The sequence below is a fragment of the Mesoplodon mirus genome, assembly GCF_964341445.2.
Source record: "Mesoplodon mirus genome assembly, chromosome: 8".
Classification (NCBI taxonomy): Eukaryota; Metazoa; Chordata; class Mammalia; order Artiodactyla; family Ziphiidae; genus Mesoplodon; species Mesoplodon mirus.
The window spans coordinates 77,260,582-78,414,014 of NC_138984.1; the positions used below are offsets into that span (position 1 = coordinate 77,260,582).

At 36.8% G+C, this 1,153,433-nt stretch overlaps 6 protein-coding genes, 2 long non-coding RNA genes and 1 pseudogene across 19 annotated transcripts; 4 read left to right on the forward strand and 5 right to left on the reverse strand.

Moving 5' to 3' along the window:
- Nucleotides 1–898: 898 nt before the first annotated feature.
- Nucleotides 899–79,576, reverse strand: DPP4 (dipeptidyl peptidase 4). 2 transcript variants are annotated; one of them, XM_082631548.1, is made up of 26 exons: nt 79,319–79,576; nt 78,697–78,784; nt 56,721–56,816; nt 56,226–56,314; nt 54,843–54,923; nt 48,652–48,704; nt 48,462–48,534; nt 47,579–47,699; nt 43,117–43,277; nt 41,565–41,677; nt 33,973–34,108; nt 31,910–31,954; nt 29,729–29,836; nt 29,403–29,470; nt 28,396–28,449; nt 27,901–28,022; nt 25,948–25,995; nt 25,604–25,702; nt 23,362–23,431; nt 20,648–20,842; nt 17,643–17,697; nt 16,915–17,014; nt 14,110–14,174; nt 3,952–4,024; nt 3,614–3,687; nt 899–2,012 (listed from the first exon to the last, which is right to left on the reverse strand). In XM_082631548.1, exons 1-26 carry the CDS (start codon nt 79,322–79,324, stop codon nt 1,911–1,913), a joined length of 2,295 nt encoding a protein of 764 aa, XP_082487674.1. In that variant the 5' UTR covers nt 79,325–79,576; the 3' UTR covers nt 899–1,910. The 2 variants fall into 2 exon arrangements, with proteins under 2 accessions (XP_082487674.1, XP_082487673.1); XM_082631547.1 differs by having other exon boundaries at nt 56,721–56,819.
- On the forward strand, nt 78,713–83,099 carry LOC309809939. Its single transcript, XR_014294921.1, has 3 exons — nt 78,713–78,839; nt 80,115–80,269; nt 82,378–83,099. It is a non-coding gene; the product is annotated as an uncharacterized lncRNA (long non-coding RNA).
- Nucleotides 83,100–149,683: 66,584 nt separating this feature from the next.
- Nucleotides 149,684–150,285, forward strand: LOC309809624 (securin-like; annotated as a pseudogene). Its single transcript has one exon. The product of its transcript is annotated as a securin-like (transcript).
- A 2,919-nt stretch (nt 150,286–153,204) lies between these two features.
- Nucleotides 153,205–161,644, reverse strand: GCG (glucagon; the record flags this gene model as incomplete). The annotated part of the gene is made up of 5 exons (XM_082630996.1): nt 161,628–161,644; nt 158,563–158,663; nt 156,939–157,100; nt 154,713–154,850; nt 153,205–153,352 (listed from the first exon to the last, which is right to left on the reverse strand). Exons 2-5 carry the CDS (start codon nt 158,652–158,654, stop codon nt 153,205–153,207), a joined length of 540 nt encoding a protein of 179 aa, XP_082487122.1. The 5' UTR covers nt 158,655–158,663; nt 161,628–161,644.
- Nucleotides 161,645–177,129: 15,485 nt separating this feature from the next.
- On the reverse strand, nt 177,130–248,764 carry FAP (fibroblast activation protein alpha). 5 transcript variants are annotated; one of them, XM_082630325.1, is made up of 27 exons: nt 248,552–248,764; nt 247,105–247,285; nt 246,688–246,772; nt 232,011–232,109; nt 230,949–231,043; nt 229,951–230,025; nt 228,296–228,348; nt 224,673–224,745; nt 223,848–223,968; nt 222,793–222,947; nt 220,669–220,772; nt 218,710–218,845; nt 215,034–215,078; nt 208,714–208,818; nt 208,545–208,615; nt 206,137–206,190; nt 204,365–204,489; nt 200,448–200,495; nt 195,205–195,303; nt 194,659–194,728; nt 193,721–193,915; nt 188,217–188,271; nt 181,221–181,320; nt 179,850–179,914; nt 179,277–179,349; nt 178,941–179,014; nt 177,130–177,530 (listed from the first exon to the last, which is right to left on the reverse strand). In XM_082630325.1, the coding sequence occupies exons 2-27, from the start codon at nt 247,108–247,110 to the stop codon at nt 177,435–177,437; spliced, it is 2,277 nt and encodes a 758-aa protein (XP_082486451.1). In that variant the 5' UTR covers nt 247,111–247,285; nt 248,552–248,764; the 3' UTR covers nt 177,130–177,434. The 5 variants fall into 5 exon arrangements, with proteins under 5 accessions (XP_082486451.1, XP_082486454.1, XP_082486450.1 ...); XM_082630328.1 differs by lacking the exon at nt 248,552–248,764 and adding an exon at nt 248,252–248,371 and having other exon boundaries at nt 247,105–247,169; XM_082630324.1 differs by lacking the exon at nt 248,552–248,764 and having other exon boundaries at nt 247,105–247,316.
- A 16,151-nt stretch (nt 248,765–264,915) lies between these two features.
- Nucleotides 264,916–293,801, forward strand: LOC309809081. The gene is made up of 3 exons (XR_014294803.1): nt 264,916–265,042; nt 290,362–290,421; nt 293,488–293,801. It is a non-coding gene; the product is annotated as an uncharacterized lncRNA (long non-coding RNA).
- Nucleotides 275,448–332,515, reverse strand: IFIH1 (interferon induced with helicase C domain 1). Its single transcript, XM_082629801.1, has 16 exons — nt 331,781–332,515; nt 324,708–324,876; nt 320,068–320,208; nt 304,735–304,839; nt 299,011–299,231; nt 291,609–291,819; nt 290,342–290,559; nt 289,082–289,198; nt 286,530–286,653; nt 285,730–286,002; nt 284,193–284,452; nt 281,615–281,764; nt 280,387–280,548; nt 276,954–277,144; nt 276,401–276,494; nt 275,448–275,939 (listed from the first exon to the last, which is right to left on the reverse strand). Exons 1-16 carry the CDS (start codon nt 332,234–332,236, stop codon nt 275,760–275,762), a joined length of 3,072 nt encoding a protein of 1,023 aa, XP_082485927.1. The 5' UTR covers nt 332,237–332,515; the 3' UTR covers nt 275,448–275,759.
- A 26,938-nt stretch (nt 332,516–359,453) lies between these two features.
- On the forward strand, nt 359,454–380,517 carry GCA (grancalcin). Of its 2 annotated transcripts, none has more exons than XM_082630957.1 (8): nt 359,454–359,627; nt 363,790–363,948; nt 369,132–369,201; nt 373,030–373,073; nt 373,362–373,509; nt 376,986–377,099; nt 377,438–377,496; nt 378,145–380,517. In XM_082630957.1, exons 1-8 carry the CDS (start codon nt 359,601–359,603, stop codon nt 378,169–378,171), a joined length of 648 nt encoding a protein of 215 aa, XP_082487083.1. In that variant the 5' UTR covers nt 359,454–359,600; the 3' UTR covers nt 378,172–380,517. The 2 variants fall into 2 exon arrangements, with proteins under 2 accessions (XP_082487083.1, XP_082487082.1); XM_082630956.1 differs by lacking the exon at nt 378,145–380,517 and adding an exon at nt 377,872–377,951.
- Nucleotides 380,518–389,254: 8,737 nt separating this feature from the next.
- KCNH7 (potassium voltage-gated channel subfamily H member 7) lies at nt 389,255–850,767 on the reverse strand. 5 transcript variants are annotated; one of them, XM_082629982.1, is made up of 16 exons: nt 850,446–850,767; nt 848,552–848,782; nt 535,995–536,150; nt 515,985–516,413; nt 511,442–511,462; nt 502,299–502,513; nt 455,817–456,242; nt 445,074–445,473; nt 438,794–438,993; nt 419,697–419,949; nt 416,506–416,711; nt 414,619–414,694; nt 404,403–404,666; nt 399,421–399,589; nt 391,422–391,614; nt 389,255–390,048 (listed from the first exon to the last, which is right to left on the reverse strand). In XM_082629982.1, the coding sequence occupies exons 1-16, from the start codon at nt 850,519–850,521 to the stop codon at nt 389,779–389,781; spliced, it is 3,585 nt and encodes a 1,194-aa protein (XP_082486108.1). In that variant the 5' UTR covers nt 850,522–850,767; the 3' UTR covers nt 389,255–389,778. The 5 variants fall into 5 exon arrangements, with proteins under 5 accessions (XP_082486108.1, XP_082486106.1, XP_082486107.1 ...); XM_082629980.1 differs by having other exon boundaries at nt 414,619–414,718; XM_082629981.1 differs by lacking the exon at nt 511,442–511,462 and having other exon boundaries at nt 414,619–414,718.
- Between the last annotated feature and the right edge of the window lie 302,666 nt (nt 850,768–1,153,433).

Consider the following 1,153,433-nt stretch of genomic DNA (forward strand, 5'->3'; position numbering starts at 1 on the left):
TATAGAACTCCGTAAAGATTGGTCCAGCTACTCACAGTGACTGCACTCTATTTTTAGAATTATGACAAGAGCCCTATAGGGTTTGAAGGTTGGCTTATGGTTCCAATGAATGAATGATATTTGAGACTTAATTAAGGCTTATGGTTCCAATGAATGAATGATATTTTGAGACTTAATTACTCGACGCCATGCGCTGAAAATACAGTTGAAACAATTTCACAATGTTCTGTTCATTCCTATGCATGACTCACCAGTCTCATGTTGAATTGATAGATTTTTTCCAATTCTTCCATTTTTAGATTTTTATGCTGTAACTCATTGTGTCTGGGACAACTTTTTCCAGCTATGTTTGAAACTATGTTTGAGTTCATAAAATCAATTTTTAAAAATAAGGCCATTTTGCAAATAATTGAACAAAAATATTATGTGTCCTCAGTTATCTCAGCATCTTAAATGCATGGTTTCATTAATATAGTTATATCAACCAAAAATAATTAAACACTTAAGTTGTTGACTTTTTTTTTCTAACTTCTACTGAGCCATCTGGGCTACCAAGATGATACTGTCGAGATTATCTGATATTATGAGCCTCATCGTAGTTCCCCGGAATAAAATGATATAGTATGTATTATATAAATAACCCAAACTATTTTGAGTTGATTTTTCAAAAGCTTATATATATGTATGATAACAGTAATTGTATATGTATTAGATAAAATCGCTATGAATTGCTTAATTTAACACATTTCTATGTATCTATTTCTTACAAAAACTGAACCCTCTCCATGTTTACGAGGCAGTTTGGGATAACAAGCAAAATAAACAAGAGCCTTTCTGAGTAAGCGTGTCCATATGCCAATGCAGTTTAGGTCTGATTCAAGACACAGAACTCATTACCTCTGAAAAAATGAAGGCACATTTATTACTGACCAGGAGAAATTCCACCGTATGTAGAATGGGAATCATATTACACACATTTGTAGCTAATTTTCAGTTTTTAAAAACAAGTCCAAGGAAGTTAAAATATTCTTTTAATTAGATGCTCAAAGAAATGAAATAAGAAAAACTGATGCAAAGACTCCTTCAAGTTAGGATTTGCAATACAAATATTTTCATCTCTTAACAGGGCAAGCTGATGTGTTCACATCTCCGTTCCAAGCTGCCTCTCTCACTAGGAAACATCAGTATTTTTAAAGCACATTTACAATGCTTTCCCATCACCCTTGCTGTGTTTTTGTAGCACCTATAGCCATAACTGGCACCTGGGGGCCCTGCATTGTTGGCAGTTTCTCTCTCATTTCTTTGGAGTCTATTCAACTGCTGTGGTTTTATTCAGAAGTCAGTGCTTTTGCATATATGATTTCCTGAGACTGTTTGAATAGTCTTTCTCAGAAAACTGTGCCAGTCTGGCTGTGAACAGCTCTTCGAGGAGCTGACAGCAGCCTGGTCGGGTCAGCAGGCTTGGACTGGGGTTCACAGCCTCGCCCTGCCAGCTTCTCTCCCTACCCCCCCTTTTCTTACCCCTGCCTCAGTGACATGGCCCACATCCTGCCATTCCTTCCAAGAAGAGAACAAGTCTAGTCCAGTTAGAAAAAAATGCTGCCCAGGGAACCTCTGCAAAGCTCCCATAAAAACCATTCTTATTTGTTGTTTCACTAACTGATATGGAAGTGATTTTAAATAATAAACAAAACCAGACTGAATAATTCAAACTTCTGTAAGGTAATAATCTGTTGCGAAGACAGAAGTCCCTACTTCGGGTTATAGATAAGAAATTGGGAACAAAGGTAACCTTACATTTCTTGATTTGAGTGTATTTTTTAACATCATCATCTTGATGGTGCAGTTTTGAGATAATGAGAGCGAAAGTGGCTTTTCAGAAACTTTAAATGGCATTCTGTTCCAAGGTGCTAAGGTAGAGAGAAGCATTGCTTTAGGAAGTGGCTCATGTGGGTGTATATGTGTTGGTGTGCTGTGCTACTGGCGATCGCATGGTCTTCATCTGTATACCACTGGAGAGAGAAAAAGAAAGATCAGAATTAGGTAGTCAGTTGTCTTTTTTTTTTTTTTTTAACCCAGGTGAGTTCTCATGAGCATACATGGAATAACACAGGATGTTTTAATTCTTCAATCAGTTTATAAACTGAAATGTGATCAAAGAGGGTTTCTCATTTCCTCCCAGAGCTTTTCCAGGGCATGTAGTTCTGTCCTGCAGGAGTCTCTGATCGTCCTTTGCAGGTGCTGAGACAACTCACTGTGAATTTGGCTTCACTGCATAGTGCTTTAAGGATATGTATAATTAAAATATCCAAGTCCATTTTCAAATTTGACTCAAAGGACACTTAGAAACACATCATGCATAGCAGGGAATGTTTATCCTGTAAAGCCCACTTTAATTAAGTGTTTTCAGCTGTTAAATTTCTCCTACACTGCAGTAAGGTAAACTATTAAAATAAATGAGTTTTTAGAAAGCCATTTTTCCTAATATATATCACTAAGGCACTAGAAAAAATGTATTTCAATATTCCATATACATGTTTAGCATAACATATGAAGTCAAAAGTCAAATGTATTATTTGCAAACACTTTTTCACTGGAATTTCACTGGAATCTCTTATCTGCATGTCTGACATTTATGTAGAATGAGTTGATGACCTGAGGCAAAAATTTATCAACTCATCCCACCACGTGAAACAAGTAGGAAGTCACTGCCAGGCAAACATATATTATGGAGACATAAATTACCTTTCAAAAATGGCTTAAAGTATCACGTCTTTTCTTTGAACAGTGGAAGGATACACCTCAACCTCATAAGAATCTAACCCCCCAAATATATGCCAGGTTTTGTGGTATCAAATGACTGTCCCACTTTTACACAGTAGGCGCTGTTTGAACTGAGCACGGAGCAAAGTGTGTACGTTAAAAGAGAGTGAGGGAAAGCAGGCTTTTTAAGCTAAATCAGACAAGAAAGGACTCAACACAAAAATATTTAGTGCAACACACACATATATATAATCTTTTTTCTTCTTAATCTGAAAAGGTCTAGTGCGTAAAATGAATTTGACTTAATACCTAGAAACATCCTCTGAACAGGCAACAACAGCTCTAGCCATTTCTGACTTTATAAAACCAGCCTAATTGTTTATAACCTGTGGTGTTCAACAAAAGATAACATGGAAGTTGCAAAAACTGAAGCGCACTGATTACTGATACCCCACTGTTGTTAGAAGAGCTAGTAACACATCCTAGAGATGGATTTGCATATTTGACCTGAGCTATTATCATGCTGGTTTCACTTTAGAATTACTCTGCCACAGGTTCACTGGGTAAGTGATTAATTTTTAATCAAAATAGGGAGAGACAGGACAATCACAGGACTAGGGTTTTGACCCTCTCAGGATAGGCAGTATTGTGCTTCTCAACCCCCAATTGTATGATATTGAACGTGACTCTTTATGACTCAAGGATATCACTTCTTCAACTTCTCATTGGAAAAATGACTCCTTTTGCTTCCGTCCCTGTCTCCTGGAACCTCTGTGAGGAGAAGTAGTTCCAAGAGGGGAACCAGACCCCACCAGGAAGTTCCCTCCCCTTGCAGGAAGCTTTGCTATACCATTGACTGGAAATCCACTCCAGCATCCACCAGGGCTTTGGAGATCTGAGCTGACTGTTGAAAGTGAACGTTATCTGCAGGGAGAGAAAGGAAACATAAAGTAACTAAAAGCCGCTCCACTTTTCTGGTAGGAAGGGTGGGAAAGGCACAAGAAGAAAGGGACTGTTTGAAGTTCTAGGATTCAGCATCCCATTTAGGCCAAGACAAGTGAGTTGTGGAAAGCAACACTGTTTTATTGAAGTAAATGTAACAGTCTTGCCCCTCATGCTTTTGTTTTGTCAGTAGTGAAATTGCAAACCTGTCTGTGATACTAAAAAGTCTAATTAACTGAAACTCACCATCTGCTGTTCCATGAATAAGGAGGTACTCAACTTGTTTAAAATTTTCAGCTCTGCTCATGACTGTTGAATTCTGGAATTGGGAAAAAGAATGTCATTATTCAAAAAAAGATCTGCCATAAACTGATTTTTCACTTCAGTTTACAAAATAAAATGTTTTCAGCTGGGGCCCCCTTTGATACAAAATATAGCAAACCGATATTCAAGCAAATGCTGTCTCCATGCATGGCAGAATGTACAGCATGCCCTGTCTCTGTGAGACAGGACAGGAAAGGGAGGATGCCACATCTTCCCTGCACATGCAGAAGAGGGCATCTGCCCCCAGGCTGCATGCGAAACCCCTTGAGTTCCAGATCCCAGATTGGCTGTGTCCTATGCATTAGCACAGGGCAGAGTCTCATATTAGCAATGTATGTTCCATGGGCTTATGCTGTAGTTCAGCCAAAAAGTGTATTGCCATGGCAACCATGTGTCACATGGTGCCATACATGCTACATTTCAAAGAGCCTGTACATAGCATTTGCAACTAAACATACTCTGCAATATGTCATATGAACTTTGGTCCACATTGCTAGGCTCTGAATGAGAAGCAAGTATTACCTTTTTTGGAACAGATGTTTAAAACCTAGGCAAATGTAACATATGGGAGGGGAAAGGGGTGAAAAAGATCAAGTATGGCCTTAGAAAATCAGTGGGTGGTTGTTGTCTGCCTCATTCTGCATTGAGGGAAGTGCTGCTTTTGGATCAAGCCAGGGCATTAGGAGAAAAAAATGGGAGGTCAGGTTTTTGAAGGCTGTTTAATGACCTTGGACAGGTAGGACTTCTAGAATGAGGGTGGAAGCAGTCTTTGGTGGAAAAGCTTTGAAAGTATAGAACTAGTCATCTGATCTTAATTTGGAGATGTTTGCAGAGTTGGGATGAAGGTAAGAATGTCGTAGACATTGTAGCAACTTTGGGAAGGGGTGAGCAGGACTCTGCTTCTATTGTTGGGCAGAGGAAGGGCCAGTAGCCTCCCTATGGGTTTAAAATCAGCCAGCTTATCCTGCAGCATCTTGGTGAATCAAAGTCAACTTTATGAGAGGCAAGGTTTGTGTTTTACAGATATCTTTGTAGCTAACATCAGCTTAATATTTTGATGGGAACCCTGAAGGTCTGGCTGGAAGGGGATGGGGCTAAGGTCCTAACGTTTGTATTCTAGCCCCAGCTTCAATATCAGAGAGCTGCGCACCTAGAGACATGCTGCTGAGTGTTGTTTTCTTTGAAATGGGAGGAAGATTAACTCCTCTTGCTCTCACTGAAATAGAAATCAAGAGACATGGCTTTTTTTAAGGTTAAATTACAGTGATGTGAGGATGGTGTGACACAGTGTTTCTGGAAAAAAGACATTCTGTCTACAACTTTCAGGACAAAGTCACCCAACATATTTGTGTTGACTGAGGCTATCAAGGTGATCTTCTCTTGGAAAGCTTAGAGCAAAGGCCCTCCTACTCCTGTGCAGGCTGGGTCCCAGTTGTCCTGACCATATAGCATTTCTGACCCAAATTGAGAATTTACCCACGAACTTTCAGAATAAACACCTAGGACTCATTAAAAGTCACACTTCTATTTTACTTTAAGAAACGTGTTATCTGGTGAGATGTCCCAGATGAATCCACCCATCCATCCATCCATCCATCCATCCATCCATCCCAACATTATACTCCATTCATTCTTCCATCCATTCATTTTTTCAAGTCGATCAATATTTATTTGTCATATACCCAACTAAACAATAAGATCCATGAGAAGAGGAATTTATATTGTTCATTACTCTATCCTGAGCATTTAATAGAGAGCTAAATATCAATTAAAGGAATAAACCAAAGAAATGTAGGCACTTATATTGTACTCTTCTCTATATTCGGTCCTAGTTTTGCAGAGGCAAGTGGGAACAGCTAAGGGAGGTGGAATAAAATATTCTCATTCTGAAATTTACCAAGATATGTTTTGCCCACTTTCAATCCATACACCATGCCATTAGTAGTAAGAGCTGATACTTATTGTGTACTCTGTGACAGTCACTCTGCTAAGCATCTTAAAGGATTTATAAAAGCACTGTTCTATTTAATCCTCATGACATTCCTGCAACATAGGTCTATAGCAATCCCACTTCTACACAGAGACAATAAAGTACACCAGGTTACATCAGGAAGAAGTCGGACCTGGACACAATGTCTGATGGCAGGACCTCTTTTACCTCCTATGCTGCACTGAGTCTCCACTAAAATTCCAAGCTGCTCATGATGTGGTCTTCCAGCAAAGATACAGGGAGAAAGAAATTGTTACTGAACTGTTCTGGGATTTGCAGTACACAAACACACTGGGTGTTCTTTGCCCCTGCGTTCTCATGCCTTCTTAGAGTGAATTCATTGGAAGAGAGCTGGCTCGCACAGACCTTCGAGACTTGTGAGGCGTTTTGGACTGCGTGGTTGATGCAGAACCTAATGAAGCAACAGAACCCTGAGTGATGAGCTGCCCTGGAGAGAGGAAAGGGTCAAAATCAATCTCCCAAAAGGCCAGTGTAGGATTCAAAGCTGGCAACAGCAGAGGCTGGGGCTGAGCCACCAACAGTGAACACTGCCAGTCTGAGCCCCAGACCCGGCGCCCTCATCCGGGTCCTCCTGCACCAACCTTTCTACGGCTACACGGCTGTCTCCTCCACCTTGTTTCTCCCCACAAGAAAACCAGCCCTACGCGTGCCTAAGATAGTCAACTTTAGCACCTAGACGTGGCCCAAATATCCAGCTGTGTCACCTCCCCTCCCCTCCAAAAGCCTCTCGGGCCTTCCTTGCGTGGCAGAGTGCACAGCAAAAGCTGCTCCACGACCTCCCTGAGCCATGAGACTGAGAAATGTCACTGAAACATAGAGTAATAGTTAGGAGACATATAAATACGCAGGACAGTTAGCAAGGAATGTGATAACTACTGGAGTTTGGACCAAAACAGTTTCTGGCTGCCTTTTTTTTCTTAAATGGAGTGAATACAGGCTGAAAGAAGACAATTTTTATAAACAAGTAAAACCCTGAGCCTAAGATAAATGTTGTGATGTACACACTGTAGCTGTGATGAACTAGACATGGTGAGAAATGCAACATACTGAGAAAAAGACGAAAACTGTGATAAAAGTGTCATGATGCAAATTGTTTTACATTAACAATATTACACTACAAAGAAAGAAAGACAAATACTTTAATGCAGCAAGGGAAAAATAAAACAAAAGCTTCCCCTGCAACCACAAGATAAGTGTGTCATTTCCAATGCACGTGTCCCCCTGCTCGCTGGGAGTTGCGTCAAGAGGGACCTCGCAGTGCACGGGAGCCAGGCAGCCTCAGGCATGCACCCGTTTCAGAGCTCGTAGGCTCCTGAGAACGTTTTGCCCTCCTGGAAAGATGCAGCTGTGTCACCTTGCCTCTGGAACCACCAATCATTCCCTACTAGACTGAGCATCCTGGCTTCTCAATCGAGAGAGACTCTTGACAGTCCGCTGTATGGCACACTTTAACCCATGAAAGGCAGCCAAAGTCAGTGAAAGAAATGCATGCACTCAGTTAAGGGAGAATTAATGACCAGAAATAATTCAATTGTGCTATTTCAACCCACCAAAACAGGATAATCCCCATTTGCCTATCGATGGAAACAGAAATAAAAAAGGAAATGGATGACTAAGTTAGAAGCCGAATAGTCTGTCACCAGCTCCTAAAAAGGAAGTTTAGAGTGATAAATGGGCAAGGATGCAATGGTGGTGCAGTTGGCACTCTCCCGAGGCTAGAAACTTCCGGAGAGCCCCGCTGCCAGCAACAGCCTGGCAAAGTGAAGTGGGAAGGATGGGTCCAGTGGCAGTGCTGATCCACAGCATCTCTGCAAGGAGCTTTTCCTTCAAGCCCCAAGAAGAACCATCTGTAGCTGCTCGTTGGATCATGCTGGTTCCTCAGTTACCTTCCAGCAAATAAATCTTTGTATTTTTGAAATAAAAGAGAGAGCTGATAAGAGCGGGGAAGTACTGTGAGAAACAGAAGGTCTGACAATTTTTAAGCTACCCCTTGCGCCATCCAGGAACCATACGGACAATTTGCTTCTTGAGAATAATGGTGGCAGCCTCCATGTTTTTGTAAGCTTATTTCATGGCAGGCATAGGTGTCTCATTTAATCCTTTCAATAATCCCATGAGCTAGCTCTGCTTCTCCCCATTATTCAGATGAGGAAACAGAGGTTCAGAGGGGTTTAGTAACCTCTCCTAGCTAATAGGTGGTGGAAACAGAATTTTAGCACAGGTCACACTCAAAAGTCCATGCCTCTTAACATCGTATTCTAGTGTCCCTCCACTTCACAGCCAAACAACGCATTGTCATTTCCAAGCTCTGGTAGAGAAAGCAAACAGCCACAGGTGTAATGGACACCCTATCACTTCAGTGAAACAGTACCCCGAGTGTACTGACTTGCTCTGTGCATTCTCCCACTTGTGACCAAAGCCTCATAAATAATATTAAGTGAGGCTGTTTGGGGAAGTACCATCAGTACCACAGCAGAGGCCACAGAAAATGTTTAAGGAAAATTAATTCAACCCACCACAGCAGATGTTTTACTTGTCCGTATCCATCTAACAACTGTACCGGTGAGATGCCAAGGAAAGAGCTCCCATCCGCCTACAGGGGGCCCTACCTCAGGCCTCACCCAGCAACACTGGCTTCTTTAAAGATCACACAGCAGTCAACATTTTATCAGCACTCAACAAACAAGTTAAGGTTTGGCTTAAATCTGAAGGTCTCTCTCCCTTTGGCATATTCTAGGATAATAGAACAAATGTCAAATCAGTACAAGATGGCATATTTACAAAATTGCACCCTGTTTTGCATAACCTAACGATGCAGCAGTTCTTAAGGATTGAACATTTCAAATCTGCTAGCAGAAGACTGCCAAATCTATGACTGTTTCGTACACTTGCCAAAAGCCTATCAAATTCTGAGCAAAATGCAAAATAAATCTCCTCTACAAGTTAAATCAGTCCCTTCTGTGTGTTCCAGGCTGCCCTCTTCTCTTGGCAACGAGGCTCAGGCCTTGGGCCCCATTTCTCTTGCCCTTGATCTGACGCTGCTCTCTGGAAGTCCATTCCCTCCCTGGTCTCCCATCCTGCCTTATTAGCCACCATTTGGCCTGCTCCTCCCACATCCCTGCTCCGTGTTATCCCTCGGTTCACCCAACCTGCTTCACAGATCCCCAGAAAACCAGCTCTGCTTGCTGCCACTCATGTGTCGACTGTGCTCCCCTGCCTCGTCGGTCCCTCTGGCAGCCTGTGGCGAGCACCTACGCTCTTCCACTGCATCTCCCAGAAGTCTTCCTTAACTGGCTCCAGATAAGTGCCCTCTCCCTTTCCTACCCCTCAGTAGCTATATCTTATATAACTTTTTGTGCCTCCGTTTCTGGGTCAATAAAATGGAGATAATTAGAGCACTTATCTCAGAGAATCTGAGGGAGAACTGAACCCAATAACCCATGGAAAGAGCTTAGAACAGTGTCTGGCCATAGAAGCAAGCACTTACTAAGTGAATCACAATTTGGAACTACTAGTCTTTTCCATACATACTGGGCACTTTGTCATGTTCAAGTTCATGCTTTCTTACTACTCTCTTTTGTTTTTTTAAAAAATTTATTTATTATTATTTTTTTTGGCTGTGTTGGGTCTTCGTTTCTGTGCGAGGGCTTTCTCTAGTTGTGGCGAGTGGGGGCCACTCTTCATCGCGGAGCGCGGGCCTCTCACTATCGCGGTCTCTCTTGTTGCGGAGCACAGGCTCCAGATGCGCAGGCTCAGTAGTTGTGGCTCACGGGCCCAGTTGCTCTGCGGCATGTGGGATCTTCCCAGACCAGGGCTCGAACCCATGTCCCCTGCATTGGCAGGCAGATTCTCCACCACTGCGCCACCAGGGAAACCCTATTACTACTCTCTTTTATTTCTCTTCAAAAATTTTGCCTGTATGTTTTGTCTCACCAACGAGGTAATCAACTTCTGAACAACTAAAACACCAGGCACCTTGAATGGGTGGATGAAAGTCTACCAGGTGTTAATTTTTTTTTTTTTTACAGGTTTGACTAAAAGACCTGTGATTGACCAAGAGACCATTCATCAATGTTAGTCAGGAACCCATTCCTCAAGGTGCGACCACGGTTGCTATCTGCTTATCGCTATTGGGGGTGAGGGCTGTCTCATTGTCTATCTGATTCTTTTGCTCAAATCTGTCGCCATTTCTGTCGGCTGTGGACTGAGACTCGGACTGAGACTCACGGCAGTGAGTCTGCTTATACTTCTTATTAGCTACACTGTCATCCCTCCACTCTGCCTGCCTACTTAGAGCTTCTGGGACCAGCTTCTTGGAGTTTCAGGGAGATGAACAGCTTCCTTCCTCTTTGAGTCCCTGGTATCCTTTCAACGTGCTCCTGCCCTACCACTCGGCAGTGGGTAGGTGACTATCTACAAAAAGAGTCTTATGGAGTCACTGTTTGTGTCACTGCATTGGGTCCAAGCCTTAGTCCCAGGGTCTCCTAATTTATATGGCAGCATTGTGAGAATAAGAAAAGGCCCTCCTTCCGGGTAGATGCAGCCTCAGAGGTGCACACCTTAGAGAATGAAGCATAGACCAGCTTCCAGCAGTGCACAAGCTGAACAACTATACATGACATCCCTGCCTGTTCCATTTGCATATATAAATGGTTCCTTCAACTTCCTTTCCTAAATAGTAAGTAGGACCTTTATTTCACAAAATGTGCTTCTCTTGGTGTGCTTGTCTAAACTCTTTCAAATCTGGGTCATCAGTGACTTAAAAATGAATCCTCTCCTCATTTGAATTTTATTAAAACTTACATTCTCTTCCAAAGGCTGTAATTCTGGCTACTGATAATGAGTCTATAGCTGAAAAGGTGTACAACGATCACAGGACCTTGCTTATTACACACTTCGATCATTCCTATCCTGGATGTGCTGAAGAAAGTCAATAGTCTAGACTACCTGGGACTCATTTTCAAACTATTTCCTCCTGACCTACGGAAATGCACAGAGCAGCGAAAGCCAGTAAGGAATTGTCTCCTTTGTCTTTTCCAAGAGGGCAGAAGGAGGGAGGGAGAGAAGGAGAGAGAAAGGGAGGAAATAAAAACAACCTGGGAAAGAGAAGTAAAAGAAGACAGGGGTCCAGAGGGGCAGCTGGGGCCTTGGAGGAAAATAGAATCTTTGAATGTATTCCTGCCAGAGACAAAAGCACAGGCTCATTTAAAAAACAAAGGAAGGCAGCTTTATTCTAAAGCCTGCTGTGCACCAAATATAGGTACTTAGATTCAGTTCTCCACTTTCTGAGGATGCAACTTACAGGGAGGAAACAATACAGTGAGTGCATTTGCCTCACTTTCTCCTACCCACCTTAACTGTCGCCCACCCAAATAATTCCTCTGAGTAACACATTGGGAACCTTTAGCTCTCTGGTACTGGCAGTTTTAATGTGTCCATTGCCAGCAATGAATTTTGTGCCAAGAAAACCCGACTCCTGGCGTGGAAGGATTAAACAGTCCTCGGGTGCCATCTGTGCAGTGAAGTGAGACAGTGACTTTGTGCTCCCAGTGTTCGTGTATTGCCATTGGTAGGAGGAAGTGACTTCTATTTACATGACTACCTCATGCAGAGAACATCTAAGGGGGGAGATGAAAATGGCCACCTCCGTGGGCGGTAGAGTTGGAGAAGAGGGGGATGTGTGTGGGAAGGAGAAGCCTATGGCAAAATCTGGAGAAAGATACAGGTTGACATGGCAGATTAAAACTAATTATCCTCTAGGGGGAGGGCTGGTTGAAGAGGAAACACCCTGTTGGCTGATGTTCTTGAAGTGCAGTAGGGTAGGTGCCACGGCCTTCCTCGGATGTCAAGGTTTAGACTTGACCCTGTGCTTTTAGGTTCAAAGACTTTCAAAATGGGATTTTTAAAATGAACTTTTGACTCATCATCCACCAGGTTCTAGAGTCAGGATGAGGGTCCCGGGCAGTACACCTCTGATGTTTTGGGAGTTTTTAGTACTTTAGGATATTTGAGAATACCCTTTAGCCATGCCCCAAATATGGCACACCACAGGAGGGATCCTGGTCGGGTCACTAGCAAGAAAATTCCAGCTGTAAAATGAGAGAAATTATGGAGACATACAATTTTTATAACAATGTTTCCCTTCCAAAAGTCTTAAAATTAAATCAAAAAAAGGTTTTAAGGTTTCTATTTCATACTGGGTGATCCAAAGAATACAATGTTGAGCAAAGCCTTGAATGACTAATAATACTGCAGAGGGGAAAAAGGAGTACAAACTAACTATGGGTCCAAGATGGATAAATTGAGGATTAAAGATATACAAGGAAAATGTCATGGGAGTCAAGAGAGAATGCTAGTCCTCTGGGCGAGCAGGACAACTTTCCTAGTGGATGAAGACAGAGGGGGAATGACATTCCAGGTCGAGTAACAGAGGACAAAGGCACAAAAGGGAAAAGCCCAGAAATATTCAGAGAACACTGAGCATTCCAGGTAGACTGGGCCATTCTAAGAAAGGTGTTGAACACCTGGTTAAAGAATGAGGGCTGGACTAGTTGAGTGCACAGGAAAAGTCCACGAAAGTGTTACGGGTGAGGGTTAACCTCCCACCTCTGTGTGGTACAGGCTGGAGTGCAGAGAGATAAGCTAAGGGGGGACCCATGGGGTTACTGTTGTAAAAAGAGGTAGTCATGTGACAGCAGCAATGTGGTTACGGAGCAGGGAAAGGATGTCTAAAGCAGCTTATTGGATGTGGAGGAGAAAGAATGGGAAAAACTGAGTCCAAAGTATCATGTGGGACACTCAGCAGAAATAAGGACAACCTGATTACAGGACTGCTTTGTAGGGGAAGATGATTGGTACATCACACTTTACAGGTTGTTACTTTTCTATCTTGACTGAAAAACAGAGATGAAAACACACACACACCCAGGCACAAACACAAGCATACACCTCCCCGCCCCTCCCCCACAAGCCTTGCTAAATACAACTGAAAGGAAGAGGTAAAACTAAACTGTCTGTACATCTTGCAAAAGTAGAAATTTTATTTGCATTTTCTTGTGCTTTGATCAAATGGCTTCAGAACCCATAATAATGATGACATCTTACAAAAATGTACAAATATGGCTCAGGGCGATGTATGAATAGGGGGCCCAAGCATTGAGAGCTGTGGCACAGATGAGGAGAAATTGTGGTCTTAAATTGTATGGGTTATTGTTTTCTTTTTATCCTGGGAGGAGTTTTGAATATCCTCCGGAGAACGTAGACATCAGATGATTGACCTTGTCATCTGTAAGTTTCAGGGTTTTCAATTTACGTGACAGAATCAGGAAAGTTGTTTTTTTTTTCTGGTTGGGGGCAGTGTGCTAGGAGGGTCGCTAGTACTTTGGCTGACACTTCCAGCTGCAGCAGGCTGCCACCAAAGAGAGGACCCTGGCTTTGCAGTGGCACCCACACTAGCACACAGGGGTCGCCAATGATGGCTACACCCAGACCATATTTCAGATGCTGTAGCTCATCTGCACAGCAACGTGCCCACTGCCTCTTCCATCAGGCAACCAGCCTGTGGATGCTATTCAGTAATTTGGGTTCAAGGGTTTTTCAGAGTATTACCCTCCTGTACCACCTACACCTTGTGTGAAAGAAACTGTACATATTTGGCTATGAATAAGAAAATTATAGGCTTGTACATACAACTTAATTATGATAATACCATAAGAAATTTTAATATGTAGTTAAAGGTTTAGAGAGTCTTCTGGGCTCTAAAGGAATACGTTGAATTTGACATGTTTTCTGAACTGAAATTTTTATAATTAAAGTAATTATCTGGTATTGCTTTGTATTTCCAAATGAACGCATATTGTGACCTATATAGCATACGATAAAGGCTGTAATTATGCAGAATATAGTACAGGAAGCTATTGGAGTATCTCTAAACCACCTGTGTTATTTCCTTTTAACAAGAACTTCATTGGAAATAAAAAATATATATTTTCTGGAATAGATACACTTAAAAATGTTCTTATACCACTGATAAATAGGTTATAAAATGGATCTAGTTCACCATCTCTTACCCTGTAATGGTCAAGGTTGTCTTCTGGAGTTGGAAGACCCATGTAACGTTCTGTGTACACTGAGTCTGTGATGGAGAAAAGAAAAAAACTTAATTCATACAATAAAAACGTTTTTCCCTTTTTTGGGTGTTACTTTATATGCTTTCATATTCTTTACTTGTGCCAAGGTCTATAGTGTTACCCTCAGAAGTATCTCCTCCAGATCATCTCTACTTGGCTTTTTAAAGCAGCCAGACTCCTGCCTTTCCATACTCAGCCCTATAGCCCATTCCCTTTTGGGAATTCCTGTGAGGGCAGAGGGAGATCAAACCAGGTGATCTAAATCCCAATCAACAACCCGCCTGCAGAAAAGCCAAATGGGAAGTGCTAAGTGCTAAGGACTCTACATTATCTTCTGACCCTCTCAAAGATCTTGATTAGCAAGTCACGTAATGTCTCAATTGTCTTGAATTTCTTGGTCCTGACATCAGTTAGTATATGCTCTACTTTAGGGTACTCTCTTTCCTACTGGAAACTCCTCATAATTTTCAATTACTAGTTGCTTACTTAAATCGTATATTTTTTTGGTGGGGGAGAGACAGCTCGAAAGGAAAGAATTCAGTTATCATTTATTTGCTGTAAAACCCTATAACGGCTCAGCTGCTCCATCATAATGCAAGTTAAACATCTGTTTTCTCTCATTTTGAGGAGAGGCCTCAATTCTGATGTTATAACTATTGAGTATCGAGAAACAGATTATATTAGTATCTGTGCTGAAGTGACATAAGCTGTTTTATCTATAGATATGGCAGAAAACCTATGCATTGTTGGTTTGGTTATTTTGGATATTTAAACATATTTTTGACCTAATTTAAAAAAATTAAATCATATATCAAATGTATGTGTGTGTATATATATATATGTGTGTGAATATATGTATTTCCTAAAATATCAGTGAGAAAATTTACTGTGGCTGAACTCCAATATAACTTTAAAAATCTGAAATAACTGTTTTTGAAACATGACCAGGTTACGGTAACTAAATAAGTATAATACGTTTCCATTGTGCTACATAGGTTAATGGCTTGAATTTCTTGGAGTTTCAGGGAGATGAACAGCTTCCTTCCTGTACCAGTATTTCAATATTGATTTAATTAATTATTTAGAAGAATATATCATCAAAATAACAAGCTTAAACAACATCCTAACCCTTTGTGAATGACTGGCAGTGGAGATTAAAAACTACATTGATAACTAATGTTAGTTGTTCCATGTGTACTGCTCATGCTTTTCCTATGGAAACCAAAATATTTTCCTCCAAAATGAGTAACAGCGATATTTTATCATTTTGATTAAAGTGAATACAGACTACAAGCAATTTTACATATCTAGAGGACACTAATATATAAAATATAGTATCTTAAAGTACACTTTTAAAATATAAGATTTTCCTAAAATGCTCATCTTTTAACATTTAAATATGAATAACTTAGGTTATACATTTAATGGAGGGGGTGGGGGGGAATAGCTTTTAAGGGCAAAATAAAATTTTCCCCAAACAGCTACAGTTCTTCTTGTCCTAGAACATAATACCCCTTTCTTATTATGCTAACCAGGTTTACATGTGTAAGAAGGTCTCAAATTTTAAAAATACTATTTAAAAAATGCTTAGTGTTGTGGTTGTAAACTTTTAGAAGTACGTCTTGCAATACCACTTATGTACTCCTTCAATTTGATTTTTGAGTAATATTGTTCAAATTTGCACATATATAAGAATTCTAGAAAGTTCCCAAGTGTTAGGTTGGTCCATATACGTTTAATAAAGTTCTCTTCTTACCATTATGTAGTTCCAAACTCACAAAGACTGTTTCTATTTTATTGACCACCAGAGGTCTCCAAAAACAAGCCTTCCAATAGAACAATTAATATTAAGCAGGAAAGTATTACATGAAAGCAAATCTATTGTTTGAGGATCAATCCTAACTATGTTCTCCAATTTTTTTTGAAACTAAAAGACAGTGTTGTGTCTTTTACACATTGGCTTCTCTTGACTTGGAGAGGCTTTAAAGAAGAGTTTTCCACAGGACTGGTACTGCAATATATTAGGACATTAAATATTTAATGAGCATATTCATTATGAATGATTCTATCCTTATACTGAATAAAGGACTTGAGATGGGGTAGGAAAAGATACAGGAAAATAATTCATCTTCTCACCGACTCTGGCTCTTCCCCCCTATCTAGTGTTTCACTGCTTACCCGCTCCCACTTGGGAATTATACCTTACATGTGTATGATAGAACAATACTTTCTCAGCAATGAACAGGATATTCTAGAATGGCTTTCACCTACTCAGAGACAGTGCAAACGAAACCCCCAGGAATTCCCCTGCCCTAGTCTCTTCTTTCCACCCAAAGTCCTACTTATATTTGACTTTTACCTGAAGGGAAAGAGATACATACTTCTCTTATTGTTCTAATATGTGAAGCTTCAAACTCAAGTTAGAATAAAAAGAAGGAAGGGTTTATCTAAAGAATTGTAGCATTGGGGATGTTTTAAAATGTGGAAAACTGAATTTGTTGATAAGACATTTAGAAAACAGCATTGGTTGGTAACTAAACGTGTTAGATGGTAGCATTTACTACCATCTAACATTTCACAATGGCAGAATAAGTGAGACTGTTTCATTACAGGTATCCATAAAGTACTTCTAAGATGAATCCGTTTATTCACTGTAGAAACACTGAAACTCAAAAAGGAATGGTTTAGTCATTGGAATGTGAAGGTTCACATGCAGTAACTCTGTACCTGGGAGTGATCACTTACCATAGTACTCCCACTTTGACACGGGCGCCACGGCTATTCCACACTTGAACACGCCACTTCCTGCTCCCAGGACCATTGAGGTTACATACCCTCCATATGACTAAGAAATGGAAACAGTTATTTTTATGGAGGTAAAGGAATTAAGGACATATGGTAAGCAAGTCACAGTTTCCACATTTCTCACATCTTTATATACTGTGCCTCTTTTGAGATAGAAAGCATGGTAGAGAAGGTTTAAATTGTCCTTAGTTGGGTAGTATCTAAAGACTATACTTTCAGAGCCCTGGTCCCTCTTCTTGGTAGGTGTAAGCGGAAAGTATTGAAAATTTGCTGGGTAGTACTAACTGAAGACAAAAAACAAACCAAAACCAAAACCAAAAAAAAACCTCCCAAAATCATAAAAGCAACAAACACTAAATCTTTACTGACTTGGACACATGAGAAAAAGTCTCCCTCCTTCCCTCTCTCCTTCTATCCTTCTTTTCCTTTATCCCTCTTTCTCTCCTTTCCTCTTTTTCTCCCTTCCTCGCCTCCCTATCCCATTGTAATAAACAAAAGCGTAAGCCTGGGGGGACTCAATGCCCAGAAATCTAAGACATTGGACCTTCTTAGATTGAAATGATTGACATGATTTTCACCTCCAAATATGTACAAACAAAAGTAAATTATCCTGCTCTGGGTTATATTCACTAAGGAAGGCATACAGATTCGTCAGCCAAACTACTCACCCAGCCCCAAATTGCAATCCGTTTGTCATCCACAAATCCCATTTTTGAAAATTGTCTAAAATACATGGAACAAGTCCACGAATTAGTATCACACTGTGTATAGAAAACTAAGATAACTGCACAAATGTGAGAAACCCTGCCATTTGTTCTCTATTTCATTCTATTAGAAACAAAGATTAATTGCTGCCAGCAATCAAATAAACACCTGAGATCGATGTCTATCATTTTTAACTTGAGCCAGATGAACAAGGTTTACTTGTGTTGGAGTCCATAAAAAATGTGTGTGTGTGTGTGTGTGTGTGTGTGTGTGTGTGTGTTTCACAGAAAACAAATCCTGGCTGTTTTTTTCACAGCTTTATATAAAAATTTGCAGCCCAGATGCACTTTTCTTTACATAATTGAATTTAAATCTCTCCAGATGTTTTACAGTTTGAGAGAGGCTGTCCCTGCAATGGAGAAGTATAGAGGTTTGTAGAACATCTGGGTAGGGCTTAGAAATGTCTCTGGGCCCCCCTACCTGAGAACTTAAACACCATTCTCTAAATACATCCCTTCTTATGATGGGTGTTGATTAGATAGCTCAGCACTATTAAATAAGAAGCAATTTTTCCTTGATGGATTAAGAAGTCTTTTTGTCACTAAATTGTGTTCAGGATTGGAATCCAGGTAAAGAAAGGAGAAAAAGGTTCTTTGCGTCTATTTCTTTCTTTTTTTTTTTTTTTAGACCATACTTCATTCAGATTTCTTTTGCTTTTTTTTTTTTTTTTTTTTAATTTATGGCTGTGTTGGGTCTTCGTTTCTGTGCGAGGGCTTTCTCTAGTTGCGGCAAGTGGGGGCCACTCCTCATCGCGGTGTGCGGGCCTCTCATTATCGCGGCCTCTCTTGTTGCAGAGCACAGGCTCCAGACGCGCAGGCTCAGTAATTGTGGCTCACGGGGCTAGCTGCTTCGCGGCATGTGGGATCTTCCCAGACCAGGGCTCGAACCCATGTCCCCTGCATTGGCAGGCAGATTCTCAACCACTGCACCACCAGGGAAGCCCGCGTCTATTTCTTAATCCTAGCCTTATATCAAAAGGCAATTTGTTTACTTTAAAAAAAAATCTAGCAAATGGGGCCCTTAACTTTGTAGTGTCAAGGGAGGAAGGGGACCCTTGCATTGACTTATATGTGACTTTAAAAATCTTTGTTTTCAATTGATGATATATGTCTTAGACTGCCCTGAGTTAAGCAATATTAGAAAAAAATCAGGGTAAATAGTTTTCAACTCATTATCCTCTCCACGCAAACTTTTAAAACTTAGAACACATATGTACAGAAATGTGCACCAAATCATGCCTGTACAAGCTGGAAAACCTTTACAGAGTGAGCATACCTTGAGCCAAAATATAGGGCATTACTATCACCCAGAAGCCTCTGTGTTATTTCTCTCTTTGAAAAAAAGAAAAAAAGAAATGTCTTCCTTTTATTGGATTCCATAAAAATTTCACCTGAATTTGTACCAATATAAATTGGGTCGTGCAGGATATACACTTTTGTTCCTGGCTTCTTTTACTCAACAGTCTGCGAGATTCATCTGTGTTGTTGTTTATAGTTCCTTTTAGTTGCTGAAAAGCAGCTACTTATTACTTTTTTTTTTTTTTTTTGCGGTACGCGGGCCTCTCACTGCTGTGGCCTCTCCCGCTGCGGAGCACAGGCTCCAGATGCGCAGGCTCAATGGCCATGGCTCACGGGCCCAGCCGCTCCGCGGCATGTGGGATCCTCCCGGACTGGGGCACGAACCCGTGTCCCCTGCATTGGCAGGCGGACTCTCAACCACTGCACTACCAGGGAAGCCCCTCATTACTTTTTAAATGGAGTTGTAGATTGTGGATAACACAATTCTATCATTTTAGACTTGAGAAGACCTAGAAATCATGCCCTCTCTCACAGAGGACCAATCTGGATAAATAAAAATGCATTTGTAAAATATCAAAGCCTCACTCCTGAACCAATTTATCCTCTCTCTTATCTAACCTTTTTTTTTTTTTTTACTTTCAAGGATAATAGCTAATCATTAACTTTGATGTAACAGACTTAGGGATACTTAATAAATTGTCATCTTCTCTCTTCTTTGGTTGTTCCTTTTTTAAAAGGCATTTTCCTCCATCCATTTAGTCATTCACTATTTTTCTCCATTTCCTAGTTTACGGTTTCACAACATTATTTAAAATCACTAACTTACTTTACTTTCCAGACATCTATGCAGTTGGTTATAGAAACTCAAAGACTACATTTCCCATTCACCAGTTGAATGCAATTGAATGTAAGTTGGAGGGAGACCTAGTTTCAAATCCTGACCAGTCTTGGCAAATTACCTAACCTAAGAGCCTCCATTTCTTTACCTGAAGTGTAAGGTATGAACACCCACCTCTCAGGGTTGCTGTGCAGCTTCAACGAGAATGCAGGTAAAACACTGCCTGTTACATGTGCATTCCAGGGTAACCATCATTCATGACTAACATCTTTCTTAAGCCATATCACATCTATTTATAGTCTCATAACTGATGTCATTCATCCTTAACAAAGCCCTTATAATTGTGAGTGACGGTCGTGTTCCACAATTTTCCCAAATTGAGGGAGTAACCCTCACTCAGCAGAATGTAGGAGCCACTCCTAGGACTTCATAGCTGTCACCCTCCTCCAAGGTAAATGTACACCGAACTCCTCTACTTATCCTTGACTACAGGGTTGGCTTGCTTGTTTAGTTAGATGTTTACTCAGGGGTATATTTATCCCTCAGTTTGTCCATGTGTTTGATGAATTCTGAGTCTCAATTCCTAGAAGGTAGTAGCACATATGTCAACTCGCTTTCTAAGTCTAAACATAATATCTTCACTAAAAATCCAGCCCAAGAATGAAAGATTCATCCCACCACACTTTAAATTCTTTACACTTCACAACTTTAAAATATAAATGGAAGGAGAAAGAAATCAAATGACGTTTGAATTCATCTCCTAGTCACTCACCTGGCTGCTTCAATTTGATCTTCAACTTCAAATGTTCCCAGTCTTCTGTTGACTGCGTGCATGATCTTATCTCCTTGGTAACCACTTCCTCTGCCATCAAAGCTAGCTACTATAATGTTTTCTGTGCTTGCAAGGTAAGTAGCCCAGCTGAGTGTGAAGACAGCATCTGCTTTTTGACTACAGGGGCCTGCATATCTGTGAAAAATCCCAAACTGTTAGCCTTTGTGGTTTTCCTGAATCAAATGAGGAGTGCTTGCATTTCTATCCCCTGTGGACAGGAAGTGTACATCTTCCTGTTCATGAGCCTGAAATCGTGCCAGCCACCGGGGGTGTCCACAATGGGTCCTCTAAAACTTGGCAACATGACTATAATGGCTGTGTGTTTCCTCCAAAGAGGCCCACCAGTTTTATCTTTGAAAACTGTTACCAAACACAGAATTCACAGGCCAACAGTTTCTAAGTCGTATATATCTTGGAGATCAAAGAAGTAAATATTCTAATAATTGGGATAGGGGAGTTGTGTTATGAAAAAACAATGAGGATGACAATAAATTCAGCTTTGAATATATCTTTCTGACTGAGCTTACAAACATTCCTAGACTACAAGTTTCCTTGGTTGGAACTTCCTTAAGGACTTTGACTGCTGTAGGATATGCACTGCATGTGCCTCAGTGCCCAGCACAGTGCTGCTCACTAAGGCTCCACAAGGCACTGTGGAATGGGCCAAAGTATGAATGAACACCATTCCTTAAAACTTCAGAGGAGAAAGAAATAGACTATACTGGAAGATGGGTATACTGTTTGGCATTCTATTTATTAACAAGTTTAACTCCCTTATAGCTGCATTTCTTCATATAGACTACAACTTATCCATACACAGCTGTGTGTACAATCTCCATCAAGCCCTCTCATTTTCATTTGTTAATCAAGAGACACTCCCTACAGTTCATTGGATCTCATGTAAATACGTCTTCTTTGCACCATCTACAGGACTCCTGGACCCAGATCTTCTCCAATAAGTCTTCCCTCCCCAGCCTGTCTCTCCTATTCATCTGCTCACTCTCTCCTCCACAGGACTGGACAAGTCCTGCTTGGACCACTTTGCTAACATTTTCCTCCCTTTCCTTAGGGATGGCAGTCAAAAGAACTTTAATTTTAAACAAAATATTATATGACTTTAATTTTACACTAGATTTTGCAACATTCTAACTTTAAAAAGAAGAAGGCATTCATGAATTTCTTGGGCAAGTAAACATTTTTTTAATATGTGAAATGCCTTGGTCCTTTCAGTGGTCTTATATTTGGTAGAGTAATAGCTTCCCTTAATATTAACTATGTATCAAGTTACCTAACCCTGTAAGATTAAACACGTCATTTTTAAAAATAGAAAACAAAGATTTAGACATATATGAAAATGAAGAGGAAAGTCACTGAAGAGAATGGGCACCAAATTTACCATATTTTTTTAACTTTCCTAATGAAGGGGAGATCTAGTCATTACTTACTGGGGAGTCCAAGAATATAAAAATATCACTTTTTTTTTTTAACAAACGCTTGTATCAAAATATCATTCTTTTTTAAAGGTAAAGGATCCTTGTTTAGTATTGGGGCTAAGGCCCAAAGCAAGTGAGTGCTACTGTAGTCAACATTTGACTAAATTAGGTGTAATGAGAATCAAATAGCATATCTGGAAGTTTAAAATACCTCTTTCTCTTTCTTTGAGCTTTTATGTTTGGTTTACATGGAACTGTAAACACAGCTGAACAAGGCCATGTCTGATGCTAGTATCTCTATCCCTTCTTTTTTTTTTTTTTTTTTTTGCTAGTAGCAACAGGAAAGTATCCCTGAGTTCTCAGTTTTCCTTTCTGTATAATGGGCCCAACAGAACTTACCACATCGGCTTGCTGTGTGGACAAAATAAGGCAAATTACCTGGCATGAAGCAGGCACCCAGAACTTTTATTGGTTTGTTTTGTTTTGAATAAAGGAAATGAGGCAAGTTGGGACAGGAAGAGTGGCATTGTGGCATTATGTGTGAGGTCAGGGCAATTTTGGAAATATTGAAGTAAAATATGTTCCTAGTAACTATCAAAAATATTTTACAAAGATGCCATATTTAGACCTCACATGAGCTCTTATTTACTGCTCAAAGACTTGTGATTTCAGAACTTTCTCTAGGACTTAGAGAAGTTTGAATTATAATGAGTACTTTCCTGTGTCACATCTTCTCTTCACCAAAAAAGGGAATGGAAAATACCAGGCATATTTCAGGAACTAAAGAAACAGAAACCTGACATTGGAATGAATTAAAGGCTACCAATGGGAGATGTTTGGGCAAATTTGGAGATAAGGAAACTGTGAAGACTGTTAATACCCATCTATCGCTTGTTAAAATGTCCGTGAGGTAAGGATGAACATGGGGACTTGAGAATCTCTTTGGAATTCCCTCGGAGTTCAGGGGGGAAAAAAAATCAAAACAAACTCCATATGCCATTATGATAGAAGAAGAGTGTCTACCTTCTCCATTAGAAAGATGGTAGAAAACACAGGCTTGGATTTGCAATTACAGAATGTAAGAAGAAATATTAAAACTGCTCTACAATGCTTCAGGAAGAGAGAAAGGATGCATTTGGCTCTATTTTTCAGTAAGCTGCACCGGGCAAAAGATGTACAAATGGTTAACTTCTAAATTATTCCCTTATCTTGAATACTTACACATCTATTAGCAGAGGATATTTCTTGGATTTATCAAAATGAGGAGGCAAGATCATCTGATACCAGAATTCTAAACAAACAGAAAGGTTAATTAGTGAATTAAGAACACTTATTAGCACATGATTTCGGTTCCTTATCTGTGTCAGTGATAAATAACATGTAGAGTTTAGCAGTTTGTTAAATTAGAATAGAAAAAGAAAATGAACCGATTTGATTCAGCATGTTTTTCAGATATAAAAATATTCTCTTTCAGGTTAAAATACTAGTTTAAGGTTAAAACAATAAAGTTGTTTCTAATGGATCTATTAAATACATTGGTGCCTTGTAAAATAAAAGGGCATCTTAGAATTGCTGATGTTTTGTTTTTATGATTCTGTTCTTTGGCATCTGATCTACTTATCTAGTTTGTTTATGGCTTATGTTCTAAGCTTTCCTCCGAAATGTTTTCCTCTTCTTGAATTTCTTTGAAGATGTTTAGGATTTTTAGTTGGCCTTAACTCTATCTTAAAATTCTGATTTAATAACATTTTTGTAATTCTTATTGCCATCCCAGACCGTAAAGCTGAGTTCCCATTTTCAGCTCTGTGTTTCACAGAATGAAATCAGGTTTATGTGGGGCAAACTGTTCTGTACGATCTTGTGCAGGTCTGTTTAATTCTCTGTGCTTTATTTAACTTTAACATCAGTTTAATAAAATTTGTTCCTAAATAATAAATCGGTTACCTTTGCTCCTAAATTCAGGCTAATTAGTTAGACTAATCTTTTTTTTTTTTTTTTAAGAGAGCGAGAGAAAGAGAGGAAGAGAGAGAGTTGTTTCATATTTTAATAGGATTATTTCCAGCTTCCGTAGATTTAACCTGTATGGAAAAAAATCCTTATCTCTAGAGCTGTTCTTCCTTATGTTTATCTTTCTTTTGTTTTTTGTTTATTATAATTATTTTAGTTGAGGAAAAAATAAAAGTTTAAGAGTAAAATCTTTATGTAGATAGATTTTTCTTCAATTTGTATTTTGCTGGTTATTTTATGCCTTCTGATTAAATGTGCTTATCAGAACAAAAGTTTTAATCTTTATTATATTTGAGTAGAATGTCAAACTATTCATTATAAGTTGATAATGATGTTTTTAATAAATATGCCAAAGTCAACACTTGATCTCCCCTTTGTCTGAATCAACACTAGTTGATTGGAAGTGTTTTACTTCCTATCTTTTGGAAGATGCACCGTCTCTCCTTTGGCGGGGGGTGTCACATCCTAATATTTAACATGTCACATCTTAATATTCAACACCTTCTGTACCAGGCGGTCCAGATAGCTCTCCAGGACTCTCTCCAGAACTCTAAGCGCTTGCCAGTCAAGCCAGATTCAAGGTCCAGCAGCACTGGCATCACATAGGAGCTTATTACAAACTTAGCATCCTGGGCCTACCCTGACTTGCTGGCTCCAAATATGCATGTTAATAAGATCCCAGGTGATCCATAAGCACCTGCAGTTTCAGTAGCACTGCTTTAAGCTCTTCTTCAAAAGTACCCTCTACTCTCCATGCTTTTCCTGCCATTTAAAATTGGATGACCTGAGTTTCTTCCATTATTATCCTATATTTTAAAAAGAATCTAAAATAAATCAGTCTTGATGGATTCCCCCTCCCCTATGGGTTGTTAGCCCTTAATAGAAAAGACAAGCAAACAAATAAAAATGACAGCAACAAAATTACAAGATTTCCTACTCAAAGAAACCCCTTGTTCTTAGTCGTCCCTGAGCATAATCCATGATCAGGCCACCAGGCCAGGGCCTATCACGGGGAGGAGGTTAGGAAAAATTCAAGACTTCTGTGCTGAGACTGAAGTTTCAACATTTTATAGCCAACCCTATTTTTTTATACAAGTTATTTTAAATCTGTTTGGGTTAAAGGTAAAATATATTAGGATATCATTAAGTTAAAAACACAATTAATGCTTAATAGTAGAATAGAGTTACTAATGGGATGAGACTGAACTAACAATAATGCATTTTCTCCAAATATTTTCCTCTTAGAATAATATATATTACATAGAATGGTACTGTATTTTTTAATTAAAAGAAAAGTAAAACTAGTGGTTCTTGTGACAGAACACTTCGTGGAAAAATAACCTTACGTTAGATTTACGTATAAAATAAAATACATATTGTCAGATAAACTTATATTTAGTTATATTTTTACTGGTGTTTCCATGAAAAGTTATGTTCCAACAGAAATTTAACTTACTTGTTTTGTGCAAATAAATGAAGTCCAGTTTTTTTGAGGGCATCTGGACATCCTGCAGCATTTTATCCAAAGCTGAATTGTCTTCCAGGACTCTCAGTTCTAAACAAATAATTGAGACAGCAGTCATTTGTTACAACGTGAAGAATCTGGATTGTGCAAAGCAATAACAAACAAGTGGGCGATTCACTGATGGGACTACACGTACTTCAGGTTATAAGCCTTGTGTTCAAGTCATTGTTAAGACACTCTAAAGCCAAAGAAAATCCCATTGTGTTAAGTACATGTTGCTTCTATTCACACACACCTTCCTGAAAAGCAAACGAGGGTGAAATATGAGAAAGTACCTTTATCATTGCTGTTGCTATGCAGAGTAGAGAGGGGCAGACCAGGGCCTGTTAACATAATCGGGGAAAAATATATTTTAGAGTTTGGTTTTTTTTTTTAAGAAGATAACATACTTTTCAAAAATAGCGTTTGTTACCATTTAACTTTGATATAATTTTGACACCATTTAGCTTTGATAGAATGAATATCACAGTGGATAAGAAGCTTACTGTTAGCTGATTTTCCTTTTCCTTAAAATGAACGCAATTTGAGTGAGAAGTATTACCGGAGAGGCACAGGGCTCTGGAGAATGAAACAGAAAATGCACCTCTGACCCTGCTGGGCGCCTTGCACACATTACTATGCCTGAGTCCAATTTCCTCTTCTGTGGACTAAGCCATCCAGACCCAACGAGAGCCGCTATCCTTCCCAACTCTTAACACCGAGGTCCAGCGAGTACCACAACCTCTCTCAGGCCCCGCCCCCTTAGGGTGGAGCTCCAGAGCCAGGTTCCCCGGTCCCCAAAGGGCAGATTTCCCTCCGCTGCTGCCCACACTGCAGAGTCCTGGACGAGGCGGCACATCTGCACTGTGCCTGACTTGGATAAACAATTCCTTCCTGGCATGCGAAAAGTGTTTTTTCTCACACACTCAGATCTTCACTATTTATCCCAACTGTGGTAGTTGTAGAGTGGAAGGTAATGTATAGAAAAAGCTATCTCGTGAGCTATTTAATTCTGATACATTTGGATCATGATATTAATTTTTACATTTGATCAGAACCACAGTGGAGGCATTATAGGGACATGGGTTTGAACCCCTGGCTTTCGTGCTTTGTGACATAAGATAACATACTTATGCTTCAATCTCCTCACATGTAAAATGAGGATAATGATATCTGCATTATAGAGTTTTCTTTTTAAGGGATCAACAAGATCATGAATACAAAACTTGAGCACAGTGCCTAGTATATATAAAACAGGTGCCCAAGAAATGGTGACTGGAAACAGCCATAGTAAAGAACTACAAAGAAAATATGATATTAAAGAAAATGTGCCAGTAAAAAAAAAGGTTCAGATAAATGGTTTGGAGACCTCTTTTTGGCGATTCACAGTTCTTTTTCAGAATATCCAGACTTTTTCTCTCATTTTGAGAAGTAATCTAGCTTAGTGTTAATAGCAGAGGCCTGTGTTTGAATCCCATTGGGCCTCTTATTAGCTGCGTGACCTGTGAAATCACATTGTCTCTCCTTGTCCAGATTTCTTCACTTATAATAAAGAAAACAATAATAACAATAGCAACAGAAGATGAAGCTGTGAGCAGGTTGAGTCACAGGCACCACCTACATACATTTTTCTCATTTCAAGGGGCAAGTGCATAAAATTATAATTTGTTTTAAAAAATGCACAGCAGGGCTTCCCTGGTGGCGCAGTGGTTGAGAGTCCGCCTGCCGATGCAGGGGACACGGGTTCGTGCCCCGGTCTGGGAAGATCCCACATGCCGCGGAGCGGCTGGGCCCATGAGCCATGGCCACTGAGCCTGCGCGTCCGGAGCCTGTGCTCCGCAACGGGAGAGGCCACAACAGTGAGAGGGCCGCGTACCGCAAAAAAAAAAAAAAATGCACAACATGTATGTGTATAAGGATGAAGTGCCTCTGTCATACATAAGCTCTGGGATGTGCTTTCAGTCTAAAGCAAGCCTCTTGGTTAGAAAGGGAAGGAGAGATGGTTAGCTCACCACTTATACATGAGTGAAGGGAATAGGACTTGTATGATCTCAAGAACTCAGATTCAATAGGAGAGAACTGAGCAGGGATGAAACTGGGCACTGAAAGGAAGGCTTCAGGGATGGAGACACTGAGCCAAGAGGGTGGTAAGAAGGTTGTCCAGAGAGGGTAGGGGATGCAGGGAGCTACTCGAGAGGGATTTTGGGGGTACCCCCTGCTCTCCCTCCCTGTCCTTCATTCATACTTACCAGAACATCTCAGCTGATAATATTTCGCCTCTTTACTAAATGATACAGAGTAGTACTGACACCTTTCTGGATTCAGGTCACAACTAAGGCACGTCACTTTTGTGTGGTTATTAAGTTGGATTCTGTAAAACCAACAGTGGAAGTTAAGTACTTGATGAAAGGAAAAATGAAAGAAGGAATTGAATAATGCTGTATTCTAGTTTCAAAGATATCAGAATGCCAAAGCAATATTCAGAAACTTTTAAAATGTGAAAAAAAGGCATGAATTAATTCATAATAACCTCAAACCTCCTGTTGTCTGGAAATATCACAAAGCATCTAATAAAGTCATGCTCTTTTGTTGACATGTGGGTTGGTTTATCGAGGAATGAAAGCATTCGATAGTAGTTCCAAGTTAATATATTAGGACTAGGCAAAAAATAAAAATAAAAACACGAGAGCCAGAAATTGTTCATTAGCTAAAAGGTCAAGTCAACAACTCGATAAAACTCTTACTTATAAAGATTTCTTCCACCTGGCATTCCTTTATGTTCATTACTAATGTAGTATCTGGGAAGAAAACAAATAAAATATATTAATTCTGTTTTTAAGAAAAAGTCAAGTACACTCCATTTAACTCAACACCAAGCACTAGTGTTCACACAAGTGCATGTGCATTAGTGCTTGCCCTTCCTTTATCATTCTTCCCTGCCCCCTCATCCTCAGAAACCATTTGACCCCCATCATCTCTAAATAGGGGATTCTTTTTTTAACAGACTAAAATATCTGAATATGGGGATTACTCCCTTAATTAGAGTCACAAGGGAAAACTCAAAGAAAGTCTTCTTTCAGAATAATATGACTGGACAACTAGTCTAAAGTTGACACCCCATTTATCTACACTGTTTTCCATATTTTCTGTTTCATAACACAAACCACACGGCGGCAGGAGCCCCATCCTCCTAAGAGTGGCAGAGCCACTTCTAAACAGGACCTTCAAAAACTGCTTTGAGCAATGGCAAGACTCCTCCGTGGTGAAACCAATAAAGAATTATAAAAAGTGCCTAAGATTCTAATGAAAAACAACACTTCCTATCCCATCAATTCATGCGTGGTAGTTGACAGCCTCTGAAAAGCTTTCCGTTCGCCAAAGAGTAAGGCCGAGACATGGACAAATACAATAGCCTCTCCAAGCCTTCCAAAAATCCAGTATCAGTTGAAATTTAACAAAATGCCCCTGAACGCTAGTTCAGTGTTCCAAGACGTTTAAGAAAAAGAGGCTCCAGCTCTTCTAATGTAAAGCAGGTAAGAGCAAGAGGTAGAGCTGCTTGGTGGCATGGTATCAAGTCTGCTGAGCATATGTGAAAATCATTAAGGCTTCCGTATGTTAAAAAGAAAAAAGTCCTGAACACATTCCAAATAGACTACTCTTTATTTGTAGAAGATTTTTCCTTATTTCTGGGCAACGAATGGCATGATTATGACAAATATATTGATATACTACTGATTATTAGAATACTTACAGGTAATCACTGGTAAGAGCTTCTATTCCAATGACCTCCCAGGCTCCTTTTGTAATAAATGTGCAATTCTGATGGGATTTTTTTAAAAAAGAGGTTTATTAGACTCTCTCTCTGATCAAAGTTAAGGGGAGGATTAAATCATTTACAACAGGAATTGGGATAATCTCAGTTCTTTTCCCCATCCTACCTTACTGCAGATACCACTGGGGTATTTGAATTAGTCGGATTATTGGTACATAGTGATCGACTTTACCAAATGATTTCCACTTCAAGTTAGTTTCAAAAAAAGGAGATCAACCCGAAATAAATTATTTAAAAATACTCACTCTCTTATCTGTTTGGAAGTGACAAATGTGTTTGTAGCCCTCTTCGTTGCTGATGATCTTGTAGAAGCTATTCCCGTCAGAGGTAAAATGAGGTTCTGCAGGCCTAAACTAGAGAATAGGAAACACGAAACATGTTAAAGCACATTAGCCTCATCTCAGTACAACTTTAGCTTCAGAAAGTCCTCCCAACACCTATGCTCAAAACACATATTTCATTTACTTGCCGATTGCAATCAGAGGGTCTCAATAGAATATTCTCCTCCTAGAAAATGCAGACAAAAGATCTAAGTCCTAGGGAATTTTTGGTGGGGAGTAAATGAAAGAATAAACATGAAGAGGCTTACACAGGACACTCAACACATAGCAGTGGTTATTGTTACCCTTAGGCATCTTCTGTCTATGGAGGATAACGCTATGGTGTCTTGATATGTGTGAGAAAATTAGCATCAGACTTTCAGTTCTAAGAAGTCAATTTCCTCGATGTCACAATGTGCTTTCTTGAAACAGACTAATATTATTTTTGACTGTTTCTAGTTGGAGGTGGTTTGTAATTTGAGGGCTTTCCCCCTCCCCCCTGTTTCTTATACATAATTTTTTTGAAAGTCAGACTTAGAAACTCTTTAATCATTTCTGGACTAGATACCATAAGGAATGTCTGTCGTATATTTCATACGGAAACATTCATATAGTTATCATCTCTATTATAAGCCTTTCCATTTTGCTAAATAGGATCAACAATTTACCCAAAAAAAATAGTTGTATGGAAATATAGAACAAAATTTCCATTTTTTACAGTTCGATAAAAGATAGTTCTCAGAACATAATGTCGTTTAAGCAGAAGAGGATCTATCCCAGCCTGAAAGGAATATATCTCTTTACGACTTCGATTTCCTTACTACATTTGAGAGCAGGTAGGAGATGGTCTTTTAAAACTGTTGGTTCACTTCACTCTCGCTGTTTCCTCGCTCATCAGCTCCCATTTTGGGAAGAAAAATGCTTCCCTCTTCTATTTAGTGATTCAAAACGAATGCATTTATGGAGCAAGCCGAGGCGTGCAGTACACTTGGTGTTCTCATTACAGAGCTCGGAAACACATTCCCCTCTCTAGACCTGTGTTCACAGCCTTATCTTTTTAATACATTTCCCTGTTTCCCCTGGATGGAGTTGTGCCTAGTAGAAATGTGTGAAAAGTGGCATCTGTCTGGTTAAATACAGAGAGGAAAAAACATATTTTTTTCAAAGAGTCGTGAGGAAGTGTAGCATGTCTCTTGCCATGGAGGAAACCACTTTTCATGTTGGCAAACCTCTCCCCTCTGCCCAATCAATGCCTGAACAAAAAGGACGTGTGAATGCTAGGGGGCTCCGAGCCCAGCTGGAAGGGGTCGCATTTCTGGACCAGGGGGCTGCACCTCTGTGTTCTGGGAGATGAGAAATCCTTACGTTTTTTATGTCACTTTGTTTCCCTCTTAAAGGGGCTTAATAGAAGTGGCCATACAAATTAGGGGCGATTCACTCTTCCTCTTTCACACGAGGTGCCATGAGGGCTGCAGTGCCTTCGTCGGTTTGCTTCACTCCACGGGCTTGTAGCATCGTGGCTGGTATAAGTCTGCACAAGGTGTAGCGTGAGGCATGGGAAGTCACGGAGGGTCACGTGCTTCCTTGGAGAAAGTTCTGCATCCAGGGTATAGTAAAGTGTGAACCCACGTGTGTATGATTCCTCCAGAGAGAGGTGCATAGCGGGTGTGGTGTGAGTGCCACTGCGTCCCTGCCGGGGGAAGTCCTGTCCCCTGCGTTTGTGCAGAGGCTGAGGGCGGAAACCATGTTTTCTGCCAGCAGAGCACCTAACTTCGAACATGAGGTCAACGAGGACAACTGGTATCTTGGCTGCCTTTCAGCAACGGTTGCTTTTTAACTTTCCAGGAGTTAGAATTTGCCTAGAATATGTCTTTTGTTTTATCTGCTCTTCTCTTGAATTTTCACTTGTCCTTTTACTTTTTTCAACCAAGCATGTTGTATATTCTCTATAAAAAGACATCTCTACGGGGGCATTAAAATATTACGTGACAAAAGGTCTCTATTAATAGCAAATAACATAGAGGCCTCGTTTGGTATATCTGCATATTAAATAGCTCTGAGTATATGATCCATACGACAGAAAACCCCATAACTCTCACAACTTACTCTTCCAACCCAGCCAGTGGTACTTATTTCAATGTGCTGCTGTTCCTAGGGAGGGAAAAATACAGAGAGACGTGAGATATGAATTCTACTCTTTAGCTGCAATTTGTGGCAATATAAGCAAGATTGTACTTGTAATAAAATAAAGGGAAGCTATCTCCATTCACATATTTGTATGTATGATAGTACCTTTTACACAGCTACATTAGAACATTTACCTCTCTTGCCTAGAGCTCTGTCCTGGATGTGTAACTCGTAAGCCGTCCTGCAAGCTCCTCCACATTTTCAATTCAGCAAGTCCAGAAGAATCTTTCCCTTATCCCCACCAGCCTGTTCTTACTCCTTCGTTCTTCTCTGGGTTAGTGGCACCATTCACCCAAGCCAGAGACCTGGGAATCACTCCAGACCCCTGCTCTTCTCACAGTAACCCCCTCAGCCCCTGTCTTCTAGTTCTTTGATTTCTCTTGTTCTCCTCCACCATTATTGCCTTAGTTTGTGTCCTGTCGGGTTTCCCAGGTCCAGGGCCCTGACCTCCTGCTTGGAGACCCTGCTGCCCTGCTCTCCTTCCAGTCTGCCCTCCACCCTGCTCAACCCACAGCTGACCTCATCAGGCAACAGATAGTTCTATCTCATTATAATTCTTTCCTACTTAAAACCTTGAAATAGCTCTGTCTTACAAGGTAAGGTCAAACTCCTCAGAATGGTGCCTGAGCCTTAGCATATATCTCAAACCTCAGTTCTCATCACCGTGCCTCTGCCTCAACCCCTAGTCCTGTGCACCCCCAGACCCTGCAGGCTCCAAGCTCTTCACCCCAGATGCCTTTGCACAGCCTCTGCTCATAGGGTCCACATGCCTTCATGCTGCCCCGAATATGACAATTTACCCCAGGCTGCTCTAGTCTCCTCCACGTCATCTCCTGTCCCCTTCTGCCTCCCCCCAGGCAGGTTGATTATCTTCTTTTGCCCTACGTTTCCTTTGTACCTTGCTTATATACTTTTAGAGCACATTATGCTGATACTGAGATGATTTAATTGGCAGGAAGCAAAGAGCTTGGTTTTTTAGTTTGGATTCTGGCTGTCACTGTGACCTAAGCAAGCTCCTTGACCTTACTGAGCCTATCTCCACAGTGTCTGGCTACTGTGAGCGTTCAAGAAATGGAAACTAATATTATTGATTTTCATAACAGTCTTCCCTACCAGAAAATAAACATTTTAGGGACAGGCATGCTGCCTAATTTTTTTTTTCCCTCCAGTGCTATGCACAGAACTTGGAACAAAATAGGTATTCGATGATTGCTATATAAGTAATGAATGAGTGCCTCAAGATACAGGGGCAGGCAGTGGAGGGCAGGATTTCTGAGGCAAGAATCTTCCATGTGCCCAACCAGGGTGGAGCAGGGAGAAGAGGTGTTTGGGCACAGAGCCCATTACCAGAAAAGGGCTTGTCGAGCTGTCCTTGACATATGCCAGCAAGCCTCCCCCAGGCTCTACCCCTCCTGAGGGTCCCAATGGGGCTTTAATTTTGATCCAACCCCTATACCTTGAGGTCTCTGGGCTGGAAACACCCCCAGCACTTCAAGGTTGGATTAACACTTGCCTTTGCCTTAATGTTGCCACCCTCTCAGCCTGGAAGTTATCTATTTACTTTCTAAAGCTGTTTACTGCTGAAAGATAGTCACAGAGTGGTAATAGATTTGTGGCCTCTTGGTATTTGTTTTCATTTCCTGAAACATGCTTCCTTGACCTTGCGGCCCCTGGCTTTCTCGGGCTTTGTGAATTTTGACATCAAATTCTATTTTCTGGCTTTCCAATCACCACCACCCTTTTCCCAAGTGATAGTCTCCATAACTAAAACAGTATGACTAGTGAGAGCAGATGAACTAGACGTACCACAGGGTAATAGCAAATTATCTAAAAGTCAGTCAAGACTTACTCACTGCCTCAGGGTCAGACACAGAGAAAGAATAGACATTCAAGCTGTATTTCCTGATAGCACTCTCCCTGTTTTCCTACAGCCCTCAGATCACATGTAGCTTTGGAAGCAGAACATCCCGATTCAACTTTACCACTGAGGAAATCCATCTTCCGGTGGACTCATCGTAATCACAGATATCCATGACTGAATAGTTCTGAATCCTCCGGATCCACTGCACAGAAATCCTTTCTTCGGTTACCCATGTCACATCACACAAGTAGTAATCCCTGAAAGGAGGGAGGGAAGGATGGATGGAGGGATGGAGGGAGGGGAGAAGGAGAATAACTATTTCCAGACCTTGGTACAAATAGACATTCTGCTCAATGAAATCAATCTTAATAGGAATACAGTTTTAAATAGTTGTTGAAGCCATTTAACACCGTAGTATTTTACCCTTTCTTAAAGCTTAAAGTGTAATTTAATTTTGAATAGAAATGCAAATATATCTGACAGGAAGAACAACAGCTAACGTCCCACAGAGGTGTAACATACATGCCTCACACCATGGCTCAGGACTTTGCAAGTCCACAACTGGCCTTTGGTGGTGCCAGGGTGTCAAGGGTGATATTTTCCCATCTCTTTTCTGCTGTCTGGAGGGACCATTACAGGGAACCCAGGGACACTGGTTGAGATTTTATTCTTTTCTGGCAATTTGATATGTTTCTCTAAAACATTCTTCCTACTAGGGAGAAACTACAGTTGACCCTTTTCTCAACTTCATTTTCAAAGGGGAAAAAATGGACTCACATCTCTGCAAAGTTTGAAAACCAAATAATTATATCCTACAAATCTTTTCTCAAGTGCCCAAATATAAATCGTGTGAAGAAATTAAGGAAACTTTTGGTATTTTAACATAAATTTATATAAATAGAGATATCTCGAGCAGTACAGCCTCCTCCAACAAAAACCTTTAGCAGTGTTTGAAACTACATTTTGAGAGATAAGTGAGATGCATGGAATTCCTAATTTACCTTTCTGCTAGCCTCCCTAAATATTTGCTCTGGATAATTTATTTTATTTTATTTGCTCCCCACACCCTCGTGCGATTTTTGTATGACACTTCTTAAATCATTCCTGTCCAGTGTGTGATCAAAACCTTGCTCCCTTTGGTCAGAATTCCAAAGGAAATTTTTCGTTCCACCCCTCCCCATCTGACGCTATGGCCGTATCTGTTCACCCTAAACAGACTCCTTTGCTATTTCCTTCACGGGCTGTGCCCACCCCTCCTCTTGTCAAGGCTCTCCTTGCTTGACTGCAAACTCTCTGAGGCTGGGCCACAGCTGTCTGGTTCACAGGGTATCTCCAGGGCCTAGCAGACTACCTGGCACAAAGCAGGTGCTCAGGAAAATTCTGTGGAAATGTAGCACTGAACAGAGGGGGAAGTCCTGTCCCATCCTCCTGACCTAAGTAGCTCTGTCCTTCCTCAGAATTCACAGATCCCTTCCTGTCCCCACTCCCTTCACAGACACTAAATCAAACAACAAATATTTGTTGAGTGCTTAGGATGGATCAGGTGCTGGATAAAGCACTTTAAGCCCCTCACCACTTCACTATCTCCCTTTGCAGGGCAGGACAGTCACGGTGTTAATACGCCCAGGGGTACCCGGGCCTCCAGGCTGTCTCCACTGCAGGTGGCAGGCACTGAAAGAAGACCAAAACCCCTCACTGAGCAGCAAAGCACCACCTTCACACAAACAGGGACTCCTCTCCATTTCAGTCCTTTCTCTTGCTTATTAAGAACTGTAGGGCTTCCCTGGTGGTACAGTGGTTGAGAGTCCGCCTGCCAATGCAGGGGACATGGGTTCGTGCCCCGGTCCGGGAGGATCCCACATGCTGCGGAGCGGCTAGGCCCGTGACCCATGGCCACTGAGCCTGCGCGTCGGGAGCCTGTGCTCCGCAACGGGAGAGGCCACAACAGTGAGAGGCCCGCGTACCGCAAAAAAAAAAAAAAAAAAAAAAAGAACTGTACACTGTCCAGTCTGCACGACTCGTGTCCCCTGAACACCCTATGAGGCTTTCCACATGCCTCCCTTTGTCAACTTGCCCTTCGGTCTGAAATAACTGTCATGCTTTAACTTCTTCAGGATTTACTCAAATATCCCCCGCCCGTGAAGCTTTCTTGAAGACCCCCTCCTTCTACACCGCTATCACGGGTCTCATGGTGCTTACACGAACCGCCAGGCTGCGGAGTCTGAGAGGGAGAATGCTGCTTCACCGGCCCAGGAGCAAGGGCGCCTCATCTAGTCTAACTGCCCGGTACTGAGCCTAAGGCAGAGGCGTTAAGTGAGAAAATGGAAAGGCGAACCGGTCATCCCGGGGGGGCAGGGGATAAATACTTGCAAAGGGAATGGAAGAATGAAACACAAGATAGAAAACAAAAGTTTTTGACATGAACTCTCTAGACCTGGGGTCAGAACCATTTTTCAGAAAACGGCCAGCCAGTAAATAGTTCCAGCTTTGCGGGCTACATGCTCTCTGTCACAGCTACTCAACTCTGCCTTGGCAGCACCAAAGCAGCCAGAGACAGTGCGTAATGTGTGAGTGTGGCTGGGTGCCAACGAGATGCTGAGATTGGAAGTTCATGTAAATTTCACCTGTCATGCAGTATTATTCTTCTAATGATTTTTCTTCCCAACCATTCACAAAGGTAAAAACCGTTCTTACCTGGCGGACCATCTAAAAATGGGTGGGGGCAGGATTTGGCCGGCAGGCCCAGGGGTGCTAAGCCCTGTTCTATACCAGTAGTTCTTATTGCTTTATGTACCTGTCTCTAGGGGGAAAAAGGGTAGCATGGAGTCTGCGGCCCGCGTCGGCAGGAGGCCCTCTTACCTGCGTGGTTCATTGAGTTAATCACTCCACCATATGCAGTTGCGCTTAGTAGTGGTTTTCTTTGCAGGTAGTAATAGGTACCTTATTTTAAGTATCTTTAACATACCCAAAGAAACATTTACACAAATTAGGGGAATTAATATCACACAACAGACCTTTATTACATGCCTACTCTTTGCAAGGCAGCAGCCACTTTACAAAGGGATACCCTGTGTCGTATGACTCTCAAGCACAAGTCTCTCCCAGTGCATTCAAATACGATTTGCTTTATAAAATTCAGTTATTCCGTCATATACACTCTCAAGGAATAAATAGATTTCATAGAGTGAGGAGTTTTATCCTGAAAAGAATTAAAAGGGTGAAGCTAACCAGCAATGTTTACCAGAGGGATGGGTGGAGGCTCTACAGAGGGAATGACTGGGAGAAGGAAATCTGAAGCCAACTGCTTTTTTTTTTTTTTTTTTTTTGCGGTACGCGAGCCTCTCACTGTTGTGGTCTCTCCCGTTGCGGAGCACAGGCTCCGGACGCACAGGCTCAGCGGCCATGGCTCACGGGCCCAGCCGCTCCGTGGCATGTGGGATCTTCCCGGACCGGGGCACGAACCCGTGTCCCCTGCATCGGCAGGCGGACTCTCAACCACTGCGCCACCAGGGAAGCCCCTAACTGTTTATTTTGAATCCTGATTCCAACCCTGTCCAGTGTGTGACCTTGAACGAGTTACCTAACCTCTCTACACTTCTGTTTACTTGTCTGCAAAACATGAACTCTAACATTCCTCCTGAGTTCCTGGCCCAGAGTAGACTCCACATGGGTGTGAACTCTCCTTATGTACAGAAATTACTTCATTGCTTTAGTTTTAAAATCACTCGTATTCCTCTTGGACTAATCCTGTTTCAGAAGTTAGAAGATCTTGTTGAATCACTGTGTCTAACCTGGGAAAGGCAGTCAGTGGCTCAAGGGAAGGCCAGGCTGCCTGTACAGTCCCTGGTTCCTCTTCCACCCCTCCCCCAACCACTCTAACCAGTCTATTCAGTATGTGCCTCTCTGTTTTTACAGAATAAAATTGGCATGTTGTGGAAAGTATACTTGATGATCCTGCTTGTTGGATTTTTCTGGTCTTAAGTGGGGACTTAAAACTTCCAGTAAAGACTACAATTAAGCCCTTGGTTTCCTTATATCTTTTTCATGACTCACTGACATCCTAGCCTGGTGTGATCGCAGCTCCAGGCTGGGTTACACACTCTCATTCTGTCTCCCCTCAATTCCAAATCCGAAAGAGAAACTGATTGAAGAGAAGCACTCCACTGGTGAACCGCCTTTATGGAGCCCTCACAGGGTGCAGAGTACACCTTGGGCTGTGGAGAGTGACAAAGGTAGTGGAGGATACAGGTTCATGAACCTTTGATCTAGAAATGGGCAGGGAAGATGCCAGAGGCATGTGAGTTTCCTGGCAGACTTCCCAAATTCCATCGCTCAATGTTTTCAAATGGGGAAAAGTTACTTTTATGTGGCTGATTGCTGAACCTGAAGCATAATGTTTGGCTTTTGGTAGATAAAGGTATTTAGGACCAGGAGACCCACTAATCATGTTAAAGGGTTTTCTTCCCACCTCACCTGCCCCTTTCCACTAGGCCACTTTAGAAAAGAAGAAGGCTATTTGGAGTCCACTTTCCTAAAACAACCCTTGGAAAACGTGTGCTTGTGTGGGGAGAGCCTCATCTTCCTGCTGGATGCTCTGTGATGAAAGGATGAGGCCTAAGGAGAAAATGAGTGATGGGTGCGCAGGCAGAGGAGGGCCTGGCTCCAGGAGTGAGTGAATTACTACAAGACAGAGCAGAAGGTGCCGGGCAGCTGAAGAGGCATAACTTGCCCGCATTAACTTGGCCCTGCTGATCTCTGCGTGAGGCTAGAAAACGAAGCACCGCCGTGTACGAGAACATTTTTCTCCAGAGGGGCCCTCAAGCCTGGTTTCAGCAAAGCTGCAGCTGTACTGGTGCCAACAGAGACCAGAGCTTGGTTTGCAGTTTCATAGACAGCACATTCCTGTAGCATTTCCAGAGATGCTTCTTTGGTGAAATACGTTCCCCAGAAAATACCCACAGTGAGTAAGGCAACCCTCACCATGAGTGTGGCGTAAAGAACTGCAAAGAACAAAGACTTAAGGATTCATTCATATAGGGTGAAAAATAAGTCCTCAAACTGCTTAAGTTTCCTGAGCTCCGAAATTCACAACTGTGCCTTGGAAAGTGATTTCTAAGTGGGAAAGATGCCATCTCTTCATCTGTGAAGTGGCCGTGAAAATGACACCATAGGCAGCATGTGGGTAATAAATGAGACAACGTGAGCAGAGCGCCAGGCACAGTCCCCCACACAGGAAGCACCCAATACACTTCAATTCGACTATTCTATTACTCTGGCCCAGCAAGTGTGGGCCTCTGTCCTATTCCCAAGCTCCCATGCTAAGTTGCTGTGTGATCTTAAGCAAATGGGTCTACCTCTCTGAGCCTCAGGTCTCTCATCTGTGTGTCACAGAGGTGTTCTCAGTGTGTTCTGGAACCCCGGTAGGTTCTGTCGATTCTGAGACTCCTGGGGGAAGGAGAAGGCACAGGGGCTGGGCCTATAACCTGAGCAGCCACCTGCCGTTTGCTTACTGGCACCCCACCTCTGTTGTCTCTCACTTGCACAAAGGTTTCTCGTTCCTTAAAAACATTTGTAAGGTCCAAAGCCCCTTCCAGATCTAAAATCTTTCAGCGTGGGAGCTCACGGCTCATCCTCCCTTCAGACAGATGTTGGGCGTAGACCAAGAGGGCACGCAGGGCCTGCTGCTCTTTCCTGGGCAGTCCCGAGCTTGTGTACGCTCGGTGATCCTTCCACTGCAGTCCTCCTCCCCCGCACCGTGCCCTGTCCAATTCACTCATTCTCCAGGATGCTTTCTTTGATCCCCAGGGTCACGGAAAACCCATCTCCCCCTTCTCAGAATGCCTCCAGCCTTTTGTTTATGCCTCTGTCATAGGCACTTTGGGAGTCATTTATTGACATGTTTTATATCCTCCACCCCATCATAAGTGCCAGAAGGCAGACTCAGCCCTACAGGACATCTGTGAGTATAAATAGTGGGTGCTTAATCAATGCTGATGGAAGAGACAGCTGGACGGGACCAAAGAGCAGATTTTAGAACCTAAAAAAATACTTTTTAGTTGACTGATAATTAATTTTCCCTAGGAATAAACAGGTTAATATAGATATTTCTAAGCCCTCCAGCATGCCTGATGTAGTAAATGCAACCCTGAGAAGGAAAATGCTTCCATATGGCTCTGATGATAACTTCAGGCTTCTGAGGGCACCAGCTGAATTCACACAGAGGGAGAGAGAGGCACCTCGAAGAAGAGTGCTTACAAGCTCCTTCTTTCAAGTCAGAAAGATTTGAATACAGCCCCCTACTGGGTCATTTTCTTAACCTCTAGGCCTCATTTTCTTATCTGCAAAAGAGTCATATAAAAATAGTTGCTGGAAAGAGTTACTTAAAGACTAATAAGATAAAGCATGTGATGCCCTGTGTCTGGCACACAGAGAGTGCTCAATAGATGCTAGTCATTATTTAGAAGCAATGATAAAACCAACATAAGTAATGGAAAAGAAGAGAGAGCAACCTGATGGCCAAAAGTTTCATGCAGTTTGGTGTTTACAGGAAAATGAAGGAGGGGCTGAGAGTTTCAAACCACCAAGGATCATTCAAGCAAATGACATCTGGAGGCACATCGGTGTCACGGGGGTGCTTAAAATTAATCCATGGTTTCCCTGAATTACTCTAGGCCTTACCAGGCCCCACAAAGCCCCGTGTGATCTGACCTTCCTCCCATCACTCCCCTCTCCACTCAGATGCTCCAGACTATGTGGCCTCCTTGCAGATGCAGGTGCCTCTATTGCACCAAGCACGCTCCCTCTGCAGGGGCTTTGCACCTGCTCTTCCTCTGCCCGGATACTGCTCCCCCAGCTCTCCATGTGGCTAGATCTTCCCCTCTTCCTTCACATCACTGCTCACAGGCCTCTTATTAGAGAGACCTTCCCTGGCCTCCCCCCAACCATCAGCATCACGGCTGCCCTCCTTTGATCGTCTTCACAACATTTCACGTAACTTTATTTGTTTACCTGGTTGTTGTCCGCCTCCCCTACTTGAGTGGAGCCTCCATGACACCAGAGGCTCTGGCTGCTCTATTCATTCTGCACCCTCACCCCTGGAACCATGGCCGGCATGAAGGCATGAAGTTGGAACTCAGCAAAGAGTGTGTATGGGTCAGGCCACCCAAGATGGCTGTTCTCTTGCTCTCTGTACACCCCCTGCTCGACCAGTGCCTGCTCCACCTACACCTACTCCCCTGAGTAACCTTCCTACATACTTGCCCCAGGCTCCAGCCAGTGACTATTCTTAACAAAGGGGAGGTGAGGGGCGTGCCTTTCCGCTGGTTTCCTTGGTAAATAATGAGCCAACCTGATGTAATCCTCCCTGTAACTGGCAATCTCCTCTTCCCCCTGGGAGTGAAGCCTGCTGCCATGTCCTGCCCACTGTACGCAGCAGCACGCTGTGCGTTGTTGCTCCAGGACCTTGCTTCAGATGTGTAAGCTCCCTCACCCATTAAACCACTGATGTCTTTGTTGCTCTCTCTGGGTTCTTTCTTTGGTCTTAAAACTGGGCAAGTGCAGCCCAACAGAGTGGTTGAATGGAAGAATGAATGACGGGCAGGGCCAGGTGACACCATGAGATACTGTCATTGATTCTGCCATTCATTTTGAAAGTGTTCTCCCGGGGAGCTGTGGAACTGTTTACAACACAAGCATTTGGGTCAGGAGTCTTACCCTATTAACACAGAAGCAGGAGGAACGATTTGCTGGGAAGTTGCATTGATGTCTGGGCTGAGGGTGGTGGTATTTACAACAAAGAAATTTACAGTTGGGTTCACAGCTCCTGCCTAGGAAAAAACAATCACAGAATTGGTATTGACAAAAGATATATACATAACATCAACACACAAGTTTAAAGCTGTACAAAAATGTCTGCATTATGGCCATAAAATTATAAACAATCAGACACTTTCAAACAATTTAATACACATAAAATGAACATAAGGGAGAGTCATGAAATGCAACCTTCTCATGTTCAGGCAGAAATACATATATGACTCCTGTTTAAGTAATGAATGCTCATAATTTATGCACTTTGAGCAAAAAAGGATAAACTTGTTAAAATCAATTCTTTTAATTTGTAAATATACCCTGACTCCCGAAGACAGGAAGACTGATGGCTGACCACTAGGAAGAACACCCTGGGTTCAGCCAAAGACACAATCCCCCAGGAAAATTAGTTTACCTGAGCCGAGAGCCAAAATGCTAATTAGGAAGCCATCACTTCCACTCCAAATTCAGGTTCAGTACTTTGGAGTTTTACAATCAATATTATGACAGAAATCTATAAAATCGTTTTATATATACACATAGATTTTCAATTGACAAATTAGTTAGAAATAATATGATATTTTTAGTGAGAACACTCTATGGTATTTCTTTGCCAGTTGCACTCTTCAAAAAATAACATTCCACTGAAAATACATCTCCATATTTAGTCTCTGATTTTTTTTCTTTTAACTTCCTCTGTCTCCCTAAAATGGCAGCTCTTCATAAGGCAAATTGAGGGAGTCGGTAAAAATAAAAATCCCTTCTCCCAAATTGCTTACAGCAAAAACACTTTCCTATTAGATTTTCCTATAGATGATACTGTGGCCATTGTTATTATGACACTAGTGAAGTGAAGAATCCTGGTTCCTTCCTAAACCTCCCTCTTCCTTGGTTTATACTGCTTAATAAGGCTCTTTAGTTTTCATAAACATGCATCCCGGAGGGGCAAACAGTCTTGAAAACCAAGACATGACACTATTATTCCAAATGTAGGATGGGTGAAATTTACATTACTGCCAAATCTATAATAGAACTACTAAAACTCATCATGTATCTGTTAGTTAGTAATACAACCTGATATATAACCCCACTCTTCAACTTTATCTAGGGCACAATCCAACTTCTACAAATGAGATGAGCTTGTGATTCAATCACAGCCTCTCTTTTCCTCCTTTCAAACATTTTCATTCCCCCTATTTCTTTCAAAAGCATTTTCCCCATCTTTTTCGGCTTGTCATTCTTCAAAGTTTTTGGAGAAATTACAAAACCTTAAATCACACTCTTTCCTGGGATAATAAAAATACTTTAAAATTGCCACATGCTGTTGACTTCAGCAAGAGTAATCACACAAGCTGTTGAAGAGAGACTGACAATATTTTCATTAGCAGGAAAGGATTAAATGAAACCATTCTCTTCCCATCAAATCACGGAACCACTATATGAACGGAGCACAGACCTTTGGATAAGGAATACGCATGGTCTTTGGGTACTGCAGTGACTCATCAGAGTAGAAGGAGTATTCAATCAGCGGGACTTCTGTGTCGTTAAATTGGGCATATGCTAAAAAAGTGCCGTTTGGAGACCACCACAGAGCGGAGTAAGTACTGAAGACTTCCTCTGAAAAAAGACAGAAATTTTTCTGTTACAAGAAGTAGCTGATAAATTGGCTTTGGCATTCAAAATATTGTTCTCATTAGCTTTAGTAATTACAGTAGAGTTCAACTAATGAACCACTTTGCATTTGCTGGGCTTCCAAAATCAGAGTAATACAAACGAATAAAAATAAAATCTTCAAGGATAGAGCTGGATTGTAAAAATAAGTAACCCGTTGGACCATTTTTGAATATTTTAGCACACAATATTTAATATAAACTCTACATTTTTTTCTTTATCTTATAATCCTCTAAATTTATGCCGCAAAACATACTAAAAGTAAATTTCACACAAGGGGCTGATTCTCCTTTCTAATTTTCAAACAGTCAACATGCCAGCATACGCTCCCCAAGTGGGCTCAGTTTGTACTGAGCCCGCAGGGTACTGGTGGGTGGTGTGTGGCTCCAGGCTATCAAACCAATATGGTGCCCAGAGTTTACTACTCTTGGCACAAAAGGCGTGAGAATGATGGATTTCGAATGGAAGGGAGCTCCATGAGACCCCTACCAAGAAACATCTCCTTTGCCTAGTCTAGAAACTGAAGACTCCCTTGGATTAACATCCTCCTCTGGTCTCTCAGCTGATGGGTGAGGGAAGACGGTAAGATGGAAGCAAAATGAGAGGAAAGATTTTTCTTTCTTGAACAATGTTGCACTTTGTTCTCAATTTCTGGTAAAGGCAGCTCCTTCCTATGTTTATTATGGAGTCTCTTCATGGGACTTCCAATCTCTGCCTCTTAAAATGCCCAAACCTCTTTTACCAACTGGGAATAGAGGATTCAAGTAGACTTGATGGAACCTCCTAATCCTTTACACGGAGTTAATCCACACATTTCATGTTGTGCTGCAAGAGGAAAGGTAAAAGCAAAAGCATAAAAACTTGAATATTAGAGTTAGGAAATCATTTATCCCAATCACTTTTCTGATTCTCACGGCTTCTTGACCAGTTTCTTCCCAATGCTTGCTTTCATTTATGACGATGGTAATGGTAGTAGGAGTAACAGTAATAAAAATGACAACAATAATAAAATATAATAATTATAATGATCAGAAGCTGCCATTTAATGCCTGCTGACCATACACTAATAAGTAACTGACATCTATTATCTCGGTTAATCCTCACAATAACTCCTATGCAGATGAGCAAAGGGGCAGGCAGGCTTAAAGAGAGTAAGTAATTTACTCAGGAGCACATGACCAGCAGTTGCTAAAATCAAGAATGAATCCAGATTTGTCTGGTTGGAGTCCATCTTCTACTGTTCCTTCCTGCCTATTTCAGCACTTCTAGTGACAGAAAACCTTCTACTTGATCAGGCAGGCTGCTCCCCCTTTGATTGCTTTATATGTATATCACTGGGTTACATTTATGCAGCAATTTAGAATTTACAAAACACTTATCTAATTGAACCCTGCGTGAGTCTATTCATAGGCTATTTTACAGAGAGGACAACTAATGTTTAGAGAGACAGAGTGAATTGACAGAGACAATTCACTTGTGATTCTAAGCCAAGGGAGTTTCTCACTAAGAACTTCTTCATATTCTGAGTTAATGTCTCATTCCTTATAGCTTCTACCCATTGGTTCTAATCTAAGATCAAGATGCAATTACATAAAATGAATACAATGACAGCAAGGTAATGCTTTGTAAAATCACTTTTAACTACAGGTTGCAGGTAGGAGTCTATGTTTTGGATTAGTAGTTATTTAGAATACTGAACACTTTATCTATCTATTTATTTATTTTTCTTTTCCATTATGGTTTATCACAGGATATTGAATATAATTCCCTGTGCTATACAGTAAGACCTTGTTGTTTATCCATTCTATTTGTAATAGTTTGTATCTGCTAACCCCAAAGTCCCAATCCATCCCTTCCACAGCCCCCAACCTCGGTGACCACAAGTCTGTTCTCTATGTCTGTAAGTCTGTTTATGTTTCGTAGCTAAGTTCATTTGTGTCATATTTTAGATTTCACATATAAGTGATAGCATATGGTATTTGTCTTTCTCTTTCTGCCTTACTAGAATACTGAACACATTTTTCCATATCAATGATGTGTCAAAACCATTATTGTAAAACTACACTGGTCAAACTCAAAGTCCTAAGAATGAAGGGATCATGGGTAAGGAGAAGGAAGAACAAAGAAAGAAGGAAAAGATATCCAGCCCTTCCTGAAGTTGGCTATGAACACGACGGGTGTCTATGGCACTCCCACCACCGTCCTGGGATAACTCCCATCCTACCAATCACTCTGAATTTCCTTAGGTACCCCTGGGACCTAGTTTCCTCCCTCTAATAGGATACTTAATTCACTCCATGACAGTTTTTCTTGGCTTCTTTGTCTCTCTCTGGGCTGAATTCCCTGAGAGCAACAGTTAGGTAGCATTTGTCTCTATGTCCCCAGCACCTGGCACGGCACCTTGTAGGTGGTTGACACTCAATGTGAATTGCACTGAATTAATCACAACCCCCTCACCCCTGCCACTGTCAACACTACTGCCTCAGGGGGGTAAGGAGTGCTCCATCTCCCTAAATTATTTCCTTCTCTATCCCCTCTCATCTCACCAAAATTCTCATTTTCAGCTCTGGGTTAGGTAAACTACATTCATACTCAAAAGTGACTGTAACGTAATTAACTTCATCCTAGGAGATAAAGTATTATCCTTTTTTCTTTTGAAAAAGAAAACACTTATTAACTAAAGTAAAATAAGAATCAATTAGAAAATCATAAAATAAAGTGAAAACAGAGAAATTGAGAGAGAAAGCTATCTGGGGACCCAGGGTGGGGTGGCAGCCCAAGTCCCAGAATATAGGCTCCTCTGTGAGTGTCCCTCCCCAGTGTGGCACGTGGCCCTGTTTAGACCTTGCACCTTTGTTTGTCCATTTACTTATGAACCTACAGATTCTCAAAATGTACTCTCTTTTGATCCCAACAGGTCTTCATGGCTACAATGGAGAGGGTGGCTCCAATAGGAAGGTGATCCGATATATGGAGAAGCAGGTATGCCCTTTTCTAAGTATGGAGCATTCGTAAATGTACAAAACCAATTGTAGGAATTTCCCTGTAGGGACTAAAGTCCCATTTTTAGAGACAGGCCCACATTGGAACTGTGAAGCCATTCTTCTGCTTGTGAATGGCTTAGTCATGAACAGGCAAAATGAGATTCCTCCAGCTATTATCTACCTTAGAAAGAACCTTAGTGTCAGAGTGTTTTTATCTTAGAGCTGCCCAGCTGTTCCAAGGAAGGGTCAGTCACAGCTTTGGGAAGAGGCTTTATCCGGCTCACGTTGGGGATCCTGGAGGTTGTGCTGTGCTGTCCAACAAGTGTTAAAGATGTTTTTCAATATCTAAGTGACAAGTGATAGTAAATTTCATTGTAAGTTTTAATCAAACACTTGTTTCTGGGCCATGGGAATTTATCTTTCTTTTAAAGTGTTTCCTGTTGTGGTTCTTATAATGTTATCCACTTAACTGAACTCGATTTGAAGTAGTAAGAACCGAAATTAAGTCATGAAGAAAAACTTTTTTTTTTTAAGTATGAAGAAGAAATAACAGGCTAAAATAAGGATGAGTCTTTAATAAGCATGAGGCAATCTTATGAAGGGTTTGGAATAGCCTCAAAATGCTTTTTACCTTGGCAACTATAGACATGAATAATGTTTTCCTAATATTTTCTAAAACTCTTTATCCTTAAAGAGAGAATCATTCTTTTTAACTTTTTCAGTTCTGTTTTTTGAACCCAGTTTTTCCTAAGTCTTCTTAATTATTTTTTTCTTCTTTAGAAACAGGAAATACTAATTTGTTCAAGTTCCAATGAACACAAATCCTCTATAAAAAAAGGCATTTTCTTACCCTTGACTCCCCAATCTCCAGACAATATTTTGTCATCTTTTGGAATGTTCTGGGAGTATTTCATTTTCTTTAGTAACTTCTGGGTTAGGTAGGCCCGGTTCGAGAAACATCTGATATCAATCTGGAGGCTTTTATGCCCCAGTAAAGCAGAAAAGCTACCTATACAGAAAGGCCCTTTTGTAGCCGTAGAGCAAAAACAATAGGAGCATTGAAGAGACAGTGAGGATGTATCAGCAGTAGCCACTGTGAAGAGATTCTTGGTCTATGAGATACCTAGTGTTATGAGTGCTAAAGGAGATTTGATGACATTTTTCAAATGCAACTTATTTTGACTGCCATTGAATTTCCCCCCATTTTAACTGTTTTTGAAAACGTACAGATTTTCTGATTTGAAAAATCTGTAATGTCTCTACCTTCATAAACCCAGTCAGTTATTCCATTATAGATTACATCTTCTTTCCCAGTCCATGTGATCCTCTGACTTGGCAAATTTGGCTCATTTTTGACATAAATATCATTTTTCCAAACGTACGCCTAGAAAGATTGGGAAAAAAAGATTGATACATAATATATTTTATCCTGGATTTGAAAAAACTTATCAATTATTTTATCCTCAAAAAATATTGGTATGCAAGTGTAATGATTACCTAAGCTTATTCCATTGAACAGGAGGAAGAGTCATTTATTCCCTCCCCTCACATTCTTAAATTATAAGTATAGATACAGAAGCCCAAGAAGCAGCTCACAACCATGCTATTTGGATACTAAAGTGTATGCGAAGCCTAGGAAGACTGACCACTTCTATAGCATGATGTGTGCTATGCATTTCTCTCCAGGGAAGGTGAGTAGATGTAGGGCAGCTGCATGCCCAGAGGGTGAAGTCAACTACAGATAAACAGTATGTCTTCCTGTTTAGATTCTTCTGGACTTCTGACATTCTCTTAAGACTATAGCACATGAAGGTATATCTATAGTGACATAGAGAAAGTCACAGAGCTATCAGAAAGCAGGAATGCCTCAAAAAAACAAAACAAAACCCAAAGTGCAACAGAACTAGAATTTAAGAGTTTAATGAACATTTTCCCAGTAAATAAACAATTCCCTAACAGTAGTTCAGAAACTTTCAGGAAGTGTATTTACTCTGTTAGACTAATAAAATATTATTTTAGGCAATAAAACTCTATTTGATAATAATGTACTGGCTTCCTAAGTATCTGCTCTGTATCATGGTTAGCAGCTTCTGCATATGAGAGATTTGAGCCATTATTTTTCTGACAAGGGGAGAGACTCACTAACCAATTTATGACCCACTGGTGACCATGTGATGCACTGTGTATTGTTTGGGATTCTCTCTTCTGTAATTAGCTGCCTGGAAAAAGATAAAGAGAAACATTTCCAAGTGAATAAATCACAGTGGAATTTCTTTTCTTTTTAAATTATTATTATACTAGAAAAGCATAACAGATTTTGGGAGGAAGTCACTGACCTTTTATTTAAGTCATAAATGTCATACGAAGCTGTGTAGGAATGCCTCCATTGCTGCAAAAGAAAACAAACATTTCAGGCTTCTGTGATTCTTGGTAGTTTGACCACTTGCTATAGGAGCCCAGCTGAGAGATAAAGCCGTATAACATTGTATAATTCTCAAATTTTATATCTTATAATTCCCTATCTAGATTCTTAAAATTTTGGAATTAGAAAATATCTCAGAAATCATCTAGTACAAACTCCTCTGGACTTCACCTATAACTTTCCTCTGGCCTCACCTCTGCAAACGAGACTTCCCAGGACCACAGTGGGCTGAGGTGCCACTTCCTGTGGCACACATTATTCCCAGTACTTACCACAGTAATGTTAAGTTCACCTGTTTAAGAAAATGCAAATTTTCCCTTTTTAACCATCTTATTGGCAAAATATCTTAAAGATCTCTAATTCTATTGCTGGTAGTGATGGGGAGAGATGTTTTACTTTCCTACATTGATCATGAAAATATAAAGTGCTACAGATTTTTTGAAAGCCACCTGGCAATGTTTTAAAATTGAAATACATATACCATCAATATTTTAAATAACCATCTCAAGAATCTAAAAAATGAAAAGCAAACCAAATCCAAGGAAATTAAAAGAAAAGAAGTAATAAAGGTAAAAGCAGTAATCAAATAGAAAAAATACAATAAAGAAACATCCAACAAAGCTAAAAGCTGGTTCTCTGAAAAGACTAATAAAATTACTAACATAGAGTAAGAAAAAGGGTATGAATGAATAATATCAGAAATGAAAAATGGGATACCACAATGGGCTCTACAGACATCAAAAGATTATAAGACCTTATTTTAAATGTTTTTTACCTATAAATTTTAAAAGTTAGAAAAAAGGACAAATTCCTTGAAAAGCAGGTTATCAAAAGTGAGACGAAGGAGTGAATCTGAATAGTTTTACATCTAATAAACAACGGAACCCCTAAATAACCTCTGTACAAAGAAAACTCCCAGCTCAAATAATTTTACCAGCAAACTCCTTGTCATTTATCCAAATGAGCTGGAAATTTATACCCACACAAAAAACCTACACACAAATGTTTACAGCAGCTTTATTCATGTTTGCCAAAACTTGGACATAACCAAGATGTCCTTCAACAGGTGAATGTATAAACAAACCATGGTCCAGGCAGACTATGGAATATTATTCAGTGATAAAAAGAAATGACCTACCAAGCCATGAAAAGAAATAGAGGAAACTTAAATGCATATTGCTAAGTGAGAGAAGCCAATCTGAAAAGGCTACATACTGTATGATTCCAACCACATGACATTCCGGAAAAGACAAAATTACAGACACAGTAAAGATCAGTGGTTGCTAGGGGTTCGGGTGAAAGGAGGGACGAACATGTGGAGCACAGGGGATTTTTAGGAAAAGTGAAAATATTCTGTATGATACTATAATGACAGATAAAAGTCATTATACACTCTACATTTGTCAAAACCCATAAAATGTCCAACACAGAGAGTGAACCCTAATGTAAACTATGAACTTTAGTTAATAATAATGTGTCAATATTGGCTCATCAACTGTAACAAATGTAATACACTAATGCAAAGTGTCAATAATAGGGAAAATAACAGGGTTGGAGGTGAGGTGGGGGTGGTGGTGAGGAAGTATATGGAAACCCCCTGTACTTTCCACTCATTTTCTGTAACCTAAAGCTGCTCTAAAAAATAAAGTCTATTAATTCAAAAATAAATGAGCTAGAGCCGTAGCAGATGACTTGGAAGAAGTTCCACATGGTACCACTGAGTGAGAAATGCAATTTACAGAAAAGTATGGAAAATAGGATTCTATTTTTATAAAATAAACAATAACTAAAAAGAATTTCTATCTTCCTAGAATTATATGAATAGAGAAACAAATATAAAATATGGAGGGGTATACAATAGATTCTCAACATGGGATACCTGGGGAAAAGGCAGAGGGGTGAGGAGTAGGGAGTCAAGGAAAAACGGTAAAAGAATAAGACTGAAGATTTTTAAAATATATGATCACAGATTTGCATTTATGAAATATTATGTTTATATGTGGATACATATATAAATTAAAGATTTTTCTTTCAAAATTACTTGTCTGTATATCTGTCTTCCTTACCATATTTCTAGAGGTAAGAAATTGTGTCTTAATCATCTTTAAATACCCGGAGTCTGGTCTAGCACAAGCCACATAGTATGTATTCAAGAAACAGACCAAACTAAAATAATCCAAGTTTACCTATGAGGCTGAAATAGATGAAATAGGTAGCCCAAGACCCCCAGCTGTATTAGCAGAGCTGAGACACGTCAGGTCCCTAATCTTGAAAAATATTTCCCACTTATCATTTATCACCCTCCTGTCCTCTCATGTCAACAAATATTTATTGTCTCCTCTTTTTTGCAAGTCACACATTCTTTTTTGAATCCTGGATTATTCTGACACACTCCATGCTTGTTTCTGGAAAACCCCTGAGTATAATACTCGCTAGAGCCAAAAGTTGTGGTACAGGCTAAAAATATTAAGAGATTTAAGAAGTTTTGTGATCATTTCAGGGTGACAGATCATGGGTTGTAAAGGGAAATCCAAGATGTTTGTATATTCACTTCATCTTCTGAAACAGACTCATCAGTCTATTTAGGCTACAAACACTGGCACCTATCCTCTTGATTAGGCGTTACTGGATAAGACAGGCTCCCTCTTTTTGAGGAGCTCATAGTTGAATGGGGGATATGGAGACATAAACTACAAGAAAAGAATCACAGAGCATGCAATGGAGATGGGTGGGGAAAGGCGGGAATCATAAATTAAGAATTAGGGAGGGAGAGAGGCTTATGGAAAAGGTGATTCTTGGACTGAGTCTCAGTGGCAGAGGACTGCCACACAGAGAAGGGCAAAAAAGCGTCATAGCAGAAAGAGGTTCAAACACGAAGATAGGAAAGACCATGTTTAAGAGCACAAACTTTGGAGTCTTCTAACCTGGATTCAAGTCTTGCTATAGACTGAATATTTGTATTCCCCCCTTACCCTCAATTCATATGTTGAAATCCTAACCCCCAATGTGATGGTATTCTGGAGATGGGATCCCTGGGGGGGGGGTGACTAAGTCACGAGGGGGAAAGCTCTCATGAATGGGATTAGTTTCCTTATAAAAGAGACTCCAGAGAAATCCCTTGACCCTTCTACCATGTGAGGACACACGGAGAAGATGGCCAACTATGATCCAGGAAGTGAGACCTCGACAGACACTGAATCTGCTGGCACGTTGATCTTGGACTTCTCAGCCTCCAGAACTCTGAGAAGTAAATTTCTGTTGTTAAGCCACCCAGTCTGTGATGTTTATAGCAACCCAAATGGACGAAGGCAAGTCTCCAATATGTAATATCAGGCAAGTTTCTTTCTAGACTTAAATTTTCTCTTTAGGAAGATGAGGATAGTGACAGAAACAATCTCAGGAGCATGAGAATGAATGTGAAGTACTTAGCAGGACTCCTGGACGTTGTCAACAAGTCACAGACGATGCAAATATTATCATCTGTACAGCATTAAGCGATGAGGCGAGATGCTATGAGAACATCCATACTAGGCTGTATGGTACTTACTTATTTATGTTTTCTTTTTTTTAATTAATTAATTAATTTTTAAAAAATTATTTATGTTTTTGTTCACTGACTCACTTACCTTTTTTTGTAGCTACACCTTAAAATTAAGAATTGACCTTTCTGAATGCACTAGCTCAGTCATGGAGAAACCATGCAGTAGGATCTAAAGAGCACTGGAAGTAGACCTCCAGGGAAATGGAATAAAAGTAGACTTTTCTTTGTTCTTGTTGTGTTTCTTGAGAGTTGATTAGTCAACACATTTACGCTGTATAGAAAATTCTACTGGATGCTCCGGGAAGTAAAATAGAATATAGAGTTCTCTATTTCAGTAATCTTTTGATTTAATACTCGGCAATAAAATGTATGAAGAGAGTAAGCTAATGTGATAGAGAGTGAATGATGGGGGAACAGAGTAGCATCAACAAAGCCTGGACCTGAACTACTAAAAAGGGAGAGCATATGATGAGCAGGGGAAGAAGATGCCAGGATGAAACAATAGCAAATGCTTTGGCTCTTAGATGGGAATGAAAGTGATGCTTGAGAAAAATGAAGAGCTTTGCACTTAAAGGGTCTTAACTTTGGATCACTGAATCACTTGGGAGTCCTTAAAACTACCCACGCCTGGGCCCCATCCATAGCTATGCTGAGTTAGTTGGTGTGCAGTAGGCATCTGTACTTTATTTTATTTTTATTTATTTATTATTATTTTTTTTTGTGTGTGGTACGCGGGCTTCTCACTGTTGTGGCCTCTCCTATTGCAGAGCACAGGCTCTGCACGTGCAGGCCCAGCGGCCATGGCTCACGGGCCCAGCCGCTCCGCGGCATGTGGGATCTTCCTGGACCGGGACACGAACCTGTGTCCCCTGCATCGGAAGGCAGACTCTCAACTGCTGCGCCACCAGGGAAGCCCTAGGCATCTGTATTTAAAAAAAAAAAAACTTCCCCAGGTGATTGATCCTAAGGAGCAGGCAGGGGTGGGAAGCACTGGCCAAGCATGGTGAGTGCAGAGAGGGAGGTGTGAGGTGGGTTCAGAAGGGCAGAGCGGCAGGCTGAAGGGGACAGAATGAAAACAGCAAAAGCAGTTAAATGCACATGAAAACTCCACTGATACAACAAGTACAAATTACCAATGATGGTTGTCCAGCTAAGGTCTACCAGTGAAATACATCTGTTAGTACACAACATATGGCACATGTTGAACTTGGCTAAATAGTAAATTGAGCTGGTATTTACCTTGCTGTTTCTACCTTAACCTCATAGTCTTTATATGTTCGTCTTTAACATGGGAAATCGTTAATCTGTGGTTCTCAACCCTGGCTGCTCATTAAAATACTCTACGTGTTAAACAAAACAAAACAAAACAAAAAACTGATGACAGCTTCACCCCAGAGACTTCAATTTATTGATCTGGGGACTGGACCTGGACACTAGGAATTTTTAAAAGCTCCGTAAGTGATTTTAATCTGTAGACAGCAATAAGAACCACTGAATTAAACAAACACTAATTCATTAATTGGGAACAGATGTGTTAAAGTTGGCTTAGGCTTCTGATTCCTTCCTGGTGGATTGGTTTAGCAGAACATAGTCAGCAAGGCTTCATGTCCAGGAAATGGAGCCCAGCACAATGAATCAGGGCAAATATTATGAGCGGGAGTCACCACCCCAAAATGGGAAACGGAGTACGGGATGGTCGGCATGGCCTGAATACAGCAGCACTGGTGTGTGGGATAAGGTCACTCAGTATTTACTATTTATTCTAGAGGAAAAAGGCAGAGGTAGGGATTCCCAGCTTTGTATTTTGTTTTCAAGCAGAATCTCTCTACAGGTTTTTAATGTTTCCTGTATGTCTCAAAACTTCCTTATACTCAACAACCATTGTCAAATCCAAGAATAATCAAAAAGCTGCAGTTAAAGTCACTGGTGATTGGCAGCCACCCTAAACATGAGAAGGATGTGTGATTAGGCTGTAACCTTTCCTCAATGTGTGAGAATTTGATGTTGGGCTGGGCAACTGGAGGAAGCTGAGTGCTCCCTGCAGGGCACTGATGACCGGTGCTGAGGCTGCCCCTTTGGAACGGTTTGTATATGGTGGGACCTGGGGGCTGGGAGGTGGTCTGAGTCACCGTGCAGAGTCTCTTCTAGAGGATGAGAAGTTTAACTGTTTTTAAAGCAAATACTTGAGAGTTTTAATATATGTCGAACTGAGACAAAGGAAATAAAGTGTTCTATTACTGGATGTACAAGTCAGACATGTACACATACTTTTAAATTATAAGTTCTATTTTATTAACTTATGTTTTTAGTATCTATGTATAATATTACTTTAGCTTTTTAGTATTTGAAAACCCTGAAAATGAATTTCTTTTAAAACATTCGTTAAACTTATCTTTTATGAATGAGAATGACCATTTCTCCTTTTGATACCGAATTAATGAGTTTTTAGCGCCTACTGTTTTACTTAGGTATCAATCCTAAATAGTCACAGACTTGAAATCAGTTATAAAATAACGTACTCATAGTATTCTTTAAATGTCACAGTAAAAAAGCATTTCTTTTACCTTCACACTGTTGTATTCCAAGAGAATATATTGTCTATCGGGAGATACTGAATAATCATTCATAGAATATCCAAATTCATTCTGTCAATCAAGTAGAAAAAAGAACAATTGAATGATTCCATTTAACTGCCGTTATTGAGCACTTACTGTGTAGAGGGTACGGTTCTAGACTTGTGGCTGGTAGCTTAAGAGGTTCCGGTCCAGAAGAGGGGGCACACTCCCTCACACAAATGACCATGAGGCAAGGTGGGTGGTGATCAGAGTTAGAGAATCAGGGAGGGAAGGATTTATTTTAATGAAGGAAAGATGGCTATGCAGGTGGGGATCAGGAACAGAGAGAGAACTTCCTCAGGAGGGGAAACAGCAGGAGTAAAAACCCAGATGCAGAAAGGGCATGCATATTTAGAGACTGCCTAAAGGTTAGTTGTAACCTGAATACAGTATAGGGTGTGGTCAGACAAAGAGAAGACATAAAATTAGAAAAATAGCCAAGGCCTAGATATAAGAAGTGGACCTATGAACTACTTTTTGCACATGGATGTGATAGAATCTTATCTGGCTTTTACAAAGATGCTCTGGTGACCCAGTGGCTGAGATGAGACGAGAGGGAGGGGTTACATTAGCCCTGGACTTGGGCAATGCCGAGGTCCGATTTACAGAATGGAGAGAGGGACACTCGTTAGAATACTGTCACAAGATTAATCAAGGCTTCGAACCAGGACTATACCGTGGAAATGGAAATCTGAGAGACACTTGACATTGCAAGGGAGGACTGATAGGGTTTGTTGAGTAGCTAAGTAAGGGGAATGACAGAGGCATCAAGGATTCTGAGGTTTCTAGCTTAAGTGACTTTGAAGAGGGTGTTATTTACCAAGATTGGGAACTCAGGTAGAGGACTAGTATGCCTTCCGTTTGCTAGGAGAGGGAAGGGGAAATAACTAGTTTAGCTTGGGACACTGAGTTTGAAATGACTGCAGGCCATCCATGTGCCAGAACCGGCAAGCTGTTGCAAACAGAGGTCTAGATCTTGGGAGGAGGTTAGTGTTATAGGCATGTATTTGAGAAACACCTGTGCTGTGGAAGTGCATGGAATTCACTGAAGGGGAGCATGCAAAGTGAGGAGGGAGGGGAGCAGTGAAGACACGGCCCTGCGGAGCACTTACACGTAAGAGTATGAGCAGAGGAGGAGGAATCGTCAAAGGAGACTAAAAAGTAGCCAAGGCAGGGAGCATTCCAAGAAGAAGAGAAAGATCCACTGTGCCATATGCTGCAGAGAGAGTCCAACAGGATGAGAAATGATAGTACTCGTGATTTGAAAGGTTATGAAAAAGAAAATCCCCAGAATTCCCTTAAAGCATGAATTAATTATGTGATTAAACATACTGTACTGTTCTCCAAGAACATGGATCTGTTTCCATATTCAGCATTGAATAGAAAGATATTATTTTCTTGTCTGTAGAGATATTCATGATCTAACGAGAGAAAACGGCCAGATCAGTATTTCAAGTTGCTTTTAAACATCTTTATAAGCTAAAAAACCATGCAATAAAAATTTAAGACCAATTCACACAAGTACTAAAAAGGCATTTCTAAGTTGGAAAAACATGAACTGATGACTATTACACCAGTACGCCTTCATTTTTCCATCATTATTGTAAAGGGTTCAATTCACATTTAACTTTTTATAGTACATATCAAAGAAATACTCAAGTTTCTTTCTGTCTTATCTCCCTTTCCACCCTTAAGTAGAAAAAAACACTTTCCCATACGGTTAAAAAAAAATAAGAATATTTTCTCAGTGCCATAAAAGTGCCCCACAACCTAACCAGAATAAAAATAACCATAAAAATCAGCCCCTTCTCTGCCAAAAATCCTTACCTGAAATCCATCGCAAGGTGTAGAACTTCAATCTAAAAGTATTTTTTAAATAATCGGTTAGAGTGTAGGTTCTGCGACTATCAGCTGTAGCATCATCTGCTGGTTGGAAAAAAGAGCCAAATGTTCAGTAAGACGGGATAACCTGTTTCGCGTAAAAAAAAAAAAAAAAGGATATCTACAATATACACTAGTCACAAAATACAGAAATAAACTGACAAAATGCAAAACACATTTTGAAAGAGTTCAGAATGAGAAAAAGGGTAAAAATGCATTTAGCTGTTAAAGTGGATGCGAGAGTGTGTTTTTCACGGTGCTACATTAGTGAGCTTCATTTTGAAGGTCTAGATCAACAATGTCCAAGGGAAATATAGTGTGAGTACACTTTCTAGTAGCCATATTTAAAATTTTTTAAGGTGAAATGAATTCTAATTGCATATTTTATTTAGCCAGTATATCAAATATTTTATCATTTCAGTGTGTCATTGGTTTTTATATGTTATTAATAGATCTTTCACATTATTTATTTTCGTACTCTTTAAAATCTGATATGTAACTGATGATTACAGTATATCTCAATATGAATAGGCACCTTCCCAGTCAATGCAGTCATGCAGTGGATGGCACGAGGCTAGATTATCCTTTCATGAGGCCCTGAGGTCCACTTCTAAGCACTCTTGCTTCACAAAGACCTTTAAGATATGCTGATCACCCAGTTCAGAGATCTTCGTTTCTATCATCACTTTTCCTTGAATTTTTTTTTTTTACAGCTTTATTGGAGTATAATTGCTTTACAATGATGTGTTAGTTTCTGCTTTATAACAAAGTGAATCAGTTATACATATACATATGTTCCCATATCTCTTCCCTCTTGCGTCTCCCTCCCTCCCACCCTCCCTATCCCACCCCTCTAGGTGGTCACAAAGCACCAAGCTGATCTCCTTGTGCTATGCGGCTGCTTCCCACTAGCTATCTATTTTACATTTGGTAGTGTATATATGTCCATGCCACTCTCTCACTTCGTCCCAGCTTACCCTTCCTCCTCCCCATATCCTCAAGTCCATTCTCAAGTAGGTCTGTGTCTTTATTCCTGTTTTACCCCTATGTTCTTCATGACATTTTTTTCTTAAATTCCATATATATGTGTTAGCATACGGTATTTGATTAAAGTTTACATGAAACCTTTCCCTTGGATTCTGTGACAGCCTCAGTCCTTCTCCTAACTCTCTGACCATTATTTTTCCATCTCCTACTTTGACTCTATTTTTCTCCACTGACCTGTAAGGCAGAAATGCTTTGATATTAGTCTTCAGCTTTCTGCTCCTCTCTCTCTACAGTTTTCCTTCCAGGGAACTCCAGAGAACGTGAGTTCCTGGGCTTCAGGCATACTTACCATTTAGATGAATGACAATATCTGCTCTAACTACCATAGCCTACAGCACCCACGCTTACATTTCCAGTGCTGTGTTCAGCCTTCTTAGTTGACTTGCCCCACTCTAACCCTATACATACCCTGTCTAAAATAATTGTCTTCCTTCCAAAACTAGATTCCCATAGGAGATTTGTGTGGTTTTATATTCTGTTACTGAAGACGCCAATTCAAAGGCTGAAGATCATTTTGATGTCTCCCTCTTTTTTACCATCCCCTACAACCAATCAACCCTATTGACTCTTCCTACGAAATCTCTTCTTCAGGTATCCCTGCCATCAGGTTCTCCCAATCCAATTCCTGCCCTGCACCATCACTGGAATGATCTTTCTAAAATGCCACTTGATCTCTTCCTCAAAAGCTTCCAGTGAGTCCCCACTGTCTACAGGGAGATTCAGACTGCTTAGCCTGGCAATTGCAGCCTCCACAGTCTGATGTGAGACTCTTTCCAGGCTTATTTTCACTCTCTCCCTGCAAGAACCTTCTAACCTAGTCACACTGATCTGCCTACTGAGCCCAGCAGATCTTCTTAGGCTTGCCTGACTCTACTCCTTGTCCTAAGCCACTTCCTGGCATGTCCTCAACTGCCTCCCCATCTGTCACAAGCCTCCCTCCTCCATTTCCCACCTCTGTCATGAAGACTTCAATTCGGCCTCTGACTTTTGCCCCCATGCTACTCATTGGGCTCCTGTCACTTACTAACTTGTGTTGATAACTGTTTTTCCATGCCTGCCTGTGTGATCTACTCAGCTAGGCCATGTATTCTTTTGAAGACAGGGCTTTGGGTTTTTGTTCGTTGGTTTGCGGTTTTTGTTTTTGTTTTTCATCAACCTTAGCATCTAGCACAGTTGTATGGCATAAAAGAGACACACACAAAAAAGTTTTTGTTGATTGGAGTAGGGTATCATCCTATAAGCACAGTCAAGCCAGTGTGATTCCTCTTCCTCAATCCTGGAGCCTCCACTGATGACAAATACCCTAAAGTCTTTTTCCAAACTCTCTACATTTTCCACGTACGTGTAAACATACACTCACAAAATCAGCCACTAACGTAACATTCCTATAACTGCAATTCTTTTTGGGGATTTCAAAGTCAGCAGTATCTTCTCGTGTTAATTTTTTACAGCCTGTGGAGAAGTAGATCTCGTACAGGAAATGCTCTTTCAAAAAATGTTCTTAAGATTTTATTTCTTTGGATTTGATCTGATAACACAGTCTTGTTTCCGCCTATAAAACCTTCAGCTTCGATAGATAAAGTTGCTACCCTTTATTTTATTATTTTATTGATTTTGTTTAAGCCTAGTTTGCTAAGTAAAATATTCTTTTAAAAACTTTTGTTTTTCAATTCAATCCTGCATTTCTCCCCTGAAAGTTAATAAGATATTTGTGTTTGTTAGCAAAATACAGCAAGTGAGTAAAGCCAGTCCTTGAGTTTAACCTTTAAATAAGAAGTAAAGCCTTGTGCTACAGAAAATAATATTTGAAACTCATGTTGGACTACAAAATTACAAATCTGGATTTGTTCATTAAACACCCTCAATTGTTTGTATTCAGCCAATCATCCTATTATATAAAAATAGTTATAAAGTGAGTATCATTGTTGAGGATAAATACCCTGCTATCAAGAGCTATTAGTCTAAAATGAACATAAAACACACCCCCAGGGGGCTTCCTGGTGGCGCAGCGGTTGAGAGTCTGCCTGCTAATGCAGGGGACACGGGTTCGAGCCCTGGTCTGGGAAGATCCCACATGCCGCGGAGCAACTAGGCCCGTGAGCCACAACTACTGAGCCTGCGCATCTGGAGCCTGTGCTCCGCAACAAGAGAGGCCACGATAGTGAGAGGCCCATGCACCGTGATGAAGAGTGGCCCCCACTTGCCACAACTAGAGAAAGCCCTCGCACAGGAATGAAGACCCAACACAGCAAAAATAAATTAATTAATTACTAAACTCCTACCCCCAACGTCTTCTTAAAAAAAAAAAAAAATCCCCAAATTAGTACAAATCAAGGTATCAGTGGTAAGAGACATTCACAACCCAAATATTATCTGCTGATGTAGATGTTTAGATAGATCTGTAAATAGAAATAGATCAATTTATACACACACACGTATATCACAACCAACTGAATGTCTGTATCCCCTCAAAATTCACATATTGAAATCGTAGCCACCATATGATGGTATTAGGAGGGGGAGCCCTTGGTAGGTAATTCGATCATGAGTACTAATCCTCATGAGTGGGATTAGTTCCCTTTAGAAAGTGACTCCAGAAAGCTCTCTCACCCCTTCTGCTATGTGAGGACACAGGAAACACTAAACACCGAATCTGCTGGCATCTTGATCTCGGACTTCCTAGCCTCCAGAACTGTGAGAAATAAATGTTTGTTGTTTAAGTCACCCAATATCTGCTATCTTTATAACAGCAGTCCATACATACTAAGACATACATATCTATAATAAGACAGACATATCAACATAAAGTGTCTATCACTGACTCTTGATTTTGTGAGAATGAACTGCATACCTACAATATAGATCAGATACAGTGTTATCTCACATGGGGGTATTTGCCCAGGTTTTAAAGGACAACACACTTCAATCTGGAATAACAAAATAACTGAGACAAAAATCCCCTGTGAGGTCACCTGCTGCCCTGCATGCTGCTCTCCCTTGCTGGGCACTTACCTCTCCTGCCTCTTCGCCTCAGATGTCACTGGGCTCCTCCTCTCATCAGGCCTCAGCCTTTCTAAACCCATCATCTCTGCCAGATTCAGACTCCCTTCTGCTCATAATGGGCTCAGCGTGATTTCGATCCATCTGCTGATGTTCAGATATCAATAGTGATGCCAGGCCGCGTTCTTGCTATGGCCCAGGACATGGATGCAAGGCCCGGGCCACCCTTGGCTTGTGTTACCCTCTCTCAGCTCCTTTACAACGACCTTCAAGCCGGGTTCCCTATCCTGGCTCCCCAGACCCCAAACACCACTGCAAAACTGGAACAAGCAGAGCAGCAAATGTTTCTTGTTTTTTGCCTTGTCATTTGAAAAGCAGCGCAACTCGAAGACTCTTTCGAAACATCTAGATAAGCGAGTTCTGTGAGACGTGAATGCCAAGTCCAGGTTTTGACCTTTAGCAAGTTCATAGTTTGCTGCCAAGTTACAACCTATTCTGTCAAACACCAGAGGACTCGCCCACATTTCTCTTTCCTTGTCTGATTGCTCCCTGACAGGGCACCCGTGCAACAACAGATGAAGGTCTTTGGCTGCTAGTGTGGTCTTCCTGGTGGGCCTGGGACATATCGTTTATTTGACTTATCAGTTTAAAGCATTATGCTAGCCAAGCAGAGCAGTTAATCATATGTTACCCATCAGTTTACACAGAAACTCCTAGATTCATGTCTCCTTGAATTTAAAAATCAAAAAACAGTTAACAACTTTATACTTTACTGTTTTGGTGAGACCAACTATTAGGTTGAACCATACAAAAATGCCATTTTTATCAGTCGAAAATGGCAGGATAACAGCTTTTTAAATGGTTCAACTTAATAAAAATTTATCATCAAAGTGTATGGTATCTTAGTGAGTCCTGGTTGTAGGATCAGAATCATTTCTGAATAAAAGGAATTCCAGAATGGTGAGATCTAAGTAAGAGAGTGGTGTAGTTCTACAGAATAGTCTTGCTTTAACCAATGGTTATTTTATGATTACAGGATATTTTGAATTTTTTTTATATTCATTAATAATAACCTTTTTTGGGCCTCCCTGGTGGCGCAGTGGTTGAGAGTCCGCCTGCCGATGCAGGGGGTGCGGGTTCGTGCCCCGGTCTGGGAGGATCCCATATGCCGCGGAGCGGCTGGGCCCGTGAGCCGTGGCCGCTGGGCCTGCGCATCCGGAGCCTGTGCTCCGCAACGGGAGAGGCCACAACAGTGAGAGGCCCGCATACAGCAAAAAGAAAAAAAAAAAAAAAAAAAATAACCTTTTTTGGTCTGCATGAAACTGTGATATAAAATATTTCTACCTCAGAAAGATAAACTGTTTTGGTAAATAAATGGCTAATGAAATGCAACTAAAAGGAAAAGTGCTCTTTACAGCTCATAAACTCATAAAGTTGTTAAACATGGGGAATAGATATCTGGTTATAGAGTTCTTGTGTTCCATATGGTAATCAGTTAACATTTTATACTGATGCTAAGGAAATAAAATGAGTGTTACTTTAGAATTTGCTCTAGCAAAATAGCAGCCTTGACATTGGGACAGAGGAAGAAAAATCAAGAAGGCAGAAGAAATTGACTGGAAAGTTGCTCCCATCCTTTATTCTCCAGCAGCACATGCGGGCTGCCACCCATCACTCATGATTCAACAAATACCGATAAGGGGTTGGGTCCCTGGTGGCTTTGAAATCAGAGAGCCTGAATTTGAACCCAGGCCTAATTCTTGCACAGGAGCCTTAGGAAAGTTACTGAATCTTTCAAAACCTCAACTTGGTAATCTATAAAATGATAATAATAGCACTATCTAGCCCCTAGCGATCTGTCATGATGAAATGAGATAATGTATGCAAAGTTCTTAGCTCAGGATTTAAAATTTAGGAAGCCCTCCAGATAGGTTAAACTATTTATTATTATTTTGTTCCAAGCATGTGCTAGGCAATCAGGATCCAAAGATGAAAGAGTCTCTCCCTTGGAGTACCTAGCAGTGCTGCTGAGATGAGGAATTTCACTGCAATAAAATAATAGCTAATTAACTTTCACTGTGTTCAAATCCCAAATGATCCTAACAAGAAAGCATAAGAGCATCACGTTGAGAAAGCATCTAGGATAAGTACAATTGAATCATTTGCTAAGTACTGACGAGCATCACTTCCTCCTTCGACAAGTTTAATACCATCCACAGCGGGACTACCATCACATGGAGGGAAAATGGTGGACTTGAGAGGAATTAGAGGAATTGTGAAAAGTGATACTTCTCTGATTACTATACACAGGAGGCATTAAAATATAATCACTATCACCGGATTTCCCTTCTCAATAAGAGAAACATCCCAGGGACATCAAGTGCATCTGAAAAATGCATTGCCATTGAGCTGGAGCCCTTGAACCTGGGGCTGTGTACTCTAAGCATTTACTCTAAGATCAGAGTGTCAGATGACCAAACTTTTGTTAGGGATGTAATCGCTGTATTTTCAAAGGTCTACTCTGAAAGGCCAACCAACTGGTACCATGCACATTTTCCAGAATAGCAAAAATTTGGAAAAAAGGAAACAATGAGGGGTTATCGGTGTCGTGACTCTGCCCTCCTTCTCCCCTTTTCCCTCCACTCCATCTGCTCTGGCCTCCCCGCTCTTCCTCAGACACACTGGGCCCACTTCTGCCTCAGAGACTTTGAATTTGCTACACTCTCTGCCTGGAATATTCTTCCCCTCAGATGTGCCCAAAGCTTGTTCCCCACCTCCTTTAGGTCTTTATATAAATGTCACCTTCCTTTCCTGGACTAACATTTACAACCCCATGGTTAAGAAATTCTCTTTGTATCGCCCTTCCTGGCTTGACACTTTTTTCCTCAGCAGTGATGCCATCTAACGTACTCTAGTTTTTACTTATTTATCGTCTGCCTCTCTTGACTGTCTGTGAGCTCCAGGAGGACATTGATTGTGTTTTGTTACATTTTGTTTGCCAGTTATCTCAGTACGGCCTAGATGGTGCCTGGCTGTAGAAGGCACTTCATAAATATTTGTCAAATGAAAAGATAAAAGCCAGACAACATAAACAGGAGAGCACAAACACAGGAACACAGCTCTAAATGTGAGCATCGTGAACTCCAAGAGGCTGGTAAGTAGGAAAGCAGTGCACTGGGCCAGGTGGGTCTAAATAGAGCGAGGACAGGAGCCTCAGGTTCCAGCCTTCCACTCGCTGTCACCAGGCATTCTCACTTCTCTACGCCTGTGACCGTCATTTACCTATTGTCTATCAGCTCAAACACACACTTCTATTCTTTGCTCAGTAATGCTGGGAAGGGGGTCTACAGCTGTGTTTCCCAGACCCCTTCATCTGTAGGCTTCCTGTTAGGTCCTGCCATTAGGGAAACACAGAGAAGGAGTGGAGTCAGTAGAACAGGAGGGACACCTTTATCTTGCTGGTCCTGTCAGCAGGTGCCCCGAGGAGCACCCGTCCCAGCCTCCTGCTTTTCTTTTTATACCTGAACCTGTTGCATCCTGCCTCTCAGTTGCCTGCCTCACACACCTTGGAGCTTAGAGCCCAGAACTTCTATGTCCCTCTTCTCCTTTTTCCCAAGCCCTAGAGATAGCTTCTTCCTACAGCTCCTGTCTCTCACTTATCTCATATTTTTTTCTTTTGCTCTTTAATGTGTGTAACCAATTTTTATATCAAATTTCTCTGCTGAAACATCTAGTGCGATTTCCGTGTTCATCACGTCTCTGCGAGGATTTACACAACTTACCTGTAAAATAAGAAGGTCTCTTTCGGCTGTAGGATTACAATATCTAGACCTGGGGTTGGCAAACATTTTCTTATAGGACCAGATGGTAAATATTTTAGGCTTTGCAACTCCTCAAGTCGGCCACTGTAGCCTGAAAACAGCCACAGACAACATCTAAATGCATAGCAAAGGCTGTATTCCGAATAAAACTTAATTTACAAAATTAAGCAGCCAGCCCTGATTGTAGCTTGACGACCCTATCTAGACATTCCTCAGAATGGTCAGCTACACACACACACACAAAAAAACCTCCCAAGACCAGTTTGAAAGACAGATGCTGGACTGAAATTCTAACTGCCTTGAAAAATATGACTACCAACATAAGATTCCCATATATACGGCAGAGAAGTGAAAGTGGGCAGAATATTCATGTCTCAAAGTTCAGGTCAAGATGAAGATGTCTATAGCCACTGGTGAAGAAAGGCAAGGACAAAGGGACTGCCTGAACTAAATCCAGTTCACCCTGCCCAGTTCACCCTGCCCTCACCCCAGTGAAGAGCCAGCAGATTCAGCACACATAGGAAGCCAACACTAAACAGGGCATCAGGATGGCTTTATTCCTTTTTGAAATGGAAATTGCCCTATTTTTTTATTCTGATTATAGTTACTCCCTCACCCCTTGTTAGGACTCTTCTGGGAATAATCAGGACTGGATAACAGTGGCCATAATTAATATTGACAAGGCTTTTACAACCCACTATGTCAACTGACATTAAGCCAGTGTAATCCAAGGGGATGAGAAAGAGCTGAAAGGTGGAAACGTCTTCACTGTATAAATAAATGACACACAGGCCCGTGAAACAAGCAACTATTTTAGCAAAGGGCTGGTTTTTAGCAGTAGTAGTTGTAGTGAGACATCACTGGGAGGTCACGGTGCAAGCTAGAAATGATTAGTTTGGAAAGAAAACTGATTAGAGAACATCAGCATTTGGGGAAGCTGAAAGTTCTAATACCAAGTCACTGAAGAACTTTCCAGAAAGATTTACAGGCATTATTAACAAGGTTACTCTCTGTGACAACTGTTTTTCTGCCAGGAGGTGAGGAAAATGATCACTGGAAAACAAAACTGCCATAGAAATTGCCCTTTCCAGCATTCACCCAGCAAAACTTTCAGGAGTGTGAAACAAGTATTATTATAATGCCTGTCTCTGGGACTGTTAAAAAAATTTTTTTTAGGTTAAAAATATATAAAGAGTAATCATTACAGATACTTATAGTGACCTTCCAATGTGCTGGGCTATTCTAGGCATTGTACACTTATTAACTTATTTTCATCCCAATTTTACGGGTAAGGAAACTGAGGTGCAGATAGTAACCAGACTCAAGTTTCATGACTAGTAAGCCCTAGGCAATAGGGTTCTGAAGCCTGTGGTTATAACCACTGCTCTAAACTACCAAAGTATGCAGCAGAGTGAGGTACACGGTAAATGCTTGTTGGCAGTTTTTGTGAGTTAGCATAGATGGATTAGACTTTATGGAAGTGTCTGGATTCAATCTTTGCAAATAATCTAAACAGGCAGCTTGGTAGTATCATTTGGACCTGGGACAGTTGGTAGGTTACATTAGAACATAATTTGTTCTAGCGCTCCGAAGTCAGAGGGGCATCAATTCTTTCTGAAAACCCTAGAATTTTCTCTCTGGAGTGTTATTAAGGTTGGCAACTCTGTGACTTCTGGAAAGAAGGTTGTACTACCCTCCTCCTCTCTTCCATGGTACAACTGGTAACTCTCATCATCTTTTCCCCACACTCATAAAAAGTAGCCATGCAAGCTTTATAATAGGTTTCTTTTCTCCCCGCCCCCACCTTTTTTTTTCATGTTTCCTAGATCTTAAACATGACAAATCTTGAACAACTCAGGCCCTGCAGTACACATTTTCAAAAGAGTGGGAACTTGTCCAGTGAAAAGATTCAGCGATTCCTCCTTTAGAGCCACCACAGGGGCTTGTTTGTTACTCTGCTTTCCACTTCTGTCTGTCCCTTCCTCCACTCTTTAACCCTTTCCTCAGCACTCGGATGCAGATGCGGACCTGCCCCGGGCCTCAGATCCTGGTCCTCTTGATTTCTTAGAGGCTCTGTTTCATCTCTTCTCCCTCAGTATCTTCATTTCATTTTCACTGCTTACTTCTGCCCTCTCCATAAGCATGCACAGGGTGTACCCATATCAAACAAACACTTACTGACCCTGTGGACTCTGGCAGCCATCTTCCCATTTCTCTTCTTGTATTTATCAGCCTACTTCTCAAATAAACAATCCGCATCTGTGGCCTTCAGTTTTTCATGGTCCTTCCTCATGCCTCTGGAACTACCCCTCACTCCGTACACTACACTTTGCTACAACATCATCTTCTTTTTTTTTGTTTTTCTCTTTTTTTGTTTTGTTTTGTTATTTATTTATTTATTTATGGCTGTGTTGGGTCAGGTCTTCATTGCTGTGCACAGGGTTTCTCTAGTTGCGGTGAGCTGGGGCTACTCTTCGTTGCGGTGCCCGGGCTTCTCGTTGCAGTGGCTTCTCTTGTTGCGGGGCTCTAGGTGCGCGGTCTTCAGTAGTTGTGGCACGTGGGCTCAGTAGTTGTGGTGCACGGGCTTAGTTGCTCCGTGGCATGTGGGATCTTCCTGGACCAAGGCTCGAACCCGTGTCCCCTGCATTGGCAGGCGGATTCTTAACCACTGCGCCACCAAGGAAGCCCCCAACATCATCTTCTTCAATGCTTCTTTTCTATACCATATAGTTTGCCAATTAATCAAGTAATCTTCTATCATTAGTTAAATATTTAATCTGAACAGTCATGTCTTCACTGGTCTGTAAGTAAGCTGAAAGGATGAATTTATTTTATCAAACAGCTGCTGGCACTATACTCTACGAATAGGTATGCGTGATCTAGTAGTGGATGACATGACCCCATATTTAGGAATATAAGAATTTTAATCAGAATTAAAGTAAATGTTCATCAAAAATATGTTTTTACATGAGCTCTAAGACAATTTCTTTAATTCACCAAATGTTTGTCAAGCTGTACCGGGTTGAATAGTTTCCCCACCTCCCAAAATTCATGTCCACTGGGAACCTCAGAAAGTGACCTTAGTTGGAAATAGGGGTTTTGTAGATGTAGTTAGTTAAGATGAGGTCATACGAGATTAGGGGGTGTCCTTATAAGAAGGCCATGCAAAACATGCTTTTGCTGACTTGGAAAATGAAGAGGACCATGTGGAGACAGAAAGGGAAGAAGACCATGTGACAATGAAAGGAGAAATTGGAGTCATACAGCTACAAGTCAAGGTGGTTGCCAGTAACCACCAAAAGCTGGAAGAAGCAAAGAAGGATTCTTCCCTGGAGGCTTCAGAGGGAGCGTGGCCCTGACGACACCTTGATTTTGGACTTCTGGGCTTCATAACTGTGGAAGAATAAATTTTTGTTGTTTTAAGCCACTCAGTGTATGGTATTTGTTACGACAGCCCTAGGAAAGCACCCACTCTGTTCTTCAATGTTCTGAGCACTAGAGATACGAGTGAACAAAACATAAAAAATTCTTGCCCTCGTGAAGCTTACATTCTAATGGGGGGGAGACATAGGAGCAAACAGTAAATAAATAATGCCTTATGTTAGGAAGTTAAGTGTCACAGTTAAGTGCTAGAGAAACTCTGCTTTTCTTTTCTTTTTTTTTTTTTTTTTTCAGTATGCGGGCCTCTCACTGTTGTGGCCTCTCCCGTTGCGGAGCACAGGCTCCGGACGCGCAGGCTCAGCAGTCATGGCTCACAGGCCCAGCCGCTCCGCGGCATGTAGGATCTTCCCAGACCGGGGCACAAACCTGTGTCCCCTGCATCGGCAGGCGGACTCTCAACCACTGAGCCACCAGGGAAGCCCAAAACTCTGCTTTTTAAGGGCTCATGTGATTAGATCAGGCTCACCCAGGTCATCTCCCTTTCTTAAAGCTGATTATGCCATCATATAACATCACCTAACCACCAGGATAAAATCCATTATATTCACAATCTCAGCGATTAGGCAGAGATTAGCACACGGGGCAGGGAGGAAACCTGGGGAATCAGTTTAGAATTCTGCCTATCACAGTCATCTTGCCAGCTGTGTTGAGAATACACTGCAGGGAGTAAGAAGAGAAATAGGGAGATTTTTGCAATATTTCAGGTGAAAGGTGATGGTGTCTTGGACTAGGGTGGTAGTAGTGGAGGTGCTGAGATACGGCCAAATTCTGAAAGAACATGAAGGTAGAAGTGATAGGATTTGCTGACCGATTGGATGTTGAGTGTGAACAAGGGAGAGGAGTTGAGAACTGCATGAATTTTGGCCTCAGTAACTGAAAAACAAATGAATTGCTATTTGCTGAGACCAGATGTATTAAGGGAGGAATAAGTTTGAGGGGATTAAAAAGTTTTGGGAGATGTTACTTTGAGATGCTAATAGCATCAAAATGGAGATGTCCACTTAATGGTTGCACATATGCATGTAGAGCTCAGGAAAGAGGTCTGGTCTGGAGATATAAATTTGGGTGTTGTTGTCAGGTTATAGATGGTGTTTAAGGCCAAGGGAGTAGATGAGATCACTTGGGGGAAAGAAGGAAGAGGTTCCAGGATGAAGCCTTGGAGTCCAAGGTTAGAAGTCAGACATGATACGGGGAGGGGGAAGGGTAAGCTGGTATGAACTGAGAGAGTGGCATGGACATATATACACTAACAAATGTAAAGTAGACAGCTAGTGGGAAGCAGCCGCATAGCACAGGGAGATCAGCTCGGTGCTTTGTGACCACCTAGAGGGGTGGGATAGGGACGGTGGGAGGGAGGGAGACGCAAGAGGGTGGGGATATGGGGATATATGTATACATATAGCTGATTCACTTTGTTATACAGCAGAAACTAACACACCATTGTAAAGCAATGACACTCCAATAAAGATGTTAAAAACAGAAGTCAGACAGGAGGAGGAGCCCCTAAAGAGAATGGAAGGGAGCATGTGGAGGTGAAGAAGGAAAAACTAGGAGAGAGTAGAAACCCAGAGGAGGGGAGAAGAAGCATGATCAACTGACAGGGAATGGGAGACTCGGAGGGAGAACTGAGCCCTGGACTCAGCAAAACAGAGGTTAGGGACTTTGACGCGAGCAGCGCCAAACATTTTAGTGATGGGTGAGGATAGGCCTCATGTCAGTGAGTTTAAGAGGGAGTGGGAGAGAAACAGCAGACAAAGAAAATAGAAAACTCTTCCAGGAGTTTTTTGGTAACGGGAACAGGGAAAGGGACTGGGAGGTGGGCAGGGATGTGGGGTACAGAGAGGATCTTCCTCTCTCCCTCCTTCCCCCCCTCCCTCCCTCCCTCCCTTCCTCCCTCCCTCCCTTTCTTTCAGGATGTGAGAGATTTACAGCATATTTATAGAAAGAGGGGAAAATGACAGTGCAGTGGACAGAGGAAATAGCTGCAGCCACATCTCTTAGTAAGTGAAAGGGGCTGAGGTCAGTGTACAAAGAAGGGTTTTGCCTTGGGCAGGTGCTGAGAGGGGGCTGGTGGGAATTGAGGACCTTCTCTTCTAATAGCCTTAGTTTTCTCCTTAAAATAGAAAGCAAGGTTGGCTGTCAGCTAAGAATGACCGTGGGGAGGTGCTGGAGGCCTGGGGAGAGGAGATACGTGAGTAGGTGAGGGAGCAGTGGGGAAGCACGGGGTAGGGGTAGGGGCATGGGGATCACCAGCTAGTATGAAGGGGCTGCTTGATTTTTTTGGAGTTCTGGATTTTCTTTTCAGTCCAGTCAAACCATTTTCATCTTAATGAAATCATTACCATGTAGATTATTTCAAATGCTACTTTCCTGGGTCAACTTTTACAGGTCTAACTTTTACCATGTATTTTTAAACTTCTTTATGTTGACTGTTTTGTTTTATGTTAACTGATTCCTGCCACATTTTCCCATTATGAATTGGATAAAATACAACAGTTTATATGTGCTTTTAATGAGAAAATTGAGAGTAGTTTCCCTCAGATGTTTCTGACCCCCTCCATTTTCTCAGATTTGTATCTTAAATGTTGCAAACTCAATTCTTCCCTATTCTCAATCATTTTGGATAATAACAGAAAGCAAGTGCTGGGCTCAAAATGCCTTCAGGATCAAAAAGACAGCGTCAAAACACCCTGCTTTACAATAAACTCTTTGGTTAGGAAGGAAAGTGAGAAGAGAGGGAGAGAGTTATATGATTGGATTCTTTGGAGATCAGAGCTGGCTTGACATCTATTTTCTTTTGCTAGTAAATTAAATTTTTCCAGTGTAATGAAAAATGAGCAATCACAAAATATCTGATACACTTGCATAGACCTCCTATTTCTTCATTTTAGAATCCCCAGTTCAACTTAGGTAATTCTCTTTCCCCTTCCAAGGGCTGAGGAAGGAGCTCCTTCCTGGTCCCAGAAAGGTTAGTCTTGGTTAATCTAGTCCAAGCTTGGTAATCCTTTCCCCTTGCCAGAGATGGGTTTAGAATGGACAAATGACACAAATCTGGCCAAGGAGACATGAGGGAAAGTCTGCCTTGGGCCAGGGAACTTGTGGAAGTAGTTTTCCTCCCTGATAGAACAGACTATGAATGAGGAAGAGCATCCTCCCTGCCTTGTGAAATGGCTGTGTGACAAATGTCGCATAGCAGCAGCAGCTATGCTCAACCTGAGAGGACAAGCTTGAGAACGAAAGTAACAGTGTGAGACCAGCAGAGCTGAAAGACGCAGAGACCCTGGGCCCTGGAGGAAGCTGTGGGGCCACTGTGTTAACAAACTCTAGAACTGCCTACCTCTGCACTTCCAATTACGGAAGATGCTAACAATAAGAGTCTATAGTTTAAACAACTTTGGGCCAGGTATTCTGTTACGTGCAGCCAAAAGTATTCTCTCTGACATAAACTGCATACAGAATCGGGGGTCGGGGCTGTAAACTGTTGAGGGATAAACACGTAGGTGAACTGCATGCCTGGGAGCCAGTCTGATGGCTCCAAGATCGGAAAGGTTGTATTCAGGCCCGTTAATTATTAACCCTTTAAGCTTGGTTGGTTTCCATATATGAACTTCCCTGGGCAGCATTTATCATGTTCTCTTTAGAGCTTCCACAGCACTTTGATCATTTACTAGAAGGACACTTAGCCCTTTTTATTGTAGTTAATGTTTATGTTTCCTTTAAGATTAAGAATTATTTGAGGGCAAGGGCCATATCTATTATTTTTATATTTCCAGGGACCAACAAAGTACCTAACATAGAAAATGTTCAATAAATATTTGCTTTTTTTTTTTTTGCAATACGCGGGCCTCTCACCGCTGTGGCCTCCCCCGTTGCGGAGCACAGGCTCCGGACGCGCAGGCCCAGCGGCCATGGCTCACGGGCCCAGCCGCTCCGCAGCATGTGGGATCTCCCTGGAGAATTACTTTCTGCTGATATGCCGAGTGCAAGATGTAGAAGGCCCTCCCGAGACCTGCCTTGGAAAGAGGAAGTGTATCTAGTAGGATGAGGGAACTGGAGGGACCACTGCAGATTAGCTCTTCTGGGAAGGATAGAGCCATGAGGGCAAGAAAAAGGTCTCCACTCGGGCTAGCCAGCCGACTGTTCAAGGAGTCATCCTTATCTCTCCTCCTTCTGGTGCTAACACCCTGTCCAAGCTGGCATCATTTCTCACCTGGATAATCCACTTCCCACCCTCCACCATTATCTATACCAGAGTCAGAGGCACTTTAGAAAGAGAAACAAGATCATGCCACACTCATGCGTGAAACAGAGAAACTCCTTCTTGTGTTCCTCCATCCTCTTGACCACACTTTATTTTTGTCCTAGCCTGTATCACGGTCTGAAAGTACTCAGACAGTACTCAGCTTGCCTGCTATCTGTCCGCCCCATGACTGTAAAGGCCCACGGGAGCAGGCTCTTTGCCTCTACTGTTTAGAGCCTCATCCCTTGTACCTGCAACAATAGCTGCCATGCAGTAAGCATTCAGTATGCACAGGAGAGTTCACAAATATCGCCTCTGGCCCATATAGGACCTTAGACCTTCAGAGGTTTTAAATCTCATACAACAAGAGTTTCCTGCCTGGAATAAAAGAATAAAGGAATATAATAGGGAAATGGGAGCCATTCATGATATTCATGGACCTGAGCAGGTCTGGCTTTAAAACAACTGAGGAAAATAAGAAGATGGGGTCCCAGCCCCACAGAGATGGTGTTAAGGATGCAAGGGCCACCCAGCCAGTTTGGGGGGACCCACAGTTAAGTCAGGGAAGGGGTGGGTGGTGTTACCCACTTAATATTCACCCCCCTTGCCCTTCTTTCTATGTGGCACATCCTACGCCACCTTGGCCCTCAGGTTGCTGGGAACAAAGTCCCTGCTGGCTTTCGCTCTGCCTTAAATTACCTCGGCTTCCTGGGCCTTAGATGCTGAAACACGTGACCTAAGCTCATGGGTCTACTTGCTTCCCCAGTGGACGAAATAATGAAGAAATGTGCTCATTAATGTGGTCAGTTAACGAAAGCAAATGGTTTATCATTAAGTTTGAAGAAATTTCCCAGGAAGTTATCATTTTGAAGTATCATACAAAACTGCAAAAATAAAACAGCTAACACAGAAGTGCTAATTTTGTGGTTTCAGTTTGCTCTCTGAGAGATACACCCTTTTTGGGAAGTCATAATGGACCTGTGAAGACTAAAGGTGAAAATACTTACAAGATAATTGATTTACAGTAATGCAAGGGTTAGCATCAAGCCATAAAGCAGTGATTAATCTTTAAGTTACAAAAGTTTCCACCAAAGCATTTCTCTAAAACAGTTATTCATGGAAACCAGCAGACTCAGAGAAGACTAGAAGTTACAAGATTTGAATTCCCAAGCTCTAGTACTTCCTCACAAAGCACTAAACTTTTATACCTCAGTTTCTTAAGTGTAACCGGTCAGGAAATTAATACCTCCTCTGACGTGGATTGTTTTGTGAAGATCAGATGAAATAACACAGCATACATTGGAAACAAAACAAGTGTAATCCAGTGCAAGTACTAAATCGGGACCTACTACTGCCACTGAAAACACTTAATAAGACGAGTCAGAAGAGTGGGATGTCAGTCCTGGGCTGGAAGTTGTTGCTCCTCTACAGCTCTGTGTAGGAAAACAGGCAGCAGCAGGCACTCTTCCCCAGAACACTGGCATCCAGGGATTAGCAGTCATGAAATTAAATATAGTCATATAAATAGGAAGTTGTAACATTTATGCTAATATGGCCACATTAACTTTATACTTGATCACAAAGTACCAGCTCTAGAGGCACGGTGCCTGAGCGTGAAACGCCAACTCTGTGGAACTTCGAGCAAGTTCCTTAACTTTGGTAGCCAGCCTCCAAGATGGCCCCGGTGATCTCCACCCCAATGTTCATGCCCTTGTGTAATGCCCTCTCACTTTGTATCAGGGTTGCTTTGTGTGACCAATAGAATACAGCAGAAGTGATGGCACATCACCTCTGAGGCTAGGTCAAAAAAGCTCTGAGGCTTCTACTCAGTTGCTCTCTTATAGGCTTCATTCTAAGGGAAGACAGCTGCCCTGGCACCCTTTGGAAAAACCCATCCTTTACAGGGAACTGAGGTCTCTGGCTAGCAGCCACGTGAGAGAGCTTGGAAGGGGATCCCCCAGCCCTAGTCAAGCCTTCAGATGATATCTTGACTGCAGCAGCATGAGGGACCTTCAGCCAGAAACAGCCAGCTAAGCCTCTGACAAATTCCTGACCCATAGAGACGGTGAGAGAACAAATATTTGTTGTTTTAAGTTTGAGAACAATTCATTATGCAGTAATAAATAACTAAAGCACCCTCTCAAGGTTTCTGTAAATCTTCTGTAAAAGTGGAGATAATAACCTATCTCAAAGGGTTGCTATAAAGATCAAATGAGAAGTGTATTGAAAGCCCGCAGCCCAATACCTGGCACAGAGTGAATCTGTGTTGGTTATTATTACACCTTTGTGCCTTCTCTTCCACAAGGAGGGGGTCCTGCAGGTACTTACAGTTACATTCCTGAGTCCCGGCACTTTGTTAAGTCTTAAAATTTCAAGTACACTGATCCAGCTCTAGCCAGTCTCTTGATGTCATTTTTCTCTAAGCATCAGTTGGGCAAATAGTCTTCCCTTTTTCTCTCTGATCCCTTTTAAGATGAGAGGCAAGATGTCTAAGATAGAGAAATTTAAGGCATATGCTATAGCTGGGGCGCCAAAAGCCAAAATAGCTGGCCTGAAAAAGACTAACCCACTGACCTCAGGAGCACTTGACAAAGCTTGATAACTGAGTGAGCTGGAGTCAACTCGAGCTTTTACAGGGCTCTCTGTTTAGAACCTGTCCTCTGAAATATACAAAGCTTTCATTCAGGCTCATTTCTGTGCTTTTAAACCTGGAATAGATCCTGGACTTCCTCAGGCAAACTTCATAGATGTTATCATTTCTTTCTCTGATTATTCCTGTCTCCTTCACATTTGGGTTTTCTTTTATTACTGGTGGATGGCTGAGCAGTCAAATTTCCTATGTGCTGAAAGAAGGTATTGAGGAAATTTACTGCTACAGCAGTGGAAAGAACACAAGAAGAACAGATATGTCTCTGTCCCATTACAAAACCCAATAAGAAAACTCTCTGACAAATGACAAAACTCAATAATGAAACTATTTGACAGTTATTTTAAAAACTCAGCCTAGGGCTTCCCTGGTGGCGCAGTGGTTGAGAGTCTGCCGGCCGATGTAGGGGACACGGGTTCGTGCCCCGGTCCGGGAAGATCCCACATGCCACGGAGCGGCTGGGCCCGTGAGCCATGGCCGCTGAGCCTGCGCGTCCGGAGCCTGTGAAAAACTCAGCCTATAATATAATGTAAAGAGGGAATTAAAGGGATCACAAATGCTGAGTGAAAAGGTTTTATTGCCTCTAGGCCAGGAAGATTTCTACAATTCCAATGTGAGTAAATTATTTTTGTACATTTTATTGCTGATTCTCTAAGAAACTGAATGTCCAAATATGCAATATCCTTCTCTACTAGGATACTTGAGGGATTTAAAACAAAATACAATCCTTTATTATATATACAGAAGGAGATGAACTTTTAATTTTGCTTTGTGAAATGCATAATCCCTGACCTGGAAGAGTTTTTATTCTAAAACAATTCATTAACAGTATTAAGCTTACACCTCCATCTCTCTCTGTCTTGGTCTCTCTCTCTCTGCTCTGGGTGTGTCCAGAGTTCTGCTAAAGTCAGCTTTTCATATGGAAACACTTAACCTTTAAACCAACCCCTCAGGGGATGAACCTGGGTTTGCTCATTTCTTCCTCTTTTTTTCTTGGCTCTTTATTTCTTTGCTTTCCACATAATCTAGGACTGTTTTGTTCTATCAAAATCTTTCTTCCTTTCCTCCTTCCTTCTTTCTCTTCTTTTTTTTTATCCCCCTTTCCTTTCCTTTCCATTTATATTTCCTCTCTCCCACCTCCCTTCCTCTCTTCCTTTCTCGTTTTGTTTGACTTGAAAACCTAGATTGACAATATGAAGGACACTTCTTGGGTGATGACTCTGGATCCTTTGTAAAAAGACTGTCCCTCATTGTGGCACAGCCCAGGAATGGTATTGCTGATTTAGCAAAAATACTGCATTCCTGAGCTTTTATCTTTGTTCCTTATGATAAGGCTGAAGCTGAAGCAAGATAACTTCCCTTTTCTCCTCAAATATACATACATTCCTGTTAAGAAATTCAAGAAGAGAAATAACTTATTGTGTAAGTGTAAATAAAGCACACAGTGAAACCACATCTCCACCCAGTAGTCCAAGAGGCGTTCTTAGCCACCCTACCCCCTTACTCCCTATGTTTCCAATTACGGAAGTCTAATCATTCACATTTCTGAGTAGCTCCATAGCTTCCCAATTCTGCTCTGTGCCATCAGTCTCCGGGGATACTTCCCTTGCTTCCTCTCCAGCCTTGCCCTATGTCAGCCCACCTTCCCACTGTCATGCCCCACAGTTCAGGCATGCTAGAATTCTCCATCATCTACAGGTTAAATCCCTGCTGCCCACACTTCTCTCTTGCTAGGAGTCCTCTTATGTTCCCAGATAGAGGATGTGATCTTGTGTCTCTATGATGACTCACAAGTCGTTCACATTTTCTGGAAAAACTTATCTCCAGGAACTGATACTAACTCTTCAGGCCTCCCCACAAAAAAAATTTCTTGTGAGAAGTCTTCCCACACTTTCCCAGAAGTGATCTTTTTAACCCCTGAGAAAGTTTGCTTAAGCCTCCCTAAATTTTCTCACTGAATCATAATAATAGTTAGACCTAGACATGTGAACCTCTCTGGAAGTCCCTGTCAAGAGAATGTCCTTGAAATCTTTGTTCAAATTTCATTTGGAGAAGTGACTAAGTATGGTTTAAGGGAAATGGTAAGATAGCCCCTCCCAAGTCTGTATGCCCCACCCAGCCAAACAAAATCCCTGTAGTTAACTTAACCAAACCCCATGGAAGGCAGATAGATGACCCAGGCCCCTAAGCCATTTCATTGCCATCTTAAGTGGCTTATTTATCCAAGTTTAGTGTTCCTTTCAACTTTCCAAAAGGGAAGTTCTGATAATTACAGTTTTACCCATTCTTCCAAGGATGCCTGGGTGCCTCAGCAATATATTCGAGATGAATGGACTATCCAGGTTACTTTGATTTGTTTGCATATCTGTTTCCCACTAGATTATAAACTTCCTGAGGTCGGGGATCTTTTTATTTATAAAATTTAATCTTTGGATTTGCAGCAGCTAGCACAGTTCCTGGAACATAATGTAGGTCATGTGCATATTTACTGATTGTATGGGTGACCCGTCCTTTTCCTACAGGAAGGCTTTGTGTGTGTGGTTGTTGAAATATACAAAGTACCACTTTATGAAAGCAGTTATATTTTAACAATTCACAACAAAGAGTCAGAAAAGTGGACAGATGCCTGCCATTTCATAGTCTAAAATGGTGGTAACCATGGCTTTCTTAAGTAACTGAAAGTCATTATCAATAGGTCAACACACTCAGTTATTTAACCTTTGGCACCTTTGCCCTGACCCTGAAATTGCCGGCCAAACATGATTTTTGATGGTTCTACAAACTAATTCTGAATGGTCACCTGAAATCTAGATAAGACCCCTCAGTATATAAGCACTGTCTACACATTCCCTGGTTGACTAGACCATCAGAGAAAACACCTCAGTTGGCTGACTAGAATGTGAATACTTACATGAAAGTTACTATTTAAAAGGAAAGTAGGGCCAGTGGAGACCCAAACTAGCTATTCTCACTTGTTTGCATCCAATAGTGTGTATTTCATTATATGAATGTTTTATATTAAGAGCTAGGACTAAACTGGAACAGTGAGACAAGCTAAAAGAAACCAAGGTGGATATAAATGAAAGAATCCACCAAACTTCACTGATACCACCTCCTCTGAATATTACCATGGATACCAGCTTTATGATTTAACTCTGAAATACTTACTTCTATAAGTGGTCAAATAGTTATTTTCCTGCATCCCAACTCTCCAACTGATGGATTTCCATCATCCCTGAAGGAAAACCCCCTGGGCTCCCCAAGCACTGTCTTTTCTCAAAACTGTATTTGGGGACTTGCTTTCTTATTTTTTCCCCTCCCCTTATGACATCCTTACTGCTGTTTGGGATCTTTGAACGCTGCCTCTTTTCCTTTGAAAATCACAACCACGAAAGTTGTTTTTTTTTTAATTTACATTCAAAAGGTACTAAATTCAAAGTTAACATAAAGAAATCTTAAAAGTTCCCCTTATTTTCAGGAAGTATGTATTTGCCATACACAAGACGTGGCAGGTGCAAGGCTCTCGTAGCCTAAACACTGGATACCAACGAAGCGAATCTAGCGGCTACACTAGAAGCGGCGACCACGCCAGCGAAGCCTCAGCGACGACCTGGCACACCGACCCACCCAGTCCCCAGCAAAATCCCTAGGTCTCCTTGGTGTGGTAAAATAGAACCTGATCCCGGTCTCCAACTGTCTTATCTTTTTCAAATGTTTTAAACTTACTGCCTTTGTTCAGCAGAACCACAGGCACGGTGATGATGGTGACGAGCGCAGCGATCCCCAGCAGTCCCAGGAGCACCTTCCACGGTGTCTGCAAGCCGGGCAGATCACGTCCAGTTAGAGCCAGCCGCTTGGCCCCAGTCTGGGTAAGAGGGTCGGGGCCTGGGCTGCACCCGAGGCAGCGGGGTTTGCCGACGGGCGCGCAGTGGGAGAGAGGCACCGCGGGCTGGGAGGGTTTGGAGCGCGCCAGTCGGAGGGTGCAAGAGCGGTCTCCCTTGAACTTTTGGCCTCTGAACGCTTTAATTGTTTGCTTCTCTAGGCCTGCAACTCAGAAGCCAAGTGAGGGTTCAGGCGTGCGTTATGCGGGTGGCCCTCCAGGTTCTCCAAGGCTCGGTGCCTGGGTTCTAGCAGAAAGCCCGCGGGTCCGAGAGCCAGGCGAGAGCCCTGGGGCGTCCCTTCACCTGTCAGAGCGTGGCCCTGCAGCTTCCGCCTAATGAGAGCCCCTGGTTTCGATCCGCATGCTTTGGGGGCAATCTGGGGAGAGTTTGGTGAAAAGGCACCTACAACTCGCCCCTGGGGCTCTGGGGGCGGGGGCGGGGGCGGGGGAGGCCAGCTACTCACTCACCTTCATGGTCGGCGTCTCCTCGGAGCTAAGCTTTCGGAGCGGCAGCGCAGGCAGAAGTCAGGCGAGCCTCCCGGACGCGCGTGCAGCTCCGCAGCTCCGGGCGCGCAGTCACTCGGCGCTCCCAAGTTTCAACCCCGAGTTAAACATTAGTGAGCGCCGGTCCGGCTGGGTATAAAGGACCGCGGGCAGGCTGCGAGCGAAGGCGCGCCGGGTCCCGGCAGTGGCGACCCGGCCGGGGGACTCCCGAGAGGCACCTCCCCACGGGCGCGCCGGGCACGGGGCGTCTGCTGGGAGCGCAGGAGGGGTGTGACCGCCCGAGCAGCGTCTAGCCAGCGCCTGGCATCCGATGCCGAGCCCTGAGGCTGCAGACCTGCTGCAGCCCGGCGGGAGACCATGGTCGGCCTTAACTGAAAGGGACCTCTGCGCTCAGTTCCCACAACCTCGCGTGGGCAGGCAAGGGGACCTAGCCCAGAGAGGGCACGGGGTTCTGCAAACACACAGCTCACTGCTGGCAGCTGAAGCTAAAACCCAAGCCTCTGTCCTTTGCCAGTGAATGGTATGTTGGGGAGTTCTGGGGTGTTTAAAGTTTCTGAAAGGCCAAGAGAGAGAAAAAGTGATTGTTCACTTGCGGATGGCACTTAGAGGCTGTGTCTGGATTCATTCTCCGCAGGGGATTTCTGGCTTGTCTTGCAGGCTTACCTTCTCATCAAGATGCCAAAAATAATAACACTAACACTTACGTGGAACTTACTTTTCCCCAGGAGCTGCTCTAAGCATTTATGTGTTTATTTTACAGGGAGGAAGCCTAGGCACAGGAGGTTAAGTCACTTGGCCAAGGCAAGGCAGCTAGGAAGTTGTGGAGCCTGAATTCAGAGTCCATGTTCTTAACCACTACTCCACAGGGCCTTTCATCTTTCAGTCTTGCAAAGAGGATTTGGAAAAAGGTAAAAGGTGAGGTGTGGCTTCTTCCTCCCTTCCTCCAGGATGCCCTGTAGGTTCCTTCACTCATTCCTTTTTTTCTTCATTCACTCATCCTCACATCCTCCTATTTATTTCACCCATTCCACAAATTTTTGAGTGGATACAAAGTGCCCGAGTCTCATCTAAATGCTGGAGATAGAGAAGTGGGACAAGATAGATGATATTTGTGCACTTGGCACTTTCAGTCTGAAAAACACAGGTGAACCTTTGCAGTTAGGTTCTTCCTCTATGCTTATTTCCTCTCTTGTGGATTAAGTATCTCTACTCCCTAAAAGGTCTCTTCAGCTTGCTCACTCAGCTGCCAAACCTCTCTGTCCAAAGATAGAGGTAAAATATTAAAAATGCAAAGTCCTATGGAGCATTAGCACATGATTCTGAAGAAATTCCAGTTTCCATCCTTTATCTCCAACCCAGATGTTCCTTCTGAGCTCAGGGATCTTTTCCTCTCTGGCTACTAGTTGCTTGTGACACATACCCTTATTCACACAGAGCTCCAGAGGCTGGAACTGAACTCTTTCTCCTTTCCATCAGCCTCACCCCTTCTCTGATCATCTCTGTCTTCATTATATGGGGATGTATGCATATGTAGAGCTGATTCACTTTGTTATAAAGCAGAAACTAGCACACTATTATAAAGCAATTATACTCCAATAAAGATGTTAAAAAATAATAGAATAAAAATAAAAATAAAAACACAGCTCAAAAATAAAAAAAGTGACCCCATTCACCAGCTACAAAAACTAAAGGCTTGAGTCGTCTCAGTTTCTCTTCTCCACTCTCCTGCTACATTCATGTGGCCATCAATTCCTCTCATTTCTGCCTTCACAAGTATTTCTCAAATCCATTTCCTCCTCCCTCTTGCAGCTGCTGCGGAGGTGAGTCAATAGTGTTATTGTAGCCTGTGGGCTGGGAAGAGAGGCCGCCCGACAAGAACAGGGAATGGTGCCATATTGGGGGCTCAGTGTTGGTCTCTGCTTTCACCAGTTTGTACACTCAGCAAAATGCAGGAGGCAAGTCAGTAACAGTTGAGTGCATGCTTGACCTCCATACCTGCACCGTTGACACTATACTTTCAGCAAGCCCCCAGGAAGCTGGGGGAAGTTGGCTGACATCCATGGGGGCAGATCGTCTTGTTCTCTGGAAAGCATTCCACAAAACACAACTGCCAACTTCCAGAGATTCTTTCCTAAATACACCCCTCACCGCCCCGACCTCTTTGTCACTAGTCTTTCAATCTTGTTTTCTTCAAGTCCCTAAGGTACCAGCTGGCCAACACATCAGCTGCCACCTATGATTCAGTGTAAATCCTATATTAGGCCATCTCTTGTTTCATGAAAAATGGAAAACAGATGTACTACTCCAAGTTCTGTCTGTCAGGATGATTTCTCTTTCTACTAGATATCAGAACATCCCTGAGAGGGGCTGTAAGGTAGCAGCCATCACTTTTGACTGGTGCCAGCTTACTTTGCATAAGGCTGCCTCTTCCCTCCTCTGTTGCCTGGCTGTGGCGAACTCTTATGAAGCTATAGGTGTGTGTTGAGGGAGAGACATCGAACAATGGGAGAAGAACCATGGAGTCTAAGTTCACTGCTCATGGGATTTTTTTTTTAATTTTTTTTTTTTTTTTTTTTTTGTGGTACGCGGGCCTCTCACTGTTGTGGCCTCTCCCATTGCAGAGCACAGGCTCCGGACGCACAGGTTCAGTGGCCATGGCTCACGGGCCCAGCCACTCTGCGGCATGTGGGATCTTCCCAGACCGGGGCACGAACCCGTGTCCCCTGCATCGGCAGGCGGACTCTCAACCACTGTGCAACCAGGGAAGCCCTTAACTTTTTATTTTATATTGAAGTGTAGTTGGCTAACAACATGTATCTATTCTTTTTCAAATTCCTTTCCCATTTAGGTTGTTACAGAATAGAGCAGAGTTCCCTGCGCTATACAGTAGGTCCTTGTTGGTTATCCATTTTAAATATAGCAGTGTGTACATGTCAATCCCAAACTTCCTAACTATCCCTTCCCCCCACCCTTCCCCTCTGGTAACCATAAGTTTGTTCTTTTTTTTTTTTTTTTTCCTGCAGTACACAGGCCTCTCACTGCTGTGGCCTCTCCCATTGCGGAGCACAGGCTCCGGACGCACAGGCTCAGCGGCCATGGCTCATGGACCCAGCCGCTCTGCGGCATGTGGGATCTTCCCGGACCGGGGCACGAACCCGTGTCCCCTGCATCGGCAAGCGGACTCTCAACCACTGTGCCACCAGGGAAGCCCTCATAAGTTTGTTCTTTAAGTCTGTGATTTTCTTATGCCGTCTGGACCACTTGTGCTCATCTGCTGTGTCTTATAGATACCATTTCCACTTAATCATGGGACATGGCTGAACATGCCCAACTTTATCATTTGGTAGATCAGGTAACAACCAGTTCATTATCATAGCTCAGGTTGTATAGTTATGAGTTGAGTTTGTGTCCCCTCCAAAAAAGATATGTTGGAGTCCTAATCTCCAGTGTTTCAGCAAGTGACCTTATTTGGAGATAGGGTCTTTGTAGAAATCATCAGGTTAAAAAGAAGTCATTAGGGTGGAACCTAATATGAGTGGTATCCTTATAAAGAGAGAAAATTGGAAAACAGAGAAGATGATATGAAGAGAAACAGGAAGAAAACAATGATCTACAAGCCAAGGAGAAAGACCTGGAACAGATCATTCCCTCATAGGCCTCAGAAGGAACCAACGCTGCTGATCCCTTGATTTCAGTCTTCTAGCCTCCAGAACTGTCAGAAAATAAAATGCTGTTGTTTAAACCATCCTGTCTGCAGTACTTTGTTATGGTGGCCCTAGCATACTAATATACTAAGGGTTCCATGATCGTGCTTTCAGTGTCTATCAGGGCCCTATAGAAAAGGAGGAGCTGCTTTTCATATAGTGAGTAGTCATTGACTATTGTAGCTTGCATCTAAGATGGGTCCCAAAGTTTGGGGATACCTTATTATACATCAATAGATAACCGACAAATTGGCAAAGGGCATGACTTTGTTCTAAAAACCCTAAGCAGATCCTCTGTGATTCTCCTATTGGGGCTCACCAGAGGCTTTGGCTACCATAGGCACTATTGTCTGCTAGGTCATTAAGATTCAATATCAGGGAAGCTTGCACTATAGCCTAGACCTAGGGAGCCCTCTCTTGCTACAGGTTCCATTAAAAATACACACCCTTAGGTGCTACTGAGCAAATAGGTTGGAGAAACACATCCAGTTGTGGCATATGGTATCTCCAAAATCCAAAGAGTTCTGGTAAACATTGTTGCTCTTTGTGGTGGGCGTACAAGGTGTAGTGACTTATCTTTCATTTTAAGGGGGATATCCTGACATGCTCTAGACTGCTGAATCCCTTGAAACTTTGAAAAAATTTTCATGGGATTTATCCTCTATTCTGTGGTCATATTTGTCTTGCTAAAGCATATAAGGAACTTGCTACTTACTGTTCCCGAGGTCCAATTAGCATAATATCACCAATGTAATGACCCCATGTGATGTTCTATGGGATTTCAAGATGATCAAGGTCCTAGGAGATTATATTATGATAGAGAGCATAGCCCTGAAGTAAGATGGTAAAAATATACTGCTGGGCTTCCCTGGTGGCGCAGTGGTTGAGAGTCTGGCTGCCGACGCAGGGGACACGGGTTCGTGCCCTGGTCCGGGAAGATCCCACATGCTGTGGAGCAGCTGGGCCCATGAGCCATGGCCGCTGAGCCTGCGTGTCCGGAGCCTGTGCTCCGCAACGGGAGAGGCCACAACAGTGAGAGGCCTGTGTACCGCAAAAAAAAAAAAAAAAAAAAAAAAAAAATATATATATATATATATATATATATATATATATATATGTATGTATATACTGCTGATTGTTCCAGGTGATGGCAAACAGTTTCTGATGGTCCTCAAGAAAAAAAAAAGTGTTCTTCAGGTTAATAACCACAGATACTAGGACTGTATTGTTTGATCCAGTAAAGTTACCACACTGGAAATGGCAGCTGACATTGTTCCATAATCCATCTTTTTAACGGGATGAGCAGGGAAGTTAACTGAGTATAGGATAGGGAATCAGCACTGTTGATTCTTTCAGGTTTTTATATGGTGACACCAATCTCTGTGCTTGTCCAGGGACGCAGTATTACTTTTGGCTCACCGTATGGATGTGGAAGGACAATTCCAGGGGCTTCCACTTATCCTTTCTTACCATCATCTCTCTCTATGGATCAGGGGAGAAATGAGCCAAGGAAGGCAGGCTGACTCTAGAGGCTGGAAAAGCAAGGAAATGAATTCTGCCCTAGAACCTCTAGAAAGAATGCAGCTCTGATGACACCTTGACTGTAGCCGCTTAGGACCTATTTCAGACTTCTGACCTCCAGAACCATAAGACAATACATTTGTGTTGTTTCAAGCTACTAAGTTAAAATAATTTGTTACAGCAGCAATAGGAAACTAATATACCACTGGGCAACAGTGATGTTTTAACTCCATAGAAATGGATATAAACCTAGGGCCAGGATTTAATAACTCCTGGGAGGTCTGGGCATATCCCTTCTCACAGAACATTTTCAAACGTAGCTGTATGTCACATGTCCTTCTGAGGAAGGCTTGGAAGAAGATACAAGGAATGTACTGTGGGAGCATTGCAGGCTCTGGCCTCCATTTCAAACAAGGCATTTTGAGTGTATGAACTGGTTTGAGTCTGGAAATGATGAAAAGCCATGAATTTCTATTATGGCAACTTAAGTGAGATTTCTGACCCCGACCTAGAATTTTTCTGAGTTCTGAAATCAAGCCATAGCTTAGAATGCTGCCTGTATACTTTGTTCTTAAGTACCCCATGATAAATGAAACACCACCATTGCAGGTTACACACTTTGATTACGATGTGAAATCAAAATGTAGCTATTTATGGTAATAGCCTCTTTTAAGAACCTGAGTCTTGGAAGCAGGGTCACCTAAAGTGAGCTGTTGCTTTGGAAGGATGCAATCAATGTCAGATTGCAGCGCAAAGCAGATAAAAAGCAGATGGAATAAATACTCTTCTCTCTTTCTCCTAGTCTTGTCAATATCTTGCTGGTGGCTCCCTTTGGTGGAACTCAGCTAAAGGCAGAGGGCAAAGGAGTCTGGATGATAGAGGATGTTACCTGCAGGGGTCAGCTTCCTAAGGCACTGGGCAGGGAAGATAAGGGTGAAAGATGGATAAGAGGGTCCAAATGAAATATAACCAAATAAACGGCCCAACACCATGAGAGTACATATTATTTGCTAAATTGTCTCCTCAAAAAGATTGGAGATGTTCCATTTATTCTTTTATCTTTCTCTTCCATCCTTCTCTCTCTAGTGCCTAGTAAAATGCCTGGAACACATCAGTAGTCAATAAGTGTTGGTGGAATAAATGCAAGAATTAAATCATATGAAGAAAACATAACATAAGATCTTTTCCTTCTTGTCTGCTGGAACTGGAAGCGAGGGGAAAATGGGACCTCGCCGCATGTGGAAAGAAAGGAGAGAGGGAGGATGGCAGGGCTGGGGGTTGGGAGGAAGCTGAACAGATCTTACTCTTTGCCCTCAGCTCTGCAGGATAAGTAAAGGAAGTACAAAGGTATTTATTCTTTTGCTCAGCACCCTCCTTGCTCTCCACCTAATCAGGGAAATCTGCCCACTTGTGTGGAAATGACTTTTTTAGCATGTCCTTTGGAGTCCAGATCAAAAGTCACTTCTTTCAGATTACCTTCAAAAATAACCCCGTCTGGGGGCTTCCCTGGTGGCGCAGTGGTTGAGAGTCCGCCTGCCGATGCAGGAGACATGGGTTCGTGCCCTGGTCCGGAAAGATCCCACATGCCGCAGAGCGGCTGGGCCCGTGAGCCTTGGCCGCTGGGCCTGCGCGTCCGGAGCCTGTGCTCCACAACGGGAGAGGCCACAACAGTGAGAGGCCCACGTACCGCAAAAAAATAAAAAATAAAAATAATCCCATCTGTTTCCATTCCATTTTCTGCTTTCCCTACCAACCAGAGTTTGCAAGATTATTCTGCTTGTGTTATTGACAACAAAATTAATTTCTACCACATGATACAGAGATGACAGACAAATAATTCTATGGATTTAGACGTATGGAAAGAAGAAATTTCAGACCAAAAGAATAGCTACACGAAGCCTGAGTGACAAAGCTGGAGATCTTTAGGGAAAATCTATTAGTTCAGTTTCACCAGGAAATAGTGTTGGTCTTGGACATATTCTTCAGTCTTAAATTCAGTATTCAGTATGTACTAGGGAGCCACTTAAAATTTTTTCCAGAGAAAGGAACACAATCAGACTTGAACTTTAGATATAAGAAACAGGCAATAGCATAGGCTGGATAGCTGAGAAATTGAAGAACTAAAAATAGGATGAGAATCATAAACTTTATGTTGCAAAATTAATTGGGCAGGTGCTTCTCTGTGTGGAGCTTGTCATAAAAGAATTTAAATCATGTTGATTTGTATGTGTTTACATACAGATCTCTAAAAACTGTTTTCCAGCTGTAGTTTGGGGTGTTTTCCTTGCCCCAGTGATCAGTAATACCAAGTAAGGAGTTCTTCTTACACTCAATACCCAATAAAGTTCTCTTGCTACCTATTAGAACAGACATTAGCCAAAGAGAGAGGAGACTTTTGTGCTCTTCTTTGATCAGCGTCCTTTGGCTAGTCTGTGGGTTTTTAAAAATTTCAATGATTTACTTGATTTACTTATATTAGCTCCTGACTTAAGAAATAATTGTATGACTTTATGAGAAAATGTGTTTAAGATCCTTGGAGCCAGCTTCTCACAAAATGGCTGTGGCTATGATGACATCTCCTTTTTAGTGTTTTCCAAGCTGTAAATGTGAGGTGATGTGATGGTGGTGGTGTATGTGTATGAGGTTGGAGTAGTGGAGGAATGGAGAGGCTGGACAGTGGTTACTCTAATTTAAGGAAATAAGGAGCAAGGACCAGTAGAACAAGGCTAGGGACCTCTAACTAAACTGAGAGATCTAATTTGCCATGGGGGGGACGACTTATTCTCTTTTGAATGGTAGATCACAGAATCAGAAAGTTATATGTGGAAGGGCCTTCAGATTTGTTGGATGCTGTTTTATTAAGAACAATAATAAGGGGAAAAAAAGGTTCATGCTTGGCATCAGACTAGAGGGAAAAATAAGGCTGTCATTTTTTAAAATTGTGGTAAAATATACATACTATAAAATTTACCATCTTGGGACTGCCCTGGTGGCGCAGTGGTTAAGAATCTGCCTGCCAATGCAAGGGGCACGGGTTCGAGCCCTGGTCCGGGAAGATCCCACATGTCTCAGAGCAACTAAGCCTGGGCACAACAACTACTGAGCCTGCGCTCTTTGACCTGCGAACCACAACTACTGAGCCTGTGTGCCACAACTACTGAAGCCCGGGTGCCTAGAGCCTGCACTCGGCAACAAGAGAGGCCACCGAAATGAGAAGCCCGCGCACCGCAACAAAGAATAGCCCCCGCTCGCCACAACTAGAGAGAGCCTGCGTGCAGCAATGAAGACCCAACGCAGCCAAAAATAAATAAATAAATTTATTTTAAAAAATTAACATCTTAACCATTTTAAAGTGTACAGTCATTTCTTTTTTATCTAGAATAGTCCAAAGTTTGTAATGTAATTTCAGCAGATTAAACATACAGCTTAAAATTATTTATGTAGGGGTCTCCTTTTTCTTGACAAGACGGTGGAATAAAACTTGACTACTCTCATAGTATACTTTTTGGATTAGCATCTGTTTACTGGGGCTTGATTTTCTCTTCTTAAAGGCGATATAGGGTGGAAAAGAAGGACTACATGGGAATTGGATCTTTTTAGTGATATTACATGGGAGTCTTTGCTATGGGTGTACACAGAGACCTTTATTCTGGTGATATTCCTCGTGCTTTAAGAGAAGGGTCAGTAGTTATAGTATTTCAAACAGAAACTAAACCAACTAAGGAGAACTTTGAAAAGCCAGAAATTACAAGGTAAATGCAGTCCAAGAGGGATGGTCCAATGCTATTTAACTCCCTGGCTGAAAAGCACAGTTTTAGGTAGAAGTATTTACCTAGGCTCTACAGCTTTTTTCTCAAATGTTTTATTTCCTTATTCTCTATGTTCCCCCATCCTCACTTCTATTTAGATATTTTTTTCCTAACCAACACCCACATTCAACTCGAATATCACAGATATACTGTACTTCTGTTTATGTATTATATGTTCTATATAAATCTGTGCTTTATACATCAGAAAATAATTTTTTTTGCCCCCAAGAACCACTCCCTAGGGGACGATATTGCCCTCATTGAGAGTGCAGGCTCCATAGTTGCACTGGTTCCAACATGAAGGTGGCAATTACTTAGCAGAATATAACTACTCTTTTCTTTTACTTTATTTTTTTGAATTTTATTTTATTTATTTTTTTATACAGAAGGTTCTTATTAGTCATAAATTTTGTACACATCAGTGTATACATGTCAATCCCAATCTCCCAATTCATCCCACCACCACCACCACCACCATCCACCACTTTCCCCCCTTGGCGTCCATACGTTTGTTCTCTGCATCTGTGTCTCAATTTCTGCCCTGCAAACCAGTTCATCTATACCATTTTTCTAGGTTCCACATATATGTGTTAATATACAATATTTGTTTTTCTCTTTCTGACTTATTTCACTCTGCATGACAGTCTCTAGATCCATCCACGTCTCTACAAATGACCCAATTTCGTTCCTTTTTATGGCTGAGTAATATTCCTCTGTATGTATGTACCACATATTCCTTATCCATTCATCTCTCGATGGGCATTTAGTTTGCTTCCATGTCCTGGCTTTTGGAAATAGTGCTTCAGTGAACATTGGTGTATGTGTCTTTTTGAATTATGGTTTTCTCTGGGTATATGCCCAGTAGTGGGATTGCTGGGTCATATGGTAATTCCATTTTTAGCTTTTAAAGGAACCTTCATACTGTTCTCCAGAGTAGCTGTATCAACTTACATTCCCTCCAACAGTGCAAGAGGGTTCCCTTTTCTCCACACCCTCTCCAGCATTTGTTGTTTGTAGATTTTCTGATGATGCCCATTCTAAATGGTGTGAAGTGATACCTCATTGTAGTTTTGATTTGCATTTCTCTAATAATTAATGATGTTGAACAGCTTTTCATGTGCTTCTTGGCCATCTGTATGTCTTCTTGGAGAAATGTCTATTTAGGTCTTCTGCGCATTTTTTGATTAGGTTTTTGTTTTTTTAATATTGAGCTGCATGAGCTGTTCAGATATTTGGAAGATTAATCCTTTGTCCGTTGATTCGTTTGTAAATATTTTTTCCCATTCTGAGGGTTGTCTTTTGGTCTTGTTTATAGTTTCCTTTGTTGTGCAAAATCTTTTAAGTTTCATTAGGTCCTGTCTGTTTATTTTTGGTTTTATTTCCATTACTCTAAGAGGTGGATCAAAAAAGATCTTGCTGTGATTTATGTCAAAGAGTGTTTTTCCTATGTTTTCCTCTAAGAGTTTTATAGTGTCTGGTCTTAAATTTAAGTCTCTAATCCATTTTCAGTTTATTTTTGTGTATGGTGTTAAGGAGTGTTCTCCTTTCATTCATTTATGTGTAGCTATCCAGTTCTCCCAGCACCACTTGTTGAAGAGACTGTCTTTTCTCCGTTGTATATCTTTGCCTCCTTTGTCGTAGATTAGTTGACCATAGTTGCATGGGTTTATCTCTGGGCTTTCTATCCTGTTCCATTGATGTATATTTCTGTTTCTGTGTCAGTACCATATTGTCTTGATTACTGTTGTTTTGTAGTATAGTCTGAAGTCAGGGAGTCTGATTCCTCCAGCTCCATTTTTTTCCCTCAAGATTGCTTTGGTTATTTGGGGTCTTTTGTGTCCCATACAAATTTTAATATTTTTTGTTCTAGTTCTGTAAAAAATGCCATTGGTAATTTGATAGGCATTGCATTGACTCTGTAGATTGCTTTGGGTAGTATAGTCATTTTCACAATATTGATTCTTCCAATCCAAGAACATGGTATATCTCTCCATCTGTTTTATCTTTAATTTATTTCATCAGTTTTGTTTGCTCTTCTGGTTCTTTTAGGTATAAGGTTAGATTGTTTATTTGAGATGTTTGTTGTTTCTTAAGGTAGGATTTTATTGCTATAAACTTCCCTCTTAGAACTGCTTTTGCTGCATCCCATAGGTTTTGGATCATCGTGTTTTCATTGTCATTTGTCTCTAGGTATTTTTTGATTTCCTCTTTGATTTCTTCAGTGATCTCTTGGTTATTTAGTAACGTATTTTTTTAGCCTCCATGTGTTTGTGTTTTTTACATTTTTTTCTCTGTAATTGGCTTCTAATCTCATAATGCTGTGGTCAGAAAAGATGCTTGGTATGATTTCAATTTTTTAAAATTTACTGAGGCTTGATTTGTGACCCAAGATGTGATCTATCCTGGAGAATGTTCCATGCGCACTTGAGAATAAAGTGTAATCTGCTGTTTTGGATAGAATGTCCTATAACTATCAATTAAATCTATCTGGTCTATTGTGTCATTGAAAGCTTGTGTTTCCTTATTAATGTTCTGTTTGGATGATCTGTCCACTGGTGTAAGTGAGGTGTTAAAGTCCCCCAGTATTACTGTGTTACTGTGGGTACCTCTTTTATAGCTGTTAGCAGTTGCCTTATGTATTGAGGTGCTCCTATGTTGGGTGCATACATATTTATAATTGTCATATCTACTTCTTGGATTGATCCCTTGATCATTATGTAGTGTCCTTCCTTGTCTCTTGTAACATTCTTTATTTTAAAGTCTATTTTATCTGATATGAGTATTGCCATGCCAGCTTTCTTTTGATTTCCATTTGCATGGAATATCCTTTTCCAACCCCTTACTTTCAGTCTATATGTGTCCCTAGATCTGAAGTGGGTCTGTTGTTGACAACATATATGGGGGTCTTGTTTTTGTATCCATTCAGTGAGCCTGTGTCTTTTGGTTGGAGCATTTAATCCATTCACGTTTAAGGTAATTATGGATATGTATGTTCCCATTACCATTTTCTTAATCGTTCTGGGTTTGTTTTTGTAGGTCCTTTTCTTCTCTTGTGTTTCCCATTTAGAGAAGTTCCGTCAGCATGTGTTGTAGAGCTGGTTTGGTGGTGTTGAATTCTCTTAGCTTTTGCTTGTCTGTAAAGCTTTTGATTTCTCCATCGAATCTGAAAGAGATCCTTGCTGGGTAGAGTAATCTTGGTTGTAGGTTCTTCCCTTTCATCACTTTAAGTATATCATGCCACTCCCTTCTGACTTGTAGAGTTTCTGCTGAGAAATCAGCTGTTAACCTTATGGGATTTCCTTTGTATGTTATTTGTCATTTTTCCCTTACTGCTTTCAATAATTTTTCTTTGTCTCTAATTTTTGCCAGTTTGATTACTGTGTGTCTTGGCATGTTTCTCCTTGTGTTTATCCTGTATGGGACTCTCTGTGCTTCCTGGACCTGGGTGGCTATTTCCTTTCCCATGTTAGGGGGAGTTTTCAACTATAATCTCTTCAAGTATTTTCTGGGTTGTTTTCTCTCCCTCTTCTCCTTCTGGGACCCATATAATGAGAATGTTGTTGCACTTAATGCTGTCCCAGAAGTTTCTTAGGCTGTCTTCACTTCTTTTCATTCTTTTTTCTTTATTCTGATCCACAGCAGTGAATTCCACCATTCTGTCTTCCAGGCCACTTATCTGTTCTCCTGCCTCAGTTATTCTGCTATTGATTCCTTCTAGTGTATTTCTCGTTTCAGTTATTGTATTGTTCATATCTGTTTGTTTGTTCTTTAATTCTTTTAAGTCTTTGTTAAATATTTCTTGCATGTTCTCGATCTTTGCCCCATCTTTTTCCGAGGTCCTGGATCATCTTCACTATCATTATTCTGAATTCTTTTTCTGGAAGATTCCCTATCTCCATTTCATTTAGTTGTTTTTCTGGGGTTTTATCTTGTTTCTTCATCTGGTACATAGACCTTTGCCTTTTCATCTTGTCTATCTTTCTGTGAATGTGGTTTTTTTCCCACAGGCTGCAGGACTGTAGTTCTTCTTGCTTCTGAAAAAAGGTATTTTCAATTCAATGTATATGGAGCTTGTGCTAGTGATGAAGGGTCACCTGCCGAGGCAGGGAACAGCTGTGGCTCACTGCGGGGACAAGGGCACTGGCAGCAGAAGTTCTGGGAAGTACTCCTTTGTGTGAGCCCTCCCAGAGTCTGCCATTAGCCCCACCAAAGGGCCTGTAGTCCATAATTACTCTTTTAGAGCACTGGTTCCAGCATAAGATAGAAATACTGAGTTCACTCTGGGAAAGCTAAGCTCTGAAATCTTAATGCTGAGAGACTGAACATGCAAAGAAAAAATGGCCAGACAGTTGGATTCTCACTCACAACCTCTACAACAATCTGCCCAAAGTGGTCAGGACTTGGTCAATGATTGCCAGCTTTGCTATTTTTGCCCTTTTTTCCAACACAGTACCACTCAGAAAAAGATGAATATGCTCCTTAATTCAATCTTTTTAGATGCTCCACTTCTAGTTAGCCCACCTCCTGTTTTCCCATACCAATAATCTCCAATTCGAGCATACTGGAAGCCCCACTTCTTTTCACTGTAAAGCGTTCCCATTCCCCTGCCAGCCTTTGAGTCCAAATGTCAAACTATGGTGGCTGACTCCCTTGCTATATTAAGCTCTGAAAAAATAACCTTTGCTTGTTCTCATTTGGGTAACCTTTGTTTATTTCCATAATATGGAATGAAGATTGCAGCCATAGAAGAACTTACATGCTTAAAAAGACACCATAGATAATAACCACTTCTCCATTCCAGTGTTTGTGTAGCATGAATGGCTCAACCATTGGTCTCTGTTTTCTTCAACCACCCCAAAGGCTGTTATAACATTCTCTATCTTGTCCTTTATCAGCACACTATTTAAATAATTCAAGTGATTTTTTTGGCCATTTGGCTACAGCAATGATAACATTCAAAGATGTCTGGAACTGCAGGCAGGTGCTAAAAGAATTAGATAAGTCACTCAATAGGAGTCTTATACATACAAAGACTCTATTACTTAGTTTCTTGAATACTTACATGTTAACTTTGATTTTGATACAGTCCAGAAAAAGGCTCAGTGTTCAAGTGACTACTTCTTGAAGATTTTATTACAAATGTTTCTCTTTAGAGTTAGGACTTTCTGTCACATCCACTAGTATATTAGCATTAATATGTTGCCAGATAAACTAAAAAATATTTCACCAGTAACAGAAAGATGAATTGTGGATTTGTTTAGAAGATTGATTTGAAATCAGGTCATGTGGTTCTGAATAACAATGTAAAGACCACCCAAAGTCTTTTGGATAGAAACTAGGTGATGGCCATGAATATTGAGAAGAAAACTTTATCAAAGGCTCCTCAATGGGTAACTTATGAGTCTGGTTTCTACTAATGGAAGACCAAAAAATTTCAATATGCTAATTCTATTATGTAAAATACAATATATATATTAGATTTTTATTTCATTACTTATTTACTTAGTTTTTTCATATTGTTGTTGACTTCTAATTTAATTTTGTTATGATCAGAAAACAGTCTTTAAGTTTTTAAGACTTATTTTATGGCCAAGCAAGTGGTCTATTTTAGTGAATATATAATAGGAACATCAAAGAAATTGGGTATTTTCTAGTTAGCCAATATATTGTTCTAAAAATGTCAACTAAATCAAAGATTTGCTAAACTTGTTCAGATCTTTTAGACTTATTTTTTGTAATTTTATTTCATTAATTGGATGCTAAACTACTCTACTATAGATTTTTAAAAAATATTTTGAGTGTAATTAATTATTTACATTTAGCTTTAATTCAATCAAGGTTCATACTTCTTGAGATGCTACCTCGCCAGGCAGTGTACTGGGAACATCACAGTGAACAAGTCAGGTCCAATAGGGGGATCACAGTGTTTACAAACAAGTTGATCATTGCAAATCCATCCAAGCTTGCTACCAAAACCCAAGACCAAACGTCAGAGATGATTAAGCTTTACTGGCCCTCAAAAAGCATTCTGGGGGGGAGGCGGAGGAGATTAGACCTCCCAGGGGGCACGTGAATGCACTGGGCTATGGATCTGATGTTTAGAGTTTGGTAGTCAGTTCTCTTGGCTCCTTCCTGTAAGTACCCTTCTTTCTGTTTCCCTCCCAGGTCTTGCTGTCTCTTATTTTCCACTGTCTCTTCTGTGTCACGGTATCCCCTTCAGGAATATCTCTTTCAAACCAGTCCCCAGAGGTGAAGTCCCCACCTCCCCACCTCTTTCTCCTCTCTCAAATTCCATCTATTCTGTAAACAACTTTGACTGGAGGTTGACAGGATTGCTATATGCATTTTATCAGGACTTTTGGGGCCAGAAGCCTTTACTTGATTCTTAAAAGTTTTGCCAAATACACCTGGCGCATACCTCTGTCATTCTTCTTACCATGGATGAAATAAAAATTCACAGTCTAAGGCAAGTTAAGGAAAATTTAAGCATAATATTTTTCTCTGTCCTTTGGCCACTTCTCTCCCCTCTACTGTGCATTGTATACCTGCATATGCATCGACCACAGTTCCCCATCCCCAGAAAATACCTGCTCAACTATAAAAGCAACATTTTTCTAACATCAATAAGATAACTCCTTAGGAGATAACCTTCTTAATCTTGTAGGGGACCATGATGACCCATGACCCACTACTCACTTTGTACTTGCAGATCTGGATTGTGCAAACTATCGACATTTAATGTACAGCCCTCTCTCTCAAAAAGCAATACAACTGTGCTTTGACCTCTAATGGGAGGAACAGTTCTTGGAGCTTTCTGAGAGGCTGTTTCTGGTTTATAATTCTCAATTTGGCTCGAGTAAAATTCTCTATTTCTTTCTTAGATCAACTAACTAATTTTTTTTCGTCGACACCATATTACATTAAAATGATCTCTTGACTTTCTGTCTCTCTTACACTGCTTTGACTGTGACAGACATGTGTTATTAATATTTGTATTTCCAGAAACTACAACAGTGTTGGACTTGGGTGAACTCAGCAATGTACCAAAGTTATAAACATAGAAACACCAGCTTCTTCCAGCCAATCAACATACAACCTGGAAGGCAGCGTGAAGAAGAGAAATGAGCAAAGATTTTAAAGTCTGACAAGCCTGGGTCTGTCATCCAATTACTATATGCCCTGGGTCTTTTTTTCTTAAAGCTACTTCACAGAGTTGTGGAGATTTAATGAGATAATATCTGAGTAATCTTGGCTACTCCTTGAAGCTTTCAGATTTATCTACATGCTGGTGTATCTCTTCAGTTGGGATCTCTCTGCTGGATTCTGAGCCACCTGGAAGTCCTTGCCTGGATGACTCAGAGGCTTATCAAATGCAATTTAGCCAAGAGTAAGTTAATTATTAATTATTGCTGGCACTACCCCAGCTCATCCCTGAACCCTCCACATAGTTTCATCCTTTCCCTCATGACCCATTTCAGTGAGAGGTATCGACACCACATTGCCCAAGCCAGAAACCCAGGGGTCCTCCTTGATGTCAACTCACTCCTTACCCCACACAACGACCTTTTTAGCATCTGTTTTATTTGTCCACATCCCTCTAAGCTCACTCCACCTTTTTTTAGGTTTTCCTCTCTTCTGGTTCAGGCCACCCTACCAGCATCCTCTGAACGGCCTCTTGCCTTGTAATTTCACTCCAGTGCAGCCTCTATTACTTTCTTGTTTCAAATTAGTGGCTTCTCCTGCTGCAGGATAAAGTACAAATTCCTTATTGTGAGCTGGTCTCTGCTTCACCTTCCTTCTTACCTCACCTTCCCAACCTCCCACCTACACCAAGAGACTTGCATTTCTAAGCATTGCCCTTCTCTCCTTTTCTTCCAGATCTTCAAACACAGTACTCCCTCTGCCTGGTATTCCATTCCCTGTGTTTTTCATCTGGCTCAATTCCAATCAACCTTTGAGACTCCAGTGTCATTTCTTCTAAGAAGCCTTGTCTTCCACCTGTCCAAGTGAGTTGCTTTGCCTCTGTGCTCCTAGAGAGCCTTGTGTCTCACTTCTTTTTAACAAAACACTTGTCACTCTATAATGTAATTATCTAATGTAATAATAGCTAAGATTTATGGACCCTATGTTATGTGCTGGGTGTTCTTTTAAGTACTTTACTTGTATTAGCTCATTTAATCTCATGATAATCCTATGCAGTAAGTGCTGTTATCATCCTTACTTTGCAGATGAGGACATGGAAGCACAGAGAAGTAAATATTTCTCTCAGTATCACACAGTCAGCATGTGAACCCAAGAGGTCTGACTCCAGAGTCCATATGATTATCCACTCTGGATTTTTGTATCCAATAATCTCTGAGGATTTTGTCTATGTTGTTTACTGAGGTAATTCCAGGGCTAAGAATAAAGTCTGGCATGTAATAGCTGCTCACAACGTGTTTACAGACTCACTGAATAAGTAAACACTAATTCATTTGTGTCTCTTCCTTCTGAAGGGCTGGGGACTGGGTTTCACTCTGTGTATGCCCAACAGCTAGCCTGGTACCTCGTACATAAGAAAATCAGTAAGCTTGTCTCTGCATAGGTTCACTGTCACTCGGAGTTCCAAGATTCCACTTCTCCTTTGTGCTTTTTTGAGACCTTGCATCCACTCTGTCATGCCATAGCACACTTTGCTGCATGTCAATTTTCAGCATGTAGAAAAAAATCTGGTCAGCTGCTGCTTGGCAGCTGGAAAAACAGAGCTACACTGGAGCCAAACAATTTTGTATCTAAGGGAAGCAGGGAGGAGAACCTCCTACCTTGTGTGGGTATGTGGGTGGAGGGCTGAATCACTGAGTTCTTTGAATTCCTTGGAAAAAGATAACTCAAAGGAATATTACACGACATGGAGAAATAGGAAAGAATAAGCAGAAACATAAAAAGGATTTAAATGTTGAAAAATATGATCTACAAGGCTAAAAATAGTTGCAATCAAATTTGGAGAGAAGAAAGCTGGCGTCAACATTCCAGTGCCCTGAGGGGCCATGCATGACAGAGCTCCAATTTGAAAGCTGCTGAGCAGATGTTCCCAGGCCTCACGGAGGAGAGGACTGTGCAACAGGCCTAGACTGACCTTGAGAGGCTGAGACAGGGGGAAAGGGACAACTTTGCTAGGGGAACGACAGCCTGAGCTTCTGCAAAACGTTATAAAAGAATATCCTCCAGTTCTTTGTGACCCCACCCAGAAGGAAGGGAGGTGACAAGTAATGATGGTATTTCCTGGGTAGTAGGTGTATTTTGCACTTTTCCACCTAAATGAGTACTTTAAAATTCCAATTGATTTTTTACATGCATTGCAGAATTTCTCTAGAAACTTTGAAAACTTTGGGTGGAATAGGGGTGGGGAGCAGGTCAGACTTTCATAGTCCACCAAAACCCCCCAACACTTTTCATGTCTTATCTCCAGCTCATTTGGTAGTTATTAGAGACAAGTTGGGATAGTGAGAGAATGGGCAAGGGCTTACTCAAGTTATGCCTCTTTGTCTTTTAAAAAAATTTTTTTTTTGTTTTGGCCTCACCACGTGGCATGTGGGATCTTAGTTTCCCGACCAGGGATCAGACCTGCACCCCCTACATTGGGAGCACAGAGTCTTAACCACAGGACCACCAGGGAAGCCCCTCTTTGTCTTCTTCTGAGCAGTACTTTGCAAGCTGTATTGTAAGGATGATTAAAGAGGTATCGAAAATAAGTAACACACTTACGAAAGGGCAAGTGGTAGGCTCCACAAATGGGAGTGGGTTTATCATTAGTATTGTTTTTGGCTAGCATTATTTTCTTATTTTTCCAGTTAAGGTTTCTGAGGTATTGCCTCACCATGAGGAAAATTGAGTAAGGTAGATCCCAAAGTCAGAGGAGCTTATGATTAGAATGAAGACACTGAATTGGTTTCCCAGATGGGCTCACTGGCTAAAAGGGGATTGTGAGAAGTGTGTTTTTCAAGTTTGTTCCACAGCCAGTGTTTGGGCTCTTGAGAAGGGAGGTGCCATAAGTGTATTGTAATCATTAATGCCCTAAGGGAGAAGGGGAATTGTATGAGAAGATGTATTCTCTAATTTTTTTTAGTACAGTTCATCTTTTCTGACCAAGAAGAATGGACACACTTTATGGGCAGGGACAATGTCTTCTAATTTGTATTTATAACCTTTCTTTTTCTTTCTGAGTTTTCAGGAACTAAGAAGGGACTTACTGATAAGCCAAATCCAGAAATTCAAGTTACTTGTGTTGCTAAACATGTGTAAAATTTCATATAAATGTAATTCATAAAATTATATTTGACAAGAATTTGATATAATTGTCAAGAGTTTCTTTCTATCCAATAATTTTGTGCAACACCTGGTATACCCCGCATAGTGGCAAAATATAACAGCCCTCAGCCCTGCAGAGACCTCTACCCTGTAGGTGGAATCTCCTTCCTGGATCTCAGAGTTTCAAGGATGCAGTGTGCCTGCTGCTCTACCCCTGAGGTCCTGCTATCCTCTTCAGACATTATAGCTGCTTTTAGAGAGGTGTGGCCAAGGCATTCTCACTTATGAAGGGAGTGAAATAAATCAACCTGAAAAACCAGGTTCTCTGATTAAAGTCCATGTTTTCCAAGAAGAGCCTCTGTTTTTCCCTGCACTACTCTATTGAAGGCATTGCTGCTGGACAATTTTCAGTAACTTTTTCCTCTCTTTTGTTTTGAAAGGCGCTGTAAGAGATCACTAGTAAGAGATCGTTTATGTTTAGCAATTGCCCTTTGAAGTTTCAGTCAAACACAGAATTTACTATAAAACAAATTAGTCTTTATTATTTTAGTGAAAATCATAAACTTAACTCAAACATACACAGAATCGGATTTCTGGATCTCTCATCCACCCAGTTTTCCCTGTGGGTAGTTGATTCTTATGGATGGGTGAACTACTTTTAGCAAGTGGTTAATGAGCTACGTGCTGTATAGATATGATTTTCTTTGAGCATTCACTTAATGATTGGGTGACCATTGCTAATTCCTCCGATAATGAAAAGCGGTTAGAAAACAGGTATGGAAAGATAAGATTTGAACCATATGATATTGCTGATCCTTGACCATTTTTGACCCACGTTATTCTGATTTTACATAATATAACTTAATATGTCCAAGCCTTATTCACAAAACAATACATTCTATACTATGTCCAATGTAAAACTGACATTCTAATAGTAATAGAGTACACTTCAAAAAATTCAAAAGTTCAAAAATTGTTTTAAATACAGCTGCAAAATAGGAACATGATACCATATTCCATATGATAATAAACCAGTAGCTGATGAAAGAACATACAATGATGTCATTTTATACCCAGTAATTAAAAATGAGACTTATAATTATGAAAAATATATTAGTTTACTATAAACCCTTAAGTCAATAACATTTCGTGAAACAACTCTTTATTGTGTTCTTTGAGTCAGAGGTGAATGGTGTTGAGAACGTTTGGGAAATCTTCCTTTATCTCACTAAAGACTGTGTTTTTAAAAAAATGCTTCAGTTTTTTTAACTACTCTGTACAGAATACAATGTGCTAACACGTAACATTAATCAAATATGATTGATAATTTTGATGAATTATAATAATGGGAATTTCAAGAAATATATGAAACATTTTGGGGTTGAAAAGTTCTGACTAATGTTCAAAAGTAAACCCCCTCCTTTATATTTTGGTCCCAGTACAATGAGAATTCGCAACTCTGAATTATGCAAAAGAGCTAATGCTCTTCTTCTGTTTGTGTGCATCAAATAGACAGTCTTAACGAAGGAGATAATGAGTATCTGACGGCATGGTGAAATGTAAACAGAAGGAGGAAACTAACAGGCTCACTAATTATGGAGTAAATCGTTTTATATGGAAAGCAAGAGAATGTTTCAAAATCATAGCAAGACTGCATCTTGACTGGAGAGGGAAGAATTGCTCCTTTCCTAAGATAGGAAGTTAGATTAAGGCCTCTAGGCCCTTCAAAGATAAATACCTTAAAATTCTTGAGTCTTTCATTATTAGAGATTTTCCCTCTCGATGCTGCAGTTTAAGGTTTTTAAAGGAAGAGTTATACTTTAGAGCTCCTGAGAAGTCTCCACTTTCATCCATGGGGAGTGTTCATTTATAATTGTGTCCTATGGGTTTCCATGTGAGGGGAGTTGACCAGATTAATTGTTTTAGTTCTTTCCTCTCAATATTCCTGAGAAATTTAACAAACCTTCATGGACAGCCCATGAGGTGCTCTCCCTACCTCCCCACGAGTCCTCAGACTCCAGCCTTCCCACTTCCCAGTACCCAGAACCATTTCAGAGTGCCGGCCACCACCACTTCTCCTGGCAGCCCCCCATACCCCTCCTCTCCACCAGCTGTCTAAACTCAGCTCAGGGAGATTGTCCTCAAATGCAAGAATGGTCCTTTCGCCTCCAATCCTTTGAACGTTGCCTATAAATTCCTTTGTAACATCGCTTCCCTTCCCCTTCGTTCCCGCCACCTTCTCAGTGTGGCCCTGTTCTTCATTTCAGGCCTTTGGTCTTTCAGTACCCATTTCCGAGCACTCTCTCCGCAGCAGCATCTTCCATTTCCTGCACCTGGGTAATCCCTGCTTGTTTGTGAAGTCTCTGCTTAGATGCTGCTTTCTCCAAGTTGCCTTCCCAGATCCCCCAAATGTGAATCCCTCACATGTCTGCTCCCCTCTCCCTGTAGCAGTGACCACACTATATCACCACTGCCTTTCTGCTTTTCTGAACCCTCTATGGTCTGCAAGCTCCTTAAGGGCAGGACCCCTTGTCTGTCTTGTTCACCATTGTATTCCCAGGGCCTAGCACAGTACCTGGCTTAGAGTAGACACTGAATGTATGCTTATTGAATAAATGAATGAAGCAGACTGACAGATCCACAGTGGTGCTTTGTGCAGAGCTCCTGTCTTTGAAGAGCTTGTAGTCTGTAGTATTTCTGTACATTGAAAGACTATGTGGAATAACAAAAAGAACACAGTTTTAATGAGATCTGGATTTATATCCCAGCATTACAATTTACCAGCTCTGTGAATTTGGATAACTTACCCAACCTTCTTGAGACTTAACATATGAATCAGTATAGTGATAAAAGACTTCTACTTCATGGGGTTCTTGTAAGTAATAAAATAAGAGACATTAAACATGTACCATAATTGGTACTGGATAATGTTGGCTTCCCTTTTCTCCCAACACACAGCTGTGCTTCCATTTAACATAAATCTCTGCTCACCTTTCCAGTGGACTCAAGATGCTCCTCCCTCACGTGTATGAGCACAAGCTCATACGATTAAAAAAATCATATTGAGAAGAGGGTAATAGAGTTTATATTTATTAAAAAACATTCATAAGGGGCTTCCCTGGTGGCGCAGTGGTTGAGAGTCCACCTGCCGATGCAGGGGACACGGGTTCGTGCCCCAGTACGGGAGGATCCCACATGCCACGGAGTGGCTGGACCCGTGAGCCATGGGCGCTGAGCCTGCACGTCCAGAGCCTGTGGTCTGCAATGGGAGAGGCCACAGCAGGGAGAGGCCTGCATACCGCAAAAAAAAAAAAAAAAAAAAAAAAAAAAACGAAAAATAAACATTCATAAGTATAACACATTAAGAGAATATATATATATGTATATATATATCGAGGATTTATAAACATTTTAAAGCACTGTGTGTCAAATATCCTATCCTACTGTATAGTATAAGTAAATTTAAAATTAGATTTTAATGGGCAGAGCTCAGTTTTGGTGTGAGGCTCAAATTTTAGCCTGTTATTCAATTTTACAGTGCATTATTTTAAATATTGTTTGTAACTGAGTAAACTCCTAAAATTTAAAATTTTGAATGTAAATTTAAAAAGACAATAGAATTGTATTTTTATACTTGGTAATAGTGACATAAATTTTAGATCAAAATTTTTCTCTAAGTAATAGTATTTATTCATTTTACTTGACTGTGTAATGATTTAAGAGATATGCAGAGATTTTTGAACTCCTTCACTGTTATTATTTTTTCAGTGAAAGCATATAACCTAAACCAGTTCACAACAGAATATGCTGAGATAGCCTTATTTCCACAAAATTTACAACCCAAGGGCTAGTTTTATATGTTTTCTTTGCCGGCTGGATTGTGGCTAATCATGGCCAAGTGTTTTGATGCTGTTGGTTTGGCTCTTAAATGAAACTAGATCCTGACAGCAAAGTTCAAGAATTATTGTCAGCTTCTCTGCATAACTTAGAAGCATCTTCAAAGGCATATGTACTATTGCCCTGGCAGACATATATACACGAGTACGGTATAACACCTCCATCCTCCATGCTTGGCAAGTTAACGTGGATGTTCATTTTTATAGCCGCTAACTTATTAGCTGTGGATTACGTTGTCACTCTGTGTGTTACATTTCCAAGCATAAGAAGTGTGAGTGAGTTCTAAGACATGTGAAATGAAGGATCAACTCGCAAAAGCTGGTCTTGAAGGCATCAGAGAGTAGGGATAAAGATTTCATCATGCGGTTCATAGAGCTTGCCAATTCCTTGATTGACAGCTCTCTGTATGGCAAGTCTTGAGGGATTGGGTATTTAAATCTTAATTACAAAAAAGTGTTACAGAATACTAAAAACCAGTCAAGGAAACTGGAAGGCTTGTAATGTAGCATTCTTCTATTAATCTCTTATACAGAATAAATTTGATTGACAAGATCTATACAAATAGTGTAAAGGAACTTAGGAAATCAGTACAAAACTGAAGGGAAATTTTTAAACCATGTGCCATAAATGTGTCCTGTTTTATAAATTAAAATTGTTCCACAATCATATACACAAAAATAAAGCAGATTAAAATGAGCTTTATTATAAGATAGTCCTAACTGGCTTAAAGAACTAAAATCTCACTAACAAGATTCAAACAAACAAAAATACAATACACATAGCTGCTTTACTTAGGAAAAAAAAATCACAAGAACTTATTTTAGGAAAAAAAAATGGATTCCAAAAGATAGAAATAAAACAACAACTGTAGAGAAAAAAATTTTAAAATAAAAATTGAGGAATATTCAAGAACACCAGTAATGCTCTTAGTGTTCTCATCTATGTCATTCCCTTATTAATTCATCAGTTCAAGAAATACTTATTGTGAGATTACTGCTGTCCAAATCTTTTGCCAAGCGAAGAGAATATGGAGATATTAATGGCAGGGTCAGAGTCCAGTGGGAAAGCACTCATGAAAACAGGTCATAGCAATGGAATGTCATTCAAGTATAACTAAAAAACCTGGATATCTTCTGTTCCCTCACCCCCATATTCCTTCTCTGCTTTGCATTTTTCCCTGGAGAGGCTGATCTGAATGGACTATATCAATGGTTTCCTTTGCCCTTTGGCTTCTGCTTAAGCACAACCAGTGGGGACCCCAGCAGCAGATCAGAGGAAGGGATAAGCATGAGGTGAGGTTTTGAATCCCGCTGCTCCTTCCACATGGAGTTTCCTACATCTGTGGGCCAGTCACAGCTCCTTTCAGGAAATGTCCTCAAATTATTCTTTTTACTGTGCCATCTGTTTCCCGTCAGGCCCTACTGATACACTGTGGGAACACAGAGGAGAGAATTCTTTGGGGAATCCAGATAGACTTCACAGAAGAAATGGCATTTAAGATGGGTCTTTGAGGAAGAGGAAGAGTTACTGAAGAGATGGGGGAGAACTTCAAGGTGGCTAGAACATAGGGAAAATGGATAAAGGGAAGAAAGAAATCAAGATACTTTTGGGATGGATTGTGAAGGACCTCGCATTTCCTATAGAGGTGCTTGGACTTAACCCAAAGGCAACAGGCGACAGGTTATTTTGGGGGGTTGTTAAGTAGAAGGCAGTGTTTCTCAACTCTGATTATTACAGGCATCCTTTTAATAGAAATAGTTTTTGAGGACTTTTTCAGGATTGACTTACATATTTTTATTATGATATGTACCCTCTATGTATCAGCTTTAACTATATATAAATTCCTTTTGCTTATAATTTTTATACAACTAAAGAACAAAAATTGATTTATATAAGAAATAAAAACAAAACCATATGAATTCTAAAATTCAAATTATCATTAATTTAATGTGAAGGATTATGGTTTGCTAAAATTAATTCATGAAAAAATGAATTTCTTTAATCATAAGAGAGTTCAACATGCCTATAATAACTCATTTTAAGATAATTCGATTCTTCCACTTCTTTCTGTTGCTCAAACTATTGTGCATCTTTCATCTATACCACATGTTGTGAAGTCATTTGACTTTCATTTGATATAAGTTTCTCTCAAAATTTAGCTGTGTAAACAGCCATTTTATTATGCTGATAGATTCTGTGAGTCAGGAATTCAGACTGGGCTGGGAATGGCTTCTCTTTTTTCCAAGATATCTGGGGCTCAGCTGAGAAGACCCAAGGGCTGGAGAAAACTCGACATCTTCACTCGGGTAATTGATGCTAACTCATAGCGAGACCTCAGCTGAGTGGTTGACTGGAGCTTCAATACATGCCTTTCCAGGCAGCCTTGGCTTCCACATAGCATGGAACCCTCAGGGCAGTCAGCTTTCTTACATGGAAGCTCAGAGCTCCCAAGTGTCCCACGTCACAAAGTAGAGCTTCCCTCACATTTTCTGACCTAGCTTCAGAAGTCACACAAGGTCATTTCCACTGTATTCTATTGTACAGTGAGGTCACAAGTCTACCCAGAATCAGGGAGAGGAAGCATAGACTTCGTGTCTTAATGGGAGGAATGTCAAAGAAGTTTCAGCCACATTTGAAAACTACCACAGGCTTTGAGAATAACACAAAAACAAACATGGGACACTAAAAAAGTATCTTTTGTTATATATATGGTGGTCATCTAGATAATCCAGGATATGCTTATTCATAGAATAATAACCAAGTTTTTTTCCTTAGGCTCTAAAATTAGCAGTTAAGTTCCAAATCTGAGGACAAATGGGTGGTAAGTGTCTCTCATTTTGGAGGGCTTAACGTTAGGCATTAGATACACCATTTAAGACTAAGGAAATGGCCCAAAGCCTTTGTTTTCTCCTTTCTCATGGAAAACGGAGTGCCGTGAGGTCCCCATGGAGAAACATATAGCACTTGTTACTCTGCCACCAAATTGCATACTCAGCACGGCCAAGGTGGCCCTCTGTTGTCTAGACATCTACCTGTCTACTTCACCAGCCAGTTGCAAACTATCCATCCTGGACGAAGTGCCAATACTGAGCGCCATTCACATTTTCATAGCAAATATTAATATCAGATTTGTTAAGGGAAAAATGCCTTTTAGATGATTTGTAATTTCAGCTGTTGGAAATATTTGATTAGTTGCAAATAAATGATTTTAAATTTCTTATATACTTAGGAGAATTAAGTTTTTGTTGATGTCACATCCCAAGAATGTGAAGAGATAATATTTCAAAATCTTATTCAGGGCTGGGAGGAATGAGGAAGAATAGGGGGTGATTGCTGATAAGTATGGGGTTTCTTTGTGGGCTGAAGAAAATGTCTTAAAATTAGATTATGGTTATGGTTGCACAATTCGTCAGTATTTTAAAAGCCATTGAGTTGCACAAGTTAAGCAGTTAAATTATAAGGCATGTGAATTATATCTCAATAAAGATGTTATTCAGGCATAACTAATCTATGAGGTTAGAAGTCAGGATGACAGGAGGAGGTACAGCGCAGGCTCTGATGTTGGATTTTTATCTGGCTGCTGGCAGCATGGATATTACACTTTATGAAAATCTATCAGGCACTTACAATTTGTGTGCTCTTCCATATGTATGCTATACTTCAATAAATTTTACTTTCAAAAAATCACACAAAAGAGCCAAAATAGTATTATGTGGCAAGAGGCTGTGGGGTAGACCATTGAGAAGAGGAGATGAAAATTGAGGACATTCTAGTAAATACTAATAAATGTATAACAAATGGCTCTCCAAAAGAAAAGAAGAATAAAAAAATAGAACTAGTTTGTAGTTTTTGCCAATTTGTATATCGTGAATTATCCCACCATGGCTGATCTCAAGCTACCATTTGGTTCTGGGAATAAGACATCTGATCCAGCTCAACTTATTCCAATCCCTTTATCCAGTTGTCTGCTGAAGCCAGCTCATACTGGCAAACTGTTAAATTTTCAGAAATTTTGTGAGCTGGTTGTTAATCCATTGCTCGACCCATGGCCTGAAACCTGTAGGGCACAAGAGGACCTGTGGTACTCACCTTTCTCTGATTACCTCTTGTTCTCTGGGAAGCATGGGTGAGTGGGGGAATAGGAGTTATGGAAAGGGATGACTGGGTCCTATTTGAGGATGCTGTTGTGGTTCTCTCTTGACTACACTGGTTACTTATCCACTCCCTCAATATGGCAGGAATCCAGTTGATGCATCTTTAGGGGGACAAAGTGAAGTTCACTTCAGGGCACATGGGTGAAGCAGTATGAGCTAGGAGTATGAGGGAGGGAGCTCTATGAGAATAAGGTTTTAGCTGGATTAAAATGGACTGAACTGGAAATTATCTGAAGGTAACTGGAAAGGAGGGTTTATCCTAGTATAAATGAACGTGGCAATTGGAGAAATAAACTGTTTCTGGTATAAACTCCTATCAAGTGCAAACTATTTGATAAATCTATTATGCTCATTATGAAATAATTTGAAGTTTGTCATTGAAATAAGAACCAAAAAAATTAATCTTCTATATATCTCACAGAAAGATACTCTATGAATAGACTGAAATGGGGAGATGAGTTAGGAAATTATTAAATGTCAGAATTCAAAGTTGAAGATCTGATCTAAGGATGTGGTAGATGGATGGAAGATGGAAGATGGATGGATGGAACTTTGATGCCAGATTCAAGAGGCAAAGTTACATGATTGGGTAACCAGTTTTTTATGGTAGGTAAGAGACAAAAGTTGTCAAGATTGATTCTTATTTTCCAGCTTGGAGGGCTAAATATAGTTTCATGGTTTTGAAACTAAGAGTTTTAAAAATTGGCATGAATTTAGAAGACATTATTTTACATGTATGCTGAAGTTGGAAGAGTCCTCTCTGAATAATAAGCTAAGATAAAGATGATGAATATGTCTCATAGTGTTAACATTTATTAAGATTCATGCTAATAACCTTGTTTTGCTTGTTTTAGAGCTTTATATAAATGGTATCATATTCAGTTTGGTGTTCTGGGACTTAATTATTCTACTCATTATGTTTCTAAGATTTCTCCACGTTCAGTTGTGTGCTGCTGTAGTTCAGTCAATCCCACAGGTGAGTATTCTATGGAGTGAATATTTCATAATTCAGTTATCTACTCTTTGTTTGATGGGCATTTGTGTTATTTTCAGTTCTGTGTTGTAATTATGTGTGCTACGATGCACATTCTCCTGGCACACATATCAGGGATACAATGAGAAAGAGGACAGGATATTCAAAATGTTTCAATTCTTAAGCTGTGGTGAACTTTTATTAACATGATTTATCATTTACACATATATGTATATTGTTTTGTATGCATCAAATATTACATTTTAAAAGAATAAAATAGGACTATGGAGAAAATAAGTGGAAAGAGGGAATAGGGAATGTTGGTTTAGAGAGGAAAGGGCTGCAATTTTAAGTGGGGAGGTCAGAGAAGTCTCATTGGAAGGGGCCATCTGGGCAAGACTGGAGGGAGGTGAGAAAGTGGCCAAGAGGAGATCTGGGGAAAGAGTGTTAAAATACAGACATTATGTCAAAAAGTGAAAAAGAAGACTAACAGCTAGTAAAAGGAATCTTTGGGGAGGAGTGAGGGGCATAGTATCAGTTATAATGGCTGTTTCCATCTTTCCTTTTGAGTTTCTCCCCAGTTGTCCAGTTGGAGCAGCTGCTGCCAGTGGGATTTTATAGCATCTAGAAACAGATCTGTTCCCTCGCTTCACCACAGTGAGAAAAATCCCCTTTCCTCTTAGTGTTTGAGAAACACACACACACACACACACACACGGCTCTACCAGACCCTTAAACATAAAAATGGATCCAATTACAAAACACAGTTAATTTGTCCTGGTCTCGGTATCACTTCTGTACTGCACGTCAAACCTGTTTGGCAAACTGTACAAGTTCCTCCTCTGAATCATCTCCTGTTCTAATTTCTATTCCTCCTCCTTTTCCTTCAGGCTTCACCCTCTTCAGGGCTAGGGCAGGTAACTAAATTGTGGGCCCACTGCTTAGATAAACAGGTGCTTAGTGAGTTTACAGAGACCTTTCTGAAGAAGGTATCTTTGCCCACAAAAACATCAGAAATGTATCTTGGTTTTTCCTCCACATCTCCCCACATCACCTGCCTTGGTAAAGATATTTTTTCCAACCAGTTAACTCTTAAAAGATTGATATTTTAGGGTTTTCAATAAGCCTTACAGGAAATGAGATTTTAAAATAAACTTTAAAGGGGTTACTAAAATCATAATGGCTCCAAGAAAAAAAAGAAAGAAAAGCCAAAGGGTAAGCAATTTTCCATAAAACTGTAAGTGATACAGTTTTGTTTCCTTATAGATGTTAAAAATGTCCTCATTATTCTCTTATAGCAACAGTGCTTCTGTTGAGAATAAGATAAGGGAAAACTCATGAAGCTCAAAGTCATAATAAGGAGCCCATGCATTTATTTGTTGGTGGTAGAAAAATACTTTTGTCAAGAAACCACCTGCTATGGCAAATATAATCAGTGTATTAAATGAATAAAATGTAAACTGTATGTAATGTTTCTCAGGCCACACCAGCTTTGGAGAGGATAACCAAGTTGTATCCCACCCAGTGGGATTTCTGAGACCCTCAAGCTCCTGTCTCCCAGCTCCCAAGCTGATTCTTATCTTTGCCATGAAATCTGGGGAACGCAGGATTTCCTCAGCAGCCACAGTTGATGTCCTGGTACAGTTCATGACAACAAAAGACTTAGAATATTACATAAACTCAGCTGATAAAGCAGCAGTAGGGTTTGAGAGGATTGACTCCTATTTTGAAAGAAGTTCTACTGTGGGTAAAATGCTATCAGACAGGATTTCATGCGACAGAGAAATCATTTGTAAAAGGAAGAGTCAATCAATGTGGCAATTTTCATTGTGGTTTTACGTTTAGAAATGGCCACAGTCACCCCACCCTTCATCAACTACCAGCCTTATCAGTCAGCAGCCATCGACATCGAGGCAAGACCCTCTACCAGCAAAAAGATTACTACTTGCTGAAGGCTCAGATGATGGTTAGCATTTTTTAGCAATAATATATTTTTTAAATTAAGGCATTACATTGTTTTTTATACATAATGCTATTGCACACTTAATAGACTACAGTATAGGGTAGGCATAACTTATATGCACTGGGAATCCAAAAATTGCACGTGTCTCACTTTATTGTGATATTGACTTTACCGCAATGGTCTCGAACAAAACAAGCAGTATCTCCAAGGTCTGCCTGTAGACTGGAGAACTTCCAACCATGGGAGGGGGAGGATGAGATTGGGAGTGGATATCTGCCTACAACTCCTTCAGCTTTTGGGGGCCTGCTGGAAAGCCCAGGGGTGCTAAACAAATGCTGCCTTAAATGGGATGGATGATCTTTCAGCCCCAGGATTTTCACTCACTTACTTTGTGCATCAATCACCTTAGTCTAAATTATGTGGCAGCAAGAAATGACCCACAAATAAACATGGTGTTATTTCTTGCTCAGGTTACATGTTCATTGTGCATTGGCTGTGGCTCGACTCCACATATTTGATCAATGACTCAGCAGCTACCTGGGACATGCAGGTCTATGGCAGGGAAAAGAGGGTGGAAGAATTGCTTTAAAGTCTGCATTAAGAATTGGCACCTGGCCCTCTACTCACATTTCATTGGCCCAAGCAGGTCACAGCATCAAGCCTGATGTCCAAGATGTGACAAGATCTAATCCGACCATGGTGTGGGGCAACCAATACTGGAGAACAATAATAGAGCTTGATATATTACATGAATTTGAGCAAGGCATTTTACCTCTCTGAGCCTCAGCTTTGTCTCATGTATAGAGGATGACAATAGCATTTACCCCTCAGGGTTTTTTAGAAGGTAAAATGAAATAATGCATTCAAATGCCATGTAAGTGTGAGAGCAAAAATGATTTAATTGTTCCCCCAAGATTGCTCTTTCTCAGACAGTATCATCTCAAAAAGCTGTGCAATTTTTCCCTCTTCAATTTTTTATTCACTACAGAAAATAATCATAAAAACTATACATTTTTCAAAAAAGTTATCTGCACATGTAAAAAGGTGTCTTGTCAATATTGACATTTTTCCTTGTTTTACTTTCAAAACAGTTGTGTGATTTAGTAATTAATGTATGAGTCTTCCTACATCTTTTGCCCCCATTCCCTTCCTCCTATAGAAGAGGTTCAGCTGTGATTGCTCGGTGTCTTCTCTTCCTGTTGCCCACCAGGCATGTGGAATGTGGGTTGCAGAATTTGAGACAATTTCTCAAATGAGGACAGGCAGCTAGAGCCTCAGGGTCAGGAGGAAAGGAGAGGGTGGAATGATGAGAGGCTTCCTTGTCATCAGAAACATAAGATGTTTTTCTCTTGGGAAAGGAAAGAAAAGCCTCTGGGGGCTGGTATTCTGGAGACTGCATGTAGGGAGGAGTTTTTCCTGGGGATTTTAGGAAAGGAAAATACAGAGATGTGGAATGTAAGGGATTGGAATTACTTAAGATTATGTTTGGCTGCAAGCAAAGAAAAACCTCTGAATAACAGTAGCTTACATAAGATAGAAGATTGTTCCTCGATCACTTTAAAAAGTCCAAGTGTAGGTAGTTCTTCACCTTCATGGAAGTTCAAGGACTTGGGATCCTTTTCCTGTGCCATCAGCCTCAGTGTGCTCTCCCATGGTCTAAAATAGGTGTTTCAGTTCCAGCCAAATCATCTATATGATTGTCGGGGAAGGAAGGAGGAAGGAACACAAAGGGCCTGTCTACACTGTTCAAGGAAATTTCCCAGGAGTTACACCCAACATTTGTACGTAGTCACATGGCCACGCCTGGGAAACATTTGATTTTATTCTAGGTGTCCAGCCCAATCAGGAGTTCCACTTCTAATGAAAAAAAGGAAAATGGGTCTTCCCTGGTGGCGCAGTGGTTGAGAGTCCGCCTGCCGGTGCAGGGGACAAGGGTTTGTGCCCCGGTCCAGGAAGATCCCACATGCCGCGGAACGGCTGGGTCCGTGAGCCATGGCCGCTGAGCCTGCGTGTCCGGAGCCTGTGCTCCACAACGGAAGAGGCCACAGCAGTGAGAGGCCCTCGTACTGCAAAAAAAAAAAAAAGGAAAATGCATAGTGGGAGGGAGGACTAGCAGACATCCCACAGAGAAAGGAAAACGAATTTTAAAGTGGTGTTGTGGATTGTGGATTTCAATATTTTTAATAGTCCTTGAGATATGAAGTGAAGAATATGAGTTATTTTGAAATAAAGTCTTGGTTTCCGTACTGTATGTCATTGTCTGCGACCTAGATTTGAGGTTGAATCACATGAGCTATGGCTCAGTGCTCATCTGGCCACTATAGCCACCACTAAGTTTGTGATTCCGGTTACCATGAATGGGCTCCTCCCACTGAAATGCCTTCTTGTTCCCACCTATATAACCATCTGAGACAGGAAAGGACTTTTCCACCATCATTATTCCAATTTATTGGAATCCCCAATGGACGGTCTTGCTCTCTTTTTCTTATACACTGTGGAGTCATATGTATATATCATATTTACTCTTTCACTTTCTTTGATTCTTACACTCCTTTTTGCAAACTTGGGACAAACTCTCTTGGAACTAGTTCAAACGGTATTGCATAAGTATCATGGTCACAGCATTTCTTTCCTAAAAAGAACTTCAGAGTTCCAGGACAAAGCCAGAGACCTTGGACTCTTTCTTTTGTCAAGATGTGGTTTCTGCCTATAAGAGAATTTGGGAAATATCCTGTGGCTTTACTGCTCATACATAAGACTGTTAACACGGAAGTCCTGTGAACCACAGGACTGTGTCCCTGGCCACCTTGTAGCCTTCATTTTCATTTTTTGCCAAGTACTGCATTAGGATTTTATGCTAATTTGCCATCCTCTCTGGTAGTTTTGGAAAGCTCAAGTCCCAGAAATAAGCATAAAGATTAACTGTTCACTTTCCTCTTCTCTCAGCATATCAGTTATAAATGTATTATAATTTTTATTATTAAAGCAATACATGTTCATTGTAGAAAATTTGTAAAAGTATAAAGAAGGGAAAAAAAACCCACTCATAATCTAACCACCTTAACCATGTTCACTGGACTCTTCCTGTTTCTATGAGTTTATATGTGGATGTATGTGTGTGTGCGTGTGTGTGTACATGTGTGCTTTAAGCAAAACTGAAAATATTCTACAAACTTACGTTGCTTATGTGTTCTGTTTTCCAGTGAACTTGAGCACTTTCCATCCATAAATATTCTTTGAAGGTATGATTTTTAATCGCTGCATAGAACCTAGTGGTATATACCATGAAAAATTCACTTCAGTAGGGATTTCAGTGAAGTCTTTTGTTGTTTAGTTTTTAAAGGTGAAATGGCTTTGACACTAACATGGCAAAGCCAAAATTAGTAGTCAGAACTACAACTCTTATTTCAGAGTGTATTTATTTATTTTTAATATTTTTTGAAGTTTGTTTATTTATTTATTTATAAAAATTTATTTATTTTTAATTTATTTTTGGCTGTGTTGGGTCTTCATTGCTGTACACAAGCTTTCTCTAGTTGCGGCGAGCAGGGGCTGCTCTTCGTTGTGGTGCACGGGCCTCTCATTGCAGTGGCTTCTCTTGTTGTGGAGCACAGGCTCTAGGCACATAGGCTTCAGTAGTTGTGGCTTGTGGGCTCTAGAGCACAGGCTCAGTAGTTGTGGTGCACGGGCTTAGTTGTTCTGAGGCATGTGGGATCTTCCCGGACCAGGGCTCGAACTTGTGTCCCCTGCATTGGCAGGTGGATTCTTAACCACTGCACCACCAGAGAAGTCCTCAGAGTGTATTTAATGACTATAAGCTTCTGGAGGTTAGGGACCATGCTTGTTTACCTTGGCTGGTCTCTAAAGAGGGCCCCCAACAAACCATACCTTCCTGCATTCAGGATCTTGGGTAGTTCTCTCCCACAGTGAATCCAAGCTTGTCCTGTGTAGCCAATAAAATTCAGTGAAAGTGATTCTGTATAACTTCTGAGGCTAGGAGCCTTCCAGTGTCTACCTTGGTTTTCTTGTGCTCTGGAGGAAATTTATGTCTGACTACATGGGGCTGCCTGGCTGTAAGGAAGCCCAACTTGGCTACATGCATAGGCCACATGGTGAGAAAGACAGAGATTTTGAGAGAGAAACAGACAGACAGATATACAGGTAGACAGACTTGGCCAGTTACAGCTGTTCCAGCCATCGAGGTGCGAACAAATACCTTGTACTGGTCTGGTATGTCCAGACCAGTCAAGCCTTCATGTGACTTCAGCTCCAACAACTATCTGATTGAAACTACATGAAAGACCTGACTGACAACTGCCCAGCTGGGCCCAGTCAACCCACTGAACTATGAGACATCGTAATGAATTATAGTATTAAGGTGTTAAGTTTGGGGGTGGTTTGTTATACAGCAATAGACAATCAAAACGCTGTTATATTAGCTACTATATCTTCAGCCCCTAGAATGAGCTGGCATACTTGGTATACTCTAGATAATTGGAAAATACTTGCTAAATGAGTAAATAAACTTATAAGGTTACTTGCTGGTATATTGTTGATGACTGGAAAATATTTGCTAAATAAGTAAATAAACTTACAAGATTACTTGCACACAAATTCACACACACACGTTTGTGTGTGCATAATTGCGAGATTTCCTTATAATTAGAATGCTAAAAAAATGAGTCCCTTTTTATTTTATTTTTTCAGCCTCATTTCTCACTGGACTGGCTCAGTGAAGATTGATTTGCTGTTTGTAAAACAGAGTAAAGGCAAATGTCGTAAATGGCTGATTGAAAATTTCCTTTCAGAATTACTTGTTTCTGTGGTTTGGGAAACTTGTTTTTTAATAAGTACAATTTGGTTTTGCTTTGAAACTCCAAAATTAAAAAGAATTGAGCATCCACATGGTGTGGAGACGGTGTCGTGTCTTTGCTCGTGTTTCCATCACAGCTCAGGGAGGACGGGTGAGGTGGGACAGCAGAGGTCTCATGAAGCCTGTGCAACTATGGCAGGTGCTTAGGGACATTGAACACAGGAAAAGGTGTGGTTTTGGGTGGTTTCTGGAACTTGAAGGAAGAAGGAAAGAACTAGAATTGTTTTTAAATATTCTTTGCCCAACCCTACTCTTTACCCTCCTGTGGCCAAAGATGGGTTTTAGAAAAAGAGCCAAGAAAATAAGGGTGGAGGAGGAGAGATGTAGAGAGATGAGAACAGGACACTCTCTTGCAGCTTGTAGCTGCTCCAAGGAAGAAACCATTGCAACCATCACACGAAAAGCCGAGCACTGGTTCCTCTTTTCTCGCACTCCTCCCCTCCCCCATCACCAAAGTACAGGATCCACTCCTCGTGAGGACTGGCAGAATAAAGAAAGACATTAGCCTTCCCACGAGTTGTAGAAAAGAACCAGGACTCTGGATGAGGGACAGGAGTGTGTTCCTGCTGTGTCCTGAGCCAGGTGCCACGGGGACAAATTTGCAGGCGTGGCAATCAGGGTTTTGGTATTTCTGCAACGTGAAGAGGACAGCACAGAGCAAATACTCAACAAATCTTTGTTCCCCCTTGTTAGCGTTCAGAGTGCGGCACCAAAGAGCCTTGGGGTGCAAGTAGTCAAACCCCACAATGTCCAAGGAGGTGATTTGCAAGTATGAAGTATTGAAAATAAGGAGCATTCTGTGCTATCGGATATCAAAGGCCCTCTGGATGTTTGAATGGGCCCTGTCATGTTGTAGAGGGCATCCCTTCCACCTTGAACTTGTGCTATCTTGCTCCAAACACTCAAAAACGTGCCAAGAATAAACCAACCTTAGAACTCCTACAACGTATTCCCAGAACTGCAAATTTTATCTGAAGGAAAATCTTAGTGGAAATTACCAGCACCCCCTTGAGACTTCTGTATGTGTTTCGACATGAAACACACTGAAAAAGTGAACCTACTGAGGTTGCTGCCAAATTTCTAGTTCACAAAGGGGTGTGCTTTTCTCAAGATTCTCGTGGAGGCCTGGCTGCTTGCTGTGTACAATTGGAGATACCTCAAGAGGTTTCTTCTCACTTTAAATGTTTTCTAACTAACCTCATTCTGACTTTTGCTTTGATCAGATTATCTACTCTGCTCAGATTATCTACTTCAAACAGACAACTCTCTCTCTGTTCTCCAGGGAATGTGGGTGCTGAGTGGCTTTCTGTGGTATGTACTACTTGGTCTCACCCGGGAGCAGAGACGATTTTGCCTTCTGCACCTCCAAAAAGCTTCTTTGATAAGGTGATTTCAGTTTCTTACTTAAATAGTGAACAGTCCAGCTTATTATCACTTCTAGTTTGTTTTTAAATAAATATTTTTTTATCACACCCACTAAATTCATCCAAAGAATGTCCAGTTTCTCCTTAAGCAAATTAGAAAAGCTACCCAGAGTATTAGCTCCAGGAAGGCTGAGAATTGTGGTCAGATGCAATGATACCACACCTGTTCAGGGGTCTTGTGCCTTAGTACCACCAGGCCAGAATAGTCAGCTATGAGGCAACCTGTGGAGTCTTATTGCATAAATGAGACAGATCATGTCCAGCTAATTCTGAAAGATCAAACTCAGCAGACTCATTGGTGAAACAGTGAACCAACTTAAATAAATTATTTACAATGAATGGAGTGCTAGGTCAAACCACAGGGCAGCTGCTGCTAACTGGGATAGTCCATCATCCACAGGATATTTATTGATATTAAGCCAAATATTAGTGATCTTTCAAGCATAGCTTGAGAAGTGCTGAGTCAGACAATGTGGATTGAAACGGTTTCACTAGATTATCTCTACTTCAGGATTCAGACATGGATCACCTCCTCCAGGGAGCCCTGTCTGACTCCACAGCAATTTTCCTCTATTGTACCACTCACTCTGGAATGCATTATTCAAGTTCCCTGTCTGCTCCCCACGGGACTGTGTGCTCTTCAAATGCATTAACCACAAGTTTGACTTTGAGGAGTTAATGAATGAGTAAATGGATGGATGAGTGCAGTGTCCAATGGCTGTCACATTGGAATCGTGTTGTACACACAAGTAGCTGTAGAACACAGGACTTTCTTCCAGTAACGGCGATAGTATCACCCATCTCGCATGGTTGTAGAGGACACAAAAAATGAGATAAGCAATATGATTTTATTTAACAAGCTTATAACTGAGTTCCACTTGGAGCTAAACACTGGGAAAGCATTCCAAGTCCTTAAGAAAATGACATTGTTTCCATTTATATCATAACAGAATTTGGTTGGCCACTGTCTCTAACTGTACATACACCACTAGGCAGGGAAGGTTTTCACTGTTCTCAAAAATCCTGTTTTTGGATTTTCCAGCAAGGAGTTCACATTTCCTCATAGTTTACTGCTACTTCTACTTTGCAGTGCTATAGCGATATGGATGGTCCCTTAGGGAATCTGAACTGTAAGCATTTTGATACTCAACTTTATGATCCTGCTTGGTTTAATTTGGACAGGGTCCAGGAAAAAGAAAACAGAAAAAAAAAAAAACTTCACAGATTTGTTTTTTAATAATGAAATATAATCCCTTAAGGATACAATGCCATTTAATTTTAATTTTTATTATGCTTGGTGTGTTCCAAATAATCAGAGTGTACTTTGGGTGTGGAAAACAAGTTTGATAAAAATCTGAATTTATGTTTGCTTGGCACCTGAATACCAAAGAGAAATGTAAGAAATCTTTTCAAGATTGGAGACTATTTAGATTTTTTTAAAGTATGTGTTATGTAAGTTAATGTTTACATGGCTTTGAAATGGTACATGCACTAATATATGACTGACAGGAAAAGTCAGGGGATAAAAGGCATCTTCACTAAGGAATGGCTAAATTTGGGAATTATCAAGAGTAGAGCAGATAGATAATTCAGTAAGTTGTTGCATGGAATAAACTTACTATAGTAAAAACCCCATCTACCTTGAGAACATTCCTATATTTTTCAAAATAAGTCATGACATCATTTTGTATAATGGATGAGTTTCTTTTTGTGGTCATGGTTCCATAATTTGTAAAACCTAAAAAATATTTAACCTTCTAGTTGGAATCTTTGTTTTTGTAGTTCTTTTCTAGAGTGCAATAACATTAAATTGCTTTGGGTTGAGTGTTTTAAATTCCAAGAGATATGGCTCCCAAAGGCATTCAGATAAACAGGCGGAATGACAGTCATAGTCCTCCGACAGCTATTTAAGTCAAATAAAGGATTGTACGTGATTACAGACTGGACTGTGGTTTTTAACTAATGAAAAAGTTGGGTTTCAAAACTTTGAGGTTGGGACTTCCCTGGTGGCACAGTGGTTAAGAATCTGCCTACCAATGCAAGGGACACGGGTTTGAGCCCTGGTCCAGGAAGATCCCACATGCCGCAGAGCAACTAAGCCTGTGCACAACAACTACTGAGTCTGAGTTCTAGAGCCTGCATGCCACAACTACTGAGCCCCTGGGCAGCAACTAGTGAAGCCTGCATGCCTAGAGCCCGTGCTCCACAACAAGAGAAACCCCCACTTCCTGCAACTAGAGAAAGCCTGCATGCAGCAATGAAGACTCAATGCAGCCAAAAAAACCCAAAAAACAAAAAACAAAAACTTTGAGGTTTAGCTCTCAGACCCTCATTTTCATAGAAACTCGGATATAAATATAAATAAAAGCCCCTGATATAAGTTCTGAAGCCACTCCATTGGGCCAGTTTAATGTACATGGTTGCTGGAAGGGTAACCCCAAATCTGCAATTGGGGAGTTTGTCTCATTGGTGAGTGTACCTGAAGGGCTGCCTGTGGAATCAGGGCTGGGTGGTCTCAGTGGTCCCCCTGTCCTGAGGCTGAAGCCCTGCGAAGGGAGCTGCAGACCCTAATGTGGAGGATGATTAAGCTTTGATGCTGGCAAAGGTCCCAAAGACAGGAACGGTTTCAGGAAAAAGGGGAGGCTTGGGGTCCTGTCACCACACTGTTTTGGTGGTTGAAGCTTTTTCAGCAACACATGGGAGGACTCTGGTGTCTGAGGAGACAGCTCGTGGGCAGATGCTTGAAGAGCATAGAGAGGGCAGGTGTGACTGGGCTGCATGTCTTTTATAAATCGTGTCTATAAATCATGATGTTGTAGTTACCATGGCTGTGTAACAACCTCCAAGCATAGTGGTAGTGGCATAAAAAAAACTTTAGTAATGTTAATGGATTCTTTGGACAAGGCACAGTGAAGGCAGCTTGTTTCTATGAGGTCTGGGGTCTCATCCAGAAGACTGGAAGGCTGGGGACTGGAATCATCCGAATGCTCCTTCACTCACATGTCTGGTGGTTGACTTGGTTGTTGGCTGAGGCTCTTTCTAGGCTGTCAGCTGGAAGAGCTACAAGTGGCTTCTCTGTGTAGCCTGGGCCACCAGGTGGAGAGAAAGCCCAGGCTATTATTTTGCTTAAAATGAGTTTTATTTTATTATTTTTCTAAAATTATTATTATTTTGTTTTGAATTTTATTTTATTTATTTTTTCATACAGCACGTTCTTATTAGTTATCTATTTTATACATATTAGTGTATACATGTCAATCCCAATCTCCCAATTCATCACACCGTCACACACACACACCCCCGCCACATTCCCCCCTTGGTGTCAATACATTTGTTGTCTGCATCTGTGTCTCAATTTCTACCCTGCAAACTGGTTCACCTCTACCATTTTTCTAGATTCCACATATATGTGTTAATATATGATATTTGTTTTTCTCTTTCTGACTTACTTCACTCTGTATGACAGTCTCTACATTTATCCATCTCTACAAATGACCCAATTTCGCTCCTTTTTATGGTTGAGTACTATTCCACTGTATATATGTACCACATCTTCTTTACCCATTCATCTGTCGATGGGCATTTAGGTTGCTTCCATGTCCTGGCTATTGTAAATAGTGCTGCAATGAACATGGGTGCATGTGTCTTTTTGAATTATGGTTTTCTCTGGATATATGCCAAAGAGTGGGATTGCTGGGTCATATGGTAATTCTATTTTTAGCTTTTAAAGGAACCTCCATACTGTTCTCCACAGTGGCTGTATCAATTTACATTCCCACCAACCGTGCAAGAGGGTCCCCTTTTCTCCACACCCTCTCCAGCATTTGTGGTTTGTAGAATTTCTGATGATGCCGATTCTAACTGGTGTGAGGCGATACCTCATTGTAGTTTTGATTTGCATTTCTCTAATGATTAGTGATGTTGAGCAGCTTTTCATGCGCTTCTTGGCCATCCGTATGTCTTCTTTGGAGAAATGTCTGTTTAGGTCTTCTGACCATTTTTGGATTAGGTTTTTTGTTTTTTTAATATTGAGCTGCATGAGCTGTTTATATATTTTGGAGATTAATCCTTTGTCTGTTGATTTGTTTGTAAATATTTTCTCCTGTTCTGAGGGTTGCCTTTTCATCTTGTTTGTAGTTTCCTTTGCTGTGCATTAGACCCCATTTCATTAGGTCCCATTTGTTTATTTTCGTTTTTATTTCCATTACTCTAGGAGGTGGAACAAAAAAGATCTTGCTGTGATTTTTGTCAAGGAGTGTTCTTCCTATGTTTTCCTCTAAGAATTTTATAGTGTCCAGTCTTACACTTAGGCCTCTAATCCATTTTGAGTTTATTCTTGTGTATGGTGTTAGGTAGTGTTCTAATTTCATTCTTTTACATGTAGCTGTCCAGTTTTCCCAGCACCACTTATTAAAGAGACTGTCTTTTCTCCATTATATATCCTTGCCTCCTTTGTCATAGATTAGTTGACCATAGGTGCGTGGGTTTGTCTCTGGGCTTTCTATCGTGTTCCCTTGATCTATATTTCTGTTTTTGTGTCAGTACCATATTGTCTTGATTACTGTTGCTTTGTAGTGTAGTCTGAAGTCAGGGAGTCTGATTCCTCGAGCTCCGTTTTTTTTCCCTCAAGACTGCTTTGGCTATTTGGGGTCTTTTGTGTCTCCATACAAATTTTAAGATTTTTTGTTTTAGTTCTGTAAATAATGCCATTGGTAATTTGATAGGGATTGCATTGAATCTGTAGATTGCTTTCGGTAGTGTAGTCATTTTCACAATATTGATTCTTCCAATCCAAGAACATGATATATCTCTCCATCTCTTTGTTTTATCTTTAATTTCTTTCATCAGTGTCTTATAGTTTTCTGCATACAGGCCTTTTGTCTCCTTAGGTAGGTTTATTCCTAGGTATTTTATTCTTTTTGTTGCAATGGTAGATGGGGGTGTTTCCTTAATTTCTCTCTCAGATTTTTCATTATTAATGTATAGGAATGCAAGAGATTTCTGTGCATTAATTTTGTATCCTGCCACTTTGCCAAATTCATTGATTATCTCTAGTAGTTTTCTGGTGGCATCTTTAGGATTCTCTATGTATAGTATCATGTGATCTGCAAACAGTGACAGTTTTACTGCTTCTTTTCCAATTTGTATTCTTTTTTTTCTTTTTTTCCCTGATTGCCGTGGCTAGGACTTCCAAAACTATGTTCAATAATAATGGTAAGAGTGGACATCCTTGTCTTGTTCTTGATCTTAGAGGAAATGCTTTCCATTTTCCACCATTGAGAATGATGTTTTCTGTGGGTTTGTCGTATATGCCCTTTATGGTGTTGATGCAGGTTCCTTCTATGCCCACTTTCTGGAGAGTTTTTATCATAAATTGGTGTTGAATTTTGTAAAAAGCTTTTTCTGCATCTCCTGAGGTGATCATATGGTTATTCTTCTTCAAGTTATTAATATGGTGTATTGATTTGCATATATTGAAGAATGGTTGCATCCCTGGGATAAATCCCACTTGATCATGGTGCATGATACCTTTAATGTGTTGGATTCTGTTTCCTAGTATTTTGTTGAGGATTTTTGCATCTATATTCATGAGTGATATTGGTCTATAATTTTCTTTTTTCGTACTATCTCTGTCTGGTTTTGCTATCAGGGTGATGGTGGCTTCATAGCATGAGTTTGGAAGCGTTCCTTCCTCTACAATTTTTTGGAAGAGTTTGAGAAGGATGGGTGTTTGCTCTTCTCTAAATGTTTGCTAGAATTCACCTGTGAAACCATCTGGTCCTGGACTTTTGCTTTTGGGAAGTTTTTTTTTTTTTTTTTTTTGTGGTACGCGGGCCTCTCACTGTTTTGGCCTCTCCTGTTGCGGAGCACAGGCTCTGGACGCACAGGCTCAGCAGCCATGGCTCACGGGCTCAGCCTCTCCGTGGCATGTGGGATCTTCCCGGACCGGGGCACAAACCTGTGTCTCCTGCATCGGCAGGTGGACTCTCAACCACTGCATCACCAGGGGAGCCCTGTTGGAAGATTTTTTTTTTTTTTTGGTGGTGTGTGGCCTCTCACTGTTGTGGCCTCTCTTGTTGCGGAGCACAGGCTCCAGACGCACAGCCTCAGCGGCCATGGCTCATGGGCCTAGCTGCTCTGCGGCATGTGGGATCCTCCTGGACTGGGGCACGAACGCATGTCCCCTGCATCAGCAGGCGGAATCTCAACCACTGCGCCCCCAGGGAAGCCCATGTTGGAAGATTTTTAATCACAGTTTCAATTTCATTACTTGTGATTGGTCTGTGCATATTTTCTATTTCTTCCTGGTTCAGTCTTAGAAGGTTATACCTTTCTAAGAATTTGTCCATTTCTTCTAGGTTGTCCATTTTGTTGGCATACAGTTGCTTGTAGTAGTCTCTTAGGATGCTTTGTATTTCTGCGGTGTCTGTTGTAACTTCTCCTTTTTCATTCTAATTTTATTGATTTGAGTCCTCTCCCTCTTTTTCTTGATGAGTCTGGCTAAAGGTTTATCAATATTCTTTATTTTTTCAAAGAACCAGCTCTTAGTTTTATTGATCTTTGCTATTGTTTTCTTTGTTTCTATTTCATTTATTTCTGCTCTGATCTTTATGATTTCTTTTCTTCTACTAACTTTGGGTTTTGTTTGTTCTTCTTTCTCTGGTTCTTTTAGGTATAAGGTTAAATTGTTTATTTGAGATGTTTGTTGTTTCTTGAGGTAGGATTGTATTGCTATAAACTTCCCTCTTAGAACTGATTTTGCTGCATCCCATAGGTTTTCGATTGTCATGTTTTCATTGTTATTTGTCTCTAGGTGTTTTTAATTTCCTCTTTGTTTTCTTCAGTGGTCTCTAGATTAGTTAGTAACGTATTGTTTAGCCTCCATGTGTTTGTGTTTTTTATGTTTTTTTCTCTGTAATTGATTTCTAATCTCATAATGTTGTGGTCACAAAAAATGTTTGATATGATTTCAATTTTTTTAAATTTACTGAGGCTTGATTTGTGACCCAAGATGGGATTTATCCTGGAGAATGTTCCATGCACACTTGAGAAGAAAGTGTAATCTGCTGTTTTTAGATGGAATGTCCTATAAATATTGTTTAAATCTATCTGGTCTATTGTGTCATTTAAAGCTTGTGTTTCCTTATTAATGTTCTGTTTGGATGATCTGTCCATTGGTGTAAGTGAGGTGTTAAAGTCCCCCACTATTATTGTGTTACTGTCAATTTCCTCTTTTATAGCTGTTAACAGTTGCCTTATGTATTGAGGTGCTCCTATGTTGGGTGCATACATATTTATAATTGTCATATCTTCTTCTTGGATTGATCCCTTGATCATTATGTAGTGTCCTTCCTTGTCTCTTGTAACATTCTTTATTTTAAAGTCTATTTTATCTGATATGAGTATTGCCATGCCAGCTTTCTTTTGATTTCCATTTGCATGGAATATCTTTTTCCATCCCCTCACTTTCAGTCTGTATGTGTCCCTTGACCTGAAGTGGGTCTCTTATAGACAGCCTATGGGTTCTTCTTATTTTTGTATCCATTCAGCAAGCCTGTGTCCTTTGGTTTGAGTGTTTAATCCATTCACATTTAAGGTAATTTCGATATGTATGTTCCCATTACCATTTTCTTAATTGTTTTGGGTTTGTTTTTGTAGGTCCTTTTCTTCTCTTGTGTTTCCCACTTAGAGAAGTTCCTTTAGCATGTGTTGTAGAGCTGGTTTGGTAGTGTTGAGTTCTCTTAGCTTTTGCTTGTCTGTAAAGCTTTTGTTTTCTCCATCGAATTTGAACGAGATCCTTACTGGGTAGAGTAATCTTGGTTGTAGGTTCTTCCCTTTCATCACTTTAAATATGTCATATCACTCCCTTCTGGCTTGTAGAGTTTCTGCTGAAAAATCAGCTGTTAACCTTTTGGGACTTCCCTTGTATGTTATTTGTCATTTTTCCCTTGCTGCTTTCAATACTTTTTCTTTGTCTTTAATTTTTGCCAATTTGATTATTATGTGTCTCGGCATGTTTCTCCCTGGGTTTATCCTGTATGAGACTCTCTGCGCTTCCTGAAATTTGGTGGCTATTTCCTTTCCCATGTTAGGGGAGTTTTCGACTATAATCTCTTCAATATTTTCTGGGTTGTTTTCTCTCCCCCTTCTCCTTCTTGGACCCACATACTGCTAATGTTTTTGTGTTTAATGTTGTCCCAGAAGTCTCTTAGGCTGTCTTCATTTCTTTTCATTCTTTTTTCTTTAATCTGTTCTGCAGCAGTGAATTCCACCATTCTATCTTCCAGGTCATTTATCCATTCTTCTGCCTCAGTTATTCTGCTATTGATTCCTTCTAGTGTATTTTTCATTTCAGTTATTATATTGTTCATCTCTGTTTGTTTGTTCTTTAATTCTTCTCGGTCTTTGTTAAACATTTCTTGCATCTTCTCGATCTGGTTTTCTTTTTTTTATTCCACCACAGAGTAAACAAGTAGGTGTCCATCAGGCAGGATAATTTATGGGCTCACCATACACTTCATAAGGGTTACATGCAGACTCGACCACATCTGTGAGGAACATGTATCTTCTTGAGAAACCCAAACTGGACACCACTTGAAGCCCCTTGTCCATCACCAAACTCTCTCAGAGGCCATGGGAAGGAATCTGTTCCAATGGGACCAGGACACACTTGATTCTGTCCAGGGAAAGGGAGGGGAGGTGAAGAGAGCTGCTTTTGGAGTTGACCACTGCAAATGTTTGGATTCAGTCAAGATGGAGGGCTTATATCTTCACATTTCAAAGGAGCCAAAGAATATTTTCTGTGCACCAGAGAAGTGAGTCACTTGGATGGGTGATCAATGTGAGTTTATCACTGGCTCTGCCTAATAAGCTCCTAAAGGAGTGATGGACCAGAAGCCGGGTGTTGGAATTGATACCAGATTAATGAAGGGCTATAGAGCACCCACGACTAGGGTGATCCACCATCCTTGTTTTTTCCAGAACTGAGGGGTTTTCCAGGACATGGGCCTTTCAATGCTGAAACAAGAACACTACCTAACACACTGGAATGGTTGGTCACCCTACCCTTGACAACACATAATAAGATGTATCTGCCCAACTGAGACAAAGGAATCCCAGGGGAGGCATCCAAGGAGAGACCCTACAGGAGACCTATGAAAGTGTCCATGAAAGAAAGACTCATTTATAAACATTTTGAATATTTAAACAAAGCCAGTTCATGAAGGACATTTCCTAGTCCTTTATCATTTCTCTCTCTTCTGGCTGTTGCTGTAAACCAGAAACTGGCTGGCAAGCTGTGGGGAGAGCACCAGGAGGGAGGAAGAAAAGCACAAGGTGGAGACATGGAGAATAAGCCACCCACAGAGAAGCAGCCCAAGCAAGGGAGCAGGAAAAGGTTTAGTGCTAAATCAGTTCTAGTTTCTGATTATGTAAGATATTCACATTACTGAATTTAACTCTACTTGTTACTGAAGTGACTGCAGATGTTCTTGTCCTGATATAGATGCCTGAGAATGTCTAGGAAAGTCCTGGGGTGTGCCTGAGTGTGACAGGCACTTCCCTTCCAGGGGCAAGGGAAGGTCAACTCCACTCAACACATGTGTAGTGGGAGTGGATCATAAAAACAGAGGTGTTGTGATTTCATCATGGATCATGTTTATTCAATATCTGTTACACTTGAAATTACATGACAAATTGAAAGTCAAAGAAAGAAATTGTCAATTCTCTGTTTGACTGTTCTCCCTAACCCAATCTCCTAATGACTACAGATACCAGTGCAATTCCATTTCAACCAGCACTCTTCTCCCTTCTGCACTTACAGCAGTTCTACAGAGGAAACCCAGGAGAACAAAGTCTTCTAGAAGCCAGGTGAAAAAATCTGTAAGAAGGAAAGAGTGAAAAATCCTATCAAATGCAGATAATCAAAGAAGATGAAGACTGCGATTGGATCATTGGATTTAGCAACATGTAAGTTACTGGTGAGCTTGATAAGAACAAATTTGGGGGAGTAATGGTTACAAAGTCTCAGTCAGAGTAGGTTCAGCAGAGAAGAGACGGAGCTCAATTGGAGGCAGCAAGAATAGAGAGTTCTTTCAAGGAGTTTTGTTGTTGTTGTTGTTAAGGGAAGGAGAAGAATGGGAAATAGCTAGAGAGAGAAAGAGGATGAAGAGAGTTTTTAATCAGTGAATATAGAAATAAAAGTTTGTAGGATGATTCCAGTGGAGGGGAAGAAATGGATGAGACAGGAGAGAGAGGAAGAATTGGTGGAGCAATGGCTTGAGTAAGTAGGTTAGAGAGGATGGGTTCTAGCATATCATTGGAGGGGTTGGTCTTTAGGAACATGGAAGGCTCAACTGTACTGAAAGAAACAAAGTGAAGCACAAGCACCCATGCAGTTGTGTGGGTAGATGTGAAGGGGCTCTTCTGCTTGCTATAGTTTTCTTGGTTATATAGGAGGCAAAGTCACCATCTGAGAATGAGGGTGGAGGAGGTATTGGCGTTTGAGGAGAGAGATGGTAAACATAGTCACTTAGGAGAGTAGAAGAGTAAGTGATCCAGGGAAATGCAATATAATTGCTGGATGGCTTAATCACCCACATAATATTGGTGATCATTAACCTACATTGATGTCGTCTGTGGATTTTTCTCTAGGCCTGTTCATCTCTCTCTGTGTGTGTAGGCACAGAGGAGTCAGAATGTTGAATTTAACCAGGATGGGGCTTTATCCTAGAGAGTGTGATGAAGCAAGAGCAAGGCAAAGATGTTGGGGACAGATTTACAGGGTGATTATAATAAGTGACCATGGAAGGGAAAGTGAGTGAGGATACAAGGAGAACCAGTAAAAATGTTGTAGGATCAATGGATTGGAGGTGTTTGTGGAGTTTAGAGATTGTTAGAAGTGGAGTATAGGAAGTGAACTGGAGGAAAAAAAGGTAGTTATAAGCCAGAAAGTAAGATGTTTAGAACTGAGATTGTGGAGGGTTTGCAGTTATTGATATAAGTTCAAGGCTACATCCATGGGAATGAGTGGCCAGGGTGAAGGGGAAGACAGGATCATTGAAAGAAGGGAAGGAAAGGAATTGAGAGGGCAGACATGGAAAACATCACCTATTGGATATTGAACTCATTGAGAAGTATGAGAGGAGTAAAATTAGAAAGAGTGAATCTTAAACTATCTTCAAAGAATAACAAGGGGTAACCAAGTAGTGGTGTGGGGCAGTGGTGGGGTAGGGCTGGGGTAGATGACTTCAAAGAACCCAGTCACCTCTAGAATGACACACAGGTCTAGCTTAAAATGTTCTTGTTCCATGTAGTCAAGTGGACAATGAGGGACCAGGTTTTATGCTAGTATTCTTACTCTCATCATCATTTTTCCGTTTCAGCTGAGTACATGAGTATTATAACAGAGAGAGGAAATAATTTGGAGTAATGATAATTCCATTGCTTTAATACAGCTAAGTAATGACTTTCAAAGTGTGGACTGGAATTCCTCAAGAACTTTTTCAAGTCATAACTTTTCACTTAATGATACTAAGATGTCACTTGCCATTTTCACTTTTTGTCTCGTGAATGTACAGTGGAGTTTTCCAGAGGCTATGTGATGTATGAGAGCACAATAGATTGAGTTCAGAAGCAGACATGAGAATCCAATTGTCTTCTATTAAGCTAGAAATTAAAGAAATTTCAAAAAAATGAAAGACAACACCATTTTGGGGACTTTTATTTTGTTTTGGAAAATTTAGGATTTTTTTCTCCATAAAAATTGCTATTTATGTTAACTTGTAATGGGCTTTTGTTTTCATTTTATTTATTTAAAAATTCATCAATTTATTAAACAGATTTACTGATTATCTACTATATAATACATGTTGAACATCCTGAGATAATTTGTACAGCTCATTGGCTGATAGAGAAAACAGACACAGAAACAAATAAAGCTCAAAGTTATAATACTATGATAACATGGTCTCTCTGTGTGTATAACTACATTTCCCACTTTCTGTTTCTGCTTGCCAGGATGCTCCTCACCTCCATCTTCTCACAGCTGATTCTTTATCATTTGAGGTCTCAGGGAAAATATCCCCTCCTCAGGAAGAATTTTCCCCATTTTATCAGATAAATTATTTGAAGTATTCTACAGCCAGCCCCCTCCATAAACATATCTGAAGACACTAACCAATAGAATATGCCAAACGTGTAGGATATAGGTGATTGTGTGATTCTCTTACATAAGACTGCAGTGCTCATTTTTCTGGAGGTGCTTGCTGTCTCCTTTGCTGACTTTGAGGAAGCAAGTGGCCATGTTGGGGAACCCCATGTGGCGAGAAACTACAGGTGCCTCAAGGAGCTGAGGGTGGCCCTCAACCCACAGCCAGCAAGAAACTGTGTTCTGCCAACAACCTGAGTGAGTTTGGAAGCATATCCTTCCCTAGCAGAACCTCAGATGAGGCTGAAGTCTCAGACAGAATCTTTTGATTTTTTTGTTTTTCAGCTTTCTTGAGGTATAATTGACAAATAAAATTGTAAGCCTACAATGTGAATATTTGATATATGTAAACATTGTAAAAGGATTCCCTCATCAAATTAATTAGTACATCCATAACCTCACATATTTACCTTTTTTTGGTGAGAATATTTAAGTTCTACTCTCTTAGCAAATTTCAGTTATACAATTACAGTGTCAACAACTAGAGTCACCAAGTTATACATTAGATTCTCAGATCATATTCATCTTATAACTGAAACTTTGTACCATTTTACCAACCTCTCCTTATTCTGCTCACACTCCAGCCCATGGCAACGATTTTTCTACTCTCTGTTTCTATGACTTTGTCCTTTTTTTTTTTTTAATTCCACATATAAGTGATAACATGCAGTATTTGTCTTTCTGTGTATTGTTTATTTCATATAACATCCTCCAGGTTCATACATGTCACAAATGACAGGAATTCCTTCTGTATTAAGGCTGAATAATATACATATACATATACACACATATATATATTTTTTATAAATTTATTTATTTATTTATTTTTGGCTGCCTTGGGTCTTTGTTGCCTTGGGCTTTCTCTAGTTGCAGAGACCAGGGTCTACTCTTTGCTGCGGTGTGGGGACTTCTCATTGAAGCGGCTTCTCCTGGTGCGGAGCTCAAGCTCTAAGCACACAGGCTCAGTAGTTGTGGCTCACGGGCTCTAGAGTGCAGGCTCGGTTGTTGTGGTGCATGGGCTAGTTGCTCCATGGCATGTGGGAACTTCCTGGACCAGGGCTCGAACTCATGTCCCCTGCATTGGCAGGCGGATTCTTAACCACTGCACCACCAAGGAAGTCCTATTTTTTTTTCTTTATTGATTCATCCCTCGACAGACACTTAGGTTGTGTCCATATCTTGGCTATTGTGACTAATGCTTCAGTGAACTTGAGAGTACACATATCTCTTTGAGATATGATTTTGTTTACTTTGGATGTATATTCAGAAGTTCAATTTTTGTATTATATGGTAGTTCTATTTTTAATTTTTTGAGGAAACTTCATAGTGTTTTCCATAGTAGTTTGTATTCCCACCAACAGTGTAAAAGTGTTCCCTTTTCTTTGTGTCCTTGACAACATTTGTGATTTCTTTTCTATTTAATAGAAGCCATCCTAACATATTTAAGGTGATAGATCACTGTGATCTTCATTTGCATTTCCCTGATGATTAGGGATGTTGAGCATCTCTTCATGTACCCTGTTGGCCATTTGTGTGTCTTCTTTGGAAAACTGTTCAGGTCTTTTGTCCCTTTTAAAATTGGGTTATTTGGTTTCTTGCTATTAAGTTGTATGAGTTCCAATATATTTTGAATATTAACCTCTTATTGGATATGTAGTTTTCAAATATTTTTATTTTGTTGATGGTTTCCCTTGTTGAGCAGAAGCTTTTAAGTTTGATGTAGCTCCACTTGTTTATTTTGGCTTTTAGTGTCAAACCCCCAAAATCATGGTCAAGACCAATGTCAAGAAGTTTACCCTCTATATTTTTTTCCAAGTGTTTTACTGTTTCAGGTCTTACATTCAAGTCTTCAATCCATTTTGAGTTGATTTTTGTGTATGGTGCAAGACTGGGGTCCAGTTTCACTCTTTTGCATGTGACAATGCAGTTTCTTCAACATCATTTATTGTAGAGACTGTCCTTTCTCCATTGTATGTATTTGGTTCCTTTGTCAAAAATTAATTGACCATATATGCATGGGTTTATTTCTGGGCTCTCTAGTCTGTTCCATTGATCTATGTGTCTGTTTTTATGCCAATACCATACTGTTTTGATTACTATAGCTTTGTAATATAGTTTCAAATCAGGTCATGTGATGCCTCCAGTTTTATCCCTCTTTCTCAAGATTGCACTAACTATTTGAGGTCTTTTATGGCTCCAAACAAATTTTAGGATTGCTTTTTCTATTTCTGTGAAAAATGCTATTGTCATTTTTTATAGGGATTGCATTGCATCTGTAGATCACTTTGAGTAGCATAGAAATTTTAACAGTATTAATTCTTGTAATCTATGAGCAGAGAATATCTTTCAGTTTATCTGTGTTTTCTTCAATTTCTTTCATCAACAACTTAAAGTTTCAGTGCATAGATCTTTCACCTCATTTGTTAAATTTATTCTTAAGTATTTTATTCTTTTTCATGCTATAGTAAATGGGCTTGTTTTCTTAATTCCTTTTTCTATGGTTTGTTGTTAGTGTATAGAAATGCAACTGATTTTGTATATTTATTTTCATATACTGCAATTTTACTAAATTTGTTTATTAGTTCTAACAGTATTTTGGTTGAGTCTTTAGGATTTTCTATATATAATATTATGTCTTCTGCAAATAGAGACAATTTTACTTCTTTCTTTCCAATCTGAATGACTTTTATTTCTTTTTCTTGCATAATTGCTCTGGCTAGGACTTCCAATATGATGATGAATAAAAGTAGTGAGAGTGTGCATCCTCCAGGGATGATCACAAACATTTCCTAGATGTGTATTAAATTAGAAGGCTGACCCTCAGGCAGCTGCTTTCAAAGTCTGCAGGTGGACCCCTTTTACAGAAAGACTGGGAAATGAGCATTTTTCCTTGCTCCCTCTGTGCTGAGCCCTGGGGAGATAACTGCAGTGAGTGCTTGCCTGTCCCTTAAGAACTGTTTCTTTGTTTGCTGTAGTCTTGAGGGTCTCAAGGACGCAAGCCTCATTGGCTTTCAGAGCTAGGTGTTTGGGGACCCATCTCTTGGGTGGGAGTCTTAAAAATTGGAGCACTAGATGTGGGGTCTAAATTATTCACTCCTCAGGGAGAAGCTGGGAGTTGGGAGTGCCCTCAGGATTGTATACGCTATACCAGGGGTGAGGTTTATGGCGAGAGCATGTCTCAGCCTTTCCTACCCAATTCAATGTTGGTACACGTCATTCACTCAATGTGTAGGGTTTCTGGAGTTCTTTCAGAGGTAATTTCTCTGCGTGTAGCTATACTTTCTGCATGTCCATGGGAGGAGGGCAGTTCAGGAGCCTCCTATATCATCATCTTGGTCGACCTCCTCCTTATTCTTTTATTTTAAATGAATTAAAATAAATATGTAGAAATTTCTGTTTTAATTTTGAATATGTTGAATATTAATAGATATAACCTAAATAAACAAAAGCTCTTTGGAGTAGTCAATAATTTTTAAAAGAGTAAAGGGGCCTTAAGACCGGAAAGTTTGAGACCCACTACTTTTTAACACTTACTAGAAGATGAAGACCTGCTCTCAGGGAAAGGTTGAAAGGTTGGATCTGTGCAAAAGAAGTCAAGGTGGAGAAGCTTTCTGGAGACTGTGACCTACAACTTGAGACAATGTCTCCACAGGAATAGCAGGGAACATATGGAGAAAAATATCACAAAGTAACTTTTTGAGCTATAGAAGGCTTCTTTGAATACTGCAAGAATATTTCTATGAAAAAATGGTCAATAAATCAATCTGTATGTATAGGTATAAAGAAAATGATATATCTTTGCAATCTCCATGAAGTCTATTTGTTTTAAAGATTTAGAAGTTTTTTTTTCTGATTATGAAAGCAATACACGTTCACTGTAGAAAATACAGAAAATACTGAAAAGTGTTAAGAAAATATGAATTAGTTGCAATTCTACCTCTTAGACAGAATGAGTTAGCATATATTCTATTTACTTCTGTCTCTATTTTTAAATTGTTATATGTATAATTTCATATCTACTATATTTACTTAACCTTCTATTATGAGCATTTTCTCATTTGACGATCATTTGAAATCACTATATGTAGTGGAGCAAAATATTCCATTGAGATAATACAATAATTTATTTAGCCCATCTGCTACAGTTGTACATGAGGAGTTATTTTTCTCCTTTTATAAAGAATATTTGAATGTGTCCCTCTGTATGTAATCATTTATTCTGTACACACACACACACACAAACACACACACTTGCATAGGCCAAGAACTCTGCATATGTTCTTACCTACATCACCGGTTCAAAAGCATTCGTTATACTTAATGGAATAAATATTGCAAAGATGTAACCTCCTCCAAAATTAACTTCTAAATTTACTGTCAAAATTATTGTTAATTCCAATAAAAGTGCCAGTAATTTTTTAAAGACAATGAAATGATTCCAAATTTCATGTGGATAAATTAATGGATTAAAAAGATTTTGAAATTGAAGACACAGTTGAGGAGTAATGGTGGTGACAAAAGATATTAAAATGTATTGTAAAACTAAAGTAATTAAAACAGCATGGTGTTGTAATAAGAATTGACAGGTAAAATAATAAGATTGCCTGGAAACATGTGTAGCACATATAGAAATTTAGTATATGATTAAAGATAGTATTACAAATAAGTAATGACACAATGAACATTCAATAAATGGTACAAAAAAACTATTAACTCTTTGAAAAACAATAGACAAAAACAAAAAGCAAATCCTATTTCTAAAAAGCTAGTTTGAGATCAAATTAGAAGGAAAGATGTAGAATGCCATCTAGTGGTGAAATAGGTAACTGCATACATATTGCTTAACGTAGCATCTATTGGCAGAAATTTAAAACAAATGGAGACTTGAGGGAGGTAAATTATTCGTTAATAAAAAGGCTTATACCTCATACTTCACAAATTTAAAGAAAGTTTTCTCAATACTGATAAGATGATTTTACTGTTTCGGAGAATATTATAAATGGTAACCTATATAGTGATCCTAAGTTAACATGTAAGAAATTACAGTGGCAGACATTCACATAAACAAGCATGCCAACCTGTCATACTTTTTTTTTAGTAACACGATGAAACAAAAGAACAATTTGAGTAAAAGTGTGCTGTTTGGAAATTCACATATGAGAGTAGAACCTGCCAGTAATTATAGTTTTGAATAAGAACACATTCCCAGAACATGTTCTCTGGATTGTAGTGCTTGATGGAGGTCCAGAGCTTGCTCTGAGCTTGTGGCTCATGTGGCTGCATAGTTCCTGGAATTAACAGAGACTTCAATTTCCCCTCATTGACCCCAGATACAAGCTCCACCTATGCAACAATGTCCATACTGGCACTGCCTCCAGGTTTTCAATCAATCCATCTAAGTTGTAGTAAGGAAACTTGGGGAAAATCTGCAAAGCAGTCCTTGCAGTTCTGGGAACAAGCCCTCCTTCCCCATCCAAGTGGCTGCAGCTCAGCTGCCCTGTTGTCTTGTACCTCTGCTCCCTGGCACGGCTCTTTGGTCAAGAGATGAGCTTCTAGATTAAAGATGAGCCTGGAAGTCTCCTCCATTGGCATTTAGGATTTAGACATGGGAGGGAGCACTGGACCAGTCTGAAAGCTTAAAACTCAGGAGCTTTTGGAGACCATTAGTGAAACTGGAGGAACAGAAAAAGCAAGTGGAAGGGATGAAGCTCAAAAAAGCAACAATAGGAGATGAACGAAGCACCACTTTGCTCCCACTCCTGTCTCGGTATCTCCCAACAAACATCTCTGCCCTTTCCTCAGCTTGGACGGTCAGTTCCTACTTGGATTCCTTATATTCCTAATATCCTTCAGAGAAACAGTTCCTTTTGCTAAAACAAATGTCAGTATGTTTTTCTGTCCCTTGGATTTAAAACTGTACCATATGGGACATCCCTGGTGGTTCCTGTGGGTAAGACCCTGTGCTCCCAATGCAGGGGGCCCGGGTTCGCTCCCTGGTCAGGGAACTAGATCCCACAGGTGTGCCGCAACTAAGACCAGATGCAGCCAAAAAAACAAAAAACAAACAAACAAAAAACACAACAACAACAAAAACTGTACCATAATAATGCTTTCAAAAGGACACACCTGATCTATATTTTTCAATGGTGGCTCGTTACCATTGCGTAAAAGTCCAAATTCTTTAGCATGGTTATGAGGCCTCTCATGATCCCTCAAGCCTCATCACTGACTTTCTCTTGTTCTCTCCTTCTTCCCATCCACCTTTCACCCTCCTCTGCTGCCCTCCAAGCTCCAGCCATATGCTAAGACTCTCATTTCCCATACCATGGCATTCTATCCGCCTCTTGTCCAGGCTCTTCCTTCTCCATGAAATACTCTCCACCACCCTTTCCCCCAGCAGCTCCCATTTATCCTTCAGATCCCAGCTTAGGCATCATTCCCTCTGGAAACCCTTGTAGGTCCGCTCAAACTGGGTTGGTTACTCCTCCTAAGTTTGCACCATGTCCTGAACCCCATTATAGCTTTTATCCCTTTACAGCAAAATGGCCTATTTATTTGTCTCCCCCAGGTGACTCTAAGTTCCATGAGGGAAAGGCAGAGTCTGCCTCACTGTTGCATCCTAATGCCTTGTATATAACCTGGAATACAGTCAGCACTCAAATATTTGTTCAATGAACAAATGAACATACATAGAGAACTGTATCTGTTACTTAAGTGCGAAACACTGAGGCCCAAGTGAGCCGTGAATCTTTTCAGAACACAGTGTCCAATTGGTCTAATTTCTGCTCTGATGAGGTTCTGTACATTTTTCATAACATTTTAAAGAGCTACCACTTCAGATTTCAAAACCAGACAAATACTTCTAACATATGCAACTTTCTCTTGTGTTAAATGAAAGCTGAATGCACATGAATCAATGTAAGGATTATCTGTATTTTGTGGACATGGGTGGTCCAGACACCCACGAGGAGATAAATAAATGTTTGAGGTGGGTCCTTCAATGATATTTACAAATGATGCCAATTTGGCAAGCTTGACCAGGCCCTACCAGTATGAGGAACCATGATTTTGGTATGATGTTGGGGAATTTGTGGCTTCCATCTGCTGGTTATCTCACAAAATGTGGAGCTGAGAAAAATCACATACTGATTAAATCATAGAATCCCACACTTGGAAGGGACTTCATGAGATGATCTGGGCCCGCCTCCTGAAGGTCAATGCATAAATCATCTTGTGCAGATGGCTGTTTATACTATTTTTAAAGCTCTTTAAGGATGGAGATTACACAGCTTCCCTTGGTAGTCTGATCTTCATGGTCAAGAACTTCCTTTTTTAAAAGCCCAGCTTCTCACTGCAGTTTGGCCCATTTCCTCTTTTTCTCAGCTCTCTGTGAATATGGAGAGTACAAGATCAACCATTCCTGCTAAGTATCTCAGGCTCACATTCCATACACCCACAATTAATTATTAAGATTTATGCTACCCCCCAAGCTACACAGTTGCAATTCATTTAGTTTTCAGAAGACTTATTTTTTTCCCTCTACAATGATTTTTGTAATTAAGATTTTTCTCCTTAGAGTCTATTCTATACCTCACTATATAAAACTGGTAATGGCATTTCTTCTCAAATCCAAATCAGCTGTAAATAAACAGCAAAGTTTTCTTCTTATCTTACACCAGCATCGTATTTGCTGTTTAAATTACAGCATTTCCTTTTTGTTTCTGGCATAGATTATGGTCCACGATAAATCTCAAGCCTTTTACTGTCAAACTGCTATTTTTTATATGTCATATCTGTATAATTTGTCTTGGGTTTTGGGTAGGCTAAAGAATGTCCGCCAAAGATGTCCGAATCCTGATCCCCAGAACCTCTGACTATGCTACCTTACATGGAAAAGGGGACTTTGCAGATGCTGTTAAATTAAAGATCTTGAAAGGCAGAGGTTATCCTGGATTATCCAGGTGGACCCAATGTAATTACAAGCGTGCTTATAAAAGGGAGATAGGAGGGTAAGGTGACAAAAAAGATATGACAGGAGCAGAGATTGGAGACACTTTGAAGACAGAGGAAGAGTCAGGAATGCAGAGGAATGCAGGCAGCCTTTAAGAAGTTGGAAGAAGCGAGGGAACAGAGTTTTCCTTAGAGCCCCTGGAAGGAGTGTGGCCCTGCCAATACCTTGATTTCAACCTATTGAAACCCATTTTGGGCTTCCGAACTGCAGAAGTGTAAGATAATAAATTCATGTTGCAATGAGCAACTAAGTTTGAGGTAATTTTTTACAGCAGCAATAAGAAATGAATACAGCTTTATTCATGAAAATATCTGTGCTCGTCTTGAACTTCATGGTTTTACTTAACAGACCACTTTTGGATTCATAACGGTTATTTAGTATTATGTTCCCATCACCCAAAGCCACCACAAAACTAGTGGGTATTTACTAGACTATTGATAACTTGAACTTCTTATCAACTGTTTTAAAATAATTTATGTAATAGAAGATTCCATTTATTGAAAGGGTTCTATTTGCCAGGGACTACAGCGTGAGCTTGGAATGTGCTGTCTCACTTAATGAGGTAGGGATTATTATCCTCATTTTATTCACTGATAGAACTGACATTCAAGCCTCAGTATGCCTCATTTTAAAGCCCATCTTCTCTCAACCCCACCATGTTGACCTGCCACCACCTTCTGCTCCATTTCTCTAGCTGGGGTATAAAATTGTTAAGAATGTGAAGCACCATGAATTTTCAAGGAAGATGTGTTACTCTAAATGTAAGGTTTTTGAAAAAAAAGAAAAAGAAAAAGCTAGTTCCCTAGAAATGCCATGCGTTTGTTCCAGACGTCAGATAGAAATTATTTCAAACATCAAATAAAATGATAATTATTGGAAAAGTGAGAGGGATCACTCAAAAACATCGGGGGGAAGGCAAGAACTCTCTCTGTCTTGGCAGGAACATGTGATTTCCCTGGGGAAATAGCATTTGTAAAGAGAAAAACTTCAGAATTAGTTTCAAGCAAAGTTATTGTTTAAACTCATATTCTGCCCTGTGAAAGTCTCTGAACTCGTGTTGTTCTTCAGTCGTTGTTTTTGGTTATCTACATAATTTGACATGTTAGGTTATGAAGGGTGGTATTTTATCTCTGTGCCCTGTTCCTTCTCTTACTTCTCTCTGTTTGAAAGAGAAGAGAGTGCAATTTCATTTGAATAGCAACCTCCCCCAATTCTGCTTTCCATGTGGTCTGCCCAGGCTTGGAGGGAGGGGATACAAATTTCTTCTCAAGTCATCTCATCTTAACAAACCAACCAACAAATATTCAATCAACCAACAACCACTCCTTAGTTCTACTAACCAGCCCTCTCTCTCCTCCTTTTTCCATCTGAACAACTGGTAAGTTTTCTCCATTCTATATAATACATTATGCAAAGATAGCACCAAATCCCACCCGTCTTGCAACCATACTGTTCCTATGTCCTTCTTATGTATAAACATTACAGCTGTTCCTACCCTTTTCCTTTAGGGCAAAACTTGAAAGACCACAGTGGTCTATACTTGGCGTCTGCACCCCTCATTTTCTTGTCTCTTCTTAATCCACTATAATTCTGTTGCTCCATTACTCTTTGGTGAGACAAGTTTCAGTGGGTTCTCACAGGGTAGGGGTGGGTGTAGAATTCAGCTGGATACTTTTATATGTTCCAACTAAACCCACCGTTTTCTCTCCAGTTTCTAAAACCTGCTCCTCAGCCAGTATGTACTCTTTAGTGAAGGACACCACCTAGATGCCAAACCAGAAATCTAGAATGCAACTCTCTTCTGTCTTCTTATATTCATGCCACCTCCTTAAGATTTTGCCTACATCTTCCTTTCTAGTCACTATCAGTTCTTCAAGTCTTCATCATTTTTCAACTAAACTGCTGAAATCCTCTTCAACCTGCTGCTTCCCTCTAATCTTTAAAGTTGTTTTATGAGATTCCACTGCATTCCTGATAAAAGAGGAAAAAAGAAAACAGAGGGCATTGCTCATGTGTAGGAAACATAGATATCTGTGTCAAAAGCCAAAGATATCCAGAGAAATAAGATGGCCAAAGGAAGAATGGAAGAAAATAAGGAAAGAAATTGAAATTAGACAGAAGATATGGGCTAAAATGTGAGGGTCACAGTGACTGGTCTAAAATACATGTGAGCTAGTGTGCTCCTAAACACGCCTGTGTCCTGGAATATTATGTCTAATTGGACATGAGTAGATGAAATATAGTCTATGTATGCATATATTATGCAGTGAGAGTTGTTAAGGTGACGAGAGGAGCTCAGCTTATAGAAGTGTAATCAGAATCACCAGCCATGGCTACAAAATAATAGATTATTGTTATTATTATTTATTTTTATCATTATTTTGTCTTTATGGGTATTTTATTGAGAAGTTAGAACACAATAGCCTTTCCTTCTCATTCTCTTTCCTTATCATCATTTCATCTATAATTTATTGTGACACTTTTAAGACATTTAAGAAAATATGAAGACTAATGAACACCAATATACTCACCACCAACCCTAAAATATAAACTTCCAAATTCCATAACAATTGAAGTACTATGCTCAATCTCTGCTTCCTTCCCTTGACTCTTAACCAGAGGTAACCCACTCTTTTAAAATTAGTATTCTTTCATTCCCACATGTGTTCACTTTGAATGCCCAAATTACAATAGCTCTCACTCACCTGATGTAGCATCTCAGCCACACCACCCAATCGCTGAAGATAAACACTTAAGAGTAATCCTTAATTCATCATTTTTTCTCATCTTGTGGAATGATGCTGTGGGCTCGTACACTGGGGAGTAACAATAGTGCACATTTCTTCCCAAATCCATGTTCAGTGTGAGATTGGCCATAGTGGGGGTACTCACACCATGAACACTCACACCATGAACACTGGCAATAACTACAAATCAAGTGTTTCCTCCTCATTCCCCTCCCACTCCCTGAGAATGGGCCATTAAACATTTACCAACATGTTACTGTTCATCTCAGAGGTGGCAATTTTGGGTGTGAAGGAGATGCCAGTGGGAGTGGAAGGAATAACAGGGGAACAGGGTCTCTCATGGATGCATCAGGAGGGAAGAAAGGCTGTAATCTAGGACACTGAGCAGGGAACACAGCAGCCAGAAGTCCCTGACCTTGGGATCTAAGCTAGGGGTGTTTTGAGGAAGCATCTTATTATGGCTAGTATCGTTTGAATACATTGTTTGGCTTCACATTGAGGTGAATGATGTCTAGTGCTGCCAGGCAGTTGGCAGGAGACTTACGGTTTTGCAAGTGTTTTGATAGAGGCACGTTTCTCGGGGCAAGCAGTTAGTTATTCAGAAAAATAGTATTCTACAGGGTCCTCTAAGCTGACCAACTGGAGGCATTTTTGCAACTCAGCCTCCAGGCTGATAGTCATCACAGCCATCTCCCTCCTGGTGGGGAGGTGATGTGGGGAAGGGTGGGATTCTAATGTCTAGTGAGGTTGAGGTGTGTTGACTGAGGTGCTGTCATCTCCAGTGGTGACCTCTTGGGCTGGGGTGACATCCTCTGAAGCGCTGGTGTCTTGGGGGTGGTGAAGGCCAACTTGGGGGAAGGTGACTTTTCTGGGTGGGACACATGAAGGAGTGGCTGGCTGCTGTCAGTTCTAAGTATATATGCTAGAGGCCTATCTCAGGATGAAATTACAAGTACAGGATCTACTGCTAGTTGAGCAGATCTCAGTGAGCTCTGTAGGATCCTCAGGGGCGCCTTGCAAAGGAGTGTGTGATGTCTATGACGGAGCTTTGTGCGGACTCCATCCATGATGTATGTAGCTTCTGGGCATATTGACGGGCTAATTGTAGGAACATTTTGTGGATGGCAGCTTTAAAATCCAGAGATTGCCCCATTAAGACTATATAGTAGAACCATTAGGGCACAAACCTGCCAGCCAGATGGGTCTGATTTGGTTACACTGGAAGGCCATTCTGCCTGGGATATAATTTGAAGCATGGTATAAGGTGGGAGCAGCTCATTTAAGTATGGCTTCCATTGGAGCCATTTAATATAGAAGGAAGTGAGCTCTGAGTCGGAATCCACTCCTGGTGGCAGGCTGGCTGAAGCCCTTCCAACAGGGCCTGTCACTCAGCCATCCTCCTGTGCAGTTGTTCACCTGGCTGGTATTCCCACACATTTCCTGAGACAGGATTAGGCCTGCAGGGTCCACTAGCAACTCTATCATCCAGGCTGTACACAATTAAGAGCAATAACCATAATAAAGGAGTGTGTTTGCATTGGACTAGCTTGCTGGGGCCTCCTTCAGAGCAAGTAATCTGGATACTGATCAAAGGTAGAGTTGCTTTGGATCATTAGGTTGTTTCCTCCTCCCCCAAGGTGCTGTAGTGACCTGGATTCCAGGGTTCCTTTATGGATTTCACTTCCTAATGTGACTGGCATCCATTAGGCAGAGGGCCTGTGTTCTTCTCTCTGAGACCCACACAGTTATTCGTTAGTGGCTTCTGGAGCTATAATTTCCATCTCTTGTAAAATTTTTGATGAATTTGCTTTAATTAACCAACTTTTATTACCTGAATAGTGAGGCAGAGCCAGTGGCCTGAACTTCACGTCTGGTACTGGACCATCATCTGGGCCAATGATATCTGTATAATCATGATTTCTAAACAATTTTCTTCCCTTGGTTTCTCTGTTATAAGAGGGTCATATTGCACAATCCACCCTCAGTTGGGTTGCCAGTATGTGGAAGATGGCGAGATTATTGAAAAGTCAAAATGACAAGGGAAGCCTTTATCTGTAAGCAGAATTGAATGACCTCCTCTCTGCTATGGAGGGAGTGAGAGTTCCCTGTAAGTACCAGTAGGGAAGTCTTTGGAGAAGACTGTCGGTGATGTGAGGGGTTTGGAGACTTGGAGGCCAGGAGTTGAGGAGTATGAGAGCTTGGGGTAAAAATTTTGTCTATTTGGGTGATCGTTTATTGTTTAAAAGCTTGAGGAACATGTCTTTGAGTAGGACATTGTCCTTCTCTATAAGTTTGGTCACTTGGGGTCAGTAAGCTAGGTGGAAATTCCATAAGATTCCATGTTCTGGATAGATCTTAGCTAGATGTAGGACATGATTGAACAGCTTGGGAAAGTGAAATGATACCTTGATCTGACTCTACAATGTCTGGTGGGCCAAAGTGAATGAGTACCTGCTTAAGAAGGAGATTACACAATGGGAAGCAGCATTTCAGGAAGAAGCAGCCAGTAGGAGTCTGCCCCCTAATAGTGTCCCCTAATACTACGTTGCTTGTCCAACATATGGACCAGGGAGTTACAGTGACTTTCGAGAAACATTATTTATGTCACACTTTCCTCAGGCAGTAAAGGCGAGTGATGAATCAGGAACAACCTTGTGACAATTTTGGAAGGACTATAACATCTACAAGGCCATAAAAAACCTTGACTTTGCTTGGAGTGAGGTTACGGCCGTCATCATGAATGGGGTTTGGGAGAACCTTTGCCCGCAGCTTGTTAATGATTTTCATGGACATAGGAAGGTGGATGACGAGTCCAAAGAGGTCTTCAGCAACTTAGTGACCCTCAGCAAGAAGCTGGAGCTAGATCTGCAAGAGGACGACTTCACTGAAATCCTTGCTGTGCAAGACGAGGAGCTTACTAATGAAGACCTGATGGAATCGGAGGCCCAGAGAAAGGACGAAGAGAGACAAGAGGAAGAAGAAGTAATTGAAGAACTGAAGAGATTCACGATGCAGGAAATGACGAGGGGGTTTTGTTTATTTGATGAGGCACTGTTAGTTCTTGAGGCACAGGACCCGAATGTAGAACAGTACATGAAGGTTGCAGCAGCTGTTCAGAATGCAATCCAGTGCTACCGTGTCATCTATGATGAGAAAAAAAAGAGCTACAACCCAGACATCACTGGATCGCTTTTTCAGGAGGGCAGATAGCATTGAAGCCAGCAAGGAACCAGACCCTGTGCCATCAACGTTCAGGCCTGAGTGAAATTGCAGCTTGCCCTCTGTCTCCTATTGCTGATGATCCTTCAACTCTACCATCTCCCACCTCCTCTCCCTCCTGCAGTCAGTAACTCTTCTTGCCTGTTCACTCGATGCCAGCCCCTGTATGCCAGCTGTTGTTCTGTACTACTGTACTTTTCAAGGTACTGTACTGTAAGATTAAAAATGTTTTCTCTATTGTTTGTTTATTTTTTATGTATTATTTGGGTGAAAATATTATAAACCTATTACAGTACAGTACTATATAGCCAATTGTGTTAGTTGGGTACCTAAGCTAGCTTTGTTGCACTATGAACAAATTGGAGTTATGAACACACTCTCGGAATGGAACTCATTCGTATGTAGAGGACTTACTGTATCCACAATGGTGGTTTCATACCTACTAGCTCCAGGAGAGGGCGGTGGCCATCAAATAAAAATCATTTGCCATAGCAGTAAGGTCTATCGCCCCAGGGAACACGTCCCCACCTGGGAGCCTCCCAGAGTTTTGTTTGGGAGCAAAGGGGGCAATTATCTGCCACCATTTTGTCTAGAACCAGGGTGAGGAAGATGCTGTGCCTATTTGCCCAGTCAGTCACTACCTGATGTCCTGATGTGATGTGGTCCCATTCTGCTAGTGGGTATGACATCTCTGGAGGAATAGTTGTTTCCAGGGCTATGTCTGGTACTCTGGGGTGTGGCTCATGTGGGGCCTTGGAACAGGTGTGTAACTTGGATAAAGAGTCTGCAATGCTATTATAATGTGCTTTTGGTGTTTGTTTATGTGTGTATGTGTCTGTGTGTGTGCACGTGTGCAGAGATATATAAGTGACCACAATCGACATGTGTGAGCTGGCTATCTCCAGATGAAGACATCCCAGAGAGGCGTTCCTTGAATCATGAAATTACCCTTTTGCCAGTGTCCAGGCCAGGCTGTGAACCCCCTGACGGCAGCCCAGGAGTCAGTAAAAATGCATGTCTTTTAGAGTCTCTCTCCTAGCAGTTTCAGAATTATTATATAAGGGTTCAGAACAGGCCTCCCCAGGATGTGCTACTTTGGCATGTGGATTATTTTGAGCTAAAGGCAGTGGAGACCCTATAGGCTCAAGAGAAACTACTGTCCCTCCCTTAACTACCTAGAAGGATTTAGATTGGAGATTTTCCCCAGTAAAAGAGTTATGACCAAGAATCTCTCATGTATGTGGGGTTCCTGCATGTGTGAAATGAAATTTGATTTTCTCCTGTTAATCTAATGTTAATTTAATTTTAGACCAGCCAGAAGAAACTAGAAGAGCAAAGGAAAGTCTTTTTCTTCCCCAACAATTACGCTAATACTACTGGAAACAAACCTATTTTTATGAACTGAAACTCATTCTTCTTCTTTTTTAATGGCTATACAGTTCCCTATTTCATGGATGTATCTTGATTCATTCAACTAGTATCGTATGGGTATTCAGGTTATTTCTAATTTTTTACAATGAATAATCAATATCCACAAAGAGTAACCTTGTATGTAAGTAGATTTTTATTTTTTATTCTATTTTATTTATTTATTTTTAAAATAAATGTATTTATTTATTTATTTTTGGCTGTGTTGGGTCTGTTGCTGCGTGTGGGCCTTCTCTAGTTGCAGCGATTGGGGGCTACTTTTCATTGCAGTGTGCAGGCTTCTCACTGTGATGGCTTCTCTTGTTGAGAAGCATGGGCTCTAGGCACGTGGGCTTCAGTAGTTGCAGCACATGGGCTCAGTAGTTGTAGCTTGTGGGCTCTAGAGCGCAGGCTCAGTAGTTGTGGTGCATGGGCTTAGTTGCTCCGCTGCATGTGGGATCTTCCCGGGCCAGGGCTCGAACCCATGTCCCCTGCATTGGCAGGAGGATTCTTAACCATTGTGCCACCAGGGAAGCCCCTAGACCTGGTGACTTTTTATGAGATGATACTTTGATATTTTTGTCCATTTCTTCTATGGAAATTGGTTTATTTATGCTTTTTTTTATCTCTACTAATGTCAATTTTTAAAATTACATTTTCTTTCAAATTTCATCTCTCTCTTCTAGGTTTTCAAATACATTTTATTCTAATAAATCATAGACATTTTCAATAGTCTCATATTTGTTTTAATTTCATTTGCTTCAGTAGTTGTTTCCAAATTCATTTTATTTTATATATTGTCGTTTCTTCTTATTCCTTGTTTGTTTGTTCTGTAATATTTCTTTTATATATTGCTAGATTTGATTCATCAGTGTTTTATATAGGATTATTTTACCTATGTTCAGTCAGATCGATCTATTTTGTTCCTTTTCTGTAAAATATTTGTCAGATTTTTGTATCAAGGTTATCCTGGTCTCATAAAATGAGGTGGGAAATGTTTTATATTTGCTCCTTATTTTGAAGAATTTATGTAATATTCGTGTTTTTTCTTCCTTAAATGTTTAGAAGAATTCACCTGTTAAGCCATCTGGGCCTGGAGTTCCTTTCTGGAAAAGTTTTAAAAATAACAGATCCAATTTCCATAATAGACGGAGGACTATTAAGATTTTCCAATTATTTGTGTCTATTTAAGTAACATTTTTAAAAAGAATTTGTCCACTTTATCTAATTGTCAAATTTACCAGGCATAGAATTTTATGTACTATATACTTATTATCATTATATTGTCTGTAAGATCTTTAGAGATGTCCCCTTTTATTATAGGTATTGGTAGTTTTTCCTCTTTTTGTCCTTGCCTAGTCTTGCTAGGGATTTATTAATTTTATTAATCTACTCAAAGCACTGAGCACTAACTTTTGGCTTTGTTAATTTTTAGTACCAATTTTTATCTATTTCATTATTTTCTTCTAGTTTTTAAAAATTTCCTTTCTTTTACTTTCTGAAATTTGCTGTCCTTTTTCCCCCAGATTTTAGAGGTAAAAGCTTAGGCTATTGATTTCCAAACTTTCTTCTTTCCTAACAAATACATTTAAAGCTATGTTTTATTCTTAAATACAGCTTTAGTTGTATCTTTCATTTGTATTTATCTTATTTTCATTATAGTACAGTTCAAAAGTATTTTTTGATTTCCTTTATGATGTCTTTGACTGATGGGTTATTTAGAAGTGATTGCCTAGTTTCAAGCAGTTGTGAATTTTTAAGCTATCTTTTTTGATTTTTAACTTAATTCCACTATGGTCTGAATGATTCCAATCTTCAAAATTTGTACAATTATTTGTATAATTAGGGTTTTCTTTGTGGCCAACAATGTGGTCAATTTTTGTGACTTTTCCATTCCATTTTGAAGAACATGTATCCTCTTTCATCAGAATTCATAGTTCAATTTAGATCTATAAGATCTATCCTATTGATTATGTTGTTTAGGTCTCTGTATCCTAATTTTTTTCTTCCCTGACTCTATTTGAGTTAAGAGAGGAGAGTTTAGATTTCTTTTTATCAGTGTATTTCTGACTATTGCTTCTTGAATCTCATGTAGTTTCTGCTTTATGAAAGTGGTTGATGTGTTATTGGGTGCATAAATATTAACAGCTGTTATAGATCTTCATTATGATTCAGAACACTCAGCATTTTAAAGTGTCCTTCTGTTCCTTAATATTTTTTTGCTGGAGTTTTAACTTTTGGTGCCAATAGTTCAACCCCTGCTTTCTTTTATATTTATATCTGCCTGGCTCATTCAACATGACTGCTTTATAGTCTTATCCCCATTATTTAATCTTAGTTCTATAATTAAAGACATAAAATGCTTGTATGAGTCTTATCTAAATGTTCTACAGTAATCTTTGTTGGGTGCTTTACTTTTATCACATTGAATTCAGAAGGAGTCCAGGTTTTGCAAACCTGATTGGACTTAGGCCAATGAAACTTCAAACTACAAAGGTGGCACTCAGCAAAATGTGGCTTGGGCATCTCAACCCTGACTGTGGTAATGCACCGTTTGATTCTAATTTCATACATATATTCATTCTCTTACCTTTCCTTACTAATATAATCCTGTTTTGTATGGGCTGCAATATATTCATCTGAAAGAAAAAATTCCCTAGCCTTCCTTGTAGCTAGGATGAGGTCATGAGACACATTTCTGGCCGAAAAAAAAAGAAAAGAAAAAATCAAAATTCTTCTGGAGATTCCTGGGAATGTTTTGCTTTTTCAAAATTTGTGCATTCCGGGCTTCCCTGGTGGTGCAGTGGTTGAGAGTCTGCCTGCCGATGCAGGGGACACAGGTTCGTGCCCCGGATCAGGATGATCCCACATGCCGCGGAGCGGCTGGGCCCATGAGCCATGGCCACTGAGCCTGCGCGTCCAGAGCCTGCGCTCCTCAACGGGAGAGGCCACAACAGTGAGAGACCCGCGTACCGCAAAAAAAAAAAAAAAAAAAAAAAAAAAAGTGTGCATTCCCTTCCTGATTGTCAGTTTTCCTTTTACTTATTCTCATTTTCCTCCTCTTCTTCTTCCTATTTATCCTCCTACCCATCCTTTTTTTCTCTTTATCTTCCCTAAAAAATGGACAGGAAACTTGGAGATGGATCAGTCATTTTTCAAATTTGAGATGACTGTGAGAGGAAAGCCATTTGCTAAGATGGCAAAGCAGAAGAATAAAGAGTAGGTGTTATTGCTGATATGCTTACTTTTGGACTTCCTGCTTTTGGACTTCTTGTTTTGTAAAAAGTATATATCCTCCTATTTAGTTCAGTCTCTGTGATTCGGTTTGTATTACACACAGGTAAACATAGTATGTAACTAATATATTCAACTTCATTTCTCGGCTTGCAGTCCCCATCCTTAGCTTTATCTCCCATGGTCGTCCCTTAGTTTGCTTTTTAAACCTAAGGGAAGATTAATCTCTGATTTTGACCTTTGGCATTATTTTGGGTTTGACTCATATTTGCTGTTTTATGCTTCCCTTTTCCATTCACTCCAGCTAGGTGTCAGTTTCCTTAGCTGCCTACCTCCTTTCCTTTGTATCCCTGGTTCTGAAAGCTGCTGCTTAACTGGAGTGGGCATGGAGGTGTTCTCAAGCTTTTGAACAACAGCCCTACTCAGAAAGAACTTGTGCAGCCTATGAGCCTTCCCCTTTCAGATGCTTTGGAGGAAAACATGTTAGTTTTGGTTCTGGAGAAGCTGACTGACATAATCTTGATACATACAAAGGTAACTTCTGCCCTGAGTAGCTCCATAATAATGATCTTAGGATATATACTTCAGGATCCTATTATTACTGAGAACTCATTGTAAGACAAATACAGAGTTATAAACAAAGATTTCTGAAAGATATGGTGGTGATTAGTCACTTTTAGTCTAATTTTTTCTCATGAGGAATTTAGGCCCGGGCAGCTTAAATTACCTGCTCAGGCTCCCACAGCTGGCACTAAACCTACTTAGATAATGTTAATCTTAAATTTTCTTTCCAGATCAGGAAAAGTTTGTCATTATGTAAATGGGTGAGAGGATTATTACAGATATTACAGATATTACTCCTTTTGGTCAAAGTATATAAGTAATTTATAGGGCTTCCTTGGTGGCGTAGTGGTTGAGAGTCCACCTGCCAATGCAGGGGACACGGGTTCATGACCCGGTCTGGGAGGATCCCACATGCCGTGGAGCGGCTGGGGCTGTGAGCCATGGCCACTGAGCCTGCACGTCCGGAGCCTGTGCTCCGCAACGGAAGAGGCCACGGCAGTGAGAGACCCGCGTACCACAAAAAAAAAAAAAGTATATAAGTAATTTATAAACTTTGGAAACTTATTGGTGGGTAGCTGGGAAATTCTGGCTTACAGGCACTTTAGAGATAGAGGAAGAGGATCCAACTCAAATTGATGTCAGCATCATTTTGGCATAATACATTCCTCCTTTCGGTCCCCTTTTTAACAACTAAAAACCAGTATCCATTTATGAACAAAAGTACGTCTGTAGAGTTGTGGGATCGAGCACCATATGTCAAGGGACCTGGAAGGAGTCTCTCCCAACTGTGCATCTGGCAAAAGGAAGACAGACCTTTGTATAGTCTGCGAACCAGCAGGAGTTGGTGAACCTACCCCAACACCCCTTGGCGGCAGTTGAGGAAAACCTGGAGAGTGCTGACTTGGGCAGCCATCCAAGAAAAGAGAGACTTTGTAGAGGTCTAGCCTTCCTGAGGGGCTATTCCAACACTCCATTGGAGCAAAAACAAAAACAAAAACGAAAAGTAAAACCAAATTTGGATGCTTTGGAGACGGTGAGAGGAACCACCCAGCTCTGTCCCTCCCCCAAGGTGACACAGCGCAGGGCTGAACTAACTGGTGGCAACTTCTCTTGGGGGAGAAAAGGTGAGTGGTGAATGAGTGCCAGGCTACCCCAGCTGTGTGGGAAGCTACTGGAGAAACTTATTTCTCTCCAGCAGTACCCACAGTACTGAAGGGAGGACATCCATGACTGGAGGGTGAGAGAGGCAGATAAGAATATCAAAGGGCATTAGAGAGTCCTGCTGACTGCTTTCAGGACTCCAAAGGAAGCCCACCTGTGAGAATCCCCCCAGCAGAACTGCAGGCATCCTCAATGCCCCAATTACTAAACACACACCTCGGCCCACTCTTCTGCTGGTTCCTTGTGTGGGCTCCCAAGTGTGGCAAATTGAGTGTGCTCAGAAAATCAGACCGAAGTCTGTGGGCAAGGGAGAAATCACAAACTTGAGCTGTAGTGCTACTTTTTGGAAAAAAGAGATAGGTTTCCAGCAGCTCACCTGGTGAGTAGTAAGAACCAGAGAAGGCATAAAAGCTTAAGAATTCTGCCACGAGAGGGAGCAAGAAGTGTGGAGTTGGTGTATCCATAGAAGGTCAGAGAAACCCCAGATATAATAGGACAAAGGATCAATGTATCTCACCTGACGGGAACTAGTAAAGATTTGTGGGTGATTCTGCTACTTCAAATGTGAAATCAGCAATGCAGAACTCCAAAAATATGAAGAATCAAGGAAAGTTGTCATCATCAAAATAAAATAATAATCTCCAATTACCAAACTCAAAGACATGGAATTTTGCAATTTACTCGATAAAGAATTCAAAATCGTTCAATGAGCTACAAGAAAACACAGTAAGACAATTGAACAAAATCAGGAAAACAATACATGAGCAAAATGAGAAATTTAACAGGGATAGAAATCATAAAAAAGAACCAAACAGAAATTCTGGAGCTGAAGAATCTAATGAATGAAATAGAAAATGCAATAGAAAGAATCTATAGCAGAGTAGCTACCATAATTTATTAACAAACACATAATATAAAAAGACATAGCTTGTGATATAAAAAATATAAAAGTTGGGGGGTAGAAGTGTAGAGTATTCATATGTGATTGAAGTTAAGTGGCTATCACATTAAAATGAACTGTTTTTTCCATAAGACGTTTTATGTAAGCCTCCTGGCAACCAGAAAACTAAAACCTAGAGTAGATTCACAAAAGATAAAGAAAAGGGAATCAGAGTGGAAAATCAAGAAAAGCAGTCAGAACAGAAAAAGAGACTAAGTCTTGCTTAATCCAGAATGACTACTCTAATCTATGTTATTAAGGAAAATGGAGAACCAGGCATCCATGTGGCATCTAAGGAGAGACTGAAGCTGGGGTGTAGGACTTCAGTCACAGTCTTAGATGGGAGAGCTTAGGTTTCAACATCACATGTTTGCAAAATGTTTGATTTTCCAACAGCCTTACCTAAAGCCACCAGAAAGTCTTTAGGAACTGTCAACAGAGCTACAAAAAAAGTCAGTAAAGACTAATAGATGCCTCAGAGACAAACTTCTCTGCCAAAAAGATGACCAAAAGCACTGTTAAAGAAAAAGTTCTGTTCCTGCCTCAAATGATACCTATCCAGAAATAGAGACACATTTGCCCTTCAATCCTCTAGATTTTGAGGGTTTTGACCTGCCTTAAAAGCACCACATTGGACACCTCCCCTTGAATGGAGTGTCTCTCATGATTCTCAGTGAGGAGAGGAAACTTGAAAAATTGTTATACCTTGGCCCCTCTTCACCTTTGAAGATTCCCTCTTCATCAGGGGGAATCTAATCTGTTGCAGTTTCTTTCAAGCAATTTGTCAACTCTGGATGTTGAATTGCCACCTGTTTGCTCTGACTTAGATATTTAAATTTCTTATTGCTTTATACTTTGTGTGTGCTTTTGTATTAATAAACAATTTTTTTGTTTAACAAGAAGAAAATGGAAAATCACTAATTTAAAATGGTAAGCAGATACAGAGGAAAAAAGAAACAACGGAACTACAAAACACCTAAAAAGCAACTAATAAATGACATTAATAAGGCCTAACATATCAATAATTACTCTAAATGTAAATGGAATAAATTCACCAACCAAAAGTCACAGAGTGTATAAAGGGATAAAAAAACAAGACCTAACCATATGATGCCTATAGGAAGCTCATTTCAGCTTTAAGGACATACATAGGCTCAAAATGAAAGGATGGAAAAAGATAATCCTTGCAAGTGGAAACCAAAATAAAGTGGGGGTGGCTATACTTATAATAGACTTTAAGCCAATACAGTAACAAGAAACAAAGAAGGTCATTATATAATAATTAAGGGGTCAATTTATCAAAAAGATATAACAATCATAAAAATATAGATACTCAACAGTGGAGCAGCTGAATATATTAAGCAAATACTAACATATCTGAAGGGAGAAATAGACAACAATATAATGATAGCAGGGGACTTCAATATCCTACTTTCAGAAATGGATAGATCATCTAGACAGAAAATCAAGAAGGAAATGTTAGACTTGAAATATATATTAGACTAAAAGGATCTAACAGATATTTATAGAACATTCCATCCAACAGCAGCAAAATACGCATTCTTCTCAAGTGCACATAGAACCTTCTCCAGGATAGGTCATATGACAGGTAACAGAATAAGTCTTAGTAGATTTAAGAAGATTGAAATCATACCAACTATCTTTTCTGATAACAATGATATGAAACTAGAAATCAACAACAAGAGAAAAGCTGGAATGTTTATGAGCATGTGGAAACTAAACAACACACTTGAACAAACAATGGTTATCAGGACCTAGGGGGTGGGGAAGTTGTTATTAAAGGTTACACCTTTGCAACTAGAAGATGAGTGAGTTCTGGAGATCTAATGGGCAGTATAGTGATTATAGTCAATAATACAGTATTACATACTTCAAAATTGCTAGGAGACTAGATCTTAAATGTTCTCACTACAGACAAGAAATAATTGTGTGACCTGACAGAGGAGTTAGCTAAAGCTCTGGTGGTAATCATATGGCAATATATAAATGTAAATTGACATGTTCACCATAAACAAACACAATGTTATGTGTTTACTATATCTCAATAATAAAAGAGAGAAAGAGAGTTGGCAATGCTGTCTGTATACAGCAAAGAAATGTCTCTGACACGGCAATCAGCATCAGACTGGCCCAAGATACTGGATACTGCAGGACAGGGAGATAAGAGTACAGGGTATGATAGACAAATTTAAATGCCTGCAGGTGCTGGGCAAGTAAGATATATAAATAAAGTGGATCGGGGAAAGTAGCTACCTGTGTATATTATCTGGTTGTGAATGTATAATATACACAGGTGTGTGTGTGTGTGTGTGTGTGTGTGTAGGGGGCACAATAGTGAGCTGAAAAGCATGTGACCATTCAGAAGAAGGCAGCTGGCTCTCAGCTTCAGAAGAGATTTGTTTTGTGGGTCTAATATTTCCTGAGGACCCAATTTTTCAAGAAATGTAAGAGGTCAACATTTTAATGTAAAAACCTTGATTTTTCAATGTTGGCCAAAAACGTTAAAGCACTGTGTAACAACTTAAAACATGAAACCACGGCTGGGCATCAGGTTTGGCTTATGGGCTACCAGCTTAGGAAGCAGGGGTATTTGGAAGGAGTGGGAGCACAGAGAAGAGAGAAAACAGACCATGGTGAAGAAGCTTGACATTTTTATTCTGTCTATCTTTTATATATTGAAAGCTGAGCATTTTTATGACAAAAGTTTTAAGAAGAAAGTTCTCTTTCAGTTTCACAACTGTGGCTACCAGTCCTTCCCTTATCCTATTATTATAACACAGATATGTTGTGATTGGAGTAATTTATATATACAAACTATATCATAGAACAACAATTTCATTGCTAAGTGTAAGCAGGTTAGGGTACTTCATCCAAAATAAGAAGAAAGTAAGAGAATTCTGCATTTTTTTTTATTTTAAAGCTGACATTTTCACACTATTTTGACAATGGTTTATTTATTTATGATCTTTTGGTTACACAATATTAAAAGGAAATTTATTTATTGGCATGCAAAGCAATATGGCTTTAGAATACACCTCTTAAATGTACAGAACTTAAAATTTCAAACATCCCACATGGCTGGCAGGTGATATTGTGAAGATGAACTTGAGTAATGACACACTTACTTCCTGGAGATTAAACAAAAAAGAGAAAATGACTTAACATAGTATAATACACAGATGATTTAGTTAACTTATCCAGGGAATATTTCAATGATTTATTTTGATCAAAGTTATTTATGTCTTTTCATCTTATATATCCCTTTGTCTTTTGGACTTTTCAAATATTTACATTTGAAGATGGCTTACCCTAAAGTGTCCCTATCAAGAAATATAAAGTGTATGAATAATTATAAAAAAGGCAATTACAACCTACCAAGATAAGTGGTTAATTTTGGCATTTAAATTTTTACTACTATGCTTATTACATTAAGTATTTAATACCATATACACTGGTATTTTACTTTGTGCTAAAATTTCAACATACATAGCAATTTGCAATGTGTTTCGAATGCCTTGTCCCTTATTGACACTCAGGAAATGTGTTTGGAATAAATGAGTGAATGGATAAAATTGTAATGACAGAAACAAATATAATAATGTACTCTTGAATGATTCATAATTTTGATTATATACCAAGAGAGTAAAGACTCTCTCCCCACATAGGAAAAACCTGTAGCTGTATGATAATATTTATGAAAGTGTTGATGGTTTTCAGAATGAACTAAAATAAATCACCTGTCAGTAATTTTTGTCTGAAGCAACCAGTTTATAAAGTCTCGAGTGGCAAGATTATCGAGAACTGTGCTCATCTCATCAGAGAAAGAGCCATCGGCGTGTCTGCGGCGGAGTTCTTCAACGATGGTGACTTCTTCTGGGAAACTGAGAAAAAGAGAGGTAAAATCAGTACTTGGTTAAACGTTTCAAATAAATACTTATTGGTTGCCTATCACTGGCAACATGTGTAAGCATCGCTGAGAAAACCATATGTTTCTATTTACAGAGGGCCTATCACGAAAAGCCTCATAGAAACTTGCATATCAGAAAGGGAATTAGGTAGAATAGCGCAGAGCTGGGACCTGAAACTAAGGCCTTTCCCATATTCCAGCTGCTTCAAAGATTTTAGTGTATTGCCAACACAGAAGTTATTATTGAGACTATTAATTTGTTTATAATTCATAAAAATATATTCTAGCCTATAGAACTAGTGATTATCAAAACAGCCTTGCCAAGTGCAGTATTAAGGGATTAAACCTTAGTCTATATCAGATTTTCTCTTCGACTGATTTATTTAACAGAATTTTTGGTATCCCTTTAAAACACTATAAAATAGTCTCAAGTGTAAGTGACTATTTTCCCACTGATTTTGTAAATTTGATTGTTAATGTTTTAAAAATCAGCACAATACTAGTTCCCTTTTGCCCTGAGAGCTCTTTAAAGTCTCACTAAAAATAAAAATAGAGTGGAACATGAATTTCCTGCTTCTCATAATTCAAATGTCAATCAAAATGGTCACAAGAAAACGGAATGGTTCAGGGGTCTGATTGGTTGTGGTAAGATCCAAGAAAGTACCTAAAGGTCTTGGGCGTATTTTCAGCTGTGATAATTTAATGGTTATCTTTATGACAGTCCCATAAAAAATGGGCATGTTGTTAAATATATGGATGTTGCCACATATCTGTATTTTGAATGTCATTTCATTAAATGTCTTAAGTTTAATTCCTTTCAGTCTTTATCACATTTTTACCTCAATACTTACTAACACAATACTTACTAACACATAAATTATGTAAATATTTAAAGTGAAACTAAGTTTTCTGCATTATTTCTTCTTTTCCTTTATCCCTAGTTTTCCTGGACAGTCCTAGTTTAAGCTTATTTTCCTGGTGTAGTTATCAAAAGCACTCTGTTTATTCTCAAAAGTGTCCTGGATTGGCAAATTAATACCCTGATTATAATACAACTATAATGGGGGATAAAAAGTAACCTGTTTGACTCTATTAATACTTGCTAACAGAGGTAAAACAGATGAGACTTTTGTAAATTGTCTCCCACCAACAGGAGTTATTTCTTTACTCTGTGAGACTACACTAATGGCTTGTGTAATGCAGATACATATATAGATAACCGTATTCTAAGTTTTTTACATCAAGCAAAAAAAAACAAAAAAAACAAACAAAAAAACAAAAACAAAAACAAAAAGAAGAAAAAAGAAAAGTTGAGTAAGAATGTACAGACTTACTCTCGCCTTCCTCGGCCTTTCACCAGCCAAGCAATGAATTCCTTGGCAGCTTGGCCTTCCAGATAAGAACTTACATCACTGGTAAAGGTCCCTTCAGCATGTCTCTCAAATTCATCATGACGTTTGGCAATGTTATTCCTGAAAGAAATGTGAAAGTTAAATTGAAGATCTGTCTCTTTAGCAATATGGTTCTCACCTATAAGCAAGCAGTGGCAGCTTTGGGTTCGGGATTCTGTGTGGTTTTTGTTTTTTTTTTTTTTGCGGTACACGGGCCTCTCACTGTTTTGGCCTCTCCCATTGCAGAGCACAGGCTCCGGACGCGCAGGCTTAGCGGCCATGGCTCACGGGCCCAGTCGCTCCGCGGCATGTGGGATCTTCCCGGACCGGGGCACGAACCTGTGTCCCCTGCATCGGCAGGCGGACTCTCAACCACTGCGCCACCAGGGAAGCCCTCTGTGTGGTTTTGAGAGATGAGGGTGGGTAGAGGACTTGTCTGGAAGCTACAGTAATTATCTGGAGTGAAGGTTGATGGGGGGCTAATAAAAATTATGGGGGGCTAAGGTCCCTCACTCCACCTAGTGACCCATTTTCACCTGCCCTGCTTATCTGTGCCATTGACTATTAAAGCAGCATTTTCTTCAGTCTCAATGTATGGGGGCTATCCACTGTGCTATGCTACCTGCAAACAAAGCAGCAGCTTGTCATTAGTACATATGGGGTCAGAGTTAGTTAACTGAATCAAGGGAAAACAAAGGAGCATCTCAAAATGTCATCAAAAGACCACACGATATTGGATTAAAGGAAATGTGTGATGGGCTAACAGTGAGGAAAGCTAAGAAGATGACCCCGTATCACCCTCAAATGTGTACAGAGTGCTCTGTGGAGGTGGTTGACCAGATAGATGGTCAGTTGCTCCATCATATATTAGCCCTGGAAGGTTTCATCTTAAACACAACAGAAACTGCCTGGGAGCTAGGATTGTTTTACATTAGTTTACCAAGTCATGGCATTCTCTTTCTAGAAATGAACATAGTTGTTTGCATTTTTTCAAATAAGTGATTTCTCCCATTTCACCAATGGCCCCATCTGTAATCCTTAATGAGGACTTCTCTCAGTGTCTTCTCTGACCATGACCACCATCTTTCCTGTACTCTCCAGTTTAAGGATTTTTGGTCAACAGCTCTCTTTTATTCTTCCTGCTGGCTCGTCTCTCTCTGTCCCCCTTCTCCATTCTATCCAGACAAATTTATTCCCTTTTCCTGATTTTTAGATTCCTTCAGCTGCTTTGTGTGCATAACTCCCTTCCCCTTGTGGGTCACCCTCCAAAGAAATTGTGAAATTCCACCAGCCCTGTGAAACTCTTGTGGCTGATTTCATCCAGTAGCCTGGATGCAGCAAAAAAAAAAAACCCTGAAACTGTCAAAGCAAATCCAGCATTAAAATGTATGCCTTGTGATAGGCTTGTGTTCTTATATACCTTCTTCTTTCTTTATGCTGTGCAGCTAGGCTGTAATTTTAAATGTGTATCTTGGATTGTATTCTACAAGAAAAAGACTGCATCTGTTTCCATTCCCTACCATGACTAACTTGGCTCTACTTTGTGATCATAATCATGAGTTTGAATCCTACAAGGGAATGTTGAATTTGCTCTTATCTTTTGGTCAGGGATTAGATTTCTAATCTTGCAGGTCCATAAAGGTCAGCTTTCAATTTTAAAGGAAAATGGGCATGAAGTGAGTATTGCTAAGACCACAGCTGGGAAAATTTAAATTCTATGTCCCATTGGAGGGTGGGTAAGAGTTTTGGAGGGACGAGGGGTGGGACCTTCAGAGGCACATTATGAAGGATAGCATCACCAACCTTGAAAATCATCAAAATTGAAAGAGCTTATGGGGCTTTCCTGGTGGCACGTGGTTGAGAGTCCGCCTGCCGATGCAGGGGACACGGGTTCGTGCCCCGGTCCGGGAAGATCCCACATGCCACGGAGCAGCTGGGCCCATGAGCCATGGCCGCTGAGCCTGCGCGTCTGGAGCCTGTGCTCCGCAACGGGAGAGGCCACAACAGTGAGAGGCCCGCGTACCGCAAAAAAAAAAAAAAAAAAAAAAAAAAAAAGAGCTTATGGGCTCTATTTGATATGCATGATAACTTAAGAAAGTCAGGAGGAATTTTAGACATATTTAAGTAATACATTTGTGTGCAAATTTCTGATCAGGTTCAGACTCTTACTTATTCCTCTTGGTGTTCATCAACCACTGCACAAAATCCTGGGCACGCCTGGAGTCCAGATACTTGCTGTAGTCACTGGTGAACGTGCCCTGCGAGTGGCGCTTGTCTTCATTCATCTGATCTGGATCATTGAGCGGGTCGGTCTGGGAAGCTGGGAATGATCTGTGAAGAAGAGTGACTGGTGCAATTAAATCTCTCCTCAAGAGTAGATTCACTTGAGAAGCAGCTTCTCTACAAAATACAGCACCACATGAAGTTGGAAGGAAGGTTCCTTGAGTATTTCAGTTGGCAGTTCAGAAAGACCTTAATTTGCCATGGGAATCCCATGGTTTTACCAGAGTTGAATACACTCCGATTTGGAATTCTAGCAATTGATTTTTCAACTGGCTTCTTTTTTCTGTAATAGGATTAAATAAATCTTTTTTTAACAATTTCATCTACTCGTAATTATGTTAATAATGCCAGAAGAGAGCAACGTCTTGAATATTTTAAAAGAGTGAAGAATACCAAACCGTTTTTTTGGGGGGGCAGCAGATTTATGTTCCAAATTCTGTTTTGCATATATTAATATAAAAAAGTAGCTCCATTACCTAGCTATGTGGTAGCTAATGGTGAAGGAAAGACAATTAAAAATTCGAAGAAAGGCAAGAAAAAGCCCACTTGCTAATTTGAAACTGTGTAGTGGATAATCCACATGCCAGTAATCAACAGTTGGTTGGCACGGCTATGTGGGGAAATATTCAATATGATTAAAACTCAAAAATAGAAATGAGATACTATTTTTACCTATCAAATTAGCAAGGATTAAATACCGAGGAGGATATTATGAGAGGAGTATTTCTATAATGCTGATGGGAGTGTGCATGTGTATGACTTTTCTGGAAAGCAAGTTGGCAAGATAAAAAATTTAAACTCATTCAGATCCTTTGACATGATTATTTTACTACTAGAAATAAATCCTCAGGAAAATAGTAAGAAATGTAGGAAGAAATGTTATTTGCAGCATTCTTTGTGGGAAAATTTGAAGAACCCTTACATATTCAATAGAGCAGGAGTAGCTAAATAAATATTGTATATTTATGCAGTGAAATAGTATGTAGCCATTAAATATCATATACTTAATAGATATTTGTAATGATATAATAAAAATAAGCTAACAATACAATGCTAAGAGACAGAACATAATACAAAGCTGTAACTGATTGGGATATATTTATATACATTACATGCATATTTTCTATAATGAACACGTATGACTTTTACAGTTAGTAAGAAGCAGTGTTATTTTTTAGAGAAGAATAAAAGAGGAAAAGTTGGTGTGAATAATTAAAATGACCTACTCTGCAGTGTGAGTAATGAATGAACGGGGAGTATTAGCTGAAGATTTCAAAGAGCTATAATTTCCCATGTAACATATTTTTCAACATTGCCCACCCCTTCAGTTATGAAACAACATACTCTGATCTGTACTCTAGAAAAGCCTTTATCACAATGATACTTTAAACATTTGAAAATTGTGCAGAGTATTTACTCCAAATTACTGAGACTTATTTATTAATCACAGTTATCTCGGGCTGTATTCTAACCATAGTGCTATGTTAGTTCAAGTCTAACGATTTAATACCTGGATTTCTCCTCTGTGTCCTGAAGCGAACGTTGCCAGCTGCCTTGGACCAGCATTACAAGCAATCCAGCCACAAAGTAAATGCTTTTCATTTTTGCTGCCTGTTGGAGCACAGAGTCAAGGGAAAGATAGAGACCCTCAACCATATTTAAACCAGTCAGACTAAATTAGTTCAATTTTGACTAAGTAAATATTATAAATAGAACAAAAAGCTAGTCATCAATTTTATTCTGATTATATTTCGAGTAATTTCAAATATTAGCTTATATTTTTCCTGCAGTTTTTTTGGTGGCTAAAAAGAATACAAAAGATGTGTAGCACTGTGAAGCTTTTTCATTAGTGTAGGACACTTCTGTTAATGATTAGAAGGCTCATTTCCAGACTTGAAATTAAAAATGTCCACAATAAACATTGAAAATACCCACTGTAGATGATATGCTACATATGGTTAGCCTGAATGGCGCCTTATCCGTAATGCCACCCTCTTCACTATCAGTCTGGCTTTCAATTAATAGTCCTTCACTTCCAAGCATTTACATTATACTGCATTTCAACCATCTTAAAGCAGCCTCAGGCTACAACTTGGCATACCAGCTGTCGGTTCAGATGTATTATTCATTTATATTTTAAATAGTGTAACTTGGTCTAGACTTTGTAATTATAAAGCGGCCAACAGATTTGAGGTATTTTAGGGTGCTTTGACCTGTTCTAAATTAAAGGAAAAAAATCATTTTAAAGACAAGCAATTTGCAACAAGAACTAATGCTTCTGGCAACTTGAACAATCACAACTAAGAAACTAAGAGATCACTGTCATAAAGAAAATTAATGCTTGCTTCTGAAGTCTTGGAAGTCCCCTGGTTGTTTTATAATTGGACTGAGTCCAGGACGTGTCATTCACTGCTAGTGACACCCTACACCAGGTTGTAGAATACCTCGCAACACAAGCAGATGCCTCATGAAGCCATGGGATGCCATGGACATCATGATGCAGTGTGGATGGGCGGGGTGGGACCAACATGAATGTGGCCAGAAAGTCCCCACAGGACAAGCACCCCTATTTTCTGAATGAAAACCTCAAGTCCAGTGTTTGTCATGAACTTCCCTCTGCTACTTTCAACCGACCATGTTTACTTTGAGATGTGGGGATTTCAATCCAAGTTTGATCATGCTTATCCATAAAATATTTGAATGAGTATTTTTAGCAAATGGCATGTGGTTTGAAATAAGTATTTTATAAATATTATCATTTTAAACTATCAGTCTTTTCTTTAACATCTTAGCCATACTTACTATCTGTCTTTGGCACTAAAACATGGAGACTGTAATACCTGTGTGATATTTTTTTTCCTTTGAAATATTAACTCTTTTTACATTAAGAGGTCAGTTAGACAAAGCCACACAATAGGCATTACATATTCATCCTTCTTCATTCATCAACATTCAATTACTACTATGGCATTTTGCTGTGCTTCAGTTTATTTGGTTGGCAAACTTTGGAAACCTTGCCAAATATAGAGGCAGGGTCTTCTGATTATAATTTTTAATGATAAATTTATGCTTTCAGAAACTTAAAAAATTAAAGTAAGCATTTCTCTTTAGGATTACGTCACTGTTGGAAAGTCAGTTGAGAACTGTAATCCCTTCCACACAATGTCCCTAACAGTTTTACAGTATCTTCTATGATGTCCTCTGGAGGCAGATATGGAGCAGGTGGTTTTCTGCCCCCGAGAGAGCTGGTAGAAGAAACAACCATACAGAAGAGAATGTTCGAAGTCCTCTCCAGGCAGCAGAATGAGCTCTACTGAAAGAAGTAACTGATTTTTAAAATGGTATTTATTCATTGTGTAAAAGTCAACAGAACTGTGAAAAATTTAAGAATAAGGTTGTTTGAATACCACGACTTGAGAAAGCAAATAGTTGCATTATTTTGGTATCAAAATCTTATTCAATAAGAGAAGACTTTCCAATTACTTCCCACCCCTGCTTTAGGCAGCCTACAGAAAGAATCTGCAGTTTTATAAGAACCTTACATTTCCACTCAAATTTAAAAGGAGATAGGGTACCAATAATATTTCCTGAATAGAAAGTCTTTCAGAAAGATTAATCTTTGACCTAGACAAGGTGACATACAGTATATCCCTAAATATATTGGTGCTTTAGGCCAAATACTTTAAAAACTGGCTAGATCATTTCCTCTCACAGGTGTTAATTAGTATGTGTGGAAAAGAAACCATACCACATGATCATTTACCCATTGAGGATCTCCATAAAAGTGTTCTTTGTCCTTAAGAGCTTAAGTAGGTACTTTAGAACATCCGATTTTTTTTCTAATGGTATTTACTAAAATTTCATTTTGAAATGTAAACATTTTAGATATTTTATTTATTACTATTGGTCCTCAATACATAGTAAGTAATTATGAATCTATGCTTTTACTCAGTTCCATCCACAGAATTCCCAGTAATCGATGATATTTGTTCTCTGCACAAAATATGCTATGTCTTATTTACAAAGAGCCGATTTCATGGTCTTTGATTTTTTGATAGCCTTATCAGCCTTATTGGAATATTTGAATGATGATGTTGATTCTGCTCTTTTGGAAAACCATACGTTTCCATTGGTAAGGAGCAATTGCTGTTATAACCTCTCTAATGGACACATTTCTGCTGAATTTAAAAGGCTCCTTCTGTTCACAATAGTATACACATTTTTCAAATCCAAAGAAAAGTATTTGTTTTTCAAAATGTTACCACTTATTTTTAAAATGCAGTTCTCATAACAGTTAAATCTTGTAGTAAGTGCATTGATTTGAATCTTTGTTTTTCTTTCTATTTTCTGTCTTTGCATTGAATTATTTCTTCAACTCACTTTGCGGCTACAGTATGTTGAAGTTTATGTAAATGCATTTTATATCACTTTTTCATCTCAACTCTGCCCTGTGTATTATAGTCATAAAGTATAAGATGAAAAAACAGCACTATAATTCATAATACGTTGCCCCCTTGTGAAAACTGTACCCCAAACAGGATTTTCAGTTTTACAATCTGTCAGTATTAATCTTACCTTCTGACACCAGGAGGTGGAACAGAGCAGGTAGAGAGAGAGAGAGCCCTCTTTTTGGGACTTTGGTGTGCAGTGTCCTGAGCTCTGTAGTTCTGCACCAAAGCGCACTGCTTTTATATCCTCTCCAGTGTTGTTTAGCCTCACAGATATTACGCTGACAATATAAATTTTTCATCTGTGAATAATGGGTTTTTGTTACAAACAATTTCACTCGCTCACTCACTTTGCTCATCTGCTTTCTACGTTTATATTGAGTGGGAAGTCAGAGACCAGGAAACTTTTTATTTACTCTTGTCTTTTTTTTTTTTTTTTTTTTTGCTGAGAATGGTGGAAAGGGCAGCTTGGAGATTCACCTTTCACTCTTGGTCAGGCACGAAGATCACTTAAGTACTCTAAAGTGAATTTTTATGCTGCAGACAAAAGAACGTGAAATTACATAGTCCGTGGCCAACGCACTTTGAGCATAGCCTTATTCGAGGGTCTGGTAAGCCCCTCTTTGCTATTTAGTTATGATGAATTTATCTTAGTCTAATAATCTATTCATCCTTTCATCTACCCAAATAATAAATCACTCACTCAAAACATACTTATTAAGAATCTTCTCATCTACACTATATGAAATTAATTTGTATTAATTACTGTATTTCTTACTGTATTATTTTGGTGGGGAAGTTTAAAGAATATCAGTTAAGACCTAATGTGTCCTGTTGTTAAAAATGGGATTCAGGAAGAAAGGATAAAGCAAAGTGAGGATTAAACATCCAAGATAGGTGATGCTAATAAGACAGGGTCTAGTATTTCTTCTTCCTTCTAATGGATATTTAAAGACTAACTCTGCTGATAAGGGAGTTGGACACTAATTTTCAACAGAAAGAGTTACTAGGTATACTATCATATTTACTGAGCTTTTTGATCTGCCACTTAGGACTTCAGTGACCTATGGGATTTAGCAGATATGAGTCTGGTCACCTTAGAGAAAGAGAAAAGTGGGAAATGATCTGGACAGACAGCATGAGGACAGTGTTGGTGTAATTAGATTTTAGTTTGGCTGCTATAAACAAGCTGTTTGGCCTCAGTCAAGTCACATACTCTCTTTATGCCTCAGCTTCCTGTTTGGAAATGAGAGAGTTGGTTAAATGACTCTTCTAAAATAAAAATTTGTTTTCATTTGACCAAATCATTGCAACATGTGCTATCTAGATTCCAATATTCTAATATAATCGACTGCATGGTGAAACTTGTACAGAAGTAAATCATTGAGATAACTGTAGAAACATTCCCAATGAATTTAAATTGTTCACTTTGTGGATTGGACCCACTGTTGGATGTAGAGCTATTTAAAGGCTATAGAGATCAGTTCTCTGTGAAACTGGGGGACCTCAAGAAGAAGTGTTTGTGCTGGTGATTACTGATGTTATATCATTAATGTTAGCCTTGCTATTCAGTGTGGTCCAAGGACCAGCACCACTTGGGAGTTTGCCAGAAATGCAGACTCTCAGGCACAAGCCCAGACTTAGTAAGTAATTTACATTTTACCAAGATTCCCAGGCAATTAATATGCATATTAAAGTTTGAGAAGCACAACTGTGTAAAATACATATCTCATTTTCCTCACCTTCTCCCGGTGTTTGCTCATGTTTCGACCTGAGGACGGCTTTCACCAGCAGAGGGGGCGAAAGAGCAGAGAACTGTGGCACACCTCAGGGCTGTCTGGATTAACACTTAACACATGCTGTAATGATTTGAGAGTGTGGATTAGTTTACTATATGATCAAATTGTTCTTCCCTCTGGCCTCAATCCTCATGAGTATATTGGCTATATTTTTATTAAATTGTTTGGCATTCAGTTCTATTTTTTTCCCTTTGCCTATTTGAGTAGATGTTTCTTCCTCTCTTTCTCCGCCTCTGTCAGTCTGTCTGTCTCTCTTTCCTTTGCAGATGCTACTTGTTTGTGGGAGCAGCCTGAAGAAGGGGGCTCTGCAATGACGTATATAAGGGCGTTAACATGGCACCTGGCATCTCAGTAAATGCCCTCTCCCAATATATCATGAAAAAACTTCTTTTTTTCCCTCCACTCCACTTGCTTTCTATTATTTCAGAAGTGACTATCTCGAGTTTTTTCAGGAAATTTCCTCTAGCGTCATCTCCAGCCCAACAACACTGATTCTAGGGGGTCCCCAATACCATTAATGATAAGCGTTCTGAGAGTGCAGAAACACTAAGAGTGCCACTGAATAAGGAACTACTCTCCTCCCTTGGAAGGGGAAATCAGGCTCCCTAACAGACATTGTGTCATCAGAAATTAAGACAAACAACAAGTGCAACTTGGACTAGTGGATCTTCTTGCAATGACTGTCCCAACATCAACATCCACTGGGCCTTCAGTTCCCATCATCGCAGTTGTTCAGTTATTTAGACGTGAGGCAGGGAGAGTGGTGGCCCGGCATTTATATAACCAGTATTAAAAAGCTTGTCTGGGAGCAGGGAAGTTCTGGGAGAAGTCATCTAGAGTTCTCCCATCAGGCTGTGTGGTGGCACCTGAGGTATGGCCACGTGATAGCTATGATATGCCTTCCTGAAAGGTCAATTCGACTTGATAAGGTTAATTTAAAACATGACTATTATATGGAGTGGAGTGCAAAAATGTACATCACATTTTAAGGTAAAATAAGTTCCTACTCAAAGCTCTCTTACTTTCTTTACAGGGCCGCATGCTTGGCTTAATGTTCTACTCTCGCCATCTTGAAATTCTTAATAATTTTTGAACAAGGACTCCACATTTTTGTTTTCTACTTGGCCGCACAAAGTAAGTAGCAGATTCTGCTTAGGACCTCACCTCACAAAATCATAGGGTGCCGGGGTTTTGCACGTTTATTTTCCTCAGCTGTTCAGGAAACTTGAGTTGAAATGCTTGAGAATGGCAAAGATCCAGGTTCACAGTGCACTCTGGTAGCAAGACTATGGTCGAGGGGAACGCTCATGCATTGCTGATGGGATTACAGCATGTCACAACATGTTTGGGGCACAATTTGGCAACATTAACAAAATTACAAATACCTATCACCCTTGGCCTAGTAAGGCTAAAGCACCATTCTGGAAATTTATCCCATCTATCTTCCTACATATATATGTAATGATGCAGGTAAAAGTTTCTTCATTGCGGCCTATGTATAGTAGTAACATGTTGGAACCAATCCAAGGGGCCATGGATAGAGCAGTTTTAATAAAAAGAATGAGGAACCTATTTATTCACCAATACGGAAAGTCTCTAAGATATGTTGTTAGGTGAAAATAAGAAGGTGTATTATGGATATATAGTAGGTTACCTTTTGTGTTAGAAGAGGGAAAGGGACAAATCTATGTTTATTTACTCATCACTGTGTTTAAAAAAATTGGAAGAATGCACAAGAGATTAATAAAAGTGCTTATCTGTAGGAGGCAGTGTGGAGCAGTGGGCTAGACAGGAACAGAGTACAAAGAATACTTCTTAATGTATACTCATGCTGTCTGGAATTTTTTACCATTGCATTTAATTATTTATTCAAAATGCAATTTAAAAAGGGATGAAAGCTTAAGCTTTAAAGCTAACTGTACAGCTACACTTTGACCTAGTAATTCCACTTCTAGGTGTTTTACCCAAAAGAAATGAAAATGTATGTCCACGAAAAGACATGTATAAAAATATTCACAACAGCTAAAAACTGGGAAGAACCAAACTATCCATCAACAAAAGAAAAAATAGACAAATTGTGGTATAGAATTCATATAATGGAATCCTACTGAACAATAACAGATATTGGCAGCAATATGGATGAATTTCACAGATATGATGCTGAGTGAAAGAAGGTGGACACAAAAAACTGCATACAGTATGAATCCATTCATAGAAGTTGCAGAAGCAAAACTAAGGTTAAATAAAACGCAGAACTGTGGTTGTCTCTGGGAAGAGGAGGATAGTCTGGGGGTAACTTTCTGGGGACGTGGAAATATTCCATATCGTGAAAGGGGTGTGTTTTACCAAGGCATGTCCAGTTGTCAAAATAGTGCAGGTAAGATTTGTGATTTCAATTTATGTAAATTTTAACTAAAAGAAAAAAACAGTAAAATTAAAAGTGGTGTGGAGAGGCATGGCAGAATATTGATAATCGTTGAAATTGACTGATGAGTTATTACAATGAGGTTTTATCATGTGATTCTACTTACTCTAGACACGTTTGAAATTTTCCAAACTAAAAAGCTAAATTAAAGCTATAATAAAATAAATGTGTGGGTGGGCCATTAGCACCAATTAATCAGTTACTCTGGAAGTGAAAGAGTTTGACCCTTCAGTTACCAAGGATGTAAATGAAGTAAACGTAAATGAAGTTCAGAGACACATGGGGTCAACAAAGCTTGGAGGTAAATTGGTAGCACAGGGCCAGGCCTGGGTAATGGAAAAACAACTTCAAGAAGGCAGGGTGTGAGAACCACTGTTCAGAGGTAGTGGAACAGTGATCACAGCTCCTTCTCAATCATTTTCAAGGCCTGTCCCTAGGGTACGCCTCTGCCCTCATGTAAGACTTAATGGTGACCACTAACACTTTCCCGATAAGTTTGAGGTCCATTTTTGTTTCTTGGAGATAATTCTCTCAATATGCATGCTATTCCTCTTCTCCATAACAAGGGTCTTCTGAAAATAACCCATGAGCCTGCAAAAGATCACCCCTCCCCACCCCAAAAATTTGTCTATAGCATGTGAGAGAAAAGTCTACATTAATTCAGGTTGGTTTGTTTTTTTTTTTAACTTGGAAGAAAAAAAGTAGCAAGGGATTTAAAAAAAACCCTTTGAAACTGTAAAAATTGAGTACATAGAACGTAATGATCAGATGCCTTTCACATCTCCTGAGAGTCTTGATGAACACAGGCGTCCAGGGGCAATAAAAGAAGAACATCCAAGGCGAGTTCTGAGTTTGCCAGAGGATGTGAGATAGATTTTTACTGAGATATATTTAAGAAACAGATCATGACCCTTTCATCTGGAATGATTCCAAAGAAGCCTGCTGGGTGAGGGGAAATTCCGTAATAAGATCAGTGGACAGTTTTCCCACCCTGAGGCTCTGAGACCCTGTAGACAGCGCAGCTCACAAGTCTGAGGAGGGGACCGAGCGGCATCATGGCTTTGCATATGTTGATTTTATCTCTTGCTAGATCCCTGGTATAATGAGATGTTTAAAATTGTTCTAAGTTTCAGTTGTTATTTTTATTCATAAAGGGAACAAGGAAGAGAAATAAAACAAAATCACATTGATACAAAATAATCATATTTCATAATTTATAATCAGAATATATATTTATATGTATAAATACATATATATCATTGAATACATGTGTTATGCTTCTATTTTTCGCATATTGTGACTATAAAAAACAAACCATATGTCATTACATTTATCCAACCTCTTGCTCATCTGGAAAGACTTTTCCCTCAAGCTTCTAAGAGTCTTTAATGTGAACCAATTAAAACATTGCAATTTCTCAAAGGCTTCTGTAAAAAGAAGTAACCTCAGCCATTAGAATATTTAAAATTTGAAATCTGTATCCTAAAAAAAATGCTGAAAATGAAAAATGGACACTTTTTTTTATTCATGATGTCTTATAATCAGGCTTGTCCCCTGCTTGAAACTAGCTCAGGGCTGGTGCTGCCACATCATATTTTATCAGATGTATTGCAAAGATATGCCCAGTTTTTTGGTGATATTAAAATGACATAATCATAGACTGAAGGCTAATTTATAAAGCCCTCTAGGCTATTATCATATTTTTACGTAGAATTTTATCTAATTTAAAACAATCCATTGTTTGACTATTTTATTCTTCAAACATAGAGAATTAATTCCTACAATTTCATTTTGTAATAAATTACCCCAAATAATTTATCTCTGAACTCAGAAACAGTTCTATGGCCTCGGTACTGTGTTCTAATCCTGACTCCTTCTGACTGAAGAGTAAATTGTTTCTTTGTTGGAAAGCTGTCAGAGGAAGTAAAGACTGATTTTTCACTTCCATTTTAATAAAAATCTTTTTATCCTCATAGAGCACACCAGAGTATTAACTGTGAGCCCTGTCTAATGCTGAAGAAATGTAGATTCTCCCTTTCTTTCTCATAAATCTAGTGCATGGTCAGCAGCATCCTCCTCCATAAACACTGATCAGCTAACTCTAGAAATCAAAGTCTGGATATTAGACCTTTTTCTCCACCGCTTCCTCTCAACCCTAGGCATAATGCATAGCCAAAAAAGCAACTCACTGAATATCTTAAATTTGGCTTTAATTTATTAAGCAGCAATTTGCATCTAATGTTTTTCTGGACAATTGTCCTACATAAATGTATCATTATGATACATTGACATTACATTGACATTAATGAAAACAATCAAGTATAAATTATAATTTCAGGGCAACGTTTGACTTAGCACATGGATGAAAGTGTAAAGCCATTCATTTCAGTGGGTAGCACATTATACTAACCACCTGATTAGGTGATTGCTTTTTTACATTTTTACCTGTGATTCATATATTGGCTTAGTTATAGGCAACCAATGTAGAAAATATTTGAGGAGCAAGTCCTCTAAGATAATTGAGATAGCTACCATTTATTAATGCCTACTAAAAGCAAAACTCTCTGAATATATTATTGTTTCATCCTCATAATATACAGTGAGTTAAATATTCTTTCCTCCATTTTACAAATACGAGGCAGGGGCTTAGAACAGGTAAGCAAGTTGCTTAAAGCCACATCTGGATCTGAATCCAGATCATACTGCCTTTCTAGAGAAAGGCTCTACAAAGCAGTGGTGAGAATCCCGGCAGAATCTCCTAACCTCCTCAGAATCTGCCTTGACTTCTGTCTGAATCCATTCACAGACGCCAGATGGCTAAGATAGCAAGAGGACTAAAAAATAAACAATTGGCAATTCCAGGTATTTTATAGTTTAGCTTTTAAAAGTGTATGATTTTTGGTTTATTCACAATGTTGTATAACCATCACCACTGTCTACTTTCAGAACCTTTTCATTACTCTCAAAAGAAACCCTGTACCATTAGCAGTTTTTCCCCATTGCCTCTTTTCCAGCCCTTAACAACCACTGAAGTACTTTCTCTCTGTATATTTGCCTATTCTGTGCACATATCATATAAATGGAATTGCTCAATACATGCATGTAACTTCTTTTACTTAGCATAATATTTTCAAAGTTCATCAATGTTGTAGCATGAATCAGTACATCATTGTGTTTTATGATTGCATAATATTCCATTATATGTACACATAACATTTTTGTTTAACTATTCATCGATTGATGAACACTTGCTTTGTTTCCACTTCTGAGCTACTGTGAATAATGCTGCTATAAATAATTGTCTGGACTATGCTTTTAATTCCCTTAGGTAAAGTAGAATTCTAGAAGAATTCTAAAGAAGAATTCTAGAAGTAGAATTGATGGGTTATGTTTAACTTATCAAGAGACTGTCAGAGTGCTTTCTAAAGTGACTGTGGAGATTCCATTTTTGAAGAATCAGATCCATGAGTTTTGGCGATGTCACTCAATTGACTTTTCACCCTTTCCAACAGCTACAGATTTCACTTTCTGATGAAGAAGGTGGAACATTGAAAGAACATAGGATTGAGAGCAGAGTAAGGGAATGAGACAGGTCTTGGCAAAGAGAGTTTGTTCTTATAGTTTTCTCTAGACTGATGTGTAAACAGAATGCAAGGAGCAAAGAAGGAGGCAGCCTGAGGGTGGGTATTGGAAAGAGTCATTTTGGAAGAACTGCTATACTGAGTGCGGTTGAGCAGGAAGTTGGAAGAACAGAATTTAAGAGGCAGACAAGCGAATATCTGGTATTTGAAAAGTCTGTTTTGAATGCTAATGAGGAGTAAGGTATGACTCAGGGGGTGAATTCTATGGATTTTCTCTCATCCACATCCAGAGGTGTGATGGTGTGAATGACAACTGGTTAAATAAGTATAACAAATTTTAATCTTTTCTTTAATTGAGAATAAAAATATTCCTTTATTGGCAATGAGGATGGATCAAAATAAATATTTATAAAGCACCCAAGAGCCTAATTTCCTAAAACATACCTTTCTTTTAGATTAAAAACTTGAGTCTACTGATTCTAGAAAGGGTGCCATAATTATCATAGATTACTTATGCTGAAAATCTTTACAAATAGAGTTTTTAAGATTAGATTTTTTAAAAAAATTATTAAGATTAAATTCACATAACAAAACCAAACTGTTTAAAGTGAACAATTCAGTGGTATTTAGTACATTCACAATGTTGCGTAACCACCAACTCCATCTAGTACCAAAACATTTCAATCACTGCAAAAGAAAATATGCCTTCTCCATTAAGCAGTTTCTTCTCATCCTCAGGAAACTACCAATCTGTATTCTGTCTTGTGGACTTACTTATTCTGGGTATTTCAAATAAATGGAATCATACAGTAGCCTTTTGTGTCTGGGCTTCTTTCACTTAGCTTGTTTTCGAGCATCTCTCACATTGTAGCATCTATCAGTACTTCTTTTTATGGCTGAATAATGTTCTTTATATGTATATACCACAATTTGTTCATCCATTCACCCACTGATGGACGTTTGTGCTGTTTCCACCCTTTTGACTATTGTGAATCAGTGCTGCTATGAACATGTATGCCTATACATGTATTTGTTTGAGAACCTGTTTTCAGTTCTTTCGGGTTACAACTAGAAGTGAATTGCTGAGTTGTATAGTAATTCTATGTTTAACTTTTAGAAGAGGTACTAAACTGTTTTCCACAGCAGCTGAACCATTTTACATTCCTGCCAGCAGTATATGAGGGCTCCAATTTATCCATATCTTTGTCAATACTTTTCTTTTCTTTCCTTTTCCTTTCTTTTCTTTTCTTTTCAATAACCATCTTTGTAGGTGTAAAGTGGTACTTCATTGTGGTTTTGATCTACACTTTTTCTGATGACTAAGGATATTGAACATCTTTTCATGTGCTTGTTGGTCATTTGTATAACTTCTCTGGAAAAAATGTTTATTCATGTTCTTTGCTCATTCTTTAATTGTGTTGTTGAACTGTAAGATACACAAGGCCACACTTAGCGGTATCAGTTGGATCCTGGAAAGTTCAATTCACCCATTTTGAATGGTCACCTAGAAAAATATGATCTTAACTGTACAACTTTCGGAAGATATATTTCACTGGCTTATTTTTGATAACTCCAAGTTTAAAATCTGAATTTAAAAGAACCAACCAATCAAACGTTCAGGGTTTGAACTTATGATCTGTCTGATCAGGAGACAGAAACAGTGTAAAGCATGAGTATCCTTGTTTTACAATGTGAAAGAAACCTCTAGTACTTGAAATATATTAATTAAGTGAAATATATTTTTTAAACTACTTTTTTTTAAAAAAATGAAAGATGCTAAAATAATCAATAGCATTCCAGAGACTTATCTGACTTTTTTCAGTCTCAACATTTTGTGCTAAACTTACCCAGTCCGTGAAGTCATCTAGGGGCAGTGAGAATCAGGGGTAGGTCCGTGCAGTAGGCTGGTTTCTATTTCCTAACCCAAATTATTTTCTGTTCCAAAGACCAACTTCTTTTTTTTTGTTGTTTAAGGTACATTCTCAGAGATTACTTCTTTTTTTACTACATTAAAAAAAATTTTATTTATTTATTTTTGGCTGTGTTGGGTCTTCATTGCTGTGCGTGGGCTTTCTCTAGTTGCGGGGAGTGGGGGCTACTCTTTGTTGTGGTGTGTGGGCTTCTCTTGCGGTGGCTTCTCTCGTTGCAGAGCACAGGCTCTAGGCACATGGGCTTCAGTAGTTGTGGTTCTCAGGCTCTAGAGGGCAGGCTCAGTAGTTGTGGTGCACAAGCTTAGTTGCTCCGTGGCATGTGGAATCTTCCCAGACAAGGGCTTGAACCCGTATCCCCTACATTGGCAGGCAGATTCTTAACCACTGTGCCACCAGGGAAGTCCCAAAGACCAACTTCTTAGATCTCTGGCTAAGATTCATGTCCTCCCCATTCTCCTGACTGTGGATCACCTGCTGCTCAGGGAGTTTTTTCTTTCTTTTCGCTTTGAAGGGGAAAAGGCAAGTTTCTATTACATACTCATTTCCAGAAAGGGTGACATCTGTTTCCACTGTGAGATCACACATAAGGATTCTAGTTTCATAGGCCTTCTTATCGGCAAAATGTGGGAATACATTCAGCAAATGTTTATCAAGCTCCTTCTACCTTATTCCAAAGTCTATCAAGGCCCTGGGTGCAGAGAGGTGAAAAGACAGATAGGGTCACTCCTTGTAGAGAGCTTATATTTGAGTGGGAGAACAAAGTACCAAGCACGTATCTAACTAAACATGCTTTACAGTGCTATCAAATTATAAGTTGTTTATAAGTGCTATTAAGCAAACAAAATTAGATACTGTGGTTGGAAGTCTCTGCCTGTGGAAGAAGCAACAGTAAATCCAGTGACCATTAAAGCTAGAGAAGTTCTCTCTAAAGTACTGACACCCGGGCTGAGACCTCGATGGGCAAGGACACAGCCAAATGAAAATGTGTGAAATCCACATTCGAGGCTCTGAAACAGAAATAAGCTTGGTCTGCACAAAAAAACAGGAAGGAGACCAGTGGGGCTGGAGTTTGGAGGGCAGCGGGTGGAGATAGAGCCAGAGCAGAAGGACCCGTGTGGTGCTTTGTAGGTTGTTTTGTGAAGCTGGGTGAGGGAACTGTCCGTGTCATTCAAGCGCACATTTCCTTGGTGGTCTGTCTTCCCCCAAGGTGTTTCCACTACTACTGTCAAATATTGACAATATTACTATTGTCAAATGATTCATTCAAGGTCGATGAATTTCCTCATCTTACTGGTTCTTCTTAAAAGGCCACATTGTTTCAGAAAAAGACAGAGATTCATTTTTAAGTGATGGATGGTTCTGATACTTCTACGAAACTCACTGATGTGGGAAAGAAGTGATTGGCTTCAGATTAAACTATTAATTTCTTGAGAATTAATTCACTGAAAATGCCAACTAAAAAGTTGGTTTACTTTATGTATCTAGGCAGACCCCTACAAAATACTTACTATATGCCAGACACTATGAGCTCTATGAATAACAACTAATTTCAACCTCCAAATAATGCTATGGGATAGGAACTATTGTTATTCCCCATTTCACATATAAGAAAACCGAAGCAGAAAGAATGTATGAACACTCACCAAAATTACACAGCTAGTACATTGCTGAGCTGGGATTTAAACCACGTAGTCTAACTTTAGCATTTGTGCCCTTACCTGTTACAGTCCACTGCCTTTAAAATAAGTTATAATGAACATATTATATTTAAAAGAATTGGCACGTGAGCTATCTTGTATTTCATTTGAAAGGGAGGCATTCACAATATTGCAAAGTATTGCTTTAATCTTCTAAAGAAAATGAGAGAGCAGCATTGTCTCCTGTCGGTATATAAAAGTACTTGCATATAGTAAAGCATCATCTCTTACAGCTGGAAATTTAGCCAAATGTCAGTGTGTTGCAAGCAAATTTTATGGCCTACCTAAAATTTTCTATTATGTCCATGAATATCTGAAAGGATGTTTCAATAACAAACTGAATCATGAGTGAATGAATAGTAGCTTTTTAGCAAATAAATAACATTTATATCCTTTTAAATGATTTGTTAAGACATTTATTTCAAAAATTCACTTTCTGTAACAATGAGAAAAATTCCTACCCCCAATAAATCATGGCTAGCAAAGATGCTCCTGCCTTTGCTTGTCAATGACCAGTAATTATGAAAGTAGGAACATGAGTTGTCAACCCATGGTGGCATGACCTCGGCTTGATTACCCCTCCCTCTTATGAATGTGGTATGGACTCTGTATAACCACAGAGCAAAGGCTGTACCAACAAATATTTGTTAAATCATGTATTGTCAAAGCCATTTTTAAAGTGAGTACAGTAAGTAATGGGGTATTAATTAGAGGCCAATAAAATGAAATCATACTGCTCTAGCTTGCCAACGACATACCTGTGTGTCAAAAAGAAGTGTCTGTGACCAGCATGCTAGTATTGCATGCCAATAATCTGAGCAGGTGGTCAGTAGAGACTTTTGTTAGGAGCCAGATCTTTTTCCCCATGAATAGTTCGGTAAGGTCCAGGCACTCATTTCTCCCTGAATTAGAAATTATTTCACTTCAGATTGCTAGGGTACCTGTTCATAAAGCCAAGGAAGTGTTTTTAGCAGTTCTTTCACAAGCAGGGAATGACTTACTATGTTCAGAATTTTTAAATCTGTTTTATTAGATAAACTCAAAGTATCTACTTTACTGGATACATTTGAAATATCTGTTAGGTGCCTTCTTTCTTCTTTACAAACAGGATAATTGAAAATGTTGTTTTGGTGGAATCTTCTCAGTAGACCACATAATCACCATTTAAATTAGCCCTACTTCATTTCACATTTGCTTATTTTACTGTTGTTTTCCAGAACTGTATTTTTTTTTTACAATTAGAACATCTGAATTTTAATTACATTACCATCAAGAAGCTCATTAAAGTCACTTAATTGGCAACATTTCAAAAAAAAACCTTAGCTGGGTTTAATATATTTTAAAGAGTTACTGTCAAAGTATAATTTCACCATTACAAACAGCTTGGCAACAACATTTGCATAAAGATCTGTCAGTTTCTGAAAAATGCTTAAATGTTGGGAAAATCAGATTCGTTAAGTTGCCTTTACTGAAACAGTCTAGAAATGGAGAACTTGTCACATACATTCATCTTTGTAACCCCTGCAGTACCCAGAACACTGCCATGCACAGTATAGGATCTCAAAAAATGTTTCTTGAAGGAAATAAATCATACATTTTATACTTTGGAGAAGATTTTTTAAAAACTTAACCTCAATCAAAATTCCCTCATTTGTGTTAAATTTAAAAAGATACCCATTTTTTTGCTGCTTTTTTCACTCTGACAAATATTTGATGATCATTTAGAATTTTGAAACCTTTAAAAATAGCTCTAAGGCCAGCATTGCCGGGTTGAAATTTGAGGTTATTTTGAAATGGCATCATTTTTTATGGTTTTCCTCTTACACCTACTAGAATCTCACCCCCAGAGTACTGATGTCATTTGAACTTGCATTGTAGTTACTCACATTCATATCTCATCTTTACAAGCCTTAAGCTCTGCCCACAGATATGCATACTGTTTAACATACATGTCTTCTGCGGGGGAGGGTCACCTATAGTACCTGAGTCATTGGCTTGCAATTGCATTTGTTGAATGAATGCATGAAAATCCCTAGTTTGAGATATGTGAAGGATGATTCTACCCTGCAGCATGAATTAGGATGTTGGGACAACCTCCTCCCCAAATCACATATGAAAGAATAAAGTGTGGCAAACCATAGTTATTATTATAATTCACTTCCTACAAATGGAAAAGGTAAGACATTTAATCATCCCTTTTAGTTTGGTATTTTCTACTAAAATCTTTGTACTTTATGTACCTCTTATTTTCCAAGCCAAAAGAAAAATCTAGGAAAGCTGTACAAAATGTGAGTGTTAAAAAAAAAATTAAAAAACAACCCTGCCACTCTAGTTGCTGCCTTGCTCTGCACTATGTCCTCAAAGCCTTGTCAGGTATACAGACAGCCTCAATAGATGGTTGTTGAATGGATGAATAAGTACATAAACACACACTGATAGTCCTGAGGAGTGCCTGAGGGGTCAGGGGAGGCTGCATCAACGGTGATGTAGAAAACCCGAGTCTTCCATGAAGACAGAGTTGCTCAATCATTCCCTGGTTGGCGAGCTTCTACCATACGCTATGTTCCAAGATATGGTCTGTGAAGATTCCTCTAGGATAGCACCATCGCATAGCACTTTCTGTGATGATGAAAATTCTACATAGAATATCTACAATGTTATTTTCCAGAACATGGAGAATCCCTGGAGGTTTCTACTTGGGAAAATGACGCAGTTAGATCTGTCTTGTAGAAGTTGCCTCTGTGGCAGTGGGAACCAAGGCCTGAGGCTGGAGACTACTTCTTGCACATTGATATTAAGCACCAGGTTTGCATATTCCACAAAGGCAGAAGATAAGTTGGGGTAACAAGACTTCCTTATTATACAAAGAATAATTACAAAATTGCCCTCCTGTCTCCCTTAACACAGTGTTAGGAAAGGACTGTTGGCTCGTCTCCCCTTCCTAGCTGGAGAGAGCGAATGAGGAGAAAATTATGCAGAAGTCTCTTGGGCTTGCTTCACAGGCTGCTCCAGGTGGAAGAGAAAAGGAGAAGTAGTAGCTTCCCTCTGACCCTGAGGGCATCAGCAGTTGTATAGATGTGCAGAGGAGGGGCTGTGGCCAGTCCTGAATCTGTGAGGGTGTTGCCGGGGCTCCCTGACCTCCACCAAGTACCCTTCCTGACAGGTGAGGTGGGTGGAACTCTGTGGCCTGAATGGGAGCATGATTTCAGAAAATCATAGGAGAAAGAGTGCTGGACTGAGAAAGGTCTGAAAACTCTAGAAGAGTCTGTGGTGTATGACCTTTGAGGTCCCTGCCTGCTGTAAGTTTTCCTGCCTGGACTTGTTCTTCTAGTTATACAGCATGACAGAAGGTGTGAGGGTCTTCTACCTGACACTGCGAAGAATCAAACCAAGGATGGGGAAAAATCATCCAGGGCAATTGAATGCTGGGAACCATGTCAATGGAAAGTCCTCTCGGCAGCAGCTTCATGATACTTTCAGCATTCATTTAAGACATCTTCTGGTGATCTGGTGTGGATCTTTTTAATTCTGTGGCCATCACAGAGATGGCGTACTGCCTGTGTTTGTAATTGATGGGGACAGTTGTTGACAGAGCATTGCCTTTGGGATTGCTGGCATTATGGCTCTCTTTTCTTTTTTCCAAAATAAACACTATAACATAGAACTAAAACCCCAGCATAATCTCACAGATGTAACATTTCCCTTCTCCAGCTGTTGATGTCCATTTTATCTAATTTTTTGTTTTATTTAGTTTGGTGTGGCTTAGCAATCAGAAAACAGTTAACCATTACTCATTCTAAAAAGGGATCCAAAATAGGAACATTTCCAAATTTGAAGCATTTCTTAAAAGGAGCCTGGATCCAAAATTCTGACTTTATCTTTATCAAATGCTTTTGGCAATGTTGAAAAAATCTTCTGGGAGAAATTTAATAAACATTTCTTGGAGGGACAGCACAGAGTGCAAATGTCAGGGTGCCTTTACAAACTGCATTGCCAACCTGATTTCTGAACAATGCTTTTGCACACTCTGAGCTCTGTGTTCCAGCATTTGGAGTTCTAGTTACAAAAATCCAAAACTGCTTCTAGATTCTTCTCCTTCATGACCACTCTAATATTATTCAAGCACTTGCCTAACATAAGCATTTCTTTCTCTGATAGAAACGGGAACATGAAATTAATGCACACAGAGAAAATCATAGCATTTTAACTTCTGACTTTATTCTTTTCCCCTCAAACGAACAGGTGATAAAACACTGTTTGTGTCCAAAGCAAAAGGTATGGCCTCCTTTTCTCTTCTTTCACAGAGTGCCAGAAAATGTAAACAATATTTAGGTTGAACTTCTGAGTCCTCTGAATTTTCTGTCAGCCTTCAGAACAACATTTGTTTGTTTGTTTATACCAACATTTAACAGCATAAAGAGTAAAACAAGCAAACAGTCTGAGGCATTTATAGGAAGTGTTCAGATTGTGATACAGTCTTGCATCTGCATCGTTTTTACTCTTACAAAGAAAAACATTGCTTTAGGAAGTGGGTCATGTGGGTGTATAAGTGCTTCGTGGACAGGCCGGATATGCCATGGTTCTGGTCTGAGTACCACTGAAACACAAAGGGAAAAAACCTGTTTTATTCCTGCAGACACACAATGCATCCAGCTTTGGCTTTTTGTGCTCTCAGGACCTGATAATTTTTCTAATATTATGGCTGGAATTCTACCTAAGAACACTTGCATAAATAAAATAGGTTACAGGTAAACATTTAGAACAGCAAGATTTAAAGCCTTTTTATTAACCTTCACTACTGTTTCATATTTTTCAAACTTCTATTTGAGATCTTGGTGGCTGAACTTCCACAGCGGCCAACATCCCGGGTTCCAGAGCTGGGGTGTTAGGTCAGTTACTTTGCTTCTCTGGAGCTTGGTTTCCTCATTTGAAAAATGAGGGGGTTGGAATTGATTTTCTCTAAGGCTCTTTCTAGCTCAAAAATTCCATGAATTTAATTCCTATCTGTTGCAGAAAATTCACAATACATGTAACTGTAAACACCCTCCATAGGAGTTAAAAATAGTATCATTAAAAAAAACCCAGGGAGATGGTATTACAAATTTAAACTTTATTGCTGGAGAGTTGCCAGTTAGATTATTGTTTTCACTGAATAAATGTGGCTAGTGGTTATTGATGTAATGCTATATACTTATGAGTTGAATTTACTTTGGGAGTCACAATTTCAAAAATGGGTGAAAGGGGTAAAAAAAAGATCAGAAAAATCTCACCTCACCCTCTTTAAATTATTTTCAGAAACCAAATTTCCAAAAGATGGGGGTTTCCTTTTCTAGGTGCTTGGGCAACATAAGCAAGCGAGGGAGAATTTATGTTCCCTGAAGAGGGGGAACAATAGCCACCAGGGACTGTCTCCCTTGCTTTGGCTTTTGCCTTATTTTCCTCTCTGTTTCCATTTCCCATTCTTCATGCAACTGGATTTCAAAGCTAGCTCATTTATTCATTTACTCAGTAAAAGTATGACCTTCTGTGATGGGCCGGCCACATGCCAGGCACTGAGACCACAGAGCTGGAAGGATTCTCTAACTCTGTGGAACCGCCTGATTTCAGGGAGCCTCTGAGGTCTCATAACATTCTGCGACTGCTTCTTACTGAATAAACAGAATCTTCTAGCTTCTTCGAGCCTCTCAGATTTTACAGGGACTCTAAGCACATAGCTACACTTAATACGTAGGACCACAGAACTATTGGATGTTTGAGTTAGAAGATCCTCTAATCTTGTGGATGCCTTTATTTTATATATGACTCAACTGGGATCAGCAGAGGTGACACGGTTTGCCTAGTGTCCTTCAGGGAGTTCATGAAAAATCCAAGCGTCATTTGCTAATGTTCTGTCTACTCTACCTTACAGCCTCCTTGTCAGGTTTTAGTGTTAAAAAAAAAAAAGAAGAGTCCTCCTTTTAGCTTAGGGGTCTAAGGCCATGAACATGAGTAAAACAAAATGATGTACCATTGCCTGGAAATCCACTTGTGCATTAACCAGAGCTTTAGCAATCTGTGCTGAGTTTTGAAAGTGCACATTATCTGCAACAAAGAGAGAGAGTTAAAGTGCTGTTAAATACCAGAAAGCATAGAGTGACAATGTACCGCCTGGAAATGAACACCAACAATTATCTAGTCATGCAGTTGACATTGTCAGCAGTGAGCACTCACACTCGCTTATGGAAATGTCCCTGACTCTTAGGTATTGACCCTGAGCACAGGCATAGGAGGATGCTTAATGTTTCTTAAACAAAGTGATGCTGGCTCAGTATTTTTATGTGTAAGAGTCTTGCTTAAACCTCACCATCTGCTGTTCCGTGGATGAGAAGATAGTCTACATTTCTGAAATATTCTGCTCTTGTCATCACAGTTGAATTCTGGAAAAGGGGAAAAATTAACATCTTAGTTGCTGCAAGTTCTAATAGAAAACTAGCTAAATCATTGTGCAATGGACTTAGCACCAATACTGAAATTATGTATTGCTTTGGTTGATAAATATTTAAGAGTCAGAGCAACACATTTTCATCATCATTTGCATTACTTCCATCTGATTCTTAGTTTGAAACACTGAAAGTGTATGTGTCATATGTTACATATGAGTGAGACCTTAGGCAGAGAGGATGCCCGCTCAAGCTGTGGAGGAGTAGGGGCTGGGGAGGGGATGAGGAAAAGGGAAGTTAGGGAAGGAGGATGGGGAAAGAAAAAATAGAACCCAAAGGGAGTCAATTCCTTGTTAGTGAGGTGTTTTGCAGCTGACAAAAGATCATCATACTTGCTTTGGGGACCCAGCCAAACTGTAAACTTGGAATGACTGCTTTACAATGATTTAGCACATTTGGAATAAATTAATGACCTAAATCAAACAGAAAATGCTTACTTTATAATGCTCAAGATTATCGTCCTTTGTTGGGAGGCCCATGAATCGCTCTGTGTAGATAGATGCTGTAAAATATATGAGTATATGAGTGTGTTGTTTGCATGAGATGTGTGTCATTTCATTAACCAACCAGACCCCCCCACCCCCGAGTTTGATAACTGCCCGTCAATCTCCCAGGTGGAGCTGCCGAGGAAGGTTCTTGCTGCCCTTTCCTGTAACGCTCCACCCAAGTCATTCGCTCTGCAAGTTGCCTCAGTAGGGCTGGAGAAGCAATGCAGGAGAAGACTATGGAAACAGGAGCAGGAGAAGACTGTGGAAACAGGAGCAGCTAAGGATAGAAAAGGCTGCTCTTAAGCTTTTTCACTTCTACCCAAAGTTCTTCAGTGGGGGGAATGTTGAGCTAGGAATGACCTCATGATATTTTAAAAGAAATCACAAATGCAGCCACCTCTAGTACGTTTATTGGTGTCTTAATTAATTTGGGATGGAACTATATCCCCCAAGTCCTCCCCCAAAACACACACACACACACACACACACACACACACACGTTTTTCTCTGAATGGAGATTCCCTACAAGTCACAATTGTCTCATTTCCACCACAACACAGGGAAGAGGATCTAATGAAAGCTAATTTTCGTGCATTTATTAGAGTTATTTCCAAATAATCATCCTGCATTGATGTTCATCATAAAAATAGGCACACACGGGGTTTCCCTCATGGCGCAGTGGTTGAAAGTCCGCCTGCCGATGCAGGGGACACGGGTTCGTGCCCCGGTCCGGGAAGATCCCACATGCCGCGGAGCGGCTGGGCCCGTGAGCCATGGCCGCTGAGCCTGCGCGTCCAGAGCCTGTGCTCCACAGCGGGAGGGGCCGCAACGGTGAGAGGCTTGCGTACCGGGGGCGGGGGGAAGGCACCCACGGAAGATGTACTTCTTGAACAAATTTTTGTTTCTTTGATTCCTAGAGCAATGTAACAGGCAGCTGCAAACTGTGGCGTGGCGGTGATTTGCTTGGTCCCGTCCTGACTTTCCCTAAGATGTGCTTAAAAGCTAGTTCAGCTGCCCCTGTGTGTCTGTGAAACAGACTTAACTCTGATTTTAAAGATTTGGTTCATCAGGGGGCACACGGTTTCTGGAAGAGAATAACTTACGCTGGGTTTTGGAAGAGTCCTTCCTGGTCTTAAAATTGCTGTGATTATTGCAACATGATTATAATGAATCATATAAACAACCTCATTTATAGATTATATTTTTCCCAGTGATGCTGGGGTGAATTTTACTGCATAATTTGTTTTCCTAGCAACCTTAAATATAGAGTAATTATGTGTTAAATGTTTTCGCAGCAACATTTATGAAATGTTTCCATACCGTAATATTCCCAGCTGGAGACTGGAGCCACTGCTATTCCACATTTGAAAAGACCACTTCCTGAAGCAAGGGCCAGCGATGAAACATAACCTCCGTAGGACTATAGAGACATTGTTACAAGTCAGTCCCAGATTGACTCTCATCAACTCTCTAAGGTATTTGTACAGCAATTCTACTCAAAATAAGTGCTGATATGGGAGCTGGGGAGTATGGATAGGGTAGATTAAATGTCTATCTTGCACTCTTGGTAGCCATCTCCACCAGACATGACAACAATTTCAGCTTAGTCAATTACAAATACTTGGTGTGCTGATCCCAACATGGTGCAGGCAGTTTAAGAGATACTATAATTGCAATGTTTCTGCAAAATTCTTTTTTCCCCCTCTATGTTTTTCCAACTAGGACCTTGCTATGGCAAAAACAGGATTTTTACTTTAAAAAAAATGCACAAAAAAGAAGATCATTCCCCAAAAGTAAAAGCAAGATACTTCCCACAACGTGCAAAAAACTCCTGTGAGGCAGCACTTATATCTGTATATTTATTCATTTATTTTCATAACAGAACAGCAAGGGAAGGACACAAGAACCTTTTGAGTAGTTTAAGACACGGCCAGAGTCTGTGTATAAGGTAGCGTTACGTATTCTGTTTTGAGGATTTCTGGCATAGCAGCTCAAAGGAGGAAAAGCCACTGGTGTCTTTAAAAATCTTACATGCCCCCCTCCCCAACTTAATGGAAAAATAAAGTAATACAAAAGGGGATACAAATTGCAGAGTCTGGAGTAGGTTTAGCACTCATCAATTTTCTTCCCCAGGGTATTGGTAGGTGATTCAGAAATGTGACCCTCATAACAGAAGGAGATGTGTGCCTGTGTCACATGAAAATTTGAACCTTTTCCTAAAAATGAAGAAATGAACAGGGTGTCACAGTAAAGCTCATCTCTCCCTGGAAGCCAAATTTGGTCTGTATTAACCTGCTGGGAGAGAGATGCTTCCTCTAGGAACATGGATTAAGCAGTGTTCTGGGACGTGGACCCTCCTCCCCATTCTCCGCCACCCCAAATGTGTGTGCTAGATTAGGAAGTGACTCTCAGTGCTATTCTTGCCCCAACACAGGAACTTCCTTACAAATCAAAAGAGGACAGTGTGACTCTCTAACTAAGGGTGTGCCTTGCGTTTAGGACTTTATTGTCACAAACTTCTGGGAATCATTTTTTCTCCGGTCAGGAGAGATCGTATCATCCTTTGCTACCGAAAAGTCAGTCTTGAGAGAGGGTGAAAGAGACAGTGGGAGTGAGAACCCTACAGAGCAAGGGAGAGACAGGAGACAGACGTGGTGAAATCAGGCAGCAGGTCAGTGGCCTGGGTCTAGTCTTAATCCGTGAAATACATGGCCTGAGGGAATAAGCTAAACCATCTTGCTGAATTCAATTGTTAGAGAAAGAATGCTAACTAACTAGTTTACAGTCTTATGTTTCCAACTCTGGGGAATCTTATTGAGGACCCTTGGCTACAAAACACAGACTAAAAGTGGCAGCTCCAATTATACCGTGGCCTCCTTTCATTATACTTGGAGGAGAACTAAAATGTGTTTTAATAGAGGAAAAATATATTTTAAAATAGAAGGAACATGTGTGTTTAAAAATCATTTTGATAAGTGAAAATTCTCTATCAGGATCGAACTTTCACTTAAAACATAAAAATAATCTGTTTTGATTAGCAGGTTAGCAACAACTATTACTGAAACAAAAGATTTCTTCTTCCTTCTTAATTTTTGATTTAAATGAAAGTAGAGTAAGCCCGAGTCCTTTAGAAATATGATTACTGTTTATGGTTTTATTGGAAAAGTGTGATCACTGCAAATTATAATACTGGGTTCTGCTTCTCCTCTCCTATGCCCCAGAACAGAAAATAGCATGGAGTGACATTTGAAATTAAAGCATTTGCATACAGTAAAAAGGGTTTTGAATATTTCCATCCAAAATCTTAGGAATTATAAAAATATTAATTTTTATCTACTCAGTGATTAGATAATAGGGCAGTATGTAAATAAAATTGTCATGCTTTCAACATGAATACAAATTGCCTCTAGGAATTTGTAAAAGCAAACTAGTGTAGCAACAGCACAATAAAAGAAGGTGTACTTGAAATTCTCAGGCAGCTTAGAAAAGCTGTTTCTATTGTAGAAATAAAGAGAAAAAAAACCACCCGAGCTGACTTTTTTCTGCTCTCCCATGGGTGGGGCTCCAAGGCAGAGTGGGTGGCTGCAGAAAGAAAAGAACCCACGGAGCAGATTGGCCATGAGAATTCTAGAATTTTGTCCTTTGCACTTAGATGCCTTGCCATTTTGTTTAAATGAAGGATATCTTTAAAAACATTCTTAGAAGGGCACAGAATTTTGAAGGATTTATGGAATAGTACTCTGATGGGAGCTATAATGCAGATTGGAACATTTCACCTACAGACAATAATAATAACTAGCTAATGTTTGTATGGCCAAGGTCATTGTAACAGTCTTTGTGGTCCCACAGGCTCTGTGTCCTTTCTCTCCCCCCTCCCACTTCCCCTTGCTCACTGGCTCTCTTGATGTTCTTTGAACTCTCCAAGCGTGATCTAGCCCCAGAACTTCTGCAAGTGCTGCCACCCTCTGCCTGGAATTCTCTATCCCCAGAAATTGGCATGGTTCACTCCCTCCCATTTGAAGTCTTAACTCAAAAAAAAAAAAAGTCTCACCTGTCCTAATCTAAAATTGCACCAATCCTGTATGATGCTCCTTGCTCCTTTCTTGCTTGGTTTTGCTTTTCTCCATTGCACTGATCATTGTTTAACATCCTGTATATGTTACTTATTTATCTTGCTTATTGCCTTTCTCCCCAACCATTCCCAACTCGATAAAGGTAGAGATTTTTGTCTGTCTGGTTAATGAATGTCTCCCTAGCACTGACAATACAATCTGAAACACAGTGGGAATAGAATAAATATTTGTTTAATATATGACTTCCTATTAACTCATCTAACTCTCACACTGACTTGATGAGGAAATTATTGTTGCATTTCGTGATGAGGAAACAGAGGCTCAGAATAAATTTAGAGTAAGTGGTGGAGTTGAGACTCAACTGCAGAATGCCTGATGACAAGCCAGTTCCTCTATATCCCTACATTAGGGCAACCTCTTTGGGCAGTTTTAAGTTCAGAGTCTAATATAGTTTCATTAGAGGTGCATTTGTCCTGCTTTTACATCGTTGATCACACATAGCAATTCAAATTGCTTATAGTTAGTCACTGGAAGAGAAGGGAGCTAAGATTAAATCACGAACTAATGCTTATTCAACACCACCTGTCTAGGTCTATATTAACAAAGCAAAACCCATAAATGAGGTTGTTATTCTAATAATTTAGGCAAAACCCCTGCTGCTCTTCAATTGTCAGAATAATTGCTTCAATTTTTCTTCATATAAATTAGGGTTGTTTAACCTCAGCACTATTGACTTTTTGGGTTGGATAATTCTTTTTTGTTGGGTGCTGTCCTGTGCATTGTGGGATATTTAACAGCATCTCTGGCCTCTATCCACTAGACGCTAGTAGCACTCCCCTAGTTCTGACAACCAACGACATCTCCAGACGTTGCCAAATGTCCCCTAAGGGGTAAAATTGCCCAGGTCAGAACGACTGTCATAACAGACACTTCCTAGGCATAGTGCTGTGTGCATAGTAGATGTCTAAGAGGTAGCTAAAAAACAGGCTACTGGACTTTAATTTGTGTGCCAGAAAATTGAAAGTGTAAGATAAAAAGATAAAAATGCCTTCTCTCCCCTTCTTAATCTGGATAATGGAGGGAAATGTAAGATTTGCAACTTATTGACCAATTGACCAAAGAAAAAAATTGCGTGGCTAGCTTTAGAGTATTTCTCAGACCACTAAGGTATCTAATACTTCGTAGAAACAGGTACTTATGGAACACAGTGATAGCTAAACAAACCCACATGGTCATTCTCCACGTCTTTCTCTTTCCCTTCTCCAATTTCCCGTAGGTCTCTGCTTATTATACTATAAAAGAGCACTCAGAGCTATGACCTATTCCTGCCCCCTTCTTCACTGCCTAAATTCAGGCCCTTGGTATTTGTTGCCCATATTACTGCTCTCTTAGCCCCTTGGTCCACTCTCTCCCCCAACATCAGGCTGCTCTTCATTCTGCAGCCAAGAGTATCTTTCTAAGGCTCCAATTCCACTCCCTGTTGACTTCAAGACCACTATTAAAAGAGGTACCCATGGAATCAAATACTTTTTGGTAATACTGTATTAAACAAAATTCAACAGGATTCTTTACTATAGGGGCTATATACACTATTATATAGACTTCACAGTTTACCAAATTATTAGACCAGAGAACATTTCCCCCAAATTTCCTGATACTAACATGACACATTTGGGGGAACATTGACTTACAGGATTAAATTCAGTTTAAACAGCATCATAGATATGTGAGATAGCCAATATTGTGCTAAACATTTGAGAAACAAAGTTGAAGAAAGACAAAGTCCATTCCTTGATTCTTGTGAGAGCAAACAATGCACAAACAAGATAAAGCATGGCTGTTCCTATAAAAGTAGTATAAGGAGCTATTGGAGCACAAAAAGTCACATCTGAGTTGGGTCTTAAAGAACAAGCAGGAATTTTGTGTTTTGGAGAGAGGAAGACATGGGGAATGGGAGAAGAGGATGGGCATTGCAGGTGTAGGGAACAGGACGGATCAACACATGGGAAAAAGGAAGCACAGACATAAAACAAATTACTCATAAAGTGTGGGGAGAAGTGGAGGGAGAGAGACTGGAAAAGTAGGAGCAACCAGATTGCCAAGGGCCTTGCATGCAAGGAAATATGTTTGGGCACTAGGCTGAGGTCAACATGCAGCCCTAGAAAATTCATAAGCAAAAAGGCAACGTGGTAAGAATTGTGTTTTGGAACAATAACTTCATTAGCAACATTGGAGTTTGTGAGACCAAAGCAAGGAGGCTAGTTAAGAAGCAACTGGAATAGTTAAGCCTGTACCACCCAATCTATGGCCCATGTAAGTGGACCCTCAGACTCCACCCTGGAGTACTTGTTGGGGGGGGGGGTGCCTGGAAACCATTTTAACACGTTCTCCAGGTGATGCTTATGCAAGCTAAAGTTTGAGAAGCTCTGATTTAGATTACATATAAAGAAACTTGAACTAAAGCAATGTCAGTGGGGATGATGAGAATAGACTCAAATGTTTGAAGGCAGAATTGATAGAATTTACTAATCAACAGAGTATTGGAGTCAGGGAGCAGGGGAAGCTGAAAATAGCTCTGAACTTACTAATTTGGGTGACTAGGTGTGTGGTGAGGTCCTTATTAAAGGTGAAGACTTGTTTTAAAGTAGACTATAATACGTTTAACTTGGGCAAGTTAAGCTCGAGTCCTCTGTAAGACATTTGGGAAATATGATCAGTAGCCATTTGAAATGTGAAGCTCAGAAGAGAGAGGAGGGTGCTGGTGGCAAGCATCTTGCAGTCATCATCATCTTTGAAACCAATGGGTTTCCCCAAGGAAATGAAGAACAACAAGAATCAAGACCAGACCCAGAAAAACACTGACATTTAAGGAATGGAGTGTAATGATCACAGAAACATAGAAAAATAAGAAGAGAAACATGTCACATAGCCATGGATAAAGCTCACTCTCCTTCATGTGATGAGTGGGTTTCTTAAATCATCCCACACACATGGTTCTCTACCAAACCACTTATATCTAGAATGTTCTAGAAGTGAAGTTAAAAGGTGGCTTTTGGTTATTTCAAAGACTGAAGTAAAAGCAAAGTGAAACCCTAAGAGAAATGTTAATATTATATGTAAGTGTTCAGTTCGAAATGTGAATCTTTCAAGGATTTACTTTAGGAAATTTCATAAAAATGGATGGTAAGAAAGGTCTTATCTGAACTATTTCACTATAAAAATATTTCATTTATTTCCACCCATTTGAATTCCATTCTGTTTAGATACTTAACATTTGATAGTTTTAAGAAGGACCAAATGGCTTGAAGTAACAACTTTCCACAAATTCATAACAGCTCTTCATCTGGTCACTGAGCTGAGAGATGAGTGGAATCCTGAAGATCCCCTTCAATATTGGGTTTCATTCCCTCCATCTTGTGCAGGCCACGCTCAGAGAAAACAGCCAAGAAAAACAACCCAAGCACAAATGGCTGCAAATTGACTTGCAAATGTACAAATTCAGACCAAAAAGTGAAACAGGGAATCTTCTTTGAAGGGTAATTATCATAATTTATAATGGGCAAATCTAAACTCTTTCCCATATTTCTCAAAACTTTCCAGTGACTTCATTGCCCATGACTGATAAATGTTGCCACTTCCTTTTAATGTGTGTTTAAAAAACCTGTGTAGCTCTTCAAACATGGGAAATTATCTCCATGATCTGTAACTAGTAATAAATAATTATTTCTCTCCAGTTAGCACAAATTAACATTAGGTCTGGTAAAAGAATTTGTTTGCAAGGAAAAAAAAAAAAAAAGAAGGAATCAAAACAGCCAAGATATAACTAGGATAGGCTAGGTACTAGGAAATTTATATTCTGAAAGTTTCTATAATTTCAAACTTTATCTTAGCTTTTCATGAAAATGAAATGATGACATATAAAAGAAATATATTAACCCTAAAATAACAAAGGAAATTAAAGTTCTGATGAATATGGTTCAGTTCAGTATACTCTAATACCAGAAATTAAGTGAAAATGTGTCAATTATGAGTTAATTTGCTATACAGGGAAGAAACTAAATGATTGAAAAAAGGAACAGACACTTAAAGCCACTACTTTGAAGCCCAGATTATCCAAATTGACTGTTTCCATTGACAGATTAAATTATGTTGCAACATTAACATTTCATGAGAAACCTTATAAGCGAACACTTTAGAAAATGATGAACCAAATAACAGGCATAAAACATACAAAACAACTCACCCAGCCCCATATGGCTATTCTTTTTTCATCAATGAAACCCATTTCTATGAATTTTCTAAAATAAAAGAAACAAATTTTTAGAATTTTAAGTGCGTACACATGACATTTACTTCATTACACAAGCATATTTAATCCAAAGATTTAATAGAAACGCTACATTTTCTTTGTTTAAACACTTGCATAAGAAGGCTGCATTTACAAATAGTTAAAAGAACATTATCATGCTTCCTGCAAGGGATAAAAGGATCCTTTAGACTCTATGGTACATCTATTGAGTAATACTTTCAGGGCTGTAAGACCTCCTACCCTAATTGTGCTGGTGAGTTACTTGGGACTCAGGTTAAGAGACAGGCTTATATTCAGCAAATGAGAATAGACTGAAAGGGGAAAATGTTTTTTAATGCAGTGAACAAACAAATGGTTAACTCAGGTTCTAACACTACAGCCACATGTTTTTGAGTTTACTATTAAATGCACTTAAGATATTTTAAAGAAAAAAAAAGAGATACTGGCTCATAGTAACACCAGAAGTAATAGCACCATGACTAGGACCAAATTTCCAAATCTCCAGCTTTTGGAAAAAAGGGTTTCATTATTGCTGTTTTAAAATTTATTAATTCTTATGATTTTGTTTGCTTAGATGTTAATGTAAAATAATTTCAACCTAAAATGGGACTGAAGAATATAAATGAAAAATTGCACACATGTGCCCTCAGGAGTGAGAGACTGATTTCCATATATGCCTGATTTCCATAAAACTGGTCATATTGAAATTTTCTTAAATGATAGGGAGTTGGTCAGGGGTTGCCTCATATCAACCTTGGGAAGTTTTGTTTATGGTTTCCAGAGGCGTGAACAAGAAATGACCCAAGGTGGGTTGGTTGCTCAAAATACGCTGAATTGAGCGTTGTTTGTAGGACAGGATTGGTTTTGTCTGCCCAGGGAGTAGTCAAAGCTGGTCTCTGTTTTTTTTTTATTTTAATAGACTCTCACTGAACTCTCCCCTCTTTTATTCCCTCCCTATAAGTACAGCCTTCCCCAAACCCTCAATGGACGGGCCTATAGCTTGCTACAGTTTGTGAGTCCAGAATTTCAATTCCTCTGCTATTCCTGAATAAACTCATTTTTTGGCAATTTTGAGCTTGCCTTGTTTTAACCTTTTATTTAGGTTGACATGCATTATAATCACTGTCTTATTTTTGGTCACATCCATCCATGGAAAAATATCTATCCCTCTCCCATTTCACACTTAGGTATCCTCAGTTCATCATGGTTTGGACAATTATATGCAGCCTTCAGGATATGAACATTATTCATTCAATTTCGCTCACAGAAGAGCCTCCATTTAAAAATGAGTTTGAAAATAAATCTATCCTTAGGAGCAAGGGACCATGCTGAAGGATAACCTTCAAAAAGTCCTGGGAAGCCCTCAGAAATCTAACTACGTCATTGGTACAAAAAGAGAGTGTTTTAGGCTAATTTATTCCATGCTTCCTTGATGGCTGGTGTTCTAGAGCAATTGTGATTTATTTGGGGAGCGTTTTAATAAAAACTCAAGAAACTCTTAGAGAAGCAGAAGCAGTGGAAGAAAAAAGCAAAGTGGATGAGCCATTATAGAGGCCTGGATGAGACAGTGAAGGAAAAGAGGGGAAGAGACAAAAGTGACACTCATGACCCCAGAATAATACTATTTTTTTTTGGTTGCCTTAAGTGACGTTAATGCCCTTTCTCATTCTTCTCTGGAACTAGGACCGAGTGATTTGCATTAGTTAAATAATGGAATTTCTTAAAGGGATTTCACAGCAACCATTTTGCTCGTTGCATGCATTCAAAATGCACGTTTCTGATGCATAGAGGAGTTGGGCAGATGCCCGGCACAAACAGATGGGAAGAAGCCCCGTCAGTCACAGCTTACTCGACACTGATTTTGAGGGACACTGAGGGGTCTACAGGGGAGAAACGCAGTAGCAAACGGAAAGTTGCTACCTGTGTTGACGCTTGGTCATGGTAAAGTAGAGACAACGGGCAGCAAATTGTGGCATTTCGGCAATTCTCCCACAAACTTCAAAAGCCAAGTGAAAGAAAAGAAGGTTCACTTTCTTTGTCAAAAAAATGATCTTGCTGCTAGTGCTTGAAGCCAGTTCTGAGCCATAAAATCAATCGTGATTTTATGATCTCCCAGAAGCTAGCAATCATACTGCCTTGCATTTGGGGTAAAAGCAAATAACAGGTGATACATGGGAACAGGAAATTCTTAACAGCTCCCTTCCTAGGTTTATTCCGAAAGGATGACATTTACAGGAAATGATAGTGCAATAGTTAACATGGAAATGAAACATTAACACTTACTGTGGAAGGACTAGGTTAAAGGTTAGCTAGATAATCTGAGACCAACAAGCCTCTATAAAATTTACCTCCAAATTCTGAAGAGCTTCCAGGAGGGTTATCAGAGATACTGTTGACAGTGTGGTTAAATCAACAAAATGTTAATAGCAAGTGAAAAAGCATTTTTTTCTAATTTTGGAGGCTGGACTGGACATTACAACTTTTCTCTCATAAAAATGCCCTAAATCTAAGGTCAGTTTGAAACCTTAGTAATCAATTACTATTATTCTATTTTGGAAATGTACTTATTGATACCATGTGTAACAGTATGATATATTTTTTCTCATATAATCCTTCTTTACTGCTATCCCTGAAGTTATATAAAATTTCAAAATTGTGGGAATGTCAAAAATGCCAAACCTACCCCAAATGAGCAGATTTCACCCTATAACTACTGAAAATTTAAGGGTCTCACATATGAACCACTTGCAGAGGAGCCTGAAGAAAGCAGGTCTCAGTTTTACTTAAGCTTTGACCTCACAAGCATATCCTTTGGGGCTTTCTCTTATGTATATTCAAAATTTGTGAGGTTGTAGGGCCTCTCTTTTTTTTCCTGCTTTGCTTTGCTTGAGTCTGTTTCTTGACCCTGATTAGTATTTACTGTTGTTTCCAAATATGTACTTATGATTTTTTTTTGGCATATAAAAAATTTAGCCAGATTACATTTCATAAGAGATTCCAGGGAAAAATCTCATTCTTTGAGGGGAGGTAATCTGGGGACTACCATAGAGGAATTACAATCCCCATTCCTCAAGTCAGACGTTCAGTGTCTGATTCCTAAAACACTTCTCAGGAAGATATGTGATTGAATTATTTCTAGAATTATCACTATAAGTCTATTCTTTTAGCCTTTGGTTTCTCAAAGCATAGGGTTTCAAGGCTTCCCTTTCCCTTTTGCAGAATAATGGTTTCAAGCAAAGCCAAGGCCAGCCCCAACTGGCATCTCCACTGCTGTATATGTGCTTTGCCATACAGCTGCCTCTGTTCACTAAGGTGAATACAAAATGTTCCATCTAATAACCATGCTCTCTTGAGTGCATGTGGTTTATTCACTCTTCAAAAACTGTAAGTGCACTGAATGTTGAGATTGTAAATTGAACAATTTTATACAGAGTATTGTAATAGCATATACTAATATTTCTCTGTTCTTGAATGGCTGAGTCAATGAGTGAACATATGCCTGATCTATAGTAGGAAGACATTCTTCAGGTTCCATCCTAAAAATGGCTCAGAGAAGGTAAATGTAGCCAATTACCGCCTCTGGTCCATCTTCCTTTCAATTCTAAATGCCAAAGACATTATATTATTGTGAAAATCAATAGAATTTGTGGCTTTATGTCCTATATGTTGGACACCAGAAATAACAATTTTTGTTAAGGTCTATACATGGGTTTCATGTTCAAATTTTCATTTCATCCAAGGAAAAACATTAAGAAGCTATCAGTTCTATCTGTTCTGTTTCTTGAGGTATTCATCTTAAATTTGAATGCTGCATTTTTGGTGGTAAATAAATGCACAAAAATATAATGATGTATGATGTTAACGATGATTGTTTTTTAACCAGTGCCAAAACAAACCACTTTTTAGCTCTGCCAACTTTGGAAAGTTGAATTACAAACCATAATTTACATCTCTGTCTTTTGATGTTGTCCCAGGATTACATGTCCTTGGTGTTTATTGCATGGTTTAAATACAAATAAATGTGACCCAACCCACAATGCCAAAAACAATACCGTAAAGAATTAAGTCTATAATGCTGACAATTGTGTTAATATTCTTAAGGCATACCACAGTCTTTACATGAACGATTGAATCTCAGAGTTTTTCTTTGAACTATCTTTTCTATGACCCTCTATCAGGCCGAAGACTCCCTCAAAAAAGTTAAAATAGTGGAAAGGCCAAAAATCTGGATCAGTAAGAAAGACGGAGCCTCCTAAAGGTTAGGTGTGAATGATACCTACAGATTGTATAGTGTTATTTAATAATTTAGTTATCAATTTTTCAGATTTTACTCAAATAGACTTTGTTTTTAATTGAATGTTTTAGGTGTTAGTGTGTGTATATTACTGTTCACAGAATGAAAGAAAAATTTGAAAGCATATGGGTTATGATTACTTTTCTATTTAAAAAAATAATTACTTGTGAGTCTAAATTCTTCTGCTTTGATTACAGAAAAGTGTTGTCTGGGCCTGGCTCCTAGTTGTTAAATATAATCTGTGTTGTGTGTGCTGCATTGAAATCAATAACTGCTAATGATATTAAGATGATAAAAGAAACATACTGATTAATTTTCTAAATTGCTCTTTGCTGTAAAACAGTGTTTGACCTTTAGACATCACTCATGCACATATATCCATGACTAAGAGTACAGTCAGCCTGTGTTAGCTTTTACATTTACAATCTAGTATTCTCCAACTTCACCTACTCACATCACAATAACAGAAACCCAACAACTATACAGAAATATCCAGAAGAATCCTGCACAGTGTTTCCAAATTAGGAACAATTTTGGTGACTCTATTCTTTTTGTTTCAGGAAGAGATGACTGAGCCATAAATTGTGGTTGAGAATGTAGTTGGGAAGAAGAACTCAGATTATAAATCTGTCTTTCCCCTAAATGTTTTGGTAAATTTCTATTATGTAAAAGAAATTTTTTGTTGAATGAAAATAGGAAAACACATTCTTGCTAAAATAGCGAGTTTAATTACAAAAGAATGTTAATATCTATAAGTATATAGTGCTGATGAAATCTTGAGCCATTTCTAAATTTATGAGGTAGAATCCACAAGGCTTGAGCAAATTCAGATGTCTGGTTTCCTACAGACCATCCCTAAAGTTATACAAAGTTTTCTGCTAATTGTGAGCCATGGTAATGAAAGTCTGTTAGAATGACTGAAACATGGAAAGAGAGTATTTCACCATAAATCATTTTTCTTCTCTCTTCCGTGAATAATTTTTTCTTATATTGGGTAAAAATATCACTTTAAGGTTAATGATAGCTTTAGATGAAGTTAGGAAAATAGACCAAAAAAATTTAAGACATTAAGGATGGGGAAACCCGAGAATGACTGCATGACTTTTGCTGACATCAGTTTCTGTTTGAATAAGAAGGCGCTCACCTGACAGCTGTGATCTGGTCCTCAACTTCATAAACACCCAGCTTTCGATACACTGCATACAGAAGTTTGTCACCTTGGAAAGCTGTTCCTCGACCATCCACCAAGGCAATGACTATCCCTTCCTTACTTGCAAGATAAGATATCCAACTAATAGCGAATACAGACCTTACACTCTGACTGCAGGGACCACCATACCTACAGAAAAAAGAAAAAGATAGAATCTCTGATTCCTTTGTGAAACTCAACTTCCCATCATGGCCAAGAATTGCCTTTAGTATTTCCCAGTACATTTGTATGATAAAATTTCAATAACAGTGGCATTAGAACTGGCTCAAAATCAAGAGAGGACCAGGCTTTTCCCAGAGGTTTGCTACAAGGAAGTTGTTTTGGGACACAGCCTCTCCTATTCCCCAAAACGGATACATCTAGGGTTGGCATTTCAAGGAATATGTGTGGGTTTTTCGTCATTTCTGCCACCTGCCACTTGCTAAAAGCAGGCATAAGATATACTAAAAAAAATGCATGGTGTTTTAAGCAAATTGTGTGTAGGTCAGCACTGATTTTGGGTGTGATTCCACAAAATGTATTCCATTCCCTTATTTCATTTCTAACTCAATTACATAAGATGTTAAGATGATTTACAATATTTTTTGGCTGCAATTTCTCTATCTCAAAGGTATTCTGACACATTAGGCAATTTGCCATACAAAGGAAATTCAAAACAGTAAATGCAAGCAAGTCCATCTAAAAACCTCAAAACTTTCTCAGGCTATTTTAAATAGCCATATTTTATTTACTCTGATTAGTTGGGGAATATATAAAAACAGCATCAATAGGAACTGTTACAGAGGAGAATGGTTCATTCTATCTCACAAATGTGTATTTAATCCAACATATTTTCAGTAAATAGTTTTTAAACCAAAGAAAATATTACATACACTTGAATTAGCAAGGGATACTTCTTTGATCTGTCAAACCGAGGAGGAAGAATCATCTTGTACCATAAAGCTTGAAAAACAAAAACAGAGAAAAATCTTCATTCCACTATACTCATAGCATTATTTATTTTCTTTAATAACAACATATAACATAAAATCAATTTATAACTAGTAAATTGTTAAGAACAAAGACTATGTTTTACTTGATTTTTATTACATATTTTTGTCCAATTTACAAGTTGCTAGAAATGTTGAACTATTATTTTTCTAGAAGCACGCATTTTAAAATTAAAATTAGATAAACTCTTTTTAAAAGTATCAGTGTTGAAATGGAGCTATAGAAAAGTATAAGATCAACCTATCCACAAACATATGAAAGATATTTCATAAAAATTTAATGTGACAGTAAGATTTTTAAAATTAAGATCCTGTAATATTGTAGAGATTGGATTATAATATTTACCCTACAATTTTGTTTTAAAAAAGCAAAAGCTGATAAGTGTTCAGCTTCATATCTATTCATGAGAAATTTTTAAAAGATCTTACTAATATCATCCACTTCAAGTTTCTTAATTTCCTCTTTAGGCAGCTGGATATTTTTCAAAGCATTTTCCAATTCCTTGTTTTCTTCCAGGATTTTAATTTCTTAAAAAAAAAAGTAAAATGTTCATTTTTAATTAATAGAAATTCCATAAGAAAATTATTTCTTAAAATGTCTTTGGCTTTACTATGGATGAAACTGAAACTGTATAAGGATTGCTTAAGGAGTTTCATATTGACAAGGATATTTTTAATCCAGCCTTTAAAGCAGGGATGAACTTATGAAGGACATCAGTCATTGTCTCTTAAACGAACCCTGATGGCATCAAAATACATTTTGAGCAGAATCACAGAAGTAACGATGTTTATTCAGCCACATTTTCCTGTTTCTAACTTTTTTTTTACAACATGAAGCCATGACCTGAGTAGGTGACATTTAAAAAAATTATTTTTACTGAAAAAGTGGTAGAAGCAAAATCTATATTGCTGAAACCTCAAATTTAAAATAATTAAGTATGTGTTATAGTTACAAAGTTTGTTTTAAAATCTTCAATGTGTAAGGTCAAATATTAATTCTGTGATTTTTTTTATATCTATTTCTTTCTTAAACTTTTCCTGCTGTGCTTGCTTAATATAGGATATTCTTCCTTTTTTTTTTCTTTTTGTGATATTCTTCCTTTTTTTTCTCTTTTTGTAATTGAATTACTGTGCATCCTATTCCTTCAATTCCTTTCTTTCAAGGTAGTTATATATCTTAAAAAAACAACAGTATATACACACTATGATTTCTATCTTTCACCTTAAAATATCTCCGAAACAACTCTTGTTTATCTTTCAGCTTAGTTATGTTTCACACTTTAATTTTTGTAACTGAACAAATATATTGATCTCCTGATGCTGTAGATCAGTGATACATTCGAATGGGTTTCTAGCAGTAGAGGACTTTTTGTAAGCTTTGTTTTGACCTGGATAGATATCAGGTATCGTCTAGAGAGAAGTTAGATTTTTGTATAATAAGTGGAGTTTGTGGCTTTATTTTTTAAAAGAGGGTCTGGATGACTTCTGAGGTATGCCAGTCCTGTGGTCTCTGTGTTTTTGTGCCTTTTTAAAAAAGTGGTCCTTGAAGATGGGGAGCTGGGGGAGTACTTGTAACTACACTAAGTTTGCCAAACCACTTCCCTTGTAACTCTCAGTTTTCATATACTCATGGCATTTTGCTCCAAAGTGTTATATTTAATCTTAGAACAAGTATAGATGTTTTGGTATGAGTTGTATAAGATACATAATACATTTCATTTTAACTTAGGACAATCCATCAGGAAAGAGATACTTGTGGCAACTTAAAAGTTAAAACTAGAAAAAGGGATAGCAGTGGGTGGGGAGAAGGATAAATTAGGAGTTTGGGATTAACATATACACACAACTATATATAAAATAGGTAAACAACAAGGACCCTATTGTATAGCACAGAGAACTATATTCAGTATATTATAATAACCTATAATGGAAAAGAATCTGAAAAAGAACATGTATATATGTATAACTGAGTCACTTTGCTGTACACCTGAAACTAACACAACATTGTAAATTAATTATAATTCAATTTAAAAAGTTAAAACTAAAAAAGAAAATAAAATGAATACTCAATTATAACCACAATGCAGCCAGCTCTTCCCTCTTGTGTGGGTTCTCAGTGTGGAACTGTCAAGGATAAAGGGAATCTATGTGGAGTAAGTACAAAGAATGGTTGCAATATTTATTTATGTAGACCATGTTTATCATTCTGTAGACAGATACTGGAAGTCAGAGACAACACGCAGATGTTGCCTGGTTGGGTTGACCTTGATTCCTTTTCTATTCTGTTCCTAGCTACTGAAATTTTCTGATTCATGACTTACTGAAATGACAAGTTGAATGGAAAATCTTATTAACGCCTCTACAGTCCAGGGTTGCATTTTTATGGATAGTAAATGTGCAATTTTCCCTCCCCTTGGAGGCAAAATGGAATTTCATACGGTTGTGAGGAGAGGGAGGGGTGGCAATTGGGCTTCTCTATGTGGCTGTGCATTAGCAATGTATAATGTGGCAAGGAGTGCTACAGCCCAGACTGTACCTTTTACCTTCTTTCACTCATCATTGTATACTCAGCACTCAGCATGCTCAGTACCAAGAGCATGATATGTAGTATGTGCTCTCCAAATGTTTGAAGACTCTTCATTACAATGAAATCAAGTGGTAAGAATGATGGATCATATGTGAGATTTTTGTTTAAACCCTATTAACTATGACATATTGTTCATTGATTAAATTATGTGAAGAATCTGCAGAAAATCTGATAAATAAGGTTATTCAATCAGTTAGGTAATTTTAATGAAGATCTGCTCTGCCAGAAGCAACTGAGCCTCACCTGGGCCCTCCATGTCAAGTGCCAACTCTTCTGGGTTTTTATAGCATCTGGTTCAAGTACTATCTGTTATTTTCCAATGACTTTACTCCACTTTGCAGAGAAAATAAAGCCATTGTACTGTTTTCTACAAACTTTCATATAATTCCATCGGTACTTTCCTCATTCTCTCTCATCACAATGTTGGAGATTAATCTCCTCACCTGTCTCTGGACTCCACTTTGCCCACCTTCTCAGCGACCTCCCTCCTTTATGCCTTCAACCGCTTTTGGTCTCCAAATTTCTTCCATCAGCATTCAACCATGCTCAAATGTTTATCAGCTTTCAAAAACTAACTTAAACCTCTATCAATCTCTTCCAGTCATTATCCCACCTCTTTGCTCATCAGTCAGACCTACTGAAAATAGTTTCTTTTTATTTACTTACCTCCTATGCAGACCTAAATTTGCTTCAGTCTGGCCTCTACCTCCACTGTTCCAATGAAACTGCTCTGACCAAGCTAATGCTCATCCTTATTTCGCTAAGCTCATTGATTTAGAGCAGGTCTTGCTTCACTCTCTGAAGCACTTGACACAGATAAGCACTCTCTTTTTCTTGAGATACTTTCTTCCCCTGCCCTTCATGACTCCATACTCTCAAGGTTGTCCTCCTTCTTGTTCCCCCTTGGTCTCCTTTACAGGTTCATTTTTTGCTTTGCATTTCTCGTGTTGGTTTTCTGCACAGTTTTACTCTAGGCTCACTTTCCACTACCCTTGCCCACCCTCATTTTCCCCACTCTGCTGCATCATCCATGTCCATGGACTTAGTAACCATGTATTCCTTAAATGAATGATTTCATGATCATTATCTTCAGTTCAAACCAATCCTCCAACATCCAGATCCAAAACTGTCACTCCAGGACAGCTCTTCTTAGTTATATGCCATCAGTATCTCAAACTCAACATTGAAAACAAAATTCATTATCTCTCCAAAATGTTCTCTCCACTGTGAATCCCATCTTTCAGTAAAAAGCATCAATACCAATCCACTTGAGCAAGCTAGACATCCAAACAGCATCAATCCCTCCTTTATATTTATGAGTCTTAAAGTCAATGTAGCTATCATTAGGAAACATTTCCTAAGCCCCCTACCCCAGATGAGGTGCCCTTCTTATATGTTTTTATGCTATCTCTATTTCCCCTATCTTAATACCTTACCCCGCTGTGTTGTAACTGCCCATTCACATGTTTGCATTCCCCACTGATCTATAATCTCCTTAAGGACAGGGACCATATCTAACCCAGTATCTGTTCATTTTAAGGATCTAGTATCTAGTACAGTGTCTGTTTTAATGTAATAGTGCTTAATAAATATCTATTGAATGAAAATTTGGGGCACCAAATACAATGGAAAATGGCTGAGAAAACTAGAACTAAATAGAAGAAATATCATCTGCTCTAAAAAGCAACTCCAAAACTTATTTGGGGATTTATTAAAAATACAGATTCCCTAACCCAATATAAGACCTACCGAACTGGAATTTCTGGGGGCAGCCTGAGAATCTGTATTTATAATAAACCTCTCTGGAGAATTTCAGCATGAGGCAAGTTTGCAGAACTGTGCTGTAAAAGACTTTGCATTATGTTTTGAGAGTTAGAAAACGTATAAATACATATGACATATATGAGACTGACATGAACACTGTCCCTATTTTGTAAGTGTTGGGTGAAGTAACAAGACTTTGTAAGCAACACAGAAATTTGTATCTGGCAGGAATATGAGAAGGATAGTAAGAAAGTAGAAACTCAGTAAAAAAAGGAAGCTGACCTTTATTTTGCGGTCATGATAAAATGAGAATTATACATTTATGGTGACTTCCATTAACACAAAAACTTACAAATTTCAAACTATTCTTGCTTTAAAATTTCTCTCACTGCAGGTTGAAATGAGAAATACAATCTATTATTCTTAAAAGTATTTCATTATTAGACACAAGGTAAAAAAAACCCCAAAACTTCAAACTGAAACTAAATTCACAGTGTCATTATTACAAAGCCTGTCCTGTCCTGGGCTCCTGAATCTACTCTGTTTTTCCTCATTGCTTTATCTTCACCTATACTTAGGCCATTGAGCTGGCAGCCAAACTAATTCCAAAGCAGAGTACTGAAGTCCCTCATTGTCCCTAGACTCCATCAACTTCAACCCTATAATGTTTAATAGTAAATCAAAAGATAACAGAGAACCGCAGGAAGAGTCTCAGGGCAGTTATACACTTTGATATCTCCACTGAGAGCAAAAACGGTCATCTTTGAGCTGTGAACTATTTTGAACCAATATCACAAATGCAGGATGGAGGAGTTCTGTCTTGATAGAAATTGAAAATGGAAAGAGCCTCCAAATTTCAGGGCTCTCATACGTGGCAACAGTGTGATGTAGCTGTTAAAACAAAAAAGCTAGCGTGATAGTCACCCTCTGCTTCGAACTGGAGTTATATCTGGAACTCTTCTCCAGTTTGGGATGTTACCAAAAAAACAGGTCTTCTTATTTGGGAGGGAGATTGTACTAAAAATCTTAAGTTTCCTTCCAATTCTAAGCTTCCGTGTTTTTGATAAGGGTGATTGGGGGAGACAGGATTAATCCCTCTTATATATTTGCATTATGCCAGGTTCTTACTGCAAATAATTATTAAAGTTCATATGATCAGGTTTGACTCAAAGAATAGGCTGATCTATATAATCATAAGCTATACAATAAGAGAATCCATCACTGTTCCCCTTGTTTGTGTGGGGAAACTGTCTTGTTTCCTCTAGTGTCATAAGAGTCCAGGATTTCTTAAGACAAGACAAAAGCATGGGAGAGAGAGTACCTTGATCAGTGTGGCCGTCATGAAGGGTGGAAATTGGGAGGCCTGGGCCTGTACATAGGATGAAAACAAAAACGTGGGTTAGTTTTAAAATAACATTTAGTTTTCAACAAGAACTTCTGGTAGTATTTGTGATTACTGTCAAGTTCAATTACCTCTTTTAATTCTACAACTATTTTTTTTCTCCCCATAGAGAAGTAAACATCACCTTTTAAGTTACATTGAAAGAACACATGAGTCCAGAGCCCAATCAAAGGACAGACATAAGAGAAGAGTTGCCTGTGCACTTTTCCCAGAGTGATCCTAAATAGTTAAGATCTAATTACACAAATGGGTCCCAGAAGCTGCAGTGATAAACGGCCTTCTGGGAAGATATGCTGTATGGGCCAGTTTTAGCTGTGTTTTTATTATCAAATGACCTTCTCCAGTACCTAGAATGTATTTTCAATCTGGCTTCTTGATTTGATGTACAGTTTATTTTGGTAGGTAGAACCCAGCATCTTTTTTTCTTTCATTTAGTTACTATATGCAGAAATTAATTTATATAGAAAATATTTTCTGTTCAAATATGCTTTGATGGGTCACATTCCCCACGAAACAGGCCCAGAAGGAGTTTTGTGCACCAAAAGTTCATCTGGGGTGTGGTGTTGACCTCAGCCAACCCCACTGGGAGCTCTGGAGATATATGGCCTGCACAGCTGTCTTGAATGGTGCCAACTGAGCTGGCTTTTATACCGCAGAATGAAGTGGTAATTGGCTGTGGCCTGGGATGAGAGCAATCTCTGGGGTGGGAGTGGGGGGCCCAGCTGTGAGGTGTCTGACACCAGCCCTCTCAGCAGCTAGAGAAATGAATGATTCAGATCTGAAGATGGGACGTCTGGGTGGCAAACCACTGTCCACCATATATTCCAACATGGAATTCAGGTTCTCTGTGCAGAAATTGGCCCTTTTAACAAAATCTACAAATATTAAACACTATCACTTACTGGAACTATAGAATAAATAATACCTGGAAATACATTTTTAAAGGGTAAATTTGCTCAGGCAGCCAAAGAGTTAAAAGCAACAAACATGGAGGTTGAGAGATGTTCATTTGCACTCCTGATGCTTCCTCCTCTGTGGCGGGAGTTCCATTAGAGCATCCCTGGTCCCAAGCAAGGAGAGGGGTAATGACCTATGTTTCTGAGAAAACCAGAGTATGAGTAGCTCCTTCTTCTACCTTGTTCCTGGCATCTTTCAGCCTGCAGAGAACAGGACTGTTTTGATCTATTCCACTGCTATAAGTGTGACAGTGGCCAATGGGTGAAGCCAGTGGCTGTCTAGTTGTACCCATATTTGTGTGAGTAATTGTAATTCTGGGGTGCAGTATTAGGAAGCTTCACACCTTAGCCACATTTTCCAATTAACCTTTACAGGTAATAAAGCTAATATTGATTTCCTGCCTGACTCCTCAGTCTAACCTGAGAGCAAGGAGAAGCGATATTGTTTATAAGGCTCCCTCAAAAACCAGCAGTTCTTTACTGTGTGGAGTCTCATAATTTTACAGAATTTAATTTCAGAGATTTTCATTTTGGTTAGCTTTTCTTCAACGTTATTAAAAGGGACAAATACACATTTTATTTTTTGTTAGAATGTAAGGCAATGAGACATGAATCTGAATTTCTAGACTTTAGTCCATCAACATTGACCTTATGGAATTTTCATGGGTGTGTAGTTCCAATAGAGAAACTGGCATATATATCTCTTTTGCCCAAACTATGAGACAAACTAATGACTGACTGCCCTTGACACAAGTGGTCTGAGGGTGTGGTCCTAGTGGCATAAACATCCTTTGCATTGCTTTTGTTCCATCAGCATCATCAGTATGATTTTACCTGTATCAAAATCCTATTATCTGGGATTTACTCACCATCCCTTTTGGAGAGTTTGAAGTTACATAATGAGGCTTTACTCTTAGTCCTAAAGGGAAAGATTTCAAGGTTTTTCCTATGATGGTGCAGTGACTCATTTTACTGGAGCTTCAAAAACACCAGACGATGTGATGCTTCCCACACAGTATATTTTTTGCTAAATGGGAAATTACCATACTGCCGAGGAAGAGTGAGTGTGGAAAAGTCAGGCGATTCAAGTTCTAGAAAGGAGTCTTTCACCAACTTTTGATGAGAGCTTAGTCTTTGATTCCTTACTCTTCAGGGGGCACTTAGGCTCAAGTAGATCTCAGGAAAACAAAGTGATATAAAAAGTGGTATAGTGCTTTCAAAAAGCATTAAAGCACTGTACAAATGCAGAATGCATATAAATATAAATGCATGTTTCTATGTGTAGGGTCACTGATGTTGTTATCAGTAAATATATCAGCATAAAAATGAGGTTTGGGGTACACTTTGCAAAAGGCAGCAATGTTTTGATCTTCCCTAGAACCTATGTTCATTCCGCAAACCTTCATTGTCTATTATGCACTAATCATTCTTTTTGGCCTTATGAATATAAAGATGAAAGGAAAGCAGATTCTGCTTTCAGAAGAGAAAATAGACAACCAGATGACTCAGGACAGTTAGTTCAATGATACTATGTGCCTGGCATGTAAGCTTTCAATATATGCTCCATAAACATATAGCTTGGGATGAAAAATGTTGCACATAACTTGAGAGGGACATTTAATGTATACCTTGAAATGCCATAACCACAATCAGCACATATGGTCATGAACAACAATCTTTTGACTTTTCAGAGATGCCACTGACCAAACCTTTTGTGAAAATGTTGTATTAAACTGACATCTTGTGCCATCTTGAAGGGAGCATTTGGATTAAAATGCTTACTCATTTCCACTGCTGGGGCTGGAGGTTCTGGGCCCAGGTGATTGGACTGAGGAAGTGGCATGTCAGGGTGGTCTTCCATCTGGGAAGTAAAGGAGACCTCAGGGTCCTCTACAACTGAGCAGGGATCTCAATCAGTCAAAGATTCTATTTATTCTCTGAGCTGTCCACCTGAATATGGGGAGTTGATATCAGAAACAGGAGAGTGGCATATGTTTGGTAATAACCCCCTTTGTTTTCTGTCCCCCCTCAACTCCCATGGAAACTCAGGGATTAATGGGGGTAGGGGGGCGGTGTTGGGAGAATGGAGGGGTAGATATTTTACAGATCAGTTTTCCTAATCCCCATGATGACTACCAAGGTCCTAATGTATCTCATTGATCTACTGATGGCCTAACCCAACTTTACTACGTGTCCAAGATAGAGATGAAAGGTTACACATAAAATGAAATTATCTGGATAGAAATTATTTGCTAAATGGACATATAGCTTAAACATCCAGGAAACGTCTAGTATATTTTATTACTTGTTTATTTTATACTTGAATGAATTACTTATCATGTTTCCCAAGTTTAGAAAGAACATACTAGGTGACAAAAGCTCATTTTCCATCTGCATTGAAGCTATAGTTCAAAGAATTGTTGGCCTCCAAGGCAAAGAGCTCAGGTTTCTTTCACTGGCTATAGGAGATTGACATTTCTGCAGGTAAATGGGGCTGAAGTCCAGCATCCATTTTATCAGAGGACACGTATTTTTATGATATTGTTTTGGCAATACAACATTATGGTGCTGTGGCACTTGGTGGGTAAGAGGTTGGGATTTACAGCCAAAGGACTCTTGCTCCCATCTGGCTCTCATGCTTACCAGCAGTGTGGACCTTTAACAGAAGGTCTGTTTCCTCAACCGCAAAAAATGGAGATAATAATTCCTTCCTATCCTCCTTACATTTTTCCCCATAAGCATTAGATAAGATAACTTAGATAAGTTCCTCACATATAACAGGTGCTCAGTAACCTGTAGCTAAGGATTGATCAGATAGTGATGACGAGGACAAAGAAAGTGGCAGAGGAGGGTAGAGAATGCATTAGGTCCATTACCTACCATAGCAGACGAGTGCATAGTACTTGGCATAGTCGCTGAAACTTGCTGTGTAATATTGGCACCTTTTTCTCCTTAGATGGCAAGTAATGCACTTCTTGCTTGGAGGATAGCTTCCAATGCTAATTCTAGAGGAAAATGAAAATAAAACTAAGCTGAAATTTTGAGATTGTATTTATCAAAATGTACCACTCCATGTAAAATGACTAATTTACATATTGACATCAAACTCACTCTATTTTTCTGTTGCCAATATCGTTTAAAGTAAAGGGGGAATCACAGGATTTTGATTTGTCTGATTTTCAGTCCATCTTTGCCTGAATAGGCACAGACTTTGAGAGAGAAGCCCTCTGTGGTTTTCCTGCGGTGTGAGAAATATCTAACACCTCGAATGGGAGCCAAGTAGTCACTTCTCCTAACCATCACTTTCTTACACTTTACAAAGTGGTTGAGAATGCATAGTTCTTCCACGTCCCATCTTTCTTCCTGTGTTCCCATGGCAAAAGATATAATGAAGATCTGATAGTATCACCAAAAAAAGGGGTCCCTGTCCTTATCATATATCTAGAAGGGGAAATTAGTAATAAGCCAATTGCAAATAAGAAACATGGTTCGAAGTAGCTCCTGTGGCTTTCATTTTATTTGGCAGGAAATTTGGGCTCGTGGAAGCTCTTCCTGGAAATGTTCCCTCCACACATTCCTACACAAGCCATCCTGTACCTACCAAGTTTGGGCCCATTCTCTGGGTGGCTGGCTTTAACAAACAGCCTCCCAGACTTTACCCCAAATGCTCAGAATCTCATATGGGGATGACCAGGTGGAATTATGCCAGGATGGAGGCACAGTTGGAGTCCTGCTGTGGCTAGTAAGGTTACCTGTGGCTACTGCAGTGTTCCTTCTGCTGCTGCCCCTGACCTTGCCTTGGGCATGGTAGAGGGTGGTCAGAGCTATTGCTATCATCAGAGAGGGAGTCTTCTCAACAGATGAGAAGCCATGATCCAGGAGGGAACAGAGGAATGCAGCAGAGGGAAAAATTTCTTATTTTCTCAGCTACAGTTAGTAGTATTCATGTTCATATTTTGGTGTGATCTTGGAAAACATTAGGTAGGCAGTTAACAGTAAGGGGTCAAGGTCAGCATGCCCAAGTATAAATTTTGGCTCCAACAATATCACCAACATCATAGAGTTGTTGTGGGGATTAAATGAAATTACATATGTAAAGCAGATAAAAATGTGCCTATAGCAGACCACCAGCCCATGGTAACTATTGTTTTTGCTTCCACAACCAGAGGGGCTTTAAAGACCACCATTCCAGCCACCATGGGGGCCAGTGGACTAACTTAAACACTAATTTAGGAACAGAGGTGAATTCTTTCCAATCGTAATAGGCTTATGACAAAGAAAGTCACATTAAAAGAAAGCACACATTATGGGAATAAATACAATGCCTGGTACACAGTAGGAAAATGAATTTCCTCAATTACCTCTAAATTTAGTTGAAAAGATTAGTACCATGTTTATATCAGCATTAAAATTTCTTGATTTTTCTTTTTGAAAACAAACATTTTGAGTCAGCTAATATGCCGGGGGGGGGGGAGTGTGTGTGTATATTTTTGTACTGATGTGGTGTACAACAGTCTTAATATTTTATTTTAATTCACAAATTAATTTTATTACATTTCAGCTTTTTAAAAATATTCTATACATTCTGAGGACTCTGATTTTTATTTAAATTTCAATATATAAAAATACTAGAATAAATTGATATAAATTACCTATAGATATTTCGTCTTCCAGGGTAGCCTTCAAATTCATTGCTAGAATAAAACCTGAAAATATATTCAGAAGTTAGTAAATAAGTATTGATGACTAAATGGTGATAGAATTGTTAATACTAGTACTAATATAGTAAATAATATAGTCTAATGTTCATTTATGAAACAATTAATTGGCACTTATGTGCACAGATCCCTGCTGTTTATACCTCTGAATTTTGTGCTCTTACACTGACTTTATAAATTATAATTCATATATAAATATATTTATAGCTACATAAAATATACTTATAAATATGTTTATAAATTATAGGAGAAATATTAAATTATGTCGAGTACTCTTTTTTCTTATATGTATATTATACTCTGATGCATTAGTTATGAGCCACACAAAATAAACTAGGATGTTTGATTAATATCACCCCTTTCATTTCCATAATTAACAGCTTACTGATTTTTTATGCTATACTATTTAATTTTGTCTATGATTCTGAACATCTTTAGAACTTAGTTTACAGAAGCACTGACAGGAGATAACTTTTCTATAAATCAGGAAACTCGTCCACCCAGGGATACCACACAAAGGGCCATGTGAATTTGCCCAGGAGCAGAACAAGTCACAAGAGAACACACTTGTTACTTAAGTATCTGGGTCCCAGTTTTAACCTGTTTTACTATAGCCACGAAGTGGGAAATCCAATTTAGTGGCATGATTTTTACTCCTCTGTGAGTTCATCTGAATATCACAAAGTAACTGACTTTTAATTTTTATTTTTAGGACGAGCTCTATTTTTAGAGTGTTAAAAGTTTGGAATAACCTAGGTTTGGTTACTAATTTTCAATTCTCAGAACTTTTTATTAACCCAGGTACTTGTATATCCTCACTGAAATAAAAATCTTGTTATCCCCAGTAAAAGGAAAAAGCAATAGAATACACCCTACTCCTAGTATTAATTTTACATTTTAAACCAGCATCCTTCTAAATGTCTTTACTGACTTCACGGGACTCCAAACATCACTTATACTTGCCTTTCCCACATCACCTCAAACTACCTGTGAATAAACTGTTCAGTAGCTTTTCCAAACAGCCTCCTGCAGTTTTCTTGCCATGTCAAAGATTTCACAGTTGTCTTTATCTCTAACACTTAGAACAGAGTCTACTTTCCCTTTTTCCTTTTCCCTCACAGCCACTGACCCACCAGTGCTGTTCAGCCTCTCTCTTCACTGTCTGTCTACTCTTCCTTTTATTCATTTGACAGTAGTGTGCCAGGCACTATATGCCAAGTTCCAAAGATGCAAAAAAAAGGAGCCATAGTTTTCCCTTGGAGTCCACGTTTCATGGCCACTTTTCTAGTTCAGTCCTCTGTCACCTCAGGCCTAGATTATGACCATACCTGGGTCTTCCTGCTTTCAGTTTTCCCCTACCTCCTAAACATATTATTTCTGAACTGTCCCATTTGTTTTTATCTTGTCACTCCTCTTACACGGGCGGTTTTAATGGCTGCCCCATGTAATATCCAAACTCCTTTGCCGACAGTTCAAAGAATTCCATGGATTAGCAATAGGTTTCTAAAGAGTTTTTATCCAGTGAGGCTAGACTAATGATCCTCCTCTTTTGCTCTTAGAATTCCAGCTAATGGCAGGCAGGTTACAAGAGAGTGCCCTGGATTTGGACTTTATTAAAAGTAAGGGGAAGGAACTGCACATTCTTGATTAGAGATGTTTGATCATAAATGCTTATTTTAAGAAGATTTATTTAGACAGTACGCAGGATGGACTGAAAAGGAAAGACCTGGAAGGAAGAAACCCCATGTTGAGGTTAATAATAAGAACCTTAGATTTAATGTGTTTTAGGTTTAAATCCTAGTTCTGCCACTATGTAACCTTGGCCAAGTTAATTAAATTTCCAAGTATCAGTTTTCTCGTCTGTAAAACTGGGATCATCATTTCTACTTTACAGTACGTTGTACACAACAATCGCTCAATAAATAATAGCTGTTATAGATAATAATCTTAAACTTATATAACAGTGAATCACTACAAGAACATTTCTTTATCAAGGGGCTGTCATCGTGGACTTCTGCACCTTGCTTATTGCTTCAAGTGCTAGGGGGGGAAATCTATCTTTAGAACCAGTTACTATTTTAAAATTTTTATACTTTTAATGTAATTATATACCAAGTACCAGAAGAGAAATAACCACCTACTAAATCTTCTTTCCAAAAGGAAATCATGTTTACTAGTTATTAAAGAATGTGCAATCTTAAAGAAACCACAGCTGTCTGAACTAAACTATAGAATAAGTAACAAAAATCCTCTTAACTGAAAGAAGTGGTGCCGTATCCTTTGTATGTCCATCAGTGCCAATTAAAACCTGAATGGTGCATCAAGCTTCATGCAATACTTACAGTGAATCCTGTGTTACTCTGAATATATTTATGGCCTCCCACTTGCCACTTGTAATTTGAATAGCATTTTCCTATAAAAAGACAAACATTATGTTGTGTGAAGCTGAGCGTTATTTGAGCAACCTCAAGTGAATGATCTTTGAGGAGATAAATCTTGGAAGGAACATACCACAGTGTCTTTGATATAGTGAATATGTTTGTAGCCATTCTTGTCGCTAAATATTTTGTAGTATGAAATGGCATCATAGCTGAAAACTGGTGTTGAAACAAAGAACTGAAAGAAATGAACAGAGGTTATGTTCAGAAGACAAACCAAACTATAGATTCTTTTAAAGCCATGTGTAGTTATAATTATCAGGACCAGAATGCCTTGCTTCCCCTCCTTCCGTCACTCTCACCTGAAGTTCCATTCTTTCAGATGGACAGCTTTTCTGGTGCTTCTAACAAGCACTTACATATTCCAACTACTACTTAATTGCTACTACATACCCGTGGGTTTATATTGTTTAGTTTGATCGAATTTCTATGTTCTGAGATTATGTGATTTGAAATAGAGTTAAGCGAATCACAAATGAATGTTGATGTTTAACCAAGTCAATCTTCAAAATGTGGCTTTTGACCAAAGTGACTCTTCTGAAGCTCTTTTAACTCTTGACTTGTCTGATGCCAGGCACCTAATGCTAATGCTACAATAAAGACATTTTAAAGATTAAAATATCATGACCTGCTAGCCACAGTTTTTAATGGCAAGAAGAGACTTCTGGACTTGAGAGAAAAATGTAACGCATGACAAGCCAACAGAAGGATTACTCCTTGAACTCAGAGAGCAGAGCAGACCTCATTGCTCATCTCTGACCTCTTCCCAGGGACCATGTTCTCCACCTGCTGGGAATTTCGGATGACCTAAGGAGTCCCTGCCACAGGTCTAGTGTGACCTGAACAGAGCAAGCCACACCTCAGCATCCTGAAAGGTACAGATAACTAAAGTCCTGCAAATGTCCTCACACCAAATTTTAGCTAGTAATTTCTCCCTTCAAAAAACAGACTCATTTTACATCTGTTGGTTTCCTTTTTTTTCCCGGTCATTGGGTTGGGGAAGGATGGTAACGTGATGAAAGTGTCCCATGAGGAAAGAGCTATTCCACATCACGCAGAGCAGAGTAGATATTCCTACAAGTTATCCCAAACCAGCTCTCTTAGCTGGAATGCTTCCACATGACAGCAAACCAAGACTTTCAGATTCTTTAAAACTGCCCAAGCAACAACAACCAAAAGACTACTGGTATCTTTTAGCGATAAACACCTATTTTGCTGATACCATCTTGCTGGGACCCAGTTCTGAGCAAAAAGAAAGCAAAGGAAGTAGCTGTAGGCCTCTTTAATGATGCTCCTACCTGTGATTTGATACTTGATGCTTTTTGATAAAAGTCATGATTAGAATTTCATGATATTAAAATGCAACTTATTTGATGTGGTGTTGGTAGGGTCTAAATAGTGTTCCCCTAAATTCTTTTCAAACCAACCTCAGAAGATAACTGTTGTGGACTGAATGTTTGTGTGCCCCCAAAATTCATGTGTTGAAACCCAATCCCCCAATAGGACGGTATTTGGTATTAGGAGGTGGGGCCTTCGGGAGGTAATTAGGATTACATGAAGTCATAAGGTAGAGCCCTCACGAATGGGATTAGTGCCCTTACAAGAATCACCAGAGAGAGTGCTCTCTCCACTCTGCTCTCCGCCATTGAGGATACAACAAGAAGTTGACGCTTTGCAACCCAGAAGAGAGCTCTCACCAGAACCTGACCATGCTGGCATACTCATCTCAGACTTCCAGCCTCCACAAATGTGAGAAATAATTTTCTGTTGTTTATAAGCCACTCAGTCTATGGTATGTTGTTATAGCAGCTCAAATGGACTAAGACAATGACCCTATCTGAAAATAGGGTCTTCGCAGATGTAATCAAGGTAAGAACTGAGATGCAATCATAGTGGATCAGACTGGGCCCTATATCCAATGGCTGGTGTCCTCATAAGAAGAGATGTGGACTCAAAGAGACCCAGGGAAGAAGGTCATATGAAGACGGAAGCAGGGATTGGAGCTGGTGGAGCTCTAGCCAAGGAAGTCCAAGGATTGCCAGGGGCCACCAGAAGCTGAAAGAGGTGAGGAAGAATTCTTCCCTGGAGACTTCAAAGTATGGCCCTGCTAACCCCTTGACTTTGGACTTCTAGCCTCCAGAATGATGAATTTTTGTTGTTTTAAGCCTAAGTTGTGGTAATTTGTTACAGCAACTCTAGAGAACTAATATAGTGTCCTAAGTCTTATCTATTTGGCATAGAATTGATGTTTTTAACAAAATGTAAAATGGAATAATGAGAAACTGCTGTCTCCTTACGTGATTCCTTTATTAGTTTGATTAATAATAAGACCAGCCCTGGTAGGATTTTGTGTATTGAGACTCAGTGAAATTGAGAGCCAAGAGGCCCTGGAATAGGAAATTCTGATTAGCAATTTTGCTGATGGAATTTCATTAGCATAGGCCTGACAAATCACTCTTTCATTTTAGAACGAGGCTTTACCCTCTTAGCCAAATGATTATTTACTAGTAACCACTTTACAGTGTCTCCCTCTCCCCCCACCTCAAGATGAAAGACAAAAACTGGCTCTCCATTGTCTTAACCACTACAATGGAACTGGGGTCACAAAATATTATAAGGTGCCCTAGTAAAAAAAATACTCTCTTTACATCTGCAATTAGTTAGGGAACTCTGAAAAAAAAAAAGATTTAGTTCTAGCTTAAAACTGAAAACTTCATTTTCATTGAAAATAAAAAATAAGAGGGCAGAGTGTTATGTTTTAAGATATTAGAATTGGGCAAACAGGAAGAATATTTTGCTAGGCAAAGACTGTTATCTTCTCCCCTTTTATTGCAGACATCCAAGATAGCTGCTTTAGATGAGCAGGTAACTTGGGTGCGGTAAAGAGAGTGTGAAATATTTCCGCCTTCACTTTGCCAGAGCGAGGTCCTTAATGCATCCTGAGTTAAATCCCTCTCGAGGCAGGTCACGCCTGGACCCTAGATAAGCTCATGTCACTAGGTGGGCCTCAGTTTTAACAAGTCCTCTTCACAGGTCCCTTTATCATGCTTAGATGTGCTGGTAAATTCTTCACCTTTACGTGCAAAGCACTTAAAATATTTTTCTTGGAAGGTAAGGTTATGTACCACCAGTTAATTTCTTGCCACAGTTGGTAAATAACCTGAGGAACTACTTATCTAAGGCTTGTGCCTAAACTGAGTCCACATGCAGTCAAAAGCACAGACTTTCAAGCATCAAGTAGAACATCCATTTTTCCGAGCCAAAGGATTTTGCCAACCGCCTAAAGGAAGTGTGGTGTGTTGCTTAATTACTTTAAAATAATTTAAATGTGGTTTTGCAATCTAATCATTATGTTTTCAGTGTTTGTTCTTCACATTTTAGTAATTAAATATTAGATTATTTGATTAAATCTTCCTTTTTGTCTGTTCTACACAGGGTAAAAAATATATACATATTCAAAGTGAATTTGTTGTTGTTATTTTTCTAATCAAATACCAAAGAAGAAGTTATGGTACTTCCCCCAAATTAAGACACAATAGCTCATGCAGGAGGAAAGGAAAGTGACAAGTAAAGTTCTCAAGAAACTATTTGCTAGTTCTGTGCCTGAAACTAATATGTTAACTACTTTTAGCAAGTCATTTAATCGCACATTTCTAATTCATAGGTGATATCCAAAGGTTTTTTCAATTTAAATCTCTTTGATAAATACTAAAGGAACAACTCCTCTAAAATTGCTCTTTAAATTTATATTAATATGACTAGCCTGTACACTTTATCCAAAACCCTCATAAATATTATTTGAACAAATGTCTGAAAGACAAACATTTCTAGGTTATTTCTGGGCACTTTTATTAAGCCACTGGTTTGATGATAGGTCCAAGGAAGCTATGCAGCATATTACCACACATGAGTTATAACTAAATAAAATCATGAGTTCAAAAGATGTGTCAGAACTTATAAAATCTAATGACTGACCTCTTGAAAACATTTGCCTTGAGGAAGTGTGAACTTACTCTTGAAAACTATCATTTAAAAAAAAATTTGACAATTCCTCTTCTGATATTCAGAAAGTTTACTGACTATTGGATACATTTGAAGAGATTGAGATTAGTACACAAGAAAAATAATTTTCCCAATAGAATTCTAAAGCTACAGATATTAAAATGATCTAGTGCAAAATCACATGTTGCAGATACATATTTCACTTATTCACTAGATTTATGTTGGCATGACTTTTGATTTAATGTAAGACATCATCTTCCCTCAAAGGACACATATGTGCTTCCACTGACAGTATTTAAAACAATATTATTAGAAGGCAATTAATTAATTCATTCATCCATTCATCCAGCTATTTTTTGCTGAGATTGCAAGGCTGGTGCTATACAAACTATAAAAATTGATAAGATACAATTGTTTTCCTCAAGATGCTTATACATAGGAGATTTCAAAAGATGCATTCTAAAATAGTTCAGTGTGTTTTGAATGGTGGCACTATTTTCAGAATAAATATGTATGGATTCTTAGATCATGTCTTTGATAAGGTTGTTGGTATCGTTATCTATTTGTAAAATCACATCATTCATGTTACTTTATAGAAACTCTAGTTATACTATCTTCATGGAGAACACAGCTAAAGGACATATTCAAGTGCTCTTTCTTCCCTTATTCTTTACAGAAAATCTCTATAATGGCAGTAAACTCATAAATTAATTTTTCCCCTTTCCTCAAGTTTTCAAATGCTGATCTAGGAATTATCTTTCTGGAAGGTGAGCTTCTGATTGACCTAGAATCCAAAAAAATTAGAAAATCCTGTTCTTTCACTGACTACTTCTCATTTTTCCTGTGTTATTTAGTACAGCATTGAAGAGTGAATTAAAATAGGATTTCCAGGACTTCCCTGGTGGTCCAGTGGTTAAGACTCGGTGCTCTCAATACAGGGGGTCCAGGTTGCATGCTACAACTAAGAGCCCACCTACTGCAGTGAAAAAGATCCCGTGTGCCACAACTAAGTCCCAGTGCAGTCAAATAAATAAATAAATATTAAAAATAAAATAAAATAGGGTTTTCCTTTTTTTCTGAATTACACACTTATCCTTGTTACCTTGTTATTTTAGAATGCAATGTACATTTACTTATACAATTAATAAAGTAATAACTATTCTCTAGTTAATGAATAAAACTGAAGTATCTTTAACTGAAAGTAAATATATGTAAGCTAAAATTGCTGAATCCAGGAAAGTATACGGAAAAGAATTTTGAATATCTGAAGATTTTTACTTCACTTCACATCCCATCTTAATTTCAAGTTTTACAAGACATCATCTTAGAATTGATTTCTGAATTCTTTATTGTCCCTTGTCTTGGGTTAATGTGTTAAACTAGTTCTTAAGAATTTCTTTTTTCTTTGCATGTGTCCAAATCTCAGAAGAAGTAGCCTTTTTTTCCCACCCAAATGCTAGTTGAATTCAACCACATGTGTGTGGTAAATGGAGCATCCACATAGTATTCACTTATTATCTGTCCTATTTTGTATTCTCCATATAGGATATAAGATACAATTGATATTTTCCTAAAACATGATTTATTTTTACACAAAAAAATCCTTATAAACCACTGAATAAAACTATCCAAAAAAATCCAGATATATGTGATCACAAACCATAACAAAACGCAGACTTTCCTATTTGATACCACTTTACTTAAAAACTAGAATGAATATGCATATATATGAAATACATCTAATCATTTTAATTTATATAAAATTTAATAAACAGTAGGTTGTCTCTAAACCAAGGATACCCAATGTAATTATTTTCCTTGGATTCAATGGCTAATAATTATTCAGATTATTTTAAACAAATCAAGGATTGTGTTCTCTTTTGAAAAATGATCTTTATTGTATTTTTAAAGAGGTAATATTAATTATGGATATCAGAGAGTTGATTGAAAAAGTGAAGTTTGGAACATGAGGTATATGATTTATTCTTAATAAAATTCTAAATATATACACATTAAAAATTGTCTGGGGCTTCCCTGGTGGCGCAGTGGTTGAGAGTCCGCCTGCCGATGCAGGGGACACGGGTTCGTGCCCCGGTCCAGGAAGATCCCACATGCCATGGAGTGGCTGGGCCCATGAGCCATGGCCACTGAGCCTGTGCGTCCGGAGCCTGTGCTCCGCAATGGGAGATGCCACAACAGTGAGAGGCCCGTGTACCGCAAAAAAAAAAAAAAAATTGTCTGGCACAAAATTGCTGAAGGGATCACTACCTTTGTGTTTTTTACCTTGATATTTTTCTATAAAAGCAAGTAGTGCCAGTTTGGATACATTTCAAATAGTCCTTTGATAGCTGAGAATTTCATTAAAAGATAAGGAAAAGATAGCAATCATACTCCACCAGCCCATCCAGTTCTGCTTTCTTCTATATGTTCCTGGGTCTAAAAGAAGAAAAAGATCAAATAAAGCATAGTATTAGCAGGACAGTTTTCCCTAAATATAATCTGGACATTTGAACAAGTTAAGCTGCCTGGTCGGAGTATATTATTGCTAGTCAGCTAACTTCACACTTGAGTTTAAGATGACTATATTCAAAATCTAATACAACAACACCATTGCATACACAAGGATGATCTAAGGGCCATATCTTATTGCAAACCATTCATAATTCTGGTTAAATTTTCCATAAGGCAGTGACTGGAATTATGACAATATCTATGGAGGCTTAGAACAAGCCAGACACTTGGTGTCATGTAGGTAAAAAGGCATTTCACAGTGGAGTTTAGGTTAATTTTTTTCTTTTCTCAATCTTATGAAGCAGCTAGAAATCTTAAAATTTGCACTGAATCTTATTTTGGAAGATATTTTAGCATAGTACAATCAATCATTTATTGAACAGATGTTTAATAAGCCTAAAAAAATGAATAGACTTTTCTAGACAATTAGAGGAAAAACATTCTAGATAGAATGAAAAGCATAGAGACAAGGCCAGCTTAGAAAACCACATGTGGCTCAGTATGGCTGAATGGAGGGTGACTGTGGGGAAGAGAAGATGAGAGAATGTAGAGGGATCAGCAAGATTGTACAGAAAATTTTATTCCACCCTAGGAAATTTGGATTTCTCCTGTAGGTAAGTCCTTTGAAAGACTTCAGAATCACAATTTTAAAAATATAATTGGGAACATGATACAGAGAATGGATTAAGTGGGTAAGATAGAAGGAAGCACAAAGAGCCATTAGAAGGCTACTATAATGTTGGAAAAAGGATGCTGAAGACCCAAATCTACATAGTGGTAGTGAGGGTGGAGCAGAGAAGATGTAGCCAGAGATACATAAAAGTTCAAATCCTCAGAATGAACTTGTAGGGCAAGTGGTAATTGAAAACCTCTAGTATTAGATAAAAATCACCTAGGAGAATAATAGAGAGTTGTGACAGAGACTGTAGGATAATTAGCAACCATTTCCTGTTTTTGCTAGGACTTCAGGTAGGCTACATTTTCCAGGCCCCCTTCCAGTTGGATGTGGTCATGTGTTAAGTTCTAACCCAGGGTATATGACCAGAAGTGACTCGTGCTGTTTCTACACTTAATCTGTAAAACCCTCTCACATGATCCTCCATTCTTTTTCCACCCGCCACCCCCCTCCCTCCCCGGTGGATGTTGATGACCAGGTTTGAATAACCTTGAATACCCTTAGATGCCACTAGATGAAGATAGCAGAAATGTTATCAACCTGTGTTCCTGAATGACTCTGTTAAGCAGGGGACCCCATCCCATACCCTCACCATTCCCCACTTACCTGGACTCACTATTAGATGGTTACATGAATGTGCAAAAAATTTCTATTGTATTAACCCACTGAATTTTTGGAGGGGTTTTGTTGTTGTTATTGTTATAGAAGTTAGCCTATCTTGAAAATACATTAACTTGGAAAATAATAAGATTTCTAGAGAAGTCAGAAGAGGAAGAGCTGGAAAGGAAAAGAACAGTCAGTAAAGTAGAAGGAGAACCACGAGAGAGTACTGTCAAAAAAAGCAAGGGAGTAATAAATTTTAAAACACAGTTTGGATTTTCTCTTACAAGGATAGGCCAGTGTCTCAGAGAGAACAAGTTAAGACAAGACTTAATAAAGTAAAACTTTTTTGATTCATTGTTTCTAGTTATTAAGATAAAATTAATTTTAATTCCCTTTTCAGAGAAGAAAGAATACTATGATGTTTCTCCCCCAAACTACAAATTTCTTAATAAATCTTATTAATATTGTTATATTAAGCAATTATTGCCAGTTTCCTTTGCCTCTTTGTTTTGGGTATGACTCCCAACATGAATAAAGTGTTGCCAAGTCACTTAACCTTAAATGTTATTTGTTTTCAAAACAAAACACACACCACACACACACACACACACACACACACACACACACACACACCAGTCATGAGTATTGTTACTGGAAAATTCAACCCTGTTTTTCTTAAATCTGAAAATACGTTCCATGAACTTACCAGACTATTTTGAAACAGAGGTTGTTTTGAAATTCTAAGGTTATTGAAACCTGGTATTCTAAACTTAATCACTGATTTTGGCCATAAAACTAAAGCTTATATTCCAGGGAATTCCACATCTCATTGAATGAGCATCTTTATATGTTCTGTCAGTTTGGATTAAGTTGTCTCAGATTTGATAAATTAGAATTTCAAATTCCAAAGCAATCACAGTTTTAAATGCCTAGTTTTAAGAGCTAAAAATTGTATCTAAATGACCAATCTTATAGTTTTACACTAGTAAAATTAAAGCAATAATTCCTAGTATCTAGATTCAATGAAAACGTTAAAGATATATTCACCCAAAGTTGACTAATCAGATAGATGGCTTTTAATTAACTAGAACAATCAAGTTTATTCTTTTTTTCTCTTTTTTTGCCTATGATACTGCATTAAAGCCAAAAAATCTTTTTGCTTTGTATATCAAACTATAAATAAGATAAAAATCAGCTCTAGCATATTCCATCAAAATTAGTCAAGCTTCTTATAGACACAGTAGTGATTTAAAAATATTTTTAGCCTGAGTAATGTTGACTATTATAGTCCTGATATACTTCCAAACAGATTCATATGACTTTTTTCTTGCAAAACATAATGTCCTAATTTCTAGATGGAATTTAGTGTTTTACTTTGATTGCTTTGTGCTTTTTTTCTTACTTTATAAAATAGGTTTATTCTATATTTGGTTTAATGAAACATTTCTTCATAATTAGATGTCTCATGAAATGTACCCATAAAATTTCCTATTTAAAGAAAACATTTTGTGTTTCTTAGTCTCTAATATGAGTACTTATGAACAGGCTTATTTTGAAGCTTTTCTATTGGTGAAGTAGTTTTCTGACTCATTAATTCAACAGATTATGTTTGGATTTGAGCAATAAAAACAATTAAAACTCAACTATAAATCTGTGCCTAGTTTTTAAGTTTTTTCTCCCTAAAATTAGCACAGTATTGAGCACTCTTCTAAGATAACAGGATAGCAAGATAATTTGATCTGTTTCATGTCATTCTTAGTTATTTACGTTTGATTTTCAAATGGGAGTATTTGGCTTTCCTTTGATAATATTTGTTTACTTTGGAGTTTTCATTTTTCAGTTTTGACATTGAATAGAACATGTTACCATTTGCATTTTTTCTCTAATTCTTTTGAATAGAACACATCTATTTCCTTAATGGACCCATCTTATCTTTTCATCTTCATTATTTTGATTTTTTTGACTGCCAACCTTATAATCTTAAAAGGATGGATTTCCATCCTAATTCAAAACCAGATACCTGATTTTCCCTGTATTACATTGTTTCATTTAGTCTTTTTCTCTATTCAGTTTCAATACTAAAGTCTTTCAAGAAAACAAAAGGTATCTTATTTATTTAATAAAAATAATGAAACTTTGAATAGAGAGTGTTTTTTTGCAATCGGGAGTTGAATGCAGTAATTCTGCTTTATAATATAAAATGTTAGCTATAAATAAGTCATCACTCTTGTACTTTCATCTTCAGAAACACACCTCTGTGGTTTTAATACAACCTACCTTTGGACAACTCCATGTCTTCCAGTCTTCTCTGAAATCACATATAGATAAGACTGAAACATTCTGGATTCTTTTCAGCCACTGCAAACATATTCGCTCATCAGTAACCCATGTAAGCCAACTGAAATAATAATCACTGCAAACAAATCAAAACAGACAGTCACAACCATAAATCAATATCACATTCAAATAATTTCTTAATTTGTGCTTTCTAAAGGATGTATTTTGTTACTCTGTAATATTTATTCTAGATAAGGAAGGCAAAACATTTCTTTCTCTTCAGAGAGAGTTTAAATATACCTGCTGACTTTTAAAGAATATCTATAAGAGAGTTCATTCATCTAATAGAATTGCTTTACACTTTAGTTTTCTCCCAGTTGGTATTTTTATATCTCAGGAAAAAATTTAAGACAGAAGGCCAAAGCTACTGGTTAATCTAGAGGAGAAAAAGCATTAAACTGGCTATTTTCCCATAGCTAAACTCAAGTTTTCACTTCTTAACTAGTTGAAAGAGAGCTAAGTGGGTAAAAGATAGGCAGGCTTGTGTTGGAAGCCGAGTTTTAACTGTGACCATGGTCAGGGGTTGAAATTCGGGTTAATAAAATGGAGATGATGTATGCAAAGTAACTCAAACAATGCTTGGCACAAAGTGGATGTCAATGAAAGGCAGCAATGGTTACTTGGCTCTGAGGGTGAACTTGTAGTTAAGAGAACAGCAATGTAGATGAACCACAGAATGTTGGACATAAATCTAAAAGAACTCACAGAGCTAGAAGGGGTCTCTGGCTCAGATTCTGGCTTTATCTCCTACTAGTTATACTACCTTAGGCTAATTACTTAACATATCCATGCCTCTGTTTCTATATAAAATGGGAATAATAATAGTACCAGTTTTAAAGCTTTCTGTAAAGATCTACTGAGAATGCTTAAAGTGCTTACAGACTATGCTCACTACATAGTGAGTGCTCAAAAAATGTTAGCTATTACTATTGTATTGTTAGTATTTTACAGATGCTTTAAACAAGCCTCATGACTCCTTACATGATGCTCTTCCTATCATTCTGCTTGCTTCCTAAGGAGAATGACACATAAAAAACCAGATGCATTCAGTCAAGTTTTCATCAACTAGATTAGGGTGGGGAATAATGGATAATTAAAAAAATTAAAGCTATTTTTGATTATCTGAGAGGGGATTCATCTTGGCAAAGCCCAGCAGAGGCCTCTGATGAGGATTTTTTTCCTATTAGTGATCAATCATCTGGCCCCGGCTGACTTCCTTCCTGAGGCAGGAGGAGAGGAGTCAAGCCTTGGCCTGATAGGGTGTGGGAAGGGCTAAGGAAGACCACCAGGCAGGGCTTGTGGACCCCTCCAATTTACCCACTTCAACCTCAATGACCAGGACTAATCAGACAAGATGTACGTAGGGCACCATGCTGGGGAAGTGAGAATGCTTCAGTCCCTGTCTGCCTGCAGTTAATCCCAAAACAGATAATTCTACAACCAGACCGTTTCAAATAGACTGCATCCTAGTGAAAAATGCTAATATTTGGAGAGGGTTGGCATATCTTCTCCTGTTTGTCATACACATGTGATAAGCATGATCTACAAACCCTGGGAGAAAGTAGGTCAGACTTGGAAGAAGCCAGGATGAGGATACATATGAATCTTACTATCTCTCTGTTTGTCTCTAACTTACACTCACACATCCAGAAGTAGCACTTGGACTGAGCACCGTGGTCATCTTTACATGTGTGAAAAGGGCTAATACTTTCAAATCAATTTAAGAAACTTATTTGTGAATTTTGATTTTGTTATATATTTAGCTGGGCATGCTAATTTTACTTATTTTTGCTGTAACATATACATCATAAACTCATTAGAAAAGAAATGTAAACCTTGATGAAGAAATTTCAGTGTTAAAATTCAGTTTGAAAAGGGAAGCAACAGAGATGAATATACCTTGAGGCTATCATTGCTGGAACTGGCACTTCTCTGGGACCTACATGCTCAGGGTAAGTGGCATCAACAATAAAGATCCGAACAATGGGATTCTTAGCTCCAGCCTGTGAAGAAAATGGACATATATAAGCTCATAATATTCTAATTATCACTAACATTTTAAAGACAGTTTAGGAATTTAGGCATATTTTTATTAGCTAACAATGTTAGGTATATTATTGTTGAAAACATTCTAATTATAACATGACCACGAATTTCACTTCAGTGCAATTACAAATATTGTGCAACCAGAGTGAAAACACATATTTTAAGTGATTAATGAGGGAGTTTTGATTCATAGGGAAAAATATTTGGGCTATAAAAGTCAGTTCTGTAAGTGATATTCTCTTTTCTGACTTTTAAGACAGATATTTCCCGTTATAATTGTTATTAGGATAATTAATTATAATAATATTGCTTCACATGCCAAGGGGAGTGCCAAGGGGGATTGATTTTGGTAAGAAAGGGTAAAGAATAGATAATGAAAGATACCTTTTGCTTTTATCCTGTAATTTGGTCTAGGACAATTACCAGATAGTCTACTAGTTGGTTACATTATTACTGCTATCAATACTCCCAAATTAGGAAAATTCCACCTCAAAATAAAGTATCATGGGATTTACACTGTTCTAGCTTTGTGCTTTACGTGCTAGTATATGCCCTAGATTTACATGACAGTATAGTTCATGCCCAGACATCTACTTAGAGTGCAGTTACTTTACTACAGAAAAAGAGAATCTTATAATTGTCAAACAATTTAAATCCACAAAATTTAGATATATAGCCATAAATGGCTCCATGCTATTTGGCTTTATCAAAGAAATTGTCCAGGCTCTCCTCACACCTTCCTGTTTCACTCTGAGCTTTAGGTGGGACTTTCTGCTTCTTTCAAGTTGCTTCACTCCTCAGTTCAATGTCAGATGTTTCAGCAACTTCAGCCTTCAAAGAAACATGAGAATTTGGGTCCTGACTTCTCTATCCATGTGAGTTACTTCTCAGTTCTGGATTTCTGCATCTCTTCCTGCACCCTATCACCTTCTAAAGATCCAAGTTCTTTTACATCTTTTGGGTTCCAAGTATCATACCTCTCACTTCCAAACATCTCAGCTTCCAGACTTTATATACAACCCTGAGGTGTCTCTTACCTAAACACTCATCTCCCACCCATTGCCTTTTCTCAAAAGACTTTTAACATAAATTTTAGACTATCTGGAATTTCTGTTTCTCTTGATATGGCCACTTTGACTTGCTTTGGAATCCACTTGTGTGTATGCATATCCATCCCGTCTTTGTCACATATAGGGACCCATTGGCTCCTATGACAGTGTTCCCCTTGACAAGGGAAAAAAATTGTGACTTAAGAACAAAGAGCTAAATTCTAAAATCACTTCCACTCCTTGTGCAAGAGGAGAATTTATGATTTGATCCCCTTTCAGATTTCTTGTCTAAATTAAATTAGGATACGACGTTTCTCCACTGTGACCTGGCCGTTCTTCTTTTGCATACAGGTTGACTGTCTTGAGACATGGGACTGTATGTGAAGTATGTAAGTTAAGGATTCTAGAATGTTTATACGAGAAACTGAGGGCTTACACTATGTCTAATTCCCTCAAAGAAGAACCTAGGCTCATAAACTTAACCTACCATGTATGTCCAGAAAAGACCATAACTCAGGCTTACTTCGACATGAGAGGAACACCACATTCAACATTTTAATTTCCCATTCTACTTTGAATTTACATGAGAATTCAAGAGGGAATTGCAAAACAGAACTTTACCCGAATTTGGAGCATGAAATATGAAAAAAATTAAAATTAAGTTAAGCTTGTTTTTCCTCCATGATCTAGACCATATGTTTTTCAAAGACTCTGCAATGGATTTTGCAAAGACTACTTCATCCAGCCCAACCAGATGTCCAAAGCAACAGATGTCCACATAAATAATAGAGCACAGTACAATGTTTGCCTTACAATGCACAAGGATAAGAAGCTCTCCAAACTTGTTGATCCCACCTCTATTCATGGTATTGGTTGCTCATTTTGACACCAGGGAAATGGAAGCATCTGCTAAAAGTATTCCACATACCTTTGGGTATGGAATATTTATTGTTCTAGGATATTGTTCATCGCCATAATAGGAATAGGCAATAACTGGTATCTCTGTATCATTAAATTCTGCATATGCCAAAAATTTTCCATTAGGAGACCACCAGAGAGCATATTTTGTAGCAAGCATTTCCTCTGAAAAATAAATACTACCATATTAATTACTATGACAGTGTACTGTTAAAATCATCATAAATACTTCAAAATACATTGTATATAACCATTTATTAACTGAAATAATTTATTTAATGTGGATATGACATATGCCATGCTTTGGTTATCAAAAGATAAATGATCTAGATTTAGAGGAATAGTTTAACTTAATACCCTATATCAAACATCAATTAGTCTTCTGGGGAATTGACATTAATCAGAAATGTAATTTTAAAAATAAATAGTAAACATCTCAGCAATAATTAATTTTCCCTTTTGGGGCCGCTTCTGATTTTTACAGTCATCTAAAGTAGCCAAAACAAGGAGAACTGTACTTATACTACAGAGTGACATAAATTTGAAAGTTAACTTTCTCTCCTGGGAATATTTTAAATAAAAACAGTTAATTCAGTTATATACATTTTTAATAAAGGCAAGGACTAGAAAACCTTTTAAAGTCCAGTTAATTCCTAGATACTACATGACCCAGAAAGAGGACAAAATTCATGAGAGCATCAAGAGCCGAGAATATTTTCCTGCAAAATAATACAGACAGTTGTTTAGTTTTGGAAAAAAGGTTTATTTTGCAAGAAAAAAACAAACCCGAGAAAATGTACTAACGCAGCATCTAAGGACCAGATACTTCTTGGAATATAAATTATTACTACCACTTTATAATGCTCATGAAAATAAATTCTGCAAGTCAGATAACAAGAGTTTGTTCTTTCAGAATTTGCACGTCCTGTTCATAACCTGATAACAGCTTTCAGAAATGCCACCATTCATCTCAGTAACATACCACTCATCTAAACGTTACTAAACGTGTGCGATTATTTTCAATTAAAAGCCTAACGGTAGCAGTAAAAAAAGAATACAGCGTACCTTCATAAACCCAGTCTGGGATTCCATTAAATATTTTATTTTCTTTTCCATTATATGTTATTTGAAAAGGTGGGTCTTCTGGTCTTTGTTTCAGATAGATATTGTTTTGATAGACATATGCCTAGAAGTGGTGGTAAGTTAGTTAACAAGGAGAAATTTCATAAGAAATACAATAAAGCCTGCATGTTTGTGTTAATTATTCATCTAATACTTATAAAAAGAGTGATAATCCAGATGCAAAAAGCCTCACGCCTAAGATATCATTTTAATAGGTCAAGAAACCCCAACCAACTTATATTAACATTATGATTTTTAACATAACATAAAAATTATTATTTTAAAGTCTATATATTAAATAGAGAATAAAGCCTGCTATTATATTCGTTGCCTTTATTATCTAAATAAATAATTGTGTATATTGACAGAAAGTCAAATAAATCTCTGAATATTAATAGCTAGCCAGATCTAATCTTTATTTAGAGTCCTTAAATAAGAGCTTGGACAAAATTTCATGTTGTCTGAAGCTAGTCTGGGAAACTTGTGAAAACCATATTTTTCCTGAGCTTTCTGGCACAACGCATTCTGGCTGAGTATAAGGATAAAGTTTTTGACTGCGATATTTAAAGAAGTCTATCCATGAGCTTGAGATTTTACGGAATTCTCAGATGGGTTTCAATTTATCAAAACTCTTCCCGTTTTTAACCACTTAAAATAGTCATAAATGTATTTTTTTTTCTTTCAGGCATGGAAATTTAACAAAGGCCAAAATCAAATGGCTCCTCTTTTATTTGAATGATTAAACACTTCTATAATTTAAACATTTACTAATTTACTCCCAACAGGCGACCAGCATAAATACTGAATTGGACGAGGAAGCTCATTTCTTCTTATAAACTCTCTAGAAGAAAAGAAAGAAAATAAATAAATAAACTTTGCTGTTCAATGCAAATAACAGGTATAAAAAGAAAAAATAAACAAACAATAAACATAAAGCATCATCGTTTCTGCTTCTTCAAACCTAATGGAAAAAATGTGACGACATGGGACAGAGGACATGGGGTAGTAGTTGGAATTCTTCACTAGTTACTTACAGGTCGTTTAACTTCTGACCTTTTATATTGAGGTGAGTGGATTAATGGGTTATAGACTGAGAAAGTGGGAATACCTCCAGAAATTACCTAATGGAACCCCCCTCATCTTATAGAAAATAAACTTGAGGTTAGAGAAATGATAAGACTTTTTAAACATCATATTGCTAGCTCTTGGAAGACCCCTCATTAAACTCAAGCCCTTTAACCCTCAGGACTGTAAAATGTGTACACACCAGGCTGAGATGGTTGCTGAAGCCTTCCAGCTCTGAAATTCTATAATTGTGCTGAAGTTTAATATGTACTCTTCCACATTTTCATTCACAACCGCCATCTCTGTGAATGCATATGCATTTCAAATTTTTGAAAATAAGATGCCATTTGACAATCTCCCCAAGGATCTGACTTGAAATCAGAAAAGGAAAGGAACATCTGATCTCAAGCTAAACTGAAAAAACAGATCATATACTGGGCAGTATGCCTTAAGCTTGAAAGTCCTCCACTCCACCCATGGGGAAATTTCAAATATATTATTGACCAAAAATCTCACTTTGATGCTTAGAGTAGCCCTGCAAATACTCAATTGACTGACTTGCTCTGTGGAGTTTCTACAGTTCTTCAGCAAGAATGTGTTCAGATTTTTATAAGTGTTAAAGAGTTGTAGGATGCTGTGCTTAAGTTTTGACTATTATCTTCTTGAAGACTGTATGAATAGTTTCATCAAGAATGCTTTTGTGGAGATGCAAAACAAGACCTGCCTCCAAAGTATAATTTGAAGAGTCTGAAGGAAGACTCCTTGTCTGCCCCCTCCAAAAAAAATCTCTCCAACTTGGACCTAACATATGCTTGATATTTCTACTTTTCCCATTCTTTTAAATTTTGGACACCTGTGAAGACTTGCAACACATGTTAACTTATTAGGTCATGAAGTACGAGGCCTAGCGACCAATGAGGGAACATGGCACTAGACAGATCAGCTTTGATTGGAGAAAGAGTGATGGCCCCGGAGGAAGGAGACTGTTGGTGCTGCAGTGGGAATCCTGATTGCTGGAGGGAAGTTTATGAGCACCAGGCCCCTGGGAAGTCTGGAACAGATCAACATACGAGGGCACAGGCAAAAGAATGTCCCAGAAGAGAAGACATTCATCCTTGATTTATAATTCTCTCTCAAACCAGTGTCCACATTACCTTTGACATTGTAACACTGCCTTAGGTTTCCATATACCATGGAATCTCAAGCATGCCGACAGCACCAAGCTGAAAATCTCAGTGTGCAGTTTCTTCATGGCAGGCAGGTCACCACAGCTGCCATTGTCTGTGTTTTACAGTATGAGAGAAAGTGGAGGAGTGTGCTTTACAAAGGCTGTCATGTCCTCAGTAATCCTTCCCTTGCTTGAAATCAGAACTATCTTCATTTTCTCTATGGTAGATTTTTTATAAACCTTTAGGAGGCACATAGAAGACTTGGAATGAGTGATATTCAGTCTTGCCTTGAATCTCAACAAATTTGTCATTCTTCACTCCTTAAATTATGGTGTATTTACCTGACAAAAAACCAATCTCGCAAATTAGATAGTTGTGCAAGAAAAAAACAAACAAATTAGTGGTTTGATTAAATTCACTGCACAAAAGCTAAATATTTAAAATGATTCTAGGCCATAAAGCTTATACAAACCATGATTGAAATATTAGTATTGTCATCTTCTTTTGGAGTGCTGTTTAATTTGGTGAACCTCAACATAGGTAGGACGTGGAGAATTTCATAATGATTAAAAGAAAAACAAGGAGGACTTCCCTGATGGCGCAGTGGTTGAACGTCCGCCTGCCAATGCAGGGGACACGGGTTCGTGCCGCGGTCCGGGAAGATCCCACATGCCGCGGAGTGGCTGGGCCCGTGAGTTATGGCCTCTGAGCCTGCGCGTCTGGAGCCTGTGCTCCACAATGGGAGAGGCCCCAACAGTGAGAGGCCCGCATACCGCAAAAATAAAAAAAGAATTAAAAAAAAAAAAAAGAAAAACAAGGAAATGATTAAAGCCTTAAGAAATTCTACTGAAAGAGTAAGGTTTCCACTTCACTAGTCTAAAGGTTTCTTGAGAATAGGGTTGGTACCTCAAGCTCATTTGTGTCTCCCCACATATACTTTTCACATAGTAGGTGCTCAATAAACACTTCTTGAATTTGATAATGATGTGGATACAGAGAAAAAGACTCAGAGTGCATTAGATGGATTTAGGGTCTACGTTACATAGCAGTTCCTATTTCTTAATTTGACAGTTTAAGAAGATCAGAGTTATTCTTTTCTGAACATTTAAAAGAAGTAGAAACATAAAGTTTTTTAAAATTTTTGTGTTCTTACTAGACAAAAGGGGAAATAGACCATAAGATTTTTCAGTACCTCTTCAAGCCATACAAGTATTTTCACTTTTATATAACAGCAAATAGGATATCACATTAAGAGGAATAATTTAAGCAATTCAGTGTCCATACTTAGTCAGAAAGATTTTTCTAAAGTGCAAATCTGATCATGTCATTTCCCATTTAAAACTGTTCAGTGATTCCCTATTGTCATCAGAATGGGATCTAAACTCTTCTTAATGGTTTCCTCATTATTATTTGGTCCATGATTTCTGGCCTCAACTCCTTCCCAAACTTACACCACCTCCTACTAGTAAGCATGCCCTCCTCCAATTTCAACTTATCTGACCTATTTTGAGTGTCCCGAACACTCCGTGCTTTCATTTCCTTTTGGGCCTTTACATGTTGTTCTTTCTGCCAGGAATTCTCTCCCTCAGTCCTTTGCCTACCTACTCATTCATTTAATTTTTTTTCTTGTAAGCTGTAAATATTTCACATAATTAAACATAAAGATAAAAAATAATATAATAGATGACAATTTAGCATCTAAATTTAAAAGATATTAACATTTTACATTTTAAAAAACAATTCATTTAAAATTAATTAAATTTAAATTAAATACTGCATCTCCCTCCCTTCTGCTTCCTTCCAATGAAGGAACCCCCTCTCCCCAACATTGTGTATCATTCCCATTCATTTTTGGTACTTTTATAAATTTGTGTACTTTTATAAATTACATATTTATAATTTGGTGTTCAAAAGTAGGAAAAGTAAAACTATAGAGTGTATAAAATGTAAGATATGAGTCAAATAAAAAGAGGTGAATATTCCAAAGGAGTATTTCTTTGAATTTCTTAAGTTGTACAGGTATACATATATTGTAAAGAAGTAAGAAATTAAGACCAGAAACAAGAGAACTCAGTCTTAATCTCAAATCAGAGTCTGGGGTGCAAAAGTCTCTATATGAGACTTAAGTAGTGTTAATTAAAAGACATGAAGTTTTACCCATTTGTAAGGCGGTAGATGTGATACGTTGCTGTGTAAGAGTATCTCCAAAGCTGTCAGGAAGAAGAGGCAAAGACAAATCATGATTCTTAAAAAGCTTAGGTCAATAATGTATAATCATGGGTCATTCAATTCAAGGTTCAGAATTATAAAAGGACTATTTTCACAAAGCACTAGGAAAGGCATGTTTCAATTCTAAATGAGTCTCATTTAAAGAGTTTTACTGTGGACTTTTGTGCTGTTCGTCCAAATTCCAGAACTAATCTCAGCAATGATTCAATCCTCACTCCATAAAAAGCATATCCAAAGACATTTCTTAACATAAAAAGCTTTTCTCTGACACACTCTACCCTAAAAAATGTTCCCCTTATGCTTTACCTTGATTGAAGTAAAACCACTATAATTTCCAAGTCCCATAAAGATTACCCTGCACCTGGGTAATTATTATGATAATAACCCTTTAAAATTGGGTGAAGAGAAGTTATTCGAAATATAGTTTTGTTGCTAAATGCTTGCTTTTCTTTGAACATAGTTTTTTAAAATAGTAGAGACTGAAAAAATAAATAAGAGATATATAGCATGTAATTCCTCCAGAAAAAAACTGCTCGTTTCTCATTAAGTTTATTTGTGCTGTAGTTAGTGAATAAAGCAAGTATTATTCTGGATTTTGTTTCCTAAAGGGCTTTCAAACTTTTGGCAAAGAAGCTCCAGTGGATTGAAACATATCTTTCTGAAGATTGCAGGTGACCAAGACCTGGTCCACTGGAAAATAATCAGCTGTCTGAACAATGGGGAAGGGGCAAGCTTGACTTTTCATTCTGTGTATTAAGGGAGTTTAGCATCTCAAGTAGAATATGAAAAACGGCAGTTAAAACAAAAGGTTCTTGATCTAAGAGTAACTATTAGAAGTTGAATTTGATAGTAAATTCAGAGTAACTATTAGAAGTTGAATTTGATAGTAAATTCTTCTTCCCTTTTACCAGCATAAGTAGAAAAAATAAGGTGATTATCTTCCATCCACAACTTCATTCAGGAGGGGGAAATTAAGTAAGGCCTAATAGTCCAGCTATGTGGGATTCTCCTACACTAGGCTTTCAAAGACAGATTTAAACCCCTGGTCTACCAGGGTTAATTTATATATATATATATATATATATATATATATATATATATATTAATATACTGACTGTGGAGAAAAGGGAACCCTCTTGCACTGTTGGTGGGAATGTAAATTGAAACAGCCACTATGGAGAACAGTACGGGGGTTCCTTAAAAAGCAAGTGAATTCAATAAGGTATATCTTGATTTTTCCATTTTCAATAATAATAAATATCAACAAGGTTAAAATATGTGAGAATTGACTAATGATTCATGATACCAAATAACTTTTTTCTGATGAATATCAGTGTCCCCAAAATAAGTTTTTCCCTTAAGATGAAAGTAGTTTCTACTACTTGATGGTAACCAGACAAGAATGCCAAATTCTGAATTATTTGTATATGTTTCTGTTATGCTTTGGGGGTTCAGCTAGAATTGCATCAATTTCTTGAATATTTAGAGATAAAGATAGACTCTTGCTTCCTCTTACTTTTATAAACCAATCTGTGGGCTAGTAGGAGATACAATCAGATAAGCCCAAATTAAATAGTCAATACCTTTGAATAATCACTTTCTAGATATGCAAATTGCCGATCAGGTGATAAACCATAACTTGAAGCATTCACACTTTTCTGAAATTATGAAGAAGTTGATTAGAATACAGAAAAAATAACAGAGCCATATAAATTTGTAGTTCTAAAAGAATATTATATCATCGATATACTCCCACATATACATTCAAAGCAATTTTTTAAAAGTTTAAGTAGTACCTACTGTATACAAAGAAATTTACTACACATTAGGGGATGAGGATGTGATAAATAGGATATACTTTGTGATTTCAAGAAGCTTATAATAGTAAACTTCTAAATAAATAACATTACAATTTAGAAAATTTTATAAAAGAGATATAACATTGCAAAAGTGTTAAACAGGGAGTGATTGAATGCAAATGATAAGATGGTTTGTTGCACAGAGAAGGAGAAATATCAGCTGAGCTTGACTCTAAAACATTATTAGGCTCTTAAAGGTAGAGAAAGTAGGTCTGAGAGTCCAGGAGGCCAGAATAACATGTGCCCATGTATCATAGGACCAGTCACTGAGCCTTTATTAGGTACTGTCCTAAGCACTTTCAAATGTTACTTCATTTAATTCTTATACTAACCCAAAGAGGTATTATTATTCCTACTTTACAGAGGAAGAACCTGAGGCATGGTGAGGATGGAATAATATGGAATCTTACCCAAGGCTCCATAACTAGTAAATGACAGAGCCAGGATTTGAACCTCAGTTTGCCTGATTATAAGAACTGAGTTTGTACATTTTATCTCATAGGATACCTGTTCTGCAGAGGAAGAAAAATGCTAAGTGATTTGAGCGGGCAAGGGCAATAATCTAGTGTGACTAGAAGAGAGAATGGGAGGATAACTGTGGTGGGAGATGGTGCTGAGAAGGCAGGTTGGGTCCAGATCAGGTGCTCAGGTTGTACTCTGTTCTTTGGTCAGTGAAGAGCTGGCAGAGGTTTTTGAGGAGGAAGATAATGGAGGATACATACCATGGTGGTATTACTCAAAATAGTATATGATTCTCCTGTTTCAATATTATAAAATACTATATTATTATCTGTAGATTGACGAAGATATTCTTGTCCTTTAAACAAGAAGGAAAACAAAACTTGAAATGATCTCCCTTAACAGGAAATACATTTATAACAAAGAGAAGCCTCTCTTATTTCACATACTGACTTTCTTCTTCCTCTCTGTCTGGTACATATTGCTTTGTCAAATTTAAAATATGATAGTAAGTTGATGGTGGAAGGGAGGAAAGGGTTGTTTTTCTATATTACACAAAAATGCCATATTTGCTAGTAGGAGCCTTATTCTAACCAGTTCAGGGTGCTTAGGAGTCAATTTGGATTTTCTCTGTGTTACAAAGAGAATAAACCAGTTTAAAATTGTATGTTTCTTCTGCAATAAAAAAATATATATTCCATTTAGGCCGTGTTTGACTTAGTTTAAAACCTATTTTATATGCTTATTATTTTCTAAAGAGAAAATGAAAATATTCTATTTTGTTTAGTGGCACTTTAGACATGAATTATATATAATATAAACAATTTAGTTACTCTTACCACTTGTTTGATTAGACTCATTTGACAACATACTATTTTGAAAAACTATATGTAAGTATCAATTTTATGGACCTTAAAGGATTTGTCTTCAAGTTAGGATTTGTTCATTTCTCAGATTATCTAGATTAACAATGGAATTTTTCTTTTGGTAAAATACTCATGACCTCTTCTAAATAGGTGCTTATTTCCCATTCTGAAAAGCTATATATATCATATGATCAATTTATTCTAACAGTGCATTCTCAGATTTTACTGTTCTGCTAAAGCTACTACTGTATTGGCATCATTACTATTGGACAAACCCTGCCTAAATAGTTCTGTGAAAAAATATTTTGTTGGCCACTTGACTTATCTAAATAATTGCTGTTTTTATCCATTTCAACTAAGATGGCTTATGTTACCATAGAGAATTGTTGGCAATAAAAATAAAAACCAAAAATCATACATTTAAAAAAAACCCAAAAGGTAAAGAAATAATTCACTTACCTGAAATCCAGTTTGGAAAAAATGTTTTATAAGAAAATGTCCCATTTAAAATATCCTTCAGTGTGAGTGCTCTTGTTGTACTTCCTTCAGAGTTATGAACTTTGGGGGAGGAAGAAACATATTATTACTTAAAAGAAGATGAATAACTCAAACGTCTCTCATCTGTTATTCCTCATATAATGAAAAGATCTGCCATTACTAAATCCTTGTTTAACTCTTGTCTTAATAGCTCTGAGTAGTATTTCCTTTTTGATAGACAAGCTAATGAGGCTTAGAGAAGTAGTTTGATTGCCTGGAAAGGAACACTGGTGGGAAAATCTCGAGGAGTGTGACAGGGACCATGCTGAGCAGCAGGGACATTATTCTTCAGACAGTGAAGAATTTTCAGAGGTTTTTAAGAAGAAAGATGAGATGAGGTTCCAATAACTCTAGGTCTTGCAAAGCTGGGATTGCAGACCATGCAGGTTTCACTAAAAATTTAGCCTTTTAAGCAGTTCATTGTAGTTCCTCACATATGCTTGGCTTGGATTGCTACTGATTTATCAGTGATATATTTTAGCATCCCAATTGGTCAAATGACATCATCCAGAATCCTTACTTTCAGACATCTCAAGAAAGGCATTAATGAAGGTAGATAATTTCTTATCCTGGCTAGGGGTTTTTATAAAGAGAAAATGGACCAGAAGAAAAGAAAACCACATCATCTATACAAATGACCTTGGAAATTCCAAGAGTAGAGGTTCTCCATATAAAAACTAACCTAAAGTAGCTCACAAACCACAAGCAAATTTCTCCTGTATTTGAACCCTCCAAAACAATTTTATGTTTCAAACGTGATTTCCATTATCAGAACAAATTCATTATAGAGCCCTGAAACAGTCAGATATACCAGAAACTCTGGCAACCAACTTCCAATCCTTCTTCAATCCATATTCCTGTTCTCCATCCCTCCCACCTTACCCCTTCTCCAGGCCATCACTTACAGAACCAAAACTTAGAAAAGTGTCCTATACCTTGAATAGCATATATGAATCTGGTATTTGTTCATGTAAAAATAAAACTGTCAAAGATGAGCTTACATTTATATCCTCCTGTTAAACTCTTCCACAGCTTTCTATGACTCTTAAGATAAAGACCAAAAATGTTAGTCTGTACTATAGGCCCTAGCTGGTCTGGAATGGTCTACCTCTCCAGCCCCTTCTTGCCCCACTCTCACTACTTTGTAGACTCCAAACATGCTGGGCTTTCTGTTTCTCAAATACTGATTTCTTTCGCCAGGGCTACTGAACCTCTTCCCACCTTCTCCCTTCTCCTTATAACTTCTCTTCAGCCTTTAGTGCTTAATATAAGTGCCACTTTCTCTGGGAAGCCCTTTCCTGATCCCCTGGTTTAGGTCTGGTTCCCTTGTTATACATTACCATAGGCCAGGTTCCCTATTTTAAGAACATTTGTCTTGGTTTGTAATCTTGTATGTATTTGAGTGATTATTTTATTCATATTTCTTCACCTTCCTGGTAGCTATAAGAACATAAGTGGCTGATAAACCCCTATGCAACCAGGCACTAAATACTTAATAACATTAGATTATTCTAATAATCATCTTTGTACAGGTTCTTTGCATCCTAAGTAAGGTTGTACATGCCATACAAGTATTCATAATGAAAGTGCTTCTATTTAATTAAATGGTCTTGTGCAAAATTCATACCACTGATTTTATAATTTCCATTCTATGAATAAAATACTACCATTTTACTGCAACAGCATTAGTATAATTGCTAAGTATTTTAATTCAATTTTATTTAACTCTCTTAAGATCAAATTGTAATCTGTTTCTAATATAGTCAAGGGGAAATTCTAACACTATTTATAATGGAAATTATTTTCCTTTTGAGATATATTTAATTTGTGTCCTCACAACCCTGAACATACAGATGAAAAAAATTTTAATTTAGAGAATTCCTTTACTGTGAATATGAAAAAACTAGGTAATTGTTTTTCTTTAAACTTTTTTCAATATTAATTCAATAAATGAATATAGTCTTGGTGATATCTTTTTTTGTCTAGCATAAATAATGGTTTGATTATGGCTAATGACTTATATAATAGATTTTCCTATTTAAGTATCCTTGCATATAATTTTCCTTACTTGCAATTATGTTTAATTGAGAAATTCTTAGCTATAATTAATCTTCATTTTTATAGAAGGTTAAATTAAGTGAGCTAATTCAAGTGAAACATTTAGCTCTATGCTTGGCTGTCAATAAATGTTAGCTTTTGTTATTGTCATAGCTTATCAGTAGTCTTCAAATAAATATTTTTGATCATTGTTTCTCAAACTAATTTGACCACTGGGATTGTTTTTTTAATATCTACTAAAATCACAGTATGGGAAATGCAGTTTCAGATTAAGCTATTAGTATATGTAATTAAGGTTAACTTTTATTTTAATATAATGGAATTCATCAGTTATATTTAGAACATCTTGGTCATCCTAGGGCTCCATAAGTGAAATAGTCCAATTATGATCATAAATAGAGTTAGTACTAATACCCCACATATGAATAAATACAATTTATAAAAAACAAGAGTTTCAAATTATTTTAAAAATTCTTACTCATTTTCCTTTTTTAACATTAATAATCATGCTGATCCTTATCAGATTTCCCAAAAAGATTTCAAAGGTTAGTTATTTATTCTTTTTAACCTCTAATTTAGATTATCCTCAAAAGTTACATGAGATTATATTTCATATTACTTCCCAGTTAGTCATTTATTTTAAATGGGTGCATAGTAGTTATAAATACCAATGATCTATAGAGAGAACTTAACATATGTCATATAACTCAATATCTATAAAGCAATATAAATATATATTAATTGTACTACTAATTATTGTAATGATAATAAGCCCCACCAGCACCAATGAAGTGATAAGGGGATATACAGAACACTTCCAGAGGAGCCAGCTGTGTTTATGTGGAAATAGGCTTGTGGCACAGATTTGGGGTAGGTGATTACTCCTAACCTCACATGGGCTCAGAAGGTGTGATTATCCTGGCATCAGGCTGGGCTCAGAGTGATACCAAATCAAATGGGGAGAATTTAAATTAGGCATTCTTCTCTTCCTGCTGAAAATGACCACATGTTCTTAGATGCAATAGAGTAATGTATCTGCTCTAAGACAATGCTTTAGGTCACATATTAAGAGTTATAAGACATGTACTTAGAATTTCCAATCCAAGTTCTGGTCCTTTGTACCAGCTAGGACAGTCCTCGGCATACAGTGGAAGCATGATAAATATTTGTTGAATGAAAAAATAAATCAACTGGACAGATTTTATTTTAGTTTGTTTTCACTAATTCTCCCCCAAAGATACACCTGCCCTTACTCTTTATCCTCCTGTCCATGTTGTACATTTCATGTATAATTCTACCTGGACATGCCATCCTTTAAATATGTATCAAAATTTTGTCCTTGGAGTTAACTGGAGTGCTTGTTTGAAAAGCAAGTTTCCTAGTCCTTATCTCAAATCTACTGATTCAGAATCTCTGGGGATAAGGCCCTGATTTTCAGTTTTTACCAAGCCCCACAGGTGATTCTTCTGCAAAGAATCCAAATTTAGTGATTTCACTGAATCTATTGTACTTGGTTCAATGTTCTCCTGTGCCTGTCGGTGGAATGGCTCCTTGCTTATAAACCCCTGGTAGGTGGATGGGTCTGGCCTGCATAACAATTCACACTTCATGGACAGACTCCCCCCAGCTAATGTTAATCATGGCTTTCAAGGAATGTTAATGGTCTCCTGTAATGTTTATGTCCCTATTCAGTCCTCTTGCTCATTGTCCAGATGGACTCTTCTTTAGGTACATTCCCTCTGCTGATCCTTGAGCAGAGGAGAAAGGGCAAAGGGAGTGATTCTGCCCCAGATTAGATTTAAACAAGATAACAGGGAAAGCACTGGTAGGGGAAGGGGTCATTGTTTTCTAGTGTTTTGAATGTGTGTGTGTGTGTGTATGCATGTGTGTGTGTGTGTTTCTGTGTAAGTCAGTATAAAATGCATCTCTATGGCATCAATCACACTAAACAAGTTCTAGTCACCTGAAAAATATTCCACTAATAATTACTGAATGAATACGTGGATTTTCACGCCTTTTTCCAAATAATGTTTTAATGTTGAATTATAATCTTTTGATTATTTTGGAAGTTTAGTTTTGGCATCTACAATTTTTAAACTCTAAGTAGCTGAGCAGAAGTAGAAAAGAATTCTGAGAGCATATCTCTCTTCTATATGTAACTGACACTCACTTAACACTTAATTCTTGACAGTGCCCCTATAGTCAATTTGGCCCATCTTTAGCACAGTTATTTATACACTGAAAAACACTCCAATTTACTATAGTTTCATTATTTGCATTTTCAACTTTTTAAAGCACAGCTGGAAATTATTTCACTTATAAATCCAAGAAATGACAATTCACAGAAATGATTCCCAAGTAGATAATGATTCACTATTCTCCTAATTCTTTCTTAAAACTTTGTATTTATTCTTTATTAGGGTTCTATTTCTATTTCTGCCATTTAATTTTCTAGTCCTAAAAAATTACAAATAAGTATCAGAACAGAGACATCTGATGTCAGCTCCAATATTCATCAGAAATTAAATGAGAAAATATGGTTTATTAAGTGAGCACACGAATGGCTGGTAGGTCTTTTTGTTCTCACTTTCATACTTGTTTTGGAGCTGATGCTTATGAGGCCACCCCAATGAAAATGATGTGGGCTCCCAGGCACACTGAACCTGTCTCTCTGCTGGCTGTGCAAAGATGTTATCCTCAGATAGGCAATGTCTCCAGCCATTGCATCAACTCATGTTTGTTTTTGGAGTGAACACCACAGGGGCAAATGTTGGAGATATTTGGTTGGGAAATAAACTATTTAAAACTAATATTATATTTGGACAAAGACTGACAACTTTGAAAAAAATGGAACTGAGGTAGCTTTAGGCCAGTAATAAGTGTTATAATTTACTAAGTTCTAATAAGTACCAAGCACTCTGCATGCATGGTCCTGTGAAACACTCACAGCAATTCTCTAAGTACTATAATTAACACCATTTTACAGATTAGGAAATGGAAATTAGAGAGTTAAAGTAACTTGCATAATACATAACAGAGCTGGGGTTTAAATCCAGCTCCATCTAATCTTAGAGACTGGACACTTTACCACTACCTTTTGATTTAAAGTGAAGGCATACGTGTGATAAAACAAGACAAAACAAACACAAAAATAAGGTCAAGAACCAAGCAACACACAAGGGGGGTTGAATAATTATACCTCAAAATGAACGTTAAGAGAAAATGAGACAGTTTGAGTTTTGTCAAAGCAAAGAGGTTGCTATAATCTTTCAATGTCTCACTGAAGAATGTAGTAGCTCTCAGTTCTGAAAGAATTTCCCATGGTTCTCTCTACGGGTAACACTGATCAACATATGTTACTCAAAGTTATTGTCAGGTGTAAGTTCATTTTGTGTATTATGTTATTGTTGTGCTATGTTAATTAGGGCTATTTTTTTCATGATCGCTGAAGCAGTAAAGGTCATAGGGTATGGTCAACATAATGCACAAGAACATGTTGGTAAATGTCAAATATTTTGGTGACCCTGAAGATGAAAATAAACCTCATCTATATCTGAAGGCCCACTCAGTCTCCTTTGCCAGCTCATTTCCCTCTAATCTCTGCTTTAAGTTGTGGTGTGGCTTATATTAGTTTTACTTGGGACCTCAGAAAGGGTCACTTTCCTCAACCATTTAATTCTCCCGGGGTTTCTATCACATCTTCTTAGCTGGCTCACACCCACCCCCACTGCCACCCCTCACCCCTCACTGGGTTTCTTCTCTGAGATCCAGACGATATATTAAACTTCCTCTTTAACATCTCCACCTGCATATCTCACAGGCACTTCAAAATCAGTATGTCTAATAGGTAACTAATGAGAACCTACTGTATAGCACAGGGAATTCTACTCAGTGCTCTGTGGTGACCTTAATCATGTTGAGTCTCTTTTCATGAGCTTATTGGTCACTTTTATATCTTCTTTGGGGTAAATGTCTATCCTTTGTCTATTTTTTGAATTTGGTTATTTGCCTTTTATTATTGATTTGTAAGAGTTTTAAAAAATATATTCTGGATGCAAGTTGCATATCAGATGTATGTATGTGCGAACATTTTTCCCCCCATTTTGTGGGTAGTCTTTTCACTTCCTTGATGATAGCCTTTGCAACTGAAGTGTTAAATTTCAAAGAAGTCCAATTTATGTACTTTTTCCTTTGTTGCTTGCGCATTGGGTCATGTCTAAGAAACCACTGCCTAATCCAAGGACAAGAAGATTTATTCCTAGGTTTTGTTTTTAAGTGTTTTATAGTTTTAGCTCTTACATATATGTCTTTGATCCATTTTGAGTTAATTTTTATGTATGGTGTGAGGAAGTGGGTCCAACATTTTTTGCATGTTGATATCCAGTTGTCCAATTGTTGAAAAGACTTTCTCCATTAAGTTGCTATGGCATCCTTATTGAAAATCAATTAACCATAAATGTAAGGCTTTTACACTTATTTCTGAGCTCTCAGTTCTATTTGATTGATCTATATGTCTATCCTTTATTTATTTATTTATTTATTTTTGGCTGCGTTGGGTTTTTGTTGCTACGCTCAGGCTTTCTCTAGTTGCAGTGAGTGGGGGCTTCTCTTGTTGCAGAGCAAGGGCTCTAGGCGCATGGGTTTCAGTAGTTGTGATATGCGAGCTCCGTAGTTGTGGCTCGCAGTCTCTGGAGCGCAGGCTCAGTAGTTGTGGCACACGGGCTTCGCTGCTCCATGGCATGTGGGATCTTCCCAGACCAGGGCTCAAACCTGTGTTCCCTGCACTGGCAGGTGGGTTCTTAACCATTGCGCCACCAGGGAAGTCCCTATATGTCTATCCTTATGCCAGTATCACATGGTCTTGATTATGTAAGTTTTGTAGTAAGTTTTGAAATAAGAAAGTGTGATTCCTCCAACTTTGTTCTTCATTTTCAATATAGCTATTATGGATCCCTTGCATTTCCATATGAATTTTGGAATCAGCTTGTCAATTTCTGCAAAAAAAAAACGTCATCTGGGATTTGGATAGGGACTGCATTTAATGTGTGGATAAATTTGGGGAGTATTGCCCTCTTAAACATACTGTTTTCTGATCTATAAATATAGGATCTCTTTCCATTTATTTATATCTTTTTTGTATTGTTTATTGGTAATGTATAGAAATCCAGTTGATTTTTTATATATTGATCTTGTGTTTTGCAAATTTTCTCAACTTGTTTATTAGTCCCAATATTTTTTGGTGAGTTCCTTAGGATTTTCTATAAACAATGTCATCTGCAAATAGAGATAGTTTTACTTTCTCCTTTCCAGTCTGGATACTTTTTATTTCTTTTCCTTATCTAATTGCCCTGGTTACAACCACCAATAAAATATTAAACTGAAGTAAGAGCAGACTTGATGTCTTGTTCTTGATCTTAGGGGAAGAGCACTGAATCTTTCAGCAGTGTGATGTTAGCTGTGAGGTTTTTGTGGATGCCCTTTGTCAGATAGAGGAAATTCCTCCTATTTCTAGTCTGCAGAGTGTTTTTACAATGAGAGGCTGCTGTGTTTTGTTAAATACTTTTTCTGTGTCTATTGAAATGACCATGTTGTTTTTGTCCTTTTTTCTATTAATATAGCTTATTATAGTAATTGATTTTTGGATATTAAACCTTGCATTCTTGGGATAAATCTCACTTGGTCTTGGTGAATGGTCCTTTTTATACATTGCTGGATTTGGCTTGCTAGTATTATGTTGAGTGTTTTTCCATTTATATTCATAATAAATACTGGTCTGTAACTACTACTGGTCTGTAACTTCTTTTCTTGTAATGTTTTTGAATATTTTTGGTATCACAGTAATACTGGCCTTACAGCATGAGTTGAGACGTGTTCTCCTTTATTTTTTGGAAGAGTTTGTGAAGGATTGGTAATAATTCTTAAAAAGTTTGGTAGAGTTTACCAGTAAAGCCAGCTGGGCTTGGGGTTTTCTTGGCAGGAAGTTAAAAATCACTAAGTCAATTTCTTCAGTTGTTATAGTTCTATTCAGGTTTTCTATTTATTCTTGAGTGAATTGTGGTAGTTTGTATCTTTCTAGAAATCTGTTCTTTTCTTCTAAGTTATCTGATTTTTTGACAGTTTTTCTATCCTGTTCCTTTAAGGAGTCCTATCATATCAGTTTTTCTACCAAGTATAAAAACCATAATCAGTTTGAAAAAAATTTAATTTAGGTATTAAGCAACCCTATTTTTTAAATTATTAACAGGAATAAAGGTTAATAAAGATTGTAAATTATTCTGTTTTTACTACATAATTTTGGTTAATTCACAAGGATACTAAAATGAAAAATAAATTTTTTGCTCTCTATATAATAACCAATAAGTAAGTAAAAGACTGATTAGTGTTGATTATCCCATTGAAACATTATTTTAATTTATGCCTAACATGTTGCTAGATTTTAAGGCTCAGTTTGACTGTCTCTGGTTCTTAAGAACCTTTAGCCTTGATTCCACCTCCCCTATTTGAACTTTAGAACATGTTTTTCTCAAGGACTATATATGACTAGATATTCTTGTGTAAGTTGTAACAATTCACTTTGGAAATCAGAGACAGGTAAACTCCTCTGCATAGTGGGAGTCATCCAAAGACTTGGATTATTTTCTAAATTATGTAGAATTTGACAAAACTCAAAGAATTTTCCAAGATTCGTCTTCTGTGATTTTAAAATCCAAGTGCAAAGTAGAGAAATATAATCTGCAAGGTTGATGTGTTTACACTCAACTCAAAAGCTCTGTTATGTCCATGAACTTTCTGAAACTTTTCCTCAGCACTTTAGACTTCCCCATATTTCCTCCAAACTCCAAAAGAACAGTGAATAAATAAGCTTAAAACTCTTAAGATATTTGAGGGAATCTGTTTCACAGTTCTGAATGTTGATACTGGGAAAATTTTAAGCCTTAAAAACATATTCACATCTCCTTTGATGATAATTTGGTCTCACAAATATCTTATTTTATAAAAAGTGATTGTTGAGGTTATAATAGTAGTAATAGTAACAATAATGATAATAATAGCAATGGTTTTCTGCCTAAAATATAGACATTCTAAATGATATTTATTCTTATAAAATATTGATTTATATTCTGTCTAAATCATCTGTGACTTCAGATATCTTCTGAAATAAATTATATAAGGTATTACTTACTTAAGTAAGCAATCACTGTAAATTTTATATGTGTGTACAGTCATAAGTACATATGTATATATGTATTTTCCTGTGTTCATTTGTTTACATAATTTTGGCCTCACAGCTATCACTTTCCTTTTGATTCCTTGAACTTCCCAAATATACTTTCCTGCTTCAGAGCCTTTGTATCTGCTTTTCTCTCTGCATTGAGGATCTAGCCCCCAGCTTGCGTCCTTCCATCCTTAAGGTCTTGGCTCAAATATCATCTCAGAGAAGGCTTCCTTGACCACTTCTGTTATGAACTGAATTGTGTCCCCCCAAAATACATAAATTGAAACTCTAACCCTCAATGGAACTGTATTTGTAGGTAAGTCCTTTAACAAGGTAATTAAGATTACATAAGACCATAATGGTGGAGGCTTAATCTGATAGAACTGGTGGTGCCCTTATTGGAAGAAGAAGAGACACCAGGAGTGTACATGCACAGAGGAAAAGCCATATGAGGACAAAACAAGAAGGCAGCCATCTACAAGCCAAGGAGAGAAGCCTCCAGAAAAACTAAACCTGACTATACCTTGATCCTGGACTTCCAGCCTCCAGAAGTGTAAGAATATAAATTTCTGTTGTTTAAGCCACCCAGTCTGTGATATTTTGTCATGGCAGCCCTAGATGTCTAACAGCCTCCACTCCAGTTGCTTTCTGTAGCACTTTTATGAATTTGAAATACTCTATTAATTCACTTATTTACTTGTTTATTATCAGATTGTCCTTTCCTAAGGCCAGAGACCTTGTCATTCATGCCTTATACCTGTGCCTGATATTTAGAAGGTGCTCAATAAATAATTCATTGAACAAATAACCAAAGTATCCTGGAACACAGTGGACTGGGCATTGTGGATAATGGATAACTATGGATGTTAATCTCTGTTTTTTCATATTCAGTAGATTGTTATTTTTAATCTCAGGAAGAATACTATAGCTTCTTCAGTCCAAAGATTAAAAATCCAAGTGTTTATAGGAGTCAAGCAGATGTTGTAAGTGAATATGGTACCTTGTGTAAATAAAATAGAAAATATTTTCTATTTTCTATTGGGGTATGTAGCAAACTGGAGAATTCATTGTCAATCTAAAGACAACGGCTTCTCAGCTGACTATTACCTTGGGCCCAATGTTGCCAGATCTAATATTTAAAAAGAAGCCAAAAGTGTACATTTCTATGTGAAATCTTTCTGATTTTAAAAAGTTGACAACTAATACAAACTTGTATAAAACACTGCAGGCCAAAACCACCACCACCAACATCAACAACAAAAAAAACAATAAAAGAAAAAGTGTGCAAAGGTAAACAGGAGGACTTCAGGGAGATCTGAGGCTAAGCTAATGATGGTTCTCCTTTCACAGAAGGTACTGGAGGCCCTCCCTGCCCAGGAGAACTTGGATTTCTCCACACTACATAATGTCCCTCTTCTTTCTCTCTCACTCAGTCTTATTCTGAACCCTCACCCACCTCAGCTTCCTTTATCATATCTCTTCCTTTCTTCAATCTTGCTTTTGCCTCAGAGCTGCCAATATCCTTTATGAGGGCCTTGCACACAAAATTTCTGAAAAAAATATTTGTTTTTGATCCAAGGAGGTGGGGGATAGGAACAGGGATGGTGTCCAGGGATAAGTACTCCCTATTCTCAGACTTAAGAAGAGCATTGTTGAAATCAAAATACATCACACAGAAGGCCTAGTTGCCATCTTTGTGTGCTAGGATGGAGAGCACAATAAAATGGTAGCTACCATTTATTAAGCTGCTACAAAATGTTAGAAATCTTAGAAAAAAATAGTTAGTGTTTATTGAGTGTTTGCTTATCACCATGTAGGGAACTCTATACTTGACAGAAATCAAGAAAAGTGCAGACAGCTCCCACAATTCCTTTCACAAACGTCCAGGAATTCAGAAACTATTAATCATGAAGCAAGGCGATATAGAATTTACTTGCAAAATTCTGTAGCTTCTGTTACTTTCCAATTCTAGCTTTTTGTTTGTTTGGTTTTTGTTTTGTCACCTCTGTATATCTCTTGAAACAAAAAGTCCTGTATTTATCCTTGGGGTTGGCGAAAATGAGGAAAAGGTGAGGAGTTTAGTTTCCACTCTTGGTTTGGTTGCATCTTTACACAGGAAGAGGAGTGATGCCTGAGAAGAAGAATCTCAAGAGAAAAAATAGAGACAGGAGAAAAGAAAGGGAATAGGTTGAAGAAGTAGGCTGAGGCCAAGGAGGATGGCCTGGGTCTAAGGGGTGGAAACTCATATGTGTTTCCCATTTTGTGAAAATAAAAATGGGAAAACTTGGCAATCCCAAACAAAGTTGTCTGTTATTTTTATTATTATGTGAGTGAGCTAAACGAATCTTTCTCATTTCACCATTCCATTGCCCTATTTGTTCCTAAAATCCTGCCTAATTCCTCCAAAGCTCTTTTAATCCTGAGATTGGTGTTCCTGGGACCTGCTCCCTCCTTGGAAAAGCCCCTCTCTCTTCTCCTTTCACTTAGACTCAGTGGTTTAAGTGAGCCAGTGGTCTCAGTGAACTCCTGATCTCATATTCGTGGTGATGACTGAGCATCCATTCTGGGTGCTTACCGTGCTTTCAGAAGAAAGTCTAAACTGCAGTATCTTTGTTTCCCCAACTAGCACAATGATGGGTAGGTGGAACTCAGTTAGTTTAGTGGGACTAACTAGTGGGACTTCATTTGTTATTATATAAATAAATGAATGAGTGTTTCATAGGGGGTCTTTAACTTTATCAAAGGAAGACTGTTCTTATGCTGGCGCATATATCTTGGGTTAGGAATACGAGGGCACTTAAGGCAAATGTGACGTAATCGGATTTCTGATGAAGCGTGAAAAAGCGTGAAAAGAAGGCTAAAGAGAAGCTTATTTGGCTCTGAATTTTCCGTTCTTCCTTCCCCTTTCTCCTTCCCTTCTCCTGCCTTGCCACCTCAGATTCTCCCTCACCAGCCACTGGGCAGATGTGAGACTGAGAACTGGACCTGAAGTTCCACACTGGGGTTGGCTGAGGAGCAGGGTGTGAGGAGAAAAGAGGGAAGTCATCAGAGTACACTTCACATCAGGGCTGCCTGGGCCACTGACTCAAGGCAAGAAGAGTTTCAACCCCAGTCCTGCTCAGGAAAGTAGATAAATAAAGTGTCCCCTGTACAATTTACTTAAGTGACATTCTGATAAGTTCTTCAGCAAATTTAGAATAGAAAAAGAATGGTACTATGGAAGAAAATAGTTCTCAGCTTTTTTATGATTTTCTGTTGCTGAAACAGTACTAAAATTTCATTTGGGACTTCCCTGGCGGTGCAGTGGTTAAGAATCTGCCTGCCAATGCAGGGGACACGGGTTCAAGCCCTGGTCCGGGAAGATCCCACATACCCATACCGTGGAGCAACTAAGCCCGTGCACCACAACAACTGAGCTCGCGTGCCACAACTACTGAAGCCTGTGCACCTAGAGCCTGTGCTCTGCAACAAGAGAAACCACCACAATGAGAAGCCTGCACACCGCAACGAAGAGTAGCCCCCGCTCGCCACAACTAGAGAAAGTCCACGCACAGTGAAGAAAACCCAATGCAGCCCCAAATAAATAAATAAATAAAATATTAAATTACTTCAAAAAGACTTATAATAAATAAATAAATAAATAAAATTTCATCTGAAGCTTAAACTGATTATTTCACTCTATCTGAAAATTACTTTGCTCTGAGAATCTCCTGTTGGTTGAAACAGAAAATTAGCTTATAAAGAACATAGGGCTTTTATAATATATGTAGATTATAACATATATCTATGTTAAACTTGGGGAGAGGGTAAGGATTGGGATTATATAAAATTAGACAAATATCTATGAATGTGTATACTTACATATTATAACTGTAGTATATTTCTTATTAGAAATTATGACTCTATAATTCCAAAGTGCAAATGCAACCCATCCTTGCCTGTAGACAAGGTGCAGGCTCACCATAAAATCCACACACTTTTGTTCTCAGAACATTTGTTTCTGATGGAACAAAGTGTCCATTTCAAGTATTGGGGAGTTTTCTTTAAAATTCAGGAACTAATTTTGAATGTATTAACATCCAAAGGGCCAATAGGAACTAATTTACTACCTGACAATTGCTGGTGTGAGGAAAATATGGCCCCCAAATGAGGAAAGACACCGGTCTGAAAATAATTTTAACTTGAAAAAATATAAAAAATATGAACTCAGTTTATCTCAACAACCTCAGAATAATCTTGTGCTAGCAGAGAGGAATGAGGACTGAAAATCAACACTGAAGATACAAGAACATTGCCTTTGTTTTATTGGTTAACCTCTTCATTTTGTAATTCTGTGAAAATCCCATGAGCATTTTGAAATTTTCAAAATATTTTTCTATATTTCATTTTTTAAAGCAACAAATCATTCAGGACTCATACTTTCTTCAGCTAAAGGCTGGTCATTGATCTTCCTTTACTGTCAGTTAGCTTTTAACCAAAGATATTTTCCACTTTAGCTATCATAAGATTTTAATATTTGCCTGTACAAACTTTTTTGCTTTCCCTGGACCCCAAGGCAGAAGACTTGTTATTATTGTACATTTTTCCTGTTTAGAACTTGAGCTTCTTTTCAGAGTTTCATAAAAATCTATTTCTCTAATATTACTGAAATATTTATAGACAGAGTCTTAATTTAAATCCAAACTAGCCCCCAACATCAGTCTCCCAAGTTTTAGCAAAGTGAGATCAGTCTTAATCTAAGCTTTTCTAAAAAGGATAAATTTATAACTAAACATAACGCTTGCTTAATAATATTTAGTCTTCTAACTTGATTTTCTTGGCTACTGCATCTAGAACAACAATTTCACTTTTTCTATGCAGCTATTCTCGAGATCTCTATTCTTGACTGCCTCCCTAAATTTTTGGAAAGACTCATAATAAAAATTTCCATAGGTTCTGTTTTAACTTTTCCATTCTTACTCATCTTTACTTTCCATGAGGCAATCCAATAACGAAAGCAATGTTAGTTAAAAATATTGTCTCTAAAGGCCTGTCAAAGCTTGGAATTTAGCACATACTTTGCAGAGATGTAGGGGTGATATAGAAGAGCACTCAGGTTTTTCTATTGCTGAAATAATACTGGAAACCTCTTCCTACCCATGCCTTACATTCCTCAGTATTTCTGGTTGCTCAACAACATATCTGGGAGCTTATAAGTCTTCTTAGAAATAACAGATTTACTTTGGAAAATAAGCACTTAGGAAATGTTCGATCACTTGTGACCAAGCACTAGTGCATTTTCTGAACTATTCTAGGCAGACAGAGCAAATTAGAGAAAATTCTTACCTCTTGAAGGACGTAAGACAATGCACATCACCAATAAGGCAAGCACAGCAGAAGTGGCAACTCCAAGTACAATTTTTAACCATGTCTACATAAAATAAAGAAAATTAGACATATAAATGGTTTCTGCTAAATAGTAGAATTGGCAAGCTTTTGTTTACACCTAAATCCTCTTTCTCCCTCCCCATAAAGCTTTTGATTGTCTTCCACTGATCTGGCTATAATTGCTGGAATTCTTCCAGCTCTGCAAGGAGAAATGTTTCTACAGTATATTTAGAACAAATTTCCCAATCCCAACCCACTCCAGGAAGTACATACTTATGTACAAATCCTCACCTTCTAAACGATAGAGAACTCTGATTGCGCTCAATTCAGCCAGCCCCCATGCTTTAGCAAGTATCTGAGGCTGCATATACTAACCTTCATTTTTTCCAGATGTTTTTGAAAGTTAGCTAATTCTGACTTCAGAGCGTGGGTCACCGGATCTGTGAAAAACGTTGAAAGAAGTAAGTCTGTCTTCGTAGTTGGAAGCCGAAGCTAGGGCAAGGGTTTTTTTTCTTTCCACAGACTTTTGAATACCGTGCCAAATTTCAAAAGATTTCTGTAAAATCAGAAACAGATTTTGGGGGCGTTCTTGGCCTTGAAATGAACTGTGAGTGGCTCAAGGGAGGTTTTATAGCATTCTCATCCTTGTAAATTCTACACCAACATCTGCTTACGTTGCCACACAGAAGTTTTTTTTAAATTATTTTTTACAAGTTCAGGTTTTTGTTTCATTTTCTTCTAGAAATCACTTACAGATCACATTGGCAAGTCATTGGGTTTTGGATAATCTTTCTATTTGCAACCAAAAGAAGAATTTAAAATAATATAAATTCCAGGTGTGTACAGTACACATATATCTCATTTTTAGCAGGAAGAAAATTAAAGTCATATAAGATTTTGTGAGAAAGACACCACATTACTGCAATTTCTTTTCTTCCTCTGGGAGATTATGAGGTACTGCAGACAGAAATGTTTTTCTTTCAGCACAATTTCTTTGTCCATATAGCACCATATGCACTTTCAGTAAATACAGAAGTTTAAAAATTCAACTGTCTAAACCCACGACTGCTTTACTTTAAAGAAATAAAATGCCATCTGGTGAAATTTAGGATGGGTTAGGTGTGTATGCACAGGCCAGAAAGATGGAAAGATCAGTAAGAATAATTTACCAGCAGACCTTTGAAAGAATGAAAATGGCTTTGCAAAAGTGATATTTTTGCTTCCCTCTCAGAATAGCTTCTGAGAGAGGAGAACAGTTAGTAATTATAAAGCCTTTAAAATAAATAAAAAAGTGTTTGAAAAGAGAAGTAAGTTGTATGTACAATTTCATTTTGGATAAATTTACATAAATCCAAAGCAATCGGTCAACTTGACATCAGTAAAATGGTAGTCTGAATTAAAACACACACACACATATGCACACACACACACACACACCAGTTTCTTGGAGTATATTGGCTGGTTCAATGCAATTCATTTGGATAGATTCTGTTATTCCACATAAATACGGTTGTTAACCTACTGTCTTTTAGTTCTTCCACTAATGGTTTTCTTCTTCGGACATTTGTAATGGTCACAACCTGACTAAAACAAACTTCGTGGTGAGCTTTCATGGATTTTTCATGAAAAGTTATGAGGAAATGTTCCTGAAATCTTTTGCTGTTTGCTTTATTCAACTGGTCTGATTACCATGGGAGGCTTTCTCCAGCAAAGAGCAGGACGGTGGCTTATGAACTTCCTCTTAAACATTCTCCAGACATCCCTCCCTGAATTCCAGCCTTATGAAACTTCTGTTGAGGAAAATGAGTCATTAAGCACTTACTGGCAGAGAGGTGTAACCACCATGAGTTAGAGAGGAGCCCCTCCTTCCTTTCCAGTTGATGGGGCCAGCTCTTTACAAACTGAAGCATACATTAAGATAAACATCCGAGTTATGCTATATGCTTGTAGGCATCTCCGTGTGATCGTGAAATCCTCAAATCCAAGATAAAAGCCACCAACCAGGTCCCAAATGGACTGCTCCCATGTGAGTCCTCTTGGATTGATTGCCTTCTTTGGAAAATTCACACGTGTTCTCAGAAGTGCTGTCCCAGCCTGCCAAAGCCTCAAAGTCCTCAAGTACTTTTTAGTGAGTTATTCCCACGACTTTACATCCTGAAGAGAAACTGACTATAATAAATGATTAGGGCGTGATTAAAATGGTTACTCTTGGCTTTAGCAATTAAAAATGCACTGACGTGTGACTGGTCTGAGTACCACTTAGGACTGCAGTCAAGTGTGGGTGTCTGCAAAAAAAATCATTTTGACAGGATCTAAGGAGAAATCAGGGTGCTTTAAGAGGGAGAAATTTAAATGGAAACTGTTAGTGAGAAGGAAAATTATAGGCTAAAACACATTTCTTTAGTTTTGTTTGTTTTTTCCTTGGATGGTTGGGTGATTCAAACTGCAACTTCTGGAAAATTCTGACTGGTTTGAATGGTTTTAAGAAAAATGAGACTGACTGCAGAAATAAAGATGTCAAGATTTTTTCCATCTGATTCCATGAGTTAGGGATACATTGCTTATAACAGAACTACAAATGTCCATCCCTTTGAGATAATGTGTAAGTGCTCTAATTTTCATCCAAACAAGTACTCCCACAAAAAAAAATTTAGATTCTTTTAATATTATAACATCTTCACTGACTTTTTCTCCTTTTACAGTCAAAATGAAAATGCTTATACTAACATTTTTAAACATTGAGGAAACTGACTACTATTCTTATTTTATACAGTTAGTTAATATCTAGTCAATATTTTTGTTGGGAAAACAAATATGAATAAGCTACAGTCTACATCTTCAGGAAGCTTACATTCTTCTACAAGCTTGTCATGTAAGTCCTTACATATTTGTTTCTTTTCCCTCTCTGGAGCTCTTGCTGAGAATGAGCCTGAAGCTAAGTTTGTGCTTAGTAGAAAAGAACCTACTTTTCTGGGTTTGTTGACTGCTTCATGGACTCAGAAGGAGAGACAGAAAATAAACATGGCTCATGTTTGTGATTCTTAATTCAAGTCCTATTTTTGCCAAGACTGGGACTTTTCTCAGAAAGCAACTCTGGATCTATTCATTGCTCCAAAAACAGAAAGCATGACTTTGGCCTGTAAAAAATTAAGAGCAAGAATTAGGATAGTAGAGGCTCAGTGAGCTTTTTCCAGAGATGGACCTTCTAAGGCTTAATTTAGAATATGACTGCATTTTAGTAAGCCCACTGGATAAGTTAACTATAACATAAATCCTTAGCTTGCTAAGAGAGCTTTCTAGAACTATTTAGTAATAGCCACTGTGTGCCTGCCAAAAATGATTTTGATTTAGATGTTTTCCCAGAAAACACATTCAGCTATATATTCCTACAGTATGAGGGTTAAGATAATGCTGAAAGCATAAATAAGGATGTTGTGTTTTTAATTGGGGGTAGGGAGATAAGAAAGAGACATACATTCATTAACCAAAAGCTAAAATAGATTATTTAAGTTTGAGTGATACTCTAAAATAAAAATTTGCTCCAAAGAAGGCCATGCCTGCCCATTTGATTCCTCAGATTTGGTAAAAATTTCCTGTCAACTGTTTTATACGAAATGTTTTAATATATTTCATTTAACTCATACCAAAACTCATTTTAATGATTAGGAAATGGAGCCCTGAAATATTAGGTAACTTGCCTAAGATTCCAACAGGAACCAATGTTACTATGTTATATTGCTTCTTTATGATAATTCCTGAAGTTGATTCCAAAGCAATAAATGTGTTTTTAAAAATAAATAAGTAAAAATTTTAATTAACATCTCTTTGATTTTCTTTTGAAAGACATCTTAAGGGAGTGATGGTAAAATAATTACAGCTAAAATATGCGTAATCCTCACATCTTCAGAGGACATTGTTACACATGCCTCAAAAGACCACAGTCTTACTCTGCAGGGACTGTGTCCAAAATGTTAACTTGGTTAGAGTTTTGTTAGAATTGAGGTCTAATAATCAGAGCACTATATTATATAGTACCTGGGGTTAGAAGGTCTTCCTCCAGGGACTTGTTTAAATTAAGGAATTCATCAGAATATCCAACATCAAAGATATTTGAGACCTAAGCTAAGAAAAGCTAAGATTGAGACTTCCCTGGTGGCACAGTGGTTAAGAATCTGCCTTCCAATGCAGGGGATGCTGGTTCGATCCCTGGTCAGGGAACTAGATCCCACATGCATGCTGCAACTAAGAGTTTGCATGCCACAACTGAGGACCGCATGACCCGCAACTAAGACCTGGCACAACCTAAATAAATAAATAAAATAACTAATAATAATAAAAAAAAGAAGAGCTAAGATTGTCAAAGCTCATAGTAACTATCGCATAGTTATAGATCTGGAAGACATGACATAACAGCAACAATGAAAAATGATACAGCTTAAACTACTTTTGAATCTGATTTATTTTCTAAAACCCCAGTTGTTACAAGAGGGAGAATATGAAACAACATGCCTCCTAGTTTGTAATTGATACCTACTTTCTTAATAGATGTTATAATTAGATGCCAGTGGTTTATTATCCTCTAATAATTAGGGCAAGATCTCCTTAGTGGCCCAGAGAGTTAACAGTCAAGTTGGATTAGAAAAGAAACAGTAGGGAAACAATCTGTTTCTTTGGGTGTTTTGATGCAGTTTAAAAATGCAAATATTGGACTTCCCTGGTGGCACACTTGTTAAGAATCTGCCTGCCAATGCAGGGGACATGGGTTCGAGACCAGGTCCAGGAAGACCCCACAAGCCGTAGAGCAAATAAACCCGTGCGCCACAACTACTGAGCCTGTGCTCTAGAGCCTGTGAGCTGCAACTACTGAGTCCACGTGCTGCAACTACTGAAGCCTGCGTGCCTAGAGCCTGTGCTCTGCAACAAGAGAAGCCACCACAATAAGAAGCCTGCGCACCACAACGAAGAGTAGCCCCCCCTCGCCGCAAGTAGAGAAAGCCTGTGTGCAGCAATGAAGACCCAACACAGCCAATGATAAGTAAAATAAAATAAATAAATTTTAAAAAATAAAAAATAAAAATGCAAATATTACATTTCCTTAGAAGTAGTTAATCAGTAGGTTTGATCATATTAAATAGTTTAAATTGAATGTGTAAACATTTTATATACTTTGATAAAACTTATTAAAGACACTGCTACTTCACTAGTATTTTAGAGTAGAGAATATTACTCCTAATAGCTAATGCTTACTGAACACTTTTATTAATCCTGACATTTTTCTAAGCACGGCACCTGTACTCTCTCATTTCATCTTCAGAACATTAGTGCCATTATGATCTTCATTTGAAACATAAGGACATGGATGCACAGAAAATGTAAGTAACTCCCTCACAGTCATATAGCTTATGACTATGTGTTCATGAGCAATGTGGGCAGTAGCAATGGCACATGAACCCAAACGGTCTTATTCTATAACACGATTTGACTGGTCCATGTTTAAGTTTCTGCCAAGAGGGTATATATAGGTATAGTGATGGGATGTGTAATCGAGACTGGATCTAGGAGGAGGTAAAGCAGAAGGAAGATATTAGATGGGCTAATAAGCTGGATATCTTGATGAGGCCAGTGATAGAATAGGAAGTAAAGAAGTTGTTACCAGAAAGGAGCAGGTTTCAGTTTAAGCTTTCAGTTCAAAGTGCTGACAAGGTCTAAGGTGTGGATACAGAAGTAGTGACTGAGGAAGAGGAAAGAAGTGAAGTTACCTAGAGATATAAATAGTTGTCAAAACAGTGAGAGGCAAGGGAGTCATTTGAGATGTTTATCTGGGAACTTAATTTACCTCAAGTTATGGCAATACTTGTGGAGGGGGAAGAAATACACTGACTCACATTCTAAACTCTTTATAAAAGATTTGGAGAGATTCCCAGATCAAACTGGTAGAATGAACATGTACATCAATTTCTTTGCCTTCTGAAACATGATTAAACTGATTGCAAAAGGAAGAAAAGTATAAGGCATGTAACAATGGAGAGGTGGAGAGAGTATCACCAGTGGATAAAGCAGAGCAGAAATAGCAACTGCCTGGGACACATCTAGAAAGAAACTTGCATGGAACAGTTCCAGAATTGAAATGGCATTTACCACTGAGGGTAGGAGAGAGAAATGGTGTTGGAAAAAAGGAGGCTAGTTAGATATCCATATATGGACTCTTCATCTCTGGATGCAAAACAATCTGCAGCTGAGCATTTACCCCGGGCAAAAAACAAAGGATTAAATTTTAAGAGATATTAAACTACTGTTGTGGAGTACCAGAGGAGCCAGTTGGGAGTCAGTGCAACAAAGTAAATTCAGTCCTCCAGCTCAAGGGCTTCCTGACCCCTTCTCCTTAAACAAAACCCACCAGCTGACAAGCCCCACCTGCATAACAGGGTCTCTCCGTTCTTCCCTCATTTTTATGTCTGCTACAAAAACCAAGTATCAGTAGACAAGGATAATATTTTTTTAAAAAAAGAAGAATCCAAACCTTAAAACATGAAAGAAAAATAAAGACACTAAGAAGGACAAGTAGGAAAAAAAAAGACACTCAAAAAAAATAGAAAAAAATGACCAGGAAGATAATTATGAGAACAGAAGACAACCTTTAAAAAAGCTTGAATTCAGCAATCCCACTTCTGACTCATATCCAAAGGAAATGAAGACAAGATATCAAACAGATATCTGCACTCCCATGTTCATTGCAGCATTATTCACAATAGCCAAAATATGGAAACAACCTAAGTGTCCATCAACAGGTGAGTGGATAAGGAATTCTGGTATACATATACAATGGAATATCATTCAACCATGAGAAAGAAGGGATCCTGCCATTTGTAACAACATGGATGGATCTGGGAGGCATTATGCGAGGTGAAATAAACAAGACAAAGAAAGACAAATATGTCATGTTAACATTTACATTTAAAATCTTTTAAAAAATGTCAAACTCATAAACACAGAGTAGAAAAATGGTTGCTGGGGGAAATAGGGGGAGCTTGGTAAAGGGTACAAACTTTCAGCTATAAGCTGAATAATGTCTGAGGATCTAATGTAAAGCATGGTGATTACAGGTGATAACACTGTATTGTACAAACAAAAGTTGCTAAGAGAGAAGAACTTAAATATTCTTATAAAAAATGTGAGGTGATGCATGTATTAATTAACTCAAGGGGAGTTCCTTTCATAATGTATATGTATATCAAATCACCACGATTTACACCTTAAATATCTTGCAATTTTACTTGTCAGTTATACCCCAATAAAGCTAAAATTTAAAAAAAATTAAAAAGCTTGAATTAGCATCCTCACTGTGATTCAATAAGATATTGCCACAATTTAGACAACAGGTTATGATAAAGTAATATTAAAAAACTCTTACATATTGAAAATACAATTGCCAGATTTTTAAAAATCGATATAGGTTTTGGGAAATGAAATTGAAGAAACCTCTCAGAACAGAAAGACGAAGATGGATAATATGATGAAAAATATAAGACACATAGAATATAAACTCAGAAAGTCCAACATCTAATTAGTAGGAGTTTGAGAAAGAAATGTCAAAAAAAGCAGACAGTAAAGTATTATTATAGAATGAAGGCAAGAGAATTTCCCAAAGATGAAGAAGAAAATACATCTTCTGGGCCTACAAAATGCCCAGGGCAAAATATGAGAAAAAACTCATACAGAGACATATAATTGTGAACTTCTAAAATATTAATTACAAAGAGAAAATTCTAAATTCTTCCAGAGAGAAAAAATTGCCTACAAAAGAAGCAAGAATTAGACTGACAACAAATTTACCATCTGCCAACTAGATGCTGCAGAACAAAGGTGTAATGGTTTTAAAGTTCTGAGAGAAAATGCTTGTCATGTAGAATCTACTTAGTCAAGATAGGAGTCAAATATGAGGACAAAATAAAGATAGCTTCAGATGTATAAAATCTCAGAAAGCTTACACCCCAGATATCCTTTCTTAGGAAGACACTTGAGGGTGTATTTCAGCAAAATGAGGCATTAAAGTACTGAAGTCATCATTCAGGGCAGAGAAAAGCTGAGCCAAGAAAGAATCTGGTCTTTGAAAACCCGATGTTAGCATTGTATGAACCCCTGTCTCCAGTCTTTTCTTAAGACAGATCTATTCCTTTGCATAACTAATTTTTTCTAAGTTTGAATTGTTTTTCATGCCACTTGTAAATAAGAGTCCCAATAGCCACACAACTGATGGAAGTAATTGATGGTATGTAAAAGTAGGATCTTAGAAACATTCTCTACTAAGCAGCATGAGAAGTTCTATTAGACCCACAGAGAAAGAAAAGTAATCCTGCTAAACTACTTAGCTCAAAAGGAATACTTACCTAGTCACAATAGTTTGAGTGTTTATTGGTTTTACATTTTTACAATTCATGTGGACAAATCACAAAAGACTATTTTGTAGTCAGAAATTATTGATCAAAATGATTTATTATTTATATGTTAATAAAATTAAATGTATAGCTAACAATGTTGGAAAATGGAAGGGGGATGAAGAAACACGGATAGATGGACAGGAAAACACATGCCCTCATCTCCCAAAGCAGGCAGTCAAGAGATCTCATCCATGATGAACAGAATAAGAATTGGAAGTACACGTAACTGTCCCTGCCATGTCATCTCCAAATGGTACTGAGGGCACAGTGTAGGAAGAGAATATTTACCTTAGTAGAAATATAGAACCATGTGATTTTTCATATTGTTTCAGAAAGTTTGAAAGATAAATCTGAAAATTCATATGATGAATTAGCAGGTCTTCTTCACTAAGTAGTCTCATACAGTAGGTGACATTTGTGGATTTACCTGGGTAAACTGCCTGTTTCTACCATTTACCTTTTTTTTTCTATTGTGCTATGGAGCAAATGTGTCTGGCAGACGGTGTAGGGAAAGATTATGATAGCAAAGTAAGAATTATGCATGAGAAAATAGGAAAGACATTACCAACATGGGCTCAAGTTTTTGCTTGTGTCACCTTCTCAATGAGGCTGAATCACTCCCTTAAAGTTGACCCCCCTCCACCTCCAGTTTTTCTTAGCTTACTCTTCTTTTTTTCCATAGATTTTGCCACTTCCCAATATCCTGGAATATGTATGTATGTATTATTTTTAAGGCTTATTCCTCTTTATCTCCCATACTATCTCCATTTTTGGCTTGTTTCACTCATATAGCCCAAGGACATAGGAACAATTCTTGGTGTAAAGTAAGTGCTTAATAAATATTGTTATCTGAATGAATGCATGAAGAAGAATATAGAGGATTTGGTGCTCACTGGCTGCTCACTGTGGGCCCAAGCTAGATATGGCTCAAAGAGAGCACATCCAGGTGTGACCAGTAAAGGGCAAGCTCATGATTATTAAACAATCAGATATTAACAATTGTTATCTTAACAATTATCGCTTAATCCTTGTGTTACTGTTTCAGGGTGCCTTTCAACATGAATTGCAGTTTAGTTCATTATAACATGGAGAATTAGTCATAGGAGATTTTACTGCAGATATTCAGTTATCTTTTCCTGAGAACTGAGGAAAGATTACCAACTATGTATGAGAAGTATCTGTTTTATGTGTTAGTAAAGTGAGAATTAATTGAACTTCATGTCTACTTCCTTTTGACATTCTAATTAGTGAAATTTCAATTAATACATAATCTAATCAATTCTGTGTTCCACTCTGATAATTTTTCTAATGTTGACCTGAAATAAATAGATCACCAGATATTTCTCCAGCAAAGAGGGGTTTATTCGGGATCAGCAGAGAATTGTTATTTGGGGTCTGTGACCATGATGAGCCAAGTGCAAGTTCCCCCGCACAGCAAGCGAAGGAGAATGCTTTGTAGGGAGGAAAAGGAGGTTGAGAGGGCTGTAGTAAACAAAGAGTCCATAGCTTTTCATTGGCTGAGTCCTCGCCAGGAAAGAAGAGTACTTTTTCTTCTTCCTGTTGGGCCCTGCTATCCTTGAAGGGCGTGAGAGCTCCCTCTTCTGGTCTCCCAATTGAACTGATGTTTCTGTTTATTAATATTTTACATCTCCCCCTTTTGATCAAGATATTTCTCTGAGGGACTCCCCTAGCAGTCCAGTGGTTAGGACTCCGAGCTTCCACTGCAGGGAGCACAGGTTCTATCCCTGGTCAAGGATATGTCGCATGGCACAGCCAAGAAAAAATCTCTTAATGCATTGCTTATCAACAGTTAGGTTTTCTGGTTTCAGTGACCTTTTATCTTTTACTGTCAGGAAGGACCTTTCCTAGGTATAGTATCTTATATATCATACCTAGTGTCCAGATTAGAAAACTATTAAGGTCACATTAGAGAAACAAGGAGGAGTAGGAAGGAGAACTCCCAGGCATTTTTTATCTCAAGTCCATATGCTATCAAGATCATAGACACTGGAGATCATCTGAAGCATTATGTCATCATCAAAGTTTTGGCAACAAACTTCCAACATACTTAGTCTGGATATTTTAGGAAAGCTGTCTTATCAGATGTCATCTACTTCAATTCTCTGGAATCTTTACTTTTAGGTCACCAGATGATGATCTAGTCAATGTTTGGTGCTTTCTTTAGGTGTGTCTTGCGAATCCAAGAGTCTATCCCTTGGAGTTAGACAGCACAACGGTTGGTTAGTAGTACCTGATAGGGGCCTTTTGAGAAAGGTTGAAGAGAGGTATTCTGGAAGTGCCTTTTCCAGTAGATGAGCCTCCAGGTTGCAAGGTATGATGCTTAAGGTCTTCATCTCCCAAGGGCACACTGTGAAATTATTGCTCTACCAAAGCATGATTATTTTTATTAGAAGCAATTAGGCCTTTGCAATATTGGAATATATCTCCTTTTAACAGTCGTGTGTCAAAAAAAGCAGGAGCCAAGTTCACTGGGTATCCCATGACTGTCTCAAAGGGTGAGAATTTGTGAGTTCCAAAAGGGGTGGATCTGAGATTTAGAAGGACCAATGGCAATGCTTTTGGCCAAGGTATTTGGAGGGCCTTGACCAATTCTGCCAATTGAGTTTTTTTTTAATAATGTCGTTAATGCATTCAGCTAAACCAGAGTATTTTGGGTAGTAAGCACAGGGAAAGTTTTCCAGATCAGACTTCAGGATTTGTGAGGAATTAGACCTCTCGGTAAAAGCCCAAGGCATTACTGTGCAGGTGAATTATTTTTCTTCTCAAGTGAAGGCAAAAATGTATTGGTTAGCTTCACCAACTGCAATACTAGAGAATGCGCTGCATAAATCAGTTACAGTAAAGAATTTACTTCTGGTGGGAATGAATGTTAGTAATGTATGAGAGTTAGAAAAACAGGGTGTCAAGGGATAGCACTGTTGTTTATTGCTTGGAGGTCCTGGACAAACCTCCACCTTTGGCCCTTAGTTTTTCTCACAGGTGAGAAAATGGGACTAGTATGAGGGTTAATGAGGCCTTGAGCCTTGTAATCTTTTGTTATAGGCTTTCTGCCTTATAGGACTTATTTACTTATAGGGTATTGAAAATTTTGGGAAGAGGTCTTGAGGATTCTATTTGAAACTTGATGGGAGGTGAAATGTGAATTTTGCCAACTTCAGTTGGAGATTTTGCTCATAAGGAAAGTGGTAGCTTATTCAATAGGGACAAAAGATCAGTGTTTTCAGAAACAGCTCTAGTACCTTCAGGGACTGGACAAATAAATAATGTCAAAGGGTTATTTAATTCACCTGGTTGATTATTTTGAGGACTACTGTCAAATCTCAGAATTATTTTCCACTTTTGGAAGAAAGAAATACCAGCATGATACTTCTCTAAGAAGTCTCAGCCTAATAAATGAATAAGGGTGGAGGAACTAAGGAGGAAAGGCGGTGTATCTCTCAAAGGGTCTAAACAAAAGGGAATAAGTTCAGAGACAGGAACCTCTTAAGGTTCATTAGAGATCCCCACTATTTTGACTGTTTTAGTACTCCAAGACAGGGGCTGCTTTGTTGTAGTGGGGCTGAGCACGAAGAGTGTGGTTCTGGTGTCATTTAGGACTGGAAGAGAGTCATCCTCAGTCTAGAGAAATGTTTCTCCAAGCCAGTGAAGAAGATTGAGAAGAGCCCCGGTAATTCCTTGGAGCCATGTCATTGAGAATCAGGAGGACATTGGAAAGGCTGGTTAGAAGGCTGAAGGCACCTAAAGTGCTTAAATTTGTAATAATCTCTTTTTCAATGTCCTGGCTCTTTGTAACAGTAGAAGAAACTAGGAAGGTTTTGTTTTGTTTAGGACACTTCATTTGCTGGAGTTGAAGAATTTTGGCCATATTTTTTTGAGGTGACTCATCTGGAGTTTGAGAGAGCTGGTTTGCCAGATTAACTAAATCTGGAATAGGCATAGTTTCCCATTCCATTCTGGTCCTTTTTACTAGAAGGGAAAGGTCACAGTTCAGCTCATTAATAAGCATAAAGTTAAAAGCTACCTAGGTAGAATCAGTATCTGGAAAAAAAAAGCCAGAATTTTCTTTAAAAGTAATCTGAAGTCAATTGTAAGAATCTTGAACAGATTCATCAGATTCTATGTGCAAATTTGAATTTTGTTCCAACTAACAGGCTTTGGAAAAGCCTTAAGAATGACTTCATAAAGTTGCCTGGTGATTGCTTGAGCCTGATCAAATAATAAGGTAGGGGGCTTGTCTCCCATTTGTAATTTTAGAGATCTTTCAGGATTTTCCCAATTAGTGGTTTTCATCCAATGCTGGGCTTGACCTTCACTGACAAACATATGAACTAGATGATATAAGTCAGAGAAACCAGGTCAACAAGTTTGAATGACTATATTAAATTCCTCAGAAAATCTGTGAGGATCTTCAGTTACTTTGGAAAAATCTTTGGCTATGGCTCGCAGTTCAGCTTTGATTCAGGGGATATAAGAAATTAAAGGTTTCGCCTCTGAATCCACAGAAGGCTTCATTTAAAAAGGACAATTTCTGACAAGTTCAGAGGAAAAGGGAGTGGGTAGAGTTTCAGAAAAGGGGAAGTCTGGCAAGAGAATGAGTATAAGGGAGCTGAGGGTATAGAGGAGACGTGGGTGGTGTAGAAGGGAAGGAGGAAGATGGTGCTGGTGACTGGTGCCTCAGTTAATCTTAAAAATCTTATTTTGCAGAGAAGCAATTTTAGACTCCTGATAATGTTGAGAAGCCTTAAAATACCAATTGAAATAAGCATTCCACTAAGCTCTGGAAATTTTTGAGCTATTGCAGTCCAATTCAGTTTTAAGGAAATTAAATTTAGAGATTCCAAAAGTTCTCCATAATGGCTATTGATATTCTAAATTGCCTTTGGTCAGGTTGGTCCATTTTGTTAGAAATGAACATGAGGAAAAAGCACAGTTTTTAAACACAAAATTGACCAGAGACCTTGTAGGGGGACACCCTCAAAATATTTAGATAACTGGGATCCTATTCTCAGAGGTTTTTCTCTCGAGTAGAGAACAATTTTCAAACAGCTTAAACAGCTTATAGCACAAACAGCTCAATTCAAACAGCTTGCAAGCAGTACCAGCCAATTCTAAGGAAACAGCTTGGTCCCAGAAGAGTGAGGCCAAAGGCTTTTTCAGCCAGTTTCCAGAGAATAGCCCCTTCCAAAGGAATAGGCCAAAGGCTGAAAACAGCAGTTTCAGAGAAGCAGACCCTGTTCCCAAAGGAATTGGCCAAAGGCTTTTTTAGACAGCTTCAGTTGAAAGACTGATCTCGAAATCAAACCAAAGTGCCAAAAAGGTACTGATATACAGAACAAGCCTTTAACCAGAAAGACAAAACTTTAAAATAGATCTCAGATAAATCCTGGAGAGCTTCAAATGCAAAGAGGATGTGAGTTCTGATCCAGGAGAAAGAAGGGCTTTCAAACTCCAGGGTTGGCAAGAAAGCAGTGAGTGACAATGGGCTCTATTGTGGATACTGCACCTGTTTGCTAACCAACCCCAGAGCTATTGGAGGTCTTCTCTGGTCCCAGTACAGGTCAACATTTTGGTAGCTGGAAATATTTATTTGGAAATAAATAGACTGCCAGATATTTCTATAGCAAAGATAGGTTCATTCAGGATCAGTAAACAACTGTAATTCAGGATCTGCAACAATGTGAGCCACATGCAAGTCCCCGCACAGCAAAAGAAGAACTCTTATACAGAGGGGAAAAAGAAGTTGGGAGGGCATAGTAAACAAAGAGTCCATGGCTTTTCATTGGCCGAGTCCTTGCCAGGAAAGAAGAGGAGGCTTTCTTCTTCCAGTTGGGCTCTGCTATCCTCCAGGGCATGAGAGCTCCCCCTTGTGGTTCCCCAACTGTACTTAATTGAGGTTTCTGTTTATTAATTTTTTACACCAGCAACTTGTAGTTTAAAATATATACATATAATAGTATCAGAATATTATAATTAATTATAAGAGCAATCATTTGATCAAATTCTAGAGAGAGAGAAAAAAGTCTGTGGGGTTCATGTGCCACATTTGTGGGACTTTAAAAACTTTTTTATTGAGGTACAGTTGATGTACAATATTATATGTTTCAGGTGTACAACATAGTGATTCACAATTTTTAAAGGTTATACTCCAATTATAGTTATCATAAAATATTGGTTACATTCCCTGTGCTGTTCCATGTTCCATGGATGACTTGGTGTAACAATCAATTTGAATGGCAAGGCTTAGCTGATGTGGTCAAGGAGTCGTATGGGAGCCTGTGGGATCCAAAAAGACTGTGGGCTGTCTGGACCATCTGGTGGCTAAGGGATTGTGCTTTTCCACTAATTAGCACCGACTCTGATGCAGCAAGTTCTCCCTTTCATGCTGCCTCCTCAGAGCTCATACTGATGAACTGTCACAGGGGAGGAAGTTGTGAAGAAGGATGAAGGAAACAGCAGGCAGGAGAGAGGAAAAGCAGATGGTGGACTCTGTGGAAACACGCAGTCTGGTCAGGCATGAATCTGTTGTCCTATAATGTGATGCCACAACTGGTTACAGTGAGGCATGAGTGCAAACCCACAATTTCTCTCTTGGTGAACACTGAAGGTCAGAGAAATTACTTTTGTTGTGATATGGAGGCATGGCCTTTTATTCTGTTGTTACCCTGTTCCTACTGTAACAGGAAAAAGGAACAACAACATTGCCTTCCCCCATATAAACTCCCATTTCCTGATGGAAGGTAAAAGAAGAAAATTCCCTTTGTTGAAAACAGGAGGGGCCATGCTTGACTGCATGAGGACTTGCTCTAGTTTTGATTTTATTCAAATAAAATATCCAATGTGCATTACTAGATATTTTCAAATGTATTCTTACAGCCTGAAGTACTATTTATGCCAGAATCTCCTTATCCCTATGATTCACACAATTTGTCCTTCGCTAAATGTAGGGTCCCTCCTTTGAAAAATCCATAGTCTCGCTGACCTCTGGGTGCCATTACAGTATCAGCCTAGTGGTAAGCCTAATATTTCATAGAAGCACAGAGACTTCTATGGTTTCAGTATGTCTAACATGGTCATATCTTAGTTATAGACAAGATAAAAATACCCAGAAAAAAACATTTTTTCATAATACTTCAGGAAAACATCCACTTGCTCTAAAATTCTTTTCTACCACCCCTCTGAATGTTTCCAGGACCAAAGAGGCACCAAGGTTTTTGAGGAAAAGACACATTGTCGACCTTGTGTAAGACTTTATCCAATCTTGAATTTGTGGGCTAGAAAAGATTTGCAGGACACAAAACACTTTTAATCATTATTTTGCTACACTCTATTTAACAATTAGGTAATAGAATACTCCAGACATTAAACCAGTCACAAAAACTTTGGTAAGAGAAAAAAATCAGATGGAGAATCAAGAACTAAGTACCTCATCCTATTTAGAGGACTTGAGGTATAGGGGCGGGGAGGGGAAAATGATGGGAATGATGCCTTCCTTCTTCCATTTCCCTAGATCATAATGTTCTTTGCTGTAACAATAATCAATTGATTATGACTTGGTGAGATCTGGAAGAAAGCCATCCGAAGTGCTGTGCAGAACAAACTGTCATTAACCTGGATGAGTATGTGTGTGTATGTGTGTGTAAGACAGAGATATGAAGTCATCCAAGAAGGCTAAAGGAGGAATAGTAACAGGTAACAATCTCCAGGAGAATAAACTAAGATGTTTGTGAGTCACAGATCTCTGTGTGGCAGACAAGCCCACGTTTTAAGACAAGGGAGATCTTGATTTCCCCCTTCAACGGGATTGATTTCCCCTTTCTCATGCTTTGACCCAGTGCTGATTCATCCCAGTTTTGACCATACCCTTTACTCGGTTGTCACTTTGGCCTTTGGGAGACAAAAGATACAGGAAAAAAACTAAAGATAATGGGAGTGAACAGACATATAGAGAGGAAGGGTCAGAGAGGGCTCTGGCCTTGTTCACCTGAAGGTAAGTCTAGTTTAATACACAGATGTCAATCAAAGCATGCCTCCTGCTTTTTCCTCACTTCACTTCACACAGTGCCTATAATCTTGCTTTGTAGAATAAAGATTACTTTATCTTCTCTCTTTACCTGGGTTCCCTGGAAACAGATTCTGAGATGGAGAGATGCAAGCAGGGTTTGTTTTGGCGGTGAGATCAAGAGCAGAAAGATCTCTCAGCAGATCCACCGGTAGGCAAGTGAAGAGGGCAGGATGGGGCAGTGAGAGATGCTGACCAGCAGTACAATTGCAAAGGAAGCCTCATTATATGGGGACCTCAGGAGCTTGGATGGCCCTTCAGAGTGTTCCCAAATGAAGTAAGGGAGGATAGGCCTGTGTTCCCTCATTCATCAGTCATTGAGTTCAGGCCACCCCAAAAGGGCATAATCTTAGGGGAGAATGTTCCCAGGGCCTAGGATAGTACCAAGTGAGGGAGGCAGCTGTGGGCTCTTGGGAGCCATATTCCCAGGGCTGGGCCTGGGGGTATCCCCGTCCTGAAGAGGGGATCTGAGCAGAGAACTATGGTGTCCATTATGTTCTCTCACAAGTAATTGTTTTACCGGATATAAAAATATGCAAAACCAGGAAGATAAGACTTTGGAGAAAATAAGAATTCAAAGTTGGATAGTAACTTACAAGGAGAAGATTGGAACTTCACGTATAAACTGATTTTATCTATATCCTTCTTAAAAACTAAAGTGTCTAAAATGACACTATCCACTATAGTGACAACTAGCCAAATGTGTTCATTGAGCCCTTGAAATATGGCAAGTCCAAATTGAGATGTACTACAAGTGTAAAATGCACAAATTTTGGAGACTTAGTAGGAAAAAAATAATGTGAAATATCTTATTAACAATTTTTACATTGATAACATCAATATAATATTTCTGCCATTCAAATTGATTGTTACACCAATATAATCAATAGGACAATATAATATAAATAAAATGTTATTAAAATTGATCTCACCTGTTTAAGTTTTTCAATGCAGCTATTGGCAAATTTTAAAGTAATTTTGTGTATCATATGTGTATTGGACAGAGCTGGTCCAGAATAATCTTAAATCCCGACAAAGTGTCATGATCTCAAGCCACAGCCTAAGACAGAGCAGCACTGGAAAGGGCCACAGAATGGGGAGTGCAGAAACCATCTCCCCCCCTTACCAGAAATTCATTTCCCACAGGCACATAGCACAGGGAGATGAGCTTGGTGCTTTGTGACCATGTAGAGGGGTGGGATACGGAGGGTGGGAGGGAAGGAGATGCAAGAGAGAGGGGATATGGGGATATATGTATATGTATAGCTGATTCACTATATTATACAGCATAAACTAACACCACTGTAAAGCAATTATACTCCGATAAAGATGTTAAAAAAAAAATAGATAGATAAATAAATAAAGAAAGAAATTCATTTCCCTAGCCTTACTAACACGGGGACCCCAAAGCACCTTATTTAGCTCTTGAGAGACCAAGATAACACCTGGGTCATACAACCAGTTGGGCCTCATTTGTAGAGTGGGAGTGGATGGAGGAAGTAAGCAAGATCCATTGTGCCAGCGTCCTTGGGAACCAGAGCCTCTGGCAAGTAAAAGATTTTGCTTTATTCACAAATCAACAGATTCTGACTCATTTCAAACCTTTTCCTCAGGACAAAGGAATTGTATCTACCACAGCTCAGTGATCCGTTTGGGTGGACCAGGGAACAGCTGGAGCCCAGTGAGCAAGCTCTTGGATGTTGTGAAACAATTACTCCATATGCCAGGAACATGACCACATGTGGCACTAGATGACGACCAAACAGAACTGAGTCACACTGAGAGCAAAAATAAGGTAATGTAAAGAAGTGACTTGTATTTGTTTCTATCACCAACTGTGCAGTCCTTTTGTACTGATTGTGTTGATTGCCATCGATTCTATGCCAGCCGTGTTTTCCCCAGCTCGTGATTTTATTTCAACATCATCCAGAACCACTCATTTCTCTCACTCTCACTGCCAAAGACCGAGTCCAGATTTTCATCACCTCAGCCCGAATGACTGCAACCAGCTCCTTCCTTAATCTTTTCCTTCCAAGTTTTCTCTCTTCAATGTGATTTAGCTTGTTAACTCCTTGTAGACCATCTTTTCTAAAACACGTCACTCCACTGCGCAAAAAACTAGAATGACGTCATTTGTATTGGTCACCCAGTCAAACCCAAGCTCAGTCTGGCATTCCAATAGATGTGCAAAGCACATTCATTTCTCTTCTTCCTTCTTCCTCATTACCTCCATTTGTAATGTATTTCCTACTCTTTCCCTTTTAAAATTATTTTAAAGAACTATGAACATCTATTATACACAAGGCATTATTCAAATTCCTTATTTACTCTAATTCAGAAGCTTTTCTCAATCCCTGGCTTTTCAGAACTCTACAATACCTATAATTTGTATACCACCCAATTGTTGTATACTCATATTTTTCCTGATAATTTTGTGCCTATAATCTTTGAACTCTCAACCTGTTTGTTAACTCCCCAAGGTCAGAGATTACTCCTTATACTTCGTCAGGAAAGGAAATTAATATTTATTGAATGCCTTCTTTGTGTCAGTCACTGTAAAATGTGTTCAACATTTGTTATCTGCAATTTCTCTGTATCCACTTTTCCTTGTATGTGTGCTTTCCCTTCATTGTTTCCGTATTTCCCTGCCAGACTGCCCCAGTGCCTGATGCCAAATAACACCGACTCAAGTAAGAAGCAGATTTACTTGTGTTTTGGACAATGATGGTAGAATTTCCACCGGTAATTTCTACTTGGGCTGCAGCCTCCTGCCTTGCTCCTGGGATTCCCTCTCTCTTCAACATTTTCTCCCTTCTTCTTTGGCTCCTTCTAAATGATTCTGTTTTATGCAAAACTTTTAAGCTATTTCTTTGACTCATGACCAATGCCGTAAGAAGGTCTCATCTTCAAAAATAAGCACACACTTTAGCGGGGGCTTTCTAAAACCAAGGTAGTTCTCTCTCTCAGAGTTATTCTGTGAGTTTTAGTTACTTAAAAAAATATATCATACACACATTTTCTCGTTTCATCCTCTCAACAACTCATTTCACGGTCTTTCATGTAAGATAGGAATTTGAGGTTCAGTTATTGGTATGATAAAACTGATTGTTTGGATTCAGAAAATGAAATTATTTAGTGATAAAATACATTCTGTCCTGTTTCTAAATTTTTTGGTTAGAGAATTGGTCAGATGCATTTGAATCATTTCTTATGTGAAATTCAATGCTTATACATAAGAGAACATAGCTGGATATTTGAAAATTATAACTTCTTATGACTAATTCTCTTATTCCTTTAGATATTACTGTATGAGTCTGAGTTCAGTCTAGTTGGAGAAACCACAAAGTAATTTAAACAGGTAAATTTTAATATAAACAATTATTAACTTTGATGGGATTGGAGTAACAGAGCATTAGCTAAGAAGAAGTAAAAAGAACCTTAAAGAATATCGAAATAGCAGACATATGAAGCAGCCACTTCCCTTGTGGCTGAGATAGGGCACCCAAGGCTGATTCAGACCTTATTGGATAGGGCAATTGCAGGTTACTGAAAGCAAGGAAGTTGCCATGGTGCCACCAGAACTTGCCAGAAGTCTGTCTACCTTTTGGAGCATACTGGAAATGTGCTCTCTGGGGACCAGGGAAAGCTGTTAAAGGGGAGGTGTCTTACTGGAGGTGCTCTACACAAAACTGCCTGGGAATATGCGGTTGCTGGTCACTGAGTGCTGTGGGCTGCCAGGCAAGACGCTGGTGCTGGAGAAAGCCATGTGTACTGCAGGAACTGGATGCTAGAGAAGCCACTCAGGCTGCCGAAGCTTGAACCAGGAAACAAAACCGTTTCTTTCTGCACTGCCTCTCCAGCACCCTCTACAGGCAAACTTTAATGTCATGCCAACAGGCAAAGCAAAAATGTTTAAAGGGCCCAGATGCATCTTTAGGGAACAGATAAAAAGGTTGAATTTGGAGATAAAAAGCAACAAATTGATAATTGTCGCTGTTATTTTCTGATATTCCAGGGACTAAAAATGTTAGTATGGATATTCACAAAAATACCCCACCTCCCAGTGCACACTTCCAAGGTGGAAAAACCCTTTGTGGTTCAGGCATCCATCAAGCCTAGGATAATGAAGGGAGAAAAAGAAATGAACACAGTAAAACAATACTGATTTACATTAAAAGGAAGAGACTGGGAGAAGGAGTAGGGAAGATAAAAGGTAATACAGGATGATATAGGGAGATAATTTTGAGGAGTTTGGAAAAGAGAAAAAGAGGTGGTGAAGTAGTTCTCATGTATAATGTTTTTGTTCTCATGTATAATGTATAATGTTCTCATGTATAATGTGTTTCTTTGGGAAACAGAGTTTAAAAGATTTGAAGATATTTTTATAATATGCAATTTCCATTTGGATTTTTTTTTGCATGCCAGAAAAAAATATTTAAATTAATTTTTAATTAGTCTGGCTGTTGATGTTAGGTTTCTTGTAATACAACTTCATGCTGAGAGAAGCTATAAACAGAACCAGCTATATTTGGGTTACACTGACCATAACATTTTAAAGCTTTGTGAGTCCATCAGATTTTTAAACATTCAGATTTTTTTCCTTTTACGCACCAAGAATAAACATAACAGAACTTAGTCTAACATCCTGCACATAAATATTTATTAAAGTATTATTTCTACATTTATTATTTCCAATTAGGTTAGTCCTGATACTGCGTGGCAATCTTCTTCTCTGTTTCTAATTAGTCAGTTTGCCTTCATCAAAGCATGTTTAAAAATCTTTACTACTTTCTTTATGTCCCCAATGTCCATCCTCAAATCCCAAACCCAACTCATCAGATAGCCTAGTGATTGATGCCAGGGGAATAATTCCATCAGCCTCCTACTTCTGTACCTTTAAGCTGTATCTTTTATGCATATTTATGTTTCTCCTTCTTTAGAAGTAGCAGCAACTATCCTTCCACCAAACTTAGTCTTTCCTGTGCTCTTGGTTTCATCTTCTTCCTTCTTCCCACACATTTTGTTTCAACAATTGTGTCCTCATCTCTCCCTCTTGAATCTTGACTCTCTCCTTGTTTCTTGACTCTGTACACAGGCTTGAAACTTTGGATTCCCTTTCAAAATTTTTCCCCCATCTCGTTCCCTCTTTTGATTAATTTTTTTTACAATTCTCATTTAAAGATCATCTATGCTTATTACATCCATTTCTTCACCTCCCCAAATTCAATCTTTGTTGAAGAATGTCTACCAAGCTCACTTGGTATAGGTCAGTTTTCCTTAGCCCAAACACATAGTGCAGTCAAATTGAGCACTCTTTACAAAGCTTTTTAAAGAACATTTTTTAAGTATCCTAATCATTGGATATTGTGATTAAAGATGTACATGGCATCAACTATCCATCCCTCCATCCACCACCTTGGTTCCAGAGCAAACTATGATTGTCTAGGCATTCTTTTCCTCACACTGCTTATGAGGTAATGACCTTACCTGGGCCAGAAGATGACTCTGCTGGGCCAGTTGCTAAAGCCTTTGTCTTGGAGAACGTTGGAAAAATAGGATTGTGTCTCGAGGCATCTTTTGAACAGGATGGATATGATCAGAGCACAGGCATCTTACAATTTTCCTGCTGTGTCTGGCTTCATTCAGAGAAGTCCTGACCTCTCCCCATGACTGTTACATCAAAAGTTGGCATCTTCTTTCATCAGTCTAGTCCTTTTTCAAACCGTTACAGAGGAGTTGAATCTTTTAAATGCTATTTTATAATTACTTAGGTAGATAAAATGATGTTTTTAAATTAAATGTTATGTTATCTACAAAACTCTCTGAAAGTTATTATACGTTTTAAACCAAAAATATTTTATTCTAAACATAGCTAGAACAACTTTTCCTTTTCTAATGGGAGGTTATCTAACAATATTTGCTGGTAAAATTCTCTTTTCTAAATTGTTACATGTTCTTTTTTCTTATTGTTATACTATCCATCCTTGACACACACTCCCCAAGATAGGATAACCCCCAAAAGGACTTTGAGAAATCTCCTGGACACTCCACAATCCAATGCAATCCTCTATCTTCCATCCTTGTTGGAAATAACCTCTCTTTCCCCTCTTTTATGGCACTGAATCACTGTCTTTCATATATTATTGATATTTATGAATGTGGCTAATCTCTACAAGTGAATCTTAAAAGCAAAATCCTTATTCTACTCATTATGGAGTAAAAGATCCTTACTCTTGGGTAAAAGATCTTGTGGGCAAGATCCTTATTTTACTAACTGTTCTCTGTGCCTAAAATACAGTACCTTACAAATAGCAGGACTTAAAAATATTTGATGAAATAAAGATGTTAAAAAATTTGATGAGTAGATAAAGAGATAATTGGCCATTTATTAAAACTATACATATCCCTCAGTAAATTCATGTTTCCTTCTTCCTTTCTCATTTCTTTGTCTACATGTTTTAATGTGGGTGTCTATTTAGCCTCTATGCTTCTGTTTCTATTTTTTTCTTCATTTAGTTTCTATTCCCTTTTTACCTTCATTTTCTCTTCTTTTTCCTCTCCTGCTTGGAAGACATTTTAAATGGAATGAAACATTATTTTTATTTGTTTTTTGCAGTTATTGGAGTTCTGCATTTTACCGCAAAACAAATGAGTGATAAAAATAAAATGCTAAACTAAACTGTTTATTACAAAATTTGGAGAACCTTAACTGATCTTTTCCCATGAAGTTAGTGGCTTTCAATAGAAAAAAATATTTAGTCTAATTAAACACAAGAACCATCAATGTTTTAGAGAAAGATATGGGATTTATTTGTCAAATGTAATAAATGCTTTGAAAGTCATATTAAGCTGCAATTTTGAACTCAACAGATTATTTAGCATGAATTGTGTAAAGTCAAGCCATGAAATTATAAATCTGGGTCAAATGCTAAATTTAGTAGTAGAAACCTTGGTGTGGTACTGAATTGATATTAATCTCAGGTGGGCAACCCTGTCCAAGATAACACTAAATCATTTGTTCTGGTCATTTTAGCGATATAAAAATCCTTACATCTTAGTGAATTAAGATCATTTCCATGCCTGTTAAGAGATTCAGAATGAAAGAACTAACAACCCAACAATCCATTCATCCTATGTGTGTACAATAAAATACAAGCACTCATTAAAGCGAGCAGAAGGCAGAGTTTGAAGGAAATATTTAAGCTGAAAAAATGCTCATCTTTTGTTCATTATTATTTTATATATATATAACTGAATTAAACATTTAAATTTCTTTCATAAATGTCAAAATAATGTCCAGTTTTTAAATTAGTATGTAAAAATTAATATATTTCATCAAATATATTCAACTTAAATAGTGGTTGAAATGTATTCTAACAGCTGCATGGTTAAATATTACTTCCTATAAACAGTCTGCTCCTCTTCTCACCTAGAATGTGGGCTTTAATTTGGATTTTAACATAAACTAATAGGGCTCAGCACTATCTAATGTCATCCTCAAATGAGATGCTTATGGGATGATTAATTTCCTGTAAAGAGGGACTTGGTAATACTCTGTGTAGAAAATATCTAAAAAATTTAAAGAATATCTGCAATGTTTTCCATATATATTTCATATTTTATAACCTCTGATCTGAAAAAAAAAGTTTAGAGATTTAGAAACAAATAAAAAACCACCATCATTTGTGCTGGACATAAATTACTATTTATATGTTACAGTGGAATCTCTCTCTCTCTCTCTCTCTCTCTTTTCAGCAATTGCTGGCCTGCTCAGTACAACATTATTATATTATTATTTTTTAAATTTGTATACAATTTTATTTATTTATTTATTTATTTATTTATTTTATTTATTTAATTTTTTTTTGCGGTACACGGGCCTCTCACTGCTGTGGCCGCTCCCATTGCAGAGCACAGGCTCTGGACGCCCAGGCTCAGCGGCCATGGCTCACAGGCCCAGCCGCTCTGCGGCATGTGGGATCCTCCCGGACCGGGGCACGAGCCCATGTCCCCTGCATCAGCAGGCGGACTCTCAACCACTGCGCCACCAGGGAAGCCCATGTACAATTTTAAATGTTACTTTCTATTTACAGTTATTACAAAATATTGGCTATATTCCCTGTGTTGTACAATACATCCTTGAACCTCTCTTACACCCAATAGTTTGTACCTCCCACTCCCCCACCCCTATATTCCACCCCCGTCCACTGCTGGTAACCAGTAGTTTGTTCTCTATAGCTGTGAGTCTGCTTCTTTTTTGTTATATGCACTAGTTTGTTGTATATTTTGTATTCCACATATAAGTGATATCATAGTGTATTTGTCATTCTCTGTCTGACTTATTTCATTTAGCATAATGCCCTCCAAGTCCATCCATGTTTCTGCAAATGGCAAAATTTCATTCTTTTTTATAGCTGAGTAGTATTCCATTGTATATCTATACACCACATCTTCTTTATCCATTCCTCTGTTGATGGACACTTAGGTTGCTTCCATTATTATATTCTTCTTGAAGATGAAGACAGACTCTAATTAAAATTGTATCTACATGACAGACCTACATAAGTCCTACAGCCACTTAATAAAAAAGTGTTGATCTTTCTATTTATATTGATACCTATCTTTGTATTGCAACTATAGAAGATCTGGACATTAAATCTTTCCTCTAGCTACACTGCATAGCATATTGATAGCAATCACGTTTCACCACAGCTACTATTTACTTCTTGAGATAAACCCTCTGGGCTAAACATTGAGTGTTTATAATACTCATAATACTCATAATCAAACATAGGTCTAAAATTTACAATTATTAAGCTATACCCACAGTTGTGCTTCTAATACTGCTTCTGCTTTTCTGGAAACTCTTACTAATATATTCTATACATATATTATATTTGGAAATTATACAAGAAACCAAATGCATTTGACAACTACTGGGTGTGTTTCATATAGTATCCAAAGTCTCATGACAGTTCCTCAAGGCTGTTATTAACTTCCTATAGTCTCAGAGAGATTAAGTAACTTGCTCAAGTCACAAAGCTGGTGGGGATCCAAACCCAAGTTTGTCTCACTTTATGCTCTCCCCATAAAAACAAAGATATAAAATTCTATATCTAGTATGACTAATTAAGGAGAAATTCACAAACTAAAAAAGACAAACATTCACTTCAAATTAACTTCATAACTCTTAGAAGAAAATAAAATAATTTTCTTGTTTTTTCTTTATTGCTATGATTCATGTAACTGTTTACCAGATTTTGGAAATGAGCACTTTGTTATGCTCAGCATGCGTGAACATTACTTTCCAGGGATGTGCTCTCTGTTCTAGTTCTGAAAACATGAACTATGCTAGACGCTGGGAAGTGACACATGGATTTTGTCTTTGAAAAACAAAGGATGTCTGCTGAAGAGGTGGCAAAGAAGGACTTATACCTCTGTGGAAAGGCATCAGGGTGAGAAAGGATCAGGGTGAGCAGAAAATTCTGTAGCAAGAATATTTGGTAGGAAATATCAGTAACACCCAATAAGCAATTTACTTTGGGGCTGAACATTGCTAATTTTCTCACTTCTTGTTGTTCTTTCCCATTAGCACCTAAAAGTGTTCAAGTCTCTCACAGCTTAAAAGCAACAATGACAACAAGAGACACCAAATCAATCCTCTTTGGCTTTAGGTTCAACCAACTGAAAACAATGCCAGAAGCTTTCCTTTCCCTAAGCCTTCCTTTTCCACTCTGCTATAGGGACTATTAAATCGCAGAGAGGAAAATATTCACCTCTCTTATAGCGTTTTTCACTTTCAACAATTGCTTGTGACTTGCACTGATCATCCTGTGGAAAACCATTTCTTACCCATTTTTGTGTTGCCTCAATGCCTTATATTCAAAATATCTGTATAAACTATAACTTACTGTATTTTAATTTCATATGGTCTGAAATGATTTCAGATTTTTGGTAGTAAGCCTTTACATTTCTTATGCCCAAGGTTGGCCAATGATTTATTGGCTTGGAAATGCTTGTTGTTGTAAAATTCCCTGACCTCTTTGGGCCTTTCAAACCTGCCTTAAGGCGCATGACTCCATCCAGTGTACCTGTTCTGTGAGACCCCTGCAATGCCCTTCAGCAAATAGGAGCTACCTTCAAATCTGTAACGTATTCAGTAGATATTTAGCCCACAGCTGATATTACCACAAATCACTAAACAGGGTCTCCGTATGAAAGGAGCCAGGGAGCCAGAAGAATGAACTATGAGAATGCTAGCGTTGTAAGGAAACTTTGATACCATTTAATACAATCTCTGATTTTCCAGGAAAGCAAACACAAGCCCTGTGAAGTGAGGTTGCTCAGTCACCCAACTAATAGAAGGTTTTGTGGGTACTGAAACTCAGGCATCTAACAGGGTGTCTACCTGTCATGAGCATATTCTGTTAAATGACCTTAAAATGTCATGAGTATTAAACTGTTCATTAACAATCAAAACTTTAGAATGATTACAATTATTTTTGAATGCATCGTAGTTTGAGTTCTCAAGTACAATTGCATATTAAGTTTTATGCTACTTGAAACATGTATTTCAAACCTTTGCAGTAGAAATAATACCTCTTTATTGAAAAAAATTACTAGAAAACACAGATGAAAAAAACCTGATATTTGCTGACATCTTAAAAACAGTCTACATATGTTACGGTAGTATATTTAGCTATTTTATGCATTTGGTTTCTTGCATAATTTCCAAAATGTTCTAGAAGACAGCAATATTTTAAATGGAGTCAGCTGGAGCTTTAAAAAGTATTTTAAGAAAACCACAATCATCTGTCCTCTTGACAGAATGTTCTAGAAGACAGCAATACTTTAAATGGAGTCAGCTGGATTTTTAAAAAGTATTTTAAGAAAACCACAATCATCTTCTGTCCTCTTGCATTCTGAAGAGCTCTGACTGGTTAATATTCATCTTTGCTTAGGTCTTAATCAAAAGATTCAAAGCTACCGTTAGATTGAATTTAATTAATCCAAAAACCGCAGAAGAATTTACTTTTCACTCCCTCCAACATTTTGTTTCTCCTTAGTCATAGGAGGTAACTATCTGTGGAGCAGACCATCTGTGAGACGGGGTAAGTCTGGGTTAAAATGGTCAGCTGTGGTTCTGTCTTGATCATGTGGTTCTTCCATGACAAAAGAGGCTGTTTATTTGCTGGGAGAAGGTTCTGTTGTACTGGGCCCTGTGTCTATCTCCAAATGATCACACTTAGTTCAGGAACACTGACCATGTCCCAGACACAGAGATGTTACTCTTCTGCTTAGGACTAGGGAGTGGTAGAGGAGGGCATTTTCTATTTATTCTCTAATGACATCCAGCATCTGCTGCCTGCTCAACCCTGTGTGAACCCTGGACATCTCCACTGACACAGGTAATCTTCTGTGTATTCATAACTAGTCTGGATTTAGCCTCCATTCTTGTTAGGTAATTTTTGAGCATAGTGTTATGTTCATGGAGGGAAAGCTGTGGAAGTAAGCCTTAACCTGCCTGATGGCTGCTTCTCAATAATACCTTGCCTTTCATGGTGCTTCATGTTTTTCAAAGTGCTTTCATATATACACATATATGACTTAATCACAAAAACTGGGCAAGTGGTGTGGGAAGCAGAATTCTAAGAAGGCCTCCAAGATCTCCGCCTGCAGCGTATATTCCCTGAAAATTTCCCTGACCTTGAGTGTGGGTGGGACCTGTGAGTATGATGGGATTACAGTTAAGACTGCCTTAGCAGACTTGAGACAGTCTCCTGCTGGCCTCGAAGAAGCAAATAGCTGTGAGAGGCCCCGTGAGCAGGCCACGTGGTGAGGGTGCCCTTGGAGCTTAGACTGATCCCCAGTAGACAGCTATTAAGAAAACAGGAATCCTAGTCTTCAGCTGCAAGGAGGTGACAGCCAGCAACCTGAAAGAGCTTGGAAGTGATTCTTCCCCCAGTGTATCGATGAGAACATCATCTGGCTGACACCTTGATTTCGGCCTTCCGAGACACTGAGCAAAGGACCCCGCCTTGACCTCTGGCCTACAGAACATGTGCAATAATAAACGGGTGTTGTTTTAAGCCACTAAATTTGTGGTAATTTGTTATGGAGCAATAGAAAGCTAATAAAAGCAAAGGCAGATAATACCATAACCATTTCACCAACAAGGAGACTAATTCAGAAAGATGAACTGATTTGCTTAATTTTATTCTGAAAATTAGTGACAGGACTGAGATTAGTACCTCAGATTTATATCCGAGCATTCTTTCCACTGTACTATAATGCTCCACACTAAAGAGTTTTACTGGTAGCTTTTCTTTACCTCTGCCCACTAACAAGGTAGAAATTGAAAGTATAATATATTGTCTTCTTGAATACAGCTCAACACAGAGTAAAGCAATGATTTGTATTCTCACATCAGTTCTGTAGTATAATGAAAACAATCATCAAAATCATGTCAAATGTCAAGTTGATAATATTTTAAAAGAATCTTGAATCAAATGTCAATCTTCATCACTAAACAAACAATATTCTGAATAGTTAAGATCGGGAAATGTCATGGGTAACTCTACCCACTTTTTGTATTGTTTCTTTGGTAAATTGTTTTTGAAAACCACTACAAAATTCTTTATTTTGAGACAAGGCAAATCCAGGCCTTTGTGCACCATCATCGTTCCCCAAGCCTGGAAAACAAAAGAGAGAGAGCAAAAGGAAAAATTAAATGCACATTCATGGGCTTCCCTGGTGGCACAGTGGTTAAGAATCCACCTGCCAATGCAGGGGACACATGTTCAATCCCTGGTCTCGGAAGATCCCACATGCCGTGTGAGCCAACTACTGAGCCCGCGAGCCACAACTACTGAAGCCCGCATGCCTAAAGCCCGTGCTCTGCAAGAAGAGAAGCCACCGCAATGAGAAGCCTGCGCACTGCAACGAAGAGTAGCCCCCTCTTGCCACAGATAGAGAAAGCCCATGCACAGCAATGAAGACCCAATGCAGCCAAAGATAAATAAATAAATATATATATGTATATATATATATATATATATATATATATATATATATATATATATATTTTAAAAGCACATTCAATTAAGAATTCCTTTTGGCCAAAGTAAAATTAAGCCCACAGCAATTTACTTACTTGGCCACATTCTTTGCAGATTATCTCTCCATTTGTTTGATAGTCAGCAAACTTTGTTCGCAGTGCTTTGTTTCCTCTCACAATGTACAGTTTCCTAAAATTATCAAGGAGTCAGAATCACCCCTGAGAATTCACACAGGACCAGTATGCAGCACATGGTATGCATTGCCACTTGTCCACATGCATGCACCAGCCAGCACCTCATCCCTTCTTCCAGATCAGCAGGCACCTCTCAAGGGGTATGTTGCCTTTTGTAGCTTCTTTCAAGTCTGCTGATTACTTTAACTAGACTTAAGTTGTTCAAGAAGTTGAGAACAAATATGAGCATTCACAAACTGATGTGCCTTGGATGAAAGTGGCTTTCACTTCTCCTTTCCTGCCCCAGTGCATATATTTGAAAACTGTACACAAAATAGGGTTTATAATTTGGGGCTGAGAAAGGAAAGGTCTGAAAAATAATGTATCTCATTTGTACTATTTTGGAAGAACAGTTACAATACAACCTGCTTCATCCCTTATAAAGAAACTTAAAATTAAGTCTTCCTGGACTTACTTGAACTCTGGTGTCATATTGACATGGTGCATCTTTTCAATTACTTGGATATCTTCTCCAGAGCAGGCTAGCACACTACAGTTTTTACAGAGAAAACTTATTAATGATGGGTTGTCCTTGAACTGCTTTGCAATACTTCTCTTGATTTTCATTTTCTTTTCCAATATACTTTGCATCTGTAATTCCAAAATCTGCATCAAGAAAAGAATATTCAATGTAGTCTTTTTCATAGTTTCACTGAACTAAGCCTCCTGGAATTCAGAGATCTTAGACAGTTATGAAAATGTACACTTGACTCATGACTCTAGACTTGGTCTAGAAATAGAAGTAATGAGGTGATGGCCCCCAAAGAATTTAGTATAGAATCTTCTCCTGTAATCACAGAAATATGGAATCCTCAGGTGTTCAAAACACAGCCCATTCTGTTGTGAGAAAGTCTTTGGCAATATTTACAAAAAAAAATCCCTCTAAGCCCCACCTCCATTAGTTTTAATTCTGTCTCATAAAATAAGTCTAATTTTTCTTCCACATGGAGTCTCTTTAAAGAACTAAACACTGTTGCTTCATCACCCTTAGTCGTTTCTTATCCATGATAAGCCCCCGGTTTCTTTCATTTTTCTTCATATGTTGTAATTTCCAGACTCTTAGCTATCTTTATCTCCTCTATACATTTGTGACAGAAAATACTAGTTTCCCACTCAGCAGCCATTCTTCGTAGGAACAGAACTATAATTTTATTCTGAGTGGAAATATGCCAGCTAAATGAAGACATTTCCAAGCCAGTGGCCTTTGAGACATAAGAAGATGTTGAGTGAAATTTCCAGGAAAGTTCCTTAAGTATCAGATAGTTGGCATGGGCACTGTTGCCTTTTCCATCTTCCTATTCCTTCCTTCTTAGAGTGAACATGCAGCAGCTGAAATTCTAAGAGCTTTGACCTTGAGAATGGAAGCCAAATAATAAAAGGGCAGAGAAGAGAGAGAGAGGAGTTTTGGCTTCCTCATGACGTCATGGAGCGATTTTATGGGTGTAGATTGCCCATTGCCCACATTCTTTATATGAGAGAATAAGTACTTAAATTTTTATATCCCCCATTCTGTGGCTAGTAGAGAAACTTATCAATATTTCATAACAGAGAAAATATAGTTTATGAGACATATAAAACTTGAGGTAGGGACTGGCCAGTTCTCATACCTATACAATTTCACAATAGAAAACATAGTTCTTAAATAATTTACTTCCAAACTAAACCTCTCAGAGATGACAAATTTATATTAAGTTGTGGAGGAAGCCATTGTTTTCCTTAAGATCGAAGGAAAGTTTTCAGTAAAAGTAAAATATCAGTGCTGAGGAGCAAAGCTGAATGTCCCATCTCTGTGGCTCTCGCCTCTGTGTTTTAGACCTTGATTTGAGGCAGCCATATTTAGCAGAGAAAAGAGAACAAAACCTTGCAAGTGTGCCTGCAGGCTATGACCTAATTTAATCAGACAAGTATGAAGACTAATTTCCCATGTAAATTATAACAATGTAATGCATTGAAGTATTCTGTTCTTTAAAAGTTTAATTAGGTTGTTCTTGCAAGCTATTTACAGGTCAGGGAGCTGGTGCAAAGATGATTTGGCATACAGGAACAAATACATGTGGGCAATTAAGAAACACCTATGAGCTCGACAGAAAAAACGACAGCAAAACCAAGGTCAGTGTTTGGATATGTAATCAGAACACCAGAAACCAAAAGAGTAGCTCTAAACTAGTAAAGAATATGAAACAATTAGAGGGGCAAAAAGAGAAAAGAAATCATAACAAATATATGGTAGGCACAGCTATGATCAAAGCCCAAATAAAATGTAAAAATGTGGCAAATGTTGTTGGGTGAAAGCCAGGGAACATGTTTAACATCTTCAACTTGCTCCTAGAAGTCTGATTTGATTGAAGAAGCTTTCGGTTATGTATAAACTCAGTATAGGACATGGAAAATAAACCTCCCCTTATGTGTCAACTCTCACCACTAATTAGTGGTTGCCTGAAAGTTGTGTTGAGGAAGTTCTTAAATCAGAAGGAAGAAGTGCTTTGACCTGGTGGCAATGGGTGCTGGGGGCTTTGTACAGAGTAGTGGTGGCATATACCCCACGTCATTGCCATCCCTTCTCTGGGTTTGTCTACCTGGAGTAGTTTCAGGAGAGTAGGTCTCTTAGTCAAAGGAGACCTAAAAATATAGTCCATTCTGGGGCCCCCAAAGGAACTGGGTCTTTTTCTAGAGATTATCTGGAAAAATGTGACTCATAAACTCCAGAGATGGTTCTAGAGTTTATACAAAACAACAGGTCTTGAAACATCAACCTTTGAAAACATCCCGCTTGACTGATTTATTTAGGACTTTAAATGTAAAACAATAACTTTCCAGGGGTATTATATGGCCACAAATGTTTGATCTGACACCGCAAAATGTTTGGTTTGCCTTATATTTAAAGGGGTTTTAAAATATAAATTCATGTAGAAACCTGGCCAGGAAACCTTGGAGTTGGTTATAGCAATGCACACCAATTTGAAAGCATCCCTTTTGTGAAACTCTATTTAGGGTAGAGCCAATTCCAATGTTAAGAAACTAACATTCACACCCATATGCAAGGGTGTGAATTTTCTTCTAAATGGATTGTTTGCTATTATAGTAGTTACAGTCTTTAATTCAGTGGTATGGGGGATTTCCTGAAATATTGTAGAAATATATTCTTCCTTCACTGCATTCCTCTCACAACTCAAATGACTCCATGTTAGTAAACTGAGATGCAGCTAGATGATATATGATGTATTTTCTTACCATTCAGGGCTAGCCTCAATGTCTCTCCCTCTAAGAACCTTTCCCAAACACCTAACCTAAAGTGCCCATCTAGAAGCTTGTTTCACATTGTCCTGTTCTAATTCTCCAGCTCTTCTTTCCATTCGATGTTTTAGTTGCCTTATTTCTGTTTATTGTTTCCCCTCCTCAAATCTCACCATGTACGTACTCAAATATAAGTTTCATACAGCAGAGATCTATCTGCGTTGCTTGCCGCTATGTTCTGTTTCTACAATGTTGCCTGACACACAGTAGGCACTTCACAGATATTTCTGGAATGAAAAAATTGTACCTGTACAGATTAGACCAGACCAAAATGACCAGGTAGGGTTGAACAAGTGAGCCGCACTAGTCTTTCTGGATTAGGGACAACCTAAATTTATATTATCAAAGTTTATAGAACAGTTCCCTGACAATTTCTGCCCACCATGGATCTTGATTCTTTGTATGTGAATCTGGACTCAGCACAGCTCATCAAACAGGAATTTATAATTCAGCACAATTTTTATCTGGAGACTTAGCCACAGAGATATCAATGGTAACCACAGGCAGCCACTGTAAAGGGAAAACCAAAATTCAGTGTTGGCCCAAAACAATACCTTACGAGCATACTCCTCTGGTTTCATATTTTGAACACGGTCTATAGCTTTATACATCATTTTCTCTCGGAAATCATTAACTGTCTCACGTTCAATAACTCCTGAGCCTCTCTGGGCAACCAGGACATAGGTGCTCTCGTCAGCTCTGGCTCGACCACGGGCCTGAGAACAGAAAGAAATCAAGTCAATGAAGGACTATGCCTTGCTGTGAATGCTCCCATTTTTGTCCTGGAATGATATTCACTGCTCAGTATCCCAGTCCTTAAATGATCCCTCTATTCTCTGTAAAGTTAATTATTTTTCATTCTTTATTAGTTGGCTATTTCAAACTCAAAATGTACCTTAATGCAGAAAAAATGTTCTAGAATGAGGGTGGTTAAATCCCCACACCAGCCTTCAAAAGCCACAATAACACAAGACCGTCCTGTCCTGCCTTTCTCTTCCCCGGGGCACCCCTCTCAAACCCTGTGAACCATCATCAGTGATTTGGGCTGGAAAAGTCCCACTGCCCCCAACCTCGTAGAAGGGATGAATGGGGAGAAGGGCATCTCTGACCTTGCCACCAGAGCTGTGGAGAGTGCTGCTCTGTTCCTGGCATCCTACCTTCAATGTTGAGCACATATTTCCATGAAAACATGCTCAACATGGTGATACATTTCTATAGTCTTCTGTATAAAGTGCTAATATTTAGGTACATTTTCTTTTTTATTTATTTATCTATTTTATTATTATTATTATTATTATTTTTGCGGTACGCGGGCCTTTCACTGTTGTGGCCTCTCCCGTTGCGGAGCACAGGCTCCGGACGCGCAGGCTCAGCGGCCATGGCTCACGGGCCCAGCCGCTCCACGGCATGTGGGATCTTTCCGGACCGGGGCACGAACCCGTGTCCCCTGCATTGGCAGGTGGACTCTCAACCACTGCGCCACCAGGGAAGCCCTAGGTGCATTTTCAGTAACAGAAAATGTTATAGCCTTGCCCAGGAACCTCACTATCAACTATAATATCATCCTCATGAAAAATGCATTCTGAGTAGTGAGGCACTGAATAACACATGGACTCCTGAAATCCAAGTATTTCTTAATGTGGTGGCTGTCTGGTTATCTGGTTGATTTCTCTTTTCGTAGGAAAAGATATATTTTTAAAACTATGTGTGCTGTTTTACTAAAAGAAAACAAAACAAGAACACAAAATCAAAAATTAACATAATCGAGGTATTTGAATGTACCTGGACCATGGCTATTTCGTTAGTGACGAGACCGTAACGGATAACGATATTACATTCTTTAATATCCAGACCTTCTTCTGCTACTGTGGTAGCGATAAGCAGATTTATTTTTCCCGAGCGAAATTTACTAATGACTTCTTTTTGTTCATTCTGAAGAAACATTTTAGTAAATTAAATGTTGTAACACTAAACACATTAAAATCTCCTAATTAGGAAAAGAAATATTAAATTGCAACTGGTCAGTGTAAATTAAAGGATTAAATCATACACGGATTTGCTGCCATCTGTTTTTGGCGTTGAACAAAGACATGATGGTGAGACAACATTTGATTTCCAATCTGGGATTACTACACAATGACAAAAATATTTCCATCCTCCAGTCTGGAGGTGGGAAGGCCATCATTTATGCCAAGGAAACAAATTGATGGGTGACTTGGGAGGAAGAAAGGAGATGCTTTCAGTTGAGAAGAGGATATAGCAATGAGAAACGAAAATAGGCTTTGCTTTTTACTATTGATACATTAATTTCAGACTCTTTAACAGAGGATAAGATGCAGTGACAATTTTAAAGATGTAGTTGAATTTTGAGTCACAGAGAAAATACACACAGTATACTGCATTTGGTCATTTTAAGAGACATTCAAGCAAAACAAAAAAAAAGAAACAAATATTCCTGGAAGAAACTGAAAACATTGGCTGCCTCCAGCGAGGGGAGCTGGGAGACTGGAGGACAGTGGTACATCCTGTACCTTATTAATTTTGAAAGAGGTAAATATATTATCTGTTCAAAAGGATATAAATAAAAATGAAAGAATAAGTTATTAAAAACATAATTAAAACAGCTATATTTGTGAAAAAATCTGAATTTTGAAAGTTAACATAGGTAAAGAAATCAAATATGCACTCTGGCCCTTGCATAGGAGGAATGATTGAGCATAATCCTAGCTTGACGTGGCCAGTGGAGTTTTATTTTCATAACCATTCTTATCAAAGCTGTTGGTCCAGTGGCCTTTGGTGCACATTCACCCTATCTTTTGCCCCCAAACATTAAACAAAAATACACCTGTCAGACAAACGTATGTTCCTCTTTTCCCATCCCTTTCTTTTCAGAGGCAGCATGTCAGGTGTCTTTATTTGACTCCTAACTGCTGGAGAATCCTGCAGAAAGATAGCTCTCCAGTCTTCTCTGATAATTTCTCCTTGCACTCATATCCACTGATAAAAAACTTACATGTCTTTGGATTTTAGCAGATGTTTGTGCCTTCATTCACAGGAGTAACTTTAATAAGGAAAATTTCAGACACAGTGTCAGACCCTCAAATCATATCACATAGATGCCTAAGTCCTCTTCCAGTAAGTCCAGCTCAGTTTACAGGTGAGGATGTGGGGAGTGAGGAAGGGGGCATGTTCTAAATTTTGGCATGCAGCCACCAAGTCTGAAATGGATAAGGAGCAAAAACTAGCTTGAATGCATACCTTCCATTTTTACCCCATCTCTTTTCAAAGAGGAGCTGAGGCCACATAAAATCAGTCTTAACACTAAAGTTAATAGAATAGAAACTTAAAAACAGGACCAAAAGTGAAAGAGTATAGGTGTATTACTTGCAAGGATTAACACATAGGCTGAGAAAATGAACTTCAATTTTGCCTGTGAGTTTCCTGGAAGCTAGGGCAAAAAGGGAAACATATTAAGTAAACCAGCTCTCATCATAAAAAAGGATGTAAACTCCTTATCCAACAAGGAGTTTGTTTTTTGAAGGAAAACAATGCTTTATCTGGCATAAACTTTAGAGGCAACTTTAACATGAGTACTTGTAGAGAGTATACTGACAGTTATGGTGGACAATTTTAAGAATGACTTTTTTCATCAAACATTAAAACAGATTTAATTTGCTCCAGTGGACCAAATGATGATGAGCATAACAGAACTGAAGTGTCCCCTTGTCCAGCAAGATTGAGGACCAATATGACTTCAGAAGAACATTTTACTCTAAAAGCTATCCTGGTTTCACCCATGCTTATAATCTCTATGACTGTCTTTTTTCTCTCCCAAGTGTTTTTTTAATACTGTGCACAAAAGTAGTATAATGAATTGAAAACAAAACAAAACAAATCTTAAAAAGGAAAAGAAAATCTCTCATAGTCCCAAATCTCTAACACATCAAATGTCTTAATTTTTCCAAGTTCCCTTAAAGATCTCATTCTATGCAAACATATTTTACATAATTCTAATTATAATGCACACATTTTTGTGGAAATTTGATTTTTCCACTTGATATTATATTGTAATTGTTTTCCCATTTTGTTACTAAGTTTAAATGTCAATCATTTTTTGCAAAGGAAACTCAATCTAGAAAGCTCCTCCAAGAATGTGGAAAAAATGATTCCTAGAACAATGGTTAGCCTATCAAATACCACAGATTGATTGCTATTAAACAATTTTCTTTCAAGAACAAGTGTTTCATTCCATTAAAGTATTGGTGGGTTGGTGGGAAGATTGATGAAAAAAAGACTACAACTAAACTGGGAAGGGAAATAACGGCATAAGGAAAAAAAAAATCCAAAAGGATGTTTTCACCTGTGTCATGGGCTTGAACTCACTGCTGTGTCCAGCTCCAATCAGATGGTGGGCTTTGACTCCTACTTCTGCAAATTTTTCATTTTCAGTAATCCACTGGGAAAGGGCATATGCACTTTGTCGTGTTTTTGTGAAAATTATTCCTCGTGCTGATTCCTCGGCCTTTGTATATTGCTCCATTATGGTGTTTCTCAATTTGGTCAGCTTTTCATTTTCATGTTCTGGGTTTACAGCCAGCTTTTTCAACATTTTCTTATTTTCTTTAAGAAATAATTAGTTTATTTATTTTCTTTGTTATTGAAGTATACTTGATTTACAATGTATTAGTTTTGGGTGTACAGTAAAGTGACTCAGTTATATATACATAAGGATTATATATATATATATTCTTCTTCAGATTCTTTTCCATTATGGTTTATTACAATATATTGAATACAATATTACAAGATATTGAATATAGCTCCCTGTGCTACACTGTAGGACCTTGTTATTCATCTATTTTATAAATAGTAGTTTGTATCTGCTCATCCCAAACTCCTAATTTATCCCTCTCCCACTACCTTTCCCCTTTAGTAACCATAAGCTTGTTTTCTATGTCTGTGAGTCTGTTTCTCTTTTATAAATAAGTTCCTTTGTATCATATTTGAGATTCCACATATAAGTGGTATCATATAATTATTTGTCTTTCTGACTTACTTCACTTAGTATGATAATCTCTAGGTCCATCCATGTTGCTGCAAATGGAGTTTTTTTCATTCTTTTTTATGGCTGAGTAGTATTCCATTATCTATCTATATCTATCTATTTATCTGTCTATCTATCTATACCACATATTGTATCCATTCATCTATTGATGGATTTTTAGGTTTCTTCCATGTCTTGGCTATTATAAATAGTGCTGCTATGATTGCAGTGTTTGCATCTTTCAGAATTAGAGTTTTCTCTGGATATATGCCCAGGAGTGGGATTGCTGGATCATATAGTAACTCTATTTTTAGATATTTGAGGAGCTTCCATGTTGTTCTCCATAGTGGCTGCACCAATTTACATTTCCGCCAGCAGTATAGGAGGACTCTCTTTTCTCCACACCCTCTCCAGCATTTACTATTTGTAGACTTTTTAATGATGGCCATTCTGACTGAGTGTGGATACCTCATTACAGTTTTGATTTGCAAGAAATAGTTTAAATTAGTAAAATATGTGAATAACTAACTGGAAGATTTTATAGAATGAAGTACTAAGATGTTCAACTACAGTTACTCTTGTGCCATATCTAATAATTAGGCTAGTTTTTAAGATAAATTTATTGCAGTCATCTTGACAATAAAACCAGATGACCAAATGATTAATTATGATCATACAGCTCATGGCTACTTAATCCCATCAATCAGAAATAGCCCCAATATGAGGGGGATTTCTTCTTTCATAATGAAAGATTATTTTAAGAAGGACTTTTGGAGAGCTCTTGAGAAGCAGTGGGTTCATGCCAAAGAGGTAAATGCATGAGACCATGCAAAAATGTTACACTGATTCTTACCCAAAAATAAAGTCATGAGAAATCCATCTGTCTCATCCAGCTTCAAAGGTTTCTTTTCATCACCTGCATCTTCATCATCATCATCATCATCATCACTCTCATCACTGTCATCTCCTAGGACTGCAAACTTCTTTTCTTTCTCATCGTTGTAGAAAGTTTCAAGGTGATTATATGCATCAATCATTCGGATTGTATCATTAATTTGTAGGGCCTCATTGTACTTCCTCAGATGTTCTGCACAAACACGATCTTTGCGATTTCCTTCTCTTGCAGCTATGAAAAATATGTTATGTAGAGTGATATAATGATAGAACACCCCCTCAACTGTGCTGTGGACTTGAAAATGTTTATGATACTGACTCGAAAATAGGCTTCACCATGTTTTTGAAATGAGCAAATTAAGGCTCAAAACGTGCCATGAGCACTAAAAGGGGGCAAGTTTTTTGACTCCTAGACTTGCTACTTGTATTCTGCGTCAGCAAGAAAACATACTTGACTCGTGCTGACTCAGAGGAATGGCATGAAAAACATATTGTTTGCGTTTGCATTTGGAAACAGAGACACTAATATTTATCTTAATATTTTAAATATACAATAAGTGAAAGACTCTGGAGATAAAGAGAAAATGAATTGGTGCCTCTTTCCTTAGATAAGGAATTAGAACATGTTTATCCTTGTCCTACTCAGAACACAGAAATTCCATTGGCTCTTACACTTACTTTCAGTTTGCTTGGGAATATGTGATCTGGAATCATGGCATAAACATGGGATAAATTGTGTTATGTCAAAACCCAAATTACCTTTTTTTTCCATTTGAATGAGCCATTGTTCATAGGGCTGAGTTCCAAAATCTGACATTGGACTAATTTGGCAAAAAGTTTGAATCTTTGTCATTATTTCTAGAAGTTTATCTTTAAATGGATCCTAAAAACAAATTATACACTTATTCTTACATGTTTATATTGCTGAATGAATAACATTATCTTTGTTAAAATAATTTCCATGTTATAACAAATTTGATTCAGAATCTTTGCCTATACAAAATAACAAGTCACTCTGATCACCTCTTTGTACACTGATTTTTTTTATCAGCTTCTCTTTTACTTCCACCCTCGAGCCACACCACACCAATACCAGGTATCCCTGCTGAAATTTCCAATTTAAAAGTTTGCAAAAATAAAATTAATGAATGATAGACACTTTGAATGCTAATAGTAATTTTTAAAATATATATTAAAGTAATGCCCCGATTATCTAGAAAGCTTGTAATTTAATTTAGAAAACATTCCTTTTTGAAGAATTGGTTTCAGTATTATTTCTATCAAAATAAAAAGTTAAAAGGTAGAGTTTTGAAAAAAGCCAGACACAGAAGAGTACATACTGTAGGATTTCATTTATATAAAGTTCAAAAGCAGTCAAAAGCCATCTTTGGTGTTAGAAGTCAGGATAGTAGTCATCCCATGGGGGGTGGGTGACTGGAGGGGAGAATGGGAAGTTTTGAGGGTTGTGGCAGTGTTCTGTCTCTTGATCTGGATTTTTCTTTTTTCTTTTTTTTGGCCGCACTGCGCAGCATGTGGGATCTTAGTTCTCCAGGAATCGAACCGGAGCCCCCCCTGCATTGGAAGGGCAGATTCTTAACTACTGGACCACCAGGGAAGTCCCTTGATCTGGATTTTGGTTATACAGGTGTGTTCAGTTTATGAAAATACAGCAATCTGTACACTTACGAGTTTGAACTTTTCTGTACGTGTGTTATGCTTCAATAAAAAGTATAACCAAAGTTAATTAAGGTAAAAGGTAAGATAGCAAATTCTTTTAAAATATACCCTAAGGGGACTTCCCTGGTGGTCCAGTAGGTAAAACTCTGCACTCCCAATGCAGGGGCCCTGGGTCTGATCCCTGGTCAGGGAACTAGATCTCACATGCATCCCTCATGCATGCCACAACTAAGAGTCTGCATGCTGCAACTAGGAAGTCCGCATGTCACAACCAAGAAGTCTGGTGCCACAACTGGGAACCAGCACAGCCAAAATAAATAAATAAATTAATTAATTAAAAAATAAATAAATAAAATAAAATATACTCTGAGGATGTTGTGGATTTTTTTTTAGACTGAAGGTCAAATATATTCATTATCACATACATATAAATGAGATAAACATAGCAATTAAAAGGTAAAATGCTGTGAGATTTAAAACTCAGGTATGTCCTACATACAAGAATCAAACAGTTATAACATTCTCAAAATGAAAAAATTATATACAAGAGATAAATTATATAGGAGAACAGATTAATAACTATTACTTTGCTTTTTTATGGAGATATAACTGAAATATAACACTATATTAGGGTTTTTTTACATCACTTTTTTTTTCACACACACACACTGTATTTTATTTTTACGAGATCAATAAACTGACACCAAGCATTGTAAATGGATGACCACAGATGTTGTGGATTTTTTTTAATGATTACAATTAGAAACATGCATTTAAACTTATCAAATAAAACTGAATAAGTAACAAAAAGTGAAGAAAAAAAGTACATTCAAATGTGCCACTTCAGCTGGAATAGATAGTGCTGTTTTTCAGAATTTCCAAAAAAGAATGACCTATGGCAATTGGTTGCTAATGTTAGTTCAGTTCCTACATTTCAAACACAATGTTATCTGTTCTGCATATTTCATAATTCAACATCCTTATGAGGTAGATTTGCAAAGATTACACTTATTATCAAGTACACACAGCTCAAATTTATGATGCTTTTTATATTTTACAAAAGAAAGTACTGACATAATGTACTGGTTATAATGTTCAAACTGACTCTCAGTTGGTTTTTATAATCAGTGAAGGTGTTCATCACAAAAATACCATTAAATTAAATATTTCACTGCTTTACTGTAAGTAATTTCATAAGAAAGTAAATGTGTCAGGTAGGTAGGATTCCCATTATCATTGCCAACTGTAATCTGTTGCCTCTGTTCAATGTCAGGAAATCAATTCTGGAATTCATCAAGAAAGTAAAAAGAATAAAAGAAACTATGGTGATCCCTCTAGTTTAGCCTTACAACCCTCCTCATCCCCTCCGCCACCCCTACCCCATTGTGGCTCATATGCAGTCAACCAACTACTGAGCTACTCTTCATATAAACTAGAAAACTGAAAGGAGAATTGAAGAGAGACTTCACAGCAGTGCTTTGCTGCCCAATATCAATAAAAAAGGAATAACACTGTAACTTTTTTGCTAAAAATTTAAAATAACATTCTTCAGATGGTCAGTATAAATAATCTTTGCATTGTTCAGTTGTGTACCGTATCATCCATCAAATGAATATAAAAATTTAAGCACATACTTCTTTGGTGTCATCTGCGATTACGAACTTTTTACATGGCTCCTTTATTTGGTCTTTAAGTTGATTAGTATTTTCTTTCACGGTTTTAATGGTAAATGCATCAAGATTGGCACATATCTGAAAAAGAGACATTTTTCAATATTCAAATACTTTTCCCTTTCAATTGATTCAATGTAGAATTCTTTCTCATGTAAGAAATAGGTAGCATGATTTGCTAAACATAGCATTTTAGTATTGCTTTACTGTGGATCTGACTAACCAAAAACATTTATCCTGATAGAGTAAAAAAAGAACTTCTAAATCAAGTTGGTGAAAAATTCCAGAACAAAAAAGTATTTATTTTCATTCCTTACATTCCATTTTCCAGCTGGAGAGTACAGAAAATTGCAGAGATGGGAAGAGAATGGTTATGAGCTAACCATATTACATGAGGCATTTTAAGGCTCATCTTGACATCCGTTGATCATATTACCACTTTCTTCTACATATAAAAGAGGGCAGTGCAAAGACAGGAGCAGCCAAAGCCCATGTGCCTGGATTTGGATTGGAGTTAGTCCTAAATGCTAGTAATTAATTATATGTTGGACCCAATAATTGTGCTTTTGTCTACTCTATATGATTTTTACTTACTTCAACTTAAAGGGACTTAAAATACAAATGCAATGCCTTGGTGCCAACATACTTTGTGAGTTACTCTGAATTCATTCAATGCTTGAGATCAACAACAGTACTTTATGTGTTGTTACCATTTGGGGGCAGCTGACAAGAAATACACCTTTAATTAAAGGTTCTCATATCTCCATTTTCCTACTTAATTTGAATTGCCCAGAATCTGAGTATCACACAGAACAAAAAAAGGCACAGAAGAAAATAAATTTTGAAACTCATGGAATGTGTATAAAAATTAGAAACTTTCATAGTTTATGCATATTTCTATATCAAGTAGATCATTACGTTTAACAATAGGGGTAGATATTTAAAAGAAGGTATTTCATTTGTCCCAATTTTTCACTAATTATGTTTGCTTTCCACAGTTTTTGTGATTTTTTCTGTGTCATAGTTATTTATTAAGGCACTTACTGTTTTGTAGAAGATTGAGTGTATTTACTTTGAAGTGTATAGATTTCACTTAAGTGATGATCATGGAATACCATCTTTCATGCATGCCATGGCACTTGGACTTAATCTTACCCAAGAAGCACTGGCATTTTCTTTAACTTTGGTTTTCTTGGTTATGCATAAAGTTAATGATTTACTTACTTTTAAAATGTGTTCTTCAGCTTTGGCTTGCTTTTGGGCTCCTCCAACACCTGGTGATGCTGTCAGTCCCAGTATCTGAGGTAAGGGAATCACTGGTTTGTTTTCTTTCTCAAGTCTGTTATTTTTCAACTTCTGGTTCAAATAACGCCTCATGATGTTATTATAGACTGCTTCTTTGTTGGTGTGATGGCATTCATCAATAATGATGAGAGAAAAGTCTTAAAAGAGAATTCAAATGGTTCATTTGTCCATCTTGGCAAGGTACAGTGTAAAAGTACCTTTAAGCTAGGAAACTGAGCAGCCAAGCACCTTTCACCTTTTAAGGGGAAATGTAACTATCCTAGCCACCTGTATATACAGATGTTTGTGTATATTAATCATGAAACTATCCCCGTTAGACACTATCCCCACTTAATAGATGAGTTTTGGAAAATGTATAGATCTAAAAAGTGTTATGGGATGGACTTCAAACCCTGGCTTTTTCCTCAAAACTCTCAGGATTACATTTTTGTTCTTTAAAAAATATTTAATTTTAAGTTGGCGAATTTTATTTTCATTCTATCAAATGAAAAACATGATTTAAAAAGGAATAATTTTACCTTGTTTTAACATTGCATTTAATTATTATGATTATATATACTTCTTTCCCTACCTTTTCTTCCCATCCCCCACAAAATAGAAAGGATTGTATTTATTCTATGGAGAAGAAGGCATATCTAACAGGATCCACTAATATGTAAAAAGAACTTGTCAGTAATTAAAAATACAGAGTAAATGAAAAGTCCAGTAAGTGTTTGATTTAATGATGATATTCTTATGCAGAATAAAGTGATCTAATTAAGAACTTATCCAACTTTTTGTTTGCTTCCCTAAGGAAGAAGGGTTTGAATGAAAACTTAAGCAATGGAAGACAATCTAAATCAAAATTAACGAGTGGGAGGTTAGGGTTAGCAGATGTAAGCTTGTATACCTAGAATGGATAAACAACAAGATCCTACTGTACAGCACAGAGAACTATATTCAATGTCCTATGATAAATGATAATGGAAAAGAATATAAAAAAGAATGAATTATATGTAGAAATGAATCATTTTTCTGTACAGCAGAAATTAATACATTGTAAATCAAGTATACATCAATTAAAAATTGATAAAAAAATAATAAATCAAAATTAATCAACATTTTAAAAAGTATGTAACTAATACAGCCTCTGTTACTTCCTTTAGTATTACTAATTATTTTTACAAAAATAAACATTTCAACCAACCTGACAACTGTACACCATCATCTTCACCTTCTTCTAAGTTTAAAAGTGAGTTTTCAAGGATTTGAGCTGTACTGATAATAACATCATGAGACTTGACAACTTCTGGAAATGTTATTTTCAATTGGGTATCACCACTTAATCTAGTAACATGATACCATTTCTTCAAAAATGGTTCGAACTCTTTGCGGAAGAGCTGTTCAACTAATGGTACCTTTAAAAATGCCAAAGTTAAAAAGAGAGAAAGAGCATTGTCAAACAAAAGGAGTATTGATCAAAGGCCTGCTATGTGTCAAGCATTAACAGAGGTGTTTGCATTATCAGTTAATTAGGTGTAACAACCTATCCATCATTCCATTCATTCACGTGTCAATAAGCATTTACTGAATGTCTATTAGGTGTAGACATTGTGTCTGGGACACAAAGATGTTTAAATTATGGTTGACAAATGTCAGGAACTCATTCTAGTTGAGCACATGGACCAAGAATCAACAAAACAAAACAAATTATCACAACACAATGTGATCATTCTCCCTTGGAAACACATAGAAAGTGACAGCAAAATGGAAGAAGCAACTGACCCCTCAAAAGAGGGGTTTAGGAGGAATTTTAATCATGTAAACCATGGGTCAGTGAAGAGATAAACTGAACTAAGGCTGAATAAGAAATAAATTTTGAGATTGTAAAACAGGGTCAAGCTATAAAGGGCTATGAACACCAAGCAAAGTACTTTAAATTTTGTATAACAGTTCATAGGACCCTTATGAATTGTTCTGTAGAGTTATTTTTTGGGAATCAGGCCAGAGGCAACCTGCCTAAGGAATTGGAGGAAGCAGAAAACCAAAGGTGAAGAGGCAAGACATTGCCTAAGGGAAAGGATGGCAGTGAAGGGATGGACTGCTGGACTAATTTTGGTGGCTGAGAAAGAACAAAATAGCAGGTTCCTTAAAAAATAAAAATTCAGTAACCATATGATTCAGCAATCCCACTCCTGGGTGTATATCTGGAAAAAATGAAAACCCTAATTTGAAAAGACACATGCACCCCAGTGTTCATAGCAGCATTATTTACAATAGCCAAGACATGGAAGCAACCTAAATGTCCATCAGAAGATGAATGGATAAAAAAGATTTGGTATATATACACAATGGAATATTACTTAGCCATAAAAAAGAATTAAATAATGCCACTTGTAGCAACATGGATGGACTTGGAGATTATCCTACTAAGTGAAGTAAGTCAGACTGAGAAAGACAAATAATGATATGATATCACTTATATGAGGAATCTTAAAAAATGATACAAATGAACTTATTTACAAAATAGAAATAGACTCACAGACATAGAAAACAAACTTATGGGAGTTCCCTAGTGACCTAGTGGTTAGGATTCCGGCCTTTCACTGCCATGGCCCAGGTTCAATCCCTGGTCGGGGAACTGAGATCCCACAAGTTGCGTGGTGCAGTCAAAAAGAAAAAAAAAAAGGAAAACAAAAACAAACTTATGATTACCAAAGGGGAAAGGCAGGGGAGGGATAAATTGGGAATTTGGGATTAACAGATACACACTACTATATATAAAATAGATAAATAATAAGGACCTACTGTATAGAACAGGGAACTATGTTCAATATCTTGTAATAACCTATAGTGGAAAAGAATCTGAAAAAGAGTATTATAATATATATACATATAAAAACCTGAAGCACTGTGTTGTACACCTGAAACACTGTAAATCAATTATACTTCAATTAAAAAACAAAACAAAAACAAAAACACCAAATCAGTGAAAACTCTTTCAGAGAGGCTGTCCAGTGAGTGCGTTGGCACTGAGGTGACTCCACCTGATTGGTGACTCACAGTATTTTCACATTTGCTAACAGGAAAATGCAAATCTCCGTGAAGACCCTGACCTGAAGGACCATCACCCTGGAGGGGAAACCCAGTGATATCGTGGAAAATATAAGTGAAAGCTAAAATCCAGAATAAAGAAGGCATCCCCACTGGCCAGCGGAGCTCATCTCTACAGGCAAGCAGATGGAAGATAGCCTCACTCTATCTGACTACAACTTCCAGAAAACATTGCCCTTGCACCTGCTCCTCTGTCGGAGGGGTGGCTGTCAATTCTTCAGTCTTTCATTCACAATGCCCAAATGATGGCATTACTCTTCGCTCTACCCCAATTTACATTTAGAAATTACCAGCTTTGGTAATAGCTGAACCTGTTCAAAGTGTTAATAAAGATTTTGTTGCATGTAGAGAAAAAAAGAGCTGACTCTCTATATGTTGTAGTGCCTGCTGAAGGTGGCTGAGTTGACACCTCAAGGCTACACATCACTAGTCATTCAGAAAAGCTCCTATACTGGGGAAAGGAATACCCAGGCCATCTTGAAAGTCATATCTTAGGAGAATTTGTACAATGGAAGCCCAGGAGTGTACAGTGTGGCAAATAGAGTTGGCAGGAAGAGTTTCAAGGGCAAACATCAAAGAATGTGCATTATACTCCTCATAATTTAATTACCTGATAATGTGATCAGTGGTTATCTTTCCACTGGTCTGCAAGGTATGCATTATTCTTTTTTTTTTTTTTTTTACTTGAGATGAACTCCACTTAAGTGAAAAATAAGGGCTGGCTGATCCTCCTGGCTGGAGAGAACCGTGTAGGAAGAACATGTCTTTGTATTATTATTTAGTCAAAATGTTGAGGGCTTCTAAGAGTGAATGTGAGGGGAGAAGGGGTTAAATGGAATCCATGAATTCCAAGGAAACAAAGTGAATCAATAAACAAGTTTGGTAAGTGAAAGAGCATAACACAGGGTAGAAAGAGAACTTTTCAGTTAGTGGTTCCCGCCTATCCACCCGCCTCCAACCCCAAAGTGAAGTCTCTGGTCTATTTGCCACAAAATCGACTCAGAGATGTGGAAAATACAGACTCCTGAGCCCCACCCAAGAACTACTTAATCTAGGGACTGACCATCTCTGGGGACTGCGTCTTGAAGCTTGTGCTTTTTTTTTTTTTAATTAATTTATTTATTTTTGGCTGCATTAGGTTTTCATTGTTGCGTGCGGGCTTTCTCTAGTTGCGGCAAGCAGGGGCTACTCTTTGTTGCAGTGCACAGGCTTCTCATTGCGGTGGCTTCTCTTGTTGCAGAGCGCGGTCTATAGGCGCGCGGGCTTCAGTAGTTGTGGCTTGCAGGCTCTAGAGCACAGGCTCAGTAGTTGTGGAGCATGGCTTAGTTGCTCCACAGCATGTGGGCTTTTCCCGGACCAGGACTCGAACCCATGTCCCCTGCATTGGCAGGTGGATTCTTAACCACTGAGCCACCAGGGAAGCGGAAGTCTGCCCTTTTATGAAGCTTCCAATATGACATTTAGGTCTTTTTAAAATTTGAGAACCACAGCTCTTCTCTTTCTTCCACAAAGTCATTTCCAATTCACTTTTCTAGAACTATTCTTTTCCTTCTACTTATAAGAAAGAGGAAATAATCTAAGAAGGAAGTCAGCAAAAAAGATTCTGGGGAAGAGAAGGAAAATTAAATTTAGTGGAGTTAGGATGCTCCAGAGGAGAGAAAGTGAGCTCTGAAAACAACTGCTCCAGCTACTTGCTTATTGTGTGACCTTGGACAAGGTTCTTAATCATCTCGATTTCCACATTAATAAAGTCAAGAAAATATTAACCTGTGGTGGAATTGTTATGAAAATTAAATGAAATAGAGGCTGACATATTGCCAGTACTCAGAAAACTTCCCTGGTATTTCACCATCCTTTTATTCTAGCAGTGGAGAATGACAGAAGGGAGGACCAGTTCATTTCAGAAGAAAAGCGTTCAAGTCTCAGCTCTGCTGCTGATTGGCTGGATGACCCCTGACAGGCCAATTAAAGCCTCAAAGCCTCTGTTTCCTGATTGGTAAAATGGAGATAATTATGGTTACTTCAAAGAATAGCTGTGTGGTTTTAATGAGATAATATAAAGTATAATATATTTATTATTATATTAATACATATCTCTCATTTCCTAGACTGTAGATTCCTTGAGGGCAGGATTTGCATTTGATTTGTCTTTAAATACTCTCATGTTGTTGAATGATTTAAGAATCTCTACACTATGGAGTGGCATAAAAACCTGAGGTTCTGCCCATAAAGGGTGGCCCGAGATCTTCCAAGGAAGCAGCATCTTCTTGTCTACAGAACAAAAAGACATTGTCACAGGTGGTAGCAGGTGTTGGAAATCCTGAGACTCACTTTGGGTGGTGTTGACTTCCTACTGAAGGACACAGAGAGAGCCAGATGCAAGCCTGACATGGCCAACTAGGAGGCGTGTGGGCCTCTTGGAGCCTTTTCCTGAGGTGTGACAGAGTGCCTGCCAAGACTAATCAAACCCAACTGCTACCCACTTCTGCTGAATCATATGGGGCTGCATTATAGCATCTGAAGGAACCTGGGACTTCTCTCTCATGATGTTGAAGCCCTAGATAGGAAATAGAAAGTCTGGGAACACAGGTGGTGTTTTCATTTTTCCCTGCATCTAAAGGCGATAACTTTGGAAAGGATGGAGGGAGATAGAAGTAAATGGTGTTAGGAACAGGATTTCTCCTTCCTAGATCAAGGGTTATAATACCTTGCCATTGGGCCAAGTACAGAATGCAGGTTATATTGACTTACTGGGCCTGAGATTACCTGACTCAATCAAAAAGAATTAAAGCTGAAATTACTTTAAAATTCAAAGAAATGGGATAATAAAGTAAACGATTATGATATAGATGGAAGATCTAGTGGAGGGATTTCTAATAATTCTTAGGGAAAAACAACAGGGAAACAGATCAGGAATTAGACCCATGTCCTTAAATGTCTACACAACAATGCAATGAATATGAGTAACTAATGAGGATAATTTAACATGGCTGCAAATGTGCATTTGTAAGTATCACCTCGATCCAATGGGATGAAAGATTCGCAACCAGAATACAGCGCTGAGAGGATAAGGAGTTATACAGAAAGGAAGGTGAGTGAGATGCATACAAAAACATGAGACCTGAAAAGATCAATCAAGATGAATAATATGAAAAAGATAAATGTCAGTATTTGCATTCAGGTTCAAAATTAACTGCACAAAAATAACAAGAGAGGCCTAGTTTAACAGATTTTCAAATGAAAAGGAGCTGAGGATTCTTAGGTTATAGAAAACTCCAGATGAGTCTGTGGTGCCAGAACTGGTGACAAAGGCAAACCCAGTCACAGACCAAATGTCACATCTCATCTCTCCTATACTCTGCACTAAGACTATATCTATAGTATTTCGTCCAGCCCTAGACACTGTGTTTTAACAGGGTTTTAGATAATGTCTGGAAAAGTATGAGCTCTCAGGATGATGAAAAGTCTGGAAACCATGTTATATGAAGATTGTATAAAGCAACTGGAAGTATTTATCCCAGGAAACTAAGAGAAAAATCACTTTAGAGTCACATGATGCAAGCCTTCCTTCTCTATGTGAAGGGCTGTCATAAGGCAGAAGAATTAAGACTCAGCTTACTCTGTATAATCACAGAGGAACGAACACTAACCAATGAGTGTGTATTCCAGAGAAACAGATTTTGATGAATGCAGGTAGGGCTTTCCAGAAGTGACAGTTGTTCAAAGAATGGATTGAGCTGTCTTGTTAGAAGGAGGACCTCCTTGATATGAGAAGTTACTCAGCAGAGGTGAGAGAACCACTCAGCAATGGATAAAAACTGGATCTCGAAGGAGTCTTTCAACTCTAATAGTCGATGATGCTGTGACCCGACAAGGGAAGAAAAGGAAGGTGATGAATCAAAAATAATTCATAGGTTTTGAGGTTATGTGCTTCGGAGGAGGTAATATAACCAACAGAGAGACAGACAAGTAGGGAAGGAGAGCTCTTTGGGAGAGTAGATGAAGGGAATGAGTTTGAGGAAATGGCAGAATGTTCAAACAGTATCAAGAGCATAAGCTTAAGTGGTTTCAAATCCAGTTAACTTTGTTCTCTTCTCTGGACCTGGCACTTAAGACCCTGCTCACTGGTTAAGGAATTCCACTTTATTAGTTATAAAGGTGAGGAGGAAGGGATGGAAGAAAGAACTAATATTTACTGAGTCACTCTTAGGCTTTAGATAGATTATCTAATTTAAACTTCCAACCCTGTATAGGGTAGTATTCTTTTATTCACTTTACAGATGAGGAAACTAAAGTAAGAGAAGTTAATGATTTGCCCAAGATCAAATTACTGGTAGGTAGAAATTGTATTAACACCTGGATTTCTTTTATTTCAAAAGACAATGTCCTTCATAAAGGAAATACATGAAAAGCTATGGAAAAAAATTCTAACATATCACCATTACCACACACACACACATACACAAAAACTGTTCTAATAGTGGGCATGTAAGAATAAAGGAGCAGTCTTTAGGCTTAGCATGTACATACAAAGTGCATTTGGAGCTACATGACATAAATCATTAAGATAGTGGATTCTGAGTATGTTTCTTTAGTACTGAAAAGCAGGTTGCAACTAAAACTTTCAGCATAATAGAAATCCAAAAAAATAGAGGAAAGTTACATATATAGTCTATTACTATAATTTCTGTAAAGGAGTAAATGAGAATCTAGTTACCATAAGTAATGGGAAAAAAGACTGTTTCTGGTCATGGAAAAGTGTACTCAATTTTACTCCATAAAATGGTAAAGACTAATATCCCCAATTTGCAAATTTATAAATTAATAAACTCTGATGTATCTGAATAAAGCTCAGATAACTAGATTTTGTTTAAAATGAAGGAGACCTATACCTGTTTATGAAGATAGGCTTCAAAAATCCTAAGATATAAATACTAAAGAAAATCTCAGTTGCATTGAATGATATATGTGTATATTTACATATACAAAATATCTGAAAATTATTTATCTATTTAATTTGATATAAATCAGACAAATATTCACTTAATTTTCTCTTCATCTTCAAACCAAATTGCATATATTCTGAATAAAGAGCACTTGCCACTTTTGACTAAAGGTCAGTGGTTAAAGAGATTCTAGAACACAATGCTTAAGCCTAGATTCCAGGGATATTTTGAGGTCATTTATGTTCATATGTAGTGATAAATTAGTACCGGTTCACCTTAAAGAAAATCTGGGTAAAATACTCTTTATACCTCAGTTGCAGCTATTTAACTTAATGTTCTGGCTTAAGAGAAAAAAAATCGACTTTAACGGCTAATAACTGAGATATTACATATAGCTGGAAAAGCAAAGATTTAAAATAAATTACTTATTTTGACATTTTTCCTAATTAAACTAAATGTGTGATCCATTGTTACAAATGTCACTATACAAATGCTTCAGAAAAATAAAATGAAAATAAACCACTTTCTATTTATGTGCTGTTTGAATACCTTATTGACAAGGACTATAACTTTTCCAAGTTCAGATGCTTTTTTCTTCTTGTCCAAGTGATCCTTGGCAATGTAAACGGCCACTCTGGTTTTCCCACTCCCTGTAGGGAGGCATATAATGATATTCTTCCCCTCCAAGGCTGGCTGGGCCACTTCCAGTTGGTAAGGCCTGAGATGCATTTCTGGCTCAGGGGATGCTCTTTGTACCGCATTCTCTTCATCTGAAGGAGGTGAAAAGGAAGAAAAATAAGGAAATAGGCAACAAAATAACTAAGGCTAGGAGGCCTGAAACTGAACATAAATATTGTAGCTTAAATTCCCTTTCATGTGTGGTCCAAACCAAATTTCTATCTTCTGTACCAAATGGGTGCCAGCTCTCTGCATCTGCAGGATACAACCCAAGCACTATGGAAGTGGCCTGGGGAGATGGGGGTACAGAGGGAATGAATTAACAGGATGGAGGCCTAGGAGGGGGCAACACAGAAGAGTCTTTTCACAGAGTGGGCAAAGCCAAGTGGAAATGACTGTGGTGCAGACTTGGCAGTTTATGGTTCTTTTTTTTTTTTTTTTTTTTTTTTTTTGCTGTACGCGGGCCTCTCACTGCTGTGGCCTCTCCCGTTGTGGAGCACAGGCTCCGGACACACAGGCTCCGCGGCCATGGCTCGCGGGCCCAGCCGCTCCGCGGCATGTGGGATCTTCCGGGATCGGGGCACGAACCCGTGTCCCCTGCATCGGCAGGCGGACTCTCAACCACTGCGCCACCAGGGAAGCCCAGTTTATGGTTCTTAATGCATCAGACTTGCCATTTCTCTGTGGAACCATTCTGTCCCACTTTTTTCTCTTAGCCTTTCCACCAACAGATCAAGAGGAACTGGGAAAGTAGGACTCATTAGTCCTCCTTGTTCTGTATTTCCCCTCACTTTTTATTGCAAAGAAATATTAGAGCTGATGCTATTTTCCTTCATTTGAAAAACTTTACCTGACAAACCAAATACCAAAGAGCACTTCTATCTATCTATCTATCTATCTATCTATCATCTATCTCAAATATCTAAAAATGGTTCTCCCCAAATCCCATTTTTGCCATTTAAGACAAACAGATTAAACAGAACCAATATTTAGTGAAAAGGAAAACCTCCCGTGCTAGCCTTTAATTTTTATGTTTTCACTGAAAGATGAAAAACGATTTTGTTGGTTTTAACTGAATTGTAACTAATTTTGCCATTTGGTTTTGAATGTGATTTTTATCACTTCTTTATAAGTATGTCTCCACGTATTCATATTTTCCTGAAACTCAAAGCACAATATATTAAAAATATTTCCAATTAACATAGATTTCTAAATTTAAAGTACTGATAAAATAAGTACTAACATACATTAATTTTATAAACATTAGAATCAAATCATTATAATATATCTTGGTTTAAATATATTTTGTTTAGAAGTGACTATATTTATCTAATTAGTCAGGGGAAAAGATCTAAAAATGTATAGCTTACCATGTGGAATGCAGTAAAATAAATATTACATCAATTTAAAAGCCCATCTTATGCTTTATGTAATTACAGAAAAAGTGAAATGACAGCACTTATCAGTATTTCATTACACGTGAAGTAAGCGTTCTTTCTCTTATCAATGATTGCAATAAAACTAAACTAACATAATCCCATTAACTTCAGAAAAGTTGCTGATTTTTCCATTTCAGGAACTGGATGATTCTATTTAACTGGGTTTTAACTTGTTGTTATAGCACTATCTGAACAGGTAGGAAAATTCACACCAAATACCACTTAGTAAGGGTCATCTACTAACCTAGCAGGAAATTTGCCTTCTATATGAATGAGTAAACACATATGCAATACATTTACATTATCATTGGCTCATCTGCTGATTCATTTACTATGACTGTCAGGAAAAACTCATTCAAGATCACCAGCTTTTAAAAACATACATTGACAAGTTTTCTTTCCATGCTTGTTTTAAACTCTATAGCAATTATAATTCATCTTTATTATATTTATGTAAGATTCAAGTTGATTTAAGAATATCATTATTTCTCTAAGTGGCTTTTATAGATTATCAAAATTCTAATATTCCACCTATATTTTGAGCATTTGCCACCTAACTTTTACAAAACAGCCAGAATGTTTGCAAAGGAAGATGTATTTTAAATTGTGTTTTAACACCAAGATCCAGGAATCTACTTTTGCTAGATTGTCATTTGAGGTAGGAAATTTATTAAAAGATATAACACATTCTCTCTGTTTAATTTCACTCTAGGTACATTTTTTCATAGATTTAAGAAAATAATAAAATTCAGCTTCCCTCAAAATAGTTGCATGTACTTTTTAAAATAATCATTTTCCCCTTTTGTTTTTCATGCTTACTACTACATCCTTGGGTAAAAAAATTAAAAAGAGAAACTGAGACCAATTTTCTAAGTCTCTTTTCCAGGAATCTAAAATGAAGTCAAATAAGTAAGACATCAATATCACTCATGTATATTAGATATTTGTTGTACTAATACGCTTAAGAAGAGTTAAGAGCTATCATGTTCAAAATTTAATTCTTGAACCAAATGCATGATGTTTACTGTTATTTATCTAGTCATGTACCACTAATTCATTCCGAAGTAAACATTTACTGGGTGCCTACTAAATGCCAGGCACTCCCAAGAACACAGTCCTTGTTTTCAAGGACTTCAGAGGCTGGGGCACTCCGCTACTGCCACTGAAAATATCTGGCTAGTGGAAAGCTCAATATCTTCCATACTTTTTTGAGTCAAGTCCAGGAAACCTGATGGGTGCCCCCAAGTTTAAAAGAGAGGCACAGAGTGAATATGGAAAAATTAGAGCTGGATTCATTGTGAGGATAGCATCCAAAGAAAAAGAGCTGGGTGAGTGCTAAATATTCAGCCTGATTCTTGCCTTATCACATCCTCTGACACAGGGATGGAAGAATGTATCCACATAAGCAACGAAAAGAGAATTTTCTCTTCTCTGCCACCAGAAGGAGAGAATTGGGCTGGTATCAAGGAGCCAGGAGCCAATTTCCTTTATAAAAAAAAAAAATGTTTGGGTTTTGTTTGTTTGTTGTTTTTGGCTCTCTTTGAAAAGCAAAATCAATTAAATGCAACAACGAAAATGGTATTTAAAATATGCACAGGCTTTGAATAACACTGTGCCCATCCTCTACGACAAATATTAATCAAAGACCTTAATGTTATACTATACCATACAAATGGTCAAAAAATGAAATCAAATAGGGCTTAAATAATAACATTCTATTGGAACTACACCATGTGGCAAATTTCATTCTCACATTGATTTTGACAGCTGAGTTATTCTTGGAGAGAAAAGGTCTGTCACTGCATGTGTTTGAAATCGACAAAGTATTCCTTTACCTATAGTATGTAACCCCAGAAAATACACCATTCCAGCTGGAGAAATATTAACAGATATTACCTCGAAATAGTAAGGAAACACTTTCTATATATCAGGCCAATGTGCATTGCCAAAAATATTGCCACTTTGAGAGAAGCAGTATATCTCTCTGAGAATGAGAAACAGAGAAACAAAAAAGCCTCCCACAGTATAATTAGAATATTTAAACTTTAAAAGTGCCACTAATTATGCTTTACTAGGGCATAATAATATTTCTAAGAAGGAACATAATGTCACGTCCATGATCCTTATGGCCCATCATGTAACCTTTGAAGGTGGACAAAGGGCATGTGGAATAGGGTCCCTTTGATGTCAATCTCAAAACATAATCCCAAACACTGCAATGCTTTCAGTGATTCAATATGTGTTTAACAATTCACAGTTTACATAAACCTGTTTTTGAATTGATTTCCACTTCAGCCTATATCATGCACCTGAGGGAAAGGAATTTCAGAATTTTATAATTTCAGAATTTTTCTACCCACTATGCAATTTTATGCCCGCTAGTCTTTGTTCCTAAACACTGACCATCCAGAGCTTCAATGAGTGCCCTTTAAAAATGTGTTTGTCTTCAAATGTATTTGCCTTTGAAAATGTATTTGCTTTTTAAAAGTAGGTTGCATTCAGATTTATCATGTCTTTCATGCCACATTGAAGACTGAAAATCAGTAAATAGTTACATTTGCTAATAGCTCTAAACTGACAAAATTCCCGGCACATAGAGAATATCCATTAAATATTTATTAAATGAATGAATATTGTTGAAAAGCCCTTACTTAGACAAACAAAAATTAGGATGAGGTTCAGAAGCTTAAAGCAACCATAAAGATGTTAAATATTAGCTAAAGTATATTTTGAGTTCTAGCATCAATAGCATTTAATAAAAATGTTAAATATTAAATTTAACAGTTGTATAACAAGCATAGAAAAAAGAAATACAATCTACAGAAATATGCACATGGCAAGAACTTAATAAACACTGACTAAATTGAACAGAAAATTAATTAACCCTTTTTAATTAACATTAAAGTTATGACTGACATTTGGTGAATTGTGTTTCCTCAAACCAACTTGTTCTAAGAGATTCAGGGGTGTTACTAAGAGAAAAGGGCATTTAAATAAAAGAGGTGGTACATTCCAATTGGGAAAGCTTTTAGGGCAGATGGCCATCTTTATGTAAACTGTTTTGCCCCTTTAGGCCTATTGTAGATGTAAATTTCTAGAATCCTTCTGACAATGAAGGATAATGTAAAGTACACAATATTTTCTCCGTGTTTTCTACAACTCAATCACAGAACGAATGAAGAATGAAGTAATTTGTTCTTAATTTGCCATTTTGCTGATGCTTCTTAGCTGGCCACATTGCAAAACATTGTTTTTTGTTTGCGCTCATTTGTTAAGTTTAATTATAAAATATTTCAAACATATAACCAAATATTAGAAAGTTGTGTAACAGACATCCAAGGACCCATCATCCATTCTTAAAAGATGTTAACATTTTACCTCAGTAATAATAATGGAAGTGCACATTCAAAGAACAGAAAGAAGAGATTTGAAATCGATCAGACTGACAAAAGTTGGGGAGTCTGATAACAGGAAGTCTTGCTAAAGTGTGGGGATTGGGAAGAGGCACTCTTATTTATTGCTGGCGGGATATTCAACTGATATGAAGAACAATTTTGGGAAATACTTAGTAAATTTCTCATTCAGTGATGAAAATATTTTGCAAACTCAATTAAAGAGGTGTTTATACAAATTGAAATTCTTTTAACTATATGTGTAAATTCTAGCTCTTATTTTAAGAAGGACTCATTATATGCCATTAACTACAGTCATACTATGACTACAGTCATACTCATCTTATTGATAGTAATTTTTATTTATTTTATTTATAAATAATTTTTATTTATAATGTATTTTAATTTTAAAAAATTAGGGGTTGGAAATAAATGTACAAAATTGAGTACATAATTTGAAAGCAGTCAGATTAATTGAAACAGATCACATAAATAACATAGATTACATGATTCTATGGAACGTGGCATATGTCAGACCAAAAAGCTATGTGCTGGATCAAAATTAGAGAGCTTGATTCTAAGACTTTTGTAAGTTGTACTTTTAAAGAAAGTGAATGGCAAAGTTCCAAAACTACTTCAACTGTAGAAAAGAATTGCTTTAATTGCATAAATACATTAGGGAGGGTATGAACAGCCCCCATGCTTTCCACTATATGGTGTCTTATTTCACACTTTTTAAGGTTTACACAACAGTTAGGCAGTACCTGAATCACTTCCCATGGTGCCTGAATCACTGCCCATGTTGCTGTTATGTCCAAGACTTTCATCTAAGCAGCTGACACTTCCTTCTGCCAAACTTGTGTCTGATTCTGCAAAGGAAAACATTTTAAAATATTTTAAAAATATTTCTGAGAATAAACGTATTTTAACTGCACACCTCTACAGCACACAGTACATACAGTTCAATGCAAGTGGAGAAGGCACACCCAGATGACTACGAATAAAAGGTAAGACTTTCTGGCAAGCGACGTTTAAAAATTCCACTATGGATGAGCAGCTGGCGGGGACTGAATCAAATACATATATCTACCTACTTAAAGGACCATTCATCCAATATGAGAGGTCATGTAAATTTGTAAGGGTTTATGACTTTTGTCGTCCCCCATGTGTAAATTTTGTCCAAAGAAAGAAGATCTAGGCCTGATAATGTCATTTAAGCAAAAGTACTATATAGAAACCATTGAGTCATTTCCATGTAAAATGGTAGAGAATTAATGAATTATAGAAAAAATTAATGAAGTACATGGTTCTACTGATAGGTTATGAAAATAGCAGTTCAGTGATACACATAAAATCTCACAAAGAATTTACTCGGGAAGAATATCATGAAAGCCTGGCATTGCAGTGGCACTAGGAGCTTATGTGAAGTTGGAAATAATTTCTTTTCTTTACTGTACTTAAACTAAGCTTCCATCAAAGAACTACAATTAATATGAGGGGCAAGGGTACGTCTTTCACTTATTAATCCTGATTTTTTCTTTTCAGTACTCAGTGTCAATTCCTTTTGAAAACCTTCCTTCCCTCAAGGAAAAACTTCCCTCCTTACAGTTTATTTCCAAGGATTTATGCAATCCCACTTGCAAGGATCAGAACTATTGCTAAACTGGTAAAAATAAATGAAAGATGGTTACAGATGTTGGTTTTGGAATTAGAAAGACTTGTGAAATTTGCTGTTGGCAATGCTGTGAGCCTAACTTCCTTCCCCTTATTTAAAATGGGGCCAGTAGAGGCACAAGCTATTATAAAATACCTTATTACAAAATAAGCTACAGGATATATTGTACAACACAGGGAATATAGCCAATCGTTTATAATAACTATAAACAGGATAACCTTTAAAAATTGTGTACTCCTGTAACCTATATAAATATTGTGCATCAAGTATACTTCAATAAAATAAATATAAATGAATAAAATAAAAAATAAAATGGAGCTAGCACAATTTATCTCACAGGATTTGACAACCATGGAGTAATATTAGGTACAACAAGCTCTTTGCACTTTAATTGCTGGTGATTGGAAAATGAAATAAAATTCAAGTAGTTGGTGGATTACTAGGGCAATATGTCATTTAAAAATCTCTTGGAAATTCCCTGGCTGTCCAGTGGTTAGGATTCCGTGCTTTCACTGCTGGGGCCTGGGTTCAATCCCTGGTTGGGGAACTAAGATCCTGCAAGCCATGTGGTGCGGCTTAAATAAATAAATAAATAAATAAAATATCTTTACAATTAATAATATTTCATAATATTTATATGTGTTAGATAATTATTATTTTATGCTTAAGCTTCAAAATACACTAAATAAATTATATTAAAGAAGGCTTAAGCTATGTAAAACTAGTCTGAGTGTCACATACTTAAACTGGAAATAGAAACGGGTGAAAAACAGACAGATAGTATGTTATCAATAAAATGTCTCTGGAAAGGGACAACATACAACTCCTTAAAACTACAAGTATCTTCTTTTTCTTTAACTGGTTATTTCTTTTTTTAAGTCAGGTATGTTGAGGTATAATTTTCATACTGTAAAAAATCATTCTTTTTAGGTGGATAGTTTGATGAGTTGACAAATGTATAGTTTTGTAACCACCATCACAATCAAGATTTTTCCATCACCCCAAAATCCCCTCAAGCCCCTTTGTTGTCACTGCCCTCCTGCGGTCCCCTGGCAATCACTGATTTGGTTTCTGTTCCTAGAGTTTTGCCTTTTCCAGAATGTCGTATTAATGAATTCAGGCAATAAGTAGCCTTTATGTTTGGCTTTGTTAACTTAGCATAAGACATTCAAGATGCATTCACATTGCTGTTTATATCAGTAATTTGTTCCTTTTTATTGACGACTACTATTCCATTGAGCATCTGTGACGTGTGTCTATGACATCTCCCTTCCAACTTGGATAAGCCCATTTAGCTTGGGAAATATAATGAAATTACAGCCAATGCCAATTAACTCTGTAAGATAGCTTTCTTAAAAGTTAAAAGAAAGCTTATAAGAAATTTGTAAAAAAAAAAATTGTCAATGGACTTACATACTGTTTAAATATATTAGCACAACACAAATATACTCATGTGAAAATACTGTGCTTATCAGTTGTCGTAGATTAGCTTTGAAACTCAGATTTGAGGAATCCCTTATGATCACACGGGAAAGCCTGTGTATCTCACTGAGAGATTTTAAATATGGCACTTTGCAATTCCCAGAGGTATGCCTTGTTAGGAACTCAGAGGCGAGTGTGGGATAGAACTGTCAAGTAGGAGAGCATTTTGGGCAGATATAATGATGAAAAGAGAATATGAGTTGTAAGGAAAAAGCAAGGTGTAAAATGAGATGGGGAAAATGTCACTGCAAGGATAATTCTAGATCTAGAAAGAGAGACCAAGATTTTTAAGGCAAAAAAAGTGAATTTTGACTTGCTTTTCACTTGTTTTAAATGTGGTATTGAGAACTGAAGACAATGCCAAAAACACTGAAAAACACTAACAAATATTATCTAAAACTGAACACTGTATCTTTAAGTTTTCCACTAAGTATAGTCCAGATGAAAATTATACTTGATTTTCATTTCATTTTCTAATCACTAGTAGTTAAACCACTGTCTTAGACCTCCTCCGTGTATATGTAAAGTCAGGATTTTCCCCAAGCTTTGTACAAACATACATAAGGTTTGGGAGAGCTGCTTAATGCAATGTGCATGAATAATTTATGAATAATAAAGAAAGGTACTACCAAAATAGGGTGTTATTAATTAAGTTCATTACCTGGATTATTTTGATTTAGCAGACAAACCTACAATGTGTCAGAGGACACTGAGCTCAGTGCTTTCACAGATGTAATATAAGTGATATTTTAAGCTCTCAACATCCTATGTGGTAGATACCTATTATCACCTCAGTTTTCATAGGTGAGAAACCAAGTCTCAGAGAGGTTAAATGATTTATCCAGGTCACACAGCTAGAATGGAGCAGAACTGGGAGTCTCATTTTCTGAATCCAATTCTAACATTCCAGCGCTTTTTTTTTTTCTAAGCAACTTAAAAAGTTTATTTTCAAAGTAATAAATGAAAACTTTTCATGGTTAAGATGAGCAACTCCAGTTTTTCTCTTCCTGTGACTTCTGAGGTTTGTTTTTTTAATAGATGTTTATTGGAGTATAATTGCTTCACAGTACTGTGTTAGTTTATGTTGCACAATAAAGCGAATCAGCCATATGCATACACATGTCCCCATATCCCATCCCTCTTGAGTCTCCCTCCCATCCTCCTTATCCCACCCCTCTAGGTCATTGCAAAGCACAGAGCCGATCTCCCTGTGCTATGCTGCTGTTTTCCACCAGTCAGCTATTTTACATTCGGTAGTGTATATATGTCAATGCTACTCTCACTTTGCCCCAGCTTCACCCTCCCACCCCATGTCATCAAGTCCATTCTCTATGCCTACCTCTTTATTCCTGCCCTGCGACTAGAGGCCAAGAGGCACATGAAAAGATGCTCAACATCACTAATCATTAGAGAAATGCAAATCAAAACTACAATGAGGTATCACCTCACGCCAGTCAGAATGGCCATTACCAAAAAATCTAGAAACAATAAATGCTGGAAAGGGTGTGGTGAAAAGGGAACCCTCCTGCACTGTTGGTGAGAATGTAAGTTCATACAACCACTATGGAAAACAGTATGGAGTTTCCTTAAAAAATGACCCAGCAATCCCACTACTGGGCATATACCCTGAGAAAACCATAATTCAAAAAGAGTCATGTACCACAATGTTCATTGCAGCACTATTTAAAATAGCCAGGGGGCTTCCCTGGTGGCGCAGTGGTTGAGAGTCTGCCTGCTAATGCAGGGGACACGGGTTCGAGCCCTGGTCTGGGAGGATCCCACATGCCACGGAGCAACTAGGCCCGTGAGCCACAACTACTGAGCCTGCGCGTCTGGAGCCTGTGCTCCGCAGCAAGAGAGGCCACGATGGTGAGAGGCCCGCGTACCGCGATGAGGAGTGGCCCCTGCTTGCCACAACTAGAGAAAGCCCTCACACAGAAACGAAGACCCAACACAGCAAAAATAAATAAATAAAATTTAAAAAAAAATAAAAAATAAATAAAATAAAATAAAAAAATAAAAAAAATAAAATAGCCAGGACATGGAAGCAACCTAAGTGTCCATCAACAGATGAATGGATAAAGAAGATGTGGCACATATATACAATGGAATATTACTCAGCCATAAAAATAAATGAAGTTCCAGTGCTTTTTGCCCAATGTCTAGCATGGCTGATGATCATTGTAAAGCTTTGTAAACAAGCAAACAGTACTGTATCCATAGTGTTAAGTGAAATGAATGTTTTTTTTTTTTAAGTTTTCATTGTAATGTCAAGTTTTCTATCAATCTTGAAGTAGCTTATCTTTCCAGGAAGAAGTTAGAGATTATTTTATTTTGCTAACTAACATCTCTGATTTCTCCCACAAACTTTCATTTACTTTACTTTAAACATCCACAGTTTCTTTTTTAATTTTTATTTTATATTGGAGTATAGTTGATTAAACATCCACACTAAGTTTTAAACTTTTTTCTGCACACAAATAAAAGAAGAGCATTTCTATCTTCCTTAAAAATTAAAATTAATTAAAATTAATTGCAATAATTTGGCTAGAGGTCATTATGAAAATGAACATATAGAGGTCTATTTCTTAGTCTTTTTTTTTTTTTTTTTGCAGTACGCGGGCCTCTCACTGTTGTGGCCTCTCCTGTTGTGGGGCACAGGCTCCGGACGTGCAGGCTCAGCGGCCATGGCTCACGGACCCAGCCGCTCCACGGCATGTGGGATCTTCCCGGACCGGGGCACGAACCCGTGTCCCCTGCATCGGCAGGTGGACTCTCAACCACTGCGCCACCAGGGAAGCCCTATTTCTTTGTCATTTTAAGGATATATAAATCTCCAGTTTCTCAACACAAAAATAATTTTGTTTCCTTGGCAGCAAATTCTTATTCATTTGATTTTTTTTTGATTTCATAGAAATAGAAGTACTAAAGGAAATAACTCTAATAATTAAAGAAAATATATTGTCTCTCCAGCAGCATTGAGAATGGCTTTTCCAGATATTTTCTTCCTGCATTTACCTAAAGAAATCATGTTACACACACATACACACACACACACACACACACACACCAAAAAGTCAGATCAAAAATGTGTTATGTGGGGCTTCCCTGGTGGCGCAGTGGTTGAGGGTCTGTCTGCTGATGCGGGGGGCGCGGGTTCATGCCCCGGTCCGGGAAGATTCCACATGCTGTGGAGCGGCTGGACCCATGGGCCATGGCCGCTGAGCCTGCGCGTCCGGAGCCTGTGCTCCGCAGCGGGAGAGGCCTCAACAGTGTGAGGCCCCCATACCGCCAAAAAAAAAAAAAGTGTTATGTGATGACAAAATTAAATCAACCTATTGAGTTTATAAGCCAAGAATTCCTACAATTGATTATATAGGATTATCATGTTTCATTCTTTGTATCACTATTTTTCACACTATCAATCTGGACTTATGTCCTAATGAATAGTCATGTGTCTATGATTTTAAAATAGATCAGATAAATGTCAATTGGAGACTGGGTGTTCCCATGAAAAGAACATGTGCTGTGGAGTCAAACAGATCAGTCTCCAGATCTGAGCTCAGCCACTGATAACAAGTGACTTAATCTTTAAAAATTTTTTAAATATAGATAGCAGTTTCTACTTTCTCCTTTATCGTGAGAATGATTCTGTTAGATCAAGGAAATAAATCTTTAAGAGAAACAAATCTTAAATTCTCATGAAGTTGCTGTTTAAATGAGCTTTGAATATTAGAGTTAGATTATATAATAAGTTTAGTTAACTTTTAGATAGGTGTCATTTCCTCTAGGAAAAATATCAAAGCTAGCTATGAAACAGATTAGAAAACACTGGTGATTCCTGTTAAAGAAAAGCAGTTATTCCTATCAAAATCTATTGGAATGAAGAAAAACAATACTCATCCAGTTAAAAGATAGGATTTCTAGAATAATTTTGTAAACAACACAATACAGAACAGCTTTGCTTACAATAATAGTGTCTAAGACCAGTCCATAAGCCATGGAAAAAAACTGCCTCATTTTATAATCACATCTTGAATAGCTTACTAATATGGCAGAAATATTAACTTGAATCTGAGAAATTTTATATTTAACATCTTCTGGAACTTTAAATACTTTAAAATATTTTTAAACCATTTAGAAGTCAAAGAAAATTGAAATTAAAAAATTTCAATTGAAAAAAACCCCTTCCTTGAAAGCCTTTTTAGATCTATTCCAATGTAAAGTATGCCCTCTGCTGGAGGGATGCTATTATAACAATTAGTTGATAAGTATGCTGTTTATTCAGCCCAAGAACTGAGCTTCATTAGATAAGATACAAATTGGTTCTTCTACCCCTACCAGGTAGCCTAAGATGCATGTCTAACTCCACAAAAGATTTCTCCTCTTACCCCTCGCCCTCAGGCTGTCAGTCTCTTTGCTGGAAAATCATTTTGCATTACATTAGGAAGGGGGCCAAGCCTCTGTGCTACTGAGAAAGAAGAAGGGCACCAACAGATCCATTCTCCTGAGAGGTAGTGCTTACAGGGTCTGCACATAGTCTACTTTCACTTGCCAGATAACGGTATATTTATTCCAGTTCTGACCTCGTGACGCACATCAGCTTCACTTCTTCAACTATCCCCACCTTCCCTCCAGTTGCATAATCCCCACAGTCTGGAACAGCAAAGACCACCCTATAGCTTCAAATACATGTGCACATATGGGCACATACACAGACTCATGAGCTTCTTAAGTGTGCTTATTGTCATACTAATTATACCTAATTCCTTTCCTTTTGAAATAATCTTTTTTGAGAGGAGATAGAGGACTTTTATTTTCAGCTCTATGTATATGGATTTGTGTGTGTGTGTGCGCACACACACACACACACACACACACATGCTAACATTTTGGTCTGTCAGACTCTGCTCTCTGTGCCGGGGAACATGTGTTCCCACAGAATGGAGAGAAGCCACCTCCACCCACCTTGCATATTCTCTCCTGGATCCAAGCTTCTAGGAAATGAGTTCCCCAAAGAGAAAAAAAAAAAAAAAAAAAAAAATCTCCTAGAGCCACAGGCCCACGTCGCTATCCATGGAGCTCCTGTGCTCCTGTTTATAGAATTCACACTGCTGAAATGTTTCAGCCAGAATTAAATTGGAATTGTGTATATTGATGTTGGCTGAAATTGTATCATCCATGCCCTTTAGCCTTTGGACTTGGGTCTCAAAGGGAAAGATGATGATTCAAGTACAGGGTTGTGGGGATAACCATACCCACTAGAGTGACCCATTCATTCATTGCTAGTCAGAGGCAGAGGCAAAAAGTCCAAGAGCAGAGTCAGTTAAGAGTGATAAGCCTGATGACCACATGGGAAGTAAGTCTTGGCAATCCAAGGTGGCAAGATAGAAGATGATGAACTGGAAACCTCTTTGGCTGGTAGGCACCCTTAAGGAAGAGCTATTCAAGTAGACCTGAGGAAAGTATGGGGAGAGATTTGTTTAAAGCTATCCTGGTAATTATTCAATAGCAGCTCTTGGGGAGAAAAAAGCGACAATTTTAAAGTGTTTGCCAATATTGATGGTATTCATATTCCCACCATGGCTGATTTCAAGCTACCAGCATGACGTCACCAAGTGGAACTGGGAAGACACATGCACACTGGGCTCCTGCAAGCTGGAAGGAGCCCATTCCAGCACCCTGATGGATACATCCCTCTAACTAAGGACTTTCCCACAAACACCATCTGAAATAATCACACATGCTTTGGGCTAATATTCCATAATTGTCCAAACAACGAATGATAAACACTTAAGTATTGTTTTGCCTTAGGACAAGGCTTTGTAAAAGTCATAGTAAGAGAAACCCACTCATTCTCATTGATCCTAGAAGTCTTATCTCCAACCACTCTCCTCCATAAATGTTCCCCTCTAATCCAACTGTTCCCCTACCCACATTTTTTATAAAACTTTGCTATGTTTATTACAGCTGGATTTTGATGTGTTTATTATAGCTGGATGAATTTTTTTATAGATTTTCTTTCCTAGCATTTTAGTTTTGCAGCAAAATTGAGTGGAAGGTAGAGAGATTACCCATATCCCCCCACTCCTACATAGGGATAGTCTCCTCCATTATCAATATCCCCCCAACACACACACACACACACACACACACACACACACACACACCACATTTTGAACTTTCCTATACCTGCACTTTTGCTCATGGTGTCCATGTAACGGGAAGTGTTGGCTACCACTTCTGTTTACAGGTCCAACACAGGACCTTCAAGGTGAAGATGAACTGCCTCACATTCCTCCTCTCTGGTAAGCTTTCTCTAAGTCTTCCTTCTTTCGCCAGGCTTCTTCCCTCATCCTTTAATACTTTCTCTTTTGCTAGAGATAGATTACTGTCTCTCTTTGAGGACATGAAACTTGTTTTCTTGAACGGGATTATAAACTCTCTGAGGGTGAGCACAATACCCCAGTGCTTGGTTTTCTCAATAATATGACCTGACGAGCTCATTCTCATCTTCTCGTCCTCATTCACATGCCAAAATAGAGAAGGTAAGATCTAACGATCAAATTAAAACCACTGCTTTTGTTAAAACTCTGCTAAAAAAGCTTTAGGCTCGTAGTCATAAAAAGATGTCAAGAAAATAAATCCAACATGTATTAGCTGAGCAGTAAAGAGGTTTCTCTCCATCAAAATACTTACATTCTCACTCCTGAGATATGAACAGTCACCCTCCTAGAACTATTATGCAATTGGAGGTCATATAACTAACCTAGATGACTCTTGGTGGGTTTCATATAAAATACAAACCTATATTATCCTTTAACAAGCACCAATATCAGCATCTGTAACAGCATCTCTTCCTCCCTCTCTCTCTCTCTCTCTCTCTCTCTCTCTTTCTCAGCTCACAATAATATTTGCCTTTTGGATTGCCGTAGTAGTATTTCTACTTCCCAATAATTAATGTAACTAAATTTAGAAAATATATAGATGTAAAGGAGAGCTATCTTAATTCAGAGCAATCCTGTAACAGTATGGGTGATCTCTCACAGTATTATTGCAGACTGCTACATCAATTATCTTTCCCACTAAGCTCTCAAGGTCTATGTGGTATGTATTTCTAGAGATTCTAAAAATCTCTAAATTTCTAGAGGTTAGTACTATAGAACATTATTCTTGTCCTCAAGTGCAAGGATAAATTTTGTGGCATTTTTACAGAGATTACTATAGACCAAATCTAAGATTGGACTTTGGTCTATAAAAAGGGAAAACAAAACAACAACAAAAAAAGTGCACTAACAGATTGGGCCAGAAAGAAGGAGGCTGTTTTATAAAGGTCAATTTTTAAACCCCTCCTACAGAAGATGATCTATGCAAAATATATCCACAATATATTCCAAAGCATAATGTCACCGGATAAACCTAAGGAGTGGAACATATGGGGGAATATGAAAAAGAAGGTACTAAAGTCTGAAAACAAGCAGGTTGGTAAGCTCATTAGCTTGGGTGGAATTTTAAAATCTTCACGTGAACGAATATATAAATCAAAATATACACATGCACTCACAGTCATGCGCACTGTGTATTCACACATGGCACACTCACCCTGTACGTTATAATCGTCCACCCTGGAACAGTGACATTCCAGTCTCTTTATAAATGTCAAAGCGCCCTCTGCTGACCAACCTGCGGTACTTGCATTTTCTAGTTTCATAACAGGGAGACCAACAAAGATGATAAAAGAAATTTGGGGGATTTTCTGTGGAACTCTGCATAAAAGTAAGTTCATTCCAAATACAGTAAATTTTATTATTTCGTTTTGAACCTCATTTGCTTTATTTTCTATTTTATATATGTCATTAGTTCCTAAAATAGTATATTAAAAAGGTCAATGTAAAATAACCACTCACTTGTTTTAACAAAGCAACAGTAGCAGACAATTAAAAATGACTGCATAACCAATTTTACTGTAAGCCTATAGAATTAACATAAACCAGATAACTGTGTATTTGCTATACTTAAAATATTTTTAATAGAAGAAAATGAATGTGGGCATTGTGCCCCTCTGATGTTTTCTAGGGAAGTGTGGTCTAGAGAAACACCAAAGTTTTCCAATAATTTCTTGTTAGAAAATGACCAGTGACCTCAGAAAGCAGAATTATTACATCCAGCATTAAAATTCTATGAATAGTCTGAGAACTATTCAAATATCCTTTAGAAATGGTTGTATTAGTGTGGCAAAAGCAAATTTTTAAAAATGGGGTATATTTTAATTATTAACCACTTTTTAATAGGAAGAAGTTGAAAGGAGAAAGGAAGAAGAAATGCCAGCCTCCTATGTGGAGGCATGACAAAATCCCTGTCCAGAACTGCCCACTAGGGAATTCTCGTCTATCACCCCAGGTTGAAGGAGAGATTAAATTTGATGATTAAATCACTGATTTAATCACTGAAGGAGTGATTAAAATTGGTTTCAGGGTGGGCCATTATTACTAATACTACTGTGTCTTACCTGTCAGGTGTGTTAAGGAGTAAAAAAGGCTAGAAACAATATACAAAGAATCTTTGCATTAAAACTATAAATAATTAACATTTGTATCCACAAAGACTATTATGCACTGAAAAACAATATTTTAGAAACTGATTTGGAAATAAAAATTAGAGAAGTCTTAATTTAAAATTAGAAATAGGGCTTCCCTGCTGGCGCAGTGGTTGAGAGTCCGCCTGCCGATGCAGGGGACGCGGGTTCGTGCCCCGGTCCGGGAAGATCCCACATGCCGCAGAGCGGCTGGGCCCGTGAGCCATGGCCACTGAGTCTGCGCGTCCGGAGCCTGTGCTCCGCAACGGGAGGGGCCACAGCAGTGAGAGGCCCGTGTACCGCAAAAAAAAAAAATAAATAAATAATTAGAAATAATTCAAGTCACATTTTTTTTGCCTATGAAAATTCATATTTATAGAATGTGTGTAGCTTAGATAATAAGTTTCTTTCAATGCTACCTTGGTAACTGTATTTGAAATCTTAACCCAATGTACTGAAATTCAAAATAAAGATTATATTTTGTAAATATCATTAAGATACACACAAAAAATTATGCAAATAAATATTACAGATTATTGAATATTATCTTATTTATTTTGATGGTTAATCCTGTAAAAGAATGCCAACGTAGGCAAAATCCTTCTACAGTTAATTTTGCAACAAAAACTTCAGTCCAAAGAACTACAATAACTTCTTTGGGTTAATGATACTTTACAAGTCATTTACATCGGTAATTCTTAGTTCTGAAGAGCAGCAAGAAAAGAAATGAATACCTGGGATGATCCACAACATCTATCAGAAGCAGAGGCAAAGGCCTAAAGCAAAAGCACTCCATTTTCATAAATCAGTTACCTTTTCTTACTGCTCTGGAAAGAACCAGAATGCATTGGACGAACCTGTTCCCTAATCCACATGAGAAGTCCAGACACCACAAGAATCTTACAGACTAGAAGATTGTTAAAGTCTGTGAATTGGATGGAGTCCTCAGCTTACTGTACAGTTTGTTGTACTCTCACATGTTCTCAGACTAGTACACATTTTAATAGTCTGTACTTGTCTTTCACAGCACTTACTGTGCAGCTATATAGTGACTACCATTTGACATGCCCATCATTTGAAAGCTCCATGGGAGCGGAGTCCACATCTGGTTTGCTCCACCACAGTATTTACAGTGCTGAACACTGAACAGTGCATGCCTGGCACACGATAGGAGTTTAATAGGATTCGTTAACTGAAAGAAGTGAAAGGAAGGGAGGGAGGGGACCCCAAGAGGGAAAAACAAAACCCCTTTCTGTCCCTTAAGGCCATTATTAAGGTCCAGATTTTTTTCACTTGATGCAGCTTTAAGTTTTATATTAAATAGTAAGAAAACAGATTTTTTTAAAAAGGTTTTGTCTTTAATTTTGTCCTTGTTGAGACTCAGAATGCTCCACAGATAAATAAACTACAGGCTGACAAGATGCATTAGGTTGGCAACCTTGGATGAAAAACCTTCATTTGAGATGCAGGATCAATTCCCAGCCTCAGTTCTGGCTTCAATTCTTTCTAGTGCGAATTTAGAAAATAGCCAGTAACCCACAGAGATGTCAGGTAGCCTACCAAGGAAGTTTATTAAAATGTGAAAAACGCACATTCAGGTAGTAGATTTGGCATTCCTATGCAATCATGATTTCTGAAAGAAAGCGCAGCTGCTCAAATGAAAAAAAAAAAAAAAAAGGCCCTCTAGAATTCAGGTTTAAAAGCTTTGCTATTCTGTACAGTAAACCTTGCTACTTAAAGTGTAGTCCAAGACCAGCAATAGCAGCATCACCTGGGAGCAAGTGAGAAAGGCAGAATCTCAGGCTCCATACAGAACCTACTGAATCAAAATCTGCATATCAGTAAGACCTCCTCTTCCAGGTGACTCATAAGCACATTAAAGCTTCAGAAGTATTCCACTAAAAAACCAAACACCTTAAACAAGGCTAAATAGCAGGCAAACTATAAAAAATCTTGATACTATTTTATGACAAAAGATTGCTATCCTGTATATTTAGCTAATTCACATAAACCAGCAAGAAGAATATAAAATACCTTAATAGAAAAATAGGCAGTTAGCAACAACAAAAAGAATGAACTTGTAAAAACATTTTTCATTAGAAAAAAATTCAAATTCAAGTAGTAAAATACCAAATTGGCAAAGTTTAAAAATAATATTACCCACTCTTATAGAATAGACTTCAGGGCAGTAAGTACTCTCCTATACTGTTAGAGCACATGTAATTTGGTACAAGTTCCTGGAATGAAATATAACATTAAGTATCAAATGTCTTAAAACTGTACAAATCATTGATCCAGAAATTTCAATTATGTAATATGTTTTTAAGAATTAAACTGGGTGGGGTAGGAATGGATTGGGAGTTTGGGGTTAGCAGATGCAAACTATTATATAGAGGATGGATAAACAACAAGGTCCTACTGTGTAGCACAAAGAACTAGAGTCAATATCCGGTTATAAACCATAACAGAAAAGAATGTGAAAAAGCATGTATATATATAACTGAATTACTTTGCTGTACAGCAGAAATTAACACAACATTGTAAATCAACTATACTTCAATAAAATAAATTTTAAAAATTAAAAATAAATTTAAAAAGAATTAAACTGAGAGATAAATATGAAGAGAGTTATGCAGCATTATTCATGATGTAGAAATTTAGAAACATCCTACATGATCAACAGTTGGTTAATTAATCATAAAGCATCCAATAGGTGGAATTATTATTCAATTGTTAAAAACCATGCTGTAGAAGAATATCTAATGAATACAGGAGAAATGCCATTATATATAAACATCCAGGTATGTAAAAAAAAACGGGATACCCAAATGTGAAGAGTAATATATCTTACTGTAAAAGTGTGCGTGACTTTTTCTTTGTAGGTTTCTATGTTTTCCAAATTTCCTGCAATGCAGCTATATTACTTTTCTGAGTTGAAAATAGTATACTTTGTAATAGTGTGATGGAGTCAGCTCATACTGCTCATACAGCACAAGAACAATTGTTAAATTTTCTAGAATTTCATGAGCCAGTTGTTAATGTTAAGCGCAGGCAATTTTAAAAATTAAATTATATGGACTTACTAAAAAATTATATTAAAACAAAGGTAAAGAATACTTAAAACTCATCAATTTCTAATCATTTTACTAGATTTTACAATCATCAGTGATGTTGAGGCTATTTAAGCCTGTTGTCTCCGTATAATGGAAATGGCAAATAGTGGTGTGCTACTGCACATCTATTCCTGACTTAGTGGTCGGTGACCTTATGTGGGCACTTGAAAGTAGCCTTAGTGGGAGTATTTACACCATGAAGATTGGCATATGCTACAAATCAGGGCTTTTTTCTTTTCCCCCGAGAGCCACTTGGTAAACATTTACCAGCACACCAGACTTCAACCTATTTCTAGTGAAAAATGAATGTGGCCATTTGGGGGAAAGAGGGAAGGAGAGAAGGATTCTCCTATTATGAGCAAATTAGGGAGGGGAAATAATTAAATTAGTTTGATTCTTCCAGGGCTGTTTCATATCTAAAAGGTGGACATGGTGGATCTAGTACCCACACTAATTAGTTACTGAAATTCAAACCAACTCCCGTTTAGCACCCATTCATCTTCTTTTCTAAAGCCTTGGTTTTGGTCTCTATAACCCAGTTGAACCTCTCTGCAACACACCAGTCTGTAAAAAGAGGAAAACATAATGGCCTCATTTAATTCTCAGAAATTTGGATGAGTCAGACTAATTCATGGGGACTTCCCTGGTGGTCCAGTGGGTAAGACTCCATGCTCTCAATGCAGGGGCCTGGGTTCGATCTCTGGTTGGGGAACTAGATCCCACATGCTGCAACTAAGAGTTCACATGTTGCTACTAAGAAGCCCACATGCTACAACTAAGAAGTCGCATGCCACAACTAAAAGATCCCACATGCCGTAACGAAGATTCCGCATGCCACAGCTAAGACCCGGTGCAGCCAAAATAGATAAATAAATAAATAAATCTTTTTTTAAAAAACCCACTAATTCATGTATTTGAAAGTACTTCGAAAATCATGAAATGCAGGACTTGCTTATGATATTTACCACATGACAAGGACCACGGATATCTTATAAAATAAAATTAGAACCCAATGTGTTCATGTTCATAACATATTAATATTGCATTAGTTTTAAAACATTTTTAGACACAAAGAGCAATTATTTTCATTTAATCTCCTCCAGAAATATTATTTTAACACAAATACTCACAAAACCCCAAAGCCCAAAATTTCTCCCTCTGTTTAATAGATCCTAATGTCATCAAGGCAGCAACTGATTTTTCCAGAAGTAGTTAATTAGTGCATGTAAAAGTATGTGTGTGTCCCAAGTACCTGAAGCTACAGAAGAATCTGCAAAAGACGGTTCCAATGAATTATTCTCTGTGTCCCAGACCTCCAGACTGGGCTGATCTGTGACTAAAAGGAGGGGCTCTTTGACTTCAGGACCATCTTCTGGTGATAAATTCTCAGACTCTGTGAATAAAAGTATTAGAATGTAAACAATAGTGCCATGCAAGTTTTTTTTACAGTATACATAACTGTCATTGTTATTTTGAAAACAGAATAGGGGTTCCTAATAGAGATTAACCTGAATATACTTAAATACTTTGAAATTCTAAACAGAATGCAAATTGTATTGCAATGCAAGTTTTTATACAATATAAAGAGCTGTTATTTTTATTTTGAAAACCAAGTGGGGTCCCTAGTAGAGATCTGCCTAAATATACTACAATACTTTGACATTTTGTAAGGCTTGGAACATGTTTTTATGTTGTGACAAAGTATTTTTATTTTCTTATGTGAACACAGTGAGTAATTCTTTTGTGATGACTAAATTTTATCTAAAAAGCCAATATAATAAGTACTATGTTAATCATAATTGTGACGATTTCCTATCTGACCATCAACTTTAGGAAGTAAGCCACTTGTTCAGTGATACAAAGTTACATGTAAGGCTGCATTAATGAAAATGCAAACTTGGTGGTAATTTTTCTTCAGCTTGTGCTCTAGCCTTTTTGTTCTCTCACTGCGTGTTCTACACGAGATGTACATATGCTTTAATGTCAGCCTACATTCATGTATTCTGGATTTCTGGAGATTTTTTAGAAATTTAATGAAATATTCTGAATCCTTCCTTTCTCCTTCCCACCATTTCTTCCACCTGACCTTTTTTTTCCTTCAGCCAACACGTATTGAGTGTTTTCTTAAGGACTTTTGAAAGAAAGTTACAAAGAAAGACAAGAGTTTCTGCCCTTCTGAAGTACAATGTGTCAGAGACTGATGTCATAAAGAAAATTTCTTAAAGTATCATTATCGATTAACCCATCTTAAAGAATAAGGAGAAAATGTGTGCTGTGTATGGAGAATTTCCTGAAGAAAACTGTTCTGACTTTGGAGTTTGTCTTTAGACAAGATGATTTTATAATATTTGTAGGTACATATTAAGTATGTTTGGGGTTTATAATAACAATAGTCAATTTATTTTGTGCTTTACAAATGTTAAATCTTTTAATCCTCAAAATAATCCTGGGTAATCAGTAATATTATTATCACCATTTCACAGAGGAGTAAACCAAGGCACAGAGAGGGCAAGTACCCAGTGAAAGTCACACATCCAAGGACATGAAGGAGCCAGGGCTCAGTAAGTGTCAGGATCCAGAGCCCAGACTCCTGTGTTAGTCAGCATGGGCCAACATGACAAAGTACCATAGACAGAGTGACTTAAGTCACAGAAAAGTATTTTCTCACAGTTCTAGAATTAGGAAGTCCACGGTCAATGTGCCAGCAGGTTGGTGTCTGGTGAGAGCATGTTCCTGAGGTTGCAGAATGTCACCTTCTCACTGTGTACTCACATGGTGGGGAGAGAGAAAGAGACAGAGATCTCTCTTCCTCTTCATATAAGGCCTCAGTCCTATCAGATTGGGACCCAACCTTTGGATCTCATTTAACCTTAATTACCTCCTAAAGACCTAGCTCCAGATACAGTCACATTGCAGGTTAAGGCTTCAATATATGAATTTGGTGGCAGGGGGTCTCGATTCCATCCACAGCAGCTCCTACCACAGCTAACTTTGAATAATGACAGCTAACTTTGTTCTGGGCATCAAGACCTGCTAGAAAAATGGTTAGAATCCCTTAATAATATATATAGGTTAGCAAACAATATTTAAATTCCTGACTCCCCTGATTGGATTTTCAGGGGAGGACATGAGAAGTAAGCCCTACTTATTTGGAATGAGTTGGTCAGGAGCACCCTGACTGCTGGTAGGGGTAGTGAGAGTGTAAGGATGCTGAGTCCCAGAAGGGGATTGCATCTTCCATCCAACCTTCAAAAGAAGCTTAGAAATCCCTTTCTACTGGGCTCCCTGTCTTTGTAAGAGCCCACATATCTGGGGCAACATCCATCATCACCCACTTTGGCTGAAAGAAAGAAAAGCCCCAAATGTAAAAGGATCCTGTCAGGGGACCAGGGAGGGCGAAAAGAATGATGGATAATTGGTGCCACTTTTTTCTTTTCAGAAGGGCTTTATCCCTTTTATAAAGTGTTTGGCCTTGGCCAGCCAATATTATGTGCACAGGCTACGAGAGTTTGGATAAACTAGTCCCCAAGCCATTCTGAAACAGACATGTAAAGACTTAATCATAATACAAAGTTACGGCATATAATAAGGAAAGTAAAGAGGAAGGCATGTGAATATTAGAAGAGGTATATGATGAGGTGTGTTATTATACAGGTATTACGTGTATATACTTTACCTAGGATTGCTATCGTTCAAAGCATTAGAATTTGAAAAATCACATTAGCTTCCAACAAGGCACCTTGTAAAGTGGAACTTAAAAATATCTTAGAAAGAAATATGTTCTATGTAACTTGTTGCTCCGCTCCCCCCCAATAAAAAAAAAGACAGAAATATGGCGAGACATTGTCTATGTCAGGAGAAGCTAGAAGACACTTAGAGTTGGTCTTCTAGACTTTTTCCTAAACTAGTACACAACCGTAAAATGGGTAAGTACCCTCTACTTTGGGGGATGGATATAACAAGGTCTTTTGTGATCTGCAAGGCTGCTCTTTCTAATATCCCTCGATACACTGAGGCCAAAATTTTGCAGGGAACAAAAAAATTGAGACTGTAGCCATTTCCCTTTGAAGTTCAAGTCCTAGGGTGTTTGTCATGGATGGAAATGGTCCCACAAGGTCTTGAAAGGGAACTCATCATGAGAGGGTGTGATCTGCGCTGGGGTCCAGCTCATCCTTGAGGTATGTAGGAGAAATTTGGCCCCATTATTGTATGTAAGTTTGGCCTGAAGTCCCTTTAGAATTAGCAAACTGGCATTAGAGTTACATTGTGGAAATAATAGCTGGGCCATAATATATAAACGCAAAAGAACCCATAATCTTGATGTTGCAAGCAAGTGGCACCACTGAGCTCACTCCAGAGAACTGAAGCAAAATCAAGGTGATTCTACTGAGAGGGATTTTTTTTTTTTAAATACAGTTACACTTTGCTGTGGAAATAGAAACAATGACAGTAGAAACTGGGGGACCTGCTAGTGGACAGATCACGGAATTACTGCTTGGCTTTTGAAAGCTGGATTAACCACATTTGGCTGAATAAATCCCCCTCAAATCCCTAGATAATCTCAAAAAGGGGAGCCTCTTGAGCTTTTCACTTTGTGGCCATCTCAAACATATGACACCATACAGCATTTGCTTTGGGCTGAAGCAAGAAGACCTTCCTTAAACATGGATTACACTTCACTCCCTGTGATTCATTTACACACAGGTCCATTAATACTATTTTGTAATTCTTCTGGGCTTTTCAATATTTCATAGTAAAAATATTTGTGTTTGTTTGTGTTTGTCTCTCTCTCTATATATATACATATACACACACATATGTACACAATGTTGTGTGTATGTGTATATATACACTATATATATATACACACAGATAATATATGTGTATATATATTGTGTGTATTTCTAACCACTGAGCAAATTAAGCTATTTCATAAATAATACAGCATAAAATCATAATATGCTGTTTACTCTAATAATTTAGTAACTATCTGTTTTTCTTTTGCATAAGTAGCTTAGAAAATTGTTCACTGTATTTCTTATTCCATTAGGAAGTGTGGTTTATGGGAATGGGGACTTTGTATGTCTCATTTAAATCCATATCCCCAGCACCTAGAACAGTGTCTGGCACATTGTTTGTATTCACATGTTGACTGAATGACTGACTGAATAAAAGAAGTGAAGTAAGCTTGAAATGATTATAATCATTTAAATTATATATAATTGTGAATAAATTATACCAATTATAAATTGGTAATCATTCATTACCAATTAAACTTCAATTTGTCTTACATATGATATTTTTAAAAGCATAGGATACATACTCTGTAGAGAAAAATAAGATGGCAGATTATATTAGATTTACAAATGATATATGTGAAAGAGCTCTAAACTGTTATTTTATTATTATAATTGAATACTTTTAAAAACTCACAGAAAGTAACACTGTGATATGTTAGCAATTACAGGCCTTTTATCAAATGTTTAATAAATTCCTTCAAAATTTATATAAATGTCCAGAAGACTATGCAGCAGTTGTAATAACCACTAAAATATTTTCTTCCAATTTATTTGTCTAGGCAGTGTTAAAATTATCTTGATAAAAATCTCAGACAATCACGTTGTTTCCAAAATAAGATGGGAAATGGAAAACATGTTGGACAAGGAGTCAGCTGCCAATATTCCAGCCCAGCTTGCTGAGTGCTGTGGTCTTTGGAAGGTTCATCTTTTCCCAAGCAGCAGTTTCCTCATTTGTAAAAAGAAGAAAACATACCTCTCAAAATCGCTTGAAAATTTGATTCTAAATACCCTAGTATTTGGCACTGTGTCTACAGGTTTTTAAACTCTCAGTCACTAGGCGAAACACAAAAACCCTTTGCAGAATTAGCAATACCTGCATTGCTTTCATAGCAATCGGTGCCTGTTAACTCCTGGGCAAGCGCGTAGTTTCCTGTTTGCCTCAGAACAGTCAGAAACGTAGAAAACCAGTTTTCTTTCTGCACGATCCTTTTCAGTAGCTCTCTTACCCCTGCTTCATTGCCATTATTTTCTGCAGCAGAAACCTGTTTTAAGAGAAAAGTAGAATTAAAGAAGTCCAACTATCTTATGAATAAATTTAAACAGGAACTAGCCTTTAGAAAAATTGCACGATTAAGCATATGTATAAAGGCTCATATTCAAATACTAAAGAAAACAGCAATACCGCTTACAGAAATTTTGGATTCTAGGGGGAAAAAAATCCCTGGGCCAATCCCCCTTTTAAACATACACTATTTTTTAAAGCTATTGAGATATTCAAAGCTGACACTTAGGAAACAGATGTTTTACCTCCGCCATTCTGAATAAGGGGTGCAAAAGAAGGCGTCTTTAAGGTCTAGCCATGTTATGTCTATTTGCATCAATTTCTTTCTGTATATCTAGGGCTTGCTATTTCTTTTCAACTCATGTGGAGTCTATAAATAGGAAATCAAACATTTCTTATCCGACCTCTCTTTCTTCACTATTACCATTATGGAATAAGTAATTACTATCAGAGATTTATATTCTTTAATATTTGTATTATTTATTACTGCTATAATACATTTTAAAAAAATTTGTATTTACTTAATATTATAAGACAAATTTATTTCTATATTCTTTTTTTAAGTATTGGGCAGAAGCATTTCTATATCCATTCATTACTATTTTTAACCTTCATTTAATTTCTCCTTTAGATTAATCTAGTAAACCTTTTTAAATGTGAATCATTAGTGTAATCATTATTACAGTGCATCTCCCCAGTTCTTAATACAGCACCAGACATTTGGAGAAAAGATCACATTTAGACCAGAAAGAAATTAGGCAGGACACCATCACCTTGCTGGGCCATTAGTCAAGCCACTTCCTCTCCAGACCTCAGTTTCTACATGTGTAAAATGAAGCAACTGAAATGAAATTACAGCCTTTGTCTGTCCTAGCTGCATGTTAGAATCACCTGAGGAGCTTTAGAAAATACTGATGTCTGAAATCTACCCCCAGAGATTCTGATTTGTTCATGGGGGGAAACCAGAAGGTTTTTTTCAAAAGCACCTCTTGATTCTAATCAGCAGCTTAGGTAAGAAGTACTAACTTACATACTCTCAAAGGTCTTTCTCAACATTTGCCCATCTTCTGCATGTATAATATGGACTATTCAGCTAGATTAATTGTTTCCTACGAATTTGTGTATTTTCTAGTCCTCTAAATATATCCAATAACCATTTAATTTCAGGAATTCACATTTTTGGAACAATGTCTGGTACAAATTTAGTGTTTATTATTATGATGACCGGGAAAAGCATCTATCTTTACAAACATTTCACCAGCAGACGCTACTTAGTACAAGATTATACCACATGATTTCTACCCAAAGGATATGTTCGTTTCATTAGCTAATAGATAATTATGCCATTATACGTGTTTCAACCCAGCAACTCTGAAGAAGATACCGATATTAACCCATTTTACAGATCAGAAATCCAAGGCTCAGAGAAGTCCAGTTACCTCCCTAAGGCCACAAAGCTAGTAAATGGCAGAGGTAGAATTAGATCCCAGACATTGGCTTCAGAGGCTGAATATTGCCTTACTGAGCTATAATTATAGCTGGTAATTGTCTCCAATTTTAAGATCATTTTCTGACAAGAGGTGGTTAAAATGACTACTTGACTTAATAAAATTTAGGCTATTTCAGTCCATCTCCCCCACAGCATTTCTAAGCAGATTCTTGCTGATTTCCTACTTTTCTTTAATTTTGTTAATTTTCTAATGGAAATTCTTTGTCTTCTCTGATGTGTAACATCTCTATTATTATCTGCTAATTTAAGCAGTAGTCTCTAAAGATGCTAAATGAGACTGGTTTGAGCACCTTATTTTAACTCAACCATTTCCATTTTTAATTATCTCAGCCTTTTATCAGCTTTAAACTCATTCCACAGAAGTAGTCATCAGAAAGCATTTCTCTAAAATGAACAAGTGAAGCACTGTAATAAATACTTATACTTAAAAACCTAACCATATTATATCCACTAAATTTTCTTTGACTATTGACCAGTTAGTCGATCTTTACTGTAGAATTGTATTTGTCAAGCTTGCTTTGTCCTTACTGAGTTCAGGCATTTGAGAATCATTATGCCATTATTTCCTGCAAATATTTTTATTATTTGAATGTGGAACTACATATAATACCTGTGCAATTTTATCAGGGTCATCAAGTTTCTGAATTTTTAGGGAATCTTCCTAGTTTGGGTTCTAGAAAGTACATCAATTCCCTTTAAAGCAGTCACACAATGTTTTTTACTTAATCAGTTCTCCTATATATAAGATCCCAATATATACACTTGATTACTAAAATTCTTGGGAAATGAATATTTAGACTTGAGCCTGAAACAGGACATATAATGATTCCCACTCATGTTCCTTCCCCACTGAATGTATTCTCTGAATATGAAGTTAAAAATGTCTATGGATACATTGTTAACTAATTTATACAGTGGAAAATAAATATGAATTTGTGGGTAATACAGTTCAATGCTTTCATATCCTGAATTCTTTGATCTATGTTTTTTCTAACAGAAATCAGTAGAGAAACCAAAGATATTTCGTTTAAGCACTGGCTTGCTAACACAATTGTAAAGTTAGATAAAAATGCTTTCTCCCCCCTCAGAACAACCGTAGATAGCTATTTAAATATAATGGTGACTTTTTAATATAGCAGAGCTCAACCCTCAGTACCAGTAAATCAGGAAGCAAAACTCTTATGTTAAAAACAAAGAATTTTTAAAGAACAAGTTCCCTCCAAAAGTTAATGTCTTTCTGAATGACTATGTATTGTCACAATGACATAACTAATTTCTTATTTATACTTTTTGTTGCTAATAAAATTCTTACCCATCCTAATTTACCTGAAATTACAATGAGCTAGAAGGAGATTAACTCTAATACTCAACTTCATGTAGATGGAACTGGAGGGTTTCTAGCTGGACTTGTGATATTATCTGCGGTTCTGTGTAAATGAAAGGTACAGAGGGTCTTCTAGGACTATAGATATTTGATGCTTTGAACTGGGCAGGGCTGAAACATGCAGCTTACTTAAACTGTTCAAATTGATATTAAGACACTGTGGAGGGGCTTCCCTGGTGGTGCAGTGGTTAAGAATCCACTTGCCAATGCAGGGGACACGGGTTCGAGCCCTGGTCCAGGAAGACCCTACATGCCGCGGAGCAACTAAGCCCGTGTGCCACAACTACTGAGACCGCGCTCTAGAGCCCATGAGCCACAACTACTGAGCTTGCGTGCCAAAACTACTGAAGCCGGCGTACCTAGAGCCCTTGCTCTGCAACAAAAAGAGAAGCCACTGCAGTGAGATGCCAGCACACCACAATGAAGAGGAGGCCCCGCCCGCGGCAACTAGAGAACGCCTGCGCAGCAACGAAGACCCAACACAGCCAAAAATACATAAATGAATAAATAAATTAATTAATTTTTTAAAAAACACTATAGAAATGTTTATATGATCCACAGTTCATGGTTGTCTAAGTCATGGACGTGCTATGATGTCACTTAGCATCCTAAATAGAAGCAGGCCAGTACAGGGACACCCCCTTACTGTGAGGGAGCATTCTATTATAATGATCTATAAAGTGATTCTTGTATTTATTGCTGAGTCCTCAGAGTTTGCAATAGTGCTTCACATATACTAGACATTCTTTAATTATTTGTTAGAAGAATGAACATTGATCAACACTGCATCGTAAACTCCATGAAAGCACAGACAGTATTTGTGTTATTCTCCAATCATTTCAGCACTAGCATGGTGTCTGATGCAAGGTGCCGCTCCATAAATTTAAACTGAATGAATGAATAATCAGTCAATTAAATACATTTCTTTGGGTACCTGCTGGTCACAAAACTAAATCTAGGATCATGTTTTTAGAAGTGCTTATGTAAGAGGGGCAGGGGTTGGGAGGTGGAGGTGAGAATCCAAGACCAAGTAGAAAGTGTCAACTGGAAAACCAGAAAAGCATTAAAATAAAATGTTTTTTAGAAGTTCTGATTTCTTAGTTAAATGCAATTTTAAGGTGTCAAAAAAGCAGATTTGGAGATCTTATTTATATTCATCATCCACCCATCCATTCCCCAATGCCTGGCAAGGCAATTCATTACTCCAAGTGTTTTCATTTCTTATTCCAGACAATTCCTTGGAAATAAATCCAATCAATCAACACTTATTAGGCACCAATATTATACTTAGTCCTAACTGGGTTCTGGTTTCATCCTTAGATGAAAAACATTGTTTCTTCCTCAGATCACAGTTTAATTCAGGGACTTTAGGAGACAGATCTCAATTTCAACATGGGGTATTTACCTAAATCCCTGAAACTTTAAATTCACAAGGAAATGTGACCAAATAAATAATAGAAGTCATCATCATAACCAAACAGCTCTTCCTTATTTATAAAGCTTTTTCATAAACACTATTTCTCACTCATGTTCAATAAAATACTGTGAATGAGAGAGGAAATTATTATTATGTCCATTTTCATGGGTACACTTAGGATCAGGAAACAAATAATTTGGTCTGAAGTAACACAGATGGTAAGAAACAGAGATAGATCTCAAATCCAGGTCTTGCCATTCCAAATTCCCATGCTTTCCCCACTACACTTGGCTGTTATACAATAAACATTCCTCAAGGACCCCATATCAACATGCTGTGGATTCTTCTAAACCTCGTGGTGCCTTTCCATCATCCGCCATTGATTCCCTTTGAGACTGATGGTACCTGTAAAATGACGTGTACAAAAACTATTCCAAAGTTTCACACAGACACTATTGCTCCTTTGAAAGCCTCAGATACATAGCTCCTCTAGCTTTCAGGGCCTCCTTTGAAATACAACTCTGAGGGAGAATTTGGGTTGCTTTGGCCTTAACTGCTACCACTACACAAATGTCCCTTTACTCTATATCTTCTTTGTGTCAAATCCCTTGCATTCCTGCTAGCTGCCTCCAAGCTTGCCAGAATCAAGAACTTGGATAAAAACTAGCTGGCAGAAATTCAATCCAGGCAAGACAAAAGTGATGCTGATAGGCAGACATATTTAGAGTAAATAAGGAGAAGTGCTGTTTCGCTGGCAATCGGGACATCGTACCCACCAAACATAAACAGCTTTGTGGTGTTACTGGACTCTGTTGCTTCTGGACTTCCTAACAGCTACTGTGGCTGGAAATGCCATCTTCCATCTCCAGCTGGCTTGAAGGCTGCATACTGTCTTCCAAATTAAGTTTCTGCCACAGTGATGTACACATTTGTCATATCCAGCTGGACTACTATAATGCGTTCTAGCTGGTTCTCAATACACAAAACTACATAAACGTTACCGACAACAGTGTAAAGTAATTTACTAGTTGGGAAAACCAGTCATCAAAATTAGATGCATGCTTGGGTCTTTGGACAGGCCCTATGGCTGTCAAGTGGACAAAGGAGTATTAACTTTAGTCACCAGAGACTAAGTCACATCATAGGCTGATAGGAATCCCGTGCCCAGAACTTTGTAACAAGGATACAAACAGTTGATGAATTAAAAAGAAAGAGAGAAAGAAAGTGTCAAAAATCATAGCATGTTAGACTTTGACCCCCAAAATGGGTTTATTTGCCTACATGCCTTTCAAAATAAGACTTCTGACGCACACCCTGAGTAAGTCTGATTTAAATAGGTAAGCATTTCTATACTCCACAGTACATCCTCACTCACTGAAAGACAATGAACAATAAAACATTAAGTGTAAAGTCACCTGTAAAATTCATCCTGTCAAAACGCCACGTAAAAAAATCCACTATTCTGGGCTTCGCTGGTGGCTTAGTGGGTGAGAGTTCGCCTGCCGATGCAGGGGACATGGGTTCGTGCCCCGGTCCGGGAAGATCCCACATGTCGCGGAGCGGCTGGGCCCGTGAGCCATGGCCGCTGACCCTGTGCGTCCGGAGCCTGTGCTCCGCAACGGGAGAGGCCACTACAGTGAGAGGCCCGCGTACCGGGAAAAAAAAAAAATCCACTGTTCTTTTATTAATATGGAAAATTGCAACTAGCAACATATTTTTTCAGTTATCTCCAATTTTTGATTCCCAGAGAGTTGAAACTTTGAGTAAAGAAAAAAAAAAGTGTGTGTGTCTGTGTGTGTGTGTACTATGTAGTTTCCCCATTTGGACCAAAATTAAATGGTATAGTGCATAATATAGGCCAGAAATTGGCAAAACTTTTGTTTAAAGCCCAGATAATAAATATTTTAGGCTATACGTCTCTGTTCAAATGCTCTTAAAGTGCAAGAGCAATCATAGCATGTAAATGAATAAGCATGGCTGTGTTCCAATAAAACTTTCTCTATGAACTGAAAATTTAAAAATTTAAACACCATTCTTAGGTTTCGGGCTGGATTTAGCCCATGGATCATGGTTTGCTGATCCCTGTTCTATGGAACTTTATAAAATAAGCTATAAAATTTCACACCATCAGGAACTAAATCCCTAGCTCTGCTAATGTCTTCCTGGGAGAACTCGGCAAGTTATTTAAACTGCCTCAGTTTTCTCATCTGTACAACGGCACAGTTAATAACATTAAAAAAACCCTCAATAGATTATTGTGAGCATGAACTCTGATAATACATTTTGCAAATGATACCAACTGCACACAGTAAGTGTTTAATAAGTGTTGTCTGTTAGCATACATTATTATTCTAGAGTTAACTCCTCTTTAGTTTATTTCAGTGAAAGAATTAGAAAAGTAGCCGTTTTCAAAATTATGTTTTTAAAAGCCTAGATATTCTCTTCTCAAGGAGGGATCCAAATTTACCAAAAGATATCAAAGAACATTTGGAATGGGGCGAATGGAGGAACAACCCCGAGTTACAATACCTGTATCTGCCTACAAGTCCAGCTCCATTTGAACTGACACCTACCCGATTTCTGTCTTCAACTGTCAACAGCTCCGCCTCCACACATCTATCCAAGACATCTGTAACCAGAAGCTTGTCCACCAGTGTGGGCTGAAGGAGGTTCAGCAATTGGAGACATTCATCGTGAGCATTCTCAAAGGATGGAGAGGGCAAGTCGTTGAGCTCAGGGTTCACGTAGCGGGCGGCTAAGGGGTTGCCTGCTAGTCGGAGGGCGTCCACAAACATCCTAGTCCAGCCGGGGGGCCAGACCCCCTTCTCCAAGGTGTTCAGAAGCAGATCAGCTGCCTGCATGTTCCCGGTGGTGGCGGCCGTCCTCTGAATCTGCTCTTTCACCTCTGCAGGTAGAAAGGTCAGGTAGTCCAGTACTGGCTCTACCTGGATGTACATTTTCACTCGGGCCCTGAAACACGAAATGAGATAGCAGGAATTCTTGTCTGCGGAATACCCATCCGACGACATCTTTCTTTCTCAGAGGCGGGAGAAGATTCTCCCCAACAGACGGACAAGTTGCTGTTCTCAGCTCAGCGGACGAGATGTGTGGCCCGCTGCTTTGGAGCGGCAGGGTCTGCAGCGATGCTCCTGGCAATGACGGGGTTGCCCGCACGACGCCCAGGCGGGCGCGCGAGGGCGCGGTCGCACCTGGGCAGGTGAGCAGGTAGGCAGGACGCGGCGGCGGCGGGCGCTCGCAGGGGCCAGGGACCGGCGCACCTCGTTGGCGCACTGGGGTGGAAGCTTCGGGGCCAGCTTTCCGCCAGGTAGTTATATCGTTTGCCTGATTTCGGTTTCTGTTTCGATTCTCTTCTTCAGGACTTTCCACACGTAGTCCGCCGGGCGGGGAGTGTCTGGTGTGGGAGGAGCCACCCTTTGGTCGGTTCCGGTACGCACAGTCCTTCGGTCAAGGGCCCTGTGGGAAAAAGAAAATGAAAGGGAATTCTCTCTTCCAGCGAGTAAGACAGCAGCGCTCCAGCAATGCCAGCGGGTATTTCGTCTACCTTGCAGGGTTCGGCCTTAAAATTCAGACTTCTTTCCCAGGGAAAAAAAGTCCCTCGCATCACCCCTTGTCAGCTAAAATGTGGAGGGGGTGAAAGCGCGTGACTGGGGGCTTCCCAGCCCAGAGGGGAAGAGAAACTGCCACAGACCCTGATGTCAACAGCAAGGTGTTAGCGTTGGCTGGTGAATGCAGGCAGCCCCTGGCCGCGCCTGAGTGGTAAGATTACAGGGGACAGGCAGAGAGATGAAGCTAAGAAGACATCTTTTCAGAGATGTGTTAAGCCCAGAACCCCAGGATGAAGTGACCTCTGTACCCTTTCCAGGACAAACCTGCCCTTCTGTGGGTCCCCAAAAAGTAACTCTTTGGGAATTTGTGGGTGGGTATGCAAAAGAGCAAGTAATGATAAACAATTAACTGTATTGCCTCATGCATAGATAGTAGTATTTATTTGGCTTTGACCAAGGCCTGGTGACAGACGCTGAAGGACTTGAACCACCAACTCAGCTTAGGAGGAAGCCTAGACTGAAGGTTTCCCATCTCCCAGTATGTAAGAGCCCCATATTCTTTAATATACAACTTTCCTTTAATAAAACAAAACAAAATCCCCAACAACTTATTTTTGATGTAGCTGCCATTCTTTTCTTGGATTCAATACAGCAAGTTTTGGCTGCAGCAGCTAGAAACTTAATTAGCAACTAATGTACCAACTTGTAGTAAACATCAACATTTGTCTATGTCATGAGGGAAAAGAAAAGACACCCACACTGAAAAGTGGCAGCTTTGGGGGGCTTCCCTGGTGGTGCAGTGGTTGAGAGTCCGCCTGCCGATGCAGGGGACACGGGTTCGTGCCCCAGTCCGGGAAGGCCCCACATGCCGCGGAGCGGCTGGGTCCGTGAGCCATGGCCACTGAGCCTGCGCGTCCAGAGCCTGTGCTCCGCAATGGGAGAGGCCACAACAGTGAGAGGCCCGCGTACCGCAAAAAAAAAAAAAAAAAAAAAAAAAAGGGGGCAGCTTTGGTTCAGTACAGAAGCCACATAAATGTGAGTCCTTCACGTTGCTACTCATTCAGGTGTTCTGCAGCCCTGGATGACTGTGGGTGGTAGTTTATCTGCTTCATAATGAGAACCTCATGGTCCAGAATTATATGGAGGAGGAAGGGGTCATTTAGGCTATCAAAAAGATATATTTAGGAAAAGGAATCTGCTAGCAATGCACATTCAATGAAGTTTGGATAGGCCAGGGAAGCTTGGTGGAGTTTTGGACTGGATAAGTGAAACACAGAATCTTTGTATTTACCGGAGGCATAGAAAATACCCAATTGAGTACTTTATAGCTGTCGTCTTATATTATTTGCTAATTATGTTATGTAGCTAAGCCTTTTTTCTTCCCCAAGGATTGTAAGCTGCTTGAAGAAAGGACATATTTACACAGGACCAGTACAATACTCTACAAATAGTAGGCCCTTGATGATTTTCCCCCTGAATGGGAATTTTATTTGCCTTGACCCAGCAGCTGGCTTAATGTCAAACACACAGTGAAAGTTCTTGAAGTGAAATAGAACCTTGGCCTTGCAGATGAGCCTGATTTATGCTATTCTTTGCTGTCTCTTCATAAAATATTACCATATCTTTATTTACTTTGGAGAGTTTATCTTGTAGGTAGAAGATAACCACATTAGACATTTCTACAGAAGTATTCAAATTATCAATTTTAGTTATGTGTCTACAAAGATATCTGTTAGGGCTGTTAAAGTCCCCCTCACCCCCTCAGGTACTGGCAGGTTTTATTCAGTATGTTAAAGCAAGAACAAACAAACAAACCAAAAAACATTCTGTCCCCTGTTACTCATCCGTCCGTCCTTTAGTTTCAAACATTGGGGAATAAAAAGGGGTTGCTTATTAAATATGGGGAAATAATGACATCTTCTTAACGCCACAGAATTGCTGTCCTGGTGAAAGAGGGTCAAAAATGGAAGTTTAAATGTTTGGTATTTAGATTATATCATTCATTCATTCATTCAATCACTTAAAAAATTGTTATTATTAAAAAAAATTGTTATTAAGAACCTACTATGTGGGGCTTCCCTGGTGGCACTTAAGAATCCGCCTGCCAATGCAGGAGACATGGGTTCGAGCCCTGGTCTGGGAAGATCCCACATGCCGTGGAGCAACTAAGCCCGTGTGCCACAATTACTGAGCGTGCGTGCCACAACTACTGAAGCCTGTGTGCCTAGAGCCCGTGCTCCACAGCAAGAGAAGCCACCACAATGAGAAGCCCTCGCACTGCAATGAAGAGTAGCACCCATTCACCGCAACTAGAGAAAGCCTGCGCACAGCAATGAAGACCCAAAGCAGCCAAAAAATAAGCTAAGTAAATCTTTAAAAAAAAAAAAAAAAAAAGAACCTACTACGTGACCAGTGTTGCTCTAGGGGCAGTTTATAAAACTAAAGAAAGTTCCTACTTTTATGGGTCTGACATTTTAATGGGAGTGGGAAGACAGAAAATAAATAATAACTAGAAAATATACAGTGCGTCAGGTGAGGATAAGTGCTATGAGGACTCTGGTAAGATCTAGCTAATAATGCACATGGCAGTTTCACTGGTTGATTTTCCATACAGATGCCCTCTCCTGACCCTCACCGTTAGCATCACATAATACCCATCAATAAAAATTATCAATACATATTTACTTTCAGGTAAGAGTCACTTTGCTGGATGAAGATTGAGTGATGAGGACTGATCCTGAGGGAAAATAGAAACCTCTTCTTTTTTAGGAATCTACCATAGTCTTGATAGGGCCACTGCTGGAGGAAGGAAGTTGAGGAAAAAGAAAGCCAACCTCTCAAAATGTGTCCTTTTTCTTCATCTATATTTTTGCACCATGGTTTAGTTTATTTTCTTCTTTTTGTTTTAATAGGGATTTCTTCTGTCACATTTCTTCAGATAACTTTTATTATCATCCTCCTTATTGTTTCTAAACATAAGTTTCTGTTTCCTTTCTCCTTTGAGGGGAAGTCATACTGAGCTATATCTTTTCTTTTTTTCTAGAGCTGCCTTTTCTTTTTAAACCCAGAAGAAATATTTCAGTCTCCATCAGTTTTAAAAGTCACCTTTTAGTATTTTGTTTTTTAAATTGTAATTCAGGAAGATACTAGGTAACAGATTCTTGCTGTTATCCAACTTACCATTTGAGTTTTCTACAGCTAAGAAGTAGTAAAAATCATAACTGCCACTTCTCTGACAAACTAGAACTACAATTTAATGGCTACACATGGCAGTAATGCCTTTTCCAAAGAAAATGACAATAAATTTAATTTGATGAGGAAATGCTTCTAGAATTGTTGCTCTGTTTTTTTCATTTGTTTACTAAATTGTATCAATAAAGAGCCTATTCTGTGTAATTTACAGTTAGATGCCCTTTGACTAGCAGAATAGAGCTGTGATTAAGCTTAGAGACTGTGAGCTCAGGATATCAGGATTCATATCTCAGCACTGCCTCTTAATTGCTGTGTGATCTTAGGAAAATAACCTCAAATTTCTCAGTTGTAAAACGAGGATGATGATGATACCAGTACTATGTCATAAGGTTGTTGGAAGCACTTAGGACTAATCCTGGCATGTTATACATGCCCTATACATGACTGCCAGCATTTTTATACAAACGATGAGTAAGAGATGTTGCTAGCCCTCAACGAATGTACAGCTGATAGAGGAAATAACTTAGTTATACACATAAACATTATATAATAACTAGCCATCTAACGGATACTTACACAGGATCCCTTTTTGCAAGAAACAAAAGCTGATAGGCTGATTTAGCAGAAAAGTTTATTGAAAGGATACCGTCTCTATGTCAATGCTACTCTCTCACTTCGTCCCAGCTTACCCTTCCCCCTCCCCGTGTCCTCAAGTCCATTCTCAAATAGATAGCTAGTGGGAAGCAGCTGCATAGTGCAGGGAGGTCAGCTGGATGCTTTCTGACCACCTAGAGGGATGGGATAGGGAGGGTGGGAGGGAGGCGCAAGAGAGAGGGGATATGGGGATATATGTATATGTATAACTGATTCACTTTGCTGCACAGCAGAAACTAACACAACATTGTAGAGCAAGTATACGCCAATAAAGATGTTAAAAAAAAAAGATATTGTTTATATTTCAAAAACATAAATAGGTCCAAAATAGAAAAACATTCTAAGTTTACTAGGTCATGATACCCATTTCTTAATTACTTCCAAAAATTCAGTTATAAACTTTTGGTTTTAAGTGTGCACATGTGAAAGCTTTTCTACATAATGAAAAGTTTTGGCAAAAAAATCAGGTGTCAGTGAAACATTTTCCAAACATCTATTTTTCTAAATACTTCCTCCATAGCTTAAGTCCTTTTAAAAGCAGTTACTTGCATATTTTCACACCTTTAAAACAACACCTTTGCCTCAAAGGCATAAATTGGCTGAGCTTTTCTTTTTCTTTTACTTTATTTTACAATAAATGCTCAAGAACAAACTACTGTCAAATGCAGGTAGAGTGCCATTGTCTTTTCCTTGAAATCCTGGTTGACATTTAGCTGATGAGCACTGTGGGGTTAGATGTCTCGGCCTGTGTCCATTCTGATTGAGGAGTGGCTGCTCTAGAGCTTAATACCCACCCCATATACTTAGTTAAATATTTTCATTTCACCTCTGCTCCTATATAGCTGACAAAGTCTTGAAGTAGGATTAGGAGACATGAGTTATTGCTGTAGAATGAGTTATTGAAGTCAAATATTGAGATAAATTGAACCAAACTTTTGAGCTGCTAAATCACATGGTTACACTAAGATTTAAAAAAAAAAAAATAAAGCATTGTCAATTACAAATTATTTTTATTATTAATACAGTAGATTATATCAGTTGCATTTTAAAATCTTATTTCACTTTTGTCTGATCCCTTACTTTTAAGTTTGTATTGTTGTTTGTATTTTAGGATATGTCATTATATTTGTACATGTAAAGAGTTTCTAAATATATATATATATATATATATATATATATTTTTTTTTTTTTTTTTTTTACTGGGGTCCGTGTTCAAATATTTTAGCTGATAGGGATCAAGAACAAAGTACTTGGGGCTTCCCTGGTGGTGCAGTGGTTGAGAATCTGCCTGCCAATACAGGGGACACGGGTTTGAGCCCTGGTCTGGGAAGATCCCACATGCCGTGGAGCAGCTGGGCCCGTGAGCCATGGCCGCTGAGCCTGCGCATCCGGAGCCTGTGCTCCGCAACAAGAGAGGCCGCTATAGTGAGAGGCCCGTGTACCGCGATGAAGAGTGGCCCCCGCTTGCCACAACTAGAGAAAGCCCTCGCACGGAAACGAAGACCCAACACAGCAAAAATAAATAAATAAATAAATGTATTTGAAAAAAAGGAACAAAGTACTTGGAGACTACAGCTCTAGAGAGCTTTCCAAGGGCTAGAGATTGTGTTAAATTTGAAGAGCAGTATTAATAAGAATGAAGGGGGAAGGTGTGGAGGTGAAAGAAGAGAAAGCTCTGGGAGGAAAACAATTCAACCTTTAGATCTTAGAAGTAGAATATTCCACATTGCTAGCATTATTATTGCTTTGTGACAAATGTTGGTATATTAAGTTAATTCATGGAACTTGAATATATTTCATAGGCTATTGCCAGACATGCTGTCCAGTAGATTTGTTCCAGAATTGAATCCTTTTTAAAAAATTAATTTTTATTTAAAAAACAGTTTATATTCACTGTAGAAATTTCAGGGGGAAAATCACATCATATTGAAGAAGATTATATGAATTACTTATAATCCTATCACCGAGAGATAAGCATTATTAATATTTCAAATGCATTTCCTACCAATATTTAATTGCACAAATATATGTGTAAATGCATGTGTGTGCACATACCTATACACACTCAACATCTGTTCATCGGAGAGTGAGCTGAGGTGGGCTCAACTGTGAGGAAGAGATCTCCAAGGAAGAGATCTCCATAGGTAGATTGTATTGACATTCCAAGGGGAGAAAGAATCTGTGAGAGATTCCCTGTGGCAGGGATGGCCAGGATATAATAAGTTCATTCCTGAGTTGTCTTTGCTGTACTGACTCTTCTTAGTCCCAGGTCTTCCGTGAAAGGCTGCCACATGTAGTAGGTTTGTGTTGTGGTGCTTTGGTTAATAAAGGAGAGGCAGTGGCCCCATGTGGTTGAGCAGAGTTACATAGAGAGAAAAGTGTATCTGTAGAAAGTGAGACAGGGAGCATGGATTGAGAATTCCGTCCAAGAGAGACAATGAGAGCATAAGCCCTCTAGGGATTGTCAGACATCTTAGGAACTGTGCCAGACTTACCATGCTCTATAGGATACGAAGGGCCATCTCAGTAGGCATACCTTCAGCTGCAACGTAAAGACGATGCCTGAGTAGGTATGGCCCAGCAACAGGAATTGATTTTTCTCACATAGCAAGAAGAGCCAATGATTCATTGAGGTCAGAACTCTGGGATGTGTCCTGTAATTTTCTTGGCTTTTCTCTCATGGTTGCAAAATGGCTACTACAGCTCTGAACATCATTTCTTCCTACAACTCCAGTTAAAAGTAGGTTGTAGGGCTTCCCTGGTGGCGCAGTGGTTGAGAGTCCGCCTGCCCATGCAGGGGACACGGGTTCGTGCCCTGGTCCGGGAAGATCCCACATGCCGCGGAGTGGCTGGGCCCGTGAGCCATGGCCGCTGAGCCTGTGTGTCCGGAGCCTGTGCTCCGCAACGGGAGAGGCCACAAGAGTGAGAGGCCCGCGTACCACACACACACACACAAAAAGTAGGTTGTAGCAGCATGGAACATAGAGTTTCTCCCACTTGCCTTCTCCACAATGAAGGAAAAAAATAGTGTCCCTGAAGTCTCACAGCAGAATTCTTTTTATATGTCTCATTGGCTAGACCTGGGCTGTGACACCTCCCCTAAAATAAAGTTATACCTGCTCAAAATACTAAAAATTTCTGTTTTCTAATAGTATGGCACTGTTTGTCATAGGAGCTCAAGCCATTTTATTTGACTATTAAAATACAAAAATAATGCAAAGAAGGCTAGAAAAATTTGTTTTTTAGATGCTTTCCTTACCTGAGCACACACATTGCCCTTGAAGAGCATCCCCAATAGGAAGTACCAAAGCAGCCATTCAATTCTTTGTTGTGGTGGCAAAGTGAGCTAGAAAGTTGTTCTCAAGCCTAGTTGTATATTTGACTCACAGGGAGACATATATACAATTATTTATTGCATCAGAATCTCCACGATTGGAACTTTATTGTCAATTATTTCTCCTTTCAATTCCACCTGTGATTCCACTCTCTAGCCAGAGTTGAGAACTAGAGATGAGGGTCTCTGCTAGCCTAGGGCCAACAGAGAGTACAGTGGAGTCTCGTTACTCGCTATAAACTCATCCTGAATTAGCAAATACGGAACGACTTCTCCTGGGGAAGTATTAGGTTCTTGAGAGCCTAATTCACAACATTTCTAAAACTAATCAATGCATAACCTTGCTTTGTGTGTGTTTCTATTTAAAAACCCCTTATTTAATATATATTGTTAATTCACTGACATTATACTCAGGGTCAACAACACTGTAACTCACACCTGAATGAAGCTTATCTAACACATATTTCTCTTTGAGGCACATCACAGCCTTCCAGTGCTTGGATACACTAGATAACACTTCAGGACTATGCTTGGGGCCATTTAAAACAGTGAAATCGCCAACAAAAAGCACAAATGTATAAAAAAATTAGCACTAAACATATGATGAAAAGGACACTGGTTTGCAAGATGAAAACTGAAACAAGTAGTAGCTCATCCCCTTGTTCAACCTCAGCTAGGAAAATTAAATTTAGTAATATTTAAAAATATTTAAAATAAAATATTTCCTGATATACACCTAAGAGAATTTAATTTTTCTCTTCCGAATTCCTAATTAAGAATGTGTATAGCCATGTGTTGCATTTGTGTGTCTACATACATATTTGTACTGAGGGTATAAAGATTCAACAGCTCTAGGGGAGCTCACATGGTCCTTCCCACCCCTCAAAAGTGGTACACAACTTTAGAACTTAATTAGCACAGAGGGTTTCATTTCATTGATTCTTTCTCCCTCAAATGCAATTAAAAACCTCAAGAGGGATGTATCGTACCATGTGGGAGATTTTTAAAATTTTAATGATAGCGTGGTCCAAATTATTTTGTTACTACAAATGATCTCTTTTAAAATACTTTAAGATGAAGGATTTATGATTTTAACAGATGGATGACTGTAAATAAGGCTGCAAGCTTGGACTGTAAGTGATGTTTTACATCTCAGAAATATTTTGTTTTTCAGGAATAGACTGCTTATGTGCACATAAATGTGCTGTGTGTTGTTAATTAGGGATTAAGAATAATAGTAACATACAGTATTAGTAGAACATCACAATGAACTGTAGAGAAAACCTGAGCTTCTTCACAAAATGAATTCTAAAAGCTGGCCCAGAATCTCAGGTGAGGCCAAGCACTGACTGTGGCTTAGTAAGTTCCCTGGACCCTAGATGACCCAGCAGACCCAGAGCAGCACAGGCCAAGTCCTAGACATTCAGGTGTATGCATGCCCTTCCCAGAAAGGGACTTGCCTTGCTTCCTTCCTTAGGCTCCTCTGTAGAGCTGCTGGCTGCTGATGGTGTTGCCTCTGCCGCCACCTTGTGGGGTTTTAACTATCAAATCTTAATTGTGTCAGAACTGGTTTGGCTGGTCTCAAGTAAATAAAACTGTAACTAGGTACAATTATACCAGATAACAGAAAAGGGATATAATCTACATTTCCCAATGGGAAGCTAATTTAGTCTACAGTATTATATCTTATAAAAACAGAGAACAGAAAGAGGACGAATTTATCTGCTAGTAGGGAATTTCCCCATTTTACAAAAGTGCACCGAGATTCATAGAAGTTGTATTATTCTGCCCAACATCACACAGCCAATAGCTGAACTTGGAGTCAATTATCAGTCTCTAAACTATTTATTGCACAGTTCCTTCAAGAGTTAAAGTAGACAATAATGACTAGAACCAATTGTTTTAAAATGCAGGTTTTATTGTTATTCCAGTATGATGAGGACAACAGATCAGGGGATGATTGCCATTGAAAAAACAGTTTGTTACGGCTTCCAAGAGGAGGGGGCACACCAGACCATGCAGGACCACATAGGGAAGCACCAGGGTCAGTCAGGAGGTAGAAGGAGTAAGGGGAAAGCCTGGGGTGGGAGCCTTGATTTTGGTTTCCATGGGAATGGCCAGGCAAGGCAGGGTACGCAGGGTTAGAATTGGCTGGTTTGGATAATTTTAGCAGGCTCTGGGGCAGAGAAGCTGTTTCTTCTAGGTGCCTGGTATATGGCCCCAGGAAGATGAGTGCAGGGGATACTTCCTCTTGACAAGTAAGAGCCAGAGAGAGGAGATAGTTCAGAGTTTGGGCTCTGGATTGGCTAGTTTGCTTTGAAAGACACACTCCCTGTTCAGTCTTTTGCTACCTCTAAGAAGTGGTTATTCCTGGGAGGGACAGTCAGTGTGGACTCAGATCCCAGAACATCAAAGTACAGAAAATAAGAAAATGTAGTTAGTGTACCAATTAACATATTCTCTTGAAGTCAGAGAGTGTGTCTGAAATCAGTAAATAAAGGGAAATTCTTCTGTTATAGGTATTAATTTATTATCTGCATGATATGGTTAGCTGATAGTTTTCTGCATGAATGTTTCTCAAATATCAATCAGGAGGAAATATCAAAATTGATCTAAATATCAACTATTTTTTTCATTCTTGAATAACTATCATAGGGTCATAAGCTTGAAGATACATGTTTGCTTAGTTAATACTTTAAGGTGGAGATTATAATCATTTAATTTTTCAAATTTATACTGAAAAAGCTCTATTTTAGGCACATGCATTTTCCAATAGAAATCAGTTCTGTTTCCTTCCAAACAGTCTTTTACTTTGTGTACATGTATTTAAAATACTATACAGAAAGACATTTTGCACAGGAATTTTAATTTTAAAAAATATTTGATCTTTCTCACTCATATACCTAGATATTTGCTAAATCCTCACTCATACCTTTTTGGTACTCTCTCTTGATTTAATTACGTTTTCTGATATCACTAACTTCCATTTTGACAAGTTATGAGCAAACTGCAGCCTAAAGATTCTGTTGCTAGGTTACATCCTCCTTTCTCCTCCCTGCACCAACCCCTCCTCTTCTGGGCTGGTTGCCACAGTGCTTCTTGTAAGGGGTGGCTCAAGTCTGTACTGGAATCATGGTGGCTGAATAAAAACCTAGCTTCTCTCTCATTCTCCCTCTCTCATCTCCATAGCCTAGTTGCTCAATCAAGCATTTGGATTTAATTAAAGAGAGATTCACCATTTGATATAATTATTCTATAAATACTAACTTTAGGCAACTTATCTGGGTTTTTGCCTTACAGAAAAATTACATAAGTTGAGTCTCTAACTGAAGAGTCATTAAACTTTGGCAGGATTATAAATGAAGTTACGGGATTTATTTTTGTTCACTGTGTTTGATCTTTTCCACTTGCCTCTAAAGATCCATGCTCCACCCTCCTCTACATTGAACTGTTCCCTGGGAGGCTGACCTTTATGAATTGTGTCCTTGAACTCTCTTTTCCTCTGGCTTCTGATTGGGATCAGCCAGTGGAAGCACTGAAAGGAGATCGGAGGCAGGCAAGAGAGTGAGGCTGTGGTATTTGTTCCTCAGTTCTCTTCCATCCAGTTCACTGTGCATCCCTCTACTGAAGGTCAGGTCAGGTGGCCCTCTCCACACAGCTACTGCCTCCAGGTTTCAGTGGCTGCTTCCTTGCCTTGCCCCCTCAGCCTAAGGGTGGAAACGGATTCTCACTGTTGCTTGCACTGAGATGCTATATCATCCCTCTTTTTTTTTTTTTTTTTTTTTTTTTGCGGTACGTGGGCCTCTCACTGTTGTGGCCTCTCCTGTTGCGGAGCAGTCTCCGGACGTGCAGGCTCAGTGGTCATGGCTCACGGGCCCAGCCGCTCCCCGGCATGTGGGATCCTCCCGGACTGGGGCACGAACCCGTGTCCCCTGCATCGGCAGGTGGACTCTCAACCACTGCTCCACCAGGGAAGCCCTATCATCCCTCATTGATGCCTCTTAACTATGTCAACACCTTTGTAAATAGTGACTTTATCATAGTCCCTCAATTACTGTGTTTGAGTGTTCCATCTGCATTTTTGGTAGATGTGCCAACAACTGAGTTTTATGGGTAAAGTCCAGAAAGCAAAGCAAATGTTTAGGTAGGCTCAGTTGAGAAGATCTTGTGGATGGTGCATTAACTGGTTTCCTTCTATCCACCCAGGTTGTTCTGGCACCATCACTGATCATGAATCTTCATCTATGTTAATATATGTCATAATTTTATCCTCTGGGACCTTACAAAGAGAGTACTAAACTCTTTCCTTTTTCTTTTACCTTATAAGTGCTTTATAGCTTAATTCTTACCTTAGAAAGCTTTAAGCATGGGACTTCATTCATTCATTCAAAACTACAACACTGTGGGTTGTCATTTTCCGAACATGAAAATCATTAGGTTATATTTTGTTTTAAAAAGATTTTGCAACTCTTTTGATCTGTGCCTGCATTCGCAATGCATCTTATTACTCTCTTAGGTTTCTCTTAAAATGTAATTGGTGCTACTTATTTCACAAGATTGTTGTGAAGATCAAATGTAATAATCTGAAAAATAGCTGTGAAAAGTATTATGTGCTATATAAATAGATTGTACGGGAATTCCCTGGTGATCCAGTGGTTAGGACTCTGCACTTTTACTTCCAAGGGCCCGGTTCAGTCCCTGGTCAGGGAACTACAATCCCACAAGCTGTGAGGCACTGCTAAATAAATAAACAACAAACATTTATCTTAAAAAAAGATTGTAATTTTTTCATTCATTCTTATTACCAGGTCTTATTTCCACCAGCAATTTTATCTTCACACATGCACAAAACACCTGAAGATTACTGTGGAAATGAGATGATCTCAGCTTTTAGCCAATCTATAATCTAAAAATTTAAGAACTGGACCACTTTTATGGTTTTGATTAAATTATTTTAGTTTTTGGTAACTTAAACTCACATGATACATAATCAAGTTACTTACTAAAGGGATAAACACCAGCCATAAGTATCAGTCAAAATTATTTCATTTATATCTTTCTAGAAAGTCAGTTTTGTGAGTGTATGATCTCATGTTAATCTCATGTCGGATATTCATGAGCATGAAACCTGGATTTAAAATCTAAGACAGGAGGGACTTCCCTGGTGGAGCAGTGGTTAAGAATCTACCTGCCAATGCAGGGAAGGTTCGAGCCCTGGTCCAGGAAGATCCCACATGCCGCGGAGCAACAAAGCCCATGCGCCACAACTACTGAGCCTGCACTCTAGAGCCTGTGAGCCACAACTACTGAGCCCGCGTGCCACAACTACTGAAGCTTGCATGCCTAGAGCCCGTGCTCTGCAACAAGAGAAGCCATGGCAATGAGAAGCCGGTGCACAACAACGAAGAGTAGCCCCCGCTTGCCACAACTAGAGAAAGACTGCGTGCAGCAAAAAAGACCCAACGCAGCCGAAAAAAATTTTTAAAAAACCCAATAAATTTTTAAAAATAAATAAATAAAATAAAAATTAAGACGGGTATTTTTCCACTATTACTCGAGTCACAGATTACTTTACCTAGGCTATTAATTATAGTGTTGCTGCTTTTATTGAGCATTAGTTGTAGACACACATTGTGGTTAACATTATATATAGCATTTCTAAAGATGTTTGTGTTGCATCCAAATTCCTTAATAGGGCTTAGCAATCCAAGTGAGGATGTATATACTCAGAAGCTACCATTCCTCACCTTTCTGAAGAGCCCTGTTGACACTCTTCATATATGCATTACTGTTTATTAAATTGTTTTAATAAATAGTACTCTTCTGCCAAAAGAGTAGTTAATATTACCAGAATTAGAAAATTGTGTTGTTGAAAGCCTAGCTGAATAAGGTCAATTTGTCAAGTGGTTGGTCTCAGTACCAAATGGTAAATAATATTCATTTTTGTCTTATTTGGGAAGCTTATTATATCTCTCTGTCCTCACCAGTGGGCAGAACCCTTAGGCAGTTGCTAAAAGAAACTGTAAGTTTTGGACTTTTAATGAAATTATTACTGAATGACTTCATTTTATACTGCCATATTTTTATGCCTTACTAAATGAACACATATAGAGCCTTCATTATTGCGTGTTAAAAAGACAATTAATAATTTCTGAAGAAAGTATGATAATTATTGCATGTATATCAATTAAAGCAATGGCATGAAATCTATGTGAATACATTTTAGCATGAAATAAATAAATTCTAGGGTGGATCCAAGGTGACAACACAACAGACACTTAGGACTAAGTGTCTCCTCTTCCTCACCTTTCAGGTCTTGTATGTTATAGACAACTGTGTCCCCCTAAAATTCATTTGTTGAAGCCTAACTCCCAGTGTGATGGTATTTGGAGATAGGGTCACTGAATGGTAATAAGGTTTAGATGAGGTTATGTACGTATGCCCCTCATGATGGGATTAGTGCCCTTATAAGAAACACCAGAGAATTTGCTTCTCTGTCTCCCTCCAACAAAAGGCCAAGCATGGATACAGTGGGAAGGCAGCATCTGCAACTCAAGGAGTGTGATCTCACCAGACTCCAACCCTGCTGGCACCTTGATCTTGGACTTTCAGTCTCCAGAACTGTGAGAAATAAATTCCCATTGTTTAAGCCATCCAGTCTATTGTATTTTATGGCAGCACGAGCTGACTAAGACATTGGGTGTGCATAATTTCTCAAGCTATATGGATTTAAAGGTTGCCAGAATCACTTTGCATATATAATAAGCTTCACCTTTAATCTACTAGGTCATAAGCTATTTCTATTATTCATTAATTTTTATGGACAACAGTGTCAAAGAAGCATTAATTTCTTAGGCCTCTCTCACTTTCATTACTGCCAACAGCAATTAATTTTCATTTTAGGGCCATTTTGGAGGAACACCTCTCACCTCCCACTGAATTCTTCACTACTTCTCAACAGTTGCTGTATATGTATCAAGTGGAGAGTAGCAAGGCTCAGTAAGAAGCAGATGCTGGATGGTTGGTAGGCACTGTTCACTCCAGCCAGCCTTTCAGATCAACAACCTACATGACATTTTCACTTAGTCTCCTAGGCGTCTCAAATCTAACATGTTCAATGTTGATTTTTGATTTGGCCATCCCAAACAGCTCTTCCTCCAGTTGCCACCACTGGCAAAGATATACAAAACTGGACACTAGTTAAAGTGGTAAGGATGATTTAAGTTGGTCATATACTATTAATAATAGGGAAATAATAATAATAGGGAAAAGAATTCAGCATGAACTCGACTCAACTTTGATTTGTACAGAGGTGACTGTGTATTTTAAAGGGAGGATGAGGGAATAAGGAGGGGGTAAGTGGGGTCTCTGTAGAACCAGGGAAGCGAAAAAATTACAAAAAGCAGGAAGAAGGGTCTAGTCCATGTGAAACCCATGTGGGTTTGTAACTGGCACTTATGGAAGTTAGGCTCCTCCCCTCTCACAGAGCCGGGGAGACAGGAGCTCTATCTTCAGGTGTTGGCTGGAACAAACAGTAAATTATTTTGGAAGCCTTGAGTCTTCTCACAAAGGCACTTTAAGCGGGTGCTAGTGTCATCATAGGGATACAGCCTTGAGCTGCCAGGAACTAAGTTAGTGTTTGTTCAAGTTTTTATTGGATAGGATTAAGAAGAGAGCTCAGAAGAACCTGGCTAGGGTTGGGTCAAGGAGAGAATCTTTGTCACCAAGCCATTAAGGGGTAAATCCAAAAACATCAGTAAATCCTGAAGGCTATACCTTAAAAGTGGAAAATGATCTCACCGTCTCAACTGCTGCTCCATAGTAAGTCACCATCATCTCTGAATTATCAACAGATCGCTAATAGATCTCCTCGCTTCTTCACTAACCCCCTTCAGTCTATTGTCAGCACAGCCAAAAGAGTGATGCTTTAAAAATTAAGTTGTATCACATTGGGCTAAGGCTCCAAACCCTTCAGTGGCTCCTTATCTCACTCAGAGAATGAAAGAAAGTCCTTGCAATGGCCTATAAAGGCCTGGCGTGATCTGCCCCAATGCCCCTGCTCTGTAACCACTCTATGACTCGTCCTGGCTTAATCCACACCAGACTCACTGGCCTCCTTGCTGTTCTTTAAACAGGTCAGAAGGCTTCTGCTTTAAGATTGTAACTCCAGTTCTGCCTGGAATATTCTTCCTACAGATAATTTCATGCCTAACTTGCTCATGTTCTTTAAGCCTTTACGCAAACATCCCCTATTTTACAAGGCTACCTTGGGCATCCCATTTGATACTGCCACCTACTCTGTCACCTCCCTACACCTACCTCTGCTTTCATGTTCCTTTTGTTCCACAGCATTTATCATCTTCTAACATACTATATAATAATTTACTTATTCATTATCTTTACTTATTATTGTCTATTCTTCCTGCTAGAATATAAGCTCCACAAGGGCAAGGACATCCTTCTCACTCCCACTAATGTATATTTTTTCCATCTAAACTAGTACTAGAGTATAGACGTTCAATAAGTATTTGTTGACTAAAATGAATTAGTCTATGTGAAATTCTTTAGTGATACAAAATAAGCTCCATTAATGCTGTTTTTCATGAGCTGGTATATCTTGTTATAGTATTTGGCATATGAATGATTTCTATGAGAGGGGGCAGGCTCTGGCTCTGGAACTGAAGTTTGCTGAGGAGCAGTAAATATTTACTCTTATCTTTCGTGTCCCTGTTTCTCCACCTGTAAAAAGAGGGGGAGAAAGAAAAATTTCATTTAGAAGGAAAGAGAAAATGAGGCGGCAACAGATAGGAAAGGGAACCATAGTTATTTCAGTGTTAATTGAATATCTAAACTTACCCTAAGACCAAAGACCACCAAGATTTGGAAGGAATACTCTAGGTAGTACTATAGTCTTGAAAACTTTATGGTCACCAGAAAGCATGTATCCTGTGTAAGAGAAGTAATTATTGGCTAATCTTAGTGAAAACCATGCATTTTCTCATTTATTTTTCTAGTCATTGGTGAGCCATTTTTCTGCTCTTTAAGCGCTCTCCACTTATGGTATAAATAATTTTTATTACATTTTAAAATACTATGCTTGTGGGTGGAGAGAGAGGGGCAAATGCATTGTTTAACAGACCACATTCTGCAGCCAAATTTCCTGGATTCTAATCTCAGCTTTGCTACAAACTGTGCAACTATGGATAAGTGATATACAACTCTCCACCTTATGTTTTGCATTTATAAAATGGAGGTAATAATAGTGTATACCTGATGGACTTCTTTCAAGGAATAACACCTCACAACACAATGCCTGTTACATACTATTCACTCTAAAAATAGCTATTTTTATAAAATAATGGAGTATTTTCTGAAAAAAATGTATAATTTAAAGTTGTTTTTTTTAACATCTTTATTAGAGTATAATTGCTTTACAGTGTTGTGTTAGTTTCTGCTGTATAACAAAGTGAATCAGCTATATGCATACGTATATCCCCATATCCCCTTCCTCTTGCATCTCCCTCCCACCCTCCTTATCCCACCCTTCTAGGTTGTCACAAAGCATGAGTGGGTCTCCCTGTGCTATGCAGCTACTTCCCACTAGCTATCTAGTTTACATTTGGTAGTGTATATACGTCAATGCTACTCTCTCACTTCATCCTTCCCCCTCCCCGTGTCCTCAAGTCCATTCTCTATGTCTGTGTCTTTATTCCTGTCCTGCCCCTAGGTTCTTCAGAACCTTTTTTTTTTTTAGATTCCATATATATGTGTTAGCATACCGTATTTGTTTTTCTCTTTCTGACTTACTACACTCTATATGACAGAGTCTAGGTCCATCCACCTCATTACAAATAACTCAATTTCATTTCTTTTTATGGCTGAGTAATATTCCATTGTACATATGTGCCACATCTTCTTTATCCCTTCATCTGTTGATGGACACTTAGGTTGCTTCCATGTCCTGGCTATTGTAAATAGTGTTGCAATGAACATTTTGGTACATGACTCTTTTTTTTTTTTTTTCTTTTTTTTTTTTTTGCGGTACACGGGCCTCTCACTGTTGTGGCCTCTCCCGTTGTGGAGCACAGGCTCCGGACGCGCAGGCTCAGCAGCCATGGCTCACGGGCCCAGCCACTCCACAGCATGTGGGATCTTCCCGGACCAGGGCATGAACCCGTGTCCCCTGCATCGGCAGGCGGACTCTCAACCACTGCGCCACCAGGGAAGCCCCTACATGACTCTTTTTGAATTATGGTTTTCTCATGGTATATGCCCAGTAGTGGGATTGCTGGATCAAATGGTAGTTCTATTTTTAGTTTTTTAAGGAACCTCCATACTGTTCTCCATAGTGGCTATATCAATTTACATTGCCAGCCACAGTACAAGAGGGTTCCCTTTTCTCCACACCCTCTCCAGCATTTATTTTTTGTAGGTTTTTTAATGATGGCTATTCTGACCGGTGTGAGGTGATACCTCATTGTAGTTTTGATTTGCATTTCTCTAATGATTAGTGTCATTGAGCATCTTTTCATGTGTTTTTGGCAATCTGTATATCTTCTTTGGAGAAATGTCTATTTAGGTCTTCTGCCCATTTTTGCATTGGGACGTGTCTTTTTTTGATATTGAGCTGGAAAGAGCTGGTTGTATAGTTTGGAGATTAACCCTTTGTCAATTGCTTCTTTTGTAAATATTTTCTCCCATTCTGAGGGTTGTCTTTTCATCTTGTTTATAGTTTCCTTTGCTGTGCAAAAGCTTTTAAGTTTCATTCAGTCCCATTTTTTTATTTTTGTTTTTATTTCCATTTCTCTAGGAGGTGGGTCAAAAAGGATCTTGCTGCGATTTATATGATAGAGTGCGCTGCCTATGTTTTCCTCTAAGAGTTTTATAGTGTATGGCCTTACATTTAGGTCTTTAATCCATTTTGAGTTAATTTTTGTGTGTGGTGTTAGGAAGTGTTCTAACTGCATTATTTTACGTGTAGCTGTCCAGTTTTCCCAGCACAACTTATTGAAGAGGCTGTCTTTTCTCCATTGTATACTCTTGCCTCCTGTATCAAAGATAAGGTAACCATATGTGCGTGGGTTTATCTCTGGGCTTTCTATCCTTATCCATTGGTCTATACTTCTGTTTTTGTGCCAATACCATACTGTCTTGATTACTGTAGCTTTGTAGTATAGTCTGAAGTCTGGGAACCTGATTTCTCCAGCTCCATTTCTCTTTCTCAAGGTTGTTTTGGCTATTCAGGGTCTTTTGTGTTTCCATACAAATTGTGAAATTTTTTGTTCTAGTTCTGTCAAAAATGCCATTGGTGGTTTGATAAGTATTGCATTGAATCTGTAGATGTTTTGGGGTAGTATAATCATTTTCACAATGTTGATTCTTCCAATCCAAGAACATAGTATATATCTCTCCATCTGTTTGTATCATCTTTAATTTCATTCAACAGTGTCTTATAGTTTCCTGCATACAGGTCTTCTGTATCCTTAGGTAGGTTTATTCCTAGGTATTTTATTCTTTTTGTTGCAATGGTAAATGAGAGTGTTTCCTTAATTTCTCTTTCAGATTTTTCATCATTAGTGTATAGGAATGCAAGAGATTTCTGTGCATTAATTTTTTATCCTGCAACTTTACCAAATTCATTGATTAGCTCTAGTAGTTTTCTGGTAGCATCTTTAGGATTCTCTATGTATAGTAACATGTCCTCTGCAAACAGTGACAGTTTTACTTCTTTTCCAATTTGGATTCCTTTTATTTCTTTTTCATCTCTGATTGCTGTGGCTAAAACTTCCAAAACTATGTTGAATAATAGTGGTGAGAGTTGGCAACCTTGTCTTGTTCCTGATCTTAGAGGAAATGCTTTCAGTTTTTCACCATTGAGAACGATGCTGGCTGTGGGTTTGTCATATATGGCCTTTATTATGTTGGAGTAAGTTCCCTATATGCATACTTTATGGAGAGTTTTTAATCATAAATGGATGTTGAATTTTATCAAAAGCTTTTTCTTCATCTATTGAGATGATCATATGGATTTTATCCTTCAATTTGTTAATATGGTGTATCACATTGATTAATTTGCATATATTGAAGAATTCTTGCATTCCTGGGGCAAACCCCACTTGATCATGGTGTATAATCCTTTTAATGTGCTATTGGATTCTGGTTGCTAGTATTTTGTTGAGGATTTTTGCATCTATGTTCATCAGAGATATTGGCCTATAGTGTTCTTTTTTTTGTGACATATTTGTCTGGTTTTGGTATCAGGGTGATGGTGGCCTCCTAGAATGAGTTTGGGAGTGTTCCTCCCTCTGCTATATTTTGGAAGAGTTTGAGAAGGATAGGTGTTAACTCTTCTCTAAATGTTTGATAGAGTTCACCTGTGAAGCCATCTGGCACAGGGCTTTTGTTCGTTGGAAGATTTTTAATCACAGTTTCAATTTCAGTGCTTGTCATTGGTCTGTTCATATTTTCTATTTCTTCCTGGTTCAGTCTCAGAACATTGTGATTTTCTAAGAATTTGTCCATTTCTTCCAGGTTGTCCATTTTATTGGCATAGAGTTGCTTGTAGTAATCTCTTATGATCCTTTGTATTTCTGCAGTGTCAGTTGTTACTTCTCCTTTTTCAATTCTAATTCTGTTGATTTGAGTCTTCTCCCTTTCTTTCTTGATGAGTCTGGCTAATGGTTTATCAATTTTGTTTATCTTCTCAAAGAACCAACTTTTAGGTTTATTGATCTTTGCTATTGTTTCCTCATTTCTTTTTCATTTATTTCTGATCTGATCTTTATGATTTCTTTCCTTCTGCTAACTTTGCAGGGGTTTTTTGTTCTTCTTCCTCTTATTGCTTTAGGTGTAAGGTTAGGTTGTTTATTTGAGATGTTTCTTGAGGTAGGATTGTATTGCTATAAACTTTCCTCTTAGAAGTTCTTTTGCTGCATGCCATAGGTTTTGGGTCATCGTGTTTTCATTGTCATTTGTTTCTAAGTATTTTTTGATTTCCTCTTTGATTTCTTTAGTGATCTCTTGGTTATTTAGTAGCATATTGTTTAGGCTCCATGTGTTTGTATTTTTTAGTTTTTTTTCCTGTAATTGATGTCTCGTCTCATAGTGTTGTGGTCAGAAAAGATACTTGATATGATTTCAATTTTCTTAAATTTACCAAATCTTGATTTGTGACCCAAGATATAGCCTATCCTGCAGAATGTTCCATGAGCACTTGAGAAGAAAGTGTATTCTGTTGTTTTGGGGTGAAAATGTCCTATAAATATCAATTAAGTCCATCTTGTTTAATGTGTCATTTAAAGCTTGTGTTTCCTTATTTATTTTCATTTTGGATGATCTGTCCCTTGGTGAAAGTGGGGTGTTAAAGTTCCCTACTATGTGTTACTGTTGATGTCCCCTTTTATGGCTGTTAGCATTTGCCTTATGTATTGAGGTGCTCCTATGTTGGGTGCATAAATATTTACAATTGTTATATCTTCTTCTTGGATTGATCCCTTGCTCATTATGTAGTGTCCTTCTTTGTCTCTTATAATAGTCTTTATTTTAAAGTCTATTTTGTCTGATACGAGAATTGCTATTCCAGCTTTCTTCTGATTTCCATTTGCATGGAATATCCTTTTGCAACCCCTCACTTTCAGTCTGTATTTGTCCCTAGGTCTGACGTGGGTCTCTTGTAGACAGCATATGTACCAGTCTTGTTTTTGTATCCATTCAGCCAGTCTATGTCTTTTGGTTGGAGCATTTAATCCATTTACATTTAAGGTAATTATCGATATGTATGTTCCTATTACCATGTTCTTAATTTGTTTGGGCTTGTGTTTGTAGGGGTCTTCCTTGTCTTGTGTTTCCTGCCTAGAGAAGATCCCTTAGCATTTGTTGTAAAGCTGGTTTGGTGGTGCTGAATTCTCTTAACTTTTGCTTATCTGTAAAGTTTTAATTTCTCCATCGAATCTGAATGAGATCCTTGCTAGGTAGATTAATCTTGGTTGTAGGTTTTTCCATTTCATCACTTTAAATATGTCCTGCCATGTCCTTCTGGCTTGCAGAGTTTCTGCTGAAAAATCAGCTGTTAACCTTATGGGGATTCCCTTTTATGTTATTTGTTGCTTTTCCCTTGCTGCTTTTAATATTTTTTCTTTGTATTCAATTTTTGATAGTTTGATTAATACGTGTCTCAGCGTGTTTGACTTTGGGTTTATTCTGTATGGTATTCTCCATGCTTCCTGGACTTGTTCACTATTTCACTTCCCATATTAGGAAAGTTTTTGACTATAATCTCTTCAAATATTTTCTCAGAACCTTTCCTTTTTTCTTCTCCTTCTGGGACCCCTATAATTTGAATGTTGCTGCATTTAATGTTTTCCCAGAGGTCTCTGAGACTGTCCTCAGTGCTTTTCATTATTTTTTCTTCATTCTGCTCTGCAGTAGTTATTTCCACTATTTTATCTTCCAGGTCACTTATCCATTCTTCTGCCTCAGTTATTCTGCTATTGATTCCTTCTCGAGTATTTTTAATTTCAGTAATTGTGTTGTTAATAACTGCTTGTGTGCGCTTTAGTTCTTCTAGATCCTTGTTAAATGTTTCTTGTATTTTCTCCATTCTGTTTCCAATATTTTGGATTTGATAGTAAAATGATTTACTATCATTTCTCTGAATTCTTTTTCAGGTAGGTTGCCTATCTCATCTACATTTATTTGATCTTGTAGGCTTTTACCTTGCTCCATCATCTGTAACATTTTTTTGTCATTTTTGTTTGTTTGTTTGTTTCTTTTAATGGGTGGTGCTGTACTCCTGTCTTATTGGTTGTTTGACCTGAGATGTCCAGGACTGGAATTTGCAAGCAGTTGGATAGAGTTGGGTCTTGGTGCTGAGATGAGGACCTCTGGGAGGCCTCACTCTGATTGATATTCCCTGGGGTCTGAGGTTCTCTGTTAGTCCAGCAGTTTGGACTCGGAGCTCCCAGCACAGGAGCTTGGGCCCGACCTCTGGCCTGGGAACCAAAATCCCACAAGCTTCATGGCACAGTAAAAAAAAAAAAAAAAAAAAAAAAAAAAGGAAGAAAGAAAGAAAAAAAAGAGCAGTACAATATCAAAGAATAAAAAAAATAAATTTAGAAAGATAAAAAATATATTAGGAAAAATAAAAGTATAATTGAAACGACTACCACAAGGAAAAAGGGGGGGGAGGGGGGAACAAGCCAAAAGTAGAGATCACTACAAAGTATAAAGAATAAAATAAAATCAGAAAAATAAAAGATTTATTAGGAAAAATAAAAATATAAAAGAATCAACAACAATGAATCAACAAGGTAAAACAGAGCCCCAATCTAAAAGAGGAAAAAGTAAAGGAAAAAAAAAAAAGAAAAAGCCTTGGCTATGGAGGCAGAGTTTAGTCGGGGAGAGGGGGCCGGGGGTGGCGGGGGTGGAACTCAGGCAGGGGCAGGACCTTTGCAGGTGGGGAGTTGACGTTTAGTACCTGCTGAAGAAGGTAGAGGCAGCAGGTTGAAAGGAGGGCCTCCGGAGGGTGGAGTTCTGGAGTTTGGAGGTAGGGCCCTGAGTGAGGGTGTGTGGGTGGGGTGTAGGCCCAGCTCGTTGGAGGGAGTCTTCGAATGTAGAGGTGGGGCCCTGGGTGGAGGTGTAGGGGCGGGGCTTGGGTTCTGCACAGCAGGAGGGAGGCTCCGAGGGCAGAGGATTAGGCCCGGGAGCCCAACAGGCTTCCCCGTGCCTGAGTGGACAGGGAAAGCACTGGCCCCTTTCCCTTCTGTTCCTTTACGCCCTGCCGTACTGTCTCCCCCAGCATCTCCCCTGTCGCTGCTGGACCCCTAACCGTGGGTGGGTCCCGCTGGGTGTAGGAACTCCTCCCCTCCCCCAGCTGCCCCTCAGGGGTGCCGGTCCCAGAGGTCCGGCCTTTACTTTTGCTCCCCCTTCCCTCCCTCCCACTCCCTCAGGACCTGCGCAGCTGGAGGGGGCCTAGGTGGGCGGAGGATCAGGCCCCGGATCTCAACAGGTTCCTGGGTGTCCGAGTGGGCAGGGGAAACCTGGCCACGCTCCCTTTTGATCCTCTGCCCTCCCAGTGGTTCCCCAAGTTCCCCCTTCAGGCGTGGGATCCCTTCCCCTCCCCCAGCCGCCCCTCAGCAGCGCCAGTCCCATCCCACATCCACTTCTCCTCCCCCTTCACTCGCCCCACGCCCCACGTCCTACCCGGTCGCTGGGGGTTCCTCCCGTCCCCTTAGGTGTCCGTGGCCCCCCACCGGTGCCTGGTAGGTGCCCTAGTTGTGAGGAGACACGAATTCCACATCCTCCTAATATGCCATCTTGAGTCCGCCCCTAAAATTGTTTTTTATACATTACAGTTTCATAAGATGATATTGTTCATACAATGCTCACTGAATCAGGGAGCAAACTTTCATTACTATTACTGTTGGGCTGCACTAAGCAGCCCTGCAAGCCCTGTAATTACCCAGTTTCAAGACGGAAGAAAAAGCTGGGAGTCAGCAACAGAGACATCAGTGGTTTTTTTTAATTGGGGAACTTAGACATCTGAAGCAAGGTCCTGGAGCGACACCCCTCCATGTGTGGGGGACAGTGGGAGGACATGGGGCAGTCTTTGCTCCGGGGAGAGTGGGTTACCAATTATAGGGGGAATTGACATCAGGTTGGCTCATTGGTTACCAGGAAAACCAGCAGAGGAGCACGCTTCTCACTGCCCCTTTGATAAGCTATCACAGTGGCTAAAGTAATAGCCATTAGCTAAGGCCTGGGGCAAGTATGTGGGGAGGTTAGTCAGGTGAGTAGGGTGTAGGTGAAACGGGCCTGGTCAAGCAGGGGGTGTACAGAGAGCAAGAGAACAGCCATCTTGGGTGGCCTGATCATACAATTACTTTAAAAAAAATACTCTTTATTGACTTATTGTAAGTTCCTATACTAGAAAATTTATAATATGAAATACTAGGTTTAGAGACAGATACAGCAGACTATAGTGTAGAAAATCCTCTCTGCATCTCACATGATAGTGTATGGGAGGTAAAATCAATTTCCCTTTACCCTTCTGAGTTCTTGGCTGAGATCTCTATGACAAAAAAACAGATGAACAAGAGAAAAAAAAAGCCCAGAGGTTTATTAACACGAATCCTCATGTATGCATAGGAGATACCCAGAGAAAAATGAAAAACAAATAATTCTCAGAGGTGGTTTAGAACTTCAGCTTAAATACCATCTTCAGCTAAAGAGAAAAGAAAGGTGTGGGGAAACTAGCTATGGGGAGGTTACCAGGAAAAGAAAGATAAACAAGCATAAGATTTGTTATGCAGATTTAAGTCCCTGCCTTCTTTATTGATAAGGGACTAAACTTGTCTCAGAGTATTCATTTCTGTCCTTGGTAGAGAGGGGAAGAGGGACACTTTGGTCCTGTTGTTAGGCAATTGGAGAGTAGAGAGCTTTTCTTTTATCTGTTTCTTCTCAGTTGCCTTCAGTTCAAAATAATCCTTATGCCAAAGTGGCATATTTTGGGGTGGCATATTCTGCTACCCTTCAGTAGGAACTTCCCTGGATAATTCTTTCTCTAAGAAAGAGACACATTGCCTAGAACTTCAAAGGATCAGATATTTTACCCTACTTGCAAGCTAACAAGTAGCCTGCCACAATTTCATAGAAGTTGACAGAAGGCATGAGATTCCTCTGTCAGAGACAAAGAACTTTGTTACTTACAGCACAGGCAGCATGAGCTTCAGGTTCTCATGCATTCCTTTTGCTCCCAAGTCCCACTGAGTGAAATGGAGCTCCTAGGTGGGTGATGCAGAAGCAGTGGGTTTGAATCAGCATGAAGGAACTCTAAGCTTAGGAAAGTCCTGCTAGCAAACCTAAGCAAACTTTGCCCTGGAAGGAGAAATTAGCTTTGCTATCTTGCAGCAAATCTTCTCTCTGCCCTTGAGGAAAATACTATCCCTATCTTGAAACTACATATGTAGAAATGCAAGGAACCCATGGAGTTTTGAAAAAAATGTAATGCATCGGTAAGGCTAGTATGATGAAAAGAAGATGCACAAAAATTCTGACCAGAGATTTAGACTAAGATTGTAAATGTAAAACACTTGATCCTCTCTGAGTATTTCTTTGAATATGAAGTTAATCAATTAGAATAAAACTTCACAATGATTTGTTTTGCTTTGTAATGCTTTATCACTTGATGCTTTAATGAGTCAAATGTTCTTTCCTCTTACCAAATAGGTTTTACCATCCCCCTTTATTTATTTATGCCAATAATTTAACCTCACTGGCTAAAGTATTTCTTATTGTGTTAGGGGAACCAATGCACATTTTGTCAAGAGTGGCTTGTACCTTAGCAATCTTCCTTTCTCTCTATCTCTTCCTGAGAAAATTGGGTTTCACAAAGTTCAACAGGTTCCTCCTCTGTAATATAACTGACCAACAGTTACTCAGCTTTGCAAGGTTGATTTCCTCTGCTAATAGATGACACTTTCTTCCACATCCTTATTTTAAAGAAACATTTTAGCAGTAGTCTTATTCTTCAGAGATAACTCAAAATAATATCATTATGGTCTTTTTGTTTGTTTTTAAACTAAGTCTACAGCTGTCTGGTCCCTGTGTGTCCTGTCCTTTTCAAGCTGGAGCTACAAAATTCACTTGAGCTCCAGAGAAAAGCAGAACTGTCAATGACTATTACTTAATAAATCAAAGTAGTTGAGCATTTAACTTTGCACTGAATGATTAAAAACCAAGCTGTTCCTCGGTGGATATAATTAGGAGGCACAACTTAAAAGAGTTTGCCCAAAAGTTGAGTCATTTGTCGGGTTGCCAGATAATATATAGGATGCCTTGTATATTATCAGCGTGTAAACAGCGAATAATTTTTTTGGTATAAGTGTATGACCCATGCAATGTTTGGGGCATACTCATATTTTAAATTTTTCATTTTTTTTTAGAATAAAATTTAACTGGACATCCTGTATTTTTATTTGCTAAATCTGGCAACTTCTGGTCACCATTTATCTAACAAACTATGATAACCTTTTGGTAAAACTTGGTGTCAAGAGAGTTTTAGCTCAGAAGCACTACCTTTGGAGTAGAGGTCAAGGTTTCATAGTTTTGATGATGTGACATCAACGCTACGGAAAAATAGATGTAAGTAACTCTTCAAGTTTTGGAATTCACAGATATATATTCGGTAGCCCAGCTTCAAAAGAGTGGAGGTTAAAAGAAGTCATGCGCTTGCTGGTCTGAGGTTTCTAAGGAGAAAAGAAACCGACCTAGAGAGCCTTTCCAAAGAGGGTGGAAGTTACTGTCGCAAAGGGTTCTCGGTTTAGCGAGGAAAGAGCGCAAGACCCGAGCGAGTCAATGAAAGAGGAGTAGGAAAAGACTGGGCGCGTGAAGCCAATCAGAGACGAGATGGATGGGACTAGCCTCGGGGAAGGGGCGGGCTTAGGTGCTATAGGCTCCGAAGGGCCGGTATCAGCCAATCCGAGCTGAGTAGGGCAGAGCTGGACGCCGGGAGTGGTTGGTCTCGAGGAAGTGAACGGCGCCGCCGGAGAGTCTGTCAACCTCACCTGCGCCTGCAGCTGTACCTCCGCTTTTCTCCCAGCCGGGCGGACGCTGACTCGAAGGGTGACAGTTGACGTTCGCAAGATTGTCATGGCCTACCCGGGATACGGAGGAGGGGTGAGTCCTGGCCGCTTCGGCGCGGCCTCTGCCTCCGCGGGGTGTGGCGCTCCGGCGGGCGGTGCCAACGTGCCGGATCCGCCTTCGGTCGGTCCCTGCTAACTTCGCCCGCCTCTGGTACTCGGCGGCGCCGGGACTTCGCGCAGTGCAGGAAGCCGGGGCTGGGGCCGAGCGGGGAGCCGCAGGTGTTCTGGTCCCTGGGGAACCCTTAGACGAGTCCTTGTGGAGCCAAGGGTGTGGAGTGTTTTTAGAAATTTCTTCCCTGGAATGGAGGAACAAAGCCTCCTTTTTCTTGTTCCGGTAATCTTTTGTGGTCCGCCCTCCGTCCAATCCTCCTAACCCCCTCCTCCCCAGTTTTGCTAGACATCCTTTTCCTGAATTTTTTGACCACTTCTTTTCTGTTCTCTGTGTTGCTTATGAATAAATTAAGGTATGCTAAATGTCTTCTAATGTTTACTATTCTACCAAGGACAGTGTTCTTCTAGACTCTTTGGGCGGGGATGGGGGAGTGGGGAGGTGGAGAAAATTATACTTTCTTACGTAACTGTTTATCCTGCATCACTTTTGGGAGTTGGTAGTTGTGACTGTAGTATCCGTTATGGTAACAGGAAATAAAACAAAATTTAAAATTTCAATTTACATACATATTTTTATTTTAGGTAAGTGTTATAGTGTGATCAGTATTTTCAAGCATAATGATACATTTTAAGCATAGAAAGCTTATACAGATGAGGAAGAAATAGAATAAAAAATAAGTTCCAAGAATAAAAGGAAAACAGTAAAATTTCTAAATGTTCCAGAAGGGCCTTTTCATTTCTCTTAAAAAAAAAAAATGGGTGGGAGCAAGTATCAGATCATTATAGTATGTAGATAGCAACGGATACTTTCCAAAGAGTGATGTAAGACATCATTTGTGAATGTCAAGATTTACAGTGTATTAGGCATTGCATTCTTTACAACTATTTAAACTTAAGAACGTCATATGTCAACATAAACTGTGGGGAAAGGTATATAACTTTTCAACATTGTTTTAGGGATAGGGAAGCAAATGTTTGAAGAACACTGACATAAGGTACAGCTGGTATCCTGAGGTATGAAGTGGAGTTCTATGCAGCCTGTTGTGACTTATTACACAGTTTATATGTGCAGAATTCTCCAGGGTTACAGATTATATGATCTAGTTTAACCAAAGTAACCCTCACAAAATGGACAAGTAGTTGAAAATTTCTGGGACGAAACTAGGGATCAAAGATAATACTAAAGATTCAGAAATGTGCAAAACTACATGAAAATGACATTGCTGACAGTTTTAAGTCCAAGGTTTTCTTCAGTCGCATTACCAGGTGATGACATTGATGACCTAATGATCAGTTTTGATTCATTTGAAACTATTGGGAAGACAACTTGAAATATGAATTTATTATAAACTACTTTTCAGGGTTTACTTTGTAGGCTAGGGGTCTGAGTTTCCCTCCATATGGGCCCTTCCACATGGGTCTTGAGCTTCTTCATGCTGGCCATGTTCTAAGAGAGAAACTAAAGCTGCCTGTCCTCTGAAAGTCTTAAGCCTGGAATGCATGTGGTGCAGTTTCTACCAGATAAAGCTGAAACAGGCCCAGCCCAGATTCAAGGGATTAGAGAAAGTCTTTGCCTTTGCAGGGGAAATGTTGCAAAGAATTTGCAACCGTCTTTAATCTGGCCACCATCAGGCTCTGACATTTTTGGATTTTGGAGAAGTTGATATTGCGAGACAGGAAGGAAATGTAGATAGAAGGTTATTCCTAAGGCCAGGTTCTTCATATAATACTGCTTGCCTGACTTTGATTAAAAAACACGTGTGCTGAACGCTCCAGGCACACATGGAGATGCCACAGTAGAGGGTCTATAGCCAGTCTCCTGGCACCACCTCAACATGAGCTTTTCGCTAATAGGCTTATATTTAGTTTGGCCTCTCTTCTTAGAAAAAAGTTTTTTCTGTTTTCCTTCTGTGAAGCTTAAGGTGTGAGGGTCTCCAGTAAGCCTTAATTTCTTGGATATGCTCCAGGCCTTGATTGCCCTCCACGTCCGTGGAGGCCTTGGAACCAAAATCTAGGTGTTTGTTTTTTGCCTCAGAGCAAAAGCTGCTTTGGGAATTTGGCTAATCCTTTTACCTCTGGGTCTAGACTTGTCCCCCAGTATTGGCCTGGAAGTTTCCCCATATGAGTGAGGAAATTTTACCTTTTTCCTTTAATATTAAAAAGTAATATTTTATGAAAAAAAATTTTTTTTTAGTGAAGATTGACCTTATCCTACTTACCCTTATTAGAAATAGGAAGTTTTTTTTTTCTTGAGTCAATATTTGTAATTTATAGAATTTAGGTACTTTTAGAAGGCCCATTTCATTTACGTTTTCTTTTTTTTTTAAACTTTATTTTATTTATTTATTTTATTTTTGTCTGGGTTGGGTCTTCATTGCTGCGCACGGGCTTCCTCTAGTTGGGGAGAGCCGGGGCTACTCTTCGTTGCGGTGCGCGGGCTTCTCACTGCGGTGGCTTCTCTTGTTATGGAGCATGGGCTCTAGGCACGCAGGCTTCAGTAGTTGTGGCTCGTGGGCTCTAGATGCGCAGGCTCAGTAGTTATGGCCCATGGCTCGCGGGCTCTAGAGTGCAGGCTCAGTAGTTGTGACACCCGGGCTTAGTTGCTCTGCGGCATGTGGGATCTTCCCGGACCAGGGCTCGAACCCATGGCCCCTGCATTGGCAGGCGGATTCTTAACCACTGCGCCACGAGGGAAGCCCCTACATTTTCAAATGTATTGGTAAAGAGGTGTTCATAAGCATTTGTTAATATGTATTTTTTAATTTGAATTCTCTTTGTGGTTATATACACTTCTCTTTTTTATTCCAGAAACTGGCCTGTCCTTTGACAGTCTGTCTCTTTTCAAAGAATAACTTTTAAACACTTTTTTTTTCAAATTCATTATATTGTTTTAATGTTTATTGTTCCCTTTCTTATACTTCATTGCTTCATAATCTAGTTTTTGATCCTTGGGCACATTTCCTGGAGCTCCCATACTTCCTGCATACCTTTTGTCTTTACCATATCCCATGCTGCAGCTTTTCAAACTGCCACTTAAAGGCTCCTACCTTTTGCCTTTTTCCCCCTCTTAGAATTCTTTTCTCTTTTTGCCCATCAATCTCTGCTTATTCTTCAAAGATGCAGATCAAGATTTTTGTTCCAAATGGAATAATGAACAATCTTGATACTTCTTCCTCCTCCAGACTCATTAAAAACAGTGAGTAAAATATCTCTCTAAGATATAAAAAAATGTATACCAAGTTCCAAAGTGAAAAGGAGACAGTAACCAGAGCCATAGCAGGAAACAAACAGTATGTAGTCTCTGGGGTCAGCTTCATATTTGAATCATGGTCTACTTCTTACTAGCCATTTGACCTTAACTAATTCAGGAAACCTCTTGAAGTTACACATCCTCAACTGAAAAAAGGATAGTACTTTCACATCTCACTGAGTTGTTGGGAAATCAAATCACATGGTAGATGGAAAGTAGTTAGAACGGTACCTGCAATATAAAAAGCTCTCAATAAATATTAGCTGAGTACTCTTATTGTTGGTATTCTCGTTGTTGTTATTCTTATCAGTTTTGAAGAGGACTGTTGTTGGAATTATCACTTTATTGTTCTGTTCATTGATATCTTGCTTTTTAAAAAATAAATATTTTCTAGTGGAGGGGATGTTTCAGCCCTATGCATCTTCCCATGATTCATTCACAGTTTTGTTGTTTTGTATTTACCATGTATTCTATGTATGTGTCTTTAGGTATACCACTTCTTAGTTTTACTCTAGGTGAAATTTTCTTGTATTTTTTCCTTTTTGCTTCTTGTATTTTTTACTTTTTTAAAGTGTGCCTCATTCTTAGAGGCTAGAGACTTATTTTTTCTTTAACACTTTAAAACATGTTGGATAACATTTGTTAATGAGCTGAATTAAGTAATGCAGGGCATCTCGCAGTTTGTAGCTAACAGCTTTTGTGATAATTTGGGAGCTTTCAGTAACTCGATTTTTGCTTTTCAGTGAACTTCTCATAAGTATTTTCTTTTAAACCAACTTCAGTGGATAATGGGTAATATTTGTATTAATAACCGTCTCCTTTTTCACTCTTGTAGCTTGGAAATTTTAGCAATCAGATGCAAATGGGACAGCCAATGCCAGGAACAGGGCCAGCTGTGCTCCCTGGTGGATACCCTCCAAGCCCAGCTTATCCGGACAGTTATTCCTCAGCGGGAGACCCCATGTGGACATACTTCACTGCTGTTGCTGACCAGGTAAAATCCTAAATATATAGCACAAATATCAGTTTTAAAAAATGATTGCAACTTAAAACAAATGTCAACTCTTTTATTTAGTGTGTCATTTTAAATGTATATAAAACTTGCATTTTAAACTTATCTAGACTAATTTTCTTCTTGCGATCAGAGATGAGGGTAGTCATAATTATCTCATTAAAAAGTCTGTTAGTTTGATGTCTGACACATTAGGAGTAACCAGGGTGGTGCGTGGAGACTGAGCCAGATAGGATCTGGGAAAAAGAGACCTGTACGTAAATCTCCTTGAGGAAGCTGGGGCAGAGTATCACAAAGGAGACTTGTAAAGTGTGGATGTTTCTGGGAGAGGCTTGATGGTAAAGCAAATCAGGAAAAGATAAAGGAAACAAGGCAAAATGAAGGGACAAATACCAGACTAATGAGCAGAGACAGAGATTTATACTTGGGTCTCAGTCACAGTCCATGTCTCTTTTCTTTTATAGTGGTCAAGAATTATTTATTGAGTGCATAGAATTTCATAGAAGTTTGATAACGTTTTCCATTCATTATTCAATCACTTAAATGTTCACTAGGTCCCATATGCCTTTCTAGAAATAGAGGATATGCACAGAATTATTACATGTGGCAGACACTTTGTTTTGGCTACCCAAATTTCATTCAAAACCTCCTTTTCCCTTTTCACGTGTGGTAGCGGTTGGAAAGCCCTAATACCATCTCAGACACCTTTCTATAAAGGTAACCATGTGCTATAAGACTGGCCATTGAGATGTAGGTGTAATTTCTTCGGGATGCTTTCCTTTTCCAAATGAGGAAAGCTTTCCTGGAACTAGTGTTGGCCCTTTCTCCGCCTTCATCCTACCTGCCTGGAAAGGGGACTTGCAGTATGGAGGTGCTGCAGCCATCTTGTGATCTTGAGGCAACAAGCTTGAGATAAAGGCCTATGGATGGGGAATGTGGAAACATGGAAAGAGATTGATGGCCTCATTAAGTTGCCACAGTCTTGTTCTGCATAGCCCCAGACTTCTTGTATAAAAACAATAAACATTGATTTGTTTAAGCCCCTTTTATAACATTTTCTAATTGTTTTGCAGCTAAATGCAATCCTAACTGTTGCATTATGCCACTCTTATCTGCAAGGAACTCTTAAGTATTGATCGTATAATACTGGGAATAAGTATGTTATCTATAGCTGACTATATAATAAATCCATTTTATAAAATTACAACTTAAAACGTAAGAACCAGACATATATATTTAGAGACTTTTTTTGACTTAAGAACTATTTTATTGTAACAGTTGTCAACAATGATTTGCTATGATTGTACTATTTGATACTTTCCTTAAATTTTTCAGTCTTGTGCTTTTGAATAATTAAATTCCATAAGGCCGTGGCCCTTGTCATATTGTCTCTTACCCAGGAGGCACTAGGATTATATTAGTCATTGAATGGATGCATAAACTATCTCATTTTCAATTTCTAGTCCAAATATTTAGACAGTTCACTTATATGATGAATTTTGTCTGGCTTTAAGGGTTCAAGTGTAGTATCAGATTTATACATTATGATCCTAGAACCTAGTTACCAAACTCACCTCTGCAGCTATATTCTTTTTTGATAGGCCTCATAATTAAAGATACTCTATGAGAAATGTCCAATTAAAAGTTTCTGCAGGGCTTCCCCGGTGGCGCAGTGGTTGAGAGTCCGCCTGCCGATGCAGGGGACACGGGTTCGTGCCCCGGTCCGGGAAGATCCCACATGCCACGGAGCGGCTGGGCCCGTGAGCCATGGCTGCTGAGCCTGCGCGTCTGGAGCCTGCGCTCCGCAATGGGAGAGGCCACAACAGTGAGAGGCCCGCATACCGGGAAAAAAAAAAAAAGTTTCTGCAGTGTCCCTTTTTATAGGAGGACGTTTTCCTAACACTAATGATTCAGTCATCAATTGATTCAGGGAAATTCTGGTTAGTACCTTCATAAATACACACAGGCACACACACGTATACACACAGAAGTATCTTGATAATACCAACAACTTTAACTTTAATGTGCTCCCTGCTTGCATTTTTCCACACAGCAGCTCTGTGAGGTAGGCAAGGTGGATGTGCTCTTTTATTATAGATGAGTAAGTAGAGATTAAGATTGATTAACCTAACAAATAGGACTTGAACTTGAATATCATTTCAAAATCTTGCTGCCTATCAGTTAACCTAACCAAGGGCAATTGAATTTTTGTTAATTATCTATCTAAAGCTCAATGTTTAATTAGAAAATGCAGTTTTCTACCACTAATGATAGGTAGTTTAGTTGAGGGTTTAGATAGTTGATCACAATCCTCCGCTCAAACTGCCTGTAAAGAGATCCAAAATGATCACTTGGATTTTCTCCTTATAATTTAGGAAGACACTGCTTGTTAGTTAATTAAGATAACATGTTTTTATAAAATGTATGAAATACGAGTATGAAGTAGTGTATGAAATATGAGTATGAAATACGAATATGAAGTAGGGTACCAGGATAATGCTTTCTGATAGTGATAAATAACTTTTAGCAAAGCTATTCAGGTTATTAGAAAAACTCCAAAATTCTATAAAAACGCATGTAAAATAGAATTTCATTCGTTAATTAGGTTTTAGATTTTTAAATTTAATCCATACTTGAATGAGAAATTGTAATAGTTTCAACCTTTTGAAATAGTAAATGAATATGGCTACAAACTGTCAGAAATGACTACAGTTTAGTGAAGAACGAAAGGAATTATCTTCATTCTACCAAACAGCTAACTTGCTTTGTACTAGATACTGGGCTAGGGTCTGGGGATGAAAGGTAAATGAAACTCAGATACTGACCTAGACGATCTCTGTCTAGTCAGGGAGATAGACCTGTGGGAAATGATAACAGGGAGAAGCGTGCTCAAGGTGAGTGAGTGAAGATGATAGCAACACCAAGAGCATCCTCTGACCCTTATACTTGTTCTCTTTGCCTAGAACTGCACTGTCCAAATTAAATAGAGTGTGAGCCACAAATGCAAGCCACATGTGTAGTTCTCAAGCCTCCAAGTAGTGCATTTTAAGGAGTAAAAAGAAATAGGTGAAATTAATTTTAATAGAATATTTTATCTAACCCAGTGTATCAAAAAAGATTAACATTTCAACATGTAATCATGTAAAACTTATTAATAAGATATTTTACTCTATGTCGTGGTTACTAAGTCTTGGAAATCTGGTGTGTATTTTACACTAACAGAACATCTCTGTTCAGACTAGGCACATTTCAGTGCTCAGCGGAATGTAGGGCTAGTGGCTTCTGTTTTGGACAACTCGGTCCTAGAGCACTCTTCCCTCAATGTCTGCATAGCTCGCTCCTTCACTTTCTTCAAATCTTTCTCAAAATTCGCCTTACACATGAGGCTCTGCTTTACCATCTATGTAAAATACCATTGGCCTCCTCGCCGTACTCCACAACACTCCTTCTTAGCACCTTTACTCTGCTGTATTTTTTCCCTCAGCACTTACTACCATCAGATGTAATTTCTGCTTTACCGCCTCTCTCCCACCACTAAAATGTAACCTCTATGAAGACGAGGAATTTGTTTTGGACACGGCTTGGTACTTAGTCCATTTAATGGTTCTTGAACATGTTAGGTTGTTCAATAGATATATGTTACATGGATGAATTTCTTATTCTTTCTAAATGGAAGATACCTGCATTTTCTTAGCATACTTGTTTTAATGATTGCTCTATAAAATTATTTCATCCTGTATGAATTCGTTCTGAAATGTTTCATTCTTGTGGACTGTCTTTCTGAACATTAGATTTTTCCACATACTTTGGAATACTGGTTCCTTAAACTTACAGTGAGTGGTTTTTGTTTATTCTCCTCACCACCCCCCCTCACCTTTTGTCCCCTTCCATGTTTCCCTTCCTCTCCCCATGTCACCCTTCCGTACCTAGTGGTTTTGTGATTTTCCCCACCTAGATTGTGTCCAGAATCAGATTTTACTGAAATATAAAATCCTTTGCCTTGAGTTAAGTTGTTCTAATAAATACTTGGGTTTATTTTCCAGAAACAAGCAGACTAAAATACAATAAATAAACCAGTACATACTTTAATATCTTAAAAATGTAAAACTGTCAGGTAAATCTAACAGGCTTGATAGACCTAAACAGGGTCAATATCAAGAGACAAATGAAGTGAATGATGCAAGCACAGGGTCAGATCCTTTGTTTAAAAACTGGATATTTATTCACAGAATTTTTGCATTAATTTTTTTTTAATATTGCATTAAAACATTACTGTGACTACTGAGTTTTCTTAAACTTCCTTATATCTAAAGGTTAGTCTCTCACTTGCCTGATAATGTTTATAATACTCCTTAGAAGTGTTTATAATACTTCTTAGAAGTAGTTTGTAAAAGTTTTGGGGGTTTTTTGGGTTCTTACAAATTACGTGTTTTAAATTTGCCTCCTTAATCCTTTCTCAGAGCTGTTGTTTTGAATTTGTGACAGTGTATGTGATGCTTCCAAGTAAATTACTCTTTATTTCTGTAGAAAATAGGATGAGGTACTGAAACACAATGAGAGTATTCAACCTGTTTCACTTCCATTGTGGTTACTTGTTTGTGATAAAAAATTTTTTTTTCCCATAAGAAGGTCAAACAAGAATATTTGGACAAAAAAGCAGAGGGGACTCTAAAATTTTGCTGAGTTTAATGCTGTGGAGGAAAAAGATATTTTCTCTTCCCAGTTAAAGATTCAGTATCCTTTAGAAATAATCTCCCCTCAAAATGGGCATGAAAGGAAAGTGTTTGAGACTTCTCTGAATGCATTTTAGCATTTTAGGCATTTTTCTAACTATTTGAAGTATAATGATTCTCACAAGGTATTACTTTGCACTATTATAGGACAGAGTGATCATGCTGTTTTTCAGAAGTAGAAAATATAACATATTTGAAATGCCTGAATAATTTAATAGAATAAAATTTTATTGTAAAAAATGTATTCATGTTTTGTGATGTTCTCTAATGTGCCTTTGCCGTCAATAATTATCTCTATAATTTTGTAGTTGATAATAGAGTAGTGTTTTGAAGATTGCATATTTATTGATCGGCCTAGAACAGTTAGTTAACATTTTAGTATGCTTTTATACAGCTGATTTTATTAATCAGGTTATAATTATTTTGTAACAGGATGGTGAAGTGGATGCTGAAGAACTTCAGAAATGTTTAACACAGTCTGGAATTAGTGGAACTTTTTCTCGTGAGATCTTTTTTTTCCTCTGTTAAAATTGGACTAGGAAATTCATTTTCTAACTTTTTTGTTTCCATACTTAAAATATTAAAAAAAATTTTAGCACAGATATACATGCACATAGTTCAAAGAGCCAAATAATTCTGCAAAGCTTGTTATGAAAATACTGTTCAGCATGCATTCCTCCCTCCCCGATGTTAACCACTCGCAGAGAAAATCTCTTTAAAGTTCTTCAGCTAATTCTTTTGAAATTTGCCTCCATATCTCAAAATAGCATGCCTTTATCACTATTGATTTTCAGTTTTAATGATCATCAATTATTATGTCCTGCGGTGGGTGATGAGGATGTAACCCTCTCACCTGTGTCCCTGTACTCCACACAGGAGCTCCCTCATCCATCTGCTGTTAAGTAATTTTCATTAGCTCACTAATCAGTGTTTGCCTTATTGTTACTATCTAAATAAATGCTCTTCCTGAGTCTTGTAATAATATATGATTAATTTTCCTTTTAATGTAACTTTTTGCTTTTTCTGAAATTAATCCTCATCCAGGAGCTTTCTGTTGTGCTTCGTTTTCTGTGCACAGCTGTCATGCTTGCACTCCTGGAGCCCTTTCTTCTCTCTCTTGAGTTGGATCTCCCCTTCATTCCATCCCTGGTTGTCATTTTAAATTCGATAAAATATATTGAATTAGCTTCTTAATAAAAGTGCATGGGAGGTAAATTTTTTGAGACTTTCTCTGAAAATGCTTTCATTCTATCCTCAGAATTAAGTGATTGGCCAGGTATAGAACTCCAGATTACAAATCATTTTGACTTAGAATTTTAAAGGTATTGCTCCATTGTCTCCAGCTTCCACTGTTGCTTTATCTTTTTGTTTCCTGCCTGTGTGTCATTTGTTACTACTGTGTGGAGGCTTGTGAGATCTTCTCTTTGTCCCTAGTCTGAAATGTCACAGTGCTGTGCCTGGTTGTGTGGGGAATGCAGAGGGCACTCCTAATCTGGAAACTCATGTGATTTAGTTCAGCGCTGTTCTCTCCATTTTCTCTTTCTGGAATGTGTCTTAGGACTGGGTCACTTTTCTTACCTTTTCTCTCCTACCTCTTATTTTCCTCTACTTTGGGGGAAATTTCCTCAACTTCTTTTTCTTTTTTAACTATGGGACGCTTCACAGAACAAACTTGCATGTCATCCTTGTGCAAGGGCCATGCTACTTTCTGTATTGTTCCAATTTTAGTATATGTGCTGCTGAAGGGAGCACTCAACTTTATTTTCGAAACCTTCCATTGAGTCTTTCATTTCTCCTATCATGTTTTTAAAATCCAAGAGCCTTTGTTCTTTTTACATGAATGCGATGTCTTTCCTTATCTCTCTGAGATTGTTAATGTATTTTTTTTAAGCTTTTTTCTTCCTACATAACCTACTTCCTCCAGTATTTTTTTCCAGGTTGTTTGTTTGGCTGTCTTTCATGTTAGGTGCTTTTCTCAGGTGTCTGATGATCCTAGCTTGCTCATATTTAACTAAAATGCCAGTCAGAAGCCCTGAGAGCCAGGCTGGGTGTTGACTGTAGACTTCAGAGTCCGGTGGTTTGGCTGGGCAGTGTGTCCTCCAACACTGGGTATCAAGATCTTTCGGGGTTTCCTTTGGGGCTGGTTGTCCAGTTGATCTTCTGTCTGGAGCGGAGGAGGGAGGACTCATCAGGGTTCTCAGTCTTTTGTAAATTGTCATTGAATTTCCTTGTTTTAGTAGATAGCCCTGTCCTCAGCTGTGCCTGGTTTTCTGCAGTGCACAGTCCTCTCCAGAGAATAAAACCCCAGATGTCTACTGGCGTGGGAGTAGACAGGGTAGCCATCCATGTAGCTGAAGCAAGGAGGGGATTTGGGGCTCTAAAGGCTCCTTAGATAGACATTCAATCAGTCCTTCGGTTTTTGTCTCTACATTCACACCCATTTTCAGAAGTACTGCCAGTTCTTCAATGTTTGGAGTCTCCTCCAGGATAAACCAGGCTGCTTCTCAGGTTGTCTCATTTCAAGTTCAGGAAGCCACTTTCTCAGATCTAGGTTGTCAACTTAGGTCCACCTACTTTTCCAACTTGCAAAATTTTATTCCTTTGTTTCCTCTCTCATTCTCTTTTTCTCTAAAGGATTACAACTTCTAGAAATTCAGTTTAGTTCTATCCATTCTAATGGGGTGTGGGGAGAGAGGGAAAATCTGTCAACTTTCCTAAAAATTCTCTCCCTCCATTCTTCGTCAGAGATATTTAATCTTACATATACTTGGTCCTATTTTGAGATTGACTGAAGGTCTGCTTATTTGATGACTCAATTTTTGTCATTTATTATCATCTATTCAGATTCTCCCACTTAATGAATGTGTGCCATGTTAACTTTAAGGGAAAACAGATGTCATTTACTTGACAAAATGATGGAATGCCATTCCAGAGATTTCTCCCCCTCCTTGCCTGAGTAGTTTTTGTATGAAGGAGCACTGGGCTCCAATCCTGACTCTTCCACCTGTTAGCTAGTGAACGTGGGAAACTTTATCTTTCTGGGCCACAGTTGCTTTATGTGTAAAACTGGGGCTAGGATAGGTTTGACATGTTTATGTGAAGTCACAAAGCACACACTACCTGGCTCATAGTAAATGCTATTCACGGTCAGTTGAATTGTCATTCTGAAAATACTGTAACCACCTATTCTAACATTGACACCATATGAAACATTTAAAGGAAGCTCTTTTAACTTTTGGATTGTTTTATAATTTTCTTTAATGGGTCTAAAATTTAGCTGAAATAGTTTTTTCCTTTAGAAAAAATTCAATATATTTTATCAAATAGCATAAAGTAAAATAATTTTAAGCATTTTTATTCATTCATTTATTTTAACGAGCTACTAGTAAGAACTTTGTAAACTTGACTGTACTGACATATCTCCTTTATCAGGACTGTGTGTAATTAGTCTTGAGATAAATCAGCATGCTAGTTGAATGTAATTGTGATAAGGTTTAGAAAAATTAAATTCTGCCTAGTGAGTCCTCATTTATAGTTCTTTAAATATGAAAGTCTTAATATTTCTAATAACCCCTGATTTTAAGATAGCAAACTATCTTGTTATCTTTATTTCTTCTTCCTTTCTTTTCCCCTCCCCTGAGAAAAAACAGTTGCTTTCAGTTCTGAAGCTCATCTTTTTCTTACTTGGTTGATTGCAGTAAACTACCAGATGATTTACCTACATCCAGATCCATCTTACTTTACTCTCTAGTATGTTCTTTGTCAACAACTGTTTCTGAAATGGAAATTTTAGAATTGCCCCTCTGTTCCTTAAAATCCTTTAGTAACTTCCATTGGTCTAAAACTTTAGGGTAGCATTCAAGACTCTCGTGACCTGGTCCTCATCTGGCTTTCTGAAGTCATTACATGCCTCTCCTTCCCATATATCCCAAGCTTTAACCAAATCTCTAACACTTTCAAGTTTTGTGATCTCAGTGTATGACGACTTCTACTTAAACCTGACTTGGCATTTGTGTTAGGAAGACTGAAGCCCTCCTTTTCACTTGTTTAATTTTCAGTATTTTATAATTGCTTATTTAATTACCCAAATCCCCTTACTAGATGTGAGTAGTATGAAGGTAGTAATTTTTATTTTAGTCTCTCTTTTTTTTCTTTCTTTTTTGTTTTTTTTTGTTTTTTACATGCATGCCTAACATTCAAAGTTTGTTCATTGGGTGATTGTGTATGTTTGGCAATTTGTAAATGTTTTGTTTTGAAAGCAGAAATTGTTGTAATTTTATATAAATAAAATCGGGCAGAATTTAATTCAAATAATAAATATGTTTTATAGCCTTCAGTTTGGAAACCTGCAGAATTATGATTGCCATGTTGGATGTATCCTTGACTAAAAATAGAAAATATTGGAATATAGAATATTAAGGCAATTGTTAGATATAAATGATCATAGTAAACTAGAGAGTTTAACAATACTTTGTAACATCCTGTTTGAATTCCTGTTTGAATTCCATTCTTTTCCATTTTTACACAGAAATCTATTTATATGCTAAATTTGGCTAACTCTTGCAGAAGTGAACTTAACAATTTTTTAGTCAATTATTTGGAGTTTTGGGTCCGGGTAGATTCTTTGGTATCAAAACTTATTTTTGTTAATAAAACTATCAGAGAGATAACACAGGAAAAATGGGATTTAATGAATTCAAAGAACTTTGGGCAGCTATTAATGCCTGGAAGCAAAATTTCATAACTGTTGATAAAGACGGAAGTGGTACAGTAGAGCATCATGAATTGAATCAAGCCATTGCTGCTATGGGTAAGAATATTAAATTCTTTAGAATCGATCCAGGTCATCTTTGTTCAGATGAATATTAATTGTTTAAATTTGCTAAGTAATAAAAGGGTATATTATTTCACTAGCTGTTGTCCAATTTGATTTCAAGGTTATAGATACATTCTGATTAAACACCTTTAACAAAACCATTTTATTTCTGAGTTTTCCAAAGATGATCTTTCATACACTCTGGTTGATAAAACAATTTCTGAATTTCCTATGTTGAGTATACTTAAATTTATTCTAATTGTTTGTACTCACTTACCATTTATATTGTATTCTTTTGTAACTTGGTAAGATCTCTAATTTGACAGCAAAGGCTTATCTCAATTACAGGTCTCCATACATAGTCTAGCTTTCTAGCAGTAAAAACTGTTTTTTTTTTTTGTTTTTCTTCTTTTTTTTATGTAGTGTAGAACACACAACAGACACCGAAAAACCTCAAAATGGGAAGTCTACATTTTAGACTATCTTAAAAGACTGTAAATTTATTTTTAGCATATCTCTGATTAGCTAAGGTTCTCAGTCTATTTTCTTTCAAAAAGTGATAATATAAATGGTGTTTAACTTGTTTACAGTTAATGCAATTTTAAGTAGTTTTCTTAATTATATTTACTTTTGTGATTTTATTTACACTCATTTTTAAACAAAATTCTTTTGTAACAGAACTAACTTTTTGAAAGGTTTTAACTTTCAGAAATCTGAACCAAGTGCAAATTATCTCAAATTCCAATTTAAAGTCAAAGCCATGATTAGTTTCGTTGTATCAATAGATGTTTTAATAGGTGGTCATTTTAGGGACAGTCCTGGCCATATAAACATGTATAGGTCAGTTATAGAGTCTTAATTCCTAATGAATTAAACTTGGTTCTCAATTCAGCACAGTGTTGGAAAATTAATATAACCAATTGCAAAAAAGAAAACCACCGAAGAGTTCACATAGGCAATTGAGTGTAACAAAGAGGTATTCTGTATTTTTCAAATTTAAGGTCTTCAGATGTATTTTAAGATATTCAAATTATTTTTGCTGAGAATGCTATGGAAAATCTTACGAATTTTATCAGTCCCACATCCAGATCATAATTCTCTAATAGAAAGCTCAGGGCTTATTTGCATATAATTACACTAGTTTGCATATATGACTTCTAGTAATTTATACCTTTCCTTTCATTTACTTTTAGCAAGTTTCCTGGATTGTATTTCATTATAGCTATGCATAGAATTATCTTCTGTTGCATTTGTTTTTATTATTTTTCCCTTTGACTGGATTAATATCTTGTCTAAATCTACTAATTCATTAATATATAAAGACAATAATTCTAGGCCAGCATTCTTCACAGTAAAGTGTACACATCTCATTAAATACATAAGACCATCTGTAGGGGTTCCACAAGTGGAATATATTAATTTATATTTTTAATTACTTTTACTCCATTCTTTTTAAATTTTAGTTTTATATATACTTTAAAATGTAAATAATCAAATAGTAATTCATGTATAGAATTTAAAACTAAATGAATACACATATAATGGGAGTGAGTGATCCAAAACTTCTTACTTGTAGAAGTACACATTCAAAAACTTTTGGAGTCCACTGGGCTAGACAGTAAAGAACCAAGGAAATAGTAAGAAGACTGTGGTTAAGATAAAAATCTGTGAAGAAACAGAATAAGGGTTATAGGACAAAATGGAATAACATTTTCCTATTTCTTCCCCCTCTGAGTAACCATGTTGATTCTCAAATTTTCTTTGACTATAAAAGACACTTGTAAGCAATATAGTCAATGGGAAATATAGGTTTGAATGATAGCAAAGATCACTAATAACCTTTGCTTTGATTTTCTTTTTTTTAGTAGATTTAATTAATTAATTAATTAATTAATTTAATTTATGGCTGTGTTGGGTCTTTGTTGCTCTGCGCAGGCTTTCTCTAGTTGCAGCGAGCGGGGGTGCTCTTCATTGCAGTGCGTGAGCTTCTCATTGTGGTGGCTTCTCTTGTTGTGGAGCACGGGCTCTAGGCACATGGGCTTCAGTAGTTGTGGCTCGTGGGCTCTAGAGCACAGGCTCAGTAGTTGTGGCGCATGGGCTTAGTTGCTCCATGACACACGAGGTCTTCCTGGACCAGGGCTCGAACCTGTGTCCCCTGCGCTGGCAGGCAGATTCTTAACCACTGCACCCTCAGGGAAGCCCTCAATTTCATTCCCTTTTATGGCTGAGTAATGTTCCATTGTATATATATACCACATTTTCTGTATCCATTCATCTGTTGATGGACATTTAGGCTGCTTACATGACATGGCTATCGTAAATAGTGCTGCAGTGAACGCTGGGGTATCATTCCTTTTTATGGTTGAGTAATATTCCATTGTATATATGTACCACATTTTCTGTATCCAGTCATCTGTCGTTGGACGTTTAGGTTGTTTACATGTCCTGACTATTGTAAATAGTGCTGCAGTGCATATTGGGCTACATGTGTCCTTTGAGTTATGGTTTACTCAGGGTATAGTAGTGGGATTGCTGGGTCATATAGCAGTTCTATTTTTAGTTTTTTAACGAATCTCCATACTGTTCTCCATAGTGGCTGTATCAATTTACATTACCACCAACAGTGCAAGAGGGTTCCCTTTTCACCACACCCTCTCCAGCATTTATTGTTTGTAGATTTTTTGATGATTGCCATTCCAAAGCAATCTACAGATTCAGTGCAATCCCTATCAAATTACCAATGGCATTCTTCACAGAATTAGAACAAAAAATTTTACAATTTTTATGGAAATACAAAAGGCCCCGAATAGCCAAAGCAATCTTGACGAAGAAAAACGGGGCTGGAGGAATCAGGCCCCCTGACTTTAAACTATACTACAAAGCTACAGTAATCAAGACAGTATGGTACTGGCACAAAAACAGAAATATAGTTCAATGGTACAGGATAGAAAGCCCAGAGATAAACCCAAACACATATGGTCACCTAATTTATGACAAAAGAGGCAAGAACATACAATGGAGAAAAGAGAGCCTCTTTAATAAGTGGTGCTGGGAAAACTGGACAGCTACCTCCAGTCCTCCCAGAAACACCCAGAGTTCTGATATTCTTTAAAGAACTATAAAATTACAAGGTTGAAATATTGATGCATTAGAAAAACCTGTGACATACACTAGACCTTATTTCAAAATCAAAATATATTTTAAAAACACAAAAAGATAATTATTTTCTTTTTCCGAGCTACCACTTTTTTACAAAGCTAGAATTGTGAGAATTATGTACCACTTCACTACTAGTAATGAAACCTTTGATCAATTTCAATTGGAATGTGTTTTGTTTCTAATGTATATTTTTATGTAATGAATTTTGAATGTTAATTTGTTTTATGACTTTATTAACAAGAATGCATTGTTTGTTGTGTTCTTTTGATGTTTAGTTTTGGAAGTTTTAATCTAGCAGTCCCTTTTTCTAGGTTATAGGTTGAGTCCTCAAACATTAACTGCTATCGTTAAACGTTATAGCAAGAATGGCAGAATTTTCTTTGATGATTATGTTGCTTGCTGTGTGAAGCTTCGAGCATTGACAGGTATGGACCATTTATGGGTACAGTATCATGTAGCTTTTTTCTTGAATGGTGTCCCTCACTTTCTTCAGCAAGTTGATGGTATTATGTATTTTCCCCCTTTATTCACTATTAAATCTAATCAGAGCTTTAAGGCTTTAAAAATTTAGGAATATAAATAGTGAAAAATTGTTATAGCTCAGTTTTGGAAAGTTTTCTCCATATCTCAGTTGCCTGGGACATAAAATCACTTAAGATTTACTTGAGTATAAAATTATTCATTTTTTAGTACCTGGGGACACCAAGTATTTAAAACTATAGATTTTAAATTATAACAGAAAAAGTAATTTTTTTGTTTAAAGATTTCTTTAGGAGAAGAGACCACTTGCAACAAGGGGTTGTGCGTTTCATATATCATGATGTAAGTATCCTGTATTACACTTTTGATATTTATACTGTGTTCTGTGTATGTTTACAGTTGTCAAAAAATTTAAGTGATCTCTGGTTTCAGCACTGGAAATAATATATTTTAGAGACCATATTCTTTATGTTTTTCAGCTTAACACAAATGTAAGATTTAATCGTGGTAGATATACCAATTTGACTTTATAGTAAACATAAAAATACTTTTAAATTTTATGACAGACTTTTGGCAGTTTATGTTCCAAATCATTTTTAAGGGCAAAACTACCATTGCTTTTATAAAGAGTAATTTACTTGTGATGGTCTTTCTTCTAAGAGAGATAGGAAATTTTCATCTATGATAGGTAGTGGAACTGTTCATTTCTCATTTCAGATGGTTGCTATTAACCTGATTCCAAGTTTGTTTTGTTTTTAACTGAAGGAGAGGTTATATTTCACATGTTCTTTAGTGTTTCAAGGTTTTGTTTTATTTTTGTTATGTAGGAGTTATAAGGTCAACTTTACCCTACTAGTATAATACTGGTTTGAGTTACAAGCCTTAGAAGCTCCAAATTTCTCCTCTTGTGAAAATGCTTCTGTGGAATATAATTAATCAAAACCAAAACCATTTTGTTGTTACCAGCTGGTGATTTTGCTTATGTATTAGTTTTTGCAGGGTACTATGGCAATTTGAAAGTCTAGAATTTGAAGGCTGAAGAAATACTGTGAATTTCTCTGCTTGGAAGAAATGAACTGAACTACTTTGAATTAAAGCTTTTGGGGCTTTTCCATGTTCCTGTCTGTTAAATCTCTTCTCTTTCTATGTGTTTTTACTTTAGCTCACCATGCAAAGCAGTAAAAGAGATGTTTTTGTATTTGTAATATCTATATAAATTTATAACTTTAGAGATATCTGCATAATAAATATTGGTATATGATTAAGTGATATAAATACCTCTTAGTTTTAATTTTCTTTCTTACTTACAAAATAGATTATATAAGAAGCCAAATGATGAAAGCCTAGATAAAACTAATTTATACTTACCTGAAGGTTACAAATTATACTTGGAAATTTTGTTTGTAGTTGTTGCTATTTGAGGGTGAGCCAGAAGTTGGGAAGCCTAGATTTTGCGCCATCTTTGTAATAGGGTTTGTTCTTTCATCACATAATCAGAGAACAGAAACTCATGAGTCTTTGCTTGTGAAGAAGAAAATCGTAGTTCCTAAAATTTTATCTTAAATCACCTTAGGTGAACCATAAATTAAACTATGGTGATATAAAACTACAGGAGGCATTGTTTTTCCTTTTTAAATTTTTTGCAGTATATATTTTTCTTCAATATGTTTTATTGTCTTCTGTGGAAAAAAATTCTTAATAAACATAACTTTTTTCTCTGCACTTTATAGGTAACCTAAAATGGCATCTTTTTCTAAATCTAGATTTTCTGGAAATGACGTATTTTTAATGAAATGTCAATATTTAAATTTGTCCTTTTAAACTAAATTGTTTATACATAATGCTGTTAACTGTTTAGAAAGTTTAAAAAACTCCAGTAATCTACCACTTTGTTTAAATGTTCAGAAATTATAAGTTTGACTTTCTTGACAACATTAGCCAGTGATTTTGGCATTGGTAAACCAGTAGGTCTTTACCACTAAGTGTAATGTGGGTCCTAAGCATGGTAGGCATCATGGAAGTATTTCTGAGTGCTGTTACTACAAAAATTGCAAAGTGGAGTCACCAGGTCCTTAGCATTTAAGATTTCTGGTATAAGCTGCTGCAGTTAATTCAGTCCCTTTCTGAGCAAACACCCCGAAGTCTTTCTTAATGAAGTTTTAATAAACCACATTTTTTTCTTACACTTTAACTGAATATTTTCCAGCTTAAAGGTGCAAATGGCATAATTTTAATATGGCTCGTGACCAAATTAATATATAGTTTTTCATTAAAAAATTTTTCATTAAAAATGGATGAATGGTAATATCTTGAAAAAAAAACCTTTTATAAACTTTCACTTTAGAAAAATCCTAGAAAGGAAGTAATGTATATTCATGTTGATAATTTTATATAATTAGCTGTCAAATTCATTTGGTCAGCTTTATAAAAATATGTGAATAAATAATCCATGTAATTTTGTCCTCTAGCTGTTAATTTTTTTTCATAAACATATATTTGATAATGTGAGAGCATGTTAACTGAGTCATAAATGATATAGAATTCTAATTAGAAGTGTTGTAGGAAAAGGCTAATGTAAACACACTGTATATCATTCATGTTGAATAAGGGTGATACTGTGACTCAGTAGCATGGAATCTTAACATCCGATTTATACAGGTGGTTGTTACTGTCCTATTCTGAGGTCAATTATAATTTTCCTTATTTGGATGCTCATAGTTGAGGTAAAACTTTTAAAATGGCTTGACATGGCTCATATAAGTTTTGCCAAATGACACTTTGTGTTAGAACTTCTTCACACAATTCTCTAAGTCATCCTTTTCCAAAGGTGTTCCTATGACTTTTGGTCATTGGAGGTCTGTGAAGTTTCCATGACCAAACGTATTTGGGAAAGTCTCACCTTCCTCAGGGAGCTTAATAAAGCCTAAGGTACAGAAAATCTCATTTAATTTTATTTGACCCAATTTTTTCCGAACTTTTTTTTTTTAACCACAGAACCCTGCCTTTTAGCAAAACTAATGTTCCATGCCAATCCAACCCAGTTGTCAGACAGTTCTTTTGCACTTTACATTAGATAGATAATTACATAAACATTAGCCTTAGAGAATATATTACTAGGATTTTTTTACTGAAATGCAATTCACATTTTTGATGCTTTAAAATAATTAATGTAAACAGACATCCATTACTAAGGTAAAACTTAAATAGTTTTACAGGGAGTATGACTGGAATATGAATATAGTTTGGTAGTTTGTACTGGTTAACTCATGCCCCAGTTTTCTTATGATGATGTAAATTATTGAATAATGTACACTCTTAATGTCTAAGTGCTTTTATTTATCCAATAAACATGTTTCCATGTCATTTTGAGAATTTTTTTTAATAAACATTCAAATAGCTTGCTGTAAAGTTTTGCATCATACAAAATCTGTTACATATATATTATGAGATGCTTCAGTTCAAATAACAGTGCAGCAATTCACCTATGCCTAAAAGACTGCCAAATGATTAAATGTCAGGTATTACACTACTATTTCGAGTGGCAGTTTATACATTTTAAATTACATCAAGGGGAAATTAATACTATTGGAATCTTAATTTGGTCCACTTTAAATGTTATTTCAAGGACTGCGCTCATTTGATCTATCAAGCATGAATTCAGAAACAAAAAGTAATAAAAAAATGTCAAGTGATATGTCTATTTCCAGAAAAGGCATTTACCCTAGAAGATAGTAAAATTTATCAATGTAGTTAAAATCTGTAATTAAGAACATAAAAAAATTAATTTGTGATTATTTCTTTAAATAAAATATACAAATCAAGTTCACCTGTTATGGCATTACTAAATGACAAAAGAAATACTATTTGTCAGAAATGTGCTTTTCTTTGTCCTTTTATATTTGACAGACTCATAAATGATATGTTTTCTTTGTAGCAGTTTTCTGGGAAATTAATAGGAATAAATTTGTCAAAATCTGGTAAATTAAATCTAGTGAGTAAAATTCAATGCATTTTTCAGGTTAGCATATTTTTCTTTTAAACTTTAAAATGCAACCGTGGGTGTTTGATTACTTTGAAACTTGTATTAAAAGATCACATTTTTGTTGGTCTTAATCAAATCATTTTCATAGCAAATTAAGCATTTTGAAATAAATGTACAATGCTAAGTTATCTAAGAGTATATCTTGACTTCATAATAATATTAGATGATACAAAGAAAAAATAAATATTTAGAACTTCTGTTATTATAGTGATGAATGCAGGCAGGATTTTAAATGACTACTGTTCAGATAATTTGTAGTCTAGAATAAGATCATAACATCACATATGTCCATATTGAATTCAAATTGTCCTGTAACTTAGAATTCTTAGCACAAAACTACTTGCCAGAAAACTGGGAAAGTTATGAAAAATTTCTCTGTCTCACTATGAGCTCATTATTTGAATGCTGGGAAGCCATGTCTTTTTTTACTTATTTGAAAAAAACATATAGTAAAGAAAAGAGCCTTATATTAACATTCCTTTTACCCATGTAGCTTGGTAATATGCAGCTTTGTGTATTACATTTTGAGCATTCAAAACTCAGATGTGCTTCTATATCTGAATATATAGTAAGTAGACCTTGGTGGCACTTCTACGCTACTATGATGTGCCACAAAGTTAGGGAATGAGTAGGCTCCTTGCCTATGTGCTACTTACGTTTTTAGGTGTGCCCCTTCTGCAACATCAGAGATGGTGGCAATTCGGAAATCTTACAGGGAGTGAGAAGAATTGGTCTAGGTCATTTAATAGCTATATTCAGAGACAAGTATGCCAGGAATTAGTACCCCTTCTGATACTGTGTGTGTGTGTGTGTGTGTGTGTGGGTGCAACCTTTTCCCATAAGCATAAAAATATGAATATGTAGTTTACAGATATACACATATAGTCATTTGCATTTTAGTTGACTGTATTTAATCACGTTTTATCTTGTTATGATTACTGAAATTGCAAAGGATAACCTAAACATTGCTAGTATGGATGTTCTAAAAACATACTAATTAAAGATCCATATTCTTTTGAAAATTATAGGCCATTTAAAAATGATTTTCAGATTAATTGAACTTGTGGATACATATTTAATTGCCCAAAGCTATCTAAATGCATTACCCTCAATTTAAGGCAAGAGACTAAGTTTTTTAATATTTTGCTTTTTCATACTTTGATTCTTATTTTCTAATCAGCTTCACTTGTAGATATCAATGCAGTGCTTTCTGCTACTCTGATTTCATTTTTTATTTATCAAGTAGGGAATGTTCTCTTGGTTTTTTAAACGTTAAAAGTGAATGGTAGGTATTCTCAACCTTAAACAGACTAAACAGCCCTTAGCTTAGAACATGCCATATTATGATTAACCAATTTTATTTAAAAGTTTTCTTTGAAGATAGTTTGATGTTTTAAAAAATAATAGATAAATTATTCCAGGGGAAGAATTAAGAATGTATGAAACTTAGGCAAATGAAAGTAATATCCCAATATTTTCATTCTAGATGAAAAATATGTATCAAGCATACATTATGAAAAAATTTGTCTCACATGTAAGTTAAAGCCTGATTAGCCATCAGAAAATTTAAATAATCAAACAATAAATGTTTTAGTAAGTTACTGTTGTGTTCTCAAGAGGCAAAAAGTGCATTGTTTTTATGTTTCTTTAATTTGAGATTTAATGCTTTTTACCACTCAGTCCAGCTTACTAGCGCCTCAGTGGAACTCAGTAAAACTGTAGCACTGTTACAATTATGTGATTTTATGAAATACATCAGCACCACCATGCCTGTATCTATCACTGTACCTAGCAAAATGTTGGAAAGAGTTGGCTTCTCTAATAAAAGAAGTATCCTAAGTAGCTAATGAGATTTACTTTCTTTTTCCCCAAAATAATTTCTTTTACAAATTCTTGAATTTTCATGTATAAATAGATCAGAAATTATATGCTTCATTCTTAAATTATGTATATATACTATATTTTCAATACAACTTGTACACTTTTAGCTACCAAAAATTTGCAACCATTTTTACATGAAATTTACAGTTTTCTTATTTACAGTTATTTGTGGAAGGTTATTGCAAAACTAGTGCAAGTAGATTACACTGTCAATATCACATACCAATCTCTGAAGAAAATATTTGCTAAAAAATAAATATTTCTGCACAGAGTATTTCAAAAGCATCATGATTTCATGCTATGTTATGTGCATAAAGACTAGGAAATATACGTGTTTTGGTAGATTGTTCCATTATGTTTAAAGCATTCCAAAGTACTACTACTTAACCAATGTGAGCGAGCTTCTTTATATCAGATGACTGACGTTTTCAAGTAATTACACACATTACTGTTTGAAATTATTATTTTTTAAACTGGCAAACATTCTGGTATACATATTCCTAACAAAATTATAGAAAACAAATTTCAGCTAAAAATAGGTAATATGCCTTTAATTAAAATTGGCAGGTGCCTAGGAGATTAAACACTAGGAATTCCCCAATATTTTTATCCTTTTTCCTTAATATTTGGGAAAAAAAGTACCATATTATTTCAGTGCTATTGTAATTATAGGGCCATTTTGATGAGACTCTGGAGGAGTTAATTATAAGATTACTGATCTTTGAATTTTACACCTAAATAACATAAGAATGATGGAATTGTGTGGAATTTTCTCAAATACTCAAACTATATTGTCAGTATTAAAAAATACAGTTTACATGTTAACAGTTGTGATTATTTGATTATTTTCAACCTAAAAACACCATTAATATACAGACAGTGGACGTACAAAGAACATAGGTAAAACATACAGTGCTTTAAAACCATGGCTGTGCTAAATTATTTTGTGTCTCTCAAAATATAAATAAACTAATGTAAGTCACAGATGTCATGACTGCAATTCAGGAATTCATCTGGGTTTTGATACTAGCTTTTCAAGAATAATCATGTTAATATTGCCACTTCTCAAAAATTTTATTGGGAGCATTTCTGTAGTAATTCTTGGTATTCTCACTTAAAGTTGGATTATGATTGGAAGAACAATGCAATTGGTCAATTTTATGGTTCTGTGTTCTTAACATTGCATTTCTCGAGATGTGTTATTCTATTCATAGTAATAATGTGTCAGTTTTAAATAAATGTTAGTCATCTCTCTCAACCCTCATTTAATAGTTTATATAAGCCTTGTAATAATTTCTTTTATGCTGTCAATTATTAATAGTTATTAATAATTCATGTCTTCCTGTGAGTTTTCTTCTGTGTATTGCATATTCTTAAAATGTATTTGTACCACAAGAGCATGTAATGAATTATTCTAAGCTTGGGCACTGATTAATCACAATACCTAATGCTTTATAAAGCATTTAAAAACACAATTCATTTAGTTTTTAAAAGGTTGACATCACTGCATAGTAAGTTAACGAGAACCACAAGAAAAAACACCTTTAAATGAAAACACTTAAGTGAGAGGGAGAAGGGGAAGCTATTGCATACCTAGAAAACAATTGCAATGTAAATGTAATTTTATGGATCTTGGACAAAGGTAATATTTGACTAATATTGGGGTGCTATGGCAGAGGAAGCTTCCCTAATGCTGGCATTCTCCTACTCTGATCAGATGCATCTTTGAGAGCTGTGTAAGAAATACCTTATAGATTTTTGTCATAAAGGTTAAATGCAGGCAGTGTCAGGCAGGGGAAAGCACTGAAAGGTTTTTAGAAGACGTAAGTGGTGCTACTGCACTGGTACCACAAGACCACCACCTTTGTGATGATGCATAAGTCACACGATGGTCTTATAGTTTTATGGTGCCTTGTGGTTTACAAAGCAGTTCCACAAATATATTTCAGAGACTCCTCAACACCCCTTCAAGATATTTAAGATGTCTCATTTTTATAGTATTGGATACTGGGGCTCACTGAGGGTCTGTCTTGACTGAGTAGAGGAGGTAGGATCTGAATTCAGGCTTACCGCACTGAGTCTCTTGCCGTTGCTACCCTTGCACACTAGAGCTCGGGCAGGCTACGTCTGTGTAATGTAATGTCTGTGCCATGAGGGAGTGGGCCTAGATGCCTGAAAAGAGCCATTACAACTGTGAAATTCTATTTTCTGAAAAAACACTATTTTCTTCCAAAATTGTACTTTGAAAATTATTTTTAAATATCCATTTGGGAACTATCATGGATGTAAAGAAGCTTCCTTAATGAGCCAGTCTTCACGGAATACATTCTAGTCATACTGAATTCAACAGATCATCTTTGCACACTTGGCATTTAACATCACTTCAGGGTAGATATGTTTGTAACGAGAGTCATAGTCTCACAATTATTATAGTGAATAGTACTACTTTAAAGCTATAAACCTAATAGTGCAAAATACAATTAGGAGAGAGACACCAATAGCTACACTTGAGTTTTTCTGAATCGAAAACTTTAGTCTCGATAACAGCTGTTTAGTTGGAGACATTGCACATTGTGCAAAAGCTAAATTGTGGAAAATTGTTTTCCTGATTGAGCATAATGTTATGTTCCTGGATGAGGGCCAAAGAATCTAGCATTTTTGAGCACCTACTATGTGCCAGGCACTTCCTATATGTTACCTCATTTCCTCCTCAGGTGTCTTCAGGGCAGGTGCCATTATCTCTGGAAAAAGACTCAGGGAGGTTAATTAACTTGCTCAGAGTCACACAGCTATTAATGAACTCATGCTGAGACCCAAGTTGGTCTGACCACAGAACCCTGCATGGGTGATTCTCAAAGTGTTCATGTGCATCAGAATCGTATGGAGAAGGGCTTGTTATAATGTGATTACTGGCCCCACCCCCAAAGCTTCTGATTTAATAGGTGTGGGTGACGCCCAAAAATATGTTTCTAACAAGTTCCCAGGTGGTTGGAGCTAGTGCGGCTAATTCGAGGGCTGCCCTTAAGGATATCATCATCCTGTCTTTCAGGTGCCTCTTTGAACTCACATGATAGACACATTTGTTTTACTGCAAAAAATGTGATTAGAAATCTAATAACATTTAAATTTTTTTTTGTAATTTATAAACATTTTCATTTACAATTAGAAATCCACTTAAATAATTGATCTACTTTTGGTTTTAACCATGGATAACCCATTTGAAAAACTCCAATTCACTTTTAGTAACTAGTTCTACCAGATTCCTTTTTTTAACCATGAAAGGCATTCAGAGGAAAGATACTATGGTTAATAATTCTTATTTTAGATAGGCAGATCAGGTGATCAATTTTATCCTTAGATAATATATGATGGGATTTTAAAATAACATTTGTATTAGGACTTTGTTCTTTTAGGCATTTGAGAACCACTGCTAAAGATCAACTCCAAAAGGACCTTGTGAGCAACATACATTAAACCTTCATACACACATTAAACCTGACACCAAATTCTACTATGGCCTGACTCGGTTTCCTTATCTTCTGACTAGAAGAGTCAAGTTCAACTCTGATGACCAACCCATTATAATGGACTTAAGAAACTGTACTGTCCCAGATGTGCCCCTACCTTCCCATGTTTGTTGAATGAGTGATTATTTAAAAACCCTACAAGGACATTGCTTCAGCGTTTTTCATTCCTGGTTTTCTCAACTAATTAAGAGTATGGGATTCCTCTGTAGGGTAAACTGATAAGTCTTTCAGATCTCTGCCCAGCAAATAATACCATCAGAAAACATCTAACCCAAATAAACTTTAGATATTAGATGTCATTTTATTTAGGCCTGGAGACCTAAATATTAATATTATATATTATTTTAAATATAAATATTTATATTAATATAAATATTAATATTATTTTTAGGTGGAAGGCAAAAAGGATTATGTTAGTGCTTTTAATTACCTAGAAGGAGAGCGGTTGCTATACTGCTGTTAAACCTACAGCAGTTAAACCTGGCTCTCAGCAGGGGTCCAAGATGGAGGGCTCAGACTGTTTTTGCTACCGCCCATGGGGAAAGTGACAGTGACTTGAGGCATTAGATAGATATTCGGCTAGGACAAGAGGGTGAATCTTTTAAATTAAGATAATTCCTTTGGTTTAAGTCACTGTAACTACTAAGTCTTCTGACTTTTATGCCTGACTCACCACATCTTTATACTGCTTGGGCTCTTTTAAAGCTAATATCCTGTAGGAATGGGCCTTCCTAATCCTGTCCAACTCTCTGAGATTTTATCAAGCAATTCTTTTATGTTGAGGAATTAAGAAGAAAAAAGGTTTATGTTATACTAGAATTTAAACAATCTGGATGCTTGCACACCCCTCCCTATCTTCCTATTTCTTCGTGCTTAGTTTTTATAAAGAAGTATAGAGACTATGTGTGGAAGGCTGAATTTTATGCATGTCATACCAAATGGTGCAGTGAAGCGTTCACTAATCAAACAATCAGATCTAAATTCCTCACCTGCCAAATCCTCTCCCTCTACAAATGAACATTCTCTGGTGAATTCATTCTGAATTTCTCTGGACCTTGGACTGACAATCCTCATGAAACTTGTTGCAGCTGCAAAAATCTGCCTAAATATGGAAGTAAAATCCCTAAGTTGTCCTCTGAATCAGAGGCAGCCATTTCTCTCTTCCCTGCTAGGCACCCATAAAAGTTTGTTGAATGAGGAAGAGAAAGCATCGGTTAGTCCCTAAATTTCTATCTGCATAACACCAAATGGTTTGGAAAGCTGGTTAGAATTATTATACTTCTATTGAATTGACTGATCATTCTGTCATGTGTACTTGATCTTGTATGTTTTTGTCTGCACAAATTTAGCAGGGACAAGAACATGCCTGTGCCTACAGATTGCATCCCCCCACAGATTAGTAATTTATGGAACCATTAAAAAACATATATGGAGCAATTTAAGGTCGCTTTAATCATATTTTAAGTAGTGCAAAGTTTTGTAAATTTAAATAAATTGCTCGTATCTGAAACTAATATTCTAGTGTCAAAGGTAAAAGTAAGTCAATAGATTATATTTCTATCCTGGAGGGATAGATATTAATCCATTTAATAATGTACACAGACATAATGTCTCTTTAAAAATATATGTGAGTGTAAAAATTAGTAAAGGATAAAGAAACTTTCAAGGATTTTCACAATTTTCTTCAGAAGGAGAGGATACAATGGGCCAGTCCATAAAAAGTTAAAAATTGTATTCAAATGAATTGAAAAATAAAATTTCTCAACTAGAATTTGACTAAACAGAATCTTAAGTTAGCTTGCAATTTTTCTGTACCCTGATTTTATGAGAGGCATATACCACCACTCCCCCAAAATAATCTAACAGTCGAATATAGTAAAATATATTCCGTGGTATATTCTGATATTCTGGAGTCAATATATATTCAGCCCAATCCATACAGGATAGATTTTCATTTAATCTTTGATTAGCAAATGTATTTGAATAACCAAATAAAATTAAAATTTTTCTGCTGGTTTGTGCATTTTCCTTATACGTAGGTAAATACACATTGTTCTTTTACAGCCGGGATTAGAAAGCCATAGCACGGCATATACTTCATGGAAGCTAGTTTCGCCACACAAATCCACTAAAATTGTACGTTTTTGGAAAGAAAACAATGTGCGTCAATAAACTCTTTTGATCAAATTCAGGATTGCCCTAAAATATGAGTCAGAAGAAAGCTGTGGATATCAGTTTGCGTCTGTAGCATTTTAGCAGTTCTGAAGAAGAATCCCTCCCACCCCACCCCCGCCACCAAAGAAAAAGAAAAATTAGAGAAACTTGTTTCTGAGCATTCAAGGAAACTTGCCAGTGGAAAATATTTTAGGGAGTTTGTGAATGCAGTTAGAGACAGAATTTTAAATAGAAAGGCCTTTTTGTCCTCATTAAAGCTGGCCTATATTCATGTATTTGGAGATGGTTTCCTCTACTGTCAGAGATTTATAACTCTAAAACTGTATATATATATATATATATATATATATATATATATATATATATATATATATATTAGCGTGCAGGATTTATAACTCTAAAACTGTATATATATATATATATATATATATATATATATATATATATATATATATATATATATATATATATATATATATATTAGCGTGCAGGAATGAATGTAATTCACTATAAACATCTCAATCCAGAAGGGTATCTGTCCTCAAAAGTGACAAGTTTCCCTATCTCCCCCTTGAACTTCCAAGAGTTGAGGATCATCTGAGTTGCATCCATGAACAATTTTATCCTTTGCTTTCTTATTTGCTTGGAAGGCATTTTCATAACAAAGTATGGGTTTAGTAAAAGCAGTAAATAGGAGTCTCCATGCAAGAGAAATTGGAGTTTCCTAACATGCACATGATTTAAAAAATAAAAATAAAAAATAAGATGCCTTGAGATGCTGGCAGTTTTAACATTTGGAACAAAAGAGTTCATATATATATTTACATCCTAACTGCTCAATTTTACCTTACAAGCTTCAATTTAGGAAAATATACAGTACTTTTGCATATAATGGTAACTTGTGAGCCCCTGAGTCAAGTAGAGAGGATTTAAATACAAAAAAGGAAATCAGCCATTAAAAGCACTTACATTGTATGTGGAAGAAATAGTACAAAATGATTATTTCCCCGGAAGACCAGGATCAGAAACATGCCTATGAAGACCCAAGATTCCTACAGTGCTTAGGGATGAATCTGTCAAAGAAGGATGCCTAATTGGATGAAGGCAAGTTTTCCTTTGCCTCGGGGGGTGAAGCTCTAAAGAGAGATCACTGTCTTGTTTTAAAAGTGAAGTCAAGTTGTCTTCCGAAGCTGTGTTCAGATGCACCCCACTTGAGAGGGATTCTTTGGATTTAAGTTTAGACTTTTCAAGGTCTAGAAATTCAGGACACTGATAGAAAGAAAAGAGAAGAAAACATGTTTTTATAATTCATTTGGACATATTTCTAAAATTACACTCATGAAATCTAAACATGTTTTCTTTTTCCATAAATCTGTATTTGATTAGTGGTATTAACCAATCTTTCCCTCTCAAAGGTGGGTCAAGATACTGAAGGTCAGGTATCAGTTTAGATAATCCTATATAACCATTCCAAGATCTTTAATTTTACTCTGAAGCCATATCAGATTATTATTATTATTATTATTTAAAACACAATATTTCACATTGAGTTTTCCAGATTAGTTTTAATTCAAAATTCCCAACAAAACTGTGATCAAAAAGGTGGGTCATTTGGTGAGTACCTTTGGAGAACAAGGAGAAAGAAAAAAAGAAAGGAAGGAAAATCACCCATCCCTTGGCAGAAAATATCATCTAAATCCACTGAAAGCAAAAAACAAAGTACATGGTTTTACATTGTTTCCCAGCCATTCAAAACTCGAGATAAATTAATCTCTACTTTCATATTTTAGAAAAATTGCATTATTTTCCTTTAGTCACATTACCTCGTGCTATTAATATAGTTTCATTCCCCAGAGCATTTTGCACTCAATTCCCAAACTTCTAAAAAAGTTTTTACAAGATGGTTCTGTAAATTCTTATTTAAATCATTGTTCTTAGGTCCAGTTTGGCCACAGTGTTTAAGTAATTAAGAATGATTCCCAAAATAGAATTCCAAAGGAGTTGGACTTTTCCTATTAACATAATTCAAAGGGTTCCTCACAGGACTTCAGCGGAAAGATAAGGACACTAACATTCCTCTTACCATCACCAAGGTGAGAAAAGTTTAGAGCTCACTGGTGATGGGTGGGGCACAGATGTGGTTACTAGTCTGATTACACTTGGATCTCAGGTCTTGCTATTGCTTGTTATGGCTGCTATTTCTCTGCCCCTTCCTTCCTGAGACCCTGCCCAACGGTGCCTCTTGTCACTAGAGCAAATTACAAACCTTTATTTGAAGCATGTTTTGGACCCAGGACTAATCCTTAGCTTTCAAAGCTCTACCATTTATAAACTTAAGTAGATTGATATTTGAAAAAAAGCTTTTTCTTAAAAAAAAAAGTACTAGTATTTTAAGATCATTCTTCTAGGTCCATTGTTCCCAAAGTTTAAATGAGCAAAAGAATCGGGGGAAAAGGTCGGGGTTGGGGAGCTTGTTTAACATGGAGATTACAAAGGCTCATTCCCAGATGTTCTAATTGAGGAAAAACAGAGATGGAGATGAGAATCTGTATTTTCCACTGCAGCTCAGGTGATTCTGATTCAGGTGGTCCCTGGAAACACACTTTGAGAGACACTTTTGGTTACACGCTATCTATACTCACTTGTGAGGAAGGACTGAAACTTCGATCCGTCTTGATGGATGCTACCGGATGACTGGTTCTCGTCAGGCGGATGACAGGTCTCTGATACTCTGCTCCTGTAGTTACCATACTGTAGGCTGGGGGGACCACAGTGGTTTGTTTCTGCAGCAGCTGTAAGATGGTCTGGACGTCTGCAGTCATTTGGGATTCAAGTCTGCAGGACAGACAGAAATGGGGGAAGACAGTCCTAAAGTTGTCCAGGATTGCAAAGCATTTGAGAAAATTACCCAGGATTGCAAAGCATTTGAGAAAATTGCAGCACCACCAAAGAACAGAATTACAGCCCTGCTTTAAACAAGAAGGACAGGAGAGGGAGCACGGAGATGCTCACTTTCTATATCTCACTAATGGCTCTGATAAAGATCGTTGCTTTCCTGTTCGTTGATCTTAACAAAAAAACAGCTGAATGAAGAGGCTACGTTTTCACAGTGTACATTGTATTACATCTTTACAATTAAGCTTTATTGACTTCAAAATGTAAAATGCATTCAGAATCCATTTTTAATCAGTCATTCTCTGTGCTTTTTATCAGGTTTTGGTCAGTTTCTTGTGAACATTTTATTTACTGTTTAAAAAGATGTCATAGCACATTTCTCTTATAGCTGCAACAACTGGATAATTTCTTATGTGTTCCAAATTTATATTATCTATATTTTACTTTGCCTCTCTCCTATAAACATCAAATATTGTATATCGTTCATTGTATTCTTTCCTTAATGTTAAGTACTGTCAAATGCTAAATTCCTTTCCCATCTACAGTTTGGAGCCTTTGGTAATTAAGAAACAGACCAAACATAAAAGTTCACTTGCTTCTGTAACCAATCTGGCTTGCAAAATACCAGTCTGATCATTTTTTTCCCCAAAGCTCACAAGTAGCCTACTGGCCTGTTAATTTCATTCTCATTTTAAATTAAAATTCAAGGGAAAGATAGCAAAATACAATGGATCTGATTCCCCTCCTTTGCATGTGCTAACAGTATTAAAAAAGGATTTTGTGGGTATAAGAACAGAAAATTTGGACCATATGCCTCTTCAGAATACTTTAAACTCTTTACTTATTTGTGCTTACTATTTTGTTTCAGGGAAAAATGCAAGGAAAAGGTAAATCTTACCAAAAATTTAAAATCATAGACAATTTTGCTCAATTACGTACATGCTGTATTTGTGAAATTCAAAGTGGAGAGAACTTAGCCTTTGATTTGAGAATGGAATAAACCTGGATAACATGAGAAAAAATCATTTTTTTCCTTTTAGTTTTTAACATTGACACTACAAATCTTCCTTCTGAGAATCATGATAACATATTATTTGTGCAGGTTTTCTATATTTGGTATATATAGCCATATAGGTTAGTGTCTTCTAAACAAATAGCTATAGATTATACATGATTGTGCCTTGCAAATGTCAAAACCACGCACTGAAAAAGAAAATTTGAATTATCAACTAGTTTATTTATCTATTTGTTACCCATTGTTCCAATCTAATATTTTTATGGTGCCAACTAAACAGAGAAGACTCGTTATTTTATTATGCATCAATTTTTTCTTTCACACTTCAAGGTACAGCACAAATTTTTATCTGCACCCCCAAATCTTCCCTTATTCAAAATTAATTTCTCTCTCCTCTGAGTCCCCAAGGAAAATTCTACATCCATTGTAAATATTTCTGTATGAATTTATCCCATCATTAACAGCATTTAATATTTAGGGAGTGGCTTACACATTACATGTAAAAGGCTTTGGGCATGGAGAGTGGAATAATAAAAACTGCATCAACAAATGGGATTCAAGACCCAATAAAGAGTCAAAAATTATGATAATGATCTTTTTTTTTTTTTTTTTTTTTTTTTTTTTTGCAGTACGCGGACCTCTCACCGCAGTGGCCTCTCCCGTTGCAGAGCACAGGCTCCGGACGCACAGGCTCAGCGGCCATGGCTCACGGGCCCAGCCGCTCTGCTTCATGTGGTATCTTCCCAGACGGGGGCATGAACCTGTGTTCCCTGCATCGGTAGGCGGACGCTCATTCACTTGCGCCACCAGGGAAGCCCTATGATAATGATTTTGAGTCCTCACAAAACCTTTGTCAAACAGCAGGGGTCTCCAAGAAACAGGATCTCGGTCTCATAGATTCTATCTATTTGAATAGTGTCGATGAGGGAAAAACCTATTGGAAGTGTGTAATAGCAACATGCTACCATGAGTAGGATTCCTGAACACAAGACCATCACATGCAGGTGGAACAGCTGGTGCAGGGTGAGAACAAGACTGTGCCAACATGACTTAGCTAAGACAGCAGACCACCTCTGTCAACATGACAGTTGTTTCAGGAAAACTCTGCCTGGGAAAAATAAGTCTAAGGGAATAAATAACTTTACTCCTTCAGGAAATTTCTATAGATTAACTCACTGGAGACAGCAATCTGCTCTTTTGAACAAATAAACTTGCTTAATCAAACAAATTTTATTTATCCATACTTGCTTCAAGGCCCTCACTTCACTGTGTCCATCAATTCTGAACTATTATATTATGAACTTTGCCCAGATCCACTCAGTTTCCCACCTTAAAAGGATCAGGCTCCAAATCCTATAAATATCCTACTTCTTACTTCCCCTTCTGAGATAACACTTTAGACTCTGTCTAGGTGGTGGTCTCTCTTCCTGCAGTGACTTTGAACCAAACCTTGGTTTGGTTTTATTAACCAGTAATCTGATATTTTGGGTAGTTCAATGCAATGGATTGAATGTTTATGTTGAAGTGCTAATGGTGAAATCCTAACCCCCCATGGGATGGTATTAAGAGGTGTGGCCTGTGGGATTTAATCAGGTCATGAGGGTAGAGCCCTCATGAATGGCATTAGTGCCTCATAAACCAGAGCCCCAAAGAGCTCCCTTCCTTCTACCATGTGAGGACAGAGAGAGAAGTCAGCCGTCTATGAACCAGGAAGCTGGCTCTCAGTAGATACTGAATCTCCCAGCAGTTTGATCTTGAACTTTCCAGTCTGCAGAACTGAGAAATAAATATCTGTTGTTTATAAACCACCCAGTCTATTGTATTTTTGTTATAGCAGCCCAAACAGACTAAAACATTCAACAAAGAAGAGCTTTAGTGAGGAATTTCTTTACTATGCATAGGTTGTATTTTCATGTTTTATGGCTAGGGTCTATCAGCTTAATTGGAATGGACTCTTCTAATGACACAAGTAATCTGCTCTACTCTGGAAGAATTACAGAGAATTTTGAAAAAGTCCAGCTTTGTCTTTAAAACAGAAAAGAATAACCCAATTTTATAATTTTTTTTTTTTTTTTTTTGTCAGTGAAGGCATATGTCACTCCAAAACAAGCCACTTTGGCATATTGATTCTTTTGAGCTGTAGGCACTTGGAGAATAGCAAGTGTAGGGAAAAGCTTTCTCTGAACTTCCCTTATCTGCCTAAAGGCAGATTTTCCAGAAGGAACTCAGTTGTCATAAATCCCCTCCCTGGGAGTTTCAACAACCAGGGAAGATTGACTTTTGTCACAGAAGAGGCATCACACTGAGACAAACTTTGTCACAAACTATCATACCTCCCATCTATTCTTCTAAGGACCCATTCACCTTCCTAATGATCATTCATTCTCCTCTAAGAGACCTACATCCCCCAGCCCCTTTCCCTATTAAGATGGTATTTAATCTTCAGTTCTAAGGCACCTCAGGCAGTTACTAATTCTCCCTTGAGTATCACCCATGTGTATGTGAGGTATACATGTTAATAAATTTATGTTTGTTGTTTTCTTATTAATCTGTCTTTTATTATAGGGGTTTCAGCCAAGAACTCAGAAAGGTAGAGGAAAATTTATTTTTCTTCCCCTACATCAGCATAACTATACAGCTGTGTAAAATGAATGTTTTCATTCACTTATTCAAAGACCCACAGTGTACCAGGCACAGTGTTCTGCAAGGGATGGAATCATCACTGAAAGCTTTTATATCCTCTAGGCCCTCGCTATGCAAAGCATGCTCAAATCTGGGAGCTTGTTAGAATGTGGAATCTCTGTCGATTCCAGACCTAGACTTAGAATCTACATTTTAACAAGATCCCCAGGTGATTCGAAAGCACATTAAAGTTCGAGAAGCACTGCTTTAGGATCAACAATGAGCGATTTACCAATATATGTATATCTGTAGGCATAATATATAAATATGTAAGAACATTTCTTACATAAACTTTTAACCCTGCATATAGTTTAATTGGCCATTAAAGCAGAAAAGCAGCAGCAGCCAGAATGATTCAAGATGGACCATTTATATTTGTTTTTATTGCACTGTGTACTTAATATGTGTATTTGGGTGAAACAAATGGGATAGAATTCACAGTTCTACTACATTTGAACAGAATACTGAGGCTAAACAGAGTAGACCCAACTCTAGAAAGAGTCCCAGGATTCTTACCTTGCAAAGTTGAAGTCTAAATTGAGCTGCCCTCTTCAAACTTGTTTTCTATATGTTTGCCTTCTAGAGTAAACTGGAGGTAAGAGGTTCTTGGAGATGGCAGTGCAGTAAAAATGCAATGTTTTGGATTTTAAATCCAAAAGAGGCTAAGGTGAGTCAGGCAATAAAATGTTTGTGACAATTTCAGAGCTAAATAGGAAGAAGTTAGTCAAAGAAAATAAATATGTTAAAAAACATACAGATGCTAGGATATATCAAAAAAAAAGATTTAGTTGCAGTTTGGCTGTGAAAAAAGTATCATAAAAAATTCATGCTAGGGGCTTCCCTGGTGGCACAGTGGTTGAGAGTCCGCCTGACAATGCAGGGGACACGGGTTCATGCCCCGGTCTGGGAAGATCCCACATGCCGCGGAGCGGCTGGGCCTGTGAGCTATGGCTGCTGAGCCTACGTGTCCAGAGCCTGTGCTCCACAACGGGAGAGGCCACAACAGTGAGAGGCCCGCGTACGGCAAAAAAAAAAAAAAAAAAAAAAAAAAATTCATTCTAAAACTAATGTAATAAAGTAATAAGAATTATTAGTATTAAAGTACAGTTGCAAGCCAAATGGGTCCTGGATGTATATGCCCTTAAAAGTTTACACTTTCAGCCCCAGGGCACATTAAAGGCAAGTATTTTCAGTAATCTTTGATTTACACTAGCAGCAATGATTGGTATCCATGATGAGGCAACAAGGGAACCTTAAAATCTCAATTTTCATCCAGAAGAAAGGTCCCAATCAGGAAACACAGAAACAAATGAAAAGCAAGAGAACATACTCAGACAAACATCAATAATAGAAGTTAAGTTCATTGTTAATCATACTTTACTGGGGCTTCCCTGGTGGTCCAGTGGTAAAGAATTTGCCTTCCAATGCAGGGGACATGGGTTCGATCCCTGGTCGGACAACTAAGATCCCACATGCCGTGGGGCAACTAAGCCCATGCACCACAACTACTGAGCCCACACGCCCTGGAGCCCTCATACCACAACTAGAGAGAGAAAACCCGCATGCCACAACTAGAGAGAAGCCCGTGCACTGAATCGAAGACCACACGCAGCTAGAAAAAATAATCATATTTTATCTAATTACAGCACTTTCTATTTTGTAGCATATACACTCTCCACATGTATTACCTTAGTCTTTACAACAGTAATGCAGGTCAGTATAGGTCAAAGAAAGAAACTGAGGCTGGAGAAATTTAAATGACTTGATCTAGTCATCCTGTTAGTAGTTAAGTAGAAGAGTTATGACTTTAATCTAGGCTAACCAATTGCAAGTGCTGTGTGAGTATCATGCTGAAGAAATCACTGCTGTCCCTGTCATTAATCCATTCATTCAGTAATTTTCCCATTTACTCCAGGAATTGAATGCATACCATATGTTTCACAATAAAGGAATGGGCAGGAATCAAGGAAGTTAAAGTTCAGAGATCACACTTTTATCAATTCTTTTGTGCGTACAGTGTATATTTTGATATATGTTATGGCTAAAAAATCAATGTAGCTTGGTATAAATAGCAGGGAGAGATAGTAAATGTACTAATTAACTAAATATGCTTCTCTGAGCAATAATAAGTATGATCATGTTAAGTTCTTAAACCTTAATTAGGAATTACTGACTCTAAGTAAATGATAGTTTGTTTTAATTTTCTCAGATAAGTTTCAATTTTACAAGACTTCCATTTGGCACTTGAGAATGGGATATAGACCTCAGTTTTTTAACTTTTAAACTTTGATTAAATTACATGAAAACAAAAAATACAAAATTAAATATTTAATTCATACAGTATTGTCTTACTTCTGTTTGAAATTAAGGCATACAAATTTATTTCAATTTACAAATTTGTAGGTTTTCTAATTCCTTTTGTCTGTTTTAATTGCTAATTCATCTTTCATGGTAATGTATGTGTGTGTGCATACATTTTTATGTTTACTGTATTGTTTGACACTGTTCAATTCAGGCACAAAGATTTAAAAAAGCAATACAACTACAAGCAGCATTGATAAAACACAGAAGAAACATTAAGCATAGATAGCTAGCTTATGCAGTATAAACAAAACTCATAGAATGTGGTAAGTATAGAGAACAAGTAAGCAAGTAGCTTGTTACACATGGGCAGAATTCATAAGATGCGTTAAATACACACAGCATGGTAGCAACCTGCAAGACACCCCAAAGATAGAATTGAAATATGATGTAACAAACCAGAGCATGGCTTATACATGGAAAGAGATGGAAACAACAAATTATTCTCCTGTCACCTCTGGGTAGACGACTGCCACCCCCAAGTTTGGTCACCCACTGGTGACACACACACAGTATAAGCTCCTTCTGACACCTGTTTTTTACCTATAAAGGCCAATAAAACACATGGCTGTTCAGCAGGCTAACTGAAATGCCACAACTGTGGCCAGGTGTACTCGGCCTTACATGTCTGTGATAGAGCAAGTGTGCCATCGGCACTGGGGATTTTCTTTATCTGTGGACCCCTTTTGTGTAAACCTAAACTCTGGTCCTCATAACCACACCTTCAGCCTGGAAGGCTGATGAGGTATATATATATATATATATATATATATATATATATATATATTTGCATAAATCAGGATACAGGTTGTATGGTTCTTTTACCAGGATTGCACTTATTAGAAATGTGTTAATTACCCCATCTGGTGTTCCTCATCACTCACTGTGTGTTTTAAATTGATTTAGTAAATCCTGTGATTTGAACATTTTAGTTTAATCCATGCAGTTTTCTGTCTGTGGCTACTGGAATACCTTGCCCAGTGATGTCCTGGAAACTACCTTGACTCGAGGTCACTTTCCACATGTAACACAACTAAAGCAGTATCATACTTATACATCTATTGTTTTTTTCCCTGAATGTCATTGATCAGTTTAATTTTAAGGAATCCATGTAGATTTGGGTTAAAGGGTTCCATTCTTCCTAAAACCAAAATTTATTCTTTATCTTAAAAGGTTAGAGATCAAAGATGGAGGGAAAATGGAGAGGATCTGGACTTTAACTCAATCACATTTTTGACAAGTTGGCTGAAAAACTAAATGTTGAAATCATTTTGTCAATATTCTTAAAAAAATACCATACCACATAACTATATTACCATGAACAACCAAAAAGTGCAAAAGGAGGATTGAAAGAGGAAAGGTGTTAGTCAACAAACTAAATATGAATTATTTTGAGGGGATAAAAAAGGTTTCTTAGGCAGCCAATGCTGATGATATATACTAATTTTATGACAAGTAAAGAAAAAATAGGATTCATGCTGCCAAAAGTGTGAAGCATTCTAAATAAATGCTCCTTGCAAGACAGATTAATAATTCTGTCAACTTATAGTCTTCTTTTAAATAAGTAAGTGTATAAAGAAGTGTATATGCCATCTATGGTAGGACGAATTTGCTATTTACAAAGAGTAAGGCTAGACCCAGCTAAGGGCTTGGACTATGTTTTCCCTTTGCCTGGCTATTGCGTATACCTGTTAAGCTGTTCTTGGAGCAGATCTAATCTTTGCTCCACTTCTCCATAGGCGAGGTCACTTTCCGTTTCAGAGATCCCCCAGGCAGCTCGCGGAAGCGCTGAGGGACTAGACTCATCAGCCTGAGTTCCGGCAGTTTCTCTTTCCCAGCTTCTGGTGTCAGCGATATCTGTGGGAAAGGGCAAGATGGATGTCAACTTCTTTGGGTGCCCATTTGTAGCTCCAGAGACATCCGCAATACAAGCAGGAAGGGGTCTTGGAGTTTAACGGGAAGACAGAGAACCAGAGTGACCCAGGGACCTGTCCAGGGGCCACAACCAGTTGGTAGCTGAATCTCATCCACCCCGATCCTGTCTGCCACTTCCCACACCCATTTCCATACGAATAAAAACATACAGCCAGTTATGAGTCTTGAGTACAATTTTGTCTTCTTTCTATTTTGTGCTAAGAGGAAAACATGGATGGCCAACCCCGAACTCTGGTTAGAGAGCAATGACTTTGTGCTTTTACATTTGGGAAGAAACAGCACCATTTGTATGTACTGCTGCACCTCAGGTTGAAGATTTTAGGGCTCTTTCACCCAGAATAATTTGCATACTTCATGATTCAGAGTGGGCTCAAGAAGAGACAGCCATGGGGAAGTGATGATCTTCAGAAACCCAACTCAAAGTAGAGCCAAGGATGAGCCACTAAGGATGGGAAGAGTCCTAAAGTCTCTAGTCCTATGACATTATTTCATGTTTTTATGTTTCCTTGTAGCTCCTTCTGCACTGTCCTTTAACATATTCTGTCCATTAATTTCCAATATTTTTTCTTGGGGCTCTTTTATTTAGAATATTTTTATGCTGCTATACTTTAAAACATATTGTTTACCTGTTCAAGTCCACTTTTCAGATGGTCCTCATGTCTGTTAAGTTCCAGACACGCTGCTAAACGTGGGGGAGTTAGAGATGAAGAAAACATAGGCTCTGCCCTTGAAGAATTCAGTCTAACAAGGTTTTAATCATTTTCCTTATAGAACTTCATTTTCTGAGCCTCATTTAATTTACTGTTTCTCCTAAAATCTGTATTTGCAAGTTGTCAATATTTGAGGGCAGATATAATATCTTACTTTCCCTCTCATTTCTGTCATAAACTTTTGGTGGCTTTTGCTATGCTTTCTTCCCCTCTACATTTCATGTATCTAGAGAAGTACTTAGAATGATTAAAAGGCTGGGAAATAAAACTCAGGAAAAAATACCAGTGGAGTTGGGAGTTTATTTCAGAGATAAAGAAGGAGCATCTTTTCCTCACTGGGAGGGCTGGTGGGAGGAAAAGCCTGTCTAGAACTGATCTTCATTTTTACATGGAAATAGACTTGAATAACAAAAAGTGATTTTGCTTTGATAGAAAGCCTTTTTTCCCCCTTTGGACAAGTAGTTATGATTAAACACTGACAAAAGTTATGTAAAGTTAAGGAATTTATATCCTTGCTATTTTAAAAATTGGATAGAAAGTAACTGATTTGGGGAGGATTAGCTATGATTCTAGAAACAAGGAACAGGATTTGTAGGACTTCTTGAATTCCCTTTCCTAGTTTCTCCAAAAGTACAGTCAGATAGCTCAAAAGCACCTCCTATCCTCCAGCAGCAGACAGAATTTCTGTATCTTTTCTTCATGGTTTTTCTATCACTATACTTTTATTACTGAATACACAGAAATATCTATTGAGGTGCCTACAATTTCGGCTTCAAATGGGTGAAGCTCTAACAAAGGGATTAGCATATCCAGAGACAGTATTAGAAAAAAATAAGGTCAGGTTTCCCTGTACTACTGAAATGGCTAACAGACCTCAGAGAGCTTGCTATGAATTCCAGAATGTTTCTTTGTGATTAAGCCTTCCTTAGACTATGGAAGCCTGGTGTTTTGTTCTTTTTAAAGTGACAATATATAATTTCCCTTGATACTTAAACACAACAAATGAAAATGAACATCAAAAAATGATAATGCTGAACTTTTAAGCGCAGTAATACATCAGCAGATTTTCACTGAAAAGTGAAACATAAAATAAAAACTGAAAAGTGTGATTTATTATTCACAGACATGTGACTCTATTTAAAAGGCAAAACAATAATAAGATGTCTTAGTACACTAGGTTTTCAATTTTGGAGAATTAATGCCAAACAAATATTCAGAACACACATATTAATGGTTGGATGATGCCAGTGTTTTTCTCCCTGTCTAACCTCTTTCTAGACAATAAAACAAAAACAGTAAAAACTGATAGGATGGAAGTTACATGTTATGCTCAGAAGTTTTGTGCTGAGAAAGCTTAGAGAATTTCCACTTATGCCTAATAGTTCTCATTCTCAAATCATATATAATAAACTGATTTTTAAATAACACTGGTGAATCACATGCAATAAATTATGTAGGATTCTATTTTTTCTTCAGTGCTCAAGAAAAAAAACCTGATAATCTTCTCTTAACAAAAAAGAATAATTGTAAACTATTGAGTAAAGTCTTCCTTGATTATAATTTACTCTTTTATTAAAATCAGTAATGTGTGATTAGCTTATTTTAACAGCAATATGAAAGAAAAAAGGAGTTCAAAGGGGAAATCCGACTTAGTAGTCTTAATCAAAATGAACATCCTTGTAGATACTTTCTAAATATAGCTCAGAAAAAATCTGCACTTGGTTGCCTTGGAAAATGTTGCTATAGTTGCAAGACACATTTCTAGAAATGGATGAACAGAAAGTAAACTTTCACTTTGCTCTGGGTACACAATTTTCCTACAGTCAAATTTTGACCTCAATCTAAGTAGGATCAGAGTCCATTTAGTTCGATTTTTTCTTTTCAGTTTTGTCTAAAGGTGCTCCTCTGTTGGATTCAGCATGACAAATGCTAGAAATGCAAGTGGCATTTCCATTGATGATAAAACTAAAATTTGTGGGGATTTAGGAGCTCAAGCTACAGCAGTTACTGCTACACCTTACATCTTATTCAAACCCTTTAACATTGCACAGTATCTCACCGTAGAAAATCACTAGGGAATGAAATTTGCAGTGAATAAAGTTTTAGAATTCTCCATCGGTTGATCGTATTGATTATCCAGGTTAACCATGTGTCACACTGATAGACTATAACAACATCAATCATGCTTATCCAATTGACATGAATATTTAACTATGAATTTTAAAGGTAATTATTTATTTGAATAGGGAATGCATTGTAAATGTTTGAAAATTAAAATTTGTAGATATTAAAATGATCTGTTAGAATACTATCTTTTATTGTGCATGTAGAATAGCTAATTAAAAATAATTGGAAGAAGTGGCAAAGCAAAATATAAGATGAAGGGCATGAGAATTCACTGTCAGCGAGAGTCATTTTAAAGTCAAATCAAATCCCCAAAATATATCATTAACGACTTGTCACTTGAGACTTTAAAACGCAAGAGGAAAACAACAAAAAAGTGTTTTGAAAAATGTCAGGCCCATGTTATGCTGACTCTTGGAAATAGTAGGATGGTTCAGCAAGTTCTTCAGAATTTCTGCCTCCCATGATACAACCTGTTTCAATTTTTAGTACTTCCCAGAATCCGTTTTCATAAATAACTAAAAGGGGACGTTTGGTATCACATCTAATATTCCATTCTTCCACTGTGATAAATGAGGTACTATTTTCATCCACTTCATCAAGATTTTAGATTGTCCAGAGAACATCTGCATATATTCTTAGCTTACTTCAACTTGGGGTCACGGCAAAAGCTGATTTGATAAAATAGGGAAAGTAACTCAGGAAAAATGTAAAGCCTAAACATCCTAGATTCAATAAAACTTTTGTTGTCAGATATAGTCACTTCGAATAATGGTGACAATGATAGGTAATATTTACTTACTCTGTGTCATAATTTTGTATCCTGCCAGGTCAAGAACATCCTATTTTTCCTTCATTTCTGTTATATTCTTTTGATTTTTTTGCTACACCTTCTTCATCTCTACATTTTTATATATCTAGGAATATATTCAATGATTAAAGGGTTATAAAAGAAAAACTGTGAGAAAATACTAAGCAGAGTTGGGGATTTTATTTCAGAGAAAGTAAGTTATGCATGTTCTCTTGTTTCATAATCACAACAGACTAGTTGGTTAGAAGATATTATTCCTATTCTAAAGATGTGCAAATTGAGTCTTAGTGAGGTCTTTCAAATCACTTACTGAAAGACATAAAGGGAGTAAGTCACAGAGTTGAACTTGGAACCCGAGCAGCCTGCCAGTACCTGTTCTTGCACCCACTTAGAAAGATTTAACAAGATCCATATATCTAGTTCCTGATGAGAAGTTAATTTTTCTTTCATGTGACAGTCCTCAAGTTTTCCTGAGTTTTCCACCCTTTAGCATCTAATCTGGATATACTGATTAAGAACAATTACCCAGTTCATGCATATTTTCTACAACAAAACCCATATATTTGGGTATCCCTTTTAAACAAATGTGTTCAAATGAGTTGGATCAAAAGCATACTTTATTTAGGAGCATTTCTCCCCATTTTCTCATAATTCCCAGTAAACTGAAATTCTTTTTGGTATTTATTGCATTTTTATTGCATTGGTCTTTCATGCTATAAAAAACCAGGTTTGGGGGTGAGGAATGGATACAGAAGATACATACAAGAATCAATGGGTTTTCTCTCTTCAAATACTCATAGATCCCCTCTGCCCATGGAGTCACTACAATAGACATTCCTACAAAGTTCTATGTGGCATTATGTTAAGTCTGCCTGGCCACACAGACTCTCCTATGCTATAATTGGGAATAATGACCATTATTCCAGAACCCTGCAAACACTTTGTAGATGATCTAAGATATGATCTTTGCAAATATATCACAAAATTGCAGATTAGATTAATGTGCGGTATGTTTCTTCATTTATGCAAAGCTACAATTTTGTGATTAGTCCTGAGGACAGACAACGAGATTCTGGAGAAACTTGATTACCTTTGCAAGAGTGACTTCTTTTATCTATGGGAATTCTTCCTGAGGTGGGTACTGTTTCTTCAAGATCAAGTCCAGTTACTTTCCCTATTCCTGGAGGAGAATCTACAATTCCTGAGAAGAGAGGCTTTTGTTCATCGTCAATGGAGGAGATGAAAGATGAAGATCTGCTTTTTTTCTCTTCAAAGTGTTTCTTGGACCTCTGATAATGTCTTATGGTATCTACAGAGTCTTCAGGATCATTTGTAGTGCTTCCTTTGCCAAAATCTATCAAAGAAAAGTTATTTTATAGAAGAGAATCTATAAAATCTACTGTCTAGCGCTACTTAAACTACCTTTGTCATAGTGACAAAACTAAGTTTGTCATAGTGATTGTTATTTTGGAATAACTTTAGCAATAGATTTTTTTTAACTGCCAGAAAAGTTGTTCTTTCTCTTTTTCCTACTGAGAATGTAAGACTTAAGAAGACTTTTTTTTTTTTCATAATTCACAGTACATTAGATTATCTTAATGAGATACACTATTCGTTCCAAAATTAAAAGAATATCTGTGGTAGTAATAGAATTTATATCTCTGAAAAAAAACTTTAGGATAACTTAAACCTTATTTATACATGCTCAACAGTCATTTGTATTCTTAAAATATGGTGTACTATTTCTTGAAGGAAATGAAAAAGTGAAGAAAAATGTGTCCCAATTCTAAAATGTCACTGCTACGCAGCTTATTGTTTGTTTGTTTTTAACCTTCATGCCCTCTCATCTGTGGTGGTCATTCCACATTGTGAAGGTCAAACCCGGAAGCCACTTTGTGGTAAAGGCTGGCAGGCTGAACTTCAACCCTAGTTCAATGCATGTAATGGCCTTGACATTCCAGGCAGTTTGGTAGTGCAGGATATTGCAAAGAATATAAAGCTTAAACACAGTAATTAAGGTAGGTTTAACTAATTACATTAAAGCCAGTAGTGCATATTGGCTGCTTTATACTGAAATGTCAGGATAATTTCAGCCCTGAAGGTTGTGTTAGACATATTTCAGCAGGAAAAACTCCAAGAGAAAAACCCCAGAACTTGTTTCCATTAGTGTCCTGGGGAGACAGTATAATTCTCCATCTGGTTACTGCTAATAACTAACCCACATACTCCAGAAGGTATATCATTTTCTAGAGAAATGTTTAAGACGGTGTCTCCATCTATTCTCTGCCTGGTTGTGCTTACTTTGTTATTTATAGAAGGCCAAATGAACTGATTTAAGGCCACTCCAGAGAAACTTCCAACTGTTTTTTAAATCCCATATGGCACAGAAATTAAACAGAGATCTTTTTCTTTTATTTAAATAAATCATAATTTAAAATATGAGAAGCTAGAAAGCAGCCAAAGGTAAAAATTGATAGAGTTTACAATGGAACAGGATAGAAAGCCCAGAGATAAACTCGCACACATATGTTCACCTTATCTTTGATAAAGGAGGCAGGAATGTACAGTGGAGAAAGGAAAGCCTCTTCAATAAGTGGTGCTGGGAAAACTGGACAGGTACATGTAAAAGTATGAGATTAGATCACTCCCTAACACCATACACAAAAATAAACTCAAAATGGATTAAAGACCTAAATGTAAGGCCAGAAACTATCAAACTCTTAGAGGAAAACATAGGCAGAACACTCTATGACATAAATCACAGCAAGATCCTTTTTGACCCACCTCCTAGAGAAATGGAAATAAAAACAAAAATAAACAAATGGGACCTAATGAAACTTCAAAGCTTTTGCACAGCAAAGGAAACCATAAACAAGACCAAAAGACAACCCTCAGAATGGGAGAAAATATTTGCAAATGAAGCAACAGACAAAGAATTAATCTCCAAAATTTACAAGAAGCTCATGCAGCTCAATAACAAAAAAACAAACAACCCAATCCAAAAAAGGGGCAGAAGACATAAATAGACATTTCTCCAAAGAAGATATACAGAGTGCCAACAAACACATGAAAGGATGCTCAACATCACTAATCATTAGAGAAATGCAAATCGAAACTACAATGAGATATCATCTCACACCAGTCAGAATGGCCATCATCAAAAAATCTAGAAACAATAAATGCTGGAGAGGGTGTGGAGAAAAGGGAACACTCTTGCACTGCTGGTGGGAATGTGAATTGGTACAGCCACTATGGAGAACAGTATGGAGGTTCCTTAAAAAACTACAAATAGAACTACCATATGTGGGGAGGGTGGGAGGGAGGGAGATGCATGAGGGAAGGGATGTGGGAACAGATGTATGTGTATGACTGATTCACTTTGTTATAAAGCAGAAACTAATAAAAAAATAAAAAATAAAAAAAAAGAAAAAATAAAAATAAAAAAAAAAGAACTACCATATGACCCAGCAATCCCAATACTGGGCATATACCCTGAGAAAACCATAATTCAAAAAGAGTCATGTACCAAAATGTTCATTGCAGCTCTATTTACAATAGCCTGGAGATGGAAACAACTTAAGTGTCCATCATCAGATGAATGGGTAAAGAAGATGTGGCACATGTATACAATGGAATATTACTCATCCATAAAAAGAAATGAAATTGAGCTATTTGTAATGAGGTGGATAGACCCAGAGTCTGTCATACAGAGTGAAGTAAGTCAGAAAGAGAAAGACAAATACCGCATGCTAACACATATATATAGAATTTAAGAAAAAAAAATGTCATGAAGAACCTAGGGGCAAGCCAGGAATAAAGACACAGACCTACTAGAGAATGGACTTGAGGATATGGGGAGGGGGAAGGGTAAGCTGGGACGAAGCGAGAGAGAGGCATGGACATATATACACTACCAAACGTAAGGTAGATAGCTAGTGGGAAGCAGCCACATAACACAGGGAGATCAGCTCGGTGCTTTGTGACCACCTAGAGGGGTTGGATAAGGAGGGTGGGAGGGAGGGAGATGCAAGAGGGAAGAGATATGGGAACATACGTATATGTATAACTGATTCACTTTGTTATAAAGCATAAACTAACACACCATTATAAAGCAATTATACTCCAGTAAAGACATAAAAAGAAAAAAATGGATAGAGTTTAAAAACCAACTTCATGTGAAATTATTATTAAAGAGTTAGTTTACACCTTGCCAATTAAAGTTCAATGTAGTGCAAGCAGATTGCTTAATTTATTTTCTTTAAGATTCCCCACTTGCTCAGTGATTTCATCATTACTGAGAAGACCACAGATCTGTCCAGTCTCAAGCATTGTTGACATCATTGATTACTCAGTATCACTTATATTTCTCTACTCAACCACTAATCTAGTTGCCTGTTAATATCCAGATCAACTCTTCTTACACAAGCCCTTTCTCTCCAGTGTCACGGACACAGCCTTCCTTCATTCTTGTCATCTGTTTCGCTGTTTCCTTTGATTTTAACTTCTCCCCTCCTGAAAATTTGATCAACATTTCCCCACTTTATAAACATATCATTTCATTCCTCAAAAAATAATAGTTTCCAATTTTATGCTAGTAAATGTTAAAAAAATTAAACACTTCACTTCTCTAAATTATACTCATACCTGCTTTGTGAATTGCATCAGTTTCTTGCTCCTAAGTAAACTTTTGTGCAGTTTGGGCACCAATGGGATTTGAATCATCAAAGGCTTCTCATCTTCCCCAAAATGCTTTTCTTTTAAACACTTTCATGGAATCTTTTCCAGCGGAATCAAATGTAAACTGAATTAACGTCTAATTCATATGTCTCTGATATAAGTAAGGATAATGCTAACATGGATATTTGTAATGAACGTACATCACAAATTATTCAATCACTTCGCCTTTTTGGCTTGAAAGACCTTGGGAGTTCTCTGTAGATTTGTAAATCCTCATACATAGTAAAATGTTCTGTCCCACCTACCACATGGGCCTTAGTCTTAGTTTACTAAATTATGGCTTGATTTTGGATGCTTAGGCACGAATTCATCAGTCAACATATATTGATAAACTTAACTATAACTTGCTGATTTCAACTCGGGACATGTGTTCACAAAATGTGGTGAATGAGGGCTTATTATTTAGTTCTCTAGTGAAACGGAGCAAATTATTTCATACACATGGCATCGAAATCCTTTAGCAAGAATTTCAGGTAAAAGCAGGATCATGAAAGAAGAAGAAAACGTTTGATATTCTTGAATTTTTTCTAATACGTAGGGGAAATTACTCCACATTTACTTCTGTGTTCATTGCCACTGGATCATCATCCAGCTGCATTTTGGAACTCAGGCCATGTGAACAGTTTCTCTGATGCAACCCAACTACAACATTTTCCTATTCCATACTAGATAAATCAAAGCTTCAAATCTGATCATTTAAAATGACAGTTGAAATGACAATCTATTTGTGGATTAAAAATGGAAACTGCTCAGGCTTAGGCTGGAGGTTGGCTAATGGAATACATGATACTGGGCTAAATGCATTATAATTGGCCTCCAGGTACCTCTAGATTTTGATGGCTTGTTCCATTTCTGGTTAAACTGGATGATTTAATAGACATTAAATAGCATTAGGTACTATTTTCCTTAATGTTATTCTTAATGCTATTTTATTTTATTTTTATTTTTATTGTTTTGCAGTACGCAGGCCTGTCACTGCTGTGGCCTCTCCCGTTGCGGAGCACAGGCTCCAGACGCGTAGGCTCAGCGGCCATGGCTCACGGGCCCAGCCGCTCCGCGGCATGTGGGATCTTCCCGGACCGGGGCACGAACCCGTGTCCCCTGCATCGGCAGGCGGACTCTCAACCACTGTGCCACCAGGGAAGCCCTGCTATTTTATTATTATTATTTCTTAATGTTGTTTTCTTAAATGCTATGTAGAAATAGTATTCCGAATAGTAATCTGAGTAGTTTTTACATTTTCCCCTTTTCTAGAAATGAGACTGTATAATCATTCCTGTTACCATCGTTTTACAAAGAAAAAAAACCCTGCCTATTTAATTAAGCCTCGAATTTTTCTGATTTAGATGACTGAAAACTTTTTAAAAAATCCCTTGTTTCTGTAGGCTGACAGTTCACCTCCTCCCCTTTTCTCACAGGATCCAATTCTAAAGCAGTTGTGAATTGTCTTGTAGGTGTCTCTCTGTGTTCAGGGTGGATTGAAGAGCACAGAACAAATGTCCTGATGGAGTGGTTGACCCATCCATCTTAAGAATGATTATATAAAATTCTTACATTTCAAACAATCTGGGAACAAATGCTTGTGCTCTCTCCATCATTTATAGTCTTTCTCTCAGGTGATTTATCATTTTTATTTGTCAGACCCAATAGGTGGACCCAACTTTTGGTAAAAGAGAGGCATTTAATGTACTCTCTCAGCATTTGCATTTAAGATTTCCTACTGGTAATGATTTTGAGATGAGTTGAGCATTTTCCAGCCGAATGCATTAAAAAACATTTATTTCATTGGAAAATTGGAGTCCAAAATAAATTTCTTCATTTGATCTCAAGTACTTTAGTTCTTCTCTAGCATCAAAGAAAGTTGAAAGTGGATTAGGGTCATTTTTCTATATAAATAAAGAATTTATCTTAAAAATTAAAATAAAGAAAGATACATTTATATATTACTGAAATGGATAACAAAAGCTAATCATTATTTATTATTGGAAAAGATATTCCAAAGAGATGCCAAAGTATAATAGCAATATATTTAAAAACTTTATAAAATTAGAATTTGACCCACCCATATTCTGTAAAAATAAGTTTAACTGTGTATATATTTACTCCTAACTTCAATAATTTTCATAGAAGTTATTTATTTTGGAGAAACACTTTCAAAACTTTACTGACTTTTGGGTGGCAATGTGAAGTCACTAAACCAACATTACAAGGAGATAAGCTTTATTGCTATTCTTTGAAACACAGGTATGATGAGTTCAAGACCTCTTTCCACTCGTTTTCTGGAACACTAGATTTTACCAGTTGATATATATAGAAGTGCCCATTTCAATAAAAATTACATGGGTAGGGAAATGAGAAAATTGCTCTTAGGATGTGTATATCTCTTAAAATGGGCTCCTGTTTTTTACGAAATGTGTGGCACTATCTAAATCCAAAGTAAAGAAGATGCTGAACATTTTTTCACCTTAATTTCCATCCCTTTGGTTGGTACAGTCATATCTTTAGCACATTTTAATTTTTTTTTGTTTTTTGGGGAGGCCTGTTAATTGCTGTTCTCGTTGAATTATTCTCTCTCAAAAGGTCACTGGCTCCCTAAATCAGCCATTAGTAGCTACTTTGATATTGCATTTTCCGTTCATAGAAAAAGTTGAGCAGAATATTCCAAATATTTGGTCACAAAAGTGCTATTGGTAAAAAATATATATATGCTTGTGTGTGTGTATCTCATGTGCCATTTTACATGCTATTGTACTAAAATTTACGTATATTATAAAATATAAACAACAAAAAATTTTATTTTATTTTATTTTATTTTGGCTGTGCCGCACAGCTTGTGCGATCTTAGTTCCACAACACAAAATTTAAAAAAAAAGTATTCCCATAACCCAATAAACCACACTGACACACTCTGAAGTAAGTACAATCTAACTCTGAAGACCAGTTAGAGACTATTTTTCAACATGTTCCAAACAGTGATACCACATTTATTTCTGTTCTGTCCAAGTATTTTGCCAATGCTTGTGATCACTAAGGAAGTGATTGAAGATACATTTTTATTCTTCACTTTCTGTAAAAATAACATCTTACTTCCCTCTCAGGAACTATATCATTTCCCCTTACAATGACCATAGTCAGTTTGGGGAGGTCCTGGGTACCTCCATGCCAGAATTTTAGGAAGGAAAGATAGCTTCTTGAATATATCTTCAAAAAAACACAAGGTGTCCTCAAATTTGGACCTGAACTGACAACTCTTTCTTGTCAGGAACTGAGTTTATATTCTTAAAAGAAATGTGCAGCCTATGAGGACAAACCACTTTCATCTACAAATGCATTTTAGGAGAGAAGTGATCCGATACGTTAAGCTTCTATTTAGTTCAAGTCAACTTGCAGAGGTTCTATATATATCTTTTCATTTTTAATATCTCTTTTTGAATGTAAGCTCCTTAGCACCACGTGGTAGGCATGATGGGGGGTGCTGTGCAGGTGAGAGCTGAAGCCTGAAGTGTTCCAGTGTTGTGTTGAGTAGGTCGAGAGTGGTAATTGTAAGACTCAACCTCTGTCTGTCTCCAATGGCTAACCACGTGTTCTTCCCTCTGGTTCTTGATGCCTCTGCTGATTAATTCACAGTCATCAGCATTCTTGGATATCTGCCCTCAAGGTATTGTTTCAAATGAGCAGTAAACCAACTCTAAAGTAATCAATACATTTCATAGGCAGCTTTTAGTTTATGTACCCATATCATTTAGTATGAATTATCTTCTGAAAGTTCTCTTCTCTTTATACTTACTTATATGCATTTTCCTCCCAGATATTGATTCTATATCAAGAAATATAGAATGAGCAGCCATTTCAGATCTTTAGATTGGGGGGATTGGGATTAAATTGCTTTCAGCAAATTTTAAACTAGCCTATTGCACCATGGAGTCCTGAAGACTGGAATAGGCTCTCAGGCTCTGGATAACTGGAGTTCATTGTGTTTTCCAAAAAATGCTTACTCACTGACACACCAGGAAACTTCAAAGAGCTACAGGCAGGCAAATCCCTTACCATCAACACTTTATATAAAATGGGCCTTATAGACTAAGCCTGTGATTAAAGGAAAAGTTTTCAGAATCAATAGAAATGTCTACATGCATGAGCACAATATAAATTGTGACACGCTCTCAGGGCCTTGTCAGGAGATAAAAACGTTAAGTTATTTAGCTTGAGAATGAAGAAACTAAACAAGATTGAAAGGAGATTTAATAAATATTTAACTGTATGGGGGACATTATTATATAGATAATATTGTCAAGCTGTCCTTCATTTCTAGTGAGATCAAAATATGAGATTAACTTCAGGATAAGGGCTTTAGATTAAGTTGACAGAAGAACAGCTTGACTGTTATGGTTCTGATTTTAGAAGAAGTCACCAGGAGAATAATGAAGGACATTGCAGTAATAAATTATCACCTATCTGTGAATGGTTTATTGTTCTGCAATCAGCCAGAGGATTCAACAGTTAGCTCAATTCAACAGATACTTATCAACCATGCTTTGCTAAAAGAATCTGCAGTTTGATAGAGAAAAAGGACAAATGTACCAATAAGCACTGTACAGGGCAGATTTTGAAAATAAAGATCTTCCTTGATTTACAATGGGGTTACAGCCCAATAAACCCATTGTAAGTTGAAAATATCATAAGTTGAAAATGCATTTAATACATCTAACATACTGAACGTCATAGGTTAACCTAATCTACCTTAAACATGCTCAGAACACTTAACATTCATCTATGGTTGGGCAAAATCATCTAACAAAAGCTTATTTTACAATAAACTGTCGAATATCTCATGTAATTTATTGAATACTGCACTGAAAGTGAAAAACAAAATGGTTGTAAGTGTATTGGCTGTTTCCCTCTTGACCGTGTGGCTGACTGGGAGTGGCCCTGCCCAGCATCACGAGGGAGCATCACAGCATATCGTTAGCTGGGAAAAGATCAAAATTTGAAGTATGGTTTCTTCTAAATGTGTATTGTTTCCGTACTATTGTAAAGTGAAAAAATCACAAATTGTTTCAACATAAGTCAAGGACCATCTGTATAACAACAGGGAAGTGGCTTAGGAATTCAGGAAAAAAAGAAAACCTATATTTTTGAGGAAATCAAGAAAGAGTTCACACTGAATATCACTGAAGATTAACCTTGACAAAAAATGTAATTTAACAGATGAAAAAGTGGTGTGGTATAGTTGTGTGTGTGTGTGTGTGTGTGTGTGTGTGTGTTTGAGGATAGGGAAGTAAATTCCAATTAAGAAAAGGATATAAGCAAAAACACAAAAATGATGTACGTGAAAGAGAGGGTAGCTGAGTTCACTTGAAATATAGGGCAAGTTAAAGCTAGTAGAAGCTCTCCTCTTGGGAGAGAATCCAGAAGGAAGAGGGCCAAGAAAAGAACTTGGATTAAGAAGACAAAAGAAGGAAAAGAATCACATGGAAAATGCTCAGATGCTAGTTCATTAACTCAGTCATTCTTTCAACAAATATTTGTTGAACACCTGCTATGAGGCAAGCACTGACGCTTCAGGTGACTAAATATTTCCCATGGGGCTTATGATCTACAGGCAGATATCACTGATTAAATGATGATGCAAATCATATGGAAGTACAGCTGGAATAAATGCTGCAAAAGAGAGGAGCTGATGGGGAAGGCCAGGTTAGGGTAGTGAAGGAAAAGATGGTATGAGATAAGACTGAAGAGGTAGGCATAAACCTACCCTATGAAGAATTTAGGGAATGGGAAGTCTTTAGAGGGCTTTAAATGTGTGGGTGACATAAACATACCTGCATTTAGAAAAAAAAAATCACCAGTGGTCCAGTGTGGAGAATAGATGACAGAGGGCAAGTTGGGAAGGTGAGTTGAAATGTGTTTCAGTATTATGGTAGCTTGGTCCAGAGTTGTGGCTCTAAAGATGGAGAAAAGTGAAACAATAGAGACCTAGTTTGAAGAGTAAATGGATGTGTTGCAGGTGTCACTAACAAGACTTGTTACCAGGGTGGATGAAGAGGTTGAGAGATGGTTGGTTCCTAGATAGATCTATTTTGTGCAGTTTATAGAATGGTGATGCCATTTAGAGACACGGCAACTGATGGAGAGATAGATTTCCAGCAGGACATCATGATTTCAATTTAAGAAATGCTGAGTTTGAGCTGCCCTTGCGATTTCAAGTAGATGGCTTAATAGGCATTTGGATATATGAGACTGAAGCTCAGATGATCTGGCATTAAGATATAAATATGTATATCTCCTATGTGAAAATATAATTAAACTATGGGTATAAATGAGATTACTCAGTGAAAGAGTATGACATAGAATAAGAAAAGAAGAGGGCCTAGGATCAGGTCTTGAGAAACACTGTTGAGAGCTATCAATCAGAAACCATATCATTAGCTACTGAAAAAAGCAAAGGATTTGCCTTCTTAAAATCTGAATAAAGTTTATCCTTGAAATCAGAAGTATAATGAGCATTTAAGTAAGAAGAACTGATAACCACATGTTCTGCATTTAAATTTTAGAAAAGAATGAATTACCTTTCTCTCCTTCACTATCAAATGACAATCTTCTTCTTCGTAGTTTACAGTTGTCTCCTTCAGAATCATTCATGGACTGGGATTGTAATAAGAGATCAGCCTTTGTTAATGGAACGTGAAGATAAAATGGAAGATTATTCAATCTGAACACAACGTATCATCATTAAACTCTTTACTATTTCATATTATTTCAACCACTTTGAGACTTAATTATTAGATTGCAGGCAAATAGCTACAATACTTTGCTTAATAGTTTTCTCTAAATTATAAAATAGTCTGCTAGAATAATCCTAGTAGTTTCTCCACCTAATGGGGAAATCAGAATTGTAGAAGTTATTTATCAGAAATATTTGGGGATGATGTTGTCAACATTTAGAGACCGCATATTCCTTCATGTGGAGTATATTTTATGTAACTTGGTAAAGTTAAAATAAAAATAATAATAATTTTAAAAATTGCAGAATCTGTATTACTACAGAGAAAAAAGGGTAAACTAATTATAATTAGCTATGATGTTTAAATTACATGGTAATGATGGCAAGGTTAAATTTCACAAGAATAAATATAAGGTTGAATTCGATGAACACTATGCTCTGAACCCTTGATTATTTTGTTCCCCTTTCCTCCTTCCTCCCTCTCTTGTAAACAGAACTGGAAGTTTCCAAATAAATGAAAGACATGGAAGATTCTGTTTTATTTGGTTGCTGTCTAAACTTTTTATGTAAATAAGTTATCTGAGGTAGATGCCTGTTGTTTTTCAAAGCAAAGTAAGAATGAGGTTGGTGACCTCAAAATGCAATTTGATAGAATTCTGAATTAAAATCATTATACAAAGAATATACTCTTGGGAACTTGAACCTCTTACCACCTAATTATTTTTCAACTTTTCAGCTTTTTGAAAAGAAGTAACTATCTGAGATGGTGCTTCAGGTTATTGAATGGTACTCTTGTGACCTTAAAATCTTTGTCTCTCACAGCACCCTGGGAATGACTGTAACTCCAGGGAGAGTGAAATATACCATGTTTTACCTAACTCTTGACTTGAGGATCTTTTATTTGTTAGCATTAAAATACACTGGCAAGTGTCAAAACATTTGGTTTCTGACAAAAAGGTATTTAGAATTGGAGTTGGGGTTATGAGGTTTGGGGGGAAGGGGATGGAGGAATAATCTAGTAATAAATTGTGGGCTGCAAGATAAAATCTATATTCTTAGAATACTCATAGGTCATAAGGACACATTTTCATAGTGGAAGAGAGTGAGAGATATAAGGGCTACACTCTCAAAATTAATCCTATGTGAAATCATATGTAGAATTATTTAAAATATTATTTCTAGTAGAGTATATGTTCTTCATTCTGTAGCATTAATTTTGACTCAGGTATAAGCCTGATTAGTTTATACTTCTGCAATTTAGAAATTGTGTTAAATATGGACCTAAACTTTAAGAGTTTAATTTCTTCATAATTATTGAAAAGATATCGGTAAACAGTTTATGGTGTAAATAATAGCTGAGAGAATATTTTAACCTCTTTATAAGATAAACTCTTCTAGGCAATTTTCAATAGCCTAGAATCACCCATTTATTACAAATAATTGTCACACTCAATATAAACCAAGGCTATTATAAATCAAATATGTCACCCAAGAGTTCCTAAAAGGTCAAATTTAATTGGACTACCAAAAATTATTCAATATACTTGAAAGAAATTAGACTGAATTCCTTCTCTATAATTGAGAAATTCCAATATTAAGTTAGCTTTTCCTTTCAAATATTCACAATTGGTTAAGTTTTTCTACACTGTTCCGCTTGATCTTTCAGAGGTATTTGGGCAATCCAAGAATAAAATAAAATGTCAGAGTACAAAAGTAAGCAGGCAACATATACCTTTGCACTTTCATGCCGTAGGTTGAAAGTCAATTCTAGGTTTGTGAGAAAGTGATCAGAAAACTCAGGATACATATCCAAAACCTCTAGCAAGTCTTCTCTCTGGATCTTATGCAAGTCACAGTACGTGAGAGCTCTTACATCTGCGTTAGACTTTCCAGGTTTGGCATAAAGATGAACCATTTCTCCAAATATATCATTTTTTCCTAGAAAAGATAAAAGCAGAAAAGGAAAAAAAGGAAATAAAAGGAATCTGAACTTAATGTTTTCCTTCTGAAAGTAGAAGGGGACCACTGGCCAATCCCTGAACCAAAAATTTCATATGTAAGACCCTATAGCCAACAGACACTTGGGCAGCAAAAGTCCAGTACCTTGTACTGGCTGCCTCAGTCATGTTTGTTCATTGACTGGAATTTTGTCTCTTAGAGCACTGGGCCTGGTATAATCCCCATTACTTCCTTGTTTTGATTCTTTGGCTAATCATCTGGAATGCAGCAAACACGGCTCTAGTCTGCTATGCCACACATTGCTAGAAAAGAGTCTTGCCAATAGTAGGTGTGGTTTAATTTTGTCAATCTAGGAATATGCGAAAGGCTGTGGAGAGTCGAATCTTAAAACTTTCTATCTCAGGATGGTCTCGGGAGGTGATGCCTTACATGGGGTTTTGGTGGAACTCTTTTAACACTTAGAGGACTAGGGGTACAATTTGAACATACCCTGTTTCCTTTAGTAACCACTTTTGGATTTGCCCTTAATAAAGTTGCCCAATTGTTTAATAAATCTAGTTACATTTTCTCAAAAAAAAACCATACAGTCATGCTTTTTTACTATATGGCCTATGGCCTTTCTTCTAAAAGTGTGTCCTTCCTGCTTTTTTCCCAAACCTGGGGTTATTTCACTATCTGGCTTCTGATGGGCACCCCCCCACCATCCCCTCTGCCTAGCCACATGTCACCTCTTTCCTGGGTGTCCTTCAGTGATGAGGATGATAATGACAGCAAAAACAAACGCTTATTGAGGACTAAGTAGGTGTCAGGCACTGTGTCAAATGCTTAGGTGTATTATCTCACTTGATCCCCAAAATAACCTTATGAAAAAATTACTAATTATTATCCAAATTTTATGAATATGGAAAGAAGATTAAAGAGTGTAAACGGATTAGGTAAAGGTCACCTTCTTAGTTGGGTGAAGTAAAGGGAGGGAGAGAGTGGCCATGACTAAATCCCATGCATTCTGACTCCAGTCATAATCTTTGCACCCTTGATATATTTCATCTTCTCCCAATATTTTCCCTGAAAGTCATGGCCACTTAGATTTTTCTGTCTGAATGTCAAGACACTTAAAAATCGTACCTATGGAATACATGCATAATAACTACTGATGGATTATTGGTTACATAACTTTTAAAGGTAGTCAATGGCAGCATAAAATGTACCTTCTTCCATATATCCTGAAGCTTCTTTTCAGATTTAGAAAAAACTCCCTGGATCTGTTACTTTAGCTTTTGGTAGACAAGTTCATATATACCTGACTATGGAAACTATCAAGACTTTTAAACAATAAAGTTCATGTAAAAGAAAAATGCTGTAATGTTCTTATTCTAAATGTGAATATAATGGGGAGAAATCAGATGCCATATCTTTATACGAAAAATTAACATTGGAGAGAATACATTAACTGTAGTTTCAATAAATACTTAGCTTTTCAAAAATAGAATAAATAATCACTATTTCTGAGGATTTTAAGTGCAGATTTACATGGAAATGGAGACAGAAAGGGAGAATCTCTTGAAATTCTTTATAGTTTTGATACTTCATTATAGATATTATGAGAAAAGCTCTGAACTAAATTCAGCATGAGCTTCGTATTTTAATTAGCTACGTGACTGTAAATGAGCAAAGAGTAAGCCAGTCACCATGTACAGCTTAACTACACTCTAAAATTATTATTTTATAAAGCAAGAAGGCTTGTTACCTTGCTGTAGAAGTTAGGGATGGCTGATTTGAAGATCAGGAATGCAATGATGTGTGTTCCTTCCCGGGCAACATACTAGAGCAAACTGTCAAAGCCAAATCTGGTGAAAATCCCACTTTATTGTGTAGCTGCTAAGTGATTTAGAATATGTTTTTAGCCTGCTTATTGGATCGTAAACCAAATTGTGCATCTGGTCAATTTTGAAAAAATTTTCAAAAGGCCCTCATAATAAAATTATCAAAATAAATAGGAATCTCTCAAACATCTTCATTCATGTATTGGATCCTGTGCTATGCCCATTTTGGTTCTGCGTAGCAGTGAAGAAAACAGAGAATATCCTTGTCCTTTTGGAAGTTAACATCCAGAGTCAAGTGAAAGGAACTCACTGACTTATGTGTTTCTTATTTAAATAGAACCAGATTTAATCTGCAGGAAAAAAGAAGTGCACGTGTTCACAATCATTGGGGGTGGGTATTCTCATGGAGAGATGGAGGCTTAAACATACTGGCTAGGGGATGGGAGAGGACAACAACTGATCTCGTTTCTCTCTGCTCCCTTGTTCTTCCCCATTGTTCTAATATTCTAAAGAAATCTTACAAGTTCACAATGACTAAATTTATTTTTTTGAAGAGGCAGATTGGACAGATGGACTTTCTTTTGCACCCAAACCCGTTTAACTTATTATTAATTTTCATTTCCTCACCACTTTTATCCCTAGGTGTTAAGTTTATAGCCCTATATTTCCCAGGTAAGGGCTCATATAATTCTGTTTGATGGGACACAGCAGGTAATGTGCACAGCAAATAGATGAAATTCATCAACATATAAACCCACTTCATGACAGGGCATTGGCACATGCTAGCAAGTATGCCTACTACGTATATATTTTATTTAAGGTGATAAGATCTCAGCATGAATCCAAGATCCTCTAACATGAAAAGGAAAATGCTGACTATTTTCATATATCTGGCCTCAAAGGCTTAAGTAGCTGCCAAGATGGAAGCATTTACACACCAGAGAAAAAGTGAGACAGTCAAGAAAACATATTTTCTGCAGGGTTAATTTGATTTGAATTGAATTTTAAATAAAGTTTTAAAATTACTCATCAGTCTTAGTACTCATAAATAAATAGGAAAGCCCTCTTTTCTATCATTTTAAACTGTGCATTGCACTAGCTAATAATTGAATTTGTGACTATCCAATTCTAAAACACTCACCCAGAATAGCTACCACAATGTCATCTTTGAGGATTTCAATGGAGCCTCTGGATAAGAAATAAAGTGCAGTGAGGACGTCCCCACAGTGAACCAGCGTATCTCCCGGAGGTGCATGGGTGGTCTTGAACTTCATTGCCAAAGCTCTAAGGCAACCTTTACTTGCCCCTCGAAAGGCTTTGCAGTTTTGCAGCAAAGTCTGGTTGAGATGTAGACAAATGTCAGCCTGTAAACATTCTGGGAAACCCTTTAGGACCTGAAGAAAAAAAAAGATAGAGTTTCATACTACCGGCGCACAGGGTTACCTCCACCTGAAATAAAGTATATTTCACGTTCACAGAACCGCAGGTGTAGTAAATGTCACACAGGAGTTCTTACAACGCTTCTACCTCGCCTACCTTAATGAATACTTGCTTTGCTGAACATGTCAGAATTTTAACTCAAATACTTGTTCTCTGAATTAACTGCAGGCATTCAGACGTAACACAAATGCTGTCTCATTAAAATGTAATGCCTACAACGTTTCACACTGCTTCTCATTTCCTGCATTATGTTATGTAGCACCATACTGTGAACAGATATAATGCAATGTGACAATTAATAAGACATAACTAATGAAGGGTGGTACAACTAGAAAGACAACCTTTAGAAGGAATCTCAAGTCAATTTGGACTACTATCTCTGGTACACATCTTCGTTATAATTAGTAAAAATAATGATCCTGAAATAGCCATGGTATTTGTGTCATATACCAGAAAGTGTCATATACCATATTGTTAGCCCTTAGCTGACAATACTTGGAATATTTATGTTTCATATGCACATTATTAGTACTAAATATTTTGATAAGCACTGAAAATAGAGAAAGGGAAGGAGAAAAGCAAACTACTTTAAAACTGTAGTTCAGTTTTCAGAAATGGAAATTGTGCCAGAAGTTATGATGCATACATAAACCTCCTAACAGTTCTACTGTTTTGACAACCTATTCAGTGACTAAATTAAAACTTGTAACAAAAGATTAAACAATAGCTTGTGATGAGTGCTACTCAATTTAAATTGAATAAACCTTTATGTTATTAAAAAAAATGTCCAGTATACAATGGGTTAAGGATACTCAACTATTCTGTATGTGTCTTAGCTATTTTGGGTGGCATATAGAAATTTTAATTCTCAGATTGACTTTCCTCTGTCAGTAAAAATGGATCCATTTAAATATGCTTTGGAGTAGAGGGAGAAGGCATTATATAGTGCCTAAAAATGTAATTTTAGAATTTCCTACCTTTTTGGGTCAACCTTCTTATTGCTGTCCACTATAGCTAAAAGTAATAATAAATTATTTGTGCAGATAATTCAAATGCATGTGGCCCATAGAGAAACTTCAAATTAGATCATATTTGAGTTAACTTACAATTTTTACTATGTTAAATATTAAAGTAACTACAGGGATCCTGCATCTGCAGGACCACTGTGTGATGCAATTGGTCAGACTGATTGTGATGAGATACAAAAGGATCAATGAGAGACCTGAAACACAACAGCCGCTGTTTCCAGTCTTATTTCCTTCATTGTAGAGTCACCCACAGAAATGGGTCAAGGGTGCTTTAGAAGAAAAGCCACAGAATATGAGTTCTTGTCATGAATTTGCCACAGGCTGATGCTTGTGCAAGTCACTTCATCCATCTGTGTTTCTTTGCCAGAGAATAAGAGCCTTTGCAATATTGGAATTTGTCATAAGTTACCAATAAATAGTGTGCTGATTGTAGGACCCTGCTCATCCAGCTCCAAACAGCTGTAGAAACTCAGACTTTTATCTTAAAATTCCTGTATTACCTGGCTTAGACTCCCAAAAAAGGAGCTCTCCTCTGAGTTCCTAGGCACTCATCTGAAACCTCTCCCCTTAACCATAACCTTCAGGCTTCACCTCCATGACTGGACACCAGTCCAATTGCCTGCTTAGACTGGAGACCTCTCCAGAAGGATAACTTGTCTTTGCCCATTTCTGCCTTTGGAGTTGGAGACTCTTTTCCCACGCTTTGCTGGGATCACAAACAACCCAGCTCCTCTCATGGAAGCAACCCTCTAGTTTGCTGATCCTTCTACCTGTCTAAACTAATCACATTCAATTCTTTGGCACGTGACGCTAGACTAGAGTTAAGCTAGGCTTGGACACTGTCTTCTGAAATAGGGCCACTTTATTTGGAGGTGCTATGGTAGGAACAAACCCCAGTTCACTGGCTTCTTTGCATACGATTTACTTTTCCTGCCTGAAGCCCACTATTGTGGTCTCAGTGTAACTCTCAGATGTCCCCATACAGATAAAAACATAAAGAACATTAGCCCAAGTAACAGATATGCCTATTTTTCTCTTAGGGTTTATCTATAAAGACATTTTATGTTTCACATAAATGGAGATATTGCTACCGTTATAGTAGTTGGAATGAGAATACTGAGCTTACAGCTGCTATTTCTGTCATTTTCCTGAAGTTTCTCAATTATACTTTCTGAATATAGCCTGGTTATAGAAGGAAAAATTGTGCACGTGTGCATGTGTGTGTGTGTGTGTGTATGCATGCTTTGAATTGGAAGATGCAGATGAGATGATGAGATAGAGGTAAGGGTTATTCACTTCTCTGGGTGCGATATGAGCTATGGAATCAGATAGGCATGAGTTGAAGTCCTAGTTCCATCCCTTACTAGCTGTGGCTTTTGTCAAGTCAATTAAATTTTCTTGAGATTCAGTTTCCTTTATTGTAAAAATAATGTCTACCTCACAGGGTTGTGCCCACAATTAAATGTCATAATGAATGTAAATCATCCTGTGCATTGTAGATGTTCAGTGGAAAGTTTACCTCTAGCTTTTTCTGCTTTTTTTTCCCTCACACATACTTATTTTTCCTAAAGAACTGTTACATCCTCTTTGCTAGAAATTGAGAGATACATGTCCCATGTGTTCTTCTCGTTGGTCTCTTTGGTGAGTAGGAAATTCACCACTAAATTTTGTGCTCCATTGCCTCAAGAGAGTTTAAGAATTCTTTTTCCTTTCATCTCTCTAACTTTTGTTTCCTGTTTCTGACTTGTGTTAAATATTTTGGCTTACTTTCACTTAGGTTTTCACTGTGAATTGTCTTAAATCCTTTTTGAGAGTGGTCAGTTACTAAATCAATGTACAAATATGTTCTTGGAATTCCAATATTCTTAGAATCACCCACAAAACCTTAGGAGCACTTGAGAAAGTTTTTCAACATCATTCTCTTCTCAAGTGTCTTTACTATATGTTGTCAGCCCCTAACCTCAACCTATTAGGAGTGGCAATCACTGGAGAGAATGACCTCTAGTAGGAGGTACCATAGAGTTCCATGGAGAGGACTTTGTTTGCATGGGGGGAAGATACACAGATCTTAGCATGAAGGACTTGTCTAGGTTAAGTAATTCTCCTGTGTTAGCCCTTAACTGACATTCTTAATTTTCTTAAGTCAGTTACATAGATCACTCAGGTAAAACTCAATAGAAGTTAAGATTTAATAATTGAATCTCTTCCTATCCCAGAGGTTTGGATGTCTAAAATAAGTTAGCAGCATCGGAATTTGGCTTATGCCTAAGTAAAGGGATTTTAAAGTAGGAATTATAAGAGAGGGAGCTGTATTGGAACAGAGGTAGAAGAACATTGAAAAGAGTGGGAAGAAAGGATAAGTTTAAATAGATATTTATCCAAGGCACCCCTTTCCATTGGGCCCAGCCATTTCACCTTTCTTGCTTCCAATGGATAATCCTTTTTTTTTTGGTCAGGTTTGGTTCCTCTGCTAAATTACCTAACTTGGAACTTCCTCATTCAGCACTCAGATAGTGGCATTTTACCAGGCCTAGCAGATCTGTCTAAAAGACTATCTATGCCAAGTACACAAGTACAAACCAGGACACAAGCTGGTTTAATGATTATTATAGTCATGTTGCTACCCTCTATACAACCTTCTTGTTTGTCAAGCTCTGGAGCTGCTGTGAGGGTACTTAACACCTTTCACTGTGCATCTGGAGCCATTGTTTTATGGAGTTAGCCTGTTTTCAAAGACTAAGGAGCATCACCCAGAATCAGTTTCATGGCCTGTAGCTTGGAAAAGCAGTCCTCATTCTTTTAGCAAATATTTATTAAGTATCTACTATATACTAAGCAGTGTGCTAGGCATGAGAGCATAACAATGAATAAAACATGTTCTGAAAATATCCCTGGTCCTCAAGCCTCTAAATGCTCAGATTAAAAAAAATTATAGGGTTAATCATGATTTCCCACATTTTCAGGCCAAATCTGGACATTTATAACGCACATTTACAATACTAATTGTTGTTCAAAGGAACCCTCAAGGGAACAGTTAATTTAAGGTGAGTAAAGACCTGTAATTTCACTTTTCTAAAGCTTCTGAAAGTTCCAGAACATTTTTTCAAGGCTGATAAAAATTCCATATCTTAATTATGATATAAAGTCACTTGAATATTTTATAAATGTAAGATTAACTTCCCTTTACTTGAATTTAGGTAGACAAAACTCTGTGGAACTCTCAAATTATGTAAGACAAATGAGACATTTGTTCTTTTAAGTGAGTATGAAGTGCTTTCTGTGATTATTAAAAGAAATCAATCCCATAACTTACCATTAGAGAGCCCAAAGTTTAGGGACATTCAAACAAGAACCACCCAACAACCACAAAACAAGACAGAAGTATTAAATCAAAGTAAAACTGAAGAAATTATACAAAGAGAGAGCAAAAATGGAAATAACTATGCCATAGAAAACATCTATCAAACCCTATTATTCCTTCCTCAAATTTAAGATACAAGATTCAGTGTTTGCTGTTTCTTAGCCTGGATCACAAAACACTCTCTTTTGGTGGTATGTACACTTTCTAGGTTATGTTGGAAGAGCATCAACAATTGAGTTTTTACCAAAAAAACACCCCCTTCCATAGTGTTTTGAAGTTTTGTACTTGCTTTTGAAAAAAATCAAAATATATTATCTAATAGATGCCCCTTATCTAGATAGTATTGGAAAGTTGACCTATGGTGTAATGAATGGTTTCTGGTTTGTTTCACTTAGCACAGCTGCAGAGGGGGACATTCCTAAAGAGATGCTAAAAAGGGCACATTGAGAAAGACAATCTGAGTGTGGCAAATGGTTCCCCTAAATAGCAAAATAATCATAGAAACAACTTTGGTAACTGTGATAACTGACAATAGGAAATTTTCTGGGGAAATTCATTGGGTCATTAAATACATGTAAATCTTGACAAATTAAGATTAATCAAAACAGAAATTAACATTCCTTATGAAACACTAAACCTCAAGCATGATTATTAGGTAGATTATGCAAGAAATATATCAAATCTTAAATTTCTGCCCTAGAGTACAACCTTAATATTTTATAGCATTTTTGATTCTAATAGAATTATTGCTTGCTATGTGAACACTCTAGGCTTGATAAATCTTTAGCACTTAAAATGTACTGAACCTTGCTTTTTGTTGTTTCTATAAGTTAATATTCTTCTTTAATGGATTCCATAATTTTGAGGTCATCCCACATTATATTATTTCTATGATTATGGTTTATCATTAAGTGATAGGAAGCAGATATTTTTCATATTTCCTTGGCGATTACACGTTTAACCAGTAATCAAGATAGGTAGATTCTTTTGGTAGTTTTAAACATATAAATATATATAGCCCTGGTCTGAAGCTCAAATTGCTTTTTCATCTACTTTCTTATTTACTTTCATGTGGCTTATTATTTTATTGCATAGGGCCATCGTATCTGGCCAGATTGCTGGCAAAGCAGGGTATTGTAGGATCCATGACTAAGGGCTTTGATAAGCCTTGGGAAAATTAACTAATTTTCTACATGCAACTTTTCAACATATATCATATGGTTACATAATTTAGGAAAAAAACATGAGCAGAACAAAATCTTACTGCACATAGACACGGAAAACAATGTCATAAATCCTCAACAAGTTCTGGTGCAAGTAAAGGTTCCTTGAAAAATGAAACAGAGTCCTCCCTCCTGCATCTTCCCCCACCCCTGCAGTTCCCATCCCCAGTTAACAGCATAACTATGAGATGTTCCTTTGCTTTCAGAAGGACACTCAAAGTTTAACCTGGCCCCAATTAAGTCGGGGCCTAGGATGAGTTGGAGTGTGGGTGATGATGTGTAGGCAGGGGGGATTTATTACTTTTGCATACATATTCTTGCTACTCCAACTCTGGAGTCCTTCTGCTATATCAGCAAAAACCTGACTTAAAAGGGTGCATTAGGATTTCTGAAATACGGCCGCAGGGGAAAACCTTGGAACTCACTAGGGTTTCTAAAGGTAACAGGAGGGATCAGCATCCTGAGAAGCAATTTCAGGACCTTCCTCTCAACTACCCAGTTACTTGAGAGAGGGAATGAAGGAGGGGATGGACAGAATTTAACCACAGTGGATGAATGGACTTTTTTTGCAAATACTTTTTTACAAGTGGATTGATTGTAGATGATCTGAGCTTGCTTACAAAGTAGGGAAAAGGGAGGTGCAATCTGCCAGGTGATGAAAAGAGTGATTTAAGTACAACTTCACACTTGATATACCATTTTGAACTTGGACCTAGTTGTATATTTCAGAGAAATTTCTCATGTATAATATTTTAAAATCAAATCTTCTTTTGATTCATCAACTTTATATAAGGAATATAGAATGGTGATTTCCCCATTTTTCATGTGAAAGCTGAAGTATAAGTGCATTAAGGGATTTTATTTGTGGAAGAATTGACTCCAAACTTACTCCAGGATTCTTTCAACTATTGTGACTTGCCATAACTGTTCATCAGATTGGATTTCAAAAGTTGTTACTAGTATGGTGAAATACAAAATGTTTCCCACTCATTTTATTTATTGGTTTATCAGTAAGTAAGAAAGAGTAAAAATGTAGCATAAATGCCATTTTCTTTTTGTACCAGTTAGGGAATTTGTTCCTCAGAAAGATTAAGGCTAGACAGCAATTCAATTGCTTTCCAAGGAAACTGATGGTTGTATCAGCAATTATATAACTTTTGCAAAATAGCAGAAGCTCTCAAAATAGTAGAAATTCTCTTCCTCCACCTATTAGATTCCACTTCTGTAAAATATGTTGATTCTCATTACCCAACACTCTGAATGTTACATATTGTTGTGTCCCTACACATTTCTACTTCTACCAGTTGAGTTACAAACCAGCTGCTTATGTTCTGAGACCTATTTATGTCAGCTGTACTTGTTCATGAAATTATGTAATTCAATCGTACTACACATAAAAAATGAAATAAGTATGTGTAAAGAAAGAGAGCAGGGTTGCCCCATCCCCATGAAAATAAAGCTAAATGCTTTGGAAAACCTTTATAAAGGTGACTCATTTTAAACAAATGCAACCATAGATAATTTTTGCACTACATGTGAGTGTTTAAATATTTATAATAGTAGAAAAGTTTATATAGTCCCTTAACTCTGACTGTAATCCAAAAAACAAGAAAAAAATTATTAAAATGTGACTAAAAAAATCAGAAGTATGTGAAAATTAAGAACCACACTCTATGATAACCTTTGGATCCAAAAAGAAATAATTTACAAAGCAACAGAAGGAGAACATCTCATGTCAAAACCCATGGAACCACAGAAAAACTTGCATTGAAAGGAAAATATATAGTCTTAATGTCTTAGATATTACAGAAGGAAAGACTCAAACAATAAAAAACCTTAAAACAACTGTTAAGAATAATAGGACAATACGAAGAAATAAAAAAGAGGGTAATGAAGGCAAATTCTGAAAATGAAAAGAATAGTAGCATAGCAAGAATAAATTAATCCAAAGGCTAATTCCTTGAAAAAGATCTAGTGAAATAAATGAATCTTTCAAAGGCCTGCTACAGGAAAGAACAAAAATATACAAATTTAGCAATGATAAGGCAGATGTACCTACTTATACAGAAAAGACTGAATAAATGAATTAAAAGAGAATCCTACAAGCAACTTTGTAAAAACTTTGAAAGCCTAGATTAAATGGATGAATTTTTCACCAAATATGAATCACCAATATTGACTAAGAAAGAAATATAAAAAATAATTACCATAGTAGAGTTAGAATAGTGATTAAAGAACTACCATTAAAACCACCAGGAACACATGGCTTAACAGATGATTTCTTTCTAACATTTAAAGAGCACATAGGGAGACCTTCAAGATGGCGGAAGAGTAAGACGTGGAGATCACCTTCCTCCCCACAAATACATCAGAAGTACATCTAATACGATCCAGCAATCCTACTACTGGACATATACCCTGAGAAAACCATAATTCAAAAGGAGTCATGTACCACAATGTTCATTGCAGCTCTATTTACGATAGCCAGGACATGAAAGCAACCTAAGTGTCCATTGACAGATGAATGGATAAAGAAGATGTAGCACATATATACAATAGAATATTACTCAGCCATAAAAGGAAACGAAATTGAGTTTTTTGTAGTGAGGTGGATGGACCTAGAGTGTGTCATACAGAGTGAAGTAAGTCAGAGAGAGAAAAACAAATACCATATGCTAACACATATATATGGAATTAAAAAAAAAAGGTTCTGAAGAACCTAGGGACAGGCCAGGAATAAAGACACAGATGTAGAGAATGGACTTGAGGACACAAGGATGGGGAAGGGTAAGGTGGGATGAAGTGAGAGAGTGGCATGGACATATATACACTACCAAATGTAAAATAGATAGCTAGTGGGAAGCAGCCACATAGCACAGGGAGATCAGCTCGGTGCTTTGTGACCACCTGGAGGGGTGGCATAGGGAGTGTGGGAGGCAGACACAAGAAGGAGGGGATATGGGGGATATATGTATACGTATAGCTGATTCACTTTGTTATACAACAGCAACTAACACAACATTGTAAAGAAATTATACTCCAATAAAGATGTTTTAAAAAAGGGAAAAGTAAATAACAACAAAGTGGATTTAAATAATAAAAAAGAGCTTATAACTATAGATCAACATCACTATAAAATAGTTGCAAAATTCTAAATAATTTACTAGCTGATAAACTCAACAAAGTATCAAAAAAATCTATGACCAAGTAGGATTTATTTGAGGAATGCAAAGATATTTTTAAAGTATTAGTGTTAATGGTGAAGCTATTTTCATAAAGTCAGCTATTACTATTTGAAATTTTTTTTGGAGAATCTATTGAACTAATAAAGAAAATAAATAGTATTTTTTAAAAAAGAGAATGAATTTATCTCTTTTTGTTGCTGATAAAATTGCATACCTAGAACATCCAAGAGTTAATCGAACAAACAAAAAAAGAATGAGGCAAATAATTTGTTAAGGTGGCTATAAGGAAAATAAATAGTTTAACTCTATATTATTTATAAGCAGGTAAAAATGGAAATGTGTAATATATTTCATTTGTTTGACTAAGCTATATAAATTTAAGAATAAATTTAATAACAAAGGTAAGAATTTCTAAGAACATTATAAAATCTTGTTGAAGGAGATGTAATTTTTTAGGATCTAAATCAGTGGCTCTCAATCCTGGCTACATGTTAGAATAGACAAATAAAAATACTGATGCTCTGACTTAGTTATAAGCAATTCTGGTTTAATTGTTGTAGGGTGGGTCTGAAGCACAAAATTTGTTTAACATATTTCAGATGATTTTAACGTGGGGCAAAGATGAGAATTTAATATTGAAATTTCAAAATTATGTAAAAATTAATATAAAATTCATAAAAAGGAAAAGGTTAGCAACAGGAATACAGTCCATTCTCTATCCTTGCTGAGGAATACCGGGAAAGAAAAGTGACCAGCTAATGACAAAGATTAGTGACCTGCTCCTGGCAAGCACACTAAGGGTGTGGGGCAGCTCCTATCTATAGAGTGTTTTTGGCAGGATGTGTCTAGTTTAAATTGCTTATGATAAACAAAACTTTCATCAGTAGATTTTGGTGTTTTTTTTACCTTCAACTTAGATCATTTTATTTTACATTATTTAAATCTTGTGTTTGATTAGGATAGTGAACAAGCTGTGACAAAATTCAGTGTATGTTAGATTAACTAAAAATAATGTTGCATAGAAGTTTTGCAGAAGGAATGTTGTCTGGTTTTAACATATACTATCGACAGGGAAATGCAGCATGACCTGGCTGTGAATGGTGTTAATAACCTGTTCAGGTAGAAGTAGGTGTGATAAAGATCCTGCTGCCCAACTTTAAAGAATGAGCTGCCTTTTATCTATCTTCTACCCAGAACTAGACTTTTCTCTACTGTTTCTTCACAGATGATACAGAAGTTGGGAAGTATTCACATCCATCCACTCACCCACCAACAATTTCCCATTAAAGTTAATTCCTGTGTTCATTCCTCACTCATAAGAAATAAATTTCAAAGGCAGCTTGTACTGGAATAAACTGATCTGAGGGCTTGCAAAGCACTTGGTATCTTCTTAAGATCTTGGAGTCTTTAAATTATAGCTCATATTATTTTTACTATTATTGTTATTTTACTTTATTAATAACTGTTAGGCTAATGTTCTTTCAAAAGCAGATTTGTTTTAATGTCATCAATAGACCTATAGGACATGACTTTCTGGAAAATGTCATGTAAGCTATGTAACTTCCAGACTATAAAATGTGAATGTTTAATGACCAAAAAAGTTTCATTCTGCTTAAGTGTTATGTCATTAATACACAGTTTAAGGACCTCCCATGTTAAATCTGAGACAGAACACATACTAATGTGCAAAGAAGGATCTCTATGCTTTACTTATGCCTTGTGATTATATATATTCTTGAAATTATTAGTAAACTTTAATATTGGTTACAAGTTCTGATTTTTGTGTGCCAGATTTGACAACCTGATCTTTGGGTTGTCTCAAAAGCCCAACATGGAGTTTGTTGTAAATGAGTTAAAATAGTCATATATTTTATATGGAAGAATAAATACTCTCAAATGCCCCCCAAAATAAGAAAAACAAGATTAGTAAGAGTTGACCTATCTTGTCAGAAATTGAAGTATGGTATAAAGCCACTAAGTATAAATCTTCATTATATTGCCATAGGAATGGACAAATAGAGCCAATTTGGGAGTAAAGATATGTATTCCAATTATACTTAATAATTTAATGTGTAAATCAGGTGGTATTTAAAATCAACAGAAAAAGTACTATCTTCTATTCATGTGAAGAAAATTACAGAACTACATTTCAAACAGATTCAGAATTTTCTTCCAAATCATATAACAAAACTTAAAACCTAGGAAACTACTTGTACAATCCATAGGTTTAGTGAGACCTTTGTAAAACAGGACAGGATCTCTGAACTATACAAGAAAAGTTGACTAATTGGATGATAATAAAAAACAAAAAAAAAAACTTTACAATTCAAAAGATACCCTAAACAAAACCAGCATATTGAAAAGATATTAGGAACAAATTGCAATATAGATGACAGATAAAGTGTCAATGAACTCTTTGTCTATAAATTATAAAGAGTTCTTTAAAAATGAGAAGAAGGGCTTCCCTGGTGGCTCAGTGGTTGAGAATCTGCCTGCCAATGCGGGGGACACGGGTTCAATCCCTGGTCCGGGAAGATCCCACATGCCGCGGAACAGCTAAGCCTGTGCACCACAACTACTGACCTTGCGCTCTAGAGCCCGCGAACCACAACTACTGAGTCTGCGTGCCACAACTACTGAAGCCCGTGCGCCTAGAGCCTGTGCTCCGAAACGAGAAGCCTCTGCAATGAGAAGCCCGCACTCCCCACAACTAGAGATAGCCCGTGCACAGCAACGAAGACCCAATGCAGCCAAAAATAAACTAAATTATTTTTTTTAAAAATGAGAAGAAAAAAGTAACCAAAAACTATGCAGACATGTTATGAATAAGTAATTCATAGAAAAATACATCTTGATTAACTATTCTTACTTTATTATAATGCTCTGACCTCATTGCTGGTGTTACCTACTGTTAAATATTAAGCACAGCTCCTAGATAACGCAGATAAAATCAGAGTTAGAATCTGGGCCAAAGCGCCCATCTTAGAAAACACTACTAAGGCCCGATTTTCCCAGCGTCCACATATTGTGACTCACAGTCAAAACTAGATAATGGCTCGACATGGATCTCTATGATTCCAGTACAATAATTACACCTGTGTGGACTGAGTCTTTGGTTTTCCCTTCCACTATGGTAGGTGTTTCTAACTACTGATTTGTTTCAGTTTCATGTGTATTGTAGAGCACTCTGATCTAAGGAGATGACCAGTAGAGTGGGAAAAATTATCTACAGCACATATGTGAATGATTTAGCATGGCTCCAGAGCATAAAAATGCACTATATGAGGTGCTGGACCCCAAGTGAGGAAGATTCTTATCAGATGGTCCCTAAGATGAGTGTAGAGTTCTGCTGGGGGTAGCCCACTTGACTAATAGGAGCCCAAGATGCAAACTAAAATAGGTTCTTTAGGAATATCTGGCACGAAAGAGGCATGATTATATATATTTTTCCATCCACATTCAACTCCATGGATAGCAATGTGTCTAAACCAAGAAAAACAATTAAAATATATATACTTTTCCTGAGTCTGATGCCTTAAGGCTATATAATCAATTGGATTAGATGAACTACTTGTGCTTATTTTCACCTTTAAAAAATGATTTAAAATATCTGGTATATTGGGTGGAACTTTACATATCCATTTTCAATATAAATCCTCAGGCTATTGGTAATGTCTCAGAAAATTCTTTAACTAAAGTAAATATTGGACTTTTATTTTGGGAGAAATTGTGAATGGTTTGATTTTATTAGGTTTGATAAGTGCTGAGTTCCTCTAATATTTTAATTTAATGGACCTAAATTCATATTTCCAAAGAATATTTTAAAAATGAACTTTGATGTCTCTATTTTTTATTATTGGCTAAACCTGTGTTGAGTATTAATTGACCCTAAACTGAATTGAGCTTGAATTACTCCTGTGCTTCTACTACTCCAGAGAAAGTATTTGGAAACACATCACACTCTTCAGCATAAGAAATTGCACTCGAGTCCTGTTTGAATAGTACCATAATTCTTAAAAGTTGAAAAACAACTTGAGATATCATTTCCACCATCCTACTACTGTGAGAGGAACATTATTAACAAATAGAGACACTGAAGCATAGAAGTGTGTTCATCGCCTCAGCATGGTATTTCTGAAATGACTCTTTTTCATGTGTAAAGCCCCAGACCATGCTGTCATTATTTTTCTTGACTCAGGAATGGCTAAAGATCAGATCCCACTGTTGATGAACTTGCTTTGCATTAAAACAGCACGGTGTCAGATGTAAATAAGTCTTTCTTGTTGATGGTTCGAGGCCAGGCTGAAGTGACCATCATAATTTTTGAAACGATTGAGCATATACAATTTGTAACCTGAAAATACCAGATGCTTGTCTTAAGCTTGATATTGTTCATGTCAGTGGGCTCCAGATGGTATTTGTTGTGTTCTGTGGCATTTTTGAGACCTTAGGATAAATAGCCTTGGGGAAAAATAGGAAAGACATGTAACTTGCCCTTTCTTAAGCACCTGTGGTTCAGGTGCTGGCTACAGTTGGTAAGTATGTGTGTTAATCGTAGATTTCTTGTGAGTGCAAAATTTTACTACCTATCCAGTTTTTGCAGAGCCAGGCAATTCCTATCAACTAATCAGCATGGAGATGAAAACATTTTTTAAGGTGCATTGTAAACAACATTACTTTAATTCCACTCCTAAGTAGGAACTAAGTATTTCGTTACAGAAAACTAAAAGGTGTCACCAATCCTCGGGGTCATTATCATTTAAATGCAGGTTTTTGCCAATCTCAATGCTCCCTTTTTAAATGGGTGGATTTACTTGTTAGGCCATTTGGACCTAAGTGTAGAGAAGAAGCGTATGTCTTTCAAATTAGGCAATATTTGTAAAGCTTTCTGTACCTTGACTGCTAATTTTGAACCGATGCTTTTTTGTTAAACTATTACTGGTCAAATAAAAAATATCAATCTAAATTGTAGGCTCACCTATGCAAAAATTGTATTATGCTGTTGATATCTTTAAACATGAGTGATTTTATTTTCTGCAGACTTCTTGAAAACAGGGTCCCCATTGGAGGGGTGGTCAGACATGACGGGCATCATATTTGTAGTCATTTTATTTTAGCTCTATGATGAACTAGTCAAAGATTTTTCATTGTATTTATCAACTTCAGTATATAAGGGTCATTAGAAAAAGGTAAAGGGGGATAAAAATATTATGGTAGAGACAAGCCATGCTATTTTATAAATTTTGCTTTATATTTCCTATGGGGTTTAATGTCACAAGGATTATTTTATCTGAGTTGCTTAATTGGACATACTGAAAGAGCTTGAAATTACATTTCACTATGGTGTATCAAAGCAGGACATGAGTGGAGTGTATTTGAATGTGAAGGTCTGGCACAGATGAAGTTATTTAAATCAGTATAGAGAATGGATGCAACAAAATTTTTGATGGAGTAGAGTTAGATTGTAGATGCAGGTTAATATTAGTAGTTACTAGTTAAATAGATAGTAGTTAGTAGTAGTAGTAAGCAGTTAGTAGTAGTAGTTATGGTCAGTAGTCAGAGTTAGCAGATAACAGAGGAGCAGGAAAAGAGTCACGGAAGGAAATGAAATCAGATTTTTATTAAAATGCTCCTTAGAAATAACATCAGCCTCATGAAGTAGGAATTTCTATTAAACAATATGTCATTCTTCATTACTTTCCTTTCCATTTTGATTGGCTTTGCTTGTTGGGTCCATTATAAGTGTATGTTTTGTCACTCAGAGTCCTACTGGGATTCTAAGCAATTTTAGCCGACTAGGTTGACTCTTGATTGAAATCTCTAAAAATTCTCCCTTGTTCAACTCTTCTCCTACCCTACACCTTCTCCTTTCTGAGGAATTCATTTAGTCTCTGCTTGATCAAGGAGACTGGACCATGTAGTACAAGTGCCATTGGGCCTTCCCCTTTATTCCTCAAAATGAATGCCATCACCATTTTTCTTTTCTCTCCTGCTTATCTTTAAGGAAACCTCACCTATCTGCCTTGCTGAAGAATTTATTTCTCTTTCTAGGTTCTTATTCCAACTCCTTTCTACAACTGTTTCCCAAGTTTTTCTCCATTAATGTCCGAGACTAAAAAAAATACTCAATTGTTCCCCTTTCTTCCTAAAATAAATTAAACAAAATTGTTTCTGGATTACCTGCCTTAATTCTGCCCTGGATGTCACAAATATGTGCCTCTATTCCTGTCCTTGTCTTTACCTGAAATGATCCCCTTGGGTTCTCTGCCTTCCAGTTCTACCACTCACTTAGTTCTGTGGTTTTTGAATAATATTTGAAGCAGAATAAAATGTTCCATAAAGCAGACTCAGAGGGAGCAGGAGAGTAGGCAGCAAGTAGGTTAGACTCTACATCCTCAAGCAGAAAAACTTCCATGATAATTGTTTTACACATTTAGCAAATGCAGTTTTGGCACTTTAAAACTATTTGAAAATGACATGTTGAATGAAATTGCTGAGAGGTTAAGTGACTTGTCCAAGAAAAGTGGCGTATTGAGAGCTAGTACTTGGGTCTTCTGAATTTTTATTCTGTATTTTTTTTCTATTATTCAGGCATTACTATGGGGGCATTTTTAGGTAAGGAATAACATTTTTCATTGAATGTTCATAAAGGCTTTTCTTCCATGCAAATATAATTTAAAATTATGGAGTGGTTTCTGTCATAAGTGATTTATTTCTCTCCATCCAGAATGATGGATAGACCATGGTTTTTGGTGCCTTTATTCATTCAAGCCATGCTCCTCTGTGTGCATGGCTCGATTCTACAACGACATGGAAGGTGATTTTCTGTTTGGCACTGTTGTAACTAAAATCACCTGAAAGTTTCAGTTTGGGTTATAAGAAAGCTTTAACTTGGGGAAATTCGTTGAGATGCTTTCAGTCCTAATCTGAGAAAGTACTGCAGAAGGGAAAGGACTTTCCAGACTTGACCTAGGGACATTTTTGAGCTAATTTTTACTACTCCTAAGCCTGACATAATATGCAAAAGAACACCTTCCTTTCACTAGCTTCATTATCCTGACCCCTTTCCTTTTGCAACCTGAACCATTTGGTTCAACTGAAAGGAAGCCCATAAGTGTTCCCAGAATGCTTTTGGTTCTGGAACATTCTGGTAATAGCTGTTTCACAAAAAGCAAAAGATGCAGGGAATAAGAAATATGGCTACATATTCTTTCTTATGGAGTAAAGAATTTGGCTACAATTCTTTCTTATGTTTTGTGATCTACCAAGGAATCAAATATTTTGGGTTATGAAAAATAATTTTAGGTCAATTAATCGAGTGTGACTGAACATCTTATACTTCATTTAGACATAGTTAAACAGCAAAAATGACCTGAAATGTTTCATGAGAAATTATGTTTAAGGTTATACTTAAATGAAATAACATGGAATGCTAATGTAAAATACAACAGTTTGGTGTACTTTTATGTATCACAATACATAAAGTTAAATCACTTTAAATTGTTATTAAATTACAATTTAGTTAACAATAAACTAACAAGACAGCGATTTAACGATGTGCTGTTAGAGGTAAAAAATCCACTTAGATTTCTTTTGTTTAACCTCTCAATAGTCTAAGAGTACAGTTGCTTTATTCTAATCAACTTTCTTTTGCACATTGTTCTTAAATATCAAGCATCTTCCATTTGCTGAGTTTTCAGAGCTATGTTGCACTTTGATTTTTTACTCACATTGCAGTCACAAGATGAGAAATGTAGACACTGTGTACAAACAAGAAGTTCGTGCAAAGTCAAGCTCTCAAAACCACATGCAAGACTTAGTGGCACATGGTTTAGAGCTCACACACTCCAGGATCATGTGAGACAGGCATGCAGATGAGAGGAAAGAAAAGCACCTACATCATGAAAATAGAGGATGATGAAAGAGAATGACATTTTCTTTATGACAGTTATCTAATGCAAACCGTATACCCATAACCTTTACCAGAGTGAAGGAAGGGGCAGATAAGTGACTTTTTGTGGGGAGGGGGAAACTTTATATAAACAGTATTAGAGGTCAAGTCGTTGTTAAAGTTAAGGATTTCTATTCTGTACTTGGCCTCTTCCAAGTTATCTTTCCCAGTTTCTTGCTTTGTATTTCCTCTGCTACATCATGCAAAAAAAATCAGAACTAACATTGGAAATCATTTAACAAGCTCTAAACCTGACAGATAACAAGGGTGATCTCCACAATTTACACGAGAATTAAATTGGATATAAATACCTCCTGTTCTTACCGGTGGGTGTTGTGATTCCATGTATTAAGGTGTGAAGCAGACAGGAAAGAGATAAATCTTTCATAAGTACATTGTAAATAGGCAAGTGGTATATAAACCATATTCATAGGTAATAGAGTCAAACAATGAAAGGTAAATAGTTTTCACAAAATAGACTTTATCACACAAAAAAATGGTCATGAAACTTGAGTTATATGGAGAAGGGAAGTAAAATAAATAATTGTTTTTCTATGGTTATTGAAATAATCTGGCAGTATGGAACAACAAAATTGAGCGACATGTGTTTTGATTAAAAATTCTTGACACTGCTTCAGCCAACCCAGCATTAGAGAATCCCCAATAGTTTCTGAATGCTGATATCTTCATTAAACAATAATATGGATAGAAGTACATAAAAGTGACCAATTTTTAGGTACTTTCTTATGAGATTAAAGTGTTACCTTGGTGAGATCAATTTATCAAATGAATTTTCACAAGTAACTTTGGGATAATCAGAAATAACTCATGGGATTCAGTTATGGCTTTGTATGAAATGTGCTGATTGATTAGCTCTTCAAATTAAAAATTTTATAATGGCATGCCCTTACTTCTCCATCAAATAAATCATGCACAGCTATGATAAACATCATATAAAAATATATCTTTCAAACTGGGCAATATTTGCAATGCTTTCTGTACCTTAACTGCTAATTTTGAACCTTTCATTTTTTTGTTAGGATATTGCTGATCAAATAAAAAAAGTCAATCTAAATTGCATAGGCTCACTTATGCAAAAATTGTATCATGCTGTTGATGTCGTTAAATTTTAAAGATTCCATTTTCTGAAGAATTTTTAGAAACAGGATCCTTGCCCAATAGAGGAGTAGCTAGATGGGAAGGTACTATAATTCTAATCTTTTTTTTTTAATAGGTCTATGGTATGCTATATAGCTTGTATTTATCTTATAATTTATCTTTAGTAATCAATCTCTATAGCCAAATAGCTAGGTCAAAAAGATGTATGCAATTCTCCTAATAATAAAAGAAGCTCTTTGGATCAATTAATCTTATTAGTTGTATTGATTTTTGAGCACTGATAAAGGAGGGAAGGGTTATGAAAAGTGATTGTTGATGTTGAATTTGCTTGAGTTATGAAGGAATCCATATTTCCCCCTTGAAAGGAAAGATGCATTAAACCAGGTAAAGTAAAAGGGCACATAGTTAATTGATTAAAATATAGAAAAATTGTCCTTAACAGAAACATGAAACTTCCTATTATAAAATGTTGATGATATACTTAAGCTCCTTAATCTCTCCCACAAATCCTCAAAATGTCCTATTTTTAAAAAATATTTCTGTTTGGGGGCATTATAGTTATTATTGTTTACTTGTAATGTCTTAATGCACATGGGTCCACCTATTATTTTGGGTGCTGGCAGCTAAGCCAAGTGGTGAAAGTCCAAGTCCCAACTTAGCAATGCCCTCCCTAACCAGAAGTGGGAGCTCTAATCCACACAGTTATATCAGTTTGCATCATGTTATAATGCCTTTGCCACACAGTGTAACTAGATATAGCACCATGCAATGCCATGAATTGAGAATGAGAGACTATCTCCAGGGGAGAAAATAAACATCCGAGAGAGGGAAACAAAAGCAAGGGGTTCAAAGCTGGTGAGACTGGCTTTTCCATTTTGGCTGTAGCTATAACGCCTGAGGGGCTCCAGTTTTGGAAAACAGAAATACGTACCATGTTCATGTCAATGCCATTGGTGTAAGTCCATGCATGCTGGAAATATTCTTCAAGCCGTTGCCTCAGAGGGTTGGGGATTTGGTGAAAGCGAATGAACTCTTTTACTCGCAGCATCTGCATGTGGTACCTGGCAGTTCCGGAGTATAGTCTTTGGATAATTGCTGATACGTTCCCAAAAATGCTTGCATACATTAGTGCTGGATTGGATAAAAAACAAAGTTATGGGAGAAAGACTGCACTTGGGTATATTATATCTTGTCAGAATCTCAAATATGTAGATTTTTTATTATCTTAATCCGTTTGTGAGGGTTTACCACTGGCCCTAGGGGAACAAAGAAGTCAAGTCAATACTAGTGTAAAATTTATAATTTTGATGGTAAATTTGGAGAGGAAAAATATACAAATTCACCATGGATTCTCTATATATTCAAGTAGAAACTCAGACTGTTTACAATATCAACCTGTAACCAACCTAGACTATTGACTAGAGATAAAATGTGTTTAAAATAAACATTTCATTTGTAATGTAATAAGAAGGTATGTCATGGGGTTACCACACAGATCTGTTTTCTGGAAGTGGAGTAAAAATGATAATTTTTAAATTGTGACAACTCCACCTCAGCCTCAAACCTAACCTTGTAATATTATAAACCTACTATAAATTTTAAGATTATTCAGAAGATTTTGGATTTCCTAAGGAATAATAAATTGTTTTAAGGAACTCATAGTTTCCTTAGAATGTTTATTTATATGTAATTTTTAATCTATTAAAATTCATTTTTACAGTATTTCTATATGAGAAACAGATATCTTTGGCTTAGACTATGAGAATATAGTTTTATTTTTTGTAGAGAAAAATAGAATACCCCTTTGTTCTTTCATCTATGGGAAGAAAAAAACTAACATTCAATACTTAGAATGCCCTTTTTAGAGCTTCCAGGACTAAATATTTATGATTTAACATAAGCTTTTTAAGCATTTTGTCTTTCTTTTTATATTTGTATTTAGTTTCTAATAATCATAAGAAAAATACTATATACTGTACAGGAAGTCACATGATGATACATGCTCTATGTCTTGACCTTTGGACATGTGTCAGACACTTAGAGAGGAGGTAACACACATTTAAGGCACTGGAACTGCAAGGTACCAAGTAGGTGGGAAAAAAATCCCAACAACTCCTTGAAGTGTTTATTTCAACAATATCCAACCAACATAATTTTTCCCCCAACACATCTTACAAATCACTACCTATGTAAAACACTTATCATTTTTAAAGTAGATGTTGGCCCGATTCAGTCTGTGTTTTAAAATGACTTATCTTCTTGGTCATTTGTTTTCTTTTCCATCTTATTTTTGTCTCTTGGTTAGCATGGTCCTTGTTTACCACAGAAGTCCCAGGTAAGAGAATGTCCCAGACAAAGAGGCAGGCCTTTATTTTTAATCTATTTAAAGGGATAAAATTGGGGAGATCTATAGAGAGACTGAACTGGGATTTGTGAAAGACAGTAATTCTCATTAAGGTAGAAAAGCTGTTTAGGTAGTATCTTCCACAGGGGGCGGGAAAAAAAAAACCTGGGCCTAATTTGAGTAAATGCATAGTTGATTAAGAAGGGAGTTAGCAATACTTGTATGAAATGGATTTCTGTCATTCAAGGAGATTCATGTGAGAAATATATCCTACTCTGCCTAATTTTAGTGTTGGAAATATTTATGCCTGTTGTTAGGTGTCCAAAGTACCTATCATGTTCTCAGGAAATAGTTTAGTTAGTACAGATTTTCACTTGATTTAATTAGAAGGCACATAATCAGTGCTAGTTATTTTACTTAAACCACATAATTACGCAAAGAAGAGTCGGGGAAAACATTCTTATTTTGTTTTTAATAAATACTGTGGTTTTAACTCCATACTGCCATAAAAATGAACCAAACATTAGTTTGGATCATAAACACATATTTCCACTCACTGACAGGATGACAAAAATCTAGATTATAAGTACATAGTTGAATACATGAATAGTGTGTATTTTTCTAAGGAAATTCTATGCTAATGGCTTTTTAAATTATAATGAAGGCATACTTTTTTTCTATTTTTTAGGAAGCAAATGGAGCTAAAGTCTGTAAGCCAGAGAGAAGCAAAAAATGATTATATTCTGTATACGTTATTTAGTTAATGCCCATAGACTGGCATAAAATATGACTCAAAAGCAAGTTGGCAGACTATATAGGTATTTCTTTCAACTCAATATTTTGTTTAGCTTTCCTTAATAGAAAATTCTTCCTTCACCAGAATAGTTTGTTTTACATTGCAGTATTATAAGAATAAAACAGGTATAATTTAAAACGTCAGCACACCACACTCAAAATCTGAGATGCTCACCAAACTAATGAATTTAGGGTCATTGAGTAATAACTGAAACATGCTGATAGAACAAATACACTTGCTTTTCTATCTAGTACATAAACTTAAACATTTTTTAACTTAAAAAAATAAATTTTAGTGATGTGTAATTTAGATATAACAAAATGAATATGTTTTAAACGTATAGCTCAGTTAGTTGACAAATGTATACACCTCTGTTAGCACATTCAAGATATAGAACATTTTCAACATCCCCAAAAGACTCCTCTGTGTCCCTTGGCTGTCTACCCACTGGTTTCTAAGTTGATCCTAGACAACCACTGAGCTCCCTTATGTCATCACAGATTAGTTAGCATTTCTTAGAATTTCATGTAAATAGAATCATAATGTACATATTCATTTGTGTCTGACTTCTTTTTGCTCAGCATATTGTTTTTGAAATTCATTGATTTGTATGTATCAGTAGTTTGTTCTTTTTTTAATTGATGAGTAGATTTGCATCACATGGCTCTACCACAGTCCATTTATCTCTTCTGTTGATGAAATCTCACTGTTTCTAGTTTTTGGCTATTATGAATAAAACTGCTATGAACATTTGTGTACAAGTCTTTGTGTGGGCATATATTTTCATTTCCCTTTGAAATATCTAGGAATAGGACTGCTGATCTGTGTGGTATGTTTAACTTTATAAGGAACTGCCAAACTGTTTCCCAAAGATGGTGTGGTTTTACATTCCCACCAGCAATATTTGAGAGTATCAGTTGTTCCACAACCTTTCCAACATTTGTTATTATCTTATTTTCACCATCAGAGAGTTTTAACTGCATTTCCCTGATGACTAATAACATCTTTTCATGTATTTATTGGCCATTAATATATATTGTTTTGTGAAATGTCTGTTTAAAATCTTGCTCATTTTTAAATTGAGTTGTCTTATTATGGAGTTGTAAGAATTCTTGATATATGCTGAATAAAGGTCATTTTTTAGATCTAAGTATTGAGAATATTTTCTTCCAGTCTATCATTTTCCTGTTCCCTTTCAGAGTGTCCTTTGAAAAGTTGAAGTTACTAATTTTGATGAAATCCAAATGCCTGTATATTTTGTTCAGTTTTCTGTTATTTAAAAAAAAATTATAGGGGTATGGTAAGGTTTCAGTTACTCCATCATGGTTAAAAGCAGATATGCAATAACTTTTTTTTTACATGTTATAAAAATAAATTCTTCCAAGATGTTTGTCAAGCAGGTCAGAGATGAAATACATTTGCCTTTGGATACTGATTTATGTGTTTTTAAATTTAAATGTATATATTATATTTATAATATTTGAATAAAGATATAAACATATATTAGAACACATAGATATAAATATGTGAGCATAGCTTGTATTCCTATTTATTTAATGGCCGCTTACATTTTTCTTTATTTTTCGTCTTGAATTGTGTATTTGTGTATATTTTTAAAAAGAATTCTCTGGTTACTGTTCTCTGTACACATTCAGCAGCACAATTGGTGACTGTCTTTGCAAATAGATGCTTTTAAAAATGTATCTATAGGTATTTGTGTTATTTGAATTTAATTAGATGATAGCTTTAATGTTTAATTTTTAGTTTCCTTGAATTATTGTTGTAAGAGGGATTGTACATTGCTTTGCTTTCTACAACTTGGCTTCAAATTTTTATTTTAGAATGAAGATTAGTTTTAAAGAAGCTTAGGGATATGAGAGTTCAACTTGATAACTAGACTATATCAACTTTAACATGCAGTGATATATATACAATATTTTACATTATATTTTGGATATTATATTTTATTTTTAGGTCTAAATCAAGCCACTCATGTAACTGAGGCGTATGTTCTTAGTATAAAAATGTAACCAAATACAGAAAACCAAATCATTTTCTAATTCAGTTGGATCTAAATGGAAATATCATGTGTAGATATACACATATACATCAAATGGCTAAGAAAATTTCAAGGCATGCTATTATTGCTAAGTTTCTAGTCTTATTTTACCTTTTATGGCATAATAGCTCATGATAGAATTCTCTAGGAATATCTATAAACTTTTTCCTGTGTGACACTAAGCTTTACATAATCCCATTTTGATTAAGTTTTGTACAAGCAAGTCTATTCAAATAAAAGATATTATGTGGAATATGGATGTATCTTAGTCTACTCAATTAACGAGAGTGTTTTCTCTTTTCTTAAAAGGTAGAATTCATCTGCAGGAAACAAATATTCTTCCTAAAGAATCAATAGAAATAAGCTAGTGCTACATTTAAAAATGAAGGCAGAAAGACAGAAAGGAAGGAAAGAAGGAAGGAAGAAAGGGAAGGAGGGAGGGAGGGAGGAAGGAAGGAAGGAAAGAAAGAAGGAAAAAGACAGGAATAAAGGAAGAATAAAAACTGCCAATAATTTCCTGATTTAAGGATTAGAGATTGGGTATAGAGCAAGTAAAGAACTGAGTTCTCTTTAATTTAAAATAATTCACATGATAAACAGTACTATGTATTTCACTTAATCCTCACAAGTGGTAAGGATTCCTAAGTGGTGAACACGTTAAACTTCAATGCACTTAAAAAATTCTTCCTTGCAAATTCTAAGTTTCAAGATGCAAGTTCTGTTTTCTTTAAAAAGAGTATATATATATATATATATATATATATATATATATATTTTTTTTTTTTCTATACGGGTGTATAAATAATTAAAAACAGACTTTTTTCTTCTCTTTTTTTGTTACCAATGCCACTGAAATTGATAACCACTACAACGTATTAACTAGCAGTTTCAATCACAGAGTGGGACTGTGTTTGTTCTGAAAGATTCAGTCTCTCTGGAATGAATTTTTATATATTTTTAAAGTGGGTCTCACTTCCATTTCCTTCTGAGTGCAATTCTACTTTTGTGTTTGTGGCAAGACTTAGTCTGAATTTGCAGAATATCTTGAGTTATTTAAATAGAATGTTATCTGCCTATACAATCTTACTAAAATAAAAACACCAAGACACATATATGAAAAGTAAGTGTTAAATACAGTGAACAATAAACTGGGTGAATCTATTTAAGTTTCATAAATAAAGCTTATCTAAGCACATTTTATTAGACAACATGTTAACATTTAAAAATTAACTCTCTGGATCTACTTTCAAATTTGTAAGCAATGTAAGTATGATGCTCTTTTTCAAGCTTTAAAAATCCATCATGCTTTTGTCAACTGCTGTCTGCTATCAGCAAGGTTATCTTTAGTGGTTCCACAGTGTGATTTTTTAAAATATATATTAATATTAAAGGATCTTTAGTTTTACACAGAATTTTTTTCTTATTCCAAAGATTATACCTTATAAATGATGCTCATATCATTACCCATTGTAGGGTAAATTGCAGTCACTTAGGTCCTTGACATAATGTCACAGGGAAAGGAATTTTTAGTCAATGACAGGGGGAAAATATAGATGTACCTGTATGTATGTGCATATATATACATATATATATGAAAGGTTAGCTTACATTATAATTAGTAGGGTGATATTTATATATCTATATCTATAGATACGTAAATGTAGGCTAGTTTTTCCCATTCTAATCTGGCCTCAGCTTGAAACAGAAAAAAACCGTTGGTAGTAAATTACAGACATGTTTTTACATCAGTAAACGTGAACTGCAATTCTCAGTTCCTGAATCCCAAGATCCATGCCATTCCAGTTTTATACTCCTGAGGTCATGAAAGACCTTTGGTGTCTCCCCTTCACAAAGAGAATCAGATCTGATAGAATATAATACCCGTATATTTAATCCTATTATTTCTACAACTTTCTATAATTCTTTTCTTTGCCTTATTCTGAATGTTCTAGAGATATCAATTTTCTGATATTATTTTATCCTAATAGATAACAAAAGAGAAATCTACTTACAGCCAATCAACATGACACAAATTGAAAAGATTTTCTCCGAATTGGTGTTAGGCGACACATTCCCAAATCCTACACTCGTTAAACTGCTGAAGGTAAAATAAAGTGCTGTGACATATTTGTCTTTAATGGATGGCCCAGAACTTGAGTCACTGTCATTGTAACGTTTCCCAATTTGTTGTCCTAAGGAATCCAACCATCCGATTTTGTCAGTCAGGTAGGGTCTTTCTACGTTCCCAATCGCATACCAAATGCAAGCCAGCCAGTGAGCAATCAGGGCAAATATGCACATTAAGAGCATTAGAACAGCAGCCCCATATTCTGAATATCGATCAAGTTTTCGGGCCACTCTCACAAGACGAAGGAGTCGAGCTGTCTTCAAAAGACCAATTAATGTTGTTGTCTGTGGAAATAAATGTGCATGGTCAGAAACAGTTGGTAAACAATCCAGTGTATGTTCCTGTGAAGCAAAGTAGGTAGAAACAGGTTACAACAATATGGTAGCACTGAAGATGACTATGTATTTGAATTAAGTATTAAGGTTAGTTTTTTGTTTTTTTTTTTAATTTTACACCTGCTTTGGAAAGTACTTTGAAAGTTTGTAGTACATTAATTCAGTATCTTGGCATGTAAAACTTATGGGACAGAGACTCTATCTTCTTCATTTCATGCTTTAACCACATGCCTGGCACATAATGAATACTCAGTAAATCATTCATTCACTGACAAACATTCCAGAGTGTTACTGGTGGGCCTACCAAGGGCCACACACTGGGATTATAGTATTGAACAAACAGTCATGGTTACTTTTATAATAGAAAAAGACATTTATTTACTAGACAAAGTGTCTTATGAAGTGAAACAAGGGCTACTGTCTGTTGGGAAGAGATACATATTTTTAAAATAAACAAATAATAAGATCATTTCAGAGAGTGAAAATTGTGATGATGGTAGTAAAACAGAGTGATATGATAGAGGATATTCAGGGGCTTGGGTTGGGATGGGGACCACTTTAGAAAGGAAGACCAAAGAGAATCTTGCTGGGGGGCTGACATTAGAGTTTAGAAGGGTTTGAATAATGCGAAGGAGCCAGTCAAGAAGGCAACTGGCAAACTTATTGGATGACTGAATGCATGCATGAAGTACTATATTTAAATTCATTTTTTCTTCCTAAATGTGTTGAACTGATCAATTGTTTCTTGATATCCCAATGATATTATGTGTTTTGCTTTGGGGTATGATATGTGTAACTAATTGCACGATTATTACTGACCAGGTATCTCATGATAGGACACTTGTATATAATAACAGGATACTTAACTGGTTGTTTGGATTTGAAATCTGATAAGTACAAATTACAAATTCATTTCTTGGGTTTCCTAAATAACGTCAACTATAAGTACTATATAATTCACAGGGCATATAATTATTCCAGAGTTACATGGTGTTTACCAATCAATTATTGAGTCATTTTATGTGTTTATTGTTGTTGTTTATTTCTCAAAGTACATCCATCTGTGTTAAGAACACATATTTCAATTAAATAAATAGCATGTGGTATAACTATCACCCTATATCTTCATATTGACTTGGTGGAAAAAGAGCTCTAAATATCAAGAAAATATTTTCATTAACATTCTATAATAAGTGTTATAGATTTTTTTTCTTGTGCCAGAGTGGTCACAAGGGAAGGGAAGATTTCTCAGTCTCCCCTGACTTCTTTTCACTTAGTATTCGAATCCTCTAGAGATGAGAGGAGCTTGTGTAGTTGAGATGTTCTTATCACAATTGGATTCTGGTCTTTGCTCATTTAGGGATGGGTGGAGAGGTGAGTCTTCTCTGTTTCCAAAGCTGAGTTACTATTTTTCAGGGTGCAATAAGGGAAACAGTGTTTTCTTCATCACAAATTTAAAATTATATCTCTTCAAAGAATGAATGGTGAGTTTAAGTGAGTATGAGGTGTTTTCCTGGGAGAGATGTCAAATTTCCACTATTTGTATTGTCAGTGTTTCAGCTTAGCAGTTATGAGTTAGAACTTCAGAACAAACTTAGGTCTGAAATTCTGCTTCCATACCAGTGTGTCACCTTGGACAAGGTATTAATCTCTAAGTGTCAATTTCTTTATCTGTAAATGGGCATAATAATAACCCCTTCTAGGGTTGTAGGTAATACCCAGTAAATTTTAACTGTGTTTTTATTTGAATATCCCACACACTTTTGCTTCCATCACTAAGCAGAAACTTTATATTTATATTTATATTATATTTATATTAATGGGTTGACAGAGCTACATATTTTCCAAACGTGTTACTTTGGTATCTGGAATTTCAAATGGAGGCTTTTGGACACTGGTCATTCAGCCCCCTATGGAAATTGCAGGGATTTTTAAAGACAAGAACGTCATCTAGATTCATTGACTACTCAGACTCTAGTAACAGAAATCACCCTGGTTCAGCATAACTCCATTTCTACATTTCACAGCTTAAGTGTGCATGTTTATTTTTCCTCCTAGCTTTGTTATCTATTTACTTGTGTTGAGAAGTCAGAAATATTTGAGGGTTATTATTATTTGATTTATTATCAAAACTGCCTTTCGTTGGAACAATATTTCTGAACCTCAAAATAAATCACATATAATGACATTTCTAAAGGTATTTGGTTAACGAAGAGAAATGCTTCAAAACAAATGAGCTGTTTTAATAACATATTGTGATAAGAAGTACTAATGATTCTTCTGGCTTCAAAGATGATAGAGTAAAATGATGTTATGAAAAGAAAAGGAATCAAATCTGCTGTATATGCCACTTCCCTTCTTTTTGCCTTCCCCCCAAAGAAACCTCTGGTGTTTCTTCTAGAGTTATGTCAGAATGAGGTGAAACCTAGATGACAGTAAGTTAAGATGAATAAATATAATATATAATAACACACAAATGACCTCTTTTCTGGACCAAAAAAGTTTAAGAAATAAGGTACATGTTGAACTCTCAAGCCAGCTGACACAAAATAACTGCAGAAGGAGGGGGAGATGGAAAAGAAAAGGGAGAGGGAGAGTGTAAGGGTCGGGGGGGAGAGATTACTTTCAGCTGCATCATAAGGATGAATGAATATTGACCTCAACAGTCAAAGCTATTCTCTTGTGATTCTGTAACGTGTACCCAAGCATAACTACATATGCTAGTTTGACAATGTAACAAATGACTTGGGCTTTTTTCTATTGTTATCAAGATGCTGCTAACATGCCTGGGCATTCTTCCTTAGCTACAGTTGTGTACAGCACATCTTGTAGATGACACTTAGGCTTGCAACAACTCTTTCTTCTTCTTCTTTAAATGTCTCTTTAAAGATTTATGGCATTTTGCCCCAGATTACACAATAGAGAGAAGTGATTGCACCAAAATCTCAGAAAAAGTAGACTAAAAAATTATCCATCTCCTCTTTCAGATTTGTTGGAGACTGTTAGTCTCCATAGTTTACTTCAACGAGCTACTATCTTTGTATTATCTGAAAGTCAAAAATGGGACCAACAACTACCTTATAATTGTAGTTGTTGGCTGATTAGAATATCTTCAGAATTCATGGTTATCTCACAGTATATCTAATTTCATGTAATATCGAGACATATAAAAATCTACCTTCATTTTTTTTTCATTTTTTGGAAATAGAAATAAAACTATCCTTTAATGACAACAACTTTTAAATTGTAGAGGTAAAGAAGTTTCTCTTAGGTGGTATTTCTTGAACTTTTCACTGGTAGACAAATATTGTCTTTATTGTTACTTTTGGTAGAGATTGAAAAGGCATAAAAGCTCACTGGAGGTAAGTGTAATCATTATTATGAAATATAAATACATCATGATAATAAATAAGGTCTAGAAAACGGTTAACTATCTTGCAGTAGATTGAAACAAGGTCAACTGTTTTCCAGTCCTGTCCATGAATATATAGCAAAGGAGATAATAATAAACTCTAATAGGTCAACTCTCCACCTCATCAGTGCCCATGCCATCTCAAAATTCAACTCCTTCACTCTGACTGAATGACATTTCAAACTCTTTTTTCCTGAATGCCACAGTAAAGAAGGCCTACTTAAGATTTTCATTTTGTCAGAATTTTCAAAAAATGTAAAATGATTCTTCCTCTGAAAAGTTAACTATCTAAATTTCTGAGTAGCTGATGAATATCATCGAATTTCAATTTTTAAAAAATGTACCCACATCCACAGTTCACTAAAGCCCTAGTTACTTTTTTTATATTGAGGTAAAAGTTAGTTTCCTTTATTAAGTATGACTTTCTTAACTGAACTTTATATTAAAAATATATACTCTAAACAACTACAATTTTGTCAGTAGGTTAGATACTAGACCCAGACTCAAGAAAACTATGTGATTTTTCTTTTTTTTACTAGACAATTCATAATAGTTCAGGCATTCTCTCTTAATGTAAGTGGAATTCTTTTTGAAGAGCTGAAATTAGAATAGATGATTTCTTATCAGTATTAAACAACTCTCTACTTAAGAATAAGTTTGGTTACAGTTAAACTGAGAAAGCATCATCAATAAGAGAAAATCTCATGCTCAAGAATTTTTCAAAAAATTTTGAAAAATAATTCTTTCTTTTTAGTAAACATTTTCAAATATCTTACATTTAAAATGCTTTATTTCAAAGGTTTACTCTCTAAAATCTTTCCCTATAGTAAGTGCATAGAATTATTCTTTTATAAATGAGGAAATATAAGTATGTGATCTTTGGTTTTGCCTACAGGTTGTTGGGATGAATTGTCATTGAAACTTTCTAATTAATCCATCATTCTGTCCTCTTTGTCAAGTAATATTTGGATACAAATGGGGAAAAGGAAACACTTAGTGAGTAATACATTTCATAACTCCACACTCATGTTTTATTTTAGATTTCATTTCTATTCCCTCTAAGTTCTGGTACTTGTATTCATCGTTCAATAAACTGCCCAATAAAACTCAATAATATTGAAACTAGTTTCTATTTGTTTTGTTCAGCTTGAGTCACACTATTTCAATATTTCTAAAACACATTCACTACTGCAATCAAAGAGCTATATTTTAGGTGTGTAAAAAACCTTGTGGGGGGGGACACGTAGCTTAGCCTTTCTTAATCCGTACCAAACCTCACAAATTCCTCCACAAATGGGCTTTTAAAAAGAAGATTTTGGGCTTCCCTGGTGGCGCAGTGGTTGAGAGTCCGCCTGTGGATGCAGGGGACACGGGTTCGTGCCCCGGTCCGGAAAGATTCCACATGCCTCAGAGCAGCTGGGCCCGTGAGCCATGGCCGCTGAGCCTGCGCGTCTGGAGCCTGTGCTCCGCAACGGGAGAGACCACAACAGTGAGAGGCCCGCGTAACGCAAAAAAAAAAAAAAAAAAAAAAGACTTTAGGGACTTCCCTGGTGGTCCAGTGGTTAAGAATCCACTTTCCAATGTAGGGACGTGGGTTCGATCCCTGGCAGGAGAACTAAGATCCCACATGCCACAGGGCAACTAAGCCCGCGCACCACAACTGCTGAGCCCGCAAGCTCTAGAGCCCGCGCGCCACAACAAAAAGATCCTTCATGCCGCTACAAAGACCTAAGACCTGATGCAGCCAAATAAATAAATAAATAAATATTTTAAAAATAATAAATAAAGATTTTACAACCTCCATTATTTAATAGCTTTTACTGTCAAGACACTTTTATCTTTATTTTGTTTTGTAATTAACATTCTATTTTGCTGCAATTTGACCTCTTTCTCTTTAGTTATAGTAACATGGAAAACTGGTTATCAAATGATTCTAGATAGTATTAGGCAAATGTTACAGTAAATAAACAATTATGAATGTTATGTTATATTTTTAAAATTGGAATTTGACTTGTTCTGGAAACATTTAACCAAAAATTGTATCTTATGCCATCTTTAGCAAATTTTGTCAGTGGATCACATGTAAATAATGGATAAGTGATGAACTTGAGGCAAAATTTTTTGATGGAATACACTTATATTTCCTTAGTTCAAAAATTATTCCATTGTGGATCCTGTGTGTCTTTACTTGTCATGGCACAGATTTTTGGAGACATGACAAGTAGCCTCAAATACAAGCCAATGGAAACTTCTGCCTTAATTCCCAAGAACTATCTAATAAGAGACTTTATGTGTAGACACATATATGCATGCAGGTCTTCAAAATGTTCTTTGTCATTTAACTTTGAACATGAGTATGTCTAATGATTTAGAAATTCATTTCCAACAAACTAATGACAACTATTGTAGAGATCAGGTTCAGAAAGAATCCTGACAAGGTGATCAGAGTTTCTATACAGAGGCCTGCTACGTTTTTCCTTGTATCCATTCCATGATTCATGTATCAGACTAATGAAGCAAACATATCAATGTGAGCTGAAACTCCTCTTTTCTATTAGAAGTTTCTGTCAAAGGTCTTGCCTGCATTCAGAATTCATGAAAAATAGCAGTGAAGTGTGAAAGGAGAGCGGTCAACAAAGCAAGTAATTAATCAAAAGAATACTACTAATTTTCAGGGGAGGAAGAGTTTAATGAAGCATGTAACTAAACAGGGAGCTCTAGATTCTAACTACTAATATCACTGAAAGTAAAATTTGCCACAGAGAAGCAAACTATGGAAAAATTTGAGGCAGATAATGAAAAGTTGACTTTCTGGAGACTGAACCAATAATATTGTTCCTTTGCATCAATGATATTGAGGTAATTTGCTATGGATGGCATGATGCTTGATGATGCAAAAATTAAGAAATAGAGAATCTTTTCCTTGGTCTGTCTAGATGGCATTAGCATCAGGAAGATATTAGTATTAATGACATAGGCAAGCCCAGTTACTGCCACTACTCATTTTCAATGACAACAGGTCTTGTGGTATTTGTATACTATATGGTATACAGCACAGCTATATCAGTAAACATTTGTAGTTATCACAGTCACAGTGTTTCTAGGTATCTAAATATTAACATATACATATAAACATATCTATCTGTATAAATGCATGTATACACATATATATCAATACATTTATAAGCACACACATATCTATGCAACCCTTTATTAAAATGCAAATATAAAGAAAACTAACAATATCCCATTTAATATTGAATTTATTGTTTAAATATGGACTTTCTCATTATCAGTAGGTACAAGCATCTGATAACTTCATTATATCTTTTTATGCAGATATGCCTGAAGCATTTACATATTCTACTAGGTATTTTATTATGAACATTTCTTTTGTTTTTCCTTTATATTAAGGGTGAGCATTATATATTATATTTGTGAAATTATGTATGTAAGAAAGCTATATTATCTATGACTTTTATTTAACACTGATGTAGAGGTAGAAGAGTCCCAGCACATGGAGAACAGTTGGTAAGAAATGTGTGCCGGAGAGAAGGAACATCTTTTGGGTCAGTGAGTGAATCCTAAGCCATAAATTGTCATGGTCTTTTGGAGCCCTAAGGGCCAATCTACAAGAAACACAAGACATCCATCAAACTTCTCAGACCTGTCATTTTGGGCAGGTTGGTCCACTTTTAATACTGAGTCAAAGGAAGCAAAAGCTCTTTTTGCCCCCCAACCTACCCGCCTCCCCCTTTATTTGGGTTAACATATTTCAGAATTTTAAGTAAACAGTTGCTGTAGTTGGATAAAAGTAGCCCCAGGTTCATCCACCAGTAAGTTTCATCGCTGATTCTTTATGCTCCTTCCAGACCCACCCCTCAACTTGCTATCCTTGATGCAGACCTACTTCCCCCTACCACATACCCCAAATTCCTGTGCTTTGCAAGACAAAAACTGTCCTCAAAACATTTCCTTTCTGTCTCTTTCTTCAGGATTCCTAGCTTCAACTAGCTAATCTAATAACTATTATACGATAATGTCTATCAATAAACCTCAATAAATCTACTCGGTAAATCTTGTTGAATAATTTAGATATTTATGGATTAATGTGGTAACATGTACGTTTTTAAAGGAAGACTTCATTAAGAAACAGGGACTTTAATCCAAAGGGATGGGAAGGAGAAAAGAAGTAACCTTTGGTAAACAAGTACTACCTACCTGCTACTGGTCTAGTCTCTTCATATATGCTGCTTTAGTTTTAGAAATCACAAGAACCTACCTCTCACCATTTTACAGAAAAGAAATAAAGTCCTAAATGAATTAAATATCTTGCTTAAATACAGCAAGTAAGAGGCACAAAGGTGAATCAAACCCAGGTGTGTCTGACTCCAAAGCCAGGATCCTTCCCATATCATATCACATTTCAAAAGAGAGAGGAGCAGCTTTGGAAACAGGGAGGAATCTGGGAAATTATACATATAAGAGTGAATAACTGGAATTGCTTTACTTGAGGCAAACTTCATCTTTTCCTTTATGCTACATGAGAAAGATGATCCAGACACCATTTTTCCCCAAGACTATTTCATCCTATATTAATGTGAATCACATAAATTTTCTCTTGTTTCAGCTCACTTGAAGTTCTGTCTGAAACAGTGATTACTTGAATTACATATTTTAATAAATTTTTATTTTCAAGTGATGATATAGTAACTGAAATTAAACTGATCAAGTGCTGCATCTTAGAATAATTAGCATATTCTAATACTCACTTGTTTGATTGCTATTGATTAAATATCATTGGTAAATCAACTTTCCCTAACAATCTTGTTTGCCTATTTATTGTTTACCCATTCTTTCATTTCACTAAGCTGAAATTTAATTTGCTGTTGGTGTATATATTTTAAAATTTGAAAATGAGGTTTTACTCTATTTATCAATAAGAAATTATTTGGTGTAATTACATGGATTCACCCATTGTAAGAAACTCATAAAGATAAATATTGATAAAGAAGTATTTCAATTTCTTGCCTTTTAATTAAAAACCAAAGTTAGGAATGTCTAACATTAAGAGTTCAACTAGTTTAACAGCAGCTGACTTTTTTTGAGTATTTTGCTAGAGTTTTATATATATTATCTCATTAGAGTCTCAAATTAAGAAAAAAAAAACTTAAGCAGGGAAAGTAATATTATCATCCTTATAGATGCGGAAAGTCAAGTTTGAGACTTTGTCTAAGGTTTGTAGAATCCAGGAAGGATATATTGTTCCATTACCCTGTTCTTAATTCATCCACAGTTTGATGGGCATGTTCTGTGGGAGAGAATTTACTTCTAAACCTATTGTTTCCCTTGGCTGAGGAGGATTCTCTTGTCCTCAAGTGCTAATTGGTCAGGGAGCAACCATCTGCAGAGGGCATTCATGATATTTGATCTCCTCTTGAAAAAAAACCAAAACGATGGTGAGGTACTGACTGATTCTTAAGTAGAAAAGGATGCTGAATTTTAGTTCTTTTTTTTTTTTTTTTGGCTACGCTGCATGGTTTGTAGGATCTTAGTTCCTGACCAAGGATTGAACCCAGGACCAGGGCAGTGAAAGCACAGAGTCCTAACCACTGGACCCCCAGGGAATTTCTGACCCTGAATTTAAAAAATTCAACACACCCAGGTTATCTTTCTCAATCTAATCCCTTAGATCTACTCTCACACCTTCTGTAAAACTTTGTTATAGAATCCAGGAAATTTATTTACAAAAAATTAGTGCAATAAATTGGACGAGATTTTAGGAGAACGGAACTTGTTTTAGATCAAAGAACCCTTTGAGCAGAATCTGATTAAAAATATGGACTTTCTATCCAGAAAATGCACATCCACTTCTCAGATTTCCTTAAAGTTTCCAACTTTAGGGGACTTTCCTGATGGTCCAGTGGCTAAGACTCTGTGCTCCCAATGCAGGGGGCCCAGGTTCAATCCCTGGTCAGGGAACTAGATCCCACACGCCACGACTTAGAGTTCACATGCCACAACTAAGATCCCGTGTGTGGCAACGAAGATCCCTCATGCTGCAACTAAGACCCAGCACAGCCAAATAAATAAGTAAATATTTAAATAAAAAATAATAGGGTGAAATAATATTTTTTTAAAATTTCCAACTTTATAAGATAGTGGGGACACAAGGAGTATTTTCCAACCTAGGTATTATTATTATTATTATTATTATTTTTGCGGTACGTGGGCCTCTCACTGTTGTGGCCTCTCCCGCTGCGGAGCACAGGCTCCGGACGCACAGGCTCAGCAGCCATGGCTCACAGGCCCAGCCGCTCCGCGGCACGTGGGATCTTCCCGGACCGGGGCACGAACCCCTGTCCCCTGCATCGGCAGGCGGACTCTCAACCACTGCGCCACCAGGGAAGCCCCCAACCTAGGTATTATTTAAGAGAGAGTTTTGAATAAAACATTTCAGAAGATGCCTCTTACACATAATTTGAACATAACATAAGTCCTTGCTCTTGCAAACCACAATTATGAGTTAAGAAAGAAAGAGGCATCTTCATCTTTGACAGCTTTATATCCATAAAGTTAATATGTAGAAATTATACATTCTGGGAATGTGCTATGTGCTATGAAACACTTGTCTCAAAGTTTAATTTGTTGTTTAAAAGATAAATAGTCTTTACCATTTCTTAGCAAAAATAGAAAGAATTGTGAATCATTTGCAATGGCAAAAATGTTCCATTTCATTTAATAGCATTTCCAATTGAAAATGAATTTTATCTGTGTGATATAGAAAGTTTGTAAAGCAACCGCTTTTTTTGCTTAAAGCAAAAGCTTCACTTTTATAACTTCAATCTTTCAGAAAATAAGATTCTTAAGCAGCTCTTACCTCATCAGAACCAGATCCAAAAATCAGCAAGTCAAAAGGAATTGCTGCAACCATGTCAATCAGGAACCAGCCTTTGAAGTAGTGTATTGCTATTTTGGCTGGATCACTTACCACTTCTTCATTTTGATTTACATATGTTGTTCTGAAGTTTATTAGAATATCTATGATAAACATAATATCCACAATCAAGTCTACCACATTCAAAGGGCTGCAGGAATAGCCACATTCTCGTCTTTTCTGTTCTTCTCTGTCATTGAGGAGAAAGGCTGCAGAGTAGGGAGTGAATATAGCTGTGTATATGACCAACAGCAGAATAAGCCAATCCCAGACGGCCTTGAAAGGACTGTAGTGCAATATTGTAAACTTGTTGATGCGTGGTGTCTGCAGTTTATATTCTGGTAGGACGTCTGCTCCTAACGAGAGAACCTGAATACAGAAAAGAGAATCATACACTACATAAAAATGTGATTATTTAATCTCCAAATCTATAAAAATATTAAGGTAATTATACAGCAAAATCTTCTAGAAAAAATCATGGAATTGTGAAGTATGTACATTTAAAGGAATCCATATAAGCCCCTACCATCCAGTATATTTGACCCCAGAAAACCTCATTGGTATTTCTTGATAAATATAATTTTCACTAAAAAATAGTGAATATTGTCACTGAGATACTAAGGAATGGGTTACTGGTTCCTCTGGAACATACTACTACTCAGAAATAAAAATACATAGCAGTTTGTAGAAAATCATAAAATCAGTTTAATACATGAATAATTGTTTTCAAACCTAAGAAAGGATTGGCTGTAATGATTAGAAACAGTCTACTTGGATTCATGGTCATATTTAATTTGCATATATTTAATTTATCATTAAACTTTGATAAATTAAACTCAACTCATTCAAATCTTTAATTAAAATTTCCCACCTGCAAATCTGTTTTTAACATTAGAAAAAAAGGGACATGGGATTAAAATAAACACAAAGGAGAGTTTTTCCTAAAAGGTTGAAGGAGTATTTTATCTCCTGGGACAAATATACTTTCACCTGAACTCCTTCATAACATTTAAAGAACCATGTGGAAAGAATGGTGCAAGGAAATATTCAGAATATTGATCTGGAGAGGCTGCAAGATTCTTAGCCATCAAGGGGTACTTAAACTCTAAGATTTATTCTACTTAATAAAGTATTGGGTAGACTAAAATAATTCACCTTTTAGAGTTTTAGTTTATCTGAAAAAATAAGAGCTAAACTTGAATTGTGACACTACCCAGTAGAAAATTTCCATGTAGATTTTAACTTGATTATAATAATAAATTATCACAGAAAATTTCAATTTTAAGTCTCATTTTCATTGTCATATACCATACGCTTTTTCACATACGAGTTACCGTTCTTATCTTAAAAAGAACTTGAGAAGTTAAATAACCCCAAATGAAGTAAAACATGACTTTTAGATATAACCTTAGTTCAGTTAAAATAGAGAAAGCTATTTTTAGATAACAGCTAAACTGATTTAATCAGCTTTGAATAAAATAATAAAGAATTGAGAGTAAAGCCCAGAGTAAATTTGAACTACAATTATATGGTGGAAAAGGAATATTATTTTAAGTTGTGAGAAATAACAGGAATTATTAGTCAAAGAGAACTCTGGAAAATAAGTGACTTCACTGTTTATGAAATACTAAATAAGTGACTTCACTGTTTATGAAATACTAAAAATCCTTAGAATCCAAGATCTATATCTATATCTGTATCTATATCTAACTCCCAATATCCAAATAAGAATAATGTTTGGATAATCCATCAACTGATAAGTGCAGGTTGATAGAACTCTATCCTTAATATGCTTCTATGCTTAATATAGAAACCAATGTATGATATTTTGGTTTGGGAGGAATGGACCATCTTATAAGATGGCATTATGTAACGTTCCTTTCTCAAAAACCGGGGACTACTCAGTATGTAGAAAGTAAAATCCGAAACCTTATTTTGGCTCTCAAAGTCATCTAAAATATGGACCCATTCTATCTTTCAGTTCCTTCTCCTATTCTCTATGTACTCAGTGTACTCTGGCAACATGACTAAATTTTTGAGATCTTCCCAAATCCCTGAAGTCACAAATTTCTCTCATTAAAAAAAAAGAGTATATAATCATCCAAAGAGAACAAAAAAAATTATTTCTAAATATGAGGATATTGTCTGAGCTTGCTTCCTGATTAAGTTTCATACTTCTGATACCTATCTCTCAGATGGGACTATTTGAACACTTGTTTTAGCAGAAGTATAACTTAGAATACATCCAGCACCTTGAAGTTACCCTTGAGAAGTAAAAACTGTGGGTGGAACTCTTTCCATCCCACATATGCAAACATTCATTTAACAGTCAGAAGACTGTTGTGCTAAGAGTGGAGACTGAAAAACTGGGAAGACACTGGCCCTGAAATCACAGAGTTTATTGTCTATTGGCAGAGAGACGAGGAAGAAAATGACAGCGTTGCTCATGTTTGAATAAAATACAGACTCCTTTTGAAGGGAAAGATACTTAGGGCAGAACTCCAATGATGATTATATTATTCTTATTTATAGTGGTAAGTAAATATGTACAAAAATAAGACTAGGTTGAAACTTTTCAAGCTTACACCTCTTACTATGACTCTTGTGTGCTGAATTGTGGACTTCAAAGATACGTTGAAGTCCTAATCCCTGTGAATGTGACTTTATTTGGAAATAGCACCTTTGTAGATGTAATCAAATAAAAATGAGGTTCTAGTGGCTTGGGGTGGGCCCTGATGCAATAACTGGAGTCCTTATAAAAAAAGGGAAATTTGGATACAGAGACACGAAGACACACAGGGAGAATGCCACAAAGACAAACAGGGAGAATGAAGGCAGATACAGATGCAAGCCAAGGAACATCAAGGATTACTGGCAGCCCCCAGAGCCTAGAAGAGAAGTATGAAACAAATTCTCCCCAGGAAACTCCAGAAGGAACCAACCTTGCCAATACCGTGACTTTGGACTCCTGTGCTCCAGAATTGTGAGAGAATAAGTTTTCATTGTTTTAAGCTACCCATTTTGTGGTATTTTGTTACGATGGCCCTAGTGAACTAATACAAGGACAAATAATGAAAACAAATGATTTACAAAAATATTTACAAAACCAGTGAATTCATACCAGCATCACTAATTCAATATTTGACATATCTGTAGGTCAAAAATGGTTGAACTTTGGCTATTATGTGTGGTTTGATCTATTAGGTAAAATAATTTTCTCTCTTCTAACCTCAACGCTTTTTTTTTTTTTTTTTGCAAAAAGTAGTCAAAATAGAATTACAAACTTCAAAGATTTTATTGCTGTATTAGGATAATCTAATCTAATCTTTAATCCAAATTATGCCCCTATTAGGCTTCGAAAGCCCATTTAAATGGTGCTACTTGATACTCTAAAAGTTTTTTATTTACTTGGAGTTGACTTTAACTTTGAGGCATTATTGAATTCTATATTAAGTAATTATCTAATCAAATTATGTCTGGAACTGGGATCAGAAATGTAGTTCATTTGTTAACTTCCAACATACCTATCGATCCTGAACCACTGAAATTTGGTACATACAACAGTGGAGTGTGTTTTGACAATGTATTTTTAGTAACTGGTATGGTAATAAACCTTATGATATAGGTTCTTAAGCTTCTTCATGGCTATACCTGTGTTATATGATCACTCAATTCTGTCATGAATTTTATTAGCCAAATGACTTCAAAAACTTATTTATACAGCATGCTTTGGTATCATGAACTCTCGTAAATCCACATGCTATCATAGGCACTGAAATCAGGTAGATGGCAGTACTCTGTTATTAAGTGATTAGCTTATTGATTCAGAAGATTATTGTACTGTTTTAAGTTTTACCAAGAGAGAGGAATTTTTAAGATTTTCCAGGAGCACTCATGGACATTTGAGAATATTCCTTTCTGTGGTTGTTGGTTTGAGAATTGTTAAAGTTTACTAGGCAAGGAGGTTGAGGTGGCCAAGTTTAGTTGCAAATAAATGCATCTGGCAGTGGAATGGAGGAGAAAGCAAAGAGGGGTAGGACCAGAGGCTTAGAGATCACTTAAGACTTTGGTACTAAGAAACATAGGTAAATGAGGAGAGATCAGGAAATCCTGTACTAGGAATCGGGTGGCAGAGACAGAGAGGAAGGACACATTTCAGAAATAAATTCATCTCCGGGTGTAAGAATGAGGAGTGGAGAAGCATTTGTTTCTTTATGGTTCCAATAATGAGTCTTATTAGAGCCAATCATGGTAATTACAATCTTTGAAGGCTCAACCAGGATTGGAATAAGGGAAAGGGTCCTAAATTTTAAATTTGAAAAGCTGGGTTTAAATTCTGGATACAATTTTTCTGGTAAATCATTTAATCTCTTCAGATCTTTTTCTTATCATCTGTGTGATGGGGACAGTAATCTTTGCTCAAATAACCTATCTATACAGAGCTACCATATCACATCAGATACTTTCTATAAAAGTAGCCGATAAAATGGGAAATATTTACATAAAGTAATTTCATTATTTTTTAGTGTTCTTGAGTTACTTGTTTAAATCTTGAATCTAACGAACCAAATATAACCAAAACATATATGAACCAATTGGAGAAATTTGAACACTGCCTGGATGTTGATAATATTAAGGTATTGTTGCAGTTATCTTCTCCTTAGAATAAATTAGCTAACACATAATGGCTTAAAACAATAGTTATTTTATTATTCATGATTATATGGATGAAAAGTTTAAGCAGGTCTTGGCTGGGCCATTCTTCTGTTCCACATAGTGTCAGTTGGGGTCTCTCAGTCATAATCAGTTGGTGGCTGAGCTTGTGTGGAGAATCCAGGAAGGATTCTCTCACATGTCCAGTACATTGGTGTGAACAGTTCGAAGGCATGGTTCACTCAAGATGCTGGAACAAATGGGTTTCTCTCTCTATAATGTAATGTAATGTAATATAATATAATATAATATAATATAATATAATATAAGATATATAATGTAATGTAATATAAATAATATAATAATTATATTTACATATATATGGTTTCTCCATATGGTCTTTCCTTTCCTTGGAGCTTCTCCATATGGTTTTTTTTTTTTTTAGCTAACAGGGTAGTAAGATGTCTTATGTGGATGTTTAGTAGTCCCAAGAGAGAAGTAGAAATATCTAGTCCTCTTAAAGTCAAGGAGTAGAAGTAGTATAGCATTACTCCTGTCATATACTACTGGCCAAAACAGTCATAGCCTAGCATAGATTCAAAAAAGTAGAGAATTAGTCTTTACATTTTGATAGGGGAATGGCATGCATGTGGAAAGAAGGAATTAACTGTGGCCATCTTGGAGACAAGCTATCGCAGAAATTGTTGACGAGTATTGTTTTTAGATGTGATAATGATGTTGTGCTCACGTTTTAAAAATTGTCTTAACCTTTTAGAGATACATAATAAAATATTTGTGGATGAAATGCTATAATATTTGAGGTGGGCTCCAATAAAATCCAGAGTGAGGGAAGGGAAAGGTGAGAGAAAGTCTGGTTATATGCAGTGTTAGATGTATGTTGATTTTTAGTGAAACTGGGTGATGGGTATATACTATTCTCTCTATTTTTACAATATGTTTAAATTGTTCAAAATAAAAACTTTTAAAAAAAGAATTATAGAATCTCAGTCAGAAAGGTCTAAGATATTGAGGATGGGTCTACACATATCACCATGGGAGCTTATTCCTATCAGAATTGAGTTGGTTCCTTGTTAGGCAAGTTAGGATGCCTTTTTCTACAACAGAATGTTTCCTTTGCTCTCTGCATATCTAATTCATATTATGTTTATCTCCATTCAGTCCACACAGACCTCACACAATCCCAACTTTGCCCAGACTTGAACTGTTTCTCCTTAAATTTGTGTCATATTGGTGGCTGGGACAAATCACATCATAAGAAGATAATTGGATGTGCTAAGTCTGTAGATGTCTATTCCTCTGAGTATCTTTACCCATATTGCTCATCAAGTTAGATTAAAATAAGCCACTTTTCAAGACCCATCAGGTTAGGCCTCTTATTAAAATATTTTTACTTCATTAGCATTTCATATTCAAGCGTTAAGCTTTCATTCTGGATTGATACAAGAGGCATGTTTTTGCATTCTTTCCTCATAAAACTAAACGCAATGTTTATGTTGTTTAATGTCATTTTTGCAAATATTTGCATTATATATACATATTTATAATTCATTTCTAGAAAAAAATGGATCTCTCTTGAGAAATCAAAAGGTTTCATATCTTTTTTGTTTAAAAAGTGACAGTTATTTCATTACTTATAGTTACTTTTTTTAATCTTACAAAAAACTGTATGAGTTTAGAATTTCAGTACCATTATTTCTCTTTCCCTTTATATTGTTTTAATCATCTTATTTCCATTTTAATGTTCTAAATGCATATATCTTTTATAATGCCACCTCATACTTACTTTGGAATTGGATAAATGAATGAATCGTTAAGTCCCCCAAAAGTTAAAATTAATTATGACAGTGCCTGGGAGTCATTCTGTTGGAAACAAAATATTAGATAGGTAACTAATTGTTCTAAAAGATGTAAATAGGATTCTAAGGGGCCAATGATTGAAAAGAAAAAGTCTGCTATACAGTCTGTTACATTTTGCTGAGAGCCAGCTTCTCCCACGCATTTGAGTAATAACACACTTTAGAAAGATAAAACATGATTAATTGAACTATTATAAGAATTTTCTTTTAAGAGAGAAAGAAAAGCGGGGAAGAAACCTCACTGTATAAAAAAAGGAGAACTCCATGGTCTCCAGAAAGACACTTCTATTTTCTTTCCTCAAAACCACCACTTAAATGTACAGTTTAATACAGCTAAAATGTGGTTTTCTTTACCAAATACAGTTTTTCTCTTTGCTAGCACATTACTATTTGTTTAACCTTGAACAGTTAAGTGTTATATAAAACCAAAATCTTTATAGGAAACAGCACTATTTATTCAATGAAGATCTACTGTGAAAATTTTGTGCGAACACCAGGATTAATAACTACTCTTCTCTTTTGAAAAGTGCAATAGGGAACGATTAAGCCTTCCAAAAGATTATACAGTACTTTTGGCAGCTGTTAAACGCCATGCTGAGGTGTTGGTAGAGACTACTCATGTGTTACTTATCCTTTTCTTGGGACTTGCAGTTAACTAATAGGCTAGCTGTATTTTTATCTATCAAAAGAGTAGTCAGTAACAAAATGAATCAGATAGATAATATAGCATCAGAAAAGATTGAAACTCTCCTGGCTTTTAAGCATCTGATTTGAGAAATAAAGTAAAACCTGAGTAATTTTCATTGAAACAGGCCGCTCCACTGATGGTTACCCAGATATTTAAATTAAAAGATGAAAAATATTCACACAAATAAATCAGATCTGTACCATAGGAAATATTTTTAAATAAGTAAAATACTAAAATTAGGTAGTAGAATCACTGCAGCATTCTGTATTCAAATAATTTTCTAAGGTTTAAAGTAGACATTTAGTCATTTGTGTGTATGTGGGTATGTGTGCACACACTTGTATGTATTTGTGTGTGAGTGTTGGATTGAACCATGAAGATTGTATGAATTTGTGAAAATAAGAGTCATCTAGCTAAATGTCAGGTTTAGTGTTTTGTTTTTGTATGTTCTGGGTATGTTAATATGAAAAATATCTGCTTCTCAGGCTTCCCTGGTGGCACAGTGGTTAAGAATCTGCTTGTTAATGCAGGGGACACAGGTTTGATCCCTGGTCCGGGAAGATCCCACATGCCGTGGAGCAACTAAGCCTGTGTGCCACACTACTGAGCCTGTGCTCTAGAGCCCGCAAGACACAACTACTGAGCCTGCGTGCTGCAACTACTAAAGGCCGTGCGCCTAGAGCCCGTGCTCCTCAGCAAGAGAAACCACCACTGTAAGACGCTGCTCACCGCAACTAAGAGTAGCCCCCGCTCGGTGCAACTAGAGAAAGCCCGAGTGCAGCAATGAAGACCCAACACAGCCAAAAATAAATAAATACAATACATAAAGTTAAAAAAAAAGAAAAGAAAAAATATCTGCTTCTCAAAATACGTGTGACTCTCAGAATATGAAAGAAATAGGTTAAATAATACCTTAAACGTTTATAATACTCTTGTATTACTTCAAATATATGCATATTAAAAATGACAGTTTCTTCCAGAACCATAAACTCCTCTTAACTTCCACACTGATGGCCAGCTGGACAGTGGCCCTTGGTTCCGGCTCTGTATTCAAATAAGTTTGAATCAGCCCCACCCCTGTGCCAGGCTGATCTGAGAAGCTTGGGGTATCACCTTGTTGCTGATACCAGATACTTTCTGACCTAATGTTTGCTTTCTTGCCTGCCTCTTCTCTCCTCTTTCCTTTCTCATGGAAACTATACACATGCACTCTTCTCTCCATTTTCTTTATCTTTGTTTTTAAATGGACATAATTTAAGAAAAAATGGAAATCAGGAAAAGGAGCACTTGGCACAGCAGTTCAAATGCACAGAGGAATGAGGAATGGCCTTAAAGATCAGAGAGAGAAATATAGGGTTTAGATAGGACAGTTTGAGATAAATGTGCCATATACCAATTCAAGGAGTTGCCTGATAGATAGAATGTCTGGGATAGGGCTCCTGAGGGGGTAGGAGTCTGATATTTCATCCTGCAGAGGCAGTGGCTGAAGTTCTGGAAACTAGACTCATTTGCCAGGAGGCTGTAAAGAAAGAGGGAATCCACTGGAGATAACTAAAATGTGGGATGGAGAAAAAAGGCAAGGGAATATTCCCGGGACTTAGCACCTTACCTGAATATAAGCTCAAAATAGCTGAATGGGCATATTTGTAGCTTAAGAAAAAGAGACAATGAAAGTGGCAAGAAAGAAGATTCACGAGAGAAAGGATTATGATAGAAATAGCTGCTGTCACCAAAATTTGTTGTTCTCCCTTCCATGGAGTAGAGTTGTTGCTAGAATGTGTCTGTCCAGCCAAGAACACATTACTCAGCCTCATCTGCATCTAGCTCTGGTCATGTGCCATGAATAGTTCTTCTTGGCCAAAGCCTTCAAGGAGCAGGTGTGTGATTCCCTATTCTCTCTTTTTCCTTCCATGGCATAACTCAGATGCTTCCAAGGCTTCAGGTCCGTAAGTCCTATGGGATAGGGGAGCCCCCAGATGTAGGAAACCTTGGTCACTGAATTACCAAGAGGAGGAAATTATTCATTGCACAGAAATACAGTTTCTGGTATTGCTTGAAAATGAAATATAATATTGGGATAAGCCTCAATGTTATGGGGGTTTATTAGTTCCAATGCTAGCATTACCCTAACTAATACTTGGATCTTTAATAAGACAAAGTCCTCAAACAGGCAGGAGAGAAACATCAAGTCCACTGTGTATTCCATCTCTTCCCTCTGCTCTCCCTTGAGGTTTAGTTTAATAGAGTCACATCACTGGTATCAACAACTTGTAAAAGACCAAGAGAGCCACATCTAAATCCAGTTAAATCACATGAACCAGCACACTCATTATTCTGGTGACTTTTTCAAGGGTGGGGTGAATAAGGAGTAAAAAACCACAAAGGAATAGATATGCTCAGGCTCACTTCACTCAGTCAGATTCTTTCTGCCCAGGTGTCCCCAAAATCACTATCACGGAAAGGAGGACAATGGGGAATGATGTGCTTCCTCCAACACCTTCTTCCTTAGGCAGGGGAAGACCAAACTCACGGCTGCAGCTGCCACCACCGCTACCTGGAAAAGGAGCGGAGCTGCCCTCCTCAATGTCTTCTGTCAACCTATTTTAACCCTTGCTCTTTTTTCCTTGAAATATGTTGTATTTGATGACACTGGGCTCCTGAGACAGTTCCTGCTCACCTCATCAATGCTATCTCTTGGAGAAAGAGGAGAGTTAACCCTGAATTACCAGGGCCAGTATTGAAGTATGACATTCAATTCTCTCAACAGCTCTTTGAAATAAACATTATTATCTCCATTTTTTTTATAGACAAGGAAACTGACTCAAGAGAGGCTGAATAATTTATCTGAGTTCTCAAAGCCAACTATAGTATTATCAATCATAACATCCCTTAACTTTATTGAATGCCTATTATTTACTGAAAGCTTGATGGGCACTATCAAATTTAAATATTACAATTTTACATCAGAGGTGCTTGCTATGAGTTCAATTGTGTCCCCCCCCCAACTACTCCTAACCCCCAGTACCTGTGAAGGAGACCTTATTTGGAAGTAGGGTCTTTGCAGATGTAATCAAGGTAAGATGAGGTCATACTGGATTGAGAGGGGCTCTAATCCAACGTGACTGGTGTCCTTAGTAGAAGAGGAGAAGAGATATAGAGACAGACACACAGGAAGAATGCCATGTGATGATGGAGACAGAGATTGGAGAGATGCATCTACAAGCCAAGGAACACCAAGATTTCCAGCAACAAAGGAGATGAGAGAAAGGCATGGAATAGATTTTCCCCTGAACCTTCAAAGAGAGAACTGGCTCTGCTAACACCTGGATTTGAGACTTTCAGCTTCCAGAACTGTAAGAGAATAAACATAGGTTGTTTTAAGCCACCTAGTTTGTGGTAATTTGTAGGATAACCCAAGAAATTAAGACAATGCTATTGTTTATTCCAGTCTACAGATTCAAAAACTGAAGTTAGCGGCTAACTTCCCAAAGTTGTCTGGTTCCATAGGCCTGTGTTCTTATTTACAGCAGCATATCAGTATTCAGTTCATTTTGTCTTGGAGACAAAGCCTGTGGTTCTTTTTTTTTTAACTATACATATGTTTCCAGAAGAAGAAATTATTTTGCAAGGGTATATATATTTTCATAGTTGTCAAAATGCCTTTAATAAAATCCTAATCACCTTTGCCAAAATAGTGAATAAAGAGTATTATGTACAACCCCTTCTTGCCAAGAGCCTAAATGCCATTCGTTTGGACAAACACACGTGTGTAGGATACAGGAAGAACAAAATAGAAATGTTAGATGGCCATGATGGACACCAAAAATAATAATAAAGACAATTTTAATTAGCAATCCATAATCTGTCAAATATTGCAGAATAAGCCAGACTCCTGACTGAGACAGCCCTGTTACATATTCCAGCTTGGCCATTTCAAAAAATGTCCCTGAGTATCAGGTTTCTTAACAGCAAAATGAGGACAGCAATCGCTACCCCATAGGTATCTGTAAACTAAGTAAGACAACAAACATAAAGTTCCACATATAACTCCTGTTTGGTTCACTATAAACATCCAATAAGTGGGTATTACTATTATGATTTTAGGCATATTTAACTTGAACAGCTCAAAATTAAATGATAAATAACATTCAATGTCAATTATAATTATTGACTGAACCCAGTTTTCTGATGTGACCTTTGGAGCAAGTCAATTATGCAAAGATAGAGACAGTAGAAGACAGATGGTTAGGCCTCTTGGTTATGTGTGCTTGCTGGTAAGATAAAATTTCTTCTTTGTTTTTGAACATCTGTTACGCTATATTGGCCTGTGGGCCATGCAAAGAGTGGTAATTTAGAGAATCAACTATTTTTTGAAAGCCCTCAAACACTTTGAAAGGACCCAGTTTTAAGCAAGCAATAGGAGATTTCCTCATAAATCATATGTCGTGGAACTAGGGAACATTCAGTGGCCTGCTTGGAGTGCCTATCGTAAAGGAAACTGAACATCTGATGGGCGGTTGGAGAAAATTACTCGGGTATCTTCAGAGAGTATATGAATTTCTCTATTTTGCTGTAAGTAAGGGTACTTCTTTTAAATGAATTCAGTAGGTATTTGTGGACTCCCTGTCAGTTTTAAATCTTGAGTGTACTTTCTAAGGATCCTGTAGAAATTATACATGCAACAAAATCAGTATAGCTGATCTCTGAGATTCTACAGTTCTCCTCTCTTATCTCACACTGGTTGTTTACTCAGTTACACTATATCAGTGTGGTTTCACTATGTTTGCTGTATTATCTATGGGTTAAGGCTTAATGTATTTTAAGGAAAAAAATCAGAACCAGTCTCCATAAAAATTCCAGGATAAAGTTCTCATCACAAGAGATTTCTTTTTCTTTTTAGTGTATCTATATGAGATGATGGATGTTGACTGAACCTTTCGTGATAATCATTTCACAATATGTGTAAATTAAACCATCATGCTGTATATCTTAAACTTACATAGTCATGTATGTCAATTATTTTTCAATAAAATGAAAAAAAATTCCAGGATGATGGGGAAATGTAAATGTGTATATATGTATATGAGCAATCACATGATTATCTAACACAGTGTATTGTTCTGGGATATATGGGTGGGTTTTTGTGAATCTCCTGAAATTATTTTTTAAAAAATTTAAGAAGTATGGTGGTGTTTTTTTTAGGGAAAATGTGTTCATGTTCTTTTTTTGGATTCTCAAAGTCATCCAAGACCTACAATAGTTAAAAATCCTAACTTATGACATGAACTTCTATGGGTCTTTGAATTCCATAGAACCACAACACATGTATAATCATCAAGTGAGAGGAAATAATAGAGAAAGAGAGGCAAAAGAGTAAGAATAGTAAACGTTTAGAGAGAAAATGAAGCATAAATTAATGGAGGTGGCACTAGCAGGAAATGTGCTCAAAATTAGAGTGAACTCAAAGATGGCATCTTGACTGAAGCACAGGTGAGCTTTCTCCATTACTGACAGATATTTTCTGAGTACAGTTGGCCCTTGAACAATGCAGGGGTTAGGGGCACCAACCCTTCTCTCAGTTGAAAATCCATGTATAACTTATAGTTGATGCTCCGTATCCATGGTTCCTCTGTATCCAAGGTCCCAACCAATGGCAGATCATGTAGTACTGTAGTATTTACTATTGAAAAAAATCTGCGAATAAGTGAACCCACACAGTTCAAACCCGTATTGTCCAAGTGTGCAACTGTATCTACAAGATGAACAGTCTACTAATTCTAAGGCCTGTGTTTTCTTTTAAATAACTTGGGTTCAGAGATGGTTTCTCATTCCTGTTAACTTCCCAAATGAGAAATACCTTCCTGTCAAGTTTGAGAATATCCAGTTACTAAGTAGCCTTAGCAACTGTGAGCTTCCTACCCAATTTGCAGTTGACAAGTCTTACTTGGTTGGGCCATATCTGATGATAGTTAGTAAAACTTGACTCTAATTGCGGGAATCCACTCTAGTGGTTTACTTTAGTAACAAGTTCTTGGAAGGCCACCATTTGCCTCCTGGATTTGTTCTTTTTGGAGATCTGACAAGTTTCATTAGGGACCCAGAAGAGCAATAAATAGAAAATGCCAGAATATCTATAGATCAACTCAATACAACCATAGGAAGTAAAACAAGATGCCTTCTACAGAATCAGGTGTTAAATCATCAATTTTTCTTTGTTTTTCCTTTCTCCCACCCCCCATCTTCTTTCTCCCTTCTTCCCTCCCCTCCCTCCCTCCCTCCTTCCCTCCCTTCCTTCCTTCCTTCCTTTCCTTCCTCCCTTCCAAAATGAAAAGGTTTAACAGAAGTCAAACTTCTTCAAAGAGGAATTATGAATTAGTTCATAAAATTGTTTACTAGATTCTAAACTCCCTGATGGACTTAACCACGTTTGCTATTTTTTTGCACTTCAAACCACCTCATATCCATTGCTGCTGACACAGTATGTATTCAATACATATTTTTCACTGGATGACTAACCTGCAATACAAGTGGTCAAAAATACATAAGAAGAAAGTTGGTTATGTGACAAATTATTTTCCTGTTGTTTTAAATTCAAAAGGCTTATGAAAAATGTCTTACTAGGACTCAGAAATAGTCCCTAAATATGGTATGGTCAGCCCAATTACTAAAAATCTGAATGTTTTCTCCATGTTCAAACAATGGCAAAACAAACAAACAAAACACCAAAAAACAAACAAAAAACCTTACAAACAGCAACATCAAAAAAGGTTAAAAAAAAAGCATTCTATATTCTAAAAATTACTGAATATACCTGCACAACAAGAGAAAATTTGAAAACAATGTTAGATTTTAATCATGATGTATTATCTGCCCTTCTAAGAGAGAAAATAAGCCAAATGTTTTACTGAAAGCCATCACAAATCTTGGAATTAAATCTGAGACTGATTCTACCATAGCTAAGAAAGAGTTATACCTAAATGCTGGCTAGAAGTGGCAATGAGATAACTGTTTTTGAGAGCCAACTATCAATCAAAGTCGCTCTTTCAAAGTCATACAGAGGAATCTCTGGCAGTTCATTCAAGAAAATCACATTTGATCTTTTAAGTACATAACTTTAAAGCAATGGGTATATGAATTATCTGAAATAAGTAAAAAGAAATAAATATGGCAGACTTGATGTGGAAGCATAACTTTGTAGCAGAGATTCATTAGCTTCCTGTTTTTGTGCATCACCTCGCAGGAGTAACTTCCTAGGAGGTAATTTATCTTGACTCTAAATGGTCCTGAATTCCATTTTGCCTGATATTACTCTTAACAAACATCTCATTAGACATTATTTTTTACCTTGACATCCTTTGAAAAAAACTTACTAAGATATTTGACTCCTATTCATGTCTCCTGGGGTGAGGTATGAATCTGCAAATGCCTATCTGAAACAAAAAGGATTATGCAAGTGACACAGAAAAAATGAAAATCAAGCCAGTTTGTGCCTTCTGATGACAAGTATCACTTTCTCCATAACCTTTATCCTAATAACTGTGTAATAATATGATTATGTTCATGCTTCAATCTCCTTGATTTTTTTGTTCTTGCAGTTTTTATGTCTTACTGATAGATAAAATATACCAGTTTTTTCAAATACAGCTAGAAACTGTTACAGTTTCTCTTTTGTCAGAGACACATATGAATAGCCAAAGACATATTATTGCATTTGAGACCTTTTGCCACATTTTACGTGGTAAACAGGAGCAATGTCCTTTAACATAGCTCATTTCATAAATAACCCTTCTTACTACTTCTGCTTTATGATAAATTTGTGTGTCTCATATATTAAAGAGTCAATGGAAGAAATTTTATATTGGCATCTAAATCGGTGGTTCCCCCAGTCTTGGATTTCACAGTTTGGTTAAATTAAAAAGAAATGGGGTATATCACAGGGTTGTCAGGGTTTTATTTAGTCAATTACAAATGTCAGGGAAAGCAAATATCTTTATCATCATCATTTCATAAGATATGTTAATATAAAAAATATAAGGAAGGACAAAGTCTGAATAAAAGGCAATAATTTTAAATAAGTATATTTAGTTTTATGAAAACCCTATTATACTGTTTTATCTTTCTCATTTTGATATGGACAGTACAAAAGGTGTTATCAGAAAGTACTGCTCTGCAGACCAGGGTTTGGAAAAATTGTCATATTAATTATGTTAATTATAAAATACTTGGGTTCAGTTAAGTGATCTCTAAAATCTCTTCCAGCTCTAACATACTCTAAGTTTCTGACTATTAACTGCATTTTTTGTACTGTAATTCACTCTGCTAATCAAGAGTGTTTACTGTGTTGCCGATATTGAATTCAAGCTCTATTAGGAGAGGGAAGATTTCCAAAATATAAATGTAGCTTTTTTTTAATGCATAAGGATGTATCATATATACTTATTGGATAGGCATTTGCCTTGGTAGAGCAGGACTTAATACCAGCAGGCCATTGAGTACAAAGATTTCTGCCCAAATATATTCCATGTTTAATCCCACTGTCCTAGAGTGAAAGCTGCCTCAGATCAATAATTTTGGTCACAAAGATATTATTCTGTGTAGGGACAATTCAGTGAGGTATATGCTGAGCAATGATGTGCACTGTATTCTTGTTGAGGGTATAAGCAGGGCCTGACAATAGTTAACTGTATATTAATGTTATACATTTACTGCAAATCCATTTAGTATCACGTAGATGTGCATACTGCCATACAGTCATGCATCTCTTTATCCCATTTTTATTTTTTCCTCTATGCACTTTTAAGTAGCAATGGATCCAGAAAAGGTATCTATTTCCTAGATAATAGACTGCTTACCATTCAATTATTTTTCAAATCCACCTTTAATATTTCTTTTTATAGAGTGTTCCTTTGAGCTAAACTCAACCTCTGAAGTAATCAGAATTTACTCAGCATTGCACAGTCAAATTTACATATTGTTAGTGTGCTGTCTTATTTCTCTTTGTTTAATTGAATGCATCTACTTTGCCACTATAAGCTGGGTGGTTAGGGGCTAAACTTATAACTGTGTTGAGAATGAGTGTATAAATATAATGTGTGTGTGTGTGTGTGCTTAATCGATGTTGGTATGTTGCCTAGAGTCTGAAAATAGCAAGAGAGACACTACATTTTTAATGTGCTAGGGAACTCTTGCTTGGCAATGTTGTGTCATGAAAGAAACTTAGATGTCAAAAACACATTTCTGTAATTCACTGTACATGTTGTAGATTAGGAATGATTAATTCTCTTATAAAGTGAGTGGCAGCTCAGGCTGCCATCTTGACTAGTAGTACTTCCCTAGTAACTAGTTTTGGTTCCTCATTCAATTTGAGGACTGGTAATGGGCTTTATGTAATTGCCGCTCAGCAAAAATACTCAAAATTATCTAATTGCCGGTACATTTTGGAACAATTTAACGGGGCACTAACATTATAAATAAGTTGTGGAATGAGGACAGGTAATTCTAATATATTATATATCAAATAGAGTAATAATGAATAATAATAGAGTAAAGGGAAAAATCTCTCACAAATGAAGAAATGCATTGTTTTATCAATCCTTGCTTATATCTGCTCTTGAGGGAAAGAGGTAGATTACCCCATAACCAGCATGTCATTTCCAAATAATTCTGTTTGACTTCAGGATGGATTTTAGTTCTTTCCTATGACAGTGGGAGGCTTTGTTTGGGGAATTCACAAGATATTAAAAGAGAAACCATACAGCCTAAAGGATCCCACACTGACTGTGGGCTTGGAAGGCTATGTAAATTGTCTTTCAGGGAGAGTTTAGTCAGCAGAAGTTATCATGTCACAGAGTAGCTGGAAGTGATTCTTTCACCAAAGTTTGTGAAATCAATGTCAACTGAATTCTAAGTGTAATCCAACATGTCTGATCAGCTGGTGACCTTGCACATTTACGTGCCAGCAGCAGACGTTGCCAGCTGCTCAGGTGTTTTGATGCTACATCTCTTGGTCCTCTCCATCTTGAGAGTAGCCACCTTGGCAGTGGTGGACTCAGCAGTGACCCATTTAAAATGTGTTTGATTATGAATCTTGGCAATTGTTTATCTTAAGTTGGAGGAATCTGATTACTGGCTACTTAATACACTGCAAATTCCAGTTAGAGAAGAAAACTTCAGCAGCAATCTTAAAGCATTAAAATAATTGGGCCACCAAAATATAAATAAAAATACAAACACATTCTGACCTTATGCCTTTGTACTAAGGAATATAAAACTGTTAAGTCAACACAACTGAAATTTGTACATTACCTAGTTTTCAGTTAGCTATTCCAAATTATGCACAATTAATGACAAAATGTCTTGGCAGAAGAATTTAATGTCCTACTTCTATATCTTGAACAAGCTATTTATTCTTTTTTATAATGTATTTGAAAAGTTAAAGTGGTATGTAGTAGCTAAACACTGTTACGATATTCTTATTTTGTATAGAAAAAGTTGTCTTATAGACTCATACAAGATAGCACATTTGAGAGCAAAAGTAGACTTCAATGTAATGGCTAAAATTGCAGGAAATATGAACTGAGCATGATGACTTTTGACCTTGTGCCAGAAGTGCTGTCAGAGGTGGTCCCTGCACTCAAGTTGCTCTTGAACTAACCCAGGGAATGAATGCACAAACTAATAATTTTCATAAAACGTGCCAAGGGCCAGCCAAGCAAGATCCATCAATTGTTGTGAGGCCATCTAGGGATGCTTGACAAGGGTGCTGAGTAAATCTTGAAATCTTTTTTTTTCTTTTTCAGTTGGAAATGACATGCTTTTCATGAAGAGGCCACAACAATAGTAAAGTTTGGAGACATGCTCATCAAGATCATTTAGTGGGACAAGGGCTGTGGTCTTTAAGGCCTTCTATGAATAAGAACTATCCAGAAAGCTTGCCAAAGGCTGATTTCCTCCCCTTTGCCCTCTGAGTCTAGGTGAGACTCAGAAATCTGAATTTTAACAAGCATCTAGAGTGAATCCAAAGCAGTGAGTCTCCTCGTATATAGTCGTGTGTTGGTAGATGTGTGTATGTATGCTGTGTGTGTGTTTAGTACATGTGTGTATGTCTGTGTGTGTATATTTGAGAATGGGCAAAGGAAGATTGGGGGTGTGGAGATGGTGTGGATGAAGAGATCTGTGGGGAGCAGACTGTGTGAAGTTTTAAATGCCCATCTAAGGAGTTTGGCTTGTGAAGCAATGCAGTTATTATGAAGTTGTAGACTTCAAAATCCTAAATAACTGGAAGTCAGTGGAAGAAATACACTTGTGCCTAGAGTTGCACAAGGATTATTTTATTTAATTCTCACAATAATTCTATAAAATAAGTATCATTACTGTTTCAAGTTTCAATGAGGAAATTGAAATGATGTTAATAAACCTGCCCAAGGGTATAAAACTGATAAATTGTGGAGCCAGGATTAGAACACAGGCAGCCTAGCTTTACATGAACTTAGAGACCATTTAAAATTGCCTTTATGCTCTGTGTATAAAGGGTCTTATATGTCCCATTAAGAAGCTTAGACATGCTCCTGAGGGCGATTAGCAGTTTTTAGCTGACATATCAAGATTTGCAGGGGTTTTTCTTTGGGGATTTTTGTGTTTTTTATTTGCGGTATGCGGGCCTCTCACTGCTGTGGCCTCTCCCGTTGTGGAGCACAGGCTCCGAATGCGCAGGCCCAGCAGCCATTGCTCACGGGCCCAGGTGCTCCGCGGCACGTGGGACCCTCCCAGACCAGGGCACGAACCTGCATCGGCAGGCGGACTCTCAACCACTGCACCACCAGGGAAGCCCAAGGTTTGCAGTTTTTAAAGTCCACTTTGCCATAGCAAGGATAGTTAGATTGGTAGAGATCAAAATTAGGCCCTAAGACTAATTAGAGGTAGTAGCTATAATTCCAGAGAGAAATGCTGAGGCCCTGAATTAATTCCCTCAGTGTGGTAGGCAGCCTCTATGATGGCCCCCATTGATTTCTGTCTCCTGAGAATTAAGGTCTTTATATAATCCCTTTCCCTCAAGTGTAGGGTGGACATATTTGCTTGTTTCTAATGGATAGAATACAACAGATGTGATGGGCTGCCGCTCTCAATATTAGGTCATAAAAAGGCTGTGGCTTCAGTCTTGTGTGTGCTCTCTCACCCTCTCTTGGGCCGCTTCTCTGGAGGGAGCCAGCTACCACCGTGTGAAGTAGCCCTGTGGGGAAGCCACATGGTGCCCTCAGAAGAGAATCTTCCGAGGCCAGTTATCAGCCTTGTGAGTGAGCTTGGAAGCAGAGCCCTCTCTAGTCTAGCTTTGAGATGACCACAGCCACGACTGTCACCTGACTTCAGCCTCATGAAAGACCCTGAGCAGAACTACCTACCTAAGTGTCTCCTTGATTCCTCACCCACAGAAACGGTGAGATAATAAATTCTTGTTATTTTCAGTCACTAAGATTTTGTAATTTGCTTCTCGGCAAACGATCGCTAATACATTGAGAACTGTCATCCTAATCATCATATATTCCACAGGGCCCTGGAGACACTTGGTATATACGTGGCAGGTTGACACTGTTTAATGATGTCATTTGTGTACAGAATACTATGTAAGAGGATTTCTTTCAGGAGGATATTCCTGCCTCTAATTGACAGTAAAGGTCTGACGAGTTCAAATTGCCTTATGATAAACTGGTTCTGTCTAGTTTTCTAACAAAATATATTTTTGGTATTTCCAGTATAATTTAGGAAGACCTGATAGTGAACACCTCTGCCGGCTAGCATGGCATGAGGCCAGAGAATGGGGCCTGCATTCCCAGCCTCCCCCCCAGACTGCCCCTCACCCTGGATATTAAGCCAGCTCTTTATGCCATGTTTATGTAACAGGTGTTACAGTATAGCTGTTACTGTAACTCATACAGTAGAGCCAAGTGACTGTTGCTATACACAGCACATGTTTTTGATAAAGGTGAGATTATTACATACTCCTATAGCTGAATTTCACAAGTGTATAGGATATTTATAACCCTTAAATAACGGCCTTTCATTATGTATTCTCCCCCAAACAGCTGACAAAGAAGAGGGCAAATTTAAAATGGAGTCCTTGAAGGTCCCCGCCCACCTGCAGCATGTACTTTCTCAGTCCCATGAGTCATGGGCTGTGTGCATACAGTTGGCTCAGATGAGCTGGCACCCTTGAAACTGCAGCAGTTGCACTAAACAATTACCAGGCTCTGACTGAGAAAATTTCCCATGGGGGACAAAGAGCCAGCTGGGCATTGCTGGTGCTTGTCTGGTGGACGTTTGTTAGTTTGTATGAACACTGAAATTCCTAGGGCAGCAATCAATGGGTGAGATAATTCAGCCCAGAATACATTAGCGCAGAAAACTGCAACTGGAGAAGACCCTTTTGTGGGGGGGACTCTTTGCCTTCAGCAAAGCAAATTGGCAAGCCTTGTCCTGAACATTTAGAACCTGGATGAAGCCTCTGAAGCTTGGCATCTCATTAAAGCAGCCTGGCGCCCATTAATGAAATTCAATCTATCAATCCTCAGCTTTCTCATTGTAACCTGCTGAAATAATGTCCTTAAACTTTCTGGTCAAAATTACACTGGAATTTTATACACAGAGCAAACTTCTAGTGCTAATCTTCCAAGACATATTCATTATATCAAAGGCTGTATCAAAATATTAATATTTGCCTGGATTACTGTCAGATAATACCTCAGAGCATCTTTAATACATTCAGTAATTCAGAAAACTCATTATCTTGAAACTATCATTTACTTTGTTATGAAGACAGGTGTTAAATGAGGTGATTTTTATAACAGATTTTATATCTTTAATGTAATATATAATTAAAATAAAAGTTATAAATCTTAAACTAATGAAGGATTTCTTACCAGTTCATTTTAAATTATTTCCATTTTGCTAAACTATATATCACTTGCTCTGTATCTTTAAAATTATAGCTTCACTAGTGCATTTTATCAATACATTTAAAAACATCTTTAAACACAACTAATCTTGAGATAATCAATGGAAGAGAGGTTAATGCCTATACTCTCTGTAGTAAATAATAATGGCAGAAAACATTATGCATCATTTCCTTATGATATGAAGAAAGAATACCTTTCCAGAGAATATTTGCAAATTTGAAGCTTCAAAAAATAAGATCCAGGGGCTTCCCTGGTGGCGCAGTGGTTGGGGGGTCCGCCTGCCGATGCAGGGGGCGTGGGTTCGTGCCCCGGTCCGGGAGGATCCCACATGCCGTGGAGCGGCTGGGCTCGTGAGCCATGGCCGCTGGGCCTGCGCGTCTGGAGCCTGTGCTCCGCAACGGGAGAGGCCACAGCAGTGAGAGGCCCGCGTACCGCAAAAATAAATAAACAAATAAATAAATAAATAAGATCCAGTTGTTACCTCTAGTAGAAACATAGCTTCTCAGATTTTAAAAGTGGTTATGCATATGATTAAGTGTCACATACAAGCTTTTATTACAGCAATAAAAATGTGCATTGGTCAGAAGCAGGAGATGCACCGCTGAATCTCATTTACGTTTCATTTACTTCGGGTGTTAGGGAATAGGACATGTAAGGCTCAGGCTAGCCGCATGAACCTTGTCGTTCACTAGCTATTAAAACTGATATTTAAAGAGAAATGTTCTACCTGCAAGGAGAAGAAAAAGAAGAGTGAAAGAGGGGCATAAAATGCCTGCCTGGGACTTGGTAACAATTAAGGGCAGTTTCTTGAAAGTTCTGGGGTTTATGCTCATTCCTGACATTCTGCAGATTTTCTTACCATGATACTTCTTCAGGGTTGGGTGTGCTCACCTCCTAGTGTGGACTCACTCAGCAGGAGACTAAAGCCCTGCAGGCATCACAAGCCTTCAGAGCTTAAGGAGCCTTTGGAGAGTAAAGGAGCAGGGGGCGCAAGAGACAAAGCCAAGACCCAGGGTTTGTGGAGTACAAAGGTGCCTGGCAGCCTCACCAGCCACATTCTTTTCTTTTGGCTCTTTTTCCATTTCCAGTTCTATCTTCCCCGACAAGCAGACTTGAGAAAAAAAGTCAACAAGTTCTTCCCTGTAGGCTTCAGTGATAGGGTAGGGAAGGAAAGATTTTAAATGGAAGAAGCTTTACTTATTTTATTTTATTATTTTTTTGCAGTTGGCAAGCCCCAAAAAAATCATCCTGGGGGCTTCCCTGGTGGCGCAGTGGTTGAGAGTCCGCCTGCCGATGCAGGGGTCACTGGTTCGTGCCCCGGTCTGGGAGGATCCCACATGCCGCGGAGCGGCTGGGCCCGTGAGCCATGGCCGCTGGGCCTGCGCGTCCGGAGCCTGTGCTCCGCAACGGAAGAGGCCACAACAGTGAGAGGCCCGCGTGCCGCAAAAAAAAAAAAAAAAAAAAAAAAAAAAATCAGCCTGCCATTTCTGTCTTCACAAGGAATAATACTGACACATACATATATGAAGCAAAAGTACTATAAACTCTACTAGATATATTGTTCTAATGCTTCCTTATTTTCAGTCTCTTTATATTACCGAATGAAATGTTCAGCTCTTAAAAGCCAAATACCGTAATAGATTTAAGAGGGAACTTGGTAGAAATCTGGCTCCACCTTGCCCCCTCAAATATATGCCTACTCTTCCTATATAGCCATCTATCCATCCATCCATCCATCCATCCATCCATCCATCCATCCACCCAACATTTACTGAGCACCTACAATGTATCAGATACTGGGAAAGCCATGGAAAACAAAAAAGATTCAGTCTTGGCAGTTTGAGCTTACATACTAGTGGGGGAAGGCAGGCATAACACAAATAACTACACAAAGATTTGATTACGATTGTGATATGTATGATAAGTGATAAGAAGAAGGTGCCATGAGGGTATAAAACTGGATGAATTTAACTTAGTCTGGTGGGGTGGTGGTTTAGGAGAGCAGCCTGAGGAAATGGTATTTCAGCTGAAATGGGTTAGATATATGGTGGCACATGGGGTGAGACTACAGACAGGTCAGGATCACACACCTGGAATAACTGCCTTGAGGCTCCCAATCACTTCCTGGACCAAGGAATCTAGGCTTCTCTTGTAAGAAACTCTCTCCATCTCCCATTAACACCTCACCTTTTCCCACTTAGTTGTTCTTTACAGCTTTGGGAGCTTCACTGGTTTTCCCATGTGGATTATAGAATTACAGATTTTTAGAGATGCAAGTGGGCTAATAGTTTGTCCTGCATGCAACCGTGACCTGCTTAAGGGCACAGAACATCATGTGTTACCTTGGTGGGGAACATCTTGTAGATTTCATCTACTTGTTTGGCATAAAAAATTTAAGTTTAATAAGAATTATTTGTAATTAGCACATTCATCATTCATTCTCTGACTCTTCTGAAGTAATCCTTGAATGTATATTTTGGTCTCTACTCTCAGGCTAAACATTTCCTTAACCCATTGTGCAAATTCTCCCCTCCACCTCACCTCAGCCCACGTTAGAGAATGCACAAAACTATTTTGAACCAGGTCATCTTCTGAATTAATTCAAATTCAAAACTGCATAAGTCTGAATGAATTCAGTTTTTAAGCCTTCAGTATTGAACATTATAGTTCCCCATCTTCCAGATCAATATGAAGCCACCGAATCATGAGCCATTGCAATGTATGGTGCTAATTTAATGTCAAACCTGCTTACCTTTGGTCTAAGTTAGGCCCATGGGCAGGTTAAGCTCCTGACCTACTTCAGAGTTTCCTTTGTGCTCTGGAATTCAGCACATTTTATAGAGTAGGTAAACTCTAGAACAGGTCATTAATCATTGTAGCTCCCTGGGCTATCTTGGTGCTTTTAAGAAGGAAGCAGAACTGATACAAATAAAAAGTGGGTAATTTTCATTTTGAAAGCTTCAGATTTGTTCACAGAAATCACCAGGGAGGGGAGAGAGGTAGTATACCCTAAATTTAGGTAAGTGGAGATGACTCAATTACTGGAAAGTGTTAACTTCCTCTAACAGGAATGGGGAAGATGAGGAGTTAAAAGTCTACTTTTAAATTATATAAAAGGTCATTCAATATCTTGAACTTATATCTAATATTAACTGGTAAATTGAATATAAATTATTTATCTTTTAAAACAAATTCCAAGGAAGCATATCTATTATTAATGAGAGCAAATGATCTGTACCCAAAGCACAACTCAAAATTCAGTTGAGTGAGCAATCAGCTTTCACAGTTTAAGCATAAATTAAGTAATAATACATATTTTGATCCTTGTTCAATTTTTATAGATTAGATAAAATTTATATGTACAGTCATAGGACAAATAAGCACTCCAGGGGCACTGTCTGAGGAAACTCTGAAGGACCTAAGATAATTTGGTATGGAAAATAAAAAAGCAGGAGGTCATAATGACAACTATAATGAGAACAGAGCATTGTTCTGGATGCTGTCTTCTCAGTTCCACTGCTGGTCCTTGGCCCAGCTCATCCTCATATCTGTAGCACCCTCTCCACTATTCCAAATGCTGCTCATGATTCACGGGGCAGAACAAGTCCTCTGTTTTCCCAACCATGTTGATAAAACCTTCATCTGAATGCTAATTTCAAATATAGTCTGACCCATACATGTTACTCTTTAATTATAGACAGCTCTGTAATGTATTTTCTGATTATGTCATATATTGTAGTCTCCCTACCTAGACTTATCAGAGGAAGTCTCTGTGGAACACTGCTTGTGAATAGCAAGTAGACAGTGTCTTGTGTCATAGGTACACAATAAATGATGTCTCCCAAGGTCAGAGGCAGCAGAATTAAACTCAAAATATAACATTAAGGAATCATGTGTGTGTATGTGTGTGCTGTGAAAATTGTTCCTACTTGTATGACTGAAGTATAGACTGGAATCAGAACTCCAGAGCTGTATAAAATATTTTTACTACTTGGGGATGCTTTTGGAGAGGTCTTGATATAATCCCTACTAATGCCTTTTTTAAGTTCTATTAATCCTGACTTTTCATCATTCTTAGAATGGAAATAAGTGCAGGCTGATCCTCAAGATAGAGGGATGGAATTTATTTTAATTTCTACCCCATGACAATGTCATTTTAGATTTTATTTGAAGGTATTGCAAATGTAAACTGATAGTCTGTGAAGAATGATTTTGCCAAGGAGACCATGATTTCTCGAGGGTTTAATGAAGCTATTTCAAGACTTAAGGAGAGGAAGGAAAATCTCTAGTTGAAGGCAGGCTTTAGATTAAGCTATGAAAAATGGAGTTCTGATTCAGTAATGTAAGAATTTTGTTTTTTTTAAAAAATCTAGGTTTATGGAAATGCTACTATTTTAAATAGCCACCTGTGGTGTATGCATTTTTCTTGCTTTTCCTGACCAGTTACTATATTGCAAATGGTCCAGTCTATGGTAAACACAGGAAGCCCACCACATTTATAATTTATTTTGAATCACTGATGCCCATATTTCAGGAGAAGCCTGTTTTACTTGAACCCCTAACTACTTCTGAGGGTAAAGAACGGGGAATAATTATGGCAAAGGGGATTGGGTGGTACCTGAGGAAGGTGGAGTGGTAGGGAATTTGGGAGGATACAGATAAAACCAGAACACCTGCTTTTTAAAAGTATCTTTTCTTTCACCTGTCATCTCTTCACCTCCTTCACCAATGTTTCCATCAATAAAGATTCATTTGAGTTAATGAGTTTCTCCTTCAAGATGCAAATATATCCCAGTGAGAATAAAATTCCATTTTTCATGTAGCTATTTATTTATTTATTTGGCTGCACTGTGCAGCTTGCAGGATCTAGTTCCCTGACCAGGGATGGAACCTGCACCTTGGCAGTAAAAGCGCCGTGTTCTAACCACTGGGAAGCCAGGGAATTCCCTCATGCCGCTTTTTATATGAAATACTTTAATAAAATTAGCAACATCCAGAAAACATGGATTTTTTTTTTATTACAAGAGAAGAACTGAGGGAATTTATTTTTAAACAAACTCTGTTTATAATTTTGTACATTACTTTAGAGCATGTGGGTAGTCTATCAGATAGTCATCCATGATATGGAAGGAGCATTTTGGAGTGGAATATAGACCAGGTAGAAGCGTCTACCTTATAGAGCCAGAAGTTATGAGGTTTAAAAATCTCTGCACTGGAATGAAGATGCAGATGTAGAGAATGGACTTGAGGACGTGGGGGTGGGATGGGAGGGTAAGCTGGGACGAAGTGAGAGAGTGGCAAGGACATATATACACTACCAAATGTAAAATAGATAGCTAGTGGGAAGCAGCTGCATAATACAGGGAGATCAGCTCTGTGCTTTGTGACCACCTAGAGGGGTGGGATAGGGAGGGTGGGAGGGAGACGCAAGAGGGAGGAGATATAGGGATATATGTGTACGTATAGCTGATTCACTTTGTTATACAGCAGAAACTAACACACCATTGTAAAGCATTATATTCTAATAAAGATGTTAAAAAAAATTCTCTGTGCTAATGTTTGTGTGTGTCTTATACCCTCACTGCCCATATCTCTAGCTGGCTACCATCCTTTAACTTCTCACCTCTTTCATGTTGCAATGTAGGCATTGCCTCCCCTGTGTCCTCCAGGCTAGGTATGATGTCCCTTCTCTGCTCACAGATAATCCCTTTCTCCACAGTAGAACCTTTATCACACTTTGTTATGGGTTCTGTTAATCTTTCTATTTTTGCCCACTTGATGGGATGGCAGAGACATGTCACCATTGTAACCAGAGTTTCTAACATAGTGTCCTATCAGAGTAAGCACTCCACATGTATCTGGAGAATGCCTTGGACCTGACACTAAACATTAATGAGTGCCTACAACAATAAAGATATTATCCCTACTTAGATGCTAATTAAGGATCCAAGACAAAGAAGGATCAAACAATGTAGCCTAGAACATTGGCACTATTAGGTGATGGGGGCTGGTATTTGAATTCAGGTAACATTCTCTTATCTCTACTCAGAAACTAATGGTATCAGAGTCTCAACCTCTTACAGTTAAGCCCAGACTGGTCCACCTCAAGGTGTACTGTCCAGCACACCAACTCCCTATCATTTCCTGCCTCTTTCCTCATTGGTAAAAAAGACAGAGTATATAAAAGGAGGAATACAGTTAACTTTCATGTGTCTTATTTGACCTGCCTGGAACTTATAAGGAACTCAATAATGTTAAATGAATGGACATATGAGGTCCTTATTCCTTCTTACCAAAAAAGCATTATCAGAAGTTAGAATCTTCTCTTGTTCATATGAAGAATGTACCATATAAATGACATTTTATCTAGTCTAGTCTGATTACCAAATGATCAGTGTGCTAGGTTCTTTGGGGTATATTTTTAAAAGATGTGATAAATTATATTTCTCAAGGTATAGTTAGGAAGATGAAAGAAACTCCTACACTCACGCATATACACAAATATCTATATATCTATCAATCATTTATCCATTTACCAAGAAATACAAAGCATCGTGGAAATAAATTATTTAGTTGTGTGAAAATAGACCAAGTATTCTTAGATTAAAAATGGGAGAGATCAATGCAAGCTGGGAAGCCTGACAAATTTACCTGGAGATGATATGGATCTCAGAAATGGGTAGGATTTGATATACAGAGAAAAGGATGGTAATATTGTAAGTCAGGATCACTGCAAACAAACCTCCAGGTCTTGTCATAAGCAGGGCAAGTGGAACTTAAAGGAGACTGTTTGCCCAGAGCAGACAGTATGTGCTTGCAGGAAAGTGGGAAAGCACACATAGTGTAAGAGGGCTTTCGGGAGAGGGAATATTCAAATGTCTTCTACAGAGTGTGTGTGTGTGTGTGTGTGTGTGTGTGTGTTTGCTTTCCAGGAAGATGAGAAAAGTTGATTCCAAAGTATATATTAAAGTTAGTTCATGTGGGTTCTAGCACAAAAAAGGAATTCACCCATTAAAGTTTTCTAAGACAGTGTTGGGAATAACTGTTTCACACAATTCCAGTACTTGTAAATAAATACATTAAGCTCACAGGTTGAACCAGAATCAAGGTGTGCAGCAGGTCACAAAGGTTAAGCATTAAGCCAAAGCAAGAGAAGAGAATGATGTTATTGGCCTGTTACTTTGTGCAGCTACAGAACCTTGGGAAACTAAAAATGCTGAAGAAACAGGTTCTCCTGGGCTTTATATAGATTAATCAGGAATCTTTCCTTCCTCTACTGGATAACTACACTAAAATAAATATTTCCCTGCAAACTTCAAAGTCTGTTCTTAATGTTTTCTGGAACACAAACTGAATATCAAGTGCCAGTTGAATCTAAATATATCGCAACTACTAGCAGGTTAATTTTCACGTGTTGTAACTTAAAATTCCTAAAACTGTCATGTGCTAATAATTGCGCTCTGAGTTTATTCTCAAGAGTTGAGGATGAGGATTAATTCCTATTAATAGGGAATTAACTTTCCATCAGCTATGGAAATAAAAATAGAATTCAGAACAAATAACAAAGTATATTTCTGATCTTAATATGTTTTCAAATTTCATTATTGAATTTTATAGATTTTAAAATAGATAATTTAATATTCCATATGGGTGGGAAACAGAGTTGTGTGTGTGTTAACTACATCAAAAATATTTTAATAAAATTCTTCCATTACAACCAATAATTTCAAAACTTTACACTGTAACCTCTTCAAATACTGTGGACAATGGGCCATGCTGCCTAAATCAAGTTTCAGGTTATTTCCTCCATTCGTGAGGCATATATTTCTGTGTTTTGCTATGGTCTTTTGATATGGGCTTCAATTTTGCATACAATGAAAGAGGTTCTGCAATATGAATTACTGTTCTTGATAACATTTAGGAATTCTTTCTTTCAATGATAAAAACAATTTCTTAAGAAACAGAAGTTCACCACTTTCTTTGTTGTTTTTTTATGTTCTTGTATATTGTATCTCTTCTCAACAATTAATATAAATTTTACATTTGAACCTGTCGGCACAAAAATAGCATTAGATTCTTTTTTTCTGAGAATATTCTCAGAACGAAAGCGTAATATCAGTTTAAATTTCAGTGACTGTGTTAAAAAAGTTGTTTGCTTCCCCACAAAGTTAATTTTCTGTCCTATACTTGAGGCAGATAATAGACTATTGGAACAATAGCATTGACAAGTTTTATATTTTATAAAGGAGGTTTCCTTCAAGACAACACTAGAGTATTTCTCTCTATTATATTCTATTTTTTCTTTATTGCCGAGTCAGTAACATGACAATGAAACCAGAAGACCACAACTGTTAGGATGAACCCTAATTTATCCAACGAGCGATTATTCTTTTCTTGGCAGTTTGATACGCCAGAGAAGATCACTGCATGGAAGTGAAATAGGAACTAAGGAACCTGTGTCTCTGTTGTTTTCCCTGAACTTAAAAAAAGGGAGTTTCATGATTCAGGATGGGACAAAACTGCCTTCAAAGCGAGACTCCTTCAACCTCCCTGCACACTGATCGTTTTTCCCTCTCTACCTTAGTAATTCTAAAGGAGTAGTTTGGATTCAAAATGCAGACAGGGCTTCCCTGGTGGCGCAGTGGTTGAGAGTCCGCCTGCTGATGCAGGGGACACAGGTTCGTGCCCCAGTCCGGGAAGATCCCACATGCCGTGGAGCGGCTGGGCCCGTGAGCCATGGCCGCTGAGCCTGCGCGTCTGGAGCTTGTGCTCTGCAACGGGAGAGGCCACAGCAGTGAGAGGCCTGCGTACCGCAAAAAAAAAAAAAACAAAAAAAAGAAAAAAGAAAAAAGAAAAAAAAGAAAGAAAAAAAATACAGACAAATTTGGGGTAATCTGTGTAAGAAACATATTCAAAATCTTAAAATGGCTAATCAGAAGACTAAGCTGAGGGGTTATTCTAATTTATTATAAAAACAATATAAAACAATTCTAAAATGCAAGAATATGGTAATGAACTCTCTCTTTTTAAATATCCAGCAGTTCATGCCTTGGTTTTTACTCACTTTTAAGTAATAGATTGTGTAGAGTGGACAGTAATACTTATTCTTTGGAAAATACTTTTTTTAAAAGTTAACCTTATACTGAAATCTCATGCTTGCCGTTGTTCATTTACTAGCATTAAAGTTCTCTGTGTATCAGAATTTATTCATTCATTTCTAAGGCAGAAAGCCTAGGAAAAGGAAAGAAGTCTTTCTTCACTGGAAACAAAAAGTAGGCTGGTAGGATCAGACAGTGGTAGAAAAAGAATGAGAGGGCATGACAGGTAATAGAGTAGTCAGTTTTGGAAGTAATTCAGGTGCCTGCAGGTAGGAACACTTAGGCGCCTGAAATCATTCTTTTCCAATACCAACCCATGAATAATGAATACAGCTATGGGCATAATTTACAAATGACAGCTTATCACCTGAAACAGGATTGTTCAGCTCAACTGACAGCTGCCAGTCAACCAAGAAACAGCACTAGAATATTCCTCTCTACTATCAATACATTTTTTTTTTCCCTTTTGGGTTGCGTCGCTCAGTCTCACCTAATGTTGTTGCCGTGACCTGAAAATTAAGCCTGTGTTCCTCACAATGGTATAGGGATTTCTCAGCTTGACTCTTCACTTCAAATGAAAGAAGGATCAACAGGCACCAGAAACTAGATCTGGCTGCAGGTCCTTTTTTAATATTTTCTGCCACATCTGAAAAGGAGAACTGAGACACCAATAGGAAATAAAGGAGCCAAGGAAGTATGGAAAATAGTATGATTATGTGCCCTGGTTCTCACACCACAGACCACCTTGTCTCTGTTCCCACCATTACAGTAATAGCCTTAGTGTCACCAACCTCAGGACACTGGGACAAGGGGCAGAAAAAGAGGTTTTTCCATTCTCAGCTCTATGGCCCGCTTTAGCTATGCTACTCTCAGAAGAAAGACTTAGACACTTTTTATTTATGACCCTGAATCCCAAATTTTTCCATTTCTACCTAACTGAATCTAAAAGAGTAGGCTTCAAAATACAGGTATACTTGTAACCAATATTTAAAACAGAAAAGGAAATAAACATGGTATTTAGAACAGAGAAGGAAATATATATGGTGTTTTTTCCAGTTCTTCTGTACTGAGTTCTATATTTGGTACATTGTTAGGAAAAAAACCTGAGTGGACTTCACTAAAACAAGGAAGAAAAATGTACTTCCTATTATGTACCACCTCCTTCCCACCAGTATTACCTCATGCCTGTCCTAACCCTCTTTCTTTTAAAAACTTAAAAATTTCTAACACATCCATGTTTGAGTTGAACATATAGTGCTCACAGTTATCTGTGAAAAAACATTTTGTTTAGGCTAGTATTTCCTAAAAAAAATCTTCCCTCAAATATGAATTCAGGATATCAATAGATGTTATATAAAGAAAAAGGCAAATTAAAAATGAATTCTGTCATCAAAAATGTTTGAGAAGTGTTGGGTAAAATTTTTTTTCAGATTTCTTTAATTTAGGACTTCACAGAACTTTTATTGTGTTAATTTGCCATGTTAATTTCTTGGGGGAGCAGGTATTACTTGACTAAGAAAACCTTCTTCTAGGAAACAATTGTGAGACCAATGTTTTGAGGAAGACACTTGAAGCACTCTGGCCTAGGAAAACTCTTAAATGGACATTGTTTCTTAGAGGGTTTACACAAGAGATCAATATGGCAGTAAGCCTGTTTCTCAAATATGAGTTGTGCAAGTAAGCTTTAACATGTTTTTATTTAAAAAACAAATACACTGTAATTAAAACATCATAAGAATATATAACTGAACCAGTTACCTCATTGAGAAATCTACAGAAAGAGTGATAACGTACAATAACAATGAGGAAATACAAACTCTAGGTCTCTACTGGGTTCTTTTTTCAGCTTTAACTTTACAGGCAGAATGGAAAGATTGGGCTACACCCATGTTTCCCAAATTTGCCTGATCTTAATAACGTGGGAGTAAAGGCTGCAAATGGAATGAGAATTGTTAAAAATTCACAATCCTCAGACTCCATTGAAAATTACTGAATTTCCAGGGGGTGGGAGGACACACACACACAGAGAGAGAGAGAGAGAGAGAGAGAGAGAGAGAGAGAGAGAGAGAGATTTAGTTCCAGATGATTCCATTGATCAAAGAGTTTAAAAAAATAAACCAAAAACCTGGGCAAGATGATATTTAAGTGTCCTTTAAATTTTAAAATTCTGTGAAGATTAATTGCTTTTTAATGAACTCTTTCAGAGCAATTGAGTTTTAGTGGGTTTATATCTAACTACATATTTTCCATTATAAATGAGATTAGCACAATACAGAGAAGTAGAGCTAAAGAGAAAAATATATTACTCACAATTTTACCACAAAGATAACCAATGAGACCTTTTATTTTATTTTACTTTCTTATTTGGGATTTCCTTCAAATTAGATTCCATGGTTGAATTCACTTCCTAACTCAAGGAACAGTCCACAGCTACTTAACATTACAAGACTGTGGGTTGCATGGGTGTGTGAAAATGACATGTCTGCTCTGAATTTCCATACCAGATAAAAATACTTAATTCTCATCCTATGAAACATGAAAAATTTACTGCTTCTGCCCACTCTCATTAGGCAACCCACCTTGAACTATGTTTGCTCCAACCCCTAGGCCATGAGGGCAAAAGAATAAAGGAACTCTCTGTCCAGTGCTTCCTTTCTGCTCCAGAGTTTGACTTTAACCCAAGGCTTATACTGACTGGGGGGATAAAAATTGAGCCACCTTGGCAACAAATAACTGCAATCTTTGTCTTGGTTGCCATAGCAACCAGGCTATTGCTATGTATGCTAAGCTAAATTATTTTTACCTGTCTATTCTGACCACTGGTATTTTACTTCTTTATTTCAAGCATCTATTTTCAATCTGGTTTCTTTGGCTGACAGAACTTTTAAAGGAAAGGGATATTTTTCCTCCTTTCATTTAAAAATGTCTGATGAATCTACAAAACCAAACAGGTGCTTTTTAAAAGCAATTTGTACATAAATGCTTGCTTTACAAGCTATGGCTCTTAGTCAGTGGCTACCAGGGATGTTATTTCTTCATCATTTAGAATATAGAGAAGTATAACTTTTGAGCTAATTAAGACTTTTAAAACTGGAAAGAAACTTTATTTTTCATTTTTATTATTATTATTTTTTTTTGGCGGGCCTCTCACTGTTGTGGCCTCTCCCATTGCGGAGGACAGGCTCTGGACGTGCAGGCTCAGCAGCCATGGCTCACGGGCCCAGCCGCTCTGTGGCATGTGGGATCCTCCCGGACCGAGGCACGAACCCGTGTCCCCTGCATCGGCAGGTGGACTCTTGACCACTGCGCCACCAGGGAAGCCCAAGAAACTTTATTTTAATTTCAAATATGTCAGCAAGTGATGAATTTTGATGTGCATATAGTAATTAGTGAAAATAGAAAATTAATCTTTTACTTTTTAAAATTACACATGTGTTTTCAAAATAACATCCTTATTTTACGTTTAATATGTATATAGCACACAACATGTTTGCAGTAGTCAATTGCTACTTACATGTCTATAGTTTTTATCTTTTCCTCATCATTCACTAGATTATATATTTATTTGCCCAGAGAGGACTAGAAGACATAATCCAGGATCTCAAAGATCAAAGCTTTACATTCAATCAAAGGCCCCCAAAGGCAAGGACGTTGACTTATATATTTTTGTATCACTATTGTACATAACACTTTGACTTACATTTAGTAAGCACTCACAAAGATTGAATCAATAATTATCCTGATGAATGTGCTTTACTCCTACTTGCAGTACCCACATATATTGTTTTTCATTTCAATTTGCATGTATAGACATAGACCAAATCCAGAATAGGAGGAAAATATTGGATGGTGATTTCTGTTTTGCTGAACCAAGTTTGATGGTATTCTATAAATAACAGTAAGCTAATAGATGCAAAATTAATGTCACATTAAATTGGAAGTGTTCAGAGGCAATTTGGGACTCCCGCATTGCATTTCAAATTTAATTTGGAATTTTGTGTTTGTTACTATTTCTGGCAGTTCAAGATGATCTGTACAGTTTTACTGAGGTTTGCAGGATACTTAGTTTAGGCAAAAAATGAAGTTTAGGAAAACATTTAAATCATACTATAGAAGTATTGTGAATGTTGTTTTTTTTTATTTCAAGAGTGAAGAATCAATGAGGCTTTATAAAAATAACTGTTGAAAAAATAGACTTTTCAATTAAGTGTTATTTTTAATTCATGACTGTGGTATTGTGATTTATAATAAGAAATATATATTTGTTCTTAGTCCCCATTCCTGGCACAGAACTCTTAAATCTTTGGAATTTCCTAAATGCTGAGAGAGAAAAGGTATCTTTTGCTATGTCAGTGAGATAACTTTTGGAAAGCTTCTAAGTCAACTAAGGATGGGGGTTGGTCAACAGTGGAATCAACCTCTTGATTAACTGGTTGGAACTGTCAGTCCCACTCCTGACCTCCAGGGAGAGGAGAAGGGCTGGAGGTTGAAACCATAGACAATAGCCATGAATTCATTAATCATGCCTATGTAATGAAGCCTCAATAAAAACCCTAAAAGGAGGGGGTTCTGAGAGCTTCCAGGCTGGTGAAACAGAACTCTTCCTTGTGCAATTATGCTGGGCCCAAGCACCACAGGGACATAAGCTCCTTCGTTCAGGATCTCACCCTATGTATCTCTTCATTCTGCTGTTGATTTGTATCCTTTAATATCTTCTGTAGTACATTGGTAATCTAGTGAGTAAACAGGTTTCCTGAATTCTGTGAGTCTCTAGCAAATTAATCTAACTGAAGGAGGGCGTCATGGCAACCTTCAATTTAAAGCCAGTTGGTCAGAAGCACAGGTATTGCAATTGACATCTGAAGTGGGGGGCAGTCTTGAGGGACTGAGCCTCTAATCTCTGGCCTCTGATACTATCTCTGGGTAGATAGTGTCAGAATTGAGTTGAATTGTAGAACACGCAGCTGGTGTCAGAGTCTGAATTGGAGTCATAATTAAAATGACATTATTATTGAAAAGTATTTTTAATTTGTAGTTGCATCTAGAAGATATTTTTTAATACTGAAATGGAAGAAAATTTAGGAATAAGTTTATCTAGTTTGAGGGAAACTACAGAAAGCATTAAGAAAGTTTGTATTATTTACCTGAGATGATATATAATTTCTTTAGCTTTATTGAAGTATAATTGATATACACACATTACACACATTTATAATTTTAAACATTAGCTAATAATATGAAATCAACGCTATCTCTCCATTACAAATCAATCTCCATTTCTAAAGAAGTACTGAATTACAAATATTGTTTTGGATTTCTGTCAAAAGTAAGTATAAATTGAGAACACTGAATCACATGAAGAGATAATAAGCATATTTACAATGGACAAAGTTCAGTGAAAAGTGAAAAGCTAATACTTTGAGCTCTTTATGTCAGCAATATCAGTGTAATTTTGCTTTTCCTACATCCAAGTGGCATGACACCAATAAAAAACAATTTCCATCCTAATCAAAAATTAGCTTAAGAAAAATGGGATATGGGGAGACCTTCAAGATGGTGGAGGAGTAAGACATAGAGATCACCTTCCTCCCCACAAATACATTAGAAATACATCTACATGTGGAACAACTCCTCAGAACATCTACTGAATGCTGCAGAAGAGCTCAGACTCCCCAAAAGGCAAGAAACTGCCCATGTACCTGGCCGTGTGGCTGACAGGGTATTTGTGCTCCAGCTGGGTGTCAGGCCTGTGCCTCTGATGTGGGAGAGCCAAGTTCAGGACATTGATCCACCAGAGACCTCCCAGCTCCATGTACTAACAAACGGTGAAAGTTCTCCTTGATATTTCCATCTCAACGCTAAGACCCACCTCCACTCAATGACCAGCAAGCTACAGTGCTGGACACCTACTGCCAAACAACTAGCAAGACAGGAACACAACCCCACACATTAACAGAGAGGCTGCCTAAAATCATAATAAGGTCACAGACATCCCAAAACACACCACGGGGCACGGTCCTGCCCATCAGAAAGACAAGATCCAGCCTCATCCACCAAAACACAGGCACCAGTCCCCTCCAACAGGAAACCTACACAACCGACTGAAACAATCTTAGACACTCGGGGCAGACACCAGAAACAACGGGAACTACGAACCTTCAGCCTGCGAAAAGGAGACCCCAAACACAGTAAGTTAAGCAAAATGAGAAGACAGAGAAACACACAGCAGATGAAGGAGCAAAGTAAAAACCCACCAAACCAAACAAATGAAGAGGAAATAGGCAGTCTACCTGCAAAATAATTCAGAGTAATGATAGTAAAGAGCATCCAAACTCTTGGAAATAGAATGGAGAAAATGCAAGAAACATTTAAGAAGGACCTAGAAGAACTAAAGAGCAAACAAACAATGATGAACAACACAATACATGAAATTAAAAATTCTCTAGAAGGAAACAATAACAGAATAACTGAGGCAGAAGAATGGATAAGTGACTTGGAAGATAAAATAGTGGAAATAACTCCCGCAGAGCAGCATAAAGAAAAAGGAAGGAAAAGAACTGAGGACAGCCTCAGAGACCTCTGGGACAACATTAAACACACCAACGTTCGAATTATAGGTGTTCCAGAAGAACAAGAGAAAAAGAAAGGGACTGAGAAAATATTTGAAGAGCTTGTAGTTGAAAACTTTGCTAATATGGGAAAGGAAATGGTTAATCAAGTCCAGGAAGCACAGAGAGTCCCATACAGGATAAATCCAAGGAGAAACATGATAAGACACATTAATCAAACTATCAAAAATTAAATACAAAGAAAAAATATTAAAAGCAGCAAGGGAAAACAACAAATAACATACAAGGGAATCCACACAAGGTTAACAGCTAATCTCTCAGCAGAAACTCTGCAAGACAAAGGGGCATGGCAGGACATATTTAAAGTGATGAAAGGGGAAAAACCTACAATCAAGATTACTCTACACAGCAAGGATCTCATTCATATTCTACAGAGAAATTAAAAGCTTTACACACAAGCAAAAGCTAAGAGAATTCAGCACCACCAAACCAGCTTCACAACTAATGCTAAAGAAACTTCTCTAGGCAAGAAGCACAAAAGAAGGAAAAGGCCTACAATAACAAACCAAAAACAATTAAGAAAATGGTAATGGGAACATACATATTGATAACTACCTTAAACATAAATGGATTAAATGTTCCAACCAAAAGATATACACTGGCTGAATGGATACAAAAACAAGATCCATATATATGCTGTCTACAAGAGACCCACTTCAGACCTAGGGACATATACAGACTGAGAGTGAGGGGATGGAAAAAGATATTCCATGCAAATGGAAATCAAAAAAAAGCTGGAGCAGCAATTCTCATATCACACATAATAGACTTTAAAATAAAGACTATTACAAGAGACAAAGAAGGATACTACATAATGATCAAGGGATCGATCCAAGAAGAAGATATAACAATTGTAAATATTTATGCACCCAACATAGGAGCACCTCAATACATAAGGCAGATGCTAACAGCCATAAAAGGGGAAATTGAGAGTAACACAATCATAGTAGGGGACTTTAACACCCCACTTTCACCAAAGGACAGAACATCCAAAATGAAAATAAATAAGGAAACACAAGCTTTAAATGATACATTAAACAAGATTGACTTAATTGATATTTACAGGACATTCCATCCCAAAACAACAGAATACACTTTCTTCTCAAATGCTCATGGAACACTTTCCAGGATAGATCATATCTTAGGTCACAAATCAAGCCTTGGTAAATTTAAGAAAATTGCAATCGCATCAAGTATTTTTTCTGACCACCACGCTATGAGACTAGATATCAATAACAGGAAAAAATCTGTAAAAAATACAAACACATGGAGGCTAAACAATACACTACTAAGTAACCAAGAGATCACTGAAGAAATCAAAGAGGAAATAAAATACCTAGAAACAAATGATAATGAAAACACGATGACCCAAAACCTATGGAATGCAGCAAAAGCAGTTCTAGGAGGGAAGTGTATAGCAATAAAATCCTACCTCAAGAAACAAGAAACACCTCAAATAGACAACCTAACTTTACACCTAAAGCAATTAGAGAAAGAAGAACAAAAAAATCACAATGTTAGCAGAAGGAAAGAACTCATAAAGATCAGAGCAGAAATAAATGAAAAAGAAATGAAGGAAACAACAGCAAAGATCAATAAAACTAAAAGCTGGTTCTTTGAGAAGATAAAAAAAGTTGATAAACCATTACTAGACTCATCAAGAAAAAAAGGGAGAAGACACAAATCAATAGAATTAGAAATGAAAAAGGAGAAGTAACAACTGACACTGCAGAAATACAAAGGATCATGAGAGATTACTACAAGCAAGTATATGACAATAAAATGGACCACCTGGGAGAAATGGTATCATTCTTAGAAGAGCACAACTTTCCGAGACTGAACAAGGAAGAAATAGAAAATATAAACAGACCAATCACAAGCACTGAAATTAAGACTGTGATTAAAAATCTTCCAACAAACAAAAGCCCAGGACCGATGGCTTCACAGGTGAATTCTATCAAACATTTAGAGAAGAGCTAACACCTATCCTTCTCAAACTCTTCCAAAATATAGCAGAGGGAGGAACACTCCCAAACTCATTTTACAAAGCCACCATCACCTTGATATCAAAACCAGACAAAGATGTCACCAAGAAAGAAAACTACAGGCCAATTTCACTGATGAACATAGATGCAAAAATCCTCAACAAAATATTAGCAAACAGAATCCAACAGCACATTGAAAGGAGCATACACCATGATCAAGTGGAGTTTACCCCAGGAATGAAAGGATTCTTCAATATATGCAAATCAATCAATGTGATAGGCCATATCAACAAACTGAAGGATAAAAACCATATGATCATCTCAATAGATGCAGAAAAACTTTCGACAAAATTGAATACCCATTTATGATAAAAATCCTCCAGAAAGTAGGCATAGAGGGTACTTACCTCAACATAATAAAAGCCATATATGACAGACCCACAGTCAACATCGTTCCCAATGGTGAAAAACTGAAACCATTTCCTCTAAGATCAGGAACAAGACAAGGTTGTCCACTATCACCACTATTATTCAATATAGTTTTGGAAGTTTTAGCCACAGCAATCAGAGAAGAAAAAGAAATAAAAGGAATCCAAATTGGAAAAGAAGTAAAGCTGTCACTGCAGATGAGATGATACTATACATAGAGTATCCTAAAGACACTACCAGAAAACTACTAGAGCTAATCAATGAATGTGGTAAAGTAGCAGGATACAAAATTAATGCACAGAAATCTCTTGCATTCCTATACACTAATGATGAAAAATCTGAAAGAGAAATTAAGGAAACACTTCCATTTACCACTGCAACAAAAAGAATAAATACCTAGGAATAAACCTACCTAAGGAGACAAAAGACCTGTATGCAGAAAACTATAAGACACTGATGAAAGAAATTAAAGATGGTACAAAGAGATGGAGAGATATATCATGGTGTTGGATAGGAGGAATCCACTTCATGAAATTGACTATTTTACCCAAAGCAATCTACAGATTGCAATCGCTATCAAACTACCAATGGCATTTTTCACAGAACTAGAACAGAAAATTTCACAGTTTGTATGGAAACACAAAAGACCCCGAATAGCTGAAGCAATCTGGAGAAAGAAAAGCAGAGCTGGAGGAATCAGGCTCCCTGACTTCAGAATATACTACAAAGTTACAGTAATCAAGACAGTATGGTACTGGCACAAAAACAGAAATATAGATCAATGGAACAGGATAGAAAGCCCAGAGATAAACCCACACACATATGGTCACCTTATTTTTGATAAAGGAGGGAAGAATATACAATGGAGAAAAGACAGCCTCTTCAATAAGTGGTGCTGGGAAATCTGGACAGCTAAATGTAAAAGAATGAAATCAGAACACTCCCTAACACCATACACGAAAATAAAAACCAAAATGGATTAAAGACCTAAATGTAAGGCCAGACCTTATAAAACTCTGAGAGCAAAACATAGACAGAACACTCTATGACATTAATCACAGCAGCAAGATCCTTTTTGACCCGCCTCATAGAGAAATGGAAATAAAAGCAAAAATAAAGGAATGGGACCTAATGAAACTCAAAAGCTTTTGCACAGCAAAGGAAACCATAAACAAGATGAAAAGAGAACCCTCAGGATGGGAGTAAATATTTGCAAATGAAACAACGGACAAAGGATTAATCTCCAAAATTTATAAGCAACTCATGCAGCTCAATATCAAAAAAACAAACAACCCAATCCAAAAATGGGCAGAAAACCTAAATAGACATTTCTCCAAAGATATACAGATTGCCAACAAACACATGAAAGGATGCTCAACATCACTAATCATTAGAGAAATGCAAATCAGAACTACAGTGAGGTATCACCTCACGCCAGTCAGAATGGCCATCATCAAAAAATCTACAAACAATAAATGCTGGAGAGGGTGTGGAGAAAAGGGAACCCTCTTGCACTGTTGGTCAGAATGTAAATTGATATAGCCACTATGGAGAACAGTATGGAAGTTCCTTAAAAAACTAAAAATAGAACTACCATATGACCCAGAAATCTCACTACTGGACATATACCCTGACAAAACCATAATTCAAAGAGAGTCATGTACCACAATATTCACTGAGCTCTATTTGCGGTAGCCAGGACATGGAAGCAACCTAAGTGTCCATCAACAGATAAATGGATAAAGAAGACGTAGCACATATATACAATGGAATATTAGCCATAAAACGAAATGATATTGAGTTATCTGGAGTGAGGTGGATGGACCTAGAGTCTGTCATACAGAGTGAAGTAAGTCAGAAATAGAAAAACACATACCGTATGCTAACACATATATATGGAATCTAAAAAAAAAAAAGTTTCTGAAGAACCTAGGGGCAGGACAGCAATAAAGACGCAGACATAGAGAATGGACATGGGGAGAGGGAAGGGTAAGCTGGGACGAAGTGAGAGAGTGACATGGACTTATATATACTACCAAATGTCAAATAGATAGCTAGTGTGAAGCACAGCTGCATAACACAGGGAGATAAGCTCGGTGCTTTGTGACCACCTAGAGATGTGGGATAAGGAGGGTGGGAGGGAGATGCAAGAGGGAGGAGATATGAGGATATATGTATATGTATAGCTGATTGACTTTGTTATAAAGCAGAAACTAACACACCACTGTAAAGAAATTATACTGCAATAAAGATGTTAAACAAAAAAAAGAAAAATGGGATATGAACTTAAACAAGAGATAATGCATCCTTAATGATGTCTTTGTTCAGCTGTTTTTTGCAGAGTCTGAGGAGTTTTAGAGAAAATATACCACATTCTCTTCCTAATTTCTGTAGACTCACTTCTCTAATCAGTTACTAGTAAACATTTAGATTAGGATATTTTGCCATACAGCCAAATGTTACAGGTATTTCCCAACGCCATGCTAACTTCTGAGTAGATTTAGGGGACAGATAGGAAAACAAAACAGAATTAGAGGATGTACTTTAGAGATTAAGATCTTCACTCTTTGAGTCAGATGATCTTGGTCTGAAGCCCACTTTCACCATCTATTGTGTGACCTACGTAAGTTGCTTCCTTCTTCCTAAGCTTGATTCCTCTTCTATGAACTAGAGATGATAATAATAGTACCAACTCATAGGAGTGTTATGTGGATTAAAATTGATAATCTGTTAAACCACTTAGCATAGGGCCTGGCACATAGTAAATGCTCAATCAGTGTCACCTATTATTAAATCTATCATAATTCTATTTTCATGACAATAATATACTTAAATAAATCCCAGATAATGGGAATTTATTTTAGGTTTAAGGTTCTATGTAGATTTCAAAATTATATGGCCTTTTAAACATTCAGAAATTTCTCTCTTGTGACCTAAGTGTCTTAGTGATTACTCCTGAAACTAATGATTTTGAGTATTCTCCTTAGTAAAGCTATAAGAAAACTATAGTTGTGGACTAGTAGTAATTCTTTTCTTCATCATATGTCTTTCTGATGACCACAATATGGGTTTCTATTAAGTTCAATAGACATTCCTTTTAAGTAGTAAAATAATAAGTTGCATAATTATTTGCTCATAATTTGGCCAGTACTGTATATAAAGGAAACTCAAACTACCTTTAGTTTCATAATATGATCTTGTAGTACTTATTATATTAGCATTTGCAAATGCTATTATTATATGTTGCTGTAATATTTTTCTCCAAGTAGTTTATAACCCCTTGAGTACTGGTACTAGGTTTTATACTTCTGTGTTTCTAGAGCCTACCCAGCATATAATGTGCATTTATTAAGTCTGTGTGTGTGTTTGTGTGTGTGTGTGTGTGTGTGATGTTGTTAGTCTGAATTCTTATCTTCATCTACACAATGGGCCACTGTTGTTTTGTTTTCCTTCCTTAGAGCCCTTCCTTCCCTGCTGCTTTTTTCTGGTGTGGTCCGCAGTCAAGGGTTATACTTCTTCCACCACAAGGCTGAGCACAGGACTCAAGCTGGCCAATCAGAGTCCACTATCTTGGGAATTGATATGGACACTGGTGGAGAGAAAGCCTTTCCCGTCAGATCACCAACTGTGAGTGTTAGGTAAGACAGGAGAGTCTAAGGACCTTGCTTCCATCAGATGTAGCATGAAGTCAATACAGAAGAAAGCAAGGCTGAGAGGAGAGAATGTCATCAGCTGTTCAAACAATGAATGTAGCTGTGGCCCAAAGCAGACCTGCCGCTGCACTTTTCGGTTATGTGACCCTATAAGATGACCCTCCTCCTTTCATTTTTTGCTTAAAGTGGTTTCACTCAGGCTTCTATTACTTGTATTCTGTTACAGCACTGACTGATACAGCCTTATGTGACTGGCCAATAAAGATTTGAAACCCACAATGCCGTCTTCTTAAACCTTCTGACATTCTTATGCCTATCTAGGGAGAGTGATCTAGTACAACATTTGTAAGAGCTGAATGTGACAATAAAATGATACATTTTATCCTAAAGCTCAGCATAACATCTGAACTAGAACTAGCCTCAGAAATAATGAAATCATATAAGAGTGCAAAAGTTTGGTTTACTTTTATTTAAAAGGGGGCAGATATAGCCAAGAATTTGATCCTTTGCTGAGAAATGCAATCGCATGGTGAAAGCAGATCTTTGCTCTTCACCCACACATTTCTTCCAATTCATTGTTTTCTCTCCATCACTCCACTGGAATTTGGTAGTAATTATCCAACCAAGGCCCCACTTCCCCAAAGTGGACCCTACTACACATTTGCCTGTACCAGGTGGATTGTAGTTAAGGAATAAAAACTCCACATCCTCTGAAAGTTATTTCCTACTTCCTTCAATGAATAGAGAAGGTCAGATGGAATATGACATAAAGAGCTGATGCATGCAGAAGTTTGGCCTCCATGATGATTTGGGTGAAGTATAAGAAACTGTAGGAAAACTTTGGGGCTTTGTTGTGGGCCTCAGTGTCCCTCAGTGGTAAGTAATAGTTTTAAACATTTTTTAAAATGTTAAAACAAGTATTATAATGTTATGGAGCTAAATATGAAAGTCACAGGGATTTTAAAGAGAAAGCATGAGACCTTAAAAGAATGCTCACCTTTTGATGGCAGCTGTTGCATTTTACTCAAACCCCAAAGGCACTTGAGGAGAAAGTATTGAAGAACCATTTAGAGAGGAAAGTTCCAGCAGCTCTCCAATCTGTAACAAGCCCCTGCCCAGCCTAGCAACTCCCTGGCTCAAGAACCTACTTGTTATGAGAAGGCACTTGGACTTTTGTGCCTCTACAAATTTGTTCTTGCTGTTTTCTCTACCTGGGATTCTCACCCCTTCCCTTGTCTGCTTGGTCAACTTCTCTTGCCTTCCTTCCTTCAGTAAACGTTCATGAACTCTACTCTGCCAGGTGTTTTACTAGGTCATGGCAGGGTGTAGATAAAAGGATCCTGCAGCAATAGTGCGGAGGGCCAGGAGAAGTCATACAAGAACATTAATAAACAGAATAATGGTTGATGTTGCTTGCCATGTACATAGAACCTTGATGAACACTTTCCACACATTATTCTATTTAATTCTTATATCAACACCGAGGAATAAGTTTTGCCATCACTAAAACTTGCCTCAATGTCACAATAAATGACTTAGCCAGAAATAAAGCACAAGTGCATGCGACTCTGAGTTATGCTTTTAAACATCACTCACTACCCAGTTTGATAAGTAACCTTCTGGATCCATCTTAAATGTCCCATCTCATCTGTTTTTCTTCTCTGAAAATTCCTCCCTTAAAGTATAATTACTTTCCCTCGACCTGTGTTCCTGTTTTCTTTAACACCATGATTTCGTTAGGGCTATTTGTATAAATGTTTCCTCTCACCAGGCTCAGAAAGTCCCAGTACAGGTGCCACCTCTGACCCATGTGTACATTCATCTCCTCCTGGCACAGTGGACCTGCTGAATGTGGCAGGATAAGGTAGGCCCAAGCTCATGAAAACTTTGCAAAGATCAAACTTGGCTGCCCACAGGCCTTAGGTATGTTTTGTTTGGTCTATAAAAGCATTTTGAATTAGTTTGCCAACTTTTAGAAATAAAGAGTTTATCTTAAATTCTGGATTTCTAGATTCTTTTTAAAATTGGAAGATTTGGAAACATTGGTCAAGCATTCTTGCATGACCACAGTTAGCTGGAGCTGAGTGGCAGCCATCTGCTTGGGAGGAACTCTGGGCTCTGTACGTCCCCGTAGCCCCTACCATGCCTGCTGTGCTACCATGAGTACTGTACTCACTTACGCTACTGGCAGGACCCTGAACCTAATGTCTGCAACCTGTCTACTGTTCAATTTCTAAAGTCTCTTACTTTCTATATATCCATATGATGATTATGGTCTACAAATAATATAAGTTTTGAGTTAATTGCAAGTAAAATTCAAAGCTGTCAAAACAGTGTCAGTACAACACAAATAACAGTAGACTATTCATTTACCACTGTTAGGCCCAGTTTACTAAGTATAAGTTAAGAAAAACAAAATGCCAAGGGTAGAAAGACTCATTACTACATAAATATCAAAATATATATTTGAGTATGGCATGTATAATCTCATCTCAAATAAATAGATACTACTCAGGTCTATTTACAACTGACTCATGGTCTTTACATAGCTATTTTAGCTCACATTTAAGACATTATTTACAAACTGTTATAGTGTTGTTTGTAGTGATTACAATTACAAAAAACTTTATTAATGTAAAATCTTAAATACTTGGGATAGAGATTGGGCTCAAGTTTATCTTTATATTGTGACTGTTTATAAAAAGATTTGCTAAGCAAATATACTAGGTTAAATTGTTTGTAAAAAAACAAAAACTGTTTACTTGGCACAAATTTTAGACTCATGAATTCCCAACAATGTAAGTGCATTGTAAGCAAAAGCTGGGTACTGCTTAGGTTGGTATTTTGATATAATAAATACAAATCATTTTTCTCTATTCTTTAAAACAGGACTCTTGCTAGACAGTACCTTTTTACCCTAGTTCAACTTGCAATATTTTTAAAAAAAACAATAAAATATTGTTCCTGTGAAATATATTGTTTCTTTCTGACTTTGCATCAACTCAGACAGTTCTTTTCCCCAATTCCACTGACTTATACCTGACTCTACTTAGTAGTGTAAGTGCAAAAAGAGGGCCACAGTTAACAGTAAATCCCATTTAGTTGCCTAAACCTTCGATAGACACATCCATTATATTAAAAAAAAACATGCTTTAATAATGCAAGAGTTGGCAGCAAAACAATAAATGCCCAAACATGATGAATAGCTGGTTAACCACTTCTACAACAAAAGGAACAAGAAAACCAAGCCAGCCCATTTTTGCTTAGTCTTGTAATAGATAAAATCATAGTCTGTAGTTTTATTTATCTATTACATTAGAGGGTCACCCAACATCTGAGATAAATTGGAGTGCAAATAAATGGCTTACCTCTCTTAATATTCATTCATAGGAAAAGGAATGAGTTTTATGGTGCAGAAAATAACTTTAAAACCAGTTAAAATTGATAGTAAAATCGTGTCCTACCTGGGTAACTTTCTCTGTCACATTGTGTGTTCGATCTTTAACTTTGGGTGCAATAATGGTTTTATCTGAAGAAGGAGGGGATGTGTTCTTTTTTTCAGTTTTGACATCTGAAAAATTCAGAGTGAGCTGTGGAATCTTGTTAATGGTGCTGTATTTGTTGAGGTTTGAATCCGACGTGGATCCCAGGAGGCTTGACTTGATATGATTAAAAGGCCCTAAAAAATTGGAAAGTATTTGTAAAAGCAATATCAGGAAAAATTAAGAAAGAGATGGTCTTGAATGACCTGTTAGTAATCCATGACTATTGTGACCCTGATTCAGATGTGACAAAATGCAGCTGGCTGATACCTGTTCACCATCTGCCATATGGAGCAACATGTGAGTATCCAAGGATAAGATGGTGCCCTAAGTGTTCACCCAGAGAGCAGATGACAGCTTTAGCTGTTAACTGGCTTCTTTCATTAAAGGCTGGAATAAAAGAACAAACCCTACTCCCTATTATTGGCTAAATTCTGCTTTCAAAGTTTCTCAAGAATTTCTTTTTTTATAATTTAAGAATTATTCAAGGAAGGACTTTTATAATTTAGGAGTTATTCAAGGAAGGTTAAAATCATGTTGGCCATGAAACTTCTGAATGGCTGTCTAGCCTGCTCCAATTTGTATTACTCCCTTCTCTGTGCCATAACAAGTGACAAGCCAGTTGTGTTCTTCATATGCTTCTATTACCTGTATGAGATGCTTCCCAGAGATTCTAAAAGAGTTAAGTCCAGACAGGAATTTCAGGTAACACTGAGAAGGACAAATGTCATTTGTGTGTATGGGTTTGTGTGTGTGTGTGTGTGTGTGTGTGCATGTTATGTGGACTGTGTTGAAAAATTTGGCTCCTATGTGGGATTTTTAAATCTTTCCTTTCTTTTCTTTTTTTTCCCTTTTATTTAGATTTAAGGCTGACCAATTTTTGAGGGAAAAAAAAACATAGCAGAAGAATGCTTTGGTCACTTAAAATTGAAGTGACCATAGTTGGGTAAATAAGACTTGTCTGGGGTTGGTAGCACCTGGTTACATCTTTTTTTTTTTTTTTTTTTTAACCATGCTATACATTAAATACCCAGATCTTATTCCTGGAGATTGGGACTCTTTGACCAACACTAGTCACTTCTCACATTCCTTTCTTACGAAGACAATTTGGCACTGTGCCAAGACCTGGGCCCCTTAATTGAGAATAAGTACACTGACCAGCTACATATTCTTTTGAGATGAACCTATTGTCTGTTGCTTATAGAGAGTCAAGAAATGCTCCAAAGAGTTTCTTATACAATTGGTAATATTACTTATACCATTATGTAGCTCTTAAAAATTAGCATGAGGAAGACTTTTATAAAAATCCTGAGCCCACGAGTGCTATACAGCCATTAACTTTCTGCCTAGAGAGTGCTTGAAACATGCAAACTGCGTGAATGAACTTGCTAGTCAGCACATTTTGCCTTATGCTATTTTTATCCCCTGTTCAGAATGAAACTAACACATTTTGGAGATCAAAATGTGCTCTATGCACCAAATGAGGTATAAACCCTTGAAAATTAAATGTATAGATTGTGTATTTTGGACCACAACTGTCAATCAACTCAGATCAAATATAATCCAAGAAAAAAAAAATACCCACCATTTAGTTCATATTCACCCTGGAGGAAAATCACACTACATTCGTTTATAAAAGTTTATACTGATATTTGGTTATAATAAAATATTGAAATGATTTTAAGAGATTTTTTACCTATGTAGAAAACCCTGTGTTCCTTGAGGTGCATTTCTGTTCATTCTCTGAGTTTTATCTATGATGATGGCCAAGTCTATCCATATAAAAAATGTCACTAAGTTCTCTGGGCATTTATTTCCCAGTATGTTCTCATTTGAATATAGATTCTTACTCTCTTTTCTATTTATATGACAAGAAGAGAAATAAGAGCCCAAAGTTACCAAATTAATCTAGCTTTCAGATAGGTCTGTGAGAAACCCCATTCTTTGTAAAACTCTCCTATACACATCACTAATTTAGTTAGTGTTAGATAGTGTTTCCTTTCTTGTATCCTAGATAGTGTTTCCTTTCTTGTATCATTCTATGGCTACATTCCCAGCCTATATCTTAATATTTAAATTTGTAAAATATTCTAGGACTTCAGATTTCTTAGATATTGTCTTTTTCCCAACTCTAATGTCATATTTTCACTGCGTAGGTGACTTTACTGCACACAGGGATATTGACATGAGATTATATAACACTGAGCTCAGGTATAAAGTTAAATTGTATTTCAAACCCTTAAGCACACTTTTCAATCCTCTTTCTCTATTATCCTTCTATATATTGGACTTTTGTAGCAGATGGCCTACAGAGTTGTTAAAAAATTGGGTAAAAATATGGATTATCTGTGATGTTAACACAGAAAGGTAGTGTTATATGTACTTTGCTTGTCCTTGTGACCACTTCAGATAAACTCCACTGAATTGGCTGCAGTGATAAGCAAGTAGTCTCAACTGTAACAGTACTTCACCCTAGAGGCATCTGTGGGGGAATTTTTGTTTGTTACAGTGATGGGAGGTGTCTATTCTCTCACCATGAAAAATTGACCCAGATGTCTCAACGGGCATTCATGTAAGTGAAAAGCCTATTTATAATGATCTGAGCCTTGAACTTGTTTCACATATTTTAATATACACTGAAACTTTCAGAGCTACAACTGCCATACAGAATGAAGATTTTTACTTTTTTTTTGTTCATAACTTTACCAAAAGTTGTTCACCATTTTGGAAAACCAAGTCACTTGGAGATACACTACTTTTGTTATTTGAGTTGCCAATACAAAATTTCAGACTTCAGGTTACAGTCTGTGTTTGTAGCTGTCACATGCAAACATATAAATGAAGATATTTGCATCTATTTAAAACAATGTTGGAACAAAATATTATTAAATTTGCAGACAATTATAGGAATCACACCTCAAATCATTAATAAAATTTCTGCTAAAATATTTTATATTATTGATCTCCTATATATGTAAAATGATGTATGATACAACAAAAATAAGCCTATATTAATTTTTAGGTAAAAAATAAACACCTGGAATGGTTTGAGAACTCCCTAGAGATCTGCCACAATGTCTCCATAATGTCTTTTTTATTGAAGTATAGTCAGTTTACAATATTAGATTAGTTTCAGGTATGCAACATCGTGATTCAATATTTTTATAAATTATACTGCATACTACAAAATAATGGCTGTATTTCCCTTTGCTGTACAATATATCCTTGTTGCTTATTTATTTTATACAGAGTAGTTTGTATTGCTTAATCCCATACCCCTATCGTGCCCCTTCCCGCTTTCCTTCTGCCCACTGGTAACCACTAGTTTGTTCTTTATGTCTGTGTTCTCCATAATGTCTTGATTGCCATTTCTTCTTCTAATCCATCTTCTAGTTCCCATTGCTTATGAAGGTGTATGGTCTGCAAGGTCTTTTTTAAGTGTTGGAGGATAAGTATACATCCTGATGTTTAGTGGGATTTCTTTCTCCTGTGCAATGCATTACTATTGTATTGCATGTTATCCCATAGGGAATCATTTTGACATTACACTTAAAACCAAGGGCCAGTTCATTTTTGTGGATATCACACTTTCTCACTTTCTCCCCAGTTGATTTTGGTTTTATTCATAATTTAATTTTGATTATTTACTATTTTAAAAATTTATATATAAATAAGGTCGCTCTATCATTATTTATTCCAATAGTGGTTTTTACTTTGTTATCCCTCAGTACTCCTGCTCTATCATTTTAGCCAGTACTTATATGGACTGTTTTATCATGTCTTTAATGTTCTTAAAACCAAATTGTTTCCTTATTTCTGATTATCACATTATGCCTTCTAGTGTAGTTATATTTGAACATTAACATATTGAGAGAAATATTTTATTATAAACTGCTTTCCTTTTAACTCCTCCTTTAAATTAAAGTTAAGGAATAATGTTGATCTTTTAGAAATAGGTTAAATCATCTCTGAATGTCATTTCAAGATAGTAAAATGAGTATAACAGAAAGTTGAAACAAGGGGACGTTAGTCTGATAGGGCTGAGAAACCACTGGCCAATACATATCACACTAAGATGTGGCCTCAAAATATTACTTTATTGCAATCTGTGTTTTAGCTTCTCTTACTTACTAGTGGAAAACCTTTCTAAACTGTTACTCTATTCTGTTTTTTTTAATGTTAAATCTAGACATTTAAAGAATTCAGCAGAACTTAAAATACTGCTTAAAATAATTCATGCATGCTTAGATAAGGCATTCAAAATCTATTTCATCTTGTATAATAAAAATCATTATGTTATTTTCCACTGATTTTGAAGCAGATGTTTACATGCAGGGGTCTGTTAGTGTCTGCAAGATAATCAGTGTCAGCTTAGGTTTCTCTGAAATCTGTCTAAATTCTAATCAAAATAATTTCCTACACTTTAATTAAGAAAGGTATTAGTAATATCCTCATTTTACCAGTTGTAAGCTCAAGCAGACACAATAGGAGGCCAAAATGGAATAAGAATCAAGGACCAGAAATTAGAATGCAGGGTTTCCTACCTCCTAGGTCTATATTCAGAAAGGCCTTGGTTGAGGACTTAAAGGTGAAAGGCAGCCTCCCTGAGTGTGATCATAAACAGATGGCATTTAAAATTCTAAAGAAAGAAAGGAAGATAACCTGAAAAACAAAGTAAATGAATTTTAAAAGAATAAATGGGCAGAAATAAAGGGAAATAGTAGATTCAATAGAAAAGAATGTAAACTCAAAAGTATTTAGGAGGACTTGATATTCTTCAGAGAAACATTTGCAGAATGGATGACCAGATTAAATTTTCTAATATACTAGTAGGAGATGGAAAACAGGTGACCAAGAAGACTAAACCAACAGCTGAATAAAGCTCTAATATATTACAAGTGTCTGAGTAAATATAAAATAAGCCAGGTTCTAGCTACAAAGAAATATACTGCATTTAAAGATCAAGCTAGAGGCTAAAGCAACATCTAGGAAGAATTTTAGATTAAACGTATTTAAAATTTTTATGATAAGGTTATTTCAATTTATCATGAGTTACAAGATGCTAAAGGAGAATATATTCCCCTTAAGATGGTGCTGGAAATATAGCTAAGGACAGCTGATAAATTTTAAAAAATAATAATGTTATTTAAAAAAAAAAAAGATTATTGCTCTTGAGAGCCAAATGGGACAGGAGGGAAAGAAACCAAAAAGATTAAGGTTGTTTTCAAATCATCAGGTCTTTATACAATATTTCTTACAGCATGAGTTTATTTGGCTAAAGTTTAATAAAACCTAAATTGCTGAAGTGGCTTAACATTAAAGAAAATGCAAATGCAGTGTTCATTAATTGGATTTTATAAAAGATCACCGTCAATAAGCATAAGGTATCCAGTTTAACATTAAAAACTATATAAGAATTAGTCACCAAATTATTTGTACTCAATATCCATATTGTTTGTTTCAGTGCATAACATATACTTTATAGAAGAAAACTGTCATGATTGAAAATCAATTTGCAAATTCTTATAAGATCACAAATACTTGGTATGGCCAATGCAGCATATGAGGTACAAATTGTATCAGATCTGTTGATTTCCTTTGTGTGTCTGATAGGTTTTGTGGCTAGAGAAGAGGTGAAAGCTATAATAAATCTTGAGGGTAGTTTTGTTTCTGACTCATATGCCAGATTCATAGACAAGTTGGAAACTGAACATATCATTGTCAGTGGGATACAGAGTTACTTGGGATAATGAAGAGGTGGATACAATAGAAGGGTAAAATTATTTTAATGCCTTACTAAAAAGGGTAAGTGGGGTTAATTTTTATGATGACTTGGAAGGCAGAATAAACAGAAAAACCACTAGGATTAAGTTTGCCTCCCACATGTTAGAGAAGTTGTTTAAAAAGTGATGCACACACTCACACACACATATAAATAGCATATGCAATTTATTTGAATTAAATTTTTCACTCTTTGATAATGGGTTACAATTTTGGATCTCTGAAGTCTTATTTTAAAGAGTCAGAGTGCTAAGGAAATTATTAAAGGAAAACAAAATTGATCTTAAGAAAGGAGGTAAAATGGAAATTATTCCATTTTAGCAGAAAACTTAAGTACCAATTTGCTGTTTTTATACTGTGATGTTACATCAAGAATAGAAGTAACTGGCTAGTATCTCTGTCCACTCAGGATAGATGAAGGGGAAAAAAATTACATTTCAACAGGAAGGATTTGAGTTAGCTCTTTGTATAATAGGCGGTAAAATACATTTTCCAAGAAAGTTAAAGAATGGGATCCTCTAGAGATAAAGATGCTTCTACCACCTGTGCAAGAGATTTAGCCAATACTCTTGCCTGAGGGGAATAAACTGCAGTAGATGATCTTGAAGACCTTCCAAGTGCATTTCTAAATCATTTATTTTATTTTGTTAAAGAAATTATTTTTCATTGAGTTAGATATTGAAAAAACTAATTATGTATTTGCATACAAAGAAGTGTAGAAATTTGTATTTTATTTTTTAATTATTATTTATTTATTTATTTTTGCATTACGCGGGCCTCTCACTGTTGTGGCCTCTCCCGCTGCGGAGCACAGGCTGCAGACGCGCAGGCTCAGCGGCCATGGCCCACGGGCCCAGCCGCTCCGTGGCATGTGGGATCTTCCCGGACTGGGGCACGAACCCGTGTCCCCTGCATCGACAGGCGGACTCCCAACCACTGCACCACCAGGGGAGCCCCTGTTTTTTATTTTTAAAAATTTTTATTTAAATGTGGTTTAGTAACAAGGTCACAAAAATTTAAAAAGCACACTAATGCATTGTTCTATATCTAATTAGCATATTAAGTGCTCTGTGAAAATCTCAAAGAGCCAGACACTTAAATATTTTTAAAATAGTTTTCAAAATCAGAGCCTGAACATACAATAAGGACATTGGAGGGCACATTTACATTAAATTTTTATTAAATTGCACATGTTTTATCTAATTTAGGAGTTTAACTTTATAAATATTAATATGTGAAAACTTTCTACAATGGGTTAGAATTTCATAATCCCAAATTCTGACTTTTATGATTCATTTTTACTCAAGGACTATTGCTATTAAAAAATGGAGGATTATGCCCATCGACAGACGAATGGATAGAGAAGATGTAGTATATATGTACAATGGAATATATTACTCAGCCATAAAAAGGAACAAAATTGGGTCATTTGTAGAGATGTGGATGGACCTAGAGACTGTCAAACAGAGTGAAGAAAGTCAGAAAGAGAAAAACAAATATCATATATTAACACATATATGTGGAATCTAGAAAAATGGTACAGATGAACCGGTTTGCAAGGCAGAAATAGAGACACAGATGTAGAGAACAAACTTATGGACACCAAGGGAGGAAAGTGGCAGGGGGCAGGTGGTGGTGGTGGGATGAGTTGGGAGATTGGGATTGACATGTATATACTAATATGTATAAAACAGATAACTAATAAGAACCTGCTGTTTAAAAATAAATAAATAAAAATCAAAAAAGAAAAATTAAAAATGGAGGATTGAGGAAAAAAGAGTTGGAGATTAAATGGATTGGTTTGTAAGAAAAAAATAAAATTAATGTAGTTTGAATGACAACTATGTGAACTACTAGTTTGGAAGATTAGCAAGCTCCATTTTCTATTTATTGAGGAAAATTAGATTTATTTCTCACTGCATTTAAAGATCACTGGAAAATTAATGTCTAATAATTTACTGCTAATTGTTAAATGCTAAAGCCAGTCATATTTCACACAGACCAGTTGTCAAGAGCGGCCTGTATTCTGTTTCTTGAGGTTATGTTCTGAATTATATCAATCCAAATCACTACCCACAGCTGAGACTAATTTGCTCCCTTTTAGAAATCTAAGTGGACAGGCCAAGGATAGAATAATCATGTATATGAAATTCCATCCTTCAATTGGAGGTCCCCTACATAGACCCTTTTTGAAGTGCTTACAAAATAAAGGTAGGATGGGGAGAAGCTGCCACGATTTCTCTTATTTTCAAATTACCCTGCGCTGCTGACCAGAAAAGATCTTTAGCTTCTAGTGCTCTTAATTCATAATCATCACCAGCTCTGAATTAGTTAGGGAAGCACTTGAGAACTCAATATACAAAGCTTCACAGTGATCGGAGTAGCAGTGACATACGCAAGAGGCCAAAACAGTGAATTCCAAGTAATGATGGTTACTGGTGGAGACGTGTCCATGCAACACACATGCAGAAATGAGTCATTGTCATCATATGCACACCGACAGCAGCATGCATAGCCTACGTTAAAGGACTAAGCTCCAAAAGTTTTCAACTGGATGAGAATAACATTGTTATATTTTGTGATTATTTGCATCTACTATAATAGAGTAGAAAAACTGAAGTGAATTTCCAATTTTTAGTCAAATCCAGATTTATCCAGAGGTATTGCCCAGTTAAACATTACCCTACAGTAGCTGTAGGTCATGCTAGTGATTTCAGACTTATATAGGACACAATTAAAATGATTGAAATGTAATATAGAAAAATAGAAAATGACTATCATGCATATACAGTTTACTACTACAGTAAGCTTAAAACCATACCCCCTGCCATCCAGGAACGTGAAACTAGTTTTAAGGAAACAAAAGAGGAACAAGTGAAGTGATGCTGTCATGTAGCACTTTGTTTATTTATTTTATTTATTCTTGTACTCAAAAAGGCTTTTTTCTTGTTGGCTGAAATAGGCTTATGTGCCTCTTTTATACCGGAATATATTTAGCTTAATATTTGCTTCTTTCCAAATTATTCAAATATTTAGTAAGTCTTCATTGTCAACCTAGGCTTATACTTCTTGCAGGATAAAGGAGTTCATAGTCATTTTGGTGGCACAGCTGAGAAAGTAACAATGTCTCCAGCAAAATCAAGCCATGATGTCTCCACCAGGCACCTGGGCTCACTAAGGGCAGCATGATGTTGCATTGAACAGGGCATACAGCAGGCAAGTTAACATGCCGAGTAAAGGGGCAATCTAAGCATCAGATGATGAAATTTGAGTTCATACATTACCTTTAATACTGCGACCATTGTCTGTTTTGAGCACATAAGGAAAAAAAGAGAGACATATAAAAAGAAGACTAAAATTATGTTATATGCACTGAATAACCTCTGTAACAACAATCAGAGAAAACAGGAAGTAATGATTGAAAATTTATCTTTGAAATTAACATTTTGTACTATTCAACCAAGTAAGATGCATATGCTAAAAATATCTGCCATCATAAGCATCTGTGTTCAAATATGTGAAACATTTAACTCACTTAATTTAAATGGATTCCAAGATCCAGATTTTATAATTATGACTGTTTGGAGAAAGTCATACCCACATGCCTGCAATTGTGACAAAAACTCTCAAACTTGTCAGAAGTCAATTTTAGTGTTACTTCAGCCATCACTTACAAAGAAAAACTACACAGCATTTTGCATGTTAGGTAACGTTTTTCATATTTAACCTAGTATGCTAATAGAAAAATGCTTCTAAGACAATGGTTTACTTTAATAAACCAACTTGTATTATTAATCACAATTTTATGAACCATTCTTCCCACAAGTGTTCTTCAATGTACATTTTGAAAATACCAAATAGTACTCAAAGAACCATTCTTAGGCAAAAATAATTCTAAGAAATCAGTGAAAGATTTGACTATTTAAAGGTAATGTGAGCTTTAAAAATTTATGTTGTCCACAATGCACTCAGTGTAATACCTAGAAAATTTAGGAAATTTGTTTATATTATAATGGATTTGTTGTCAAATCTCAGAATGGAGTGTTTTCAGATTTATTCTGAGATTAGCATTCTGACTCTTTGTTGCATATATGCTACTAAAAAAATATTCATTACTAGTTTTGAAACAAACAAGCTTACTGTAAATGAAGTCATGTTAAAATCATTCAAATATATCCAAAATTTGAAAAATCGGTTCCACATTTGTTGATATTTATGCTAATGCTGTTCATATTTAAAATCTTGGGATATATAATAATTGTTTCAAATCTTACAATTGAAGCAATTTCAATAATACAGTGTACTGAATTGCTAGCATAGACACTACCTCACATAGAGATGCACAAATAAAATTGTGACCTTACATGTCAATGCTCTGCTCTCTTTGAGGGACCATAACAAACAAATAGGGTTAATGGAAGAGACCTCGGTTACATAGAATTAATTATCTCCATCAGAAGCTAGGCCAACAATCATTAGTAAAGAAATAACTGCTTGCAAGCAAGTAGTTAAATATTATAATTCTATTCATCAACCTGGAAATTACATGTAAAGAGTTGCAGTTTCCAAAAAACCAACTGCCCCAAAGTTACATTATATAGTTAATGCTGCTTTGACATTCTGAGGCAGAGCATGTGGTCTGTGTACTGGTGCTAGCTGAGATCTGCTTGTTGACACTGTAAGTGCAGAAATTGACGCTGTAAGTGCAGACGTTAGAGTAAGCAGTAAGAGTCTTGTAGCGGTTTGACAGACTAAGTTTACGTCTGTTCAATTTAATAATACAACAATTGGGGTTTATATTTTGTATGTCTATTTTTTAAAATTTCATTTTCTTGTAGGGTATTTTTACTGTATTTACAAATATATTGGTATGTGATGGATAAGAAAAAAGAATTCTGGTCCTTCACCACAAATGATTTGAGAAATATGGTTTTAAGGTATTTGATAATATAGATTAAATAAAAAGATAATGTAAAATATTATGCACTGATATATTTGCAAATTATTTAAAGTTCTATAAAGATAGCCTATATAGGAGGGGATTTTTCTTCTTGAGTGAAGAGACAACAATCTGAATTCAAAATCTGGTGCATGTGGGATTTAACTTATTAAAGAGCTACATGAATTCATAAAATTAAAATCAGGTTTAAACGTTTTCCATCTTCCCTTATCAGTGGCTCAGTTTCTAGAGTATATTAATTTATAAAGCTTTAGGAAGTATAGGTTCGCCTATGCTAATGAATGATTTTGTAGCTAAAATTGAAGTACAAAATACCCTCTGAAGTTATCTGTTGGTAGTCAGACATTGACATTAGCATCTGCAAGCAAGTGATACAGTCTTTTGAAAATAACATAGCTTGGGTGGGAGAAGAAAATTGAGGATGATCTCAACACTGAGCGTCCCTGAATAGAACCTGTACCGAGAAGCCCAAAATATTAACACATCCTCTCCCATAATTGTATCAGTAACTGTGTGCTAAATGGAGACCATATAAGATTGAAAACAATAAAGTTAAATCATGAAATCTGACCTAACCTACTCAGCACCACTGTCAAAACACAAGCTAAAAGTCTGTACCATGCACTGAATATGTATCATTTAATATTGTTTCTGAATGTTATTACACTGTAACTCAGGTTCTAGGCAATAAGGCCAGTCTCTGAAAAGTCAGTATGCTTCCTAAAGATGACTACACAAATTGGACTAATGAACAAAAATATATGCTGGTCATTTGAATTATCATATTGGATTTACTGCTCGGCCATAAGATCCATTGCTCAAAGATCAAATTTCAGAGATTTCATTTAGTCAGGAGAGAGTGAGCATGCTGTGACTAGACGCTGTAGAGCCTTACACAATGATCCAGTTTGGAAATTGTCCTTGATTTTATTTTCCTTTTCCCTTTGACTTTCTTTGGACTAGAGATTAAAGTGGATGTGCTAATTGCTCTTGTACCACATCAAATCTACCTCACAGAAAACTTTTTTTGTTTCTTTGACATTGATATTTCTCTCTTTAAAGTTTTTCCTGCCAACTCATTTTCTTTCACCTCTTCTGCCTTCTCTACTTCACTGCACCCTTTAAATAAAGATCCCCACATGATTCAATCCTAAAACTGGTTTAAATTTCAGAGTACTATGGAACAGATAACTCATTATTTCCTGATGGTGTAGTTCATGAGCATGATCCTCTCAATGTCACATCAAGGCTTACTGAGTTCCTTCCATGAAATAGGCAACTGTGCTGGAGACCAAGGCCATGGAGCCAACTATGCCAGAACTCCTGTGCTAGAGAAGCTCTCAGCAACATCATTATTTGTTTGTATATCTAATAGGAATGTAAGACATATAATGTGGAATAAATGTAGAATGTAAGAAATGCTATGATATTTGTAAACACTGCCTTGCACACTCAGGTGTGAAACCATTTAATTCTTCTGGTTTGGAAAGGAGAAATGGGTCCTTATGACTATGAGTAGTGGTGTGAGGAGGCACAAAGTGAGGAAGAGTATTCCCAGAAGAACAAAGAAATGAAGCATGAAAATGCATGATATATTTTTGGGAAAGGCAATTAGTTTTGTGCAGGTTTAGAATTGAGTATATAGTAGGGGAGGAAATCTTGCAGGGTCTAGAAATGAGGCTTGAAAACTAACTGTGGGGAGCTGGAAAAGTGTCAAGTACCCTACACTAAGGAGCCCCGTGATCAGATATATGTTTTAAAAAGAAAAATAGTGGCAGCATGGATGATGATGGGCTCTCAAAGGAATAAATACCACAGAAAGGACAATGGACCTCTCAAGAACCCAAATCTGTAGAAAAGTGAAACTAATGTATCCATGCAATGGGTACCCTGAATCTGGACCTCCCCAGAGAAGATTCAATGACTCAACAGACCCTTTCAGCAAAGTTTCATAGAGCAGGAGTGAAGGAAGAAAAGCATTGCATGGATGGATTGTGGATTCTGGAGACCAGTCCTGGGTTTGAAGACCAGCTCTGACATTCTATAACCTTGGACCAATTATTTATTTAAATATCTAAGCCTTAGTTTCCTCATCTATAAAATGGGCTTAATAATAGATCCTAACTCATAGGGTTGTTGTTATGAGAATTATATGAGAATCAATGTGTATCAAGCACTTACATTGCCTCATGCATGTAAATATCCAACAAATGTTATCCATCATCCTGTTAATGATGGATTGCTTTTAGCATTGCCTTTTAAGGCATCCCTACTTTCACTACTGGCTAATACATGAATCTGACCTTGAAGTGGGCAGAGAGAAATAAATGAATTTTGACTTTGCATGTCAAGTTGTTTTTGGTTGAGCCCCTTCCTCCTACCTATCCTTTCCCTGCTCCCAATTAGTATATAGCTTTCTGATCACTCAGTATATCACATTTCATACACCTCTTCCTTTAGAGAGAGTTGGTCAATAAAATAGTTCTGTGACAACACACTACTCTTTTTTGCCCAGGTCTTGACTAGTTACTAAATGCAGCACAATTAATCATGCTTGAGATGATAGTGTCATCACCTAAACAGGTCTTATATTAAGCATTAGTTAATTAACACTCCATAAAGGAAGCAGATAATAGTTATCGTTCTATCTCAGAAAAGGATGAAGAAACCAGAAGAAACCAAATTATTCACTAGGGCTCAAAGAGGAAATCAGTAACAACTCTGAATGTAGAACTCCTATTTCTAATAGACTCTACTCACATTTCTTCTCCAAAGGTATAAGGATTAATGTCAAAATCAAACACGATAAGAAATACCTTTCTCTACCCTGTAACATATGTCTCCATATTTAAAAAATACAAACATACCTTCACTGGCATGTCGGTCTCTAAATATGTTCTTGGGGTGGACACTGAATCCTTCTATATCCTGAACCGATGAAGCCCTCCGTATACTACAAATGCTTTCCTTTGATCTGGAATGAGTCAGCTGGGAGCTTGACTGCAGCATGTCAGGATAGAGTCGGTCCCATTGCCTTTTGGGAGAGGAATGGTCAAGAGGTCCGGATATATTCACCAAGGGGGAACATTTGCTGGGCTGTATCAAGGCTTTTGTATCATCTGCTTCCGAGGGGCTGCAGCTTTCTTTAGTAGGAGACTTAAAGTGCTTCATGGCTACGGAATCATCGCTGTGCTTAGATGAATCGATCACTACCACATCGGGATCTTCTTGTGGTAAAGATTGCTTTCTGTAAGTGAGAACTCTCAGACCAGGGAACTTGAACCCAAAAAGTTTCCCTACAAATACAGAGAGGAAAGAACACTGTTACAAGACAAAGGATATATCGCTTAAAACAAACAAACGAACCTTGTTGACTCATATTTAAATACTGTGTAAAAAAGTATTAATTAATACTTAAGTCATTTTACAGTCGGAATGAGGTATATTGTAGAAAACTTCTCTGGGACCAATATGAATTATCATATAAGCTGTAAGAAAATAGTGAAATAATTTTACCATGGTTCTGATGGTTAGATATACTCCAACTAAATAAAAGCATTATTTGGATGATGCAAGGTTTTTTTTTTTAATAAACTGAAAAAAAAATATTCACTATGCATCCATTTTTTAAAAGCAAAACTGAAGGTTGGAGCACAGTTTAGAAAGGAAAGAAGGGAATGGATACTTTGTATAAAAGGGCCAGATACAGGAAAGATTATTATATTATATTATATTATATTATATTATATTATATTATATTATGTCGGGGTGGAGGTAGAGGGGGATGTAATTGTATTGGAAGTGGAGGAAAGGGAATAAGGGGGGATAAGGTGTTGGCCTGACATACCTAGAAGGTTTGTATTGGATAATATTGCTAGTCAAGTGTGGATGGGAAGAGTGGGGTCAATTACATATGTCCTCATTCTGTTTGGGATTCTTGAAAAGCTTTTGGTTTCAGAGAGAGATGTACACATAAGAATTTCTTTCTCCTGATTTTTTTTTTTTGTTCCAGTGTCTAAGAATATGGCACGGAATGTTAAACATATCTCAGAGAGGTTGATGCTTAGAAGTGCAACTAAGTATAAACATTAAAAGGTAGATATTAAAAATGAAAATATTAGCTAATAAACTTACTGGTAGTAAAAAATGCAAATTAAGACAAGATAATATCATTTTCCACTCTTCAATTTAGCAGTAAATGAAAAAAAGAAACATAACATCTGGTGCTGGCAAAGAAAGCTGACGAGCATTTTGACGCTTTGCTGGTAGAATTGCAAATTGTTACAAATTCTTTGGAAAGTCATCCTACAATATCTATTAAAGTGAAAAAATACACTTTTCACTTGACTCAGCAATCTCATCTATAGGATATTACTGTACAAAGGCACAAAAACTAGATACAATCTTAATATCCACTAGAAGGAGAATAGTTGAATAAATGTGGCATTTTTATACTTTGGAATCTTATGATGTTCCTTAAAAAACAATAATATGTAAATGTTTTGATTAGAAGGTTATTCAAATACAGTTTTATGTGAAAAGGAAAGTTTCAGCTTAATGTGCTTATGGTGATATTATTTCATTAAAAATAATAAAACCTTATATTTGCCCATATAAGTTGCTTGGCAGTAGAGAAAGATGTGGAAGAACATACTCCACAGTTTTAATGTTGACTGGCTCAGTATAATGTATTGCATTCCTCTTTATATATCTTTATTGTTTGTTTCATTGAGCATGCATTCTTTTATAAATTAAAAAAATAAAAAGGTAAAACTTCTACCCTTAGAAGAAATGAAAAGATAAGAGAAAGCATTCAAAAAATACTGCATAATTCAAAGCTTTTCTAAGTACTGTCTACAAGAAAATGCCAATTCTAATTTTTGTTTCTGTTCTACAGTAGCCTAGGTCCACATCACCCCATGGCTTTACAATCACATGTTGCCCTTCGAGTCAGTCAGCTGATCTATCTGGGCTACAATATTATCTACCTCCTTATATTCTTTAAATGTCATGGGCACCATTATCTTTAATATATTTACTATGAACTTTTTCTCAATACACTGAGGATTGTTTTAAAACATGGAAGAACACTCTCAAAACTTATGAAATTTTCTGCATTATATTTGAGTGTACTCTTCTAGCAGATGGTCTTATCTACACACATATTTTCAATTGCATCTTTAGCCCAAAGACTCATAAATCTATAACTCAAACCTAGACTTATTCTCTTAGCTCCAAACCTGCATTTTTTTTCTTTAAAACAAATTTAATCAGTTATACATATACATATGTTCCCATATCCCCTCCCTTTTGCGTCTCCCTCCCACCCTCCCTATCCCACCCCTCCAGGCGGTCACAAAGCACCGAGCTGATCTCCCTGTGCTATGCGGCTGCTTCCCACTAGCTATCTACCTTACGTTTGGTAGTGTATATATGTCCATGCTGCTCTTTCACTTTGTCACAGCTTACCCTTCCCCCTCCCCATATCCTCAAGTCCATTCTCTAGTAGGTTTGTGTATTTATTCCTGTCTTACCCCTATGTTCTTCATGACATTTTTTTTCTTAAATTCCATATATATGTGTCAGCATACAGTATTTGTCTTTCTCTTTCTGACTTACTTCACTCTGTATGACAGACTCTAGGTCCATCCACCTCATTACAAATAGCTCAATTTCATTTCTTTTTATGGCTGAGTAATATTCCATTGTATATATGTGCCACATCTTCTTTACCCATTCATCCGATGATGGACACTTAGGTTGTTCCCATCTCTGGGCTATTGTAAATAGTGCTGCAATGAACATTTTGGTACATGTCTCTTTTTGAATTATGGTTTTCTCAGAGTATATGCCCAGTAGTGGGATTGCTGGGTCATATGGTAGTTCTATTTGTAGTTTTTTAAGGAACCTCCATACCGTTCTCCATAGTGGCTGTACCAATTCACATTCCCACCAGCAGTGCAAGAGTGTTCCCTTTTTTCCACACCCTCTCCAGCATTTATTGTTTCTAGATTTTTTGATGATGGCCATTCTGACTGGTGTGAGATGATATCTCATTGTAGTTTTGATTTGCATTTCTCTAATGAGTAAAGATGTTGACAAACCTGCATTTTTAATGGCTTCATCAACATCTTCTCTTAGAAGTCTTAAAGACACCTCAAAATCCTGTAGCAAATCCAATCTCATAATCTATCCCTCAAAGCCCAGCCCCTTTTTTTTCAGTGAATGGCATCACAGTCCATCTAGTTGTATAAGCCTGAGACTTGCTGGCTATTCTCTCTCTTCTCTCTCACCTCTATCCCCTGAATCCAATTAACCCACTAATTGTGTTCATTTCACCTCCTGAATATCTTTTTAGTGTTTTCACTTCTCTTATCTCCACTGCTCTCACTTTGTGGAGATAAGAAATCACAGTTCACCTGATTTCTTGCAATAAGATGCTAATCATTTTCCACATTTGAATCATATTGTCTGTCCTTTAAAAAATACTAACTTCTGATCATGTTAGCTATTATTTAACCTTTTACTACTCCCAGTAACTTCCTGCTTTAGGCATGAAGATAACACTAGCCACACTATCTGCAGCTTAATTTTTCCTCCTTGCTCTCTAGAATCCAGCCATATGAACTTTTTAATTCCTCCAGAGGCCTGTGCTTCTTACAGATTCAGGGTTTCCTTGTGTTTGATAATTTTTACTCTTCTTACTTAGTACATCCTTTAGGGTTTTTTGTTTTGTTTTACGGAAATCTGTTGCATTTCTTTTTCTTTTTTCTTTTTTTATTTTGTGGTACGCGGGCTTCTCACTGTTGTGGCCTCTCTCGTTGCGGAGCACAGGCTCCGGACGCGCAGGCTCAGCGGCCATGGCTCATGGGCCTAGCCGCTCCGCGGCATGTGGCATCTTCCCGGACCGGGGTACGAACCCGTGTCCCCTGTATCGGCAGGCGGACTCTCAACCACTGCACCACCAGGGAAGCCCTGCATTTCTTTTTAAAAAAAATTTTATTTTATATTGGAGTGTAGTAGATTAATAGTGTTGTGTTAGTTTCAGGTGTACAGTGGAGTGATTCAGTTATACATACTCTATAATAACATCCTTTAGGTTTTAGCTCCAAAGTCATTTCCCATGGGTAGCTTTTCCTTCCTTCTGAAATATATTAGCATTCCCTTCATAAATTTCATAACAGCTCATGGTTATACACTTGTCGATTTTCTGATTAACATTTCTCTCCCCTAGTGGACTGTAGGAAGAGCCCCTATTTTGCTCACCAAATCCCAGTTCTAACAGAATGTCTGAGCACTGTAAATGAATTTCCACTAGCAGATTCTAAACTGATAATGTCCTTCAATTTTGACTGTGGAAAAACTGAAATATTTAATTGCTCTGACCAACTTAACCAGAGAATCTTAGTCTCCTGGAATTATGTTTACTCATATTTACCAAAAATGATTAATTGAGTAGAACCCAGTAGCTGATGGAAATGGTAAACTTTATACCATGCCCTATATACCTGATACAACACACTGTTAATTTTCACCTTTTTTTCCGAGGTTATTAATTGTTACCATTCTGATTCTAGAGCATAAACAAAAGTGTTTTCAAACTCCTCATCATCTAGTGAATTTTATGTAAAATACCTATGACAGAAAATTTTAGAATTAAGCAGGCTAAGTTCTTACTATAAGCTTTCATTTGTGTGCTAGTAGTTAACAGTGGTAAATATAATTGAAATAGAATTTATTGTTCTGATAAAAGACATGACACAGTGCACAAACTCCAAGTATGTTCAGCATTAAATTCTGGATTAATTAGTAGATGAGAGTAACCATTTTGTGCATATACAATTAAATAATGGTGCATCACAATATCTATTTTGCAAGCATTCTTACCTAATTCTACTAACAACTTTTATATGCTCAAGTAAATTGCCAAGTTAAAAATCAGTGAACTGCATCAAAGTCACTTGATTAGTTTGTAATGCACTAGGAATTGAGTTATAAAGCAGTTTACAAATAATTCTGCAAGCTTATTACAATTCACTGAGGTCAATGCCTACTCTTATTCATTTTTCAGCTGTTATTACCCTCCTCCTTTAAAAATAATTCACTGCCTTTCTTAAATTAATGACTGCACAAGGCATTTAGTTTGCTCCTACAGTTTAGTCATATCCAAGGTGGTACAGATGGTCTTTCTGCATCACTAGGTTAATACGACCATGTTATATTGCATTACAGATTTAGTTGTCTAACCGCAGTTCATCTGGAAAGAATACACATTGAGAATTTTGCTCGTTAGCACTTTCAGGCATGAAATATAAAACTTAGATGAGTATAATCCTGTTATGATTCTTAACATTAAAAAAACACCCTTGTAAGTTGTCTCCATATTTTAGTATATTTGCTTTCTAACTTGAATAACTAAAAGAGATGCTATTTAGCCTATTAGCTACTAAAATGTTCAATAAATCTGAAATAATAATAACAGAATTAGGGGTGTTTTGCATATTTTTAACACATTCCCCAAGATAACTATAAGTATTGATAAACTACTTACACGAACATAGTTTTGTTTAAATGCACCATTTTTCACTTGAGAGAGATAGTTTCTAACATACATGAATTTATAATTAACTACCACTACAATGTCTTTCTCAGGATATGTCACTTCTGTGAAGCTGCTGAAAATAAATGTGGAAGCTGCATCTTCATACATGCTGTGTTACATTTAACTAAGAGCTTTTTACCTACCTCTCAACCAAGAAGGCACACAGATATTCCCAGTGTCTTTCTCTTCAGAAAGCCTGTAATTATGACTTCAATCTATATATGAATAAATGTTAGATACTTGGCCCAAGGTCAAATAGGAAATCAAGGTAAAATCAAAATAAAATAGCAGTTTCCTTGATTTAATTTCAGTTTTACCACAAACTTGGTGTTTTTTTGGTCCTTAAATATCCACAAGAGAATCTAATGAGAACCATAACTCTCTCCTCTAAATAATGCAGATAAATGCATACACACTTTTTTTTTAAGATCTCAGAGGTCGAATAACAAAATCCTTCTCCTCCAACCAAAACCCCTCCATTAACCTCCCCTAGAATTCCCTAGGATTAGTTGACTCTTAATATTCCTTCCAGTTTTGAGTTTCTTTGCATGTATATTTATACTAATCACAGTTCACACAAAATTATAATGATCACAACTACATTTCTACCCCTATGTCCTGTGGGAATGGGACTTTAGAAAATGGTTTTACCAACTTTTCTAAATTGAGAAAACCTCATCAATCTGAATTATTTCTCTGTCTTTCTCTGTCTCTGTCTCTGTCTCTCTCCCTCTCTCTTTCTCTCCTCTGAGAGCTGATTCTTATCTACTAGAGTTTGGAAGAAAACTATTATGCTAATTTTGACATGAAACAATTTTCTAACTTAAGAATATACCTAGGGATATTAGAAACAGTAATATTTCTTGCAGAAAACCAACTATATCTGAAAAGTTCTCCATATATTCCCAATCACTTAATTTTCTCACAATTACAAATTCCCAATCATTCCCTTGGTTTAATTTCTCATCATTTCTACAAACTCTTAGAACTTTGACTACTTAATAATTTTACTACTAAAATCCAGTTAAATATAAATTAGAAGCATCTTACTCTTGCTTGGTTCTGCTTAGCTGAATTATAAACTGAAAAGCAGAGAAAAATTTTAGTTCCAGCAGTCATGCAAATCAGAGAATAGAGTGGGGTAAGGAGAGGACATATGTGCGTGTATTTGGCGGGGGGAAGTTGTGAAGGCTACGAGCAGAGATATTTCCCCTCACAAAGGATTAGGGTTGCTGGGAGGTATCTTTATTGGATCCCTGAAAACAGACTGTGCAAAAGGGTTTTGGGGAAGCGTTTTCAGGAGATATGCCTATAAGGAAAAGAGGAAGGCAGGATTGATAAGAGCAGGTAAAACTGATATGAAAATGTAGCTAAAGCTTCAGTCAGTTCTCCTGGGAGATGTGGAGCTGGGGTAGCCTTTCAGAATTATGCCAAAATGAAGTTAGTGTATCTGGTTTTTATCTCCCTGTTGCAGTCAGTCACTGACTACAGCTACCTCATGGGAAGGGCCATGACCTTGGGTAAGGCAGTTCCTCGCCTTTGACTACAGCTTCCAATAAGGGGTGGAGCTGTGTCCGGAAGTGACCAATTTCCAGCAGCTGTCCCCCCCCTGAGGAAGGTGTCTGAGGCACAGTGCCTATGGTACAGATGGGGAAGGCTGAAAAAAAATTATGATCTGAATATGTCTACTATCAGGCAAAGTAAGAATTCATGAATTAATATCAATGTATGTTTCTATAATCAGGGTATTCACAAGTCTGACATTTAAACTGGAAGCCTTAAAATCACTGTGGGACTTTTCTCCAGCCAAATAGCTCTGGATGTGCAGAGAAATATAACTTTAATCTCTGAGTCAGAGAGAGCAGCAGATCAAATTTCATTGGAGAAACAGGGAAAATAATTGACACATCTGACTTTTCTTTTTAGAAAGAAATTTCCACAGAGCCACCCAGCAAGGAGATGTCTTTCTTACTAATGTGTTAGGAGTATATGATGATGCCCATGGGCTGCTAGAGCAACCCGTAATATTGTCAAAGAAGGCAGTAGTTAGCTGTTAGACTGGGGAAAAAAATAATTCAGTGTGAACTCAGTACTGACCTGGCTAACCTGATTAGTGGTTGACACATGGGGCAGTGCAGCCAGTGTGGTCCTGGTGTTAGTGACAACAAAAGGTCACCAGGGAGTCCATAGACCTGGTAAACCTGTAGCTAAATTTGGGACCCTTTAAAAGAGCAGATGTGGTCAGTAAGGCCTTGAAAGACTAAGACTCCTTGGACATTTCCTAGGGTGAGAGATACCAAAGAAAAAGCAACATCTTACAATAAGGCAGTAAGTATAAGACCAAATAGAAATCTTGAAGCAATGTGAGTCCTGACCCAGTAGCGCAGGACACGTGTGGAGATCAGAAGTTACTGCTGTAGCAGGAGTGAGAGTAATCATAGGAGCTGTAGCAGCAGCAGAGAACTTCTGGAACAAGTTCACAAATGTTGATGATGTCTGAGAGACACTGCTTCCAACCTAGCTGGGTCATCATGAGAGCAAAGAAGCAGAAAACACAGGTTTAGAATAAGGGAGATAGGGCAGAAAATAGGACAGGCTGGTGGACTGCTTTTGCCACCCAAGGTTAAAATCTGTCCACGAGGAGGCATTGGAAATTAAAGCAAACACATCAGTGTTATATATAGCTAATTCATTTCCATTTCTATGTGATAACAGCTTAATAAATCAATGTATAATTTACCATACTGCTATTTTGTTTCTGTTTTATAGAATTCTTTCTTTTCCAAATGCCAAGTTAAAGAGTCCACTCATGTTGTGTGAAAGTAGTAACAACTTTACCTAGATTGACCCAAGATGACCATGTAGTTATTACATCGACAGGGACTCTTTTGATGGAGTGTTCCAAACACAAATGGAACAGACGCCAGTTACCCACATGCTGTATGAATAGGGACTGTCCCTGATTTTGGTGTTGCTAGGTAACAAATTCTTCCAAATGGTATGCACACTGGGTCTCTGATGTGGACATACTGATTTAGGCCATCATTAACATTCATTGCTAATGAAAGGATAAAGCATATTTTTTCAACTATGAGTAATTTTCTTAATATTAGAAGTACGTATTTTGCCCAAATCCTAGGCAGGAAACATGGTATAAAGTTGCTTGCAACTTATGACTGAACTTTTCTCAGATTTCTTTTAGCAACCATGTCATGGTTCCTTTTTTTACAGGAAATTTAATCTTTAAAAAGAGGAAACTTCCAAACACATGATAATAGTAGACATTAGTTATGTTGTAAAACCGTTAATTAAACTCATCTGAATAATAGATTGTTTCTATAGTAAGGCTTGCTGAGTGGGAAACTCTGTATTACTACCACAGCTCTTCATCTTTAAAGAATGACTTTCAGCTCCAATGGAGAATAGCAAAAACATTGTGAATGCCCTTTTATAAACCAGCTATACAGAAAATATTTTTGTTCCTTAGCTTGAGGTCTGAACACTGAAATACAAATTTGAGGGAGTAAGGTAGCTATTCAGGCAAATATATTTTTTATGTGTCAATTATTCAAAATATTGAGTCCAAAGCATATGAATGCATTTTTAGTGGCTTAAATTAGCTAGATAATTGCCTAAATTACCAACTGTATTTTTGTGTATAGACTTTGCTTCAGTTGAAGCTTTTAGAGTAATTCAAACTTTAGTAAGCATAAAGGTAAAAATCCTCTTTTGATTTGGAGAGTATAATTTTAATCATTTCAAAGATAATGGAATCTCCTTTATAATACCTTAATGAAATGAAACGAAAAAGTACACTTTTGAAAATAACTGTGAAAATAAGATGTTATAGAAATTTAACTTTATTTTACTATATTTTTACTTTTAGCTTCACTTAAAATTTATCTTTATGGTTTTATCTAACCATTAAGTAACTTAGACTAGTAGTTCTCAAACTTCAATGTGTATCAGAATGACCTGAAGGGTTTGTCAAAACACAGGTTGCTGAATTTCTGTTTTTGTTTTTTTGTTTGTTTGTTTGTTTTTTTGCAGTACGCGGGCCTCTCACTGTTGTGGCCTCTCCCGTTGCAGAGCACAGGCTCCGGACACGCAGGCTCAGCAGCCATGGCTCACGGGCCCAGCCGCTCCGGGGCACGTGGGATCTTCGCGGACCGGGGCACGAACCCGTGTCCCCTGCATCGGCAGGCGGACTCTCAACCACTGCGCCACCAGGGAAGCCCTGAATTTCTGTGTTTCTGAATCAGTGTTCTGGTTTGTAAGGCCCAAGGACTTACACTTCAAACATGCTACAAAATGAAGCTGACGGTCTTACTCTTGGAGAATCACTGACTAATATGCATTCAGTAGGGAAAAAAACCTTAATTACTCAATATAAAAATAACATTCATAAATTTATACATTCTACACGTATGTATTGGGTACTCACTATTTGCCAAATATTGGGGATATGGAAGAAAACACAACAGCCCTCCTATGAACTGGAGCTTAAGTGTTCCTGGCTACTTTAAACAGGTAGGCTTCCTTAGTTTTCCACAGCTCTCACCTCTCTTGTTCTCTATTTTCATTCCTGGCCTTCTTTAGTCATTTATGTTTCTTGTCTACTAGGCAAACGGATGTGCCAGTGTGGTAGTAGAGACAGGTATGAGGTATCATCATGTCACAAGGGCAAGAACAGGAAAATCTATCTGGGTGAATTAGGAACTCCCCACAGGTAAAGGGTCCTTTGGAGAAGGTATGCTAGAGAAACGGAGGCAGTCTAGTAGAGAGGACACTATGTTATACACACAAGGTGGTATAAAATGTATGTGGTTTCAAAAAACCACCACTGAAATATGGGATATGACGGCGATGGCTTGGGGGGCACACTGTGATGGGAGATGAGGCTAAGGAAGTATCTGAGGCCATAACATGTGTCTTTTGCTTAATGCACAGGGTTTTGGAGGTTTCTAATTTTAGGCAATAGAGACCCATTATAAAGAATATAAATAGTGGAGTATTATGATCTGATGCACAGTAGTGGGACATGTAAGCCTGAGGAAAAGAAGCTGAAAGCAGAGATACCAGTTTTGAGATCACTGCATCAGATGTGTTGAGGGCCTGAGTAGGTAATTACAGTGAGCTGTATGAGAGAGATATTCAGGAGGTGTGCTTGAGAGAATTTATCACTCTTCGGTTGGGAAAAGAGAGGATTAGAGAGAAGGAGAAGTTTAGCATGATGCCCAGGTTTCTGGCTTGGGTGGCTGTGATGATGACACCATTCACAACATATGAAGAGCAAGAGTTTTTGACGGAATAGAGTAGATGGTAATTGGGATGGAAAGGCAAGTCTTAGCTTGAAAATGTTAAACTTCCAGAAATGCTAAAATCTTCCAAAAAAAGATGTCCAGTGGGCAGTTGGATATATGAAGTTATAAGTAGTTGGAAAAGTCTAGAGACAGGTGTGGTCTGGAGATACTGATTTGAAAGGGAGCCTTTATCCTGTAGGTCACAGATAAGTTTGCCCAAGCAGGGTGTACAGAGAAGATGACTAAGAAGAGAATAATACTAAGAGCAGCTTCTGGGGGATAAACAAACAGTGTTTAAGAGTTTCTTGTTTAAGAGGAACAAGAAAATGGTACTAAAATAGCTGTCACAGAAATCAAAAGAAGCAAAGGAGTGTGGTGTCATGGAACATAAAAGAACTGAGAGAAGGGAATCGAATTTAGCAGAGTATCTTCAACTTAGAGGATAACATGGAGAGCACAACATAGAAAGCTCATTACAGTGGGCAGGGCGGAGGAAGAAAGGAAATAAGGGAGATGATGAGTAGGTGTGGAAAATCTAAATGCCTCTAAGAAGAGTCAGGGGACAACAATGAAGAAAGCCAAGTATGAACAGCAATAAGGAGAGTTGAGGACTGTGGCAAACTGGGGAGTACATACCATCTAAAGGTGTGGTCAGTATTCTCTTCCAGCTTATTGCAAATGTGTGGCCACATACTCATCTTTTTCCAAAATAAGCTAGTTTTTTTTTTTTTTTTTTTTTTGGCTGTGCCGTGCAACTGCAAGATCTTAGTTCCCCAACCCGGGATCGAACCCAGGCTCACGGCAGTGAAAGTCCAGAGTCCTAACCACTGGATGGCCAGGGAATCCCCCAGACATCGTAATTTAAGGTGTAATCTTCCAATTTTTAAATGTTGGCAACACATTTAACTAATTGAAACTTTGAGGAAATATTATTTGATGTAAACAGAATGTATCTATTGAAGTACAGGCTATTCTCAGCAGCATGAGCAAAAGGAAAAGAGTCAGTAGAAAACATAGCTGAGAGAGGGCCATTGGTAAGGACAGATTTGGAAGGAATGGCAGAGGGAATGGGTTTCAAGTGGAGATGTGGACCCCAGTTAAGATTTGCCTCCAGGGGTTGAGATATATTTGTTGAGGGTGGGCTGATTAAGGGACTTCTTGCCCAAGAACTCCCCTTGCTCTGAGGTGTGGAAGGTGAGGTGATTTGTCTGACAAAGGAGGTGGATTTGACATGAGAGTCATGAAAAGCCTGGTGAAGTTTTGAAATACTTGCTAAGGGAAAGAGATGAAAAGTACCTAAAAAAATTAGGATCTCATGTATAATTTTGACTTGTAGCGTAATCATTTATAAATTAATAAATGATAAAATTCAGTATTTTTCTGTGACTAAAAAGACTTAACTTGGGCCTGTTTTCTTGTTGGGATATGTTTCAAGTTTAGTAAAATGAGAAAACTTCATGGATTTTTTTGACCATGATGGAAACAGTAAATTAAGTAGACTTAAACAGAAAACTATTTTAAATTGATAAGAGGAGTGAATGTTATTAGTTAAAACTTGTTTGGGGATATGAGCTTAAGGTCAACATTTATAGTGGCTCAACTGACTCTCTGGTTTTCAGACATGATAAGAACATAGAATGCATTAATTTTCTGTTGGGTTGTATATTGTTAAATCAGGAATTTTTTGTTTAATTTAGTTTCCCCCCAATCCCCTTAAAGAAATTTTTAACAAATGAAAATGTGTATGTGTGTCTGTGTGAACCAGACTGGCGATCCTAGATTTCTGCTATAAAATAGAAGAAATATAAGACTTAAACATACTTGTAAGTAATGTAAAATAAAACTTTTAAATATTTTATTTAAAATAATGAAAACAGGGCTTCCCTGGTGGCGCAGTGGTTGAGAGTCCGCCTGCCGATGCAGGGGACGCGGGTTCATGCCCCGGTCCGGGAAGATCCCACATGCCGCGGAGTGGCTGGGCCCGTGAGCCATGGCTGCTGAGCCTGCGCGTCCGGAGCCTGTGCTCCGCAACGGGAGAGGCCACAACAGTGAGAGGCCCGCGTACCGCAAAAAAAAAAAAAAAAAAAAAAAAAAAAAAAAAAAATGAAAACAAAAACCTCACACTTGACAATTAACTTTGAAATTAATAGTGTAAGCAAGGACACATAATTTGGTTATCTTTCATGTTGTGCAAATATTTCATAGAAACAGATATTAGAGCAGAAAAAAAGAGAACACATCTTCCCATTGCTCTTAGTTCCTTTAGATGTGGCCCCCTTTTAGTTGGTAGTAAAAGTAGAATTTTCTCTTCTACTCAGTATCATTTCCACTTTTCAGATTGCAGAGTTTAAACCATCAGTGAGAAAATGTTTAATTATATCTTGTATTTAGTATTTATATTTATTATGTAGTAATTAATCAACTCAATTGTGCAGTATATATTAATTTGATAGACCTATCAGAATAATACTCTCTCCTGTACTTGCTTCATTCCAGGGGACTTAAGACATCTATTTGTGGCTAGTCCTATATCTTCGACAGAGATTAAATTTGTGAAAAATGAGTTCTTCCCAGAGAAAGCTGCTCACTTTTGCTGTGCTGTGTTCCTGACCCAGAAACTAGATATTTGTACTGAGAATTGATTCACGTTTTTATTCAATACAAGTCTCTAAGTTTCCAGAATTTACTCAGCCAATTGATCATAGTGCCTTTTCATGATGCATCTTTTCTATTGTGTACTTAACTCCTTTTCTATTACTTAATATTCTCAATTAAATACTTCATTTCTTTTTCATCTAAGTTTCTTATAGCTCCTTCACATTTTTTCCCTTATTGTGTCTACATTTCAGGAGAGGCAGTTGAATATATAGAAATCCACATCATCTCAAACAAACAGTAGCCTCTCCCCATTACTTTCACTTAAATTCCAACACAAAGGCATGCCTACCCCCGCAGACACACACACACTTACATACTCCTTATTTAGATAAGAAATTAAGCTTTTTGAAAGTTGAGATGTTTCTGCAAAAAAGGGTGTATCAAAATTTGATTTGCTTTTATTTCCTTATTGAGTTATTTGTTTTAGAGGCTACCAATGGAGCAACAATGTTTGAAATAGCCAACAGGTTATTTCACACAGGTAATAAAACTATACTTTAAGAAAAAAAAAGGAGCTTTCCAAAGATCAGAAATGATACAAAGTAGAAATTGGATAGTATCAGAAGCTACCAAATATAATTTGTCTCTCTTTAACTTTTCTGCTTGATTTAACAATCAAATCCTCAAAAATTGACACCAAGTAAAGAGAAATTTAAAGCTTATAATGACAGGAGGTATAATCAAAACCAATATAGGGCTTCCCTGGTGGCGCAGTGGTTGAGAGTCCGCCTGCCGATGCAGGGGACACGGGTTCGTGCCCCGGTCCGGGAAGATTCCACATGCTGCGGAGCAGCTGGCCCCGTGAGCTATGACCGCTGAGCCTGCGCGTCCGGAGCCTGTGCTTCGCAACGGGAGAGGCCACAACAGTGAGAGGCCCACGTACCACAAAAAAAAAAACAAAAAACAAAAAACAAAAAACAATATAATGGTTGTAAATAATAGGCCTTTTGTAATGCTCTGGAAACAATTTTATCTGCATGTTTGTACTCTCTCCAATGATTCCCTACATGAGTGACAGCTGCAGTGTAGGGAAACCATTCATGTTCACATAATAAGAAACCAACTACTGAATTTGCTATGACTTGCAAAAGAGATGCCATTTTAATCCTAGTATAAAGTTGCATAGATTATGTATGATACCTCAAGGCTACTGTATAGATTGTCTTCCATTCAAGAAATCAAAGTTTCAATTCTCCATTTGTATTTCAGTTTGAAATGAATACTTTATTTTTTTTAAATCCACTTTTTTTGTCATATTGCTGATACACTACTCCTTTTTTACTCCCATCCAACTTGATGGACCATGAAAAACAGCTATTTTGGGAGGAAAATGAAGACTTTTTGAAGACAATAAAGAAACAAAACTAGGCTTCCCCCAAGCAAATTATCTCATTGACATTCACTACCAAAATACAGGCTGACATTACCTAAGGTATACTCTCAGGAACCATTCAGTAATGACTAAGTTTGTTAGTAGAAAATATAAAGATATCAAAAACAGTCATCAACTTAAAGGAACAAGTCTTTAGTATTACAATAGTTTTTTATAGTACTTCAATTTTGTTCTAAACATGTCACCTGGGAGACTGACAGATTGGTGGTTTTACTAGAGAGTTTTTCCCAAGTGTGATATTGCTCAGAATAAAATATTCAAAATATTGGAATTATATTACACTAATATATTTGTCCCAATATTGCCTTAACAGGATACTGTACTGTCATTTAGACGTACCTAAGTGAAATTTTCAGCTGGAGTACCTTTGATTTAGTATTAATTCAGTTTAAAACATAGGTTTTTGGGACTGTGTTTTATATTTTACATATATTTTGCTATCTGATTTACATATAGTATAACAATTTCTTTATGCAAATACTACAGTTTTGTGATAAGGCTTCCAGCTTCCCACAGACAATGACAGTAACTTATATTTTCATTTGCTCATAGATCCTCCTAAAAACCACAGAGATCAATAAGGGAGGCAAATAAAAATACCCATAAATTATACCTAAAGAGTAATTAGAGCAAGAGACATTACAAACTTTAATTTACATGTAGTCAGGGAAATAAATGCTGAAGACCAGCAGAATTGGCTAAGAAGGGTACACAGCAATAGTCAGGCAGAAGCTAAGTGGAAAAAGTGGTGGGGCGGGAGTTCAGAAGTCTCCTTAGAGTAATGGAACACATATCAAATAGGGTTTACCCTTGGGAGAAGAAGTTTAACACTGAGTGAGAAATACTGAGAGAAGTTCTGTGACCTTAATGGACAAAGCATTGGTTACTAGAGAGACAATAGAAAGTGGCTAGAAAAGTGCACAAGACTCCAGATATCAGCCTTGGAAAAGCACTACATCTTGGAGAGGGGGAGGGATATTTAAAGGTGGAATTGTCCCTTGGAGGCTGGGAAATAAGGAAGCAGATAAACATAAGGTCCCCTTATTAATATAAGAGGGGACAGAATATTCAGAAGACAAAAACAAGCAAACAACAAAAACAGGCGTTGCCATATATTTTAAAGAACAAGTAACCCCCCTCCCCACAAACCCTCCAAATTTACAAACTCCTTGCTATATATGAATGAGACTTGGAACTGAAAAAATTTAAAAGGCATGCAAACAAGACTTATTCCCTTTGCCCCACCCACCCCAGATTTCTTGCTAGTGATGGTCCAGGAAAGTCCTTCATGAATAGCTATAAACAAGAATACTCTAATATTCATACAAAAATATCATAAGAGAAAAACAGGAAATGGGGATAAAAACATACTTTGCAGAGGAAAGTGTGCTAAATATCTGATTATGAAACAGAATAGATATATAACATCCCGAAATAAATTAAAAAAATTTAAACCAGTAATTAGAGATATGAAATAAGATTATAAATTAGGAACTCAAAAACATAAAATAAAAACTGGACAAATAAGAAGAAAATGCAAAGCAAGAACTGAAAGAATACAGGTACTAAATTCAGGAAAGAAAAAGACAAAATCATCTAAAAAATTAAGACACATTACAAGCAAACCACAAGAATAGAGGCTAGAAATGAGAGAAGCTAAGAAAATAAAATAGAATAAAGAGAGAAAAAAGGACCAGAGGAAAGTGATGGATATGAAAGACAGGCAAAGAAGGTGCAGCATCCATATTATTTGAGTCCCTGAGGGAGACAAATAAACCAAAAGAAATAAAATAAATATTAAAAATTATAATTCAATAAAATTTCCTGAACTATAACATGAATTGAATGTACATATTGAAAGGCCCACCATGTAGCCAGGAAAATTGACTTAGAACGTCAAATCCAGACATATGCAAGCAATAGTTTTGGACTTTAAAAGTCTGTCTTGGTTTGAAATAGGAGTATTAAAATCTACCGTTATTAATTTATTTCTGAAATTTTCTGGGACTTGGAAAATTAACAAAATCCCTTAGGGCAGACAAGTGGATTGGCATCAGATTCCTCATTAGCAACATTTGATGGAAGAAGAGTGGAACACTATCTACCAGGTTCACAGGGCAAAAAATGTGGGCCAAACATCTTATATCTACCCAGGCTGTCCTCCAAGTGTGAAGGCTATAGAAAAATAGTGTTGATTTACTCATGAACATTTACTGAAGAGGTGAACTTTATCCAAGAAGTTATGTTTGTGGAAACTTTGACAAAAAGACAAGTAGTGAGTATTGAATACATTTCACTAGAAATCTAAGGCCAAAACAAAAGTGAGAAGTATGTAAATTACATCCTCTAAGAAGTTAGAAGTATCACAACCAAACAAAATGGAAGGAGAAGGAAATATAAAATAAGCTCATTGAGTACCTTGTTGGTAAAAACTGGGAGTGAAATGATATAATTTAAACTGACAAACTGAATGGTAGAAGACTAAGCATACTTAGGAGTGCAAAGACACTGATACTAGTTGAGTTGGATAATTTGAATAGTCCAGTCTCTGGAGAAAATAATTGTTAAAAAGTTACTCCACAAATAAGTACCAGGTTTAGATGATTTTACAGGGGAATTGTACTTAACTTTTAAAGTCCAGATCATCCCCAAACTATATAAATGGTTATGTAGAACAGAAAATAGACAAGAAACTCCAAATTATTTTCCTAAGTAATTATAACATTGATAATAATACCTAACGAAATTGCATATACATATTCAAAAATTGGAGAGCAATTTCCCTGATGAGGATCAATGCAAAATCCTAAATTAATTTTAGATGAAAAGAATTCAGTATTACAAGGTGAAATACATCATGTCCAAATGTGGTTCCTTCCAGGGATGTAAGAATAGTTCCATGTTAGTAACTCTATTAATAAAATTTACCATAAAAATAAGGAAACAGAATAGCACACTCATTTCCACAGATGCTAAAAAGGCAATTTACAAATTTCAACAACCATTCTTAATAAATACAAGTCATTGGAAACTTCTATAAAATTATAAAACACATTCCACTCAACCACATGCCATCATTTGAATTAATGGGAATCACTGGTGGCGTTCACACAAAATTCAGGAACAACTGATGTTCACTATCAGTTTCTTTTTAACGATATGTTGGAGGTAATAACCAGCACAATTAGACAAGAGAAAACTATTAGATGTATAAGAATTGGAAAGGAAAATGTAAAGTAATTTTTATTTGATATTATAGAACATTTGAAAACCTCAGAACAATGTATAAGCCACTGCAAACTAAGAAAACTCACTAAGATAGACCATAAAATTAACATACTCAGAATAAATCAGTAGCCTTAAAAATTATTAGAAGATAATAATTAAAGAGAAGATCCTATTTATAATAGCAGCAACAACAAAACATGTTGAATGTCAAGTAGCAAAGTAAACAATAAGGAAAAATTTTAAACACTCTTGAAAGACACAAAAATTAGATTTATAAATGAAAATACATATACATATTCCTGTATAGAATGATTCAACATCATAAAAATGTTACTTTTCCTCCAATTAATTTATAAAATTAATCTGAATCCAATAAAAATAGGGAATTTTTTTTTTATCCAGACAAGTTGTTTCTAATGTTCATGTGGAATATGCAACAAGAGATACCTTAAACCCTGAAAATTAATATTAAAGGGAGTATGTCATATAAGAGGTTAACTGTATATTCAAACAGTGTGATTCTCAATGACACAGATCAAGAGAACAGAATAGAAAGACCAGAATATATTCATGCACGTAAGAAAGTTTAGTATGTGATAAAAGTGATATCTCAAATTACTGGTGAAAGACAGACTTTCTAATAAATGATGTTAGAACGACTGGAAAGCCATTGATAAAATGACAAATTAAATTTATAACTTGTACTATAAACCAAGCTAAACTTAAAATGGATTAGAGATCCTAAAAAATAAGTCTAGAAAAAAATATGAATTTATTTACAACCTTGAAATGGAGAAAGCTTTTCTAATTATGACTCAAAAATTCAAAATCAACAAAAGAAAAGGTTGATAAATTTCACCACATTACCAAAAAATAAAGGCTTCGTGTGACAAAAATCAGGAAAAAGATAAAAGACAATTTGCTGGGGAAGCAATTTGCCACTTATTCCACAATTTAAAAGAAAAAGACAAAAACGTTGAAAATGTATACAAGTAATGGACAATTGACAGAAAAAGAAATGTCCATAGTGCTTAAATATGTGAACCTCACTCATAATAAGAGAAATGTAAACTAAACTAATTGAGGTATTGCTTCTCACTTATCATGACAAAAATCGAGAAGACTGACTCACTCTGTTAACAAGGCTTTGGAGGAAAGATATAATACATTGCATTATAGACATTGAATATACAATATTATATACAATGTATATACAATGCACTGTATTGTATTATATAATACATTGGTATTAGTGTAAAATGGTTCAAACATAAGGAGAGGAGTTTGGCAGTATCTAAAAAGATTACATATTCATTTACCCTTTGACCCAGGAATACCACATATAGAACGTTACTCTGAAGATAATTTTGTCTAAGAATGTACATATACACATGAAAATACATATGCACAATTCATTCTGCCATTATTACAATAGCCAAAATTTGGAAACAACCTAAATGTCCATCAGTAGGGGACTGATTAAATAAGTTTGGTATAACCAAGTCAAATGGCTTTGAAAGCAGCTGATCATTTCTGTTAGGCACTGATGGGTAATGTCAGCTATGGCTTTTTTATATACAAAATTATTTTACTTAAAATGCAAACATATTTTGAGAACTGAATCAAAATGAAGCATGTATTAAAATTACTACAGTAGCAGAGTATCAAAAGCATTATGTTGCCTTTTACTTACGGTTTACAGTTTTGACTGGTAATATTGTATTTAGCCTCTCTGGGGAAGCAGAATTTTCTTCATCTGTCACATATTCAAAATTAATGATGAACATCATAGCCACGCCCTCTTGGTTTTTCACTGGAATTATGTGAGTGTTACAAATGAAAGTAGAACCTAAGGAGATAAAAAAAAAATGAGAGTAAGGTCAAAAATATGCTTTCATTTTGGAGTGTCAGTAATATTAAAATTCTAACAAAGCCCTATAGAATTTTCTATCCTCAATGACCACTGAAATTCAATTAAAATTTGATTTTTTTATTTCATATTTTATTGCACATATATTTACATAAAAATGCACAAATTTCCCAGAAAGATTTTACAGGCAAATTCAAGTAGTACATTATGGAAAAACGGAATCAAATCTTATTTGTTTTTATACTCACCATTTTAATAATAATAAAAAACTTTCTTTAACTTTCTAGAAATAACTGCCAACCTTTTCTTATATATTTTAATTCTGAATCTATATAAAATATAGCTCTATAAATAATTAAGCTAACTCATTATTTCTCATCCTGAAATAATCTCAAATTATTTCCTTTCTCGTAATTTCTTAGACATCAAATAAAAGATTACTGACTCTGTCTTAAACATGTCCTAATAATTCTTTCCTTTTTTGTGTAAAATTCACAATGCCCAAATCACAATGATTTTGTTTGGTTTGTATTCTGTTAGAAAATAAGAACAAAACTTTTGTCTATATTATTGTGTTAATTTGATCTTTTTAACCGGGAAGATGATATTCTTTTAAAAGCACAACTATAGGGCTAATAAGATACATTCTATTAGAATCTCCTGGAAATGAAATGAACAAAGGGATGACTCAGTTTACAACTAACCACTGCCATCCATCCTTGAACAGAAAACCCAAGATCCAAGATTTAGAGAAGACAGTCAAGAAGCTGACTTCTTTTAAATCAACTGACTTCTGACTGACTTCTTGGGTCTGACTTCTAAAGCTGAGTATTCCCCCAGAGCAGTTTCCTCACACATTCACCCTCTGAATATTTTCTTTAGTTGTGGTGATGGAAATCTCACATGTTAGGGATTTATTTGGGTTCAAAAAATATTGTATTTTTTAAAATGCAAAAACTTCACGAAGAGTTCAATCATTTAGACAATAGAGAGTATTTTTTATTGCTTTCTCTCTCTCTCTTTTTTTTTTTTCCTAAACAATTAGCTGGGACACTTTTGCATCTTGAGGAGAAGGATGGTTCAATGTAGAGGCAGGATCAGGGTGGGAGCAAGATCTGTCTGGCGTGAAACTCCGAAGGGAGATGTGCAAAAGTGAGAGTGTCACTGGCAAAGCCCATTGGGTCCCCAGGAAAAAATAAGATGGAATCTAGGTGATTAGATAAGGTCTAACCTCTTCTTTTGTGCTTAGTCTAGCTTCACTTGCTCATAGGGTGCCTCGGGCAGTGGCCTTGCACCCAGCACTTCAGACCAGAGTTCCTAGTACAAAATGGCTGCGCCCGACACCCCAACTCAGTGGGCCACGTGCAGAGTCGCTGCGCCCCTGGTACCGCAATCTGGAGCCTAGAGGAGCCTTAGCCCCACCCCACTCACCAGAACTCCACCCCCCTTCCCCACGGTTGGAGGCCCTATAAAGCAGCCCCGCCCACAGCCTTTGTGGGCAGGGTGGGCGGGCGTGGGTGGAGGGAGAGCGTGGACTCTAGAGCAGGAGCTCACACCTCTTCTCCATGCTTTGATCAAAGAATAAACTTTCCTTTGCTTCTGAACCGCAGTCAGTCTTCTTCTATTGGCTCGAATGACATTGGGCAGGAGGACCCTCGTTGAGGGCCAACTCAGGAGGGTCGGTAATAAGGGGACCTCAAGAGGCTGGAGACGGGCATTGAGAGCTCCAACATCTACTATGGATGCTAGTATTCCGAAATGGTGTTCCATGTATGCTCTCACTATTAAAAACTAGGAGAAAACTCTTTCCTTTCTTCTCATCCCTGTGAATTGGCTCCTGCTGCCAGAGCTGAGAACAAAGGCTACTGCTAATATTGCTATAGATTGAGACACCACAGGCCGAAGGGCTTTTGAGGGTGGCCCTGGAGATCTAATTATTATTTATGAAATTGTTTCTATGGGTTAATGTGTTCCAATTTCCAAGAAACTGATTTACAAATACACTTTTAGAACATATACTCTCTGTAAGTTGGGGATGCCTATGTGCTAGTTTTGATTCAGATTTTCAAATGTGGATAAGCCTCCCCAGTTTGAAATGCAGACGACCTTATTCATAATTAATATCACTTTTTTTCTATAGATATGGCTATAGTTTTGCAGCTGTTGGAAAGTATGTTTTAAGAAAGACGTGCTGCACCTTCACAGTCTTCAGCTACATCTTCAATTCATTTAATAAAATAGTTGGCTAGAGCAGTTGTCATAGTTTCCATGGTAACAAACAGGATGACTTTAGTAAACAGAAAATAAGCAATTTAGGGCTGTTCCATTAGCACTAAAAATAGAATTGCTTCAGGCCAGGCATCACAATACAAAATGATTAAACAGAGAGTCTGAGGAGATGCTAGAAATAGCCATTATGTATTTTGCTAATGAATCAACATACATATTGATTTTACCACTTAAAATGGCATTTCCTGGATCATTTAGAATATCATTGTGAATTCACAGATTTGTTACTGCACAGTTTCAAATCTTTCAACATTTGAGGTTTACTGCTGATTGTACAATAAAACATAAAGCACAGATTTTTGAGAGATCAATAAATAAAAGATGTAGGGATAGAGATCTAATAGGTTTGTAATAGGACAGAGTAATTTTGCTTTCAGTAATAAGGGAAAAAAATCCTGTCTTTCAATACTAATGCTTGTACATTTACTATCCAGTGCAAAAAATCATACAATTATAGTGCTTTATAAAAAAGTTTGGCCATATGCATTGGTTCCATAAACATATTGAGTAAGTGTAATTAATCTAGGATTACTGCCCACTATCATTGTTCCCTGCATGTTTCTATTGAGTAATATATCTCCTTTAAAGTCAACTGAAGACTCACATTTACATTTTTTTCTCTTTTAGTTTTTGGATTTAATGTCTCCATCAATCTTGCATAGGCTCTTGGAAAGCAGATACTGAAAGGAGATATATGGAATTTATAAGAGGAGAAGAATCAAATACATTTTACAGTGCAAAAACAGTTTAGCTTGCATAATGCTACAAACTCCAAGTGCTGTGAAGATACTACTTTTGTAAAGTAACATTACTCTAAAAAGTCATTACTGTGTGTTCCTAAATATTTTTCTTGATTGCAACAGTGGGAGCAAGAGAAATGGAAGCATAACCCAGCAAATACTAATCTAGCAATGAAGACAAAAATAGACACTTTCAATAATGTATAAATAAGAGAACTAAAAAAAAAAAAATCTGGAAATAAAAAGTTCAGGCCTTGGTGAAATAAATGTTGTATTCAAATGAAATTAATAATGTTTTTTAAGAAGCAGCTTATTTACAATAACATTATCCAATCATTATAAAATTATACATGCAATTATACTAATATTAGTTAGACTCAGGTTCATTTCCATGTTTTGTCTCCTGAGTGAAAACACTGTCAAAGTGGGAAAGGCTGCTTAGAAGGAACAGTGCTAATTTTTTTTTTTTTTTTTTTTTTTTTTGCCGTACGCGGGCCTCTCACTGTTGTGGCCTCTGCCATTGCAGAGCACAGGCTCCGGACGCGCAGGGTCAGTGGCCATGGCTCACGGGCCCAGCCGCTCTGCGGCATGTGGGATCTTCCCGGACCGGAGCACGAACCCGTGTCCCCTGCATCGGCAAGCGGACTCTCAACCACTGCGCCACCAGGGAAGCCCCAGTGCTAATTTTAATAAAATGTTTAGAATGTTAATTTTTAACTGTAGCCACAGAGCAAGCAAACTCGTGGTAATCTGAATAGTTACTCCTTTATTAATTAACTCCTAGGGGCATTTTTAAATAAAATACCAAGACTCTTCCTTCTGAGCTGCTTGAACGATGTTTTATTCTACTGTTTGTACTCACGGGGTATCCTTACCCTGAAATCAAAAAATGTCTACTGAGCGCCTAATATTGGGTCAGGCACTGGTCTGAGTTCTCAGATGGTAAAGAGAAGAACAGCAGTGAGAAAACAAATCAAGGTCTTGAACTTGTAAAACTTATATCCTACTAGGGGAGATATAATTAATAAACACATATATCAAGTAAAAATAAGTACAATGATGAAGAAGAATGCAGAACAAGGTGGTAGATGATGACAGTGGTAAGGGAATGCTTCTCCTGCAGAATGACATGTAAGCAAAGACATTTAGGAAATGGGGAGGTGGGCTATGTAGCTCTGCCAGTGCAAAATCCTTTAGGTGGAAGCATGGCTGTGAGCTCAAGGAACAGTATGGAAGCCAGCGTGGTGGTTGTGGTGTAGGATGCCCTTGGACAGTAGGTAAAGTTAAAGGGGAAGTAGGGAGCCGCACCTTGTAGATTGTGGGGAAAGGATAAAGGGTAGGAGGTTGAAGCTGGCTTCCCATTGCCTCTGACCTGAAGCTGGCTGGGAACTGTAATTTTAGAAGTGAGACGGTTTGCGTAACAGAAAGTAACCAGAAGGCTTTATTATCCGGGAGTGACCTAATAAGGGAAGGATCTGCCAAACATCATCCAAAGTCAATGGGGAGTTACTCTGGGGAATAAAGTTTAACGGGGTGATGAAAAATAGAAGTTAGCTGCATTTTATTCATAGTCCGAGCTTTGCACTGTTCAGTAGAACTCATATGGGTGTAAAGCTCTTAGAACAGTACCTGACATGGAGCAAAACTCAACAATGTGAGCTATTACTTTTGCCTCTTCTTGGAGGGTCTCCAGAGGGGCAAGTTAACTCTCAAGTCTATGTAATTTCCTCCAAGCTTTTACCATTCTTGGAACCACAAGCTACACTGTTTGCTTGTATTTCTGGGCACCGAGTGGAGATTATTCTTCTCTGAGCTGATAGGTTTAGTGAATGCCTCAGAGTTTTAAATTCCTTTCTTTTTAGTAGATTGGGGGGGTGCTCTTTGAAGATTAAAAAAATACCATTGGAGACCTGTCCTAGAAGAAAAACTAAACATAGCAACCTTGGGATACAAAGGCCTTATCAAAGAGGCAGCATTGTTTTTTAAATTGAAGAGCCTATTAGAAAAGCAAAAAAGGACTGTTATATCTCTTAGAAGGAGAAAGCTACCCAGTCACAAATGACTTAAGATATAGCCAAGTAGAGACACAAGAGAGAAACAAGACAAATTTGTACTTGACTTTTCAGTATGTAATGTTTCCTTTTATTTCATTTTTTCAGAACTTCTTCCATCTTCTGCTCTCTCCAAGCCTCCAAGATAAAATATTATAAACCTCTTCCTATCAATGAGATGCATCATTAGATATATTAATTTCTCATAGAACTATTGATGACATAATGGATTACCACTTTCTGGATAATTTTTTTAAGGGGAGTAGTGAAAAACAACAGTTATCACAAGATGAGCTCTAATGTGGCCTCTATATAGAAGAAATATTTTGGTTGTGTGGATAAGACCTTTCAGATATCCCTCAGTTCACACCATATAAGTCATTGCTTGCTGATATATATATCACTTTTGGACAATTTATGACCTAAAGAACGGGAGAGGACCATCATGGAATCCTGGAACAAGACTCACCCCCAATGTGACTATAAGATAAGGCCTACAAGGAGGTAATTAAGGCTAAATGAGGACATAAGGCTGGGGCCCTAATCTAATAGGACTAGCATTCTTATAAGAAGAAGAAAAGATATCAGGAGTCTGCACACACAGAAGAAAGGCCATGTGAGGACCCAGTGAGAAGGCAGCCATCTGCAAGCCAAGAAGAGAGTTCCTACCAGAAACTAATGCTGCTAGCACCTTGACCTTGGACTTTGTGCCTCCAGAACTGTGAGAAAATAATTTTCTGTTATTTAAGCCACTCAGTCTGTGGTACTTTGTTATGGCAGCCTGAGCTGACTAAGATGCCCTGAGGTAGAGCTTGTCAGGGCAGGCAGCCAGTGCTGCTAAAACAGATTAAGCTGAGAGGAAAATGGTAAGAGATCCAGGTCAGAGAGATAACAGAGCAGGGGAGTGGGGTGGGAGTGGAGGGTGGCTGAGGAATCAGTGCTTTGTGGGCATTGCAATGACTTGGGCTAACAATGTGAAGCTGTTGGATGAATTGAGAAAGGGAAGTGGTAGGCTCTGGCTGCTGGAAAGACATGGACACATGAAACATTTTTTGTTAGTTTGTCAAGTAACTTGGTTTACACAGACTAATTGTATACTAGAGCACAGAGTGTGAACTGGGAAGTGATAGACAAGGCTTGAGCTATAGGAGGTCATGTCCCGATGGCCTTCTATGTTCTTGAAATTCAGCTTTTGGTCTTGGGGATGCAGTGATTGTTTTAAGCATGAGAGTATCTTCAGAGGAAGTATTTTAGTGTACAGACTGAGGACCTGGCTCTTTTAGGTCCTAGTGATGTGTTAGAGAAGTAATTTCAAAAGGTAGAGGAGCTATATGAAGAGACAGAAGGCACATTAGAAAGACTATTAATAACTCATACAATATCATATCAACAAGAATAAATGGAATAGGTAATTCCAATGAGCCCATATAGTCTGTTTGGCCTTGTGGATTGGGTCAAACTTGACTGATTGTGGGAGGCAAGTCTTCTAATATTCGACCATTCTCTTACTTTACCAGTCACCTGCTTAAACCTAAAGGAGTCTAGTGAGAGCACAAGAGGAGGAACTATGTGAGCTAACAAAAACACTTTATAAAAAAAACATTATTAACAAAAGAACTGAGCTGTGCCTCTGACAACACGTTAGGTCTAAAGAAACAAGCTTAACATAATAGTCATCAACATACATAGATTTAACGTAACAATCACCAACATGATTAAGTTGCACAACTGTGAATGTATTTAGATAGTTTAGGTACCTGATGGAGTAACATGGGACTAGAAGTACCCTTTCCAAATTTCCAGGAGAGATTATATATATGCCTTTTATTTGCAAAATGACGAACCAGCCTAATTTACACAAGCCTGGCTGTCACGCTCATACCCTGTGCGATAGTATTAGCACTGAAATGTCAACAGCATGAATTATTTATTTTTAATTATGTCTTATTTAAAACAATTTTAAACATTCAGAAAGTGTTGAGGCAGTGTCAGTGAGTAGTACATTCCTTGGATATGTAGCTCTGTGTAGTCCCTGGAATTGGACAGACATGGCTCTGCTATTATTTGCTGAGTGACCTTGGGCAGGTTACTTAATCTCTCCAGGACTTAGATTCCTCATCTGAAAAGTGAGGAAAGGAAGAGAGAGAGCACCCCAATTCACAGTATTGTTGGAAAGGTGAAATTAGGCAATACATTGAAAGTACTTAGCATGGAGTCTGGTATGTAGAAAGTGAGCAATAAACAAGTTTTATTGTTATTAAATGGAGTAGGAAAACCACTTTCTCACCATTGAAATGGTGGTTCAATTTCCTTCAAAGGTTTGATGATGAAATTGAGTCATTCAGCTCTTAAGGAACTTCAGAGATAAATCCATCAGATTAATCCCCTTGTCTTCAGAGGTGAAAGTACATCAAACAGCAATTTGAACAGAATGAGAGCTTAGTAGATGGAAGATTCTTTTATCTTCTAGTGTCTTAAAATGTGTCTCCTTAACTGTGTAGTGACGAGGCCCTTAGTTTGATTCCCATATTTTTCCTGTCCCTGTGGACTGTCCTATTGCCTGTAAAAAGTATACTATATACCAGGTAACTTTTGTGATAACAGAACTCTCTCTTTTGGCAAGCTCCATAGTGCAAAGAATTTGGTATATAGTAGAAATGTGTGAAGCAATCTTTATTTCTGGATTTGCTCGAGAAGTACCATGATCAGTATTTGAAGGCACATTTTAGAAAGAAAGGTAATAATAATAGCTAACGTCTATTGGGTGCCAGCCACTGTTCTAATGGTTTTATGTGCCTTAATACATTTGCACCTTCACAAAAGCTCGACGATGGTACCATTATCATTCCTATTTGCAGATGAAAAGTAAGCCATGTACAGTCTCTCCTTGTCCTTGATTTTGGGGCATTTCTTCCCCTTTCCATGACTGGGTAGAATACTTGGTTCCAATTCCTTCTTTATGCCAAGACCCTGAGTTCTATGATTTTTAAATCAGCTAAGTTCTAAGAGGTTTTTATCTTTTATAAGCAATGGCCTGAGAACTAAAATTCTTCCCACTTCTTTCTCTCAGTCTTGCACGGTCCTCCTGGCTTAGGCAGAATTCTCTTCTGCTACCTGGGAGGCAGGAAGCCATCATCTATCTGTCCAGGCTTGCCCAGCCCCACATTCCATTTGAATCCATCCAGTCATACACTGCCCCATGACCACTTTCCATCTCTCCTTCTTTTTATCAGCTCTGGGCTTTCTAAGAATAAAGGTGCTCCACTCTGCTCCCTCAGTCCCTGTATACTATCTTTACTACTACTATTAACAACTATATAATTAAATCATGGCTACTATTTTCTGAATGTCTTCTATGTGTCACATGTTTCTCATGAGAAAACTTTATTTCAAAGGAGTTTCTCAAGGAAGTAGTAGAACCAGGCTTTGAACTCAGACCTTTCCAGTTTTCACTCTTTCTCTTACATCAGTGTTTCCCAAAAAGTGAGATGTTAATTGATGCTACTGGAAAGGTCTTTCTGTTAATGATCCAGTTTGGGAAATGTTCTCCTCTAGAAGATGCTCAATGCACATCATTGTATTAGAGGTTTTGAGAAGTTTTGTAAAAACAAGTATATATTTACTTTGGTTAATGCAACACTTCCCAAATCAACTTGACTCTGAAATACTATTTTAGAGAAATTTGCAATAACATCCAGCTCCTTGGAATGCCATTGGAAAACAGTGAATTGGGTTAGCTCCCTCCCTGCTTTAAAGTCATCCTTCTGAGAGGGAGGGAAATAAATATCATAGGTCACCTAGATGCTTAAGTGACAGGGAACAAGGGGCTGAAGCAGGAGGGGAAAGAGAATGGCAAAGGCCAGTGTTGCCTATGCAATACATTTTGCTTGGTGTTGGTCCTGATCTAAGCTCTCAGAAATCCAACTAAAATAGCATTGGCATATTTGATTACATATTTTGCAGCAATGGTTTTCCCATAAGCTAGAAGGTTACCACTAAAGGAAATATGATAGAGCACTTCACAGACTAGGTCCAGTTCATACTATTTGACAGAGATCAGGTTTTAAAGCACAGAAGCCCTCATTCAATATCCATTACTATTCTGCATCAGATATTGCATGAGAAAACTCTGACATCTGCAAGGAAATATTTTCACTCTGTTTTCTCAGGAAGTCTTTCCTCTTCATTTTCAAAATGTGAACATATGTGAACTTACAATTATTTGCTGACTCTCACTCCTTTCCACTGACACTTCCTCTATTAATATTAATGTTCAGGTGTTAGGTTCTCATCATACTTGTAAATTTGATTTTTGAAAAAAGCAAGTTTAATTGTCTTTCTAGACTTGATAAACCACTAAGAAATTATTTGGGAATTGAAAGAAGGAAGAAAAACTCTTACACCTGGTCTGACTCATAAATTAGACTGTCTCTGTAGATGTACTATTATGATTACCCACTTCCTAGCCCTGGTTCCCATTTAATTTTTGAGATTTTTGGATTGAATTAGTGTATTGGGACATATAAGTGTTAGAACAAGCTGAGACTGATTTACAGGCAAACCAAGTCTACATTTGTAATCAGGAACTTTTGGCGCATGTTTATGACAATTTTTTAATGCTTTGTGGTTTTTACAACAAGTAAATGTTTGTTATTTGGTTCAAAATTTTTTTCATGACATACTCATGTTACCAAGCCTCTGATATACCTCAAGCAAGTCCATCCCACCAAACTGCCATTTACCCAGTAAAACTGCATTAACACTGAACCAACTGGACTGACTCAACATAAGAGCAAATCTGCACATCACCCTGGTATGTACACACTACGGTCAAGGTCAAACACAAGTAGAATCCTGAGGCCAGGCACTGCCACGCGGATGTCGTTGCAGACGAAGGCTGTGCACGGCCACATGCCTGGTGTGCTGTGTGCATGGTGTATTCTAGGTTGCTGGTTTGCTCTCACTGTGTTTGCACAGAACTTGATGGGGTTAAAATTAGGCTCTGTAGGCCTGTCTGGGACAAAAGTGTTAGAAGCAGAAAAAGGTGAAATTGAAGATATTTCTCTAGGTAACTTAACCCTCCTCTCTTTTCACAAAATTTCCTATCCTGTTTGACCACTATAACTTGGGATTTCCATTTTTATTTTTTAAATGCCTAGGCTATTTTTACAAAATAGCAGAAGGAGCAGAAAGGATGTCCTTTTCCTGGAAGCTAGTGAAAGTAGGGCTTTTTCTCCCATTGGCAGCGTTAGTGGGGAACTCCTGGGCTTTGACACTAGGCTTTGGGGCATGTGGTTACTACAGACATTCCCTATTCCCGAAGGCTGCCAGAGGCATGGACCTGCAGCAGACGCCTTATGGAGGGATTGTTTTGCAGTGGTTCATCTTGCCCTGCATATATTTTTCCAGAAAGAGTGGCACAGCTACACAGAGAGACGTTCTATTTAAAATTCACCCAGACCACATTTCTTGTTGCTTTTGTGTTTTACCCATACCAGGATTCACGACCAAGCCTAGTGCCTTTTCAAGGTAGCAGAGTAGTGACTGCCATGGTCCAGCTACACACTGAGACCATAGAGAAAGGTGTGGGGTGGGATGATCTGATTGATGCACACAGCAACATGTTAATCTGAGGGGCAAGATGTACTTTCTGTATCCATGAGAGAATGTATAGTGTAATGGTTAAGCATAAAGCCTCTGCACCAGATTGTCAGGGGCTAATTCCTGGATCTGCCGCTTGGCAGTGTTTGATATTAGAATAAGTTACTTAAATGCTCTGAGACTCAGTTTTTTCCTATCTGTAATATCAGGATGATGATGTTACCCATTTCATGGAGTTATTGTGAGGATGAAATTAGCCAACATCTGCAAAAGTTTAAAACCTTGCCTTGTATATTGAAAGAAGTGTCTCTTATCATAAAGAGACGATCAAAGCATAATTTTGAGTTCTGTAGCCAATAAGATGGACCAATCATATCTTTAAGTTGGGGAGAGGGGACAAAATGTGCTTGTAATATACCCATTTCCCTTGTGAGCATCTAACTGCCTATGCACACTCCATATTTCCAGTCCTATTGGCCTCTAACTTTATAATTCCCTCCCCAGACCTTGCCTCTGATGTGCCCTTAGCCCTAACCTTCTCCTGTCTTATCTTTTATGAAAATATACCAGTACATATATTTAACCAAAGGTCTTCCCTAAGCACTTGCTGACAGAGATGCCTGGGGCTTAATTTTCAGATAAATCTCAGCTCTGGTATTTGAAAATTTTGCAGATAAAGCCTCTGCTCTTTGGTTTTACCCATGACTAGAAATATGCTGGACATGTGCACCGGGAGGAGGCTGAGGTCTGTGAAGCCAACCACATGCTCCTGCCTTGTACCTCCAATGGGTTTTATTATTATTTTTAATTAATGAAAATATGTAATATTAATAGTTATTATTTACTGGTGCAGATGGCTGATATTTTCCCCTAGATTCCTCACTTTATGGAATAGTTAGAAAAGAACATTTCTAAAACCAGAGGACAAAAGGGGTTAATGTTATTTTAAAATTACATTCTCTCTCTCTATAAATATATATTAAAATACCAAGGTTCTTCTCTGGATGCAAAGATGTTCATTCTTTTAAAAATGTCTAAAAAAAAGGAAAAAAATGTCCCCTTTCCTCCCCTCATGTCAACTTTTGTGCTCCAGAAAATCTTCTATTCCATAAGTCTGATCGTAAAAACTTCAAGTATTAAAGTAATTTGTACATGTAGAGAGAAAAATGACTTTTTCAAAATATACAGGGGAAGCTGCCAAATTGATGTATTATATATTGTGGTTCTGTTTCTTGAAAGAATTTTTTTCATTATTTTTATATCTAACAAAGGAAAAAATGAAAAAGAGGGTAAGAAACGATTCCAGTGGGATGATTTTAACATGCAAAATGCCCCTGGGGTTTCTTCTTTGCTTGCTTTCTTCCACCTTACCCTGCCCACCCACCTCTGCCAACACACACACACACACACACACACACACACACACACACTTTGTGTAAAACTTGAAAATAAAAAGCAAAAACCCTCAACTTGTAAATCATGTGACTAAAGTTATTACTTATAAATATGAACATTGGATCACTGTATAGACTGTTAAATTTGATTTCTTACTACCTATTGTTAAATAAACTGTGTGAGACAGGAAAAAAAAAAGCCGGGGTTAATTCCATCAGCTGAAGGTTAAGCCTTTAGCTTCTCCAAATAGGAACCTCTTAATGTCAATGACTCTTTCTTTTTGCCTGATGACTTTGAAGCTGATCAGTGATTCTGTATGTCAACATGTTACCTCTCTTAGTTACTCTAAACCCACTTGATAGGAACTTCCTGGTGATAAGGTCCTATATCAGAGAAGTTTCTCTAAAGATGGAAATTTCAGGCACTATGGTGAGCCAATGGTAGAGATGTTTTGATGGCAATGGAGACTTTTATCACCCCTCAAATGGTAAAGAAGAACTGAAAAAAATATTAGATAGAACACACTGGTGAGATTTCAGTAGACATTATAAAACCACTAGCAAGGTTGATCTATGATGTATTACATTTGAGAAGAAAGAGATTCAGACTTTTAAGATGAAAATACTTTATTTTTTAGATACTTTTCCTTTACTGTCATTGTAAATTTCTAGAGACAAAGAAAACGACAATATTATTACAATTAATGCTAACAAGAACAGGAAAGGAATCAACATTGAGTCATCTAGTAACATCACTGGAAAGCACATTAAGAAGGCCCTATTCCAAAATTTTGATTGACAGGAAGAGATTGGATTGATGCCATTAATGTTCTTTAAAATGCTGCTCCTTCTAAGAACTGCACCTGAGAAGCAATTATGTATTTCAAAGTGTCTTCGTGTGGACTTTATGGAAAGCTTCCCAGAGAGGTGACAACAAGTTGCATCTTAATTAAGAATGCGTTAAGTATTTCCAAGCTCATCTCAGAAGCCATGGTGATAGGGAATGCTTGACAAAATATATGGACAGTGAATGGGATTTGAGAGCCCAGTTGGAGGGAGAAAAATTGAACAATGGCATATGCTGCTCCTAAGCCACATCCTCTCTAGCAAGGCATTGAGATTGGGGTGTAAGCATTGTTGGTGTTTCTGCTGGATTTCTTCAGTTTCCCTTCCAGGCTCACTCTGCATCCTTCTTTTCCTGCTCAGAATGAAGAGAAGATGCTGAAAGGACTCCATTATCCTCTGAATTCCAGTTGGGTTTTAGCCAGTGGGGATTTCCGGTAGGAAATTGAAGGAAGGGAGGAAAGTGATGGAGTATTTATTCCCTACTGTCTAGTCCTACTGGGTTGCAGAGGGTTGGATGCATCCATCACTAAATTTCAGTTTCTGGCAGCAACCCTCATATAGGCCTGTCTCAGGGTTCCAGTGATTATCACTCCCTCTGCTTGCCTCTTCGAATGGCTCTCCACAGTTATTCAGCCTAGAACACTGCACCATTCCTTATTGCACTTTTATATATTATTCTTTTATTAACTCTCTTCAAATTACTCGATTTGAGCATTCAAAACATATTTGAATATTGATTCATACAAGATAAAAATACTACAAAACAAGGGAAGTAAGTGGAAACTTGGTAAGCAGACATTCCATATTTAAGGAATAAAGATGTAGCAAAATACTGGGACAATGAGAATAAAGCATATATGTTAAACAAGACAAAGAGAACCAAAAAAAATAAGCCAGATAATAGTAATAAGGCAGCACATTTGTCCCCATATAGATTGGCAGAAATTGTAACCATGACAAAATGTGGGTGTCAGGTATTTGGATATGATAAATGACTTTTTGAGATAAAATTCCTTTAGAATTTCAAGGAGGGTGAAATGTAATAGATTTAGCTCTGAGCAGTGGTCAGAAGAGTGGTAATTATTAAGTGGTAATAGTATGATCAATTTCAACATTTTAATAAAAGTGAGGGGAACCGAAAATATCCATTGGAAGGAGGGTGCCTAATGATAGAAAATAAAACAAAGAAACAGCCAAACTGACAGCATATTTAAAACATTTTTACAAAACTACTCATTAATATCCCAGGGGAAACCTTTACATCATTTAAAAGCACCACAATGTATTTCGAAGAAAGTAACTCGACCACAAGTCCTGCATGATTAAGTGATAAAACTACACACTTCAAGGAAGAAAAAAAAAATTAAGACTTTTTTCCGAAGTGAAGAAATTGTGAAAAAGAACCAGGGAACCTAGTAAGAGTCAAATGTCAAGTGTAAAAATTAAGCAAAAAATAATTTGAGGGATACTTGCAAATAATTTCTAAGCGATTAATTAAGTTAACTAAGTTACTGGATGATTAAAAAAACAAAGGCAATGAACTGGGGAGCAAATTTGATCCCTGAAGTTCTACTCACTGTAGAAAAGGAAACTCAGCTAAGAATTCTATTAGACATGGAGTAGTTCTAGAATCACATTATATAAGTAGAAGGCATTAAATGTGTTGTACAAAAACAATATAAATAAATCACCTCCCATTCTCAATATTTAAAGTACTCAAGGCGTGGTGCTGGCGCCCAAAGTGTGTAACTTATTATTTTGATGATGAATGTGCTGGTCAGTGTGATTTCCATGATAAGCATTTTAAGAGGGATGAACAAATTAGAGCTCTTCCATACCAGGCAAGGTGTTGGCAATGGTAATAAATTGTAGAATACTGTAACCCTGTTGAGAATAATGTGTTGGTGGAACGGTAACATTTTTCTGTAAGGCAAAATCTGGTCTATTTGATCTATTGCAGATTTTTTAGTTTAAATAAAAACCAAGCAGAACAAAAATGAAAAGATAAATAAAATGAAGGAAAAGGAGAGAAACTGTTAGCTGGCTACTCTGAAACTAGCATTGTGGTAAGAATTTTAACACACTCATTAAATACTGACAGTGCCCCAGAGGTGGGAATTACTGCCTCCATCTTATAGAGGAAAACAGACTGAAAGTGTTCCATAACTACATCACTAAACTGGCTGAGGTCGAGTCACCATGAAGAAGGAGAATCCAGACCCTTGCCCAGGTTTGGCTGGTTCTAAGTACCCTGTTTATTTAAGTAATTCATTTAGACTTAAAAAAAAATTAACAGATATTTATCAGAGATTTTAGAAGATTTTAAACATTGAATGACAGCCTCGTTTGGACAGTGTTTTGCAAAGATAAGGAGCTGATTCAAAAATAAGAAAGAAAAAAGGAGAGAAATAATCAGGCATTTCTATGCCTAGGACTTGTTAACAGTGTTTGGTAGGTAGAATTCTAAGATGGTCCCCGAGATTTTCTGTCTCTGGCATACACATCCTGCATAATTCTAGCCACAGTGAATATGATGGGCTTAACTCTCACAATTCATTTACATCATATGGCACAGTTGACTTTAAGAAAGGGAGATTATCCAGGGGAACCTAACGTAATCATCTGGGACATTTGAAGGCAGAAATTTTTCTCTGGCTGGTCACAGGAGGGGAAGACTTTGCTGGTCTGGAAGAAAGCAAACACCCTATTTTGAACAGCTGAGATCAGGAGCCCCTAGAAGCTGAATGTGGCACCAAACTGAGAGTTAACAGGAAAGAAGGGACACAGATCTACAACCACAGAAAATGAATTCTGCCATCAACCAGTACACCTGAAGAAGACCTGAGCTCAGGTGAGAACCACAGCCCGGGATGATAGCTTGATTTCAACCTGGTAAGACCCTGAGCAGAGAACCCAGCCACACCGTGCCCAGACTTCTGACCTCCAGAACCATGAGCTAATATATGGGCATTGTTTTTAGCTGCTAATTTGTAGTATTTTATCAGGCATCTGTAAGAAACTACTACATAGCAAAAATTACTTATGGAACTTGTCTTATCTGACATTTTTACAAAAGTTCAGTAAAATCACAGGGAGCTTGTGCATGTAGTATAATTTTGACCTATGGGGAATACACTGAATAGAGATTTAGTTATGTTGACTGTGTGGAATGGCAGAAAATGTTTCAGTGTGGGTTTGAAGGCAAGGCATTTTAGGAAGAATTAATCCAGATGATATTTGCAAGATGATGGATTGGCCTCAACCAGCAATTATGATTCATTAGAAAGCTACAGTGAGCATTTTCATTGCTGCCCATAGACATAGGCTCAGCATGCTCCTGTTGAGTAGACCAACAACATTTCTGAGCATCCTGAGGAAAGGTATTGGAAACTCACTAGAAACAAAAGGTCTGTAAAAATTATAGGGTTAATCCATTTCCAGGATAATATAAAGAGTTACCCTTCTTAACTAGACATCAGGAAGTGCATAAGTGATAGACAAGTTCCTCAGATATGCAATTAAAATGAGCAACAGGCCAAACTTTCTTAGGAAGTATACATCTTACAGATATACCCCTTATCTGGAAAATTAAAGATTAAGGGACTATTCTCAAGGTTTATAAAAATAGATTAACAGAAGGATTGCATATTAGGTGTATTGGAAAGAATCTGTGAGTCCAGTTAGTGGGGAAATGCTGCTTCTTTTCTTTCCAGATGTTTCCTTTCATGTCCAGAAAGCTAGATTAGCATAACACTCCCGACCCCTCTCCATCCCTTTGGTCACTTTGCCCTTGGGAAGGTAGTGTGAGTTATCTGGTTGGCAGAATTGGGACAGTATGTTGGGAATGTTTGACTCAGCTCTTCTTTTTACCTCTTAAGAATAAGCCTGACAAAGGGAGCACATTTTCTTCTCTCATGTCTCTAACTGGGTAGATAAGGCTGTTGTATTCTGGGGTTTCATAATAGGAAGTCTAAACCTCCCAAAAATATAACCAGCAAATGCCATTCGAGACATTTTTTGAGTAGTAAAGGTGAAGTTTTCTTCCAGGAATTGCACGCTTTTATCATATTTTTCCACTAGTTTAATGTTTGGTGTGTGGTAGGGAAGGAGGTGCTATTTATTGGGTCTCCTCAAAGGTCTTAATTAGAACAAGACAGTTCCTCCTAATGTTACAAAAAGGAATTCTTAAAATTGAAACTAAAACAAAGCATAGTTTTATTCATAATTATTAGTATATTTAAGAAATTTGTTACTTCAAGATGTACAGGATGAAATTACAAAGGACATCAAGAAGGGTTTAATGAATCTAATTATTATATATTTAAAAGGATTGATCCCCTTATTTCTGAGATGACATAACTGGGTTATTATATGATTTTGTATAGTATCCTTGGTATGTTTTAATTTATTTGCTCATTATTCATGCAATAATCTAAACCCTTGTGGCATTTTTAACATTTGAAAAAATTTTCAGCATTGGAAAGATTTCTTATGTCAACATATAAAGACTAAAAATCACCTTTAAGCCTCAACATGGAAGATTGGCAATCCTTGTTCTCCTGAGTATTTTTCTTTATTCACTACCTCTTTATTACTTGGGTTTTTAATTACTAAATTCTTGGTACAGAATGTGAATTTTACATTTCATAATTATTCTAGGAGTTGTTATGAGCACTATGGAACCAATGGAAAGGTATGACAAAGAGTAATTAACCTTTTAAATACAAATCTTCCTAACAAGACAAAAGAAGTGACAAAAGAAGGTCTAAAATGAAGACACTGACTAACTGGCCATGTTAGATACCTCATTCTCGTAGTTCCCTGGACCCAGCAGTGAGAAAGATACATGTTGCCTTCATCTAAAAAACACAATTAAGAATTGTAGCTTTTCTCTTCTCTTTGCAGGAATCTAGGGAGTCAAGGGCAATGTAACAGACAATCCTAAGGGGATCCAATTACCTTTTAATCTGAATCTCCTCAGCACTTTAAAAAGGATTTTGTACTTTATTATCCCAGAGTACACTGATAGTCTATTTCACAGGATTCTCTTGTGTTATTCCTGTATAAGTTAACTTCCCAATTTGAGTATAAAATGAAATTATGCCACTCTTGGCTTGTTTATGTTTATTAAAACCACATAACCCTTCTGCACAAAGGTTTTGATTCAAGGTTAATGAATAAATAAACTTCCAATAGTAGGTTCTACCAGAAACTGCATGGCTATAACTCATAGTAGGGTTGGATCTGAAGTAACTATGTTAGTTGCATTTGCTTACACACCCCAGGTGTACTTCTTTCTAAGATTTAGGGAATACTGGGTTATCAGTGACTTAGGGATCCTAACTTCAAGAAACAAGTCACTTCATCCTTGGCATAGCTAAAGAGATATTTCAAAATCATTATGACAAAAAACAGTGAAAGTAAGATGTAGTTTACTCCATACCCTTTTGTGTCATTTTGGAAGGATACAACTAGAATGAACTTATGCGTGAACACTGAGGGAAATGAGTGAGGATTACAGAGAGAGGTATAAAATATAACCACGCTTGTGTTCTTATCAGAATTCAGCACGTGAATATTTCTATGACAAGTGTCTCTAGCTAGTCATACTCTTCTTAAACTTTACATATTTGGCTACTTTACTGTGAAGAAATGAGCTATGGAATTCTTGGTCGTGACATACCTCACTGGGAGTGTATTAGTTTCCTATTGCTGCTACAACAAAATATTACAAGCTTAGTAAGTTAAAATAATATGAATTAATTATTTTACAGTTCTGGAGGTCAGAAATCCAAAATGGGTTGGCAGGGCTGCATTCTGGAGGCTCTAGGGATGAATACGTTTCTTTGTTTTTACAGCTTCTAGAGGTCACATGCATTCCTTGGTTCATAACCCTTTCCTCCATTTTCAAGCAATTAATGTCACATCTTCTAATCGTCTTCATACTCTCTTCCTTCCCTCTGCTTCTAGGGTCACATCACCTTCACTGACTCTGACATTCCTGCCCCAGTTTTATAAAGACCCTTGTGATTACGTTGGGCCCACATGGAAAATCCAGAAGAATCTACCCATCTCAAGATCCTTAACCTAATCATATCTGCAGAGTCCCTTTTGCAGTGTAAAGTAATATATTCACAGTTTCTGGGGTTTAGGGCATAGATCTCTTTCCAGGGCCATCATTCAGTGTACCATAGGGGATATATTTTATTTATGCATGTACTTGTCTACAACACTTCTAGAAAAAGAAGACTTCATATGAATCTAAGAAGCCAAAAGCGTCTGGTAAAACATGTCATACATGCGTCCACATGACTCCATGTAAAAGATTTATTATGTGAAAGTTGCCCAAACATCTAGCAGTCAGTGGGGAATCCAGAATTGTCAAATGAGAGGAACTTGGTTAGAAGGTGAGGACTAGGAAACTTATTTCAGAGCTGTGTTTTCATAGCAAGCTTGATGTTTCTACAGGGATCTTACATGTATTTGGAGGAAGATTGAGATCAGGGCCTAATGAAACTATTGGAGTCAAATTCTTCCCTTCCTTTCCTCCATCAAGCCAAACCTCTTGGCTCTATCACTGTTAGTGTTTGAATATCCTGCTTAAAGGAGCAGAGAAGAAGAGATAAGACAAGCAGGTTGGTTCCACTGTGTGAAACTTACTTGGGGTTAATACCAATTAAATAACTCACTCTCTGACATTTTATATTAATCTTTATGTCAGTTCAATGTTAGCATGCTAATACCTCAGTTTCATTCAATTTGTCAATATCTATGGTTGATATTCTTTACCCAAATTCTGTCTTCAGAATTTGGAACTTACTAAGTAAGTTTTGAACTTACTTAGTCTTTGATTAGAATTTTTCATGACATAATGTAATAAAGGTTCTCTTCATGACATGCTGAACATAATACAGGCACCCAAAGTCCTTAACTAAACTTGATTATTTATGGAGCCTGATAATATTATGGGGATTTTAGGTTCTTGGTTTTTCTAGTTTTTGTGGTCCTATATATTGGTTTTATCAGAATTTTATCTGCATGTAGATAAGCAGACTCATGGTTTCTATAAGGGTTTAGAGTTAATAAAGCACGTGTCATATGATCATAAAATATTCTGATCTATTTGAGTAAAACATTCCATATATTTTAAGATACTATTTTTTCTGGTTTTCTTGTTTATAGAATCCTATATTTGAGATACTTTTTAAAATAAGAATGTTCATTGCAGTGTTTTTTATACTAGCTCAAATTGTTAAAAAGAAATTTAAATAGAACTCTGGGTATATTTTACATATGTTTTTATAAATTAGAATACAATGTGGTTATAAGGAGGAATGAGGCACATTTCTATGTATTGTTGTAAAACTATATCCCTATGATATAGCGAAGAGTTAAAAAAATTAGCTTGAAAATGAAGCATTTATGATTCCATAAATTTTTGCTAAAAATGTATAGATGTAATTATGCATGCTTAGAATAGAAATCTGGAAGGAAACACACTTATACATCAAACTGTTACTAATTAAAACTAACATATTGAATACTTATTTTATTCCAGACTGTTATAAATGTTCTGCATGTATCATTTTTTGTAGTTCCACAGAAAGCCTATGAATTATTATTATTTTGATTTTGTAGATGAAACTGAATCACAGAGAGATGAAATAACTTGACAAAGACACTTGATTATCTAACACTATCTTTGGGATGTGGATATTCAAATGACTCTTACCTCTACTTTTTTTACAGTCTATGGTGGAATTCTCAATAATGAGTGTGTATTACTTTTATAATTATAAAAAAGAAGAAAGGTATTTTTCATTTGGGGAAAAAAAAGATCCCCACAAAAGAGGAAATCAGTGGGAAACACCTGGTTGCAGTTTACCAGCTATGATACATTATTTAAAATGCAAGAAAACTGATACTTGAAAACCTGTCTTACTGAGTCTTCAAAATCCATTATTTTTAAAATAAATTCAGTTTAGATCCCCAAATCCCCATGCAAATAACTGAATAAAAATTCAGTATGTTTTATCTTCGCATGTTAGCTCCATCTTTTCCTAAAAATTTTTACAGTAAGCTTCAAAACGTGAAATAATGTCTTCATTTTAAAGTTATAGAATTTTAAAAACACATAGCATCAATACAATGAAATCATTAAATGATTTTAAAAATCATGTTGGTTTTAGTTAAATTGTATTAATGGATTTTTAGAATGAAACAAAGGACAATCACGTCTGGAAAATCATGCAGTAGATAGTGTTCTGGTAGCTATTGCTATGTAGCAAACCACTCCAACAAATAAATAATTTATAATTATTTTGCATCGTTCTGTAGGTTAAGTTCTGAGCTGAATTGTTCAAGCTTAGTTTCCTTCATGTTTCAGTTAGATTTCGGTTGTTGTTTCAGTCATCTGAAGGCTGGACCGGACTGGCTATCCAAGATGTTGCACTTTACATGGCTGGCAGTTGAAGCTGGCTGATGGTTGGGAGCTTAAGTAGAGCTACTGACTGGAATGCTTACATGGACCTTCAAGTGGCTTGGGCTTCTCAGAGAATGGTGCCTTAGTTTCTAGAGGAAGCATCCCAAGAATGAGTGTTGAGCTGTGAGCTTTAAAAGAGGCAGAAAGGGGAAGCTGCCAGGCCAATGAAAGGCTAAGCCTGGAACTAGGATAGCATTATTTCTTTCATGTTCTATTGGTCAAAGAGGCCACAGGGTCCACTATATTTAAAGGAGTAGAGAAATAGGCTCTCTCCTTTGATAGGACAGTGGCAAGAGATGAGAGATAGGGGAGATATTGGTGCAGCTGTCTTTGGAAAATGCAACCTGCTGCAGTCGCTTAAAAAGCAACCTTTGCCTAATCTTTGCAAAACATATCTGATATAAAAAAGTTATTATGTCATTGACAAGGAAAGGTTAAATTCCTGGATATATGAGCTTGGTTACCACAGGCTATCTCTTCCTAACTGATAGTGATTATTATAAATAAAGCTGACTATGCCTCTTTACATTTCTGACTGTCTATTTTTCTCTCAGCTTTTTTTTGTTTGTTTGTTTTGATCACTGGTGATTGGGAAATGGAGTATGCAGAGTGGGAAAAAAAGGTTGGCAATAAAGAGTGAATCCAAAGAGGGGATAGTTCTGGTCAAACCATGAGAAGTCTGTGGATAATCGCTGTTGACCTACAAAGTTAATGATCAAAAGAGGGAAGATCATTCTTTCTATATAACTGTGACAATATCACACATCTTTGTACCTCATAATTTATAAAGACCTTTCATGTGTATTTCTTGTTTCGAGCCTGCATCAAACTCATTTTATGGATCAGTAACCTGAGTGATAAGTAAGTTAAGTGATGCCCTTAAAGTCACATAGCTACTAATGGAGAGTGAAACAGGTCTTCTGTCTTCAGGACTCTTTCCTTTGTATCACAGTACCTTTATAGACTTTTACTGCCAAAACTGTTTGAAAAGCAGGTAAGAAACAAGAATGAGAAGTGGGTAAGAGTGAAGACAGACGTGATTTTAGGCAAATAACTTGATTTTTTTTAACCTAGAAAAGAAAAATACCTTCCATGTATAAATGTTGGGAAGATTAAGTATGAAAGTGTAATAAAGTCAAAAAGTGTGTTTGATAGATGTCATCTCATACTCCTATTATAGCAATTAACATTAGCATTACATTAAAGAGACAATTTGGTACAGTAGATAAAGCATGGAGTCAGACAGATCTAGTTTTTATTTTTCAATGTAATCAGTAGAAATTTCTACATTTTTTAAGGCAGAAAGCCACTTCGTGAGAATAATTTTCTGACATTAAAATTACCTGGGAAACTATTGTTGAACTTTGTCCATGTATATTAGTCACATTTGGAAGACTACACTGTGGATAAAGCAAGTTTCCAAATCTCAGTAGCCTACTCAAAAAATGCCTTAGTTTTTGCTCCTACTAATATAGACTAAGGTAGCTGTGGGCTGTCATTGGCTCTGTTCCTAGATCCTTCTTTATTCCAGGATCCAAGATAAAGGGGCTGTCACTATTTGGGGCACATTGTTCTCATGGCAGAGGAAAATTCAATGACTGAACCACACAATGCCTTTTAAAACTTTTGTTCAAATGTGACATATATCACTTACATTCATATCTCATTAGCCTAAAACATATGGTTCAACTCAACATCAATGTGACAAGCATACTTAATTCTTTTACAGGAAGATGATTAAATAATTAGAAATAATAAAACAGTCTATTTTAATCCAAGATAGGAATCATGTGACTGCTAAACTTAAAGTTCCTGGAGGCAGAAAAAACGTTTGAAATATTTTTAAGTACTTGTTTCTCAGTGCCTAGCACACAACTTCATAAACTGTAGGTGCTCATTAAATATTAATAGGTGAATGAATGATATAGGCAAAGGTTAACAAGTAGAAAATCCTTACACTGTGACCCTTTATCTCTCCATGCTCCAAATTGAAGAAGCAATGATTAAAATTTAAATTTCTGTTGTTAACCTAGATGCATATTCAAATATACTCAGAAATGAATAAAACACCCTTTATATAACTGCAATCATAATGAAGGAGAGCAAGCTATTACATGCAATTAGATGAAGTTAGAGTAGTTAGTTCATTCATTCAGCAAACAGGTTATTAGACCTTTCTATGTGCCAGGCACTGACACAAAGATGTATTTAAAGATGAGTAAGGACTTCCCTGGTGGCGCATTGGTTAAGAATCCACCTGCCAATGCAGGAGACACAGGTTTGAGCCCTGGTCTGGGAAGATCCCACAAGCCGTGGAGCAATTAAGCCCATGTACAACAACTACTGAGCTTGCACCCTACAGCCCACACGCCGCAACTACTGAGCCATCACGTCACAACTACTGAGCCCACACGCTACAACTACTGAAGCCCGCATGCTCTAGGGCCCGCGTGCCAAAACTACTGAGCCCGCGGTCCTAGAGCCCGTGCTCAGCAACAAGAGAAGCCACTGCAATGAAAAGCCTGCCCACGGCAATGAAGAGTAGCCCGGCTTGCTGCAGCTAGAGAAAGCGTGCGCGCAGCAACAAAGACCAAATGGAGCCACCCCCCCAAAAAAATTTTAATTAAAAAAAAAAGTGAGTAAGACTCAGGTACAGCCCTTGCCCTTTATGAGTTGTAGTGACACCTTAGCAGGTTCATAGTAAGTTTGATGGTGAAAAGTTTTGCAGATTAATTTGTTGTTTTGATTTAAAATTCCCAAACTAGAGTGGGGGAAGTATGTCTGTTTGGGGATACATAATTATTTTAATAAATCCATTTTCTTTGAATAATAGTCCACCTAATCTAAAGAATATGGTAATTTATTTCAAATATGGTTAAAAATAGGAGGAAACATTGCATAGAGAGATGTCTCAAAGATGCCTCAAATCATGAGCAAAATTATCTTTATATTATGGGAAGCAACTATTTAAAAGTGTATGCATTGTGCAAAGTATCAGATTTCAACCTTCAAACTCTGCATCATCTTGTGAAAAGAATTTTAAATTATTTTGATGAGACACATATATGTGCAGAAAAAATAACAGAGTGCTTTAATTGACACTTTCTTCTGCAAAGACACCATATTCAAGAATTTTACACTTCCTTTTTTTTTTCTTAACATAACAAGACATATCTCAGCTACATACTCAAGAGATATCTAGAGACTAATTAGGGTGTAGAGTGAACACTGGTGGAAACAAAAGGAATATTTCCAAAAGTAACTTAAGCATTAAGAGCCAGAGAATTTAAGGAACTAGATTCCAGAGTAATAGACAATTTCTAAAGAACTCAGTTACAAAACCACAATTCAAGAGCTCTATATTAAAGAATCCTAACGAATCATTTGAAGGAAAATCAATGTGAAGAGTCAGCTGTGAATTGAATATGAGTTGATAAATAAAATTACATCTTCCAAGATCTCTTCCTAATTAACAACCTGTTACAGAAAACAGGTGGGGTTTTGATATTCAAATAGCTTCATAAGTTATTAAAAATTATAAAAGACATATTAATTCCCTAGCAAAACAGTTTTACATTAAAAAGCATTCTGAAAATTGGCTTATTGCCTTAACTGTGGGATCGGTTTCTGTGGTTAATTAACATGACATTTGATTCTTTTTTTTTTGTCATCAAAAAATGTATTGCTAGAGCTCTATAAATTAAACCCAGCTTCAGTTTTGCAGAAGCTCTAGAAACATCAAACTTACAAAATGTGTGACAACACGCGTGTCTGGAAAAACTCTACATTACCATTCTAGCTGACTGGAACAAAACACTCTGTTTTTCCAGACTCAAAAGCAGGGGCACCAGGACCAACGATCACCGGTTGCCCAGATACCAAAAAATTATGCTTCTGAGATCTCTAGATGTTGATTCCAGACGAAGAGCAAACGAGCTCCCTTACGTGTGCCACTCTCAACAGAAGCCTTTTTTGACATTTGATTTTTACTGATAAAAAATAACACACACAATGCTTTTAAAGATTATTATAATTTGAGGTTATTTACTTAGGTTCATATAGACGTCATTTTAGGGACATTTATAAGAAGTGTCTTTAAAATAAATTTTTTCCCCTCATATACTACAGAATAATTTTGGAAATAAATATAAAGAAGAGTCAAAATTAAGTTATTCATCCTCCTGCATGCCCACAACCAAGTGAGGACTCTGATGGGGACAGAGATCACAGGGACACTTCTAGTGTTTGTGTCACCCAGGTATTCTGCTCCACAGCAGCTGCGCTGTGACTGTTTTTTCCCCTTGCAGTACTTGAGCTGGGTTTTACTTTTTCCAGTTGGTTTTCCCATCTCTCTACCAATATGGCAGTGCTCTTGATCTGAATCACTTGCCTACATTCTGTGACATTTTGCAAAGGCTCTAACTCTCTCCTTTCTTCTGCCTCTCTGTCCACCTCCTCCAGAACTACAGTGAAACCCAGTTCAGGTGACAATCAGAAGAATCCCACTTTCTCCCTCAAGTTGCAATTACCCCTTGCAGCATAATGCGCGAGGTATTCCACCTACTATGGGCTATGGTATGAATGTATGCTTTGAGTCCAAAATCAAAAATCTGAAAAAAAAAAAAAAGGTCAAACTATATTAATTAGAGAGTAAACTGATCACAAATTGCAATGTGGAAGGTATGGTTAAAAATAAAATATGCCTTTTTAAAAATTTTACTCAAACTTGAGTACCATTTTATGTGCTCCACTTTTATGTGTCCTACTCAAATCTGGTGTTTTTAAAAAAATAAAGTTCACTTTGAAATTCTTATATCCAAAGCTCTGTTAAAGGAACCATTTTTATAGATGTTGTGAGGTCTTGTGAGTTATTTTAGATAAATTTCAGTCTGTACACAGCCTAAAATAAATAAATGAAAGAAGTAAATAGTGTTGGGGTAGGAAATTTACAAATAAGAATAAAAATAGTTATGCAGAGATGCATTTTGGGGGAATTCATAACCAGCCCTAAACTTTTTCTTTTTGCTTTGATCCACTAAAGGGAGGTGCAAGGGAATAAGAATAAAGTGCGGCAAGTTCTGATATAAACCTAAAACACAAAATAGAGTCTTTTCTTAAAAGAGTTGTACCAGTGTAAAAGAATAAATAGATGGTCTACTGGTGGGAAAGGCGTAAAAACCTTTTGATGTCAGATGGTTTAGAAGTCATGGAACGATAGCATTTTAGAACTCATCAGATTTAGGCTCTTCAATTAACAGATGAGGAGTCTGAGCCAGAACATTGAAGGAACGAGACTCCAGAGTAATGAACAATTTTTAAAGAACTCAATTATAAGACCACACTTAAAGAGTTCCATATTAAAGAATCCTAATGAATCGTTTAGAGAAAAATCAATGTGAGTCAGCTGTGATTAGTAATGGCAGAATTAGTAATAAAGGTGATGAATTATGCCAGAATCTGCATAAAATGTTCTTAATATTTACCATTAATCCCAGTACCAATATTGTTATTTGCAAAGATATTATATTTTAGAACGTTTAAAAGCAAGGATATAAAAAACAAAACCTAATCTCTCTTAGTTTACCATTTCTATGACTTCACACTTCACTACGAAGAAACCCATAACCATTATTTCCAAGTTGTTCAACTGTTTCTTTTGTGTCATTGCCACTGTCAGCCTTTGGTGTAACTGTTTTAAAATCGAAGCTTCATTGAATGCACCATGCATGAAAACAAATGGGACCAATGAAATGATGATGATATTTATATTGATGGGGTAAGGTAGCCCTCCAAAATGTGACTGCACAGACTATATAGCTGAGTTATGGTTGTTTCTATGTGGACAATGGCAGGCAAAGGGTGTGGGTGTCTAACTGAAGTACATTTGTCTCAGTGATATTTAATAGATGGAGTTCTGAATTATGTGAACACAATTTATAATGTAGAGCTGTAGCACAGAAATGTATTGGCTAACGAAACAGGAGAGAACTTGTTCTCAGCTTTAACAATGGACACCCACTGTGGGCATTAGTTACAGCTTTCTAAAATATTGACTTTCTGACATATAAACTTGACCTATATGTTTGTCTGTGATGAAGTTGATCCTCTTTGGGGGTAACTTCCAAAAAATGGTGAGGATGCCAAGTATAAGAATAATCCTGGGCTTCCCTGGTGGCGCAGTGGTTGGGAATCTGCCTGCTAATGCAGGGGACACAGGTTCGAGCCCTAGGCTGGGAAGATCCCACATGCCACGGCGCAACTAGGCCATTGAGCCACAACTACTGAGCCTGCGCGTCTGGAGCCTGTGCTCCGTGACAAGAGAGGCCGCGATAGTGAGAGGCCCGCGCACCGCGATGAAGAGTGGCCCCCGCTTGCCACAACTAGAGAAAGCCCTCGCACAGAAACAAAGACCCAACACAGCCAAAAAGTAAATAAATAAATAAATAAAAGCCAAGCATTAAAAAAAAAAAAAAAAGAATAATCCTTGTGTGGCAAGTAGCCAGAACATTGTGTCCCCCAAGTTCAGTAAAGTCAATGCCAAATTTCACTGCCACAAAATTTATGAATCAGGGAAACAAGTTTTTCTCTGTGCTTGGAAGTTTACATTTCTGAAGCATTTCTCTGCCATTTCAATGTTTCCTATGAATGTATCTGGTCTTAGAGGTATCTGTGCTGGAAAGTTTTTTTCACCTCCCTGCAAGTAACTACCTTGTAACTACCACATCAGAACAGGAACAAAAGTAGCATGCCATTCTGGCCTCCAGGAGAATTCAGGGCAGAGCAGAAGCCCTAGGTCCAAAGGGAAGGCTGTTCCCATTTAGCCAGGTTGGGAACACCTGGGAATCATGGTATAGCTGGGTGACCAGCAACCAGGATTAAAAAGGGGACAGAGGGACAGAAGAGAATATGTCCCCCATAAACAGTCACGCCCAAGCTCTGACTGTTTAACCTTTGTGTATAAAAGGATACCTGCAATATTTGAGGTTAGAAGTGTTATGCCTTTGAATTAGTCAAGTACGAAAAACTTGCGTTTTTCATATGAACACATAGTTTCAATGTCTATATCATACTTCCAATACTGAAACTGAAGGATAAAACAGATAAAACTATCTTGATTTTGTGAGCTGTTTGTCCTAAATAGAAATTTTATTTTACAAGTAGTTGTGATTTAAACATATTGCAGAATTACAGAAAATTAAAGGGGCTGTAATCAGACTTCTTAAAAGGTGACTCTTCAGGCAATGGCTCATTCTCTGATTCACCCTTCTGGAAATAACTAAGTATGGGGCCATTTTTCCAAAATGTGAGTTTCTGCAAAGATGTCTGCTGTTAAAACGGAATGATTCTTATAAAGAACCAAGGCAATCGGCCAGCTTCATACTTAAAATACAGAATTGGAATAACATTTCTCTTTTTTTTTTACAATTTGGAAATATCATTTCCACTGACTATTGAATTTTATAGGCTCAAATATTTTTGCTCAGTAGGAGATTTCTCTCAGATCAGTAATTTTTATTTACATTCTACCCAGACCATCCTTATGCATCTAATTTATATTAAAAACCCATGACGTATAATAGGTATGCTTCCCTCTTCTTTTCCCTTTAAGCACTTTCCTTTCCTTTTATTTATTTATATTTTTGCTGTAGCTGTTGCTTTTGCTGTGAAGTAGTAGCTGTCATTGCTGAAAAAAAACAGCATCTCATTTTCTTTAAAACAATTTTAACAATTTTAAGTGAAAACGAAAACTTTGCCTTTGCATTGCAATTACAAAATTTTAATTAAAATGTATTGTTGATTCACAGTGTGGGTAATTTTATTAAAATATTGCTCAGATATATAATTAAAGAGTTAGGTAAATGAGACAGGCTTTAGTTGTAAGGGTGTGGGTTTCATAGTGTAACTGACAGCTTCTTCAGTATGTAATATGCTGCTGCGTGAACACTGAGCCTATCTGTTACCGGAGCATGGGTGTCCTGGGTAGTGTTCTGAACTGGCTCAGCCGTGGCGCTGGGGTGATTCTCTGCTGCTGTGCAAAGGCAAAATATAAAGTAGTGCATATTTCTGGTGTTAGCTACTCAGATTGGAGTGGCCCGCCCTTAGCTCAGATGTCGGAATATGGGAGGCAGACTTGTCTCTTTGTGGGCCCTTCTCACTTGGGGCCGGGCTTTGAGAAAGCCGAGAGTATCGCCAGGTGGTCAGGGAAGGGCGACCTCTGCCGGGGAGAAGCAGCTTGCTGGAGAATGGCAAATGGAACGAGATCTTCCAAACTGGCTCTCCAGTGTCTATGTTTCTTTCTTTGTCTTGCCCATGTTACTATTCCTGGGCCCTCAGTAAAGTCTGATTTAAATATTCTAGCATAAACTCAGCCCTTCTAGAATCCATCTTCCGGTTGGGTGTCCACACTGGTGCCACCACAGCCCAGTGGGACCTGGTAATAGAGAAGAATGCTTGTCCTTGTGGAGATCCTACTGCTGTTGCTAACATTTGAAGATAAGGGTAGAGCTTTGGTTTTTATTCCAGCTATCACTTATTTGACTCAGAAACACAAGGTCACTTTCCATAGCATAACTATTTTTGATGCTTGTAATTTAAATGACTGCCACTAAATGAAAGGTGTCATATTCACTGAGTTTAAATGTGCAGTGATAAGCACCTCCCAGGCAAGGACAACTGACAAGGGTTTGAGTTGGGTCTCTGTCATGTATTATCTGAGAAAACTTACTTACTTTATCTGAGAACTCAGTTAATACTCCCTTGTGGCTGGTTTTCAGCATGAAATCATATAATGACTTACATGAAAGTGCTAGACACATAAATAGTACAATTTAGTAAACAGCAACTGATAACAGCTCTAAGGTATGTAGGCATTTATGTTTTAATTATACCACCTCATACTGTATTTTTTGGTGTGGAAATTTACACACACCCTTCTCAGTGATGGTTTTATTTGCATGGCTTAGAACACAAGGTGGTTATGCTTTTTCTAACTAATGGTAAAACTAGGATGAAATGGCTTAAGTCTATCAGATAAAAAAATGCCTTTGCGGGGCTTCCCTGGTGGCTCAGTGGTTGAGAATCTACCTGCTAATGCAGGGGACACGGGTTTGAGCCCTGGTTTGGGAGGATCCCACATGCCACGGAGCAACTAGGCCCGTGAGCCACAACTACTGAGCCTGTGCGTCTGGAGCCTGTGCTCCGCAACAAGAGAGGCCGTGATAGTGAGAGGCCCGCGCACCGCTATGAAGAGTGGCCCCCGCTTGCCACAACTAGAGAAAGCCCTTGCACAGAAACGAAGACCCAACACAGCAAAAATTAATTAATTAATTAATAAACTCTTACCCCCAGCATCTTAAAAAAAAAAAAAGTCTTTGCAAAGAGTCAACAGGTTCCTGTGTTGTGCCCTTGAATTTCCAGATATCACTGCTTACCTACTATTCTTTAAAAAAAAGAAGTAAAAACTGAGTTCAAAGTTTATAAAGTGCAAACTAGAAAAACTAACCCAGCATGTTGACTGTTGGATGAAAGCATATAATTAGAGTTCGGCAAATGAGATCCTTTTGGCTATTAAGAGGTGACTTCATGGCATTGTCTCTTTATGATTATAGACAGTGTCTGATCTAACAATGTCAAGTTAAAAAAAATTAATTCCTAGTTCTCTCTTTTTCCCTATCATTCTCTTGTGCCTGGTGTTTACAACAATGGTTTATTGTGGGATTATTTAAGAAATATATTTTCCCAATAAAACTAACAGTTATTCTTATCAAAGGCTTAAAAATTTATCTAAAGTTTTCATTTGTTAATAGCAATAAACTATTAAAGTTCAAAATTACTTTTTTTCAAAACTTAAAACTGATGTATTACATTTTCTTCTTCTATATCCTCCTCTCCACATACAATTCACTTTAAAACAATTATCATGCCATATATGTTGCTTCTTTGATACTGTTTTTCCACCTTCATTTTTACCTTTTTTTTTTTTAACCTCTTTTCCAGAATCTCTGTGTAGCATTATATTTTTCCTACCTGGTTTACAGATATGACCCAGAGAGTTTAAATGACATGACCAAAGTTAAGGAACAAGGCAGAAATTTCACAGAGGCTGAGTCCAGTTAAAAGCATTAGTGCAGACCTTGAAACAGAATGTTATATTTGCAGAATTCTTAGTGAATTTTTTTAGCTCTGCCAACATGAAGCAGGCCATGCACCCCTGAGGAAACTGAGGTCCAGAAAGGTAAAAGGTAATTCATTAACCCCTAAAATTGCTTATACAATTAATCTGTTCTGCTTTCTTTCTTGGAAAACCTTGGGAAGACCCTTTGTGGTAAATCTAAAGAGACATTTATACAGGTTATTTTTCTTTATTATATATTGCAGAATATTTTATAAGTGACCTTGACCACTAATTCTTTGTAACATTAAGGATGAGAAGGATTATTGGTTTAGGATTAAGGAAATACAACATAGTATTTTTGCATCCACAAAATTACTTCATGATTCTACTTCTGAAGGTCATTAAGGGCTAGATCCCCACTCTCTTTATTTTTAGCATCCCCAAATCAATATATCATCTTCTGTACTGAACTTCTTATTCCAAATTTGATGAGTTCAGAAAATGTGTAATAGCTTTCTACAGTCTCTCCAAAACCCCACCTGGTTAAAATAAGTTTAGCATTAGGTTAAACACGTTATTGGGAGCAATTTTTATTTTTGAACGCTAATTCAGCTCAGCGATGGATTAGTGATAGCATATCCCCTTAACCTCCAAAGTAATTTGTTTTTATGTTCTCAGCTTGGAATCATGTCCTCATATTAATATTTCATACCAACAAGTAGGGGCCTCAATGTGCCCATCTGTTAGACTGGCATAATGCCTGCCACCCATATCTGAATATCGCCCTTAGGAATGAGTAATAACTTTCAGCCTTCTTCTGGTTTGGGTTTTTTTTTTTTTTTGCATTTGGTCTTTTCTAAATGATGCTTAGACTAGAGTAACATAAGATATATTTCTTTCCTGATCATCACTCATTAAAATAACATGTGCAAATAAATTACTTTGTTCAGAAAAAAATAACTAGCCCTAAGAAACATCTCCATTACATGAGTTAGACAACATAGGCAATCTAAATAGATTTTAATTATTTAGTATATTCCTCCACTGGGATATGTTTTACATATAAATGTCGGAAAAGTTAGCAGCATACAAAATATCTTGATAAGAATTACCAAAGGGTGACAATTTTTACTGAATAGTAAAATAAGATGGAAAGGAAAAAAAGGCAGCATTATGTTTCTGTATGAAAGATCTCAACATGTCCTGTTAAATAGTCACCAGTCAAATGGTGGTTCAGTTACGCTGATGCTGTAGAGCAGAGACTTGTTCCCGTGATTCTAAACACATACAAGAACACTGCAAATCTAAAGTCAGTCCTTGGTCCTCCAAGATCACTGCAAGGGATGTGAAACTGTATTTTAAAAATTTCATCATCTGAAGAGTTTTCTTGCTATATTTTAAGTTTGAGAGCAGAATAGTGGGTAGGAATGTACTGACACCTTGGATTCAACTATTAGCTTTTTTATTCTGATGTATCTGACCTTGGACAAATTACCAGACTTTTTGTGCCTCTGTTTCCTCATCTATAAAATACAAGGATAATAAAGGGTTTTGTGGGGATAAATATAATAATGGCTATAAAGTGCCTAGTATACTAAATAATAAATATTAGCTTATTATTTATTGCTTTAAGATACTATAAGTCACTTTCATCTATCTGGGAGCCATGCCCTGCCCAGTTAATGCTCACAGTGGAGAACAGAATGTCTTTGAAAGACGTTAACCTAAAAGGCCACTGCCTTCTGCGGAGTCTACCAGCACCAACCCTTTCCTCCACAAAAGAGGTATCTGTTGTTTGTTACTCTGCATTTTCCCTTTCCATCATATTTCAAGGAGTTCACCATCCTCATAGTCAGAACAGTTACCTGGATTTATTATGTTTTCTAAATCTATTTTTATGTAAAGCATGGTCACTTTGTTCTAGTCCAATTTTATTTAGGGATAGCATAAAATTTTGAAACTTTCAGGTGCTCAATAAAATCTTCGTAGGTATTTTCAGCTCATTTATTTATATTAAGATGAGAATGAGGTTTCCTCAGACTTAGTCCCCTATGGCCTAGCCTGTGGGCAAAAACGACCTGCCTAAATTGAACTAGTTGTCTTGAAATATATAATCATTAAGTACAGGAAGGGAAAATAAGAGATTGTCAATTTACCACCTTATGTAAATGACATATATTCATTAGCTCATTATTTGTTTAATCAGTAAACATTTATTGAGTACCTAATAAAGACCAGGTACTTTTTACTAGAAGCTGCAAAGACAAGACAGTAATTGCCATTGAAGGGTTTTCAGTCTGGTGAGCAAAGGTGAGGGTTAGGAAGAGATCAAATACATATATATATATATATATATATATATATATATATATATATATATATATATATATATATATATAAAATATATAAACACCAAAGTGTAACATTTTCATTTCAGCAGGTGTGAGTAAATTAGAGTGGCACCCAAAGGAAAAGTGGAACAATTCTACCTGGGTGGCTAAGTGTTGGGAAGTGCGTTTATTGTTCAAATAACCTTTGGGGAGCCTAGTCTTAAAAGATTAGCAGGATTTGATTAGCTGAAGGGGAATGGGGGAATTCAGGTATTTAAAGGATATAGTCTAATGATGACATGTGAGTAGTGTGATTTTTCACTGAACAAAGACAGAACTATTACTACTGATATAGCTGTTTATGGCATGAACTCAATACATACTACAAGAAAACAAGATAACTGAAAAATATGACCATTCCTTAGTAGAAAGATGATAATTACAAAATTATCAGTTCAGCTATATATGATACTCCAAAATAACTCTTCACACTCTGAAGTCAAATCTTTTTCTAATAAAATTGGAATTTACAAAGCGTTCAGCACAAATAAGACACCTCCTTTTAACTCTCCTTCCTTCCTTTCTGAATAACTCAGTCCAAAAGCCATTAGGTGAGGTTAAATAAGGTAGGCATCTACATAAAACTGAGAGCTGGAATTGATTAAAAGTGAGAACATGTAACACTATCATGCATGTTAATTGTCTGAACCCTCCATGAGGGCAAGTTTTTTTCAGGCTTCTTCCTTCTCATCCGCCTCCCCACCCCCAAGCTAAAAGCAAGTATGGCTCATGCGAAGCATCTGAATGATTTTGGTAGGAAATGCTGTAAGTCACACCTACTGTAAGTTTTACTTATTTATTTTTATTGTTGACCTCTTTTCTCTAGAATGTCAGCTTTATAGGGTAAGTATTTTTACTATTCTTTTCACTGGCTACCATAGAGCCTGGCATACAGTAAGATCTCAATAAATAATTTTCAAATTTAAAAAATGAAAAGAATGATTTGCACAATACAGATGCATATGAAACACTGTCATTTATTTTAACATCTTTAAGGCATTAAATTAAATACTTTGTATAATTTCTATTTCTAGTTGATTAAATAATTGAAGCATTATAATGAAGCAAAAGTTAGCGACATTTTAATAAGCATTTTTTTCTTCAGAATTTATTGCTGAGTTGCAATGGTGAGCAGACTCAGTGTTTTAGGTATATATGTGTTGAGAATGAAGTTAAAGCTATTAGACAGTATAAAAAGAAAAAGAAAATCTAAAGGTATATAAGAAATATGTAAAGGAAAGAAGTCTAGCCAGAGATGGTGAGAAGAATGTAAAATTTGGGGGGATTTTATGAAAGTTATTTTAAATAAAATCAAATGTAAATAGAGCTCAAACAGCATAAGAGATATTTATCTTATCTTTTTAAAAAAATACATTTTTGGCTTCTTATAGTATCTTTACAGTTTTTCTCAGATATTGCACATATGACATAAATACAACTTAATTTTAAAAGAAGTCATAAATTTTGGTTCTGAAAATAATTGTCATGACAAAACAAATATAGCCTAATAATTTTCAGATGGTATCTGAAACTAATCCCTTCAAAAATATTGTGAAATGATGGGGGGAGAAAACCTATATAAATTAAATATCTTAAATTGTATAGTACCTAGAAAAGTCAAAAGGGAAATTGTATTAGGAGATGGAAGAATTCTGAAATCAAGCCATGATTGAGTGAGAGACCCTTAAGGATGAGAGTAATAGCTCATTCTTGTTTATGGTGGCCTTATCTAGCCCGCAATGCCTGAAAAAGAGGAGGTAAATAAATATTTCTGGAAGAAATAAATAAAAAATGAATGAAAGTTTCCATTTAACAAAGGCACTATTAATAACAATTAAATTATAATTAAAAATCAGATGTAGAGATTCAAGCTGAAAAACCATAGAAAACACCAAGCTAATACAATTACTTTGCTTGGGAATTTAGAAAAATTTTATTTATTAATTACATGTTCACAGAATTGTTATAAATGTTTATTATTTTAATATGTCTCCAGAGAAGATTACCTTCAGTCCACTAGATAGGTACAAATATATCTGCTACCTTTTATTTTGTGTTTACTTTGTATAAATCTAAGTTAGAATTAGACAAATTATTCTAGGTCCTAGTTTGGAAGAATTATTCAACGTGTTACGTTCAATAAGGTTACTCAACTGTTTTACAGATATATTGCTATATATTTAATTAGCAGGAAATTTTTGTTCTAACTTTTAAGGAAAATGTAAAGAGATATTTGTATCATAGTTTAATACATATGCAAATACTTTGTTGCATATATTTACCAGGAAAAAATGCCTGTGAGAATGGGTTGCTATATAAGGTATGAATGTTATGAAAAGGGCAGAATAAGCATATTTGTGAATCATAATTTGTCATTTGTTCAAATTATCAAACCTCTTACTCTCAAGTGGGTAACTTTTTATGAATTTGAAATTTGTCTTAAATTTTGGTATTTAATCACCTTCAGTTACATAATTCACTGACTATCTATTGAACAAGTCTATAAAACACAGGTGTATTTTGCATCTCTATGGCATGGATATTTATATTTTTCATTGGACACCACAAACTATATACACTAAAGATTAATAAATATGAATGTTTAATATGGTGCAAATGTTACTGCTTGAGAGAGATTGGGCTGTACATACTAACTTTTCATTAGTCATTCTTCAATTTGACAGAAGAGCCTGTCTCAACTCATTATTTCAGGGTTTTAATGGTCTCTTTTTAACTTTAGCACAGTTTTTTTTTTGTCTTAATATCTTCTCTTTGTTAAAAAAAAAAAGGAATAAAAACTCAATCATACACCTGTTAAAAAGTTGGCTCAATAGAAATGTATTATTCCTTTATTATGGTCTCTTAATACAGTTATATAAATGCACTTGAAAAGTAGGCTATTTACCTAATAGATAATAGGTAATAGATTGTAATGACTTTCTGAAGCAACTGAGGGCAAAGTCCTTTCTTTTGTTTTTCATTTTTTTGGTTTTTTAAAAATTTGTTTTTCATTTGAGCGTTCAATGTTATGAATGCCACGTGAACTGTCTAGAAGAGAAATCCCCAAATACTTTAGTAGTGTTTATCCCTTTGACTTCTGGAATGAAAATAGAGAAAGCTGGGGCTGAAAGGAGACTGTGAGTTCATCCTGCAAGTATGAATATGACAAGAACAAAACTGGGTGGTGGCTGTGATACCACAGCCAGCCCCTGCAGGTCCAGAAAGCCTACTCTTCGCAGACTCAGTTCCATATTTTTTCTCTATTGTAGTATTATCAAGATAGGTTCACAAAAGTAGACCATTAACTGTTGTTTCTTGTCATGATCAAATATTTTTCAGGTAGAATACTAAATGCTTGGGTAGATGACAATAGTAAATATTGCATGAGTTAACCTTGGCATAGAACATTAAATGCCAGTTGAAGTGTTGGGCACATAAGACTTCCACTCTCCCGATTTTCCAGTTACTGTGGTAAAACTGTAGTGCTTATTCCAGGCATGGCCTCAGGACAGCCCCAGGCCCCTCCTCTCTAGCTAAGTCAGTTGGCTGGCAGGCTTAGCCCATGATCCAGAGCTGGGAATCTGACCGGGTGTGGGAGGTTTAGAGCTGTAAAGCCTTCTATTTGGGGACACAGGATCAAATCACATCTGCTGCTGGTTTGCTCCTGACCTTGAAGATCAAGTAGAGTAACTGGCCTTCTGCCTTATTCTTCAACCTTGTGTCCCTTTCCACACTTACCCTATTCCTGCCTTCGTGTCTGAATCCCAGCTTTTGTAACCTGCTTTGCTCTCTACTCCTCTAGGCTAGTCTCCCATGGGAGACTTCTGCCTCTATCTATTGTCTGGGGCTCTGCTACATGCAGACAAACTGCTCACCTGCCTGTCTGAAGTTCCTGACACTGTGCTTTACTGCCTGTCCAGTCACCATCTTAACTTCAGTTGGATCTCCTCATGCCAAATGACGTCCAGGACAACCACCTTTGCTTCCAACCAACCATGTTTCCTGCATGTTTTGTTCTATTATGGTGCTTCTCCTGGCACCGGAAGCTGCATCTCACACCCTAGAGACTGACATTCCCAGGGAATAGATACAATTTCAGGTCTGGACACTATTGTCTGCCTCTTTCTTCTGCATGTAACTACACTGCCTGGCTACATCCCAATGGCATTTCCAAAAATTTTCTTATGCCTTTCAAAAAAAAATAGCATTTATTTGTGAATTCACTAGGAGTATAATATTTTACTTTGAAACTAAGAAGATTATGCTTAAGTGATCTGAAATGGAATAACTAAAAAAAAAAAAATTGCTTAACCAAATCACTACTTTAGTTAAAAAAAAATCCAAAACTAGCTCACAGAGATATTTCAATTTCCCAGTTAGCCATAGAACTGTAAAATTAATTTAAACCAAACAATTATTTTTGCAGTGCTTGAAGCATTATGAATGATGTTACAGATAGTTGACACTTGCAGGAAATGAGGTTTTGCCATGCATAAACAGTTTTGAGAACCACATAATTTGGGTTGGATTTAAAATCGAACCCATCAGTTTTGAAAGAGGTATGAATTTGGCAAAGTGCGTTTTTCGAATAGCAACATTCATTCTTCACATGAAGAGAAATCATGGCTGCACACCAAGTAACTGTTTTTTTTTTCTTCTTCTTCTTAATTGATGTAAAGAATTCAAATTCTCTCATGGAATTTTCCCTGTGACTTTACTAACTGTTGGTTTGTTAAACTTTTTTCTCTATCACTATTTGAGGGTAAGAATGAGGAGTTCTTTAGGCAAAAGACAAGAAAAATTGCTGCTCCTTTAAATTCTTTGCAACTTTGCTTGAGTTACATACCCTCTCTGGCTTTCCTTTTCTTTTTCTGTAAAATCATGGGCTTGAGGATAGTGAGAAGGAAGGAGAGGAAATGTCTGCCAAGTCTAATATCAAGATTTAGGAGTCAGGGAACTTGAAATGGAACCAATTCCTTATTGAGCTCTGTTCCTTAAAGGCAGAAAACAAAAAAACCTGGGGCTGTTATTAAAATCAGCCACCCCTTCTTTTTATCTAGTCTTAATGTTTCTGCATCTTTCTCTTAAATCTGTTTTTCCTCAACAATGTACCTCATTCCACTTTCCCTCAGAAGTCCATCACAGCCACAAAAATATTTGTCGTTTTCTTCCCTTTTGGCAAGACAAGTATCAAGGAAAAAAGTGGTGAATCATAGATTTTTAGAGCTAGCAGGGACTGTGAGGACGACCAAAAAAGTATTGTAAACAAGAGATAAGACATGAAAAAGAGAAAGGAAAGTTTGAACTGGATCTGGTAGGACTGGGAAGAACAGAGGCCTTTCCACCAGAATAATGTATTGTAATCTCTTCCTGCAATTTCTGTTCTCACTCTACCTCACTTAATGCCACATCAAATTATATTAACATCTTTAATTTCATAGACAGGGAAGAAAGAAGGAGCAGTCACATACTGAGAAACCAAAAGAAGCTTCAAAGTTTGCTGCTCTGGAAACTTCTCTGGAAGCTGGCCTAATATGGGGGAAAAAAATGGTGGGCCTTACCCTTAGGTCAAAAGCCTTGAACTTTGGGCTTTGGACTCTGGACCCAGCTTGGCCATTTGTATGAGTTTTCCTGAAACTTTAGCCAAGGCACTAAACCTAATTTCAGTTATTTCTATAAAATAGAGGGAATATAACCTGTTTTTTTCCTCACAGAGTTCTATTAACTTAGATGAGAAAGATTTCTCGGGAGAGAATTTTATAAACTACAAAACACTCTTGCATAAAGTACTTCAATTATTTATTTATCCTGGGTTGGACTTGCCCAGTCCTCACTCAGGTAGCATGATTTTATTTAAAAGGCAGTCTTTTCTAGAATTTTCTGCAAGTTCCTGATTAAATGAATGAAAAAAATAACTTCATATATTTATATTACCAGTGTCAGGTTCTTACCACGTAGGAGTTGCTATTTTCATCTCACAATTGAAGCAATAGCACCTAACAAGGTTAAGTCACCTGTCCAAGGTCATAGAGCTCCTAAGTGGCTAAGATATGATTCCAATCTGCCTAATTCCAAAGTCTATGATTCTTCCACTAGAATGCTGTGCCCTATGGTTCCAAGGAATACTGAGACAAATCCCTATGCTGCAATACATACACAGGTCAAATGTGCTTTAGTGATTTGCGACATTTTCCACAGAAAGTTTTTCTATAGCATCTCTAGAGCATGACACTCATTGGATATTCTCTTCTCCCATCATTTTTACTGATTTATTTGGTGCTGACTCAGATCCTCTATAAGCACTGAGTGGAATCAAATTTGGGAACTGACCAGAACAAAAGGCAGAAACATTTTTTAAAAGATGGGGTAGATTTGAGCAAAATTATCAAGAAGATGAGCATGTGTTTACTCTTGCCCAGGGCTCAGTCTGCATCTTTTCTTTCTTTTAGTCCTTTTTCTTTTTTGATCTTTCTGTCAGAACTAATTCTCAGGAGGCATCTGTTTTTAATTGTTTATATCTATTTGGTTGTTAAGCAACCCTGTCCTTGGAATATTCATTATCTATAATTCATTATCTATAATCTACTGAAATTATTTGTTTCTGGATAGAAGAATATCATGAATCAAAGAAGTGGGAGAGGGCTTTGGAGTGGGGTGTGTGTGTGTGTGTGTGTGTGTGTGTGTGTATGTGTGTGTTTATTCATTTATTGATTTGCTCATTCAATGAGTGCCTTCAAAATGCCAGGTCCTGACAAGACAAAGATGAACAAAATAAACATACTCCTAGTCCTCATAGAGCTTAAAGTCAAGTAAGGAAGGCAATAAATAATCAATTACAAATAAAATGTAACGAATGCTATGACGGAATGTCATGAGAAAATACTGACCTTGCAAATCTAGTGTGTGTCTGTGTGTCTATGTGTGATTTTTGGAAAAGAGTGAGCCCTTCAATAGTAGCTTAGGTAATAGCAAAGGGGGAGAGGTAAAAATAACATTTACTGAACAGTAACTTTATTTGGCAAACAAATATCTATTTATCCAGGCATTCAATATAAGTTATTTCAAGGTGTTTAAATATTCATATTTATTTTGTACTTTAAGCTCTCAAGTGTGTTCCACATACATATTATCAGTCTTGATTATAGTCCTGTAAAGTAGGTATTATCATTCCCAATTCACAGATGTTAATGACATGTCTAATAAATGACAAACCAGTTAGTGATATAACCAAGGCTTCTGATCCCCAGGTTTGGGCTCTTGCCAGTGTCTGAAGGTCAATTCAGTGCCCAAGTATGGCAGACAAGGTAGGGCACTGCACCTAGGACCTCAGGGAGACGGGGCTGAAGCTTAGATGACAGTGAAAGAAGAAATTGGAGTACTTTGCTTATGTCAGGGTTTTTCCTTGGGCTGACTCTGAAGGTGTCACCCAGAGAGATCATGCTGTCTTATTCATGGTATAGGAACTGAGGGTTGGAATATATCTATTTACATATGGAAAAAAGAAGAATAATTCCTGGTTGTGGAAGTGAGACCTACTTTTTTTAATAAGCATCCTTTGCTATCATCTGGGAAAATAAATAGAGTTCCTATGAGGACAGCCCTACCAAATTACTATTATTTTCAGTTCTACTAAAAACAAAAATTAAGTTTTCATTCAGGTTTATGAGATTTTTACCTAGCAAGGTAATCAATTTTACATTATATCTGCCTGTCTACTGAGATACCTACACTTGGACTGATTGGGTAATAAAATAATTCTATTTATTATTGAAATCCAGCCATAGCATTGAGAAAAACATATGTCAGGTTTTTTCCCCCCACCCCAGGGTCATTTATGAGGCTTATGGGGGCTGTGTGAATCCTTCAAAGAGTGATATAAATTATTTGAGCAGTGAGCAAAGGCATTTCTCATTTGTGCTGACTGAGGGGGAATGAGGCTGAAGGGGGATTTCACTGCTTCTGAGTATGAAGCTCATCAGTCCCCAAGAACCAGGATCACATACAACTGGTCACATGGCTCCTTTGTGGGCTTGAGCCACTCTTTACCCCTTCCTGGGCAACAGAAGGAGAATACGAGGCTAAGTGTGGGTTTATTCAACTTACTTCCTGTAGAGGGAGATGCAGTATTTCTTGGCTGATGGAAGTTTTTGGAAAGAACAAGTGCAATCACATTTCCAAGAAGGGAATGTTCACCCTGTTCCTCTGCTATGTCAGCATGAAAATTTGGTTTTCCCCAGTTTCAGTGAGCAACTTGGAGACCCTTTAATCTCCCTCGTGTCTGACTTATCAATTGCAGCAGAGAAACCTGTAAGATTTCTCATCCTTGGTGGAGTGAAACAGTTGAAGGGTAAGTTCAGGGATGTTGACAGATAAACTGCCCCTGCTTATAAGCTCACCCCTCGCATGATGTGCACATCTGAAACATGCACAGCCTTCTTGAAAGTCTACATAATGACCATAGAGGTGGTCATTTAATGAGGAACCCTACCCACAGTAGATACATAGTGGATAGAATATTTAATCATAGACAGAAAACACTTTTTTTCCAGAAAGGTTAGCAACTGTAACTGTGAAAAAGAAAAGATGTACAAAGAGACAATGATTTCTTATTTGTGAAATATCCTGGTAATGATTTGTAAATGAGTTTTTATGGAAAAGTAAAATTTGCTTTCTGTGGATGAAAACAAAAAGATAACACCTTCATGAGTAGCTGCAGCCACTTCATGTAGTAGTTCTCCTTCATTCAAAGTGGACTAGACTACAGGTCAGGACACATGAACTCTAGGCTATTCTCTTCAAAGTGTTCAGATAATGCAACACTGTGACCTTCCTGGCTTGTGTAATAGGCACTATAGCTCAAAGCCAGGAAGGTCTTTCTAAGTTGTAAATGAACTCTTGTTCTCTGGCAGGGCTAACATGTTTACATTATTTATGGTTCGCTGTCCACATCCATCACTTAGAAATGGTATAAGTTGGGTTTTCAAACAAACAAACAAAAAGTTGCCAAATGTCTACAAAGAATGAATAAGACCTAGTTCCCTTCCTTCAGGAAGATATAATATTTCATAATAGTGATTTTTTTTATTAAAATGGGTGTAAATAAGGAGCTATCAGCCCAAAAAGTGAACCTTGGGATCACTACAAGAGTACAAACAGGGGAGGCTTCAAAGAGGAGGGTGTCTAGCACCAAGGTATCCCATTCCAGTCTCTCACATCATAGTCCAATCCATTCAATTGCATTCAAGTCAATTTAATTCACTTCATTTTTATTTGATGCAACTCAACCCAACAATCTTTCATTCTAAGAGCTTTCATGTATTTCTATAGAAAGGCAGTTCCCTTTGTGAATATGATATCTTGGAAGATCAATGAATGACTTGGGTGAGAAAAAGAGCACCTGTGAGAAGTGATCCAACCATTCCATCAACAGCGATGACATTGGAGAACATCTATTAGCAGAATAGCACCAGGGAGAATAAGAGGACTTGGTTTGGGGTAGAAAGCAGAGAGCACAGCCTCAAGCAGAGTATCCTATGGGCATTGAGGAGGATGTAGGAGAAGCCTTTAAGATTCATATATAGACATGATCCCAGGATGCCAAGAGGCCTGCATGATATTCTTACAGAGAAAGAAGAGAGTGAGACTAACAGTTTTTTTTTTAAAGGGTGTAATTTTCTATACTGGCTGTGCACAATGAGAGTCCTGGAGTGTTCATTGATACTGTTTTACTATAATTTAAAGCTCAGGGAGGAAAAGCATACACAGCAACATGATTTTCCCAAGGTTTGAAGAATGTGGAGTGATTATCATGGGTAATGATGGGAAACTTTATGTAAGTGATATTGGGTAAATCCCTGAATTTTACAAGCAGAAGAACTTCCATTTTGATTTCAAATAATGAAGTTGTGTCCTTATTTATGACACATTCGAGTCAATAGGCAAAATAAACTCAAACTTTAAAACCTGTTTTGTTTTTTAAATTCCAATCCAAGTATGGCATACTGCACAACTTACTTTGCTAATTGCACTTTTGTATTCTTAAGTGACGGAAGAGACTTCGATATATCAAACAACAATGGATAGCTAACTTCAGAACTGCATGGAATATATGAATGAGTGAACAATACAAAATCTTCTATAACAGCTTAGCAAAAACAGAATCATTGTTTTATTATATCCTTTAACAAGGTATTTGGTTCACATTCTTTTGGGGTGAGAGTTTATTCTCTACTTTGTTATAAGAAGTGGCATTGTAGGTCATAGACCTTGCTTGTGTCCTTTCTGGACATGGAAAATTACCATTTGTTTTATTACAATTCTTTTAGGTTTTTTAAAAAAGTATATTTAAATTCAGATTTTTTTTCTCAAGATACAAACTTTGTTCTACGCAATGGTATCTTATTAGATCACTAGACTGATTGAAAATTAATATTTATTTTCTTGAATAATATTTACAATTATTGGGAAAAAATATAATATCAAATGCCAGGAGCAAAACCACAATGTAATGTCATATATCTCAATTGATTGGAATTTGGTTTGATTTATAATTAAGAAAACTCCAATAATCCAGAAAGATGCTCAAACCTTTTTTACTGCAAAGGGACCCACCTGACCTGAGAAATAAAAAGCAGTGATGAGATGAGATACTCATTGTTAAAGAATAAACTGCTGTGTTGGAATCTTATTTGTTCCCCTCAGGCTTCTCATTTGAAGATGACAAGCACAAAGCATCTGATGAAAGGACAGGGAGATCTCCATGTACAAGCCAGCTTGCAAAGCAAAATGGGCTAGATAAACTGAAGGGCCATTTAGACAGGGCTGGATAAGCATGGCTGCACAATACTGTCGTTTGCAATTTGAGATTTATGAGAAAGGTGATTCTAAAAGGTCAAGATGATCTCTCCTGGGATAGGACATAAGACCCCATCTGGCCTTGCACGTAGTTAGCTACATAAGTGGTTGGTTTGGTGGATGTTAGGTTGAGATGTGCTGCCCTAAACAACCTGCCATTCTTCTTTTTAGGACTGAAGGAGGTCTTCTGGAATCCCTTATTAAAATTTAAAATAATAAACCTGAGAAGCATTACGCTGAACTCTCTTGTATGATGTGATACATTAGCATCTCACCCTTTAGTAAGGATTAGCAGGGATAAAATATTAGGACTGGTGAGAAGCTTCCTCAGAGAAACTCCTCTATTTCATGATTTGGTTGGGGCTTTCTGTCCTTTCACTTGTGGGTTAAGGCCAGGAGCGCACAGTGCCTTTACTCTGCAATCTAATTTTCAGTGACTCAGCTTCGAAGCTAGCCCTGCTGAAGGGGGTCTGGCTGAGTCACGCTCTTTGTTCCTGGACTCAACTACTGCTTGTCACTTGGGGACAATTTATCTTCAAGCTTTGGGGCAGATAAGGTCACTTCCTTCTTAGATTTAAAGCACGACATTTCACATGATAACAAAACTTCAACCATTTGGACTCTAATTGAGGGGACTTGACTCTAACACTAATTAGCTGCGTGATCACGCACAATCTATGAAGCCTCTCAAAACCTCATTTTCTTCCTCAGATCAAAGGGACCCAACGAGATTGCTCTAGGATCATTGCCTTGGATATTAGGTGACACCTGTATCTAGAAAGTAAAACAAGCAACAACTCAATGTGCGTTTGCTATAATTGCTTGCTTATAAATCTTCCCACACTGAGTAGCGTTTTAAATGTTACATTTTAGTTGCTTAGTAAGAGTGAGATATTTATTATCTATTTTTGGCATAGACAATGGAGACAACTTCTGCAGTAAATGCTAAATTTAAAAATTGCACCCCTGATTGTATTTTTGAAGTTTTAAAGCATCCCAACCATTGAAACAAGACTGATTGACTAATAGCTATAAATTGTTTGTAGTTAGTTACTATATATTTAGAGAAATTTTCATTTCCCATAATCTAAAGATGCTTCAGGTAGGTGACCAGATGGTTAGTGGCAAAGATAGGCTGAATATTTGTTTGTTGCAAAGAGAAGATACAGATTTCCTACAGTAAAGGGACTGCGATTTTCCTATAGTAAAGAGACTATATGTAAAGTATAGATATATTTTCATGATCATGTTACAAGTAGTAAAAATTGTTTTCCCTGATACATAGAAAAATACCACTGTCATATTTTAGGCTATAGCTACATTTTCACTAGAGTAATTTTGTCAGTACACAAAGCTTTAAAAGGTTGAAAATCACTCCAAACTACTATCTTGTTATCCTTGTTTTAGTTGCTAAGTATAATGTTAAAGTTTCTCAACTATGATTAATATGCCTGTGTTTAAATAAGCAAACAAAAATATCCAGTGAACCTTTCAGTGCTGACCTAAAATACTTTTATTATAATAATATAGAAAACATCTAAAAACATAAAATTCAGGATTAATTTCAAATGTCCACAATTCTTAACATACTTGCAACCAAAATGCATTTATAAGTTTAATATAAACAAAACAAAACAAAAAACCCACACAATCAATATCAATATCAGTAATTATGATGGTTAGTGTTGCCTTGCTAAAAAACACCAGCAATGAAAATAGGGCACTAATGTCTCAATAAAGCTGTCATTAAAAATAAAGACTAGCACACTGTCCACTTGATGCAGATTCCTTTGCGGTATCACACACATACAGGTGCACAACCTGTCCTTTGAAACCACTGGGTCAAGATCTATTTTAGAATTCAAAGTATTTCAGCTTTTAGAAAGAGACAGTACCCAATAATCAAGCATATTACTATCTCTGCATAATAATATATGAATACATACATATTCACAGTAAAAGATATAAATAAAAATTATAAGTGACCTCATGTCTATACAGGTCAAGTTTGCTAACAAATGAGTCAAAAGCATTTATTTACTTTTTTTTCTTTTTTTTGGCTTTTAGAACTTATTGCATTTAGAATTGTGGAAACATGTCTATAGGCCTCTACTATGCTGTGTGATGATTTCCTTTACATTCTGTAAAACCTTCCTTCACAAAGCACAATGGGAAATTTTTTGGTTTTCATGGGATGAAAACATCATACATGTATTAAGTCGATTTCCATTGCTTTTATATTAGCAAGTTCAATAAGTTCAAAATAATTCTTGCAGAATATCTGCTTATCCTCAAGAATATGTCCTTGAACTTCCAAGAGACTTAGACCCAAGTTTGAGAAATGAAAGAAGATCTAATACATTTGAGAGCCAAGAAGGTGTACCTCAGATACCACCCAAAGTGGTTTAGCTCTTGAAATAACCAAAAAGGGCTTGTTATAAAACGGTGAGAGTTGGTCTTGTAACCTAAATCCTAGAGCTATGGTAAGAATGCAGGTATTTAGAAACTACCACATGCTAGAACTCATCCTTTAGTTTTTACATACATTACCTCGTGAGGAAACTATGTTAGCTGAGGAATCTAGATCTTATGGTCACATAGTATGATACCTCAGAGCCACTACATTTTGCAGTGTTTGTGAAATAACAGATGCTATTGAAAAATTAAGCTTTTACCCACCAATACTGATTCCAATTTGTTCCATATAGAAAGAAAAAAGCAATGGGATGAGCAGAGGGCCTAGGTTTTGCCCTAATTTATGTCATTTTATTTTTTTTATTTTTATTTTTTTTTTGCGGTACGCGGGCCTCTCACTGTTGTGGCATCTACCGTTGCAGAGCACAGGCTCCGGACGCACAGGGTTAACGGCCATGGCTCACGGGCCCAGCTGCTCCGCGGCATGTGGGATCTTCCCGGACCGGGGAATGAACCCGTGTCCCCTGCATCAGCAGGCAGACTCTCAACCACTGTGCCACCAGGGAAGCCCCATTTTATTTTTTTTGTTTAGCTCTGGGCAAGTTACTTTCCCTAATTCATCTCCAGCTGCTTAATCTGTTAAACAAGGGTTCTAACTGTCTCACTGAGTGTTGTAGAATTTACTGAGAATACGGATGTCAATGAAAGTGCTTTGTGAAAAAAAAGACGTGAGAATCTGAGAGAATACTTATCAACCACCACACTTCTGGGCACCAGCAAAGACTAGGCTGGCCTGTGCCGTAGTGCTCCAGATGGTGATTTAGGTGTTGGGAGTGGGCTTTTTCCTTGTTCTTTCCCTTCTCAACTTACTCCTCTCAACCAGGGGATTTAAAAGTGACCAATTTGGAAACATAAATGTAATAACTTTGAAGCCTGTATGTTTCTTGATTTCTATTTTCTGAACATGTTTGCATTGTTTTTGTGCTTATATCTTACCATTGGTAGATTGTAAACTCTTTTGGTCAGGATCTGTTTATTCTTTTTTTTTTTTTAATTTAACATCTTTATTGGAGTATAATTGCTTTACAATGGTGTGTTAGTTTCTGCTGTATAACAAAGTGAATCAGCTATACATACACATATATCCCTATATCTCCTCCCTCTTGCGTCTCCCTCCCACCCTCCCTATCCCATCCCTCTAGGTGGTCACAAAGCATGAGCTGATCTCCCTGTGCTATGTGGCTGCTTCCCACTAGCTATCTATTTTACATTTGGTAGTGCGTATATGTCAATGCCACTCTCTCACTTCATCCCAGCTTACCCTTCCTCCTCCCTGTGTCTCAAGCCCATTTTCTATGTCTGCATCTTTATTCCTGTCCTGCCCCTAGATTCATCAGAACCATTTTGTTTTGTTTTCTTTTTATAGATTCCATATAGGATCTGTTTATTCTTAACTATATCTCTCACAGTCTCACTCCTGACCCATGAGTAGCAAATTTCTTTTCATAAAGCAACAGTTGAGAAATTGTCTCTGTTTAATAAAATATAAGAAAATGTAGCATTTAAAACATTTAAAAGTGTAGTATGTCTAAAAACCCACTTTTTCCAAACTTGGATACATCTAATCATGTTTAGATTTTTATTCTAATAATGCAGATTTAGGGAGAAAATGAAATTTGAATTCAGTTTTTGATCATGATTAATAATTTCTAAAATGTCCTCTAATATATGACTGAATAATAGTCTTTAGTATAAATGGGCACAACTGGATAAATGACTACATAAAAAAGAACTGGGTAAAAGATTAAATATTGCACAGTTTGCTGTGATATATCTTGTTGATCCAAACTTAGAGCAAGAATTTTCAGGAACACTGTTAGATTAGTATTAAGCAGGTTAGAAATGTGTTGGAATTGATCATGTTGGCAAGTCTTATGTATACTTTTTTTTTTTAAGGAAGGAATTGTATGTATTATAGAGAAATGCAACAAATGTGTGACTTCATAAAGCCATAGAAAGATTTTTCCAAAATCTCAGAATATTTAAAACAGTTTATCAGATGTAAAATAGATTTTTACACAATAAAAGTCTTTTATTTAAATAAAAATTTAAACTCACAGGATTTTCTTCCTATGTATTCATGTTTGGGTTACTATTAATATACCAAAGTATTATTCCTTTTTTAAATTTGATGATTGTGATAGATTGCAAAATATGACCCTAAATTCCTCCTGTCCTTATTACAAGGTGACGCTCCACTCACTAAAGGGTAGAGTCCCTTTCCTACCTCACCCATTTGAATTAACTTGCTTTGATAAATAGAATGTGCAGGAGTTGACACTGTGCAAATTTTGAGATGAGACCTCAAAAGGCCTCATAGCTTCTCTTTTGTCCTTTTGGAACTCTGAGAGCACCAGGCTCTGAAGAAGCTTGGAAGAGGAGCCACATGGAAAGAAAGAGCCAGCCCCCCCAGCCATTCTACCATCTCACCACAGGCCTCAGACCTAAAGCCACGCTAGACATCCCACCCCCAGTCAACTGATCTGGCCGTGAGTAATGCCTTGTAAGTAATGCCAGGCAAGTCCAGCCAAAAAACTGCCCAGCTAAGCTGATTTCAAATTGCAGAATTATGAGCAAACAAATGATTTTTCCTTTAAGCCACTAAATTTGAGATGGTTTGAAATGCCTAAATAACTGATGAGGTGAATAACTAATGTATTGATAATGGTATCTTTTCTGTTTTCATTTTCCTCCTAAAAATAGAAAGTTGGGTTTTGAAATCAATATGAGTTGTAAGTTAATTTGAAATTAGAAATAGAATGATGTATATGGATTTCTTAATACAAATAATTTTCACCATGTCATAAAATCCTATTAAATTTTTAAAATGAAAATAATAAACAGTTGTATCAACTTCATTTATCACCATCTATATTATACCCAGATGACTTGATAAATGAAGTTGATACAAATGTATTTGTATTTGCACATATTTCCATCATTATGATGAGCAAAATTTAGTCAATACTGCATGTCCAATTTAAAACCTGATTAATACATTATACATACACTTTTTTTCTTTCCCATGGAAAGAATAGCTTCATGTCCTTTCATCTCAAATTCTACTGCTTAAATGTTACTTGTAAGCAAAGCTTTTGGTTGGTGTTAAATGAATCCATGTACATGAATCCTGTCATGGTGTGGCTGAAATTTTTTGCCTGTAATTTATGCATTTAATTTTATGCTTGTTTATTATGCTATTTACTTCATATTTATGAGTGAGCTGCCAGCCCCATTAGGGAAACTTGCGTAAGCTTCATCAAACACTTGGACTACATTTGGTTTCCAGTTGGAAAATATTTTAAGGTCCAGATTTTTTTCTGGGAAACTGTCATTGAGATGTTAGACCCAAACAAAACTTTTAGAATACAGTGTAATAAGTTTTTCTTTAAAATAAGTGTTTACCTCCTGCATTCTGTATGACATGCACTCACAATAACTTCTCCCATCTATCACAAGCTTGTGGTGAAAGAACAAATACAGAATCAATTTTATTGTGGAGCCTTTGTCTTTATAACATTTAGACATTTGTTTTCAAATGTAAGATAGCAGAAGCAGCAGCAATACACTTTTATTTTTAGTTAAACACATATATGCTGTGTCATCCATACACTCTGTGTGTTCTTGTGGCTCTATTTTGGTTTATATAGTTTCTTTTTCCAGCTTTGTTCAGAGAAGACATTATCATGTGTGCTGATAAATAGCAAATAAAAAAGCATATCCCTTTTTGCACTATAGTGATTGGCGATAACTTTGGAGTGTTCAAACATTTGCTTCTTACCACAATATATGTTACCTTTCATTTGCCTTGCCTTTGTTATCCATAAGATGACAAATTCATTTAGCTATGTCTTTGTTTTTTCATACCCTAAGAACACATGATGAGTCAGTACACATAACCATATAGGCTAGTACAGCAGAGATACACAGAAGTTCTGCTGAATCTACCAAAAAGAACATTTTCCAGGAAGCAGCTTTACATCTGTAATTGCTGCCAAGACAAGGAAACCAGTCTTACTATTGAATAGCAACAAAGGTGCCACTGGCAAACCATCCCTTCTCCTTCCCACTGCTCCTGCTCTGAACGAGCTATTAAAAGACCATGGAGGGCTTCCCTGGTGGCACACTGGTTGAGTCCGCCTGCCGCTGCAGGGGACACAGGTTCGTGCCCCGGCCTGGGAAGATCCCACGTGCCGCGGAGCGGCCAGGCCCGTGAGCCGTGGCCACTGAGCCTGCGCGTCCGGAGCCTATGATCCGCAACGGGAGAGGCCACAACAGTGAGAGGCCCGCGTACCGCAAAAAAAAAAAAAAAAAAAAAAACATGGAATACAGACAAGGGAGGCACTGTCACATACGTAACACATGAAAAGAAGCATCGGTAATGATGACTCAATTCCTCACATTCTCACTTCTGAATATTACCCAAATTTTGACACCTGGAGGGAAAGTTAGGAAAAAATTAAGAAACAACACAAATCTAAATTTCGTCATTTTCCTGAAATCAAAGACAATATATTTTTATGGTATCTTTACCCAGTAAGAAATCTCTGTTTGTTATAGATCCTGGTAGATTCCTTGTCATATTTAATGTGAAGCAGATCTAAATATTTATGAATTTGTTACTATTCATTGACTGAATAATTAATGTTATTATTAGTTATGTGTTACTATTACTATGGTCTTTTCCATACATCCCCTCCACAAAAAGCAAAAGTTGGGTAATTGTCAGATTGAGATATATGTAATAAAATTATGAACCTCTTGTTGAAGTCAAAGTTGTGTTTCTTAATTCATTATTTATTTGGAACATTCTAGATTCGTTTATCCAAGAATGATGATGCATCATCGGTTAACCTGTTTATTCTCTTGCCTCTCCTTTCATGGGATCAATGGCAAGTATAATCCCAAACCTGCACTGCTATAGTCAGGAACTAAAACTTGCCTAACCAGGACCCACGGGATAGGCCGTGCGATTTTTCTGACACCCCCTCTCACCCCAACCACATTGTCATGAGTAGATAATATGAAGAGTTAATTTGCCTCCATAAATGTGGTCTAAGTTCTTCACATTTGAACCTGTACTAAAGATTTCATCCCTGTTTACCTCACAAGGCTGATGTAGAAATAACTGAAACAAGACTTCTAGGTGGAGAGTAGCAACGTAGCCATCGTGCCCTAGAACCTTCTGGGCTAAACAACCCCCCATGGAGGCCATAAACTACATGAATCAGGAGAGCGGTGGGGAGGGTCCAAAAAGCTGGCCTCATTATTTACAGAACAAAACTCCACTTCTGAAGAAGGTGGTCTTTTTGACGTTTATCAAGAGAATAGAATATTCTTCTTAGTAGCATCATCTTAGGTTTCAGAGAGGTGAGTGTGTCTGTGAATGAGTGTGTGTGTGCATGCACGCTTGTGTGACATGCATCATCAGGATTAGTGAATTTCAGTCATACAAGTAGAACAAGTAGGAAAGTTCCAAATCTGACATTTTAAAGAAGCAGATTCAGAATAATTTTCTTAGCACTGAGGTTTCAAATTGCATTTTGTTGAGCATGAAATTTCCTATGGATATATGTCTCAAGCCTAATCACAGGGTATGTAGAGGAGACCAAAAGCATGGCTCATCTTCATTTTCCAGCAGAGCAGCTCTCCTCTATTTTACATACTGGGAGCTGGGGTCCCACATAGGATTCTGTGTGAGGAATGATTCCAGTGATGAAATAAGTTTTAAAACCATGGATTTAACATAAGAGAAAACTATTTTCAGATTTCATATATGGGTGGCTTTTGATACAAAAGATAATTATAAAGATGATTTATAAAGTGCCATTACTGTTATTACCTCTAGTATTTACTGTGGTATATCCATGGGCACACATAATCCATTAAACACGCAGTATGTTATTAAAGTATTTGTACGTGTAGGTAAGAACTGATACATTGAGGAACGAATGAAGGGAAAAAATGCAAAATAAAGAAGAAAACCATGCATGTGATGTGGAAAGCTAGATTAGCTTATTCAATGCAGAAGACATTAGTTAAGTGATACAATCTAAATATGTAGCTTTGGATGGAACTTGAGAGTAGAGAAGGAAAAGGAGACATTCAATTATAAAACACCAATGCAACTGGAGAAAATGGACTTTTAGAGACTTTTATGTAGAAATACACTTGAAGATAGTTTTGTCCCACTAAAATGAAAGCAACTTTGGAAGTTCCCAACCACAGCATGCCAGGAAAGATGTCTTGTACTAGGCATTTATCCTACTGCATTTGAGTGGGTGGAGAGCTGCACCTCCTGAAGTTCTGGCAAATGCAACAGCTGGGGAGAGGGAAGAGTGAGTGCAAATGTTTTTAAAGCTGCAATGGGAGACAAAAACAGAAAAAGCCTTTGAGATTCACATTTTAGCTTCAACGTAGGGAAGAGACTAGAGTTATTGGAATCTTAATGAATCAATGCCTAATCTGAAGTGGACTGGAAGATTGACAAGGAAGGGGACTTAGGTCCAGGAAAATAGCAAAGGAAGACAAGTGAAAGGCTATGTTCTCTAGTCTTCCTCATGCTCAAGGCAAACACTAAGAGTCTATTCTTTTCCTATCACCCAAATTACCAGCACAAACGTCTCTGTCCAGTCTATCAGCAGCAAGTCTTTAGGTTATATTTGCAAAATATGTACTAAATCCATCCATCAATCTCCATTTCAACCATCATTACTCTAGTGACTACCTCTGTAGCCTGGATGACTATGTAGCCCCACTTCTACTCTTCCTTCCTTTAGCCTACTTTCCTTGCACATTTGCCAGAATAATTTTTAAAATACGTACTTCAGAGCATGTCTTTAAAGTCCTCCAATGGCTTCCCAATAAACCAAGAATCAAATTCCAATTCCTTATCCCAGCCCATAAGAACCACGATCTGGCCCTTGCCTACTATCTGACCTCATCTTAACCACTCTCATCTCCACTCACTATTTTAGCCACAATCAACTTTCTGTTCCTGGAACATGTCCAACCTCAATTTCCACCAAGGGGCATTTACTGGTCCCTCTTCTTTGAATGCATTTCCTCAGCTCTTCAATAGCTGGCTCCATCTCCACCTTCAAAGCTCAGTTAGACTTACACCTTCTCAGGAAGATCTTCTTGAACAACCAACCCACCTTCCTCAACAAGGTTATTTTCTTTGTATATCATCCAATTTATTATCCACATCACATTATCTGAAAGTATGCATTTCTCTTATTATTATTTATGGTCTGTGTCTCATACCAGAAAATAATTTCCCCAGGGCAAGGATTCTCTTTCACATGTGTCTCTGCAGACCATATATCTGTGTCCAGCATATTACAAGCATATAACAAGAACTCAATAATTATTTATTTTAAAAAATAGATAATCTCTAGTCACTTCTGTTCCTATTTCAGAATTCCACCTTTACAAAAGTGATTTTTCTCCAGAATTAAACGCTACATATATATTGTGGAAGACATAAAAAGCAAAATAAAACCCACATATGGCATGAAAAGAAATGGCCAGTCTTCATAGTGGCTGCAATTAACATGCAGGTTAGCTTTCATAAGTGGCTGAACAACTAAATCTCAGTATGTCATCAACTGACTTAGGTCGCATAGTTTTGTCATGCCACTGTGTCAAAAATGGGTAACTGTAGGTATTTGACTGTTATATAAAGTCTATAGAATATGTTTCTATTGTTAAAATTTAAATTGTGGTTGGAATATTTTTTTCATATTACAGAAGTGGTGAAGAATTTTTATTTTCATTTTTTTTTCTAATGAGTTGGGGGCACCCTCAGTGAGCCCCTACAGGGGAGAGACCTCTCTTCTGAGTGGATGCCACACCTCTCCTGCTGCTGCCTGGATGGGGAAGGCATGCATGTGGCACAGAAGATGAGCATCAGAATTTCTCTCTGGTAAAAATGAGTCAAGTTCTCTCAATTTTAAGGCTCATGTATGAAGTGTGAGGTAGCAGAGTGGCAATGGAAAGACAGGACCTGGGATTATGTGGACCTGGACTGGAGTCCTGGCTCCATTCCTTGTGACCTGGGTGTGACCCTAACAAATCACTTCCTCTCTCATTCTGCATTTCTGATTTGTAAAATGGTAAGGAGTGGGGAGGCTCATGTTATATCTCTATGTATGGTGCAAAAAAAGAACACAGTTTTGGATATAGAAGACATCATTCTTTTTTTTTTTTCTTATGAGTCATCAGTTTAATACACATCAGTGTATACATGTCAATCCCAATCATCCAATTCATCACACCCCAACCCCCACCCCCCCACTGCTTTCTCCCCTTGGTGTCCATACGTTTGTTCTCTACATCTGTGTCTCAATTTCTGCCCTGAAAACCGGTTCATCTGTACCATTTTTCTAGGTTCCACATACATGCGTTAATATACAATATTTGTTTTTCTCTTTCTGACTTACTTCACTCTGTATGACAGTCTCTAGATCCATCCACATCTCTACAAGTGACCCAATTTCCTTCCTTTTTATAGCTGAGTAATATTCCACTGTATATATGTACCACATCTTCTTTATCCATTCATCTGTCAATGGGCATTAAGGTTGCTTCCATGACCTGGCTATTGTAAAGAATGCTGCAATGAATATTGGGGTGCATGAGTCTTTCTGAATTATGGTTTTCTCTGGGTATATGCCCAGTAGTGGGATTGCTGGATCATATGGTAATTCTTTTTCAGATTTTTAAGGAACCTCCATACTGTTCTCCATAGTGGCTGTATCAATTTACATTCCTACCAACAGTGCAAGAGGGTTCCCTTTTCCCCACACCCTCTCCAGCATTTGTTGTTTGTAGATTTTGATGATGTCCATTGTAACTGGTGTGAGGTGATACCTCACTGTAGTTTTGATTTACATTTCTGTAATAATTAGTGATGTTGAGCAGCTTTTCATGTGCTTCTTGGCCATCTGTATTTCTTCTTTGGAGAAATATCTGTTTAGGTCTTCTGCCCATTTTTGGATTGGGTTGTTTGTTTTTTAATATCGAGCTGCATGAGCTGTTTATATATTTTGGAGATTAATCCTTTGTTCGTTGACTCGTTTGCAAATATTTTCTCCCATTCTGAGGGTTGCCTTTTCATCTTGTTTATGGTTTCCTTTGCTGTGCAAAAGCTTTTAAGTTTCATTAGGTCCCATTTGTTTATTTTTGTTTTTCTTTCCATTACTCTAGCAGGTGGATCAAAAAAGACCTTGCTGTGATTTATGTCCAAGAGTGTTCTTCCTATGTTTTCCTCTAAGAGTTTTATAGTGTCTGGTCTTACATCTAGGTCTCTAATCCATTTTGAGGTTATTTTTGTGTATGGTGTTAGGGAGTGTTCTAATTTCATTCTTTTACATGTAGCTGTCCAGTTTTCCCAGCACCACTTATGGAAGAGGCTGTCTTTTCTCCATTGTATATCCTTGCCCCCTTTGTCATAGATTAGTTGACCATAGGTGCATAGGTTTATCTCTGGGCTTTCTATCTGTTCCATTGATCGATGTTTCTGTTTTTGTGCCAGTACCATATTGTCTTGATTACTGGAGCTTTGTAGTATAGGCTGAAGTCAGGGAGTCTGATTCCTCCAGCTCCGTTTCTTTCCCTCAAGACTGCTTTGGCTATTTGGGGACTTTTTTGTCTCCATACAAATTTTAATATTTTTTGTTCTATTTCTGTAAAAAATGCCTTTAGCAATTTGATAGGGATTGTATTGAATCTGTAGATTGCTTTGGGTAGTATAATCATTTTCACAATATTGATTCTTCCAATCCAATAACATGATATATCTCTCCATCTTTTGGTATCACCTTTAATTTCTTTCATCAGTGTCTTATAGTTTTCTGCATACAGGTCTTTTGTCTCCCTACGTAGGTTTATTCCTAGGTATTTTATTCTTATTGTTGCAATGGTAAATGGGACTGTTTCCTTAATTTCTCTTTCAGATTTTCCATCATTAGTGTATAGGAATGCAAGAGATTTCTGTGCATTAATTTTGTATCCTGCAACTTTACCAAATTCATTGATTAGCTCTAGTAGTTTTCTGGTGGCATCTTTAGGATTCCTTATGTATAGTATCATGTCATCTGCAAACAGTGACAGTTTTACTTCTTCTTTTCCAATTTGTATTCCTTTTATTTCTTTTTCTTCTCTGATTGCCGTGGAGAGGACTTCCAAAACTATGTTGAATAATAGTGGTGATCCTTGTCTTGTTCCTGATCTTAAAGGAAATGCTTTCAGTTTTTCATCAGTTAGAATGATGGTTGCTGTGGGTTTGTCATATATGGCCTTTATTATGTTGAGGTAGGTTCCCTCTGTGCCCATTTTCTGGAGAGTTTTTATCATAAACGGGTGTTGAATTTTGTTAAAAGTTTTTTTCTGCATCTATTGAGATATCATATGGTTTTTATTCTTCAATTTGTTAATATGGTGTATCACATTGATTGATTTGTGTATATTGAAGAATCCTTGCATCCCTGGGATAAATCCTACATGATCATGGTGTATGATCATTCTAATGTATTGTGGGATTCTGTTTGCTAGTATTTTGTTGAGGAGTTTTGCATCTATATTCATCAGTGATATTGGTCTGCAATTTTCTTTTTTGCAGTATCTTTGTCTGGTTTTGGTATCAGGGTGATGGTGGCCTCATAGATTGAGTTTGGGAGTGTCCCTTCTTCTGCAATTTTTTGGAAGAGTTTGAGAAGGATGGGTGTTAGCTCTTCTCTAAATGTTTGATAGAATTCACCTGTGAAGCCATCTGGTCCTGGAGTTTTGTTTGTTGGAAGATTTTTAATCACAGTTGCAATTTCATTACTTGTGATAGATCTGTTCATATTTTCTATTTCTTCCTGGTTAAGTCTTGAAAAGTTACACCTTTCTAAGAATTTGTCCATTCCTTCCAGGTTGTCCATTTTATTGGCATACAGCTGCTTGTAGTAGTGTCTTAGGATGCTTTGTATTTCTGCGGTGTCTGTTGTAACTTCATTTTCATTTCTAATTTTATTGATTTGAGTCCTCTCCCTCTTTTTCTTGATGAGTCTGGCTAATGGTTTTTCAATTTTGTTTATCTTCTCAAAGAACCAGCTTTTAGTTTTATTGATCTTTGCTATTGTTTCCCTTGTTTCTATTTCATTTATTTCTGCTCTGATCTTTATGACTTCTTTCCTTCTGCTAACTTTGGGTTTTGTTTGTTTTTCTTTCTCTAGTTCCCTTAGGTGTAAGGTTAGATTGTTTATTTGAGATTTTTCTTGTTTCTTGAGGCAGGCTTGTATAGCTATAAACTTCCCTCTTAGAACTGCTTTTGCTGCATCCCATAGGTTTTGGATCATCGTGCTTTCATTGTCATTTTTCTCTAGGTATTTTTCGATTTCCTCTTTGATTTCTTCAGTGATCTCTTGGTTATTTCATAATGTATGGTTTAGCCTCCATGTGTTTGTTTTTTTTTACGTTTTTCCCCATGTAATTCATTTCTAATCTCATAGCATTGTGGTAAGAAAAGATGCTTGATATGATTTCAATTTTCTTAAATTTACTGAGGTTTGATTTGTGACCCAAGATGTGATCTATCCTGGAGAATGTTCCATGCACACTTGAGAAGAAAGTGTAATCTGCTGTTTTTGGATGGAATGTCCTATAAATATCAATTAAATCTATCTGGTCTATTCTGTCATTTAAAGCTTCTGTTTCCTTATTTATTTTCATTTTTGATGATCTGTCCATTAGTGTAAGTGAGGTGTTAAATTCCCCCACTATTATTTTGTTACTGTCGATTTCCTCTTTTATAGCTGTTAGCAGTTGCCTTATGTATTGAGGTGCTCCTATGTTGGGTGCATATATATTTATAATTGTTATATCTTCTTCTTGGATTGGTCCCTTGATCATTATGTAGTGTCCTTCCTTCTCTCTTGTAACATTCTTTATTTTAAAGTCTATTATGTGTGATATGAGAATTACTACTCCAGCTTTCTTTTGATTTCCATTTGCATGGAATATCTTTTTCCATCCCCTCACTTTCAGTCTGTATGTGTCCCTAGGTCTGAAGTGGGCCTCTTGTAGACAGGATATATATGGGTCTTGTTTTTGTATCCATTCAGCAAGCCTGTGTCTTTTGGTTGGAGCATTTAATCCATTCACATTTAAGGTAATTATCGATATGCATGTTCCTATGAACATATTCTTAATTGTTTTATGTTTGTTTTTGTAGGTCCTTTTCTTCTCTTGTGTTTCCCACTTAGAGAAGTTCCTTTAGCATTTGTTGTAGAGCTGGTTTGGTGGTGCTGAATTCTCTTAGCTTTTGCTTGTCTGTAAAGCTTTTGATTTTTCCATCGAATCTGAATGAGATCCTTGCCGGGTAGATTAATCTTGGTTGTAGCTTCATCCCTTTCATCACTTTAAGTATATCATGCCACTCCTTTCTGACTTGTAGAATTGCTGCTGTGAAATCAGCTCTTAACCTTATGGGAGTTCCCTTGTATGTTATTTGTCATTTTTCCCTTGCTGCTTTCAATAATTTTTCTTTGTCTTTAATTTTTGCCAATTTGATTACTATGTGTCTCGGTGTGTTTCTCCTTGAGTTTATCCTGTATGGGACCCACTGTGCTTCCTGGACTTGGGTGGCTATTTCCTTTCCCATGTTAGGGAACTTTTCGACTATAATCTCTTCAAATATTTTCTCACGTCCTTTCTCTCTCTCTTCTCTTTCTGAGACTCCTATAATGTGAATGTTGTTGCATTTTATGTTGTCCCAGGGGTCTCTTAGGCTGTCTTCATTTCTTTTCATTCTTTTTTCTTTATTCTGTTCCACAGCAGTTAATTCCACCATTCTGTCTTCCAGGTCACTTATCCGTTCTTCTGTCTCAGTTATTCTGCTATTGATTCCTTCTAGTGTAGTTTCCATTTTAGTTATTGTATTAACTGTATTTCATTCAGTTATTGTATTCATCTCTGTTTGTTTGTTCTTTAATTCTTCTAGGTCTTTGTTAAACATTTCTTGCATCTTCTCGATCTTTGCCTCCATTCTTTTTCTGATGTCCTGGATCATCTTTACTATCATTATTCTGAATTCTTCTTCTGGAAGGTTGCCTATCTTCACTTCATTTAGTTGTTTTTCTGGGGTTTTATCTTGTTCCTTCATCTGGTACATAGTCCTCTGCCTTTTCATCTTGTCTATCTTTCTGTGAGTGTGGTTTTTGTCCCACAGCCTGCAGGATTGTAGTTCTTCTTGCTTCTGCTGTCTGCTCTCTGGTGGATGAGGCTATGAAGAGGCTTGTGCAAGTTTCCTGATGGGAGGGACTGGTGGTGGGTAGATCTGACTGTTATTTTCATTTTTGAAATCTAAACCCTCATTGTTAATAGTTTCTTTTTTCCTCAGTTGTGAATCAACACACCTGTTATGCCTGTTAGTGCTCCTTTCTCTTCCTTTCACAGATTACACTTCTAGTTTCAGTGTTCTAAGGGAGCTGTTTACATACAACAGTTAATACACTTTTTGAGAAACCCATTGAAACTTGTGAATGTTGAGGTAATGGGGAAAGTCCCATGCACAATCAATGGATTTTAGTCCATTTTCAGTTTTTCCTTCTAGTAGACTCATGGAAAGAGTGAGAGAGAGAGAGAGAGAGAAAGCATCCTTATCTTTTTCCCTTTAACAAAAACACTGACAAAGAAACAGTTAAGAAGAGTGTGTGAGGTTGGTGGGGTGATTCAAGTCTCCCACATCTGAAAGATTACTTAATTCAGAGTTGTGCTGAGTTTCCTGATCTATTCCTAGTCTCCTGATAGACAAAGGTTTCACCCACAATCTGCAGTCAGCACTAGAGTTATATTAAGGTGAAGAGGTTGATGCGTTCATAAGTACATCAGCAAGGAAAGCAGTAGAAACCATCAGAGGCAGAGAGGACGTCATTAAGTATTGGAGAGTCCAGCCTAATAAATATAGTCCCCAGGCATGTGTGTGGGGAGAATGGAAAAAACAGTGAGCATCCTCATTTTATCAGGTTTTCTCTGTGACCCTTCTTTCCACAAAAATCCAGTGTGCTTTGGAAAAATGGCCTCTTTGCTAAAGACAATGGGCAGGCTTAGAAATTTAACAGCCAGAACAGATATCAAGACTTAGATGATCTGGCTCAATAGAGCCAGATGAAAGTTGCAAAAGCTGGCTGCAGCTAATGCTTACAATCTCTCCCTGCAGTAACCCTCAGAGCCTTTATCTACTTACAGGAGAATTTTAAACAACTTTATTTGTATATCTCTGTTACTATAATGATGTTTATATATGTATATATATATAATTATATATATATAATTTTTATTTTGTGACTCCTATTAATTGACCTTACTGGCAAAGATTTTTTGTCAATTTTTTTTATCTTCTGTTGAGCCAGCCAAGTTTACAAATGGAAAAACTTCTTTCTTCTTGATTTCAAAATATCGCTGTATTTTTGACATCACATCAACTAATTCTACATCAGAAGCATATCATAGCATTTTGTAAATTAAATGAGTATCTGTATTCCATTTCTATTTTCTAGGTTTAAATATATCCCATTTTATCCAAATCATTTAATTTACTAATAATCAACCACTTAAGTTACTTTTAAAGGAACTATACTATTAATAGCCCTGTAAATGGCCGAATAGTAAATATTCTAAGTTTTGTGGGCCACCTAAGATCTCTGTCACTGCATAATCTTTTTTTAAAATAATCCTTTAAAAACGTAAAAATCATTCTTAGTTCTAGGGTCATGTAGAAAAGAGGCTGCAGACTGAATTTGGCCCATGGACCTTAATTTGCTGACCCTTGGCATAAGTAATGGAAATTATATTTTAAAATTTGCTTTGCTATAACCAAATAGCTTTGCTTTCCCTCCACAGTATAATGGGGATAATAATGTAGGCAGACAGAATTGATAGGTATTCTGTAATATGAGAGAGATGGCTCACTTTGAGAGTAGGGATGTTAAACATTTCTAAATGCCCACAGTAATGTAGTCAACCTTGGTCTAGCCTAGTAAAATCTTAGAAAAAATGTGACCCAATTTAGCACTGGTAGCAAATTTTTTTTTGTTTCCAGAAAAGGCACCCTATGTAATTTTGAAATGTCATCTTCAATATTGTTCTTCATTGAAGTTGGAGTAGGTTGGGCAGGTATAAGACTTGTCACTTCTCATCTGTGATAATATGATTTTCCATGCTTTTTTCCTGATTTCTAGCCAAATCTTCATTCTTCATAACTAATAACAACAGTAATAGGGCTGTGTGCCTATTTGACGTTTTTCAGTTTGCAGAGTTCTCATTTCTAAATGAAAATAAAGCTGATTTCTCTGTGTTTTTTCATTTCTAATAATACTTGTCAAAGATTCAATCTCATAACCAAGGAGAGATAGCTGAATCAAATTATCTTCAATACATACCAATGTATGTGTTTACTAACTCAATATGTCCAAGGACAAGCACTCAGATATTGCGCATTTTCATTCAAATATTGCGTACACTCATTCTAGTGTTATCTTTCCTGTCTTGCACTTGCACTGGCTAATCTTACCTATGAAGGATGAGGAAAGGACTATGGCCTTAGTAGAATCATGTTGAGCAGGAGTCTTGTCTTCAATGACCTTTTGGAATCTGGTCTTCTCTCATTTGGTGGCAGTTTTCTCTGGTTGTATAGCATTCATCTACTTTATCATATTCCAAATTAGACTTGTAATTTGTGAAATCCTTGAGAATTCAGGGTGGGAGAGAGCACATCCCTATCATTGTCTTTCAGAAGGTTCTAGCTTAACTCACAGATATGCTAGTTAATAACCAGTGAATAGTCCTCTCGGAACCACAGGTTTCATGCAATTGCTTCAGCCACGTTTAATCTCTGTCAATCTCTCTCTCTCATACCCCATTCCTTCTCAACCCAAGCAAGGTTTCTCACTGAGGATGGACACTGAAATGGGGACAAGGGAAAGGGAATGTAGCCCAACCAAATCAACATTTTAGAAAATCCATTTTTCCTATTATTGGAAATGGAAATATTTTCAGATATTCCTTGAATTAGATATGTAAATTGTGATGAAATCTAAGTTAGAATTCTGTTTGGGCACTATTTCCCAGAGAAAATTTCAAATCCTGAGTCCCAGTATTTCCAACCAATCTCCAACCTCTTTGTCACCCTGTACCAGTATTCATGCTTCTCTTATTCTCTCTTCTTACTCACATGGCATGGCCACAGCCAGTGCTACAGATACCAACATTTCTCCCATGGTAAGGAAGCTGCTGAAACATTGTACACACAAGTTAAACTGTTCAGAATCTAGCTGTGTGTTAAAGAGAAATTGGGGTAGTTCCTTTAGAACACCTATGAGGTTAATGTGGAAGTTACCATATAGTTTTTCTTTGTTTATAAGCTGAGGTTGCAACAACAGAGGTGGAATCTTGCAAAAAGTGACATTTTGCAGCAAATTAAGAACACAGTGAGAAAAATCCCTTTAATTATACAAAGACTCATCTGAAGGATGTTAAATGCAAATATAAGCTCTTTGTAACCAAATGCATAAATAGTCTTTTAAACTCCTAAAATTCAGTGCCACATGTCACAAAAAAATCCCTCTAGGTATTTAAGAAATGCAGTATTTAAAAAATATATAGCTATATATTTTATGTACATTTAAACAAATTTAAAGTTTCCTTTACTGAGTGATTTGGTCAATTAAAAAATATTACTGTACACTGAAGAGGACTGTGTGGTTATCATTTCAGGTATTTATAATTATCAAAGGTGTTGCTACATTAACTTTGCCAGGTGAGATGATTGATGGGATTAGGTCAAAAGTCTTTTCTAGCATTTAAGTTTCACAGATAATATAGAAGATTTCACACTGGTTTTTCTTGCTTTACATAACAGAGATATGATACGTATCAGCATTGCTAAGGAATGTTACATATTCTTTGTGATGTTCTATATCAAATAATATTAAAGATTTTATAAAAGTTTTAAAAGAATTTCATAATTTCTCAATAGCTGAAATAATAATTTTGTAATCACTTATTATGAAAGGTTATGCAACTCAATCTATTCTTATAAATTAGCATTTCTTCAGAGAGACAAATTAACAATCCACATAAACACTACTCCCTTAAGAGATCACAGAATCCTAGTTTTTTGCACTGTTGAATTCAGGCAAAGCTGTAAATTAACAGCCTAGATTGACATCATCTCTAGGAAATAACATTCCAAAATCAAGTCAGAGTTTATAACATTCAAGATCTCTTATTTATAGCCTAAATACTTTATGATCTTATTTAACATATTTTCTCTTCATTTCTCTTTGGACAGTGAACAGCTTTGCACTACCAACATTTCCAAATTCTTTTGTTAATATTTCTTAACTTTTCTATTTTCCTTGTAATTATTTTCATCCTAGTCCTCTGATTCTTTTTCAGGGTTTCCAAGCCTATCTTAATTTATATACCTCATAAATTAATTTAGAAATGTTGCTTAATGATCAATCTACAAAATTTTACACTATATTTGACCAAATATTTGATTGTACATCACACTAACTTTCTAGTCAGCAGAACAAAGTTGACCAAAGTATAGCTTACAACTCACTAGGTAACAACCAGCATCTTTTCAGCTCACCCGCTTCAAGCTTGATTTGTGCAGTGTGGGGTGTGTTAAGTATGTTGCTGCACAGTTGATTTTAGGGAACTTAATTTCATTTGCTTGTAATCATTTTTCGAACTGTGAAGGTCATTTTAAATTCTAATCCTGTCTTTCAAGGTGCTCACTCATCCTGATGATGTGATGTACTTGGCAAATTTAATGACTACTTTCTCCAGCTCGTAATCAGTCACATACAGAGATGTTAAATGTACGCAGAACTGCTCTCTGCAGAACATCACCTGTTAAGGGCTTAGGGGCAATGGTTCTACACTGTGTTATTTTTAAATTCTCATGATTGCCTTATTCTCCACACTGAACCTCAGAGAAAGAAAACTACAAGTATCGCTGAATTAAATGAGACCAAATAGGTACAGGAATGAGATCACCCTTGGTTGGCATCTTCCCTCAGGGCACTTTATAATCATGGCATCCTACCTTGATATTATTTCATGGACAAACCAGATAATTTGAGGGTGAGATATTTTGGCCTCTTCCAAATTTACTGTTCTTCTGACTTGCAAGACAAGCAACATGTTGCCCACTATTTAGGAAAACTTTATTTTGTCCACATGAAAAGAATTAGTTTCAGTGACAACTCCTTAAATGCTCTATTATTTTTGCGTAGAGTAAAAATGATAAAGTGAGCCTTTCAAGTTGTCAGCTCTGTACCAAACAGTTCTACCTTCTATATATTTTGCTTCAGGAACTGGAGCAAAGAAGATTAAAGTTTTATTTCCTGTGTAGACCAATTTGCTTTCAAGATTATAGACTGAATCTCCAACACAGTTGCAAATGAGTTCTGGGTCTCTGTTTCCTTAACTGTAAAATGGAAATTTGGACTAGATCAGGTGCAGCAGGTGGGTTTTACCTGCAGTACCAATTGACTGGAAGTGGCTACCCTTAAGCCCTCTACTGCAAATTGTGAACTGGATTCTGTTTCACGGGAAAGAATGCTCTATGGAGTAGTGATGTCTCCCATGAGGAGATAAAAAGAGGTAAAAGATACTATGTATGTTATTTATTATCCCTGAACTAAATGATTTTTAAAGCCCCCTTCTGCTCTAAGATTGAATGAGAACTTATCCAAAAGGGAAAAAAAGAAGAAAGAAAAAGTAACTCATATTATTCACATGAATACTCCCGAGAGAATATTACCTAGTTGGAGTTCTGTTCCACCAGCTGGTTGGAGAAGAGAACCTGTGTTCAATATGATCAAGTAAAGGTTTGTGACCCACTGGTGGTCAGTGGTTTACAGATAAAGGGGTAAATGATATTAGTTGACCAGAAAACCTTTTATTTAAAATGAGCATGTGAGTCCACCCTTCTGTGTTCTGGGCATTCGACTCTAACTTCTTATACTCAATCATTTGTGTACACTGCATCTTTCTGACTTCCCAATTAAAAAATACTTCTTGTAATTTTTCTTGGTGTTTTTAACATTTCTCAGGCTAAACATCTAAATCAGGGCACAAGTGACCTTTCATGATCTTGCCATTCATTATTCAATTTATACTTCAATGTCACATTCCTTAACAAACCATACTGTTAATCTCTTTAACTTTTTGTTTGGCCCATGAGTGGTAAAATTTATTCTAACTTGTCTTCTTTGAAGGTCAATAATTCATATAATTATCTGTGTAATGAAGGATGCACTCAGTCATAGCTGATCAACTTTAAATGTTGGACTTTATCTTATCAAGATATATGAACTATTGTAAACACTCGGGTGTGTGCAGGCTCCCTTTCATGTATTAAACATGGATTGCACTCTTTTCCCTAATAACCTTTTCATGACATGACCACTTTAACTTTTATCAGGAATGAACAGTTTGTAGCATTTTATGAATTCATGTTCACTGACAAGTAGATTAATGCAGAATTTAGGAAGCAAAGTGAGAATAGTTTTGTTGTGAGTTAAAAAAAAACATTCTATTCCAAAATATTATAAGCCAGACATGAAAAAATTAAATGCTCCTAGATCTGACTGGGAAAAGAACTAGAACTGGAAGTGTCCACCAGGATGTGAGGGTTGTTGCAGAGGAGGGGACTGAGGTGACAGTGGCGCAGGGCACACATGGGAGAATCCATTACGATATTTTGGAATAAATTGCAATTTCATTTTCTTTTACTCCCTACTTCCAAGTGGGTGAGGAACAAGGTCCAGTAATCTGAACAGAGATAATAAGTATGAGGCCCAGAAAGAAGTTTGCAACAGGAGCCTCCGAGTGAGAGCTAAAACTCTGCAGGTGGAAAGGGTTTAGACAGATTGCAAAAAGATAATATATGACAATAAAATAGAACACGGTCATTTTACTCTTTATTGCTCTCAAAAAATCTATACTCTCTGGAAGCGTTGACAATGCTCCCAAATTCTCATTTTATTCTTAGATTTGTTGTATTTCTGGAAGATTGATTTTTGTTTCTATGTAGATACCATACTTTTATTATTTATATGGCCAAATATTTCTTTCTATTGTATATTTTCAAATATTTAATGAAAGATGCAAAGTGGCTGTGAAATATTATTTTCACTATCTTCAAGAAAAATAACAATTATAGAGTTTTGACATCTAGGAAGATATTTTTCCACGTACTTCCATTTAAGAAATAAATAAACTATGAGCCTTCAGAAAATGTCTGTCTACTCTGAATCACTTTTCTTTCCTATTCTCTATGTGTTTTATGCTTAAACCATGTCTTTAGTCTGGTCTTCTCCTAGAATTTAAAGATTTAGCCCCAAAATTGATTAACTTATTATCCCTTAATAATATGTTTTAGTACTGTGTTTAAAAAAAAATATATAAAACAAACATGCAGTGCTGCTTGTACTTCTCATAGGTAGCAGTAAAATACTAACAGTTAAAATATACACCTTAAAATAAAATCTCAATCCATAAAGTAATTCAAATTATCTAAGAAGCTTGATTTTTTTATTCTTATTTCTTTGACATGAAAATATGGGAATGGCAAATACATTCATAACGGAGAATTTACCTCCTTAGCTAGAGAAAGTTGTGTTTTATACTAGGCATTCTCTTTCAAATTTGATTCAGGAAGAAGGCACATATTTTTCCAAATTATGGCTATTGGCCTCCGTATCTCTTTAAGAATTTAATATATTTATGTTGCTCATGATTGATGAACAAAAAAGATAGTAAGGAGAAGATATGAACATTCCAGAAAACCTACCCTTTGGTTCAAAAATATATTATTCATTGGCTCTAAAATTTTAAAAAATTTAATAGTTTCCATTGAGATAATAGGCATCGATTTATAAACTACTGACATTCTACTGTGCTGCTCCCATTCAGTCCTATGGATTCATGACCTTTTAGGTGTTGAGGATTCCTAGATCTATTATTGTTCGTAAGCTCAGACCTCTCTCAAGCACCCACCTGCATAACAGACTGCCTATTCCACACATACTTTGTAAACAATATATCCAAAGCTGAACTCTTTGTTTTCTCTTCTAATTTCTTCCTCTGTCTGTATTTCCTATCTTTACAAAAGATGCCTTCAGCTGCCCAGTGTCTAAAGCCAGAAGTAGGGGATTTATTCTGGGAGCATTCCTCTTCTTCACCTTTGCCTCACCTCAAATCTTTTCGACCTTTTGACTTTACTTGCTCCAAATCCTTCATATCCATCCTCTCTTTTTTCAAGCTAAGGTATTACTTGAGATATTTTTGCCTTAGGAAAAAAATAATCAACTTGACCTGTAAAGCAGAAAAGGACCCCCTCTCCCTAATTTTTGATATTAAGAGCTGGGTTTTAGGATTAGTATATCAGAATTCAGTTCTGATGAACAACTAAAAATATTGTTTTTATCTATCTGTACTCAAAAATAGTAGTACATAGGGGAAAACATCCTCAAATATTTATTAATTATTTAATAAATTAGTCCTAAAGTATCATCAACTTATTATCAATGTTTTTACAAGCTACCATAGAGGTTCCCAATTAATTATCTTTTTCCTACCAGAAAACAGACAAGTATCTAATTTCACATGAAAGAATTGCAAAGTGGAAATGCCTATCAGAAGCTTCATTTTCTTGGGAGAAATCAAAAGTATGTAAACATGCCAATCTCTCTTCATCCTGTGTGGCTGAAATGAAACTCAACAAGTTTTCCACATACCTAAATTATTACTATGTTTCTTGGGCTGGGCACAGAAAGAAAGCTAAAGCAGCATTAATTACTGTCACAGACTACATGATAAGCTAGAGTTCACCTTTATAGAGGCAGATTAATTTTGCTTTTCAATTTAGTCTGCTCTATAGCTATGACAAGATAAATCATTTCAGAGAAGGTTTGTTAAATCTGATTAGGATTCCTGTTTTAGCAGCTATCAAACTTATATTGGCCTAGTGATCAGCAGTAAACAGACACCCAGAGGGTAACATCTAGAAATCTTTGGGAAAGAAATACAGAATGCATTTTTATTTTTCAAATCTCCAGGAAAATGTAAAACCTCCACTCTTTTGAAAGAATTTCCTTGCTGTGATTTCCAGATGCTTAGTAGGTAATAAATGTGAGCACTAAAATTCCACTTTCATGTGAATTCCACAATGATCATTTCTCTAATGGAAAATATTCTAAAAGGAAAAAGACATTCTGGTTGTTTAAAGTGTCAATTTTCAGCTTTGACCCTTTTCCCTTGAAAGCTTGCACCATCCATACTACTGAGCTTGATAATTTTCTTTCCTCATTATTAAAATAGACCCTTGACAAAGTCAGTGAGAAAAATTCCTCAGAAATCTGGGGTTCCACTTATAGCATATACACAACTAGGATTCTGAATAATTATTTAAAATTTACTCCAATTTATCAAGACTTTTTGGACTTCTCTATTAGTATATTAGGTGGGCATAGTGCATGTCTTCTTGGTAAATTCCACGCATAGTATTTTCTTTATTTTGGTTGTGCTAGAAAGATTAATATTCTGTTCAGGAAAGATTTCATAAGCGATGGCTGACTACACAGTAGAAGATCCCTTTGTGTATAAATAAATCTCTCTCACTACCTTTAAATTCTATTGTTAAAGATTTATTTCTCTGACCCATGAAATTTTTTTCAGATCCTTTTTGGCTGCTACTCAGTAGTAAGTTTGAGAGTGTGGGATGGGATATGTGGCCTGGAAGAAAAGGCATGAAGTAAGTGAAAGAAAACTGTAACAATGTACAAATCTTCAGTGAGAAATTTGATTTAGGATTTCAAAAGTAAAAGCCAAGCCCTAAAAAAACCTTAAAACCAAATTGAGTTAAAAACTGTTATGTTAATTAAAATCCTCATTGAGTTAACTGAGAGTAAATTAAAAGTTGATTAATTTTTAAGTATTCATTTAATTACAAGGTGACATTTACTGTTAAACTTTTTTTAACTCAGTGTTTTAAATCCTAAATTCTATTCAATTCATCAGAAAGAGACAGAAGTGTAATAGATGATATGAACAGTTAATAGAAGCAGTACAAATGGCTTATAAATATGAAAAATGTTCCACCTCACTGTTATCACATCAATATAAATTTGAGCAGACGACCATTATCTGCCTATCATCGTAACCAAGATAAATACACAGTGCTGTTGAGGATTTCAGGCTCATACACCCGAGAATAAATTGGTTTTAAAAAAATAAACCTTCCCAAGAAGGCGATAAGATAACCTTTAAGGTTCACATATTTTGACTGAGTAATTCACCTAGAAATCTATCTTATTAAAATAATCAGAATCTTAAATAAGAATGTAAACAAAGATATCCATTAAATCCAATAAAGGTGTAAAAAAATGATATCCATTAAAATATTTCTTTTAATAAGAAAAAAGCTGAAAACAGCCCTATATTATTAAAATTGGTAGTTTTCAAGAGCACATACTGGAATAATGTTCAAAAAAGATAGTACAGAAAAGGTTGATAAAACATGTATATATAATGACCTCAATTTTTAAAATACATATATAGATTAGAAATAAGTCTAAAAATGAATATATCAAACTATAAGTAGTAATTATTTGTAGGTGATGAGATTACAAATTATGTTTTCTTCATGTCTTTATTTGCCTAAGAACACATTAATTTTACAATTAGGAAAATAAAAGTTTTTGAAAATTAATAGAAAAGTGGCTTGTATATGATCAGAAAGGAAGTTGACTGAAGTTGCTAAATTTTGAGAGTGAAAACATGTTTGGAATAAGAGAAAAAGCCTTGAACTATTACCTAGTTTTTAATTTGCATCAAATAGACATTAATAAATAATAATATAAGGTGTGTGATATTATCTTCATTAACAATATTTCAATGCCCTTAACTATATAATTAAGTTGAATGAAAATTCTAAATACATTATAGTTTATACAAATTATTTCCTGAACATATAATAGTTAATATGTTACATTTCACATATCTTTGAATAAAAACAAAAGTTTAAAGTACTAGATTTTACCCCCAAAAAAACAGTTTGCTCTCCTCCCAGTCTAACAAATTCAGCCAGTTTGATGATATGAATATATTACAGTGGTCTGAAAATATAGACTCTGCTGCCTTACAAGATTTCTTAATTTATTAAATCTGACTTACTCCTTTAGCTGTTTGTAAACCTAATAAATATTCCATACTTATATTTCTTAGGTTCATTCTGTTATGTTAGGTCCCAAATCTAGTTAGTATTTGGGGTTTTACTTGACTGTGGTGTTTACAAAAGAAGCCATATTTTTTTTTTTTTTTTTTTTTTTTTTTTTCTTTTTGCGGTATGCGGGCCTCTCACTGTTGTGGCCTCCCCCGTTGCGGAGCACAGGCTCCGGATGCGCAGGCCCAGCGGCCATGGCTCACGGGCCCAGCCGCTCCGCGGCATATGGGATCCTCCCAGACCGGGGCACGAACCCGTATCCCCTGCATCGGCAGGCGGACTCTCAACCACTGCGCCACCAGGGAGGCCCAAGAAGCCATATTTTAAAGACAGAATGTGACTTCCGTTCATTGACCATATCTACACACAGGAAACAAAAACAAATAGCTCAGCTTGTGGGATGCTGCTTTGGCACTGAGCAGACAGAGATTCTGCGTGAGAGGTTGACGGTATGATTAGCTGATGAGAAACAAGCAGCTGGCAAAATTAGGTACTCTCAAATGAAATCTGTTTCAATAGTGTTGAAGTTTATACTACAGGCTATAACCAGGGCACTTCTAGTATGGACTGTAGCTGGGCATAAGGTGGCCACAGTTCTGTACTGAGTAGAAGTCAGTTCACTCTGATTTTCTAAATTAGTGCAATTTCCCATCCCTCCCAGTGCACAAGGGGGATCCTTTGGAGCTATCGAAATTCTGCTTTTTATTCAACAATAGGAGGAAGGCATATTTCGAGGTGGCAACTTTTGCCTAGAGAATTCCTATTCATACCCTGACTTTTGTCAAGTGGGACTGCCTACACTTCACTGAAAATTTCATGCATTCTTCTGATTGCCTTTGTTCATACTGTTAACTCTACTAGAAATTACTTATCATCGTACCCTCCCCACATGTGTAACTGTAGCTAGTTTCAAGTAACACCCATTAATCAACTTCTGAAGTTATAGCATTTTATTTACCTCACACAACTGGCAATTCACTTGTTATTTTCTATGATAGTGTCTGCCTTGTACATGAGTGTAAGGTTTTATACTGCTGTTTAAATGTTTTCCAGCCAGACTAAACTACTATTAGTTTCCTGAAGAAGAGTTGTCCTTACTCTAATTTCTGGACCTTTACAAGTGCGATTCCCTTTGCTCATATCATTGTCCTGCTCTGATTCAATTTAATCATGGCTCCACTACGCACGTGCGTGCACACACACACTTATGCATAGAGTCTTCAAAGTTCAGCTGAGACAACACTTTTTTCCAAGAAGACAATGCTACCTTCCCATCTGGAAGTTGGCTGGGTACTCTTCCTACATGAACCCAAATATCCTCTACTTTCCCTATTGTGGTTCCTTGTAATTGCAATTGCATACTTCATCATCTTCAATAAAGACCCAGAAGACTGTGAGTTCTTTCCTCATTCATGAATAAATGAATGAATAAATGAATGGACTTCTCAAATATTATTTAACTTTTCTTGCATGTAGGTCTTCTATGCTTAATAATGAGGTTATAATAACTACGGAATGTTCCCCCCCTTTTTTTTGAGTCTTCTATCACTCAGCATTTCACAAATAATGGATTTTCAAAACTTACAGAATTTTTTTTGAGGACTGAATTGGATTTTTCCTGTGTATTGTTGTCCTCATGTGAAGTCATAGAACTCTTCTCTAGAAGGGCCCTTAGAGATCACTTAGTCCAACCTTTTCATTGATATTTCTTTTGGATTTTACTGTGAGGGTATTTTAGGTAATTTGGCCCAGAGGCAAGATGAGTTAGTTAAGGGAAAAAGTGCTAAGAGTGCATAACTGAAGTTAAGGCAAACTTTTTACTGCTTTTCCCTCCTTTTGAAGGGAGATTTGGCAGAAAGGAAAGGAAAGGGAGGGGAGAATTGTGGAGTGGAGTAACAACAGTTGAAAGAGATGCAGACTCTGATGGTGACTCTGGAAGAATCAAGGGTTCAAATGAGTGGAGGGTCAAAGGGAGATGACACAGCACCATAAGACAATGGGGGCTGGCTTGGGCCGGGGGCAAACTGGCCAGAAAATTATAGTCTGGAAGAGTCTGAATCTATATCTAATTCAGTCTAGTTCAGGCTCAAAGCAGATCATCCCTTGGAGCACTGAGATTCTAAACTCTCCTTAGGAGAATGGGGAGCTTGGGGATGATTACACTCACTGTGTGTCTCTTTCTCTCACCAGCGTTTTTATAGAAGAAAGACAGGTTAAACTGAACAACAGAATGAACTTGGAAACGAAAACAAGAACATATCACACAAAAGTTGGAAATAAGGTCAAGAGTGCAACATACTCTTCCAATATCATATTGGAGCACTGTTCTTAACTTTTGGAAAAGTACTTGTAGCAATATAACTTGAGAGGTTAGAAAGCCCAGGCAAGGAAGCCTCATCTGATTGCCTAGGAAGACATTTATGTTCTTATTTTATGTATCACAGCTCCTTTAGGAACAGCTAAATGAGTTCTTCTTCCCACTTAGATCTGACTACCCACAACATTTTTAAGAAGCATTGTCTCTGCGGAGTTCTGTTCTCCTAAAGCCTAGATGCTGGGAAATCAACTCAAGTCACTACATGCTATGGCTATTTGGTCATCGAGCCAGAAAATAAAAGTAGGTAGAGAATTGTTTATATGTGTGTACTTCTGGAGACAAAAGAGTCCTAATTTTATTAACTTACATGTGACCCACAATTTATTAAAATATCTTTCAATTTCCTAGTCCCAGGTTTTTGATAATATCATGCAAATGAAGCAAAGATTACTGATTTAGCAATTTTTATCTTCATTCATCTTGTCTCTGACAAGGTATTCATATAATATTTGGGTTAACATTCTGAAAATTATTAATATCTTTTCTTTTTTGCCTTTCTGAGTACTAGTTATAGAAAGTATTAAATGGCATGCAAAAAAAAAAAAAAAAAAAGACTGTTCTGTGAGGCTATGTGTTTGAAAGCCAGGTTCAGTAAAAACATAATATTGGCCAAAACGGGAAGGTGTGTTATATAACTGAGGAAAAGGAGGACTACAGGCTCTATTCTCTTTAGGGACCATGAAAAGAAACCACACTATTTTTCATCAGTCAAGGGTACAGAATAAGAAAGTAAACTTGATGGCCCTGAGGTTTAGCTTTTCCAGCCATCTTCAGTCCCACTTGGCTTGGGTGCAAATCAGAGAGCCAAGGGGCCCACCATGGGGTTCACTGTGGTGGCACTGGAGTGAACCATCAGGCAGAGGGGCAAATAAAGTTTGTAGCAGAGTCAAAAATGGTTCCCGACCAGAGTCAAAAGAGACAAGATCTTGAGTTACATAGGCCTTATTCATTATCTAAGAGTTCTAGCAGAGCAAGCTCTAACCAAGTGAACAAGAGATCTAGCCCCACGACATGAGTAGCTAGATAGCATCACACCTCTAGGCTTTGAATTTTTCTCTCTTATACAAGGTTCAATAAGATACACTCTGCTCTCTAATACTCTGATGCCATTCTAGGGTAGAACTGAGAAAGGGATAATGAGCTAAGAGATATGAGATATTAAGAAATCTTTTCCTAGAGAGAGTAAACATTATTTAAAGGGACTAACTAAAACAGCAGAGTTGAAAAAGAATGGAATGGATTAGGCATTAAGTTAATGTTCTAAGGCTATGATGTACTTGAGGTTAGGGGAAAAGACAGCCCTAGTAATGGGATTTAAAAAAAGAGTTGTATTTTCTTTGCACATTTAAGTATAGTAATTTTACCTCACAGCAATGTACCAGATATATACTGAGGAAGAGTAGCACCCATTTCCTCTCTCAAGACATTTAAAATTGAGTAGAAATCTAGATAATGTTATTGCTTCACTAGTGTCTGACTCCTATCCCATGTTGTGAGGTTCACTTAAAGGTGGGATCATCAAGGAACACTTCAGAATGGAGGCAGAAGTTGGGTTGAGTCTTAATTTATGCCTAGGGCTTAGGAAAATGGAGAAAGTCACTGTAGGAAGAGTGGATGTTTGGAACAAAGCTGTGGAGTCAGGAACATATATAGTGTGGCTAATAGAAAGGATAGAATTTCACTTCCATTTTTGGCATTATGGCATATTTGATAATTTGAAAAACTCTATGGATACAAAATGTCTAGAAATGTTGGATAAAATGTAGCAAACATTCATTTTAGACTCAGAACTGAGCTTCCAAGAGGTGAAGGGAAATAACAACAATCAAGAGTGAAAAGTATGCTAAAATCCAGAATGGAAGCTGATATAGACATCACGGCTGCTTTGGAAGGGTTTCCCAGTCTTAGTAACTAAGTATTAATTGTTATGCAAGCTTAGAGCAGAGAGCACTACCCAAAGCCAGGATCCATGAAAGACTAGACCCTTGGTGAAAGGTGGACTTGAAAAAAATAACAAGTAAACTCATCTATCATGACCTGAGTTTGAGTGGGAAAAAAGTCTCCTCTTGAAAATCTGTTATCACTAGCTTACATTCCCATGGGTTTAAAGCTCAAATCTGCACTCTGTAGGTGGTCTCAGAGACCCTAAATTAAAAATTACCACCAGTAATTGGTATTTATTGATTTGTATTGTACCAGGACATCTGGCAGAAGGAAATGGAACATCTATCTCAGTGTTCCCAGAGATAAAGCTCAACCAAACATGAACCCAAAGTCCACAATTACAAAAGACATGAGGAAGAATCAGCAAAGTGCTCAATTAAAATCAGACTTACAAGTACAACAAATAATTTAGTTATTAAATATATAATATAGAGAAATATATTTAAAATGCTTAGAGAAAAATAGGTTGAAACATGGGAAAGAAAAATGTCTTTTTCAAAGATAGTCATAATATAAAAAGAACTTATAAGATATATACATATTAGGGATGTAACATACAACATGGTTAATATAACTGACACTGCCCTATGTTATATATGAAAGTTGTTAAGAGAGGAAATTCTATGAGTTCTTATCACAAGGAAAAATTTTTTTCCTTTTTCTTTTATTTTGTATCTGTATGATATGATGAATGTTCACTAAACTCATGGAAATCATTTCATGATGTATGTAAGTCAAATTATTATGCTGTACACCTTAAACTTATACAGTGTTGTCTTTCAATTATAGCTCAATAAAAATGGAAGAAATAAGAACTTAAAGAAGTAAAGAATATTAATAAATTAAAATTTAAAACTCAATGGAAGGCTTAAATAACAGGTTACTCCAGACAACAGCTGAAGGGATAACTAATAAATAAATAATATGTATTAAAAGAAATATCCATATATGTATATGCATGGCTGATTCACTTTGTTATACAGCAGAAACTAACACACCGAATTAAAAAAAGATAAAAATAAAAAAATAAAAGAAGTACCCAGAATCTATCACAGAGACACAAGATGAAAAATATGACAGTGTTTAAGGGACTTGGAGGACTGAATGAGAGTCTAACTGGGCTTCTGGTAAAAGGATTCTATATAATGAGAAAAGGTAAGAGAGGAAAAACCACAGATGTTTTGTAGAATTTAAAAACATGGATCTTCAGATTGAGGGAAGCTAATAAATCTCAATCAAGTAAATAAAAAAGATTCCATAGCTAGTCATATAATGTCACAGTGAAACTACAGAACACTAAATACAATAAGTATTTCAAAAACATCCTGAATTTCCTCCAAAGAACTATAATTAGAGTGACTGCAAACATCTCAGTAGCATCGTTAAAAATCAGGAGACATTAGTCCAATTCTATATGCTAAGAGAAAATGCTGTCATGCAGAATTTTATTCAAGGGAAGAATATGTTTTAGTCAAAACAGCACTAAGAATTTGCCATCAAGAGACTTTCAGTGAATGAAAAAATTCTAAAGCACTAAAACTTCTCAGTTACTAAGAATAAAATTATTCTAGAAAAAAAGATAAGATGCTCAAAATGTATTGAGGCAAAAAATGGTTAGAATTTAGGTGATCCAAACAATCACTGATGGTATAAAACAATAATAACTATTAATTTGAATGGTAAAAAAATGAGATGGAAAAATATACTAGATAAAAATAACAAGGAAGAGGGGAGAGAATGATTGTAGATAAGTACGCACATGAAATATTTGAAGTTTCACCACTAAAAGAACAGAAATAAAGTGTTTAAATTCTACAGTAGAGGGGAAATGAAATAGAAACTGAATAATCTCTATGCCAAAAGAAAGTTTTAAAAATAAGCATAGAAAAAGCAGAGTATCTAGAGCACAGAGGAAAAAAGATTCTTCCACACTTCTAGTGTGAATCTAAATCAGCACAACCTTTCTGAAGAAAAATTGGCAATATCTTAAAGATTAAGTAATGCACGCTCCATGACAACACAATTCTATCCCAAGGTATATAGACTACAGCAATACTTCTTAAGCTATCTATGGTTTAAAAAACTTTTTAAATGCATAATCCACTGCAGAACAATAATTTTGCAAAATACAAAATCACATGCACAGATGTTGTAGCAATGTCAAATTTCTATAACAGTTTTCACTTGCTTACTCTCAGAGATTGTACCTACCTCATCATAGATAACTAGTAATTCATTGATACTGGTCCATAGTATATTTTGAGTAGCACTGCTCTACACAAAGTCTTAAACACATCCATAGGGAGAAACATATCAGAGTAATCACAGTAGCACTGCTTGTAATAGCAAAACAAAATAATATAGCTAAATGCTCCCCAAACAAAGAATGACTAAATAAATTGTGGAATATTCATACATCTAATAATATTTAGTGATGTGAATGAATGAACTAGAAGTAAATGTGTCAGAGTGTATAAATATTAAAAAAACATAATGTTGAGTGGAAAAAAGAAGTTTGTAGAAGAATGCATCTCATATGATAGTGTTTTGTAGTATAAAATGATGTTATGCTTTCTTGAGGAATATACATATTTGTAGGGAAGTATAAAGACATGCGTAGGAGTGCAAATTCAGCAAATTCAGGATAGTTACTACTTCTGGATGGTGGGAAAGAAAGAAAAACCTATTGGAGAGGGTTCATGAACTCTTGTATTGTTATACTTTAGTTGAGTAGCAGTTTCAAGTGTGTTCATTATACTACTCATTATATTTTTTCGTATGTTTGAAGCATTTCATAGTTAAAAAAAGGAAGAAGACACATTGATAAAAATATTTCTTAAATTGAGAGTAAAAATCATAGCCATAGGGTTTAAATGTCAGCAATCATTCAGATCTGCCATTCTTTAAAATGCTTGAAGAGTTTTGTTTTTCACAGCTTACAGAACTCCAAATTGTGTTCAGTTAATATCTCAAGCTAGGATAACAGCTGTGGCTTCTGGTCACTAACACTCCATGGTTGAGTCCTACCTCTACACAGAGCAAGCGTTTGTAGGCACCAGTATACAGGCAGCCTGAAGCCCATCAGAGGAGATTTTTCCAGGAAGATTCTAATAAGCAAAGAAAAGTGCTATGCCTTCCACATTGGGATTTAAGCTTAACTACTATACTCTTTTCATTTTCTTATTCAGCACTTTAAACATTGTCTACAAACATTTAATTGTAAATAAACAGGAAATTGCTTTACTCTGCTGACTGTTTACATAAAAGACATTAAAAATGTATCACTCAGGGGACTCAATTAACAACTGAACACTAGCTAGGATTTGCCTCAGTGGTCAGGGTGACTTGTGCATTCTTTGTTAGATTCTCCTGAGGCTTAAAAAATGTATTAAGGTTCTCATATGTCAGGTGACAAGGCAAAGTCATAATCCTACCTTTAAGAATCATATTACCACTCTGCACACACAGAAAGTATTATCTATCAATTGTTCCTCTTAATTACAATTATTACTTATCATTTATGCAGCAGTCTCAATACATAGTAATTGAGCCATTTTATTTATTGTTAAGGTAGTAAAACAATGAGGTTATTAAACTCTTTGCTTTACCGTATTTTTGTTCTTTTTAAAAGACTGTGATCAGCAAATGTCCTAGCTCTGGGAGATTGTTTATGAATGTAATTATAATTATGAATGCACATGCAAAAATGTACAAACGAGCCATACTTTAAATACACCAGCAAAAAACGTACAACTTTTTTCCTGGATTGCTTATAAGTTAGTTTTCAAGTAATTAACAAAATGATTTCCTATTTCACACTAAATTAGAAGTTACCAAATTAGAGGTAGGAAAATTGCTGAGATGAGTTTCTAATACTATGGTTTTCTAAACTGGCTTCAAATCCAAAGTATTCCTAGAGTGGAAGTCAGGCATATTTAAAAAAAAAGCCAAAGATTCTGCTAGTGTGCTGGCTGTGGCACGCATGGCCGTCACTTTGAATTTTTCCACGTTAGTCTGATCTACATTTGATCTACATTTCTAAAGTTCGGTTTCTGACGCACGGAACAAAAGAGTGAAATTCAACTCCACCTAACTCATATAGATTACATAAACCCTGTGTTCTTCACATGCTAGCCTATGTGGAGGCTGAAAATGGAGTGGATGACATTGTCTTGAAGGCTTTGCAGGAGACAAGACTTGGCAATGTTAAATCTTTTGAGTGAAAAAATAATCACACAAAGATGGGTCATATCTGGTGGAGAAGAGAAGGAATATGACTTTAAGGAAATGTATTATTGTCCTCCTGGGTTACTAACTAGTTGTATAATTTTGGTCAAATACCACTTTTAGCCTCCCTGGGTCTTCCTTTCCTCATCTGTAAAATAAGCAGATCAGATTACATGCTATTTCAATTCCCTCCCAGTCTTCCTACGCCATCAATTGTCCTGGCCTCTTTGTCCTTACCTAGGGTTTGCCATTGGCCTCGGCTTCACCTTCTTCACCAGGTTGGTGTGGGTGGAAGAATGAAAAAAACAGCAACAAAGAAATGCAAATTCTGTCAAAGTCATTAAAGATGACTCTTGTCCTTAGGGTTTCTCTTTAACACAGGGCTTCCCTGGTGGCACAGTGGTTAAGAATCCGCCTGCCAATGCAGGGGACATGGGTTCGAGCCCTGGTCTGGGAGGATCCCACATGCCACGAAGCAACCAAGCCCTTGCACCACAACTACTGAGCCTGTGCTCTAGAGCCCACAAGCCACAACTACTGAAGCCTGTGCACCTAGAGCCCGTGCTCCGTGATAAGAGAAGCCACCGCAATGAGAAGCCCGCGCACTGCAACGAAGAGTAGCCCCTTCTCGACACAACTAGAGAAAGCCCGAGTGCAGCAACAAAGACCCAACGCAGCCAAAAAATAAAGAAATAAAATAAATTTAAAAAAAAGAAAGTAGTGATCAAATGTGTCAACTGCTTCTGAGATATCAATGAGATGAGTACCTCAAAATAACCATTAAAAAAACAATGATAGAAAGCACTTGTACAATTTATATTACAAAGAAAATGTATTTCTACTTAGAAAAGTATTCTATTTTTCTTTTTCCAAAATGCCAAAATGCCATTTACTTTTCAGCTTAAAAGTATGCACTCATTCTAGGATTTTCATTCTAAAGAGGAAAATTCGGTAATCCTATCTATGCCTGCAGTGTGGCTTTCAGTTTCTGTATGGTTGTGTTCTTCTTATTTTTGTAAACATGTTTCTCAGGCTCCACATATATTGTCAGAGTCCTGAAAAGGTAAAGTTTAAGGTTGGGGAACACTGGGATTGAGAACCAGGGAGTCTGTTACCAGTAGCATTGGAGAAACTGGGTGAGACAGAAGCAAAGCAGAGACCCATGTTTCAGCTTTAAGAAGTTAGACAAACCAAAGCCACAAGCCTCCAACAGAGGTTTCACTGGGGCAGATGATAGAGGAATGAAGGGCAAGACAGAAAAACACAAAAACAAAGTCATAAATATAAAGCTGAGCTGAGTGAGGATTTTCAGAGCATTAACTCTGGTCTCAAATCATATGTACAGACTGTGTTTGGAGAACACTTGTCCCACAACCAATATGAGTGTAACCTTTCTAATGGATTAAGTGGGCTATTCATGTACAAAACAATAAAAACTGTTTGAAACCCAATGTGGGTTAGTTCTAAATAAAATAACTGTAAAAATAACTAGGCAATTCAATTTATAAATAAGGTGAAAAACCTTTTGCGTTCATTGAAATGATACATCATTTAAAGTATTTTTTTCTAATTTCTTTTTTCTCTGTAATGGTCTTATATAAATCACAGAAGTAAGCATTTATAATTTGAGCTTTCTTAATTCTGATAATCACCAGCCTAAAGTTTAGGGAAAATTTTAATAATTATGTTTCTTTTTATACTAAAAAATAAGAAAGTAATGTTAATATTTCCAGGTAAACCTAGCTTTAGTAAAGAAATATCTATTATTTTAATTTATCCTATCAAGCAGGATAATGAAGGAAAAAAGATTGATTATATTTTTCTAAGTAAATGCTGCATAATAACAGTCAAATAATTGTAAGGTCATCTAATCATAGATTACTGCAGCCGCAAGAGCTTTATCTACCTCTTTCCCCCATCATTTAGTCTCAGGCTACTTTATTTTGTACATGAGAAATGCCCTGTTAGTAGCTCTTGGAGGTAGCATGGCCAGGAAGGATAAAACCAGAGCATATTCCTGACCCCTGATGTGGTTCAGGACAGGCTACCCCCAAATATGGTATTTTGGCATACTATTTCAAGTTGAAGGAATGTGGGAAGTGGCATGTGCAGGGAGGACTTTCTGACTTTCATCTGAAGCAGGTCATAAGAGTCTCATGTGAGAGGTGCCTTCCCTACACTCAGAGGAAAGGAGCATCCTTGCCTCTGAAGACACAGTGATGCACAGGGGAGTCTGAATGACAGGCCTTAGTAAGTTCCCTCCAGTTTACTACACTTAACCCTTTGTCCTATCACATCTTTTGACTGTTCATCAAATCTAGCATAAAAACACACTGATTTAACCATTTCTTCTGGTCTTCATTTCCTTATGAAGCCTCCTGTGTCATGTAAAACGTCTATTTTATACATTTGTATGTACGCTTTTCTCAGCCAGGGGATAAGAGGGTCAAGGAAACCTTTTTCCTCCCCTACATTCCTAGTACTGACTGTTACAACATAGATCCTGCAACATCATTAAATGAGATTATTATAAAATCTGCACCTTAAAGATCATTTTAGAGGACCCACACATGTACACACACAAGCTTACACAGAATTTTAGCTTAAATGTATACAAAGAAATCATTAGTTAAAAAAATTCAAATGCTAATTTGGAAATAAAACTTTTTCCAATTTTATTTTTCAAACTCCAATCTTTTATAAACTGCCACATTTGGTTTAAACATTCTTTTGTATTTTGTATTTTATTACTTGTGATCTGTAAAAATCTATGAATATATGGTCTTAGGTGTAAATGGTTCATGGGTCAATAGAATTTTCTCTCAAATGAACTGATTTAGCTTAATAAATGTCTCTGATTCTCTTCTTCGTGCACTAGAGGAGGTGTAGAAAACTGCTGTCCGATCAGCAAACCGATTTTAAGTTACATTATTATATAGACTAATTAAGTGGGAATGCAAAAGAGTAGAGTAGCTAGATTAGGAAACATTAGGTCAGGCAGTGCTGCTATAGCTCATTAGCATATTCAGATCTTCTAGGCACTGTTAGGGCTAGGGAGACGAAAAGGAAAATGTTCCCGTCCTTTAGGATACTATAATCTTAGCCAGCTTTTGTTGAATATTCAGCTTATCTCTCTATCCATTCGCCCATTTATTCATTCATTCAATTACGCTTCATCAGTTATTGTGTGTCAAGAACTATGCTAGGCTATTCACTCACTAAGCATGGAAAGTACAAATTTACTAATTTAAAAAATTATCCACCTTAATAAATATGATATACTCTATTATGCTATATCTAAAACAACAAAGCCTAAAAAGATATTGCTAAGAGAATGAGAACAAAATAAGAAAATACCAAATTTCATTAACTAGGTATATCCTATGGGTAGTCAGGACAAAAGACCAAGGGTGATATTGAAAAGCTCCTTGAGGAAAATTAATTAAATCTCTTATAATTCTCCCTAAAATGGAACAACAAGCAGAATTAACCTTTTGTCCAGGATACTCAATTCTTTCTGCAAAACCAATCCCTTTCCCTAATCTTCCTCCAGAAAACCTTCCAAAAATCAATGTCAGACGACAGCCAATCTATTAATGTTTTCCTCTGTGACAACACAAACTGAAAACAAACTAGAAAGCATTTATGTCCTTCCCCCAAAGGGATTCTTTTAATAGATAAGCCAATGTATATCCCTATCATTGATGAAATAATTCTTTTAGCTCAAGTATTTGCTGACAACTAAAGACTTTGTTGACAATTGCAAATTAATCTCCAGATCCTGGAAGATGCTTCACAGAAATTAAACTCATGTCCCAGAGATCTAGTCCCAAACCATATAGCTTGGCAGTCTCATTTGTTATTATTTGTTATTCAACTTATCTTTATACCTTACTTTTAAAAGGACATGAATAATTTGCATAAATATGTAAATTAAATATAATGCTCCTCAGACTTTAAGCTTTTGGAATTTCACCACGACTTGTTCTGTGGAAGCAGATAAATTATAATGGATCACTGGGTTCAAAATACTGGGAGATCTGTTGTCAGTCCTCCCTCAGATCCACTGCTTTGTAGTCAGCTGATCCTACATGGAATTATTACATATTCCTTCAATCGATCGATTGATCCATAGATAGACATGGTTGTCTAGGTAGAGATATATAGACATAGATATTGGACTCCAAGTTGGACACTGTCCATGAAGATATTGGATTCCAAGATCTCTACATTCCCTTTTAGAGATTTAAATGTCAACTTGGTGTCCATCATCGGATGAATGGATAAAGAAGATGTGGCACATATATACAATGGAATATTACTCAGCCATAAAAAGAAATGAAACTGAGCTATTTGTAATGAGGTGGATAGACCTAGAGTCTGTCATACAGAGTGAAGTAAGTCAGAAAGAGAAAGACAAATACCATATGCTAACACATATTTATGGAATTAAAAAAAAATGTCATGAAGAACCTGGGGTAAAACGGGAATAAAGACACAGACCTACTTGAGAATGGACTTGAGGATATGGGGAGGGGGAAGGGTAAGCTGTGACAAAGCGAAAGAGAGGCATGGACATATATACACTACCAAACGTAAGGTAGATAGATAGTGGGAAGCAGCCGCATAGCACAGGGAGATCAGCTCGGTGCTTTGTGACCGCATGGAGGGGTGGGATGGGGAGGGTGGGAGGGAGGGAGATGCATGAGGGAAGGGATGTGGGAACAGATGTATATGTATGACTGATTCACTTTGTTATAAAGCAGAAACTAATAAAAAAAATTAAAAAAAATAAAATATATGTCAACTTGGTCCAGAAATTTTAAGATATTTGTAAAATCACTTATGTGCTAATGGTTTCAAAGGTGTATTTCCTGTCTCTTTAGACTCCTACTTGTTGATTATTATAGGATGATACAACTTCCTTGGCTTGCCTTTTTTGACCCTAGAAAATGATATTTTAGATAGTGAGCTCCTTATTTTCTCTTTAGAATATTTTTTTCCAACATTTCATCCCTGTTATTGACAATGTCATTTACCAAGTACCCTAGATTCACAACTTATATCTACTTTTGAGATCCTTTACCCATCATAATTATTTTAAATCATTAAAAAATTCTGTATGTTACCCCTTTATGAGGTCTTATGGATCCTCCTCGTTACTTGTGTCTTAATCACTAAGTAAGAGTCAACTCATGTATAGACAAAAGGAAAAACCTCTCAGTTTTTCCTGCCTCCCTTTGTTCCAGGTGCCAAGAAATCACAGAATAATCTTACTGTCACAGACCCTCTATCTCATAATTCCTTTGCTTAGTAATATACAGAACACCTCTAATACCTAGCATTAGCATGATGTATTATTCAAAATGGATATTATGCTGGAACAAAAGGCATGAACTGGGAATGCTCCAGTCAGCTGGGGACATATGGTCACTTTAAATGGAAGTGACCCAAAACATCTTTTTCTGACTTCCAAATGTCTTCACCAGTTAACTTATTCCATACTATCTTCCATTTCACACATATTATGTGTGTCTGTGTGTGTGTGTGTGAGAGAGAGAGTTGTTCTGGTTAAACACTTTTTTTTTAGTTACCCCCATTAGAACATTGCTAACTTTTAATTTTATAGCTTCTATAGAGGCAATTCTATAATTTTATTTTGTGATTTCTGGTTTTTCCTCTGCTTCAAATTCTGGGTAAAATCATTGCTAAAGTCAGAGAATACACATAAGGGTGATCCATGGCATGGGGGACATTAAACGTGTGTCCCTGCTGGCAATAACCTTCTAGCTAATAAAGAGCCAGAGCATATAGACACCCCTCTCAACTGAGGATGCGCGTCTGTTCTGCCACACTTAGGAACTTAATGAATTTATCCCACTTTGTGTTCTAAAGTAGGAAAGAAGGCTGGAACCTTTTTTCCAGGTGCTGTAGCCCTATACATGTTTCTCTGGGATTCTGAAAATAATTTGTGCTTATTTGTCTTGACAACTGATTATACACTATTAACCATGTGGCTGGATAAAATCACACGGAATATTATATATATGTATATAATACATGATATATATGTATAAAGTATGTGAAATATATCACAGATTTCAAATAAATTCCAAAAGTACACATTCAATACCTACTGTGTGCTGGGGGTATATGTGTAGAAAAAGCAAAAAGATTAAATATTATTTGCTTATTAAATTTCACCAGAGGCTGAAATTTTACATAAAATCTTGTTTTACAGAAGAGGTTCAATATACAAAGTATGCTGTTTTCACAAAATAGAAGTCGCCTATTTAGTTATATATGTTAAAGAATTAGTTTGCATTATTCTCTGATCATCATTCGTTATATGCATAGCACAAATATTTCTTTTATGAGAAATGCTACCAAAACACCACAAGATAAAATTGCTATTAAAGGGTATTTTCCTCTTGCCACTTTTCTTGTGAGTCTTTTTAAAGAATATTCACTCTAATTTATTTCTTGATATATAGTTTGCTAATCTATTTCTGCAAAATGAGAACATTCTGTTCTTTTCATTCTCCCACTACTTTTAGAAACTGCAGAAAGGCTAAAATTAAACTCCTAAAGAAATTAACTGCCATTCTTATGCACAGTTATCAAATATACAACACTCCTGTGTCGGCTGTTCATAGGAGTTGTGCCATGCTGTGAGAGTGATCAGCTCTGCATTCATATAAAACATCACGTGAAGGAGTATCAAAAGTGGGTCAGTACCATCTCATCATGTGCTGATATTCAGGCTACACTTGTGGGAGGCAGTGCGGGAAAAGGGAAAGGGTATTGACCACCCGCTCACAATGGGAAAGACAGAATGGTTTCTTTGGCTTTAACGTAACTACATTTCTCCTTATTTCACTGCAAATCGAAAACAAGTGTTATCAAACTGGTCTTTCAAGGCTGGCAGAGGTAAAGTGAAGTTAAATTAGTTTTAACACAGATGGTTATAGTTAAATACCTATGTGCCAAAGGAAGCTTTAGTGCCTCCCTTGGTTTCAATTTCATACTTTATTGGAGATGGAGTGAAAGATGGGATTGATCTTTCAGTTTTCTTCTAGGTCTAAAATTTTGTTTTTTTAATGCCTAGACTTCTGGAATGCAATAGTAAATTCTCCAATTTGTATTTATGTATGTGCCACTAAGAACCCAGTTGTAACTGGTCATAAAACATGATCATAGATTTCCTAAGAATAAAATGTCCTGATTATAGATGCTCAGAGAAACAAAAGCTATCAGGGGAAGTGATTAGGAAACAAATAGAGAAGACTGGTATGGGACTTGTCCTTTGAGTCTTGGCTTTGCCTCTCATACGTTTTGTCTCACAGATTTTTTGTTGTTGTTAATGATCCATAGATTTCCATTCTGTAAAACAAAGGGGCACTGGGAGAGTATTGTACATTTTTATCCTATGATCTTTATCATTAGTGAGAAGCATTATTAGCCCAAAGATGGAAAAGGGCAAGCAATTTCTACTTCAGAGAAATTCCTGCATTATTTATGGCTGAGATGGGTGGGCCACATAATAGAGTTAGAGTTTTGGCGTTTGAAAACTTCCTTCACATTGTAAATTGTAAGGCTATTTGTAAAAACCTCATGGATTATCTAGCTTTGTATTCTGTATTTCATAAGGGGTGATTTGTACTAGGGAATGGTGATTTTCCACAACATTAACCTATACAAGTTGAAGATGTCTTCCCATATCTCTCGTTTCTATTAGAAGCAAGTATTTGTCAACCACTTACAGTTCACTACGTTAGAGTTTTCTAAAATGCTTGTATGTCACTGAACCATTTGCTCAGAGATACTGTATATCATAACCTCTCTCTTGTTGCCAGTTTTGTAAGTATAAAATCATTGACTATTAGCGATTTTATATAATTTAACCTAGATACATATTCTTATTAAAGGATCTGATATGTTGACAAAAATAAACTGGTTTGACTACAGAACTGTTTTTTTTTTTATGTGTGGCCTATTAATACTGTAGATACACACTGAAAAACACTGATCTAATTAAAATTTCTCTTACCATGGTTTAGTATGGCAGTTAAGCGTGTGGATGGAAGAGGTAGGCTACTTGGGTTCAAAACCCAGCTCTGTGAATCAGTCGTATCACCTTGAGCAAATTATATAGCCTCCCTGTACCTACCTCAGTTTCCTGTAAAATGGAGATAATAATACCTAATGGGGCTGTGGTAAATATTAAATGAGCTACTATTTATACAATGTTTTGAATAGTTAATGTACCTAGTTCATACTATGTATGTGTTAGCTAATATCATTATCTTTTGACCCGATAATTTGAGGAGTCTTTGAGAGGCAGAAGAATACATAGATTAGGAGGAAGGGCTGAAAGATCAGAGAAATGAACATTTGAATCCTTAATCCCTTCAATCTGTTTCCCCATTTGAAAAATGGGAAGCAATAATGCTTATAAATGCAGTGTAAAACTGGATCTGATATCATTTGCTATGTTCCAGATGATTAGAGGCAAATAATATTTATAAGCTACATACATATTTTGGGTTGTTAAAGTCCAGAGCTTAACGCACAAAAAGTGAATTCTCTACCTTTTAGGTGAGTGGGGGAAATCAACCTGCTCATTTTTTAGAAGAAACACAAACCAGTGTCATGATTCCCCTTGACAGATTCCACCCTCCTCCCCTTTTTACCTGCAAATGTCCCCTCTAAGATGCAGATAAGTCCTTATTTATTTTAATAATATCATTTGTGGTTTTATGGACTGCCATCACACACATCTTCCCAGAATAAGGAATTTTAATCATTTTTAGTAACTCCCTATGTGTTAACTTTGCCATCTCCTTTACCTATTTCTAAAACTTTTCTCCTAACCTTCTCTAATTCCAATGTTAGTTACATAATGATTAATTTCATTGTACCAAAGCAAGTTTCAGATAGTATTAAGTAGCATCCTGGGTAAATGTTTAACTCCCTGGGTTCCATTCCTGGCTCTATCACTTACTAGTGCAATGCCACGGACAATTTACTTAACCCCTTGGGACCTTCATTTTTTCACCTATAAAAGAAGGGAAAAAAGAGCACCTGCCTCCTACCAGTGTTGTGAAGATTAAATGAGTAAATGCAGGTAGAGCACTTAGAACTTTACCTGGCCCGTGGTAAGTATTCAACAAATGTTACCTAAGTCTTCTCACTTTATGTAAGTAGGAGCTAGAGGCGGGTGAGGGGAATGGTGAGGAATGAAGAGTTTTAGAGACAAAGCTGCTTTAGGCAGAATCAGTGCCCAGGCAGGAAGACTCTCTTTAAAAAAAAAAATGCTCGGGCTTCCCTGGCGGCGCAGTGGTTTAGAGTCCGCCTGCCGATGCAGGGGACACGGGTTCGTGCCCCGGTCCAGGAATATCCCACATGCTGCGGAGCGGCTGGGCCCGTGAGCCATGGCCACTGAGCCTGCGCGTCCGGAGCCTGTGCTCCGCAACGGGAGAGGCCACAGCAGTGAGAGGCCCGCGTACCGAAAAAAAAAAAAAAGCTCTATATTTGTTACATAATTTAAAAATATAATTGCATAACCAGAAAAAAAATTAATGAATCTTCACAACACAACCCTTCCCCACAGGGTTTTGTTATTCAGCTTTCTAGTATTCTGTGGAAGAGCTGCGGAATTAGGGATTACACTGGATAGTTTACACTGGAAAGAGGAAAAGCTATAACAAAAAAACAGAGTTTAACAACAAAGGTAGGGATAGGAGCTGGAATAAAAAGGCATTGACTAAGTTGTGGGTGAGGAGAACAAGGAGGAGAGTCTTGGTCACCTGGGGGGAAAAGGCTTCTAAAAAGTCTTACTGTGGGAATCTTAGTACACACCTGAAATCAAAAAAAAAAAAATTCTTGTTGATCAAGTGAAGTTCATTTGAATGTGATCCTGCCACAGAGCTGGGACTATAGGGCAGTCTAGTTATAGTCTGGTTAGACTTTTTGTATAGTGGCATGCTATGGATATGGAGATATTTTATTTCTATTAACATGTGATTGTTTAGCTCAATTTTCAATAAAAATATACTATCCATATGGTATGCAATTTCAGTTACATTTCCAAATACAAAATTTTAATTGTGGGAAAAATGAGCAAAAACGTAAGCAAACACATCCATCTGTTAAGATAATAAATATTTAGAGACACAGAGTACCGACAGAAAGCTTTGACATATTTGCATTAAGGCCTTATATAAACATTTAGTTTAATACCCTTTGTAATACATTCCCAATGTCTCATAAAATAATTATTATATTAATATTGTTCATAAAACAAATTGAAAAAATGGAAGACACTGCTATTTGGAAGAACAGAGGAGTAGTTAATGAGAGAAAACTGGAATTTTGAATATCATAAGTAGACCGATATATTTTCTGTGATTAAAAATCCAAAGTTTCTTTTACCTACAAAAATAAGTGATGAAATCTTGCCACTTGTGACAACATGGATGGCCCTAGAGGGTATTATGCTGATTGAAATAAGTCAGACAGAGAAAGACAAATACTTTATGATTTCACTTATATGTGGCATCTATGAAACAAAAAAATTGAACAAACACAACAAAACAGAAGAAGTCATATATACAGAGAACAAACAGGTGGTTGCCAAATAAGAAGGGGTTGGTGGAAGAGAGAAATAGGTGAGGGAGGTTGAGGCATAAACTTCCAGTTACAAAAAAAGAGCCACATATATGAAGTGTACAGTATGAGGAACACAGTCAATAATTATATAACACCTTTGTATAGTGGACAGATGGTAACTAGACTTGTGGTGATCATGTTGAAATGTATAGAAATATCAAATCACTATGTTGTGCACCAGGAACTAACACGGTGTTGTAGGTCAGTTATACTTCAAAAATATACAAACATAGAAAAAGAGATCAGATCTGTGGTTCTCAGAGGCAGGGTGTGGGAGGAGGGGGAATTGGAGGAAGGTAGTCAAAAGGTACAAAATTCCAGTTATAAGGTAAATAAGTACTATCGATGTATTGTACAATATGATGAATATAATTAAAATATTAATTAACATTAATATTTTCTCAGTCCCTTTCTTTTTCTCTTCTTCTTCTGGGACCCCTATAATTCGAATATTCATCCATTTAACGTTGTCCCAGAAGTCTCTGAGGCTGTCCTCAATTCTTTTCATTCTTTTTTCTTTATCCTGTTCTTTGGTAGTTATTTCCACTATTTTATCTTCCAGGTCACTTATCTGTTCTTCTGCCTCAGTTATTCTGTTATTGATTCCTTCTAGAGAATTTAATTTCATTTATTGTGTTGTTTATCATTGTTTGTTTGCTCTTTAGTTCTTCTAGGTACTTGTTAAACGTTTGTGTTTTCTCCATTTTATTTCCAAGATTTTGCATCATGTTTACTATCATTACTCTGAATTCTTTTTCAGGTAGGCTGCCTATTTCCTCTTCATTTGTTTGGTCTGGTGATTTTTTACCTTGCTCCTTCATCTGCTGCGTTTTCCTCTGTCTTCTAATTTTGCTTAAGTTACTGTGTTTGGGGTCTCCTTTTCACAGGCTGCACGTTCATAGTTCCTGTTGTTTTTGGTGTCTGCCCCCAGTGGGTAAGGTTGGTTCAGTGGGTTGTGTAGGCTTCCTGGTGGAGGGGACTGGTGCCTGTGTTCTGGTGGATGAGGCTGGATGTTGTCTTTCTGGTGGGCAGGACTGCATCCAGTGGTGTGTTCTGAGGTGTCTGTGACCTTATTATGATTTTTGGCAGCCTCTCTGCTAATGTGTGGGGTTGTGTTCCTGTGTTGCTAATTGTTTGCCATGGGGTGTCCAACACTGGAGCTTTCTGGTCGTTGAGTGGAGCTGGGTCTTAGCGTTGAGATGGAGATCTCTGGGAGAGCTCCTGCCGATATTACAAGGGGCTAGGAGGTCTCTGGTAAACCAATGTCCTGAACTCAGCTCTCCCACCTCAGGGGCTCAGGCCTGACACCCGGCCTGAGCACCAAGACCCTGTCAGCCACCCAGCTGTCCTCAGTGAGGTGTCTGCAATAGCTGGCCTGCCACTATGCCAATCTGTGGGTGTGGATTGAGATCTTGGGTTACAACAGCAGCTGCACTGGCCTTCTTCCCTGGAAGAAGTTGTTTAAGCCCCAAATCTGCTGCTGTCCCTGACCAAATCCAGTGCCTACCAGTGATTTTCATATCTCATTGTTTGTATAATGAAACTTTAATGTCTGACATAGAACTACTAAGAAATTTGTGGTGGCTTAGTGGCTGGCCTGGACCGTGTAGTAATCTGGCCATAAAATCTGTCTCTTCACTGACGGCAAGGATAGATCAGGATAATTGAATGATTAATATGGGCAATGTTTAAATTTTCCTAGTGAATAAAATCCTTGAAAGAAGAAATTGTATCTTTTTATTCCTCTTTAGTTTCAGAGTTCAGTAGTGACTTGTGCTTATGGATACTTAGAAATTTTTAATCAAAAGAATGATTTATTGACTATATGTTTTAAGGAAGTCACATATGTATACTATCTTTGCAGTTTCTATTGAAAACATCAAATTGCATAAAAATAAAAAATGGTGACTTAGAGTTATTAAAAAATCAAGACACACATTTGTGTATACACATATTCCTCTATGATTCCAAATTTTAGATGATAGATGGATAATCTTTTTATGAGTGTATTGGCATTACGAGGAAAAAGCATTTCTTTCTTTCTTGTTGTACTAGAGAAAACAAACTTCCCTCCCTTTTTGAAGCATACCCTACCAGGATAATATGGAACAAAATAACTAGATTACTGATGTCACAGAAGAGCAGGTTTTTCATACTTCCCTTGCTCCAGGCAGAGATGTAATATTAACCAGAAACAGGGAAAGGGTCTTAGGCCAAAGAATTTTTATGATTCTTTAGTTTCTGGTGCTTTACCCATTATTTCCACCCAGTCTCCTTCCTCTGTGTAGAGTGGGAACACTCATTCTCTTTCCTTATAAGGAATCTTTATTCCTGGAGAGACTCTTCACAGCAGTTTGTAGGTATTTCTGAACATGGCGCCCAGTATGCACTGCAGGTGCCACTATGTTACTAGCTCTGTGCATTTACATTAAATTTTTGTTTCTGTACATGGGAGAACTTGTACTTTTTTTCATGTGTCTCTGGGTATCTATCAAACCACATCTCTGCATGATAACTGTGTATTACAGAGTAGTTAAGATATGGTGTGTTCATTCCAGAAGCTAGTGTAATAAAAGTGTAAAAAAGTAAGGAAATAAATATAGCCTTTCAAAATATTCTGGAGAAAAATCTCATCAGAATGTTTCTTATGAATGGATATGTTCGCTATCTAACCCCTAAGTAAGAGTGAAGTTGAAATAAATTTAAAATATATTACTTTTAAATTTTAATTTATAATATTTTGTTTAAAATATTAAATTCTCTACAGGAAAACGTGCAAAGGAAAAAAAGTTTAATTTTAAGTCATGGAATAACATGACTTCACTTCAGATTCATATAAATTGGTAAATGTAGCTATGGTACTCCCAAAGTATGTGAAACATTCAAAGAAAAGGGAACTGTAAAAAAAAAAACACTAGATGGCAAAACTTAAAGAAAGAATAAAATTAACAGCCCGTTGAGAGGGAAGAACTTGAAGTCAGAAAGAATGGAAAAACTATCAGAGTATTAAGAATAATGTAAATGTAGTTTGAAAAGAGAAATATAAAATTAAAACATTGCAAGGAATTTTGCTTTCAAATGTCACTAATTAATTAAAATAATTAAAACAATAAAGTGCTCCTTTAAATTTTTTCCTTTTTCTTGTAAAAACATTGAATACAGTTTTTCTCTCTATTTTACACTATCTTGCTCCACCCATTTTTCAGGCATCTATCTCCCAGGAAATAACTCTAATATCTCTTTCTCCTATTGAATGGCCCCCAGGGTGGGGAGTAGTTTGAAAAGGGGAGGAAAAAACCTTCCTAACCCCAATGAGGATTATCTACTGGAAATAAAAAATATCATACTTGTGGTTAAATATTAGAAGCATTCCTATTAATAAATATTAGGGACAATACTGCTATTTAACATCATACATAGGTCCTCTTCATTTAAAGAAAAAAGAAAGATAAGTAAAGGAAGGTATAAATGTTGTAAAGAAAGATACAAAGCTTTTAATACGTGAGGATGATAAGATTATCTAACAGAAAAGCCCTGTGAATCAACTGAAAATTCCTCTAAAGCAGGAATACCCAATCAGAAAATTTAGTGGGGAAAAGAATATCATTTGTAATAGCGACAACAATAAACAAAAAACATAAAATACTTGAGAATAAATTAAAAAATGGAATCTGTGTGACTATATGAAGAAAACTGCAAATTTATTGAAAACGTGATGTTAAAAATCACTCAATAATAAGAGAAATATATCAAAGCCCAGGATTTAAAAACTTAGTTTTTTAGAATGTCAATTTTTAACAAATTAATCTATAAATTTACAGCAATTCCAATCAAAACCTCAACGTTATATTTATAGAACCTAAGCTATTCCAAAATTCATATAAAAATCCAACAATAGAAACTTTTAATAAAGAACACTGTCCTAAAAGAGATCAAAACATAAAGGCATAGTAATTAAAATAAGGAGTTTGTTTGAGGAGTAGATGAATAAATCAGTGGAAAAAAATAGAGTCCAGAAAAAATACCTATAAATAAATAGTAACATAGCTTGAATAAATGGCATTTAAAACTTTTGGAAAGGATAGACTATTCAAGAAATAGTGTTGTGAGAAGCTGCTAATCGTTTAAAATTAAAGTAGACCATCTACAGTGCCTTACCCTAACAAATAAATTTTATATGGATTTAAAATCAAAACACTAGATAAAAATACAGGAGAATATTTTTGCAATCATGTCAAGGAAGTTGAAAAGGTGAAGACTTTCTAAATAAAATGGAAAACCCAGAGACATGAAGGAAAAATCTGATAGACTTGACTAAATAAAAATTTAAAAATTCTCTCTTACAAAAGGCAGGACAAATAAAAGTGAAACCAAATAACTATCTTGGAAAAATGAAAGACCGATATGAGAAAAAGAGTAATATATATTAATATTCATAATCTATAAAAACACACAGCAAGGATAGTAACCCTTTGTTATTTTTAGGTCACCATTTATTGAGTATTTTAACTATGTTTTAGGTAATTCACTGATTTGTTTTTTCAGTTTTATGTATTTTTAAACTTATATATTGGAGTATAGTTGATTTACAATGTTGTGTTAGTTTCAGGTGTACAGCAAAGTGATTCAGTAATACATATGCACATATCTATTATTTTTCAAATTCTTTTCCCATTTAGGTTATTACAGAGTATTGAGTAGAGTTCCCTGTGCTATACAGTAGGTCCTTGTTGATTATCTATAATTCACTGATGCTTTAAACATTTTAAAATTTGTCATGTTAACCCAATGAAGTATTTTATTTCAAATTTTCATTTTAAGGAAATGAAAGAAGAAGAAAACAAACCTTTGGGTGAAATAATTTGCCTAAGGTTGCATCATTATGGGACCCTGCCAGCATTTGAACCGAGGGCTTTAGTTGAAGAATTCCTAACTGCAATACTCTATGAACTTCCCTTTCATCGTGAGTCTAAAACATTTTTTTCAGTTTCTGGTTTATAATTAATTTTGTTCATATGTTTATGATGATAAAAAGTTAAAAGATTCTATAGACATATAACCATTAACTGTTAACTGCATGATTTACTTTCTTTGATATTTAGTATGCCTTCCCCAAAACAGACAGGTTTTCTTCTTGTTTCTTGTAGTTTCATATAACCCCTTAATCCATCTAGAATTTATTAGAATAGACTACTATTCACCATACCACCACATAGCATGAGGTGATATGCTGAATGGATCTTTTTTTCCCATGTAGGTGACCCTTTTCCTATGTTAAACTCTTATTTTCTCTAGAGGTCATTTTGAATTCATCTGTTTTATTCCACTTATTATATGTCTACTCTTGTACCTATATTATCCTGGCTTACTTACTGAAGCCCTGTAATTTGTTTTAATACAAAATAAGGTAAGCTTATTTTTCAAAACTTTCTGGAAATTCTCCATAAACCATTGATTTTGAAAGGTATTATGCTTCTCTACAACATTTAATCTTCCTACCCAAGAACAAGGTACATATTTGCATTAACTAGAGTCTTTATATATATTTGATAATTTATATAAATATATATAAATTTACTAAGTTTATTCCCATGGATCTTTCACATTAATTGTTTTTTTTTTTTTTTTTTTTTTTTTTCTTTTTGCTGTATGCGGGCCTCTCACTGTTGTGGCCTCTCCCGTTGCGGAGCACAGGCTCCGGACGCGCAGGCCCAGCGGCCATGGCTCACGGGCCCAGCCGCTCCGCGGCATATGGGATCCTCCCAGACCGGGGCACGAACCCGTATCCCCTGCATCGGCAGGCGGACTCCCAACCACTGCGCCACCAGGGAGGCCCCACATTAATTGTTAACTATTTGCCTACATTATTTATTTACCATGTGCGTGTGACGGAGTTGTGTGTAACATGAATATTACTATAGTTAATGGGATGTTTTCTGTTCTATCACATTTTCTATTTGTAGCTATCGCTGGTTGCTGTGATTATAAAGACATTGTTTGTTTGTTTTCCTTTAGTAGCAGCAGTGAAGACTGTATTTTTATATTGTTCAAATTCAATAATCATTTTTAAGCACTGACTAAGTACCAGGTTCTATTCTAGGAGTATGAAGATATAGATAAGACAGGAATCTCTTCCACAAAAGCATGCAGGGCCTGATAGAAATGCCTGTAATCTTTGTATCAGGGGCTAGGATTAATGACATATCGATAAGGGACAGAAAAAAACTATTGGTATTTACATAGAATAAATGAATGTTTTAGGAGATCATTCTAAAAAGTCAAGGGCTTCAACATCCTCATGGCACTTAACACATCAGTTGAGGCCAACTGCAGTAGTAACAGCTACCATTTACTATCTCTTAGGTTTCAAGCACTGTAGAAACTAAGAATAATTTCATAAATCCTCCCAAAAGTTTACCATGTGGGTGTTCTAATCCCCATTACACTGAATAGAGAACTGAGACTCAGAGAACTTAAGGAACATACCCACAGACTCTCTGCAAGTACTTGGCAGACTTAGGATTCAAACAGGTCTGTGCGCCTAGTATTCCTCCATGATGCTCTGATGTAGACACAGAATTCATGATTATGAGATGGACAAGTGATGTTTACTCATTGCAAATAAACAATGAAAACACTAGTCACTTTTTTTACTGGATTTTTTTAAGGCTGTTGAAATTTGTCCTTTTTTTTAATACAGTTTTTAAAGGTTACTTTCCATTTACAATTATAACAAAATATTGTCTATATTCCCCATGTTGACAACACATGCTTGAGTCTGTTTTACACCTAATAGTTTATGCCTTCCACTCCTCCACCCCTAAGACTAGTCACTTTTTTGAAATAGTTTAATTTTATTGGAGTATAGTTGATTTACAATGTTGTGTTAGTTTCAGGTGTACAGCAAGGTGATTCAGTTTACATATGTATATATCTATTCTTTTTCAGATTCTCTTCCCATTTAGGCTATCACAGAGTATTGAGCAGAGTTCCCTGTGCTATACAGTAGGTCCTTGTTGCTTACATATAGTAGTGTGTGTGTGTGTTCATCCCAAGCTCCTGATTTATCCCTCCCCTGCCACGTTTCCCCCTAGATAACCATGTTTGTTTTCGATATCTGTAAGTCTGCTTCTGTTTTGAAAATAAGTTCGTTTGTATCTTTTTAAAAATTAGATTCCACACATGAGTAATATCATGGGATATTTGTCTTTCTCTGTCTGACTTACTTCACTTAGTATGATAATCTTTAGGTCCATCCATGTTGCTGCAAATGGCATTAGTTCATTCTTTTTTATGGCTGAATAATATTCCATTGTATATATGTACCACATCTTCTTTATCCATTCCTCTGTCGATGGACATTTAGGTTGCTTCCATGTCTTGGCTATTGTAAATAGTGCTGCAATGAACATTGGGGTTCATGTATCCTTTTGGATTATAGTTTTCTCCAGATATATGCCCAAGAGTGGGACTGCTGGATCATAAGGTGGTTCTATTTTAAGTTTCTTAAAGAACTTCCATACTGTTCTCCATAGTGGTTGTACCAATTTACATCCCCACCAACAGTGTAGGAGGGTTCCCTCTTTCCCACACCCTCTCCAGCATTTATTGTTTGTAGACTTTAAAAATTTTTTCGTTTATTGGAGTATAGTTGATTTACTATGTTATGTCAGTTTCAGGTGTACAGCAAAGTGAATCAGTTATACATATATCCACTCTTTTAGATTCTTTTCCCATATAAGCCATTACAGAGTATTGAGTAGAATTTCCTGTGCTATACAGTAGGTCCTTATTAGTTATATATTTTATATATAGTACTGTGTATATGTCAATCCCAATCTCCCAATTTATCCCTCCCCCCCTTACACCTTAGTAACCATAGGTTTGTTTTCTACATCTGTAACTACATTTCTGTTTTGTTGATAAATTCATCTGCACCCTTTTTTTAGATTCCACATATAAGTGATATCATATGTAGACTTTCTGATGGTGGCCATTCTGACAAGTGTGAGGTGATACCTCATTGTAGTTTTGATTTGCATTTCTCTGATAATTAGTGATGTGGAGCATCTTTTCATGTACTTTTTGGCCATTTGTATGTCTTCTTTGGGGAAATGTCTACTTAGATCTTCCGCCCATTTTTTGATTGGGTTGTTTGATTTTTTGACATACAGTTGCATGAGCTGTTTGTATATTTTGGAAGTTAATCCCTTGTCCGTCACTTCATTTGCAAATATTTTCTCCCATTCTGTGGGTCTTTTCATTTTGTTGATGGTTTCCTTTGCTGTGCAGAAGCTTTTTTTTTTTTTTTTTTTTTTTTTTTTTTAGTAACTGGTATTTTTTTTTATTAGTTTCTGCTTTATAACAAAGTGAATCAGTCATACATATACATCTGTTCCCACATCCCTTCCCTCATGCATCTCCCTCCCTCCCACCCTCCCCATCCCACCCCTCCATGCGGTCACAAAGCACCAAGCTGATCTCCCTGTGCTCTGCAGCTGCTTCCCACTATCTATCTACCTTATGTTTGGTAGTGTATATATGTCCATGCCTCTCTTTCACTTTGTCACAGCTTACCCTTCCCCCTCCCCATATCCTCAAGTCCATTATCAAGTAGGTCTGTGTCTTTATTCCCGTTTTACCCCTAGGTTTTTCATGACATTTTTTTTTAATTCCGTATATATGTGTTAGCATATGGTATTTGTCTTTCTCTTTCTGACTTACTTCACTCTGTATGACAGACTCTAGGTCTATCCACCTCATTACAAATAGCTCAGTTTCATTTCTTTTTATGGCTGAGTAACATTCCATTGTATATATGTGCCACATCTTCTTTATCCATTCATCCGATGATGGACACTTAGGTTGTTTCCAGCTCCGGGCTATTGTGAATAGAGCTGCAATGAACATTTTGGTACATGTCTCTTTTTGAATTATGGTTTTCTCAGGGTATATGCCTAGTAGTGGGATTGCTGGGTCATATGGTAGTTCTATTTGTAGTTTTCTAAGGAACCTCCATACTGTTCTCCATAGTGGCTGTACCAATTCACATTCCCACCAGGAGTGCAAGAGTGTTCCCTTTTCTCCACAACCTCTCCAGCATTTATTGTTTCTAGATTTCTTGATGATGGCCATTCTGACTGGTGTGAGATGATACCTCATTGTAGTTTTGATTTGCATTTCTCTAATGATTAATGATGTTGAGCATTCTTTCATGTGTTTGTTGGCAGTCTGTATATCTTCTTTGGAGAAATGCCTATTTAAGTCTTCTGCCCATTTTTGGATTGGGTTGTTTGTTTTTTTGCTATTGAGCTGCATGAGCTGTTTATAAATTTTGGAGATTAATCCTTTGTCAGCTGCTTCATTTGCAAATATTTTCTCCCATTCTGAGGGTTGTCTTTTGGTCTTGTTTATGGTTTCCTTTGCTGTGCAAAAGCTTTGAAGTTTCATTAGGTCCCATTTGTTTATCTTTGTTTTTATTTCCATTTCTCTAGGAGGTGGGTCCAAAAGGATCTTGCTGTGATTTATGTCATAGAGTGTTCTACCTATGTTTTCCTCTAAGAGTTTGATAGTTTCTGGCCTTACATTTAGGTCTTTAATCCATTTTGAGCTTATTTTTGTGTATGGTGTTAGGGAATGATCTAATCTCAAACTTTTACATGTCCCTGTCCAGTTTTCCCAGCACCACTTATTGAAGAGGCTGTCCTTTCTCCACTGTACATTCCTGCCTCCTTTATCAAAGATAAGTTGGCCATATGTGCGTGGGTTTATATCTGGGCTTTCTATCCTGATCCACTGATCTATCTTTCTGTTTTTATGCCAGTACCACACTGTCTTAATTACTGCAGCTTTGTAGTATAGTCTGAAGTCAGGGAGCCTGATTCCTCCAGCTCCGTTTTTCGTTCTCAAGATTGCTTTGGCTATTCGGGGTCTTTTGTTTTTCCAGACAAATTTTGAAATTTTTTGCTCTAGTTCTGTGAAAAATGCCAGTGGTAGTTTGATAGAGATTGCATTGAATCTGTAGATTGCTTTGAGTAGTAGAGCCATTTTCACAATATTGATTCTTCCAATCCAGGAGCATGGTATATCTCTCCATCTATTTGTATCATCTTTAATTTCTTTCATCAGTGTCTTATAATTTTCTGCATACAGGTCTTTTGTCTCCTTAGGTAGGTTTATTCCTAGATATTTTATTCTTTTTGTTGCAATGGTAAATGGGAGTGTTTTCTTGATTTCATGAAGCTTTTAAGTTTAATGAAAAAGGAGAAGTTACAACGAACACCACAGAAATACAAAGGATCATAAGAGACTACTACAAACAGCTATATGCCAATAAAAAGGACAATCTAGAAGAAATGGACAAATTCTGAGAAAGATACAAACTTCCAAGACACAGCCAGGAAGAAATAGAAAATATGAACAGACCAATCACAAGTACTGAAATTGACATAGTGATTAAAAAAACTTCCAACAAACAAAAATCCAGGACCAGATGGCTTCACAGGTGAATTCTATCAAGCATTTAGAGAAGAGCTAACTTCTATCCTTCTCAAACTCTTCCAAAAAACTGCAGAGGAAGGTATGCTCCAAAGCTCATTATATGAGGCCACCATCACCCTGATACCAAAACCAGACAAAGATATCACAAAAAAAGAAAATTACAGGCTAATATCACTGATGAACATAGACACAAAAATACTCAACAAAATACTAGCAAACTGGATCCAACATCACATTAAAAGGATCGTACACCATGATCAAGTGGGATTTATCCCAGGAATGCAAGAATTCTTCAATATCTGTAAATCAATTAATGTGATATACCACATTAAGAAACTAAAGAATAAAAACTATATGATCATCTCAATAGATGCAGAAAAAGCTTCTGACAAATTCAACACCGATTTATGAGAAAAGCTCTCCAGAAAGTGGAAATAGAGGGAACTTACCTCAACATAATAAAGGCCATATATGACAAACCCACAGCTAACATCATTCTCAACAGTGAAAACCTTAAAGCATTCCCTCTAAGATCAGGAACAAGGCACGGATGTCCATAGTCACTTTTAACTAACCTGAAATATGGGACTATATTTTCTCTTGGGATTTCTTACTTGATGAAAGATGATAAATTGGGAGGAGGGGAGATGGATGATAGTTGAATAGTATTAAAATAGCAGGATATGAAACCAATAAGTTCTGTTCCCTTTGCTTTTTTTTCAAAATTAGCACTACACTGTCCAACATGTGGCTACTAAATTTTATGTTTAAATTATTTAAAATTAAATAAAATTAATAATGCAGTTCCTCAGTTGCATTAGGCACATTTCAAGTTCCTAATAGCTACACTTGGCTGCAGCTATCAAATTGGGCAGTGCCAAAAATTTCTATCATCACAGAAATCTCTATTGAACAGTGTTGATTTAGCCCATCTGACCCAGACTTCATATTCTGGAGTTGCTTTATAATTTCATTTCCTCCATGAATATTTTACATGCACTATGTGCCAGGACATGAGCTAGGCACTGGGATACAAAAACACGTAAGACACAGTCTCCTTCTGGAGGTTTCTCAGTATCCAGTGGGAAACAAATGCAATGAAATTGCTATTCTTGGGAGTAATAATAATAATAATAGTTTCCTAAAAGATTACTGTACTTTTTCTGGTCTCTTTCCCTGCGCCAGTGTATAATTTTTGACTATTTCAGATTGATCTGCAGTGCTCTGAATTATCTATTGCCCTAAGATTTTATGAGTTTAGTTCTGATTTTTGGCCTTAGAGTTTTGCAAATCTTAGTGTTGATTTTTACACCCACCCACACAGTCCCAGAACTGCTGCCTTTGCAGCATACATCTGAATCACAATTTCTGCTAATTCTTTTTAGATAATAACTTTGTTGGGAGTGATCTATTCACAGGTTCTTTGTTTTTGTTACCTAATTAAAAATAGAAAATCTTGACCTAGAATTCCCCCATTTCATCTTGCACAAAATAACTAATGATGAAATTATCAACAAAACAGTTTGATTCTTTACTATGAAGCATTTGAAATTTCTCACTTGTCTGCTGGAAAACCCTGTTCTCTCACTGTGTGAGAGAAAGCTTGTCTTCCCTATGAGTTTTCATCTACAAGCCAGAGTGTCTTCTGGAAACATCTTGCTGCCAGTTAAAAGCTATCAAATATGACCCCAATGGGGGCTCTCTCTTCACCCACAGTTAGTAAGAGTAATTCTGTTTCTCACTTTAAAAAATACAATAAAAACTCACTTCACCTTTGCTGGAAAAGCCATATCCATTTCATCAGGGCCTCATTTTTGCACCTACTTTGATTTTGGGTATTTTAGATTCTATGCACAAAATGTCTCCTTTCCAAATTGATGTTTAGTAGTATTTATTTAGCACATTTTAAAAATTTTAGCACAAGAACATTTTATGAGGCATTTTTTCATGAAAATAGCCTAAAATTAACACTATCAAATAAGGAGTAAATCAGAATCTCAGCCAGTGTCAGAAATGGAGAAGAAATGATTAAATGTGTCTAAACATTCATCTTTCTCTGAGGAAAGATTTGCCACTGAATGTTGTTCAGCTTTTACCTGAATCATTCTGTCTGTTTGTAGGACATCCATTACAGCTGTTGCCAGGTGCTGTAAACCAGAGGGCCAATGTCATGTTGACTGCTGCTTTCTGCTACTTGTTGGACCCTCACTGTGTTTCTTAATCCATGCAAAATCAGTCTTGGAAGCTTTCTCACATTTTATTTTTCTCACTGTCTAGATAAAATTTTCCCTTTTGTTTCCAGCCCTGCAAGATTCAGGTCTCCAGTGTTTTAATTCCAAACAAATGACTGAATAAATGAAAGCTCAATGACATGACAAAATCATCACATATTACATATGTCACATCACATAGTACATTTTTTAAATAAACTGACCATGATCAGTTGCTTTTAAGGTATTTATTTTCTTTCATATAAATGGAAGCAATATATCTCATTGACATTAATGGAAGCAAATAATCCCACTGGGTTAACCTATAAATTCCTCGAGGGCAAGAAACAAAGACTTATGCATACCCAGGGGGGAAGGGGGAGCGGGACGAATTGGGAGATTGGGATTGACATATATACACTACTATGTATGAAATAGATAACTAATGAGAACCTACTGTATAGCACAGGAAACTCTACTCAGTGCTCTGTGCTGACCTAAATGGGAAGGAAATCTAAAAAAGAGGGGATATATGTATATGTAAACTGATTCACTTTGCTGTACAACAGAAACTAACACATTGTAAAGCAACTACACTCCAATAAACACTTTTAAAAAAGAATGAACAACAACAAAAAGAAACAAAGCTACTCATTCTATTTTTCTCCAATGCCCAAGTCTTGCACTGTGATTTGCAAGGCCAGCTGGATACATACCACTGAGTAACAGAGCTTGTCTTTGTCATTTGCAGTTTAACTCTCATTTAACCTTCCTCTAATCTATTCCTCACCTAATCCAGGGCCACCAGGCTGTCCTTCCTCCTCTTACCTCCATTCTTCTCAATTACAGAATCTTACATGAGGGGCCCACTTTTAGGGAATTCATTAGGGCCTCACTCAAGAGGACTCAACATTGGGACCGTCTTCTTTATTCTTTACAATCCCCCATCATTTTACCTCCATGAAAATGCATCTCCTTTGTGCCTTCTGTTTTGGTCTCTGACAGTTGATCATGCTATTTTCCATGTTACAGGACAGGGGAACCCTCATCCTTATGTTTCCCACATTTATGGCTTCTATCTACATCATTTAAGCCCTCATTTATGTTACCTGGTCTTCTTGTCTCCTTGGGCAGGACCTATATGTTGAGGCAGGGATTTCCCCTTGCAGCTTGTCAGGTAAGTATCTGCTTTTGTAGACTATCCCTTGGATCATTTTGCATTAGCGGAAGAAACATATCAGATAGACCTAAGTGGCCAAATATCTAAAACTTACCCTCTAATCCATTTGACTAGTTAGAATGCTGATGGGTTAATCCCCATCTGATTTTGAATTGGAAATAATTGTAATTTCTTTGTCCCTTTAGATTCAAACATTAATATGTTAGCTTGTATGCAAGCTGATGAAAAACTTTAGTACATTTCCTCTCTTGGTGCTTATACCTGTATTATCTTTTGACAGTCCCTTGTGAGAAACACAATGTTTTAACTCAGAAGGGTTACTGTGATGGCAGGAATTTAGGCTCAATGGCCCTGTAGGAGAGCATTTTTGGAATACGATGCACCTCTCAAAACTTATCCTTTAAAGAAAAGCACACTCTAGCTATAGGTATGATGATTGAGAACAAAGTTCTTGACTAGTTTATTTTTGATACTGAGGTGATAGTTTCAACATGACCTAGAGGTAATCCTGAACATTTCTATTTCCACCTTCAGAGACCAGGGGTTTTGCTGTAAAAGTGCTTGTGGTCAGTAGAAAATCTCACAGCTGGCAAAAACAGTCACCAAAGGTATTTGAATTCAGATTCTGCTTCAGACTGGTTTCCTTGGAAAAGGATTTGTACTCAATCATCAGTTGAATTTTTCTACTGATTTTGAGTCAATTTTTCAAATGTTGATTTTAATATCAATATGAATTCATATTATATACATTGCTGTTTAGGGTGTTTCTAACACAAAATATTAATGATGAGCATACACTGAAAGCATTTTGAAAGCAAAAGAGAAATTTTCTAGCATGGCTACTGAATTTTATTGGTAGACAAGGTGTCACATCATTAATTTTGAGGAGTTGCTAAAATAGGCATAAAGAAAAGCATAAATTTTAAAAGTAACCAGAGTTAAAGACCAAAGAAGCAAAGTCAAAGGAAGAGTTATTAAACACATTTGATGACTATCAGCCATGTGTACTAGCAAAGTGGAATTTCTCCCAAAGAATATATAGTCCCTGCATGCAAACATTTGCTTTCTGGCTGGTCCAACAAATATGCCATAGAAAAAATATCAGAGAGTCTGGGACATCTAGATGAGTTTAACAATTGAAACACCAATTCAGATCCAGGAGTATAAATTAATATATTATTGAAAGGGTGACAGACCAAGGGCAGTTCTGAATCTGAGGTGGCCAATCAAAGAAGAGATCCTGGAGAATGGGTTTAGGCCAAGGGTTAAAGGGGAGCATGGGGATTCACTGGTAAACTATAAGTGATTTTTAACATATTCATACATAGAAATCTATCATCCATCTAAATCAGGTTTTCTTAACCTTGGTACCATTGATATTTTGGGCTGGATAATCCTTCATTAGGAAGGGCTGTCTTATGCATTGTAGGATGCTTAGTAACATCCTTGGTACCTACTAGATACCAGTAGCACCTCCTTCCCCTGGTTGTGACAACCAAAAATGTCTCCAGACATTTCCTAATGTCCCTTGTGTTGGCGATAAGATCATTCCTCTTGCCCCGAGAACCAATGATTAACTGCATTGTTATAGGTAAATCTTTCATTTGATAGTCATGGTCAAATAATAATAGTGATAATAAAGTTTAAATTCTTACCTTAGGCTATGTATTTTGCCAGCATTATGTTATTCAATTCTCACAACTCTGTGAGATAAGTAGGCACTTTTATTATCAAGTTTTTTAAACACTGAATTTAAATTTATTGAATGAATAAGAGCATTCATTGTATCATTTAGCAGTTGAAGAAGCTGAGGAGGCTTAGAGGGGTTATGAAACTTGCCCTAGGTAACATTGCTAGGAGGAGATAGAGCATGGAATCACACCTACTTCTGACTAAACCCAAAGCAGACGCATGTAAGCAGTACATTACAAGGTCTTTCAGTACAGTCTTTCCTTGACCTGTTATGAAAGCAAACAAAAAAATGTTAAAAACTGACATACAATCTAATCATAATGCTAAGATTTTGGAAAGGAAGAAATAAAACTGACCCTATTTGTAGATAACATGATTAGTTATATAGGAAACTTCAAGGAATCTGTCAAAAAACTCCTGAGCAAATAAGTGAGTTCAAAAGGTCACAGGATATGAGATAAGCATACAAAAATCAATTTTATCTCTCTATATTAGCAATGAACCAAATTTTTTAAATTTCCAATTGTCCACAAAATGAAATACTTAAGGGTAAATCTAACAAATTTCTACAGAACATGTGTGCTGGAAACTATACAATGTTGATGAAAGAAATCAAAGGAGATTTATAAATATATAGTACATATTTATAAATATTTATAAAAATTATAAAAATATAAATATTTATAAATAAAAGGAGTAACCTATTTGTTCATGGATTTGAAGACTCAATAGTAAATATTTCAATTTTCCCCAAATTAGTATAAATGTTTAACAATATTCCTATCAAAATACCAACAAGATTTTTTAAAGTGGATATAGGCATGATTATTCAAAAATTTATATGGAAAGGACAAAGGAAGTAGAATAGTAAAAACAATTTTGAAAAAGGAAAATGAAGTAGAAAGGATTTCAAAACTTATTACATAGCTACAATTATGAAGACTATGATATTAGTGGAGGCATAAATGCAAAGATCATTGGAACAGAACAGGGAAACCAGAAACAGATCCACACGAATATGCCCTACTAATTTTTTACAAAGATGCAAAAGCAATTCAAGGAAGAAAGTTAACATTTTTGACAAATGGAGATAGAGTAATTGGACCTTCCATCCATAGGCAAAAAGGAAAATGAACCTCAACCTAAGTCTCACACCTTGTACAAAAATTAACTTATACTCAAATTTAAATCTACAAAAAATTTAGAAAAAATGTAGAAGAATATCCTCAACATCTAGATTAGTCAAAGATAATTTGGACTTCATCAAAACTAAAAAAAAAGATAAAACAGACAAGGTACAGGGCAAGAGAAAATATTTGCAAACCACATATCCAACAAAAGACTAGTATCTACTACACATAAAGAACTCTCAAGGCTCAACAGTAAAAGAAACAACCTAATTAGAAAGTGAACAAAACGCATGAAGAGATGATTCATTAAGATATACAGGTGGCAAATAATTACATGAAAAGATATTCAGTCCTACTGGTCATTAGGAAAATGAAAATTAAAACCGCAATGAGATATCACTACACTTCTGTCAAAATGACTAAAAAAAAAAAAAAAAGGAAAAAATGCTAACAACACCAAATGCTAGTGAAGATTTAGAGATACTGGATCACTTATACACTGCTGGTGAGAATGTAAAATGGTACAGCCACTCTGCGAAATAGTTTGGCAATTTCTTAAAAACTAAACATGTAACTACCGTGTGATCAAGCAATTGCTTTCCTGGAGACTCCCCCCTGAGAAGTGTAGAGTATGTTCACACAAAACCTGAACATGAATGTTTATAGCAGCTTAATTCATAATAGCCAAAACCCAGAAATAACACAGATGCACTTTAACAAATGAATGACTAAACAAACTATGGTACATCCATACCTCGGAATACTATTCAGCAATAAAATGAACTACTGATACATGCAAAAACCTGAATGAATATTCAAGGAATTATGCTGTGAAAAAGCTAATACCAAAAGGTTTCATACTGTATGATTCTACTTACATAACATTCTTTTTTTTTTTTTTTTTTTCGGTACACAGGCCTCTCACTGTTGTGGCCTCTCCCGCTGTGGAGCACAGGCTCCAGACGCGCAGGCTCAGCGGCCATGGCTCACGGGCCCAGCCGCTCCGTGGCATGTGGGATCTTCCTGGACCGGGGCACGAACCCATGTCCCCTGCATCGGTAGGCAGACTCTCAACCACTGCGCCCCCAGGGAGGCCCTTACATAACATTCTTGAAATGACAAAATTACAGGCATGACTCAGAGATATTGCAGGTTCAGTTCCAGACTACCACGATAAAGCAAGTACTGCAATAAAGTGAGTCATATGAATTTTTGGTTTCCAAGTGCATATAAAACTTATGTTTACACTATACTGTTGTCTATTACTAGTACAATAGCATTATGTATAAAAAAACAATGTTAAAACCTTAATTAAAAAATAACTCTGAGCCTTCAGCAAGTCATAATCTTTATGCAATAATAACATCAAAGATCTCTGATCACAGATCACCCTAACAAATATAATAATAGGAAAAGTTTGAAATATTGTGAGAATTACCAAAATGTGACACAGAGACATAAAGTGAGCACATGCTTTTAGAAAAATGGCACCATCAAATTGCTCGAAGCAAGGTTGTCACAAACCTTCAATTTGTAAAAAACACAGTATCTGCAAAGTACAATAAAATGAGGTATGTCTGTATAAAAATGGAGAATGGATTGGGGGTTATCAGGAATTAACAAAGGAGTGGGAGACAGGTAGCAGCAAACATAAGGGCGACCTAAGGGATTCTAGTTGTGATGAAAATGTTTTTGACCTTAACTGCATCAATGATAATATGCTGGTTGTTATCTTGTAGTATAGTTTTGCAAGATGCTACTATTGGGGGAAACTAGGTAAAGTGTACATAGAATCTCTCTATATTATTTCTTATAAATGCATTTCTTACAATTATCTCAGAATAAAAAGTATAATTAAAAAATATGTCATAGAAAAAATATCATAGAGTCTGGGACATCTAGATAAGTTTAACAATTGGAACACCTTAAACATATTTTTTAATCATTCCAGCTTCAGTGAAGACCAACTGGTCATTTTCTTTTATTTGCTCATAAAGAAGAAGGACAATGATGTAGCCACACAGAGTACCTCTTTCAAGTGGAACTAAAGACTCCTGAACCCAATAAGTTCCAGGGGGTAGGTATAACGTATAGGGAGTTTTGTGCCTTGATTAAATTCACTGTCTCACAAAGAAGGACACTACATAATGATCAAGGGATCGATCCAAGAAGAAGATATAACAATTGTAAATATTTATGCACCCAACATAGGAGCACCTCAATACATAAGGCAAATACTAACAGCCATAAAAGGAGAAATCGACAGTAACACAATCATAGTAGGGGACTTTAACACCCCACTTTCACCAATGGACAGATCATCCAAAATGAAAATAAATAAGGAAACACAAGCTTTAAATGATACATTAAACAAGATGGACTTAATTGATATTTATAGGACATTCCATCCAAAAACAACAGAATACACATTTTTCTCAAGTGCTCATGGAACATTCTCCAGGATAGATCATATCTTGGGTCACAAATCAAGCCTTGGTAAATTTAAGAAAATTGAAATTGTATCAAGTATCTTTTCCGACCACAATGCTATGAGACTAGATATCAATTACAGGAAAAGAGCTGTAAAAAATACAAACACATGGAGGCTAAACAATACACTACTTAATAACGAAGTGATCACTGAAGAAATCAAAGAGGAAATTAAAAAATACCTAGAAACAAATGACAATGGAGACACGACGACCCAAAACCTATGGGATGCAGCAAAAGCAGTTCTAAGAGGGAAGTTTATAGCAATACAATCCCACCTTAAGAAACAGGAAACATCTCGAATAAACAACCTAACCTTGCACCTAAAGCAATTAGAGAAAGAAGAACAAAAACATCCCAAAGTTAGCAGAAGGAAAGAAATCATAAAAATCAGATCAGAAATAAATGAAAAAGAAATGAAGGAAACGATAGCAAAGATCAATAAAACTAAAAGCTGGTTCTTTGAGAAGATAAACAAAATTGATAAACCATTAGCCAGACTCATCAAGAAAAAAAGGGAGAAGACTCAAATCAATAGAATTAGAAATGAAAAAGGAGAAGTAACAACTGACACTACAGAAATACAAAAGATCATGAGAGATTACTATAAGCAACTCTATGCCAATAAAATGGACAACCTGGAAGAAATGGACAAATTCTTAGAAATGCACAACCTGCCGAGACTGAATCAGGAAGAAATAGAAAATATGAACAGACCAATCACAAGCACTGAAATTGAAACTGTGATAAAAAATCTTCCAACAAACAAAAGCCCAGGACCAGATGGCTTCACAGGCGAATTCTATCAAGCATTTAGAGAAGAGCTAACACCTATCCTTCTGAAACTCTTCCAAAATATAGCAGAGGGAGGAACACTCCCAAACTCATTCTACGAGGCCACCATCACCTTGATACCAAAACCAGGCAAGGATGTCACAAAGAAAGAAAACTACAGGCCAATATCACTGATGAACATAGATGCAAAAATCCTCAACAAAATACTAGCAAACAGAATCCAACAGCACATTAAAAGGATCATACACCATGATCAAGTGGGGTTTATTCCAGGAATGCAAGGATTCTTCAATATACGCAAATCAATCAACGTGATACACCATATTAACAAATTGAAGGAGAAAAACCATATGATCATCTCAATAGATGCAGAGAAAGCTTTCGACAAAATTCAACACCCATTTATGATAAAAACCCTGCAGAAAGTAGGCATAGAGGGAACTTTCCTCAACATAATAAAGGCCATATATGACAAACCCACAGCCAGCATCGTCCTCAATGGTGAAAAACTGAAACCATTTCCACTAAGATCAGGAACAAGACAAGGTTGCCCACTCTCACCACTCTTATTCAACCTAGTTTTGGAAGTTTTAGCCACAGCAATCAGAGAAGAAAAGGAAATAAAAGGAATCCAAATTGGAAAAGAAGAAGTAAAGCTGTCACTGTTTGCAGATGACATGATACTATACATAGAGAATCCTAAAGAGGCTACCAGAAAACTACTAGAGTTAATCAATGAATTTGGTAAAGTTGCAGGATACAAAATTAATGCACAGAAATCTCTGGCATTCCTATATACTGATGATGAAAAATCTGAAAGTGAAATCAAGGAAACACTCCCATTTACCATTGCAACAAAAAGAATAAAATATCTAGGAATAAACCTACCTAAGGAGACAAAAGACCTGTATGCAGAAAATTATAAGACACTGATGAAAGAAATTAAAGATGATACAAATAGATGGAGAGATGTACCATGTTCTTGGATTGGAAGAATCAACATTGTGAAAATGACTCTACTACCCAAAGCAATCTACAGGTTCAATGCAATCCCTATCAAACTACCACTGGCATTTTTCACAGAACTAGAACAAAAAATTTCACAATTTGTATGGAAACACAAAAGACCCCGAATAGCCAAAACAATCTTGAGAACGAAAAATGGAGCTGGAGGAATCAGGCTCCCTGACTTCAGACTATACTACAAAGCTACAGTAATCAAGACAGTATGGTACTGGCACAAAAACAGAAAGATAGATCAATGGAACAGGATAGAAAGCCCAGAGTTAAACCCACGGACATATGGTCACCTTATCTTTGATAAAGGAGGCAGGAATGTACAGTGGAGAAAGGACAGTCTCTTCAATAAGTGGTGCTGGGAAAACTGGATAGGGACATGTAAAAGTATGAGATTAGATCATTCCCTAACACCATACACAAAAATAAGCTCAAAATGGATTAAAGACCTAAATGTAAGGCCAGACACTATCAAACTCTTAGAGGAAAACATAGGCAGAACACTCTATGACATACATCACAGCAAGATCCTTTTTGACCCACCTCCTAGAGAAATGGAAATAAAGACAAAAATAAACACATGGGACCTAATGAAACTTAAAAGCTTTTGCACAGCAAAGGAAACCATAAACAAGACCAAAAGACAACCCTCAGAATGGGAGAAAATATTTGCAAATGAAGCAACTGACAAAGGATTAATCTCCAAAATTTATAAGCAGCTCATGCAGCTCAATAACAAAAAAACAAACAACCCAATCCAAAAATGGGCAGAAGACCTAAATAGACATTTCTCCACAGAAGATATACAGACTGCCAACAAACACATGAAAGGATGCTCAACATCTTTACTCATTAGAGAAATGCAAATCAAAACTACAATGAGATATCATCTCACACCAGTCAGAATGGCCATCATCAAAAAATCTAGAAACAATAAATGCTGGAGAGGGTGCGGAGAAAAGGGAACACTCTTGCACTGCTGGTGGGAATGTGAATTGGTACAGCCACTATGGAGAACAGTATGGAGGTTCCTTAAAAAACTACAAATAGAACTACCATATGACCCAGCAATTCCACTACTGGGCATATACCCTGAGAAAACCATAATTCAAAAAGAGACATGTACCAAAATGTTCATAGCAGCCCTATTTACAATAGCCCGGAGATGGAAACAACCTAAGTGTCCATCATCGGATGAATGGATAAAGAAGATGTGGCACATATATACAATGGAATATTACTCAGCCATAAAAAGAAATGAAATTGAGCTATTTGTAATGAGGTGGATAGACCTAGAGTCTGTCATACAGAGTGAAGTAAGTCAGAAAGAGAAAGACAAATACTGTATGCTAACACATATATATGGAATTTAAGAAAAAAAAATGTCATGAAGAACATAGGGGTAAGACAGGAATAAAGACACAGACCTACTAGAGAATGGACCTGAGGATATGGGGAGGGGGAAGGGTAAGCTGTGACAAAGTGAAAGAGCGGCATGGACATATATACACTACCAAACGTGAGGTAAATAGCTAGTGGGAAGCCGCCGCATAGCACAGGGAGATCAGCTTGGTACTTTGTGACCGCCTGGAGGGGTGGGATAGGGAGGGTGGGAGGGAGACGCAAAAGGGAGGGGATATGGAAACATATGTATATGTATAACTGATTAAATTTGTTATAAAGCAAAAAAATAAAATTAAATTAAATTAAAAAAAAAAAATAAATTCACTGTCTCAGGACTTCCCTGGCAGTCCAGTGGTTAGGACTTCGCCTTCCAATGCAGGGGGTGCATATTTGATCCCTGGTCAGGGAGCTAAGATCCCACATGTCTTGTGGCCAAAAAACCAAAACATTAAAAAAATAGAAGCAATATTGTAACAAGTTCAATAAAGACTTTAAAAATGGTCCATATCAAAATAAATAAATAAATAAATAAATAAATAAATAAATAAATAAATTCACTGTCTCAAGGCCTACCTATCCTTAACACAACAATCCAGTTCAAATTTCCTGAAGTTTCCACAGAGATGGCTTCTGTCTGGACTCATAAATCACTCAGGGATATATTAATCATGACAACGAATATGTATTGACTATCCCCTATATGTAAGACACTGAGCTAGAACACAGTACCTTTTGCATTGTTATCTTGTCATTTGATTTTTATGCTATTTAATTTTCATTTGCACATCATTTTTTTAACAAATAGACTGTAAGATCCTTAAGATTAATTATTGTTTCTTAATCTTGTCTGTGTATCCGTCATGATTCTGTTGCAATGTCTAATGTGCAGTAGGCATACAGCGTGTATTTTTGAATTATGTGATTAACTGAAAGATTTCCAATTTAGCTCTGTACAGTACTTTCCCCAGAAAAGGCATAGCATACATTTCAGGCTCTTAAAAGGGTGTATTGTTGTCAATATTTGAATGATTCAGGCAGGGTCATTTCTGCTGCTAGATGGCTTTTTTCATTTGCATCACTTTTGTGATTCCTATGAGCAAGAGAGCACGTGGCAACAGAAATACCTGCACATTTCTGCTGGAAGTCACAGATGTGCTTTAGGGTTGCAGTGACATTCGCTTAACTTAAAATCCACATCAGCATGCAGCTGTTTTCTTGCTATTCTTACAGAAGGGAGAGTAGATAAACAGGAAACTGGAGCAGCACTAAGTAACCAGAAAATCAGCATGTAAAGTGCCAGAGATTTTAACATGTTTACTATTATGCTAAAAAAATTTAACAAGGCAAAGCACAGTGGTCAAATTATGGGCATTTGTGGAAGTGTAAGATGAAAGAATGCTTATGGTTTGAGGATTTAAAAAATACTTGTGGAGTGCAATGAAGAGAAAATAGAAATATTTATGCAATTAAAATCTGAAACTGTTCACAGCTCAAGCTGTTACTGAGAGAAAACCTCCGAGTTAATGGAATTTCTTCCTTTGAAATATTATTTTAATGACTCTAAGAACTGCCTTCCCGGTGATTTTATGGTGATTTTTACCAAGTAATACTAAGCCAGCTTACCTTCCAAATTTATTGTTTCAATCAGCAGCCGGCTGGCTCGGAGCATCCCTAATTGATGATCATTCAGACTATTGATTTTGTTTTAGACACCACACTGAACAATTTGTCAGAACCTATTTGCAAAAAATGTCCCAGAATATATTCCTTCCCCCTAATTACACAGTAACTGTAGGTGCAAATTTTAGGTAAAGTATATGTGAAATTTTATAGTCAAAATAAATTTGCATTTACATTATGGAAAACAATGAAATGTATTTAATTATTTAAAGAAGAATGCTTAACAAAGTAGATTGATATGTTATTTGATAATATTTGTCTGTACCTTTAAACATAGTGGCTCTGACAATCAGAGGATTAGGGAGACATAATAATGGATGGTTGTAACTAGTGGGCAGGTAGTATGCTTCCTCAGTGTATGACCTTGAAGTCATCACCATACTGCTTTCTTTCTACGTACTACTTTTTTTACATTATGTTTTGTTTCTTGTCTGCATCTCCCTGCCCCACGTCATCTGTCCAGTATTTAAGAAAGTCCTTGTGTGTAACTTCATGAAAAATAGGCTTGAGAAAATGTACAGCATCTGTGCTATTTACAATGACTCATTCAGTATCAACAGTCTTTTGCCCCAAAAGGAAACCTTAGCAAGTCAGAAGTCATTTATATGAGAGGAAATCGGTGGTGGTATATCCCTTTAGTATGTTAAAGCATTATTTTTTTAAGTAAAGTTGTAAAAGATTAACAGTGACTGATGATTCCAGAACAATATCCAATAGCTTTATATATTGGATCTACTTGTTTTTGTCAGCCACAATATGATAATTTCCTTGATTTCTATGATAATATATCAGAATTCTTTCTTGCCAAAACAGTGAGCTAAGCCAGGCTGTCCTACTATGTGCAAAAAGGCAGCTCAATGGTTTGAAATCTGAACCACATTAACACTGTTAATGAACAACAACTTCTGAACAACAACATAAACTCTAAAACACGTAGAGTTTTTCCAAAGCAGAAATATAGAATTTTATCTATCAATATCTCTATAAAGAAAGATAATAGGCATTCATTTTTATTATTAGTTATAGTTAAGTGAAGTCACAATTCAGAATAAGTTGTGGGGTTTTTTTGGTACTAATGTGTCATATATCTAGGAAGAAGGAACCACCTTACTTTTGCTATTCTAAATAAACTGACACCAACTGCTTTCTTTAACAGTCCCATTTCTTCTTTAATTATTTAATTTTTCTTCTCTGAAAACCCTTAAACACCCTTACAGCAAATACAGACTACACTCAATGCATTGTTTTATTAAAGCTCAGATACTGCTAAATATAATGTCTGTTTGATGGGGATTTCTTGACTATAGAAATTAATAATCTTATAAATTCAATTTAGTTGATATATATATATATTTAATTTCTAAAAATTACCACTTTGCTTATTCATATATAACTTTTGACCTGTACAATTAGTAAAACGTTTCTGCTCTGTTTTAGCAAGACCAATCTCTTTCAGAAGATTAAAAAAAAAAAAGAATCCCTATGACATTACTATGTATTGCCTTGGCTTGATTGAGCTTATATTTACTGAAGCATTTTTATAATCTGTATTTTTTTTTCATTTCACCATGTAAGAGGGAAACAAGTCTCTGCAGCCAAGGTTATTTGCAATTTTCATGAGCATATGCTGCACTCTACCACCTCTATGACCATGAAACTTAAAGAGGATATTGCTCTTTTCAGGTATGTGAAATTTTAGAAAAACTGTATCTCGATTTTCTGAGACTATAGCTACACACGTTTCGCATTTGCTTTCCTGGGGAGTGACTTTCCTTGCAAAAGAGGCTAAGTCAATTTGTAAATTTTCATTATGCATTCAGTATGGGTGGAATGTGCAGCAGTATTTCATTGCTTCAAGCTCTCTGTTCTCTCTCCCAAATGAGGTCACATTGAGAATTTCTGGTGACACCTAGAGAATGTATATTTTCCTGAGAAAGTTTTTTACATTGATACACTGAGAGAATTTGAATTTCTTATATGACACATCTTTCAATGCACATGAATTATCTCTTTTTCCCAGGTTGATAAGCCAATGACAGTTATTTGCCCATCTAATTCTAGAAAGACATAGATGACTGGTTTCTAAACACCAGGAAAACTCAAGAGGTTTAATAAAAAGATATGGAATCTGTGTGGTCAAAGTACACAAGGTTTTGTCAACTCAATGTATATAGCAAAACATTCCACAGTTTGATGCTCAAGCCATTAAAAGAAGAGTCCCATAAGCTCTCCATATTTGCAAATCTACATATTTATGTTTTATCCTCATAGTAGGTGAATGAGAATTTCTGTGTAGGAGAGAGTAAAAGGTTTTACTAAAATTCAACATGATCACATCTGCTTCTTGTATATCTGTATGACCCGTGACACTATCACAAAGGATGAATTTAGCTGATGTAGTATGCACTTCATGGAGCCCCAACATGTAACCCATAGTACTCACTCTTCTTCCTTTTTGATTATTCTCTTACCGCTTTGTTTTTGCTAGTCTCCATTTGTCCCCACCCCACTCTATAGCATGGTAGATAGAATTTCTAGAATGGTCCCTCACCACAAAGAAGTCATGTTCTCATCCGCAAAACCTGGAGTACGATGACATATCACTCCAGTGATCATGTTATGTTAAACAGCACAGTTAACCTTAAAGAGTTTATCCAAGTGGCTGGTTGGTCTAATCACAGGAGTCCTTAAAAGCAAAGTGCTTCCTCTAACTGGTGGCAGAAGGGGAAAGAAGAGAGATGCAAAGCGTAAGATGGACTTGATGGTTTGGAGATGCAGGAGGCTGTGAAAGAAGGAATAGGAGTGAACTCTAGGAGCAGAGAGCAGCTTCCAGCTGACAGCCTCCAGGGAAAGAGGAACCTCAGACTTTCAACCACTAGGGACTGGATGTTGCCAACAACCTGATGAGATTGTAAGAGGATTTTCCCTCAAAACCTCCAGATAAAAGCCCACCTGGGGTGACATCTTGATTTCAGTTTTTGAGACCTTAAGCAGAGAACCCAACAGAGTCCATCCAGATTTCTAACCGACAGAACTGTGGGATAATAAATGAATTGTTGTAACCTGCTAAGTTAGTGGTAATTTGTTACTTAGCAACAGAAATATGGCCTTCGTCTAAAGTCTGTCAGTAGCATTAATAAATACAGAAGGGCTTCAATAGTGGCTTCTCAGAGTCAAGAGGCTGGTTGTTCTAAGCGAAAAAGAGATGGAGAGCCTCAACTATGTGTCTATATGATAGCACTGGGGGCCATATGTGGATAAGTTAAGTTGTTCCTGGCCCAAGCTGCTGAAAGAATTTCAGTTCCCTGACTTTGCTCCAGTCTCCTAAACTCCCTTCTCAACCAGGACTCTGACAAGTGTGTGTATGTGTGTGTGTGTTTGCACATGTGTGTATTTGAGTGTGTTTTGGAGGTATAGTTATAAGTAATGCATATAGTAGCTACTCTTATTACATAGGCTTTTGCAGAATATTTGATGATTTTTGAAAGCCTATAAGGGGTCATTCCTAAATTTGTGTGGCCACAACTTACAAATTCCTCATACTGATATCCTTTATCATGGTTTATGATACATAAGACTGTAAATACCTAAGGAATAAGAACTATGCTATATGTATTATCATATTCTTAATTAGCCTATAGTAAGCATAAAACAAAGATTGCTGAATCAATGTTGGTCACAAGACGCAATAAATCATAGAGGTTAGAATATAAGATTTGGAGTCAAACTCCAGAGAGCATATTATTGGCCCATACTAAGTGTTTAATAAATGCCACTAATAAATGACTTATTATAAACCTGCATTGGTTCCCATTAACTAAACTTTAACACATCACATCATACCCTCCATGATCTGGCTTCTAATATATTTCCAGATTTATCTCTCTCTACTTCCTCCTATGCCTTTTCACATTCAAAGAACACACAACTCTGTGCTTTTGCTTATGCTTTCTCTCAGCCCAGAAAATCTTAGTCATTCTTTAAGTCAGAGGTCAACAAACTATGCCCTGCAGCCAAATGCAGCCCTTCACCTGTTTTTTGCCCAGACCACAAGTTAAGAATCGTTTTTACATTTTTAAATAGTTGCATTTTTGATGGTCACATAAGTACCTACCTAATATCCTCAGTTTTGCCTCTTGGCCCACAGAACCTTAACTATTTACTATCTGGCTCTTCATAGGAAAAGTTTGCTCACCTCTGCTTTAAGTCCAATTCAAATGCCACCTTCTTCATGAAGCCCACCTAAATTCTCCCAAGTGGGAAAAAAGTCTTCTTTTAAATCTCTTCAGTAGATTGTTTTCAACTTTATTATGCAGTTATTTCACATTGCTTTACTTTTTACTATATATAAAATACTCAGGCATGTTTCTCCAGGTTTTATCTGTTACATGCCATTCTTGTCAATGAATGAACCATTAAACATACAGAAACCACTTGAATAGCATAACTTCTAATTTACAAATGTTATTGGTAGGTGACAGGTAATGAGTGAGTGTTTATAAAATCTCTCTTCATAGTTGACATTTATTGGGTTGGCCAAAAAGTTCGTTTGGTTTTATGTAAAAATAAAAGACACATTTTTCATTTTCACCAAGACAACGTATTCATTAACCGAATGAACTTTTTGGCCAGCCCAATATTTATTCAGTATTGCTAAAACTCGGCCTGAAATTTCATACATGCTATTAATAGGTTTTGCATATTTTGCATGAAATATTTGTATTTGTGAGTGTTTATTGAATGATTTTATATATTTTTGAGGATATATACATTTTTCATTTAAAAGCTTTTTAAAAGAGAAAAATAGCTGTACCATGTAAAACAACTTTGAGAAAGCACATAAGAAATGCTAATAGTATGTTAGAAGGAATCCAAATCCAAATTGCAATGACCTTGAGATCCCATGATAGGATGGTCAAGATGGATAAGAACACTGAAAAAAAAAATGTAAGCAAGTTGAATTTGAGTAATAACAGTCAAACTCCTTAATATTGATCAAATCAAAGTACTGGATATCAATAATCAACAAGTTGTGGTCAGCATGGAAGGCTGTAATATGGAAAATAATGCTACAGCTAAGAGATGGTGGGTCCTAGTATTGAACTCATCAAATAAATATATGAAATGCTATAATGATAGAAAGGTTTGGATTGGCCTGATGTCTCCTATATAAAGATGCTTATAGGAGATACACTCACAGCAAAACCTCAAAGAGAACCTAAATTAGAGAGCAATTGAGAAGTGGCATTTACATTCATGGCATCAATATGCATTCACTGCCTGGAAATGGCCCATGTGAGTTTCAAATACAAGGCTAGATAAAGAGATTGTTAATACTTTATTAATAACTATTAAGGCTTATTACAACAGCATTTATTACTAGAGGGTTGGTAAGTATTAGAATTATTTGCTAGACTGTCTCCCTGATATGATTTTGAGATTTTCTTGGACAGACAGTATGTATTATCTATGTCCATATCCTATCTGTATTATCTTTGCATAAAATAAGTATTAAATAAGTACTTTTTAAATGAATGAAAGTGTGAAAATTGAATAATGAATTTTAAATGAACCTCTTACCACCCTTACTCTCAAACTAAGGTATGCATGTTGTATGGGTACATGAAGGTAACTAGGGCATCAAAGCTTCAATTTTGTTAAAAATTTTTGGATAAAAAACACATATAAATAGAATAATTATGTATTACACAGTAAAGTATAAAATTTGCATTAATTTTTAAGTTGAGAAACAAAACTTCCAAGAAGAGCATGTTCATTGTTATGCATGAGTATATTTTGAAACAAAAAGAAATGTATAGCCTATGCAAGGGACTGTTTTTCAATTACATTGCAAAGACACATTTTCACTAATCTCTGCCATTAGGAATATTTTGATGAGAAAGTTTAAGGTGCTTTAACCTAAGTGATGGGGGAGAAGAGAAATAGAGACCAAACTCTCTCTGAATTCCAAAATATGAAGTCCAAATAGAGCTAAGAGTGATACACAGATTAGAACTCTGGTGTCTCATCTTTGCCATAGCAGTGTCAAAAGATATGTTGGTCTTGAGATCAGCAGTTCAGAGTCCTTGCATGTTAGTTAAGATCCAGCACTTACTAGTTCTATTAACATCTCTGAGCCTTGTCAACACTAGGGGCAAGTTTGTTTTAATTAATTAAGTAGTGGGTGGATGATGCAAAGTAGTTAACACCTTGGGTGTCAGACACACCTGGTCAAGTCCTGTTTTTGTTACCAATTATGATCTTTGGCAAATTAGTTTCTAGAAACCTTATTTTTACTCATCTGTAAAATGGGCTTAGTAATAATATATTGTTCAAAATATTATAATACATAGAAGAAATAATACATGTAGAAGATTTAGCATGGTGCCTGGCATAAAATTAATCACTCAATTAATTTTATTGATTAGCATTAAAAAAAATTCCCTGAGGAGGAAAGAGTAGTCATTCCTAAATAATCTCCTAATAAATACTGGCATCTTCTTTAGAAATGTATAGTTTCCTTACAGCACCAATAATGTTAATGAATGCTTAACAGCCTTCAAGATGATTCCAGCTAATGTCTGACCTACTTATTAGGAAGGAAGCTCCAAAAATCTGGCCCTTACAAAGGCTCTGTTTTCCTGGATGGAGGAGATTGCATAATTGCTACTTTATATATACATTGCTATAGAATGATTTCAATTATATTAAAGTACTACAATCCTCAAAGTAATGAATTGGTTACAGTTCCTAAATTTATCCTTTTTAGCTCATAAATGTCTCAAATCCCCAGAAAAAAATATAATAAATGAAGATTTTATAAAATGTGCTCATAATGTGGATATTATCATTAAAAATCATACTCTAGAGTAGTTAAGATGAGCTTTAAAGAAATGTTACAAACACGATAATACTAAAATAATTAATTTTATATTAATTACATACTTATGATAATATAAATTTTAGTAGCCACACTAAGAATAGCCTCTCTGAACTCTATAGTGTCCAGTGAGATAAAAATCAGATTATTATAGTCTTCTATTCTTCATATCACGTTTTGAAAGGGGAATTGATAGAATAAAATCCTAAGGGAAAGAGGCAACAAAAGATTTAAATTTGGAAGGAAAGTCCATATGAGGAATGGGTGAAAGTATTAAGAAGGGGGAGGAGAGAAGTTCCCCAAAGGGACATGAGAGCTGCAATCAGAGATGAAAGACAATTATGGAAGAGAAAAAAGAATTACTGTGATTACAGATGGAAGAACAGGGACCAATAAATAAAAGTTACAAATAGCATTGTTCAAAAATGAAATGGACAATTTAGGAGTAGTTTGGGCTCCCAGTCCTTGGGAATTCCAGCAGAGAGCAGATATTAAGTTGTTACTTCCTCAGGACGATGAGATGCTAAGGACACTCTTCATTTATAGTCTCTGATTTGGTGATTCTAGAACATTAGGCAATTGAAGTTCATTTCGTTCTGGACTTGAGGAGCTTCAGATTTATAAAATAAAAAGTGTCAGAACGGGAGTGGCCCTAATATTGATACTTGATGATTCTTTCCAAATGATATGATTCAACGAATGATTATTTTGTGAACTTTATTTAATGAAAGTGAAAATTAATCCACTTTCAAAGTGGCAGTTTTGAATTTAGATGACTCCCCAGAACACCTGCAAAAATAATCTGTTTTAATGAAATATTACCATTAATAACATCCAGTCTCTGGAAAACAAATACTCATTTAAATTAAAATGTGTTGAGCAAGAACACATGCTTCTATCATGGGAATTGTCTCTTCACCACTGCTTGATTGGTATTATTTGAGATTAATGGAGAGAGATTAGTGCTTGAAAAAAGTTTCCACTGCATGTACTTTATATTGCTAATAAGGGTTGCAGCTAACCTATGTCAGGTAACTACACACATCAGTATTAGGTGACAATAAAATGTAATAAATACAGAGTTCATGTTTCAGGAAGATGGAAATTTCATTAAGACTCTATTTCCACTATCAATTATTAAATAAATTCACCTGAGTGTTTTCTTCTCCTAACCAATTCAAGACAAAACCTTCTCAGAGAAAGAGCATGTCCATTGTTATGCATGAGTGTATTTTTAAATAAAAGTCACCAAAGACTTTTTTGAATGTTAAAGGTTTCTTAGATGTTATATCTGAGTAATTATGCCACAAGGCTTTTTGTTTCTAGAAAAGGTCAAATCTATACAAATGGTAAATTGTTAGAGAATAAAATTATGCCAGAAAAATATGAAAATGATTTTTACCTTTAGCTTTATAATAACAACCACAACCATCTGGTGCTATTTTGTATTCAATGAATTTTAAAATATTCTCTTATTATTATTTTGAAGTCGTTTGAATATTCACTCTCTCTTGAGAAGTCACATTGCCTGTGCCTAGTAGTACAGCGTGTGTTTTCTTGTTCTGGGCACTGGCACAGAGGAGATGCCTCGTGAGAACTCAGTGAGACAATAGCAGAACCTGAGAACAAATCCTGGGTCTTAATTTCCCATTTCTGCATGAAAGACTTCTTTGTTGATATATTGCCACTGAACACTCATATCAAAAAATATAAAAGGTGGAATTTTCAGAGGTTATTCGCAACCCAGAATATTTAATTCAAGTTAAAAGGGATTCTGCTATCTCTCATTGTTGGGTCAGTAACAGAGCATTATTAAACATCACTGCATTTACATTCATCTATACAATTATACAGAAATGATAATATATCCTTATGTTAATTACAGAGTTAGTTGATAGCATGTTTAACCATATAATTAATTCATTCCTAATATATTGAGCCTTTAGGTAAAGCCAAACAATGCAGTGAAGAGTAAAGGAAAAAAGTAATTGCTCCCACCTTTATGTTTTTATAGCACTTTAAGTTAAAGAGTTTGACCCTTGGCATAATTAGATGATATTTCACACATTGCTCATCTTTGGTTGGATTTTGGTCTCTCAGAGCACAGGGGCCTTATCTTACATTTCTTTGAATCTCTAACATCTAGCACAATTCCTGGCAAATTGTGATAATTTGTGAGGTCTTTAATGAATTCACACAGCCAAAGCTTGTGCACATTTCTCCACAATTATAGGGCATAGAGTATAGTTACCTCACATGTCAATGGAAATGCTCCATAAGTATTTCTATGATAGGATGGTAAAAAATCCTTTTGTGTATGTAAAGATATGTATGAAACAAAGACTTTTGTATGATTTAAACAATTAATTTATAATTCTTTAGTGGGTCTTTTTCATAATTCAGAACCCACATGTTCAGTTATACTCTTGAGGCCTATGTTTTAATATTTGATATCAATGAAAGAAGAACTCAAGTATGAAAGAAGCTAACAAGAAGCCTTGGCATATGCTGCTACTATAAGGGGAAATTTTTCCTTCTCTCTTCACTTGGTCAAGGCTTATGCATTCCTCAGACCCAGGTTTAAAGACCCAGTTCCAGTCCTGGAACTTTGTTCTTTTCTATTGTTTTGGCTATCTTGGGTCTTTCGCCTGTCCATATAAACTTTAGAATCAGCTTGTTGACATCCACAAAATAACCTGGTGAATTTTGTTGGGATTTTGTTGAATCTATAGATTGAGTTGGAAAGCCTTCCTATCTATAACATTGGAATAACTCTCCATTTAGTTAGTTGTTCTTTGATTTCTTTCATCAGATTTCTAACACTATAAAGTATTCCTCATATAGATCTTGTACATATTTTGTTATATTTATATCTAAGTATTTCATTTTGAGGGGTGCCAATATAAATGACATTGTGTTTTTAATTTCAAATTCCTATTGTTCATTGCTGGTATACAGGAAAATAATTGACTTTTTTATGCTAATATTGTATCTCATAACCTTATTATTATCACTAATTAGTTACAGGAGGTTTTTTGCTAACTCTTTTGAATTTTTTACATGGACAGTCATGTTATCTGCAAACAAAGACAGTTTTATTTTTCCTTTCCAATCTGCATCTTTTGTTTATTATTTTTGTCTTGTTGCATTAGCTAGGACTTCCCATATGATGTTAAAAAGAAGCATTGACAGGGAACATCTTTGCCCATTCTGATCTTAGCAGGAAAGCCTCAAGTTTCTCACCACTAAGTATGATGTTAGCTGTAGATTTTTGTGTATATACTTTATCAAGTTGAGGAGGTTATTATCTAATTCCTAGTAAGATGAGAGTTTTTATCACAAATGGTGCTGGATTTTGTCAAATACTTTCCCTATATCTATTGATATGGCCATGTGATTTTTTTCCTCTTCAGCCTGTTAATGTTATGGATTCTATTAATTTATTATTGATTTCTGAACTAGACTTGCATACCTGAAAAAATTCCAGCTGGTTGGTGTATAATTCTCTCTACATATTGTCAGATTCAATTTTACAGTATTCTGTTGAAGATTTTTGAATCTGTGTTCATGAGAGATATTGGTCTCTAGTTTGCTTTTCCTGCAATGTCTTTGTCTTGTTTGATATTAGGGTAATGTTAACCTCAAAAAATGTCTGGAAGTATTCCCTCTGCTTCTATCTTCTGGAAGAGATTATACAGAATTGGTATAATTTCATTAAATATTTGGTAGAACTCAATAGTAAACCCATCTGGGTCTAGGGCTTCCTGTTTTGGAAAGTTATTAATTATTGATTCAATTTCTTTAATAGCTACAGGCCTATTTTCCATTTCTTCTTGTGTGAATTTTGGTAGATTGCGTCTTTTAAGGATTAGCTACATTTCATCTAGGTTATCACATTTGTAAGCATAAAGTTATTCATAATATCCCTTTACTATTCTTTTAACGTGCATAGTATTTGCAGTGATGTCTCCTCTTTCATTTCTGCTGTTAATAATTTGTATCTTCTCTCTCTTTTTTTCCTCAGTTAACTTGACTAAAGTCTTAACAATTTTGTTGCTCTTTTCAAAGAATCAGCTTTTGGTTTTGTTAATATTCTCTATTGATTTCCTTTTTTTTAAATTTTCATTGATATCTGCTTTAATTTTTATTATATTTTCTTCTGTTTACTTTGAATTTGATTTCTTTTCCTTTTCTAGTTTCCTAAAATTGAAGCTTAGATTATTGATTTTGGATTGTTCTTCTTATTTAATAAATGCATTCAATGCTATAAATTTCCTACCACACAGTTTTCCTAAATCCCCCGAATTTTGAGAAGTTATATTTTCATTTAGTTCAAACTATTTTTTATTTCTTTTGAGATATCTTCTTTGACCTATGAGTTATTTAGTCTTGAAGTATTTGGAGATTTTCTAGCTCTCTTTCTGCTACTGATTTCTAGTTTAATTCCATGGTGGTTTAAGACAGACACTGGGGCTTCCCTGGTGGTGCAGTGGTTGAGAGTCCACCTGCCTATGCAGGGGACATGGGTTCGTGCCCCAGTCCGGGAAGATCCCACATGCCACGGAGTGGCTGGGCCCGTGAGCCATGGCCGCTGAGCCTGTGCATCTGGAGCCTGTGCTCCGCAACGGGAGAGGCCACAACAGTGAGAGGCCCCCATACGACAAAAAAAAAAAAAAAAAAAAAAAAGAGCAGACACGGTATAATTCCTATTCTTTAAAATTTTTAAATGTGTGTTCTATGGCCTAGAATGTGGCCTGGTGAATGTTCCATGCAAGCTTGAGAAGAATGTGTGTTCTGCTATTGTTGGATGAAATATTCTGTAAATATCAATTATATCTGACTGATTGATAGTGCTGTTGAGTTGAACTATGTCCTTCCTGAGTTTCTGTCTTCTAGATCCATCCAAAAACACCCAATTTTTAACTTCATAAATTAACTTGATTATTTTGTATGTGACGGCAAGCCAAAAACACACATGTTTTGAAACACTGCAGTTTGAATTTCAATCCAGTACAACTTTTCAAATTGGGTATGTAGATATTAAGACCAAGTAAAGGTAAAAATATGTATGTCCTGTAGCTATTTAATGGTGAGACTGAGACAAGGACTTAGTTCATTAGATACCAGGAGACTCAAATTTTATGTTCACTGTGACTGACTGCCTGATAATTCTCAACAAAAAGTTATGTTTAATAATGCAGTACTTTTCTTTGGCAAAGGGATTCATCTTAGAGAATTTTTAAGAAATTTTTATTTATTAATATTTTGAAGAACTATGACAAATTAAAATAATTCTCAACATGCTCTGAAGAAAGGCATTTTCCACAGGCAAGATTGAATGTGACAATACTATGATCCCAATGTCCCAAGAATACAGTGTTCCAGTCCAGTCACTACCTCCTGCCTGCACCAGTTCAAATGGAGAAATGCTCTGTCAATATAAACACTATGGATCTACACTTGTGCAAAAGCAAAATCAATTGTTACCCCCACAGTTGCAGAAGCTTACCAAAATGGTAAAATTTGCTCTTTGAGATAGGAAGTTGGAGAGGTAGAGAATTTAGAGTTGGAGGAAAGACAGTAAAAAAAATGAAAGTTTATAAAAGATCAACCAAATGTTAAACAGAAACTGGAATACGGCATCTTTAACAAAATTCAATGCAGAAGTGAATGTAGTTGGGAATATTTAATTTTTTCAGATAATATTATTTTTATTCAGGAATATAAAAGGTCATTGTTTATAACAGAATATTGTTTCTTTGAGAATCTAAACATCTCCACTCATCCAAATCATGAATTTCCAAGTAAGCTATGTGCGTCAATTGTTGATATTACAGAGGTCCATTCTCTGTGGTAAGGAAAAGGAACTGTGAACTGTAATAGACAGATCAAAATGACTCTGTAAGAGGATATTTCAGATAATGAAAATTTCATAACTTTTATAGGATAAAGGTTATGTACTACTGAGGAGACAGTCCGGATTTAGAAAGGATATGAGAGGCAAAAGTTATCTAATGACACCGAAAGATGTTTCCAATGAGCTTTTTCATCATATCACCTTTTGGTGTCTGCATACATTGTTACAAAAGGTCTGAATGCTAATTGGTTGGTTCTAGGTAAGTAACAATTTAAAAATTTTTATATTATAGTTGCATGCCTTTTTTCTTTTACAACTTTATAGAAAACTTAATGTGCATTAAAATTCTCATTTTTCATATAAAAATTTATTGCTGAGTAAAATGTATTCATCGTATACCCTAACACCCACACACTATGGAATATATATATATATATATATATATATATATATATATATATATATATATAGTGTGTTTTATACATATTTGTATATATATATATATTCTTCAGTAGACTTATTTTCAGGTAAATGGATGGTTGATACTGGATATACTAGTCAATTTATGTCAGCTCTTTATTTGATAGACACATTTCATCCTCTGTGCAAAAAAAAAGTCTTTGCTTGACCATTGTGTTCATTCTGAGTTAATAAATCTAGTCTCTTTCTTATCTCAGAGCCTTTGCACATGCTCTTCCATCCGGCTAGAACATACTTTCTCTTTTCATAGCTGATTCCTATAGAGGTTCTCTCTCATCACCTCCTTTCTTTTTTTTATTTTTATTTTTATTTTTATTTTTTGTGGTACGTGGGCCTCTCACTGTTGTGGCCTCTCCCGTTGCGGAACACAGGCTCCAGACGCGCAGGCTCAGCGGCCATGGCTCACGGGCCTAGCCTCTCCATGGCATGTGGGATCTTCCCGGACCGGGGCATGAACTCTCATCCCCTGCAGCAGCAGGCGGATTCTCAACCACTGCGCCACCAAGGAAGCCCTCACCTCCTTTCTTTACTCTCAATAAGTTACTTATTCTCTATAGTTCTTGTTTGTTTGCTTGTGTAAAATCTGTTTCCCATAATAGTTTATAAACCCTATTAGAATAAGGGCCATGACTGTTATGTTCACCATGATTTTAGATACAGCATTTAACAAAATGTCTGGCAAATATAAGGTACACAATAAATACTTGTTCTGAGAATAAATAAATGAATAAGTATGACACAGTAGAAAGAGCATTGAATCTGAGGTCAAGAGATGGGTTTTTTTCTTACTTCTATGACACCTTTCTATCTATATACATAGGCAAGTAATTTAACTTGTCTTGGCCTTAGCTGTCATTTATAAACATAAATAATAGCAGTAAGGCTCTTACATTGTGGTGAGGATTTGAGACAGTAGATAAAAATTACTAACACCTGTTAGGCACTTGGTAAATAGAAATCATGATTGTGTAGCCTTGGGTAAGTCATAACTTTCAAAGCTGCCATTTATTCATCTATAAAATCAGGAAATGAGTTATTGTGAAATTAAAATGTGATTCCTATAAGCTTTGTGCTTGGTACAGAGTAGACATGAAGTAGATGTTTGCTGAATATGCATTTTCAGAAAGTACATTCTCTAATACTGATCCTAGGATTTCTCATATAGCTTCATTTTATATTTTTAAGAAAAAATTAACATTTGAAGAAATTTTGCTTATTATGATTTCATCAACATTTCTGTTTTTTTCCATTTTCAGTCTTATCCTAAGATATGTTTTGATGACAATTTTGATAATTTATTAATAATAATGAACTCAAGTAGAATTTCTCTTATTTACTTTCCTCTCAGAGTAAGACATACTTTTGATTATCACTAAATTTTCCTTTTTAATAGAGCTGATTAGTTTGCTCTTCCAGAAAATCATCGTTAACTTTTTTTTTGTCCACTCTTAAAATGTTCAAGAGAATCAAATGATCAACTGTCAGAGAGAATATAAACTGAAATGCAAATCTAAACATTTAATCTGTGTATGAAAGAGCTCTCTGAATAAGCTAAATCAAACTCTAATATGTTTTTGAGAATAAGTAACATCAGACAAATGATAATATAACGGTGATTAGATAGCTTAGATGTCTCAAAATGGGGTAGAATTACCAATATACAACACATAATACAGTATGCTGAACTATGTAAATGGTTCTGAGTAACAAGGAAAGATAAAACAGAAGCAATGTGAAATATAATAGCTTCCCAGGAATCTGTGAAGAGTCGCTGCCCTTACTGCAGCCTCCATTACAAAGCTGCAATGTTTTCTACCTGGCTGTGTTAATTGTGTGTGACTTCATCTACTCATTTCTGCCAACTCTGCCTTCTCTTCAAGACCATAGCAATGCTATAGTCTCCTTTCTCTGTGAATTCTCCACGTTAGTTCCCCTGTTTAAAGTCATGAGCCCCTGTTTAGTTGCTGTCCTTATTCCCTGGTTCTGCATCTGTTTCTCTTTCCATGCCATTCCTTCTCCTCTTTTTTGCCAACTTTTCTTCAATCACTCCTTCTTCTTAAGTATTTTCAATTCAAAACATCCTTTAAGAATCTTACAGATGCTGTGGACCCTTTCCCCAGAGGAGTGTGTATGCAGATACAACCTGTTTTACTTGCAATTTTAGGGAATTATTGGATTGGACATTCTAAGGAGCAACATGGATAATGTGTTCTCCAGGTGAAGAACATGTGCTTTAGCAATCTTCTTCCAATTCTCAGAACAGTAGCAGTAGTTACCAGTTACTGAGTAATTGTCATGCACCCAATGCTGTCTTCTATTCTTTGTCTCTAAACCTCATGAGCCCAACTTCACAGAAGATGAAGTTGAATGGTAAATAAGTTTAACAATTCATCCAAAATTACAATCAGTTTATAGTGGAATTGGGTTGTGAATCCAAGTCTAATTCTAAATACATACTTTTCCCACTGTACCTCACCAAGTGGTGAGAAGGAAAATGAGACAGGGAAGAAAAACAATTGAAATACCACAGACTTACAGGTAATAAATTGGAGCTTGTGTAGTTATCCTATATACAGTATATAGCATCTGTATAATTATCCATATATGATATCCATATAACTATGGAATATGGATAATTATTCCATATACAGAGGATAGCACCTACCTGAATAAAGGTGTTTGGTGGTGATGGACAATATTGTTTTGTAGCTAGTATGCAGTAGAATATACATACTGGTTGTTAAATTATGAAAACACTATTTACCAGTAAGAAAATAGTCAGCTTTAAGTTCCCTAAACACTCTTCTGGATGATCCAGTTTCCCAGCCCCTCTCAAAGGATACCCAGCAATTAAGGAATTAAGACTTGTCACAGCAGGGCCCCAGCTATGACCAGTTCAGATTTGTAGATGTCAAATATTTTGAATATTCCTCTTGGTTACAGAAGAACATAAAAAGTTGCCCAATTCTTCCTCCTGAAGTTTCTCCACTTCTTTTTTTCTGGTCACACTCAACTCACATTTTTTATCACCTATGATAATATTTGAAGGTGTACTTTTATTTCTAGAAAAGCATTATTAAAAAAAATGGAAAAAAAGCCTTTGGATTTTGCTCACAATTTTGATATTTATTCCAATTTCCTAAATTTCTCATTTCTTTCCTTAAATTCTGTAAGAACATAATTGATTTGAAATAGTCTTGAAAAAATCTTGCCAAAGTCATGTCAAATTATAATTGTGTTCTTTGATTTTCTTATCTCTATTGAATGTAAAAATCAAACAAAATCCTCATTTTCACTATATGTATATTGAAAAAATCCAAAGTTACATTTAAGTGTTTGGTTTATGTACAATTAGAAAAAGAGTTTATCTACAACCAAGAATTTTAAAACTCACTTAGACTTTAAATAAGAACAAAATTTTAAATATAGCTCACTGATTTTTTTATTATTCATGTATTTTGATAAAAGTTATGTCTAACTGGCTCTAAATAAAGTGAAATTATGGAAAAAACTAAACTTGTTCTTTTAAAAAAGAGCCCTTTTCTAATATCTGTCTTTAAAAATAATGAAAAAAAATATTCAAAATGCTCACGGAAACTGTTGCAAGCTAAAAAGATGGAGCTGTTTCTAACCTGTTGTTTTATCTAGAATCAACTCATTTATGAGCTGTTATTAAAAAAATGTTTGATCTGTTTAACCCTCTACTTCCTATCTTCCAAAGATTCAAGAATCAAGTGTTTTGCTATTTGGATTCCATATCCTGATTAATTTCCTTTATTCTGATTCAATTAAAATGTATTTTTCAGGCAGATTTCTTTACTTGTTTACATACATTTCTCTCTGATTTTAACTGGCCTCCTTATTCTTCCTTAATCTTATGGAATTTGCTGCCTAAAAACTTTCATGAACATGAAAAGGTAAGTGGAAATCAGTATGTCTCAAAATATGGTATGTATATAACATGGTATGTATATAAATGTTATATACATACATGGAGAGAATATTTTTCATTTTGATAGTTTTATCTTTATTTTAGTGTAGATTAGATAAAACAAAACAAACAAAAAACCCCTGAAGAACTATCACATCAGGCGTTTCCCTTTCATGGAAACTATTGTTTAGAATAAGCTTATGATGACCACCCTCCCTAAGATCTTCCAATGCATTGTGCTCCAGGGGACAGCTAGACTTAAGCCAAGCAGGGGGTGAGCTACCCTGGGTTTTCAATCACTGAAGCGTGCTCCAACTTCCAGCACTAATGCCATCATGCCTCACACTTCCATTTATCTCTAACAGCATCAGGAACCCAATCTTCCCATATTCTCACACATCTTACTGATGATCATCTTCCAAATCTTCTGAACGATCCGTACAATCCTAATAAATCCTGTCCTTCACCTCTCCTCACTACTACTTTCATAAATCATTCCACCATGTCTTTCAGAATTCTCATTGTGTCTTTCCTCCTGCTTCAAAATTTTCTATGATGTCCTTCATCTGTACTTTCAGTGAAACCTCACTCTATCCTCAGCCAGGTTTTTTCCCCCCCTTTCCTCCCATACCTTATGTGCCTTAGGTTCCAAAGCTACAGTGAGGATCCTCCTTGCTCTCTACAGCTGCATTCTGTCTCCACTCCCTCCTACTTCAAAAACCTCAACTCCTTTAAGCCACATCATCAAACTTTACCATCCTTTATCTCTCTTCTTTATTGTCCTCTACTAATCGTCTGGTCATTTTATATCATTCACTGATAACGTCAGCAGCTAGCTTTTGACTTCTCCAATGTTCTTGGAGATTTCTACTACCATAAACATTCATCCCAAATGAGGCCTCTCAGTTCCTCTAGTTCTGGAAAACAATCATCTTTTCTTTGGTCATTAGTCATTGCCATATCCTCTGACTTTCAGGTTGAATCCCAGCATGTCTCAATTCCCCATTCACCTCCAACGCCTCAGCACCTTAGCCACCCCACTCTTTTGGTAGAACCATACCCAAGATCTTGTCATCACTCCAATACATGCATCTCCTGCAATATATTGGCTTTGATGCCCGCCTCACTGGCAGTCATCTCCTCTCCTTCCAGCCCTTCTTCTCTAGCACATTCAATCCAATTCTCTGAGTGCAATATATCTGTGATCCTGCTTCCTACCAGTGCTTCCTTATCTAGACTAGATTTCATGATCCAGTACTATAAACACTTTTTTTGCAAACATCATAACTACTTAATCCCTTTCTACTACTATCAAAATTGCCTAATAAAATGCCAACCCTGATTAATCCAAGTACCTGCAGCTGAAAGTTACTAGTGAAATTATGCAACTGGATTGACTGGACTTATCTTAACTTCATGGACACTTATCTGAAAAGTACACCCCCCACCTGGTTTTCTTCTTCACTTTGATTTGCTGCTATGTTCCTCTCTACCACGCCAATAATTGCTGAATTACTCCTATTCTTTGTCCTTAGTTCTTTCCTTCCCTAGGAAAGATTCTGTCTTTTAAGGTTTTGGAAACAACAGTGGATCCTACCAAGTAATCAGTAATCACTCTTTCTCTATGTAAGAAACCTCAGCTAATTCAAGGGCTTAAAATAATACAAAACTTTGATGATGCTCAACTTTTTTCTCTATCTTAGACTTTTCACTAGTTCCAGACTATGCAACTACCTTCTTAATATATCTAATTGGATATCTAATAGACGTCTCAAACTTAAAATGTTAACAAAATAACTGTTGTGTTTCAAAAACTGTTTTCCTATCAACTTTCCCTATTTCAGTAAATACCATTCTTGGAGTCAGCCTTTATTCCTCTCTTCCTCATACCTTTAATTTATTAGTTATACTTACACATGTATCCCAAGACCACTTTTCTTACTACCACCTCTTCTCCAACCCTAATGCAAGCTTTTCTATGACCTGTGTGATGACAAAAACATTCTTACCAGTCTACTTTTGTCCTTGCATCCTCCAGTACATTCTTTATACAGCAGCCTGGGCCACCTTTCAGAAGTGTAAATTAGAATGTCACTCCCACGCAAAAAGCTTTACAATGGTTCCACATTCCACTTACTAAAATATCCAAATCCCTCACCATGGCCTACATATTTTGTTATTTGCCATGTGCCTTTATCTCTCTCTCTACTCATCTCCTCATCTTCTGTACTTAGTTAGAACAGCCATCTTTCCTCAAACTCTCAAGCTATGCATCTCAGGACCTCTGCAATTCCTTCTGTTTGGAACACCCTTCACCTTTGAATGAGTATCTAGTTCTCATCATTCAGACCTCAACTAATATTTCACTTCCTCAGAGTTACTGGCTCCAACTCCTAGATAAATCAGGCTCCTTATCCTAGATAACTCTATCACATCATCCTATCTTATTTTCTTTAGCACTCACTGGTGTCCAAAGTGATTCTTTTTATGTATTTGTTTTGTGTTAATTATCTTCCCCCCCCCCACTAGAATGTAATAATTTATTATCTTCTAATAATTATTCATTTACAGAAAGAAGGCATGGATTCTGTCTTTTAAGGTTTTGAAAACAACAGTGAAACCTATCAAGTAATCAGTAAGAAATCTCATTGAAGGCAACTCCAAATCTGATAGACTTAAATAGAAAGCAATCTTACAAGTAAAATGGATTTATTCCACATTCTTATTCAGTTATGAAATAATTATAAATTTCTGAGCCACTAGGATATAGGACTTAGGAAACCATCCAAGAGAAGAGCCAAATGTTCCATTTCTTCTGTTCCTGTTGACAAAGTTGCATAAGACAATATCTAACAAAAAAGAGATGAAACAGAAGAACAAAATTAAACTTTCACTAGCAAGCAAGTCAGTTCCAATTTCTATTTCTATGTCTAGGAGATGTTCAACTGCCACGGAGGACATTCCCTGGAGCTTTTGAAGTAATTTTAAAAGAAATCCAGAACTAAATGGTGCAAACAGAAGTACCCTTGGAGAGCTCCAATAGTTACTACTATCATGGGTTTTAAATTTGAAATAATAATGAAGTCTTCCAAAGTAACTTCACAGAAAACTCTTCCTGTTCTGTACTACCACATAAGGCTTCCTTTGTGATAGAATACTCACTCTCTCATTTCATCTGTCTGATGTTTCCCTGAGAAAAATCACCCATGCTTAGAGAATTTGCAAGGTTATCATTTATGAAAAAACAAAAACAAACAAACAAGAAATCCTTTGGCACCATTGCTTAAAGATAGGAAACATTTTTTAATCAAAATGTAGAAAATTTTCTAAAATATTACTCTATAGCATAAACTCATTATTTTAATCCAGTAATTTGTTTAATTGTGCCAAACAAGTTGGTTAACTGAATGTAAAAATATTTACATATTTATATGTAATGAATTGGTTCTTGTGAATTTTGGCAGATTATGTAGCATAAAGTATAGAGGTCTGGAAATATGTACTCTGAAAATGTTTAATTATTTGGTCATTAACTAATTAATATTTATTTTGGCAATGTCATCATGTTATTTTTTAACATTATATTGAAATGTATAACACAGAAGAGTGAGAAAAGTATAAGTACACAACCTAATGAATTTTTACAAACTGAACATACTCATTTTATCAACGCTCAGATTAAGAAACTGACTCCCTGACCTCAGATTACAAAGCTATGGTAATCAAAACAGTATAGTACAGGCACAAAAACAGACATATAGATCAGTGGAATAGGAGAAAAAAACCAGAAATAAATCCATGCATTTATGGTCAATTAATCTATGACAAAGGAGGCAAGAATATACAATAGAGAAAAGACAGTCTCTACAATAAGTGGTGCTGGAAAAACTGGACAGCTACATGTAAAAGACTGAAATTAGGACATTCTCAAACACCATATACAAAAATAAACTCAAAATGGATTGAGACCTAAATGTAAGAACAGATACTATAAAACTCCTAGAGGAAAACACAGGCAGAACAATCTTTGACATAAATTGCAGTGATATTTTTTTTGGATCAGTCTCCTAGAGTAATGGAAATAAAAACAAAAATAAATAAATGGGACCTAGTTAAACTTAAAAGCTTTTGCACAGCAAAGGAAATCATAAACAAAACGAAAAGGCAACCTCTGGACTAGGAGAAAAGGGATTAATCTCCAAAATATACAAACAGTTCATACAACTCAACAACACAAAACAAACAACCCAATTGAAAAATGGGCAGAAGACCTAAATAGACATTTCTCCAAAGAAGACATACAGATGGCCATCAGGCACATGCAAAGATGCTCAACATCACTAATTATTAGAGAAATGCAAATCAAAACTATAATGAGGTACTGCCTCACACCAGTCAGAATGGACATCATTAAAATGTCTACCAATAACAAATGCTAGAGAGGGTGTGGAGAAAAGGGAATCCTCCTACACTGCTGGTGGGAATGTAAGATGGTGCAGCCACTATGGAAAAAGTATGGATGTTCCTCAAAAAGCTAAAAATAGAGTTGGACAAATGAACTTATCTACGAAACAGAAATGGATTCACAGACATAGAGAACAGGATTGTGGTTGCCAAGCGTGGAGGTGGGAGAGGGATGAAGTGGGAGTCTGGGGTTAACAGATGCAAACTCTTATATATAGAATGAATAACAACAAGGTCCTACAGTATAGCACTACATAGGGAACTATATTCAATATGCTGTGATAAACCATAATGGAAAAGGATACATATAAAAAAAGAATGTTTACATATGTATAACTGAATCACTTTGCTGTATAGCAGAAATTAACACAACATTGTAATTTGTAATGTCAATAAAATTGTAATTAATATGTCAATAAAAAATAAATTTAATGAATGCTCCCATTAAGCACTGAGAACATTGTTAAGGAATGATGGTAGCCCTGAATGAGACTGACCTCAATATCCAAACAAACCAAGGAAAAACTTGTAGTTGATTAAAGGTTTTCATCAACAATGAAGACCTTTTTCTAATAAGAATCTCTTCATGTAACTGCACACACTGGGGAGAAAGAACAGTGTGTGACGTTTGCCAATAACTTTAGAATGCTCTGGGAAGGATGGCATCCTGAGGATTATAGCTTCATCAGCCTTGTTACACAACATGTCAAACTCAAATAAGTATATTCTGGAGGCTTTGTCTGTGTTGATTTTACTTTAGAGCCTTGGAGAGTAAGAAACTTCTTTAACTCTTAACGTTAACAGACTTTGGAGACCAATGGTTAGGTTGGGTAACCTAACAACCTATTGAGCACAGTCAAGGAACTCTTTCAAAGTTCTTGGGGTAGGGCATATTTTCCTAGCATACTGGACATATTTAAGGGAGGGGGGTAATATCAGACTTATGTAGAATATTTATCCAAATACAGAGTGAGAAAAATCTGGAACACTGAGATTGATTGAAAAGATGATGATTACAGATACACTCAAAAATTAACCTAACAGTCTGAAGCAAACATGATAGTAGATGCTTTTGCAGGAGTCTAAGAGTTTTATATTCCAAAGTGGACTTTAGGAAGTATAAATATATGCTGGGGTTAAATTTGAAATAACAGGTCACAGGTGTGAAATTGGAAACAACAGAAGCATATAGATTATTCTGGAGTGCAAGTTTTCAGAAACAGAGTGGCTCTTTTTAGACAAATTGATAATAAGCCCTTGAGATACAAAGGGAAGGGAAGAGCTCCATACAATAGGGTTGGCAAACAGCCGTTTCCCAGGACATCAGTCTTGCTAGTGCAGTTCTCAAAACAAAGAATTGCTATCATGTAGCCATACTTTTAAGTCATCTCAGAGTAATGTTCAACAAGTAATATCGCAACATTTTCAGGATTACATGTGTAAACGAATGTGTGAGTATTTAATATATTAAAGTGGATTGGTAGATGATTGAATATATTGTTTTAATTTAAATTATTTGCATGTTATGCTTTGGGGAAGGCAGATTACTAAAGCTTAAAAAACTCCCAGACTGGGCTTCCCTGGTGGCTCAGTGGTTGAGAGTCCGCCTGCTGATGCAGGGGACGCAGGTTCGTGCCCCAGTCTGGGAGGATCCCACGTGCCATGGAACGGATGGGCCCGTGAGCCATGGCCACTGAGCCTGCGCGTCCGGAGCCTGTGCTCCACAGCGGGAGAGGCCACAGCAGTGAGAGGCCTGCATACTACACACACAAAAAAACTTAAGAACATCATTCTATATTAATGCATCCCTGATGTGCTAATTACTGAAACACTCTGAGCAGTTGTTTAAAATGTAAGAGCAATTTAGACAGTTAAATACAGAACAACAACAACAAACTATGCATTTTCTTGCTATTATGTTATGAGTCTCACATTCAACTTTGCCTTTATGTCATTATCTTCACTTCTCATCCATTCACTAACCAAGGAGTCATATGAAAAATACTTCACAGTGTTGTTTTTAATTATCTTTCTGTCAGGGTGAAAACCAAGGCAGGGTTCAGCTTTGTGTTAATTAATGTATTGTGCCTTATTTATGTCTGCACCCCATATTTCTCAATTTTAATGACGGTCTGAAATATCTTTCTGAATTTGATTCAATTTGCTTTTGAAAATTCATTTTAAACACTTCTTTGAGAACATTTAAAGTCTGTGGTATCCTTAGAATTTACATAATTTAAGAAGACTGAAAATTAAAAATTTCTTTACAAAAGTAGAAAATATGCCATATTTAAACCTACTGCAGAAACAAACTAAATAAAGAATATAGCATCAGGACTTCCCTGGTGGTGCAGTAGTTAAGAATCTGCCTGCCACCCGGGGTAGCTATGCCACCTGCTGGGGCTGAGCTGTGGAGCACCAATCCCAAGTTGGCTACCATCGAAGGGCCAGAAACCTGATTACTTTCTGACTTGCCCATCCCCCACCTGTGTGGCTGACAGGGTCTTGGTGCTCCAGCCAGGTGTCAGGCCTGAGCCTCTGAGATGGGAGAGCCGATTCAGGACACTGGACCAAGAGTGACCTACCAGCCCCTTGGAATATCAATGGGCAAAAGCTCTCCCAGAGCTCCCCATCTCAACGCTAAGGCCCAGCTCCACACAACGACCAGAAAGCTACAGTGCTGGACGCCCCTTGCCAAATAACTAGCAAGACATGAACACAACCACACCAATTAGCAGAGAGGCTGCCTAAAATTATACTAAGCTCACAGACACCTCAGAACACACCACCGGACATGGTCCTACCCACCAGAAAGATAACATCCAGCCTCATCCACCATAACACAGGCACCAGTCCTCTCCACCAGGAAGCCTACACAACCCACTGAGCCAACCTTACCCACTGGGGGAAGACAACAAAAACAACAGTAACTATGAACCAACAGCCTGTGAAAAGGAGACCCCAAAGACAATAAGTTAAGCAAAATGAGAAGACAGGGAAATAGGCAGCAGATGAAGGAGCAAGGTGAAAACCCACCAGACCAAACAAAGAGGAAATAGGCAGTCTACCTGAAAAAGAATTCAAAATAATGATAGTAAAGATGATCCAAAATCTTGGAAATAGAATGGAGAAAATGCAAGAAACATTTAACGAGGACCCAGAAGAACTAAAGAGCAAACATACAATGATGAACAACACTATAAATGAAATTTAAAATTCTCTAGAAGGAATCAATAACAGAATAACTGAGGCAGAAGAACAGATAAGTGACCTGGAAGATAAAATAGTGGAAATAACTCCTGCAGAGGAGAATAAAGAAAAAAGAAGGAAAAGAATTGAGGACAGCCTCAGAGACCTCTGGGACAACAATAAACACACCAACATTTGAATTATAGGGGTCCCAGAAGAAGAAGAGAAAAAGAAAGGGACTGAGAAAATATTTGAAGAGATTATAGTTGAAAACTTCCTTAATATGGAAAAGTAAATAGTCAAGCAAGTTCAGGAAGTGCAGAGAGTCCCACACAGGATAAATCCAAGGAGAAATATGTCAAGACACATATTAATCAAACTTTCAAAAATTAAATACAAAGAAAAAATATTAAAAGCAGCAAGTGAAAAACAACAGATAACATACAAGGGAATCCCCATAAGGTTAACAGCTGCTCTTTCGGCAGAAACACTGCAAGCCAGAAGGGAGTGGCAGGACGTATTTAAAGTGATGAAAGGGAAAAACCTACAACCAAGATTACTCTACCCAGCAAGGACCTCATTCAGATTTGGCAGAAAAATTAAAGCCTTTACAGACAAGCAAAAGCTAAGAGAATTCAGCACCACCAAACCAGCTTTACAACAAATGTTAAAGGAATTTCTCTAGGCAGGAAACACAAGAGAAGGAAAAGACCTACAATAACACACCCAAAACAATTTAGAAAATGGTAATAGGAACATACATATTGATAATTACCTTAAATGTAAATGGATTAAATACTCCAAACAAAAGACATAGACTGGCTGAATGGATAAAAAAAAAAGACCCATACATATGCTGTCTGCAAGAGACCCACTTCAGACCTAGGGACACCTACGGACTGAAAGTGAGGGGATGGAAAATGATATTCCATGCAAATGGAAATTGAAAGAAATCTGGAGCAGCAATTCCCATATCAGACAAAATAAACTTTAAAATAAAGACTATTACAAGAGACAAAGAAGCACACTACATAATGATCAAGGGATCAACCCAAGAAGAAGATATAACAATTGTAAATATTTATGCATCCAAAACAGAAGCACCACAATACATACAGCAAATGCTAACAGCCATAAAAGGGGAAATCGACAGTAATACAATCATCGTAGGGGACTTTAACACCCCACTTTCACCAATGGACAGATCATCCAAAATGAAATTAAATAAGCAAACACAAGCTTTAAATGACACCTGAAACAAGATGGACTTAACTGATATTTATAGGACATTGCATCCAAAAATAACAGAATACACTTTCTTCTCAAGTGCTCATGGAATATTCTCCAGGATAGATCATATCTTGGATCAAAAATCAAGCCTTGGTAAATTTAAGAAAACTGAAATCATATCAACTATATTTTCTGACCACAATGCTGTTAGACTAGATATCAATTAAAGGAAAACAACTGGAAAAAATACAAACACATGGAGGCTAAACAATACACTACTAAATAACCAAGAGATCACTGAAGAAATCAAAGAGGAAACCAAAAAATACCTGGAAACAAATGACAATGAAAACACGACCCAAAATCTATGGGATACAGCAAAAGTAGTTCTAAGAGGAAGTTTATAGAAACACAATCCTACCTCAAGAAACAAGAAAAATTTCAAATAAACAATATAACCTTATACCCAAAGCAATTAGAGAAAGAAGAAGAACAACAAAAAAACCCCAAAGTTAGCAGAAGGAAATAAATCATAAAAATCAGATCAGAAATAAATGAAAAAGAAATGAGCAAAATGATAACAAAGATCAGTAAAACTAAAAGCCGGTTCTTTGAGAAGATAAACAAAATTGATAAACCATTAGCCAGACCCATCAAGAAAAAAAGGGAAAAGACTCAAATCAACAGAATTAGAAATGAAAAAGGAGAAGTAACAACTGACACTGCAGAAACACAAAGGATCATAAGAAATTACTGCAAGCAACTAAATGCCAATAAAATGGACAATCTGGAAGAAATGGACAAATTCTTAGACTAGCACAACCTTCCAAGACTGAACCAGGAAGAAATAGAAAATATAAACAAATGAATCACAAGCACTGAAATTGATACTGTGATTAAAAATCTTCCAACTAACAAAAGCCCAGGACCAGATGGCTTCACAGACGAATTCTATCAAACAGTTAGAGAAGAGCTAACACCTAACCTTCTCAAACTCTTCCAAAATAATGAAAAGGGAGGAACAATCCCAAACTCATTTTACAAGGCCACCATCACTCTGATACCAAAAGCAGACAAAGATGTCACAAAAAAAGAAAACTACAGGCCAATATCACTGATAAATATAGAAGCAAAAATCCTCAACAAAATACTAGCAAACTGAATCCAACAGCACATTAAAAGGATCATACACCATGATCAAGTGGGGTTTATCCAAGGAATTCAAGGATTCTTCAATATATGCAAAACAATCCATGTGATACACCATATTAACAAATTGAAGGATAAAAACTATAGGATCACCTCAATAGATGCAGAAAAATCTTTTGACAAAACTCAGCACACATTTATGACAAAAACCCTCCAGAAAGTAGTCATAAAGGGAACTTAGCTCAACATAATAAACACCATATATGACAACCCCCTAGCCAATATCATTCTCAATGGTGAAAAACTGAAACCATTTCCACTAAGATTAGGAACAAGACAAGGTTGTCCACTCTTACCACTATTATTCAGCATAGTTTTGGAAGTTTAGCCACAGCAATCAGAGAAGAAAAAGAAATAAAAGGAATTCATATCAGAAAAAGAAGAAGTAAAACTGTCACTGTTTGCAGATGACATGATACTATACATAGAGAATCCTAAGGACACTACCAGAAAACTACTAGAGCTAATCTATGAATTTGGTGAAGTAGCAAGATACAAAAGTAATGCACAGAAATCTCTTGCATTCCTATACAATAATGATGAAAGAGAAATTAAGGAAACACTCTCATTTACCATTGCAACAAAAAGAATAAAATACCTAGGAATAAACCTATGTAAGGAGAAAAAAGAACTGTATGAAGAAAACTATAAGACACTGATGAAAGAAATTAAAGATGATACAAACAGATGGAGAAATATACCATGTTCTTGGATTGGAAGAATCAACGTTGTGAAAATGACTATACTACCCAAAGCAATCTACAGATTCAATTGAATCCTTATCAAACTACCAATGGCATTTTTCACAGAACTAGAACAGAAAATTTCACAGTTTGTATGGAAACACAAAAGACCCTGAATAGCCAAAGCAATCCTGAGAAAGAAAAACAGAGCTGGAGGAATAAGGCTCCCTGACTTCAGACTATACTACAAAGCTACAGTAATCAAGACAGTATGGTACTGGCACAAAAACAGAAATATAGATCAATGGAACAGGATAGAAAGCCCAGAGATAAACCCACGCACCTATGGTCACCTTATCTTTGATAAAGGAGGCAAGAATATACAATGGAGAAAAGACATCCTCGTCAATAAGTGGTGCTGGGAAAACTGGACAGCTACACATAAAAGAATAAAATCAAACACTCCCTAACACCATACACAAAAATAAACTCAAAATGGATTAAAGACCTAAATGTAAGGCCAAACACTATAAAACTCTTAGAGGAAACACAGGCAGAACACCCTATGACATAAATCACAGCAAGATCCTTTTTGACCCACCTCCTAGAGAAATGGAAATAAAAACAAAAATAAACATATGGGATCTAATGAAACTTCAAATCTTTTGCACAGCAAAGAGAACCATAAACAAGACAAAAAGACAACCCTCAGAATGGGAGAAAATATTTCAAATGAAGCAACTGACAAAGGATTAATCTCTAAAATATACAAGCAGCTCATGCAGTTCAATATCAAAAAAACAAATAACCCAATCCAAAAATGGGCAGAAGACATAAATAGACATTTCTCCAAAGAAGATATACAGATTGCCAACAAACACATGAAAAGATGCTCAACATCAGTAATCATTAGAGAAATGCAAATCCAAACTACAATGAGGTATCACCCCTCTGGTCAGAATGGCCATCATCAAAAAATCTACAAACAATAAATGCTGGTGAGGGTGTGGAGAAAAGGGAACCCTCTTGCACTGTTGGTGGGAATGTAAATTGATACAGCCACTATGGAGAACAGTATGGAGGTTCCTTAAAAAACTAAAAATAGAATTACCATATGACCCAGCAATCCCACTCCTGGGCATATACCCTGCGAAAACCATAATTCAAAAAGAGTCCTGTACCACAATGTTCATTACAGCTCTATTTACAATAGCTAGGTCATGGAAGTAACCTAAATGTCCATGGACAGATAAATGGATAAAGAAGATGTGGCACATATATACAATGGAATATTCAGCCATAAAAAGAAACGAAATTGATTTGTTTAGAGTGAGGTGGGTGGACATAGAGTCTGTCATACAGAGTGAAGTAAATCAGAAAGAGAAAACAAATACCATATGCTAACACATATATATTGAATCTAAATAAAAATCATAGTGATTCTGAAGAATATAGGGGCAGGACAGGAATAAAGACACAGACGTAGAGAATGGACTTGAGGACACGGGGTGGAGCAAGGGTAAGCTGGGATGAAGTGAGAGAATGGCATTGACATATATGCACTACCAAATGTAAAATAGCTAGCGGGAAGCAGCTGCATCTCACAGGGAGATCAGCTCAGTGATTTTGACCGAGAAGGTGTGGAATAGGGACTGTGAGAGGGATACGCAAGAGGGAGGAGATATGGGGATATATGTATACATATAGCTGATTCACTTTGTTATACAGCAGAAACTAACACAACATTGTAAAGCAATTATACTCCAATAAAGATGTTAAAGAAAAAAAAAAAAAAGAATTTGCCTGCCATTCTGGGGACATGGGTTTGATCCCTGGTCCGGGAAGATCCCACATGCCACGGAGCAACTAAGCCCATGAGCCACAACTACTGAAGCCTGTGTGCGTAGAGCCTGTGCTCTGCAACAAGAGAATCTACCACAATGAGAAGCCCGTTCACTGCAATGAAGAGTAGCCCTGCTCGCTGTGACGCTCACATGCAGCAATAAAGGCCCAACACAGCCAAAAATAAATAAATTTTTAAAAATATAAATAAATAAATAAATAAATAAATTTAAAAAAAGAATATAGCATCTTTCTAGATAAATAATGACAATACGTAGCAAACTGACATTATGCAATTTCAATGGCTTATTGGTATGCGAAATTACAGTCTCAGTATTTTGTGCTGATTCACTTTTAAGTATCAAAACTGAAAAGGAAGAAATTTTTCCTAGAACTGTACCAAATTTATTCCCAGAGAAGAGGGGAAGGCAGGGTGGTGATCACATAGTGGGCCACCTCCCTCTAACAATATTTTCATTCAAGTAAAAGCAGTCTAGCAGTCTTGAGGAAGAAGAGAAGGCAGAGAGGACATGATAAAAGAAGCAACTTACGTCAAAGAAATGTGAGAAAACGGAAACAGAAGACACAGTTGCTGTACAGGCTGCTCATTGGTGGAATTAGTAGAACTTGGAGAGGAATGCAGGGAGTTAGATTTACACAGGGTCTAGGTATATAATATGGGAGAAACAACTCTTTTCTATTTTTTTCCATACACCAGCTGGATGTCTATGAAATTGGTAAACACATAAATAAATATTCATCCTCCACTCCATCCACCCATCCATTCAGTAGATATAGAGGCATACCTTGGAGACATGGAGGGTTCGGTTCCATACCACTACAATAAAGTGGATATCACAATAAAGTGAGTCATATAATTTTCTTGATTTCCCAGTGCAAATATTGAATAAGTTATGTTTACACTATACTGTAGTTTATTAAGTGTGCAATAACATTATGTCTAAAAAATGTATACCCCTTAATTAAAAAATACATTATTGCTAAAAAATGCTACCCATCATCTGAGCCTTCAACAAATCATATTTTTTGCTGGTGGAGCGTCTTGCCTCCATGTTGATGGCTGCTAACTGATTAGGGGGATGGTTGCTGAAGGTTAGGGTGACTAGGGCAATTTCATAAATAAGACAGTGAATTTAGCTTATTTTATTGCTAAATGGACTCTTCCTTTCACAGAGGATTTTTCTGTAGCATGGAATGCTGTTTGATAGCATTTTACCCACAGTAGAAATTTCAAAATTGTTGTCAGTCCTCTCAAAACCTACCACTGCCTTATCAACTAAGTTTGTGTAATATTCTAAACGTTTTGTTGTCATTTCAACAATTTTCACAGCATCATCACCCGGAGTAGTTTCCATTTCAAGAAACCACTTTCTTTGCTCATCCATAAGAAACAACTCATCATTCATTAAAGTTTCATTATGAGACTGTAGCAATGCAGTCACATCTTCAGGCTCCACTTCCAGTTCTACTTCTCTTGCTATTTCCACCACAACTGCAGTCACTTCCTCCACTGCAGCCTTGAACCCCTCCAAGTCATCCATGACATTTGGAGTCAACTTCTTCCCAACAATGTTCTTAATGGCATCTAGAATGATAAATCCTTTCTAGAAGGTTTTCAATTTACTTTGCCCAGATCCATCAGAGGAATCACCATCTATGATAGCTAGAGTCTTATGAAATGTATTTCCTAAATAATAAGACATGAAAGTCAAAACCATTCCTTGATCCATGGGCTGCAAAATTGGTGTAGTATTAGCAGGCATGGAAACAACATGAATCTCATACACCTCCATCAGTGGTCTTGGGTGACCAGGTGCTTTGTCAATGAACAGTAAGATTTTGAAAGAATCTTTTTTTTCAGAGCAGTAGGTCTCAACTATAGGCTTAAAATAATCAGTAAACCACATTTATAAACAGATGTGTTATCATTCAGGCTTTGTTGTTCCATTCATAGATCACAGGCAGCGTAGTTTTAGCATAATTCTTAACGGCCCTAGGATTTTCAGGATGGTAAATGTGCATTGGCTTCAATTTCAAGTTATCAGCTGCATTAGCCCCTAACAAGAGAGTCAGCCTGTCTTTTGAAGCTTTGAAGCCAGGTATGACTTCTCCTCTCTAGCTATAAAAGTCCTAGATGGCATCTTCTTCCAGTAGAAGGCTGTTTCGTCTACCTTGAAAATCTGTTGCTTAGCATAGCCACCTTCATTCATTATTTTATCTAGATCTTCTGGATAATTTGCTGCAACTTCTACATCAGCATTTGCTGGTTCACCTTGCACTTTTTGTTATGGAGACGGCTTCTTTCCTTCAACCTCATGAATCAACTTTTGCTAGCTTCAGACTTTACTTCTGTAGCATCCTCATCTCTTTCAGCCTTCACAGAATTGAAGAGAACTAGCCTTGTTCTGGATAAGGCTTTGGCTTAAGGAAATGTGGCTAGTTTGATCATCTATCCAGACCACTAAAACTATCTCCATATCAGCAATAAGGGTTTTTTGCTTTCTTATCATTCGTGTGTTCACTGAAGTAGCACTTTTAATTTCCTTCAAGAACTTTTCCTTTGTATTCACAACTTGGCTAACCATTTGGTGCAAGAGGCCTAGATTTCAGCCTATCTCAGTTTTCAACATGCCTTCCTCACTAAGCTTGATCATTTTTATCTTTTGATTTAAAGTGAGAAATGTGCAACTCTTCCTATCACTCGAGCACTTATGGGCCATTATAGGGTTATTAACTGAGCTAATTTCAATATTGTGGTGTCACAAGGAAGAAGGAGGCCCAAAGAGAGGGAGAGAGGTGGGGAATGTGGTTGGTGGAGCAGTCAGAACACACAATATCCATTAAGTTCTCTGACTTATAAGGGCATGGTTCATGGCACCCCAAAACAATTACAGGAGTGACTTCAAAGTTCACTGATTGCAGATCACAATAATAAATATAATAATAATGAAAAAGTTTGAAATATTGGAAGAATTACCAAAATGTGACACAGAGACAGGAAGTGAGCAAATGTTTTTGGAAAAATGGTACCTATAGACTTATTCCATACAGGGTTGCTACAGACTTTCAATTTGTAAAAACACACAATATCTGCAAAGTGCAAAAAGCTAAGCACAATTAAATGAGGTGTGCCTGTATTAAGCTTCAGTAATTACTGAATTACTGGGGATTACAATGATGTATAAGATACATATGTGTTCTACCTTCACGGAGATTACAAGATAGTGGGAGAATGCCAATATGTGAATAGCTTACAAATAATTCTGTAATTATAGTCATGATCCTTCCATAAAGGTGAAGTTCTAGGTGCCATGACAGCATTTATCAGATCTCAAATCTGGTATGGGAGTCCAGGAAAAACAGTGTGGAATAGTGGCTAAGAACTTGAGCTCTGGAATCAAGAGTCCTGGGTTTGGTTCACTTACTGGCTATGTGGATCATGGTTTTTAAATGTTCTAACCCTTCATGTACTCACTTTTAAATGACTATAGTACTAGTAGCTACTTTACAAAATTTCTGTAAAAAGTAAAGAGGCAACACTCTGAAGAAGGGGAGATGAGAGATGCGATTGGCCCATGGAAATTTGGGTTGGTAATGCTATGTTTCCTAGGTTGCTAGTAGATCACACCTCATGGCTATCATGCTGATATATCACATACGTTCTTTTGTGTTTATCAAATTCTTTACATATAATCTTTAAAAACAATTTCTAGAAGAGCTAAAGAAAGTAAGATATCTGAAGTCTTTTACATGTTATCGCTGTAGTGTAGGATTCTGGGGACTTCTACCTTATTATTCATTTCTGGATAGTTTTAATTTCTAAAAATAAAAGTAAAATACCCATTTAAAAAATGACACAGAGATGAAAGAAAGATATATAAGAGGATACTAAGTGTAAAATGCTCATCTCCAGGTAGTCAAATGAAGAGCCTAAGCAAGGGGGCTTGGACCATGTAGGAAACTCGAAAGGTTAGGGTGTAGCTGAAGATTAGGAACACAAGAAAAGTGGCCAACCCTGGGGCTGCAAAGTGGAGAAGGAAGGTCATGATGGCTTTGGCCAAGGCAAGTTCAGATGAGGTAGTGTCTCAAGAAGAGAACAGATAGATGTGAATAAGTGCTAAATTGATTAGAATTAACTGGCTGATAAGTACTGTCCAGAGAAGAGGTTCAGGTCTATAAAAATTTGTATAAACTCAATGGTTCTTTAAGTTTTTTTGATGAAAAAACCCACTGGACATAAATTTTTTAAACTTTTAAACACCACGATTTTTGAGTAAACTATGACGTCTTCATGTATTTAAAATGAACAAACTCTAGGAATAATTTTGCCAAGGGGAGGAAAAACAAACAAACTTTAAATCAATATAAAGGTAACAACAAAGAGGAAATCTGAGTGCTACTTTATGGGGTGACCCTAGCACCATTACATCATTCATGATGTGATGCATCACATCATGTGATGCTCTGGGGAGCACCTTAGGGTTCTCCCCACACATCCGTCATTTCACCTCTAAAAGCATACATGAGAACCACAGCTGTTAGCCAAAGGACAGAACTCAAATTGATCCAGGGAGAGGGGGCTGTGAGAACCCAGCTGAAGATACCAATAAGGACAGAGGCAGAGACTGGATGAGTTAGTAATTTTCATTAAAAAGAGGAGCAGATTGTGCTTCTCAAAATACCCTATTCAGGTCTACTTTGCATTTCTCAGTGACTTTCTAAGGTCACTCATTGAAACTTTGCTCATTCGTAATACATTATAGAAGCAATCTTTGTAAAGCATAGATCATGTTTCACAAAAGAAATAGCCAATAATACTTCAAATTCACTTTTATGTCCAGTAGGTACAGCATGTCTAATATCATCTAACAATTATAAAATAATATTGAGTGATAACAGGTAGTATCTGCCTTTAGTTGCTCATTTCTTTTACTGATAGTTGGTGAGTCGCTCTGTAGTGGGCAAGGTTTAAAGATGATTATTCTATGTGATTATGCTCTGGTCAATTGCCATTTATAAGAAAAGATTTTTTTCTCATTCCTTATACTCAGTTTTTCTTGGACAGGAGTCACACATATTTGTTTAGATATAGGGGAAGAAGAGCTTCCAAAATTTCTGTATGAGAAATCCTAAAACTGACTTTGAATTTCGGTGATAATCTAAAAAATTAAAACAGTTCTATATCTGATCATGTGGATTACTACCTTATAACTGGTATTGCCGAGTGATGCCCATGCCTCTGTGTATTTTTGAGTTTTTCATGAAGTTGGTGCCACATGGTACTTTTGAAAATGTTTACATTTAAAATTTTTAAGAGGGCATAGCAGGGTAGGTAATTAAAGGCATAGACACTGGAGCTGAACCACTTGGGCTTGAATCTTGGAACACTAATTTATATGCTGTATGACCTTGGGAAGGTTATTTACCCTCTCTGTGCCTCAGTTTCCTCATCTGTAAAATGAAAATAATAATAATATCTGCTTTGTAGTCTTATTTGAATATTAAACAAGTTCATTCCATGTTAAGCATTTAGTGTCCAGCACATAGTAAGCACATGATAAATGCTAGCTATCATTCCTGGTGGGAAAAAAATGTGGACCTAACACATAAATAATGAATTTGTGTCAAAATAAAAAGGCAAATGGTATCAGTGAGTGCTATAAAAACAAAGGTTTCATAATAGTTTAGGAAGAGAAGAGAGTAGAAGCTGAGTAGTTTGAAGAATGCAGTAGTGGAAACATGTCACACACACAAACTAGTGCTGGGTGGTCTTTAGGAAGGAGGGTGGATGTAGAGACTGGATGGGACACAAGGGAGGTGTCTGAGTTGATGGTAATATTCTACTTCTTGATTTGGGCTATTATGTGGATATGTTCATTTTGTGATAATTCAGAAACTCTATGTTTATGACTTGTGCACTTTTATTTATGTCTATTTTAATAAATAATTTAAGTGAAAATAAAGAAGAAGGTGCAGACTTCTCCCTCTTGTCCTCCCCCAAAACTGATGCCTTGGTGGTCAGCCCTATATTAATGCTCTTCATGCTGTGAAAATGGTGTAGTTTGTACAAAAAAAAAAAAAAAATCACCCCATTAGTGTTGCTGACTGAAATGTTACTAGTTTTGTAATTTTGTTTGGAGTTAATATAAATTTAGATTTTGTAATTATAGGTGTGCTAAAAGCGTAACAGGAGTTTGCAACTAGTTTTTAAGTGTATACACCTTTAAATGTAACATAAAGATAGTTCAGTTCAAGACTGTGATTATTTTTTCCTTTAAAAGGAGTCCTGATTTATTTAATTCGCTTTGGTGCACTTGGGAGAAAAAATGTTTAACAACAAAATGCACAAGAGGTAAAGAAAGTTCTGGAAGTCTTAACTCTTTAGCACTTGTCATTTGCTTCCTGTTACTGAAAATTGTTTTCCTTCTCCTTTTTTCTTTTTTTTTCAAAACTAACTTTATTCTTATAGGAACTGGTTGGAGTGAATTTATCCCCATGATTTATTCAGAAAGATAAAGTCATAAACCTGTATTTTTGACCCTTCTAAGTGATGGGTCAGATCTTAGAGTTCAGTATCAATACCAGTGCATAGGGATTCCATGAAGCTAGAATGGGATAGCCAGATCTCTCTTTCTTTCAATTCAATATGTATCCATTAACTGAAGAAATATTTATCTGATGCCAAATAGGTGCCAGGTACTAGTCTAAGCAATGGAGACTCAGGAATGGTAATACATATATGTAGTATACATAGCAATAGAAAGAAATCTGTTACTCAGGAACCATTTTTAGAAACATAAAGCCTGCTGTTGCTATTACCCACTTCCTGCCAATTGTAAGAACTGATTTATTAACAAGTCAAGTTGTTCTGAGAGGGAGAGAAGGGCTATAAGAATTTTGGAAATTTTATAACAAAATACTTAGATCTAATATACCATGGTCACAGTTCAGTCAATCTGTATTTCAGGGTTTGTAGAAACAGCTATGGGTTGATAAAGTGACATCTATTTATTTTTCAAAAGACACAGATATTATAACAAAATACTGGAAGAATATTCAACAAAATGTTATCCATAGTTAATTCTGTGTGGTGGGGTTATATATGATTTTACTTTCTTCTTTATTCTTTCTGTAATTTACAATTTTAAATAAAGAAACATTGTTTTTGTAATCAGAGAGAAGTAGTAAATTTTAAATTGTAGACCTTGAAATTAAGTTTAAAAATGTACTAATAGACCTGCTTGTGTCTATAGTGATCAATATCACAACATTTAGATAGAACAACAGAGAACCATCATTTCCTGATGGTTCCTTCTGGAAAAACCCAGACAATAAGTAATTTGTCAATCAATGCATTTCAGTTTAAGGAAAACTTTCTTACATAGTGTCTTGCACAAATTTGCCTTGCTTAATATATGAAAGTATAGATTTTTTTTCACATTCCTCTTCTCAAGGACATGGATCAAAAAATAGGCACAGAAGAAAGATGATATTGAAATAGGAAGTGTTGAAGCACACAGTTAAAACTTTAAGCATTGTGGGTAGGAGAACGTGTGATACAGAAATGGTTTTCCTGCTGAATGAACCAGAACTCTCTATTGAAGGGCATGACAAGGTGATGGTGTCTTTATTTACAGAGAGACACATTATTTTAATATTTAGACATTTACATCCCTCTAGGAAGTAAATCAGAATGTCAGGTTTCTTAAACGTACATCTATCACTCAATATTCAAACAAAGCTACAATTCCTTATTCAGATCATGCAGATATTGAAAGAATTAATTTAATATCTTTAGATCTCTAAGTCAAAAATTCCTCATTTATAAAAATTTCTCACTTAGAAATTAGGGTATATTAGAGCTGAAAATAGTCTTTGGATTCATCAACTATAATTTCCTCATTTTTGAGATGAAGGCATTGATGATAGAGAAATTAGATGGTTCATTCAAAGTCATCTAAATGGTAAAAAGCAGAATCCACTTTTGAACCTTGTTCTTCTATTTCTCACCTGGTATCTTTCTGTTAATCTTGTCTAAAATGATTCTTACTTATTCAACCAACCTCTTCTAATACACCATTTCGACAGCTTACTCTTTGCAAGTATTTTTCCCCTTTGATTTTCTGTTTATTTATTTATACATCTAAAGTCATCCTTAACACAACCTCATTTGATTCACTAAAAGCAACTCAAGAGAAGATTTCAAGTAAATTACCCCAGTAAGTATGTCAGAATTCACAAATGCGAGACACAGTGAAGACATTTCTAATCTGAGACATGAGGTCACATTAGGAAACTGCCTAATTCCCTAGTATAAAAGGATCTTTCCTGCACATCTAAATTTATTTAGATATAATATTTCTCTAACTAAATCAGAATACTTTCTGGTATCAACAAGCAATTTTTTAGTACCAGTTGCGTACCTCAAAAATGATTAGTCAGTAAGAGCAATATAAAAATATTATTGGACCATACCTTCAGGGAAGCTAGCATGTTATTAAGAGATAAAATGTGTAATTAGAAAATAAGTATAGTACAAGATACTATAAAACAAAAGGCCACATGAATGTGTTCTAGTGACAGAATGTATAGTAAGAAGACACCTTGTTATGGATGGTCAGAAGGAAATGCTGGAATTATTGAGAATGCCTCTATGATTAAGCTGGAACTGAGGTGGTGCAGAGAGACTGGAAGATATTCAAGGTGGAAATATATTAGCAAGAAAACAGAAGGAAAGTCTGGCGGGCAGCGACAGAAATGTCTGGTGACAGGGGCTATTTCAGATGTATTAGGACCAGTAAAATGAGGCCAGAGTGGGAAGTTAGAGATGTGTATGAGAGGCTAATAGAAGTCATTTGGGGAGGATTGTGCCAAGGCCTGGCCCACAGAACTGAAAAGAAAGGGACAACACTAAAAATCAGGAGAAGGGGAAATTAAGAGAGGAAATAAAAACAGATGGATTTACTCAAACCTTAATAATGATTTATTGTCACTCATCCAGTCAGGGAAAATAAAACAAAGCGGAACAAAGCAATAAAACAGATGTCCCATGCTAAAACAAGAATCAGCTCACTGAATCTTAGCCCTTTCTTTTCCTAATGGTGATTGATAATCTAAGTAGAGAGGAACAAAAACAGTCTAGCCGTTGTTCTCTGACGTTCCTGCCCACATTCGAAACTAGTTTTTTTTTTTTTTTACATCTTTATTGGAGTATAATTGCTTTACAATGGTGTGTTAGTTTCTGCTTTATAACAAAGTGAATCAGTTATACATATACCTATGTTCCCATATCTCTTCCCTCTTGCATCTCCCTCCCTCCCACCTTCCCTATCCCACCCCTCTAGGTGGTCACGAAGCACCTAGCTGATCTGCCTGTGCTATGCGGCTGCCAACCAGGTCAAGGAGACTGAGACAGAAAACAGGAAAGTGCATTCATCTGGATAGCAGGAAAAGTTTAGTGTATGATGGGGCAATGACTTTGCCTTCTGATGGGCGTAAAAATGATCTTAAAGGATTTGCTGTCATTCTATATACTCCTCTTTTATAGCAGAGGAGTTAAGCACTAAAATGATAAAATCAATCTCCAGATTTCAAAACCTAAACTTAAACACATGTTGGCTTTCTTCTTTAGCTTGGGGTTAAAAAGCCAAACAATCCAAGGAGGTTAACTTCTCTGCCAATCAGAGGAGCGAATATACCAGTCAATTTTTAATCCCGAGTTTTTGCTAATATCACCAAAATAATAAATTTTATTAGCCAGGATTAGAGAGTGCAAACTATCCTCTATTTCAGTGCCAGAGATAATATTATCAACCTTGGCTAGTCATGTTATAAATGTGTGTCACGGTTTGGTCATAAAAGACCAAATCATGTACTCAGAGAGACATTGTGGATCACATTTTTCAAATCTCAGTCTACAAGAGATGCAAATCAGTTTAGGCCTTAGGAGAGGTCTGGAAGGGGTTCATCTAAAAATCTGAACAGTTTCATGTCTTAAAAGAATGATCTCTACTTTTCTCCCTTGAAATATCTCCTGAAGTCCCTTCCGCAATTCTATATCTTCTTCCATATTCCATCCTTTCTTAAATGTGCCAGTCCCTTATAGGTCTAAATCAGTTTCACAGACTGCCTAGGCCAGTACAAATTCTCGAAGGTCATCAGCCTGCCTGGCATACAAACTATCTCAGATGAAGTTTCAACCCTTGCTTCATTAGAGATGAACAATTTTCTATTCATCAGAATCTCCAGATCTCCAGTAAAGCCCATTTTCAGTATGGGAAAGTTTGTTTGTTTTTTCAGAAGAAAGTATTTTTATCAGAGTAGTTTGGCTATTAGCTGTCTCCAGAATTCCTTGACTAGATTTATCAAGGTCATCATGAGCAGGGAGAAACCAAAAAATGTAGTGTCCAGCTATCTTTCCCCCAAAATCAAAACGCCCATTAGGAAGAATATGGATGATAACAACCTCAGCCTTGAAATTCACCCTGATTGCTTAACTTTGGACCATTTTCCAGTCAGTACTGTCTTCATGCCCTACTCCCTCGTTTTCAAAACCTTGATGCTTTGCACTGCTATGTAGTTAACGGAGGAAAAAGATGTGCTTAGTACCAGCTGGGGCTGCTCATACTGCCCATTCTAGTTCACAATGACTCCCAAGAAGAGACTGGTACATTTTCAGGATGATTGCGAGACAGCAGTTAAACATAGCTATTACTAAAATTAAATTACATACATTTACAATTGAATAAACTATATTAAAAGCAAAGGTAACAAATATGCAGAACACTCACTCCCTAATTATTTTATAACATTTTATTATTATCTATACTCTTGAGGTTAGTTATGTTACTGTATCTGGATAGTAGAAATACTCCATAAGGTGTATTACTGTGCATTTCTTCCCAACTCTCAGTTCAGTGATGTCACATTGGTAGATTGAGATCAGCCACGTTGAAAGTATTTACCACAAAAACTGGCAAACACTACAAATCAGAGCTCCCTTCCTCGCCAGAAAACCAGTTGTTAAACATTTACTACCATACTACTAGTAATAATCCACTATTTTGAGGGCTGAGCAATGGGGCAGAATAAAGACAAGGTTATTTAAAATTCAGCTTTCTCATGAATGATAATCACCAGACTGATTTTCTCTTAGAAGTGTACATTTAAAAGATGGGTTTCTGAGTAAAATGACCCAAGAGCCTTTCAAGCAAATAAAAACTACCTGTGTGCAATCTGAGTTACTTTTATCAAGCATTTCATCAAGACATTTTTTTTTGCTTTTTTGATCATCTGTGAAAATTGGAATAAACAAGCAACTTAATAATATAAATAAAAGTTTAGGGAAATCATTAATAAACAGTAAAAGACAAGATTGTTTCCAAATATTTTGGCATATATTAATGTATAATTAATTTATGGGATTAGAAATCAGTTACAATTTATTGTTAAAACACATCCTTCATCAATAAATTTTTAATTAAAGCATATTTCATTGCACGGGGAATAATTAAATAGCAAATTTACTAGTGATGGTTTATAATACCTAGGGCTAATATTTAAATCTTGAAAATTAAATAAAAACTCATTAAGCAATTAGGAGTTTCATAGTTCCTACAAAACTATCTCATTGCATTAGGTAGAAGTATAGGGCTAACTCTCTTTAGGACACTCAATTTAAAGTGAATGCACATTTTTTCAATGGAGCTATGACTTATCAAGCAATCCAGTGAGACACATCCTTTTGCTGTTATGAATTTTGAACATGGTACAAGAATTCTTCAGGTAATTCTCTGCTTCTATATCTTTATCCCTCTAAGTACTAACCTCTCCTGCCTCAAATCTTTTCCTTTTTGGTCTCTGCTTTCTACATTGCAATTTAATAACATGTTGCATTTAATTGTTATTCAACAGGTATGTGTAGGTGCCTTATTTCCCAGAGTTTTATAAACTGCTATAGTGCAAAGAGCCCAGAGATAGAGTAAGAAAGATCTGGAATGAATTCCTTCTCTGCCACTTAATAGCCGTGTAACTTTTGAGCCTCAATTTTCACATCTATAAAATGGGCATATCACCCACTATCTTGCCAGAAGTGTTGTAAACCTGAGTAATAATGCAATAATGGTCACCAATTTCCCAAGTCAATAGCTGGCACATAGTTCATTTTACATAAAGAGTATTTATTAGTATAGCCCTGTGATACTAAATACTGAAGACAATACTTAATTATTGTATTAGCTTTAATAATTATGGGTATTTAGACTTCTCTCTTATTCAGTAGCACAGAAATCTTAAAAAAAAATTGCCCTGAAAAGACAAACCTGATGCCTAGTATAAGTAAATTCAATTCAAGAACTACAATATTCAGGGCTTCCCTGGTGGCGCAGTGTTTGAGAGTCCGCCTGCCGATGCAGGGGACATGGGTTCATGCCCTGGTCCGGGAAGATCCCACATGCCGCAGAGCGGCTGGGACCGTGGGCCATGGCCGCTGAGCCTACGCATCCGGATCCTGTGCTCCACAACGGGAGAGACCGCAACAGTGAGAGGCCCGCGTACCGCAAAAAAAAAAAAAAAAAAAAAAAAAAATGAACTACAATATTCAAGGTTCAGTTAAATCTGCTTATACTGTTTCCAATTAAAATGTATCTAGTGCCTTTTAGAACCTTATTGACTCAAGTAAACAGTGGTGCTTATCTATCATGTGCTTCTCTAGGATTATGGCATGAACTATTTAATCTAAAACTAAGTAGTTTCTAGAGCTTCTATATTATAGAGGAAATGTGTGAACATTTCAATATGCCTTTCAGATAAAAATATCTGAGGAGGATGAGGAGGATAAGAATGGCTACCTTATTTATAAGCAGTGGCTTTAAGAACAATCTGCCATCTATGGGCATGCTAGGACTTTTTTTATACAATCCAGCAGGGGTAAGTGCAGGAAAGAGAAATGTCTGTCTTTAAACAGTAGAATTTGGTCTATTAGGTTGCCCAAAAAGTTCGTTTGGGCTTTTCCGTAAGATGTTACGGAAAAACCCAAATGAACTTTTTGGCCAACCCAATATATTACTGATTCGAATAACTGACATTTTAATCACACTTTTATTTAGAGAGATGAAAGTTTCACAGGAAAATTCACTTTTTATTTCTGCAGAGGAAGTCGATTGCCTATCCCATTTTCAGCACTACTCATTTGCTGGAATTTCGTGGTTGGTTGTCTTCGCTCCTTACTTAGGCAGATATCAAGTCAATTGTAATTATTGCTGCTCCTGATTCTCATTGTTAATGGAGATATAGAGGGATTTGCTGGCTTCCTGGCCACAAATTTCACTCAGTAGTGTTATTTCCATCCATGAATGATAGAGATGGACTACTAAATCAAAACAACAACAGATTCTAAATCTCTCTAAATATCAAACTTGAGATTAAATGAAAATACATCTTAACTATGATAGGAATCATGCTGATATGCCAAAATCCATAGAGAAAGTGAAGTGGAGGTTTCCTCTGGATTATTTTGAATTATTTTCTTTTCCTAGGACCATTGTTAGCGATTGCTTTTCTACACCATTGTTGTTTATTTTTTAAGTTTTATATGCTGTCTGTTGTCACTCTAGGCCAGTAGTTAATTTTTTTCTAACCTGTGAAGACCTTAGTTTGAATGAATTTTTACCTCTAAGCCTATTTTGGAAACAGGTCGAGAGGCATTGTTCAGCAGGTAGGGTCAGAGTTCTGTCCCCATCTCTGTTGAGATTTTATATGCATGGCTCTCAATAACTCAGTTATTCTCCCATGAAAATTGTTCAGTAGCAAACTATTAAAAATTATGTTATGCAGAAAATAATAAATATTTTATATGTAACTCTTTATAACTCAAGTAAGTCCACTATAGCAAGTTTGGGAATAATCTGATTGGTTAGATCATAGTTACACGTGGAAACAACAAACTAGGAGGTTATATTTTCCACATATGTATGAGGTCCATTCTAAAATTCCACTGTAATAAGGCTAAAAACCATACCTTGGTCCTACATTTTCTTCACCCACTTTCAGTCATATAGCAAACCAAGACTACTGGTAAAATTTGACAATTGCCTCCAAAAAATACCTTTTATTTTAACAGATAACCTCACATTATTTTTTAAAGTCAAATATTACTATTCTATGACTTTTCAAAAACCAATTAATTAAAAATTGATACCACTTATTTGAAAGCATGTGGAACAATTTTATCCTTTGAGGAAGACATCAAACACCAATGTTCCTGAGATTGTTAGGACTGGATAATAATCTCTTGACAGCTTCAAAGAAAAACCTTACCTTTTCCCCCCTGTGATTTCTACTTCTGCTGATCTATTAGAATCATGGCAATTGTGTATAGTTTTGAAAATATGATAGCTTGCATCTACTTATTATTAACACCATGACATTGGTATTATCTAAGGGAAGTTAATCTTGATATGAATAACATTAGATTTCATAATCAAAGTTACATCATGACCACAATGAATCGTGGATCTCCGAATCCATGTAAGACTTCTCTAAACAAAATCCCCTAGTGAACACATACACACTCATGTGTACACACACACATTTTTGTATCTGAAATGTCAGTTAAAGTGTTTGAGCACTTTAATAAAAATATAGTATACCAAATTTTGAAAAAGACTATGTGACAGTAGGGAACAGACTATTTACTTCTTCATTGTTTTACTGAAAAATCCAATAGGTACAAGGGAATCTCCAGATAATTTGATGTTTTCCTCTATTGATATTTTAGAGTACATGCTGGCACAACATAAGGATAAAAGCAGTACTTGAAGTGAGCTGGTAAATGTTGAGAAAAGTTCATATTTGTGTTTTATTTTCAATCATTGGAAAAGAAAACAAATATTGGTGTTCAAGAATTAGGGGCCACATGGGAGAATCTGGAAGCCACTTCAAAAATAAATGTAATCTAGGGTTTCCCTGGTGGCACAGTGGTTGAGAGTCCACCTGCCGATGCATGGGACGTGGATTCGTGCCCCAGTCCGGGAAGATCCCACATGCCACGGAGCGGCTGGGCCCGTGAGCCATGGCCGCTGAGCCTGCGCATCCGGAGCCTGTGCTCCGCAACGGGAGAGGCCACAACAGTGAGAGGTCCGCGTACCACACACAAAAAAATAAATAAATAAATAAAATAATAAAAAATAAATAAATAAATAAATAAATAAATGTAATCCAATAAAAGTGAATATTGTAAAGCCCTCAGCACGCTGCAAGTAATCCAGCAAAAGAAAGTGTGAAAGAGAAAGAGAGATATTGATAAGGAAGAGAGTGCTAAAGTTCCACAGAAAACTTTAAAATAATCCAGAGAAAAAAATAAAAAAAGTAAATGAAAGAAAAACTGCATGGTCTTTTATTTTGTTTAATTTGTAAAAAGGTAAATGGTCAGATTTAAATTACAGCTACATGGGTAAGAATGTCAAATAGTTCGCATACAAGTATGCTGAGTAAGTGAGGAAAAGATGTTTTTGGAGGAAGGGACTCTAAATAGTTTATCAACATGGACTATTTGATAAGGACTTTTTACTCATTTAAAATTGTCCGTTGAAAACCACATCCTAGAGCCCCTTAGCTTAACTCTGATTCTTCATTTCAAAGGAGCTCTTGAGTACACTGACAACCAAAAAATGACCACATTCAGCACATATGCATCTGTAACACCTAGAAATAGCTTAAAGATAAAAAGTTATAAAGGAAAGAAGTGGCTACATTTTCAAGGGGGATATGGTGAGTAAGGTTAAATCAGTAATTTTCAACTCTAGCATGAGACTTGTGTTTTCTCCAGATCAGTTCTAACCAGACGTCAGCAGAATGCTATATATTCAGGAAGTATTAAAAATGAGTAAGTAATAACACTGAAGAATTATTCCATGTTTAAACAGCAACAGGTCAGTGGAAGGTCATTTTCAATGTTCAATGTGTTATGATATGAGAACATACAACCAACTGCAAATTAGAATAGTTAAGGAAGAGAAAAAAAAACTGATGGCAAGAGAGAGAAGGCTGCACGATGCTGGGGACATATTGGCAATATGATGTCTCTTAGGAATAAAGCTGGCTGAGGGACAAGAGACTGCTGATCAGGTGGGTGAGAAAACATAACACAAAGACCTTATTAAAAAAACATGACATTTCTGATTTAATGAGTGAAAAGAATAAGGACAATTTCCAAATCTGTGAAACAGATGTGGCAATAAAAGCTGAACACGAATATTAAACCTTTCTCATGTTAACAAATATAGAAAGAAGAAAGACTAGCTGTTATCTTAGAGGAGATTACAGATAATAAGGAGTCAATTAAGATATTATGGGTAGAAACTGTACCCTATAGAAACTGTATTCTATTGTTGCCAATTTTGAATGGTGCAGTGATTTCATAATTTAATAAATAAAGCTTGTGAGGATTAATGAGCTACTGTTTTCAAAGTCCCTTAGAGAAAGGTGTTATACAAGCATAAAGTCTAGCTATTAAAAGTATCTACATATTTTAATAATACATACTCTCATTTTGAAAACATTTGAGCAACTATAGTTAATCACCTCCACTTTAATGCACAGATTTTTCAGTATACATAGTGTATTATTTTTTTTTAATTTTATTTTATTTTTTTGCTTTATAACAAATTTAATCAGTTATACATATACATATGTTTCCATATCCCCTCCCTTTTGCGTCTCCCTCCCACCCTCCCTATCCCACCACTCCAGGCGGTCACAAAGTACCGAGCTGATCTCCCTGTGCTATGCGGCTGCTTCCCACTAGCTATCTACCTCACGTTTGGTAGTGTATATATGTCCATGCCGCTCTTTCACTTTGTCACAGCTTACCCTTCCCCCTCCCCATATCCTCAAGTCCATTCTCTAGTAGGTCTGTGTCTTTATTCCTGTCTTACCCCTATGTTCTTCATGACATTTTTTTTTCTTAAATTCCATATATATGTGTTAGCATACAGTATTTGTCTTTCTCTTTCTGACTTACTTCACTCTGTATGACAGACTCTAGGTCTATCCACCTCATTACAAATAGCTCAATTTCATTTCTTTTTATGGCTGAGTAATATTCCATTGTATATATGTGCCACATCTTCTTTATCCATTCATCCGATGATGGACACTTAGGTTGTTTCCATCTCCGGGCTATTGTAAATAGGGCTGCTATGAACATTTTGGTACATGTCTCTTTTTGAATTATGGTTTTCTCAGGGTATATGCCCAGTAGTGGGATTGCTGGGTCATATGGTAGTTCTATTTGTAGATTTTTAAGGAACCTCCATACCGTTCTCCATAGCGGCTGTACCAATTCACATTCCCACCAGCAGTGCAAGAGTGTTCCCTTTTTTCCACACCCTCTCCAGCATTTATTGTTTCTAGATTTTTTGATGATGGCCATTCTGACTGGTGTGAGATGATATCTCATTGTAGTTTTGATTTGCATTTCTCTAATGAGTAAAGATGTTGAGCATCCTTTCATGTGTTTGTTGGCAGTCTGTATATCTTCTGTGGAGAAATGTCTATTTAGGTCTTCTGCCCATTTTTGGATTGGGTTGTTTGTTTTTTTGTTATTGAGCTGCATGAGCTGCTTATAAATTTTGGAGATTAATCCTTTGTCAGTTGCTTCATTTGCAAATATTTTCTCCCATTCTGAGGGTTGTCTTTTGGTCTTGTTTATGGTTTCCTTTGCTGTGCAAAAGCTTTTAAGTTTCATTAGGTCCCATGTGTTTATTTTTGTCTTTATTTCCATTTCTCTAGGAGGTGGGTCAAAAAGGATCTTGCTGTGATTTATGTCATAGAGTGTTCTGCCTATGTTTTCCTCTAAGAGTTTGATAGTGTCTGGCCTTACATTTAGGTCTTTAATCCATTTTGAGCTTATTTTTGTGTATGGTGTTAGGGAATGATCTAATCTCATACTTTTACATGTCCCTATCCAGTTTTCCCAGCACCACTTATTGAAGAGACTGTCCTTTCTCCACTGTACATTCCTGCCTCCTTTATCAAAGATAAGGTGACCATATGTCCGTGGGTTTAACTCTGGGCTTTCTATCCTGTTCCATTGATCTATCTTTCTGTTTTTGTGCCAGTACCATACTGTCTTGATTACTGTAGCTTTGTAGTATAGTCTGAAGTCAGGGAGCCTGATTCCTCCAGCTCCATTTTTCGTTCTCAAGATTGTTTTGGCTATTCGGGGTCTTTTGTGTTTCCATACAAATTGTGAAATTTTTTGTTCTAGTTCTGTGAAAAATGCCAGTGGTAGTTTGATAGGGATTGCATTGAATCTGTAGATTGCTTTGGGTAGTAGAGTCATTTTCACAATGTTGATTCTTCCAATCCAAGAACATGGTACATCTCTCCATCTATTTGTATCATCTTTAATTTCTTTCATCAGTGTCTTATAATTTTCTGCATACAGGTCTTTTGTCTCCTTAGGTAGGTTTATTCCAAGATATTTTATTCTTTTTGTTGCAATGGTAAATGGGAGTGTTTCCTTGATTTCACTTTCAGATTTTTCATCATCAGTATATAGGAATGCCAGAGATTTCTGTGCATTAATTTTGTATCCTGCTACTTTACCAAATTCATTGATTAACTCTAGTAGTTTTCTGGTAGCATCTTTAGGATTCTCTATGTATAGTATCATGTCATCTGCAAACAGTGACAGCTTTACTTCTTCTTTTCCAATTTGGATTCCTTTTATTTCCTTTTCTTCTCTGATTGCTGTGGCTAAAACTTCCAAAACTAGGTTGAATAAGAGTGGTGAAAGTGGGCAACCTTGTCTAGTTCCTGATCTTAGTGGAAATGGTTTCAGTTTTTCACCATTGAGGACGATGCTGGCTGTGGGTTTGTCATATATGGCCTTTATTATGTTGAGGAAAGTTCCCTCTATGCCTACTTTCTGCAGGGTTTTTATCATAAATGGGTGTTGAATTTTGTCGAAAGCTTTCTCTGCATCTATTGAGATGATCATATGGTTTTTCTCCTTCAGTTTGTTAATATGGTGTATCACGTTGATTGATTTGCGTATATTGAAGAATCCTTGCATTCCTGGGGTAAACCTCACTTGATCATGGTGTATGATCCTTTTAATGTGTTGTTGGATTCTGTTTGCTAGTATTTTGTTGAGGATTTTTGCATCTATGTTCATCAGTGATATTGGCCTGTAGTTTTCTTTCTTTGTGACATCCTTGCCTGGTTTTGGTATCAAGGTGATGGTGGCCTCGTAGAATGAGTTTGGGAGTGTTCCTCCCTCTGCTATATTTTGGAAGAGTTTCAGAAGGATAGGTGTTAGCTCTTCTCTAAATGCTTGATAGAATTCGCCTGTGAAGCCATCTGGTCCTGGGCTTTTGTTTGTTGGAAGATTTTTTATCACAGTTTCAATTTCAGTGCTTGTGATTGGTCTGTTCATATTTTCTATTTCTTCCTGATTCAGTCTTGGCAGGTTGTGCATTTCTAAGAATTTGTCCATTTCTTCCAGGTTGTCCATTTTATTGGCATAGAGTTGCTTATAGTAATCTCTCATGATCTTTTGTATTTCTGCAGTGTCAGTTGTTACTTCTCCTTTTTCATTTCTAATTCTATTGATTTGAGTCTTCTCCCTTTTTTTCTTGATGAGTCTGGCTAATGGTTTATCAATTTTGTTTATCTTCTCAAAGAACCAGCTTTTAGTTTTATTGATCTTTGCTATCGTTTCCTTCATTTCTTTTTCATTTATTTCTGATCTGATTTTTATGATTTCTTTCCTTCTGCTAACTTTGGGATGTTTTTGTTCTTCTTTCTCTAATTGCTTTAGGTGCAAGGTTAGGTTGTTTATTCGAGATGTTTCCTGTTTCTTAAGGTGGGATTGTATTGCTATAAACTTCCCTCTTAGAACTGCTTTTGCTGCATCCCGTAGGTTTTGGGTCGTCGTGTCTCCATTGTCATTTGTTTCTAGGTATTTTTTAATTTCCTCTTTGATTTCTTCAGTGATCACTTCGTTATTAAGTAGTGTATTGTTTAGCTTCCATGTGTTTGTATTTTTTACAGCTCTTTTCCTGTAATTGATATCTAGTCTCATAGCATTGTGGTCGGAAAAGATACTTGATACAATTTCAATTTTCTTAAATTTACCAAGGCTTGATTTGTGACCCAAGATATGATCTATCCTGGAGAATGTTCCATAAGCACTTGAGAAAAATGTGTATTCTGTTGTTTTTGGATGGAATGTCCTATAAATATCAATTAAGTCCATCTTGTTTAATGTATCATTTAAAGCTTGTGTTTCCTTATTTATTTTCATTTTGGATGATCTGTCCATTGGTGAAAGTGGGGTGTTAAAGTCCCCTACTATGAGTGTGTTACTGTCGATTTCTCCTTTTATGGCTGTTAGTATTTGCCTTATGTATTGAGGTGCTCCTATGTTGGGTGCATAAATATTTACAATTGTTATATCTTCTTCTTGGATCGATCCCTTGATCATTATGTAGTGTCCTTCTTTGTCTCTTCTAGTAGTCCTTATTTTAAAGTCTATTTTGTCTGATATGAGAATTGCTACTCCAGCTTTCTTTTGGTTTCCATTTGCATGGAATATCTTTTTCCATCCCCTTACTTTCAGTCTGTATGTGTCTCTAGGTCTGAAGTGGGTCTCTTGTAGACAGCATATAGATGGGTCTTGTTTTTGTATCCATTCAGCCACTCTGTGTCTTTTGGTGGGAGCATTTAGTCCATTTACGTTTAAGGTAATTATCGATATGTATGTTCCTATTCCCATTTTCTTAATTGTTTTGGGTTCATTATTGTAGGTCTTTTACTTCTGTTGTGTTTCTTGCCTAGAGAAGTTCCTTTAGCATTTGTTGTAAAGCTGGTTTGGTGGTGCTGAACTCTCTCAGCTTTTGCTTGTCTGTAAACGTTTTAATTTCTCCATCAAATCTGAATGAGATCCTTGCTGGGTAGAGTAATCTTGGTTGCAGGTTTTTCTCCTTCATCACTTTAAGTATGTCCTGCCACTCCCTTCTGGCTTGTAGAGTTTCTGCTGAGAGATCAGCTGTTATCCTGATGGGGATTCCCTTGTGTGTTATTTGTTGTTTTTGCCTTGCTGCTTTTAATATGATTTCTTTGTGTTTAATTTTTGACAGTTTGATTAATATGTGTCTTGGCGTATTTCTCCTTGGATTTATTCTGTATGGGACTCTCTGTGCCTCCTGGACTTGATTAACTATTTCCTTTCCCATATTAGGGAAGTTTTCAACTATAATCTCTTCAAATATTTTCTCAGTCCCTTTCTTTTTCTCTTCTTCTTCTGGAACCCCTATAATTCGAATGTTGGTGCGTTTAATGTTGTCCCAGAGGTCTCTGAGACTGTCCTCTGTTCTTTTCATTCTTTTTTCTTTATTTTGCTCTGCAGCAGTTATTTCCACTATTTTATCTTCCACCTCACTTATCCGTTCTTTTGCCTCAGTTATTCTGCTATTGATCCCATCTAGAGTATTTTTTATTTCATGTATTGTGTTTTTAATCGATGCTTGATTCATCTTTAGTTCTTCTAGGTCCTTGTTAACTGTTTCTTGCATTTTGTCTATTCTATTTCCAAGATTTTGTATCTGGGAAATAGAATCTTGGATCATCTTTACCATCATTATTCTGAATTCTTTTTCAGGTAGAGTGCCTATTACCTCTTCATTTGTTAGGTCTGGTGGGTTTTTATCTTGCTCCTTCTCCTGCTGTGTGTTTTTCTGTCTTCTCATTTTGCTTATGTTACTGTGTTTGCGGTCTCCTTTTTGCAGGCTGCAGGTTCGTAGTTCCTGTTGTTTTTGGTGTCTGTCCCCAGTGGCTAAGGTTGGTTTAGTGGGTTGTGTAGGCTTCCTGGTGGAGGGGACTAGTGCCTGTGTTCTGGTGGATGAGGCTGGATCTTGTCTTTCTGGTGGGCAGGTCCACGTCTGGTGGTGTGTTTTGGGGTGTCTGTGGACTTTTTATGATTTTAGGCCACCTCTCTGCTAATGGGTGGCGTTGTGTTCCTGTCTTGCTAGTTGTTTGGCTTAGGGTGTCCAGCACTGTAGCCTGCTGGTCGTTGAGTGAAGCTGGGTGCTGGTGTTGAGATGGAGATCTCTGGAAGATTTTCGCCGTTTGATATTATGTGGAGCTTGGAGGTCTCTTGTGGACCAGTGTCCTGAAGTTGGCTCTCCCACCTCAGAGGCACAGCACTGACTCCGGGCTCCTCAATTTGGGATGATGTGTTGTCTATTCATGTATTCCACAGATGCAGGGTACATCAAGTTGATTGTGGAGCTTTAATCCGCTGCTTCTGAGGCTGCTGGGAGAGGTTTCCCTTTCTCTTCTTTGTTCTCACAGCTCCTGGGTCTCAGCTTTGGATTTGGCCCCGCCTCTGCATGTAGGTCGCCGGAGGGCGTCTGTTCTTCGCTCAGATAGGACAGGGTTAAAGGAGCAGCCTCTTCGGGGACTCTGGCTCACTCAGGCCGGGAGGGAGGGAGGGGCACGGAGTGCGGGGCGAGCCTGCAGTGGCAGAGGTCGGCGTGACGTTGCACCAGCCCGAGGCGCGCTGTGCATTCTCCCAGGGAAGCCGCCCCTGGATCCCGGGACCCCGGCAGTGGCGGGCTGCACAGGCTCCCGGAAGGGCGGTGTGGGCAGTGACCTGCGCTCGCACACAGGCTTCTTGGCGGCGGCAGCAGCAGCCCCAGCGTCCCACGCCTGTCACTGGGCTCCGCGCTTTCAGTCGCGACTCACGCCCGTCCGTGGAGCCCCTTTAAGCAGCGCTCTTAATCCCCTCTCCTCGCGCACCAGGAAACCAAGAGGGAAGAAAAAGTCTCTTGCCTCTTCGGCAGCTCCAGAGTTTTCCCGGACTCCCTCCCGGCTAGCTGTGGCACATTAGCCCCCTTTCAGGCTGAGTTCTCGCCACCAGCCCCAGTCCTCTCCCTGCGCTCTGACCGAAGCCCGAGCCTCAGCTTCCAGCGCTGCGTGCCCCGGCGGGCGAGCAGACAAGCCTCTCGGGCTGGTGAGTGCCGCTCGGCACCGATCCTCTGTGTGCGGATCTCTCCGCTTTGCCCTACCCAGGTATGTGGGGAGTTTCTTGCCTTTTGGGATGTCTGGGGTCTTCTGCCAGCGTTCAGTAGGTGTTCTGTAGGAGTTGTTCCACGTGTAGCTCTATTTCTGGTGTATCCGTGGGGAGGAAGGTGATCTCCGCGTCTTACTCTTCCGCCATCTTACCCGGAAGCTCCTACATAGTGTATTATTAAAAACTCTCATCAACACATCTGAACTTGAGAAATAGTGAACAGACTTCTACTATAGTTTGGAGGCTGGGCTTTTACAACAAATATAAAAAAGGCATCTGATATCATTAAGGAAGATATCTACAATAGGTCATTGTTATATTAACTCAGAACTCAGATTTCTTTCTCCACCCTAGCAATTCAACTTTTAATAGGATCATCTCACTCTGGCAGGGAGGTAGTGAGCATTCACAGATCTTTGGCGTATTAAGCACTCAGACAACCATATGGGGTGTGTGTGTGTGTGTGTGTGTGTACATGATACTCACATGAGGAGTCTGAACTCATGATTCTTGATGCCTCTCACTCAGGAATCTGGTGTTACAGTCTCTGGGAATGAGTACGCATCATCAGAGGCTATATTGTGGGTTCTTGCTCTTTCAAGACATTTGCTTCCCAGGAATGGAGGACAGGTTATGACAAAATAACTAAGAAGAGGTAGGGAAGTAGGAGCACTCCTCAGAGTCAAGAGATTGCATGGAACACAACTCTCGTCTAGCTTAGAATTGAAAAACAAAACAAAACTGAAGTCCTTCAAGTTATTTTCTCAATTGGAGATTTTTACTAAATCTAGATATCCTTACTTTGCAGTGTTTTTGAATATTAATGATATTAAGGGAATAAAATTCCATGTTTTTCCTAAGGAAGAAACTTGTGACCCCATTGTTTGTGTTATTTATGTGGAGTATTTTTATGTCTCTATTCAATAATAACCAGTTATTGGATTTTGGAAGGATGGCAATGTCATCAGTACAGAATAGTTTTCAGTACAAAAATAGATAGATTAATCAGATAGCAAAACCAAAAACTTATGGACAACAATTATAAGAAAACTGGTGACAAGATATTCCCATGAACCCCAAAGTACAAGTTTCTGAGAACAAACCACTGCCAGACACAGGCTACTTGAGCCTTTGTGGAATAAGCAGAGGGAAGTAATGGGGCATCTGGTGGTCCTGAGAATCCAGAAACAGTCAAGAGGTTTTCACTGGATAGCACAATGGGCCAACTGGAGAACAGCAGTTGAAACTGGGAGTGGTTTCACCTAGTACAATAGCCAGAGAGTGCAAGAGACCTCAGCTATGTGGGTCTTCAAAGCACAGAAGGCTACAGCAGTTTAGTCACTGTATCTCTTAAAACTCACATCACAGGGCCCCACTCCAGAAGAAAACTACTGAATGAGAATCAAAACTGGACTGCTTGTTAACAAAAGGAATTAAGGAGAGAGAAGGTCCATGTAAAAGCAGATAAGGGAAACAGCTCCGGGAAATCTTGGAAAGCAAGCCATCATAGTTTTTGGATCACTACAAGAAAACAACAAAAAGAGAATCTGTGTAATTAGAAAAGGTACTTGGCCCCTACCTCTTCCTAAAAATTCAGAAACACAAATTTCATATAAAGGAATATTGTTCACATAAGCTCTTCTTGATGAATCTACCAAATAATGATCTTCAAACAAGTCCAATGACTAAAGGAGGCAAAGAAATGAGGATGAAGGTGATCATTAAGTATATGGTTACTTGTAGAACTAAGACTAAGTGACAGTTACAAAGGAGAGAAAAGGCTACATATTTAGGCAATGGAGGTACAATAATATTGCTTTAAAAAGGAGAGGAAAAATAATATGTTAAAACATTTTATAAATGTTTTTAGGAATTATAATTATAGTAACAATATATTTAGAAAGTATATATATTATATATATATATATATATATATATATATATGTAGTACTATTATCTATCATCATCTATCTATCATCCCCTGAGTCCTTCACTACTAGAATTTTTAATGTGGAAGATACAGAAGAAGTTAAATAATATATCATAATAATAAATCCTAGAGTCCTGATGTGAATGAGAAGTGTCCATAGAAATTCATGAGACATTTTAGTTTTACAGATATAGTTTCTAGTACTGTCTATTGAAGAGGTCTGGAAACAATGATCAATGCACCAGCAATAAGCATCCCTTGCACCCAACTTGTGGCCTTGAAATACCCTTTCCAACAAAATGGAACCAGGACTTCTTGAAGAAATGTCTGATTCCAGGTCTGAGGCAGGAACTGTATAAATGATCCTGAGAAATCTTGTCATAACAGATATCAAAGAAGCTAGCAACCTTTCAAAAAGACTAGGCTCATTTCAAAAGGACTCAGGAGTCAAAGTAAAGGTGCTTCCTTTACCAAAAGTGGGACTATTTGAGCTTCCAAAAAATAATAATTGCAATTGACTGTAATCCTTCAAATATGTTTAAATTCATAGCTGATCACAATATTTGAAAAATCAAATTGGCTTTTGGAAAGTGATAGGAAGCCAATTCATTTTATCTTGAAAACTGGTAAATAAAAGGAAAGGATCAAGCATCTCGTCTTGGTTCTTTCCACTTAGCTAGTCTTTTCTTTATGAACCCCTGCTAACTAAATAAAAGATGGGAGAAGTATCTCTTTATAAAACTATTTCAAGTAATAAATGAAAAAGAAGTCCCAAAAGTTTGTAATAGCCAATAAATAAATGGATCTAGGCATTGAGCGCCAACGACTGTTAGCATCCCAAAAAGAGAGGCAACCAGATATTATGTGCCACCTGAGAAAAAATATACTGCTACCCACAGTCTTGCCAAAGTGATGGAAATGAGTCAGATCCAGTCTCTGAATCCATCTGCTAAATTGTAGGAAATACAGAGGACAGAGAATAATGTTGCACTATACCATGAGTATTCAATCAGCAAAATGCAGATTATGGGAATGCTACAGGTCGAATGACATGGGCACTAGTAAAAATAAACTAAAAGAAAAATCAAGGGCTGGAAGGAGAAAGTGTAGCTTGAAACACACTAAGTTGAAAAAGAGTGGGCAACACTAAATAAACTATGTTTTCTATGGCTACACATGGGTGATAAATCTAAAAAGAAATTCTAGGAATTAATGAATATTAAGGGCAGAGTAATGGTTATTTGGGGGGAGGAAAAGGAGAGGTTGATACTGGTAAAGGGTAGGAAAGAGCTTCTGGGGTAGGTGATTATAGTTATATTTCTTGACCTAGGTGGGGGTAGAAGAATATCTGTCTTATAATAACTCATAACACTATGCATTTGTTTTGTGTGGTTTTCTGTATCTTCACTTTATTTTACAATAAAGTGTTAAAAATAAAAATAATAATAAGCAGTTGTCAATCTATTGCTGAGAAGATTTAATGAGTGGACAACTAGCTTCGGTTTACCTCAGCTGCCTCGCCTTATATTCCTGTTATTTCTACTTTTAATCTCTTACCTCTGATTTTCTGTCTAAGAAAAATAACTTCATATTATTTGAGTCTCAATTTCTGGCCATGATTAAAAGAAACGAAACTGAGCTATTTGTAATGAGGTGGAAAGACCTAGAGTCTGTCATACAGAGTGAAGTAAGTCAGAAAGAGAAAGACAAATACCGTATGCTAACACATATATATGGAATTTAAAAAAAAAATGTCATGAAGAACCTAGGGGTAAAACAGGAATAAAGACACAGACCTACTTGAGAATGGACTTGAGGATATGGGGAGGGGGAAGGGTAAGCTGTGACAAAGCGAAAGAGAGGCATGGACATATATACAGTACCAAACGTAAGGTAGATAGATAGTGGGAAGCAGCCGCATAGCACAGGGAGATCAGCTCGGTGCTTTGTGACCACCTGGAGGGGTGGGATGGGGAGGGTGGGAGGGAGGGAGATGCAGGAGGGAAGGGATGTGGGAACAGATGTATATGTATGACTGATTCACTTTGTTATAAAGCAGAAATTAATAAAAAAAAATTTTCTGGCCATGAAAACTAAGAATATTAATTTTCCTACAGTAGATTGTTAACAGTTTGAGTGTAAGATTTTAGGTTTCCTAAAATTAACGCCACCCTATTACTCTCCTAGTATTCAATAACACTTACAAATTAGATTCAAAGCTCAGATAATTGGGAGAGGTAAACTGAAAATCACAGCCTTTAGCTCATTTTTTCTCTAATTCCCTCTCCTCACTGTTAAGCCTGTTACTCTTCTGTTTTTATTTCAGATCCATAAAACATTTAATTCCTACAAGAAGATGATATTTCACATATATGAATGGAATACTACAGATATCAATGAGAGAAAGAGTGTTTTATCCTGTTAAATTAATGCTTCTGTCTGGAAATGATATGTACTCTAGCACTTAAGATTACGGATAGAAAGCTATGACAACTTGTAAGCAATAAATCTTACTTTTAATTACTCCTCCTGACTGTGTTTCTTTTCTCTGGGTCAGTGAAGATAAGTTGTCATTTCATAGGATAACTGCAATCTACCTCTTTTTTTATTTTCATTGCATAAATTAATCTTTCCAAGTCTTATTAATATGCTATATTTTCTCAAAAAAGCTTTTCTACTTCATATGACTCTCATTCCTTTTTATACCTGTTCAAAATTAGAGGCTCCTAAGAATTAATTGTATGTGAGCAAAACTCAAATAACTGGATGTTAGAAAGAGCACCAGCTTTGAGTTAAACAGACCTGTATTTTATTTTCAGGCTCTGCACTACTTAGAGGGGAAATTATTCCATGCACTTCAGTTTCTTCATCTAAAAAATGGAGACCATAAGACCAACATCACAGGGTTGCTGTTAAATGAGAAAATGCATCTAAAATATTTGGATTGATAGAACTAATACTGTTAAAGTGACCACACCACCCAAATCAATTTACACATTCAATGCAATCCTTATCAAAATACCAATGACATTTTTTCACAGAACTTGAAAAAGTCATTTAAAAATTTGTATGGAAACACAAAAGACCCTGAATAGCCAAAACAATCTGAAGAAAGAAGAATAGAGCTGGATGAGTCATGCTCCCTGACTTCAGACTATACTACAAAGCTATAGTAATCAAAACAGTATGGTACTGGCACAGAAAAAGACACATAGATCAATGGAACAGAACAGACAGCCCAGAAATAAGCCTATATACTTATGGTCAATTAATCTACAATGAAGGAGACAAGACTATACAATGGAGAAAGAAAAACAGTCTCTTCAATAACAACTGGGAAAACTGGACAGCTGAGAAAACTGGATAGCTAACAGATAAAAGAATGAACTAGAACATTCTCTAACATATGAAAATAAACTCAAAATAGATTAAAGACCTAAATGTAAGACCAGAAATCATAAAACTCCTAGAGAAAAGCATAGTCAGAACACTGTTTGACATAAATCATAGCATTTTTTTCAATCTGTCTCCTAAAGCAAAGGAAATAAAAGTGAAAATAAACAAATGGGGCCTAATTAAAATTAAAGGCTTTTGCACAGCAAAGGAAACCATTGACAAAACAAAAAGACAACCTACTGAATGGGAGAAATTATTTGCAAATGATATGACCGATAAGTGGCTAATATCTAACATATATAAATAGCTCATACAACTCAACATCAGAAATAAAAAACAATTAAAAAAATGGGCAGAACTATATAAATATCTTTCCAAAGAAGAAATGCATATGGCCAACAGCACATGAAAAGATGCTCAACATAGCTAACCATCAGTGAAATGCAAATCAAAACCACTATGAGATATCACCTCATACCTGTCAGAATGGCTATCATCAAAAAGAACATTAACAAGTGTTGGTAAGGTTGTGGAGAAAAGAGAACCCTCTACACTGTTGGTGGGAATGTAGGTTGGTATAGCCACTGTGGTAAACAGTATGGAGGTTTCTCAAAAAACTGAAAATAGAACTACCATATGACTCAGCAATTCCACTCCTGGGTATATATCTGAAAAAAAACAAAAACACTAATTTGGAAAGATACACACACCCCGATGTTCATAGCAGCATTATTCACAATTGCCAAGATATGGAAGCAACCTAAGTGTTCATCAATAGATGAATAAATAAAGAAGATGTGGTATATATGTACAATGGAATACTATTCAGCCATAAAACAAATGAAACTTTTCCATTTGCAGCAACATGAATGGACTTGGAGGGCATTATGTTAAGTGAAATAAGTCAGACAGAGAAAGACAAATACTGTATGATATGTATTTTTTAGATTCCACATATAAGTGTAATCTAAAAAATACAACAAACTAGTGAATATAACAAAAAAGAAGCAGACTCACAGATATAGAAAACAAACTAGTGGTTATCAGTGATGAGAAGGGTAAAATAGGGGTAGGGGAGTAAGAGGTACAGACTATTATGTACAAAATAAGCTGCAAGGATATATTGTACAACATGGGGAATGTAGCCAATATTTTATAATAACTATAAATAGAGTATAACCTTTAATAATTGTTAATCACTATATTGTACACCTGTAACATATAATATTGTACATCAACATTATTTCAATTAAAATAAATAAATAAAATATTTGGTACATTTCAGATATCCTCTAAATGATAATTATGTTCTGTTACCTGTTAAGTATTATATTCTCAAGTTTGTTTTATGCTAGAGTAGATTTAATTCTGAAATAGTTACTGTGCAGGAAGATATTTTCTTTGGCCAGGCATATTTGTAGTTTTAAACCTCTTCCTACTCTCATTCTCAAATTTTTTGATTAAAAAGATATAGTAGAACTGTATCAGGTGTGCATTCAGTAGTCTACAACTGACTCCTTTAAGTGATGGAATTTTTTCTTAGTTCAGATTATATCTTTCTTCAAACATTCATATTTTAAAATTTACGACATTTGTGATCTGCTTGAAATTTGATAGCCTCTTTTTTACTTGCTTTTACCTTATTAAGGGCTGACAAACAGCCAATAATCACTTCTAACAACTTTAAAAATGGTCTTTCCTGTTTCTGGTGAACACAGTTTTGTCTCTCATAAATGCTCAAAATAAAAGATTTCCTTTGAACAGCAGAGAAAGAAACATTCAATTCTACAGCTCTAAGCCTGTGTCCCTCTTCCCACTGCCCTCCACTGCCCATTTTCTGAAGGAGTATGTAAGTGAAAGGGTAAGGAAAGAAACAAACAACATGACCTAGGAAACCAAGAAAAGATAAATATATACATATACTTCCATTAAAAGCAGCAGTGATACCTTATAGCTATTACCAGTCTTTCAAGTTGGCATCTGCCTCTGTAGTATGATACTAGGGGTGGTGGAAAAAAACCCAAACTTGATAAATCTTCATGTATTTCCTTTCTATTTCAAAAAAATTTTTTGAGAGTTCCCAATGAATATGTAAATATATCAAAGGTTGAGACTGACTATCCCCTGGGGGAGCGAGTGCTATAATGGTGGAGTGGGAAGTGCTGAGTTTTGGAAACAGAGGCATGGTGGGGTACACCATCTCCCAGGGCCTCAGCCTAGAGGAAGAGAAGAGAAAAGACATTTTAAATATCACTCTAGGAAAAGACCCAAAACAAACAGTTTCGTCCATTTACAGTTTTGCTGTGGAGCCATGAGATGTTATTCCAAATCCCTGCTCGTGCTGCAAACTGACCACCCTTGTTAGTAGAAAGTCAGAGAGGGAGCTCCATGGGTCAGCTTCTCTGCTTTCCTTTCAGGGGGAAAGTTTCTACTCTGTAAGGATCATAATGTGAAATACATACTTTTGGTGTGCATGGGAAAGGAAAAAGGGCTGAATTAAATGTGTCGGAACTGTCAGCTCTTACTCTACTAGACAGCCACTTCAGAAATCTCCATGTAAAAATGTAAATGTTTGCAAGAAGACATTGCAAGAATGTTCTCTTCTTTTAAAAAATCCATTACTTTCTGACTGTCAGCATATTTGAAAAATAAAGATCCTTTCCAACTTCTTTGAAGCTAACATAATCTGTTTCTTAGTGATTGTGTCAGAGGTTTCAAAACTGTTGCTCTCAGTTTCTTCCTTAACATTTAAGAATCTGTTTCTTTTTTGAGTCTGTCAAAGACTTTTTAAGAAATTGGAAGATTGTTGCTCATTCAGTTAGACTTTTTTTTTTTTTTTTCCTGGATGAACATGATACAACAAATCTGTTTTGGTGTCTTTAAAATCAGAGTTTTGTCTTATTAAAATAGTTAAATATTGGTTGCTCTCTTTAAGGTTTTGGGGTTGTTCTTTCGAAACTGAATTATCTTGTGTTTGCCCTCTGTGCCAGGGCATTGGTTTTATAACTAACTGGACCAACAGTTTTTTCCAGAATCTGATGCTCAATTAGTAAGAAATGACAAGCATATTGCACTCCTGGCTCTTTCAGAACTATCACAATACAGTCAATGTATTGTTACTAAGGACACTGTCAAAATATAATGGTTCTAAGGACTCATCAGGGAACAAAAAAAGAAAGAAAGACATTTTGAATATTATCAGGTATAAATAATTAGGACACATTCATTCTTGTTGTTTAGATTTTATTTATAGTTAATCTAGTGTAAACATCTGAAAATTTTTTTTCTATGGAACATGAATAATAAAAATTTTGCTAGTAAGGTTATCATTAATGAGTTACCTGGAGAATTATTATATTTAGCAAATATATATCTATTTTTCATAATAATTTATTTTATATCCTAGAAATGTTTAATAAATGCTTACAGACCATTTCTAAAAACTTACCCTGATTAAAATCCATTTACATAGTATTTTAATCTCTTCAAAGTAATTTTACTTACTATTTTCAGCACCAAAGTGTCCAGAAAAAAATGACATTGACAGAAGAAGCCAGATATGCTAGTTTCAGTTAGAAATCACTATTATTTGGGCACACATAACATTGTCTTCAAAACTATCATCGCATAAACCCTCAAAATACCTCTAAAAGCCAGTACCTAGACAATTTAAAATGAAGTATAAGGGTTAGAGTTTAATCTCATAAACATGTAAGATCAAATTAAAGCTTCTATCTAGGTGCTCATCAGTATTGTATAATTCAACCAATTTCAATTTCTAAAGGGCATTGCAAGGAGATAAAATATGATTTTCAAAATGTTAAGCTCTTTTAGAAATAAAAGGAATCCAAATCAGAGAAGAAGAAGTAAAACTGTCACTGCTTGCAGATGACATGATACTATACATAGAGAATCCTAAGGATGTTACCAGAAAACTACTAGAGCTAATCTATGAATTTGGTAAAGTAGCAGGATACAAAATTAATGCACAGAAATATCTTGCATTCCTATACACTAATGATAAAAAATCTGAAAGAGAAATTAAGGAAACACTCCCATTTACCATTGCAACAAAGAGAATAAAATACCAGGAATAAACCTACCTAAGGAGAAAAAAGACCTGTATGCAGAAAACTATAAGATACTGATGAAAGAAAATTAAGCTGATACAAAGAGGTGGAGAGATATACCATGTTCTTGGATTGGAAAAATCAACAATGTGAAAATGACTATACTACCCAAAGCAATCTACAGATTCAATGCAATCCCTATCAAACTACCAATGGCATTTTTCACAGAACTAGAACAAAAATTTTCACAATTTGTATGGAAACACAAAAGACCCCAAATAGCCAAAACAATCTTGAGAAAGATAAATGGAGCTGGAGGAATCAGGTTCCCTGACTTTAGACTATACTACAAAGCTACAGTAATGAAGAGAGTATGGTACTGGCACAAAAACAGAAATATTGATCAATGGAACAGGATATAAAGCCCAGAGATAAACCCACACACCTATGGTCACCTTATCTTTGATAAAGGAGGCAAGAATATACAATGGAGAAAAGACAGCCTCTTCAATAAGTGGTGCTGGGAAAACTGGACAGCTACATGTAAACGAATGAAATTAGAACACTTCCTAACACCATACACAAAAATAAACTTAAAATGGATTAAAGACCTAAGTGTAAGGTCAGATACTATAAAACTCTTAGAGGAAAACATAGGCAGAACACTCTATGACATAAATCACAGCAAGATCCTTTTTGACCCACCTTCTAGAGAAATGGAAATAAAAACAAAAATGAACAAATGGGACCTAATGAAACTTAAACGCTTTTGCACAGCAAAGGAAACCACAAACAAGATGAAAAAACAACCCTCAGAATGGGAGGAAATATTTGCAAATGAAGCAACAGACAAATGATTAATCTCCAAACTTTACAAGCAGCTTATGCAGCTCAATATCAAAAGAACAAACAACCCAATCCAAAAATGGGCAGAAGACCTTCATTTCTCCAAAGAAGATATACAGATTGCCAACAAACACCTGAAAGAATGTTCAACATCACTAATCATTAGAGAAATGCAAATCAAAACTACAATGAGGTATCATCTCACACCAGTCAGAATGGCCATCATCAAAAAATCTACAAACAATGAATGCTGGAGAGGGTGTGGAGAAAAGGGAACACTCTTGCACTGTTGGTGGGAATGTAAATTGATACAGCCACTATGGAGAACAGTATGAAGGTTCCACAAATAACTAAAAATAGAACTATCATACAACACAGCAATCCCACTACTGGGCATATACCCTGAGAAAACCATAATTCAAAAAGAGTCATGTACCACAATGTTCATTGCAGCTCTATTTACGTTTGCCAGGACATGGAAGCAACCTAAGTGTCCATCAACAAAGGACTGGATAAAGAAGGTGTGGCACATATATACAATGGAATATTACTTAGCCATAAAAAGAAATGAAATTGAGTTATTTGTAGTGAGGTGGATGGACCTAGAGTCTGTTATACAGAGTGAAGTAAGTCAGAAGGAGAAAAACAAATACTATATGCTAACGCATATATATGGAATCTAAAAAAAAAAAAAGTTCTGAAGAACCTAGTAGCAGGACAGGAATAAAGATGCAGACATAGAAAATGGACTTGAGGACATGGGGAAGGGGAAGGGTAAATTGGGACGAAGTGGGAGAGTGGCATGGATTTATATATGCTACCAAACGTAAAAGAGATAACTAGATATCTAGAGGGAAGCAGCCGCATAGCACAGGTGACTGGCTCCGTGTTTCGTGACCACCTAGAGGGGTGGGATAGGGAGGGTGGGAGGGAGACACAGGGAGGAGATATGGGGATATATGTATATGTATAGCTGATTCACTTTGTTATAAAGCTGAAACTAACACATCATTGTAAAGCAAATATACTCCAGTAAAGATGTTAGAAAAAAAAAGATGTAATAGCTGAAAACTTCCCAAATTTAGCAAAAGACATAAATGTACAGAATCAGGAAGCTGTGTGAAATCCAGATAGACTAAGCTCAAAGAAGTCCACACCAAGACACATGATGAAACTTTTGAAAACTAAAGGCAACGATAAAAATCTTGAAAATAGCAAAATAACACTTTGCCTATAGGGGAATAATAATTTCAGTAAGGATGAGCTTCTTATTAGAAAACATGAAAGTCACAGGAGGTAGCACAAGATTTTCCCAGAATTCTTTATCCAGCAAATGTATAATGCAGGGTTTTAAATATACTTAAGAAACATTCAATTATATTGAGGTGAGTCCACTTAATCCTACATTTTAAAGGATTATTCCCAAGATAGACTTTTAAATTGTCAAGCTATATAACACACTTAGTTTAATTCTCAAACTTCTTTGTCTCAGGGTTTGTTTTATGATCTTAAGAAGTATTCAGAATCCCCAAAGGCCCATGTTTATGTGAGCTATTCCTACCCATATTTCCTGTATTAGAAATTAGAGCTGAGATATTTTTAAAATGTTCATTTATCTTATTTTAAAGTAACAGTAATAAACTCACTATATGTTAACATAAATATCGTATTTATAAATATAATTTTTCAAAACAAAAATTACTCATGAGAAGGTTGGCATTGTCACACATTTTGAAAATCACTTCAATGCCTGGCTTAATCTCAAAAAAAAAAGTTGAAATCTAAAAAAAAAAAAAAAAGTTTAGTCCTTGTAAAGACAAACAAGAAGAGTGAGAAATATCAGCCAGTATGAATCATAAACAAAATTCAATATATTATCATCATCATTGTTATTACTGATTGTGATAAGCACAATATTCACTTTGGAAATCTGACAGAGCAAGACCTCTATCCAGTATCTCCCTCCTTCCTTCCAGAGTATTGAATTCTGAGGCCATTACATTATATTATGCATAGATTAGCCACAGTAGTAAAATAAGTTGTATGATATCAATTTGTTCTGTCAAATAAATGACTCACCAGCAGGGAGAGACATCTGGTTCCTACCTTGAATATAATGTGTTACTACTTTAGTGAAATCAATGAAATTCTGTGCCTCAAATGATATTACTCATCATTTACTGGAATTGCTTAAAAATAATCTAAAATTAATTGCAACAATTACCGCATGACAATCTGTCAAATAGTTAATACTCCTTAGATGTGACAGGAAAGAATGCAAGACGTGTTCTAATATTTGAACAAAAAGAAGTCAAATTCTAAGTTAAATTATTATTCATACATCGAAAGCACTGCATTTATAATTCTTTCTCTTAGCACTCTGTCCCTTAGAACAAGCTGATGTCTTTGTCTGGAGTACCCTCTCTTTTTTTTTTTTTTTTTTTTTTTTTGCGGTACGTGGGCCTCTCACTGCTGTGGCCTCTCCCATTGCGGAGCACAGGCTCCGGACGCGCAGGCTCAGCGGCCATGGCTCACGGGCCCAGCCGCTCCGCGGCATGTGGGATCTTCCCGGACCGGGGCACGAACCCATGTCCCCTGCATTGGCAGGCGGACTCTCAACCACTGCGCCACCAGGGAAGCCCTGGAGTACCCTCTCTTAACTGTTACTTTTACCAGGTTAGTTGTGTTTTTTTTTTAACCCTCTTTAGTCATATTAATTGTAAATCTCTGTCAAAACTTTTTCTTCCTAATCAGCCTGCATACTTCTTGAGGAAGCATGTTTGATTCATTTTTGGAAATCCGGAGTTCCTAAAATACTAGATCTTTGTAGGACCTCAATAAATGTTTGTGTAAAGATATATATATATATATATAGATAGATAGATAGATAGATAGATTATATATCTATATATATGTATATATTGCAGTAGTTCAGGAGGGCATCAAGGACCTAGACTATCATCAGGGTGGTATGAATGATTTAAAAAATGCTGGATGTGATAAATATTACAAAAGATCAGTTTTGATATCTAATTATGTATAGTAGTTGGAGGTAAATAACAATAATAGATAATAATAGTTGGTAGTGGATACGACTATACACCATGCATTATGCAATATCTCATTTGATCCTCACAACAACCCATGAAGTGGCTAGCATTATCTTTACTTTATATATCAGATACCTCAATTACAGAGAGCTTAAGCATCTATACTTGACAGAATACGACTGGCAGAAATATGAAACATCAGAGAGTGAAACAGTTTGGGTGAATATATAATGTTTCATCATATATGGCAAAATTTCAAAAAGACACATTTGTATTTAAACACAGATAATGTTAAACTTATATATGGCATCTACATGATAGCAATCTTTTTTTAAGGAGCAGGTATTTTTTTAAATGATGAAACAAATAAAGAAACATAAAACTTAAATTTAACTACTTCACAATTTGGCCAAAGACTAACATTGACTTTTTCTAGACAGGCATTACTTGTCACCACAGTCACAATGGCACTAGAAGGGTAATAGAAGTCACTTGAAATGGTGATTCAATTATCTCATAGCTAGAACTTCTAGCACTTCTGAGGTGTCATATATGATCTTAAGAAAGTGACAGAAACAGTAGCAGGTACCCTAATCAAGTAACCAATCTGCCAACTGCTCAAAAATCATATGTGAATTTCTCAGAAAAGGGCAGAGAAAAGAATAATAGAATGCTTTTCATTCACATGGAAAATATATAACCATGCAAAACATCAGTTTATAGTAATACTATGACTTCTGCTACTCAAATATATTAAACGGTTACCATCAAAACTATATTAGCAAATAGCTATGTATGTGAGCTTTTTGATAATATTTTCCAGAGTAGAAATATCATTTTAGATGTCCTATCTCCCTAGCCACTGAAATTATGTTTGACCTTGACTAAATCACATAATATTTCCTGTACTTTAGTTTCCCCAGAGAAATGTGCCTGTTTGCAGGGTAGGTAGGTGTTGATAGATTTGAAAATTAAAAGGTGCAAAATAATGGCAAAGCATTATTCTTACTTTACTGTGTCCAGTGAAAAAAATAAAGTCAATTAGGGAAGCAATCAAATTATTGAAATCTCAGAGAAAGACATTATGGACATCATCTTTTCTCCCATGAGTTTAAACTGATTTGAAATGCAACATTTGGTTGTACAGAAATTATAGCCTATATTTTATGAATTGGTTTGTCTTGATTTAGGGTGAAAGTAAGGGTCAAATTTTCAGCAGCTTTTGTCTTTGGAAGAGTTATTATTTTTAATTACATGATTCAAAAAAAAAAATCCACAGCCTCATCCAGCTAGAGTTTCCTCTTTCCAGATCCATAAGACAGGAAAAGAACCCTACTGGGCAATGCGATAGGCAATTTCTTTCCATCCCCCTCCCAGTTTCCCTGCTGTTTTGAGCCTGAGTATTAGCCAGCTGTCTCTGAAATCCCAAACCCCATTTGGCATCTCTAGGTGATTAAAGTCAAAATGACTTTATGGCCAGGCGGAGTATACAAAGATACCAGAAACCTAAATGAGTATTTTTCTTTATCTGCTCTCTTAATTAAAGTCTGATTTGAAGTAGAGTTGAAGAAATTCAAAGAAAAAAACCTTACAGCAAGAAAGATTCTCATATTTTTGAAAATCTGTGTTTTGGCAAAATTAAAATGGGTAAAACTTAAAATAAATGAGTTAATTTCTTAACACTTCTAAATAGTTTGTCATTATGGATTTTTTCTTTTGTAAATCATATTTGTAAATCACAATTCATTTCTATTACTATGCATTCTATTCACAAACTCAAAGCTATATGGAACTCATTAAATCATACTAGAATCAAGAGAAAAGCTGATAAAAACATTTCATAATAGTTAGGAAATTTATCCCAAAATAATCTAATAACTAACAACAGATGTATATCCTATAGAATTTACATGCAGATCACATAGCATATTCAGTAACAGGGTTGTATTGGAACCATAGGCACATGCTCTATGCCTGTTTCTTGACATAGAACTAGAGATAATATCTATTTAAAGTGAAACAAGGTATGGGGTGGCATTTTAAGTATTTAAAGAACAGAAGTTTTGAGTAGCCGAAGGGTGTAGTGGCAATTTTATTATCACTAGGGTCCTGCTTAAACAGATAAGATTTATAAATCTTGAACTACCCTCCTCACTTATGGGAAGACTGTAACATTACATAACATTTGTCTTTTCAGAGCACTGAAACAATAAGGTGGATTCAAGTTGTTTGCCTCATGCCTCAAAGGGAAAAACTATGTCTGGACATAACTCTTTTGTGTCTTGTTTGGTGTAATTAGTAAAAATAGTGTAAATTGTTAAAATGTTCTACATCGGTGTTTAGAGATTTGTCCAATTAACAATACCCACTGTTATCCTTGGGCTGCTAAAATGGACTATGTTGTATTATAAGTGACCAGCAAGACCCAACTCAAGTAATTTCAGATTTTAAATTAGCCTTTGCCCATTTAAACCTTGATGTGAGCATCCAGCAAAAAGTTGGTATTTAATAATAAAGCCAGTGAATCTTTTCCTTATCAATGCATTTTGGGGAATGAATTGGAAAAATCCTTAAAATGCATTTAAAATTAAGTTAAAACACTCTAAACCAACTGCCAGCCAGTGCTTCCAGCTGGAGCATTCATAATGCAATAAAATTAGAACGTTGGGAAGAAAACACAGTCTACACAAACATACTTGATTTAAAAGTCAGATATCACATTTCAAAGTTCCTGGTATTTCTGCTGAGTTTCTGCTGTGCATGCCCACAGAGGTACACTTTGAGTCACGGAAGAGTGCCCTGCTAAATGTAAAATCTTTTGTGCTCCATTACCCAAAGACAGAAGGGCTTAGGGAGCTTTGCTGGAGACCATGGTGCTTTGTTGCAGTTAAGATGACTTAGACAACCTGGTAAACCCTGGAAATATTTAAAGTTCGCCTTTTAATCTACAAAAACATTAAGAAACCAAGAACTTTTCCAAAAATAAAAAACTGGTGGAGGGGTAACTATAATCTCCTAAAAAATGTCTTTAGTAATTTTGTAGATGACCTTGAAAATAATATGAATGATGGTGATAATAGGAACATTTCTCATATACTGAATGTTTGCTACACACTTCATGTCCACTATTCGATCCTTATAAAAGCTCTAGGGTAGGGGCTTCCCTGGTGGCACAGTGGTTGAGAGTCCACCTGCCGATGCAGGGGACGTGGGTTCGTGCCCCAGTCCGGGAAGATCCCACATGCCGCGGAGCAGCTGGGCCCGTGACCATGGCCGCTGAGCCTGCGCGTCTGGAGCCTGTGCTCCACAACGGGAGAGGCCACAGCAGTGATTGGCCCGCGTACCGCAAAAAAAAAAAAAAAAAAAAAAAAAAAAAAAAAAAGCTCTAGGGTTGGGACCCCTGGTATCTCCATTTTACAGAGGTGAATACTGAAGTACAGAGATGACAGGTAACCTGACAAGGTCCCAGAAAACATATGGCTGATCCCAGTCAGGAGCTCAGACAGGCCTTCCTACAAAGTTTTTACCTTTGATCATCCTACCATTTCACATAATCAAGGGTGTTCAGACTCCTTCTAAAAAATATACTATCTGGTATCTCTGCAACATATTTTTATTTCAGAAGCTTGCAGAGCTCTTGATAAACTATTTACCTCTAATTGCCTCCATACACAGGGAAGTGACTCTGAAATGCAGCTGACTGGAGGAGGGAAGAGGTTTGGAATCATGCTTGTACACACAGGAAATAAAAACTGCTTTAAACTGTCTCTCACACTTAAAAAGGTAATAACCACAGTTAGAGGTTGGTCGGGTCATTTAAACCAACACTTTATTCTTTATGATGCTTGTTACTGAGAACTTTAACGAGCACAGTTGGAGTGCAGAAGTTTTACATTTCTGAAAGCCATGGAACATCTCCAGCTTCTTGGTGTTCCCTCACAGCACATTAGAACATGCATCCACTTAAGCCCAAGGACACAACTTATTAACACACCTTTTGACAGTCCATAATTTTTCCCCTAAGAGGTTTCACATTTAGAGAATGTTATTTATTCTCCTTGCATTTGGAAATCAAAGGAAGAGAATCCAAATCATGGGACTATAAAACATCTAATGGATTCCATTTCTGTTTAGTTTTTTTAAATCTTGGCTAGAAATTTGAGGTTACATTTGGAAACTCATTCCATACTCCTTTAGATTTAAAAAAACAAGTGCAGAATTCATAAATTCAAAAAAGGTAAAAAGCACTAGGATCATTAACCTTTAAGGAGAAGGTTTTGACATCAGTAGATAATGGCCAAATTTAGATATCATTCTGCTTAAGACTGGAGTACATGAATTATACAGTTTTTATTATATACTATGTAGTTAGCACCCAATGTCATCCAAAAAAATTTAAAGACATAATTTTAAATATGTTTAAAAAGAAATGCTTCATTTTTAAAGTCATAATTTAATTTATTTCATTTAATTCCAAGCACATCTATTGTATTGTAAAAACAAGAGTAGGGGCTGTGAAGGATGCAACAACGAACAAGATCACACCCTACTGTAAAGAAAATGATGTTCAGTGGAGATGGGGCATGTGTGTAAATAGCTTTGACATAAAGATATAACGAGTACCCAAAACAGGTAAAAGATGGGGTGGGATAGAGCAGAAGCAAAGTGACATCATCTGACACATCTGACATCATCTCTTCCTGCCACTCTCCCTCTCAGTCGGCTCTGGGCAGACTAATCTCCTTCTAGTTTTGTTGAATAACCAGGAACTCTTCAATCTTGAGGCCTTAGCACTTGATTTCTTCTCTGCCCAGATATCATTTTCATTTAAATGCTCCTCCAATGTTGTTTCTCAGTGACCCCTTCCCTTACTGCCCCATTTTAAATGATAGCCCCCCTATCACCCTTGCCTACTTATTTAACTTCTTGGCTCTTATTAATGTAAAAACATAGTAGAATATTGTCTTATAAAGTTGTTGTTTCCTTCCTACCATCTAATAGCCACAGGGACAGAGACTTTTTTTTTGCGGTACGCGGGCCTCTCACTGCTGTGGCCTCTCCCGTTGCGGAGCACAGGGACAGGACGCGCAGGCTCAGCGGCCATGGCTCACGGGCCCAGCCGCTCCAAGGCATGTGGGATCCTCCTAGACTGGGGCACGAACCCGTGTCCCCTGCATCGGCAGGTGGACTCTCAACCACTGTGCCACCAGGGAAGCCCAGGGACAGAGACTTTTATTCCAAGCTCATTCACTAGAGTTTGGAATAGTTTTTAGCATATAGTAGGCACTCAACAGTTATTTGTTGATTAAATAAGTAACATACTGACTAGTTTTAGGGGGATCCTTATGACAAAACAATTAAACAACTACAACTGGGATAGTAGCTAGAGTATTATCAGGGTCCAGAAAAAGTCTGGGTTTACTAAAACTAAGGTAGGTTTAAACATATTTGTATGCCAAGGAATAGGAGGTAGGGAAAGAGAAAGAAAAAAAAATGAGAAAAATGAAACCATTGAGAATCAAAATCCTGAAAAAAAAAAATCAAAGGACGCAGGCTTAGAAGCATAAGTAGAGCACTTAGCTTCCTCTCTAGGGGAAGACCTCATCGTTTAAGACAGGATAAAAGTAGGGAAAAGAGATAGGTGAGGAAAAAGAGGAACTTGTAAACGTTAGAACAGCGAAGCTAAGGAAGCCCATTTTCTCCATGGCCATTTACTAAGAATGACGAGTGTAGGGCAGAAACTGGGAATTTCTGGGAGGGTAAAAGACTGGAATAGCTGTCCAACAAAGTGCAAAAGAGAACTACTAGGAATAAGTAGAATGGATTTTAAGGGTAGTAAGTATTTGAGTGAAAGTATATGATATGCACCTAAAAGGAGTCAATCAGCCACCTTCTATATACTCCCTATCATCCTGGATAAAGACCAAAGAAAGAATATTGTGGGTGTCATCCAGGCCTAGAGACAGGGAAGATCAGAGTGACAGAATGCCAGATGGGACAGCTATGAAATAGAAAAAGTGAGTATATTTTTAGAATCACCTAATATTAGTTTCAACATATAGTGTGGAAACACAAGGTGGGCACCTAATAAATGATCTTATGTTGTTGTCATTACATTTAAAGGATCACACAGATGAAAGAATCAAGGTTAGATTCAGTGATATTAGTGGGACAGTAAAGCTTGTCAGTGTAGTCCTCATCATCCACAAATTTCCAAATATGCCTCAACTTTATCATCTATAAAATTGATAATATAAAACCTATTAAACCTATGAGATGGTTTTAGGTTTATTGTGGTGATTAAATGGAATTCATTCTAATCCTTGAGAAAAAAAATGAAGAATGATTAAAAACTAATGTAAGTTTAAGATAAAGTATCTAAAACAGTGTCTGGCTTTAAGTAAGCACTATATAAGTTTTGGCTTTTAAAAATAAGAAATAACACATGATGGTGAAGTGTTGAGAATCCCTGGACCCAGGTGTTTGCTCCTTGTTGGCGGTGACTGTCTGAGCAAAATCCTGAAAACCAAACCTCTCAATCCAGTGCTATTGGCATTTTCTCCATTCCTTAAAACAACTGAGTAATAAGATGGGCAACCATCTGTAACATTGGTTCCTTAGAGCAGAGGTTCTTAACTGCTCATGTAGAAGGTACAGTGGGGATGTCAGAACACTTCAGTATGTCTGAAGACAAAACAGCATGGATGGTGTGTGTGTGTGTGTGTGTCTGCATATATGTATGTGTTTGATGTAGAGCTATAAGTAGCAGCTTTGTATTTTTAATAATACCCTAAATAGTCTTCCTGTGTTTTGCTTGTTTCTTCTATGATTAATTCTACATTTTGATCTCTTCATTCATGCTTGTATTTTTAGCACTTAGAACAGTGTGCGTGGTATATAACACGTACTTAGTACATATTTATTGAATAAAGAAACTCTTTTTCCCCATTAGCTGCATGAAACTTATGTCATCACCCCCTGGTCTGAATTTTCTGTGACTATTTCTTATCTATATAGAATACACTTTGAGCTCCCAAGCTTGGAACTGAAGGCCCCCAGTTTCTCTTGCAAACCTTTACTCCACCGACAGATCTGTTCATACTTCTTCCAACATCTCAAGCTCCCTACCTCTAAGCCTTTGTTTTTCTCACTGTATGTGTTTAGAATACCTTTGCCTGGCTTATTATTCATCATTCCCGCTGCTGATGCTCTACTCAAGCTGTTCCTAAGCACTTCTGTGTTTGCCCCAACCCTTAGAAATACCTTTCCCTGCTGAAAGTTTGTTGAACTTAAAATCTGTACCCTTGCAGGCTGCCCAATATATACTCAAAAAATGTGCATTACCACTAAAATTATGAAGGCTTACGTCTTGGTCATTAAACAGTGGACGTTGAAGGAATGAAACTTGTTCATTTAAGAGTGAATTTTGAAGGGAACTCATCCTTCTGTACATGCATGATTATCCAACAAGAAAGATAATGAGAAAAGAATGAGTAGGAATACACTAGTTTCAAAGAGTGACAGCCAAGGAGTCACCAATCATAGAGGAGAGATGGTCAAATGTTAAATAGCTTAGCTTCATAGTCACATGAAATGAATCTGACATCCAAAATTACCTCCAAGATTCAAAAGGAGCTTTGAAATCCAGTTGCTCAGAATTAGCCCTGTAAATCTTTTAGAGACTCTAAAGCACTAAAATGACTATGGGAACCACCATAGTAATTTGAAACAACAATGTTAACCCAGAAAATACAAAACGTGCATGTACGATAAAGTTAGATTAGTTTATTTCTAGACATTTTTGATCAAGATTCTGGGTTAGTTTAAAACTTTCTGTTTTTGTTTCTTTCCGATTTGCTGATGACCCAGGCCTACTGTCAGTTTTTTGGTACTGATACTATGGAAAGCTGAGTGCACCAGGTGATAGAATTGCACAAATTCTCATCATAAACCAGTGTTCACGTACACACACTCAGAAAGTGCCAACGTGTTAGCTCTATTATCCATTAATATTTGGAAGAAGACACACTCCAGTTTTAATATTTTAGTGGCACAAGGATCACATACTCAAAGTCTGAAGAGCAGGTGACATGCATGAATGCAGTGAGAGGAGTGCAGGTACATAATACATGCACTGTCTAAGGACATGGACTGGTGTCAGGGATTCTGGCAAACACTGTCCAGAGCTGCCATTTAGGAGCTGCTGTTACTTAACTCAAGGTCAATTTTGTCATTTGAGAATACAGGCCTAGCGTCTTCTAAGAAGTCTTCCAAGTTTTCAGGAGAAGCTGGAAACCTCTACTTTTTAAAGTGAAATTTAAAGAATTTAAAAGTTGGCTCACATTTTTCTAAAATATTATAAATCAAACTGAACTCATCTGTGGTCCAGATATGGCCTGCAAACCCCCATTTTGCAATTTTCCTTTGGATTCCTACAGAGACCCTCTTCAGTGTCACTTCAATAACCACATAAAAAACTTACCTATCAGATGTTTAAAATAACCATTACACTTTTTATAATACGTTTCCACACAGCTGAAAAAAATCCTTATCTAAAAATAACAGGAAAGGCTTTGAAATGATATGTGGAAACCAAGTGGCAAGGGGCAGACGTTTTTAAGGGGAAATGTAGATTGCATGATATTCTTGCCCCTGTTTCATTCAGTGTATGCCCTCTGGGCTAAATATTTTCCTAAAGCAATATCCAGATATCATTTCTGAGCCTTCTGTATCAGCAGAGAGTTTGAAAGGTACCGTATTTTTAGAACTCTTTCACTGAGGCTGCTATTGCTACCATTTATCTATTAGTCTCTGCCTTTGCCAGGAAGGTACCAAGAAAACAGTCTCTGAAGAGCAATACCTTGATAAAGTTTAAATGGGTAAAACAGGGAAACAGGTTATATGTGTAAAAGGCTTTTGCAACCTGTGTTAAACAGTGAAAGTCACAAAACATTGCCACTCCTCCACCTACATCCTGCATTTTCAGTGAGAGATTTCAGCAGGAATTTAGTTTATATTCTTTTCATTAAAAGAACAACTCTGGGGCTTCCCTGGTGGCGCAGTGGTTGAGAGTCTGCCTGCCTATGCAGGGCATATGGGTTCGTGCCCTGGTCCGGGAAGATCCCACGTGCCTCGGAGCGGCTGGGCCCGTGAGCCATGGCCGCTGAGCCTGCGCGTCTGGAGCCTGTGCTCCGCAACGGGAGAGGCCACAACAGTGAGAGGCCTGCGTACCGCAAAAAAAAAAAAAAAAAAAAAAAAAAAAAAAATCAAATGGGAATGCCCATTTTGGGTTAAACCTTCAGGGAGGATGAGACTCTTCTTGCCACAGAGACATTAAACCCTCTACCACCACAACAGAGAGCTTAGTGATCAAAGCTGGAGACATGAAACACAGCAGCCTTTTTGGGCCCTGTACACCTCTCACCTCTTTATTTCTTGATTCACTCAGCCTCAGTTTCCACTCCTAGTCAACTAACAGGATTAGTTAGACTAACCCCAAATTTCCTGTGTTGCTTCATGTATCCCACATGCCGTGGAGCGGCTGGGCCCGTGAGCCATGGCCGCTGAGCCTGCGCCGCGTCTGGAGCCTGTTCTCCGCAACGGGAGAGGACACAACAGTGAGAGGCCCGCGTACCGCAAAAAAAAAAAAAAAGAACAACTCTGGAGCTATTGCGTGCCCATACAACCCGGCAGAACCTTTTCCTAGTGACCAAAAGTCATGTTTCTCTTCAGCAGTTAACATAACTCAAAAATTGGGAAGGGTAAAATATGCTCTCAACTTGGAAGTCGGACCTCCAGAGTAAGTTCTGAATGCTTCACACAGTAAGTGTACTTTTGTTCCCATAAAAGAAGGAGCACTCAGCAGAAGCCTCAGTTCCTGCAGTGAAGCAGCTTTACAATAGTACCTTCAAAAGGAGAGGGGGAAAAAAGGACCAAAACAAACACCCAAACAAACGCTTGCTATAGGCAATAAGTCTGAAAGGGTAAATAGTGAGGAGAAGACAAAAGGAGAACAGTTCCCTCACCCTCTCTTCCCATCTGTCTTTGTCCCTTTTTCATTGTTATGCGTTTAGGATGTTGCATTTTCTCTTCAAAGCTTCACAACAGGATCTGAATACTTTGATCCAAGGGCGCTTTGCCCTCTTGTACAAGACTTTTCCCTCAGCACTTTAATTGGTTACATTTTTTACTCAAGGCTTTTCCCCTCATATTTTTAGCCAGTGAATTTTTGGCATCTTTAGAATTTAAAAAACAAAGTGAACAATTTTAATGTCAGGTGAACAAAAGTAGATTTTGAGAATCACAGAAAAATGCTTCACTGCTGCACACCCTCTGCAGTTCTCAGCACACGTCGGTGTTCTTTGTGAGAATGTTTCCCGTTTTACTTGATTATCATCTCCAAGTCCCACCTCCACCCCACTCAGTAAAGCAGCTCTCTGGCACTGGCAGAGGGCTCTGCAAGAGTCCTCCACAGCCCCTCCACTATTCTCTCCTCTCGCTTTCCATGAACAAGCAACTGTCTCTTTGCTGCATAAGGGAAAAGTGGTTGAGATACAATTACTCATCTACACTCCGAGTGGTCTAAAATAACAAGAATTTGAAATAGACAACTATCAGAGTGATTTTCAAACCAAGGAGAATGAAAGATTAAGTGAACAAACCGCTCTCCAAACGTGCTTGAAATAGGTTAATTCATCCTTTTTAAAACATCTATGTTGGTATTTTATGGTACATGAAAGCCTCGATACGACTCTTTTACCTACTTGTTTGCTATGAGTTTTTTGCCAGGCGTCGCGCGGGATCTTTAGTTCCCTGACCAGGGAGCGAACCTGGGCCCCAGCAGTGAAAGTGCCGAGTCCTAACCACCGGACCGCCAGGGAATTCCTTCAACACGTCTGGTAACTTTAGATACCTTTTTAATAACTTTTAGATAACTTTTAAAAAAGTATTCGAAGCTAATTTCAACTTTTACATTTTAAACATCAGTTATTAGAGCAATTCCCTGAACTTTACTAGGAAGAAGATATTTGCTACATTATTTAACAAGTAAAGGGGCACCTTTTCATTCACATTTGATTGTGAAATGCCAGTTGAATGCCGTTGTTGCAAGATGTAGCTACCTGGCTCTAATCTCCCTTTTCTTCAGTATGTGGAAGGAAAGAGGTGTATGGAGTTCAAATAACTGATTCAGGATGTTGGAACAACAATTCCTTATAATTGGAGAAACTAGTCATAGATAAGTCATTCACTGTCAAGAGAAGCAATCAGATGGAAAATTCTTGCTTTATCAGTTGAGACAGAGTGACTGGGAAGACAAAGAAATTATAAGAAAACTGCCGTCTGAGCCAGAAAATCTGATAGGCAGAGGACCTGCCTTGTAGCTAGTAGCTATGGGCAAAATTGATGGTATTTTGATCCCCAAATGCACTGAACACCTCGAACCTGATGTTAGCATTGAGGGCAAGCTAATTCCAAAGTAAGAAATGGAGATGAGTTAGAAAGGAACTTTATACAAGGTTGAGGATAAAAACAATTATATAAAATTACTCATGCTAGTTTAGTGACTATTCATATCAAATATATAGATAACTGAAAGCACTCTAAATTGAAAGTCAGTAAATATAAGCATAATGTTATGCTTGAATGTAGGGTTTTAATTCTGATGTGTAATTATCTAACAAAACGTTATGTATTCGATTTATTGAATAAGGAGGAAGTGGAAAGTGTAAATGTGAGCTAAACATCTAATGAACTATGCCTATACGATGATATAGCACTATTCTCATAAATACAGTCAGAATATCTGAGTTCTGCACCAGGCTATTTCTTTTACTAACTATCCACTTATTTCTGAGTAGTTCTCTACTTGGAGCCTAAGTGTTAGGGCAGAGCCAGCAGGCTACAGCTGGGGGGTTATAGTACTTGCTGCCTCTGATAGATGGGAGTATTGGTGGGGTGCTTCCAGAACTGGACTTCTCCTTGAGATGAACTTCACAGGAAACAACTGGTCACTGAGACTCACATCAGTCAATTGTCCAAACCTGAGCTGCAAGGACACTGCAGAGGGATAACCAGCTAGTGTGAAGTTGAAAGACTAAATAAAGCAAAAGAGCACTGAGGGGAAAGAATAAGGTAGGAGTTTAGCTGACAAAGCAGGTACATTATCAGTACTGCTAGTCAAAAGTCCTATAACTCCTGACCCTTCCAAATATATTCACTGAAGGATTTTAGAGGAATGACCCATATAACTATGCTAGACTTATTTAGAAATGTCTGCTTAAAACTCTAAGATCCATATAAGTATTCTACAACAGAGGGTCAGCAAACACTTTCTGTAAAGAGCCAGATAGTAAATATTTTAGCAGCTGTGGTCCACATGATTTCTGTTGCTATTATTCAACTCTGCCACTCACTGTAGCATAGAAGTAGCTATACTCAATATGTAAACTATTGAGCATGGCTGTGTTCCAATAAAACCTTTATAGACACTGATATTTGAATCTCATATAATTTTAACATGATACAAAATATTATCATTAAAATTTAATTTTTTCAACCATTGAAAAATGTAAACCCATTATTAGCTTGAGGGCTGTATAAATAGAAGCAATAGGACAAATGGGGCCCAGGAACCAAAGTTTGATGACCTCTGTTCTAAATTTATGTCAGTCAAGGCAGCTTTATTTTAAATGTCATGTTAATAGTGAGTTGTCTATAAAAACACAATGGGCAAAATATAATTTATGAAGGGCTTCAAAGTATATTATTTCATCTTCACAATAACCCTATGTAATAAGTTAGTGTGGTCGATTGATCACATAATGGCCCCCGTTCTTCAGCTTTCCTTGTATCCATGCCCATTGCCAGGACTTTGTTGCTTTTTTACAGCAAAAATTTGTAGTATATTCCACTGCCCCTTATTCTGAGTACAGCCATGCTATTTGCTTTGGCCAATAGTATATTATCAATTGTGACACAAGCAGAAACTTGAAAAGTGCTTGAATGTTTCCACTTAGTGCTTACCCCTCAGTGTTAGAGAACATGCTGGAGGTAGCCTGCTGAAGGGTAAAAAAAAAACACATAGAGTTGATGAACAAAATCAAAGAATAACTATATAAATGGAGAGATATTTTATGTTCATGGATAGAAAGACTCAGTGTTGTCAAGATGTCAGTTCTTTCAAACTTAATTTATAGGTTAAATGCAATTCCAATCAAAATCCCAGTAAGTTATTTTGTAGACATTGATACACTGATTCTAAAGTTTATATGAAGAAACAAAAGACCCAGAATGGCCAACACAATATTGAAGGAGAATAACAAAGCTGGAGGACTAATACTACTTGACGTTAAGGCTTACTATAAAGCTACAATAATTCAAGACAGTGTGGTATTGGTGAAAGAATACACAAATAGATCAGTAGAACAGAATAGAGAGCCCAGAAATAGACCCACATACATATAGTCAACTAATCTTTGACAAAAGAGCAAAGACAATACATGGAACAAAAACAGTCTTTTCAATAAATGGGGCTAAAACAACTGGACATCCACATGCAAAAAACTGAATCTAGACACAGACCTTACACCCTTCACAAAAGTTAACACAAAATTGATAGCAGACCTAAAAGCAAAATGCAAAACTATGATACTCCTAGAAGATGACATAGGAGAAAATCTAGATGACTTTGGATATGGTGATGACTTTTTAGCTATGAGTACTACCCATGAAGTATTGATAAGCTAGACTACACTAATATGAAAAATTTCTGCTTTGTGAAAGGCAATGTTAAGAGAATAAAAAGACAAGACACAAACTGGGAGAAAATATTTGCAAAAGACATATCAAATAAAGAACTCTTATCCAAAATATATATAGAGCTCTTAAAAGTCAACAATAAGAAAACAAATAAGCTGATTAAAAATGGGCTGAAGACCTTAACAGACACCTCACCAAAGAAGATATACGATGGCAAATGGGTTTATGAAAAGATGCTCCACATCATGTGTCATCAGGGAAATGCAAATTAAAACAACAATGAGATACTACTACACATCTATTAGAATGGCCAAAATCTGGAATACTGACAACACCAAATTCAGGTGATGATATGGAGCAACAGGAACTCTCATTCATTACTGGTAGGAATGCAAAATGGTTTAGTCACTTTGGAAGACAATTTCGTAGTTTCTTATAAAACTAAACATGCTCTTATATATGATCCAGTGATTGTGCTCCTTGGTATTTACCCTGAGGAGCTGCAAACTTATCTCCCTCAAAAAGCTGCAGATATATGCTTATAGTCAAAGCATGAATTAATTGCCAAAACTTATTATCAACCAAAGTGTCCTTCCATATGTGAATGGATAAATAGTGGTATACTTAGACAATGAAATATTATTCAGTGCTAAAAATAAATGAGCTACCAAGCCATGAAAAAATGTGGAGGAATCTTAAATGCATATTACTAAGTAAAAAAAGCCAATCTCAGAGGCTACATACTATATGATTCCAACTGTATGACATTCTATAAAAGGCAAAACTATGGAGACAGTAAAAATATCAGAGGTTCCTAGGGTGGGGGTGAGGAGAAAGATGAATAAGCAGAGTACAGAGAATTTTTAGGGCAGTGCAAACACTCTGTATAATATAAAGATAGATATATGTCATTACACATTTGTCCAAATTCAGAGAATGTACAACACCAAGAGTGAAACTTTAGGTAAACCATTGTCTTTAGGTGATTATGATGTGTCAATGTGTGTTCATCTTTGGTAAAATCTGTGAGTGAGGTTGATAATAGGGGAGGCTCAGCATGTGGGGGGCAGTAGCCAGTATATGGGAAATCTCTGTACCTTCCTCTTAATTTTGCTGTGAACCTAGTACTGCTCTAAAAATATAAAGTCTCAAAACATGTACACAAAATCAGAACTTTAAAGAGAAGATTTCTTTTTGACACTAGGTAAGATAATATAGAAAAAAGACTTAACATGTGGAAATCCAGCTTTTTTAGACCTATTTTATCTAGGTCAATATTCTACTTGGAAACTTCTAGAGCAAGAAGCACAGAAGTGGAGGAAAAATATTAAGGAATAATAAAATCTCTTTAAATCTGTTTTTAAAATTGCTAAGATTTGTTAAAGGAACATACACACACACACTGAGAAAGACACGCCCCTAGATGAAAAGATTTATACTGTAAAAATGTCAGATCACTACAAATTTATTAATTTAACAGAATTTCAATCAAAATTAATTCTAAGAATACATTTTAAAATTTCTTCTCATGTATTTATTTTTATTCTTTCTCACTGTTGTAGCCTCTCCCATTGCGGAGCACAGGCTCCAGACGCGCAGGCTCAGTGACCATTGCTCACGGACCTAGCCGCTCCGCGGCATGTGGGAACTTCCCGCACCAGGGCACGAACCCATGTCCCCTGCATCGGCAGGCGGACTCTCAACCACTGCGCTACCAGGGAAGCCCTACTTTTATTCTTAAATATTTTTTTTTATTTTGAGATAACTGTAGTTTCAAAGCAGTTGTAAAAAATAATACAGAGAGATCCTATATAGGCTTTACCTACTTTCTCCTAAAGGTAACAACTTGTAAAACTATAGTACATTATCACAGCCAGAATATTGACAGTGACACAGTCAAGACACAGAACACTTCCAACATCACAGGACCACTTATCCTGTCCTTTATAGCCACATTTACTTACCTCTACCCACATCCCATCCTTAATCCCTAGCAAACACTAATCTGATCTATATTTCTATAATTTTGTCATTTCAAGAATATTATATAAATGGAATCATGTGGTATGTAACCATTTGGGATAGACTTTTTTCACTCAACATAATTCTCTGGAGCTTCATCCAAGTTGTTGCGTGTATCAATAAATAGTTCATTCTTTTCATTGCAGAGTAATGTTCCATGTTATAGGCAAACCTCAATCTGTTTAATCACTCATCTGTTGATGAACAACTGAGGTGTTTCCAGTTTTTAGCTATAATGAATAAAGCCGCTATGAAATTCCTGTACAGGTTTTCGTGTGAACATAAGTTTTCATTTCTCTGGGAAAAAAGCCCAGGAATGCAATTACCAGGTCATATGGTAGTTTCATGCTAGTTTTTAAAAGAAACTAGCAAACTGTTTTCCAGAGTGGCTGTACCATTTTGCATTCACACCAGCAGTTTATGAGTGATCCAGTTTCTCAGCATCCTTGCCAACATTTCAGAGTGTTACTTTTTGTTTTTTTAATTCGCCTTTCTGATATCAGTATAGTAACAAATCCCTGGGGTTTTAATTTGCATTTTCCTATAATAGCTAATGATACTGAAGTGGAGGAAGAAAGGTGAGGAATAAACAATTTCTTTTAAATTTGAGGTTCAGTAAAACACACACACACACACACACACACACACACTCACGAAGACATGAATATTCCCAGATGAAAAGATTTATCATGTAAAAATGTCAGATCTTCCAAATTCACATATAAATTTAACACAATTCCAATAAAAATACTTTTTTTAGCTTGATAAAATAATGTAAACTTTATCTGGAAATGTAACAGATGATGAGTAGACAAAGTTATGTTGATAAGTGATAATGCATAATAAAATTTCCTATAATATATTTAAAGTTTATAATATTACTATATACTGCATACATTTATTTTTAATGTCAAATCATTAAACTAATGTCATACTGGCTTAGGAAAAGACAGTTGAAGGAAACAATGAAAGTCCAAAACATACACAACCGATTTTTATACATTTAGTGTTTGAGAGAGACTATTCTTCAATTTAGGAATGAACTATATTTTGCCTTCAAAAAAAAAATTAGTTAGGGCCCCTGTGTACCATACAGTAAAATAAAATTGATATGTAAAAATAAAGTCATGAAATATGATCAAATATTTACTACAATATTGAATCACTGGAAATGGTTAAATTTACTAATATTTACATGATCTATTGTTATGTGGAAAGATATTCTCTGATTATAACAATGATGGATATTATTTTCTTATATTTATATTTCTGTGCTTTGAAAAACTTTTCCTTTAACAAACATGTAATACTTCTGTGTTTATGAAAAAAGGCATAAAAGAATTATTAAAGTTGTGTTTTTATAAAGCTCTTGCATTAAAGGAGCTAAACTGAAAAGCAAATAATGGCAGCTGATGCAGGAGGTGTTGAAAGAAATAACTGCATGGAAACTGCGAATCATTAGCTTGATCTAGAAAGTTAATTTTTTTAAGGTTTTCCCTTTCGATAGGTGAACAGATATTTAACTCTTTCTTTTTTGGAAAGACACAAACTCATGTCTCTATTCTCTCTTCCTTCATCGGATACTTCATCACTGATGGTGCTATGTGTCCAGTGCTGTATTCTCTTCTTTAATTGCCACACCTATGAGACGGTGCTGCTGTTATTTGTATTTGGAGCAGCTGGGGATTCGAGACCTGGAAAGGTAAACTGCACACAGATAATAATTGATGGAGCTAATATGTAGGCCCAGGGCATTAACTGATTTCTTATATACCGCTCTGAGATTGGGGCTCTTACTACCAGCCCCTCCTCACTCCTCTTCAGCCTCACTGGCACCTGATTGTTCTTCAAGGTCCTCAGGATCTTTGCACTTGTTCCCTCTGGTAGGAAAACATTCCAACTGTGAGTATTCAGAGAGGTGATCATTTGTCAACCACTCAAAGAGGACTTTTCTGATCACACTGCCTGAAATCGTGTCCCCAGTACACCCTTATCTTGCTTAATTTTTCCTCATAACTATTCTCACCACCTGACCTTGTATTATACAGTTGGGTGTTTATCACCAGCTTCTTCCACTAGAAAGTAAGCACCTGTTTTCTTTCAGTTATATTCCTAGCATCTAAATGAATAGATGAATGAGATAGTAGCTGTTTGTGGAAAATGAATTTAGTAGTACTTGAAAAGGACAATTTTAAAGATGATCCCTAAAGAATGAAATTCCTTAACTTACATCTAAAAGAAGCTCTAGAAACTCTGGATGCCGCTATTTGATTTTAAAACCCTATGTCACATTTAATTTAACAAAATCTACCGTGTTCCTGAGAAGCAATGTGACTTGTTAAGTGAAACATACCAGGTCGTACACTTCTAAGTAATGTTTTCACCTCAAAATCATCCCCTTGGTAGGCAGTGCCCTGACCCCAGTGATTTTAGCATTGTTCAGACATGTTTCTTAACAACAACTCTTAGTCAGTACCTCCAGAACTTGTGAAAATTTAGCTTTAATATACTCAATAATGGATATTTTTATCTACTGAGAGTAGGTATGGTCTCAGAAATAGCCAGAAGTCATTTAAAGCCCACTGTGGGAAAGATGATATGGACAAAGCAGGTCTTATGAATTTTTCATCAAAAAAGTGATGTGCCTAGAACATAATGAGACTCCGTTTTTCACTGATTGCTCATAAGGTGGCTCTGGAAGAACTTGCAAAATTGGATTGTGAGACTCCTTTTGAATGTTGTAGTATAACAGAAACCATGGTACTGGCTCCCCGAATCGCTACTTTCGTTGGAACAATGCTCATTTTGATGTCTCAATTATAATATGTTTGATTTATGTTAAAAAATGGCAGTCTATTTTATAGTTAATATATACAGAGTTTAGAATAAAATATTTTTTCTCCAGTCTATATGGCTCCTTTAATTTCAAATGTCTCTGATTCTGCATATGGATACATTTTTAGTTAATCTCTATAAAGTCATATTAACTAAGTAGGTGGATAACTTCATTTTGCCCAGTGGATATGTTTCTGGCATGCTGCATAGCAACTCAATTTTAACAGTCAGAATGGCATAAAACTCTAAATACAGAAAAGAAATTGGTTCCGGAAAAGGAAAAACTATGGTGACAAAAAAAAGATTAGTAGTTGCCAGAAGTTGGGGTGGGATTGGGGAAAGGATGAACAGGCGGAGCATGGAGGATTTTTTAGGGCTGTGAACTACTCTTTATGATACTATAACGTTGGATACAAGGCATTACATATTTGTACAAACTCATAGAATATGCAACGCCAAGAGTGAACCCTAATGTAAACTATGGACTTAGGGTGATTATGACATGTCAATGTAGATTCTACAGTTGTAACAAATGTACCACTCTACTAGGGGATGTTGATAACGGGGGTGGCTATACATGTATGGGGGCAGCGGGTACAGGAAAAATCTCTGTACTGTCCCCACAATTGTTCTGTGAACCTAAAACTGCTCTAAAAATATAGTATTAATTTTAAAAATTAACCTAAACGACACCTAAGAAAATATTGTTACTCTAAAGAGTAGGGCTGGGAACTGAGATTGTTTAAAGGTCGAATTTCATATTTTAGTGTATTCCTTTCCATACTGTTCAAATTGTATGTTCATGGTTTTCTCTTATATAAGACTTGTAAGGAATGTCACACACTTGCTAATGTTTAATCTAATTTTCTACCAGTTTTATACAGGACAAATTTTAATATTTAAAAATTATATTTATAATGATGTTTAGAAGGACTGAAATTACTTAAGTGCTTTCTAAATCATTTAAAAAGATGAAATTAAGTTCAGTATAATTTTATGCCAAGAATATTTTATGTGCTAATTCTTTGTAAATGTATTATATATAATAAATATATAATATATATAATAGCTGGTAACTCTCAATTAACCTGAACACTCCCTTCTCCAAATATTTAGAATAAATATAAATATTCAAAATTTTTAGAGAGTGAAGAGAATTTGGTCTATCACTTCCCACCTGTCTTCCAATTCAGTGATAATATCACTTTCTCTGAAAAGAAGGGACATCAGGAGACACAAGTTCTTGTGCTAAATTGGAAACAGACTAGCTGTAGATCTCATAGAAGATACCTAACTGTTCTGGGCCTCAGTTTCTACTGTGTCAATGTGACTGCAGGACTAATCATCACAGTCCCTTCCAGTCCTAGATATTCTTTTATCCAGTGCATTAGTGGGAGCTTGCTATTTCAAAAAACCTTATTGTAAAATATCTTGTAATATTAATATCTATTCTTACTTTATCCTTTTTAAGAAAATGTAGTAAGTCTGCATGAAACATGGTAAAATAACATAGTTTATTTTCAGTACATACAATTAAATGTGTAAGCTACAGAGATTTTTGTCTTTTCTTGATGAATGAGATATTAAAAATCCAAACATGCATTCTAAAAGGTTGACATGTCAAAATGCTAAATAACCAAGGATACTTATGAGAGGATTTTTTTTAAGTGAACTGAGTTGTAGACTATTCTTTCCTAATATACAGAAAATATCTCTAATTTCTTAGGAATAAAGGTTTCATCATGTTTTAGCAAGAAGCATTTTATGATATTAAAAAAGAACACCCTTACTATGCAAATACCAGTTTTAAACAGATGGAGAGAAAACCCTAATTTTTGCAACCTTGTTTTTAAATAGGAATATGTGGGCTAGATACTAAATACAAGTCCATGCCTTCAACCTACTCACTGTCCCAAATTGCTTGCTATTTTCAATCAACATCCTCAAGTCCAAGAGTAAACAAACAAACAAACAAGAAACTCCCAAGACAGAAAAAGTCTACCTGAATTTGTCATTCAACTTACCATACCCCTTCTCTTGTATTAACAATCTTTGTTTAAATGGTTCAGGTGTACAGCATTATACATCTGCATACACTATAAAGTGACCACTACCACAAGTCTAGTTGCCATCCATCACCATACAATCGATCCCCTTCACCCCTTCCCTCCCAACCACCTTCCCTTCTGGTAACCACTAATCTGTTCTCTGTATCTATGAGTTTGTTTTTCTTTTGTTTTGTTTTGTTAGTTGGTTTTTTGTTTGTTTATTTGCTTTTTAGATTTCACGTATGAGTGAAATCATATGGAATTTGTCTTTTTATGTAATTGTAAGGAGGAAACAAACAAAATTCTCTTTACTACATATGCAGGAAGAGACTCTATATAGATTTAAAAACCCAAACATAAGAGGTAAAGGTATAATTATGAAGAGATAATGTCCTGTGACCCAGGACTTCTTAAAAGAAGTATAGAGCACATAAGAGAACATTAATATCTTAGTTCTGATGCTAGAATCATGAAGGCTAGAGTCATAAGTAAGGACCAATTCACACAGTTCAAATACAAGTCCTTATCAAGTTTTACTGGAAAGACGTATTTGATAAAGATTCGGTTAAAAAAAGTTAGAATTAAAAGTTTTCTAATAACTCTAGTTTAAGTTTGAATTTGGAAAATGAGATAAAACAAATCAACAACTTTAGAGTAGTAGGTAATGTTGAAGCATAATAAATTCTGCCTGTCTAATATCTTTCTCACTGAGAAAAATAGCTAATTTGCTAGATCTATTATTAACATACTTAAATCTACGCCGTGTGTGTGTTTGTGTGTGTGTACCATATAGCATTAAAAATCAATATATCGAAATACATATAATGGCAATTTATTGCATCAAAGGAAAGGGTTACTTCTTTTAAATCTCATGCAACATCCCTGGAAAATACTTTTTTTTTTCATGACTCAGTGAAAGTGTGTTTTATTTTTAGAATGTCTTCTGAAAAGCTAAGGTCACATTAGCCAACAGCTTGCTGATGAACATTTCTGTAATGTGGAAAAGAAAGCTTATAACCTTAATTTTAGCCATACTTGTGGTTTTCTCAATTTAATTACATTTTGATTAAAAGAAGATTTCAAATGTTTTTGATAACATGATAAGATTTAGATATGACTTTAATAATGCAAATGCAGATTTGTTATTTGTAATATTCATTTCTATATGTTACATCACACTGATTATTTCTTCCTACTGCAATAGTTTAATATATAGTAAAAGTGAAATCACATTGATATAAAAGTCTACCTTAACATTTTTCCAAATTATCTTTAAATTTAGGAAAAAACACATTTATTACCATCTTGGCTTACATTTTTATAATGAATATTCCTTAGGGCAGGATTTCTTTTTAAAAATTATTATAAACAAAGGTCCTTAGTCTTAGGGTAACCACAAGCACTCTGGAAGATACATTCAGAATGTGTTCATACATTCATGCAGTCTTTTTACAAAAGGTACTCAATATTATCTGAGGCTTAATTGCCTTGTCCTACTTCATCTCATGTCACTATACTAAAATAATTGGAGCACTCAGAGGTTATTCGGGAACAAGACCATCAAAAGAAGAAGGCAAGATATTCCTTCTTTTCTTTTTCTTTAATCACATTTAGATTTTGTCTGTTTTGTTTTGTTTTTTTCCCACACTGAGTATATAGGGCACAAGTGATTTCGTTCCCAGGTGGACATTTTAAAACTTTTTAAAATTTTTTAAATTTCTAATAACATTCACAATTAGAGATAGTGGAGTAAACCTATCTGATGCAATCAATATTCAGCTTACATAATTATCAATTCATGGGTAATGTTTCATTTATACCCGTATCCATATCCCCCAAGCATCAGATTATTTTGTAGCAAATTTCAGACATCATATCATTTCATCTTCACATATTTCCATACCTATTTCTAAAAGAATATTTTCTTTAAAAAATATATAACTACAGTGCTATTATGATGCTTTTAAAAACTACCAATATCCTCTTAATTTTATTAGATATCCCATCAATATACAAATTTTCCTGATTTTTAAAATTTTGAATTGAGGTACAATAAAGTCTACTCATTACATTTAGTAGGTACAATATGTATCATATCTCTTTTGATCTATAGGCTTAAAACTATAAATTTTAATTAATAGACTTAGAACCAGCTATTTTTATCCCTTTTTGTATGTTTTAAATCTGTATCATTTGTTCTTAGAATTTTCCACAGATTGGTCATGGTCATGTTTTTCGTGCTTCTTTGTCATATATATTTTCTGTTAATTGATTATTAAGACCATGAGATTCAGAGATTGATTGGTTTCAGTTTCTAGTTTTCTGTACTTCTACTTCTTAGGTACTGTTGGGTACTTTAATCAGGAGATATGGAATATCTTCTCATCTCCTTTTCTTATGATGTAAGCAACAGTTGATAATCATTGATGGCATCCATTATTTCAATAGAGGTTGCAAAAAGGTGTGATTCTATTTCTATCATTCATTTTTTTAATTTATTATCTGAAATGTTTCTTTTAAAAAATACCCTCATCAATTATTGGGTCACTGAAGGTAACCAAAGGTATAATTTGTACAGAAAAGCAGGATAAGTGTTCAAGTATTTCCTTTGTCTTCCAGTTTTCAAAACAATGAGTTGGTTTTCTTAAATGGTGATGAGTGAGGTTTTTTTTTTATGTATTATTTTAAACTCATATTTCAACATGTTTCAATCTATGGAGGTTATTATTCTTTTTCTTGTTCAGGTTATACCATCTTTGGCTAGTGGAAGCCTCTTCAACTGGTTCCATTGTCTTTTTGATATGTCCTTAGTGGCTAATAGTTTCCTTAGCCTCTGACATGACTTTCTGAGCTCATATATACATTTCCTACTCTAGACCTGAGAGAAGTCAACCATTCCCCAAGGAATGCTGGTTCGTTTTAGTAGGAAATTATACTTAGGGGTTATAAATATCAGGGAAGAGGCTTATCACTGCTGGGCCAGTCCTTATTTTTAGGGTTTGCTTTTTAGTGGACAAAGCCTGATATATTTTTTTTAAGATAAAAACACAATGAGTTTATGCAGATACTTAAATTCAAATTTAGTACTCCCGAGTTTTACTTAAATTTATCTATCTTGTTTGTTTCTCCCAAGAATCCTGGTTTCCAAAGATAACATAATACTTCTATATTGTATGCTAGAGTTCACCTATATAGCTCTTAGAATAATAATACTAACACTACAAATAAAAATATGATGAAAGAGTTTAAGATCTTTTTTGTTAAGGTTTTGTTTTGGTTTGAATTTTTTTGTCTGAGAGCATAGCCTAACAGAGATATATAACAAAATTATTTGGGTTTTAAGATCGTTTTTTTAAGTATAATTGGCATGCAATAATATTAACAATTTTAAATGTATAGTTTTGACAAAGGTATGGACTCCACCATAATCAATAAAGGACCACTTCCATCATCACAAAATTTTCCTGTGTTCCTCTACAGTCAATCTCCCCCTTGTCCACCCATGGCCCCAGACATTGATGTAGTTTCTATTACTATAATTTTACCTTTTTAAGAATGTGACATATGTGAAATAATATTGCATGTATTCTTTTTGTCTGGATTCTTACTCTCAGCATAATGTTTTTGAGATTCATCCATTTGTTAGTATCTCCTTGTAGTAGCTGAATATTATTCCATTTTATGGATATATTACTGTTTGTTTATCCATCCTCTTATTGATAGACATCTGAGCAGTTTCCAAGTTTGAGGTTATTATTAATAAATCCATAATATTCATGTACAAATTTCTGTGAGTACATATGCTTTCATTTCTCTTGTGAAAATACCCAGGAGAGGTATTTCTGGGTTATACAGTAAGTGAATACTTACTATTATTAAAAAAAAAAACAACTGCTCAAGCTGTTTTCCGTTCACATCAGCAATAAATGAGATGTCTAGTTGATACATTTTCTAATACTAAGACTTATCATTTTTTAAAAATTTAGACATTTAAAAAAATATGCAGTGGTGGGCTTCCCTGGTGGCACAGTGGTTAAGAATCCACCTGCCAATGCAGGGGACATGGGTTCGAGCCCTGGTCCGTGAAGATCCCACATGCCACGGAGCAACTAAGCCCATGCGCCACAACTACTGAGCCTGTGCTCTAGAGCCTGCAAGCCACAACTACTGAGCCCACGTGCCACAACTACTTAAGTCTGTGTGCCTAGAGTCCATGCTCTGCAACTAGAGAAACCACCACAATGAGAGTCTGCACACCGCAACAAAGACCCAACGCAGACATAAATAAATAAATAAATAAATAAATAAATATGCAGTGGTATCTCGTGGTTTTAAGTTGTATTTGCTTAATGACTAATGATCTTGATAAATTTTTTATGTGCTGTTTTACCATTTGTATATTATTTGTGGTGAAATGCCTGTACAAAGATTTTGCCTCTTTTGAAATAAATTTGTTTGAGTTGCAAGTATTCTTTATATTTTCTGGGTCAAAATATTTTATCAGAAATACATTTTCTACAGCAGGTGGCTTGCCTCTTTATTTTCCCCACAGTGTCTTTCAAAGAACAAAAGTTTAACATTTTGATGGAGCTCAATTTATCACATTTCTATTTTATGGTTCATTTTTTTTTGTTCCCATCTTAAAATTTTGTGCTTAATTCAAAGTTATGAAGATTTTATCCTGATTTCTTTTAAGAGTTTTTTTGGTTTATCTCTTATATGTAGGTCAATGATCTGTTTTGAGTTAATTTTTTAATATGGTGTGAAGTAAGTTTCAAGGTTTTGGTTTGTTTTTTGTTGTTGTTGTTGTTGTTCTATATGACTATCTAATCATTACAACATCATTTGTTTAAAAGACTATTCTTCCCCATTGAATTACTTTGGCATATTTGTCAAAAATCAATTGACCATATATACTAAGTGAAGTAAGTCAGAAAGAGAAAGACAAATACCATATGATATCACCTATATGAGGAACCTAAAGTATGACACAAATGAACTTATTTACAAAACAGAAACAGACTCACAGATACAGAAAACAAACTTAAGTTTACCAAAGGGGAAAGGGGGTGGGGGAGGGATAAATCAGGAGTTTGGGATTAGCAGATACACACTTCTATATATAAAATAGATAAACAACAAGGTCTTACTGTATAGCACAGGGAACTATATTCAATATCCTGTAACAAACCATAATAAAAAAGAATATGAAAAAGAATATATATATATATATATATTTCTGAATCATTTTGCTGTACACCAGAAACTAATACAACATTTTAAATTAACTATACTTCAAAAAAATAATTTTTTAAAGATGCCCTAAAGTTTGAGAAAATACTATTTTATTGGTAGATTTGTATCCTGGGTGGGTGTTGAACTATTTTGTGAAATGTTTTTCTGCATCTAGTGAGATGATCATATGGTTTTATTTTTAACAATAAAATCAAGTCTATAAAATAAGTAGATTTAAATGTATTACATATAGAAAAAGGAATTGAAAATATAGAAAAAAGCAAGACAATTTGAACATGAAAAGGCTGATGTAAAAAAAAAAGAAATACAATTTGTGGAAATTGTATTACACTTCCTAAAATAAGAAACTTAAAGTGTGATATAAACATCTTACTAGACACAGCTGAATTAGGAAACTGGAAGATTTTAAATGAAAGGAGATAGAAAATATAAAAAAGAAATTAAGAATCATGGATCCAAATGATTCTAATATTTCTACAAAGAATAGCAAATGGAGAATGAGTCAATATTGATAATTATTACAGTTGACTTTTCCAGATATTATTCTACAAAATTTTATTCACTAAATAGGGATTAAAGAATGATCCATGCACATTAGAAAGTGAGAAAGTGGATAAAAAGAAACAACAATAAAAAACTAAAGATAGTTGAAATTAATCCAAATATGTGAGAAATCATAATACATGTATATAAAATAAGCTTACCTTTATAAACAACACCACAACAAAGCTTATCTTACATCCATACAACTGTATAATTGCTATGTGCTATTTACAAAAGGCACTAAAAATCTCAAGAATATGTAAAAATCAAAAGTAAATGAATGGAAAAATATAGATCGGGCATATACTAATAAAAAGTAAATAGTGGTTTTAGCAACAGTAACATCAGACAAAATTTGTTTTAAAGCAAAAGAGAATAGGGTGAAAGAGGGTCAATAATAATGTCAAGAAAATAATTGCCAAAATTATGTCTAAATTTAGATACAACTAATATATATTAGAGCCTCAAAATGTATAAAGCAAACATTGCAGAAAAAAATAGAAATCAGCAACCATTGTTTCTAAAAAGTTATTAATGTGTTAAAAATTATTTATTTGCAAAAAATTGACTAAAACAGCTTATTTGCAAAAAAATTACTACAGGAAAATCTCATAGCTAAAGAATTGATATCAAACAAGTTGCATTCATTAACTACATGTAATTAAACTGAAAATAATAGTAGAAAATTAACTAGAAAAAATACAATTGGAAATTTTACAAAATAAAACTGCTTCTAAATAATTCATAGATGAAAACAGAAGTCATATCCGAAGTTAGAAAATTAAAATATATACAAATCTTTAAAAAATTAAATATTATAAAATAAATTTGTGGAATTAAATCTTGTAGAATATAACTGAGGTCGAGAAGAAAATGTGTAGCTATAAATTCTTGCATTAGAAAATCATAAACTGTAAATTAACTATGCTTGCAACTCAAAAACTGGGAAAAACAGAGAAAACCTGATGAAATTTCTAAAAATGAACTAGGCAATTACAGTGAAGAGAATAAAGAACTAGAATGTCAACAAACAATTAATAAAACCAATGGCTGATTCTTTTTTTTAAAAAAAAGTAATAAAATAGACAGAACTCTGACCATATGTCAAGGAAACCAAAGAAGGCACAAGTAAGCAATATTAGAAATGAAAGGCTCAAAACTAAAGACATAGTGGTTTAATAAATCTTAAGAGAACACTCAATAAATTTCTACATTTACCTCTGAATATGACTGACATGAGAATAAACTAAAAACCTCTTACTAATGACAATTCAAACAACTGAATCAATAGTTGAAAACTGTTCATTTCTCCCCAAATAGCCTTCTCTCAAAAGTTGCCAACAATGCTTCATGGTTTTACAGGCAGTCTCTACCAATCTTACATAAATTATGGCAAAAACTAGAAATAAAGAGAGAAATTCTGTAATTCATTTAACCAGCTAGTAAAAACCTGATATCAAAACCTGACAAAGACAGTAGGAGAAAGGAAAATACATTCCAATATTGTTTATGAACACAGATACAAAAATTCTAAACAAAATTAAAGGTGTTGGAACAAGTGGTTATCAAAATAAGAAAGGAAGGGAAGCTAAATTTTAAAAATGTGTTTATTCTTATACTATACACAAATTAAATTGCAGTAAGTTATTGACCTAATGTGAAAATTAAAGTGCATAATAAAGAATAAGAGAAAAATCTTTATTAACTCAGAACAAAAGGATTTCTTAAATAAGAAGCAAAATATAAAACAAACAAATGCTAGAAATTCATAGCATTAGAATTAGAAACTCCTCTCAGAAAAAGAAAAAAAATTAAAGCCTGAGAAGACTATTGGTAACTCATATAAACTCTTAAAGAATTTATGTCCTGCATATATAAAGAGCCCCTTGAAATCAATAAAATAGATTACCTTCCCCAAATTGCACAAAGGTATGAATAAACAATTCACTAAAGAGGAAGCCTAAATGGGAAATAAACATAAGAAGATGTTCAAACTCACTAATGGGATATAATTGAGCATCCAACATAGTGAACAAACTAAGAAGTCTGATAATTACTGAGATTGTGAAACAGTGTGCTATTTCACACACTGTTGGGAGAAAGTTACATCTATAGCATCCATTTGTAGAGTAATTTGGCAATATTTAGTAAAGTTGAAGGTATGTATATTTTTAATACAGCAATTCTACTTCTAATTCATGTACATTAGAAAATTCTTGCATATGTGCACAAGAAGCTGCTCCTGTAACTTTGTTTGAAATAAGAGCTAAAAGAAGAAAAGGAAAAAAAAAAAAAAAAAAAAGAAAGGAAAGGGGAAAAAAAGAAAAGAAAAAAACCCCCTAAATGTCCATAAACAGAATACTGACAAATAGTCTCTTGTATATTCATTCTACTGAATCTTATGCAATGATTTAAAATAAACATGTGCTATGTGTATCAATATGGATAAACAGTATTGAACAAAAAGTATGCATGTAGAAAATAAACATTTTATAATATTTTATAAAACATGCACAGCAATGCCTTACTATTTTTATGAATATAAGCTATGAATAAAAGTACATAAATATCTATGGAAATGATCTATATAAAATTCAGGATAGAAGATTACCTCTGGGAAGGTTATGGAGGGGAGTGAAATACAATTTGGGAGAGTTTTTGTTTAGGGGTTCTTTTTTAACTGAAATAATTGTGGCAAAAGTTAAATTTGGTAAAGCTTGGTTGTGGGTATAGGGATGTCAAATATATTATTTTTATTTTGTCTATATCTGAAATATTTCACAATTATAAAAATATAAATATGAAAAGAAGTCTGTTGGTTTAGAAACCTGAATGGCTGACAGCTGGCAAATAAAGTTGGTAGAAGTAAGGCACTTGCGTTTCCTGCTAAATGACAGAGTAAGCTAAAGCTAATAGCTACAGACACTACACAGATGCTGAGCGGGGTGGCCCCTGCTCTCCTCTGCAGCCATGGGAACATCACTGCCACCATGGTGGTGGAGAAGTGGGCAGATTCTACAGCCTTTGAGAGGGACTGTGTGTGAGGAAGACGTAGATTTTCTTTTTCTATTTCAGTAGGAAGCTGTTCTCCTGAGTTCATGTTGGAAGTTAAAGGGACATTTGACTGACTATGTGACAGTCTCTGAAGCAAGCTATAGCTGGGAATGCCAAAAATGATCCAAGATCTTTGAAACCAATATAATCTATATAGAAAAAAGGAAACCTGATATATACAGATACTCTGTTCACTTATATCTTTCTTGAAAGGATATACTCCCTTGGAGTTTATATGTTCATGTGGATAAGCAATGCTTCACATTTTTTGGTTCCTGGTTAAAGAGTGTATGCTTATAAAATCATATATCAGGGATCCAGTAGGTAGAACCAAACTGAATGCAAGTTATAATGGAAGGAAAATAGAATTAGGGATCTGTTGACCTGCATTTTCAACTAAAAGATATGTTTACCTCAGCCAGTGACTTTGTTTCTTTGAACTTTAATATCCTCATTTATAACTGTAAAATTAAAATTGTTAATATCCACCTCAAAGAATTACTATGAGATATGGAAAAGATGATGGGATATGGGAAAAAACTGTACAGGCATCTATTACTTTTATTATGCCTATTACACATAAGGATACAGACAGGTAGACAGGCAGATAAATAAAATAATAGATAGATAGATAGATAGGTAGACCTAAAATCCTTCTCTAAATGATGTGGCTAAAATCCTTCTCTCTAAGTAATCCAGTCATTCATTCAGGCCAAGTGATTCAAATATAATAATAGTAAAGTAAAATAAACTTGCATTCCTGTTCTCCAGGATCTATGTTGCTAAATAATTAACATATTAAATAGGGGGGCAATTGTTTTGATAGAAATATCTACATTATCCTGAATATTAATTCATTTAATAGGATATTGAGCACCTGTTTTTGTGTCACATAGTCTGCTAGGTGATGAAGATACAAAGATAGATAGAATACAGTATCTTCCCTCTACCTAAATGTTCATACGCCTTAAATGTGGCCTTTGGGGTCCTAATTCTAGATGACAGCAAGGACTACGATATCTAATGAAAAGATATGGAGGAGGGGAGGTCTTTACCTGCATGTGCTCAGGACACAAAATGCAAATTCTTTTTAGATATAAAAGGAAAAATGAAGTTCAATTAGCTGATTTTAATTTACTGTGAGTGATTTCTTATTATGGCTATGAGTCTCTGTTTAATGTCAACTGTTTGATAGCATGAGTTTTACATCCAGTTAATATATCTTTCTGCCATGATTTTTATGGTACATTAAATATAAAATTGCAGTAATAATGATGCCAGCCATCTTCTTAATTTCAAAATTTTAAAGATTTCTGTTGTATTATGGCTTTATGAACATTTATAAATTCAAATTTAGAAATAACTTAAAATACCAGTTGATCATTGCTCATTTTTATTAATTCTATCACTTTAAATGTTTTGTGTGGTGGAACAAATCCTTCACTTTCTACCTAAACACTCTAGACATGTCAGTCACACGAAAATGAGGTCCTTAGAAGCTGGCATTCCCAGACAATGGAAAGAGAAAACGGCCTACTCATTTATCATGTAGCAATCTGACACCTTGTTTGATTACCCCCTCTCAGAAGCTGCCGATTCAGGACAGTGGAGGGATCCCAAGCTACAGCACCATCATTATTCAGAAACTGTGGTCAGTGAGCCAGATTTTGCAAAAACCATGTTTTGTGAGTCTGGCATTGTGTTTCTAAAATACTTGAATCTACTGATGATAGATAGGAAATATAAAGCTTTTACATAAAATTCCAGATCCCAGCCTGTCTTGAAAATTTGGTGTGTTTAGCAACAGTGAGTATCCATTCCTTCCAGCCCTGGCATATACTTACTACACCTGGTATTAGAGCTCTAGGGGGCCTGGACTCATCCAGGAGCTGGATTTGGCTCAGAGAACTATGAATAAACAAAAGTCCCCAGTCCTCAGCTTCTTTTGGAAAACTATATCTGACAACACTGGGTCCACAATCCTGCACAGCAGCAAATAAACCGGAGCTGAGTAGATAGCTATCAGTACCGCCCACTGTTCTCTATTGTTTATATCTTGTCTTCTTTACATGCATTTACTTGTACCCACTTTGTTAGACTGTGTTACTGTTCACCATATTTGTTACCTCCCCCTACTGCAGGATTTTTTTCTTCCCAACCCAAAGACATCAGGCTTGGCTATGTAACTTACTGTGGCCAATGAATTGGGGCATATGCCACTTCCAGCAGAAGGTTTAAGAGCCATCGTGTGGCTCTGCCTTCTGCATTTTTCCCTCAGCCAAGAGATCAGGATTCCCCAGATGGTGGCTTCTTCTTTGGTCCCAGAAAGAAGATGATAAGGAACAGAACTGAAGCAAACTCATGATGTGCATGTAGCATGAGCAAAAATAAGAGAATGGGGTGTCATATTCTATCACAGCAGAGCTTAGCCTAAGCTAAACCATACATCCCTCTAGTTCCTCTAGCCATGCTATTCTCTCCAACATCAGCAACTATCTCTTGCCTAAAAAGAAGACGTATTTGATCCAGTGATCTAAACATGAATGTTTTGAGAAAGGGCAGTATATAGAGCATGGTAAAAATATCCAGTTGTTATATAAAATGACATATATGTTTCCTCCATTGGTTTATAATTTAGAGTGAAATGGATGTAAAGTAATATTAACTGAAGTTTTACCATGTGTTGGGTGTTTTTCATGCTTTACCTCATTTTAAAAGATCAATATTACTTAAGTGTAGAGTTAGTATTCTTCCGAGTTTTCAAACAAGTAAACTGAGGCTCAGAAACTTGGACAAATGCCTGTATTCAAATATGTGTATATTTTTTACCCCAAAGCTTATGTTCTTTTTTTCTAAGCCCACTAAACTCTTAAAAGTGCGGATTCTAGGAAGTCTTCTTCAAAAAACTCTACTCAGTAATATGGCAGCATTTAAGTTTTACCTGACTTTTGAATAGAGACAGTGATTCCTTCATGGGTCTGTGACATCCCATGATAAAGTTGTATTCCATCCCTCTGGATGTGGATAAATGATATAAATAGGAAAATATGGCACGTTTTTTCTCCCAAAATGTTCCATATCACCCATAAAGAAAGAACTGTCATTTATTTTTAGTTATGACCTTCCTGTGTTTTTATAACAAAATGTGTTTTTCTGTGAGAAATGATAATGGCCATGGATGTTGATTTTATGGAATGTCTTTATCTGGAAATATTAAGTCACCATGATGTAGTCCTCACTTTCTGTTATTACTGCAATTGTCCTGCCTTTGTGTGGTGGGATGTGTTTTGAAACATGAAAAAACTTGTTTTTCTCCCCCTGTGATCCTTTTTAATGTGAAAACCCTCCTCACCATGAAAACTAGACATCAGGCAATTTTTGCCTCAGGGGAAGATTATTTAAACAGAAATGAAGTGTTTTGAGTTTCAAAATGGACTTTTAAAACTCACAGCATGGATAATTTAAAAGAAATCTTTTTTAACTTCAAACTCTTGGCTTTAAATATTAAACGCTCCTGCTCAGTAGAATGCAAGACGTAAAGCTTATATCATAAGCCATGGTCATAGAAAATTCTATGATTGGTTTGGATCAATTTTTCTTATAATCTTTCTTAAATTAACAAATATTAATAGGGACAGGAGACAGGTATTAAAGAAAAGGAGTCACTGTGGTTGCCAAGGGGGCAGAAGGGTGGGAGAGGGATGGATTGGGAGTTTGGGGTTAGCAGATGCAAACCATTATATATAGAATGGATAAAAAACAAGGTCCTCCTGTATAGCACAGGGAAATATATTCAATATCCCATGAGAAACCATAAAGGAATAGAATTTTTAAAAGAATATATATATATATGTATAAGTGAATCACTTTGCTGTACAGCAGAAATTAACACAATGTTGTATATTAACTATAGATTAATTTTAAAAATAAATAAGTAAACAAACAAATAAATGTAAAGAAAAGGAGTCACAAACAAAAGTAGGAGATTTAGATGTTGATGTGAGCCTTTGAAAAGTAGCTTTGGATCCTGTTCTTTGTACTCCTTTGCCTCCAAGCCTGGTATTTGGGGATCTTAAAGCCAACAGAATCAGTGCCTCCATCTCTGGGAGATGCCAAGCCTTACAGTCAGTCTCACGTGGTATGAAATAGCAGGAAATGGCTGTGACATGTCTAGACAAGCAAGGCTTGACAGAGTGCCCACCAATCATTTCACAGCCTACAGAACTTTCCTTGACCAAAGATTGGAGTTAGTGAGAAAAAGTCAGTAGATCTGAAGGGCCTGTGATCAGGATAAGGATGCTAAGTGACTTGTATGGGCCAATGACTTAAGCATGGAAAGAATGGACATTTTGGATGGATGACTGTTGGGATTGATGCTGATGACAAAACAAACAAACAAAAAGAAAGTGCAAACTCTGTTAACCGATACCAGCCTGGGCTGAGGATGAAGACTCTTGACCGGGTTTCCTGACATGGCCTCGGAAGAAAGGAGGTAATCTCACACTGACTAAAAATCCTAACTGGACCAAGGAAACCCTGCTAATTGAGTAAAATGCAGGTCCATAATCAAAATTAATTTCAGTTATTAAAAAAAAACAAAGTTACTTTTTGCATGTATCATTATAAGAAATCCAAACGTTTTGCCCGTTACACGTAAACCCCCAACATCTGCAGTCTTACAGCTTTTGATACCTGTTTCATTGTGGTTCCTATCAGATATGATTTACACCAAAATAGAGGCTTTTATGGGACAGTGTCCTGTATAATAAATGACACAAGGTGACTGCCCTTATAAAGCAAATGTGAGAGGTGATAGAATGAAAAGGGAGTTGCCAACTGGAAGTTACTCAGAAGGTAAGTGACCCATTTATGGTTAAGGGATATTTAAACAGCTCATCCATCATAGATGATGTTCTCCAATAACAGGAAGTCGCAGAAGGAGCAATGGGTGTGTTGGACAGAGGTGGATAATAAGAGGAAGGTAGGAAGCAACAAGAAGTACCTTCAGAATTTAAAGAATGACAGCAAGAGGCATTGGAGCTTCCTAAAGAAAAGGGGCAGAGGATAAGGGCTATTGCTAAAAGACTTTGTAGGAGTTCTGTTATTTTCTCACATATCACTATTTTTATTGTGTTTCCTCACACTGAATGGCAATTAGACACTTTCTTTAAAAGATGCATATTCTCATTCTGAGGATTCAACAACTAAAGCCCCTTTGCTGGGAAAGTATAGCCTTTTTATGAACCAATTATATTCATAGGTTCAGACATCTAAAACAAACAAACAAACAAACAAAAAAACAGTGTTATAGTTCTGGAAAGAAGATGCCCCAAACTCTGTAGCTTGGAGAGAAAGAAAGAATCTCACCAAAAACCAGCTGTGGACCTAGAATTTGATCTCTAGTTAACAGTAAGATGACAATGTGTACAAATTCCTAGTGAAGCATAAAGCCCATTTCCACCTTCCTATGGATTTATACCTTGACACAGTGTGCGCAAGGAGATGAAACTTTGAAATCCTTTCAGAGGAAAACTGTCTTTACAGTTTCTAGTGAGAAAAATACAGTGTTTTGGAGAAAATGGTTTTTGTTTGGGGCCACCAAAATTTGAACAGCAAATATCCTCACATTATTTGTGGCATGACTGGTATTTGGTGAAGTGAGCTAAAGACACGTACTTCAATCTGGACTCTTACATCTTTTTTGAATCTATCAAAGGCATCTGGGAAGGAAAAGGTAATCAATCCTAAGTGTGGTTGGGCTAGAGATTGTCTTTCTGTTCTGCAGGAGGTGGCTTTCTCTGTCTGAGCAACATGGGAACCCAGAGCAGTAGGTGAGGGCTTGTGAGCCCCAAGAGAAGCAGCTGCTAACAGATTTGAAGAGGACCCTATTCACGGTCCAGGATCAGAACAGTAAAAGCACAAGGCAAAGTGCCATCATCGGAACAGGAAGGAGGTAATGAGACATGGCCACAAGGGCACTGTGGAAGTCTGAGTACCCAGGGATTCTCAGAAATATCTGACAGAGGTGTCAAGGTTCTGCTGTCATGCAGGTGAGAGAGAAAATATAGACCTTTGGGCTATGTATATTAAATTAGTTAAGATCCCTCATGGGGAAAATATGTACAAAGACTAAATAGAGTAACACTTGAAAATAATGCTTTGAAAATCACATACAATATTTAAAGAAAGTGATACTAATGACGGATAGAAACTACAACATCAGAGACAAGAATAATAATACTCAAAGTCAATCGCAAACACACTCTGCAACTTTACTGCCTGAGTCTAAAACATTTTGCTGGCTTCACCATTACTGCACTTTCCTGCTGTAAGGTCAAGGGGATTGAGCACAGGATTATATTGCTCAGCTTTTGAAAAGAGTTGTAAAAAGTGAATAGCTCTACTTGGTCCCTGCTACTATGTGGTAGAATATTTCTATAATAAGTTCCTTTTAAAAATTATTATTTTTTATTCATCAGAAGTTTAATATTCTCTTTCTTTTTTTGATATATTTTTTTTTTACATCTTTATTGGAGTATAATTGCTTTACAATGGTGTGTTAGTTTCTGCTGTATAACAAAGTGAATCAGCTATATATATACATATATCCCCATATCCCCTCCCTCTTGCATCTCCCTCCCACCCTCCCTATCCCACCCCTCTAGGTGGTCACAAAACACAGAGCTGATCTCCCTGTGCTATGCGGCTGCTTCCCACTAGCTATCTATTTTACGTTTGGTAGTGTATATATGTCCATGCCACTCTCTCACTTCGTCCCAGCTTACCCTTCCCCCTCCCCATGTCCTCAAGTCCATTCTCTGCATCTGCATCTTTATTCTTGTCCTGCCCCTAGGTTCTTCAGAACCATTTTTTTCTTTTTTTAGATTCCATATATATCTGTTAGCATATAGTATTTGTTTATGTCTTTCTGACTTACTTCACTCTGTATGACAGACTCTAGGTCCACCTTAAAAGCTAGTAGCCAAGCCATTGGTCAGATCTGTTCATATGTGTTTGTATGTGTGCATGTGTGTGTGTATATTTATCTATATACATATACACATAAAAATGTGCTGTTGGTCCTCATTTGCAAAGGCCCTCCTCCCTCTGTGTGTGACCCCTTGCTGAGTGAGGGCTTAGTGACCCTCCCTTATTGACAACCAAGCGGTCTGTCCCCACAGTGTTCTTCAGCACAGAGAAGCACCCCTTTTATATGTTAAGATGATCAGTGCCCTAATTGGACATTTTTCAAAGGATGACCTCGCCTTGGGAGTTTTCATTTAATCAGAGTTCCGCAGAACTTGCTGACAAAGGCTTTCTGACTCAGTCAGGAGGCCTCTGAACTCCATAGCTTCATACAGAATGCTACCTAATTTGACCCAGTTCTTCCTGGTGAACAAGAATCCTTTTAAAGGAAACCCTTGAATGGAGTCAGTGCCAACACAGCACACTGGACAGATGTTCAAAAATAAAGCTCAGAGCCCCGTTTGCCCTGTTTTCTGATATTTGTCTGGCAGTTAAGGAATTTAGTCTTACTGAGACTAATCCAGAAAATGAGGGAAATATTTACCTCATGCAGGCTCCAAGGAGGATGAGAGAAATAATAAATATAAAGCAACATCTAACACATCTTAATTGGCATCCCTCTCTTGTTGAGATCCGGATAATCAAGTTGTCTACCTGCCTTCACCCCATCTATGCTGAACTCCATCACAACATAAATTTGGTAAAAGCAGGGCTTCCCTGGTGGCGCAGAGGTTGAGAGCCCACCTGCCAATGCAGGGGACACGGGTTCGTGCCCCGGTCCGGGAAGATCCCACATGCCGCGGAGCGGCTGGGCCCGTGAGCCATGGCCGCTGAGCCTGCGCGTCCAGAGCCTGTGCTCCGCAACGGGAGAGGCCACAACAGTGAGAGGCCCGTGTACAGAAAAAAAAAAAAAAAAAAAAAAAAAAAAAAAAAAAAAAAAAAAAAAATTGGTAAAAGCAGAACACAGCTTTCATCAGGTCTAAGACAGCCCCACCCTAATTCCTGGTCCAAAATCACTTCTCACCAGATTCCCACCCTGAGAGACCTAGTTCTACCTCTGCTTCTGGATATTAACTCACACCTGCACATGAACTCAACTTCCCCTGAGCTCCCCATACCTGCCGGCATCAGGCCCTTCTGAAATACAGATGCCCATCTTCTTTGGGAGCCTGAGGCTTTCTCTGCCCTGTGTGCTCCAGTTCTTAGAAATGCACTTCTTCCCTGATGCCTTTTTTCAATTCCTCTTTCCAAACCTCCTCCGTACGCCTGCCCTATCTTGGCGCTAACTTTCCTTCTCACTACTCTCACCCCACTTCCTGACTCAAAGGCTGTGAACCATGCTTCAAATTCCTGCTAAATGGCTAAGACCCACCTTCCAGCTGATTCATCCCCAAAACCAGCTGTCTACTGCCTTTTCTGAGTGCTCTCACCATAGATCCTCATATGCCTCATCAACATCACACTTTTACTTTGTCTCAAACATCTGGATTGCCAGCCACATACACCTAGATGCTCTCTATTTTTGCCTTACTACCTGGGGAACCATGTTTATTTTTTTCTAGTTGCTAGTTTAAATTTTTTTTAACCATTTATGCCACTGCATCATTGAGGACCATCCTGGGCTGTTAGGGGTGACTGAGATATTGTATGCTAGATCCTGCATAAAATTTCTCTAAGTCTTTTCTTTGGAGGCACTGAGGGCACTACAGGCCTAGCTGTGGTCCTATGTAAGGCCTGGTCATTGGGAGCACCTCCTCAATATTTTTCTGTGTAACTTGGTCTGGCTCCAAGGAGTGGCCAGAATTCCAGATTCCAGACTACTTCTTCCTGTCCCATGTTACTACAAGTAATCTGAAGTTAGTATGATCATCTATATATCATATATCACATATGATCACTCAAACACAATAGGAATAGACACCACTGTGAGGCATGGAATATTAGGGTGGCAGTGCATGGGTGAGGAAGGCTGGGGGTTGAGTTGAGTCCTAGAAGTCCTAGAAGCCTATTCATTAAAGCACTACACATGCAGAGAACTAACTGGATATCAAAAACTAATCTAGACATTACCTGGGGTGATAAGTGGGTGATTCCATTTCAGTAGATGGTGCATAAAAACAGTGACAGCTCAGTGACAGACAATAATATCAAGTCATCATTGCTCATGGAGATATACCCTTTGTGTCAGACCCCCAGTCAAAAGCTGGACAGCAGGGCTTCTTCCCTGGTGGCGCAGTGGTTGAGAGTCCGCCTGCCGATGCAGGGGACACGGGTTCATGCCCCGGTCTGGGATGATCCCACATGCCGCGGAGCGGTTGGGCCTGTGAGCCATGGCCGCTGAGCCTGCGCGTCCGGAGCCTGTGCTCCGCAACGGGAGAGGCCACGGCAGTGAGAGGCCCGCGTACCGCGGGGGGAAAAAAAAAAAGCTGGACAGCAGATGTTTGTGACTCAAAGAGAAAGTAGGAGCTAAATACTCAGAGGAGGCAAAGACTTACTACAAAAATCGATTTGGAGCAACATAGCAGTTTTACGTGTGACATTAGGCACCTAACAAAGTAGATGTACAGGAGTTAGGCAGCATTGGGAGTGAAAGGCCAAAGTGATCCCAGGACTCCTCCCAGCATATCAGGCACTGACAAGGTTAGTAGCACAGCCAGCATTAGATGGAGAGAGTAGGGACACTGACCTTCCTTTCTGACTGGAGGGAAATAAGTTTGGGTCTGCAAGTGAAATTCATGACTACATCCAATTAAAGAGAAAAGCACGGATACAGGAAAAATTATAGTTACAACGTTGCTCAGTGACTTTGATGATGCCTCAAAAAGGATCGAATTTGAATCCTCAAACTGTTACCTACAGCCTGTCAATCATATGGCAGGTTCCAGTCCTTTCACTTCCTGGCCAGATCTTGAGTAGTGAGCTTCCAGTTCTACATCATGGCATCGAGTACAGCTCTTCAAACTTTCTGCTGTTTCTGCCTCTGTGACTTTGCTCTAGTGCCTCATCTGCAATTTGCTTTTCTCTTTCTGTTACCTTCCCAAGGCCTGACAAGTCATCAGAAATGCTCTAGCTCTTGTGGTCACTGTGTATTCATAAAGCACTTTTCTGGGCTTTGAATTGTTAGTTTGCTGTATGTGAGGGTTTGAAATCATCTCAAGGACATGAATTCTTTGGAATTCTTTCTGAATCTTAATTCAAAACCTTGCATATGATAGAGACTTCAGAAATATTTGATGATTGATGAATTAGGCATGCACATCCAGACACAAGTTAACTGAGTATTCTCAAGGTAAAAGTCAAGCAATGTTTCAAAGGAAGGGTGTTGGTATTGCCCAATGGCATACTGGTATGCTTGCACTATACATACTAATCTATGTTCATGTTAAGTTAAAAAATAAAAATTAAAAGCAAAATCATTTTGTAATTGTTATGTATTTTATATTATATATTAAATAGGGTTGTTATATATATTTTATATTGTTATACACCATATGTTCTATGTTATATATTATTTATTAGATGTTATATATTATATATTTTATCCATATATCACTACTGTTTTACCAACATGCCCGTGACTAACTGTAATTGCATGGTAGTCAACAGTCTTAATGGATTTCAGCTTTTAAGTTTTAAATATGAAAATCTCAACTTTAATAATCTCTACTGTGACCTTCTGGAGAAATATGGATAGCCATCAGTACATACCATAAAAATAATGGTGTTTACATTTATATAAGCTTTACAAAACAGTTGACATTTCTCAAGGCTCTTTCATACCTTAGCTCCACTTATAAAATATCCTCCCATTTTTTTGAAGCAATGTGGGATATATTTAAAATTCTAAAACTCAGTCTACAGGTTAAAAAGTCTTGTTTTCTTGCAGTTAAGATCATTTGTTTTCTTTGAAGCAATCATATTGCCTGTGAATAGATTCATGGATGCAGAGAATCGTTGGATTTAACTTTAGGCTTTGTTTTGAAAATATATTTATTTTATCACTTGTGATGGGATATTCAAGGTTCAAAGTGATTCTATAGAGAATTCCAAATGTTGTCTTTAAGACCAGGAGGTAACTTCAAAGGTCCAAATTATGACAGAAGCTCTGGGCCTAAAAGCCACATCTCCAGATGTTTGTGTTGCCGAGACACAATGTCAAAGAATGAAAGAACCCAGAATAAGGAGTGGTATGAATAATTACGATCAAGGTGACCTGAAAATGGTCCAGAGCAATGTGTGTGATAAGAGTGACAGAGGGAATTAGTTTTTCTTTGAACTTTAATCCTGTATTTGTTAATAGAATAGTAGTAAAATAGGCTTCCTCTCACTTCATTTCTATATTTTTACAGATGATATGTTTTTCCTCTTGTTTCTTTATTGACTATAAAATTTCTTTAAAATCTTTTTCTTGTTTCTAGAAGTTAAATGTTAACTTGAATCTGTCTATTGATTACATCAATATATTTTGCATATTTTATCCTTTTGTTATCTATACTACTTTGCACACTGTACCTTTCATATTTCATTCCTTGGTAAGAATGAAATGCTTTTACTTTTTTCTTGTTTCCTTTTACCTCTTGAGAACTAAATTTTTAAAAAGTATTTCTTCAGAGAGAACAAAATAACATTTTAAACAAATAATCTGCAATTCAACTAAGTGTATGATTAACACAGTACAGATGTTTTCATTTTGGGCCTCCTTCTTTGCATCACAGTTTCCTCTGGCATTAACTTACTACTACAGAAGTGAAGAAAAGAGATTGAGAGAACTCCCTGTGGCTGACGGTACACTTGAAACTTCGCAAAGACACATGTCTTGTTTGTGACATATCTTAACAGCTTATGCAACAAAAATTAGAGCTATGTCCAGTTACCTCAGGTAGCCGAAGTTTATTGTCAGGACACAAAACACAGGAGTGAGAAATATCTCAGAAGTAACATTCAGGTTTTCGGTGAACTGGTATGTTATTCTTCACTTGTAATCTGCCACAGGTTCTGATGGCCCAGCAGAAACTCTAGTTGTCTGCATGTTGAGGTCTAACATTTCCTTCTGTGATTCTCTCACTAGTTGCTGCTTCCTTCTGTTTTGTTGATTTCTCCTGTCAACTTCTGTGATTTACGTTTCTCCCTCCTGCCTGCCCCCTTTGTTCCTTAGGACATCACTCTATATGATAGAGTCTATCATCTGCATGTGTCTCTCTAGCTGGTCACAGGTGGCAACTTCCGGCAAGTGGAAGTCAACGGTTAGAGACCAGAGGAGAGAGCATTTTTTATACTGTTTTTAGCATTTTGAATTTTATGCCTTGTGTATTTATTCCTCAAAATTAATAAATTAATAATTTAAATGAAGCTCTAGAAAGAATAATTCCTAGGTAATAACATAATGAGAAGGAAAAGGGGAGGAAAGAAAGAGAAAGAAGAAAAAAACTGAATGCATTAAAGATTAACTAAGGAAGACAAACCAGAGGCTATTTTCAAAATCAAAATGATATCAGATAATATAGAATGTTAGCAAATGAAAAATGGGAAAATGACAGAATACTAACTTACTAACATAAATAAAACTTGGTTAAGAACTGAAATCTGAGCGCAGCCTCAATGACTAGAATACCAGAGTCATCATCATATTTCTGGCACTAAAAATTAAAAATACACAAAATGTTTTAATGCAGTGACCCTGTAAACCAATGGATAACATAAGGGGCTAAATTTTTAGTAGTCTGGAGCAAACTGACAACAATGACAACAAAAATAAAAATAAGAATGACTGACCATAAAAAGGTTCTTAGAATTTACATTATTTCCCTCTAGAATGCCAGTGTCTGGGTCATTCATAAAAACCACAATCACAGAACAAAAAGTAAGACATATTATCAAGAAGTGCATCTAAAGAGAAATAACATATTTTATAACATTTCTTCACATATAGTACTAGTGTGCTAGAAGGACAACCCACTGCCACAAAATTATACAATAAACTTCACATTCATCTACATTCTGGTGAAATGGATTACAAGAAGAACGTTTTTTCTACTTTTCTACTTCAAATTCCAAATAATTGTTGGGTCCACTATAGCCCCAAAATGTTGATAACCCAGAAGTCATTAGGGAGGTAGAGTAATCAATAAAGAAACAGGAAAGAAGTCATCCTTACAAACATATCCATTTGTCAGGTCATGAAAAAACTGACAAACATACCTGACTACTCATATCCCAAATCACAGAGGATTTAAAACACCATAATGGTTTACCTTAGTGAATGTATTATAATAGTCCCAAAATACAGATTGCCAGGGAAAACGATATCATTCTTACTGGATTAAACAAATGCTAATTTTTAATAGTTTCTCTAAGATATATGACTGCTGTCCATACAAACTTTTAAGATTAAGTTACAGCCTTTTACGCCTCCATGGTTCTGGAATTTTCCCTTTTTTATTCACTGTAATTAAGTTCTTTCCAGGCAAACAAGCTTCCCTACTAGGCAGGTATTCCCAATACGTCCTAGCTCTAATCACCACATTCTCACCACATCTGTTCTGACAGTTTTAGTTCTACCCATACAGCTTTATTCTAATTTACAGAACTTTAAATTACTACAGTAACCTGTGATTCCAGAAAAAAGACTGGTGGGGCAGTCCTGCTGATAATGCAGACCCCGCTGAACCTCTCTGATGGTTCCTACAGGTAACCAAACACCTTGCAAGAGTAGCTGTAGCTACTTCTCATTTATTTTTACTGATCTCCTTTTTGACATTCAAGGAGCAAAGTGTTCGAAGATATTTTATCTCTGGAAGACATTAAAACATTGAAATTTGAGATTATCCCTTGTACAACTCCTTGACTTTGTGAGACCTTGACTAGTAGAGCTTTTAGCCATTTTATAGACAGAGGTGACATATAGGGGTCTTGTCAACGATCATGAAATATGAAGCAATTTGACTTAGTCATTTGTCAGTTCAATCTCAACTCTGTTTTTAAGCTTCTTTTACCTTAATGAGGTTCACCCATCTCTATTCAACCACTGTATTTGACCTACCTTTTATAACTGGAGCTTGACAAAATGAAAGTATTACTATCTAAAACCTTTTTTTTAACTAAAGAGCCCATTATGAATGACCAAGAATATTAGACAAGATATCTAGGAAGTGCTATAGGTTAAACTCCCTAATTGAGCTTTGCCTTTAGTTTGAAAATAAGAGTCTTACCAGGTTATTTCAATAAAAATTCCCCTTAAACAAGAAATAGTAAGTATATTATTTCTTAAAAAAATATTCCCTGAAAAAGTAACATTTCCCACAGAAGATATTTCCTAAAGGAACTAACTGAATATTAAACATAGTAGAATAAAATCTTACATAACAGTATGTCATTTCCTACTTCTAAACTGTGTTTGTTTAATCACAGTTCAAAAAGACCAAAATAAATAGAAAATGGTAATAAATATTTTTATTCTAAGCATGCACTAGATAAAACTTCTTTCCAATTGCCTTTTTCTTAGTTTATTTCCTCTTTTAAAAAAGCTTTCTGCTTTTATGTCCGTTTCTTTATTTATAAAAAGGTATTAAAGAACACTTAAGTGTATTATAGTTGTTTCCTCATAAATCAGACTGCTGCCTCCCAGTTCAGTTAACACATTGATACTTGAAGCTGATGTAACTTTATAAAGACTATTGTTTTTATGTATGTATAATTTGCAAAACAAAACTCATGAGCTTGCTGTATTCTAAGTTAAAGGGGCTTCTGTTCTAATTCCTACAACTGCGCATCTTTTAAAACAAATACATAACTATTATTTCCTTTCAACCTCCCTTTCCTATGATATTTTGGTTTTCAGATTTTTGAGCTAGAAATGCAATATAAATATAGGAATTAATATTGCTAGAAAAATGGGTTTAATAATCGCAAAACTCTCGCTGACTTTGCATTTCAGCCAAATCATTCTCAATAATGCTACAGCAAAATTTATGGTCTTCAAGTAGTAATGTCATCTTAGCCTGTAAAAAGATGACTGATTTGGACAGTAATGTTATGAGTGTTAATATCTAAAAAGGAACTTGAGTTAGAGGTCAGAAAGTATTTTTATCTTGAAAATATTTATAGTGAATGTGGCTTCAGTTCCTGTGGGTTCCTATCCCTTGAGGATTTCTTTGAGATCCAGGTTTAAATGAACCAGAAAACTTAAACTCAAAACTCATCTCACACTGCCAAACTTTACATGGTTTCTGCCTGAAATAATAAATCAAACTTGAAATTCAGCCCAGATTTGTTCAAAACTCCAATTTCATGAAATCACCAAGGTCCTTCAACTTTAATAAAACTTGCTGTAAACCTAAAGCAAGTATGTAAATCAGAAATCAGGTAAAATACTAATAACTCCACACACTCAATATGGATCAATTTATTAGTAAATAATCTTTGCTCATCATGATTTCTGAAGATTATATATGGGGACTCTATAGATAATTAACATAGGAAATTTAAAAGGCAACATTTTAAACATTAAACATTTGAAGTTATCAAAGAAGCTTCTCAAAATAGCACAGAAAAAGAAATGAAAACAAGGGAAGACTCTCTTCTTCATCTTTCCTGGATTACCATGAAGTTCCAAATCATACTGTCCTCAACCATTAATAATAATTCTGCCCATATGGAAGTGATAATGAAGGCAAAGTAGCAAAAAAGGAAAAGAAATATGAAAATTCTGAATCATTTTGTTGGATAAAGATATAAAACTGCCTATCAAATACTCTTAATGCCTTTATTTTCAGACTTTTAAACTTTAGCTTCACAGTGTCACTGACTTGAGTATTCCATTGCATGGAGGAGGAACGAGACGAAGTGATAAGAAAAAAGTTTTAAACATAAGGTAGCAAAAAAGCCATCTGGTGGGAACAGCAATTGAATGAGTAAGAAAACTGTGAATCTTCGAAAGAAGTTTTATCTAAATGTGAGTTAGATTCTGAGGGTTTAACAGTGATGAAAGTTAAAAAATTTTCAATTAAAATAAAAACATTAAGAACTTTGAGCTGTTAGCATTGACAAACACAAGAAGCCAGTATCTTAGCTCCTGGGAATTATTCCCAAGAGTTTTCAAAAGCAAGTATATATTCTCTACTTTTAGTGGCTGAGAACAAAATACTTGTGTTTTCATTGCTTTTTGTTGATGTATTTTAAAAGTATTGTTTGTATATTCTAGTTGGGTGTGGGTTGAGCAGCTGGGATTTTGTGGAGTGACAGCAAATACGTGGGCAGAACTGAACTCAATATCCCAACCAATTGGCTACTTCAAGATGGTAGTGTGGCTTGCTAACTGAAGTCACCCTACCAGTTGAACTGAATTTAAAGACTTCTCAGAAAATGGAGCCCACTGAGATGATGGAAAGCTACCAAAACTAACCAGGTTTAATGTTTATAACTGCCAGTGTAGAACTGGATTCTTGATATTCAAATGCACTCACTATTCATATAATCATTTTTTGAAAGGGGTAATGCATTATATCATAACCTAGTGACTCTTAAGAACTACTTATAGTATTTCCTACATTGGCTCAATAAAAAGATGGAGTGATTATATTATGAGTCTATCTCCCCTATGAACAAACACTCATTCTGATTTTTCATTCTTACCTTTCTTGATAGCTTTTCTGTAGTTTAGAGAGTGTGGTTGGTGTGGCTGCCTGGGAGTCAAAGCATATAGTAAACCTTGAATTGATAATCTCTGGACATCTATAACATCATTTTATTGTGAAAAGTCTTCAAAAGACACCAAACACGGTACGTATAGACTTGCACAAAGGAAATGCAAATGCCCGTGTGGCCTTAGTACTTCATGGCCCTCAGGGAAATCCTCTGGGGCAACAATGCTCAGAACACATTATAAGGTTCCTCATACTATAGAGTTTTGATATGGCTCCTGTGAAATGTGTCTTAAGTGCCATCAGTGTAGTTTTTAAATTCCATGTGCTACCTAGTGATATCCATATTGGATTTTTCAGCTAGAACAATAGTCCTTTTGCTGAGATGAGATATACTACATTTTTATGTCTTTCCCCAGATTCATTTAACTCCTCATCTTTCAGCCCAGTCAAGCTGTCTAATGAACCATTATATATTATGTGTATGTGAAATACTGAATACTTATGCCAATGCATTGATGATAAAAGGAAAATTGTAGATTCTTAATGCATGAGGGTTGTCTAAATGTAATACATAGTCCCAGTGACTTGGCTGATATGGCTAGTTAGACAGGCATCCTCTTTCTCTCCCCCTCATAATTCTGTTTTCCTTCCCAAAGTTGATCTTGACAGACAAAATAAAATCACTCTCTGATAGTAGTATACAAGTGGCTATTCGCTTTTTGCAATAACTTTCAAAAAAACTGTTAAAAATTATGAAGATGTGACTGTGAAACAAGGAGATAAGACACTAACAAAGCAAGACTTAAATTCAAAAGACATCACTTTTCTTTTCCTTTCTTTCTCCCCATTCCTATCACCTGCCCCCCTCCTCTTCTCCTCCTCCTTCTTCTGTGACTGTATATCTATCCAATTTAAATTTTGACCACCTTTTTTGAAACACACTGCACTAAGTACTAAGGAGCATGACAACAGGACACAATGCAGAAGATTGATATTATTCATTCATTCAACAACTATTTCTGGAGCACATACTACATATTCAGTACTACTCTAGGTTCATAGAATACATTGGTGAACAAAATAACAAAAATCTCTGTCCTTGTGGGATTTATCTTCTAGTGATAAAGGTAGACCATATACAACAACATAATAAATATATAAGCAAACTTTACAATATGTGTTGTGGGATGTGACAAGTCAAGTGTAAAACATTCAGCAGGCCAAGGGGTTCAGGAATGTGGAGGTGACAAGCATGAGAAGATGGTTGGGTAGCAAATAACATTTGAAATAGTAAGCCTTCTGAAACAGCTGACATTTGAGAAAAGATTTGAAGGAGTTAGCCAACCCTCAAGTTAGACAACCTCCAAGACACTCAAAGTTATGGGCAAGAAGTACATAGATAGACTAAACATGACAGAAAATACCAAAAAGCAACATATCTACCAAAGAACAAATTGGTAGAATATAGTGGGTCTCTGTGGGTGCTGAAGAAATGCATAGCACAGAAATGATTAGAATTTACAAATGTTAATAAGTATTGAATGAGGGAAAGAGAACATTCCTGCTGAGAGCTGAGTAGGGTTTAAAGGTGGAAAGAAAGAAATGCTGTGATAGGAATGAGTAAATCCTTTTAATGAGTCAACTTAATTTTATCCTACTGATGACCTGGAAAGACCTTCAAACTGGGGCTTCTCTACTTTCAATCATGAAACTTACACTGGGGATTTATGTGAGCCTAGGAAGGTTAATCAGATTAATTAAAAGGAATGACAAATCTGGATTCAACCTATTAACATAGAGGAGATAAGGATGAAAACTTTAAAATTATTGATTTTGGTAAATCAGGCTTTGCAAAGCCAGAGAGTCAACAGAATACCCTGCGGCATAAACTTTGAGGCAACGGTGCCACAGGAAGAAGGTGACAGTGGGATGGGATACAGAGAGAACCACAAGCCTTGCTGTGTTCTGAATGGAAATACAAAGATGGCACAGAGAATGTCTTGGAACTGAACTTTTAATTTCACAAAGGAAAAAAAAAAATCATGTGGACTTCCCTGGTGGAGCAGTGGTTAAGAATCTGCCTGCCAAAGCAGGGGACACGGGTTTGAGCCCTGCTCCGGGAAGATCCCACATGCTGCGGAGCAACTAAGCCTGTGTGCCACGGCTACTGAGCCTGCGCTCTAGAGCCCACGAGCTAGAACTACTGAGCCCACGTGCCACAACTACTGAAGCCCGCGCGCCTGGAGTCCGTGCTCCGCAACAAGAGAAGCCACCGCAATGAGAAGCCCGCGCACTGCAAAGAGGAATGGCCCCCGCTAACCACAACTAGAGAAAGCCTGCAGAACAACAAAGACCCAACGCAGCCAAAAATAAATAAATAAAAATAAAAGTAAATTTATTAAAAGAAAATCATGTGAGCAAACAAATAAATACTGGATAAACTTTAGTTTATGTAGTAAAAGAAATTATAAGAGAGCAATTCTAGATAAGCTGAAAATTGAATAAAATGTTACTAGTATTGGATAAACTTTATGCTAAAATGGATAAAATGGTTATAGAATTCAGAGAAGTAATATAACTCAAAGTGTATGCAAGATAATTAATATAGTTTATAAAATATTTTCCAAGTTAAGGTTATATTTAATGAATGAATTTGTATGAATATCTGTAACAGAGATAATTTAAAGGTACAAGAAGTACATTAAGCCATTTATAAAAGTTAAAAGGCAAGTTAATTGATATATTTAACATTGTAGAATAGTTTGCTTTATATAATTTTCATCAGCATTTACATTTTGTTTGACTTAGGTTTTGTGGGTGTATGGAAGAATGTGTCACCTTGAAATTATTTTTGTTCAAGTTCTCACACATGGGATCAAGAAGGAAAAAAGTTATGCCTCCCAATATTTTTATGGAAAAGGTGCCAAATCTGAAAGAATATCATGAAAATCTGTACCTCTTTCTATTATACTTAATAAATACATATTTTTAAATATCCTTTAAAAAATGTAACTGGCTTAGTTTTTTTTCTTTTTTTTTTTTCCTTTGAATTTGCCAAGACTTAGTTCACTTATATTCAACTTCTAGGACAAATTAAAACAAATTAAAATCAAGACCACAACATCATCAACAACCAGTTATTTCCTGAGCACATGATTTTACCCCCAAGATTCTTTTACTACCAGCGTAATACAGTCTCAGAACAGGAGTCCATTGGTGTGATACTCTGGCCCTTCTGATTTCTGAATGTCTTGAATTTCTTATCCTATGTAACATTATATTTAACCCTTCTCTTAAGAGGAAAGCATGCATGCTTTCCAAAGAATGAATTAAAATGGAAATGGAAATTCATGATACTCTTTATACAGCTAAGCTACTTTTCCCCAAAGTATTATATTTTTATTTAATATTCTACAAGAAGAATGATGTGTGAAAGAGATAAGCAAAATAAATTAGAGAAGCAATTTAAGTTTTCCTGTTTCTATTAAACTCCACATGAGCTTTTCTTCTGCTGTTTCTTTCTTGCCATAATTTATATTTTCTACAGTATAAGTCAATAAAACTTATTGTTCTAGGTAACTGATGATTATATTTACCTAAGATGGAGACCAGTCATGAAATAATCCATTATACAAAATATTTCCTCGAAAGTATTAAAAAGAAAGTACTTTTATCACCAACTGCATTTTCAGCAGAAACTAATAACATATTTTAATGCTGAAACAAAACAAAAAAATCTAAGGACACCAACCAATGTCTAACTACCCAAGACCACGGAGAACACAGAGAAAAATTTCCAAGAAGAAAATAAGACTCGTTTATTTTTTCAAGTATGTTTGCTTTCCAGGATATAATTTCCACCTTTTAAAAAACAAAATCATCTAAAGTCCTCTTTATGTTTGTCTAATTATTTCCTCTTGTCAACTTTTTAACAAGTTACTTTTCAGCTGAAAACATCAGGTTAGAATAACCAAGCAGAAATCACCTAAGTAACTTCTCTGTGCTCAAGCAGGATCATACTTTGAAGTTATTCGAGGCCAGGGAATTTTACCTGTGATTCAGGAAGTCCATGAAATTGGAGGGGAAAATTTCACCACAATGCCATTCAAATTATTTTCAACTTTGTTACCAATAGAAGGTAAAGATAGTTTCATATCAATTACAGTGTTGTAAATATCCCAAGCTACTATTTATACTCATCACCTTTGGTCTTCTTACTTAATGGGTTATTGAAGAAACATATTTATATATTGTAAGTTTCATATTTTTAAAGCTATTTAAATGGTTTTATAAGAAGGGATAGGGAGGGTATGAAAAGTAAAAATAAATTAAGATTGCTAGCAAAGGTGAAATTAATACATGGGCAAGAAAAATGTTGGGGAGAACATGATGAAAACAATTAGTGCATTTTAAACATCAAGAGAGGTTGAGGTGTGGGTAAGCTTTCCATGTGGAGACATCCAAGAGATCAGGTCTGGGTCTGTAAATTTATAAATTACATAACAGATGTAATTATTGAAATAATAAGACCAGAAGAGTTAGTCCAGGGACAGAATCTTGGGGAATTTATAATTACTTTTAAGAGATTAGGAGATTTAAGAGATAGGTAGAGGAAGAGCAGCTGGAAAAGAAGAAGATACTCAGAAGAGTCAAACCCAGAGAATGTAATTCTTTCCTACACAAATAAATAAAGTGCAAAGAAAAAAATGAAGCTATGAAGAAACCATTGGATTCAACACACAGCAAACTTTTGGACACTTAAGAAAGCAGCTTTGGTAGAGTACAAAGAACAGGAGTCACTCTGCAAGGACCTCATTTTGGCCGAAATTATATGTATGAATTACCTGGCCACTAAGGTCCACATTGGGTGGGAAATCTACTCCACTCTCCATCCAATGACTGCCACATAGCTGTCTGCACAGAAAGAAGTTTCATATTTTACAGCATTCTTCCTGTTTATCTATGTTTAGCATTCTCAGTCATTATTTTCTCTAGAAAAATAGCAACAAAAATTAAACTCTTTCCAAAAGAATCAATTTTCTTTTGAACAAAGGATATTTCCTATACAGTTGATGTTTAAATACTACATATTTATTACATAATAAAGACCCCCAATTTTATCAATCTGCTTCATTTAATGTAATTTAATATAGTTTTCCTCAGGAGTGTTTAGTTAGAATCCTCACATGATACTGTATGACTGGAGATTTGAATGTTAAGATGATCAAAGTGAACAGTTCCCAGCAAAACACATGTTGGAAGAGGTACAGTATATCTACCTTAAGATGTAATGACAAAAATTTCAATCCACTTGCAGACCTATCCAAACAGATATTATCATTTCATTATTGACTTATGAAAATCTTTACCACACTATTTATGTTATGACATGAAATACTAATTATGAGGCATATACTTGGTAAATCTAAATCGCAGTTTTAAAGAAATCTGAAAGTAGTGTGTACTAAAACCAGAACAGTCCTATTTATAAATGCTTTATTGTTGTTAAGTAGATTGAGATCTTAATCTCAACAAAATACTCTGTTAAGAGAAGTAGTCAAGAGAGGCAAGTGACATTTTTAAATTCAATGTTTCATAGTTTATTTTAAGGCCTATGTTCTATTCTAATTATGTTAACTAAAAGAATTCTATTTTGAGTTTTCATAAATTAATCATCATAAATGAGTTTTAAAATACATACAAAAATATTAGTTTGATTATTCAATAGACTTCAAAAGACTGACAGAATTTTATATATCTTCCTTTCAAAATAAATAAAAATTTCAAGAGTATAAACTTAATGGGACACCAGTCTTATTTTAAAAAAGAGCCACAAGAGGTAAAATGACGTACCAAGTTTCCAATTTTAGTAAAAGTCATAGGTTTGAATGTAAACTATGTGAGAGCAAAGACCTAGCCCATTTGTTTGTTGCTGTATCCAGAATCTAGGACAAATCCTGGCATATATTAGACTCTCAATAAATTCTTGTTGAAGCACTTCTCCCACTTCAGGCTCCTTTCTATTACATCTAAGGAAAAAATCTCATCTCTGTTGTTTTCAGTTGAAACTGTTAACTAAACTAAATAAAAACCTTTAGAGGACTTGTTTTAAAGAACAATTTAATTTAATTTGTATATAGGGCGTTTCTAAAGTGGGATTTGATCTTAGATAATGCAAATTCAAAAAAACCCAATCCTTTAGCTAAATAATGCTAAAATTTAAATTAATAGGTCCTGAATCTATATCATTTTTTAAAAGAAAGTCCAAGTTAGTCAGCAAAACATACCAGTGGTAAAATTAGGTCCTGTTTACATTTCACTGTGGAATTTATTTTCCACCATTTGGGAGAGTATGAGGGGAAAAAATCTCTTAGTTTAAGAATATTTTCTATGTTTAATTTTAGTTCTGTATTTTTCATTTTTAGATTATTATTTTTTATTTGAATCTGTAAAGCTGTTAGAAAATGTGGAATAAATTACTGAGGTAATCATCTGCTGTTTTACCATTTCCTTCTGGTGCCAGCTAAAATTAAAACGGGAATATCAGTGTTTAGAGATTTAAATGTTAGGCAGGATTGAAATAGTATCATTTGAAAGAAAGGCTCCCAGACAAATCTCTCAACATGTATTGAAAAGGCAGCTGATTTTAATGACTACCCTTCAGGTTCCTCAATTAGTCTACTTAATGCATTTTTGCTTTTCTAAAAGTGTAGTCTTGATCAGACTACTGATGAAATTGTATAGCTTTATTTCTAGAATTTAAATCTGCTAAGGAGTAAAAAATAAAATCTCTCCAAAATGAGTAGAGAGTTAGCCACCCTTCTCCTCCCAAAATGTATATTTCTAGAAGCTTTTGACCACAAAGTTATCTAAGTTACCAGGTTTCTAAATAAAGGAACTGCAGTGCAGAGATTATTATTTCTTCTGAGCTTACAAACATGCTACAAAGACTGAGGTGAAAGACTTATCCTCCTCTCACCCTGCCCCTGTGTTCTGGAATCAGACCCTAGATTTCTCACAAGATGGTAACCAAGGAATCTATTTCTAGTACAAGTAAATAACAGCTGAAGACCCTGTTTCTTGGGACAAGTGTCAAGTTATACAATTTCTCCAATAATTTTGCACTTATCAGACACACTGCCATTGAGTGCTATATTTTCATGGACTCAACTATGTGGGTTTGTACCACGCACTATTGAGATGTTCTTATTCTCAATGAGCTCACTGTACTTGGGCAGAACCAAAGCCTGAATCACTACAATGAGAAAGACTACAATGAGAAAGGATATATGCAAATCTTGCCTGTTAACACCAGGAGAAAAGGGACAATAATCTATCTTTTGTGTGTTATTTCCCTGAGACCCATTGTGCCTGAAACATAGTAAGACCTGAGTAAATATTTGTTGAATAAACAAATGGAGCTTTAATGTTTTGTTCTAGGAAACATGGGACATACACCTTGAGATAAGGGAAAGTCAGGAAAATCAGGCAAATTCTTGCCAGATTTGAATTCTAACAATAAAGCCATATCACTTCATCAGTAATCTGATCAAGACTACATTTTTATCCCTGGAGGGTGTGACAGCCTGAGCTCATGGACAGACATTAAAGATTGAGCAGGATCTAGTGTAAGCAGCAAGGTTATATTGGCATTGGAGGATATATTGTTTAGTCAAACTGAAACAGACAAACAAACAATTTATTTTTGATGTAACCAGCAAGCCAAAAAATGTTGAAAAACTTCTTAGCTTTAGGTAGTAACTTAATTTTAGTTGCTTTTAAAATAATGTTTCTATAATTGTGTCAATCGTTTAGACACCAAAATATATGCAAGTGACTTTGATAAAGCATTAAATGTAGAAGGAATTTTTCCTATACTAAAGGCTTTAACATTGAATCCCATTTTAGACTCATCCTGTATACTTATGTGTGAATCGATTTACAGAATTTTCAACAAAAGCTGAACGCAAACAAGCAATAACTCTATTGCCTTCTAGCCAAACTTTGAACTCTTATGATTTGCTATGCACAGGAGGAAACTCAAGGGTACCATATGAATTCATTTTGAGGCCAAAGAAATATAAAGGAAAAATGTAATTATTTAAGGAAGCAAAGGATGACACAAAGCATATTCAAATACTGATCCAATAAAAAGTCCCTGTTGAATGACCTAAGAAATTTTGGTCTCTTCAAGAAAGAAGGACAGGTATTTTCCCACCCTTTCCCAGATCTGTAGGTAAGGATTGGGTCTGGGCTTCTTCTACCTCCAGAAGCAGTAGTCTTTTATGTTTGAGAAGGTAGCTCTTTGGAGGGATTATTTAACCGTTTTTGCCTGTGTAAGGAAGTGACTGACTAGAGCCTTGGGGCTCCTGCATAGAAAGGGAAGTTGCCCAAGACAGAAGTGAAATAGAGTATCTTTTCTGTTAATGGTGAAGACCTGCAACCCAGCCTCAAACACAGGTCCTAGGAAGTGGGACATCCCCTGAGGAGGGGTAGCTGATGAATGTTGTTAGAATCTGGGGAGAACTGCCCAGCATGGCACTGAGAGAGTGAACATGACAGCAGAAATGCCATCTTTTAAGTAGATCCCCCAGATAAGTCAAGGTGCATCTTCAGTGGTGACCATAATAGATCAACCAATCAAGTCTTCTCAATCCACTTTCTTGGACTATGTAAACCCTAGGGTCTCTACAACCCAAGAAGAGTGAGGGTGAATTAAAATGATTGCTCTTTCACATATCTCGGGCATGGGCTAGGAAGAAGTTGCAAGGCAGTTTTGATTGGATTAAGGACCAAACATAAGGAAGAAGGAAGAAAGGAAGAAAGGAAGAAAGGGAGGGAGGGAGAAGGGTCAAAGGAAGGAGGGAAGAGGGAACAAGGGGAGACGTGAAAAGAAAAAAGAAAAAAAGTGGAGAAAAGAAAACTTTTAGAATTCTTAAAACCAGACTCAAAATAATTTAAACCTGTTACAGATATATCAGTAATTACTTTCCAGGTGATAATGGGTATTTGTTTCCATTAATTGTTCTCAACTTTGCTACTAACATTGCCAAATTAGGCTTCAGAGGAGGAGTGCCCGCTCTGAAACCATTCAAAAGAGGCAAAGCCCTCAAAAATCAATATGTGGTAACTTTGTGTACAGTGTGTTTACTGAAAACAGGAGATAATCAAGTAGCTTAAGTGGAAAGTGTTTTAGTATTTTCATAGTATTAACTGTGTGGCACACAGCAGATAATTTCTTAATGCTATAAATTAATATAGCTTATGATGCTAGACAGAATATCTTCAACACAGTTTAGAAATAGGTAATTAATGACCCCAAATCATTATTCAGTAACTAATTTACATTTTATCAGTCTCAACAACTTCTTATATTAGAAAAAATTCACATGTATGCAAGACGGTTTTTTTTCAATCTTCAAATAATGCTCATTTCTCATGTGAATTTATGATAATTCTACATCCCATTAAGGTCTGGGATACACAGGTTGGCAAAGTATAATCACTTTGTTACCTTTAAAAGTGCAAAAGATTGTAAATTTGGTTTTGGGACTAAGTGATATTAATTTTTTTTAAGTGATATTAATTTAAGATCCCTCTTTTGGTTCCCTAAATGGTATCTTCTGGTCATATACTAGTATTCTTAAGGTGATCAAAAGTAGTGAATCACTTGTCTTTAAAACCTAATTACACCAGAAATGTTGTGTCTGGTATGCATACAAATAAGCTCAGCTTCAATATTTTATTTCATTACAGCATTTGTTTAACCATGATTTCCTTTTTAAGTATATACTTTATTGAATGTGTAAACGTGGTTTTTTTGAACAGCATACTTAAAATGTCTTTGGATGTTTGAGCAATAAAACATCCTGAGAAAGATCAACAGAGTATTATTCTTTCAATTATGAACAATACATTATTTAGATGTAGAACAGCAGCTAATTATTATTTAGATATCATTCTAGTTGCCTGGCAGTGACTTCTAAGTTTATGAATGCATTCTAAAAGTTCTCTGTATAAGAATCAGATTGATACATTACATTAAAAATACACTTATTTTTTATTCTATAAAAACAGACAAGATGCCTATCTTTTGACCATGCAATATTTATCTAATCTATGTCTCTGTTTCTCTTCATTTATTTTTATACCTATATTTACATCAATATCTGTATCAGGGATTCATTTAGAGACCTACTCAAGCAAGTTTAATTGAAGGGAGATATTGTGTAGACTTAGGATAGATATTGTGGATATTTATCTGTGGTGAGCATCTATTTCTTGATCAGCTCCATGTCCCTCCTATCTCTTTTTCTGGAAATATCCCTCCTCTTCTGACTTCAAACTTGTAGTTCCAAAGTCCCTGTATCCTTACAGCCTGAACATGTGACCATACCTAGGATAGTTGGTGACTTTCTCAAGTTGTTTTCAACTTAGAACCTAGGAAAGAGAGACTGTCTCTCTCAGGCAACAGCACTGTGAGAAGTGAGGTCCCAAATCCAAAATATCTGTTTCAATAACAACAACAGTTGATATCAAACACTCTGCTAAACACTTAAATATTTTACAACAACCCTATCATTAGTCACCACATTATACAGGTATGGAAACTATAGGTTAGAGTTGTTACTCAAGTCTCAGCGCAAATGAGTGGTGGTCTCATGTTTGAAGTCAGGCAGTCTGATCTTAATCTGGTCACTTTTCACAGTACACCCCTCTCCTACCAGCGGGATGAAACCCAGTGAGAATGTGATGCACATCACACAGGAATCAGACAAGACTGCCTGGTTGTATTTGAGTCTGTGATTCCAGTTGCTTCTGAGTTATGGCTATATCAGCTGTCCAGCCTCTGCCCTTCCTACTGTTTGCTTAAAAACTCCTTTAATTCTGACAGAATCTCAAATTCTTCCAATAAATCTCACTTTTTTTTCCCTTAAGCTAGTTTGAGTTGGGTTGCTCATACTCCAAGGAAAGGAAGCATAGTAAAGGTGAGTCCCTTAGAGATGGACAGAGGATTTGGGAGGCCAGATCCAGTGGTCCTCTGCTCCCTCCAAGGGCAGCAAGGCCTCCTTCTTTCTGCATCCTTCCGTCTTCTTTAGATCTTTCTCTCTCCCCCCCCCCACTCGTTTCCCCCATCTAGACAGTCTACTTTCCAGGGCTAAGACTTTCCTCACTTCCTAGGGTCTTTGTTTTTGTTTTCCCCTATATAGTATACAATTTCTTTTAAACAGATCATGAATCAATATATACATGAATGAGTCCTTGTTATAATACCTGGGCAGTAAATTCCTTGAGCTAATAAAGATCTTGTTGGAGGAGAAGGAAGCCTAGGATAGGGGGTAGGGTTGGGAGGTGTATGGGGGGACGAATTATACCTTTTGGAGGAGTGAGGTGAAAGGGAGTGGTTTTTAAGATTCACTCTGGTCTAATCAGCAGAGGAATCAACAAAGCCTATCCCATGGTACAAATTGAAAGATATCCTCTCAATACTAGATGCATTGTACATATAGTTCATTTAGAACTTATTCTGATGTCTCAGGTGTTTGTGTTTTTACATCCTTTTGAAAGTTTGGGTTCCTTTCAGGGAATCAGAAGAAAGCTTGCCAGGGCCATGAAAATTGGATTTTAGTCGTATTATCTCTGTGCCTCACACTCATTGTTCCCACAATAAGTATACTAACTCCTGGCCTGTCCACTTCATACAATTGTGAGATGTAAAATTACATAATTAATATGAATTTACTAAGGAAACTGTAAAAGGGTTAAGCATGGGAGGTATGATTCTTAACCTGTGTTTTATCCAGAATAAGTAGTCAATATATGCTATGCATTTAAGAAACTATTATTTCAGCAGAGAGGAAAGGAGGACATTCAGCTACAAAAATAACAGATTTATAATGACACCTTGAAAACATTTTTTTATATGTTGATAGAATAGAGATGATAAGATCCATCACTGCTACTATAATTCTTTCTTCTGTCCAATTTTTTATCCACCCTTCTAAGTGTAGTTCAGGAATCATGTCCCAAGATCCCCTTTAATTGACACATTTCTTTAAACTTCTATAACTTTGTCTGAATTATACAAATTGACTTTTATAAGATAATGCATACTCCTTTAAGACAGCAACCAGAGTTCACTGAGCACCATTCTGAGTACTCAATAAACACTAATATTTTTATTTCTGAGTCATTTTTAAACAATCAATTGGCCTCTATTTTAAAAAAAAGTCTTACATCTAAATTTATTCTTATATCAATTATCACTTTGTCATTTTCCTTCCCATGTATAAGCCTAGTAGATATAATTTGTTCACTGCAAATAGCATCTATACACTACTGATTTTTATTATTTAAAACTAAAAGTTACTCACCGCAATTTACACAGTATGCTTCTTTCTAGTTTCTATCACCATGCTGATATTTTAAATAATCAGAAAAAATCAAAAATTAGTAGGAAATAGGGTGGTCAGAGCTTGATGACTCAGCAGATAGTAAATGTTCAACTTAATTAGACAGGAGAAAGAAAGGAGGTATTAGGAACTGGTTAAAAGAGATGAATGACCAGGGATATCAGAGGGCTGGTAATTTTGCCCATGTTAGGTTGATCATGTGGTGGAAAATGAACCTGAAGGAAAGCATTTGCAGCAGGAGTGCTGTACATTACTTGTGCTTGCTAGTTCCTTCATTCATTGCATATTTATTCAGTACCTACTGTGTGTCAACTACTATAGTAGTCTCTGGAGATAAAATTTAGCTTTTTTGTCTTTAATCAGACTGATGTGCAGAAAATGTGACAAATACTATAGTGGATCAAGGAGAGGATAATAAAGATGCCTTAGGGTTTAGGTGTGTATGTGTTATGGGGTAAGGGAGTGTCTCTACCTTAAAGAAAGATTTTATACCAGTAGACAGCCTTTGTAAACTTCTTTCTTTCTAGTGTTTTCCTTCCAGATACTTGTCTTTTCCTATGCTATAGTTTCCATATCAGAAGTGGGTAAATATTATTCAATAATATATTACATGACTATAAAATTCCCAAAGGTTTCATGTAAATCTCAAGTCAGAGAACTGTAAGTCAGGAACTGGAAGATCTACAGTCAGTACGGTGTCTCAGAAAGTTTCATTTTATAAAAGAAAAATATCAACATCTACAAGAACCAGTGATCCTTTGATTTTATGGCTGGTGTGACTATAAAAATTTAAGTCACAAGACTAATATTTGATATCAGTATTAAGAAGAAAATCCTTTCCAAGGGAATATTTTTCTCCACATACCTTCCTTTATAATCTCTTACAATTAGACAGCACATTGTATGTTCTTCCCCAAATATCTAAATGTTGATAAAGTTGATAAAATCTAGTACAAACCAGCAAGATTATTCTAAGTTATCATTAGGAACTGCTAAAAATGCAAACTGATACATAAACACTTTTTAAAAAATTGGTCAAAGAGACTGATTGTTCCACTTGAATGATGCCCAGGCATAAATAATCACTCCCTCTACAAATTACTATGAGTACAACAGCTAGAACAAAACTGACAGGGGATAAACAATGTAGGCTTGGATATAGATATTTAAAAAATCAATTTATGAATTACTTTTCAAAACTAAATGCATTTATCCAATGTAAACATAAATATCTCTAAGTAGATGCAGTTTCAACTTTAAATTTATTTTCCCAAATTCATGATATTTTACCATGTTATGAAGCATCATATATGTTTACTCCAGTCAAAGTAAATTTAGGCAACATATTTTGGCTAGTTAACAAATTTTTTAAAGCTGTTATATTTTTTAATGTTAGACATATATAACCATATAAGCATCAAATAGAACCGTAAAAAGAAATTCAAAAAATATTAAAATGTCATGATGCTGACATGAATATTTACACTGACTTTATTTTGTTTGATGTTACTAGGAAAAGGATATAGAAGGAGGAAAAGAATATAGGCGAGCAAAAAATAGAAGACCAGTCTGCTACTAACACCAACATTCAATGATAAACTTACTCTTCAGAGGGCAAGAGGGAAGAAGAGAAAAAAAGCCTAAACAGACCTGAATTCAAGGTGCAGGAAGAGAAAAATTAATAGAAGGTATGTCAAAATGCCTTTAATATGTGACACTTGAATCCTGGTATGTGTACCAGTCCAAAAACTACATACACATGTAACTTCTTATCTATCTAAATATTTAAATACCCATCAGCTTACTCCTGACATTACGTTGAAGAATGAGTCCTAAGATTGTAAAGGCTGAGCGTGCACACCTTATACCTCACTCTGTTACAATTTTTCTTAATGGGTTTCAATTTTTTCAATTCTGCAGGGCTTCTAATACATGGTAGGTCCTTTGCTATGTACTCAAGTGTCCTCTTCACAGAGCCTGGTGGTGATAGGTCCTACTTTGTTGACACCACACTGGATAAGAAAAATGTTTTTGGACTATAATGGAAGGTATGCTTAGTACAATTGGGGAGTGGTCACATTACTGTCTTTCATAGAGCTGGTCCAATTGATAATGAAAGTGAATATATAATAAAAATGTAATAAATGAATAAATTTCACATAAGTGAAATTCACCTGATGACAAAATTCTCCATTTTTTCTTTTACAACAGATGTTCTGCTTTTCACATGATTTTCCTCCCTTCCTCCACTTTAACTACTTAAAAAATCTTAATATTTCATTCACTTTCCTTTATCCTTCTTTTTCTTTCTTTTTAAAGAATGTGTGTGTGTGTGTGTGTGTGTGTGTGTGACACAAAAAGCAATTACTGATGCCCCTTATTGACTGGGAAATTCCACTTCCAGCACCAAAGTTGCTCACATTTTGCACATGTACCTTAACATGAAACAAAAGTTTATGTAAAATTAAACAAAACAACAAACCAAATAGAAAAAAGGGACTGTAAATTTGTGAGTCCTGATTATTAGTAAAAAGGAAGGTCTTGAACAGGGAAACGAAATCTCTTTTGATAAGTTTCCAAATCTGTCTAGCACCTCTTTGTTGTAAAAATATTTTCTCGTAAGTCCACGTTCCACAATTGATTAAAAAATCAATGAGTTCTTCAACAATGAAACAAAAAAGCTTGGTCAGTAAAGACCTGATTTTCAGCTTGGCTCTTATTTATATATTTTAGTCAGTTTTGTTATTCTTCACATCTATGATATTAAAGAGTTATTTTTGTTTTTAAAAAATATTACCTGGTTAACTGTGCATATTAATCTCATCTAAGTGAAATAGTTTCCAAAAGTAGGGTTATTTCTAGAAAGCACCAAAAAAATTTCATGACACATAATGACATACTATGGTTGATCCTGTATTTCGTAACTATATTTTTTAAAGCAATATTTCCTCATTTATTTAATTTACTTAAAAAATTAATTCAGGAATACATTGAATTCATTATTCAGTGTTATAAAAAAGAAACCCTTCTGTCTCCATAGAAACTTGTTTATCAGTCAGAAAATTAAGTATGTAAGAATGTGAAATAATGAATCAAAACTCATATACTATGCTTTCAAATAACTACAATTCTTTTTCGGTCCATATAAGCTGGAATCTAAACATTAAAAAAAAAATAAGAAATACTACTAAGTAACTGATAATGCAATTAGAATAAATATTGGCAAAACAGATTGAGGTACACCATTTCTGAAAACGCTAAATAATTCTGAAAGTGCCATTTCGTTAAATCAAGACAACTTATGCTTAACTCTACAAAATATTCAATTACTTTTTAAATTTAATGGGTTTGAAGTGTGTATAAATCACGTAGGAAGCTATCACTCCAATCTTCTAAAAAATCAGATGATTGAGGTACATTTATGGAAACTATAAATTATTTAGTCCAAACATGTTCTAGCAACTCTTGTCAAAGAGATTTTAGAACAGAGCATTTTGTACAGGTTCCCATCAAGAAGGTTAATGTTTGAACTTATAAAACAAATGACCAGAGAATCCTACTACGTGATTTCAATTCTACTCTACTTAAAAATAATGTTCATGGGGCTTCCCTGGTGGCGCAGTGGTTGAGAGTCCGCCTGCCGATGCACGGGACACGGGTTCGTGCCCCGGTCCGGGAAGATCCCACATGCCGCGGAGTAGCTGGGCCCATGAGCCATGGCCGCTGAGCCTGCACGTCCGGAGCCTGTGCTCCGCAACGGGAGAGGCCACGACAGTGAAAGGCCCGCGTACCGCAAAAAAAAAAAAAAAAAAAAAAAAAAAAAAAAAAAAAAAAAAAAACTGAAATGAAATGAATTTTAATTATTTGAGGCAGGTTTTCTGAAGCTGAGTTCATCTTGATAAACTATGCCTGCATTTTCTACCATTTGGAGAAACACAACCATAACGTTGAGTGTGTGGCACCACCCATTTACCTCTGAAGTCAAAATTGTCCTAACTTTAGAACAATTCAGTAGCAACTGTGGAATCAGCAGTCACAGATTGCTTGCAGCCATGTTGTGTTTGGCTCGTAGGCATGGACATGGGCTAGGGAAGAAAACTGAAACAAAAAGCAGAGGTGCAAGAGACAACACTGCTTCATCAAGTGGGAATGAGAGACGACAGAAGTATTTTTAAGGAGGATAAAGAAAAGTTAGGGAATCAAGCAAGCGGGTGGCCCAGTACGAATTTCTGCAGACTTTTCATAAGCTTTGGCCAGGAGCAAGTCTTCCAGCTCCTGCAAAGTATAAATGAAAACTGAAGTGTTCACGCTGCCCCACCCCCTCATGTGCAGTCAAATCACCAATCATCGTTTCTGTCCAAGGGCAGTCTACACTGGTGCACAAAAGGAAAAGAGGGAGGGGTGAAACGGAGGGATTGGCTAGTGTTAAAGGAGAGCTTTTTCCACAGAGTTCTCTGGTTGCTATAGTAACAGCTTCTTTTGTTTTTACATATTCAGAACAGCTGCTTCTTTTGGGCTTCTGGTGGCAGGGATATTATGGAGGTAACTGAGAGGGAAGGAAGCACCACTCTGACCATGGAAAGCAGTTTTCCATAGTCAGATCATTCTTGTTTAAATCGGTTTAATTTCATACTAGGGTTAAATGTGGGTTTTGAATGTTGGGAACAAGAACTTTTAAAAGATGAATTCCACCAAGGAAAGACCTAGGTGTGCTGTGATCTGCAAGATGTCTTCAGCTCACTTGAACTACAGACCTCCACTCCCTTATGCCCTTAGGACTTGAAACCCTCCATTCTCTTTCTACCTGTTGTATAGGCAAACTGTAGTTCAATCTCCCCAGGGGGGTATTTTTCTCAACAGGAAATAGCGGTCTTTCCAAATGCTCACAAATCCCTGTTCACCTTTCCAAGTCCTAATTAATTCCTTTAATTAGAGCTTTTTCTGGCTGCAACCATTTACAAAGTTGAATTGCTGTTCAAAACAAATTAATGAATATTCATAAACTAATAACATTCGCTGAATTAACAGTCCTGTTGCCCACCTACTGTCCTTACAACAAGCCTATTAACACCTTCTATAGACCTTAGTAAAGACGGGGCATCCCCAAGGGAAAGGTAGAGACAAATGTGGTTTCATTCTAAGGAGCAAAGGCCCTATCCATCTATCTATCTATCTATCTATGTAAAAGTATGGTTTTATTTTTTAAGAAACAAGTGCCTCACCAACATATCTCTCTCTCTATATATATATAGATATACACATATATACATACATACCCATATATACATATATATACACCCATACATATATACATATATCTATAAGTACATGACATAATGTAGAAACCCAAGGGGTTAAAAATAATGAAGCAAAACATTAAAAATGGCCCCTGCTGGTTGAGTAGTCAAATTTTGTAAATATATAAACTTAAGATGTAAATAAGCAAAGCAGAAGTCACAGATGTCCTTATAAACAAATTGATATTGAACAGGGTGCACTATCGTATTTCTAACCCGTTGGGATTTTGGAAAAGTGCAATATGAAAGCAAAGTGATGCTCTTGTTTTTTCATTAAAATTTATTCACAAACTGCCCAATGAAAGGTTTTAAACTTTGAACTTTAGTAAAATCCATGAAATATTTGGTTGGTTTAATTTACCAACTGCAGGTATTCCCAGGTGCAACACCCTAAGCCTCAGTTCATGGCAATTTGATTACATATTTGCCTGAAAATTCTCACAACAACCCACTCATTTTATCCTGATATCACATTGAATCTGAATGAACAAACTTTGATTGATTCAAATTTGAAGCAAACAGTAAAGATGCTTAGGTTATTTCATTAAATATAGAAGTTCTGCATTATTATTGGATCTCATGTATATATGTTTATTTCACTTATTTAATAATAATACTTTTGAACCCAAAGATTTTGTATTAACTTCAGTTAATTATAAATTAGTAAAGGTGAAATGTTGAGTCCTAAAATAAGCACAAGTATTCCAGTTTCTGTGCCTTCTGACTGCTTGATTTGGGGCAAACTGTCTAAGCTCTTTGGGCATCAGTCTCACAAACTGTAAAACAATGATGCTAACACCTTTGGGATATGTTTCTGAGAGAATCAGTTAAGAAAAGACATATAAATTCATGCAGAAACTGTAAATATCATATGATGCTATTACAATAATATATATTATTAAGAGAAAGTAACCAGTTTTTATTGTTTTTTCAACTCATGAATTGTTTTGATTTCACTTTTATCCTCTGCTTATATTCTTATTATTATCAATATGGTGATGACATCAAAATCTCTAAACTTAGTCCAGTTTTCTCCCAAATTCCAGACCTGGATTTTCCAAATGTTTGCCACTGAAGTCCCTTTTGATAGCTCAAATGCCTTGGCCCCAAATCTGAACAATTCATTTCATCTTCCAAATCTCTCCTCCTTCTACCATATTTCTGTTAAAGGCATTACCTTTCCTCCAGTTCCCAAGGCTTAAAAATCTCAGTTATCTTTTCCTTACGTCCAGACTATTAAATGTTATACTTTCACAACTTGGAGCTGTCTCATTGATTTGAGCTCTCACTTTCATTCCTATTCAACTCTGGATGAAATAACATGAATTTGCTGAAACTATTGCAGACAGTCTCCAGAGCTCCATGTCCCCCAACATAACTGCAGACCAACTCTTTTTGCCAAACATGTTTCTGTCTTCCTCAAGTATTCGAAGGTTTCTGGCTTCCAACTATACAGCTGAAACTTCTCAGCCTGACCCAGGGAATTCCAGGATCAAAATACAGTGTGAATGTTATTGCTATTTTCATTGTGAAATAAAATTTCTCATGATCTCCTAACATTATTCATATATTTAGAACTCTGCTCTTTGAAAGTCTTTGCTTTCTCTGTTTCCCTTGCATGTGTAGCCTTCCTCTAGCCCAACTTTTTGAAATCAAATGCCACTTTATGAAGTTTTTCTTAATTCCCACTCTCGTATTAAGGTAGACCTTGTCGGCCCTTCCTCTGGCACTTACCTTTGACTTTGTGTCACTCTTATTTTTGTATATTTCTGATTGCCTTGTGAGATTTTTAGATATATTATTTATTCAATTTAGAGTTCACTATAGCAACTATTATAATAAACTTTAATATGAAAGGTATTTTAAATGAATAAATTTCTACATACCTAAACAGTTTACACATGACTCTATAGAAATTATTATCTATCAATAAAGTAAGTCTCAGAGTGAAACTCCGATTTCTTTCCAACCTTTTATCTGATTTCATACTGTTTAATCTTCAGAATATTTCTTTTGGAGTACTTCATGAATAGCTTTAAAACTATTAGTATAATGCTATATAGTTTACAAATAAAATGATTGCTGAGATATACCTAATGAGTGGCCATTGTTTTTACAAAGAAATGTGCAAGAAAGACAACCCTTTTTCCTCCTGTAGACAGCTGATGCCTAAGACTGAGGTATCTACCTGGGGACCCTCAAAGTGGCCAGCTTAAGAGGATATGCCTAGAGGCTGAGGTAGAGATACATAAAAATAAGAACAACCTGGGTCTATGACTACATAGCTGAGCTGTTGAGTTACCAACTCCAGATATGTTCTACCTCCAAACTTTTTGTTATATAAATTAACAAATCCTTTGTCGTATAGCCCCCTGGTAAGAAGATTTTGTTACTCTGGGCCCAAAACAAAAAGAATGGCACAGGAATTCAGAGAAATGACTTGATGATAGACACAAGATCTCAGGGAGAGAAAGGGGCAGATAAAGAGAATGGAGTCATAGTGACTTTCAAATTTTATGAGCTAGGCTATACTTCTTTTGATTAGCCATTAATTTCCTTATCTCTTTTAAAAATACTTTTCTACTTTATTTGAGTTAGGAAATGGATTTCAGGTTCTTTAATCCAAATGTGTCCTAAAAAGGAAAACATATACTATCACATATAATTAATCATGACAATAACTATGTAAGTAAAATATTAGTATTCCCTCCATTTTAGAGATGAGAAAACTGGGGGTTGCAAAGGTCATAGTCAGTAACCCAAGGAAACTTTGAACTTGAACCCAGATTTTCTGACTAAAAAGCTGTTCATTTTCACCATACTATACCCTTCCCATTGCATTCATTTCATTGCCTCATCATAGCCTTTTATTTCCAACTTCTCCAGTAACATCAATTATATCACCTCTTTGGCTTCACAGCAATGAAATTATTTTCTAGCCCATTATATATTTTGTGTCCCAATTCATTCAGTATAGTATAGTTTTTCATCTTGGAGTATTTATTAAGGCTGCTTTCCTTTTCCCCACTGTTCATCAGCCACAGGTATTGTTAAAGTCAAGCAAGTACAGAGCAGCCAGCTCAGATACAGCTGGAAACACATCACTCTGTTTCAAGCTTAAGATCCTCAAAGCCCACAGAATCAGTAGTGGAGGCCAATTAGGAGTATGATTAAACTAAATATGATCTTTTAAAAATTTTTTATTTATTTAATTAATTTATTTATTTTTAGCTGCATTGGGTCTTTGTTGTGGTGCACGGGCTTCTTATTGCAGTGGCTTCTCTTGTTGCGGAGCACGGGCTCTAGGCACATGGGCTTCAGTATTTGTGGCTCACAGGCTTAGTTGCTCCATGGCATATGGGTTCTTCCCAGACCAGGGCTCAAACTCATGTCCCCTGCATTGGCAGATGGATTCTTAACCACTGCACCACCAGGGAAGCCCAAACTAAATATGATCTTAACTTTGACATCTCCACACATTTTGCCTCTCCCTACTTTCTCCTACTTCAATAAATTCAATGCATTAACCATTTATTTAGTGTGTGCCAAAGTGAAAGATACCATCCTTGCCTTTGAGAAGCTTATACAGTGGAGGAAAGAGACACATAGACAACTCACAGAAGAAAAGCAAAGAGCACCACTTTCCACTATTTCCACAAACAGGAAAAATTGATCCCTACACATGGCTAGCTAGCCTAATCACTCTCCTTGAAGCTTTGAACTATCTTTTTCCAAGTGACTGTTATCAAGTTTCACCTCAGATTGGATCAGTTCACCTCAATCATTATAGTGACCTTTTATATACATTTATATACAACTGTACCTGGTTAATTTTCCTCCCATGTCAGAATTTTTCCTAGAGCAAAACATGACTATGTTTTCTTAAATTAAATGATAATTTGTAACAGTCAAATGGTAGAAACTGTCTGTCCCCCGGTATAAAAGTCAAAGGAAGAGAGTCATTGAAAGAAGATAAACAACAGGTCTTGTTAAAAATAAAAATGTATCTCAAATCAATATTTTCCGTGTCTTAAACTGGGAATTTCTGAGATTATAATACTCACAAATTTGACAAAAACCCATCAACATGTCTCCCTGGAATTTCATTAATTTATTCAATATACATTTATTAAATAGGCATTGTGGATATAAAGGCAAATAAGAAATGAGTATTAGGCTTCTAAGAATTTATGAACTTGCAGAACAAATAACTCCTTGCATATCAAGTGAAGATTTCTAAATAAACTCTTTGGTGGACACTTTAGCTACTATTTTCTCTGGATCTCATTATTAGTAACTGACAACGGCAAGTTTAATTTGACATACAGTTTTCAATGGTCAAAAAAGTACATATAATAAAGAAGATTACAGACTATACTTCAGTTGATATCAAACTAAAAGCCCTTTGAATATTGCAGTCACAAAAAAAGTATCACTCTAAATAATTCCATTATGTCTTTATAAGGAGCAACAATATTTTTAAGAACTTGTATCTTGTCAACTTGAACTGAAGGTGTTGGCAATGACAATGGAAAGAAAAAGGAGTAAGAATTGTGTTAATTTATGACTCACAAGTAAAATGAAACAGAAAGCACATTGAGGAACAAAAATAAATAAAAACCTCTTAAAGCAAAAACAAAAAAAAGAGTAGAAGTCAATCTTTTTATACCTATGAAATAACACTTCATTTTGGAGCTAGAATCAAACATTGATTTACCAAAATCAGTGTCATCACAAAACAACACTTAAACCAGTTCTGAACAGTATCCGTATTTTATAAATGTTTAAAATCCGATTATCATCCATTATGTTTTTAATAATAATTAAATGATGTGATAAGCAGTGGACTGTCTTTTTTTAAACAAATACTAATGCAAAAAATGTTTATCATTGCTTTCACAAACGCTAATAATTTATTTTCAAAACAAAATGAAATATTTCTAAGCATTTTTTTCTGTTTATAAATCATTTTCATTAAAGAAATAATTTGAGGTACTATTTTGATTGAACTTCATAGTTCCTATGTCATGGTTTTAGTGATTTCATTTTTTGAGAGTAAATTCAGGGAATATATCATGAAACACAAATCTAAGAAAAAAATAATATGTACAGCCTTTCAGATAAAGAAGAGAAACTCCTAACCCTTCTTTTAATTTCCTCATTTTAAATCATTATTTAAAATATTTTCTTATTTCATATTCATTTTGCACTTTAAGCTTAAACTTGTATAAATTTTTGTTCTCTCTTTATTCTCTTATATTGCATTAATTTTATCACTTGCTTTTATAATCATCAGCAAAACAAGGATCAGAAGTGGATAGATCTGTTGTCCTCAACAGGGAATGGGCAGAGGGAAAGAGTTGGATGAAAACACTTATCTCTATGCTGCTGTGAGATAATAGAAATATATATTGGTCTCTGTCCCCGGTCCCTGACACAGGGCTCCTAAACCCTTATAAATTCCTAAATAAGAGTACTAGGAGCATCTTTTGCTCTAATGAGGCACTACTGGGTAGGCTCCTGGATAACTCCTGGATGGGGCTGGTCCCCAGAAAGACCAAGCCATGATTAAATGTTTGAAATTTTCAGCCCAACCTCTCATTCTCCAGAGATAGGGGAGGGGCTAGAAACGGAGTTAATAATTGATCACACTTACATGAGGAAGGCTGCATAAAATCCCAATTGTAAGGGGTTCAAAGAGCTTCCAGTTGGGTGAACACTTCCTGTGGTAAGTGCTAGGGAAACAGCTGATACCTTCTTAATTAGCCTGCTCATATAGCCTCTGGAGGTGGGGCTTAACATAGATATCACATGAGCACACTCTCAAGTATGCCCAACCTCATACCTAGGAAGGCCAATCCATTGGCTAGTACAAATGATCTGTACCAAACCTGCTCCTCTTTGGGAAATGTAGTTACAGTAGTGAAATACTGAGCCAATTATTCTTAGGTGATGAGATAAAAGGATATATTGATTTAAAGACTGCATGTTGAACCAACTACAAGTGGAAAATACTAGGGTGGGGGGGGAGAGAGAGAGGAGGAGGAAAGAGAGAGGGAGAGGGAGAGGGAGAGAGAGAGAGAGAAAAGGCAGAGGTAAGAAAAAGGAGAGAAAGGGGATGAGAGAAAAGAAAGAGAAGGGGAGAGAGGGTTTCAGAGGGTGGTTTGGGAGAGAGAAGATAAAGGATAAGAAAGAACAGAAGATGGAAACCATGTAGCCTCTGAAAGAGAGAGAGTAGCTCAGTGTAGGACTTAGCAATTCCGGATTTCCTTTTCCATGGGGTATGACTGTACTTCGTAATCTTGGATGTCAGTGGCATTTTCTCTCATATCCTTATAGTATCTGCTACTATTCCACTCTCATTTTTACTTGAGTTGTCAAGGTGTGGTTTTGTTTCTCATTCTTCAGAATTTTAACTAAGGCCATACACAGCAGATGAATATGAAGTAGCTTCCTGGCTTGGGTAGAGTATAGGCATGGGGCCAGCTCTTCGACAAGAAGTTTCTTATATAAATCCTCCAGTAACTATTTTCTCTCTCTCTATCCCTGTTCTCAGTCCTGTGTTGTTGGAGTTGGTACTTGGAGCCCAGGGTCCACTCACCATTTCAGGATCCATACATATAGGCTGAGTGATTTATCTTACAGTGGGGTCCTGCAATCTTTATTATCATTCTGCTGTTCACTAAACAAGTATCACCAATACAGTATTCTCTTTTATTGGCATTAAAAATAGGAGAGTAAATATTGAAGTTGAGGAGACTAGTACATGTTGAGCATGTCTTATATAAGTAAAGCACTATACTAAGTACTTTATATATACTAATTATATTACCTCATTTTACTTTACAGCAACCTTGTGAGCTTTGTACCATCCTCATAAAGAAGAAAACTGACAGTCTCAGTAAAATGAAGCAACTTACCAATGGCCTTAAGGACAGTTGCAGAGCCAAGATTTTAACCAGAATTAAAATACATGGCTCTGAGTAAATTCACAACAGCATGCCATAGAGAAGACCTACCAGGTACTTTATTTGGCCCCTTGTGTGAAACAAGGTAAACTCATGACATAAATTGAATTAACACTGATGCATTATCACACTGAATATAATACTAAGTTGAAACAGATTTTAAAACACAGGTATCATTTTTCTAAGATTAGTTATTGTTATTTGTTAAAATTAAAAATAAATGACTGTAACTTTGGCCTATGTAATGATAAAGAATCACTAAATACAAACCCAATGTGTGCACTAAGAAAGATTTGAAATTAACAAAGAGTTCAGCAGTAAGCTTAAACTCACTGCCAATTGCTTAAAAAGATGAACCAAAATGTACTAAAGACAGAAATGTACATATAAAGCAAGACAATGAATGCTCAGTGAGCCATCAGAGTACCACCCATCAAGGTGAAATCACACAAAAAGTGAAATCATGATTGCATGAGGGATAAAAGATTAGCAATAAAATAAATACCAATGTCAGTGGTGTGATAAAACATCAGAATCAGGACAACTGAAAATACTTGACACTTAAGAGGATACATGTCAGAGGAGACACATAAAGGAAGGTTAAAAAAATAAGATTTATGAGGGAAACTTTATATCAAAATGGTTTGAGATAAACACTGCAGTTCTGTTGCTTCAGAATAACCCAGGGGCATTTAGCTTTCTACTCCTGTGCTCATATATGTCTAAAGGTAAGAAAGCATTCTAAGAATAAACTGATATCCTGGGTAAACACTTACTCCCTTACTCTTAATATTTCCATGCAGAGAAACTTTTGTTAGACTAACACTCTTGGCCTTTCACCTCTCTCTTAAGTGGAAATGCTTAAGGTTCAATTTAACAAGAAGTGTTATAAGGTCTATTTACTTGCATCTAAGCCAAAGCTAGTTTTCACCAGTAATAAAACTGACCCAGCTGTTTGACCACTGCAACTAATTCTCAATTTGTTTCTAAATCAGGTAGGAAAGAAAAGGTATTCCTTTTTTACTTCTTAGAAGTTTAATAGCTAAGACTGATTATATGGGGGAGGGGTGTGTGTGTATAATACCTTACAAGCCTTTAAACTGTACATATGACCATTTATGTATGTATAAGACCTCTTTATTGACATTTACATTAAAAAGGAGTTGTTTTGTTATACTTAATTTTGATTTCACTACTTGATTCATGGGTAATATGTAACAAACATAGAATGATCAGTAAGGATTAGAACGGCAAAGAGAAGAAAAAAATTCATCTGGAGGAATTCTTGGGTGCCTAGGCAGGTAGCTATGCCAGACTAATTATGCCCCAGGATAGCTGTAGAAAGAAAAATGGGGAGGTTGAAGTATTTATTTATTTTTATTTATTTATTTTTTGAAGCATTTATTAAAAATAAAAATAAATGTTAAGTGGGAATACTAAATTTTCAGAAGAGAATAATCTGATCACATCCTATAATTCCATTAAAATTTTACCAATTACAACAAATAATTATGTAATGCTAATGAATCATTTTAATTTATTCTTCAATGCCAAAGAAATTGATATTACGCTAGAAAGTTTCCTACCTGGGCATGTACATGACAAATTATCTAGCTGTCTATTAAGAAAGAAAGTATAAAAAGAGATGATTGAATAAGAAGAAGAAATAGGCCACAGTCAAGCTAGAGGTTCACTTTTGACACAAATGAAAATGAAATCTCCTTTACTGTAATGTAATACTTGTAAGGATGGCCTAATTTGAATAGCATTTTGAAATATAACAATTTGCTTATTATCACTACAATTACCTAATATGTCCCAAGCACAATGCTAGTAAGTACATGACATCTCATTTTGACCTCCCCAAAACCCTCCAGAGCAGGCACCGTTATCCTCATGTTACAGATAAGGAAACAGCCTGAAAAGGTTATTTTCCCCATGTCACACGTGTACAAGTGGAAAAGCTGGGACTCGAATGCAGGTCTCAGACCTGAAGTCTATGCTCTTCCCACTCTGCCACATTTAATGCATTACACGTTTCTAAAATAAATTTCTCTGCCTTCCTCTATACTGTTTCCTTTCTTGACTTTCTTATTTCTGCACTCATTCACCCAGGTCCTTTGGATCAGCCTTTGACGTTCCCCCTCAACTCCTGCATTCCATCAGTTCCCAAGGTCACACCTATCCTTTCCTGCTTAGTCCCACCTTGTCGAGGTTCCCATCACTTCTTTCTTGCAATAGTGGCATAATTCCCTACAAATTCATCCTGCATGAATAACCATGTTAATTTGTCTATATATATGTGTGTATATATATATATACACACACATATATATATACACATATATATATAATTTGCCATTTTATATGTTCCACATAATCCTTTTCATTTGCTAACAACTTTCAACAGCTCTATTTTTTCCCTGTAAGATAGGAGTAGGCAAAGTTTTTTCTGGAAAGGACCAGATAGAAACTATTTTAGGCTGTGTGGGGCTACACGGTCTCTCCATCAATATGGTGCAAAAGTCGCCGTAGATAATATGTAAATGTGAGCCACAGACTCACATGAGGGAATGCGTCATATTCCAATAAAACTTTACTAAAAGAAAACAGAGGGCAGGCTGGATTTGGCCCACAGACTATAGTTTATCAACGTCTGGTATAGGATAAAATAAAACTAAGAACTTCTACTTGTCCTTCAACACCCTTTATAAATGAATAAATAAAATACAAATATTATTAATGAAACATTTAATTCAGCAAGTCAGGTAACTCATTGCCCCTACTCCCCAGCTTTTCTTTCAGGGTCAAGTTTTAAGAAAGAATTGTGTACACAAAGCATGCATCTTCTCTCTACCCGAATCCCCACTCCTCCACGCCACATTTTGCAATCTTGCTTCCTTCGCTGCCACTCGTGTTGGAGACACTGAGAGTTTCATAGTGAGGCAGATCTGGGTTCTTATACCAGCTTATTTGCTATTTGACCTTGGATAATATATTTAACATCTCTGCTTCTAGGTCTTTTCATCTGTAAAATGAGTATAGTAATATTATTGCTATTGTGAAGATTAAACAGTTACATAAACTGTAAAATAACAAAGCTACAAATACGTTGCGGGTGATAATAAATGTTAGCTCACCCTCTTCTCTCTTCTTCCTAAAGCCACCAATCAATAAATCTAACTGATAGCCTATGGGCTTTTTCAGACTTGATTTATCTGATTCGAGAATTTTAACCACTCTTTCTTTGGACTCTTTCCTTCCTCCTCTTAGACAGCAAAACCGAACTCCTTTCCCTTCTACAGCTCTGACTACTCCTTCTCAGTCCTTTTGACCAGCTCTCTTTTCTGCTCACCCCTATATATCCTTCTGCCCAAAGCAGGTTTTCTCTTGATTTTCTCAGGTCCGGCTTCTTGTTGCCACATAGACATTAGCCATCATCTCCCAGAGATCACCTAATTTAAGTGATCCCTACGTTACTCTCTCTCACATCAACCTGTTTCAACCCTCTGCATAACCCCTGTCAGTAACTGATATTTTCTTCTGGTTCTTATGTGCTTCTTTGTTTATAATCTCCCTCCACCAGGATACAAACTTCAAGCATCCATTCACCACTATTTCTCCAGCACTTGGAACAGTACCTGGCACACAGCAGGTGCTCAATAAGCATTTAGATAATTAAATTTTATCGGCATCTTGATAGTCCCTTGGGTTCTTCCCTTAGCCCACATCTTCTCTTATTATACAAGATCTCCCTGAGCAAAATTATCTACTTTATTACAACAAAAACTATTCTAAGTGTGAGCTGCCAGTCTCTTCCCCCTCCAGAAGCCTAACTTCTTTCCTGCCTCCCTTCTTTTCTCCCTAGACTTTAACTAGGGACATAGTTATTTTTCTAAGCCTTAAATCTGAACTCCTAACATCTTAGATTAAACCCCTTCAGTGGTTCCTCACTGCTTATAGAACAGAGTTTAGACTCCTTAGTTTATCAGACAAGTTCTGTCCCTTGTCTAACTTTCCAGTGTTATTTCTTACCACATCTTCAGATAAAAATAATAACAGTTTAATAAACTTTCATTGAGTTCCTATGGTGAACACAAAGACAGGAAAGAGGGACCCTCCCTTCCCACAAAAGGAGGCTTTGTAGAAAAAAATATCTAAAGGCCCATAAACCAAAGGAGAAGAAAACTGCTCTTTATTGGGAGCCAATTTGTCCCTAGAACTGATCTTAGTACTCTATAATTTTTCATTCAATTTTTATTGCAATGAGATTGTTATTATTACGTTTTTTATCTGATGGAGAAGCTGATATGTAAGTTCCTGAAGGACAAGGATTTTTTATTTGTTTTATTCACTCACTCCCGTTTGCCCATCACCTTAAAATGTAGTGGGCACATGGGAGATCCTTCATAAATATTTTTTGAATAAATGGGGAATTAGAGAAGCTAATTATTTTGTCAGCATTACAAGATTAACAAACATGTTGGGATATCAGTGAGGTCTAATTCCCAGTCCTTTACTTCTTCATAATCATACACCATGAGCATTGGGACTGTGTACATTTTTTCGTCATTTTTTTTTCAGTGTATGCACAGAGCTTGGCACAGAGTAAGTAACCAAGAATATTCTTGAATAAATAATTTCACAAGATTCCTTTCTACATAAAACAGATATCAAAAATATATTTTAGGACATGGTCTTTTAAAATTGTTAAATCACGCACATGGAGTGGATAGAAAATAAATGGATACAATTCATATTTATTTACTTCATGTAAAACTGATATTTTAGATATTCATATTTCAAACTAATATATTTGCTATCAGACATCACTGCCTAAGATGGTATTCTGAAATAGGCATGACCCATGTGTCTACTATACAAAATTTATCCACTGGATTATGTGCATTTACTACTCAGTCAGTTATTGATCGAATGAGTCTGACACCTTTTTGGAGAGATACCCAATATTTTTTTCTTTTTCAACTTTTTTTTTTTCAACTTCCTAGGTTATTCAACTCAAATATATTAGTGCAACTCAAAACCTCTCTTGCCATCTTCTTTACTTATATCAACTGCTTTAATATATAAAGCAGTTCACTTTGATTCTTCTGACAAAATTTACGGAGACAAATATTTTTCAAAGCCATAATATGAATTCTAACATTAAGGAAAATGATAGCTTTTAAGCAAACCTTAAACAACAGTTTTATACACACACATAATATGATTTTTTTCATAAGAAGCACTATCAGTGTAAGAACTGAGTTGTTACATATGTGTTTCTTCTGAATAATTGTTACATGTGTATTTCTTCTGAAACATATGTGTTTCTTCTCATACACTGCTTTCCACTTCCTAATCTGAAAGCCATTTCATTTTTACCCTCCCTCTAACCTGTAGTAAGTAACCCATAGCATCCAAACTGTCTTGGGTTGATGATGCCACCTGGTGGCAGAAAACAGTCTGAACCAATTATGTTCCCCCAGGGTTTCTTCTCCCTTCTCAAAGAAATTCTGCACAATCTAGTGTCACTTTTCTTCCTTTCTACATCTGAATTAATGGCATCGTAAATAATTTCTCCTTGTACTCATACGTCCTGTTAAACCCTCTTCCTCTCAACAGCCTTCATTTCCTCTAGGTGTACACCTGTTTTCTTCCTCCTTCTCTTGCAATTGTGAATTTAAATAAAAACTTTCTTTCTGGTGTGTGGTTGATTAGTATATCAAGAATGCTACCCATATAAATGTATCCAAGGAGATGGAAAAAAAATTTAAACTGTGTCTTATGAATTCATTTTGATAAGGAGCAGCAAAACTAAGCCTCCCTCTCTACCTTCCTTGTTTCTAGAAAACCAATTCCCTTCCTTAGAGATAATAACAGTTAGTAATACTCCACAGACATAACCATAGCAATATTTTCTTCAACAAAAGTCATAGCTTATAAATCAGACCTTTCTGCACCCTGGTTTATTTCCACAATAACATATTTTAGTGATGTTTTCATTTAAGTACACAAAGAGCTGCCTTATCCTTTTTAAGGGCTGCATAGTATTTCACCGTACAGTTGTGCCTTGTTTATGTAACAAATTCTCCACTGAAGGATTTTCAGGGTTTTTTTTTCCTAATCTTTTGTTACTATAAAAAAATGATGCATTGTGCTAGTGCTAGGGTAGTTGTACATTGAACACCTAGAAACAGTCACTGAGTCTTAAGGGTAAGGGTGGAAAATAGTAACATGTTGTGATGAAATAAAAATAAAGCACTAGTACCCTAAGTTTTGTGACAATATCCAAACACAACTTTCAGACTTTGTAAAACCCTTATCCTAATTTTTATCTACACCCTTATCCTAATTTCCCAAGCATGGAAAACATGACTTCTTTTCCAACATTATGCCCTTGTAAAAGGTTCTGGAGTTCCAAACTTACAAATTTGAGGACAGAACGTGTTTCTAAGAATGGTATTTCCTGCAGAAGACATTATTTCAACTAATTATTAAACATAAATACACAATTTGATTAATATGATTTGATTCCTTCTCAAAAGAATTAGCTGTTAGAACAGCTAATTGTCATATATAATGACTGTAATAAACTGATGTGGTGATTTATATGTTCCATTACCGTCGCTGTCCAATTAATTTAAGAGAAATTCAATAGAGATTATGTCATATGTTTATATATCCAAACATGCCCATTTATACACATAATCTATAATTTTCAAATATTGATAATTCAATATTGATAATTTGAACACTGATAGTAACATGGATTTAATGTGTGCTATGTCTTCAGCATTGTGCTAAATGTCTTATGTGTATTCACTAATCTAATCCTCATAAAGATAGAATCTATTATTATCTATGGTTATTTAAACAGATGAGACTCAGAGAAATAAAAAGTTTTCAGAATGTTAGGCTGCAGTAAATGGTAAAGCAAGAAAGTGAATTTGGGTTGTTAATTCTAATTCACATATTATTAAGTCCTTATGTTTATTAACAAAACCCATATGTTAATTGATTAACTCTCAACATTATTTATGCATATGCTCATGACTAGGAAAATGGAGCAACTAAATGTGGCAGAAGAGAATGAGGAAGATAAAAATTGGATTGAAAGTGGAAAAAATGAAAGAAGTAGTGGAAGTGATGAGAGCAGTGGCATAATAAGTAAGTAAAGGTGTTTCTGGATTTAGTTATATAATTTTTTCAAAAGCTCTTTTTGATCATGGTTTCCCTAACAATTAGTCAAATGTAAGAAATCAATAGGGAAATCTAGACAGTTGGTTTTGAATTGTCCTTCCCTTAAGTCTCTAAGCTCAAGTCTTTTAGGTTTCAGGGGGATCACTGAGAAAAGTGACTAATTCAGGGCTTTGAGAGGAGAGCAAACTTCTTACCAGGGCTGAGAAAATCCTTTTGTGACTTGCTGTCACAAAGGTAGAAATTTAGATAGCTAGGTAAATTCAACAAATATTCCTTCATGTTGCAAGTCTCATCATCAGTGGAATAAAAAGTCAGAATGAAAAACTAACTGGAACTTAGATATTTCCAGTGTAATTAATTTTGAAATATGGCATTTAAAATTACCCCTTGCATTCAAAACACAAAGCCCCTCACAATCCTTATGAACAGACCAAACAATTTTGTGACTCTGATTATTTCACTGAATATATTCAACTAATATTTGTGGGGTTCCTACTGACTTATCTGTTCGTCAAGTGCCAGGCACAGCAGTAAAGAAAACAGACACAAATTTCTGCCCTCATGGAGCTTACATTCTTGTGTGGGTGAAAAGATAGCACACGAAATACATATGGAATATAAATAGTCTGTTAAATAATGAAAAGGACAGAGGAAAAAAATAGACCAGGAAACATATATAGGGAGTTAGGGGTACAGTTTTAAATAAAATAGTCATGAAAAGCTTTTCTGAGAAGTTGATATTTGAAGAAAGACCAGAAAGAGGTGATGGAATGAGTCATGTGGCTATTTTGTAGAAAAGCGTTTCAGGAACAGCAAGTGCACAGGCACTAAAGCAGGAGAATGTCTGACATTTTCAAGGAAACATGAGGGGGCCAGGGTGGCTGGAATGAGGGAGGGGACAGAGAAGCCTGGGGGATAAGGTCAGAGAGGACATGGGGAGTCCAAGCTTCAAAAGCTTTTAGGTCATTTTAAGGTCTTTTGATTAACCACTGAGTAAGAAACAGAAAGCCACTGGAGAGGTTAAATGAAGAAAATATCCAAGCAGAAAATCAATGGCTCCAAGGGTTTCTGCTGCATTATTCTGAGAACAGAATGAAGTCAAATAGCTTCAAAAGGAGACTAAACATCCCTCACCAAAGCCAGCAATGGAATGGGCATCCATAGCGTGGATTCCGGAGCATGTCATAGTTTGTACTGTGTATCTCATTAAGCTGGAAACCGTGTTTCCCAAAGCCCCTCTCTGTATGTGAGACCTGGAAGGTGGAAGTGGAGCAGTCCAGCAGTCATTACTCTGTGAGGGTCATCATCGTCAGATGCCATGATAGACAGGTGCAGAGATACCAGGCAGGTTTCAGCCTGTCCTAACTCTCCTCCACTCTCCATCTAGCATCTTCTTGGTCACTGATCCTGTTATCCAGCAGTGGTCAGGGCCACCACCGAGCACTTCACTGTGAAGCCACAGAGGTGGTAACTTATCAGAGGTAATAAGTGCCTACAAACTCCCTCACCAGCTTGCCCTTGGCAGTCCAACTTGGTAGCTGGAAGTACATGTTGTCTCAGATTGATTGTTTCTCTGATGATCCAACTGTCCTTTCTGAACTTCACTTCCACAGTTCTTTCTACAATTGCGGAAGGCCTAATTTTTACGATAAATTCTTTATCCCATAACAGTCATTAGTGACTCTGCTCCCTTGCCTGGACTTGCCCAATCCGGTCCATCTACAGAAAACTGTCCATTTGTTCGACATCTCATAAATTTAGCTAATATCAGCAAGTTTGGGAAAATCTGTAAAGTAAACTTAAGTACTTTGCAGGACATGTTTGGCTCAGGCCAACAATGTTTTGAGATGTTTTCAGAAAGGCTTTTCTGCAGCAGACGGAATGCGGTTTTATAGCCTGACCCAAGGTTTAAGAATAACATCTAATCCCAAATTCTGCTTCCGAATGCTGTCAATTTGAAAATGAAAGCAGATGTTGACAGAGATGTATTTGCCAATCTGATGCCTCAGCAAACACTCTGAAGGAAAGACAATGTGAGACTAAATTGGATAAATATCCTCTTTTAAATTTGTTTTACAAACCCTCTTAACTATATCCCCTAAAGGTGACATCTCTATGATGAATACAAAAGGGTGTTGTCATTAAAACTCAGTGAAGTTTTTATACTTTAATACCACAGCTCCGAACATCAGATACCCACATTAACGAGAATCTTTCTGCATGTTTCAGTTTGCAGTGTAACCGAATGTCTGATGTATTCATCAGTGAATCCAGACTTCAGAGTTTCTCCTTTCTAAATGCATTGAGTGCATTCAAGTTGCAGCTCAAAGAGCTAATAACTGGTAAGTCTCAGTAAAAGATGTGTAGGTACACTTTGAAAAAAAATAGAAGTTGTGAGGAATTCCCTTGATTTTTTTTCAAGCAAAATTCCCATTTAATCTGAATTTACATTGCTTCTACAATCCAGTGTTTGGATTTTGTGAAAGGCAGAATGTCTGTAGAAGAATGGAAGTCTTCAACAAATTAAAGATTAAAAAAAAAGACATGTTACTTGATACTATTGATCCAAAACCAACAATGATTTACTGAGTTAATATATGCCACAGATTCTCTATTACGTTGTTTTCTTAATCCTCCTAATCATCCTGTGGGCTAGCTTTACAGAATATGGACATTCTGAGAGTAAATAATTTGCACATATTCTTAGTGCCAGTGAGTGGCAGAACTACCATGTGGGCCCTTGCATATTGACTACAAATTAGCGTTCCTTCCTTCAAACTCTGTAATGTTAGGTGTGGAAATAACACTACTGACCCCAATATTTATTTATTTCTCACTTAACCCTTACCAGAGATGTGCTAATTCTCCTCTCATCAATTATATAGAGATGTGCTAATTCTCCTCTCATCAATTATATAGACACTGACTTGAGCACTAAAGAATTGACTTCTAGTTGAGTGGTTTTGTGTTAAATTGTATTTAAGTTTCCTTTCTAATTCCATTAAGGAGTGGAAAGAACTTAAGCCAGAGGACTCCACATCCACCCCTTGGAAACTTGGCAACACTGGGCAAACGACTCTCTGAGCTTCACTGTCCTCATCCACAAAAATAGCAGCCGGATCACCTTACCCCCAGGATTGCAGTGAGGATCTAACACAGTCAGACAGTCAATAAGCATTAGTTCACTTCCTTTCCTAAAGATTTCAGAAAGTAGTACTAGTTGGGATACATTATTGTTTTGGAAAATTTCAGCAAATACTTAAAGGAAAAAAAATTCTTTGATAAAGTTGCTCCATGTAACCCACAGTAATATTTCAGAAGCTTTTCATTTAGAATAAAGTCTGGACCAGTGGGGTATAATGCTTTTTAACTTGTGGTTAATCTCCACAGTGTTAACCAGCTCTCAAGGGGAGGAATGGGGCAGGGGGAGAGGCGGTGAGTTTGTTTAAAAGAGAGTCATTGCCTCCTAGATCTCTTCCAACTGGTGCTCACGATTTGTCAGTAAGAGCTGACATGGGCCCAATAAGGACAGCCCTGCTATGCAAAGAGTCTGTACTATTTCCTGATTTTTAAAATGAGCCTCAAATCTTGTCATTTATATATATATTTCACTTTTGAAAGAAAATATTAGCTTGTCATGAAACAGCATAAACCAAGAAACTCAGTCTTTTTAACAGCCATGAATCACATTTAGCTGGAGATAAATATACCAGTTGGCAATGTCCGTTCTTAAGATTAATGGTCTTAAATGTAATACTTTAATAAAACCCTTTCTTTTCTATTAACTTCTTATTCTATCATTATTGCTCTTGCTTAATATAGTTATTTTTAGTATATCACCACCACTTAGTAATTTATATCAAAAGTTTTTCAACATTTCAGTGATTTATTGACTTATGATCATAACATGCTATTAGTTAGATATCCTGACATTCTTCTTTGGAGTTTTTTGCAGTCACTTAAATTTAACTTGCTTTAAAAGGAAATCATCAACAAAACAAAAAGTCTAGGGAATGGGATAAAATGTTTGAGAACAATGTAACCGATAAGAAGTTAATTTCCAAAATGTACAAACAGCTCTTACAACTCAATATCAAAAAAAAAAAAACACAACTCAATCAAAAAATGGGCAGAAGACCTAAATAGACATTTCTTCAAAGAAGACATACAGATGGACAACAGGCACATGAAAAGATGCACAACATCACTAATTATTATAGAAACACAAATCAAAACCACAATGAAGTATCACCTCACACCGGTCAGAATGGCTATCATCAAAAGCCTACAAATAATAAATGCTGGAGAGGCTGCAGAGAAAAGGGAACCCTCCTACACTGTTGGTGGGAATGTAAATTGGTGAAACCACTATGGAAAACAGTATGGAGGTTCCTTAAAAAACTAAAAACAGAGCTACCATACGATCCAGAAATCCCATTCCAGGATTTATCCAGAAAAGGGCATATAACTGGAAAAGATGAAAACTCTAATTCAAAAAGATACATGTACCCCAGTGTTCATTGCAGCACTATTTACAATAGCCAGGACATGGAAACAATTCAAGTGCCCATCAACAGATGATTGGTTTAAAAAGATGTGGTATAGATACAATGGAATATTACTCAGCCATAAAAAAAATAGTGAAATATTGCCATTTGCCGCAACATGGATGGACCTAGAGAATATCATACTAAGTGAAGTGAGTCAGACAAAGACAAATATTATACGATATCATTTATATATGGAATGTAAAAAATAGTATAAATGAATCTATATACATAACAGAAACAGACTCACAGACATAGAAAACGAACTTATGGTTAACAAAGAGGAAAGGGAAGAGGGGAGCAATAAATTAGGAGTATAGGAGTCACAGATACAAACTACATAAAATAGATAAGCAACAAGGATTTGCTGTATAGCACAGGGAATAATATTCAATATCTTATAATAACCTATAATGGAAAATAATCTGAAAAAAACATATATATAACTGAATCACTTTGCTGTACACCTGAAACTAACACAATATTGTAAATCAACTAACTACACTTCAATTAAAAAAAAATAAAACTGATCTAACTTGCCTTAGACATTCAAGCGAGTGGGGTAAAAAGGAAAACTTTTCTGCATTTTGGACTTTCATTCCTTCTGATTTCTATTACTACTCTCTACTGAGGGTGCATGGGGAGTTTTCTGTTTTTGTTTTTGTTTTGTGGGAGTTGGGGAGTAGGTAGGACTTTTGTTTTCATTGTTGCTTTTGCTTGTTCATTGTTTGGGTTGTTCTGGTTTTTTGGTACAACTTTTTCAGGAAAGAATCTGAAACCAGTGCTGCTTAGAACCTCCTGAGAGTGGGCACTGAATTGTGACTGCACCACACTTATTGGGCTATTAATTTTCCAATCATTTAATGAACTTCCTTTTTTAATGGTTCTGAAAACCTCTACTGAGACAAGTAATATGAGACAACATTCACACAGTATATTATTTGCCAGGCACTGTTTTTTGATCTTGACATATATCAACTCTTCCTTACTATACGACACCAGCAGGTAGGTACTATTACCCCATTCTATACACAAGGAAATAGACACAGAGCTAAGTCACCTGCCCAGGGGCACATGAGGAAGAAGTCACAGAGCCAGGATTTGAACCCTAGGAGTGTGTCTTCAGAGCTATCATGTGTCTATTAAAAACAAGTTCAAAAACCTACATGGTTTTATAGATTATTTGAATAAATAAATATTGTATGACATCTCTGAAAATACGTTCAAAAATTTAAGTATATTTAAAATAAAGTATTTTTGAACAATGCTTTCATTTTAAGCAAACATTCTGAATATAAGCTAATGTCCAACATAAGTGCACTGGAATTTACCAAGCATGAACTGTAACTTTGAGTATTATCTAGATGTTCAACTTTTTAGGCTGAATTATTAAAACAAAATTTACTTGTTTCTCATCTCAGAATTTTTCAGGCATACTTTTGCAAATTTAAAAATTTTTAGTTTTCATATTGGATGGAAATTCTATGGTAAAATAAAGAAGTAAAGATGGATGGATAGCTATCTAGCTAGCTAGTAGAAAGAAGGAAAGGAAGAAAGAGAGAAAGGAAGGAAAGAAGGAAGAATTTGACCACTTATGTACCAGTGACTAACTCAGATGAATCATGTACCTGGTGTCTGTGCATGTAAAATCACTCCCTGTTCTTGCCCATAAAGAACAGGTACACTGCAGATAGTATCACCTTTCCCCTCCTCAAACACAACTCCACTCAGTGCTGGGCTGGAAGAAGATCTGAGAGACACTGGAGAAAAGATTAGAGCTGTGGTTCTATACACTCACTGTGGTACTCATATCTTAACTGCCAGAATAATCTCCACAAGTATTTAACAACCACCGTCCTGTTATGTTTACTGTCTTTTTCTCTCATACGTATGTTCTTTAGTACACTTGTACTCTTAAGCCTACTTCTATTGCCCATATGGGAAAACAGAGTCTCAGAGAGATTTCACTGGAGTGAATTGCCCAAAGTCACCCTACTAATTAGGCTTAGGAAACAAATTTTTATTGTACCATTTATGTGTTCCTATTATTAATACATAATAATGCCTTCCAAAAAGGAAGCCTAACTTCAAACTGTAATATGGTTTAGATCCTAGAAGAATTTGATATTGAAAAAATGACCTTATTAATATGTATAAAACACATTAATTTTATTTCTTGATATCCTGCAGTTCTAATAGTTTTAAAAGTTCTGATTCATGACCTTGAGTAAAATACATATCAGAGTTAGTGAAATTATACTGTTTTTTTTTTCTTTTTAAGCTATTCATCACACTCAACTATTTTGCCCAGTTAAGAACGTGCTTTAGTTTTTGTTTTGTTTTTTTTACCTTTAGTTTTTTTTTTTTTAATTTATTAATTTACTTATTTATTTTGGCTGTGTTGGGTCTTCATTTCTGTGCGAGGGCTTTCTCTAGTTGTGGTGAGCGGGGGCCACTCTTCATCGTGATGCGCGGGCCTCTCACTATCGCGGCCTCTCTTGTTGCGGAGCACAAGCTCCAGACACGCAGGCTCAGTAGTTGTGGCTCACGGGCCCAGTTGCTCCGTGGCTTGTGGGATCTTCCCAGACCAGGGCTCGAACCCGCGTCCCCTGCCTTAGCAGGCAGATTCTCAACCACTGCGCCACCAGGGAAGCCCCTAGTTTTTTGTTTTTTGTTTTTTTTCAAACGCACACCGTGAGAGCTGTGAGTTTCAGGGTTTTTTTCTTTTTTTAATTTGTTTGTTTTGTTTTTTAAATCTATTTATTTATTTTTGGCTGTGTTGGGTCTTCGTTTCTGTGCAAGGACTTTCTCCAGTTGTGGCGAGCGGGGGACACTCTTCATCGCAGTGTGCGGGCCTCTCACTGTCGAGGCCTCTCTTGTTGTGGAGCACAGGCTCCAGACATGCAGGCTCAGTAGTTGTGGCTCACAGGCCCAGTTGCTCCACGGCATGTGGGACCCTCCCAGACCAGGGCTCAAACCCGTGTCCCCTGCATTGGCAGGCAGATTCTCAACCACTGTGCCACCAGGGAAGCCCTAGTTTTTGTTTTTAATTTATTAATTTATTTATTTTTGGCTGCCTTGCGTCTTCATTGATGTGCGCGGGCTTTCTCTAGTTGTGGTGAGCGGGGGCTACTCTTAGTTGTGGCGCGTAGGCTTCTCATTGCAGTGGCTTCTCTTGTTGCAGAGCACAGGGCTCTAGGCGGGCAGGCTTTAGTAGTTGTGGCATGTGGGCTCAGTAGTTGTGGCTCGCGGGCTCTAGAGCACAGTCTCAGTAGTTGTGGTGCATGGGCTTAGTTGCTGTGTGGCATGTGGGATCTTCCTGGACCAGGGCTTGAACTCATGTCTCCTGCATTGGCAGGTGGATTCCTAACCACTGAGACACTGGGGAAGCCCCGTGCTTTAGTTTTTAATATCATTAAAGTGAATAGGTAACCACAAAATCTATATTCTCAGTTAACTCATTTCATAGATATAAAGGGACTCATTAATTAGTTGTAGATTAAGGTTTGCCTTGAATATTGTCAATGATTTAATGTTATATGATTCAGTAATTTGATAACATAATCACATTTTTTAAAATCTTTTTCATCATTACAGAATTTAGTGGGTAAATTGGAAGGAAAGTGGTTAAAACTTTATACTTGTGGGAGAGTCTGGTGGTGAAGGGGGAGAGAGAAGATAGAGAAAGAGGAGGCAGCAACAATTATGAGGAATCTAGACTACACCAGTGTGGTCCAGATTTCTTTTTTTTGTTCCAGGGACACTCTTGTTTTCAAAGGACATCGCCCTCAGATGGAGCTCCTCTGGTTAAAGCAGGGTGAAGTCTGTCCTGAGGACAACCCCTCACTACTAGCTCCTTACAGCCCTTGAGTTCTGTCTTCAGGACCCACACTTTGATATCCACTGACTATTAGCTCTGAAAATTTACGAGTGCAAATCTAGTACATGAGAAGAATAGCAAGGAAGCAGTGAAGGAGGTCCTTGTCTACATTAAGATTCTGACACTGAGGGCTCTTCTAGTCATACTGAGAAACATCACGAAACCTCCTCTGTAGAACAGGGACCATTTCTCTTTATCTTATCTTGAGACATGTCCAGAATAGGAGTGTACATCGTGGGATTCATAAACAATTTATGACAACAATTGTGGACACCTTGCTCTGACTGGTTCCATTTTTACAGTGAGAGAGGAAAGCATCCTGGGTCCCTCCTATGAGCAAGTCTAAGAGCACAGGGTCATGCACGTGCTCTGTGCACAGAATCACAGGCAGATATTGGCTATTTTACTTCTGTGAAGTGAAAGGAAGACTGAGTAAAAAGAAGAAACAATGAAGAGCACAGAGTAAGAATGCTGCCTCAGAAAATAAATCTGAAGACAAGCACAGTCAGGCCCAAGGAACAAACAAACAGGAAATTTGAAATTCTACAATAAGTTTGTTCATACCAATAGCATCTATGTTTTGCTTAAATGAAAAGTTGTTTATGTACACCACAAATGACAACAAAGAAAGAGCATGGGCACTGGAATCAGAGAAGCCTGAGTCTGAATCTCATAACTACACTGATCAGATTCATGACACTGGGAAAATTATTTAATCTTTCAAAACCGTAGTTTTCTCATCTGTAATATGGGTGTAACAATATGAAACTGAAAGGGTTCTTGAGAGGACTGAATGTGATAATGTACATAGGGTATCAGGAAGGAGCACAGCACATAATAGGCTGCAAGCCAACACTGACAAGAATTGCCCACTGATACGGAGAGAACCAGAGCCCATTGGGATGCCAACCGTTTGTCCAATGAGACGCTCAAACATCTACCCCAGTGAGCTTAGTGGGCTCAAGACTTCCTAATGATAGCAAATTTAGAAGGTTTTCTCCTCATGTAATCCAGGTAATACAACTGATCTATGGTCATACATTACCCAGCTTGTCTTAGATAATATAAAATACATGATAGTATTTCACATATCTTATTATCAGAAAAATGCTTCCAAGGACAGGTACTACCTGTGGTTCCTAGGCAGTAGCAGCTACGTATACCATATTCTGTATTGCGCTTAGTATAATGCATATGTGAACATTTAACAAGCCACAGTTCCTATGCACTAGTAACTGCAGGGCATCTGGAAGACAGCTGTAGTTTCAATAAAATAAGCTGTGTTCATGTTTGATAGTCAACACTCAGAATTTTTTTTTTTTTTTTTTTTTTTTGCGGTGCGCGGGCTTCTCACTGTTGTGGCCTCTCCCATTGCGGAGCACAGGCTCCGGACGTGCAGGCTCAGCGGCCATGGCTCACGGGCCCAGCCGCTCTGCGGCATGTGGGATCTTCCTGGACCGGGGCACGAACCCGCGTCCCCTACATCGGCAGGCGGACTCTCAACCACTGCGCCACCAGGGAAGCCCCAGAATTTTTTTAAGAATTTTTTTTGCTTAATACTGTTTTATTTTTAAATTTGGAATCCCTTTGTAGCTAAAGTTGTAGCAGGAGATAGAGGGTCAAGAAACATCTCCTCCTCTGACCTAGCTTAATTTCATTCCAATTATATAGGTAGCTTTCCATGCATAAAGCTCTAAGATGGGTACCACAAGGATACTTAGATAATCTGGATGCATATCCACCTAGTGGGTTACAATCTCATTGAAGAATGGTGGGGCAACATGGCAAGTACATAATTATAAAGCACAATACGGTAAATTCTCATCTACTGGAACTATAATAGTTGATAAACCCTAATCTCCAACAGTCTGTGGCCACCAATAACTATAGTCTCTCACTACACTTGGATTTGGTCTCAGAAATCTTGCCACCACGATGCTCTGTCAAGCCAACAACCTTGATCAGGGTCAATAATCTATTTAGTATCCCTAGATTATGACATTGGTGATTCCTCCTGGAAACACACAAACTACCTAAGAGAACTGATCCATTCATTAGTAGTTATTGGAATATTAACATTTCTTATTTGGACAGATAAGTCTAACTTTACTCAGGAGAAAACAAGAGCTTTCATAGGGATGAAGAGCTAACATATCTTCAGGGTCCAAATGATTATTATCAATGTGTGTAATGGATTGGAACTGAAAACAAAAACTGGATGGACTGAGGTTATAGCAAAATAGACACAAAGGCATTCAAACAAAACAGCATCAAGAACAGAATGAAAGCAAACTGAGGGATTCTTACACATGGGCCATTGTTTGCAAAACCCTGATCTGTGACCTCAATCTTAAAGGTATGGGAACAAAATTGTCAATGCAGATCTTTAAATGTGATAGCACAGTTGGCAGCTCTGACCCACAGGAAGTCCTTAGCAGAGTCCTGAGCACAAGAAGTAAGTTCATCATTTTGCCTGAGGCAGGGCCTAACTACACTAAGGCTAGTAACTAGATGTACAGGCCAAGTTATAGCTCTGGAAATCCAGCAAAGGTTAGAGGGGGATAATATGAACATATGCAAATTAATCAAGTGTATAACATTATGGAACTGGAAGTTTCAATTGTCTCAGTAGCTGTCTATAGCAACCCATTTCTGAATTAAATGGGAGACTAATTTTGATCTTTTTTCCTACTTGATAGAATAAAGAATAGTGTGAATAGTGACAAGAATAATAATACTGTTTATAATGTGCCTTCAAGCAAACTTTAAAAATATATAAATTTATCTTCCTTCAGTAAATGAAAAAGGTAAAAAGCTTTGTTCCCTTGTGCCCCTACATACACTATATATAGATATAGGTATAGTTTATAGCACTTTTCCATTTTCCTTACTAGAAACTTCCTTTCTAGAGACAGTATTTTAACCAGAAAATGAAAGTAGTTGGCCCTATGGCTTTTTTAATTTTACTTTTTATTCCCCTGCGGATTTGCTATCCCAGAGAATTGCTGGAGTATTGTAGAGCTAACACCTTCGAAAAACAAATATTCGAACAAGCTAATTTTTGCCAAAGCTTTCATTTGCATTGTAATTGGTGTTAATACAGTAAGATTCTCAAAGAGACACATGAATTTTAGAAAATTATACATGGATATTTCCAAGGCTTCATTGTACATTCTACATGTTGTGTGATAAAATCTTGAATAAACTTCTAGGATTTATTTTCTAAGAATTTTTGTTTCTCTGGTATAGGAATATAATGACAGATCTACTCCAAATGCATAATAGTTGAAATCTGGGCTCAAATCAAAATAATCAACAATATACACTGAACCCCTCATGTCCATATTTAATTCTGTCACTTCCTTAAAAAAGAGGCAATATGAATAAATCCTTCTTTCAAAATGTTTTTTAAAATGGTGTCTTAAAACAATATAATTTTTAAGATTCAAAAATAGAAAAATGTCCCATAGAATGTGCTGATGGAAGAGCTATAACAATCTTTGTATTCTTTTTTTTCTTATCAAGTGCTTAATAATATGTGCTAGGCACTGCACTGTGAATGAAAAGTGGTTCCCACCCATAAGGAGCTCGAGATTCAACAACGGAGACAGAAATGTAAACAGTAATTAAGAGTTGCTGTGGGAGACCAGACATCATGTTTCATCTAACAGGCCATGTCTCTTGGATCTGCTACTCAATGGTGCAACACTTGTAGACAAACTCTGAATGGTTATTTAGGATTAATACTGATACATTCTTTACTTTTTTAATTGTAGTAAAAACATTTAATATGAAATCTATCCTCTTAAAAATGTTAAGTGCTGTACAGCAGAAACTAACACAACACTGTAAAGCAACTATACTCCAATTAAAAAAAGAAGAAAAATCCGTGAGATTAAAAAAAAAATGTTAAGTGCACAACACAGTACTGCTAGCTATAGACGCGATGCTTTACAGTGGATCTCTAGAACTTACTCATCTTGCACAAATGAAACTTTACACCCCTCGAATAGCAACTCCCCATTTCCCTCTCCCTGCTCAGCCCTTGGTAACCACCATTCTACTCTCTGTTTCTATGAGTTTGACTATTTAAAACATCTAGGTGGAATCACACAGTATTTGTCTTTCTCTGACTGGCTTATTTCACTTAGCATAATTTCCTCAAGCTCAGTTCATGTTGTTACATAATGCAGGATTTCCTTCTTTTTAAAGGCTGAATAATAGCCCACTGTATGTATATACTAAATTTTTCTTTATCCATTCGTCTGTTGATGGACATTTAGGGTTTTCCATATCTTGGCTATCGTGAATGATGCTGCAATGAACATGGGAATGTGAATGTCTTTTCGAGTTCTTGTTTTCAATGATTTTAGATGAATACCTAGAAGTGGGATTACTGGATCACATGTAGTTATATTTTTAGTTTTTTGAGGAACCTCCATACTATTTTCCATAGGGGCTGCACCATCTTATATTCCCACCAACAGTGCACAAGAGTTCCAATTTCTCCACATCATTGAAAACACTTGTAATCTTTTAGTTTTTCAATAATAGCTGATATTCTTGGTTTGCTTTTCTTATCTAAAAAAAAATCTGATTCCTACACGACAGAGGATTTGGTATCTCAAATTACGGCAGATAAAAGAATTTTAAATTGACGCTAATTCAGCAAAAATAAAACTGAAAGAAATGGGAATAACAGAAGATTCTGAAAAATATTCTTGCTAGAAATTCTCAGTTTTGTCCTTGAAATAAAACAAGTTGACTGTTAATGCACTGTTGATGATTTTCATCCATGGACCCTAAAAGAAATGAGCTCTTTCACCAGGTTTGCTGTTGGGTGGTATTTGAGCAAAGTTAGTTATATATCTATTACCAAAGACCCTCTGGGTGAAAACCCACTGAGGAAATATCTTTTATTTTTTAAGTACTAGGGAGAGCTTTGCTTCCCTGAGAAACAGATGTTTTCTCCTTTTTAACTGGCCCTTTCTACATTTTCCTTAAGCCATCAAGAAATTCAGTGCCAAAATCTGTGTTCAAATATAGTAGTTGAGGGGTCTGAATGGTCTATATATTATTTTTTTCTCCATAAATTTTCCATTTAATTTTTGGAAAAAAGTGAGTTCCTGTTTTCATTTTTGGAAAAAATATTTTATTATTGAATTACATACATTTTTGCTAAAGTGGTTATATATTCCTTGTGAAATGACATGCAGCATGCCATAATCAATGAATTAGTATTTTTTTTAAATTAGGTAAACACCAATATCATCAATCATTATGACCCAGATCTTAAATATTTAGAAGACTGTTTTGTGTGTCACTGTAAATAGTTATAAGTAATCTTTCTTATTTTATCAAATAGTCCTATTCAAAAAAATTATCTTATATTCATAAAATTAAAAGTCATCTCAAATCAGATGTAAGAGTACATAAATGGGCAAGTCCCTTTTTTTCTCTAGAATACTTATACATTTTGAGGCTAAAAGTATGCCAAGAGCCAAATTTCAACCAATTTGTGAATCACAGCAAAGCACAGGTGCAGCTGGAACAAACTGCTGCCATACAAGAGGATATCTTCATTTTTGGTAAAACAATTTGCATGTCTGGTTTTCATTTCAAAGCCTTAGAAAGTCTAGGGCATCATCAATTATACATTTGCCTTTTCTGTATTTCTGTACTACCAGTGCTTATCTACGTGTAAGAGAAGGGGCTTTGTATTATAAACATAAAATACTTTGTTTCACACATGTGTGTATATATACGCACACACATATCTATATGCATGTGTACAAATACACTATAAATAACTATTCAGAATGGAGGGAACCAACTCAAAGCCTTCAAAGGCAAGAAAATATAAATCTACATATTTTATCTTTTATGAGAGAAACAGATCTTTTACCAACCCATCACCATAACATACAATGGCAAGAGCCTGGGGCCATACACTGAACTCTCTGAAAAGATGAAACAAGGACTGTTGGTGGAAGAACTTAAACAAGTTTAGAAAAATGACCAGGTGCAGCATTGTAGAAAATGAAAGCAAACAGCTTGTCTAGGGCTTTGCCAGATCATTTTACTGAAAGTCACGTATAGCATTAATGTTTTTCAAATTTTTACTGGATATGCTATTATCACCTATGTTAATTAGTTTGTTTCTTTTCACCTATCATCTTCAAAACTCTGATTAAAACAGTTTAACTCCAGGATACCTCAAGCCCTGATTCCAAACACTCCATTGGAATGAAGCATTTGAACCTTTGAAGCATTTAAGCCCACCTGCCATGGTAAAGAACAGTATTTCTCTTTTACCCACTCAAAATGGACTACAGCATGGACTAGAGTATTGGACTTCTCAAAAATGGACTACATTTTTGAGAAGGCATTAGTCATGCACATGAGCAAGATAGCCCTTGTTAACACTAATGAAGACAAAAGCTCCAATGGCTTTTATTATTGCTATGCCTTAGATTATAAAATACAACAGTCAGCAATGTTGACATGGATGTTGCTTGCCAAAGTGCTAGGCCTTTGATACCTTCATGCTGGTTAAAGCTCTTTGAAGAATGCCTAGCTTTAGAGTGGTGAAAGTAACCCTGTGTCCTTGTATGCTTGTCCTGTTAATTTAAAAAATTTGTCTTATGTGTTTAGGGTAGTGTTTGGAAAAGGAGGCTTTAGGGTTGACAATAGTTAACAGAGCTTTCTTGCTGGATTTTCTCTCTTTGTAACAAAGGGAAAATGTACTCAAGTAGTACATGCATATATTGACTTTTTATTTTACAATTTAATGTAAAATTCATGTTTTATTTCTTTTAAGTCCATATTTAGGTTTATTGGGGATTGAGAAAAAGGTTGTGCATTTTTAAAAGAAGGAAAAATTCATTTTGATATATTTGGAACTAATTTGAAAGGGGTTTAGAAAACAGGTACACAATATTCTATAGACTTGAATAAAACCATCCAAAAAAGTAAATGAAAAATAAAGGAGAAAGTGCATTATTGGGAATTTAGAATACAAAATAGATAAGCTTTCCCTTCTTAAGTATTTAAATGTAAATATCAAAAGTGCTAAAATTAACAGCAGGGATAGCAAAAAAAGTAATTCGTTTTAATTTTAATTTACACAAGCAAAACTGGAATTAAAAATTAGTCAGATTCTGAAGTAATTTCTTGAAGCACCCTTTTTTCCTTACCAAGAATGTCACATCCAAAATAATTTAGCACCATAAAAGTTACATAACCATTCTGACATTTTCAAAAAGCAACACAATTGCTTTTCATCAAAATGGAAGCATACTGGAGTGCCTTAGTGCCTTAAAACTAGCCTATTATCCCATTCAGCAATTCTTCTGTGTACACTATAAAAGCAAAAGCATTGTGGTTGATCAGACTCACTTACGTCACAATAAACCAGGAGTTGTTTGAGAAATGCTAAGCAGTAAAATCCATTAAGGCAACTGATAATTAAATAGTAAACCAGGAAAATCCCTATCCAGAGGTCTTCCTGAAGACTAATGATTTAATACAAGAAGCTGTTGGAAGAGGGAGACATGATTGTACTTTCATGAGTTCTTTACAGCCTCAGTGCTTAATTATGGCCTTTTAGTTAGTTATTCACTAAATACCTGTTGACTTACTGATATCTCAGCCTACTTTAGTGAATTTTATTCATCAGTTAGCAAGGATATTATATTCCAATACAAGAATATTATATTCCAGTGGTTCACAAACAGTGCATCAGAATCATCTGAGAGGCTTATGTCAGAGAGTTCTGATCCCCATTCCCAGAGTTGCTGATTCAGTAGATCTGGAGTGGGACTGGAGAATTTGTATTTGTAATAAGATTGCCAACTGACGCTGATGATGTTGGTTCTAGCACTATGAGAATTACTCTTCTGGTTTAATAAATTTCCAGTTTCTTTTCCAAAGAATGAGAGATACAGTATCATCAAAAGTTTCCCAATACTCAAGTGAATTGGGAAAACCTAAGCTATTACAGGTTAGGTAAAGCTGTCAGTAGCACTCTAGCTAAAAGACAGTTTTATACACTAGTTGCTAAGACAACTCTACAGTGAAGTAGGAGCAGACAACTTTTGTTCCCTTCTGCCACAAGCTATCCTTGATCTCCCAGGTCACATTTTAAGCCTGATTTGACTTATTTGAGGCTTGCATTTACTTCCCAGTGTTGGATTTTTTATTCAGCCATCTCTCTATACCAGTATTGTCTAACAGAAATGGAATGAATGCCATAAGTTTCATTTTAAATTTTCTAGTGGCTACAGAAAAAAAAAGAAAGAAAACAGGTGAAATAAATTTTAACAGTATATTTTACTTAACCCAATATATCAAAAATATTATCATTGCAACATGCAATAATATACAAAAAATTGTTAATGTGATATTTTACTGTTTGGTATTAAATCTTTGAAAATTTGGTATCCATTTTATACTTAGAGTACATTTCAATTCAGATGCTAAACTTTCAGTGGTTTAAATTAAAATGTAGTTTGACAAAGATAACAGTTTTGTTTAACAGAAAAGTATTTAGCTTCAAGTTTACTTAAATCTAATTTAATAAAAAAACAGAAAATAAAAAATTCAGTTTCTCAGTCATACTAATCTGATATTCATTTCAAGTTCCTGCTCACTACATATGGCTAAGTGGCTACCATAAAGGACAACACAATTTTATATGTTTAACAACCACATACCCCATAAATTCTACTGAATGTAACAGAGGAAGAACTGGGCAACTTGAAGAGAAGCAAATCTCTGTGATGTGATGTCACCAAGGCAGAAGGACTCTATCCTCATTGAAAATGCCTTTTGTTTAAATAACAAAGCACAGCTGAGAGTATAAAATTCAATGATCCCATACAATTTACTACTCTATAGTATTTATTACTCTTAATTTCTCCCAAATTTTTATTTTGAAAACTAAATACTATTCTAACTTGAATATGAATAATTTTACAATTCAAACATCACTAGTGAGATAGCCAATTTATTTACAACAAAAATTCTAAACTTCTCTACAGACTTCTTCAGAAAGAATAGTTCAATTATTTAAAATATTTCAATTTTAGACCAATTTCCCTTAGAAATTTACTTCAATTAATATAATTTTAGAAGTAGATAAAAGGAAAGAGTAGGAATTTAAAAATACTTCTGAAATAGCTGCCATTGACCATATGTTTCTAATAAACATAAGGCGTTTTTATTGACACAATTCCATGAGATACTTTAATTATAACATTGGACTTAACTTTCCACTCATAGAGAGTTACCATCCTCTTTTAAATGATACTTAGAGTATGTGATTTTCAAAAGGACACATAGCTAGTAAATAAAACTTTTCTGCCTGTGGAGAAGCTTAAATTCTTTCTACTGTAAGGCTCTGGTACCACGAGATAATATACAATTTCACTTTGTGAAGACATTATTCACAGGCCAATAATCTGAGAACTAAAATTATTGACATATATTTCATTCTAATCAGAGAACCACCTCTGGAATCCTAGTGCCTGAAGAGAACAGTTTTTACTTTGGTATATAATTCACAGAGCAATATTTAGAGCAATAAAAGAACAAAAGAATTTACTGGAATTTGGACCTAAGCTGAAGCTGCACTTCAAATCACGGGTGTTATTTCCTTGTGTTCCCTTGTCTTCATTCCTTAGTTATGGGACCTGACACATTTGGTAGACATATTAAGGTATCTCCAATTATCTCCGAAAAAACAAGGACTGTTCCTCCAAAAATATTTTAAAATCAAAGTAACTTCATTTCATTTTCATCTCCCTTGGCATCAATTATAGTATTTCTGGGAATACCTAAATTCACAGATATGAAATCTTCTAATATCACTGCCTGAAAAAATTATGCAAATTTATAAAACCACTCTAAACTAAGTCTAAGTTTAGGTAACTCAATCCTAGGAATAACAGCTTGTCTCTCCATACTCCATCTTGAATAGAAGGGCTTTTGGATGAAGATAATAAAATGCTATTTATAACTCACAACTTATTGAGTTCTTACTATGTGCTCTGGTCTGTGATACCAGAAAATAGCAAGTGCCTTTCAATAGTAACTGACACAAATTTTTAATGTAATTTACAGATTTCCTTATCTCAGTAATTCATGGGTAGAGAGCAGGCAATTACCAATAGCTGTCATAACTGTCAATAAAAAGTTCATTATTTGGCTTTCTAGTCCTCAAATGTAGCTCTTCAGTATTACAATTTACATTGTGCTTAGGGCATTCTCTTAAAGTTATCAATGGAAGAAATATAAGTAATCTGAGATAATATAAGTTGTCCTGATAAATACCTTGTATTCCATTAGGCATTCACACCACTGGCAATACTAGATGTTTGAATGGAATTTGTGGTTTCAGTAAAATTGAAGTTGTTTGTGTGAGCAAGGAGTATTATTTTTTAATGAGGTCAAAACAGGGAATGGATAAATAATTATTAGTAACAAGATTAACTCTTAAAACAAACTGGAAGTACTCCTTAAACTACCTGATATTGACCATAATATAGATCACTATATCGCCTACATGTTTAAAGATATTATATAGAAAATCACTAAAATAAGAAACTATTTTAGCATTAGAAACAGAAACTATAGCATAGAAATAGAGAGTATAATAATAGAATTAGAATTGTATAGAAATAGAACATAGGAAACTGTAGTAATATAAATGCAGTAGGTGAATAATAAATGCTCTCATGGAAAAAAGTAAACAACAACAACAACAAAACAAAAAACCTGTAAAATATTCATCTCTAAGTGTTAATTTTAATAATAAGTGGAGATTTGGGAAACAATCTTGGGGTTTATTTGCATGTGTAAAACCTAAAGTCTAACATCCCTCTGCATCCCTCTGCAAGTTGAAAATAAAGAGGACATGATGTAGAAAAGTTATTTTCCATAGTTTACATACTATAGACCTTGAAACCATTTACTATTTATATTCTTTGCATTCATTCATTCTTTATCCTCATTTATTTATTTATTTAAGTAAACTTTATTTTTTAGAACAACTTTAGGTTCACAGCAAAACTGAGTGGAAGGTACAGAGATTTCTCATATTTCCCCTGCTCCCGTACGTGCATCCCCTACCCCATCATCAATATCACCAACTCACAGACCTACACTGATGTATCATTATCACTCAGAGTCCATAATTTACATTAAGGTTTGCACTTGGTATTGTACATTCTATGGCTTTGGACAAATGTATGATATGTATCCACCATTATAGTATCATAAAGAGTATTTTCACTGTCCTAAAATTCCTCTATCCCCTGCCAATTTATCCTTCCCTCCCCCTTAACCTCTGGCAACTGCTAATCTTTTTACTGTCTCCATAATTTTGTCTTTTCCAGAATGTCATAGAGTTGGAATCACAGAGTATAGTAGCCTTCATAGATTGGCATCTTTCACTTAGTAATAAGCATTTATGGTCCTTCCATGTCTTTTCGTGGTTTGATAACACATTTCTTTTTAACACTGAATAATATTCCATTGTATGGGTGTACCACAGTATATTTATCATTCATCCAGTGAAAGACATCTTGATTGCTTCTAATTTTTGGTAATTATGAGTAAAGCTGCTATAAACATCCATGTGCAGGTTTTTCTGTGGACATATGTTTTCAACTCCTTTGGGCAAATACCAAAGAGCATGATTTCTGGATTACGTATAAGAGTACGTTTAGATATGTAAGAATTGCCAAACTGTCTTCCAAAGTGGCTGTACGATTTTGATTTCCCATCAGCAACAAATGAAAATTCTTGTTGCTCCACATCCTCACCAGCATTTAGTATTGTCTGTGTTCCAGATTTTGGCCATTCTAATAGGTGTGTAGTGGTATTGCAATGTTGTTTTAATTTGCATTTCCCGTATTTGCCATCTGCATATCTTCTTTGGTAAGGTGTTTTTTAAGGTCTTTGGCTTTTTTTATATTGTTTTGTTCATGATCTTATTGTTGAGTTTTAAGAGTTCTTTACATATTTTGGAAAAGAGTCTCTTATCAGATATGCTTTTTGAAAATGTTTTCTCCCAGTCTGTGGTTTGTTTCTTCATTCTCTTTACTGTGTCTTTCGCAGAACAGAAATTTTTTATTTTAATGAAGTCCAGCTTATCAATTCTTTTTTTCCTTGGATCATATCTTTGGTGTTACATAAAAAGTCAATGCCTAATCTAAGGTCATCTAGCTTTTCTCTTATAGTATCTTCTAGAAGTTTTATAGTTTTTTGTTTTACATTTAGGTCTGTGATTCAATTTGCAATAGTTTTTGTGAGGGGTGTAAGGTCTGTGTTTAGACGCTTTTTTTTTTTTTTCCCACATGTGGGTGTCCAGTTGTTTCAGCACCACTTGTTGAAAAGACTTTGTTCCATTGAATCGTCTTTGCTCTTTTGTCAAAGATCCAATAACTATATTTATGTGAGTCTATTTCTGGGCTTTCTATTCTGTCACATTTATCTATTTGTTTATTCTTTTGCCAATACCACATTGCCTTGATTATGGTAGCTTTATAATAAGTCATGAGGTCACATAGTGTCAGTCTTCCAGCTTTGTTCTTCTCCTTCAAAATTGCATTAGCTATTCTGGGTCTTTTAACTCTCCATATAAACTTTAGAAAAGTTTTTTTGGTATCTACAGTATAACTTGCTGGAATTTTTATTGGGATTACATTAAATCTATAGATCAGGTATGGAAGAATTGACATCTTGACAATACTGAGTTTTCTTATCCATGAACATGAAATATCTCTCCATTTATTTTAGCTCTTCTTTGACATCCATTCTATTTTTTTTCAATAAATATTCAGTGAATGCCTAGTATATGCCAGATGCTGTGTGAGGCTCTGGATCCATGGTGATAGTCTTTATCCCACAGAGCTTTTAGTATGGAAGCAATTTACAAGAAGCTAGATGAAAGGAGTTACTCTTTAAGGTGTAGAGCTAGATTTCAAAGGAAGATAAGTAAGACTCTCACTTTTTACTATATAGTCAGCTTGAATTTCTTTTTTAACTAAATTTTTATTATTAAAAATATATTTATTTTTTAACTTAGAAACTGTCAATCCCCATGTGAAGATCAGGTCAAGAAAAAATATAACAATGGAGTACAAATGTTAACAGATTTTTTTTTTTTTTCTTTTTGCGGTATGCGGGCCTCTCACTGTTGTGGCCTCTCCCGTTGCGGAGCACAGGCTCCGGATGCGCAGGCCCAGCGGCCGTGGCTCACGGGCCCAGCCGCTCCGCGGCATATGGGATCCTCCCAGACCGGGGCACGAACCCGTATCCCCTGCATCGGCAGGCGGACTCTCAACCACTGCGCCACGAGGGAGGCCCAACATTTTGAAAATGTGAGCCACTATCTTATAACCTCTTTCTCCAATTTACTTCCATTTTGAAGTGCACCATATATATGCATGCACACACACATGTACATGCATAATGTGCATATTTATATGTGTTTATGTATATACATATATAAATAAAATAATCCTAATTATATTTTTCATATAGTAATTTTGGAATTAGTTTCCAGTCCTTAAATACAAGCAGCTGCACAACAGAAAACAAGAGAAGAATGGTTCTGGGTAGTGAGATAACAGCAGCTGGTAGTTGAATTTTGCTCAAGATAACCCATCATGCTAGTCCTAATGTAGACAGTCTAGCGTTTGCTCTGCAAGGCTCAGTGCTTGGAGAGTGAGGGCTGTCTGTACACATTAATGATCAGCCAGAATCTCAGAATAGATTTTTCTAATCCACTAATAATTGAATTCTGCAGACAAATCTGAGTCATGATTTAGATGGAGTCACTTTTGAGATCCATCAGCCAAGACCTAGTTTAACTTAAGTATGATGATTATTATTGACTATATAGTGATATGAAGCTAAATTATTTTATGAAGCCATTGTTATAAAAGAAAATTCAAAGAAAAAAATTACCTGGCTACTGTTTCCACACTTTTCTTGAGGCAATCTGAATAAGAAATTTAAAAATTTGTATTTTGTACTTATAATATTTATGTCATATGTCTTTTGACATTCTTTACCTTCTTGTTTCTTATGATATGAATTTATTAAGAACCAGATTTTTTCAGAAGATGCTATTCCTTTAACTTACAATACTAAAAAATATTGGAATGACATTTTAGAAATTCTTTTTCTGCCTCTTCCTAGAATAAGGTCAATGCTTTATTGATATGTAACTCAACCTCATTGAAGGTAAAGCTTTATTCAGTAATTATGACCCTATAATAACTATCATTGATCATTTTACTAAAAAACAAATATCAGACTTGTATATCAGAAGCAAATTTTGCTGAAAATATTTTAGGGAGCATAATAAGACCATTGGATCTTATAAGAATTAAAGCCTTATAAAAGTATCTTTCTTTTAGGATACTCAAAATAACCCAGGTCTAACTAGTCCATGTCACAAAAACATTTCTAGACATCCTTAGGTTAGTAAATATATAAGCAAAAGATAATTTTCAAATTGTCCATACTAATTGACAGGAGCAGAGATAATCTGGAACTAGAATAACATTAACTGGTATATTTGAGTCTATAAAAGTTTTTATAATTTTTGATTGATATATATTCAAATATTTCAGAATTATTTTGTAGATCATCCATTCTTATTATAATATACATCAACAATCTAATAATAACATTTATAATAAACCTATAATATTCATATTATACTTGAATAAACAGACCAACAGAGGTTATGCTTTTAACAGGTTGATACGAAATATGTTTAAAATGCTAAGAACACACCTCTGAAATGGGGAGAAAAGTGAGTAAGGAAATCAAGATAGGAAGTGGGTGTCAGCAGAAAGTCCGTCAGAAATATGTCATCACACCAAAAGTTACATGTTTAACACATATAATAAAAACCAAATGAAACAGAAAAGAAAAAATATTTTATACTGAATTTAATTTGAGGGTAGAGGTCAACTAATAATAGGAAAGTCATGTTTATATTCATGTTTGCTTATCTCACCCATCTTTAGCCTTTATATCTGCTTTCAGTCTCTACTGCTTATGCCATCTAACTGATTCTAGATAATTTATGCAAGCAAGTTCCATTCTTGGGAGACTTGGTGAGTAAAAAAACTATTTTTTAAATTTAAAATGCTTAACAGACATGATTTTATGTGTGTCACTTTCCTTTTAATCTGCATATATCATTGCACAGAAAGTTGAAAATGAATTTAAATTTAGTTCTAAAATCTGATGCAATATGTGCCTCTAAAACTTAATGTCCTAGTTTATCTTAAAATATAAAAACCATCCTTTCACAAATTTAAAATAAAATAGCATCTCATAATTGGTCAAATAACTAGTTATTCTAAAGGCCAAATCACCACCTTTCCAAAAATAATGGGGAATTAGCTCAAAACATTTGCTTTTTTAGTTCAGAAACTTTTAAAATTTTTAAGTAAAACATTTAAAAATCAATTTAATTTGGAATAATGAACCTTCAGATTTGGAGGTAGCAAGTCTTATGATGAAAGACTCTTCTCCAAAGGACACATGATATAGAAGTTGGTTGTACCTCTTTAGAGAGTCAGGTATTGCATACTACACAGGGAGACAAGGACCTGAAAACATCCATAATTTTCCCATTTATTGTTTGTTAGACTTTGTCTCAAGCATAAAATTTAGAAAAATATGTCTAGTAGGTAACTGGCATAATCAGAAAAGAGTAACAGGAAAACTAGAGAAAGGATTATATTTGAAAATATTATAAACAAATAGAAAGAAAACCAAGAAAGAAATGTGATAAAATGGTTATGTGCCAGGACAGGATATTTAACAACAAATATTCACCGTGCATCTAGTATACACCAGGGGTTTTCACAAACCTTCTCATTTTATCTTTTTGGCAATTTTCTGAGATGTTAAGAATTTTGCCCAAGATCACGTCTTACAAATAGTAGAGCTAAGATTTGTATTTAGACTCCTGAAAGTAAGTTCTTTTCACATCATCATATAGATCCAGCAGTTTGAAAAATGAATTAATTAGTATCTTATTGTCCTATCAACTTAAAAAGTATTTAATATCTTTGTTTTGACCACTTAGAGTGCTATAGGGACATGGTGTTATTCTTAATGAGTTTACAAACTAGACAATCAGAAAAGGTAAAATTTACTGTTATAAAACCACTACAAGATCAGGAGAGGATTACAGATCATCTTGTGTAGAACTTCTTGGGTTTGAAATGTGGTTCTTCAGAGGAACTGGAGATTTTCAAGAGCCGAAGCTGGCAGAGATGTCTTCATGATTAGAAGATACTTGAATTGGAAAAACATGAATGAAAACTCAAAAAAAGAGAGTTCCTGTGCTTGTAGGGCAGAGATGGACTCTTCTGGAGGGAGTTGAGGATGTGAAAGATCAGAGAAGCTGGACCACTTCAAACTATGACATCATGACAGGAAATCAATTTAGGGGCTAGGAAACTTCATATTTTAAAGGAAACAAAATAGAAACATGAGAGTAAATTATATGTAGTATGTGTAAATATTGGTTTAAGAAAGACGTTTTAATTATGTGAGTGTACAGCACAGTGTGTGTGTGTGTGTGTGTGTGCAAAACACTAGGTTGCAATATAAAAACTTTTTTTTTCTGGTTATGGTTAAAAACAATTTGGCAAACATCAGGCTGCAGAGTGGAGTTAGCTTATGGGAAACCTTGAAACTTAACATATCAACAGAGACTTTATACAGAAAGATGAAAGAGATGGGAGGCCCTTGAAATTTTGGGAAAAAGGGACACAGTGAAAACAGGGCCAAAGTGAGATCAGACTGGCAGTGAAATATAGGACTGAATTGGAATGAAGTTGAAATAACCATTAGGTACTAAGAAACATTACTTGCCTATGAGTGAAGAAACAGTTCTACAGGTAGGAATGAAGTTAAAGTACAGGTGACAAAAATCAAAATAATAATAAAGAATTAAGATCCAAATACAGCAGGAGATGAGAATCAAAGAAACAATCAGAGGGGAAGGACACTGCAATATCAAGAAAGATGAGAAAGGACAGTTGTCTGGAGTATATTCTGAAGAAAGGCAGGCTGATCCTGCAGTGAAGATATCCTTGGTGACCTCTGAGAGTACAATTTCACTAGGATGGCTGGGATTCAAAGATTTCTGAGACTCAAGGATGGAGAGGATAGTGATGAAATGCAGAGAGAAGGTAGGAAGAAGAAATCTAAGAATTCTTAGGTGGAAAGAAAGGGACAAAAATCAGAGAGTAACCAACAGGAAGATAATAGATCTCCTCTACACGCCTTCTAAAATTTAGACAATGTCTTTGAATGTTCAGAGTCAGACAAGACAAAACTACAGAAACAGGGGATTGGAAATGTTAAAGTTGAGATGGTAAATCAGAAAACGTGGTGGCCTGTGTAGCTAACATTAGATACCTTTTCTCCCCAGAACCCAAGCAGGCCCAGGCATAATGGACATATGCTCAACTTCCATTCAAAGAAAGGTAAAATAATCATGGATGAAAATTAAAGCCAAATTTGCACTCTTCTCTGCCAGAACAGTCTCCTCATCAGGGGCATTTTTTGTATACGCAATAGTGTCACTAACAGTAGCAAAATATTAGGCTGATTGGTGAGGCTTGCTAAAACCTGGTGAAACTTCTAACACCTTGAAATCAGCACTTTATGTCTATCATTCACTCTTTCTCAATTTTTAGTGGGAAAAGCTATTCAGGCACTGAGAGACTGAATTATTTACAAATATAACAAATATTTGTAAATATTTACAAATATAACAATTCACCTGAATTTCTCTTAAGTCTGTCATTAGGAAAATTTGATTTTAATATTTGCATTCTTTTTCACATTTTTACACACCAAACATGACAGAAACATTTAATAAACCATGCCTTAGCATTATCTAGATCTCTGGAAGAAATCAGGCTTACGTGAATTGTCTTATCAGTGATATCACCTATCTCTTTCAAGACGGTTCTTATAACTTCCAAACTTCATTTACTAAGAAACCTCTAAGCAGACATGATAAAGTAATTCACAAAAATTCCTCAGCTTTTTTCTTTGAATAGCTGTTATTGAGACAAATTCAGGTGTGTTATAACAATTCAGCTACAGTAAAAGAAATTGTGAATCATTTCATCAATACATTCTTGATAAAAAAATTTTAAATATAAAAACCTATTATTACATACATGAATGGTACAATCTTCCACATTCCCCCCAATAAGTAACTCCACTCCTCAATATGACTCTAGTGAATTTTCTATAGTAGAGAAAGAAATTTACCACACCAAGCTTTCCTAATGGATACTTGCATTCAAGAATGAAAATCACTTAACACTAAGTAGCCACTAGTAGTCCACATTTCCAGGAATTTTGAAACCCTGGTATAATTAGAATTCTAATGAATATTAAGAGATAATGTTAGACTTAGCTGATAAATAATAGTTTCCTCTCATTCTAGACTTAAACCAAGCAAGCAAACTAGTTACACTGTTTTTACTGAGGAAAAAATCCATATGTGTAATAAATAGAACATAATAATAAGGCCTAATAAGGAAGGGGGAAGGGCAAGATAGGGGTAGGGGATTAACTATTCAGATAATAGTTTGTACTATTATGTGTGAAATAAATAAGCTATGAGAATATATTGTACAACACAGGGACTACAGCCAATATTTTATAATAATATAAATGGAGTATAACCTTTAAAAATTGTGAATCACTATGTTGCATACCTGTAACTTATATAATATTAGACATCACCTATATCTCAATAAAAATATTAAGGCATAAATAATATATGTATATGATCAATACATATATGATAATTTGGTAATGTCACTCAGTATAGCCATTCCTGTTAATAAAATTCTGAAGTACTTCTGCATATTTTGGCAAACAGCCACTAATCACGGCCATTTGAATGTTGCCCACACTACTTTGGCTGCACCAGACCCCATAAATTACCACATGATCCAGTAACTACAGGTTTATTCCTGGCACATCAGAGGCCTCCAGGGACGTGCTCCAGCCTACTCTGGCTGGCTCTCTACCTTTCTGGGAAGTAGTCTTCTGACTGGCGGTCTAAGCCCATGTCTTACAGATTGATTAATATTTCATCTGTCTTCTCATGTAAGTAAAAAAGCCAGCCAGATCATTATTATGATTCCCAGCTTTAGAATTCTTTATCTTCTTAAATACTATACTGCATTTTAGTGGCCATTTTACTGTTATAATTAGTTTCTAATGAAAGTTAGTAATAAGATTTGTATCAAAAGCTGCTTCGATAATGATCCCCTCCTATGTTTAGATTTCTCAGATACATTGTACTACAACATAATAGTAAATGAGAAAAAGATATATTATTGCAATATTATATTATAAAAGTTTCTTTCCCTAATTACCATTTAGGAATTAAATTTTAAAATGATTTGTAAAAAACACCAAGCCACAGACACATACATCTTTGAATAAAATAGATAATATGACTCTCACTCAACATTATTATTTTTTTTTAAAGATTTGAGGCATAAATACCTTAACAACACACATACACAATAAAATGTCAGGGCAACAAAGACATTATCTACAAAATGAAGGTAGCAGCAAATGGAATTGTATATTTTCAAAACTCTAACCAAACACCTTCTCAAGAGATGGACTTTTAAAAAATTGAATGATTCATTATTTTCCACAATTGGGCAAATTAAAAGTACAATCAGCAGGGCAGATCATACAGAAGGAAAATATCATTAACTGGGATTTCTGTAATTGTCCTATCACCAGTGTCTTCTTAGACACAACTGGGAGCCAAAAGGGAACTGGATAAAAATAGTGTGCAGGATGGAGGTACTTCAGATAGGGAGTAGTCTTTAAGAATTGTATTCAATTTCTGAAACTGTACTCAGAAAAACACAAAAACTCCAAAAATCTAGCTATAAGTAGAATGTGCTGTCCTCCTTTGATTATTTTCCTCCACAGTGAACATGAATTGTCTTCATGACAAAGATAAGCCTGGATGATATTAGCACTTCTTATGGACACAAATACTAACATTCTCTAAAACTATCTGCAACAGCTCATTACCCAAAACTACCTGCAGGAGCTCATAAAACAGAATAAATCAGATTCACCAACTCAAGCAGATCAGCATTCTGTTTCATTTCTAATGTCCCTGTAGATACTCTGTGAGATATAAGCTCCCCTCTTAGGACATTGCAGTATCATTTTTATGGCAAATAGTGATGCCTTACTATTTTAATATACAGTACAAATAGCACCATCCCTTCTCAAGTGGCTTAAATCAATTTATAGATTCATACACTTCATGTACTATATTGGGAGAAAAAAAAGTGTCATGAAAGGTTGTTTAAAAACACCAAAAGAGCAAATGAAATGCTCATTGAGGAAATAAAGAGCTATATGATTACTCAAACTCAGCAAGAAATGCTGCTTTGAAATTCAGGCAGAGTGTTCCTCATCATCAAGAAAAGGAAACTAAATCTTTATTTATACTTATAAGAATACTGCTTGTTTGCGAGCATGAGCAAGAAGACAAAGCTTTCACCATATAATGGGAAATCCAGTCCTGTTTTAAAAACTGTAAGATGTGGGCCCTGGTCCTGATGCCAAGTGAGCTTGGACTAGTTGCTTGGCCTTGGTTTCTTCATTTGTAAAATAAAGGTCGTTGAAGGAATGAAGAAAGGGAAGGAGGTCAGGAGGGAGGAAAAAAGAAAGGGAGGAAAAGAGGCAGGGAGGCAGGCAAGCAGGGAGCTGGTTAGTTAGCATTTGGCGAGCAGCTACTCTACGTCACTTCCTAAGAAAGCATTACAGATGATCCAGTTTTTCACCATCTTAAAATTCTGTGATTCTGCAGCATTTCATCTCTAGATAGTATTGCTCTAAATTGACTCAAAGGTGAAAATGCCACTATCATTACTATCTTGTTTTCCATGAAGCTCAATTTAGTTACTTCACCAATGAGGTGTGGCAAGCAAAATATGCCCCAAAGTATCATCTTCTACTTCTAGAAAAGTAAATCTCTTGTTTGGAACAAAGACCTGTTATCTATAGAGGGGAAGTTCTTTCATCTGTGTAACTGTCAATATATGGTTCTCACACAATAAGATATAATGAAGTCCAGTGCTGCTGCCTTTGTTACAGAGACAATTAGGATATCCTGTTATCCATTATTCATCACTCTTGCCTCAGCTCCAAATAGAACAGTAAACAGATCTAAGGAATAAATATTCTTCACACTGAAGAATTCATCCTTCTAGGATCACGGTGTCTAGTCTCAGATAACCCTCTTGAACTTGTGCTTGTCTGAGACTTCACTGGCTGGCATGTTTTCTTTTGAGGGGAGGAAGCAGCAGTCTATGTTTTTTTTTTTTAATTCTTTCTATTATCCCCTCATTGCCTTGAAGCAGTTTTCCTATCTTGTTCACTCTCTACTACAGGCTTATATATTTGTTTTCTTTCCACTTAACAGATTTGTTTTCCTGCATTTGAATCTTCCCTCCTTTCCTTTCTTTCTTTTCTTTTTTTTTTTTTTTTTGCTTTTCTGCTTCTGTTTTAGCCCCTTCTAATTTCTGAGTAGGAAATACAAACTTTTATATACTCTGAAAGTAATATTTTATCACAGAAAATAATCTCCTCAAATATTTCAAGTTTAAAGAACATACATCTCAATTTAATGTTTACTACAATTAAAGAAGAAGTTATATCTCATCCTCCTACTTATTCTAAACATGCTAGTTCAGTTTATAATTAGAGGAACGGCATCAAAATAAAGCCTCTGTTTAAACAAGTGAAGTTTTAAATATTCCAAACCGAAAGAAGTAATCAGAATAAAGTAAAAAATGAGACACATGATTTTTCCCTACTACATATAAATATGAATACATATAAATATGTATTCAATTATCTTTAGTGGCCAATCACATGACAAAAAATTAGAATATAGTGTAACTCTCATTATGATAAATGTGAGAAAATATTCTGCCATTAGAAAAATCTTATGAAGTAATGCAATTGCAATATGCACTGGGTTTAAGGTGTGGTTTTGAGTTGATTTTAAGCCATTAAACATAAAGAAGAATAAAAGAAAATGAGAAATACAAAACTTGGGTCAGAATGCCCTGATGCATTATGTATATTGAAAAGCAAAGTGAGCACCGAGGGATGGCCACTGAGGAAAACTGGTTGTCCTTCATGTTAATGTCAAAGTCAATAAAATGTTAAGTTTGCATCTCTAACTGTTCTATCTCAACTCTGGCAACACAAATAAACTTTCCATTTAAGACATATTTATAAATTCAACCAATAAAATCTCTTGGGGGTAGTCATATTAATCCCAATATAACTATACATTTAAACATGATTCATTTCAGTCTTCAAAGAAAGCTCCGTCATTCTAGATTTCAGTATTCTGGTGAAGAAGTTATGCATCTGGCCACGTGAGTAGCATGCATGTATCTTTTGAATTACACAATTAATTTTCTCATAACTTTTATCCTTCCTACCAGTCTTGCTTCCTTTCTTTACTGACCCATGTTTTGTTTTAGTAACACTCTTTGGATTGGCATCTAAGAAAAAATGTCTCTCATTAAAATGGTCATTTCTGCCCTTCCCCATAATATAATCTTGAAAACTACAAGCAGAAATCAATGGAAAGCACCCTACCCTGAAGGGTTCACAGATTACTGAAGATCCACTTTCCACTTAAAAATAAAAATACTGCCCTTAAATAAAACTAAGATACCATTGACTAATGGAGGAAAGAATTCAACGCCATTGGTTTAGACATAGCTTTAAGAGGATGAAATATTGAATTTAAAATTATAAATTACCACTTTTACAAGGGGGGAAAGTGAATAGAAATAGGTCAACATATAAAAAATAATAGATTTAGTTCCTTTGAGGCATTGCTAAAATCTGAGAGGCCACTGGGGAAAATAAACCAAACTAGTTGCTAATCAAATATGTAAACCTTTTTTCCTAAATCATGAAAATAAATCCTGGTTGTTAATCAGGACATTACGAATGTCTTTCAACTTTGAAAAAAAAGAAAATGAGTTATGGACTGTGATTTTTATCATTATGATGAAAATCCAATCAGTGGAATATTCAATATAATGCTAATTCCCCTATATGTTGAAGTAAATGCCCAGAATTTAAAGAATAAATGTCTTGATGCATTTATTTAAGTCTTACTGAAGTCTGTGTAAAGATTGTTTGGTTATAGAAAAACTAGTCTGACTCTGAAAGTAAATAGTGACATTATTAAATTAAGGGAAAATTTATGTACAGTGAAATGCAAATTGAGGTATACAGTTTGTTGAATTTGGACCAATATAGAGACTCAATACCCCAGTCAAGATAGAGGATATATGTCCACCACTCCCAAAAGTTCCCATGTGCCCCCTTCCAGTCAATTCCTACTCCCTCCACTCCACAGGCAACCTGTTTTGACTTCTATCACCATAGATTAGGTTTTTTCCTAAACTTGAAGTTTATATAAATGGAATTGTGCGGTGTTTATTCTTTTATCTGTGGCTTTCCCCCCACAACATGTTTTGGAGAGCCACTCATGGCATTTTTTTGTATCAATAGTTTCTTATTGTTTATTACTAACTGGTGTACTGTCGATGGCTATACCACAATTTATTTAGCTATCTGACTGCTGATGAACATTTGGGTTGTTTCCCAATTTGGGCTATTATAAATAAAGCTGTTGTAAACAATTTAAACAAATCATTTTATAGACACGTATTTTAATTTCTCTTGGAGAAAGACCGAGAAGAGGAATTGCTAGACCATAAAGTAGGTGTGTGTTTAATTTTATATTGAAACACTAAACAGTTCTTCAGTGTTTACACTATTTTGTAATCCTACTGGAAGTGGAGGAGAGGCTCAGTCACTCCACATCCTCACCAACATTTGATGTCGTCAGTCTTTAATTTTTTCTATTCTGGTGGGTATTAAATGGTACCTTCCTTCAGTTTTAAATTACATTTCCCTTTTCATGTGCTTAATGGTCACTCTGTATCTTTTTTTGTGAAATATCTATACAAGTCTTTTTCCCATCATTTTTTTTGGATCATTTATCTTTTTATTACTGATTTATAGACACATACATATATTTGTTATATGTTATATCTACACACATATATAGAAAATAATTCCTTAGTCAAATAAATGCATTGATAATATTTTCTCCGAGTCTGTCAATGTTCGTATCCTTTATGGAATTTTTGAAGTACTACATAAGTTTTTAATTTTGATGATTGTCCAATTCATCATTTTCATTCTTATGGGTAGTGCCTTTTGTATACTTTCTTAGAAATCTTTGCCCAGTGAAAGTTACAAATATTTGGGGGGCGGGTATTTCTAGAAAATTTATAATTTTAACTTCTATGTTTAGGTCTACAAACCATATCAAATTAATTTTGTGCAAAGTATAATGTAAAAGTCAAGGTCCACTTATTCCCATATATTTTTGCAGTTAATTTGGCCCATTTGTTGAAACGACTCATCTTTCCCCAATTGAATTGCCTGTGCCTTTATCAAAAATCAGTTAACTATATATGTGAGGACCTATTTATGAACTATTCTGTTCCATCGATCTATTTATCTATATGTATGCCAATTCCCCTTGTCATGATTACTGTAGCTTTAAAGTAATTCCTAAAATCAGGTGGTTAGAGTTCTCCAACTTTGTTCTTTACTGTGATTTTTTTTTTTTTGGCTGTCTATATCCTTTGCATTTTCATATAAATTTCTGAATCAGCCTGTTACTTTATATTTTAAAATCTGCTATAATTTTGGTTAGGATTGCAGGTCAACTTGGGAAGACTGGACATCTTTACAATATTGAGACTTTCGATTCATGAACATGGAACATCTCTCCATTTACTTATTTGCTCCATAACTTCTCTTAATAATATGTGTGATTATTTTCCTGTAGATGTCTTTAACATTTTTGTTAAATTTATTCTATCAATGCTGATCTTAAGGGTATTTTAAAATTTCATTTTCCAATTTTTGATCAAACCATGTGAAAAAGTGGCATGACAACTGATCAAAGTTAACATCACCAATAATAGGACAAACTGACATTAAGTGTTTCTGGCAATTTTGAAAAGGATACAGCATAACTTATGTATTATATATGACAAAAATCTACAACTTGAATCAAGTTATGAGAATTCATCAAACAAACCCAAACTAAACATTCTGCAAAACAGTGAGCTTGTACCTTTAAAGAATATCAGTATCATAAAGACAAGAAAGGCTGAGGAAGTGATTCAAATTAAAGGAGACTAAAGATGGAGTGGGAGATTAGGGTTAGCAGATGTAAGCTATTATATATAGAATGGATAAACAACAACGTCCTACTGTACAGCACAGAGAACTATATTCAATATCCTATGATGAACCATAATGGAAAAGGATATTAAAAATGTTTATATATATACGTATATGTGTGATTGAATCACTTTGCTGTACAGCAGAAATTAACACAACATTGTAAATCAACTACACTTCAAAAAAATAATTTTAAAACAAGGAGACTAAAGAGACCTTACAACAAACTGCAATGTATGATACTGGTTTAAATCCTGAAATGTTAAAAACTAATTAGCTAAAGGACAATATTGGGACAACTGGCAAAATTTGAAGACAGGGTGTTTAGATAATAGTACTGGGTCAATGTAAAATTTCCTGAATTTGATAATTAAGCTGTAGCTATAATACATAAATGAGTTTCTTTATTATTAATAAATAAAACATTGAAGTACTTAAGGATGAAGGGTCATGAACTGCGCAAATAATTTTCAAATGCCTTAGCAAAATAAGTAAATAGACATAAAATAACAATGTGTATATATATTATACAGAAAATATATACAGAGATAAAGCAAATGTGGAAACTTGTAAAATAGGCTAATCTATATCAAGGTAGTGTGAGAGTTCATTATAATATTTCTGCAGGCTTCCCTGGTGGCACAGTGGTTAAGAAGCTGCCTGCCAATGCAGGGAACATGGGTTCGAGCCCTGGTCTGGGAAGATCCCACATGCTGCAGAGCAACTAAGTCCGTGAGCCACAACTACTGAGCCTGCGCTCTAGAGCCCATGAGTCAAAACTACTGAGCCCGCGTGCCTAGAGTCCGTGCTCCACAACAAGAGAAGCCACCACAATAAGAAGCCTGCTGCAATGAAGAGTAGCTCCCTCTCACCGCAACTAGAGAAAGCCCGCACACAGCAACGAAGGCCAAATGCAGCCAAAAATAAATAAATTTATTTAAAAAGAATGAATATTTTTCAATTCTTCTGTAGTTCTGAATATTTTTCAAAATAAAACTTTTAATTAAAGTGATAATAGTAGACTTAGACATATGGATCAATCTTTCCTGTAAATTTGCAAGAATAATGCTAATTTTGTTGTACTTGAAAGACAGTAGTAAATTTTGAGCTTTTGAAGTGCCAAAGATTTCTACCCTGTCTAGTTCATTATTCTATGTTTGGAGGCAGGACAATGTTTCTCTAGAATAAGGAGTTGAGGAATAATGCAGGGTTAGGGACTAGAAGAAATCGTTCCTTAACTAAGAGTATCATACGCTGCTCTTTTCTATAACTAACTTTCCATTAAGGTCAAATTGACAATAATACTGATTGACAGCCTGTGTTTTTTTTTTTTTTCCATACTAGTTCATTAAAAGGGGAGGGACACATTTTCAGTGAAAAAATATAACCACCCACAATAATACAACTTCCATTTCCACATATCATATAAGTTCTTCAGTATGTTTATTCAGGTACTTCTTTATTCTATGAACTTTTATTTAGCAGTTATAAAGTGAATGGGACACCATAAGTCAAAAGGAAAAGAGACAGATGAGTGCGGAGGGTATAATTTCTCATGCCTCCATATTTTTCCCACACCCTTCTGGTGATGCTTTATCATGGGCAATGATCTCAACAACCAGTGATAATTTAAAAGGAATAATTAGTTGGATCTGGAAGGGAAGAAGGATTTTTATGATTACTGTTATTCATAGGCTTTTTATTCTTTTCTAATTGTAGCACTGCAAAAGCCAAATTTGTTTACAAACTCAATTTTAACAGACAAGGATGATTTCCTTTATGTTTGTACTGGATCTGGAAAAATACAAATAATATGAGAATACCAGCTGTACCACTTTCATCTAACTTTCCTCTGAAAAAAAATTTCTCACTCCTTAATTTTGATTTTCTGATACTTGCACTTTCTCCTCAAATTCAGAGAGATCAATTTTCATTTAAATTCATGAGAATGAATAAGTTTACTTTGTATTGAAAATCTGAATTAACTAATTACCTTTTAAATTGTTTTTATTAGAATGTTGATAACTCTATGCTTAATGCTGTCTGTCCCAACTTTTCTGGAGTTGTCCTTCCTACTTAATCGTTTAGACAATTAATTTTACCCCCAAAGCAAGGCTAATTTTATCACGGGATTACAAATAGACAAACACATATGACTAAAGCCTAACAGAGAAGCTGGAAAACAAGATGGCTGTGCACACGCCCTGTGCACACACATGCTTTAACAGATTCAAAGATAAAGATCCTTTACAAGAACTTTGAGAGTCAAAGATATCCTATAAAGAACTGTTGGCATTCAACAAGGAACTCAGTCTCTTTACCTTTAGTCCATTCTGCTCTCATGACTCACTGTGGCTCACAAAGTGGTTAAGGTTAATTCCTTTGCTAAGAAACTTCAACATGGTATTTATAGAGAGAGTCATTTGTAGTCTTATTTCAAAGAGGTCAGCAGGTGCAATATATTCTTTAGAAGAATTCTGACTCATTTCTCCAGATTGCAAGATACTGCCTTTGTCTACACAGTAAGCATTTTAGGCATCACAGGAATGAGTGGCTACATTTTTAAACTCACTAGTTTCAGGAACCTAAAAATTGTTAAAGATAAATCTGTACTATAGAATGGATTACGTTTTGAAGACTCTGATACACAGGGCCAAATATAGGTTGTATTTAGAGTATTCATACATTCAATTTGTCTGGACAGTCCTGGATTTTTCTGTTCTCCTGTTATAATTATTAATAACTTTCCCTTTTATGTTAAAAAGAATCCTTCTTTGGATTACAAATTATATGGTCACTTTAGCTATGGTGCCTATATTTGAGTATTTATATCTACATATTTTCTCCAAGTCAATAGGTTTCAATTAATTCCACATCTTTATTTTAAATAAGATTTATCTTGATTCCCAGTAAATCCTGGGAGGAAGAGGGGTAAACTGAGCTTACACCTCACTGTGACTTGAGGAACTATTGCTTTCAAAATACACTGGTTTCTGGAATACCATTCTGGAACTGGTGCAGTGTAGCTGAAAGATAGCTGTGCAGAGAAAAACTGTAAAAGCCCAAGTTGCTCAGACTGCTGACATTTTCAGGGCAACCACACCTAAAACAAAATGAGTTTCAGCATTTCAAAATAGGTCTAAAAATAAATTAACTTATATAGAATTTGATTGAGGCCATAATCACCAGACTAAAGTCCCCGGAATTTCACATTTTAAATTTTCAAGAAATACTGCTGATACATTCTTTTACCTACTGACGTCAAAATTTGGTTCAAGTTTTTTACTCAGTCACACATGCAGCTCCAAATTTCCTTTTGAGCACAACACTCAGCAAGAATACCAACTTAATATGTATTTTTAACCCAATTCCTTTTCACATTTTTAAAATGTTCATATCATTTTATTTGTTAACACTTACATTGCACTTACGAGGTACCAAGAGCTTTTGTAAGTGCTTTTACAAATACAGACACTTTTAGTCCTCATAAATCCCTGTAAGATAGGTCCTATTATTATCATAGTCCCCATTTCACTGATGATGAAGTTGAGGACAGGGCAATTAGACAACTTGCAGATCACACGATAAATATTTCAGGATTTAGACCCAAGCACCTGACTACAGAGTCCATGACCTTAGCCACTATGCTATGCTCCTTTATCATTTGTTTCAAATAGGCAAGAGACGGGCTTCCCTGGTGGCGCAGTGGTTGAGAGTCTGCCTGCCGATGCAGGGAACACGGGTTCGTGCCCCGATCCCGGAAGATCCCACATGCCGCGGAGCGGCTGGGCCCGCGAGCCATGGCCGCGGAGCCTGTGTGTCCGGAGCCTGTGCTCCGCAACGGGAGAGGCCACAGCAGTGAGAGGCCCGCGTACAGAAAAAAAAAAAAGGCAAGAGACAACTTCCACATAATTGAAGAAGTAACCGACAGATCAAATGTTCAGAGAGTTTGCCCCAAGTTTAAGTCATTCATTTATTTATTTAAAGAAATTATTTGTTGAGTAGCTACTTTAGGCAATGGGGAAAGAGAAGTGAATTTAAAGTATTTCTGAAACACCAGAAGTGTTTGTCTAAATGCATTTGAGAGAAGATTAGGAGCCTCCAAATTTAAAACATTTAAATGTTTAAAATCCGGAAACAATTTACATTTTTCTATCAAGATGGAAGGTGACTCTATGTCAAATATGGGTGCACTGTGTTTTAGAGACCCTACATGGACAGGAGGGGTTTGAGGTGGTACAGTAGAGTTCTGAGGGCTCAGGCTCTGAAAGAAGACAACCTTCACTTAAATCACAGCTTTGTTATATGCTACTTGTGTAGCCTTGAGAAAGCTTATTGACTAAAGCTTTTCAATCTGGAAAATGGGAATAATCAAATACCTACTTCATAAGATGTCATGAGGATTAAGAAAAAATGAGATTTCAGAAGAGTACTGACACACTGTAAGTGCTCAGTGAATGATAGTTACTATTAATATCAGTTGAAGTGCTCATACCACACTCTACTACTTCATTCATCCCAGTTATAGAATAACATATAAGTTACCATAGATAATTTTGCAAGCCCAGTCTTTGAACTCATTAGCAAGATACCAGTGTACACAGATATAAATAAACTAAAATCAACAAAAAGAAAAAATTCCAGGATCTGATTTTTCACTTGAGTTATAGATAAACTGGGTGTAGGGATAGGGAGGGGGTGATTATTCCAATTTTGGAACAATGGAATTGGGAGCAAGAAGGCCCTGCCTGGTTATATTATAATCTCATTACTTCAGAAAAAGTTTTCTGCTTTTTTAAGTGCATACTTCTTGGAATCTTTAACAGAAGTTAGCACGTATTACTTCTGCCAGAATGAAAAGAAAATGCCTGGAATTTCTTGTTTGTTTTTTCTGGGTATTTCAATATTCAGCTAAAATAATTAGAAGGTTGGCTTCACCTTCATTTTTTATATTTTAATATTTTAGTTCTATAACCTCAGATATTCTAGCTAAAATTTGTAAGCCCTCTCTTCTGAAAAAAAACTTTTTATTGTTACTAGTGATTTTTCAAATGCCACATAGGAAGTACTTATGAAATTACTCGCCTATTTGTTTACACTTGAGATTAATTTTCATTTCTATAGCTGAACTGTAGTTCAACCAGACATTTAGTTCTATTTTCTATTATTGAAGAAAAAGCCAGAATACTATAAAATTCTTACTTGGTAAAGATCTAGAGAGCATAATCACTATCCCTCACATTTTCAAAAAATTTAGATTAATAATAAAAAGTACTAACAGAACTCTTTTAAATTAATTATGCTCCAGAGGGAAATTCATCATTGAAGTTATTGGCATCCTTGAAGGAGCCAATAATTAAAACAAATGTTGTGTAACTTGCACTTTACTCACATTGTTCTGAATATATTTAAAATAATGAATGTTGGGGGGTGTGAAATTTCAGTAGGACACCTTCTGCTCAACTCTAGAAACATGAACTGCACAAAGAAACAAGTCCTGCAATTATAGAATGAGAACTGAATAGAAGCCAATGCACAGGACAGTTGGGGCTGTGCATGATTAGTGACATTTTTGTGTAGTGCTTCATTCGGGGAGCAAATTCGGAGAATAGCAGGTTAGGAATCTATATATCCTACTGTGTCTTGGTTAAGTGATAGTCATTACAAAGAACACCTGGAGGGAAGACCCAAGAACTGCATCACAGCTAGAAAGATGAGATTACCTGAGCTCTGCATGTCTTGATTAAGTTCCTCTGCAACCTAGGAAGAGAGCGATCTTTCTCTGCAGTCACTTTGGTAGTATTATACTGGGATAGAGTTAGCAGCTCATCTAATACTATGTTGAGTTTCTGTTGCTTGTATATTTCCTCACACATTATTGTGTAATTTTGAGTAATTGATACCACTTATAAGTATATTTCATTTCTGTTACATGGTATCCTAGCTGAAAGTTTATTTATTATGGATTTATTACCTTTCATGTCTATCACTTGAATCTAAACAAAACTACAAAAATTTGAATATATTTATGTATATGTAGATATATTCAAATGTGAGTTATTGAATAAAAACTTTTCACTAATCAAGCTTTTCATCATAATTTTCATAGATAATAAGCAATACTGAAAATAACTTAAAATCCAACTCATTCTAAATAGAAAGGAGAAAAAACTCAAGGAACACTGCTAGATAGTCAAAAATGGGTACTAGTTTCTGAATCCAAGACTTGGAAAACTGCCAGCAAATTACTGGAATGAAAATATGAATGTGAAAAGCAGTTTTTGGAAGACGGACCCTGTTGTGGGGAGGGGCATCTAGACAGGACATTCCCATAGCTCCATAGGTTTGGCAATATTGAGCACTGTTAGCTCTAAATATTTTCTATACATTTTTCAATAACAATTTGGGGTTAAATTCAGTGATCAGACAGTAAGATACTATTTTTATTGGTCAACAAAAATTAAGAAGAATACCAATTTTATTATACACAGAAAATGTGCAATTAAGTGGAATATAATTTGACAGGAGGTGCCAAAGGTTTTTAGGTACACATACTGTTTTACCCAGCAATTATACTTCTAGTAGTATATACAAAGGAAAAATTAGTATGTTTTTACAATTGTGAAGAGTTGGAAATGGTAGTGTTCAATAATAGGGTATTGTTGGTAATATGTTATTTCCTTCAATGGAATACTTTGTGAATATTAAAATAATTTATGGACTGGACATGTTATAAAGATTATACAATCATTAAAATATATACACATTCAGGATAAAGTTTTCAGTGAGGAAAACAGGCTAGAGTTTGGTATATATAATGCTATCCTGATCATATAAAACAAAAGTGGGTGTGTGTGCATATGTGAGTGTATGTGTCTTTGGTAGAAAAATTATAGACAATACATGCCATCATTTTAACAGTGGCTATCTCTTAGGTTCAACATTATAGGTGTTTTTTTTTCTATCTATTCTCTTATTTTCTAATTTTTTGACATTCCAGTTACACCACATTGAGAGACAGTAGACATGAAGTCCTTACTGAGGTGGTGAAATCCTGTATCAGGATGTGACTGATGAAGTGTCTGCTGATACCATACAGACCTTACAATCTCAATCCATGACTCAGAGTTGGGGCAAAAGAATTAAACGTGTTTGGAGACACATGGAAGTTTGAGACTGTATTCAGTGTGTGGAGAAACACAGCAGGAAAAGACATCAGAATAATTGCAAGGTTTGATGAGTATTTGATCACGTGTATTCAACTAAGATGATCCAGGGACAGCTAGAATGGCTTGCAAATTTGCATACATTATTATAAGAACATGTAGACATATTCTCCCTTTTATTGACCTGTGGTTGCCCCACCAGAATCAGCTGACTGTGTAGACATTAAGGATCTATCTGGACTGCCCTAACCATTTACCTCTCTCCTTCTAGGTGAACTGAAGAAGGTTGATTAGTTGTTATGTCTTTTTAGAAAAAGCTACAGGTTATTGAGTACTAGAACAAATTGCTTCATAAGATACAAGCCACATGGCAGCAAGTTAAATTACTCAACTAATAAACAACATAAGTTGTTAATTTTTACAACTCCCGTATCTAGGCACAGGATGTTGTATGAGTGAGACTTCTCTAGAATGTGCTACCTGATATTTTCATCAGTCAACAGGTGTATTCCTGGGTTCTTTTAAATTAATTTTTTGCTCTCTTTCCATTTCCTCCCTTTTCAAAATAAGTGCATTGATAAGTCCCTTCAGACAGTTTAACTTTGAGTGGAAGAGACAGACATAGAAACAAATTATTACAAGAAAATTTCATAGGTGTTCTTGTAGAGACAAGGGGGAAAAAATGTTAGGAACTGTGGACAAGGTTGCCTGAGTAATTTAGAGATCATGTAAAGGAGAGAATGGCAGGCTCTGGGAGGAGCTGGAAGGCACAAGATCGTAGGGTGGGTAGCACGAACTGAGTCTGACATTTGGCCCAAGATGAAAAAAGTTGGAGATGTTTTAAATAAACCAAACCCTCTTCATACCAGTAAATTAGATTTCCCTTTTAAATACTTTGGTGAATTTTGTTAAATCACATAATTTTGCCAGGAAATAAAACCTTGTTGTAGGAAGGAGAGAGGATAAGAATACATTAGGGCTTCTGCTCCTGAATCACACTACCCCATGCATTTTCTTCTGGATTTCCTGGATAAGGAAATAGACACATAGTAGCTGAGGGGGCCTTAAGTAAAAATGTGCCCCAAACCTAAGTTGACAGTCCAAAACAGAGACACATTTAAGAGTAAAAAAGAGTGCCATTAATAATAATGCAAACATTACAGGCACACACCAGCTATCATCAACCTACTGAAATCGAACATCCTGCCAAACAGAGACTAAGTTTCAATGATCGTCCTGTTTAAAATACAAAATACCTAGGATAAAGCTTGCTTCATTCATTCATTCACCCTTTGGTGCAAATTAAATTAATCAGATTCACACCTCAAACAATCAATAAGAATCTATGATTAATAACTAGAATTAGAACATATAGGATGGGGTAGAGTAAGGTTTAAAAAGTGTATCATTTGGAGGCAACAAAGTTTGCAAGCATAGACAAATCTAGATTTTAAACCTCATCTCCACTTTGCCCTGTGGTCATCAGCACTTTACTCTGAAGTTCATGTTAATTTGTAAAGTGGGATAATGTCTACTCCCACAGCTGTCATGAAAATCAGATAAAGTAATTTACATAAAGAGCCTGTACAGAATTGGAACTCAATTAACATTAATCCTTTGGGAAAAGATCTATATTGGGTGGAGGACTATGGTCCATGAACTACAACCAGAAGAATTAAAACCCAGAGTGCACAACCATGTATATAAAAGACCTAAATAAATGTGTAGCTAAACATTAACTGATTAACACGATTAAAGAAAATGGATGGTGTACATGGAAATTTTTAGCAAAATCGGAAGAAAATTTAACTAATTTAGCTAAGAGAAGTAAATTGGAACGTGTTTAAAAATTAGTCACACAACATATAATTTTGCATGTTGCATTTACTGAATTAATGCAGTCTTAATTAGTATATTCAAAGCCCTTAGGGCTGTGATTTCAATAGGTGGTCTTTTCTAACACAAATAGTTTTTTTTACATATAAATACCTTATTTAGTTTTTCCTAGATTTTGTTCTTTACTTGATCTTTGAGAAATTGATTATGAAAGCACCACCAATTTTGTACTTTAATTTTTGTCATCACGCCCATCATCTTGAGTCATTAATACAGATTTCACTGAATAGAATTAAGAAGGGTGTTTGGAACACAGAGGTCAGTATACAAAGAGATAGTCATTTTAAGTTGTCTTGAACCCATGCAGTTATTACATGTTTCTCAAAACCAATATTTCAAACAACATGCAAGAATTAATGTCCTATCAAAACAGTGAATGACAATAGAAACAGTCCTAATGATTCTCAGGAAAGAAGGAAAAAAGGAGACAACAAAACCAGCAATGGTGAGATTCCACCTGCTGTAACAATGTCTTCTGACTGGTTGTCCTGGAGGAAAAAGCAGGTGAACCAAAGCAGCATGGCTCAGAGAGCCCTGCCCAGCAGTGCAGTCCAGTTTGAGGTTATTTTAGAAAGTGAGCGGGACTAAGGTCCAAAATACACCCCAGTCCTCTCTCACTCCTTCTCCCCAATTCTTATCCACCAAGCACCAGCTAAGGCTATTTTACCATTTTTAGAAGTAAAAAGTAGTGCGAGACACTCCACAAAACAGTGGAAACCACAAAAAGGAGAGCTTGTACACACACAGATCCACTTAACTGAGCAAAGGGTGTGGGACTGCCTCAACAGCAATTTAACTGTCTACAGAAAGAGTACTTTGATTTTCTTAATTAGATATTTCATACAAATTAAAGAAGCAAGAGGAAGATATGAAATGTTCAGTCATAATGATAGAAGCCTGGTGCTCGGTTTTCTTGTAACACATCTGTGACAAGTGGTAATTTGACCTTCCTAATTGTTCAGTAATAGGACAAATTTCCTCACTATGGTGATTAATGTCTTACTACTGCCTGATTTCATTGCTTCTTGGTAGTTCTATAATTTTGCTAAATAATGTAGACAGCAGAGTAAAGAGAGAGAAAATGTTCATTTGACAATAATAATAATTATTATTTGTATTGTTTTTAATAAGCTAACTTTATTATTGTAGATTTAACACTCATTAATGAGTGACCCTGAGATCAAGCTTCACTACCAATTAAGAATTCTCAAGGGAAAAATTGAGGGATGAGATGTTCTACTAGATATAAAATGCCAATACTGCGTAACTTGTATAGTCGGAGGGGTAACTGTGTCAAACATAGCAATGAATTCAAGTAACAAGAGAACTTTTTGTCTGGCTATTACACAGATATTATTGGAGACACTAGTGAGTGACATTTCATTTGGTGGCAAGTGAACACGGGTAACAGCTTAATAATTCCTAGTTACCAGCTCTTCTCTTTATTAAATATTTTTCTAGTTATCTACATAGTTATAGGCTATGAAGATTATTTAATACCTTAGTTTATTAAGCAAAGACATAGGTCCATTAATACAATTAAGGTGAAAATTGTTTCTAAGGACAACAGGCCGATATCACTGATGAATATAGATGCAAAAATCCTCAACAAAATACTAGAAAAGAGAATCCAACAGCACACTAAAAGGATCATACACCATGATCAGTGGGGTTTATCCCAGGAACACAAGGATTCTTCAATATAGAAAAATCAATCAATGTGATACACCACATTAAAAAAGAGGGATAAAAAACATATGATAATCTCAATAGATGCAGAAAAAGCTTTCAACAAAATTCAACACCCATTTATGAAAAAAACTCTCCAGAAAGCAGGCATAGAGGGAACATACCTCAACATAATAAAGGCCATATATGACAAACCCACAGCCAAGATCATTCTCAATGGTGAAAAACTGAAACCACTTCCTCTAAGATCAGGAACAAGGCAAGGTGTCCCACTCTCACCACTATTATTCAACATAGCTTTGGAAATTATAGCCACAGCAATCAGAGAAGAAAAAGAAATAAAAGGAATCCAAATTGGAAAAGAAGTAAAACTGTCACTGTTTGCAGATGACATGATACTATACATAGAGAATCCTAAAGATGCTACCAGAAAACTACTGGAGCTAATCAATGAATGTGGTAGAGTAGCAGGATACAAAATTAATGCACAGAAATCTCTTGCATTCCTATACACTAATGATGAAAAATCTGAAAGAGAAATTAAGGAAACACTCTCACTTACCACTGCAACAAAAATAATAAAATACCTAGGAATAACCCTACCTAAGGAGACAAAAGACCTGTATGCAGAAAACTATAAGACACCGATGAAAGAAATTAAAGAGGATACAAATAGATGGAGAGATATACCATGTTCTTGGATTGGAAGAATTAACATTGTGAAAATTCTATACTACCAAAGCAATATACAGATTCAATGCAATCCCTATCAAACTACCAATGGCAGTTTTCACAGTACTAGAACAAAAGATTGCACAATTTGTATGGAAACACAAAAGATCCCAAATACCCAAAGCAATCTTGAGAAAGAAAAACGGAGCTGGAGGAATCAGGCTCCCTGACCTCAGACTATACTACAAAGCTACAGTAATCAAAACAGTATGGTACTGGCACAAAAACAGAAATATAGATCATGGAACAGGATAGAAAGCCCAGAGATAAACCCACGCAACTATGGTCACCCTATCTTTGATAAAGGAGGCAAGAATATACAATGGAGAAAAGACAGCCTCTTCAATAAGTGGTGCTGGGAAAACTGGACAGCTACATGTAAAAGAATGAAATTAGAACACTCCCTAACACCATACAGAAAAATAAACTCCAAATGTATTAAAGACCTAAATATAAGGCCAGAAACTATCAAACTCTTAGAGGAAAACATAGTCAGAACACCCTATGACATAAGTCACAGAAAGATCCTTTTTGACCCACCTCCTAGAGAAATGGAAATAAAAACAAAAATAAACAAATGGGACCTAATGAAACTTAAAAGCTTTTGGACAGCAAAGGAAACCATAAACAAGACGAAAAGACAACCCTCAAAATGGGAGAAAATATTGCAAATGAAGCAACTGACAAGGGATTAATCTCCAAAATATATAAGCAGCTCATGCAGCTCAATATCAAAAAAAAACAAACAACCTAATCCAAAAATGGGCAGAAGACCTAAACAGACATTTCTCCAAAGAAGATATACAGATTGCCAGCAATCACATGAAAGGATGCTTAACATCACTAATCATTAGAGAAATGCAAATCAAAACTACAGTGAGGTATCACATCACAGTAGTCAGAATGGCCATCATCAAAATATCTACAAATAATAAATGCTGGAGAGGGTGTTGAGAAAAGGGAACCCTCTTGCACTGTTGGTGGGAATGTAAATTGATACAGCCACCATGGAGAACAGTATGGAGGTTCCTTAAATCCTAAAAATAGAACAAACATACGACCCAGCAATCCCACTCCTGGGCATATACCCTGAGAAAACCATAATTCAAAAAGAGTCATGTACCACAATGTTCATTGCAGCTCTATTTACGTTTGCCAGGACATGGAAGCAACCTAAGTGTCCATCAACAGATGAATGGGTAAAGAAGATGTGGCACATATATACAGTGGAATATTACTCAGCCATAAAAAGAAACGAAATTGAGTTTTTTGTAGTGAGGTGGATGGACCTAGAGTCTGTCATACTGAGTGAAGTAAGTCAGAAAGAGAAAAACAAATACCGTATACTAACACATATATATGGAATCTAAAAAAAAAAAAAAGGTTCTGAAGAACCTAGGATTAGGACAGGAATGAAGATGCAGATGTAGTCCAATGGAATGGACTTGAGGACACGGTGAGGAGGAAGGGTAAGCTGGGACGAAGTGCGAGTGTGGCATGGACATATATACACTACCAAATGTAAAATAGACAGTTAGTGGGAAGCAGCTGCATAGCACAGGGAGATCAGCTCGGTGCTTTGTGACCACCTAGAGGGGTGGGATAGGGAGTGTGGGAGGCAGACACAAGAAGGAGGGGATATGGGGATATATGTATACGTATAGCTGATTCACTTTGTTATACAGCAGAAACTAACACACCATTGTAAAGCAATTATACTCCAATAAAGATGTTAAAAAAATAAGAAAATAAGAAAAATCAAAACATCACAATTTCCCTGTAACACATTTTGCGCAACATCTCCTGATGTTAATCTGTTTCTTGTTTCCCCAGCTCTATGGTTCCATTTCTTATCTTCTCTGTGTTCTTTGTGTGAATTCTAATTGAGCACGTGGTTCATACTAGGCAGTCTTCCATACATTCTGGACATTGAAATTAATAAGACTTGGTATTTTCTTTGAATGAGCTCAGAATTAACTACAATAATATATAATGACATGTAGTACATCCCAGGGGTGCTACCCTGGAGTCAAGAACTAATAGTTGTAGAGATACAGAGGAATGTTAATGTTCAGGAACAGGCAGTGGGGGCATCAGGAAGAACATCACAGAGATTTGATCTGTCTTTGGAAGGATGATAATGTTTTCTTTAGGGTGAGAAGCTGAGGGAAATGCAATCCCATCACAGAGACTTTGCGCTATTTATTATAGGTAAAGGAAGACTTCTGAAGGGTGAACAAAGCCTTGGTGAAATAAAAGTGCATGCCTTCTTTGAGAAACTCTGAGCAGTCCAGTATTATGGGAACATAAGATTTGTAGGAGAAATGGAGTTGCAAGATATTCAACTAATTGATATTAATGAAACACATATTATGGGCAAGAAACCATACTATAAATAATGCTATGTACTTTGTTCTATATAAAACGTTCAATCAGCCTAACAAAGTAGATGTTATTCTCCAAATATATATCAGAAAAGGAAACTGAGGCACCAAGAAGGTAAACTTGATCAAGTTACTGTCAGAGCTGGGGGTCTGACACATCCTACTTAAAAACCCAAGTGAATTCAACTCTGAGGGCACCAAATATCATACTAAAGAGTCCAGAACTTTATCAGTGAGAGTTTTAAGGAGTTAAGATAGCTTTTTAAGCCAAGGTATGACCCAAGTACTTTGAGCAGAAAATATGGAAAAGTTTTTAAGGGCTTGGGCATCACCACTTAAGTGTGATTTGGCGAATTTATCTCTCGCAGGTGCAAGGTTCTCCTCATAAAATAAGGATAATAAGAGCATATATCTTATGGGATTGTTGTACTCATTATTTAGTACATGAAATTCATTAAATGACTTTTGGCTCTGATAAGTCATCAGTGGTATGTGATTTTTATTTCAGAAATAGCTCTCTGATGGTATTGTAGAGAATGAATTGTAAAGGGAGGGAAGCTTCAGTCCTCAATCCTCCAGAAGAAGGATGAAGGATGAAGAGGGCTTCAACAGAGCACTTGGCAGTGATGGAGACGTGGGGTTGGCATTAGGAGATATTTCAGATGTAAATATTGAAAGGAACTGGTGACCAACTGGGTTTAGGGAGAACAGAGAGCAGACAACAGAAAATGACCCTGAGGTTTCTAGATCAGATGGCCAGATGAATGCTGATGTCTTAACATTTTATACTCCAACTGCTACTTCCCTGTGAATCAATTATCCTAGGACTCGCTCTATCGCTGACCACCAGTAATTGATTTAGTGACTATTTATAGCCAAAAAATAAAAATAAAAACAACATTGGAAGCCAATAGAAACCAGAGAAGTCGGTTCCTCCCACTACGTCTAGCCTATGCCTATAGCCCTAAGCTAACCCTGTTCTCAAGCCCCTTGGGTGAGAAGGTAACTGAGTAGTTATTCCTCAAGCTGGCAGACAAGACAGCTTCTTTTCAGCACCAAACCTGTTTAGAGGTATGGTGCTGGTGGTGGGGAAAAGGGCTGATGAACAGAGCCGACCCACAGTTTTAGGACATTTTGTTTTCACTTGGGACAATACTGAAATTAAATTTTCAAACTGTGAGGAGGAGTGTTTCTTGAGAATTCTTATTTTATCAACAAATACAATTGATCAAACCTAAATTCTATACAATAACTAGAGTCCATGAAACGTTATGAAGTTTAGTTATGATGGAGCATGAAAATGTATAAACTGAAAGTTTAAATAAACACCGAAACACATTCTAGGCAAGATTCTCCCTGGAAAACTTTCTTGTTGCTTGAATTACACGCACACAAAATATATTTCTAGTTTTCTCTAAAGACTACCATCTTTATCTCTACTATACAATTCAGGAATTAAGAGGGCTGAATATTTGCATGCCACATAACATATAAAGCTATTATAAAATTTATTTTGGAGCTATTAAAATTTTAACTAAACTACACTGCTTCTTTAATAAGTTTGTATTATGTATAGTGACAAAAGGTGAGAGGAAATACACATAGACAAGTTTATTTTAGATTTGGGGAACAGAGGAAGAGTGGTAATTAACCCTAAATTCTGGTCTCCATTTATATAAAAGCTTCTTCAATTCATAGTCTATATAGTGTTTTTCTTTAAAAATAATTTCAAGAAAACATCTTGGGGTTTAGAAGATGGAAATGCACATTAGTCACTCTATGATTCAAACATCCTGAAAGCAGAGATAAGGTTGGATACTCTTTTGCATCTCCTCCTACTGTTTCTCTAGTGCCTAAGACCTTACCTGAGAGAGAGGTGGCACTCGGTATGCATCTTCACCTTTACTCCTAACAACACAGCATTTTCTATAAGGCCTTTTCTCATAATTCTTAGAGATGGTAGATTCAATCTTACCAAACCAAAACCTCTTTTGAGTTGAGTTGAATCAAACAATACCTCTGGAACTTTGTACTGGTCCCAGCATGACTGGTGCCCTGTCTGGATCTGGTCTGACTGGATCAGAAAAGGACTTCCCTCAGCCCCTTCTCATCCTTTAGTTCTTTAAAAGCAACACAAAGATAGGGACATTTCTGATTTGCTAAAAAAAAAAAAAAAGAAAAAGTTGCCATTGCACTATGTCTGAAAGCATAGTGGCAAAAATACAGAAACACTCTGACCTCTAAAAATAATGCATTTTAAGTCCTGTTTTCCTACTGAGTTAAGACATTTATTTCTGTTGGAGAAAGTTACTTTGATTTTTCCAAATGTCTAGAGTGGTTTGATAATTTAAGGTAAAAATCACATATCTAGATGTGATGGAAGCAGTTTAGCACGTCAACTAGCTAGCTCTGTTCCATGACACACCCCAAACCAGATGAGCAATAAATTAAAGGATGACCAACTAAATTGTTCTTCTGTTACCTTACTATTAACATCATGTCCAAACTATGAGCTAGTTAATAGCTGAAGTGTTTGCTATTTCTCAATCACTGTTGCTTAAAAGGTGTTTTTAAAGTACATGTATTATGCTTTAAAATACATGCCCATCCTTATATAAGCTTCAGCATAATTATAGTTTTGTATAATTAGAGTTTTATGTCAAAAGATTTACAGCTTTATCACCTCAAGCAATATTTCACAGCTGTCAAGAATGATTTATGCAATAGTGACTTAAGCTGTAAAATAGAATCCTCAAAGGAAGGGTTGTCAAATATTCCTACTGCAAATAACTAGGTTTTAAAAAATTGATATTCTGGTAAACAGCAAGCCCAACTGTACCTGGTAAAATCACATAAAGGAATATTGTAGGAAGCATTGCTTCACAGTGGTGATCATGCAGCTCACCATACACCACGTCAATGTGAACTCCTTGCATAGATCAAAAGTTTAAACTGCTATAAAGCCTCTGGGTCACTTTGGAAAACAAGCTTTCAGAAATAATGCCATGGGCATATTTTTGTTACTCCAATGTGAGTGAATGGAAAAAGTGGAAACAGTATATCTCAACTTTTTGTTAATTTGTTCATTGTGCTTATTGCATCACGGTTCATATTACAATGAAATGCTAAATAAAGCATAAATAAAGGAAGCATTTACTGCATATACTTACGAAACCAAGAACCTCTCAAAAGTAAATGACCTCAATAATAAAGAATTAAGGAAACTTTGGAAAACAAACCAATGAAAATGTTGGTGATCTTGTCCTTTCCTGCTTTTGTAAATGTTGAGTGGCTGGCAGGTAAGACTTTCAAAACATTTGAACTTCATAAGCCCTGACTGATTTTGCAGTTGCCATGTGAATAAAACTAATACACTCAGAAGATTCTATTCAAGGTATCTGAACTAGTAGCAAAAACACAAGTTTATTACATTCAGCGCAAATAAGTCTAACTGTGTCTTCTCAATCTACAAAGGTCATTCAAATTAATATTTTTCTTTGGAAAAAAAGAAAAAGCTGGCCCATCACCTCATGTTCCCCATATCAATAAAAGCAAAATAGGCAGCATTTGTCATTGACTCTGAGGATACTCAAGCCCTTGTAGATTGAGTCACAACTGAAAATGAAGGCAACAGAATCAAAATTATCACCAAAGGTTGATATTTGTGTACCTAAACAAGCTTCCAAATAAAGATTCCTTGTCTAAAACAAGGAGGTTTTAATTCATGTAACCAAGCAAATCACTGATGGTATGATTTGCATTAGTCAATGTACCAGCGCTTTTACTGTAGAAATTTTTACATCCATGTTTGTGACTCCACATTAAATTGGTTTTTAAAGGTGTTTTGAGATCATTTTACACAGTCACATTGTACAAGTTAAACTAGGCTTCCAAACATCATCATTTTACTTGCAGTTTAATAAATAACACTCTTTTCTATCTGAAAATATGGTCTGAAAAATATAGTTAGTATCTAAGTGATCCATACAGTCCAGATTCATTTTATACTTAAATTCTACAAGTTGAAAAAATTCTTAAATGTACCAGAAAACATTAGGACCAACACACCCTACAGTAACCACAATACAGACTATGGGACATCGTGATAGATACTCATATGGGAAAAAATGTCAGACATTCAACTGTTGGCATCAGATACACACACAAAAAAGATGAACTGCATTTGAGTAGTGAGAGCCTCTGTCCAAGAAATGCTTTCAAGACAACAGAGCAATTAAGCTATTTCTAGTATGCCAACCCTACTGATTGAAACGTAGGGGGAAAATGAGAACTTTAAAACCTATCTCTATTTTGATTGGTAATGATATAACTGATTTCATTCCAGATTAATCCAAAGTTATACAAACCTGTTCCAGTCACACTTTGTTATTCATACCCACTTAAGATGATGTTAAGGAAAATCCAGTAATTAAGAGTTGTACATTTTCTATCATGAAATACTTAATTATAAGAAAATAAGAGGAAGAGCTAAACCTTTTCCCTGTTAGAATGTATTTTACCAAATGATGAGTCATTATATGATATAAGCTATAACGCATCACTCATTTACTTGTTTATAAATCCTAAGAGTTACCTAAAAATCTGACTAGATACCCCTCTGCCTCACTGATTTCTATCAATGGAATTTAAAAAATGATAAGGCAATATCAACAAAACAAACTATAACATGCATTTTTAATTGATTTATCTTTAAGCTCTAAATTGTCAGATATCATTAAGTGTTCACATTTGAGAATGTATATACTTTAAAATGGGTATATCTGAATATTCATACATGTGAGTTAACATACATATATTATGTATATAATGAATGCATGCCCATTTCTTTGAGGACTATTACAGGTCTAACATGTTTATGCTCCCATAGCAAGCCTAAAAGAAGGAGGAGTGCCCTTGAAGTTGAGGTATGACCTTAAGTTTCAGATGCCAGTTTTGCTGCAGCTATAAAAATGAATACTAATAATTCTACATATCATAGTTCCTTTTCTCCATTTCTTACCTTAGGACAAATCTTGAATACATGAACAGGCTTTATTATTTGAACATACATAGGTTTACTAGACCAATTTTATAAGTTCCTATATATCATCCTTAATCTTATATAAAAAGGATCAAAAGAAACAGGAGGTGTTGTCTACCAAATAAAGCTGAAGAGCCAAGAAACATCTATAACAGTAACAGATATACATTTTTCTATAAGACTTTGTGAAATATTTTCAAGTTCAAGCAAATAAAACCTTATTTCTTTCCTACTCAACGCGTATCAACGCAACCAGGAAATTATTGGCTTTTAAATTATTCCTTAGGGAAGACAGTAAGATTGATTTGTGGCATTTTGTCCTCAGTGACATTAAGTTACTGGACTTTTGAAGAGTACAGAGTACCCTTATTCAAAAAAGAAATTGTCCCTACTAGTCCACTAATGAGAGTCTCTACATTTCTTTAATCCTGCAACACTACAAGCAAATCATATATCTCCAATTGAATATTAGGGGCTTCTCTGACTATGAACTTTCAGTAATCAATTGTCAAAATTTCATTGTAATGGAATAAAACACAAGGAATCTTAAATAGATAAACTTTACCATTTTTGTGATAGTAGGTGACCTCCACTTTCCTCTCCTCTGACCCCAGCAACGCCTGGGCAATTTGGGCAATATCATGCCTCTTGGTCTCGGGCCCATGGAGGAAGTCGCAGGTGCATGGCTTTTGCATGACATCTGGCCTGGAGAAACCAGTCATCTCGCAGAACCCATCATTGCAGTAGATGATGGCACAGTTCTGCACTCTGGCATTTGCAATGATAAATTTTTTATCTGTAATAAAAAGATAGTAAGGCATCTTGTAAAAAGCTTCCTCAAGATTCTCTTAAACACTGGAACAATTTGTTGCATAATAGGAAATCTGAAATGCAGGTGCTTCCCAAATTGCTAACTGCCCAGATTTTAAAAGGAAAAAAACTCTAAATAAGAAATTAATGGTCCTAAGTAGTTTTAACAAAAAGTATTAATAAGCTTTTCTTCAAATTTTGAGAATATAATTTCCCAAATAGTCTAGTTCTCAAGCCCTGTAACTCTCAAGGGTCCTAATGCACACTCAGAGAAGCAGCTGGCCCATTGATAGTTCCAGAATGCCATTTAATTGTAAGGTATTTTCGATGCCAAAACAGTGAAGCATCCTGTAGCTGTCAGGCTCCTCATTTCAACCTTGGCCCTTAGAGTACAACTTTCTTAAAGTAGTTATTATTCCTGGATTTGGCTTTTCTCTATCTCTCTAAGGCATACTACACACGTCATGTTTAAAAAAAAAACTGAAACTATTAGCAATGAAATTATTTCACATTAATTAGTAGTTTAATAATGCAAAGGTTCAGCTTTGCATAATATATATTATCCAGAAGACAAAAATATTTACACACACACACACAGTAAATATCATGTTATCACCTTTTCACATTTACTTTGGGGGACCCTGCATTTTTGTATAGTAGTAGGGATTTTAGTACAAAGGGCTTATTAATTCTGATCACAGATTATATTTACTATTCCCAAATAAAATATGAAACAGGATACACAAGTTTATTTTGAACACAAAGTACTATATCCTCCCATCACTAAATGCAGTGCCAAAATAACTGCATAATGTACAAAAATAAATGTGTGTTAATGTAGTTTTAAGGAAATGTCAAAAATAAATGAACAAGTATAGGATCTAAAATTAATGTATTTATATAACAATTATTTATTCCTCATAATTAGTGCATATGATAATATTACATTTCTCTGCATTCAGTCTTTGTGCGATTTACTTATTACACTTCAATTTTTAAATTTCTAGTGGAAATTTAAGGGGATAATGAAGGGACAAAAATATTCTTTAAATAATGAACTGTTTGCCTTGGGAATCAACACGGATCAGATATTACTTTTCCCAAATTATCCAGCTTTGGATTTGCATTGATTCAATGCAAAGTTTAGCTTCTATAAACTAGCAAAAGCAAGCATCCCTGTCATACCACAGCCTTGCAATTTAACCAAGGTAATAAAATACAGTTTGCATAGCCATTTACATCGCTGCTACCATTAACATTCTCTTGTTCCAATAGTATGCTCTGCCCTGCTCCTGACTTTCTGAAAGTCTACAATAAAACGGCCACAAAATATAAACCCATGTTACACTAGTACGTTCCCTGTAAGATAGTAGAAGAGTAGGGCATTAAGTAGCAAGGCAGATAATGGAGCAGTGGGAGAGGAGGATCAAATTGCCTCCTATAATGGAGACCATAATCTAAAATGTAAATCAAAATTAATATCACAGGCAGAACACTCGAGCTGCCATTCGAACCTCCTGACTCGGTTTCACAGCCTCTGAACTTGACAGAGCCCCGGAGTTGCCGTCTCCTCAGCTTGGAAGCGGCGGACGCCAAGTGCACTATCAAAGCAGAAAGCGAGGGAGAGAGAAGAGAACAAATGAACTTACTTTGCCCTTCAAATTTCCGTATGATTGTCCCCAAAAATGTGTTTTGTGGTGCCACATGCCCCCTGCGAACAGGCATGTTGACCCCGGTCTTCCGAGGAGCGCTCCCCGCGAGCTCCGGAGTTCTCCCGGGATCTCTCCTCGGCTAGAGCCCAGGCCAGCGCGCGAGCCGCTCTTTGTGGCAGAGCATCCTCTTTTGAAACCAGAAATCTCTTCCCATTAGCACCACTTCTAGACACCCGCTTTCCCCACCGGAGTCCAATCCATTCCCCTCACCTTCCGGAGGGGGCCTCGCACCGGACTGCCGCGGGGGAGAGGCTTTGGGGGTGGGGAGCGGGAAGGAGGCGGGGTGAGGGGAGCTGGCAGGGGAGGGAAGGAGGGAGGGAGCGGTGGGGGGCGGGGTGCGGTGGGGAGGGGGCGGGGAGTCACAAGGGCAATCGATCTGTTTCTCTTCTCCCAAACAGCGTCGATTTCCCAGCGCAAATGGGCTTAACCTGGCGGTGGCCCAGAGCTGTGAGGATGGCTAAGGAGGGGCGGGGTGGGGGGGCGGCGGCGGGACGGAAGACTTGGGCGGCTTTTGCAGGAAAGGGAGAAAGAAAGGGAGGCTGGGGGGTGGGGGGTGGTTGACGTTTCTATCCCCGCCCTCTCCCCCTACACACACACACACATACACACACACACACACACACACACACACACACACACACACACACACACGCTGCCTTTATCCCGGGAGCTTGGGCGCCGCCACTGCTCGGATTACTCAAGCGTGCTTTAGCGGAAGCCAGCCAAGAAATCTCCAAAACTCAGTGACAAACAGCTACTCTGGGAAGGTGATCTCCACGGCCACCAGCCCCAGGGCCCCATTCCTGAGCTCCTCGCGCCGCGGTAGCTAAAACACCCTTAGCTGCAAAGAAAAGACAGGTGGGAAAACGGTCCCTCAGTGAAGACTATTTCTAAGCCCTGGTGGCTCAGGAGGTTGAAGATTGAGGATGAACCACTGAAGGGTGCAGGTTTCGCCTCAGGGCGCAGCTCGGAAGCCTGGGCTCGGCGGAGGTGGGTGATGAAGTCTGGGCTCAATTGGCACTCTGTCCCAGCCCGGCGCTGAGCCGCGCCTCCCAAAGACTAGAGGCTGCTGGCGCCGCGCTGAGCATGCCCGGTTTCACTGCTTGAACCCCTGAGGAGTTGCAAGGTTGGGGGTGATGAGGTCTCTCCGCGCTGCAGGTTGCGAGAAAGATAAGAAGGCCAAAGACTGTGTAAGCAACTGGTACAAAACAGGGAAGGAGTTTGAAATGGGCGAGGCTGGGCAAGAGGGGGCAGGAACAAAAGGTGGGTGGGGCTAAGAGTTACCAGCCTTGGTGTGACCTCCCATGCCACTCATCTCCTGAACACACTAGGGACACCATTCTGCTTTCTTCTACCATTTCTAAGAAATCACCTCGTGTATGATAGGAAAGTGTTCAAGGGAGAGAATAGTCCTCTCTGCTCTTGCTTCTCAGAGCCTGCCAACACAGGAATCTCATGGTATACATACACTTCGGCCCAAATAGTCCCCCTGGAGACTTAGGAAACCATATGTGACAAGCCAAGCCAGGGGAGGGTGTTTTTTAGTTGTTTCTCTAGTTTTTCATGCTTCTTTCCCTTCATTTATGTCATCTCCTCCCTTAACCAAGTAGTCAGCCCTTTCCACGCCCCTTTCTCTAAATGGAATTTGCCACCACTACAACCTACAGAACTAGAACACGGACAAATCTCTTGTTTCTGCTGGCGATAAGGGTCCTATCAAAACACCTAGTTGCATGATGGAGTTTTGGGTGTTCTCGCAGCCCATTAGCCTGCTTTGCCTATGCCTTGAATAACTCGGGTTCATAATTTTTCAGTTACAACCTTGAAGTCTGAAGTGAAAAAAATGAGAATGGAACTGCAAAGGGCTAAGAAGGAGGGTTAAATTAAGACGGTGAGTCATGCGGATTGTAATAAATAACGAGGAAATAAACATAAGTTTTATTTATGCTCCAGAAAACACAAGCCAAGGGGAAAAAAAGAAAAGAAAAGAAAAAGAACCTAAGCAATTCTCAATCTTTCCTATCAGAAAAAAACGAAAATAAATCAGGAAGATTGCCTGGGAATGTTGAATTTTCCTGTTAGATTTACTTAAAAAGAAGAAATCTATGACAACCCTTAGGCTCTTATGGTAGCTTGAGCTTTCCTGAATCCGTGAAGTTCCCTCTCTCGGAATATAAAAAGGCACGCTCCTCCAATGTATGGCTTTATTTTCTCCCTGTTTTCAGTAAAAGTAGATTTTTCTGTTTGCTGACTGCAGCTGGGCTTGTGAAACGCCAAGAGTTCGTCTCCCAGGTACTAAACGTGTGGAGCTATCCATGGTGCTGACTCTGACTATGCCGTTAGCAACTGCTCTCTGTCTACATCCAGCCACAGACAATAGAACTGCAAACTCAGGCAAGTGTCCCTGATATGTTCACATAGACTACTTGTCTTCACTGGATGTCCGCAGAAACACAGAACGCTACTTGCATCCCATTTCTAAAATATCTTCTTTTTCTACTTAGCTTCTCAGCTGAACCCAAGCTCAAATGTATTCCTCCCAAAATGCATCAAGGACTCCAGAAAAAATGAACAAATTGAACAAACCTTAATTGTAATTAAGGTTTCATGTACACTATAAAGGCATAATAACACAACACTAAGCTATGGAAAGGTTGTATGGCAATATTTTTTTCAAATCACATGTAAATTCAGTTAATGAATGTTGCTTTAAAGAGAAACAGGCATTTCCAAATGCACACATTGGAAACACATTTATCTGTCATATGACAAGATGTATTGGCATGCAGAAGGTAACAGTGCTAATGTCTCTAGTTATGAGTCTGATACAAACTTTCACAGATTATTGAGTCTGGAAACCCTTGAAATTCCACCTTAAGGGAGGAAAAGTGGCTTCTTCAAGAGGAAAAATGACTTTTTGTTCCCCAAAGTATTCTTTCTTTCCCTACCACCTTCAGTGTGGTCTCTGTTCATTGGTTCTGGGTAATTACACAATATGATGGTTAAAGTTCCATTGTCTGTGTTCATATGAGCAATCACTGTGGGCTTCACATTTTTTCCAAGTCCATTTAGCTCTAAGATTAGTTCTATTAAGGATTCAGTGTAAGATCACAGGACATTCTATAACCTATGTATTGTAATTGATTGATCTGAGCAGAAGATTAAAGGCATCCTGTTTCTAAATTACCCCAGTAATCGTGTTCATGCATTATACAGTGGTACAGTGGAGACAAGTACATCAATCCATATTCAGCCAATAATAGAATCAAACGAGAAGATGGCAATCATGGCTGCTTGCTGGCTGGAAAATCACCCCTCCCTTCAGTCCCACCTTCTATAAAAATGAACTTTAGATTTTGTGTTGAAGCCAGGTTTCATAAGTTTTTAGCACTTTGGGACTTTTTTTTGGAAGTCCCAATACTGAACAAAGCACATAAGTTCCACTGCTGAAATCCTATCAAGTGTACAGTTTAACACTGAACACAGTATACTTATGGGTGAGGATAGAGAATAGATTCAGATGTATTCTTAAAATTACTTGTCTCTGTTACTTTAAAATTAAGTAGTTTAGGATTTACAGTATGTTAAAACTTTTTAACAATGCCTACCACATAGTAAGTACTCCATAAATTTCATACACACAAAATTATGTTTGCAAGTATGCAAGCCCACAGAATTAATGGAGCCCTACTTAAGAATCCTACTTTAGAAATTACTTAAGTATCATACATTAATGCTTGAATCTTTAAGGAAATAGTAGCAACCATTATGGGATATTTAAGTGGCATTCTTATACTGACAGAGAATGACAACTTTTTGAGATCAAATAAAAAATATAATTTGTTTCATATTTTTCAATAGCATAGAATATAAATCAATGAAATTAATGTGAAGTTTTCTCAATTTGGCAAAAATAGTTTAATGATCTAATGACCACAATGCAGCATTACAAATTCTGTTTTAATGTGGCCTTCTATGGTAATCCTGGGTATTATCGTAGTAACTGGGTCACATTAAACCTAAGAAACATCTGACTTTACAATTACAAGTTAGGCAAATTTTGGCCTGTATTATCATATGTAGCTCTACAATATCTTAAGAGGCAGAAATGTTAAGGGCATCAATTAAAATAACAATATATCTCTGCAACATGGATTAGTGAAAAAGGCAGGAAAAAAACTGGGCTCTAACCTGAAATTGCCATTTACAGCAGAAACCAATAAAAATAGTTAAGCCCTCTTGTTCAGAGCTTCATTTCTAAAATCAGTATAATCTCAATTTTCAGTTTTGTATAAAGAATAACCAGGAAACAGACATAAAATGCTTAGTATAAACTCTGACAGGTAGTGAACATTTAAATAACAGCTGTTCTACAATCTAAAATTAGTAAATTAACAATATTAACATTAACATATAGGACTTAACTAATTTATATTAAGGCCATGTTAGTTGTGTGTGGTAGGGTGAGGGGCATGAAAAGTAAGAATGGGTAGGTGAATTGTACTCACACTCATTAGTCTAAGTGATTGGGACTGATACCAGTGACTGTTCCTAACATATTAACATAACATATTTCATTAGAAACTTGAATATTCCTTCAGAAAATTTAGATGCTTTTCTGATAACGTGTTTTATATTAGTTTTAATCCAAATGGTTATTGTTCATTTCACCTGAGACACTTTTGTGATAACATACTCCACATTATAGTTTTTATCCAAATGGTTAATATTTGGCTTATCTCATTGATCACATGTAAGTCTTACTGTATGTTTAGACGTCTTCTCTGTGAGGAATAAAGTGTTCATAGACACTTCCCTAAAACGTGACACCTATTTCTACAAAAAAGAATCTTTTCATATGTGTAGTGTTAATACATTCGTCAATAACTGACATTTAAAATAGCTAGTGACCAAACTGAGCTCTTACAATTTATGAAAAAATAAACCTAGAAATTTAAGTTTGTTGAAAAAAAAAAATATATATATATACATATATATGTACATATAGAGATTTGACTGGGTACCTGAGTAAGGTTGTTTTAGAGAATAATTTCTTGACTCAATTTAATAAATAATTTAGCATATTGGTGTAAAAATGAGCCAGTTGTTACACATTACAGTTTTTTGAAGACTAAGATAGTGTACGAAATTTCTTTTATATCAGTAGGTCTTTAAATTTTTCTTAGTTGACAAATGCACTTGTATCATTACCCAGATTATTTCTTATATTCATTAAGCCTAATTTAATTGATCCTTGAACTTTGTGGAAATATTTTTTTTCCTAGAATTACACTAGGTTGGATTGCTTCTTTTCTGGAAGAAGTTTGCTTTAGTTATTTTTGAAAAGTGTCTCTATATCTGTGGACATATTTATTCTACTACAGAAATTCTATAATATTTTAGCAAATCTGTATACTATGAACCAGGTTTTTCCTAAACTTAAATAATGTGAAAGCTATCACTTGGGCTTTCACATCTATTCATGATAGAGTAATGGGGTCAGGATTAACTTCTCACTTTTAACAACTATATAATTGCACAAAATATAGAAAACAACAGTGTTCAGACATTGGACAACAAGGAGTGCAGGAGACTGTTCTCCAAAAGAAGAGCCGAAACAAGGTGAGCTCTGTTATCGCCCTGGCTTACCAGCTAAGAATTTCCAGATCACAATGCATGAAGTGGGAACCCCATCACAGCCCAATGGATTAAACTGAAGAAACAAAGTTTGCAGTTCAGAGAAATCAAGGCAGCTTGAATTTACAGAGCAGAATCATGGAGAGGAGGAAGTTGCACAGAAAGAGAAGTCCACATATCTGCATAGGTGTCAACTCAAGTTTTTGTCTGCCTACTGATTTTCACAAGTGTGTAAGGAAACTACTCAAGACCAAAGGGAGAAACTAAGAAAAGTATTGCACAGAACAATTACCAAAGCTTATAGGGGATTGAGAATAGTTGCTATGCTACCATCTAAAGTGAAAAACCTACCATTGCATGGAACACTGGTCAGAGTCTTCATAAATTTATTGTGTTTATAAAGAGGTGAAATTAAACCTTAACGAGAGACTGATCTACTAAGCTCAGAAGCCAGTCTCAAAGGGATTATATTGGTATACTAATTATCTCCCAGAATAAAACCCAGATATATTAAAATGACTACAACAAAATCCAATACCACAAGACACAAAACTAACAATGTCCATCATCCAACCAAATATTATCAGGCATGCAAAAAAGCAGGAAAGAAATCAATCACTAGAAGCAACCAGAAAGGAAATGGATGATTGAATTGACATACAGAGACATTACACAGTTATTGTAAACATACCACCTATGTCCAAAAAGGTAGAGGAAAACATGAACTTGATGAAGAAAGAAATGGAAGATATAAAAAAGATCCAAATCAAACTGTAGATATGTAAATATAACATCTAAGATTTTTTTTAAAAATACACTAGATGAGATTAAAAGCAATTCAACATTACAAAAAAAAATCAGTGAAATTGAGGACATAGCAATGGAAACCCTCCAAAAATCAAGGGATCTAATGTACATACAACTACATATAATTAGAGTCAGCAGGGGAGAGGAGTAAGGATAAGAAAATTATTTCAAAAGTAATGGCTAAATATTACTTAAAATTTTTCAATCCAGAGATACACAAACTTCAATAAAGTCCAACAGAAGAAAAATAAAGAAAACCACACCAAGACACATACTGTAATCAAATTAATAATAACGTTTGATACAGATTTTTTTTAATCTTAGAAACAGTGGTAAGAAAAAATGATATATTCCATACAAGGGAGAATTTTCATCAGAATCTATGCTAGTAGATATATAATGTAGTAATATCCATCAACTACTTAAAAACATAACAACAACAAAATAAAACCCCCCAAAAAAGCTGTCAATTTAAGATTCACTATACAGTAAAAGTTTAATAAGTTAAGGCAAAATAGAGACTTTTTCAGGCAGAGCCAAGAGAATTCATTACCAACAGACTGGTAGTAAGATTAGTGTTAAAAGAATACCTTCCAGAAGGAGAAATCCTATAAGAAGAAAAACTGCATTTGTACAAAATAATGCACATCACAAGAAATGGTAAAACTGTGGGCAAAATAAAAAAACTTTCCCCACAATTCTTAAAAACGTTTTTTAAAAAGATAACTGAATGTTTATTTTGGGGTGTTTTGTGTTTCCATACAAATTTTAAACTTTTTTGTTCTAGTTCTTTGAAAAACGCTATTGGTAATTTGACAGGAATTGAACTGAATCTGTAAATTGCAAATAAGAAATGCTGGAGAAGGAATGGAGAAAAAGGAACCCTCCTACACTGTTGGTAGGAATGTAAATTGGTCTAGCCACCATGAAGAACAGTATGGAGGTTACTTAAAAAACTAAAAATAGAGTTACCATATGATCTTGCAATCCCACTCCTGGGCATGTATCCAGAGAAAACTATAATTTGAAAAGATACATGCACCCCAATGTTCATTGCAGCACTATTTACAATAGCCAACACATGGAAGCAACCTAAATGTGCATTGACAGATGAATGGATAAAGAAGAAACACCATATATAAATGTGTGTGTGTGTGTGTGTGTATATATATATATATATATATACACACACACACACACACACACACAATGGAGTATCACTCAGCCATAAAAAAGAATGGAACAATGCCATTTGCAGCAACTTGGACAGACATAGAGATTATCATACTAACTCAAGTAACCAGACAGAGAAAGGCAAATATAATATGATATTGCTTATATGTGGAATCTAAAAAAGAAAAAAAAGATACAAATGAACTTATTTACAAAACAGAAATAGACTCACAGACATAGAAAACAAACTTATGGTTACCAAAGGGGGAAGGATCTATTAGGAGTTTGGGATTAACATATACACACTACTATATATAAAATAGATAACCAACAAGGACCTACTGTATAGCACAGGGAACTATACTCAATATTTTGTAAAAACCTATAAGGGAAAAGAATCTGAAAAAGAATAGATATATGTATGCATGACTGAATCACTGCGCTGTACACCTGAAACTAACACAACACTGCAAATCAACTATACTTCAATAAAAAAAAGAAATAAATATAATAACCCCCCATCAACCAGGTAATCTTTTAAAATAAAGAAAATCATAAGATTAACATGAAAGAAAAAGATAACTGAATGATTAAAGTAAGTCCAATAACAATCAATTTTGAGGTTTATAACAATATCGAATTAAATAATATTACAAATAAAACAAAGGACAAGGGGGGAAATGAAAACATATTTTTAAAGTTTCTTATAATACTTGTGAGACAGTATATTATTTTAACTTAGATTGTAATAAGCTAAAAGTATATATTGCAAACCCTAGAGCAACCAGTATAAAAACAATAAAGATGTATAGCTAATCATTCAAGAACAAAGATAAAGTAGAATCATAAAAAAATTCCAAACAAATACAAAAGAAGAGAAAAGAAATCAAGAACAGATAGGACCAAAAAAATAGCTATGTAATAGACTTAACCCAGTCATGCCAATAATTATTTAAATGTAACTCATCTAAACATTCCATTTAAAAAGCAGAGTTTGTCAAACTGTCTTTGACAAACTAACTACGGTTGGATACAACAAATCCACTTTAAATATAAAGATGCAAATAGGATAAAAATCAAAGAATAGCAAAATATAGCACATACAAACTACTTTCAAAAGGTGGAATTACTATACAGTAAGTCCCCTACATAGGAACCTTCAAGTTGCCAACTTTCAAAGATGCAAACGTGCGTTCCATCAACGTCAGGCGTGAGTGAAATTTCAGCTTGCCCTCCATCCCCCATTGCTGACAATCGTTCAGCTCTATTATCTCCCACCTCCTCTCCCTCTTCCAGTCAGTAACTCTTCTTGCCTGTTCACTCGATTGCCAGCCCCTGTATGCCAGCTGTTGTACTGTACCACTGTACCTTTCAAGGTACTGTAGTGTAAGATTAAAAATGTTTTCTTTTTTGTGTGTTTGTTTGCTTTCATGTATTATTTGTGTGAAAAGTATTATAAACCTATTACAGTACAGTACTATATAGCCGATTGTGTTAGTTGGGTACCTAGGCTAGCTTTGTTGGACTTAAACGAACAAATTGGATGTACGAACACGCTCTCAGAATGGAACTCGTTTGTATGTAGGGGACTTGTATTATCAGACAAAGTGAATCTCAGAACAAGAACTATTACCAGAGATAATGAAGGACACTTCATAATGATAGACATGAATTCATCGAGAGAATATAACAATCTTATTCACTTATAACAAGTTTTAACATATATGAATCAATAATGAATAGAAGTGATATATTCATACAACAGATACTATTAGGCCATAAAAAGAATGAAATACTGATATATACTACAATGTGAATGAACATTGAAACTATTATGGTGAGTTCAAGAAGCCAGGCACATAAAGCTACTTAGTGTATGATTCCATTTAGGTGATATGTCCAGAATAGACAAGTCGCTAGAGTTATGAATTAGACTTGTGGTTGGCAGGGACTAGTGGAGGGAAGAATGGAGAGTAATCTCCAATGAGTATAAGGTTTATTTTTGGAGTGATAAAAATGTTCTAAAATTAGATTTTGTTGGTTGTTGCACAACTCTGTGAATATAATAATAAAAAACACTGAATTGTACACCTTAAAAGGATAAATTTTATGGTGTATGAATTATATCTCATTAAAACTGTTATTACAAAATTTTTAATCAAAAATATTGATAGAGGGCCTCCCTGGTGGCGCAGTGGTTGAGAGTCCGCCTGCCGATGCAGGGGATACGGGTTCGTGCCCCGGTCTGGGAGGATCCCATATGCCGCGGAGCGGCTGGGCCCGTGAGCCATGGCCGCTGGGCCTGCGCATCCGGAGCCTGTGCTCCGCAACGGGGGAGGCCACAACAGTGAGAGGCCCGCATACCGCAAAAAAAAAAAAAAAAAAAAAAAAAAATATTGATAGAAGGAAAAGAAGAAATAGACTAGTCTGTCATTATAGTTAGAAATGTCGACACTCTTCTTACAATAAAAGATAGAAAAAGTATACAAAAATTCAGTAAGGATATAGAAGACTTGAACAAACTTATCAACAAATTTAAGCTATTTGACATTTGTTGAACAGTCCACCGGAGAGTAAGAGAAATCACACTTGTTTCAAGCACTCAAGGAAAAATCACCAAGATAAACAATCACCAAGATAAGCTCTATATATGTAAAAATATTTAAACCATAAAAAGTATGTTCTCTGACTAAATGGAGTTAAACTACAGTGCAAAAAGAAATATATATAAACACTCCCCAAATATTTAGAAATTTAAAAGTTTACTTCCATACAATTATTGGGTCAATGTGATGGTCAACTTATGTGTCAACTTGGCTACACTACAGTTCCCAATTATTCAATAAAACACTAATTGAGGGTTGCTATGGAGGCATTTTATAGATGTAATTAAAGTTTACAATCAGTTTACTTACTTTAAGTAAGGAAGATTACACTATACAACAAGAGTGAGCCTGATTCAATCAGTTAAAAGGCTCTAAAAGCAGACTTAGTTTCCCTAAAGAAGACTGAATTCTGCCTGTGGACTGCTGCTTTAGGGCATGCCCAAGAGTTCCAGCTTGCTCTTCCTTGACGGCCTGCCCTACAAATGTAGGAACTGCCTAGCCAGTCACACAATCACTTAAGCCAATTATTTTCCCTTGCACTAAATCTGTTTTATATCTATCTATCTATCTATCTATCTATCTATCTATCTATCTATCTATCTATCCATCCATATGTTTATCTGGTGGAACCCAGACTGATACAGTCAAGAAGAAATCACAAGTAAAATTAGAATATAATTCAAACTGATTGAAAAAAGAAAAATGACATATCAATCTTTGTGAGATTCAACTAATGCAGAGCTGAAAGGGAAATTTATAGAATTAAATGCTCATTAACAATTATCAAATCAAAAATCTAAGCTTCTTACCTAAGAAATGGAAAAATCAAAACAGCCAAAAACTGTACCAAACAAAGCCCCTACAAAATGTGCATAAAGGAGGAAAATAAAAAATAAAAGCAGAAATAATAAAACAGAAAATGGAAAACCATAGAGAAAATCAATGAAAATAATAACTGAATCATTGAAAAGAGCAATAAAATTGGTAAACTTTTAGCCAGATAGGTTAGGAATAAAGAAAAAGAAACACAAACTACCAATGTCATGAATTAAAGAGGAATCAATACTTCAGATCCTATAGACATTTAATTTTTAAAATTTTTTAAAAAAACTTTATGCCAACAAATTTACCAAATAAGATGAAATACAGACAACCTTGAATGATATAAATTAAGAAAACTCGCTCAAAAAGAAATAGAAACCTGAATAGCTCCTTAAAACTTTCCTTAAAAAAATTTTATTTCAGTTGGCTTCATTGGTGAATTCTACCAAACATTTAAGGAAGGGATAACAGCAATACTAAAGAAACTTTTACAGAAAGAAGAGGGAAAGTCCCCAGATCATGAAAACAGCAATCAGGTACTGCAACCAGATAAAGAAATTACAAGAAATCTTAGAGAAATATCTCTCATGAACATAGATGCAAACCTTCCCTCACCCAAATTTTAGAGAACTGATTAGAGTTTCTCTTAAGAATTTAAAGTCAAAAAAAAAGAATGTAAAGTTGGTTTGATATTTAAAAATCAATCAGTATAATTTACTATATTGACATTAAAAAGAAAAAATGGTGTTCTTCTTTTTTTTTTTTTTTTTTTGCGGTATGCGGGCCTCTCACTGTTGTGGTGTCTCCCGTTGTGGAGCACAGGCTCCAGACGTGCAGGCTCAGTGGCCATGGCTCAGAGTCCCAGCCGCTCCGCAGCATGTGGGATCTTCCCAGACCGGGGCACGAACCCGTGTCCCCTGCATCGGCAGGCGGACTCTCAACCACTGCGCCACCAGGGAAGCCTGGTGTTCTTAACAGATGTAGAAAATTGACAATATCAAATATCAACTTGTCATTAAAAAAAAACTTCTCATTAAGTTAGAAATACCAGGGAATTTCCTCAACATGACAAAAGGCATCTGTGAAAAGCCTCTTTCAAATATTATACTTAATGGTGACAAACTAAATTATTTCCCGACTAAGATCAGGAACCAGGGAAAAGTGTTCACTCACAACTTTTACTTAACATTCCACTGAAGGTTGTGGCCACTGAAAATAGGCAGAAAAAATAAATAAAAATCATACAGCTTGCAAAGGAGAAAGTAAAACTATCTTCATTCACAGACTAAATGATTGTTTTGTCAGGAAATCCTAAGTAATATACCAAAAAATCTTTGTAACTAATCATTGAGTATATCAAGCTTGCAATATACAGGCAGAGTTTTAAAAATCAGTTGCATTTTTATATGATAGCAATGAATATTTAGAAATTCAAATTAAAATACAACACAACTTAAAATAGCTTAAAGATTATAGAATACATTGGAATATATTTAAGAATTATAAGTAAAGCTTATCCACCAAAAACTACTGAACATCACTGAGAGAAATTAAAGAAGACATAAATAAATGCTAAGATATACAATGTTTATAGCCCAAAAGACTTAGAATTGTTAAAACATTAATTCTCCTTAATCTCTAGATTCAATAAAATCAAAATAAAACTCCCAAAAGAATTTTATGGAAATTAACAAGTCAATTCTAAAACTTATATGAAATTCCCAGTGACTAAAATAGTCAAAACAATTTTAAAAGTGAAGAACTCAGTGGGAGGATTTACATTATCTGATTTCAGTATTCACATTATCTGATTTCAATCATACATTAATGAAGACAGAGTGGCATTGTGTAAAAATAGACACAGATAAATGGAACCAAAGGGAGAATTCAGAAATTGACTCAAACGTATATGACTAATTGGTTTTCACCAAATGGGTCTAGATAATTCAAGGGAGAAAGGATAGTCTTTTCAATAATTGGAAGCCATATGGAAAAAACAAAAACAAAAAATACTTCAACCCTTCCATCATACCTTACACATAAATTAGCTCAAAATAGATCATAGGTCTAACTAAAAAATCTAAATCCATAAAATTTATAGAAGAAAACAGTAAAAAAAATCCTAGTGATTTTGGCTTAGGCAAAGATTTCTTAAACAGGACACACACAAAAAAGGCTACATTATAAAACAAAAAATGATAAATTGGAATTCAACAAAATTATAAACTTTTGTTCTTCTAAAAAAGGAAAAGGCAATTCAAAGATTGGGGAAAACTGTAAGGCACATATCCAATAAAGTACCAGTATCCAGAATATATAAAGTCTTCATAAAAGGCAGTAATGAAAGGACAAAAATTAATAAAAAATGGGCAATTTTTAGTGAGTAATGAGCAGACACTATAATAAAGAAGATATAGGGCTTCCCTGGTGGTGCAGTGGTTGAGAATCCGCCTGCCAATGCGGGGGACACGGGTTTGTGCTCCAGTCCAGGAAGAACCCACATGCCACGGAGCGGCTGGGCCCGTGAGCCATGGCCACTGAGCCTGCGCGTCCGGAGCCTGTGCTCCGCAACGGGAGAGGCCACAACAGTGAGAGGCCCGTGTACCGCAAAAAAAATAAAAATAAAAATAAAATAAGAAGAAGATATAAAGATAGTAATAAATGCTTGAAAATACAGTCAACATTTTTTTTTTTTTTTTGATGCGCAGGCTCAGCGGCCATGGCTCATGGGCCCAGCAGCTGCACGGCATGTGGGATCTTCCAGGACCGGGGCACAAACCTGTGTCCCCTGTATCTGCAGGTGGACTCTCAATCACTGCACCACCAGGGAAGCCCATGGTCAACATTTTTAATCATTAACAAAACATAGATCAAAACCCAAAACTACTACTACTTCACCCCCAATAGAATGGCTAAAATTTAAAAAGAAATGTTTGACAATATCAAGTATTGATGAGAATGTTGAACAGCTGAAATTCTCTTTGATGGTAGCAATAAAACATGGTATAACCACTACTGAAATGTTTCTTACAAAAGTTGTAAAGTTTCTTATAAAGACTTTCCTATAAAATTAAGCATATATACATTTTATCATGTGACCAAACATAAGTCCAAACAAGGTCTTACATGTAAATATTTACAAGCAGCTTTATTCATAATAGACCCAAATTGGAAATTACCCAAATGTCCAATAACTAGTGAATGGATAAAAGAATTGTGGTTGTGGTTTCTTCACACAATTGAACATAACTCAGGAAAAAATGTAATACTCTATACTGATACACTAAACAATATGTATGCATCTCTAAAGCATTATGCTAAATGAAAGAAGCCAGTCACAAACGCATACAAACTGTGTGATTCCATTTAAATAAAATTCCTCTAAAAAGGCAAGACTATACTAATAGGAATAGATGAGTGGTTGTCAAAAGCTAGAAGTGAAGAGGAGGACTGAATGCAGAGGGACCAGAGGAAAATTTTGGGGATGATGGAAGTGTTTTATATCAGGAACATGGTGGTTATAATTATTCAGTTGTGGAAATTAAAATGAAAATAGGAGACTCAAACTTTACAACTCTCAAAATATTATCTTATAAATAAAAGAGTATATCTTAACCATACCTAATACAGAATGTAGTGGATAGACCCAATTATTTGTTGAATGAACGAGTAGTCTGAAGATCATTGTGCAATAAATTTGGTAAAAAATTAAGTGTATATTTGATACATGGTTACTGATGAGTCATTCATTCATCTACTGAGAAGAAAACCCTAAATTCCCATTGAAAGGATATTATGATATGTGTAATAGTTATAGACTATTTTTCAAATTATTTATTTATTTATTTATTTATTTTTGGCTGCATTGGGTCTTCATCGCTGTGCACGGGCTTTCTCTAGTTGCAGTGAGCGGGGGTTACTCTTCGTTGTGGTGCATGGGCTTCTCATTGTAGTGGCTTCTCTTGTTGCGGAGCATGGGCTCTAGGAGCATGGGCTTCAGTGGTTGTGGCTCATGGGCTCTAGAGCACAGGCTCAGTAGTTGTGGTGCACAGGCTTAGTTGCTCTGCCGCACGTGGGATCTTCCCGGACCAGGGATCGAACCCGTGTCCCCTGCATTGGCAGGCAGATCCTTAACCACTGTGCCACCAGGGAGGTCCCAGTTATAGACTATTAATTAACCATTAAGCCAACATATATTCTCTTTATTAAAGCCAACATATATTCTCACACAGATCACATTGTTACCATTCATTAATGCATTAAATTAAATTATCATAATATAATAAAATGGTATATTTAGTTTATTTTCCTTCATTCTATTTCTTGGCTCCAAACTTTAAGAGTTCAGACTTTTGGGCTTCCCTGGTGGCGCAGTGGTTGAGAGTCCGCCTGCCGGTGCAGGGGACGCGGGTTCGTGCCCTGGTCTGGGAAGATCCCACATGCCGCGGAGCGGCTGGGCCCGTGAGCCATGGCCGCTGAGCTTGTGCATCCGGAGCCTGGGCTCTGCAACAGGAGAGGCCACAGCAGTGAGAGGCCCGCGTACCGCAAAAAAAAAAAAAAAAAAAAAAAAAAAAAAGATTTCAGACTTTTATCACTTTATTTCTAGATCATAAAGTAATCTCCTAAATTGTTTCCTTGCTCTCAGAGTATTATAATTTCAAACCATTCTACTAATTAATATCACATTCATATTCTTTGGAACATCGAATTTTTATTATGCCCATATTACAGGTTTTAATAGCCTTATATTACTTCTTGGATAAAAAAATCTAAGTTCTATTTACTATGTAAAGTTCACTACAACTGTACACTTTATCCATCTATCCTCATCTTCCACCATAGCCCTATAGATTCACTATCATTTCTAGCCCAATGACAAACATCCTCCCTTGCAACTAGTGTTTAATGTTTCCTTCACTATCTCCACCTAATTTCTCTTCAGGTTACTCAACTCCCACCATATTTATAATTCCCTGACCACTTGAATCATTGTTGTACTCTTCTTTTCTGATGCCCAAGATGTATTTACCCCTTGCCATCCATTGGGCCACTTTCTTTGCATTGTTATATAATATTTTGCAACTCATTTCTTATAACTTATGCAGTAAATACTCTTACTTTCACCATTTTACAGTTGAGAAAACTAAATTTCAAAGACATTAAGAAACATACCAAGATCACATAGGTAGCAAGTAGCAGAGCTACGATAATGACCATGAAGATTCGGATCCTTTTAATTTGTTAGCTTCAGCAACTCCTGATATGACATTAGCCTCAAATAAGAATTCAATAAATATATTTGAATTGATTGAGTAGGGTTATTAAATTTGTCTTTATTTTGAAGGAGGGATTTCAGTTTGTGTCTAACTGGTTTTACAGCATGTTCGAGTACTTCTGGAAGAAAGATGGGGCTGTCCTACAAAAGCTTAGTTGTGAGAGGGATTGAGGAGCCTCTCGGGAAAACATTCAACCTAAGTGAAAAAGCATGAATAGTTGATCTAGTAATAGCAACCAACGTCAAGAGAATGCATCAGCGTTTCTGGCTACTATAATATATGAAGGACAAGAAATAGGACTTTGTAATAAAGCAGTTTAGACCTTTTTTTTTTCTATCTGAACCCCTTACTGATAGAAGTAGCCTGCGTTTCTAGTTCTTAGAATATTTGTGTCAGTATCCAGAAATTTTAAAATCTACTTTTTTGAGATATAATTCATGGAAAATAAAATGCACCATTCTGAACTCTGCATGGAATTCAGAGGTTTTTTTTTTTTAAGTTTCATTTTGAGATCATTGTACATGCAGATTCACATATGGTTATAAGAAACAAAACATAGCGATCCCATATACCTTCACCCAGTTGCTCCCAATGGTATCATATTACCTAACTATAGCACAATGTGTGGTCTGTAGAGAGTGCAGAATGGAGCAGGTACCTCTTGGCATGTTAGGGATACCCAAGACCACCCTCAGGCTTAATGTTTGACTAGAAGGACTCAGGACTCAAAGAAGTTGTTATACTAATTGTTATAGTTTATTACAGTGAAAGGATACAGATTAAAATTAGCAAAGGAAAAAAGTACATGGGGTGAAATCCAGGAGAACCAGATGCAAGATTCCAGGTGTCCCCTCAAAGTGGAAAACCCATGTGAGGACATGGTTACATGGATACCAAGACTTGGTATCCAAGGATTTTATTGAAGATTTGTCACATAGGCATGCAGTGCTCATGCAACTGAACTCAGCTACTCAGTCTCCAGTCCACCACCACCCCAGATGTCAAACCACAGCATGGCCCAAGCCCTCAAGCATACAAGCACAATTCTTATCAGGCAGGATATTTCAAGGACTCAGAGGTCAAATTCCCAGGAGTCTAACCAAGGGCAAGTCCTGAAGACAGGCCATTCTTAGGAATGTGCAGGATTGGAGAAGCCCAGGTGAGCTGTCTTTGGTGCTTGACTAACCCAAGGTCTCTTCAGAATGAACTTATGATAATATAATGGGCTACTGAAAGAAAGAACTGAGATCTGAAGAGAGGGCAATTCCTAACTGTGAAAACGACTAACACAGTGTATCATAGCAGGGATGGGATGCTTATTGGCTACACCAGATATCTTCAAGTGGTCTCTGAAAGTAGAGATGGGTGATAGAAATGGAGCATTGTGCACAAGCCTCATTTTTCCAACCCATACCACTTTCTCCATAGTCTTTTATATTATTTTACTAATAAGTTTTAAATTTTTCGTTCCTTCTTGTGGACACACATTCATCACCTTGAAGACCATGTGTTATTTATTTCAGGATTCCTAATATTTGGCATGCCATCTGGCACATAGTAAGTACCCAATGAATGTTTGTCATAAGAAAGAAAAAAGAAAAGCATATAGTATAAATGGATGAATGGATGGATGGATGGAAGGGAGGCAGGATGCATGAAAGGAAGGAAAAGAAGTAAGCAAGATCAGTGGTTGGAACTGAGTCAGGACAAATAGGAAAGACAGGAGGAAATGAGGATAGGAAGGAGAGAATATTGAAAGGTAACAGGGGGCTTCCCTGGTGGCGCAGTGGTTGAGGGTCCGCCTGCCGATGCAGGGGACACAGGTTCGTGCCCTGGTCCGGGAGGATCCCACATGCCACGGAGCGGCTGGGCCCGTGAGCCATGGGCACTGAGCCTGTGCATCCAGAGCCTGTGCTCTGCAATGGGAGAGGCCACAACAGTGAGATACCCGCATACTGCAAAAAAAAAAAAAAAAAAGTAACAGGAAGAAAGAAAGAGAAGGAAAGGATGGGGGAAGCAAGGAAAGAATAAAGAAACAGATGAAGGAAGAGAAGTAGGTTATATACAAGGAAAAAGAAAGGGAAAGAAAAATTGAAGGAATGGTAAAAGAAAGGAAGCAGGGGTGGAAGGAAAGTAAAAGAAAAGAAGAATGAAGGAATTAAGGTAATCACGAGCTCACCATACTCTTCTGGAAGATGGCCATCCCTATTACTACACAATCCAACAACCATTTAAAACAGCACCTCCAAAACCCCACACAAACTGTTTCACCCCAATAACATGAAAGAAGTCTTATTTCCTAAGTATCAATAAGATTCTATTTCTAAACAAATATAGACCTGTTTCATTCAGGTTGACATACAATTGTACCATATGCTTGGTATTATAAAGGTACCTAGAAATAATTTACTGCAAACTTGACATCCATTTTAATGACATTATAAAGAAGAATAAGCATGTGCATACAATAAAGTAAACTAATTATTGGCAATATAAAATCCATCCCACCTTGAAACTGATAAATGGAAATATATATTTGCAATTAATAGCTGTGCTTGACTATAAATCAAAGATAATCATAGTTGCAAGTGGTTGTTACTATAGCAGTAAAATCTAGGGTTTATACAAACAACTTCATGTACAGTCATGTTTGGTTTGAGTTCCCTTTCATCTTCAACCTTCTCTACACTGACTTTGAAGGGAACTTCCTGCCGATGGAGTGAGGCAGGTGAGGGAACAAGGACTGTCATCTCTCTCAGCTCAATTTTACACCTAAGAAAATTGAGATGGAGAGATCTGCTTTAGGTCACAAAATGAGTTCAGCTCAGTTCATTTCCCAGCTTTGTAACTAATATGTGAATCTCATGCCCTTACTAACTGCTAAAACAGCCTCCCTCTTCCAAATCTGTTAAATTTCTAAATTTGATAACTAATTTGAATGTTTCTTTTTAACCAACACTGCATATCTAAGCCATACTGCACATTCATGCACATTTTAGTAAGGTTTTACAGAACTTTGGATCTGGAAATTCTTTGAGACGCTTTTACCCAATGTGAACATATTTAATCTTTTCAAAGACAAATTTTCATTTCTCTTTCTCTAATTTGTCCTAAATGAATATTCTGTCTCTTTTTGTGCAAAATATAATTATGAAACTTATGACACTAATATTTTATTTCAAGCCTTCTACATTAAGTTCTTTTGCTGAATACTGTTAATGCATTATATACAGGGAGTTAATATAAATAGCAAAACTGGCGTTCCACTGAATTAGTCATGAACATTGTTAGCCCTGGATAAAATTAAGCATTGGAAATAATTCTCATCTACTACTTACATTCTTCCTAGTGTTTTTTTTTTCTTTTTTTTTTTTTTTTTTTTTTTTTGCGGTACGGGGCCTCTCACTGTTGTGGCCTCTCCCGTTGCGGAGCACAGGCTCCGGATGCGCAGGCTCAGCGGCCATGGCTCACAGGCCCAGCGGCTCCGCGGCATGTGGGGTCTTCCCGGACCGGGGCACAAACCCGTGTCCCCTGCATTGGCAGGTGGGCTCTCAACCACTGCGCCACCAGGGAAGCCTAGTTTATTTTTAAAGATTTACTTTCTTACCATTTTTTATCTGAATTATTATTTCATAGCATAATACAACATAGTAGCAAATAATACTGGATCATTTTCTCTGGCAGATCATTTTTCACTGTCATTTCTCATTATGCTATCAACCATAATCTAAAGAATACATTCAGGTCAAGAAATCCCTCTTTCAATTCTTCTTACTTTTGTTTCATGATATTTTGTCATATACCACTGTGGATCAAAATAGATTTCTTATACCTTATTCTGGCAGACACTACATTACAAAACACATTAAAAATAAAACTAGGGGAAAAAAAGACATAAAAATGGGAATTTTTTGCTCTAAATGATTGTTTAAATAGTCCATGAAAGAAACCACGTTGGGTATTATTTTGTTCATGTGTAGTATTTTCTGTGTTGAATATGTTTTCATAATAACACTTCAGGATAGTCCTAGAATCGTTCACCTTTACAAAGACTTTCTAACATTAGTGTCAATATTAAGCACTGTGACATTGGCATTCTCCTGGAGGATTTCAGGATATCTCATTCAACTTTGGCATTGTAACAAGACTAGCATAGCAAGTGATGGAGGGGGCAGTTCTCTGCATTGTGTGATTGAAAGTGTATCTGTTAGAACTGCAGCTGGCTGCAAGCAACAGAAAACTCTAAACTAATGTGCTTGGCTCAGAAGTCTGTCAGAGAAGTTCAAATCAAAACTACAATGAGGTATCATCTCACACCAGTCAGAATGGCCATCATCAGAAAATCTAGAAACAATAAATTCTGGAGAGGGTGTGGAGAAAAGGGAACACTCTTGCACTGCTGGTGGGAATGTAAATTGATACAGCCACTATGGAGAACAGTATGGAGGTTCCTTAAAAAACTACAAATAGAACTACAATTTGACCCAGCAATCCCACTACTGGGCATATACCCTGAGAAAACCATAATTCAAAAAGAGCCATGTACCAAAATATTCATTGCAGCTCTATTTACAATAGCCCAGAGATGGAAACAACCTAAGTGTCCATCATCAGATGAATGGATAAAGAAGATGTGGCACACATATACAATGGAATATTAGTCATAAAAAGAAATGAAATTGAGCTATTTGTAATGAGGTGGATAGACCTAGAGTCTGTCATACAGAGTGAAGTAAGTCAGAAAGAGAAAGACAAATACCGTATGCTAACACATACATATGGAATCTAAAAAAAAAGAAAAAAAATGGTCATGGAGAACCTAGGGGCAGGACGGGAATAAAGATGCAGACCTACTAGAGAATGGACTTGAGGACATGGGGAGGGGGAAGGGTAAGCTGTGACAAAGCGAGAGAGAGGCATGGACATATATACACTAACCAAACGTAAAATAGATAGCTAGTGGGAAGCAGCTGCATAGCACAGGGAGATCAACTCGATGCTTTGTGACCACCTAGAGGGGTGGGATAGGGAGGGTGGGAGGGAGGGAGACACAAAAGGGAAGAGATATGGGAACATATGTATATATATAACTGATTCACTTTGTTATAAAGCAGAAACTAACACACCATTGTAAAGCAATTATACTCCAATAAAGATGTAAAAAAAAGAAAAAAGAAAAAAGAATAGTTGTAGAAATAACAACAACAACAACAAAAAAAAGAAGTCTGTCAGTGTTAGGTCATAAAAGCCCTTGTTAGGAAGTCCTGGGCAGGACAGCTCAAGTCTATGCCATTAAAGGTACAGCGTTATCACATCTTATACTTTTCTATTTTTCTCATGTTTGTTTCTTTATGGTTGCAAAATAGCCTCTAATTAGTATTCCAGGCACAATGAGTTAGGGAAAAAAGAAGAAAAGAGGTAAAAAGGGCATAAAAGGGCACACCCATCTGAATTTGCCCTCTCTTTAAAAAAATGAAAGTCTTAGAGATTCCACCTAGCAAACTATCCTTTATCAGAACTATGCATCATGGCCACCCTCAACTGGAAGGTGACTAGAAAGATTGTTAAACAAGTTGTACTTGATGTCTGAAATTTTTACTGCAGTTTCATTTCTCTCCATCAAATGCAAAGGCCCCAGGAAAAAATACACATGCTCAGGATATGCAACACCTATACTCTTCTTTACCTAATTCCCAAAAGAAGATGTTCTGGCAAACACATTTTTCTAAGATGCTTAGTGACCCAATACATTTTAGAAGCCCTTAGAATTTCAATATTTAAATCAAAAACTCAATTGCTAGTAGCAAAGTTTAAAAAATATACTGGGAAATTATTTGGAGAAAATTCTATTTTTCAAATGTCCCACAAATCTTGTTACCTTAAGGTTCATCAAATCACATTAATAAGACATATAAACACACACACAAAACTACTCTTGTCTAGATTATGATTTCCAAACAGTTACACTTTCTTTCATTCTGTCTGTTATACGAGGGTAGCATAATGATTTCTTACTATTCTTACCAAAACTCAATATCAAAAATTAATCAGTCACAAGGATCAACCACATGGTAACTCAACTGATATGACCAGTATTTTTGTTGCTTTGTCAACCTTGCTACGAACTGAACATGGTTGTATATAGCCCATTATTTGCTAACCAGGAAATAACTATAACTTGGGAAATGCAGAATACAATATATCTGCTGATACAAATGTTTTGATTATCTGTAATTGTTCATAAACCTCTTTGGTTGTTAAGCTGTATCACTTTAAGAGTCATTACTTTTGCAGTGAATGAAAATTCAATTAAGGTCATAAAACTTGTTTTTAAGTCCCTACAGAAAGCTTCTGGGAGAGAATAAATGGGTTAATTTAAGTTATAATTTTTGCAAAACTGTATGTTCTAACAAGTAGTTTTCACTACTTCTGCCTCTTTGTTTTTATAATTAATTTAGTAGAGTCATTAACTGTCAACTTCCTCTTAACTCTGATACTTGAAAGAGTAGTTCATAAATGTGCAAATCTTATTCATGGGAGACATTCTTGCACTTAGGACATTTGACATGAACCAGTAGATTTCAAAATATAAGTAAAATTTTAACTAATTTATCATTTATATTTTCTCAAGTGTTTGAGAAAGGCTACATTAAAAATAGAGTAATGGTGTTAAAGTATGTGGTACATGCAAGTACATATCTTAACATCTTTACAGGTTACAATATACATTTAAATAAAAAGAAAAACAAATACACCCAATTATTTAGCTTAATGTAGTTCCTATGATTGAATAACAAAGTTAGCTTTTTGCTTTTAGTCATTAAAGGGGAAAAGGCAAATGGGACCTGTTATGCAATTTTTATTGATTGATAAATAATTCAATATTTCAAGGTAAACCAATATTAATTGGGTATAAATTCTAAAATTAATATATGTTGCAGAAAGTCATTGAGACAACATGACTGCCATTGACCCTTGAGCTGGATCGGGCAATCAGAGACTCCTTACTCCCTTCCCTGTCCCTGGAATGTCGGTTCTACCTATTGTTGCCATTCTAGGAGCTGCTTCAAGGATGCAGTTTCTAGAGAGTAACGTTGTTGAGATCATCTGCACTGTGTATGTGTCTAGACCCATTAAGGCCTCTACATAAACTCTTAAAATTCTGGAGGGCAGATGTAGAGATCTACTCATCTTGTGGCCACCCAAGAGGAGCCTCATATGTAAGTTCCTTTGCTTGTTAAAACCTCTAACCTACCGATCTGGAGTGGCCTGCCTCTTTCTTTGGTCTTTCCTTGCCCTCCTGGTAGGGGGGTCAATTTCAAGTTTCACCTCAGGAACTCTCGAGGTTGCTAACCAACAATATATCATGTGGTTATTTGTCTCAGAAACTCATACAAATGGATATAGAAACACAAAATGAGAGAGAAATTCTGGTCTGAGGATAGGGAAATAAGTCCTTAAAGGAATTACAGAATTTTTGATGAATAGAAGGGGGGGAAGTTTTTATAATTGATTAAATAGCTAACTGACATTTCATATATCAGCAGATTCTTTATCAATTATATTTACTTGTTTCAAATCACTGATCTTGTAATGTATGATCCCCTTTTAAGAAGAAGCAACAGAATATAATTATTCTGACTGCAAATAATATAAACACCTCCAGTTGCAGTGAGAATAAAGTGGTCTTGGAAATGGTCTTCTGCATAGTTGGGCAAAACTGAACAGATTTATTTGTCCAACCAAAACACTTGGGTGAGCAAAAGCTCCCATACTTTCTAATATCTGCTTTTCTGTTGTGTCATTTTCTCTTCCTGAAATGTTATCTTCTCCCATCTTAGACAACACAAACAAAGTAAAAAACCAAATAAAACTTCATTCTGCAGGGATTAGATCAAATGTTTGTTTTTCCCCTGAAGCTTTACTTGCTTATGTACAGTTGGTATCTTCTTAAATTCCAATGTGTAGGGACTTTGAGTTATAGTTCTCTTTTCCCCCATATTTCCTCTAGAACTAGGTCAGAAACTTCTTAAGGATGTTGTCTAGTCCCTACATACCTTTTTCTCCCAGAGTATTTAACATAGTGTTTTTCCGTACTTGGTATACAATAATATAATAATAATTAAGTTGACTGTCTGAAAATAATTAATGATGAATGTGTCTAAGACCCTGTCTATGAAGATTCATTATAAGTGCTTCAGTCTTTTTGTTCTGAATGTTGGACATTTTGATTAATAAATATCTACTGACCTTGAATATCTTAATAAAGAGGCTTTTGGGAAACTTACAGGGGAATGGTGAGCTAATTGGGCTTGATAAAAGGGGCCAACAGACATTCATAAGTGCACCAAAAATCAATGCTTTGAAATGGTAACTAAATTAGTGCAATTCTCACATTAACATTTGAATAAATTTTACAACTCCTCTTGCATTCATTGGTTTTTCATGGAACAGCATAAGGAGACTATGTTGAGCATTAAAATTAAGGGACTTAATACCTAATTTTCCCAGCAAAATTATCTTCATCAAAGAGGTACTGTATGGAGCTAAACTAAGCTGGAGTTTGGCTGGAGTTTAGCTGAAAGCTGAAGCACTCTGCATCAGTAGAATTTATTTGTATCAAAGCACACTCATGTGCACTTGAGTTTTAAGGTTGAGGCTCTAATCTAGATACAAATCTGTACATGCTTATCTAGTATTAATCAAACACTGTGGGGATTTATACAAAATTAGTGACATTTTTAAAACAAATAATATTCTATAATTTTTAGCATTAAATTAAAAAATTTTCCACATATACATTTTTAATAAATCTATCTATTATGTAGTACTTTGTCGCATAGGTGACCTTTTGTAAATCAATAAACTATTTAGATGAAGTTTTTGGTTATGAGATTTGAAATCTATTTGAGTGCATCTTTGGCATATACCAAAGTATTTTAGAGCTCTATCATACACACTCTGTATATGACATGTGTAATCTCCAGTAAGCAAGGGTTTTATTTGGCTTTCTGTTATGGTTACCACTATATCCTCAAGACTTGAGGAAGTGTGCCTATCACATGGCAAGTATTTTAAAAAATATTTATTTCATTAAATAACAATCACATAATACTATATTAAACACATAATTGTTTTAAACTAATTACAATTAACAAGTACTTATAAAGTATATATGTATGTAATATTCCTATAGTCCTGCCAGGACCTATGAATGCTTTGGATGATACTGAAGCCCTTATTCTACTTACCTCCACTAATGTATTCTCCAATATTTTCCACCCTGTTCTTTGTCCTTTGGGGCAGAACTACATGGACTACGTTAACAGGACTCCTGTCAATAAGAGCACCAACCAGAGTGAGACCAAGGTATTTATTCCCTCGCAAGGTCTCTTGCAAGGTTGATTATCTCTCTCAAACAACAATCACCACTCCTCTCAAGACAGCTGACTACAAAATATTGTCTTTCCTTCTGAGCTCTGGTATCTACTCTTTCCCTTTTATGTCTTCTTGCCTAGGGATGGTATTAACTTGTATCCTCAGGTTGTTCCACAATTCCTTATGCTTCATCCACACACACACATCTTTGTAAATTATACTTTTGTAAACAAACTCTACTCAAATTATCCTACTTTGTGTGTGCCATCTGTTTCTGGTTGAGACTGAGTGTATAGCTTAAAATCTACTTGAGAAAACAAGCTTATTAGCATATATTAATCAACAGTATACAATGTAAAAACTATATGAATGTATCAGAATATTGATATAGACTAGTAATATTACATTTCATTTGAGAAGGGGACATTTGATAAGGATTAAAGTGACCAGGAAAGGCTTTTTTTGAAAGAGGATGGATTTGAATTACGTTTGAAGAAAGGGTAAAATTTGGATAGGGAAACTATCCAAGCTCCAGGCAAAAAGACCAACAGGAGCAAAGGTATAGGAGGGATTTAAGTATACAATTATTTTACATGGGGCAATGAAAAAAAATCACTGGGCTAAAATCACTAGGTGTTGGCAGGGCTGGTTTCCTCGTCACAGCTCTGAAGGACAGTCCTTTTCTCTGCCTTTTCCAGCTTCTAGAGGCCACCTGCATTTTCTGACTCATAGTCTCATTCCTTCATCTCCAAAGCCATCACAGTAAGGCAGATTCCTTCTCATGCTATCATTTCTGGTTCTCTTTCTTCTGCCACCCTCTTCCAAATTTAAGGATCCCTGTGATGATATTGGGCTCTATTGGATAATCCAGAATGATCTCCCTATCTCAAGATCAGCTAAGTAGCAACCTTGATTCCATCTGCAATTTTAATTCTTCTTGGCTATGTATATTAATTTTCTATGACTGCCATAACAAATTACCATAAACTGGGTAGCTTAAACCACAGAAATATGTCTTCTTATAGTTTAGGAGGCCAAAGGTCTGAAATCAAGGTGTTTGCAGGGTTGAGTCCTTCTGAAGTCTCTAGCTTCTGGTGGTTGTTGGCAATCCTTGGTGTTCTTTGGCTTGAGATGTATCACCCCCATCTCTGTCTCCATCTTGATATCACCTTCTTCTCTGTGTGACTTCTGTCTCTTATAAGGACACTTTCATTGGATTTAGGGCCCACCCTAAGCCAATATTATCTCATCTCAATCCTTAAGTACCTAAGCAAGGATTTTATTTCCATATAAGGTCACATTTTGAGGTTCCTGGTAGACATGAATTTTTTTAGGGGATACTATGCAACCCACTCTATCACATAACATAATATATTCAACCTAATATATTTATGAGGATTAAAATGAGAATATCTTTGGGGATCCATTACTCCATCTACCACACTCATCATCTCTCCTGTTGGAGACCATGGATGTGAGCTAAGAGGCAGATTCTGGTGCAACAGTGATGTATGGCATGACAGTCTAGATTACCTGGCCATGAAACATGTGTGCTCTGCCCTGCTTCTTTCTGATTCAAAATGAACCACTTCCATATTATGATGGATTGCTATTGGGTCTACCTGATTTTATGACTGAATGGGTCTGATGGAACTCAGCTCAAGCTGAGCCACATGGTTGTTTGATGGCCCCTAATCAGGCACTCCGTCTCTACCAAGGCCCAGAATCACTCCAGAGGCTATTTTTCACTTGGTATTTACTTTTCTGCTTTGTCCAGAACCCCAGGAGTATGTGTTGTAATTCTTCTACTGGGGCTTGCCATAAACTCTACACAGCATCTTTTCTCATCACAGGTAACTCCTATATCGGACAGTCTGCTGGGTCATATGTCCACAGTGGCAGAAGTTCATATGTTGTACCATAGTCTCCAATGTATTTGTCACTTCTTATTCATTTGATCTGATTAATTGATGTCATTAATATGGTGGATCAAATATGTGGAATGTCCAATTGTTTCAGGGCCCTTTGGACTATATTATGACAGAGATTGAGGGAATTAACATAGTACTTATGCAAGATAATAAATATATACTTTATCCATCCATAGAAATGTGAACTATTTTTGGTTCCCCTTCCCCATGGACTTGAAAAAGCATGCATTTGCCAGATCATTGGCTGTATTCCTGAGATAATTTTAATCTACTCCAGCTAAGCTATTACATATGGCACCTCAGGTGTAAATAAGCTTTTAATTGGTCAAGTTTGAGGTACTCTACTGTATCACCCTGGATCAGTCGGGCTCCTGTAGGAGTCAGACAGGTACATTAAATGGGTATGTGATGGGGATACTAAGCTTGCATGCTTTAGATATTTAAAGATGACACTAATCTCTGTCATTCTCTCTGGTATGGAAAATGTCTTTATTCATTATTTTGGCAGAGGAGGGAGTTGGCAGTTTTAGCAGCTTCCATTTTGAATTCCCCACTGATGATAGGTCTTACCTTGTAGGCCAAGGAACCAATGTTATGGTTTTGCCAACTAACATGTGATGTACTTTACAAGTATACACCAAGAAACACAGAAATAATCACCAGTTCAGTCTATGGACCCAGATGAACCACTGTGAATGGCGTCTGGGTCAGGACACAATTTATTACCTGCTCCCACATAAACCTCTACATAATCAGCAGGCCATGGTGATGCTTCAGGTCCCTGGGTAAAAATGTCAACTTCTACGTGTGTCCCTAAGTCCTCAAAATGTTTGGGCATGCTTCTTTTTTGCCTGAGTAAATTTATATGTCACTTTGAAAAAGGACTCAGAGATTTATTACTGGATACACTTGCCATGGTATTATTGTGTCCTATCTCATGAGGACACAGATGGTTCACCAGTCAATGATTTGGGGTCTGAGGTGCAGAAACTGGGCAAGAAATTGTAACATCTTATTGGTAGGTGATAGAGTTTTTCTCAGTCTTGTGGACATTCATCCCTCTATATATTAAGCAATATTCTTGTTAGCTGCCCATTGGTTAATCATCTACAGAGCTCCCTCCATGTCAAGCTTCTCAACTGTGACACTAATCTCTGTTGGATGCTCTAAAAGACACATACAAGACTGTTCATAGGAGTCTTACTTATCATATCCTCAAAGTGAATACAGTCTAATGTATATTAAAGGTAAAATGGAAAAATAAATTGTGGCATACTAACACAATGGGGTAACACATAGCATTAATATTAACTGAACTACAACATAGGAAATCATATGAATGAATCTCACAAATATAATGCAGATGGAAAGAGGATGTACCCAAAAGAAACATACATTTTATAGTTTTACTTCCATAAAATTTACATACATTTATATAAATTATAAATGTATGTATGAATTTTATAAGTCAGACAGGCCTAATTCTAGTGTTTATGGATACATACTTAATTAGTAAATCTATAAAGAAAAGTAAAGAAAGATTTGCCATGAAATTCAGAACAGTGGTTACCTTTTGCAGGTGGGAAGGGTAAGGATTGAGAAGTGACAGGAGGGGGCTCTGAATGTTGACAATGTTCTATTTTCTCGACCTGTGAAGGTATTAACATGGATGTTTCTCTGTTATAAATACCCTCTTTTAATGCACTTTCTATGACTATTCCCCCCAAAAAGGTAAAAATGTATTTACAACCGAGTCAAAGGAATACCATCTTAGACCTCTTCAAATGAAAATGTTTGTGTTCAATTTTCAAATTCCATTTTCTATTATCAAAGCTGAACCACTCCAAAACCTGTTTGACATTAGCAATTGAGTATGCACAATGCTTTCTTTTAAACCCTAGATCATAATATCCACTTAGGGCAAGAGATAATATGCTTTCTGTGTATTTTAAAACCAACCTCCAGGCATAAGAATTGGATTTTTACTTGTTACAAGCTGTAATTTTTTAGCAGGTTCAATTTTGAAGGAGATGGAGCAGTGGTTTGATACATGATTTTCTCATAGAAAATGGATATTAAGAAATATCAAGTGGTTTTAAAAAGCAGAATATCATCCCTTCATTTTGTATGGTTTTATTTCATCTTGTAACTTGTTAAAAGGCAGTTTCCAGTGTGCAAAAAAAAAAGTAATTTCTTTTTTTTTCTTTGTTTCCTTATCTGCCCTTCAGTTTAGGGTGAAAAAAACATAGAAAGCTCAATTCTAAAGGTAAGAAAAGCAGTAGTCTGAGAGTCAAGGCAATCTGGGCTAAAAAATGCCATAGGAATCCATTCTGATGCCAAGCCATTCGATGATCTCCTCTTTTCAACTGTTACTGATGGCTCATATCCAGTATTTTTTTTTTTTTTTTTTGCAGTACACAGGCCTCTCACTGTTGTGGCCTCTCCCGTTGCGGAGCACAGGCTCCGGACGCGCAGGCTCAGCGGCCATGGCTCACGGGCCCAGCCACTCCGCGACATGTGGGATCCTCCAGGACTGGGGCACGAACCCGCGTCCCCTGAATCGCCAGGTGGACTCCCAACCACTGCGCCACCAGGGAAGCCCCATATCCAGTATTTTTAAATTAAGTAACAAATCCCTCTTTTATTTTAGAATGACCAATGATTGACAGAGAGAGAAGAATATCAGAAGAGAAGAATATGATGAAAAAATAAAGAAATCTTGTGATGACTTTGATTAACATCCAGACAACCCAGAGAGCTACATTTGCTCACTCCCTCCACATGCCAGGCTCCCAGTTTCTGACAACTAGCAAATCGTAGGGAAAGTGCCTGTCCTGACTACTGGTTAAAGCAGTGGTTCTCAAACCTTGCCGTGAAATGTAATCAACTACAATGTTTAAGGTGCACCTCACAATAATTAAATCAGAATCTCTAGAAATGATACCCAAGCATCTATAGGTTTTAAAATACCATTGGTGATGCCAGATTTCAGATCTAGTGGTTGAAAGAAAGTAACTATATTTGGATTTAAAAGACTAACTTTTATAACATTTTGGTGCCAGAGGAAATCATTTTTAAAATATTAACTTGTGTGTTTAATATTGTATTTAATACAACACACACACAAAATAATCAAATATATATTTCACTTAGCCAGGTATCCTAGCCTCTCAAAGAAGAGAGTTTAAAGATTAGAATAATTTCCTTGTATAATAGGAGTGCTAATTGAAGACACCCTCAGATCTAATAATAATAATAATCACAAAGGTTATAATTGTCCTCATGATTACAGCAACGTATCCATCATACAGGCAGTGTGTATGGAGATTTACGTGCATTATCTCTGATTCAAAACACAATCTCACAAGGTGTATATAATTGTTACCATATTACAAAAAAAAATGCCTTGACAATTTTTGAACTTTAAAAAGAGCTAAGTATGAGTGAATACTGAAACAGCGCAAATTATTCTCAAATAAACTTTGGGAGAGCTTCTCAGAATTAAAATGGGCCATGTATTAACTAGAAATGTGGCAGAAAACCTGAGAGAAGAGTGGAGTCGACAAGATAAAATTGTATTTTTCTCTCCTGAATTGAAGTTCTACTGAAGCAGTCTGAAATTATGTGACAGCCCCTCTGTTTCGGGGACCAAGACTTCCACAGGAAGGTCCCCAACTCACGATGGTTCCACTTAGGAGTTTTCAACTTTATGTTGGTGTGCAAGCAATATGCATTCAGTAGAAACTATACTTTAAATTGTGAATTTTGATCTTTTCTCGAGCTGGCGATATGTTGCACACCACTCTCTCCTGATGCTGGGCAGCGGCAGTGAGCTGAAGCTCCCAGTCAGGAGGATAACTACCAATTCACTTACAGCTATTCTATGTTTTACTTTCAGTACAGTATTCAATAAATTACATGAGATGCTCAACACTTTAGTATAAAATAGGCTTTGTGTTAGATGATTTTGTCCAACTGTAGACTAATGTAAGTATCCTGAGTACATTTAAGGTAGGCCAGGCTAAGCTATGATGTTTGGTAAGTTAGGGGTATTAAATGCATTTTTCACTTATATTTTCAACTTAGGATGGGTTTACTGGGATGTGATTCCATAGTAAGTTGAGGAAGATCTGTGGTTTGTTTCTTCCTCTATTTTTAGTGAATTGCCTCAGGTTGGCTGCCAGAGCTCCAACCATTACAGTCAAACTTCAGGTAGCAGGAAGCAAAAAAAGTACTGAATAAGAGTAAGGCCTTTCTTTAATGGCACTTCTTGAAAATTTTACACAGCACTCCCACTCATATCTTATTGGCCAACGTCTATTCACATATTCTCACTGGCCACACTCAGAATGTTTCTATCTGTATAGCAATGTGCCCAAATAAATATCAGTAGTTAATATTAATATATAAATAACATCAGTGTTCTTATTAAGGTGGCATAGCCAAAGGGATACTGGGAAGCAATTAACACTCTTTGTCATAGACTAAGAAAAGAGAATTCTTACAGCAAGACATACAGAAGGTGACAAGACAGAAGTGTGCTGGCATCATCGAGCCATGTGAATTATTTTCAGAGACATTTTAAGTTGAAACATTTGTTATAGTGTGCTACTATGCTTATTTTTATGAGACTGGAGAAGAAAAATAGCTTAGGAAAGTGGTTCCCAGTGAGGGAGGTTTCCTCATTCCTCCTCCTTCCGGCCCCTCCCCAGATCCCTATAATATGTGATAATGTCTAGAGTCATTTTTGGTTGACACAACTACAGGGGTTGCTTCTGGTATCTAGTGAGTAGAGGCCTGAGATGCCAATATGTATCTTTCAAAGCACAGGACTACCAGCCAAATAAAGAATTATCCAGCACAAAATATCAATATCTAGGTGAAGACCTAGATATTTCTTTTTCTTTTTCTTTTTCTTTTTTTTGTCAAGAAGAAGGCAATGTCCAAAATGTCATCAATTACACCAAGAACAGCAGTAGCAGCAGCAACAGAACAATATTGTTGAGAGTTGTATTAAAGAAAATATACAATTTGAAATAAAGTAAGATGTCACAAACTCAAAGCCTTACAGGGACCAAAGATGTAACATAAGAGAAATAGGCTAAGTGTAAGATGATAAATGGCAATTGACACTTAGCTTTGGTGACCCATAAACTATAGGGGGTGACAGGGACTATCCTTAACTCCTTCAACTGAAGATCACAAGCCCCATCTAAAGGGGGCAACCTTTGTTCATTCCTAGCCCATTGCTGCTGTATTAGTATCCTAGGGCTGCATAATGAAGTACCACAAGCTGGGTGGCTTAAAACAATACAAATTTGTTGTCTCACCATTTTGGAGGTTACAAGCCTGAATAAAGGTATTAGAAAGGCTATGTTTTCTCTGAAGGCTCTATGGGAAAAAGATCTTTATTATCCCCTCCTAGCCAGCAATCTTTGGCATTCCTTGGTTGTAGATGCATCAAGTCCAATCTCTGCCACAGTGATGTTCTCCCTGTGTCTGTGTATGTTCATATGGTATTCTCCTCTTTGTGTTTCTGTGTCTGTGTCCAAATTTGTCTTTTTTAAAAAGGACACCAGTCATTGGATTAAGGCCCACCTTGATCCAGTATTACCTCACCTTAATTTGCTTACACCTGCGAAGTCTGTTTCCAAGTAAGATACATTCATAAGTACCAGGAATCAGGACTTCAATCCATCTTTGGGGGAGATGCAATTCAAACTGCAACAGTTACCATACAAGAACTTGGGCTCTAGGTTTGTCGGAAATTATTTTTCAAGAGAAGTTCAAAATTTAGCTTTTATGTTAAATCCTCAAATTGTCATAATTTGGCTTTTGAAAAATACGTCTGTGGGCTGGATACAGTTTGGGGCTTTGTTAACCTGCCACCTCTGTGTTGGTGGGTAAAAGAGTATGGAGTATAACTTGCTTTTCTCCAGGAGCTGGTACCACAGAAAACTAAGAAAGGTAATGGTGGGAATAACCACTGTGGAGATGGAGAGGAGATATGGAATTCCCAGGATATCTCAGAGGAAGAATTTTATGACTGATTAAAAGAAAAAAAGAGTCAAAAATAGCTGTCATGAACAACAAAAGAAAATCAACATATAAGTTAAACATAAAGATGTTCTAGGCAAAATTTCAAAAAGTTTTACAAACAGTGTATAAACTTGCATCCAAGGACTCCTTTACATGGATAATGACTTTATACATCATTGAAAGTAATGAGCTCATTCATAGATTAGACTTTTGGGAATAACACCTGCTGGATATTTAGCAGACATCTTAGTTTTGTTGATATGTATGCTAAAGGAATATACAATTTCACTTGCAGTCTGACATATTTTTGGAAAACATACACCAAATCTTTTCTATTTCTGAAGTATTTGAGATTTCAAAGCTTCCACATTCAGAACTGGCAGACAAAGTTAATATTTAAATTTTCAAAATCCATATGCCCACCCTTGAAGCCAAGTATGGAATTAACTCCTCCTGAATCACCTGGATGAGGAATAGGAGAGGGTGATTTCTAAGGAAACTACTACCAGAAAGATGGCTGAATGGATGAATGAATGCTCAGCTGGCATAATAACACATCTCTCCCTCCCTCTCTTTTTCTCTTCCTTCCTGCCTGCCTGCCTGTCTTTCTGCTTTCCTTCCTTTCTCCTTCTTCCCTTCTTTTCCTCCTCTCTTATGTCCTTGCATTTTCATAACTATCAAGTGACTAGTATCTGGCTCTATTCTAAATACTAGGAATACAACAATTTAAAAAACAGTAAAACAAACAAAACAAACAGTCCATTACTAGAAGGAGATGAGTCTACTAGCAGGAGACAGCCCATTACAAAACAGGATAATAAGTAACTACAGAGTCATGTACGAGTTGCAAAGGAAACAATGAACAAGGATATTGGGCTGTTTGCATATGGTGTCTGGGTTGATCTCCCAGGGAGATATGATTTGCAATATGTCATGAAATATGGGTAGGAATTAGCCAGGTGAAAAAGTGGAATAAGGACTTTACTAAAAGAATGAATAGAATGTTTAAGCGAGGAGAATTAAGCAGTCAGGTCACTTGCAAACAACTTGATATGGTTTCCTGTTTATAGATGAGTGTCCAGTGAAGCTGGGAAGCAGTTACCAGAACATATGCAGGACATGATAAGAAGTTTGGGTTTTAACCTAATAACCAGTGCAGGATTTTAATAAGGCAAGGGATAAGAAATGAGTGTTGTTACAAGACTATAGGAGAGGCAGCAAGAAGAAAGAAGGACTGAAAGTTCAGCAAACCAGTGGAAGGATACTAACTGGGAGAGTTTTGAAGTCATATTGATAAAAAAAAAGATAAGGTGCTACACTGAGGTCACAACTGTAGGGATGAAAAAAGAGAATGGATTTGATGCAGTAAGAGGAGATCACAGAGGCTGAAGAATATTAATGAGGCAGCAAATATGGCTAGAATTTAAATAAGAAAGGAGTATAAAATGTTAGTGGTTCAGAGAGTTAGAGTAATGACAAATATGTGCATCAAAGGAGAGATGTTTCCATTTAACAGAATGCTGGGGATAAACGAGAAAAGCTGCAGTGAACTGAGAGGCACGGATGGGAAATGAGCAAGTGATTTTCAAAGCCACAGTAATAATGGTAAGAAGAGACATAACACAATAGCAGAACGGGGGCTTGAGGGGACCTAAGGAATTTTTTTTTTTTTAAGAGAGAAGGAATTATAGCATGCAAATGTACCTAGGGAAAAGAGGCGATATACGGAGAGGTTAAAAAACAATAAGCCCGATGAATAGGAACAAGGAAGAAAGGAGTCTTGATTTTAAGCTCTTTCACGGTTTACATGCTCCGTGCCCCCCCCAACCCCGCCCTCCTCTCCTTATTGCACTTCAAACCACAGCCTTGTAGCTAAAAAAGAAATTCTCTGGATATTTTCAGGGACGTGCTATTAAGAAAAGCAATTGCTTCCCAGTTTTATTCTTCATCCACTGCATGAACTTTTTGCCTCAGAAGAGAAACACTTGTCACAGGACTCCCAACTTGCAATTAGTTTCCTTTCTTTTCTTTCTTCCCTTTTTAAGAAAAACTCTTCTGTACTCCAGAATGAGGAGAAATGGCTCACTGAAACTACGGACCCCTGTTCCTAAGGTAACTGATAAGACATTAACATAATATGTGGAGGTGGCGTTATGGACATAATGTTATATTTTGGTAGTGGAGTCATCCAGGTATAACTTAAGTAGTAGAACTGGTCACAAATATCCTTTCTCCTCTAACAGTCACCATGGCAAAGGCAAATGTAAGTAACACCGGGAGATGGATCTACATATTTTGTGTGATTCAATTTTTCTTTAATTTCTTTATGGGAAATGTAATTTGATAGCAACTGGTACTATAAAGGTGCAGATGGTGAATGTCAGGCAGATCTTATTACCTGCAACAACGGAGTCCAGCTTGCCTTCGACAGCTGTAACTGTCCTCCTCCACTTCTTTGGAGTTGGGGTAAAAACATTACCTCTGAGTCTCTGGCATTTTAGCAGGAAGAATGGAATGGTCTATTTTTCATTTATTACTTGTGACAGGAAATTAAAAGAGGAAGCGCTGGCCTGAATTCAGGAGAGACAGTAATTCTGGATGAAAGCCTTACCTCGCAGGAGAACAAACAGCCATAAAGGTGTGGGTAATTCAGAGATCATTTTGTAGTTATGTCAAACATTTGGCAGGAGTCAAATGATAAAATTCTTTTAATTGGTCGGTGAAATATCCACACCAGCTGCAATTATTTCAAATGGTTCCATGAATATAGAGCAACTCCCTGAACACATGGCACCCCCCAAAGGCTGCTTGCCCCCAAAGCCTTCTTTCCTGGCATGCGGACTTAATTAAAATTGAATGTGTGGCCGGTTCATTGCCTATTAAGCTTGTGGCCAGTCCTTGCTATCAGATCTGAAAGTTCCTTCTGACAGCTTTCCACTGATGATGCTAGATGCTCAAATAAGATGTGCACGAGTAAGAATGTCTCAGATTAATCTTTTTCCCTTCACTCACACATTGCTAAATAAAACCCTGAATCAGTCACTTTTATGCAAATATAAAAGGTTAATTTCATTTTCAGGTTCCTCCCCCCACCTGGATTCTACGGAAGAATACATGAAAAGTACTGGTTCGTGAAGGAGATATTATTCTTTTTCAGTTTTTGTCTGGTTGCAGAGAATCCCTCACTGATAGTTCTTGACAGAACTCAAAATTCAGCACTTAAATCCCAAGAGTTAGTGCACATTTCTGTGGGGAAACATTTGTGTTCTTACATCAGAGAATTTAATACAGCTTTTTCTCTTCCAAAGTTAAAAGCTTTAATTGCCCAAAGTCTTTCCTATAATTGTATGTATAAGCTTTAAAGTATAAAACCTCAGCCACCAAATGATGATTTTGATCATTTTAATTTTCTGGAATCAGTTTAATGTTTAATTCCTTTAATATCTGCTTAATATTTAATGAAGGACTCAGTAGGGTACATGGCAATTTTATAAACCTCCCACCCCAGTGACTATACAAATATGGATCAAATCATGAGAATAAATAGATCTCAGCAGAAGACACAAAACAGATTTGTTATTTATTTAAATAAGGCCTCCTCCCATGCCCTCACCTACCCGTCTAGCACCATTAGTAGAAATCTGCAATGGAAGGTTTAAGCCTGTGAAAAGAAAAAGAAACCTAAAACTATGAATCCTTCAATAATTCAGATAGGCATCTTGAGGTGTTATTCCAATTTAATTTGGTTTACTTAGATTAAATAAAGTTATTCAATATCTATCATGTATTAGGTAGGAACTGTGCTACCGTGCTGCAGATCTAAATGCTAGCAAGTATATCCAACTGAGATGGGTACCAAATACACCTCTCTGGAGGGGCAGTTTAATTCATTAAAACCCAACTATAGGGCTTCCCCGGTGGCGCAGTGGTTGAGAGTCCGCCTGCCGATGCAGGGGACACGGGTTCGTGCCCCGGTCTGGGAGGATCCCACATGCCGTGGAGCGGCTGGGCCCATGAGCCATGGCCGCTGGGCCTGCGCATCCGGAGCCTGTGCTACACAACGGGAGAGGCCACAACAGTGAGAGGCCCGCATACCACAAAAACAAACAAACAAACAAACAAGACCCAACTGTATATTACTTACGAGTCAGCCAACAACCTACCAAAGCTTTAGATTTACAAAGTCCAAGTAGAGAATGCTGCACATGTACCAGCTTAAAATGCCTTTCTATGGCTGCTATAAAATCCCTCTCTGAAGAGCTGCTAAAGACAGATAGGAAAAATACACCTGAGTGGCATAGGGACACCAGTAGTCTCAGCTACTCTCTAGGCATAAAAGCTAGGAAGATTCTAGGAATGAATGCCCCAAGGGTATGGGTCATGTCCTGTTTATCCATATTTCCAAATTCTAATATGTAATATGCATTTCAAACATGATTGCTGAATAAATGAATGAGTGAAAAAATAATTGCATGAACGTGTAGATTTGGTAATAGTAGATTGTAACCTGCTGAAATCAATAATCACTTTTTTTCTCCTTTCCAATCCCTATACTTGAGCAAGTTATTTAACCTCTTTCAAGCATCAGTTTGCTCATGTAAGTGGGAATAAAAACCATACCAACCCCAAAGCATTTTTGTGAGGATTAATAAGAGAATATTAATCAGTTATGTGACACAGTACCTGACACATATAGACTGAATTAGTGTTAATTATTGTGGATGTTGGTAATTGTTAGCCAGGACTACACCATATTGTCAACTGAAGAACTTTTTAAAAATGCCCAGGTTCCACCTCCAGAGATTCAATTTAATTATTTTAGTGTGAGGCACAAGCACATCTCTTTTTTAAAAGCTTTCCAGTTTATCCAGACTATATGTGAAGCCAGCATAGAAAATCGCAGTTGGAGGAGAAATATACACCTACCCACAACCCCTCAGCACACACACATATTTTCTTAAAAAATAAGCCATTCATTAAAGCCAGACATCCATTTTATGAGTTAATTTTCACTTGTACATCCATCATTCTCCACATATTTCTGGGTTGAGTTACAATTTGGTGCCCTTTTCTCTCACAGATTTGTTCACCCCTTGTTCGAGTTTTTTGTTCACTATAACTAGACAATAGAGATCTCCATTCAATCTTCTGGTGGTTTATTTTTCTCTAAAGATCAATTTTGAGTAAGAGCTGAGTACTCCTGTCTCTGTATTATGGAATTAGAGAAGAATCATGGTTCAACAATTCAACATTTGATGACTCAGGTTCCTAAAGACTGAATCTTTTAACTTTTTTCATTCTTCTATCAGCCTAGAGATATATGATAGTCTCTTTTTAGTAAGGCAGTTTCCTGGTCTAACTTGTAGACCATCTATTAAAATGGTTGAATTTCTATGATACCATGATCTGAGTATGCAGTTTTACTTTATTATACTTCTCATGCCTGAGACTATGGTAGACTTTTCAACCACAGTTGTTTATAAATCACTGTCTTTTGAAGATTAAACTTGAATTCACAAGTGGAACTTACTTTGTAAAGAAAATGCTCAGTGTTTGTTTTAAACATGAGATAAATCAATTATCTTCAAATTTATTTTTTGTAATTTCTATATTATATAATATAGTCAATTAAAGACCGTTACACCTGTTTATGAGTAGAATAAAATATGCACCACTTCAGTTTTTGCATAGAAGTATGAAGTTTGTTTTCATTACATTAACCATTTCCTGGACTTTCAAATTTGATTTTATCTATTTAATCAGATTCTCTCACATCTATTACATAAATGCTCCCTTTTTACTCTGAATTTCTTCTTCTAAAACATTAGCTCCTAGCATAGACTTTTTTTCCCACAGGTCCCTTTTCTATGTTTTTTGCATGTCCCTGCTATTTTGAGAATGTTTTAGCCTCTGCAGGCTACTGTAAAGTGGTTACTAGGTGACACTTTCTGTTTTTCTCCCCAGGCCATTTATTGCCCTCTCTAACTTTCTTTTCTTAGATACTGAGTTGGTTAGACTCTTGGCACCTGGCAATGTCTTCTCAGTTCTGAGTCCTGGCCAAAACCCACTCACTTTTCTTGCCTACAAGCAATATGTGTTACATAGCTTGATTTTGCTTATGTGATCAGGCGTGAATACTGTTTCATTAAAACACATACACATGCATGCATACACACACACACACACGCAACATATACAGGAATGATCATATATTTATAAGACTGAGTTTTTATTTGTTGTTTTCTGCAATTCCTTCTCTCCTATAATAGCTGGATATATTCAGTTTGGTATTGTTCTGAATCTTGTTTGCTTTTATTTTATTAAAACTCTCACGCACAGTGCTAGGAATAAGATAGGCCCTCATGTACTGGTTGGATGGAATGAAACTAACTGTAACTATATGTAGCTTTAAATTAGGGAATTAGATTTACAAACGTTAGTAACACATATTCTTCCTAATCAGTGTTAATATTGCAGCAGTAAAGTCCTTGCTAGGCACCAAATAGGAAATGGAGTAGCTTTGAAATTCAGAAGTAATATCTGGCAGTACGTGTTAGGTAATCCACTGTCAATTCAGTTTATCTTAGAGGACCTACCTTCTGTACAAGTCTGATGATCTGCAAGAATCTTGTGAGCTTCATGTTTTTTTCTTAATAATAGCTGTTTGTAATAACTACTATCTGCCAGCGTTGTGCTAGGAGCTTTGCATAAATTAACACTAATCCTCTTATGAAACAAGAGGAATGTGTTTTAATTCTAATTTTTCAGCTGAGGCCATGTCATACACCTAGCAAAACTCAATGCAATGTTCTTTCCCTCTTTCACACTTCCTCTGGGTGTCTACAGGAGCATGCCAAATTCCCTGAGCCATGTTAGATTTCAGTGGACATTCAAAAAGCAAGGAAGTATTGTCCCATCATTTGTTGTGATGTATTGAAACAAGTTCTGGAGTTGGAACTAGAATTCCTAGGTTCAATAATTTCCCAATCGGCCAATTATGTTTCTATTTTCTTATTTATGAAATAGGGTTAATTAGTCCTATTTCCCCCCTTCTTTCCCTCCCATGAGTTTTTTGAGAACCAGATGCAGTAGAACATATAAAGAAAATTGGTAAAAGTAGGAAAGTTGCTGTGAGAGTACAGTTTTAATGTTCTTACTGTAACAACCATAACAAAATGGTAATTATGTGATGTGAAGAATGTGTTAACTAGTCTTATTGTAGGAAACATTTTGCAATGATTTGTAGCAAATCATTACTTTATACACCTTACACTTACACAATGTTATATGTCAATTATAACTCAATAAAGCTATAAAAATATAAAGCACTAATTTGATGTTGAATGTACACACACGTGGACTCAATTAACTCCAATATAGAAATACATTATTCTACATATGAATAACTTAGATAGGACATCTATGTTACATAGACACATACAAAATAATTAAGACAAATGTTGAAGCTTGAACCGAAAAATTCCTCAAACAGAAAGAGTAGGCCATAGAAGTCAATCCTGATAATCTGTAAGATTCATTCACTAAAAGCATAATGAATTCGAAAAATTTAATCTAATTTAAATCTAAAACAGCAAGAGTCAAAATGATATTCAGGATGATTATTTTCTTAAATACATATTATTTCAAAGGATATAATGAAATTCCTAGACACTGAGAAATACCATCAACACTTGGCTCCATCATGATGTAAAGAATAAAATTAGAGTAGCTAGCAATGAAGACTAGACACTAAAGCTAAAAGCAATGATTTAAGTCATGAGGATTTCAGTTTGAAAATGACTTAAGCCACAAAGGGAAGTCAGGAACTATACCTACTTGATTTCAAAAATTTATTTATTACTGTATATTTTCAAATATTAGGATACTTGATTTCCTTTATTTACAAAGAGTGAAGCCATGCAAAATTAAAAACTTTCAACAAAGTTTATCCTTGAAATTTAAAAATTACTTAAAGAAAGCATTCTGAAGTTGTATGTTAATAATTAAAATAGATTTTTTTTAACATTTTAGCACTTTTAATTTTTTTTCAATAAAGATAATCATAGACAATTTCATTCCTTGTGACTTCTTAGGGCTATGTGTGCAGTTCATTAAAAGAACCAAGTATTGGATATGGAAAATGCTTCTACTAGGAGTCTTTGAAAGAAGTTGGAGAACATGTGATTTTTATGCTACGGGAAATGACTTTCCATCTGGTCAGTCATCCATCTTTCTTTTGCTGTCTTTTCTATACTCTTGCCACCAGGTGGCAGTGAGAAAACACATAAGGCTACCATGCAATTTCTCACATTTTAGTATGAAATGGTGGGGGGGAAAATAAGATTGAGGATAACACTGAATTACTTAATCACCAAGGACCAGGTTGTTCATATAAGGATACTCAGAAGATACAGGTAATGCCAATTAATAGGTTATACATACAATGACACATGCAGAAACACACAGAATAATTTACTTCTATTTCGACAGTAGAATCATTGTCAATGAATATAAATGCTATGATTACAGATACAGTATACAAGAGAATAAACTAATCTTGAAATTACAGGGAAACAGAAATAGCCAGAAACCCATGGCTATCAAAACCATTGCAACAGTACTCATAGCTAAAAAGAGCCTCAAAGATCAAATATCCAGACTCGTAAAGGTCCCCAGATACTCAGAAGAAGAGAGGCAGATGCCCATTCCATTCATTGTCTAAACATGGACACTTCTGAGAATGAAAGGGACACTATTAATTACATATTACAACTGTAACCAAGACTACTCTGAGCAAACGAGAACAATGCCAACCTACAGACACAGTATTAACACAAGGTTTACTAATTGCCTCTTGACACTTATATATATGTAGAAAGGAATAAGAATACTACATGAAAGATTTCAATTTCAAAATCCTTCCAACCATGGAACATTCATATAAGAATTTGCTTCTGGTGAAATATGTTCCCTCTCTCCTTTACCTGTGTAACTCCCCCCGCTCCCTGCCCTGCTTTTTTTTTTTTTTTCCATATCTCAGCCTGATTACTACTTTCTTTTTAAAAGAAAGACTTCCCTACCTTCTTAGATTAGGTCAAATCTCGTTATAAGTTCTCTTCAAAGCACCATTGAATAACTCCTTCAATCCAGTTATTATTTTAATGAGCTTTTGATTAATATCTATCTCTATCATTACATTTCAAACTCCATGTGACAGAAAATAATTTTAGTTTTGATCAGCATTTATTCCCCAGCATATCTAGTTTGGCATCAGCATCAGCATGTATACACACACAGACACACACAAACACAGGCACACACACTCATATGTATCTATTTAATAAATGAATGAACATTCCAACCTGCAAATACAAATAAGTGTTTTTTTTGTTTGTTTGTTTGCAATAAATGTATCTGACTAAGGTAACTGGTTTTCCCAGTTATAGGATTGCAGTGAAAAATTGCAATTTCCTCTTCATTTCTACTTGCTGGAATTTTACAGAATTTCTTTGTAAAGGTAAAAATATCATTTTAACAGAAAACCAAATCTCTCTTTAAAGGTAAGCTATTCTGTATAATTTCTACAGGAAAGCATTTGGCTTCAGTTATGACCTTGTATGCAGAGAAATTCACATCCTGCACAGCAGCAGTTTCATTTCTATGTGGTCTTAACTTCAAGGTAGATTCTTAACCCAGAGTCCAAGAGTGGATTTCAGTGCTTTGCTGCTCACTCTGAAATTATAAGAGAGTTCCACGTATGTTTATGTGTACATGTGTAGACGTGTGCATTTTTTTTACTAAAAAGTGTGTAACTTTCACTAATTATTAAATAACTTGGCTATAGAAGCATACATTAGGATCATAATTAAAGGAGAAAGTGTTACCATATGTCCCTATTTAATTAAACCACCCTAAAGTAAAACTGATGTTTCTGTGAGCAGTATATGGCTGTACAGCTCATTCTGTTGTGAATGTTATTTTTTTAAGTACCTATCTGGTGAAAGACTGGAGATAACACAGGAAAAGTAATACATTTTTCAAGTATCAAGGTAATTTGAAATATTTTATGGCCATAATAAAGCTCTTACACTCTGGCAAACTTCAACTATGAAAGGAAGAAAATTTACCTTAGTTTTAGAACCAAATGCAAAAACACATTTATAGAGACCTTAATAACTTTGAAACTCTGATAAGTTTTTAAAAGACTCAGATGATATTCAGTGGACTTTTTTTTCCAAATGTAGTTCTTTCATAATTTATTTTGATTTATCTATGGTATTATATTTAAAACACATCTCTTATAGATTATACATAGTTTTAATCTTCCTTTTTTTCTCCCTAGTCTGATATCTACCTTTTACTTAGAGTGCATGGTTCATTTACATTTAATGTAATTATTGATATTATTATGTTTGTCTACCATATTGCTGAGGTTGAAGATGCCCCTTCTATTCCTAGTTGACTGTGGGTTTCTTTGTGTGTGTGTGTGTGTGTATGTGTGTGTGTGTGTGTGTATGTTTTTAATATCATGAGTAGCTTTTGAACTTTGTCAAATGCTTTTCCTGCATCTGTTGATAAAATCATACGGTTTTTGTCCTTTATTCTATTGCTATAGTGTATGGCAGTAATTGATTTTCACATATTTAATCAGCTTGCACTATTGGGATGCCACTTAGCCACAGTGTAAAATTCTTTTTTTTGTATATTGCTAGATTCAATTTACTAGTATATTTTTTTGAGGATTTTTACATTCCTATGCGTAAAAGATATTGGCCTGTAGGGTTTTTTGTTTGTTTTTGTTTTCTTGTGATGTCTTCATCCAGTTTTGAAATCAGGATAATACTGGCCTCAAAATGATACTGGCCCACCTAGAATGTGTTTTTATATCAGGGAAATTCTCTCTTCATAGAAAGTAAATGTTTTCTCCTCTTCTGTATTTTGGATGAGTGTGTGAAGAATTTGCTTTTATTCCTCTTTAAAAGTCTGCTTGAATTCACCAGTGGAGCCCTCTAGATTTAGGCTTTTCTTTGTGCATAGTTTGTTTGTTTGTTTGTTTTTAATTACTCGTTCATCCTCTGTGTTTGATATGGAGCTATTCAAATTTTCTACTTCTTCTAAGTCAGTTATGACAGGTTGTGTCTTTCTAGGAACTTGTCCATTTAATCCAAGTTATCTAATTCATCGGCATGCAGATATTTATAGTATTCCTTTATAATCCTTTTTATTTCTGTAATATCAGTAGTAATTCTCCCTCTATCATTCCCAATTTTAGTATTTTGAGTCTTCTTTCTTTTATCTTAGTCAGTCTAGCTAAAGTTTGGTCAATTTGATGATCTTTCCAAAGAACCAAATTTTGATTTTATTGATTTTCTCTACTATTTATCTATTCTACTTTTCATTAATTTCCACTCTAATCTTTATTATTTTTTTCTTTTTTTCTGCTTGCTTCCAGTTAGTTTGCTTTTTTTTAAGTCTTAAGGTGAGATATTAAGTGGCTATTTGAGATTTTCTTCTTTTTAAATATAGGCTTTTACAGCTATAAATTTCCCTCTACAAAATGCATTAGCTACATCCTATACATTTGTCATTTTGTATTTTAATTTTCATTGCTTTCGAAGTGTTTTGTAATCTCCATTGTGATTTCTTCTTAGACCCTCTCTTTATTTAGGCGTGTGTTGTTTAATGTCCACATATTTCTGAAATTTCCAAATTTCTGTTATTGATTTCTAATTTTATTCCATTGTCCACAAATACATACTTTGTATGATTTCAATCTTTCAAAAATTTTGAGGCTTCTTTTATTGTCTAGTATATGATCTATCCTGAACAATTATCCATGTGTACTTAATAAGACTGTATATGCCGCTATTGTTAGGTGGAGTGTTCTATAGATACCTGTTAGGTCTTATTGGTTTCTAATCCCTTTAAAATCTTCTGTTTCCTTGTTCATCATATGTTTAGTTGTTCTATCCATTTTTGAAAGTGGAGTATTGAAGTTTCCAACTATCATTGTTGAATTGTCTATTTTTTTCCTTTAACTCTGTTGGTTTTTGTTTTATGTATTTGAGAGCTCAGTTGTAAGGTGCAAATTGTAATTGTTATATATTCCTAATGGATTGACCATTTATATTTATTTTCTTTATTTCCAGTAACATTTTTTTGTGTGTTTTAAAATCTATTTTGTCTTGATGTTCGTATAGCCACTCCAGCTATCTTATGGTTATTGTTTGATGTAACTTTTTGCATCCTTTTACTTTCCACCTTTTGTATCTTTGAATCTAAGATGTGTTTCTGGAAGATATCATTTTATTTTTTATCATTTAAAATATGACGTTATTTTTTAATATAGGCTGTCAGTGTCTACATTTTGGTTGTATTATTTAATCCTTTTATATTTAATATTATTTTTCATATATTTGGATCTATGTTTGTAATTTCATTTGTGTTTTATATGTGTCTCATGTCTGTTTGTTCCCATTCTTCCTTTACTGCTTTCTTTATATTAAGTGAATATTTTCTGGTGTAACATTTTAATTCCTTTTATTATTTTTTGCTATATTTAAAAATTATCTTCTTAGAGCTTACCATATACATCTTAACTGATTAGAATCTACCTCAGATTTATAATAATTTATGTCCAGCAAGATATAGAAATGTTACTCCTATATTACTCTAGTTCCTTCATCCATATTACATCATAAATATTACATCTATATATGATATAACCCTTACAATGCATTGTTATGATCATTACTTTATATAATTATATATCTCTTAAAGAAGTTGAGATAGAAAAAGAAATCTGTATATATTTTAAAGTTTGTTACAGTTTACATTCTTATTTAACATTTCTGATTTTCCTACTTTGTTTCTATTGATTCAAATCACCATCTGATGTCCTTTCTTCACTCTAATACAGCTTTTCCCTCTACCTCCTCCTTCATGCATGTATTATCAAATGTATTTCATTTCTATATTTTATAGGTCCAACAATTCAATTATATGTATATAGTTTTATACAATTCCTTTTAAAATTAGTTAAGAGAATACAGGAAAAGAAATCTATATTTGTATTGTGCAGTCATCATGGGATGACAGTGGTTTTAGTTGGCTATCTCTGAGTATCTTTTTTTCTGATTTCTCTGTTAATCTGTCTGCTTCTGTTGGTATCACACTAGTCATTGGGCTCCACTAATTTCCAGCTGATTGTCCTATTGGTTTCAGTAATGCCCTGGAACACAAATTGTTCCATAGTTTGATCGAATTAAACCCAGGATGCTTTGCAGGAGTAGTTTCTAGGCGAGCCAATGAGGCTTTTTCCTTACCCTGGTAGGGCTCTTCTTAACTGTCTTTTGTCCAGATTCTCTCTGGTAAACTAGCTAGCCTACAGTTTAGCTCTTATGGAGCTACTAGCCTCTTCTTAATTGCTTACCACCAAAATCTTCATTATTTTTAGGAGTGCCCTTAGGTTTGAACTTTCCCACACTCTGTTTCAAATGCAGTAGGCTTCTTTGGGGAGTACTTTGGATCACTCTGTTCTTATGGCCTGCCTCTCCCCCTGGGAAAATCTCTGCAGTGGGTGTGGACACAGTGGTCTGCTTCTCTAGGAGTGACACCCTTAGGTTATAAGCAGTATATTGTGTTAGGGTAATAGTCTCTGATTTTATTGGCTTGCCTTTCCCAACAGGGAACCTCTACCCTATGAGACAGCTGGGGTAAGGGTAATTAGGGCACCAGTATCCCCAGCCTGGCATCCATCCTATAAGTGGAGACAGGTTGGAAAAAAAGGAATCACCAGACTTTTGGCTACATTTACCAGGAAGTTAGCCTTTGCAACTCAAGGCTGGCAGTGGGGTATGAGAAATACTGGAGACATATTTCTCTTCCTGTTGAGATACAATATCCCTTGACTAGGAGCTGGGAGAAGAGAGGGATCCCCTGCTCTCATCTTCTTGGCCACATTCTAACATAGGAGAGCTTCAGTAACACTGACATGGGATCAGGTAGGGAGCAAGTTGTGGTTCAAGTTCCAAAGACTCTGACTGTTATTCCCAAGATTTAGTAGATTTTCTTGAAAAAAAAAAAAGTATCTTTATTTTCTGTGTACCCTTGGGAGAATTTCCAGAGATTTTAAATGGTTGGTTTTCTTAAAAATATATTTTTCACTTGTTGTTTAGCTAGGGAGTGAGTCCATGGAGTTCCACAGAAGCCATTCCAGAGGTAAAATTATCTTTCTCTGTGTTTTTCATTTTAAACAATTTCCATGATTTGTTTTCAAGTTCACTGATCATTGTTTTTTGTTTGTAGTACCTAATTTTTTCATGAGTCCATCCACTGGATTTTTCTTTTCCAAAATTGTAGTTTTTAACTATAAAATTTTTTTTAAAAAAATAATTACCACTTCTCTGCTAAGAGTACTTATCTTTTCACTGGATCTAGCTTTTTTCCTTTACATCCTTGAAAATGTATAAATAACTATTATGAAGTTCTTGTCTGGATTCTAACATATGGGTCATCTCTCAGTCTCCATTGCCTTTTTAAAAAAAGAAATTGAAGTGTAGTTAATTTACAATGTTTCAGGTATACAGCAAAGTGATCATTATATATATATATATGTATATATATGTATATATGCATATATATGTATATATGCACACACAAGATATTGAATATAGTTCCCGGTCCTATACAGGAGGTCCTTGTTGTTCTTCTATTTTATATATAGTAGTGTGTATCTGTTAATCTCAAATCCCTACTAATTTATCCCCCTCTTCCCCTTTGGTAACCATAAGTTTTTTTTTCTATGTCTGCGAGTCTATTTCTGTTTTATAAATAAGTTTCTTTGTATCATTTTTTAGATTCCACGTATAAGTGATATCATATGATATTTGTATTTCTCTGCCTGACTTACTTCACTTAGTATGATAATTTCTAGGTCCATCCATGTTGCTGAAAATGGCATTATTTCATTCTTTTTTATGGCTGAGTAATATTACATTGTATCTATGTACCACATCTTTATCCATTCATCTGTCAATGGACATTTAGCTTGTTTCTATGTCTTGGCTATCGTAAACAGTGCTGCTATGAACACTGGGGTGCATTTATTTTTTTGAATTGGAGTTTTCATCTCTTCTGGATATATGCCCAGTACATATGTCTATTGTCTTCATAAAATTATCTGTTACATTATCTTGCTTCTTCATACATTTAGTAATTTTTTAATTTATTGCTGGAGATTGTAGGTGATGCATTAATAGGCAGTCCGAGTACTGTATTCTTCCTAGAAGAGACATTGTGTTTTGTTCTAACACGTAGATAAATTATGGGAGATGCTCTTGAAACTGCCAGTTTTCCTTTTGTTTTTTGTTTTGGGGCCATTTCAGTTTTGTCCTCAGTCCTAAGGTATCACTTTTACTCTAGGGTGGGGTCTTTAATCCTAAAGTCTAATCTTTCTAGGGTCTCATTTGAATGCCCAATGTACTTAGTGAGGTTTCTCCACTTTGGATGAGCCAGCATTTCAGCAGCTTCAGCAATGTGTGATCTCTGATATTTACATTCAAGTTTCAGTTGTACAGCATCTACTCTCTGTTAAGCCTCATTGAGTTTTGTCCTGCTCTTGCACAACCCAACACTCATCTAGGACCATGCAAAAACCATAAGTATGTTTCTACACTCATCCCTGCACTGCTTCCTTCTCTCCATTGCCCTGTTGCACAAAGTCTAGACACTTCAGTGAGTCCAAACTCAGATCTCTGACTACTCAACTTACTAGTACTTCTGTTCTCTCCTTGGACACATCTTCCCTGTCCAGAAAATTCTCCCAGGCAGAACATTGAAAATACTTGGGACTCATTTTGTATTTCTCCTCTCTGAAGGGTCACAGAACCACACTGCTTGATATTCAGTGCCTCAAACAGTATTGTAGGTTCTTACATTTTGTCCAATTTTGTATTATTTATGGCAAGAAGGTAAGTCTGGTACCTATTACTCCATCACGATGAGAAGCAGAAGTTTCAGCAATTAGATATTTTAAAAGATTATGTTTGAATTCTTAGAAGATACCTGCATATAGTTAATACTAAGTCATAGTTTTTAAATAAATGTCCTCTCTTTTTACTACTTTTTATATTGGAGAAATAAGCCTAGGAAACAAAGTGGGATTGAGATTTAGAATTATAACAAAACCCAGAAGCTCCAAACTGTAGCTCTAGGAGCTTAGAAAAATGTATTGGGCGCTCTAAGCTTCACTTTCTTTATCAGAAAAAAAAAAAAAAAAGGAATTACAATAGCTGCCTTCAAGGGTGGCTATGATTCTTAATTAAGGTTGCGTGTGTGTGTGTGTGCATGCCTGTGTGTCTGTGTGTGTGCTTCTGTGTAAATACACAAATATATGTTATATAAAATGGTAGACAGGTATTTATTAGGAAAGTATCAACAAGGAAAAAATATTTCGTGTGGGGGTTAAGAATGTAAAATATGAAGAATGACAAGCCTGTGTTTGATCGCAGATCCACTCTTGCTCATTCTGTGACCTTGAGTTACTTAACCTCCCTGAATAGTGGTGTTGCATATAGCAAATGAGCTAAAGGTACTATATACCTCAGATAAAAAGCAGGTATAAACCACTTAGTTCAGTGGTTGGCATAGAATAAGATCTCGATAAAATGTAACTATTATTCTAATAGTTAATTCCTCTCAGAGAGCATATTTGACTACTACTTTTAAAATCTGTCTTGTCAGTTCACTTTTTATCCAAATAATAGCATTTCTAAAGTCAAGTCCCAGGGAAAAGGAAACCTGTTAGTATATCATATCTTTCAGTAGGATAAATGCCATAGCTACTGGAGGTAAAGAGTAACCACGGCATAGGGGCTGCATATGGGTTCTGGCTGCCATATTGTCAGGGATGCCTAAAGAGATTAAGCTGAGTTGTGTGGAACCCACACTTGATAAAATGTTCTAAAGTTTCACCAAGATGCTGAAGAAAGTGATGAGAGACTCCCACATTCCCTGAGTAATAAATATGAAATCCAAATAGTCCCAGACTAGTTTTGGTCACTCTTTGTTTGAGAGTCCATCTCCCTAATTGATTATCATCAAGAGTCAGTAGGGACTATATCTTCCTCTCCAATTTTCCCCATATATATATATAATTAAAAAGTCTCTGCTATTCAGCCAATGGCTTAAAGCAAAACCATGAGTCATTCTTGATTTTTTTCCTTTACTGACTTCCTGCTCCAAACCACCAGTTCATGCTGCTGACTCCACCTCAAAATGTATCCTAAATCCATCTATGCTTTCTGTGTCTATTGTTAATTCCCAATACACCATCATCTTACATAGATGACTACATGATTTCCTAGTGGCCCTTGGCACTTCCGCTCTTGCTTTCTATAATCCACTTACCACACAGCAGTCAGACTAATGCTTTTTAGAAATAAATCATATCATGTCATACTCTGATTTAAAGGCTTCTGGTGTCTTTGAATTTCATTTAGAACAAACCCAAGCTCTCTACCAAGATCAATAAAGCCCTTGAGTCCTGTCCCATCTACCTCCTTGATTTTGTCTCCTGTTACTCTCCCCCTCATTCATTACTCTTCAGTTATACTGAAATTTTGATTGTTTGGGTTTTTTCTCTGATTATAGTTCCTACTCTGGGACCTTGACATTTGCTGTTTCTTCTAACTAGAATGCTCTTCTCTCAAATTTAACTTTATTTTTTACAAAGCAAGTTGCTATGGTCTAAACGTTTGCATACACCCCAAATTCATACGTTGAAACCAGATCCTCAGTGTGATGGTATTAGGAGGTGGAGCTCTAGGGGTGCTTAGGCAATGATGGTGGAGCCCTCTTGAATGAGATTAGTGCTTTTACCAAACAGACCTGACCAAACTCCCTAACCCTGTCCACCTGTGAAGATACAGGAAGAAGTCAGCAGTTTGTGACTCAGAAATAGGACCCTCGCTCAAACACACTGACAGCCTGATCTCAGACTTCCAGTCTCTAGACGGTGAAAAATAAATTTCTGTTGTCTGTAACTACCTAGTCTATAGTATTTTGTTATAGCAATCTGAATTGACAAAGGCACTAGATGTGTGTTTTCTATCATTGCCATAACAAATTAACACAGACTAAGTACTTTAAAACAACACAAACTTATTATCTTACAGCTCCATAGGTCAGAAGTCTGGTATAGGTTTCACTGGAATAAAATCAAAGATATCAGCAGGCTGCATTTATTTCTGGAGGTTCCAGGGTAGAATCTGTTTCCTGGTCATTTGTGTTGTTGACAAAATTCAGTTCCCTACAGCTGTATAACTGAGGTCCCCATTTTCTTTCAGCCTGTGAGCTGAGGGCTGTTCTCAGCTTCTAGGGGCTGCTGCAGTGCTTGGCTCCTGACCCTCTTTCCCCATCTTCATTGTCAGCAATAGCAGATCGACTCCTTGTCTGGTCTCATCTCTCTGACCCACACTCCTGCCTTCCTCTTCTGTTTTTAGGACTCACATGATTAGATTGGGTCCTTCCAAGATAATCTCCCTATCTCAGAGTCCTTCAATTTAATCACATCTGCAAATTCTCTTTTACCATGAACAGTAACATATTCACAGGTTTTGAGGATTGAGCCATGGACACCACCTACCAAACTGGTTTATTCCCATTAGTTGGATCTCAGCAAAATGTCACCTCCATAATGAAATCATCTCACCTACATCAACAGTCATTCTCTACTACATCCCTGTAGTATATTTCTTTCAAATCATGTCTTCCTCTGAAAGATCTTGCATCATTTATCTGCTCACTTATTGTTATCTCACCCCACTGGGATGTAATTTTTATGAGGACAGATATATTTTCTACATGTTCACTTTCTTATCCCCATCAACCAAAAGAGTACTAGACATACAGAATATCTCAAAACTCATTTTGAGTTGAATGAGTGAATGAATGAATGGTTTTAATTGTTATTGTTCAAAACTCCATGGTTACTTTGGTGGAAACAGTTCTGTTAACTCTTGATGGTGTATATTATTAAACTCACTACTCAGTTATTTCCTGATCTATTCAAAGCCATTTATACTTCCTTCTAACTGAATTTCTGGATTTCTCCTATTTGACTCCTACTACCCGTAACAGAACTGGAAAATTTTACATTTTCAATTTGCTTACTGAGACAGTAAGATATAATGCCTTTCTTATCAAACCATTTAAAATCTGCTTTCCTGGTCATAACTTCCCATTAAGTTTCTAAAATGATTTCAAGTTCTTGGATGTAAAAGTCACCGAGTCCATGCAAAATATTATTTTTTAACTTCTTTGACTATAAGTAACCTCAAAACTGCTGTAACAGCTCATGTAACTGTAAAGGTATATGAAATCTCTCTGGGAATTATCAGTCCATGTTTAGCATAAAGGTTGACGTTATTTCCCTTAATACCTTGAATATCTATTCTGTCTCAGCATAAGAATAATTCTGTATCCTTAACTTTTTTATTTGAAAGCATGTTCTTTTTGCAAATGAGAAAAACTAGGCCTCATGGAGGTTAAGTTACCAGCTTGTGTTTATGTAGCAAGTTACTGGCAGAACAAGTATCAAAATCCAGGAATGCCAGCTTCCAGTCCAGTGTTCATCCCACTATGCTCCACTGCCTCAATGCAAATGGGAAGCCATGCAATGAATTGCAAAGACTTGTTTATAAATAATTTAAGATGAAAAGCAATAAAAAAGTCCAAATTTAATTTGTAAAGTGGCAAGTTGGTGGGAAGATTAATGAATGGCCTTTGTTCTTAACATGTAATAACGTTGGCCTTCTAAATGTCACTCAGTAAAACAACAAAGCCCACATATTTCTAGGTTGTAATTGCAATCTTAAGACTAGTTAGCAACTTCAATTATAATTGCAGGACCAACTCATTTCATGTATAATCATTCTCAGCTCTGTTTTTCTGACATGACCTGCAAGCATTCATTGCTGCAGGTGAGGCCACAGAACAGGTGGAGGCAACAGCCAGTTTGCCCATGTCCAGGCTTGGCCAGGTCGTTGCTGAGATATCACACAGCAGCCCACACATTCACAAATACACACAAACACAGGTGGCCTCATTATTTGCATTCTGATCACCTTATATTGAACAATCAAGGGAACAAGTCTGGTGATGGTAAGATTAGAAATTTACTCAATACAATGTTGAATTAATGTCTGCATACGACTTCAAGCTATGTGAAATGTCATTTCATTGTTAGTTTTCTTTAATTAAATACATATCTATTTATGACCTATTATATGCTTGGAACAAAACTGTTTTGAGTTTTAAGATTTCCTTTCCAGGTCGAACTATCAACTCAGCACAATTGATAACTCTCCTTTTTGAAATTCCATTTTCCTTTAATTTATTACACCTGTCCCTAATTTTTCTCCAAAGATTCTGTCCACTCTTGCTCACCTTTTTTTTCCCTATCTCTTCTTACTCATTGAAATGCTGTTGACCCACAAGGTACTGAGAGCCTACGTGGCTTCCTCAGGCAAGCACAAATGATAGCACTGAAAATACCACCCATAAACCCTTTAGTTCCCAGCTTTCTCTCATCCCAAGCCCACCTTCTTTCTATAGGGTCAGTTTCATTGGTGGCCTTACTAGCATGCCGATAGTCCAAGATAGATATTTTAAAGCTACCTTGAGCTCTCTGTTATGGGTTGAAGTGCATCCCCCCCAAAAGATATGTTGAAATCCCAATTCCTGGTACCTCAGAATATGGCCTAATTTGGAAAGAGTCTTTGCAGATGTATCAAGTTAAGATAAGGTCATTATGGTGTGCTCTAATCCAATATGCTTGGTGTCCTTATAAGAAGGCAGGGAATATGGATAGAGACACATGGTGGCAGGGGTGGAGGGATGCCATGTGATGACAGAGGCAGAGACAGGAGTGATGCAGCCAGCCGAGGAGGGCCAAAGATCAATGGCAACCACCAGAAGCTAGGAAGAAGTAAGAAAGGATTCTAGCCAGAGTCTTAGAGGGAGCATGGCCCTACTGACATCCTAATTTCAGATTTGTAGACTCTAGAACTGTGAGAGGATAAAGTTCTGTTGTTCCTAAGCCACCAGGTTTGTGGTTCTTGGTTACGGCAGCCCAGGAAACTAATACATTCTTCTTCTCTCCTATCCAGCAGTTTCTCTTTCCTATGTTTAATTGCTCCCCAAATCTCACAAAGCTTACATTTATCTCACTGTGAAAAAAATCAGGAAACACTTTTCTGATGCTTCTATTAATTTCAAACTAATTTTTTAATCCATTAGATCAAGTAAGTGTTTCATACATAATCAAAGTGGAAGGGGAAGAACTGGAGAGATTTTACATGTAGGATTAATAGTAAAACTATGGTTTATAAACATCCCTCCTCCATTTTTACCAAAGTTTAACAATATACAGGGGAGGAAGTTGAACCATGGTAATGTTTTAAAATCACATCCCAAATTAATCATGCTGTTTGGGTTAGACATTTAATAGTCCACAGGCAGGAGGCAAGAATTGTTAAATTCTTGAAGACTTTTCAGACCCAAATTCTGGGCTTTTACTTGTGAGTGAAATAACTTAAGTGTTCAAGGAAGTGTAAATAGTTTATATGTCTTAACACTGCTATTTGAAAAGCTTAATAATATAGTAAGACTGTCAGGCTACCCATAGAAATACAAAAATTGATAGTTCTGGAAAAGTAAGAAAGATGAAAACACACCCTGGTCCTAGTCTGTTGATAGTAAATGCCATGAAAATGTGAAACTGTTTGGCAAAAAGGTAAGAAAACCTGGAAAGGCTACAATAATTCCTCTGTAGAATTCAGGCAATGCCTTAGCTGACTCTCATCCAGAGATGATTTTGACATAGATTCTGTCCTTGGCCAAACTCTACTCAGGCTCCTTTGAGATCTTTTTCAATAACGCCTTAACTTTTGGACTTCTGTGTTCATCTCTGCCTTGTCCAATTTTAGCAAGAATCCTGCTAAGTCACTTTATCCAGAATCTCCCATCCTCCATATCTGACCACCTTCAATATCTAATCAGGTTCCTCATCTTCTTCCATCCCCCATGTGATGTCTGATCACCTGACCTGCCTCCAGAAAGAATCCTGTTAAGTCAGTTTAGCCAGAGTCCCTCCTTATCCTTCATGCTTCCTCTTAGTAATTTTTCATCCACTGACCTCTACCCTGCTCTTTGGCTATAAATTTCCACTTTTCTTTGTTGTATGCAGAGTTGAGCCCAATCTGTCTCCCCTACTGCAAAACCCCCATTACAGTGGTCTTTATAACTATTGTCATAGTCCCTTCTTGAATAAAGTCTTCCTTACTCTCTTTAACAAGTGTCATGAATCAATTTCTTTAACATCTTAAGGAAATGAAGTTGCCTTTATGGTCAAGTTGCAGATGTTGCTGAAAATGAGATAAATCAGCAGTGTTTATTCTAATGACTAGCTCAAATCAGTTGCAATGGATGAATCATTATTGATATATTATAAAAATGCATTGATCTACTAATAGATACCAGACTGAAGATAAAATCGTAAGCAAGGCAAATAAATTCCCTGCTTTCCTGGAAAATACCTTCTGATGGGAATCTAAGTTAAAAGGCATTGGTCCATTAGAAAGGGGTTGGGTGGGAGAGAGAAAAGAGGATGTTATGAGGGGTTAAACTTAGATTGATGGAATCTTTAGGGATTCAGCAACTAGAATTCGGGGAGTGTGTAACAGATGATCTAGGAAATATGCTGATAAGGAGGGGAAAATCCTGCAGGTAAATTTGACTTCCACAAAATTCTACCCAAGGTCTGCTTTATAGCTTCCTTCTTCTAGTAAGATACTTATGAGACTAATGTAAGCAATGAATTAAATGTAAGACATGATCCCTAATCAAAAGGGCTTTACTAAAAAACAAAACCCTCAAAACTGAATGTGAATTTTTCTTAAAAGTCAGATTTGGAGAGTTATACATTTTGATTAGTTGGCCTCCTGTCTTTTCTTTCTTTGTTGTATCCTCAGTTTCATTCAAGTGAGTTTAATATTTGAATACATAATTCAAAAAGACCAAGAAATCAGAGCAGTAATAGATAAGTATGTGACACTACCTATGAAAATACATCACTGCCAGACTACCATCAGCTGGTACTGTTTTGACTTATTTTCCCAGCAGTGATCATGTATTACACAGATGCACCCTTTCCCTGCTTTATAGATTTTTGGAGATTCGCTGGGGCCAGGGGAGTTAGGGGCTGGCCAGTGAATAGCCAGCTTAGTTAATCCTCAACTTGGTTAAGGAGTGGCAATTTGTTGACTACAGATCTTATGTGCAACATAGCCTGTTTTTTTTGGGGGGGGGGTTATTAGAAAAAAGGAGCTGAAACAAGTGGATTTTGTATCTACACATAAAATATATTTTGTCATGCACGCCTCAGCCATCAGCATATGGATCCCTAGTTCCACTCTCTAGGTTTGAAAATTATCTGCTGGTCATGCCTCAAGGGTCTATAGAGGTTGTGCATATTTACACAGTATTTGTTCCCTAAACTGGGAGAACTTTTGAATTAAGTATGGGTAAAATTCAACAAAATAAATTCAAAAAATGTGCAATTCAGTGTACAGTGACCACCCTGGAAAGTAAGGAAAGAAAACAAAAGTGACCAAAGTTTTGTTAATAAGTGGCTGTGAATATTTGTTTTTCTATTCATCTCACCTGTCAATGGGATTATTTCTCTAATTAAGTCAACATAATAAAATAAAACTCTCAATTTATAGCACAGTATAAAAGTAGGCTCTCACATTGAGACAAATTAAGGCTTCAGCAAAAGCAGGTTGAAAATTCAACAAGCTTTCTCCATCGTCTGTTCAGAATGCCATAATTCAAACATGTCCAGCTATTTATCATCATGCATTTATGTCTGACCCAGATCTACTGCTCTTTACTGTCACTTTCCCATGGTTTCTTGGCTTGAATTGATAAAGAAAAATACCGAATGAAGGCAGCTTTCAGCTCCCCTTCCCCTACCTTGTCAAATATTCATTTGGGGGCCTCCCTGGTGGCGCAGTGGTTGAGAGTCCACCTGCCGATGCAGGGGACATGGGTTCGTGCCCTGGTCCGGGAAGATCCCACATGCCGCGGAGCGGCTGAGCCCATGAGCCATGGCCGCTGAGCCTGCGCATCCAGAGCCTGTGCTCCGCAACGGGAGAGGCCACAACAGTGAGAGGCCCGCATACCGCAAAAAAAAAAAAAAAAAAAAAAAAAAAAAAAAAAATATATATATATATATATATATATATATGTATATTCATTTGGGAATGAACATTGCTGGAAAAATAAGCAAGCAAGGTCTGAAAATGTTAAATCGTTCTACAAATCCTCTGATATCTTGCACTGTTCTTTTAGGAACTGCTTTTAATAGTTATAGGGTTAATGGGACTACTTGGTTCTGACACATGCCTTCCAAATTCAAAACCTGTGGGCTTCCCTGGTGGCTCAGTGGTTGAGAGTCCGCCTGCCAATGCAGGGGACACGGGTTCACGCCCCGGTCCGGGAGGATCCCACATGCCACGGAGCAGCTGGGCCCGTGAGCCATGGCCGTTGAGCCTGCGCGTCCGGAACCTGTGCTCTGCAACGGGAGAGGCCACAACAGTGAGAGGTCTGCGTACCGCCACAAAAAAAAAAAAAAAAAAAAAAAAAAAAAAAAAAAAAAGCAGAGAGACTCCTTGGTATAAAGTTCTCATCTCCTATAGAAAGGGGGCACAAAAAGCTGAGGACCAGGCCCAGAACTGAACTATAAAAGTACCAAGCTCCAAAATAAGATTAAATTCCCAGTCAAGGTAGATGTGCTATGCCAAGGTTAGGGTCTTTGTCAGGAAAGAATAAGGCAATGACACCTGGAATGGGGATACCTGGGGTGATAGGTAGATCTAAAAATCTGGAATCTTCAGATTCCCCTGAACCCTCTGAACTTGGAGAAATGGCCCATTAACCTTATTAGGATTAAAAATACCCTTTTCCTATACAAAATGCATGTGTATCTTTCCTAAAAAGCAACACGTCTTCAGGATCTACCTTCTCCCCACCTTCTGGCCACCAAGAAAATAATTTAGGCAAAAATTTACAACAACCCAGGCAGGGAAATGCTAGGTCTGCTAAGGGAGAAAAGAGATTAAACTTCAAAGAAACACTTGGGCCTGACCAACATGTACCAGTATGAGGTGGAAGAGTATGCTTGAGACTGGATTCTGAGGGTACTGAACCAAGAGGGAGGGTAGAAAATAAATTTGGTTGGTACTCATCAATAATATAGAATGTATCACCCTGGTGATGACCCTGGGAAATGATGTGAACACATGGCTAAGATGACACTTACTAACATGCCCCTTAGATGGCCACTCTAAGTGAGGTTGCAATATTAGAAATGTCATGGCAGATATTGGACTAACAGATGAAAGTCTTAGAGATATAGATATGTTAGAGGGGACATATTATAGAAGGTTAGAAATCCCATTAGACTATTTTGTTCCATGGGAGGGCCAGTGGGCTCACCATTTACCAAAACATTTAATGAATATGCTGGTCAGACTGGTCCCAACATCATTGAGAAGTTCATCTACTGCTTTCCTCCTAGGCCAGGTGAGTGGAAAATACCATTCCAGAACTGAGATCACCAACAGCACTGGGGATGATAGGACCAAACCCAGTAGAGATCAGGTGGCAGCACATAAGCATTAGAAGGCAGATGAGTACATTTGCCATAAAGAGCATTAAGACTGCAGTCAAGTCCTCAAAGACATAGAAAACAAACTTATGGTTACCAAAGGGAAAGGGGGGGGATAAATTAGGAGTTTGGGATGAGCAGATACAAACTACTATATATAAAATAAATGAACAGGGAAATATATTTAATATCCTATAATAAACCATAATGGAAAAGAATATTTAAAAGATTATATATATATATATATATATATATATATATATATATATATATATATATATATCTGAATCACTTTGCTGTGCACCAGAAACTAACACAACATTGTAAATCAACTACCCCTCAATTAAAAAAAAAAAAGATTGGAGTCAAGTCAAAGGTCCAAGGAAGACAAGTCACAGAGAATTATGGAGATGATTAATAGAATATAGTATCCCAAGGGGAATAATAGACAGGTAGCCAAAAAGTATGATATTACTCAATCTATAAAATCAATGATAAAAAATCAGGAAGCTGAGAGTAAGGGTAAATATACTGATAAAAATTCACAATGTCTTAGCCAGTTTCCACCTCAGAGCCAGGTTTTTGCTTTTGGTTTTGTTTTTGCGATACGCAGGCCTCTCACTGTTGTGGCCTCTCCCATTGCGGAGCACAGGCTCCGGATGCACAGGTTCAGCGGCCATGGCTCACGGGCCCAGCTGCTCTGCAGCATGGGGGATCTTCCTGGACCGGGGCACGAACCTGTGTCCCCTGCATCGGCAGGCGGACTCTCAACCACTGTGCCACCAGGGAAGCCCAGAGCCAGGTTTTGAACCTCAAACCTAACGACTGAAAAAGAGACTAGATCACCAGGAGAAAGACCCCTGCCAAGCCCCAGCAATTGTACATGACTGTAATTCCCAAGTCTTATCTCAAAGGGACCTTCAGGTATTTACTAAGGTAACTGTACACCAAGCAAAGAGGGATACCTAACATTTCAAGAACTGTTGGACACAGGTCTGAGATGATATGATACCCTGAGACCTGAAGTATATTATGGCCCATCTGTTATAGTGGGGTATATGAGGGTAGATAACAAACGGGGTTCTGGCCCAGCCATAGTTCACAGTGGGTCCACTGTATTTGCAGACTCACCCAGTGGTAGTTTCTGGAGTCCCCAAATGTATAATGGTTATATTTGCTGCTTGGCACCATCCCATATACTAGGTTCTTGGCCTGTGATGTAGGAGCTATAAAGGCCAAGTGAATATCTCTGAAACTGCTCCACCTATACTCCTTGCTAGGATAGTAAATAAATCACAATATCCCATGGCAGGAGAATAGAAGAAATTAGCATCACTCTTAAATACTAAAAGATGCAAGAGGGACAGCTGTCATCTTTTTTCTGTTTAATACATGTATTGTCCCCCCACACACACACAAAAAAGCAAAACCAAAGGCAACAAATATTGAAGAATAAAGTGAATTACTGTAAACTCAAGAAAATAGTTGTCCCAATTATTGCTGTGGGGCCAGATGCAGTATATTTGCTAGCACAAATTTGCATGAACTTAGGAACTTGGTAAATGGCCATTGATTTGATCTGGTGAATGTTTTCTGTTGTATCTTTGTCAGAAGAAAGGAACAGATAACAGAATATACTTACAGTTTTGCTCTAGGGTTATGAAAGCTATTCTTTCCTCTGTCATAACATAGTTTGAAGAAATCCAGGGTATCTGAATATCATACGGCTCCAGTATTATACAAATGATATTATTCTAATTGGACTGGATGAGCAAGAAGTGGCCAGCATGATTGAAGTCTTGGTAAGCCATATGTACTCCAGAAAGTAGAAAATAAATCCTAGGGAGATTCTGAGGCCCACCAGGTTAATAGAAATTTTTGTGGTTTCTGTGTGCTAGGACATTCTCTCCAAAGTAAAGGACAAGCTGTTGCATCTTGTGCCTCCCACCATGAAGAATGAAACAGTGGCAGGTAGGCCCAGAGGTAGCGTATTAAACACCTTGGGGTATAGATAGTGCCTGAAAGGCTGGCAGTTATGAATGGATCCCTGAGCAGGAAAGGGCTCTGTAGCAATTCCAGGCTGCAGTACAAGTAACTCTGCTGCCTGGGCTGTGGTCCTATGATGTAGAAAACTCTGTGGTGTTAGAGATATTAGTGGTGGGAAAGGTCATATTGATTTTATGACAAGCCCTAGTGGGAGAATATCATGCAGACCTCTAGGGTTCTGGGGCTAGGCCATTGCATCTGCAGTCGAGATATATGGCCTTTGAGAAACATCTCCTGGTGTGCTCTTGGGACCTGGGGCTAGTAGCTGGGGCTAGTTTGTCCCATTAATCTTTCTCTTTTAAGCTTCCCTTTCACCAAGAGAAGGAAGATGCTCCTAGAACCTGTAAGAAGTGAATCCAAGTGGTAGAAAGGGTGGATTATGGTGAATGTATGATGTACTGCCTAGATCTCCTTTCAGAAAAAAAGGACTTATTATTTCCCTGGCTATTGGGTGTGATGTCAGAGGATAGTAGTCAACTATCAGCCTTTTGGGGGGCTATTCTCAGTAGAAGAAAGCTATCTTAGCCAAGTTGCACCTCTTTCCAGGTGTGTCTATATCCAATGGCTGAACAGTCTCAGGATATAAAGCCTCAGCTCCTTCATCCAAACTTGAGACATCTCTGGAAAACCAGATGAGTTCCAGAGCTATATCTGGGGTGGGCTGAGGTCTGGGGCTTACAAACTAGTTCAGCTACATTCTCCGGCTTCCTTTCCATATGTTTTGATCTTAAGAGCACTCTCTGATAAATATCCTGCCGATTTCTATTGCAGAGTCAGCTTCTCAGGGAACCCAACCTGTGAGACCGTGAGACACAGTCTTCTTTGGCTGACAAATATTAAGCCAAGCACACGAGTGACTGTTTTCCATTGGTTTCAATAGGAAAGAAAGAGATAGTCAATACTCAGGCTGTTATTCCTTCCTTTCTATCTCTTTTTTCTTCTTTCTTAAACTATAAGTTTCTAATCCTTTTGCCCTTGAATCAAATTTACTTATCTTGCCTGAAATTTGTAAGTAGAGGAACTTCTCAGACATAAATATTATCATTTATTTTTTAAAATAATTTTCATCCTCATGACTCTGTCTCTCACTTATATACATACACCTTTATTTAATGTATTTCTATGTTTAAAGTATCAGAGGCTGATAAAGACAGTTCCCCCCAAATTTCTCAGTTAATTCTGAGTTAACCTGAGGAAGTCATAGTTTTTCATAAATAAAATTGAAATTTTTATACATAAATGTTGTGAGAAATGTGATTATTTTCCCTCTTCTGTGAGTTTTAGAGTGATAATATTTAGGGTATTCATCTAATTATAGATAATATCTAGGAAAAATAATAAAACTAAATATAATGCATGGTTTTTGATTCAAGTCATTGGTTTAAGAATAGTGTTTTCTTCCAACCTTCCAAAGTCACATTAAAATACCTAAAATATATTTTCAAGAGGAAAAAGAATATCATTGGGAATCCATGAAGATAATTCAGAGACATTTCAGGAGCTAGGTAGAGACTGGCAGAGAAATTGGTGCAGATGAAATACCAAATCACAGTTTTCAAGTTGTGCACTACGCAATTCTAGGGGTCTCCATTCACAAAGACTTGTACCCTGTTCATCCTGCACAATATCCAGAGAGGTCCTGGAGACAAAAACCCAAGATACCTGTGAGTACTAGTTTTCCCCAGTGATTCCTAAAGGAGTGTTAAATTAAAGCCAACAAAACCTAAGAACAGAAGTGAGCCTTGGGGTCATCAGAAAAATTCATTAAATAATTGATAACAAAATAGCTGAGTGAGTAACTCCTTCCTTTCTCGCACAGGAAAAAGGGAGTGACTGACACTAAGTATTTTGCCCTCTGGGTAAAATCCTGATGCAAACTAAAGAAAGTCTGTAATCTGTCTGGGGAGGATTTAAGGTCCTAGGAGAGAGGCACATCGAAGCTTTGGGCAAGTCCTGACTGTCACAGCAGATAAGGTGTGGGAAACTAAAAAATCCAATCTGCCCTTGATGGAAATAACTTGTCCAATCTGCCCTTCATGGAAATAACTTATCTTGCTCCACCTCCAGAGTCAAGCCCTCATTTTGGCAAGTGCATAGGTCTTCAGGTTCCCTGCCTATATTAATCAATTTAGTCATTCTATTAATTATAAATGAGCAATCAAGACTAAGCAGACAGTTTAAGACAATCAACATCCTGAGTGACAGCAAAAATAAAACTTCCTAGGAAACAAATTATTAAAAGAAAAAAGGTAATTAAAATATATAATTAATAATTTCATAGATTTTCAAATGGTACTGCATTTTTTCAAATAAACCAAGATGACATGATAAAGAAAAGAAAATCAAAGGAAAGCGTAAAGTTCTTGAAAGTTTTTGCTTTCAAAAACAAAGAGAGCAAATTTTCTGATTAATAAAATAAAGACCAAATAAGTGATCTGAATTAAAGAAGTTTCTCAGAATATACAATAAAAAGATAAAGTGCAGAAATATACAAGAAAAGTTACAATATGTGGAGGATAGACTCAAAAGATATAGAAAATAGAATGTAGAAAATAGGGTTAAAGAGGAGAGAAAACATTTAAGAACAGAAAATTTTCTAAACTGAAGAATAGTATAAATATTTAAGTTGAAAGGACCCATGGAATTAGTGGAAAACTTACAAAGAAACCCACACCTAGATAAATCCTGAAAGATTCAAGAGAGAGAAAGTGGGAGAGTAAAAAAAAACATATATCGAGAAATAAAAATCACATTTACCTCAGACTTTTCATCAGCAATACTGAATAAGGATAATTGAGTAATACTTTCAAATTCTAAGCCTACAATTCTATACCTAGCCAAATTATTAATCAAGTGTGAGAAGAAAATAAAACTTGGGGCACATTCAGGAACTCAGAAAACTTCTAATAGTCAGTTCATTTTAACACCTCTTACTGAGGTGGCCTATAATTCCCATTGGTATGTGTCTTCCCTATGACAACAAGTAACAAAACCAACTTGTTAAGCAGCAGGTGTGTTCTTGGTGATCCAAGAAGTATTACATAGGATAGAAAAAAAGACATTTGAAATTACTCAGAAGAAATGAAGGACAATGAAAAGGAAATAAAAGAGAAGCCGTGAGGCTTGCCTTTTGGAATCTCCAGTTACACACCATTTTATTGTTCCTTTTATGGTCTAAATATTTTATTTGGTTGTACAGTAAATACATGTATTTAGATGTGGGTATAACAGATGTAATTTATTGGTTTTTACCCTTGAGAAGAAACCTAGAAATAAAGGAGAGTGTATTTAACTATAGTGATGTAACTCAGCATACTAGGCAATATTATTAATCTTGATGTTGGAAAAATCATGATTTAGCCAACAGAAATTGAGATATGGAATGGAGAAAAATAAGATCTAGGAAAAGATCAGTGGGTTAATTAATTTCCTTACCTTTCATAAAGTAGAATCCATAGATATTGTTAAAAGTTGATAAAAGAAATAAAAGCTTAAGAATACAGTTAAAAGTTAAAATTACTACATGAAAAACTAAAAATAAATCAGTAAAACAATGTCTAATTTGTGGCAGGGGAATGGAAGATGGTATAAATGCAGTGAATTCTCATCCTTTATTTAAGGGAGTAAATAGATACTCTTTAATGTTGACAAACCAAAAAGCAGAGGTATAGCACAGGATTTAAAGTTGTAATATTAAACTCAGTATGACTAACGCAATAAAATTTTTAGCAGTGATTGTAATAGCAGAATGGAAATGAGGCCATGGGAAAAGGAAAATTTTATTCTGTATTTCATAGCTTTCCGTATGCATTCTGACTATGTGTGTCTATTATTTGTATAATTTAAATAAATAATGGTACACTCATAACACATTTTGCACTAGATGAAAAGTGGTTTATAAAATATTAAGTAAAAAAGCAAGTTTCAGGGCTTCCCTGGTGGCGCAGTGGTTGAGAGTCCGCCTGCCGATGCAGGGGACACGGGTTCATGCCCCGGTCCGGGAGGATCCCACATGCCGTGGAGCGGCTGGGCCCGTGAGCCATGGCCACTGAGCCTGCGCGTCCGGAGCCTGTGCTCCGCAACGGGAGAGGCCACAACAGTGAGAGGCCCGCATACCGCAAAAAAAAAAAAAAAAAAAAAAAAACAACTTTCAGAAAAATATGTGTAACATGATCTCATATATGTAAATATATATAAAGTACATATTGCCAACAAATATAATATATAATGTACATGTAGCAAATGCATATATTGCATTATATCTTACCATATACACACAATAACAATGGCCATTTCTTGGAGAATGGGTGGCTTGAGCTGAAATAGAGGTTGTGGAGAGAAATGAATGGATTTGATAGATGTTTTGAAATTTTATGGCTGGGTGATTGGATGTGAAGAATAAGAGAACAGCAAGGAATAAAAGCAAACTGCTAGCATTCTGGCTTGAGCACTGGATTGATAGTTTTTCCAATAGTTAAAGAGAAAAACATTGAGAGAATATTAGGGGTGTTTGCTTATCTATTAGTTCATTTGTTTTTTCAGAGTATGGGATGAGCAATAATCAATTTGATATTGAACAAATTAAATTCTAGTTTGTATATAGTACATCTAATTGGGCTTTCTCAGTAGGCAACTCGATATACAAGTTTGAAGTGTAGAAGAGAAATTTGGCCTCCTAATACAGAGGGATACTTGTTAGCCCATAGGGGCTTAGAAGGGGTACTTGAAAATGTGGAATGACTAATAAACAAGAGAAATTTACTTCTCACACTTCTGCAGGCTGGGAAGTTTAAGATCAGGATGTTGGCAGATTTGGCGTCAGGTGAGAGCCTGCTTCCTGACTCATAGACATGCAATTCCTGAGGCACCCAAATATTTGAGGTTCCAAGAGTATTAGACGCAGGTAGGTCATGCAATGTAGAAGTGAGGAGGGAAAATATTTAGATCCTTCCTTTCCTAGTGTATTGGTCAGAGTTGAATCAGAGAAGCAGAGTTTGATAGAGGAATCTGATCTCACACAATGTGAAAGCTGGCTAAGCAGTCTCAGTAAGATTACTGCCTTTGTTTCTGATGCTGTATCTTGAAACACACAGGTCACAGATGGTCTGGAAGAGGAGATAGTTGTAAGCGGGAAGCCCAAGGACCAGCTGGCACCTCTCAGCACCTGCTAGCTGTAACTCTATGAGGACAGAAGCTGGTCTTTGTCATGGAGCTAAACACACCGCTGACAGAAACATTGTCAGAAACACTGAAGGAGGATCGGGGAAGATGAGGCAGTTGTAGGCCTGGCTACTCACTCTTCCCAAGGTGAGCCAACAGCTAAGTGACAACACGCATGAGCAACAAAAGCACCTCCCTTGACCTGAGCATAAAGACAAAAATGGTTGCTGCTTCACTCTTGCTTTCCAAATCTCTCATGAAAAGATTTCTTTTCCGCCCTAACCAGAAACACGCAGAGAATTTTGGAAAATGTAGTTCAATTGGTTCATTTAGAATCTATGAATTCTAGTGATATTTTAAAAGATGTAAGACTAGTCATTAGTACCTTCTCACTTTCTGTTACCTACCTAGTTCTTTTCCAACTCTCAGCCCACAAGATCCCTAGGAGTCCTCACCAGGCAGCACCTATCAATGCTTGAGCTAAACGATCAGCCTGTAACCATCTGACCCAGTCCCACGTCAAACTCAATTTGCCAGTGCACCTAATCTCAGCAGGCTTCAGGAAGTAACACAGTACACCACACAGCGCTCCACGAATGCCTGCTGAGTGCTGGATAAACGAATGGATCTATGTTGAGTTAAATCTCATTAAAACATGAAACACGGCTAACAACGCAGAAGGCAAGGTGGAATGGCAAAAGCAGCAGCAGAGATACTCTCTGGGGCTTGACATCTTTCTTTGAATTTTGGCTCCATCACCCTGGTTTTGGTAAATTACTTAACCTTTTACTGAGATTTTGCTTGCCCATATCTTAAATTTGATTAACAGTATCATAGCTCACAGGGGTTTGTAAGAATAAAATATCTATCCAAATGCTTGTTACTTAGCAGTCACTCAACAGGTATTAGACACTTCTGCTAATTTTTGAAACCCAACAAGAGGCTTTTGACCTTTGACTGAATATTATGCTAAGTGGAAAATTCTGCTAGCTCAGGAAGATTTTTTGGCAGTGGGTCACCAAGTAGGCATATCAGCACAGTCTAGGAGTATGAAACTCTACATCCCCTAAAACATCTTTTTTTCCTTTTTTTTTTTTTTTTTTTTGCTTTCTCACCTTTTCATATATCCCTCTGCTTCTGCATCCACAGGCTTCCTAATTGGGTAGCAAATTTTTAGCTTTTCCTTAAGAGCTACCACAGTATGGGGGGAGTGGGGAAAGGGCAGGTGACAGTGAGAGAAAATCAGTGGTGTTGAGAGGCAGCAGGGAAAATTATGGACAGTTTTATCTATGGGTCAATATTAAGTCGTGAACTGCTAGCAAAAATTTAGTATTAGCTCCATAAGGATTATCAGTAGGCTCCAATCTGCAAACGTACTGTGACATGACACGGTCAAAATTGCTGCCTGGTATAGTCTCTTTACTAGTAACATTGTAGGAATAAAGAAGAAAATGGACTGAGCACAGCTATGCACTTGGAAACCAGCTGAAAGATTCTTATTCAGATAAAGACCCCTTTGTCAGCATCTTACCTGTAGTATTGACATGCCATTCTGCTTTTCAGCCATATTTCACAAGAAGTTTGTCATATCATTTGGTGGCCATTTGTTCTAACTGCCCTGACATCATAAAAGAGTCATAGTCTGTAATTTACCCCCACTAGTTACTTATTCACTTAACTTCTTATTGCTCTATTTTGCTACTGTTTTGCTTTGTGTTCCATTTCCTACTAGCATAGAAGCTTCCTATGTGTTAAAGTAGTGGATATTGGAGGTATGGGAAAACGTTAAGATTCTCAAATTTTGACCTGATTTATGCAAGTTTTTCAGTAATAATTACCTGTTTGTTCTTTATCATGAAAGGTTTCAGACACTTTATGAATCTCTACCTATACCACCACCATCAGGCACCCAGAGTTACAAAGATGAATCATGAAAATAGAGTAAGCAATTATTAGATTAGCTCATTCACTATTACTGCATTCTAGCTTGCTACGTGGAATTTATGCTAAAAAACATCATTCAGATTTCACTAATTATGAGATATTTCATTCGAGTTATGATTCTACAATGTCAAGGATATAATTTCCATCTGGTAGATCATTTAGGTTAAGTAATCAGAATTTAGACCCAAAGGACTTGCTCCTCAGGCAAATGTGCACGAGTCCATTGTTAAGTACCAACAAAATGTCCTTAATGCAAGGCTCCACTCCGGCAGGTTAAAAAGTAAGAGTCCTAGTGTAAGCTGGGATGAAGTGAGAGAGTGGCATGGACTTATATATACTAATAAATGTAAACTAGTTAGCTAGTGGGAAGCAGCCACATAGCACAGGGAGATCACCTCGGTGCTTTGTGACCACCTAGAGGGGTGGGATAGGGAGGATGGGAGGGAGACGCAAGAGGGAGGAGATATGGGGATATATGTATTTGTATAGCTGATTCACTTTGTTATACAGCAGAAACTAACACACCATTGTAAAGCAATTATACTCCAATAAAGATGTTTAAAAAAAGAGTCCTATTTTAATATCCTTTTAGCAAAGTCTTTGTCACACCTGAATTTTTCTTTTTAAAATGCAGCTATGGAATTGCTGCCTTTCATATGAGAAGCCAACACTAATGATGGCCAATGCTCTGCACATGTGCAGCCAGGCCTGAAAAGATCCAAGTGTGACTCACGTTCCTTCCCACATGCTCACACGTAAACCTTGGCTCTCTTAGGACTCTTTCCAATAGACTCTGTGCCCATAATGCCAGAGCATCCATATTTCTCTCAGAGAGAGAGAGATGGAGAGACATTGAAAGAGAGACAGAGAAAGAAAGAGAGAACACCAGATGTTTGGTATCTTGTAGCTTTGACTCACTGTGTGCCATGTTGACTCAGTGCTGTGAGACTGGCTGCGTTCCAGGCATTGGGCTGTGGGACTCCTGTCTTGCCCTGGAATTTTGAAAATGATCCCAGGTAAGGCTGATGAAACATCTGTGCAAGCATGGTGTGTTATCTGTAGCAAGTCCAAATCTGTCATGTGTTTTTAAAACAACAACGTCTGCAAGTTGTTTTGTGAAAAGGTAATATTTGAAAGTCAGTGACACTTGAAAACACTTTAAAAATGGGAAATGTGTTATAAACATAAGCATCTCTTAAAAGTGGGGGAGAGGATGTTTATAAAAAGAATTTCTGTAAACAAAAATGTTCCGAAATACTTAGAGACTCCCAATTGAACAGAAGAAAACAGATTTGTCACCTGATAACATCTAACAAATATTCCAGACTTGAAGGTAAAAATTTGACTTTGAGATAAGTTGCTGCAGAGCTAAGGGCCTCATTGAATTCCCTGGCTTTGGAGTTGACTACAAATGACTGTTATGTTTCCCTGACTCAAAAGCAGGTCAGATCCCAGTATGCTCCGCTCCATTTAAATTCTAGCCATGTGGATATGAGAAAAACATAGAATTGGCATCTTCTTTTTCTGAAGGTTCATTTATCTGCACACTGTGTTGTCTACTCATATTACAAAGCAAAATTTAGTTTATGCAAATTACAAACTATATTTCAGCCATCTCCATTAGCCAATGTATATTACTAATCACCTGCCATGAACATGCAAATTGCATTTAGCACTATCACAATCTTTCTGACGTCTTATCATTCTAATGGATTTCAAAGGACTTTGTAGAAATACTAAAATAAAAAGCTAATATATTCACATGCATGTTTATATATATATACACATAGTTTTATACATTTATACATATATAAACACATATACATACATACACAAAATTACTGTTTTTAAAATTAAATCATATTCAAATTTTACACTCCATTTTTTCCCCAAATATGTAACATACATGGATACATATATCCATGATATGGACAATCCATATAAGCTCATAGTCTTTTCCACTGCTGTGTATTGTTCCGTAGTCTCCATGTGACATGAGTATTGTATTAGATATCTTCTGCTTGACCACCCAGATCCTCTCTCCACCCATCCCTACTCTGCACTCTGGGAAGCAGACTCTCATGGCTTCCCTTGCTCCTGGTTGGTTCTGATGGGGTTAACCAATAGGAAGCCCTGGCAAGAAGTTAAAGAAAAAGGCTGAGGGTAGGGTACTTATTTCCTGGCCCCCTCCATGCAAGTTTGTCTCAGCCTGGCTCTGTCCCTCAACTGAAGACCACTTCTCCTCCCAAGGAGTTTTCCTCTACTCTACTTTCCTTCTGAGTTTGGTCACAGATTCCTCTCCTTGGGCCCAGGGAAGGTAACAGCTCTATTCCTATTCAAACTGGGTTACTGAAATAGCTCCTATGTATTCCCTACATACTGATTATACTTTTAAAATATCCATTTTGTGAATAAACTCAAATTCTCATGACTTATTTGTTTCCTTGGGACTCTGATAAAAATTATTTGTTCCCTGGCTGATGAACATTTATTTTCAGTATTTTTGCTGAAATAGAAATCCTTCTTAAATAGTGATGCTCTTATTTCTGTAAGATATTTGCCAAAAGCAACAATTCTCACTCAAAAGTTAAGTGAATTTTTAATGTTTATAGATATTTCCAGATAACTTTCTAAAAGATTTGAAGCAATTCACACTTGCACTAGCAGTTTAATTATTTAATTTATTGATTTTTTTTTTAAATTTTATTTTATTTTTTTGCTTTATAACAAATATAATCAGTTATACATATACATATGTTTCCATATCCCCTCCCTTTTGCGTCTCCCTCCCACCCTCCCTATCCCACCCCTCCAGGCGGTCACAAAGTACCGAGCTGATCTCCCTGTGCTATGCGGCTGCTTCCCACTAGCTATCTACCTCACGTTTGGTAGTGTATATATGTCCATGCCGCTCTTTCACTTTGTCACAGCTTACCCTTCCCCCTCCCCATATCCTCAAGTCCATTCTCTAGTAGGTCTGTGTCTTTATTCCTGTCTTACCCCTATGTTCTTCATGACATTTTTTTTCTTAAATTCCATATATATGTGTTAGCATACAGTATTTGTCTTTCTCTTTCTGACTTACTTCACTCTGTATGACAGACTCTAGGTCTATCCACCTCATTACAAATAGCTCAATTTCATTTCTTTTTATGGCTGAGTAATATTCCATTGTATATATGTGCCACATCTTCTTTATCCATTCATCCGATGATGGACACTTAGGTTGTTTCCATCTCTGGGCTATTGTAAATAGGGCTGCTATGAACATTTTGGTACATGTCTCTTTTTGAATTATGGTTTTCTCAGGGTATATGCCCAGTAGTGGGATTGCTGGGTCATATGGTAGGTCTAATTGTAGTTTTTAAGGAACCTCCATACCGTTCTCCATAGCGGCTGTACCCATTCACATTCCCACCAGCAGTGCAAGAGTGTTCCCTTTTTTCCACACACTCTCCAGCATTTATTGTTTCTAGATTTTTTGATGATGGCCATTCTGACTGGTGTGAGATGATATCTCATTGTAGTTTTGATTTGCATTTCTCTAATGAGTAAAGATGTTGAGCATCCTTTCATGTGTTTGTTGGCAGTCTGTATATCTTCTGTGGAGAAATGTCTATTTAGGTCTTCTGCCCATTTTTGGATTGGGTTGTTTGTTTTTTTGTTATTGAGCTGCATGAGCTGCTTATAAATTTTGGAGATTAATCCTTTGTCAGTTGCTTCATTTGCAAATATTTTCTCCCATTCTGAGGGTTGTCTTTTGGTCTTGTTTATGGTTTCCTTTGCTGTGCAAAAGCTTTTAAGTTTCATTAGGTCCCATGTGTTTATTTTTGTCTTTATTTCCATTTCTCTAGGAGGTGGGTCAAAAAGGATCTTGCTGTGATTTATGTCATAGAGTGTTCTGCCTATGTTTTCCTCTAAGAGTTTGATAGTGTCTGGCCTTACATTTAGGTCTTTAATCCATTTTGAGCTTATTTTTGTGTATGGTGTTAGGGAATGATCTAATCTCATACTTTTACATGTCCCTATCCAGTTTTCCCAGCACCACTTATTGAAGAGACTGTCCTTTCTCCACTGTACATTCCTGCCTCCTTTATCAAAGATAAGGTGACCATATGTCCGTGGGTTTAACTCTGGGCTTTCTATCCTGTTCCATTGATCTATCTTTCTGTTTTTGTGCCAGTACCATACTGTCTTGATTACTGTAGCTTTGTAGTATAGTCTGAAGTCAGGGAGCCTGATTCCTCCAGCTCCGTTTTTCGTTCTCAAGATTGCTTTGGCTATTCGGGGTCTTTTGTGTTTCCATACAAATTGTGAAATTTTTTGTTCTAGTTCTGTGAAAAATGCCAGTGGTAGTTTGATAGGGATTGCATTGAACCTGTAGATTGCTTTGGGTAGTAGAGTCATTTTCACAATGTTGATTCTTCCAATCCAAGAACATGGTATATCTCTCCATCTATTTGTATCATCTTTAATTTCTTTCATCAGTGTCTTATAATTTTCTGCATACAGGTCTTTTGTCTCCTTAGGTAGGTTTATTCCTAGATATTTTATTCTTTTTGTTGCAATGGTAAATGGGAGTGTTTCCTTGATTTCACTTTCAGATTTTTCATCATCAGTATATAGGAATGCCAGAGATTTCTGTGCATTAATTTTGTATCCTGCAACTTTACCAAATTCATTGATTAACTCTAGTAGTTTTCTGGTAGCATCTTTAGGATTCTCTATGTATAGTATCATGTCATCTGCAAACAGTGACAGCTTTACTTCTTCTTTTCCAATTTGGATTCCTTTTATTTCCTTTTCTTCTCTGATTGCTGTGGCTAAAACTTCCAAAACTAGGTTGAATAAGAGTGGTGAAAGTGGGCAACCTTGTCTAGTTCCTGATCTTAGTGGAAATGGTTTCAGTTTTTCACCATTGAGGACGATGCTGGCTGTGGGTTTGTCATATATGGCCTTTATTATGTTGAGGAAAGTTCCCTCTATGCCTACTTTCTGCAGGGTTTTTATCATAAATGGGTGTTGAATTTTGTCGAAAGCTTTCTCTGCATCTATTGAGATGATCATATGGTTTTTCTCCTTCAGTTTGTTAATATGGTGTATCACGTTGATTGATTTGCGTATATTGAAGAATCCTTGCATTCCTGGAATAAACCCCACTTGATCATGGTGTATGATCCTTTTAATGTGCTGTTGGATTCTGTTTGCTAGTATTTTGTTGAGGATTTTTGCATCTATGTTCATCAGTGATATTGGCCTGTAGTTTTCTTTCTTTGTGACATCCTTGCCTGGTTTTGGTATCAAGGTGATGGTGGCCTCGTAGAATGAGTTTGGGAGTGTTCCTCCCTCTGCTATATTTTGGAAGAGTTTCAGAAGGATAGGTGTTAGCTCTTCTCTAAATGCTTGATAGAATTCGCCTGTGAAGCCATCTGGTCCTGGGCTTTTGTTTGTTGGAAGATTTTTTATCACAGTTTCAATTTCAGTGCTTGTGATTGGTCTGTTCATATTTTCTATTTCTTCCTGATTCAGTCTTGGCAGGTTGTGCATTTCTAAGAATTTGTCCATTTCTTCCAGGTTGTCCATTTTATTGGCATAGAGTTGCTTATAGTAATCTCTCATGATCTTTTGTATTTCTGTAGTGTCAGTTGTTACTTCTCCTTTTTCATTTCTAATTCTATTGATTTGAGTCTTCTCCCTTTTTTTCTTGATGAGTCTGGCTAATGGTTTATCAATTTTGTTTATCTTCTCAAAGAACCAGCTTTTAGTTTTATTGATCTTTGCTATCGTTTCCTTCATTTCTTTTTCATTTATTTCCGATCTGATTTTTATGATTTCTTTCCTTCTGCTAACTTTGGGATGTTTTTGTTCTTCTTTCTCTAATTGCTTTAGGTGCAAGGTTAGGTTGTTTATTCGAGATGTTTCCTGTTTCTTAAGGTGGGATTGTATTGCTATAAACTTCCCTCTTAAAACTGCTTTTGCTGCATCCCATAGGTTTTGGGTCGTCGTGTCTCCATTGTCATTTGTTTCTAGGTATTTTTTAATTTCCTCTTTGATTTCTTCAGTGATCACTTCGTTATTAAGTAGTGTATTGTTTAGCCTCCATGTGTTTGTATTTTTTACAGCTCTTTTCCTGTAATTGATATCTAGTCTCATAGCATTGTGGTCGGAAAAGATACTTGATACAATTTCAATTTTCTTAAATTTACCAAGGCTTGATTTGTGACCCAAGATATGATCTATCCTGGAGAATGTTCCATGAGCACTTGAGAAAAATGTGTATTCTGTTGTTTTTGGATGGAATGTCCTATAAATATCAATTAAGTCCATCTTGTTTAATGTATCATTTAAAGCTTGTGTTTCCTTATTTATTTTCATTTTGGATGATCTGTCCATTAATTTATTGATTTTTAACAAGCATTTTAAATGCTTGCTATAAGCCGGACACTGTATAAAGGGCTTAACAAATATTAACTCATATAATCTAGTATATGAGGTTTCCCATTTTTGTATATGCTTACCATCATAGTATGTTATTAATCTTTTGCAATTTTTCCAGTCTAATGTGTGCAAAATGGTGTCTCATTATTAAATTTGCATTTACTTGGCTATTACTGAGGCTATCTATCTACCTACCTATCTATCTACCTATCCAGTCTAATTATATTTCCTCTTTAATGAATTGTCCAGTTATATTCTTTGCCTTTCTATTGGATGTATATATTAATGAGACAAATTAAATTGAGAGAATTTGGGTGAGTGGTTGAGATCAACAAAATTTAATAGCCTTTAAAATAGATCAGGGCTTCCCTGGTGGCGCAGTGGTTGAGAGTCTGCCTGCCGATGCAGGGGACGCGGGTTCGTGCCCCGGTCCGGGAAGATCCCACATGCCACAGAGCAGCTGGGCCTGTGAGCCACGGCTGCTGAGCCTGCATGTCCGGAGCCCGTGCTCCACAAAGGGAGAGGCCACAACAGTGAGAGGCCCGCGTACCACAAAAAAAAAAAAAAAAAAAGATCAAAATTCTCAAATTAAATAATTCTGTAAACACAATGAGAAATCAGATGCTATCAACTATACTAAGATATACTCTGCCCTTATCCATAGCCAGTACATATGCACTAGAGTATGATCAGAAGACATGCTTGATATTTTAGTGACAGAATATGCGACTATTTTATAGGTTGAGAAATCAGGAAAATTTTCCTAAGAAATCAATTATGAAGTAAAAGATTATGTTTTACAGGTATCGAAAATGTGAAAATGTGACTAGATCAAACTTGAAAAGATCTGGAAAAAACCTGGGAGTGAAAATCTTTACATTTACAGATCAAGAAACTGAGTCTTCTAGTACTACATCTGACTAGTGACATTCAAGTGGAAAGAATATTAGATTAACAGAGAGTAGATCTTAACTGCTTTGAGACCTTGTTTCTCATCCCTAGAACTGGGAAAATATTATAGTAGGAGGTCTTCTTGGCTTACAGCAGGGTTGGGAAGATCAAATGAGACAATGGGGGTTTAAGTGTTAGAAAATTCTAACCCGGCATTGTTTTATGGTAAAACGAAGTATAGAATCCAGGGGTTCTAGCTCATTCTCTTTGTTCAGCACTGTGCTGCCTGATCAAGGAAGTTCTGCTCATAGGCATTTTGTAGATCCTGGACAACTTAGGCCCAAGCATGCCAAATACTTCTTCAGGTAGTCTGCATTTCCCATGAACCTAAAAATCCTCCAATTGACAAATACCTAAATTTTTTCTTTACTCCGGGCTCAGCAACAGAGGTAATAGTCAAAACACGCATTTAGGGCTTCCCTGGTGGCGCAGTGGTTGAGAGTCCACCTGCCGATGCAGGGGACACGGGTTCGTGCCCCGGTCCGGGAAGATCCCACATGCCGCGGAGTGGCTGGGCCCATGAGCCATGGCCGCTGAGCCTGCACGTCCGGAGCCTGTGCTCCACGACGGGAGAGGCCACAACAGTGAGAGGCCCGCGTACCGCAAAAAAAAAAAAAAAAAAAAAAACACGCATTTAATATTTTTAGCTAAAAAGTGCCAGATGGGAAATAACTCCTTTCAAGAGGAAAATTCAAGTTTGAGTGTTTGCTCACACTCCAAACATATTGCTTCTTTCCACCATCACTCTGCTACCTCACAAAAAGCACTTAAATGATGACAATGCAAAAGTTCCAACCCTGCTAAGAATAAGTTAGGCTATGCCAAAATGGATAATAGTGATGCAAGGCCACATAATGAACTGCATCTGATGATAGGCTCATAAGCTGTTCCCAATAATAAATGGTTTTTATTAATGAGAATTCAGGGAAATGCAATTATTTTCAAACTCCTAAACTACAAAGATGTCAGATTTTTGTTATATATGTAGTCTGATCTATGACTCTGATTCATTATTTTAAAATCTATGATATGCATTTTTTTCTGCTGTAATTTCTGAGGACAGAAGTTTGCAAATAAAAAATCTGTATAGTTTAACTATACAGAGGAACGACCCTGTTAACTTCTGAAGATCAAAATGCATTTTAAGGTAAAATATTAACAGTAAATATATTCTACTCAGAGGTATGAAAGATTTCATTTACTATGTTTACCTAAAAAAACCTGTGTCAGTCCTTGTTCTGGGTAAAATGGAGTAAGAAATTTTCACTCTGTCTCTCCTACTGAAATGCAGCTAGAATCTCAATACAATGCATGCAGAAGCCCTCTGAGGACTCTGAAAAATAATAAGAGCAGGTGGATTGGAGAAGGAAACCATAATTTGAAGTACTACTGAACTGGAGGGGAGTCTCCCATTTCATTTTCTTCTGGTGGTTCCCAGGCTGGACTCAAAGGAAATATGAACCCTGTAACTACTCACTATGTGTAGACAGAAAGTGTGCCAAGGGAAGGCCTCTGTCTCTAATCTGAGGAGTGACAAAGGAAGCTCTGAGGGGTCAGAAAGAGTGAAGGAAAGCCCCTATATTTTTGTTTCATCCATCCTCCCCTGTTCTAGCCCCAGGCATTCCCATGGAAGTGGGAACAGCAATGAAATCAATATTTGAGCAGGCTCCAAAATCTCTAAAGATGTGAACCCTTCTCTCTGTCCAGAGGAACTGTGGTCCCCAAAGTGTGAAGAGAATCTTTACCACGTTTTTTTTCTCTCTCCATCCTCTCAACACTTAGTCTCAAACGCAGTCACAATTATTAACAGTGTGCAACAGGGTGGGAGAAATAAAACCCTCGTTTTCTAGCTAGAGAGTAGGGAAGTGGGGATCCTGTGAGGTGAAAACTCACTGAGGTAGTAGAGAGGAAGGCTAATACCCCATGTCAAGTGGAGTTATTCTAGGAATGTAATGTTTAAACATTATTTAAAGATTAGAGAATAAAAAGCAGATTTTAAAAAAAAGCTTTCCACTTTTCAACATTGAGTATGATGTTCGCCGTAGGTTTATCATATCTGGCCTTTATTATATTTAGGTATGTGCCCTCTATGTCCACTTTGTTGAGAGTTTTTTATCAGAAATGGATGTGGAATTTTGTCAAAAGCTTTTTCTGCATCTATTGAGATGTTAATATGATTTTTAATCTTCAATTTGTTAATGTGATGTATCACCTTCATTGATTTGCAGATATTGAAACATTCTTGCATCCCTGGAATAAATCCCACTTGATCATGGTGAATGATCCTTTTACTGTATTATTGAATTCATTTTGCTAATATTTTGTTGAGGATTTTTGCATCTATGCTCATCAATGATATTAGCCTGCAATTTTCTATTTTGGGATCTCTTTGGTTTTAATATCAGGGTGATATTGATCTCAAGAATGAGTTTGGAAGTGTTCCTTCCTCTGAAATTTTTTGGAATAGTTTGAGAGGATAGGTGTTAACTCTTCTTTAAATGTATTGTAGAATTTACCTGTGAAGCTATCTGGTCTTGAATTTATGTTTGTTAGGAGTTTTTTTGGGTTTTTTGTTTGTTTGTTTGTTTTTTACTGGTTCCGTTTTATTACTGAAAATCAGTCTCTTCATATTTTCTATCTTTTCCTGGTTCAGTTTTGGGAGATCGTACATTTCTAGGAATTTATCCATTTCTTCTAGATTGTCCATTTTATTGGTATACAACTGTTTGTAGTGATGTCTTACAATCCTTTGTATTTCTGTGGTGTCAGCTTTAACTCTTCTTTCATTTCTGATTTTATTGGGGCCCTCTCTCTTTTTTCTTGTTGAGTCTGGCAAAACGTTTATAATTTTGTTTTATCTTTTCAAAAACCAGCTCTTAGTTTCACTGAGCTTTTCTGTAGCTTTTTTTTTTTTTTTTTAATTTTATTTTATTTTATTTTTTTGCTTTATAACAAATATAATCAGTTATACATATACATATGTTTCCATATCCCCTCCCTTTTGCGTCTCCCTCCCACCCTCCCTATCCCACCCCTCCAGGCGGTCACAAAGTACCAAGCTGATCTCCCTGTGCTATGCGGCTGCTTCCCACTAGCTATTTACCTCACGTTTGGTAGTGTATATATGTCCATGCCGCTCTTTCACTTTGTCACAGCTTACCCTTCCCCCTCCCCATATCCTCAAGTCCATTCTCTAGTAGGTCTGTGTCTTTATTCCTGTCTTACCCCTATGTTCTTCATGACATTTTTTTTTCTTAAATTCCATATATATGTGTTAGCATACAGTATTTGTCTTTCTCTTTCTGACTTACTTCACTCTGTATGACAGACTCTAGGTCTATCCACCTCATTACAAATAGCTCAATTTCATTTCTTTTTATGGCTGAGTAATATTCCATTGTATATATGTGCCACATCTTCTTTATCCATTCATCCGATGATGGACACTTAGGTTGTTTCCATCTCCGGGCTATTGTAAATAGGGCTGCTATGAACATTTTGGTACATGTCTCTTTTTGAATTATGGTTTTCTCAGGGTATATGCCCAGTAGTGGGATTGCTGGGTCATATGGTAGTTCTGTTTGTAGTTTTTTAAGGAACCTCCATACCGTTCTCCATAGCGGCTGTACCAATTCACATTCCCACCAGCAGTGCAAGAGTGTTCCCTTTTTTCCACACACTCTCCAGCATTTATTGTTTCTAGATTTTTTGATGATGGCCATTCTGACTGGTGTGAGATGATATCTCATTGTAGTTTTGATTTGCATTTCTCTAATGAGTAAAGATGTTGAGCATCCTTTCATGTGTTTGTTGGCAGTCTGTATATCTTCTGTGGAGAAATGTCTATTTAGGTCTTCTGCCCATTTTTGGATTGGGTTGTTTGTTTTTTTGTTATTGAGCTGCATGAGCTGCTTATAAATTTTGGAGATTAATCCTTTGTCAGTTGCTTCATTTGCAAATATTTTCTCCCATTCTGAGGGTTGTCTTTTGGTCTTGTTTATGGTTTCCTTTGCTGTGCAAAAGCTTTTAAGTTTCATTAGGTCCCATGTGTTTATTTTTGTCTTTATTTCCATTTCTCTAGGAGGTGGGTCAAAAAGGATCTTGCTGTGATTTATGTCATAGAGTGTTCTGCCTATGTTTTCCTCTAAGAGTTTGATAGTGTCTGGCCTTACATTTAGGTCTTTAATCCATTTTGAGCTTATTTTTGTGTATGGTGTTAGGGAATGATCTAATCTCATACTTTTACATGTCCCTATCCAGTTTTCCCAGCACCACTTATTGAAGAGACTGTCCTTTCTCCACTGTACATTCCTGCCTCCTTTATCAAAGATAAGGTGACCATATGTCCGTGGGTTTAACTCTGGGCTTTCTATCCTGTTCCATTGATCTATCTTTCTGTTTTTGTACCAGTACCATACTGTCTTGATTACTGTAGCTTTGTAGTATAGTCTGAAGTCAGGGAGCCTGATTCCTCCAGCTCCATTTTTCGTTCTCAAGATTGCTTTGGCTATTCGGGGTCTTTTGTGTTTCCATACAAATTGTGAAATTTTTTGTTCTAGTTCTGTGAAAAATGCCAGTGGTAGTTTGATAGGGATTGCATTGAACCTGTAGATTGCTTTGGGTAGTAGAGTCATTTTCACAATGTTGATTCTTCCAATCCAAGAACATGGTACATCTCTCCATCTATTTGTATCATCTTTAATTTCTTTCATCAGTGTCTTATAATTTTCTGCATACAGGTCTTTTGTCTCCTTAGGTAGGTTTATTCCTAGATATTTTATTCTTTTTGTTGCAATGGTAAATGGGAGTGTTTCCTTGATTTCTCTTTCAGATTTTTCATCATCAGTATATAGGAATGCCAGAGATTTCTGTGCATTAATTTTGTATCCTGCAACTTTACCAAATTCATTGATTAGCTCTAGTAGTTTTCTGGTAGCATCTTTAGGATTCTCTATGTATAGTATCATGTCATCTGCAAACAGTGACAGCTTTACTTCTTCTTTTCCAATTTGGATTCCTTTTATTTCCTTTTCTTCTCTGATTGCTGTGGCTAAAACTTCCAAAACTAGGTTGAATAAGAGTGGTGAAAGTGGGCAACCTTGTCTAGTTCCTGATCTTAGTGGAAATGGTTTCAGTTTTTCACCATTGAGGACGATGCTGGCTGTGGGTTTGTCATATATGGCCTTTATTATGTTGAGGAAAGTTCCCTCTATGCCTACTTTCTGCAGGGTTTTTATCATAAATGGGTGTTGAATTTTGTCGAAAGCTTTCTCTGCATCTATTGAGATGATCATATGGTTTTTCTCCTTCAGTTTGTTAATATGGTGTATCACGTTGATTGATTTGCGTATATTGAAGAATCCTTGCATTCCTGGAATAAACCCCACTTGATCATGGTGTATGATCCTTTTAATGTGCTGTTGGATTCTGTTTGCTAGTATTTTGTTGAGGATTTTTGCATCTATGTTCATCAGTGATATTGGCCTGTAGTTTTCTTTCTTTGTGACATCCTTGTCTGGTTTTGGTATCAAGGTGATGGTGGCCTCGTAGAATGAGTTTGGGAGTGTTCCTCCCTCTGCTATATTTTGGAAGAGTTTCAGAAGGACAGGTGTTAGCTCTTCTCTAAATGCTTGATAGAATTCGCCCGTGAAGCCATCTGGTCCTGGGCTTTTGTTTGTTGGAAGATTTTTTATCACAGTTTCAATTTCAGTGCTTGTGATTGGTCTGTTCATATTTTCTATTTCTTCCTGATTCAGTCTCGGCAGGTTGTGCATTTCTAAGAATTTGTCCATTTCTTCCAGGTTGTCCATTTTATTGGCATAGAGTTGCTTATAGTAATCTCTCATGATCTTTTGTATTTCTGTAGTGTCAGTTGTTACTTCTCCTTTTTCATTTCTAATTCTATTGATTTGAGTCTTCTCCCTTTTTTTCTTGATGAGTCTGGCTAATGGTTTATCAATTTTGTTTATCTTCTCAAAGAACCAGCTTTTAGTTTTATTGATCTTTGCTATCGTTTCCTTCATTTCTTTTTCATTTATTTCCGATCTGATTTTTATGATTTCTTTCCTTCTGCTAACTTTGGGATGTTTTTGTTCTTCTTTCTCTAATTGCTTTAGGTGCAAGGTTAGGTTGTTTATTCGAGATGTTTCCTGTTTCTTAAGGTGGGATTGTATTGCTATAAACTTCCCTCTTAGAACTGCTTTTGCTGCATCCCATAGGTTTTGGGTCGTCGTGTCTCCATTGTCATTTGTTTCTAGGTATTTTTTAATTTCCTCTTTGATTTCTTCAGTGATCACTTCATTATTAAGTAGTGTATTGTTTAGCCTCCATGTGTTTGTATTTTTTACAGCTCTTTTCCTGTAATTGATATCTAGTCTCATAGCATTGTGGTCGGAAAAGATACTTGATACAATTTCAATTTTCTTAAATTTACCAAGGCTTGATTTGTGACCCAAGATATGATCTATCCTGGAGAATGTTCCATGAGCACTTGAGAAAAATGTGTATTCTGTTGTTTTTGGATGGAATGTCCTATAAATATCAATTAAGTCCATCTTGTTTAATGTATCATTTAAAGCTTGTGTTTCCTTATTTATTTTCATTTTGGATGATCTGTCCATTGGTGAAAGTGGGGTGTTAAAGTCCCCTACTATGATTGTGTTACTGTCGATTTCTCCTTTTATGGCTGTTAGTATTTGCCTTATGTATTGAGGTGCTCCTATGTTTGGTGCATAAATATTTACAATAGTTATATCTTCTTCTTGGATCGATCCCTTGATCATTATGTAGTGTCCTTCTTTGTCTCTTCTAGTAGTCTTTACTTTAAAGTCTATTTTGTCTGATATGAGAATTGCTACTCCAGCTTTCTTTTGGTTTCCATTTGCATGGAATATCTTTTTCCATCCCCTTACTTTCAGTCTGTATGTGTCTCTAGGTCTGAAGTGGGTCTCTTGTAGACAGCATATATATGGGTCTTGTTTTTGTATCCATTCAGCCAATCTGTGTCTTTTGGTGGGAGCATTTAGTCCATTTACATTTAAGGTAATTATTGATATGTATGTTCCTGTTCCCATTTTCTTAATTGTTTTGGGTTCGTTATTGTAGGTCTTTTCCTTCTGTTGTGTTTCTTGCCTAGAGAAGTTCCTTTAGCATTTGTTGTAAAGCTGGTTTGGTGGTGCTGAACTCTCTCAGCTTTTGCTTGTCTGTAAACGTTTTAATTTCTCCATCAAATCTGAATGAGATCCTTGCTGGGTAGAGTAATCTTGGTTGCAGGTTTTTCTCCTTCATCACTTTAAGTATGTCCTGCCACTCCCTTCTGGCTTGTAGAGTTTCTGCTGAGAGATCAGCTGTTATCCTGATGGGGATTCCCTTGTGTGTTATTTGTTGTTTTTGCCTTGCTGCTTTTAATATGATTTCTTTGTGTTTAATTTTTGACAGTTTGATTAATATGTGTCTTGGCGTATTTCTCCTTGGATTTATTCTGTATGGGACTCTCTGTGCCTCCTGGACTTGATTAACTATTTCCTTTCCCATATTAGGGAAGTTTTCAACTATAATCTCTTCAAATATTTTCTCAGTCCCTTTCTTTTTCTCTTCTTCTTCTGGAACCCCTATAATTCGAATGTTGGTGCGTTTAATGTTGTCCCAGAGGTCTCTGAGACTGTCCTCTGTTCTTTTCATTCTTTTTTCTTTATTTTGCTCTGCAGCAGTTATTTCCACTATTTTATCTTCCACCTCACTTATCCGTTCTTCTGCCTCAGCTATTCTGCTATTGATCCCATCTAGAGTATTTTTTATTTCATGTATTGTGTTTTTAATCGATGCTTGATTCATCTTTAGTTCTTCTAGGTCCTTGTTAACTGTTTCTTGCATTTTGTCTATTCTATTTCCAAGATTTTGTATCTGGGAAATAGAATCTTGGATCATCTTTACCATCATTATTCTGAATTCTTTTTCAGGTAGAGTGCCTATTATCTCTTCATTTGTTAGGTCTGGTGGGTTTTTATCTTGCTCCTTCTCCTGCTGTGTGTTTTTCTGTCTTCTCATTTTGCTTATGTTACTGTGTTTGGGGTCTCCTTTTTGCAGGCTGCAGGTTCGTAGTTCCTGTTGTTTTTGGTGTCTGTCCCCAGTGGCTAAGGTTGGTTTAGTGGGTTGTGTAGGCTTCCTGGTGGAGGGGACTAGTGCCTGTGTTCTGGTGGATGAGGCTGGATCTTGTCTTTCTGGTGGGCAGGTCCACGTCTGGTGGTGTGTTTTGGGGTGTCTGTGGACTTTTTATGATTTTAGGCCACCTCTCTGCTAATGGGTGGCGTTGTGTTCCTGTCTTGCTAGTTGTTTGGCTTAGGGTGTCCAGCACTGTAGCCTGCTGGTCGTTGAGTGAAGCTGGGTGCTGGTGTTGAGATGGAGATCTCTGGAAGATTTTCGCCGTTTGATATTATGTGGAGCTGGGAGGTCTCTTGTGGACCAGTGTCCTGAAGTTGGCTCTCCCACCTCAGAGGCACAGCACTGACTCCTGGCTCCTCAATTTGGGATGATGTGTTGTCTATTCATGTATTCCACAGATGCAGGGTACATCAAGTTGATTGTGGAGCTTTAATCCGCTGCTTCTGAGGCTGCTGGGAGAGGTTTCCCTTTCTCTTCTTTGTTCTCACAGCTCCTAGGTCTCAGCTTTGGATTTGGCCCCGCCTCTGCGTGTAGGTCGCCGGAGGGCATCTGTTCTTCGCTCAGATAGGACAGGGTTAAAGGAGCAGCCTCTTCGGGGACTCTGGCTCACTCAGGCCAGGAGGGAGGGAGGGGCACGGAGTGCGGGGCGAGCCTGCAGCAGCAGAGGTCGGCGTGACGTTGCACCAGCCCGAGGCGCGCCGTGCGTTCTCCCAGGGAAGCCGCCCCTGGATCCCGGGACTCCGGCAGTGGCGGGCTGCACAGGCTCCCGGAAGGGCGGTGTGGGCAGTGACCTGCGCTCGCACACAGGCTTCTTGGCGGCGGCAGCAGCAGCCCCAGCGTCCCACGCCTGTCACTGGGCTCCGCGCTTTCAGTCGCGACTCGCGCCCGTCCGTGGAGCCCCTTTAAGCAGCGCTCTTAATCCCCTCTCCTCGCGCACCAGGAAACCAAGAGGGAAGAAAAAGTCTCTTGCCTCTTCGGCAGCTCTAGAGTTTTCCCGGACTCCCTCCCGGCTAGCTGTGGCACATTAGCCCCCTTCAGGCTGAGTTCTCGCCACCAGCCCCAGTCCTCTCCCTGCGCTCTGACCGAAGCCCGAGCCTCAGCTTCCAGCACTGCGTGCCCCGGCGGGCGAGCAGACAAGCCTCTCGGGCTGGTGAGTGCCGCTCGGCACCGATCCTCTGTGCGGGAATCTCTCCGCTTTGCCCTACCCAGGTATGTGGGGAGTTTCTTGCCTTTTGGGAGGTCTGGGGTCTTCTGCCAGCGTTCAGTAGGTGTTCTGTAGGAGTTGTTCCACGTGTAGCTGTATTTCTGGTGTATCCGTGGGGAGGAAGGTGATCTCCGCGTCTTACTCTTCCGCCATCTTACCCGGAAGTCTCTCTGTAGCTTTTTAAGTCTACTTCATTTATTTCCACTCTGAATTTATTAGTTATTTTCTTCTACTAACTTTGGATTTTGTTTCTTCTTCTTTTTCTAGTTCCTTATTTAAGTGTATGGTTAGATTATCTGAGATTTTTCTTGTTTCCTGAGGTTGGCTTGTATCACCATAAACATTCCTCTTACACTTGCTTTTTCTGTGTCCTATAGGCTTTGGATCACTGTGTTTCCATTTTGATTTGTCTCCAGGTATATTGTGATATCTGCAAGTGACACTTGATTGTTTAGTAGCATATTGTTTAGCCTCCATGTGTTTATGTTTTCTGCAGTTTTTTTTCCCTTGTGGTTGATTTCTAGTTTCATACCTTTGTGGTTGAAGAAGATGCTTGATAGGGTTTCAATCATCTTAGATTTATTGAGACTGGCCTAGTATGTGAACCATACTGGAGAATGTCCCATGCACACTTGAAAAGAATGTGTATTCTGCTGCTTTTAGATGAAATGTCCTATATACACCTACTAAGTTCATCTCGTCTAATGTGTCATTTAAGGTCAGTATTTCCTTGTTGATTTTCTGTCTGGATAATCTGTCCATTGATGTAAATGGGATGTTAAAAGTCCCCTACTATTACTGTATTACTGTCAATTTTCCCCTTTGTGTTTGTTAATATTTGTTTCATGTATTTAGGTGCTCCTATGTTGGGTGCATATATATTTACAATTATATCCTCTCATTGGATTAATCCTTTATCATGTAATGTTCTTTTTTTCCTATTACAGTCTTTGTTTTAAAGTCTATTTTGTCAAATATAAGTATTGCTACCTCAGATTTATTTTTGTTTCTATTTGCATGGAATATGTTTTTCCATCCCCTTTCAGTCTGTGTGTGTCTTTAGATCTGAACTGAGTCTCTTATAGACAGCATATATATGGGTCTTGCTTTTTATCTATTCAGCTACTCTATGTCTTTTAACTGAAGCATTTAGTCTATTTACACTTAATCATTGATAGAAATATACTGATTGTCCTTTAATTATTTGTTTTCTGGTTGTTTTTGTAGTTCTTTTTGTTGCTTTCTTCTTCTTTTGCTATATTCTCTTGTGATTTGATGATTATCTTTAGTGTTATGTTTGGATTTCTTTCTCTTTTTTTCTGTTTCATTATAATTTTTTGGTTTGTGGTTACCATGAGGTTCATATATAACAAAATATTTATTTTAAAAAATATGGAATGTTCCATGGATTTATGTCATCCTTACACAGGGTCCATGCTAATCTTCTCTGTATCATTCCAATTTTAGTATTAGACATGTGCTGCCAAAGTGAGCACAGCATTGCATTATTTTAAACCATCAAAATCACAAGCCAAAAGAAAAGAATGGAAGTTGCATCACTCATTCTAAAATGTTGTAGACACCTCATGGTGTATCTTCTCAATAACTGAAATCTCATATATCTTTCTATGGACTCAGATTTCTACAATACTGATTATGGATTATGAAAACAAATTCTCTAATTCTTTGTTAACATATCAATAAATAAATGTTAATGCTATCCATTATTGACAATTGTATTTAGGATGTCAACAAAACTATCCCTTCTAATTTTTTTTAAAAAAGAGAAATAATGGAAAGACATATTCTATGGCTTTGTGTTATAGGAAACTCTTTATCCAGAAATACCTCCTTTGCACATTATATTTATAAAAATTGAGACAAAAATTTACAGTAAGAAAGATTTGAGCTTTCTTTAACTTTTCAATTCCCATGAAAACCAGATAAGAAGGAAATATCAGAGATATAATATATACATATGTTTAATTGTTTCTTAAAGAGAGCAGGGTTTGAATTTCAAATGAGCAATCTTCAATGCTCTTTGAGATTTGGAGAAATCAACCAATACTTAAACTTCTATATATTACTGTGGTAGTCTTTTTGATGAGTCAGTTTGGCTAGTCTCCAGTTATTCTTTCAAACACTATTCTAGGTGTTGCTGTGAAGTTTTTTGTAGCTGGGATTAAAATCCATAATCAGTTGACTTTACAAATGGAGATTTATTTTAATAATTATTATTATTTGGGCAGGCCTGATTCAATCAGCTGAAAGAGGTTAAAAGCAGAGCTGAGGCTTTCATAAGAAGAAATTGTGTGGACAACAGCTTTATCTTGTGCCTGAGAGTTCCAGCCTGACCCTCCTGACAGCCTGCCCTACAAGTTTTAGACATGCTTAACCAGCTCCCCAAATGGTATAAGCCAGTTCCCTGAAATAAATCTCTTAATTTATATTTCCTACTGATTCTGCTTCTCTGGCTTAATCCTGATTTATACAGTTACCTGGATTATAATTTCAAACAACATTAACCAAGGAAATATAGTTAATATTACCAAACTGTGTTTCCTAACCTTCACAAAAATATTGTTATATCTTACAAATTAATTAAACTCAGAGTTCATGTTTCACTGCTAGAAGATATCCTGTCAGTTTTGTGAATATTTATTATAGCTACAGTCTGATTTTTCCTGGGTCAACTTCAATCATTTTGTTTGTTAGAGTATGGAACCTTACTTGTTTTCATGTATAGTACTTTTGATGTTTATATAAATGTGTGTATACTGTTAATACAGGAGTATAAAAATATAAACAAGAGGACTGACTTTATTGGCAACAATAGTTCTTAAATACATATGATGGAAATTTTTGTTTGAATAAAGCAGTATAGAAACTAGGTATTTTGCTATCTTTCAAAAGCAAAAAGTGGTAACCCACCACCATCTCTAACTCCACCATATAGGCAGAGGTCTTTTGCTTATAAGATGTCCTCCAAGAAGAGTTTGACCAGAAATACTTCAGTGGTCTCCTTGGAATTTTTTTGATTTTTGTTTATGAAATAATCACTTTCATGCCTCGGAGCCTATGGTGTTAGAAATGGTAATATTACCCACCTGAAACATAGTTAACTCTTTTCTAAGCTTTAACAATGGATAATGGAGCAATTTAGTGAGGTTTTCACTTCTATTGTTTCCAGATTGTTTCCATTTTTAAATTAACCTCATTTTATTTTATTATTTTATTTATTTATTATTATTATTATTAACATTTTTATTGGAGTATAATTGCTTTACAATGGTGTGTTAGTTTCTGCTTTATAACAAAGTGAATCAGCTATACATATACATATATCCCCATATCTCCTCCCTCTTGCATCTCCCTCCCACCCTCCCTATCCCACCCCTCTAGGTGGACACAAAGCACCGAGCTGATCTCCCTGTGCTATGCGGCTGCTTCCCACTAGCTATCGGTTTTACATTTGGTAGTGTATATATGTCCACACCACTCTCTCATTTTGTCCCAGCTTACCCTTACCCCTCCCCATGTCCTCAAGTCCATTCTCTATGGTCTGCGTCTTTATTCTTGTCCTGCTCCTAAGTTCTTCAGAACCAGTTTTTTGGGTTTTTTTTTTTAGGTTACATATATGTGTGTTAGCATATGGTATTTATTTTTCTCCTTCTGACTTACTTCACTCTGTATGACAGATTCTAGTTCCATCCACCTCACTACAAATAACTCAATTTCATTCCTTTTATGGCTGAGTAATATTCCATTGTATATATGTGTCACATCTTCTTTATCCATTCATCTGTCAATGGACACTTTAACCTCATTTTTTTTTTTTTTTTTTTTTTTTTTTTGCTGTACGCGGGCCTCTCACTGCTGTGGCCTCTCCCGTTGCGGAGCACAGGCTCCGGACGCACAGGCTCAGCGGCCATGGCTCACGGGCCCAGCCGCTCCGCGGCATATGGGATCCTCCCAGACCAGGGCACGAACCCGTATCCCCTGCATCGGCAGGCGGACTCTTAACCACTGCGCCACCAGGGAGGCCCCTAACCTCATTTTAAACAGTGGATTTTTTTTAGTTCTTTAGTTAAGTTTGTTTGTTTGTTTTTTGTTTTTACTTTCCATCATAAGCACATTTCCAAAGTTACATCCTGGTTGAACACCCTCTCAACAGCATTTTTTTTTTTTTTAGAGTACATGGTTCAGAAGGATAAACCCAGTCTACACTGATGAGGGAAGGATGACAGTAAGTCTTCTGACTCACTGAGTTGTTTTCCCCCTTTTCTCAGTATTAGCTCTGGGCAAGATTTTATAATGCAAGCCAATAAGAATTTATACTACCTTAAGCCCTATGGGCCATATTTCTGACTTGGTGTAGTGATGACATTTGATCAGGATTTTAAGCTCTAGAGTTTTCATTACAGAGCTAAAAAACAGCCTTGAGATCAATGCTAGAGGACACTGGGTGACTGGTATGAATAAATCATGTGGTGGTATATTGATAATGTACACTACTGAATATACAGAATTTAATATTAAGGTATTGTGGCTGAATTTTCAAATTCTGCTGTTAGAATATTATCAATACTGCTATAAGCTATTTTTCAAAATAAGAGCCATCATTTTATTAATATTAGTAACTGTATTGTGTTCTTCAGGGAACTAGCTGATTGCCTTTGGGGCCCAGAGGGATACTGTTACCTAAACGGGGAAGATAAAATTAATTAATAGGATAGTGGGCTTTTTCATCCAACTCTGAAGCTTGCCGGATTTTAAGTATAGCCAGAAGCAGAATATTCAAGTGAACAACTTAACAGATTCAGTGGGATGAATATGATGTTGCTATTAGGGACAACTGACTTCCGTGTACTTTTTTTTTATTGTGTCTTCAGTTTGCAGAAACAGGATAGCACTGGGGAGACCTATAAGATACATTTTCCAAGGTATTCTAAGAACTGCTTTTTTCAAAAATTATTAGGTTATCTTCCATGTACTCTATAGCTATTAGAGTCTTTTAAAACAACTTTTCAGTTATAAGGGTGAGATGAAACTGGCAAGACTCAAACTCCATTCTTCCCTGATCCTCTACTCATATCTAAACTATTTCAGGCAATAGATGTGTTCTTTTATTTTGGAACACATGAGCTCTTTGAAAAGATTTATTTTTGAGTAGAATGGCATAGAGCAGTAGTGTCAAGGAATATCAAAAGTTAGACATCTCTTGCCAGAAAGACAAGGTGTCCCGGAGGAGTTTGGCTTGAGTTGACCCCCCCTCCAAAATGATAAGAACTGGACAGCACAGGAGATAAAAAATTATAGTTTCTTTTAGCACTGTGGTCACAAACTTACTCTACAATGTATCAGGCTGTGTATTTTACACAATAGAGGCTCATCAAATCTTTGAAAAACTAAAGAATAATTGCTCTCCTTATTAGTATTCAAATCAAAATGAAAAACTATCTATGGAGTCTTTCACTTCCAATTAAGATTAAGTAATTATCACACAGGGAGATCAGCTCAGTGTTTTGTGACCACCTAGAGGAGTGGGATAGGAAGGGTGGGAGGGAGATGCAAGAGGGAGGAGATATGGGGATATATGTATATGTATAGCTGATTCACTTTGATATAAAGCAGAAGCTAACACACCATTGTAAAGCAATTATACTCCAATAAAGATGTTAAAAAAAGATTAAGTAATTTTCAGAAGGCTAACATTCTTAATGTGAACACCCAAGAAAACCAGGTAAATTATAAAAATCATATTTTAAAGGCATTAGAGAGCTGTGAATGCAAGGAAGATTATAGGGACTAAGCATTCAGAGAAAATATTTTGGAAAATGTTCAGAGATGAGCTCAGAATTTTCAGCTGTCTTTTCCTGGAAGCATGTGATAATTTTGAGTGTGATCTAGAGCTTGAGAATCTGGACTTCCTTCAGAGAGAAAACCAATGAGAAGGGACAAATAAACTAACAGAGTTTTTAGCAGTCATCCAGGGCTGGAGACTTAAATTGCCTCAAACACATGGCCAGTTTCTTAGAGCATAACTTAATTTATAGATGGGCAGAGTAAGTATTTAAAGAACCAAGTTGGAAATTTTATTGAATTTTTTTTACTGAATACTGAAATTTTACTGAATACTGCAGTCTCCCTGCTGGAGGAAAGGTCTATGAAACAATTTTTAGAGGTACTGGAGAGAGTGGTGAACTGACATTACATTCTTCCATTAGCTTTTCTTTCTGGGAATATTTGCTTATTCTGAATACAGTTAGAGAGGACTTCCCTACTGGTCCAGTGGTTAAGACTCTATGCTTCTGCTGCCAAGAGTACAGATTCCATCCCTGGTCAGTGATCTAAGATCCTGCATGGTATGACCAAAAAATAAAAAAAGAGAGAGAGAATACAGCTAGAGGTACAGAATCCAGGGTTGGTCCCTGGCAGAAAGTTCTTGGGAAACCAAGAAACAAGCAAGAGTTTTGTCAATCAAACACAGAGCCAGATTTCCTCATAATTGCTATTCAAAAGCTGCACAGGACAAGACTAAGCTGAAAATCTCTGAAAAGCAGAGCAAAAATTCCAACAATCTTCCAGAGGTGAGAAGAAAAATGCTCTCTAGATTCTCAACTAAAAGGTCTTGGTGGGTGTACCCTAAGAATAAAGACAAAGTAGAAATAGATTGAATCTTGACAATCAAGTGCAGTTTTGACCTGGCCTCATTTTTGATTGGATTAAAGTGATCATCTATTTCATTTCTTAGAACACTGCTGGTGATAAAATGGCATCTATAATATGAACTTTTAGTTTTTTTTATGTACAGTGTTCATAATTATATAAAAAATCTTTAAGCATGAAAAAGATAAGACCATATGATCAGTAACCAAGAGGAAAAACAGATAGAATCAGACTTTCAGGTGATCCTGATATTGAGATCAGAAGTCAATGACTGTGACTAATATACTCAAGAAATTACAGGCAATATGGAAAATTGGTAACATATGGAGTTCAATACACTATAAGAATAAAATGAATATTGTGGAAACAAAAACACAGTATCTGAAAACAGAAAACAATGAATAATTTTCACAGAAATTTAGACAAAGTAGAAGACAGGTCAATAGGAAATATCCAATCTGAAGTACAGAATAACAAAAAAAGAGCATAACAGACATAAGGGACTCTGTAAAAAGCCTAACATACATGTAAATGGAAAAAAAGAGAGATACTTTCCAAGAAATGTTAGCTAAGAATTTTAAGAAACAGCTGAACATCATCAACACAGATAGAAGCTCAGCAAACAAGCAAGATTTAAAAATATATTACTATGAACTTTACAGTCAAGTTGCAGATCACTAAAGACCAGGAGAAAGTCTCACAAGTGGCAATCAATAAAAAAGACATTTCCAAAAGAACAAAAATAAGACTAACAGATGACTTCTCATTAGAAACAAAGGAAGTTGGAAAGTAATTAGTTAATATTTTTAAAGTGTTAAAATAATTGTTAGTTTAGAATCCTATACCTAGTACAAATATTCTTCAAAAACAAACATGAAATTAAGGTGTTCTCAGCAAACAAAAACTAAGAGTACATCATCAAAAGGCATTAGAAGACATATAAAAGGAGTTCTTAAGTGGAAGTGAAATAATTCCAGACAAATATATAGAACACATACAGGAATTAAGAGCACTGGAAATGGTAAATATTTATATAAATATACATTGGTTGTATAAAAGAATAATTATAATGTCATAAAATTTGTAACATAAACACAAACTTAAAGTGCATTACAACAATGATCCAAACATGGGAGGTGAATTCTTGAAAGTAAAATGTTCTAAGATGCTATCATTACAGGAAAGTGAAATTATTAATAACTTGTATTAAATGGTAATAAGTCAAGGATAAATCTTTAATAGTAAGCACTAAAAGAGTAATTTAAAAATGTATAATTCACAAGGTAATTGAGAGAAAAACATAATCATAAAAATATTGTGCAAATCCAAAAAACTTAAAAGGAGAAACAAAAGAATAAAGGAGATGTAACAGAGAGAAAACAGTAAAATTGTAGATTTAAATCGAACTATATCAGTAATTACATTAAAGGTAAAAGAATTTGATATTTAAATTAAAATACTATGCTTATTAGATTGAAATAAAGTATAACTCTATTCTGCTAAGAAGAAAAATGTTTTGAATAGAAGCACACAGACATGGTAAAAATAAAAAGATAGGAATTGATGAATTATAAAAATACAAATAAAAAGAACACTGGTATATTTATACTAAAAGAGAATGTAAGCTTTAAGGCAAGAAACACTACTCATAACAAAGAGATATTTTAAAATCATGAAGAAATCAATCAACCAGGAAACTATCACAATCCCAAATATATACATTATAAATAACACAGATTTAATATATATCAAGCAGAAAATAAGAAATCTAAACAGACAACAGACAATTCCACAATTATAGAGGAGGAATTAACAGACTTATTTCTATAACTGATAGAAAAATCAGTCAGAACACAGAAGATCTAAACAACACAAATAACAAAACGTGACCAAATTCACATATACAGAACACTGCACCCAACAATTATATCATTTACATCTTTTGAACTGTAAAAAACATTCACCAAATTTATCATGTGTTAAGCTACTAAAAAATTCTTACAAATATCAAAGGACTGAAATCATTTAGAGTATATTATCTCACTGCAGTCAAATTTAGCTAAAAGTGAATAATAAGAAAAAAACTATATTAATTCCATATGCTTGGAAATTCCAATTAATCCATAGGTCAAAGCAGAAATTACAATGGAAATTAAAATGTTATGAACTAAATAATAATGAAGACATGAAATACCAAACCTTGCTAGGTAGAGCTAAAGCAGTGCTTAAACAAAATCTAGTCATATGTGCATATATTAGAAAAAAAGAAATACTAAAAAATCAACTAAGAATCCATCTCAAGAAACTACAAAAATTTATAGCAAATCAATCCTCAAGAATGAAGGAAGCAAATAATAAGAATAATATGGAAAAAATCAATGAAATATAAAATAAGCATACAATGGAGAGAATCAGCAAAAAGTTGTTTTTTTAACTTTCAGTAAAACTGAAAAGCCCCCAGCAAGCCTGATTAAAACAAAGAGAAAAAACACAAATTACCTATATCAGGAATATAAGGGGAGGCATCAGAATAAATAGTCCAAATATTAAAACTATAATGATTAAGTATGAAAAAATTTATGAAAAATCTTTAAGCAAATAAATTTGACAATTTGAATGATATGGAAAACCCAACTTATCAATCAGACTTAAGAAGAAATTTAAAATCTGAATAGTCTAAATCTCTTACAGAAATTAATCCAATTTTTAAAATCTTCTCACAAAGGAACTTCTAGTTCATAGTAAATTAACCTATGAATCCTTCCAAATACCAATATTATACAAAATCTACCAGAGAACAGATAAACAAGGGAATACTTCTACTTCTTCATGTGGAGTTTGCATAACCTTGAAATCAAACCCTACAAATAAATGAAAAGAGAAAAACTTATTGGCTAATATCTCTCATCAATCTAACTCAAATATCCTAAAAAACTACTAGAAAGTGGAACTCAGTTGTATTTAAAATTAAAAAAAAAAGGAATACTTCATGACTAAGCAGAGTTTAATCCAGCAAATTAAGGGTATTTTTACATTTGGAAATCCATCAGTGTAATCCACTACATTAATGAAAACAGAAGAGAAAAATTAAATGGTCATCTCAATAGAAGCAGAAAAGTAATTTGGTAAAATTTAACACCTATTCACCTTAAAAACACAGTAAACTAAATCTTGAAAATGAGGAAATACGAATTAAAATAGCAGTGTAATATCAGCACACACAGGAATGGATAAAATTAAAAAGACTAAAAATACTAAATGTTAGAGAGGATGTATTGCACTGGGACTTCTTATATTGCTGGTAGAAATGCAACTAAGTACAAAACTTTAAAAAACTTATAGCAACACTAATGTACACACACCCCATGACTCAGCAATTACATTCCTAGGTATAGACATAGAAATATGGTTATGTGTTCATCAAAGACATGTACAAGAATGCTTAAGACAGCACTTTGTAATAGTCTCAAACTAAAAATTACCCAAATGCCCAAAATATGAATGGTTAAGTAAATTGCAGTACATTTATACAATGGAATTTTATGAAGCAAAGAGAAGGAACAAACTAATTTACATGAATCTAAGAACATAATGTTGATTAAAAGAGACAGATACAAAAATAATACATAGTATATGACTCCATACACTTCAAGTTCAAACATTTCAAGTTCAAAATTAATCTATACTGTCAGAAGTAAGAATAGTGGTTACCATGGGGAACAGGGTAGTGCCTGGAATGGGGCATGAAGGGGGCTTCTGCAGTACTTGTAACACTTGTTTCTTGATCTGGTTGGTGGTTACACATGTGATCAGTTTGTGATAAATCACTGACCAGTATACTTATTAATTTGTGTACTTTTTCTTATATATTATACATCATTAAAAGTTTATATATCTATAGTATTAGTTATCTATTGCTGATGTGACAGATTACTACAAACTTAATGGCTTAAAGCAACACAAATTTATTGTCTTGCAGTTCTATAGGTCAGAAGTTTGACTTGGGTCTCACTGAGCTAAAATCAAGGTTTCAACAGAGCTGTACTTCCTTCTGGAACCTCTAGGGAACGCTCCAATTCCTTGTTTTTCCCAGCTTGTCTTTTCATTGGTTCATGGCTCTCTCCCTTCATCTTAAAAGCCAGCAACTCTCTGATCCTTTTTCTCTCTGACTGACTGTAGCCAGGAAACATTCTCCACTTTTAAGGATTCACATGACTAGATTGCATCCACCTGAATAATCCATGATTATTATCCATGACCTCCCCATCTCAAGGTCCTTAGCCTTAATCACAGCTGCAAATCCCTTTTGCCAAGTAAGGTAATATATTCACAGGTTCCAAGTTCTAGAGATTAGGATATGGACATCTTTAGGGATTATTATTTTGCCTAGCATTTGTGTGTGTGTATTTATATTTTTAGTAAAATTTTACTTAGGGCTCTTAAGTCCTGATCTAGCCTCTTGGCCACTTTTTTATAGTAAAAGAATAATCTGTGGATTCCATTCTTGATTCTGGGCATATGATTGTGCAAATTATTTCATTAGTTTCCTCAAATGTCATATTAGGAAGTTAGACTATTAGATCTCTAAATTAACTACCCATATCTAGAACTGATATAATCATATTAGTGATTGCAATATAAGGGACTTAGATTTTACCTTTCATTTGAATAATTTAAAAATTCAACTTTTTAATTATCCATGAATTATTCACTGTGAGAATAAACTAGTCAAATATTTCTTATCCCATTCAGTCATTCTCTGCTACCCATCACATTTCTTGGTCTCCCTCTCTCAAATCAAGACATGAAGATTGGCTTTAATGATTCCAAATATATATATGTTGCCTAAAACATGTGCAAGATATTTCAGCTCCCAATATGAATGATTTGGGGAGGAGGAGTGATCATTCCAGGTCATGAATATCTTCAAGGTAGATGCACATCTACTGCAATTCAGGGAACAGTCTACCCCATTCTTAAATGTGAATGTCTGTACTATAAGCAAGTTGCTTCTTCTTATTATACTTCAGTTGTTATACGACCTCAGTTTAGACCCCAGAGGATTATAGCTTTGCTATAGCCCTTTTCACAATGGCATTTTGCCTGTCAACTCAATCTATTCCAAGTGAATTGACCCCAGAGTTACAGTAAGAAATGTCTCATAGAAAGCATAGGTCATTTCCCAAACCTGAAATGCTAAAATAATAGTATCCTAATATTTTATTTTATCTTTCTAAGTGAGACAGTTGATCTCCCAGAGATCTCTGGAGACTTCTGATTTTCTCCTTAATGCTGGGGCAGCATGCACTCTCTTCAGAAGATGTTCTATTAAAATGAAAAATGACTTTTGTTTCTCACCACTCCGTATGACACAAGGGTTACAAAAATGTACTATACGTTCTGGCATATCCTGTTGTGATTTTTCTTACCAATCCTGTTCAATTCCTCAGATCATTAATCTTATATGTTGGACTTCCAATAGCCAAGAGGGTTTTCAGTGTAGTTGGGCAAAAAGAGCCAGGGCAAGAACTGCTGGCTACTGTGGCTTACTTTCTTGCTAAGAGAACCAAAACCCAAAGGAATTCCGCCTTCACACTGGAAATAGAGCAGCACATTGCTTACATTTCACTCTGGAGAAGACTAGAATAATTAGGAAGAATTTATTCATCCAAGAAAAGGTGGCCTGAAGGTTCAGCTTTAGAAATTTTAAATCTAATAATTTGTTAAGAAAGAGTCTAGGTTGGCTAGTAAGAAATTTGAGAACATTATGTGTCAAGTCAAAATCACTTGTTTTTTTTTTTCAATTTGTGTCTCAAGAGATTATACATAAATTCTGCATTTGAAGACAATGTTAAAGGAGACAACAGTGCTTGCACCTGGATGGCAGCATTTCCAGGTTAAAATAAACCAAGCTGCAGAAAGATTTTTAAAGAGTGGAGTTTACAGAGATGTTGACTCCTTCTCTGGGTGGTGATAACAGGAGTATGCAACCTACTTTTGACCGTCTTTAAGAGTTTAAACAGAGTTCTCCTTCAAGCAGCATACCTCCCACATTGCCCTGTGTCCTGACACTCTTGAGAAGGTGTAATTAACTTGTGTCACTGCTATGTGTGACTTTGGTATCAGTGTAGTTTGTAAGACACTCAAATGAGGTTTGTGTGTAAACAATCAAACAGTCCCAGGCTACTATATTAGGCAAGCAGCTCCACCAAGAACACAAAGAAATGGAATAGAAGAGCCAGCAACACACATCTGTCCTTCCTTGAAGCAGCCAGTCTCGAGTCACAGTCTATATTTTTTTGCTCCAAAGCAGTGACAGTTCATGCATTGGATGTATTGGGCATAAATGCAATTGTGAGTATACATTTGATGATTTGAGGGAAGCTTATGAAATAAGAGACATTAGATTGTGGAGCATAAGACTACATATTACTGTATACCTCAGCACAATGTGTGTGTGTGTGTGTGTGTGTGTGTGTGTGTGTTGAGAGGAGGTGCTTGGGGAGGCTGTAGGGAAAATTAAATATTTAAGAATTTCATCTTTCCCCAGAGTCCATCATTTACTGTTTTCACCCACACAGCAAAAGATACACGTATTGGAACACAGCTACTTTTCCAGCAGTCCTATTTATGTAGAAAAAAATAAACAATTAAAAAAATTTTTAATTAAAAAAAATTTAAAGCTATATTTGAATAGAAAAGGAAAGAAAAACTATATTCCGTTGAAAGAGTCTATAGGCACATATGCACAGAAATGTTTAATCTTTATATATGCATAAATAGATTATGTATTTATATATCTTTAACTGCCCTTATCAAGCACTGCTTTCCACATGCAGAATAAGCTACGTGTTTTACATACATCGTTTTAGGTGTTCTCACAACAATCTTGAGCAATAGCTATTTTGATTCCATTTCAAAGGTGGGGAAATAGAGACTTGGGGAGTTAAGTAACTGGTTCTAATCCATTAAAATGTTGATTGATGACCTATTCTCTGTGAAGTAGTGGACTTCAAATAGGTTCATAAATATCTTTTGCTTGTTATTCAATTATTTCCTTCAGATAATTTCTGGAAAGTTGAATTGCTAGTGCACAGGGGAAAGGGCAAGGGGTCACTACATTAAAGATTAAGGGTTTTGTTACTGATAACCTTACATTTGTACAGTAGTATCAGAAACTATTTCCTCATACCCTCACTAACACAGAGTATTGTGATGCTTTAAAATGTCAGTCTGAAGTGGAAAAAGATGTCACATGATTTTATTTGCATTTTATATGGCAGAAATTACAAATTTACCTTACAAATATTCATTGACCATTTTTATTTATTTTCTTTTTCTTTGCATTCTACATTTAAGCCCTTTGCATAATTTTCTATCAAGCAAATTAGTCATTTGCTTAGTGATCTGATGCAATAATCCTGAAAATAATTTAATATAATGTGCAGATAAGAATCTCCAAAAAACTTTGAAAAAAATAGAATGGGAAAGTTTCTCCTTTAGATATTAAAAGAATACCAAAACTAATATTTTGGGATTTAATAATTAATTCAGTTTCTAGATCAATATATTGGGTATTAACATCTTTACAGGTTTGAAATTTCCAATAATGTTTATTCAATAACCTCCATGTATTCAAGTTTTATTTTATATGCCACAGTAAAATTTATTTTCTTTTACTTATTAGTTTTTTTACTATAAATCTAAAATATTCATATGTTTATTCTTAGATAAATTATTTTCTTGTTGCTGTTGTAAATGGAATATATTTTATTTTATTTTCTAAGTACTGGTATTTTTAGCTTCATAACTCATCATCTGAATTTTATTTCTGTCATTATTTGTTTTACACATGTATGCATGTATTTTCATGGACTCAACTTTTCTTTTGTCTTTGCCTTTTGTCAAAAACTATATGCCATAAACTAAATGAACTTTGTAGAACTGGTAGACATGACTGTTGGACTAAGGAAGGAATAAAGAAAGCAAAAGAGAGTGGTAGGAAGAAAAAGAGAGGATAGAAAAGGCCATAAGCAGGCAGGGCCATTTTTGTTAGTTGATAACTGTATTGGAAATTGTGGATTTGCTTTGTCTTGTTAAGTAGAGGTGGATGGACAATGAGAATCTCTTTGGACATTTTCTTAACTCTTACATGCAATCACAGCAAGTACAGAAATCCTTGGCCATCTAACCCTACATACTTGTGTTTGCAATATGAATATCAAGGACAGCTAAACATCCTTCTAGAACACAGGACTCTGTTGTTAAATACTTGATCATTGGAGCCCCAAGCCTAAACCTCTCACATATCTCACCCTCCTCCAGTGTCTGCTGCACCAGCATCTTCATTAGACAGCTTTCCCTTGCGTCAAGCATTTCATAGGCATCCTACTCTGTACGTGGGTTAAAGTGTACTAATAAGGCTGGTTCTACTACTCTCCTACATGTGGTAGATAAGCCTTTCTTCTAATTAATTCCACGACAATAAGCACCTTGGAATTCGTAAGATTTTTGTTCTTGATCCGTAACATTCAAGATGTTCATCCAATTAGATCTAGTTGTTTTCTTTTTTAACCTTCTCTTCAGTTTATATTTATATAAACTCATTGTTCACTTTTAACCTGAAATTCAAGTCACTTTCCCTATTCTACCCAGAGTCCAACCTGTATTTTTTTTTTTTTTTTTTTTTTTTTTTTGCAGTACACGGGCCTCTCATTGTTGTGGCCTCTCCCGTTGTGGAGCACGGGCTCCAGACACGCAGGCTCAGCGGCCATGGCTCATGGGCCCAGCCGCTCCGCGACATGTGGGATCTTCCCGGACTGGGGCACGAACCCGTGTCCCCTGCATCGGCAGGCGGACTTTCAACCACTGCGCCACCAGGGAAGCCCATCCAAGCTGTATTTTTAAAGTACTTACAATAATTAGAATATTAAAACAAAAGTGTTTTGTTATTAAAATAATCATAAAAAAATTTAACTAAGGGTTTCCTGGTAGCACAGTGGTTGAGAGTCCGCCTGCCAATGCGGGGGACACGGGTTCATTCCCCGGTCCGGGAAGATCCCACATGCCATGGAGCGGCTGGGCCCGTGAGCCATGGCTACTGAGCCTGCACATCTGGAGCCTGTGCTTCGCAAGGGGAGAGGCCACAACAGTGAGAGGCCCGCATACCGCAAAACAAAAACAAAAACAAAACATTTAACTAAATATATTTTCTAGTTTGGAAACACACTAATAATAAGCAGTGAACTCTAAATCCTATTACGCTATTAAACACAACAATAATCTCTCAGCCACCACATACTCTTCCCAACTCAAGAACAAAGAACTATCTCTCAGTATAATTTTTGTTTTTTTCATGCAGAAGTCCTCAAAAGATGCACATTTGTGCTTGTTTGTATGTGTGTGTTTGGGGGGGTGAGTTGGAGGGGTACTATATACTAATCCCTTGGAAGCTTTTAAAAATTGTACATGACTCTCACCCCCAGAGACATTGGTACACATCCTTCTATTCTCCTTCCAACTCTTCCCTACTAGCCTATTGTGGAGAAGAACTGCTGCCAGTTTCTTGTATCCATCAGTATATGAAAAATTGAGAAAAGTAATTACAATCCCCATAGTCAGCATAAAATACTGCAGCTAAAATTATGTTGAGATTCCGAAGGCCTTTATGATATTTTTCACAAATGATAATTATTTACATTCACATCTGTTCTTCCCTATGGGAGGAAATCATCCTTATAATTGCATTTTTGTGAGTTCTTTTTTGCACCCTCCCACTTCCTTGCCAATAGTAATCATTTCAAAATATGTATAACATGAATGAATGAAAGACGCAAAATGTTTAAGTAACTTGTCACATTACAGTGTAGAAATATTTCTTTATTTTTTTGAATTTTATTTTATTTATTTTTTATACAGCAGGTTCTTATTAGTCATCCATTTTTTACACATCAGTATATACATGTAAATCCCAATCTCCCAATTCATCACACCACCACTCCCACCTGCCGCTGCTTTCCTGCCTTGGTGTCCATACGTTTGTTCTCTACATCTGTGTCTCAATTTCTGCCCTGCAAATCAGTTCATCTGTACCATTTTTCTAGATTCCACATATATGCAGTAATATGCGATATTTGTTTTTCTCTTTCTGACTTACTTCACTCTGTATGACAGTCTCTAGATTCATCCACGTCTCTACAAGTGACCTAATTTCGTTCCTTTTATGGATGACTAATATTCTATTGTATATATGTACCACATCTTCTTTATCCATTCGTCTGTCGATGGGTATTTACATTGCTTCAATGACCTGGCTATTGTAAATAGTGCTGCAATGAACATTGGGGTGCATGTGTCTTTTTGAATTATGATTTCCTCTGGGTATATGCCCAGGAGTGGGACTGCTGGGTCATATGGTAACTCTATTTCTAGTTTTTTAAGGAACCTCCATACTGTTCTCTATAGTGGCTGTATCAATTTACATTCCCACCAACAGTGCAATAGGGCTCCCTTTTCTCCACACCCTCTCCAGCATTTGTTGTTTGTAGATTTTCTGATGATGCCCATGCTAAATGGTGTGAGGTGATACTTCATTGTACTTTTGATTTGCATTTCTCTAATAATTAGTGATGTTGAGCAGCTTTTCATGTGCTTATTATCGATCTGTATGTCCTATTTGGAGAAATGTCTATTTAGGTCTTCTGCCCATTATTTGATTGGGTTGTCTGTTCCTTTATTATTGAGCTGCATGAGCTGTTTATATATATTGGAGATTAATTCTTTGTCTGTTGACTCGTTTGCAAATATTTTTTCCCATTCTGAGGGTTGTCTTTTCGTCTTGTTTGCAGTTTCCTTTGCTTTGCAAAAGCTTTTAAGTTTCATTAGGTCCCATTTGTTTATTTTTCTTTTTATTTCCATTACTCTAGGAGGTGGATCAAAAAAGATCTTGCTGTGATTTATGTCAAAGTGTGTTCTTCCTATGTTTTCCTCTAAGAGTTTTATAGTGTCCGCTCTTACATTTAGGTCTCTAATCCAGTTTGAGTTTATTTTTGTGTATGGTGTTAGGGAGTGCTCTAATTTAATTCTTTTACATGCAGCTGTCCAGTTTTCCCAGCACAACTTACTGAAGAGACTGTCTTTTCTCCATTGTATATCCTTGCGTCCTTTGTCATAGATTACTTGACAATAGGTGTGTGGGTTTATCTCTGGGCTTTGTATCTTGTTCCACTGATCTATATTTCTGTTTTTGTGCCAGTATCAAATTGTCTTGACCACTGTAGCTTTGTAGGATAGTCTGCAGTCAGGGAGTCTGATACCTCCAGCTCCGTTTTTTTCCCTTAAGATTGCTCTGGCTATTCGGGGTCTTTAGTGTCTCCATAGAAAATTTTAAGATTTTTTTGTTCTACTTCTGTAAAAACTGCCATTGGTAATTTGATAGGGATTGCATCTGTAGGTTGCTTTGGGTAGTAAATTCATTTTCACAATATTGATTCTTCCAATCCAAGTACATGGTATATCTCGCCATCTGTTGGTATCATCTTTAATTTCTTTCAACAGTGTCTTACAGTTTTCTGCGTACGGGTCTTTTGTCTCCCTAGGTAGGTTTATTCCTAGGTATTTTATTCTTTTTGTTGCAATGGTAAATGAGAGTGTTTCCTTAATTTCTCTTTCAGATTTTTCATCATTAGTGTAAGAGATTTCTGTGCATTAATTTTGTATCCTGCAAATTTACCAAATTCATTGATTAGCTCTAGTAGTTTTCTCTACTATACATAGAGAATCTTTAGGATTCTCTATGTATAGTATCATGTCACTTGCAAACAGTGACAGTTTTACTTCTTCTTTTCCAATTGGTATTCCTTTTATTTCTTTTTCTTCTCTGATTGCCATGGCTAGGACTTCCAAAACTATGTTGAATAATACTGGCAAGAGGGGACATTCTTGTCTTGTTCCTAATCTTAGAGGAAATGCTTTCAGTTTTTCACTATTGAGAATGATGTTGGCCATGGGTTTGTCATATATGGCCTTTATTATGTTGAGGTAGGTTCCCTCTGTGCCTACTTTCTGGAGAGTTTTCATCGTAAATCGTTGTTGAATTTTGTCAAAAGCTTTTTCTGCATCTATTGAGATGATCATATGGTTTTTCTTCTTCAATTTGTTAATATGGTGTATCACATTGATTGATTTGAGTATATTGAAGAATGCTTGCATCCCTGGGATAAATCCCACTTGATCATGGTGTATGATCCTTTTAATGCGTTGTTGGATTCTGTTTGCTAGTATTTTGTTGAGGATTTTTGCATCTATATTCACCAGTGATATTGGTCTGTAATTTTCGATTTTTGTAGGGTCTTTTTCTGGTTTTGGTATTAAGGTGATGGTGGTCTCATAGAATGAGTTTGGGAGTGTTCCTTCCTCTGCAATTTTTTGGAAGAGTTTGAGAAGGATGGGTATTAGCACTTCTCTAAATGTTTGATAGAATGCACCTGTGAAGCCATCTGGTCCTGGCCTTTGTTTGTTGGAATATTTTTAATCACAGTTTCAATTTCATTACTTGTGATTGGTCTGTTCATATTTTCTATTTCTTCCTGGTTCAGTCTTAGAAGGTTATACCTTTCTAAGAACTTGTCCATTTCTTCCAGGTTGCCCATTTTATTAGCATAGAATTGCTTATCTCTTAGGATGCTTTCTATTTCTGTGATGTCCATTGTAACTTCTCCTTTTTCATTTCTAACTTCATTGATTTCAGTCCTCTTCCTCTTTTTCTTGATGAGTCCGGCTAATGGTTTATCAATTTTGCTTATGTTCTCAAAGAACCAGCTTTTAGTTTTATTGATCTTTGCTACTGTTTTCTTTGTTTCTATTTCATTTATTTCTGCTCTGATCGTTATGACTTCTTTCCTTCTGTTAACTTTGGGTTTTGTTTGTTCTTCTTTCTCTAGTTCCTTTAGGTGTAAAGTTAGATTGTTTGAGATTTTTCTTGTTTCTTGAGGTAGGCTTGTATAGCTATAAACTTCCCTTTTAGAACTGCTTTTTTTTGCATCCCGTAGGTATTGGATCATCGTGTTTTCATTATCTTTTGTCTCTAGGTATTTTTTGATTTCCTCTTTGATTTTGTCAGTGATCTCTTGGTTATTTAGTTACATATTGTTTAGCCTCCATGTGTTTCTGTTTTTAACGGTTTTCTTCCCTGTAATTGATTTCTAATCTCATAGTGTTGTTGTCAGAAAAGATGCTTGATATGATTTCAATTCTCTTAAATTTACTGAGGCTTGATTTGTGACCCAAAAAGTGATCTATCCTGGAGAATGTGCCATGCACACTTGAGAAAAAAGTGTAATCTGCTGTTTTTGGATGGAATGTCCTATAAATATCAGTTAAATCTATCTGGTCTACTGTCATTTATAGCTTGTGTTTCCTCATTAATTTTCTGTTTTGATGATCTGTGCATTGGTGTAAGTGAGGTGTTAAAGTCCCCCACTATTACTGTGTTACTGTCGATTTCCTCTTTTATAGCTGTTAGCAGTTGCTTTATGTATTGAGGTGCTCCTATGTTGGGTGTATATATATTTATAATTGTTATATCTTCTTCTTGGATTGATCCCATGATCATTATGTAGTGTCGTTCCTTGTCTCTTGTAACACTCCTTATTTTAAAGTCTATTGTATCTGATATGAGTATTGCTACTCCAGCTTTCTTTTGATTTCCATTTGCATGGAATATCCTTTCCCATCCCCTCACTTTCAGTGAATGTGTCCCTAGGTCTGAAGTGGGTCTCTTGTAGACAGCATATATATGGGTCTTGTTTTGGTATCCATTCAGCAAGCCTGTGTCTTTTGGTTGGAGCATTTAATCCATTCACGTTTAAGGTAATTACTGATATGTATGTTCCTATGACCATTTTCTTAATTGTTTGGGGTTTGTTTTTGTAGGTCCTTTTCTTCTCTTGTGTTTCCCACTTAGAGAAGTTCCTTTAGCATTTGTTGTAGAGCTGGTTTGGTGCTGCTGCATCCTCTTAGCTTTTGCTTGTCTGTAAAGTTTTGATTTCTCCATCGAATCTGAATGAGATCCTTGCCAGGTAAAGTAATCTTGGTTGTAGCTTCTTCCCTTTCATCTCTTTAAGTATATCATGCCACTCTCATCTGGCTTGTAAAGTTTCTGCTGAGAAATCAGCTTTTAACCTTATGTGAGTTCCCTTATATGTTATTTATTGTTTTTCCCTCGCTGCTTTCAATAATTTTTCTTTGCCTTAAATTTTTGCCAGTTTGATTACTATGTGTCTCGCCATGTTTCTCCTTGGGTTTATCCTGTATGGGACTCTCTGCACTTCCTGGATTTGGGTGCCTATTTACTTTCCCATGTTAGGGAAGTTTTCGACTATAATCTCTTCAAATATTTTCTCTGGTCCTTCCTCTCTCTCTTCTCCTTCTGGGACCTCATTGCGTTTAATGTTGTCCCAGAGGTCTCTTAGGCTGTCTTCATTTCTTTTCATTCTTTTTTCTTTATTCTATTCTGCAGCAGTGAATTCCACCATTCCATCTTCCAGGTCACTTATCCATTCTTGCCTCAGTTACTCTGCTATTGATTCCTTCTAGTGTATTTTTCCTTTCAGTTATTGTCTTGCTCATATGTTTGTTTGTTCTTTAATTCTTCTAGATCTTTGTTAAACATTTCTTGCATCTTCTCAATCTTTGGCTCCATTCTTTTGCCGAGGTCCTGGATCATCTTCACTATCATTATTCTGAATTCTTTTTCTGGAAGGTTGCCTATCTCCACTTCTTTTAGGTGTTTTTCTGGGGTTTTATCTTGTTCCTTCATCTGGTACGTAGCCCTCTGCCTTTTCATCTTATCTATCTTTCTGTGAATGTGGTTTTTGTTCCACAGGTTCCAGGATTGTAGTTCTTCTTGCTTCTGCTGTCTGCCTTCTCGTGGATGAGTCTATCTAAGTGGCTTGTGCAAGTTTCCTGATGGGAGGGACTGGTGGTGGGTAGAGCTGGCTGTTGTTTTGGTGGGCAGAGCTCAGTGAAACTTTAATACACTTGTCTGCTGATGGGTGGGGCTGGGTTCCCTCCCTGTTGGTTGTTTGGCCTGAGGCAACCCAACACTGGAGCCTACCCGGGCTTTTTGGTGGGGCCAATGGCAGACTCTGGGAGTGCTCACGCCTAGGAGTACTCCCCAGAACTTCTGCTGCCAGTGTACTTGTCCTCACAGTGAGACAGAGACACCCCGCACCTCTGCAGGAGAACCTCCAAAACTAGCAGGTAGGTCTCGTTCAGTCTCCTATGCTGTCACTGCTCCTTCCCCTGGGTCCCGATACACACACTACTTTGTGTGTGCCCTCCAAGAGTGGAGTCTCTGTTTCCCCCAGTCCTGTCGAAGTCCTGCAATCAAATTCCACTAGGCTTCAAAGTCTGATTCTCTAGGAATTCCTCCTCCCTTTGTTGGATCTCCAGATTGGGAAGCCTGACGTGGGGCTCAGAACCTTCACTCTAGTGGGTGGACTTCTGTGGTATAAGTGCTCTCCAGTTTGTGAGTCACCCACCCAGCAGTTATGGGATTTGATTTTACTGTGATTGCGCCCCTCCTACTGTCTCATTGTGGCTTCTCCTTTGTCTTTGGATGTGGGGTATCTTTTTTGGTGAGTTCCAGTGTCTTCCTGTTGATGATTGTTCAGCAGTTAGTTGTAATTCTGGTGTTCTTGCAAGAGGGAGTGAGAGCACATCCTTCTACTCCACCATCTTAAACCAATCTGCTAGAAATATTTATTCTTTTGTGAGCATATAAATGTTTACTTCATGTCCAGAGAAATTTAATTGTATATTCCATCTGTGGTAACTTGCGTTCAAACTCTGCAGGCTTACGTGATACAATCAGCTTCAAAGAGCTGTTGGTTTTCTGGCCCCATAACCCCAAGAGGCTTAATTCTCACTTTCATATTAGGGATTAGAATCCAATAAGTTCACAATAATCTGGAGCATGTTGGAGAACAAGATTGTGTTTACCCTAAGTTTGGATCACAGAATCATGGAACTTCAGGGTTTTAAAGACACAAATGGCAATTAGCTTATTTTACCATCTATATTTTCTTTTTAAGTCCAATTGTCTTCTTATAAGATTGCAGATCAGAGAGCCTTGAGAAGATCTATTTGGCACTCTGCTAGGTTCCTAATTTCCTTGGAAGGCAGTGAAGTTACCTTATATTTCTGTTCCATAGTATTGCACTTAGTACTTGTGTAGTGGCTGAGAACAAGGTCTAGGGAACTCCACAGATATTAAAACTAGAGCAACAAAAGGAAATGAGGAAAGCCAGAAGCTACATGTAAAGACACATGTCTTGGTGAGGGTGCATGATGGGGTCTTGGTAAGTGGGCAGGGAATATGCTGTTATGTTAGAACCGGTAGTGAGAATTATTTCTCAGTCAGAATCACACTGTTCTAGTCTAGCTTGTCCTTTATATGAATAAGAAGATGCTTTATTATGGCATGGAGCAAAACCTACTAGTGGCAGCTAAGCAATCTCTTATAATGGTTTAGTACTCACAACTGTGATGATCCTGGACACTTCAACCACCTTTCAAATGCCTTATCATTAATCTTTGCTCAACCCCAGAGGTACCATAGATTGGAGTTGCAACTCCAATTTCTACTTTTTAAAATAAGGTAAAATGTAATCACCCATATCCACCCTTCTGCAGACTCCTCAAAAGGAGACTTCTATTTTTTCCCACATCTCAAGGTCTGCCCCTGTCAGGATTTCCAGTACTGATTCCAGGACAGTGTTTCTCTATTTCCTTGTAACAACCCCTCTTTGGGGGTGAATAATAGCAAACTATTTCCCCTAAGTCCTCCTCATTGCTGTCATACACAACCCTACTGTATATGTATATTCCTCATTCACTGGAGATTTTAGTGCCTGGCTGTCTTCTTTTCCACTCCAATTCTTCCATCATCCTGGGAGATGTCTGCCTCCAAAAGACAACTCATTCAGTTACCTAGTGTCTTAGTATTTTGATCTTAATTCCAATAACCCTCACCTTCACTCCACTTTAGCCAATGTTTCTTGAACATTTTTCATCTGGTGTTTGCTTTTTCCCCTATCTACAATCTCTCTGATGACCCTGATGGATAAGTTTCACAAAACTGCACAAATTGTAACTTTATGGTTATCATCCTCAAATGAGGCCTCAATGCTACCAGATAATACTTTCATGATGTCTCAATACTTTAACAGTACTCAAGATTTCAAGAACAGTTCTCAACAGCTCTCCACCTTCTACGTGAGAAAGTAGAAGACATAGGATTAGCATTTTCCTGATTTCCTATAGCTATGAGCAGACTTATAAACTTCCCTGCATGTACATTCATCTTCTTCTCCCTTTTTTCCTTTTAAAATGAAATGATGTCTCTTTTCTTGTCTATGGTGATTTCCTCATTTGACCTTGATCTTATTCTCTCTTAAATCTTTAAGATATATAAATTATTTTTCTTCCTTTTTTCTATACCTAATTCTATTCCTAGGTATAATTCTATACCTAGATTTAAACACTTTCTAACTTGAATATTTCCATGCTTAAAAAAAAACTCTCCCTTGAAATTTTTTCCTAGCTACTGCATTATCTTAATGCTCTATTCACAGTAAACTTATCCATAGGATTCTCATACTTATATTCACTTTTTCCCTTGCAGTCTCTCCTCAATCCACAACAATTAGGATTTAGCAAATTCACCTCCACTGATATCATTCACATCAGAGTTACCAAGAACCTATGTGCTGCTAGATCCAATAAACACTTCCCAGTTTTCCCTTGCTTGATTTCTCAATATACATCTGGCATAACTGACTCCTGCTTGAAAATGATCTTCCTTTGGCATTCATGTCACCATATTCTCCTGGTTTTCCTCTAACCTTTCTGGTTTCTACACCTCAGTATCTCCTTTAAAAACACACAGTGTATTCCTTGGCTGTTAGGGGTCCTCTGGGTCCTACTCTCTTTTGTCTCATTTCTTGCTACAGTCTCCCTACCACCTTTTCTCCAACCTAGCCAATTACTCTCTTCTCTGCATACTGTGGCCTTTTTCACTGAACTGAGAGTCTCTCATTGGGACCTCCAAACACGCTGATTCCTCCGCACTGATTATCCTTGCCTTCACTTAACTTCTACCTATTGATTATACCTCGACTGAGATCAAAAGTCCTCTGGAAAACCTAACTTAGCCTCAATAAGTGACCCTTCAATGTGCTGTCAAAAGTCCTTCTGTTTCCTTTCTTATCTCTGATACCAATGTGATTAAATTGTCTATTTAAATTTCTATTTTCCTCGTAAGACTATAAGCTCCTAGAATGTAGAGAATATATTTGCCATCACATTACTAGAACCTAGATCAGTAGCTGGTATAAAGTAGGTGCTTAATGATATTTGTCAAACTGAATGAATCAATAAATTATCCCATAAATATGTATTCTGGAGAATTTAATATTAAGCCCTAGAAGAATTCTAGAATAAATCATTAAATAGATCAGTTGTATGCACTTGAAAATAAAGTGGTATGACTAGAAAAACATCATGGCTTCACAAAGAAAAGTCAGGCCCTATTACTTGGATTTCCTCTGGCAGATGAGAATGCCCTAGATGGAGTGTCTGGATTTTTTGCTTTAGAAATGCTGTTCCTTCAAAAGTATCTAATAACTTAGCTCTTACAATCTCTACCTCATTGTGGGCAAGGTTGTGAGATGAGATCAAAAACAAAAAACAAGGAATGGTGATACTTCTGACAGGTCTCCCATACTGTGGAGTTAGCATTTGGCTCCAATTTTTCAACACTTTTACAAATGCCTTAGATAAATATATAAAAGAAAGACTCTTTTTTTTTTTTTTTGAGTAGAATGCTACATAATGGAATACTTACAAAGCATTCAGTCTGGGTGATAATTTCTGTCAGGGATATCCTTGTCAGAGAAGGTATTTCCATTTTGGGTGGGAGGCTGGCTATATAATTTCCAAAGGATTTTCCAAATTTAAGATGTCACATTTCTGTGAAGGAGTATCATCTCTCAGGATGTGCTGGAGATGCCTGTATAATCCCAGAATATTCTACATAGAACAAATTACAGAGTGTATCACTGACAAATAAGAGAGTTACACCTTATGTACCTGGGGTTTTTCAAGGAAGGCAAGGCAAATAGAACAAAAGTAAAGATTTTACCTACATCATCTAACAATAGATCTTTGGGAGATATTTAGTATATTTAGGGGATATACTCTTCTAAAGTTCATGTATTTTAGGTAATAAAATATTTCAATTATTCAACTATTCCCTATGAACAGAATTTACCTGGAAAATATTCAATTATTTGAAAAATCCAGATGTTAAATCATTTTTATCATATTTTAAGCACTTTTAAAGTTTTTTTTTTCTCATTATTGTTATTGCTTTTGCCACCTACAAAACTGACCTCTCTGGACACCATCACCTAAAGCACTGGACAAGCTAAGTGGAGCTTTTAAATTCATAACCTCTGTGTTTTCAAAATCCTTTTAAATGATAATGAATCCGCATTGCTTTAGAATTTAATGGTATTTTCTATCTTCAGTACAGACAGAGGGTTCTCTCCCTGTCAGCTAGGATTTGGAAAGGACATCAGAGGCCAAGGAACATTGTTGACTTGGATGAGTTCCATGGGTGAAAAGACCAAACTGAGAGGACTGGCTACATTTTGGTAGGCAGCATCTAAGTGAAATGCTGCTTCCAAATGGTGTTTGAATAATTATATCCGGATAAGAAAGCTTTTCAGATTTGACTTGTGTGAACTTTTAAGTGGTAAATTGTCACACATTTCAACTGAGCTAATGTTTCACCAAATCAACTCATTTGAGATTTCTGATCACAGTTAAATGATAAAAGTACTAAAGTTAATAAGAAGTGGTTGCAACATCTTCTCAATTCACTCGTTAGAATAACTGCTACATCGGACTTTTCTTTCTAGTCCACTGCCATGAGCCAAATTCAGACCCTTAGGTTTACTCTCTTGTGATAAGTTCCCAACTGATTTTCAGCCCTCTGATTTCTCTCCCCTACCATCCATTCTATATAAACCAGCAAGTCAATTTTCTCTAATACTATTTTGAGAACAAATAACTTCCCTCTGTAAAAGGAGGGTCTGTGAGTCACCACTGTTTATAAAATAAAGCCCAAACTATTCAGCATGTGTTCAACTACCTAAACCTAGCCATCCATTCCAAATATTCCATTCCAAACAAATAAATTATTTAATATGACTGTCTTAGGATCCTGCCTCTAAGCGTTTAATGACAGAATACTTCTCCCTTGGAATGTTACCTTATAGAAAGTTCTCTTCCTTCTTTTAATTGAAGGGATCTGTACCTCTTTGGAACTCAGAGCCATTAGTATCTGAACAACTCATCCTTGTGCAATTACTATTCTATAATCTCATAACAACTCTTCTATTATTATAGTTGAACTTTATCTTACTGTTTCTTATTATCATCTTATGAACTTGTCTGTTGGAAGAGAATACCTTAATCCCCTTGATATCTTTGATTATATATAGCATGGTGTCTGTGATGATCTTCTTGGCCTCTGTCCAGGTGAACTTCAAATAACTACAGCCGAAATTCATATCTCTTCCACTTGCAATATAATCCTTCCTATCCTTTCTTTAAACTCCAATTTGGGGATCATAATAGGATTCCTAGTCGAGGAAAAGACAGAAGCCCAAATTCTTAGTTCAATATTTTCAAGTGAGTCAGAAGGTCGTATTCCTAAGTGGGTAATTATTTTCTAATGACCTTTATTCTTCTCCGATGACAGGAGGCCAAGCTCACATCTCACTTGGAATCATTGTTCATTGCTCTCACCATTCCCCTGAGACACTGATAGTTTTTATGCTTCTGTCTCCAGCTACAGGCTACCTCTAGTCTCTCAAACCGGAATGGTCCACCTCAACAAGCCTGTTTAATTTTGTCAGACCCTCCATATACTGGCTGGTCCTGCTGTCTTTCTTTAAGTCCTTTTTCTAACAGTGCCTTTCATATAATAGATATTCAATAAATATTAGTTGATTTCACTTGAGAGTGCGTTTTGATATTCTCTTGGCAAGCCTGTCAGTGTTCTTGAATGATCAAATTTCTGGTATTGTTCTTCTGTGACTTGAAGGTGGCAGCTGAAAATTAAGCAAGGTTATGGCCAAACATCCAGAATAATGTACTAGGTAATGGTTCTTTTTCCAGCTTAATCTCTTGTTCTCCTTAGTCTCTTGTTGCTTTCTTTTTGAGAATCTTTCCCTGTCCTCTCCTTAGTCATTTTCCACTTGATTTCCCCATTTTTCTCACCAAGAACAAGACATGGGTTTAAAGTCATATTGTCTGGTATGTGTTTTTTTAAATTTTGAAGTAAAATTTTTAAATACACTAATTTTGAGATCTAAGAGCCTTGTGTGTTCTAATTGGAAGTGAGTTGCTCTTCTTGGTTGTAAATAATACATTTTGCAAGTGACTTCAAGTCTTTTAGTTCATGAGAGTGATTATGTACACTGATACTGCTCTGGCATTTGAAGGTGTTAAAAAAATAGGTTGCTTGATCTTGGGAGGGCATGTTATGGAAGAGACTCTAGGACCAATCTGCGGTTAAACTAAATCACTGGCTGACTCTAAATACATAGCAGAATCACCCGAAAATGTTTTTTCAAATGCCTTGGCCCCTCAAGTCCCATCTCTCAGGTTTGACTTGTGTGACCTTTTAAGTGGTAAATTGTCACACATTTCAACTGAGCTAATGTTTCACCAAATCAATTCATTTGAGACTTCTGATCACAGTTAAATGATAGAAGTACTAAAGTTAATAAGAAGCAGTTGCAACATCTTCTCAATTCACTCATTAGAATTGATTGAAATATGCAAAATTGAGAACCAGTTAAGATCAATTAAGTACTTAAACCTAAATGTTCAATTCCAGCCGGAAAATGTCTTACTTTGTTATAATTAAAACAGTATTTTTCGGAACTAATCTTTGCCTCCTAATATGTCTGTAAATTCTATTACAAGCCTATCATAAGCACTTTGATTTAAGGTGGCCATCAAATCCAAAGTAGCAGCGAGTTTAGTAAGTCTCCTCAGAGCAGTAGGAACCACTGGATTGAAAGGATTCTTTTTCAATTTTAGTGGACTAGAAAAAGTCACTTTTTTTTCAAAGCAAACTTCTATTGCTTCTGAGAAGCTTATTGAGAATTTAGATTTGTCAGGTATTATTGTTGCCTAACATTAGGGGTTCAGTCTCCTCTTTGGTCTTTGAAACCATTCGCTAAGAAAAGCACTTCAATTGGGTAACCATTCACTGACTGTCTTCTACTTGTCCAAGGCTCTGCAAAGTCTGATATAAATACAAAGGAAGTGTATGACCCATTTACATTCTCAAGAAATTTACTGGGAAGAGTAGAGAGGCAAAATTCACATATATAAAATAATTATGGAACTATGTGAAACCATCCTTTGATTAAATAGAACCTAACACCTCCCTCTGTGTGTTTGTGTGTGTATGTAAAATGGCTGATCAGGAAGAGACCAAAGTTCAAATGCACCATGGACAGTCTAAGGTATAAGTGGATCAGCTGAAAAAAAATGGGGTCATGGAAAGTAAGATAGCTAGAAAGAAACTAGGGAAATGGGAAGAAGGGAAAAAGAAGCAAAGGAAAAGGGGTGGGTGAATGTTATTTTAAATGTTCCCTTTTTCTGAATAACCACATATATGAAAAACATCTGGAAGAATATCATTCTCTGACATAACTCAATATGTCAGTTATATTTGACATATCTAAACCTACCTAAGATAACTGGACTTAACAATATCAACCCTCAGTTCATCAAAAACAGAGGTATAAAACTGTAGACCTCATATTGTTTTCATCCACCCACTTTTATAATGTGGCCCACTATAGTTGTTACTATTCTGGTGGGATAGAAATGGTAAATCAGGAGTCTCACATTCCAATCTTTAATGCATCCATTGAGTGAGCTGGATAAACTACTTCTCTGGGTTTCAGTTTCCTCATTTGCAAAACAGGCATAGTAATAACTTGAAAGGAAATGGTACATCCAGTTGTGTTTAGGTGATATGTGGGTTATAGGATTTGTTGAGCTGTATATTGTGTGATTAGCACAACTGCCTAGCATGTTGTAAGCACTGACTAGGTGATAGCTCTTACTAATATTCTTTTATTATTATTTGGTTAATAGATATATTGTTTCTGAATAAACAGAAGCAGTCATGTAAAGTGGGCTTATGGACTTATGAATCAATAGAAAGGGAGTTCAAAATAAGCATATATTTAAAAACAAAGGCCTCATAGGCATCTTTATGACACTGCTCAAAATTTTAATATTATGTGAAATAGGACCACCATACAAAATGTTCTAAGTAGAAAGCCACCTTTATCTGTGAGGCTAAGAGAACTACATTGTGCACTCCAGGTTTTTTCCATTCATTTGCTCGAAGATAAGCCGCAAGCTATTACTCTCTTTTGGGTCTGTCTTCAGAGACTATTTCTAGCCACCACTTGTGGGAATGCTTTATGAGATGTCAGCCTGTGTGAGTAGAGATAGCATGGTTTGTCATGGGAAGATAGGCCATATTCTGCTATGAACTGATGGCTTTGTCTTTTATCACTGTCACAGGCTTATTTAACAAGCTGTGACTCTGTGGTTCATCACAAAGAGAACTGTCATCCCCAGACACGTGGCCTGAACATCCTTTCATCTTCCATGCTGGTAGGATCTGTCATTTGACATCAAGCAGACCAGCAACTCCAGATGGACCATACAGGCTGCAACCCTGTAACAGGGAAGGTTTGCACTGGCATAGATCCAGGCTTTGCACCTTTGATTAGATTACACAAATGAGAAAAACATATGTAAGCTCTTAAATTGTGTACGCTGATAATATGTCATAAATATCACTTGAAAAGAAATGGTACAACCAGTCGTGTTTAGGTGATAATTATTTATCATGGTGTTATTCTGAGTAACTGATAAATGAATTAAGATTGATTTATTCCGCTATCCCTCCATTTTAAAAACTCTCCTCTTTGCTAGCTATTAATAACACTTAAATTTTGAAGCAACTTTAGAACTTTAATTGTAGATGGTCTTTCAAAACTGTTGACAATTGGTTAATACCTTGTTTGTGTGTATGTAGCTATTGTGTAACAAATCTGCAAATATTGACTCTCCCACTCATAATATCAGTTAAGGAATAATAAATCCAGAGATCTAAACAGAAAATTCTTTAATATTTCTAAAGGAGCTCTGTGGCTGAGAGTTGAGGGGGTTGCTTAGCTACAGCCTTTTCACCAAAGCCTGTAGGACATATACTCTTGTCTGTGGAAACTGAGCCCAACCTGCTGAGTTCAGCCCATTGCCTGACCCTGAGACATAGCATTCTGCTGTAGCTGTGACTTAGCAGACCAGATTAAGCTACTCTGGGGACATTAAAGTGTCAATATTTCATGTCTGCCTTCATGGGATTGAATTTAAGCTAAAATATTCAAAAGTCTTAGTTGTTTGGTCTCACTGGTGATTTCTGATTTTTCATTATCTTTAAATTTCCACATTTTGAAAAGTTATCTCTTAAGGAGTTTAGCTTTGTCTTTTTGCTGCTGTCATTTTCTTGATAAATACAAGGATGTTTAAAGCTAGAATCTTGGCTGCAGAGATTTAAAACTAAAGGGTAAGGAATCGATTGGTTATCCAGTGTTTCTTATGAAAGGACAAGACTATTAAACTCAAGGAAAGACTTTTTTTAAGTGACAATGTAGATAATGATCATATAGCAGAGGGTGAACTCAGGACCCCCATGTATATTGGACACTGCACAAAGGAGCCAGCTGGGGTTGTGACTGGGGACTCGAATCTAGCCAGTGCTCAGCTCACCAAGCACCGTGCCCATGCGGGCACTTCTACCAAAAGAGAAAGTCTTTTTCTAATCAATTACCCAGAATGAGTACTTTTTCTACCTGCACAAATACTAGATAGGCTAGCAGTGGCCTTGGATAAATTAAGGCAGGCATTTAACAAATGAAACATCTGCTTACCTAAAAGAATTACTCTTAAAGACTCCAGGATTTTGGAAGAGAGAGCATTCAGAATTTGACTGAAAGTCAACTGTAAATATTGTTTTAAGTATTTAAATAATATAATTAGACTTTATAAATTTGATTTATTTTTAGAATTTTAAGTTTTCTTGGTAAATCTATATAGTGTCCAAGACTAGGTTTGATCCTTTTTATTATTCCACTACTTTGAATGCATGGGAAGCACCCCATGTAACCAGATACAAATATTTATTCTAATTAATAAACTTATCTAGTAAACTATAATTTATCTTTATAAAAGAGATGTAATTAGCTTTGGTCATGATTATGTTTCAGGTTTGGCATTCCCTACCTTTGTCAAGTTTGACTTTCAGTATTTGGATAAATTAAAGTTTATCAAAGATGCTAGTGAGCATATTCATACTACTTAACACAGGGTATATATAGAAAAGAATACATTGTGAGAATTTTCAGTTATAAACTAAACTAGGTTGATGGCCTCTTTGCTATCTTGGGCAAATTAACTCTTCTGTTCCAGATTAGGTAACAACAGATGAGGGAGGTGCTGGGACGTTTCCTCCAGAGGGTGGCGCTGGGATATTTTCTCCAGAGGGTGGAGTGCACTCACCAGCTATGCGTATAGTATACTTACTCTCTTTTTTTCTTTAAATAATGTGTATGTTTGTATGTAAAGATCAAATATACAACAATTAGATTTAAAAATCAGGTCCAGATTAAAAGCTTCTATTTGTTAAACACAATATACCATCTAAAATATAAAAAAATATGAACAAGAAGAGCTTAATTATATATGATATCTTGATTGATTCCACCATGGTCTTAAAGAGGGAATCATATAGAATCAAAGGGAAAGCTGAGGAGTCCATATATCTTTATCCACATAACTCCTACATTTAGCATTCACATGTAATTAATCACACGGTCAATTGGAGTCAGTTTCAATGAAAACAAAAATCTATTTGACTGATTTTTTCATTTAATTGACCAAAATAAAATCTTTGGATGTAAATTGAACAGCAAATGTCAAAGCTTAAAATTTTCACATTTAGAATCCATGTTCTTGCATATTCAGGAGCAGCTAGCAAAATGTGAGCCAAAGTGAACCACAAAGATCTATTTCATTCATAAAACCTGTTAAAATGAGGATTCACACTGGCTGCAAATTGCTTTCACTTTGGTTTACTAGCAGACTATAAACAAATAGTGAAAATGGGATAAAGATGCAAATGACCAAACAGCTGTAGCCCCCCAGTGGGAACTAGAGTTTCCTAGTTTTTCACAAAATGCCTCCCAAGTTTTGTGGTCAGCATAGCTTATGCAGAATGAGGATCCTAGGAGCTTAGAATTGGTGATGGCTCACTGCCTTTTGTGATATTAGGCTTGGGTGAGGGCCATGTCAATACTCAAAAGTCTAACTGCTACACATAAAGCAATTCCTATGCTTATTTTAGTGTCATAAAGCTAACAGTGGCTCTGGGCATGAGCTCCCATACAGGGCCTGGCATAAATTCGATGTCCTCTCAATTTTTGTTGAATTGACTCATCACAATATAGGCTATTTACAAGGAGCACCTCTGTGGGATCACGCTAATCTACTAGACTCCCATAGTTAGAGCAATCCTTGAGGCTACTACGACTACTCAGATAGGAAAAAACTTGAAAATAACAAATGAGCCGCTTTATTGAACTGCATTCTAATTTCCTTACTTCTCTTTTGCTTCACACAGTCTATCTCACAACTGTAGCTAAGAGATCATTACCTTGTTCATACTTGTCAGGCTTAAAAGTACTCAGGTTCAGAAATAGAAGTACTTCTTTATATTCCTTGAAATTAGATGATATACTGGTTTTATTTCCAGAGAGTAAGTTGTGACACTTCTGGAGACCAGTTTTTCATTTTCCTCCTTGATTCAAGTTATTAAAATGTGAATCAGATAAGAGCAAAGAAAAAATGTTAGAAAACTATCTTGGAAAGCTTTTATAAGTACCAGATATTCCCAGTTGGGGTGTCAAGTAGCATTATTCACAGGGTGTTTATGTGTGTTTTGCTGAGAGATTAGGCAAGATTTAGCAGATCACCAGTATAAATCTATCATACTGATGATATTAATAACAAAAAATTTAATATATTTTGTGTTATATAGCCAAAAGTTCTTGACACATTTTACAGGACACTATTTATATTAAAATGTCAGTCATATTACTAAAACTAAATCTTACTTATGATTACTGATTTAAACTAAAACCCCTGGTATGTTAATATCATAGTGAACACACAGTTCTATGAAATAATATGACAAAGAAATTTGGATGCCAGCCACACTTCTCTGAACCCCAATGCATGGCTTCTATGACCAAAGTCCAACTGGGGACATCCACCACCATAGTTCAAGACAAGCCCAGTCACACAAATGGTGCAGCTTTGTTTTCAAATGTTACTCAACAAGTTAGAGAGGCTAGGTGATATTTTCCATTGAGTTTAGAGTTGTTCAATAAGTGATAAAAAATTGTAAAATTTGTTCTCACCAGGTGAAATAAAAAGAAAAAAAAATTTAGTTCAGTTTTAGTTTCTTTCCCCCTTTTTCCATTTTCAAGACCAAGTGAAACATTCTGGCTCTCGTTTCAAATTACCCAAGTTTACATCTCATATAAAGGAACAATAGCAGACTTGTACATGAAAGAGCTTTTTTAAAGTTTTTATGCAGGACCATGCTAGTTCTGCTTTCCCAGCACAATAGCTTTTTGAATATTTCACAGCTATTCTTGAATTAACTTGATTCACTGACATCTGTCTCAGAATAGTGAACATTTTGTATTCACCTTATCTGTGTTTTCTAAACTCACATCTCTTTTATTTTTCCTTGAGGAAGATTAGAAATGCAAAGATGAATAATTAGCCTCCTTGTCTACCTGTTTTGTGGCAGGTAGGATGCTTGAATACTGCATTCTATTTGTAAAGAGCTTTAATGAGAACATTAACAACAACAATTTATAAAGCACTTCATTCAAAAACAGAATCTGGAATGCAGTACATCACAATAAACAAAAAAGAAACACATGCACACACAGTCAATCGTGAGTGCACACACGTACATATCACACACATCCTAAACTGGGAACACTGCCCAGAAAAAGGCAAGCAATGCTGGCGAGAAGGGCATGCAAGCATGGGGAGGTGAACGGAATAGAGAGGCAAAACATTTACAATCCAAAAATGGGTATTCAGAGAATAAAAGGAAATTTGCCTGCCCGTGTTGCTTGGAAAGATATGCACAAAATGTGATTTAAGTTAATAGTGTTCTGTATCAAGGTTACACTAACAATTATACATTTATTATTTCCAGTGTACCTAACTGGGCTCAAACAAGTCAATTCCATGAGTTCTGCCTTCATGAGAGTTATAACATCCCCACCCAGAAAAAACATGTAGTGGAAAAGTTATGAGGCAGGAAGCAGAAGCCTCAAACTCTAGCCTCAGTTTAAGCATGCCTGCTTATAGTGATCTTAAATAAACTATTTAACAAAATTGTATTTTGTTTCCTTCTTTATCAAGCAGAGAGAAAAAATTTTGTGAATTAAATCATATGAAAAATACTTTAAAATATGTAAAATGTTGGGCTTCCCTGGTGGCGCAGTGGTTGAGAATCCGCCTGCCGATGCAGGGGATACGGGTTCGTGCCCCCGTCCAGGAAGATCCCACGTGCCGCGGAGAGGCTGGGCCCGTGAACCATGGCCACTGAGCCTGCGCGTCCAAAGCCTGTGCTCCGCAATGGGAGAGGCCACAACAGTGAGAGGCCCGCGTATCGCAAAAAAAAAAAAAAAAAAAAAAAAAATGTAAAATGTTGTAAGAAGTACAATTTGCAAATTTATGTGCAAACATATATAATAACAAATATGTGCTCATATACGTATGCATAATTACATATAATTGCAAATATATATAATTACAAGTATAAAATTGTCAACATATAATAGATAATGGTAAATATATAATATAAAATTGTACATATATACAGAATGTTTATATATATATATATATATATATACACACATTTAGTCAGGATGTATTCAACTATAAATTCTTAAGTCAGAATTTTCATCATGCCTTTGGGTGTGTGTTTGTGTGTGTGTGTGTGTGAGAGAGAGAGAGAGAGATTTGAAATAGAAATATCTATAATTCTAATTAAATGACAGTAAATTAAATATATTTTCAGAATAAAGCAGTCATGGGAAAGGCCAAGGTCATTCCTATTTACTTTCTTATTAAGTCTATGATACACAATCTGAGCCAAGTTTTCTTATTAATTTCAGAAAAATACAGCTAAAATAGGAAAGTCAAGTAAAATAATTAATCTTTTGTTTCTCAAACAAAAAGTCAAAGAAATTCTAGTCCCAGAGCAACATCAGAGAAGTAATTATAAGTTGACTATTAAATAAAAATGAGTAGTTGGAATGAGAGAGAATATTAATTGCAAATAGTTAATTAAACCACAGGATAAAAACTCTTTGCATCACAGACAAACCTGTGCTTTCTCCATTAGGTAAAGTTTTCCACTGAAGCAATAAGCTATTCTAAAAAATCCTTATATAAAACCAGTATAGGGATGAAGTGGAGGATAATGTGTATTTATTTGCGTTTTTCAGTGTATATATGTGTATATGTGTGAGGGCAGGGTGACAGTGACGATTTGCCTGCCATTTATGAGCAATCATGAAATTATTTCCTTTCTCCTTTTAATACTTTTGAAATCAAGAAAGGCAGATGTAGGCCTTTCAAATTATAGTTTGAAACAAAATAAAATACAGTCAAATTATTTTGTGCGGCAGTTTATGATTGAGTTCTATTCTAAAATAATGATAATAATAGCTAGATATCAAGTAACTGTAAAATACATATTTAGTGTCTCTAACAATATGTCTATAGCACACTTAGTGTCAAAGATACTATATTTTAGTGTTGAGATAACTTATTATTTATCAGTAGTGATTAAACTGACCATCTGCAACAGGTTAGCATAATCAATAAGTATTTGTTGAATCTAGAAAGGACTGAAGAATGGGAGAAAGGAAAGAAGAAAGAAAGGTAAGAAAGGGAGAGAGGGAAGGAGAAAGGAAAGGAAAGTTAAAGAACAGTATATTGTGCATTGTAACAAGAATCCATCAGAAATTTTAGGCTAATTGTATTAAGTAGACAAATATTTTAATATCAGCTCAGCAAATTATGATCTCAGAAAGAACTCTAGTGATCTTAAATTATACCCTCTGATAAAAAAAAATCAACCTTACTACAATAAACTAAATTATCTAGGTATTTTTGTACTTAGCTTCTATCAGAAATGAATATAAGAAAATAAGTGGGTCTCTGGAACTTAACCTTAAAAATAGTTTTCTGGATATTTCAATGAAATGCTTTCTACCTCTTCATTACTCAGTCTTCATGAGATTGAAAACCTCCAAAGCATTTCAAGACTATGTATTGGCAAGGAAAGTCTCAATTTGTTTTCTTTCTTAAGTCAGGAAAATGTACAAAGAGATTTTTACAACAATTTGGAAATTTTTGAAAACTCTATGCAAAGAAAATTATTCAAGTTAAACAGTATAGTTCAGTTCTGCAGCAACTTTTTTGGTCTATCAAGTTTTTCATTACATCTCAGAGCTACAACATCCTTTGGGAAAGAACCCCATATCTGCATCCTTTGACATATTTAATTTTGGTTTTATATTTCTAAGGCATTCATGATTATTTCAGTAATCGTAATACTTTATTTATAGTTTCAATACCATAAGAAGATAGAATTGGTTTGCTGAATCAAACAATTTATTAAGAATAATTTCACTCTACATGGTTAGCAGTTTCATTAATCTACTAAGCTCTGAAGGGAATATTTAATATTCTACTTTCTATAATGATTAAATTTCCCATTTAAGGAATTTTTTTTTCAAATATCAAGAATAGTACCCCTCAAGTTTGGTCTAGATACTTGAAACTTATGAAGCCACCTAGGAACTGTGTTGTATTCCCTAAAGATGAATACTTTACCCTAACTACAGAATTCCACTACTCCTGGTTGCTGGTGTGTTTTGGTTGTTGTGTTTTGTTTTTCCCCTTCCACTTCTAACCTGTCTCTCCTTAAGTTTAGGTTGCCAGAAGAAACAGGTGGTGCATGAAGGCTACTTAACAACAGTGCCAATTTTAGCTCTGCAGAAAAGAGGGGTAAAATTTAGTGGAAAGTGATGCCAAGGTGGGACAGAAGTAGGAGAATTAGAAATGGGCATGATCTTCTTCCACCCTTCAGGTGCCTTTTGCATTTCCTCTTGTTCTGCCTAGATAAACAATAGAGACTTCTAAAATTGAGATTAACAAATTGTATTACTGATACATTTCTGTATAAGGCACTGCAATACAGCCTCTCATTTAGCCTTTATAACACTCTTGTGTGGTAGCTATTATCATGCACATTTTATTTAATTAATTTATTTATTTATTTTTATTTTTGGCTGCACTGGCTGAACTCCCTTTTATGCACACTTTATAAATGAGGTATCTGCGGCTTAGAACAGTGGAGTGAGCTAACCAAGGTTGCATAGAGCTAAAAAATGACAAAGCTCAAATATAAATAGATCAATGGCAGAACAGTTGTTCTCAACTAGGGGCAATTTTGCCCTTTAGAGGCATTTGGTAATGTCTAGACACATTTATTATTTTCACAACTAAAATAGGGGACTTCCCACCAAAGAGCCCAGGTAGGCTCCAGTGCTGGGTTGCCTCAGGACAAACAACCAACAGGGAGGGAACACAGCCCCACCCATCAGCAGTCAAGTGGATTGAAGTTTTACTGGGCTCTGCCATTCAGAGCAAAAGTCAGTCCTACTCACCACCAGTCCCTCCCATCAGGAAACTCACACACCACTTAGATAGCCTCATCCACCAGAGGGCAGAGAGCAGAAGCAAGAAGAACTACAATCCTGCAGCCTGTGGCACAAAAACCACATTCACAGAAAGACAGACAAGATGAAAAGGCAGAGGTCTGTGTACCAGATGAAGGAACAAGATAAAACCCCAGAAACACAACTAAATGAAGTGGAGATAGGTGAACTTCCAGAAAAAGAATCCAGAATAATAATAGTGAAGATGATCCAGGACCTTGGAAAAAGAATGGAGGCACAGATCAAGAAGATGCAAGAAATGTTTAACAAACAACTAGAAAATTAATGAGCAAACAAACAGAGATGAACAACACAATAACTGAAATGAAAACTACACTAGAAGGAATCAATAGCAGAATAACTGAGGCAGAAGAATGGAAAAGTGACCTGGAAGACAGAATGGTGGAATTCACTGCTGTGGAACAGAATACAGAAAAAAGAATGAAAAGAAATGAAGACAGCCTAAGAGACCTCTGGGACAAAATTAAATGAAACAATATTTGCATTATAGGGGCCCCAGAAGGAGAAGAGAGAGAGAAAGGACCAGAGAAAATATTTGAAGAGATTATAGTCAAAAACTTCCCTAACATGGGAAAGGAAATAGCCACCCAAGTCCAGGAAGTGCAGTGAGTTCCATACAGGATAAATCCAAGGAGAAGCACGCCAAGACATATAGTAATCAAATTGGTAAAAAATTAAAGACAAAGAAAAATTATTGAAAGCAGCAAGGGAAAAATGACAAATAACATATAAGGGAACTCACATAAGGTTAACAGCTGATTTCTCAGCAGAAACTCTGCAAGCCAGAAGGGAGTGGCATGATATACTTAAAGTGATGAAAGGGAAGAGTCTACAACCAAGATTACTCTACCCAGCAAGGATCTCATTCAGATTCAATGGAAAAACCAAAAGCTTTACAGATAAGCAAAAGCTAAGAGGATGCAGCACCACCAAACCAGCTCTACAACAAATGCTAAAGGAACTTCTCTAAGTGGGAAACACAAGAGAAGAAAAGGACCTACAAAAACAAACCCAAAACAATAAAGAAAATGGTCATAGGAACATACATATCAATAGTTACCTTAAAGGTGAATGGATTAAATGCTCCAACCAAAAGACACAGGCTTGCTGAACAGATATAAAAACAAGATCCATATATATGCTGTCTACAAGAGACCCACTTCAGACCTAGGGACACATTCAGATGGAAAGTGAGAGGATGGAAAAAGATATTCTATGCAAATGGAAATGAAAGAAAGCTGGATGGGCTTCCCTGGTGGCACAGTGGTTGAGAGTCTGCCTGCAGATGCAGGGGACACGGGTTCGTGCCCTGGTCCGGGAAGGTCCCACATGCCATGGAGCAGCTGGGCCCGTGAGCCATGGCCGCTGAGCCTGCGTGTCTGGAGCCTGTGCTCTGCAGTGGGAGAGGCCACAGAAGTGAGAGGCCCCCATACCGCAAAAAAAAAAAAAAACAAAAACAAAAAAATCAAAGAAAGCTGGAGTAGCAATACTCATATCAGATAAAATGGACTTTAAAATAAAGAATGTTACAAGAGACAAGGAAGGACACTACATAATGATCAAGGGATCAATCAAAGAAGAAGATATAACAATTATAAATATATATGCACCCAACATGGGAGCACCTCAATACATAAGGCAACTGCTAACAGCTATAAAAGAGGAAATCGACAGTAACACAATAATAGTGGGGGACTTTAACACCTCACTTACACCAATGCACAGATCATCCAAAATTAAAATAAATAAGGAAACAGAAGCTTTAAACGATACAATAGACCAGATAGATTTAATTGATATTTATAGGACATTGCATCCAAAAACACCAGATTACACTTTCTTCTCACGTACGCCAGAATATTCTCCAGGATAGATCACATCTTCGGTCACAAATCAAGCCTCAGTAAATTTAAGAAAACTGAAATCATAACAAGCATCTTTACCAACCACAACACTATGAGATTAGAAATGAATTATAGGAAAAAAAAAAACGTAAAAAGAAAAAACACATGGAGGCTAAACAATATGTTACTAAATAACCAAGAGATCACTGATGAAATCAAAGAGGAAATCAAAAAATACCTAAAGACAATGACAATGAAAACAGGACAATCCAAAATATATGGAATGCAGCAAAAGCAGTTCTAAGAGGGAAATTCATAGTTATATAAGCCTACCTCAAGAAACAAGAAAAATCTCAAATAAACATTCTAATCTTGCACCTAAAGGGACTAGAGAAAGAAGAACAAACAAAACCCAAAGTTAGCAGAAGGAAAGAAATCATAAAGATCAGAGCAGAAAATAATGAAATAGAAAAAAAGAAAACAATAGCAAAGATCAATAAAACTAAAAGCTGGTTCTTTGAGAAGATAAACAAAATTGATAAACCATTAGCCAGACTCACCAAGAAAAAGAGGAAGAGGACTCAAATCAATAAAATTAGAAATGAAGAAGGAGAAGTTACAACAGACAATGCAGAAACGCAAAGCATCCTAAGAGACTACTACAAGCAACCCTATGCCAATAAAATGGACAACCTGGAAGAAATGGACAAATTCTTAGAAAGGTATAACCTTTCAAGACTTAGCCAGGAAGAAATAGAAAATATGAACAGACAAATCACAAGTAATGAAATTGAAACTATTATTAAAAATCTTCCCCAAAACAAAAGTCCAGGACCAGATGCCTTCACAGGTGAATTCTATCAAACATTTAGAGAAGAGCTAACACCCATCCTTCTCAAACTCTTCCAAAAAATTGCAGAAGAAGGAACACCCCCAAACTCATTCTAGGAGACCACCATCACCCTAATACCAAATCAAGACAAGGATACTACCAGAAAAGAAAATAACAGACCAATATCACTGATGAATATAGATGCAAAAATCCTCAACAAAATACTAGCAAACAGAATCCAACAACACATTAAAAGGATCATACACCATTATCAAGTGGGATTTATCCCAGGGATGCAAGCATTCTTCAATATATACAAATCAATCAATGTGATACACCATATTAACAAATTGAAGAAGAAAATCCATATGATCCTCTGAATAGATGCAGAAAAAGGTTTTGACAAAGTTCAACACCCATTTATGATAAAAAACTCTCCAGAAGGTGGGCATAAAGGGAACCTACCTCAACATAATAAAGGCCATATACGACAAACCCACAGCCAACATCATTCTCAATGGTGAAAAACTGAAAGCATTTCCTCTAAGATCAGGAACAAGAGAAGGATGTCCACTCTCACCACTATTATTCAACATAACTTTGGAGGTCCTAGCCATGGCAATCAGAGAAGAAAAAGAAATAAAAGGAATACAAATTGGAAAAGAAAAAGTAAAACTGTCACTGTTTGCAGATGACATGATACTATACATAGAGAATCCTAAAGATGCTACCAGAAAACTACTAGAGCTAATCAATGAATTTGGTAAAGTTGCAGGATACAAAATTAATGTACAGAAATCTCTTGCTTTCTTATACAGTAATGATGAAAAATCTGAAAGAGAAATTAAGGAAACACTCCCATTTACCATTGTAATGAAAAGAATAAAATACCTAGGAATGAACCTACCTAGGGAGACAAAAGACCTGTATGCAGAAAACTATAAGACACTGATGAAAGAAATTAAAGATGATACCAACAGATGGCAAGATATACCATGTACTTGGATTGGAAGAATCAATATTGTGAAAATGACTTTACTACCCAAAGCAATCTACATATTCAATGCAATCCCTATCAAATTACCAATGGCAGTTTTTACAGAACTAGAACAAAAAAACTTAAAATTTGTATGGAGACACAAAAGACCCTGAATAGCCAAAGCAGTCTTGAGGGAAAAAAACGGAGCTGGAGGAATCAGACTCCCTGACTTCAGACTATACTACAAAGCTCCAGTGATCAAGACTGGCACAAAAACAGAAACATAGTTCAATGGAACAAGATAGAAATCCCAGAGATAAACCCACACACCTACTGTCAACTAATCTATGACACAGGATGCAAGGATATACAATGGAGAAAAGAGAGTCTCTTCAATAAATGGTGCTGGGAAAACTGGAAAGCTACATGTAAAAGAATGAAATTACCACACTTCCTAACACCATACACAAAAATAAACTCAAAATGGATTAGAGACCTAAATGTAAGACTGGACACTATAAAACTCTTAGGGGAAAACATAGGAAGAACACACTTTGACATAAATCACAGCAAGATCTTTTTTGATCCACCTCCTAGAGTAATGGAAATAAAAACAAAAATAAACAAATGGGACCTAATGAAACTTAAAAGCTTTTGCACAGCAAAGGAAACCATAAACAAGATGAAAAGACAACCCTCAGAATGAGAGAAAATACCTGCAAATGAGTCAATGGGCAAAGGATTAATCTCCAAAATATATAAACAGCTCATGCAGCTTAATATTAAAGAAACAAACAACCCAATCCAAAAATGGGCAGAAGACCTAAATAGACATTTCTCCAAAGATGACATACAGATGGCCAGGAAGCACATGAAAAGCTGCTCAACATCGCTAATTATTAGAGAAATGCAAATCAAAACTACAATGAGGTATCACCTCATACCAGTTAGAATGGGCATCATCAGAAAATCTACAAACAACAAATGCTGGAGAGGGTGTGGAGAAAAGGGAATCCTCTTGCACTGTTGGTGGGAATGTAAATTGATACAGCCACTATGGAGAACAGTATGGAGGTTCCTTAAAAAACTAAAAATACAATTACCATATGATCCAGCTATCCCACTACTAGGCATATACCCAGTGAAAAGCATAATTCAAAAAGACACATGCACCCCAATGTTCATTGCAGCACTATTTACAAAGGCCAGGTCATGGATGCAACCTAAATGCCCAAAGACAGACGAATGGATAAGGAAGATGTGGTACATATATACTATGCAATATTACTCAGCCATAAAAAGGAACAAAATTGGGTCATTTGTTGAGACATGGATGGATCTTGAGACTGTCATACAGAGTTAAGTAAGTCAGAAAGAGAAAAACAAATATCGTATATTAACATATATATGTGGAACCTAGAAAAATGGTACAGATGAACTGGTTTGCAGGGCAGAAGTTGAGACACAGATATAGAGGACAAACGTATGGACACTAAGGGGGGGAAAGCCGCAGGGGCATGGGGATGAATTGGGCAATTGGGATGGACATGTATACACTGATATGTATACAGTTGATGACTAATAAGAACCTGTTGTATGAAAAAAATAAAAAAAAAAAATAAAATAAAATTCAAAAATTGAAAAAAAAAAATAGGGGCACTAGTGGCATCCGGTATGTAGAAGCTAGGGATACCGCCAAACATTCTGCAATACAGAGGACAAATAACTACACAGTGCCAATACAGTTGGTGCCTTGAAGCACCAACAGTGCTGAGGTTGAAAAACCCTGGAATAGATGTGTTCAAATTCAAGGCTCAGTGTTCTTATCACATCACCGTTTCCTCCTCTGAGGCTAATAATGAACCCATCAAAGCAATAATAGGAAATATAGTTTTGAGATACTGTGTAGGATACGTTAAGAGGGATAATCTGGACCAGAACTCAAAACAGAAAGCATAAAATGGAGAACTATTATATCATCATTTATTCAATGCATTTATTAACTCCTCAGACAGCTGTTTGGAGATAGATGGAGTTGTGCAACTACGATTCAGCCCTGACTTTCTAGTAAAAAGAGAACCTGTATGTGCATGTATGTGACATATATATGTATGATGTATACATGTTTGTATATAGATATATAGAGAGAAAATAACTATGTAGGTAGCATATACTGACGGCAAGCATGGAATAGGTAATAAACAATAAATGCTAACATTTAAAGATTGCTTACTATGTGCCAAGTGTACCTGTGAGGTAGATACTATTATCATCTCCAATTTACAATGAAGAAACTGAAGTTCAGAAAACTTAGATAACTTTCCCCCAAATCACATGTTAAGTTGTAGAGGTGATATAAACCCATTCACCTGGCTTCAGAGTCTGTACTGTAGTAAACCTATATTCTACAGGCTGCAACAGGAATTCCTAAGAAAGACATTTCTATGAGAAGGCTACACTGACTCAACGTGGGGAGGGGACACCTTAATAAATTTAGAGGAACAGGAAGGCACTTCAGATAAATGGGAAAGACTAGGACATAGAAAGGGTGCTAGTTGTGTTTAGGAAACACTGGCTAGAGTGCAGATTATGTAGGGACATAGTGGGAGATATAACTGCAGAGGGACCAAAAGCAGGTAGTATATGCTCAGCAGGTGATCTCACTCCTACTTCCATAAAAGTCAACATCTGGTGTAATATACCTTGTCTCATTTCACCATACCTCAGGACTTCACTATCTTTTCCCATTCGTTTCTTTCTTCCTAACAAGGCTGATCCATCTACATGTGCTCTAGATCAGTGATTCTCACACTTGAGTGTGCATAGGAATCAGGTAAAGTGTGTGTTAGTACACAGATTCCAAGGCCTCACTGGCAGAGACTCTGATGCAGTGGGTCTGAGAGAGAGAGCCTGGGAATTTGCATTTCTGCGAGGCTCCCAGGTGGTGCTGATGCTGCCATCACTGGACCACACTTTGCATCACCCTGCTTAAATCCCATCTCCTCCTGCCTCCTCTGAAATCTTGTTCTATCCTCTATGGAATATGGACTCCATGAGGCCAGAGACTATGCTGAGTTCATCGCTGAATACTCAGAACTCAGCATAGTGTCAAGTAAAAAATATATAGTTAAGTATATATGTGTTGAAATAATGTATTTTCTTTTTCTTCCATGAGTACCTTCCCTTCCATCTGCAAACATGTTTGGGTGTCCTTATGCTGAAAAAAAGTTTTGTCTTGATATTACTGCCGTCTTAGGCACCTGGACTGTCATGTTAAGGTTAAGTTTCTCTTGCCAGAAAATGAATTTTAAAATGTATGATTTTTAGAATTTTTGGATTTTGGAGTTGCAACAAGAGTCTATGGACCTGTAGAGCATAATAATTTCACCATTTAGTAACTGTGTTTCTTGGACAAGTTTCTCAACCTCTCTGTGCCTTAGTTTCCTCATCGACAAAATGAGGATAATACTAATTACATACCTCATAGTGTTATTATAAGAAAAAAAAGGGTGTATATATGACAGTGCTTGACAGAGAATAACTTTCCATCATAAAATACATGCTGTGTGAGAGTAAGCTACTGAACAATTTTGTTTAGTGTTTAATATTAATAGGCCCCCCAAGAGATAAGTAACAAATGACATAAATAAGTACCTGCCCAGAGAGACTGGGGTGTAAGGGAAGGAAATGCGGTCTGGGGAATCATCTACATTGCAACTATTATGTAAGGATACTGGAGGGAACCAGGGAGAAAAGTTCAGGTAATCAGAAAGTCAAAGGGAGAACAAAGAACATAAAGTATTTCCAAACCTTGATGGAATGGATACCAATGAAGAGAGAAAAGGTGAAGAGAAATGAAAATACTATCACAGAAGAGTAAAACAAAGTATAGAACCAAAGTGAAAGACAAGAAATTAATTTTTAAAATATCTTAAAAGGCCCTCAGTTTGACAAAGTGTACTTTGTTTCTAAAGTATTTGTAATTTACCCTTTTAAAATCAAATTTTTATGAAGCATGTCCTCTATGACAGTCATATTCTCATGAATCATGTCTTTGATATTTATGGACGACAGTAGATTTGGTATTATTATCCCCATTTTTACATATGAGGAACTGAGGCTTAGAGCTTAAATAAAATAACTGGTAATTGGTGGGGCTGAGTCAAACCCAAGGCTAACTAGTCCATATCTAGATATTTGACTACTTCACGTGACAAGGGAGAAGAAAAAGATTCCAGGAGTGATATAAGACTTATATGGAGGAATGATAATTTTACATTCATACCTCTTCCCCTTCCTGGAGAAACTTCTCAGAGAGAAATCTACACCTGCTTACTTTATTTCTGGCCCTTATTTGATGTGCAGTCTACTCCATTCTAGCTTCCACCCACAGGACACCTCTGATCTGCTCTTGATAGCATAAAATAGGCTTTCTATATGTCCATATCCAATGGATACTCTTCTTCTCATATTGTATTTAACCTTTCAACAGCAGTCAACCTAGTTTACTATTTTCTCTTTCAGAAAACATTGTCTTCCATTGTGAGCTGTGACGGCATAGTGTTGCTCCTACCTTTTTAATTGTGTATTCTCATTTTCATTTTTTGTTTCATCTTCTCCAACTAAACTTTAAATGTTGGAGTTTTTTAGGAAAAAGTTCATCTTTCATTCTCTCTCTTTACTTATTCTCTAGAGACAATATTACCCACTGCCATGGCTACAATTACTATCTATTAGCATTTAACAAATTTATTTCTCCAGCCTACATTTCTTGAGACCTACTAGATATCTTTCTTGGGCCTACATTCCCAATGGCCTACTAGATGTTTCATAAACACCTTAAACTCTACATGTTCATAGTAGAACTCATTATCTTCCCCCCAAATCTCCTATTTGTTTTGCCAATCTACTCCAAGTCATTATCTCATCTTGACAATTCCAATAATATTCTAACTGGTCTCTTTGCTTTTGTGATGTTATTTCACTGTAGGTTAGAAAATGAAATTTTTCTAACAGTAACAAAATATCTGAAACAAAAAGGAGAAGAAAAGAAAATGAAAATAAGACTTCATTATCCTTAAAAACTGTCTTACTGGCCTTGCCCTTTCAACCACAACAAAGAAATATTTAGGGCATAAAAAGCTAGGTATAATGTTTTTGATTCTACCTATTTTCCTATAACTTTGCAATAAAAAAACCCAAATAGCCCAGTCATATTTTTAATTTTATTTACTCAACAAATATTTATTGACTAAATACCATATGCAAGAACTTGCATTAGGTGTTGAGGGACAGTGATGAACATGACAAACCTCCTCTTTGCTTTCATTAAGCTTGAATTCTGGAGGAAGAAACAACCAAAAACACAAATACAATAAAACATAGAATACTACACATTGCTATAAGGAAACAATAGGGTACTGTGAATAAGTGAGAGGAGATTGCTGATTATTCCATAAGGGTCAGAAAAGATACTTCTGAAAAGATGAATCTTGCATAAAACACAGTTAGGCAAATATTAAAAGGAAGAATATTCCAGAAAGTGGGAACATTATGTGCAAAGATCCTGCTATGGGGCAAATGTAAGTAAGTTTAGTATGGTAGGTTGAGTTATGGTTCCAATTCTTTATCCTTACAACCACATCCTTTGTCACATAATAATTCACTTTCTTGCACTAAAGGCAGAGTGTATCTTGATGTTTCTTGACTTTGTATTCTTGATGTTCTTTGATCAGTGGAATAAGGATGGAATTGGTAGTGTGCCAGTTCTGAATCTAATCCTTACAAACAATGTATGCTTTGGCTTTCCCCCTTACACTGCTGCCATCTTCACAAGAAGAACATGCTCTGTCTAGCCCAACAATCTAGAAGAATGGAAGACACATAGAGCACAGCCACCTGCCTTATTGGCAGACCTTCAGTTTGAATCAAAGCTGCCCAGTTAATTCCACCTATCTATCCAATCCCCAATCTATGGATGCATGAACAAGCCCAGCCAAGGTCAGCAGAGCCTCTCCAGCCAACCCACACACACATAGGAAGAAGCAAATTTTTAATATCATATGCCACTGAAATTTTGTACTTGTTTGTTTTACAGCAATAGCTGGCCAATATAATTGGCAAGGTGTGTAAGACCAAGTTCGGCTTCATAGAACACTGCACCACATTTTGATGAGCCAGAAATGGAGATCAAATTATAGTGGCCAGGGAGGTAAGAAAGGAGAAAAACAAACATTTGAATATGGCATGATGAAAGCCAAGATAGAAATATGATTCACAAAGGAGGATTGTTCAACTATGAAAACCTAAGTCCACTGAGAGAGATAAGAACCAATAAGTGTTCACTGGATTTGGGAAACATTTGTGACCTTGGCAAAGTTAATTAAATTGAATGATAGAGGAAAATTCAGAATGGATTGAGATAAAGAATAAATGGGATAGGAAGCAGAGATTTTATTTATAAACAACTCTTTCCTCAAGAGATACATTTTTCTCAGTTTTAAATAAGAAAAATATTTCCTTTTAACACATAACATAGTAATTAGCTTGTAGCCATGTTATTTGAATTTAAATTCAGCAGCACTTCTAGATTTCCTAAGGGGTCAATGTGGTTTCTTAAGAGAATGTAGCTTCCACTGCCAAACAAAACATTTAAAATTATTAAACAGATTTTCAGATCAAGGTATAGTAAATATATTATATTATATATGTACATATATTTGTAAATAATAAATCAAATATATATGTTAGTATTACTAGTTCAATTTGTATAACAATGAAGAAAGTTTGATATACATTACCACTCATATTTTAAATGAAATACCTATTTTGATGAATTTTACTCTAAAGGAAGGAGAAAATTTATCTCAGGGAAAAAAGCAGCAGAAGAAAAACTGGGATTTTCACAGATGGATGAAACTATATATGGAGGAAACAGTAAACAGTGAAGGACCCTGCAGACAGATGCTGAGATTAGTTTAAAGCCAATAGATGTGAGAGGTAGTTTGAACACAGAGTGAAAAAGAATCCTTAATCAACAACAACAAAAAAACTGTACTGACTCTGTTTTATCAAGACAAACAATGGCAAATTTAAGTCAAGAAGTATTTGTATCCTATACCTATTAAGCCATAAGAATAAAGTGTATTCACACTGAGAATCTAACAGAAAAAAAATATGTCTTGTTTTCCACTAGGTAATATTTTTCATAAAAACTTCCGAGAATAAGATTGGATATGCTTACACATACTTTTGATGTGGGAAAACATATATATTAAGGTGCCAAAGCACACCCAGTCGGTTGGTGACATTTCTTGCTTTGAAGCACAAAACCTTTATATTTCTGCCAAATCTATGAATCTTTTTAGCATGGCACCTCTCCAGTTTGATAGTTATTTTGTCAGCCTGCATGGTAAAAGGGTAGATTTAAAAAAAAAAAAGCATTGGAAATATGATACATGATGGTTGAAAGTTATGCTAATAACTGAAAAAAAGAAACTGATCAAATCCCTACATGAAGGTACCTAAAATATCATTTACTCTAGCAGTGCACTTGCCAAGGTTGGTCTAGTTACTGCTGCCCCTGAATGTCCAACATGTCAGCAACAAAGACCAACACTGAGCCACTAATATGGCACAATTCCTCAAGGAGATCAAGTGGTCACTTGATGCAAAGTTAACTACACTAGACATTCTGTCCTGGAAGTGCCAGTTGTTAATCCTCACAGAGATGGATACCTCTCCCAGGTATGGATTTGCCTTTCCTGCCTGCAAAACTTCAGCCAGAACCACTATCCATGGGTTTAGGGAATGCATGATCCTCAGGCATTAAATTCCACATAATGCAGCATCCAACCCAAGGACCCATTTTACAGCAAAGAATATGCAAGAATGGGCCTATAAGGTTGTGATCCACTGGTTACATCTCATACTGCAACATCCAGAAGCAGCTAGTCTCCTCTAATATAGGGATGGCCTGTTGAAGACAGCGTTAAAGTGCCAGCTTGGAAGCAATACTCTGCAAGAAGTTGGTGTCATCATTCAGGACTCATTATATATGTACTAAATCAGAAAGCTATACATGGCACTGTGATCCCAATAAGAATTCATTGATCTGAGAACTGAGGGTGCTAGAAGGATTGGCCCTTCTTACAATCACTCCCAAATACCTACTTAAAAAATTATGCTCTCTATCCTGGCAACTCTGGTTTCTATAGGGTTAGAGGATATAGTCTCCAAAATAGGGTGCACTCTTGGGACACCGCAAGGGACTCACTGAACTACAAGCTACAGCTGCAACCGTGGCTCTTTGGATTCCTTGTGACCAAGGGCAAGCAGGCAAGAAGAGTCATCATCATATCAGCAGAGGCAATAGACACTGATTAGAAAGAGGTAGGGATGCTTTTACAAAACGGTGGTGTCTTAGCTCAGGCTACCATAACAAGATACTGTAGATCGGGAGGCTTAAACAAGAGGAATCAATTTCTCACACTTCTAGATGCTGATAGCCTGAGAGCAGAGTGCCTGCATGGTTGAGCTTTGATGAGGGATCTTTTCCCGGCTCGCAGATGGCTGCCTTCTCAGTGTGTGTGCACATGGCTTTTCCCTGAGGCATGCACATGGACAGAGATCTCTCTCTCCCTCTTCTTGTAAGGTCACTAATCCTATCGGATTAGGACTCAACCCTTATGGCCTCATTTAAGCTTAATTACCTCCTAAAAGCCCATCTCCAAACACAGTCACATTGAGGGGTTAGGGCTTCAACAAATGAATTTTGGGAGGAGACACAAGTCCATAGGAGGTGATGAAGAGGAATACCTGTGAACCCCAACTGATACACCTGGATGCACCTTGGCACCTAATTATAACTGAAAAGAACACACGCAGCAACCCTGGCTTGGGAAGTTAGGGATGCCTAACTTTTCAAACAAACAGTTTATTCTAAACTATAGAAAATACACTAATGTTTAAAGAAATATGATTTGGGGGATAACGTCTAATGAGATGATAGCTGTACTCCTTTATCTAGTTATAACAAATTTACATTAACATTTTGAGTTGTTTGCAGGAAATGTCTCATTTATTTATTTTCTTTTAATTAAACTGAATTCAGTAGAGGTCAATGGAGGGCCCTCATCTGGTCTGTTGCTGGGGAATTAGAACTCAGTTATTTCTGATGTTCCTTCATTTTTCCAGGGTTGGGTAAAACACTATACTTCTCTATTACCATGGTCTGGTAAATGAAAATAAATAATCAGTTTACAAAACATCTTTAACGTTTTGTTCTTATAGTCACTTCCTCATATCTTTAAGCAGATGACCCAAGATGTCCCTCACACACTAAACATATACAATGAAAATGTGGCTCTGATCCTGAATGCATAGGTTTCTTGCAATGGGTGACACTGGTAATATAACATGTATCATAATCAAGATGTATCACAAAGCCAAAAACAGAATCAACCCAATTATGCATCTCCCCACAGAACTTCAGCACTTACCTGAAGCACAAGGACATGTTCTACTCCCTGGAGTTTGGGCAGTATTGATTTTTTTCTTCTAAAATGTTTATTGATTTAGATATTTTGCACAGTGTAAAGAATTAATGTGTGAGTTAAGTATGTCTTGTCTCTAAAATCCTCAAATTCTTAAAAGCCACAACTATTAAAAATATAGATACAGCAACTATGACATACTTATCATACCATATGATGATGGGGAAACTCAAGGATATTCTAGCATAATAAGTTGCAAATGTTCGATTTCCTTCAGAGAAATAAATAACTATTAAAGCCTGTGCAAAGCATGCAAATGTAAATCAGTTAAAATTGCACTTTGAGGAGGAAGAAATCTATTTTAAATTAAAAATATCAATTTACGTCATTAGTCCTTGTGAATATTAAGCAAAACATCAGAAATTTTGAACTTATAGTGCAGAGGAACAACATTACATAGCAGATGTGAGTTGTCCACAAATTAAGCTTTGCAAGAGATGTCTTATGTCTTTTATTTTTTTTAATCTAATTAAATTCAGTGCAGGTCAAAAAAGAGCCCTCATCCAGCTGGCCTGCTGTGGAATTAGAGCTCAATTGCTTTTGGTGTTTACTCCAGAGAATCATGTTAAATACAAAGAGTCTCATACAGTGCATTTGAGAGTAGTCCATCTGGTTTTCTCTCATGCTGCTTACCATGGAGATGCCTGTCTGTCCTAGCCAGCAGAATCTCTTCAAGTCCTTAGGATCCACTGTCCCAGTGGAAAATGGGACATGGAAGTGGGTGTTGGGTGGTTTCTGCCTTAAATAGGTTGGTAAAAATAAAGAAATTTCACCCATTATGGCCCCAGTGTATTGTAACCAAGAGCAGACAGACATGTGGAGAGGGTAGAAAGATCAGACACCTGTGTCCTTGCTTTCCATCTTCCAAGGTGGGAAATTAAGGATGTGAAAGTATAATGGGAGAAATGCTGAAATGGATGGGGGACTGGAGAGCACTGGCAATGGATATTTTTCCTGGAAAGACACAAACCTCTATGTATAGCTCAACACAGTCACATCCATCATGATGTGGGAACACTGTATAGCACAAACAAAGGAAGTGTCTACAAAATCTTTGAAATGCTTCTGGTTCCCAAGCCCTGTATAAAGCATAGGGAGTTCGGGTGTTCTCTGTGCTCCGGTTGAAGAGCCCAGAGAAACTGATAAGTTGGTAAATCGGCAAAGGCCTGGGATCCGGACAAAGCAGCCACCATGTGTGAAGACTTTCTGACCAAGGACAAGTACCTGAGACAAGATGGCATCAATAGCTGAACAGGACCAGCAATTACTGGTTCAGAGGGCAGCCCAAATTAGCCACACCACAGCATTTGCCAAGGAGCAATAAAAGTTACCATGTAGATCAAAGGTCCAGTCTTCATTCCCCACTCCCCTCAGATACAATGTCATATAAGCCTTATTTGTCATTTAGTCTTCATAACACTCCTGTGCAGTAGTTATTATTATACACATTTTATAGATGAGGTATCTAAGGGTTAGAGTAGTGGCATGACCTAACCAAGGTTACATAGAGCTGAAAAATGACAAAGCTCAAATATAAACAGATCAATGGTAGACCAGTTATTCTCAACTAGGGGCAATTTTGCCCTCTGGGGCAATCTATCTAGGAAAGGAATAGGGAGGAAGAGGAAGGGATCTTAAAGATTTGTTTTGACATGAAAGAGACAGAGATTAACTTATCAGACTGGAATGAGTTTACCAGACTGAACTACATCTAGTTAGTTTGTTTTCTGGAATAGATACAAAAGGAAAAAGATATATCTGTATATATTAAATATATATAAATTTTTTAAATCAGTAGAATGGATATATATGTAATGTGGTGGTGGGATGTTTTTAAGGAAAGGTAGATATCAATACATTATAGAAAGTAAGCAAAGTATGTTCTCTGTGCACATCTGAGTATAAAGTATAAATTTGTTATTCTGTTAATAATAACATGAAACTCTAACATGTAGCCATGACCTTGAGCAACCAATAGAAGGTCATATTATAAATAGATTGTTTGTGGCACCTTCTCCTTTCTTGGCCACCCATTACTACAGAGAATGCTTTGGCTCCTCTATTGTTGTAATTCATACTAATCTATAACTTTTCCAATAATGGGTTCAGATGTCACCCATTCCAAGAGGATTTGCATTTACTAGTGAGTATCTCAGATGTGGAAGGCCTTCCAAGCCAAAGAAATGAAAGTGTAATTTACTAGAAGAATTGTGAGTACTTGGTTAACAATAATAGTAAAAAGTACTATTAATAGAACATTCACTACATGTTAGTCGCTGAACTGAAACCTTTGCATGTCTTTTTGCTAGGTCTGTGAATGTGTACCAGTGATGTAGGAATAAGATACTCTGGAGTAGAAGGTCATCCTATGATACTCAACTCATATCACTTGATGGTGATGAACTTCAACACAGTGTCCTCTGCTTTAGGAGCCATATTGGTGCCAAGAATTTGTGAATAGAACCAGCTAGTTGCTACATGCCATGTTCTTCACTCAAAGAAGAATGGGTGGGGTAAAAGCATTTGCCAAGTGTAAATTCAAGTGTCTCTTCCAAGTTATTCAACTCTCTTTGAAAGACAAAAGGCACTGGACAATTAAGGATATGATTCTATTAAGGCTTTTGCAATAGTGAGAATGTTCATTAATGAAGAACAGTTTTATAGAGGCAGGTAAACAGAAAAATTACCAGTGAGTCTTATGGGAGTCATGAAGAAGAACAGAGATGGGTCTAATCTGAATCACTGAGGAGAGGTGGAGGTGAGTCATTTTTTGGAGTATGAGAGAGGGCAGGTCCTTTGTTGTTAGGCTAGCCAGTTTGTTGAAACATAAAATGATGAGGAGATTTCAGAAAACAAAATGGTGAGAGGATATCTTAACTGTCTGATGTTTCCTGGAAAGACATGACTCAGATAAAGATTAGCACAGTTACTTCCTTCTTCACTTTCTTCATATTCATAAAACAGTTATGAAAAAAATAATACAGTGCAGTGTATGTTTGTAGCAATTTCCCCAAACTTCCTGATATCCTGATTAACCTATTTGACCAACAGGACATTCTGTCAGTAATAGGGTTTGTCTTTCAAGTAGAACATAAAAAATTTCAAACAGCAATTTATGCACTGAGAATCCCTATTGTCACAGAAAATATGCCAACTTGAAGATGAAACACAAAGTACAGTCGTGTAGTATAATGCAAATAAGAACAGGATTTTTAAAAAGAATGAAGATAAATTTTTTAAAAATTTAAATTTATGAATAAATTTATGAAGTTAAATATGAAATATATGGAGATAAATTTAAGAAGAGTTTACAGGAAGAAAAAGAGATGAAGAACGGGGGAGGAAAGGTTGGAAATGAGAAATACTAGAGGCAAATCACTTGATGGAAAGGGACCAGTGTGGTACATAATGAAGTTATATCAATACTTGAGGATGTGTTGGGCACTGCAGTGCTTGTCATTTCTCTTACTGGTATGACAACAACCAGTACAAGTACACTATGTCTTGATAAAGCCATGTTATACTCACTGTATGGAAGGGACCACAGCCTGCAAGACTGAAGTTCACACTTAGCGTTTGTGAGTCAGCATAGGTGGGTAGAAACGCTAGCAACTCACTGCCTCATTTGTTCTCCCTGCCCTTTACTTTCATAGCAGTAAAGGGCAGGGAAAACAAAATGGTGCTATTGATGGGTTTTACTTTAGTTCCATACTTTTCCATATTAAGTAATCCTATTAGCTCATTAACAGCCTCATTCCTAAATGTGCAAAAAAAAAGACTAGATAGATAGACAGACAAATCTAGATATATATCAGTACACTGTCATGAAGATAGTAGAAAAAGAGCTAGAGAAACAGCATCTTAATATAATCTTATAACGTAAAAAAATTTCAAACCACCTGCTTTATGGGACAGAATTTAGTCAACTGATACAGTTCTCACTTAAATTTTAGTGTAGGATTTCTTACAAATGGTATTCTGGCCCTCTTCCTAACTACACAAATGCAAACACCTGCCATTATACTGAGGCTGAATAGCAATTAGCAAAACAATTAAATCAGTTTGGCTTCCCTATTATGTCCATAAAATTCTTCAAAATCAGCACAAATGTTTAATTACTGACAGTAAGCCCAACACCGTGTATCTTAGCAGAGGTGATGATCCACTGCTAAAGACCATACAATACATTTGAGACAACCTCGGACACCACTGCAGCATTTCTTGTCTTCTCTCCTTTCCAACCCTTTCTAAACGAAGTCTTAAAGCTGGCACTCATTTTTTTCCCATGTTTGTTCTTTTCTTTAAAATTACTCATATCCACTCAGTCTATATTAGTAACTGATGTTTTTCTCTGTTAGCATGAAGCCAGATACACTTTGGTTTGAAGGAGCTCTGTGAAATTGGGCAAATTATAGAACCTCTCCAAGATTCAGTTTCCTTGTATATAAAAGTTGGGTAGACTATCACATATGGTTATTGTGAAGATGAGTAGGATAACATGTAAAATGTGCCGAAGAGTGTTGACGTGTGGACACTCACAATGTCATTTCTCCCGATCCATCTTTTCTTCCCTCTGTTCCTTTCTTTTTGATAAGATACCTTAAGTTTTAGGAGCCAGTCCTATAACGAATGTTCAAATTGTGTGTTTCTTCCAAATTGGCAAGAAGTCTAATAGTTGAGAATATTTTTCTTTTTTTTTTTCTGCACTGAGGGTTGATAATCAATCAGCATCATTATTGTGACCACTCTCCATGATAACTGTCAATGCAATGTCAAAGCCATCACTGTTCCTTGAGACCCTCTACTGGGGACTTGAGGATCCCCAGGGTCATTTTAGATGCTTTATCTGTACCACATATTGTAGTTTTATACCACACTTGTTGGTTCTTATCTTTCTCTGAAAATTCTATTTTCATAGCAGTAAAGGGCAGGGAGAACAAATGTGGCAGTGAGTTGCTAATGTTTCTACCCACCTACGCTGACTCACAAATGCTAAGTGTGAACTTCAGCCTTGCAGCCTGTGGACCCTTCCATACAGTGAGTACAATGTGGCTTTATCAAGACATAGTGTACTTGTACTGGTTGTTGTCATACTAGTAAGAGAAATGACAAGCACTGCAGTGCCCAACACATCCTCAAGTATTGATATAACTTCATTATGTACCACACTGGTCCTTTTCCATTGAGTGATTTGCCTCTAGTATTTCTCATTATAACACCATCACCATTTTACCCTAGTTGGCTCATTTTCATCCTTCATGGCTCAAGTCAAATGTCTCCTCCTCAGAGAGCCCTTCCCTGAATCTTTTTTAAAGTGACCCCCCTTTTTTATTCTCTCATCACCCTGGCTATTTTCTACATAAAACACCCCAATCTGTATTTATCTTGTTTGCTTGTTGTTTGCTCATTTATTTGCTTGATCATAGTTTCTCTACCAAATTAGGATGTATGCTCCCTGAGGGCAGGAACCTGTTGTCTTAATTTGTTCCCCCAGAATTAGAGTCTGAGACAAGGACTTGGGAGAAAGTGGCTTACATGAAAAGTGATCCAAGGAAGCACAAAGAAGGAGTGGGAGAAGTGAGCCAGGGAAGAGAGAAAAGCCATTTAATCTGTCTGTTAATAAGCAAGTCACTGATTGGCTAATTGGGACTCACTCTTCTGGAGAACTTCCTAGAAATAGAGTGTAGAAAGTACAGCCAGTTTTGATAGAATGTGGCATATGTGTTCCTAAAAAAAAGTCAGTGTGCTAAAGAAAATCATGCAATAAAAATCACAGGGCTTATGGAGAAAAATTAAGTTAGGAGCACAATACTCAAAAGCTTCATCAGTCACACATAAAAAAGATAGAATCCTTAAAAATGGTAGCACAGGGACTTCCCTGATGGTACAGTGGTTAAGAATCCACCTGCCAATGCAGGGGACACGGGTTTGATCCCTGGTCCAGGAAGATCTCACATGCTGTGGAGCAAATAAGCCCATGCACCACAACTACTGAGCCCACGTGTCACAATTACTGAAGCCCGTGTACCTAGAGCCCGTACTCTGCAACAAGAGAAGCCACCACAATAAGAAGCCCGTGCACCACAACGAAGAGTAGCCCCCGCTCACCGCCACTAGAGAAAGCCTGCTCACAGAAACAGACCCAACACAGCCAAATATAAATAAATAAATAAATAAATTCATTTTTTTAAAAAATGGTAGCACAGTGTGTCACACATGCTAAAAGTTTAAGAAATACGTAAAATCTACAATAAATATGGCATTTTACTTCGAAGGCCTGATGTTGGCTTGTGGAAGGGCATGCTGGAAGGGTTTCAGTTTGTGAGTTATGGCAAAGTGGTAGAAGAAGAATCATGTGAAATCTGATAGAAATTTATAAGGCTAGGAGTGACTGGGTGTGGTTCATAACATATGCAGGTCACTGGTAGATGTTCGAGGTGTGTGTGTGTACTTTTTTTTTTTTATTTGGCTTTGGTCAGCTGCATGTTGTTTCCTGCATTCACCTAATCGAGGATTATCATCTTTTTTTCATTAATTTTTATTGGGGTGTAGTTGCTTTACAATGTTGAATTAGTTTCTACTGTACAGCAAAGTGAATCAGCCATACATATACATACATATACCCCCTCTTTTCTGGATTTCCTCCCCATTTAGGTCACCACAGAGCACTGAGTAGAATTCCCTGAGCTATACAGTAGGTTCTCATTAGTTATCTATTTTATACATAGCATCAATAGTGTGTATATGTCAACCCCAATCTCCCAGTTCATCCCCCCCCGCTTAGCATCCATATGTTTGTTCTCTACGTCTGTGTCTCTATTTCTTCTTTGGAAATAAGATCATCTATACCATTTTTATAGATTCCACATATGTGTGTTAATAAACAATATCTGTTTTTCTCTTTCTGACTAACTTTACTCTGTATAACAGTCTCTAGGTCCATCCACGTCTCTACAAATGACCCAATTTCTTTCCTTTTTATGGCTGAGTAATATTCGATTGTGTATATGTACCACATCTTCTTTATCCATTCCTCTGTGGATGGACATTTAGGTTGCTTCCATGTACTGGTTATTATAAATAGTGCTGCAATGAACATTGGGGTGCATGTATCCTTTTGAATTGTGGTTTTCTCTGGGTACATGCCTAGTAGTGGGATTGCTGGGTCATATGGTAATTCTATTTTTAGTTTTTTAAGGAACCTCCATACTGTTCTCCATAGTGGCTCTATCAATTTACATTCCCACCAACAGTGCAAGAGGGTTCCCATTTCTCCACAACCTCTCTAGCATTTGTTATTGGTAGACATTCTAATGATGGCCATTCTGACTGGTGTGAGGTGATACCTCATTATAGTTTTGATTTGCATTTCTCTAATGATTAGTGATGTTGAGCATCTTTTCATGTGTTTGTTGGCCACCTGTATGCATCATCTTTTTTCTTAAAGGATCAGAGAGTAAATATTTTCGGTATTGAGGGCCATATAGACACTGCCATAGTCATAAAAAACGTTTTTGAAAAACAAACATGCCTCTGCTGCTCCAATGAAAACTTATTTACAAAAATAGGCAATGGGTCGGAGTTTGCTAATCCCTAATTTAATGTTTCTCATGGAAGAAGTCATGCTAATAAACAAACAAAATATTTGGGAATCTGCTCAAATCATTCCTTAATATATTGTGTTGGAACAAATTCACATTTTCAAAACAAGCATTACAGCACAATTGGCTGTACGTCAGAATTCTCCCATTGAGGATATTTCTCCTGATAATGCTCCATTCCCAGTTCTCCTGGGGTGTCAGTTGTGTGGGGTGAACAATTTCTGGAGTTCTGGAAAAAGCCTAATGTTCAGGTTGAGAAGCAAAGTTGGGGAAAGTTGTCAACCTGCATAGAAACTGTCTTTCTATGGCCAGAGGCTGAGGAGATATGGGTCATGGCATCACCTGCATTTAATTCACTGCTGCATGTTCAGTGCCTAGAATGCATTAGGCACTCATAACAAATGGCTTACCTTGGTCTGATAACCAAGGAAACCACCCCTCTAGGTGGTCACAAAGCACCGAGCCCACCCCTCTAGGTGGTCACAAAGCACCGAGCTGATCTCCCTGTGCTATGCGGCTGCTTCCCACTAGCTATCTATTTTACATTTGGTAGTATATATATATATATGTCAATGCCAGCCTCTCACTTCAACCCAGCTTCCCCTTCCCCGTGTCCTCAAGTCCATTCTCTATGGTCTAAGTCTTTATTCCTGTCCTGTCCCTAGGTTCTTCAGAACCAGTTTTTTTTGTTTGATTTTTTAGATTCCATATATATGTGTTAGCATACAGTATTTGTTTTACTCTTTCTGACTTACTTCACTCTGTATGACAGACACTAGGTCCATCCACCTCACTACAAATAACTCAATTTCATTTCTTTTGATAGCTGAATGATATTCCATTGTCTATATGTGGCACAGTCCATTCTTAATTGAAGCCTTTACCCTACTTGGTCAGACTTAATATTTCCCAGAATGCATCATTTTCACAGTTACAAGAATGCAGAATCCTCACAGTTTCTTCCTACTTTCTCTTGTATCTTCCTCTATCTTACTAAGACCTCCTTTACCCTTTCTATTAGTTTGGCATATTGCAAACTCAACACACATATTAACAACTCAACATACATTTTCAAGCACAATAATCATGTGATTGTACCTTTCTAACCCTCTGACTAAATACATTCTATATTAATTATTCTTAATCTGCTTCAGTGTGAAAGATTTCCCATTTCATCAATACTACTAAGCAATTCCTCTGTCTTATAAGTGGTACTGTGTCGTTTGCAGTGAGAGCAACAGATACTCCAAGAGAAACTTAATTAGTAAAATTTTGCTTAAAAAGGGGGTTGTTATAGATGGAATTGTACCTCTCCAAAATTCATATGTTGAAGCCTCAATCCTCAATGTGACTGTATTTGGAGATAGGTCCCTTAAGGAGATAATTAAGATTAAATGAAGTTATAAGGGTGGGCCCTAATCCAATGACTGGGTCTCTCTCCCCACTGATGCACATAGAAAAGGCAGCCATCTGTAAGGCAGGCAGAGAGGTCTCACCAGAAACCAACCCTGCTGGCACCTTGATCTTGGGCTTCTAGCCTTCAGAGCTGTGAGAAGCTAAATTTATGTGTTTTTAAGCCACTCAACCTGTGGTATTTCAAATGGCAGCCTGATCATACTAATTAATGCAAGCATCAGGGGAGAAAGAGTTTAAGAAAAGATTTTTAAAATAACAAAACATTCTTAATGTTAAGAGCTGTCAGAAGCAACTATGAACCCAAGTAAAATAATTCAATAAACATTTATTAAGCCCAGAGTCAGGCAGACTTTGCTGACTGTTTTAATCAATAGTCATTATCTACCTTCACACCCCCCCACACCATTTTTGCTTTATTTCTAGCATAACAGGCCTCCTACTAGAGAGATATAGAAGTAGGAAAAAATAACATGAAAAATTTGAAATGTTTGATGAGTTGGTTTCACACTGTGGCTTTCAGCAAAAGACTATACAACAGAGAGAAATTCAGCCTAAGGAAGACTGAGCTGAAAGGAGAAACAAAAGAAAATGCAACCTTGAGAAGGAACATGATTTCTGTCTATAACAGTCCTTCTAAGCAGACTGAATCCTTTCATTTGGTGCTTTTACAGGCTTATAAAACCAATTTCTCTATCCTTGAGCTGAAGCTCATACCTTCAGAGAATCAGAAAGTAAGCAATTTTGCAGCAAATATGATTATTGAGAGTGAGACTCATGCCTATTCTAGGGCTCCTTCATTGGGCATTCTTCACCAGGCAGAATGAACAAACTTGGTTAAGAAGAAAATCTGATTCATGGTCAATATTTCCTGAACTCAAGGCAGAGGCCATTAAACTAAAGGTTAGATGTGGGGAGAAAAAGGAGTGTAGTTAAGATCTTGGTTGTGGTTATTAGCCCAACAAATAAGTATTACAGAAGATTAAGTTTTTCAGAGGACTCTATTGATGAAATACACTTAAAACCTGACAACAACATGTAAATGTTCATTCCTAAGGCCACCGACTCACCACAACAGGAAGTGGACTACCAAAGCAGTGTAGACAGAGAAAGAACTTTCTCTGTTGTCGTCATGGAGGACAATGGAGAAGGAGCCTCTCCCTTGAGAGCAGAGACAATGCAGAAGCCTATTCCCCTGGCAGGCAGGGACTCAACTATTTCTATTCAGCAGGAAATACATGCTGTGGAGAAGACACTGCTACATTTCCTATTCTGCTGTTTTCCAACCAGGTGCCTTTCTTATAGGTATTGTGTTTCTCTTCCACTATTTTATATCATGTGTTGTGGAGATGGATAAGGAAGTTGTCACAGAGAGGTTAAAGAACTTGCCTAAGTCACAAATTTGGAAGGTATTGAAGCAAAAATTTAACCTTAATCTCCTCATTCCAACAATGTTGGCTTATAAATCTCCTCATTCCAAAAATTTTGGCTTATAAATCTCACATAAAAGTTTTCAGGAAACCATCCATTTAACTAAAAGGCATATGACAAACTTTGAAATAATTCCAGAAGTTAATAAGCAAATAAGAATAAGACTACTGGGAATTTCCTCGTCATCCAGTGGTTAGGACTCTGAGCTCTTGCTGCCAAGGGCCTGGGTTCAATCCCTAGTTGGGGAACTGAGATCTCACAAAGCTGTGTGGCAGGCCAAAAAAAAAAAAAAAAAAAAAAAGACTATTTATATATATAGAAAAAAAGAACAGCTCAGAAGCACAAAATAATAGAAATAGATGCCAAAATTAAATATTATAGCTATAAAAGGCATATATATGTCTTCAATTCATTCAGTCAACAAGTATTTGTACATACCTATCATACACTAAGCAATATTCTAGGTCCTATGTATAGAGTGATTAACAGACAGAAATCTCTTCCCTCATAGCACTGCATTTTACTAAGAGAACCAGGTGCCAAAATTAAATATTATAGCTTTAAAAAGCATATATATATCTTCAATTCATTCAGTCAACAAGTATTTGTACATACCTATTATACACTAAGCAGTATTCTAGGTCCTATGTATAGAGTGATTAACAGACAAAAATCTCTTCCCTCATAGCATTGCATTTTACTAAGAGAGCCAGGTGATCCACAAGATAAATTAAGTAAAACATGAAGTATGCTTGATAATGGTACATATTAAAGAGAAAATGTGTCAGGAGTATTTAAAGATTAGCAAGAAGACCAGGGTAGCTACAGCAATGAGATTGATCATATCTGCCCATGAAGTCAGAAGTTACTGAAGAACAAGGGCATGTAAGGCCTGGCACATTAGGGTAGGAATTCAGATTGCTTAAAAAGAAAAAGAAAAAGAAAGAAAAAGAAAAAACTAATGATAATCAATTCACATGAAATACTTCAAAAAGAACAAAAGAATAAAAGAAAAAAAGAAAGAAATTATAAAAACTAGAGAATGGGTAATGACCTAAAAGAAAAAAAAAAAAAAAAAAGCAAAAGCAAACCTGGGCCTCTCCTACTAGCAACAGGAACTCATACCAAAATAACCAAACCAGTCAAAGCAGGTCATTTTATATCAAAAATGGTATAAGCTGTAATGAAGAGATATACATTGAAATGTTGACAGAAATACAATTGCAGTGAGAGATTTAAAAATACTGGTATCATTCAAAGGCTGAATAAGTAGAAAAAATGAAAATTATTAAAACAATATAATTAATAAAGAAGAATTAGTACATATAACCTCTTTCTATTATGACCTTAATAGACCAAAAACCCAACTCAAAATAGATGTGTCCCATCAGAATAGATCTGGCTTCAGAGTTCCCTGAGTGAAGGACTTAGATGATGTCTACAGAATCCATTCTCTGACACTTGGCTGGCTCTCTGCATCATAACTAGGTATCTACACGATGATGAAATGCCTGGTTCTCATGCTGCAGAAGAGAGTTACGTCTCACCTTTAGGAATCGCTCCTCCTCTGATTTGGTCACAAGTATATGACAGAGTAATATGAAAGCTTCTTAGCCAGGCCCAAGTCAAGTATCTACCTCTGGGAAAGTTGGGTGGAGAGATACAAGCTGAGATTCTGCACAAGACTGAGACAATTGTGTTTCCTTACCAGGAAAAATAGAAATGGACACTAGATGCCAAACCACAGCAGGGTCCACTCTCTGGCTGTATATGATTTGTTCCTGGTCTACTTCTCTAACCACTCTCCACATTGTTCCAGACAACCTGGTCTCCTTTCTGAACAGGTCATATTTATTCTTATCTCGCAGATGCACTTACTAATGCTTCTGCTCAGAATGTGCACTCACTATTCCAGCTAGTTGGCTCCTTCACAGTCTTTGAGTTTTGGACAGAACCTTCTTTACCCATTCTCCATGCCTTACCCTTCTTACTTTGTAATATACAACTCTATATTTCCTCCATAGGATGTAACACAATCTGAAAATCTATTTATGTGTTTATTATGTGTTTTCCTCTGTTACTTATATTAAGTTTCATAAATACAGGCCTCATGTGACTTGTTCACTACAGTTTCCCCAGCACTTATAGCAATGCTTGGTACCTTATAAGCTGGATAAATATTAATTGAATAAAGAAGTTGATATATATCACATTTTATATTCTGAAAGAACAAAACTTCAAGTGACTTTGGGATATTTCTAACAATAATGATATTTAGTGTTCATCTAAACAGGAAAGTTCAAACTATTTCACAACTGCTTTTTTTCAATGGAAAAATCCTTTTACAGTACAAGGTCTTATACAGTATAAGGAAAATTGTAATTATGTTAGTTTCCTAGGGCTGCCCTAACAAAGTACTACAGAGTGGTTTAAATAACAGAAATGTATTGTCTTACAGCTCTGGAGGCTAGAAATCTGAGATCAAGGTGTCAGCAGGATTGGTTCTCTCTGAGGGCTGTGAGGGAGAATCAATTCCATACCTCCCTCCTAGTTTCTGGTGGTTTGCTTGCAATCTCTGGTGTTCCTTGACTACTCTTGCATTGCCCTGGTCTCTGTCTTCATGTTCCTGTGGTGTTCTCCCTGTATGCATGTCTATCCCTCCACATGAGGTTCTTTTTATAAAAGACCCCAGTTATATTGGATTAGTGACCCACCTTACTCCAACATGACCTCATCTTAACTACATCCACAACATTCTTATTTCCAAATGATGAACATTCCGAGGCACTGAGGGTTAGAATTTCAACATAAAAATTTGAGAACACAACTCAACCCAAAACAAAACCATCATTACATTTCCAGATAATTCAGAAAAAAACATACTTCCTGACAAAAACATAAAAGGTACCCAAAGCTATATGTGTCAATTCTCAACTTTAAACTATTTTATTGTGAAAATTAATAATTAAAATCAATGAGATAAAAATGCAACTCACTAAATTAACAAATGATGAAGAAAATTACAAGGGAAAATATTAAACATAAAATGTGTAAAAAGTAGTAAAATTGATATACAAATGAGAATTTTTTCACCAAAAATTATATAGTCATCTGGCAAATCTAATCAAAGAGAGAAACAGATAATACAGTCAACAGGAGATGTAATTAGAAGCGTAGGCAAGAGACAGTGGAGTAGAAGGACGTGCGCTCACTCCCCCTTGAGGGAGCACCGGAATCACAAATAACTGCTGAATAATCGTTAACAGGAAGACACTAGAACTCATGAAAAAAGATACCCCCCATCCAAAGACAAAGGAGAAGCTGCAATGGGACAGTATGAGGGGCACAATCACAATAAAATCAAATCCCATAACTGCTGGGTGGGTGACTCACAAACTGTAGAACAATAACACCACAGAAGTCCACCCACTGCAGTGAAGGTTCTGAGCCCCATGTCAGGCTTCCCAACCTGGGGGTGTGGCAATGGGAGGGGGAATTCTCAGAGAACCAGACGTCAAAGCCTAGTGGGAATTGATTGCAGGACTTTGACAGGACTGGGGAAACAGAGACTTCACTCTTGGAGGGCACACACAAAGTAGTGTGTGCATCAGGAAGGGGGAAGGAGCAGTGACCCCAGAGGAGACTGAAGCAGATCTACTTGCTAGTGTTGGAGGGTCTCCTGCAGAGGTGGGGGGTGGCTGTGGCTCACTGTGGGGACAAGGACACTGGCAGCAGAAGTTCTGGGAAGTACTCCTTGGCATGAGCCCTCCCGGAGTCTGCCATTAGCTCCACCAAAGAGTCTGTAGCCTCCAGTGCTGGGTCGCCTCAGGCCAAACAACCAACAAGGAGGGAACTCAGCCCCACCCATCAGCAGACAAGTGGATTAAACTTTTACTGAGCTCTGCCCATCAGAGGAACAGCCATCTCTACCACCACCAGTCCCTCCCATCAGGAAGCTTGCACGAGCCTCTTAGATAGCCTCATCCACCATAGGGCAGACAGCAGAAGCAAGAACTACAATCCTGAAGCCTGTGGAATGAAAACCACATTCACAGAAACACAGACAAAATAAAAAGGCAGAGGGCTACATACCAGATGAAGGAAAAAGATAAACCCCCAGAAAAATAATTAAATGAAGTGGAGATAGACAACCTTCCAGAAAAAGAATACAGAATAATGATAGTGAAGATAATCCAGGACTTCGGAAAAAGAATGGAGGCAAAGATCGATAAGGTACAAGAAATGTTTAACAATGACCAAGAAGAATTAAAGAACAAACAAACAGAGGTGAACAATACAATAACTGAAATGAAAAATACACTAGAAGGAATCAATAGCAGACTAATTGAGTCAGAAGAAATGATAAGTGACCTGGAAGACAGAATGGTGGAATTCACTGCTGCAGAACAGAATAAAGAAAAAAGAATGAAAAGAAATGAAGACAGCATAAGAGACATCTGGGACAACATTAAATGCAACAACATTCACATTATAGGGGCCCCAGAAGGAGAAGAGAGAGAGAAAAGACCCAAGAAAATATTTGAAGAGATTATAGTCGAAAACTTCCCTAACAAGGAAAAGGAAAGAGCCACCCAAGTCCAGGAAGCACAGAGAGCCCCAGGCAGGATAAATTCAAGAAGAAACACACCGAGACATGTACTAATCAAACTGACAAAAATTAAAGACAAAGAAAAAGTATTAAAAGCAACACAGGAAATATCACAAATAACAGACAAGGGAACTCCCATAAGGTTAACATCTGATTTCTCAGTAGAAGCTCTACAAGCCAGAAGGGAGTGGCACAATATATTTAAACTGATGAAAGGGAAGAACCTACAACCAATATTACTCTACCCGCCTTAACACCATACACAAAAATAAACTCAAAATGGATTCAAGACCTAAATGTAAGATCGGACACTATAGAACTCTTAGAGGAAATATAGGAAGAACACACTTTGACATAAATCACAGCAATATCTTTTTTGATCCACCTCCTAAAGTAAATAAAAACAAAAATAAACCAATGAAACCTAATGAAGCTTAAAAGCTTTTGCACAGCAAAGGAAACTATAAATAAGACAAAAAGACATCCCTCAGAATGGGAGAAAATATTTGTAAACAAATCAACGGACAAAGGATTAATCTCCAAAATATATAAACAGCTTGTAAATCTCAATATTAGAAAAAAACAACCCAATCAAAAAATGGGCAGAAGACCCAAATAGACATTTCTCCAAAGAAGACATACAGATGGTCAAGAGGCACATGAAAAGCTGCTCAACATCACTAATTATTAGAGAAATGCAAATCAAAACTACAATGAGGTATTACCTCACATCAGTCAGAATGGCCATCATCAGAAAATCTACAAACAACAAGTGCTGGAGAACGTGTGGAGGAAAGGGGACCCTCTTGCACTGATGGTGGGAATGTAAATTGGTACAGCAACTATGGAGAACAGTATGCAGGTTACTTAAAAAACTAAAAATAGAATTACCATACGACCCAGTGATCCTACTATTGGGCATATACCCAGAGAAAACCATAATTCAAAAAGACACATGTACCCCAATATTCACTGCAGCACTATTTCCAATAGCCAGGACATGGAATCAACCTAGATGTCCATTGACAGATGAATGATAAAGAAGATGTGGTACATATGTGCAAAGGAATATTACTCAACCATAAAAAGGAACAAAATTGGGTCATTTGTAGAGACGTCGATGGACCTAGAGTTTGTCATACAGAGTGAAGAAAGTCAGAAAGAGAAAAACAAATATTGTATACTAACACATTTATGTGGAATCTAGAAAAATGGTACAGATGAACCAGTTTTCATAGCAGAAATAGAGACACGGATATAGAAAACAAACATATGGACACCAAGGGGGGAAAGCAGGGACAGGGGTGGTAGGATGAATTGGGAGATTGGGATTGACATATATACACTAATATGTATAAAATAGATGACTAATAAGAACCTGCTGTATTAAAAAAATTAAAATAAAATTCAAGAAAATAAAAAAGTGTAGGCAAGATACTATAAAAAGTATAATTTATATTTTACATAATTATATGCAGAATATTAGAAGTTTGAGTAAAATGAAAAATTTTCTATAATTATATATGAAATATATCAAATACATTTATATATCATATAAATATATTTGTATTATTTATATATATAGAGAGAAAAAGAGATAATAAATAATAAAACAGCAAAATTTTAAAGTCAGATATCAATTCAAGGATGCTCTCCAGAGGTAGACAATTTTATAAACAATATATTCAAAGTTTAAAGGCACAACTAATTCCAATGTTGTGTAATTTGTTTAAGTACAAATAAAGGTGTGGAAGGTGTTTATTTCATAACTCAGTTGATTGTCTATATCACATTGAATATCAGATAAAAGTGCATTTCAAAAGTAAAGCATCATTAACAAAGGATTTATTACCTATCTGGAAAACTAAGCAGTTTGAAATTACTAAGAGAATTCTCTAATTGTCTGGGCACATAAATATCAGAAAATTATTAACTTTTGTTTTACTAATAATGCTTTCTCAGAATATACAATAGGTATAAAACAACAAATTCTTTAAATACCTAGAGGCAAAATATGGGGAACATATGAAAAAATAATTTATGTTGAAGAATATTTGAGTTTAGTTTATTGGCTTAAATTAATCAAAACCAAAATCTTCACCAAGTATAGTTTCTGGTTAAAGTAGACAGATTGAACCCACCTCCTTCCTTCTGCTCCCTACTAAAATCTCACTAAATTACAAGTAAGGAACGTTAAATTAAAAAGCCAAAGAACAGTAGAGTAGAAAACAGCAACCAAATTTTGGAAGCTGGAAAGCAGTTGAAATAGTAGTAATTGATTGGCTACCCTAAGAAAGCTAAACTCACCAAAACCTAATGTATAGGAAGCTGAGAGCAATGTGGTTTGCGTTAATGAATCCTAGAAAGTCTCCAAATAGGCTACATTAATGAAATGAAGAATTAGTTGAACACCAGTTTGATAAAATTTATATACTGCAGATCTTTCTTATATTACAAATCCAAGCAACTATTCTTTTCTAACACCAGCATAATTCCTTTGAACCTCAGTTCCTTATCTAGAAAGTTAGGACAATAATATTACATACCTCCAGAGTTGTAAGTATCAATTGAGATATACATTTATAAAATAAATATATTCAAAAGTATATATGTTCTAGTCACTTAACATATTTTACAATCAGGACATGGTTGTTTTCTTTTAAAAAGTGGTTATTTACCTTAATTTTGAGACCTCATGTAAGTCTGTGTCTCTTGACTTCAGTTTCTTTATGTTTAAAATCTGAGTATAGGGTGATGTTTACTAAGAACCTCTCTTGCTCTAAGGAAGTCATGATATAAATACTTCATTATAAATAACTAGAGATTTTTAAAATGTGGTCTTAATACAAAACAATAAAGGAAGTAAGTAAACATTAATAAATGGCTACAAAAGCATAAGTGTTGGAACACAGTGGCAATGTACACAGGTACTTGCTGAGGAGTTTTGGGTGATTGTGACTCTCCCTAGAAGAAAAACATGTATAAGCTAGAAGAAAAACTAGTCAAAACAGTGTAAAAAATAGTGTCAACTAGTATGTATTAACCTCACCTGATATCCCTTTGGAACAGGGGACTTCTGGAAGAAAATGGTGCTCTGAAGCTTCTGTGACCAGCAGAGAAAGACCCCGCCCCACCATATCTTCTCACTGAGTAGTTAATTGGGAACATTATCCCCACCACCACTCTTATCTGACTTGAGGAAGAATTTTTTTCTCAACAAACTGGTCACCTCTCTTTGTCATTAGGAAGGTGAGATGATCTGTTTGATGTGTAAATTTGAGGCAATTAACCAGGCACTTGACTCACCTCTGCCTTCCTTTCTCTTGGGAGGAAGCTGTCAGCTGCAGAAACACTCTTTGGGTTGGTGGTCTCTTCCAATTATCCAGGGTTGCCAGCAACCTGCAGGGCAGGGGTGATAGGAACATTAGTATTCCAAATGAACAGATTTACTACCAAAATCTGTTCATTATCAGTAACAAAGGCAATATTTTGGCTCCCATGCTATCATTCTTTTTTTATTTCTCAAATTATTCAGAACTGGGTAGGAAAGAATGATGCTGTTTAAGAGGACTTTTTGGAAATCCCAACAAGAATACCCCTGGAATGTTCTAAGGAATAACAGATACTTATTTAGAGACTAATGGATGGAAGCAGGTGATGAGGAAAGAGGGGAAGGACAGTGTAATCCACCCCTGCACACCACTTGAGCCACCATCAAAAAGTCACTTTAGGGCTTCCCTGGTGGTGCAGTGGTTGTGAGTCCCCCTGCCGATGCAGGGGACACGGGTTCGTGCCCCGGTCCGGGAGGATCCCACGTGCCACGGAGCGGCTGGGCCCATGAGCCATGGCCACTGAGCCTGCGCCTCCGGAGCCTGTGCTCCACAACGGGAGAGGCCACAACAGTGAGAGGCCCATGTACCGCAAAAAAAAAAAAAAAAAATTCCCTTTATTATCAGTCGAGAAAGGTAAAAAAAAAGGCTTAGAAGAGTCAGCAAAGCATGTTTAATAACTGAGCTAAGTTAAATTAGCTGTACACACATCCCAACAAATAAGGCCTCAAGGTACATTTCAAGACTGATAACAGATTGTTAGGGAACCGTTGACCAAAACTGCCTGCCTTGGCCAGGCAGGATGATAACTGCTTTCCTGAGTTGCCTCACAACAGGAGGTCCTGATAAAGAACACGGTGCTGCTACCAAAAACTAACTGGGAGAATTCGGAGGGGTCGAAAGGAGGAGGGAGGAGATGATATGTCCTGCCAAATTCCCAGAAACCTTCACGCTGGAATCCATCTTCACTGAAGAGATGCATGTGCCACCTGGAAGGACCCTGAGTCAGACCAAATATGGGCCAAGCAAGATGACTGGCCAGAGACAACCTGGAAACTAACCCCATTAGCATAAAACCTGAGACCTCAAGCCACATAGCTGGACAGTTCTCCTGGGTTCTCTTACCCTGCTGCTTCCACCCCAGCGCCTCTTCCCAATAAAGTCTTTTGCTTTGTCAGTACCTGTGTCTCCTTGGACAATTCACTTCAGAGTGTTAGACAAGAGCTCACTCTTGGGCCCTGGAAGAGGTCCCCCTTCCTGCAACAGTCTTATGAGCTATATCTTAAAACTAGCAAGAAGATTGACATTTAGTATCTTTATACTTATTTAGTAAAGGGATGAAAAGGTATGGAATTCTTTATCAGTAAGATAGGTCACAATAAAGAAACATGTATATCTTCAACTCAGACTTAAACCAAGCCCAACCTGGATGAAATTGGAAAGTCACAGTCTTAGATTACTTATTTCCTTTCCTGTTTATTTTCATGTCAGTGTCCTCATGCAGTTAAAAATAAAAAAAAATCAAATAATAAAGTATATATTATGGTAAGGAATGATAGTTTTAGCTTGACATTTGTTTTTAATTCTCATAAGTTTATCAGTACATGGAATTTCTATAGAAATAAATGTTGGCTAACAGCTTTTTAAATGACAGTTAAATTTGTCTAATGAGTGTATAGGCTTGCTCATGAGATCATGAGTTTCTCATCATTCCCAGAGTCCAAACAGAAGCTCAGTGATTGATAATTTGGTAGGGATGCTGATGATTTCCAACTCAATGTTCAACACTAATCTCTTTATATTTTCCTATTTTTAAAATTTGAATTTATAGATATTTCACATTTCTTCCTTAATCATTGTTTAGGAATACTAAATAACAATCATTCTTCACATCTGTCAAGAAAAGTTTTTTTAGAACTTTTTTCTTTTGATAACTTCCAACTACAGAAAACCCTTTCTTACTATATATGCTAGTCTCTCTTCAGCCTTACACACTAAGAACTTTTACTTTATTTAAGACTATTTAATATCTTCAACCTTGTTGTTTTAGACTCTCCTTAGTAAAATGTTTACACCATCTGTGAATAATTAATTTTAAGGTGTAACTACAGTCATGGGTTCATAGTCTCATACTGCTGAGAAAGTGAACAAATTGTGTAAATCAGTAGTGGTTTGATATACACTAATGTTGGAAAGTGAATAGCATAAGGGCTGCCACTCCTAGTCTCTTGACTATTAATCCATTACCCTTTCTTCTTGAGAAAGAACAGGGCTTTGACATCCTACTCAACATAAGACAGTAGAGATGGAGTTGACTTGGCCCATAAACAAGCGATAAAACCTAACTGCAACCTAGATTGTACACCATGCCAAATATCTCTTGGTTTGATTTTTAAAACTGAATCATTGTTGACATTGCCTCTTAAATGTTTCAACAAATTTAGAGGATTTTAACAAGAAGATGAATACGACTTTAGCTCTGGCAGGCAGCCCGTTAGCAAATAAATTACAATAAATGGCATGCACCTGTGGGTGAATTGAATACACTTTACCCCCTTAAACCTGAGGAAGCTACAACTAACAAAATGCCATATTGTATGCAGCATTTGCATGAAAATATTCAATCACACTGTATAAATGCAACTCAAAATTGAGCAAATATTATTGGACAGACAGGTGACAGGAATAGGTAATATAACCAAAACATATTAAATCAAATTCTGCTGTTACTTAATTTCATTAGTGTAACTGTTATTATATAACTAGCACAATTATTTTAGGTATCTTAGATAAAATATGTGTTAAACTATTCCAAAATATAAAACAGAACAGTCACTAAATGCATAGTAGGAGACAGTAGGAGACAGTAGGAGTTAAAAGCCAAAACATAATGATAATCCTTTGTGTCCCATATACTGCAATAAGAGTTCAAGATACAAATTACTGAAAACTGTAGATACATTTTAGCAGAAGCAACGACAAAAACAATAAATATTAAGAAAGATGAAGACCTGATGTAACAATTCCCCAAAAGAACCCACAGTTAGATATGTACACTTTTCTTCACCCAATGCATTCCTTCTCTCTTTGTTTCTTGAACCAGTAGGTGTAAAATAAATACCAGAAAGTTCAATATTACTTTACCTGCTTGACAAGAAGGGGCAAAATATTTGACAGTAAACAGGATTTGAAAATAAGACTTGTACTTAGAGGAGGGAGGCAAATGATGAACATCTACCCAGAAAGTGTGATGAATTAGAAAGAAGGCCAGTAGCAAAATAAACACTTATAAAATAGAAATGATAGACTAAGGTGGGAGGGGGAGTCGGGGAGAGAGGGAGAGCAAGAGGCATATGATTAAGATAAGAGAAAGACACACACATGTATACACACTATATGTAAGATAAATACTAATAAACACTCACTCCCATCTTCACAGAGAGAAATGCTATAATGGAGCCACATAGAGAGACAGTATCCAAATATGTGATCTAATTGACTGATACTGAAAAGTTCTCAGCCAGCACCATTTTGAGTTAGTGTTACTATTTGAACTCTATTTTGCATAGAAATCCCCCCAAAAAAGACAACTGTTAGGAATAAAAATATGTATACAAATAAAAAAGAAAAAAACATAAACAAAATTTTATGAATAACCGATTTAATAACATTGATTTTTTTTCTTATAGATAACATGTATTTCAAACTTGAATTTCATAATATTTCTGGTCTATTTTGTAAACAATATTGGGTTTGAAAAATAAAGTGTGAATACAGATTTATCCAATGGGGTATAGTAGCTTAGTTAAAAGGACTATAATTGCGCACATAATTCTTAATACCTATCTTTAAAAGAAGAGCCTAATTGTGTAAAAGTATTTTCCCAGAAAATTATTTTTAATCCTCCTAGAGGCAGCCTTTCCATGTGTTTGCAAGCTCAATAAGAAAAAAAGGGCTTAAGAGAAAAGGACCAAGCTTAAATAATAGAAAAGATAGGCTACAATGCTGGCATAGTTAGAAAATTCAATGTTTAGGCTGAGATAATTATTATTTCATTCTTTGAACATAACTGTATTTCTATATAATTATATTTACTAGGACAAATATTATAGGGATAGCTATAAGGAAGAATTAATTTTGATCCCTGAAATTTTATATGGAAGAAAAAGAAAATTGCCCAGAAATCACAAGAGTACAAATTTGGCTTTATGAAACTGAGTCTCCCTTCCCAGTCAAGGTGAACTAGCTGATTACTCTACTCTCTGGCAGTTAAAGCTGTTTGCAAGTATTTTGAAGAATTTAAGAAGGATTTTGAAAAAGAACATAAAATTACATCCGTCGACACCAATCGTTCCACATGAATATCCCCTAAACACGTACTTGTTATATGTTTAGCAAATCCAGTTGCACGCCATCATCACTGCCTGAAATTTTATTATTGATAGTATAATTTTACTAGTCATAAGAAGAGAAATCTTGTTTTTTACAGAATCTGATAAAAAAAGTTAAAATTCTTCATTATTTATTTCTCCTTTGAAGTCTTAGACATAGTAACTGAAATTGCTCCATTTAGCCTTAGAATTAGCAAACTTGTTGTGAGACTCAGCCTAAAAATCCAATTTTAGCATGGAGTTATGAAGTCAAATTCCGTATTTCTTTGACTTTTCTCTGTTTTTGTCGACATTTTTCATAGTTCGATTGAACTACTTGAAATTCTTACTATTTTTTTTATTAGTTTCTGCTTTATAACAAAGTGAATCAGTCATACATATACATCTGTTCCCACATCCCTTCCCTCATGCATCTCCCTCCCCCCCACCCTCCCCAGAAATTCTTACTATTTATCCAAATAAAAACAAAACCAAATTGCTAAAACTCAAAAACCCATTAGAAGGCATTTTATGTATACCATTCTAATAATAAGCCAGTAAATTGCTATCATTTATATTTCCTTTTGTCTTTTCATTTTTTAATTGGGTTATTTTCTTTTACTTACAAATATAAATTTAAAAAGTTTTGGTTTTGGTATGTTAGAATAGCTTTTACTGATATAACTTCATGATCTCCCAGATAACAATTATAAACTCTAAGCAAAATACTTTTTAAGTAACTATTTGAAGGCATGAGCAATCAAATAAAAACATAAAATTAAGAGAAATTATATTTTAAAAGTGAATTCCACATTTCACTATACCATATTCCAGTCCACATGGCATGAAGTGACTAAACTCAAGCAGAAAACTGCTGCCTCAGTGGTTTAAGGTTTCAGAAGCTAGAGTTGATGGAAACTGAGAGTAAAAATCCTGGGAAAAAAGAGGACACTGAAAGAATAGGTCCCAAACCTGCATATAACCATCCTCATATCGTTGACTGTGCCCTAAACTGTGCACGTATGAAGAAGGCTCCAATGATAAAAGTGGAAGTCATCAAGTGTAAGGCTGAATTAACTGGACAGATGCCTCAGTTTCTTCCCACAGAAGAAAGATAAAATTTTGAGTTTGGGTTCTTCTCAGTGAAACATCATAAGATCATGCCTTAAGGCTATAGATGATGTAGCAGGACTAAAATATCTATCTTGAACAAAGATAAAACAAAAAGAGATCTCTTCTAATAAAGAATAAAACCAAGCCTCCATAATTCAAGATTAACAGCCAATAATTTACTGTCTGAAAAACAAAAATCAACATTCTTCAGAGGAAGTTAATGGAATCCAGAATTCTATTATTATCTAAAATATCTAGATATATTTTTAAAAGTAGGGAAATGTGGCCCATATTTTGTTTTTTTAAAAGTCAATAAAAACAGATTTCCAGATAACCCAGAAGTTGGAATTTCTAGAAAAGAACTTTAGAGCAGGTATTTAAAACATATTCAAAAATCAAATGGGAACTATTATCAAAATGAGTGAAGATCTGGAGGATCTCAGTAGAGAAATGGGAAATATAAAAAATAACCCAATAGAAATTTTAGAGTTTAGAAGCACAGTACCTGAAATAAAAGGTTCACTGAAACTGATCAACAGATGGCTGGAAATGGCCAAAGAAGGATCAATGTATGTAGAAAACGTTCAACGGAAATTATCTAATCTGAAAAATAGAGATAGGAAAATAACAAGAAAACAAAAGTGCATCAGTGATCTGTGACACAAAATCAAGTAATCTGTTATGTGTAATTGGAGTTCCAAAAGGACTTGAGAGAGAAAACAGGACGGAAAAAAAATGCATGAGGATTTAAGAGCTAATTTTTTTTCAAAATTTGGTGAAGAACATAACCAATAAAGAGCTCAGCAAATACAAAGTAATATAACACAAATTAGACCATATCTAGACATACAATCAAACTGTTGAAAACCAGAAGAAAATATATATATATTACAAAGAGAGATACAACTCTACAAATGTTGGCTGACATTTCACTAAATACAGTGGAGACCAGAATGTAATGACATCTTTAAAGTGATGACATTAAGACAAATTAACAATAAAGACTTCCACTTCTGGGAAGATAGAGCACATATACTTTTCCTTATTCCCTCCTCTAACTGTAAAATTCCTAGATTGTGTGTGTGTGTGTGTGTATCACATATATTCAAACCTAGAGAGAGAGAGACAGAATAAGAGAGTGTTATGGTATGAATTGTGTTCCCCCAAATTCATATTTTGAAGCCCTAAACCCCAGTACCTCAGAATATGATTGTATTTGGAGATACAGCCTTTAAAGAGATGATTAAGTTAAAATGAGGGCATTATGGTTGGCTTTAATCCAATGTGACTAGTGCCCTCATGAAAAGGAAATCTAGACACACAAACACCAGATATATGCAAGACAATGTGAGAACACAGCAAGAAGGCAGCCATCTACCAGCCAAGGAGAGAAGCCTCAGAAGAAACCAAACTTGCTGACACCCTAATCGTGGACTTCTAGCCTCCAGAACTGTGAGAAAATAAATTTCTGTTGTTTAAGCCAGCCAGTATATGGTACTTAGTTAAGACTGTTCTAGAAAACTAAGATAGATAGACAGGTAGATAAATAAATAGATGATAGATTGTGTGTGTGTGAGAGAGAGAGAAACTCTAACAAGACTCTGAAAGGCAGCAAGAAGAAGGTAGAGCAGCAGGAACTTCAGGACCTGAGGGACAGCAGGATGGTGAGTTCTCTGGGATTTCTTTTTGCTCATATCTCAGACTTGGAGTTGAAGAAGCTGGTAGCCTACAAAAGCCAAAGAGTGCAGACAAAAAAATTACCCATAAGAGCCTATTCTCTCTAGCCAAGGTACCAGGAAAGGGCAATCTAGAAGAAGAAAATGCCTAGATAAAAAGTAATCTACTCCAAACAAAACCGAAAAAAAACTATGGCTTACCCCATCCACAGCAGCAAAGTCTGAATGGGAAACCTAGACTTCCACTCTTGTGAGGCTGTAATGAAGTGCTCTAACAACCCCTCTGAGGTAGTGTCAGAGAAGGTCAAGTAAGGAGTTAAGATTTTCATCAACATCATCTGGTAATGAGCCCCCCAGAGTTAATGGATACCACAGCTTAGACTTTCACACCCACCCAGCAGTAACAAGGGTCCCCTCCCACAGGTGTCATAGCAGGCCCAGTGGAGACTCAGGACTGTCACACAGTTGTAATGAGGCCATCCCACCACAATGTCAGTGGACTGCATAGGGGGAGCTCAAACTCGCATGCCCACCAAAGAGTAACAAGGAGCCTCTGCTCCCTTGGTTGTCAATAAAGACCAAGTGGGGAACCTGTACTCCTGTCTCCTACTGGAAGTAATGAGGCAACATTCCCCTCCTTTCTCTGATGAAACAGAAAAGGCAAAGTAAACCAGAAGTTTAAATAAGATCCAAAGTCTGAGACCATAATATGAAAACGTCCAGATTTCAATTGAAAAATCACTCCTCATACCAAGAACAAGGAAGATTCCAGACAGAATTTTAAAAGAAAATACAATCATTAGATGCCAAGACCAAACTGACAGAAATGTTAGAATTACCTGACATAAGGAAACATGAATGAAACCCCAGAGGCTTATGCTGACTGAAAAAAATCTCAAAAAGTACAAAATGTATGATCTTATTTATGCAACATTCTTGAAAAGACAAAGTTATAGAAATGGAGAACAGATCTGTGGTTGACAGTGGTTGAGAGGCTAGAGATGGGAGAAAAGTGGATATGGCTACAGAATGGCAACATGAGGGATTCTTGCAATTGTAAATATGTTCTGCATCAGTGGAAGGCCTCAATTAGCCTCGGGGTTGCCATTTAATTGGGGAACATTACTTAGATGGTCTGCTACCAAGGGCTCCTGTGACCCATCTGTTTACAAGCGCCTTTGTCTGGAATTATGTGGACACATATATTTGATACTATCTATGCCCATCGGAACACAAGAGATGATGTTCTGATTATCTTAAGTCCATGGCTCTGTGGCTCAGTGGCTTCAGTGTCATGATTCTGGGGGCCCTGAGCCTGGTGGGAGTGAAGAGTGACCAGACCACTCCCTGCTGCACTGCTCTGACCACTGGAGACCATCTGGCTTGCCAGACTGACACTCTAGACAGCCACAGACCTTATGATTATGGTGGTAATTTACCTCCATCCAAACAACAGGATGAATAGTTTTTTGAAGGGTTGTCCTTGGGAATTGGTGGAAATTAAAAAAGACATACAAAGCAAAGAAAATATAGATGGTGGAATAAAGAATTGACAAATGAAGTTTATGTAGGAATTTTTAAAACAAGTCATTACAAAACACTCTCAGGTCTTTTGACCACATAATTAGATATGACTAAGCAATCTGTTACTATATTTTAAAGAATTCAGAATCAGAAGATAAAGATTTAGAGCATATTGCCTTGGATTTCAGTCCAAGTATTTGTTATCAAAATAATTCCCTATCACAGAACCCAGGGACTCTTCAGGATTTGAGATGACCTTGAGTATTTAAGTTGATGTATTCTTCTGCTTATTATAATTCTCCTCTGAAACAATGAAAATTATTTGAGTTTTGGCACTTTAGAAAAAACTTTTATGTGCAGTAGAATACATATCTAAATGAACATCTCTGTAGGAAAATGAACTTTCTTTTTAGAGAAAAATAAAAGCTGCTATGGAAACTTGGGGTTTAATGTTCTTTATTGTAACCTTTACTTACTGCCAAAAACTGTATTTCAGGAAACCATTCTGTTTTTTATATTTTAGGAGAATTTAAATAAGCAAAATGTTTTGCCAACTATAGAGAAAAAACACATGACAAAACATAAAACAAAGAGGAAGATTATAGATGTAAATGCAACTATATGACAGCTACATCAAATGAGTATGGTCCAAGTGCTCCGACTGTAAAATGGAGAAGAATAAGACTTGACTATAGGCTGTCTACAAGAAATCTACTTTAAGTTAAAGACAAAGATATGTTAAAAAAAAAAAGTAAATGGACACGAAGTGATATACCACATAAGCACAAGTTAAAACAAAGTTGGAATGGCTATAAAAATAATTAGATAAAAGTTTTAGAGCAAGGAATATTATGAAGGATAAACAGTGATGTTTCATAATGTTATAGGGTCAATTCATAATTGAATTGGATGAAGGTGGTCAAAAGACACAAACTTCCAGTTATAAGATAAATAAGTACTCGTACTAGGGATGTAATGTACAACATGATGACTAAAGTTGACTGCTGTATCGTATATTTGAAAGTTGCTAAGAGATTAGATCCTAAAAGTTCCCATCACAAAAAAAAAAAATAAAACTTTTTTTGTATCTATATGAAATGATACATGTTAACTAAACGTATCCTGGTGATCATTTCACAACATATGCAAGTCAAGTCATTATGCCGACCTTAAACTTATACAATGCTGTATGCCAATTATCTCAATAAAATTGGGGAAAAAATGCGTCAGTTTATCAAGAGACATAAAATCCTAAATATATATGCAACTAATCTTCAAAATATATAAAGCCCAAATTGGCTTCAACAAGAACAAGCGGCTTACTACCTGGTAGATAGTCCATAAGCTTACACTTTTCTAATCCTCCTTCAAATAAATGGCAGTGGGTGGAGAGGGAGGCACTAGCAAGGCACATATTTCCTCCCATCATGTGGGTCAGCACAGAGGCCAAACCTGAGTGCTTGCATGGGGAGAAAAAGTTTGGGTTAAAATAAATGGAAAGATGGGCTTCCCTGGTGGCGCAGTGGTTGAGAGTCTGTCTGCAGATGCAGGGAACACGGGTTCGTGCCCCGGTCCGGGAAGATCCCACATGCCGCGGAGCGGCTGGGCCCGTGAGCCATGTCCGCTGAGCCTGCGCGTCCGGAGCCTGTGCTCCGCAATGGGAGAGGCCACAACAGTGAGAAGCCTGCGTACCGCAAAAAAAAAAAAAAAAAAAAGGAAAGAATGTAAAATAATCACTGGGGGTAAAGGAATTAACAAAGGAATTATTCATAAGGGAACATCAAACATTATTTTGGCATCTTGAGAAAGACTTAAAGCCAAAAAATAATTTTCTTTCTTAGCTTTGACTCAGATGCTGGTAAGGATGATACATTTTTTTCCACCAATGCTCCATCCTTACTAGAATAAAATGCCATGACCTGGGAGACAGCATAAAGCAACATCGTTATTGGAATGGCTTATGTTGTATGCTTCAGTGAAATCACAGAAATCCTCCTGATGTCTAAATGGAACAACACCAACATGGTATGTCTTTGGCTCTCATTTTACAGGTTATATTTACTATTAGGACCCCAAATGAGATGATATCTATGAGAATTCCTTTCCCTAGGTCAAACATCATGCACTCTGTTTTGTGTTAGAACTGAAGATAATTGTGTACCTATAAATTTTAATGAAATGTTAAGAAAAGATTATAATGGTAGGTATTAATTGCCTAGGGTTATAGTATTATACACCAATACCTTTAAGGAAAAACTAAAAGAATATTGGTGTTATTGAGGTTGATCAATCCATAGAGCTAACCTAGTGGTTTCATAAACTGGAGATATAATATCTGCAATTTAGAGAGACTACCTATAGAGGACATTCTGGTATCCACAAAGGTATATATAGGAGTATTCATTTCCCATATGACTTTGTCCTGGGAAACAGGGCATGTTTGGTTACAAGATATGTTTCCCAATTACACATGGGCAATTAGCGCATAGTTGGAACAACATACATGATGGATAAAGGAACATTTACTACCAGACCAAAGAGTGCTTTATGGGGAATAAGAGAAAGCCTAGGAATGTTCAGATGAACAGAATTTGCTTTAATTAAGGGAGTTCTCAAAAAAAAAAAAAAAAAAAAAGACCCTGCAAAAAAAGGTGGCTTGGGGAGTATTCAAATTTTATGAGGTAGACATCAAGCTGTTTAGTTTGATGATGCAGTTTTAACTAAATAGTTTTTACAAGTGGAACAAAGTTAAGACAACCAGCCTGAACAGAACAGTGAAGAAAAAGCTTTGTACTATAGCACAAGCAGGAGTTTTAGATATACTACTTCAAATGGAGGCCAAAAAAAGCCAATCCCATTGGCCTGGTATACAACTGCCAAAACACAGGTAGTCCATTCATGGAATTATATGGATCCCCTCATTAACACAAGTTTCCAAATGGGGAGTATATTTTACATAGTCTTAACAGCTCTGGCAACATCAATGGACCAGAATAAGATAGCTCAATTGTACAACTTGTGAGTATAGAAAAATCTTTAACTTTTACATGAATACTACTGAAAGACAGTTAAGGGGCTTTCTTAAAAGGCTCTTCCATTTGAATCCCATTTTGATTTGATCCCATGTGATGAAGGAAGGTATCTTCACTCAGAACACCTAGAACTCCATATTTCACTAACACATCATTTTTGGTTAATAACTGTGTACATAATAATATTTGGCACACAGGAAATAGTTATTTCTATTGGGAAGTAACAATAATACAGTCATAATTTCTGCTTTGTTTTGTAATTATATTTTTAATATTCATAGAAATGGTGCAATTTGGTACAATTCTGAGATTATTGGCAAAGTCAATTTGATAGGTGAAAATAAGACATGATAATACAGACATAGTTGATCAAATGTACTAGGAAACTGAGTGAAAATCTGCTTAGGATGCAATCTCAATGGAAGATATTGGCCTGAAGAGGACTTCTATCTCATTAATAATGGATTAATTATTTATTATAAGCTATAAACATAAGCTTATAATAAAGTTCAAACTACAGTAAGCAAAGACTGTAAGAAAAGTGCAAAAATATGGTAAAATTTGCACTGAAATTGTGTTAATTTAATTGTCTCCTTAAATTGATACCTATACCTCACTGCTACAAGGTGGATTTATTTCAGCTGGCCTGGATTGATCTCATGCTTATCTCCAGAGCTACTGATCCTTGGACAATGCTATGGAATCTATTGTAAAGGTAAATAATATTCTGCAACCATGTGTCTGTAAGTTGTTTCAGAACAGGATTTAATAGCTTGACAATATTGTTTAGAAATACGAATTGGATTTATGATTTGCACCTGGTTTCAGTAAATGGTAGTGATAGGGGCTCCAATAGGGCTGGTCACATAACTAGAATATGCCTACAAAATCAGCATACTCTAAAAAATCTTCATCATGAGAGACCTTGGGCTTCCTGGTACTAACGTGCTTTGCTTACGGGCAGGTTGGTAATGGTTAGAGACCTTCAATAATAAAGTTGTTTTGTGAGTAGAAACTGTTTGAGACCTGTGAGTCCTTGTAACAACCTCACAATTAAGTTGATTAATGTGAAATTAACTCAATTGTATAGTCCAATACCATTTTCTCAAAAACTGATAGAACAAACAAAGATATAGATGAATTGAACAACACCATCAACTTTGCGAAATTGGCATGTATAGAACATTCTATTCCATGTTAGGTGACTAAGCATTCTTCTAAAGTGTACACAGAACATTCATCAAATCAGACCATATTCTGGTCCATAATCAAAAGAAATTTAAGAGGATTGAATGCATACAAAGCGTGTCCTCTGAACAAAACAAAATTAAACTTATAGAAAGATATCTGGAGACTTCCCAAATATTTGAAAACTAAACAACACACTTGGAAAAAACTCATAGTCAAAGAGAAATCACAGGCAAATTATAAAATATTTTCAGTTGAATGAAAATGAAAATACCACATACGAAAATATGAGGCACATAGCTAAAGCCTTGCAGGGAATTTTATAACATTAAATTAAATGATAATTTTAGGAAAGAAGAAAAGTTTCAAAACAGTGATTTAAGTTTCAACTTAAGAAACTAGGGAAAAAGTCAAACTAAATCTAAAGGAAGTAGAAATAAGGAAATAATAATAACAGAAATCAGTGAAATATAAAGTGAAACAGAAAATCAAAAAAAGTGGAGAAAAATCAATGAATTCAAAAGCTGGTTCTTTGAAAAACACAATAAATGGATAAAATAAACTGAATTTTAAAAAGAAGAAAATACAATTTACCAGTGTAAGGAATGAAATTAGGGGCATTACCATAGACAACTGATAATAAGGGAATTTTATGAAAAAATTCATGCCAATAAATTAGAGTACTTACATGAAATGAACAAATACTTTGAAAGATACAAATGACCAAAACTAAATCAAGAACAGAAAACCTAAATAGCCTGTTGCCTACAAAAGAAACTGAATTCATAATTTAAAACTTTCCAAGAAAGAAAACTCTAGGCCTAATGGATTCACTGGTGAATTTTATCAATCATGTAAGGCATAAATAATGCTAGTTTTGGGCTTCCCTGGTGGCGCAGTGGTTGAGAGTCCGCCTGCCGATGCAGGGGACACAGGTTTGTGCCCCGGTCCGGGAGGATCCCACATGCCGCGGAGCGGCTGGGCCCATGAGCCATGGCCGCTGAGCCTGCGCGTCCGGAGCCTGTGCTCCGCAACGAGAGAGGCCGCAACAGTGAGAGGCCCGAGTAACGCAAAAATAATAATAATAATAATAATGCTAGTTTTACACTAGCTGTTTTTCAGTTCATTTTATAAGGCCACCATTACCCTGGTTTCAAAATTAGACAAAGATACTACAAGAAAACTGCAATTCAACATCTCTCACAAAAAACCTTTACAAAATGTTAGAAAATTGCCTCAGGGAGAAGCAGGAGAGGAAGATAGAGAGGAGGCTGAGGGAAGAATCAGCTCCTCAAGCCCCGTTCCGGGCACCTGAGGAGTGAGTGTTGTGCAAGGCTTCAAGGACCTCTCAGAGGATACCATCTGCCACCAGTTGCCCTGCCTCCTCATCTGTTATCACATTTTACAGTCAAAGAGCCGCTGGGAAGGGAAAGCTCTCGGGATGGACCTTTGTGTCATGCAGCCAAGCAAGCCCCAATGTCTCTGGACCTGCTGCAAAGCTGAGCATGGCAGCCCCTCACCACCCATGACACCCCACACTTACGACCCAGGCTCTTCCGGACCCCTTCTTAGGTACCTGAAAAGATGGTCCAAATACATGAAGGTGAGACGTGGACCACCAAGGTCAGCCTTCCTGAGGGAGGAAACGGCTCTCCCTGACCTGGAGCATGCTCCTGAGCGCCCCTCACAACAACTCACTGACTGTTAACTAGTCAATTCAGGCAGCTGCCTGAGCAGGTTCAATCACTCACAATTAGCTGAGTCGATTCCGCCCCAGGGCATTAACACTGCCTTGCTGGGAATCAGTCTCCTGAGATTTTCAAAGCCTTTCAGCTGCTTACAAAGCTCCTTGGCCAACCACTTGTCTGCTGGGCGCCCTGCACGTAGAAAGGGAGCATGTTGGCTTGCGTCAGTTGGGAATCATCTCATTCAAGGCTCACACTTTCCAGCTGGAACTCACAAGGCGCAGTCCCCCTCCATTCATCCCTATGCACAGTGTGACAGCACAACATAGGTCCCACTCCAGGGCTTCAGACCCCTACAGCCCTACAGGTGGGGTTTATCACTGGAGGGGGCTGTTGTCTGAAGGCTGCATATTTAGGCCATCGTGGGGCAAAATCCTTAGTATGCATGAGGTAGGTCTCTGTCTCTCCTCTCTGCCTTCTGAATACTAGGAATGCATTTATTTCACTGAAATTCTGACCAGTAATGAGCAGTTGATGGGGAGAAACTGAGACCAGGGAAACACCCTTCTCCACAACCACTTCCTCTCTCGCTTTAACATTTATTGGGGCTTCTGGCTTAACTAGGTCCATACCATGATGATTACAAACTTCCCAACTCCTCTATTCCTCCTAGTGTGTTACTTCTTATATCTTCATTGGAGGGGGGAAACCACGTACTTATGATGACAAAACAGTGTGGGAAACTGCAAGTGCAACACAGGACAAGCAGGAAGATATCAGATCTCTTCTAAGACACAGGCTTATAAATTTCGTAATTAAAAAAAATTTAAATGAGGCAAACTCATCACATGGTTTACACTAAATATGTGCAAGCTTTCTGTATCAGTCATAGCTCAAAGTAAGTTTTTTAAATTGAGACATAATTGACATATAACAGTTTCAGGGGGGCATCATAATTTGATACTGTGATCATTTCTCAATATAAAAATAAGTCTAGTTAACATCACTATGCAGAGTTACAATGTTTTTTCTTGTGATGAGAACTTTTCAGATTTACTCAGCAATTTCTAAGTATAAATACAGTATTAATTACAGTCACCATGCTGTACATTACACCTCCAGGACTTATTTTATAGCTGCAAGTTCGTACTTTTTAAACCCCCTTCACCCATTTTGCACCCCTCCAACCTCCACCTCTGGCAACAACCAATCTGTTCTCTGTACCCATGAGATTTTGTTTTTTAGATTCCTCATATAAGATCATACAGTAAAAAAATTAGTTAATATATTAAAAGGATAATACATCATGACAGTGAGTTCAAACTAGGAATGCAAGATGAATTTTAAAATTTGGGGGTTTTAAGATGAAAACCAATCAATGTATTTCACCTCAACAAACAAAAATAAGTAATATATCAGTAGATGTAAAAAAAGCATATAAAAATTTAACATGAATTCATGATTAAAAACTCTCAGTAAACCAATAATACAAGGGAACTTGAACCAGTAAAGGAATTTGCATAAGACTTCATTTGTATCATACTTTATAATGAAATCCCCTAAGATTGGGAACAAGGCAAGGATGTCCACTGTCACAATTTTTATTCAGCATAATGCTGGAAATTCTAGCCAGAGCAATAAGTCAAGGAAAATAGTAAAAAGCATTCAGATTGAAAAGAAAGACATTAAATCATCTTTATTCAAGATAATCTGAACATCTATATAGAAAAATCTAAAGAATATACAAAGACTACCAGACTTAATAAATGGATTTATCAAAATTATAAGATATCACGTAAATGTAAAAATTCAACTGTATTTCTATATACTTGCCACAAACAATTGAAAATTAAAATGTAAAAACAAATACCATTTTAATATCATAAAACATATGAATTACATAGAAATAAACTTAAAATATGTGCAAGATCTATATACTGAAGTCTATAAAAAACTGCTTAGGGAATTATAGAAGACTTAAGTAAAGGATATATGTATATATATACATATACATATATATCATGTTCATTGATCAGAAATCTAATATTACTAAGCTGTTAATGCTCCTCAACTTGATATATAGGTTTTGATGTAGACTTTAAAAACTGGCTTTTAAAATTTATACATAAATGTAGAGGATCTGGAATAGTCAAATATGTGAAAAAGTAGAATAGAGTTGCAGGACTCTTACTACATGAATTCAGTAATCATTCTAAAGCTACAGTAATTTAGACTGTGTGGTATTGGTGTAAGGGTAGAAATACAGATCAGTGGATCAGAATAGAGAGTCTAGTAACAGACCCATACCTATATGGTCAATTGATTTTCAACAAAAGTAACTCAATGGATGGAATGATAGGTGTCGTAGACTGAATAATGCCTCCTCCCAAAGATGTCCATGTCTTAATCCTCTAAACCTATGAAATATTACCTTGTATGGCAAAAAGAACATTGCTGATGTTGTTAAGGATCCTTTTTTCTGAGTGGGCACAATGTAATTATTCAGGTGGGCATAATATACTTACCAGGGTACTTATGAGAGGGAGGAAGAAAATTTAGAGTGAAAGAAGGCAATGTGATGACAGAAGCAGACTCAGTAAACTAGATTTGACAGTGTTATACTGCTGGTTTTGAAGATGGAGGAAGTGGCCAGGAGCCTTGGAAACCTCTAGAATCTGAAAAAGGTAAGAAAAGGATTCTCCCCTAGAAGCTCTAGAAAATATATTAGTTATGCTAGCATATGCTTTGAAGAGTCAATAAATCACCTTTATTGTTTAGGCCAGATTGAGACTTTCTGTGACTTGCAACTTAAAATATTCTAATAGATTCTGATTCATATTAGTAAGTATCAACAATTATTTCTTAATTTTCTTAAAAGAAAAAAGAAATCAAAGCACAATCAAAGATATAACACTGGGGACTTCCTTGGTGGCACAGTGGTTAAGAATCTGCCTGCCAATGCAGGGCACATGGGTACGAGCCCTGGTCCAGGAAGATCCCACATACCTTGGAGCAACTAAGCCCAGGCACCACAACTACTGAGTCTGTGCTCTAAAGCCCATGAGCCACAACGATGCAGCCCGCAACCCACAACTACTGAAGCCCATGCGCCTAGAGCCCGTCTCCACAACAAGAGAAGCCACTGCAATGAGAAGCCCGCGCAAGGCAACAAAGAGTAGGCCCCGCTCACAACAACTAGAGAAAGCCCGCTCACAGCAACGAAGAAACAATGCAGCCAAAAATAAATAAATTTTTTTTTTTTTAAGATATAACACTGAACAATATGTCAGGGAACCTGGGTTTTAGTCCCTGATTTCCAAATAGCCAAGCTGTTAGATTTTCCTGGATTTTTAGTCTTTTAAGCATTAACATGGAACCAAAATCTGTACTGAACTTTTTAAGGCTCAAATGACACAACCTACATGAAAAGTCTTCATAATATCTAAGGGGTTATCAAAATTCAACTTAATATGTTGTTGATGCTAACGAAAGACTAACACAAATGTTTTAGGAGCACCCTGGACCACTGGATTTGTCCGACTACTTATCATACTTGGTATGTGTGTTCAGTGAGGGCAAATTTAGGCCAAGTCTCCATCAACAAGAAAAAAAAAAATCAGGCTGGTTCCCCAGATAATTCAAATAGCAAATTTACCTGCTCACGGAATGACCTAATTCCCTTCACTTCCCTGGTCACTTGCCTCTAATGGGCACTTTGCTTTATAAGTAGGAATAGCTTATCACCATGTCCTGTCCAAAGAGGAGGGGGAGGCACCTCTTTCTCTTCTCTTGACCTTCACTCTCTCTCAGTTGCCAGACTCATGATGGTCTATTGATAATCCCACAATACCTTCTTATATGAATAGAGACTGAAAGAAAATATAAAAACTAAGATAAAAAATCTGGTACTGAATCCAAGAAAGTTTTAAAATTTTGCCTGGACACAGTGTGTGTCTAGGCCATTGACATAAAATTCACCAAGGGTGGTTATTAGATTACCGGCTCCAGCCTCCATACCCATAGATTCCTTTCTAGTAGGCATGACACAGAGCCCATGAAACCACAAATTTAATAAGCCTCCCAAGTGACTCTTAGGCACATGAAAATTTGAGAAACATTAACACAAGTCAAGTCTCAATGCTTTTCCTCCCTTTTATAGCTAAGTATTTGGTCCTTATAGTTGATTCTAAAACTGATTATATCATAGACTTTTGAGGTGGTCAAAAATATTCTTAGGAGATAGTCTAAGTAGTTTCCCAGCACAAAGGAACAATGGGGGCTCTACTGTCATGACTAGAGAAAAATAAAAAAGCACCTATATGTTAAATTGACATTTTCCAAGGGAGACCTAGCATAGTACATATTTACAGAGAGGATGTTAAGCAGTTGAACTTATTTAGTGAAAATATACTTTTTGCTATTTGAAAACAACAAACACAATTGCGTTAGTTCTGTTTTTAAAATAGCAGATCCCAGTTACTTTGCCTGCGAGGTTACTCATCCAAATTTTTGTGGGAATTTTTAGCATAGACATATTGTATATGCATGGCACCAGGTTATTTTGGCACAATCACATCAGATTAAAGGTCTGCTGAGACATCCTGTAAATCTAGATAAAATAGCTCCCAATATCTGCAACTGTCAATGACAAAGCTCCAAATGCTCAGTCTTCAGAGCAGCAGCAGTAACTTATATAACAGTCTACCTATAATTAGTATTTTGACAAATCACTACAGATACCAAAGAATGTATCCAAACACTGTAAACTAGCTGTGTAAAGGCAAGAGAGAAACATGAAGCAAAATAGGAATATAATCACCTAAATGAAAACATCCAGCTTATACATATATGCCTTCTAGGAGAAAGATGGAAGGAAGGAAGGAAGGGAGGGAGGAAAGAAGGAAGGAAAGGGAGCAAAAACAAATTCCAGGTTTAAAATAATACTATTTTTCAATATACCCATGAACACATGAAAATAATTTAATTGTATCCACTAGAACAAACTTTTGAGCCAACAACTAGCTATAAAACATGTATTTTGCCAATATCAAATAGTTTTAGTATCTGATTCAAACCCTTTCAATCTTATAAAAATTTCAAGTGCTGTATAACACATCTTATCTCTCGATGAGTGAGAATTAATTTCATAATGGAGAACAATGGTTTCATCCAATTTCCTCAGAGTTCCCTGGAGCATAATTAAGCCCCTTCTACAGATAGTGCTAATACCCTTTCTGACCATTTCCAATCATTTTTCCTTCAAGTGTAGGCCCAGCTCCTGAGATCTCTGTTTCAGCTGCCAAGCTGACAGAGGGGGGGCGGGGAATTGAGGGGATGGACTGGACTAATAAATACAAACTAAAACAGGTTTCATCTTGGAGTAGAGTTAGTTTAGGTGTAGTTGATTCAGCAAGAGCACCCAATCTAAGTACCTGCTTCATGTCAGAACCTGTAGTAAGACCATAGAGTGAGATACTGTCTTTGTTATCAAGAAATTACAATCTGGGGCTTCCCTGGTGGCACAGTGGTTGAGAGTCCACCTGCCGATGCAGGGGACGCGGGTTCGTGCCCCGGTCCGGGAAGATCCCACATGCCATGGAGAGGCTAGGCCCGTGAGCCATGGCCGCTGAGCCTGTGCGTCCGGAGCCTGTGCTCCGCAACGGGAGAGGCCACAACAGTGAGAGGCCCGCATACCGCAAAAAAAAAAAAAAAAAAAAAAAAAGAAAAGAAAGAAATTACAATCTGGTGGTGGGATTCTCCTTTCTGTGCTCCACTTCAGGATGACTTGACTCCAATCCTTTGTATTCTGACATTTCAGGACTTTCTTCTTTTGATAATCTTCTGTCTCCCAAGCTTTATTTTTATTATTTTAAGAGCTGTTTTCCTCTTACCTTTCCTTTATATACAACTATTTTGAAAAGAAGTCATCCCTCAGTGTTTGTATTATTTAACCTTTCCTTAGAGTTTCACTGCTGCTCCCACCATCTCATTGAAATCACTTTTGTCAACGTCCTCAATTACCTCATCAATGGTGATTTTTTAGTGTTCATTTGAATAAACCTCTATAGTGCACATTATGCTGCTGTTTGATTCATTCGTTTAACATTTATTGAGTGTCCTTTAATGTTCAGACATTGCTCCTGGTGCTGGGGATTTAGCAGTGAACAAGTCAGGCAAGTCTTGCTCCAAGGAAGCTGACATTTTAAGTGAACACTGAGTTTGGTTATTCATCAAATTCCTTTGCTTCATTGAAACCATATTGTTGGTTCTTCTTCTACCTTTCTTATCTTTCCACTCCATTCCTTTATAGTATCATTTATTCTATCTATGCCTTAAACATCAATACTCTTTACAAGGTTTTGCCATCAAACTATTTTTATTCTTCCTCTCCATTCTCTACAGAAGTGATTTCATCTAGTCTACTACTATTTACTGATCCTGACTAAATGTCTATAACCATCCCTGAGATTTCCTTGAGCTTCAGACTTTCACATCCCAGCTGGAAAGCTCTACCTTCATGCCTTGAAGAACCTCCAAATTAATATACCCTAAAGCTTAACTCATCATATTCCTCTGGCTCCAAGCAATATCTTCTCCTGTGTTCTCTACTGCATCTGGTGATATCATTAACCATCCCAACCTAGGCTAAAAATCTTAGAAACACCCTCCACTCTTTTCATTACCTCAGTTGTCTCTATTCTCTATATACAATTAATCATCAGAATGAGCCAGTTTACATCTTTAGGATTCCTTGAATTCTTCTCTAATTCTTTCTTCATCATCTTTCTCACAGCCTAAGTTTGGACATTTCTAGCCTGGACCATGGCATCACCTTCCTGATGAGTTGATTGCCTCAAATCCATCTCTCACACAACATCCAGACTAATGCTTTTGCTTAATACTCTTGAACACTACCTATCAACCAAAATTTAAGTAAACATTTCTTGACTCACAGTAGGTACGTAGCAAATTTTTGTTAAACTAGATTGCTCTAGGCCATGGTAAATTATTTCCCCCTGTATTCTATATATTTTTGATAAATAGGGCACATACTCATACAGAATAAAACAATAAAATACCAAAAGGTGGTACATGATTACTAAATAACCATTTTAGTTCTGCCTACAAGCTCTGAGGATTGGGTTTTAGGAGGAATAAAGAGTCAAAACAATGATTTTGTTTAGCCAGAGTCCCAAAGCAAGCTAATTTGCTTCAGGACATAATTTATTTATTGGGAAAAGTAGCCAAATTCATGATGTTCTGTTATCAGACCAGAAGTAGACATTACTTAAAAAATAATAATAAATTTTAAAAATAACAAACAAACAAACAAAAACAAAACAGGGGCTTCCCTGGTGGCGCAGTGGTTGAGGGTCCGCCTGCCGATGCCGGGGACACGGGTTTGTGCCCCGGTCCGGGAAGATCCCTCATGCCGCGGAGCGGCTGGGCCCGTGAGCCATGGCTGCTGAGCCTGCGCGTCCGGAGCCTGTGCTCTGCAACGAGAGAGGCCACAACAGTGAGAGGCCCGTGTACCGCAAAAAATAATAATAATAAAAAAAATAAAGGTGAGATTTTCCTAAGCTTATTTTAAAAGACACATGTTTCTACAGGAAGTGTATTTTATCAATTAAGATAAGAAAATTTGGAATCACTTATGTACATAGTGTTCTCAGATAAAATATTCAGTCATTAATATTTTAGAATATAAATGGTGATTCTAAAAAATATTACTAAGATGTGGGCTGCCAGCTACTTAATACCACAAGGCCTGTTCTCGATATAAAAAACATTAGCAATAACAAAATCACAGAATTCATTAAATAATTTAAATTAAAGCTTTCTGAACTACTCAGCTGCCCCCCTCATTCTTTTATATTAAAGATTAAGTCAGATGTTTACAGAAGTTACTCCTCTATCTGTCCCTAGATTCATGTTACTATTATTCTTCATACTCAAAACTAATGCATGCTTCTTCTAGTGATAATTTTTGAATAAGCAGGTTGGGTATCTTTTTTATGTAGCACCTCTAACGGTGAGGTTGTATTGGTATATCGTCATTCTGATGTTGTTGTCAAAAATTGATGTATACATTTTGGAAGTATAAAAGATGTGTCATCACAAAAGCTAATAATGCTACCAAGTATATTAGTCAGCAAAAGTGTCAGAGCTAGAGGTTGCCATATTGAATTCTGGAGGTCATTAAACAAACCATGTCCCTTACATTTGACATGTTAATATTACCTTCAGGGACAATAACATGGCCTATACTTTACATGAGGTCAGCTCATTCCTATCATAAAGTAGAAATCATCTAGGGTTGTCTATTCAATGAGGCATCATGGATAACTTCCTTTTCAGTATATGAACAGCATGCACAATTCTGGATTCTTAATGGAGCCAAGTTTTCTAACCATATCACATTAACATATATGAATGAAAATCCTCTCAGGGGAATCCTACAAACTTTTGTCTTATTGTTTTAAACACATATGCATATATGTGTATATATGTTTGAACATATATGTATATGTATATACACACGTATACATACATATATTTCAAGCATATGAATTTTTAATGTAGAGATAAACATAGCCAATAGTTTCTGTGATAAATTTATAACATCTGAACTCAGCTCCATCATTTTTTTGGTATATAATTTTCCTAAAGGAAAAAAAATAACAAATATTATCAGAAAACCTTTATTGTGGGTATGACTATCTTCCAGTAACTTGATATTCAAAAGATGATTGAATGGCTAACATATGGATTTCATATATTATTGCTTCTTTGCAAAGTTCAACAAACTCATTTTCAATTGCTACAGTATTGATGGAATTAAGAGAGCATGTAACATATTTTTTACCTTAAGTCCAAAAAACATAGTACTCATTTAATATTCCTTTGCTAATAGCATCAACTTTGCTGGCCTGATGCAAGGTCTTGAGATATTTTTACTATAATGATTTCCCTTTCAATTTAGTTAGGATTCACAGCCCTGGAAGGAGAGTGGCCTTAGTGCTTTAGAATCTACCCAAACCACAGGGGGTGTCAATGCTAGAGCCAAGATTGGACTCAGGCACCCTTACTTACAATATGACACTCATTACCAAAGGCTGTGATGTTGATTCTCTTTGGTTACAAATACTGTCATTTTTTAATGTTCCCTTTAGGAAAAATCTGGAGACCATAGTGTGAAAAGGCTGCATCTGTTCAATACTGTCTGCACCTCCCCTCTTGTTAGGTTCATGTGACAGGCTCGGTTGAATATTTATCCATGACTAATAAGGACCTCTTCTCTAGACTCCAATTGACTCATTTTGAAAAGTCCGTGATATTGACATTCCAGTTACCACCTCTGGGACTGCTTCTCAAGCTGGAAATAAAAGTATCTGATGCTCTGTTCATGTTACATGCACCTGTGTGGAAAAAGCCATCAAATAAGCAAAGGCTTTCATTTCTACTTTTTTCAGTCTCATGTAACATTTCTATCTTATTTCTCACTACTACCCTGATAAATCAAAATAGATGCACTCTCTCACCCACACACACCTTGTGTGCTTAAATGTTTCCAAACCTTGTTCAAGGTTTCCTCTGCCAGGGATGCTCTTGTCCATATGTTCATAGGTTACTGATCCTTCATGGCCCAAATCAAAGTTCACTCCATCCTCAATGCCTCCTCTGTTCCCCGTTACATGGCAGGACACACTATTTCTGTCTTCTGGACCTCCACAGAACTGTATATTTACTTGTGTTGTGGAATTGACTGTTTTATACCTTGTGCAACCTATTGCTCTTGTCCTAATATAGACACTTAGAAATTTTTTACTTTTTCCCAGTCCCCTTTGTATTATAGTTATTATTGTCCAAATATTATCTACTCTTCAAAACTGTATAACATCATCATAACTGATAACCTTTATTCAACTTTTCCTGGGAGAAGCACATAGTACTAAGCACTTCATATTAACTGATTTTATCCTTACAGCAGCTCTGAAGGTGATTTTATTATTCCCATTCTTTAAGAAGGAAGAAATAAAGATGCAAAATACTTAAGCACCTTTCCCCAAAATGCCCAGTAATCCAAGGGCACAAGAAGAATCCAGAGCATAGTCTCTGAACTACTATATACTATATACCTCTATCTTGCAAAGAATAGGAATTAAAGTTCCTACATTATTTGATTAATTCCATAGAAGCTAAATTTTAAAATCATTTTAATTTATTTGGGTAAATTTTTAGAATTTTGCCATATAATTAGCAGAAAAATTTCCCCTGGAGTCAATATAAAGTGGTGATTTTTCAAAGAGCCAACTGCATTAGAATCACCAGGCACTGGTGTTAAGCTGCAGATTCCTGGGCAGCTTCCTACACCTACAGAATCAATAACTTATGGGAATGTGGGTTTACAAGCTCCCTGCATGAATCTTACACACTTTAAACTTGGGGAAGCTCTAGTTAAAGCAAAGTGCTGTGTGTTTTCTTCCCTGTCTATTGTGATGGGAGTTGACCTTCACCTGGTTATAGGCCATCCCTTATGTTTTCAGGCTTTCTGGTTGCAGGCTATGAAGTTGCTGCTCTGATACATGAGGTTGCAACTTATAGCTCATGCCATTCAGTTACACAGGGACTGCAAATTAAAGTATCACTGCAAACAGTCTGCCTCCAGATTCTCTGCTCAGACTGGGAAAGTGATAGATCTAACTGAAGCTGAAGCTTCTCAGAGGCCCCCACAGCTGCCGTGCTCGTTGCCTCCCCTTTATACTCAGGAGTGAGAATAGGTTTGAAGAGATTATCACAGGCTTCACATATTTACCTTCTAACCAATTCTGGTGAGAGAAGGCAGTTTTATTTTTTTTTCCCCATTGACTTGTTTTTGTTAACTTACTTCTCTTTAGTCAAGAGAGATGACTAATTTTGGGAATTTTATTTTTTCCATTTAACTTTTCATTCATTCAGCAAACATCAAGTACCAGTATATGCAAGGCATTGTAATAAGAATGATGAATTAAAGATGAATTGAATATGATCTCTGCCAGGGAGGAGATGTAGCAGCCAATCACATGAACAATTAAATTACACCTTGTGAGAACCCAAGAGAAGGAAAACTGCATGGTAGGTGAAGTAAAGAAAGTCAAGAGAGAGAGAAGAGCATTCCATGTAGAAAAAATATCATGTGCAAAGAGGCTGAGGCAGGACAGTGTGCTTAGTTTAGTGAACCTGCAAGTAGAAGTTAGGGCCAACCCTTTCTAAAGCACTTTAAAACACATTCTTCATTTTTTCCCCAATTGAAATACAAAACACATTTCTCATCTCCTGCATGACAGGTTGTTTTTTGTTTTTTTTAAACATCTTTATTGGAGTTCTTGTTTTTTTTAAAACATCTTTATTGGAGTATAATTGCTTTACATTGTTGTGTTAGTTTCTGCTGTATAACAAATCATGTTCAGTAAAACCTTGTTATAATGTTCCCATAAGAAATTATTAGCTGAATATCAAATTCTATTTTTGCTTTTAACATCTTTATTGGAGTATAATTGCTTTATAGTGTTGTGTTACTTTCTGCTGTAAAACAAAGTGAATCAGCTATATGCATACGTATATCTCCATATGCCCTCCCTCTTGCGTCTCTCTCCTGCCCCCCTTATCCCACTCCTCTAGGTGGTCACAAAGCACCGAGCTGACCTCCCTGTGCTATTCAGCCACTTCCCACATTGGTATTGTATATAGGTCAGTGCTACTCTCTCACTTCGTCACAGCTTCCCCTTCCCCATCCCTGTGTCTTCAAGTCCACTCTCCACGTCTGTGTCTTTATTCCTTTCCTGCTCCTAGGTTCATCAGAACCATTTTTTTTGATTCCATATATATGTGATAGTATATGGTATTTGTTTTTCTCTTTCTGACTTACTCCATTCTGTATGACAGACTATAGGTCCATCCAACTCACTACAAATAGTTCAAGTTTGGGGCCTCCCTGGTGGCGCAGTCGTTGAGAGTCCGCCTGCCGATGCAGGGGATACGGGTTCGTGCCCCGGTCTGGGAGGATCCCATATGCCGCGGAGCGGCTGGGCCCGTGAGCCATGGCCGCTGGGCCTGCGCATCCGGAGCCTGTGCTCCGCAACGGGAGAGGCCACAACAGTGAGAGGCCCGCATACCGCAAAAAAAAAAAAAAAAAAAAAAAAATAGTTCAAGTTTGTTTCTTTTTATGGTGAGTAATATTCCATTGTATATATGTGCAAAATCTTCTTTATCCGTTAATCTGTCGATGGACACTTAGGTTGTTTCCATGTCCTGGCTATTGTAAATAGTGCTTCAATGAACACTGTGATTCACGTCTCTTTTTGAATTATGGTTTTCTCAGCATACATGCCCAGTAGAAGGATTGCTGGGTCATATGGTATGTCTACTTTTAGTTTTTTAATGAACTACCATACTGTTCTCCATAGTGGCTCTATCAATTTACATTCCGACCAACAGTGCAAGAGCGTTCCCTTTTCTCCACAAGCTCTCCAGCATTTATTGTTTGTAGATTTCTTGATGATGGCCATTCTGGCCAGGGTGAGGTGATACCTCATTGTAGTTTTTATTTGCATTTCTCTAATGATTAGTGATATTGAGCATCCTTTCATGTGTTTCTTGGCAATCTGTATATCTTCTTGGAGAAATGTCTATATAGGTCTTCTGCCCATTTTTGGATTAGGTTGTTTGTTTTTTTGTTATTGAGCTACATGAGCTGCTTGTATATTTTGGAGATTAATCCTTTGTCAGTTGCTTTGTCTGCAAATATTTTCTCCCATTCTGAGGGTTGTCTCTTCGTCTTGTTTACGGTTTCCTTTGCCGTGCAAAAGCTTTTAAGTTTCATTAGGTCCCATTTTTTCTTTATTATTTCCATTTCTCTAGGAGGTGGGTCAAAAAGGATCTTGCTGTGATTTATGTCATAGAGTGTTCTGCCTACGTTTTCCTCTGAGAGTTTTATAGTGTCTGGCCTTAACTTTATGTCTTTATACCCTTATGTCTTTAATCCATTTTGAGTTTACTTCTATGTATGGTGTTAGAGAATGTCCTAATTTCATTATTTTATATGTAGTTGTCCAGTTTTCCCAGCACCACTTATGGAAGAGGCTGTGTTTTCTGCACCATATATTCTTATCTCCTTTATCAAAGATAAGGTGACCATATGTGCATGGGATTATCTCTGGGCTTTCTATCCTGTTCCATTCATCTATATTTCTGTTTTTGTGTCAGTCCCATACTGTCTTGATTACTGTAGTTTTGTAGTATAGTCTTAAGTCCAGGAGCCTGATTCCTCCAGCTCCATTTTTCTTTCTCAAGATTGTTTTGGCTATTTGGGGTCTTCTGTGTTTCCATACAAATTGTGAAATTTTTTGTTCTAGTTCTGTGAAAATTGCCATTGGTAGCTTGAAAGGGATTGCACTGAATCTGTAGTATGTTTTGAGTAGTACAGTCATTTTCACAATGTTGATTCTTCCAATCCAAGAACATGGTATATCTCTCCATCTGTTTGTATTGTCTTTAATACATTTCATCAGTGTCCTATAGTTTTCTGCATATAGGTCTTTTGTCTCCTTAGGTAGGTTTATTCTTAGGTATTTTATTCTTTTTGTTGCAATGGTAAATGGGAGTGTTTCCTTAATTTCTCTTTCAGATTTTCATCATTAGTGTATAGGAATGCAAGAGATTTCTCTGCATTAATTTTGTATCCTGCTACTTTACCAAATTCATTGATTAGCTCTAGCAGTGTTCTGGTAGCATTTTTAGTATTCTCTCTATATAGTATCATGTCATCTGCAAACAGTGACAGTTTTACTTCTTCTTTTCCGATTTGGATTCCTTTTATTTATTTTTCTTCTCTGATTCCTAAACAGAAGTGGCTAAAACTTCGAAAACTATGTTGAAAAATAGCAGCGAGAATGGGCAACCTTCTCCTGTTCCTGATCTTAGAGGAAATGCTTTCAGTTTTTCACCATTGAGAATGATGTTGGCTGTGGGTTTGTCATATATGGCCTTTATTATGTTGAGGTAGTTTCCACCTGTGCCTACTCTCTGGAGAGTTCTTTTCATAAATCGATGCTGAATTTTGTCAGAAGCTTTTTCTGCATCTATTGAGATTATCATATGGTTTTTATCCTTCAATTTGTTAATATGGTGTATCACATTGATTTGTGTATATTGAAGAATCCTTGCATTCCTGGGATAAACCCCACTTGATCATGGTGTATGACCCTTTCAGTGTGCTGTTGGATTCCGTTTGCTAGTATCATGTTGAGGATATTTGCATCTATGTTCATCAGTGATAACGGCCTGTAGTTTTCTTTCTTTGTGACATCTGTCTCTGGTTTTGGTATCCGGGTGATGTTGGCCTCATAGAATTAGTTTGGGAGTGTTCCTCCCTCTGCTATATTTCAGAAGAGTTTGAGAAGGATGGGTGTTAGCTCTTCTCTAAATGTTTGATAGAATTCATCTGTGAAGCCACCTGGTCCTGGCTTTTGTTTGTTGGAAGATTTTTAAACACAGTTTCACTTTCTGTGCTTGTGATTGGTCTGTTTATATTTTCTATTTCTTCCTAGTTGTCTTGGAAGGTTGTGCTTTTCTAAGAATTTGTTCATTTCCTCCAGGTTGTCAATTTTATTGGCATATAGTTGCTTGTAGTAATCTCTCATGATCCTTTGTATTTCTGCAGTGTCAGGTATTAGTTCCCCCCTCTTTTTTTTTAGCAGTACGCGGGCCTCTCACTGTTGTGGCCTCTCCCGTTGTGGAGCATAGACTCCGGACGCGCAGGCTCAGCGGCCATTGTTCAAAGGCCCAGCCACTCCGCAGCATGTGGGATCTTCCCGGACCAGGGCACGAACCTGTGTCCCCTGCATTGGCAGGCGGACTCTCAAACACTGCGCCACCAGGGAAGCCCCTACTTCCCCTTTTTCATTTCTAATTCTGTTGATTTCAGAATTCTCCCTTTTCTTCTTGATTACTCTGGCTAATGGTTTATCAATTTTGTTTATCTTCTTAAAGAATCAGCTTTTAGTATTCTTGGTCTTTGCTGTTGTTTCCTTCATTTCTTTTTCATCTATTTCTGGTCTGATCTTTATGATTACTTTCCTTCTGCTAACTTTGGGGTTTTTTCGTTCTTTTTTCTCTAATTGCTTTAGGTGTAAGGTTAGTTTGTTTATTTGAGATGTTTCTTACTTCTTGAAGTACGATTGTATTGCTGTAAACTTCCCTCTTACAACTGCTCTTGCTGCATCCCATAGGTTTTGGGTCATCATGTTTTCATTGTCATTTGTTTCTAGGTAATTTTTGATTTCCTCTTTGATTTCCTCAGCAATCTCTTGGTTATTTAGTAGCATATTGTTTAGCCTCCACGTGTTTGCATGTTTTTACAGCTTTTTTTTCCTGTAATTGGTATCTAGTCTCATAGCATTGTGGTCGGAAAGGATACTTGGTACGATTTCAATTTTCTTAAATTTACCAAGGCTTAATTTGTGACCCAAGATATGATCTATCCTGGAGAATGTTCCATGAGCAATTAAGCAGAAAGTGTATTCTGTTTTTTTCAGAGGGAATGTCCTATAAATATCAGTTAAGTCCATCTTGTTTAATGTGTCATTTAAAGCTTGTGTTTCCTTATTTCATTTTGGTTGATGCATCCATTGGTGAAATTGGGGTGTTAAAGTCCCCTACCATTATTGAGTTACTGTCAATTTCCCCCTTTATGGTTGTTAGCATTTGCCTTATGTATTGAGGATCTCTTATACTGGGTGCACAAATATTTACAATTGTTTTATCTTCTTGGATCAATCCCTTGATCATTATGTAGTGTCCTTCTTTGTCTCATGTAATAGTCTTTATTTTAAACTCTATTTTGTCTGTATGAGAATTGCTACTCCAGATTTCTTTTGATTTCCATTTGCATGGAATATCTTTTTCTATCTCCTCATTTTCAGTCTGTATGTGTCCCTAGGTCTGAAGTGGGTCTCTTGTAGACAGCATATATATGGATTTGTTTTTGTATCCATCCAGCCAGTCTATGTCTTTTCATTGGAGCATTTAGTCCATTTACATTTAAGGTAATTATCGATATGTGTGTTCCTATTACCATTTTCTTTATTGCTTTGGGTGTGTTTTTGTAAGTCTTTTCCTTCTCTTGTATTTCCGGCCTTGAGAAGTTCCTTTAGCATTTGTTGTAAAGCTGGTCTGGTGGTGCTGAATTCTCTTAACTTTTGCTTGTCTGTAAGGGTTTTAATTTCTCTGTCGAATCTGAATGAGATCCCTCCTGGGTAGAGTAATCTTGGTTGTAGGTTTTTCCCTTTCATCACTTTAAATATGTCCTGTCACTCCCTTCTGACTTGCAGAGTTTTGATGAATGATCAGCTGTTAATCTTATGGGGATCCCCTTGGATATTATGTGTTGCTTTTCCCTTGCTGCTTTTAATATTTTTTCTTTGTATTTAATTTTTGATAGTTTGATTAATATGTGTCTTGGCGTGTTTCTCCTTGCATTTATCCTGTATGGGACTCTCTGTGCTTCCTGGGCTTGATTGACTATTTCCTTTCCCATGTTATGGAAGTTTTCAACTATAATCTCTTCAAATATTTTCTCAGACCCTTTCTTTTCCTGTTCTTCTTCCAGGAACCCTATAATTCAAATGTTGGTGCATTTAATGTTGTCCCAGTGGTCTCTGAGACTGTCCTCAATTCTTTTCATTCTTTTTTCTTTATTCTGCTCTGTGGTCATTATTTCCACTATTTTATCTTCCCTGTCACTTATCCGTTCTTCTGCCTCAGTTATTCTGCTATTGATTCCTTCTAGAGAATTTTTCATTTCATTTATTGTGTTGTTCATCATTGTTTGTTTGCTCTTTAGTTCTTCTAGGTCCTAGTTAAGCACTCTTGTATTTTCTCTATTCTATTCCCAAGATTTTGGATCATCTTTACTATCATTACCCTGAATTCTTTTTCAGGTAGACTGCCTACTTCCTCTTTGATTGGTCCAGTGGGCTTTTACCTTGCTCCTTCATCTGCTTCCATATTTCTCTGTCTTCTCATTTTGTTTAACTTACTGTGTTTGGGGGTCTTGTTTTCTCAGGCTGCAGGTTCATAGTTCCCATTGTTTTTGGTGTTTGCCCCCAATGGGTAAGGTTGGTTCAGTGGCTTGTGCAGGTTTCCTGGTGGAGATGGCTGGTGCCTGTGTTCTGGTGGATAAGGCTGGATCTTGTCTTTCTGGTGGGCAGGGCCACCAGGTATGTTTTGGGGGTATCTGTGAACTTAGTATGATTTTAGGCAGCTTCTCTGCTAATGGGTGGGGTTGTGTTCCTGTTCTGCTAGTTGTTTGTCCTGGGGCATCCAGCACTGGAGCTTGCTGGCCGTTGGGTTGAGCTGGGTCTTAGCGATAAGATGGAGTTCTCTGGGAGAACTCTTGCCAATTGATATTACATAGGACTGGGAGGTCTCTGGTGGCCCAGCATCCTGAACTCGGCTCTGCCACCTCAGAAGCTCAGGCCTGACACCTGGCCAGAGCACCAAGACCCCATCAACCACACAGCTCAGAAGAAAAGGGAGAAAAAAGAAAGAAAAAATAAGTAAATAAAAAATAAATTATTAAAATAAAAAAATATTTTAATCATAAAAAAAGAAGAGAGCAACCTAACCAATAACAAATCCACCAATGATTACAAGTGCTAAAAACTAAACCAAGATAAACATAAAAATCAGAAACAAGTCAGTCACAGACAGCAAACCCCAAGTCTACAGGTGCTCCCAAAGTCCACTGCCTCATTTTTGGGATGATTCGTTGTGTGTTAAGGTATTCCACAGATACATGGTTCGTCAAGTTGATTGTGGGGATTTAATCCACTGTTCCTGAGGCTGCATGGAAAAATGTCCCTTTCTCTTCTTTGTTCACACAGCTTCTGGGGTTCAGCTTTGGTGTGTCCCCACCTCTGTGTGTAGGTTGCCCTCAGGCATCTGTTCTCCACCCAGACAGGAGGAGGTGAGAGCAGCGGCTGAAGGGGCCTCTTGCTCATTCAGACCAGGGGGAGGGTGGGATACGGTAGTTATAATTGGAATGTGAGGCAAGCCTGCGGTGGCAGAGGCCACCATGAATTTGCAGCAGCCTGAGGGGCGCCGTTTGTTCTTATGGGGAATTTGTCTCTGGATGACGGGATCCTGGTAGTGGTGGGCTGCACAGGCTCCCAGGTTGGCTGTGTGGATAGTGACCTGTGCTTGCACATAGAATTCATGGTGGCTGCAGCAGTAGCGTTAGCATTTCATGCTTGTCTCTGGGGTCCGAGCTGACAGCCACAGCTTGCGCCCATCTCTGGAGCTTGTTTAGGCGGTGCTCTGCCTTCTATGGGCAGATGGGGAAGGAATCCCCTCCCCTTGCGTACCCCAAAACAATGGTCTCTGCCTCTTAAGCAGGTCCAGATCTTTTTCTGGACTCCCTCCCAGCTAGCTGTGGTGCACTAGCCCCCTTCAGGCTGTGTTCACACAGCCAACCCCAGTCCTCTCCCTGGGGTCTGGTCTCCTAAGCCAGAGCATCAGCTCCCAGCCACCATGCACCCCAGCAGGTGAGCAGAGAAGCCTCTCAGGCTGGTGAGTGCTGGTCAGCACCGATCCTCTGTGCAGGAATGTCTCTGCTTTGCCCTCTGCAATCCTACTGCTGTGCTCTCCTCCATGGCTCCAAAGGTTCCTCCCCACCCATCCCCATCTCCGCCAGTGAAGGGGCTTCCTAGTGTGTGGAAACTTTTCCTCCTTCACAGCTCCCTCCCAGAGGTGCAGGTCCCATCCCTATTCTTTTGTCTCTGTTTTTTCTTTTGCCCTACCCAGGTTCGTGGGTATTTTCTTGCCTTTTGGGAAGTCTGAGGTCTTTTGCCAGCATTCAGTAGGTGTTCTGTAGGAGTTGTTTCACATGTAGATGTATTTTTGATGTATTTTGGGGGAGGCAGGTGATCTCCATGTCTTACTCCTCTGCCATCTTGAAGGCCCCCCTTATAAGTTCTCTAGGTTCTTCTTTTTCTCTCTTTACACATCCCTCTTTGTAAATTGTTTTTCACATTTTTCCTTTCTTTCAAACTGGTTGGCTCAAGACCAGATACATCTTATAATCTGTTTTATAAGCTTGACTAGATGTACAGATGACTTCATGATCACATTATGCTCATTTGTTAAAAGTTAACAACCCTACACGCTATTGCTGTCTTGTATTCATTTGAAGCAGGCATCGTGCAAAGTGAAACCCTGTATAAATATTTTTTTTAAATCATTCAGGTTCCATATCAAAAAGCTGAGGTAATTTAGACAATTTCTGAGACTGTTGCTAATTCTCCAGTGCTATGACTCTTGAACTTGTTTAAGGGCCTATTTAGGGTCAAAGGCAATAAACTCACCTCTATTAATCTGTGGTAACCAAAAACATGGAGAGTATAGATAACAAAATCCCCAGACAATTCTTAAAATTGATTTTAATCTATTTCTTACTCAATCTTTTACCAAAACCTTTGAGAAGAAAATTTGACAAATTTTTGTTTCATCTCTCTTTCCCTTCTCTTACCACTACAGGACAGATATATTAATGTGAAGTGAAATTCCCCAAAAAAATGATGGCAAAGAAGTGTAGCTGCACCAAAAGAAATAGATCCTCTACATACTGGATACAGATAATGAGTAATCAATAAGAAATTACTTTCCTGCACCATATTAGAGGGCTGACCATGTGCTAAGACAGTGATTCATGATATTGGTGTGCATCAAAATTACCTAAGGAGCTAGTTAAAAATAGAAAAGATCAATTTCCAGGAGGTTTCATATAGTAAGTTTGTGGGAGCAGGGGCTTAGCTATCTATTAGTTTAACAAGTTCTCCAGGTGGTTATGATACAAATCAAAACTTAGCTGCTCTGCTAAGTATAATGATCAGTAATAGCAGATTTCACAAATTTTAGCTATTCAACTCATGTGCAGGATTAAGTAAGGACAGAATTTCGATCTGATTTTACAGACTCTATTACCAGACTGAACTACTGAGTTGTTTGAGTTTTGTTTTTGTTTAATAAATTTTCACCTAATTGTTTAGTTCCATAATGCTATTTAACTTTAACTCTGCTCCATAGAGATCTATAATGAGTTTGGAAAATTTTTAAATAGAGGAAACCTACTTCTTTCTTTTCTTTCTTTCTCTCTGGGTTTGTAGTTCATATTTTCTAAATAGGCCACCCTCAGTCAAGAAGCCAAAGGGAGTAGTTGTAGGCTTTTCAGAAGTTTCTTGTGCTATAAAAAGAACACAGCGCTATGCCTTCCTTGGGGATCATAATGGGTTTTCACACGGCACCCAGTCATTGATTAGCTGTCTCAAAGATTGCACCAGGAACAGAAGCCTGAGTGAAAAGAATCATCAGTATTGATAAGTCCCTTATGTTCAGTAAAAAGCAAATTGTGATTTTCAGTTTGTATATTCCCATGATGTGTATTGAACATCTAAGCAATGAAGTGAATCAAATTGTACACACTCAGCATACTTGCCACCAGGCATGTATAATGCTTTAGAGTATACAATGATGAAAAGTTTAAAATGGAATTCCAGAGCAACAAAATCAACAACTAACTGCCAATTTCCTTAAGAATGGCAAAAGTGCATCCCATGATGATACACTTGAGTTTGGTTTCCAAGGTAATTTTCCAATAACCAGTTTACCTTTGCAGAGATTTTTTTTTTTTTTTTTTTTCTTTTTGCGGTATGCGGGCCTCTCACTGTCGTGGCCTCTCCCGTTGCGGAGCACAGGCTCCGGATGCGCAGGCCCAGCGGCCATGGCTCACGGGCCCAGCCGCTCCGCGGCATATGGGATCCTCCCAGACCGGGGCACGAACCCGTATCCCCTGCATCGGCAGGCGGACTCTCAACCACTGCGCCACCAGGGAGGCCCCTTTGCAGATTTTAATGATATGTTTTTACTAAAATGAAAGTCTAGAATTAAGAATAAAAATAATCTATTTTTAAAAGGAAATATGGTAACTGATGAAGAAAAAATATTTCATTAAATAAGATTGCAAGTCTTTTGCCTTTCCATGTAAACTTTAGAATCAGTTTATCAATATTGACAAAATAGCTCCCTGGAATTTAGATTGGGATTGCATTAAACCTATAGATCAAGAAGGAAAGAACTGACAGCTTGACTATATTGAGTCTTCCAATCCATGAACACAAATATCTATCCATTCATTTACTTCAGCTTTAATTTCTTTCAGCAGTATTTTGCAGTTTTCTACACATAGATTCTGTATATATGTTGTTAAATTTATGCCTAAGTGTTTGACTTTTTGATAGTATTATAAATGGTATTTTTTTTAATTCTGGTTTTTCATTACTGGTACATAGGAAAGCAATTGACATTTATATATTGAACTCATATCCTGCTACTCACCAAAACTGCTTATTAGCTCTTGTAGGTTATTTTAAAGATTCTTTGCATTTTCTATGTAGACAACTATTGCATCTCCAAATAAAAACAGTTTTATTTTCTCCTATCCATTCTGTATATATTTTGTTTCTTTTTCTTGTCTTGTTGCACTAGTTAGGATTTCCAGTGTGTCAAATAAAAGTGTTGAGTGAAGACATTCTTGCCCTTGTATTTTTTTTTTTTGATGTGGACCATTTTTTTAAAGTCTTTATTGAATTTGTTACAATATTGCTTCTGTTTTATGTTTTGGTTTTTTGGCCATGGGGCATGTAGGATCTTAGCTCCCCAACCAGGGATCGAACTCACACTCCCTACATTGGAAATCGAAGTCTTAACCTCTGGACCACCAGGGAAGTCCCTGCCCTTGTACTCTTAATGTTATAAGTACATTTTGTTTCAATTCTGACATATTATTTTATGCTATAATTGATATGTTTTATTTACAATAAATATAACAAAATTTCCTTTTAGTATTTAATTTGGTTTTTTGGAAAGATTCTGTTTTGTTCTAGTAATCTTTATATGTGTACTTGTTACAGTGCCCTTAATATTCTTTTTTCTTAAAAAACCTTTTCACTATCTTGTCTGTCAGTTTTAAATGGAACTCATTGACACTCATATATACCACAGTCAGTTACCTTTTTCAAATTTCACCCTTCTCCCTTTCCTTTTCTCATATTTTTAATGGAATTATTTCCACATAGTCAGAACATATAACATTTACACACTATTCTCTCACCCATTACCCTACTCTTGTGTTAGTGTTTGATTTATAATTAAATGTATTAAATAACCACCAGCAATCCATTTACCAAGGTTTACTCAGTACGTGCTGTTTACATGTACTCATTCTATAGCAGATTCCTCATGAATGACTCACAATAAAATAGTCTCTGGGTTATTGTACAGCTGAAACTGTTTACCTATAGACTTGATACATTAAAGACAGTTTGGCTGAATAGGAAAACCTTGATTAACTTTTATCCTACGGAATATTTTGAAAATGCAGCTCCACTGGCTTTCTTTTGGTTTTTTAACTAAATTTTTAAAATTTTTATTTATTTATTTTCTGGCTGTGTTGGGTCTTTGTTGCTGCGTGCAGGCTTTCTCTAGTTGCAACGAGTTGGGGTTACACTTTGTTGCAGTGTGCAGGCTTCTCACTGTGGTGGCTTCTCTTGTTGCGGAGCACAGGCTCTAGGCACATGGGCTTCTAGTTGTGGCACATGGGCTCAGTAGTTGTGGATCGCGGGCTCCAGAGCACAGGCTCAGTAGTTGTGGTGCACGGGCTTAGTTGCTCCGCAGCATGTGGGATCTTCCCGAACCAAGGCTCAAACCCGTGTCCTCTGCATTGGCAGGCAGATTCTTAACCACTGTGCCACCAGGGAAGTCCCAGCAGCTCCACTGTTGCTTTGCATTGTATGTTACTGTAGGGAGGCTGGTGCTAGACTAATATTCTTCTCATTATAGATAATTTGATTATTCTGTTTAGAGGTCCTGATGAATTTTTTCCTTTAAATAGAATCATTTTACTAGCATATTTCTCAAAGTCATTTGTTTTTTACTTATTTTCCCAGGTACAAGGTAGGCCCTCTCAACATGTAAATTTACTTTTTATTTCCATAGTTCTCTTGTCTTACAGATTTAAATATTTATTTCTGTTGTGTTTATTTTTCTTTTCCAATAACTTTAATTATATAAAGAGCAGATTTTTTTTCTTGCCTGCCTGGCATTTCATCCACTTTCTCCTTAAACATTTTTACTCTTTTTAAAAAATCTCAAATGTACTCTCTTGGTTGTTTTCCTGCCTTTCTTCAAAGTCCCTTATTAAAATTTTATTCCACCCTATACTCTCTTGGGCACCCTCTAATTTGTTCTTCATTTCCTGGTTGACTTTGTCTTTTTCTTCACTTCCTCTTCAGAGCTTGAGTGACTTTCATTGCAATTTTTTTTCCTTGTGTTCTGTCCTTTTTTGTCATTAGTTTTTAAATTTTAATCAGAAATTGATCAGCTGTTAACCTTATGGGGATTCCTTGTATGTTATTTGTTGCTTTTTCCTTGCTGCTTTTAATATTTTTCCTTTGTATTTAACTTTTGATAGTTTGATTAATATGTGTCTTGTTGTGTTTCTCCTTGGATTTATCCTGTATGGGACTCTCTGTGCTTCGTGGGCTTGATTGACTATTTCCTTTCCCATGTTAGGGTAGTTTTCGACTATAATCTCTTCAAATATTTTCTTAGACACTGTCTTTCTCTCTTCTTCTTCTGGGACCCGTATAATTTGAATGTTGGTGCATTAATTGTTGCCCCAGGTGTCTCTTAGACTGTCCTCAATTCTTTTCATTCTTTTTTCTTTATTCTGCTCCCTGGCAGTTATTTCCACAATGTTTTCTTCCAGCTCACTTATCTGTTCTCCTGCCTCAGTTATTCTGTTATTGATTCCTTCTAGGGTGTTTTTAATTTCATATATTGTGTTGTTCATCATTGTTTGTTTGCTCTTTAGTTCTTCTAGATCTTTGCTAAATGTTTCTTGTATTTTCTCCATTCTGTTTCCAAGATTTTGGATCATCTTTACCATGAATACTCTGAATGTTTTTTCTGGTAGGTTGACTATTTCATCTTCATTTATTTGATTTTGTAAGTTTTTACCTTGCTCCTTCGCCTGTAACATATATTTCTGTCGGTTTTTTTTTTTTTTTTTTGATGGGTGGTGCTGTACTTCTGTCTTTCTTGTTGTTTGGCCTTGGACAATGTCCAGTACTGGAGTTTGCAGGCAGTTGGATAGAGTTGGGTCTTGGTGCTGAGATGAGGACCTCTGGGAGGCCTCAGTCCAACTGATTTTCCCCTGGGTCTAAGGTTCTCTGTTAGTCCAGTGGTTTGGACTCGGAGTTCCCACCGAAGGAGCTTGGGCCTGACCTCTGGCCTGGGGACTAAGATTCCACAAGACTCATGGCGTGGTTTTAAAAAAAAAAAAAAGGAAGAAAGAAGAATGGAGCAGAACAATATCAAAGAATAAAAAACAAAATAGAATTAGAAATATAAAAATTATATTAGGAAAAGTAAAAGTATAATTGAAACAAGTGCAACAGGTAAAATAAAATCACAACAGAAAAAAGAAAAAAAAATAAGGGGGGTGGGGAACAAACCAAATGGAGAGATAAATAACAAAGTATAAAGAATAAAATAAAATTTGAAAAATAAAAGATTTATTAGAAAAAATAAAAATATAAAAGAATCAACAACAATGAATCAATATGGTAAAACAGAACCCCAATCTAAAAGAGGAAAGAAAAACAAAAAAAGCCTTGGCTATGGGAGTGGAGTTTAGGCAGGGTTGGAACATAGGCAGCGGCGGGGTTTAGTATGGGGCAAGACCTAGGTGGTGGGGGTTGACGTTTGAGCATTAGGATCTGCCCAGAAGGGGAGAGGCAGCAGGTCAAAAGGTGGGCCTCTGTAGTGTGGAGTTCCAGAGTTTGGAAGTAGGGCACTGAGTGAGGGTGTGTGGGTGGGGTTTAGGACCAGTGTTTTGGAGGGGGTCTCCGAGTGTAGAGGTGGGGCCCTGGGTGGGGGTGTAGGGGTGGGGTTTGGGCTCTGCATGACAGGAGGGAGGCTCTCAGGGCAGAAGATTAGGCCCAGAGCCCAACAGGCTTCCCAGTGCCTAAGTGGACAGGGAAAGCACTGGCCCCATTCCTTTCTGTTCCTCAGCACCCCTCCCCAACCATCTCCCCCAGGGTCTCCCTAATCACTACTGGACCCCTAACTGTAGGTGGGTCCCCTTAAGTGTAGAAACTCCTCCCCTCTCCCAACCACCCCTCAGGGGTGCCAGTCCCATAGGTCTGGCCTTTACTTTTGCTCCCCCTTCCCTCCCTCCTATTCTCTCAGGACCCGTGCAGCTGGAGGGGGCCTAGGTGGGCAGAGGATCAGGCCCGGGACCTTAGAAGGTTCCCAGGGGCCCAAGTGGGCAGGGGAAACCTGGTCACGCTCCCTTTTGATCCTCTGCCTTCTCAATAGTTCCCCAATTTCCCCTCTCCCAGCCACCTCTCAGGGGCAAAGTGCAGTCCCACCTCCACTTCTCCTCCCCCTTTGCTCCCCCCACACCCCACATCCTTCCCGGTCACTGGGGCTTCCTGCCATCCCCTTAGGTGTCCGTGGTCCCCCTCCAGTGTCTGGTAGGTGCCTTAGTTGTGAAGAGGTGTGAATTCCACGTCCTCCTAATACGCCACCTTGACTCTGCCCTCAAATTCTATTTTTAAAAACTTAGCATGAAATCTATTTGGATTTAAGGAATTTTTAACTGTCAAATATATAGTTGGTTCCTTATAGGATAATGTAGCTCACATTACAAGTTCAATTTAAACCTTGAATTTGGAGGTAAAGCACATAAGAACATTGCAGAATGTCATCAATCACCACTTCCTTGCACTTTGGGGAAAGAAAATCAGAAGAGGTGGTGGGTGGGAACAGATGCTATGTAAGTAGAATTCTACATGATCTATTTTAAGATGTAAATCCTCTTTGATCTGAATTTTTTATTAATTTTCTATTCGTATGCTGTGTTATTGTTGTAGTTGAGAAACAGAAGTTTGGCCAACAAATGTTCAGAATAAACTGTATATTCTTTTTGAATATGCCATTAGCTAAACAGCTTTTGATAAATTGCCCAACTTTGCTAAACTTTATTTTCCTTCACTTGAGATGGAGATAATTCTTGCCTTACTTCCTTAACATATTGTCATAGAATTCAAAATATATCTACTATACATTTGAACTTTCATTGAAACATTTTGTTCAAAGGCCTAGTAATATAATATGATATCCCTCATATGTGGAATCTAATATTTTTTTTAATTTTATTTATTTATTTTTTTTGCAGTATGCAGCCCTCTCACTGCTGTGGCCTCTCCCGTTGCAGAGCACAGGCTCCAGACACGCAGGTCCAGCAGCCATGGCTTCCGGGCCCAGCTGCTCCACGGCATGTGGGATCTTCCCGGACCAGGGCACGAACCCTCGTCCCCTGCATTGGCAGGCAGACTCTCAACCACTGCGCCACCAGGGAAGCCCTCTAATTTTTTTTAAATGATCTAAATGAACTTATTTACAACACAGAAACAGATTTTGAAAACAAACTTATGTTTACCAAAGGAGAAGGGTGGGGGGAAATAAATTAGGAGTTTGGGATTAACATATACACAGTATAACATATGAAATAGGTAATCAAAAAGGACCTACTATATAGCACAGGGAATTCTACTCAATATTCTGTAATAACCTATATGGCAAAAGAATCTGAAAAAGAATGAATATATGTATATGTATAGCTGAATCACTTTGCTGTATACCTGAAACTAACACAACATTGTAAATCAACTATACTCCAATAAAATTTTTTAAAAGCTCTCTTTTACACATTTATCCTTGAGTTTGTGGATTTCCCAGCACACATCTTTCCTGCTACCTATTACATTTGAATAACTATATCTTTTGAACACAGCCTTCCAAACTACAGTGACAGAATGCAATCACTTTTAATAGCAAATTTTTGTTGTTTATATTTTTAAATAAAAATCTCAAGATATAGGATACAAAAAAATAAAGTCCTAGTAATAAAAACTGAAATGTAAAGGTCAATGTTATCCCAACTACCACAAAGATAATTACTGAGTTAATTTATTAGGACACATAATCATAATCATGGCTATTGAGAAAAGCCATTTGTTTTTATTAGGAGTGTTATGAGGTCATAGAACTAACTAGGTTTGCGTAACAAATACAAAAATAATAATTTACAGAAAGGTCAGTGAAGCTCAAATAAAGAAGCAGAAATCCCAAGATGTTTTCAAAAAAGGCAAAGAAGTAGTGCTCAATTTTATATAAGTATTTAGAAAAAAACAGGAAAGGACCAATTTAAGGGCTATGTGATAGAAAATTTTGAAAAACTAAAATTATACAGTAGAGAGTACAAGATATTGAAGACTCTATAATATTAATTTTTTTTTTTTTTTTTTGTGCCGTACGTGGGCCTCTCACTGTTGTGGCCTCTCCCGTTGTGGAGCAACAGGCTCCAGATGCACAGGCTCAGCGGCCATGGCTCACGGGCCCAGCCGCTCCGCGGCATGTGGGATCTTCCCGGACCAGGACACGAACCCGCATCCCCTGCATCGGCAGGCAGACTCTCAACCACTGCGCCACCAGGGAAGCCCCTATAATATTAAATTTATTAAATCTTGAAGAGATTTAAGTTACTGACAAGACTCTTGAGAAATATAGGCCCAGGATCTTAGAAAGTTCCCAGGGGCCCACGTGGGCAGGGGAAACCTGGCCACTCTCCCTTTTGAGCAGAAATACTGTAGATGCACCAGAAAGGAAAGAGCCCAAGAACATGAAAATCAGCTGAGTGGAATCATACGTATCTGAATATGAGCTAATGAAGGGTCTGCCCTTGGTAGATGGCTATGGAACTAGAGACACACTTGGATTAAGAGACTCAAGAGGTTGCAGACATATCTCAACCTGGGTAGTCGTATGGTATCCTATAATTGAAGAGATGCAGAGAGAAGGAGTGAAAAATTAAAATCAATTTGGTTTAGGTGATGTAAATGAAAACCATTTCATTTGGACTTTAGATTTTAAGTTAGGGGTAGGAAACAAAAGTGAGAATGTATGAAAAGCATTTGGAAAGTCAAGAAGTAGGTCTCTTAAGTGTTTTTGAATATGCTGGACTTAGTGATATAGGCTCTTTATAGAGAAAGCAAAATGTTTCATCAGCTATTTGTGTCAGTGGTAAATTTGGCACATTCAATAAATATTTATTTTGCAGCTATTTTGTATTGGGGCCATGCAGTCTCTGGGCACAATATGAAGTATTCAGTTTTACATTTTCGCCTTTCCATAGACTATTATTCTTGCCTGGAATGTCCTTTCCTTGGCATTTCCCTTCTCAAAACAACAACAAATTGTATGATTACATGGGGTACAAATTTCAGTCTACAACTTCATATCTGTAAAAACTATATTTTATTTCTATAATTTTTATTTCAAGCTAGTATTCCAACAACCTGTGTGGAAATTTAACTTCAGTAGTTTTTTTGTGTCCCATGTTCATAACATGAGGTTCGGTGTCAATTTGTAGCGTTAATACACAGTGCAAAGGTATAAGAAAGGGGGTGAGTTTGGGAATCTAGTTATTGCCTAAAAGAAGTCAATTTATACTTGAATCATATGGTAAAACTAAACTTTAAAAAATGAATATTAAATAGGTTACAGTGAAAAGCACATTTTTATTCCAAGGGTGCTGTTTTACAGCTGATAACAGAGAAGAGAGAAGTACTGAACTTAGCTACATTGGTATATAAATAAAAATGCAGTCTATAGACCAAAATAGATCCAACCAGGGAGGCTTGTGTATATTTTTCTGATGCTGGAACTAAGTGCTGTTTCATATCAAGTTACATTTTCCAATATATATTTCAGAAATTCCAGTTGCCCCTGTTTCCACTACTCCTTGTATTTTCGTGGGTTCTGTTCCCTCACTTTAGCTGAATGCATTTAATTGTTTGTCACATTAGTTAATGTGTGTGTATATATATATACATATATATATACATATATATATATATAGGCATCTTTTCCCAAGATGACTGAAAGCTGTACATTCTGCAAAGACAGATGAGACTCAGTAAACTCAAAGAAATTTTAACTCTATATTTAGCCAAGATTCATTTAATTTTCTCAAGATGACATATACACTAAAATACTCCAAATTTTGTGATGAATGACAAATATACACATTTTCTTTATAAATTACAACTGACAAAATTTGCTTCTTTAAACTCTTAAATGCAAATACTGCATATGTTCATATAGAGTGAAAAATATATTATTGTTGCTTTATACATATTTGTCAATTTTTTCCCTTGAACTTGGAGAGAAAAACTTATTTTATCTAGGACCTCAAAACATAAGATACCTCCCCCAATATTATAGCACCATACAAAGATAAACGATTTAATGAAGGTTCTTAATATTGTTCTAATAATTCTAAAGTATTTTCAGAAGTAAAAATTAATAATTTATTTATATTATTTATTTAATATGTGCTTATTTTTTATTGTAATCATCAACATAAGGAAATAAATTTATCCAGCTTCTACCTGATTAAGGTACCGTATTTACAAGTGAATGAGGATTGGAGATGCATTTTGAAAAGGGAAGAAAATGTGGCAATGAAAAGATTTGGGAAGATTAATGTTGGTATGAAAAATGTTTTGGAAAGCAGTGATACTGGTGGCATACCTATTAGTAAAATGATATAGAATAAAATTAGTATAGTAAATAATACAGAGTTCAAGTGCAAGGTGACAATGTACTAGGCTCAATTAGTTTTAATAGAATGCAAAACAAAGGAGAGCCATGGGAATTTGGTGGCTGAACCTCCCCCACCGAAAAAAAAGATTAGTACTCTATAAATATATATATGGTTTATATATATATTATATATATATAATATATATTATATATATATATTATATATATATATATATATATAATTTGGTTAATCAAAGTACCTTGTAAGATGCTGTTCATTAGTCATTCAGTGACACATATAATATTCTTATACAAAGGATATTGATAACAGTGCTGGTCAACACTAAAATAAACATATAAAATTAATAAAAGAGAGAGAAACGTAGAACAATCTTATTTATGGGAACAGATGTAAAGATCCTAGATAAAATATTATAAATTGAGTCCAACAGTGTACTAACAGATTTGGTATTGACCAAGTAGGATTTATCCTAAGAATGCAAGAATAACTCAACATTAGGGAACTTATAAGGAAATTAATAGTTCCAAGGAGAAAAATCAGCATGAGGAATTTGGTAGATTTTTTTTAAATGGTAAATCAGAAAGAGAAGGAAACTTTCTTAACTTGATAAAGTGGCATCTTCTTGAAAGAGGGGTCCATGTACTAAACAGTAAAAGCAATACTGTACACTAGCCACACTGTATTTAACAATTATGAGAGGTGCTAGCTAATCCCATTTTTTAAGAAATACAGAAAGAGATAATTATTAGAACTGAGAAGAGACAACTGTAGGTAGCCTTTCCCACTCTCCAAATGATAAAATTTACTCCAATAGAGAAATTTGCAAGAATGTTAGACACTGGCAAGATATGCTGATAAATGACCCTATGCCTGCCCTTGTGCTGATCAGAGGTAATCAATAGAACTGCTAGATAAGTTCAGAGACCAGATAACAGGAAAGACCTTTATTCTATCTCCTGCCCAGGGACCTGAGAGATGGCAAGTGTCCTTAAAGTCCTCCATGCCACCATGGCACAGGAGAGTAAAGTAGAAATGGCTACCTGGGGATGTTTAGGCAAATGGACTTATTCCAATCTCAGATTCCCCATGGACCTCAGTGGAAGAAGTAGATGAAAACAAGCAGGTTTCCATGAGAGTGAGAGTAGATTGATTGCAAACAGCAAAGAAGCCATCAGTTCTGAGTATGACCTAATACCTGAGAAGATATTGTATGGAGAGGTGACAACCAAGGACCAGAGTCTTCTTACTGACATCATGATTTATGTAAGCCCTTGAAACTTAAAGATATTTCTGAATCAATTGAGAAATGTCTAAATTGACTGAGTTTACCATGAATGGGAAAAATGTTTTCCTTTATGGGAAAATATACAGATACATATAGAGTTCAGGTATAAAAAAGTAAAGCAAGTATTTTTTCTCCACAACAAAGTTTTGGAGACATTTAAAAAATTCATATATTAGTTACTATCTCTATATCTAAATTTGTGTATAAAACATTCATCTATCTACATCTATAACTAATTAAAAAGCACATATGAATAGAAAAATATCTGTAGGGGCATGTAACTAATTATTAACTCTAAGAAGAGATAAGGAATTTTTAAGGTAGGCAGTATGCAAAGGACCTATAGCATTTTGCTGTATTTATTTTTATCATTGTGATATTTTATAAGAAAGAATATTTGACTTGTTTGAAAGGAAATTAAAAATAGCTACTATCTCAAATTTATAATTGTCCAATACATTGTTATCTGAGTTTAAGAATAGGTATATTTTTATAGTGTCTAGCCTTACATTTAGGTCTTTAATCCATTTTGAGTTTATTTTTGTGCATGGTGTTAGGGAGTATTCTAATTTCATTCCTTTACATGTAGCCCTCCAGTTTTCCCAACACCATTTATTGAAGAGGCTGTCTTTTCTGAATTGTATATTCTTGCCTCCTTTATCAAAAATAAGGTGACCATATGTGCCTGGGTTTATCTCTGGGCTTTCTATCCTGTTCCATTGATCTATCTTTCTGTTTTTGTGCCAGTATCACACTGTCTTGATTACTGTAGCTTTCTAATATAATCTGAAGTCAGGGAGCCTGATTCCTCCAGCTCCATTTTTCTTGCTCAAGATTGCTTTGGATATACGGGATCTTGTGTTTCCATACAAACTGTGAAATTTTTTGTTCTGGTTCTGTGGAAAATGCCTTTGGTAGTTTGATAGGGATTGCATTGAATCTGTAGATTGCTTTAGGTAGTATAGTCATTTTCATAATGTATATTATTCCAATCCAAGAACATGGTATATCTCTCCATCTGTTTGTATCATCTTTAATTTCTTTCATCAATGTCTTATAGTTTTCTGCATAGAGGTCTTTTGTCCCCTTAGGTAGGTTTACTCCTAGATACTTTATTCTTTTTTGTTGCAATGGTAAATGGGAGTGTTTCCTTAATTTCTCTTTCAGATTTTTCATCATTAGTGTATAGGAATGCAAGAGATTTCTGTACATTAATTTTGTATCCAGAAACTTTACCAAGTTCATTGATTAGCTCTAGCAGTTTTCTGGTAGCATATTTAGGATTCTCTATGTATAGTATCATGTCATCTGCAAACACTGACAGCTTTACTTCTTCTTTTCTGATTTGGATTCCTTTTATTTCTTTTTCTTCTCTGATTGCTGTGGCTAAAACTTCCAAAACTATGCTGAATAATAGTGGTGAGAGTGGACAACCTTGTCTTGTTTCTGATCCTAGTGGAAATGGTTTCAGTTTTTCACCACTGAGAACGATGTTGGCTGTGGGTTTGTCATATATGGCCTTTATTATGTTGAGGTAAGTTCCCTCTATGCCTACTTTCTGGAGGGTTTTTATCATAAATGGGTGTTGAATTTTGTCAAAAGCTTATTCTGCATCTATTGAGATGATCACATGGTTTTTATCCTTCAACTTGTTAATATGGTGTATCACATTGATTGATTTACATATATTGAAGAATCCTTGCATTCCTGGGGTAAACCTCACTTGATCATGGTGTATGATCCTTTTAATGTGCTGTTGGATTCTGTTTGCTGGTATTTTGCTGAAGTTTTTGCATCTATGTTAATCAGTAATATTGGCCTGTAGTTTTCTTTCTTTGTGACATCTTTGTCTGTTTTTGGTATCAGGGTGATGGTGGCCTCGTAGAATGAGTTTTGGAGTGTTCCTCCCTCTGCTATATTTTGGAAGAGTTTGAGAAGAATAGGTGTTACCTCTTCTCTAAATGTCTGATAGAATTTGCCTGTGAAGCAATCTAGTCCTAGGTATTTTTTTGTTGTTGGAAGATTTTTAATCAGTTTCAATTTCTGTGCTTGTGATTGGTCTGTTTTTATCTTCTGTTTCTTCCTGGTTCAGTCTTGGAAGGTGGTGTTTTTCTAAGAATTTGCCCATTTCTTCCAGTTTGTCCAATTTATTGGTATATAGTTACTTGTAATAATCTTTCATGATCCTGTGTATGTCTTCAGTGTCAGTTGTTACTTCTCTTTTTCATTTCTAATTCTATTGATTTGAGTCTTCTCCCTTTTTTTCTTGATGAGTCTGGCTAATGATTTATCAATTCTGTTTATCTTCTCAAAAAACTAGCTTTTAATTTTATTGATCTTTGCTATTGTTTCATTTCTTTTTCATTTATTTATGATCTGACCTTTAAGATTTCTTTCCTTCTACTAACTTTGGGTTTTTTTTGTTGTTGTTGTTCTTCTTTCTCTAATTGCTCTAGGTGTAAGGTTAGGTTGTTTATCTGAGATTTTTCTTATTTCTTGAAGTAGGATTGTGTTGCTATAAACTTCACTCTTAGAACTGCTTTTGCTGCATCCCATAGGTTTTGGGTTGTAATGTTTTCATTGTCATTTGTTTCTAGGTATTTTTTTTGATTTCCTCTTTGATTTCTTCAGTAATTGCTTGGTTATTTAGTGGCATATTGTTTAGCCTCCACGTGTTTGTACTTTTTAGGTTTTTTTTTTTCCTATAATTGATATCTAGTCTCATAGCACTGTGGTCGGAAAGGATACTTGATACGATTTCAATTTTCTTAAATTTACCAAAGCTTGATTTGTGACCCAAGATATGATCTATCCTGGAGAATTTTCCATGAGCACTTGAGAAGAAAGTGTATTCTGTTGTGTTTGGATGGAATGTCCTTTAAATAGCAATTAAGTCCATCTTGTTTAATGTGTCATTTAAAGCTTGTGTTTCCTTATTTTTTTATTTTGGTTGATGCATCCATTGATGAAATTGGGGTGTTAAAGTCCTCTATGATTATTGTGTTACTGTCGATTTCCCTTTTTATGGTTGTTAGCATTTGCCTTATGTATTGAGGTGCTCTTACAGTGAGTGTACAAATATTTACAATTGTTTTATCTTCTTGGATCAATCCCTTGATCATTATGTAGTGTCCTTCTTTGTCTCATGTAATAGTCTTTATTTTAAACTCTATTTTGTCTGTATGAGAATTGCTACTCCAGATTTATTTTGATTTCCATTTGCATGGAATATCTTTTTCTATCCCCTCACTTTCAGTCTGTATGTGTCCGTAGGTCTGAAACGACTCTCTTGTAGACAGCATATATATGGATTTGTTTTTGTATCCATTCAGCCAGTCTATGTCTTTTTGTTGGAGCATTTAATCCATTTACATTTAAGGTAATTATTGATATGTGTGTTCTTATTACCATTTTCTTTATTGCTTTGGGTGTGTTTTTGTAGGTCTTTTCCTTCTCTTGTGTTTCCTGCTTAGAGAAGTTCCTTTAGCATTTGTTGTAAAGCTGGTCTGGTGGTGCTGAATTCTCTTAACTTTTGCTTGTCTGTAAGGGTTTTAATTTCTCTGTCGAATCTGAATGAGATCCCTCCTGGGTAGAGTAATCTTGGTTGTAGGTTTTTCCCTTTCATCACTTTAAATATGTCCTGTCACTCCCTTCTGACTTGCAGAGTTTTGATGAATGATCAGCTGTTAATCTTATGGGGATCCCCTTGGATATTATGTGTTGCTTTTCCCTTGCTGCTTTTAATATTTTTTCTTTGTATTTAATTTTTGATAGTTTGATTAATATGTGTCTTGGCGTGTTTCTCCTTGCATTTATCCTGTATGGGACTCTCTGTGCTTCCTGGGCTTGATTGACTATTTCCTTTCCCATGTTATGGAAGTTTTCAACTATAATCTCTTCAAATATTTTCTCAGACCCTTTCTTTTCCTGTTCTTCTTCCAGGAACCCTATAATTCAAATGTTGGTGCATTTAATGTTGTCCCAGTGGTCTCTGAGACTGTCCTCAATTCTTTTCATTCTTTTTTCTTTATTCTGCTCTGTGGTCATTATTTCCACTATTTTATCTTCCCTGTCACTTATCCGTTCTTCTGCCTCAGTTATTCTGCTATTGATTCCTTCTAGAGAATTTTTCATTTCATTTATTGTGTTGTTCATCATTGTTTGTTTGCTCTTTAGTTCTTCTAGGTCCTAGTTAAGCACTCTTGTATTTTCTCTATTCTATTCCCAAGATTTTGGATCATCTTTACTATCATTACCCTGAATTCTTTTTCAGGTAGACTGCCTACTTCCTCTTTGATTGGTCCAGTGGGTTTTTACCTTGCTCCTTCATCTGCTTCCATATTTCTCTGTCTTCTCATTTTGTTTAACTTACTGTGTTTGGGGGTCTCCTTTTCTCAGGCTGCAGGTTCGTAGTTTCCATTGTTTTTGGTGTTTGCCCCCAATGGGTAAGGTTGCTTCAGTGGCTTGTGTAGGCTTCCTGGTGGAGGTGACTGGTGCCTGTGTTCTGGTGGATGAGGCTGGATCTTGTCTTTCTGATGGGCAGGAAAGCGTCCAGTGCTGTGTTTGGGGTGTCTGTGAACTTAGTATGATTTTAGGCCACCTCTGTGCTAATGGGTGGGGTTGTGTTCCTGTCTTGCTAGTTGTTTGTCATGGGCATCCAGCACTGGAGCTTGCTGGCCATTGTGTGGAGCTGGGTCTGAGCATTGAGATGGAGCTCTTTGGGAGAGCCCTCGCTGATTGATATTATGTGGGGCCTGGAGTTCTCTGGTGGTGCAAAACCTGAACTCAGCTCTCCCACATCAGAGGCTCAGGCCTGACACTGGGCCAGAGCACCAAGACCCTGTCAGCCACTCGGCTCAGAAGAAAAGGGAGAAAAAAACAAAGAAAATAAATAAATAAATAAATAAATAATAAATTGTTAAAGTAAAAAATAATAAAAAAAGAAGAGAGCCACCAAACCAATAAACAAATCCACTAATGATAACAAGTGCTAAAAACAAAATTAAGATAAATATGAAAATCAGAAACAAATCAGTCACAGACAGCAAACCCCAAGTCTACATTTGCTCCCAACATTCACTCTCTCAATTTTGGGACGATTCATTATCTGCTAAGGTATTCCACAGATTCAGTGTTCATCAAGTTGACTGTGTAGATTTAATCTGCTGCTCCTGAGGCTGCATAGAGAGCTTCCCTTTTCTCTCCTTTCTTTGCACAACTCCTGGGGTTCAGCTTTGGATTTGGCCTCACCTCTGCATGTAGGTCGCCTGAGGGCATCTGTTCCCACCCAGACAGGACGGGGTTAAAGCAGCGGCTGATTACGGGGCTCTGGCTCACTCGGACCAGGGGGAGGGAGGGGTACAGTAGTTATGATTGGAATGGGGGGTGAGCCTGCAGCGGCAGAGGCCAGCATGACGTTGCAACAGCCTGAGTTGCACAGTGTGTTCTCCTTGGGAAGTTGTTCCTGGATCACGGGACCCTGGCAGTGGCGGGCTGCACAGGCTTCCAGAGAGGGGGTATGGATAGTGACCTGTGCTTGCACACAGGATTCCTGGTGGCTGCTGCAGCGGTGTTAGCATTTCATGCCTGTTTCTGTGGTCTGAGATGACAGCCACCATCTCTGGAGCTCATTTAGGTGGTGCTCTGCTTTCTGTGGGCAGATGGGGAAGGAATCCCCTCTCCTTTCACACACTGAAGTAATGGTCTCTTGCCTCTTAGGCAAGTCCAGACTTTTTCCTGGACTCCCTCCCGGCTAGCTGTGGTGCACTATCCCCCTTCTGGCTGTGTTCCCACAGCCAACCCCAGTCCTCTCCCTGGGATCTGACCTCTGAAGCCCGAGCCTCAGCTCCTAGTTCCCGCCTGCCACAGCGGGTGAGCAGGCAAGCCTCTCAGGCTAGTGAGTGCTGGTCACAGCAATTCTCTGTACAGGAAGCTCTCTGCTTTGCCATCTGCATTCCTGTTGCTGCGCTCTCCTCCGTGGCTCCGAAGCTTCCCCCTCCGCCAGCCCCCATCTCCGCCAGTGCAGGGGCTTCCTAAAAAAAAAGTTTTGTGTGGAAAACTTTTCCTCCTTCACAGCTCCCTCCCAGAGGTGCAGTCTCATCCCTATTCTTTTGTCTTTGCTTTTTCTTTTTTCTGTTGCCCTACCCAGATATGTGAGGATTTTCTTGCCTTTTGGGAAGTCTGAGGTCTTCTGCTAGCATTCAGTAAGTGTTCTGTAGGAGTTGTTCCACATGTAGATGTATTTTTGATGTATTTGTGGGGAGGAAGGTGATCTCCACGTCTTACTCCTCTGCCATCTTGATGGTCCCCCCGCACTGTATTTTTATCTGTCCTTTTCCATTAGACAGGAAGCTCAGATGAGTGGTTTATTACTGAGGATATTAAAGCACAGGAACCAACAGCCAGATGAAGAGATTCATAGGGTGAGGTCGAGAACAAAGAAACTTCAGTCCTCTAGGAGTGTGGAGCCCAGCCTTAAATAGCTTTTAAATGAAGATTAGAAATGTTAGTTGTATACAGCAACTTCTAGAAAAGCAAATCGCCATGTGTATAATAACCAATAATGTTGAATCATAATATTTCTGTTTTCTGCATTTCAGTAATATAGTTAAACATATGTCTGAAAGAATATGTGCAAATAATATAAAGGGCCTGTTTTCCTCCAACAACTTGCATTATACAAGAAGTCAATTAATAAGAATCTGTTCCTTATTTCTTTCAACTCTGGCTAATTTTCATTTCTAGCTACTAGTTTTTCTCTATATTACTTTTAGTTGTTCTAGTCCCCATTATACTAGCCATGCAATGAAACATGTTTATAAAAAACAGTGCAATGTATCAGAATAAGTAATAATTTAATGCTGCTTCATTGGGTAAATCCTTTTATATGATACAATTTCTTCTTTTGTAATATGCACAAATACACTGTACCTTATGAAAAATTTCATAAATCTTCTTGAGCAATATTAAATATTTTAAGAAATTATTTATTTGCTATTCTTTTTATGGAAATATGTTAATTATGGACATAGATTTATTTAATAAAAACTATTGGTGAGATCACAACACATACAAACATCCCTGAAGATCAAAGTATGTATATATGCAAATAATTTGCATATGTTAGTAACTGAAAAACAATTTGCTAGTGTCAATAAAAGGTGTAAAAATAATAACTGGGATCCTATATAAAATTTGCCATATGAAAAGAGATATGCAAGGAAGTATAAGCTATTAAGCTAATTAAAGGGCAATTAAAAATTATTAGCACTACCATTGAAAGGATTTTATAGGTTCCCTTTCCTTTTGCTGTGTGATTACAATCTCTGAATTTGAAAGAGCTGCAGATTAAAATAAAAATCCATTTCATTCTTAAACTTTTTTTTTTTTTTTTTTTTTTTTTTTTTTTGCGGTACGCAGGCCTCTCACTGTTGTGGCCTCTCCTGTTGTGGAGCACAGGGCTCCGGATGTGCAGGCTCAGCAGCCATGGCTCACAGGCCCAGCCGCTCCACGGCATGTGGGATCTTCCCAGACCAGGGCATGAACCCGTGTCCCCTGCATCGGCAGGCGGACCCTCAACCACTGCGCCACCAGGGAAGCCGATACTTAAACTTTTTAAAAGACCATTTTTAAAGAGAAAGAACACATTGGTTTCACGTTTATAAATAATTCTTAAAACTACCAAGTTTTGAGAGGCATTACATTTTGTTTTTGCAAAAATGTACACAAATAAACTATAAGCAAACTAACAAATAGAAACCTCAAAAACCAATGGGTTTATTTAAACTTTCAGTGCTTTAGTTAAGCTGAGACCCAAAAGAATTATCAATTTGATATAGATGTTTTGAATAATTGAATATAAAACAGTGAATTCTGTGTGAAAACCTAGAATATTTAAGGTAGCAAACAAGACATGATATTCAATGAGTACTATGAAAGCGATTTAGAAGTGCCTGCATTGTTCCCTTGGAACTTAGGAAGTATGTGAGCAGTGCAATATAAAGAATATGCAGTTTAGTTGTGTTTGGTAAGGATGTAGTTCACAGATTAAGTCAATAGTACTGCAATTTTGTTATCAGGATCCATTTCTAATCAACAATAATCATGCAACAAATTAAGCATTGATACTTATTTGATTGTGAGAGCCCTGCATCTGTCACACGGTACACAGAGAAATATGAGCCTCAGTTGGTTTTCATCTTAATGAATTTTGACTCGTGTACACCTGTTTCTCATTACCCAGTAAGAGAATTATAGCAACTCTGACAGACAGACAGAAAAACAAAAAACAGTCAACTTTGCTGCAAGCTAAGAAGTAGGTTGCAAATCTCCAAGAGCTTTACAAAAATTTCACATTTGTAATAGAGAAAGCATCGGTTTAGAGTATTTCCATTTGCCAATGCAAATGTGAAATGAATGGTTGAAAGCATTGTGCTTGAGAGCATTTCAAGTATTAAAAATATCCTGTCAATACATACACAAAATGATTTTCAAAAAATTTTGTGGCACAAAAAAGAATAACAGAATCCAGCAGTAATTTTTTTCCCAAGTACCATTCTGACATGTTTATAGGAGTCTTTGTACATATATATTCAATTACCTAAGTTAAATTCCACATTGACCTTTTCTTTCCTTACATGCTATTGAATTCGTTAAAGAAAGTTACATTAAAATAACCTAAATCACTTTTTCAGCCAGGTAGGTAAATTCAAAATCTCTGTTTTCTTATGAATCTTAATATAATTCTTTTAAGCATTATTTATTGAATTCCTATTGTGTGCCAGCCACTGTTACAAATACTTAACAGGCACTATCTCATTCATTTTCACAATAATTCTGTAAGGCAACTACTATTATGTACATTTTACGGATGAGAAAAATGAAACAAATTATTAACTTGTCCAACGTCTTAGAGGTATTAAGCATCATACCCAGAGTAGTAACCCAGATCTATTAATTCCAGAACTTTCCTTCTTAACAACTGTACCTCTCTATAACATTTACTCAATTGCTGATAATTTAAGTATTTAAAGAATACACTCCAAAATTTTATTATTGGTAGATAATAGACCAGAGCTCTGCTCATGGCTTTTCAAAATTTTTTGTGTGCTTGGACAAAAGTCATTTTTACTGTCAGACACTATGAGAAGCAGCAAATATCTGCCTTGCCTACTTTCCAGAGTTGTTTTAAGAAAGACGGAGTTAGTGCATGTAAGAGCACATTAAATATTGTAAAATGTTATGAAAATTTATTGTATGTAATTGTCACATATTAAGTGTTTCTACGTCATTGAAAGTAGTTATTGGCTTAAATTTCTTATGACTTAAGACCTCAGCAAAGAGAATTTCCTGTTTGTTTCAGGCGACAAACCATAATACAGACAGGTCATTATATTGTACACTAAACCCAAGAGTCTTCCCAAAGTCCTGGGGCTTTTCCTAAAGTCAGAGCAGATGAATGTATGTGGCAATCTTAAGTGTTCACGGTGAGGAGTGTGGATTCACAGGAGCTCAGTCGTTCCTGAGTATGGGCTTTGTAACGCTTATATGCTCACATTAGATTAGTTGTTTTATGGTACCTATTTCTGAGCTCATTATATGCAGAAGTAGCGATAAACTACAATGATCTACAAACTGACGTTTCTTGATGCCATCTCCTAGAAATCTCTCTATATACACTTTGGAGCCTCCAGGTGACATCCAGGGGCAGTTTTTATATCTCAAACTTTCAGAGCGGGATTTGCAAACTCAGATGCCAAGTGACACGCAAAACGAACCAAGTATAGGGAATAGGGTGATGTAAGCTTCAGTTCATTGTTGACATTAAGGAATAGGGGTTCACTATTGCCAGGTCTTCCAATTTTAAAAAATACATATATTTTTCCAGCTTTATTGAGATATAATTGACATATAGCTTTGTATAAATTTAAGGTGTACAACATGACAATTTGATACATGTATATATTGCAAAATGTTTACCACAATATAGTTACATTCTTTATCTCACTTAATTACCATTTTATTGTTATACTGTTATGATGAGAACATGAAAGCTCTACTTGTACCAAAAGAACTTTCAAGTATACAAAACAGTATAGTATGGTTAACTAGTTAACTATCATCACCATGCTGTACTTATTCATCTTATAACTAGAAGTTTGTATCATTTGACCAACATTTTCCCATTTTCTCCACCCCTCAGCCCCTGGCAACCACCATTCTACTCTCTGTTTCTACAAGTTCTTTGTTTTTAGATTTCACATATAAGTGAGATCACACAATATTTGTCTTTCTCTGTTTGGCTTATTTCACTTAGCACAGTGCCCTTATGATCCATCCATTTTGTCACAAATGACAAGAATTTCTTCTTTTTTATGAATGAATAATATTCCTGTGTGCATGTGTGTGTGTGTGTGTGTGTGTGTGTGTGTATCACAAATTCTTTATCCATTCATCCACTGATGAACACTTAGGTTGTTCAGATCTTCCCACTTTTTGGAGATGGCAGAAATTGAGTGAAACCCTCTCAATTCTTAAATGTTAGAAACTAACATAAATTAAAACAAGGCAAGCAGGAAGGACAAAACAATTTTGTTTGTGGGATTCATTTTGCAGTCTCCTGATTCATAATGTCTATATCCATTTTTTATGGTACAGTTCTTATGTTATTCTCCATAAAATATTTTCTCATTATCATTTGAAGCTTATTAACATCATGTATTTCTTCCCATTGAAGGCAACCTTGAAACATTTTCAAGAGGACAGAGTTCAGCAGCTATTCCCAATTATTACTGTCAAAGGAATACTTTATTTCTGGTTCTGGCAGAAGTACCAGCTTTTAGGTTCTGTACAGAACTCATGCTGCCTTAGGGACTATCTCCACTCTTTCCCTCCTCTGCAACCTGATTATTATGTGTAGATATGGCTGGAATTTTGCATGTTTAAGGAGTAGGTGCTTTGCTGGGAAAAGCTTCAGTTAAACAGGGTCTAGAGATGCTCAAGGATACTTGGCCTTTGCTGTGGTAGAGAGTTACACTTGTTTTCATAAGCTTCTGTAACAAAGCCTGAGACTCTCTGGCAATCACGTAGACCAAATGCTTGTGCAGAGTGGGATCTTCTTACTAAATTTAGAATGACACAGGACCGGCTTCTCTATAAACTGCCTGGTGCAATGTGACCTCTCTTACAATAGAAATGATACTTTATGTCCTTGTTGAAATGATTCTGTGAAGAAGGGGGAAAGGGAGATAAAGCTTTTGAAATATATTGGGCTCCATAAGATATAAAACTGTGATGTGAATCCAGAGTATTAGTATCAAATGATAGAATAATGTTAAGGAAATTTTCTACTCCCTTTCCCAGCTCTGAGATAGCCATTCTAAATTTAACTTACTTTTCAAACTCGATTCCACACACTAGACTTTTCACCGATGGGTCATCATGAAAAGAGTGATGCAATTTTCATTGGAATTTTGATTAACATCTCTGTGTGGGATTTCCCAGTAGGAGGTAGGAGAGGAGCAAATAAAGAAAACAGAAATATAGTTCCTTGAACCCATGGTCACTGCTATTAATTTTCCAATTTCCACCTCGGAAGGTCTTTGCAGATTTTACCATCATGCCCCTTTGAAGCCCTTTGAAGGAAACTTGATGCTATATTAATTGCACAGATGTCACTGGTGGTGTTGAAGTTTCAAAAATTAGGTCAGCATTCCAACATATACTAAGCTTAGTGTTTCTTTCTGAAGGTTAAAATACCTTAATTAGTTTTGGCAAAGGTCAGTTTTAGTGTAGATTGACAATCCAAGGTGGAAAACTATAAGCAGACCTCCACTTTCAAGGGGAAGCTCAAATTGATTTCAAAGATGACAAATTTTGAATACAGCACATTTATTAAAAATCTGTTTAACCCTCAGCAAACACACAACCCAAGTCTATAATTGGATAAACATAATTTCCTTACAAAAATGAGAAAATCTAAATAACCACTCACAACAGAGTGCCTAAAAGAAATATCTTATCATTAGTGACTCATGGATTAGAAAAATATTATTTTCAACATAATTTTTGTGGCTTTCCAGTTTAAATTACCACCTTCAAAAAATTTAATTTTCAAAAATATTTAATTTTCATTTTATGCAGATATAGCAGAAGGCAGTAAAGCAATCTCTTTATAATTCTTGTGTATTCCTGTGTATATCTATGTTTATACTGAGAACACATGGTCGTCAGATTTTAATTCCATTTTGGGAAAAAGACATCAGGTGCCATAAAGATAACTACCGAATGTTGGAGTCAGATGTACCAATTATTAATAGATCAATGTTACTCTTTTTACCTCTAAATTAAATCTCAAAATCTTTACCAAGTGATATTTCCTTTCAAGGTATCTTGGAGAAATAAGTATGGATCTATTTTTGTTAGTGTGTCAGCCCTGTTTATAACCCAAATCTATGTTTTAACTCTTAACATAAGAACCAAGGGAGCATGAAACCTAGAATATATTCTCTAAGGTACTTCTAGGTCACACTAGAATATCAATACTGCTCTTCTTATTTTAGATTCAATATTTTTTTTCTGATAGAGCTTTAATGGAATATTTTTTCTTTATTATGCAGTCAAAACAAATACTGTTTATAGAGATATTTGTTTTGATTATATAAATATACACAAATATGGAAATACAATGATATTTGCCACAGTATGTTTGTGGTGCACTAGTGCTATCATGAAAAAGAAAATAAAGAAGTAAAGAGTTTTGCACAGTGAAGGAAACTATCAACAAAATGAAAAACCCTACTGAATGGGAGAAAATATTTGCAAACGGTATATCTGATAAGGAGTTAATATCCAAAATATACCAAGAACTCACAAAAATCAACATCAGAAAAACAAACCCGATTTTTAAAATGTCTATTTGAATAGATATTTTTCCAAAGAAGACATAAAGATGGCCAACAGGCATATGAAATGATGCCCAACATCACTAATCACCAGGGAAATGCAAATCAAAACCAAAATAAGATATCACCTCCAACCTGTCAGAATGGCTATTATCAAAAAGACAACAAATACCAAGTATTAGTAGAATGTGGAGAAAAGGGAATCCTCTGCACTGTTGGTGGGAATGTAAATTGGTGCAGCCACTATGGAAAAGAGTATGGAGTCTTCAAATAATTAAAAATGGAACTACCATATGATCCAGCAATTCTACTCCTGGGTATTCATCCAAAGAAAAAAATGCTAGTTAGAAAAGCTATATGCACCCCTATGTTCATTGCAGCATTATTTACAATAGCCAAGATATGGAAGCAACCTAAGTGCCCGTTAATAGATAAATGGATAAAGAAGATGTGGTGTGTACAATGGAATACTAATCAGCTATAAAAAGAATGAAATCTTGCTCTTTTCAACAATATGGATGGAGATAGAGGATACTATGCTAAGTGAAAAAAGTCAGAGAAAGACAAATACTGTATGATTTCACTCATATATGGAATCTAGAAAACAAAACAAATGAATAAACATAATAAAACAGTAGTAGAGTTATAGATACAGAGAACAAACAGGTGGTTGCCAGAGGAGTTGAGAGTAAGGAGAGGAAAGAAATAGGTGAAGGAGATTAAGGAATACGAACTTCCAGGTGCAAAATAAGTGTCACAGGTATGAAATGTACAGTGTGAAAAATATAGTCAATAATTACATAATATCATTGTATGGTGGCATATCATAACCAGACTTATCTTGGTGATCATTTTGAAATGTATAGAAATACCAAATTATTATACTGTGTAACAGAAACTAACATAGTATTGTAGGTCAATTATAATTCAAAAAAGAACAAACAAAAAAACTCAAAGGAAAAGAAATCAGATTTGATGTTACCATAAGTGTGGGCTAGGGAGAGAGTGAATTGGATGAAGGCAGTCAAAATGTACAAACTTCCAAGTTATAAGATAAATAAATACTAGGGATATAATGTACAACAGGATAAATATAAGTAGCACTGCTCTATGTTACATATGAAAGTTGTTAAGAAAGTAAATCCTAAGAGTACTCATCACAAGAAAAAACTTTTTTTTCTATTTTTTAAATTTTGTATCTATACGAGATGATGGATGTTCCCTAAACTTACTGTGGTAATCATTTCATGAAGTATGTCACTCAATTCATTACGCTGTACAGCTTAAACTTACACAGTGCTGTATGTCAATTATGTCTCAATAAAGCTGGAAGAAAAATTTTAACTTAATTTTTAAAAAAAGAATTAAAGAGAATTCAAAATGCACATTACTACATTAAAGGCTCTGAGAAGTCTTGCAACAAATCAATCTGTTGCTTTCATCACTGATTATTTCACAACTGTAGGATTGCTTTGTGAGTATGCATGTAGTATAACATGGAATGAATGACTTGTGTTAGGGAAAAACAACTGAAGGCCAGATAATTATTTAGATGATAGAACAAATATAGATAAAATAGTGTTTTCTAAACTTTTGAACAGGAGTAGAACTTAAGAATACATTTTTAAGGGATTTTACAGGGGAAAGAGGGACTACTCTTCTTCTCGTAAAGAAGGGAGAGAGAAAAGTAAGATATTTTTTTCTTTGTAGCAAATTAAAATACTGAAAAAAGGGTGTTGAAGATTATTAAAAAACAAGACAACAAACCCAAAATGGAGTCATTTATGCTAAGCCCCATGTCACCAAGCTGAAACTTAACTATACTTTTGGCTGTCCCAGAAATGGCATCTGAAACCAGTCAATCAGGAATTCCTGGCAGCACTAGTTAGGTAATCTGCCTGACAGACCTCTGCCATCCCCTAAAGGAAAGTAACCTTCAATAACCAACCTGCTTTTTTGTCTAATATAAATTCCTTGTTCCTGCTCCCTTCTGCCTATAAGTCTTTCATTTGGTACAGCCCCTAGGAGCTCCTTTCTATCTGCTACATTGGATGCTGCCTGATTCGAATTGATTTTTGTTCAAATAAACTCAAAATTTTTAATGTGACTCAGTGTATCTATCTCCTAACAGGATGGAGTTTTTGGTGTTTCTCAGGCAGTGGCCAGAGAATTCTGAAATCAAGTTAAAGATAAGAATCTTATTTGGAGAAAATTCGAGAATGAAAAATAAATTGGAAAGGAGATAATATTGAAAAGTGGATATAAAGGAAACCAGAATGAAGTCTGAGAAATAGGAGTGAGTTGGAGGAATGGGTTTTTAGAAGAGGCCCAACACTTTCTATTCATATGAATGTCTCTCACTGCTCCTCTGGCCAAACCTTGGGATCCTCATTGGCAAAGCCCTGTTGACAGTTTGAAATTCATATAGTGCCATTTATTAGATGTGTGATCTTGACAAATATACTAAATTTTTATGCTTTCATTTTCTCAACTTTTAGAGAGGAATACCAATATTTATCAGTAAGGCTGACCTTATTTTGTTTGTAAATTTTGTTTAGTCAACTCCATTCCCCTGACTGTAAGTCCTTTTCCTACCTACCCTTGAATTAACATTTTATCTACGCCATCACAATAGAGCTCACATTTCACCTTTTCCAAACCACATAAATCATTTTCTTTTTCTTACACCTAGTGTGTGTGCGTGTACAGCATGAGCTAGCACTGATACATATATTTTTTAATGTTCTTGACTTAGCTCATTGTTGTAAATCTCCCTTCTTTAAACAGTCTGAAAATGCCTTAAAGTTAGCTTGAGTACTTCCTCTTTCTGAAAAAGTGCAGTCGGTACAGTAAGGAGTGAAAATAACTGGAGAGGTTTCTTAAACCCTAGTTTAATATCAAGGGTAATTAAAGGTAGAATATAAGGACTTTCTGCCTCGTTTCACTCACTGGTACTCAATTAACTTCAAAAAGTGTTAAAGTTGAAAAGAACTTAGTAGAGTTGAACTAAAAGCCAATGGTTGAATTTGTTTTATTTCTTTTTAACAAATATAAAGTATGAATACAAGAGCTTGGATCCTCCTGCAACTAACTGAAAAGAAATAAAGATATTTTCTGAAAACACTACTAAGGGATCTATTTTCAGAGTGTGTGCCTGCAGGTAGGGCTTTAAAGATACAGATATTGCTGCACTCAAACAATATTAGAGAATTTCTAGTTTCTATCACTTCTGCAGTCTCACGGCAGAACAAGTGACCACTACCTTTTTGATTTGCATTCCAACATCTAAGAACAAAAAATAAATGAACAAACAATAAACAAAAAATCTATAGTAGCAAGGTTCACTTTCATGTTATTTATCTAAGATCTATTTCTTCATTGCTTCTTCTTATAAAGGATGAGGTAAATAAACATCTAGCAATGTTGTATGGCTGACTTGTGGTGGGATGACTCTATTACACTCTATTTTATAATCATAAGATTCCTGAAAGTATATGCAATTCTGGAACATATGCATAGTCGTGACTTCATGAGGTCTAAATGTATAAAAGGTTAATTATAAAGTTTAATTTCTCCTTTCTATATATCTTTTTCTCTTAAGAGAAATGAGTTAGAGGAAGTCATTAAATCAAGTGCAAGCCTTCTACTCATGAGATTAAACATTATGTAATACCAAGTTCTCCCTCTTTTAGTATAGACGTAGACAGCACTAGTAATGAAGTCACAATTACCCTTCTATACTCAACCAATCTAATATCTGAGCAAATCCTCTATTCCATTCTCTTTTAAAATTATTGTGATTCTGAACAACCTCCTCTTTTTTTGTGTGTGTTTAAGCTGTATTTAAAATATTTTATATATATACATATATATGTACGTATTTTAAGATTAGAGAGCAAGAGTTTTGCATGGCATCTTGGACCAAATTTTGGCCAGGTGGACAGGGATTCCATGACTTACATCCTTATATATTTGACAATGAATTAAACTTTTTATACACATCATTAGCAAAAAGATGGCCTACTCTTACTAATGGCAACCTGTTTTCATTCAAGTCATTCAATCATTCAGGAAAGTATTTTCAGTAAATCATTTAAATAGTGATAATGACTAGAATTTTTCAATATGACTGGACTTTTGCAAAGGAAACGGAAGAAATTACTGTCTTGTTCAGAACTTATAAATGTTGCTCTTTAGTCAATATATAGAGTAACATAACAATGATGGCAAAACCAAATAGTTCTACTTCCTATCCATATAATGTTTAATAATACTAACCAAGAAAAGAAACATAAATATCTTATGACTTAGATACTTATATGTGTTATATCTAAAATTCAATTCTTGATCATCTAATTCCTATGTTCTTTTCCTTTCTTTTAATCTAAAACATTCCTTTTTCCTCTGAAATAAATTATAGACTGCATTAATCCCAATATATTTCAGGAGTATATTGTCAAGATCATTTGTCTGTAGTAATTTGCTTCAAGCTCATTTTTAGAGGATCTACCACTAAAAATTCTATTCATCATTCAGACTGGGCAATAGGCATGAAAAGTCAAACAAGTTTCCCAGGTGATTCTAATGTGATGGTTTAGCAATCGCTTCTCTAGATAATTTAATTTTCCTAATTTGTTCCTTGGCTGACTTTTCACTTGATTTTTACAGTTTTGGAGGTGGTTTGGTTTCTTTAAATTATGTGGGTTACAAGCTAATCATAATCAGATTATTTACCTTGTCCAGCTAAATCATCACACTACTAAGGCATAGGTTATAATTAGAGCCCTATTCTGTAACCATATTTTGTCCACCAATTTTTCACCAAGAGCCTTGTAAATAAGCTGTTTATAACCAAAGAAAGCGCACTAAAAAGTATGGTTAATATTGGGGTAAATTCATGGTTACTGATGGACTAGTAGCTCGGAGCACATGTTTAACCTAGGTTTATAATCCTGTTTCCGGAATATTATCTTTAAAGTCTCACCATGTCCACAACTCACATACATTATCTACCCACTATATTCTTTAAAATGACTCACTTTCTAAACTCAAATAATACATAAAGAAAACTTATATCACTACTATAAAAAGAAAATAGTAACATTGCCAAAAATAGAAGATAATTTTAAAATAAATGCAATAATATAAAAATTATGCTTTTAAAACCTAACTAGGTACCATACTGCTGTTTGATCCATTTGGCTTTAAGCTTGGCCTCTCTTTCTCTTTATTAAAAACAATGAATTGCAAGTAATGAAAAGTGTTAAATGTATACCAATACAAAATAAACTATCTAATATAAAATGAGCCACCTAAAGTGCCCCTCATATAATTCATAGTGGTGGTCAAACTTGAATTTTTGAGGCATATTAAAGTGCCTCAGAATCTGGATCTGAGAAGCCAGTAAGATTACACTATAGAAAAAAAAAACAAAAACAACTTTTTTCAGGGAAAGAGACATATTGCTCATTGTTCATAAACATGAACATTCACAGAGTATCTGTGATGGATTTAGGATGATAATCCATATTTCTAATGTTTATTTCCATTAATTCTTTGGATCACATTGAAAAAAAAATGTGATCTTCAATTTCTGGCTATATGGGTAAGTTAGAAAGCCTGAAAAACTTTCTTTTAAAAAAACAGAAATTCTTGATAAACTAGTACAAACATTTGTTTAAATGCCTAGGTGAACTTTTGAGGAATAAAACAAAATCCTAAGTGGTAAAAAATAAAAAGGAAAATAATCTGAAAGAGTAATAGAAAGCTAAAGCTGATACAGGAAGTTGTCTCATGATAGAAATGAAATAAGACCTTGGGCCAAGAAATATGGTGAGTTAAAACTGAGACACGTGCATGAAACCAAGAATCTCTAGGAGACACTCCCTCGTTGGAAGACATACTAGAAAAAAATATTCCCTCCAGCAATTAAAAATAAGATAATTTGTCTGTCTTCACCTCAATTATATCTGGGAGAAAAATGTCCCTCCTGGGAATTCATGGCCAGAGGTGTTTTCACACAGTTGTAGGCCTGAATTCACACTACCTGTAAGTCCTAGGAAACCCCAGGCTGAGAACTCAGTGTGGTCCCAAGTATCTGGGACTATCAGCACAATTCATTTTTAGAAGGGTACACCTCAACCCAGTCTTACAGAAGTTCAATAAAGACTAACTGAATATGGGCTCACAATCCAAAATTATCAAACACACTAAGAAATAAATCACCATGGGTAAGTCAACAGAAACAACCATCAGCAGAATTAACCCACAAATATTTCTGATTTTAGAAAGATCAGAAGGAGCATATGAGGAAAGTATGTTTAAAATTGAATGGGAACTGAAGGCATGAGCCAGGAACAAGAGACTTCTAAAAGCAGTCAGATTTTAAAACCAAAACCAAACACACAATAGAATGTGTGCAATAAACAGACACTCATTGAAATTAGTGGATAACATAAACCCAACTGAAGATAATTAGTAAACTGAGATATTAATCTGAAGTCTAGGGAAGCAAAGGAACAGAAAACATGAGATATTGAAATTTAAAAAGGAATATCGAATGCTTTTCTTTTCAGAATTCTAGAGGGAGAAATTAGATGTGAGAGAAACATTCGAAGAGATAATGGTTAAACATTTTCAACACCTGAGGACATGAATTCTCAGATTCCGTAATCTCAACAAAATCCAAACAGGGAAAAAAAGCAGACAAACAAACAATCATTGGACACATCATGGTGAAGCTGTAGAACTCCAGAGACAAAGATAGTATCTTAAAAGTCATGAAAAAGAAAAGACATATTATCTGCAAACAATCAGCATTTAGACTGACAGGCAACTTCTTGACAACAATAGAAACTGATGTTAACAGAACAATATCCTCAATTTGCTAAAAGAAAATAACTGTAACTTAAAACTTTAAACCTACCTTAAATTATATTTAAGAGCAGGATAAAATACATATTTAGATGAAAATTTACCTTCAATAGAGCCTCATTAAATACACTTCTAGTAGATGTACTTCAAGAAAAAAAAGTATTTAAGAAAAGTTTAGGATGCAAAACAGAAGAATGTGCAAAAATATTGGTAAATATGTGGATAAATCTATATTAACATTGACTCTATAAAAATAATAATTATCTATTTGTGGTGTTAAAAATAGAGAAAAATAAACTTAAATACCAGACAAAAATACCATATAAGACAGAGGAAATGTTTGTGTTAAATAATTCTAGCTCCCTTGTGTTGTTGGATGAGTAGGGTAGAAATAATGATTAACTTTAAACTTTTTTGGAGAAAAGGAGCACAAGTAAAAGGAGCTCACCAAACACACACCAGTAGGAGATTTACTATTGCTAAAAGTTCTAATGAAGTTTCCTTCTCATACCTTTTTTGCTGGGTTGGTGACAATAGAATTTTGACTCTGTGTGCTGATAGAAATCATCTGTTCCTTCGTCCATTGGCTGCAGCCAATAAGCCCTAGACCTTTTCCTGTTGGCCACTTCAACAGCCACTGAAGAACAAAGCCTTAGTACTTACAGGCTTTCAGATTTCACAGCATAAAATTTTAGAGGAATATGTTGTTACTTTTAGACAACAAGGGTAGAAAGTGTTTAGCTACTTTTGATTTTCTTGGTGTAAAAACCAGTTCAATCCATGAAAAAAGATTATTTTTAGACTTAAACATTTGGTTCCCTGTTGTGATTTGTGGTAGGCTGAAGTTGCGAAACCAATGAGCATATCCATTCATTTCCTCTTAATTATTTTCACCAAAGAGCACTGCCAGTGAATATCTCAACTCTTCTCATCTCAGAGTTACTAATCAGAGACTTTGGGGTTTGTCCTCAGCCCAAGGAAGGCACACAGAGTGGAGTGTGAGAACCTGGTTTATTCCTTAAACTAGAAAACTAGGCTCAAATAAAATCAATTTCCAAAAGTAGGAACAACACTATTTTTTGCACTGACTCTGGTAAATTATTTTCCTCATCACCCCCTCCCCCCAAGAAACCCTACAAGTAATTTATATTTCCTGGGTGTGTAGATCAGTTTGACAAACTATTTTCAAAAAGTAAGAGTGACAGAGTGTGACTCAAGAGAGCCTGCCAATTTCATGGATGGCTTTATGATTAAGTCTAGCAGACCTTTTATTCAGAATATCAGAACTACATTGTTGCTGGATCATCTTGGATGATGAAGGGATGGAAACCAAAATCTGAGCTTCATGAGTGTAAACATATATACAAACATGAATCTATAAAAGGCAGTGTTGACCTTTGGTGCCAATGGAAAGAACCCCAATTGAATGATGCTCATTTATAGGCTGCTATATAAATAGTTGGCACAGCAAGAGAAATAGTGATTCCAAGGATTCACAAGGCTCTTCTTTCTGAATAGATCTTTCTTTTTAGCCTTTCCTCATCACCTACCTACAGAGGGAGGAAAGCTGTAAGTGCTGACAGGGCACAAAAAGGGACAAGCTAAGAATAAAGTTTCTTGAAATACATAGGAGCATGTGATGGCCAGAATTTCAGGCTAGATATAATATTGAATGAATTAGGTTCTCATGAAAAAGGCTTCTTATAAAAATATATGTGACAATTTCACAGGCAGCTAATGAGAGAGGAAGAGAAAGGCTGAGGAGAAGGAAGATTGCCCTTTGGCCAGCAGCCAGCCATCAGTGCAGTGAGCCTCTTGTAGCAGCTGCAAGTGATGCAGCAATAATTAACGCCACCAACGTTATTGGGCAGAACTTGTTTTCCTTACGCTGGAGGGGTGTGGTGAATACATGGGGAAAATAAAAGGAAAACAGAGTTACTTTTTGCTTCTCTCACAGTTAATTAAATTAAAATGAAAATAAAAATTTAAACCATATTAATGCCTGAATTCTGTCTTGCTGGCTGTCTGAACACAAAAAGCCCTGCTCTGATTTTCCTATAATATGCAAAGTGTGTATTGTTTTCACATACATACAGAAAGAAATGGGTTTTAATGTCCAAACATTTTCAAAGTAAATACGTTGTGTAAAGGTGAGTTCTTACTTTAATGTGTCTATGGAATATTTTAGAGAGTGAGGGTTTTTTGTGAATTACAGATCTGGAATTAGATTGATCAGTGTATAAGTTCGCATATATGATTTCAAAAAAATTGTGCTTACCTAGTCACTGGGGAAACAAACACTCCAAAAAAAGAGGCAGCTCAGCTCAGCATGAAGTGTGGGAGTGCATGAGCACCGCGTGGATGAGGTATGAGGAGATGGAACCTCATTTCAGAAGCTAGGAGACAAGCTGTGATGGAAAGACACCAGAGGTGTGAGAGACGGACTGTCAGAGCACCTGCCTGGGGTGGGGAGCGGGGAGATCTTTTGTGCCTAAACCCAGTGCAACACAGCCAGAGAGACTGTCTCTGCCAGTTACCCTGATCTAGTGCAGTCCCTAAGCTATGCCTCCAACCATTTAGATTAAGAACTTTCCCTATTTCTTGTAAGCACAAATACTATCAAAGAAAATTCCAACAATAACATTCTTGTCATTTCAAGCAGCATTTCCATTTGATGCTGTATGTCTTCAGCTAACAAGCACCAGACTAGATATTTTACAAAGAAAAGCAAATAAAACGTGAGGTTATTAGTGCGATATGGCTGGGGATATTGTTTACTTCATAAGAAGACCATTTCTGGGTTTTAAATTATTTTGTCCAACTAGAGCTCCCTTTTATTTACAAACACACACACCAGAACCTAGGAAAAATCATATCTCCTGAAAAAGTGAACTTAAGCATAGAATAGTCTTGCTAAACCAATCTAGAAAATAAAACCAGAAAGATGTAGATCCACATCATAGGATACTATGATAGTATCAGAGGATACTCCAGACTATACCACAAAACTATAGTCATCAAAACAGTATGATACTGGCACAAAAATAGAAATATAGATCAATGAACCAGGATAGAAAGCCCAGAAATAAACCCACACACCTATGGTCAACTAATCTACAACAAAGGAGGCAAGACTACACAATGGAAGAAAGACAGTCTCTTCAGTAAATGGTGCTGGGAAAACTGGACAGCTATAGTTTCAGTAAAAAATGAAATTAGAACACTCTTTAACACCATACACAAAAATAAACTCAAAGTGGATTAAAGACCTAAATGTAAGGCCAGACACTATAAAACTCTTAGAGGAAAACATAGGCAGAACACTCTCTGACATAAATCGCAGCAAGATCTTTTTCAATCTCTCTCCCAGAGTAATGGAAATAAAAACAAAAATAAACAAATGAGACCTATTTAAACTCAAAAGCTTTTGCACAGCAAAGGAAACCATAAACAAAATGAAAAGACAACCCATAGAATGGGAGAAAATATTTGCAAACTGTGTGACTGACAAGGGATTAGTATCCAAAATTTACAAAGAGCTCATGTGGCTTAATATCATCAAAACAAAGAACCCAATCAAAAAATGGGCAGAAGACCTAAATAAACATTTCTCCAAAGAAGACATACAGATGACCAAGAGGCATATGAAAAGATGTTCAACATCACCAATTATTAGAGAAATGCAAATCAGAACTACAATGAGCTATTACCTCACATCAGTCAGAATGGCTATCATCAAAAAATCCACAAACAATAAATGCTGGAGAGGGTGTGGAGAGAAGGGAACCCTCCCACACTGTTGGTGGGAATGTAAATTGGTACAGCCACTATGGAGAACAGTATGGAGGTTCCTTAAAAAACTAAAAATAGAGCTACCATATGATCCTGCAATCCCACTCCTGGGCATATATCCAGAGAAAAATGTGGTCTGAAAGGATACATGCACCCTAATGTTCATTGCAGCACTGTTCACAATAGCCAAGACATGGAAGCAACCTAAATATCCATCAACAGATGAATAGATAAAGAAGGTGTGGTACATATATACAATGGAATATTACTCAGCCATTAAAAATAATCAAATAATGCCATCTGCAGCAACATGGATGGACCTAGAGATTGTCATACTGAGTGAAGTAAGTCAGACAGAGAAAGACAAATATCATGTGATATTGCTTATATGTGGAATCAAAAAAATGATGCAAATGAACTTATTTACAAAACAGAAACAGACTCACAGACTTAGAGAATGAACTTATGGTTACTGGAGGGGAAAGGGATAGTTAGGGAGTTTGGGGTTGACATGTACACATTGCTATATTTAAAATGGATGACCAACAAAGACCTACTGTATAGAACAGGGAGCTCTGCTCAATATTGTTTAACAACCTAAATGGGAAAAGAATTTGAAAAAGAATAGATACATTTATATGTATAACTGAATCACTTTGCTGTACACCTGAAACTAACACAACATTGTTAATCACCTATATTCCATTATAAAATAAAAAGTTTAAAAAAAGGTGTTCTGTTGTCAGTAATGCCAAATTAGGCCACCTTTCCTGAGTGATTTTAATTCTTAGATAACTCATTTAAATTAATTTCAATATATGCAAGCTTCATTCTCCTGAAGTTGAAAACAAGTCCATATTCAAATTTTCCCTATTGTCCCAATAATGCCTATTTTCCTTTTCTTTTTTTTTCTTTTCAATCTATGATCCAATCAAGGACCACACATTTCATTTAGTTATTAATATCATCATGTTTCATTCCTTTGTTGCTATCTGTTTTTTATGTAGGTGTTTGCTTCTTTTGTACCCTTTTTGACTTAATTTATTTTTAAATATGCAAATAATTTACACAGTTTAAAATAAATTATTTATATAGTTCCAATGTGAAAACATATCATTAGAAGGGTTTCATTCCCAACCCATTTCCTTCAACCCAATTCCTACCACTCCCTCTGTATAATCATTTTCTTTACTGTCTTATTGTTCCTTTCTGTATTTCTTTATTTTTTAAATAGGAATTTTAAAAATATGTATAAATACTCCAGACGCGCAGGCTCAGCGACCATGGTTCATGGGCCCAGCCGCTCTGTGGCATGTGGGATCTTCCCAGACCGGGGCACGAATCCGTGTCTGCTCCATCGACAGGCAGACTCTCAACTACTGCACCACCAGGGAAGCCCCCCACCTTCATTCTTAAACAAAGATCTTACAGCGAATATATTTTTCCAAACTTGTTTTTTCCACTTCACAATATACCGTGAATATAACACAATATTGATTCATAGAGATCATCCTCAGTTTTATTACATCTGCAAAATTGTCTATTTGTGTGGATTTAACATATTTTATTCAAGCATTTTTTTATAAGTGAGAATTTTATTTGTTTCAAACATTTTGCTATTAGAAATATTGCTGCAATAAATATCTCTGTGAATATTTGCTTTGTTTTGTTTTCTTGAAGATGTATTTTAAAGGTGAATCCCTAGAAGTGAGATTACTGAGTGAAAGAGTAATTTCATTGGTAATTATTTTTCAGCTATTGGTAAATTCTTCTTCACAATGGTTTTAGGTTTTTGTATTCCACCAGTCTAACACGCTTTCTTCAAATATATTTGAGCTAGTTACCATTGTGCTCTCTGAGATATCTCCTATTAGTGGAGCTATCCTCCTGTCCCAAGAAACTCAGCAGTCATTCTGGCCACTGGGTCAAAATGATTCTCTTTTAAATATTACTCTATGTCAGGTTTAATTTTAGGAAAAGTCCTCGACAACAGGAAGTTTTCTGAACAATAGTACTTGGGTGGATGCACCTAACCATTAAATCAATTTGCAAAAGGAAGCTTTCTGTAATTTTACAAAAAAATGTATTAATAGAAGGAAAATTTGTATGAATTGTCTATAACACTTTTTAAGTTTCTGGGAACTGATTACATTGATATACATATGTCTTTCTTACTCTCTTAAGAGAAAGTAAATTTGTAAACCCTGTAATATATCTAAATTCAGCTCTGACAATTTAACTGAATGCCTCTCTTACTACCCTCCACACATATTTTCAATACAGAAGAAACAGAAACTGGAAAGATTTCAAATTTAGATTGTTTTATTCTTCTAATTTCCATTCTGTATATTTCTAAGGTCAAGAATATAAGATGTAAAATTAATCATGTGATTGTTTGACATCTCAAAAGTGAGCTGCTTTTCAGTCCAACTAGATTTGTAGAAATCATATCTCTGTAAAGCTAGATCTTATTTTAACTTGATTTTTATGTATGTCCAAAGTTTTGGATATGCATATGTATGTATAACATATCTATAGATGTCTATATTGAGCAATGGCTGTATGAGAGAGAGATTTAATCTAGGAATATGGTTTCCTGGTAACAAGAATCACATGTTAGTTGTTAAAGGAGCTCCCTCTCTACAATTACAAGCTTTCAGTGTATTAGCAAGGTAAGAGGTTTTCAGAAGCAGCTCCATTTTCTACACAGGACATCTAACAATCAAAGTAAGGGTGCAATTATAGCATAAATGAGGGAAAAGCCAAATAGATACTCAGGCAGCAAATTTCTTAAGCCAAATAGATACTCAGGCAGCAAAATTCAAAAAAGTCACCTAGAAGGAGATGCCCACAATAGTCAATAATATAATCAAAATGCTGCACATCGTATAGGGCTTGAGAGCCTGAAGTTTTATTTTCAGAGCTAGAAGTTAAAAAATAGTTTAATTTCAAAAGGTGGTTAAATTAACGAGACTTGTAAATAAGAAACTGAATCTTGTTCATCTTCCTTTTCTTTTCCCCAGAGGACAAATGCGACTAGTTCTAGATTTCAGAGATAAAAGGCTATTAGCAAGTAATTTTAAAAACTTGTTTTCAGGCTTGATATAAGACACTGGATGTTAAGAGAACAGATTTTTGTCTAACATTTACTTCCAAAATTGCAGTTATTGATTTCTTTCCTACAAAAATTTTCCTGCTCAAATGCAAATAGTTTGTATTCAGCTTGAAGTTGATCAATATTTTAAAATATAAACATGGGTAATAGAAAACAATGAGCCAGAATGCATCTCTTTAACTCTGCCAAGTATGAAGCAATGGAACATTTAGTAGTTAGGATTCCTAAATTCTAATCTGAGCTATGTCAATCAATGTATCTTTACATGCTATTTAATCCTTTCTGAATTTCATTTTCTCATGAAGGTAACTAGTCTCAAATTTGAAGTTACCATCAAATATCCTATGTTACTCTGTATTATAAAAAGATTACACAAAGTATTTGACTTATACAAAGAAGGGCATTGAGATCTAAAGCAGAATTAGAGTGGATCCAATTAAGGAGATTGCTATGGATTAGTGGAAACAAAGTTCTATTGGGAGGCAGAATATCTAAGTCCAGGACTTGGCTCCGTCACCTGCTATCTGTGGGTTTCTTTTCTTTTCTTTTTGAAAGTCACCATAATCCCTTTAATATTCTAATTTTATAATCTATTCAATATAAAATGGAGATACTGACATGCTACCTCAGAGAGTAGTTAAGAAAATTAAACCAGGTAAACATATGTGAATTTTGTTTGCAAACTATATTGTATGAATGTGAGATATCCTTAGGGATAATCATTTTTGTGCAATAAATATATAGATCCTTCCCCAAGACATTTACTGCTGCCTTAAATAGGCAAAGTAATCTGAACAATCACAGAGCCAAAATGCAAGAGTGGTTTCAATAGATATTAGAAAACGTGTTGGCAACTTCATTAAATACTTGAATAAAGATGACTTGAGATTCTTGATTACTATCTTCCAAGGATCTCTCTGTGTAAATTTTAGTGTGCTCATTGCATAATGACTAATATTCTTTAAAATAATGACATATCTAATTCTGAGGCTCTTATTCATTTGTTGTACCAACAGTCACATAATTAAGAGGTAACTTGCATACATATGAATCTAATTTTAGTAAAATATTTTAAAGATCTCCTAGTTCACTAATAATTTGCAAATTAAGAAAATAAAAGTGATAAAAGCATCTAGCTTCTGGCAATGATAGAAAAACTTATAATGGACTAACTCATCTGCTGCTAGTAATTATAAGCTATGGACAAAATATAAAATATAAATACTTAAAATAACTGGAGAGTAACAGAAACAAGTACAAACTGGAGGAGGTTTAACCCTGAAAGAGTAGAAACATTCTGGGTAAGACCCCCATTTATGTGGTTTTCCCCTGAGGAAACTCTCAAGTCCACATGACATGTCTTTGACAAAACTCAAGAAAAAAAGCTACTGTCTTATTGGTTTAAGGAGTCAGACAATAGGATTCATGGACCTTGGAGTGGATAGAATGTGAGGGGAGAATCCCAGAAAGGAAAGAACCACAGAAACTCTGCATATAAACCCCTCTCAAATCACTGACCCTTAAACTATACATCCACAGAATAAGATATCAATAGACCCATTTAGGGAAAAGAACATCCGGAAGGCTGAAAGAGATGTACTTACATATTAGTAGCTGCCTCTGCTGGGGAGACAGGATTAGCATGTGAATCTCAACATTTTGAGGGAATTGGTAAACATCTCAGGATCTCCACTGAAACAACATAAGGGTCACACCTTCTGAATAAAGACTGCACCCAAAGACTAAGGAGTTTTCCAGAAGACTCAAAGAAAAAATGAAAATTGACCACTCTAAGAAAGCCTACAAATAATTGTCTCAAAGATCAAATAAACTACATTGTAGTTTAACTGCATGCTTCTACAAAATACAGCACTTTTCAGAAGACACTAACAGATTCCAGATGCTCTACAATGCATAATGTCAACTACCGGAAAAAAATCCCAGATATGTGAAGAAACAGGAAATATAATTCACTAAAAATAAAACTACATATGACCCAGATTTGGAATTAGCAGTCAGGACTTTAATATAATTATGATAAATATGTTAAAGGAATTATAGAAAAATGTTGGTAAAATTGGTAAGGTAATAGAAAATTTCAGAAAAGCTATAGGACTGTAAGTAAGAAACAAAGAAAAAATGTAAAACTGAAAAAAAATTTGAAATCAAAAATTCATTGCATATGATTAACAACAGATTGCACAAAAGAGGAGAAGTGATCAGTAAACGTGAAAAGAAGTCAACAGAAATTATCCAAACTAAACTACAGTGAGAAAGCTGACTGAAAAATATAAACAGAGCCTCAATGGCCAATATGACAGCATCAACTAGTATAATATTCATGAAATTAGAGTCCCAGGAGAAGAAGAAAGAAAGGTGTAGGAAAAAATATTTAAAGAAATACCGGCTGAAATTTTTTCAAATTTGATCACAAAGAGCAACCAAAAATGCAGGACACACAGTGAACTCAAAACAGCATAAATAAAAAGAAAAATGCATCTAGGCACATCATAGTCAAACTGTTGATAATGAGAGAAAAATTATATACACTGGAATAAAAATAAAAATATTGCTTACATCTTTTTAGAAATAGTATAAATCAGAAGATAATGGAATAATGGTAAAAATTTTGAAAGAAAAAAAAATCTATATCCAGGAAAAATATGTCTAAAATTTCAAGGCAAAAAAAAGACATTTTCAGGTAAACAAAAATTGATAGAACTTATTACAGTAGATATACACTAAAATAGGGCTAAATAAAGTTCTCAGACTTAGGGTAAATGACTCCAGATGGAAATCCTTATATATAGGAAGGAATGATGAATATTATCTCTTTTCTTAAAAACTTTTTAAAGTAAATTGATTATTTTTCACAAATAGTAATAATGTGTGTGGTGCTTGTAACATATACAGAAGTAAAACTTATGACAAAATAGCTCAGAAAAATAGGAGAGACATAAATGGAATTACATTGTAATAAGGCTCTTAAAATTATATATGCAGTGATTTAATATTAATTCATGGTATACTATGATTAGCAAAGAATGCATATTGTATCCTTAGAGCCATTTGGAGAAAGACTGTCGAGAGAGACATTTTCTTGCCCAAACTGTTTGAGTAATTTATCATTCTTCCCTATCTTATTCTTATTAGGAAGAACAACAATTTACTTAAGGGGCAATAAATATTTATATATGATGGAAAAGGGCTTTTTACTCAGTTGATCCTTGATAGAAGTCAAACAAACTTTCCTTCCTGTCAATAGACATTTCTAAAGAAGGCCCTGAATGTTGGTCCAAAGAATAAAAGTTGAAGTAAAAAAAAAAAAAAAATCTATCACTGTCTTCTAGAACACAATATTTTGTACAAATTTTACAAAACAATCAATTACCAATATTAAAAGAGTAAATTTCAAATCTTCAAAAAGAAGGAAGCCTATTCGTTGGAGTACTATAAATAAAGAATACGAGTATAGTGTCACCCCACCACCTCCCTTCATTTACAACCCTTAGTTGTAAGACAAGGTATTCTCTTACATCATCTTTAATCCTAAGACAAGGTGTACTGAGTATGGATAGAAGATGAGACACCACCACACCTCTAGGTCCTCAGCATTGTTGCTAATTCAAAACACAGGATTAAAGAGTATAACCAGGTCTCAAAGCATCAAGAAAATAACCATGATGGATTTAAAATTTTTCACTTGCTCTTGTCATCTGAAGCTGGGACATGTCCTTCACTAGATCATATTCCCTAAGGTTCCCCAACTGAAGTAGGAAATTACCTCCAAGCGATTTATTTGTAGAAGTGGCCTTTTCATAAGAAAGTGAGCACAATTAGTTACTGATAGTCTAAATAGCATGTTTTCTGGATTTTCTTTCTCAAGGAACACTTGTTTCAAATATTTGTTTGACAAGAATTGGAAGAGTCAATAAAGAAGGATGAAGCTCTCCGGTCAATATCTAAAGGGCAGAAATTATTTAAATGGTTGAACAGAGACTCCCCTTGCTTTAGATAACATTTCATTAAGTAATTGTGTCAACATACATTATGAAGGTATGGTGCCATTGTACTCTTGAGAGGAGATAGACTGTAGGAATAAGTTCCAAATATTTTCTCAAAATGATATCTAAAGTTGCCCTAAAACCTGGAGAAGTAGGAATTGAAACCTATAAAATTTTAATTATAAGTAAGCAATAAGAAAATCTCTAGATGGCTCTAATAGAATATCTGATCTTGAAGTTCACAGATTTTGTTGAGCCTACTTGTAAGCTGCTAGCTGTAGTCTCAAGTTTCAGCTTCATAAATTGTTGAGTAGACTTTGGATGAAGTGATTTTGTGTTGTCTGTCTGAAAACTGGGAAATTCTTGTCTTGAAAACACTCAGTTTTTGGTATAGTTTATGTGAAGTTATTGTTTTTAAATAATTTCTTAAGTACATTCCAACTTTTAAGAATAAAGAAATGTGATTAGTGATTACATTCTTAGGCTCTGTTGGGACATCTTGATCCAATATATTTTAAAACTAAACTAATTTGTTTAGGTATATACTGAGAAGAAGAGATAGGAGTCAAGATACAATTACAACTTATTCCATTTAAAATGATTCATTTATCTTTCAATGAGCCATTCCCACCTCATCTGATTCTGGTAACATATTCAGACATAAGAGCTACAGGAAAAAAAATCTGAATCCATAAAGCTTAAAATAGGAGGCTTCTGTATGGAATATGGAAATAGAGGAAAGATTATAAATATAATAAAAAGTCTAATATATCTCTTCAAAGTGAAGATGTGTATAGAGAAAAGAGGTAGTTACTGATAAATGAAATAATGTATGATCATCATAAAATGAATTTAGTAACACTGCAAATATTTTTTTCAAAGTAAGACATAATCTTTGTCAACGTTTTGGTGAGGAATCTGCCTAGGGTCTCTTACATGTACACATACACAGTATATCTATAATTTTAAATAATCACAATTGTAGTCAGTCTGCTTTTTAATAATATGTTAATTTCCCACTAATAAATTATAGACATATTTCTACCATTCATTTTCCTGAGTTTTCGAGAAGATGAAACAAGAACTCTCAATGCTCAGTAACTGAATATTGTCTGACATTTAATAACCATGTGGTAAATGGTGGCTAATAGCATTATAACCTATTGCTACAGAAAATAAGCTGAAAACAGTTCAGATAGGAAAAAGATTATTTAATTATTTTAAAGTTTTATTTATCAGTCAAATGTTTTTATATGTGATGGTTTTTCCAGGCTTCAACTGGGGAAATACTGAAGGTTTAACAAATAATGAGAAATCATTATACAGCTATAAATTTACAAGAAATAATTTAGTTATCATTAGATATTTGTGCTTTCTTGTGTTACCTGAGAGGTGCCATGAACTACATCCCAAATTTCCTACTGAAAATTTTATTTTAATTAGAAACTGACATGGTTTATAAAAGGATATTAACTTAACTATGTTGCTTCCTTTGAGTTTCCTTTGGGATACTGACTTATAAACTGTTTATTTTCATTTTAAACTACTTAGCAGCTATTGTCACAGGATAACCTACATCCTATTTATACAGAAACAGACCAGTTTAAAACTTCTCATAATATATTTAATATATAGAAATTATTAGTAGAAATTGTCATGACCATTTTGCCCTACATCAGGCAGAGGTTTTCATCAACAACTGACACAAATGTTGGCAAACTTAAGCATCCATGAGACTTTTATGTGTGAAACATTTTACTATAGTTTTGTAGATGGTACCCAACTATTCTTTAAATGGCTATTTTATAGTTTCTCTTTTTAAAAGGCCAAGAATATAATGTTCACTCATTCTTTATTTTACTCATCATTCATTCAATTATTCAATGGCTTAATAATAATTATATATTTACTGAGACCCTACTATGGACCAGGGATTGTTGTAGATGTGGATGGTAGTGTAAATGACACAGATGTGATCCTTCAGATCACATGTTTAGAGTTTAGAAAGAAATATGGACAAATAAATAAGTAATTAAGTACAGTATGAGAAGAATAGGATATTATGGTAGCCCTTATGCCCTGAACAGAACACACAGTTGGGGACAGCTTCCTAGAATAAAAGGTTAATTCAGTTGAAACCAGATGATCTACTAGGATTAGTCAAGTAAGAGGAAAATAAAATTGCTCCATGTCAAATAAAAGCATGGGGGAAGAACTAGAATCAAGAAAATGAGTGGAAATTAAATAAAAACATTTCTAATGTCTGGGACCAAACATTCTAGTGGGTAAATAGTGAAAGATGAGACTGAAGTGGTTTGTGGGGGCCCAGGTCAAATGGTCCCATTTGAGAATTGTCAAAATTTATTGACAGCCATTGGAGGATTTTAAGTAATAATGTAATGTGATCTGATCTGTTTTGCATTTTAAAAAATCCGTTCAGCTAAGTTGAGGACAATGACCTTAATTAGGAGATATTTCAGTAAACCGTATGAGAGAAAATCACATCCTGAATACATGAGGCAGCAGTGCAGATGAAGAGAACAGGATGATTTCCACAAGTTGTTGATTGGATGTGGCAGTGACTGGCATTAAGACTGAAGACAGCATGACAGTCAAGTATTATGTGAGGATGAAGACTTTTTTTAAAAACTGAGGTACAATTCTCACACAAAATTAAAGAACCAATTTTAGGAGTAGAGTTTAAAGAATTATGTCAAATGTACACACCCATACAACTACCACTCCAATTGAGATATAGCCCGGTAATTTTCATCATGCCATTTCTAGTGTAACCCCATCCGCAAATGTAACTGCTCTTCTGATTTCACCAGTTTAGTTTTGCTTGCTCTTGAACTTCATAGAAATGGAATTACATATTATATTATGTAGTCATTTGCCTCTGGCTCCTTTCACTTAGCAAAATGCTTTTGAGATTACCCATATTGTTGAGTTTATCACTAGCTTGTGCTTTTTCATGCTTGGTGGTATTTATCACATTATCACGTTTTTTTCATTCTGTTGTTGCTGGACATTCAGATTGCCTTCAATATTTGTGCATTATGGGAGGGGGTAGAATTGATATAAGTAAATATCTAGGAGGATAATTTGCAGGTCAAAGGCTAGGGGTACATTTAAGTTTATAAGTTAGTACCACGCACTATTCTAACTACTTAACATGCACTATTTCATTTAATCTTCACAACAATTCAATGAAGAAAATTATTATCATTATCATCACGTTGAAGATAAAACTCATTCATAAAGGTTAAGTTACCTTTCCAAGGTCATATACTAAATAATGGAGCTGAGATTTGAACATAAGAAAATGTCAGGAAGTACATCCATAAAAATATTAACAGTGGTTATTTTTAAATGGTGATATGGGTAATTAAAGTATTTTTCACTTATGAATATTTTCTAACTTCTCTGAAAAGAACATGTGGGAGCAAAATGGGGGAAAATAGAAGCCTCAGCTTAGTGCTCCTGTATAATTTTTTTTATACATTGTTGGATTAGATTTGCTAATATTTTGTTGAGGATCTTTGCATCTATGTTCATGAAAGATGTTGATTTGTAGTTTCTTGTAATATCTTTGTCTAGTTTTGACATTAAGATAATGCTAGACTCATAGAATGAGTTCGGTAGTGTACCCTCTGCTTCAATTCTCTGGATAATGTTGTAGATAATACATATCATTTCTTCCTTAAATGTTTAGTAGACCAAACAAGTTCTCAAGGTCCCTTTGTAGGAGAACATAGGGTAGTCAAGCTTACAAGACTCCACACACACCCAAATGAGGTGTTTCATGCGGCAGTCTGCATTTCTTAAAAAAATAACCATTTTGTAGAATTCACCAGTGACATCACCTAGGCCTTATACTTTCTTTTTTGTAAGATTGTTGTTGTTGATTCAATTCCTTTCACAGATACGGGCCTGTTCAGATCGTCTATCTCTTTGTATGAGTTTTGGTAGATGTTGTCTTTCAAATAATTGGTTCACTTCATCTGAGTTATCAAATTTGTAGGCACAGAGTTGTTCATTATATTTATTATACTTTAATATCAAGGAATCAGTAGTGATGTACTTTCCTACCTTTCTGATATCAGCAATTTGTCTTCTCTTTTTCTTAATTAGCCTGGGTAGAGGTTTATCAGTTCTATTGTTCTTTTTAAAGAATGAGCTTTTGGTTTTATTTACAATATTCCTGTTTCGATTCCATTAATTTCTGCTCTAATTTTTATCATTTCTTTTCGTGTTTTAGGTTTACACTGGTCTTCTTTCTCTAGTTTCTTAAGGTAGTAATTTAGATGATTGATTTTATATCTTGTTTCAATTCTAGTATGTGCATTCAACATTTTAAACTTTCCTCTAAGCAATGCTTTTGCTGTATCTCACAAACTTTGATGTTATCCTTTCACGTTCATTTTTTTTGTGACTGCCTTAGGTTTTGTAGTATACTTTTGTAACTAATCTAAGTCCACTTTCAAATAACTCTATACCACTTCATGGGTAATGAAGAGTATAACAGAGTATTCTCAATTTCTCCTTCCCGTCCTTTACAACATTGCTGTTATTCATTTTGCTGATTCATAAGATATAATCACCCCATACATTGTTACTATAATTATTTTGAAGTTATATTTTAAATTAGTTAAAAATTTTTAAAAGGTTTTATTTTACCTTCATTTATTCCTTCTCTAATGCTTTTCTTTTCTTTATGTAAATCCGAGTCTCTGATCTATATCACCAAAAGAACTTCTTTTAATATTTCTTTCAGGGCAAGTCTACTGACAACAAATTCCTACAGCTTTTGTTTGTCTAAGGAATTCTTTATTTCTCCTTCAGTTTTGAAGGATAATTTCACTGGATACAGAAGTTAAGATAGGTGAGGTTTTTTTTTTTTTTTCTTTTAAGACTTTAAACACTTCACTCTCTTCTTGCTTGCATGATTTCTGGATAAAAGTTTAATGTAATTCTTCTCCTTGTTCCTCTGTAGGTAAAGTTCCCCCTTACCCCATCTTCTTTCAAGATTATCTCATTGTATTTGACTTTCTGTACTTTGAGTACTATATACCTAGGTGTACTTTTTGGTATTTATCCTGCTGGGGTTCTCTGAGTACCTGGATCTTTGTTTTGATGTCTGTCATTAATTTTGGATAATTCTCAGCCAATATTACTTCAAGTATTTCTTGTGCTCCTTTCTCTCTTTCTTCTCCTCCTGGTACTCCCATTCCTATTCTCTTTTTGTAATTGCCCCAGTTTTCTTGGGTATTTTATTATTTTTTATTTTCATTCTTTTTTCTGTTTGAATTTCAGCTTTAGAAGTGTCTATTGACATATTTACAATATTACTGATTCTTTCCTTGTCTATTTCCAGTCTACTGTATTGATTAGCCCATCAAAGGCATTCTTCATTTCTGTTACAGTGTGCTTTATTTCTAGCATTTCCTTTTGATTCTTTCTTAGAGTTTCCATTTCTCTGCTTAGGTTACCCATCTGTTCTTGCGTGTTGTCTATTTTTTTTTCTATTACAGCCCTTAGCATATTAATCATAATTGCTTTAAATTCCTGTTCTGATAATTCTAAAATCTGTCATATCTGAGTCTGGTCTGATGTTTGCTTTGTTTCTTTAAACTGCATTTTTCCTTGCCTGTTAGAATGCCTTGTAATTTTCTGTTGACTGTTGGACATGACATATTGTGTAATAGGAACTGAAGTAAACATGCCTTTAGTTAGTGGTTTTATATTTATCTCTCTAGGAGTTAGGCTGTGTTTAATGTTTGCTATAGCTAGTTGTAGGTGTCAGGGTTTTCAGTTTCTCTGGTGTCCTCATATTTGTTTACTCTGTTGTGTTTGGATTTCCCTAGTAACTTCTTAAAGGAAGTCTATGTCTTACATCTCTCTTAGATGTAATCTGCTACAATTATACAAGAGCCCTGATGATATGGTATGAAGTATTTGAGAGGGGAAGCATTCTTAATCCTATGATTAAATCTTCATTTGGGAGAAAAGGGGGGGCAGAATCCCTGGACTGTTACATTCAGAGAAGTTTCTTAGCCTTTTTCTTTCTCAATTTATATGGGACAGGAAGTCTTGTGGGCGCTAGAGTTGCCTTAGTGCCCTTTCCCCAGGTCAGGTGAGGCTCCGGTAAAGTAGTTTCCCTTGAGGATGGATCTTTGTTAGAGAGATCAGAACGCTCTAGGTGGATCTCAAAATGGTTACTTTTCGTCTCCTCCTGCCTGAGCACAGGAGGATTTTCTCCAGTCCACTGTGAGAACCTGGTAGGATTCCAGAAGGTAAAAATAATGAAAGTGGGTGGGCCTATGACTGGGTCCCTAGGTGTTGATTTTCAGTTTTTCTCTTTTCTTCTTGCTGTGAGCACGGGAGTAAAGATTCCAAGCTCTTTACATGTCAGGGTATAAAACTGTTATTTTTCATGATGGAGGAAGAATAATAATCTGCATGTGGCCAGCTATAGCCATAGGGGTGGGGCCCCTGTTTTCCAACTTTGAAATTCTTTTATGAGAAACTTAAACTTTTAAGAAAACTCAATATTACTTTTTGACGGTCTGATATAATACAGAGAAAACTGAAGAAGTTAGAGAGCTCAGAGGAATGGATACTTAATGAATCCCTGTACCACCTCCAAAACATTAGCTAGATCAGGTGAACATTTGGCAAGTATTAAATCACAGTCAATTCATTATTCAATTCTGTGACAAGTGTCTAAAATGGTAATATTCACGTAATTCATCAGAGAGATCCATATGCTTTAGATAACAGATGTGCAGGTGCAGATTTGGCACTCTGTTGAAAAAATGTTAAAGTATTTCTTGTATTCTTGCCCAGAAGGGACTTTTTGTATGGACACACGGCAGTATGCATTATCAGGAAAAGGATGTATGAACCAGTCACCTTTTAAGTTCTTATTTAATATGGCAGGTGAGCATACAGCCAACTCATATAATATCCATAAAATCATATATATACATATACATAGATATATAGATATATATCTACTTTCAAACAAGGGCAAACACACACAGACTTTGATTCTAATCAAGTATTTCATGAAATGTTTAGTTTCCCAGAGGGTCTAAACCAGCCAATGTATCAGAGTATTAGAGTACCAATTGGAATTTCTTAACTTACTCATATCTGCCTTATATTCCAGGGGCAATGCAGAACTTTAGAGTACCACACTTAAGAACTTATTTGTGGCACTATTTATCCAAAAGTTGAAGCTCCTCTTTCAAGTTATAACTAAATCATGATGCTAAGCATTCATTAAAAGCATAGAGAAATGTAAAAATAATGCTCACATTCATAGAACACACTTGAGTAATTTCTTATACATAACTTTCATGATGCCTTATCTCATTTACTCCTTATGACAAACTTTGATGGTAGATATTATTTTCCTCATTTTAAAATGGAAATAATTAGTATCAGGATAAAAAGATCACCATTTTAAGCTTGGTGTCCATAATTTCTTTCCATGGAATGGAATGTTGAAAGATGGTACATTATGTGAAAGTTCTGATATTTTTCTTGACCAATTTTCTGGTGAGAAGAAAGTTAAATATAGCCATGTTCAAAGGAGAACAATAGAAACTAAAAGCTTGCATGACCTTCACACTTGAAATATAAACACACCCATGAAGGCAATACGCATACCAGTTAAAACTGCCAACTTTAAACCCAGACTGATGTATTTTTGAATTCTGGTTCTGCTTATACTTGCTTCATGACCTTGGCCAGATTACTTAACCTCTGGAAGTCTCTAATTTCTCATTTGTCAAGTAAAGCTAATACAAGTCTATTTTCTTACTTGTCAAATACAGCTAATAGAGTTAAGGTGAAAATTAATGTATGTTAGTTGCCATTTATATTGATAAATAGAGGTTATTAATATTATTGATATAGAATCTGGTAAATAATGCTTCTTTTATCCTCCAGGCTGGGTGAATATAATATTTATATACTTTTTATTTCTTTTTATTCATTATTTGATAGGTATTGACATTACAGGTAAGTTAAGACAAAGAATAGTGTTATGTCATTTCCCTAGTTGTTCTTTATAGCATTGTGTCTTTAAATACCACAAAACAAAGAAAAAAACAGAATTGTTCTATTTGTTATTCAATGCTTTTTATCTCAAGAATTCAATACTCCCCTGAATTTAAAAACAAGCTACAAAATATTATGGATTAGGATGTCATAAAGCTAATTTCTTTTTCTAATTTTTTAACCAAATGAGGTGGTTGCTTTTATTTGTATATTCAGAGAATTCAGGTTCTAGTGCAAGCATTTGATTTTCTAATTGAAGAATATGTACTTAATTTCTGACACATTTATTGTCTCAATATGTTCACTAAGGTTACCTAAGAAAAAGCTTAAAAAATCTTTGTCTCAGCTAAAAAATTAAATCACTATACAAAGATCACTAAACTACTAAGCAATCAATTGAAGAAATTACACAAAATATTAAATTGACTCTGATTCATCCATTTTATTTGTATTGAATGAATATTCCTTTTTCTTATTTTATGCCATAATATAGACAAATCATAATATGCTTTAATGAGCACAAACTCTATGCTAAATATAATAAATAAGAAAAACTAAAACAATATTTCTTGTTAGTCTCCAAATCAAAAATCCTAATTTGACAAACACATTTTAACGTAAAGGATGAAGTTCCAAAGTGGTTTAGTGAAAATAAATCATGCATTAAGCTTTAAAACCTTATTTCTTGGACCCAATTGGAAAATAACTTTAGTTTAACATCAATAGTTACCTTGTATTTCTCTGTATAATCAATAAACATGATTTTTCAATACAATTTTAATGTAACTGATGAGATTCTAAACTATTTAATTAAATTGCATCATGTATGCAGTCTTAACTTGCTTCTTTAGCCACCATTAGATAAGAACTACTTTAAAATTTAGTGTTGCCTTATGCTAAAACACCACAGCATAATCAATAAATATGTCTTCCAATATATTTGGTTATTAGAAAATAAACTTTATAATGAGAACAATTGTTTATAAGCATTGAATGTAGATTGCCTTTTAAATTAAATTATTACATTTCTTGTTTGTTATTTGTGTAGCTAAATCAAGTTAAAAAGAGATGTGATGAAAATAATTTGCTGGTACCACAGAGAGAAGTAAAAAAATGAAAACCTAGAGGAAAATGTAGTATCTATAGCAACAGACTTTGTATAAATTGGAAGAGTCCTTTCTCCTCCAATTCATCAAACAAAATTGTGCATACAATAATCAAACACCAATGGCAACAACAAACATGTATCAGTATCTACTGTATGTGAGAAACAGTATTAAACACTACCTGACAATCTAGCTGGGGAAAGAAGACACACATGTGGCTTGAATGAAGAGGGCATAATGAAGAGCAATGAGACAAAAGGTAAGAAATGTTGTATGAAGACCTATTGTGGATGAATTTGAAAGAAGAAATTAACACTTACAGAGTGCTTACAATGATTCAGGCACAGTGCTGAGCCCTTGAATTCACAAGGCACATCTTCAGTTGATTGCTAAGGAAGCTGAACTGATGGCTTAAGTGATGTTGTACCAGGGTGTAACATCTGGAGGCAGATGATGTTCATCATTCTCTCCTTTTGTGATATTAATGTTATCACTCAGCTAAGATGGTGCTTACTTTCTCCTGTAATTCCTTTTGCAACAATTAACCAATATTTGGAAAGACAACTTAAGATAATACAAATATCTTACAACTCATCAAAATTTCCTTCTAGATTTAGCATCCATTGATTTCTTTCTTTCTTTTTTTTTTTTTTTTTTGGCTGCGTTGGGTTTTTGTTGCTGTGCATGGGACTTCTCTAGTTTCGGTGAATGGGGGCCACTCCTCGCTGCAGTGCACGGGCTTCTTATTGCAGTGGCCTCTCTTGTTGCGGAGCACGGGCTCTAGGTGTGTGGGCTTCAGTAGTTGTGGCTGACGGGCTCTAGAGTGCAGGCTCAGTAGTTGCAGCACATGGGCCTAGTTGCTCCGCGGCATGTGGGATCTTCCAGGACCAGGGCTGGAACCCATGTCCCCTGCATTGGCAGGCGGATTCTCAACAACTGCTCCACCAGGGAAGTCCCCCACTGATGATTCTTGCCTGAACTAATCTTTACTATGATTACATGGTTTATATACTTAAGTTTTTGTGGTTACAAAATGATGATTTCCTAATCCCAGCATTTTTTCTATGTTTGCCAATTAGCTCTCCTGTAATGATCTTTTCTTTGTAGAGCCATACCACAAGAAACTGTAACAGATTTAGTAGTGGTATGGGTAGACTGGTATGATAGCTGTAAAAAAAGGAATGGTGAATAAAAAAGTAAGCAGGTGGAAAATAAATAGAAGAGCAAAGGATTAGGATGCAGTTAGCCCTGAGAAAGGTTTATAATTAAGAAGAAAAATGAAGTGCTGGAGACCTCAAATAAACGGATATGTTATCTAAAAGATGGGAGGAGAATCAAGGTAGTGATCACAGATTTCACAGCACAAGGGAGGTTCACAAAGGAGTTTGGTCAATAAAATATAGTCCACAGGTCTAGGCAGATCAGAAGTGTCATTAGAAGTAGCAGTAAATGGAATATTGGAAAGTGAGCATTTTTCGGAAGAGTGGGGTCAGATGTAAAATTGCAGAGGTTACAGTTGCTAAAGAGAAGAATAAAAATGCCAGAATACTGACACATTTTCAGTGAAATAAAAGATAAAATTTGGTAACTGGGTATAAATGTGGAGGGGCAAAGGAAGGATTCATTCATTTTTGTTTATTTGTTCTCTTAAGAAAGAAATACTGTGTATTAAAGGAGGAGGAGTTGCTCAAGATAAACAACAGTGCAGAATCAGGTAAAGGAGCACGGTTTTCCGATGTCGGCAAATGATGAGATCAAAGGCAAATGATTATGGATTACAAAGACTGCTACACCTTCTCCTGCAAATATTTTTCAGAAAATGTGAAATTAGGTCAAGGAAAATGGATCTAAGAGTCTCCATTCCTTCAGTGAAACCAGAGGTGAGTTCATCCACAAATAGTGCAAGTGTGAAATCAGTGAGTCTAGAACTTAAGCAAAGGGTATAATTATTTTGGGGTCTTCGGCAGTAAATTAGCAAGCATAAGGGCTGCTGCTGAGCTGGTCTCTGTCCTTCATGAAATCTGCATGGTTATCTTCCTCTGGGATTACTTTGTGATTCAGAACAAAAACAGAGAAAGCAAGTATGAGATCCAAAGGACAAAGATTTAGAAAAAATGTAGCAATAAGAGGAATGAAAGAGAGGAAGATGAAATTCAGGCTGATGATGAAGTCTCAATTATCTGAAAATGAGTAATCAGCAAAATTCAGATAATTTGAGATGTAAGGCAGTCCCTTACGATTTATGTGGTTATGTGTGTGGATGGCTTTTTACATTTATAGTGTGTATGGTTGTGTAGGTATACGTGGCTATATAAACAGCTAAATAATGTAATGAGTTCAGATGCTCTTTATCTCTGAAATTGCACTAATGCAAAGTACTGTGCTACATATTCTGAGAAAATGTTAATTTTAAGCATTGACGCCTGAGTCAGTGATTCTTAGAGCCATCTCACCTCATCTTCACTTTCCTCCCTGTTCTTTGCTGGTCTTTCATTAACACCCCATCCAGAAGAATGGAAGGAAGACCACTGCTGCCAGATTGGGAGCCATTAATTGGGAAATCTTGTAGGTGACTTTTGCACAGAAGGTCTCTTGTATTACAGCAGGAATAATGAAGTTGGAATGATGAACATACTATCAAATACTAGAAGCTAGAGTTGATTGGTACTTCAAATAATAATTGTTTTGGAAAGACCTGGACTCACCATAGATTTGTTACACAATGATGAATGTCATTACCTCATTTGGAATAGCAGCCCACTAATTTTATTTATGAGTTAGAAGAAAACAGATCAGAATCTCAGTTGGACAGAGGGACATTCAGCATATTCACATATGTTGAAAGACATAGGTATTTAGAAAGGCTAAATTAGAAATTAATTTTAGCTATTAAAAGTATTAGATAATTTATATGAAAAACACTTATTTTTTCTTTTTTCTCTACCACGAGGTGATATCTATATTTGGTAACTAAGTAGTTTTTTAAAACTCTAAGTAATTTTTTAAAATCACAAATGTAAAATATCTTTAGTTCTTCAAGTACAAAGAACTTCTAGATATAACGTATACTTGCAGAACATCCTTAAATATTATTATTTAATAGTTGCTTCTTGGTTATACTGGAGAAATGATATGAGAAAATTTAAAGTTAACATAAGTCATAATATCCCCATTATCATGCAGGGGAATAAAACTGGTCCTGTGGAGCTGATGAGTTAATGAAAAATTCCTGATTCAAGCAGCATCCCTTCTGCCTACCCCCCCCATCTCAAAGACAAGAATAAAATTAAATCAGATCATCACATACAGGTCCATCTCATATTCTAACAATCTAAAACCAGTAGAACTGGCATTGAAGAAAGAGTATTTGCATACCATCTAGTGGCAGCTTTAAAAAACAGCAAAAGTTTTTCCCACAATTTTTTTAAAAAAATAGGAATAGTAATATATAATTTTACTTGCCTTGAATATAAATCACAAAACCTGTCATTTCACATGTTCGAAAAATAAGGTGAAGAGTGATTTTGTTCATTCCTGACACACCCACAAATACACTGCCGTCATCTAAAAATAATTATTTCATACTTGTCTAATATTATTAAAGTTATCAAATATTGTGACTTTGCAATTGCTGCATCCCTTTTGTCTGATATTTATGTTTGTTCTTGAGCTCCACCATACCATGAAAAGGGAATGTCCTTACACTGAGTTAAAAGTTTAAACAAAACCTCATTTTTTAAATAACAGCAGACAACAAAATACAATAGCCAAAGCTTTTATGTTCTTTCTGCAAATAGGGATCATGTTGAAAGTAAAAACCTTCACATAAAGATGTCCTCTGAAGCACATGAATGGAGACAGGCTAAATGATCTCCAACTTCTTGCAAGTGGTGTCATAATGCAGGTCAGTCACGTGGCTTATCCCTATATTTTTGAAAAATAGGTAACTGCTAATCATTTAATTACAGAATGAGGGGTTTGGGAATTCGTTTTTTTCTTAGGGTAACTTAAATCAGAAGTGTCAGACATTAGACTGCTGCTCATTCCCAAAGCCAGTGCATAATAATCCGGCAAAGAAGGCAGGAGGCATTGCTTCCTGAAGTGTGTGTGCAGAGTGTGTGGTGAGGGGAAGGCGTCTGTGGTAGTGTGGCTGTCAAGGACAAGGCCACGTGTGTTCTGCTGCCCACAAAAGTCAAAGGGGACAGGAAATTCCTAGCACGTTCACATGGAATGGATCCTGCTAAGAAAGGGAAAGAAAGGGGAGCTGAATTACATGATGAAAATAGAATGGCACACATGAGCAAAGTCCTCAGTTGGGGGCCTACATAATTGAAAGGGGAATCTGCCTTAAGGCTAAGTCTGTGCTGGTAAAATGTGAAGGCAGAGGTGTTCTCTCTCTCTCTCTCTTTTTTTTTTTTTTTTTCCTGCACAGAGCTCTAATTAGGAGAGATGGGAAGAACATAACACTAGGCAGTTCTTACAGCTTGGTGGTGTAGGCTGTAAGCAATTGAAACTTGGGCTCTACTTATTCTGGTTTCCTTCAAAGTTGGAGGTATATGGCATTCACTTCCTTCCCTAAGGTGTTTTGGTTCAACTATTAATATTTGGAATTGACAGTACATAGTAACAGAATTCTTTTTTAACATAGAGCCAACTGAGGAAATTAGGTTACACAAAATCAAAGGCTTATAGTTCCCCTGTGTTCACCTAGGCCGTCCCCAGAAGGCAGAGCTTTAAACGAGGGCTTGTATACAAGTGGCTTATTTTGGAAGTGATCCCAGAGAACAAGAGTAAGAGGTTGGAAAGAAGGAAAAACAAAAAGGACAGTTATTACAGGCGTGTGTTCTTGAAATGGTCACCACTGTAGGCAACTGGCCCTCAATCCTACTGAGGGCCTCTGAATAGTCTTAACAGAATCAGAATTTTTCAGAATCAGAATCGGTCTTAATCAGCTTCAGAATTTTCCACCTGAGGGACAGAAGAAGAGAGCATTTTCACCATCAGTGGACTCTGACTCTTTACAGTTTAGAGTAAAGGAAGAGAAGAGAAATTTAGAGTAGGGAAGACCAGAGAACTGAACTGTGCTGAAAAGAGTGTGAGATGGATACATCTCTATGAACTAAAACACCCACTGGAACAACTTTCCCAACCTTCCATGTTCTTTCTGAGGCTACCCTTAATCTCCATTCATACTTGACTATTTCTATTTCTCAGATGACTCCTCTCCACATTAGTTTATTTAGGAGAGAGTGGAGGAAATTAGATGAGTATAGGGTGCTGTATTATTTTGCTTCCCTCTCTGTTCCCCTGACAAATGGTAGCTACTGAATAGTTTCATGAATGAAGAGATTAAGACCTAATTCCACCATAACATATCTTCACAACATTGGCTACTTAACCTGAGTCTGGTTCCCTATCAAATTGTGGAAAAATAAAATCTGTCCTGTAGATACAAGGTATAGCAAGGATAAAATCAGATAAAAATATATGAAAGCACTCTTCAACTGATAAGTACTTTTCAAATATAAGTAAGTATGCTCTTAGATCATTTCAGCCTTTTGGTATCTCATGTCCTTCATGCACAAGTACTTTCTGCAAATTGCAAGAAAGGGACCCTTTAAAACGTTCTTCTAACAGATATCATTTAGCCAGGAACCTCAGGGCTTCCCAGACTTCAATCACAGTCCACTTTTTCTTCCACTATGCTCAATAGTAATTCATTATACAATAAACATTAAAAAGCAAACTGTGGCTTGTCCCGATAAAGGTTACTATTTTCTTCCAGAACAAAGCATTCAGGGGCCATTTGGGGGGTTTCCTTGGCACACAGGCTGGATGTGTGACAGACTGAAAAAACTGCTCAACGCCTACGGTGCTGAACACTCCACGTTCTAAATATATAGCTGGAAAACTTCCCAGATTGTACATCTGCCTCTCTAATTTACACCTCCAAAGATGAGGGTGAGCAAGAAAGCGGTGAGAAGCCTTAATGAACTACTTGGAGCCTTTGCATGTGCTGTGGGAAACTTCCCAGCACACACCAAAATCTGGCAGCAGGGGCTAGGTGGTAAACAAATATTTGAACATTGAGTTTCAGTGATGTCCATTACATTTCAATGGTGACCTTGCCTTCAAAGAGTAAGCAAGAATCCCTTTCCCTCCTTTTTCTTATTTTCCATCCGTCCTTCCAATATGCATCCTGGGTCACAAATTGGACATTCGCTAAATTCTTTCATTCAGTCGGTTGCCAAAACGCTGGTCCCAGCATGACTGAGGACTTTTTCTATTATCACATTTTGGGTCTTTTTTTTTTTTTTTCCAGACTATAGATGCTGCACAGGTAGAAACTATGCCTTTATTGGGATCAAATGTTCACTTTGTAATAAAGCTATTGAGACACTGAAATCTGCAGGACAGTGCTGGCAAGAGCCTGGAAATTCTAAGTTGGCTGTAGTGAAAGAGGAAAAAACTTTGTAGACAGCAAACTGCTTACTGTTCGGTCTTAATTAATGGTGCTTCTCAGCAGGCCATCTTGCAGTCCATGGTGTGAAAATAATAATCTGCTGCTTATACTTTTGGGAAGGAGTTTTTATTGTGATTAAACTCAACATAACTCTCAATAAGATATTCCCCAAATCATAGCATAGCAGGTTATGCCGCCTTGTCCACAGCATAAATGCTTCTTTATTTTTTCAGGGCTTCTTAACTTGGGGTCCATGGACTCCAGATAGACCATGGATAGAATTCAATGTATTTATGAATGTGGATGGAAAAAAATTATTCCTTTTCTTTTGCTAACCCATAACTGAAATTTAGCATATCCTTCAAAAGTAAATGTAGTATACAAACTTTAGTATTATTAGCAGAACCTGTGACTTTATCATCAACAAAAATCACAGATATTTTCATAGCAGGTTACAGTTTTTGCAGGTGCCTCAAATAACATTTAGACTCCAACTCTTTGAATTAGGGTAACTATTAGAACGAGCAATAGATCTTGTTATTTTATGCATTAATAAAGAAGTGCACATATTACTACATGAAAAAATGTATTTTAAATACCTTTATTTCCATAAAGTTAGTTTCAGTTACATTTCTATGTATTTTCTTTTAGGCATTTAAAAATATTATTCTGTGACAAATTCATCAGACTGCCAAAGTGGTCTGAATGAAAAATATGCTGACTCCTGTTAGACCTACATCATACTTTTCTGCTCTATGAAACCTCCACAACTCCCCAGGGAGGGTTCAGCATGTCTGTTTGTGCATCACTGATTTGCACTTAATTTGCAAATCATAACTGGCACTTCTCATGTCCATTCATGTATCCTGCTCATCCCCCAGACCATTAGTTTATGGAGGTAGAGCCCCTCTCTCTAGCATAATGGCTCTGGGGCTGCACTGCTTGGGGTCCAGACCCCAGATGCGTCACCTAACTCCAGATGCTTCAACTATTTAGTGCTGTGACACTGGACAAGTTGCTCTAGTTTTCTTAACTATAAAATGAAGATAATTGCAGATACTTCCTACATTTGTTCTAAACAGTAAATGAGTAAAACATTTAGAGCAATGCCTGGGAAATAGTAAGCACTCAACAAATGTTAGCAATCATTATCTTCATCTTTCTTATCAGCAGCATCACCAATTGCTGTGTCATCTTCATTAGCAGTGGTAATGGAGGATGTGGTAGAGGAAGTAACAGCGCAGTACCTGTCTGGCACATAGTAAGCATTCAATTAATTTTTTTTTTAATAAATGAAACAGTTAATGGATTTTTTGCCTTCAAACAATAAATAACTGGATAAACCTGTAACTGCAAACCTGAGCATATAATATATATACATAAAATTATCAGTCAACAGGTAATTGATAAAGTCTCTGCTATGTGTTCAGTACTGTGTTATGTGATCCCAAGTCCTTTTACAACTCTAGGGAACTCATGATTTTGCAAGCTGAAGAAAGACAAAGTTCCCTCTCTCCCCCTCCCCTTTTTCTCCCCCCCCACCACGCACAATGTATAAGATGCTAAAGTACGAAGTCTTTTGAGATGCCTCCTTGAGGGGAGGAAATGACTGCTGACTTTTTATGAAAAAGCCTGAGTTCAGCAGCATCAAATTCCATTCCCTTGACTGTCCTCCTACCCCCACTCCCCAAATGCACCGTCTCCTCCCTCACCCATTCCATAAGCATTACTGCTTCCCACCTGACCACTCCTTGCTCAGAAAATTATCTCTTCTACCTTGAGGGACTCAGACTGTGAAGAAGAAAAAGGAGATAACTCACAGAGCAGGTGTTATGCAGAGGGAAACAGAAGGAAAAGGAACTATAGAGGAAAGGCTCTGGGGGAAGAATATATTTGGAATCTGCAGTCACCTGAGAGGAAAATGTTACTGACACTTACTCTGTCATCTTAACTAAACATGCCTTGGGATATTTCGTAGAAAAGTCCTTTGGTAGAAAAGTTCTAGTCCTGACTTTGTCACTAACTACTTTTATGATGTTTATAATCCATGATCACTGTCTTTTGGAAAATTCATTTACTTTGAATTCGAAATTTCTCCACTGTAAAATAGAGTTCTAGATGATCTCTACAGTTCTTTCTGTTACTAAGCTTTAAGTTTATGTCTCTTTGTTCATTTTATTGTATATTCTATGCAATGATTCTTCAGTTTCCCTTGCTTTTTTAATACAGAAACAAACTTATACTGTTTACTTATCTACATATAAATAAATGAGTGTAAAACAGTTGCATTACATGTACATGTAAAATTACATGTTACTTAGACTGTAAATTGTTTTGATATCATTTTTATTTCCTAAGACAAATTTCTTTGGATAATTTCAAACTAAGGTAAAGAGATGAAATTGCTTAATATTTATAAATATTTATAAAGAACCTCTCCATTGAACAGCCCTGGCAACAGTAGAACCTACACACCACTATCTCTGTTCTATAAAGACATAAAGAAAAAAATAGAGAGAGTATAAAAATTTACCAGTTCCTGATATTTTAAGAATGAATTACATCAGCTTACATCACTATTTTCCTGTTTTTTTATTACAATATTTTCTTGATTCCATATACATGAATATATATTTTCTATTATGTTTACACCAACCTTTAGGCAGAAGAGAAAGATATACTGCCGTCTTTGCATACATCTATATCAAATGTGCATAAAAAGAATCTGAACAGATTGTCACCGAGGTTATTAGTACTGATAAAATCACATACAGTTTATATTTGTACACTTAAAAGTCATTTAAAATGTCCTTTAAAAGTTTTCACTATAATGAAGCTTTAAAACAAAAAGGACATAAAAATACAGTTATGAAATTTAAACACCTATTACTAGAGAAAAACTACATTTCTATGTTTTCTTGTGAAGAAACTTTCAGAATTTCAAGATGCAAGATATTCACAAATAAATAAAGTTGTGTTTTATTTGTCATTAAGACCTATTGTTTAGGCCAAAACTTATTGTTTTGTCATTGATGCCTATTATCAAAATAATTGTTTGCCACATTCTAGGCAATGCAATTAAAGACCATACACACTGCCAGATCTCTATCACAAGACCATAGACTTCACAAAGCAAAAAAGAACTTATCATCCATTTTGCATCATGAAGAAATATCAATCAGGTGACATATATCCATTCCTTCAAGGTTTGACTTTCAGAAGATGCTACATGATGTTCAGTGATTCAATGAAGAAATTCATGAAGAAAAAAATTAACCCCAAATTTAACTAAAAAAGAAATAGATAAATATTGTGTCAAATATACCTCAAAATCTTACTGCCAATCTTAAAGCTGTTAAAAATATTAATTTCAAAAAGTGCCAGTTTTGAAATGAAGTGTTTCACTCTGATGCTATTTATTGCTGCTCCTACCATCTTGTATGATTACAAAAGACAAGTTACACAAGAATGTGTATATTTATTTCTCAAATATATGATTATACTTGCATGAACAGTGAATATAAGATTTTTGTGCTGATACAAGACTGATAAATCCTACTTGAATATTTATACAAGAGATGTTTAGTTAACACAACCAGCCCATAAATTTTTAATGAGTTCTGCAAACAATCAGTTCATCCAATCAGCTGAAAATAAGTTTAGCAGAATGTGCTCTGACATAGTTTTTATTCCTGAGAGTACAACTAACCACCTTCAAGCCCTTGAGGTAAAGCATTTTAGAGAAGGCCTAAGGCAGTGGTTCTACAAGTGTGGCTCCTGGGCCAGAGCATCAGCATTACCTGGGGACTTGTTAGATATACATTCTTGAGCCCAGACATTCTGAATGAGAAACTCTGGGAGTGTGCCCTAGCAATCTCTGTTTTAACAGCCTTCCAAGTGTATCTGATGAATGCTAAAATTTAGAACCAGTTTTCTAAGGAAAGAGTCTGAAATCTATACTAGGTTTTTTCTTCTGCTGCTTTATGGTAAGATTAAAAGGACTTCTGCACCAAAGCTTGCAGAATGAGAGCACGGTAGAAATAAAATACCCCAAATAACTGAAAAACATCAATCTTTGAAATGGTGCATCAGAACTGAACATGATAAAAGGACATTACTTTGTAGGAAAAACTTTACAACTCTGACCCCAGAGTAATTCAGAAAAACTTTAATTCAGAATGTGAAGAAGCTCTAGACTGAAACTTATATGTTTCTATTGAAAAAGAAAGTAGCATTTAAGTCTAGGAATAATTAAATATTATAACTGGTTAATAATTGTATGTGAATATTTAATATGATTTTTCTAGAAAATCTATTTATAAATTATAAGTATAACATAATAGACATCATATTAGAATTGATTGTGATAGGAATTAAGAGGCATCAAATCTATATTAAACATATATAGATAAGAGTGCTTTACTGCAAGAATTTTCAGAAACTTCGACACTATAAAACTCATTGTAAAGTTCCAAGAGGTTCATAGACTAGTTTGATTTTTAACCCTTGACCACTGAGAATTATTTACATAAAATTTGGTGGAACCCTCGTTTCATTGAATTTATTTGGTAAATTTGCTTAGATAAATAAATAACAGATTTATTATGGGTTATTATTAAGAGAGATAGGGAGATCAGAGATAGGGGTAAGGCACCTTCTTAATAACCTAAGCTTTTTAGTTTGACTTCAAATAAAACAAGGATAACCTCAACCTAACTTTTTTTCCATTGTTTTTTCTGTCAGGGATAGAATTTTGAACTGGTGGAAAAGAGACTAATTCAATTTGACTTGTTAAATTTGTGCTAAAACTGTGAAAAGCTAACAGGAGCTTCTCTGGGCAACTGGTACCCTGAACAGGATGTCCCAAGTAGTCTAGGGGGTCCTAAGTAGTCTAGGGACAGATACAGTATTCCAATGCCTGGTCTCCTGGCATGTCTACAGTCCTTGTGAATCATTTATTTCCAGTAGCCCCGAGACAGTCTAAAGCATGCCATGGGGTTGGGCCTCAAATCTTTATCATTTCTCTCGTTCTACTGAACCATAATAATGTCTTAGTTAATAAAATGTTTGTTCGTTAGTTAACAACACAAACCAATTTGACTGAAATATCCGAAGTATGGTAACAGGAAGATCATAAAATATTTTCAGTCTACTTATCAGTTGACAAATAAAACAGAAAAATAATGAAAAAATAAACAATGCATTTAAATCCTTTAATAAATATCTCATCACTGTCACCACCAAATAAAACAAATCTGGAAAGCATATCTTTGATGATATTTAGGTGACGTAGACTGAACTATGCTTAATGCTATCAAATTTCTAGAGTAAAAGTTTACTTATGAAACTTTTATTTTCATGGCATTACAATGACATCCAGTGGCTGCCTCTTTAAATAATATATATTTAGATATTAGACTTTTTGAGTAGAGGGTAATTTAATCTTGTTCTGAAACTTGTTCTCTGTGCATTTCCAGGCTCATATATAAGAAATCTATACTTTCAAGGGTCACCCCAGAGGAAAGATAAAGTTTGAATAGGAAGATTGTATAGTGAGCAAATTTTTCCCAGCTTCTTTCTGTCTTAATAGTGAATTCACCCGGAGGGATGAATATGACAATGTAGTTTAATTTCCTCATTTTTAGTTCTTGAGGCTATTCTTCCTTGTGGGTACCTAAAGGGAACTTCAGAAGGGCTTTATCCTATGCTGTTTTAATTTCATTTATACAGGCCAATTTATTATTCACCTATGACTAGGTCTCAGTTTAGGTCCTAGTTATTCTCCTTGCTGTCATTTATTGCTGCCACAAAAATAATAGTCTTAGAAAGACTTGGGACAGCCTTAACTTATCTGCCCTCAAAGAATGTATTTTTAATTTTTTTCTATTTAGAGACTAAAGGTGTTACCTTAGCAACTGCTGCAATGTACATATTCCACTGGGATTTTGTTAGTCTGACTTTTTATAGCAATGTAATGTTAACAGAGCACAAGAATGTGGGCACATTTCTTTATAAAGCAAACTTTCAATCTAGGTCATAGATATGATTCTCAGAGAAATGGTACTTTATGACTTCACAGTTTTTTCATAATCATTATTCACTTAAAAATAATTCCACATAAATCTTACCTCTTTTATAAATAAAGAAGTTGGGATGCAGGAAACGAATGAGTTGATAGAAGGGATAAAAATTATAGCTTTTGTTAAAATGTAAAAAGTAGAGTAATAAATTAGAGGAAAATTTCTAAAATGATGTCTAAGATTCATGATTATATGTTATGTGACTCTTTGGGAGTAGAAAAAAGAATGTTTAAATAAATAAATATTCTCAAGTTTTTAAAAAATCATGCAATTTTAAAGTACAAATCTGGTGACTGTATTTCGAAAGGTTGTTATTTGAACAGCTGATAATATATACAGCAAGACCTTTTTTATCTATTATTGCTAGAAAATGTAGTATTCTCTATAAATAAGTTTTATAATTAAAGTTTGGTTTGCTAAGTGCCAAAATAATGTGTATGTGTGTGTGTGTGTGTGTGTGTGTGTGTGTGTGTGTGTGTGTATAGTGGGAACTTCACAAATATATTACACATATTCTTGCTTTGGTCTAAAGTCATTAGTGCTTGCTGTCCCTGTTAGAATTTAGTCAGATAAAAATAGGCTCCTCCGTATCCCTCCCTTTCTGTGACCTGAGTGAGCAAGAGAGCCCTAATCAGCCACTGCTTTAATACACTCCTGTCTGGGTGGGGAACAGACACCTGAGGGCAGCTTACACACAGAGGTGGGGCCAAAACTGAAGCTGAACCCCAGGAGCTGTGTGAACAAAGAAGAGGAAGGGAAATACCTCCATGCAGCCTCAGGAGCAACGGATTAAATCCCTGCAACCTGCTTGGTAAACCCTGCATCTGTGGAATACCTACCTAAATAGACAATGAGTGTTCCCAAAAGTGAGGTGGTGAACTTTGGGGGCAACTGTGGATTTGAGGTTTGCTTTCTGTGTTTGATTTGGTTTTGGTTTTATGTTTATCTTAGTTTAGTTTTTACTGTTTGTTTTCATTTGTGGGTTTGTTTATTGGCTTGGTTGCTCTCTTCCTTTTTTTTTTTGTGAGTGTGTGTGTATACATTTCTCTGTGCGATTTTGTCTGTTTAGTTTTGCTTTTACTATTTGTTTTGGGTTTCTATCTGTTCAGTTTTTTCTTTTTCTTCCTTTTCTTCTGTGTAGTGTGGCTGGCAGGGTCTTGGTGCTCCAGCCGGGTGTCGAGCCTGAGCCTCTGAGGTGGGAGAGCCAAGTCCAGGATGCTGGACAACCAGAGACCTCCCAGTCCCTTGTAATATTAATTGGCAAGAGCTCTCCCAGAAATCTCCGTCTCAACACTAAGACCCAGCTCCACCCAACAGCCAGCAAGCTCCAGTGATGGACACCTCATGCCAAACAACTAGCAAGACAGGAACACAACCCCACCCATTAGCAGACTAAGTTCACAGACACCCCAAAACACAGCACTGGATGCAGCCCTGCCCACGAGTGGCACAAGATCCAGCCCCACCCAGCAGAACACAGGCCCCAGTACCACCCATCAGGAAGCCTACACAAGGCACCAAACCAACCTCCCCAACTGGGGGCTGACACCAGAGGTAAGAGGAAGTATGAACATGCAGCCTGCGAAAAAGAGACCCCAAACACAGGAAATTAAACAAAGTGGGAAGACAGAGAAATATGCAGCAGATGAAGCAGCAAGGTAAAAACCCACCAGACCAAACAAAAGCAGAGAAAATAGGCAGTCTACCTGAAAAAGAATTCAGAGGAATAATAACAAACATGATCCAAAATCTTGGAAATAGATGGAGAAAATACAAGAAATGGTTAACAAGAAACTAGAAGAATTAAAGAGCAAACAATGATGAACAACACAATAAATGAAATTAAAAATTCTCTAGAAGGAATCAATAGCAGAATAACTGAGGCAGAAGAACGCATAAGTGACCTGGAAGATAGAATAGTGGAAATAACTACCACAGAGCAAAATAAAGAAAAAAAGAATGAAAAGAATTGACGACAGTCTCAGAGACCTCTGGGACAACATTAGATGCACCAACATTCGAATTACAGGCTTCCAAGAAGACCAGAAAAAGAAAGGGACTGAGAAACTATTTGAAGAGATTACAGTTGAAAACTTCCCTAACATGGGAAAGGAAATAGTCAATCAAGCCCAGGAAGCACAGAGAGTCCCATACAGATAAATCCAAGGAGAAACATGCCAAGACACATATTAATCAAACTATCAAAAATTAAATTAAAAGAAAAAATATTAAAATCAGCAAGGGAAAAACAACAAATAACTTATAAGGGAATCCCCATAAGCTTAACAGCTGATCTTTCAGCAGAAACCCTGCAAGCCAGAAGGGAGAGGCAGGACATATTTAAAGTGATGAAAGGGAAGAACCTACAACTAGGAATACCAAGTGAGGATCTCATTCAGATTCGATGGAGAAATTAACACCTTTGCAGACAAGCAAAAGTTAAGAAAATTCAGCACCACCAAACCAGTTTTACAACAAATGTTAAAGGAACTTCTCTAAGCGGGAAACACAAGAGAAGGAAAAGACCCACAAAAACAAACCCAAATCAATTAAGAAAATGGTAATATAAACATACATATCAATAATTACCTTAATTTTAAATGGACTAAATTCTCCAAACAAAAGACACAGACTGGCTGAATGGATACCAAAAAAAGACCCGTACATATGCTGTCTACAAGAGACCAACTTTGGATCTAGGGACACACACAGACTGAAAGTGAGGGGATGGAAAAAGATATTCTATGCAAATGGAAATCAAAAGAAAGCTGGGGTAGCAATCTTCATATCAGAAAAAATAGACTTTAAAATAAAGACTATTACAAGAGACAAAGAAGGACACTACATAATGACCCAGGGATCAATCCAAGAAGAAGATAAAACAGTTGTAAATGTTTATGCACTCAACATAGGAGCACCTCAATACATAAAGCAAATGCTAACAGCCATAAAATGGGAAATCAACTATAACACAATAATAATAGGGGATTTTAACACCCCACTTACACCAATGGACAGATCATCCAAAATGAAAATAAATAAGGAAACACAAGCTTTAAATGATACATTAGACCAGATGGACTTAATTGATATTTATAGGACAGTCCAGCCAAAAACAACAGAATACACTTTCTTCTCAAGTGCACGTGGAACACTGTCCAGGATAGATGATTTGGGTCACAAATCAAGCCTCGGTAAATTTAAGAAAATTGAAATCATATCAAGTATGTGTTCCAACCACAATGCTTTGATCCTAGATATCAATTACAGGAAAAATACTGTAAAAAATACAAACACATGGAGGCTAAACAATACTCTACTAAATAACCAAGAGACTGCTGAAGAAATCAAAGAGGAAATCAAAAAAAGCCTAGAAACAAATGACAATGAAAACACGATGACCCAAAACCTATGTGATGCAGCAAAAGCATTTCTAAGAGGGAAGTTTATAGCAATGCAATCCTACCTCAAGAAACAAGAAACATCTCAAATAAACAACCTAACCTTACACGTAAAGCAATTAGAGAAAGAAGAACAAAAACCCCCCAAAATTAGCAGAAGGAAAGATATCATAAAGATCAGATCAGAAATAAATGAAAAAGAAATAAAGGAAACAGTGGCAAAGATCAATAAAACTAAAAGCTGGTTCTTTGAGAAGATAAACAAAATTGATAAACCATTAGCCTGACTAATCAGGAGAAAAAGGGAGAAGACTCAAATCAACAGAATTAGAAATGAAAAAGAAGTAACAACTGACACTGCAGAAAATACAAAGGATCATGAGAGACTACAACAAACAACTATATTCCAATAAAATGGACAACCTGGAAGAAACAGACAAACTCTTAGAAAAGTACAACCTTCCAAGACTGAACCAGGAAGAAATAGAAAATATGAACGGACCAATCACAAGCACTGAAATTAAAACTGTGATTAAAAATCTTCCAACAAATAAAAGCCTAGGGCCATATGGCTTCACAGGCAAATTTGATCAAACATTTAGAGAAGAGCTAACACCTATACTTTTCAAACTCTTGCAAAATATAGCAGAGGGAGGACCACTCCCAAATTCATTCTATGAGGCCACCATCACCCTGATACCAAAACCAGACAAAGATGTCACAGAAAAAACAAAATTACAGGCCAATATCAGTGATGAACAGATGCAGAAATCCTCAATAAAAAAATAGCAAAGAGAATCCAATGGCACATTAAAAGGATTATACACCATGATCAAGTGGGATTTACCCCAGGGATGCAAGCATTCTTCAATATATGCAAATCAAACAATGTGATATGCTATATTAACAAATTAAAGAATAAAAACCATATGATCATCTCAATAGATGCAGAAAAAGCTTTTGACAAAATTCAACACCCATTTATGATAAAAACTCTCCAGAAAGTGGGCATAGGGGAACCTACCTCAACATAATAAAGGCTATATGTGACAAACCCATAACCAACATCATTCTCACTGGTGAAAAACTGAAAGCATTTCCTCTAAGATCAGGAACAAGACCAGGGTGCACACTCTCACCACTATTATTCAACATAGTATTGGAAGTTTTAGCCACGGTAATCAGAGAAGAAAAATAAATAAAAGGAATCCAAATTGGAAAAGAAGTAAAACTGTCACTGTATGCAGATGACATCATACTATACATAAAGTATAAAGGTATGCTATCTCTAAAGATGCCACCAGAAAACTACTAGAGCTAATCAATGAATTTGGTAAAGTAGCAGGATATGCAATTAATACACAGAAATCTCTTGCATTTCTATACACTAACAATGAAAAATCTGAAAGAGAAATTAAGGAAACACTCCCATTTACCACTGCAACAAAAGGAATAAAATACCTAGGAATAAAACTACCTAAGGAGACAAAAGAACTGTATGCAGAAAACTGTAAGACACCGATGAAAGAAATCAAAGATGATACAAACAAATGGAAAGACATACCATGTTCTTGGATTGGAAGAATCAACATTGTGAAAATGACTATACTGCCCAAACCAATCTACAGATTCAATACAATCCCTATCAAACTACCAATGGCATTTTCAACAAAAGTAGAGTAAAAAATTTTACAATTTGTATGGAAATAGAAAAGACCCCAAATAGTCAAAACAACCTTGAGAAAGAAAAACGGAGCTGGAGGAATCAGGATCCCTGACTTCAGAGTATACTACAAAGCTACAGTAATCAAGACAGTATGGTACCAGCACAAAAACAGAAATATGGAACAGGATAGAAAGCTCAGAGGTAAACCCATGCACACATGATCACCTTATTTTTGATAAAGGAGGCAAGAATATATATAATGGAGAAAAGACAGCCTCTTCAATAAGTGGTGCTGGAAAAACTGGACAGCTACATGTAAAAGAATGAAATTAGAACATTCCCTAACACCATACACAAAAATAAACTCAAAATGGATTAAAGACCTAAATATAAGGCCAGACACTGTAAAATTCTTAGAGGAAAACATTGGAAGAACACTCTATGACATACAACACAAAAAGATCCTTTTTGACCCAACTCCTAGAGTAATGGAAATAAAAACAAAAATAAACAAATGGGACCTAATGAAACTTAAAAGCTTTTGCACAGCAAAAGAAACCATAACAAGACGAAAAGACAACCCTCAGAATGGCAGAAAGTATTTACAAATGAAGCAGTAGACAAAGGATTGATCTCCAAATTATACAAGCAGCTCATGCAGCTTAATATCAAAAAAAACAAACAACCTAATCAAAAAATGGGCAGAAGACCTAAATAGACATTTCTCCAAAGAAGATTTACAGATTGCCAACAAACTCATGAAAGGATGCTCAACATCACTAATCATTAGAGAAATGCAAATCAAAACCACCATGAGATATCACTTCACACTGGTCAGAATGGCCATCATCAAAAAATCTACAAATGATAAATGCTGGAGAGGATGTGGAGAAAAGGGAACACTCTTGCACTGTTGGGGGAATGTGAATTGATACAGCCACTATGGAGAACAGTATGGAGGTTCCTTAAAAAACTAAAAATAGAGCTACCCTATGACCCAGCAATCCCACTACTGGGAGTATACCCTGAGAAAACCATAATTCAGAAAGAGACATGTACCACAGTGTTCACTGCAGCACTATTTACAATAGCCAGAACATGGAACCAAGCTAAATGTCCATCGACAGATGAATGGATAAAGAAGATGTGGCACATATATACAGTGGAATATTATTCAACCATAAAAAGAAAGGAAATTGAGTTATTTGTAGTGAGGTGGATGGACCCAGAGTCTGTCATACGGAATGAAATAAGTCAGAAAGAGAAAAACAAATTCCGTATGCTAACACATATATATGGAATCTAAAAAAAAAATGGTTGTGATGAATCTAGGGGCAGGACAGGAATAAAGACACAGACGTAGAGAATGGACTTGAGGACACGGGGAGGGGGAGGGGAAGTTGGGACGAATAGCATTGACATACATACACTAACAAATGTTAAATAGATAGCTAGTGGGAAGCTGCCACATAGCACAGAGAGATCAGCTTGGTGCTTTGTGACCACCTAGAGGGGTGGGATAGGGAGGTTGGGAGAGAGAGACAAGAGCAGGGCGATATGGGGATATATGTATACATATAGCTAATTCACTTTGTTATACAGCAAAAAGTAACACAACATTGTTAAACAATTATACTCCAATAAAGATGTTTAAAAAAAAAAAAGGCTCCTGAAGAATAATTATTCCCATAGCCAAACCCTGGTTGTTTGCTGATTTATCTTTTTACTGAAGTATAGTTGACTTTCAGCTGGTTCTTTTTATAAGAATGAAAAAGTTTTCATAAAAGAAGTTTTTAGAAATATTATATTATAACTAATGAACATATATTATACATAATATATATTAATGTGTTATATATGTATATATAAATTTGATCAGTCTTATATTTTTCAATCCTCATCCCACTCTACTCCCACTGCAATCTGAAGAAACACTGAAGAATTTATTGAACATATTTGTAATGTATTCTCTTATGATGTCATTTCACAAAAATACAAATCAAAGGCAAGGCCTTTAGGTTTTGTTGATTTCTTAATGATTCTTGGTCACAGCTTTCACTAACAACAATGTCCATACTGGAATACAGTGATCCCTTGATGAGCTATTATGTTGTTGGGATGACCATTTGTTCCTTATACTTGATTATATAATTGCTTGGTTTTTAAAGTATTTATTGCTGTCTTTCATAGTTATTCTATCTTGTTACTTTTGCTATTGATTATCACTTTTCTCAGTCTGCCACTAGCAATGTCTCCCCCCCTTAGTTCTCTAATTAATTATGTTATCCTGCTATAGACTGAAAAATCATAATAAATCTGATTTTTGCATAGATGTAATAAATATTTGTTAAGCAGAATTTTTGTGTAGAGCACCGTAGTAAGGCATTAACAGAATACCAAGATGTCTAAAATGCAGATGCCTGATATATAGCCTCTTTCTTTAGATATTTTTAAGATTATATTTATAGCAGTTTCAGATTCATAGCAAGATTGAGAGGAAAGTACAGAGGTTTCCCAGGTACCCTCTGCCCCCACACATGCATCTCCTCCCCCATTATCCACATCCACCACCAGAGAGGTACATTTGTTACAATTGATGAATCTATATTAAAACATCATAATCATCAAAAGTCCACAGTTTATATTACTATTCACTCTTGGTGTTGTATATTCTATGGGTTTAGACATTTATCCATGTATAATGACATGTATCCATCATCATCATATCATACAGTGTATTTTCACTGCCCTAAAGTCCTCTATACTGCACCTATCCATCCCTCCTCCACTCCTCCAACCCCTGTCAACCACTGATTTTTTTTTTACTGTCTCCACAATTCAGCCTTTTCCAGAATGTCATATAGTTGGAATCAAGTCTATGTAACCTCCTCAGATTGGCCTCTTTCACTTAGTAATATGTATTTAAAGTTCCTCCATGTCTTTTCATGGCCTGATAGCTCACTTCTTTTTAGCACTGAATAATATTCCATTGTCTGGATGTACCACAGTTTATTTATCCATTCACCTACTGAAGGATATCTTGATTGCTTCCAGAATTTTGGCAATTATGAATAAAGCTGCTATAAACATTTCTGTGTATGCTTTGGTACAGACATAAATCTTCAACTCCTTTGGGTAAATACCAAGGAAGGTGATTGCTGTATCATGTGGTAAAAATATGTTTAGTTTTGTAAGAAACCACCAAACTGTCTTCCAAAGTTCTTGTATTCTCTTGCATTCCCAGCAGTAATGAATGAGAGTTCCTGATGTTTCACATCCTCACAATCATTTAGTGTTGTCAGTGTACCAGATTTTGGCCACCGTGGCATCACATTTTAATTTGTATTTCACTGACGGCATATGATGTGATCTTTAGAATTTTATGTCTATATTTCTCAATATGTTGATTTCAATATTTCTCTCTCACTCTCTCATCTCTCACTATCTCTACATTTCCTTCCTCAGAATCGCATTTAACTCCACTGTTTCAGCCATCTCTTTCATATGTAAGAACACAAAATTTTGAACACATGTAACAAATTCCAAGATGGTTGAAAAATACAAATTTTTTAGACAACTAGGAGATTCTAACTTGGGGACTTCCTAGGATATTGTCTTTTTCATATATACCAGTTGGGCTGGTTATTAACCAATTGGCTGAAAAATCTCAGAATCATTTTGAAATCTATGATCTACCTCAACTTTCAAATCTAATCAAATCTTGTGGAATCACATTTATAATATCTATTCTTTGGAATTTTAAAATTTTATTTTATTTAATTTTTTATACAGCAGGTTCTTATTAGTTATCTATTTTATACATATTAGTGTATACATGTCAATCCCAATCTCTCAATTAATCCCAACACCACAACCAGAACCCCACAAGTTTCTGCCATTGGTGTCCATAAGTTTGTTCTCTACATCTGTGTCTCAACTTCTGCCCTGCAAATCAGTTCATCTGTACCATTTTTCTAGGTTCCACATATATATGTTAATATACGATATTTGTTTTCTCTTCTTGACTTACTTCGCTCTGTATGACAGTCACTAGATCCATCCACGTCTCTACAAATGACCCAATTTCATTCCTTTTTATGTCTGAGTAATATTCCATTGTATATATGTACCATTTCTTCTTTATCCATTCGTCTGTCGATGGGCATTTAGATTGCTTCCATGACCTGGCTATTGTAAATAGTGCTGCAATGAACATTGGGATGCATGTGTCTTTTTGAATTATGGCTTTCTCAGAGTATATGCCCAGTAGTGGGGTTGCTGGGTCATATGGTAATTCTATTTTTAGTTTTTTAAGGAACCTCCATACTGTTCTCCATAGTGGCTATATCAATTTACATTCCCACCAACAGTGCAAGAAGGTTGTCTTTTCTCCACACCCTCTCCAGCATTTGTTGTTTGTAGATTTTCTGACGATGCCCATTCTAACTGGTGTGAGGTGATACCTCATTGTAGTTTTGATTAGCATTTCTCTAATACTTAGTGATGTTGAGCAGCTTTTCATGTCCTTCTTGGCCATCTGTATGTCTTCTTCGGAGAAATGTCTATTTAGGTCTTCAGCCCATTTTTGGATTGGGCTGTTGGTTTTTTTAGTATTGAGCAGCATGAGTTGTTTATATATTTTGGAGATTAATCCTTTGCCCATTGATTTGTTTGCAAATAGCTTCTCCCATTCTGAAGGCTGTCTTTTCATCTTGTTTGTAGTTTCCTTTGTTTTGCAAAAGCTTTTAAGTTTCATTAGGATCCATTTGCTTATTTTGTTTTTATTTCCATTACTCTGGGAAGTGGATCAAAAAAGATCTTGCTGTGATTTATGTCAAAGAGTGTTCTTCGTATGCTTTCCTCTAAGAGTTTTATAGTGTCCAGTCTTACATTTAGGTCTCTAATCCATTTTGAGTTTATTTTTGTGTATGGTGCTAGGAAGTGTTTTAATTTCATTCTTTTACATGTAGCTGTCTAGTTTTCCCAGCACCACTTATTGAAGAGACTGTCTTTTCTCCATTGTATATCCTTGCCTCCTTTGTCATAGAATATTTGACCATAGGTGCATGGGTTTATCTCTGGTCTTTCTATCCTGTTCCATTGAACTATATTTCTGTTTTTGAGCCAGTACCATATTGTCTTGATTACTGTAGCTCTGTAGTATAGTCTGAAGTCAGGGAGTCAGATTCCTCTAGCTCCATTTTTTTCCCTCAAGACTGCTTTTGCTATTCGGGGTCTTTTGTGTCTCCATACAAATTTTAAGATTTTTTGTTCTAGTTCTGTAAAAAATGCTACTGGTAATTTGATAGGGATTGCATTGAATCCGTAGATTGTTGTGGGTAGTATACCCACTTTCACAATATTGATTCTTGCAATCCAAGAACATGGTATATCTCTCCACCTGTTTGTGTCATTTTTTATTTCTTTCATCAGTGTCTTATAGTTTTCTGCATACAGGTCTTTTACCTCCTTAGGTTGGTTTATTCCTAGGTATTTTATTCTTTTTGTTGCAGTGCTAATGGGAGTGTTTCCTTAATTTCTCTTTCAGATTTTTCATCATTAGTGTATAGGAATGCAAGAGATTTCTGGGCATTAATTTTGTATCCTGCAACTTTACCAGATTCATTGATTAGCTCTAGTAGTTTTCTGGTGGCATCTTTTGGATTCCCTATATATAGTATCATGTCATCTGCAAACAGTGACAGTTTTACTTCTTCTTTTCCAATTTGCATTCCTTTTATTTCTTTTTCTTCTCTGATTGCCATGGCTAGGACTTCCAAAACTATGTTGAATAACAGTGGTGAGAGTGGACATCCTTGTCTTGTTCCTGATCTTAGAGGAAATGCTTTCAGTTTTTCACCATTGAGAATGATGTTTGCTGTGGGTTTGTCATATATGGCCTTTATTATGTTGAGGTAGGTTCCCACTATGCTCACTTTCTGCAGAGTTTTTATCATAAATGGGTGTTGAATTTTGTCAAAAGCTTTTCCTGCATCTATTGAGATGATCACAGAGATTTTATTCTTCAATTTGTTAATATGGTTTATCACATTGGTTGATTTATGTATATTGAAGAATCCTTGCATCCCTGGGATAAATCCCACTTGATCATGGTGTATGATCCTTTTAATGTGTTGTTGGATTCTTTTTGCTAGTATTTTGTTGAGGATTTTTGCATCTATATTCATCAGTGATATTGGTCTGTAATTTTTTTTTTTTTTTTTTTTTTTGCAGTACGCGGGCTTCTCACTGTTGTGGCCTCTCTTGTTGCAGAGAACAGGCTCCAGACATGCGGGTTCAGCAGCCATGGCTCACAGGCCCAGCCGCTCCGTGGCATGTGGGATCTTCCCGGACCGGGGCACGAACCTGTGTCCCCTGCATCGGCAGGCGGACTCTCAACCACTGTGCCACCAGGGAAGCCCGAGGTATAGTAATTTTTAATGAAGCTTTTTTTTTAATAGTCTGCAGAGACAATGCACTTATGTATTTATACATTTATTGGCACACATGATGATTCTTCACAGTGTCTAAGCACACTCTCTTTCTGTTTAGATTGATAAATTATTTTTTTGGTGTTCTATATTGTCAAAAGGCTGTCCCTGGGCTTCCCTGGTGGCGTAGTGGTTGAGAATCTGCCTGCTAATGCAGGGGACACGGGTTTGAGCCCTGGTCTGGGAGGATCCCACATGCCGTGGAGCCACAACTACTGAGCCTGCGCGTCTGGAGCCTGTGCTCTGCAACAAGAGAGGCTGCCATAGTGAGAGGCCCGCGCACTGTGATGAAGAGTGGCCCCCGCTTGCCACAACTAGAGAAATCCCTCTCACAGAAACGAAGATGCAACACAGCAAAAATAAATTAATTAATTAATAAACTCCTGCCCCCAACATCTTCTTTATAAAAAAAAAAAAAAAAAAAAAAAAGGCTGTTCCTGGCTAGCTTCATCTTTCCAATATTTAGCAAAAGGAAGTACCATTGTTATTAATTACAATGCTATGGCTCTTTGGAACTTGTTTATATGTAAACAATATAACCTTGCCTCTGCAGTGTCTTAATACCATTTATTTAATGCTGGTTACATTGTTACTTATGATGATGCAGCATCCATTATGCTACCCATGAATACTAGGTTTTAATAGCTCTCTAAAAGGTGTAACTGAGCATCATTGATAATTTTCCAGTGTATGCAAGAAAATGTGAAAAATAATTTATTTTTTGTTCATGTTAAATTTCCTATTGGGGATTTTGTAGCATAAACTACACATCTTCCATCTATGTCTTCTCTGCATAGGCTATAATCACCGCATTCCTAAAATGTGATTTCATTTAGTGCTTTCCCCACAAGGTCATAAACAGAGGATATGCCAGGGCCCATAGGCAGAACAAAAAGAGCATTCTATTTGCACAAGGGATATCCATGCTTTTCTTGAACAGCTTATGGCCAAACCAGGATAACATGATGTCACCCATTGTTGAAGGCAAGAGATAAAGTAATTGTTTTGAAAGCCCTCAGAGAGGATAGGTGTGGTGACCTCCAGATGACTACCCAACATATAAACCAGAGCCAGTGAAACAGATGGAGTGATTGTCACAAACTTTAAATATAAGGATACAGATCAGTTGAAAGTGACAGGATAGAAAGACTTGCCTGAAAATAATAATCAAAAGTAAGTGGTGTAGCTATAATTAACATCAATGAAGAACATAAGGCAAGGCGAGTTATTTCATAATGATAAAAAAGTTAATTCAGTGAGGAAATATAGCAATAATAAATGTGTATTCATCTAACAAAAATATCTTCAAAGAATATTTGAGCTTTGGGATTATAAGTAAAATATGCAAATATAGATTTAGCACAGAATATATCCATGATTTTTTAAAAATAATGTGTTAACTTTGACCTTTTAAGTATTTTGAGAAACACATTATCTGCTACTCACCTTCCTCCTAATCTGATTTTCCAAGCCCTTAAGTGAGAACTACTGGCTTAAAAGAACACACACACTTTGAGTCACTTTGAGGCCATGGGCTGTAATTCATAAAACCGCCACGAGATGGTAGTGGTTATCTGTTTTAAAGTGTACACTGAACAATTAAAATCTCTCCACAAATGGCAAAACAAAGGTATGGAGAATATCAGTTACTTCCTCTTTGAAACCATAACCTAAGTATAGCGGTGTAGAATATTTTATCACAATAAATGTTGATTTTGAGTAATCAAGAAGTGATATAATTCTTGCCTTCAAGGAGATTATGGACTGGTGTGACATACTGGTGAGTCCACAGGGAATGACAGTACAGTGTGATGCACAATATAAAACAGAAGTACAGGGCGTCTCTGGTGGTGCAGTGGTTGAGAGTCCACCTGCCGATGCAGGGGACGCGGATTCGTGCCCCGGTCCAGGAAGATCCCACATGCCGCGGAGCGGCTGGACCCGTGAACCATGGCCGCTGAGCCTGCGTGTCCAGAGCCTGTGCTCTGCAACGGGAGAGGCCACAACATTGAGAGACCCGCGTACCGAAAAAAAAAAAAAAAAAAACCAAAAAACCAAAAACAGAAGTACAGGATTCTGTGTGCTCACATAATATGAACATGTAACCCGACTTAGATCAAGGAAGGCTTTCTAGAAGACATGGCTCTCTATAACATATAATCACCACCATCTGATAAGATTAAAAAAAAAACAAAACTAAAGAATGATCAAAGTTAGCTGGCAAAATACATGAAAAGTACTCCCCAAAAAGAAATAGCGTGTGCAAAACCCAAAGTTTTTTTGAAGTACCAAAAAATTTGTGGGTTTTTTTTTTTAGTACTAAGGCTGAGTTCAAAGAACTAAAAAACCAAATAATTTAATTGAATTATATAGAAATATAATCTGGAGACATATTTAAAAGAATCATGACATCCCCCTCCCAGGCCCACACTGTTTTGCAGGTGAGTTTTACCAAACATTTAAGGAGTGAATAATTCTTCCTTCAAATGGAAGGGGAGAAAAGATGCTGGAATAGCTAACTAATTTTATGAGACTAGTAAAATCCTACTACTAAATTAAATATACAAAAAGAAAAAAGTTTATAGATTTAGGACTCCTGGTTTCCAGTCAAGCATGTAAAGAGTTTATAAGTCGCCACTTCATCCTAACAAGTAAAAACTGAACAAATTTAAAAATCAACAGTTCTTAGATTCAGCAGAGAAGCGAGGCCACAGGACAAACCACTGCCCCCCAAATTAGAGACAGACAGGCAGATACAGAGAACCAAAATTTCCTGGAGAGAAACCCACCAGCAGAAACCTCCCTGGGAAGGCTGAACTGCAATTGACAAATTGCTGGAGGTTCAGTGTGGACAAACCTAGGAGATAAAAATTCCAGGGAGGCCCAGTCAGAGGAACTCAGCCACGTTTTTATGAGTTTTAACTCCCGGAGCTCTAACTGGTTCACTGTGAGAACCTGTGCGCTCAGGGAAAAATCGCTTTGGGTTTCCAGCAGGAAGGGAGAAGCAACCACTTGAGAAATACAGGAGAGGACTCTATCCTTAACAAGGCCTACCCTTAGGAGAAACCTTTACCTATTTGGGTTTTTTCAGAGCCTAAACCACCTGAAGGAAGGAAAACAGAACTCCAGCACCCTCTGGCCATTCTGTACTAAGGTGATGAAACAAATATACTGAGAAGCACTTGAGAAGTTCACAGCTCAGGAGCACAGGCTCACCAAAAGACTGAGACTTAATCACAGGACTATAGAATGCTTCCCCTCCGTCTACAGCTTATCACTACACCATTAAAAACCTACCTACTGGGGCTTCCCTGGTGGCACAGTGGTTGAGAGTCCGCCTGCCGATGCAGGAGACACGGGTTCGTGCCCTGGTCCGGGAAGATCCCACATGCCGCAGAACGGCTGGGCCCGTGAGCCATGGCCGCTGAGCCTGCGCGTCCGGAGACTGTGCTCCGCAATGGGAGAGGCCGCAACAGTGAGAGGCCCGTGTACCGCAAAAAAAAAAAAAAAAAAAAAAAAGCCTACTTACCGTAGTTCTATTTACCTAATTCAATATGTCTGCTTTTCAACAAAATGTATGAAGACATACTGAAAGGCAAAACAGTCTGAAAAGGAAGAACAAGCATCAGAACCAGACACGGCAGGGCTGTTGGAATTTTCAGAATTTAAAAGAAGTATGATTAATATGCTAAGATCCCTAACGGAATAAGCAGTCAACAAGCAAAAACAGATGAGTAATGGAAGCAGAGAGATGGAAATTTTAAGAAAGGAAAGAAATGCTAAGGATCAAAAACACTGCAACAGAAATGAAGGATGCCTTTGATGGACTCATTAGTAGACTGGACATGGCTGAGGAAAGAAGCTCTGAGCTTGAGGATATGTCAACAGAATCCCCAAAATGAAAAGCAAAGAGAAAAACAAAAAAAAGTTGGAACAGAATATCCAAAAACTGTGGGACAACTACAGAAGATGTAACATACATGAAATGGGAATACCCGAAGGAGAAGGAAGAGATCAAGGAATAGAAGAAATTTTTGAAGCAACTATGTGTCTCTCCCAACTCCTCACTCGGGGACTCAAATCCTAGTCTTTATTCTCCACTGCTCCAATCAACAGCATATTTTTAATTGATAAATTCTGCAACTATTTTGAAATGTTTCACCAAAGTATTTCAAAGGCAGAGTCACCTTCATGTTTCATTTATTCAAAAATATCCCATGTGGTTTGAAAACACACTTTCTAATATGTGAATTGAAGTATGAGAACATTTTCTCCAGCAAATAAATTTTAAATGACTATTGATTACTCATTTCATTAATTGCCTTTAAAAAAAGAATAAAATTGCTTAACTTGGGCTTCTCTTACACATTTGCCAGAACATATGATCTTTATACTTTCTGTATTTGAAAAAATGTTAGACATAACACAGCATAACGAATAGCATTGAGAAGGGGATTGGAGGGGAAAAAGGAAGTTACTTAATTAATTTGAACAGAAAATAGTTTTTCAGAGCAGTAAAAACTTGACAGGAAACAAATAAGGAGATTCTGACCATAGCACTCATGGACACATTCTTCCTATACCCACATCACATTTGCAAAAATCCTCCCTTATATTCAATCCTACAGAGGCCACTTGAAATACCAACACCCAATTACCACACCATAGCTGATTGGTGGAAGGTATATTTGGAATTACTAGTATATTTTATCCATGTTTCTTTGCCTGGAATATATAATCACCTACCCACGATTACAAGATTCCAAACATGTGTCTACCTAAAATACAATCCAACTCCAACTATAGACACAGTTTCAGAAGCATTCATCTTAAAGACACAACCCAAGGATTTGAGAAATGAAGGAGCAATATTTCTCAGAGTCTACAAAGTCCAGGTTACATCCATTCTTCTTCAATTTTTTTGGTTGTTTTTTGGTTTGGGGGTTTCTTTTGACTGGATTCATGAAAAGGTTTCACTATCAAACTCTTAATTAGAATTTAATTACCCCAATACAGGGAAATTACAATAATAATTAGCATTTACAGAAAGTGAACAAAGAAAGAGACTTCTTATAAAGAAATGAACATTGATAATGGGACTAGAACAGATAGCACATATTAGAACACAGAAAATTTAAGGCACACGATAGGATCAACAGATTTTCAGGTGAATGCATTTATTCAATCACTGCCTCAAATGAGAGTGAATTCCTTGGTCTGCAAATCTGGCTGCTCCAGGTTCTGCCTGGCGGGAGGGCTCATCTCTAATTTTCTTTGGGAGTATATTCTGTGAGGAGCAGGACACTTTGAACTACTTGCATTCTTATATTTTCTGTAAACCAAGCACTGTAAATCCTTGATTTGAAGGGGGAAAACCCCACATCTATGATGATAAAGCTTGAAATTTTTCTCTGTAAAATTGAGCAGGTGCTTGATTCCATTTAGGGGATTCTCTTGGCTATAAATCTGGGTCAGAGATGTTGTCTTGAATAACTTGCCCCGGGATGTCTTCACCATTAAGAACTGTTAGAGCTAACAGACCCCTTCTAAATTTCTGTTGCTTTGCAGCAACCAGACCTGGTTTGATTTTCCTCTTTTAATAGAATTTGCCTCAGTGTACTGACTGAAAATTGTTTCTAGGATGCTCTTATTCCCTAATATGTCTTAAAATTTTATTTGTCTGAGGATACATTATAAATTCCAAACCCAGCCTCACAATGGTAAGATACATCATGTTTGTAAGGGGTTATTCAGGAACACTATCATTCGGGTCTGTGCAAGGCCCTTGCTATGTTTTCTCTAATTTGATTAATTGTTCTCTTTATCCCCCTCCAAGCCCAAACTCCAACATGTTTAATATATGAACTTACAGATCTTTGTATCCCTACCAGAATACAAGCACCATGAGGATAACAGTTGTATCCTGACACATAGTATATATCTACTATATGTTAGTTTGTTTGCTTGTTGGAGAAAGAGAGGGACTGTCAAAATCTTATGTATAATGGCCACATCAGTTTACACACCTATCAGCAGTTTCTCTTCTCAACACTTGGAAAATAACTTCTAATTTTTTTGCCAATCTGAAAGTATTATCTCTGATTGTTTTCTCTGATTACTAATGAGCCTGAGCATCACTTCAAACACCTGCTAACCACCAGGTTTAATTTCTGCAGTTACTATTTCTAGTTCTTGCCCCCTTTTTTTCTAATGAGTTTCCTATAATTTTCTAGTTGACTTGAGAATTCGTTTATGCCAACTATTAATACTCTTCTGATTTGGAACATTGCAAGTATCTTCTCTCAAATCTACATGTGTTTATAGTGAAAAGAAATCATTGTATTTAATGTAGTCAAACCCATAACTTTTCCCATTAAATTTTCTGTTTTCAGGTATTATATAAGACATCTTAATCCACCACAGCATTAGAAGTTTATTCCAATTATGATTTTAACAGTTTTATAGTTTACCTTTAAATTTAGGTCTTTAATCCATTTTGAAAATTTTAAATGATGTAAATTAGACATCCCAAACTAATTTTCTCCATGTAGTTAGAAAGTTTTCCATCATTACCTGTGAGAAAGTCTAGACTTTCTTCACTTTCTTTTTTGCCATGTCTCTCGTATGCCAATTTTCAATATCTATTAAGGTCTTCTCATGGAATTTCTTTCCACTTGTCTGTTTATCAGGTCTTTCCCAAGTACAACACTGCATTTACGTATGTAAGTTTTAGATTCATTCAGTATGAAGTACAATTCCTTTCAGTTTGCTTTTGCTTTTCAAAAGTGTTTTAGCTATTCTTAGTCATTTATATTTCTATATTTATTTTAGAATCAGTTTATTGAGTTCTTTCAATATCCACCAGAATTTGTATTGAGATTGCCTTGTATTTACACACATTAATTTACTAAAAATATTAAATAGTTCTATTGAAAAACATAGTGTATTTCTCTGTTTATTCAAGGTTACTTTTATATTCCTTTGGTAGGCAGAAAAATGTTCCCCCTCTCAACCATATCCATATCCTAACCTCTGGAATTTATAAATATGTTGCATTATATGGCAAAAGGGAATTTGCAGATGAGGTTAAAGTTACAGACCTCAGTTGAGACGGAGAGATTATCTGAATTATCTGGGTGGGCACGAACTAATCACATTAGTTCTCTTTTTCACCTTTTTTTTTCCTTGTCATGTCCTTCCTTTTTAAAAGTATTAACTGAAGTTCATAGTTTATAGATTGTTTTTATCTAATATCCTATTTCTACTCTAGGATACCACATTATATTTATTTGTCATGTCTTCTTAGGTTCCTCTTGACTGTGACAGTTTCTCTGAATTTCCTTGTTTTTATGACCCTGACAGTTTTGAGGAGTATTGGGCAGGTATATGTAGGAATCTGTAGGAATCTGTTTTTCTCATGATTAGCTTGGGTTATGGTTTTGGGGGGAAAAGATCACAAAGGTTAAGTTCCACTTTTACCACATCATATCCAGGGCATATAATATCAATAAGATTTATGACTGTTGATATTGACCTTGATCACCTGGCTGAAGTACTATGTATCAGGTTTCTCCACAGTAGAGTTACTCTTTTCACATGTTTCCATACTGAACTTTTTGGAAGGAAGTCACAATGTACAGTCCACATTTAAGGAGTAGGGAGTTAAGCTCTCCACTTTAGTGTGGAATAACTACAAAATTTATTTGGAATCAATCTTCACAGATCTGTCTTGTGTGCCTCATTTATTCACACATTTATTTATATCTATGTGGACTCATTAATACTTATTTTATGCTTTGGGCTATAATCTATTTATTTTGTTACTCAGATTGCTTCAGCTCTCCCATTGGGTGCTCCTTCTTTTGGCTCCTGTGTCTCTTTGACACACTTCCCATCAATGTGAGGGGGTTTGTTTGTTTAAGCACTTTTTACTTTCTGGCACAATGAGATGCCCCAAGTTCATCTTGTATATTTCCTACCCCTGTCCTATTTTCAGTTACTTCCCTCGAGGAGCATGGTTCCATTTATTGGAGAATGGTATTAGAAATGAAGATCTGGGTATTTGGTGTGCTTGTTGCCACTGGTGTGATCATTTCTTTTAGGACTGCCCAGCTAATAGAGCAAATAATTATGTTTGTATGCTAACTTGTAAATATACACATATCTATAAACATATAGATGTAATTTATAGATATGAATGGAACCTATAAGAGTAAAGGCAAAATAAACTACACATCAGTACTGTACCCTAGTTGACAACATTGGCTCCCACAGGGGTACAGGTTAATAATTCTTCTACTGGTATACAAGGACACTAGGATTGAACAAGTCAGTAAATAGCTCATGAATGGCAGCAACTGGGTTTATTATAGATCAGCAAGGGACTGATCCATGTGGTAATAGAATAGTGTTGGAGACATCAGTAAGAATTAATGTTTAACTTAATGTGGATATTGATGGTTATATCTAAAAATATTTCCTCCCTTTTTTATTACTTTGAATTTATTTTCTTTCTCCTTTTCAATTTTTCTGATTTAAATACTTAGCTCATGTCTTTATTTTTTCTTGTTTTCTGATATATATTTAGAGCTATAACTTTAATTTTTAAAAAATATTACTTTAACTATGACCTAGGAATTTGGCATTGAGCTGTAAGTAATTATTTCCTTTATGACTTCTTTCCCATCCCAAGAATATTCTTTATTTTTTTTTAAATTTCTGAATACATGGTATTTTGTACTGCTTTTGATTTTTACTGTTTTTAAAGTTTTTATTATTTATTTTTTGACTTTATTTTAGAGCAGTTGTAGAGTTACAACAAAATTGAGAGGACAGTTCAAAGATTTTCCATACACTCCTGCCCTGCATATGCACAGCATCCTCCATTATCAGCATCATTAACCAGAATCGTACATTTTGGATGAGCCTACACTGACACATCATAATCACACAAAGTTCATAGTCTACTTTAGGGTTCACTCTTGGTGTTGTACAGTCTATGATTTTGGGCAAATGTATGATGACATATATTCATCATTATAATATTACACAGAGTATTTTCACTGCCTTAAAAATTCTCCATGCTCTATTCTTCTCTCCTCTCCCTCACTACCCCTGACAAGACTGATCTTTTTATTGTCTTTATAATTTTGCCCTTTCCCAAATGTCATATAGTTGGAATTATACAGTATATAGCATTTTCAGATTGGTTTCTTTCACCTAGTAATATACACTTAACATTCCTACATGTCTTTTCATGGCTTCGAAGCTCATTTCTTTTTAGCACTGATTAATATTCCATTGTCTGGATATACCACAATCTATTCACCTGCTAAAGGATATCTAGGCTGCGTCTAGAATTTGGCAATTATGAATAAGGCTGCTATAAATATCTGTATGCAGATTTTTGTGTGGATATAAGTTTTCAATTCCTTTGGATAAATACCAAGGAACATGACTGCTGGATAAGAGTATGTTTAGTTTTGTAAAAAAAAAAAAAACTACCAAACTGTCTTCTAAAGTGACTGTACCATTTTGTATTCCCAGTTGCAATAAAAGAGAGCTCTGTTGCTTCACATCCTTGCTAGCATTTAGTGTTTTAACAGTGTTCTGAATTTTAGCAATTTAATAGATATGTAGTGGTATCTCATTGTGTTTTAATTTGCATTTCCCTGACAACATATGATGTAAGACATCTTTTCATATGCTTATTTGCTCTCTGTATATTTTCTTTGCTTACTATATTTCTTAATAAAGGAGAATGGCTCAACTATGCCACCTTGGTGACCTTGCATGTATACATAGAAGCAAAGGCTTGAGGTGCAGCTTATTTGAACCTTGGGAGTACACCTTATGATCTTCTGGGGACAAGGGAGTGTGGGAGGCCTTTAAGGAGCTTCTATGGGGTCACTGCCCATTCATCTCTTTATCTCCTCTGGAAGGCTGTTATGAATCAGTTTCTCATCGCCTCTTGAGTCAGATGAGTTATGGGGCTTTCTCCCCCACCCCCCTAAGTACACAGCTACAGAATATAAAACTACATAGCTGCAATCCAGATTTGGTTCTGCGGCAACATGATATTCTACAACTTGCACTGCAGTCATTCGTCTCCTTTTGGTTCAGTGTTGAACTTTTCATTGTGCTGGGCAGGGACTCAGGGAGCTGGCACCTCTGACTTATTCTTCTTTCTTGCTGTCCATGTAATTAATAAACTCTCTAAATCTAAAAGTGGCTCATTGTATCTTTACCAGTTGAAATTGCCAGGCTTTGCCTTGTCTTGTGTTTGCGAACCTCCATGATGTTATCTCAAATTTAATATTTTGTATAGATCCATTTTTGTCAATATTTGTGTTATTCTAAATGAATACCAGATGTAAATTCTATAGACATTAGTTTGTGTTTTTGATTGGAAATGCCTGTCATCCAGAATTGATATCTTTGTAATATTGAGAGTTCTAATCCATGGACATTTTTCATCTCTCCATTTATATAGGACTTCTTTAATTTCTCTCAATCGTTATTTGTAGTTTTGGATGTAGAGGTATTGCATACTTTAATTGAATTTTTCCTCAGTATTTCATGTTTTTGATGTTATTTTTTTAAATTTCATTTTCCATCTGCTTTTTGCTGTTATTTAGAAATGCAGTTGATTGTTGATACAATTTACTTTGTATTGTGGTACTATGTACCGTGCTACATCTAGCTACCTTGCTAAGAATCTTTATTTTCAATGTATACCATCATGCCATTTGCAAAACTGATAGCTTAATTTCTTGCTTTGCAAACTAATGTCTTTTGTCCTTGGTTTCTTGTATTGCTAGGATTCTGATTCTATGTTTTCTACAAGCAGTGATAGCATGCATCCATGTCCTATTCTTGATCTCTAGAAAAAACCTTTCAATAATTCAACATTAATTATGATATAGGATATCTTTTAAAAATACACTCTTTATCAGATTAAGAAAGTTTCTTTCTATATCTTGTTTGCTAAGAAAATATTTTCCAAATTCAACTGCATTTCAAAAAAAAGACTAAATATTTGATAACAAGAAATTATTGTCATGGGGGTGTATGTGATAAATGTATTATTACATTTTATAAAATTCCTTATACTTTAGTGACACATTCTGGAACATATACAGATGAAATGATGTGATGCTAAGGATTTGCTTTGAAATAATATGGGAGAGGGAAGTGGACAGATTGTGGTTGAGGCAGGATTGCCCATAGGTTCATGTTAGTTGGGGTTCATTTTACTGTTCTACTTTAATATGTTGAAAATCTTCTATAATAAAAAAGGCCAAACTGAAAAAATTTTGAAACTAAATTTTCAACACGTATTACTTAAAAGAAATGTATTAAATTTAATTCAATGTGCCTGAATTTCTCCATTTACTTCTATCAGTGGTAGCTGATATTTCTTCACCTTATCTAAGATACTCTGCCAATAGTTTTATTTCTCATGGCAAACGAACAACACCAGAAATAGAAAATACAACCAGTTGTTAGCCCTAAATTTAAATTAACGCTTCTTATATAGAAACTGAACATACCACTGACTACTAGCTCATAATATAAATTTTAAAAGACTAAAACTGTAATAATGATGGTAGGGACCAATTAAAGCAAACATGTATGTGTGCACGTTTGTGTGTGCCACACACACAAACATATATGTGTGGGAGAGAGGCAGAATGAGTGTGAGTTTATAATACTTTAATTCAGTTTTAAGCTTAATGTGTTAAACTTTTAAAGCCTTATTGTCTTCATTTATAAATAGGTTATAAAACCTTCATTTAATTATAAAGATTAAATGAGACACTGTGCCTGAAGTTTTAAATCATTTTTGGCACATGATATGTGACCAATAAAATTGGTCTTTAATTTACTATTGAGCGTATTCTAAGCTTGGTTTTATTTTTTTTTAACACAAAATTCATCACTAAGCTTGGCTTTAAATCAAAACATCAGAAAAAAGTTTTTCTTTTGTTGAATATGAAGAATCCTAGTAACCCGTAGCTTTCTCTAGAATGAATAATGTTTGAATATAGATAGTATGATTAGCTATAGCAAAGTGTCTCTTTTCAGGTATAGGAAATGCCCACTTAGTTGTGTTTCAAAATCTCAGGCAGTCCCTCAATGAATCTCAGCTTAAGCTATCAAGGCTTTGGGAGGATCCAGGGAATTGAACTCAGAAATTTAGCCCTCTTTTTCTCTTTAGTGCCACTGATCCAAACTTGAAGCCTAGTTGGGAGTAGAGTTGGGGAGGAGACAAGACCTTCAGAGGCACACTACCTTTTCTGTTACTGTCCCCAGTTACTGACCAAAACACAGAAGTGGTGTGGGTGTGCAGGTTTTTCAAAAAATCAAAATATACTCATCAAGTTCATTTAAATATATTTGGAGATATATTCATGTTTAACATAAGTAGTCCTTTTTTCTATATGCTTCAGTTTTCACTGATTCTCTTAACTCTACCTCAAGATAAATTTTAATTCACTCAGGCTCAAATGGGCTTGGGAATATGGTAAAGAGTTTGAGAATAATAACATTTTAGAGATGTCAATTTAGAGATCATCTAGTCCCAACACCTGCAATTATAAGTGAGGAAACCGTAGCACAGAAAGGTTAAGAGCTTTGTGCAAGGTTGCACATCAAGTTAACAACTAATCATAGAATTATTAAAAAAGAAAAGTTGCCACTATTTTAAAAGTCATACTTAGAAAATTTAGAGCTGGATTTGGCCTTGGAAATTACTTTGTTATTCTTCCCATTTTATGGGTAAAATAATTAAGGTCTAGGAAGGTTTCAGCAGACCTGGGATCTGGAATCACACTGCTGACCACCAGTTCCCTCGTCCGTCCATGCTGTGTTGCCACTACTTTCTCAGACATGTTCGTGACACAATACTTTTAGCTGGGAAATATAATGTATATGGTGTAGTATATGACATAACTAATTATATCCATAGCTCTTTTATTAGTATTATTGTTTTAGAGGAATAAATAATATTTTATAAAGATATTTTAACTAAAGAACTACTTCTGCCCTATTTGTTTGGCAAGCTTATTCTCATTTTTGTCCAACCTCTTTTTATTTCTGTTCTTCACCTTACTCTTCCTTTGGAAATTCCCCTTTATATGGTTACCATGGAAATTGCTCTCTTCCCCTTCAATTTTCCCAGTCATTTGAAACTATTTATTTTATGGGGCATATACAGAGCATCTTCAATACTTCAGGGAGACACACACCTTAAGTGTTAAGAGTGAATTTATATTTTGCTGTTTCTTGTTATATTTGATACATTTTCCTCACACTAAAAGCTTACCACACCCATAGAATCTTGATTTTAGCTGTATGTCATTCATTACACACAATCTCCGATAGATGTCACTATACACCTTGTATTAAAACAAGAAACCTTAAATGCCTTTTATTCAACAAATAGATTTTTTGATAAAAGTATATTGCTTTATGGCTCATCACATTATGACACTCTATGGTTCCACATATAACGAGGCCTAGACTGATGTTGTAGAAAATTTACAATGACATTAACAAAACAAATGACTAACACTGAGATTCTCACTGTCTAATTAATGTATACACTGCCTTTTATCCTGATACTGTACTAGGCAGCCACATTAGAGAGTAAAGAAATAAATACAGGAAGTTAAAAACTGCATTTAAAACAGAGATACTCAGTATTTGACTTTCAATGGCATGTGCCTCTTTTATAAGAAATCTCATTGGATTAGTTCAAATAAGACTCTGAAAGCAAAGCAGTGGTGAATGGTGAGGGTCTTAGAGCTTTCACTCACATAGCAGATTCAAGAACATTATTTCCGTGTGAAATTGTGGAAGGTACATTCAAGATCTCATTTAGACACTTCATTCTAGGATTGAGAAAGTGATGTTAAAATGATAAAATACTTGGCCAAAGCCACAAAGCACGGTATAGGCAGAGCTAAGATTTCCATGTCATTAGTATTTTTCTGTTTTTCTTAGCATTGAAGAGCTAAGCTGACCAGCCTAACTAAGAAGCTAGAGCAGATAGGAGGGAAGATGTGCATAGCAAGCCTTGTACAACAATGATGTTGGCAAACAAACCCATAAAAATATCTACCACTTAGGGAGCACTTTATATGACTGTTGTACATGGAAAATCCTCACAAGTATATTACATGCTCCTGTTTTTCTACTTGAAGAATGAAGTTATGTGGTGGTAGTTATAAAGCATTGTTGCTATGGTAGTGAGAGAAACTGTGAATGTTCAGAGACATAGAATAATAATAACGATAATAATAATAACACTAGCAATATTTGTTGAACACCTACTATAGGCCAGGCAAAAATAATAATGAGTAATATTTATTGATCACAAACTATATGCCAGACATTGTGCTAGACTCTTTACACAATCACATATATTTGTTATCCTTAAAACAACTTTGAAAAAAATACTACTATTAGTATTATTATACAGGAAGTATTAAACAGGGAGAAACAAGAGAGTCAAGAAGGCAAGTAAATTATGTAAAGTTAGGTACCCACTAAGAGTTGGAGCTAGCATTTTAATCCAAAATCTAGGATGGTACTAGGCCTGCAAGAAATGTGGAGTGGAGAGAGGGGGAAGATGGTGGAAGAGTAAGATGTGGAGATCACCTTCCTCCCCACAGATATACCAGAAATACATCTACACGTGGAACAACTCCTACAGAACACCCACTGAACGCTGGCAGAAGACCTCAGACCTCCCAAAAGGCAAGAAACTCCCACGTACCCGGGTAGGGCAAAAGAAAAAAGAATAAACAGAGACAAAAGGGACGGGACTTGCACCAGTGGGAGGGAGCCGTGAAGGAGGAAAGGTTTCCACACACTAGGAAGCCCCTTCTCGGGCGGAGACTGCAGGTGGCAGAGGGGGTAAGCTTCGGAGCCACAGAGGAAAGCACAGCAACAGGGGTGCGGAGGGCAAAGAGGAGAGATTCCCACACAGAGGATCGGTGCCGACAGGCACTCACCAGCCCAAGAGGCTTGTCTGCTCACCCGCCAGGGAGGGCGGGGTTGGGAGCTGAGGCTCGGGCTTCCATCACATCCCAGGGAGAGGACTGGGGTTGGCGGCGTGAACACCGCCTGAAGGGGTTAGTGCACCACGGCTAGCCGGGAGGGAGTCCGGGGAAAAGTCTGGACCTGCTGAAGAGGCAAGAGACTTTTTCTTCCCTCTTTGTTTCCTGGTGCAGGAGGAGAGGGGATTAAGAGCGCTGCTTAAAGGAGCTCCAGAGACGTGCGTGAGCCGCGGCTAAAAGCATGGACCCCAGAGACGGGCATGAGACGCTAAGGCTGCTGCTGCCGCCACCAAGAAGCCTGTGTGCGAGCACAGGTCACTATCCACACCTCCCTTCCGGGGAACCTGTGCAGCCCGCCACTGCCAGGGTCCCGGGATCCAGGGACAACTTCCCCGGGAGACCGCACGGCGCGCCTCAGGCTGGTGCAACGTCCCGCTGCCCTCTGCCTCCGCAGGCTCCCCCCCGCTCTCCGTGCCCCTCCCTCCCCCCGGCCTGAGTAAACCAGAGCCCCCGAATCAACCCCTCCTTTAACCCCGTCCTGTCTGAGCGAAGAACAGACGCCCTCCGGCGACCTACACGCAGAGGCAGGGCCAGATCCAAAGCTGAGCCCCAGGAGCTGTGCGAACAAAGAAGAGAAAAGGGAAATCTCTCCCAGCAGCTTCAGGAGCAGCGGATTAAATCTCCAAAATAAACTTGATGTACCCTGCATCTGTGGAATACCTGAATAGACAACGAATCATCCAAATTGAGGAGGTGGACTTTGAGAGAAAGATATATTATTTTTTCCCCTTTTCTTCTTTTTGTGAGTGTGTATGTGTATGCTTCTGTGTGAGATTTTGTCTTTATAGCTTTGCTTTCACCATCTGTCTTAGGGTTCTGTCCATCCGTTTTTGGGGGGTTTTTGTTTTTTGTTTTTTTTACTTTAAAAAAAATGTTTTTCTTAATAATTATTTTTTATTTTAATTATTTTATTTTATCTTACTTTATTTTATCCTCTTTCTTTCTTTCTAATTTTTCTCCCTTTTATACTGAGCCGTGTGGATGAAAGGCTCTTGGTTCTGCAGCCAGGAGTCAGTGCTGTTCCTCTGAGGTGGGAGAACCAACTTCAGGACACTGGTCCACAAGAGACCTCCCAGCTCCACAAAATGTCAAATGGTGAAAATCTCCCAGAGATCTCCATCTCAACACCAGCACCCAGCTTCACTCAACGACCAGCAAGCTACAGTGCTGGACACCCTATGCCAAACACCTAGCAAGACAGGAACACAACCCCACCCATTAGCAGAGAGGCTGCCTAAAATCATAATAAGTCCACAGACACCCCAAAACACACCACCAGATGTGGACTGCCCACCAGAAAGACAAGATCCAGCCTCATCCACCAGACCACAGGCACTAGTCCCTTCCATCAGGAAGCCTACACAACCCACTGAACCAACTTTTGCCACTGGGGACAGACAACAAAAACAATGGGAACTACGAACCTGCAGCCTGCAAAAAGGAGACCCCAAACACAGTAAGATAAGCAAAATGAGAAGACAGAAAAACACACAGCAGACAAAGGAGCAAGATAAAAACACACCAGATCTAACAAATGAAGAGGAAATAGGCAGTCTTCCTGAAAAAGAATTCAGAATAATGATAGTAAAGATGATCCAAAATCTTGGAAATAGAATAGAGAAAATGAAAGAAACATTTAACAAGGACCTAGAAGAATTAAAGATGAAACAAGCAACAATGAACAACACAATAAATAAAATTAAAAACACTCTAGAAGGGATCAATAGCAGAATAACTGAGGCAGAAGAACGGATAAGTGACCTGGAAGATAAAATAGTGCTAATAATTACTGCAGAGCAGAATAAAGAAAAAAGAATGAAAAGAACTGAGGACAGTGTCAGAGACCTCTGGGACAACATTAAATGCACCAACATTTGAATTATAGGGGTCCCAGAAGAAGAAGAGAAAAAGAAAGGGACTGAGAAAATATTTGAAGAGATTATAGTTGAAAACTTCCTTAATATGGGAAAGTAAATGGTCAATCAAGTCCAGGAAGCACAGAGAGTCCCATACAGGATAAATCCAAGGAGAAACATGCCAAGACACATATTAATCAAACTGTCAAAAATTAAATACAAAGAAAACATATTAAAAACAGCAAGGGAAAAAGAACACATAACACACAAGGGAATCCCATAAGGTTAACAGCTGATCTTTCAGCAGAAACTCTGCAAGCCAGAAGGGACTGCAGGACATATTTAAAGTGATGAAGGAGAAAAACCTACAACCAAGATTACTCTACCCAGCAAGGATCTCATCCAGATTTGATGGAGAAATTAAAACCTTTACAGAAAAGCAAAAGCTGAGACAATTCAGCACCACCAAATCAGCTTTACAACAAGTGCTAAAGGAACTTATCTAGGCAAGAAACACAAGAGAAAGAAAAGACCTACAATAACAAACCCAAAACAATTAAGAAAATGGGAATAGGAACATACATATTGATAATTACCTTAAATGTAAATGGATTAAATGTTCCAACCAAAAGACACAGACTGGCTGAATGGATACAAAAAAAAAGACCCATATATATGCTGTCTAAAAGAGACCCACGTCAGACCTAGAGACACATACAGTCTGAAAGTGAGGGGATGGAAAAAGATATTCCATGCAAATGGAAACCAAAAAAAAAGCTGAGTAGCAATAATCATATCAGACAAAATAGACTTTAAAGACTATTACAAGAGATGAGGAAGGACACTACATACTGATCAAGGGATCGATCCAAGAAGAAGATATAACAATTGTAAATATTTATGCACCCAAATTAGGAGCACTTCAATACATAAGGCAAATACTAAGAGCCATAAAAGGGGAAATCAACAGTAACACATTCATAGTAGGCAACTTTAACACCCCACTTTCACCAATGCACAGATCATCCAAAATGAAAATAAATAAGGAAACACAAGCTTTAAATGATACATTAAACAAGATGGACTTAACTGATATTTATAGGATATTCCATTCAAAAACAACAGAATACATTTTTCTCAAGTGCTCATGGAACATTCTCCAGGATAGGTCATAACTTGGGTCACAAATCAAGCCTTGGTAAATTTAAGAAAATTGAAATTGTATCAAGTATCTTTTCCGACCACAATGCTATGAGACTAGATATCAATTACAGGAAAAGAGCTGTAAAAAATACAAACACATGGAGGCTAAACAATACACTACTTAATAACGAAGTGATCACTGAAGTAATCAAAGGGGAAATCAAAAAATACCTAGAAACAAATGACAATGGAGACATGACCACCCAAAACCTATGGGATGCAGCAAAAGCAGTTCTAAGAGGGAAGTTTATAGCAATACAATCCTACCTTAAGAAACAGGAAATGTCTCGAATAAACAACCTAACCTTGCACCTAAAGCAATTAGAGAAAGAGGAACAAAAAAACCCCAAAGTTAACAGAAGGAAAGAAATCATACAGATAAGATCAGAAATAAATGAAAAAGAAATGAAGGAAATGATAGCAAAGATCAATAAAACTAAAAGCTGGTTCTTTGAGAAGATAAACAAAATTGATAAACCATTAGCCAGACTCATCAAGAAAAAAAAGGGAGAAGACACAAATCAATAGAATTAGAAATGAAAATGGAGAAGTAACAACTAACACTGCAGAAATACAAAGGATAATGAGAGATTACTACAAGCAACTCTATGCCAATAAAATGGACAACCTGGAAGAAATGGACAAATTCTTAGAAATGTATAGTCTGCCAAGACTGAATCAAAAAGAAATAGAAAATATGAACAGACCAATCACAAGCACTGAAATTGAAACTGTGATTAAAAATCTTCCAACAACAAAAAAATACGTAGGACTAGATTGCTTCACAGGCAAATTCTATCAGACATTTAGAGAAGATCTAACACCTATTCTTCTCAAACTCTTCCAAAATATAGCAGAGGGAGGAACACTCCCAAACTCATTCTACAAGGCCATCATCACCCTGATACCAAAACCAGACAAGGATGTCACAAAGAAAGAAAACTACAGGCCAATATCACTGATGAACATAGATGCAAAAATCCTCAACACACTACTAGCAAACAGAATCCAACAGCACATTAAAAGGATCATACACCATGATCAAGTGGGGTTTATTCCAGGAATGCAAGGATTCTTCAATATACACAAATCAATCAAAGTGATACACCATATTAACAAACTGAAGGAGAAAAACCATATGATCATCCCAATAGATGCAGAGAAAGCTTTCAACAAAATTCAACACCCATTTATGATAAAAACCCTGCAGAAAGTAGGCACAGAGGGAACTTTCCTCAACATAATAAAGGCCATATATGACAAACCCACAGCCAACATCATCCTCAATGGTGAAAAACTGAAACCATTTCCACTAAGATCAGGAACAAGACAAGGTTGCCCACTCTCACCACTCTTATTCAACATAGTTTTGGAAATTTTATCCGCAGCAATCAGAGAAGAAAAGGAAATAAAAGGAATCCAAATCAGAAAAGAAGAAGTAAAGCTGTCACTGTTTGCAGATGACATGATACTATACATAGAGAATCCTAAAGATGCTACCAGAAAACTACTAGAGCTAATCAATGAATTTGGTAAAGTAGCAGGATACAAAATTAATGCACAGAAATCTCTGGCATTCCTATTCACTAATGATGAAAAATCTGAAAGTGAAATTAAGAAAACACTCCCATTTACCATTGCAACAAAAAAGAATAAAATATCTAGGAATAAACCTACCTAAGGAGATAAAAGACCTGTATGTAGAAAATTATAAGACACTGATGAAAGAAATTAAATATGATACAAATAGATGGAGAGATATACCATGTTCTTGGATTGGAAGAATCAACATTGTGAAAATGACTCTATTACCCAAAGCAATCTACAGATTCAATGCAATCCCTATCAAACTACCACTGGCATTTTTCACAGAACTAGAACAAAAAATTTCACAATTTGTAGGAAACACAAAAGACACCAAATAGCCAAAGCAATCTTGAGACTGAAAAACGGAGCTGGAGGAATCAGGCTCCCTGACTTCAGACTCTACTACAAAGCTACAGTAATCAAGACAGTATGGTACTGGCACAAAAACAGAAATATAGATCAATGGAACAGGATAGAAAGCCCAGAGATAAATCCACACACATATGGTCACCTTGTCTTTGATAAAGGAGGCAAGAATGTACAGTGGAGAAAAGACAGCCTCTTCAATAAGTGCTTCTGGGAAAACTGGACAGCAACATGTAAAAGTATGAGATTCGATCACTCCCTAACACTATACACAAAAATAAGCTCAAAATGGATTAAAGACCTAAATATAAAGCCAGAAACTATCAAACTCTTAGAGGAAAACATAGGCAGAACACTCTATGACATAAATCACAGCAAGATCCTTTTTGACCCATCTCCTAGAGAAACAGAAATAAAAACAAAAATAAACAAATGGAACCTAATGAAACTTCAAAGCTTTTGCACAGCAAAGGAAACCACAAACAAGACCAAAAGACAACCCTCAGAATGGGAGAAAATATTTGCAAATGAAGCAACTGACAAAGGATTAATCTCCAAAATTTACAAGCAGCTCATGCAGATCAATAACAAAAAAACAAACAACCCAATCTAAAAATGGGCAGAAAACCTAAATAGACATTTTTCCAAAGAAGATATAAAGATTGCCAACAAACATATGAAAGAATGCTCAACATCATTAATCATTAGAGAAATGCAAATCAAAACTACAATGAGATATCATCTCATACTGGTCAGAATGGCCATCATCAAAAAATCTAGAAACAATAAATGCTGGAGAGGGTGTGGAGAAAAGGGAACACTCTTGCACTGCTGGTGGGAATGTGAATTGGTACAGCCACTATGGAGAACAGTATGGAGGTTCTTTAGAAAACTACAAATATAACTACCATATGACCTAGCAATCCCACTACTGGGTATATACCCTGAGAAAACCATAATTCAAAAAGAGTCATGTACCAAAATGTTCATTGCAGCTCTATTTACAATAGCCAGGACATGGAAGCAACCTAAGTGTCCATCATCGGATAAATGGATAAAGAAGATGTGGCACATATACACAATGGAATATTACTAAGCCATAAAAGGAAACAAAATTGAGTTATTTGTAGTGAGGTGGATGGACCTAGAGTCTGTCATACAGAGTGAAGTAAGTCAGAAAGAGAAAGACAAATACCGAATGCTAACACATATATATGGAATCTAAGAAAAAAAAATGTCATGAAGTACCTAGGGGTAAGATGGGAATAAAGATCCAGACCTACTAGAGAATGGACTTGAGGATATGGGGAGGGGGAAGGGGAAGCTGTGACAAAGTGAGAGAGTGGCATGGACATATATACACTACCAAACGTAAAATAGATAGCTAGTGGGAAGCAGCTGCATAGCACAGGGAGATCAGCTCGGTGTTTTGTGACCACCTAGAGGGGTGGGATAGGGCGGGTGGGAGGGAGCAAGACGCAAGAGGGAAGAGATATGGGAACATATGTATATGTATAACTGATTCACTTTGTTGTAAAGTGGAAACTAACACACCATTGTAACACAATTATACCCCAATAAAGATGTAAAAAAAAAAATGTGGTGTGGTAGGCATATATATACACATACACATATACATGCATATAAAATGCATATATATACACATACACACACATAATTCAATACAAAATTTAATATGCAACTTAAGTAAATAATTCTAGAACCAGGTAGTTGATTGTAGAAAGAGAAGTAAAAAAAAAAAATTATTAACTAAGCATCGTAACACATAATTTCTTTTTTGGTCCTAGAAATGAACCACTCTGAAGGAAAGAAAGAAAAGAATGATTCCTCTTTAAAAAATAAACTTGTCAAAGGCTTTCATTCTTCAGTGAAGGATAACAATGAATGTGGGAGGGGAAATAGGAAAGGAGGAACAGCTCTCTAAAAGTCCAGCATTTACTCTCCTGTAACAAAAGTGATGATTCTGGAGCCTCTGGGCAAAAGCCAAAGTTGATTAAAAGGATGAAGGTTAACAAAAAGTGGCAAAATACTTATTTTATATCAGCCATCTCAGTAACATAGATTAAGTCAACTATATCACAAGTCACTACACAGCACAATGGTTAATGCCACTTAAAGCTGCTTTTTGGAAAATCAGTGCTTTTCAGTGTTGTATACCTTGAGCAAATTAGTTAATGCCTTTTTGGGACGCAGTTTCCTAATCCATAAAGTCGGGGTGAGGGACAAGATTTTCTCTAGTGTCTCTTCCAAACTTCAAAACCAAGAATTTTAAATAGTATTGTTGCAGTTGTTATTTAATGTAATAAAATTATGGCCATTGAGAGATTGACTTAAGCAATTGTCCTCCAATCGTTTAAATCCCAAAGCAACTGGTTTCTACTCCCTTTGAAGTACTGATTTTCAGGATTTGTAAATATTGTGAAGATGTGTCATTGTTTGGGCTCTCTCATCAGGAACTACCACTGCACAGAAACAAAGGAGCGGATTAGGACGATTCAAAAGCACAGCAAAAGTTTAGGACAAACTTGTATTGAAATGCTAATATGTAGCCTCAGAGTACACTAAAGGAAAACCTTAGAACTATGTACTTTGCTTACTTCTGGGCTCTGCCACTTGTTGATTTTAACTGCATCAACTTTCTCTGCCTCCTTTTCCTCCTGATTAAAATGTTAATAGTATCTATTTCATAGAATTGTTGTGACAATCTAGCTTTGTCAGGACTTAGAACAATGCCACGTGATCATCCTTACCATTACTATTATTTCAAATATTATTATCGATATTACTGCTGGCTTACCACTGTTTTTGCTTATCTGGATATGAGGTGGCTATTTTAAAACCTCATCTTTGATATCCAATTACAGTGATCTCATTTTGCCCTAGTCTGTTTGGCTTTTCTTTTTTTTTCTTTTTCTTTTTTTTTTCTTTTTGAGTCATAATCTCTAGCAGTTGAAACTTTTAAAAATCTTATGGAAGTACATTCAAGGAAGGATGCTATAGTCGATTAGATTTATTCTGTATTTTTAGACAGTACTTTATTTGTATTTTATGCTGCTAATATATATTCATTGTAACTTAGTTCACTTGCCAAAGTCCATGATTACAGTACTATGCCAAACTAATCTAAATATTTTTCAGAAACACATTTCCTCACAAGAGTGGGCATTATGGAATTCTCTGTCTTCTTTCTATCATTGTAAAGTGATTGTGCACCTCTAGTTTTTCTTCTCCCCTCTCTCCTATTTTTCCTCCTCTCCTCTTTCTCTTCTCTGTATTCTCTATCAAAGCTTATCACTATACTTGAGTCAAAGGCACTGGCATAATCTGGGCCACCTCATCAGAGGACAAAATCAGGTGGCTGCTTCTATTTAATTTCTGGAGTTATTCCCTCCAAAAAAAGATCTTTATCCCCACCTGAGTACATCTTTTTCCCTTCTCCTAATGAAATTCCAGGATTAGAAATCCATTTCTCTGTGTAAATCAATAACCTCTCCAGACAATCTCTTTCAAAATGAAGACACTCAAGGGAGTGTTCATCATTAAGCTCTTAACGCCTCTGTGTGAAGGATTTTCATCAGCTTTTTCCCACTGTGAAAGGACAGCTTGACCCTGCAAGCCAGGCTTGGGTTCTGTGGGGCTGTACAGATACTTAGGCTGAAAAAAAAGCGGGGGGGAGATCAGCTTCAGAAATGGAGAGGGGGGACTTCCGGGTAAGATGGCGGAAGAGTAAGACGCGGAGATCACCTTCCTCCCCACGGATACACCAGAAATACAGCTACACGTGGAACAACTCCTACAGAACACCTACTGAACGCTGGCAGAAGACCCCAGACCTCCCAAAAGGCAAGAAACTCCCCACATACCTGGGTAGGGCAAAACGGAGAGATCCGCACACAGAGGATCGGTGCCGAGCGGCACTCACCAGCCCGAAAGGCTTGTCTGCTCGCCCGCCGGGGCGTGCAGCGCTGGAAGCTGAGGCTCGGGCTTCGGTCAGAGCGCAGGGAGAGGACTGGGGCTGGTGGCGAGAACTCAGCCTGAAGGGGGCTAATGTGCCACAGCTAGCCGGGAGGGAGTCCGGGAAAACTCTGGAGCTGCCGAAGAGGCAAGAGACTTTTTCTTCCCTCTTGGTTTCCTGGTGCGCTAGGAGAGGGGATTAAGAGCGCTGCTTAAAGGGGCTCCACAGACGGGCGCGAGTCGCGACTGAAAGCGCGGAGCCCAGTGACAGGCGTGGGACGCTGGGGCTGCTGCTGCCGCCGCCAAGAAGCCTGTGTGCGAGCGCAGGTCACTGTCCACACCGCCCTTCCGGGAGCCTGTGCAGCCCGCCACTGCCGGGGTCCCGGGATCTAGGGGCGGCTTCCCTGGGAGAACGCACGGCGCGCCTCGGGCTGGTGCAACGTCACGCCGACCTCTGCCGCTGCAGGCTTGCCCCGCACTCCGCGCCCCTCCCTCCCTCCCGGCCTGAGTGAGCCAGAGTCCCCGAAGAGGCTGCTCCTTTAACCCTGTCCTATCTGAGCGAAGAACAGACGCCCTCCGGCGACCTACACGCAGAGGCGGGGCCAAATCCAAAGCTGAGACCCAGGAGCTGTGAGAACAAAGAAGAGAAAGGGAAACCTCTCCCAGCAGCCTCAGAAGCAGCGGATTAAAGCTCCACAATCAACTTGATGTACCCTGCATCTGCGGAATACATGAATAGACAACACATCATCCCAAATTGAGGAGCCCGGAGTCAGTGCTGTGCCTCTGAGGTGGGAGAGCCAACTTCAGGACACTGGTCCACAAGAGACCTCCCAGCTCCACATAATATCAAACGGCGAAAATCTTCCAGAGATCTCCATCTCAACACCAGCACCCAGCTTCACTCAACGACCAGCAGGCTACAGTGCTGGACACCCTGAGCCAAACAACTAGCAAGACAGGAACACAACGCCACCCATTAGCAGAGAGGTGGCCTAAAATCATAAAAAGTCCACAGACACCCCAAAACACACCACCAGACGTGGACCTGCCCACCAGAAAGACAAGATCCAGCCTCATCCACCAGAACACAGGCACTAGTCCCCTCCACCAGGAAGCCTACACAACCCACTAAACCAACCTTAGCCACTGGGGACAGACACCAAAAACAACAGGAACTACGAACCTGCAGCCTGCAAAAAGGAGACCCCAAACACAGTAACATAAGCAAAATGAGAAGACAGAAAAACACACAGCAGGAGAAGGAGCAAGATAAAAACCCACCAGACCTAACAAATGAAGAGGTAATAGGCAGTCTACCTGAAAAAGAATTCAGAATAATGATGGTAAAGATGATCCAAGATTCTATTTCCCAGATCCAAAATCTTGGAAATAGAATAGACAAAATGCAAGAAACAGTTAACAAGGACCTAGAAGAACTAAAGATGAATCAAGCATCGATTAAAAACACAATACATGAAATAAAAAATACTCTAGATGGGATCAATAGCAGAATAACTGAGGCAGAAGAACGGATAAGTGAAGTGGAAGATAAAATAGTGGAAATAACTGCTGCAGAGCAAAATAAAGAAAAAAGAATGAAAAGAACAGAGGACAGTCTCAGAGACCTCTGGGACAACATTAAACGCACCAACATTCGAATTATAGGGGTTCCAGAAGAAGAAGAGAAAAAGAAAGGGACTGAGAAAATATTTGAAGAGATTATAGTTGAAAACTTCCCTAATATGGGAAAGGAAATAGTTAATCAAGTCCAGGAGGCACAGAGAGTCCCATACAGAATAAATCCAAGGAGAAATACGCCAAGACACATATTAATCAAACTGTCAAAAATTAAACACAAAGAAATCATATTAAAAGCAGCAAGGCAAAAACAACAAATAACACACAAGGGAATCCCCATCAGGATAACAGCTGATCTCTCAGCAGAAACTCTACAAGCCAGAAGGGAGTGGCAGGACATACTTAAAGTGATGAAGGAGAAAAACCTGCAACCAAGATTACTCTACCCAGCAAGGATCTCATTCAGATTTGATGGAGAAATTAAAACGTTTACAGACAAGCAAAAGCTGAGAGAGTTCAGCACCACCAAACCAGCTTTACAACAAATGCTAAAGGAACTTCTCTAGGCAAGAAACACAACAGAAGTAAAAGACCTACAATAATGAACCCAAAACAATTAAGAAAATGGGAATAGGAACATACATATCGATAATTACCTTAAATGTAAATGGACTAAATGCTCCCACCAAAAGACACAGAGTGGCTGAATGGATACAAAAACAAGACCCATCTATATGCTGTCTACAAGAGACCCACTTCAGACCTAGAGACACATACAGACTGAAAGTAAGGGGATGGAAAAAGATATTCCATGCAAATGGAAACCAAAAGAAAGCTGGAGTAGCAATTCTCATATCAGACAAAATAGACTTTAAAATAAGGACTACTAGAAGAGACAAAGAAGGACACTACATAATGATCAAGGGATCGATCCAAGAAGAAGATATAACAATTGTAAATATTTATGCACCAAACATAGGAGCACCTCAATACATAAGGCAAATACTAACAGCCATAAAAGGAGAAATCGACAGTAACACAATCATAGTAGGGGACTTTAACACCCCACTTTCACCAATGGACAGATCATCCAAAATGAAAATAAATAAGGAAACACAAGCTTTAAATGATACATTAAACAAGATGGACTTAATTGATATTTATAGGACATTCCATCCAAAAACAACAGAATACACATTTTTCTCAAGTGCTCATGGAACATTCTCCAGGATAGATCATATCTTGGGTCACAAATCAAGCCTTGGTAAATTTAAGAAAATTGAAATTGTATCAAGTATCTTTTCCGACCACAATGCTATGAGACTAGATATCAATTACAGGAAAAGAGCTGTAAAAAATACAAACACATGGAGGCTAAACAATACACTACTTCATAACGAAGTGATCACTGAAGAAATCAAAGAGGAAATTAAAAAATACCTAGAAACAAATGACAATGGAGACACGACGACCCAAAACCTATGGGATGCAGCAAAAGCAGTTCTAAGAGGGAAGTTTATAGCAATACAATCCCACCTTAAGAAACAGGAAACATCTCGAATAAACAACCTAACCTTGCACCTAAAGCAATTAGAGAAAGAAGAACAAAAACATCCCAAAGTTAGCAGAAGGAAAGAAATCATAAAAATCAGATCAGAAATAAATGAAAAAGAGATGAAGGAAACGATAGCAAGGATCAATAAAACTAAAAGCTGGTTCTTTGAGAAGATAAACAAAATTGATAAACCATTAGCCAGACTCATCAAGAAAAAAAGGGAGAAGACTCAAATCAATAGAATTAGAAATGAAAAAGGAGAAGTAACAACTGACACTACAGAAATACAAAAGATCATGAGAGATTACTATAAGCAACTCTATGCCAATAAAATGGACAACCTGGAAGAAATGGACAAATTCTTAGAAATGCACAACCTGCCAAGACTGAATCAGGAAGAAATAGAAAATATGAACAGACCAATCACAAGCACTGAAATTGAAACTGTGATAAAAAGTCTTCCAACAAACAAAAGCCCAGGACCAGATGGCTTCACAGGCGAATTCTATCAAGCATTTAGAGAAGAGCTAACACCTATCCTTCTGAAACTCTTCCAAAATATAGCAGAGGGAGGAACACTCCCAAACTCATTCTACGAGGCCACTATCACCTTGATACCAAAACCAGGCAAGGATGTCACAAAGAAAGAAAACTACAGGCCAATATCACTGATGAACATAGATGCAAAAATCCTCAACAAAATACTAGCAAACAGAATCCAACAGCACATTAAAAGGATCATACACCATGATCAAGTGGGGTTTATTCCAGGAATGCAAGGATTCTTCAATATACGCAAATCAATCAACGTGATACACCATATTAACAAATTGAAGGAGAAAAACCATATGATCATCTCAATAGATGCAGAGAAAGCTTTCGACAAAATTCAACACCGATTTATGATAAAAACCCTGCAGAAAGTAGGCATAGAGGGAACTTTCCTCAACATAATAAAGGCCATATATGACAAACCCACAGCCAGCATCGTCCTCAATGGTGAAAAACTGAAACCATTTCCACTAAGATCAGGAACTAGACAAGGTTGCCCACTTTCACCACTCTTATTCAACCTAGTTTTGGAAGTTTTAGCCACAGCAATCAGAGAAGAAAAGGAAATAAAAGGAATCCAAATCGGAAGAGAAGTAAAGCTGTCACTGTTTGCAGATGACATGATACTATACATAGAGAATCCTAAAGATGCTACCAGAAAACTACTAGAGTTAATCAATGAATTTGGTAAAGTTGCAGGATACAAAATTAATGCACAGAAATCTCTGGCATTCCTATATACTGATGATGAAAAATCTGAAAGTGAAATCAAGGAAACACTCCCATTTACCATTGCAACAAAAAGAATAAAATATCTAGGAATAAACCTACCTAAGGAGACAAAAGACCTGTATGCAGAAAATTATAAGACACTGATGAAAGAAATTAAAGATGATACAAATAGATGGAGAGATGTACCATGTTCTTGGATTGGAAGAATCAACATTGTGAAAATGACTCTACTACCCAAAGCAATCTACAGGTTCAATGCAATCCCTATCAAACTACCACTGGCATTTTTCACAGAACTAGAACAAAAAATTTCACAATTTGTATGGAAACACAAAAGACCCCGAATAGCCAAAGCAATCTTGAGAACGAAAAATGGAGCTGGAGGAATCAGGCTCCCTGACTTCAGACTATACTACAAAGCTACAGTAATCAAGACAGTATGGTACTGGCACAAAAACAGAAAGATAGATCAATGGAACAGGATAGAAAGCCCAGAGTTAAACCCACGGACATATGGTCACCTTATCTTTGATAAAGGAGGCAGGAATGTACAGTGGAGAAAGGACAGTCTCTTCAATAAGTGGTGCTGGGAAAACTGGATAGGGACATGTAAAAGTATGAGATTAGATCACTCCCTAACACCATACACAAAAATAAGCTCAAAATGGATTAAAGACCTAAATGTAAGGCCAGACACTATCAAACTCTTAGAGGAAAACATAGGCAGAACACTCTATGACATAAATCACAGCAAGATCCTTTTTGACCCACCTCCTAGAGAAATGGAAATAAAGACAAAAATAAACACATGGGACCTAATGAAACTTAAAAGCTTTTGCACAGCAAAGGAAACCATAAACAAGACCAAAAGACAACCCTCAGAATGGGAGAAAATATTTGCAAATGAAGCAACTGACAAAGGATTAATCTCCAAAATTTACAAGCAGCTCATGTGGCTCAATAACAAAAAAACAAAGAACCCAATCCAAAAATGGGCAGAAGACCTAAATAGACATTTCTCCACAGAAGATATACAGACTGCCAACAAACACATGAAAGGATGCTCAACATCTTTACTCATTAGAGAAATGCAAATCAAAACTACAATGAGATATCATCTCACACCAGTCAGAATGGCCATCATCAAAAAATCTAGAAACAATAAATGCTGGAGAGGGTGTGGAAAAAAGGGAACACTCTTGCACTGCTGGTGGGAATGTGAATTGGTACAGCCGCTATGGAGAACGGTATGGAGGTTCCTTAAAAAACTACAAATAGAACTACCATATGACCCAGCAATCCCACTACTGGGCATATACCCTGAGAAAACCATAATTCAAAAAGAGACATGTACCAAAATGTTCATAGCAGCCCTATTTACAATAGCCCGGAGATGGAAACAACCTAAGTGTCCATCATCGGATGAATGGATAAAGAAGATGTGGCACATATATACAATGGAATATTACTCAGCCATAAAAAGAAATGAAATTGAGCTATTTGTAATGAGGTGGATAGACCTAGAGTCTGTCATACAGAGTGAAGTAAGTCAGAAAGAGAAAGACAAATACTGTATGCTAACACATATATATGGAATTTAAGAAAAAAAAAATGTCATGAAGAACATAGGGGTAAGACAGGAATAAAGACACAGACCTACTAGAGAATGGACTTGAGGATATGGGGAGGGGGAAGGGTAAGCTGTGACAAAGTGAAAGAGCGGCATGGACATATATACACTACCAAACGTGAGGTAGATAGCTAGTGGGAAGCAGCCGCATAGCACAGGGAGATCAGCTCGGTACTTTGTGACCGCCTGGAGGGGTGGGATAGGGAGGGTGGGAGGGAGACGCAAAAGGGAGGGGATATGGAAACATATGTATATGTATAACTGATTAAATTTGTTATAAAGCAAAAAAATAAAATAAAATAAATTAAAAAAATAAAAATAAAAAAAAAATAAAAAAAAAAAAAAAAAAAAAAAAAAAAAAAAGAAATGGAGAGGGGTGACAAATTTGCATACAGTTCAAATGTTTCTAGGGTAACCTCCAGAGGAGCACTCTTAGGCACGTGGAGCTTACTTTTTCTAACCAAAGTGCCCTTAAGGTGCAAAGTAAAGTTTTAGAGAGTACAGTTTGTCCCCACACACTACTCCAACAGTTCCCTCAGGGCAAATAAATCCACGGCAGCAAAAATTGGTGGTGACTGAGATATTGGGGCCAGATATGAAGACAGTAGGTGAGTGATGAGGCCTGGATGTGGGTAACATATTGGGCAGGGGACTGGGTGAACAAACAGGAATCCAAGCTCCTGGAGCTAAATCTTCCAGTACAGACAGGAGACACTCAAGAGAGGGAAGTTTTAGCCACGTATGTGTAGACATAGTTTTTAGAAATCAACAGCAGAGCAGGTGCAACATAAAGAACATAAGCTGCTCCAAATGCAGACTGCCCAAGCTGCACGGGGACACTTAAAGAAAGAGCAACAACTGTCTATTTCTATCTCTACTGCATTCTAACATGACTGTATTCCTTCCCTGCAAGCTACAAAACTTGCCCTGTTCTCAAGTTTTCACAAAAACAAGGTAGAAATTCTAGCTTTATAGTTTCTAGGAGACAACTTATCTATTTATTGTCTCCTTGCCTCTGCTCCAAGGAACCAGAAGTGTTTACTCGGGCACAAGCAACAGGGCAACGGGGCACTCGGCCTTCCCTTTGATCTGCATCAACCATGCAAATCAGCATTCTCTCAATTTCCCAGGACCTGAAGCCAAGCCAAGTCAACGGGAGGCTGGAGGACTGTACATCTGTCCTCTTTTCCATTGTGTTCTTGGTTGTTTTTCCTGAGAACTTTCAGAGGAGGCTGTGTTAGCTGCAGTCAGATGTCTCTGTTCTCTTAGGTGACACAGCACAGAGAAATAAAATTGGGCAAAATTAGAAAGCACCAAGGCAAATTTGATTTTCATCTGCTGAAAATTTTCTCAAACTGACACAGTAAAATTTTTATTTTTCACATTTGTTCTAAGTTCAAGTATTTTAAGCCCTTCTTTAGGATGTTACAATTAAAAACAAAGTTAAAAATCTTACCTCCAAGAGCAACTATTTAGTTCTAATGACATTTGTGCACAAACTCTGCAGAATTACTTCTAAGGGCTTATCCAGGAGTTGCAGAGGTTGTTTCCAGATCTACTATCCATTTCTGATTATTCCTAAGAGGCTTTCCAGAAAAAAATAAGCTCATCGTTTATTATTTCAGAGCCACCTGTGAGCTCAGCTTTTTCTCTCTCTTGTGTGTAGATAAGTACTTCATATTATGGACATAATCTTGCCCCATTTACCTTGCGTGAGTAATGTCCAAGAGGTCCGGCCTCTGGGCAAATGAAAAACCCCGTTGAAACAGTGAGACTTACAGTCCAACCAACCTGTATTGTCAAAGAATAAAAGCACTGGAGCAAGATTATGTGATCTTATCCCAAAAGATTTTTAAACATGCTACTTAAGCATAAATAATACAATAGTTCCAAGCCATGTTCAAACATATATTCCTTAATTCTGACTCTGAAAGGGTATAAAAATATTCAAAATTAAAGTTAGTTTCATTTTCCTGCTAGACTGGGCAAAAATTGAGCAAGAGTCATTGACCAGAGATGTCTTTAGATTGTGTCCTCCTTTTGGGCCTCTTTTTAAAAGGTTTAGGAGCAATAAATGCTTAAAAAATAAAAAAGTCTTCACTAAGTCTAACTCATATGGTTTAAAAATAAGAACAATTTTTTTTTCCACTGGAAATTTCTCAGAAAGACTCTCATTCAAGCAGAAAGAAAATGGATAGTATGTTTGTATATCCCCAGACAGTTTGCCAATGACTTACATGCTGTGTTTCTCAACTCTCTGAAGTTGGCAGGGCAGGGTAGATACAGTACTGTTTTCTCCAGTTTATAGCTAGACATAAAACCGGGGTTCAAGGAGATGACATGAGAGGCACAAGAACATACAGCTTGTAACTGGTGTAGTCAGACTTGAATGCTGGTGTCTTGAATGTCTCCCAAGTTTCTGGTGAGTATGTAAATGCTGTTTCATTTTCAGAATACAAGCATTCTTCTGAAGAAAGCTGTCCCACACTGAGCTGCTCTCTAATGCTAAGCTGCTATCTTTCAAATGTTACAACAGTGTCATGATTTTATCCTCTGGCTGGGAGACCAAAAGTATCTATTTTATTCCACATAATGTAAAAGAGAGAGGACCTGGGAATTATGATATTCCAGAGTAGTGGCATAGGGCCTGCCATGACCTTTCAGTGAACTTGAGCCTGTGCAGCAGGTTGGGGAGCCCCAGAGTGGTCAGGTGACCACATTGCCATCTGTAGTTCTGGACTGGTCATCTGGCCAGTGCTGATCTTTTGGAACATGATCCAGTGAAATCCAAACCCTGAGAGTGGCTAGCAGGCAAAATCTGCTCTTCAATGTCAGTTTCACTGCTGAGTCATTTAACTGTCCACTACAACTTGTAGAGAGCCCATTAGGCTCAGGTCATGAACCTCCCATTTAGTATTAATGGCTAATCAAATCTTATTTGATTGGAAATGCTTCTGTCATAATTGTATTTTCTTCATAATTATAAATACCTAACACTTTAGTAATATAAACATTACTAGAACATAAACTTTATCAGACTCACTTGAAGAGACTAATACCTATTTTTGAAGCTGCTCCATCAAAAAAAATGTAATTTTATTAAAATTATATCCCAAAACCAAATAATAATGACATGTATTGCAATGATGTTCCAGTATACTAATATAGTAGATTTTAATAATTTATTCTCTGGCAACATTTTAAAAAACAAAGTGTAAATTGTTTTTTGCATGAAATAGATCTCTTTCCATCTCAAATAACCTGAAAGTTTACCAGACCTTTACACAATGATCATGTGTTCATTCATTCTTTCACCAAAAATTTATTGAGCATCTGCCAGGTGCTATACAGTGCTATGTACCAGGACAACAAAGATGAATAAGACCCTACTCATGAGAAGCTTGCAACTTAGCTGGGATAAAAGACCTTTAAAGATATAATTATAAAACAGCATGGAAAAGAAACAGGCTTTGGGGGCATATGGGATAACAGAATTATGAGGCTGATACCTTCAAGAGAAAAAAGTTAAGGAAAGCTTAGAACGTGTTGAGTTTGAGCTACTAATGAAAACCCAGGAGAAAATGACTAGAAGGCAAACAAATCTCAGGACTAAGGTTAAGCTCTTGTTATACATGTTAGAATGAGCTTCACATACTCAATAACTGAAGCCATAGATGTTTATGATGGAAAGAAAGGAAGAAGTTCAAGAGGAGACCATTGAGGAAAACCTTCATTTAAAGTATAGAAGAAATTAGAAATAGAGAAATAAAATGAAAACCCTGACAGCACACTATCATTGCTACTAAGGGAAGGAAGAGTTTGAAATGTAGGAAAATATAACAAAGTTATCATGATACTTGAATAACTAACAGTAATAACATTAACCAAAACCCATACAAGTTGGAAAACCCATTGGTCTTGATTTGAAGTTGAATAGCTTGGGTCCAAAGTACTGACTAATATGAATTTCCTTTGGGTCCAGAAGCAGTAGTTTATTTAGACCAGACCTAACTTACCCCAAATCTAAAATAAAGATAGGATGTGGAAGTTCTGACTAGCTTCCTTTTCATGAGGTATCTGGGTAAGAGAAAACTGAAGCTTTCTGAAAAAAAGCTACTCTGTTAATTTAAGATATATCATTGTTCTAAGTGGCCCATATCTATTTATAAGACTAAGTCTGTTGGAAGTGAAAACACTGATCTAAATAGCCAGCAATTATTTTATTACATGACAGTCCATAAGTTATATATATCTGCACATAAAATCTTCTTTAAAAAAATGTACCACATAACTCTAAGGTAATTCTCCAAAGAGGCTATTAGTCTATTGTGTCACAGAATATTATGTTATTAATAATACACAGATGAAAGAAAATTGTCCAGTTAATGTGGTTAGCTGAAGACACAAATTGAGAGTCAAGATTCATTGGTTCTATTTAGAGCTCTACCACTGACTCTGAGTTTTCAGAAGTCACATATTCTTCAAAATAATATTGATCCCTCACAAGTGTACAGGATTTTAAAATCAGATAATTTTAAAGTTCTTTGAGAGCTTCTGAAGCAACAGCAGTAATTTTTTTTTCAATTAGCAAAGGGTTTTAAAAGTTTTCAAAAGTGTATGTCAAGTGTGTTCTATTATGTACCCACATTGCAGAGAAGGGCTTTGAAATATTTTACATTTAGATAGAGGCGTTTTTAAAAGATAAAGTTGCTAAATGAGGCATGAATTAAAATATCATGAACATGATCTAATTTGCACAAGGGCTAGGATTTGAAGAAGATATTTAAGCAACAGTTCTAATAAAAGGTAACAAATATATTACATGTATGTTTTAAAATAAATACACACATTAAATGAAACTGTAAAATATTAAACTAATGTTATTTTAATTTTGAGACAACTTACAGTATCAGACTGATGTCTCTGTTCTCAAATTTAATCAGGACTCTAGTATATAGAACTTGAATGACTGACAAATTCCCTACGAAGCTGCCAATTAGAGTCTCGTATGGGTGGGCGAAGGCTCCAGGAGTTTTCATTTTACTTCTGTTTCTCTGTTGGAGTTCCTTTCAAGCTGTCGGAGCTTGGGAAGAACCTGAACTTTGTTTTTTTTTGTAATACATTTCATTTTCCTACATGTAGTCAAGTTTTGAAAATTTAAACATGATAAAACTCCATGGGACATGACATGATTCAGTTAACATCTTGACTGGGTAATGGTCCACAACTTAATACTAATAAGAAATTAAGATAGAAAAGATGATTATCACTAGCAAAAATATTGTAGTGTGAGGTACGGATAGCCAAAGTATGGCATCTCTCTCTTAAGATTAGTTGCATTAGGGTTTTTTAAAACTGCTTCAAAGGAAATGGACGATAATCCATTGTGTGATTTATGTTAGGAGGTGTTACCAATAGTAATAGTATACATAAAGCTTAAAACTATATATTATATATAACAGATATATACAATTATATATAGATGTTTTATATAATCATAATCTTATATATATGATTATATAAAATTAGAGGTGAATAGATAGATCCCAACCCTCTTTTCTCTTGAACCAAAAAGAATTTACATATTATTAGTTTTAGAGTCTATTGAGAAAGTTTGGTGAGAAAAGACAAGGAATATGAACACAGTATCATCTATAAGATTATTACGGCAGTTATGCTAGTACTGTTGATATTAGCAATACATCGGATATAAACTGTATCCATCTATATGAGATGGGTTAAACAACGGCACAGAGTAGAATATTATTCAGTTTTATAGGGAACTTTCATAATACTGAAAGTAAGGTAAAGACCAGTGTATATAAATATGTGACGTTTTGTATACTAAAAGGATTAAACTCCTAAATCACATTAACATTTTCTTGCATTTGCATAAATGATAAGGATAAGAAATAAATTAATAAAATTGATCACTTATGGGAGTAGGTAGGGATGGGGCAGTAGTGAGACTTCTACATCTTATTTTTGAGCACGTGAATGTATTAACTCTTAATAAAAATGCAGAGAAGCACTAAACAAATGTTTGTTGAGTGAACAAATGATTGAATGAATTAAATTAAAAGATTTCAAAGTTAGTTAGCTAGGCTGACAAATTAAAAATAGCTTATTTAATTTCCCTAGCTATTGCCACTGTACTCTGAATCATCACTTCCTTAAAACTCAGTGGACCAAGCTCTCATTAAAATACACAATTCATTCCGAGTTCTACCTTATTCTGAAGCACCTTTAATGACTGTACTTTATTTGTATTCTTTAAATAGAATTTAAGCTACTGTAGAGTGGAAACAATCTTTTGTGTTTATTTTTATTCTTTCTCCATCATCTCATCTGAGGCCATGATAATAATTAATGTTCAATAAATCATCACCCTCTATAAATTCTACTAATGTGTCATATAAGTGATGCTTATGATAAGACATAAAATTTAGATATCTTTTATCTTCATTCAAATTAATCGAGTCATATCATTTTACAATGATATGAGTCCTGGTGATATGTCATATATTCAGAAATAGTGGCTTTTGGATGTGTTCCAGGTTACAATAAATCCCTAAGTTCCTTTAGATGACCAATTCGAATATGTGAAGATAATTGATAGTACTTTGGTGTGCCTCAGTCCTCATACAATTATTATGGATCTTCTCTCAGAGTAATATGCTTTCATTTTCCTTCCTTTCTCTTCATGAGACTTCACTAGAAGCATCACTCTGCCACTCATCAAAAACACACAAGCAAAAAACAAAAAAAATTGACTAACTACCTTCGGCCAATTATTAAAACTCCTTTCTAACATAAGATGCAGTGTTTATTTTATGAAAAGTTTCTGGGTTTCTCTTTAAAGTCCTTTGCTTTGATACCTGCCCCAGGAGCTTTCTCTCATGCTGTCTTAGGATCCAGACTCATGAGAACACCTCATCGTAAGGCCTTTTTTTGATTTTATCTTTGGGAAAGGTCCTTTTTATTTACTTATTTTAAAAATTCTGACTTCGGCTTTAGAATTAAGAGAGATACCCACAGTATTTGCTTTTAATTAGGGTAATGTTAAGCAAGTAATAGGCACTCAATAATGAATAAATAATAAGGTTCCAATATTTTAATTTATAGATGAAGGCTAATTGCATATAATACACTTAGTGATTAACAAAAATTATTATTAAAAGTATTATCTTCACATATTTAAGCTAAAGCCTTAATAGATATTTCTCTGTGAAGATGAATAATCCCTTTAGTAATATGTGTTAAATATACGGAGGTGGAAAAGATGTTTGGGAGAAGTACCTGAAAAGAGTACATTTTCAGACGTTTGGAGAATAAAGTTCTCAAATGCTTTATGGGACAGACAGATTTCTACAAATTTTATAAGAATTTGGCAAACCTTATAAAAATATGACAACAGAAAAGATGGAATGGCCATTTTATATAGGGTTTTCTGTAGCTTTACCTGGATGGTTAAATGAATCAAACTGAAAACCACAGTG

What these genes read in the sequence shown, in the direction of transcription:
- DPP4 (XM_082631547.1), bottom strand. An exon ending in GGTTCTGCTGAACAAAGGCA is followed by an intron (nt 56,820 to 78,696) that starts GTAAGTTTAAAA and finishes TTTTCCAACCAG; the next exon opens with CAGATGATGCTACAGCTGAT. An exon ending in TAGCAACAGCAATGATAAAG is followed by an intron (nt 25,703 to 25,947) that starts GTACTTTCTCAT and finishes TTATTTGTTTAG; the next exon opens with AACTGAGAGTCCTGGAAGAC.
- FAP (XM_082630328.1), bottom strand. Translation starts at nt 248,342, where the DNA reads ATGAAAGCTCACCACGAAGTTTGTTTTAGTCAGGTTGTGACCATTACA. An exon ending in CTATGCACTCGTCTGCTATG is followed by an intron (nt 200,496 to 204,364) that starts GTAGGTAATGGA and finishes TCCTATGTACAG; the next exon opens with GCCCAGGCCTCCCAATTTCC. An exon ending in GACCAGATCACAGCTGTCAG is followed by an intron (nt 188,272 to 193,720) that starts GTGAGCGCCTTC and finishes CTTTTATTTTAG; the next exon opens with AAAATTCATAGAAATGGGTT.
- IFIH1 (XM_082629801.1), bottom strand. Translation starts at nt 332,236, where the DNA reads ATGTCGTCGGATGGGTATTCCGCAGACAAGAATTCCTGCTATCTCATT. An exon ending in CAGTTGAAGACAGAAATCGG is followed by an intron (nt 324,877 to 331,780) that starts GTAGGTGTCAGT and finishes CTCTTAAAACAG; the next exon opens with GTTTCTGCTGCAGAAAATAA. An exon ending in TTATAGTCCTTGTCAATAAG is followed by an intron (nt 291,820 to 299,010) that starts GTATTCAAACAG and finishes GCATTTTTAAAG; the next exon opens with GTACCATTAGTTGAACAGCT.
- GCA (XM_082630956.1), top strand. Translation starts at nt 359,601, where the DNA reads ATGGCCTACCCGGGATACGGAGGAGGG. An exon ending in ACCCGGGATACGGAGGAGGG is followed by an intron (nt 359,628 to 363,789) that starts GTGAGTCCTGGC and finishes TCACTCTTGTAG; the next exon opens with CTTGGAAATTTTAGCAATCA. An exon ending in TCAAGCCATTGCTGCTATGG is followed by an intron (nt 373,510 to 376,985) that starts GTAAGAATATTA and finishes CCCTTTTTCTAG; the next exon opens with GTTATAGGTTGAGTCCTCAA.
- KCNH7 (XM_082629980.1), bottom strand. Translation starts at nt 850,521, where the DNA reads ATGCCTGTTCGCAGGGGGCATGTGGCACCACAAAACACATTTTTGGGG. An exon ending in CAATGGTCGCAGTATTAAAG is followed by an intron (nt 502,514 to 511,441) that starts GTAATGTATGAA and finishes CCAATTTTTTAG; the next exon opens with GGCCTTTTAATCATATCAAG. An exon ending in TTGGATCTGGTTCTGATGAG is followed by an intron (nt 445,474 to 455,816) that starts GTAAGAGCTGCT and finishes TTATTTCCACAG; the next exon opens with ACAACAACATTAATTGGTCT.